Source organism: Geotrypetes seraphini, chromosome 8, assembly GCF_902459505.1.
Source record: "Geotrypetes seraphini chromosome 8, aGeoSer1.1, whole genome shotgun sequence".
In the NCBI taxonomy this organism is placed as follows: Eukaryota; Metazoa; Chordata; class Amphibia; order Gymnophiona; family Dermophiidae; genus Geotrypetes; species Geotrypetes seraphini.
In genome coordinates, this window is record NC_047091.1 from 141,426,898 (window position 1) to 142,559,974 (window position 1,133,077).

The window sequence follows — 1,133,077 nt, forward strand, 5'->3', positions numbered from 1 at the left end:
CGCTCTAAAAACTGCTATCGTGGTTTAGTAAAAAGGGAGGGGGGTATATTTGTCTATTTTTGTATGGTTGTTATTGAGGTGATAGTGCATAGAGCCATCTGCTTTGACCTCTTTGAAAAACCCTGGAATAGGAATGATAATTAACATTTTCTATGCGTACAGTGTGCGTTGTGTTTTTTTTTAAAATTTTATTGTTGGTAGATCATTTTGACTTGGTCATTTTAAAAGTAGCTCGCAAGCCCAAAAAGTGTGGGCACCCCTGAGCTAGAAGATATGAAATGAAGCTGCAAGAAGATTAGCTTTAAAACAGCATCTGGAAATCCTTTTTTCACAGAAAGGATGATGGATGCCTGGAATGCCCTCCTGATAGAGTAGTGGGGACAAAAAAAAACATGACAGAATTTAAAAAGGCATGGAATAAATTCAGAGGATCCCTATGTAGCAAAAGGATGCAAATGAAGTAGAGGGATGTAACATGCACAGAATGTATTTATATACCACTTATAATAGCCTACGTCAGGGGTGCCCACATTTTTTGGGCTTGCGAGATACTTTTAAAATGACCAAGTCAAAATGATCTACCAACAACAAAATTCTTAAAAACACAAAGCACACTGTACGCAGAAAAAAATGTTAATTATCATTCATATTTGGGGGGGAGGATTCAAAGCAGTCAAGACAGATGACTTTATGCAATGTCACCTCAGTAACAACTATACAAACATAGACAAATATACTCCTTCCCTTTTTACTAAACCGCAATAGCGGTTTTTAGCATAGGGAGCTGCGCTGAATGCCCCGTGCTGCTCTCGACGCTCATGGGCTCCCTGCGCTAAAAAACACTATTGTGGTTTAGTAAAAGGGGGCCAAAGTGCAAAATATAGACAGCAGATATAAATTCTCAAAACGGACACATTTTGATCACTAAATTTAAAATACCTTTATTGTCTGGTGATTTCATGAGTCTCTGGTTGCACTTTCTTCTTCTGACTGTGAATCCAATATTTCTTCCCTTCTTTCAGCCTCCTGTATGCTTCCTCTCCTCCAGACCTCATTCCCTCCCCCCACTTTTTCTTCCTCTCTCCCTGCCCCCTCCCCTTTCTTTCTTTCTCCCTGCTCCCTTCTTTCTTTCTGTCTGTCTTTCTTTCTGTCTCCCTGCCCCCCTTTCTTTCTTTCTGTCTGTCTTTCTCCATTCCCCCTTTCTTTCTTTCTGTCTCCCTGTATCCACTTTCTTTCTTTCTGTCTCCCTGCCTGTCTTCTTTCTTTCTTTGTCTTTCTTTCTCTCTGCCCCCCTCCCAAGCCACCGCCACTGCCATAGGGGAACAGGCCCCCAATCCACCGCCGCCGGGTTCTGAGCTCTCCCTGCTTCCCGACACCGTAAACAGGACAGCAGAAGCGGCGGGCCCATCAGCCTTCCCCCTGACGCCAATTCTGACGTCGGAGAGGAAGTTCCAGGCCAGCCAGAATTGACGTTGATGGGGGGGGGGGGGAGAAGGCTGGTGGGCCCAGCTGTCTGCTTATGGCGTAGGGGGAAGCAGGGAGAATGAGAAGGCAACACGAGTCTATCATGGAGCCCAGGATGGGCTCCGCGATTGACTTGCATTGCCTTCACAATCTACTGGTCGATCGTGATCAACCTTTTGGGCACCCCTGGCCTAAGTGGTTTACATTCAGGTACTCAAGCATTTTTTTCCTGTCTGTCCTGGTAGGCTCACACTCTATCTAATGTACCTGAGGCAATGGGGGAATTAAGGGCTTCTTTTATGAAGGTGCGCTAGTGTTTTTAGCACGCACTACAATGCCGTGCGCGCTAACCCCATGCTATAAGGAAAATACTAACGCCAGCTCTATTGAGGTGTTAGAGTCTAGCGCGCACGCTAAAACCACTAGCGCACCTTCGTAAAAGGAGCCCTAAGTGACTTGACCAGGGTCATAAGAAGCAGCATGGGATTTGAACCCACAACCTCAGGGTGCTGAGGCTGTAGCTCTAACCACTGCACCACACACTCCCACCAGAGTGGTAAGTCCAATCCTAAACAGTAGCAGGTACGAGTCTAGCCATCTTGCTAGGCAGTCTAGATTTATTTATTTTTGCATTTATTTAAAATACTTGTAACCCACACTATCCAAATGTTGTAGATGGACATACTGGTCCTTATCTGCCTTATCACTTAATCCAATCAAGTCCAAATTACTTTTGCTTACTAGGGACAATTACACTGATTTAATAAATCCAGTTTATCTCGTGCACACCCCGTTACCACTAGCATCATCCACTAGGGTTCTAGGAATTATACTTGATAATAAACTAGACTTTAACTTACAAATTTACTCAGTGATCAAAAAATGTTTTTATAAGTTGGGAATGAGACACTCTATTTCGTTCTTTCTAGACCTATCATCGCTCAATATTCTTGTACACTCTCACATTGTCTCACATTGATTATATTGTAATGCACTCTATTCAGGTCTCTGACAAAAAGAAATGCGTCGACTATAACTGATTCAAAATACTGCAATTAAACTAATCACCAGTGAAAGAAAATATGATCATGTTGCACCTCTTAAATTCCACACATTGGCTTACAGTTAATTATAGAATAGCTTATCAAATCCTCTTACTTGCATTTAAAACTCTTCTGTTCTGTACTCCCGCTTTCCTGGATTGTCTTCTAATTCTATATGTACCATCCAGAACTTTGCATCCTACTCGACAATGTCTCTTGGTTATTCCTATACCTAGGCACATATTTTTATGATACTACAAGAAAACCCTTACTCTCAGTAACTGCCCCATCTGTATGGAACGCTCTTTCGATTCGCCTCCAGCAAAGAAACTTCCACTAAGTTCAAACTTTCACTCAAAACTTTCTTGATCTCTGATGCATTCAATATAACACCTTCCTATTTATGAATATTCCCAGGCATTCATAGAATACACCTATCCTACTCCCTTTTTATTTATTTAAAAATTTTGTATACCACCTAAACTCTAGCATGATTGAAACAGTGGTTAGGATTTTATGTTGATAATGTAATTTTATGAATGTTTCATACTTGGAAATCGCTTAAGCAAAATATTTAAATATCGCATACGTCTTTCTCTGCTGCCAAGATATGGGCAATTACAGACAGCTGGATTAGTAGTAATTTCTTAAAATTATAGCTTAAAATATTATCTGCAGCATCTACAGGTAGGCATCAACAAACAACTGGGGTTTTAATAATTTCTTAAAATGAATGCAGTCAGTACATAATCTTACATTTTCTGACAACGCATTCCACATGGACATTCTGGATTTTGTAGCTACAAGACGGACTACCCTTTCCATGGAAGCCTATGAAAGCCTATCCCTTTTTTTCTCCTTTCCCTTTCCCTATGAAAAATTCCCTTCTCTTTCCCTCCCCCTCTTTTCTATCACAATTATGGAGTTCTGCCCGTCTTCCCTTTTGCTCTCTCCTTTACTTTAGTATTTTTTTGGTTTGGTTTTCTTTTGTAGTCTCTGTTGTGGCAATTAGATTGTTATGATGTGATTGCAAACTGCTCAGACAGTTTGATGGGTAATATATCAAATTTTCAAGAAACTTGTGTTACTACATTATTGTGATCAGCAATTTTGAAGCACCTGATTTCTATTCAATGTATTGTAAACCACTTTGGGCTCCTTTTACTAAGCCACGTTAAGGAATAGTGAGCGCTAAATTGCCGCGTGTGCTAGACGCTAACGCCAGCATTGATCTGGCGTTAGCTCTAGCCGCATAGCGCGGGTTTAGCACGCACTAAAATGCTGCGTGCGCTAAAAAATGCTAACGCGGCTTAGTAAAAGGAGTGTATCTCTTCATGGAAAGGTGGTTAATAAATCCCAATGAATAAATAAGTAGACATCGCTTTGGGACACCTTCAGATACATCCAGAGTAGCTGTCCCAGAAAGCTGCAAAATCTGTCCAGTTTTCCGGCTATCCCTAATGAATATGCTTGAGATATATTCGCATGCACACTGCCTCGGTTGTATGCAGAATCTCTGTTTTGTATCTTCATTAGGGATATGTTCAAACCCCACTAATTTGCTGCCCTTGAGGACCAGAGGCTCTCCACCCACTCAGTATTTGCTGAGCAGTAGTTTGTGACATAATAAAAATCCCACATATGAAAAGCTAGGCAGAAAAAAAATTGATTCATTGTTTTATTCTGTAGCATCAGTGCAGAACCTCATTGCATTCAGAGCATTGCTCATAAGCCCAAATTTACCTCCAAGGTTGTTTCACATATTGTAGACTGCAGCATGAAATTGAAAGCAATGGAGTCTTAAAGGTTGGTATTTAGCCTGGATTAAGTGGGCAGGAAAGGTTTCTACCTGCAAGCCACACTAAGCAGTCAATATTCAGCGGTACTAATCCGGGAAATTCTACTAAATATCGGCTCTGACCACCATTGCACTGTTCAGGCAGTAGCAGCCCGTGCAGAGGCAGAGCTGGGAAGGAGCTGGCCGCTATGCATGCTCCAGCCATATTCAGTGCCAGTGCATGCATAGCTTTAACGGGCAGATAGGAACCCCACAAAAGGCAGTCCTATCTTTACCCACTTTATGCATGTGCTGGCATTAAATATTAACTGGTACCCACATAACTTCCAGGTCATTTACCTTGTCCCTAAGACAGAGCCCAGCACTGAATTCTGTCTATGGCTGCCAACAGCTTATAAACCATCGACTGCCATGGGCTGAATATCAGCTCCTTAAAATTGTATTACTTAATAAAATACAGGATGGGCCACGGAAAAATAGCCGGTGATAGTATGACAAGATGAACGAACAAGTTTTTGTTCACTTACCCACAAGTGGCAACAGATGGTGAAAGTGGTCTCCGTTCATGTCCATAGCCTTCCACAATCACTGTTTGCTGTTCCAGGGAGAACACCATCTTTCTGGCACTGGTATTAGAGGCGGGCTACTTTTCCGTGGTCCACCCTGTACTACGTCTAAGCCTATGCAATTATGATTCATGCATATTTTTTTTTAAAGTTCCAAGAAGGCAGAATCAAAATACACCACTGTAACAATTAACTGAAATTCTTACTATAGGGATTTCATTTATAAAATCATGGAGAAGTGAAGCAAGGTGATTGACCTTTTGCTCTTTATGTATTGTGTTTTAAAAAATATATCATTGCACAACCTAATTTCTTTCTTGTTGAGCAGTTCATGGTTGTTTTGATTGCCTCCATTTCTCCCAAGAGCACCAACTCATCTAGGTGTCTTCAGTCTCCTTTCCTACTAATGATTTGCTTAAATGAATGCTTTAGATATGGGCCTTGGTAATGTGGTGATACGTTGGTTCCTTGATAGATCGTTTTTAGTTATGCCTATGGCTATAGAGAAGGAAATAAACATTGGAGTTCAGTGTGGCCCCAGTGAGTGGGGCAGAATGTATGTTAAACGCAAACATTGATATTATAAAAAAAAATTATTTTTATTTATTAATTTATTAATTTGTTACAAAATATAACAGTTCATGAAATAACAAAAAGATCAAGGAAAATACACCAAACTGAAAACAAAATCTTTATCAAGTCCACATTATATGAGGGCTGCTTATCCTGTTGGAATCACCAAAAAGTTAAGAAAATAACAGAGAATCAATTATTCAATAAACTTCAAGTCAGGCAAAAAAAAACAAACTTCTATTTTCACTCAATCTCAACCTCTGTGTTAGTTACAGGCAAAATATCTACTTTAATTTTATCTTGAAGAAAATTTTCCAAATGAACTGGATCAACAAAAACATCTAACATTTTGGTACGTCACCAAACATTTACATGGGAATTTAAGGAAAAAAGATGCCCCCACACCCAAGACTGGAGTCTTGAGTTGTAGGAACTGTTTCCTCCTGTGTTGTGTTTGCTTAGAGACATCTGGAAAGATGCTTATCTGTTAACCACAAAACAAGGCATTCTTATTTATAAAATATAATATAAGGATGTCTTGCTTTTCTATCTGAGTTTTAAAAGTGACCAATAGTGTTGCTATTTTGGCTATAAAATCTTTCGATGATTCCAGGAATTGAGAGATATTTAAACTATCAGGGGACACTAGCTGATTCTTTCCCACCTCTTCTGAGACCATTTTTAATCCAGTGGGTATATAATAAAGGTTATCTGGAAAAAAAGATTCTATCTTAAAATAAGAAAGTACATCCTTCAAATACATTTTTAATAACTCCAAAGGAGAAAGATAGTGAGATATAGGAATGTTCAGAAATCTGAGGTTCCTGGATCTCATAGTGTTTTCCATTTTTTCCATCTGTAGGTGTAATAAAGTATTATCCTTCACATTAGATACTACACAAGATTGCATTACAGAAACAAATGTTTCCACTTTATCTAATTTCTTTTCAATTAAAGCCAATTGATTATCATGCTCAGACACTTTACTTGTTATTTCAGAGGAAAATTGACACAATTTTACTACTGTGCCCTGTAATGAATTCTCAATTCTGTTCACAACTGTCCAGACGTCTTGAAGAGTAACCACTTTATTGCCCAACTCAGGTCTAATAAAAGATCCAGTAGGCATAGAAACAAGAGATACAGATATCGATTGTTTCCCCATTAAAGTGCCTTTTGGATCCAGTTCCAAAAGGTGTAGAGGAGATGAGTCCGAACCTATCATAGAGACAGAATCATCTTTCGCTAGTGAAAATTGAACAGGTTGAGGTGGAGGCGTGAGTTCCCCAGATGAGAGAGAGACAGATTGGGTTTGTAAATCAGTCTTACCTTCCAACAATGTTCCAGGAATCGGGCTTAGGTAGTGATTCATTGGTCCTGAGTTAGCATTAGGTATAATCTTTGCCTTCCGTTTGCCCATTACTTCTCCAACCTGCTCCCTGCTCCTCCTGGCTCCGAAAGGGCTCAAAAGGGGTATGTCCTGCCCCTTTGGCCACGCTCCTTCGAACACACAGCCGCGGGCCGTATTCCGCGGCACACAGGTGATTATATCCTGGGAGCGAGGATCTCTCCTCCCAATTGGAAGATGCCGGGTGTTGGCTGCAGGAGTGCCTGACTGAAGGGAGATGTCGGCAACAGCTTCAATCAGCCCTCTTCTCTCCGCAGCACACAGGTGATTATATCCTTGGAGTGAGGACCTCTCCTCCCAATCGGCAGATGTCGGGTGGTGGCTGCAGGAGTGCCTGACCGAAGGGAGATGTCGGCAACAGCTTTAGTCAGCCCTCCATCAAAAATTAATTACAGAAATAGTATGGTTTATCTCATTTGACAAGTGCCTAATTAATTAAGCTATAGTCTCAAAAAATTGGGGAGCTATTGCTGAGAAGCTCTTTAAATTCATTTGGAGTAATGTACTGCTGACACGTTTCTTTCTTAACTGCAGTGTTATATTAAAGTTCTTGAGGATTGCCCTATAGAGCAACATTAATGGATAACCTTAACACCGATGCGGTTTAATTTGCTCAATGGAATTAATCATGCCATGCCTTAATTTAATACAATAATATAACTGATTGCCATGGCTGTAAATTAATGAGTAAGTCCAGTTTGGTTAGGTCCGATACCCACATGGTGACCTTCAATGGCAATAGCATGCTGACTTTCCAATTGTCAACACCACAAGCCTGCCACAAATTGCCATGGGGCACCTTGGGTCCTTTTATCAGCCCCATAGGGCATGGACAGGAACCAGGTTGTTACACCGTCAGAAAAGGAAGTCCGCACAACCGTAAACACAGCTTGAGGGAGTCATGTAGCTTCCTCTGGTGTAGTAATAATAATAACTCTATTTATATACACTTCTCCCTCCATATTTGCTGTGATACAGGATTAACAGAACCGCAAATACAGAAAAACCGTGAATAACTTTCTCATATGTCATTCACTGTTTTCTATTAAAAACCATCGTGAATATAGTGAAACCACGAATAACATGGTGGGAGACTTGGTCTGTTCCTGAAGGAGAGGCAAAACACGGTGGAGAAAGTGCTGGGAATCAGCTATTTTCTCTGTAAACGCTTGGAATCAGCGATTTCTCTATGCAAGCTGATGTAATTTTGGGGGGGAGGAGCCAGCAAGCTAAAAACCATGAATAATCAAAACCGTGAATGCTGAAACCGCGAATATGGAGGGAGAAGTGTACCGCAATACCACACAGTGTAAAGTGCTTTACAGAGAAAGAGACTGTATACAAACAATGATATTCCAGGAAACGTTCAAAATTACAGTAGTATGTTAAGGTTAGTTGGGTTTGTCTGGAGATGCTTTGGAGACACATCAAGGTTGAAGTGGGGCAGAGGAATTTGTCTGTGCCAGATGAATGGGCACCAATCATAATCTTCATTTGGAACGTTGTTTCCTTGCTTAGAGTGCCCTGCGGAGAACATTATTCAGGGAGTGATCAGGTACTGTTATGAAGAGCATGGCTTCCCTGTGGGTGGCCTCCTCGGCATGACGTCATTCAGAAGCAATTTTACTGCTATTAAAGTAGGTTTTAAACTGTTGGTCCCTTAGAAATAAGGCACCTTTACTGACTGATCTCCTTTTGTTCTATCACACTTGGTAGAAAATGGGGAAGAGTCATATTTATTGCAAGCCATTCCAACTACACGTACAGCATTCCACTCTGCTCATCAAACAAGGAGAGGTCGTAGTATTGCTCTTATCATTCCTAAGACTTAAAAGTGGTTGAACTCAGCCATTCTGAGTTCGTTTTTGATGAGATATTGGCATTTTACTGATTTCCACCTTCTTCAGGACAGGTAGCATGGGATAATCTCATGCAGACTGTAAATGATTCTGCACAGGGGATAGATGTAATGGCGAATCGCTACACATGCAGGCTCAAGGCCAATTCCTTCTTATGAAGCTAGGTTGTGGCTTCTCAGAAGATTTGTCATATCTTCCAGTCTGCTATAACCAGTACACCTGATTTGTCAGGATCATGTCCATAATTTCTTCTGTTGTTAGTTTCTGAGGACTCAATTCTGCTATTTCTTCAGTCGAGCATCAGGCTTCTCTTAGACCTGTTGTCGGCTACATGGCCACTATAGCATCATTCATGGCTGTGGTATGCCATATATGTTGCTAAATCTTCCCTTTCCACAATCATTTAGTATACCTGCAGGGATAGGTGTGGAGCACGGCATTTCAGGTGCCCAATTGCCTAATCAGGGGACATGCTGAATCATTCTTAAGAGACCTGGGGGAGAGGTGAGGGTCAGTGCTCGAAAGGAGCATTGTCCGGTGCGCTGTCCAAGAGCGGATTCTGGTCTTGACAAGTTGTCTCCATGATAGGGCCACCGTCCTGGTATGTCATCTCAGGACAAGGACTCTATGTAGTCTATGGTGCACCCATGAGGTCTTTCGAAAGAGGGCAGTGCAGTTCCATGGCTTCTTAGAGGGCACTGGCTCCTGCCTCAGCAGCAACTGTCCTGTCTTTCCCTCTAGTGGCTTGTCTTCAGTGGCTGTTATCTCTTACCTGGTGGTGATCTTATGCATTTGTTTGTCTGTCTATAGTCTCCTTTCCTTACATTACTCACCTCTGAGTGCGCAGGAACGCCTGCCCCCGGCGGGGGTCACAGGGCAGGGATTGCAGGGCATGAGTCCAGGTACAAATCAGACCAATGTATGATCTCTAGACTCTCTGATCACAGTCATAGGCAATCATCATACATCCATGCACAGCATGCGAAGTAGCCAGAATATGCAGAGGCGCACTGTGGTTCCAGCGGGGACAGGTGAGTGTGCAGTAGAGTGAATGAAACAACAAAGTTCAAGAAGCTCAGGTTGAATTCATTCAGGCGCCCCATTCTGCATATATTGCGCACAGAGGAGTACACGGGGCTTTATCACCTGAATGGGCATGGGGCAATTGCCAGTACCCTGGTAGGAGGCCGCAGCATGGGGTCCTGGAGGTCTTGGTGGGGACTCTCGGCAAATGCAACTCAAGATAATAGTTAGTTACATGATCACATTTTTTTTTAAAGAAAAAAAAATCAAACCCATTGCTGTATTTTGTACTTTTTGTAAACAGGTCATCAACTGCTGTGAACAACCCAAATGCAAGTGGTACCGTGGAATCCGAACTTAATCCGTTCCAGAACCCTATTCGAGTTCCAAAACATTCAACTTCCAAGACAATTTTTCCCATTGAAAAGAATAGAAACTGGATTAATCCGTTCCTTGGTCCCACAAACTCTGCAAGATCGGGCCTACCTGGCAGAAACAGCAAGATCAGGACCCCCAGCAGCAGAGGCAGCAAGATCGGGATCCCCAGCAGCAAGACAGCAAGATCAGCAATGGCAGCTGCAAGTGGTGTTCAGCCCAAAGCTTCCCTCCCAGGCAGAAACAGGAAGCTGCGGCAGAGGGGGAGCTTTGGGCTGAGCACTGCTTGCAGTTCGGATTCCAAAGCAGCGTTTGGATTCTGGGGCAAAAATGAAGAAAAAAAAAGTTTGGATTCCAAATCGTTCGAATTCTGGGGCGTTCGGATTCCAAGGTACCACTGTATATTAAACTGCAGTAATCTAAACCACCTAGAACCAGTAATCTAAACTGAAATGATGGAAAATAGACCCAAACAACTCAAAGCCTTCTCATTACAAAAAAAAAAAATGCATTCCTCTCTACCATATCCACCTGAGACTGCATTGTAAGCTCCTTATCAAAAAGCACCCCTAAAATCCTGATAGTATGAACAAAAAGATTAAAGACCTGATGGACCAAGACACCAGTATTAGCAATAGAAACTGACCAAGTAACAAGAAAAAAAATTTTGTTTTAACTGGGTTCAGTTTTTGTCGATGGTCTACCATTCAGCCTTCAACAAGTCCCAAAACAGCTTCCACATCAGCTGAAATTAAAGTAACTGATATGGGGAACTGGAATTATCATTGTAATATCATCCACATAACTAAAAATGATAAACCCATTTTGCACCAACAAGAAAACCCAGCAATGCCAAAAATACATTGAAAAGGGGTGATAGCGGAGAACCTTGCGGTACACCACAAGGATTCTGCCATTGTAAAGATAATATTCCCTGCATTATAACTTGATAAGTCAAGGATTTAAGGAAATCATGAAGCCAGTCCAGAACCTTTCCAGAAATTCCCAAGCTAATTTTGCCAATAAAATGTCATGATCCACCAGGTCAAAAGCACTGAATAAATCAAATTGAATAATAATAGCCTTACTGGGTGAGACCAATGGTCCATCAAGCCAAGTAACCCCTAGCACCTGGCCAAAATCCAAGAAGAAGCAATATTCCATGATACTGATCCAGGGCAAGCAGTTGCTTCCTGTATAACAGACCATGGACTTTTCTTCCAGGAAATTGTCCAAACCTTTCTTAACACCAGCTGCACTATCTGCTCTTACCACAACCTCTAGCGATGCGTTCCAGAGCTTAACTATTCTCTGAGTGAAAAAAATTTCCTCCTACTGTTTTTTAAAGTATTTCCCTGTAACTTCATCAAGTGTCCCCTAGTCTTTGTAATTTTTGACAGAGTGAAAAATCGATCCACGTGTACCCGTTCTACTCCACTCAGGATTTTGTAGACTTCAATCCTATCTTCCCTCAGCCGTCTCTTTTCCAAGCTGAAGAGCCCTAACCTTTTTAGTCTTTCCTCATATGGGAGGAGTTCCATTTCCTTTATCATCTTGGTCGCTCTTCTTTGAACCTTTTCTAGTGCTGCTATATCTTTCTTGAGATAAGGAAACCAGAACTGAACGCAATACTCCAGGTGAGGTCGCACTGCATTATAACCAGTGCACTTTTACTCACTAAAAGCAGCAAGTGCAGCTGGCATTACTGCAAAGTGACAAGAATCAGTAAAAAAATAAGACTTTATATATTTTGTTTAAAGCCTACTGAATAGAGGCCAAGTAGGCCATTCAAATTCATTCCAAATCATATCCCCTGTTATTAAAACATATATTCTCAAAATCCTTTTGTTTCTATCAGACTGAGTAAATAAGAATGGAATGTAACTTACTAAACAGTGGTTACTAATACTTATAAAAGTAATATATTACCGGTAATATATTATTAAGGTTCAATGGAAGTAAAACCCAGATATCTCAATCCATCTTTCTTTTTTTGGAGTCACTCGGTAACCCTATATAGTACTGCTACTATTATTTTTCTTATAAGAACATAAGAATTGCCATTGCTGGGTCAAGCCAGTGGTCCATTGTGCCCAGCAGTCCACTTCCACGGTGGCCCTTAGATCAAAGACCAGTGACCTAACTGAGTCTAGTCTTTTATTTGATATTTGGTAGTCTTTCCTTTCAGATTTAGATTTATCATCTATTGTCCACTGCTTTGCTATTTCCTCAGGAAAGACGACATATTTAATTATAATAAACAATAAACCGTAATGTATTGCTTTCACAACTCTGGCTGTAACCAGATATTGGCACTGAATATCTGGATGTCAGTTGACTGCGCAACTTATCTGGATATCACTAATATTCATCAATGGTACCAGATACATATCCAGGTAAGTTGGAACAACAGCAGATCAGCTATCCATGGTAAGTTCTGGTTCTGCCTTGACTACACCCTGGACTACCGTGGTGTGGTCCATAATGATTTTCAGTGGGAGTGTGTGGCGCAGTGGGGTTGTGGGTTCAAATCTCATGCTGCTCTTTGTGACCCTGGACAAGTCACTTAAACCCCATTGCCCCACGTACATTAAGTAGAATTTGAGCCTACTGGAACAGACAAGGAAAAATGCTTGAGTACTTGAATATCAACCACTTAGGCTATAAGTGGTATATAAATGATCTGGATAATGCTTCTACTCAGAGAACTGCAGCAGAATATCAGGCCCATTATTTATAGTCACCTATGCTATGTTGTGTTTTATCTTTTATCTTTTTGATAAATTTGTAACTTCATAATTATGTTTCTGCATCTCCCTTGTTGTTTGTAACTTCGCTGCTTGTCAGTTGTCTCTTTTATTGTGAACCGCTTAGAACTGTTATGGCATTGCGGTATACAAAAATAAAGCTATTATTATTTTATAATGGTAGATGTTTCTGCTGCAAATTGCTTATGACCACTAGTGAGATTTTTAATAAGTAAATACACAAAAGACTTGACAGCCAAATTATCTGTTACATACAGTCTGCCATTTTTAACCATCAGCATTATACAAGTGGCGAGCGCTAACCATTCGATACAAAAATTAAATAAAGGAAATGCCATCTACTTTCTCCCATTCTTGGTAAGGTACCTCCCATTCTTGGTAAGGTACCTTCCATGTACCTTACCAAGGGGTCCTTTTATTAAGGTGTGCTAAACGATTTAGTGCATGCTAAATGCTAAGGCCTTAGCATAATGGATGCCTTAGCATTTAGTGCACGCTAATTTTTAGTGTGCGCTAAATCAGTTAGCATGCCTTAATAAAAGGACCCCCAAATTATTAAACTGACCATCAAAATAGTAAGAGTTTACAACATGCTCTTAAATGATATTCAAGTACCCACAGTCCAGTAATTTCTGGAGACTTTGCAGCCTTCATTAATTCACTTTGTTGCAAACTTATAATAAATTATCATAGCACGTGAACAGACCCCCAGCCAGTTTCATTTATCGCTTGGTGCGTTTTACATTAATTTCCACTAATATAAATCCCTTTGAGGAACTGAAAACGCTTCTGCTGCGGGCCTTTAGTGGCCTGGAACATTTACACTCGCTATATTGAACCTGCAAAAGGTGGTTCTGAATGCCAGAATTGTCTACTTTGGTATTCGCACTTGGTTGCAAATATTACCATAAGTCATTCTACTTCTTCTTTGGATCAAAGCATCCTACAAGGCCATCTGTTCATAAAGACCTGAAATCTATGGCCCATATGAAATCTTAATTAGGCACATTCAGAGTAGCAAATGAGTTGTTTTAAAATGCAATAACTTGTCCATGGGACTTCACCAAGCCAGTGAATGGTGCACAGAAAATTAACAAAGCAATTCTGATTGCCATCCTAGGTTTATGAAAGGGTTTCTTGCATATGCTGTTGTTAATTTAGTTTGAAGTGAACAGGACTTTTTCTGCCCACCCATCAAAATCTATTTCATGCATCGCTATCAGAGAGGCAGCGAGATTATAGAACCTTGTAAGGAAATATCTTCCAGCTGGAGAAGAGCCCAGGCCCCTCGGTTCCCATCTTTCTCAAACTGATGGTCTGAAATAATGTTGGGAAGTGAAAACTATTTTGAGTTTTTATGATTGCCGTGACATGGCAAATATATTAATTGGAGATGTAGCTTGGGAGTGGAGCAGTAATAGCCATGAACTAGAGAAACCAGGGTTCCAAGTGAGTTATTATCTCTTCTACTTCCTCAGGTACAAAGCTTAGGAGCCCTATTACTCAACCGTGTTAGGACCATAGACCGAATTCTATATATGGCGTCCTAAGTTGCACGTGCAAGTCAGTGCTTACAGCTGATTTCTGCACGCAGATTAATCATTTAAAAAGTCAATTGGCATCACTAATTGACAACGCCTAATAATTGCCGCTAATTGGCACTAAATTAGAAGTTATGAGCACAGCTTTGTAGGCACATTCTATAAAGTGGTGCATGTCACTTCTAGAGTGTAAATCTCAAAAGGGGGCGTGGCCAGGGGAGCAGTTTGGGCAGATGGTGGGCGTTCCAAAAAGGTATGCTTTTATAGAATACACCCAATCTGTGCATAACTTGGGTGCAAGTACAGTACCCCCCCGAAATTCACCGGGGTTCCGTTCCAGGACCCCCCTGTGAATTTTGAAAAACCGCGAATGTGGTTTTCAGGCAGGGGAGACAGGAGAGGGCAGCTGGAGAGGCAGCTGTAGCGCCAGTGGGTGTAGGAAATCTCTCGCGGTCTGCTCCAACCACCTCTTCTTGTAGTAAAGTCGGGCTACACCAATCAGGAGCTGCTTTACTACAGGAAGAGGCAGTCGGAGCAGACCACGAATGACCAGGTTCTTAAGGTATTTCAATAAAAGGATATCTGTATTTAGGTCTCTAGAGGGCAGGTATTTGGAGTTTATTTTACAAAGAAATGGAGCATCTACTTCCACTTATAGAATATTAGCATAACTAGGTATAAATGCACTAGCATTTATGTCTGCCATGGATCTAGTATAAATACCTAGGCCTAGATTTGGGAAATATGCAGATAACTTATTCTCACAACCCACCCGCCTCCCCTGGTTGAACTAAGGAGAGACACGCCTTATGCTGGGCGGGAGGGCCCTTGCGCATGCGCAGTACAGCAGTCGTGAACTTTCTGGGTTCTGCAGGCGGGTCGGCTTGCGGAACTGTCCGCATTGGGGCTCCGTGGGTGAGAATATCTGCCTGCTGTCCCTGGATAACACTTATTACGGTAAGTAACTGTGCTATATCTCCCTTGCCCAGCAACCATGATAAAACAATACAAAACACAGCCCTAAGACTTATCTACTCGCTGAAGAAATACGACCACATCACAGAGGCATACCACGACTCACACTGGCTCCCAATACAAGCGAGAGTACTCTTCAAATGCTACTGCCTACTATTTAAAGCCATAAACGGAGGCAGCCCAGCCTACTGGAACAATTGACTAATTCAATCCACCTCAACCAGACACAGGAGAACCCACACATCATTCACGCACCCTACAACCAAAAACGTCAAACAAAAGAAACTGTACAACAACCTCCTAACCACTCAAGCAGCAAAACTAGACCACTGATTCTCCAATTTATTGACCTCGACCACAGACTACAAAACCTTCAAAAAAGAAACAAAAACCCTACTTTTTTAAAAAATACGTGAAACCAAACTAACACAGCCAGATCTATCCAAATCACCTGCAATACTCTCCAACCCTCGCAACTTAGAAACTGTCCAGACTACTCCTAATGTACTTCTAATTTCTTATGTAATCCTCCTTTAACTGCAAGGTAATGGCAGAATAGAAATCACTAATGTAATGTAATGTTACGTAAGTGTATGCCCCGCCCATGCTCTACCTAGACTCCACCCCTATGAATGCCCACATGCAAAGTACATGCTATCGAAGAGTTTTGGATTTGTATAGATGAGAGTCCCTGATCCTTTTCAGACTGACCACCATGCCCCTGAGGCATGCCTCCGACCGGAGGCCGAAACATAGACCGTGTCAGGTCAAGACAAAGAACATTATATTTGTGTATTCACATATATGCATTTGGTTTTTAATTTGAGTTTGTACAAAAAAATATTGTTGTCTCCAAGGTTGACATGTAGTGCCCCACTCCCCACGCTGTCCCTTTTTCTGTTTTGCTCTGCGTGGGGTAGTTTATTTATTTATTTAGAATTATTTATAACCCGCCTATCTACAAATCTAGGCAGGAAACAATAAAACATACAAAATCAGTAACACAAACTCACCTTCAATGACAGCAAAATACAAATCATGTAAAAACATAATACCTACAATGTATATACATAGACAATCAAGAAATCTTCAAAAAGACATTAAAAAAATGCCAACAATAAAATACAGCAAAAATTGCACTACCTCGTACTAAAACAGCATTGCTGCCAAAAGCGCGCTCAGACAAAAACCATTTTTACTCCTTTCCTGAATTGACAAAGCCCCGTCAATTGCCGTAGTGACAACGATAAAGCATTCCACAAATACCGGGCCCTAAACCAAAAGTATTGATTTAAGATTGCTGGTGAGTTTCACAATGGCTAAAGATGGAATTTCTGATCTCAAACTATCAGCAGATCATAACACACATAATGAGGAATGCCATCAAAACAAGAAGCGAACAACAGAAGGACAATTGTTCTGAAGAACTTTAAACAACAGGCAAAGAACCTTAAATTCCACCCGCATCTCGATGGGAAGCCAATGCAATGCACGAAAAATCAGAGTAATATGGTCAAATTTAGAAGCATGAACAATAAGACACGCAGCAACAATAAGACACGCAGCAGCATTCTGTACCATTTGCAAAGCACACAAAATATATTTAGGCAAACCCAAATATATAGAATTACAATAATCAAGCAACGGCGTTATCATTAAAGTAACAACTGTGCGAAAATTATCTTCTGATAAATAATCACGTAATCTTCTCAACAACCACAATTTGAAAACCATACTGGAGACCATAGTCTTAATGTGGGCCTTAAAAGACAAAGAAGAGTCTAGTACAACTCCTAAGTACCTACATTGATTTTGCACGACAATCACCAAACCAGCCAGAGAAATTTCAGATGGGGCACAAAGCTAGATTCTTTCCACGAGCCAAAAATAAGACTTCAGTTTTTACAACATTCAATTTTAGATGGTTTTGTGTCATCCAATCACGGATGGCAATAAAACAGTCATTCAGATATGACAATACCTCATCCTATGACTTGTCCACAGGAATCAGAAATTGAATATCATTTGCATATAGATGAAATCTGACCCCCTAGCTTGCGCAAAAGTTTACACAAAGAGAGCAGGTAAATGTTAAACAACATAGCAGATAATGCAGATCCCTGAGGGACCCCGCACGGCAAAAAAGACCAATCAGATCTTTTTTTATTTGCCTCAACACAAAAAGAGCAGTCTTCCAAAAATGATTTAAACCACAACAAAACTTTGCCTGAAATTCCCATCGCACGTAATCTTTCTAGCAAAATTTGATGATTAATCGTGTCAAATGCAGCAGAAACGTCCATGAATGCCATAAAATATGATGTCCCATTATCAAACCCATTCCGTATAGTGTCAAGTACAGAAACAAGGAGCAATTTAGTGGAATGTTTTGGACGAAACCCAAACTGTTGACCGTCCAAAATATCATGCTTATCTAAAAAAGCTTGCAGCTGCTGCAATTCAACCTTCTCAAGGATCTTAGCCAAAAACATTAAGGACATACGAGCCTTCAATAAAGGACGCACTAAAGCTTTCTTAAGTGACAATGGAACATATCCTTCATCCAAAGACTTAGATACAATACAAGAGATTGAATGAGAAGTTGAATCAAGTAACGCAACTATGACATCAGGGGACACGGGTCAAGAGCACAAACTGACCTGTTCAACCCCTGAGCTATAGTTTTTATTTCAGTCTCAGAAACTGCTTCAAAAACCGACCAAACGTCAGAACCCTGATCTGCAATGACCAATAAAGAGATTCCTGAAAACAAACTTCCAACTTTCTGCACTTTGTTAGTGAAAAACAACAAAAAATCACTGCTATTAAACACCAAATCAGAGTCCACAGAAGGAGCAGCAGTAAGTCTCTTGACTACTTGGAATAGTTCCTTCAAGGAATTTCTTGCCCTTTCAATTTTACAATTATAAAAAGTTATTTTAGCATTCAATGTCATAAGAACATAAGAAATGCCTTCACCGGATCAGACCCTAGGTCCATCTTGTCCGGCGACCTGCACACGTGGAGGCCAAGCTAGGTGTTCCCTAATGGACACCTTGTTCACCCGTATCTCTCAATGTGATTTGCAAGAAGGTGTGCATCCAACTTGCCCTTGAATCCCAAAATGGTGGTCTCTATCACAACCTCCTCCGGGAGAGTATTCCAAGCGTCCACCACTCGCTGTGTGAAGCAGAACTTCTGGACATTAGTCCTGAGTCTGCTGCCCCTCAGTTTTAGTCCATGTCCTCTTGTTCGAGTCACTTTTGACAATGTGAATAACGAAGTTTCTTGCTCTATTTTGTTGAAACCTTTCAGTATTTGTAGCTCAAATTATCCATACCTTTTATTAGTTTTGTGGCTCATCTCTGCACCCTGTCCAGCAGGGTTACATCCTTCTTTAGGTAGGGAGACCAGTGTTGGACACAGTATTCCAAGTGTGGTCTGACCATTTCTCTAAAAAGTGGCATTATGACGTCCGCCGATCTACTCGTGATGCCCTTCTTTATCATGCACAAAATCCTGTTTGCTTTCTTTGCCGCCGCTGCGCATTGAGCCGACAGCTTTAGGGTCAAACGATTATATATCACTAGGTGTTCTTTATAAACCATAAAGGCCACCTCATCCCTGTTAGTACGCCATCTTCATTCCAATCTGCGTAAATCATCATTAAACCAAGGCACACACTGATAAACTCTAGGCTTAATCTTCTTCAAAGGAGCAACTACATCCAAACAATCAGATAAAGAATTATGCCAGCCATTGACAAAAGTAGTGACATCACACTGATCCAACATATTCAGCTGAGGAATCTATAAGGATCTCAGTTGACCAAGATCCACTTCTTTCCTCACAAAAAAAGAGGCAATGGGGTTTTCCTGCCCCAATGACATGAACCTCAGGAGGTAGAACGTGAGAATTAAATGATCTGACCATGGTACAGATAAAGATGACACCGAGAAATCTTTCGAGTTACTCAAAGACTCATCAACAAAGCACAAATCTAAAGTGTGTCCTGTCTGATGAGTCATAACTTCAACAATTTGAAACCACCCAAGTCCCTCTAATGTAGAAAGAACAGTAGCAACACCATAGTCCTTATTCACACAGTCAGCCCACACATTGAAATCTCCAAGCAAAAATGTACAAGCAGGATCAATTTTATTTTCAATTAAGCTATCGCAAAAGAATAAAATATCAGAAATCAGTTCACCTGGGGGCAATAACACAACCAAAAATGAATTTTGCCTGAAGAGATCAACAAACACTCCAAATTGGCAGCTGACACAAAAGGTGAAATTGCAAAAGCATAGTCTTTCTTTGCGATAATCAACACTCCCCCACCCTTCCTGCCCACTCTAGGTTTGGAAAAAAGCCACAAAATTACCTATACAAAGTTGGTTCAGCAGTAGTTAATCAGTCTAGCAGCCATGACTCAGTGAGAGTTCCGACAGCAGGCAGGCAAAACCTAGTTTTTTGAGTGTTCCATGTAGACTTAAGAATAATCTCAGGAGAGGGTGGTAGATGCCTGGGATACCCTCCCATGGGATATCCACAAAGAATATGCATAAACTTGATTTGCATACACTGCCTCCATTAAATGCAAATTTCTTTCATGCATATTCATTGTGGATATCCTGAAAACCTGTCTGGCAAAGGGGTACTCCAGGACCGAGTTGAGAAACACTGTCCTAAAGAGTTGGGCACATGTCCCGAGCACACAGTCAATAATATGCCACAAACTGGCACAGCATGAACCCTCATTGCCAAAGAGTCCCAGACCCAGCCTGCGGTTCATCCAAGTGTCAGACAGCCTGACATGCTGCAGTCATATTTCTCCACGAAACCGCTGCGAGAGGCACCATATTTCCTCCTAGTTCTAAGTTTTGTGCTCATCAGACAAAATGCCAGGTTATGAAAAGCCTTCCGGACACCCGGACATGTCCTCAAAAGGAGGACATGTCTGGGGAAATCCGGACGTCAGATAGCCCTAGTCAGATCACTGTATTACCCCAGTTTGTAATTGTATTTCACTGTATTGTGGTATTACATTGAAGTTGAAATATAGTTTGGAATTGTTTCAGAACTCAATGGTGTGTCTAATATTCAAAGCCATGAAATGTGATCAGGTGACTCCATTTTCAAATCACTTGCATTGGTTGACAGTTGAGAAGAGAATAAATTTTAAAGTGGTTACACTGATATATGAAATGTTATATGGTATAGGACCTGAAGGTTTATTAAAATATTTATCCTTTCCAGTAAGTAAGACTGTTCTCCTTTCCAGCATTCTATGAAGCTCAGTTATTCAACAAGTAAATATATTCGTTTGAAGTCTTTGATGAACATAACATAAGAACATAAGCAATGCCTCTGCCGGGTCAGACCTGAGGTCCATCGTGCCCAGCAGTCCGCTCACGCGGCGGCCCAACAGGTCCAGGACCTGTGCAGTAAAGCACAGTTACTTACCGTAACAGGTGTTATCCAGGGACAGCAGGCAGATATTCTTTACGCATGGGTGACGTCACCGACGGAGCCCTCGGTACGGACCTTTTAACTAGAAAGTTCTAGTTGGCCGCACCGCGCGTGCGCGAGTGCCTTCCCGCCCGACGGAGGAGTGCGTGGTCCCCAGTTAGTATAAGCCAGCTAAGAAGCCAACCCGGGGAGGAGGGTGGGACGTAAGAATATCTGCCTGCTGTCCCTGGATAACACCTGTTACGGTAAGTAACTGTGCTTTATCCCAGGACAAGCAGGCAGCATATTCTTTACGCATGGGTGACCTCCAAGCTAACAAAGAGGGAGGAGGGATGGTTGGCCATTAGGAAAATAAATTCTGAAGTACAGATTGGCCGAAGAGCCCATCCCGTCTGGAGAAAACATCCAGACAGTAGTGAGTAGTGAATGTGTGAACTGAGGACCAGGTGGCCGCTTTGCAGATCTCCTCAATGGGTGTGGAACGGAGGAAAGCAACAGAAGCGGCCATAGCTCTCACTCTGTGGGCCGTGACAGCACCGTCCAGTGACAGACCGGCCCGAGCATAACAGAACGCGATGCAAGCTGCAAGCCAGTTGGATAGCGTTCGTTTAGAGACCGGTCGACCCAAACGATTCGGGTCAAAGGTCAGGAAGAGCTGAGGGGACAAGCGGTGAGCCCTTGTACGATCAAGATAGTAAGCCAGGGCACGCTTGCAGTCAAGAGTGTGCAGTGCCTGTTCCCCGGGATGGGAATGGGGTTTCGGGAAGAAAACAGGCAACACTATGGATTGGTTAAGGTGAAAGGCCGAGACCACCTTGGGGAGGAACTTTGGATGGGTACGCAGAACCACCTTGTCATGATGAAAGATAGTGAACGGTGGATCAGCTACCAGTGCATGAAGCTCACTGACCCTCCTGGCAGAGGTGATGGCAATGAGGAAAAGCACCTTCCAGGTTAGAAATTTGAGCGAAGTTGTGGCAAGAGGCTCAAAAGGAGGTTTCATGAGGGCAGACAAAACCACATTCAGGTCCCAGACGACCGGAGGAGGTTGTAGAGGTGGTTTGATGTTGAAGAGACCCCTCATGAATCGGGAAACCAGAGGGTGAGCCGTGAGGGGTTTTCCCAGGACAGGTTCATGAAAAGCCGTGATGGCACTGAGATGGACTCTGATTGAGGTAGACTTGAGGCCTGCGTTGGACAGGGAGAGCAAGTAGTCCAGAACAGGTTCCACCGCTAAGGAGGTGGGATTGTGATGATGCCGGAGACACCAAGAGGAGAACCTGGTCCACTTCTGATGGTAGCATTGAAGGGTGGCTGGTTTCCTGGAGGCGTCTAAAACGAGACGAACAGGCTGAGACAGATTTCCTGGAGAGGTCAGCCCGAGAGAAACCAAGCTGTCAGGTGGAGTGAAGACAGATTGGGATGTAGTAGAGACTGATGCTGCTGTGTAAGTAGAGTAGGAAACACAGGTAGAGGAATGGGCTCCCTGGAGCTGAGTTGAAGCAGGAGGGAGAACCAGTGTTGATGAGGCCACCGGGGGGCTATGAGGATCATGGTGGCTCTGTCCCTGCGGAGTTTGAATAAAGTCCGCAACATCAGAGGTAGTGGAGGAAAGGCATAGAGGAACCGATCCATCCAGTCGAGTAGGAATGCATCCGGGGCCAGACGGCGAGGAGAGAAGAGTCTGGAGCAGAACTGGGGCAGCTGATGGTTGTGAGGAGCTGCGAATAAGTCCACTTGCGGAGTGCCCCAGCGAGCAAAGATGGAGTGGAGCGTGGGAGGATCTAAAGTCCACTCGTGAGGTTGAAGGATGCGGCTGAGATTGTCGGCCAGGGAGTTCTGTTCGCCCTGGATATAGACCGCCTTGAGGAAGAGACTGCGGGCCGTGGCCCAGGTCCAAATACGAAGAGCCTCCTGACAAAGGAGGCGAGATCCTGTGCCGCCCTGTTTGTTTATGTAGTACATGGCGACTTGGTTGTCCGTGCACAGGAGCAGAACCTGAGGACAAAGCAGGTGCTGGAAGGCCTTGAGAGCATAGAACATGGCTCGTAGTTCTAGAAAATTGATGTGATGTCGACGCTCCTGTGGGGTCCAAAGACCCTGGGTGCGTAGGTCTCCCAGGTGAGCTCCCCATGCATAAGGGGAGGCATCCGTGGTGATGATCATGGAATGTGGGGGCAGATGCAACAGAAGGCCCCTGGAAAGATTTGAGGAGTTCAACCACCATTGTAGAGATCGCTGAAGAGATGATGTCACAGAGATGGGATGAGAAAGAAGATTCGAGGTCTGTGACCACTGGTCGGCTAGAGTCCATTGAGGTGTCCTGAGGTGGAGTCGTGCTAGGGGAAGCACATGCACCGTTGATGCCATGTGTCCCAGGAGGACCATCATCTGTCGAGCTGGGATGGTTTGATGAAGGAGCACCTGATGACAGAGGTGGAGCAGAGTCCGTCGACGATCGGAGGGGAGGAATGCCCTCATTAGTGTGGTATCGAGAACTGCTCCGATGAACTGAAGGCGCTGTGTGGGAAGCAGATGCGACTTGGGGTAGTTGATCTCGAACCCCAGTAGATGGAGAAGAGAGATGGTATGTTGAGTGGCTTGTAGCACAAGAGGAGACGTAGGAGCTTTCACTAACCAATCGTCCAAGTAGGGAAACACTTGGAGGTTGTGAGACCTGAGGAAGGCCGCCGCCACAATGAGGCATTTGGTGAACACCCTGGGTGATGAAGCGAGGCCAAAAGGTAGCACCTTGTACTGATAATGGCGATGGTGCACCTGGAATCGCAGGTAGCGACGTGAAGTTGGATTGATTGGTATGTGAGTGTAGGCCTCTTTGAGGTCCAGGGAACATAGCCAGTCGTTGTGAGAGAGATGAGGGTAAAGCGTGGCAAGGGAGAGCATTCTGAACTTCTCCTTGACTAGACACTTGTTGAGGTCCCTGAGATCGAGAATGGGACGAAGGTCTCCTGTCTTTTTGGGTACCAGGAAGTAGCGGGAGTAGAATCCCTGACCCCTTTGATCTGGAGGTACTTCTTCGATGGCATTGAGAAGGAGGAGGGATTGAACCTCCCTCAGGAGGAGGGGGGTTTGAGTTGAGAGAGAAGCAGACTCGACGGGAGGATTGTCTGGCGGAAGAGTCTGGAAGTTGAGGGAGTAGCCGTGGCGGATGATGTTGAGGACCCACTGGTCCGATGTGATGACCTCCCAACGGCTGAAGAAAATGTGGAGCCTGCCTCCGATTGGCTGAGGAAGAGGCAATGAGGGTGGAAGACTGGCTAAGCCCTGGAGAGAGGAGTCAAAAGGGCTGAGAAGGTTTGGCAGGAGGAAGAGGCTTGGCAGGTTGATTAGGCTGGGCACGAGCCTGGGTGTGTTGGTGCTGGCGGGCCCGCCTAGGTTGCTGTGCAGGTGGGTTGAGCGGTCTGGCAGAGAACCTGCGTTGATATGATGTCTGCGGTCTATAAGGACGAGTAGGAGGAGTCTTTTTCTTTGGTTTAATGAGAGTATCCCATCTGGTCTCATGGGCGGAGAGCTTCTGAGTGGTGGTATCCAGGGACTCTCCGAATAGTTCATCTCCCAGACATGGGGCGTTGGCTAGACGGTCCTGATGGTTGACGTCTAGATCAGAGACCCTGAGCCAGGCCAGGCGGCGCATAGCCACAGCGATGGCAGATGCACGGGAGGAGAGCTCAAAGGAGTCATAGACAGAGCGCACCATGAACTTCCTCAGTTGAAGCAGGCTGGAGATGTGCTGCTGGAAAAGAGGGACCTTGTGCTCCGGCATGTATTTTTGCATGGAGGAGAGTTGCATTACCAGATGTTTCAGGTAGAAGGAAAAATGGAAGGAGTAGTTGTTTGCCCTATTGGCAAGCATGGCATTTTGGTAGAGCCGTTTGCCAAATTTGTCCATAGTTTTTCCTTCTCTGCCAGGAGGGGTGGAGGCATACACACTGGTGCCCTGAGTCTTTTTCAAGGTGGATTCTACCAGGAGAGACTCGTGGGGCAGTTGGGGTTTATCAAAACCTGGGATTGGTATGACCCTATAGAGACTGTCCAATTTACGGGGGGCCCCAGGGACAGTTAGCGGGTTCTCCCAATTTTTATAAAAAGTTTCCCGTAGGATATCGTGAACAGGTAACTTTAGGAACTCCTTGGGAGGTTGATCGAAATCCAGAGCCTCCAGGAAAGCTTGTGACTTTTTGGAGTCAGATTCCAATGGCAAAGACAAAGCCCCTGACAACTCCCTGAGAAATTTAGAGAAGGAAGATTGTTCAGGTTTGGAAGTGGTCTCGGGTGCGGAAGGCTCTTCGTCCGACGACGATGCATCCTCCTCGGTACCGGGGGGGGGATTCTTCCCATAGGTCCGGGTCTCTGACATCGGTGGTTGCGTGTCGAGAGACCGGAGTGGACGGGTCGGCATGGTGAGTCTTAGACAAAGACTTGCCTGAGCGTACCGAGACATTTCCTGGCGATGTAGACCTGTGTCTGTCCCGATCCCGGGAAGAACGGTGCCGGTCCGGGTCTTGGGAAGACCGGTGCCGGTCCGGGTCATGGGAAGACCGGTGTCCTGCTCGGTCCCGAGGAGGATCCGTCGTCGTTAAGGCGACTGGCTCGGTATGGGAATGGAGATGCGGTGCCGAGAGAATGGGCATGAAGGAGTCCATAGGTACCAATGGAGTGGATACCGGTTGGACGGTGCGGGGCTCGGGCCGGTCTGGTACCGAGAGCAGCGGTGCCAAGATAGATGGTAAGAGCTGCTGAAGTTGTTGGTGGAGTTGCTCTTGCAACTTGTCCTGGAGGATGGCCGCAATGCGGTCATCCAGGGGAGGCACCGGAACCACTTTTTTCTTTTTTGGTTCCTTGGGTGCCGCTCTACACTCCGGCGATGAGGGTGCCGATGACGAGGCACTCACCGATATCGGAGTGGAGCGTTTCTTGGCCCGGCGTGGAGCCGAGAGGACTGGTGCCGTCCCCGAGGCGGGAGGGCGCTCAAGGGTGGAAGGCTTCTTAGCCGGCTTACCTGGCGCCGGAGGCGCCGACGTCGTCTCAGGCGTCGTCGAAGTGGTCGGTGTCGATTTCGACGGTGCCGCAGATGAAGATGTCGAATCCATAGACGGGCCGGTGCCGAAAAGTAAATTTTGTTGGATTTGACGATTCTTCAACGTGCGCTTTTTGAGAGTGGCACAGCGGGTGCAGGAGTCCGCCCGATGCTCTGGTCCCAGACACTGCAAGCACCAATTGTGTGGGTCAGTGAGGGAGATCGGGCGTGCACACCGCTGGCACTTCTTAAAACCTGGCTGCGGGGGCATGAATGGAAACACGGCCTCCGCAAAATCAAACCCCGAGGCCTGGATCGTGGCAATAGGCCCCGCCGGGGTAGGAACGAAAAAATAAAACAAAAGAAAGATTTTTTTTTTTTTTTTTTTTGGAATTGGAAAGAAAAAAGTACCCGAAGGTGAAAAACCGAAAAAAATAACGCGAGCGGGAAGGCAAAAGGAGGATTTCAACTCTGTTGAAAAAACACACGTCTTCTTCGCTCCGCGGAAACGAAAAAACTGGGGACCACGCACTCCTCCGTCGGGCGGGAAGGCACTCGCGCACGCGCGGTGCGGCCAACTAGAACTTTCTAGTAAAAAGGTCCGTACCGAGGGCTCCGTCGGTGACGTCACCCATGCGTAAAGAATATGCTGCCTGCTTGTCCTGGGATAATCCTCTATCTATACCCCTCTTTCCCCTTTTCCAACAGGAAATTGTCCAATCCTTTCTTAAACCCCAGTACCCTACTCTGCCCTATTACGTCCTCTGGAAGCGCATTCCAGGTGTCCACCACCCGCTGAGTAAAGAAAAACTTCCTAGCATTTGTTTTGAATCTATCCCCTTCCAATGTTTCCGAATGCCCTCTTGTTCTTTTATGTTTTGAAAATTTGAAGAATCTATCTCTCTCTACTTTCTCTATGCCCTTCATGATCTTGTAGGTTTCTATCATGTCTCCTCTGAGTCTCCACTTTTCCAGGCAGAAGAGCTCCAGCCTCTCCAATCTTTCAGTGTATGAAAGGTTTTCCATGCCCTTAATCATTCGTGTCGCTCTCCTCTGGACCCTCTCAAGTATTGCCATATCCTTTTTAAGGTACGGTGACCAATACTGAACACAGTACTCCAGGTGCGGGTGCACCATTGCCCGATACAACGTCAGGATGACTTCTTTTGTTCTGGTCGTAATACCATTTTTAATAATACCCAACATTCTGTTTTGCCTTCTTCGCAGCTGCTGCACATTGCGCCATTGACTTCATTGGTGTATCCACCAGTACACCCAAATCTCTTTCAAGGTTACTTCCCTCTAATACTAATCCCCCCATTTGGTAGCTGAACATCAGGTTCTTTCTCCCTATATGCATGACCTTGCATTTCCCTACATTGAATTTCATCTACCATTTATTCGCCCACTCCTCCAGTTTGTTTAGGTCCCTTTGTAGGTCCTCACACTCTTCCGTAGTTCTAACCCTTCTAAAGAGTTTAGTGTCGTCCGCAAATTTTATAACTTCACATTTCGTCCCCGTTTCCAGGTCATTAATAAATATATTGAACAACAGCGGTCCAAGTACAGACCCCTGCGGAACTCCGCTCGTGACTTTCCTCCAGCCCGAGTAGTGACCCTTCACTCCAACCCTCTGTCTCCTGCCTGCCAACCAGTGTTTGATCCATCTGTGTACGTCCCCTTCCACCCCGTGGTTCCACAGCTTCCTAAGTAGCCGCTCATGGAGTAAATCTTTTGAATATGTAGGAACCACACTTTGGAATGATCTTCCTACTGAATCAAGGAAAGTTTCTTTATATCTTTCTTAAAATTTTTAAAAACTTGTTATTTTAATTGTTTTATTGTAAATATGCTGAGAACTCTGATGTAATATTTTTAAATATTGTTATCTGACTAGAATCTGATTGGAGACTAGAGAGGGCTAGAAATGTTATATGGAATGGAAGAGAATACAATACAATAGAATAGAACGAGGTGTGATCTAGAGTGAGATGAGCAGTTGTGTCAGAGACAAGTTGTCACTCAAGCCACACTCTCACTTGTGATCACATCCTGTAGTAAAGGCTTCCTGCATTTTGGTGTAAATCAATTATGATAGTTTATTATTGATTAATTAAGAATTCTCTAAATTTTTTTTATCAAAACTAGGCATAATGACCCGGATTCTGAAACGGGTGCTGTTGTCAGTGGCCGCCTTAAAAGCAGCTGCCAATCGCATGTCAATCACGCAATGGCACGGGATACAGAATCGTGCCTCTGGCAAAAGTAGGCTCTGGAAATGTAGGTTACGGTTCTCCTGGCCTACATTTCTGGGGACCACCTATGATATGAATTGTGCTTCCGTAGGTGCTTTAGGCTGCCCTAATGCCACTTCTGGCATTACCCACGCCCAATGTGGTGTCAGGCAGTCTAAAGTGCCTATAGATGCGTGATTCTGGTGCCACGTTTTTAGGCGCCAGTAGGCACCTTGAAACTCAGTTTTAAAATGTCATTTCAATGGCGGGGTTTTTTGTTTTGTTTTTTTACTGAGTTTGGTTCCTACCAGTGCCAAAAAAAACAGTGCCATTTAGAGAATCCAAGCCACCCTGTCTAATTAATTAATAAACTTTCAGTACTGTATACTTATATCTGGACTAGTCTGTGTTCTTTGTGGAAGTAAAGACTCCTCTCACCTTGGGTTCTGCATCCCCAATCCTATGTCATGTCTGTCTGTCCAAGTTAGATTGTAAGCTCTACCGAGCAGGGACCATCTATAAATGTCAAAATGTACAGCGCTGCGTATGCCTTTCAGCGCTATATAAGTAGTAGTAGTAAAGAGTGAGAGATGTTTAGGCCACAGGCCTCCCAGCAATAGCTGTTCCCATCCCAAGAACCCTAATACTAGCAATTGTGTGCTCAAGTGTGAAGTGAGCTCCAAACCCTCAAGCAGGTGCTTCAGGGTGGGTAGGGTTTACCAGATTTTGTCCTCATAAAAAGAGGCTATGTGGCACCATTCTACCCCCCAGCCCCACCCCATTCTGCCCATAACCCTGCCATGTTCTGCCCTGTTCCACCCTGCCAACCCCAGCCCCACACAAACCCCATCTCTTCGGGGGCCGCGTCATGAGATCATCTGTGCATGCGCGCATGCGATGCGATGATATCACATGCATGCGCAGATGCCCTCCATATGTGGCCCCCGAGCTCAATGGTTTTCAAAACCCGGACAAAGTGCTGGGTTCTGAAAACCTGTCCAGATGCCTGGACAGTCCTCCAAACAGAGGGTATGTCTGGGTAAATCCAGACACCTGGTAACCCTAAGGGTGGGGAGATCCTCATTGGGGTGCATGCAATGTTCCTTCTAAGCTGAGCAGGAATCCTCTACTCCTCCACCTAAAGTCCTATCAGTGGGTGGTGCCCTTTCACTATCATATTTTCAGTAGTGAGGGACAAGCATGCGCTGCAGGACTCCAGGACCCTGCCTCTCCCTGAAGGTACCTTTTAGGATAAGGCCCTCCGTTAGTAGTGCAGAGACTTGAGCCAGAGACTGAAGAGATTTAAAAAGGCTTTTATTAAACAAGCATATATGCTGGACTTCTGAGCAGAACTGGCTGCATAAACAGAAGACCCTGAGGATCTCGGACACCAAAGTTATATAGGATCCTAACCAGTTCAAACCAGTTCTAACCAGCTCTGGCCAAAAGGTAACAGCAGAGAGAAAAACAAAACCATAAATCCATCCTATAATCTATACATCAAGGCTAACATCCTATTGCCTCCTTGCCGTGCCAGGCACTTAAGACAGATACATAGAACAGGCCTGCATGCATACGTGATTTCTCAGAGCAATAAAATGGAGTCACAAGTTGTTCTTTGTACTAATTATGACCCACTGATCTAAAATGGAATTTTCTTCATCTACACCGTGACCCAGCTATGTCAGCTAGCTAGGGATCCTTCATTCCCAACTTTTCTTCTGTAGGCTAGCTGACTAGCTGGGTTATGGGAGGTCAGGGCCATCTGTATCAGAGGTGGGGACTGGGTGATAGGAGGAAAGGGCCAGGACTAGGGCGGTGGTACTTTTGTCAATCGTAGTCCTAATAGTACGGTTAAGGGTTTTCAATAAACATGGTAACAGGCAAGGAAGAACACAAAATATGACAGAGAATACCAGGAAAATTATGGTGAGGGCTTTAAAGAGTCCCGGTTTGGAGGCCCAATCAGTCAGTGAGTTGAGTCCAAACATATCAGCAGAAAAACCCTTCCAAGTCTGGACAGGAACGTGAGCTAATCTGGTAATCTTGTCTATGACCTCTTCAACCACAAATCCTTCATCATCCAGTTGTAGACAGCAGTTGGAAAAATTGAATTTTCCACATACCCCTCCTTCAGCGGCCAATAGATAGTCTAAGGCCAGTCGGTTCTGATAGATGGCGGTACGCATCATAGTGTTCGCTTTGGCCAGGGCTCCCAGGGCCCTAGCTGTTTCATTGGTGATAACTTCTAAAACCGCCTGCAGTCGTATGAGGCGGTTAAGCATGTAGATTGGGGTCCGGTTCCCAAACATACCATCATCAGCCCAAGTAGCAGGACCGTAGACAGCAATGATGCGCTCCGGGGGCCAAGTGTCTTCCCATTTACCAATTTCCAGGCTTCTTTCAGAACGGGCCCGTTGATCGAATACTGGGACAGCCAGATGTTCTCCTTCGGATAACGGAAGGGGGAAGAAGGCTGGTTTGATAGTGCCCAGAACACAAGTGCCAGTTTAATTTGAGGGTAGAGTGGGGTATGCCGTTTTCCCACAGATCCAGTAGTATCCTTCTGGTGCAGCCCAAGGGGCAGAAGCAGGCAGGTTGAGGTAGACATTTAATGTGGTAGCATTGCCAGTAGTATTCCATCGTCTGGGTATTTTTAACTTAGGATCTCCGGTCCAATAAGTCCAACCGGGCTGAGAGGTGCTGTTTTTAGTCCATAAGGATTGGCACTGCAGGTGTCCAACACGAGTGGTAAAGGATGGTCCGAGACGCTGTATGCAGTGTTTTGCCAGAATGGAGTTTTTCAGAGGCCAGCTGGGTGCCCCCGCAGACATAACAGTTTGTCAGATTTAAGGTGGCTCCTATGGCTTCAGCGAACTGTATGAAAAGGTTGCAGGTGGTGACAGAGGGCACAAAGTCTTGTTGGTCAAGTTTCATATGTTCATAAAAGTCTGGAAACACAATGCTGTGTTGTTCAGGGATTCGATGTCTCTCAACGAGTTTGATGTGCAAGACAGTACCAGGGTCCGTGCCTTTACCATATATCTGTAGGCCCACAAGATAGCGAGCTTTCCGGAGGCTATCATCGAGGTTCCATTTAAACGGCTGTAGGATAGTGAAGTTAAGTGGATTACAGTTCTGGAGGCCACAGTCAGAGGTAGTCACCCCTTTGGATAATATGGCTCGGGTGGTAGGCAGTCGGGTCATACCCCAAGTAGCCCAGGATACACATTTCCAGTAGTTACAGTAGTAGTGTTCGGAAGACCCTTCACAATGGGACGGCTTCTGTCCCGCCAGGCACATGTATTTATCATTGTGCATATATTCCCTCCTCCATGCTAGGGCACCACAACATCCAAGGAAGGTGGGGTTCTTGTCCATGGCATGGCAAGCATCAAAGAGGACTGAGGCCGGGACATGGGGATTAGTGACCAGGGTTTGTTGAATCAGGGGGCCCTGATCCCAGACTGACCTGACCTCTATCCAAGTATCCCTATTAGTTGCTCTGGGGTCGAAACAGATCTGTGAATCTCCATTATTACATATAGAATATTCAACCTTGTTATATATACATACAGGGGTCACTAGTTGACCCTTACACTCATAATTAGTTTGAAATCTAATAACATTTTCCGTTTTGCCCCCATTGTCCACTAGTGCCACACAAGGGGCACACCCAGGCGTGGGAGGGGTAGGGGACATGGACAATGTTGGCAAGACGTAAATCACAAGCAGTAAATATACAACAGAGTTCATATTAAATATCTTGTCAGATCTCCGGATCAGACGTGCGTGATTACTCTTCCAGAGTGTGGGGCAGCCGTGTGATTTTCAGTTGAAGGTCAGTAGGCCCTTTTTCACAAATATACTCAGCAGCGGGCTTCACACGGCTGTAGTGAATCCAAGACTCGTGGCGGGACAATTTGACAGCTGTGGGGGAAGCAAATAAGACAGTGAAAGGCCCTGTCCAAAGGGGTTTCAGCGGTTCTTTCTTCCATACTTTCAGCCACACTTGATCCCCAGGTTTGTAGAGGTGGACAGGGGTTGTAATTGGCAGCGGGGTTCTAGAAATGACCCAGTTCTGTAATTTCATAATGGTCTTTCCTAGCTGCTTTATCTCTGCGTCTGTGATAGCGTTCCCTATCTGTTCAAGAGACTCAGGGTCTGGACTGACTATCGGCGGGGGTCAGCCATACATGAGCTCAAATGGGGACAACCGATTGCGTTTACCTGGGGTACAGCGGATGCAAAATAGAACAGAAGGGATCAGTTTGGGCCATGGCAGGCGGCTTTCCTCTGCCGCTTTGCCGAGGAGGGTTTTAATAGTTCTATTGATGCGTTCAACTTGGCCAGAGCTCTGGGGGTGATAGGCCGTATGTAATTTCCAGGTGATTTGCAGAGCCCGAGAGACAGCTTGTGTGACTTGTGATATGTAGGCGGGGCCATTATCGCTGCCAATCACTAGGGGCAGGCCATAGCGAGGGATGATGTCATGGAGTAAAGCCTTTACTATTTCCCTACTTTTCTCTGTGCACACTGGGTAGGCCTCTGGCTACCCAGTGTGGGAATCAATGAAAACCAGGAGGTAACGGAACCCATGGGAGGGGGGCAAGTGGGTAAAATCAGTAGAGAGGACTTGCATGGGGTGTGAACCGATAGGCTGGTGACCAGGAACGGGGGATCTGACAGAAGAGGGGTGTGTCGGAGGCAAATGACACAGCGGAGCAGAACATGGGGGATGAGTTGAGAGAGATTCGGGATATAGAAATTCTGTCGGAGAAGAGTGCGGAGAGCTGGGTTACCGGCATGAGAAAAATCGTGTGCACGTTGGACAACAGTGAGGGCCAGGAGTTGTGGAACATACAGGAGGGGGGGTGGATGTGTGGGAGGAGGGTATAGTAATCCATCTGGATGGGAGGGTGCAATGGCCAGGTTGCTGCGTGGCCCACTTGCGCTCGGGGTCAGTGTGTGGGCGGACCTTGGAGGGCCGCCTGGCGAGCCGAGCGGTCAGCCAAGGCATTACCGCGGCTGATGAAAACACGGAGGCGACGGTGGGCCCGGCAGTGCATGATAGAAACTTTGGAGGGTAGCAAGATAGCATCCAAAAGGTCCAGGATGAGTTGGTGGTGTTGGATAGGGGATCCAGAGGAGGTGAGGAAGGAACGCTGGCGCCAGAGGGCAGCGTGGGCGTGAACAGCTAGAAAGGCAATTTAGATAGGAAAAAAAACAAAAATGCAAAAAGGGAGAGAAAAATCTCCAAAAATGGCCAATGGTATAGTTGGTTTCCCCGGGGTACCCCACAAACCAAACAGATAGACAACACAAAGATTACAGGGCATAAACAAACATAGAAAACAGAAAAGGCGTGAAACTTTTCTTCCAGCTGGCAAGGATTCAGAGCTGAACTTAGATCTGCAGAGAAATGCACAGTGATACAAAAACAAACATCCATCATAGCACGAATCATAATTGGGTGCACACAGTGACAAAGTAAAGTGTGATATAGCACATGGCATAATAATCACATAATCATAAAAGGCATCTAAATGGTTACTGGAACGTCCGAAAGAGAAAACGTAAGAATGTTATCACTCTGGCTTGGTGCCCTGCCAATTACATTCATAAGGCAGACAGGGACGCAACTGCTAGGGTGTGCTTCAATCTTGAAAAATAAGCAAAACTTACTAGGTAAAGTAAGATACAGTGTACAATGTTAAATATAGAGGTATTCTGAAGTATGGCAATGTCAATTCAAAGGAAAAAAAGAAACATGTTAAATGTTAAGTGCAAGGTCATTTCAAGGTTACTGAAAGCAGAACATTGTCCTCCTTCTCTGGGTAGAAAAAGGCTCATTGTAACAGGTCCAGAACAGCTCTGTATGTATGACTGCGAAGACAAAGAAGAGACATTTTAACGCGACACCACCCCTGAAGTCACTTAGCCATGTTCCCTGCAGGCAGACCTGGAACCCTTGTCTGCCACCTGGGTCCCGCTACACTCTGAGGAGTGGGCACTGCTGCAGACTAGATGTAGCTACTTTAGTCTGCACTGTCCTTACATAATAACTACCCCCTTCCTCTGGAGTTTGAGCTACCAAGTTTATTTGAAAGGTATTTCTGTTTCCAATTGTATTTAGAATCTGATTGATAATAACACTTTATACAAACATGCATGGGAAGAAAGAATTCATAAAGAACACCAGGATAAAGACACAATACGGGAAAGCAAGGGAGACTGTTAGCACAAAAGAAGTAATCTCAATCCATCCGTTATCAATAAAACTCATTCATAAAGGAAAAAAAAAAAGTTGACCACATTACACCGCTATTGATTAAGTCCCATTGGCTACCTATTAGCCACCGAATTACTTTTAAGATATTATTCTTGGTTTTTAAAGTTCTAGCTTTCAATGAGCCTCAATTCATTTCTAGAATGATCATTCCTTATTATGCCCCTCGTTCTCTACGATCATCATCACAAGACTTATTAATTGTCCCTTCCTTAAAAATTGTGGGTACAAGAAGAAATGACATGTTTTCTGTTACAGCGCCACAAATGTGGAATGCACTGCTACTGTACATCAGAAAAGAAAAAGATCTTATCTCTTTTATAAAACTCTTAAAAACTTTGTTATTTAACTTTGTACTTGTGTCTTAAAATTGTTTGTCCTCTAAAATGTGTTTTTTTTTTTTAATTGTTCAGCGCTTAGAATGTTTGTATAGGCGATTCATCAAATAATAATAAAACTTGAAACTTGAACTTGAATTATCAAGCCCATGTTTAGCAAATATTTCAATTTTCAGAAAAATATGGATACTTAACCTCTATCATTGTTAGTCTTGTACTTTAAATCCCCCAACACTGGGATACAAAGGCAGGGATGTGCCAAACACAAACCCCACATGTCTGACAAACGGTTGCTTTTTTTTTTTTTGCTTTTTTTATTACCAGCAGACACACTTTGACAACTGCGAGAACACGTAAACTATCTGGCTCAACTTTCTTTAAATTACTCACTGTCTGTAACAAATCCACTGCACGCAACATATATCTAAAATCACAGTCTTTATTCTCGTTCATCAGTGCGAACTCACATTCTTAATTCTGTCTTGATCCACATGCATTTTACCCTGTTAAGCAACTTACACTATCCTGTCTGCAACTTTCGGCAAAACAATCATGCTGGCTTGCTTTACCAACCTTTCCCAGGTTTCCAACCTAAATGCTATTTCCATCTCCCCGGGTAATTTCTCAACATCACCAATTTCTCGTTCTCTGTGTCTTGTCAGGTGTCCCCAGAGCTTTTGTTTTATTAATTTGACAAGTATGACAAAAAGTTGATTAAATTCCAAATACTAAGCCTTTGACAACAATAAAAATAAGGATGAAGAAAACAATAAAAAATCTTAGGGTCGCCATAATCGCCAGAAAAGGCAGTTGTAAAATATTTAAGCATGATCTGAAGGGGGTCGGTGGTGCTCTGACCCATATTATACAATCTATATATGCACCCAACAAAAGTTCCAATTTCCAGAAACCAGAATCCTATATACCTCTCTGTGCTTCACAACGGATTAAGAAGTTACTAGACAGAAGAGGTAGAGACAGGATAGAGAAGGAATCAACTTCTCACTTACCAAGACAGGTCCGGTACCGGCACAACAAAACCAGGAGCCAGAAATCTCCACCGATTCGTTCCTTCTCGAGGTGCAATCCGTTGTCTTCGACGAGAAACCGTTCCTGGTCAACCACCAGGTTAATGCCGGCTATTACGGGTCTCGTAGGAGGCAAGGTTTGAAATCCTCCGAGGGAGACGATCGTGCCAAACAGGCTCAAGTCTGTAGATCAAGTCCCTGTTCGGCTGCGCCAAATGAAGGTACCTTTTAGGATAAGGCCCTCCGTTAGTAGTGCAGAGACTTGAGCCAGAGACTGAAGAGATTTAAAAAGGCTTTTATTAAACAAGCATATATGCTGGACTTCTGAGCAGAACTGGCTGCATAAACAGAAGACCCTGAGGATCTCGGACACCAAAGTTATATAGGATCCTAACCAGTTCAAACCAGTTCTAACCAGCTCTGGCCAAAAGGTAACAGCAGAGAGAAAAACAAAACCATAAATCCATCCTATAATCTATACATCAAGGCTAACATCCTATTGCCTCCTTGCCGTGCCAGGCACTTAAGACAGATACATAGAACAGGCCTGCATGCATACGTGATTTCTCAGAGCAATAAAATGGAGTCACAAGTTGTTCTTTGTACTAATTATGACCCACTGATCTAAAATGGAATTTTCTTCATCTACACCGTGACCCAGCTATGTCAGCTAGCTAGGGATCCTTCACTCCCTAGTGATTGAAAACACAATATTGAAGCACCACTCCCTACTGGTAACAATGCAGTTAGAGGATTCCCACTCAGTTTAAATGAAACAGTGAGCTCAGACACTGTAGGAGGAGGAGTAGGGGATAGATTCCGTACAAACGTGAGAAAGTTCTTCTTCACCCAGAGAGTGGTAGAAAACTGGAACGCTCTTCCGGAATCTGTCATAGGGGAAAACACCCTCCAGGGAGTCAAGACAAAGTTAGGCAAGTTCCTGCTGAACAAGAACGTTCGCAGGTAGGACTAGTCTCAGTTAGGGCGCTGGTCTTTGACCAGAGGGCAGCCGCGTGAGCGGACTGCTGGGCATGATGGACCACTGGTCTGACCCAGCAGCGGCAATTCTTATGTTCTAACCCGGACATGTCCTCTTTTTAGAGGACTGTCTGGGATCCCAATGAGCTCCGGCCACGTCTGGAGGGCCTCTGAGCATTTGCAGAGGATGTCACACACATCTGCGCATGCTGCAGGCCCTCCAGACATGTTTGGAGGTTGTCCAGAAGAAGAGGGAAGGCTTTATGGGGGATGGGAGGAATGGGGCAGGGCTGCAGGCAAAACTGTCTGGGCCTGGAAGCGGAACTGGGTGGGACTGGGACAGAACAGGATGGAGCTGGAGACAGAATGGGGTGAAAAATATGGTAGCCCTATATAGGAATATAGCTGATGTTTTTGTACTTGACTAACTCAACACATCTACAACTAGCTTTGAAGTGCTCTGCTCCCCTCAGCAGGTTCATCATGTCTCAAAAGCCTTTCAAAGGTGGATTCAGTTAGTCCAATAGACAGTATCGTGTATTACATGCTTATTTATCTTTATATCTAGCCCAAATTCCTTGCTTGCATAAGAACATAAGAATTGCCGCTGCTGGGTGCCCAGTAGTCCGCTCACACGGTAGCCCTCAGGTCAAAGACCAGTGCTCTAAATGAGTCCAGCCTCACCTGCGTATATTCCAGTTTTGCAAGAACTTGTCTAACTTTGTTTTGAAACCCTGAAGTGTGTTTTCCCCTATAACAGATTCTGGAAGAGCGTTCCAGTTTTCCACCACTCTCTGGGTGAAGAAGAATTTCCTTATGTTTGTACGGAGAGGGGGAACAACCTGTCTTTACTTACTAAGTCTATTCCCTTCAGTACCTTGAATGTTTCGATCATGTCCCCTCTCAGTCTCCTCTGTTCGAGGGAGAAGAGGCCCAGTTTCTCTAATCTTTCGCTGTACAGCAACTCCTCCAGTCTCTTAACCATCTTAGTCGCTCTTCTCTGGACCCTTTCGAGTAGTACTGTGTCCACCGTGATTTCCAAGAGTCCACTTCTAGAGCGAAAAGTTGCCAATGGTCTTAAACAGTGGTGCCTCGCATAACGAACGCCTCGCACAACGAACGCTGCACACAACGAACTTCATGTCTTGATTCACACAACGAACTTCGTTTCACGCAACGAACTTCGTTTCACACAACGAACTTCGTTTCACACAACGAAGTCGCCCGAGCTGCCGATGTATTGCATCCTTCCGCGCAGGTACTGCAGGCAGTCGTTAGTCACTGCGCTTAACTGCCCTCTCTCACTGTATACAGTCGTCCTTTTAAGATAAACTCAATATTTTTTTATATATCATGGCTTCTAAAAAAAGCAGGAAGGTGATTTCTGTTGAAATGAAACGGGAAATAATTAGAAGGAGTGAATGTGGGGTAAAACAGTGTGACCTCGTCAAAGAGTTTGGCCTCAGCAAGACCACCATTTTCACCATTTTGACAAATTTATCTTTTTTTATGTCATCGTAGCATATTTTATGCTGCAGAACGAATTATTTTTTTTAACATGTATTGTTATGGGAAAACGCGTTTCACATAACGAACTTTTCGCATAACAAACTTGCTCCTGGAACCAATTAAGTTCGTTGTGTGAGGCACCACTGTATTTTGAAAGCAAAAGAGCTCCACCTCCACCCCCAGCTTAAAAGCACAAAGGAAAACATATGACCGTTTTCTCTTCCTTTTAATCCTGGCGGCTTCAAAAGATATTTTGGGTTTCCTTTTGTATTTTTATATAACTCAAAATGGAGATGAACAGAGAGAGCCTGAAGATTGTTAATCTTTGTTTGTGTGGAGTTTTTTTTTTTTTTTTTTTTTCACTGACTATATTATTTGACAAATAAAATTGAATATTCTCTCTCTTACAGAACCATCCCTGGAGTTCCTGTCGTGTTTATGCATGTTTTCACTTAGCGTATCCCTTTGCTGTTTTATCATTGTTCTCCTTTTCATTTCTGGGACTTTTTTTGTTTGTTTGTTTAATTATTCATCAAAAGGGGGAATCAGATATCTGAAAGAGCCAAAGATAGATGAAGTTGATGTTCTTCTCTCAAGATGACATTCATGCATTACCTCACTACTCATCCTCAAAGGGAAAACTACCAGGAGTTCTGAATGAGGAACTAAAAATGAAATCAAATATCCAGAGACAGATAAAATGGTTATTAAAATGAATGGAAATGGCTTGTTTTCATTTATGTTTCTTTATTCCCATCCCACCTGGGAGATTATAATAAAAAAAAGAGATTCTGGGCCAGAGGCAGCCTCCATCTGCTAGGTGAGGTGTGACAGCAGAGAAACAGGCATTATTGGGGGAAAAAGAAAGCGCTCACACAGCAGAGGAATGGACGAGGGTATGTCACTCGGTTAGAAATGTCCTCCAGCATTCTTATCTCACAAGAAACAGGCCAACCTAAGTCTGTTCACATCTCTGTTCCAAAGCAGCTAAGCCACCCACTATCCCAAAACCCCCCACCCTCATCCCTTTCGTGATTCTTTTTCATGCTCTGCTGGACTTAATCTTGGTTGTCCTAGGGTTATTTGTTCTCTTATTTTGTCAAAATAAATTTTGATTTTCAGATTCTTAATGTTTCCATTCTTCTTTGGAAGGAAAGATATGCGAGTGGTGTTGCAAATGGTGAAAGTAACAAGAAGGTGGTGAAGTTTCCAAGTTTATTCGTCAGTTGGTTATCAAGAAAATACCTAAATGATTTACAATAATAAAAGCATATAATATCAATTAAAAGAAAAAATGTTGAGAAGGGGGACAGACTGGAATGGAAGGGGGGAGGGAGATGGGAGGGGAGTTTAGAGCAGTGTATCTCAAACTGTGTGCCTCCTGAGATTCCAAGTGTGCCGTGGCATACTGAGGAGGAAGAGAGGCGCCTGCCAGCTGACTTCCCTATGCGGTACAGCGCCAGCGCTGCCCGATTAGCCAAAAGCCTGCAATGTTTACCCCTTCTCTCTAGTGTCCTCCAGCTTCCCCCTGGCCTCCACGTCTCACCTTTAATGCTAATTACAGCAGCCTGCAGAGGATCGCCGGTAGTTAAAATAATTTTATTTTCAATATAGTGATTTAAATGTGTCAGTTTTGAGAATTTATATCTGCTGTATATATTGTGTGTATATGAAAAATGAATTCTATATAATAAAATACTAAGCAAACATGCGCACTTAGGATTTTGTGTTGCCTGCCGCTGTGGTGTGTGATCCGTGGCAGCCAACCCAGCGGCAGGGAACATTCTGGCCACTCCCTCCTCCCGCCCTCACTCACCCTGGAAGCCAGGCAAGCTCTCTCCCTGCCCGCGTCCTCGGCAGGGAACACACCTCGGCCCTCACTCGCCGCTGCCGATCCTCCTGTAAAGAGCAGCCTGCGATGGTGGCCGGCTTTAGCGAACCTCACAGGCCGCTCTCCAACTCGGTAGCATGTTCCCTCTGACGCTCCCGTGCATCAGAGGGAATGTGCTACTGAGGCTGGAGAGCGGCCTGCGAGGTTCGCTAAAGCCGGCCACCATCGCAGGCTGCTCTTTACAGGAGGATCAGCAGCGTGAGAGGAGCCGCCGCTGGCACTTTTAAAACTTAAAACAAAAACCTTCAGCCGCAGCAGGCCAGCCCGCGGGAAGGGAAGGGGGAGGGGCTGAACAGAGCAGGCCAGATCGCAGGGAGGGGCAGAACAGAGCAGGACAGCTCAGGTAATAGAAGGGAATTGCTTCAGCAGGGACCTGGAGGAGAAGGGAAATATCACTGCTGCTTCTGCAAAGGAAAGTGGGGGGGGGGAGAGAAGGGAATGGGGGGTGGGGGAAAATGCTGCTACTACTTCACAGGGACCTGAAGGGGAAGGGAAATACCACTGCTGCTTCTGCAAAGGAAAGTGGGGGAGGAGAGAAGGGAATGGGGGGTGGGGGAAAATGCTGCTACTACTTCACAGGGACCTGGAGGGGAAGGGAAATACCGCTACTGCTTCTGCAAAGGAAAGTGGGGGGGGGGGGGGAGAGAGACAGAAAGAAATACAGACAGACAAAGGAGGCCAGGGAGAGAGACAGACAGAAATAAAGACAGACAGGGAACCAGATAGATAGACAGAAAGAAAGACAGACAGGCATATATTCTAGCACCCGTTAATGTAATGGGCTTAAACACTAGTGTAAAATAATTGCATTACAATTAGTAAAGGGGATGAGATCTGGAGCAGAGCTTGGGTGGGCCTAGGGAGGTCTGTGGTTGGGGTACTCAATTGATATTTGTTAAGACTTAGGGGGTACTTAGCTTGAAGTAGTTGAGAAACACTGCTGTTTGCAATCAGCTGGCGCCAATGCCGCTCCTTCTCTCCAGCCCCCTTCCCTGCTGGCACCCCCTACTGGTGTCTAAGGGCCCATCTGGAGGGCCTCTGCACATGCACGGATGTCGATGTGATGATGTCACTCATATGCGTGACGTCATCACGGCGATGTCCGCACACTTCTGGGTGCCTGAAGCCATGGCCACCACCTTTAGCGTGCCCTGGCTCAAGAAAGTTTGAGAGACACTGGTTTAGGGCTTGCATGGAGAGCTTGTTTTACTTATAGGATTGAATTTCAAGGAATAAAGGCATCCTTAAAGAGGAACGTTTTTAATTTCAATTTGTCCAGTAAAGGGCTCTGTCTTAATGTCTTTTGAAAGGGAGTTCCATAACGAGGGGGCCGTGACTGAAAAGATGGTTTTACTTGTTGCATCATAAAAAATCTTTCATATGGATGGAATGGCCAACAGACGTTGATTGATAGTTCGTAGCGCCTAGGAGGGAGTGTAGGGGATTAGATATTTGTCGATGAAAGCAGGAATATTAGGGCTCCTTTTATCAAGCCGCGCTAGCGGGGTTAACGCGTGTGACTTTTCATCACCCGCTAACCCCCGCACTGGCTAAAAACTACCGCCTGCTCAAGAGGAGGCAGTAGTGGCTAGCGCGGCCAGCGGTTTAACGCGCGCTATTTCGCGCGTTAAGCCGCTAGCGCAGCTTGATAAAAGGAGCCCTTAGTGTGGATGGTTTTGTAAGCAAGCAGAACTATTTTATAGGTTATATGGTGGGTAATGGGTAACCAATGGGCATCGCGGAGGAGAGGGGTGATATGATCTTTTTTTTTTTGCTCCATAAGAAGCAGCTCTGTGGGTACCAGTGGATGCTGAGCATCCCCAATATTTAGCAAACTCCTTAATTGTGTCCAGAGAGGGATAATTTGCATTTTGAAATGTTGATGGCCAAGGTAAACAGCTGGAACACACTTCCAAACCCTCTCCATTGCAATGTTTCTTCTTGTTTTCGTTTTCACAGATTTGTTAAAAACTTGGTTATTTCAGCAATGTTTTAATCTAATCAACCACTCTCTTATAATCTTTGAGTGTCTAGATGCTACACTCCCTCTGTCTCACCATGAAACCTAGCTCTTTCGCATCATGATTGCTCTCGCCATTCAAAACGTACTTCACGACTGGAAAATTCTGTCGAACATAGAATACAATACACGGTGGAACACAAGTATGTATAACTGCAAAATACGAAAAAGCTAACACTGAAAAATGTAACACACTTGGCTCTTGCCAACATAAATGGATGAAAACCCAAAAAAACTCTGTGGAGTGACGATGTTCCTAAATGGACTTTATTTGAAAGTATCAAAGTTCCAAAAGTACACTAAAATCATCCACATAAAATAATTCAATCCACATAAAAGTAAATCATCCACATAAGAGCCTTAAAGGACCTAGTCCGCTAGGGATACAGGACCCAGGACCTAGTCCGCTAGGGATACAGGATCCAACACGGTCCGCGTTTCGACAAAAAGTCTTCTTCAGGGGTCCCTGGGGGTCCTATAAAGGTGTGTACGTGGGAAACAATTGTGTGGTGAACCGGAAGTGAGACACTGCTTGCATAAATGGATGGCCTTACTCCTCTACTCTAATGTGTTATAAACATCTTGATCTTGGGCATTTCTCCCGGCCTTTCCTTCTCTCTTAATGCTAATTGCAGCTCGATATACAATTGATACTTACAGTATATGTATTTTTTTTCACAATATTGTTGTTTCATTCCATGCTATTCTGTAGTAACAAGTTGTTTTCTTTATACCTTTGCTGTGTTTCATTCATATTAAATAAATAAAACTTTTTGAACTCAGAACAAAAAAAAAAAAAGATTTCTTAATCGCACGTATCCAGTACAGGTTCAAGTTGATTTATAAGATAACAGGCCCATGTGGCATCACGGGGAAATCGATACACCATATTGTAGAGGACGGTTACATTGACTTGGAGACAGGGCAGAGTCACTGAACAGAAATTAATTTGTTAAACAGGTACATTTTCAGTCTTTTCCCGAAGGTGTGGTAGTTCATTCCTGTTCTTATGGGTGTTGGAAGGGCGTTCCAGGTTCTTGTAGCGGCAAAACTAAATCTGTAATTTTTTAAAATGTATTTTTATAAGATTGTTATATTGTATTTGAAATTTGCTTTATGTTTTGTGCTTTGCAAACCATTCACTTTGGCAAGAGGCGGTATATAAATCCAATCCAATCCAGTTTTCTGATAAATATTGCTCAGTCCCATCAGACCTGCCCTCTTAAAGCCACAGAAGCTTGTATGCCAGCAGTACAGTATTCATAACCTAGAATTACTGCCAGCCCAATGCTGTGCCTTTAAGGGGCAGGTCTGCCAGGATGCTGCTACTCAGGCTGAGCACAGTGGTGAAGTGCTGCTACCATGAGAACTGAAGAGCACAGTGCATATTTAGTGGAAGAGGCCTGCAAGTGCTAGGTACTCCTTATCAGCATTCTTTACATCTAGGATTACTTCAAAGTTAAAATTTAGTACTGTTTCCAATCAGGAATATAAGAGCCAAAGGTGGTAGAATTCAAGCATGCATGAGAGAATTTAGGCATGCATGTGACAAGCACATTGGGGCCTTACTCCCACCACCAAGGTCCCTTCCTGCCTGTCCCATGCATGCCTGAATTCTGCCACTTTTAGCTCTTATATCTCTCACTGGAAGCAGTACCAGGTGGAGGTAGAGGAGAAGACCACAGACCCAGGAGCAAGCAGAGCCAGAATCATATCCTGTTTGACACATCCCTTAGTGCCGCTGCCCAGCCCACTGCACCACAGCTGCTGCAAGGGAAACAATGAACAGGGAATGATTTCTATAGCTCTGTGTCACCTATATACTATGGACTAGATTCACTAAGCAAACCGATCGGTTTGCGAGCCATTTACGACCAGATTTCTCTACGACACGATTCACTAACGCCTGTAGCGATCCAATCCCGATCGCCCCATGCAAATTAGTAAAACCCCATGCAAAATAGCCAAGCGAATGATTCACTAACAATTGCTTGGCTATTTTGAGTCGGGTTTTACTATTGGCAAACCCAACTGTTGCAGACCTGTCAGTAACTGAGTTACCGTTAGGTCTACAGGCTTTATGACAGGACCGCCTGTCTTTTTTATTCATTTTTTTTTTAATGGGGCAGATATTTTTTGTGTGTAGCACACGCAAACTATCTGTGCCATGGAAAAAAATGAATAAGGAAGTCCCTGATTGGGAGAAGCCTGAGGCGCCTCAATCAATCAGCACCTTAGGCCTCTCCCTGTGCATCAGATGATGCATCAGGGTGGGGCCTAAGGCCGCTATTGGGCAGCGGGCGGCCGAAGAGTAAGAGCAGGAGGACTTTCCTCCTGCTCCCGAAGATTTTGGCAGTGCGTAGGAGCAGGAGGAGGGTCCAGGCACCCCTCCTGCTCCCGAAGATGTTGAGGAGCCTTGCCTAAGGAGCAGGAGGGACCGGCACCCCTCCTGCTCCCAACTATTTTACAGGTACCGAGTGGGTAGGCCGGGCCCGACCGCCTGGGCCTACCACGGGTGAGCCGGGGGGGGTAGTTGGCCTAGGAGCAGAAGAGACTGAGCACCCCTCCTGCTCACAACTTTTTGGTGGGGGGGTGTGAGCCGTGCCAGGAGGGGGCGAGGGCGAGGGAGGGCCATGCCGGTTGGGGGGGGGGGGTGAGGGCTTTTTTCTCCGGGGGGGGGGAGGGCGCAGCAAGCAGGGCAGGCAGGAGCGATCGGGGCCTGGGGGGTGTCAGGCAGATCTCTCTTGCCTGCTCCTTGATTCTCCTGCTCTCTGCCGCCGTTCTCAGCAGTGCAGGCCTGCTTTAAAACCAGGGGCTTGCTCTGCAGGGAACGGCGGTAAAGAGCAGGAGAGTCCAGGAGCAGGCAAGAGAGATCGGGGCCTGCAGGGGGTGTCGGGCAGGGCCGGTGTGTCATGCCGGTACCCAATCTCTCTTCCCTGCTCGCCGGACTCTCCTGCTCTCTGCCGCCATTCCCCGCAGTGCAGGCCCGCTTTAAAACCACAGGCTTGCACTGCAGGGAATGGCGGCAGAGAGCAGGAGAGTCCGGGAGCAGGCAAGAGAGATCTGGGCTGGGCTGAGCCCTGACAGCAGTGACAGGAGGCTGCTTCTCCTGTCACTACTATCAGGGTGTGCGCATGAGCAGGAATCACTCTGGCCGTGGTTAGGGGGCATGTAGGGGGCATGCTAATGATCATCCCCATTTGCATGCAGGCCTTTACTAAATCAGTCGGCCGGCATGCAAATGGAAATGGATCGTGCACGTATTTTAGCGGTGGATTATCAGAACGGCTTAGGGAAGTATTTTCCAATACTGCCATGCAAATGTAGTACAACTGGCTCATTAATACTGAAATGATCACTCCAAGCGATTCTCTATAATCATCGAGCGATTCTCTAACCTCATTGTGTCACATTTGCATCCAAAATTTACGACAGGTCTGAGCTGTTGTTGCCTTTCTTTCTGATCAGTGACTGAGTGCTGCTTGGCTCAGTCTAGGGTTACCAGATGTCTGGATTTCCCTGGACAGGTCCTCTTTTGAGGGGGTCCGGATAGCTAAACAAACCCGGCACCGTGCCTGGATTTTGAAAAGTCTCCTCAAATCGCTTTGGGCAGGGAGGAAGTCTGCACATGCGCGGACTTCCTCCCTGCCTGACAAGAGCAGGCAGCAGGGGGCGGAGCTAGTGCAGGACTGGGGGCGGGGCTAGGGATCCAGCTTTTCCGATTGGAAAATCTGGCAACCCTACCTCAGTCACTGACAGGAAAGTAAGGCTTGACAGCTCAGACCTTCCCCTCCCCCCCCAAGGTTGGGTGGTGGGTTGCTTGGCTTCAGAGGCTGTTTGTTGTTGGTTTTTGTTGTTTTTTTTTTTCTTTTTGTGTTTCGTCTTCCCTACTCTCTGCCAACCTCATTTGCATGAGCGTTTTTTGGGAGAATGACTCACTTTTTTTAATCGCTACTATAATGGCTGCGACAGCGGCCCGTCAGTTTTTTACGCAGATATTTGAGAATCTAGCCCTAAATTATTTTTTAACAGGGACTTGCAATCATACAGACTACCTCCCATAGTACTGAGGGCTCCTAGCTGCTCTGTACACAATTATTACTGAAGAAAACAAATGTGGGTATTTTCTCAGTTTCATTTAATTAATGTACTGGTCCATTACGGCTATCAGCACTGCATTTTTTGTGACTCACAGGGTTCGGGAAAGGGCCTCTCCCACCTGGAATTTTTTATTAGTCTAATAAATTAGCAGTTTAGCAAGCCATAAATCTCCTTCAAAAGCAGAGTCTTGCAGCAGGCTGAAGCTAATCTCCTCCTCTTAGAACTGTGCCATTTCATCATCAGGGCCTGCAAATCTAATTACATGGCAAATCCCGATAAGGGAAGTCCTAGGGGTTCTTTGGTTCCTACTCTTTATCTTTCACTGCTGGAGGAGCCCAGATCTATCTTGCCAACTCATCCCTGAGCTCTGAGAAGGGCTGAATCGGATTAGAGGAATACAGAGGAGTTTATATTCTGCATTTTAGTTAGCTGTCAGCAGAACAGGACAATAACAGATAGCTGGACTACAAAGTTAAGGATTCTGTTTTTTTAAACTAAACCGCATCTTCTCTATAAATATAGAGCTCCACACGGTTTACAAAGATTAAAAGGGAAGTACAGAGGGAGTTGGTGGTAAGGGGAAGCGGAAATTTACATTTTTGAAAATAGCCAAGTTTTCAGGTGTCTTCGGAATAGTTGGAAAGAGCCAAGGTTGTGCAGCTCTGGGCAGGGAAATTATTCTAAAGCGCTGTAGTTTTGAAGTGAAGAGATTTCCCTAATTTTCCGATGTAGGTAACGCCTTTTAGTGAGGGGAAAGATAATTTGAGCATATGTATAGATCTGGTGATGTCAGGCCTCACAGCATTCCAAGATAGAGGAATTAAAGGGGGAAGAATGCCATGTAGGATCTTGAAAGTTAGGCAGGCACATTTAAAGTAGACCCTGGAAATTACTGGGAGCTAGTGGAGTTGTAGCAAGAGCGGTGAAACATGGTCAAATTTGCTCTTTGCAAAGATCAGCCTAGCTGCAGTATTCTGGATCTGCTGAAGTCTTTGAAGACTTTTCTTGGTCGGACTTAAATAGTCCAACCTCGAAAGACTGATTGATTGAACAAGGACAGCAAAATGTTGTTGGTGGAAACAGGATCTCACTTTCTACAACATAAAGAGGCTAAAAAAGCATTTTTTTATTTTTTTTTTACTAGAATTAAGATGATCTGTAAATGAAAGTGTTTGAGTCTATAATGACGCCCAAAACTTTGCTTGAGAATTCAATCTGCAGTGAAGGTCCAGAAGGCAGTGGAATGAACGGAGGTAGATGATCTAACTTTGGGCCAAGCCAAAGTAGTTTTGTTTTGGACTCATTTAGCTTCATTTGTACAGTAAAGGCCCAAGATTGGAGTTTCGTTATGCATTCTATAATATTCTTGGTGAGGTTACTAAGATTCGAATCTATCTCAAGATAGGATTTCTGTGTCACACATGTGCCATTGGGACTGGTGCTAGGGTAAATGTCCTCACTTGCACCTCCTCCAATTAACGTTTCGCCTACTTGGCCCCTCAGCAATCATGATCACCTCAACACTGCCCCTCCTAGAACAATGTATGTGGATGAGGTGTTTGAAAACTGCCCACCTCCCTGCTGGTAAAAGAACATTCTGTTATTTCAGTTTGGGTGGTTGTCAGGTTGTAAGGGCCCAGTTCCACCCAGCCCCGCCTGTTCCACCCAACTCATGCCCTATTTCACCCCAGCCTTGCCCCCCAGCCCCGCCCCCCTCAATCTGCTCATATGCTCGGAGCCGCATCGGGAGGGCATCTGTGCAGGTGTGACATGATGACATCACATGCATGCACGCATGTGCGTGATATCACCAATGCGCAGATGCCCTCCTGACACACTCCCGAGCTGGAAGCTTTTCAAAGATGCCCGAATATGTCCTATAAAAAGAGGACATGTGCGGCAGTGACGAAGAAAGCAAACAGGATGTTGGGCATGATTAAGAAGGGAATCACGAGTAGATCGGAGGACATCATAATGCCACTTTACAGAGCAATGGTCAGACCACACTTAGAATACTGTGTCCAACACTGGTCTCCATACCTTAAGAAGGATATAACTCTGCTGGAGAGGGTGCAGAGGCGAGCCACGAAACTAGTCAAAGGTATGGAGAATCTGAGCTACAAAGAACGCCTCAGAAAACTGGGACTGTTCACCCTCGAAAAGAAAAGACTGCGAGGGGATTTGATAGAGACTTTTAAAATATTAAAAGGATTTGACAAAATAGACCAGGAAGCAGCATTACCGTACTGACATTTTCAGATGTGACACGGACAAGAGGACATAGCCTGAAACTGAGTGGCAGCAGGTTCAGGACAAATGTCAGGAAGTTCTGTTTCACACAGCGAGTGGTGGGCGCTTGGAATGCTCTCCCGGAGGAGGTTGTGGCGGAGACTACTGTTCTGGGTTTCAAGCGCAAGTTGGATGCACACCTTCTTGCAAATCATATCGAGGGATACGGGAAATCCGGGTCTCCTACAGGGAGTACCTAATTGGGCCTCCGCGTGTGCGGATCGCCGGACTAGATGGACCTAGGTCTGATCCGGTGAAGGCGTGTCTTATGTTCTTATGGGTAAGTCCAGACATCTGGTAAACCTAGGTTTTATATCCCATCCTCTCAGAAGAACTCAGAATAGGTTACAAGTTTACATACATAATACACTTCTCCCTCGTCATTCGCGGGGGATACGGGCAGAGCCGGACCGCGAATGCCGAAAAACCGCGATTATCCAGCTCTGACCCACCCCCACCTCCCTGCCGCCTTCCCGGCCTTACCTGGTGGTCTAGAGGGCTTTCGGGGCAGGAGCGATCTTCCTACGCTCCTGGCCCGTGCAGATCGCCATCAGGTAAGGCCGGGAAGGCAGCAGGGAGGAAAAAAAGATGGATTTTTTTTTTACATTAAGACTGTTTTTTTTATTTTCCCCCTCCCCAGAAAAAAATTGCGATTATATGAAACTGCGAGTGCAGGAACCGCGAATGGGGAGGGGGAAGTGTAACGTGTATTTATACAAAGTGATGGCAGACATGGCATGGCAGGACATTGTCTGATACTGATGGCAAAAAACATAGTTAACATAGCATGGTAAAACATAGGGTTACCATATTTAATGATGGACAAACCCAGATGCATGGCCCCAATCCGTCCCAGCCCCGCCCTGTCCTACCTCCAGTCCTGCCCCATTCCACCTCCAGTCCCGCCCACAAAAAGCCTCATATCTCTTTTCCCCACCTCCAGGCCGCATCTGGAGGGCCTCCAGCATGTGCAGATGTGTGTGACATCATCCACATATGCTTGTTGAAAGCCCTCCAGATGTGGCCGGAGCTCGGAGATTTCCAAAACTCAGACAAACTGCCAGGCTGTGGGGAACGTCTGTCTGGGAACCCAGCCAGTCCTCTAAAAAGAGGACATGTGCAGGTTTTCCCGGATGTCTGGTAACCCTAGGCAAGTCACTTAATTCCCCCATTGCCCCAGGTACATTAGATAGATTGTGAGCCCACTGGGTCAGACAGGGAAAAATGCTTAAGTACCTGAATAATTTCATGTACACTTCCCCCTCCCCATTCACGGTTCCTGCACTCGCGGTTTCATATAATCGCGATTTTTTCTGGGGAGGGGGAAAATAATAAAACAGTCTTAATGTAAAAAAAATCCATCTTTTTTTCCTCCCTGCCGCCTTCCCGGCCTTACCTGGTGGTCTAGAGGGCTTTCGGGGCAGGAGCGATCTTCCTACGCTCCTGCCCCGTGCAAATCGCCATGAGGAAATGGCTGCTGGGAGTTCCTGTAGTCTCTCGAGACTACGTCGGGAACTCCCTACAGCCATTTCTTGATGGCGATCTGCACGGGCCAGGAACGTAGGAAGATTGCTCCTGCCCCGAAAGACCTCTAGACCACCAGGTAAGGCCGGGAAGGCGGCAGGGAGGTGGGGGTGGGTCAGAGCCGGATAATCGCGGTTTTTCGGCATTCGCGGTCCGGCTCTGCCCATATCCCCCGCGAATGACGAGGGAGAAGTGTAAACCATTTTGAGCTCCCTTGGAAGAACAGTATAGAAAATTGAATAAATAAATAATATGACAAACAGAGTTCCTATGAGCATCGGGAGCAGCGCAGAGCATTCAGAACATCGGCATGTACTAAAAACCGCTTTCATGGTTTTATAAAAGGTGGGGGGGAGTAAAAAAAATCACACTCCTTAAAAAAAAGATATTGACTAGAAATAGAACACGAGGGGCCGCTGCAAAGTTCTCAGCCCAACCAACAAAGCTGGGGCAGTCTCCATCGAGGGCCATACACTTAGAGAGAAATTCTATAAACAACACTTAAACGTAGGCACCGATAGACTCCGTACTGGCACCTAAGTTAATTGGGAGATGCCATTTGAAATGGCAAGCAATGTTAAATTTAGAACACCTATCGGCGCCTAAACAAGAGATGCCAGTATCGCTCCTCCGGAGGTGCCTACCAGCGTCTAATGCCACTTTAGGAATGGCTAACACAGGAAGTGGATTTAGGTGCCATAAAGTGCCTTTGTGGGCGCGATTCACGGTTGATAGGCACCGGAAATGTATTCTTTGAAAACCGTTGTCTCCATTTCTGGTGCCTATCTTTAGCGGAGGCGCGATTCTCTAAACGACGCTGTCACGTGACTTGACACGTGATCGGCGACTTCTTTTTAGGCTGCCGTAGTCCAGTGATGTTCCACTTTTTGCATTCTGTCAGAAAATTTGGAACGAGAAAGTGTGGAAAATGGCTGGACTAAGTGTATAGCCCTCAATGGAGACTGACCCAAATTTTTTGATTGGGCTATTCAGCGGCACCTCGTATATATCTTGTAAAATTGCTTCCTGATCCTTAGGTCAACATAAAAAGCATTTTTCATTGGGCCCATAGCCAATAAATTCTTACCCAGGTGTTTAACAGTGAAGTCCAGTCATGGTACTGCAGAGGAGACTTTGTAATATTGATTTTTTTTGTTCGCCTTTTAAAGGTAAATTAGAGTGAGCTGTTCAAAATTAGTGCTGCTTGGAACACCTCCATTAAATCAGGATGTAAAAATGAACAGCCAGGGAGAGAAGGCACCCTGCTCTTGCCTGCTAGACCTGTGTACTCAGAAAGGACTAGGTTCAACTTCCCCCTTCATCACCATCCTTCCCTGCTGCCGCACGACTGTATCCCTATGGGGACTGTTTAATTAATGAAGGCTGTTTTCATCTTAACGTTATCTTCATACAAGGCTCCAGAGTGCCACAATTGCAGAGCTAATTTGAAAACACTCGGCCCTCTGGGATGCTGAATTAGAAACAGTGCAGGGACATCCATTCGCACACCACATAGGCAGGATTTGCTCCTGCGCGATAAAGCTTTTGTTTGATTCTGTGCGTGGATAAAGAGCTTATTGTGCTGGGATCTTGTCATTTTTATAGCTATTTAATGCTGCTGTAATTAAAAATGCTGATGTGTTTATACCAAGAGGCTTAGCAGTGAATTTTAATTGATTCCCTTACAGAATCCAGGAGGGGAAAATAATTCACAGAAAAGTGGCACAAGTCCAGGGCCTAAAACAACCATACCATGGAGTTTTTGGTTGTTTGTTTTGTTTTTTTACTAAACTGCGGTAAGCTCTTCTGTACGCTTGCCACACATTAAAAGGGCTTACCACAGGGTGTGTACTGCCATTTCATGGTAAATTTCCCTATCTGCGCACGTACATAGCGTGCTAACATAATTATGGGGAATTCTCTCTAAGGGGACATTTTGGGGGATGGAGAGCGAGTATGACAGCACTAATCAGTCAGCACGTGAGGCATTGCCCCATTAATTAATTAGTGCAGCATTAGCGTATTAACTTACTGCCTATAGAATCCAGATACCAGTAAGGCTCTTGCGGTAACATTGTTTAATGGCCAGGTGCCAACTGTGAGATTAGCACGTGGCCTTTAATTAGGAAAATGGAAGTCGGCCATTTTTCAGCCGTAGCAAATAAGCAAAAGTGGTGCGATGAGGCGAATTTTAACATGGCTTTGGTAGAAGGACCCCCACATGAGGTGCCTTGCTGGGTCCATCAAGTTCCTCATCCCAAAATTACAGTATACAGTGTTCCCCCGTGAATTCGCAGTTCATGGACTCAGTCTTTCATGGTATTTTCTAACCGCCTCTTCCTGGTACTAAAGTCAGGCTACACCAATCAGGAGCTGCTTTGACACACCAGATAGCGTGTCAAAGCAGCTCCTGATTGGTTTAGCCGAACTTTAGTACCAGGAAGATGCGGTAGGAAAATACTAAGCATGATCCCGCACCCGATTTTCATCACCTGCTGGCACCCCAGCTGCCCTTTCCTGCCTTTGATCTGCTACTAAACCGTATTCGTGGTTTTTCAAAATTTGCAGGTGTTCCTGGAACAGAACCCCCGTGAATTTCGGGGGAGTACTGTATATAGGAATGAGGATGAGGATCATGGCATATTAGAAGCAATGTATGATTCTTGCTCTTTTTTTCATTGAGCTATAAGTTATTAAATTTTGTTCCCTGAAGATTTCATTACTAATTACTGTACTCTCTCTGATTTCTTTATAATATTTTTCTGTACACACTCACAACTGACTTAGGTTTTTGTTATAAGTTTGTTACCGTTTTACTGTCTTTTATATATATTGACCTAGTAGGACTAATTCTACTGTATATTCCTTGTAATGGTCAATATTAATCTGTACTTTGTATATTGGAAATTCCTAATAAAGAACATTGAACTTAAAACTTTTTTTTGCTAAATTATACTGAATATTCTCATTAATCATTCCTAAGGATGTGGATTAAACTGAAACATTCATCATAACCAGATTTCCCCTTTCCCTCTCACCCGTATTCTCTCTTTCATTTCCGTCCCCTACACTGTTTCACTAGGTATATAAACAAGACCTAGGCATCAGCACATATCATTTTTGTTTTTGGATTAATTTTGATATTTTGTTTTTCATTTTTAATCTTTTGGGTGGCTGTGTACATTAATTTGTTGGCTTTTACTTCTTTGTAATATCTTTAGTATGCAACTAATTGTTTTATAAAGGTGCTTTAGTTAAATTGTGAGCCTGTTGGACAGATAGAGAAGTTTCCAAGCACCTAGTATTAATATTTTGCTGTTTGTGAACTGTCGTGAACTTTGAAGAGGTATTGGCGGTATACAAATAAAAATTGTATTGTATTATATTGTATATCATTCACCTTTCACATCCTGCAGAATTAATTTGTCTTTGAAATTCCACTGAATTCAGTAGAATCTGGCCTTAATTCAGAAAAGCTTAGAAACCCAGGATCAGGTTCCAAATTCTAATCAAATCTAATCAGGATTTCTTGATCGCACTTTTCCAGAGTAGGTTCAAGGCGATTTACAAAGAGAGAGGTCCATGCAGATCATGCGGAGAGTTTATATCTTGTGGGAAGAGGAAAATTGCACTAGTTCAGTAAGGAAGTGGCTACAGTACATTAAAGATGAGAGGTACATTTACGTAGAAGGGAAGTAGCTGTGCTGAGTTGTGGAGGACATCTCCAAATTCTCCAAAAAGATTGCATCTTCTTCCCACTCACTTCCTTCACTGTCAACTACATCAACACATGGGATCTCCGAGGGAGAAGAGGAGATTGTGAATTCTGTGGATGGGCAGTCTGGATGGGTCATTTAGCCTTTATCTGCCATCATGCATCATGTTTCTATCATTCTGTGGATTAGTTTCCTCCACAACATCAGGCAGGCCCCAGGACTACATCCTGGCTACTTTTAAACAAGAAAGCTGTGTAGAAAATATTTTCATTTACTTAACAAATCTTTACACATAATCACTGCATCATACCCTATAAATAAGTCAAGTATTCTCTTAACATTATATATGTAACATAATTTATAAAGACTTTTCTAAAGAATTAGAGTCCCCTTCCTAATTGTAATGACTAAGATAAATGTCCTATAAAATGTTCAATTCTCACTGTGTTTCAAACCACTATCTTCTTCTTCTTTATATCTCTTTAAATTCAATGATCTTGTTTGCTATAAAATGTTGGCATTGAATGCTGACTGTCTTGTTTCCAAAATCCACTGGTGGTAAAATTAATGTTTCAGTTCACTTGTAATTATCCAGCTCAATGCAAGACTGTTGGCCTCTTTTACAAAGCCGTGCTAGCGGCCCCGAAGCCCATAGAGATTTAAAGGGCTTTGGGGCTGTTGCCACGCAGCTTTGTAAAAGAGTCCGTGTGTTTCACCATCTAGGCTTCATCAGGAGCTGAGATCAAAGGAGACACCTTGTTGCCAGAGCAATGAACCAGAGGAATAGTGTGATAAAGTATGGTGATCTGTATCCTTCCTTTGGCATCTGTTTAACTTCAGTATAATGGTATTTGAGAATATTTAGAGGATCTGCAAAAGTTAGAACTAACTAAAATTCAATGCAAAGACATGCAGAGTAATGCATTTGGGGATTAGTAATTGGAAGAAGCCTTATGTGCTAGGAGGTGAGAGGTTGATATGCACGGATGGGGAGAGGGACCTTGGGGTGATAGTGTCCAAAGATTTAAAGGCAAAGAAACAGTGTGACAAGGCGGTGGCTGTTGCCAGAAGGATGCTAGGCTGTATAGAGAGAGGTATAACCAGTAGAAGAAAGAAGGTGTTGATGCCCCTGTACAGGTCGATGGTGAGGCCCCACTTGGAGTATTGTGTTCCGTTTTGGAGACCGTATCTGGCAAAGGACATAAGAAGACTTGAAGTGGTCCAAAGGAAGGCGACAAAAATGGTAGGAGATTTGCGCCAAAAGACATATGAGGAGAGACTGGAAGCCCTGAATATATATATATATATACCCTAGAGCAAGGGTGCCCAAATGGTCAATCACGATCGACCAGTAGATCGCAAAGGTAACACGAGTCGATCGCATTGCCTTTGCGATCTTGTTCTTCTTGCCTCCCCGAGCCAGGTTAGGCGCGTACAAGTGCCAGACCCACAAGCCTTCACCTCCAACATCAATTCTGATGTCAGAGAGAAAGTTCTGGGCCAGCCAATCGCTGCCTGGCTGGCCTGGAACTTCCTCTCCAACATCAGAATTGACGTCGGAGGTGAAGGCTTGTGGGTCCGGCGCTTGTACGTGCCAGGCATGGCTCGGGGAAGCAGGGAGAAATCAGTGTGGTGGCTTGGGGGGGCAGGGAGAGAGAAATAATCAGGGAAGTGGAGAAATTGGTTTGATGGCTTGGGGGGGCAGAGGGAGAGAGAAAGACAGGCAGGCAGGCAGGGGGAGAAAGAAAGAGAAATAAAGAGGGGGCAGGGGAGAGTGAAAGTAAGAGAGAAAGAAAAGGGGGGCAGAGAGAAAGAAATTTTGGGTTTACAGTCAGAAGAAGGAAATGCAACCAGATGCTCATGAAATCACCAGACAAAAAGGTAGGAGAAATTATTTTATTTTCAATTTAGTGATCAAAATGTGTCCGTTTTGAGAATTTATATCTGCTGTCTGTATTTTGCACTAAGGCCCTCTTTTACTAAACCGTGATAGTGGTTTTTAGCGCAGGGAGCCTATGAGCGTCGGGAGCTGCGAGGGGCATTCAGCGCAGCTCCCTGCGCTAAAAACCACTATCATGGTTTAGTAAAAGGGGAGGGGATATATTTGTCTATTTTTGTATAGTTGTTACTGAGGTGACATTGCATATTTTAAAGTCATCTGCCTTGACCTCTGGAAAAAAACCCGAATACAAATGATAATTAACATTTTCTCTGCGTACAATGTGGTTTGTGTTTTTTAAAATTTTATTGTTGGTAGATCATTTTGACTTGGTCATTTAAAAGTAGCTCGCAAGCCAAAAAAGTGTGGGCATCCCTGCTCTAGAGGAAAGGAGGGACAGGGGAGATATGATTCAGACGTTCAAATACTTGAAAGGTATTAACGTAGAACAAAATATTTTCCATAGAAAAGAAAATGGTAAAACCAGCGAACATAATATGAGGTTGAGGGGTGGTAGACTCAAGAGTAATGTAAGGAAATTCTTCTTTATGGAGAGGGTGGTTGATGCCTGGAATGCACTCCCCCGAGAGAGTGGAGAGGAAAACGGAGACAGAGTTCAAAAAAGTGTGGGATGAACACAGAGGATCTCTAATTAGAAAATAATGGTATATATTGAAGAACTAAGGCCAGTACTGGGCAAACTTGCATGGTCTGTGTCCGCATATGGCCATTTAGTTGAGGATGGGCTGGAGTGAGCTTTGATGGAGCCTTCAGTAGATGGAACCTAAGCATAGTACCAGCCATAGCTTTGGGTTCTGGCCCAGAAATAGCTAAGAAAAAGGAAAATTTAAATTAAATCAGTAATTTAAAGAGAAGGTACGGTTGGGCAGACTGGATGGACCATTTGGGTCTTTATCTGTCGTCACTTATTATGTTACTATGTAATTCTTCTATTTTTATACATGGTGGATACCTGAAACAAATGGCTAGACTAGAGTATGTAGTTGGAACCAATTAACATGACATGCATTAAACACTAAAAGGGACCTTAATGATGGCAGGGAGAGAGAAGATGACAGATGTTATAAGAGCTGTCACAGCCCAGTAGACAGGCACAAATGGGAAGATAAGGTGTACCAAGTGGGCCTTATCAGCAAACATCTGTGTTTCTATGTACTGCATATGTTTATTTTATTCACAAGGTGATATACAACCCTGGAAACCTAATTTAATTAAACTGATTATCTTGGGAAGTCATAAAAGCTCACTGCAAGGATAGATCAATTACAGTATCTGTTGTGTATTTTTAGTCCCAAGACACTCAGCGGGGATTCCAAAGTTCAATTAAAATTGCTTATCCTTTTACCAAAATCAGAAAAAGAGTGGTGGAAGAGTCTCCTCCCTCTCCTGAACTGATTAATCTGAATATTTCAGATATTCTAGATTAGAGACACCAAACTCAGAGTTGGCCTATTCAATCAACTTTGATCATTAACGTTTTATCGATGTCTAACAGAGGCTTGATCTTGTAATTATTTATCAAATATATAAATGCTAAAATAAGAATGTATCCAGATATGACACAATAGATCCAAAAACAAAGAAGGAATTTTCTGTTACACTTCTCCCTCCGTATTCGCAGTCTCAACAATCGTGGTTTCAATTATTCCCCCCCAAAAAATTACAACAGCTTGCATAGAGAAATCGTTGATTCCAAGCGTTTACAGAGAAAATCGCTGAATCATAAGAATTGCCACTGCAGGGTCAGACCAGTGGTCCATCGCGCCCAGCAGTCCGCTCCCACGATGGCCCCCAGGTCAAAAACCAGTGCCCTAATTGAGACCAGCCCTACCTGCGTACGCTCGAGTTCAGCAGGAACTTGTCTAACTTTGTCTTGAATCCCTGGAGGGTTTTTTCCCATATAACAGCCTCCGGAAGAGCGTTCCAGTTTTCCACCACTCTCTGGGTAAAGAAGAACTTTCTTACGTTTGTACGGAATCTATCCCCCTTTAACTTTAGAGAGTGCCCTCTCGTTCTCCCTACTTTGGAGAGGGTGAACAACCTGTCTTTATCTACTAAGTCTATTCCCTTCAGTATCTTAAATGTTTCGATCATGTCCCTTTTCAGTCTCCTCTTTTCAAGGGAGAAGAGGCCCAGTTTCTCTAATCTCTCTCTGGACCCTTTCAAGTAGTACTATATCCTTCTTCATGTACGGCGACCAGTGCTGAACACAATATTCCAGGTGAGGGCGTACCATGGCCCAGTACAGCGGTATGATAACCTTCTCGAATCTGTTTGTGATCCCCTTCTTAATCATTCCTAGCATTCTGTTCACCCTTTTCGCCGCTGCCGCGCATTGCGTGGACGGCTTCATCAATTTGTCTCTCTCCTGGGGGGGTCCCTCCAAGTACCGCCCCAGACATCTTGTATTCGTGTATAAGATTTTTGTTACCAATATGCATCACCTTACACTTATCCACGTTGAACCTCATTTACCATGTTGCAGCCCATTTCTCGAGCATATTTATGTCACGTTACAGATCTTCACAGTCCTTCTGCATCTTCACTACTCTGGATAACTTTGTATCGCCTGCAAATTTAATCACCTCACCAATTTCCAGATCATTTATAAATATGTTGAAGAGCATGGGTCCAAGCACGGAACCCTGCGGCACTCCACTGGTAATGCTTTTCCAGTCCAAGTATTGTCCATTTACCCCCACTCTCTGTTTCCTATGCTCCAGCCAGTTTTTAATCCACGTGAGTATTTCACCATCAATTCCATAAGAACATAAGAACATAAGAAGTTGCCTCCGCTGAGGCAGACCATAGGTCCATCCTGCCCAGCGGTCCGCTCCCGCGGCGGCCCATCAGGCCCATTGCCTGAGTAGTGGTCTATACCTATCTATACCCTTCAATCCCTTTTTCTTCTAGGAATCTATCCAAACCTTCTTTGAAACCATTTAATGTTTTCTTGTCTACAACATGTCCATGGCTCACAATTTTTCGAAGTAGTCGTTCATGCAGAACTTTGTCGAACACCTTCTGAAAGTCCAGATATACAATGTCGACTGGGTCACCCTTGTCTATCCACCTGTTTACTCCCTCGAAGTGCATCAAGTTTGTCAGACAAGATCTGCCTTTGCTGAAACCGTGCTGGCTGGTCCTCATCAGACCATGCCCGTCAAGGTGATCAATGATGAGGTCCTTTATCAGCGCCTTTACCATCTTTCCCGGTACCGAGGTCAGACTCACCGGTCTGTAGTTTCCTGGGTCTCCCCTCGAACCTTTTTTGATGATGGGCGTAACATTTGCCACCTTTCAGTCCTCCTGAATATTTCCCATTTTGATCGACAGATTGGCTATTAGTTGATGCAGTTCAGCTATGGTCCCTTTCAGTTCCTTGATGACCCTCGGATGTATGCTATCCTGTCCCGGGGATTTATCACTCTTGAGCCTATCAATCTGCCTGCATACCTCTTCTAAACTGACCATTAATCCTGTCAGTTTCCCATTTTCACTTCCAACATATAACCTGATGGGTTCTGGTATGCTGTGTATATCCTTTTCGGTAAATACAGACACAAAAAACGTGTTCAGTCTGTCGGCGATTTGTTTGTCCTCCTTTAGCGCTCCCTTTATTCCTTGGTCATCCAATGGTCCCACTGCATCCTTCGCTGGTTGTTTCCCTCCAAACATTTTCTACCCTCCCCCTTTCCTCCTCCCTGAAAAAAAGGCAGAAGAGATGCCCACTCCCTCCTGCCACCGGATGTCCCCCACTGTCCCCCCAAACCCTCCATACCTTCTCAGAATTGTTGGAGCAGGACGGAAGCTCAGTCCGTCCTGCTCGTAGGCTCACCGCTCCAGAATATAGGGAGGGGCCTAAGACCCTGATTGGCTCAGATGCGTAAGGCCCACCCCTTGGGAGGGGCCTTAGGCTCCTCTCCCTGTATCCAAGGATCCAAGGATACGAGGGAGGTGTCTAAACCAATCAGGCCTTTGTGAAATTTATTGTTTTAAATATTATATTTATTAAAAACATAATAATGTAACAGTACATAAACAATGTAACATAATAATTTTTGTTAAACATCCAACTCCCTCCTCCCATCTTCCCAGTAGATGAAGCCAAGATCTCCTGGACTTGGTGTATTCTGAGAAGTTTCCAAGTTTATTATGAAATTTGATTAATCGCCTATTCCAAATTCTAGGCGATGCACATTAAATAAAATACAAAATTATGGGAAACATATCTCACAAACATGGATTTAGACAGATAATCATATTAAATCAACAAATACAAACAATCCTAGACAAAGTCTAAGTCTATTAGACATAATAAAACAACTTATACAGACAATATCAGAACAAAAGGGAGAAATATTTAAAAAATTACAATCGGTATTTAAAGGAAAAACATTTAAGGTAAAAAACAAGAGGAAGGGAAACAAATGTAGATTATAATGAATATATGGATAAAAAGAGTCATTAGCATTTCGTTTACTCATTAAATGCATCTTTAAAAAGAAAAATCTTAAGTTTGCTCTTAAATTTTTCGAAATTCTTTTCCTCTCTTATATATAGTGGGAGGGCATTCCACGATTGAGGTGCCGTCACCGAAAAAATAGTATGACGCCTCGTATTAATAATTTTCAACGAGGGAATGTCCAATAAATGTTGGTCATTTGACCTCAATGGTCTAGAGGTAAAATATGGAATTAAAACTCTAAAAACAAAGGCAGGGGTTTTAAATAATAAGGATTTAAAGGTAAGCAGACATAATTTATATAATATACGATGAGCAACTGGGAGCCAATGTGCTTTTTTCAGTAATGGAGATACATGATCAGATTTTTTGGCTTTGTTAATAATTTTAATAGAGGCATTCTGTATAATTTGAAGATGTCTAATTTCTTTTTTCGGCAAACCTTTAAACAAGGCGTTACAATAGTTGATTTTAGAGATTACTAAAGAATGGATTAGAATATTCAAGGACTTTGCACATAAGAATTTGGCCACAGAACGAATTTGACGAAGTCTATAGAAAGTTGATTTAACCACGTGACTTATATGATCATGATAAGATAATTTATTATCAAAAATTATCCCGAGAATCCTAATATTTTGAGTCAGTTGCAAGGGGATGCCTTTAATAGAAATGGGAAAAGAAAGTGTACAACAGTCTTTCCATGGAAAAAGCATAATGTTGGTTTTTGCTGATGTTCATGGCTAGTCTATTTATATCCAGCCATTGATGAATTTGATCCAGTTTTCCATTTATGGCTGATATTTCTTGTGAGCTATTAGGATCAATCGGATGTAACAGCTGTATATCATCCGCATAAGCAAATACTGAAAATCCGGTAGACTGACACTGAGTCATGAGAGACGCAAGAAAGATATTAAATAAAAGAGGAGAAAGTATTGATCCTTGTGGAATACCGTATGGCAATGAGAAACTTTCTGAAATTGTATTATTAAAGAAAACAGGGGAAGAACGATTTTCAAAGTAAGACTTAAACCAGAGCAGAACCTGATCAGTAACGCCGATGGATTGAAGTCTATCTATTAAGAGGGTGTGATCAATAGTATCGAATGCTGAGGAAAGATCAATTGAAATCAAAAGATCTAAGTGATGATGTCATGCCTATTAAAGAATGTTCTGTGGAATGATTTTGTCTGAAACCTGTCTGATTTGGATGTAGAATATTTGTTTTTTCAATATACTCTGATATCTGAGATTGATTTATGTACTTATTTGCCCTTGATATCAGTATTAGATTTTTGATGATTTAATTGCTGCCAGTTAGGTGCAATTCATTTGTGGGGAGAGCAATGCAATGCCCCCCCCCCCCACCCTTCAACTCCTACCCCAAACTATGCCTATGTTAATTAGCCATACCTCAACGTATTTGTGCAGTGAAAAAACCAAAGTGTCTAATCAGGAAATAATAACCTCCTAAGTGGTTCAATCTGCTAAACCAAGGAGTCAAAAATTAGATCCTGGAGAAGAATCTCAATCAAGCGAGTCCCCATTAAGAAACATGTGCAATGCTCCAGTATCTGCCTACATTAATTCACGAATGCATTACCCAAAATATTCTGCCATTTTGCTCCTTTTTCACTTATTCAGGTCTTCAACTTCTGTGACCTTTAGCCAGGGTACTGGAGAGAAATGAAAAACTAAGTCTCATCATGAATCCTTATCTTTATGCGCAACAGGCACAAGTGACCTGATGACAGGTGATCACTGGACGCACTCTGCAATTTAATGTACCAAGTTCAATAATTTGTCTGAACTCTATAGTAAATGGGATCTTTCCATCAAAACAACACTTTCAACATTGAAGAGAAAGTCTCATTTTAAAGCATGAGAGAGGCATTTAATAGTTTTCCTGAAACCCTGCAGCAATTTAAGTGACAAGAATGACAGGCTTACCTGTTGTATATGTATCGATAGAATAGAAAAACAAGGCTGTGCCTCCTGAACTCTATTAATAAACAGAACACTTTCACAACAATATCGTGATGCTCTATGTCTGATGGTGTGTTAATAACACAGTGTAGGCCAATAACAATTTCCAGACGGAGGAAAAAGCCTCAGACAAGGGCCCTCCCACCTCCACAATGGTGGAATAGCGGTGGTGGAGCGTTCACCTCACTGGCAAAAAAAACCTCCTTTAATTGGAATAGGCACTTGTTTAACTTGGAAGACAGTGATTCAAGATAGATGAAAAAACTAGTTCAACTTATCTTCTGTTGATCGGTGTCCTAGTTTTTTCATCTATCTTGAATCACTGTCTTCCAAGTTAAACAAGTATAACACAGTACAGTGCCTATTCCAATTAAAGGAGGGTTTTTGCCAGTGAGGTGAACGCTCCACCACCGCTATTCCACCATTGTGGAGGTGGGAGGGCCCTTGTCTGAGGCTTTTTCCTCCGTCTGGAAATTGTTATTGGCCTACATTGTGTTATTAACACACCATCAGACATAGAGCATCACAAAATTGTTGTGAAAGTGTTCTATTTATTATAATTGGTTTTCATCACATCTGAGTCTTTTTGGCCTCCTGAACTCTACACCAGCAGTGTTTATGATGGGACATATTTAGTTTGAAAGTTTTTCTACATTAAGGGCTCCTTTTACGAAGGGGCGCTAAGCGTTTTAGCGCATGCACCGGATTAGTGCGCGCCATAGCGCACGCTAGCCAAAAATCTACTGCCTGCTCAAAAGAAGACGGTAGCGGCTAGCACGCACGGCAATTTAGTGCGCATGTTAAGGCCCTAGCACAGCTTTGTAAAAAGAGCCCTAAATGTATTTGACCAAATGGCTAAGTTTGAACAATTCCAAGCATCAGCATAAATTATGATGCCAAATGTTCTTGCCCAAGGACAATTTCAGAGCTGCAATAGAAAAGTGAAGTCTACATTCTTAGTCAGTTACTGGAGACTTGATCGACCTGAATACAAATTCTCTCATGATAATACACATAGTACTCTGGGCTGAGTGAAACATTCAAATGCAAGATTGAGGAAGAGGACTATGGCAACGCATGCGTCCATCAAACATTCGTCCAGTGATCTATTGGTAGGAGACTATTGAATTTGCAGACAGAACATTCTGGACCCTGCTCTGGAAAGCCGATGTCAGCCAAAGGATAAGAGTAGGTATTATACTCAGGGATTATAAGAACATAAGAACATAAGAAATGCCTCTGCTGGGTCAGACCCGAGGTCCATCGTGCCCAGCAGTCCGCTCACGCGGCAGCCCAACAGGTCCAGGACCTGTGCAGTAATCTTCTATCTATACCCCTCTATCCCCATTTCCAGTAGGAATTTGTCCAATCCTATCTTGAACCCCAGTACCGTACTCTGCCTTATTATGATCCAATAAGATTCAAATGGGTGTTTTGGAGGGAAGTATAAAACCCAGTTACAATGGAGGAGCTATGTCTTTGCTCCTAGGAAGGAGTCCAGCTAAGAAAGATGAATAGTGAATGAAGAACATACCGAGGGGCCCACAAGGGCTAAGGGAGAAGTAGGAACATCAATAATGCAGGGGTTTCCAGCCTGTTAATCAGCTGTCTCTTAGAGTCTAAACATAAGAACATAAGAATGGCCATTTTGGGTCAGACCAATGGTCCATCTAGCCCAGTATCCTGTTTCCAAGAGCGGACAACACAGGTCACATGTACCAGTAGCAACTTTCCATGCTACTGATGCCAGGGCAAGCAGTGGCAGACTAGAGAGTGGCACTGTAACCATTACCGTGGTAACGCCACATTGCCAGAGGATGTGGTAAGAGCAGATAGCATAGCTGGTTTTAAGAAAGATTTGGACAAGTTCTTGGAGGAAAAGTCCATAGTCTGTTATTGAGAAAGACATGGGGGAAGCCACTGCTTGCCCTGGATCGGTAACATGGAATATTGCTTCTCCTTGGGTTTTGGCCAGGTACTAGTGACCTGGATTGGCCACCGTGAGAACGGGCTACTGGGCTTGATGGGCCATTGGTCTGACCCAGTAAGGCTATTCTTATGTTCTTACGTGAACCCTGGAGAAAGCCAGTAATTGTGGCGAAACGGGTCCTATCTTTTTCAGTTTAAGAGGATGTCAGTTGACACTATAAAGTAAGCCACAAATTTTGCCAGTTAAAGATGGTAATAATATAATAGATTTAATTTCCTTGATTTAGTAATGGTGATCAATATAATGTGGGCTAGATCATTGATGATGTTTATTTTGCCTTTATATTGCTTTAAAGTGTATTTGTTTATGCTGAAGCTTTATGGATATTCATGAATGTTTGTTTTTTAATTGTAACAAATATAAATAAAGAATTTTAAAAAATATATTTTTTAGTGTGTGGTGTGCATGCATGAATTAACCATTTTACCATGGGATGCCAGCACACATCCTGTGGTAAGCCTTTTTAACAATGCAGTAAGTGTATGCTAGCACCTACAGCAGTTTAATAGAAGGACCTCCTATGTGTGCTTTGGATCTACAAATGTAAATAACAGTTTTCCGAAATAGCTGCTTGCAGATATAGATCATTCACACTTATCAATGCCATTATTTATGTGTAAAAGCTGATTCTCCTAGGACAAGCAGGATGAGTCAGCCACATATAGGTGTTGTCCCAACAGCTCCCAATTTGCGGATAAGCTCTCCAATAGCTCAGAGAGATTTTTTTTTTTTTCTCTGAGCACGTGCAGTGCCCGGGCCCACTGGGCATGCCCTAGCCCTATCCATTTCCCCCTGCTTCCCCCTAATCCCCAGTCTTTAGTTTCCGCCCGTTCCCATCGGTCGTATTTTCTACAGCTCTCCATTACAACTTTCTACTCATCACCTTGAAGATGCCTGAATCATCTAAAGAAACGACTGGGATGCAGGAGAAGGATGAATACGCTGGATCCTCATGAATTGTGCGCCCACTGATTGGATCTGGCGCTCGAGGTTTCTGTGTTGCTTGCATTGTGCGCACATGTCACCACGTGCACGCAAGCTAAGGAAGAGGGCACTGAGAGACTTCATGAACAGAAGTGAGGCCCGAGAATCTTCCTCCAGCAGCCATCCTCATCGGAATGCAGCAGCGGGGGATTCACAAGCTACAGCGGATGCCCTGGCTCAGCTAATTCCCCCGCCTGCACTCGGCCCGGCAGAGAAATCTCTCCCGGAGTCCCTGCATGCTGCCGCATAGAGCCAGCCCCTGTAGGGCAGCCGATAGGAGTCTCACCACCAACACACATGGTAGCAAATCACAAAGCGCTACATTCACTAAGCAGACCGATCGTGTACCAATCGGTTTGCGAGCCCTTTGCAACCCGATTTCCCTCCGACCCGATTCACTAACCTGTGTCCTGATCATCCTCCGATCCGCGCATGCAAATAAGGGGGAACGGCATTCAAATGCAGAAAGAAAGCGATTCACAAAAATTAAAAAAAAGTAACACCAACTGGGCTGGCCAATCCAAAATAAGTAACTGCTGAAAACCAGTCGCTGAGGTCCTTTTCAACTGCCCTGCCTTCTGCCGCCCTGCTCTCTGCCCTGCTTCTCTGCCCCAATTTGCTGCCCTGTCTCAGCCCCGATCTCCTGCCTGCCCCGATCTGCTCTCTGCCCCGTCTCAGCCCTGATCTCCTGCCTTCCCCGATCTGATTTCCTGCCCTGTATCAGCCCCGATCTCCTGCTGTCTTCTGCCTGCCCCAAATCTCCTGTCCTTCCCCGCACTGCGAGCCTGTGGTTTTAACCCGCGGGATTAAAGCAGGTTAAAACCACGGGCTCGCTGGGCTAGTAAAAGTTTTTTTTAAAAAAGTTGTAGCTCCGATCGCTCTCATTTGAAATTTTTTGTTTTATGGATTGGTTGGGCCTGCACGGATCGGCCACGGATCGGGCACGCAAAGGAGGTAAGTGAATCTAGCCCAAAGAGAGCAATCCTGACACTTTCTATCAACTCAAAACCACTTATGCAATCTGCTGAAGGTCGGTGAGGTGGCAGAGTTCTTTAAAAGCCGTGCCTCGTCTGACACCTGCTACTAAAGGTGTAATTATGATTATTCAACTTACATTTAAAGTACATTGCCAAAGCAATTAAACTTCATTTGTTTCTGAATAATTAGAAGACGGCGTCCTGAAGTCAAAAGCACGAGCAGTTAAGAACATGAGGTCCACCGCTAACAAATGTGGCAGCAATCTGACAATCCTGTCCATAACTATGTTTCGACAACCATTAACCACGTGCCAGAGACTTCGGGTGCTGAAAAGAGCTCATTGCATCTCGTCCTTATTCACCTTATGGCGTCTCAAAAGGGCTTAATGAAAATGGAGAAGAAATGGCATGCTGATGTGCGGCTACCCAGAGGAAATTTAAAGTAATGACTGATTGTGTTCAATGTCATCTACGCAGGTAGTAAATTAGGACATGAGACAATGCTGGTCAGAGAAAGCTTTATAGCTGTTGGAAGATTTGAGAGGACAGCATCTAAAGTCCATTTCAAGAATCTGTAGTTTTTGTAATTAGGCAGGAAGTATGAAAGGAAAGAGGTCATTTTATACAGAATGCTTATTAAAAATTTATAAAACTGTTCTTGCTTTATTCAGGTGTGTATCTCTCATCCCCCAAGACATCCCCCCAGCAGGAGGGATGCCCAGTCCCTCCTGCCAGAACCCCCAAAGCCCAGCCCAAATGTCCTTGGCAGCAGCAGTGCCCAATTTCTCCTGCCACCCTCCACACCCCACCCCCGGAATGTCCACGGCAGGAAGAGTGCCCAATTCCTCCTGCTGCAACGGCAAACCCCTCCAAAACAAGCGCGACAGGAGGACTGCTCGATTCCTTCTGCCACCACCCCCGAAGGCATCCCCCCAGCAGGAGGGATGCCCAGTCCCTCCTGCCAGAACCCCCGAAGTCCAGCCCGAATGTCTGTGGCAGGAGAAGTACCCAAATTCTCCTGCTGCCCCCCCCCCCCTTTGAATATCACCAGTAGGAGGGATGCCCTGTCCCTCCTGCCGGAATCTCTGCCCCCCCAAAGATCACTGAAATGACAGAAGATGTTGATGATATTTTTTATATTGACAACCCTTGACTGAAGGAAAGATAAATACAGGGCAGGCCTGGGGGCAGAGCCATGTGTCCAGATTTTACTGGTCTAAAATCTGGTAACCCTATGAATGCTTGTATTTGCCTAACCCACAGTACGGTAAGCCAAAAGGATCTTGACATAGTTTGCATGTGGCCAAAAACTTTGCCCTATGGACCAAAGTGACCAGTGGTACTACAAAAGTAACCCGAAGTGACCAGTGGTGACAAAAGTGAATGGAAGTGACCACTTGAAAGCAGTTTGCAATAAAATTTAAAACTTATAACATTTATAGTATTCCAAAGAAAAGAACTCCATTTTCTCATAGGGAAGACTTGCCTCATTCACACAAAAATTCACACAGACATTTTGCATACACTTTCTATGGATTGCAGCCTATTTCCACTATTCTGACAATTGAATCCCAAAATCTTGAAAAATATTTCTTAATCTATCCTTTTATATTTATCAAAGTTCTATTCCTCCCAGATTTCTTTTGGTAAACTGTTCCAGAATGTGGGGACCAGCCAAAAATTTCCCTCTCCTGGGTTGCTCCCCAGTGACCTCTAGAAAAGTGTGCTACAACCAATCTGTCTCCTCAGTACCCTGAACTCGCAACTCCAAGGATGGCATTCAGCTTGGCATTGAAGAAGACCTGGCTGCACTAGACACTATAGCAGTAACTTCAGCATCCCCAGCACCTTGCTGACTTTCTGACACTGACCCAGTCCCAGGTTTAGGAGGGATCTCACATTGTTCAGAGTAGAGAATGACATAGTGACAGAATTCATCACTGTTCCCATCTCCGCAGATAACCACGGGAAACCATCCTGTGTCATTCTTTAGTGTCTATCTCAACCTCAGTCCTTCTGCACCAGCATTCTTCAATGCAAGGTTGTGCCCATTCATACTCTGATTCATATGTGAACCAAGTATAGGATAATGAACCCATTGTGACATCATTGATGAGGCTGGCTCTTAGGCATTGGTGGAATGAGGCATTATGACATCACAATCTCAGCTCTGGCTACCAGAGTCTGTCATTCTTTAGTGTCTATCTGAACCTCAGTCCTTCTACACCAGCATTCTTCAATTCAAGGCTTGAGGGTCAGTGGTTGGGCCCATTCATACTCTGATTCTTCCCTCTCCTTAAAAAATGACATGGGGATGATTTCCCATGGTTATCCGCAGGGACGAGAAAGGTGATGAATTCTTTCACCATGTCATTTTCTAGTTCAGGGCTGAACAAGACATCAAAAGCAACCAAGGCAGGATCTCCACCTGCAAGCTTCTGCTCCCAAACACTTACTCCACCAGCAATGGGATCAGAAACAGCAAATCTCTAAATGGATGAGAGCACTAGATGGGTAAGAAGCAACATTGTCCTTTCATTTGCCCATTCTGGCCCAGGGTTCGTGGGGTTCACTGATCTGTGACCTCTCTTCCTGACACCACCTTGTTCTCATTCTTCCTGATTTTTTTTCAAAGTCATTAAAAGGAATGCACATGTTTCGACTTCTAGTGCCCTTCACGGATCGGTTGTTCTTGTCTAAACAAATGTTACAAATACAGCAAATGATCTCATCCTGTGGCTCCCTCTGCTAGCCATAAAACATCTGATGCGGTGATTGCACATCTGTGGAAGAACTGTTGCTGATTAATCAAAATGCACCATCAACAGTAATGGCAGGCTGAAAGACAACACTTTAATTACTTCACAAATATATTCTAGTTGCATGCATTATTTTAATATCGACAGTGGCTTTTACTCTACTCTTTGTCCTTTGCAAGTGAGAAACCGTGTGGAGGAGAGGCTTATACAGTGCCAGGAACCAAAGAGAAAAGCCTCAAATCAATTGCTCGATACTGTAAAAGATCTAGTTCAAATCAACTGGATGTGAAAACTGCTTATTGAAAAGGACAGAGGAGGAATGGGGGGGGCTACCGTTAAGACATGTTTCTAGCCTAGTGATCCCAGTCATAGTAACTAGGTCTCATTGTATAAAATAAGACCTGTAATAAAATAATACAAATTAATGATAAAACGACATCTTGACAGTAGCTCTCACCGATAGCTCCACCCCACATCATAGTTATTAGCCTTCAAATTGAAATCCCAATTGAAGTAAGAGTTAGAGCCACACACACTTTTAAATAGACACCATTCCACCATTTTAGATGACCCCCAGAAATGCAAGGCTATCTCTTTTTCAGGAAGCTGACAAAAGGTTGGTTCCTTTTCCAAGTCTTAGAAACATAGAAATATGATGGCAGCTAAAGGCCAAATGGCCCATCCAGTCTGCTCATCCTCAGCATCTACTATCTCCTCCTCTCCCTATTGGCTAAGGCTCTTTACATCTGCATTGTGAGGTCATATAGAGCATTGCTATAAGCTAAGGCTCTTTACACATGCATTATGAGGTTACAGAGCTATATGGTTATAGAAACATAGAAGCATGATGGCAGATAAAGGCCAAAAGGCCCATCCAGTCTGCCCGTTCACAACATCATTTCCTCCTCTCCCTAAGAGATCCCACGTGGCTGTCCCAAGCATTTTTAATGGAAGATGCAACTAACCAGTTAGTCACATGGAATAACATCTAATGGCAAGACTTCTTTATCTACCCCTACTCTAGCTAAGATCATTTTCATGCTCCCATATTGACAATTATTATATAGCAGGCTATTAGAAACAAACAAGATCAGTAATCTATATATATAAAATCGGAGGTATGTATGTGTGTGTGTATGTGCCGCGATCACGCAAAAACGGCATGACCGATTTGAACGAAACTTGGTATGCAGAACCCTCACTACCTGGGGTGATATGTTCTGGGGGGTCTCGCGGCCCACCTGCACACGTGGGCGGAGCTACAAACAGAAAATCAGATTTCACCCATTCATGTCAATGGAAAAAATGTAAAAAGCTGCCATTCTCACAGTAATTCAAAAACGGCTTGACCGATTTGAACGAAACTTGGTATGCAGATCCCTCACTACCTGGGGTGATATGTTCTGTGGGTCTCGCGGCCCACCTGCACACATGGGCGGAGCTACAAACAGAAAATCAGATTTCACCCATTCATGTCAATGGAAACAATCCATTCTCACAGTAATTCAAAAACGGCTTGACCGATTTGAACGAAACTTGGTATGCAGAACCCTCACTACCTGGGGTGATATGTTCTGGGGGGTCTCGCGGCCCACCTGCACACGTGGGCGGAGCTACAAACAGAAAATCAGATTTCACCCATTCATGTCAATGGAAAAAAATGTAAAAAGCTGCCATTCTCACAGTAATTCCAACTATAAAACACTTTCTATGACACTATAACCACTAGGGACATCATTTCTATTCTACCACGGACACCATACATATAGAGTTTGTATGTTCTAACTGTGTTTGTAACTGTTTCCTTCATGCACCCCAGTTCATAATGTTATTACATTACATGAGTACTCACATATGCTGAACTAGGAACACAGGTTCCATTCTGAACCGGGAAAAAACTGCATGGAGTTTCTTTTCAACCTGAGTTTCCACATATTGAGTTGTTTAAATCAATACTGAAACTTTTGGATGCCACTTATTCCAACAGATCTTCCTTTTCAGTTTAAGAGATTGCAAATTCCAGTGAGACTTGCATTCTCTATCACAATCAACAAATCACAGGGACAGACTATTACATACTGTGGAGTGGATTTAAGATCACCCTGTTTTTCCCATGGACATCTCTATGTTGCTTGCTCAAGGGTGGGTTCACCCAATAATTTATATGTTCTTGCTCCTGGAGGTGAAACTAAAAATGTTGTTTATAATCAAGTTTTGTGTTAGTTGTATTGTATTCATTTTGTCAAATATTTCACATTATGATTTGAATATTGTACTTTTTATAAAGTTGTAAAAAAATAATTTCATTCACCACTATAAAGTATCTTTATTTGAATCCATTTACAGTGTTATTGCTATAATTAAATACCCGTGCAACGCCGGGGCATCAGCTAGTCTATATATATAAAATCAGAGGTATGTATGTGTGTATGTATGTGTGTGTGTATTGTGACCAGCCAGGTATTCTCCCTGTTCAGGTCCCAGTCAGGACTGAGAGAAAAGAAGTAAGAAGGAAATCCCGGGGAGGAATTGAGAAGGGACAGCTTGTGTCTGAGGTAGATAATTACATTGACCACCGGGGGAGTCCAAGAGGTCCTTGGAACACTGCCAGGGCTGACACAGCAGGGCGTTGCCCCAAGGTATATAAACCTGTTACAGAGAACAGGAAGGGAAGCCAGCTAGGGAGAGGTTTTAAGCCCTTTCTCCCTAGAGAGTCCCTGGAGCCCAGCAGGTGCAACAAACCTATGCCTATGGAGGTGATAGAGTCTGGTCAGGCTGAAGAATTAAACTTTCTGGAAAGTCAGGACATGGATGTGGAAGAATGCCTAACAGAGTGTGCTCCTGAGTTTGTTGAGCCCATGCAGGTGAACTTCACTTCCACTCTCAAGCAGTGAATGAGGTTGGTGTTTATGGACTGTTTGAAGAAACTATTTTTCTTTTGAATGCAAGCTAAGGGGTGATTGTATTTTGGGAGAGGTTTTGCTAACACCCTGGGAGGGAATTTTTGAAAGCCGGTCTAGAGGCTTTGAATTTGCAAAACCTATCACTCTCCTGACCTGGCAGTGACTAGAACTGGCCAGAGGCTTGTGTGAACTTTGGAGATACTTGTGCTGAACCTGTGCACTGAACTATATTTTGGTTTGTGTTTTGAAAGCTGTCTGCTTTGGGAAGTAGACAACCCTAAGGCTGGGGTAATTAAACCCTCTGCCACAACTAGAATAGAAACATTGCTGAAAGCAGATTAATGCCTTGATTGGGACTGTTATTTGCTGGTTTTGTTTTTCTACTTTTTGTGTTGCTGTAAGAAGAACATTCTGACAAGCTTGTCCGCTGTTTTGGAAAGCATACTTACCTTGGGACAAATGAGAAATAAAATCTGAGATTATTTTGACTTTGAAGAATAATCGTGTTGACCTTGGTTATTTGGTTTTTTTTTTCTCTTGTGCTTTTTGGTTCCTGTTTGGAATCCAGTCCTGCAGGGTGGCTCCAGGCCGGGCCACACGTCAGGGTGCTATTTTGTGGCCAGCCACTGAGGGTGCTATTGAGCACTGTTTGGAGCCTCAGTGGACCACATAGTTTGGTGTCAGAAGTGGGATATTGCACCTCCTGCAGGACACCCGAGGAACTGCAATTGAAAAAAAAAAAAAAAAAAAGGTTTTTCTTTTGCTTTGCCATTTTGGACTTGTGTATCCTGGATGTTATATGAGGATCGTTGAACTACTAACCAAGTTGTTTTGTTTGGAGAAACATAGTGTTTTTTTTTTGGAAACTTTGTCTGGAGTTCCTGTGTCCGATTCGAAGGAGGGGTTTCCAACCGGAAGCCGGAAATCAGGAATCAAAGACAGCTGTATATCCTGTGGAGGACGGCGTGGAGCTCAGTGGGTGGTCGAAGGTGGAGAGAGCCGGACCTGAGTTCCAGAGTTCCAGCGCCCTGTTCCAGGAGGACCAGAGGGACCCGTGGACCGAGCCGGAAACCAGTTCCAGACCGGATACAGCACGGGCGGTGCACCCAATCAGCACGAATGCGAAGACTCACCAGTACCTCCGGTAAGGGTATCTAGGGGTAGCTGGTGAGGATAAAGTGGTGCTGGTTGGGGAGGACTGGAAGCTGGGGAGGCTAGTAAGGGGAGGACTCTCTTACCAAACGGCCACACTTGGGTTCCTTTTCTTTTTGTTTGCCTTTCAGGTACATGCTATGGAGCAGTCCCAGATTTTGGCAGCACTGGCTGGAGAGCGGCAAAGACAAGCCGAGGAGCTGAAAGGCATCTTGAGATCCAGTGAAGAGCGTTGGCAAGCCAGTCAGGACACCATGTTACGTCAACACGGGGAACTGATAATAACGATGCAGGATCAGTCTAAAATATTTGCTCAGATACTGCAACAGACAACGGCCCAACCAGTCCGCCCTGAGATACCGAGTATGGTATCTCCAACTCCGGTAGGAGTGAATACTTTGATGAATGTGAACTTGTGCAAGATTGCGCCCGGTGATGCTCCGGACGAGTTTCTATATTCTTTTGAGCGAGTAGCGGTGGCGGCAGGATGGCCCCAGGAGCAGTGGGTCTTTAGGTTGTTGCCCTGTTTGGCTGGGGAATCCCTAGCAGCCTTCCAGACCCTAGGACCCGAGCAGGCTAACAACTACCCCGCTGTAAAAGCCCATATTCTTGATTATTTAGGGTTTACCAGCGAGCACTATAGACAAAGGTTTAGGGCAACCCAGATGCTCCATTCAGAAAGGCCGAAAGCCTTACTGCAGCGTATCACCAAGCTGGCTGAAAAGTGGCTACAGCCTTTTCTGAATGATGCGAGGGCCCTCTTTACTGAAATAGTGAAAGAACAATTGTTAGAGGCTGTCCCTAAAAATATTAGATCCTGGGTTAAAAAGCAAAACTGTAAGACGCTGGGGCAGGTTTTGGAAGTGGCAGAGGCATACCTGGACTCACAAGAACTCGTAGGAGAAGGTTCAAACATAGCACAGGCACACTCCTTTAGGCAGAGTCCAGCGGAAACGAATAAAGGCTGGAATAAGAAAAACACGTTTAAGGATTCATCCTCTCCTACACCTAAGCCTAACACGCAGGGAAATGAGCGGAAATGTTACAGGTGTGGCAGGACAGGACATATGCAGAAGTTCTGCCGTGAGAGGAGGGATTTAGTTATTCTGCAAAAATCTAAAGGACCAGACACGTTAAGGTGCCAGGTTCCGGTATGGGTGGCCGGGAAAAGAATAGAGGCCCTGATTGACACCGGAGCAGAGCAATCAGTGATCTCCAGGCTACTTTGGAGGCAGTTTGAGGCCTCCTCCTTTAGGAAGGGGAAAATAAGTACAGTGTATGTAAGATGTGTGCATGGAGATTCGAAAAGGTACCCTTTGGCTAAAATAGCAGTTGGATATGATAAGAAAAAGTATGACCTGTCTGTAGCCATTTTAGAGTCTTGTCCCTTTCCCTTAATTCTAGGAAGGGATTGGCCAGGATGGGAGGAAGCGGTGAAGTGTACCAAGCCGGTATTAAGTAAGGCCCAAGTGGGGATGCAACATCATCCTAAACTGGTGTTAGGGGCACAGGTTAAGGATAGATATTCTAATAGGAAGAAGGGGAAAACTAAACGATTTGGTTCGTCTAACGGTGGACCGGGATGGCGGCCCACACTTAGGTGGGTCCCACTCTCCGACAGTGCTAAGGCACCCACCCAGGCATATTCCAAGGCAGCAGGCTTTGATATTTATGCAGCCCACGATCAGGTCATACCAGCTAAGGGCCGGGCTTTGGTTAAAACGGACTTACAAGTTTCACCTCCCCCAGGCTCATATATCAGGATCGGAGCCCGATCTGGTTTGGCAGTAGAACATTGCCTTGATGTGGCAGCGGGGATTATCGACCCCGATTATAGGGGCAATGTCTCAGTACTCCTGGTAAATCAGGGAGATACTGAGTATAAAGTAAAGACTGGGGATAGGATAGCACAAATGGTGTGTGAAAGGATCTGGCATGCAAGGTTGGAACGTTGGGTACATTTGAGGGAAACCCATAGAGGTACAAAGGGGTTCGGTTCTACAGGGGTAGGCGCCCCTGAAGAAAAGCCGAAACCTGCGATGAACTCATCACAGGACAATGAGGGGTGTGACTTTAAGGAAAGGGCGATACACCTCCAACAAGAACTAGCTTCCTTACATAGCAAGATACAAGAGTTCACAAATACACAAGTGTCCCAGTGGAAAGGGGAAATGCAAGTTCTACGGCAGGAATGCTTGGATGCTGTCTCTAAGTACAACCCTGAGATTAAACCACCGGCCAATAATGGTATGGTGGAATTAAGAGAAACTTTAAAACAGGAAATGGTAGCGCAGGGACAGCAGCAAGTGGACACGGTCCGAAAGCTAGTAGATCAAACAAAAACCCAGATACAGGAAATAGAGGCAAAGGTAACAGATAATCAGACCTGCCAGAAGGAAATATTGGAACAACTGAAGAAAATACAGGCTAAGCAGGAACTTTGGGCTAGCCAAGGAGTTGAACCAACTACGCTGGTTAAACAAAGCCAGAACAACAAATCCCAGATAGAGCAACAGGCTGTGCAACTAGGTAACATTAAGGATTCAGTAAAACACGTAGGAGGTAGCGTCACACATTTTCAAGATCAAGTCCAGGAGCGTTTTGAAGAACTAGCACAGGTTATGACAGCTATAACTAGCAGAATTGAAGAATTGGAAGAGACTGAGGTTCTTCCTGAAAGAATAGAGGCTAAAGCTCCGGAACCTCCGGTTTTGCATTGGCCTGAGGATTTCGAGAATCTATGCCCTAATCCTCGTCCAGAGGAGAAGAAATATCGAAATAGGAGACACAGATAATGTTAATCTGTTTGTTTTTTTTTTGGTTCTCTTCTCTGTAGATCTCCTCCCTTTCTGATGCTTATAGGGATAAGCACCGTTTAAGGGTGGGGGTATGTGACCAGCCAGGTATTCTCCCTGTTCAGGTCCCAGTCAGGACTGAGAGAAAAGAAGTAAGAAGGAAATCCCGGGGAGGAATTGAGAAGGGACAGCTTGTGTCTGAGGTAGATAATTACATTGACCACCGGGGGAGCCCAAGAGGTCCTTGGAACACTGCCAGGGCTGACACAGCAGGGCGTTGCCCCAAGGTATATAAACCTGTTGCAGAGAACAGGAAGGGAAGCCAGCTAGGGAGAGGTTTTAAGCCCTTTCTCCCTAGAGAGTCCCTGGAGCCCAGCAGGTGCAACAAACCTATGCCTATGGAGGTGATAGAGTCTGGTCAGGCTGAAGAATTAAACTTTCTGGAAAGTCAGGACATGGATGTGGAAGAATGCCTAACAGAGTGTGCTCCTGAGTTTGTTGAGCCCATGCAGGTGAACTTCACTTCCACTCTCAAGCAGTGAATGAGGTTGGTGTTTATGGACTGTTTGAAGAAACTATTTTTCTTTTGAATGCAAGCTAAGGGGTGATTGTATTTTGGGAGAGGTTTTGCTAACACCCTGGGAGGGAATTTTTGAAAGCCGGTCTAGAGGCTTTGAATTTGCAAAACCTATCACTCTCCTGACCTGGCAGTGACTAGAACTGGCCAGAGGCTTGTGTGAACTTTGGAGATACTTGTGCTGAACCTGTGCACTGAACTATATTTTGGTTTGTGTTTTGAAAGCTGTCTGCTTTGGGAAGTAGACAACCCTAAGGCTGGGGTAATTAAACCCTCTGCCACAACTAGAATAGAAACATTGCTGAAAGCAGATTAATGCCTTGATTGGGACTGTTATTTGCTGGTTTTGTTTTTCTACTTTTTGTGTTGCTGTAAGAAGAACATTCTGACAAGCTTGTCCGCTGTTTTGGAAAGCATACTTACCTTGGGACAAATGAGAAATAAAATCTGAGATTATTTTGACTTTGAAGAATAATCGTGTTGACCTTGGTTATTTGGTTTTTTTTTCTCTTGTGCTTTTTGGTTCCTGTTTGGAATCCAGTCCTGCAGGGTGGCTCCAGGCCGGGCCACACGTCAGGGTGCTATTTTGTGGCCAGCCACTGAGGGTGCTATTGAGCACTGTTTGGAGCCTCAGTGGACCACAGTATGTGTCGCGATCACGCAAAAACGGCTTGACCGATTTGAACGAAACTTGGTATGCAGATTCCTCACTACCTGGGATGATATGTTCTGGGGGTCTCGCGGCCCACCTGCACACGTGGGCAGAGCTACAAACATAAAATCAGATTACACCCATTCATGTCAATGGAAAAAATGTAAAAAGCTGCCATTCTCACAGTAATTCAAAAACGGCTTGACCGATTTGAACGAAACTTGGTATGCAGATCCCTCACTACCTGGGGTGATATGTTCTGGGGGTCTCGTGGCCCACCTGCACACGTGGGCGGAGCTACAAACAGAAAATCAGATTTCACCCATTCATGTCAATGGAAAAAATGTAAAAAGCTGCCATTCTCACTGTAATTCAAAAACGGCTTGACCGATTCGAACGAAACTTGGTATGCAGATCCCTCACTACCTGGGGTGATATGTTCTGGGGGTCTCGCAGCCCACCTGCACACGTGGGCGGAGCTACAAACAGAAAATCAGATTTCACCCATTCATGTCAATGGAAAAAATGTGAAAAGCTGCCATTCTCACTGTAATTCAAAAACGGCTTGACCGATTTGAACGAAACTTGGTATGCAGATCCCTCACTACCTGGGGTTATATGTTCTGGGAGTCTCTCGGCCCACAACTCTATGTTGCTTGCTCAAGGGTGGGTTCACCCAAGAATTTATATGTTCTTGCTCCTGGAGGTGAAACTAAAAATGTTGTTTATAATCACGTTTTGTGTTAGTTGTATTGTATTCATTTTGTCAAATATTTCACATTATAATTTGAATATTGTACTTTTTATTAAGCTGTAAAAAAATAATTTCATTCCCCACTATAAAGTATCTTTATTTGAATCCATTTACAGTGTTATTGCTATAATTAAGTACCCGTGCAACGCCGGGGCATCAGCTAGTATCATCATAAACAATCATCTTCTAATGAGTGTGACATTGGCCAAACGATCCGCAAGATTAAAACGTGGATCACAGAGCATTTGAGCAACATCAGGACGAGCCGAATCTCCGCCCCCCTGGTTTCCCATTGGCTGGAGAAGTCACACTCATTAGAAGATCTGAAATACACGGTTTTGATTCACATACAAAATACTGAGGGTGATATATCAAAAATATTACTCCAAAAAGAACAACGCTTCATATATAACTGGCAGACCCTCTTGCCGAAGGGTTTAAATTTAGACATAGACTGGCTAGCAGTTTAAGGGTTGACATCTAGTCCGCACTTTTCATTGACTTCATTGTAGCTTTTAATGTCTATTTCCGGTTTTCCTATTAGCAGCCTCTTCCGGTAAGATCCCTTTAAGAGTTTAGGAGCTGAGCAGACAGATTCAGTTGGTCCACTGCTTTGGTTGAGTCTTGTCTCAGTGAGCCATTACCAGGTAAAGAATGTTTATAAGAGTTATAAGAGTAAATGAGTATACAGATATTTAATATGTGGTACTCAGAAACATCAGGGTTGATTTGATATATTTATTATAATTGTAATGAGGAATTTGAGTTGTGAACTTTGAACGTGTTTCATTTTCTCAATAGTGTCCCTCCCTGATGAAGAGGTGAAACTCGAGTCGGGGTGATGGGATCGGACGAATGAATGAACAGTTCTAAGATTTTAACGGAGCACATGAAATTTATTAGAACATAAGAACATAAGAACTGCCTTCTCCGGATCAGACCTTCGGTCCATCAAGTCCGGCGATCCGCACACGCGGAGGCCCTGCCAGGTGTACACCTGGCGTAATTTATAGTCCATCAAATCCTTATATGCCTCTCTTAAGGAGATATGCATCTAGTTTGCTCTTGAAGCCTAGGATGGTCGATTCTGTCATAATCTCCTCTGGGAGAGCATTCCAGGTGTCAACCACTCTCTGAGTAAAGCAGAACTTCCTGACATTAGTCCTGAACCTGTCCCCCCTCAGCTTCATTACATGTCCTCTAGTCCGTGTCAAATTGGACAATGTAAATAATCTTCTCTGCTCTATTTTGTCGATTCCTTTCAGTATTTTGAAGGTCTCGATCATATCCCCACGCAGTCTCCTTTTCTCAAGGGAGAACAATCCTAGTGTTATAAGTCTGTCCTCGTATTCCAGTTTCTCCATACCCTTCACCAGTTTTGTTGCTCGTCTCTGCACCCTCTCCAGCAGCTTTATATCCTTCTTTAGGTAGGGGGACCAATGTTGGACACAGTATTCCAAGTGTGGTCTGACCATTGCCCTATAAAGCGGCATTATAACTTTCTCTGATCTACTCGAGATTCCTTTCTTTATCATGCCCAACATTCTATTTGCCTTCTTTGCCGCTGCCGCGCATTGTGCCGACGGCTTCAGGGTCCTATCTATCAGTACACCCAGGTCCTTTTCTTGTTCACTCTTCCCCAGAGTTGCACCTGACATTGTATACTCGTATTCCTTATTTTTATTGCCTAAATGCATTACCTTGCATTTCTCCACATTGAACTTCATCTGCCATTTCTCCGCCCATGTTTCTAACCGACACAAGTCGCTCTGGAGTTTCTCTCGATCCTCCTGCGATCTGATTGCCCGGCACATAGTCACCATTGAGGATTAACAAAAAACGACTCCCTCCCTATTCAGATAAGTACAACAAGTTTATCTGAAAGAATTTGTGGTATCAAGGGAGGGCAGGGGACACGTGAAGGCGATGATGGTCCCCTTGTTAACCTCAAAGTAGTGACAACACTATATTTTGGGTTACATGGTCTGAGCACTTCACTATATTATTTAAAGTAATAGAGGGATGGTAATATTTAACACTAAATTATAACTGTGAATACATTATTATATATTATTTTTCGCAACAGAATACTAAGATTTATCTCCCTATTGAGTAGGTGAATTGGTACTTAAGGGAGTTATGGCTACTCTGAGCTGGACGTCAAAGTCCAGACTAACAGAAGAACGGATTTCTTCCTTATTGGGTAGTACTCGATTGTTTGAAGAAGGAATGATAGACCAGAGCATTACATGGGACGATATAAAATATACCCATAAGGCATTAATCAGATCCCAATTACACTCAGCTGCATTAGTAGAGTATTGCCATTATATGAGAGTCCCAAGGGGCCTAAGGCTCTATAAGGAACCCAGGTTCCAGGAAAATACAGAATATATTAAAAACTGGAATGAAATCTTAACTCGATGTTCGATTGACCTTATGCTGCTGACTATTGATGCATTAGCTCCAATAATTGAATTACAGCAAAAGGAATTGGAGACTAAATTAGAAACAATTAAGCAACAGCAGACAGACGAAGGGTTCATTCAAAATCATCAAGAACATCTATCTCAGATGGATAAATATCAAAAAGAGCAAAGACAGCTTAAGATAAAAAAGTTTTGTCGAGACGAAATGGACTTCACCAAGGGTTACGTTTACCCTTGGATGAACAGAAGTATAAAAACCAGAAGACAACGAATAGCTCATAACAACAATAAAAAATTAGCATTCAGTTTATCCACTAGTAATTCTTCCTCATCAGACGAAAATAGATCAACGAGCCTTCAGCAACCTGGGCCTTCATATAAGGATTTAAACACCTTGTCAGAATCTTTTTTAAGATTACAGCCCAAAGACGGGACATCTCAGGCAATACACAAGATCGAAACCCGCAGTGCGAACAAAAACAAGAAGCATCCACAATAATATCTAAAGGGATCTTTAATCTATCCTTGCGAAGCTTGAATAAACAAGAAGAGGATTTGCTTATGAAAGGACTTTCGTTTGTCCCTAGCATCAAATATGACAGTTTTGATACCAGAGCTCACCTGCAGAGATTCTTTCGGTCTATCAGACTGAAACAGTTTTTCCAAGATAACTCTACTTATGAGTCCTCCTTACCTGAAGGACTGAAATATAAATCTACCTGGATGCCTCCAGGTCAGCCAGACCCTCTAATAACTATCTTTGAGAAATTAGTATTAAAGGACATTCAAATTATGGAGTCCCAAAAAAGATCATTTAGTCATTCTAATATTACTTATGATCAGAGGAGAATTATTCAAGAATTACATAATGACAACACTATAATCATCTCAAGGGCTGACAAGGGTGGGGGAATCGTCATTCAGGACCATCAGGACTATAAGAAAGAAGCACAACGCCAACTACAGGATAGCTCTTATTACACTTTACTGACACAAGATCCTACAATAGAAGTCAAACAGAAAATTGACGGGTTATTGTACACTGCTAAGACAGAACAAATTTTAACACCAAAAGAAATTAGATTTCTTACTAACGATTTTCCCAGGATACCCAAAATTCATTTCATACCCAAAATACACAAATCTGACAAGAAACCTCCGGGACGTCCGATTGTAGTGGTCATAGGGTCGGTTTTAGAACCCATTTCTCAATACTTGGACAGTCAATTAAAACATCTGGTTCCTCATGCTGAGTCATACATTAAAGATTCAACTCACTTTCTACAATTTATCGAACAGTGTTCTGAACGGACATTCTCAGCGGATTCAATTCTAGTAACTGCTGATGTGGTGGCATTATACACCAATGTACCACAGCTGGAAGCATTGAAATTAGTTAAAACCCAGTTGCTGAAATTGAACTTTACAAATCTCAAGAGAAGTCTGCTAAGTGATTTGGCTGAAATAGTCATTTTTAATAACTATTTCAAATTTGAGAGTGAAATATACCTTCAAACGAAGGGAGTGGCCATGGGAGCCACAGTGGCTCCCACGTTGGCCTGCCTATACATGACTCAGTATGAGGAAACTCATGTTTATAATTCTCCCTATTTTCAATTCGTTTCCTGTTGGAAGCGATTCATAGATGACATATTTTTTGTGTGGAGTGGTGGGGAAGAGGCTTTAAAGAGTTTCTTAGAAGATCTTAATCAGAAAGACGTTAATATCGCATTCACGCACAAATCAGATAAAGATCAAATAACTTTTTTAGATATACAGATCTTCAAATACAATGATCATATCTCCACCACTCTCCACAAAAAAATGTCAGACCGAAACACTCTATTGCAATATCAAAGTTTTCACCCACGAGCACTGAGAAACAGTATTCCTACCGGGCAGTTTCTCCGTTTACGGAGAATCTGCTCGGAGGAATCAGATTTTGATAAAGAGGCTAATGAAATATATACTAAGTTCATACAAAGGGGATATCCTGGGAAAATCGTTAGGAGGGCGTGGAAAAGAGCCAAACATTGCCACTGACCATGGTTAATGTTAGAAGATCAAAACAAAGAAAAAGAGCAGAGCATTGTTTGCGTTATGCCATATACTAATAACAGTAACGCCATAAAACATATCATATTAAAACATTGGGCAATACCATCCAATATTACAAAATCTACCCAAGTTTGCCTTTTCAAGAGCAAAGAATCTGGGTGAAAAATTAAAACATAACCTGTGTGCCCAGGGTACGATGACAAAACTATCTCATAAACCTTGCGGCAAATGTAAGGTCTGCCGTTATGTATTGGAAGCTACTTGTATTGAAATACCGTGCTCCGGTGGATGACATTTTATTTTGAACACAGGGACCAATTGTGAATCCAGGGGGGTGATTTATTATATCCAGTGCCCATGTAAGAAAATATACATTGGCCAAACGATCCGCAAGATTAAAACGCGGATCACAGAGCTTTTGAGCAACATCAGGACGAGCCGAATCTCCGCCCCCCTGGTTTCCCATTGGCTGGAGAAGTCACACTCATTAGAAGATCTGAAATACACGGTTTTGATTCACATACAAAATACTGAAGGTAATATATCAAAAATATTACTCCAAAAAGAACAACGCTTCATATATAACTGGCAGACCCTCTTGCCGAAGGGTTTAAATTTAGACATAGACTGGCTAGCAGTTTAAGGGTTGACATCTAGTCCGCACTTTTCATTGACTTCATTGTAGCTTTTAATGTCTATTTCCGGTTTTCCTATTAGCAGCCTCTTCCGGTAAGATCCCTTTAAGAGTTTAGGAGCTGAGCAGACAGATTCAGTTGGTCCGCTGCTTTGGTTGAGTCTTGTCTCAGTGAGCCATTACCAGGTAAAGAACGTTTATAAGAGTTATAAGAGTAAATGAGTATACAGATATTTAATATGTGGTACTCAGAAACATCAGGGTTGATTTGATAAATTTATTATAATTGTAATGAGGAATTTGAGTTGTGAACTTTGAACGTGTTTCATTTTTTCAATAGTGTCCCTCCCTGATGAAGAGGTGAAACTCGAGTCGGGGGGATGGGATCGGACGAATGAATGAACAGTTCTAAGATTTTAACGGAGCACATGAAATTTATTAGCACAAAAAACGACTACCTCCCTATTCAGATAAGTACAACAAGTTTATCTGAAAGAATTTGTGGTATCAAGGGAGGGCAGGGGACACGTGAAGGCGATGATGGTCCCCTTGTTAACCTCAAAGTAGTGACAACACTATATTTTGGGTTACATGGTCTGAGCACTTCACTATATTATTTAAAATAATAGAGGGATGGTAATATTTAACACTAAATTATAGCTGTGAAAACATTATTATATATTATTTTTCGCCACAGAATACTAAGATTTATCTCCCTATTGAGTAGGTGAATAAATACCATTTACAAAATCTCCCTAAAAGAGAATTAAACACCCAGCACTGAATTTTGATCCCATATGAAAGCCAATGAAAGAAAAAGCCTCAGCTATGCAGGAGGGATAAAAAGCCATCTAACCATCCATCTATCATAGGCAGAAAAAAACTTTTGTGGCTACTATATATATCTAGAGAAGTGCATAAAGAAAAACATGAGAATCAATCATATTTCTTATTCCACTGTGCTAGCAGCAACTACAAACTTAAACTGCAAGTTCAGGAAAAACTATATACAGCCAGCCTACAATCGGTTCATGGCTGGTGAACTAATGAAATATTTGTATCTGTTGGCTGAAGACCACAGCAGACCTTTTTATGATGTCTGGTTTCCCTTTAGATCGAAGGGTCAAACTCATGCAAAACAATCTTTATATATCTTAAGTCAATGTAATATTTATTATGTTTTAAGTTTTTATTTTGAAGCCAGAGTTAAGGTTGGCACATTTTTACCAACTTTGACTCCAACTCCACCCCAAAATCACCTCCGACTCTGATTCCAGCTCCACAACTTTGACTCCAACTCCATTGCCCGGGTAAATGCTACCCATTCAATGTCAGTAGGAAAATACTTTGCATAAAATGATATACGACGTAAAGTTATGTTGAAAGTGTTGGCATGAACAAGATCTGTGGGGTTAGAGTTGTCAGGCCAGGCCATGGGGTCAGATCAGAGAAAGTAGGGCTAGACCTGTTACATCCAATTGAGAGTGTGCTCAGAAGAGGACTAAAGAGAAAGCTAAATTCTTCAAGAGTCTTTATTGGCATGTATTGATTAGACCAAATTGTCATGTGTTTCAGCTCACACAAGCCTGCATCAAGGGTCTTAAAACCAATTTCATATAGGAATTCTCCACTTGATTAAGAAGATGACAATTGTCAGCTAAACAACTTAGCTCCATTACTATGATACGTATCAAACTGTGTGTTTTCTCCATTTTTCCTGAGTTTTGTCGGGTCTAATCAATACATCCCAATAAAGACTCTTTTGAAAAATTGATCTTTCTATTTAGTCCTCTTTTGAGTAAACCCTCAGTTGGATGTAATAGATCGATCCTTACTTTTTCTGATCTGAATTCCCATTCGTGGAGATTCGGCCTCCCTTTTTTGATTGCTTTGTTTCTGGCCTTGGGGGGTCACCGTTTTATTTTCTCCTTTGTAAGGCTCTAAGGCCTACTGAACCTGATTGCAATTTCCCTTAAGCTACATAACTGAAAAGGAGTGAGCTAAATCCATATAAATAAATAATGCAGTGGCAGTGATGGAAATTGAACCATGATGTCCTTCATATCAGATGAAATGCTGTTACAGTCTCTTTGATGCTCACATAACGGTGACAAATGAGCTGCTTCTTTTTTTTTTTCTTCACAGCAGCACCCACACAATAATGCAGATTTGCCATTAAGCACATTGCCCTGTAATTGGGGGTTTGTGAATAAATAACATGCTGGAAGGACATTTGCTATTAAGAATTCACACTGCTTCATGAAATGCAGAAGAGTGCTTTAGCATCTTTCCTGGGCATATTGTTTACACTGACAGCATTATGCGGCTTTAGCACTGGGTCTGTCAGTTATTCCACAAAGTCAAAGTCAATCCCTTCTTCTGAATACAAAGAGTAAAAGCTTTCTGTCAATGTTTATTGGATAACGGATTTTCTTAATGACACCCAGTCTTGGCTTGCTGTAAAACCTCCTCTTAAGTGAAAGCAAGAATAATTCTGAAAACATTACAATTCATTTTCCGCCTGTAGAAACAGCTCTTCCGAGAGTGAAATGTGCTTTGCTGCAATTCAGCTTCTTTGTTTCCCTGCCTTTAGGATAGGGAGTGTTATCGGAGCCTAGGTTTATCCTAGAGAATGACACGGTGACAGAATTCCTCACCATTCCCATCCCTGCGAATAACCGTGGGAAACCATCTCTATGTCATTTTTTAAGGAGAGGGAAGAATCAGAGTATGAATGGGGCACAACCACTGACCCTCAAGCCTTGCATTGAAGAATGCTGGTGTAGAAGGACTGAGGCTGAGATAGACACTAAAGAATGACAGTCTCTGGTATCCAAAGCAGATATTGTGATGTCATAATGCCTCATTCCACCAATGCCTAAGAGCCAACCTCATCAGTGATGTCACAATGGGTTCATTATCCTATACTTGGCTCACATAAGTATTGGAGTATGAATGGGCACAGCCACTGACCCTCAAACGTTGCATTGAAGAATACTGGTATAGAAAGACTGAGGTTGAGATAGATCTAAAGAAAGACACGGGATTGTTTCCCATGGTCAACCGCGGGGACGGGAATAGTGATGAATTTTGTCACGTGTCATTCTCTAGTTTATCCTAGTGGTCAAAATATTGGTACAGTTAGCTTGATTTGGGTTTAGTAGCAATGCCATCATGTGTTAAAGTGTAGTCCCTGCCCAGTTTCCAACCATTCTCCACTCCATTTTACATGAGCTGTTGTTGCTGTTAGGTGCCATTGGCTCGTGCTTGAGTCCTAGTGACTTGATGAATTATTTGATAATGGAAAACCAAATATTAAAAATAATCAGGGTGGGATATATGCAACTTCAAATGCTTTATAGATTGAAGCCAATATTACCAGCATATGATTTCCTTACTGTGGTTCAGACATTTATCCTGAATAGGGTGGATTATTGTAATTCACTATACTTAGGAGTTGTGAAAGTGAAGTTGAGGGCTTTGCAAATGCTGATCAACTCCGCTGCAAGATTACGGTAATAACAGGGGTTCCAAGGAGTCCTGCGTTGAAGAAACTGCACTGGTTTCCTATGCAACAAAGAGTGCAGTTTAAGATTGTTGCGATTATACATCAGACATTATATCATGCTTCCCCAAAGATCTTACAAGAATTCTTTGAGATCTATAAACTGAGAAGAGAGTTTTGAGATGTAAATGGATCAAAATTGGCACTCGGTCCTTGTTGCCCCCCACACAACCTTTAATACCCTGCAAGTACTACACAGACACGCTGTTCTTTGACAATATGTGGATTTATTAATGGCTGCAGCCGTAAATGCCCTACTACAAACATCATCTACAAACTGCGAATACCAACATATCCAAACTTTAACCATGAATAATTTAAATACCAGTGCATATCATCATATTCATTCACCTGAACATTTTATATACCATAGGCACAACATCACCTTGCTGCATCTCAGTTCTTATAATCATCAACTGATCCATGTATTGCCCAGCCTCTCTGGCTGGGCCACCGTTGTTCTCATGGGAGAGCCGTTCAAGCTGCCCCGCCTTCTCCCCATCCCATTCAAGGAAGGGCCATCCACCTGTCGGTTGTTGAAGTCATGCCACACGGCCTCCCCTCTGACAAAGCAGGGAAACAAGCAAGCCTCTGAGTGCTTACCTCATTTGCTTCTGCAAGGCTATATGTTGCCACATCTTTTGCTATCAACAACTGTAACTCGGTGTTCTTTCTTATCTGTATGCTGTGCCTATGACCCCACTATGATTTTTTCCTGCCACAACCAGAGATATCGAAACCTCGCTTATCTTGGGTCCCCATCATACGGCTGCGGCCCTCCGCCACTCAGTGTGGCCTTGATGACAAAGTACTTATAGTATATATCCACACTAACATCTACGCCCCCCTTATGGGTCCACCCCATATCCACACACACCACCCCCATATGAGTGCCCCCTAACCTGAACCCCCTAACCTCAAAGACGCTCAACCTCTTACCGTTTATTAGGACTCCTATGCTCAAGCAAAAAGGCACCAGAGGTGCTCCCCAGACCACGGCAAACCACAGTTAGCAAGCAAAGAAGCACCTGATGTGCTCCCTAGTCCTTGGCAAACCAAAGCAATCAATCCAGCAAGTCAGCTCCCCCTGTATATGGTAAGAAACGGTGAAAGTTGTTGTGAGTGAGACTAACAAATGCAACTTGACTTGAATGGGACAAGTATAACCTGCCTCAAGGTCTAGGGAAATCACCCCATGAACACCCTGTGGGTCTCTCTAAGTATAACATGCCTCAAGGTCTATGGAAATCACCCATTGCCTCGCTAATCAAGGTGGTGAATGGTGCTATCAGGGCCATGTAGCTGACATCTGACAGCAGAAGAACATGGTCCTAGTGTGAGAGGGGGACATGATCTAGCAAAATCCAGTTGCCTCTAGAAAATGAAAGCTAATTAATGGTTGTAGCACTTCTGCAAAGCAATTCGTAGTTGTGCACCCATGTCCCCCAGAGTAATGTTCCCCGCATCATCTGCCAAAGTAAATTACCTGATAGACTACGGGCTTGATAAGGATTCGTGGAGAAAAAGAAAAACCTTGAGAAGCAAGAACTGTTAAGGAATATGAAGTATTCTACAAGTATTGCTCCCCCCGGACTAACCCAAGCGTAACCACCTGAAATATCAAAGCAAACCTCCCAAGAACCCCTGCCTCCAAGACCAAACCTGTGCTTGACCACCTGGAAGAGCATCAAACCTCCCGAGAACCCCTGCCTCTAAGTCCATCTACAGGGGAATGGAGGAGGAGCAAGTGTCTCCATAGAGCACCTCCGAGGTGTGTGGAGGGGGCCTCAGGAAAGTAGGTTGCAAAGCACCCTGTCCCCAGCAGGAACAGTGCTCACTGGCTTGTCCAGCATCCCAGGAAACCATAGTACAAGGGGGAAATGTGACTTTCTGATTGAAAGCAATCAAATACCATAGGGATGGAAAACAATTCCTACCTCCTCAGCGGAACCTCAGCCACCAGCATAACCTGAACCAGGATCCTGCAGTTCCAAAATTCCATGTATTTCTAAAACTGCTGCCCTTGATATTAACTGAGGATCACCGGGGAACCAGGTGTTTCAAACATCCAGCTCAGCATTGCAAGGACGATATCTAATGGATATTTATTAAACCCTGATCCAGAAATCAGGTGATGGATAATCCATCCTGACGGTGAACCTACTGATTCCAAATGAAGAGACATCAATGGTAACCAAATAAATCAACAGGTAACCTAGGGGGAAATTGAACTGGCCAGCTGATGCCGAAGCAGGGCCCAATATGTTAAACCAAATACATGACAGCAATTGGAGGTGTCCTGATGCCAGTCATCTAATGTTGAAGGCATTCTAATTAACTGCCTTAACCCAAAACGTGCTGCAAATTGTGCAATGCTGGTTTCAAAAAAGTAACGGGAAGAGGCAACAAACATACCCAATGGGGAGCCAGCAATACTAGAAGTTTTAGGCTGATTTCAGAGAAAGGAACAGGAAGAATAAACATGCTTGCAGGAGTCTGGTAGAACTTTAGTACATTGAAAATTACATAAATCAGGCTGATGTGTAGAACTTTAGGACATTGGAAATTACATAAATCATAATCAATACAAGACAGGAATCAAGCCAATAGGCTGTGGTCACCTGAATGGTTTGGAATCTATGAGGCAAGGATACCCGCCATCTTGCCATGAAGCCAGCTTCAGTGAGCCACTTGATGTCCACGAGGCAAGGATACCCACTATCTTGCCGTGAAGCCAGCCTCAGTGAGCAACATGGTGTCAGCCTTCCATGGCCTGTGCTATGTATAGGGTCGCCAGCTGCCCGAAAGAAATGTCATATTTGCCAAGAAAACCAAAAACAGAGTCACACCACCTGCAGTGGAGAAACACTCTGCAGAATTGGACCCGGCCACTCCCCAAGGGATCTCACCCCAAGCCACAACCTCCTGCGACATGCATACAAGAACATGTCAATGACCAGCCACAAAGACTGCCAGCCATATCAGTTGACAAAACCCACGAACATCCAACCAAGCATCACCTCAGGACTGTAACTGAAAACTGCGGTAACAATAGAATTCACCAAATGCCCACAAACCCAGCCAGGAAGAGACACTCTGCAGAAAAGCCCCTGGCCACTCTCTGAAGGTTTTCGGTAAGCAAGCAACAACACCAACCACAAATGCTCACTGAGGCACCAAACAAAACTCCATGGAAACAAAACCATACACTTGCCTCGCCCAAGGACACGTAGTCTGTGCCAATGGCATTCGAGGATCCATTTGGAGGTGCCCATCCCACGCTGGCTCTCCCATGCCACCAGCTCGGGAGTACTTGACCTCCACTGGCCACCTCCTCCAGTCTGGCATGCACACATATTCTAGCACAACTATCCAAAAATTTTAGGACTCAGAACATAAACAGCGGACCCAGGACGCTCTGTACGCAAGGTCTAAACCCAGTCCCATTCCATCAGTGCCCCCAGAAACAGGTCTTACTCCTGCATCCATGTCTTCAGCAATCAATGCCAAGTCAACAACCTCAAGGGCCCCCTTGAAAAGAGGAGACTGAGAGGGGACATGATCGAACATTCAAGATAATGAAGGGAAAGGAATAGACTTAGACCCTCTGCAAGGTAGAGAGAACAAGAGGGCACTCTAAAGTTAAAAGGGGATAGATTCTGTACAAACGTAAGAAAGTTCTTCTTCACCCAGAGAGTGGTAGAAAACTGGGACGCTCTACCGAAGGCTGTTATAGGGGGAAAACACCCTCCAGAGATTCAAGGCAAAGTTAGACCAGTTCCTGAGGCACTGGTCTTTGACCTAAGGGCTGCCGTGGGATCGGACTGCTGGACACGATGGACCACTAGTCTGACCCAGCAGTGCCAGTTCTTACGATCCATCAGAATGGACCCACTCATTCATCCATGTCCCTGGCTATCAACGGCATCCCCCTAAGACTATGCCTGGTGCCACCAACTCCATCATTTTGTGCTATTTCAATACCACCTTAAGATTCTCAGTGCAATACCTTACTCAGTCTCGTACATCAACCTATCTAGACACTTAAATACCGTATATTAACCTATCTTATCTTGTTAAAATTCTTGGAAACCAGCTCATCAGGAGAGCGCACCAAATGAACAAAACCCCACAAAGTCCAAACAATCCCCAATGCTCCCACTGAATCTCCCATATAATATAATACCATTGAGAAACATAGAAACATGACGGCAGCTAAAGAACAATAGGCCCCTCTAGTCTGGCCTTCCACGGTAACCATAATCACTTTCTCCTTCTGACAGATCCCATGTGCCTTTCCAATTTAATCTGATCTCTCATGCCTATGTGCACCAAATCAGGTACATATATCCCCCGAACACCCACCTGGCGAAAACCCCGCCAATCATTGCCACTCGCCATCATCTGCTTCGTTCTAGATCCCCATCTGCACTCCCCTCATTCTGACATTACTACCCTTAATTTGTGGGAGCTGAACAGTAATTTTGCCCTTGTCATTATTTTCTTAATTTATTATTATTATATTCTAAGTGACCATATCTTGCTTAGTGACCATTTGGTCTTGCTGCTGTGACACACTCTCCACGTGGCTCCACAACTCTACCTCGCCGACTGGAACCCGAACTGCACTCTATGGCGCCGGATGTCCCGGCTGCCACGTGGGCCCGATCTAACCATGCGTTCTCTGGCAATGCTCCCGCTGCAGAGGTCGAAGCGCCGCTATCTCACTCCCCGCTCGTCGAGCTGCAGCACATTTTAAGCTCGCAACCACCGCAAAACCTTCCCAAACTTAAGACAAGAAAATTAAGATTGCCCAGCCATGAGGCCCCAGATGTGCCTACAAACTGCAGGGCCACGCACCCCAGCCCATTTCCCTGCTGCCTACTATGGGCGCCTAGAGCCTTAGACATTTTTTAAAATTATTATTATGCCCCTCCACATTATCAGCTAGTACAGCTTAGTAAATAAGCCCTTTTGGTGGATAATCTTATAAAGTCATTTTAGTACTATTCAGCAATATACTTGTATACATATAAACAGTGCTGGCTCAGTGGATTACGGCACCCTGAACTACCTTTTGCTTTCGCCACCCCATCTCAGAGCCAATCTTGCATTATTAACTGCAGAATCAGCCCCTTCCAGTCACAACACACTGTCCCTCCCAATCACAATATGTCTAACATGAGCTCCCTTCTTGCCCTGGCCCTGCAGAAAAAACCCCGGCCTGAACCCCAGCATCAGCCCTGTTCCAATCCCAGACCCCCTATCACCTTTTTTTCAATCTTAGCATCTCCCCAGCAGCCCTGCATTTCTCTCCCCCGCCCCCCACCCTCCGTATTAAACCAACTTCTAGCTAGAGTCCTTTCCAGCCAAAGTTCCCATTCCTCAAGGTCATCATTAAAGGAAAGGCAAGCAAGGCATTACCCTGGGCCCCCATGTCATAGGGGACATCAAACCTGCTTGAAGGTGCATGAGATACATCCCATTGGTCCCAGCATGTTTAACACTAGCCCTGCCACTCCCTCCAGCATCAATGTACTTCCAAAGTCTTTCCCCACATTAATCCTTTACACAACAGCGAGAGTGTGCTCTTTGTTCCCGCTGCTGGGGAAGGGGTAAAACGCAGACCTGATGGACCTCGCGGATCTAAACCCACACGTCCTTAAAAATCTGAGGTCCGTGCCGCTTGTAGTTAGTTTCTGGCTCTGACAGACCTCGGCGACAATTTAGTGCTGACGGATCCGTCTCAGCATAGGGAGGGAAAAGTATTAGGATCCGTCAGCGCTAAATTGTCACCGAGGTCTGCCAGAGCCAGAGACTAGTGCTGGTGCTGGAGCGGCTCTAAAATGAATTCTTTAAACTGGTTTCCTGCAGCCCCAGTAAATCGGCTCTGACAGACCTCGATGACATTGTAGCGCTGAAGGATCCTAATACTTTCCCCTCCCTATGCTGAGACGGATCCGTCAGCACTAAATTGTCACCGAGGTCTGTCAGAGCTAGAAACTAACTACAAGTGGCACAGACCTCAGATTTTTAAGGACGTGCGGGTTTAGATCCGCGAGGCCGCGTTTTACCCTTCCCCCGCTGCTGCGCTCTTTTCTGTTGCCTGCGCCTCTGCTGAGTTTTAAACACAATTGTCGCTGTCTGTTTTCTCGCAAGAGTCCTATAAGTTCTGGTTCTCATGTGTAAAATTTAGAAATGGTTTGGAGTGGATGATATATTAGTGAGTTTGAGAGTTTGTGGGCTCACAATTTAAGCTGTTTGTTACCTGGGACAATGGAGAGTTAAGTGATTTGCCCAGAGTCTCAAGAAGTTGCAGTGATTGTTCATTTACAGCAAGGGTGTCCAACCTTTTGGCTTCCCTGAGCCGCATTGGCCGGAAAAAATGTTTCTGGGGCCACACAAATGTGTAAACACTGCAGCAAGACAGAGGAGGGAGCTGGCAAGACGGTAAACACCAGGGGGCAGCAGAGGAAAACACTGCATCGCCCTCGACCGGGGCCGCACAAAATACTTCACAGGGCCGCATGCGGCCCTCAGGCCACAGGTTGGACACCTCTGATATACAGTGTGACTTCATAGCTCGTTATTCCTCCTCTGTCTTATGGAGTTCCCCAAGGTTAAGTTCTAGCTCTTCTGTACAATATTTTCCTCAGCCCCTCGAACTTTCTTGTTCAGAGTCCATTATCGCTGGCTTCCTTTCCTCTTTAGGATCCAATACAATTTTCTTTTCTTTTTTTTTTTTAACCTTGACTCAAAAGGTACTGAATATTGGTACCCTATCTCATTTGGATTCCTTGATTACTCCAAATACTCCAGCCACATCTCTTTGTTCTGTACTTCCATTTCCTCTGTCTCACAAGCCCACCTGGAATCTACTAGCCGTGGTGCTTTTTTCTGCTGTGCTCCATTGCTTTAGAAGGCTCCTCCCCCTGCTTTTTGTGTGGGGGTCTTCCTATCCAAGATTTAAGGTCAGACCGAATACTCACCTCTTTTTAGTCTTTTGGAGAGGTTCCTGGGGTGGCAGGTGCTTGTGTGACCACAACCTTACCCTGTTACTCCTATCAGCTAATGGTGGATTTTTGGGGGGGTTTTTTCGTTTCTGCTTAAAAAAAAAAAATTCTTTATTGATTTTCTAAACTTCAAAAGTGCAATACACAAATATATATCACATAATAAGTTAATAAAAACACATTCAACTTACAAATATGCATAACCAACCATTTTCTCCCCTCCCAATCCCCCCCCCTTACCCAATGATTATTCAATAAAACATAGAAACATAGACTATCCCAATAGCCATACCCTATTCAGATTAAAAATATCCTCCCACCCTCCTCCCACCCCAGGTGGACATACTCAAAAGTCAAATTAGGACAGAAATAGCCCCCCACCCCACCCCACCCTTTCCTGGATGTGTACGAAAATAAACCAAAACTGACTCATAATCAAAGACCTACTATAGTGAGGTAATAGATGGTGTCAATGGCCCCCAAACCAGCTTAAATAAATTACTGTGCCCCAAACTATCGGCATTCATTTTTTCATATCTAGAGCTGGAGCACAAATTTGCCCACCAGAAAGGAAAATTTAGGCGGTCATAATTCTTCCAATTTCAGGTTACCATCTGCATGGCTATCCCAGTCATGACAAGAAAAAGGCGGCATTTATAACGATGTAATAACGTTCCACATATAAGTTTCTGCTTTTTTAAATTGTAAACTGAAATGATTGCTATGCACAAATAGCAGAATACGTATTAAATGCAAATAAACCTAACCTTCTATCCTCGCTGATAAAAAAAATTTTCAAGACTATTTATTTTGTGCTGAGCTAACTCCACCTAGAAAAATGTTACTAGGTAAGGTATTTTGACTCCCTTATGACTTTCACAAGGCAGCTCAGGATTGGCTTATCCTCTGTAATAAATTTCAGGTTATTGTTTTTCTATCTGTAGAATCTTCCATCAGGAGCATTTTATTGTCTATGAAACCAAAGGAAGTGAGATTTAATGGTAGAGGGGGAAAATGAGAATAGAAGAGCCATTAAACAATACAAATACAAGTACACGCTCATAAATAAAAAAAAAATAGGACTGGCTCAGCAAAGGGGCAACCGTTCGCACACAATCAGAAGCAAAGGCCTATTAAAAATTAAATCTATATCTTGTTTTTAGAAGATTCCTTATTGATCTCACATTCACCACAGAAGGAATTTAATAGCTCTGCAGAAAGCCGCAATCAATAGCTGCATCCAATGAACTGACAGTTATTTACTCATCTGCTCATTGCAGCAAAAGGCCAGATTACACTCCTCATAATTCACCTATTCACTAGTGCGATTTGAAGTCATAAAAAGGAATCTGCCCAATGTAACATAGTTAATGAGTGAAGGGCCTTTTACGAACGAACTGGAAGCAATTACTGTGTGAATTACCATTTGGTATCTATTACAATGTAGGGGGGGAATAGGGCAGCCTCAAAATAAGGTTTATAATAGAGTTAAAGAGCTCTTTTTCTTTTGGAACTTATCAAGTTTATAAAGAGAGATGCTACAGAGTCAAATTTTAGCCACAGCTGAGCACCTGATCTAGACGGCCAAAATAACTGAAGCTTGCTTTTGTGCAACCTAAACCAATGATCGGTCCCTCCCCTTTCTTGAATGGTGAGATTTAGCTAATCAGCACTTTTCAGTTTTCAAAGTGACCAACCAGGGCATTCGACTCTCAAAGGGCCTTGTTTAGTAATGTTTTTCTCACATTCTGTATCTCTAGGAACCAGGCATACAGTGAACTGGCAAGATCATTCTGAAACAGGACATAATTAAAAAAAAAAAAAAAAAAACCCCAAAAAACCTACAGCATTGCAGAAAATCAATATGTTAAAGAGTTCTTTTATTGATACTTTTATTCATCTGATCAATGTGCATGAATTATGGATTATTGTTCATAAAAGAATTAATCAAAATTCACTTGTCAAGATTATAACTTCTCTCCTAGTGAGTATAGCAAAAAGCAATAAAAAATGGTAAAAATCATATAATAAATCAGAATGCTTTCTTAATGCTCTTTGATAAACAGATTAAATTCCAATCAAATAAAATCTACATCCACACATTTAAAAAATAATCTAATCAGCCAACATAATCCAAAGGTCATCTATATTTCAGTCATCCCCTGACCCCCCTATATGATTCCATATAACTACTTTGAAGCTTAATTTTCTATGTGGGTGTTTGCCAGATACCTGTGACCTGAATTGGCCACTGTTGGAAGCAGGATACTGGGCTAGATAGACCATTGGTCTGACCCTGGATGACTATTTTTATGTTCTTTATACGTGCATGTTCCACTCTACCTCTTCTAGGATTGGAGGTACAGCTCAGAATTGACTACACATAGCAAACGTGCATAGGAAAGTTAGGAGAATTAAGAATACGATCATCTTCCTCACACAACAAAGGCGTTACCAACTGTCAATACTTCATGCACTCATAATCTGAATCCCCCCAAGCATAGGAGCTTTACGTAGGAACACACACACACATACTCCATCATGAGCTCAAATCAGTTTCTATGTCTTGTGATAGTCCCATAGTCCCAGGGCTCTGTATTGCTACAATATAAAATACTGCTATGAAATTATTGGGTTATAAAAAGAAATGTGATAGAGTAATGCCACTTTATTTGCAGTTTCTTCAGTTGCCAGTCTTTTATAGAATTCATTCTAAAGCTTTAATTCTCACACATAGCGTTTCACCTTCGCAAGATGAGATAATACAAGAAATAAGTGGGGGGTTTTATTTTATTGCTCAACATTTATGGAATTACTTGCCACGAGACCTGAGGCTGGAAGCAAAAATTAAGGCCTTTAAAACTATATTGAAAACTTTTTATTTATTTTTTTTTTTTAAATGAAGCATTTGGACAAGATTCAGTTTCATCTGAGTTAATTCATATATATTTGTGGAAACGGGTTTTCCAGCGAGTATCCTGTGATTAAATGTTCGTACAAGAGGCTTTTTCTAATTTGTATATAGGTATGAATGTCTATATATGTGTTTTTAGATTTACATAGGTCTGTCCTCTTTTAAAATGGAGGTCTAGGAGGAGTATGTGGCGCAGTGGTTGGATTTACAGCCTCAGCACCCCACGCTACTCCTTGTGACCCTGGGCAAGTCACTCAGTCCTCCATAGCCCCAGGTATGTTAGATAGATTGTGAGCCCACAAGGACAGAGAGGGAAAATGCTTGAGTACCTGATTGTAAAACCGTTTAGATAAACCTTGATAGGCGGTATATAAATACCTAATAAACTTGTATATTTGTAAACCACTTGGACCTGTCATAAGAACAAAATATGTTCTGTGTGGTACAGAATATGAAAACGGATTTATATGCATATGAAAAATATACTGAGGTCGATATTCAGCCGATGGCAGTGTATTTTTAGCCACTGTCGGTTCTATTCCCAACTATTCAATGCTAAGTCATGTTCAAGGCAGTGCCGTCCTAAGATTGCCAAGACTGGGTGAGTTCAGTTTTTAAACAATCTTTTGAGGTTTTGTAATATGAACACTGGTGATTGAGTTAATAAGAGAGCATATGATTGAGAGCAATTTGATAGTCTGGACACACTTAAGGAGCTTCTCCTTGTAGGAAGAATTTGATCTTTGTCACAAATCTGAGTCTCTGATCAGTAGTGTATCAAGGGGGAGGAGGGGGGGGAGGTCCACCCCGGGTGCAAGCACCAAGGGGGTGCACAGCTGGCCACCCACCAGGGAATAGGCTGCCACTGCCGCCATCAGGAACAAGCCAGCGCCAAGTTCTCCCTGCTTTTCTTCCCCGTGGGGCCGACCAACTCTCACCACCCGACGTCAATTCTGACGTCGGAGAGGACATTCTGGGCCAGCCAATCGCTGCCTAGCTGGCCCAGAACGTCCTCTCCGACGTTAGAATTGACATCAGGCGGCGAGAGTTGGTCAGCCCCACGGGGAAGAAAAGCAGGGAGGGAGAACTTGGCGCCGGCCTGTTCCTGATGGCAGCAGTGGCAGCCTTTCTCTGGCAGCGGTGGCAGTGGCATTGAGGAGGGCAGGGAGGAAGAAGGGGGGGACAGGGAGCCAGAAAGAAAGAAAGGGGCAGGGTGAAACAAAGAAAGAAATGGGGCACGGAGAGAGAGAGAAAGAAAGACAGATATACAGAAAGAAAAGGGGCATGGAGAGAGAAAGAAAGAAGGGGGCAGGGTGAAACAAAGAAAGAAAGAAAGAAAGAAATGGGGCACAGAGAGAAAGAAAGATAGACATAGAGAAAGAAAGGGGGCATGGAGAGAGAAAGAAAGAAGGGGGCAGGGTGAAACAAAGAAAGAAAGAAATGGGGCACAGAGAGAAAGAAAGATAGACATAGAGAAAGAAAGGGGGCATGGAGAGAGAAAGAAAGAAGGGGGCAGGGTGAAACAAAGAAAGAAAGAAATGGGGCATGGAGAGAGAGAGAAAGACAGACATACAGAAAGAAAGGGGGCATGGAGAGAGAAAGAAAGAAGGGGCAGGATGAAACAAAGAAAAAGTTGGGGGAGAGAATGAGGTCTGGAGGAGAGGAAGCATACAGGAGGCTGAAAGAAGGGAATCAATATTGGATGCACAGTCAGAAGAATAAAGTGCAACCAGAGACTGATGAAATTACCAAACAAAGGTAGGAAAAATGATTTTATTTTCAATTTAGTGATCAAAATGTGTCCCTTTTGAGAATTTATATATGCTGTCTATATTTTGCACTATGGCCCCCTTTTACTAAACCGCGGTTTTTAGCACAGGGAGCCTATGAGCGTCGAGAGCAGTGTGGGGCATTCAGCGCAGCTCCCTGCACTAAAAACCACTATCACGGTTTAATAAAAAGGTAGGGGGTATATTTGCCTATTTTTCGATAGTTGTTACTAAGGTGACATTGCATAAAGTCATCTGCCTTGACCTCTTTGAAAACCCGCAGAATATAAATGATAATTAACATTTCACACTGTGTACAGTGTGCTTTGTGTTTTTAAAATTTTATTGTTGGTAGATCATTTTGACTTGGCCACAAAGGTAAGGAGGAGGGAGGGAGGGGAGCTGCTGAAAGACATCTAGTAATCCTTGCAGGCTTGACTGCAGGGAATTATTTTTGTAAAATCATGTTTTGTTATGTGACTGGCATTATTTAGACTTTAATTTCTATGAATGAATAGAATGAAAATGATATAAAATTACTTGCTTGTTTTTATGTGCGTGTGCTGAAGGAAAGTGGAGAGAGAGTGGGCTGAGGACGCTGAAGGGAAATGGGGAAGAGAGAGTGGGGAAAAGACGCTGATTTATAAATTGACAATTGTACAGAACATTGTTTCTTTTTATACTTTAATATAATAAGTTCAATATAAAACAATTCAAGGCTTGTGTGGATGGAATCAGGTGGTTTACGGGGATGGGGACCGAGCTTATGGGGATTAGTCCAATAAAATGGTATTTTCTTATTTCTCTTTATTTGTTTTATTTTTATTTGTTAATTTGCAAAGTGGTGATTGTTATGTATCAGTTTTTTCAAATTTACATCTACTGTCTTTATATTTTGCACAGTATTAGGGGACATGTGTCACTGTTTTTGTGGTGTTGTGGTGTTGCATTGTATGCAGAGTCTGGTTTCTTGGCGGTTCAGTTTAACTTTTGTCTACATATTTCAATTTTTAGTTTGTGATTATTCCATTTTGGGCGAGGATGTATCTCTGTTCTGTGTGTATGAAAAGAACATAGTTTTCAGTTGGCATTGACTACAGGATCAATTGACTGTGCGGGATCTGGCTTGTTTAGTTTTACAATGCATGTGTTGGTGTTCTAGTGCTCACTGCAGTGTTTAAGATGCTGCCTTTTCCTAGGTACACTCTTGTTGTGCGATATGTGGATTGTTACTAAAAATCATATTTTTCATATAGATGGGGGGGTGTCAAAAAATGATGGGCCCCGGGTGTCACATATGCCACTGTCTCTGATACCTTCTCTTAAAAATGAAGGCCCTCTTTCACTAAGAAGTGTTAGAGGTTTCTACCACAGCCCAGGGTGCTAAATGCTCCAATGCTGCTCCAGCGCTCATAGGAATACATGAGCATCAGAGTATTTAGCACCAAGGCCATGTTAGAAACCTCTATCACAGCTTAGTAAAAGAGGACCTAAGAATATAGAGTTAAAAAATTATGTTTAAACATATTTATTGAATTTTGCAATAGAACAAAAATACATTATACGATAAAGGTACAACTGAAAATAACTAATGCCATAATGACCCCCTCCCTCCCCACCCAGAACCTATAGTACACTTGCACTAAACAAAAAAATATCAGGTATAGAAGATATAAATCAAGTATTCAATATTCTGCTTTGAGCATATGGTGAGAATTCTTTCCAGAAGGGTTCCCAGACCTAACTAAAATGACACCTTTGTGAAGAGTCAATATCCACAAAATTTTGGCACTCCAACGAAGCTTGAACAATCATTAAGGAGCGCCAATGATGATAAGATGGTGGATTTTGGAGATAACCAAGCAGTCAAGATAGCCTTCTTACAAACAACACTGAGCGACATGCCGCTAGGTTTTGGAGATGCAATATTAAAATATCCAAAAAGGGCTCGTGGAGTTGGCCTTCACCGTCTTTTCCATATGAGAAAGAATAGAGTTAAAAAATTATAAATTAAAATTCCATAGGTATAAAGTTATGCCAAAGTAATTTTTAAAAGGCCTGTAGCATGATCTCTAGAAGGAAATGCTACACTGGTTCTTTAAGGTGACCTCTGCATGGGAAGCTTCAGGAGAATAGGGAAAAGAAATGTCATTAAAATATTTTAGGGCTCTTATGTGATGAATTAAGGCAGTGGTTCTCAGACTCGTCCTTGAGGAGCACCAACTAATCAGGTTTTCAGCTTATCCACATTGAGTATGCATAAGATAAATTTGTATACAATGGTGGAGTATATAGAAATGTATCTTGTGGATATTCATTATGGATATCCTGAAAGCCTGGCTGGTTGGTGCTCCTTAAGAACACGGATAGTGTTTGAGAACTACTGGAGTAAGAGAAAAGAGAGTTTGACCTATTGAGCTTCCTTATTTTTTTCCAATCATAAGAAAGTTTTTTAAAATGCTAAAATCACTATCTTGGAAAATAACAGCACAGACTAAACTGTAAATACAATCAAGCCTGCAAGATCTAGGAAATATGAGAGAAAATTTTTTTTTGGGGGGGGGGGCATTTGTGTGGGCAAAATGGAGAATGTTGCTGGAGTGGGTTTGGTGACTCCAAGTATCAGTTTTTTTGCACTGTGACAAATATATTCTTTTTTTCTTAAATATTTCATGATCATGTTTCCAGCAAGCATTTGGCACTATTTGATCTCCAGAACAAGATGATTTCAGGATTTACCAGAAGTTTACTGAACTACCATCTGTCCAGATCTTTGCTGGGATAAAGGGCAAATGTTGACCTCTCTGATGTAGAACCACAAGATGAAACCAGCTAGGGTTCAAAACCATGCCACTTGCTCATAATTAGTTCCTTTCTGTTCTGTTCCCTATGACATCAATTTAACCCTCTACAGCACTATGAAATTGAAGCCCAAATTGCTATGTTAGATAAGAACATACAAATTGCCATACTGGGATAGACCAAAGGTCCATCAAGTCCAGTATCCTGTTTCTAACTGTGGCCAACCCAGGTCCCAAGAACCTAGCTAGATCCCAAATAGTAAAACAGATTTATGCTGCTTATCTTAAGAATAAACAGTGGATTTCCCCAAACCACCTCAATAATGGCATTTGGACTTCTCCTTTAAGGAATTTATCCAAATCTTTTTTAAACCCCTTCAAGCTAATTGATTTCACCACATTCTCCGGCAACGAGTTCCAGAGTTTAATTACACATTGTATGAAGAAATATTTTCTCCGGTTTGTTTTAAATCTACTACTCAGTAGCTTCATCATATGTCCCCTAGCCCTAGTATTTTTGGAAAGAATAAACAGGTGATTCACATCTACTCTTTCCACTCCACTTAGTATTTTATAGACCTCTATCATATCACCCCAGAGCCTTCTCTTCTCCAAGCTGAAGAGCCCTAGCCGCTTTAGCCTTTCCTCAAAGAGAAGTCATTCCATCCCTTTTATCATTTTCGTCGCCCTTCTCTGTACCTTTTCTAATTCTGCTATATCAAACATTCCCCCCCCTCCCTTTGACTAAGTCACATTAGGTTTTTTTTATTGCAGGGCCATGGCGGTATTAGCTCTGACGCTCATAGGAATTCTATTAATACCAACATGGCCAGCGATAAAAAAAGCCTACTGTGGCTTCATAAAAGGGTGCCTTTATTAATTTTTATCCTATATAATAATACCCTTAGCGCGCATGCACAATGCAATCTTCGTGGCTCCGTGTGTCTGTAGCTCCGTGGCTGGCAGAAAAATTGTATTGTAAAGCAAAGAAGTTTGTAAAGTGTGCAGCGCGTACATGTGCACGCATGCGCGTTCGGCGCATGCATGCATGTTCGATTTGCTGTAAGTGGCGGTTTACTTTACCCAGCAGCGGTTATTCTGTGCCTGTTGCCGTTTCCAACACTACGTGTGATTAAAAAAAAAGGTAGGTGGGAGAAGGGGCACAATAAATGACATCCCCCTTAACATCCCCAATATTCCACTGACATCCCGGTCCTCCCCTGACATCCCCCTGACATCTACACACACACACACACAGAAGGACAGGGGGCCAAACAGACGGGACATTGACAGACTGACAGAAAAGGTGGCAGTGAAAGACACACAAAGAAGGACAGGGGGCCAGGGAGAGAGATTGAAAGAAAAAAAAACCAAACAGACAGTTGACAAGGAGAGAGAGACACACGGAAAAAAAGACAGACAGAGAGAAGCCAAGGAGACAGACATCAAAAAAAGAAAGACAGACATACAGTGGCAAAGGGGAGAGACAGCAAAAATAGACAGACAGACATACAGCAGCCAAAGAGACAGACAGCAAAAAAATACAGATAGACATACACCAGCCAAGGAGACAGACAGCAAAAAAAGACAGACAGACAAACAGCGGCCAAGGAGACAGAGAGAGAGACAGAAAGACAGACAGACAGCAGCCAACGATAGAAAGAGACAGAAAGATAGAAAGACACACAGACAGCGGCCAAGGAGAGAGATAGAGACAGAAAGACAGACAGACAGCAGCCAACGATAGAAAGAGACAGAAAGATAGAAAGACACACAGACAGCAGCCAAGAAGAGCGAGAGAGACAGAAAGACACACAGACAGCGGCCAACAAGAGAGACAGAAAGACAGACACACAGACAGTGGTCAAGGAGAGACAGAAAGAAAGAAAGACAGACAGTCAGCGGCCAAAGAGAGAGAGAGAAATAGAAAGAAAGCAGACAGCGGCCAAGGAAAGAGAGAGAGAGACAGAAAGAAAGACAGACAGACACATCTATTCTACCCATTAATGTAACAGGCTTAAAGACTAGTATGTTATAAACATTAAATCAACACAACATGAACAGGAAAAGCATAATAGGAGGTCAGCATAATAATATCTGATCAACAACAGTGGCATCAAATCAACATCATCTTGCTCCATTTGCAATGCATATTGGTCACTAGAAACCTAATTTACAAATCTTTGCTTCCTGTGTTCTAGCCCAACAAATTCCAATTCATCTCATATACCTGACTGCTATCCTACCCTTTGCAAGTCTATGTAGCCATCAGGATGAGAAGTTCAGACTTCATCTTTAAACTTGTAACTTGACACCTTAAGATGGATTTATAAGTCCTCTTAACAGGCTAAACTGAAGAGGTTAGCAAAAGCATTCATCATTTAAAAGAAATCTGTTAACAAATGTGAATATTGGAGGCTATGGAGGAAAATTAATGAATTTCGGCTGATTGCTGAATAATGTTTTCAAATGACTAAGCGCGGGTAGTGTAAATTAACAGGAGCCGACCTTGTAGGTGAAATTAATTATGCTAAAGAAATGCATAGGGAATATATTTAGGGGCATTTTCAAAACATTACAAGACATAAAAAACAAAGCATAAATCGGCACCTGGACGTTTTTCTCGTCAAAACGTCCAACTCGACATCTTATGAAGCATCCTATCTACTGTGCATCCAGAACTAAAGGAGGCCATGTTGTAGGCGTGTTCTGGGTGGGCTTTGGGCAGGCTTAGACTTGGATGTCTTGTGGTAATAAATCAAACCTTTCTAGGACCGAGTTGAGAAACACTGGACTAGATAAAGCACAAAGTGAACGGGGTTTGCTCCTGTCCCGATGACCAATAGACCATCAGGCTTGTTAAGGTAGGTCCAGAAAGTGGCCTGTTGGGACTTGGGGGTTGATAGAAAGGACCTTATTAAGTTACCATGAACAAATTAGTGCACTAGTAAGAGCCTGTTTTTATAGGCTGAGAATGATCAGATCATTATCAGCTTTCCTAGACGAATCAGCTTTAAATATTTTAATACACTCACTGGTAATATCAAAAATCGATTATTGCAATGCCCTATACAAAGGATTCTCTTTAAAAGAAATACACAGAATCCAGATCATTCAAAATACCGCAATAAAAATAATTATGAAAAAGAAAAAATTTGATCACGTAACACCACTTTTAAAGGAAAAACACTGGCTGCCAGTAAACCATAGAATTACTTATAAAATAGCACTACTTACTCATAAAATACTCACAAATAAAGCCCCGGCATTCTTAGAAAGATATTTAATACCATACACCCCCTTAAAATCTTTAAGATCAGAAGACAAAGCCCTACTAACAGTCCCTTCTTTAAAAGTTATATACTCTAGGAGAGACATGATTTTTTCTGTTTCAGCTCCCCAAATCTGGAACTTACTCCCACTTAACCTAAGAGAAGAAAAACTATTGAACAAATTTAAAAGTCTCCTAAAGAGTTGGCTATTTAAAGACCCTTTTTAATAGACCAGTCTTACTATACTTTAGGTTAGGAAGAGGAGATCATAGAAATACATGGGTATTTGTTTCCCAACCCATGTGTCCTATACCTATACCCGATTTTATTTTTTTATTATTGTAATTAAGCTACCTCCCTTCCTAATGTTATATTGTCAATTAGCAGTGTATGTCATGTATGTGGATTTTATTATTTTATTTGATTTCTAACTGATGTAAATCGCATTGAAATTTGATTATGCGAACAAATCAAAGAAGCTATTAAACTTGAGAAACTTGATGAGAGGTATTGACAGGCGTTCTACTTATAATGGTGGAGGTCATGCATGTAGTAGGGACCTTCTCCTGTTAGGAGGGTCAGAAGGGTAGATCAGATTTTGTTGAGGAGGCCACTGAAGAGAGGGAAGATCATCTTCAGGCTGTTACCTGGAAGTTCTGTGGGTGGCAGCCAGTATTTAGTGCTAGTGCCTGCATAGCTAAGTGGACAAAGTTAGGACTGCTCTTTGTGTGGTCCTATCTGCCCACTTGGCTATGAGGGTTCTTGCACCAAACACTTCTGGTACAGCATTCCTACCGGCTTCTCCCATTTTTCTGGCCAGTTTTTATATAGATAACTAGTGCTAATATTCAGGTTCTACTGTACATTTGTTTGCAAGATTGCGCGTGATCATTTGATAAAACAGATTAAAGAGAAAGTTTTTACAAAACACGCAGGTACTGTATATTGCTATATCAGGCCTCCAATACATAAGAAATGCAAGTCACAGTTCTATGCCTTAATCGTCCTACTCACATTCAATACCACAGCAACATATAAACTCTCACGAGGCCCAAAGTCCATTATATTTCAGGTCTAACATATTCCTCCACAATTTTGCTATCAGTTAGCACTGCACTTCTGTACATTCCTGACCTTTGGTTTCCTGCAAGCATTTTAATACGTTCACTCCAGTGCCCTGAGCAGACCTCACGAGGCAGCCCGCCAAAGCAGACAGCTCCAATGGGAACTCTCTCATCTTTAGGATACTTTTCTTGGAAATTGCACATGTTAATGTTTCATGGAGATCGTTCCTCAGCCACAGTAGAAATGAGAGATTATAATGCAAAAAAGCCTGGAGAAGTAAAAAAATAATAATTTTTTTTTTAATGTTACAAAAAATAAAATCAGATGGACAATTATATCTGCCCTTAACTGGTACTCTTGAATTCTCATAAAATCATATTACATAAGTCCTTTGGGAAACATTTCACTAGGCCTATGCAGGAAATAGAAAAGAGGAATGGGGAACTAGAATTAAGCACTATATGGTCAAGATAAAGGTAAAGAGATTTTCCTGAGTCTTTCAAGCACCGACAGATTTAAACACTCCTCATCTCACAGCTAGAATAGAGGTGAAGGAGAAAAACAAGAGGACAGCACTGATAATAGAAGTGTCAGTGTCAAGTGGTTAGTCTGTACATTGTGTGTAAAGAGAGAGAAAGACGGTGACCTGTCAAAACCACGTGGGACATTGCCGCGTTGACAATCCCATGCCGACAATCCCGCGCAGGACTTCTGCACGCCACCTAAAAACTATTTCTGTTAGCGCTCAGAGGGGGGTGTATAAAACTCACAACTGTTCATGCTCACGTTGGAGAGGGGTGTGGGGGGAAACCCCCACATACACTACACTGAAAACTGCCGATTTCCCAAAAAAAAACCCACACCTCCAACGTGAGTGCGAACAGTTGTGAGTTTACTGGGGGGGTTCTCCCCCAGATCCCCCACTCACAGCGGTAACAGGAGCAGTTTGAGTATGGCGCGCATAAGTCCTGCGTGAGATTGTCGGCACGCCAATGTCCTGCGCGCTTTTGTTATGGAACCAAGAAAGAAAGATCCACAAGTATGAAAAAATGCAGTCAGAGAGAAAGAAAACGTGCCAGAAAGACACCGACATATTTCCAATCATGTTGGATGCCACAGGCTTCATTCACAGCAGTTTCCAAATACCTCAATGAGTTGTCTATATGTCTTATGAACTCCAAAAAAAAACAAAACCCTCTCTTTGGCACAATACCGATACAAGTTTCAAGTTTAATAGTTTCTTTGATTTGTTTGCATAATCCAATTTCAATATGATTTCTATCAGTTAGAAATCCAATAAAATAATAAAATCCACATACATGACATACTGCTAATTGACAATAGAACATTAGGAGGGGAGGTAGCTTAATTACAATTTAAAAAAAAAATAAAACCAGAAATAAAATCGGGTATAGGTTTAGGACTCATGGGTTGGGAAACAAATACCCACATATTTCTATGATCTCCTCATCCTAACCTAAAGTATAGTAAGACTGGTCTATTAAAAAGCGTCTTTAAATAGCCAACTCTTTAGGAGACTTTTAAATTTGTTCAATAGTTTTTCTTCTCTTAGGTTAAGTGGGAGTAAGTTCCAGATTTGGGGAGCTGAAACAGAAAAAATCATGTCTCTCCTAGAGTATATAACTTTTAAAGAAGGGACTGTTAGTAGGGCTTTGTCTTCTGATCTTAAAGATTTTAATGGGGTGTATGGTATTAAATATCTTTCTAAGAATGCCGGGGCTTTATTTGTGAGTATTTTATGAGTAAGTAGTGCTATTTTATAAGTAATTCTATGGTTTACTGGCAGCCAGTGTTTTTCCTTTAAAAGTGGTGTTACGTGATCAAATTTTTTCTTTTTCATAATTATTTTTATTGCGGTATTTTGAATGATCTGGATTCTGCGTATTTCTTTTAAAGAGGATCCTTTGTATAGGGCATTGCAATAATCGATTTTTGATATTACCAGTGAGTGTATTAGAATATTTAAGGCTGATTCGTCTAGGAAAGCTGATAATGATCTGATCATTCTCAGCCTATAAAAACAGGCTCTTACTAGTGCGCTAATTTGTTCATGGTAGCTCAATTTTTGATTTAGCATAACTCCCAGAATTTTTACTTTTGTAACTGCTTTGAGGATGGTTGTATTCATAATAATATCGGTTCCTAGTTCCAGCCTCTCTCTACATGGGAAGAGTATGATTTCTGTTTTGGATGTATTAAGTACCAGCCTATTGTCCTGTAGCCATCGAGTAATTGCAGTGAGCATTAGAAGTAATTTGAGAGGGTGAGATCATGCTTCATATATCCTGGTTTAATAACCAGATTAATTCCTGTCATGATATGTTCAAACTAACCAATTTGAAGGCAGTGCCCCTGTAATGAAGAAAAACACTAGATTCATCTGGTGTAATATAACATTAGCTGAACCGAGGTCCCCTGCTAGTAATATTGATTGGATGTTGGGGTGGGTGTAGGGGGGCAGAGGGTGTGAGGGGCATATATTAGGTGTTAAGGGTCTGTAGAATAAAGTATGACAAGTGTAGATGAGGCTAGAAAGAGTTAAGAGACAGTTTGTAAGAAAGGAAGGGACTGGGGGAGGTCTCAGAGGAGTTGGGGGTGGAGCAGTGACAGGATTGGTTGGATGTTTGAGGGAGCACTGTGAGGAAAGGGGAAGAGTAGAATAGTCTCTTCAGGAAAAATTATCCCTCCTTCCCTCTTGTGTGTGCTGATGGTATGTTTTGTGTCGGATTGGGAGTTTGTTTACTGGTTTTATATGGATTTGGATGGGTGTGGTCAAGATTTTGGGGTTGGGGAAAGCTGGCCGCAGCTTTGGGTGGGGCGGAAAATGGGGTATTGGCCCAGTTGGAGATAGAAGATCAGCAACTAATAAATAAATACCTTTAACACTCGTAGGCGAGAACTCTGCAAGGGGGAAGCATGGCCCGTCGTCAACATGGGTCATGTTTGGAGGAAGTTATAGAGTTTAAAGACTTAATGGGAGCTAGTTTCAATCCAAATAGTTCCCTGTGGGTTTGTTGGTTTTGGACATGGATTGTATTGTAAGTGGGAATAATATTATGATAGATAATAAAGCTGCAGCCAAATATTTATTCCAATAAAAATTGAGTTGTGTGATGATTTGGTTGACGGTGTGAAGCTGTCAGTTGCAAGTGATGGGAGTGTGAATGCTAATATTATGCACTTTGATCTTCAAATATGAGAGCAAATCAAAAATTAAAGGCAAATGTTAAATTACACGATAACTGGAATGGAGCTAGTGAAATGCAACATATGTACTCGTACATTGCCTGTTGGATAGTTCATCCACATACGGTGCTGCACTCGACCTTTAGTTGTGTGGCAACCATGAGGTCAGAAACATGAATGCTCCATTGCAAGATTGCACCATCGAAGAACAATGTGCAGTAGTTTGCTTTCTTTGGGCAGAAGGAGTGAAACCTGTGGAAATTCACTGTTGGATATTGACTTAGTTTGGGCATAGCATGGGCAAACAGTGAACAGTGAAAACTACTGTGCATTGCTGCGAAGTGAACTTAAACCTGCAATTCGCATGAAAAGAAGAGGAATGTTGTCTAAAACAGTTTTGCAGCACCATGACAATGTACATCATACAGCATCAGCGACAGAAGAGAATGCAACAGCTTGGGTTCAAACATCTTCCACATTCTTCTTACAGCCCGGATCTGGCGCCTAGCCTTATCACATCTTTGGTCCACTGAAGGAGATGTGAGGTCACAGATTCACCTCTGATGATGAAAGTAAAGGAAGTGGTACTTACCTGGCTTCAGGAGCAGATGAGAAATTTCTCTGCAGGAATGCAGAAGCTAGTTGAACGATACAACAAATGCATCGTCTTGAATGGGTACTATGTGGAAAAGTGATATGTTCAATTGCTCACTGTTACTTCTATTAAAGAAAGACATCGGGGAGCCACTGCTTGCCCTGGACCGGTAGCATGGAATGTTGCTACTCCTTGGGGTTTGGCCAGGTGTGACCTGAATTGGCCACTGTGAGAATGGGCTACTGGACCATTGGTCTGACCCAGTATGGCTAGTCTTATGTGAGCCAAGTATAGGACATTTAAGCCACTATAACATCACTGATGAAGTTGGTTCTGAGGCACTGTGGAATGAGGCATTATGACATCACAATCTCAACCCTAGAATGTTGCTCTCATTGGGGTTATGGAATCTTGCTATTCTTTGAGGTGCTGGAATGTTGCTATCCCGTGGGTTTTGGCCAGGTACTGGTGACCTGGATTAGCTACTGTGAGAACGGGCTACTGGGCTTGATGGACCATTGGCCCGTCCCAGTAAGGCTAGTCTTATGTTCTTAAATATATTTTGCCTTTGCTATTGATTTACCCTTATATATTTATTTAGGCAACATTTGGGGGCCTCTTTTACTAAGCTGCACTAGTGGTTTTAGTTCGCGCTTAGCGCACGCTGCAATGCCACGCACGCTAGACGCTAACACCTCCATTGAGCTGACGTTAGTTTTTGGTGCGTAGTGCGGGGTTAGTGCGCATAGCAATGTAGCATGCGCTAAAAACACTAGCGCACCTTAGTAAAAGGAGCCCTCGGTTACACATTCTTTTATTATTATTTTCATCAACTATTACAAGCAGAATCATTACTTGCTAAGAAACAAAATATATAGGAAAGTTAACATAAGAATGTTTGTATCAGTAGGAGAAATTAAGCAGTATAGTGCTGTATGCCTATTTCTCCTGACTGTTCCTATCCAATGATAGCTGGCAGCTTGCAAATAGTACATTATTAATTATGTGGTTTTTCTTTCAGCTACCTGCAGCCCTAGTAATTAGAACTGCACTTTTGGCCTCATGTTTTTCCTGTCTAAGTTTCCTGCACCTGCAAAAGAAGGGAGTTTGAAAGGGGATTTGTAGAGCTTTGCAGACTAGAATTAGACCCAATTAGAAGCCAAATGGTCTTGGAGTTTCTGAAGGGGTGCGCTAGTGACTGTAGTTACATCCCCCAAAGAAGATTTAAGCTACCACTACTACTACTATTTATCATTTCTATAGTGCTGAAAGCCGAACGCAGTGCTGTACATTTAGCATACAATAGGCAGTCTCTGCTCAGAAGAGCTTACAATCTAATTTGGACAGACAGACAGGACATTTCAGGTTTGGGAGATTCTGGTAGAAGGAATGATACAATGGGTTTAGGTATCTGACAGTGAGTGGGAGTTTAGCGTTGAAAGCAGCTTCAAGAAAGTGGGCTTTTCGCTTGGATTTGAAGACTGCTAGAGACGGTGCACGACGTATTGATTTGGGAAGCTTGGACTGAAGCTAAAGGGAGACAAGTCCAGGACAAATATCAGGAAGTTCTGCTTCACGCAACGAGTGGTGGACACCTGGAATGCTCTCCCAGAGGAGGTTATTGCGGAATCCACCGTTCTAGGATTTAAAAGCAAACTAGATGCACATCTCCTTACGAGAGGCATAGAAGGATAAGGGTGACTAACATTATGCCAGGTGTACACCTAACTGGGCCTCCACGTGTGCAGATCGCCGGACTTGATGGACCGAAGGTCTGATCCTGAGATGGCAGTTCTTTTTTTTTTTTTTTAGTTCAATATTTTTTATTGATTTTTTGAAAAAATATAAGAAACAGTTCAAGTACATGGTATCAAAATATAAAACAAAACATTTAGTATAACAAATATTCAGTTACATTATGCAATGTAGAATTGAATCGTTTTAAAAGATCTAAAGTACTAGGACTGTTCATGAAAAAATAGTAAAAGAAAAGATAAGAGGAAAGAGAAATTGAAGGAAGAAAAAAAAAAAGGACAAAAGATGAGGGTAAAGAAAAAGAAGAGGAAGAGGAAGAAGAAGAAGAGAGGAGTGTCTATGAAATAGATTGAACATATGAGTCCAGGAATTTCCAGGGTGATTTACATTGTATCAAATTTGATACAATGTAGATGGCAGTTCTTATGTTCTTATGTTTCAGGCATACGGCATGGCAGGAAAGAAGGGACGAAGTCTGAAGTTGGCAGTGGATGAGAAGGGTACAGATAAGAGGTGCCAAAGTTGTCTTTGGAATTTTCAAGTTTCAAGTTTATTTAAAATTTCTTATTCCGCCTAATCAAACCTTCTAGGCAGTATACAAAGATCTTATCATACGCAATCGATAAAAGCAACGTTGGACTACTGTGCTATGTGGTGACGGGTCAAAAGCGCGCGAGGACAAAGGCGCGCCGACAACCGAGCGCTGACAACTGAGCGCGGAGCTTAATCGCGCCGAAGAAAACCCGTATTTTAAAGGGCTCTGACGGGGGTGGGTGGGGGGAACCCCCCACACTCTACTTAATAGGGATCGCGCTGCCTCAAGCTGTCATGTTGGGGGGGTGTGGGGGTGTAACCCCCACATTATACTGAAATCCCTAAAAAACAGGGAAAAAGTTAAGTTTCCAGTATAATGAGGGGGTTACAACCCCCCAAGCCCCCCACAACGCCAGCGCAATCTCTATTAAGTAAAGTGGGGGGGTTCCCCACCAACACCCCCCGTCGGAGCCCTTTAAAATACATTTTTTCTTCGGCACGATGAAGTCCTGCGCTCAGTTGTCCGCGCTCGGTTGTCGGCGCGCCTTTATCATCGCGCGCTTTAGACTATGAACCGTGCTATGTAGATGGTATGTTAGTTTACTATCAAACGTGATTCCTAGTAACTTTCTTCTGCCACTGACCACACATACTGAAGGAGAGCTCCTTCATTGCCTATGCCTGAAGCTCTGACACCTGAAAGAGTTATAGATTCAGCCTTAGAGCAGGGGTGTCAACGTCCCTCCTCGAGGGCCGCAGTCCAGTCGGGTTTTCAGGATTTCCCCAATGAATATGCATGAGCTCTATTAGCATACAGTGAAAGCAGTGCATGCAAGTAGATCGCATGCCTATTCATTGGAGAAATCCTGAAAACCCGACTGGATTGCGGCCCTCGAGGAGGGACTTTGACACCCCTGCCTTAGAACAAGGAGTCACAGATTGGGGCAAGTCCGTGGTCTACAACCCGGTGCTGGTTTGCTTTAGTGAGAAGGTAAAGGGACCCTTCTCATACCTTGAGGCTCATTGGAAGGAGTTATAACGTAAGCCTCAGGTTATGCATCACTAGTAACCAGGTATCCCATATTAGACTCCCATGGGAATCTACACCTATGGCAGAGGGAAATAATTTATAAGAACTGAGCACAGAGAACAAGGATACTGGTACCGGGCTACAAAAGCACAGTTGTTATGTTTTGAGGAGTAGAATCTGTAAGGGGAACAAAACAGGGGAAAACAAAACCACAAACACAAATATGCAAAAAAATGAAGATTCGAATTGTCCAAATCAGACAGATGTGCACCAATAAAAGATGTCCTCCAACTCATCTGATAGTGTTAGAACCTTTATTCATCCAATGACATAATGATACATCCAATGACTCAATGACTCGACATGCACATGTTTCGGCCAACAAGCCTGCCTCAGGAGTCTACAGGTACATATATAAACATATAAAAAGATTAAAATATCATATTAAAAAGTGCATCAAATATGATTATATATGTACCTGTAGACTCCTGAGGCAGGCCTGTTGGCCGAAACATGTGCTTGTCGAGTCATTGAGTCATTGGATGTAGAATCTCTATGAATAGCACTGATATTTTTTTTTATTTTTTTTTTTTCTTCTTCTCTTTCTTTTCTCTTTTCTTTCCTTCTTTTTTCTCCATTAAGTCCTGCCCTTTTGTTCTTTCCCTTAATGTCTCTCTCATTTACTATAATTATTGTATTTCCTCCCTCTTTCCTTCATGTATCTTTTGTTAGTGCGTCCTTATTTAACCTAGTACGTGTTGTAGTTCGTCTAACAGTTTTGTATTTTCATTTTTTTAAAAGTTTGTTTTAATGGTAATTCTGTTTGTTGCAATGTTATTTTATCTAGTGTTTTGTACAACGCTTTGCAGAATCGATAAAGCGTTTAATCAAGAAACTAATTAAACAATAAACAATAAACAATGAACTGTGCTAATTAAGAACTGTGATTTTTATCATCTAAATACCATCAACCTAACCTATGAAAAGGAATTTTAAGTGTTATTTTGTAGCACCATTTTGGAAGAGAGGAGAAAAGTAAAGGATATCCTGTGTAAATAAGTTTTTCTATTAAATTGTATCTTTCATCAACTGAGAGAGTAAAGTTCAAGTTTGGCGTTTATGGAGTACATTATTGTGTGAGTGAAGTATGATGCTAGCTTACGTGGCCTCCCAGCTCTAAAGTTGGTCTCAACCCTGGTCCTGACATAATATACTTTATGAGCCTTTCTTGCCATCCTCCAGGCAGGGTCGAGGGGACATATACATCAATTAAAAATAATACAGTATTTCAAAGCGAAATAAATGAATCCTCCCTTAGCCCCTCCCCCCCCAATCATGGGATCCAACAGAAATTACAGAAAGAGAGCATCATAATGGAAATTAGATAAGAATAAAAAGGCTGAGATACTGTTAACATAATTTATAGCCCAAACTATAACGGTGCACAGTCTAACTGGTTGGCCTATCCCCAAGCTGAATAAGAAATTTATTACAAAGAAATTGCTTCAGCTGAACAGGGTCACAGAAAACATATCTCACACTGAAAATTTATCAAGCCTTTCACAGGAAAATGAAGTAAAAATGTCACCACCATTTTGTATTACTCACTGGCGTAGTTCTAAAAAGGACTTATGCTTCAGCTGAGTTTCTTTAACAACATCAGGAAAACAGCACATCTTATGACCCTTAAATAATACAGGCCCTCTTTTATCAAGCCACGTTAAGGTTTTTTTTATTGCCGGCCACTGTGTTAAAAGCTCCAGTGCTCATAGAATTCCTAAGAGCGTCAGAGCTTTTACCACAGTGGCCGGTGATTTAAAAAAAAAAAAACCTCCAACATGGCTTGATAAAAGGGGGCCACAGTCCTATATTTGAAAAATAACCTGAGTTAAATTTATAGCAAACTCAAACACAAAAGATACTTGAAAGAGTTGCTCTCATGTCCACTATATCTTGTGATGTTTCTAGGACTTCTGAGGTATCCAGGCCATCAGGGGATACCCCTCGTCTATCGTTAATCCCAGACTGAATTAATGGATCATCTGGCTGTCTTTTCCTATATGGTAAGTAGTAGATCTTATTCACTGGGGTCAAGGACTCACTGGGCAATTTTAATATCTCTTGCGTGTAGATCTTAAAAAGTTTTCTTGCCAATAATAACCAACATTTTGTAAAAGTTCAAAAATTTCAAATTGCAAACATACAAAGAGTTTTCCAACGTTTCCATCATATTCTGTATTGCAAGTGAGGATCTCTCCAATCTAGCTTGCCCATCTTTTAAACCTTTAATATCCCCCTTCAAACCAACAATCTCTCTTTGTTTCTCTTCTCCAGCTGCTTCCAATTTTGTTACTCGAGTTGTAACATTGTCCACTGCTTTCTCCTTCACATTCATATGGTTACTCACAGTTTTAGTCAGTCTGGTCATTGCCTGCCATATAGGAGCCAATGTAATCTCTGCTGGTATATCCACCAGAGAATGACACGGTGACAAAATTCATCACCGTTCCCGTCCCCGCGGATAACCGCGGGAAACCATCTTCATGTCATTCTTTAAGGAGAGAGGGAAGAATCAGAGTATAATTGGGCACAACCACTGACCCGCAAGCTTTGCTTTGAAGAATGCTGGTGTAGAAGGACTGAGGTTGAAATAGACACTAGAAAATGACATGGGATTATTTCCCGCGGTTATCCGCGGGGACGGGGACGGTGATGAATTTAGTCACCGTGTCATTCTCTAATATCCACCACCACTTCCAGATCTTTTTCTCACTCAATAGAACTCATTGAGGCTTCTAAACTAGCCACTGATCCCAGCGTCTCCAAACTCCTTGCTCAGTATTCTCCGAGCAGGGAGGAGCAGCTTCTGAAGTCGTTAACACCCCAACTGTTTCCACAGCAGCTTCCATACCCAAAAGTACCATTACTCCCTGTACTTCAGCCAGCCGCTTTCTCCAAATGGCTGTGGGGGGTGTGGGCTGGCAGGCTGGGTAAGAAACTCTCCCCAAGCCTCAATTGGTCTCTCTGCTCATTTGGGACATCTGAGGTTCCTCTAGAATTCTCTTGATGTATAACTCTGAATCGGAGCATGAAAATCTGAACCAAAAGGGGTACTAGGTAGGTACTCTTTATTCTTTCCTTCCTCTTAGGCATTTTGCCATGGAAAACGGTAAATATTAAGAGAAGACTTGCGAGCAGCTAGCCTAACATCTTGCAGCTTTAGCCATCCTGGATCCCCATTTGGTTACAAATTCCAAGAATGGGTGAGACATCCCAACCTAGAAGTATGAATTAACTATAAGGTGGTGGGAGAAGAATCACAGGGCCTGAGAAATGAACCTGACTGGGATGCTGGCAGGTCCCATGCTTTACAATATTAATATTAAATTTTCTTGTACCTTCTCTCTCCTCTGGCCTTTTAGCCTGGAATTGGACAATCATGAATGTCAGCAAGCCAATCAGAGCCAGTCTCTGAGTCAAATGGTTACTCTCCTCCTAGGAAATTCTCAGGTGTCACTCACTAAGGATTTCTCACCTTTCTATTGTGAAGTTATATTGTAATTTAAAAAAAAAACACATTAAAGTGTTGGCCAAGAGCAAAGAAACGTGGCTGTTTATTCAAGAGTGATCTTCCCTTTGTGTTTTGTGCAATCACAATGCAATTCACCTTTCTTTTTTGACTAGGGGAAATTCTCACTCTCATTGTCTGATGAAAAATACCACTGATATAATCAAGCCTTATAAAATAAATTCAGGCTTTATACTAGGGTAAAAAGTGGGGACTTCTGGTGAAGTGACTATGGTGATGCAAAATAGCAATTTTTTACACTGTGACAAATATTTTCAGGGAGAGGGGGGGGGTTCATATATTTTCTGAACATATTTCTAAGAAGTTTCTGGCACATGGCCTGACCCCATGCTACACTCCAACGATTACAGCAGACAATAGAGACATTCCATTAGAACTACAATCCCGAATCTTAGGAATAAAAATTGATAACCACCTATCCATGAAGAGCCATGTACCATCAATAATAAAACAATCTTTCCTTGTGATGAGAAAGCTAAGATCCATCAGAAAATACTTTGAAACAGAGGCTTTCCAAATTTTAGTACAATCCCTAAACCTATCTTGACTAGACTACTGTAATGTAACACTAGTTCTTTGTTCAAAAACATTGCTGTCACATCTACAGCTAGTTCAAAATACAGCAGTAAGACTCATAAACAGACTATGGAAATCAGAACACCTCCAGCCTACTATATGAAACTACATTGGCTTCCCAAAACTGCAAGGATCAAGTTTAAATTAGGCATCACTGCCTGACAGGCAGTGCCCCCAACTAATAGAGTTACCTAATAGAGTTGGCCATCCTACTCCGGGGTGACTCAACAGATATTCCACCAGAAATCTTTTCCACTTAAAATTCCCAGCATGCAACAATATAAAGTCTACCAGGCAAATTACCTTTTCTATCCAATATCAATTAGCAAAATGCTGGAACTAACTACCACTTACACTATGATCTTGTGACCTTTATCTCAGGTTCAGAAAACTTTTTAAATGATTTCTGTACCAAGACAGGGAGCCAACCCTGAAGTAACCGAAATGGTAATTGTAAAAGCCCATTTCTAAACTGCCTAATGCAACTACTGGGACATAATAAGCCAACGATGACCTTCTTAAACTTGTAACTATGCATTTGTAACTATGACCTGGCTGTATTAGTAGTTGTACTGATCTACCTATACTAGCAACTCTGTTGAAAGTCAGTGTCAAACTGTCCATTGTAAATTCCTGGGTACCTGACCCAAACCTCTTGTAATGTAGTCTAACCTTGAACTGAATAGGTAAAGGTAGAAAAGAAAACCTGATTAACATAACATTGACAGCAAACTTATTAGGCACCAAGAACATGTGTGAATGACCAGAATACTGACAAGTACTGTACACATGTATGAGCACACATACTGTACTGTATATCAAATGCCAATAAACATGCATGCATAAATGTTAAGATTTTAGTTATGCTCAGTTCTATAAACTGATGTCTAAATGAGATGGTATTCCATAAGAATCATCATACTGGGTCAGACCAATGGTCTCTATAGCCTATAGTAACATAGTAGATGATGGCAGATAAAGACCCAAATGGTACATCCAGTCTGCCCAACCTGATTCAATTTAAATTTTTTCTTCTTAGCTATTTCTGGGCAAGAATCCAAAGCTCTACCCAGTACTATGCTTGGGTTCCAACTGCCGAACTCTCCGTTAAAACCTACTCCATCCCATCTAAACCCTCCCAGCCATTGAAGCTCTCTCCAACCCATCTTCCCCCAAATGGCCATATACAGACACAGACTGTGCAAGTCTGCCCAGTACTGGCCTTAGTTCAATATTTAATATTATTTTCTGATTCTAGATCCAATGTGTTCATCCCATGCTTCTTTGAACTCAGTCACCGTTTTCCTCTCCACCACCTCTCTTAGGAGCGCATTCCAAGCATCCACCACCCTCTCTGTAAAGTAGAATTTCCTAACATTGCTCTTGAATCTACCACCCCTCAACCTCAAATTATGTCCTCTGGTTTTACCATTTTCCTTTCTCTGGAAAAGATTTTGTTCTATGTTAATACCCTTCAAGTATTTGAACGTCTGAATCATATCTCCCCTGTCCCTCCTTTCCTTTAGGGTATACATATTCAGGGCTTCCAGTCTCTCCTCATATGTCTTCTAGCGCAAGCCTCCTATCATTTTCATTGCCCTCCTCTGGACCACTTCAAGTCTTCTTATGTCCTTCGCCAGATACGGTCTCCAAAACTGAACACAATGCTCCAAAAGGGATCTTACCAATGACCTATACAGGGGCATCAACACCTTCTTCCTTCTACTGGCTCCGCCTCTCTTTATACAGCCAGCATCCTTCTGCCAGCAGACACTGACTTGTACACTGTTTTTTCGCCTTTAGCACAGTATTCTGTTTCCAACAGTGACTAATCCAGGTCACAGAACCCGGCAGAAACCCAAATTGTAGCAACATTCCATACTACCGATGCCGGGGAAAGTAATGGCTTCCCCATGTCTGTCTCAATAGCAGACTATGAACTTTTCCTCTAGAAACTTGTCCAAACGTTTTTTAAACCCATCTATGTTAACCGCTGTTACTATATCCTCTGACAATGAGTTCCAGAGCTTAAATATTCTTTGAATGAAAAAATATCTCCTCTTATTGTTTATATAAGTATTTCATTGCGTGTCCCCTAGTCTTTGTAAATTTTGATGGAGTAAAAAATCAGTTCACCAGTACCCGTTCTTCATCACTCATAATTTTGTAGACTTCAATCATATCTCCTCTCAGCCATCTCTTTTCCAAGCTGAAGAACCCTAACCTTTTTAGTCTTTCCTCATACGGGAGGAGTTCCTTTCCCTTTATCGTCTTGGTCGCTCTTCTTTGAACCTTTTCTAATGCCACATACAACTCCCGACCACCAAAAACTGAAAGGAAAGCTGAAGTTTCCAGTGTACTTGGGTGGGCGCGAGTACTTGTATGTGTACTGTGGGAGTTCCCCCTCCATACTCCCCCTCACAGCGCTAACAGTAAGGCTTTAAAGCGGCGGGACCGGCAACGCACATATGTCCTGCACACAATTGTCGGTGCGCCTTTGTCGGAGCGCTTTTGTCCTACGCTCAGTTGTTACGGTACCTGTTGCTAAACTCTCCCCATTTTCAGTATCCCTTCTCTATACCCCTATCTTACTTTGTCCAGCATGCTCCTCTCAGTCCCTATCTCTCCCCTTAAGTCCCTACGTTCTCTACGTTGCCCCTATCATTGCATGGCTCTGGGCATTTTTCTAGTCTCGCGTAATGGTTATTATACCCCTGCTGCAATTAAAATTGTTTCCAACACCCATAAAAATTCACACCATGTTTTCTACCACAATAGAATTCTCAATCTACTATAATGCACTGCAGACAGAAAGAAATCCTTCAGATGCATCAGTGATATTTCCTTTCTTGCTCTCTTTTATTCGCATTTTGTTCTTCACTTTGCATATTCACTTCCTTTGACTTTGTCTGTTATTCAAGCACTTGCCAGTGCTACAGATCTCCAGCTAGCCCTTCTGCAACTAAATGGCACTGATTTACACAGCGTGAGACTTTCAGATTCATTGTATGCAAGCTTTTTTTTTTCCTTGCCACTCTCCGAATCACAGTACTGACAAAAATTACATTTCTGCTGCCATCTGCTCCAATGTGAACTCAAGTATAAACAGAATGGAAACCCCCATGAGGTTTGGGTGTGCTTAAAATTAATGAGTTCATTAATTAATGAATTAATGCAGGCCTGGTGTCCAGAAGAGGCATTTCATAGGAGGACAACCTGAATGCACCGTTTCCTCTAAGCCAGTGGGCTCAAACTCAAACCCTTTGCAGGGCCACATTTTGGATATGTAGGTACTTGGAGGGCCTCAGAAAAAATAGGTAATGTCTTATTAAAGAAATAACAATTTTGCATGAGGTAAAACTCTTTATAGTTTATAAATCTTTCCTTTTGGCTAAGTCTTAATAATAATATTGTCATTTATAGCTAAGAACATAAGAATAGCCTCACTGGGTCAGACCAATGGTCCATCAAGCCCAGTAGCCCATTCCCACGGTGGCCAATCCAGGTCACCAGTACCTAGCCAAAACCCAAGGTGTAGCAATATTCCATGCTGCCAATAAAGAACAAGCAGTGGCTTCCCCTGTGTCTTTCTCAATAACAGACTATGGACTTTTCCTCCAGGAACTTGTTCATACCTATCTTAAAACCAGCTACACTATCCGCTCTTACCACATCCTCTGGCATATGATCAAGAAACTGTTTTATTTTACTTTTGTGATTATGATAAACATACCGAGTGCCTCAAAATAGTACCTGGCGGGCCGCATGTGGCCCCCAGGCCACGCGTTTGAAACCACTGCTCTAAGCCGAGCAGGAGTCCTCCAACTGTGTATTGCTACCAATTGTGGAGGATGGAGTGCTTCAATATTGTGTTTTCAATAGCTAGGGATAGGCAGGTTCCCTGGACTCCCGCAGAGCTTGCCTGTCTCTCACTATTGAAAATATAGTAATTAAACATCAACCCCACACTGGCAGGACTGCAGGTGAAGGACTCCCATTCAGCTTAGAGCAGTGGTTTCAAACTCACGGCCCGGGGCCACATGCGGTCCGCCAGGTTCTATTTTGCGGCCCTCGTTATGCTACCATTGTTCTGGAACGTTGCTCACCTCACTGCTGTAACCTCACACAAGCTCTTTCCTGCGTCTGTACGCGATTGTGAGGTGGAGTAGAGAGGACAATCATGTACAGACGCAAGGAAAGCGCTTGCGTGAGGTTACAGCAGTGAGGCATGCAACGTTCCAGAACATAAGGTAACCATTGGAGGCAGTGCAGCTTTTGCGTGTGTACGTAATCTTGTGAACTCTCACGAAATTTGGCACTTCTCCTAGCGGTGACTGCTTGATGTAAGATGGCGGTTGTGTCCAGTGCTGGAGGAGGTGAGAGCTGAAGACAGTTGCAGATGCGACTACCGGACACTTAAGGCACAAGTCGGATATTGATTCTCCCCTCTACAAAAAAGCCTAGAGGACTACACCAAAATCTTGTCTCTTGCAGTTGATACTTTAGGATCTAAATCACAATTTTGTATAAGGTAAAACTCTTTATCTATATATATAAAATCGGAGGTATGTATGTGTGTGTGTGTGTGTGTATGTGCCGCGATCACGCAAAAACGGCTTGACCGATTTGAACGAAACTTGGTATGCAGATCCCTCACTACCTGGGGTGATATGTTCTGGGGGTCTCGCGGCCCACCTGCACACGTGGGCGGAGCTACAAACAGAAAATCAGATTTCACCCATTCATGTCAATGGAAAAAATGTAAAAAGCTGTGGGATCTCCAGTTATTTTACTTAGCAACCTTGACCCACCAAAACTTTGCAATGGCACAAGGCTTTGTGTAAAGAGGTTACTGTCCAATGTAATTGAAGCGACTATCTTAACCGGAAAGGGACAAGGTGAAACCGTATTTATCCCGCGGATACCACTTATTCCAACAGATCTTCCTTTTCAGTTTAAGAGATTGCAAATTCCAGTGAGACTTGCATTCTCTATCACAATCAACAAATCACAAGGACAGACTATTACATACTGTGGAGTGGATTTAAGATCCCCCTGTTTTTCCCATGTACAACTCTATGTTGCTTCCTCAAGGGTGGGTTCACCCAAGAATGTATATGTTCTTGCTCCTGGAGGTGAAACTAAAAATGTTGTTTATAATCAAGTTTTGTGTTAGTAATATTTCACATTATTATTTGAATATTGTACTTTTTATAAAGCTGTAAAAAAATAATTTCATTCACCACTATAAATTATCTTTTTTTGATTCCATTTACAGTGTTATTGCTATAATTAAATACCCGTGCAACACCGGGGCATCAGCTAGTCTATATATATAAAATCGGAGCTATGTATGTGTATATGTATGTGTGTGTGTGTGTATGTGCCGCGATCACGCAAAAACGGCTTGACCGATTTGAACGAAACTTGGTATGCAGATCCCTCACTACCTGGGGTGATATGTTCTGGGGGTCTCGCGGCCCACCTGCACACGTGGGCGGAGCTACAAACAGAAAATCAGATTTCACCCATTCATGTCAATGGAAAAAATGTAAAAAGCTGTGGGATCTCCAGTTATTTTACTTAGCAACCTTGACCCACCAAAACTTTGCAATGGCACAAGGCTTTGTGTAAAGAGGTTACTGTCCAATGTAATTGAAGCGACTATCTTAACCGGAAAGGGACAAGGTGAAACCGTATTTATCCCGCGGATACCACTTATTCCAACAGATCTTCCTTTTCAGTTTAAGAGATTGCAAATTCCAGTGAGACTTGCATTCTCTATCACAATCAACAAATCACAAGGACAGACTATTACATACTGTGGAGTGGATTTAAGATCCCCCTGTTTTTCCCATGTACAACTCTATGTTGCTTCCTCAAGGGTGGGTTCACCCAAGAATGTATATGTTCTTGCTCCTGGAGGTGAAACTAAAAATGTTGTTTATAATCAAGTTTTGTGTTAGTAATATTTCACATTATTATTTGAATATTGTACTTTTTATAAAGCTGTAAAAAAATAATTTCATTCACCACTATAAATTATCTTTTTTTGATTCCATTTACAGTGTTATTGCTATAATTAAATACCCGTGCAACACCGGGGCATCAGCTAGTCTATATATATAAAATCGGAGCTATGTATGTGTATATGTATGTGTGTGTGTGTGTATGTGCCGCGATCACGCAAAAACGGCTTGACCGATTTGAACGAAACTTGGTATGCAGATCCCTCACTACCTGGGGTGATATGTTCTGGGGGTCTCGCGGCCCACCTGCACACGTGGGCGGAGCTACAAACAGAAAATCAGATTTCACCCATTCATGTCAATGGAAAAAATGTAAAAAGCTGTGGGATCTCCAGTTATTTTACTTAGCAACCTTGACCCACCAAAACTTTGCAATGGCACAAGGCTTTGTGTAAAGAGGTTACTGTCCAATGTAATTGAAGCGACTATCTTAACCGGAAAGGGACAAGGTGAAACCATATTTATCCCGCGGATACCACTTATTCCAACAGATCTTCCTTTTCAGTTTAAGAGATTGCAAATTCCAGTGAGACTTGCATTCTCTATCACAATCAACAAATCACAAGGACAGACTATTACATACTGTGGAGTGGATTTAAGATCCCCCTGTTTTTCCCATGTACAACTCTATGTTGCTTCCTCAAGGGTGGGTTCACCCAAGAATGTATATGTTCTTGCTCCTGGAGGTGAAACTAAAAATGTTGTTTATAATCAAGTTTTGTGTTAGTAATATTTCACATTATTATTTGAATATTGTACTTTTTATAAAGCTGTAAAAAAATAATTTCATTCACCACTATAAATTATCTTTTTTTGATTCCATTTACAGTGTTATTGCTATAATTAAATACCCGTGCAACACCGGGGCATCAGCTAGTCTATATATATAAAATCGGAGCTATGTATGTGTATATGTATGTGTGTGTGTGTGTATGTGCCGCGATCACGCAAAAACGGCTTGACCGATTTGAACGAAACTTGGTATGCAGATCCCTCACTACCTGGGGTGATATGTTCTGGGGGTCTCGCGGCCCACCTGCACACGTGGGCGGAGCTACAAACAGAAAATCAGATTTCACCCATTCATGTCAATGGAAAAAATGTAAAAAGCTGTGGGATCTCCAGTTATTTTACTTAGCAACCTTGACCCACCAAAACTTTGCAATGGCACAAGGCTTTGTGTAAAGAGGTTACTGTCCAATGTAATTGAAGCGACTATCTTAACCGGAAAGGGACAAGGTGAAACCGTATTTATCCCGCGGATACCACTTATTCCAACAGATCTTCCTTTTCAGTTTAAGAGATTGCAAATTCCAGTGAGACTTGCATTCTCTATCACAATCAACAAATCACAAGGACAGACTATTACATACTGTGGAGTGGATTTAAGATCCCCCTGTTTTTCCCATGTACAACTCTATGTTGCTTCCTCAAGGGTGGGTTCACCCAAGAATGTATATGTTCTTGCTCCTGGAGGTGAAACTAAAAATGTTGTTTATAATCAAGTTTTGTGTTAGTAATATTTCACATTATTATTTGAATATTGTACTTTTTATAAAGCTGTAAAAAAATAATTTCATTCACCACTATAAATTATCTTTTTTTGATTCCATTTACAGTGTTATTGCTATAATTAAATACCCGTGCAACACCGGGGCATCAGCTAGTCTATATATATAAAATCGGAGCTATGTATGTGTATATGTATGTGTGTGTGTGTGTATGTGCCGCGATCACGCAAAAACGGCTTGACCGATTTGAACGAAACTTGGTATGCAGATCCCTCACTACCTGGGGTGATATGTTCTGGGGGTCTCGCGGCCCACCTGCACACGTGGGCGGAGCTACAAACAGAAAATCAGATTTCACCCCTTCATGTCAATGGAAAAAATGTAAAAAGCTGCCTTTCTCACAGTAATTCAAAAACGGCTTGACCGATTTGAACGAAACTTGGTATGCAGATCCCTCACTACCTGGGGTGATATGTTCTGGGGGTCTCGCGGCCCCCCTGCACACGTGGGCGGAGCTACAAACAGAAAATCAGATTTCACCCATTCATGTCAATGGAAAAAATGTAAAAAGCTGCCATTCTCACAGTAATTCAAAAACGGCTTGACCGATTTGAACGAAACTTGGTATGCAGATCCCTCACTACCTGGGGTGATATGTTCTGGGGGTCTCGCGGCCCCCCTGCACACGTGGGCGGAACTACAAACAGAAAATCAGATTTCACCCATTCATGTCAATGGAAAAAATGTAAAAAGCTGCCATTCTCACAGTAATTCAAAAACGGCTTGACCGATTTCAACGAAACTTGGTATGCAGATCCCTCACTACCTGGGGTGATATGTTCTGGGGGTCTCGCGACCCACCTGCACACGTGGGCGGAGCTACAAACAGAAAATCAGATTTCACCCATTCATGTCAATGGAAAAAATGTAAAAAACTGCCATTCTCACTGTAATTCAAAACCGGCTTGACCGATTTGAACGAAACTTGATATGCAGATCCCTCACTACCTGGGATGATATGTTCTGGGGGTCTCGCGGCCCACCTGCACACGTGGGCGGAGCTACAAACATAAAATCAGATTTCACCCATTCATGTCAATGGAAAAAATGTAAAAAGCTGCCATTCTCACAGTAATTCAATAACGGCTTGACCGATTTCAACGAAACTTGGTATGCAGATCCCTCACTACCTGGGGTGATATGTTCTGGGGGTCTCGCGGCCCACCTGCACACGTGGGCGGAGCTACAAACAGAAAATCAGATTTCACCCATTCATGTCAATGGAAAAAATGTAAAAAGCTGCCATTCTCACTGTAATTCAAAAACAGCTTGACCGATTTGAACGAAACTTGGTATGCAGATCCCTCACTACCTGGGATGATATGTTCTGGGGGTCTCGCGGCCCACCTGCACACGTGGGCGGAGCTACAAACATAAAATCAGATTTCACCCATTCATGTCAATGGAAAAAATGTAAAAAGCTGCCATTCTCACAGTAATTCAATAACGGCTTGACCGATTTCAACGAAACTTGGTATGCAGATCCCTCACTACCTGGGGTGATATGTTCTGGGGGTCTCGCGGCCCACCTGCACACGTGGGCGGAGCTACAAACAGAAAATCAGATTTCACCCATTCATGTCAATGGAAAAAATGTAAAAAGCTGCCATTCTCACTGTAATTCAAAAACGGCTTGACCGATTTGAACGAAACTTGGTATGCAGATCCCTCACTACCTGGGATGATATGTTCTGGGGGTCTCGCGGCCCACCTGCACACGTGGGCGGAGCTACAAACAGAAAATCAGATTTCACCCATTCATGTCAATGGAAAAAATGTAAAAAGCTGCCATTCTCACAGTAATTCAAAAACGGCTTGACCGATTTGAACGAAACTTGGTATGCAGATCCCTCACTACCTGGGGTGATATGTTCTGGGGGTCTCGCGGCCCACCTGCACACGTGGGCGGAGCTACAAACAGAAAATCAGATTTCACCCATTCATGTCAATGGAAAAAATGTAAAAAGCTGCCATTCTCACAGTAATTCAAAAACGGCTTGACCGATTTGACCGAAACTTGGTATGCTGATCCCTCACTACCTGGGGTGATATGTTCTGGGGGTCTCTCGGCCCACCTGCACACATGGGCGGAGCTACAAACATTAAATCAGATTTCACCCATTCATATCAATGGAAAAAATGTAAAAAGCTGCCATTCTCACAGTAATTCAAAAACGGCTTGACCGATTTGAACGAAACTTGGTATGCAGATCCCTCACTACCTGGGGTGATATGTTCTGGGGGTCTCGCGGCCCACCTGCACACGTGGGCGGAGCTACAAACAGAAAATCAGATTTCACCCCTTCATGTCAATGGAAAAAATGTAAAAAGCTGCCTTTCTCACAGTAATTCAAAAACGGCTTGACCGATTTGAACGAAACTTGGTATGCAGATCCCTCACTACCTGGGGTGATATGTTCTGGGGGTCTCGCGGCCCACAACTCTATGTTGCTTGCTCAGGGCTGGGTTCACCCAATAATTTATATGTTCTTGCTCCAGGAGGTGAAACTAAAAATGTTGTTTATAATCACGTTTTGCGTTAGTTGTATTGTATTCATTTTGTCAAATATTTCACATTATAATTTGAATATTGTACTTTTTATTAAGCTGTAAAAAAATATTTTCATTCACCACTATAAAGTATCTTTATTTGAATCCATTTACAGTGTTATTGCTATAATTAAATACCCGTGCAACGCCGGGGCATCAGCTAGTAGTTTATATATCTTTCCTTAATTGCTTCTGATAATTTCAGCTATACACAGCTGAAAGCAGTGCAACATGCAGAAAATGAAAAAAAACTATCTAAACTTCACTTTCACTTTCTGCATGTTGCACTGCTTTCAGCTGTGTATAGCTGAAATTATCAGAAGCAATTAAGGAAAGATTTATAAACTATATCGCATTTTACCTCATGCAAAGTTGTCATTTCTTTAATAAGACATTACCTATTTTTTCTGCGGCCTTCCAAATACTTACAAATCCAAAATGTGGCTCTGCAAAGGGTTTGAGTTTGAGACCACTGGCTTAGAGGAAACAAAATTACAGAGCATATCCATAAGCACAGATTGAGACAAAGCCAATATGGTTTTAGTCAAGGGAAATCTTGCCTCACCGATCTAAAGCATTTCTTCGAAGGGGTGAATAAACATGTGGATAAAGGTGAACCAGTCGATATTGTGTCTAGATTTGTCAAAAGGCATTTGACAAAGTACCACATGAAAGACTCCTGAGGAAATTAGAAAGTCGTGGTATAGGAGGCAATGTCCTTTTATGGATTAAGAGGAGTGTGTGGCACAGTGGTTGGATCTACAGCCTCAGCACCCTGGGGTTGTGGGTTCAAACCCCACGCTGCTCCTTGTGACCCTGGGCAAGTCACTCAATCCTCCATAGCCCTAGGTACGTTAGATAGATTGTGAGCCCACCGGGACAGATAGGGAAAATGCTTGAGTACCTGATTGTAAAAACCGCTTAGATAACCTTGATAGGCGGTATATAAAATCCTAATAAACTTGAAATTTGATTAAGAACTGGTTAAAAGATAGAAAACTTAGATTATGGTTAAATGGTCAATATTCTCAGTGGAGATGGGTAGATAGGGTTCCCCGGGAGTCTGTGCCGGAACTGCTACTTTTTAACACTCATCTATGATCTAGAGATGGGAATAACTAGTAAGATAATTAAATTTGCTGATGATACAAGGTTGTTCAAAGTTGTTAAATCACAAGAGGATTGTGAAAATTTACAAGAGGACCTTGTAAGACTGGGAGACAGGCCATTAAAATGGCAGATGTGCCAAAAAATCAGCCAAGGGGGGCAAGAGGGAGAAGTAAGGGGTCATATGCTGGAAAGACAGTTTGGGCTGGTGAGAGTTTTCATATGACACAGTGAACAGGATGTGGATGATTAATACAAGCTGAGATACGATGTTTGATGTGTTCACGCTTGGCATAGCATACCTCCTGGCGAAATAAACAATACTGTGCATGAAACAGAAATACGTCTAAAAACCCACCCAAATCAGCTATTGGACAACCTAAAAAACAGGTCATCCAAGTGCTGATAATCAAAATGGGTTTTTAGACATATCTAGAGGAATGTAGGCCTCTGACTGCTGCTGTGCGTCCAGGGCGAAAAAGGGCATTTTTCGAGGAGTGGTTAGGGCGGGAGGTGGGCGGGGATGTGGACCGACCAAACTTAGTCATCCTGCAGCAATAATTGAAGGTTTGACGAGACTTCCTGGACAGAACATATATGTTGTTACTTAGGCGATCTAAAAACAGGTCTAAGTGCCCAGAAGGTAACCAAAGTGATGAGATAACCACTGTAGACACAATGTACAGACCCACACACACTCCTCCAATGATCACTGCCCCTTCCCCTCCCCCCCCCCCGGCCATAAAAATCAGAATAAAAACATACATACCTGCCTCCAGTGCATCAGCATCTGGCATAGGAAAGTCTAGTAGAGCTGCACAGAGGTGGATTAAGTAGTCTAGGGGTGAGTTAGTGAACCATAGAGAGGAGGACCCATGCCCATAAGCCACTCTAACCACTGCATTCATGGTAAAAAATGTGAGTCCACCAAAAAAAACATAAACCCTACTGTACTGCCATATAGGTGCCACCTGCAACCATAAGAGCTATTGGGGGTTGTAGACAGTTGGGTATAGTGGGTTTGGGGGTGTTTTGGGGGGCTCACCATATCCTATAAGGGAGTTTTGGTGAGATGTTTATGTGGCACCCTTTATGTGAAGTTCACAGCAGTGCCCTGTAAGGTGCCCCACTCCTCAGTTGCCATGTCTGGGTGGCTAGTCCATCAATTTGCTAGCCCCTCCTATGTCCAAAAGGTCTGGTTCTAGGCGTTTCAGACTTGGATGATTTTTTGGACGAGAATGCAGTATAAAGATAGATGACATGGCAGTCTGGACGATCAAACGGCTGGACATAGAAGTAAACAATTTAAAAAAAAATTGGGGGACGTATTTTCGAGAATGGACTTTAGACGCTGCTAACTTTAGGCGACTAGCACCCTAGGCCCAAAACAGACTTAGATGTATTTTTTGACTATGCCCCTCCATGTGAATTAAGTGAATCATGTGAGCAATGCTTGCATTCAGACCAGCATGCGCAAAGTAGAAGGAACTTCAGGATAAAGCAGGGGAATGAAGGCAGGAGAGGCAGGAGGAGAAGGAAGGAGAGGCGTTAGTATCAAGCAGAAGATGGAGAGATGATGGATGGAGGGTAGATACTCATGGGGTGAGAAGAGAAGAAGTGGAATAAGAAGGGAGAAGGGAGAGGTCACGACAAAGTAAGTCTAGTGTTGAATCGGAAATGTGGCGGGACGGACAGAATGGGGCTGGCTGTGCTTGGAAAGGGGCCGGCATGGTTATGGAAAAGAAAACACAAAGGAGATTCTCCTGGATGAGGAGAATCTACGGGATCCCCGACAACATGGATTTACTAAGGGGAGATCCTGCCAATCCAACCTGATCAGCTTCTTTGACTGGGTAACGGGGAAGCTGGATATTGGGGAGTCCCTGGACATCGTGTACCTGGACTTTAGCAAAGCATTCGATAGCGTACCACACCGCAGGTTACTGAGCAAGATGAGTTCTATAGGATTAGGTAACACATTGACGAAATGGGTTGGGAGCTGGCTTGGAGGTAGGCTCCAAAGGGTGGTGGTGAACGGCACCCCCTCCGAAATGACGGAGGTGATTAGTGGAGTACCACAGGGCTCAGTCTTGGGCCCAATCCTATTCAACATCTTTATAAGAGACTTGGCAGAAGGGCTTCGAGGTAAAATAACATTATTCGCCGATGACGCCAAACTGAGTAATGTAGTAGGCAAATGCACAACAGACGAAGATTTAGTGCCCGACAACATGATGCACGACCTACTCCTACTGGAGCGATGGTCTAGGACATGGCAACTCAACTTCAATGCCAAAAAATGCAAAGTTATGCACCTGGGCAGCCAGAATCCATGCAAGTCTTATACCCTTAATGGCGAGATCCTAGCAAAAACGGTAGCAGAACGAGACTTGGGGGTAATCGTCAGTGAGGACATGAAGTCTGCCAATCAAGTGGAGCAGGCTTCGTCCAAGGCAAGACAAATCATGGGCTGCATACGAAGGGGTTTCGTCAGTCGTAAGGCGGAAGTCATTATGCCATTGTATAGATCCATGGTGAGGCCCCACCTGGAATACTGTGTGCAATTCTGGAGGCCGCATTATCGCAAGGATGTGCTGAGACTGGAGTCGGTGCAAAGAATGGCCACCCGGATGGTCTCGGGACTCAAGGATCTACCATACGAAAAACGGCTTGACAAATTACAGCTATACTCGCTCGAGGAGCGCAGAGAGAGGGGGGACATGATCGAGACGTTCAAGTATCTTACGGGCCGCATCGAGGCGGAGGAAGATATCTTCTTTTTCAAGGGTCCCACGACAACAAGAGGGCATCCGTTGAAAATCAGGGGCGGGAAACTACGAGGTGACACCAGGAAATTCTTTTTCACTGAAAGAGTGGTTGATCGCTGGAATAGTCTTCCACTACAGGTGATTGAGGCCAGCAGCGTGCCTGATTTTAAGGCAAAATGGGATCGGCACATGGGATCTATTCACAGGGCAAAGGTAGGGGAGGGACATTAAGGTGGGCAGACTAGATGGGCCATGGGCCCTTATCTGCCGTCTATTTCTATGTTTCTATGTTTCTATGAGAAGTAAACACTGCAGAATGAGTATGATAGTGGATATGCTGTGTTAATTCCAATACAGCTGTGAGTGAAAAAAGGAAGATGTCATTGGGGGAAGGGGGTTACATAGTTTGAGTAATCAAGCCTGTATATGTTGCTCAATCCTCAACTCTCTGCCTTTCTTTTGGAACGCCTCTTTTTAATGCAGAGAATAAAAATAGGGCGTGAAATAACATACCATTTCCACAGGTTCAACACTTTTTGCTTGAAAGAATGCCTTTGTTTATGAACCCGCAAATCAACAACACTTTATCGTACATGAGAGATCCTGTAATGTACATGACTGTGCTATTTTAAAGCATTTTGATTATTGCTATGATTGCATCTTTATAAAGTGCTGAGTTTTAATTTATTTTCTAATCTGGAGTGTTGTGATGCTGCCTTTGTTTATTGCATGTCTGCCTGGGCAGCAGTGGCTGGGAAGGCCACAGAGAATCATATTATTACTGTATAGGAATAAATCTATTTTATAGGGAACAGATTCCATTTCTACAGCTGGCACAAACTCCATTTTGTTCTGTGGTGATTTCCGTTTCTTAAGATGTTATTACTCATATGTATGTCAGCCGCACTGCCATAAAAATGGCAGGACAATCATTCAACACTTGTACCATGGGCAGATCAAATGCACTTCTTCGTTTTACACTATAGTGGTTCCCAAGTTAAATAAGATGACTTGCGAGGTTTAAATGAAAAGCATAAACCAGGAGAAAGCTTTATAATTTATTTTTCACAGTTCACAGATATTATTAACGTATTTCTGTTGAGGAAGATGTTGCTTTCATTATAATCTACAGTTTAGGTTGATATTAGGTCATGAAATCTTGCAACTGCTAGGCATACACCATAGCAGGAGGTTTCGGTGGGGGGCTCCTTTAAGCTTGTGACTTTTCAGGCAGCCAATTCATAGTTTATTGCATCATACTGCTGTTCAGTCCACTTCCGCTTATCTGATCTTGCAGTTTTCTTGATAGCTTTGCACGACTCCTGCTCTCCTGTTACTGTTGGTTCAGTTCTCTCTCTTCTCCTTTCTCTTGTCTCCTTTACCAGCCTCAATGTTTTGCCTTTTCCTTGTTTCCCACACTGCCTCTGCCCTTTCTTCCAGGTCTAGGTTGTCCTCCATTTCCATGCTCTCTTCAACGTGCTCCTGTACCATGTATTTAATAGAGGTGCATCGAACAGCAGTGTGATACAATATAAAAGATGATTAGAAGGTGTAAGGCGCAAGAAGTATTCGAGTTAAGAACCTAAAAAGAGAATTTAATCCAGTCATGAGAGCCATCCAAGATAAATCAGAAAAGTTCTCATAGATGATGATCAGATATCTCAAAGATGTGTCAGATACATAAAAAAGCTCTATACAGATAAAACAGTTATGGCCACAGTATCTTGATTGACCTAAAGAAAAGAGCTGGCAGGGCAGGTCAAGTGAGCATCAAAGGTGGTATGATATTATTTAAATCAGAAATGGAAACAGCAATTAGGAAGTTGGAAAAAACGAAAGCTGTGGATTTGATAAATACTGCAACATTAATTGAGGTAGAAGGAAATATAGAAGAGAAAATGACACAGGGACAAATTTTTCCCCGTCCCCACGGGTTCTTTTCCGATATCTGCCCCATTCCTGCTAGCTCCATCCTCATCTGCACAAACCTCAAACACTTTAAAATCATACGTGTTCGAGGCTTGTGCGGTTAAGGCAGAGCTTACAGGAATGGGGCAGGGATAGGGTCAACGCCAAAACTCGTAGGGATGGGATGGGAAAATTGAGTTCCTGCGAGAAAGGGGACAAATTTGTCCCTGTGTCATTAGAAGATCTGTTATGAAACTTGTGAAATTGGCAAATGGTCGAAAAACTCTTGTAAATCCACCCTGGAGGTGCTATAAAAGAAAGGAGATTTGATGAACTGTGGAAACTACAGAACAATTGCACTGGTCACATTCCTATGCAAAATAAGTTGAATATTCTACAGGAGAGATTAAGAAATACACAAGTAAACCTGAGTGAGGATTAAATAGAGTTTAGAAAAAAAATAGAAGTACTATTCAGCAGATGATGTTTTAACTGATTCATTGATTTCAAGAAGGCATTTGATTGGTATTTCATGAGGCGCTTACTGGCAAGTATGAGAACATCAGAGAAACTAATCAGGGAAATGAGAAATGTGTATGAAATGTCAAAGATGGCTAAGAAGTCCAAGAAAGGATTGAGTAAATGGGTAAGAGCAACAATAGGAAGTAGACAAGGAGATCCAATGTCCCCCTTGTTGCAACAATTCTGGAATAAGTCGTGAAAAAATGGAGCGTTGAAGTGTGGTGATGCAAGGAAGACACATTAAAGGTTTGTGATTTGGAAATGAGATAGATCTGTTGGCAGAAGGGAAGGATCACATGGAAATGCAATTGTCAGAAATACGAGTATATCAGGCCGGTAAAGACGTTATACTTTACATCAACAAGGATTAAATGAAAAGTGATAATGATAGGGTGCAGTGTTCAAAGCAGAAGAGATGGTGGAAAGATTATAGCAAAAGAGAAGAAACTAAAGACCGAAGCACAGGGAAAGGAAATGAAGGCAACAAAATACCAGGAGCTAAATTGCATATATACTAGTGCAAGGAGCCTAAGAAACAAAATGGGGGAATTAGAAGCCATGGCCAATGCAGAGGACATAGACATCATTGGAATCTCTGAAATATGGTGGAATGAGGCAAGCAACTGGGATACAGCACTGCCAGGGTACAAGCTCTATCGCCAGGACAGGTCAGGACAGAAAGGCGGTGGAATAGCACTATACATAAAAGAAAGCATACAATCGACAAGAATGGACACAGCAGAGACGACCAACAAGCTAGAATCGCTATGGGTTAAAATACCAGGAAGGAAAGGGCCTGAAATAAAGATAGGCCTCTACTATCGTCCACCCGGACAAACCGGAAATATCGATGAAGAAATGGAAGCCGAGATGAGGCGAGAATGCAAAAGCGGTAACACGGTTGTTATGGAAGACTTCAACTACCCCGGGATAGACTGGAGTCTTGGAAGCTCAATATGCGCTAGGGAGACAGAATTCCTGGAGGCCATACAAGATTGCTTCATGGAGCAGCTTGTTAGAGAACCGACGAGAGGAAATGCCACTCTGGATCTAATCCTAAATGGACTAAGGGGACAGGCAAAGGAAGTGGAAGTAGTGGGACCGTTGGGAAACAGCGATCATAATATGATCAAGTTCAAGGTTGAGGTAGGAATACTGAAAGGAAAGAGAACCATAGCAACAACTTTTAACTTCAGGAAAGGAAACTATGAAGCAATGAGGGGAATGGTAAAAAGGAAACTTAGGAACACTTCCAAAAAATGGCAAACGGTAGAACATGCCTGGTCTTTTTTCAAGGACACGGTGAGTGAGGCGCAAAATCTGTATATCCCCAGATTCAGAAAAGGGTGTAAAAAGAGTCGAACAAAAGACCCGGCATGGATAACTAAAATAGTGAGGGAAGCGATAGACAATAAGAAAAATTCATTCAGAAAATGGAAAAAGGACAAAACTGAGGGAAACTGGAAAGAGCACATGAAGTATCAAAAAGAATGTCACCGTGTGGTTCGAAAAGCCAAAAGAGAGTTTGAAGAGAGACTAGCCAGGGAAGCACGAAATTTCAAACCGTTCTTTAGATATGTTAAAGGGAAGCAGCTGGCTAGGGAGGAGGTGGGACCACTGGACGACGGAGACAGGAAGGGAGTGGTGAAGGAGGAGAAAGAGGTGCAGAAAAACTTAACATGTTCTTTTCGTCTGTATTTACAAGCGAAGACACAACCAACATACCGGAACCTGAGCAAATCTTCAATGGAAATCAAGCACAAAAGTTAACATCCATGGAAGTGAGCCTTGAAGATGTGCGCAGGCAGATAGAAAAACTAAAAACTGACAAATCCCCGGGTCCGGATGGAATCCATCCAAGGGTTCTGAAAGAACTAAAGGAGGAAATAGCGGAACTACTGCAGCAAATTTGCAACCTATCCCTGAAAACAGGCGTGATCCCGGAGGATTGGAAGATAGCCAACGTTACGCCCATCTTTAAAAAGGGATCAAGAGGTGACCCGGGAAACTACAGACTTGTGAGTCTGACCTCGGTTCCGGGGAAAATGGCGGAAGCACTGATATAAGAAAACATCGATGAACATTTTGAAAAAAACGAACTTCTGATAACCAGCCAACATTGTTTCTGCAGGGGGAGATCGTGCCTGACTAACTTATTGCACTTCTTCGAGGGAATTAACAAACAGATGGACAGAGGAGACCCCATAGACATCATATACCTAGATTTCCAGAAAGCCTTTGACAAGGTGCCTCATGAACGTCTACTCCGGAAACTGAAGAACCATGGGGTGGACAGAGATGTGCATAGATGGATCAGAAACTGGTTAGAGGGCAGGAAACAGAGGGTATGGGTGAAGGGCCACTACTCGGACTGGAAAAAGGTCACGAGTGGTGTTCCACAGGGCTTGGTGCTCGGGCCGCTGCTATTTAATATATTCATAAATGATCTAGAAACAGGGATGAAGTGTGAGATAATAAAATTTGCGGACGACACCAAACTATTTAGTGGAGCTCGGACAAAGGAGGACTGCGAAGAATTGCAAAGGGACTTGAACAAACTAGGGGAATGGGCAACGAGATGGCAGATGAAGTTCAACGTTGAGAAGTGTAAAGTATTGCATGTGGGAAGCAGAAACCCGAGGTACAATTATATGATGGGAGGGATGTTATTGAATGAGAGTACCCAAGAAAGGGACTTGGGGGTAATGGTGGACATGACAATGAAGTCGACGGCACACTGTGCAGCAGCCGCTAAAAGAGCGAATAGAATGCTAGGTATAATCAAGAAGGGTATTACAACCAGAACGAAAGAAGTTATCCTGCCGCTGTATCGGGCGATGGTGCGTCCGCATCTTGAGTACTGCGTCCAATACTGGTCGCGGTACCTTAAGAAGGATATGGCGTTACTCGAGAGGGTTCAAAGGAGAGCGACACGTCTGATTAAAGGGATGGAAAACCTTTCATACGCTGAGAGATTGGAGAAACTGGGTCTCTTTTCCCTGGAGAAGAGGAGACAGAGGGGATATGATAGAGACTTACAAGATCATGAAGGGCATAGAAACATGAAACATAGAAACATGACGGCAGAAAAGGGCTATAGCCCATCAAGTCTGCCCACTCTACTGACCCACCCCATTAAGTCTGAATACTAATGACCTAGTTCCTTAACTCGACTCTCGTAAGGATCCTACTAGGGCATCCCATTTATTCTTAAAGTCAATAACGCTGGTGGCCTTGAGAGAGTAGAGAGGGACAGATTCTTCAAACTTTCAAAAAATAGAAGAACAAGAGGACACTCAGAAAAGTTGAAAGGAGACAGATTCAAAACGAATGCTAGGAAGTTCTTCTTTACCCAACGTGTGGTGGACACCTGGAATGCGCTTCCAGAGGATGTAATAGGGCAGAGTACGGTACTAGGGTTTAAGAAAGGATTGGACAATTTCTTGCTGGAAAAGGGGACAGAGGGGTATAGATAGAGGATAGAGGATTACTGCACAGGTCTTGGACCTGTTGGGCCACCGCATGAGCAGGCCGCTGGGCACGATGGACCCCAGGTCTGACCCAGCGGAGGCATTGCTTATGTTCTTATGTTAATGTTAGACTAATTTCTATACCTGAAAAGCATGATAGCCAAAAATAATGACTGCATCAAGGAAATGCAAAGGAAGATCGGAATAGTAAGTGAGCTTGACTGTGTTATGGAAGAAGAACGTTAACACAATAACCATACTGTGAACACTGGATGCATGCGTAGTCTACATTGATATACACATGCGAGTCTTAAGACTCAAAAAAAAAAAAGTGGAGACTGCGAAGTTGAACGCATTTGAAATAAAGTGTTATGGGAAAATAAGAATACATTGAAAGGATATGATGAGCAACAGAGAGCATCCAAGAGGATTTGAATCGGAAAATAACAGTTGCGGACATGATCAGAGCAAGGAAACTGTCAATGTTTGGACAATGTTTGAAAGGGGATAGATTCCATACAAACGTAAGGGAGTTCTTCTTCACCCAGAGAGTCGTGGAGAGCTGGAACACTCTTCCAGAGTCTGTTGTAGGGGAAAACACCCTCCAGGGTTTCAAGACTAAGCTGGACAAGTTCCTGCTAAACTGGGACGTACGCAGGTGAGGCTGGACTCATTTAGAGCACTGGTCTTTGACCTGGGGGCCGCCGTGTGAGCGGATTGCTGGGCAGGATGGACCACTGGTCTGACCCAGCAGCGGCAATTCTTATGTTCTTATGACACATCTGTTGGATGGAAAATGACAGGTTGATTAAAAGAATGGTGATGCTTGGAAGAGCTGAAGGAGTGAGAAAAAGAGGAAGAATAAAAAGAAGATGGCTGGATGATATACAGGAGTGGACTGGACATCCAAAGTGCAGTAAAGGTTAAAGGGGGATGAGACTTGATATATTGCTTCTTCTGTGTGGTTTATCTTATACAATACAATACAATTTTTATTTGTATACCGCAAATACCTCTATGAAGTTCACAGCGGTTTACATAATAATTATGGTAATACAAATTAAAAACTAGTGTTACAATATTTAGGAATTATTAGTAACTAATTCATGAAATAGATAGAAACATTTAAAATTAGATTGCTGGTTAATATTAGTTGGTAATGCTTTCCACAGTTTTGCTGCTTGTGGAGTTAAAAGTTCTGTGGTATCTAATGTTCCTAATGACTGGAAAAGTATCATTGTTTCTTATCTTATCTTTACTAAAATTTGATATACCACTGAGTGGCCAAAATGGCATCACAGCGGTTTACATCAAAAACAGCAGTATACGAGGGTGGTTTAAAATGTCTGGGAAAAAAAAAAAAAAGCAAGTTAAACAACATAGGCCCTCTTTTCAGGACAGGATTAACCAAAAGGCCCAGTAGGCACGTGCCTAGGGACTGAAATGGTCAGGGGGACCCGATGAAGGAGGGCATCAACATTGTTTTTTCAAAACGGCGATGGGCCTCTCCAGCATCGATCGGCAATGCGGGCCCCCCACCCTGATCTGCAACGCGCCCCCCCCCCCCCATCGACGGAAAGCAAGACAAGCAAGCAACGCGGGTAAGAAAGGCAACGGGAACTGTAATTGTGCAAGCGGTGCTGCTTGCCCAAAGCTTCCCTCTGATGCAGCTTCCTGTTTCTGCCTGAGCGCACGGTGGGGTGGGGCGGGGCAGGGGCCCCAGTGTACTTGTGTGCCGTGGGGCCCTCAACGAATTAATCCTGCCATGCCTCTTTTATTAAGGTGCGCTAACCAATTAGCGAGTGCTAAATGCTAACGCGTGCGTTAGTCTATGGACACATTAGCGTTTAGCATGCGATAATTCGATTAGCACGCACAAATCGGTTGGCTCACCTTAGTAAAAGAGGGGGATAGTCTTCATTGAGGGCTATACGTTTAGTCCAGCGAGTTTCCAGTTTTTTCGTATCATAGGAAAAATAGCTAACAAAAAAATTGGAAACTCGCTGTACTAAGGGGGTCCTTTTACTAAGGCGCGCTGGCCGTTTTAGCAAGCGCTAAACACTAACGCGTCCATAGACTATAATGGACACGTCTTAGTAAAAGGAACCCTCAGTGTATGGCCCTCGATGGAGACCACGTTGCTTAACTTGCTTTTTTTATCAAACTTTTCAAACCACCCTCGTATATCATATCAAAAACAGCAGTGTTCAAAGCGGTTTCCATGGGACAATGAAGTGTTAAGTGACTTGCCCAGAGTCACAAGGAGCTGCAGTGGGAATCAAATGCACAACCTCGGCGTGCCGAGGCAGCTGCTCTAACCACTAGGCCACGCCTCCACTCCAGTACACACGATTCAGGATAGGAAAGGACCTTGGGCAAGAAAGACAATTTCTACCACTGGCTCTGACAGCCCATAAGCACTGTGGGGTGCAATGTGATGATGATAGCCAAAATTAGAAAGTAATTCCACTATGACAGGACTATCAAATGGGTTCATTTTGAATAATGCAAATGCCCTATTTTACATAGAGCATAGAGAGCATAACTGCAACATCAGTTTTGGGACATAATCAGTTTTAATGTTACTTTAGAAATAAGCTCTACCAAAGCAGAGACTTAAAAAAAAAATAATAAAATAACCACAGGAATGTACGTACGTGTAATGCAATACAATCTTTATTCATATAACACCAAAAACTCACAGAAGATCACAGCAGTTTACATATAATAAAAAAAATAAACTAATACATTAGATTAGGGTTACCAAATGTCCGGATTTCCTCGGACAGCTTTTCAAAACCCGGCACTTTGTCCGGGTTTTGAAAAGCTTCCTCCGAAATTGTGTCAGGCAAGAGGGCATCTGCGCATGCGCGGATGCCACGTGATGTTGTCATGTGCATGCGCAAGTGCGCATGGCGTCATCGCGTCGCATGCGTGGATGCCCTCCTGCCCGACCAGAGCAAGCAGCGGGGGCAGGGCCTAGGGTGGGGCTAGGACAGGATTAGGAGCAGGAATGGTGCGTAACGGGGCGGGGATGGGCGGACCTGGGGGGCAGGTCTAGGGGTCCAGATTTTATGAATGTAAAATCTGGCAACCCTACATTAGATCAGTACACTAATCAGAATTAAGACTCGTTAAGAACATATTCCTTAAACAGATACATCTTTAAGACCTTTTTAAAATTGTTATGAGTGTAATGCTGGCTAACCTGATTTGGTAGGGTTTTCCAGGATTTAGTGTCAAACATTCTTGACGCTCTGTGGCGTCAAACATTCTTGTATATTTTATGCCCTTAATTTCAGGAAATCGAAAGGGAATGTCCAGCAGAAGCAGTCCTTTTACAAATCGATTTGTTAATAAATGAATGGCACAAATCTGGAAGCTTCCGTGGAAACCCTGCAAGGTCGCCGTACATCAGGGATCTCAAAGTCCCTCCTTGAGGGCCGCAATCCAGTCGGGTTTTCAGGATTTCCCCAATGAATATGCATTGAAAGCAGTGCATGCACATAGATCTCATGCATATTCATTGGGGAAATCCTGAAAACCCGACTGGATTACGGCCCTCAAGAAGGGACTTTGAGACCCCTGCCGTACATGAAGAAGGATCCGGTAGTACTCAAAAGGGTCCAGAGAAGAGCGACTAAAATGGTTAAGGGGCTAGAGGAGTTGCCGTACAGCGAGAGATTAGAGAAACTGGGCCTCTTCTCCCTTGAAAAGAGGAGACGGAGAGGGGACATGATCGAAACGTTCAAGGTAATGAAGGGAATAAACTTAAGTTTCAAGTTTAAGTTTCAAGTTTTATTAAATTTTAATATACCGACCATCAGCAGGTATATAGCCGGTTTACAAGTTAAAATAGAATAAAAGTAATACTAATTAAAGTAATATTTAGTAGAGAAAGACAGGTTGTTCACCCTCTCCAAGGTAGAGAGAACAAGAGGGCACTCTCTAAAGTTAAAAGGGGATCGATTCCGTACAAACATAAGGAAGTTCTTCTTCACCCAGAGTGGTAGAAAACTGAAACGCTCTTCCGGAGGCTGTTATAGGGGAAAACACCCTCCAGGGATTCAAGACAAGTTCCTGCTGAGCCACAACATACGCAGGTAAGGCTAGTCTCAGTTAAGGCACTGGTCTTTGATCTAAGGGCCGCCGCGTGAGCGGACTGCTGGGCACGATGGACCACTGGTCTGACCCAGCAGCGGCAATTCTTATGTTCTTATGCTGCAGTGCCGTATTTCTTTATCAGCATTGCTGCTGTGAGGGGTGGGCAAGATCGCTGCAGTCGACTTCTGTGGCAGCCGCATCCAGATTGAGGCATACAGCGGAGGCACTACTTTGGACAGGGTTACCAGGCATCTGGATTTGCCCGGACATATCCTCTTTTTAGAGGACATGTCTGGGCATCCGGACAGCTTTTCAAAACCTGGCACTTTGTCTGGGTTTCGAAAAGCTTCCACCTTGGGACCGTGTCAGGGGGGGGCATCTGCGCATGCGCAGATCCAATGCAGTGATGTCGTGTGATGTCATCATGTTCCATCCGCGCATGCGCAGATGCCCCCCCCCCTGACATGGTCCCGCAGATGAGAACAGGCTGAAGGGGGGTGTGGCTGGGAGGCGAGGCTGGGGCAGAACGGGGTGTGACTTGGGCATAATGGGATGGGGCTGGGTAGAACTGGGCAGGGCAGAGTAGAATTTGGTAACCCTAACTTTGGCATCTCTCCAAATTCTGTGCCAGGGGCAGCTGCCTGCATGACAGAGGCCTAAATCTAGGCCTGTTGCTATGCCCTTTTCAGCCACTAGCAACTTCATTTCTGTGCTTTTAACCTTACTGCACCATACACTAGAACCTGACTTCCTGAATCAATGTATCGTGCCTCCTCTCTGGTCTTATTCAAATCCAGTCTAAAATCCTATCTTTTAAAGTTTAAGCCCTGTTCCTTCTGAACACAGCTCTGTTTGTCTTAACCCTAGTCTAAATAAATGAAAGTCCCTGAGTCTTTTTGTACTGTATGCTCGTAATAACCAGATTGTGAGTTCTACAGAACCAGGCCTGTCTCTCATATGTATTTGCAGTAGTAGAAATTAAATCAGTTTATCACAGCTGTGAGTCCACTGATCATTCAATGAACACTTACTGATAGAAATGTCAAGATATGACTCTTTCATTAATAGACTTTTCACAGCTGGAAAAGAGCATTAGTTTCCTATAACAGCTTCTGTCACAGGGGTAAACAGCCAGTAAATAAAGATAATGTGTTATTTTCCTGGTTACCATTGCTTCTCTGTTGTCCAACAGTGCTAAAGTAGGTTTACGTACAAAGGCCCTTCCTTGTATATGTTACGGTCATCCTAGGGTTACCGGAATTTGTCCTCAAAAAAAGAGAATGTGTGGCCTCACCCTGTTCCGCCCATAGCCCAGTTCCCACTCCCCAATTCCAGCCCCATACAAATCCCATCTCTTCGGGGGCCACATTTGGGGGGCCTCCAGATGCAGCCCCGAGCTCAATGGTTTTCAAAAACTCGGACAAAGTGCCAGGTTTTGAAAACCCATTCAGATGCCTGTACAGTCCTCTAAAAAGCGGACATGTCTGGGTAAATCCAGACGCCCAGTAACCCTAGAAAGAATTTTAATGACTGTCAAACACTTGGGGGTGTTCAGCTCTGTGGTATATCACTGTGCGCTTCCACCTGATCCAGTGACTGCAGCCCATTTTATTTTAATGAAAACCTAACAGGATTGAGCTGACAAGGGGACTAGTTCCAGCCTAAATCATGAGCAGAGTTGATGGCTGCAGCCATAGCATTTAATGGTACCAACCCAGAAAGTGTTATTTCTGCTGCCTCCGGCCTAATGCTGCAGAACAGGAAAGGAGAAGACATAAAGGAATTGTTTTCTTCTGCTGAATGGTTTTCAAGACCTATTACTTGATACTTTGAGCCCTGCAGACATTTAACACTGAATTCTACTGATATCTATTGAAGGGGAATCCTTCTGTGGACAGTTTTCAGTTATTTGCTAGTCCATTCCAGCATATGAAAAAAAAAAAACGAGAGAGACAGCAGGAAACTGAAACCAGACTTTATTTAATATAGGTAGACTTTTCATCTTGTTACCACTTGGTACAGGGAGTAAGTAAAAAAGAACAGAAAGCAGCTAACATGCAATGAATGCTGACTCCCTGATTGGAACAGTGCCATCTGGTGGGCATATAATATCTTGCACTCTTGTAAACCACCACTTCAGGCTGTATATCTCAACAATTAAAGGAGCCCTTTTACTAAGCTGCGCTAAAAGGTGGCCTGCCTTATTATTAGTGGGGGGATTTCACATGGGCCGAGGTCATAAAATGGCCGCATTTCCTTTTTTTTTTTTCTATTAATAGACAAGGGTTAATTCCCCAATTAGCATGTGGTACTGCATGGGCCCTTACCACCATCTAACCATGCTAACCATGTGCTAATTGGTTAGCACATGGCAATGAAACTGCACTAACCAATTAGCGTTGGCACATCTGATTTCCATGCCCAAACACACTGCAGCACTAAAAAATAAAAAGTAATTTTTAGCATGTGGAATTACTATGGGATGCTTGAGTGTGCCCCACATTGGTGGATTTTAACCTGTGGTAAGCATGCATTAGTGCTTACCACAGCTTAGTAAAAGGGCTAATTTTATTTGGATTCCATAAAATAACAAATTAACCCCCTCCCCTCCCTTGTTACAAAAGCGCAGATGAGTTTTTAGTGCCAGCCAGTGCGTTGAATGCTCTGCGCTGCTCTGACGCTCATAGCAACTCTATGATCTTCAGAGCAGAGTAGAGCATTCAGCGCACTGGCTGGCACTAAAAACCTCTTCCGTGCTTTTATAAAAGGTGGGATAAATTGAAGAACAAAAGCCAAGGAACAGCAATTCCTTTCTCTAGCTTATAACTGTACATTAGTTTATTCTTACATGACATTAGCTCAAGAAAGAACATGGCCTTAGCATTGTATGCCAGTTGTACCTTGCAGTAACTGAGAATAAAAAAAGACTTTAATCGTCAGACTGAAAACATGGAAAGTGTAAGTCGCCCTTGTTTTGTACAGCAGAAGCTGATAAAGGTGCTGGCTTCAATCTGCTGCACCACTTGTAACTGTTGTACCACTGGGATAGATGCAACCAGAAATCACTTCTGTCCTGTGAAGAAACAGAAGCAGAGTAAAAGAGTTTAAAAGGAGAAGTGGACCCAAGAGGGCTTTCCACCCCCATGGCAATGGCAGCATTATTTTTTAAAATGAAACCAAGGAAAGCAAGCATCTTTTTTTATTATTATTTCATTTTAAAGAATCAGGTAGAAAAATGCAAAGTGATGCACCTGGGCAGGAAAAACAAGGAACACGAATATAAAATGTTAGGTGTGACACTGGGAAAGAGCGAACAAGAAAGGGACCTGGGGGTACTGAGGGGTACTGGGGGTACTAGGGCTACTGGGGGTACTGAGCCGTCAGCTCAATGCGCAGCGGTGGCCAAGAAAGCAAACAGGATGTTGGGCATGATAAAGAAGGGGATCACGAGTAGATCGGTGGATGTCATAATGCCGCTTTACAGAGCAATGGTCAGACCACACCTGGAGTACTGTGTCCAACACTGATCTCCCTACCTAAGGAAGGATATAACCCTGCTGGAGAGGGTGCAGAGGCGAGCCACGAAGCTAGTAAAAGGTATAGAGAATTTGAGCTACAAAGAATGCCTCGGAAAACTGGGATTGTTCACCCTCGAGAAGAGAAGACTGCGAGGAGACATGATAGAGACTTTTAAAATACTAAAAGGATTCGACAAATTAGAGCAAGAAACACCGTTATTCACATTGTCCAATGTGACACGGACAAGAGGTCATGGACTGAAACTGAGGAGCAGCAGGCCCAGGACAAATCTCAGGAAGTTCTGTTTCACGCAGCGCGTGGTGGACGCTTGGAACGCTCTCTCGGAGGAGGTTGTGGCGGAGACCACCATTCGGGGATTCAAGGGCAAGTTGGATGCACACCTTCTCACAAATCACATTGAGGGATACAGGTAAACAAGATCTTCATCAGGGAACACCTAGCTTAGCCGGACCAGATGGACCTAAGGTCTGATCCGGTGAAGGCATTCTTAAGTTCTTGAAAATACCTACGTGTTCTCAGATTAAGGGCTCCTTTTACTAAGGTGCGCTAGCGTTTTTTAGCGCACATAGCAGATTAGTGCGTGCTAACCCCGTGCTACCTGGCTAGAACTAACGCCCGCTCAGTGCTGTAGTGTGCACTATTCCGCGCATTCAAGCCCTAACGCAGCTTAGTAAAAGGAGCCCTAAGTTGCAAAGATGGCAGCTGGGAGCGTTTTCAGTAGCTGTGCCTGATTTATGGAATAAGCTCCCAGTTCAGCTAAGGAAGGAGCAAGCTCTGTTAATGTTGATGTTTATTTGAGATTTGATATACCGCGCCTGCATTTTACTAACCTAAGTGCTGATGCTCTGGAAGGAACTGAAGACACTTTTATTCCCTGTCTAGTTAGAGTAGATGAGGGAAGATGGTGATGTAGTAACAGGCAAGGGGTTGGCCCAGAGAATCTGGTGCATGGTGATCATTTATAATTATTCAAAGAGGTTTCAAAAGGCAGGAGAGACTTCTGAGTTGGCCAGTCGCTGATATTCAACAGCATGTAACTGGATAGTGTCACTGAATATCTCCACAAACCAGCCATTTCCTAACTAGCTAGGTTAGGGGTGGAACCTAAGAACATATGAATAGCCATACTGGGTCAAACCAATGGTCCATGCAGCCCAGTATCCTGTTTCCACAGTAGCCAATCCAGACCATAAATACCTGGCAGAAACCCAGCTAGTAGCAACATTCCTTGATACTGACCTCAGGGCAAGCAGTGGCTTCCCCTATGTCTATCTCAATAGCAGATTACAGACTTTTCCTCCAGGAACATGTCTAAACCATTTTTTTGTTGTTGTTTTTTTGGCCCAGATATTCTAACCACTGTTACCACATCCTCTGGCAACAAGTTCCAGAGGTATAATTTGAATGAAAAAGTATTTCCTTCTATTAATTTTAAGTGTATTTCCATGTAACGTCCTTGAGTGTCCCTCTTTATCATTTTTGGTGGAGTTTGGGCAGATCCATCTAAGTATGCACAGCTTGTGAAGCTTGCTTAAAATTTTGGAAGCTCCTCTCGAATGGCATTGTGCATGGTTCCTGAGGAAGGGACGTCAGTCCTTGAAACCAAGCCTGGTCGAACCCTAAATGATATGAGGGGGGGGTTCAGTAGAAGATCCTTACTCCTGGCTATTCTGCTTAAGTCCTCACAACGAATTTTGGACATTAACATTTTGAGGCAAGCTAAGTACAGCTCTTTCCGTGACTTTTTCATTTGCTCTATTATGTGAGGCTGTTACCGGGGAGGAGCGCAGCATTACCTTATGGTCACTATATTTATTAAATCACATTAATTTAGATTATTCACCGTAGATACCCATGGTGTATTCCTATGATGGTGTCTGGCTAAATTGTGAGCTTTTGCTCACACTGGAAAAGCCTGACAGCTGTTGTTCCTTCAAACACTCTGCTTCTTAGTGTTTATTAGCTCACACTGAGGATACACTTCACTAATATATTTTTGTTAATATATTTTTGTTAAAACCTTGAGGTTACCGACATGCTTCTCCCCATACATATTGGTGATTGCTGCTCTGAGTGCAACATAGAGTAGGACAGCAAAAAAGGCGGTCCTAGCTTTATATGCCAGATTAGCCAAGCACCAGTCTGAATATTGACTGGTGCCTTGTTAAAATTCCAGGTCAGTGCACATACCTGGATATTCAATTCCAGAGTCTGTGCATGGCCAGGCATAGAATATCTGGGGTTACGTCTAGCCAGTGGCGTAGTAAGAGGGGGGTGAGGGGGCAATCTGACCCAGGCGCCATGTTTGAGGGGGGCCAGAACCCCGCCTCCTCTCCGCCCCTCCCCTCCACCCATGTGCCCCCTTCCCTTCTTTTCCCCCATACCTCTACAAGGTTCAAGTTTTTATTAAAATTTGATTCAGTCGCTCATCCAATATCTAAGCGAGATACAAATTAAAAAATAAAAGGGAAAACAAAAACAGAAAAATAAAAATAAAAACAACGCCAGTAACAGGATAATTAAAAGAATTTAAGTGAAACAACATCAAATAAATGGCGTACTAATAGTTGACAATTGTGACAGACAAAAAGGAAGCTGGGTTGGAACTACAAATTATATAGGAAAGAAAGCCAAATACGGGACTAACAAAAGGAAGGGGAACATTGCTACTTGTTTCTTTTGAGGAATTTGAAGAATGATGAGTGAAAAAATCAAATATTGAAAGCTTTTATGTTAAGTTGGCCCTTGAAACGGTCAAGATTGCTCTCTTCCTTACGGGAGCTGGAAGGGTATTCCAAAGTTGTGGGGCCACCACTGAAAAAATGTCATGCCTTTTTGTTCCTATTATTCGAAGGGATTGGACTGTAAGCAATTTACGGTCAGACGATCTAAGAATCCGGGATGGCTCGTATGGAATAAGATATTTATCAATGAATCAACAACGTGCTATTTGCGACCCCACCGGCTCTCCCGCTGACATCACTTCCAGGTGGCACGCATAGGAAGTGATGGCAGAGGGAGAGCCGATGGGGGTCGCAAGAAGCACGTTGTTGACCGCCACAAGCAACTTCAACTAGAGGTACAGGGGAAGGGGGGCGCGCACACGGCAGGCAGAATCGGGGAAGGAGTGGGAGGGATGGAGACGAGGGCAAGGGAGAGGGCACCACCGCCCCGCAAGTCTCTCACCCTCACTGTGCCACTGCGTCTAGCAGCACTATATAAATAATTAGTTGTGCTTCAAGCTGTGAGTGGCTTACAAACAGTTAACCAGTACAGGCTGAATATTGGCCACCTACAATCAAAGTCAAGAATAAGGCATGAGAATAGGTTAAGCAGGTTCACTGGGAAGAGGTTGTGGTATACTCTGTATCTATTTATTTGCGTTTACCCCCATCTTTATGAAGAAATTCACCCAAGAGATTTACAGCAAGAATAATCTGGCATAGGTAATACACAATTTGAGCAGTAAGAAACATTAAAATAACAGTACACATTCTAATATAGTATGCTAATTCCAGTGTCACCACAACACACATGAAATCATCTTAATAGACAGCACGGGGGGGGGGCGGGTGTAAGCGGACGTGTAATATATAGGCAGATAAGCTAGAGTAACAGGAGTTTAGATAGAAGATAAGTATTACTACCTTAAGTGAATGTCATCATAAAGGTGGTTAATAAATCCCAATTAATTAATTAAAGAAAAATTGCACATAGAGTCATACACCCCCAGCTTCTATAACAAATTTCTGTGCGCAGAACTGAGCGCTATTTTCAGTTGCATGCCCAACTAAATTGGCTAATAAGTTAATTAGTACCAGTAATTGGGTGCTAACATTGTTGGCGTGAATTTGTGACATTGTGGATCTGTGTGTGCACCTGGCTACGTGCCATTCTATGAGAAAGAACATAAGAATAGCCTCACTGGGTCAGACCTATGGTCCATCAAGCCCAGTAGCCCATTCCCACAGTGGCCAATCCAGACCACTAGTACCTGGCCAAAACCCAAGGTGTAGCAATATTCCATGGTACCAATACAGGGCAAACAATGATTTCCCTCATGTCTTTCTCAATAACAGACTATGGATTTTTCCTCCAGGAACTTGTCCAAACTTTTCTTAAAACCAGCTACGCTATCTGCTCTTACCACATCCTCTGGCAATGCGTTCCAGAGCTTAACTATTCTCTGAGTGAAAAAAATTTCCTCCATGCACAAATCTTAAAGCACCGAATATCAAAGGGGTCATGGCCATGGTAGGGGTATGGGTAGATTATTGCATGAAGAACCAGGAGGGTCGCCTCCACAACTCAATAGTAAACAAAGCAACAGTGGAGATGTTCAAAGACACGTGTATTTGTTTGTTTCAAAACTCTGCTTTTGTGCAATGGCTCGTCACGCACGTGTTTCAGCCCATATGGCCTGCCTCAGGAGCCGTTATGAATCCTCTCATAGGCATGAGAATGATAAACAGTAGGCAGTAATCCACAAACAGAGCGATTCTCCAGAGCAGCAGGATATAAAAACCACTTCAGCAGTTCATTTGGCAGGTCTTCAGTCAAATTTGCATATAGAGTGCACAAAATCCAGAATGCGGCTGTGCGTCTAATTTTTGACTTGAAAAAATTGGATCATGTTAGTCCATACTACAGACAACTCCATTGGTTGCCTTTTGAGGCCAGGGTTTGGTTTAAATTTGAGACGCTCTGTTCTAAAGCTGTATATCAGGGGTGTCCAATCTTTTGGCTTCCCTGGGCCGCATTGGTTGAAAAAAAATTTTCTGGTGCCGCACAAACACGCAAATGCTGCAGCAAGAAAGAGGAGGGAGACTGCAAGATGGTAAACACCCGGGGGCAGCAGAGGAAAACACTGCATCACCCTCGACCAGGGCCGCACAAAATACTTCATGGGGCCGCATGCGGCCCTCGGGCTGCAGGTTGGACACCCCTGCTGTATATGGTCAGGCACCTGGTTATTTACTAGAACAATTTACATTTTTTTAAGGTGGTTCGTCCACTAAGGATAACTTCATTGTGTTCCCTCCAGTACGAGGATGTCTTTACAAGAAATTTGTGCATCGAACAATTGCATATCAAGCTGCTAGTTGGGATTCGGAACTGCATATTATGCTTGCTTCTTCGATTTCATATATGCATTTCCAAAAACTATTAAAGGCATCTCTTTTTGTAAAATTCTTAGGAAAGTAAGGAAGATGATATTTCTCCTTTATTTCACCGTGATGTACAGTCTCTTGATGATGTAAACTGCATCGATCTGGAAGGTATTGCGGTCTAGAAATGTATTTTAATGTAATGTAATGTAATATTTTATATATCTTTACTGTAAACCAAATTCAATGAGTTTTCAGGTTTTGCTTTTGCAGACTAGGACTGATTCATCTGTCCCTTTCTTTAATTCAACAGGACAAAGCTCGTGACAGTAAGGTCAAAAGGTCTAAACTCTAATAGCTTTGGAAGCACAATCAAGTTTCCGATCCTAGACTCAATCCTAATGGAACGACTCATTTCTCCCTTTGCTTTCTGTTCAGCTTTAAGCACCAGCTACCAAAGTAGTTCAGAACGAGGGGCAGAGCTCTGAGCGGCTGTTCAAATGCAGGACATGGGGAATAATTTATGAACCTGTCACCGCTCTAACAAGGTCCTGTTGGAATGAAAAATGACTTCCTAATATAATCTAATGATCATAGTTCCAGCCATCCAGTTTGGAACCAGAAAGGATAGAGTGTGTTCTACTCTTAACTCCCTACCGAATCACAGGTGTTAATTAACCGGTCTCCTCAGTAAGGCAGATCTTTTGATATAGACAGCACACGTGTATTGTAACACATTTACTGAAGCTCATTTTATCACCACTTCTGTTTAATATCTACTTAGCTCTTGACATTGGGACAGTCAATTGGACTGACCATGTTTGTATATGCAGATGACATTCAATTATTCTACACCTTCGAATCTGGTTCATCGCAAAAAATTTCATTTCTAAATGAGAATTTAGAGTATCGCAAACTGGTTACAAACCCAGAGACTAACCCCCTCTTCTATGAAACTGCGCTAGCAGTTTTTAGCGCAGAGAGCCGCGCTGAATGGCCTGCACTGCTCCCGATGCTCATAGAGTTCCTATGAGCATTGGAAGCAGTGTGGGCCATTCAGCGCGGCTCACCGCGGTACAAACTGCTAGAAACTGCAGTTTCATAGAAGAGGGGGTAAAACTCGATACAGAAAAATCAACATCAATAATATTTAGTCAGCGTGATCAAGTAGTCTTACCATTACAAACCAAACTAGGACATACCCCGATTCCGTTCATAACCAGTACAAAAATAGGGCTAATTTTGGATACAAAACTATCATGTCATTTACAAATTTCAAGGGTAGTGAAAAATTATTTCTTTAAACTACGTTTGATTAGGTCGATTCGCTCTTTATTGCTTCCAGAAGCATGGAACATTCACTCGTTATTCAACAAATCGACTATTGTAATTCCCTTTATGCAGGATTATGTCAGAAAGATATACATAGACTGCAGATAATACAGAACACAGCTATAAGAGTAATCCATAATCTTCATAAATTCAATCATATATCTTCGTTTATGAAAAGTGCTCATTGGCTCCCTGTAAAATCCGCATTGTATATAAATTACTTCTTTTTTTTTTTTAAATCTTTATTAATTTTCAAATATTAACAATGCCATACAATAAAATTAACCGATCTCAACTGTAAGATGTTACCTCACAGCTTTGCTAAATTTCATTCAACAACAGTTTATTTAAAGCTTTATATTCACTGGTCCTCAGCAGGCCACCACGCACTCAAACTCCCTCATTGTGCTGGGCTTTACGCTCCCACTCGTCATTGGATCCAGTATGCACTATTTTGATTTTTTAAATAAATAACTTAATGTAAAAAAAGTACTTAGCTTTTAGTAAGACGCTGTTCAGGGGGGGTTTATTTCACCATGCACCAACATGTTTCGCCCGTGTAATTCGATGGGCTTTATCAAGGTTCCCACTCTCTCTTTGTGCTACTCAACCAACCATTGCGTCAAAACGAATTTTTCGTTTGAATATTTTTCGTTTTGACGCAATGGTTGGTTGAGTAGCACAAAGAGGGAGTGGGAACCTTGATAAAGCCCATCGAATTACACGGGCGAAACATGTTGGTGCATGGTGAAATAAACCCCCCCTGAACAGCGTCTTACTAAAAGCTAAGTACTTTTTTTACATTAAGTTATTTATTTAAAAAATCAAAATAGTGCATACTGGATCCAATGACGAGTGGGAGCGTAAAGCCCAGCACAATGAGGGAGTTTGAGTGCGTGGTGGCCTGCTGAGGACCAGTGAATATAAAGCTTTAAATAAACTGTTGTTGAATGAAATTTAGCAAAGCTGTGAGGTAACATCTTACAGTTGAGATCGGTTTATTTGATACTTTCTTCATTCTAATATATCTCACCTCAGTCTACATTATATACAATAAAATTAAACATAAACACTACACAGAACACACTTAAATACATAAATAATTCAAAAAGCAATCATTTTCACCCCCTCCTCCCCATAATTAATAAAAAGAAATACATATTTAATTTCAGTAATATAGATAATTAAGTATAGCAAACAATAATACATCCCCTCCCCCCAATGTGTAAGGAAGTCAAATAAAAGAAAGGTACATGACAGTTATTGTATATAAATTACTTCTAATCACATTTAAGGTATTGATCATAGATGAGCCACCGTACCTAGCACGTTTGCTGAGTCCGTACACATCAAGAAGAAATTTAAGATTCACGAATAAGCAACTGCTTATAATTCCATCGCATAAAGAAATAGTCCATGAACATGTCGGAGAAGCCATTTTTTCCGTCAATGGCCCATAGTATTGGAATTCCATATCTTTAACACTTAAATCAATAATTTCCATTGATTGAAGGTCAGTTTTTGCTGCCTTATTTTTGAAATTTTACTAGTTGATTTGTACTAGTTTTAGGATCTTAGGTAATTGTAATGAGTTCAATGTGTTACGTTGTCTTGATTATGTGTGTTTACATGATTATGTATGTTTGCTTTGTAAACCACGTTATCTTTTTCCTGTTGCATACTCTCAAGTTTAATGGGAAGCACTGCTGGTATCATGGAAAACAGAAGAAAATCCTCAATGTTATTCCCCCCCCACACACACACACACACATCTAATATAATAAAGCCCTAAGTGCGCATGCGCACTTCCTCCTGCGTGCTCCCGTTTTCTGTGCGCTGTAGGGCACCGCAGGTAGGAGTGCACATGCGCGAGAATCCCCCGAGGTGGATGTCGGCCACGGCGGCTGTCGGCGGCTGCAGGCTGCGGCGGCAGATGGCTGAAGCCTGGCTGGAGGAGAACGAGGAGGAGCTGCGAGAGTTCCGCACAGGCAGGAGGTGAGGAGAGAGAGACAGAGACAGATGGATGAGAAGGGCAGAGAGGCTACTAGGGGGACCAGGAGAGATGGTAGGGGATAGGGAGAGATAGACTTCAGGGAGTGTGGAGGGGGCAGGAGAGAGAGATGGTCTTGGGGAAGGACAGAGGGGGACAGGAAAGGGAAAGATGGCAAAAGAGGTGAAACAGGGTCAGAGAGAGATGGTAGAGTGTGTGAAAGGGGGAAAGGGAGAGATGGAAATGGTAGGACCACTGCTGCTTTGGGACACTGAGGGAGGAAAGGTTGGTACATCAGGACTGCTGCTGCCGCCTCGGGTAAGTAAAGACCCTGTCAGGAGGGCCAAAAGGGTACAAAGGAAATGGTGAAAGGTGAGGTGGTGGGACTGGGATCAGTGGGAGGCAGGGTCCGGGCATGATAGAGGCGGGGCATGGGTGGGGTCAGAGTCAGTGTCAGGGTATAGGTGGGGCTATTCTAGCACCCGTTACTGTAACGAATGTAACGGGCTAAAACACTAGTTTTGTTATAATTTTTATATTTCTGTCTCTTGAACCTTAACTCTATGGGCTCCTTTTACTAAGCTGCTTTAGGGCTTTAACGCGAGGAATAGCGCACTACAATGCCGCTCACGCTGGATGCTAACGCCAGCATTGAGCTAGTGTTAGTTCTAGCCGCGTAGCGTGGGGTTAGCGCGCGCCAATCTGCTGCGTGCGCTAAAAACGCTGGCGCACCTTAATAAAAGGAGCCTTATGTATTATGTTGGTCTCTTATTTTTTACAATGTATTGTTATTATAATTTGTTTTAAATTGTAAACCACCCTGAAGGTTCCCCCCTAGGGCAGGATAGAAAATTTTTCCAAAACCTGGCAGTTTGTTCAGGTTTAGGAAAGCCCCAGTGAGCTGGGGCTGCATCTGGAGGGCTCTTGAGCATACGCGGATGAAATCACACACGTCCGCACATGCATGAGGCTTTCCAGACGCGGCCGAGCTCGTCGGGGAAGACAAGGCTTTGAGGGGGCAGGGATTGAGACAGAACTGGGCGGGATGGGAACAAGGCAGGGATGGGGTGGAATGGGGTGGGCTCATGCGTCTGGGTTCGTGGGGCTCCAAATATGGTAACCCTACCCCTGACCCGCCTAAGCTCCTCCCATGCCTAGGCCCCCTTTTTGGTTGCATGCTAAAAAAAATTTGCGTGCGGATCTTTATAGAATACCGCTTAGTAAGATGCGCGCGCCGATCTAAAATAAACTAAACTAAATCTTAGGTTTGTATACCGCGCCATCTCCATGGTCATAGAGCTCGGCACGGTTTACAGGGATTGTGAAGAGAAAGGAACTACAAGGAAAGGGGTTAGATGAAGATCGGAGGAAAGAGGAATGTTAAAGAGCTGGGATGTCAGATGAGGAGGGAATGATTAAGTTTTTGAGAAAAGCCAGGTTTTAAGATGTTTGCGGAAGGGTTGGAGAGCACTCAGGTTCCGAAGAGGGGAGGTAAGGTTATTCCAGAGCTCGGTGAATCTGAAGAGGAGGGAAGTCCCCAGTTTTCCTGGGTGGGAAATGCCTTTTAATGAGGGGAAGGATAATTTTGATTTTTGGGTAGGTCTGGTGGTACTAAGATTCGGGGAATTCCAGGACAGTGGGATTAATGGAGGAAGGATGCCGTGGAGGATCTTGAAAGTTAGGCAGATGCATTTGAAGTGGACTCTGGAAATTATCGGAAGCCAATGAAGCTTGGAAAGGAGTGGTGAGACGTGATCGAATTTACTTTTTGCAAAGATAAGCTTGGCCGCAGCATTTTGGATCCGCTGGAGTCTGTGGAGGTTTTTCTTTGTTAGGCATATGAAGATGGAATTGTAATAGTCCAGTCTGGAGAGGATGATGGATTGGAAGAGAACGGCGAAATGTTTTTGATGGAAACAGGATCTTACTGTCCTCAGCATATGAAGGCTGAAATAGCATTTTTTTACCAGGGAGTTGAGGTGGTCGTTGAAGGACAGTGTAGAGTCAATGGTGACACCTAGGACCTTGCTTGAGAATTCGAGCTGCAGGGTGGAGCCGGAGGACAGTGGGATTGAGGTGGGTAGCTGGACTAATTTTGGGTCAAGCCAAAGAAGTTTTGTTTTGGATTCATTCAGTTTCATTTGGACGGTGTGGGCCCAAGATTGCAGGTTCGAGATACAGGAGGATATGTTCTCTGAGAGATCATTGAGGTTCGAGTCTGTCTCCAGAAGGACAAGGATGTCGTCAGCATAGGTGTAAATTGTTTCAAGGGAGGATAGCTGGAGGAGTTTTAGGGAGGACATATAGATGTTAAAAAGGATAGGGGATAAAGGTGAACCTTGCGGGACTCCACAGATTGGTATCCAGGGGGAGGATGAGGTGCCATTCTTGTTGACAGTGTAGGAACGGGAACGAAGGAATTTTGAGAACCAATCAAGGACTGTAGAGGTGATGCCAATCTCGGAGAGTTGGTAAAGTAGAATGTCGTGGTGAACAACGCGCGCCAATCCAAACTGTTGCCAGTTAACACCAATTATTGGCGCTAATTGGCTCATTAGCCAATTTAATTGCATGCAAAACTCAGAATGGTGTGCAAGTTTGCACGCTACTTATTTATTTATTTAAAAAGCTTTTATATCCCGCAATTCTAGGCAATTTACAATAGTTACATACTGAAGAGTTTCAAAGTGTCATTTACTAGATAAAGCAGCACTAGCTAAGACTAACATCACAACATTTTTCAAAAAACTATAGCAGAAATAGTTTTTATAGAAACTGGAGGTTGCTGGCCACCGCTAAATACGGAACTACACAGGTCCCCCATTTCAACGTGAAAAACATAAGAACATAAGCAATGCCTCTGCCGGGTCAGACCCGAGGTCCATCGCGCCCAGCAGTCCTGCTCACGCGGCGGCCCAACAGGTCCAGGACCTGTGCAGCAATCCTCTATCTATACCCCTCTATCCCCTTTTCCAACAGGAAATTGTCCAATCCTTTCTTAAACCCCAGTACCCTACTCTGCCCTATTACGTCCTCTGGAAGCGCATTCCAGGTGTCCACCACCCGCTGAGTAAAGAAAAACTTCCTAGCATTTGTTTTGAATCTATCCCCTTCCAATTTTTCCGAATGCCCTCTTGTTCTTTTATGTTTTGAAAATTTGAAGAATCTATCTCTCTCTACTTTCTCTATGCCCTTCATGATCTTGTAGGTTTCTATCATGTCTCCTCTGAGTCTCCGCTTTACCATTTACTCAGTAGTTGCGCCCACACATTGGAATGCCCTTCCCCTAACACTACAGCAAGAAACTAATTTAAACAATTTCAAAACCAATCTTAAAACTTTTTTTTCCAAAGATATTATACCCATACCCTCTTCTCTTTTGTTTCGACCCTTTTTTTTTGTACTATTGGTTTGTTCGTCTTTCCCCTAGGTTTTTAATTAATTTTCAAATAAATGTTTACAAAAGGAAACATATACATGATATGGAATTCAGAATCATACCATTTTACAATTTTGCAATCTTAGTTCTAAACTAAATAGGAAATTCCAACAAGCCCTCATTAAATAAAGAGGAATGCAATTTATATAGGAAAAATAATAAGAAAACAAAACTAAAGATAGGTAAATTCCTTCCCTTAAATCTACAGGTGTCTTATCCTCTATAATAAAACCCTAAGCGCACATGCACACTTACAACTCCGTGATCCCTGACAGTGTGATTTGTGACTCCTTGGCTGTGTTCGATTTGCAGCGCGTGGCAGCACGCAGCGCATGCGGTGTGTGGCAGCTTGCGGCACGTGCAGTGGCTTGCGCCGCATGCGGTGGTGAGAGCAACGGCAGGAGGATGTCCTTCGAAGTGCTGCAAGGCATCCGGCTGCTACTGCTGCACAGGGAAGTGGAGGGGGAGAGGGAAAAGGGGCTGCTTTGGGGGGAGGGGTGTGCTGGGGGGCAGGCAGCAATCTTGGTTTGCTCGGGCGTGGCGGGGCCAGAGAGAGATAGGCAGGAGGACAGAGACAGAGACAGAAAGAAGTGGAGGGGGAGAGGGAAAAGGGGCTGCTTTGGGGGGAGGGGTGTGCTGAGGGGCAGGCAAGCAATCTTGGTTTGCTCAGGGGGGGGCCAGAGAGAGATAGGCAGGAGGCCAGGGAGAGAGACAGAGAGACAGAAAGAAGTGGAGGGGGAGAGGGAAAAGGGGCTGCTTTGGGGGGAGGGGTGTGCTGGGGGGCAAGCAGCAATCTTGGTTTGCTCGGGCGTGGCGGGGCCAGAGAGAGATAGGCAGGAGGACAGAGACAGAGACAGAAAGAAGTGGAGGGGGAGAGGGAAAAGGGGCTGCTTTGGAGGGAGGGGTATGCGGGGGGGCAGGCAGCAATCTTGGTTTGTTCAGGGGGGCCAGAGAGAGATAGGCAGGGGGCCAGGGAGAGAGACAGAGAGACAGAAAGAAGTAGAGGGGGAGAGGGAAAAGGGGCTGCTTTGAGGGGAGGGTGTGCTGGGGGATAGGCAGCAATCTTGGTTTGCTCAAGGGACCAGAGAGAGATAGGCAGGAGGCCAGGAAGAGAGACAGTGAGACGGACAGAAAGAAAGACAGACAGACAGAAAGCGGCCAAGGAGAGAGAGAGAGACAGAAAGAAAGAAAGACAGACAGCGGCTAAGGAGACAGAGAGGACAGAAAGAAAGGCACATCGATTCTAGCACCCGTTAATGTAACGGGCTTAAAGACTAGTTATTATATAACTCCTCATTTAGAAAACAGCTGCCTCAAAAGAAAACTCAGAATCATCATTTTTTATTAATAAATTGTGTTAACTGGACAGGGTTCCAAAAAATATAATCTTTAGTTTGAAAAGTAACTAAACATTTACTAGGGAACTAAAAAAAAAAAGTAGTTCTCATCTCCATAACTTGAGATTTTAAGGCTAAAAAACCTTTCCTTCTCAGTTTGGTTGATCTTGCCACCTCGGGAAAAATCTGTATCTTAGCTCCACAAAATAAAGCATTCTTATTTGAAAAATAAAGCTTCATGATGAGTGCCTTATCTTTCTCACTCTGAAATACAACAAGCAGGGTGGCCCTAGATGATATTAAATCTTGCGAGTCCTCAAGAAACCCTGTTAAGTCTATATCAATAGACTCCAACTGGTCCACCTCTTGCTGAGTTTTATGTAACTTAACAGGAGTCCATTATGCTCTATGCAACAGGAAAAACCAAGATTGATTCCAATTTCAAATACACAGTATGGGAATCTTTTATTGATGACATGGAGACCGACTGTAGGCTAATAACCTTTTTCTCATTATTAGTTATATGTGAGTCTAACGGCCTCTTTTACAAAGCTAGCAGCTGCGTTCCGCTAACGACCCTGAAGCCCATAGAGATTTAAAGGGCTTTGGGGCTGTTGCCGCGCGGCTTTGTAAAAGAGGCCATAAGATTTTAATATTACAATAGATATTATCCAGTTTTTCCACAACTAGAAAATACCTGTGATTGAGATACAACTGTTTTCAATAACTTTTTCATCCGCACATTAAGAGGCTCATAATCGAAAGAGAAAAACGTCCAAAAACCGGCCTAAGTCGGCACTTGGACGAACATTTCTCAAAAACGTCCAAGCGCCGATAATCAAACCGGGTTTTGAACATATTTCTAAACGACATAGGCCCTCATAGTGCCGCTCAACGTCCAAAGCTAAACGGGGCGTTTCGGGAGGCGTGTCGAGGGTAGGAGTTGGGCGGGACGTGGGCTGGCTTAGACTTAGTCGTACAGCATATATAACCAAAAGTGATACAGACCACAATCGACGGAACTTGGACGTTGTGACTTAGACCATTTGAAACATGGTCTAAGTCACAAAAACCCACCTAAACTCACCAGATATGCACTGCAAACACATAAAACAGACCCCCACACACCACCCCAGTGGTCACCGACCCCCCCACCCCATAAAAATTTTAATCACAACTTTAAAATTCAGCCTCCAGACCATCATCACCTGGCCGCCTGGCATAGGAAAGCCTAGTCGTCCAACACAGAGGCAGCTTAAGTCATCTTGGGGGTGGATAGGGACTAGAGAGTTGCGCGGGGACAGAAATCCCACCCATCCACGCCAGGATCCTCTCCGTCCCCACCCGTCCCCGCCAGGATCCTCTCCGTCCCCAACCGTCCCCGTCAGAATCCTCTCCGTCCCCACCCATCCCCGCAAGGAATTACCTCCATCCCCACCCGTCCCCATAAAAAGCAGCAATTACTTCTGATAAGAACATCAATTCCACAGTTTCTTTTGTGTTTGCGCTGCTATTTTACTTGTGGAATCTCTTTGATGGAACCCTTTTTTGTTTTCTGTTCAGGTAATTAACTTATAAACCCCCTCTTTTACTAAGACTGACATGTCCATTATATTATATGGATGAATCCTGCTTCCAAAACCTTCCATCCCTGTGGGAGTCCCGTTGGTTAGAAGGGGGTCCCTGTGGGAGTCCCATGGGCCAGAGGGGGGTCCCCGTGGGAATCCCGTTGGTTAGGGGGGATTCCCGCGGGACCTGTGGGATTCCCGCGATCCCTGTTCCCATGCAGACCTCTATTAGGGACTCATAGAGAGGAAGACCCATGCCCATAAGCCCCTGTAATCACTGCATTGATACTTAAACATGTGCACTGCCCTATACACCCCAAAACCCTTTTATACTGGCATATAAGTGGCTCCTGCAGCCATAAGGGCTATTGGGGTGGTAGAGAAGTGGGTCTAGGGGATTCTGGAGGTGGTTTGGGGGGGCTCACTGTCACCTATAAGGGAGCTATAGTGAGGAGAAGCCATGGTACACTGTTTGTGAGGTTCACAGCAGTGCCCTGTAAGGTACCCCACTATTAAGGTGCCCTGTCTGAGTGTTCTGTCCATCACTTTGCAGGCCCCTCCCACGTCCAACAGGGCTTGTTCTAGACGTTTTGGACTTGGACGGACAGTTGGACGAAAATGTGCTTTAAAGATCGACGTTTTAGCGGCTTGAACAATCAGATCTTCAGGACGTATAATTGGACGATTTTCGAAAGTCAAAAGACGTTGGACGTCTCTTTCGAAAATGGGACTTAGGCTCTTTTTGACTTTGGACAACTTGCGAAATGGATGTATACGGACTTAGACGTCCCTTTCGATTATGCCCCTCTAAGTGTCCATAAATCCTTCAAGGACACCTCTTCTGGATTTTCATCTGAGCCAACCAGCCCCTCCAAAGGAGTAGAGAAAATTTGAGGCGTTTTCAAATAAGATAATTCTTTTTTTGGCTGGAGACTCAATGGCTTCTATTGAAGCTCCAGGACCATCTTTGGGTTCTTTTACCTCAGAGGATATTGGAGGGAGAGGAGGAGTTTGATCACGAGAGCTAAGTGAAGCTTCTGAGACCTGATCTAACCTCTCTGCTTGAGGGGAAGCTAGTACTGGGGTAATCACATGACGATCCATTGGTCCAGGCAGAATTGATGTAGAAACCTTACCCACCATAATTAAATCTCCTAAAAGATACAAAATAAAGAGAAATATATATCTTTTTACTAATATTTACCCAGTCCTCAGGAGACTTTCCTCCACGTATCTCCACATGACTCCAAAGGGGCTCCCAAGGAGCCTGGCATGCCCCTTTGGCCACGCCCTGTGGCCACGTACCACCAGCTCATCTGCGTTTTCAGCTGCTTGAGAGGACCCCAGATGATGTCAGAGTAGGTCCTCCAAAGTGCCTGACCGATTCGCAACACTTTAAGCAGAGTAGAAAACACTCAGGAAAATTTATGAACAGTGAAAGGTCCACAAATGAACTTCCCTCTCCTTCTGCAGACACCCAGACAACAGCGCTCCTCTCCTACCATCATGTTTCTATGTTTCTATATGAACCTTTCAGGGCTCCATGTGACCCCAGTAGACACTATGCTACCTGAATATTTGCAATAGAATGCCAAGATGGGAATGACAGATCACATCCAAAGATAACCAGAGATCACAATAGTAATAAATAATGATCAATACAACCATAAGTGTAGTTTGCCTGCTAAATCAGGAGGAGGTGGAGAGGGTAAGGAGGTCATAATGATGATGGGAGTAGAGGGACCAATCAAGTATTAGCACTGCCTCCCAATTTCCACCCCAAACTGTGCCTGTGAAACCACTGGAAAACTCCAAAACCAAAGGGTGAAAATGAAATGCTTCTTAAACGTCAAGAAATATTGCATTATGCCTATTTTTTTGTTTTGATTTCTTCTGCAAATTTGGTTCGATCACTGAAGCAGCGTCATGTTTTCCGAGGTATCGCTTCAGTGATCTTCGGCATGTAGGAGAGAGACCAATGATTCATTTTCTCTTTCACTGAACTGCTGCTTCCTGCTGCTTATGGGTCACTGCTGTTGGAGTGCTCCTGAGAAATGTTTAGAGCATCGGTTAATAAAACCTAGATAGCAGGAAAGTAAATGCTGGAAAAAGAGTGGAGGTCCCAAATGAATAAAATACCAACCTTGTCGGCATTTGATTTGATTTGTGTATTATATATATTCAGAGAAAAGCATTAAGAATGATAATGGAGATGGAAAGGTTCTCTTTTGAAAAAAAATTAAACAGGTTAGGGTTGCTTAACTGGAAATTAATCTAATCTAATGCTTAGTTTTGTATACTGAGTCTTCAATCCAGGAAAGCTCAACTCGGTTTACAGTAATTGGGTTAAAAAATATAAAACAGTAAATAGGTTGAACCAATAATAATATAACAGAAGTAGAAGAGGAGTTAATTACTAAAATGTTTGGTAAACAGAATGGTTTTCAAAGACTTACGAAAGGAAGGAAGGGAGCTGGAGTTACGCAAAAAAAGTGGAAGATCATTCCAAAGTTGAGTGAACTTAAAGGACTAAGATTGACCGAAAGCCTTGGTTCTTGTAATACCTTTACTAGATGGGCAGGATAGCTTAAGTTGTTGGTCGCCCCTTGCAAAAGAGAATCTATAAAGATTCCACGAGAGAGAAACTAAAGGAGTGAAAATACCAAAAAGAATTTTAAAAATGACACAGGAGCATTTAAACTGGACTCTAAAATACACAGGAAGCCAATGAAGGTTATAGAGTAATGGTGTCACATGATCAAACTTACATTTCCTGAAAATCAATCTAGCAGCAGTGTTCTGGACCAATTGTAGTCTAAAAAGACAGGTTTTTGTGATACCAAGATAAAGAGCGTTACAGTAGTCGAGGTGAGATAAAATAATCGACTGAACCAGAAAATATGGCTCAGAGGGACATGATAGAGGTCTATAAAATCATGAGTGGCTGGAACAGGCTAATAGGAAACAGTGATATGCTCCTTCACATAGTACTTGGATTAGAATACGCTCCAAGAAACTCACCAACAGCAAACACGTCGGAGAAAGTGTATTTTCACTCATCAAATGAAAACGAAAAGAAACTATGGCGGATGATGTTCTTGATGCTTATTTATTGATGTATTACACAGAAAATCAAAGTCATAATCCACAAATGCTACAAACATTTTTACTGTGGAGCAACTGGGCTGACCTGGTCTCTTGTTTTCACTCATCAAACCAAAGCAGTGGCATTTGTTACCTGAGGAGCTAATCTGCTCAGGCAGTTAGCACAGTTGGGTTTAAAGGGTTTTGGACAGATTCCTAGAGAAAAAGTCCATATCCAATTATTAGGCAGAGTTATGAAAACTGCTGCTTATCCCTCGGAGAGGGCTGCAAGGAATGGACCTACACTGCTGGGTTTTTCTCCAGTGATCCAAACAAGCTAATGTTTGAGATAAGATTCCCGTTGACATATGTCGTGTTAGTTTAAGTTGTTGTAAGGGGTCCTAAGATGCAGTAACTAATTTAGTGCACGCAAATGATTAGTGCGTGCTAAATGCTAAGATGGCCATTTTATTTGCCATCGGAACTGCCATTATGCACGAGCCGATTGAAAAGTAATGAGACCGCCTCTTTTTCTTTCCAAGAAGTAGACGTGGCAACGCGGTGCTGGTTCTTGGGGGAGCTCATACACCGGTGTTTCTGATCTTGCAGTTGGACTGCCGTAGTCTTCATTGTTGGGTCACAGCGAGAGGAAGAACTTTGTATGTTTCATCATGGCAGATAAGGAAGACATGTCTGTAAGAGTATGCTTGAGAAAATCCACCCGCTTATTCTTAGGATAAGCAGCGTAAAATCTGTTTTTACTCCTTGGGATCTGGCAAGGTACTTGTGACCTGGGCTGGCCACTGTTGGAAACAGGATACTGGGCTTGAGGGCAACTCTTATGCTCTTATTTATATACTGTCTATCAAGGTTCTCCATGAAGTTTACAATCAGGTACTCAAGCATTTTCTTGACTGTCCCAGTGGGCTCACAATCTATCTAATGTACCTGAGGCTATGGAGGATTGAGTGACTTGCCCAGGGTCACAAGGAGCAGTGTGGGGTTCGAACCCACATCCTCAGGGTGCTGAGGCTGTAGCTCTAACCTAGTGTCTCTCAAACGTTGTGCCACGGCACAGCGGTGTGCCCTGAAGAGATTCCGGGTGTGCCACAAAAGAGTCCAGAATTTTAATTTATTTAAAAAAAATTCCTTTCATAAGTATGTACGTTGTATATGTGAGAGTCTATCAATGTTATGAGCGTGCACTGGTTAACGCAGGATAGGGTTATCAGACGTCCAGATTTACCCACGGGCATCCGGGTAGCTTTTCAAAACCCGACACTTTGTCTGGGTTTTGAAAAGCCGATCGCAGTGACATCATGCACATGCGCGCATCTGAGTGGCATCATCGAGTTGCATCCGTGCATGCGTGGATGCCCTCCCAAAGGAGACGAGCAGGCTGAGGGAGATGGGGGCGAGGGGTGAGGCTGGGGCGTGGTGTGGGCATAAGAGGGCAGGGTTGGGTGGAACTGGGAAGTCCTGGGGGCAGGTCTATGGGTCCGGATTTTACATACATAAAATCCAGTAACTCTAACGTAGGAGCCTTATACAGAATCGAACCCATAGTCCACCTAGCTAGGCACCAAAATTGGCACAGATTCTATAAATCTTAGGCGCCCATTGCAGAACCATGCTCAGCATCCTAATATTTAGGTGTCCCAATTTATGCCAGGGTTTTCTATCCCTAAAGTTAGGCACCGATATCAGAGCATAGCAGCACCTGATTCACACAGAGGCTCCTAATTCGAAAACATGCCCATGATCCGCCCCCCTGGCCACGCCCACTTTTAGTGTAGGCATTTTGAGCTGGGCACATACTTTTTATAGAACAGGTTATTTATTTAGGCACCTAACTTTCAATTAAGTCCAATCAAAGCCAATTGTGAGGTGTTGAATATTAATATCAGCACTGATTAAGCCTATTCAATTAAATTAGGCTCTGACATAGAAGCCTATCTTTAGGTGGACTTTATAGAATCAGGGCCTTAATAACATAAGAACAGCCTTACTGGGTCAGACCAATGGTCCATTAAGCCCAGTAGCCCGCTCTCACGGTGGACAATCCAGGTCACTAGTACCTGGCCAAAATCCAAAGAGTAGCAACATTCCATGCTACCGATCCAGAGCAAGGAGAGGCTTCCCTCATGTCTTAATAACAGACTATGGCCTTTTCCTCCAGGAATTTGTCCAAACCTTTCTTAAAACCAGCTATGCTATCCTAAACAGGAGATTGTAAGTGCTCCCATATTAAATCAGTACCAAATGTTAACCCATGATGTGCAATAGTATATTGTAAGAACTCCCCTTCTTGAAGCAGTTTTAGGCTTGCTGCACATTAAAATTCAGCCTTGTAGGGCATTAAGTCCAAAACTTAATGCATTTTAGTAAAAGGGCCCCTAGGTTTGCACATAAATGTAACCCCCTGCCCCCAAGACCATGCCTGGGGAATGTCTCTGCTATATGTGGATGCTTTTACAAGTATATCGGTTACACACTTTTAAAAACACCTATTTCCATGCAGAAAACATGACTTTATGTGCAGTGCAGAAATGGGGTTTGAAATTGTCCTCCACATGCGCTCCCCTGTCAATTGGCATGAAAAAACAGTACACTGGAATAGCTTTGAAGCTTCTGCATTTTGTGAGCATGAGATGAACAAATGCCATATGTTTTCAGACTCTCTCGTTTCCTAAATCAATCTACCCTGCTTTATCCTTTCTTAGCTGCTTCTCAGAGTAAATGGCTCTTTTAGCTCAAGCTCTGATCTTTCTGCTCATTGTCAACCTATTATAGCGTGATGTGGATATAACACAGTTTTAGCTTTGTGATCCGGTTCCCATCAAGCAGGGACTAGGAAGAAATGGAGTCGTAGTGATTAGCGAATTCTACAGTCAACCCACACATTAAATCCTGTATCTCATTTCCAAGAGAAAGGCAATTTTCAGAGGGATTTCTGTGAGTAAAAGGTGTTTTATTCATTTAAATCAGCTGTTTATATACCCTGTATGTGGATAGAAGTATGTACATCATTTAACTACATGAGTTCTTTCACCTACAACTGACAAAGGTGTCTTCATGGGTACTTTTGTAGTTTCAAAAGTAAGAATGTTGTTTTAATTGATAATAATATCTGTACAAATGAAGACAAAAGGTAGGTGGGCACCAGTGGCGTAGTAAGGGGGGGGCACCGTCTCCACCCCGCCCCACTGTGCCACTCTCATGTCATCCCTTCCCCCGCCACCCAATACCGTTGTAGATCTTCATCAGCGTGAGTAACTTCTCCTGCCTGTTGCTCGCGCTGGCCTGGTCCCCCTCTGAATCACTTCCAGGTCAAGGGACCAGGAAGTGACGTCAGAGGGAAACCCAACGCTGGCGTGAACGGCATGCTGGAGAAGCCACTCGAGCTGATTTCTGAGCTCTACTGTTATAGAGAAGATGCAGTATATAAGCCTAAGGTTTAGTTTAGTTTAGTTTACAGAGGTACGTGGGGGGAAGGGAGAGCACGAGTATAGAGTGGAGGGGCACGGAAGGAGCTGTGGGGGGAGAGGAGGGCATACCGGGCACCTCCTACCCTCGCTCTGCTACTAGCAGGCACTGGTCCCTCTAAGTTGAGCGGGAGTCTTCCAACTACATTGCAATAATAACATACACTAAATAAAACAATCTTATTTTACAACAGCCCACTTACCTCAATTAAATATGCATAAATGTGCATTAAAACCTTAACACAGATTAGTAACTAAGAGCCTAGAGCACTAGAGCAGAGATCTCAAATACAAACCAGTCAGGTTTTCAGGATATGCTGGATACAATGGGGGGCAGTAAGCATGTAAATCTTTCGCATAGATATTCATTAGAGATAGGGCTGCCAGATTTTAGTTGCATAAAAACCAGACCCAGAGACCTGCCCCCCAGGCCTGATCAGTTTCACCCAGCCCTACCCCGTTACACCCACGCCATGCTCTAGCCCCGCCCCCCCTCGGCCTGTTCTCATCAGTCAGGTGGGCAGCCACGCATGCACGGATGCCCCCCTCCTGACACGATCTGAAGAAGAAGCTTTTCAAAACCCGGACAGAGTGCCAGGTTTTGAAAAGCCATCCGGATGGGACGTCTGGTAACCCTAATTGGAGACATAGTGAAAACTTGTTTGCGGCCCTTCATAAGCCCATATAAGTTGCATTAAGCATGCATTAGCACCTAACGCAGCTCGTAAAAGGGCTCCTTATTCAGTTAATCAAAAATCAACAAGTGCAGCAGGCCAATGACAGCTCCGATTATGAGGCAGAGGCTGGGAATGCCGCTTTGTTGTTAGAATACTGACATGGGACAGTGCACTCATGCAAAAATGTTACTATGTCCCTGGGCCACCTCACTAATAGAATTTGAAGCAAAGTTAGTTTTCTTAGGAATCTGGAGCTGTGTTAATTACCAGTTTGTCTGATGGACTGTGAAGCCCTAGGCTAGGGCTTGTCGGTGGGACTCTAGAGACTTTTACTGGCATGGGGGGAGGAGGAAAGGACCATTTTCTGACTGTTCTGGACTTGGCAATTAATCAGAAGTGTGTGCAGAGGGATAATGCATGGTAAGACATTCACACCAATATGTGAAGGTCATCCATTGTAAAACAAGAGGATGGCTTCAGTAAGAATACAGCACACTTTAGTTAAGCAGCCTACACGTCCATTTCATTCAGAGTTTGTACTCCATTTTTGCCTCATTAATCTGACTGGTCTGTATTAATCACAGAGAAATACACGGTTACTATCTTTATTACCTCAAATGAATTTAATGGAAAGCCATGCTTTCCATGGGATATAGTTTGAGCTTAGAGGATGAAGAAAGGATATTTGTAGGACAGAATTATCCCCTCGCCCACATCAAATCCAAACAGGCCAATGCAGTCCTGGCTTTTCTCTATTGTGTGATTGCAGCTGATTTCCAGAAACAAAGTGGAAGTATGTTTTCATGCATGGAATGAGGTACAATTTACATGAGCCAAAAATACGAGGTGATTAGGTGGTGTCAGGTCATAGGAGACTTCTCAGCCAGGCCTGGGTGGCTCCTTTACCAGTGAATGATGGGATATGTAGTTCTTTAAGCACTGGTACAACTTCTAACTCAGGTAAAGGTATTCACTGATAGTCCTTGAAGGTCACAAATCATTTCGGTTTTCAGGGTATCCATAATGAATATCCCTAAAGAATACACATGAAAATAAATGAGAGAGATTTGCATGTCAACTACTTTCTTTATATGTAAATCTATTTCATGCATAATCATTAGGGACAGCCTGAAACCTGAACTCTTTGCAACCCTCAGAGACTGGAAATGAATACCACTGACCTAAGCCTTCCTCTGTTTCCCAAGAGTGGGTGCTCTTATTGTCAAAGGAAACTAATCCTCCTCCTTCTGACTCTAGCTCTGTTCGATATAGCTTCCCCGTGATATAGAACTTCATGGCCCAGAACTCTTACAGACCAAACCCAGTATTTGCAGAGCTCTCTTTACATTGTGCTTACTGCGACTCTCATTTCTCCTAGGCCACATCTTCAGTCTGCATTTGCATACATTATATTTTAAGAAGTATCATGGAACTAAAGATATCCCACACCTGCAAAGCATTTCATTTTTTTTCTCAATCCTAAGGTGCCCTACTACTCTGCTGGGATCTCTGTGTGACCAGCCTACTAAAACTGCTGGTCCCTCCTACGTCCCAAAGGCTTGTTTTGTGCATTTTTCTTTTGGATATTTTTTTTTTTGGGGGGGGGGTTCAAAAATGGTTCAAAAAGATATGAGGGTCATTTCATAAATAATGCACACTATTTTTTTCAAATTTACATGTTTTATTTTTTTTTTTCAAGTATTTCTTTACAGTCCTTCAATATAGTCTCCCTGCTTTGCAATGATCGAGTCCCAACATCCGAGAAGTTTCATTATTCCATTCAAGACACCGTTTTTGTTCAGTTGCTGAATGGCTTGGCTACCGGTGGAAGAAAGCTCTTCCAAAGATGCAAAACGATGTCCACACATAGGTTGTTTCAACTTTGGAAAAAGGTCGAAGTCTCGTGGACTCATGTCTGGACTGTAGGGAGCATGAGGTAACACATCCCAGCCTTATTTGCGTAGTTTTTCAATGACGACATTCCCTATGTGCGGGCGAGCGTTGTCATGAAGAATGAGTGGCCCAGCCAAAAGCAACTGAGGTTGGGTTTTGTGTGTTTTTCTGTGCATTTTTTTGAAAAAAATTACGATAATACACTGCTGTGACACTTCTTCCACATGAAACTTTGTCTGTGATGTTGATGCCTTCATGATCATAAGCACAAATCATTTGTTTGTCTTTTGATTGAGCTCATCGAAATTTTTTGGATCGTGGGGAAGATGGAGCTCTCCACTCATCATTGAAAAACTATACGGATATAGCTGGGAAGTGTTACCTCATGCTCCCTACAGTCCAGACTTCGACCTTTTTCCAAAGTTGAAACAACCTATGCGTGGAAATCGTTTTGCATCTCTGGAAGAGCTTTCTTCCACCATTCGGCAACTGAACAAAAACGGTGTCTTACGTGGAATTATGAAGCTCCCAGACGTTGGGGACTCAGTCATTGCAAAGCAGGGAGACTATATTAAGGGATTGTAAAGAAATATTTGAAAAAAACAAACATGTAAATTTAAAAAAAAAATAGTGTGCATTATTTATGAAATGACCCTCATATCTTTTTGAACCAAGACAGGACTAACTTGTTTAGAGTCGATGAGGAGAAAGGTAGTGTACACTTACCGGTAGTTTGATTATAGGGAAACAATGCAAGTGATTATAACTCTTAAGCCAATAAACCGAGTATGGCCAGACATTATTAATAATAGCCTCATGGTTCTGTGTGATTCACTACCAGACTTGATGGTAAGGTACGGGAGGAGGCTGGGTGGCAGATTAAGTGCTTGGTCTTGTAAGAGGAAAATAAGAACATATAAATATAAGAATAGCCTGACTGGGTCAGACCAATGGTCCTTCAAGCCCAGTAGCCCGTTATCACAGTGGCCAATCCAGGTCACTAGCACCTGGCCAAAACCCAAGGATTAGCAATATTACATGCCACCGATCCAGGGCAAGTAGTAGCTTCCCCCATGTCTTTTTCAATAACAGCCTATGATCTTTTCCTCCAGGAACTTGTCCAAACCTTTCTTAAAACCAGCTATGCTATCCGCTCTTACAACAACCTCTGGCAATGCATTCCAGAGCTTAACTATTCTATGAGTGAAAAAAAAAAATTTCCTCCTATCAATTTTAAAAGTATTTCTCTGTAATTTATGACGAAGTGAAAAATCGATCCACTTGTACCCGTTCTCTCCACTCAGGATTTTGTAGACTTCAATCATATCTCCCCTCTTTTCCAAGCTGAAGAGCCTAACTATTTTAGTCTTTCCTCATATGAAAGTAGTTCCATTCCCTTTATCATCTTGGTTGCTCTTCTTTGAACCTTTTCTAGCGCCACTATATCCTTCTTGAGATAAGGAGACCAGAATTAAACAAAATAGTCTGGCAGTAGAAATGGTGGAGGCTGGCACTGTTCCAGAATTTGAACATGCTTGTAACAAAAGGAGACAGCAGGATAAGAGCAGGGTTGAAAGGATGGGCCAAAGACCTGGATGATGGATCTGGTGTTGGTTCAAATATGGGAACATATGGTCATCTACCCAAAGTATTAGAGACCCAGAGAAAAAGAAAACCGGGCAGACTGACTAAGGTATCTGCTTCATTTACTACATTTTAATCATGGCTAGTTAAAGCAATTTCTTTTGAACATTTCCCAATCTCTTCACACTTGCATAAAAATTATGTTTAAAATGCAATGAAATGGAGCCTTCATCTCCAGACAACAAGCTATGGACAAGAAAGACCAGATGCAGGTGTAATGAGAGTGCCCTCTAGTGAAAAAAAGAAGAACTGCAACTAAGAAGAGACTATGGTCAGGTCAGAGGGGTTCTCTCCCTTCAAAGGATGAGTAAAACGTCTTGCTTTTAGGAGCACAATTTTGCTGATACTGTATTGGAAAACACTGAATTAGTCTGTTTAGAAAATAGAAGCATAAAACATATTCTTTAATGAAATGTTCCTTGTTGGAGGTAAAGAAACATTTTTTGTAATCGGGAGCACTGTTCCCTTTAAGCTGAGCGGAAGTCCTCCAACTACCAGTGTTTGTGTGTGGGGGGTGCACTTCAATAATGTGGGCTAGATTTACTAAGCAAACCGATCGTGTACCGATCGATTTGCAACCCCTTTGCAACCCCAACCCGATTCACTAACCTCATGGCCGATCTGATTCTGATCCGCGCATGCAAATGAGGTTAAACAGAATGCAAAGTAGGAAGGGACGCGATTCACTAAACTTTTCCAGGAACACCGACTGGGCTGGCCCATCCAAAAAGAAACGACTGGTGGGGACTAGCCTCTCATGACCTTTCCTGCTCACTGCCGACTTCTGCCTTTTTCAGCCCGACTTTTCCTGCCCTTTTCAGCCCGACTTCTCCTGCCTTTTTCAGCCCCAACTCTCCTCTCACCACCCTGCTCTCTGCCCCAACTCGCTGCCCTGCACCCTGAATCTCATCTTGCCGCCCCAACTCTCCTGCCCTTCCCCTGCAGTGCGAGCCCATAGTTTTAACCCGTGGGTTGCGGGTTAAAATCACGGGCTTGCGAAGTAGTAAAAAAACAGAAAAAAAGCAGCTCGTAGCTCCGTAAGCATGCGCAGACTATCTACAGATGGTCTGCACATGCTTCAGGATCGCTCACTAGCGATCCGTGGGGTCGGTGGGGGGCGTTCCTCCGATCGTCCCCATTTGCATGTTGGCCTTTAGTGAGTTCGTCAGCCTGCCTGCAATCGCCCATGGATCGGACACGGAAAGGAAGGTTAGTGACTCTAGGCCTGTGTTTTCCATTGCTAGGGACAGGCAGGTTCCTTGGAATCCTACAGAGCTTGTCTGTCCCTCACTATTGGAAATGTGATGGTAAAACAGCACCTCTCACAGTTAGGAATGCAGGTGGAGGAATCCTGATCAGTATAGAGGGAGCAGTGATGCGGAGGGAAATAGCAGAGATGAATACACTCTTTCAGATTAAATCAAAACACATCCAAACTTAGTCAGCATGAGGTTGGCAAGGGGAAATCTCACAAACTGTTTGGAATTTCTCCTGGAATTTCACTTCAAGGTGAAAATCGAGTTCAATCATTTAAAATTTCTCCAATATGTGTGTAAGACACCTGAGTGATCTCAAAACTCATGCATATCATCTGCTAAAAGGCGTCCAAGCCTACACAAAATGCATAGGTTCAGTTCTGGAATAAATGAAAAGAAAAATTAGATTGCGTGTGAGTCAAAGTAGAATGAATAAACATGCACACGGATTGGGTTGGAGATGGTTTGCCATCTCTAGATAGGTCTTCTAGATATAAGGTCTGCAGACACCAGCAGTAACTGTTGTTATATCTGTTTTGCAGTCTAATAGCCACTTCACTTTACTACAGTTTTGGGAAACATATTTATTGTAGGACTTCATTTGGAAACGGAATCTGGAGAAAACCACAGTCTTTGCAAGACTGTACACTTTTTCATGGAACATCATAAATATGTTTTTTAATGGGAGGTTCAATCCTTCAGTTGTGGCCAAGGTTCAAACGGCACAGTGGGATCCTGTGGCAGGAGGTTAACTCTCACCATATTGTTCAGGTTCTCATTCTCAACCCAAAGGGTTAGAGGGAGACATCTTCAGCTCAGGAAGTTAGACCCTGCACTTGGGTTGTCCTCAAAATGAGACTATTTTGCACGAAGCTTGAAGGATCCACCGGTTCCTCTTCCTATGTCCAAACAGAGCTTTGCCTATCTTATTCATGATGAAAAATTTATATGTGCTTTACATCAATGGAATGTTAAATAATAAGAAATTACATTCGGGTAAAAAAGGCAATTAATCTAGCCAGAGAATGTGGTAAGAGCAATATATGTACCTGGTAATAAGAAAGGTTTGTACGATTTCCTGGAGAAAAAGTCCATTGGAGGGGCATAATCAAAAACAACGTCTAAGACTCTTTTTGGCCTAAGTCCCTAGGCATACAAAGTAGGTAGCAGGGAAATGTCCATTCACAAAAAAAAAAGTCCAAAAGTCTATTTTTTTCCAAGTATGGCCTACCTGTACATTCAGCCCAGAACACCACTATGTGTATGTTTACAACACATTCCCAACCAAAAAATTGCCACAGTCCCAAACGCCCAAAACAAGACCTTTTAGATGAAGGAGGAGCTAGTCCTTTGCCTAAAAGCACGATTCTTTAACCAGCTAACTGTTATAAAAAACTCCACTTGGACAATAGTGGAACCGTACCCCCCACCACCACCAATAACAATGATCGCAACAGGAGAGATGCCCAATCTCTCCTGCCACCACCCCCTAAACCCCCCGTGCAATCACACTCTTCACCAGCAAGAGTGATGCCCAATCCATCCTGCCGGACAACCCCCCAAAACCCCTGCCGGCTGCCCAGCCCACCCCCAGACCACCCTCAACCCCCAACCAGACCCCCCTTTACCCCACCCAAACCCCGCAACCCATCCCAACCCCCCTCTAACCTTTTTTTTATGGATGGATGGGTCCTCCCTCCATCCAGCCAGCAGGCCTGCCTTCATCTGAAAGGTGGGCCTGCCGCTTCCTGGTGCATTATGGGATACACTGGGGAGGGGCCTAGGGCCTGATTGGCCCTGGCGCCTAAGGCCCCACCCATAGGCCAACCGGAATCTTAGGTCCGGGGTAGGCTTAGCAGTCCGGCAGGGGTTCGGGGGGTTGTCCGATAGGAGAGATTGGGTATCCTTCTTGCTGGTGAAGAGCGCGATCACGTGAGGGGGTTCAAGAGTGCCAGGTTAGAGAATTGTGTTTGCCCCTGAGCTGATTGCAGCAAGGGAATCTCCCTGCCACAATCAACTCAGTGGTCACAGCAGGAAACCCCCCAGCCATGAAGTCGGCCAACAGGAGGGACACCCAGTCCCTCCCTCCAGAACCCCTGAAGCCCCCCGCTGAATGTCCGCAGCTGGAGGAATCCCCAGTTCCTCCTGTCACCATCCATCGAAGATCACAGGCAGGAGGAATGTCCAGTCCCTCCTGCCAGAACACTCCCAAAGATCAACGGCAGTGGGGATGTCCTTCCTGCTGGAAACCCCCTCCCCTGAAGATCAACAGTAAGAGGGATGCCCACAACCTCCTACCAGAACCTCCCCTGAAAACTTGACTCCCACCCTGACACTCCCCAAGTCCACCTGGATCCTCCCATAACTTTTTCTTGTAGGCCGGCTGGAGGGATGCTTACTTAGACGCCTGGGCCAACCGTAATCTTAAGTCTCCCTCCCAGTGCATTCTGGGATGCACTGGGAGTGGCCTAAGACTTTGATTGGCCAGATCCCTTAGAACATTCCCATAGAGGGGGGGGGGTTCTGTCAGGAGGAACTGGGCATCCCTCTTGCCGTTGATCTTCAGAAGAGGTGGGGGGTTTCTGGCAGGAAGGACTGGGCATTCCTTCTGCCGCTGATCTTCGGGCAATGATAACAGGAGGAACTGGGCACTCCTCCTACTACAGACATTCGGTGAGGGGCTTCGGGGGTTCCAGCAGGAGGGACAGGGCATTTACTGCTGTATGTTACTATGTTAAATTCCAGGTTCTAGATATTGGCGCTAGTTTCTTTCTTAAACTTCCTGGCAAGTGCTTGATTACTTTGGCTGGTACACAATGCATATTTTCTGATCCCACATGGATGGAGAGATCCTTCATGGTTTTCCAGCCAATGTGGCTACCTGAATTTGGGAGGTTTAAAATGATTTTGCTACACTTTTTTGGTGGGTTTGATGTTGTTAAATGTTCCACTTTATTTCCTTTGAGCATGCCTTGATAAGGCCATGCTTTCTCCAAATGTGGATTACTGGGTATAGTCATTCCATTTTTGTTATTAGAATGTATTATTTTGAAAATCTTATAAACAAATTTAAAAAAAAATCTCTCATGCTGTCATATTTGAGGCAGTAAAACCTTATTTCTGGTGCAAAAAGCCAGCATTATCTCCTTACTAACCCCCCTTTCATCCTGTAAATTGAACAAATCCATCAAGTTCTTTGAAAATTTCTATTCCATTTGAAAATCACCCGTTCCTAGCAGTCTGTCAATATATCTAGCCACCTAATCTTCCCCTCAGGTTACCTTGTATTACATGATGATTAAGTGCCATCCCAAGATTGGCCGTGATAATCATATGGCAGCTTCTACGAGTCAACAGTAACAAATTAGGGCCATAGAAATGCCAGAGTCACTGTGAAATTGAACTTATCATCTCAGGCACTGTTTTTTCTGGGTTCACCTCTTAACTTCAAAGTCCCACCTTTCATGTGTCCCATTCGTCTCTATCTTCTAGTAATTATCCACTCGTATGCGGTCCCACAAGGCTCATTGTTGGCTCCTCTTTTATTCAATATCTTCTTTAGCCCCTTTACCCATCAGTATCTGTGCTTTTCAGTAGGTGGACGACATCCTTCTGTCCTATGAAACCAACCCTGTGAGCTCAGATTTGACAAAGCTTAGCCCAAGACTCCATTTGGTCTTGGCTAATTGACAATCACCTTGAACGTAATTCTTCAAAGACCACTGCAATTTGGATTACTGATAGTTCTGCTGTCCTATTGATTGCTCCCTCTTGCTCTTTCCCAGGTTCTATTATCCCCACTCGCACACCATTTTAACGTACTTGGGGATTGCTCTTGACCAATAATTCTCTTTCCCGCATTAAATTTCTGTCCTGGCCAGAACTTGCTTCCTTTCTCTTTGTTAGTTTAAATGTTTTAGGCCCTAGCTTGACTTTTCCTCACAGTTGACACTTTTGTATACTCTCCTTGTTTCACAGTTAGATTACTGTAATACCATTTATTTAGGTCTCCCATAGTACACACTACCCTGTCTTCAGACAATACAAAACACTGTTGTTCATATTTTAACTCATGCTACTAGATTTGATTGTCACTTCCCTTCTCTTTCTGCATCCAATATAAAACTTTGGTTCTAACTCACAAGGTCTTCTACTCTGGAATTTCATCATACATGTCTTCCTCTATTATTCCTTATACCCCAAGCTAGAGCTCTTCACTCACTCAATGACAATCATTTGAGAATTCCACCCCTGAAGCAAGCTCATTATGCCTCCACTAGAGAACATGCTTTCTTTTGGCAAGCTCCATCACTTTGGAATTCTCTTCCTTCAATAATCCGTCTTGAACACTCTTACACTAAACTTACAGCCTCTTTTACAAAGCCGCACGGCAACAGCCCCGAAGCCCTTTAAATCTCTATGAGCTTCGGGGCCATTAGCGCAGCGCAGCTGCTAGCGCGGCTTTGTAAAAGAGGTCGTTAAAATACTGTTAAAGACTCATTTGAGAAGGCCACTGCTGTTCAACTGTGTTCTCACAGTTCCCAGGGAGTCCACGGCCTTAATTTTTTTTTTCTTTTTTACTCCTTCCCTAATTCCCCTTTCCTCTACAATTTGATGGCATTCCTTTCTAATTTCCCCTTGTTTTATTAATGTACATCACCTCATTATCTTATTGAGGAAAGGTGATTCAGAAAACTCTATTACACCACAAACTATAAGCCATAACGGAACCACAGCAAACTTCCTATATACAGAAGGCCATCTTCTGCATGTCCTCTCCCTTCCTAATTCTCTATTTGAACATAAGAATTGCCATCTCCAGATCAGACCCTGGGTCCATCAAGTCCAGTGATCCGTACACGCGGAGGCCCCGCCAGATGTACCCTGGCATAGTTTTAGTCCCCATATACTGTATGCTTCTCAAGGGAGATGTGCATCTAGTTTACCCTTAAATCCTAGAGCGGTGAATTCTGCAATTACTTCCTCTGGGAGAGCATTCCAGGTGTCCACCGCTTGCTGCGTGAAACAGAACTTCCTGATATTCGTCCTGGACCTGTCCCCCCCTCAGCTTCAGTCTATGTCCTCTTGTCCGTGTCACATTGGACATTGTAAATAACTGCTTTCCCTGCTCCATTTTGTTGAATCCTTTCAGTATTTTGAAAGTCTCGATCAGATCCCCTCGCAGTCTCCTCTTCTCAGTTTGGCTCCAGAAATGCCAAACTCCCTGGAGCCTGGTCAAATACCCATGAACTTACCTGAGTACAGCCAAAAAGCAAATGAATTAGAAAAGACAGAAAACTTCAGAGAAGCCTGAAAAAAACCCCATAGCATATTGAACACTTTCCAGGGAGCCTTCAGCACTTCCACCGCCATAGAATGTATTTTTAACTCACTGCATAAGAACAGATTTTTAAAAAGTGTCGGATGCTCCAGAAGGTGTAGTGTGTGTGAAGTGAACTTACAAGGAGACTCAGTTGCATGAAGAGAAGGACTGCTGACATGCTGTTACTGAGGCTTTCAATATGTTACCTATTAACAGTTTCTGGCGTACTGTTTTTCTCCAGAAAATGTTTCGCCAGTCAGATATATTTTGGAGGTGGGCACCAGCTGTGTTGCCAGCATGTTTGCTAATCTGATACTGGTTCCGAGATCCACTGCTAAATGTTTCTGCTTTGCTTGTCCTGTTAAGTTTTCAAGCAAAGAACAAGTGAATGATGCAATGATTTCCAGAGGAACATTTAATTTAATAATAATTTTTAAAAAAAGCCCTGCCAAATGCGGCCTTTGGATATTTGTAAAATGGGGTATGTAGTGGTGCTAATTTGATTTTCTACCAGAACTCGATAAAGGTCAGTATATCACGAAGTACAAACGAATCTTCAATACCTTATTCACCTATATGGCCACAAGAACCTGGAATAACCTCCCCCACATCAGTAAGGACAGAGTCAAGTTACCTCACCTTCAGGAAAAGGCCGAAAACATTCTTGTTTGATAAATTTCATACTAGAGAATGACACGGGGACAAATTTTTCCCCGTCCCCATAGGAACTCATTTTCCCATCCCGGCGAGTTCTTTTCCTGCCCCTCCCCCATTCATGCAAGCTCCGTCCTCATCTGCACAAGCCTCAAACACTTTAAAATCATAACTAGCAACATTCTAGAGCTCAGATTGTGATGTCATAATGCCTCATTCCACCAATGCCTACGCTCCGTCCTCATCTGCACAAGCCTCAAACACTTTAAAATCATAACTAGCAACATTCTAGAGCTCAGATTGTGATGTCATAATGCCTCATTCCACCAATGCCTAAGCTCCGTCCTCATCTGCACAAGCCTCAAACGCTTTAAAATCATAAGTATTCAAGGTTTGTGAGGTTAAGGCAGAGCTTAAAGGAATGGGGCAGGGACAGCGATATGGAATAGGCACCTATGTGAAAGTTAGAGGCACCTACAGAGTTAGGCACCTAACACTCAATTAATTTTAATTTAAGCCAATTATGAGGTGCTATTTGCCAATTATCAGTGCTAATTGCCCCCCCCCCTCCTTTTTACAAAACCTCACTAGCATTTTTAGCTCTGATGCTCATAGAATTCCTATGAGTGGCGGAGCTGTTACCGCTGTGGCCAGCGCTAAAAGCCATGCTACGGTTTTATAAAAGGGGGGAGCGTAAGTTAGGCGCTTAGATTGGCTAGATGTGCCAAGCAAGGTGCCTAACTTTAGGTGTCTTTTATAGAATCAGAGCCTAAGAGCTCATGCACTAAGCACAAAGTAATCAGTTAGCAAGATGTAATGTAATTGCGCTAATCAATTAGCACAGAACATGCTCGGTCTCTGTCTCCCAGGCATGCCACCTACACCAAAAAGTAAATGTTATTTTATAGCATAAAAACATAAGAATAGCCTTACTGGGTCAGACCAATGGTCCATCGAGCCCAATAGCCCGTTCTCACTGTGGCCAATCTAGGTCACTAGTGCCTGGCAAAAACCCACAAAGTAGCAACATTCCATGCTACCAATCCAGGATAAGCAGTGGTTTCCCCCAACAGACTATGGACTTTTCCTCCAGGAAATTGTCCAAACCTTTCTTAAAACCAGCTACGCTATCCGCTCTTACCATAACCTCTGGCAATGCATTTCATAGCTTTAACTATTCTCTGAGTGAAAAAAAATATTTCCTCATTGGTTTTTAAAAGTATTTCCCTGTAACTTCGAGCGTGTGGGTAGCAAATTGTATATCTATAATTTTGCTTCCTTAATGTTTCTGCACTCTGTATTTCCTCTGACTATCTGCACATTGTAACTCGCTGAATGTCCAGCTCTGATTGTAAACCGCCTAGAAGTCGCAAGATTGTGGCGGTATAGAAGAATAAAGTTATTATTATTATTATTAGCACGTGCAAATGGCAAAATTACTTTGGGATGCCTCACCGTGCCCCACGGTATGTCTGTGTGTTTTTTACTGCAGTGAACACACATTAGTGCTTTGCAAAAGGGTCCCTTAAATTATAAGCTCTCTGGGGATAGGAAAATACCTACCTAATCAGGACCATCCCAAGCTGGAAACGCGCCCCATGCGACATGCCCTCCAGAGCTCCTAACCTGCCCTCTATGTCAGTGTTTTTCAACTTTTTTACACCTATGGACCGGCAGAAATAAAAGAATTATTCTGTGGACCGGCATCGGTCTGTGGACCGGCGGTTGAAGAACACTGGGCTAAGTCGTGGGCCAGACCCCGCCCATCTCTACCCAATCTCCACCCCAGACCCCACCCCCATAATAGTACTAATTGCACTTTGCACGTCCCGTACCTCATCTGGAAGCCTTCCCTCTGACATTGCAATGTCAGAAAGAAGGCTTCCGGGTCAGGCGCAGGATGCCCGTAGGAGCCACTGCCCGTGGCTTTGTGCACTGAATCAGTTAGGAAAAGGGAGCTGGCTCGAAGATAACGCCGCATCGATCGCACCATGGACCAGCGGTTGAAGAACACTGTTTTGGGCCTGACGCACGTGCTGGCCCTGTGGACCGGCAGGAAATTTCTGTGGACCGGCACTTGGTCCATGGACCGGCGGTTGAAGAACACTGCTCTATGTCACAGCCAAATAGGAAAGACAATGGACTGGACATAATTTTGAAGCTCCTGCCTCCTTTGCACCCTGTACAGCTGCCCTGCCCATACATAACTCGCTATGGCCCAGTACCTAACCCAGTTGAATGTAACCCACCTTGAACTGCTACAGAAAAGGTGTTGCTACAGAATGTTGCTAATTTTTCTGTATGTTGCTCTTTAAAAATAAGTTTTCTGTGGCTCTCTGGACACCTTATAAAGTATCCAGATTGTCGCTATTGGTCTTCCCAAACTGAAACTGGAATATTTAAACATATGTTGTTTGATTGTTCCTTTGTACGTCATTTCTGGCAGTCAATCTGGAGGAAACTGGAGTCTATTTTTTCAAATTCATATTTCACTTACATATGAAATTGTCAGTTTACGTCTAGTGATCCTCCCTAACATTTTGAACAACTATGAAGCTAGATTATTTAACATTTTGGAATGCCACTCCAACATATATTGGCCAATTGGAAGAATAGCTCTGAACTTTCAGAATGTACTTGGTGGAATGCTTTATGTTTGGTGTGGAAATTTGAAGAGATTGCGGCAGTAAAGCGAAGCCATCTGCAAAATTTTCAAAAAATGTATTGCTCAGTAGATGAATAACTCATAGGGAAACCTACCTATATAATGATTTGGCGGAGGGGGGTGTGAATGTTGTATTCTGATGTAGTATGATTGTACTAATTTTTTTCACAAAATATTCAATACAAATATTTAAACATTAAAAAAAGTAAGTCATAAATATTGACTATAGAGTCTTTTCATTGGAGAGGTATTGCCCCTGAGGGAGGCTATATTGACAAAGAATTGTCAGTTTGAGTGAATTATTACGGTCAATAGTACAATCCTTAATAAATGGAAAAATGTGACCTATTGGATTCTTTTCTAAGGTTGCCAAGATTCCATTTACTCCTTTCAATGCTAATGCGAGGGAGAAAAAAAATAGCAGAAAATTACCTTTAAAATGGTTTTCTAATTTACTGTTGTTATGGTCCACTTTGTTCCTCGGTGTCATTACAAAAGCCCTGGAAGATTCTGTAGATGATTTCGTTATTGAATTTTAAATGAAAACCAAATTGATTGCGGTAGAGGGGAACAATGATGCTTCATAATGCAGTTATTTTTCCTAGGGGCACAGTTAGATTTTTTTTGTTATTAGAAATAAGCTATTTCCAGTTTCTGAGAAATGCACAACACAGATAAATATTCGAGTATTAATGCGAGGGTTTGTGAAGATTTTCTATGCATTAAGCGGCAGCTTCATGTTTCCGTGATTTTAGTACTGAATCTTGAATAATGTTGCTGTAACTTTGCAAATGTGAAATATTTTGTTATGGCTTCATCCACATTTCCATTGTGCCAGTTAAGCAGACTTAATCTGTCTGCTACTTATTGGTAACTTAATTTTGATAGAATAGCTGTGGGCAGTTTAACCCAAAGCTGTGTCCAGCCAACGGATGTTTCTTCTCCTTTTCATGTCTGTCCACAACAGTTATTAAAGAGCACAATGCAATACTCATGAATCAACTTCCGCAAGATCCTGTACCATGCAGGATAAGAACGTAAGAATAGCCATCAGCTGTATAGGTCTCTTTGGGAGCGGGTGACTGCTGCTGTTGCTGTTTCTCTGTGAGGCAGTTTTGCTTTCTTCATTTCTTTCTTCTTTCCTCCTTTTATTTTTTTTTTTCTCTTTCTCTTCTTTTTCTTTTTCTCTTTCTCTTTTTCCTGTCGCTGAAGGGGTGGGTGGGAAGGGTGTCTGTTTTGTTTGGATTGGGGGGGGTTTACATTGGGGAAAACCACATGGGGAATAAACTGTACGCTTGTGATGCTTTCTGCAGGCCTTCCATGGCTGTTCTGTGTGTCCTAGGTCCTGCTGGATACTGGCTGGTTTATTGCTTGGGGGGGGGGGGGGGGAGATTGCCTCTGTTTTGCTCGGCTTGTATTCTTGTTATTGTTCCTTTTACCCTTTCCCCATTTGTGCATTGGGTTATGGGCTGTATTGGTGCTGTTCCTTTTTCCTGGATACTGTTTGGATGTATGGATCTTGTCTATTTATTTGCTTCTCAATAAAAAGTTTCAAACCAAAAAAAAAAGAATAGCCATACTTGGTCAGACCAATGGTCTACCTGTCCTAGCCCAATATCCTGTTTCCAACGGTGGCCAATCCAGGTTACAAGTACGGTACCTGGCAGAAATCCAGAAAGTAGCAACATTCCATGCCACTGATCCCAGGACATTCTTTTTAATGGTTGCTTCAGTTTGCAATAACTTAACTGTGGATATTTGATGTATGCAATCTTATTATATTATTATTTGTTTTCTCGCAGTCTTAAAACTTTCTATTTCTCTAGATTTGTGAGTTAATGCTCTAGTCCAGGGGTAGGGAACTCCGGAACTCGAGAACCGAACACCTAAAAACACACCTGTTCTCGAAATACCTAGGTGACGAATCAGGACAATAGCCCCCATCGCAATCCCTCCCCAAATTAGATCTTGTAAACTGTTAACCTCTAATCTCTAACTATGAATGTTCCTTTCAATTTATGGAATTTTTCTAATTCATTGTAAACCGCATGGAACTTCACGGTCCTGCAGTATATAAACTGTTGTTATTATTTTTATTGTTGCTACTATCAGATATTCACTGCTACACTCTGTAATTCGATGTCTGTGCAGTTTCTCTTCATTGTAAACCGCCTAGAAGTTGCAAGATTGTTGGCGGTATATAAGAATAAAGTTATTATTATTATTATTATTCCAGTCGGGTTTTCAGGATTTCCCCCCAAAATATGCATGAGATCTATTTAAATGCACTGCTTTCAATGCATATTCATTGGGGAAATCCTGAAAACCCGACTGGAATACGGCTCTCGAGGACCGGAGTTCCCTACCCCTGCTCTAGTCTTAGGGCTCTTTTTACTAAGCTACGATAGCATTTTTAGTACATGCAGGATTTTAGCGCACACTAAACCCGCGCTACGTGGCTAGAACTAACGCCAGCTCAATGCTGGCGTTAAGGTCTAGTGCGCGGCAATTCAGCACACGCTAAGCGCGTGCTAAAACTGCTATCGCAGCTTACTAAAAGGAGCCCTTAGTGAAATTTCTTGTCAAATTGTATACTTTAGTATAAAAATGTGAGGACTAGAATAGACTAGAATGTCTAACTCAAAAGCAGAGTATAGACTTTTCCTCCAGGAACTTGTCTAAACCTTTTTTTAAACCCAGATACATTAACCTCTGTTACCACATCCTCTGGCAATGAATTCCAGAGCTTAACTAGTCATTGCGTGTGAAAAATATTTCCTCCTATTGGTTTTAAAAGTATTTCCATGTAACTTCATTGAGTGTCCCCTCATCTTTGCACTTTCTGAAAGATCGATTCACTTGTATCCATTCTATACCTCTCAGGATTTTGTAGGTCTCTATCATATCTCCCCTCAGCCGTCTCTTTTCTAAGTTGAAGAGTCCTAACCTCTTTAGCCTCTAAAAAGAGGGCCTGTCCGGGTTTTCCCAGACATCTGGTAACCCTAGCTTGGGCGCCTAAAAATTCAGCACCGATTAGAGAATCCGGGCCTAAGTGAAAAGATAAATATAATAGGCATCTCTGAGATCTGGATTAGAGAATGACATGGTGACAAAATTCATCACCGTTCCCGTCCCCGCGGATAACCGCGGGAAATAATCCCATGTCATTTTCTAGTGTCTATTTCAACCTCTGTCCTTCTACCCCAGGATTCTTCAAAGCAAAGCTTGCGGGTCAGTGGTTGTGGCCATTCATACTCTCATTCTTCCCTCTCTCCTTAAAGAATGACATGAAGATGGTTTCCCGCGGTTATCCGCGGGGACGGGAACAGTGATGAATTTTGTCACCGTGTCATTCTCTAATCTGGATAAAGGAAGGTAACCAATGGGACACTGTGTTACCAGGGTACAGATTATATCGCACTGATAGAGTAGATCAAGTTGGAGGGGAGGGGATGCGCTATATGTTAAAGAGGGAACTGAATCATATAAAATAAACTTTTTGCATGATAGTGGTGTGGAATCCGTATAGATAGAAATTCCATGTGTAAAGGGAAGGAAAATATAGGTAGGGCTGTACTACCGTTCTCCGGGACAGAATAATAATAATAATAATTTATTTCTTATATACCGCCAAAGCCGTAGTAGTTCGAGGCGGTTTACAGCAAAGAAGGGCTGGACAATCAGCGAATATAGGTACAATCAGCAAATAAAGATACAGAATGAGCAGACAGATGAAGAAATGTTTACAGAGATTAGGGAAGCTGGCAAATTGGGCAACAGTGTAATAATGGATAATTTCAATTACCAATGCACACACTCCCTAAGAGGTAGGCAAAATCAAAACTCAAAATATGTCACCTGTAATAGAAGCTCAATGTGCATAAACATGTCACTCAGCAAACTGTAATACTTTCATATTATCAAAAGTCGGTGGAGCATAAAGACCTAGGTGTTTATATAGATAATGGTGTTCCAAAACAGAACTCGAGACACCGTATTTTCTATCATCAGCCATGGGAAAAAAAAACTCCACCTTTTTCATAAAACAGATTCATGCACATCGAGTATCATGTATTATGGAAACATTGTTTCAGGCCACTATAGTCAAAAGAAGAGACCCTTAACTTATGAAATCATCATATTCACTTGTTCACTCCTTCAATGCAAGATTCATTGATGATGCTCATCTTCTCACTCTTCTTAAATCCGACAGAATACCTGTTTCGCAAAAATCTGCTGTTTCAGGGAAAAAGGGGGCATCAAACGTTTCTCATTATCATCAAAAGCTCCCAAAATGGCTGACGCTTCCATAAAGGTGCCAAAAATCTAAAACTCACATCACAACATCATGAATCACGTTTCCAAGAATACAAACATTCAGAAGGAGCTGTATATCCCGAACGCAAACTATCAGACAAAAGCTTTCCACTCAGTGGAGATATTTAACCCTTTGAGTTCTACAGTCTTTAATTTTTAAAAATCTACTTTTGTTAAATCTCTTCGCTGATCCGATGACTGTAATTGTTCCAACAGAGTTATACAACAATTATACAACAGAGTTCTGAAAATACATGGCCAGCACAGTTTTTAGCGCCGGCCGTGGCGGTGACAGCTCTGATGCTCTTAGAATTCCTATGAACCTCGGAGCTGTTACTGCCACGACGGGCACTAAAAACCGCGCTATGGTTTTATAAATGGGGGGGAGGTAAAGGCTCTTATAATTTACTTGTACATGCAAAGTGGCTCAATTAATCTGGTCTTTAACGCTTTTGATATTTGCTCTATATAATATAATTTACAAGGACAATGAATTAAATATATAACATTCTGAGAAAAACAGATGGTATACTGTTGTAGAGGATACTTTTGACCTGATTGGGAATCAATAAAGATAGTCTTTAACATGATCTCACAAACAGAACAATTTCCACTTTTTTTATTTTTTATGAAAATCACCCAACCCTAACCCCTTGGCCCATCTGTTCCATATTTCTGATACACAAAACAAATCACTTATGTTCTTATTTCTCAGATATGAGAATATCACATCTATTTCCTGGAAACAGGGACAAATCCGTAATATATGTAAATGCCATTTGATCATTTCCACTATTAAAGGAGCAAGAGATTTATATTTCATAACACAGGTTACAATCTCAGAAGAAATGTTTTTCTTATTATATGCTAATAGATCTTCACTCTGATTGAAAAAAGCTCTTTTAGCAGCTTTTTTTTTTAACCTAATCTCTAAGGTGCATTCTAGATACTAATTTCTCAGATAATTCTATTGTTTTTACTTTTTACTTTGTATTCATACAAAGAACAACATTCCTACTGCTCAGTTTCTATGATATTGTAGAATTTTTTCAACAACACAAGAATATAAAGTCGGGGAGGTGGGTTGCTGAGGCAGGTGGGAGTGGGCTTCCCTCCTGCCCTGCTGGGTATTTTTTTTTAATTCAGGGGCAGGGGAGAGGGCTGTCATCAGGGGGGATCTTGGCACAACTTTTTTTATTTTATAATTTTTAATGGGGACAGATATTGTGCATGTGTAATACACGCTCATCTGCACCCATTAATTTTTTTTTTTTTAAAAGCTGCTCTTTTTTAACACTACCGACATGCTACCGTGTTAAAAGCCAGCACTTCATTTTGTGCATCATCTGGGCATCAATTGGAGTGCTTTTTTTTAAATATTGATCAGCTTGTCGTAATCTATTTACATACAATTATCAGAGGCTGCTACAAACCACGTAACAGACTGCAATTAGCCATTTGGGGAATCGATAGCTGAAATACTTTGATGCTAAACTGGTTTAACGTCAATCGTTAAAGGCATGGTGAGTTTTGAACATTTGGACCTGAATAAATTCTTTGCTTCAGTCTTTACAAGAGAAGTAAAAGATCTACCTGAACTGGAAATATTTTTCAAGATTAACAATGCGAAGGAACTGAAAGAAATCTCTGTGAACCTGGAAGACATACTGAGCCAAAGTGACAAGTTAAAGAGTGATAAATCACCTGGATCGGATGGTATACATCCCAGGGTACTGAAAGAACTCAAACAAGAAATTGCTGATCTGCTATTAGTGATCTGTAACCTATCTCTAAAATCATCTGTAATACCTGAAGATTGGAGGGTGGCTAATGTTATGCTGATTTTTAAAACGGGTTCCAGGAGTGATCCGGGAAATTACAGATACCAGTAAGCCTGACTTTGGTGCTGGGAAAAATAGTTGAAAGTATCATAAAAAATAAAATTACGGAATAGGTAGACAAACCAGGTTTAATGGAACAGAGTTGGCAAGGGTACAGCTAAGGGAGGTCTTGCCTCACCAATTTGCAACATTTCTTTGAAAGTACTACTACTAATAGTAATCATTTCTTTTTTTTTTTATTCTTTATTCATTTTATAACTTACATCAAGTGTACAGTAAATATCAAACAATTATAATACATCACTTGAAAAATCTTCAATATCATGCATCAATAAGATTTAACCCCCACCCCCTGCCAAATTCATATATAACTAATATATACCACCTGAAAATAATATCTTATGACATTCATATATATATATATATATATATATGTATATATATATATATATATATATTCTTAATGGAAAACCAAGAACCCCGCCCCCCATCCCAAATCCACGTGTATTAAAATTGGGAAAAGTGTAACTTATTCATTACTATAATTTAATAATGGACCCCACACATCCTTAAATTTATTATAATAAATTTATTATAATAGTAATCATTTCTATAAGCTATTAGATGTACAAGTCCCTGTTCAAAGGAGCTTACAATCTAGGCAAAAACAGATAAACTGGACAAGAAGGTGCATCAATACAGTGCTCAGGTGGGGGATATACATAGAGAATGATAAGGGTTCATAATCTGTCGTGCGCGAGACACCAGTGCGCCGACAATCCAGCGCTGTCAATTCGGTGCAAGAAAGAAGCACGCCATGGAAAAACTTAATTTTAAAGAGCTGCAAAGCGGGGTGTGAATGGGGAAACTCCCCCCCACACATACACACTTTACTGCATAGTGTTCGCGCTGCTGTTGAGGGAGCTTGGGGGGGTTGGAACCCTGCCCCCAACGGCAGTGCGAACACGATGCAGTAAAGTGGAGGGTTCCCTCCCCCACATCCCCGTCGGAGCTCTTTAAAACGAAGTTTTCCCGTGGCACACTTCTTTCTTGCGCTGAATTTTCAGTGCTGGCTTGTTGGCGTGCTGGCGTCTGGCACGCGATTATCCCATCACCATGATAATACAGATATTGGTACATTAAAGGTGGGATGAGGTTTAAAATTGAAAGTAACTTCAAAGAAGTGGACTTTGAGTCTGGATTTGAATCATGGCAGAGATGGAGCTTGATGTATATGGAGTCAGGCAGTTTGTTCCAGGCATACGGTGCAGCAAAGTAGAAGGGACAGAGTCTGGAGTTGGCCATAGAGGAGAAGGGTATAGATAAGAGAGTGAGTGGAGTGGAGTGCCCGGTGGGGGGAATGTGGGGAAAGAAGAGAGAGGAGAGCTATTGAGGAGCTGCGGAACAAATACACTTGTAGGTCATTAAGAGGAGTTTGAACTGTATGCGGAAACAGATAGGGAGTCAATGAAATGACTTGGGAGGAGTAATGTGGGCATAATGACTTTGATGGAATATGAGGCGTGCAGCAGAGTTCTGAACAGATTGAAGAGGAGAGAGATGGTTTAGCGGAAGGCCAGTGATAAGCAGGTTGCAGTAGTCTAGGCGAGAGGTGATGAGGGTATAGATGAGGGTCTAGGCAGTGCGCTCAGAAAGGAAGGCTTTGATTTCAACAATATTGTAGAGAAAGAAACAATAGGTTTTGGCAGTCTGTTGGATATGTGAAGAGGAGAGAGATAAGTCAAAGATTACCCCAAGGTTGTAAGCCAGGGGTGTCCAATGTCGGTCCTCGAGGGCCGCAATCCAGTCGGGTTTTCAGGATTTCCCCAATGAATATGCATTGAAAGCAGTGCATGCAAATAGATCTCATGCATATTCATTGGGGAAATCCTGAAAACCCGACTGGATTGCGGCCCTCGAGGACCGACATTGGACACCCCTGTTGTAAGCCATTGAGATAGGGAGGATAAGAGTATTATTTGCAGAAATAGAGAACAGGGGAAGAGGAGAGATGGGTTTAGGTGGAAAGATAAGTCATGGCTAAGTCATGGCCATGCTTAATTTTAGATGGCGGTGAAACATCCAGGTAGCGATATCAAGAAAGCAGGTTGAGAGCCGGGACTGAATGTCTGTCGAGATTTCAGGTCAAAAAGTGATTGATCTGCAAGTTGTCGGCATAGAGGTGCTACTGAAAGCCATAGGAGGAGATTAGAGCACCAAGGCAAAAAGTGTAGATGGAAAAAAAAATGGTCCCGGGACAGAGCCCTGAGGTGTGAATAAACATGTTGAGAAAGCCGGTTGACATAGTGTATCTAGATTTTTAGATAGGTTTTGACAAAGTTCCTCATGAAAGGCTCCTGAGAAAATTAAAGAGTCTAAAGAGGTTAGGACACTTGAGCTTGGAAAAGAGATGGCTGAAGGGAGATATGATTGAAGTCTACAAAATCCTGAGTGATGTAGAACAGGTTCAAGTGAATTGATTTTTTTTCTCCATCAAAAATTACAAAGACTAGGGGGACACTCGAGGAAGTTGCAGGGAAATACTTTTAAAACCAATAGGAGGAAATATTTTTTCACTCAGAGAATAGTTAAGCTCTGGAATGCTTCCCAGAGGATGTGGTAAGAGCAATTAATGTAGCTAGTTTTAGAAAAAGGTTTGGATAAGTTCCTGGAGGAAAAAATCATCAAGATTTGAGAGCCATCCGAGTGACATCGGGTCTTCTTGAAACCAGATACATAAGAACATAAGAATTGCCGCTGCTGGGTCAGACCAGTGGTCCATCTTGCCCAGCAGTCCGCTCCCGCGGCGGCCCCTAGATCAAGGACCTGAGCCCTAACTGAGTCTAGCCTTACCTGTGTACGTTCTGGTCTAGCAGGAACTTGTCTAACTTTGTCTTGAATCCCTGGAGGGTGTTTTCCCCTATGACAGCCTCCGGAAGAGCGTTTCAGTTTTCCACCACTCTCTGGATGAAAAAGAACTTCCTTACGTTTGTACGGAATCGATCCCCTTTTAACTTCAAATGAGCTCAGATAAGTAGCTGGCATGCACACACTGTCAGCGTCTACCTTTGTGGTTGATTGGAGATATTAAAGTGGAGTTTGTTTGATTTTTACCTATGATAAGAATTTCCAAACAAAGACCCCACATCAAATATTGAATGTGTCCACTTATTTAATAACACAAACTGTAAATAAATATTCAAATCTAGATTTTCATGTGCTCGTAGAAAAAATTTTCACAGAATGCCATGCGGTAATAAAATATTATCGGTGGTGCATGAAATTCTAATCATAGCACATTATTAAAATGGCTTCAAGTAGCTCAATAGATATTAGTAGCATTAAGTGCAAAGTAGTTTCAACACTTATCTGCAATGTTGTTAACTGGAATAGCAGGTGACCCCTGGCTTTGACACGAGCCGAGTTTTGCGAGTGCTACTTCAGTAAACTGAGCAATAGCTTCTTTTTTATGTTCAAACATTTTTATTGAAGGAATATAGTAAAAGTACATTTAAATAATACAAAAAGATATTCCTTACAAATGATTTCACATATTTTAAAATTCTAATCCATATACTGTATTCTATAAAATACTATCATTCCTCCAAACTGGGGGTCCTATGAAGACCAGATAGATTGTTGGAACATTCTGGGAGTGTCTTAATTTCACAGGTGACGAGGAGGGTGAACAGGAGGGGGATGTTTTGGGGAGCACGAGGGGGCTTGGATTGGAAGGGTAAAACATGGAATTTGAAAGTTATGTGGATCCCAGTGAATATTCAGCCTGGACTTGCATAAGGTCCAACAGCCACTGCTTCAGTAATTAGCCCTGGATATTCAGTGTCGATGTCTACTTGTGGCCCAGCACTGAATATCCGGAGCTAATATAGCTGGTGATGCTCAGTGTTTAAAAAACTCTGACCACTATCAGTTGAATATCAGCCAGACTATGTAATCTTTTTCTGGAAGACCCTTCCACCTTTGCAATGTGCAGTCTCAGTATACACTGGTGCTTATAAATTACCTGGTAGGCATGGAGGAGTTTTCTTGGTTCTACATCCAATTTTTCAAAATGTTTATGGAGTCAATCTAAGATTCTAAAGCTGTATGGGAGCATAGGAAGGGGGGAGCTAAAACTTGCACTTTTCAATACAGGCAGTTTCCAGGTTAAGAATAAGTTACATAAACCAAAAGTTTACAAAATACAAACACAATCAAAATCAGACACACAAACATATACAATAACAACATCTATGTTCAAACATTTTTATTGAAGGAACAAAATAAAAATACATTCATATAATGCATAAAGATATTCCTTACAAATGATTTCACATATTTTAAAATTCCAATCCATATAATCTATAAAATATTACATCTAATTCAACTAACATTCGCCACTGCCTTTAATATAATCCCACCATTTAAAAACTTCTATAAGCAGAAATAGGTTCAATATCTTCTTAACTCTCTGAACAGAAAGTAGTCAAATAATCTTATCAAATTGTTCAATAGAATAACAGCACATGATTCAGCTAACTTTCATTGCCAGCAAAATAATCCAATCATGTAAAAGCTTCTGCAGAGTTGTTTTCAACACCTTCTTGAATCTCTCTATATCAGAGAGTGATCTCAACGATCCTGTCAACTTGTTCTATAAAGAAACACCTGCAATTGAAATTATAAATGCCCTAGTACTTGCATAATGTACATTTAATAGTTCATCTGTTACCAGTCACATGGTTCCCTCTGATCTTAATAAAAAATTCTTGAACTTAAAAAAAAAAGATCTAGTTGGATGATACAAACTCACCACTTGTGTCAGGTACCAAGGAATCTTATAATGGATAACCTTAAAGATCAATACCTGTGTTTCTAAGCTTCAATCGTGGACAATGTCCATTCAAATGAAATTGAACGCCGCTCGAACAAAACTATTATGGTTCTGTCCAAAGTTGGAAATTCTTCCTGCTTCTGTCACATTGAAATCAGGTACCTCAATACAAATTGAGTTTTCTTCTAGAGTTCTGGGCATTATCCTGGACTCATCACCTACATTCTGTGAACAGATAAACTCGTTAGTGAAAAAGCTTTTTCAGTATGCACATGTTGAAAAAAGTTAGATCACTCCTCTATCAGGAACATTTTTCATTGTTGGTACAGTCCACTGTGCTTGCTTAATTGGACTACTGCAATTCTGGGTATCAAGCAAGGCAACTTGCAATGTCTTCAGTTGTTCCAAAACATGGTGGCAAAACTTATTTTCATTGGCTTCCTGTTCACTTCAGGATCCAATTTAAATGCGAAAGTATTACCTAGAAAGAAACAGAAAACAAAAACACAAAAGGAAAGAGATCAACAGCCCTCAAGGGGAGGATTCCGTGTCCGCTGCCTCCAAGTTGGAACAGACCTTCAACGCCCGCTGCCATAGATCACGGTAGCAGCGGTGAGTCAGAGTCCCAGACTTAGGGACACGTTGAAGCTCATACCACCCCACCTCCACCAAATGATCCCTCCATTGTGGAAAGGAAACCACAGAATCGCCCACCCAATGTTGCAACAAGAGCTTTTTTACCACCAAGACAGCCATGTAGAGTTGTTTGTTCCTTTGCAATTGTTTAATAAAGATAATTGGGAAAAAAAAAAAAAATGCAAAAGTATTGTTTTCAAACTTCTTTATGGAATATTTGATCCTCTGATTCCCTTACATTGGAATGCCTATAGAACCTGTTATTTGAGGAACACACAGAAGTATAAATTATCGTTTCCCTCTTTCAAGGGAATTAAATCAGCTGGGAAACTTTGTCAGTCCTATGTTTTCAAGTTGGTAGAGATTTGGAATGGACTTCCTGGTGTTATTAGAATGATAGACCAATTATTTCGGGAAAACCCTGCTATTCTCACAATATCTAATTAGTTCACCTGCAGAACCTACTAATTGTTAACATTGCAAGATTTCCTTCTATGATAAACTAAACTAAATTTTATTATCTTTTATTTTTCCTTATTTTATGTATATTCTAGTCTCTTGACTTCTTGTAAACCGAGTCGAGCTCCGACGAGAGATGACCCGGTATATAAACTGAAGACTAGATTAGATTAGGATACCAGAACATTAAAAATGATTTTTAAATTGGATTTGTATGTAACACAGAACCTGTAGATTTTAAGATTCTTTCTGCTTACCTCTGCTCCCAGATGACAAAAGGGCCAACTGTCCCTACCAGTGTTCCCTCTAAGGTACAGTATGCACAACCACACACTGTTCTTAATGTGGCCATGCAGCATTCCTGAATCTGCTACAGGAGAAGTTTAGGAGTCGATGCCACTGGAAATACTGCTCAGTGAAATCAAATGAAGCTGCAACCACATTAAGTATCAGCCATATTTAAGTCGGGAATTTGTAACTCGGGGACTGCCTGTGGTACCATAAGCAAGGTTAAGCCTGGAGCCAGAACAAACTGGAGCTATACAATGGATACAGGTAAAGGAAAATGCAATGTATTTTAAGTACCGGGTAAGGGTCCTGTTCCATTTAAGTATGAGTTCACTTTGCTTTTAATGTCTTTTTCTTCTTAGGTAGATATCATCAGAGGAAGCATCTCTCAAACTGTCAATCTACCTCCTGCAGAGGGTCTAGATAGAAACTCTGTCATCTTAAACATTCCCAAGTCTGGTGGTTCCTTCAGCACGATTGCTTGAAAAGAAGAAAACAACATTAAAAGGAAAGCTTAATACATGAAAGCAAAAGTCCTAAAAAAAATTAGCACCTTCTAAACATAACACAATAGATAATGGTACATTTATAATTATGTCTTATAAAGATTTTATAAGAATGGACTGAATATTATTAATGATGTGTGGATGTAAGTGCTGAAGCTAGATTTATGTGTAAAGCAATTATATTTTACAAGCTGGAGTGGAGAACGGAGGTAATTAACAAGAATAATGAAAGCAGTACTTTGTAATAAATCACTGGTGGATAAGAGTAAATAATGAAAGACAAAGGGATTTATACATAGAGGTTCCATCATTATTCATCAATTAGAAGATAAGAGTAGGCTATTGCCTGCAGCATGTTTGGGAGATGAAATAATAATATGCTAATATATGCATAGAATAATACTTCACAAGGGTGTGTGGCTCTTAAGGTGCATTGCATAGTAGAAGGGCACAAAATAAATAGTGAGGATTTGTGTTTTCATAGCAGACTCGATAGTTTGGGTATAAAGCAAAGGACTGATGAATGGGAGAAATCCGTCCCTAGAGTTTAGTTTGAAATGTTTTTTCCAACATGTTTTAAAATTGAATCCATTCAGTACAGTGGTTGTTCTAAATTTCCTATCCGAATAAGACCGGGGGACTCACAAGAACCTTCCACAGGCAGGTCTCTCACGGGAAGAGAAATTTTATAATGTACGTATTAACCAATATGTATCAGGTTACAATTATCCCTTGATAAATCATCATTTGCCTAAGGAAGTGAAAGTAATTGATGATGTTCTTCCAGTAAATGAGTCTATAACCATTTTAGGTGTAAGGCTTGATTCTGGCCTTACAATGAAGTTGCAAATAACCAAGACCATACAAGCATGTTTTGCACAAATGCATCTGTTATACTAATTTAAAAACCATGCTATCGCCATAGGATTTTCGTACAGTAGTCCAGGCCATGGTTTTATCGAGACTTGATTACTGCAATGCGCTGTACCTTGGAATAACAAAAGCAAGATGCAGGTTGTACAAAACGCAGCAGCAATATTGATCATGGGATTGTCGAAATATGATAACATTTTGCTTTACCTCCAACCATTGCACTGGTTACCAGTTGTTTTCAGAATACAATATAAAGCAGTAATGATCTTCCATCAATTCTTCTATGGAATCATACCAGAATTGTTTAAAAACAACATGTTTAGTTATTCACCAAACAGATCATTACGTTCTGAGAATTTAGCTTTACTGAAAACGAATGCGAACCCAAGGCTTGTGGAGACTGGTAAGATGACTTTCTGCTGTGCAGGAATTAAAATATGGAACTCCCTTGTGGACCAAAGACGAAACTGCCGTGAAAAAGGCTTGTTTAGAAAACTACTCAAGACGCAATTATTTGTGGACGCCTTTTTCTAGCCAATAATTTGTTTCTCTGGTATAATTGATGGTATAATACCCGTTTCTCTGGTATAATTGATGAATTATTCACGATCTCTTTATATAAGCTTTGGTGTTAGTTTGCAGATATGATCTCTGAGGATTGTTTGTGTACTTTGTCTTATGTTTTTTTATAATTTTATGTATGTAAATTATGTAAACCTTTTAGTGCTAAATGGTATAGAAATTTTTAAAATAAATAAATAAAATAAGATCTAAATAAATTTTTATTTAATGGTGTGTAGAATTAAAATCAGATTAATTTACCAATAAAGAGACAATTTCTGGAAGATGTACAGATCCTTATGTGTTTTCCTTTCCCATCTTTCCTATTTGCAATTGTAGATTTTCTCTTGATCCTAACTCTCATGTGATATTTTAAATAACACTCTCCTCTGGTAGAATAATTTTATATAGATTGTAAGCCGCGTCAGGGACTATCTTCTTTGTGACTATGTACAGCGCTGCGTATGTCTGGTAGTAGATGATTGATTGTAACTGTATTGGGGGATATCAAATTTTAATAAACTTGGAATCATGTCTAAGTACACCTGCCGATCAACTGTACCCATATTTTTTTTGCATGATTCATGTGCAGAGAATCCCAGGGCACAGGGCTGAGTATTGAAAGATACTTGTGTATTTTCTGAAATACATACACACGCATGCATCCTCAGACAGATACCATGAGCCTTCATTTGGAAATACTTTGGGATCCCCCAACACATTCAGCCTTGTCATTGCAGTGAAAGTCTGGGCCTAGTGTCTTTGTACCAGGATTTCTGCTGGAACCCTGCAATCAAAGGTAGCTGTATCTAACCACCCTGAGGTTGTAGGTTCAAACCCACACTGCTCCTTGTGACTCTGGGCAAGTCACCTAATTCCCCCATTGCCCCAGGTACATTAGATAGATTATGAGCCCACTGAGACAGACAGGGAAAAATGCTTGAGTACCTGAATACATTCATGTAAACCATTCTGAGCTCCCAGAGAAGAACAGTATAGAAAATTGAATAAATAAATACATTTTGATTTCTTTTAAGAGAATATGAGGATAATTATATGAAGCATTTATGCAGAGAGAACAGAAATCTATGTACGGAAATGGTTTATTCTAAAACAGGGGTGGGCAACCACGGTCCTCAAGGGCCACACCCCAGTTGGGTTTTCAAGATTTCCACAATGACTATGCTTGAGATTGATTTGCATATACTGTTTCTATTGTATCCAAAATGATCTTATGCGTATTCATTGTAGAAATCTTGAAAACCCAACTGGGGTGTGGCCCTTGAGGACGGTGGATGCCCACCCCTGTTTTAGAATAAACCATTTCCGTACATAGACCTCTGTTCTCTCAGCATAATGCCTGATATAATTATCCTCATATTCTCTTAAGGAAATCAAAATGTAGCATGAAATTCAAGGGAGTGGGGGAGTTGTTTTAGGGTGGCATCCTGTGGTCAGATACAGCTACCCTTGATTGCAGTGTTTCAGAAGAATTCCTGATGCAAAGCCATTGGACCCAGACTTTTGCTTCAATGTGTTGAGGGATGGTTCTAAGTGGGGAGGGGGAGATCTCGATGTAGTTTCAAATGAAGGCTTGTGATGTCAGATCTCAGCCCTGATGGAAATTTGAAGCAGGAAGAGCAAATCCACAGGACTATATTGAGCAGGTTTGGTAACTCTTGCTGATGCCGAGTTATACAGTTAGAGCTTAGATAAAATGAGAGGTGAAGCTAAGAGTGCTTAAGCAGATTTAGAGAAAGTCATGTTGTCAGTTCATTGTTCCAACCAAATAATCTTTAGAATAAAACATTACCTCCATACTCTGTGAAAACAAAAGATGAAGGGAAGCAATTACTTACTGAGGCACTGTGTGCCCTCGGGAGTAGTACATAAATATATTGACTCAAACTCATTTGAATTTTAAATTTCCAAACCTCCCAATTTTCAAATCACGTTCTGCCGTGTCCAAGGTCTGGAAAGTCAATTGAAAACTAATTCTCTCAGCCTTCCCATGGGAACAGAGAACATGAATCTAGACAAATTCAATTATTTAATTTAATGCAAAAACTGAGCGTTTTTCCAGAATTTCTTGTGGGATAACGGATGTGAGCACCTGGAATAAACTGCCTGAATCAATGCGTCATGCCCTGTCTCTAGCAGTATTCAAGTCCAGCTCAAAGCCCACTTTTCGAGGCTGCCTTCAACGCACTCATAACTCCCACTCACCGTAAAATACCTATGTCCATCTTGTCATTTTCTCTGCAAGAAACTAACCATCCCCTTATCTGTCCCATTTGTCCTGTCTGTCCCAATTAGATTGTAAGCTCTTCTGAGCAGGGACCATCTATTACATGTTGAATGTACAGTGCTGTGTATGCCTTTCAGCGCTATAGAGCTGAAAAATTGTAGTAGTCGTCGTACTGTCATCATTGCCATTTACTGTATAAATAGCACTTTCCGTCAGTCCTATCACTCTATCAAAGTTATGGCTAGGGAAAAAGTGGCAAGGTCGAGCGAAGTGCAGGAGTATGTATTTTTTTTTTTTGGAATTTTTTTTTATTTGTATTTGATTTATATGCTTTGATAAAGATTTTTTTTTTTTTAAGCGGCAAGGTCACTATTAGAGATGAGCTATCATTTGCAATGGCATAAGAAATGGCAATAACATCTATGTCATTACCAAACCAAAAAATAATAATAATAATAATAAATAATAAAATAAGGAAAAGAAATTGATGGGACGGGATGGGAAAATGAGTTCCTTGCAGGGACGTGAAAAAATTTGTCCCCGTGTCATTCTCTAATACGAATAATCCAGGGATCTACTGTGCTAAATCCTACTGAAATAAACACTTGATCTCTGATTTCACATGGCTTCTTTTATTGTTTGTTATGCTTAAGCTCAATGCCCATTACTCGATATTCATATTCAGCCAAATAATATTTTTCATTATTCGTATTTGGCCAAATAGTAAAATATGTTATTCAGTGCAGCTCTGGTTTAGGAGGAGGAGACGTTTCCTGCCTCAGGGCTCAAATGTGAGGCAATCTGCAATAAAAAATTACACCAAACCACCCTAGAAACCAAAAAGAAAAGGAAACTGGGAAATCCAAGGTGGCTTTACATTTTCAGATTAAATTCAAACTGAACAAAAATTCCAGATGAGCTGCATCTGCCCTTACCAAAGCCTGCAGTGACCGGCTGCTGGCCAGATCCAAGAGCCTTTACTCATTGGACCCTACCTGCCCTGTCTCTCTTTTGTTCCTATCCAAGCTACTCCAGTGAGCAGTCCTCCATTGCTACCTTGACTTCCTTTCATCTCGACCGACTCTTGATCCTCTACAATCTGGCTTTTGTCCGCTACATTCCACAGAGACTGCCCTTACCAAAGCCTGCACTGTCCGGCTCCTGGCCAGATCCAAGGGCCTTTACTCAATCTTCACTCTTCTTGACCTGTCTGCTGCTTTTGATACTATTAATCACTGCCTACGCCTTGATACACTGTCTGACTTTTTCTCTTTTCCCTCTACACCTCTTCCCTTGGTGCACTGATTTCATCCCGTGGCTTCCAGTATCACCTATATGCTGATGATTCCCAAATTTACCTCTCCACACCCGAGATTTCTCTGACATTGCTGCCTGAATGCCCAGCTGCCACCTGAAACTAAATATGTCCAAGACTGAGCTGCTCCTCTTTCCTCCTTCATCTCCTCTCCCTCCATATTCCTTCTCTGTAAATAATAATGTTATCATTCCTGTGTCCTCTGCTCATAACCTTGGTGCATCTTTGACTGCAACTTCTCATTTATTACGCACATCCAACTGACTGTTAAAGCTTGTCACTTCTATCTCTACAATATTATCACAATTCACCCCTTCCTCTCTGAGCACACTACCTAGACCAGGGGTCTGCAACCTTTAAGACATAAAGAGCCACTTGGACCCGTTTTCGAAAAGAAAAAAAAACTTGGAGCCGCAAAACCATTATAAAACAAATCTAACACTGCATATATTGTTTCTTATCTTAATGCTATATACAGGATCACTAAATTGAAAATAAAATCATTTTTCCTACCTTTGCTATTTGGTGATTTCATGAGTCTCTGGTTGCACTTTCTTCTTCTAACTGTGCATCCAATCTTTCTTCCTTTCTTTCAGCCTCCTGTATGTTTCCTCTCCTCCAGACCTCATTCTCTCCCCCAACTTTTTCTTTCTGTCTCCCTGTTCCCCCTTCTTTCTGTCTCCGTGCCGTCCCCCAAGCCACTCGGTTTGCTGCCACCGCAATCGGGGAACAGCCCCCAAGCCACCGCCGTCCCAAGCTTTCCCTGCAGAAGTGTTGCGCTGACCAGCATTCCGCTCCCTGACGTCAATTCTGACGTAGGAGAGGAAGTTCCGGGCCAACAAGGCATTTCTCCTCATTCCATCCAGCCTGAGCCCCATCTCTCCTTGATCCAGCATTTCCCTTCTGTGTCTGTCAGAATTACCATTCCACCTATTTTCCAGCATCACCCTTCTTTGTGTCCATCTCACCTATATCCCTATCTCACCACTTTTTCAGAATCTTCATTTGTCTCTGTCCTTATCTTTACGCCATGTTCACCATTTGCCCTTTCAATGTCTTTATCTCCCCCCACACACTTTTTCAGCATTACTTCTATGTCTCTATTTCACCTCCTCTTCATGTCCCCTCTGTATCTCTATCCTTATTCAGTAGGTCCTGCTTACCCTTTCTCTTCTTTGTGTTACTATCTCCATTTTCAGCTTTCCCCCCTTTTCCTTTGTTACTGCACCCTGTAGCTAGAATCTTTCCACCCTCCCTCCACTCCGGCCCAGCCCAGTATGAAATATTTCCTTTTGTTTCCCTCCCCTCTCTCTTTCTCTCTCTCTCTTCTGCTCCCTCACCCACGAGTCCTGCATCTGGCCCTCTCCCTTCTACCTGCACCTGGCAACACCCCCCTGCTCCGCGGCTCTCTTCAGCAACTCGTCAGCAGCAGTGATCAAGACAAGCTGCCGACATCGAGGCCTTCCCTCTACGAGTCCCGCCTTTGTGGAAAAAGGAAGTTGAAACAAGCGGGACTCGCAGAGGGTAGGCCCCGACGTCAGAAGCTGCTGCTGAGTTGCCGAAGAGAGCCGCGGAGCAGGGGATGTGGCCGGAAGCAGGTAGAAGGGAGAGGGAGATAGGAAGGCTGTAGATCTCCGGAGCATGACACCGACCCCGGCCAGGATGATTTCTTTTTCAGGCACCTTACAAGTCCAGCGTCGCGGGGAAAATAGCCACGCTGAGCAGTGAGCTCAGCACTACACAGATGAAAGCCTTGCTTGCTGATTGGTCCGGCGGGGCGGGGCCGCCGGACCAATCAGCAAGCAAGGCTTTCATCTGTGTATGTGCTGAGCTCACTGCTCAGCATGGCTATTTCCCGCCGCGACGCCGGACTTAAGCTGCATGCCTGCGTGACACACTACCAGAGCCGCAGCAAAGGTGGAAAAGAGCCGCATGCGGCTCTGGAGCCGCAGGTTGCCGACCCCCGACCTAGACCTTTGTCCATACCCTTATAACCTCAAGCATAGACTACTGCAATATACTTCTAACAGGTCTCCCACTGAGCTGCTTCTTCCTCCTGTAATCTTTATAAAACTCTGCTGCATGACTTATCTTCTGCCAAATCACTTCACTTGCTCCCTATCTGCCTACGCACACAGTTCAAACTCCTATCATTAACGTACAAGTATATTCATTCTGCAGCCCTTCAGTATCTCTCCTCTCTTGTCTCTCCATATACGCCTCCCTGAGAACTCCGTTCCTCAGATAAGTTACTTTTATCTGAACCCTTCTCCTCCACTCCAATTTCAGACTTTGTTCCTTTCACCTTGCTGCTCCATATGTCTGGAATACACTACCTGAGTCCAAGTATCATGCCCCTTCCCTTGCTTAAAAATAAAGCCCAACTTTTCAAGATTGCCTTCAACACATAACCCTCTCCCTCTGCTCATCACCCTAGCCAGCAGTTTAACCATCCCATGCTAACTGTAACCTGCTACCATGGCACCCTGTTTGTCTGTCCTGTTTGATTAGATTGTGAGCTCATTTGAGCAGGGACCATTTCCTTTGTGACTGTACAGAACTGTGTATGTCTGGTAACACACTACTGTAGAAATAATTAATAGTGTGTGTTAGGTGCCATCGACTCGTGTTCAAGTCCTAGCAAACTTGATGAATTACAGATCTAAAAAGAAATTGGTTTTGTGCTAGGCTGGAAAGATCCTCCAGCATCATCCCCATGGCTGTTTTCAACGTGGCCAGCCATCTGATCGCAGGCTACCTTCTTCGCATGGTTCCTTCGACCTTCCCAAGCATGATGTCCCTCTCCAGTGATCTCTTTCTTCTGACGGTGTGACTAAAATAAGACTGTTGTGATGTCATCATTTGGGCTTCGAGTGACATAGCCGGTTTGATCTCTTCCAGAATCGATTTGGCAGTCCACAGCACACATAAAATCCTTCTCCAGTAATTAATTAACCCCCTCTTTTACTAAGGCGTAGCGTGGGTTTTAGCTGCTCTAACGCTCATAGAATTCCTATGAGTGTCGGAGCAATTACCGCCGCTGCTGGTGCTAAAACCTGCGCTAGGCGTTAGTAAAGGAGGGTGTAATAGTAATAATAGTAATAATGTGGCTTAAGATGGCATAAACAAGAAACAAAGAAATCGTGGAGAGTCGATGTCCAAAATGAAGGCTTTATTCAAAAAGATAAATAATCCACATTAAAATGTCTAGGGCATGAACCTCTGGGAAACATATGGACCCAACATGGTCCGTGTTTCGACAATATAGTCTTCTTCAGGGGTCCCTTTGTTGCCCTAAATGCAGACGTGGATTAAATAATGAACGTAAAGTCTCAACGCTGTGGAGATGCACTCAATAGGTTCAGGCCCTAGACATTTTTATGTGGATTATTTATCTGTTTGAATAAAGCCTTTTTAGGGACACAGTCACCGAGGCGCAAAATCTATATATACCGCGTATCAACAAGGGTTCCAAGAGGAAAAAGAACAAGGAACCAGCATGGTTCACTGTAGCGGTGAAGGAAGCAATCAGTGACAAGAAGACTTCGTTTAAGGAATGGAAAAGGACAAAAACTGGAAAAAGCACAAACAACATCAAAGCAAGTGCCATAAGGCGGTAAGAGGGGCCAAAAGAGACTATGAGGAAAAAATAGCCAAGGAGGCAAAACTTTTAAGCTGTTCTTTCGATATATTAAGGGGACACGACCCGCAAAAGAAGCAGTGGGGCCGTTAGATGACCATGGAATAAAGGGAGTACTAAAGGAGGACAAAGCAATCGACGACAAACTGAACACATTTTTTGTGCCTATATTTACTGAAGAGGATATAGCCAATACACCAGAAGCCAACAGGCTATACACAGGAAATGAAGACAGGAAATTGACAGGGTCGACGGTCAGTCTAGAAGAGGTATGCAGACAGATTGATAGGCTTAAAAACGATAAATCCCCGGGACCGGACAGCATCCACCCGAGGGTAATCAAGGAACTGAAAGGGGTTATAGCAGAACTGCTTCAACTAATATCCAATCTGTCGATCAAATCAGGAAAGATTCCAGAAGATTGGAAAGTGGCGAATGTTATGCCGATCTTCAAGAAAGGTTCGAGGAGAGATCTGGGAAACTTCAGACCAGCGAGTCTGATTTCGGTACCGGGAAAGATGGTAGAGGTGCTGATAAAGTACCGCATCATTGATCACCATGACGGATACAAACTGATGAGGACCAGCCAGCACGGCTTCAGTAAAGGAAAATCTTGCTTGACAAACTTACTGCACTTCTTTGAGGGAATAAATAGGCAGAAGGATGCCCAGTCGACATCGTATATCTAGATTTTCAGAAGGCGTTCGACAATGTCCCGCATGAACGTCTACTTCGAAAAATTGCAAGCCATGGAATCGAGGGTGATATACTCACATGAATTAAAAACTGGTTGGCGGATAGGAAACAGAGAGTGGGGGGTAAATGGACAATACTCGGACTGGAAGAGCGTTATGAGTGGCGTGCCGCAGGGTTCAGTGCTTGGGCCTGTGCTCTTCAACATATTTATAAACAACCTAGAAATTGGCACGACGAGTGAGGTGATTAAATTTGCGGACAATACAAAGTTATTCAGAGTAGTTTAGGACACGGAAGGATTGCGAAGGCCTACAACGAGACATAAACATACTTGAGGACTGGGCCGCAAAATGGCAAAATAGGTTCAATGTGGATAAGTGCAAGGTGATGCATTTCAGTAACAAAAATCATATGCACGAATACAGGATGTCCGGTGCTATAATCAGAGAGAGCCCCCAGGAAAGAAACTTAGGAGTACTTGTAGACAAGTCAATAAAACTGTCTGTGCAATGTGTGTTGGCGGCAAAAAGGGAAAACAGAATGCTAGAAATGATTAAGAAGGGGATCACAAACAGATCTGAGAAGGTTATCATGCCACTGTACTGGGCCATGGTATGTCCCCACCTGGAATACTGTGTCCAACACTGGTCACCGTACATGAAAAAGGACATAGTACTATTCGAAAGGGTCCAGAGAAGAGCGACTAAAATAGTAAGGAGCTGGAGGAGTTGCCATATATTGAAAGATTAGAGAAACTGGGCCTCTTCTCCCTTGAAAAGAGGAGACTGAGAGGGGACATGATCAAAATGTTCAAGATAATGAAGGGAATAGACTTAGTAGATAAAGACAGGTTGTTCACCCTCTCCAAGGTGGAGAGAACGAGAGGGCACTCTCTAAAGTTAAAAGGGGATAGATTCCGTACAAACGTAAGGAAGTTCTTCTGAAACGCTCTTCCGGAGGCTGTTATAGGGGAAAGCACCCTTCACGGATTCAAGAAAAGGTTAGATAAATTCCTGCTGGAACAGAACATACACAAGTAAGGCTAGACTCAAATAGGGCACTGGTCTTTGACCTAAGGGCTGCCGCATGAGAGGACTGCTGGGCACGATGGACCATTGGTCTGACCCAGCAGTGGCAAATCTTATGTTCCTATGGCATACCACAAGATGTGCTCAGGTGTCCTTTTATTAGTGCCAAATATGCATGCGCTAATAGTATGCTGAAAATTATTTTTTGAGGGGATGAGTCAGGGGTGTTCCAGCGCTAACACCTAGCGCATCTACTTTACCACATGATAATTGGTTAGTGCAGACATATCATGTGGGCCCTTACTACTTACAAAATGGTGGTAGTAAGTGTTCATGTGGTAATTACAAAAAAATATAATGGCAACTTAAGTGCATGACCATTAATATTAAAAACAAAAAAAAAGAAAATTGGTTATATTATGAGTGCAGTCAAAATGGCCTTAGAGCGGCCCAATATGTGGCGGTGGCCAAAAAAAGCAAACAAGATGCTAGGAATTATTATAACAAAGGATGGTAAATAAGACAAAGAATATTATAATGCCTCTGTATCGTTTCATGGTACGACCTCACCTTGAGTATTGCATTCAATTCTGATCTCCTTATCTCAAAAAAGATATAGCAGAACTAGAAAAGGTTCAAAGAAGAGCGACCGTGATGATAAAGGAGATGGAAATCCTCTCATATGAGGAAAGACTAAAGAGGTTAGGGCTCTTCAGTTTGGAAAGGAGATACCTAAAGGGGGGGGTGGGGGATTTGATTGAAGTCTACAAAATCTAAAGACTAGGGGATATGCAATGAAGTTACAGGGCAATACTTTTAAAATCAATAGGAGGAAATATTTTTTCACTCAAATAGTTAAGCTCTGGAACACATTGCCGGAGGTTGTGGTAAGAGCGATTAATGTAGCTGGTTTTAAGAAAGGGTTGGACATGTTCCTGGAGGAAAAGTCCATAGTTTGCTATTGAGACAGACAAGAGGGAAGCCACTGCTTGCCCTGGATCAGTTATTAAGTTTCTGCCAGGTATTTGTGACCTGGATTGACCTTTGTGGAGACAGGATGCTGGACTAGATGGGCCCTTGGTCTGACCCAGTGTGGTTACTCATATGTTCTTATGTAAGGGCAAAATAAGGTCACTTTTTGCCACAGTTTAGTAAAAGGACACCTCCCCCCTCCTCCCAAGACAGAATTCAAGCAGAGGCAAGCTGATTCAGTTGTCAGTTCACTTAAATAAAGGAAAATAAATATGTGGAGCTGATGCATCCATAAATAATAGATATTATAAGATACCAATTTAAATACACAGCCAATGGGCATGTGCAGTAAAGGTCTCGGTCGATTATAACTAATCCACCAGGTGCCAATTAAAGGACCCCACATCCCTTTTCCCTTTAGCATCTTATCAGGATCTAAGTGCCCATTTATATTCATGGCTTAGGAAAAGACAGCTTAATTGCATGGCAACTAAATATATCGCCTTTAAAAATATTGCTCCCCCTTCAGACTGACAGATGTCTATTCACAGGGAGACCTGCGCTGTCATTAGCCAGCACCTGCATATTTAAGACCCATTATTAAAATTCACTGAGCCGTTTCCTAGCACAGAGAGTCAGAATATCTACATGGAATTTTATTTTGTGGTGACAATCTTTTAAAGAGTCTAGCAAGAAACTGCAAGTGAATTCTGCATAATGAAGTCCTCTCCGTGAGGGCAGGAACAAAACCTATCATGAAGTGTTTGTCCTACTAATGAGACATTTCATGTACCACTTTAAGAGGACGCTCTGAAAGCTCCTGCTTTGAAATAAAGAGAGAGGAATCTCCTGAAAGCATATTTGAGGGAGGTTGGAAGGATAATATAAGATTTCAGAAGGCTTGTGCTTTTCAAGCGGGATCTAAACACCATGCTGCCGTCTGCATGCATCAGCTCATCTCACTGACCTACTTGCAGCAAGAGATAGCCGGAATCCATTTGCATCCTCTCCGCTGTACCAGTCAATGTTCTGCTGTCAGAGGTATAATTTTCTGCTTCTTTTACGGAGCAGCTTCAGCGGGTAAAGGAAAGAAAAATTTTCTCATTATTATGATCAGCGGTGGTTTCGAAACTGGGCTGCAGGATTGCAAAGTAGCAGAGTTCCTGTAAAAATAAGATAAAAGGATAAATCAAGGAGAACTACCAGCCTGTCCTGCAGAAGCTTACTAGAAGATAAAATTGTTCCCAATTATTCTCAGAATGGCAGCAAAATTTCATAGACATCAGTCACCTGCCAGGCCTGGTGGAAGCAATGAGAGTCCAGCTGCCCTGACACAGCTGGGAAGCTTTCTGATGTGCCAGTGGATTAGAGGCACACTGAAGAAGGGGCCTGAATTATTTCAATGGAACTAAAAGTAGAAATAAATTGAAGGCAATTCTTTAGGTGCCGATAATGCATCTGGCTTACAGAATAGTCACGCTTATGTGTATGATTTGTAGCTATGCACATACTGTCAATGCCGGACACCATTCTATGAGCCATACACCTAAATCACTTAGGCCCTCCTTTACAAAGCCACACGAGCGTTTTTAGCGCTGGCCACGGCAGTAAGAACCCCGATGCTTATAGGAATTTTATGAGCATCGGAGTTCTTACCGCCATGGCCAATGCTAATAACGCTAGTGTGGCTTTGTAAAGGAGGGGATTAGAGACCCTTTTAAAAAGCTACGCAAAGAAATGGGTTTAGCGTGTCCTTATGCAGGAATTTCCCATGCACGAGGCCTGTTTTTAGAGTGACGGTCATAAGAGGCTTTTAAAAAAAAATTTTATTTCTTAAATAAGAGTTGCCATACTGCGACAGACCGAAGGTCCATCAAACCCAGTATTCTGTTTCCAACAGTGGCCAACCAAAGTCCCAAGTAGCAACATTCCAGAGCTCAGATTGTGATGTCACAATACCTCACTCCACCAATGCCTAAGATCCAACCTCATCAGTGATGTCACAATGGCTTCATTGTCCTATACTTGGCTCACATAAGAACATAAAAATTGCCATACTGGGACAGACCAAAGGTCTATCACGCCCAATATTCTGTTTCCAGCAGTAGCCAACCCAGGTCCCAAGTACCTGGAGTAAAGGAGTAAAACAGATTTTATGCTGCTTATCTTAGGAATAAGCAGTTGATTTCTCCAAGTACATCCTATTAATGGTTTATGAACATCTCTTTTAGGAAAGTATCCGAATCTTTTTTTAAAACCCTGCTACACTAGCTGCTTTCACCACATTCTCCAGCAATGAATTCCAGTTAAATTACACGAGTGGCAATGTTATCATTAGTGCACAGCCATTTTTTAAAAAATTAATGTGGGAGCACTTACCGCCTCCTGTTTAGGAGGTGCTAAAAGCTCCCGTGTTATGGACACGCTAGCCCCAGCTGATTAGCACATCCCAAGCCTATTCTCCAACCCTGACACACTCTTCCCCCCAAAATTTTTTAAATCATTTTTGCACACTTAGCATGCGTCTACATAATACTATGTCTGCCATGCTTGTAATACTATGTTTATCGTGCTATGCTTCTATACATGACTGTCTGCCCATGCTAAGCTGCCATCCTGTTTGTCGTCCAATGCTCGTCATGCTGTGTCACACCGTCCCATGTTTGTCATGTTATATTTTACCAGGTGCTATTATATATGTAAACTTATAACCCGTTCTGAGCTCTCCTGGGAGGACGGGATATGAAACTAAATACATAAATAAATAAATAAATAAAGATAGCAAAACTAACTAGGAATGCTTTAGTGCATCTTGTGTTAAGCCCATATTGCTGCATTAGGTGTGTGTTAGCACCTAACACAGCTTAGTAGAAGGGCCCCTTAGTGCACAATTGTCATAAGCGCGTCACCAAGCAACATGCATAATTAATAGAACGGTAGTAGTTGCCCATGTTGCATGGTACATTTAAGTGTACCCACTTCTACCGGTTATTGACCTGTTGTAAGTAGGCATCTCTAGGCTTTGGTGCATGCCCTTAAGTAGTTTTAGACTTGTTGATGCCTAAAATGAGGCACCAATTTACAGAATTGCCTCCACTGTGTTTACACTTCCCCCTCCCCATTCGCGGTTTCCCTACTGGCGATTTCACATAATCGTGATTTTTTTGGGGGGGGAGGGGAGGAGGGAAAATAACCCCCATATTTTTGTCTTCCCCCCCGGCATCCCGGCCTTACCTGGTGGTCTAGCTGGTTTTTGGGGCAGGAGTGATCTTCCTACGCTCCTGCCCCGTGCAGATAGCCATTTGGAAATGGCTGTGGGGAGTTCCTGTAGTCTCTCAAAACCAGCTAGACCACCAGGTAAGGCCGGGATGCCAGGGGAAGGCGGAAGGGAGGCGGGAGTGGGTCAGAGCTGGATATTCGTGGTTTTTCGCCATTCGCGGTCCAGCTCTGCCCCTATCCCCCACGAATAGCGAGGGAGAAGTGTATTTATTTCGTGTTCTATACCAGTGTTCTTCAACCACCGGTCCTTGGACCAGTGCCGGTCCACAGAAATTTCCTGCCGGTCCACAGGGCCAGCACGTGCATCAGGCCCAAAACAGTGTTCTTCAACCGCCAGTCCATGGTGTGATCGATGTGGCGGAGTCGTCCAGGAGCTGTCCCAAATCACCGAGCAGGCCCATGACAAGTCCATCCTCAAGACGCCCAAATCATCAGCTTTGAAACCAACAATTGGGATACAGGAAATAGCTAGCAGCACTGACTCCTGGCAGCTGGTGACCTCCTCCACGGACTGTGTTTTGCAGCGAAGAAAAATATCTTTATACCTTACAATTTGATTATATGCAATGACCAGGTGGTGAGGTGATATTCTTGGGGTTCTCCCCTTGTTTTTGCCTCCGCATCTCTGAGCATATTTTTCATCTAAAGTTGTTATAGATCTATTTGAGAAAAAAAAAAAAAAAGTGTGTTTAATGTACCAGAAGAGTGATTTTTACATCACAAGCATGCCAAAGAAAACCACCAAAATAGTCCACAGAAAAAACAGGGGAAGCCAAACAGAAAACAAAACTGTGGAGTTGATGATCTTGGTCTGAAAGTTTATTAATAAAATAATAATAATAAATGTATTTTTATATACCACCATACCCGGGAGTTCTAAGCGGTTCACAACAATTGGATAAGATACAAACAGTACAAGTAATATAAAAACAGCAATTAAAGTCACTAAAAAAAAATACATAAATTATAAAAAGCAATATAAAAGAATGCAGAGAATTTTACACAGCAAGATAAAAATATAAAAAAGTGTTAAAGCCATAGCCTATTATATAATTGAGTTTTTATCTGTTTTCTAAAATCCCGATAAGAAGAGACTTCTAACACACACTGGGCAAGCCAAGTCTTCACAACTAAAAGCGATGCAGATCAATCGGTAAATCCATGTATTACACAGCGAGAATTTTGTGTTGTGGAGCCGACACGGTCCATGTTTCGGTTATTAATAACCTTCTTCTGGGGACCTAGAAAAGCACTACTAAATCAGTTGGGCATTTGGCACTACCAGGCAGTCATTACAAATGATTCCTGGATAAAACTTTATCTTATCAGGCTGATGTTTGGGGTGAAACCACAAGTGAACTGCTACTAAATTCTTCTACATATCAAACATTTAGAGCAGTGGTTCCCAATCCTGTCCTGGAGGACCATCAGCCAGTCAGGTTTTCAGGATAGCCCTAATGAATATGCATGGAGCAGATTTGCATGCCTGTCACCGCCATAATATGCAAATCTCTCTCATGCATATTCATTAGGGTTATCTCCAAAACCCTGGAGGACCACCTGGCTGGTGGTCCTCCAGGACAGAGTTGGGAACCATTGATTTAGAACAGGGGTGTCCAACCTTTTGGCATCACTGGGCCGCATTGGGAGCCGGCAAGATGGTAAACACCCGGGGGCAGCAGAGGAAAACACTGCATCGCCCTCGACTTGGGCTGCACAAAATACTTCACGGGGCCGCATGCGGCCCTTGGGCCGCAGGTTGGACACCCCTGATTTAGAAGATCTTTGAAAACTTATCTATATGATCAATTTGTTTAAACTATCTGAGGCGTTTGGCAGTTCTTGATTCAAACCGCTCGGAACTGTAAGGTATTGTGGGATATAAATAAAATGTTATTGTTATTACTAACTAAACTAAACTAGACCTTAGGTTTGTATACCGCATCTTCTCCGCAATCATAGAGCTCGGTTTACAGGGCTAAGATAGAAAGGAACTCCAAAGGAGGGTTATAGGATTAAGTGTAAAGAAGATATAGAGGGATTTAGGGTACCAGAGAGGGGGTACCAGAGAGAGGTACCAGAGAGAGGTGTTACATTTTTGAGAAAAGCCAAGTTTTCAGATGTTTCAGAAGAGTTGGAGGGAGCTCGAGTTTCGGAGAGGGGATGCAAGGTTGTTCCAGAGCTCAGTGATTCTAAAGGGGAGGGATGTCCCTAGTTTTCCAGCATGGGATATACATATCATTGTCTATGTTATATGTGGTAATCACAGGGAAACGAGATTTTATTTATGTGATAGGGAAACCACAAATTTGTATGCGGTATATAAATTTTTAGATACATGACATGGAAATGAAAGAAGCCCGTGTTTTTCTCACTATTAGGCTTGTCTTCAAAAATTTGCATCAATTACATCCCAAAATTTATCAGCAAGTTTCCAGTTCTAATAGCATTCCCAGAAGAAATTACCATAGTTAAATAAAAATGAACTAACATTGATTGCAATGTCTCGTGGAGGCGCAGTCCTCACCGCATTAGTTCCGCAACAAATTTATCTTTGGTTAGAGTCCTCATGCATATGGATCATCCTTCCTGGTAAATATGAATCCTTGGGGTGAGCATAAATTAACGGAGAAATTTAATAAGGAGGCTGCTTTCCATTTTTCTTTCATCTGGACGGAGCAGGTAATCTACATATAGCACCACCATTAAGCTAGATGCATAATGAATGCTCAAGTACATCGGCCGATGTTTTCCCATGCTACCTGGACATCATGTGGTGAATCAGCCCCAGGATTAATGCTGAGAAATGATGATTAGGATAAATGATAGAAACTATTCCAGCTCAATGCATACTGAAAGAGCGAGTTCAGTAGATCAACAGTTCAGCGACTTGCATGGTTGATTGGGTTTTGTTTTTTGTTTTTTTCAAAACTGAGCATTGTTCTTTTGAGGTGGATCATCGGGCAGAGAGCATAGCTCTAACCAACTCACTATTCCCCCAGCTTTCCACATGTAGCAGGGCTGCCTTCACTATTAGGAAAGGTAGGAAGTTACGTAGGGCAAGAGCTTCCGAGGGGTAGCAAAGAGCAAATCTCTGGAGTCAAAGCACAGCAACAGATCCTGACAGCCAGACAGATGTTGCATCTGATGAACATCGGAAGGAAACTCTATTTGGTTATCAGTAAATTTTAGATTACAATCATAAGGTTTATTCCTGTCAGGGTAGGTGCAAAATTAAAAATAATATTCAAACAATATATTTGTTGGTTTGTTTGTTTTTTTTCTTACTGGGTCAGACCAATGGTCCATCAAGCCCAGTAGCCCGTTCTCACGGTGGCCAATCCAGGTCACTAGTACCTGGCCAAAACCCAAGGAGTAGCAACATTCCAGCATCTCAAAGAAAAGCAAAATTCCGGAACCCCAATGAGTGCAACATTCTAGAGCTGAGATTGTGATGTCATAATGCCTCATTCCACAGTGCCTCAGAACCAACTTCATCAGTGATGTTACAGTGGCTTAAATGTCCTCTACTTGGCTCACATAAGAATAGCCATACTGGGTCAGACCAATGGTCCAGAAGCCTGTTCTCACGGTGGCCAGTCCAGGTCACTAGTACCTGGCCAAAACCCAAGGAGTAGCAACATTCCAGAATCTCAAAGATTAGCAACATTCTAGAACCCCACAGAGTAGCAACATTCCATGCAACCAATCCAGGGCAAGCAGAGGCTTCCCCATGTCTTAATAACAGACTATGGACTTTTCCTCCAGGAATTTGTCCAAACCTTTCTTAAAACCAGCTATCCGCTTTTACCACAATCTCTGGCAACGTGTTCCAGAGCTTAACTATTCTCTGAGTGAAAAAACATTTCCTCCTACTGGTTTTAAAAGTATTTCCCTGCAATTTCATCGAGTGTCCCCTAGTCTATGGTGTCATACTTTTCATTGGACACTGTATAACAAATATACTGTTTGAATATTATTTTTGATAGATGTTTGTTTTCCTCTGATTTTGATATGTGCAAAATTAACCCAGCTGGAGAAATGACATCCCCTCCCCCCAATTCAAAGAATTATCATCATGAAGTTTTACCTACAAGGAGGGTGGGTAATTTTCAAGCAGCCCATTTACCCAGGGAGATGGCGTTTGAGTACTGTCCTTATTCTGTGTGTGCATAGAAAACAAAGTTTAATATTTAAAAGTGCGATGTCCACCTATGCATCTTTACAGGATTCTTTCTACTGTAATGGATAAAGCTGGAAACATCATTATTGTTGAGTTTAATTGTGAAAACCTTGGTGGGGGGAGGAGTTCAAGGCTGAAGGTTCACCTGGGCATCTAATACTCTTGCACTGACCCTGGTATTTGGGCTTTCTGTTAATTCAGATGATGACATTGATAAAGATTGGTCAAGAAAATATTCTTTTAATCCCATAAGGAATGAGACGGCAACCCAAAAGCCTGTGTGATCTCAGGCCACGTAAGAGCTCCAAGGTTCCCGCAATAATCACTGAGGAAGTGGAACCCGGGAGGCAGGGAGGACGGCTCCATTGAAACACACGAGACTAATTACACTATCAAAGAGTCTAGCAAAAATGTACAAGTGAATTCTCCATAATGATGTCCACTTTATGAGGGCAGGAAAAAAACCCCCACCTATCATGAAGTGTTAGTCCTACTAAATGAGACCTTTCATGTACTACTTTGAGAGGATACTCTGAAAACCCCTGCTTTGAAATAAAGAGAGCAACTTTCTGAAAGCATATTTGAGGAAGGTAGGAAAGATAATACAAGGTTTCAGAAGGCTTGTGCACGACGAGCAGCATAATAATTAAAAAAAAAATGTCTAAGTCCGTTTTGGGCCTAGAGTGCTAGTCGCCTAGACGGCAGCATCCAAAGTCCATTCTCGAAAAATACGTCCACAATATTTTTTTTTTGAGAATTGTCTAATTATACATCCAGCTGTTTGATCATCTAGACCAGTGGTTCCCAACCCTGTCCTGGAGGAACACCAGGCCAATTGGGTTTTCAGGCTAGCCCTAATGAATATGCATGAAGCAAATTTGCATGCCTATCACTTCCATCATATGCAAATCTCTCTCATGCATATTCATTAGGACTAGCCTGAAAACCCGATTGGCCTGGTGTTCCTCCAGGACAGGGTTGGGAATCACTGATCTAGACCTCCAAGTCGTCTATCTTTATACCACATTCTTGTCCAAAACGCCTAGAAAAACACCTTTTGGACATGGGAAGGGTCAGCACCCAGTCATGGCAACAGAGTAGTGGGGCACTGCTGTGAACTTCACAAAGGGTGCCATATAAGCATCTCAACACAACTCCCTTATAGGTCATGGTGAGCCTCCCAAAACCTACTCTACCCACCTGTCTACCACCCCAGTAGCCATTATGGCTGCAGGTGCCACCTATATGGCAGTACAGTAGGGTTTTGGTGGGCTCCCATTTTCCACCATGAATGTAATGGTTAGAGTGGCTTATGGGCCTGGGTCCTCCTAGCTATGGTTCACTAGCCCAACCCCCAGACTACTTAAGCTATCTCTGTGCAGCTCTACTAGGCTTTCCTATGCCAGGTGCTGATGCTCTGGAGGCAAGTATGTTCGTTTTTATTCTGATTTTTATGACAGTGGGGAGGGGGGTCTGTGATCACAGGGGGAGTGTGTAGGAGTCTGTACTTTGTCCCTGCAGTGGTTATCTTATCACTTTAGATACCTTCTAGGCACTTAGAGCTGTTTTTAAATCACCTAAGTCACAACATATAAGTTCCATCTAGGCAGTCTCGTTAAACTTTCGATTATCCCTGCAGGATGACTAAGTCTAGGTCGGCCCGCATCCCGCCTACCTCCCGCCCTAACCACTCCTTCATAAAAGCCCCTTTTCGCTCTGGGTGCACAGCTGCAGTCAAAAGACCTAAGCTGCCTCTAGACACGTCTAAAACTCGTTTTGATTATCGGCACTTGGATGACCTGTCTTTTTGATCGTCCAAGTGCCGATTTAGGCGAGTTTTCATTTCGATTATGTACCTCATAGCATTACTATTCAAGCTCAGAGTCTGCTCTAATCCCACACTATAGTGCTTGACCTCATTCTATTGCAATCAGCATTAAGTGTGATCAGATGACAGACCCCCTTTCTCCATCTCCTTATACAAGCAATCTGCCACTGAATATCCTGTGACTTAGCTGGCCAGCCAATGAATTTCGGCTTGACTGACTACGTCAAACATGGCTGAATTTAGCCCAGAATTTCAATGTCGGTGGATGGATACGGTGTCAGGTCAAAAGCGCGCCGGGACAAAGGTGCGAGCAGACAATTGAGCGCAGCGCAGAGGTGCGTGCCGAAGAAAATTACTGTTTTTAGGGCTCCAACGGGGGGGCGTTGGGGGAACCCCCCCACTTTACTTAATACAGATCGTGCCGCGTTGTGGGGGTGTTGTGGGGGATTTGGGGGGTTGTAACCCCCTACATTTTACTGAAAACTTCACTTTTTCCCTGTTTTTAGGGAAAAAGTTAAGTTTACAGTAAAATGTGGGGGGTTACAACCCCTCACTACGCCGGCGCGATTTGTATTAAGTAAACTAGGGGTGCTCCCCAACAAAAAACCCCGTCGGAGCCCCTAAAAACTGTAATTTTCTTCGGCGCACGCCTCCATCTTGCGCTCAGTTGTCGGCGCGCGCCTTTGTCTTCCGCGTTGTTGTCTATGAACCGCTGGATACGGACCCAGCATTGAATTTCTGGGTTCGCCACCAACTGCAGGAGGTAGCCAGGCCCCCAATGCTGTACCAATGCATTTTATATAAACCACTTTGGGTGCCCTTGCTGGGAAATATGCTGGTATATAAGCCCGTGAATAGAACAGAATTGTGGGGAGCTGAATTGCCTGTTATTACAAGGACGCCGAGGACTCACTGTTGCCCCGACCAGCCCTCTCCTGCAACCGCGTTCCTGAACTGTTTCGGCCAGGCAGCCGTGTAGACGGACCCCTGACGTCATCGGGTCTGTCTTCAGGTGCCTTACTCTTCACTATAAATTTGCTAGCGCTGCCGCAGAGAGACCGGGAGCTGAATTGCCTGTTATTACAAGGACGCCGAGGACTCACTGTTGCCCCGACCAGCCCTCTCCTGCAACCGCGTTCCTGAACTGTTTCGGCCAGGCAGCCGTGTAGACGGACCCCTGACGTCATCGGGTCTGTCTTCAGGTGCCTTACTCTTCACTATAAATTTGCTAGCGCTGCCGCAGAGAGACCGGGAGCTGAATTGCCTGTTATTACAAGGACGCCGAGGACTCACTGTTGCCCCGACCAGCCCTCTCCTGCAGCCGCGTTCCTGAACTGTTTCGGCCAGGCAGCCGTGTAGACGGACCCCTGACATCATCAGGTCCGTCTTCAGGTGCCTTACTCTTCACTATAAATTTGCCAGAGCTGCCGCGGAGAGACCGGGAGCTGAATTGCCTGTTATTACAAGGACGCCGAGGACTCACTGTTGCCCCGACCAGCCCTCTCCTGCAGCCGCGTTCCTGAACTGTTTCGGCCAGGCAGCCGTGTAGACGGACCCCTGATGTCATCGGGTCCGTCTTCAGGTGCTTTACTCTTCACTATAAATTTGCCAGCGCTGCCGCGGAGAGACCGGGAGCTGAATTGCCTGTTATTACAAGGACGCCGAGGACTCACTGTTGCCCCGACCAGTCCTCTCCTGCAGCCGCGTTCCTGAACTGTTTCGGCCAGGCAGCCGTGTAGACGGACCCCTGACGTCATCGGGTCCGTCTTCAGGTGCCTTACTCTTCACTATAAATTTGCCAGCGCTACCGCGGAGGCGGCCGCAGGGCGTGGCCGAAGGGGCGTGCCCTAATGGGCAGGTCATGCCCCTTGGGAGCCCCTTGGAGCACCAGGGAGCATTGTGGAACTGAGCAGCAGGATTTCAGGTCGTATAAATAAATTAAGCATGGGAAAAAGGAAGGTTAAATCTAAAAGCTCGACACCTGTTGTCTTAGGTCCAATGGACAGACATCTGACCTTTTCTTTAGATTCTTCGGCACAAAATGTTAATGTAACTGATTTGAATTCTCCCATATCCGGAGCGTCGATGAGTCCCCTATTAAGAACACCTCCTTCATCCTGTATCCTGTGTAAGTGGGAATATAACCCCCACTTCTTCCACAGCTTTTGTGGAGCCATCCGCTCCAATAAGTAAACTGAATTTTACTGATATACCTAAACCACTTGAGTTTACTACTGTAGTGGATGAGCAACCGCTAGCAGTGGAAAAACAGGATATTACTTTAAAAGATTTGTGGTTAGGTATTACTAGAGTTGAGGGGTTTCTCAGAGAGTCAATGAAACAAACATCTGATTTCTCACAGTCTGTGGTTCAAAAGTTCCAGAATGTGGATGCCAATTTAAATTGTTTGGAAAATAGACTAGTTGGGATTGAAACTCAGAGTAGTACATTGCAAGCTGTTTCACTATCCGCAGTAAAAGATTCTTCTACGTCATTGCATTTAAAAATGGAAAAGTTAGAAAATATGCAACGGGGAAAGAATCTTCGCTTGGTTAACTTCCCAGTGACTCATTTGTTACTACCGGAAATATTATTAAGAAAATATTTTAAAGAAATACTGGGATTACCCAATGCGGATAGTTTTCCAATTAACAATTGCTATCATATTCCCCAGAAGAAAAAGGTAACTGTTCGAGATGTGGACCATCTGGAAACAGATGATGTTAATCTGACAGAGTTTTTGGAAGATTCCCAAGATGTTATCCAGACTCGGTCCACTATGATTCTAACATGTGTTAGTGAGACAGATAAAATCTTGTTAATGAAACTTTACTTTAAAAATAGACTAACCAAGTTCTGTGGGGATTTGGTTAGTATGTTTCCTGATGTCTCAAGAGCTACTCAATTTAGAAGGAAAGAATTCCTGAAATTAAGATCTAGAGTATTGGCACTTGAGGCTTCATTTTACTTGAAATTTCCATGTAAATGTTTAGTTAAGATACAGGATACAGAGTTCATCTTTTGGGATCCCATTCAATTGCAACAATTTTTGGTAGCTCGTGAACAGAAATGAGTTTTTCTTTTTTTCTTTCCTTTTCATTGATCGATGAGAATTAGGATAGGAATGTCTAATGTCCTAATTTAGTTGGGTAGGATTTGGGTTAATTAGAGCCCAACTCATTTCCTTGATTTCTTTAAAAACTTAGTTGATATAAGCAATTTGTTCCCCTATAGTGGGCTTATAAAGGATTGTTTTTTAGTATTATTTGTTGTATTGAACTTGTATGGAAACCTTTTTTTTCCTTGATATCTTTATGATATTGTAAATGAATTAAATTCCAATAAAAAAAAAGAACAGAATTGTGTATACTATATAATACCATTTTTATTTGTATTCTGCAAATACCTCAAAAGAAGTTCAAAGCGGTTCACAAAGACAATAGTCAATACAATAAAAACATTTTTAAAAAATTACAACATTTTCAAAACATATTCCTTAAACAAATGATTTTTCAAGGCCTTTCTAAAGCTCTTGAACTAATCTGATCTGGCAAAGTTCTCCAGAGTTTGCAAGCTTGATAGGTTAGAGTGGAAGTAAATATTTTTGGTATATTTTAACCCTCTTTCTTACCTTCAGAAATCGAAAGGATGTGTGCTGCCTGAGGCCATATAAGGTAGTATCTGAATAAGACAACAATGGGGACAACAATGGTACCTTCCCTTGAAGTATTTTAAACACCATATAGAAAAACTTGAGCTGAATCCTAACTTCAACAGGGAGCCAGTGTAGCTTTAACTTATATGGTGCAATTCTATCACTTTTTTCCCAATCCAAATATCAGCCGAATACTGTAGCTGTATTTTGCAACGTTTGCAATTTGCGCAGTATCATTTTAGGCCAATCCCCAAAAAGTGATATTACAATAATCTATTAGTGATAAAATCAAGGACTGAATGCTTCCCCCTCCATATTTGCGGAGAAGATAGAGGATCAGCATGGCCGCGAATGCAGAAAAACTGCGAATAATTTTTCATATGTTATTCACAGTTTTTCTGTAAAAAAGCCCGAAAAAAGATACAATATCACAAATAACCTTACCTGTTCCTGTGAAGAAAGTGCCACGATTTTCTCTGTGCATCGCTTGGAGCAGTGACTTCCTGTCATGTAAATTTGGGGGCGGAGCCTGCGCACAAAAAAAACACAAATAACTGAAATCACAGACAACGAAACTGCGAATACGGAGGGGGAAGTAAATCGATTATGATCAAAACAATTTCTAATGCTCCTCAATTCCCAAAATAACCCAGCTGCTGGGACAAGAAAATTTGCAAGGAATATTATTTTGTCGAAATGTAAAGACATTTTAGCAACAACAATTATTAGAAACAAGAAAAAGCAGCGAAGTGCTCCATGCTGCCGTGGCTCTGCCTGCCGGCCATATACTGCTGCACAAAAAATAATCAAAGTGACGTGTAAGCAGTAAGGGGAGGGGGGGCGCTCCGCCCCAGGCATTGTCTTAGTGGAGGCACCGGCACCTGTCCTCCTCTCCACTCTCCGCTCCCCACTCCTCCTCTACCCTCCTCCACTACTACTTGTGCGCCCCCTCCCTTCCCCTTACCACTTTAACATTCCTGGCGCAAGCAGCAACCCCCAACCTCTTCCTCTGATGTCACTTCCTGGACCCACGCCTAGGAAGTGATGTCAGAGGAAGAGCCGATGCTGGCGAGAGCAGCAAGATGAGGTTGCTGCTCACACTGGGAATGTTAAAGAGGAAAGGGGGAAAGAAAGGGACACGCAGCAGGAGGGGGCAGGGAAGGAGAGGATGGGGGGGGCAGAGAAGAGAGCGGGGAAGGGTACCACTGCTCCAGGCGCCTCTCTCACCCTTGCTACACCACTGCGTGTATGTAAGCAAAGCTTTCTTCTTACTGCAGGGCAGTGTCATTTCCATTATCTGCCTCACTGAAATGAGTCTGGTGGCACTCCAGGGCTTTTGGTGATTTCCAATATATTTCCCTCACTTAACCATCCTGCTTGGCCTCGTCTGACAGAGACTATAACGCTTTCTGGCTGCTGCCTGGTACACTGCCCATTTGTCTCACAGTAGCATTTCTCAGGACGCGTCGATAACACTGCAGAGGGAATAGAATAAGACTATAGTTCTTTTAACTTAAGTTTTATTAGCGTTGGTTGCAGAAGTCAGATTTCTAGCCACAGAGATCATTATTTTGGGGAGGTGGACAGGGCCGTGTTTTATGGCTGCCTGGCTTCCATTGATCGCCAGTTCTGTCACTGCCCTAGCAAAGCAGGCTGACAAGAGAGAGAATTTATTGGGACAATAGCCACAACACTAGGATGCTCTATCAAACAGTGTGTTAATTCAAATGTAGTTTTAATTTTAAAAAAAATTTTTTTTAAAGAAGGAAGTGGTTCTGAAGCACCAGCAAATCACAGCTTTTTTCCATGCAGGGTGCTGAAGCTCGGATGGATAGCATCATGTAAGGATGTACATTTGTTCGAAAACAAAATGAAAAATGCAGCAAAAAGCTTGTTTCATGTAATTTTCAAATGAACATAAGTATAGGCAGCAGCATAATATAAAGTTTGTTTTATCCTAATTTTAATTTGAGGCTATGGAAGAACTGCATGTTTACTTTTCAACTGAACATAAGAATTGCTGCTGCTGGGTCAGACCAGTGGTCCATCGTGGCCAGCAGTCCGCTCACAAGGCGGCCCCCAGGTCAAAGACCAGTGCTCTAAATGAGTCCAGCCTCACCTGCGTACATTCCAGTTTAGCAGGAACTTGCCCAACTTTGTCTTGAATCCCTGGAGCCACTGGGAGATGGTGAAAAGAGCTGGATTAATCCCTTACCAGCAAATTTTCACCCACTGAGAGCTAGATGCCCTAAAGTCTCCCATCTTATAACAAGCATTGCTAAACCAGTCTGACAGATTTTGCGAATGATCGTATTTGCCGACCCGATGCCATTTTGGCTCACTGCGTTCTCCAACTCAGCCATGCAGTGAGGTCATTAATATTAAAATCCATGCCAACTAGCCGACCAACGCAATGCACAAAAAATAGCGATTGCTTCTAACGACCCAAAAACACCAACAGGTCTAGACTGTCAGTAGCTATTTTATAACACAAAACTCAAAAGGGGGCATGGGTGCATCAGGGGCATTCCCAAAAAATAGGCACAATGTTGTAGAATAGGTCATTTATTTGAAAACTGCCATGAGTTGCATGCCAGCTTTTATACCAGGTGTTAGCAGGCAAAAGTGCCACACCCAAAGTGAGATCCATCCTAAGTTAGCATTCAGCAAAGGGCAATGCGCAGTAGTGCTACCCGATTCAGGGAAATATTTTTCGATTCAGCCTATTGAATTGATACAGTATTACCCGACCAACAACGTCCCCCCCCTCACCCCCCCCCCCCCCCCGTCAAGGCCTGGCATACCTCCAGGGCCTCCTAAAGCAGCAGCAGCGGTGGTGGTGGACAGCTAGCAGACATAGGCTCTGAACAGGCTTATTCACGGCCTGTCCTACCAGGGCTTCCCTCTGCCGCATCACTGATGATGTGGTACAGGGAAGCCCTGTTCAGAGCCTACATCTTCTAGCCATCCACTGACTGCTGCTGCTTTAGTAGGTCCCGGAGGAATGTTAGGCCTTACGGGGGGGGGGGGGGAGGGGGGAAGAGCTGTTAACTGAATTGGCAAGTCTGATTATAGGGGAAACAAATTGATTCACTGAAGTGAATTGGTGAATTGATTTGAATCAGTGAATCGAGCAACACTACTGCACAGAATAAAAATTTAGAGTAGATCTAACTTTGGGCGCCATTTCTAGAATTTCTCTCCTGGGTGGCCCTTCCTAGAACTGCCTTTCCACACAAGGAAAGAAGCAAGTCATGAAAGCATCCTTAAATTTCAGGAAACAGCTCTCCGTTTTAATATCTAGACGTCCATTCTATAAGTGGGGGACCATCAATGAAAAGGAGTTGCACACGGCCTCGCTATGAATCGCCAGTGGCAAACGCAGTTTTAACACACACGCGTGCATTGATCTTATCAAGCAAGCAGAAGTGCGAAAGGACAATAAATGGAACAAGATATTGAAGCCACCCTGTATCAACTACATAGTCAGGAGAAGAATTTTAAAGTGAATTCTATATCGAGTGGGGGGAGCCAACGCTGTTCGTAGAGGTGTGATATAAGTAAACCTATTAACCCCATTAGCAATGCCTTCATTCTCCATTCTTTACACTTTCTGTGCTCCCATCCCCCTCCCCCCTTTTTTTTCTCTATTATTGGCCAACAAGATGAGCTTGGATCAATGCTATGAACTGCCTTCTTTCTCTTTCGAATGCCTTTTGTTACAGCCGTCTTTTGAAGGCACGGCAGATTAAAATGAATGGCCGGTCGTGACCGTGCACATCAATGAATCATTGTAGATGCTTCTGTCCATATCCCACAATAAAATATTGCCTTAGAGAACGATCGTTTTAGGAGATGAACCTGAAAACTGTACGCATGATACTTATCTTCTTTTCCTTCTGCTGCCTCCAGAAGGTCATTGGTTGAAGCTGTTAAAAGTACTTGACCATAGTTGTGTTTTTCTTTATCCATCAAGTTTTATTGTAATGTACGTGTTAATCAATAAACAATAGTCTTATAATGTTTACATATATTGAATGCTTCCCTTTCTCTTTAAAGTGATCATGCTCAGAATAACAAGAACTTGTATCGATTTAGGGATCCTTTGACTAAGGCGCGCTAACCGATTTAGCACGCGCTAAATGCTAAGGCGCCCATTATATCGGTTAGCGCCTTAGTAAAATGACGCCCATAGTTTTTCATTCATCCAAAATGAAATAGGTTAAGAACATAAGAATTGCCACTGCTGAGTCAGACCAGTGGTCCATCATCCCCAGCAGTCCGCTCACGCGGCGGTCCTCTGGTCTAAGACCAGCACCCTAACTGAGACTAGCCCTACCAGCGCACAGAAACTTGTCTAACTTTGCTTTGAATCCTTGGAGGTTAAGCATGTACGTACATTATTTTAACACCCCCCCCCCCCCTTATACAAATCCGCTGTAGCGGTTTTTAGCACACGCCGGAGCGCTGAATGCTCTGCGCTGCTCCCGACACTCCTAGAAAAAAAAAAAATACACTTGTACTTTTCCTTACAAAATTAGTGCAAAATACACAGGAGAAATGTACCCCTAAAATATAGGTATGCAGGTAATTAGATTATTTTAAAATTGCAGTACGAGAACAATTTTCAAATTGTCTTCTGATATTTCTGAGAGGTTCCAAGATGGAAGTGACAGTATTTTTATTATTATTATTGTGATTTGTATGCCGGTCTCGGAGACAGAAGAGTAAGCTTTGAAAATGAAAGTAACTCCCAAGGAAAGTAGGCGAGAAGTACTAAAAGTGATTAGAATTCTGGATAATGAAAGTCTCTCTGGGTTAATTAAATAACCTTGCAGCAGTCTGTTATGTTTCCCAGATTATACTTATGCAGAGGTCACTGAAGAAATACTGCGCGGATATAACTTCTGTGCCGGGAGTCAGCAGAGCCAATCAACAACGCAGTTGCATGGAAGGCAAGTGAAAAAGGAGATGATGGTAGAAAAAGACCACTGTGCAGTATTTCCAGTTATTTCAATGCCCGGGGGGAAGAGTGTGGTGAAGTGGTTAAAGCTACAGCCTCTGCACCCTTATGTTGTGGGTTCAAACCCACACTGTTCCTTGTGACCCAGGGCAAGACACTTAGGGCCTCTTTTACAAAGCCTCGCTAGCGGCTGCCATGCAGCAACAGCCCCGAAGCCCTTTAAATCTCTATGGTTTTTGGGGCTGTTGCTGGGCAGCTTTGTAAAAGAGGCCCTTAATCCCATTGCTCCAGGTACATTAGATAGATTGTGAGCCCACCAGGACAGACAGAGAAAAATGCTTGACTACCTGAATAAATTCATGTAAACCGTTCTGAGTTCCCCTGGGAGAACAGCATAGAACATTGAATAGATAAATAGTGTGAAGAGTTTCAGCCTCTGATAACCAGAGCTGGTATTGTGACATCACAATGCCTCATTCCACCAGTGCCTAAGAGCCAACCTCATCAGTGATGTCACAATGGCTTGATTGTCCTACACTTGACTCATTTTTATTTATAGAGTAGCACAATGGTTTAAGCCAGTGTTCTTCAACCACCGGTCCATGGACCGGTGCCGGTCCACAGAAATTTCCTATCGGTCCACAGGGCCGGCATGTGCATCAGGCCCAAAACTATGTTTTTCAACTGCCGGTCTGCAGTGCGATCGATGCATTGTTAATAAGATTATATTATGTGTATATATGAAAAATGAATGGAAAAAATAGTGTTACAATTAGGACTATGGGGGCAGGGTCTGGCCCACGACTTAGCCCACTGTTCTTCAACCGCCAGTCTGCGGACCGATGCTGGTCCACAAAATAATTCTTTTATTTCTGCCGGTCCATAGGTGTAAAAAGGTTGAAGAACACCGGTTTAAGCTACAGCCTCAACGCCCTGACGTTGTGGGTTCAAACCCACACTGCTCCTGTGACCCTGGGCAAGTCACTTAATCCCCCCACTGCCCCAGGTACATTAGATAGACTGTGAGCGCACCAGGACAGACGGAAAAATACTTCAGTACCCAAATAAATTCATGTAAAACCATTCTGAGTTCTCTTGGGAGAACAGTATAGAAAATTGAATGAATGAATAAATAAATATACCTTAGCTGTCAGCCACAGAATACTACTGTTTGCAGGATATCACCGAAAAGCACCAGCTACAGCACATTTCTTGCAAAGCAAGAAAAAGAGAATTGTAGAGTCTGCAATAAAAAATTCTGCTGTGGTCTGTGTATTAAAACCTAGGGGGGGGGGGGTCCACAGTTAGTAGCAGCCTTTGAGGACTTTGAAAAGAATATGCTTAAATGGCATACATTTGTGTTTTGCTGTGTATCACAGTAAGGAGATTTTTTATTTTTATTTTTCACTTTTGCTATGTAATCTATTGTGAGCAGATTGCATCTCTAGGCCACGTCCTTCATCCAGTTCTCTGGTCATCCAGTCAAAGAAATCTATCAGATTCATTTGGCAGCATTTTCCTTTGTAAAACCATCGCGAAATCTGTTAGGGTCCTTTTACTAAGGCACGCTAATTGATTTAGTGCAAGCTAAATGCTAAAGCACCCATTATATTCTATGGGCGCCTTAGCATTTAGCAAGCGCTAGATCCGTTAGTATAAGGACCCCAGTATATACATTATTCTTTTCTTCAGGAGTGGGATCCTGAGCTCATTACCACCGTAGACTAAGGGTCAGATGAGGCCAAAGCAAACAGATAGGGTTTCCTAATGGCATGTCAGGATTAGCAATTCATTGAATGCAGGGAGGCTACGACTTGAAACCCTAAGGTTGCCAGTTGGAAATTAAAAGGTATTGCGCTGATAACTTCTTAGAAGGTGTGAAAGACATGTGGATAAAGGGGAGCCGATTGATGTAGGGAATCTAGATTTTCAGAAAGCTTTTGACAAAGGGCCAGATTCACCAACCTGCCCGATTGGGTCCGATCCGGGCAGGTCCGACAAATTCAGAAAAGAAAACTATGCAGATGGGGGCGATCGGAGGAACGTCCCCATCTGCCAGCATGGATCGCTTTTCTGTGATCCCCACGCATGGTCTGTGCATACCCATAGGAGCCGTGATCTTTTTTTATATCTTTTTTTTTTTAGTTTTAGCCCTGCGAGCCCGTGGTTTTAACCCACTTTAAACCTGCGGGTTAAAACCTCGGGCTCGCAGTGCAGGGAAGTGCAGGAGCAGGCAGGAGAGATGGGGAAGAGCAGGGCAGCGATCGAGGCAGAGCTTGGCGGCAGGCAGTTGACAGATCGAGGCAGGGCGGCAGGCAGGTGACAGATTGGGGTAGAGCAGGGCGGCGATCGAGGCAGAGCAGGGCGGCAGGCAGGAGACAGATTGGGGCAGAGCAGGGCTTCTATGGAGCTGTAGAGTCAGAAAGACGTTTTTAACTGGTCTCCAGCAGTCGCTTCTTGGGTTGATTGGCCAGCCCAGTCGGTTTTAAAATTTAGGTTGGTGAATCACATTCCTGTCTACTTTGCATGCGTTTCTCCTCATTTGCATGCACGGATTCGAAGCGGATTGCAGGAGAGGTAAGTGAATCAGGCCAGAGGAAAATTTGCTCGTTAAGGGGTCGCAAACCGATCAGTACATGATTGGTTTGCTTTGTGAATCTAGCCCAAAGTTCCTAAAAGGCTCCTGAAAAAATTAAAGTCATGGGATATGAGGCAATGTTCAGTTGTGGATTAGGAATTGGTTATCGGATAGAAAACAGAGGGTAGGGTTAAATGGCCATTTTTAACATTGGAGGAGGGTAAATAGTGGAGTGCCACAGGGGTCTGTACTGAGAGTGATGCTATTTAACTTATTTATAAATGATCTGAAAATTGGAATGATGAGTGAGGTGAATAAATTTGCAGATGACATTAAATTGTTCAAAGTTATTAAAATGCATGCAGATTGTGAAAAATTGCAGGCAGACCTTAAGAAATTGGAAGACTGGGCATCCAAATGACAGATGAAACTAATGTGGACAAATGCAAAGTGATGCACATTAAGAAGAATAACCCGAATCATAATTACCAGATGCTAAGGTCTACCTTGGAGGTCAGTGCCCAAGAAAAGATCTATATGTCATTGTATACAATATGATGAAACCTTCCACCCAATGTGTGGCAGTGGCCAAAAAAGTAAAAAAGATGCTGGGAATTAAAAAAAAAAAAAAAGGAATGGCTATATGACTAAGAATGTTATAATGCTTCTGTATCACTCCTTGAGTACTGCATTCAATTTGGGTTGTCTTATCTCAAGAAAGATATAGCAGAACTAGAAAAGGCTGAAAGAAGAGCGACCAAGATGATAAAGGAGATGGAACTCCTCTCATATGAGAAAATACTAAAATGGTTAGGGCTCTTCAGCTTGGAAAAGAGATGGCTGAGAGGAGATATGATTGAAGTCTGCAAAACCCTGAGTGGTGTAGAATGGGTACAAGTGGATCAATTTTTTACTCCGTCAAAATTAGAAAGACTAGGGAACACGTGATGACATTACAGGGAAATACTTTCAAAACCAATATTTTTTCACTCAGGGAATAGTTTTTCACTCAGAGAATAGTTAAGCTCTGGAATGCATTGCCAGAGGTTGTGGTAAGAGCAGATAGTGTAGCTGGTTTTAAGAAAGGTTTGGACAAGTTCCTGGAGGAAAAGTCCATAGTCTGTTATTGATAAAGACATGGGGGAAGCTACTGCTTGCTCTGAATTGGTAGCATGGAATGTTGCTATCTTTTGGGGGGTTTATCAGGTACCCCTGGATTGGCCACTGTAAGGACGGGCTAGATGAACTATTGATCTGACCCAGTAAGGCTTTTCTTTTGTTATGTCAACATTTCACCCACTCCCTTCCCTAATCCCTCTAAACAGTAACTCCATCAGCAACTCCCCAGAATAAAGTCCTTCTACCTCCCCTCCCCCACCTCCAAGAGAATGACATTATCCAAGGCAATCCTACAAATTAGCAAAGCTTAAACATGCCTTTGAGCACCTTTTAAGCTTCTCTTCTTGCCATATGCTTAAAGCTATTACAGTTTAGTTAGTGTCAGTAAAATACAATTAAGAAAGAAAGCAGACACTATCCCCAATCAAAGTCAGATGAATTACTGGAGGCTAGAAATGACCCACCTGCATACACACAGCCCTTCTCCTAGGGTTACCATATGGCTTCCATTGCTTTCAATGGAAGTAAAACCCGGATGTCTCAATCCATCCTCCTTTTTCTGGAGCCATATGGCAACCTTACCTAAGCATGGACTGTTAAGAGAGAGACTGTGTCTGAATTCAAGAAGGCGTCTGATAGGCATGTGGGATCTCTCAGAGAGAGAAAGAGATAATGGTTACTGCGGATGGACAGACTAGATGGGCCATTTGGCCTTTATCTGCCATCATGTTTCTGTTTTCTAACTTCATATTGTGGTCTTTTTTTTTTTTAGAGTTTTACACAATCTCACTTCTCAGAATTGAGAGTTATCCAACCTTTCTTCCATTCCCCTTCACAAAGAGGCTCCTTGAACCCTAAAAGTGTAGAGAAATGTGCCATGGAGAAAGGCTAGATTTATCACCCAGTAGCTTAAAGAGATTTTACTAGTCATTTTGGGAAAGATATCAAGATTGAAGACTTTGATTCAGCAACTTTATTCTTTGGCATAAATATGCCTTGATGTCTAGATTGGCCCAGATGAAACCTTTATGAAAAGGCTTGGGCTGATTCTACAGAAACTAATGTTCTTTTTGCCTTAAACGGAAAGCATATCTTCTGCAAAAAAAAAAAAGTAATTCATTTTAATTAAGTCAAGCAATATTTTCGGGGCATGCATACGAATTTAAATTTATCATCACTTGTGTTCAATATTTCAAGGTGAAAGTTTGCATGGAGTTCTTAACTCCTTCTCCAGATCCAATTCCAAGAGACAGCTTTTAGCTCCCAGACAATTGCTTTTAAAGGTTTTTGACATAATCTTACAAGTGTGAAAGAATAGTAAATTCTCTTCATTTTCCCCAGTTGGGCCCTGCTAGTGCACTCCAGATTCCATAACAGTATGCAGGAAAAAAAAAAACCCTCTAAAAACTGACCCCCCCTAAGTGTGGGGTAAAAAAAATGGTTCTTGTAAACTAGGTCTACTGCAGCATTTTTAAAAAAAAACCCTGCTTGAGCCCCCTAATTTCTAGACAATCCCTGTCTTATTTTTCTTTTAATTTGATTTATGATAGTTCATTCCATGTTGTATCTCCAGTGATTCCCAAACCTGGTCCTGGACACACCCCAGCCAGTCAGGTTTTCAGGATATCCACAACGAATATGCATGAAGAGCTCTGCATACAACGGAGGCAGTGTATGCAAATCTCTTTGATGCATATTCATCATGGATATCCTGAAAATCTGATTGGCTGGGGTGTCTCCAGAGCCAGGCTTGGAAGTACCTGTGTTACCCTCATCATTACTGGAAAGCCTTCAGAGAGCTCAAAAGGCCACAGACTGGTTTACAAGAGGCTGTGAAAGTTATGAGCCCGTTACCCCATGCTTGATGGTGTTGCATTGCTGTCCAGTATTTCATCAGATCCAGGTACCTTTATTAAGGCCTTGGGGAGTGTTTTATCTGATCAGCTTGGAACAAAGCTACGTCAATATCAAGCTATTTGTAATCTTCACTCAGGCCGGCACAGATCTTTAGAATCCTGTTTTTGAAACTTGTATATATAGTATGTGTACCATTCATGTGCAGGTCTGTACTGGCACTAACCCTAAAACTCATTGTCTATGGCGTTATAAGACCTGTTTATTTATACTTCATGACAGAATTCAAGAATACATTGGGTAAGTATAAAGGATTCCTAAATGGAAAGAGAATGGAACCAGCACAACTTACTTGTGTGCTTAAGCAGCAAATTGAGTAGTTGGGAATTAAGGCTAGTGCTGGGCTGACTTCTATGGTCTGTGTCCCAGTTATGGTCAGATAGATCTGGTTGGGCTGCAGTAACTCCAGAAGTTGAACATTAAGCCAGTGCCAGGCAGATTTCTACAGTCTGTGCCCTACACATGGCAAGGATAGATCAAGAATGGATATGCGACGAGTATATCTTGTTGGGCAGACTGGATGAACAATGCAGATCTTTATTTGTCAAATAAATATCAATATTCAAGGCTATTCCTAGACTGGATTTCAACTATATTTAACTTAAATTCAACAACAGTCTATTGTTTTTCATTAGTTATATCCTTTCTCATAAACTCTTCACGATCCTCAGAGGGTTAGAATATCTCATTGGTTCATTTGAATATAATCAATGAACCCATTCGTCATAGGATCAGTAGTTTATGTATATATATAATGATTTTTTATATTACATTTTTTTTATTGAATTTTTTTACTTAACTTAAATAGTAATAGCTACTCAATGGGAGCGCCTCTACCGACATGCACATGTTTCAAGCAGGCCTTTTCATCAGGGTTGAGGCTCCCGTGGTTATTTCTCGTGTTTGTTCAGTAGCCGCTCCTCTCCATAGTATATCATCTTTATTTGTTATCATCTGTTATGTTTCTAGCCCTTGGTAATATTTCTCTGTGAGGCATGAGTTTTTGTTTAAATTCTCTTGCACCTGTTTCAAACCGTTATTTGGCTTGGCTCCAGTTTACCTTTCCGCTCACTTTGAGTTGCATCAGTCCACCAAGTTTATTTATTTGCCTTTCCAACATTAAAATCGGTGTCAGGTCAAAAGCGCGCCGGGACAAAGGCGCGCCCAGACAATTGAGCGCAGCGCGGAGGCGTGCGCCGCTCAAAATTACTGTTTTTAGGGCTCCGACGGGGGGGGAGCATGGGGGGAACCCCCCACTTTATTTAATAGACATCGTGCCGCGTTGTGGGGGTTTGGGGAGTTGTAACCCCCCCATATTTTACTGAAAACTTCACTTTTTCCCTGTTTTTAGGGAAAAAGTTAAGTTTACAGTAAAATGTGGAGGGTTACAAACCCCCATAACGCCGGCGCGATGTCTATTAAGTAAAGTGGGGGGGTTCCCCAACAAAACCAACCCGTCGGAGCCCCTAAAAACAGTAATTTTGAGCGGCGCGCACCTCCGCACTGCGCTCAATTGTCCGGGCGTGCCTTTGTCTTTCGCGCCGTTGTCTATGAACCTTAAAATCTTGTCATTTTAAAATATTTTTGGACAGAACACTTGCATTATTTCACATGCTCTGTCCAATTACTCCTTTAGAAAACTGGTGAAGACCTGTTTGATAAATTTGTCACTTGATATTTCTTTGTTTTCCATGGCCTGTATTGCTCCAGTACTTGTATCTTCACTGATTGTTCAGTGCTCTTTTTTGTGAACCACCTAGAACTACAGTACAATCCCGTTATAACGGACTTCAAGGGACCTGGAAAAACAGTCCGCTATATCCAGAGTCCGTTATATCCAGAGTTGCATTTTTTTTAGAACTTTATTTAGGGTAACTTGAAACAACGTAAATCGATGAACAGTCACTGCACAAGCATATCAGCAACATCAATAACAAAACTCAGCAAAATATTGGTAAGGCACGAAATGATTGCAAAGCAGAACACTGTTCTGGAAAGAAAAATACTCTTGTCATTTTTTTTCTGGGCTGCATTTTGATACTATATCACCGGCATGCCACGCATCTTGTAGGCGGAGCCTGCATGCCCATTATAGCCGAATAAAACTACAGCTAAAAGCGGCTCTGGGGCCCAACATAGTTGTCCGGTATATGCGAGTCCGCTATATCCGATGATTTTCTATATGTTTATAATGGTGCTTGGCCAGGACCAGCGGTCACAAGGAGCAGCATGGGATTTGAACCTACAACCGCAGGATGTTGAGGCTGTAGCTCTAACCACTGCACCACACACTCAAGGCCAGTTTTTTTATTCGATGATGTCATTATGTGCACAGTATTTGTTTATTTGATATAGCTCATGCTTTATACAGTAGAAGTTGAAGGTGGATTCCATTCAGATATGGTAGCTATTTCCCTGTCCCTGGAAGAGGCTCACAGTCTAAATTTGTACCCGAAATAATGGAGGGTTAAGTAACTTGCCCAAGGTCCCAGCACTTCGCCACAGCTCTTTTTTTTTTTTTTTTTTACTTTATTTAGTTTTTACTGCCAACAAAAAGTGCAATACAATTTATATACAAATAATGATAATCAACCAAGCACTTATAATCAATCAGTATTTATACAAAAGATAAAAATCCACTCCCCCATCCATCATTATCATCAGGAATAATACCAAAACAAAAGATATACCCCCTCCCGCTCCCCCCCCCCCTTGGATGTGTGGGTGAAAAACAACGGAAAATAAAGATAAAGGACAACTATAGCAAATCTACAAAAGACGTCAATGGACCCTAAACTAATTTGAATATCTTATTATGCCCCAGCATGTCAGCATTCATTTTACAGCTATATTGGTTGTCCTGGTATTTTATATATTGATTTGCTGTATATATATAAATTAACCAATTGTATGGACCTTCAGACCACCATAAGGGTACAAACCCCTGGTTGCATATCTCTTCATCGGTCCACCTTTTATTAACACATTTAATTTTTTATTTTTTTTACTTCACTCAATTTTCAATTTCTATTCAATTTTCATTAAAAAAGTGTAACATCACTTAGCTCTGGCTTATAGTGATGCTATCCATTCTTCACCTCTCCCAACATGCATGTTTCACCAAAGGAAACTTTCTTCAGGGTCGAGGGAACTGCAACATAACAAAATTCTAACTTATCGATGAGGAACTCCATTCTTGAACCCTTATCTAAATTTATTGACATCTTTCTAAGGGATGAAGTAAAGAAGACCCGGTCCTACATTCAAGATACCACCCACATGCTAAGGCTACTGGCTTCCATTATGGAGGTGAAGGATGAGTGGTCCCTGGTTACTTTGGATGTGGCCTCTTTGTATACCATGATTCCAGGAAATGAAGCACTTGAGCTGTTACAGGGGCTCTTTGTCCAGAAGACTATGCATCCCAGGATTTCTACGGAATTCCTTATGTAACTAGCCAGGTTGGTTCTCACCAAAAGTTTTTTCTGGTTTAATGGGGAATTTTTCGAACAGATACATGGGATTGCGATGGGCGCCTCAGTGGCCCCATCAATTGCCAATCTATATATGGCCAATATGGAAGATAAATACATATATGAATCTGAGGGATTTAAACACATCTATTTATGGAAAAGATTCCTCGACGATATATTTTTTATTTGGACTTCATCTATACAGGAATTGGATAGCTTTATTGGGTGGCTTAACCAGCTACTTCTAAACATCAAATTTTCAGCCACTATCAATACTAAAGAGAATTCCTTCCTATATATCTGGATTTCTAAGGAAGGTACTGGATTTAGAACTTCTCTTTACCGTAAGATCACTGATAGAAATAGCCTGTTGCGCTATCACAGTTTTCACCCCCTCCGCCTTAGGAATGGTCTGCCTATTAGCCAATTTCTTTGGTTACGAGGTTATGTTCGTCTATGGATGATTTCAAAACACAAGCTAAGGATATGAAGGAACGATTTTACCAACGGGGATATCCCAGAGGGACCATACATCAAGCATATACCAGGGCTAAATATGCCCAAAGAGAGTTACTTCTCACATACCAGCAGAATAAGGAGGACATTGGCCTTATTTTTGTCCAAAAATTTACCCTTCTCTCCACTAGGATCAACAAACTGATTTTGAAACACTGGCATGTGGTCCGATTAGCTGTCCCGGAATGTCCTGAGAAACCCCCATTTTCTTACAAGCGCACTAGAAATATTGGGGAACTGGTCAAACATAAATGCCCTGTAGAACAGCCACAGGGGGGTCATTCAGTTGCGGTAAGTGTCAATGGTGTCAACTTACCATACCAGGGCACTATTGGATTCACCCAGGCACGGGGAATAGATATGTCAGCCAGACATCTACTACGTGTGACTCTACAGGAGTCATTTATATAATCCAATGCCCCTGTAATAAAATTTACGTTGGCCGTACAATGCGCTCTATTAAAATTAGATTGAATGAGCACAAATCGAGAGTGCGGACCGAACGGGACACTGCCCCTTTAGTAAGACACTGGCAGCTTATGGGGCATACCTGGTCGGACATCTGATGGAGAATTGTGGATTATGTCACTGCTGGGTGGGAGGGAGGTAACATTCAAAAAGCTTTGGCATATAAGGAACAAAGATGGATATTTGATTTAAAGACCTTGGTTCCTGCAGGGCTCAATGAGGAAATCGAATGGTTATCGATAATATGATCTTTGGGGTCTTTTCCTTCTGTTTTTAGTTCCGCAGCGATTTGACAGCTGAGCCCCGCTCGGACAATGGCCACACGTTTCTCACCGGATGACGTCTTCTCACGTTCTGCAATGTGCGTGTGGCCAGCTGCCTATAATTATCCTGCATAGCAAACCGCGGCCATTTTGACACCGCGAATTAGCTCCTGTTGTAGGTAAGAAAACTTTTAGGGGATTTGGGTGGTCGCTTTATTGTAAATGCTTCAATTTTTACTAATATAAGGAGGCTTTTCAGTTGTTTTAGGTTGCCAGTGTAATAGGGAAACACTATGTTAGGATTTTGTTATGTTGCAGTTCCCTCGACCCTGAAGAAAGTTTCCTTTGGTGAAACATGCATGTCGGAAGAGGTGAAGAATGGATAGCATCATTATAAGCCAGAGCTAAGTGATGTTACACTCTTTTAATGAAAATTGAATAGAAATTGAAAATTGAGTGAAGTAGAAAAAATAAAAAATTAAATGTGTTAATAAAAGGTGGACCGACGAAGAGATATGCAACCAGGGGTTTGTATCCTTATGGTGGTCTGAAGGTCCATACAATTGGTTAATTTATATATCTACAGCAAATCAATATATAAAATACCAGGACAACCAATATAGCTGTATTGATTACATTATAGTTACAACTGAGGCATTCGGTAGCATTCGTTTTAGCCACAGCTCTAATATTAGGCTACTCCATTTTATTTATTTAAATGTACTGGTGTTCACCATACCCTACTTAGGATTATATGAGAGATGAGTGATACGTAAACACTGTCAACACGGCAATACAGAATACTCGGAGCATCCACTTTTGCCTGCCATGTGGCTCTTGTGTGTTGTCCTTTGGTCTTGGTGAAGTACATGACTATTATTGTTACAATAAAATGTAAAGAGATCAAAAATTAAATAATAATTCTGTTTAGAATTCCCTAGTTTATGTGTGCGACTATTAACTCAAACCCTTTGCAGGGCCACATTTTGGATTTGTAGGTACTTGGAGGGCCTCAGAAAAAAATAGTTAATGTCTTATTAAAGAAATGACAATTTTGCATGAGGTAAAACTCTTTGTAGTTTATAAATCTTTCCTTTTGGCTAAGTCTTAATAATAATATTGTCATTTATAGCTAAAGAGACATATGATCAAGAAACTGTTTTATTTTACTTTTGTGATCATGATAAACATACCGAGGGCCTCAAAATAGTACCTGGTGGGCCGCATGTGGCTCCCGAGCCACGGGTTTGAGACCACTGGTGTAAGAGCTAGATGAGCACTAACTGGTACTCTATAACTTTAACGGGCAACACAGCCTGCAAATGCAAGGGGGCATTGACATAATCTTACAAGCAGGGAGAGGGGGAGGGCACAGGTGTGTCCAACAATTATATGCATAGCACAGAATACTATTAGGCACTAGACTACCACATTTAGACGCAAGCACAGTGGTGCAGTCTGTGGCACCCCTCCTTGTCTCTGCCCCCCCCCACACACACACACACACTCCTGTCCATGCCGCATGTGCCCATTGCTTCCTCCCCCCTCCCCCCCAGTACCTTTTCTACTTCCCTGGTGCAAGAGTGTTATCCGCATTGGCATCAGAGCTCTCTCTGATGTCACTTCCGGAATCGGCGCCCAAGAAGTGACATCAAAGGGAGAGCGGACACCCACGTGGGCATGCTGCTCATGCCGGTGAAATTAAAAAAGGAAGGGGCCATGCACGTGGCAGGGGCGCCACTGCCCCGGGCACGGTTCACACTTACTAGAGGTTTTTACCATGGCCTGGAGCGCTAAATTCTCCGCCGCTCATATTGCTCCTATGAACGTCAGAGCAGTATTGGAGCATTTCACGCCCTGGGCCGCTGTAGAAACCTCTACCATGCCTTAGTAAAAGAAGGCCATAATGAGGTGTTTTGCATGCATTTGCACGCCCTGCCTCTCAGTATTTTAAAGTGCATTATGAAAATCTAACACCCAAGTTTGCTGTTTAACACACTGAGGCAAAATTTGTGCGTTATTGTCTTAATTCACTTTAGCAGTCACCCCTCTTTAATGGAAAGGAGAGGGACTGTATGACCCTTCACCCCTGTTGAATGTTAGAATGCCAAAATAAAGTGAGTTAAATATATATATATATATATATATCTTTGAAGTGTTGTAAAATGAATGTTAGTATTAATATTACCCAGTATGGAATTGTTTGGAACAGAACACGTCAATTCTCAATACAAAAGTCACTGGACAAGATGGATGAATTAAAAGTAATCTTTTATTCACAATAAAGAAGACCCAACACAAAGCCTCTTATAGCTCCAGGACAAAATCCTTGAACCCAGTGAAGAGAGCTATACATACCGTGTTTCCCCGATGGTAAGACACTGTCTTATTTTTTTTGGAAGGCAAAAATATGCTCTAGGGCTTATTTTCGGGGGGATGCCTTATTTACCCTTTCATGTCCCCTCTGTATCTCTATCCTTATTCAGTAGGTCCTGCTTACCCTTTCTCTTCTTTGTGTCACTATCTCCATTTTCAGCTTTCCCCCCCTTTTCCTTTGTTACTGCACCCTGTAGCTAGAATCTTTCCACCCTCCCTCCACTCCGGCCCAGCCCAGTATGAAATATTTCCTTTTGTTTCCCTCCCCTCTCTCTTCTGCTCCCTCACCCACGAGTCCTGCATCTGGCCCTCTCCCTTCTACCTGCACCTGGCAACACCCCCCTGCTCCACGGCTCTCTTCAGCAACTTGTCAGCAGCGGTGATCAAGACAAGCTACCGACATCAAGGCCTTCCCTCTACGAGTCCCGCCTTTGTGGAAAAAGGAAGTTGAAACAAGCGGGACTCGCAGAGGGTAGGCCCCGACGTCAGAAACTTGTGTCGATCGCTGCTGCTGAGTTGCCGAAGAGAGCCGCGGAGCAGGGGATGTGGCCGGAAGCAGGTAGAAGGGAGAGGGAGATAGGAAGGCTGTAGATCTCCGGAGCATGACACCGACCCCGGCCAGGATGATTTCTTTTTCAGGCGTGCATCTTACAAGTCCGGCGTCGCGGCGGGAAATAGCCATGCTGAGCAGTGAGCTCAGCACTACACAGATGAAAGCCTTGCTTGCTGATTGGTCCGGCGGCACGGCCGCCGGACCAATCAGCAAGCAAGGCTTTCATCTGTGTACGTGCTGAGCTCACTGCTCAGCATGGCTATTTCCCGCCGCGACGCCAGACTTGTAAGTTGCATGCCTGCGTGACACACTACCGGAGCCACGGCAAAGGTGGAAAAGAGCCGCATGCGGCTCTGGAGCCGCGGGTTGCCGACCCCCGCGGTAGACGGAGGGACCACACGGAGTCACCCACCGTACCACCCGATTCGGGTAAGCGCAGGTATCGGTGGGTGGCTTATTTGCGGGGGGGGTGCCTTATTTTACAATTTTTTCTAAAAAGGGGGGGCTGTCTTATTTGATGGCCCTGCCTTATCATCGGGGAAACACGGTATGCTAAACTTTAGAATTATCCATTTGATAGGCATCTGTCAGGGTAGAAAAAAAACTTATGTAGCAGTACCTTGTATTGTAAATTTGTTCTGTAATTATGTTAAATTGTAACCTGTTAATTGCATATTATGTAGGTTTGGCCTGTAACACGTTCTGAGCGCTTGGAGAAAACGGGATCAAAAACAAAACAAATAGTTAAATAGCACACCTAAAATACAACAAACTGATAAATGAATAGCTTATCTGGACACTGAACACTGTTAAGATCCCTTGACGTTGGCCATCGTTTCGCGGCAATGACACTGCTGCTTCAGGGCATAGGACCAGCGAGTGCACAACGCTTTCTGTTCAAATGAGTCTCCAGCACAATGGTGCCTCAGCGTTCAAAACAGCTGACACCAATTTTCAACCAAATTTGCATGTGCAAATTTGCTTTCACGTTTATCCCACCATACTCTGCTATCTGGCATAGATAATGTCCCATGAAAATCTATACATCTGCTTCTTAAAATCTAATTAATAGAGAATGACACGGGGACAAATTTTTCCCCATCCCCGTCCTCACAAGTTTTGTCCCTATCCCTGCCCCATTCCTGTAAGCTCTGCCTTAACCGCCATGATTTTAAAGGGTTTGAGGCTTGTGCAGATGAGGACAGAGCTTAGGCATTGGTGGAATGAGGCATTATGACATCACAATCTGAGCTCTAGAATGTTGCTACTTAGGATTTTAAAGTGTTTGAGGCTTGTGCAGATGAGGACGGAGCTTAGGCATTGGTGGAATGAGGCATTATGACATCACAATCTGAGCTCTAGAATGTTGCTACTTATGATTTTAAAGTGTTTGAGGCTTGTGCAGATAAGGACAGAGCTGGCAGGGACAGGAAAAAAACTCTTTCGGATGGGAAAATGAGTTTCTACATGGGAAAAATTTGTCCCCATGTCACTCTCTAAAAGAAAGAATGAATATAAACAAAAACTGCCAAGACTCTGCTTCCTGTAATGCCTCTCCTTCACGTGAATCGAAAGCTTGTGCACTTCAGCGGGGCAATTCTGTACCAGGGCTTTGCCCACAAAAATACTTTTTAAAATTAGCCGCATTTGTACCAGACTTCAGCAGAGGTTGCACTGGCATTTAACCTCAACTAAGAAACACTTATTACAGAGTGTGGCTGAATTTATTTTCACCGCTCTGTCTTCACAGAATTGTCAGAGTTCTTTCTCGTCGTGCTTTTAAGTGCAAAAGAGACACTGCACCACAGGAATTGACTTGCAAAAACTGCTGTTGCGTAGGTGATAACTTTGGCTCTCAAAACACTCTCACATTTTGATGCCAAAAGAATTTAGATAGCAGGATGATTCCAGTGGAACCTGCGACTTCCATGGTATTAACTCTGGTAGCACCTGCCCAGCTCTTGCAAATGCTTGCCGGGCATGCCACCTATTTTCAGTACCTTTGTTTAAAATCAGAAGTGAAAGAATCAGCACACAAGGGAATATTTCTGTAATAGTCTGCTGGTTTCAAACAAAAACAGGCCGAGCTTGACGCATGGATGGATCCACTAACCCAGCACAGGAATACACTCTATTTGGCAGGCCAATTACATTATTTATGTGAATTATTTGGTACTAGCTATCTGGCATCAATAAATGCATCAGAGATGGCAAGATTATTTAAAATATATCATTGGCTGGAAAAAAACATGAAAAGGGTGAAACATGCCAGTAGAATTTATCCATCCATGTTGCTATTTAAACCTTGGCTTCTATTCCCACACGGTAGCTCAGTTACACAACATCTCATTAAAACTCTCTTCCTATTCATGGTTACAGGTGAAAATACAGTCGATTGTATTACCTTTATCTGAATGATAAAGTGCTTCAATACCCTTTTAGTCACATATTTGCAATGGGAAAATTATTTCCACAGCTCATCCACCAACATTGTAATCCTGTAACTTTATGCGTTCCAACTATTTTGCAACATGTATTTAGACTGCTCTGTGGAACGAGAATCTTCCACACCCAGTCCAGGCTAAGTTTTTGAATTTTTACGATTGATGTTAATACAGCCAAAAAAGAAAAATAGTTATGCCTTTACCATTCTAATCAATAAAACAAATTAAACAGGAAATCACATACCCAGGTCTCTTAGATTCAGTCATTACGATACATTTTATCATTACATTTTCAGTGTGGTTGGACCCTCTTAAGTGAAATCAATTTTTATTGAATAAGCAGGAAAAAAATCAACATGCCAATAAGAGGTACAATATCTGTTAAAGAAATATACAAGAGCCCCCAACCCCTCCCCCCCTTAATCCACCCACCCACCCAACACCCCTAAATCCACTGTCCCCGGTCTGACCAAATCAATGTAATACAGAGGTAAAGAACAGCTGTACAGCAGAAGTACAGGAACATGGAACAAAGCAAATATGGCTACTGAAAAAAGAACTTATCTCAATCAAAACCGCCAACATCCGTTAATAGGAGAATCTGTTTCCAGGGAGTGCCAGCTGATCGCCCTACAGAGCCCCATTTCATGTCAGGGGCAAACTCAGGGGCACTTCCTGCTGAATGTTGAATTGAATGCTGCTTCTCTGCCCAGAAAATACATTTGATAAACAGAAAGCAGAGGAACAGAATCCCTCCATGCTGTGTTTATTGGACAAACACAGCAACTACAGTATTTCAGCCATAAAAGTCAGCTTCTGAACTATTTCTATTTCACAACTGCTGCTTTACCAAAGTACTAAATTTCTGAGCCATCTCTAAGGCAGTACATTTCTGGTGACACCTTGCCCTCAAAAAGTTATCCGAGTACTGTATAAACAATCTTCAATGTATAAAGATCCATATGCAGGAGTTCCACTCCCCTTCTTATATTCATGAACTAAAATTGCTCTTTGCTTGGACATGTTTAAGTACCTTTAGTGACCTCAAGTGGCAAAAATAATTACACCAGTCTGTTAACAGAAGAATGACCAACAATTAGCAAAACCACTTTGAGGGGTGAAAAACTTTTCAGATAACACCAAGACTTTTGGTCTGGATAAATGTGCTAAGGTGATTTTGCTTAGGGAAAAGTTGAGCAAAACTAAAAACATTTGACTGATGACTGTGAGATAAAGGAACTTGAACAGAAAGGTATATATAAATATCTAGGAATGGAGGAAGGAACAACTAATAAGCAGATATCACAGAGAAAAAAAATCAGTAACAAATATTATAGGAGACAAAAAAATGATACAGAAAAGTGCATTAACATCACAGAATAAGATACAGGCTATTATCAAACTGGCAGTTCTCAGATACAGTATCTTTGTTATTATAGATTGTCCTCTTAAAGACCTTAAAAACTAAAAGTGAGAACAAGAAAACTCCTCCATGCCCACAAGGTCATCTATAAAAAAAAATATATATATATATATCAGTGTGTGCCTAGACTGTATATTCCTAGAGATGAAGGAGGGGTGGGTCTCAGAAAGAGATTGCACCTATCAAGCTACTATATAAGCCTCCAGGCTTACTTAATGGCATTACCAGATCCCAATGTATAAAATGTTCTGCAATATGAAAGAAAACTTCCAGAACCCAGCTCCATCATTAAAATTGGACAAGCGTTCTGACTAGTGGAAGGAATGGCTGGAAATCCATCAGCACCAAAAGGGAAGGAAGCAAAGGAATTTGCAAAAGAAGAGAAAACAAAACCTCTTTAAGGAATCAGATCAGAAGAAGAGAAACAAGTGGCAAATGCATAAGTAGAATGGAAAATACAAATGTTACTCCAGGAACCAGTTGTAGAACAACAACAAACACATGAATGGTTGAGAGGTGAATTGAATCCTAAGGATGAGCGATTGCTAGTTGCAGCCCAGGACAGCAGATTAGACAAAATGCAAGAGACATCTATAGACCCTGTAAAAAAAGAGCTGGAAACTGTTACTCATCTTGTGGCTGGCTGTGAAGTGCTAATGGTGGAAAGTTTTTATTTAGAAAGGCACTACAAGGTGGCACATCTTATTGATTGGAAACTCTGTAAGCATTATATCAGTTACCTATTAAAGCAAAAGCATCATGACCTTGGCTTAGGAGAACTGTTGAAAACAAAGAGTTTATGATCAGCTGGGACATCCCCATCCTGACTGATAAAAAGTTAGATGCCAGAAAACTGGATATATTGGTAAAAGAGAAAAGTCCAGAATGGCATTGATTATAGAGTTGTCAGTTTCAAGTGATTACTCAGTGAATCATATGGAGAGAAAATCCTCAAGCACCAAGAAACGAAGTTCACCGTTCCCCTTAACTGTATCCATGACATCCTGTTTGTCTTTGGGAAGCAGAGCTGAGATTGTGATGTCATAATGCCTCATTCCACCAATAAGAGCCAACCTCATCAGTGATGTCACAATGGCTTGATTGTCCTGTACTCCCCTCTGCCCTCCAACCCAGCCAGCTGATTAACCGTTCCCCTTAACTGTATCCATGACATCCTGTTTGTCTGTCTTGCCTGTTTAGATTGTAAGCTCTTTCAAGCAGGGACTGTTTTCATATTCTTTGTGACGCTGTACAGCGCTGCGTGCGTCAGGGAGCACTATAGAAATAATTAATAGTAGTAGCAGTAGTAAAAAAACTGGGAAAGAAAAATATAAAAATATTTCCTATTGTTTTGGGTACCACAGATATGATCATAAAGAACTTCCATTCACACCTATATAAGTTGCCTATACACGTTACATGTTATGACTTGCAGAAAAAGCTCTCTTTGGCACAAGTACTACGGTGAGCGTTAGCAGTGAATGTGAGAGACTGAAATCATACTTCACCTATCCTAAGAGTGAAATTCAATACGCCCGATTCAAATTAGACAAAATGAGCATAAATCTAGGATACGTACAGAAAACATACAGGTGCCAGTGGTTCATCACTGGATAGATAAGGGACACACGGTTACGCTGATTAGATGGAGAATTATAGATTATGTTGAGGAAGGGAGGGAGGGTGGAAATCTGGAAGAGAAACAGAATTTTAAAGAGCAAAGCTGGATATATAAATTAAGGGCTCCTTTTACAAAGGCACGCTAGGGCCTTAATGCGCAGAATAGCGCTTGCAAAAAAATGCCACGTGCGCTAGCCGCTACGCCTCCTTTTGAGCAGGTGGTAGATTTTTGGCTAGCGCGGGCTAATCTGGTGTGTGCGGTAAAAGCCATAGCGCACCTCCGTAAGAGGAGCCCTAAATATGGTGGCTCCGCATGGTTTGGATGGGCAGTTGGACTGGTTCTCGCTCGTTTAGGATGTCTGTGGGGAGGGATGAGTCAGAGGTAAATACCGGGCAGCGCATTCTCAGTGATGATTTGAATATGAAGATGACATTGCAAGTCAGCTGAGATAAGACACTGTAGAAAGAATGCCACCGCCATCTTAGCCTGGAAGAGTGGTCCGGTGAGATGGTGGTGTGAATATAGGTAGGCTATATGTTCCCTGACCATGTGACCACTAAGTTAAGTAATTTATTATATTAAAACGTAAGAATATAAGGAAATTTGAGATAGTTTTCATATAATCGGGAGACGATGATGAGTGGACATATAATGCTTATGGCAATTAAATGCTTGAGCCTAAAGTGAAACTTAGCAAGATACACAACAGAGGCAAAAAAGTCTGAGGATTCAGAGAGTGTGAAATGCTAACCAGTCACCCCTAGAGTAATAAATAAATAAAGTACAATAAGATAAATTTAGAAAAAGGGGCAATCTCAGTGTGGAGGGTCAGCGAAGGGAGAACAACTCCAGCGCTTACACACAAGAGACAAAGGTGATTCACCTCTGCCTGCACACCATCATGGATTACCCCACGTGTGCAAAATCAAAATGCAAATCAGTGCTAAACCATAATAAAGGATAAGTGACACTGAGAGTGAAAAAGTAGCAAAAAAACTCCCAAAGAAAGAAAAAGGCCACAGCCGACTTAGCTTGAATAAGCCTAGGAAATGCAGATGACAGACGCAATGTCAGGTTCAACCAAGCCCTGTTTCGGGAGAGTAATATCCCTTCATTAGGAACGCTGAGATGAGTTGGAGCCAACTGGAGCTCTCCCTTCCCTCCTCCAGCCGGCTTCAACTCATCTCAGCGTTCCTGATGAAGGGATATTTCTCTCCCGAAACCGGGCATGGTTGAACCTGACATTGCGTCTGTCATCTGCATTTCCCAGGCTTATTCAAGTCGGCTGTGGCCTTTTTCTTTCTTTGGGAGTAGGCTGGGGAGGATTCGTTGAGTGTTTTTTGCTACTTTTTCACTTTCAGTGTCACTTATCCTTTTTATTATGGTTTAGCACTGATTTGCATTTTGATTTTGCACACGTGGGGTAATCCATGATGGTGTGCAGGCAGAGGTGAATCACCTTTGTCTCTTGCGTGTAAGCGCTGGAGTTGTTCTCTCTTCGCTGACCCTCCACACTGAGATTGCCCCTTTTTCTAAATTTATCTTATTATACTTTATTTATTTATTACTCTAGGGGTGACTGGTAAGCATTTCACACTCTCTGAATCCTCAGACTGTTTTGCCTCTGTTGTGTATCTTGCTAAGTATCTCTTGGCAACTTTTTTGAGGAGTTATTTTGTGAGCCTAAAGTGATGGCACTGAGGTTCTTTAAGAGTGAATTTGGCTTGGGAGCTAGAAAGTATACGTATATGTTTAAATCTTTTTATTGATTTTCAGAAAAAAAAAACCAACACAACCAAATGCACTTAGCAACAACAGTGCACAAGTACAATCCACCATCCCTCCCCTCTCCCTATCTCCCCCTCCCCCAAGAAGGGAACAGCAACCCAAACAAATGAATCCAATAACCTTGGTGTAAGCTAATTCAAAAGTCTACCGGGATATAATTAGTGTATGATCTCAAGTTGAGAATTGTATCTATATTGGAAGAAAATTATATGATTGTATTGTGGACAGCTTTTTTCACTTTATGTGTAGCGCTGCCTTATATGGTTTGAGGCGTTTTCTCCACCTTGATAGTTGATATGCTCTTGAAGTCTGTAACGATTCACCCTACACCAGGGACACAAATATAACAATTTAGCATTATTATTGGACATTAGTCAGTGTTAGCCTTTGTATTTTGCATGTGCAAACTAACCCATATGGAGAACTTGCCCCAAGAGCACCTGCCTTTCTGTAAAAATTACTCCTGAATTGGTCCACTTTCACCTTCATCCTATGCCCTCCCCCATTCCGTTCATTTGAAAGACTCATCTCCTGTGCATTTATGAAAGGTTGTTTACCTCCATGGCATATCAAGATCTTTACGTCAGTCCCCATATGTTTTATGATGAAGCTGCTGACTTTACCAGCCTGCACTAGACATCTCAAAAACCTTCAGAGTGGGCCCTCAAAAATAATTCACCAATCCCTTAGTCCTGTTCACTTCCCTGAAAATGGGCCTTATTGAGCAAAACTTGCTGACAAATCTTTGATTCTGTCCTGTCAGACTACAGCCCCCCAAAACTCATCAACAATGTAAAAAAGGAGGAATGAAAACTTGTTAGTTTAATAAGTATCATAATTCACCAGCACACTTCACATATTACTTATACTGCAATTACTGTGCAAATTATCCAGCTTAATGAAGCATTGAAAATTCATTACACATCCACACAGTAGCTCTTTTGAGCCTGCCAGCTTCTTCACCAAGCATAGCAGCAGCAGCAGGGCCTATAAATTTGGCCCTGGTGGTGGGATTAACATCTTGTTTTCCAATGTGATCTGTTGTAAGGGGTAGATAGTTTAACCTGTCAAGGTCATAGACCCTCAGACTGCAGGTTCAAAATCTTTATTCAAAATGGCTACAGTAGTTTAATTAAGGCAAAAAGTCAGTGTTTTTTCTGATTTCCAGACTGCTACTCATATGTATGTTGCAACAGAAAATGCTCAAAACTTCTTTAAAACTAACTTGAAAAAAAAACTATAAACATTTAAAAGTTGATAAAATGACTTTTAACCATGCTCACAGGCTGCTTGCTTCCTTTATTTCACAAAACGAAAGACTTGCACTGCACCACAATGTTTCAACACATAATTTAAATTGGATTTTGACAGATGATTTTATAGTGAGTATTCTGGTGTTCACAAGGAATGAAATAAGGAACCTGTGCAACAGTTATTCCCAAAGCTGGGAGCTTAGAAGAAAAATAAAAATAATTCCTCCTTGCAGGATTCATGAAAAATTAGTTTCTTATACAAGGCTGAAAGCAGCGGCAGATAATTTTTATTTTTTTGCTTGTCCAAGACCACTGTTCACCTGTCTAAATCAGAGTAGGAAAAGCTGTCCAAGCAGAAACAAAACGATTTGATAAAATTAAATAAAAATGAAAATGATTCATGGTTCTCTCTACACGAAACACTTCACTCCCATTCCCTCTGTTAATATGCCACGTTATTAAAGCATCAGTTACCAGCGCTGGCAGGGCTGCAGGCTACTTGCTTTGATAAGGTTCAGTCAGTTCGTTTATCAAACAAAATTAGAATGCCAACAGAGGAAAGAGTTTCTACTTTTGAAGTGTCATTCACCCAGCTCTGAATAATTCCGGTATTTTGTTTATAAGATGCAGAAGACAGACCAGTCCATCATGCTTATGTCCTTCAGAGAGCTCCCAATATTCCACTGACAGTGCTATCAATTCATTTTTAATGCAGCATATATGGGGATGAAAACTGTACCAACCTTGTTCCGCATGCACCACTATGTATTTCAACAGGAAGACAGAGGCTCACCTTCCACATGACAACATATTTTAAATGCCTCAATAGTCTTCACTAGGTGTCAATGTCAACATCATCCTGAAATCTGTAATGTTTGAAGAATCAAGAGTTCACTGAGGGCAGCAGTTAACTTTTAATGGGCTCAAATGTGAGAATTATTCAAAGGAAATCATGTCCATGAGGTTTTCAGATTACACACACAAGTCCTGCATTGAAACCATCTTCATTGTTCTTGGTTGGAATTAAATGTCGTCTTTACTATCAAAAATTGTAGCTCTTTTCTACTAATTTGTTAAGTCTGTAAACCGCCTGGCCCTGCTCGGTCAGTTAAGGTGGTACAGCAAGCATTAGATAAGATTGTGAGCCCACCGGGACAGACAGGGAAAATGCTTGAGTACCTGAATAAATTCATGTAAAACCGTTCTGAGCTCCCCTGGGAGAACGGTATAGAAAATTGAATAAATAAAGGAGAATCATCTATCTGTTGCGGTCAAAAGGTAGATAAAAAATCTCTACAGAATTTCTGCGATTACCGCAGGAGTAAGGGGCTAAAACTGGGCTTGCGCCAGTCTATTGTTGACTTGAAACTCACTTTTCTCTTCCTTAGGTTGCTGTCATAGTTTCAAGTTTATTCATGGCTTGATATACTGACCTGAGATACTGATTTTAGGCGCTATCTTGCACAACGAGAGCAGCGCTGGATCAATAGGCTAGATACATTGTGGCCAAAAGGTCTTAATAGGTCCTTTGAATGGCAACACTTTTATTAGTGGCCATTTTTTTGGAGAATGAAGCGTGATGTAGTCACGTTGTAGTTACATCATGACGTTGTGTATAGGCTATAAAAAAGACGTTGCTGCCATCTTGACACTGTTTGAAAATCTATGACCGAATGAATTGATGTGAGTGTTGCTTTACCAAAACTTTTAAATTTTTGATATCTGGCTTTGGAGTGCAAATGTTTTAACTCTGTATTTATTTTTAGTGAGCCTGTGATTGTTAATGTCCTGGTGGCCCTGACGCAGCGGATGAATGTAATTCCCACGAAACGCTGGCCGCGTCGGCAGACAGACATTAATAACATGAAGTGTCTAAAAAGACTCCAACAGTAGATAGCTAACATTGTTAGATTATAATTATCAACATTGTTGGATTATCGATTTAATCGTGTACCGACAATGAATGTGACAAAAAAAAAAAAAAAAAAATCACTCTTCCGAGATTGCATCATAAATAACTGCCTTTATGTGGTTGGCATTGTGGTGAATGGCCAACTTTCATGTTTGTGATGCCAGTAATCATAAAGGTGTGTAACCTGTACAGAGTTGGAGATGTGGGTCTGGCCACCTTGATGGGCAGAATTGCTAAGACCATGCAGGAAGGTCTTTTTCTGCTATCATTTACTAAGTTGCAATATTTGCCAAGTATGCTCTTTTCGGGACAGCAAGGGAATTTCTAAGTACCTATTTTACTTATAATTTTAACGCACCCTATTGTCTATTTTTCTGTAAACCGCTTAGAATCCTAACGGAGTTTAGCGGTATATAAGAAATAAATTACATTTTCTTATTGTACCATCTACATTTACTTCTAAGATGAATTTCAGTGATGCTATCACATGCTGCCTCATTATTTCAACTCTTACAGATTCTCTTTCTGCTAAAAAAAAAAATAAGCAGTTTATTTTTAATTTTCTTTGTAATTCTACTGGTTAGTGTCACTCCCTCATCTTCCTGTCCTTTGGTTGTGTTATGCTTTTCATTTTTCTGCACCCTCAGTATAACATGGTTATTTCTATACTGCGATTACCAGAAATTTATTTGTGAATCTATGATGAACCAAAGATAACCAGTCATTTCTGGGATGTCATTAGACCACAGATCATATTTTACATTCTTGGTTATGAATTAGTCTAAAAATTTTTAAAGGTTTTTAACTTTCAGCATAATATATAATTTGGTTCATATCTAATAACCAGAGGGAAAATATTGCACAATTTAGCCACCTAGTATGGCAAAATAATCATCAGGAGAGTGTGGTGCAGTGGTTAGAACTACAGCCTGAGGTTGTGGATTCAAATCCTGTGCTGCTCCCTGTGACCCTGGGCAAGTCACTTAATCCTCCACTGCCCCAGGAAAATTAGATATGATTGTGACCCACTGGGACAAATAGGGAAAATGCTTCAAGTATCTGTATGTAAACTTCTTTGAGTGTGGTGGTATAACTACAAAAAGGTGGTATACAAGTCCCAATCCCTTCCCTTTTCATTTATATTTTAAATTCTTTACAGAAGAAAAGCTCACTATGAACTAATCTTGCCCAGTGGGCAGTAATTATGTAAAATAATGTGCATTAGTGGTTTTAGTACAGGCTGTTAAAATGATCCTCTTAGTAAGTTTTTTTCTCTCTCCCCAAAAGCATCCTGGAGGTTTCTACGCATTGGTTTTAATTAAAGGATTGTACATAAGACATTTTTTTTCATCTATATTTGTTACTAAACCAAGCTGTGGATGGAACCTACAGAGTATCTAGCAGTCACAAACATGTGGAGAAAAAAAGCCTCAAACTTAAGTAGCAGCATACATATAGAAACTTCTAGCTGCCTTCAATCTTATCACTGGCATAAAAAAAAATTCCACAGAGAATTTGTTCCATATCTCAAAAAGACCGAGGCAATATTAAGAGGAGATTACATCAGCTAGAACAGAAATGGATTTTTTTTCTTTGAATACAATATGGCCACAGGGCTTAAATCAAAAAAGTGGAATGGTTTGCATTTTTCTAAGGTATGATGTATTTTGGGATTGCCTTAAGGAATGATGCTTTTTGGGAACTTTTGACTGTGATGATGTGGAAATGGTTCCCCTGGTGTTCTTTTTAGGGCATGCCATGTTGACAGCCAACAGTGCATGGATTTGAAGGACTTTCCCTGACGCAGCCAGGTACCTGGTGAAACAAAGATCCTTGTGGGGATTATGAATTCTTCTGCTGGAGAAGTGAAGCTTCTGGAACTACTGGAGTGTTTGAAGATTTAAAGAACTGAAGATTTTGTGAACAATTGGAGACTATGAACAGCTAAAGATAAATGTTTTTCTAACTTTCCTGTGCACAGACAGTGGTTTGGACCTTTTTGAGATATGGAGCAAATTCTCTGTGGAGTTTTTTTATGCCAGTGATAAGACTGAAGGCAGCTAGAAGTTTCTGTATTTATGCTGCTACTTAAATTTGAGGCTTTTTTTCTCCACCTGTTTGTTGTGACTGGTAGATACTCTGTAGGTTCCTTCCACAGCCTGGCTTGGTAACAATTAAATATAGCTGTGGCATTAGTTTTTGTTACCTTTTATACTGGATTTTTGCATATGTACCACTGAAATTTTATAAAACACCTTGCATAAGAACAAAGGTAAATGTCTTCAAACTGGATGCTAAAATCTAAATAAAAAAGCAAGCAAACCTATTAGCTAGTTTTTTTTTCTGTATTTAATTTTAGAAAATGATATTTCTCAGCCCTATAACAGCTCAAAGTGTTCTGCACAAATATCCTTCTTCTTTCCAAATAATCCTCGCACAGGCTCAAATTCCAATGGCACACTCTTGAATTTTTTCTTCACTTCTCTTTCAAACAGCTGTTAAAAAGAGAAATAAAAAAACACCACCTTAACACACATTAATGGTGAACTACCATTGCTAGTGAAAAGTAGTTTACAAAGGCACATAAGTTACCCCTAGTAAGTTATTTACACTTCTTCTATCTCCTTATGCCAAACTTTGTGAGATGAATGTGAACAATGTGTGTAGAAGAAATTAGAGAGATTACAAGATTATTTCTTGGTATTTTCACCTATCTCAGAAGTGCCCTAAGGCTAACACATAACCTACTATTGGGTCCTTTTACTAAAGCCAAACGTGCAGGCCGGTGTGGTATATACTCTGATGCCCAAGGGAACTGGCTGAGCATCGGAGCATTTGCCATGCGGCACTCAGCTGCACAACTTTGTAAAAAAAAGGGGGGTATTAAAGGTAGGGGGGAAGGCTGACTAGAGGGCATTATGGAGAATAGGGAATGAAAAGGAGTTATTATACAAGTAGCAGGAAAAGGGGGCGGTTTCCTTACACAATTATATTCAATGCCATATTTTTTAATTATATGTTTTTTCAACCTTCAGGTAAGGTATGTCCTGCATCAGCTACCAGTTGGCATTTGGGAGTAAATTGGTTATCCATGGTTTTGTAAGCTGGTTAAAGCATTTATTTTTTATGACTCTTATGTTGAACTGCAATTGATATACAAGGTTATAAATTTCATAACTAGACAAAAATAAATGAATGAATAAATCCAGTTTGGTCAAGCTGCTAATTCCCATCACCTGAAGGGTCTCCCTAGGCCTATCTTTAAATGCCCTGATGATCTAGTAGCCTCTTCTGGGCAGGAGCAAAGCCCAGTCACTCTTACCCCTGCCAGTTTCTCAGTCAAAATGGCTGCTGAGACTTTTCACGGCAGACTCGGCAGCCACTTTGACTGAGGAACTGATAGGGGCAATGTGACTGGGGGTCAAGGATCTGGTTTGGGAGGACCTGCAGTCTATTCTGGGGGGAGGGGGGCAGGCAGCATAGAAGCAGTTTTTGGTTTCAGCTTCAGCCAAAAATGCGCAACAAATTTTGGCTAATGATTAGGTTTAAGTCAAAACTGAGAACTCCAATTTCGATCACCTTCTAATGACACTATCTTCAAGAACTGTGCTGTACATACACACAAATGTCTTTATAGTGATACTTGCCTCATAACATGAGATCTCCAGCAGCTCTGACACATCTGTTTCCAGGTCAGACAAGGGGTGATTGATAAGCTCTGCTTCCTTAGCCACATCAGGGTGATAATGTTTTTGGAGCGCCTTCCAAGCCACAAAAAAAATTATAAATAGTCTACAGGAAGTATATGATAATCTCAGACTAAGATCCATTGGAGAAAACATTACAAAATGAAATGATACAACTCTCACATTTAAGAATTATGGTATAAGAACATAAGCAGTGCCTCTGCCGGTCAGACCATAGGTCCATCCTGCCCAGCAGTCCGCTCCCGCGGCGGCCCAAACAGGTCACGACCTGTCTGAATCACTAGAAGGGGCTCCCTTACCACCTTGGTATCTCGTTTAAGTCCTGCCTTCCTATCGAAGTCCTAGCCCTCCAGTCTTGCACATGCACGACCTGGTTGGTTTATACTCATTGCCTGGTTAACATTCTATACTTGTGTTACATCCCAGCTCCTCCCTCAGTATCCCACGATCCCTTTATCCGTCAGGAATCTGTCCAATCCCTGTTTGAATCCTTGGACCGTGGACATCCCAGCTCCTCCCTCAGTATCCCACGATCCCTTTATCCGTCAGGAATCTGTCCAATCCCTGTTTGAATCCTTGGACAGTACTCTGCTTGATCACTTCCTCCGGTAGTGCATTCCAAGTGTCCACGACCCTCTGGGTGAAAAAAAACTTCCTTGCATTTGTTTTGAACCTATCTCCCTTCAGTTTCTCAGAATGCCCCCTTGTATTTGCTGTCCCCTTTAGTCTGAAGAATCTGTCCCTATCCACCCTCTCTATGCCCCTCATGATCTTGAAGGTCTCTATCATATCTCCCCTGAGCCTCCTTTTCTCCAGAGAGAAGAGCCCCAGCCTTTCCAGCCTCTCGGCGTATGAGCAGTGTTCCAGCCCTCTTACCATTTTCGTTGCTCTCCTTTGGACTCTCTCAAGTACCGCCATGTCCTTCTTGAGGTGTGGCGACCAATACTGAACGCAGTATTCCAGATGCGGATGCACCATCGCTCGATACAATGGCATGATGACTTCCCGTGTTCTGGTTGTTATGCCCTTCTTTATGATGCCCAGCATCCTGTTGGCTTTTTTCGAGGCTGCTGCGCACTGTGCAGATGGCTTCAGTGATGCATCCACCAACACACCCAAGTCTCTCTCGAGTCTGCTGTCTCCCAACAATACCCCCCCCAATTTGTAGCTGAACAACTGGTTCTTTTTCCCTATATGCATGACCTTGCATTTGTCCACGTTGAAGCGCATTTGCCATTTGTTTGCCCAGTCTTCCAGCTTGTCCAGGTCCCTTTGTAGGTCCTCACACTCCTCCCTGGTCCTAACTCTGCCGCACAGTTTGGTATCGTCTGCGAATTTTATAACCTCACACTTTGCCTCCTTTTCCAGGTCATTTATCTGTATCTATCTGTATACGAGCAAACACCAATTCAAATAGAAACTACCATCAAATTACTAGGGGAAATTTTGGATAATAAATTATCTTTTCATCAACAAATAAGTTCCTTAGTTCAAAAATGTTTCTGGGCCCCTTTGGGAGGATGAGCTAAATAAATGAATGAATAAATAAATAAATAAATAAAATAAATATAATCTCTTTTAGAACCTGCATTACTCAATATCCTAATACGTTCTCTTATCATCACACATCTTGATGATTGCAACTCCTTAAACCAGGGTATTAGTCAAAAAGAGATTAGATGACAACAATTAATACAAAATACTATTCAAGGCAAAAAAAATTTGACTATGTTACACCTCTTATTGATTCTCATTGGTTACCCATCACCCACCAACTGACATTTTAAATTTTGTTTCTTACTTTTAAATCAAGCATTCTCCAGCTTTTATTGACAGATCACTTCTTCCCTACAGTCCTACAAGAACATTGTGTTGTTGTCAACAAAATCTTCTCACTGTCCCTTCATTACGTCACATCGTTTACGATGCAACTCGTAAATCTATTTTCTCTGGAACAGCTCATACACTATGGAATGTGATGCCTCTCTATCTTCGACAGGTTTAAATCAAACCTCAAAACTTTTTTATTTAAAGATACTTATAGCATATGACAAAGAGAGACTTCTTCCTCCATTGTTTACTAACAAGATTGAGATAACGTTAATCCAAAGATAGAGAACTCTGGAAAATGTCAAATATATGTTCCCCTTCCTTGATGTTATACCTTAGTATTGTTTTTTTCAAAAATATTGTATTTCTCCCCATCTATTCTTATGAATCTTGTTGTCTGTTTTTGTGTGTTTTCCCCAGTATTTGTAATTTAACTTTTTTTCCCTCATAGTAACATAGTAGATGACAGCAAATAAAGACCCGAATGGTCCATCCAGTCTTCCCAACTTGATTCAATTAAATTTTTTTTTTTCTTCTTAGCTATTTCTGGGTAAGACTCCAAAGCTCTGCCCGGTACTGTGCTTAGGTTCCAACTACTGAAGTCTCCGTCAAAGCTCACTCCAGCCCATCTACACCCTCCCAGCCATTGAAGCCCTCCCCAGCCCATCCTCAACCAAACAGCCAAATACAGACACAGACGGTGCAAGTCTGCGCAGTACTGGCCTTAGTTCTTCAATATTTACTATTATTTTCATTGTAAACCACTTAGACATTAGATAAGTGGTATATCAAGATTTGAATAGACAAGTATTTTAACTTACTTGAAGTTCCCACAGAGAGCTCTCCAGAGCTCTGCTTTTAGAAGGATCTTCCTCTTCCATTATGTATGGATCGTCTGCAAGACCTACAAAAAAACACAGCAGAAAACAGCAGACACTGAAAACATAGGAATAGCATCAAACTTTCCAATGTCAAAGGGTTCTATGTTCTTAAAAGGAAAGGAATGGCAACTTGTATGCTGCCTTTTTGTGGCTTTGGCATTCAGAACTGACATTCAAAGCAGTGGGCACTGGAGGATTAAATGACTTGCCCAGGGTCACAAGGAGCAGCACTGAGATTTGATCTCACAACCTCTGGGTGCAGAGGCAGCAGCTCTACCAGTGAGCCACGCCTTCCCCCTGAGTCACACCTTAAAGAAATGCATAAGTCCTAAGGCAGAGCAGGGGCTCCTACCTGCGCACTCATGGGCAGACTGGCTTACAGATGAACTGTGGGAGCCATGAGTAGCCATACCATTGCCAGATTTTACTTTTCTTTATAGACATGGAAGGGAGCTTTAACTGTGTAAGTATTCAGCTGTTTCTGGGCAGTTAGGTAATCAAAAAAAGGATGACATTCAAGTCACATCTCACATTTCATCGTCATGAAATTCAGAGAAATAGTTGCACTCTTCATTGCTATGACAGCCCTTTGGGGGATTATTCCTCTTCACTACCTGAGCTCCCCAAGGATCACCTTGGTTCCAGAGACTGGACAACACTCATTTTTATCGCTTACTAGTCTTCTAGCACATGAGCTGACGGTGCAGTAAGAAGCCAGGATATACACATAGCAAGACTCACCCAGACTCCACACTCATACCACACGTCCTCTGTGTTGCTGAGCAGAGGCAGCTCCTATGTTTAGGTATCGCACTCTATAGACAATGTGATAAAGGCATGCACCCACCAAAATCTGCATCCTAGAATTACCACAATATTGTATACCTGGAGAATCTCTCTGGAACATACATTAGTAGACAGTGGTATATAGCACAAAAAGAAAACATAAAAATAAAATACCCCACTAATTTTGAAAAAAACCACACCATTCTGTGATGCAGTGACATTGAAAGATAAGCGGTAGTGTAGATAAAAACTTGTGTAAGAACAAGCAGTAGAGCTTTTTATGAAAGATTTCCCTGATGCAGCAACTAATAGGTCACGAAAACGCTAGCAGAATCATTGATGCTAGAAATGGGAGGAATTTAAAGGTTATGATCAACTGCCATCTACATGGAAGCGGGACCATAGAAGACAAATGCAAATAGGGCTGGAGGTGTGGTAGATCCTGATCAATTTTCAGAGGACTGTGTTTGTGAGGAGCTAACTAAACTAAAGGTGGACACAGCGATAGAGACGTATAGTTTGCATCTGAGGGTACTGAAGGAACTTAGGTAAGTTCTGGATGCTCCGCTGACCTTTTCAATGTGTCTCTAGTCAGGAGTGGAACCAGAGAAATGAAGAAAGGTGGATATAATCCCTCTCCACAAAAGTAGAAGTAAGGAACTACAGGCCGGTAAATCTGACTTCTGGGGTAAGTAAATTAATAGAAATGCTAACAGAGAACAGTGATGTTTCTGGAATCCAGTGGATTATAGAATCAGAGGAAACATAGATTCACTAAAGGTAGGTCTTGTCGGACAAATCTGACCAATTTCTTTGACTGGGTGACTAGAGAATTGGATAGAGGGAGCAAGCTAGATGTGGCGTATTTAGATTTAAGCAAAGCCTTTGACAGTGTTCCACATAGGTGTCTAATAAATAAACTGAGTACCCTTGTTATGGGCCTCAAAGTAATGGACTGGGTCAGGAACTGGTTAAATGGAAGGCGACAGAGGGTAGTGGTCAATGGATATCACCCCAAGGAAAGGGATGTTACCAGTGGTGTGCCTCGAGGTTCAGTTCTTGGGCCTGTTCTTTAAGGGCTGTCAGGTAAGATTTGCCTATTTGTGAATGATAGCAAAATCTGCAATAGAGTAGACACCCCGGATGGTGTGAATAACATGAAGAAAGACCTAGTGAAGCTTGCCCTGTATCAGTAGCATAGAATATTGCTACTCCTTGGGTTTTGGCCAGGTACTGGTGACCTGGATTGGCCACCTGCTGGGCTTGATGGACTATTGGTCTGACCCAGGGGGCTATTCTTATGTTCTTATGGTCTGATATTTGGCAGCCAGGATTTAATGCTAAGAAATGCAAGGTCATGCATTTGGGATGGAAAAACAGTATAAGGGTGAAGAACTTTTGTAAACAAGAGAGCAGGTCTTGGGTGCGATATGTGATGATCTTAAGGTGGCCAAACAGGTTGAAAAGGCAACGGTGAAAATTAGAAGGATGCTAGGGTGCATAGGTGAGAGGTATGGCCAGTAAAAAAAAGCAAGTATTGATGCCCCTGTATAAAACCTCATACAGAATATTGTGTACAATTCTGGAGTTCGCACCTTTAAAAAGATATAAACAGGATGGAGTCGGTCAAGAGGAAGACTACTAAAATAGTCGGTGGCCTTCGGCATAAGGTGTATGGGGACGGACTTAAAGATCTCTATATGCATACTTTGGTGGAAAGGTGGGAGAGGGGAGATATGATAGAGACATTTAAATACCTACATGGCATAAATGCGCATGAGGCAAATCTCTTTCACTGAAAGGAAGCTCCAGAATGAGAGAGCATAGGATGAAGTTAAGAGGTGATAGGCTCAGGAGTAATCTAAGGAAATACTTTTTTACAGAAAGGGTTGCAGATGCATGGAATAGTCTCCTGGTAAAGGTGGTTGCGACAAAGACTCATCTGAATTCAAGACAGTGTGGGACAGTTACATGGGATCTCTTAGGAAGAAGAGGAGATAGTGGATGCTGTGGATGGGCAGACTGGATGGGCCATTTAGCTTTTATCTGCCATCATGTTTCTATATTTCTACATTGCTCAGTGCTGCACCAATTAAAGTTAAGTAATAAGGTTTTTTCTACTGTGGCTGCTGAATTAGTTTATGTTGGAATGGACTTTGAAAACAGATTTTTAAATGAGAAGCTTAACAAATTTAAACATTTAAAACAGAAAAATATAAAAATAGTAAAATGAAGAGGAGGTTTTTATACCTATAATTGGAGTGGGAAGCTATAAAAAATTATAAGATTTTCAGAGGCTTCCCTTAGTTTCTGAGTTTTCCTTAGTTTTCCTATACCTGTGGTACTACTGATTAGTAATTAATTATTGGTGGCGATAGCGTTTTTCTTGATAAAATCAGTAATTTTTTGTTTTCTTTTTGACATATGATATCATGCCACTTGGTACACTGAGTTAGATTAATAGAAGTACATCCTGATGCATCTCTTACCATGAGGTCCAAGAGGTCTGTGGATGAGAGGACGACAAGCTGGATGTCGCCGGATGAGATTACAAATGAATGGAATAACCATGAGCAGAGCCTGGGGAGGAGCCACAAGGGACAAGCGTGAGAGACGCTTTGCAAACGCAGACACCAGATACAGGGGCAAGTGACTACAAAAGAGAGAGAAAAATTGCATGGATGGAAAAAATCTGCAGAAAGCAGTAACTTGCCAGGCTGCAGCTCTTAAACAGCTGCATTAAATTTCTGAGCAAAGAGGTTCATTCTGTCACCAGTCCTTGGTAAGTAAGGGGTAAACTCCATCTCACTCACAAAGCTTTCCACCTGCATATAGATCAAAACTTTGGCCTGCCTCCAGGGAGTTGTCAACATAAAGTTCTACTTACGTAGAAGACAGAAATAAATTTGTTAAGTGGAAAAATCTGGCTCGATATTTCACATGGAATATAGATGGGTCCAAAAGATTGTATAACTTTTTGTAAAAGTCTGGGTACTCCCTGTAAGAAATAAAAACAGATAATTTACTTTTAATAAAAATTCCCAGCAGATTAACACAATTTAAAAATACCTCCATTTGGCTACAATGAAAATTTTCATGCTGGACTGGAGAAGCAGCATGTCATAAGACAGAGTTCCAAAATGAAGGGTGATATACTGTAAATATGAACCCCTGTGTCTTAAATATGCCCCCCCTTACTATAATGTATACTGAATGATTACTTTAAAGATAAATGGGTTGCTTTTCAAAGCAGCATACCTAGAAGTGCTGGTGAATATTCAGGCAGACCACCACGGCACTATCCGCAAGTTATCTGGGCGCTGCAAATATTCAACAGTGGTACCTGGATAACTATTTAGTATATAGATAAGTTTAAGAAGATTTGGGGACCATTAACAGACTTTTGCAATGAATGATATAATTTTCCCATAATAAGATATTTGATAAGGGGGGTGGTGGGTGGGTTTACTTTATTCATCATAAAATATAAATAATTTAACATTATATTTTGTTTTATTGTATGCATTTCCCAAAGTAAGGGGAGGGAGGGGGGTTATAATTGAGTAATAGTTGACATTAAAGATAAGATTAAGTATTTTATGCTGTTTAAAAATTATAGTAAAAGAGTATATAATGAAATGTTATATTTACAGTAAGGTATGAAAGAATGTCAAGTGTATACTTAATGAATTTGTATGAATTTAGATTGTACACTTGTTGTTATATGAAAAATGAATAAAAAACTTAACAGAAAAAAACTATTTGGTTAACATAGCAAACCACTGTTCTAATTTATTCAGACAGCTGAATCTCAGTTATACCACGTAACTCTCAGGCAGGCTGCTGAATACTGGGATATTTCAGTGCAGGTACCCAGATAGCAGCTGCTATTAAATATCCAGCAGCAGCCAGCATTTAAACAAATGCTGACTGCCACTAAATGAATACTGTCCCCAAAGGTTTTTTTTTTTAAATGCATCTAAGTTTGAGGCTGGCCAAATTCAGCAAAGCGTATGCTGGCTACGAATGACAAAGGAATCAATGTCTTAATACTTGCTTTCACTCTGACAACTCAGCTCCAGGGCAGCCTGGAAGATATCTGAGCTGCCTCTAGGGTTTTCAACACCAGATAGCATTAGTCACTGCTCCCCGTCATTAACTAGACTCTTCCCGTCCATTGCTAAGCTCTGAGACATTTATTATTTGTTTCACTCGCATACTAAAATGACTTATAAGAGCTAATTGCACAGTCCCATCTATGCAGATCTCATTTTCAAGATACATAAGTTACTTTTCATGAATATATAATACAAACTTAAAGAAAAAAGAATTATACAGCCACAGTGGGAACTTGACTAATGCTTTAGATATGACATTTCCAATTGCATTTCTGTGGCAAGTCTTCTGCATAAGAACATAAGAATTGCCGCTGCTGGGTCAGACCCATGGTCCATCGTGCCCAGCAGTCCGCTCACGCGGCGGCCCTCTGGTCACAGACCAGTGCCCTAACTGAGACTAACCCTACCTGCATACGTTCTGGTTCAGCAGAAACTTGTCTAACTTTGTCTTGAATCCCTGGAGGGTGTTTTCCCCTATGACAGACTCCGGAAGTGTTCCAGTTCAATGCCTACATGACCAGCCCAAATCCCACTTTCACTGTACTATTTAAAATCACTTTTGATCGGGTGGAGTGGGCCTTCATGTATCAAACAATGGAATGGTTTGATATAGGTTCAGGATTTATACAAATGATCCAAACTTTGTATAGCTCCCCTGCTGCTAGATTATATATTAATAATAATTTTTCAGAGCGTTTTAATCTGTAGAGGGGGGTTATTCAAGGCTGTCCTTTGTCTCCTTTACTTTTTGAAAATGTATTAGAACCCTTGTTATTAGCTATTCAGCAAGTGAAGGAGATACAGGGTATTCCTTATTCAGATCGGGAATATAAAGTTCCCGCTTATGCGGATGATATATTGCTTCATTTGAGAAATCCAGAAACAACCATTCCAAGCTTATTAGAATTGGTAGAGAAATTTGGAAAATTTTCAGGGTACAAGGTAAATTGGAGTAAATCAGAAGTTCTTCCACTTAATGTCCATTGTACAAAAGGATTATTTGAAACATTCCCCTTTCTATGGAAAGAGGACGGAATAAAATATTTAGGCATTTGGATAAATAACACGTTGGAAGAAACAATGAAATGAATGAAATTTTTTTATTACAGAAGGTAACAGAAATGTGTGAGCAATGGAATCCTTTACATCTGTCTTGGTGGGGGAGAGTCCAAACTATTAAAATGATGATTTTGCCTGTGGTTTGTTATCAAATGGGTATGTTGCCGGGTTTTTTTCAGGGGTCCTTTTATAAAAAGTTAAATTGTATTCTAACAAAATTTATTTGGCTGGGTAAAAAGGCTAGAATTGCTTTAGTATCTCTACAAAAACTGATTACACAGGGAGGGGTAAATTTTCCCAACTTCTATCCTATATTATGCACCAGGATATGTATTGGATCCTCCCAGAGCCTGTTGATAATAATAATAATAATAACAGTTTATATACCGCAATACCGTTAAGTTCTATGCGGTTTACAAAAGATTAGTGGAGTACAATATCCCAGATTGGTTTTGGTTGGAATGGCGCCTTATGTTTCCTCTGCGATTATGCCATGTACTTAGTATCAAAATGCCTAGAGTATATAAAGAAAATAGACTACTTGTAGACACATGGAAAACAATAAGATATGTGAGCAATCTAACACCTATTCCAATTAATAAATCAACAAATCAAACTATATGGCTGAACTCCAAGATTCAAATTGGCAGATATAAAGACATCTGGAAGCATTGGATGATTGCAGGAATATGTGTTTTAGAAGATGTTATTTCTAATGGTAAACTGCTTGAGTTTTCACAGTTGCAACATAAATATGGTCTTAATAATTCACAAAGTTATAGATGGTTGCAACTGAAGCAGGCTATTCAGGTGGGGTTTCCTGAATGGAAAAATCTCACTAATCAATATAGTTTAGAGTTCTTATGCTTTCAGGTAGACTTCCTGGGACACCAGGACGCACAGTGGTACAAATTAATATCTGGATTTATAAATAAAAAACCAAAAACTGGTCTTCGGGACATTTGGAGCATTGAGATCAAGCATCAAATTACGGCATCTCAATGGCCACAAATTTGGTCTTGGAGGATGAGATGTGCAATGTCTGCATCTATGAGACAAACTTGGTTTTTTTCTGTTACATAGAGCATTTTGGACCCCTGTTCATTTACATAAATTAGATAGCTCTAAGTCTGATAGATGTTGGCACTGCAATCTCAAAACTGGGACTTTAGATCATCTATTATTCTATTGTCCATTTATTTTAGATTTTTGGAAATCAATATGGGGCCAAATAAATAATTTATTGGAAAATCTGGTGGCTCTATCATATAATACTATTTTATTTGGCATGTTAATAAGAGCAAAGAGTCAAATATCCTCAAAAAATAATAAGCTCTTGCTAATTATGACTGGAGTCGCCATTCAACAAATTACTTTTAATTGGAAAAATTGCAACAGATTAAACTTTAATTTTTGGTGGAATTCTTTATGTCATATATATAAGATGGAAAGAATATTAGCCATACAGAAAGGACATTTTAATAAATTCAAAGATGTTTGGGGACCATTAACAGATTATTGTAATGAGTAAATAACACTTTTCCTTTATTTACATAAGTGTAACTGAGAGGGTGGGGGCGTGGGGGGTCTGATTTTACATTATGTACTTGGATTAGTAGAAAAAAATATATTATAAGTTATACATGATTACATATGATATGGTAAGGGTGGGAGGGGGATAAATTTCATTAATTTAAGATGATTGTAATAGAAATTCAAGTGATGTCTGTAAGTTTGTAAGTTTAAATGTTATTTCTGTTTACACTTGTTGTAAGTTGTAAAAATGAATAAAGAATTTAAAAAATAAAAATAAAATCATTACCAAAACCTCTGTAAAAATAAGTTTTTTTTAAAAAAGAAAGGACCGATTTTTTTGTTTGTTTTTAAACAGATAAAGTTTTAAAAACAGTCCCTCATAAGAATTAAAGTTCATGTACAAAGCTCTGAAACATAAATTCAAGGCCATTACTCAAAGCTTGATCTGACACAGACTTCCAAGGAAGAGATCTGATGCATCCAAAATGCCTTGGGTCATTTCTTAAAAAGTTTCTCCTATAACAGTCTTTTTTTACTTTAACTATTAACATCACAAAAATAGAGCTCACAAATGGTCATAAAATATGCTTAAATCTTGTTTTGTTCATTATCTGAGAATCTGTAAGGAAAGGGACAGACTGTCAAAGCAACTCAGGAAAAGTTGAGCTAGGGAGACATCAGAGGGAAGTTTTACATACAGATTGTGTTGATGAATCAGGACAAACAATCCATTCAAAGCCAGAAGACTTATTGCACCACCTAGGCAAGAGAATATTGCAAATCATTATAATAAATGCTCCTCTCTAGTATAAGCCTACGATTTTTATTTATTTATTTGTTTTAAAATTTTATATACCTTCTAAAACTAAACGGTTTACATGGCTTACATACACAGTGTTAAAATGACAACAGAATAAAAACAAATGAATAAAATACTCATCTAATAAAAGTAAGGTTACATACAATCTTCTAGAAAATAGCATAGAGTGGATGGCAGGGCTCTTGGATAATTCATCAGTTTTAGCTAAGTTAGTTTAAAAAAAAAAGACATCTATGAAAAGCTACGTCTTTAGTAATTTTATGAACCTACCCTTTTCACAGCAGTTTCATATCTGCCCCACTAAGGAGTTCCAGAACTTAACTCCTGCACAACAAAAAGTCATTTTACCTGTCTCAACAAGTCTTGGATTCACAGGCGTCTTCAGTAAGGCCAAATTCTCAGAACGCAGAGATCTTATTGGTGTATAGCTGAGTATATTACTTTTAAGCAATTCTGGGATGTTTCCATACAGGAATTCATGACAAATCATCACTGCTTTATATTGGACTCTGGAGGTGACCGGAAGCCAATGGAGTTTTTTGAGATATGGTGAAATATGGTCATATTTAGACACAGACTAGCATACCACTATAACCATGAAGTGCATCACACTCTTCTACCACGGTCTCAGAACTGGAGCCTACGCATGGTATTTATATCACAAACTCGAGTGATCAGCGTAGCAATTTAGCTCCCTGCTCCAATCATTGACCGCGGTCAATGATTGGAGCAGGGAGCTAAATTGCTACGCTGATCACTCGAGTTTGTGATATAAATACCATGCGTAGGCTCCAGTTCTGAGACCGTGGTAGAAGAGTGTGATGCACTTCATGGTTATAGTGGTATGCTAGTTTGTTTCCATTTATAATTTACTACCACTTGGGATACTTATTTATAGATCATATTTAGACACACCCATTATCAAACATGCTGCTGCATTTTGTATAACCTGCAGTGCTCTGATAATCATTTCCTCTTGTGCAGTCAGGGCAGGAGAAAGATGTTATTTTATGGCACAGAGTTCAGACCCACTCTAAAGCAGATGTGAAATCTGCAGGTACTTTAGTTATCTGTGGCACTACCTGCCCCACATTTTCAAAGGAAACTGCTTGAGGCCAACAGGGAGTTTAAACTTACCCCTGAAGAACAAGACAGACAGAAAATATCCCAGATACAGAGCCGTTTAAAATGCTGATAATAAAGCTGATTTCACCAGAAATCGTATCATTTAAAACGTCCCTGGGAGCAGCTATCAAAAGATAACCAGTGTCTATAGGACACAACCACTCCCCCTGCTGGTTACTCCCTCACAGCGTCAGAGCCACCTTAAGAGATGTGGCTCTTCCGTAAGGGTGAGTGAGACAGGAGGGAAAGAGTCCAGGAAGTAGCTACCAGGAAGGATAAAAGGCAGGGCCAGAGGAAGGTTGAGAGGGCCTGGGGCAAAAGAGGAAAGATTCTAACCTTACACCTTAGCTTCAAACACTGGACATGCTGTTTGGCTGAGGTAAGCCACCTACTTTTTGCTTAAATACTGTGAACCCTGTTCTAGGGTCTGGCTGCCTAACTAACTAAAGACTGTTGAACCCTGAGTTTGGGACGTGGCAGCTGCTGACCATGGATTGCACTTTAGGCTCTGCAATCCCAGGCCCTTTCCACGCTTTATCTTTAAACTAAGAGACTTTGCTTCTTTCCCTGAGCCTGTGAAGTAACAGGCTCAGGGTTTGTGAACCAATTAAACTTTTGTTGCAACTTCAGTGAGTGTCCAGGCTGTATGTGTACAGGTTCTACCTTAAATAATTACTTTACATTAGTGATTTCTATTCCGCCATTACCTTGCAGTTCAAGGCGGATTACATAAGATGTTATTTGGACATTTCCCGTGGTATTATGGAGTGGAGCGGGTTGCTGTTGGGGATTGAGATGATTCTTGGGGATTGGGAATGTTGGGGATTGAGAATGGGGATGTTGGGGATTGTTTGTCTTTAAGGATTTCTTGAATAGCAGGGTTTTTATTTCTTTCCTGAAGGTTTTGTAGTCTGGGGTCATGATCAGTAAATTGGAGAATTGTCAGTCTAGTTTTGCTGCTCAAGTTCATTTTTTTTTCATTTGACGTTTCTGACTGGAGGGTGCGTGAAAGAAGTGTGGGTTCTCCTATGTCTGGTTGTGGTTGTTTGGATTAGTCGGTTGTTCAAGTAGGCTGGGCAGTCTCCGTTTATGGTCTTAAATAGTAGACAGTAGAATTTGAATAGTATTCTTGCTTGTATTGGGAGCCAGTGTGAATCGAGGTAAGCTGCTGTGATGTGGTCGTGTTTCCTCAGTGAGTAGATAAGTCTCAGAGCTCTTACAACAAGACTGTGAAGTTGATCTAATGGACTGACAGTACAGCAAATAAAACTTGTAGTCCTCTGCACAGAACTTCTGCACTTATGGGCTATAAGGTGTTAATCCTAAATCCAGGAAGGAGGTAGGGGGCTGAACCACACCAGCAAAGGTAATATCACATTCAAGCCCTTTACATAAAAAAAATTATATGCCGGTGCTTATCAGTCTTTCTGTGGCAATGATCCCATTTATGCAGTCACAGAAAGTGACCTGGGTGGGTGTGTTTATGGAGGGCCCACCCAGGTCGCAACCCCAAATAGATTTCATGACCCCACTTGGGGTTTCAACCTGCAGTTTGGGAAGCTCTGTGATATGCAGTCTATGAAAGCAAATAAGACCACCCAGCATCATTGTCGCTTCACAGAAACTTGCCAGCAGTACAGGAACCCATCAGGTGAAGCAGTGGTGATAGAATAAGGCTGCTCTACAGTATCTTGCTGCAGAGAATGAAAATATCATAAGAATCTTTAATGTACACACCCCTTACCTATTTCATATGCGGCTGTGAGGAAGTCAATCATGAGAACAGGTTTGCTCATGTGAGGCAGGATGGAATCGTGCAGAATGACAAGCACCTTTTTGTATAGGCTGGTGGGCAACTGAACAAGGCAGAATGGCAATGTGTTAATTTTAAAATACTGCCAAAGGGCTGTAGAAATGTTAGAGATGACACAGACATCCCAAATTAGGATAAAACAAAACAGGCTAGAAAACTCACAAAACTTACTCTGAGCACAGCATTTCATCTCAGCTAGAAAGCTTACCAGGACCTGCTCCCTGCCAGGAGAATCGGCCCACGGACTGTTGCCCTGAGAGCCATGAATTCTGCTCCCTGCCAGAGGACTCAGCCAGTAGACTGTTGCCCTAGCAGCTCATTTGGAGTCCTGCTTTGTCATCCCTTCTGCCAATGACTATCTTTCACCTCTACTAATGCGCTGAACTGTAGAAAGTGTACAAAGTGGGGAGATACATTGCTCCTCTTTTAGTTGAGGAGGAAGACCACAGAGGCAAATGCATAGAGAGGGCAAGGGAGGACATTTTTCATGGAAATCTACACAGCATTGTGGAAGAGGTAGGGAAAAGTTAGTCAAACTAGTCACTAATAGAAGCTATATCTGTTCTCTGAGCTCACCAACAAATGCATTGCAAGAACTTTGATTTAAGCAGCGAGAACGTTTTGAAAAGTTACATTGCTAGCCTCTGCTTTTGTTTTGGAAGTTACAAGCCCGCTAACAGAAGAATGCCAAATTGCCTCCATGCTAACAGCCTGCACTTTTACACCACAAACAAGTTAAAACATGTAGGCCTGGAATATGGCAAACGGTTCCACTTCCCTTATTGCCAATGTTGGCATCACCCTGGTTTCCTGGCACATTTGTAAGGAGCCCTCCTGTGGATAGTTCTGACTGAATTAATTAGGAAGAAGCACTAAAACCTCAGTAAAGACAGGTTTATACCATATTAAAAGCAACTCCATCCATGCAACAGGCCCCAAATACATGTATAAGAACAGACACAATAATGACACAACAGGTGCTTTTCTAGTAATGAAATGTTTCTAACAAAAACCAGAAAAAAGAAACAACATATTGGGAGGGTCCCAAGAGAACCAAAAACTCACTTTGTGTTTGAGAAAGCCAATCCACATCCTTTCAAAGGCTCGTCTATGCTCCTAAAGGCAAAGACAAATACCAGAATAAAATGGAGGTAATCATTATTTTGTGATCATCAAAAATAATGATATCCAAAATTGTAAAGCGAAACCTATACATTATCGTTCCAGTTTTGGAGATGATTTGTAAGATTTAGTAAATTAAGAGAAGCGCCAAAGAGGCATACAACTGGACCTCACCTTCAGTTTTGTGACTTTCCACCCCTCATGATTAGCTTTAGATAAAAAGAAAAAAGGTGAAACAAGTCATTAAAAGGGTTTTTACAACAAAGAGGGACATTCAGGCTAATGACCAAGCCTCCTCATAACAATACTGGACTGGAGCACAAAAAGATTCAAGGTAATGGAGAAATTGAGATCTATGGTAATGGAAAAGGTCCAATAAGATTAGTGATAATGGTAAATAAGATTAGTGATAATGGATTTACTGAATCTAAATACTGGAATTCCCAATATTTAAATGCATTAAATCTAGTGGGGGAGGTAAATCATTCCCAGACTGTGGTGCTTACACACTCCTAGTTACCTCCTTCTTCCACAAAAAAAGTATAATTTGGCAAAAGCAGAGAACATCTGTAAATATATTTAGGCTCCCTTTTGCTGGGCCATGGTAGAGGTTTCTACCACAGCCCAAAGCGCTGGATGCTCCGACGCTCATAGGAATTCTGTGAGCATCGGAGCATTTGGCACTTAGGGCTCCTTTTGCTAGGCTGCAATGGCGGTTTTGGCGCATGCAGGATTTTAGCGTGTGCTGAACCTACGCTACGTGGCTAGAACTAACGCCAACTCAATGCTGGCGTTAAGGTCTAGCGCGCACTGGAACCGCTGTCGCAGCTTGGTGGAGGGAGCCCTTAGGGCCGTAGTAGAGGCCTCTGCTGCAGCTTCGTAAAAGGAGGAGATTAATGTTTTCCCAAAATTAGAAACTAATGCCCCCCCATTTTCATTTTATTAAAGAACTATAATGGCAATGTGATTTTAATTATGAAACAAACCATTTGTAATATGCATGTCAAAACGTGTACACCATGATGTCTGCCGTTTTTTAGTAAATGAAACCTAAGGAAAACTAAAAATATATGGGACAGTTTACAATAAAAGTATTCAGGGCTGCCATCCAGCTGGGTTACGGTGCTAAATATATGTTTAAAAATATGATGACCACAGAGTTTCAGTATTAACCCGATAAGATGTGAGGGTAGATAAAAACCTCAAGGTTCATGTGGCCTGCCTGTTTTCTTTTCTAGTCTATAACTCATTTTAGTTAGGTGAGTTTAAACTGCTCTAGGCATCTCCCTAGAGCTTCGACAGATGCCTGAAATGTAGGCCTGAAAAATGCTATGTGAATTATCTGTTTCACAAAGAACCAAATCAGTGCAATTTGTCAGGAAAGACTGGGAAAATGTTCACAATAATATCACACTGTAATTGCTTATCAATTTTTGATATATGTAATTACTATTTAAAGACTGTTGTTGTCAAACGTGATTTTCCAAAACCTCTTGCTTCCACGAATAATCTCCTAACAGATTAACTGATGCTATCTAGAGCAGAACTGACAGGAATGTCAAGAAAGTTTCACCACTTCATTAAAAATCTCCACTGACCTTGCTGCTTCACCATGAAGTTGTTCAGCTCATTCTCCTGGTTTGGCATGCTAACAGATGAGATGAGAGAGAAGACATTTTGCTGATATACTGGAAACAGAGCCTGAAAATACACGAAAAGAAGATGAGATTACTGAAATCTCTAAAAACTGAAGGTAATGCAGTGATTATTTTGAGTTTCTCCATCCTGCTAACCTCCTTTGACTTCTGCATCACACGTGCAACATTATCACTGACCGATGTCATTACATAGTATCGCACATCATCATATTCCAAGAATTCCCGGAACCCAGAGATCAGGAGGGAGGAATCGTCTTCTATGTGGAGTAAATTCTCCACAACACCCTTCCAAAAAGATAAAATAAAACTGAACTTTAAAAAAATACTGCTGTAGTAACATCAGATTATGCTAGAGAGAAATGCATATTGTAGTTTTTCAGAGCTGTCTCCAGAGGGAAATGATGTTTGGTGACAAGTGTATACCCTTACCTTTAACAGCTCTCGGGGAAAGTTGTAGTTTTCCTCCCAATCTACTTTAACTAAAGGGTACTTCCCTTCCAAACTAGCAAACTTCATGAGAGTACACATCGCCAATTCCTAGAAAGAGAAAAGCAAATAGAGCCTGGTAGAGAATGACATGGAAAAAAATCTGTTTCCATCACTGCCCCATCACTGGACCACCATCCCCTTCACTGCCCTGTCCCCGCCGTCCCCTTCTACAGGGCGGTGGATGGCCTTGTCCCCATGCCCGCAGTGAGCACTTTTTCCCCCCCACCACTTCGGCGGGCTACCCGTGGATAACTGCCACCTTGTTATTCTCTAATGCCTGGTACTACACTGCTAAAGATTTTTCTCTTTTATTTCACTGGTACTAGTTTGGTTTCCCAAAATAATCAGCATGCTTGTCCCATCACTCTACTCTACCTCCACAAATCTCTCTTGATCTAGTTCGTCATATCTTTTACTAAAACTAAAATTGGCCACACTGTATTTACGTATCCGTTTGATGTCTGCAAAGTTCTGATAAGGATTACCATAAAAGGTTCCTTATTCACTCGTATTCATGACATAAGAATTGCACTACTGGGACAGACCAAAAGATCCATCTAGCCCAGTATCCTGTTTCATATAGTGGCCAGTCCAGGTCCCAAGTACCTGGAAGAATCCCAAAAAGTAGCAACATTCCATGTTACTTAACTTCAGGGAGAAGCAGTGGTTTTCCCCAGCTTATAGATTTTTCTTCCTCAGATTTGTCAAACTTTTTTTTGTGTGTTTACCACATCCTCTGGCAATTAGTTATATAGCTTAAATATACACCAAGTGAAAAAATATCTTCTCCCATTTGTTTTAAAATATACTACTTAGTAACTTTGAAACAATAAAGGGGATGTAACTGAAAGGGCACATATATTCATATATTCATAACTGGTTTCAAGGCTTCCTTAAAACTAGAACATACAGAGTCAAATCAAAAGACATTCTATCTGAACCATGGTCCAATCCATGCGGAGTACCACAAGGTTCTCCCCTCTCTCCCACACTTTTCAACCTATTCATAGCTTCCCTAGGCACCACCCTGGATGCCCTAAATATTACTTCTTTCAGCTATGCGGACGACATAACCATCCTCCTCCCATTCGACATAAACAACCCAATCTCCTCAGAACGCCTGAAAACTATATTGGAAACAGTGGAAAAATGGATGACAGATCACAAGTTGAAGCTGAACTCTGACAAAACTAAATTCTTATTACTAGAGAAGGACAAGAAACCATCCCTAACAGAACTGGAAGTAAACTCAATCAAGTACCCTATACAAAGCGCCCTCAAAATCCTAGGTATACATTTAGACAGACGCTGCACAATGCAAACACAAATCCAAAAAATCACCCAAAAAGCATTCTTCACAATGCGAAATCTAAGAAAAATCAGAAAATTCTTTAACAAAGAGCAATTCAGGATCATTGTCCAATCCCTTGTGCTAAGTATTGTAGACTATTGCAACAGCCTCTACTTACCTTGCACGACCAACACAATAAAAAAACTACAGACCATCCAGAACACAGCCCTCAGACTCATATACTCACTCAGCAAACACGACCACATTACCAATGCATACCTTGAATCCCACTGGCTACCAATAAAAGCAAGAACACAATTCAAACTCTACTGTCTCATTTTCAAAGTAACCCACGGCACGGCACCCAGTTACCTAAATAACCGTTTTCACCACTACCTCCCACCAAGAAGAAGGAGAACACAGAACCTTTTCACCTACCCACCACTCAACGGTACTCGTCGTAAGAAACTTTACGACAACCTCCTGGGGACACAGGCAGCTAAAATAGACTCTGACATCTCAAAATTACTGACCAAAACAGACATAAAAGAGTTCCGCAAAGAAATAAAAACATTACTGTTCAAAAAATATCTCCCATCACTCTAACCACCACCCAATGACCTCTCAATCAACGACTTCGGAAATACCCACCTATATTATCTTTTTATCTGCGATCTAGAATGTACTGTAATTCTGCCACACTACACCCGATTCAACTGATCGAGCTAACATGTATTACCTCTGTTAAATGCATTATCTTCCGTTATATGTATTATCTTCTGTAACAAGTATTATCTTCTGTGAAATTGTAGTATCATAACTCATTACTGTTCCTGTAACTTACTCTTATCCTGAAATGTAACTCTACTGGAATATCCCAGATATTTCTATATTGTAATCCGCCTAGAACCGCAAGGCACAGGCGGAATAGAAATCCCTAATGTAATGTAATGTAATATTCTTTGTAAGTTTTTCTATTCCTGCTTGTGTAAAAGGAACTGCTTAAACAGTTATCATTTCACCAAGAAAAAACCACAGGGACTTTTCTTTTTGTGTTCTGAGCTCTGTGTCCCCATTTTGTTCTGTAGTTGATGTGTTTTGATAAGAAACATTTGTTGAAAAAGAAACATTGCTAGACCTTAGACAAGATAGTATTATATGCTATAATGGAAACTTCCCATTATTCCCCCCCCCTTATGTTTTCTACCTTTTTCTAATTGCTTTTATGTATCCTGTTACCATATATGGTCTTTCCTACAGTCATATGCTAATAAAACTGACCCATGTGAAATGCTATAAAAGGTGTATGCAGTACTCTGAAGAGAGAGAGAGACATCTTTTTGCCTATTTGCATGTGAGTTTGTGTGTGTGTGTGTGATTTCTTTCTAAAGAGGTGTCCCCGGATGCATCTATAGTCAGGACAGCAGAACAAGGCTAATACAAATTGGGACCTGATCGTTTCAGCTGGGAGGATTGTCCGGAAGCAACTCCCGGAAGTTCAGCGAATACCCCTCTCCGACAACGGAGAGGACCCACGCATCCGAAGTGATGCGGGTCCAGGCCAGGTAGAACGCCCGGAGGGGCGAAGTCCGAAGCGGAGGGGGCCTGCCCCCTTCCGCTCAGCCAGTCAAAAAGACGGCGCGGGCTTAGACACAGCAGGTGTCTGAGGCTTAGGGGGAGCCCGCTGCTGCCGCCGAGGAGGCGGACGAGAGAAGGCAGGTGTAGACTTCTGCAGGTACCGCCGGGGCGGCAGCCGATACACCTTCGAAGGAGTGGGCTTCGGCTTAGGGCGCACCAAGGACGCAAAGGACCGCTCATGCTCCGAGAGGCGCTTAGTGGCCGCCTCAATCGAGTCGTCAAAGAGCTCGTTCACCACACAGGGGAGATTCGCTAAGCGATCCTGAAGGTTGGGGTCCATATCAACAATGCGAAGCCACGCCAAACGGCACATGGCAATCGCAAAGGCGGACACTCAAGAGGAAAGCTCGAAGGCATCGTAAGCGGCATGAAACAAATGCAGACGAAGCTTTAAAAGAGAGTCCACCAGCAGCCCAAACTCCGCACGACGAGAGGCGGGCAAATCACCCTGAAAAGCAGGCAAGGACTTGACCAGGACCTTCAGATACGAGGTGAACGTGAAGGTATAGTTCAAGACCCGGTTGGCCATCATGGAATTTTGGTAGAGGCGTCTACCAAACTTATCCATGGTCCTCCCTACCCGGCCCGGCGGGACAGCCGCGGAGACCCTAGAGCAGGGGTCTGCAACCTTTAAGATATAAAGAGCCACTTGGACCCGTTTTCGAAAAGAAAAAAAAACTTGGAGCCGCAAAACCATTATAAAACAAATCTTAATGCTATATACAGGATCACTAAATTGAAAATAAAATCATTTTTCCTACCTTTGCTATTTGGTGATTTCATGAGTCTCTGGTTGCACTTTCTTCTTCTGACTGTGCATCCAATCTTTCTTCCTTTCTTTCAGCCTCCTGTATGTTTCCTCTCCTCCAGACCTCATTCTCTCCCCCAACTTTTTCTTTCTGTCTCCCTGTTCCCCCTTCTTTCTGTCTCCGTGCCGTCCCCCAAGCCACTCGGTTTGCTGCCACCGCAATCGGGGAACAGCCCCCAAGCCACCGCCGTCCCAAGCTTTCCCTGCAGAAGTGTTGCGCTGACCAGCATTCCGCTCCCTGACGTAGGAGAGGAAGTTCCGGGCCAACAAGGCATTTCTCCTCATTCCATCCAGCCTGAGCCCCATCTCTCCTTGATCCAGCATTTCCCTTCTGTGTCTGTCAGAATTACCATTCCACCTATTTTCCAGCATCACCCTTCTTTGTGTCTATCTCACTTATATCCCTATCTCACCACTTTTTCAGAATCTTCATGTCTCTGTCCTTATCTTTACGCCATGTTCACCATTTGCCCTTTCAATGTCTTTATCTCCCCCCACACACTTTTTCAGCATTACTTCTATGTCTCTATTTCACCTCCTCTTCATGTCCCCTCTGTATCTCTATCCTTATTCAGTAGGTCCTGCTTACTCTTTCTCTTCTTTGTGTCACTATCTCCATTTTCAGCTTTCCCCCCTTTTCCTTTGTTACTGCACCCTGTAGCTAGAATCTTTCCACCCTCCCTCCACTACGGCCCAGCCCAGTATGAAATATTTCCTTTTGTTTCCCTCCCCTCTCTCTTTCTCTCTCTCTTCTCCTCCCTCACCCACGAGTCCTGCATCTGGCCCTCTCCCTTCTACCTGCACCTGGCAACACCCCCCTGCTCCGCGGCTCTCTTCAGCAACTCGTCAGCAGCAGTGATCAAGACAAGCTGCCGACATCGAGGCCTTCCCTCTACGAGTCCCGCCTTTGTGGAAAAAGGAAGTTGAAACAAGCGGGACTCGCAGAGGGTAGGCCCCGACGTCAGAAGCTTGTGTCGATCGCTGCTGCTGAGTTGCCGAAGAGAGCCGCGGAGCAGGGGATGTGGCCGGAAGCAGGTAGAAGGGAGAGGGAGATAGGAAGGCTGTAGATCTCCGGAGCATGACACCGACCCCGGCCAGGATGATTTCTTTTTCAGGCGTGCACCTTACAAGTCCAGCGTCGCGGCGGGAAATAGCTCAGCACTACACAGATGAAAGCCTTGCTTGCTGATTGGTCCGGCGGCACAGCGGGGCGGGGCCGCCGGACCAATCAGCAAGCAAGGCTTTCATCTGTGTATGTGCTGAGCTCACTGCTCAGCATGGCTATTTCCCGCCGCGACGCCGGACTTCTAAGCTGCATGCCTGCGTGACACACTACCGGAGCCGCAGCAAAGGTGGAAAAGAGCCGCATGCGGCTCTGGAGCCGCAGGTTGCCGACCCCCGCCCTAGAGGGATGAGACTTCTTCAGGGAAGACTCAACCAGCAAAGACTGGTGCGAAAGCTGCGCCTTCTCAAACCCCAGGCATGGAACAGTCTGGTATCTAGACTCTATTTTGGACGGAATGGAAGGACCGCATAAGGGGTCTCCAAATTCCGGAAGAAAGCCTGGCGCAGAACCGGATTCAAAGGGAGCCGCAAAGACTCCCAAGGAGGACAAGGGAGGTCCATCTCCTCCAGGAACTCCTTGGTATACTTGGGGTCGGATTGGAGGTCAAGATTGAGCGCTCTCCCCATGTCCTCGACAAATCTTGTGAAGGAAGATGGGCGACCCTCCGACCGGTCCTCAAGAGGGGTGGTCGAGCGAGACTGCAGCGCCGCCTAAAAGGAGGGCGAGGACTCTCGAGAGTAGTGAGGCGGCCTATCAGTGTCACCACGGCCAGAACCCCAGGATGCTCCACTATAGGAACGCGGAGGGGTCGAGGACCACCTGCGCCTCCAGGACGCCCGAGGCAAAGACCCCGGGGTCCAAGGCACCGAGGTCTGCCGCCGAGGCGACACGCCTCGGGACACAGAGGGGGAGCCTCTCAACGCCCCAGACCCCCGGGGCAGAGCCCCGGACCGGCGACTTAAACAATCGGGGGTTGGACAAGGACAACTCCGAGACCCGGAGAGCCTCAGTCCGGAGACCCGGAGACCGGCCCCACCTCGGGGGGTGGGGGGGAGTCCCGGGGCTTCTTCGCCAAGTGGCAAGACGGGTTCAAGGCACGCCCCGATTGGCGCTTTGACCTCGGGCGCCCCACAGGCGAGGAACACCCCGAGTCCCAAGGCGAGGAGTCGGATGAAGAAAGGTGCTGAGTCCGACGCACCTTGCCCTGAGGGGCCTTGACAGGACGCTCAGGCTGGTCTACCGGATGCGAGGTCGGGGTCAAACGGGCCAAAGCCGAGGAGAGCTCCGAGGATATCAAGGCCCGCAGCATATCCTGGAACACAGGCACCGAGACCATCAAAGGCCTATCAGATGCAGCAGTGCATTCCACCGAGGGCAACCTCGAGGATGAGTATTCCCTGGAGGCAGAAGCACGCTTGGAGGGCTTGGACAAGGCCGGAGGGAGCGCACTCCCACCATGGACGATCGGAGACTCCAAGGCTGGCTTCCTCGCCAGCGCTGACCCTGAAGAAGGAAGAGGGGAATTACCTGGAACCGAAGTCTTCGAGGCCGAGGCCGATCCCTTCGAGGTTGAGGTCTTAGCCAGGGCCGAGGTCTTCAAGGCCGATGTCGAGGCCAAGACCGGAACCACCGGCTCTCCAGCAAAAAGTTCAGCCATGCGGGTCCGACGATGACGCAGGGCACGAGTCTGAAAAGTAGCACACCTGGGGCAAGCGTCGGTCAGATAGTCAGCCCCCAGGCACAAGATACACCACCGATGCGGGTCGGTGATTGACAACAGCCGATCGCACTGGGTGCACTTTTTAAACCCGGTAAGAGGCTGGAACATAGAGGGAAAAAACGGCCGTGGCTGAGCGAGGCCAGGCGGCCACGGCAACCCGGAAGCCCCCGGATGCCGAAGTCCAAAAATCACAGTTGTTGAAGTTTGGGGTTTTTTTGAGACGAAAAACCCGAAGGCAAAAAGGCTCACAGCAACTTCGAGATAAAACAAAGAAGCTGCGGTGCTAGAAAGACACGAAAACACGGAGAGAAAAACGACAGGGCTTTCTGGCTCCGCGGAAAACTAAGAACTGAAGACCACAAGGAGGGGATGCGCCCTCTAGTGGAGCGGGAAGGCATGCACATGCGTGGTGCAGCACCAGCAAACTTGTAATCTTCAATCAATCCACATGTCGAGAATATGCTGCCTTCTTGTCCTGGGATAAGTAATAATGCATATAGAATTTAATTCCACATCTGAGCTCAAGGTGGTTTACAGACAGACACACAAAAGTTATTTCCCTAAATGGATGTACAACCTACGTTGTACCTGAAGCAAAGTCTCTCTATCATACCATGGTGCGACTTCACCTTGAATACTGCATTCAGTTCTGGTTGCTGTATCTCAAAAAAGATACAGTGGCATTAAGAACCTAAGAACTGCAATACTGGGAGAGACTGAAGGGCCATCAAGCCCAGTATCCTGTTTCCAATAGTGGCCAACCCAGGTTCCAAGTACCTAGCTAGATCCTAAGTAGTAAAACAGATTTTATACTGCTTATCCTAGGAATAAGCAGTGGATTTGCCCATGTCATCTCACTAATGGCCTATAGACTTCTAACATTTTTTAAACCTTGCTAAGCTAACTGATTTTACCACACTCTCTGGCAACAAATTCCAGACTTTAAATTAATGTTGTGTAAAGAAATATTTTCTCTAGTTTGTTTTAAATCTACTACTTGTTAGCTTCATTGCATGCCCCCTTGTCCTAGTATTTTTAGTCAAAGTAAACAAGCAATTCACATCTACTCTTTCTACTCCACTCAATATTTTATAGACCTCTATCATATAACCCCTGAGCCGTCTCTTCTCCAAGCCCTAGCCACTTTAGCCTTTTCTCATAGAGAAGTCATCCCATCCCTTTTATCACCTCTCTCTGTACCTTTTCTAATTCCACTATATCTTTTTGAGATACGGCCAGAATTGCATACAATATTTGAGTTGCGGCCGTACCATAGAGAGATACAAGAGCATTATAACACTTTTATCTTTATTTTTCATTCCTTTCCTGTTAATTCCTAACATTCCATTTGTTTTCTTAGCCACCACAGCTGCACATTGAGCTGAGGGTTTCAACATATCCTCAATGATTACACCTGGGCAGTGACTTCTAACGTGAAACCCTGCATCACGCATCTATAGTTCGGGTTTCTCTTTCCCACATGCATCAATTTGCACTTGCTCACATTAAATGTCATCTACCATTCTGATGCTTAGTCTTCCACTCTCACAAGGTCCTCTTGCAATTTTTCACAATTCTCTTGCAATTTAACAACTTTAAACAACTTTGTGTCATCAGCAAATTTAATTATCTCACTAGTTATTTCCAACTCTAGATCACTGATAAATATGTTAAAACGCAGCAGTCCCAGTACAGACCCCTAGGGAACCACACTATTTACCCCCCACTGTAGGATTTGGAAAGCAGGCCTGTGTGTGGCCCCCGACAGAGGACTGTTGCTAAATTCAGGAGGAGGAAAGAATCCGCAGTGAGGTACAGATGAAAGCTCATAGCATTAGAATCCAGTCCTAGTTCTCAGTGAAGAAACCACTGGATCAAAAATAGAACCCCCCCTAAAAAAACACAAAAACAAACCTGCATATTAATTTAGCTTCTACATTCAATTCTGTAACCTTCTTTCTATTCTGCTTTGAATCCTACCTCTATAAAAGCTGCAGACCTGTCACTATAGCACAGCATAATTACATGGGATTCTACACATGCATTTCCTTAACAAACAAAATATTTTGAAAACCCTAAGTCTGATTATGTATTACAGCCAAAAATAGTGTAATTAAATACTGACTAGTTGCAGAATGGGTATAGACAAGACAATTTCATGATGCTTTTGTTGAAAGTATATATATATATATATATATATATATATATATATATATATATAAAAAAAAGAATATTCTTAGATCTCACCTTAACCTGGAAAGAGCTATGAGCCATTAGTTCCATCAGGCAACAGACACAGCTGTTATAGCGATGCCTCATCCATATTTTGTACTGATCCTCTGCACTATGATTAGCTGCGACAAACAAGATAGAACACATTAACCCACTTCATTCTAAGGTACCTTGCATGCAAAATGATCTGCCCAAAACACAGCAGGGTGTAGCATATAAAAGAGGATTCCTTTCTAGCTACGATAACTGCCATCAGGCCAAGAATCATAAAAGGTGGTGCCCACTTCTGGAATATATCTGCTTCTTTTCTTGCCACACCAACCTTGAAAGCTAACATTTTTGCATACTCTAGATCAGTGTCTCTCAAACTTTCTTGAGCCGGGGCACACAGCTGGAGGCACCCAGAAGTGCCAGGACGTCGCTTTAATGACATCACGCATATGTGTGACATCATCATGTCGATGGCCATGCATGTGCAGAGGCCCTCCAGATGGGCCCTGGGACGCCAGTAGGGGGTGCCAGCAGGGAAGAGGGCCGGAGAGAAGGAGAAGCACTGGTGCCAGCTGATTGCCTACAGCAGTGTTTCTCAACTACTTCAAGCTAAGTACCCCCTAAGTCTAACAAATATCAACCACAGACCTCCCTAGATCCACTCAAGCTCTGTCCCAGATCCCATCCCCTTTACTAATTGTAATGCAATTTTTTTCATTCATTTTTCATATACACAGCAGATATAAATTCTCAAAACGGACGCATTTCAATCACTATATTGAAAATAAAATCATTTTACCTACCGGCGATCCTCTGCAGGCTGCTGTAATTAGTTTTAAAGGTGAGACTGGGAGGCCAGGGGGGAAGCCAGAGGACGCTAGAGAGAAGGGGGAAACATACAGGCCTTCGGCGAATCGGGCAGTACTGGTGCCATACCGCATAGGGAAGTCAGCTGGCAGGCGCCTTTCTTCCTCCTCAGTGTGCTACGGCACACTAGGAATCTCAGGAGGCACACTAGTGTGCCCCGACACACAGTTTGAGATACACTGCTCTAGATACTGGTCCGCCAAAAGATGCTTTTTTATACACATTTTATAACCCATCTATTCAGTGTTTTGAGTAGCTAACGATCTACATATCTAATTAAAATTATAAAAACAAAAAAATACATAAAAACAACAATGAAAACAGTGAAACAAGGCAAACCCTGAGCTACATTGCCCCACCAACTGCTACTTTTCCTTGCATACATAATCCCTAATTTATTGAAACACTACCTGAAAAAAGGGTTTCAGCTGTCTCCTAAACATAGAAATACCTGTCATCACTTTCAATTCTACTGCCAACTACAACAGAGTGCCAGATATGAATACCTAAAGTAACAAGGCCATATCCATAAGCCCAAGTCTATGGGTTGATTTATACAAACTTAAAGCCAAATTAAGATACCAGGGGGGGGGGGGGGAGGGCGCTTCCCCAAAACTAAGCTTTTTGAGTCAAGGTCAAAATTTTAAACTTTATCCTCCTCCACTTCATGGGACATTAACAAAATTCTAAGCCTGCATCCTACATATAAAGCATTACAGTAATCAGGTTATACAGAAACTAAAAGCTGCAGGACAGTTCAAAAATCTTCCAGTGGCAAGTATAACAAACATGATGTAATCAAAGCTTAAAATAAGCAGATTTGTTCATGTCTCTAACCTGGGTCTTCACAGTCAAAAGATGAAATCAAAGTTACTCTTAAGAACTGTACCTCAGAGGCACCTTGGGTTCTGCATCCTTAACTCTATATTTCATGTCTGTCTGTCCAAGTTAGATTGTAAGCTCTTCCGAGCAGGGTCCATCTATTAAATGTCAAAATGTACAGTGCTGCATATGCCTTTCAGTGCTATATAAGTGATAAATAGTAGTAGTAGTAATTTAGGAGATACAGTATTACCTTTTCCACTGTAACCTCACAAAGGGTCCTACAACCAATACTCAGTGCAAAATCAAAAGTTCAGTCTGGTCAATCCTCTCCTCTATCACCCCCAGCCAGTTTAGAACTCTCTCTAAAGCATCCTGAATTGTTGAAGAAATTGGCAGAAGAAACTATTTATCACTGACATATACTTGATACAGAACTCCTAAACTTGCTAACAATAGGGAAAATGGGGCCATAAGACACAGAAAGCAATCATCTCTGCTATACACCAGACCTTAAAAAAACCACTCAGAACAGTCACTCTCAACTGTCACCTTTTGCCTACAATCTGTAAAGCCATGTTAAAACAATCCCAGTTATACTGGTCCTTTAAAAAGGACAGAAATGCAAAGTGCTTAGATTTCTCAAATATCAATAAGAACATAAGAAGTTGCCTCTGCTGGGTCAGACCATAGGTCCATCGTGCCCAGCAGTCCGCTCCCACGGCGGCCCATCAGGTCCATGACCTGTAAGGTGATCCTTTGCCTAAAACCCTTCAATCCCCTTCATCCCTCTATCTATACCCTTACATAATCCTATCCTATTCTTCTATCTGTATCCCTCAATCCCCGCATCCAGCAGGAATTTATCCCCGTAATGTACTCTGTCCTATCACAGCCTCCGGAAGCGCATTCCAGGTGACCACCACCCTCTGAGTGAAAAAGAATTTCCTAACATTGGTTCTAAACCTGTCCCCTTTCAATTTCTCCAAGTGTCCCCTTGTTCTAAAATTAAAAAAGTGGTGGGTGACTGACTGCACATCAGGACACAAACAGAGAAGTAGGTTAAATGCTCAACTTTCAACAAATTTGAGCCTAAATCTTCCCCAAAACTAATTCATATACACATGTAACATCCACAAACATATGGGAGGTCTGCACACAATGCCCAGGCCCACCGACTTTAGACACAGGCCTACCCAGGAGAAGCGCATCTCTGATAGAGCTCCCCAAATCCCATCAGCTAGACTCCTGGCTAGAGAATGACACGGTAACAAAATTCATCACCGTTCCCATCTCCGCGGATATCAGGGGGGCCTATCCATAGTATGAATGGGCACAACAACTGACCCTCAAGCTTTGCATTGTAGAATGCTGGTGTAGAAGAACTGAGATAGACACAGGATTGCTTCCCATGGTTATCCGCAGGGACGGGAATGGTGATGAATTCTGTCACCCTGTCATTCTCTACTTCTAGCATCTCTCCCTCCCCCGACCGTGTTCCATCGTCTCTCAACTCCACCCCTCAACTCCATGTACAGTAAAACCTTAGAATGCAAGTAACTTGGTATGCAAGTGTTTTGCAAGAAAAGCAAAATATTTTATTAATAAATTTTAACTTGATATGCAAGCAATGTCTTGCGATACAAGTACATACAGTATATACACATCACAACATCAGAACTGAACAGATGGTTATTCTCTCTCTGACACTGCAAGAGTGTACTGACTGTTCTTTTTTTTTTTTTTTTTTTTTCAGTTCAATAATTTTTATTAAGTATTTTAAAGGATACAAGAATCATTTAAAGTACATAGAAACAAAATAAAGCTTCCTGTATATAAAATATATAAATCTATGTTTAACTGTATAGGAGCAAAGGCTCCAATTATTAAAAATGTATGTAAGGGATATATAAGATGAAGATGAGAGAGAGCAGTAAAGAAAAAGGAAAGAAAAATGAAAGAGAGAAGAGAGGAGAAGAAAAGGATAACAGGAGTGTCTAAGAAGATGAGCGTACATAGGAGTCTAAGAATGACCATGGAGATTTGTTGTATTTCAAGTTCATGCAGGTTCGGAATGTAACTCTCTTCTCATATGCATAGGATTCAAATCTATGATACATACTCAGAGAGTTCCACCAAAAGGTATAATCTAATAGCGAGGGTGATTTCCAATTTTTTAGAATGTGCATGAAAGCAGTCACCAACATGGTATCAATGAGTTTAGGTGGACAATTTGATTGTGTGAAACATGGGTGTTGAGAGCGAAGGATTACAATGTCTATAGAGATTTCTTCTGAGCAGTTAGTAATAGATTGTATGGTGTTCCAGACATAGGTCCAAAAAGAGCGGACTAGAGTACAATGAAATAACATATGATCAAGAGTTCCTTCCTCTTTCAAACAGTTCCAGCAAACAGAGTCTTGCTTTAAGTTAGCTTTCCACATGCGAAGTGGGGTCCATATTGCCTGCCACATAAGAAAGTACATTGATTGTGATACTCTAGAAGATAAAAGCGGGCGATTTGTTGATGACCAGAAAAGCTCCCAATCAATGTCAGAAAGCGGAGTGGTAAGTATAGCGTCCCAGTGCTTCATAGAGTGAGGTGAAAAAGTGAAGGAGTGATCTCTTAAAATACTGTAGAAGGATGATATCGCCTTGCCTTTTAATAGAGACAGAGAAGACCAGTTGTAAATAGTATTTTTGGAAGTCATATAGTCAAATCGTATATGCAAAGAAGGCAATACTCCAGTGAGAGAACGCCATTGTGAATAAGTAGAAGGAGGCAGCGAGTATGTAGAGCACAGTATATCGAATGGAACTAACGAGTTGAGGGTAGACAATTGATGGACAAACCATATACCTGCCCGCTGCCACCTTTTCCATGATAGAGATTTGTCGTGATTTTGAATTTTGGGATTGTTCCAAAGGGACATGAGTGGACTAACATTAACTGAGATTTCAGTCAATGTATCTATAAGATAAAGAGCATGCTGCGTTGCACCCAATAAAGAGTATCTCTTTAAGTGCCTTGGTATTGACACCGTTAGTAAGCATGAGATGTGTAAAGGCGTACATAAAAAACATTCCATTTCAAACCAGGCAGGAAGATCTTGAGTGGGAAGATTTTGAGTGGAGGAGTTAGTGAGCCAGTAAGCTCCATATTTGGCTAATGAAGCAATATAATAGTGATAGAAATCAGGAAAGTTGAGACCACCGTTGATCTTAGAGGCTTTCAGTTTGGCGAGAGCAATTCGAGGTTTTTTCTTGTTCCAAATGAATTCAGATATTTTCATATTTAGCCAATTAAATAATAATTTCCGGCATAACAGAGGGAGCATAGAAAGGATATAATTAATTTGAGGGGCCAGAGTCATTTTGATGGATGCAATTCTACCCCACCAGGATAAAAAGAGTGGAGTCCATCGAGATGTAGTGTTTAGAACTAGATTTTTGACTTTAGATATATTAAGATCTTGAGCATGAACCGAATCTTTATGTATTAAAATCCCCAAGTATTTCACAGCTTCATGTGACCATGAGAAAGGAAAATGAGCCAAATCTGATGGAAGTATATTATCATTTAGAGGGAAGATCTCTGATTTCTCCCAATTAACAGAGTATCCGGAAAGGAGGGAGTATTGAGTGATAATGTGAATAAGATTGGGAAGGGAGAGTAAAGGGTCTCTCAGAAAAAGTAAAACATCATCTGCATAAGCTGCTAATTTGAAATCTCGATCAGAGGAGGGAATACCTTTAATTGAGGGACTTTGTCGTATAGCTGAAAGGAGTGGCTCTAACACTAAATTAAATAGCAATGGTGAGAGAGGACAGCCTTGTCGAGTACCTCTATGGAGGGGAAATTTATTGGATAAAGAATTGTTAATCCTAATACGAGCTGTGGGTTGATGATATAGCGTTTTTATCCAGTTTGTAAAAAATGGGCCAAAATTATACCACTTCAGGACATGGAAAAGGAAAGGCCACTCCACTCGGTCAAAGGCTTTTTCAGCATCAATAGCTAGGCCTATTACAGGGTCTGACATTGTTTTAGCATGAGCGTTAATATAGTGAAATAGGCGCAGGTTGTCTCCTATATATCTTTGTTTAATGAACCCTGTTTGATCTTTATGTATAAGCAATGGGATTATTTTGGTAAGTCTTAATGCAAGTAATTTTGCCATTATCTTGTAGTCTAAATTGAGGAGAGAGATGGGGCGAAAGTTTTTAACTAAAGTGTCATCTCTGTCAGGTTTAGGGATTACTACAATGGTGGCCTCGGTGAAATTGAATTGCTTGTCCGGAGTGGAGTGGAGGAAGTCATAATATTTAAGGAGATGAGGAGCTAGTAGGGTGCGAAATTGCTTAAAGAATTCGTTCGTGAAGCCGTCTGGGCCAGGGGCTTTCCCAGCAGGTAAGGAAGATATGGCAGTTTCAATTTCTAATATAGTTATTGGAGAATCAAGTTCCAATTTAACAGATTCTGGAATGGTCGGATGAGTTAAGGAGGTAAGAAATGAGTCTATATCTGCTTCAGGAGTGGTAGATTCGGATTGGTATAAAGAAGTATAGAATTTTTCAAATTGAGAGGAAATTAGAGATCTGGTTTTGACTAATTGACCTGATGGATTCTGAATAGCCGTTATATGTAGTCTTTTAGATTTATTTTTAAGGTATCTGGCCAAAGGACGACCCATTATATTATCTCCCATGTAATGACCAGAGTTAGAGATAAAAATATCACGCCTAGCTATATATGAAACTAAAGTATTATATTCATATTTAAGATTTTGAATACGTTGGAAAGTATTTGGGTCATGTATGTGATTAGACATATGTTGTAATTCTAAGGTTTTGATGGAGTTTTCTAAATCTTTTTCCTTTCTCATGGACTGTTTCTTTTTCCAAGAGGCAATTTTAATCAATTCACCTCTAAGGGTTACTTTGTATGCTTCCCAGACAATGGAAGGGCAAATTTCAGGATCTTTAGAATTATTTTCAAAAAACTCCGCAGTGAAAGAATTGATTTTTTCAATAATTTCCTCGTCTAGCAGTAAGGCGTTGTTTAGCCGCCATGAAGGGGATTCCTTATGTGGGGCTGAGATGGATATATATAAAGAGATGGCAGCATGATCAGTGAGAGAGATTGGATGTATAATGGTATTGGTGAGATCTTGAATAAGAGAAGGGGATAAGAGAAAATAATCGATTCTCGAGTATGTATTATGTGGAGGTGAAAAATGTGTGTATTCTCTACCTTTCGGGTAAAGCAAGCGCCAAGGATCCACAAGAGAAAAGGCGTCCTTTAAAGCATGAAGAGCTGTGAAAGACTTGGATTTGGAGGGTTTACAAGAAGAAGATCTGTCAATATATAGATCTTGAATTTGATTAAAGTCCCCTCCCAATATCAGAGAACAAGTATCAAATTCAACTATCGCCAGCTGAAGCTCTTTGAAAAAGTTTGGGTGGTCTTTGACCGGGCCGTATATATTAAGAAAAATAAAATTAGTTGAGTGTATCGCAGCATGTACTAGACACCATCTTCCTTCAGTGTCTATTTTAAAATTGTGAATAACGGGAAATAGTTTATCATTGAAAAATATTGACACACCATTTTTCTTTTGATGAGTTGCAGGGGAATATAAGTAAGTTGAAAATCCCTTTAGTTGAAATTTCGAGGCAGCAGCGGGTAGGAGGTGGGTTTCCTGCAAATAAATTATATCAGGATGTTTATTGGATACATAATTAGCTATCTTTTTCCTTTTAATGGGATGGTTAAGACCATTCACATTAAAGGAAAAAACATGTAAATCAGCCATAATATATGATATATATTGTTGAATCATAGATTATATCTCCTCTGTCCAGAAAAATAATTGATATAATTGTAAGCTCGGGCAGACACTCCTGTCTAAGAAGAAGAGAGATAGAAAAAAGTGTGAAAGTAAAAGAAAAGAAATCAATAATATCAGCATAGTATATGGTCAGAAAAAGAATGGACCACACTATTCTACATATTTTAAAACATTTTAAATGTGATCCTGTGACCACGGAATAATAACACATATGGAACAACTAATAAATTCCACACCTATTCAATAATAGAAAATTTGAGATTAGTGTGCTTGATTTAGCAGAATATATGACATAGTATATACAATTATAAGAAGATGAATAGACAAAATAGACAGTGAATTTGGAGCTATCCAAGCAGGATGTCATATCTCTATATTGATCAATCTAAGGTAGGTTTAAAAGATGCAAAAATAAGAGGAGTTAGACCGTTGGATCCATCGCCAGGGCGCCGCCAGCTACTGTCACAGGTATAGAATCTATAAATTGTTGAGCAGTTATTGTGTCTGTGAAGGTGTGTGATTTCCCATCATGCCAAATGCGTAATGATGCAGGATATATAAGTGCAAATCGCACTCCTCGATGATGAAGTATGGAGCATAGTGGTGTCATCGCCTTACGAAGGGAGGATACATGTAAAGAGTAGTCATTGAATAGTAGCAATTTTTGTAGTGTAGTGACTGTTCTAAACAAGCAAAGTCTTTCAATACAAGTACCTATAGTATTTTGAATTAAAGTTTTTGGGTTGTGGAACGAATCGTCTGAGTTTCCATTATTTCTTATGGGGAAATTTGCTGATATATGAGTGTTTTGGATTACAAGCATGGTTTCCAAATGAATTATGCTCATAAACCAAGGTTTTACTGTACATTTTAAAGCCTTAGTTTCTTTGCCTGCAGTAACTCTCACCCACTGTTTGCACTAGTTCGGAGCCTACCCTTTAACACTATTTCTTGTTTCTGCAAAGGTAGAACCAGGTCAGAGGGAAGGCTCGGGGATGGTGCACCCAGCGAATATATTTTTATTGGGATTTATAAAAAATTGATGACTGCTGGCCAAAAAAATGAAGGCTTTAAAATGAGGGGAGTTTTGAGCTGCCTGGTGAAAGCAGGGATCTCATGCCACACACTTTGAGCTCAGACCCATCTAGAGTCGGATGCCTGGCGATGCCCTTAGCACACACTACTTGAGCAATAATAATGTTAACCTTGTTACCCGTTCTGAGCTCGTTGGGGAGAAAGGGACATAAAACTAATCAAATAAGTACGTAAATAAATAAATACATAAATTCAACAGGAGGTATATCATCTCTCAGCCTGCTTTCTTGCCTGCAGCCGTCGGCTCATCCTCTTCTGATAAAGTGCCAACGAAAAGTTCCCCTCTTTCTAGCAAGCTGCCAAACAACCTGCTGCACGTTCGAACTGCGGAAAGGATCTCATCTTCCTTCTCGGACTTGTAAAATAAGAAAGAGAAAAATGCAAATGAACAGGACAGGCGGGGATGCAGGTCTTCCCGATCCCTGCATTTGCCGGGCACGCGAGCGCTAAAGCACCACCGTGCACGCCCCGCACCCATGCGGACTAAGATAAAAGGCAAGAGGACACACAAGCTCAGGAGAAAGCTCCTCACCTGTAAGAATTCCAAGATGTCAAAAACGGCGTTGGCGTTCCCTCGGCTTTGCAGCACCAACTCCAGACTCCGCGCCAATACGGAACCGGCATCATTCTCCCGCACGGCCGCCATTTTCCGGGCCCAGCCTTGCGCGCATGCGCGGGAAAATCGATAGCGCCCACTTGGTGCCTGCGAGTGCGGCAGAATAGTCAGCGCCACCGCGGGGCAGGAGGGTGCGCTACAGGCAGTTGGCTCCTACCTGTGATAAGGTAATACAGTACAGTGGTGCCTCGCATAACGGACGCCTCGCACAGCGAACGCTGCGCACAACGAACTTTATGTCTTGATTCGTACAACGAACTTCGTTTCACACAACGAAGTCGCCCGAGCTGCATCCTTCCGCGCAGGCACTGCGCTTAACTGCCCTCTCTCCGCCTGGCTCCCTCTTGCCCCCCCCCGACTCCCCGACACGATCGGGGCAAGAGGGAGCCCAAGCCCTCTTGCCCCCCCGACTCCCCGACACGATCGGGGCAAGAGGGAGCTCAAGCCCTCTTGCCCCCCCGACTCCCCGACACGATCGGGGCAAGAGGGAGCCCAAGCCCTCTTGCCCCCCCGACTCCCCGACACGATCGGGCCAGGAGGGAGCCCAAGTCCTCCTGGCCACGGCGACCCCCTAACCCCACCCTGCACTACATTACGGGCAGGAGGGATCCCAGGCCCTCCTGCCCTCGACGCAAACCCCCCCCTCCCCCCAACGACCGCCCCCCCCAAGAACCTCCGACCGCCCCCCAGCCGACCCGCGACCCCCCTGGCCGACCCCCACGACACCCCCAACCCCCTTCCCCGTACCTTTCTGTAGTTGGCCGGACAGACGGGAGCCAAACCCGCCTGTCCGGCAGGCAGCCAACGACGGAATGAGGCCGGATTGGCCCATCCGTCCCAAAGCTCCGCCTACTGGTGGGGCCTAAGGCGCCTGGGCCAATCAGAATAGGCCCGGGAGCCTTAGGTCCCTCCTGGGGGCGGGGCCTGAGGCACATGGGCCCAACCCGACCATGTGCCTCAGGCCCTGCCCCCAGGAGGGACCTAAGGCTCCCGGGCCTATTCTGATTGGCCCAGGCGCCTTAGGCCCCACCAGTAGGCGGAGCTTTGGGACGGATGGGCCAATCCGGCCTCATTCCGTCGTTGGCTGCCTGCCGGACAGGCGGGTTTGGCTCCCGTCTGTCCGGCCAACTACAGAAAGGTACGGGGAAGGGGGTTGGGGGTGTCGTGGGGGTCGGCCAGGGGGGTCGCGGGTCGGCTGGGGGGGCGGTCGGAGGTTCTTGGGGGGGGCGGTCGTTGGGGGGAGGGGGGGTTTGCGTCGAGGGCAGGAGGGCCTGGGATCCCTCCTGCCCGTAATGTAGTGCAGGGTGGGGTTAGGGGGTCGCCGTGGCCAGGAGGACTTGGGCTCCCTCCTGGCCCGATATTGTCGGGGAGTTGGGGAATCGGCGGGGCAAGAGGGCTTGGGCTCCCTCTTGCCCCGATCGTGTCGGGGAGTCGGGGGGGCAAGAGGGCTTGGGCTCCCTCTTGCCCCGATCGTGTCGGGGAGTCGGGGGGCAAGAGGGCTTGGGCTCCCTCTTGCCCCGATCGTGTCGGGGAGTCGGGGGGGGGGCAGGAGGGCTTGGGCTCCCTCTTGCCCCGATCGTGTCGGGGAGTCGGGGGGGGCAAGAGGGCTTGGGCTCCCTCTTGCCCCGATCGTGTCGGGGAGTCGGGGGGCAAGAGGGCTTGGGCTCCCTCTTGCCCCGATCGTGTCGGGGAGTCGGGGGGGCAAGAGGGCTTGAGCTCCCTCTTGCCCCGATCGTGTCGGGGGTGCCAGGGACCACACGGAGTCACCCACCGTACCACCCGATTCGGGTAAGCGCAGGTATCGGTGGGTGGCTTATTTGCGGGGGGGTGCCTTATTTTACATTTTTTTCTAAAAAGGGGGGGCTGTCTTATTTGATGGCCCTGCCTTATCATCGGGGAAACACGGTAGAAAAAAAAAAAAATGAACAGTTAAGTCCCAGTTTTTGCCGCTGAGACTCTGCCCTCTCACTGTAAAATTAGACTCTACTTAGTCTGTCTTTAAATTTAAAAAATGTGTGTTGTTTTAAAAAACAATTATGTTTTTAGATGTATCTAAATAAAAATAATAACCAAAAATTTATCTTTTTTTATGTCATCTTAGCATATTTTATGCTGCAGAACGAATTATTTTTTTTTACATGTATTCCTATGGGAAAACGCGTTTCACATAACGAACGTTTCACATAACAAACTTGCTCCTGGAACCAATTAAGTTCGTTGTGTGAGGCACCACTGTATTTAGAAATAAAACAAAAATACAGGAAACAAGTTAATACAGTACCTTTTGTATTGGACTAACACAATGTATTTTATGATTAGCTTTCAAAGGTAACTCTTTCTTCATCTCTCTGTCTCTTATTTATTACTGTGTGTCTTGAAAGGAAAAGGATTGGGACTTCTATACTGCCTTTGTATAGTTTTACTAAACTAAACTAAACCTTAGGTTTGTATACCGCGCCATCTCCACAAGCGTAGAGCTCGGCACGGTTAGGTTGAAAAGGAGCTATAATGAAGGGTTATAGGAAAGGAGCTACAATAAAGGGTTATAGGAAAGGAGCTAGGAAGATAAAGAGGGACAGGGTACCAAAGAGCGGGAGGTGTTAGATTTTTGAAAAGAGTCAAGTTTTACAGCCACACTCATAGGTAGGTCACCAGATTTTGCGTCTTGAAAAAGAGGATGTGTGACCCTAATCCGTTCTATCCCCCAACCCCAGATCCACACAAACCTCATCTCTTTGCGCAGATGTGACATGATGACATCACAGCATCGCATCCGCGCAGATGCACTGCAGACTCGGCCCAGATCTCAATAGCTTTTTAAAACCTGGTCAAAGTGCCAGGTTTTGAAAAGCCATCCGGATGACCAGACAGTTCCCTAAAAAGAGGACATGTCTAGGTAAATCCGTACATCAGGAACGTCAGGTACTTAAAGAATTTTCTCTCTCTGTCCCTGTGGGCTCACTATTTATCTGAGTTAGTCCAAAAGGTATTACCTTATTTCTTTTATTTTTGTTTAATTTCTAAATATTGCCTTGCTAAGTGGACTAACACGACCACCACATCATTTCTACCTGTGATATGAAATAATTGGGAATAGTCAGGAAATAAAGAAAGGCAATACTTTGTGTTGGAACCAACTGTTTCTTGGCTAGCATTCCATAACTTCTAAATTTGTTAACAATGGCAAAGTAGGATCAAATATAAACAAAACTAAAAACCACAGAAAGAACTCTCTTCCATATAGCAAATTAAAAAAACAAAAAAACATCACTCAAAACAAAACTTCCCATTTGACCAAAATTCCAGAGCTAGTCAAGAAATGGGTGAATCCATTACAAAGGTGTTACCTGTCTGTATATCCAATAGGGCAACACAGATGTCAAATCTCTCGAGGACTCCCTTTTCTAGCATTGCCATACTGGGACAGACTGAAGATCCATCAAGCCCAGTATTCTTTTTCCAACAGTGGCCAACACAGGTCACAGGTACCTGGCAAGATTCCAAGACTAAAGGCACATTTTACAAAGTTATAGTAGCAATTCCCACACAGCAAATGCAACAAAGCCCATTCAATTTTTAAGGGCTTCATCACCATTTGCACATTGGGTATTGCTATCGCAACTTTGTAAAAGGGGCCCTAAAACAGTTTTTATGCTACTTATCCTACAAATAAGCAGTGTGTTTTCCTAAGTCCTTAATAATGGTTTACGGACTTTCAGGAAATTATCCAAACCCTTTTTAAACCCTGCTGATTTACCACATTCTCTGGCAATGAATTTGAGTTTAATTATGCCTTTTCTCACTCATTAGAACTTTGTTGTCAGTGCAGTCATTCTAATCATATGAACATCAATCAATTGATTTACAAAGAAATGAAAAACCAGCGGACATGATCTGGAGTTCCTTCCACAATTTAGAATGGAATAACTACATCAAATTATATAATAAATACTCTAAATCATACTGTGTCCTGGACTCATGTCCCCCAGAAATTATGAAAGCAGCTCCATTAGACTTTAAACTATCTCTACTGAATTATCTAACCAATAACCTAAACAATGGAAAACTCCTCACTAATAATGGTCATATTATAATAACCAGGGGTCTCAAGTGCTCACAGTCAGATGCCCGATGTTTAGAGTTTTAGAATTGTGTAACTATTTAGGTTATGTAGGTTACAAAAAAAATCTTAATAATAAGGCTTTGGATGTATTTAAATTTTTCAGATTCTATTTTTAGAATATTTAAATGTTTAACCATTAGCAGTGCCTTGGAGCCCCTTTTCAGCACAAGTATTTAGTGCTTTATATTCTGACTGAGTACGCTAGTATCACTTTAAAATAACATAAAAAAATATTTTTTGTTTTATTTGTAGTGCTACCTATGGTGCTTGTCCTGATGAAGCTCTTGTTTAAATAATAGGAGCGAAACGGAGATCTTCCATCGTTAAGAAGAAAATTGAAACAAAGTACTTTTCAGCTAAAGAATATGAAAAGCTAAGTACTTTTAATTAAACATGGGAGAGTGATGCATTAGAAATTTAGATTACTAGATCATTTTATCAGTTTCTCTAAATTAAAGAAAAAAGCATAAAAATAATAAAAAAAATAATCAATGTTATAGAGAGTATACGGGACCAATGATAGCTCACTGAATTAGTCACTAGCTTTGAGAAAAACATCGGGCTTCTGACTGTGAGCACTTGAGACCCCTGGTTTCTCTCTAGACTACTTATTCAAGTGGTTATAGACTTGTGTGATAGCATATTATAATAACCCCAATCCCAAAAAAATTGTAAAGAATCATCAATATCAGTAACCAACTATAGACCAGTAGCATCTATTCCTTTTATAGTAAAACTCATGGAAGGATTGGTACACACCCAACTAATGGAATATCTTGACCAATTCTCTCTTCTGCACGATGCTCAATCAGGTTTTAGGCCTCTGTTTAGCACTGAGACAGTAATTGCGGCTATCCTGGACAATTTGCGTTACTTGTTCAGTAAGGGTCTCAACGCCCTAAACATGCAATTTGACATGAGCTCTGTCTTTGACTTGGTGGACCATGGAATCATGGAAACTGTTACAATGCCTAGACGCAATTGGAATCAGAGGAGAGGTACTGAACTGGTTTCGAGGTTTCCTTATATCACGCACCTACCAAGTCCGTTTTAATCACAATCTCTCTGACACATGGAGCAATCCATCTGGCCACAGGGATCACCACTATCCCCTTTGTTCTTCAATGTTTACATGTCCTCATTGGGTGCACAATTGTCCCAGCTGGGGATAAAACTATTTAGTTACGCTGACGACTTCACAATAATTATCCCAGCCACTAACTCTGTCTTAGAAGTCACCCCCAAAGCAACAGAAGTACTAAATCGAATGGAGCAATGGATGACTGAATTCAGACTAAAACTAAACTCAGAGAAAACAAAATTTTTCATAGCATCGTCACACCCACTTGACACTAAAGCATCAATGTGCATCAATAACCATTCAACCCACTATGAAGGTATTGGGAGTAACACTGGACCTGAGCCTGACCATGAAAGACCAGGTAGACTCCTTGATTAGAAAAATTTTTCTCACCCTCTGGAAGCTTCGGTCCATCAGAGCTTACTTCAATGTCTCATCATTTCGAACTCTGGTACAATCCCTTATACTGAGTCAACTTGATTATTGTAACATCGCCCAGAAGAATATGCGGCAATTGCAACTGGTATAAAATGCAGCGGTTAGACTACTTTGTGGACTGAATAAGTTTGATCGACTTCTACACTGGCTGCCGATGGAGGCACATGTGAAATTCAAGTTTGGTTGTTTTTGCTTCAAGGTATTTTATGGCTTAGCCCCTAAATATATAACAGACCTTTTCTCTTTCACAATCAACAGACACAGGTGAAGCTCACACCTGAACTTTGTTTCTCCACCGATTAGAGGTTGTAAATTTAAAAGTTATCACCAACATCTTTTCTCACATCAAGCTGCACTATGGGGTAAAGATCTAGAACAATTACTCGTACCTACTACTTATAGGGAATTCAGGAAATGCCTAAAAACACATCTGTTCCTGAAATACTTCAGAAACCAACCTATACAATCTTAGTCCTCAACAAACGATCTCTAGAACTGTTAATCACTTAAGTCTGTACTTTGTTTATTCCACTCAATCTGTAACATCTTTAATCATTGTAAACCGCATAGAACTTCACGGTCCTGCGGTATATAAATTGTTATTATTATTATTAATCACTGCTTTCACAAGCAAGCTCTATGCCAAGAAAAGCTATTAGTAGAAAAAAAATCTAAGCATAACTTCCCTCCCCTCTACCTTTTCCCCTGTACTCGTTTGACCTGGTAGTGTATAGAAAGTTTAATTTTTTCCCATTGTAACTTTTCTTTAAAAAAAAACAAAAACAATTTTAAATCTGGATATTGCAAACTACCACCTAATGTTCAGCACTAATGACACGCAAATTATATGCACAGTTAGTAATGAGCACGGGAACATTAAGGGAGGGGGGGAAACGTGATTGGTGCATCTGCACAAAAATTATGCAGTAAGCTCAGCTCTTGTGACCATGCACCAGGCAAACCCAAAATTCAAGCACACATTGGCACCTATGTTAAGTGCCTTTAAATATAAACTTTCCAATTTTTTCTTACTTGGAAGGCTTATATTTAAGCTGGAAACAGGTGCCAATGTGTGCTTTCAGCTTTGTTTGCTCTGACTCACACACATTTGTCTCATTGCACTGCCAGTTTTTAAGGGCTTAAATGGGCTTCCTTCTTAGGGTTGCCAGATTTCCTCTTTTAAAAGAGGACAGCTGGCCCTGCCCTGTTCCACCCCCAGCCCCACCCCATTCTACCTCCATCTCTGCACTGTTCCACCCCCAGCTGAACCTCCTATCTCCTTCCTCCAAGGTTTGGAGGGCCTCTGTGAATACGTGGATGTCAACATGATGACATCATGCACATGTACATTTGTATGACATCATCACGCCAATGTCCGTGCATGTGCAGACATGGCCCTGAGCTCGGAGGACTTCCAAAACCCAAATAAACTGCTGGGTTTGGAAATCTCTCCAGGCATCTGGACAGTCCTCTAAAAATAGGACATGTCTGTGTTTTCCCAGACGTCTGGTAACCCTATTCCTTCTACTTCTAAATTAAATAAAAAACGGCAGATTTTACAGACTGGATCATGAGAAATCCTCTCTTCAAACATCCTAACGCACACTCTAAGTTGACATTAAGTTTTCAGTGATAAGGGTGGCTTTGTTTTCTGCACTGTTTCCTGAACATTGGGAAGGAATAGGAAATGACCTTATCAACTACATTTGTGTGCTATTTATGCTAATCTTTGTCACACACACACTCTCTCACACCAGAGCTCTTTGGGCATGTGCTGAGTTAAGAAAAACAAGTATTGTAACTATGAAAATTGTAATCCATTAACTGTATATTATGTATGGGGCTGGCAACCTTTTTAAAGCAAAGAGCCAATTTATCCAAAATGTTTGGCCCAAGATTTACAAAGAGCCCGCAAGGTGTAACTTCTCTCTCCTCCAACCCCTCACAGGTCGCTGCAGCTCTCATTCCTCTGCCCCTCCCCCCAACACATAGCCAAGGTTCTTTCCCCTCACCAGGCCCTGACCCTTTAATTGCCCTCCCAACCCCATTAACCCCCCCCCCCCCCCCGGGCCTACTGAGGTACCTGGTGGTTCAGCAGGAGTCTTTGTGGCAGGAGCATGGGCTCAGGGGGAGGGGGATTAAATGGTCAGGCCCTGGAGAGCTGCAGCCACATGCAAGGAAAGCTGCATGTGGTATGTGAGCCACAGGTTGCCGACCCCTGCCCTAAGGTGTATGATCTTTAAATGGTTAAGGCCTAATGCTTGTTCTATTGATCACTCTCTCCTCAAAAATGGATTTCCTGTCTTATTAACCCTCTTTCTTCCTCCCCTCTTAAAGTCAATCAATTTGTACCTTTGCTTAATCTTTGTAAACCGCATAGAACTTCACGGTATTGCGGTATATAAGCTGTTATTATTATTATTATGTTTCCTATAACTCGTTCTGGACTCATTGGGAAGAACGGGATAGAAAATGAATTAAATAAATAAATAAAATTCTGTGCTCATCAATGCCAGTACTATTCCAGCGCTAATTGACTCTAGCACCAGCATTACGTATTCAAGATTGGCTCGCTGGCCATCCAAATTGACATCTTTCCCCACTTCATTTGCAAAAACAACAGACTAAAACATGCAGTAATAAAAATGTACACTTTATTACACGGTCCACACATCACAATCACATAAATACATATTCACAAATATTTACAGCTCAAACCTTTCTTTCAAACAATCCTGGCAGGGAAAAGGCAATGTACGAGTAATTAAAGAATATCAACTTGGAGATAAACTATTAAACAAGTCACAAAAATTAGTAACATCAGCTACATTCAAGAAACAATTGCACTCAAAATAAGACCAGACTCCTCCCTATGCACAACACTCAAAGTGACTGTTTCAAATTACAACTGCAGGACATGAGCTATTTTGGAGAGGGAATATATCCCACTATATGCTGTTGTGCACAGAACACACACAGAAAAGACTATTTTCAAAGCTACTGTATTTACTCAGGTAAACTTCCCCGAGCATCTAGATTAGGGGACTAAGTGCTAAAACATGGACAGCTATGCTGAGATGTTAGATCAGAGAAACAGGTCATGAATTTTCAGCATTAGGTACTAACAGGTGCCTAAAATTTAGGAAAATTTTCATGACAACTTTGATGCCTGAAAATCCAGCCTAAATTTAGATTGCAAACATAGATCCTGAACATTGTTTGAAAATGGAGCCCTTACACTGGCTTTTACAAAGCTGCGGTAGAGGTTTCTACTGTGAGCCGGCGATGCTCATAATCCTTTGAGCATTTACCTCGCCGGCCCGTGGTAGAAGCCTTTATCGCAGCTTTGTAAAAGGAACTCTTTACTTGTTTTCAAAGATTGCTCACCAACTGCCCCTGCCTACATCAACAATCTCCTCGCTGTCTCCCCCCTTCCTCCACCTACTGCTCTCCGCCTCAATATCTCCCACGAAATGGCCTTTAGCTATCTTAGCCCTAAACTCTGGAACACATGTCCACCTCACATCAGGACTGAATCCTCTTTACAAAACTTTGTCTCTATGCAAAACACACCTCTTTTCCAAGACCTTTGGGCCATCCCTTTCATAAATCTTCCTCCTTTATCTCTTTGTTTACCCTCCCTTCTATTCTCTCTCTTCCCCCTTTTTTATTATTGTGGCTGTTAACTTAATCTCATAGATAGTACCACTGCTGGCCTCCTTTGGGGTATATCAAGCTCTATGAATAAATAAATAAATAAATAAATAAATAAATAAAAGGGCACGGTCAGAAAAAATCCAAAAAATAACTTACAAATATTTCCAACTATTTACAAGAAGCAAAAACATCACACTACATGGTACCTTTGTAAATTAAGGATATCTACAAATGTTTACATCCATTGGTTACACTGCAGCAAGTGTAAGAGAAGCCTGCCGAAGAGGACAGCAGCAAACACCCTTATCTTTCCCCCTCCCCCAATATGAATAAAGAGGAAGACTAGAATAGTTAAGCCTGTGTCCTTCATCTATTTCAAATGCATAAGGAACGGGCATGTCCAGATCATAAGCAGCAACACAGGAAACCAAGTTCCTCTTCACATTTCTGGGATTTCCACGGTCTCTCGTAAAATCAGATGCAGGATAAACAGATGACTGATGACACTTGATCTACAGTATGCATAGTGTGAGAATCTCTTACTATCAGCAACACATATCTCTCTTTAATGAAAAAAACAACAACAACCCTGTAAACACTTGTGTTGTAGTGCTATCAAATTCAGTTAGGCCTGAATAGAGATTATAAGACAGAAAAGAAAAAAAAAATCACAAAAAGCCCCCAAATACTGTAAAAATAATGGATAGAGTCACTGAGCATTGGGCACACAGGCAGTGTGACATTGTGAAATACATAAGAGCAACCTCAGCACATTAAAAATATCTTGAGCTTTATGAGATCAGCTTTCAAAGTAATGTTTAACCTCGCTAATCAGTCATCTAAGAAATACTCTCTTCAATGTAGCTTAACACATGTACTTTTAGCTATTTTGAGAGGAGCCTTGTTTAGGTGAGAAGTTTGAAATAACAAATGAAGACTGCATTTACATACTTTCTAAAAACTAGCACAAATCCTGTGGATAAAATGTACTCAGAGTGGACCATTTGATGACTGCCTCTTAATATAAGTAAAACTAAACCTTGAAATGAATTAATACACCACAAAATTCAGGATGGGAACTTTGTTGCGGGTGTTTCAGATGGAGTGGGCCACTGGGGTTATGGTTTGACCAAAATTTTGCCCAACACAGCAATTAGAGAGCATGGGAGTGGGGCAGAAATTGGTTCTTCCAGCTAAAAAGATGTTCTGTTACCTCTGCCTGGCTATAAAAATTGTCACAGGTAGAACAGTTAAATGTAGCTGTGTAGTTTCACAGTAGATATCCCCAGGACACGTTTAGGTTATGGAAGAAAATTTTCACACAGACATGATCCATGAATTAAAGGTACACAGGAACAAAATTATCCTGTTAAGTGACTTAATCAAAACTGGCTTGGAACCAATTTTCACACTGAAAGTATCTACACACATTTGCTTGGAACCTTGTAGTGGGGATAAAGAACATGTGCCTGCTTTTTCTGTGGGTGGATTTTTGTTGAAAAAAGTACAAGTGAAAATGTGAATTAGCTGTTTTCACTTTTCTTACACGACTTAAGCTCATCCTGAGAAGAGAATTTTAAAATAAATCATTAATGTAAGGGAAATGCTTTCCATCCCTATAAATCCCTCTGAAAACTGTTATTTTCATATTGAATATTTCCATGAAGCTGAGATTCCCTTTAGGTGATCCAAAGTTGCACAATCCAGTGTCTACTCATTAGGACTATGACGGATAAAGAAGTTGTCCTCATTAGCACCAGAAGACAGGCCCTTTGGTCTTCCACTGTCTGAAGCCCATCAGCAGGGCACCCTGCCTGCATTTCTGCTGGCTGATTAGGGCTCAGGAGTTGTTATTCCTTGGGCTGTGATACAGGCTCTAGATTATTTTCTGCTGGACCACCTGCCCGGCAGTGGAGCCTGCGGGAATCACCTGCTGCTGCCCTGAGGCTGTGGTCTGTGTCAGTGTTACTGTCTGTGGCTGTACCTAAAAGAAGGAAGAGATCAAGAGGAGAAAGTAACTGGGAAAGAAATCCTTAAAAAAACAAAACCCAAAACCAAACTACTGCTGACACATTTCTCATCCTGAAGTAGATAATGCAATTAATATCATTTTGCAACCTCTCCTATAGTCTTTAAATAGTACTACTTAATTATTTAATGATATTTCTTACCTGGAGTGGGAGTAAAGGGGTGTGGATTTGATATACCACCTTTTCCATAGCAGCTCCTTGTGACCCTGGGCAAGTCACTTAACCCTGCATTGCCCTAGGTACAAAAAAAAAAGTACCTGCATATATAATAAATATCAACTACTTTGACTGCATCACATACAGATATATATGCAGGTACTTTTTTGAGTGGCGCAGCACAAGCCCTTAAGGATCCCAATGAGCTGCAGTGGGAATTGAATATGGTCCCCTGGTCCCCAACCCACTGCACTAATCATTAGACCCTCCACTCCACTAATTCTATATTAAGTTCATAGTTGAGGCCTGAAGAATACATGTAACCATGAAAATTTTTTTTCATGTAAAACCTACCTGGGAGGTAGAACCCATTGCTTGCAGACTGGTTACGGCTGTTTGCTGCTGTACTACCTGTGGAAGTTTTGAGACCTTTAATAAAAGGAGAGAAACATTTTATTAGAAATAGAGCTCACACAGGTTTCACCTGATGTATTAGTCACCTATAATCTAACAATATGATCTTTCCTTTTATCATTTTGCAAAAGCATCACACAAAATAGAGAAAAAACTGTAGCAAGGGGAAGTGGTTATTTGTACCTGAATTTGTGCCTGAACTGGCAGAGTCCCAGCAGCTTTTTGGGCGGGGCTGATGGGAGTGGTTAGGAACTGGGTTTTGATAGCAGACTGGGTGGTATAAGTGACTTTCTGTTGCTGGGACTGGACAGTCACCTGTTGTGCAGTAATCTTTGGGGAAACATTGAGACAGTAGGCAGTAAAGAGTTATGAGAACAAACAAAAACATAGAATAAAAATTTTCTTAACACTGGCATTTGTAGGCAACTTGAATATCTACAGCTTCTGAAAGCATACATGCAGGGCAGGATTAATTCGGTGAGGGCCCCAAGGCACACAAGTACACTGGGCTCCCTGCCCCGCCCCACCCCACCATGCGTCCAGGCGGAAACAGGAAGCTACGTCAGAGGGAAGCTTTGGGCAAGCAGCACCGCTTGCACAATTACAGTTCCCGTTGCCTTTCTTACCCGCGTTGCTTGCTTGTCTTACTTTCCGTCGATTGGGGGGGGGTTCCCACTCAGGGTGGGGCTCGCGTTGCCGATCGATGCTGGAGGGGCTCATCGCCGTTTGGAAAAAACAATGTTGATGCCTTCCTTCATCGGGCCCCCCTGACCATTTTGGGCCCTAGGCACGTGCCTACTTGGCCTATTGGTTAATCCTGCCCTGCATACATGGTGTGTTTTCTTAGGAGGGTTAAAGATGTCTAGGCTTAGTTTCATTATCCTATTTATCTAAATTCAGGACCTGCCGCTCAACTAAGGGTCTACATTATTAAGAGGGGCATTATCCAGTACAGTAAAACCTACATAATATACAGCAGGCAAAATAACCAAACAACGTCCAGTGGCTTGTTATTGTTTAGCTTTCTCTACTGAGCTGAGCCTGATTTCTAGCCTGAGCACATCTTGTTCATCAGGGCAGCTGGAGACTGGCAGCATTGCTGAATTAGGATGCTCGCTACACTAGGAGGATCACCACCCAGTACTGAGCAGTACCGCAGCACCTTAAACTGCAATGTACCCCTCCAGCGCTTCAAGTCTGATCTAAAAACATCTCACTTTCAGGATGCTATCCAATAAACATTACTCTTTTTTCTTTCTCTAAGCATGGAGGCACTGGATGAGAGTCATGATTGCATAGCTTTTCTCCCATCCTATCATGAATTATGTAGTTCCTCCCTCCTTCCCCCTTATTTGCTTTCTTTTGTTCTTCTCTTTCCCCAATTATTTTAGCCTGTGCACCGCTCAGGTGACTTGTCCAATGAGCAGGATAGAAAGCCTTTAATAAACCTGGAAACTTGGACTGAGCTCTTAGGAAATTACATTCTGCTCTTGAAATGAGAAAGCAGAATATACTGCTATGAGAACGATGACTAGCTATGAGAAATGGCTCCTATGCAGCGGTATAGTGAGGGTGCAGTAGCGCCCCTCCCCTGCCCTCTTCTCTGCCCCCCATCCCCATTCGCTCCTTCCCCGCCCCCTCCTGCCTCAAATACCCCTTCTCCCATAATTCTTTAACGTTCCCAGCACGAGCATCAACCCCAACCTGCTGATCACACCAGCGTTGGCTCTTCCTCCGATGTCACTTCCTAGGCGTGAGTCCAGGAAGTGATGTCAGAGGAACAGCTGACGCTGGCACGATTATCAGTTTGGAGTTGCTGCTTGCGCTGCAAATGTTATAGAGGCACGGAGGAAGGGAAGTGGCACTTGCAGTAGTGGGGAGGACAGACAGGAGGATGGGCGCTGACAAACCCACCAAGACGGCACCTGGAGTGGACCACCCTCCAGCCCCCCCTTACTATGCCACTGCTCCAATGAGAAGTCTTACTGAAGAAGATAAACACACAAACCATATAAATTCAAAATACTAACAGACCTGGCAAATGAGCAAAACACCTACCTTCTGCTGCACAGTGGTTTGGGCTGCAGTGGTCTGAGGCTGGATAGTTTTCTGTTGTTGTTGCTGCTGTGTCGCATGGTGCTGTTTGAGCTTCAGAAGCTGCTGGACATTCAATGGCTGAGCAACCACAGTTTGCCCCGCTGCAGAGATCAGAAAGGCAAAAGAAAATAGCAACTTGCCAAAAGTATAATTTACTAAAAAAACAAAAAACAAACCTGAAAGGCAGCCAATCAAGCAACTGGGCCGAGCAGAAATCTTTCTTAGGAAAATAAGGAATACAACAGGTCAGCTTTAAAAAGCAATGATACTGTTCAGACTATTCACTTCTACAATGCTACTAGACATATGTATATTATAAACAACTATCAAGATTTGCTCTCTGCTAATTATAACAATGCAAAGAAATTGTTTCAATTATATAAACGTGCAACTTTTGGTCTTCTTCTGGAGATCGTCAACACCAGACTCAAACTGTGATGGTGTCTTTTGGGATATGTAAAATTTTCCTCTAGCAACTAAACTCAACACCAATTAATTTCAGTGGTCAATGGAGATCACTCTGAGGAAAAGGTGGTTTGCCTCAAGGTTTGGTTCTTGGGCCTGTTCTTTTTAACATTTTTTGTAAGCGATATTGCTGAAGGCAAGATTTGCCTCTTTGCGGATTATACCAAAATCTGCAATAGAGTAGACACCCCTGATGGTTTGAAGAACATGAGAAAGGACCTAGTAAAGCTTAAAGACTGCCCAAGACTCTGCCAATGAAGATGCAAAATTCCTGGTTGAGTGCGCCTCGAGAGAAACTGGTAGCTGCTTACCACAGGTGATATATGCTGACGAAATGGGCATGCGAATCCATCTGGCTATAGAGGGATTGGATGCCAGGCTGCCATGCCTGGACTGGCTGGTTAGCACAAACAGATGGTTGGAACAGCTTCACCTGGTCCCTTTCACACCACTGTTGAAAAGCCGTCCAAGCTTTGGCATGGGCCGCCATAGCAGAAGGCTTCATAACCCAGAATGGTAATAACCACTTCTGAATATCCTTTGCAAACTAAGGCCGTGCTTTCAAGAGCCATATCGTAAGACCAAAGCGCCGTGGATTCTCCATGGGGACTGGTCCCCGACTGAGGTGTCCACAATGAAGAGGGAGCTTGAGGCTCCTGTCCTATTGAAGACGTACTAGGTCTGCATACCATAAATGGCAAGGCTAGTCTGGGGCAATTATGATCACGAGTTCTGGATGAGTCATGATCCTGCGGATGACCTGGACCACCAGGGAAGACATAAAGAAGTCCTTTTGAGTTTGCAGACAGGAGCCATCAAATCCATTATCGGACTGCCCCAGCGACGCACAATGAGATCGAATGCCCTTTGGGATACAGACCATTCCCCTGGGTCCAGGAACTGCCAACTGTGAAAGTCAGTCTGAACAGTTTCCACTCCGGCCACATGGGCAAAGGAAAGAGCCTGCAGATGGATTTCCGCCACCAGAAGAGCATCTGAGTTTCCAGACGTAAGGGAGGGCTCCTTGTTTGTTCACATATGTTTCTGCTGTGGCATTATCGGAGAACACATTTACAAACTTTCCCTTGAAGACCTTTCTAGAGCTTTCAATGCTAGCCAAATGGCTCAGAGCTCCAGACAGTTTATGGACCACCCCTTCTGATGGTGAGTTCACTGGCCCTGAATCGAGCAGTCCCCACAGTGGGTTCCCCAGTCGAAGAGGCTGGCATCGGTCGTGAGAGTCATTCATTCCATAATTTGGAAAGGCATGCCCTTCGACAATGTCTCCTTGAAGCCACCAGCACAGGCTGTTTTTCACTGTCCCTATTCATTGCAGCTGCATCTTAAAAGAATGCCTCTGAGGGGACCACCAAGACAGAAGAGCATCCTGGAGAGGCTGCATGTGCAGAGATGCTGCCATGGAGTCCAACACCTGAAGGTAATGCCAAGCAGCAGGAATCAGTATTGCTAAGAAAGTGAAGATTTGTTGCTCGAGTTTCTGTTTGCATGGCTTAGGCCATGTGGAAATGCGGGATCCTCAGAAAAACATTTACGGCTTTGAGATCCAAGATGGGCCTCCAGTCTTCTGTGCCTTTCTTGAGCATTTGCTTGAGCCCAATTAATCAACGGGGACAGGTTCTATGGCCCAAATATCTAAGAGACTTTGAAATGTGGCTTGGACCTTGACCTCTTTTGCCAGCTGCCCAGCTGGAGAATCATAAGAACATAAGAATTGCCGCTGCTGGGTCATATCAGTGGTCTATCGTGCCTAGCAGTCTGCTTACTCGGCAGCCCTCTGGTCAAAGTCCAGTGCCTTGAGACTAGCCCTACCTGCGTGCATTCCGGTTCAGTAGGAACTTCTCGAACTTGGTCTTGAATCCTTGGTCTTGGTCTTGAATCCAAGTTTTCCCCTATGACAGACTCCGGAAGAGCGTTCCAGTTTTCTACCACTCTCTGGGTGAAGAAGAACTTCCTTACGTTCGTACAGAATCTATCTCCTTTCAATTTTAGAGAGTGCCCTCTCGTTCTCCCTATCTTAGAGAGAGTGAACAACCTGTCCTTTTCCACCAAGTCTATTCCCTTCAGTACCTTGAATGTTTCAATCATATCCCCTTTCAATCTCCTCTGTCCGAGGGAGAAAAGGCCCGGTTTCTCTAATCTTTCGCTGTACGGCAACTCCTCCAACCCTTTAACCATCTTAGTCACTCTTCTCTGGACCCTTTCGAGTAGTATCGTGTCATTCTTCATGTACGGAGGCCAGTGCTGGATGCAGTACTCCAGGTGAGGGCACACCATGGCCTGGTACAGCAGCATGATAACCTTCTCTGATCTGTTCGTGATCCCCTTATTTATCATTCCTAGCATTCTGTTCGCCCTTTTCGCCGCCACCGCATATTGCGCGGACTGCTTCATCGACTTGTCGATCAGAACTCCCAAGTCTCTTTCCTGGAAGGTCTCTCCAAGCACCGCCCTGGACATCCTGTATTCGTGCATGAGAGTTTTGTTACCAACATACATCACTTTACACTTATTCACATTGAACCTCATCTGCCATGTTGATGCCCATTCCTCGAGCCTGATTATTTCACGTTGCAGATTTTCGCAATCCCCCTGCGTCTTCACTACTCTGAACAACTTCGTATCGTCCGCAAATTTAATCACCTCACTCGTTGTACCTATGTCCAGATCGTTTATAAAGATGTTGAAGAACACGGGTCCAAGCACCGAGCCCTGTGGCACCCCACTGGTGACGCTCTTCTGGAAGGACATTAAAACTCAATCTTGTGATCCACTTGGATGATGTCCAGCACCAATTGGTCTGAGAAAATCTTCTCCATGTGAAATGCTGACAGCCTCCCTCCAATATGTGAAGGCGCAGCCGCCAACTTGGTGTCATTGGGACTTTTTGGAGGGTGAGTTGACATTAGACCCTGAGGGCTGCAGGTGTTTGAGATTTCTGAATCGCTGCCTGGAGCCTTGGAAGGATCTCTGGGCAGAGGAACTCAGGTACTGGTAAAAATGGAACAAAAATTACCTCTACTCCCTCCTGGGGGTCAGCACAGCATATTCTCTGGCAGAGACTTAAGGAAGCAATCTGTTACACTGGCCATAAGGTCATCTAGGACCTTGCAGAAAAGCATCTGAACCTTACAGGAACACTGCCTTAAGAATAAGGTCCTTCAACATGTAGGAGCCGAGAGGCTCAAAAATAGGATGAAAGAACCAGATTGAGATCCCTGTTTGGAACCAATGAACAAACTGGAGGCCGGGGCAATTTTGCCGCTCTCAAGAATCAAATCACATCCGGAGAAGAGGCCAAACGCCGACCATGCAACAGACCACGAAAGAAGCCAAAGCCGCAATCTGAACCCTGAGGGAAGACCAGGCAAGACCCTGCTCCAGGCCATTCTTCAAAAACTCCAAGATGTGAGGCAAAGAGGCACGAAGGCAAAGAGGCAATGCCATGAGCGGACCACTCCTCAAAAAGATGCCAAATATGCACATAAGCCCGAGAAATAAAAAGTCTCCGAGAACCCAAGAGGGATCACCTTATTCAAATATCCTTTCTTACTTAGGCATTCCTTTTCAAAAGCCAAGCCATAAGACAAAAGGGGCCCAGTACTGGAACCAACGCTGTGAGGTCCAGCAACCCTCTGCAACATTTGATTAAATGCCTGCTTCTTCCAAGTTGCCTGACAAGGAGAAGAAAGGAAAAGATCTGGTAAAGGCTGGTAAGACTCGAGAGCAGAGCTGTCCCAAATCACCTCTAGGACCCACTGATCTGATGTGATCTTTGCCCACCCCCAGTAAAACTCCCATCAGGTGCAACGGTGTCAGTAAACAATAAAATCCTTGTCCCAAGAAACTCGTGGACAAAGACAGAGGGGGACTGAACAGGGGCAGACATCGAAGGTAAAGACCCTCCTGAAGAACAAAGATCCCCCAGGGAAGAAGCTGGCAAGTAAGCTTTGTACATGGTAAAATAAAATCAGGGGCAAAAACCCCCGGCGGCAAAGAAGAACTCGCTGCCAAAACAGGAGAAACACCTAGGACCTGCTCCTGTCTCTTTAAAACAGGAGGGAGGTTCCCTGACGCCACAGGCAAAATGGCGGAGCTTTCCGCCACAACCAATGAAAAGCCTACCAAAAAAATCTCCCCCGAAGCCAGTAGTGGCAAAGAGGCCTGAATGTACGCAGCTGCTAAAGCAGAATTGCAGGCAGCAATAGCTGCTGTAGCAATAAGGGAATCCCCAGCACTACTGGTGGTAAGGGAAGCCTTATTTCCCTAATCATCAGAGGCTGGGGAGATCCCTGAGTGGGTAGTAGGGGAAGTCTGGGCTTCCCCACTGCCTACAGCCAACAAGTGATGCACGCACGAAGAGAAACCCTGCTCGTTGGCACCCAAAGCTGACGATGATTCTCCCTTGCAGCGGCAAGAGCACTTCGTGCACATGCCGGCCACATCCACTGTTCGGCGCACACACAATGAGCACTTTTTCTGCTTCTTTAAAGTGCTCACTGGGAACTGTTAAGGAGATAAAACAAAACCGCCGGTTAGCAATAAAAGTCAATTAAAGCTAATTGAAAGCTTCCTACCAGACAGGCTGCTTCTCAACCGGTACTGTTTAGAGAATCTGGGCCATATAAAATTTACCCCATAGTAAATGACAGCTGATAAGGACCTGTTTGATTCATCCAGTCTGCCCTACAAGGCAGCTAGTCTTGTACCTGCCAATCCATGCAGGCTGCATCCATTCATGTCCTGTAAAAAGTGCTAAGGTCATTTTATATTTGCTTAGATTCCATTCTCTTGTTTTGTTTAGGAAAATGGCTCCACAGTTAGAAGTATGAATCCTTTGAATATTGAGCCCAACATTTATTACTCCGAATGGTCACTGTACCGTGCTGCGCAACATGGATAATCCTCTGCAGGCCATCTGATGCAAACTTCACATGAAATGGGGTTAAGGCACCCTGAGGCATCCATCCCTGTCGAGTTTTGTAAAAACTGAAGGGGTTTGAAGCAGATAGAGGTTTTAGAAAGAAAAGAGTGTTTAAAATCCAAGATGGCCGCTGCCAGAAAATCATGGCAAAAACGGCACATGGAGACTTTTTTTTGAACACCTTAAATTACTGAAATAGGGGTTTTGGGGTGGGGGACCTGACCCCTGAAATCCTCAAAAACAAGGTTTTCAGCCCTCCCCCCCTTCCAATTTTCCCATAGTTCTGTGAAAGTGCCTGTCTGTCAGCTTTTCCTGCAGCTGGAAAAGATGGAAAGGACTTTCTATCTCAGAAACTTCAAATAATGTCTCCAAACCAGGAAATCTTCAGGTTGCCAATCGGACTGACTCTATCCGAGACCTCCACCCCCATGGAACTTCCAAGCGCAATGGGAGAGGGACACAATACGCAGCTGGCTCTCCAATACCCCGAGGGTTCTTACTCAGGGCGCCCACAGCCTGTGCTCAAGCCAATGAAAAATTCAGAAGGCGAACTGGCTCCCACTGAAACAGACCCCAAGCCCTGAGGTAGTACACAGCAGGCTGGATCCACAGATCCACCCGAAAGTTTGCCCTGTGAGCTGCAATCTGACTCCTTTGGCAGAGAATCCCCAAATATAGGATTTCAGGGCAGCAAATCCTTAGAAAAAATGAACGTTTACTCGAAAATAAGAAAAACTAAGCAGAGCAGATCAAAACACCTCTGCAGAGTTCACTTGCAAAAAGAAAAACTGAAGGGGGCACTATACTCCACCGACAATGTGGGAGGTGCTGAAAGCTGTATCATACTTCTGCAAAACCTGGTTTGTAGAAATGGATTGATCACCTAATGTACGGACCCCTAAGTAGGTGTAATAGAATATTATGTACAATTTTGTAGACCGCGTCTTGAAAATGATATAAACAGGATGGAGTTGGTCCAGAGGAAGGCTACTAAAACAGTCAGTGGTTTTCATCATAAGGTGTATGGGGACAGATTTAAAGATCTCAATATGTATAATTTGGAGGAAACAAAAAATAGGAACTTTGACTATTTCAGCCTTTGTAAACAAAGCGGTGCTCAGAACCGTGTAACGGCTCTGAGCACTGCTTTGGTTACAAAGGCTGAAATAGTCAAAGTTCCTATTTTTTGTTTTGGTGTTGAGTTCTACACTTTGGGAACTTCAGTATTCTACTTTTACCCAGTAGTTTAGTTGGTAATTTGGAGGAAAGACAGGAGAAGGGAGATATGATAGAAACGTTTAAATACCTAAGTGACATAAATAGGCATGAGGCCAGTCTCTTTCAGCTGAAAGGAAGCTCTGGAATGAGAGGGCATAGGATGAAGTTAAGAGGTGATAGGTTCAGGATTAATCTAAGGAAATATATTTTTACAGAAAGGGTGGTAGATGCATTGAATAGTCTCCCTATAGAGATGAGTTTTAATTCAAAAAACCCTGGGACTGGCACGTGGGATCTCTTAGGGAGAGGAGGAGATAGTGGATGGGCCTTTATCTGGCATCATGTTTCTATGTTTCTATACAAGCTGCAAAAATGGTTGTCACGTGGAAACAGTTCTAAGAAAAGGAAATGTGGGTTTGGTTTTTTTTTTTTAGGTAGGCATTTTGTTAAAAAGTACCTCTTTTTGTACACATTTAGAAATCTGGGCAAAAACACAATTTGGTAAAATCACAAAATGATACCTGCTGCTTTCTGAGGCTGACCAATAGCAACACTGATCCCCGCCACAGTCACTGGGAGGGTCGTGACTCCTGTGGATGATACAACAGCGGCTGGAACTGACACAACAGGGGGCTTTGCCAGTGCAACCTGCGCGGTTTGAGCCGGCTGTCCCTGAGCCTGCAGCTGGGGAGCAAGAAGACAGGTCTTCATAGCTACGCATGCTTGACTCTTCTGACATAGTCTGTCTGAAGAGTAAAACTGCAGCATTACCCCTCACACCTGAACCTGCCAGTTCCCCTAACTGCATAGCTACGATCACTTCAAAATTAATCTTATATTTCTGGGGGTTGGTTGGGGTAGGAAGGGCACCTTTTATCAGTTGTATGCTTCCATGGTGCTTGAAGACAGTTAAGGCCAAATTTTATAAATGGCATTGCTCATCGCAGTTGTCAATCAATGGCTAGGCGCTGTTTATAGAATTCTGCCTAGGTGTACTTAGGCACCACTAGGTGTCCTGGAGATAGGCGCCGGCATATTAGGCCAGGTTTTTACCAGGCCTGATTTACTGATGCCTGACTCGAATGCCTAGTGATGCCTAAGTCCACCATGCCTATTCTCCACCCCTAACCACACCTACTTTTCAGGTATGGATCAATAGGCGTCCGAAGGCAACTTGACTTAAGTATCGCTAGGCACCACATGGAATTCCATGCCTAACTTTTAAATTTAATTTTTTTAAATTAATGATTCAATTAACTTCAATGGCATGGTCAACTACCACACCATTTAAACTAACTGACTTAATTTAAGTTAGGCTCAGATTTTAGTTAGGCACCACAAGTTAGCCTCAATTTTGGCGCTTAGTAGTGCCTAACTATGGCGCAGTTTATAGATTTTAGCTCTTAGTGCTATTGGTTCTCCTTTTTAATACAACACATAATCAGAGGAGCACCAGATGCTAATGTGATTTTTTAAAATGTCAACCTTTTAATTTATTTGAGCGATAAAATAAAACAAGGCTTTTAAAATTATTTTGCTTGTTATAATTGGTAATCCATTTTTGAGTGGTATCTGTTAACACCCTCTCATGTGTTGGCATTCCTTATATTATGCCTTGTGCTTACCAGTCGTGTCACCTGGAGGTTTGCCACTGTAGTACCAGTGAGCACAGCTCCGGGCCTGGTCGCTGTCACTGTTGAAATCTGGGGGGACGGTTGGGCCTGAGCCTGCTGCAATGGCACTGGGGCGTTCTGCTGAGCACCTGGCTGGGCTGCTTGTTGCTGGGGGAGCTGCAGTTTTTGTTTTTGTAGTTTTAGCAGTTGCTCCTGAGAACAAAATATGAAGTATTCAAGTTAAAATTTCTCTTTTGAAGTTGTATGTATCTGTTGTATGCTCTGGCTCTTAGGCTGTTAGTGATATGATTAGAATGATCAGAAATTGCATTTATCCAGAATATCCCACATGAATAGATCCTAAATCACTGTACATTGCAGGTTTATCCACTTATCTTTATGTTTTTATTTTCAGTAGTGCTAGCCCTCTAAATAGGAACAATAAATATTTGATTAGGCAGGCCACTGAAACTAACAGGTACCTAGATAAACTGACCATTTATCTTTAGAACTTCGGTTTATGCAGCCAGACTGAACTGGGGTTTATCTGAATAGCTCTTAATATCAGCACTATTCAGCTAGACTTCAACTTCATCCCCAGCACGTCTCTCCTCCTATTATAACCAGTTCCTGGTCAATATTCCACAGGCAGCAGGCAGAATTTTATTGGACCATATTATTTGGTGTCAGCACCTATACGGATACTGAAACTGAGTATCAGGACTCTGTGTGGGCTCTGGCCACACCCAGAATGCAGATGATCAGGTAAAATATTCAGACTGCTGTTTGGTTATCTAATCAGGTAACTGGCTGAATACTGGGTGCCCGTTTAAGCTCTCCCCCCCCCCCACCACAGACTACTGGCACTCTCCTGAATGCATCACTCACATGATCTTTCATGACCACCCCTCACAAGTGGGAGACCCTCCATTCCAACCACAAGCAGGCTTTAACCTGGATCCATTCCCAATATATAGAGTATAACGGCAGAAAAGGGCTGACGGCCCAACAAGTCTGCCCACTCAAAGAACCCTCCCCCTAAAAGAACCCTACCCCTAAAAGAACCCTCCCCTAAGCATTTCCCCGGAGTGAACCCACATGTTTATCCCATCGTCTCTTGAAGTCGAGCTGGCTTCAACTACCTGACGTGGAAGACCATTCCATTGATCAACCACCCTTTCAGTGAAGAAGTACTTCCTGATGTCGCCATGAAGTCTCCCATCCTTGAGTTTGAGCGGATGCCCTCTTGTTGCCGTGGGATTTGTAAGGAAAAAGATATCATCCTCCACCTCAGCACGGCCTGTAAGATATTTGAACGTCTCTATCATGTCTCCTCTCTCTCTGCGTTCCTCGAGAGAATATAACTGCAGCCTGCTTAGACATTCTTCATATGGGATATCCTTGAGTTTTGAGACCATCTTAGTAGCCATTCGCTGAACCGATTCCATTCTCTTCACATCCTTTTGATAATGTGGCCTCCAATACTGAACACAGTACTCCAGATGAGGTCTCACCATGGACCTGTACAACGGCATTATAACTTCAGGCTTTCGGCTAACAAAACTTCTTCGGATGCAACCCAGCATCTGTCTAGCCTTGGTTGAAGCTTTCTCAACCTGATTGGTAGTCTTCATATCTTCACTAATGATTACACCCAGGTCCCATTCTGCGACAGCTCTTGTTAAGTTTTCATCATTCAGGGTGTATGTTTTGCAGGGATTACCACTACCAAGGTGCATAACCTTACACTTTTTGGCGTTAAAACTCAGTTGCCAAGTATTTGAACATTTTTCCAGTAAAAGTAGGTCCTGCCTCATAGTGTCGGGCACGGTTGCGCTGTCCACTACGTTGCATAGCTTAGCGTCATCGGCAAATAATGTAATCTTACCTCAAAGTCCTTGGGGCAGGTCTTGTACAAAGATATTAAATAGTATCGGACCCAAGACCAAGCCCTGCGGCACTCCACTGGTCACTTCCGACGTTTCTGAGGGAGTACCATTTACCACCACCCTCTGAAGTCTACCACTGAGCCAGTCTCTAACCCATGTGGTCAATGTTTCTCCTAGTCCCATTGTATTCATTTTGTTCAATAACCTACGGTGTGAGACACTATCAAAGGCTTTACTGAAGTCTAAATACACTATATCCAGGTACTCTCCCCTATCTAGTTGTTTCGTTACCCAGTCAAAGAAGCTTATCAGATTGGATTGACAAGACCTTTCCTTCGTAAATCCATGCTGGTGGGGATCCCTCAGCCTCTCATCATCCAGAATCATATCCAATCTGTTTTTAATTAACGTCTCAATAAGTTTACACGCTATTGATGTGAGACTAACAGATCTGTAATTTTCAGCCTCTGACCTGCATCCCTTTTTGTGGAGCAGAATGACATTAGCAATTTTCCAGTCCAAGGGGACTTTTCCCTTGTTTAGGGAAAGATTGAAAAGCACAGCTAATGGCTCTGCCAGGACATCTCTCAATACCCGATGTACCCTGGGGTGTAGATTATCCGGTCCCATGGCTTTGTTCACTTTTAGCCTCGATAGCTCATGGTAGACGCTGCTCATGGTAAATTTAAAATCCCGGAATGGGTCCTCCGAGCACTCCCTTGTCTGCATCTTCGGTCCGGATCCCGGTGCCTCACAGGTAAAGACCGAGCAGAAGTAGCCATTGAGTAGTTCGGCTTTATCCAAGTCCGAGTCTACATAGTTACCGTCAGGTTTCCTGAGGCGCACAATCCCGTCAGTGGTTTTTTTTTTCTGTCGCTAACATACCTGAAAAATGATTTATCCCCTTTTTTAACATGCCTAGCTATATTTTCTTCCATTCATTACTGGGACAAGAGCGATGCCTACTACCTCCTGCCCATCACAGGTCCTCCAGCAAAATGGCTGAATAGTGGCAGCTGGTCACGTGAGTGCAATTTAAGTTGACAGGAGCATCTCCTGCCCACTAAAATTGCTTTAAATATCAGGCCCTATATTTCTCTAGGCAGAACTTATTAAAGCTGTGGAGGGCAAGGAGGAGGGGAATTAAAAAGACATGGATTATCCCAGTAACTTTTGATGTAACCTGGACTCTTCTTATAGGTTAACTGCCTTTTTTATTTCTTTTTTTACTTGAAAGTAGCAAGTTCCAAAAGTTATGCATTTAGGAGAAGGTCGGCCATGAGCCATTTTGGTATGTGAAGCCAAAATTTATGTGGATAGCATCACTGTTAATGCTCTCCAAATAACTTAATCCAATTAGTAGGATTGCACAAATACAGTAGCTGAATATCAATTTGCTGAATATCAGGCCTCAGGAAATACTGGCAGAAAAGGATAATTGTATTCACCTAATCTGCTCATTTGTATGTACCTACTATGCTCACAGACCTTACTCAATCTCCCCTACCCCTTTCTTTCTGTATTTGTTTCAAACATACCTGAATTCTGTCATTGTTTTAATTTCTACAACCTCCTCTGGAAGTCTGTTCCAAAAGTCCACTACCATCTCAGTGTAGGTCAGTCTCTCTAAGACCCCTCATCTATGAGCACTTCATTCTATAAAAGATGTTACCTTTTGGATCCTATTAGATATTCACACATGTATTTTTCCATTTCCCTTGTTTCTTATAAACAGTGCATCTCTAGCTTTCTGTTTGCAAGAAAGTATGTTTCAAAAAGGACCAGAAGTTAAAATCAATAGCTCAAATAGCTAGTTTGTGAGCTGAATGAAACTCTGAGTGAGGTCATTACAGGTGTCATTAGAAGCTTCAGAGGTCATTAGAAGCTTCAGAGAAGATACTCATGTGTAGGAAACTTGAGTTTAATAATAATAATAATAATAACTTTATTCTTATATACCGCCAACAATCTTGCGACTTCTAGGCGGTTTACAATAAAGAGAAGTGGTTTACAATAAAGAGAAACTGTAAATACAATAAAGAGAAACTGTACATACAGCGAATTAACGGGTATAGCATTGTACATCTGGTAATTCCAACATTAATAATATTAACAACAGTTTGTGTGCTGCAAGACCAGGAAGTGCCATGCTGCCAACAAAAAATTTAGAAATATTCCATGAATTGAATGGTGTGTTCATGGCTAGTGATTAGGGTTGGGGTTTACAATTTACAGGGTTGGGTATGTGGTGGTATTATGAGGGGGGCTGATGTTCTGGTTCGCTACCTAGGTACTTCAAGAACAGGTAGGTTTTTAGGTGTTTCCTGAATTCACCATAGTTGTTTACATCACCTGGGATATTTTTCCAACAGTCTTTATTTGGGTTGGAGACTGGGCCTGTATCTGTGATACTGGCACCTGTGTGGCCTGCTGCTGCCGAAGCAGCTGGAAGTGGGCTGGTGTGATTGTTTTCCCAGAAAGCTGAACGCCTGTTGTCATAGCTGTAAAAGAAACACAAAGAGTCTATCACCACACTGCAAAAGAACAAAAGAATGCTAGCACAAGCTGTTAATAAATGATCTCCTAAGCAATTAACCGACTCAGCAGGTATTATCAGAAAGAAGAAAGTGTCTCGCATTCATTATATTTTGTAAATAATCTAAAAGGAGTTTCAGAGGCTTCATTATGTATTAATAATAATAACTTTATTTTTTATTTTTTTTTAAATTCTTTATTCATTTTAAAACTTTCACCAAGTATACAAATATTCATAATAAACACAATTAGACTGAGCACTTGAACATCTTATCATTTTAACTTATAAGTAGAAATGTAACCCTCACCCCACCCTCCCTCAAATCCCTCTATTCATTATAAGATCATATATTTTAAACCCTCCCCCCACTCAAAACTAAATTAATAACTTTATTTTTATATACCGCCATACCACAAACAGTTCTAAGCAGTTTACAAGGGAAGAGACTGTATACAGACAGCGACATTACAGCGAACTTTCAAATTTACATTGGCTTGTTAAGTTTAGTCAGGTTTATCTGGAAGTATATCGAAAGTATATCAGGTTGAGGTGGGGTCAGAGAAATTTGAGATGAAGCCGGTTGAACATTTGTACTTTATTGATTTTTATAATATTAGATATGTTTCTGTTGCTTTTGTACATTGAATATATATATTGTGCTGAATGGTTTGTAGTCATTTAATTAAAAAAAATATTTGATTCTATTTATTAGAATTTCTTTAGCACTCTCCAGACCAGTAGAGGTTAACTTTACGAATGGGTATATATCTAATCATGACCAGCAGGTGGAGACTGAAAACAAAACTTTGGGACAGTATATCCTAGCCCCTCCTCTCTATTTCCCTCAGTCTTCTTTCAGTCTCCAGCAGGTGTGAGTGATCTGTGCCCATCTCCCTTGGTAGGGCTGTTGGAATTTGTTTAGGGGTTTATTGTCCCTGTTTTTGGCCGGACGGAGCTTGGTCGGGCCCTGTTTGGGGGTTCGTCCGACCTCGGGGGTGTCAAACCCGGCGGGTCACGAGCGGGGTCCCTCCCCCCACTTCCTCCACCTCCCCACATTTTTTTAGAGGAGCCTCAGCAGTAAGCCTTGCCCCCTAAGTCAAGCAAGGCATATTGCTTCGAGAGCCTGTGGAGTCTGTTCTGTAAAAAAAAAAAAAAAAAAAAAAAAAATCCTGAGGTAGTGCTGGTCTGAAGGGTTGTTTCCCTTTAAGAAAACTGTATTTTACTGTATTTTTTCATGTAACCGGCACTTTTTTTATAGCTAGGTCGCGTATGGAGCAATTGTGCCCTTCTCCGGGGGAGTAGGACACATTTGAGTCCAGCCGCGAGGCACTCGCGGCCGGCCTGAACTCGGCGGTTTGGGTCGGTGAGGTGGTGGAGCTCCGTCGGCAGCGGCTGCAGGCGCCCAGAGCTCCCCGCCGATGGTGCCTCGCGAGTCGGCAGGGAACGGTGGGGAAGCCCGGTCTTCTCCGTCCGCCCACGGAGGGATTCCCCAAACCGCCGACGGTCGGGTTTTAGAGGATTCCCTCTCAGCTGATTTTTTGACAGCTGATGCCGGCTTGCCTGCTTTAGCGGCTGAGACTATTCAGGTTTCTCAGCCGCTTCAGGCTATGGAGGGAGCTTTTTTGGCGGGAAAACCGCCATCTTCTCTGTCTGGCCCCTCCATTTTGTCTTCCACCTCAGGTGACCTTCCCCCTGTTTTGACTATGCAGGGGCAAGGTTCTGCTGGGTCCCCTGCTGTGGCAGGGAGTCCCTTGGGACCCTCGGGGGGTTTTTTCTCCTGAATTTTTCTTTTCTTTATGCAGAGCCTATTTTCAGGCGGCTGGGGGTCCCGGTTGCGCCCCGGGGGTTTCGGGGGGTGGGTTTTCCTCCGCGCTCCCTGCGGCTTTGCCTCTCTCGTCTGGCGTGACGTCCCCTCCGCCGCCTCCCTTGTCCAAGCGTCCGCGGGTGTCGTGGGATGAGAATTTGTGGTCGGAGGAACGGGTCGGTCTGGAGGAGGACCTGGACCCTTCTGAGGAGTTCCAGGACTCTCTGGAGGGGACGGAAGCTGGCGGCGGGTTGTCGGATTTCCCGTTCTCCAGTGACGAGGCGTCCGTGGTGCGCCTTTTTCAGAAAGATGAGCTGCCTGACCTTATTCAGCAGGTTTCTTCGGTTTTGCGTTTTGAGGACGCGCCGCCGGAGACTCCGCGTGTGGGGGACCCCCTGTTACGGGGGATCCGTTCCGTTTCCCGCTCTTTTCCTATGCATCAGGATATTCGGGATATTATTCTGGAGCAGTGTAAAACGCCGGAGACGCCATTTCGGCTGGCGCGCAGCATGGCTCGCCTGTATCCCATTCCTGAAGGGGATCGGGCTACGTTAGCTTCGCCAGTCGTGGATACGGTGGTCTCGGCAATTTCCAAACGGCATACCGTGCCTGTTGAGGGCGGTTCTGCCTTGCGGGACTCTGAGGAGCGCAAATTGGAGAGCATCCTTAAGCAAAATTTTCAGGTCTCTGCCTTTGGGGTCCAGGCGGCTATTTGTGGGGGACTGGTCGCCCGCGCCGTGTTTCGGTGGGCGGAGCGGGTCTTGGATCGAGAGTCTGACGACTGGTCTCTGGTGGATCAGGAGGTAGCGAAGATTGAGATGGCGGCCTCATTCCTCTCAGATGCTCTATAGGACTTGGTGCGGATCTCGGCTAAGTCTATGGCTTTTGGCGTGGCCGCAAGGCGTGTGTTGTGGCTGCGCGCTTGGGCGGCGGATGCTGCGTCCAAAGCTAAGCTTACTAAATTTCCCTTTCGGGGGTCGTTTTTGTTTGGAGAGGACTTGGATAAGTTGATTCAGACTCTGTCGGACTCGAAAGTTCCCCGTCTGCCGGAGGACCGTGCCCGCCCGGCGTCTCGGGGGGGTGCGGCCCGGGGGCGTTTGCGGGATTTTCGCAAGTATCGCCCTGGGCGTGGGGCTGCTTCTTTCCAGTCTCCGGGATTTTCCCGGGGTCGGTTCTTCCAGCGCATGCAGCCCTTTCGGGGGGCCCGTCGGGGGGCAGGGAATCCCTCCGCCGGTTCCCCCGCTTCCCGTCCTGCACAATGACGCCTTGCCGGCGCCCCCTTTGGTTCCGGTGGGGGCTCGGCTGCGCGAATTTTTCCCCAAATGGGCCGAGATCACGTCCGATCAGTGGGTCCTGGAGGTGGTGCGGGACGGTTATGCCCTGGAGTTCGCCCGCTCTCTGCCGGATTTTTTTTTCCTCGCTTCTCCATGTCAGACTCCGGGGAAGACGCAGGCTTTTCGCCAGACCCTTCAGCGCTTGCTAGATCTCAGGGCAGTTGTTCCGGTGCCCTCTCCAGAGTGGGGCACGGGCAGGTACTCCATTTACTTTGTGGTGCCCAAGAAGGAGGGGACTTTTCGGCCCATCCTCGATTTGAAAGGGGTCAACAGGGCTCTCAAGATTCCCTCTTTCCGTATGGAAACTCTGCGGTCGGTCATTCTGGCGGTTCAGCCGGGGGAGTTTCTCACTTCTCTCGATCTGACGGAGGCCTACTTGCATGTTCCCATTCGGGCCTCTCATCAGCGTTTCCTGCACTTTGCGATCTTGGGTCGGCACTATCAATTCTGTGCGCTTCCCTTTGGGCTGGCCACGGCTCCTCGGACGTTCACCAAGGTGATGGTGGTCGTCGCGGCAGCCTTGCGGTCGGAGGGCATCCTGGTACACCCCTACCTGGACGACTGGTTAATTCGGGCAAAGTCGTTGCAGGAAAGCTCCCGGGTTACTGCTCGGGTGGTGGAGTTTCTCCGGTCGCTGGGCTGGGTGGTCAACCTTTCCAAGAGTCGGTTGGTCCCGGCTCAGCGTCTGGAGTACCTAGGGGTGCTGTTCGACACCTCCTTGGGGAAGGTCTTCCTCCCAGAGGGCCGGGTGAGCAAATTGCAATCTCAGATTCGCCTGCTTTTGGCGTCCCGGTGTCCTTGGGCGCGAGATTTCCTCCAGGTCTTGGGGTCGATGGCGGCGTCCCTGGACGTGGTGAGGTGGGCGCGGGCCCACATGCGTCCTCTCCAGTATGCTCTGCTCCGGAGGTGGTCTCCCCAGAGGCACGGGATGGATGTTCCGGTTCCCCTGCAAGGCTTGGCGCGCTGCAGTCTGCGTTGGTGGCTCCAGACCCCTCACCTGGTTCAGGGGGTGGGTCTGGATCTCCCGCAGTGGATGGTGCTCCTGACGGATGCGAGTCTCCTGGGTTGGGGGGCTCAGTGTTTGGGTCACTCAGCTCAGGGCACCTGGTCCGCGGAGGAGGCCGCCTGGTCGATCAACGTGTTGGAGACCAGAGCGGTCCGTCTGGCGCTGTTGGCTTCCACTCCCTGTTGCTGGGCAAGTCGGTCAGAGTGCTGTCGGACTATGCCATGGCGGTGGCTTATGTCAATCGTCAGGGGGGCACCAAGAGCACTCAGGTGGCGCAGGAGGCGGCTCTGCTCATGGTTTGGGCGGAGTCCCATCTGCTGGACCTCTCGGCCTCTCATATAGCCGGAGTAGAAAATGTTCAGGCAGACTTCCTCAGTCGTCACTTCCTAGATCCAGGAGAGTGGTGTCTCGGCGCCGAGGCGTTTCAGTTGATAGTGCAGGCTTGGGGGCAGCCCCTGATGGACCTGATGGCCACGGGTGGCAACGCCAAAGTGCCCCGCTTCTTCAGTCGTCGAAGGGACGGTCTGGCCGAGGGTCTGGATGCTCTGGTCCAGCAGTGGCCAACGGAGGGGCTGTTGTATGTGTTCCCTCCTTGGCCGCTGGTGGGCAGAGTGCTTCTTCGCATTGTTCACCATCCGGGTTTGGTGGTGCTGGTGGCGCCGGATTGGCCTCGCCGTCCGTGGTATGCGGATCTGGTGAGGCACCTGGTAGCGGATCCTCTTCCTCTGCCTCTCTCGGACGACCTTCTGATGCAGGGTCCCATTCCCATGTTCGACCCGTCTCCCTTCTGTCTTACGGCGTGGCTCTTGAAAGGGGTCGCCTTAGCAAGAAGGGATATTCAGACAAGGTGATCTCTACTCTGTTGGGGTCCCGGAGGCTTTCTACCTCTCGGGCTTATGTGCGGGTTTGGCGTCTCTTTGAGGAATGGTGTCGGGCGCGGGGAGTGACCTCTTTTCGCGCTTCTCTGCCTCACATTCTAGAGTTCTTGCAGGATGGCCTGGATAGAGGCCTGGCTTGGTCTTCTCTCCGGGTTCATCTTGCGGCCCTGTCGGCCTTTCGAGGGTTGGTGTCAGGTCAGCGTTTTATCGGCTCTTCCTGATGTGATTCGGTTTTTGCGGGCGGCCAAGTTGCTTAGGCCTCCCCTACGGCCCTCGGTTCCCTCTTGGGATCTTTATCTGGTTCTCTCTGTTTTGGTGCGTCCGCCTTTCGAGCCCTTGGACGTCTGTTCTTTGAAGGACCTTACTTTGAAGGCGGTCTTTTTGGTGGCCATTACTTCTGCTAGGCGTGTTTCTGAGATGCAGGCTTTCTCTTGTAGGGCTCCCTTCTTGGAGTTTTCTAGGGAGCGGGTCGTCTTGCGGCCTGTTCCTTCCTTTCTGCCGAAGGTTGTTTCTCCTTTTCATGTCAATCAATCGGTGGTTCTCCCGGTCTTGGGTGGTCGGGAGGGCTCTTCTGAGCAACGGCAGCTGCGCAAGTTGGATGTCGGTCGGGTCCTTCGCTCTTATGTGCAGCGGACCCAGGAATTCCGGAAGTCCGATCATCTCTTTGTCCTCCTGGCGGGTCCTCGTCGGGGAGCTGGCGCTTCTAAGGCTATTATTGCGCGCTGGATCAAGGAGACGATTGCTTCCGCTTATCTTCTGAAACAGCAGCCTATTCCGGAGTTTCTCAAGGCTCATTCCACTCGGGGTCAGGCGGCTTCTTGGGCTGAGTCGTCGCTCGTGCCTCCAGTGGATATTTGTAAGGCTGCGGTTTGGTCCTCCTTACATTCCTTTGTTCGTCATTATCGGGTTGATGTGCAGGCGCGTCGGGACGCGGTGTTCGGTGAGCGTGTACTGGTATCGGCCCTTCGGGGGTCCCGCCCGTGAGAGGGACTGCTTTGGTACGTCCCATTCGTAAAGTTAACCTCTACTGGTCTGGAGAGTGCTAAAGAAGGAGAAATTAGGTTCTTACCTGCTAATTTACTTTCTTTTAGCTTCTCCAGACCAGTAGAGGTCCCCACCCTGTCTGTTGTTGTTGTTGTTGGGGCTGTTGCGCGTGCAGTTTTTGGTTTTTGCTGCGGGTTCTAGTATTTTTCTAGGGCCGGGGAGAATTGAAGAACAGCGGCTGTGGCTCGGCTGGCTTAGCTGGCGAGCTGTGGGGACATTCTTCCTTCGGGAATTTCTCCTCTGCATTTTCCAACAGCATTTTGGGTATGTTATTTGTTACTCCTTTCGGAGTATTGTTTTTTCTCTCTGTTTTTTTCCAGTTCTTGGTTCTGCTTGGCTATTCGGCAGACTGAGGGAAATAGAGAGGAGGGGCTAGGATATACTGTCCCAAAGTTTTGTTTTCAGTCTCCACCTGCTGGTCATGATTAGATATATACCCATTCGTAAAGTTAACCTCTACTGGTCTGGAGAAGCTAAAAGAAAGTAAATTAGCAGGTAAGAACCTAATTTCTCCTTATTTACTGCTTTTTAGAACAAATTCACGCAAGGCAGTGTACAAGTATACAAATTAAATAATAAAGGCAGGAAAAAGAGGAAACCCTTACCTGGTGCTCCCTGAGTGGCCAAGGAGCGAGACTGGGCCTGGGTCGATGTCAAGCTGGTGGATACGACTGCTGATGCTGTTACAGGAGTTACGGCCCGCACCCCTTGATTGGTTCCTATGGTTACCACTTCTGTTGGAGCAGCTGATACTGCAACTGTTCGCTGCTGGGTATGGACTACCTGAGCAGAAGCACCACTACCTGTAGTCTAAATCATTCCCCCCCAAAAGAACCATTAGGATAGGTAGTAAACTGCAAGCCAGTAATTAATGTACTAAAAAAACCCACTTAAATATATGGGGATAAATATTCAGCTAGTGGCGGACAGTGTTTTTTGGCTGCCACCAGTGTTATATCCAGATATTTAGTGCTGACCAATATCTTGGCTCTGGCACTGGTTTGTGAGGCCTTATCTGGTTAAATGTAATATTCAGCACTTAACTGCTTATCTGAATTTGGACAAATATAGGCCTGTATTTTATGTGGTCAGATTTGTTTGGTTAAGTTAGGCAGTTAAGTGTGGAATATTGGCACTTAACCACTCTAAGTGCTGTCTCTGCCCCCAACCACCCCAAAATCATCAGTTATGGCTTTAATGATTACTGTTGGTATTTAGCAGCACTAGCTGGTTAAGCACTGTGTGGATAGTCCTGTTCATCAATTTAACCAGCCAGTAGCCTCTTCAGTCCAGTTAAATCACTCTGAATATTGACACCAGAGTAAATAGATCAATATAAAGGAAACAAAGGATTTAGGCTGGGGGAAAGGGAGGAGGTTAAGAGATAAAAATGGGAAAGATTGGGTAGGGGGAAACCTGTCAAGCCGGAATGCTTAAGTATATTGACTATTAGTTGTAGAATCTGAGGAAAGAGACATTTTACACAGAATCAGAGATTAACACTTCCTTTCAAAACCTAAGTGTGGTGGAGTGGCCTAGTGGTTACAGCTACTGTCTCAGCACCCTGAGGTTGCGGGTTTGATTCCAGCACAGCTCCTTGTGATCCTGAGTAAGTCACTTAACCCTCCATTGCTCCAGGTACCATAGTTAGATTTTGAGCCCACCGGGACAGATAGAGAAAATACAAAGTACCTGATTACTATTCAATGTAAACCTCTTACGAGATATAAAAATAAATAAATGTAAAAAGTACTTAAGATGCCTTGTCATTTATTAACTCACAGCGAGGGTAACTGGTGATGCCAGGCGCTTATTGACAGGCTGAAAGGTAGCAGAAGGCACTCCTGCAACTGTGTTTACAATAACATTCCCGCTCACTGTCGCTAAAATGCAAAGAAAAGGCAGGTGCTAGGAATCCTCCAAGACTATGTTGTATATCGCCAATGAAAATTAAATGTACATTCAGTCAAGCTTCAGAAATTTGCATTATTTCTTACCAGTTTGTATGCTTGTCCCAGCGACAGTAGTCTTTATGTTACTGGCCTGTTTAAGAAACAAAATTTGTCATCTTATTTTGCGCTGGTTTCTGCTGTAATTTTTCTCTACTTGATGCTAGTACAATTTCCAGTGGACACCACTTCATAATCTCTTTCAAGGGAGTTACTAATCTTTATCATTCTCTTGATGGAGTGGAGGGCTAGCCTGAGAATCAGGGGAGCTGGGTTTCATTTTCACTGCAGATCCTTGTGACTGGGCAAGTCGCTTAATCCTCCACTGCTCCAAGTACAAAATAAGTACAATATATAATATATACATCATAAGAACATAAGAAATGCCTCCACTGGGTCAGACCAGAGGTCCATCGTGCCCAGCAGTCCGCCCACGCGGTGGCCCAACAGGTCTAGGACCTGTGCAGTAGCCCTCTATCTATACCCCTCTATCCCTTTTTCCAGTAGGAAATTGTCCAATCCTTTCTTGAACCCCTGCACCGTACTCTGCCCTATTACGCCCTCTGGAAGCGCATTCCAGATGTCCACATCACTTTGATTGTCATCACATCCCCTTTCCCTACACACTCAGTTCCTGAAATCCCCACCTAGAAAAATGAAGATGTACTAAAATATGAAACAGAAATGTCCACTTGGTGGAAGTGGGGAACAGTATTCAGCAAGAATCTTAGGGTCAACAGCTCAAGTTTCAATTCATTTACTATCCTGCCTATTAGAAGCCCTTCTAGGTGGTTTACAATCTTAATATAAAACAATAAGAACAAAACAACTGTGCAATAAATAAAGGAACACAGGGGAAGAACTACAATAAAAATTTTAAAGTGTGGAGGGGGGTAATACACCACCAGTCAAGTATAGAATTCAATTTAAAATTGAATGTATGGTTCACAGGGCTATATATGAAAAAAGGTCGACTGGGCTATCTTCAGCCATCCAAGTTTCACGCTCCTTCTATAAAACTAAGGAATGACTTGATGCTATAAATTACCTCTTCACATCAAGTTTGGAGGAAATCACTCTTCGGATCCACCTTCAAGTTTCAAGGCCCCAAAATTTGGAACTGCCTCCATACCTGCTTATGTCAGACCGCCTCCTATCTTCAATTTAGGAAGGTGCTAAAAACGCATCTGCTTTCATTATATTCTTGCTATGATTCATAATGTCTATGTTGCTAACTTTATTAATCTTATGTAAGCCCAATGATTCCCAGTTGACATTTGCGGGGTATAAAAAACAATATGGTATGGTAATACAGTAGGAAAGTGCTACTTGTGTTTAGCAAAGCTGTATCCATCTTAATACAATCCATTGATCAAATAATTTTAGGAATCTGCATCGTGAAAGAGAAAAGCTTTTAAATTGGTTTTAAAAACATCCAAAGAGGTATGTAATGGTAAATCAGGGATCTCAAAGTCCCTCCTTGAGGGCCGCAATCCAGTCGGGTTTTCAGGATTTCCCCAATGAATATGCATTGAAAGCAGTGCATGCACATAGAAAACCTGACTGGATTGCAGCCCTCGAGGAGGGACTTTGAGATGACGTAAATGGACTGGGAGTGAGTTCCAAAGAGTGGGGCCACTAACTGCAAAAGTAGATTGTCGAACATGTTCAGGGACTACTAATCACTTATGTTCCGCTGAACATAAAGTTCTTTGCGGATCATATGGTGTGAAATGACGCAATAAATAAATTGGTTCATTTGTTTATAATACCTTAAAGACCAATCTTAGAGCCACTAGCTCCTTTTCCCTCCACAGACTTGGAAGAGAGAGACAATCCCAAAAGCAGCGGATAATAGACTTAGTGGGTTCTCACCAACACAGTTGCACTGGCTAAAGTCGGAACTGTGGTTTGCACCACAGCCTGTGGCTGCTGAACTGTCTGGGATTGTGCTTGTGCCTGAGACTGGGCAGATTGTTGCACGGACGGCTGGAGAGTTTGCTGCTGTCCGTTTGACTGTTGATGTGGTTGGGAGCTTGCTTGTTGCTGTGCCCTGTGATGCTCTACCAAAGCCTTAAAAACAAAGAAAGTTAGCTTTCTAAACAGCCTGCACTTACTAGCTTCAATGAAACAATCCCAGCTGTTCAGGGAATTCTGACTTTTACAGAATTTTGTGACATTTAGGGAAGCTGGGGAAAAGAAATAAAAAGCTCTCTTGGTAGGGATGTACAAAGGCCACATTATTTATTCACCACGGCTTTTGTTCAAAAAGTACAATATATTCCTCAAAAGACGTTGTCTTATCCTTGAATGAAGGCCTTGGCCTTACCTTCTTCTCCTTTGCAATGCGCTCCGCACGGAGGGATGCCACCTGGATTGGAGGTAGTGGTTTGTCATAGCTGATGCCACTGGAGTAGAACAAAAGGGGGGAATAAAGATCAGAGGAAAAAATGCATTTAAAGACTTGCAGAGTATTATGCAATTTTTTTTTGCTGTCTCCTGTCAGCTCACCTTTCAGCCAGCACAGAGGCATGCTTTGGATTCTTCTGAAAAGGATTCATGCCAAGTCTGAAACAAAAATTAATCAAAGGTATTGGGGCTCTTTGAACTTGATCAAATTGCACAAAGGTTTACCTCATCTCATGTTAAATAACTTCAGAGATCATAGAAAAGTGACATGACCCCTGCCTCCTTGGCCACAGAGGAGATGATCACAGTGAACGCTAGAAGACAGCAGAACTGGTGGGCATTCTGTCCATTTATGATGCAGAGAAAGAGCCTGTGCAGTATATTCTCCTAATCGGAATTGTGAGCCTCAAGACAGATATACATGTGATTATCTGAATTTCTCAAGAACTTAGGGCTCCTTTTACAAAGGTACGCTAGTGGTTTTAGCACGAGCTAGCCGCTACCGCCTCCTTTTTAAGCAGGCGGTAGTTTTTCAGCTAGCGCGCGCTAATCTTGTGCGTGCGCTAAAAACGCTAGCGCATTTTCGTAAAAGGAGCCTTAAATACAGATCTCTAGTGCTGTTTCCTGAACTTACAGGGGCTTGATTGGTGGGCTCCTCTTCCCAGCAATTCCTTTCATTATTTCAAAGCGATTGGTGTAAAGCTGGGTGTGTACTGTACCCTCATCTTGGGCGTAGATCTGATTTGTACGAAGGGGGCGACTGTTCTTTATCTAAGACAGGAGACCAAAAAGATTTAAGTTTGTCCAGTAATGCAGATTACTAGAGTGCTGTCTCTAATGCACTTTAAATACATTTCATGTACCTTCCCCAAGGCATGAAACAGTTGACTCATTTTAAATAATTTTTTAATACAGTTCTCAGACTGTGGTACATTCACAATATGGCCTTACAATAAGATCATCAGCATCGGAAATTATTTTGGACCAGAAATTACATTTTCCTCTTTGTAGACTACAATACTGCCTAAAATATGTGCAGAAAACAACTTCTTTTTTGGTTACATATATTTACTTTTACATTCCAATGTATTGATCCTGTATGAGCATCCAACGCAGCTTACATCATATTTTAACAGAATGCATAGTTACAAAAATTAAATACAACATATTAAAAATACAATTTATAAATATGCCATATATACTTAAATATAGGACGAGATTTTTGGGTCAAAAAAAATGGCCCAAAAATGGGACTCTCATCTTATATTCGGATCATCACCCGACCTCCTCCCCAACTTGATGCAGGCCTCTGATAGACCGGGACAGGAGAGATCCCTCCCGTCTCCTGTCCTGGCCAACACAAATAATTTTTAACCTCCTCTCCCTGTGTACCTTTTCAGTTATCCCTGGTGGTCCAGCAGTGTATGGGCAGGACCGTGCTCCTGCCCTGTGCACCTCATTCCGAGCTTGACGCGCACAGGCACGAGCTTCTGGAGCTCTCGCGTGACCCTGCGCCGCTAGATGAATGGCTGCTGCCAGTTCTCACAAGACTCGCGGGACTTGGCAGCAGCCATTCAGCTAGCGGCGAAGGGCCGCGTGGGAGCTCCAGAAGCTCGCTCCTGCATGCCTGTGCGCCGCGAGCCCCGATTGGTGAGCCCCGAGCCCAGAAGGAGGTGCGCAGGGCAGGAGCGCGGTCCTGCCCATACACCACTGGACCACCAGGGATAACTGAAAAGGTATGTAAAGGGGGGGTAACAGAAAAGATATGTGGGGGAAGGTAAAAAAAATTATTTGAATCGGTCGGGCCAGGAGACAGGAGGGATCTCTCCTGTCCTGACCTACCACTAGACCACCAGAGTTGGAAAATGAGGTGGGACAGGGTGCAGAGCCTAGAAGGGAGGGGGGACAAGGTGCAGTGTAGAGCCTGGCAAGTAGTGAGGGGGGCTGGCTGCATAGCCTGGTAGGGAAGGAGGCTAGGTGCAGAGCTCTGCAGGGCAGGGAGGGAGGGAAGGGGGTTGGGTGCAGAGCCTAGTAGGGAAGGGTGCTGAGTGCAGAGCCTTGCAGGGCAGGGAGGGAACGGGGATGGGTGCAGAATCTGGCAGGGAGCGGGGCTGAGTGTAGAGACTGGCAGGGGAGAGCACTTAAATATTAAGCCCCCGTCTTATATTCGAGTCAACCATTTTTCCTCCTTTTTAGGGGAAAAAATGGGGGTTTTGACTTATATTCGGATCAACTTATATTCGCGTATATACGGTATATTAAATATAAATTTTAAAAAATCTAACAATAGCAAAAAATAGTAATGAACAAATAATAAAATTCTAACACCCAACTGAACCTCATTGCTCAATAGGGCAAGTCTCAGTTAAGCTACAAATGCCTCAAATTTTTATTAATAAATAAATAAAATTTATGACAATAAGCAAAACCTAAACATGACTACCCAGTCCCACCACTACTTAGATTCATACCTTATAAATGCTTTTGGTCTTTTTCTTTGGATTTGCTTCATACATTAGCTAAAAAAAGAAGAGAGAATATGGCCATTGGTATCAGGAATATGACCTCCCAAGCATGTCAGTTTCCTAATAACAGGAAGCTGCCCTTGTAATCTAAGAGGCCAATATCCAGCCTGTGGTGGTGAATGGTTTATAAGCTGTTCAAAGTCGCAAGCTGAATTAATCCTTGATATTTAATGCTGGGGCATGAACAGCTCCTGGTACTGAATATGTGGGTATGTGCACTGACTCAGAAATTTACCTGACACTAGTTGATATTTAGACTAGTGCCTGGTTAATTCAGTGCATAAAGTTAATGATAAGTGCAATGTCATGCATTAGTGCTACAAAAACCCGAGGGAATGGTACAGTTTAAGGGGTGAAGGACTTTTGTGCACGAAAGAGGAGTGGGACTTGGGTGTGATAACAGGTGATGATTTCAAGGTGGCCAAACAGGTTGAAAAGGCAATGGCAATGAAAAGTAGAAGGATGCTTTGGTGCACAAGGAGAGGAAAGAGAAGGTATATTATGTACCATTCTGGAGAACGCACCTTCAAAAAGATATAAACAGAATGGAGTCAGTCTAGAGGAAGGGTTCACGGAAGTTTCGCCCCCCACATTTCACCCCCAGCAATTCGCCCCTCACATTTCGCCCCCCACATTTCGCCCCCAGGTATTTTTCGCCCCCACACATTTCGCCCCCACACATTTCGCCCCCCGGATGTTTCGCCCCCACACATTTCGCCCCCGCACATTTCGCCCCTGCCTTTGAGGGGAAAAAGAAATCCGTCTCGGAGCGCGCCTGACTCGGAGCGCGCCTGACTTTTCTTTTTCAGGCGCTGCTGATGTGGAGCGTACGCCGCGCGCCTCCGACGAGCCGCAGGTCCGCCGAAAGGGAACATGAGCTTAGTTGCTGCCGTCTCACCTGTTTCACTGCCTGGGCCCCTCCGCGATCCCCGGTGGGGTGGGGGCTTTCTTGTGTGCTTTGCCTGCCATGGACGGCGGTGCGGGAGGGAGTGGGTGTTGTCATGGACGGCGGTGCTGCCAGCCCACAGCCAGCACCGGCTCCTTTCAAGCAGCTGAAGCAATGGCCAAAAGGCCACTTGGACGGCGGTGCGGGAGGGAGTGGGTGTTGTCATGGACGGCGGTGCTGCCAGCCCACAGCCAGCACCGGCTCCTTTCAAGCAGCTGAAGCAATGGCCAAAAGGCCACTTGGCCACCGCTACCCCCAAAGCCAGAGAGGAGGAGAAGAAAACGCACCTCCTTCCTGCCCTTTTCACCTGGGCTGCGAAGTGAATGAAGTTAGGGTCAGAAAAGCCAAGACTTCCCCAGATTTAAGAGCGAAAAGTTAGGGGAGGAGACGGGGAAAACCAAAGCGACTTTTCTTTGGAAACATTTCGTGAGGGTCTATGTGGAAAACGAAGTGAGCGGCGGTGCCCCCCCCCCCCTCTCCCTCCTCCAACTCTGGCATTGGGACATGAGCTGTCAAGAGAAAGAGGCCTCGGGGGTCAAATCACAGAACCCGGGCCAACTTTAGGCCCGGAGCGAAGGCTAAGAGTTGTTCCCACGGGAGGAAGGACAGACTTGGAAGAGGAGAGAGAGAAGCCTGAAACCCTCCCCGTCACTCCAGCTCACCTCGTGGAAAACGAAGTGAGCGGCGGTGCCCCCCCCCCCCCTCCCTCCTCCAACTCTGGCATTGGGACATGAGCTGTCAAGAGAAAGAGGCCTCGGGGGTCAAATCACAGAACCCGGGCCAACTTTAGGCCCGGAGCGAAGGCTAAGAGTTGTTCCCACGGGAGGAAGGACAGACTTGGAAGAGGAGAGAGAGAAGCCTGAAACCCTCCCCGTCACTCCAGCTCACCTCGATCCCAATCCAACCGACAACTGCTCCGAACAGCTCATGAAGTCCACGTCGGACTTGGGCTAAAAGCTCCCATTAACCCCCCCCATGGCCCCGTCTCCCCCGACCCCTGCCAGGGCTGGCCGAAAGCAGCCTGTTTACGGCACTGCCTCTGCTCACAGGCTGCCACTACTGCTTCGGGTAAGTGAGATTGTCAGGATCGGCGGCCGCTGCTGCTTCAGAGTGCTGGAACCATAAGTGGGGAGGGGAGGAGAGAAAGTGACCCATACCAGAAAAGAGGGTGGGAAGGAACAGATGCTGGACCTACAATTGGGGGTGGGGTAGGGGAAAGATAAAGAGAGGAAAAGAATGACTCAGACCAGAAAGGGGAGGTGGGAAGGGATACAAAGTTAGAGTGAGAGAGAGAGAACGGAGGAACGCTCAGGGGCGAAATGTGCAGTACACATAATCCAACGCTCAGGGGCGAAATGTGCGGGGGCGAAATGTGCGGGGGCGAAATGTGTGGGGGCGAAACATCCGGGGGGCGAAATGTGCGGGGGCGAAATGTGTGGGGGCGAAACATCCGGGGGGCGAAATGTGCGGGGGCGAAATGTGAGGGGCGAATTGCTGGGGGCGAAATGTGGGGGGCGAACCTTCCGGATCCCTAGAGGAAGGCTACTAAAATGGTTGATAAGCTATAGCATAAGGCATACGGAGACAGACTTAAAGATCTAATATGTATACTTTGGAGGAAAGGGGAGATATACCTATGTGGCATAAATACGCACGAGGTGAGTCTCTTTCAATTGAAAAGAAACTCTAGAATGAAAGAGCATAGATGAAGTTAGGAATAATCTATGGAAATACTTTTTTACAAAAAGGGTGGTAAATGTGTGGAATAGACTCCCGAAAGAGGTGGTGGAGACAAAGAGCGTGTCTGAATTCACGAAAGCATGGAACAGGCATGTGGGATCTCTTAGGGAGAGGAGAAGATAGTGGATGCTGTGGATGGGCAGACATGATGGGCCATTTGGCCTTTATCTGCCATCGTGTTTTTATGTTTCTTTTTGCTCTCCTACCTCCCCCATCTGGTCCATCTTCTTGCCCTGGGATCAGTAGCATGGAAAGTTGCTGCTCTTTGGGTTTCTGGCAGGTACTTGTGACCTGGATTGGCCACTGAGGAAACACAATATTAGGCTGGATAGACCACTGGTCTGACCCAGTAAGGCTATTCTTATGTTCCCTCACTTCCCTTTCTGCACTGACCAAAACTAAAAATGGCATCGTGGGGGCTTTGGATCCTTGTGTACTCACGGAACACAGTTTGGTCCTGCCCCTTCCAATGCAATCTTATATTGGAGGGGGCAGGATCAGCAGATGCTGAGACTGCAAGGGCTCCAAGGCCCTGCGCTACTATTTTGTTTCTGCCACATTCTTTCCCATTCCAAAAGGGGTGAGTTTGCTTGTCTATCTGAGTGAAGGAGATAGCCCTTACCACTGAGCAGCCTTCTACTCAGTAGTAGCTATGCCTATGCTCCCTCCCTATTTATTTTGAAGGTTTTGACATCAATTTCAGAATTAAAATACCTTTAAAATGATTTTAAGTGGTTTCCGCACATATATTCCAAATAACTCAAATCTCTTCTAGTTTTATTACAGGAAACAATAGATCTTTAAATAACTTTCATCATCCCTTCTTAGGAAAGAGAGAATATTATTCTTTACATAAATGAACATACACCCAGAACTACTGAGCAGCATTCCAGTAGCATCAGAGCACAGGAAAGCACACTGCTATTTAAACTCACCTTCCCTTCCTCCCGAGGGATGATGACGCTTTCATAGCGATTTCGGCACTGTTTGGAGGAGCGGTAGATGCGGCTGCAAGAATTCACAACATCACTGACTAGATCCCAGTTGGGTGTGTGCGCTGGTGAGATGATGGAAAGGTTCAAAGGGAGCTCCAGCAGCTGTTTCACGGCCTACAGAAGAGGGAGGGTGGGAGGATAACAGGAGGGTTTGAGCTGAGCACTGCATAAGTTGATAGTGACAAAACTTGACAGAAACAGGAAACAATCAGGTGCTATCTAGCTACAAGAGATTCAAATTAAATTTGCAAAGATAACTTAAGAACATAAGAGTTGCCGCTGCTGGGTCAGACCAGTGGTCCATCATGCCCAGCAGTTCGCTCAATGCGGCGGCCCTCCAGTCAAAGACCAGCGCTCTAACTGAGACTAGCCCTACCAGTGTACGCCCTTATTTAGCAGGAACTTGTCTAACTTTGCCTTGAATCCCTGGAGAGTGTTTTCCTCTATGACAGACTCCGGAGGAACATTCCAATGTTCTACCACTCTCTGGGTGAAGAAGAACTTTCTTACGTTTGTACGGAATCTATCTTCTTTCAACTTTAGAGAGTGCCCTCTCGTTCTCTTAACCTTGGAGAGAGTGAACAACCTGTCCTTATCTACTGGAGAGGGTGAACAATCTGTCCTTATCTACTAAGTCTATCCCCTTTAGTACCTTGAATGTTTCGATCATGTCCCCTCTCAATCTCCTCTGTTCGAGGGAGAAGAGGCCCAGTTTCTCTAATCTTTCGCTATACGGCAGCTCTTCCAACCCCTTAACCATCTTCATCGCTTAACTAGAAATATAACCTCACTTCTGCCCTAAAAGTTGCTGAACACAGACTCTATCCATGCAAAGTTTACATTTTCTTTGTAAGAAATAGGGCTATACTGAATATTTGTATTCAATCTGAAGCAGCCCTGAATACATTCCTCCCAATATACAGCCGATGGTGGTCAATGTTTTTCTAAAAGCTTACTGTCACTGGCTAAATTATGCCCCAATATTCAGTGCCGGGCCATGATTGAGATTGAGATTGAGATTGAGAGCGAGACCAGAAGGCTTTGCAGCGAGGCAAGCTCGGTTTACGAGGCACCAAGTTTGCGAATGTTTTGCTCGTCTTGCAAAACACTCGCAAACTGGTGCACTCGTAAACCGAGGTACCACTGTATATATATATATATAATAAGGTGAAGGCACACAGCAGTGTCACAAACAGCTTCCTGTATGTGTTCTCTTTACTACTGTCAATATATATATATATATATAAAAAAATATATATATATATATATATATATATATATATATATATATATTGACAGTAGTAAAGAGAACACATACAGGAAGCTGTTTGTGACACTGCTGTGTGCCTTCACCTTATTATATTGGATTAAAATATATATTTTTATACCCCAGACCAGTTGAAAGCTTTTCTAGATTCGAAGATCTCTATTGGGTAATGGGTGTATGAATTAGGAGGATTTTGTCTCATTAAGCCTATTGTATTGATGTGTATCTTCTATTAACTTTGTAGTTTTCTGGGATGACCTCCTTTCTCTTTAGTGGTCTAAGAAGAAAATGTTAAATTACTTATTGTTTGTATTATGGCTTATAATATTTTTCTTAAACAAGTGTTATACTTGCAAAATTTCTTATAAATAAACAAATAAATAAAAATGTAAAAGCCAAAATTCCAGCCATGCAAACACCTATTTTTACTTTGAAAATTATTCCAAGTACCTGCACAAATTTACATCAGTCTACTTTTGCAGCTTCTATTCTGAGCAATTCAAAAATATGCCTGTAGTTCCAAACCCTGTCCACAGGACAATGAACGCAAACTCTGTCTCCCAAGAGTGTACAGTAGAGAATGACACGGTGGCTGTTACCCGCGGCTAGCCGTGGGTAACCCACTGAAAGGGTGGGGGGAAAGAAAAGTGCTCACTGTGGGTACGGGGACAAGGCCATCCACTGCCCCATGGAGCGGTGAATGGCCTTGTCTCCACAGTTAAGGGAGGGAACGCGTGCAGTCACCGATCATGCGTGGCCCCCTCCCTCCTTCCTACCTACCAGCTGCATCTATCTTCCTCCCTCCTTCCCTCTTACCTTCGCGCCGCATTAGTGTAATTTGTGCAGGCCAACGGAGCCTGCCTGAAGTTGCATGCGTCTGCGGGCGGACGCTTCTCCTCTGACGCAACTTCCAGTGGGGAGAAGACACTTAAGGGAAATGGGAAGAGAGAATGGGGAGAAAATGCTTAAGAGAAATGGGGAAGAGAGAGTGGGGAGAAGATGCTGACGGGAAATGGGGAAGAGAGAGTGGGGAGAAGACGCTGACGGGAAATGGGGAAGACAGAGTGGGCAGAAGACGCTGAAGGGAAATGGGGAAGACAGAGTGGGGAGAGGACGCTGAAGGGAAATGGGGAAGACAGAGTGGGCAGAAGACGCTGAAGGGAAATGGGGAACAGAGAGTGGGGAGAAGACGTTGAAGAGAAATAGGGAACAGAAAATAGGGAGAAGACGCTGAAGGGAAATGGGGAAGAGAGAGTGGGGAGAAGACGCTGGAAGAGAAGAAGATGGGTGCCAGACCAATTGGGAGGGGGGGGGTAAAGGGAGAGGCACAGTAACAGAGCAAATGGAAGACGCAGAGAGAAGACAGAAGCTGAATGGAAGCAATTGAATGAAAAGATGAGGAAAACAGAAACCTGACAAACAAAGGTAGAAAAAAAAATTCTATTTCTTTTCTTTTTTGCTTTTGAACAAAGTAGTATATTAGTTGTGTTGATAAAGATTTAGAAACAAAGCCCTGCCAGCTTAACATCTCTTTCTCTAGTTCAGCAGCCAGAACTTTGATTTATAAGGAAGGAATAAGCTAAATATTGCAGTACTGAGGCTTGTATGGATGTTGCAGGGATGGGGTGGGGACAGGGCGAAAACAGTGGTCGTGGGGACAGGGATGGTGGTTGCGGGGACGGGGTAGTGATGGGGACAAATTTTTTCCCCATGTCATTCTCTAGTGTACAGCAATAAGCACAAAAAGCCATATCTAGGGCGAACATTATAATAATCCATTTCTATGGAAAAAGCCCTATTGACCTAGTGGAAACAGCCTTAAACCCTTTATTTGGCATTGTTGCACAGAAGCAACAAGTGTTTCTATGGCTCTTATGGGACAGCGGCATCTCAATATGCTTTCGTTCAACATCAAGTGGATCTTTTACTAAGGCGCGTTAGCCGATTTAGCGCGCGCTAAATACTAACACATCCACAGAATATAATGGGCACTTTAGCATTTAGCATGCGCTAAATCGGCTTGTGTGCTTTAGTAAATGACCCCCCCAAGTTAAATAAAGTAGCCATTTTCACCATCTGCCAATTAAAGGGTTAAAATTATCCTCACTAAGAATAAGGGCTGGTCTACACTGTGATCCGAGTATCTACACTCTCCCCAGGTACTAAAGAACAAAATAAAAGGAGGAATCAGCTTGACCTGCAGCAGAGCCCAGTCTTCACCAATTAGCCACTCGGGGTTGTCTGGTCCAGCTTCGGCAGGTGGTTTAACCAAAGTTGGCAGTGGCTTGGCAAACTGTGTCTGTTGTTTCAGAAGGATGTTCTTCTTCTGCTCTTTGCCCTCCCGGCGCATTTTCAGCAAGCCTGGGGTGGCTCTGTCGAAAAGTGAACGTGGAGGAATAACCGTATCTCCGTGACGCTGCTTCTTCTTCCTACCTGCAGCTAAAACATTCATGTAAGTCAGGTTATTTTTTTCAGGAAGACAATGAATAAAACTTACCACTTGGGTCAGCATTTCAACTGTAAGCTCACCAGACTAGGAGTCCAGTCTAATCTGTTCTCTGAAGTTTTACTAAAAATTCAGAGTAGAGTTTCTTCTTGATATTTACTATTTTGAGCTTCTCTCCATCTGGTTAGTTGTTTGGGGTATAAGACGACAAATATTTTCTCCTTAGATGTTCATTTTCCCTTTCTATGCATGACAACCATCTGTTCTTATGAAATCAACATTTAGATTGAGGTAGATGGTATAATAGATCCTGGATCACTAAATTAACATATTTATGTGAGAAACGATTGGTTGTTCTTTTCAATTTTTGCACTCCAAGCAATGCAAACACACAGTACACTCTGCACCAAGCACTCACCAGCAGGATCCATCTTGTGCCGCTTGCGTTCCTTCCTGATATATATTGGGGGCAGTTTAGATTCGGGGACTGGGGTGGTGTCATACATCAGACACATGACTGAATCAATATATATGTCATTATCGTCCTGAGGAGGAGTAGGTGGGGTCCACAGCTACACAGAGAATTAGAGCCATGTCAGATCCAATCTCTTCTTGTCACATAATCTACTTGTTAAGTGGGACACGAAACTGATTTGACTCACCGGCATTATTTCTGTCTGTCCTTCTGAACTTTCAAAGACAAATTCCTAAGGAAATGAATTCAATTTCAGAACAGATGTTGGCAGATATAAACACACTGTCCTTCTGAACCTATCCAAGAGTCGGCCTAAACTGCTCTAGCCATCGTCCCTTCCTTGCCCTAATCACTTCCCTTTTTACTAAGGCTATCTTTCATATATTCCATCTGTCAAGCTAGACTACCTGCAGGATATCAATCTTTATCAAAATCAGCTTTATTGTATCTTTGTTGCTTGATATTTTTTTCTTTATGTGAACTGTTGTTCCTTTATTTTATAAATTATTTTCCTGATATGTATTTGCTTCATTTGTAATATCTGAAACTGTGAATTAAAAAGAAAAGGTTTTACTATCTCTTTATCATTTGGCGCAGAGAGTGTTTTTTGTTTTTCTTCTTTGTTTGTTGTTACACTTTTATAAGATGTTTGGGATATTTTCTCCTTTATTCTTACTGGACTCCACTAGGAACTTTAAGAACCCATGTTGGGATGTTTTGTTTTTATTTTTTCCTTTCTGATTTTTTTTAATACACTGCTTTGATGTTACTTATGAAAAGAGATTTACACATCAATAAAATGAATCTTTATATCTAAACCAACATCTGCTTCCACCATTTCTGGTCATCATTGTGTTAAACACTGGCCATCACCAGCTGAATTGTGCCTGGATATTTAGTATCATATCCTATCTGAATACTGGCACTGAGTATCAGGGCACGGTAGTTACCCGGGTACTGTTGATATTAGACAGTAGTACCTAGATAGCTACCTGATTAATTTAGGACACCCTCTTTGCTATCCTAAGTTAACCAGGCAATTAATTATGTACTGCTGCTGAAAATCCACAGTGCCCATGTAACTCCTGGTTCTGCCTAAACTCTTTTCTCAGACCACCCCTAGAAATAACTGGAAAACTGAAATAATGCTAAACTGACTCATTCGTCTCTCAGTGCATCAATGAGAATATATTCCAGTTACCTTGTTATATGCATCCTCCCTGGTATAGGTAAAGAGCTCCTCCTCTTCCCCAAGCATCTGTGCTTCCCTCGTTTGCAGCTCCTTCAGATGATGGATTTCCCACTCTCTCTTTGCTGTTTTCAGAAGCTTAGAGAATGAAATTCAAGAACACCGCCTTTAGCCAGCCCCAATAATGTGTAAACTGAGAGTAAAAAAAATCTTTGGGCCTTTCAAGGAACTTGCAAGACTACAACTAGAGCTTTTTTAGTCTTTGTTGCTTTCACAAAAAATACACTGGGCCACTTGGTACTGCGTGTATCTCCTAAAAGAAGTTCTGTTTGACAATCATTTTTACCTCAAATTGCTCATTGTTCTGTATGACTTAAGATAAACCCATAAATGGAATCATGTAACAACAGATTAGGTTCTTACCTCGGTGATCTGGGTTCAGTTAGGATACAAAGGAGTCCATATTTAAAATGCTGATTCCCATTTACCAAGAACTGCAAAAAGATATCCCTTTAAGAACTTGAGAACTCCTCCCCTTCTGCAGTGGAGCACAGTGCTCCCTTCAATTGGTACCAAAGCAATTGAACTCCACTGAAACATAAGAAAAAAAGAAGGAGAGCACGGGGAACTTCCCTGCCAAGAAATACATTCTGCTCTGCTCTGAAACTTAGAAAATAGGACAAAGATCAATAAACATTTAACTAGTAAACAATTAACAACAAACACTTGATAAGTAACTCAGATCCAACCTAAGAGTAACAAGTAGGAGCTATGGGACCCTCCCAGGAGGAAAGGGAAACCCACAATACCTGAAACACATCTGTTCTTTATCTTAGGTATAATAGCAGAAGCCCCAAGACAGATACTGGCAATGTCTGAGGCAGAAATCAGGCAAATCAAAACAAATCCACACAGGGAGGTCAGGTGGAGACTGAGAACACATTTACTTTTGGCAGTAGTACAAGTGGGCTGTGCTGACAGTTTGATGAATAGCCAATTAAAACTAATTTAAGGCTTCCTTTCAGACCGGCACTGCCTCAGGGCTTTTTTTATTTTTTTAACAAAAGTAAAAACTTTAATGGACAGAAGAGCAGATCCCATAGGCTCTCAAAGCTGTAGTCTTTGACTGTTTGTGACAAGGCGTACAGATGAGGCTCCTCTAAGAAAAAAATATGGGGAGGTGGGGGAAATGGGGGGAGGGACTGGGCTGTCCAAGTGTGGCACCTCTGAGAACAGACAGACCCCTGAAAGGTTCCCCCAAGCTCTGTTCAGACAGCAAAAAGGTCAACAGAGGCCACTAATAAAATCCATCAGGCCCTATCTATCAAAGGGAAAGACTGCATAGGCTTACCACCTCCACCTGCTGAAGACTGAGAACAGACTGATTGTAGATGGGACTGCACAGCCCACCTATACTACTGCCAAAAGTCAATGTGTTCTCAGTCTCCACCTGCTGGCAGAGGAGAGTAAACTCATCCATTCTGTGCTTAACTAGAGGGATGATAAAGAAGCAGCTGTTTCCTGGTGGAAACGTAGGGAGAGACCACCTTATGGATACATCTGGCAATGGTTGCCTTGGAGGTTGGCCTGCCCACTTCAAGTGACTGGTCCGTACAAAAAGCTTGGAGTCATTAGTCCTCTCCAGGTAGATGAGCAGGGTTCTGTGCACATCCAGTTTGCGCAAAAATTTGCTTTTTTTGGCAGAACCTATAGGCTGAAAGACGGGAAAATGGATTGACATGGAAGGTGGAAAACCACCTTTGGAAGAAAGGAAGGAAATGTGCACAGAGAAACACCCAACTCCATGAAACAGAGAAATGGTTCCCTGCAGGAGAGAGCCTGCAATTCCGAGATCCTTCTTGCCTAGACTATGGCAAACAAAAACACTGTCTTGAGGGTAAGGTCTAGCAGGGTAGCCTCTGAAAGAGACTCATCAGGAGCACAGGTCAGGCCTGCAGAATAGGGGTCTCAGCTTGAGAGCCTCCCTCAAAAACCGAGTGATGTCCAGGTGAGAAGCCAGAGACTGAAGGCCATTCTGAGCCCAAAAGCACGAGATACTGGCTATCTGAACTTTGAGGGATGACATCGCAAGCCCCTTTTTGAGGAGGCCAGCTTGCAGGAAGGCAAGGATCACCAGCATGGGTACTCTTTCTGGTTCCACCTGATCCTTGGCACACCATAACTGGAAGGTCATCCAGGTCTTAGCATAAGCCGCAATTATCGCTGGCTTCTTGGCCCTAAGGAGAGTTGTAACCACAACCTGAGAATAATCCTCCTGAATTGAGGCTGCATACTCAAGAGCCATGCTGTATGACCAGAGTGTTCTGGCTTCTCCATCAGAACAGGGCCTTAATTGAGAAACCCCAGATGGACAGGCAACTTCAGAGGTCTCTCTTTTTAGATGCACCAGGTCCAAGTAGCAAAGTCTTTGGATTCAGTTCGGCACCACCAAGATCACCAGACCCTGATGGGTAGCTTTCCTGTGGATGAAGTTCAAGGAGTATCTGCCTGAACCCAATTCTTCTTTGGGAACTGATTCTATGGCACGAATGTGCTGCATATAAAGAGGGGGCCGAAAAAACTCAATCCTGTACCCCTACCTGATAATGTCCAGCACCCAGTGGTTGGATGAGATCTGTTCTCATTTGTCCCTGAATGCTGACAGCCGTCCTCCGATATGAGGAGGATCGACCATCCTCCTGGTGCCACTGCTGCTTCATGGAGGCCAAACCACCATGGGAACCCTCAAACTGCTGGCACCGATAACCGTTAATTCTCTGACTAGACCCCTGAAAGGCTGCTGAGAGGAGTAGCCGAAGGAAAATTGGTGAGTACTCCTGGGGATATGAAAATTGCTTCTATTGTGTCCAGCAGATCGCCGGCTTCTACTATTGGGGAGGGATTTGGGGCAGCGACTGAAATGCAAAGGACCTGGGGAGAGGAAGAAGCGATATGGATTGCTCTGAAAAGAGAAGATGGAACTTCTATCTACGTGGGTGTAGTCTACAGACCTCCGACTCAATCGCAGCAAATTGATAAGGATCTGATTGTGGATATCCAAAAGTTTGGAAGGAAAGAGGAGGTTCTGCTGTTGGGAGATTTCAACCTGCCGGATGCGGACTGGAATGTTCCGTCTGCGGAATCAGAAAGAAGTAGGGAGATTGTGGATGCCTTTCAAGAGGCTCTGCTCAGACAAATGGTGACGGAACCCACAAGGGAAAATGCGATATTGGATCTGGTCCTCACAAATGGAGAGAGTATCTCTAATGTTCGAATGGGTGCTCACCTGGGTAGTAGCGATCATCAAACGGTTTGGTTTGATATAACGGCTAAAGTGGAGAGCGGCCGCACGATACTTAAAGTCCTAGATTTCAAACGTACGGACTTTAATGCAATGGGAAAGTACCTGAAGAAAGAGCTGTTAGGATGGGAGGACATAAGAGAAGTGGAAAGACAGTGGTCTAAGCTGAAAGGAGCGATAAAAATGGCTACGGACCTTTATGTGAAGAAAATCAATAAAAACAAGAGAAAAAGGAAGCCGATATGGTTCTCCAACCTAGTGGCTGAGAAAATAAAGGCGAAAGAGTTGGCGTTCATGAAATATAAAAAAAACCCAAGAAGAGGAGAGCAGAAAGGACTACAGGGTGAAACTGAAAGAAGCCAAGAGAGAAATACGTTTGGCGAAGGCACAGGCGGAAGAACAAATGGCTAAAAATGTAAAAAAGGGAGATAAAAATTTTTTCAGATATATTAGTGAAAGGAGGAAGATAAAAAATGGAATTGCTAGACTAAAAGATGCTGGGAACAAATATGTGGAGAGTGATGAGGAGAAAGCAAATGTGCTAAACAAATACTTCTGTTCTGTGTTCACAGAAGAAAATCCTGGAGAAGGACCGAGATTGTCCGGCAAAGTTACACGAGAAAATGGAGTAGATTCTGTGCCATTCACGGAGGAGGGTGTTTATGAGCAACTTGAAAAACTGAAGGTGGACAAAGCGATGGGACCAGACGGGATCCATCCCAAGATACTAAGGGAACTCAGAGAGGTTCTGGCGAGTCCTATTAAAGACTTGTTCAACAAATCTCTGGAGACAGGAGTGATTCCTGGGGATTGGAGGAGAGCGGATGTGGTCCCTATTCATAAAAGTGGTCACAGGGATGAAGCAGGAAACTACAGGCCGGTGAGCCTCACTTCAGTTGTTGGAAAAATAATGGAAGTGTTGCTGAAAGAAAGGATAGTGTATTTCCTTGAATCTAATGGGTTACAGGATCCGAGGCAACATGGCTTTACAAAAGGTAAATCGTGCCAAACGAACCTGATTGAATTTTTTGATTGGGTGACCAGAGAGGTGGATCGAAGACATATGCTAGATGTAATTTACTTGGATTTCAGCAAAGCCTTTGATACAGTTCCTCATAGGAGGCTGTTGAACAAACTTGAAGGGCTGAAGTTAGGACCCAAAGTGGTGAACTGGGTCAGAAACTGGCTGTCGGACAGACGCCAGAGGGTGGTGGTTAATGGAAGTCGCTCGAAGGAAGGAAAGGTGACTAGTGGAGTCCCTCAGGGTTCGGTGCTGGGGCCAATCCTGTTCAATATGTATGTAAGTGACATTGCTGAAGGGTTAGAAGGAAAAGTGTGCCTTTTTGCAGATGATACCAAGATTTGTAACAGAGTAGACACCGAAGAGGGAGTGGAAAATATGAAAAAGGATCTGCAAAAGTTAGAGGAATGGTCTAATGCCTGGCAACTAAAATTCAATGCAAAGAAATGCAGAGTAATGCATTTGGGGATTAATAATAGGAAGGAATCGTATATGCTGGGAGGAGAGAAGCTGATATGCACGGACGGGGAGAGGGACCTTGGGGTGATAGTGTCCGAAGATCTAAAGGCGAAAAAACAGTGTGACAAGGCAGTGGCTGCTGCCAGAAGGATTCTGGGCTGTATAAAGAGAGGCGTAGTCAGTAGAAGGAAGAAGGTGTTGATGCCCCTGTACAGGTCATTGGTGAGGCCCCACTTGGAGTATTGTGTTCAGTTTTGGAGACCGTATCTGGCGAAAGACGTAAGAAGACTTGAGGCGGTCCAGAGGAGGGTGACGAAAATGATAGGAGGCTTGCGCCAGAAGACGTATGAGGAGAGACTGGAAGCCCTGAATATGTATACCCTAGAGGAAAGGAGAGACAGGGGAGATATGATTCAGATGTTCAAATACTTAAAGGGTATTAACGTAGAACAAAATCTTTTCCAGAGAAAGGAAAATGGTAAAACCAGAGGACATAATTTGAGGTTGAGGGGTGGTAGATTCAGGGGCAATGTTAGGAAATTCTACTTTACGGAGAGGGTGGTGGATGCCTGGAATGCGCTCCCGAGAGAGGTGGTGGAGAGTAAAACTGTGACTGAGTTCAAAGAAGCGTGGGATGAACACAGAAGATTTAGAATCAGAAAATAATATTAAAGATTGAACTAGGCCAGTTACTGGGCAGACTTGTACGGTCTGTGTCTGTGCATTGCAGTTTGGAGGAGGATGGGCAGGGGAGGGCTTCAATGGCTGGGAGGGTGTAGATGGGCTGGAGTAAGTCTTAACAGAGATTTCGGCAGTTGGAACCCAAGCACAGTACCGGGTAAAGCTTTGGATTCTCGCCCAGAAATAGCTAAGAAGAAAAAAAAAATAAAATTTAAATTGAATCAGGTTGGGCAGACTGGATGGACCATTCGGATCTTTATCTGCCGTCATCTACTATGTTACTATGTTACTATGATCCACCAAAATGGCCATGAAGTCATCTAGCCTTTGCCAAACAGCATCCTTGAAGGTAATCTGCAGAGTGACCTTGGAGGCTGAGTTGCCCATCCAAGTTTCAAGTTTATTAAAATATTTGATTTGATCGCAAAAACCAAATCCAATGCGATTTACATTTAGTTAAAAATTAGGTTAAAAAACAAACAAACAAGACAATTGGAACTATTTTAACAAAATAATACATGTGAAAAAGGGAGTGAAAATAAATTGATCCAGAGCATCCGACAGGTCAACATGGAGTAAGCTGAAATCTTACACAGGACTCTAACGATGTCACATAAAGAGCATCAAATCACAAATACTATAGGCAGTCTTAATAATAATTTCCTTAGGGTTACCACAGTTGATCACCTTACAGACCTGTGTGGATTCATCCAACTACTAAGGAAATTTTTAGATCTACGAGGAACACTTCATGTACGAGTAGCCAGGCTATCTACATTATCCAATGCCCGTGGAATCTTATTTACTTGGGTAGAACAAGTAGGAAAATTAATGTTAGATTAACAAAACATAAATCTAAGATTAATACAGCTAACCTGGATTCTCCACTGGTTCAGCACTGGCGGAAAGCTAAACATAAAATATCTGATCTGAAATGGAGAATTATTGTTTACATTACAGTTGGGTGGGTGGGAGGGAGGTAATTATGTAGAACGATTGAATTTTAAAGGGCAGATATTGATTTTTTCATTAAATAAGGTAAAACCATAGGGTCTGAATGCTGAAGTTGAGTGGAATACATTAGTTTAATTCTGCTCCACGTCACCTCTATATTCTGCCTGTTTGATTGGAAAGGTAATGATGAGCTCATGACGTACGTTTTTCTCTAAAAAAAAAAAAAGCCACGGCCATGTTTGCCCTGTAAACAACTTGGTGACATTCATGGAATCCGTACAACTTAGGTAATTATAAGTACTTTATATTATAATTAAATGTCGATATAATAGAGATTAAAAGTATATATCACTGCTATGTAGGCTTATAAGCTTAAGAGTTAGGGTTGTAGTTTATATTTATATCTATTATCTCTTTGTTTTTTTGATAGGGTATATATCTTGATACAGCCCCTATGGGCGAAACATAGTATATGTTAGATGAATAACCCCTATGCTATGCTCCTAAAGAGATGATTATCTAAAAACAATTATTTAGAATATTATTTAAGAATATTAAATGCTATATTATATATAAAAATTACCAAGAAAGAAAAAAACACCAATGATGATCTTGGTGCTATTTGAACTGTGTGCTTAGGTTTTGTCACACAGCAGAGGTCTGTAAAGCAGAATACTTAAGGTACTTGTGTGTGAAGTGATAAAGAGCGTTAGCCACATAATTCATGCCCTCCTTAAACATATGGGGACAGGAGTCCCCAAGCAACAAGGGACTCGTCCGCAGTCTGGTATGGCAGGTGTATGCTACAAAGGAGGCAGCTGCTGCAGCTTTGATATCCAAAGCCAGTGCTTCAAACTGTCTTTTAAGGACTGCATCCACTCTGCAGTTTTGTGTGTCTTTCAGCATTACTCTACCTTCACTAGGAAGGGAGGTGCGCTTGGTCACTTATACCACTGCGGAGACCAAATTGGTTGAACAAACAGCTGCTAGAAGTCCAGAGCCACAGGACAGAATAGAGACATAGTTCTGGCCACCTTAAGTGAGCCTTCAGGGTTCTCCCATTGGTCAGTGACCAATGAGGTAAGATCTGGGTGAGCTGGAAAAAAGTTTGTCTGTGCATTAGTACCACACATGATGGAGCACTGCGAGGGGGAAGGCTGCTGGGCATCGAGCTTCAGTATAGATAGGGTATTAGAAATGACATGGGAGACTGAAGCTGACCTGAAAAGGTGATGCATGGAGGGATCATCACTGTAATCCACCCCACACCTGCCCCCTGGTTAATGGACCCTGAAAGGGATCACACATCATTCAACATCGCAGAAGAGCCCAGTAAAAACAAAGGCATTGAAAGGGACTTCCAATCATCCCAATTCTGCTCTGAAGGGGCACTGGCACTGGGAGCAGGAATGGTATGAGGCGGGAACACCTGTTTGGGAGAAGACTCCCCTTAAGCGTAGTAGGCATGCCCTTAGGCAGCACAGTTATTCCTGATCCTGTTAAATATGCTTTCCATAAAAGACTGCCAAAAACTGAGAAGCCTTGCATCGGAGGAACTGAGGCTTCTTGCACAACTCCACACTGGAGGAGATGCATCTTCTGACACCATGCGCTTGAATTTCACTCCATCGCTGCTCAGTTCGTCTGAGCAAAATCTCTTCCCCTTTGACCGGTTCTTCTAAGATTTGGGGGGTTCCAAGGCCTTGGAGGACTGACTGGGGGGCCAAGCCTGAAGCTCCCACCCCGTCCTCTTGCATCCCTTGGCACGTGGAACATGGCTGCTTCTCAACCGGCAACTCTGTGCAACCAATGCAGGATCTGGGAATAGAAAGGCCTTGGGCATCCATCAGAGGAAGTCACTTGTTAAAACGAGTAGTTTTGAAGTAGAAAAAAGAAGTTTAAAATCAGACTGCTAAAAATCCAAGATGGTTGCGTTAAAAAAAAAAAAAAAAAAAAATCACACCTGAAAAGGGCTGTTGGAGCTACATGCAAAAATTTAAAAATAGTCATTTTATGGTTTTGGGGAGGACATGAGTACTAACCCCAGAAACCACTAAAACGCCAAAATTTCAGACCCCCCCCCACCACCACCCATGTTCCTTATAAGGAATAATGGGAGTACTCACTGTGACTTCAGGTACCTGTTTGTCTGAATCAGCCTGGCTACAAGGAAAGGATTTCTGCCTCAGTAATTGCTGATTCCCACCCCTGGGATTTCTCATGCAGCAATGGGGGAAGAAATTATGCCTCTGGCTCCCTTATACCCCTAGGGTTCTTACAAAGGGGCCATACACCCTGTGTTCAAGCCTCTGACTGAATCAGCAGATGAGCCGCTTCTAGGGGAACTGATCCCCAAGCTCCTAAAGGTACCCAAAGCAGGCTGGCTCTGCAGGAACTCTGAGAGATTGTCCTGGGAGCAGCAGTCCTCACAAGCGTTACTGCGTCCTTTCCCCAGCGGAGTATGCCCAAGCAGGGGACCTCTGAACACCAAAGCCACAAAGAACTTCAAAAATCTGGCAGAATAAAACCTAAAACAATAAAGAAAAACAGAGCAGATCAAAACACACCTTCTGGAGTTCGCTTGCAGAATGAATAACTGAGTTGGGTGCTGTACTCCACTACAGAAGGGGAGGAGTTCTCAAGTTCTTAAAGGGATATCCTTCTAAAGTTTGCGGGAAATGGGAATCAACAGCTCAGATATGGACTCCTGTTTATCCGCAATAGAAATAAGTTTATACAACATGTAATTCAAAATATTGTATTAGATTCTCCATTTGATAAGTACATCAATATAAACCTCAAATATAAATAGTTGAGTGCATAATGTCAAATGTCATTTGATATTTTGTATGTAAGTGTGTAACTCGCCCTGGATAAGGGTGGGAGATAAATAAATAAACAAACAAATGAGATGCCCATTCTTCTTAGCTGATGATTTATATGTAAATTTGACCAAATAAAAGTATCCCATCTTACCTCTTCTGTTTCCTGCTTCTCTTCATCACTGGAAGTGTAGAAACATTCCAGATAATTCAAAGCATACTTCTCAATGGGAGTAAGCTACAAGGGGAACATTGAAAATTTAGCAATATTCAGCTTTTTTAACTTAAAATGTTAACAAAAATCAGTTTAAGGGCTGAACATCGATTACAGTTTTTAATCGCATAGCGTAACTCTTCACATTTCCTCTTGTACAGTGCAAAATATAGACAGCAGAAGTAAATTCTCAGAACTAACATATTTTAATTACTAAACTGAAAATAAGATCATTTTTCTAATCATTTTGTTCCCTGTTTCTGGTGCTGCTTCCCTCTCTCTGTGCTCTGAACTCTGTTTCCAGGGCCTCCTGTTCATTCACTATTTCTTTTCTCTCCTCCTTCCCTGCCAAACAGTCATCTTTCTTCTATTTATCTGCCTCCTTCTCAAATCTATCTAGTTTCCGGCTCTTCCTTTTCCTCTATCCATGGGCGTTGTCTCCTCCATTCTCTGCCATCTATGTGTATTCTCTCTCGCTTCCCTTCTCCTACCCTCTGTTCCTATCCACCATTTTCCTTCTTTTTTCTTCCTTCCATCCCCATTTCCAACATCTGTCCCTCTCTTCCACTGAATCATCCCTTTCTCTTTTCCCCATCCAGCATCATACACCTGTCTCTCCATCCACCATCCAGCATTACTCATCTTTCCACTAACACACCATTACCAGTATTACCATCTCTCTATCCCACCTCTTAACCATCTAGCTTGACTCTGTCTATCCTCTTCTCCCCATTACCACTACCACAAAAACAAAACCATCAACCTTCATTGCCCCATCTCTCTCCCCCAACCTATCATATTGCTTTGCCTCCCCTTATACAATGTATTGCTTCCTCTGTTCCCACCCCATATTCTGCATTGCTCTATTCCACCACCCCCACCCCACCCCTGGTCTGCACTAATCCAGCTCTTGCACCCTCCATGTCCTGCATTTGCCCATATTTTCCTCTTCCCAGAGACTGCAATACTTGGTCTCTTCCTACCCCCATATCCTGCATTGCCCCATCCCTTCCTGCCTCCCCCATATTATACCGTTTTGTCTCCTGTTCTCTCTCTCTTCCACTGGCTCACACATTTTCTGTGATTTCAAGCTCCTGCCAGTTTCTTTTTACCTCCCGACAACATAAAATAACTAGTAAGACCAGACCAAGAACTTGATGCTGATGAGGAGCATTAATTTGCTGCAGCGAAAGCCAGTTTCCGGCTTTTCACAGCCAAACAGGATTAGTGTGAAGGAATTCAGAAAACAGCAGCTGTTTCTCTCTTTCAGCTCTTCTGCGTTTCTCACCAAAGGAACAAATGCAAGACATGCACCACACCCTAAAAATACAGGCAATAAAAACTAATGGCCCCTAGTTTCCTCCTGAGAAATGGTCTCCCAACTGCTGCTGGTTCATGCATCTCACTAATCCCCCGAGGAAGAGATGCTGGACCCAGTTGAGAGACAGTGACTAAGCTGAGGCCTTTTGTCTCCTCTCCCAAACAGCTCCAGTTGAGGTGTCGCCTTACAACAAGGTGAGTGCTGGGCCCAATTCCAGCCCTTCACTCAATGTCCAGCCTCTCATTTTGAAGCGTTTAAGGTGGGGACCGCCTGGCGGGAGAGATGTAAATCTCTCTCACACACATACTGGAAGAAAAACAGCAGGCTGCCTTCTCTGCGTGCTGGGTCTAAACACAGGAAGTTACAGCCCTGATGTAACTTCCTGTTTGTGGGTCCAGCAAAGCCAGTGGCAACAAGCATAGGGGATTGTTTGTGGTAAAAATAAGGAACGGACAGGCAGGAGCTTGAAATTACAAAAAAAATGGATGAGTCAGCGGGAGGGGGAGAGGACAAGGAGACAAAACAGAGAAATCTAGAATGTGGGGAGGGCGAGAGCCATACTGGATGGGTGTAGGTGGGGGAGACAATTGCGCTAAAAATGTTAAAGCAATTAAATATCTAACGCATTAATCATGTTATTAATGCATTAAATATACAGCCCTAATATGTACACACACACACACATACACACACACAATTCATATACACATATGCAAATATAAACATGACAGCAGATAAAGGCCAAATGGCCCATCATTGAGAGTTCTTATGTGCTTGAGAAGTTGTTTTACTATTAAATTCCATCTGATAACAACTTAAAAACCAGTGATAATTAGTGTTCTATTCTGAAATTTTCTCCATATACACTGCCATCTATCTTGGAGCTGGGCAAGTTGCCTGTGGGATTGCTGATCGATTATGACTTTCCAGTTGACATGTGTGTTGTATATTGTATGGATAAGTTGTTTTTTTCCCCCTTGTTATTTTATTGCCACTGAAGTTATATTTATTTGCTGTTTCATGCTTTCAGCATCTGTGGAAGAATCATGCAATAAAATGGTAACCTAGTACTTCTATCCTTTGCTGACTGCAACTGGGAATGGTCACTTGTTCTCAGCTGATGACATTCCTTATGCAAGTGCAATTAATCAATTTACATGTGTATTTTACTTTATAATCTTCAATTAACACACAAAGTAAAGACCAGAAGAATTACTGATCACGCTCTCCAATTTAGTGGTTTTACTGACAGAAGGCTCAGGGGGATCTGTGTACCTGCTCCACAACAGTGGCCAGCTCTTTCTGTTCCTCAGTCTGCTCACTGTACTGCACCTCACAGGTTTCTGACATTAAAGATTCTGCACCTGATTCGGCCATACATGCAACCTCCTCTTCTTCTTGTCTGATACCATTAAGAGCCTTGGAAAATATAAAAAGATAGCACTAAAAACATGCACAACGCTACCAGTTATAATGGTGTCCCTTTCTTTTCTGTGCTTAACATTTATCTCTTTAATTGTGACATGTAGCAGGGTTTGGAGGTTGTTTATGACTACCGTATTTTCACGTAGATAACGCGCACCCGTGTAAAACGCGCACACGGGTATAGCGCGGGAAAACACAAATTTATGTACAGAAATTTTTATATACCGCGCACACCCGTATACCGTGCATGCTGCCCGACTCTCCCGTCGCCGCTCGACTCTCCTTTCGCCCGCCCCGACTCTCCTCTGGCCACCCCAACTCTCCTTTCGCCCGCCCCGACTCTCCTCTCCCCCTTGAAGTCCTGTCCCCACCCTGAAAGCCTGATGCCCCCCCCCGACGTCCGATTCACCACCCCCCGGCAGGACCGATCGCACCCCCACCCCGAAGGACCGCTCGCACGCACACGCACCCCCACCCCGAAGGACCGCTCGCACGTACTCCCACCCACACCCGCACCCCCACCCTGACGGACCGCTCGCACCCCCACAGCCTCCCGACCCCCCCCATCATGTAGAAGCTCCTACCAGTGTCCTGCTGCTTCCTCTTGGCGGTCCCGACTCCCCGACACGATCGGAGTAAGAAGGAGCTCAAGCCCTCTTGCCCCAGCCAACCGTGGCACCCCCGACACGATCGGGGCAAGAGGGAGCTCAAGCCCTCTTGCCCCAGCCAACCGCGGCACCCCCGACACGATCGGTGCAAGAGGGAGCTCAAGCCCTCTTGCCCCCCCGACTCTCCGACACGATTGGGGCAAAAGGGAGCCCAAGCCCTCTTGCCCCGCCGACTCCCCAACTCCCCGACAATATCGGGCCAGGAGGGAGCCCAAACCCTCCTGGCCACGGCGACCCCCTACCCCCACCCCGCACTACATTACGGGCAGGAGGGATCCCAGGCCCTCCTGCCCTCGACGCAAACCCCCCTCCCCCCAACGACCGCCCCCCCAAGAACCTCCGACCGCCCCCCCAGCCGACCCGCGACCCCCCTGGCCGACCCCCACGACACTCCCACCCCCCTTCCCCGTACCTTTGTGTAGTTGGCCAGACAGACGAGAGCCAAACCCGCCTGTCCGGCAGGCAGCCAACGACGGAATGAGGCCGGATTGGACCATCCGTCCCAAAGCTCCGCCTACTGGTGGGGCCTAAGGTGCCTAGGCCAATCAGAATAGGCCCGGGAGCCTTAGGTCCCTCCTGGGGGCGGGGCCTTGGGCACATGGTCAGGTTGGGTCCATGTGCCTCAGGCCCCGCCCCCAGGTGGGACTTAAGGCTCCCGGGCCTATTCTGATAGGCCCAAGCGCCTTAGGCCCCACCAGTAGGCGGAGCTTTGGGACGGATGGGCCAATCCGGCCTAATTCCGTTGTTGGCTGGCTGCCGGACAGGCGAGTTTGACACAAAGGTACGGGGAAGGGGGGTGGGGGTGTCGTGGGGGTCGGCCAGGGGGGTCGCGGGTCGGCTGGGGGGGCGGTCGGAGGTTCTTGGGGGGGGCGGTCGTTGGGGGGAGGGGGGTTTGCGTCGAGGGCAGGAGGGCCTGGGATCCCTCCTGCCCGTAATGTAGTGCGGGGTGGGGGTAGGGGGTCGCCAGGGCCAGGAGGACTTGGGCTCCCTCCTGGCCCGATATTGTCGGGGAGTTGGGGAGTCGGCGGGGCAAGAGGGCTTGGGCTCCCTTTTGCCCCGATCGTGTCGGGGAGTCAGGGGGGCAAGAGGGCTTGAGCTCCCTCTTGCCCCGATCGTGTCGGGGGTGCCGCGGTTGGCTGGGGCAAGAGGGCTTGAGCTCCCTCTTGCCCCGATCGTGTCGGGTGTCGGGACCGCCAAGAGGAAGCAGCAGGACACTGGTAGGAGCTTTTACATGATGGGGGGGTCGGGAGGCTGTGGGGGTGCGAGCGGTCCTTCAGGGTGGGGGTGCGGGTGGGAGTGCGTGCGAGCGGTCCTTCGGAGTGAGGGTGCGTGCGAACGGTCCTTCGGGGTGGGGGTGCGAGCGGTCCTGCGGGGAGGGTGAATCGGACGTCGGGGGGGGGAGGGAACTATGTAAAATAAATTTTGTACAACGCGCTCACGCGTATACCGCGCAAGGTTATGCACGGTTTGTAAAAACACGTATAACGCGCGCGTTATATGCGTGAAAATACGGTAAGTATTAAGAATGGTTGGGTACCTATAATATTGTTTTTGTTAAATGTGAGCGAGAGGGGTAGGAGGTGACCTATGAACCTGGATGACAAGTTTTATACTTTTGCATCTTTTGTGGTTGCACAGTTGTGAAGTCATCAATAAAACTGTTGAAACATAAAGATGCACAACAAAAGTGCACTATAAATAATAAACTATTTTATGTTTTTCTAAAGTCAAAGAGATTTATATACAAAAGATTTGTCCGCTAACCTTGGGAGTTCGCCAAAAAATTCTTCCCTCTGCTCACCAGTTAAATTTTGGGCAAACATGTTGTAAAGCAGACAGAATGGGGCCAATACTCTGGCCATGGGAGGTAGCTGGGCTAACTCCCGCGGCTGGTGGCAAATCCAGAAATTCAATGCCAGGCCGTATACGGCACTGAATTTCTGATCTATTTTTAGCTGTGTTAGGCATAGCTGGTTAGCCGATATTCATCAGTTGTCTGGCTAAGTCATAGCTGTGAAAGATAAACCTGCTATATAGGAGGGGTTATTTGGCCATTAAACTTAACCGGCCAGCCAATAAACCGGTTATGTTGTGTAACTTAGACAGTGACTGGGATAGCCATTTAACATGAATATTCCATAGCTATCTCCTGCTGAATATTCATAGTTAGCCAGCTTAGCGATATTTAGTCAGCTAGGAGCTATTCCTGGTTGGCTAAATAGCACTGAATATAGGGCAGAATTTATCCAGGTTGCACTGGGGATATTCAGTACCAATGTTAATGCCTGCCATGTTACTCTGAATAGATACATAGCTGTCCTAGGATTACCAAGACAGCTTTGGTTAATTTAATCTTTTGGTATATTCCGATCACAAGAGATACTAAGGGCTCCTTTTACTAAACTGTGATAGCGGTTTTAGCGTGTGCTGAATTTCCGCATGCGCTGGTGTTAGTTCTAGCCACGTAGCGCGGGTTTAGCATGCGCTAAAAACACTATCGCAGCTTAGTAAAAGGGGCCCCAAGTTGTCACTTAAATTTCCCATCTATCAACTTTGTGATTGCATATTTTTGGTCACATCAGGAGAGTAGAATTCATAAAACAAAAAGAAAAGGTAGGGCCTTTGTGGAACATAAGCACCTCTCTTTGTAAAAGGTAAATACAATATACTCAAAGGTTGCAAACAAAAATGAAATAACCAAGAATAAAATCGAGTATAAACAAGCAAATTTACAAATCAAAGCCATGACTTCAATTTCTTTCACATGGTTATCTGTTCTGGAACTTAAAGCAGCAGATCCTGTGCATGATATGAAGACTATGCTTCAAAGCAAGGAGAAGGTAGAAAGAACATGGCAGAAACACTAGGGAATGCCTTCCTACCTCTATGAAAGGCCTTGCAAACTTAGGAGCAATGGATTCTGTCAGAGAGGGGTCCTGAGAAAGCATGACAAACTCTTCAGCTTTGACGCCAAAGCCGGAGTCTTCATGTGGACTGTAAATCTCAAACAGCTCTTGGATTGTTTGCTGAAAAACAGGGGGGAAAAGGATGATATTAAAAAGCTGCATCTCAGGGGTCTTCTATCTACTTGCTTTAGAGACAAAGTACCTGAGTTAGGAAAGCCATGGAATAATCGTTTCCCTGGGCAGCGACTTCTCTGATTAAGTCCTTGGTGCCATTCTTAAGCAGTTTCTCTTCTATGGAATTCCCACTTACAAGCCTGGAGACCAGAAAAAGCTTATCAAATGAGATAGAAATAGGACTTTGAAATCAGAAAGGATTCTTTCCTTTTGGTTACTGAGCAGCGTTAAAAGTGGAGGCCAAGACTACCTGTATATGTGGATGTCTTTACTCCTTCCTACTTGATCACACCACTCTTGAACCTTGGCATCTATGACTGGATTGATATCAATGTCATAGAAAACCACTGTGTCCGCCTCTACAAGATCAATACCCACGGAACAGCCATGTGTGGAGAGGATGGCACAAAAGATGCGCCTGTCTTGGTTAAAACTCCTCATCAACTCCTGAGCAAAAAAACAACAACAAGCAAACAAACAAAAATCAAAATGGCAGGTTAATATAACTGCAGACAAAAGGAAAAAATAAATACAAGCCACTTATTATCCTTCTTCAAATGTGAACATAAGATGGACAAGAAGGGCTTGATTCTGTATAGGACGCCCAGCCTAAGCGGCTTTTGAGAATCGTACACGGACACTCTATACTGAATCACTAACCACTCAGATGCCATTTAGAGAATCGTGTTGCCATTGAGCTGATTGCAGCAGGGGAATCTCCCTGCCATGATCAGCTGAATGGCAGCAGTAAGAAACCCCTGAACCTCACTGTAAGTCAGCAGGCAGGAGGGACGCCCACTGCCTCCCACTGCCACCCCCAAATCCCTCCACACTGTCCGTGGCAGGAGGGATACCCAAACCCTCCAGCCAGCAAACCCCAAACATCCTTGGAAGGAGGGATGTCCACTCTCCCCTGCTGGCACCCCCCATACATCCCTGGCAGGTTGTACCCCCCCAAACTCCCACACTCATCTGGACCCCCCCCCCCATACCTTTAACAGGAAGCCCGCCAGAGGGATGCCTACTCCCTCCAGCTGGCAGGCCCGCCTCATCAGAATGGAAGGCCTTCCTTTACCCAGTGCATCCAGGATGCACCAGAGGGGCCTAAGGCCTTGATTGGTCCAGGCACCTAAAGCACTTCCCTTAGGAGGGGCTTTAGGCCTTCTTCCCAGTACATTTTGGGATGCACTGGGAGTGATCTAAGACTCCAATTGGCCAGATACCTAAATCACTCCCTTAGGGATCTGGCCAATCGGAATCCTAGGCCACTCCCAGTGCATCCAAGAAGGCACTTGGAAGTAGGCTTAAAACTCTGATTGGCCCAGGTGCCTAAAGCCCCTCCTATGGGATGGTCTTAGGCGCCTGGGCCAATCAGGGCCTTAGGCCCCTCCCCGGTGCATCCCAGGATGCACCGGGAAGGAGAAGGCCCGCCATTCTGAAGAGGTGGGCCTGCTGGCCGGAGGGACTAGGTATCCCTCTGGTTGGCCTTTGGAGGTGGGGGGGCGTCAGGGGGGTTTTGGGGGGAGGTGCTGGCAGGAGGAGTGTGCATCCTTCCTGCCGGGGATTGTTTAGGGGTTTGTGGCAGGAGGGAATGGGCATTCCTCCTACCGGGAAGAGCATACATAATGGTATGTCTTGATATATCTGCCGCCTTAGATACCTTGGATCACGAGATTTTACTAACTGGACTGAGTGCGTGTGGGCTGACTGAGGTTGTGTTGCGATGGTTTAGATTGTTTTTACAAGATCGGACACAAGAAGTCATTGTAAATGGGACACGGTCATCTTTATGTACAGTAACAACTGGGATCCCGCAGGGGTCAGCCCTGTCTGCCATTTTGTTTAAATTTGTATCTTAGTCCGCTTTGTACTCTGTTAGACAGTTTTAATGTTTCATAGAGATATGCGGATGATATACATTTTTTCTTTCCTGTGGACGATTCCCTTACTACGGTGGTTAGGTTTTTGAACAAAATCATGGTTAGTATAAAAGGGTGGCTGGATGTTACCAGGTTAAGATTGAACATTGACAAGACAAATATGATGTTCCTGTCTAAAGACCCTCAACGGGACTTCATATCTTCGGTTAAGTTGCCGGATGCAAAAGTTGAATTTGTTTCTGAAATACAGTACATTATTTGGGAGTGATTACTGACTCGCAGCTATTGTTTAAGCAGCATGTATCAGCAGACGTTAAGAAGTCATACTTTAAATTACAAGTGTTGCATAATTTGTGTTCCCACCTTTCCTGGAGTGATTATATGTCCAAATGAAAAAATAGGACTTGCAGACCTAATCATTAGAGAACGCTCCTAAGCTCTCAGAAGCCTGCACTGATAATTCAAGGTGTTTAAATCAGTGATTGCAGGAACAGGATATCTTTCATCGAGCTGCGAGCTGTATTTTAAAAAATTTTTTAAAGTGCTGTATAACGTGCAACTTATAAATTAACAACGAACTTAAAGCTTGATAACTGGCACTTATCTTTTAGTTTCTGCTCTTGTGCCGTTACTGTTCGTCATTGTTTCTTGCAGCTATTAACCCTACGGGCCCCGTTTCACCTTTATATCGGCTTCTTCAGGGGTCTATAGACGTGGAGGACTTAGCCCATTGAGTATATTTCAGTGATTATATGTCCTCCAGATGCTGTGATGTCTAGTCTTGATTACTGCAACATTGTCTTGCTGGGCGTACCCTCTACCGTATTGCATGCTTTACAGGTAGTACAAAATTCCATCATTAGGGCATTGTTTAGACTAACAAAAGGCAAATGAGTCTGACTACTATATTAAGCTGTATTGGCTTAAGATTGATTTTAGAGTCAGATACAAGTTGTTGCTGTTAGTCTACTTAAGTGTGTATGGGTTGGCTCCCAAATACCTAATTGATTGTCTTTTGTATTATACTGCGCTTCCTAAGTTGTGTTCATTGTCCGTCAGGCCTCGTCCCTTCCCTTGTTTAAAAGCAGACTGAAAACCAACCTTTTTGATATAGCTTTCAATCCTTAACCCTTCTCCTCTGCCCTCCAACCCAGCCAGCTGATTAACCATTTCCCTTAACTGTATCCATGACATTCTGTTTGTCTTCGGGAAGCAGAGCTGAGATTGTGATGTCATAATACCTCATTCCACCAATAAGAGCTAACCTCATCAGTGATGTCACAATGACTTGATTGTCCTGTACTTCCCTCTGCCCTCCAACCCAGCCAGCTGATTAACCGTTCCCCTTAACTGTATCCATGACATCCTGTTTGTCTTTCTTGCCTGTTTAGATTGTAAGCTCTTTCAAGCAGGGACTGTTTTCTTATTCTTTGTGACTCTGTGCAGCGCTGCGTGTGTCTGGTAGCACTATAGAAATAATTAATAGTAGTAGTAGTGTTCCTCTGGACATTGGGACTTAACTAGAAAGGAGATTACACTGCAAACGATAAAGGTGGGAGTGTTTTCCTGCGTCAGTCCTGAGGAATGGAACAAGCTTCCACAATACATACAGCAACAAGGGAATTTGATGATATTCAAGAAACTGTTAAAATGTCATCTTTTATGTAAAATGAAATACGGCTCAAGGAGGTGTGACTGTTTTGGGGCAGTGAGGGTGATGGATGCCAACTATTGGCTATGGTCGCAGTTAAATGCCTTGTGTTTTATGTTTTGCTTCAGATTGCTTTATGCATGATTTTATATTTGCTCTTTGCATTTGGTTTTGGCTCCCTGCCTGTTGTTCTCTTCCTCTTGACAAAGATTTCATCGAAACACAGCCTATGTTGAGGAAGTGTGAGGAAATGTTGGAAGATTGGTTGCCCTTTATGGCATTTCACCTCTGCTTGTGAAGATTTTGAAAATGCTCTCTATCCTCTTGGTTGAGACTTTTTGGATTATTCAACTTATCACACTTTTGCACTTGTACCTGCACTTTGTGGTATGAAGGTTGGATTTGAACTCTGTTTGGGATGTTGGTCTTTTGACTTTTTCCTTTCTGGATGGCCCACAATCAGCTTGCTTGCTTTATTCCTCATGGACATTGTTCCAGGAAGACTTTTAACTCTCAAGCTAAGTGATTTATGAACTTTTGAACACAGCTACATTTATATATCATTGTATGATCTTTTGTGTGGCTTTTTCCAGTTTAGTTTGATAGTGCCTGTTATATGTTATATGTTGTTATATTTTGTCTGGTTTGCTTGGTTTGTTTGCAGTGTTTGTATGGTGTTTTATGTATGTTACTCCATGAAAAATTTTGTGATACTTTTGCAAATTTTAAATTAATAAATATGTACAATATTTCTAACTTTGTAATTTGAGTACATTGCTCTGATATTATAGTATTTTTCTGTGGTATATACCCTTCAGGGATTTTTTTCTTACCATTAAATGAGAGTACCCAAGAAAGGGACTTGGGGGTAATAGTGGACATGACAATGAAGCCGATGGCACAGTGCGGAGCGGCCGCTAAGGCAAACAGAATGCTAGGCATAATCAAGAAGGGTATTACAACCAGAACAAAAGAAGTTATCCTGCCATTGTATCGGGTGATGGTGCGTCCGCATCTGGAGTACTGCGTCCAATATTGATCGGCATACCTTAAGAAGGACATGGCGTTACTCGAGAGGGTTCAGAGGAGAGCGACGCGTCTGATAAAGGGGATGGAAAACCTTTCATATGCTGAGAGATTGGAGAAACTGGGTCTCTTTTCCCTGAAGAAGAGGAGACTTAGAGGGGATATGATAGAGACTTACAAGATCATGAAGGGCATAGAGAGAGTAGAGAGGGACAGATTCTTCAAACTTTCGAATAATAAAAGAACAAGAGGGCATTCGGAAAAGTTGAAAGGGGACAGATTAAAAACAAATGCTAGGAAGTTCTTCTTTACCCAACGTGTGGTGGACACCTGGAATGCGCTTCCAGAGGGCATAATAGGGCAGAGTAAGGTACTGGGGTTCAAGAAAGGATTGGACAATTTCCTGCTGGAAAAGGGATAGAGGGGTATAGATAGAGGATTACTGCACAGGTCCTGGACCTGTTGGGCCGCCGCGTGAGCGGACTGCTGGGCACGATGGACCTCAGGTCTGACCCAGCAGAGGCATTGCTTATGTTCTTATGTTATAAAATTACCTCAATTATGCATACACATGCCTACAGACTGCAAGAGGGGATTTGGATCTTGACATATACAGAGTATTATAATGGGAGGGCTTATCAAAATCTGACCCTAAGAAAATTATCAATGCAAACCCAAGTTTGTTTATTTATAAAAACTGGCATGCTGGCCTAGTGGTCTAGGTCAGTGGTTCCCAACCCTGTCCTGGAGGACCACCAGGCCAATCGGGTTTTCAGGCTAGTCTAAATGAATATGCATGAGAGAGATTTGCATATAATGAAAGTGACAGGCATGCAAATCTGCTCCATGCATATTCATTAGGGCTAGCCTGAAAACCCGATTGGCCTGGTGGTCCTCCAGGTCAGGGTTGGGAACCACTGCTCTAGGTGATTCAAGGCAGTTTCATAAAATTAAAATAAAATTTAATAAAGCAATCCAAATTAGTCAACATTAAAATAAAAAGCTAACCAAATACACACTCATCCATACATAATTCATATCACCCCAAGGAGGGTTCACTATAACTCATCTAATCAAAGAACCACCACTAATAATAAAAAAATTAACAAGGAAGAAATATGTTAAAAGCAAGCAAATTCCTTTTAGCAAGAATGTCCCATGGCAGTAAATTCCTTCATTAGGGAGCTGCAGTTGAAAAAGCCCTTGCTCTCCAAGCTATTTTTTGCAGCGATGGAACAGTTAACAGGTGGCCTTGTGGAGAATACAAGTATCTCCCAGAGACACAGCACTGCAGATGCTCCATTCAGTACGCAGACTTCTGATTATGCAGAGACTTAAATGTAGTTTGCAGTAACCTAGTAGATAAGGACCATGTTATGTTGACCAAACATTTGCTAGTGATCACCAAAGCTCTATGAACAGAGTACCTGAAGTGTAAAGCTCAAGAATGACTTCAACTGACATCATTTCTTAACCTCTGACTACCAAATGCTAGGCCACAAAATGAGCCCAAAGCAAGCTTCAGGCTATGCAATGATCTGTAAAATAATCCTTACCTGACGCCGTTCATCATTAAAATGTTCATCAATTCTCACAAAAGAGAAGAAGTGGATGTTTAAAAATATCTCTAATATGTCCAACATGAGAAGCATCTGGGAGAAGATCAGCACCCGACGTCCTTCAGATTTCAGTTTCTGCAGCAGCACTGCCAGAGCTTCCAGCTTCCCTGTATTAAAGAAAAAAGTAGAATGAAGTGTGTAAAGCAAAGCAGACAAACAATACTTGGGCATTCCTTCCTTCATACCTGAATCACACTGCACCAACCACAGGTCAGGAAACTGCACTAAAAGCGGCATACTCCTCCATCGTAGCTGCTGCAAACAGGGAGCCCACTGTTGTGCAAGCTTCTGCTTCAATTTCTTTCTTCCCTGAGTGTATGAAGGGGGAGGATTTGCCACATATAAACACGGGGAAGCAGCTACTGCTACTGGCACCACGCACATCACCCTGCAAACAGGAAAAAATTATCCTAGCTTATCCACAAGCATGGAAGAGCAGCAGTACATGGCTTACTTGTTCTCTCTTTGAGGCGTGTCTCATCTCACTTCCATGAAGTTGACAATATCTTGTAGCTAATGTGGTACCCCTAGGAGAGAGATATGCATGTCTGTGCTGACATGGGCTAACATAAAGGGGTTCCATAGAAGCTGTCAAGGATTATGAAGAGCATGAACAGATGAAAAGAAGGCATATGCATATTCTGTGAAGCTGAATTAATAAATTTACTAAGTGTTCCTAAGTCTAAACTTGTTAATCAGGGAAGCAAAACCACTGGGTTTGCAGCAATAGTAAAGCAGAACTACAAGCATGGTTAGTTTTGATATTTGCCCCAGAAAAAAAAATCCACAGATTTGTGCTTGCTTTTTTCTGTATGTATTTTTTTCCAGCCCCAAAAATGTATGACTTACTGCCTCTCCTGACTTAACCCCACTTGTAGGAACATTTCCAAAAGAAAAATTAAGTCTTGTTTGCTAGTTTTTTTTCATTGAGTCCTATTGTACCATTCCAGAACCAATGGGTTATGTTTATCAACCAGCAGATGGATAAAGAGACGAATTACTTGTGAGCTCTGCCTTATAAAGGGCATCATGAAGTCTCTGCTCAGCAATATTTATGGAACAAAACAACAGTATACAAAATTCCCCAAATCTTTGCCCAAAGGGAGGAATCCAAGGCTTCAGGTGAAATCACCATAAAACAAATAGAACCAGAACAGTGTCCCGGTCTACTTCTCAGGAGCAAGAGACAAATAGAATAACTATAGATCAGGTAAAGACATTTTTTCCTTCCTTATTGTCCTCACCAGACCAGTCCAGAACCAATAGCATGTAACAAAGCACTTCTCATAGTGAGTGGGATTCCAAAACAATTTGTCTAAGCACTTCAGCACCTAACGGACTCTTCCATGGTGAGAACACACAAGTGGTAGTACTTAGAGAAAGTATGCAAAGATGTCACATCATGGCTTTACAAATATTTGTTGGAAAGACTGTGTGCAATTCTGGGTAAGAAGTTGCAATACCGTCAGGGGCACTTTGAGGACATTAGATGGAATATGATTCTTACAAATATAAAGCAATGAAGTGTCTTAATTCAGTGTGCAATGATAACTTTCAAAGCTGCCTCACCCTTACTGGTTCTCCAAAGAGTACAAATAGGCCATATGACTTCCGAAACCCATTGGTCACCTAAGTAAAGCATAAAGACTCAGTAGATATCCATAAAACAAAAGAGAAAACTCCTCCCCAAAGTCCTTTTCCTAAACAACAGAGACACCACTGGCATCAAAGACTGAAACTACTTTCAGCAAAAAGGAAAGAACTGTCCAGATGGAAACTCCTTCCTCTGTAAAGCACCAGAATAGTTCCCTTACAGGAACTGTTTGCGTTCTCTTGGCATCTGCTTCTGGGCATAGTTATGACATGGTGGGACTGGTCTAATGTAAAGTGTGGTCTTGGATAGAATTGGTTGAAGAATTGCTGATAAGATTTTTGGTGTTTGTAGAGATATTTCTGTATCGAGTGATTTCCTTGGTAGCTGAGTGGATGGTTCACAAATTGCAAAGTACTGTCTTTGATCTGAGAGATATTGTATCCTTAACTTTTCCCACAAATACACAGCCACCCAGACAGGAAGCATCAGCTAGGTAATCATGCAGTTCTTCCCTGAGGTAAAAAAAACTTTAAGAGGCATGTATCTATGTTAACTGCTGCCACCCATGAAGAGGTGTCCTTAGGCATCGTAGATGTAACAGATAATTGGACTTCTAGAGCACGATCTGAAGTTAGGCAACAGTGTTTGCATAGTTGGAAGCATGGGACTTCAAGTTGTTATCCATATTAGGACAAAAATTATATATACTTTTGGCCCAATGGGCCTTTCATCAGTTCTCAAAATAAAAGCAGACAGATTTTCACTTTCAAATTTACTATGGGTACAACATATTCATGTCAGTTGCACCTGATTTTGTGCAGTAGGATTTTGCTAGAAAGGGTGAAATTTAAACTTACCTGCTAATTTTTTAACTTTAGTCCTGTCATAACCAGCTTAGAACTCGCCCAAAGAACATGTGGTCATAGAGAATAAAAATAGTGAGAGTTTGTAGACTATTCTGAAGTAATTTTAGGCTAATTTTACCAAAATTTTACCCTTGGTTTTAAGTTTTGTCTCCGGTTACTGACCAAAGAGAGCTTTATATATCTTCCTACAGCCCTAGCTAGCCCCATGACACTACAACAGACATGGAGCGGTCACTTCGCATTTACGTGGGCTCAGACTTCAATTCGCTATTTGGGGGTACAGATCCCCCGAGACCTTATGACCCTGTACACCAGCAATATCACCCCATTGCTCCAAGACACCTCACAACATCTACAGAATTGGTCCACTTTTCCCTTATCGGTGGCGGGCCGGGTAGCCCTTTTTAATATGGTGCTCTTTCCCAAATGGTTATATCGCTTTCAGGTTATACCTCTGCTGCTGTCCCATGCCCATAACATTCGTTTAATGAAAGAGCTATAGCGTTTTCTATGGGGTGGTAAGCAACCACGTATGCCCTTGCTAGGGATGGGGGGGCTATGGTTTATTAAATGTACGTTGGTATGCTATGGCTTGTCAGATGAGACATATTAATGATTGGTTTAGAGGAACATCTGATTTTTCTGCTACACCACTGGAGTTATCTTTGCTGGCTCTGCTCCATGTGAGCTATTTTCTACATGTGGCGGATCTGAGGATGCATCCTTTGGTGTCTCACTACCCCATTTTTACACCGGTCAGAAGGACATGGAGATGGGTCTGTAAAACAGCCAAATTGTCTTCTAGGGTGTCTTTATATTTGCCTATACAGGGCAATGGAGCTTTCCAGCCGGGCATGCAAAATGCCATCTTTCTTAGGTGGCAAGCACAAGGTCTACAATATCTTTTTCACCTGTTTTCGGAGGAGGGGAGCCTGGCCACATTTGCTGAGCTGCAACGAACTTTTGACCTACAGGCTAATGATCTCTTCGCCTATTACCAGATCCATCACTATGTTCAGTCCCTCCCAGTGGCTGCCCTTACTGAAGTCTGCAGAGATGCGCTTTCGGAACTCTTCAGCCTTTCAGCCCAACAGAGGATTCCTCTACGATTTCATATTGTGGGGATCCGGGATTGCCAACCAAGTACGAATCTGGATATATTAGCGACAGCGTGGGCTGAGGACTTGCATTGCCAGTTGACTGCTCAACAGTTATAACGGGTCCTGAAGAACATTCAGAAGGTGTCACCCAATATTACTCACTGGGAAATGCATTTGAAAATTGTTCTTAGACTTTACATTCCACCGGAACGTGCAGCCCAGATGGGGATTACTGCGTTGCATTCTTGCCCAAAATGCAATCAGGCTCACGCATCTTTGAGTCACATGTTTTGGGCCTGCCCCGCAATCCAACAGTTTTGGAGACATCTTGGACTATATACCACATCGCTTTGGGGAAGGCGAAGGCTTCTGCAACCGAGGGCTTTATTTGGATTTTATAATATAGCCTCGCCCAAACCCACGGGAATGTCAGCATTTATCTCCAGAGCCCTTTTGAAGAGAAAAAAAGCCATCCTCACCAACTGGCTTTCCCGTGATCCCCCATCATATGCACAATGGAGATCCCTAATGATAGTGCACACAACACTGGAGAGACGCATGGTGGGAGACTCGACTCTTGGCCCGGGTCGCAAATTTTGTCAGGTGTGGGAGCACTTCTGGCAGGACCTCACACCACGTGCTCGCAGTAGACTTTTGAATCTTTAAGATTTTATTCCCACTCTCAGCTGTTGGACTGGCCATGGATTCTTGGGGAGGGGGGGATGGGAGGGGAACTGATTATATTGTTGAAAATGTTATTTCCTGACTGGTACTACTGTTTGCATTTGCTTCTTACTGTTGGAATAATAAAAATCATTTAAACATATATCTTCCTACAGATCAAATAAAACAAATTTTCCAGTTTTAATGCACACTGGTGGAACATGCTCAATTCCTTAACCCCTCATAAGCATGCAACTGCAAGCTACCTTCAAGCCAATAAAACTTAATAGGGGAAATGCCTCAGATGCTACAAAGCTAACATTGCTTTGAGACTATAAAGGAGAGCTTAAATTGTTCATCAGTTCCTTTTCAGCTTTCTATCATTGGCAAAAAAACTCCCTAGGTTATGCTTGAAACAATAAAGCAGCACTTATCTTTAACTGCCGTGACTGCTACTTTCTCTTTGAGTCAGTAAGCCGACGATGGCCAGCATTTCATAGTCTACTGATCATTTCTTCAGGGCTCTGAAGTGCTATCAACACATCGAGTCTGAGGGGTAAGGTGAATAAAATGGCGTGTTTTCGAAGATGCATGCACAGGACTTTGCTAAGATGCATCCGGATATGGTCTGCTTTTTTTTTTTTTTTAAGGGGGTGAAGCATCTCAATCCTACCAGGAGAGTGATTTGTCTATCTTGGAACCTTAACCACATGCTCTGAAACTTGCAAAGGGTCAACCATTCGAGTCACTGGATCGTACCACCCTGAAGGATCTCACTCTATAAATGGTTTTTCTGATGGCTATTAGTTCGGCCAGGAGAGTGTTGGAATTGCAGACTTTCTCATGTCATGATCCATTTCTTTGTTTCATAGAGGTGGGGGTGACAATCAGGATGGTACCATCCTTTTTCCTAAAGACTCTTTTCAGTTTTCCATCTGAATCAGCCGATTTCCCTGCCGTCTTTCTGCAGAGAGGATTACCTGGATGATTTCTGGGCCTTGCAATGTCTGGATATTTGGCAGATCCTGATCTGATACTTAGAAGTTATGAATGAGTTTCGGTGCTCAGGTCATTTCTTTATGTTGTTTTTGGGATGCAAGAAGGGCAAATAGAAATCTAAGGCTTTGATAGCAAAGTGGCTTAAGAAAGCAATCTTTTCCACATATGTGTTGGTGGTAGGGAAGACTCCTTTATCGATAAACGCTCATTCACCAAGGCACAAGCTATTTTGATTGATTAAATTTATAGATCTGTGACTTGGGCTTCAGTCCATACTTTTTGACTCAGGGAGACTCAACCTTTGGTGCCTGTGTTGGTGGCTGGGGTTACTAGATCCCGCCCAACTTGAGTCCTGCTTTCTTACATCCCACAAGTTTCTGGATTAATCTGTGGAATGATATAGAAAGAGAAATTAATTCTTACTTGAAAATTTTCTTTCCATTAGTCACAACAGATCAATCTAGAGGCCTTCCCTGATGTGGGTTCTGTATAGTATTCCATGTTGTACTCATTTTGGTGGGTAATGTTGGCAGAGTTTGGACATGTTTAAGAAAAATTAAAAAAAAAACAGGACACCTAAGGAAGTTGACAAGTGTTTGGTTTCAGTCATGGATGATGTTGTCTGCACGTCTGCAGACTGGTTGAATCCGGTTGCTCCTAGATTGTTTACCCAGTGAGGACAGGCTTCATTATTCTTTTCAGAGGCAGGAGATTTCATTCTTAATCTGACAATTTTCTACTGCTCTGTTATCAAGAATACTGGGAGTCTGCTGCATAGGATACTATATGGCAAAACTCTGGTGTTTCTCTATCTCCATCTGCTGGTAGATAGGCATAATCCACAAGTCCCTGATTTGATCTGTTGGGACTAAAGGAAAGAAAATGATCAAGTAAGAACTAATTTCTTCTTTCTTTTGCTGCATCAAATTTGATTTTCATAGTGTTTTGGAGGTACAAACTCAACAAGTTTTTGTTGTTATCTTTGATGGATTTTTATATAAGATTCTTAAACCCTTAAAAGAGTAGTGATATGAACTCTGAAATTTTTTCTCTCTTTATTTGCTTGTAGAGACATCTAACCCACTCATCTCGACCGGTCTGGAATGGACAATAAGGAAGCAAGCTGAGCTAAAAATACAAGGGTCAATATTTAGCAAGATTTAAGTAAGCAGGATTAATTCCTGCCCGCTTAAACCATGCTGTGGGCCAGAAGCTGATAGTCAGAGATATTTAACAGGCAGTGCTGCTGAATATTGACTCTGACTGCTGTGGCATTGTCCAGTTTGTGTCAGGGTGGTCTATATGCAGGCTTAACCAATTAGCAGTGATATTCAATCCACTAACTAAGTAAAGGAGATAAAATTAGGACAGCAAAGAGGCTGTCCTAACTTATCTGTCAAGCTGACTGCATTGACCTGGATATTCAATACAGGTGCCTGGACACAGCCCAACACTGAATATCTGGGCTTAATTCAGCCTGTGGCTGTCTGCAGCTTAAAAACCGCCAATTGCCACAGGTTGAATACTGGATCTGTAATCTACATGAGTATGCCCACCTCTTCCTCCAGTCTAAGCAGTCCCAGAGATGCCTCCTCTCAATCTGGTGAAAAGTTTACACCAAGAGAAAAAAATTTTCAGACAGCCAAGAAATGTATATAACATGTTTTTTTATCCATGTGAATTGTGTTGAATATTATGACATACATCTCAGTCTAAGGATGAAAGCACTTATTCAAATATATACCTCTTCACAACATGTTGTAGATATTCTTCTTGCTGTCCAGGAGGTAGGATTAGACATTGTAGGGGACTTCTGGAGCTCTCCAATATGCTGGGATGATGGCAACAGTTCACAAAGCCAGCCCACATCCAGGTGTTACCCCTGGTAGAATTCTGTGGCATTTTCTCTCTATCATAGGTCAAACAGCACATTTCTAACAAGTCTCTGCCATACACAGGGACTTGGGAACAACGTCTCTCATTGCCAAAAAAGATCCGGTCCAGGCGTTCTTTTATGATTTTGTTTTTTTGTTCCATGGATTCCTTCAGCAAGAAAAATGATAATAGTCATAACGTTTTGTTTGTATTTCTGATGCATGTGAATTATAACAAAACATATTATAAACCTTAAAATGCTACAGCTTTGTTGCTTTATGATTGCCCATCCATCTTTCCCTCCCCCCATCTTTTCTTCTCAGATCATCATTGGAATGCTTTTATATGTCTGTTATATATTCTAGTATTGTCAACTTCTGCTTCTTCTAACCTGAGGAAGGGAGTTAACATCTGAAAGCTAGTCAAAAAGTATTATTAAGTTAGTCCAATGAAAAGGTATCGCCTTACATTCTATTCTTTTTTTTTTTTTAAGTTATTTATTTATAAAACACAACACATTATAAAGTGACCTGGATGGAAAGGCAATGAAGGACATTTCCTACTTCAGGAAAACATACCCCAATTATTCCTTCGCATATGCGCCTCATGCATTAAGGCCACTCTGTAATCTTTGGCCACAGCATATCTTTAAAGCTTTGGGACCAAGTTGGTTCTTTTGTACTTCACAGTCACAGTACCAAGGCTATCCACATTTCAGATTTTATGGCTAGACTTCTCACTGACAGTCCCTGTCCTCCATTCCTGTTACTATACCTGAATTGAGTCTTGAGGCGCTGGTTTACATAATGATCCCTGCTCTCCTGGTGAAGAATTGGCAAATGTAGCTCTTCCTGTGATACAACCCAGATTTTGGTGGAAAAAAAAATTAAATTAACTTGTGGAATGCCATTTCCCCCTCCTGATGTACAGAGGAAATCATATAATTCAGAAGAGAACCAAAATACTGCTTAATTTGCAGAGAGACCATTCCAGCTGTTCTCAAATGTATAGGACTAAATTTTCCAATACTAGAGCACCTTTCAGGCAAATAAGAATAGAGTGGTAGATATTCAAAGAGATTTAAGTGGGCAGGAGAGGCTCCTGTTCATTACTGTTTGTGTTTCCGACCCCCAAGGGATGTCAATTCAAAAGATTCCTTGAAAAGACATTATCTTTTCAAGCAGGAATCTGGAACAATACCTTGTGACTTACTCCTGAACTCACTGTCATGCCAAACATTCAGAAGATCACTGAAAACTTGACTGATTTGCTCTAGGTCTATTTGTTTGCTCCTACTTCCTGTTACTGATGTAATTACGCTACACATCTGCTTGTATGCTCCTATTTCACACTACTGATGTAATTTCACTGCACATTATACAGTCTCTCTTGTTATAAACTGTCTTGAACTGAAAGGTATGACAGGATATAAATAAAGCTATTATTATTATTAACCCCAATCAGTGGGCCAGGAGGGAATATTTGGCAGAACTACACAGCCATCCCTTTTTACTGCTCTAGCACTGCCTGGTTAATGTGAGGGTGGTGCAGAAAAGCAGTCTAGGAGATGCTCACAATTATGCAGGCACCAGCCATGTAATTAAGTCTATACAAAAATAAATCATACATTTGTTTGCATAGCTATGTGGGTACAGTCAGTTCTCGTTATTCACACATTCCCAAACTTGCTACACTTCTCCCTTCGTATTCGCAATTTCAGCAATCGAGGTTTCGATTATTCGCGGTTTTTAGCTTGCTGGCTCCTCCCCCCAAATTACATTAACTTGAATAGAGAAATCACTGATTCCAAGCGTTTATAGAGAAAATCGCTGCTTCCCAAAATTACTCTGATTCCTTATCTGTAGTCTCCACTAAAGCATTACAAATTTGGGGATCGTATTGTTCCTCATCTAACCATTCTACATTGGCTTCCAGTGATTCAAAAAGCATAGTTCAAATAACTGTCATTGTTTAAGGTTTTGAAGAGTGCATCTTCTGAGGTGCTTGCTGTAATAAGTGCTCCACTCGGCGGTTTGCAAACTGTTGCCTTTAGGTAACAGAAACCTGTTTAACCAAGCACATGGTCTGGCCCTAGAAGAAGGAACATTTTGCCCTGTGATTAGCTCAGAAAATGATTTGCTTCAAGAAAAAAAAAAAAGCTAAAAGCTCAATTATTGCCAGTGGTTTATACAAGTATAGTCACTCTTTGAGATTATTTTTTTAAAGAAATCTTGCTGTTTTATTATTTGTAGTCTAATATATTGTTATATATGAATTTGAGAAGCAGCAACTGCCCCACCAATCTATGGTGGTTGAATCAGCTCTCAAAAAAGCTGAGTTCTAGAACCCATGCTTTGGTGTCCCTGGGGTGTGTTTAGTCTTTTGGGAGAAAGGTTTATCAGGCCCCTGTGCATGTCTTCTACATACAGTCTTACCAGCTGTACATGAGCATCTACTTGTGGAACTTGGTGCACAGTTTACAGACTCTTCCATCTGACAAAGCTGCAGAACTCCATACTTTAGTAGCCAAGCAGAAGGAAGCACTGGGCTTGGGCAACCTTTGATCCTTTTGTTGTGGCATTTGCGATTTCTGCATTAGGTATTAGCAAGTTCCTCAGATAAGCTGCTCTTAGCTGTACCCTTCTCCTCCACTGCCAATTCTAGATTTGGTTCCTTTTATCTAGTTGCCCCCTATGCCTGGAATAAATTACCCAAATTTGGTCACCATGCCCCTTCCCTTCCCTTCTTTAAAAGCAGACTGAAAATCCACCTTTTTGATATAGCCTTCAATCCATAACCATACTCCCCACTGCCCATCAACCCAGCCAGCAGATTAACCGTTCCCCTTAACTGTATTCATGACATCCTGTTTGTCTTGTCTGTTTAGACTGTAAGCTCTTTCGAGCAGGGACTGTCTTCTTTGTGACTTTGTACAGCGCTGTGTACGTCTGGTAGTGCTATAGAAATAATTAATAGTAGTAGTATAAGATAAAGGTCTTTTTTATGTAAAGGTATTTCGCATTTCCTGTTCTTTTTTTAGGATTGCACAAGATAGCCAAGTTTAAAATAAAATAAAAATGTTTCCTGAACGAGCAGTCCACTAATCATATGGCTGCAAGAAACAATATTTTACAACTATTCCTAAAATTAAATAAAATCTTATTTGAAAGAATGATAATAGGGTTTGCAATGAAGACAGCTATAATGAAATAATCACTAGCTACACAAGGAACAGATAGATAATTCCCCTCTGGGTATTTTCCTTAGCAATGATACCCTGCTATCCTAAGGTTTTTATAGTCAACAGAAGCTTTATTTATTTTTTTTTAAAAAAAGGGTTTTACCTAGCTGTGTTACTGCAGCAGATCCTGGCACACTCGCCTGCTGCTGGTTTCCTGAAGCACTGATGGCATTTGAGAAGATTCCAGCCTGCAAAACAGGCAGCTGCATGGCACCAGCTCCCTGCTGTCTCAAGTACTGTTGGCTGGGTGCTGACACAATCTGAAGCACGCTGCCTGCATTTGTAAGGGTGAAAATTCAGTGGAAACTGTTTACAGATCCAAAGAAATATGTTTTACTTAAGATACAGTTGTGCAAAACGATTGGAGATAATATTAAGGTTGTTGTAATCAACATATGGTATTTCCATAAAGGTTTTTCAGGCACATGCTTAAAACAATAGGAAACAGAATACAGAGCAGCACCATGAACTCCCAACAAACAAGTATATAAATACACTTCAGTCCTACTAATTCGCCCCTTCTTCTCTGAGCACACTACCTGGACCCTTGATCACACTCTCATAAACACACTTAGATTACTGTAATCTACTCCTAACTGGTATCCCTCAGTGTCGCCTCTCCCCCTTGCAATCTGTGCAAAACTCTGCTGCGCGACTCATCTTCTACCAAACTAAACTAAACTAAAGCTTAACTTTATATACCAAGTCATCATTCTGAGAAGGCTCGACTTGGTTTACAGCAATTAAATAAACCGGGAATGATTTACAAATGATAAATAGAAGATAATAGCAAAATTTCAAAATAATTAATTTTCAAAATGTTTGGCAAATAGAGTAGTTTTTAAAGATTTACGGAAAAATTGAAATGAACTGGAACTCCTAAAAAAAAAAAAAAGGGGGAGATTATTCCCGAGTTGAGAGAGTTTAAAGACGAAAGATTGACTGAAGATCTTGACTCCTTTAATCCCTTTCCTAAAAGGAAGAGAGAGTTTAAATTGTTGGATACCTCTTGCAAAGGAGAATCGGTAAACATTCCAAAATAAAGAAATAAGAGGATTAAAGATACCATGTAGAGAGGCGCTGGCTTCCTCGGTTCATCTTCAGCGGTTGTGGGGGGATAGTTTCCCGTTGCGCTGGGCTGACACCTCTTTTAGATATCTGGGGATTAAGCTGACGATGGATGTGGCCCAACTGTATCGTCTTAACATAGATAAACTCCTGACGGATACTAAACTGTTGCTAGCCAAATGGCAGGCGTTGCCGCTGTCTCTGTTGGGGAGAATTCATTTATTTCGTATGGTTGTATTCCCGAGGTGGCTTTACGTTCTTCAGACTCTTCCCCTTTCTTTGTTGCAGAGGGATATTCGGTCCCTTACCTCCCTATTGATCCGGTTTTGTTGGGGTGGACGTAGACCTAAACTGAAATGGTCCCTGTTGGTGGGGCCTGCCCACGGGGGTGGTTTGGGGGTGCCTGACATCAGGGTTTATAACCAGGCCTGTTTGCTTCGTCATCTTAGTGATTGGGTGTTGGGTACCTCTTTTTATAAGGATCTCTCTCTGGAGCGGGATCATTTCTATCCTCTTCATCTCCTGTATCTCCTCCATGCCCCGTTGTCTAAATTGCCGAGACCCTGTAAGCATAGTATTTTGTTTCGGTCCTTGTGGACGGTGTGGCACCAAATCCTTCGGTTGTGGAATCAGGACTCTCATTCTAGTGTATTTCTACCGTTGGCGGGGAATTTAGCTTTCCCTCCGGGGGTTGGACCTTGCGTGTTCGGTCGCTGGAGGGCGCGGGGGGTGGAACAGTTGCGGCATGTTCTGCGGGATGATGGGTCTCTCTTACCTTTTGCTGAGTTGGCGGGGAGGGGGGTCCCTGAGATTGGCCTTCCATTTGCTTATTGTCAACTCAGTCACTATGTGGCTTCCCTTCAGGGGACTTCCCTGCAGGGGGATTTTGGGACCCAGCTCTGTACTTTTTTGGCTGCGGATCCTGATACTAGGGTCTCTATATCTGCTTTGCATGGCCGGATTCTGGCTCTTTGCCCGCCTAGGGTTTTCCCTAGTATTTTGGAGGCATGGCAGCGGGACTTGGGTAGGGACTTGGGGGACAATTTCTTGTTAAAAACCCTGAATCGAACTGCGGGCTTGGTACATAGTGCTGAGCTACGTGAATGTCACTTTCGAACTGTCCTGCGGGCCTACGCTTCCCAGAGTCAGGCTTACCATATGGGTTGTATTGATACTCAGTTATGTGTCCGCTGTTCGGTGGAGGTAAATTCTTACTTTCATGGTCTTTGGAGATGTGAGGGGATTCAGACCTTCTGGACGGAGATGGCCTCCTTTTTACAGGGCTTGTTGCGGACCCCTGTGCCAGTATCCGTGCAGTCTATGCTGTTTGCCCATTTTTCATTCGTGCATATGTACAATTCTTATGCAAAATTATTTCTTAGTAAATGTTTTATTTTAGGGAAGAAATGTATCTTGTGTTGCTGGCTGTCTTCTGAACCACCTTCATTCTGGTACTGGAGGAATCGCCTCCATGAACTTATGGGTTGGGAGGCCCGTTTGGCTCTTTCTTCTCGACGCCGGAGCAGAGACTTTGTTTACACTTGGACTCCATATTTGAACATTTTGACTCCTGAGAGTCGTAGCCGGGTCTTGAATAGACTCCACCTCTGAAACTGTGCTTATGGGTGTCTCTGCTGTTCCCTGCTTACGAGTTTTTCTGTATCTGTGGGGGGATGGGGAGGGGTGGGTGGGGGGGTAGGGGCTTCTTTGTTGGGGGGGTATGGTGGGTCCGGGGAGGACATAAGAGTCCAGTCCTCCGCGGGTGTTTGATGAAAATGCATACCATGGTTGTTATTGCTGTTGTACTGTTGCTTAATAAAATAGATTTGAACATAAAGATACCATGTAGAATTTTAAAAGAAATACAAGCACATTTAAATTGAATTCTACACTCATATCACCCCTCTCCTTAAATCACTTCACTGGCTCCCTATCCGCCTTCACATACAGTTCAAGCTCCTATTGCTGACCTACAAGTGTGTTCATTCTGCTGCGCCTCAATATCTCTCCTCGCTTCTCTCTCCTTATATACCTCCCAGAGAACTCCATTCCTCAGATCAACTGCTCTTAGCTGTACCCTTCTTCTCCACTGCCAATTCCAGACTTCATTCCTTTCATCTTGCTGCCCCCTATGCCTGGAATAAATTACCTAAGTTTGTCCGCCAAGCCCTTTCCCTTCCCTTGTTTAAAAGCAGACTGAAACCCCACCTTTTTGCTATAGCCTTCAATCTATAACCCTACTCCTCACTGCCCACCAACCCAGCCAACAGATTAACTGTTCCCCCTTGACTGTATGCAAGACATCCTGTTTGTCTATTTAGATTGTAAGCTCTTTCAAGCAAGGACTATTTTCTTCCTCTTTGTGTCTCTCTTCAACGCTGCGTACGTCTGGTAGCACTATAGAAATAATTAATAGTAGTAGTACCAAAAGAACAACTGCAGTGCAAAGATAATGTACAAAATCAGTTGCATTTTCCAAACACCCATCAGAGAACCCAAAAAGTTCAGATATGATGGATATGGATTGTGGACACTAGCAACAAGATAAATGGAATGGAAACATCCATATATTTTACAAAACATAGCTTGCAATATCCTTCAGTTACCCCAGATGAATATGAAATGATGAGAGGCTCTGAAATCAGGGCTGTTAATATATCAGCCTACCTTGCAGCTGCAGCGGCTGGCCAGCAGTGAGCTGGCGCAACTGGCTTTGTGATAATGTAAACTTGCTCCCTTGAAACTGCAGTGTGACTGGCGTCTCTGCCTGAGTGATTCTTCCTTGGGCTCCAGCAATTGAGGTCAGCTGCGCTATCTTTACAACCTCACCACCTGACAATGCAAAAGGAAAAGTAAAAACTACAGAACACCTGCTGGTTCAATCAATGACCAGCATAAGCAGAGACATACAAGATCAGTTCAGATGCACAAAAGGGGCAGAGAAGTTTGCCAGGTACTGGAGTTAGATCTTTTTTTATATTTCAAAACTTGACAGATTTAATTAAGAAAATGTATAAGACTCCACCAGGGCTGACTTTTGTTTTTAAGCAGATTACCCCCACTAATTTTTCCAAACTCACATGTAAGAATAGCCTTATTGGATCAGACCAAAGGCCCATCTAGCCCAGTATCCTGTATTCACGGAGGCCAATCCAAGTCACAAGTAACTGGCAAAAACCCAAATTGAAGCGGCATTCCATACCACCGATCAAGGGCAAGCAGTGGCTTCTTCCATGCCTGTCTCAACAGTAGTTTATGGACTTTTCTTCCAGGAACTTATCAAACCTTTTTAAAAACCAGCTACATTAACCACTCTTACCACATCCTCTGGCAACGCATTCCAGAGCTTAACTATTCTCTGAGTGAAAAAATATTTCCTTCTATTGATTTTAAAGAGATTATGTACTTACTCTGGTAAGCTCTTTTCCAGTAGATAGGTGAGACATTTTAGACAGAGTGTTATTTTCCCATAGCCACTTGCTGCTGCAAAAGGAATCCACTCCAGATTTTTCACTCTGCCTCAGCTGTACTTCACTGGGCTCTCCAGCTCCACCTACAGTTAGTACCTAAGCACTGAAAGCCACCCAATATATCCAATAACAGGTATAAACCAATGGTTCTGCTCAAGAATTAACTCCACAGCAATGTTAAGCACCATCACAGGCTGCAAAGGAGCTCAGAAACTGCTCCCATAAAAACTAAAACATATATACAAAGTCTTCCCCCAAAGGGCTGACAGGCATCCAAGAAACAGCTTGGAGAAGCATAAACAGACTAAAACAATAGACAGGCGCAGTAAGGACCAGGCGGGGGTCTAAAATGTCTCACCTATCTACTAGAAAAGAGCTTACCAAGGTAAGTACATAATCTCTTTTTCCAGTGCAATAGGTGAGACATTCTAGACAGATGGGATGTACAAAAGAAGTCCCCAGAAAGCTAGGGTGAGTTTGCTGCACCGACTCTGAATACCAAGGACCCAAAGACACTGTCCTGTCTTGCCACCACATCCACTTCTGTAAAACTTGGCAAACGTTGCTGCCCTTCAAATCTCCTCCCAGGAGACAGCTCAAGCTGCGGCCCATGAAGAAGCCACACTCGTGGAAGAATGTGCCTTGACAGAAACAGGAGACTGTTTTCCAGAAAGAATGTAGGCTGACAAAATGGCTTTACAGATCCATCTGGAAATCATGGCCTTGAAAGTGGAAGCGCCTTGCTTAACTGAATGAGTCAGCATAAACAAAGAGTTAGAGACTAAACTCTTTAATGGCTTCCAAATAATGCAGAAGAACTCTGCACACATCCAGTTACTTCAGCAGTTGACTATGCGTCATCTAAATATCCAAGATGGCTACTGCCAAAAATAATTTGCGCCAAAATCGCAATACTTTTCACACTTCCCATACTCTAAAAACAGCAAGTTTAGGATTTTTCAAGAGTGGGAACACAGGGGAACATCAAGAAATGGTCAGAAAACCCCACTTTTCAGAATCCCCGCCCCCCTCTCACAGGCTGTCAGCCTGTGTACTCACTGTGACCTGTCAGGATTTGTGCTGTAGCCTGCTTTCAGCTTTCTCTCTTATGTCGCTGGATGTGAAAACTCACTGCCACAATGCTGGGAATTCTTCTGTAAAGCTGATCTTCAGGCTACCAGTCAAACTCATGTCCGAGTACACCTCCACCCCTGCGAACCAATGGTTACACACCAGGACAGGTGGAGGTGCGAAGACACAGCCAGCACCCTGCACCGCAGATCCTCCTAAGGGCACTTAACAGCTTGCACTTGACCCCTGAGCTCCAGAGAAAACTAAGCAGGCTGGCTATCAAGTACCCAGTGGGAGCAGCCTGTCAGCTACAGACCAAAGTCTGTGAATTCTGAAGCAGGCAGAGCTTCAAAATCGCTCCAACCATCAAATTATCCGAAAAAAAGATAAAATTACATTGAATTAAAAATAATAAAATGGGGAGAGCAGAACAAACACTCCTGCAGGCACGCATGTAGCAGGAAAAAACTGTAGGTGGAGCTAGAGAACCCAGTGAAATACAGCAGACAGAGTGAAAAATCCAGAGTGGATTCCTTCTGCAGCAGCACGCGGCTATGGGGAAATAACTCATCTGTCTAGAATGTCTCACCTATTGCACTAGAAAAAAAGTATTACCCTGTAACTTCATCAAGTTTTTGTAAATCTTAATGCGGTACAAAAAAAAAAAAAGAAAATCGATGCACTTGTACCCATTCTACACCACTCAGGATTTAGAACAGGTACAAGTGAGTCGATATTTTATTGCACCAAAATAAATCAAAAGCAATAATCTTACCTTGATTTGCTGAGGCTGCAACAATGGGTGACCTCCCACGTACTTGGCCCTGCTGTGTTAAAGTAGCTGAAGTTGTCATGGTGCGCTGGGCTGGAACACTTGGATACATCACAGTCTTGCCTTCAGGCTTCTGGCCATATGGTACTGCCTGAAATAATCTGCAGATACAAGTGAAGCCCAATTTTCTACAAGTTGCCTAGGTCAGAAACAATGGCCACCTTTTATGAAGCTGTGTTAGGCTTTTTATTGTGGCTTCATAAAAGGGGTGGGGGGGGGAATGTTCATAATTTGTAGCATACTTTATAAAAGGCTTACTGAATGCGGAGCTTTTTTTGTAAAATAGAAAAATATAGAGCTGTGAGAAAAATATGTTATTCTCCGGCATGTACAGCGAGGATAGCCATTTGCAAAAAAAGCACAGTTATAAAGAGAGTGGAATCAGTTTGAGCTTTGTATTTTGAAAAACTGAACAGGAAGGCAATGAAGGAAGTGAGCTCCAAAATTCTACAGTATTTCTTGCTGTCTGAGGAAGCACCAGAGATGTTACAATTCTTCTCCCTCACCCCATTTTCTAGTCACTCCTCCAAACAAGCAGTTACTTCAGTGTTATGCAGTTCTCAGAACAGGTATAAAATGCTAACAGGAAAATCTTTTCACATATACATTTATTTCTGTTTCAAAACATATAAGTGGCATCTCATCTAAAAAGCACCATTTATACATGTATGATGATCTACATATGGAAAGGGCATTTTTAAAATACTTTTAAGCCTCCTAAAGTCATCTCTTATTTTATAGCTTCTAGACTGCAACCTGGGCTCCAGAGAGGACAAGTGTTTTCCTTTCTCAGCAGCTTCCTTCTGATCACAGAAACACAGAATGCGGAGGGAGATACAGGTAGCAGAATCTATCCAGCCTGCCCAATTTATTGAACTATGCCATTCAATACATCCACCACTCTTTTGGGGAAGGAATATTTTCTGATATTATTCCTGAGAAATTTCTAAAAGAGGTTTGCTCCTTGTGTATTAGTTATATATTTGAAGTATCTGAATATTTTTATCATACCCCACCCCCACCCTCTCACATTCTCAAAATTATACATATATAAGTCTCTTGTCATAAGACTCTGATGCCTACCTTTGCATTATTTTGGTAACCTCTCTGAACCACCAAGGTAATATATTAAGAAATTAAACTCCATTTCTATTCTGGCTCTATCCTTCCTAAGATGCTATCCAAAGAAATGGACACAATACTACACCAGCTGTATAGAGAGACTACCATCTCTTTTCTTTCACTGGCTAAGTTTTACCCTGTACACTCTAGCATCTCTATTGCTCTAAACACCATATTGTAGAACTGTTTTGTTATTCTGAGACTGTGACTTGGTCACCCTATTTCTCTGATTCACATTAGTACAGTGGAACCTTGGTTTACGAGCATAATTTGTTCCAGAAGATGCTCGAAAACCAAGTTACTCATATATCAAAGCAAGTTTCCCCATAGGAATGAATGGAAACTCGCTTTGATTCGTTCTACCTCCTCCTTCCCTCCCCCCCCCCCCCCGAGGCTACCGGCACTGCTCCATCACCCCCTCCAGCACTGCTCCATCACCCCCTCCCCCACGCTCTAACCGGCATCGCACCCCCCAAACCGACATCACAACCCCCCTCCCCACAAGAACCGCATCGCTCCCCCGTGCTGGAAGCAGCATCCGCCCGCCCTCCCTCCCAAACATGCTCCTTACCCCATCTGCTGCTTGTGCGAGTGAAAGAAAGCTCCCGCCTTGTTGCCTGGGCTGGGCCTTGAGCATCTGCGCATGCTCAAGGCCTTCTGGCTCTCGTTCTCTCCGAGATTTCGAGAGAACGAGAGCCAGAAGGCCTTGAGCATGCACAGATGCTCAAGGCACAGCCCAAGCAAGAGGCGGGGGGAGGTGCTCGTTTATCGGAACATGCTTGGTTTGCGAGATAAAAGTTTGCTAAGTGTTTTGCTCATCTTGCAAAACACTCGCAAACCGCGTTACTTGCAAACCGAGGTTCCACTGTATCTCACTCCCGCCCCTCCCCCAGTCATGTTCTGCTCCCTTTATGAAGATATCTGTTTTACTTATTGTTTTATGTGGTCATTATGTTAAATGTTTCTCCAGAACCACAAGAGATGGGTAGGTTACAAATATTCTTAAATAAATGAATAAATTTCTGCACCCCAAACACATCGAATCTTAGTTGCTAAGCACTTGACTATTCCTTAACAATAGAAATCTAACCTAGCTAGGGTTCTGGTTTCACAGCTGCCTAAAAAATTTTCCTTATTTATTCAGCTAAAGACCTTGTTCAAAGATACATTTGACCTAAAACTTAGGCCAGCCTGATGCTATTTTCTACCACAGGTGTAATCTTCCTTTCCTACATGTGCATACTCTCTATGTCGCCCTATCCTAGCTAAGATTGTATTTCTTCCCCTTTTACCTTTTTGTAATCATAGTCAGTCCTTAATGTCCAAATGAAAATTCATGTTGTCTTATTTATGACTAATGTCTGTATATCCCCCACATTTTATAATCTTATTACTGTAAGCCGCTTACAAATTAGATTAGCAGGATAACAAATTTTAATAAAACTTGGAAACTGTAGCAACAATCCTCAAGCCAGAAGGCATGGACTGTGGTTTCCAGCTCCTTACAGTTAACATCAACACCAGCAAGTAGGTGTCACTTTTGAGCAAAGGCTATACCACTACAGATCGAGGGACAGGAGTTGTTTCTTGGAATTAGAGGTCTGCACAGGAACGGGGATTGTGGGTATACCGCGGGGATCCCCCCTACCCATGGGACTCCCACGGGGACACCCCTCTGGCCCACGGGGATGGAAGGCTTTGGAAGCAGGGTTCGACTTACTGAGGCCTACCTAAATTTCGACACAGCTGAGAGACCAGTCCGGCACCATGGTGGAAATAGCCATACTGAGCAGTGAGCTCAGCATGCACACAGCTGATAGCCTTGCTGATTGGTCCGGCAATGTGGCGGGAACAGCAAGCAAGGCTCTCAGCTGTTTACATGCTGAGCTCACTGCTCAGCATGTACACAGCTGAGAGCCTTGCTTACTGATTGGTCAGCAAGGCTAGAGTGGGAAGACACTTATTTAGTGATTCACCCAGTACCCCGAAGGCCCTGATACTGGCAAGACTCGTCTCGAACTAGAAGAGAGTGACCCGAGGAGGCAGGAGACAAGGAACCGAGCGATTTCTTTTTTCAGACCCGAGCTGAAGACAGAGCAGCAGTGAGCACAGCAGGCATGAGGAGGTGCTTCAGAGAAGCAGGAGGATTCGGCCGCCGGCAGTCAGGTAATTAACAAACATAAAAGAAACTGTGGAATTGATGATCCTGATAAAATCTTTTACTGTGTTTTATATTTTCATATTGTGTTTTATTTTTGAATTCCTCTGCACCTTTTTCAAATAAAGATTTTATCAAGATCATCAATTCCACAGTTTCTTTTGTATTTGCGATGCTGTTTTCCTAGTGGAATCTCTGGTGGAACCCTTTTTTTGTTTTCTGTTCATGTAAGTAACTTATAAACCCCCCTCTTTTACTAAGACTGACATGGCCATTATAGTCTATGGACGCGTTAGCATTTAGCGCATGCTAAATCGGCTAGCACACCTTAGTAAAAGAGGGGGTTTATAAGTTAATTACCTGAACAGAAAAGAAAAAAAGGGTTCCATCATAAAATCAGCCCTGATGACCCAACCAATTACCGTCCTATCGCCAACATACCGTTCTTAGCAAAAATCACTGAGAAGGTGATATTCAATCAGTTAGCAGATTTTGTCCAATTCACTAACATACTTCACCCCAACCAAACGGGTTTTAGGAAACACCACAGTACCGAATATTCCTTAATCGGACTAACAACAAATATCATCTACAATCTAGACCACCATAACTCAGTTATCCTTTTCTCCCTTGACCTCTCAGCGGCATTCGACACCATAGATCACTTCCTCCTCTTAGATAGGCTGCAATCAATAGGTGTCAGTGACTCAGCACTACACTGGTTCTCTTCCTTTCTAACTGACCGGACCTCGACGGTACGCTTTAATAATTCATCCTCTACACCATTCTCCCATAATTATGGAATCCCTCAGGGCTCAATCTTGTCTCCATTGCTGTTTAATATCTTCTTATCTCCATTACTCAGCCTTAGTCAATCTATAGGCTTCACGACGTATGCCTATGCAGATGATATTCAATTGATTCATCCAGTCAATCCGGAAAACTCCAACGAAATAATACAAATCAATCAAAAATTAGAAAAAATTAAAAATTGGCTTACTCAGAATAAGCTTGCGTTAAACATATCAAAAACAAAGGCGTTGTTCTTTCCGTTTAAACAGGGCGTAAATCTCTCTATGCCTTTTTCAATTGATAATACAGCAATTGAACTCGTCACATCCCTTAAGATATTAGGAGTAATAATCGACGACAAATTCTCTTATCAAGAGCACATCAATAACACAGTTAAAAGTTGTTTTTACCGTTTACGTTTAATCCGCTCAATGTCGAAATATCTGGAATCAAAATCCCTAAATATCCTAATACACTCCCTTATAATATCCAGACTCGACTATTGTAACTCACTTTTCATGAACATCACCCAGAAGGATCAAAGACGATTACAAATAATACAAAATATCGCCATCAAAATAATTCACCATGGGAAAAAATACGATCACGTAACTCCCTATCTCATAGAATCTCATTGGCTGCCCATCAACCAACGTACAACATATAAAATAGCATTACTGGTATTTAAAACACTAGATACTAATGAACCACAGTTTATAGATCGGCTCCTAATTCCTCATACTTCAAAACGTTCACTTCGGTCCAATACTCAAGGTCTTTTAATGGTCCCCTCATTGAAAATAATACGTCCTCACACAGTTTCCCCAACCTTATCGTTTGGTCCTACCCATATCATACCCCTTTCTTCCCTTGAGGAAACAACAATTTGTAACTTTTATTCCCTAATGTCCTCTCCTAATGTTTCTTAGTTCGTCTGTATTGTCAATCTGTCATAGCCCTTAGAAAATTGTTAATGTAAAATAACTTGTTTCACTGTTTTATACTTTTATTCTTTTTATTATGTAATTCGCTTAGATTTAATAGGCGAACCATCAAATTTTATTAAACTTGAAACTTGAAGTAATTGCTGCTTTTTATGGGGACGGGCGGGGATGGAGGGGATTCCTCACAGGGACGGGCAGGGATCCTGGCAGAGACAGAGGAGATCCTGGCGGGGATGGGTGGGATTTCTGTCCCCGCGCAACTCTCTACTTGGTATCAGACAGCTTCTTAGTAGTTTATCACAATGCAAGCACAGTATACACAAAGAGTTCATACCTGTTTGGTTTGATCTTGACTGGGGCAGGTCTGGTGGGAGGGTCTGGGGAGCTGGAGATTTCATCAATAAGCTTCTTAGTCACTTTTAGTTTGGGTAGTACTTGTGCTTCATAGTGACTCATTTCATTCTCTAGTCTGATCAGATCAAACATAGACATGTCGCTGCGCTAGTTTGCAACCAAAAGAGAAGAGGAAAACATTAACTATATTTCATGCAAAAAACATATTCAGGATCAACCAGTGGAAAGAGGTATGCAAGTGTTTTAAACTAAGACAAAAAATTCACCAAAGCATTCAACAGGAAAGCATGAGAAACCAACAATGAATAACAAACACTGTGGAAATCGATGATCTTGATGCTATTGTTTATTAAAAAGTTATGTTTAAAACTATTTTATTGATGACACCAATTCAAGGCAACAGTGAAGAAAAATGATGTTACTACATTTGTCATCCCTACATTATATTCCAGTTATTCCTTTCCCCCTCCCTCTCAATATGAAACCATTGTAACTGCTAACTACGTAAAACAACGCTACAATAAAATATAAATGAAAAAATATCAGCCATCCGTATCCTTTGATCAAGAAACCCTCCCTCCCTCCCCCACAACCAAAAGAAGAACACTTGGTTTTAAATAGGTATACCAGTATTTAACTTCATGGTGTGACTGAAGAACATTTTGATGTCTTGACCTTTGACGTAGGCATCTAGCCAAAACATGGGCAGTGTCGGATCTATTCAAATAAAGCAGCTCATATTCCAGTTCTTAAGGCTAATTGTGTTATTTTGGCAGTGGGGAGGGAGGATCAGCTGCAATAAACCTTTGCTCAAATTATCCTGGGATGTCTCCTGTTTTATATTCATTCCATCCAACATATCGAATCAAAATTCTGAAATCACGGACCCCAATTCTGACCACTTGGTTTAGCCCTTAAGCAATGACCATGATGCCCTCTTTCTAGGAGCTGTGAATACAACCAAGCAAGATCACCAATCTCAGACAATCCAGTCATCAAAGCAAGGACCTACCACATGACATTGCATTGCACTTGTGACCTAAACCACTAGGCTGGCCCACTCTCTTTTAAGACTCTGATTTATAACTCACCGCCCAACAGTCACAATCCAGTACTGTCAGCACCAGTGAAGCAGTGTTATACTGCAGTGTTTCGGAGATGTAGGGTGAGCGGGATGGCCGAGGGGCCTCTAGATCTGGATGGTTACAGATTCTCTGCAGCTGCATCAGGACGTGGAGCACACTGACAAAGTGGCCACTCTTAAGGGTTTCCTGGGTTCTGCTCAATAAACAATGAGAAATAAACAGTTAATGAAAGCCTGTTATGTTGACATTAAAGTGCTTGAGACTAAAATGGGAACTTTGTAAGTAAACGTGAAATTCATTGTTACCTAATAATTTCCTTTCCTTGAATCGTACCAGATCTAGAACAGAGATTTAATGTCCTTCTATCAATGGACAGAGATCAAAGGCCTGTGAATTCTGCCCTTACAAGGTACAGTGTAGTTACATGCTCCTCAGTATTTTTCTATAACAAACCAAATGGAAGCCCATACCTCACACATTCATCAGAAACGAGGGAGAAGGGATATAGACCAATTACCCAACCATGGGGAAGAAACCCCGGACAGACGTCTTTATCACTACCTAGATGCCACAAATTAACCAACATGGTAAACAAGAACACATTAATAATTAGGTAGGAGTCTGGTCTGGTCTAGTCAGTCTCAAAGAAAGGAAATTATCAGAGAAGAGCAAATTTCATCTTCTTTGTCATCTACTAGTCCAGTCCAAAACAGAACGAATGTAATAGGGCAATCCTTCATATGGTGTGGGATTCAGCAACATCTTTAAACTCCCTTTTTCCAAAGTGATGACAGCCAAAGATACAGTACTTTGCAAATGAATCCAGCACTGACCATGTTGCTGCCCTGCAGATCTCTACAGGTGAAACAGTGTGTGCCTCTGCTCAGGTAGTCGCCAAAGCTCTGGATGAATGGAGCTAGCAAACTTTCAGTGGTGAGCAAGGGACATCAACGCCTTTGTGAAAGCTTCAGGTTTGAAAATAATAATACATGCAAAATGACACCAGCGCAAGGTTTTTAAAATTATAACCAAGATTTATTGAATTATTATTTCTATTTTTCCATTATGAGCTCAAAAGTGTCAGCATAATTGCTTACCGATTGCGCTAATGAGAGATCGTTATAGTGGCCAAATGCTGGCCTTCTCCTAATGGTCTCGTTTTCCTAGCTCCAGATTTTCTATTATATACTGTTGGCTTTTCGTGACATCATCATCATAACAACCAATAACATTTCTATGGGTGGTCTTAAAAGTTGGACAAAGAAACATTCCTCCATGTTTAAAAGTTATACAGTTTTAGAAAATTACTTTTGATTTCTGAATTAACATTATAACATTATTCAAGAGAATCTACAATTATTAACATGGTGCTGAGAAATTCTCAGCCCTTAAGGAAAAACTCTCTTCCTAAGCTGACAGATTCTTAGCCTTAAAGGAAAAAACTCTCAGGCTGCCTGAGCTGATAGTCTCACACACAAAAAGCAGGAGTCTCTGACCTAATTACTCCCAGATGTTGCCTCAGGATTTCTCTTAGATTGCAAAAATATATAAATATGTTTTTCAAAACTTATTCCTTTTGTTCAACACAGTCACAGCCATCACTCCAGTCATATTCATTTATACTTTGCTTGGCCAAGCCTCCATACATTCAATAAATCATAATTTTCATTCAAAACTACATCCAATTCAGTTTGGGGACACACTATCCTTCTCTACCAGTCTAAAGCAAACACATCTGGTGTTAATTAACACCACGCTGCTGGGAGCGGGAAAAACTCAGAGAGGATAAAGAAGACAGAAAACCAGTCACTGGCCCAAGATAGTGTCCAAAGACAGGACAGATATAGTACACACAGAGAACCCAAAATGGATTCCATGTAATCATGATTTCCACCATGATTTGGCTCAACAGCAAAGTACACAAGAAAACACCATTCTTTCCCTTATTTTAATCTTTAGTATGTTTTTTTTTTCTGGCCTTAGCTACATTATATTTAAATTTTTATTCACCTGTTTTTCCGTACGCTTCTATTTGGGCGTGGTCCTTAACTAACACAGAATTATCTAACTAGAATTACCCAGAATCATACGAAAAACTGGCGCTTTTGTAGAAAAAACTCCACAAAAAATATTGCACTTATCATGTCCTGCCATCCATTCCCATTATCGTCCCATAACCAGCACCCCCTGCTGGCCACGAGCCACTACTCCTCAGTGGCCACCTGCCTCTTTAGGAGGCAAGCCAAAAAAATTGTTTCTTTGAACCACTGTGCTAGGGGGACTTCATGGCAGCATTTCTCATTTCAGATCTTCAAAACTTGTTAATTACCTCCAGATACTAGAGTAGAGCTCAATGAATGTCCAACGTATGGAGAACATGAAATTCTTCCCTATAATCCTCCTTACAAAAGGAGGGAAGCATAACCATCTGATTCACATGGTAAGATGACAATGTTTGGGAGGAAAACCAGAAGTGTCTGTACTGAAGCTCCAGACTCTGTGAGTCATAAGATAAGAATGGCTCACGACAAAGCCTAGAGCTCCAAAATTCCTCTGCCAGAACCAACCACCAGCAAAACTGCCACCTTAATGCAAAGTCCTTAAGCATTGCTCTCCGAACAGGCTCAAAGGGGGGGTCTAAATTAAGTTTCCATAACAGAACATTGGACACATTAACCCTTTAAAAAAAATATACCCACATCAGGCCATAACTTCCAAATAGCCCTGAAAACATATTAATATCTATGGCCCTTCTGAAGAAAAACCAATATAACACCCTTCAAATCTGTGCATAAGCCAAGGAGGTAGATCCTTTCCTTGTCTGAAACAATGTGATGAAGACCTTGGCCAAAAATCCCTTACACCCCTCAGATGTCTTCTCTCAAAGACCAAGCGTAAATCAGAAGCAAGACAGACCTTCCAACAAAATGAGTCCCCTCTCCTTTGGCACCTGGAGCTCTTCTTCCACTTTGAGTATATCACAGTGCCAGTCTGGCACTACCAGGATCAAAAGACAGGGATGTGCTACAATCTGATGCATGATGTGACTTATCAAAGGCTACAGGAGAAAAACATCATCGCACACACTGAAAGATCTACAATAAGGGCCTTTAAATTTTCCAGACCTGGAATGCCCCACCAGACCTCGATGAGAGAGAATCCCTTTCTGTACAACTCCGACTCTCCCAGACCTAGAGCAAGTCCATTTGTATGTGGTATATGCCCACTATTTATGTTGCCAACTTTGAGAGATGAACTTCTGCTCACCAAAACACTGAGGCTGCCTCCTGGGCTATCGTACAACTCTTTGTGCTCTCCTGCCTGTTGAGTGAAACCACTGCCGTCTGCCATAACCCTGTTTGGAAGAATTCTGACAGCCTTATTCTAGGCCTGAGAAAAAGCCAAACTACCATCCCCAGTTCCCCCAGAGATTTCTTTATTTTTTTTTTTTAACATATCTTTATTGAGAATGGCAAACAGCCCAAACAAGCAAATATAGCAGCAAATTTTTCTTGCCCCAGAGATTTCTAGGGGCCACAATTTATCTGAAGCCTAGAGCTCCGCATTCTTATCCTAGACCACAGATGGTTCTTCAGCCTGACACATCAGTTAAGCCCAATGTAGAAGCAAAAATAACTTGGTTGAAAAACCAGTGTTCCAACTTGTACCTGGGTTATCTCCCATTGCCTCTCCCAGCACCAGTTGGAAGGTCAAACCAGAGTCTTCTCCCACATACTCCGGGACTAAATTGGGGGATACAACAACCACTGATTCGTAGCATCATCCATCTCCAAAATGATGGCCATTCCTGTTCCAAACCAAGGATCAGCACCTCGTTGAGAAACAACTTCCTCTCTCAAGCCAGCTAGGACTCTTTCATAGTCAACCTGAACACTCTCCCAATGATTTTCAGCATGTATTCCTACAGCACTGTAACAAGAGACGCACATGCCAGCAGAAGCATCTAGGCGCCTCAATATTTGTATCTGCTCCTAGCCACTCTCACTGATCTCAGAGCCCCAATAGCTTTAACTCCCCTCATCATAACACTATGCCAGTGGTCTCAAACTCAAACCCTTTGCAGGGCCACATTTTGGATTTGTAGGTACTTGGAGAGCCACAGAAAAAATAGTTAATTTCTTATTAAAGAAATGACAATTTTGCAAGAGGTAAAACTCTTTACAGTTAAGAACATAAGAACTGCCGCTGCTGGGTCAGACCAGTGGTCCATCGTGCCCAGCAGTCTGCTCACGCGGCAGCCCTTAGGTCAAAGACCAGTGCCCTATCTGAGTCTAGCCTTACCTGCATATGTTGTGTTCCAGTAGGAACTTATTCAACCTTTTCTTGAATCCCTGAAGGGTGCTTTCCTTTGTAACAGCCTCTGGAAGAGCGTTTCAAATTTCTACCACTCTCTGGGTGAAGAAAAACTTCCTTACGTTTGTACGGAATCTTTTCCCTTCTAACTTTAGCGAGTGTCCTCTCGTTCTCTTCACCTTGGAGAGGGTGAACAATCTAAGTTTCTCTACTAAATCAATTCCTTTCAATATCTTGAATGTTTCGATCATGTCCCCTCTCAGTCTTCTCTTCTCAAGAGAGAAGAGTCCCAGTTTCTCTAGCCTCTCATTGTGCGGCAACTCCCCCAGTCCCTTAAACATTTTTGTTGCTCTTCTCTGGACCCTTTTGAGTAGTACTATGTCCTTTTTCATATATGGCGACCAGTGTTGGACAAATATTTCAAGTGGGGGAGTACGATGGCCCGGCATAACGGCATGATAACCTTTTCAGATCTGTTTGACCCTTGTCTTCCCTCCCCCCCACAAGGTCTGCATGTTCCCCCCTTCTTTGCAGCTTCCTCCAACTTCCCCCCTGATCTCCCGGCCTTTGTTTCAGCTAATTACCACAGCCTGCAGGTACTGTAGCGTTCCTTGCAAGCTATCATCAGACTCCGCAGCACGTTCCCTCTGCTGCAGTCCTGCCCCTCCTATGACGTCAGGGGCAGGATAGCGGCACAGGGAACATGCTACTGAGAACAATGGCAGCCTGCAAGGATCGCTACAGTACCAGCAATCCTCTCTGCAGGCTGCAGTATTTATTTGAAGGTAAGAGTGGAAGGCCGGGGGGGGGAAGCCAGAGGACACTGCAAAGAGTGGGCAGCACTAGTAGACTGCGTGCCGCAAAATAGTATCTGGCGGGCTGCGAGTTTGAGACCACTGCTCTATGCCAACCACACCAGATGCTCCCCTCCACTAACAACCTTGACAAATGCACTGCGCCTAGCACTCTGCAAGTACTAACTTCTCTCTCCTTTGCCCACTTCAGCAGCTCTCCAAAATCAACTGGCTCTAGGCTCTCTCTAGGATCCAGCACCTCCATGTCTGGGTTTTACCTTCATAGACTCATAGATCAGATAAGCCGCTCTTAGCTGTACCCTTCTCCTCCACTGCCCATTTCAGACTTCGTTCCTTTCATCTAGCTGCCCCCTATGCCTGGAATAAATTACCCAAGTTTGTCTGTCAAGCCCCTTCCCTTACCTTGTTAAAAAGCAGACTGAAAACCCACCTTTTTGATTTAGTCTTCAATCCTTAACGCTACTCCTCTGCCTAATATCCCAGTCATCTGATTAACCATTCCCCTTAACTGTATCCATGACGTCTTGTTTGTCTGTCTTGACTGTTTAGATTGTAAGCTCTTTCGAGCAGGGGCTGTTTTCTTCTTTGTGACTCTGTAGAGCGCTGTGTACATCTGAAAGCGCTATAGAAACTATTAGTAGTAGTAGGCTCCCCTCACTAGCACTGCCTAATTCTTTCTAGGGAAAACTCTAGCCAGTATGAGAAAGAGAGTTGGGATTAGAGGGCTGGGGTGGGAGGGAAGGAAGTGCCATAGACACAGGAAAGGAGACAGGGACAACAGATTGAAAGAGAAAGGAGGGGTCCTGAACTCCTTCAGGTATTCCCAAGGGCCAGGCAGAAAACTTCGACACCCCTCAAGTTTGATCTCAATTGGGGTACCAATTCTCCACCTGGGCTGATGAGTCCAAATAGCTAGCTTCTACCATCAGAGAATGGAATGCTTGTAAACCATCTACTGGAAACAGAGAAATACTGAGAAACATGTGGCTGCATAGAGCCCTACACAGACAAGGTGGAGCTCACAAGCCTTTGTCTGCATCCACTGGTAGAAGGGTAAAATACATCTACTCTAGATTGATCTGGTAAACAAGAAAGCCTTATTGCACCCAAAAATTACTCAGCTTGTATTCACCTTTAATGAAACACCTAGCCCATCCTCCCAATACCTCTAATCCTTAGGAATGCCATTGGTTCTTCCCCAAGATAATGATGGGTGTGGCAAGCCCCATATTTTGCCCATCAGAGACCATGACTGTCAGTATGCTAGTATTTTTGTCTTTAGTACTAACTACCGTATATACTAGAATATAAACAGAGATTTTGGGGCCAAAACGATGGCCTAAAAATGGGGGTCTCGGTTTATATTTGGGTCAGCGCTGACCCCCCTCCCCCTCCAGAACCTGTTGCAGGCCTCTATTGGGTCTGCTTTGAGACCTGGTAGTCAGGACAGGAGGGATCCCTCCTGCCTCCTGTCCCAGCCGATTCTAAGAATTTTTTACCTCCCTTTCTCCTCCCCTGTGTACCTTTAGTACCCCTGGTAGTCCAGCAGTGAATTGCGGCAGGAACGACCTTCCTTCGCTCTTGCCTTGCAGATCTGCTAGCTGATTGGCTGCCATGGGAGAGGGGGGAGGGAGGTAAAAAATTCTTAGAATCGGCTGGGACAGGAGGCAGGAGGGATCCCTCTTGTTCCGGCCACCACTGGACCACCAGGTATCATGGCAGGCCTGGTGAAGGTCTGCAAGACATCGGGAGGAAGGGGGGGACATGGTGCAGAGCCTGACAGGGAGGGAGTGGGGCTGGCAGAGTAGAGAGTTGTGCAGGGACAGAAATCCCACCAGTCCCCACCAAAATCCCACCCGTCCCCATGAGGAATCCCTCCATCCCCGCGAGGAATCCACTCTGTTCCCGCCCATCCCTATAAACTTCAGAAATAGTTATTTCATTTAATTATGCTACTGAATTAAAGGCTCTGGTAGAGACCCATTTACAATTAAGCAGACACTTTATTAATTTGGAAATATTAATTGGGAAGAATACATACTTTGTAAACGGGTTTCTACCAGAGCCTTTAATGTAAATATAAAATATAAATACTCAGCTGATGAGGATCCCCAAGCTGTCAGCTGAGGACTTCCTCTGCAGTTGGCTGGGGGTCCCTTTTGCCAAGTTTGGCAGACAGCAGTAGTATCCCTGAGTCACAGATGCTGGCATCTCAGTGGCTCATGGATGCTGTCAGCGACTGCTGTGCTTGATAGAGGGGAGTTCTGGCCATCTCTAGAGGAGGTCCTCTGTTGGCGGTGCTTGGGGATCCCTACCAGCCACAGCAAGGGTCAGCAAGTACTGTAGAAATAAAACCAGAAATGCATTTCCTTTTCTTTTGAAAACAATACAAAGACATCTGCTATATACATTTCCCAAAGCTAACATATTTTAGTCAATAAATTCTGTTTTTCACCTTTGTTGTCCAGAAACTTATTTTTCCATCAAGTTGGACCCAGTTTGTTTTTTCTACTTTCCCATCTTCTGTAAATTCTTCTGTTTCTGTCCATTGGTTCCTCCTATCATGGTCCAGCATTTATCACTCTCTCATCCCTCGGACCATGTGCAGCATCTTTCGCCCCTGTCCACCAGCTCCATGCCCAACATTTCTCCTTCTATCACCCCTCTCCATTTTCTCCTCTTTCACCATGCCACATCTCTCCCTCCATTCCCTTCACCACAATGTCCAACATTCCTCCCTCTTGCATCCCTTTCTATCTGTCCCACTGTTCCCTTTCCACCACATTTCTCCCCCTCATCTGTACCTCACTCCCTCCCTATGACCAAAAATTCTCCTTTCTTCCATTCCCCATGTACACAATCATCTCTCTTTCCCTCTCACTGACACTCCCACACCCAATTCTCCCTTTCTATTCCCTCCCCCACCCCAGCATCTCTTTCCCTACCTTCCTCCATCCTCTCTTCCAAGTTCATGCCCTCTGTGTCCAATAACACACTCCCTCCCCCCTTCTGTGTCCCGCGTTTGCCTCCCACATTCGATCCCTTCTGTGCACCGCGTTTGCATCCAGATAACAGCAGGGATTGGAGGCAGCTCGAGCCGAGAGGCTTGTCTTCTTTTCCTGTCTATAGCACGAACATGTAGCCGACCGGAAGTCTTCCCCCGACGTCAGAGCTGACGTCGGAGGAAAGGCTTTGTGTCAGTCATATGCAGCGTGCACGACCTATTTGGAAATACTGGGCGCCCATGCGCTTGTGTCCTGAAAATTATCTTTGCACGGCGGATCCGTTTGGTCTCCACAAGCCACAGAATTGAGGATTTCTCCCCCCAAGTTTTTTTTTTGCAGTGATTTTTTTGCTCCGATCCACCTGCTATGCCTGTCCCCGGCATCTAGCATCATCTGGCCTCTCGGCCACTGCCCTTCCTGAACTATTGTGTGGCGTGCCACGGCCAGTTCCACAGGGAAAGGGGCATCTCCATCCAGGACCACGGCTTCTGCCAGCCCATCTCCATCCCCCTGTGCATGGACATCGCCTACAACCAGACCATCATGGCCCTATATATGGAGCATTTTTCCATAACTGGCATCATCAAAATAAAGCAGTAAAAGCCCAAACAAACCAAGTATGGTTGGGTTTCAGGCTAGCAAATTCTCTGGTGCCTTTCTAGTTACTGTTACCTGGTAATTAACTGGAACTGCTGGGTCACACAAACTAGGAGGACGCCGGCCTGGAGGTGCACCAGTTCTACCCACTGGTGAAGGTACACTGCTCACCGGAGCTCAAGTTTTTCCTCTGCTCCATTAATGCCCCAGTGTGCATGGTGCTGGAGCAGGCCATCCCACCGTGCTGATCCATCTGCGAATGAGTGCGGCAGGGCTGCAAGAGATCTGCCCACTACCCTGCACGTGAATGACGTGGAGCCTTCCCTCCGACGCCAGCTCTGACATCGGGGGAAGGCTTCCGGTCGGCTAAGTGTGCGTGCTGCAGGCAGGAAAAGAAGAGGAGCCTCTCACTGCCTCCAACCCCGCGGGATCCCCAAGACCATGAGGGGGGTCCCCATGGGATACCCAAGACCCAAAGGGGGAATACGCGGGATCCCTGCGGGATTCCCGTCGGCCCCGTTCAGCTCTCTAGTGCAGAGACTGGCAGGACAGGGTACGGAGTGAATGCAGAGCCTGGCAGAGCAGCGAGGGAGGGAGAACAGGGTGAAGAGCCTGGCAGAGCAAGGAAAGGCAAGGTACTCCACTTGAATAACACCCTCCCCCCCCCCACACACACACCATTTTATTCAAGTCAATCTTTTTTTCCTGCTTTTTTTGGGGGGGAAAAAGGTTACCTCGGTTTATATTTGAGTATATAAGGTAGCTTAGCTTGAGAGGTGAAAAAAGTTACATTCCTACTGGAAGAGCATCACTGGATAAAGAGGGCAAAAATTCCTAGTCAACAATGCATGGAAATGACTCCGCCTTAACATCTATAGAAAAGGAAAGTATTACCTTACCCAGGCTGTAACATAACATCTTCATACAAAGCCTTTTGTCGATTAGAGAGATGACATTTTAATACATGCTCGTATTTTTTAGTTAATTGCTTTTCAACATCTCTTTTTGTTCTCCTCAAAATAAATGGCTGGATCATCTAAAAAAATACAAACAAAAGTTAAATAACAAATGTGTGAAAACAATATGCTCTGATAACTAAGGGGAGAAATTACTGAGCAGAGGTAAATTATGGCATTCTTTAGCATGCTTACTAGACCAGTCCTCAACCAATGCATGGAGATGGAGAGAGAGAGAAAAGCTAAAAAAGCTAGTTCCATATGATTTGCCCCTTAAAGGCACTGCACGGCCTCAGGTACTCAGTATTTCTGTCTCCAGCAAACAGTGATGGACAAACTGTGAAGTTCTTGGACTGTTTTCTCTGGAAGCTCCTGACCCAATTATATGTTTAAGCTCCACAAAAAGGAAGTAAAGTTTACTTTGGAGCTGGGGTTAACTCAGAGAAGTCCAAGTTCCCTCTCTCCTCCCATCCTCATTGAAGATATTCTGAAGGTAACCTGTATTATTCTAGACTGCATGGAGGAATGGTCATTCACAAGCAGCTTGAGTTTCAAGCCACAGATCTTTGCCATAAGTGACACTTGGAGGGACAGCTAACTGAAACAAAGGATTTTCTTAGCAAGCCCTGAGAAGCTGCAGTTTTTAAATCAAATTTGCTTCCTGCACAGGGTATCGCCCCGAGAGGGCACTTGTAGCGAGACAGCTATTGTGCAGTGGCTGGTCTTAAGAACATAAGAACATAAGCCGTGCCTCTGCTGGGTCTGACCTGAGGTCCATCATGCCCAGCAGTCCGCTCACGCAGCAGCACATCAGGTCCAGGACCTGTATGCTAGCCCTCTATCTATACCCTTCTATCCACTTTTTCTTCAGCAAAATTGTCCAATCCCTTCTTGAACTCCAATACCGTACCCTGTCCTATCATTCCCTCTGGAAGCGCGTTCCAGGTGTCCACCACCCGTTGGGTGAAGAAGAACTTCCTAGCATTGGTTCTGAATCTGTCCCCTTTTAATTTTTTGGAATGCCCTCTAGTTCTTGTAGTTGTCAAAAGTTTGAAGAATCTGTCCCTCTCCACTTTCTCTATGCCCTTCGTGATAAGTCTCTATCATATCCCTTATAAGTCTCCGCTTCTCCAGCGAAAAAAGCCCCAGTCTCTCTAATCTTTCAGCGTATGAAAGATTTTCCATACCTTTTATCAAACGTGTCGCTCTCTTCTGAACCCTCTCGAGTATCGCCATATCCTTCTTTAGGTACGGCGACCAATATTGGACACAGTACTCCAGATGCGGATGCACCATCGCCTGATACAACGGCAGGATAACTTCTTTCATTCTGCTTGTAATACTCTTCTTGATTATTCCTAGCATTCTATTCGCTTTCTTAGCAGCCGCTGCGCATTGTGCCGACGGCTTCATTGTCATGTCCACTATTACCCCCAAGTCCCTTTCTTGGGAACTCTCACTCAATAACAGCCCTCCCATCATGTAGCTGTACCTTGGGTTTCTGTTTAACTACGTGTAAGACTTTACATTTCTCTACATTGAACTTCATCTGCCATCTTTTCGCCCACTCCCCTAGTTTGTTCAGGTCCCTTTGTAAATCTTCGCAGTCTTCTTTAGTCCTAGCCACATTAAATAGCTTGGTGTCATCTGCAAATTTTATTACTTCACTCTTCGTCCCCGTTTCTAGATCATTTATAAATACAATGAATAACAGCAGTCCAAGCACCGACCCCTGCAGAACACCACTCGTGACCTTCCTCCAGTCCGAGTAGTGGCCCTTCACTCCTACCCTCTGCTTTCTGCCCGCCAACCAATTCCTGATCCATCTGTGTACGTCTCCTTCCACCCCATGGTTCTTTAGTTTCCGAAGTAGGCGTTCATGGGGTACCTTGTCAAAGGCTTTTTGGAAGTCTAAGTATACAATGTCTATGGGGTCCCCTTTGTCCATCCGTTTGTTAATTCCTTCGAAGAAGTGCAATAAGTTCGACTGGCACGATCTTCCCTTGCAGAAGCCATGTTGGCTTGTTTTCATAAGTTTATGCCTCTCTAGATGCTCCTCGATGCTATCTTTTATCAGCGTTTCCGCCATTTTCCCTGGTACCGAGGTCAGACTTACCAGTCTGTAGTTCCCCGGGTCACCTCTCGATCCCTTTTTAAAGATGGGCATAACATTGGCTATCTTTCAATCGTCCGGGATCACGCCTGTTTTCAGGGATAGATTACAAACCTGCTGTAGTAGTTCCGCTATTTCCTCCTTTAGTTCTTTCAATACTCTAGGGTGGATTCCGTCTGGGCCGAGCAATTTGTCAGTTTTTAATTTTTCTAACTGCCTATGTATGTCCTCAAGGCTTACTTCTATGGATGTTAATTTCTCTGCTTGGTCTCCTTTGAAGATTTGTTCAGGTTCTGGTATGTTGGATGTGTCTTCTTTTGTAAATACTGACGAAAAGAACATGTTTAGTCTTTCCGCCACTTCTTTCTCCGTCATCCAGCGGTCCCACCTCCTCCCTAGCCGGCTGCTTCCCTTTAACATATCTGAAGAACGGTTTGAAATTTCGTGCTTCCCTGGCTAGCCTCTCTTCATATTCTCTTTTTGCTTTTCTAACCACGAGGTGACATTCTTTTTGATACTTCCTGTGTTCTTTCCAGTTCTCCTCGGTTTTGTCCTTTTTCCATTTCTTGAATGAATTCTTATTATTCCCTATCGCTTTCTTCATTTCTTTAGTTATCCACGCTGGGTCTTTTATTCGGCTCTTTTTGCACCCTTTTCTGAATCTGGGGATATACCGATTTTGCACCTCGCTTATCGTGTCCTTGAATAAAGACCAGGCTTGCTCTACAGTCTTTGTGTTGTTCCTGAGTTTCTTCCTTACCATTACCCTCATTGCTACATAGTTTCCTTTCTTGAAGTTGTCGCTGTGGTTCTCTTTCCCTTTGGTATTCCTACTTCAACTTTGAACTTGATCATGTTATGATCACTGTTTCCCAACGGTCCCACTACAGGTTTTTAAGTGAGATTCTGTGCTTGTAGGAACATCACCTCAGAAACCAGTTAAGGCTGAATCAGAGGGCTCAATTTCTGCAACAGCTTGCACACCTGAGATAATTCTCAGGCAGATTTTTAGAGGAAGTTTCTGATGCACCATGTTTAATGCAGTCAGTGTGTGTCACAATTGCAACAGCTCCTAATTGTGTGCCTACTGCAAAATAAAAAAAATCTAAGGGTCGCTCTTTTCACTCAAGAAGTAGGACTCTCTCTTTCATTATTATTTTTTTTTCTCTGGTTCAGAGATGCAGTTACATCCCTGGCCCCAGGGACTGACCTTTACGGTATTCCTATTCGAAGCTCTTGATCAGGTGGGAAGAAGCATTTTCCTTCCCTTTTCTAAATCCTTTTAACCTGGTTCCCTGGGCTTTCAAGTCTTCTCTCTTCTGGACAGAAGAGCATTCTTCATGGAATTTCTACAGGATAACTGAGACAGTCTGCAATATCATGCCTTATTAGTGTGGCATTCAGGCATTTCCCCTCTCTCCTCTGGGCTATGACACGGCTTGGTCTCTTACTATTCTGCCCTGAAATATGGTCTGTTTTATTTCAAAATCTGGAACCATTTTATTGCTCTTGCTCTTTGGGTTAAAAGTAAATTTTAAAACACCAATTCCTAAATAAAGTCTGCTTCTATCTAACTGCTAGTCAAAAAAAAGTCTTCTTGGAACCTATTTATTTATTCATATACCACTTATATATCCTAAGAGGATCTAGAACAGAGGTTTACAATCCAGTCCTCAGGGCACAGCCAGCCAGTTGGGGCTGAAAACCTCTGTGTTCAGGAGTGAACCTATATATGAATTCAAATAGTTGGCGTATCTCTTTTTCTGAAATAGATTTGGGAACAATTTGAGACTTACTTGATGCACCAAAGCTCCTTCTAAAAGTTCACTTTTTTTGTTGTCCTGAAGATCTCAAGTTGAAAGCTGTACTGGGCATATTAGATTTTAGGCTGAGACCTTTATTTCTCTAGGATTTGCCTTTTTTCTAGTGCCTCAAGAGTCCTTCTCAAATTCCAGGAAGTATGGATCTCCTTTCTCAGTTTTTGTTTTTCTATTTCCCTCTAAATACTCTCATTCTTCCCAACCAGTTCCTGGTGACTGGGATCCAGCATGGTTTTCACAAGGAGTTCTCTAGTCCTCTGTGTACTGCTCTTGCCCTTCTAGAACTCTTCATACCACAGCATGAGTTCTCGGCCTAGTCCTCGGGACACACTCAACCAATCAAGTTTTCAGGATATCCACAATGAACATGCATGAGATAAATTTGCATGCAAATTTATCCCATGCATATTCAATGATGCAACAGTGATGTGGCTATGATGGTCCCATGGTAACCCTTGCCTATCCTGTGGAATTTTGGTTATGGGTCTGAGCACATAATATTTTTTTAAAATTATTCTTTCAAAATATTATTTTGAATGAGGAGTTGACTTAGTTCAAAGTGGATGTGTGATTTTTTTGGTGGAATGCATATTCAGTGTGGATAATCTGAAAATTTGAGTAGCTAATTGTGTCCCAAACACTGGGTTGACAACCACTGCAATAGCTGTGGAACTTATAGCTATTGCTGCTTTTACCTCACCTGGCTCTGTGCTGTGTTTTGCAGGCTTTCCTGGGAATGCTGCTTGTTTACCCTCCTGGTGCCACTACAAAGGCTCCGCCCACTCCGAACCTTACTTCAGCGGTAAACTTCCTATTTAGCCAACACCACTAGTGACATACGCAGTGCAGGTACGCACTGTAAGAGCACACATAAGGAGCAGGACATGCTCCTTTGTGCACACCAATTACCCAACATGCATTTCTACTCTTATCTGAATTCCTCATTAGTGTTTGTTCTCACTCTTGCCATTTTGAACATGTGCCGCGCTGAACAGATACCTGTGCTCTAGGGCCATTAACCTCTGCTTGCTTGTGATGTCTGTGTAGGAATCTATAACAATCCATCTTGTTCCAGTTTCCCAGTAGCAAGTATATTGATGCTCTAATGTATTTCAGTAGCATAATTAAATGAAATTAGTTTTGACGGTTACAAGTACAGGTGGAGATGGAGATTACTTGTGAGGATGGAATGGATCTTAGAAGGAACAGGCAGGTAAGGATTAGATTCCAGTGGTGTGCCTTGACAATTTTTGCACCTGCGATATTAAAAAGGTTAAAAATCACCGATTCAGTCATTTTTTTTTTAGCATTAGCATTAGCAAGCGCTAGTGACTCCTGGTAGGAACAAGAATGTATGCTGCATTTGGGATCAAAATTATTTAAGCAGAGATTTTGGAATCACACCCATCTTGGGAATTGCTTCAATACATCTTAGAGGTTCTGGCCTGGCCTGGTGAGGATTCTAAGGAAGGAGAAATTAAAATCTAACCTCCCAATTTTCTTTCTTTTACTCCTATCAGACTAATCCATAGGTCTGCCCTAGTAAACAAATCTAATTTCTCCTTATTATATAAGAGTAGAAAGAACATGAATACAATTGCATACTCTGTGTAACCTTATGACCAGCTTATGGCAGTAATCTTGGCTTTCTTCATTATCCAATTTGACTGGAAAATCCAGATACTTCCTAGAAATCCCAGGGATGAGAAAGTGAACCATGGTCCAGAGTTCCATCAAGTTGTTCTGCAATGGTGTATCTCTCAGGAGCAGCCGGTATTGACTGGGAATAAAATGTAAAATGATCAGTGAATTTTGTGAAGGTCTTAATTTTATTACGAAGCCACATTACTTGAAACACACACTAACTGGCCCTTTCTGAAGGTAGTCAGATGTTTCATAGCCCTTTGCACTGTCAGTAATATTTTGGAACACTTAAAGATTTTCTCTCTTTTTGGCCCAAAATTACAGCAAAAAGAAGAAAGAAAATTACCTTCCCATTCCAAATTATTTTACAACAAATGTAATCAGGAAAAAGCAGAAGATTTAAGAAGCAGACCTTTGAAGACTGAACAGCGCATCCCAGTGTTTCTGGTTCATGTTCCTAATTTGCTGCACCTCATCCAGGATTAAGTATTTCCAACTCATCTTCTGGAATGCTTGGTGGCCTTTGAACAGCTGCTTGTATGATGTGATACAGACATTAAAACTGTTCGGCTCTGTCCACACCTGCAAAACACATACCAGGACAATCCACACAGAAAAATATCAACATTAATAGTGTTGAGATGAGCATCAGCAGTGAAAGACTGAGACGGTCTCCAATATAGTTTATTCCTATTATAGCAGGTGCAAAACTAACCCCTTTGAAGTCATTATTTAGAAAAAAACTACCACTGGCATGATGCTAGGAGGAAACTGTGTGCACAAGTCTTTCAATATTTAGAATTTGTTTTAATGCTGTGCTTGAAAAAAGTTTTCTAGCTCTAAAAAATATGATTTGAAAATGCAGGGTCAGCAAAAATATTTAGGATATAGAAAAATGTTCTTCCTAATATTTCTTTGCTTCTTTTAATTATGCTTGATATATTTTTTGTCTCTTTTTGACATTTTGGATTTTTCCTTTGCCCATCTTTCCTTCCAGGTACTCTCCCTCTTCCATTCTAGCTTCTTCTGTTCCCCCAACCACGCTCCTCTCACCAGTCTCCTTCACTACAGACTCGTGACCATGGGGCAATTCCATTTGTCTATCAGAAGTATCAGAAGATGGCCTGGCTTTAAGTTGAAAGTCCTGGGCAATGGCAGCAATTCAAGATGGTTCTGGATGCCAAATTCTTGGTATCAGGTGACCTGTTGTCAGGGTTTTGGTTTGGTTTGGGTTTTTATTTCTCTCCCTGACATTTCCTTAGGGAAGTGTATAACTAAGAATGTATCTTTTGACAAGACCTTTTAAATGGGGAGATCATTTTTTATATATATATATATATATATATATATATATATAAACTTAATGAAGAAAATATAAGCCAAACATTAAATTCACATACACAGTTCTTCAAAATATTAGTTTTCCTGTTGTTTGGCTCCACACGAGAGAATGACACGGGGACAAATTTGACCCGTCCGCACGGGATCTGTCTCCATCTTTGTCCCGTCCCTGCAAGCTCTGTCCTCATCTGCACAAGCCTCGAACACTTATGATTTTACAGTAGGAACATAAGAATTGCCATAGTGGAACAGACCGAAGGTCCATCAAGCCCAGTATCCTGTTTCCAACAGTGGCCAACCCAAGTCCCACATACCTAGCAAGATCCTAAGTAGTAAATATATTTTATGCTGCTTATCCTAGGACTAAGTAGTAGATTTCCCCAAGCCATCGCAATAATGGCCTAAGTTCGAGGCTTGTGCAGATGAGGACAGAGCTTGCAGGGATGGGTCAGGGACAGAATTCACGGGAACGGGTCAGACCAATGGGCCAGCAAGCCCAGTAGCCCATTCTCACGGTGGCCAATCCAGGTCACTAGTACCTGGCCAAAACCCAAGGAGTAGCAATATTCCATGCTACAGATACAGGGCAAGCAGTGGCTTCTCCCATGTCTTTCTCAATAACAGACTATGGACTTTTCCTCTAGGAACTTGTCCAAACTTTTCTTAAAACCAGCTACACTATCCACTCTTACCACATCCTCTGGCAACACGTACCAGAGCTTAACTATTCTCCGAGTGAAAAAAAATTTCCTCCTATTGGTTTTAAAAGTATTTCCCTGTAACTCTGAGTGTCCCCAAGTCTTTGTAACTTTTGACGGAGTGAAAAATCGATCCGCTTGTACCCATTCTATTCAACTCAGGATTTTGTAGACTTCAATCATATCTCCCCTCAGCCGTCTCTTTTCCAAGCTGAAGAGCCCTAACTGTTTTAGTCTTTCCTCATACGAGAGGAGTTCAATCCCCTTTACCATCTTTGTCGTTCTTCTTTGAACCTTTTCTAGCGCCACTATATCTTTCTTGAGATAAGGAGAACAGAATTGAACGCAATACTCCAGACAAAACAAACTTCATCCTCCTAGAAAACAGCAAACCCCCATCCTTGACTAACCTAGTAATAAACTCAATCTCATACCTCATTCAAAACCATGCTAAAACTAGATACTGATAGACGGGGGCTATACCATGCAACCAGAAATCAACAAAATAATAAAAACATCATTCGCAGCCATGAGAAACCTAAGACAAGTCTGAAAATTCTTTGACAGAAAACAATTCCAACTAGTGGTTCAGTCACTAATCCTAGGCCTAATAGACTACTGCAACATACTATATCTCCCCTGCCCAGCAACCATGATAAAAGAACTTCAAACAATACAAAACACAGACCTAAGACTTATCTATTCATTGAAAAAATACAACCACATCACAGAAGCATACCACGACTCACACTGGCTCCCAATATAAGCCAGCGTACACTTCAAATTCCACTGCCTGCTATTCAAAGCTATAAACAGAGACAGCCCTATCTATTGGAACAATTGACTGATTCAATCCACCTTAACCAGACACAGGAGAACCCACACAATATTCACACACCCGCCAATCAAAAATGTCAAAAGAAGAAAAATGTACAATAACCTACTGGCCACCAGATCAGCGAAACTGGACCGACAACTCACCAATCTGCTGACTTCAACCACAGACTACAAAACCTTCAAAAAAGAAACAAAAACCCTACTCTTCAAAAAATGCTTAAAACCAAGATAACACAACCAAACATGTTCCGAACGCCTCCTTCAATTACCAACTACTCCTTAGCAAATTGAAAATGTTCAAACTATTCCTTAAGTATTTCTTAATATCTTAACAATATGTACTTCTTAATATCATAACAATTCTTATGTAATCCGCCTTGAACCACAAGGTAAAGGCGGAATAGAAATCACTAATGTAATGTAATGTAATGACGTCACATCATGGAGCAATACAGGGACATTATAACATTCTTAGTCTTGTTAACCATCTCTTTTTTAATAACCCTGTTTGCTTTTTTGGCCGCCACCACACACTGGGTGGAAGGTTTCATCGTATTGTCTACGATGACACCCAGATCCTTTTCTTGGGTGCTAATCCCCAAGGTGGACCCTAGCATCCGGTAACTGTGATTCAGGTTATTCTTCCCAATGTGCATCACTTTGCATTTGTCCACATTAAATTTCATCTGCCTTTTGGACGCTCAGTCTTCCAATCTCCAAAGGTCCGCCTGCAATTTTTCATAATCCACATGCATTTTAACAACTTTGAACAGTTTAGTGTCATCTGCAAATTTAATCACCTCACTCGTCGTTCCAATTTCCAGATCATTTATAAATAAGTTAAATAGCACTGGTCCTAGTACAGATCCCTGCGGCACTCCACTGTTTATTCACCTCCATTGAGAAAAATGACCATTTAACCTACCCTCTGTTTTCTGATAACCAATTCCTAATCCACAACTGAACTTTGCCACCTATCCCATGACACTTTAATTTTCTCAGAAGCCCACCAGCCACCTAGCTATCTACATGCCTAATAATCGAATCACCAACTACAAGTTAGACCTATTTTTAATAGTAACTCTCAAGCAACCAGAAACTACATTTATCTGGCATCTATGAATCCTCATGGGTGCCAGTTAACTGAGAGTCTTCTGTACTCATATACATCATAGTATTTCCTAAACTATGCCCCTGTGAATGCCTGCATGCAGATCGGATTAAAGTAGGTTCAATCTTGCTGTGTGCCTGCTTTTTATGCAATACAACAGCTATTTTCTGGTTGCAAAATATGCTTCAGGTACATAAAATGCTTATAAAATTACTCCCATAATGATGAGAAAAGCTTTAAAAAAAAATTCTAGCCAATAAAAAAGCAACTAGAATTCTCATTTCTCCCTGCCAATCATCCTATGTGTCAATGTGATGTATGGTTGTGTGTGACCCTCCCTCCCCCTTTTCTTGGTTCTCTTTGGTAAAATACCTGTCTCATTTTTCTTCGTTCTCTTTGGCTTCCGATATACAAAAGAATTTTCATGGCTGGACACCAGCGTTTTAATTCCAGCTCCCACTTCAGTATTTTACAACTCCGTACTATCAAAAGGTGAGGACCCCAGTTACCTGGAGAGGCAAATATATACGAGATATTGCAAATCACTATGATTATTTGACTGATTCAAAACACATATCTGCACTGACAGTACTCCATCTAAGATGCTTGGGAATTGTCATCTTGTTCTAACCAAGGAATGTCCCATTAACTTTTTCAGCAGTTGTAAAATAAAACACTTAAGCTATCTGTATAGCAACTACCGTATTTTCACGCATATAACGCGCGCGTTATACGCGTTTTTACCTACCGCGCATACCCCTCGCGCGTTATACGTGTGAGCGCGGTATACAAAAGTTTTTCTACATAGTTCCCACCCCGCCCGACGCCCGATTCACCCCCCCCAGCAGGACCGCTCGCACCCCCACCCCGAACGACCGCTCGCACGCGCTCCCACCCGCACCCGCGATCGGAGCAAGAGGGAGCCCAAGCCCTCTTGCCCGGCCGACTCCCCGACAATATCGGGCCAGGAGGGAGCCCAAACCCTCCTGGCCACGGCGACCCCCTCCCCCCACCCCGCACTACATTACGGGCAGGAGGGATCCCAGGCCCTCCTGCCCTCGACGCAAACCCCCCTCCCTCCAACGCCCGCCCCCCCAAGAACCTCCGACCGCCCCCCCAGCCGACCCGCGACCCCCCTGGCCGACCCCCATGACACCCCCACCCCCCTTCCCCGTACCTTTGGTAGTTGGCCGGACAGACGGGAGCCAAACCTGCCTGTCCGGCAGGCAGCCAACGACGGAATGAGGCCGGATTGGCCCATCCGTCCCAAAGCTCTGCCTACTGGTGGGGCCTAAGGCGCGTGGGCCAATCAGAATAGGCCCTGGAGCCTTAGGTCCCACCTGGGGGCGCGGCCTGAGGCACATGGGCCCAACCCGACCATGTGCCTCAGGCCGCGCCCCCAGGTGGGACCTAAGGCTCCAGGGCCTATTCTGATTGGCCCACGCGCCTTAGGCCCCACCAGTAGGCGGAGCTTTGGGACAGATGGGCCAATCCGGCCTCATTCCGTCGTTGGCTGCCTGCCGGACAGGCGGGTTTGGCTCCCGTCTGTCCGGCCAACTACCAAAGGTACGGGGAAGGGGAGTGGGGGTGTCGTGGGGGTCGGCCAGGGGGGTCGCGGGTCGGCTGGGAGGGCGGTCGGAGGTTCTTGGGGGGGGCGGTCGTTGGAGGGAGGGGGGTTTGCGTCGAGGGCAGGAGGGCCTGGGATCCCTCCTGCCCGTAATGTAGTGCGGGGTGGGGGTAGGGGGTCGCTGTGGCCAGGAGGGTTTGGGCTCCCTTCTGGCCCGATATTGTCGGGGAGTCGGCGGTCCTTCGGGGTGGGGGTGCGAGTGGTCCTGCCGGGGGGGGAGGGCAGGGCGGGTAAACGGAGAGTCGGGACAGCGCACGGAGAGTCGGGGAGGGCGAAAGGAGAGTCGGGGTGGCCAGAGGAGAGTCGGGGCGGGCGAAAGGACAGTCGGGCAGCATGCGCGTTATACCCGTGAGCGCGGTATACAAAAGTTTTTATACATAATATCGTGGTTTCTGCGTGCTATACCCGTGTGCGCGTTATCTGCGTGAAAATACGGTAATTATTCTCATGATATAGCTAATTTCTGATTCCCACCTCGCTTCAACTCCACTACTTCATCGTTATATTTATATATATATATATATATATAAAAGCTAAAAATTGGCAGATATAGGTTTTATATGTTTATTGGCTACCAGTATAGCAAAGTTGCTTACCTGTAACAGATGTTCTCCGTGGACAGCAGGGGAATGCAGCCACACTTGCAGGTGAAGTCCACCGACTAAGCCTAAGTGCCGGAGCTCTCCCTTTGCTAAGTTAAAATTTTAAGAACTTAGTGGGTATGTGCAGGAGCCTGGTACACCCAGCGCTTCTCCCCTCTCCTGTGAAAAGGTTCTGTAATGCTGACTGTCCAAATCGCATATCTTGAGTGAAACTCTGATCCATGCAGCAGTATGAACAGAGGACTAGGTTGCAGCTTTGCAAATGTCTTGAAGAGGAATGGATCTCAGAGTTGCAACTGAAGAAGCTGTAGCTCGTACTTTATGAGCTCCAATTTGACCAGGTGATTAAAGCTGCTGCTTTGTGTAGCAAAAGTTGATGCAATGTACTATCCAAAAGGAGATCGCTCTTTTTGATGCTGGTTTTAGGAAATAAAATGCTGATTTGACTGACATAATGGAGCAGTTGCTTTAAGATAAAAAAAAAGTAATGCTCTTCTACAGTCCAAGGTTATGAAGCAGATCCCAGTGGTTCAAAGGGGTCATGCATCAAAACATCCAGAACCAAATTCAGATCCCATGCTGGAGGAGGATCTTGCAAAGGAGGTCGAAGGTTATTAAGAACTTTGAGAAAACGAGAAACCAGTGGATGATGTGAAATTGGTTTCCCATCTATAATATAATGGAAAACTGAGATCACTGCCAGTTGAAATTGGACTGAGTTGGATTTGAGTCTAGATTCCGACAAATGTAGGAGATAAGATTTGTTTAAGAAATTCTTAACTGAAGAATAATGGATTGTAATAGTTGTACTCCTGTTTAATTATTGTTTTCTCCTACCCCTTTGGGTTAATTTGTAAACTGGATCGAGTCCCCTTTGGGGAAAAACCCGGTATATAAAACTAATGATTGGATTGGATAAGATAAAACGAAATCAACAGGCGAAAGAAAAGGATTCTGCTGATGTTGCTGGGACCAGAGAGCAAAGCGTTTCCACTTGGATTGATAGGACTTTCTGGCGTCTAGCTGCAAGCAGGACCGGCTGCACAGGTTGAGGTAAATGTAAACATGTTAAGTTCGAGGTTTCAGCTTCCAGGCTGTCAAACTGAGACTGTGTAGATTGGGATGAAGTAACTGTCCATTCTGGTGAGATAGAAGAGCTGGATGGTCTCCCAGATATATTGGGGGAGTGTCTAGATGTGCTCCCCATCCCTGATTGGAGACATCTGTCGTGATGGTGAGAAGAGGGACCGGAGGTTGAAAAAGGCAGTCCTCTTGTAGGGAATCTTGAATCTTTGCTGGAAGAGGAATCATCTTGTTGAGAGATTGATGCCTTTGATCCCAGTTTAACCTTAGGTGCCATTGTAAGGGTCTCATGTGAAGTCTGGCATTTGGTATCAGACTGCTGGAGACTGCCATGTGGCCCAAGAGACAGAGCACAACATGGGCTGGCAGAGCTGGGGATCGCCTGAAGTGATTTGCCAAAGCAATAATGCTGCAACCGTATCCAGAAGCGCTCTGATTAATGTGAGGGAGTGAGTAGGAGTGAGGTTGGACTTCTGGTAATTTATGAGAAAACCCAGACAGTGCAGCATCTGGACTGTAGTCTGAATTGTGAGAAGTAGCTGGTCCCTTGAGTGAGCTACAAGAAGCCAATCATCCAGATATGGAAGTACCATGTGATGTTGCTTTCTGAGGTGCGCTGCCACCACTGCTAGGCACTTTGTAAAAATCCTTGGAGTTGACGAGAGACCAAAGGGTAGTACCTTGTATTGGAAATGATGGTTCATGAATGTGAAACGTAGGAAATGCCAGTGGGAAGGATGAATTGGAACGTGAGTATATGCATCCTTGAGGTCTAAGGCAGCCAGCCAATCGTGTTGCTTCAGTAGAGGTAAAATTGTAAGAAGCGAGATCATTCTGAATTTTTTCCTTCTTGAGGCATGCATTGAGTGGACAAAGATCTAGAATAGGATGGAGACTGTGCGTCTTCTTGGGAATAAGGAAAAACTTGGAGTAGAAGCCTTGAGTTACAGCCGTGTGGGGCACCTCCTCAATGAAATTGTTGCTGAGAAGAAGAGAGACTTCTGTCACAAGTTGCGGAATGTGAGATTGGGGTATATTGGACGGAGGAGGAGGTTGCAGAGGAATGGAACCGGGAGGAAATTGAGGAAGTATCCCTGAGCGATGATGTGAAGAACCCACTGGTCCGTTGTGATGGCCTGCCAGGCGGGAAGGAAATAGGATAGCCCCCCACTGGTAGATGGTCAAAAACTGGGACTAGGTTGAAGCGCAGGTATTTGAAGTGTAGCTGACTGCTTCTTGTCTCTTGGATGCTGCCTCTGGAGAAAAGGAGCGGACTATAACCTCTGTAGAGGAGGACGAGTGAAAGGAGTAAATCTGCGACGTGGATAATATTGTTGAAAAAACTGTTGATGGTAAGCTCTTCTACAAGAAAAAGAAGACAAAGAAGAAGGATGTTGAAATTGATGAAAGCGGTCCAAAGAATGTGCTGAGAGTTCTCTACTGGTCGAGGAGTCTTCCTTAAGCTGTGAGACTGTCGCTTGCACCTTTCTCCAAATAAGCTGTCACTTAAACAGGTACATCAGCTAACCTGTCATGTAAATCTTCCCCAAGATCTGATGCTTTGAGCCAAGCCAAGCACCTAGGCACTATCGCTACTCTGGCTGTGTGAGACGTCATATCATATGCATAATAATTAGTCTTGATGAGATGGTAAGTAGACTCTTGAAGAGCAACCAGCAGGGCAGGCATAGAATCTGGGGAAGCTGAGCCAATCTGTTGTTGTTTTTTTATCGAACTGAGAGAATTGAAAACTTTAATGCTGAAAAAAGAAATAGTTCGTTTTGGGGGTTTTTTTTAGGAAATGTTTCCTGAGAGAAAATATCTCTGTGAGGAGAGAAGGGAGAGCTCATGACCTGTCAGGAGCGATAAGAAAAGAAACTGTCAGGAGAGGGGAAAGGTGCTGGGTGTACCGGGTTCCTGCACATGCCCACAAAGTTCTTAAATTTTTAACTTGCTAAGGGAGAGCTTAGTCGGCGGACTTCACCTATAAGTGTGCCTGCATTTCCCCTGTTTGTCTATGGAGAAATGCATAAATCCATGTGAAACCACATAAGTATAAAGAAGCATCTTGATTTGGAGAGAAAGACCCCCACATCTGATTGTGCTTAAGGATTTTCCTGTTTTTGCTTCTGGACAGTTTTGAGGCAATTTCTGACTGTGATCCTACAAACAGCTCATAGCGTGCGTGCTCAGTATAAAGAAATGTATATAGGCTCTTATGTTCCTTTATACAAGAATAGCGTAACTGCAGATGCAAGCGCTTGTGCAAATTGGTGAAAATGCTCATGCTTAAAGATCATTGCTACGTAAAATACACGCATAGGTTTGAGCCTCACTCAAGCTCTACCAGGTGTACACCCCTATTGCAGCATGTCCTATGTATTTGGGGAACAGCGCTTAGACAAACTTTTAGTATTTGTGTAAATGTGCTTAAATGTCATTATTCCAAACATTTATGCATACAGTGAGCATGTAAATATCAGCATCAATGTTACAGAGTTGCTCTGATAAAGGGGGAGCTTTGAAAATCAATAATTCCTCTGTTCCCTGTGTAATAGCAATACAATCATGGGAATAGTCATAAAAACAAATCTCTTTTATGAAGTCTAAATAAGATCCTACACTCTCTAGTCAGCAAAACATAAGGGCATACAATACAAATCTGTGCGCCTTTTTCTTAATTATATTTAAATAACACAGTCTTCATTATAGTCCAGAAGTGCTAACATGTCAGTAATGTGCAAACATAAGAACAGCCTTACTGGGTCAGACCAATGGTCCACCAAGCCCAGTAGCCCGTTCTCAAGGTGGCCAATCCAGGGCAAGCAGTAGTTTCCCCCATGTCTTTCTCAATAACAGACTATGGACTTTTCCTCCAGGATCTTGTCCAAACCTTTCTTAAAACCAGCTATGCTATCCGCTCTTACCACAACCTCTGGCAATGCGTTCCAGAGCTTAACTATTTGCTGAGCTCCCACGGGTTGGTAAAGGTCTTGTCCCCATTCCCATAGGGCGGTGAAAGGTCTTGTCCCCGTTCCTGCGGTAAGCCAGTTGCAAATGTCTCCATTCCTGTGGATTTACTGCGGTAACCATGGTTTACCGCGGTAAACGGCCCCCATGTCATTCTCTACTAGTGACCTCGATTGGCCACCATGAGAACGGGCTACTGGGTTTGATGGACTATTGGTCTGACCCAGTAAGGCTATTCTTATGTTCCCACTATTTGCATATGTCATCTCACCTTCATTACAAGCCAAGTGCGCTAACAAGGCAATAACTAGCACATTCTTCCCCAGACCCGTCTCATCGGCCAGAATTCCGTTGAGATTCCTTTTGTATTGCTTTGCTAACCAGTCCAGTCCAATCTGCTGATACTCCTTGAGAACACCGTGTAGCAGAAAAGGAATATTCAGCTTGCCCTAGAAAGACGACAACAAATTTATTCTCTCTTGAGGGCAAATACATGTTTTTTTAGTCATAAGTTCCTCCTTGACATTTCCAATATCTAACCAGTAAAATAATATTAGAAAGGAAGCATCCATGACTAATCTAAGAAGATATGAAAATGAGTTTCCCACAGTTTGTAAATACCTATTTGTGAACCCAATAATTAATACAAAGCTAGTAATGATGAACCACTGAGTTTGAACTGTCCAAAATGCTACTTTGAAACAAGATAAAATGCAACAAATAGAAAGTAAGGTTACTTACCTGTAGCTGGCATCATCATGTGATGTTGCTAGTTCAGATCCGCTCCCTTATAGCTCAGAAAAATTTGTGAGACTATATGCCCAGTGCGTGTTCTCATAGAAGTCCTAGATGATGTCATCAGTAAAGCAGCAGAGTGAAATCCACAACGGACAAGGCCAAGCAGCCTGTTTGGAGTTCTGCCGGCCCGACGCTGTTTCGGTTGAACGTAGGGCTCGCTCGCAGTCGACAGGGAGGGAAGGATAGAGGGACAGCAGGGGTTCGGCTGCGCGGTGGGGGCAGGGCAGGTGCTCAAGGGTTCTGCTCAAGGGATGGTCGGGAAGGAGGTAAGGATAGAAGATGGGTAAGGGTTCTGCTGCCTGAGGGAAGGGAAGGTGGGAACGATAGAAGCTGGGCAAGGGTTCTGCTGCCTGAGGAATGGAAGAGTGGGAAGGATAGAAGCTGGTCAAGGGTTCTGCTGCCTGAGGGATGGGAGGGTGGGAAGGATAGAAGCTGGGCAAGGGTTCTGCTGCCCGAGGGATGAGAGGGTGGGAATGACAGAAGCTGGGCAAAGGTTCTGCTGCCCGAGGGATGGGAGGGTGGGAAGGACAGAAGCTGGGCAAGGGTTCTGCTGCCCAAGGGATTGAAGGGTGGGAAGGATAGAAGCTGGACAAGGGTTCTGCTGCCCGAGGGATGGGAGGGTGGGAAGGATAGAAGCTGGGCAAGGGTTCTGCTGCCCGAGGGATGGGAGGGTGGGAAGGATAGAAGCTGGGCAAGGGTTCTGCTGCCCGAGGGATGGGAGGGTGGGAAGGACAGAAGCTGGGCAAAGGTTCTGCTGCCCAAGGGATTGAAGGGTGGGAAGGATAGAAGCTGGACAAGGGTTCTGCTTCCCGAGGGATGGGAGGGTGGGAAGGACAGAAGCTGGGCAAGGGTTCTGCTGTCCGAGGGATGGGAGGGTGGGAAGGATAGAAGCTGGGCAAGGGTTCTGCTGCCCGAGGGATGGGAGGGTGGGAAGGATAGAAGCTGGGCAAGGTTTCTGCTGCCCGAGGGATGGGAGGGTGGGAATGACAGAAGCTGGGCAAGGGTTCTGCTGCCCGAGGGATGGGAGGGTGGGAAGGACAGAAGCTGGGCAAGGGTTCTGCTGCCCAAGGAATTGAAGTGTTGGAAGGATAGAAGCTGAACAAGGATTCTGCTGCCCGAGGGTGGGAAGGACAGAAGCTGGGCAAGGGTTCTGCTGCCCGAGGGATGAGAGGGTGGGAAGGATAGAAGCTGGGCAAGGGTTCTGCTGCCCGAGGGATGGGAGGGTGGGAATGACAGAAGCTGGGCAAGGATTCTGCTGCCCAAGGGATTGAAGGGTGGGAAGGATAGAAGCTCAAGTGCAGATTCTAATCCTCCATTTATTCTAAAAAAATATTTTGAAATTTTCGGTCCTTTCGTCCTAAAATTAATAAATGAAAGTCTAATACAAAGTATTATGCCTAAATCTTGGAAATCCTCTGTTATTCGCCCTATCATTAAAGATCATAAGATTAGTTCAGAAAAAGTTTCAAATTATAGGCCAATAGCTAATCTCCCTTTTATGGCAAAACTGACAGAAAAGATTGTGTTCAATCAAATTTCAGAATTTATTGAAAAAAACCAATGTTCTTCATCCAAATCAAACAGGATTTCGACAATATCATAGCACAGAACATTCATTAATAGGAATGTCTTCTTCAATACATTATTTCCTGGATCACCACCAATCAGTTTTATTAATATCTATAGACCTTTCTGCTGCCTTTGACACCATAGACCATCATATTTTATTAGACAGACTGCAATCAATTGGCATTACTGATCAAGTATTATTATGGTTCAAATCTTATTTTACAGATCGTACATCCAAAGTTGTATTTAATAATTTAAATTCTGAAAGCTCACTATCTTCCCATGGTATTCCTCAAGGATCTATTTTGTCTCCATTACTTTTCAATATTTTTCTTGCACCTTTAATGACAGTCTGTCAATCTATAGGATTTCATGTTTATGCATATGCAGATGATATTCAACTTCTGCATCCTTTAGATCCCAATAAAGCATCAAACATCATATTAATTAATAATAAACTCGAACAAATCCATCAATGGCTAGATATAAATAGGTTGGCTCTTAACATTGCAAAAACAAAAACATTACTTTTTCCATGGAAAGAAACTCCTAAAATTAGTGCACCTATCACTATAAAAAATATTCCTTTACAATTAGTTAACAGTATTAAAATTTTAGGAGTTATATTTGACAGCAAATTAACCTTTCATGAGCATATAGGCAGTATTGTCAAAGCATCATTCTATAGACTCCGTCAAATTCGATCCCTGTCACAATATCTTTGTTCTAAATCATTAAATATTCTTACACATTCTTTAATAATTTCCAAAATCGATTATTGCAATGCCCTTTTTAAGGGAATTGCACAAAATGAAATAAGACGGTTACAAATAATACAAAATACTGCCATTAAACTAATAACAAAAAAGAAAAAATTTGATCACGTGACGCCACTTCTTAAGAACGCTCACTGGCTTCCAGTAACCCATAGAATAACATATAAAATATGTCTACTTACCTTTAAAGCAATGTTTTTTAAAACTCCTGCTTTTATTTATAAAACACTGATTCCCTATTCCACAAATAGAATATTGCGGTCTAACGAACAGCATTTATTGACAATTCCATCTCTTAAAATTATAAATACCAGAAGACAATTTATTTTTTCTGTTACTGCACCACAAATGTGGAATTCCTTGCCAATCTACCTAAGAAAAGAGCATGATATTGAAAAATTCAAGATTAATTTAAAAACGTTCCTTTTTAAAGACGCCTTTGATTAATAAGTTATAATCTGGATCACAATAATTTAATAATTTAAAAAAAAAAAAAATTTCCCACCTTATGTTTTTCCCCAACCTTCTTTTTATTATATTTTGTAGTTCTTATCCCCTTTTCCCTTTACTCATGTTTTGTTAAATATGTATTTATGATTTTTTTTTTTTATTCTCTTTTAAATTAATTTTTAAGGTCATGTATAATTAATGTCTTAATTTTTATTTTTTATATTGTAATATTAATTATTTCTATTTATATATATGTATGTTCATCGCTTTGAAAAAAAGACAAAGCGATTAATCAAAAATTTTAATAAACTTGAAACTTGAAGCTGGACTAGGGTTCTTCTGCTTGAGGGATGGGAGGGTGGGAAGGACAGAAGCTGGGCAAGGGTTCTGCTGCCCGAGGGATGGGAGAGTGGGAAGGACAGAAGCTGGGCAAAGGTTTCTTCTGCCAAAGGGATGGGAGAGTGAGAAGGATAGAAGCTGGGCAAAGGGTTCTTCTGTCCGAGGGATGGGAGGGTGGGAAGGATAGAAGCTGGACAAAGGGTTCTTCTGCACGAGGGATGGGAGGGTGGGAAGGATAGAAGCTGGGCAAGTGTTCTGCAGCACGAGGGGTGGAAGGGTTGGAACGACAGAAGCTGGGCAAGGGTTCTGCTACCCGAGTGTGGGAATGACAGAAGCTGGGCAAGGGTTCTGCTACCCAAGGGAAGGGAGGGTGGGAAGGATAGAAGCTGGGCAAGGGTTCTGCTGCCTGAGGGATGGGAGGGTGGGAAGGATAGAAGCTGGGCAAAGGTTCTGCTGCCCGAGGGATGGGAGGGTGGGAAGGATAGATGCTGGGCAAAGGTTCTGCTGCCCGAGGGATCGGAGGGTGGGAAGGATAGAAGCTGGGCAACGGTTCTGCTGCCTGAGGGATGGGGGGTAGGAAGGATAGAAGCTGGGCAAGGGTTCTGCTGCCCGAGGGTGGGAAGGACAGAAGCTGGGCAAAGGGTTCTTCTGTCTGAGGGATGGGAGGGTGGGAAGGATAGAAGCTGGGCAAAGAGTTCTTCCGCATGAAGGATGGGAGGGTGGGAAGGATAGAAGTTGGGCAAGTGTTCTGCAGCACGAAGGGTGGAAGGGTGGGAAGGATAGAAGCTTGGCAAGGGTTCTGCTACCCGAGTGTGGGAATGACAGAAGCTGGGCAAGGGTTCTGCTGCCAAGAGGGATGGGAGGGTGGGAATGACAGAAGCAGGGTAAGTGTTCTACAACACAAGGGATGGAAGGGTAGGAACGATAGAAGCTGGGCAAGTGTTCTGCTGCCCAAGGGATGGGAGGGTGGAAGGATAGAAGCTGGGCAAGCCTTCTGCTGCCCGAGGGATGGGAGTGAGGGAAGGACAGAAGCTGGGCAAGGGTTCTGCTGCCCGAGGGATGTGAAAGTGGGAAGGACAGAAGCTGGGCAAGGGTTCTGCTGCCCGAGGGATGGGAGGGTTGGAAGGATAGAAGCTGGTCAAGGGTTCTGCTGCCCGAGGAATGGGAGGGTGGGAAGGATTGAAGCTGGGTAAGGGTTATGCTGCCCGAGGGATGGGAGGGAGGGAGGGGATGTGAAAGATGCTGCACATGTGGGGGAGAGAAAGGAAAGAGGAAGAATTGGGGTGAAGGAGAGGAATGGAGAGATGATCCCAACAATAAGACCTAGTGCCTTTTTGTGCCCAAAATGAATATAAGACACTGTCTTATTTTAAGAAAAACATGGTATCAGATATGGAACATTTTATTACACTCTTTTTATCTATGAATATATTTATACTCTCTATTATAGTAATTTCATTTAATTCCAGGATTTGATATTTATTTATTTCTCTCACATGATTGATTTATATCAGTTCCTCTATGATAATATCTCATCTAATTTTTGCTAGATTATTAACATATCTCACTTCTACTTTACTCTTTTTCTCTTTACATATTATGGTTACTGCTCTGTTTTTATGATCTTATTTCTTAGCACTGTTAAGCACTGTTTTGGTTGGTACAAGTTATTATACATGATCAATTAATTGATTTATTATGCATTGTTCCTTTTCTGTGAAATTTTCTGTTTTGCAATGGTACTGTTGCGCTTTTCTTTTGTCTAATCTACGATTTGAAATATTTTGTTGCTATTTTAAGTATAAATTTTGTAACTGTTTCACTGCTGTTTGCTGTAATGATGTTGTAAGTTTTCAAAATATTATAAAGTTATTTGATAAATAATAAAAAAAAGAGCTGTTGCACCAAAGTTACTGTCTGTGCCCTTTGGGTGGTTCAAACAATAATGCACAGTAAAAATGTGAAAGGTAAAGACATTATCCTTTTGGTAACTGGAATACCCAGACAACTAGGATCATAAAATACAAAGGGCTTGGAAGTCTTGTGGGATGGCAGTATTCACTGGATATAGTGGAGAAGTGTGTATTTGCAGTCCAAAGTGTGACTTGCAAACACACTGTCTGCATGTGAAGGTGGATAGAAGGTGATTTAGTTGATGTGAAAATCCAAGACCATCTTGGATAGAAAAGGGACATGGGTTCTTATGACTACTTCATCTTGGAAGACCTGAGTATAAGGTGAGCAATGGACAAGGGCATGGAACTAATGGACTCACAAAGCTGAAGTGATGGAAACAATGAACAACACTTTTCCACGTCACATATTGAGGTGCGAGGTTGCCAAAGGTTCAAAAGCTCAAAGGAAAATATTAAGATTCCCCTGAATAATAGGCAGCTTGAAAGGGAGCTGGGTGAAAAGCAGCTTGCCTTGAAAAGAGACGTGGTATGCTAAAATTGCACTAAGATGATTTCTGATGCAATTGTTACAATCAGGCTTCAAGACAAATTCTAAGTGATATTTGAGGATATCAGGCAGTGGGTCTATGGAAGCCAGCCTCTTTCCTGTTTCATGTTTGTCTGTTAAATTGTCAACCAATTAGTACGCCATTTGATGTTTCACTTAAACTCTTTTAATTATTTGGTCATTGGCGTTGTTTTTTATTTTTTAAATATGTTTATGCTTTTTTTGTATTTATATTCTTAATTATATATTAATTTGTATCTTGCTTAGAATTTAGATAAGCGATTCAATCAAATTTTAATAAAAACTTGAAACTTGAAATTTCAACAGGAAGTTTCATCAAAGAGGGACTCTGCAGAAAGAGCCCTGGAGCAGGCGTATGAAGATTTTTCTTTATGGCTGAAGCTCCTTAACATACTGACAGGCAAAGGGAGGTTGGGAGCAAGGCATAGAGGAGCAGACCCGCAGTAATCATATTTGGTTAGCAAAGCTTTTTACTGCTCCCATAGGGTGGTAAAAAAATTTTGCTTCCACACTTGTGGTAAACCTGGTAGATTTTCAACATTCACGTGTATTCATGGTTTACCCCAGGTCCCTGTCCTATTCTCTAGAGGAGATTTCTGTGCAAGTATGGTGGATGGAGCCTTTGTCATTCCTGTGCTAATCAGAGCGACAGGAGGAAAAGTGTGTCTTGGTGTGGTGGGTGATAGAGAATGACACGGTGGATGTTACCCGCGGCTAGCCGCGGGTAACCCACCAAAACGGTGGAGGGGGAAGGTGCTCACCGCAGGTATGGGGAGAAGGCCATCAACCACCCTGTGGAGCGGTGAATGGCCTTGTCCCTGCAGTTAAGGGAGGGAATGCGCGTGGTCACCGATTGCGCGCGGCCCCCTCCCTCCTTCCTATCTACCCACTCGAATCTATCTATCTCCCTCCCTCCCTTCCCCTTACCTTTGCGACGCATTTTAAGGTTTCAGTCTTGTTGAAAGCCGCCGGAGTGTATGTGCAGTCGCGCCTGTGTAGGCGGAAGCTTCTCCTCTGACGCAACTTCCGGTTGCGTCAGAGGAGAAACTTCTGCCCACACAAGCACGCTCTACCCGAGCGGAGAGAGGGCGGGCAGACATGGGGGAAAGGTGGATCAAATGTGTGTGAGGGGATGAAGGGACATGGATGCTGGACCTGCAGGGTGAAGGGGAGGGGAGATGGATGGATGCTGGACCCATAAAGGGGGGGGGAGAGAAAGTGACCCAGACCAGAAAGAAAGGTGGGAAGGGAGGAACAGATGTTGGAGCTACAAGTGGGAGTGGGGAGATGATAGAGAGAGGAAGAGAGAGTGACTGAAACCAAAAAAGGTGAGGTGGGAAGGGAGACAAAACTATTTTTAATAGTAACTCGCAAGCAACCAGAAACTACATTTCTCCGACATCAACCAACCCTCATGGGTGTTGGATAACTGAGAGCCTTCTGTATTTCCTAATATCCTTCCTGAAAACTAAAATATATATTTTTTTATTTCTACGAATTTTAGAAACAGAACATGAATTTTCTGGGTTTGTGGTTGCACCTTAATGCAGAAGGAGAACTTTACTAACAGGACACACACTACAATCTACCTAAGATAATAGTTAAAACATGAACAACAACTTGCAAATTGCTGTTGTTAACTAAGGGCTCCTTTTACTAAGCTGCAATAGCGGTTTTAGCGCGCGCTAAATTGCCCTGCGCGCTAGACGCTAATGCCAGCATTGAGCTGGTGTTAGTTCTAGCCATGTAGCATGGGTTTAGCACACGCTAAAATTCTGCACGCGCTAAAAACGCTATCGCAGCTTAATAAAAGGAGCCCTAAAAAGAGATTATATAATTACTCCGGTAAGCTCTTTTCCAGTAGATAGGTGAGACATTCTAGACATTCTTTCCTTCTGCAGCATGCAGATAAAGGGAAATAACCCAGCTGTCTAGAATGTCTCGCCTATTGCACTGGAACATGTAATATTTTTTCTCAATAAAAGTATTAACACATATATATATGGTGAGCAGTGGCAAAAAGTGAAAGGTTTACCATAGCAGTGATACGAGCAGTGCCTCTGGGTAAAAGCAGCTCAGCCAGAGCAGCCAGCTCCGCAATGTCCCGAGTGCGTTTCTTTGCTGTTCCTTGTTCGGCACTTGCCCTGTCGGCATCTCTATGCTGGTCAGTGCACAACAGGGAATCGATAAGCACTACCTGTTGTTTTGGCACATTCTCTGAAGGACGACCATTTGTTTCTGCAAATATGGAGCAGAAAACTTAAATCTTATTTACTCAATAAATTAACTTCCAATGACATTATGAAATCTATGAGGAGGCCCAGAGAAAGCTCTGTGCAGCTTTCTACTTTTCTCAAGAGATTTACCTTGATCACTTGCCTCCTCCTCACTGTCAGAAGTGGGCTGGGGCCAAAGGAAGTTCTCTGCATAGGCACCTTCATACTGCTTCTTTAAGTCATCCAGGGGTAGATCAGCTGATAAAACAAGTATTTTTTTTTTAAAATTGCTTTTAACATAGAAACATGATAGCAGATAAAGGCCAAATGACTCATTCATAGTAACAATTATATCTTCCTCTCTCTCTAAGAGATCCCATGTGCCTATCCCACACTTTCTTGAATTCAGATGTTTTATCTCCACCACCTCTACTGGAAGACTGTTCTGTACATCTACCACCCTTTCTGTAAAGTAAAAAAAAAGTTATTTCCTTAGATTACTCTTGAGCCTATCACCTCTTAACTTCATCCTATGCCCTCTCATTCCAGAGCTTCTTTTCAAATGAAAGAGATTTGACTCATGTGCATTTATGCCACGTAGGTATTTAAACATCTCTATCATATTTCACCTCTCCCACCTTTCCTCCAAAGTATACAGATTGAGATCTTTAAGTCTGTCCCCATACGCCTTATGACGAAGACCACGTACCATTTTAGTAGCCTTCCTCTGGATCGACTCCATCCTTTTTATATCTTTTTGAAGTTGCAGTCTCCAGAATTGCACACAATATTCTAAATGAGGTCTCACCAAAGTCTTATACCTGGGCATAAATACTTCCTTTTTCCTACTGGTCATACCTCTCCATATGTACCCTAGCATCCTTCTTTCACCGTCACCTTTTCAACTTGTTTGGCCACCTTAAAATCATCACATATAATCACACCCAAGCCCCACTCTTCTGTCGTGCACATAAGTTCTTCACCCCTTAAACTGTACTGTTCCCTTGTGTTTATGCAGCCCAAATGCATGGCCTTGCATTTCTTAGCATTAAATTTTAGCTGCCAAATTTCAGACCATATTTCAAGCTTCACTAGGTCTTTCTTCATATTATTCACACCATCCAGGGTGTCTACTCTATTGCAGATTTTGGTATCATCTGCAAAGAGGCAAATCTTACCTGACAACCCTTCAGCAATATCGTTTATAAAAATGTTAAAAAGAACAGGCCCAAAAACAGAACCTTGAGACACAATACCAGTAAGGAGAAATTAGGTTCTTACCTGCTAATTTACTTTCTTTTAGCTTCTCCAGACCAGTAGAGGTTAACTTTACGATTGGGTATATATCTAATCATGACCAGCAGGTGGAGACTGAAAACAAAACTTTGGGACAGTATATCCTAGCCCCTCCTCTCTATTTCCCTCAGTCTGCCGAATAGCCAAGCAGAACCAAGAACTGGAAAACAACAGAGAGAAAAAACAATACTCCGAAAGGAGTAACAAATAACATACCCAAAAATGCTGTTGGAAAATGCAGAGGAGAAATTCCCGAAGGAAGAAGGTCCCCACAGCTCGCCAGCTAAGCCAGCCGAGCCACAGCCGCTGTTCTTCAATACTCCCCGGCCCTAGAAAAATACTAGAACCCGCAGCAAAAACCAAAAACTGCCCGCGCAACAGCCCCAACAACAACAACAACAACAGACAGGGTGGGGACCTCTACTGGTCTGGAGAAGCTAAAAGAAAGTAAATTAGCAGGTAAGAACCTAATTTCTCCTTCTTTAGCACTCTCCAGACCAGTAGAGGTTAACTTTACGATTGGGACGTACCAAAGCAGTCCCCTCACGGGCGGGACCCCCGAAGGGCCGATACCAGTACACGTTCACCGAACACCGCGTCCCGACGCGCCTGAACATCTACCCGATAATGCCGAACAAAAGAATGCAAGGAGGACCAAACCGCAGCCTTACAAATATCCACCGGAGGCACAAGCGACGACTCAGCCCAAGAAGCCGCCTGACCCCTAGTGGAATGAGCCTTGAGAAACTCCGGAACCGGCTTCTGACTCAGAAGATAAGCGGAAGCAATCATCTCCTTGATCCAGCGCGCAATAGTAGCCTTAGAAGCGCCAGCCCCCCGCCGAGGACCCGCCAGAAGCACAAAGAGATGATCAGAGCTCCGAAACTCCCGGGTCCGCTGCACATAAGCATGGAGGACCCGACCGACATCCAACTTGCGCAGCTGTCGTTGCTCAGAAGAACCCTCCCGACTACCCAAGACCGGGAGGACCACCGATTGATTGACATGAAAAGGAGAAACTACCTTCGGCAGAAAGGAAGGAACAGGCCGCAAAACAACCCGCTCCTTCGAAAACTCCAGGAAGGGAGCCCTACAAGAGAGAGCCTGTAGCTCCGACACCCGTCTAGCGGAAGTAATGGCCACCAAAAAGACCGACTTCAGCGTAAGGTCCTTCAACGAACAGCCATCCAACGGCTCGAAAGGAGGGCGCACTAGAACAGAGAGAACCAGATTGAGATCCCAAGAGGGAACCGAGGGCCTTATGGGAGGCCTGAGCAACTTGGCCGCCCTAAGAAAGCGAATCACATCAGGAATGGCTGACAAACGCTGACCTGTCACCAGCCCCCGAAAAGCCGACAGGGCCGCCAGATGAACCCGAAGAGAAGACCAGGCCAGGCCCCTATCCAGGCCATCCTGCAAAAACTCTAGAATGTTAGGTAGAGAAGCGCGAGAGGAGACCACTCCCCGCGCTCGGCACCATTCCTCAAAAAGACGCCAAACCCGTACATAAGCCCGAGAGGTAGAAAGCCTCCGGGACCCCAAAAGTGTAGAGATCACCTTGTCGGAGTATCCCTTCTTACTCAGGCGGCCCCTTTCAAGAGCCAAGCCGTAAGACAAAAGGGAGACGGGTCGAACATGGGAATGGGACCCTGCGTCAGAAGATCGCACCCGAGAGGCAGAGGAAGAGGATCCGCCACCAGATGCCTCACCAGATCCGCATACCACGGACGACGAGGCCAATCCGGAGCCACCAAAACCACCAGCCCCGGATGGCGAACAACGCGAAGCAGTACTCTGCCCACTAATGGCCAAGGAGGGAACACATACAACAGCCCCTCCGTTGGCCACGGTTGGACCAGAGCATCCAGACCCTCGGCCAGACCGTCCCTGCGACGACTGAAGAAGCGGGGTACTTTGGCGTTGCCACTTGTAGCCAACAGATCCATCAGGGGCTGCCCCCAAGCACGCACTAGCAACTGAAACGCCTCGGCGCCGAGACACCACTCTCCCGGATCCAAGAAGTGACGACTGAGGAAGTCCGCCTGAACGTTTTCTACCCCGGCAATGTGAGAGGCCGAGAGGTCCAGAAGATGCGACTCCGCCCAAACCATGAGCCGAGCCGCCTCCTGCGCCACCAGAGTGCTCTTGGTGCCCCCCTGACGATTGACATAAGCCACCGCCGTGGCATTGTCCGACAGGACTCTGACCGACTTGCCCAACAAAAGGGAGTGGAAAGCCAACAGCGCCAGCCGGACCGCCCTGGTCTCCAACACGTTGATCGACCAGGAGGCCTCCTCCGTGGACCAGGTTCCCTGAGCTGAGTGACCCAGGCACTGGGCCCCCCAACCCAGGAGACTCGCATCCGTAAGGAGCACCGTCCACTGCGGAAGATCCAGACCCACCCCCTGAACTAGGTGAGGGGTCCGGAGCCACCAACGCAGACTGCAGCGCGCCAAGCCTCGCAGGGGAACCGGAACATCCATCCCGTGCCTCTGGGGAGACCACCTCCGGAGCAGAGCATACTGGAGAGGACGCATGTGGGCCCGCGCCCACCTCACCACGTCCAGGGACGCCGCCATCGACCCCAGGACCTGGAGGAAATCTCGCGCCCGAGGACACCGGGACGCCAAAAGCAGGCGAATCTGAGACTGCAATTTGCTCACCCGGGCCTCTGGGAGGAAGACCTTCCCCAAGGAGGTGTCGAACAGCACCCCGAGGTACTCCAGACGCTGAGCCGGAACCAACCGACTCTTGGAAAGGTTGACCACCCAGCCCAGCGACCGGAGAAAACTCCACCACCCGAGCCGTAACCCGGGAGCTTTCCTGCAACGACTTGGCCCGAATAAACCAGTCGTCCAGGTAGGGGTGTACCAGGATGCCCTCCGACCGCAAGGCTGCCGCGACGACCACCATCACCTTGGTGAACGTCCGGGGAGCCGTGGCCAGCCCAAAGGGAAGCGCACAGAACTGATAGTGCCGACCCAAGATCGCAAAGCGCAGGAAACGCTGATGAGAGGCCCGAATAGGAACATGCAAGTAGGCCTCCGTCAGATCGAGAGAAGTGAGAAACTCCCCCGGCTGAACCGCCAGAATGACCGACCGCAGCGTTTCCATACGGAAAGAGGGAACCTTGAGAGCCCTGTTGACCCCTTTCAAATCGAGGATGGGCCGAAAAGTCCCCTCCTTCTTGGGCACCACAAAGTAAATGGAGTACCTGCCCGTGCCCCACTCCGGGGGGGGCACCGGAACTACTGCCCTGAGATCTAGCAAGCGCTGAAGGGTCTGGCGAAACGCCAGCGTCTTCCCAGGAGTCTGACATGGAGAAGCGAGGAAAAAATCCGGCAGAGAGCGGGCGAACTCCAGGGCATAACCGTCCCGCACCACCTCCAGGACCCACTGATCGGACGTGATCTCGGCCCATTTGGGAAAAAAGTCGCGCAGCCGGGCCCCCACCGGAACCAAGGGGGGCGCCGGCAAGGCGTCATTGTGCAGGACGGGAAGCGGGGGAACCGGCGGAGGGATTCCCTGCCCCCCGACGGGCCCCCCGAAAGGGCTGCATGCGCTGGAAGAACCGACCCCGGGAAAACCCCGGAGACTGGAAAGAAGCAGCCCCACGCCCAGGGCGATACTTGCGAAATTCCCGCAAACGCCCCCGGGCCGCACCACCCCGAGACGCCGGGCGGGCACGGTCCTCCGGCAAACGGGGAACTTTCGAGTCCGACAGAGTCTGAATCAACTTATCCAAGTCCTCTCCAAATAAAAACGACCCCCGAAAGGGAAATTTAGTAAGCTTAGCTTTGGACGCAGCATCCGCCGCCCAAGCGCGCAGCCACAACACACGCCTTGCGGCCACGCCAAAAGCCATGGACTTAGCCGAGATCCGCACCAAGTCATACAGAGCATCCGAGAGGAATGAGGCAGCCATCTCAATCTTCGCTACCTCCTGATCCACCAGAGACCAGTCGTCAGACTCTCGATCCAAGACCCGCTCCGCCCACCGAAACACGGCGCGAGCGACCAGTCCCCCACAAATAGCCGCCTGGACCCCAAAGGCAGAGACTTGAAAATTTTGCTTAAGGATGGTCTCCAATTTGCGCTCCTCAGAGTCCCGCAAGGCAGAACCGCCCTCAACAGGCACGGTATGCCGCTTGGAAATAGCCGAGACCACCGCATCCACGACTGGCGAAGCTAACGTAGCCCGATCCCCTTCAGGAATGGGATACAGGCGAGCCATGCTGCGCGCCAGCCGAAACGGCGTCTCCGGCGTTTTCCACTGCTCAAGAATAATATCCCGAATATCCTGATGCATAGGAAAAGAGCGGGAAACGGAACGGATCCCTCGTAACAGAGGGTCCCCCACACGCGGAGTCTCCGGCGGCGCGTCCTCAAAACGCAAAGCTGAAGAAACCTGTTGAATAAGGTCAGGCAGCTCATCTCTCTGAAAAAGGCGCACCACGGACGCCTCGTCACTGGAGAACGGGAAACCCGACAACCCGCCGCCAGCTTCCGTCCCCTCCAGAGGGTCCTGGAATTCCTCAGAAGGGTCCAGGTCCTCCTCCAGACCGACACGTTCCTCCGACCACAAATCCTCGTCCCACGACACCCGCGGACGCTTGGACAAGAGAGGCGGCGGAGGGGACGTCACGTCAGACGAGAGAGGCAAAGCCGCAGGGAGCGCGGAGGAAACCCCACCCCCCGAGACCCCCTGGGCGCAACCGGGACCCCCAGCCGCCTGAAAATAGGCTTTGCATAATGAAAAGAAAAAATCAGGGGAAAAACCCCCCGAGGGTCCCAAGGGACTCCCTGCCACAGCAGGGGACCCAGCAGAAACCTGCCCCTGCATAGTCAAAACAGGGGGAAGGTCACCTGAGGTGGAAGACAAAATGGAGGGGCCAGACAGAGAAGATGGCGGTTTTCCCGCCAAAAAAGCTCCCTCCATAGCCTGAAGCGGCTGAGAAACCTGAATAGTCTCAGCCGCTAAAGCAGGCAAGCCGGCATCAGCTGTCAAAAAATCAGCTGAGAGGGAATCCTTCGGGGAATCCCTCCGTGGGCGGTTGTGGAAGACCGGGCTTCCCCACTGCTCCAAGCCGACTCGCGAGGCACCATCGGCGGGGAGCTCTGGGCGCCTGCAGCCGCTGCCGACGGAGCTCCACCACCTCACCGACCCAAACCGCCGAGTTCAGGCCGGCCGCGAGTGCCTCGCGGCTGGACTAAAATTGTGGCCTACTCCCCCGGAGAAGGGCACAATTGCTCCATACGCGACCTAGCTATAAAAAAGTGCTGGTTACATGAAAAAATACAGTAAAATACAGTTTTCTTAAAGGGAAACAACCCTTCAGACCAGCACTACCTCAGGATTTTTTTTTTTTTTTTTACAGAACAGACTCCACAGGCTCTCGAAGCAATATGCCTTGCTTGATTTAGGGGGCAAGGCTTACTGCTGAGGCTCCTCTAAAAAAATATGGGGAGGTGGAGGAAGTGGGGGGAGGGACCCCGCTCGTGACCCGCCGGGTTTGACACCCCCGAGGTCGGACGAACCCCCAAACAGAGTCCGTCCAAGCTCCGTCCGGCTAAAAACAGGGACAATAAACCCCTAAACAAATTCCAACAGCCCTACCAAGAGAGATGGGTACATATCACTCAACACCTGCTGGAGACTGAAAGAAGACTGAGGGAAATAGAGAGGAGGGGCTAGGATATACTGTCCCAAAGTTTTGTTTTCAGTCTCCACCTGCTGGTCATGATTAGATATATACCCAATCGTAAAGTTAACCTCTACTGGTCTGGAGAGTGCTAAAGAACATACCTTTCCTCAGAGCTATCTCTATTGACCACTACTCTCTGTCATCTTCCAATCAACTAGTTCCTGACCCAGTCTGTGTCTTTGGGGCCCATCCCGAGGGCACTCAGTTTATTTATTAAACGCCTGTATGGAATACTGTCAAAGACTTTGCTAAAATCTAAATACACCACAACTAGCGCACTTCCTCTATCCAACTCGTCATCCAGTCAAAGAATTTTATCAGATTTGGCTGACAAGAGCTACCTCTAGTAAATCCATGTTGCCTCTGGTCCTATAAGCCACAGGATTCCAGAAATTTCACCATTCTCTGTTTTAAAAGCGTTTCCATTAATTTGCTTACCACAGAAGTCAGACTTACTGGCCTGTAATTCCCTACTTCTTCCTTACTCAGTTATCTCCAAAGAAAGCTATTTTGTCTAAAGGAAGGAAAGAATTCTTCCACATTTATTACTATATAACAAAAATTTAAACTGTCTTTATAAAAAAAATACCACATAACCAACGTACCAATGTTCTTTACTGATGTACTTCAGTTTTCACAATAAAATTAACAGTGCAACTTTATGAACAGCAGCATAGGGCTTTTGTTTTAATTAATAACCTGAGTGAAACCTCAAATTCATCCAAACCAGGGCTGCAGAAAATATTCATATTCATTCGATTTGACCCTGAATAGTGCCCCAAATACATTTTTCGTGTTCGTCCGAATAGTGATTTCAATTTGAATATGAATAATCTGGGACTCTACTGTGCTAAATTCTACTGAAATAACACTTGATCTCTGATTTCACTTTCCTTCTTTTATTTGTTATGTTAATGCCCATTATTTGCCCATTATTTGCATCTGGTATTTGTATTCGGCCAAATAATATTTATTAGTATTCGTATTCGGTTGAATAGTAAAATGTGCTACAAGACCAAACATCACACCTGCCTACCTTCTTTGGCCAAATCTGACAGTTCTGTTAGACGATCTACTATTCCTTCTCTGCTCTCCTGCTCTTCTATTGTTTCCTCTTCATCTTCAGCTAAAAATGTTTGAACATAAATTAAATAACTGCAAAATAAAAAGGTAAATCCCAGTAAAGTGTAGCAACTAACTGGAAATATCAAGGCATCAACCTTCTGCATGGAGTTGAAGCATTCTGTGTAAGAACTACTTGATATGATAAAGGATAATGTTAAGTGTTTTTACTTTTAGGCACGTGGAGGGGCATAATAAAAAAAAAGTCTAAGTTCCCTTTTGGCCTAAGGCCTTAACCGTTGAAAGTAGAAGCAGGGAAAATGTCCATTATAAAAAAAAAACATCCAAAAGGAAGTTTTTTTTTGATAATGGCCTGCCTATACATAATCAACCTAAAAAAAGCCTAAGCCTCAAACGTCCAAAACAAGGGCTTTTAGGCGAAGGAGGAGCCAGTCCTTCGCCTAAAAGCTGAATTCTGTAACCGGTGTCTATCAAAAACAACACCAATTACAGAATCCACCCCCCCTCCCAACATCGGGGCAAGAGGGAGCCCAAGCCCTCTTGCCCTGCGGCACCCCCGACCTCCCCGACACTATCGGGGCAGGAGGGAGCCCAAGCCCTCCTGCCTCGCGATCCCCAAACCCCCCCCGGGGCCGAATCCATTGGGGCCAGGAGGAAGCCCAAGCCCTCCTGGCCTGGCGATCCCCCCCCCTCACCACACGATCCAGCCAGGAGGGAGCCCAAGCCCTTCTGGCCCACGACCCCCTCTAACCCCCACCCCCCACTTAAATACAGGCAGGAGGGATCCCAGGCCCTCCTGCCCTTGATGCAACCCCCCAACGACTGCCCCCCAGAACCCCTGACCGGCCCCCCCGTCAACTCGAGACCCCCCTGCCGACCCCCCCCACCCCCCTTCCCAGTACCTCAAAAAATGTTGGACGGACGGACGGGTGCCAAGCCTGCCCGTCCGGCAGGCCAGCCAGCACAGGAATGGGGCCAGATTGGCCCAGGCGGCTCAAACCCCACCCACAGGTGGGGCCTGAGGCACCTGGGCCAACCAGAATAGGCCCGGGAGCCTTAGGCCCCTCCTGTGGGTGAGGCCTTAGGCACATGGACTCAACCCGGCCCATGTGCTTAAGGCCCCGCCCACAGGAGGAGCCTAAGGCTCCCGGGCCTATTTTGGTTGGCCCAGGCGCCTCAGGCCCCCACCTGTGGGCGGGGTTTGAGCTGCCTGGGCCAATCTGGCCCCATTCCTGCGCTGGCTGGCCTGCCGGGTGGGCTTGGCACCCATCCGTCCGGCCAACATTTTTTGAGGTACGGGGGAATGGGGGTGGGGAGTGGTGGGGTCAGCGGTGGGGGGGGTCGCGAGTCGGGGGGGGGGGGTGTCAGTCGGGAGTTCGATCGTTGGGCGGGTTGCATCGAGGGCAGGAGGGCCTGGGATCCCTCCTGCCCGTATTTTAGTGGGGGGTGGGGGTTAGAGAGGGTCGTGGGCCAGGAGGGCTTGGGCTCCCTCCTGGCTGGATCGTGTGGTGGGGGGAGATCGCCAGGCCAGGAGGGCGTGGGCTCCCTCCTGGCCGGATTGTGTGGTGGGGGGAGGGGTGGAGATCGCCGGGCCAGGAGGGCTTGGGCTCCCTCCTGGCCCCAACAAATTTGGCCCAGGGGTGGGGTGGGGGGGGGGGTTGGGGATCGCGGGGCAGGAGGGCTTGGGCTACCTCATGCCCCATCAAGTCGGAGAAGGTCGGGGTGCCGCGGGGCAAGAGGGCTTGGGCTCCCTCTTGCCCCGATTGTACTCGGTGGGGCCAGTAGGGCTTGGGCTCTCTCCTGGCCCGATTGGAGGGGTGGATTGCTGCGGGAGAGATGGGTCATCTCTCCTGCCGCTTTAGCGATCCCAAGTGCCGCATTTGGCGGCACTTGGTGGTATCGCTATTGCGGCAGGGGAGATGACCCACCTCTCCTGCTCCAATGGTTGCGGTGGGGGGTGGGTAGGTTGCCAGGCCGCTGAGCTGATCGCGCCATCCGCCATCAGCTCAGCAGCCCCTTTTTCGGCACTTATACCTGTTTTGACTTGGTCTAAGTCAAAACGTATAAATGCCGACTAGGCAACCTGTCAAATGTTTTGGTTATACGTGTTGTACGCCTAGGTGTAGGTCGGCCCACCTCCCGTCCTTTCTCCTCCTCTAAAAACGCCTCTTTCCTCTCTGTGCGTTTAGAGGCAGGGGAAAGGCCTAAGCTGGTTTTAAATACGTCTAAAACCAGCTTTGATTATGGGTACTTGGACGATCAGGCTTTTTGATCGTCCAACTAGCCATTTAGGCCACTTTTTAGACTTTTTTTTTTTTTATTACCCTGTTTCCCCGATGGTAAGACACTGTCTTATTTTTTTTGGAAGGCCAAAATATGCTCTAGGGCTTATTTTCGGGGGGATGCCTTATTTACATTTTTTTCTAAAAAGGGGGGGCTGTCTTATTTGACGGCTGAAGAATCGGTCGGCCGAAAAATCGTACCGTGTATGGCCAGCTTTATCCATCATACCATATATTGTACCATTTAATGTCCCCAATGTTCTCCATCAGGGAAACACAGTAAAGAGATCATTCTGTAGTGCAGCATCAGAGGGGACTTGACAATGTGAAACCATTGTTTATATACCGTATGCATTTTAAACAGGCTTTATATACAGTAAGTGGTATTGCTCACAGCAAAAGAAACCTGTCTGCGTGTCTCACTTTTGGATGTTCTGGCCGTGAACAAACTCCTGCAGTCTCCGTTAGGGAGGGATGAGGGAAGCTGCCTGTGTTTCCTTGCGCGGAGTCACGTGCGCGCTCTGCAGTCCTGTCACTTCCTCCTCTTCACTTCATGACGAGGCGCAGCACGCAGCCATGGAGGCAAATACGGTAGACGGAGGGACCACACGGAGTCACCCACCGTACCACCCGATTCGGGTAAGCGCAGGTATCGGTGGGTGGCTTATTTGCGGGGGGTGCCTTATTTTACATTTTTTTCTAAAAAGGGGGGGCTGTCTTATTTGATGGCCCTGCCTTATCATCGGGGAAACAGGGTATGAGCCCCTTATTGTTTTCCTATGAAAACTGCTGCATGTATATGTGAGGTAAAACTAGCTCCATGAGACATTCCGATTGTTTGAAGATACTGTTTCATAACTCAGGCATGTAATGGCCCACTTTCCCTATACATTCATGCTAAACAAAGCACACCCAAAACCAAGTTCAATTTTAAAAAGCTGGCAAACCTTCTTCATCGGTCCAAGAGGTACTTGCTTTTCTTTTCCTTCCGAGGAACACTGAATCCTAGCATTAAAGAAACAATTACTTTGTGGCAATTTTGTTTAACATTTACATAGCCCCAATGGGGAAAATGGTGAGGGAAAAGGAGGCATCACATCAGCTAAATGCAGATGACTTGCAGTTTTTCTTCTCTGTGCAAGGTTAATATGAGTCAGCGTGTTAAACAGCTTGAGCTGTGTTTGGAGAAGATTGAGAGGTGGTTGTAGGATAATCAGTTTGTGCTGAATGTAGAGAAAACAGAAATTATGCTGGTGGTTAGATATATAGATTGGAAGATGCCTAAGGAAGTTGAGGTTTTGGGTGCCTGGCTTCCAGTGAAGAGGTTTATAAGTTGTATTAGAGTCAAGACTCTGTATGCAAGAACAGATAGAACAGGTGATTCGTTCTTCTTTTTATCAACTTCATGTGCTGAACAGCCTGACAGGCTTTGATTTTAGGATTGTGGCTCAGAGTTAGCTGCTTAGTAAGTTGGATTATTGTAATCGTATACCTAGGGATTTCTGTTGCACATTGGAAGGCGCTAAAGCTTTTCAGCACATTTGATTACTGGAACCTCAAGACCAGTGTGTCAAACTTTTTTAGCTCTGGCACACTAAACGAAGCAAATGTTTTTCGTGGCACATTATAATTGAAATTATAAAATTGCAAAACCAACACAAAATTAAATTTGAGTTATTTACTTAAAGTTCTTTAGGCTATGCATGGGTAACTACAACAATAGTGAAAGTAAAGTAAATAGAATTGCTGATCAATGCGGTGGATATGCTTGTTTTTGGGTGCAAATTAACTCAAAACGTGGCTTGACAGTCAACAAACATACATTTTATCATCCACCATTTGCAATCGTTATCTTTTTTTAATTTAATTTCTTTCAGCTGAAAATCCAAATTCGTAAAGATAAGAAGATCCAAATAGTAACAAAGCCTTGATTGCTTTGTTGCTCAAGTTAGGATAACTACCGCATAAAAAATAAAAATAAAATTACTTGCCGTTAGTTTTCAAGGACCAATCACGTCAAAGAATGATGCTCGTCTGGGCGGTTGTATCCTTACACACAAAGACATTCATAACATTGACAGACGCTTGCGTACACAATGTACATGTCATCTACGAAGGGAATTTGTTAAAAATAAAGTAAAATTCGGGAATCTCTTGTGATACACCCGGAATCTCTTCCAGCCGCACCACTATACCGTGGCACATAGTTTGAGAGACACTGCTCAAGACATGTGCATATTGCTCCAATACTGAAGAAGCTACATTGGTTGCCAGTGTTTAATAGGACTATGTTCAAAGTGTTATATACTTATATACCAGGCCATTGATGAGACAGCTCCCTGGAATTTTTCCCAGATTCTGAAGGTGCATCAGTAAGTGTCTTAAACAAGTGAATCTGGGCAAGGTGGATTATGCAGAGATGAGGGCAGCTACATTTTCAACTGAGGGACCATGGTGGTGGAACAGCTGGCTGGGGTATTTGCAGCTTGCTGCTACTATGACCCAATTTAAGAGGCTGTTGAAAATCCATTTGTTCTTACTGGCATATCCTGTGACATAATGAGAGCATAGATGTGATGTGGGGTAGCCCTTCAATTCATTTTTGTCTAATATGTTGCATTTTATGGTTGTGTATAGAGAATGACACGGTGCCAAAATTCATCACCGTTCCCATCCCCGCGGATAACCGTGGGAAACCATCTTCATGTTATTCTTTAAGGAGAGAGGGAAGAATCAGATTATGAATGGCCACAACCACTGACCCACAAGCTTTGCTTTGAATAATGCTGGTGTAGAAGGACTGAGGTTGAAACAGACACTACAGAATGACAGTCTCTGGTATCCAGAGCACATAATGTGATGTCATAATGCCTCATTCCACCAGAGCCTAAGAACCAATCACATCAGTGATGTCACAATGGCTTCATTATCCTTGGCTCACATAAGAATGAGAGTATGAATGGCCACAACTACTGACCCTCAAGCTTTGCTTTGAAGAATGCTGGAGTAGAACAACCTGAGGTTGAAATAGACACTAAAAAATGTGTATACAGTTTTCTTACAGATGTTTTATTATGATCCGCCTAGTATGTAGTTGGAATATAATTAAATAATAAATAAAACATAAATGAATAAAACTTTATACATAGCAGCACAGGCGGACTACATAATTTTTTTAAATGTAAACAATAGAATTAAAGGGGCTTAGGTGCTAAAAATCCAAGTTGCTCCCAAACTCACATCTCCCATTAAAACAGTGATACATGTACTCCTGGCAGAATTCTGCGCTACTGTGCAATGCAGAATTTTCGCAGAATTCCCCAGGAACGCAGAATCACCCGACCGAGGTCTGTGCAGATTTTGGTGTCAGGTTGGCACTGCATCACTGTGGCCCAAATCACTGCCAGCAACCTCTTTGGGCAGCCTGAGTGGGCTCTGCAGGCTTCCCTCTACCACGGTCCTATGCTCACTGATGCCAATTCCTCTTCCTTTGGCGGAACAGCGGTAGAGGGAAGCCTGCAGAGTCGGCAGCAGGTTGCTATTGACTGGAATTGTATTGCTGAGGCAGTGGACAAGAATGCTGGACTGGGGACAATAGGGAGAGTGTGAAAGATGCCGGCTGGAGGAATTACCTGAGGTCTGCACAGATTTTGGTGTTGGGTAGGCAATCCCTTGCTGCGGCCCAAATCACTGCCAGCAACATCTTTGGACAGCCTGCATGGGCTCTGCAGGCTTCCCTCTACCATGGTCCCACACTCAATGATGTTACTTCCTCTTTTTCGGCAGGACTGCAGTAGAGAGAAACCTGCAATTAACTGGAATCAGCGTTGCAGAGGTAGTGGACAGGAATGGTGGATTGGGGACAATGGGGAGAAAGTGAGAGATGCTGGCTGGGGGAACAGGGGTGAGAGAGATATTGGCTTTTTATTTTCTCTAGTATAATTCAATGAAAATACTGAATTGTACTGATATTCTGGATGATAATTAGCAAAAATATTGTTTAAATGTTGTCAAATAAACTAGCAGATACTGCAAATTTTGGCCATAGAATTTTGAATTTTTTTTGTACAGAATTCTGCCAGTATACATGATAATATCATGAAACACCAAACCCAGATTTCCAGATCGAAAAGGGAAAAGCCGCACTCTGTTTTCTAAGTGCACTACTGAGCTCTGCCAAAAAGATGACTCACCGCATTGTCTTCTTTTCCTATTTTGAAACCACCCTCTTCATATCCTGCAGAAAAAAATGATATAACTGTAAGTCACAGTGAAATTTGGTCTTACTTGCTAATTCTTTCCTTGAGTTCTAACACAGTTCAGACATATGGGTTATGCCCTCTACTAAAAGATGGAGACAAAAAACAAACACTTGTGAGCACCCTGCAACTTCTCAGTATTCTTCTGTAACAAAGAAAACGTAAGCTCCTCTCCCCCCACCCCAAATTTTCATGAACAGTTGGGAGGGGAAAGGGTCAATGACTTCTATCAAAGAACTATCCCCAGAATTGATTAACTTTCAGAATAAGCATCAAGAACAAAAACTACCAAACTCACGGTCCAGACATTGGAACGATTTAGTAGGACTCATGAAAGAAAATTAGCAGGTAAGGTCAAACTTCTCCTTCCTTACCGCCCACCAGAGCAGTTCAGATGTAGGGGATGTAACAAGGTACCCTTTAATCTGGGTGAGACTCAGGCCACAAAGCCCACAAAACACCTGCCCTGAAAGTGGCATCCTCTCTTTGCCACCATACCATACCATATACAGTGGTGCCTCACACAACGAACTTAATTCGTTCCAGGAGCAAGTTTGTTATGCGAAAAGTTCGTTATGTGAAACGCGTTTTCCCATAACAATACATGTTAAAAAAAATAATTCGTTCTGTAGCATAAAATATGCTAAGATGACATAAAAAAAGATAAATTTTTGGTTATTATTTTTATTTAGATACATCTAAAAACATAATTGTTTTTTAAAACAACACACATTTTTTAAATTTAAAGACAGACTAAGTAGAGTCTAATTTTACAGTGAGAGAGGGCAGAGTCTCAGCGGCAAAAACTGGGACTTAACTGTTCATTTTTTTTTTTTTTTCTACCGTGTTTCCCCGATGATAAGGCAGGGCCATCAAATAAGACAGCCCCCCCTTTTTAGAAAAAAATGTAAAATAAGGCACCCCCCCGCAAATAAGCCACCCACCGATACCTGCGCTTACCCGAATCGGGTGGTACGGTGGGTGACTCCGTGTGGTCCCTGGCACCCCCGACACGATCGGGGCAAGAGGGAGCTCAAGCCCTCTTGCCCCCCCGACTCCCCGACACGATCGGGGCAAGAGGGAGCTCAAGCCCTCTTGCCCCCCCGACTCCCCGACACGATCGGGGCAAAAGGGAGCTCAAGCCTTCTTGCCCCCCCGACTCCCCGACACGATCGGGGCAAAAGGGAGCCCAAGCCCTCTTGCCCCGCCAATTCCCCAACTCCCCGACAATATCGGGCCAGGAGGGAGCCCAAGTCCTCCTGGCCACGGCGACCCCCTAACCCCACCCTGCACTACATTACGGGCAGGAGGGATCCCAGGCCCTCCTGCCCTCGACGCAAACCCCCCCTCCCCCCAACGACCGCCCCCCCCAAGAACCTCCGACCGCCCCCCCAGCCGACCCGCGACCCCCACGACACCCCCAACCCCCTTCCCCGTACCTTTCTGTAGTTGGCCGGACAGACGGGAGCCAAACCCGCCTGTCCGGTAGGCAGCCAACGACGGAATGAGGCCGGATTGGCCCATCCGTCCCAAAGCTCCGCCTACTGGTGGGGCCTAAGGCGCCTGGGCCAATCAGAATAGGCCCGGGAGCCTTAGGTCCCTCCTGGGGGCAGGGCCTGAGGCACATGGTCGGGTTGGGCCCATGTGCCTCAGGCCCCGCCCCCAGGAGGGACCTAAGGCTCCCGGGCCTATTCTGATTGGCCCAGGCGCCTTAGGCCCCACCAGTAGGCGGAGCTTTGGGACGGATGGGCCAATCCGGCCTCATTCCGTCGTTGGCTGCCTGCCGGACAGGCGGGTTTGGCTCCCGTCTGTCCGGCCAACTACAGAAAGGTACGGGGAAGGGGGTTGGGGGTGTCGTGGGGGTCGGCCAGGGGGGTCGCGGGTCGGCTGGGGGGGCGGTCGGAGGTTCTTGGGGGGGGCGGTCGTTGGGGGGAGGGGGGGTTTGCGTCGAGGGCAGGAGGGCCTGGGATCCCTCCTGCCCGTAATGTAGTGCAGGGTGGGGTTAGGGGGTCGCCGTGGCCAGGAGGACTTGGGCTCCCTCCTGGCCCGATATTGTCGGGGAGTTGGGGAATCGGCGGGGCAAGAGGGCTTGGGCTCCTTTTTGCCCCGATCGTGTCGGGGAGTCGGGGGGGCAAGAGGGAGCCAGGCGGAGAGAGGGCAGTTAAGCGCAGTGCCTGCGCGGAAGGATGCAGCTCGGGCGACTTCGTTGTGTGAAACGAAGTTCGTTGTACGAATCAAGACATAAAGTTCGTTGTGCGCAGCGTGCGCTGTGCGAGGCGTCCGTTGTGTGAGGCACCACTGTAGTTTCTTATATCCTACAATTTTCAACAAGGAATCATTGCGGCTTACAATAAGATTTGGGATCAGTTGTTACATTTAACAATTAGGTTTTAGAAAGCATATTGGATAGTGATCTGTCATTATAAGGAGAAAAGATAAGTCTTTAACATTCGCCTGAAGCTGTAATAGGAGGGGACCTGATGTAAGTATAGGGATAGGCTATTCCAGACTTTAGAACCCAGGGATTCAAAAGTAGTCTCAAATAGTTGGATAGTGATCTGTCATTATAAGGAGAAAAGATAAGTCTTTAACATTCGCCTGAAGCTGTAATAGGAGGGGACCTGATGTAAGTATAGGGATAGGCTATTCCAGACTTTAGAACCCAGGGATTCAAAAGTAGTCTCAAATAGTTTTTTGCACTGAACATGATGAGGGGAGGGGAAGGTCAGCTTAAGACATTGTGTCTTTCTTGCTTTATGAAAGGAATGAGAAACCTTGACGTCTGATACTAGTCCACCAGAGTTTTTACCATAAATTGCTTTATAGACCATGCAGGTGATCTTGAAAAGAATCCTTTTTTTTCATTGGTAGCCAGTGTAATTCTCCCAAAAGCGGGCTAGCCCTCTCGAATTTGCCTACTCAAAAAATTAATCTAGGCATAGTATTCTAGAATAGTTGCAATCTCTTGTTTTACTTCTCAGTGATGCTGTAGTACAAGGGATTACAACAGTCTAGGTATGGGAGCAAGACAGCATGTAAACAGTTCTAAAATTAGTCTGGCTTAAAAGGGATCTTATTGTCCTTAGTTGCCTTAATCTGAAAAAGAATTTTTTGACCAGAGGGTTGATCTGATCTTCAAAGGTTAGTCAAGAGTCAAGGGTAATGCTTAGTATTTTTGAAGTTTTTTTTCAATTTTGAGGATCTCACCAATGGCCAGTACTAGAACTATGACTGGTAGCGAGTTGTAGTCCTCAAATCAAAGCACTTTGGTCTTCCTTTATTAAGTTTAAGGAAGTTCTTTAGTATCCACATGCTCATGTCCTCTATGGTCCTTGCTAGGTGCTGTAGGGTGATCTCAAAAGAATCTCTGGCTACACAAAGTAGGAAGAAATCATCTGCGTAAGAAAATGTGTATATTTGAGGGGAGGAGAATCTTTTTGCCAGGGCTCTTAAATAGATATTGAACAAGGAAGGAGATAGTGGGGATCCTTGTCGCACTCCACACAAAGCAGTACATTTTTGAGACCTCTTATTTCCCTTTCTTACTTCGTAGGTCCTATTTCCTAAGAATTCTGCAAACTATTTTAGGACTAATCCATGTATGCCGAATTCACTCAACTTTAGAAATAATAGAGAGTGGTCTACCACATAAAATGCAACAGAAATGTCATACTGCAGCAACATGGATAGTCTACCTCTGCAAAGATTCTTTACTATGCGCTCCCTGAAACCGTATTGTGAACTGTGAAATCCATCAGTCAGGTTTAAGAAATCTGAGAATTGTATATTAACACAGAATTCTAACAGTTTTGCAGGCCATGGTATTTTTGCTACCGGACTAAAGCTTTCAACATTGGATAGGTCTAAACCCAATGCCATAGGTACAGGAGTCGGGGTGATGGCAGATATTGTTTTAAGATATATACCTCTTCCCAAGCATATGTTAACAAAATTTGTCAGACATCGTAGAAATCCTGGAGTGTGCTCTAGCATATTGGCTGGGCAGATATCCAAACAAAATAATTTTTTTGAGAGTCTCCTCAGCAAATGAGATATCTCAAGAGGTAACAGGGGAGAATTCATTCCAATTTCTTCTTTACTGACATTTACAGGATCCAACTGTTGACCAAGGAGTGTTTAAAATGTCTCTCTAACTATCCTGATCTTTTCCTGTAAGTAGTTTGCCAGATTGGTTTCATCAGGTTCGTGTAAGGTGGAAATGGATGTTACATCTTTGGTAGATATTAAAGATGTGAACTATCAAGTTATTGTGGCATGCTTTTTTAGCTTCTTGTATTTTTCCCCTTCTCCAGGTAGTATAGTGCTCCTGCATTTGGTGTTTCCTCCAGAGTCTTTCCAGCTTTTTTGCTTTGGTTCTTAAGGCTATTAGCAATTCTGAAAAACATGTTATTTTTCTGCTTTGATTTTACACATTTGGTTGGAATGATCTTATCTAAAACTGATGTTATAAGGTCATGCCAGGAGGATAAGGCCTCATCTATGGGTTCCAAGTGGTCCATAATTGTGCTCTAGAATTTGCCAGATGAGATCTAGCCATGCCTTACCTTCTAAAGTTGCTGATATACATGTTAAAGGCAGTTTCAGGAAGAAATTTAAAAGGTAGTGGTCTGACCAGATAACTAGTTCCCATGTAACATGGTCTATCAAGGGAAAATTTAAATTTTTAGTTATACCAGATATGAAATATAGACAGTGCATAAGAACATAAGACTAGCCTTACTGGATCAGACTAATGGTCCATCTAGCCCAGTGGTCTCAAACATGCGGCCCCCCCCCCCAGGGACTATTTTGCGGCCCGCAATCTGTCCTCTCCACTTCACAAGTTTTCCGATTGTGGAGAGAACAATCGCGTACAGACCGCAACTGCGGCTCGCCTAAAGCAGGGGTCCCCAATCTGCTTCCCTTCCCTTCTCACTGCCCTCCCTCAAGCCACTGCAGTCGGGGAACAGGCCAGTGCCGAGGTCTTAGCTCTCCCTGCTTATCTTCCCCAGCTCAGAGCCGACCAATTCTCGCCACCCGATGTCAATTCTAATGTCGGGGAGGAAGTTCTGGGCTGGCCCGGAACTTCCTCTCCGACTGTTAAAGGAAAGATTTATAAACTATAAAGAGTTTTACCTCATGCAAAGTTGTCATTTCTTTAATAAGACATTAACTATTTTTTCTGCGGCCCTCCAAGTACCTACAAATCCAAAATGTGGCCCCACTAAGGGTTTGAGTTTGAGACCACTGATCTAGCCCATCCTCACCATTATGAGTAGGTTTATATGGAGAAGTAGTAAAGTTGAGTTACTCCAGTAGGTTATTAAAAGATATAGGTTTTGGGGTTGTCATGTAATTCTAAATGTAGGTTTAAGTCTCCTAAAACTATCAAGTGGCTAAAGGCTGTGGCATAATGAGAGATCAGATTGAAAAGTCAATTCACTATCTTGTTCCAATTACCAGGAGGTCTGTACATTAATAGCATTCCTATTTTTCCCTTCTGGACTCTTCATACTACAGATCATATATTCTAAACCTTAAGAATATAAAAACTGCCATACTGAGGTCAAGAACCTAGCTAGATCCCAAATAGTAAAACAGATTTTATGTTGCTTATCCTAGGAATAAGCAGTAGATTTCCCCAAACCATCACATTATTGCTATCTAATAATGTTAAAGAAAGAAATGATTTATATGAGTAGCTGCAACAACATCAAGGCAATAATGCTTTGAAAAGGAATGTAATGCTGCCCATGTAGCCACTTTGCAAATCTCTGTACATAATACAGCATCATGCAAATCATCTAGCTGAATGAGCCCCGAGAACCTCTTGTAATGTACAATGTATGCTAACACCATTATTTCTTTTTAAGCAAACAGGCTATCATGGATTTCATTGCTATTTCTCCTTTCTTTGTGCTCCCAAAGAGATTAACTTCTCCATTCTTCAAAACTCTGTGGTACTCTCCAGATAAGTCAACAGCTCTATGTACATTCAGGCAATGTAACAAATGAAACTCTTCACTACAATCTTCCTTCTTAATGGAAGGAAGATCTATCACTTGATTAACACGAAAAACACACACTGACATTAACTTCAGCAAACTGACACTCCTGCTTTGGGCTCTCTATGAGAAAGGGCCTGTAATTCAGAAAACCCTTTTGTAGAAGAAAGAGCACTAAGTTGGGGGAAGGGGTGTTCATGGTATAACCAAAGCAGCTTACATATTACATACAGGTACTAAGTTAAGATTCCAGGGTGGAAGATCAACATGGCACATCAGAGAGTGAAGGTGCAAAATTATTTTCAAAGAATGGGTCACGTCTGGTTGAGAAGACAAGCAAAAGACAATGCTGAACATATACAAATACTGTCATTACACTTTCAGAGAACTACATAGAAACATGATGGTGGATAAAGGCCAAGTGGCCCATCTAGTCTGCCCATCCACAGTAACCATTATCTCTTTCTCTCTCTGAGAGATCCCACGTGACTATCTCAGGCCCTCTTGAATTCAGACACAGTCTCTGTTTCCACCACCTCTTCCAGGAGACTGTTCCACGCATCTACCACCCTTTCCATAAAAAAGTATTTCCTCAGATTACTCTGGAGCCTATCACCTCTTAACTTCATCCTATGCCCTCTCACAGACAAACTCTTCTTCAGGTCCTCCTGGGAAGGAAACTGAAGCTGAGGACACAGAAGATAGCATTCTCAGAGATCCTGCCAGTACTGAGGGCAGATGTGAAGAGGCAGACCGAACTACAAGCAATAAACGCATGGCTGAGGAGATGGTGCGAAGAAGAAGGTTTCCACTTTGTGAGGAACTGGGCAACTTTTTTTGGGAAGAACAAGCTCTTCAGGAGGGATGGACTACACCTGAGCACGGCAGGAACGAGACTGCTAGCAAACAACGTCGAGAGGAATAGAGCAGGCTTTAAACTAAGAAGAAGGGGAAAGCCGACAGTCGACCTGAAGTCGACGGTTCGGACGAGAGTATCCAAAGAAGATACTGAGCGGGAAAAATGCTGGGAAGAAACAAAAGACGAACAACAGGAGTCTAAGGAACAAGAGAAACTGGAGAACAAAAAGAAGAGCAAACAGCAGGAGCTAGAAGAACAGGTAAAAATGAGGAAACAGGTTGCGGATGAAAAAGACACGCCAAAGAAAGGAACATAAATCAGGGGCTGGCAGCTCATGAGGGGGACGGCAAGAGGAGCAAATCACAAGGAATGGAGATCAAGAAGAAAAACTGTCGACAATAGAGGTAAGCCATGAGGATGTCCTCCAACAGATAGATAGATTGAAAAGCGACAAATCACCAGGCCCGGACGGAATCCACCCAAGGGTATTAAAAGAACTAAGAAATGAAATAGCGGAAATACTCCAACGAGTTTGCAACCTATCCTTGAAAACTGGGGAGATCCCGGAAATGTTACACCTATCTTTAAAAAGGGATCGAGAGGTGACTCGAGGAACTACAGGCCAGTAAGTTTGATGGTAGAAGCACTGTTAAAAGACAGCATCTGTCAGCACACAGAAAAAAATGGACTAATGAAAGCGAGCCAACATGGCTTCTGCAAAGGAAGATCATGCCAAATGAACTTACTGCACTTCATTGAAGGGATAAACAGCCAGATGGACAAAGGGGAATCCTTAGACATCATTTATCTCGACTTCCAAAAAGCCTTTGACAAGGTACCCCCCATGAGCGGCTACTTAGAAAGCTGTGGAATCACGGGGTGGAAGGGGACGTATACAGATGGGTTAAACACTGGTTGGCAGGCAGAAAGCAAAGGTTTAGAGTGAAAGGCCATTATTCGGACTGGAGGAGGGCCACGAGCGGTGTTCCGCAGGGGTCGGTACTTGGACCGCTGCTGTTCAATGTATTTATTAATAACCTGTAAAGTGTGAAGTTATAAAATTTGCGGATGACACTAAACTCTGTAGCAGGGTTAGAACTGCGGAGGAATGTGAAGACCTACAAAGGGACCTACAAACTGGAGGAGTGGGTGAATAAATGGCAGATGAACTTCAATGTAGAGAAATGCAAGGTCATGCATATAGGGAAAAAGAACTCGATGTTCAGCTACAAAATGGGGGGATTAGTACTAGGGGAAAGTAACCTTGAAAAAGACTTGGGTATGCTGGTGGATACAACAATGAAGTCAACGGCACAATGCGCAGCAGCCTCAAAGAAAGCAAACAGAATGTTGGGTATTATTAAGAAGGGCATTACAAACAGAACAAAGGAAGTCATCATGTCACTGTATCGTGCGATGGTGCGCCCGCATCTGGAGTACTGTGTCCAATACTGGTCACCGTACCTTAATAAGGACATGGCGATACTTGAGAGGGTTCAGAGAAGAGCGACAAGAATGATAAAAGGTATGGAAAACCTTTCATATGCAGACAGGTTAGAAAGGCTGGGGCTCTACTCCCTGGAAAAGCGGAGACTCAGAGGAGACATGGTAGAGACTTACAAGATCATGAAGGGCATAGAGAAGGTGGAGAGGGACATATTCTTCAGCCTATTGGGAACCACAAGAACAAGGGGGCACTCGGAGAAATTGAAAGGGGACAGGTTTAGAACCAATGCTAGGAAATTCTTTTTCACTCAGAGGGTGATGGGCACCTGGAATGCACTTCCGGAGGTTGTGATAGGACAGAGTACATTACGGGGTTTCAAAGAAGGATTGGATAAATTCCTGAAGGATACGGGGATTGAGGGATACAGGTAGAGATAGGATTATGAAAGGGTATAGATAGAAGGATAAAGGGGATTGAAGGGTTTTAGACAAAGGATCACCTTACAGGTCATGGACCTGATGGGCAGCCGTGGGAGCGGACTGCTGGGCGCAATGGACCTCTGGTCTGACCCAGTGGAGGCAACTTCTTATGTTCTTATATAGGGTGGCAAAACTTGCAAAGGAACAAATCCCCCTTTCCTTCCCAATGTTGTTAACTCTCATCTGAGGTACTCCAAGCTATCCTTTTATATACTGGCTAGGCTGTAATGGTGAAGTTCTACTATATTTGTGTTGTTCTGCAAACATCCCAGCCAGCTAGGGAGGCAGATCCAAACCAAGAGAATTAAACAGACAGGAACAGCTTCCAAGCCTTTGATCAATGCACAAGCTAGATAAATCTTTTACAGCAGGAATGTAATGTCAACACAGAAGGACTTTATGCTTAGGCTCAAACTAGTCCTCAGAACTTTTACTCAATTGAGTTTTCAGGATATCCCTAATGAATACTGACAGGATTAAGGGCAAAGGGAGGGAGACTGGGCACTAGTTTGAGCAAAATTGCTCTTATGTAAATAATATAGTGCTCTAACAGGCAGAGGTCACACTAAATACAAGTAATGTGTACAACATGGTGGAAGCTTGCCATCTTGCAGGCCATTCATTTATTTGGTTTTGTTTTATAGCTAATTAGGCTAATTACTCAACTTACTGTTGTCATTGCCTTTCTTTGAACTATTTTGCACATTTAAGATGCTTTTCTTTTTTTCTTGCAGTTCAAGCATCAATTTAATTTCCACGACCTAAAAGGAAATTATGAAGAGGGTAAACACACAAAAGAACAAAATATACAGGAGGTAATTTTAGAAGTGTTATATATATATATAAAATGTCATTTTCATACATAAACTGGCAAAGAATAGGGTTAAATGATCATAAGAAAGGTGAATAGTGGAATCCACCAGGGATTGTTCTGGGACTGGTGCTTTTTTTTAACTTGAAGCTTTATTGTCATCCAATTCCATAAGGCAAAAAAACCCCCCAGAACATATCATTTTATACAAACAACTGAGACCAGACAGGCAGGTGCATAAGGTTCCTTTAATGCACCCATCTTATAAAATTCCATAGATTCACAATTTTCCATTTATCCCCCCATCCCCCTTTAAGAGCCATTAATAGATTTCCAAAGTTCAAACCATTTCCACTGTCGAGCAAACTTTCCCATTTTAGAAAATTTCAGTGCAGTAAGCTTATACAAAACATAACAATCATCCAGTTTTTGAGCCACTAACTCCCAATCATGCATCACTGGCTGTTTCCAGACAGCCTCCAGTACTAGCCTCGCAGCAGTCAGAACAGCTTACAAATGGCCACCTCTCCCTCCTCAAAATCAGGCCCATACTGGTGTAGAAATATGATTTGTGTTGAGTCATTTTCCTTTGTACCAATAAAATTAAGAACAAAAGACCTACTGGGTCAGACCAATGGTCCATCAAGCCCAGTAGCCCATTCTCAAAGTGGCCAATCCAGGTCCCTAGTACCTGGCAAAATCCCAAAGAGTAGCAACATTCCATGCTACCGATCCAGGGCAAGCAGTGGCTTCCCTCATATCTTTCAGAATAAGAGACTATGGACTTTTCCTCCATGAAATTGGTGGTGTTTGAAGAAAATAGTACACTGATTCTCCATCTTCTCTACTTTTGCTTTCCTGTGTTGCTGATCTGTGGGGAGTTTGTTATTCTAGGGTTTTCTTTTTTTAATGTTTAATTATCCCATTATTGATTATTATAATTCATTGTACCTAGATTTAACAGCATGCAAATTACTTACCCTGGAAGTAGTTTCAAAACACAGCAGCCCATCTTTTAATTAATTTATCCTAGTTTACTTTTAAGCGAATATCTCCAATTTTGAAGAAACTACACTGGTTATCTATACTCTGGAGAGTGAAGTTTAAGATTTTATCTTTAATTCATAAAGCCTTGAATGACAGTGCACTCTTAGCAATTGTTAATTCCTTAAGAATTTATAGACCTCTAAGAGCCTTACGATCTGCAGATAAATTACTGCTTGATGTCCCATCTTTTCACCAAATAAGGCTGAATGAACATTGATTTTCACGTGAAGGGTGTTACTCTTTGGAATACTCTTCCTCTAGATCTACATAAGATAACCTCTATAACAATTTAGGAAACGTCTGAGGGCATACTTTTGCTGATGTATAATTTTTGCTATGAAAGGTTTTGCTTATCCTATATAATAAAAGGCTAACTCGCGCATGCGCAGTTCTATTTGCGTGTTCCGTGCGCTGTAGGTCTGTGGCCGAAGGAGTGCGCATGCGCGCGAATACGTCACCACCCGATCGCCTCCACAAGCCGGACCGCAGCCAGACGACGTTCTCCGTTTCTCCTGTCGCCGCCGCTGATCTCCGTTTCGCCTTTGCCGCCCACCCCCTTCTCTTCACGCGGGCCCGAATGGCGATTCCAGCAGCGTGTACATCAGTCTCCACACTCTGCTTCGGGCCCTTCTGCCCTGATTTGCTCTGCCGCGTCTCTGATGATGTCATCAGGGACGTGCCAGAGTAAATCAGGGCAGAAGGGCCCGAAGCAGCGTGTGGAGACTGATAAAAGCGCTGCTGGAATCACCACCCGCGGGAAGGGGAAGGGGAAGGGGAAGGGACAGGGGGGGGTAGAGGAAACGCTAATGCTGCTGCACAGGGAACTGGTGGTGGGGGGGGAGGGGAAGGGAATGCTGCTTTGGATGGACAGACAGACAGAGAGAGGAAGGGAAACACAAAGAAAATAAGAAATACACAGGGGCAGGTGCTCAGGGAACTGGTGTGGGGAGAGGGAAATGGAGGGGGATGGAATGCTGCTTTGGATAGGCAGAGAGAGGAAGGGAAACACAAAGAAAATAAGAAAGGCACAGGGAACTGGTGTGGGGGGAGGGGGATAGAATGCTGGACAGACAGAGAGAGGAAGGGAAACACAAATAAAATAAGAAATACACAGGGGCAGGTGCTCAGGGAACTGGTGTGGGGGAGGGAAATGGAGGGGGATGGAATGCTGCTTTGGATAGGCAGAGAGAGGAAGGGAAACACAAAGAAAATAAGAAAGGCACAGGGAACTGGTGTGGGGGGAGGGGGATAGAATGCTGGACAGACAGAGAGAGGAAGGGAAACACAAATAAAATAAGAAAGACACAGGGGCAGGTGCACAGGGAACTGGTGTGGGGGGAGGGGGATGGAATGCTGCTTTGGACAGACAGACAGAGGGAGGAAGGGAGACAGAAAGGAAAGAAGAAAGACACAGGGTCAGGGAGATACACAGAAAGACAGACAGGCAAAGGGGGCCAGGGACAGAGACAGACAGAAAGGACAGCGGGAGCCGCGTCAGGAGGGGTGCGGGATGCGGCAGTGGGAACTTTTCCAATGGGTGCAACTGGGCAGCTGTCGGGAACCTCTGATCAGGGGCAGAGCAAGGTAAGAGTATCATAGGGATAAGAAGGAGGAGGGAGGATAAAAAAGGAAGGGATGCCTACTGCTGGACAGGGGGAGAAGGAAAGAGATGCTGATGGACAGGGGAGGTGAAGAAAAAACAACGGAGGACTAATGTTGGACAGGGGGAGAAGGAAAGAGGTGCTGCTGGACAGGGGGGAGGTAAAACAAAGGGAGAAGGGCTGCTGCTGCATAAGGAGAGCAGTGAAGGGGTGGTGGTGGACACAGTGGAGGTAAAAGGAAGGGAAAATGGACAGGGGGAGCAGGCAAGGGGTGGTGATGGACAGCCAAGGAAAAAGAAAGGCAGAAAGAAAGAAAGCGGCTAAGGAGAGAGAGAGAAAAAAAGACAGACACACACACATATGTTCTAGCACCCGTTAATGTAACGGGCTTAAAGACTAGTACTTCTATAAAGGTCATGACATTGCAATAAACACACTCTGCTGTATAGATTTTTGCTGTTATTCTATTTGGTTGCTGTATATTATTTAGTTTTTGTTGATTTTAAACATTTTTGTTGATGTTAGTTTTAATGTAGATTTTATGTCACTATGGGACTCATTTTCAAAGCACTAAGACACACAAAGTACCATAGGTTTCTATGGTACTTTATGTGTCTGTTTTGAAAACGAGTCTCTATGTGTGTTTTTATGTCACTCACACCTGCTGGAGACTGAAAGGAATAGATGAAGGTATCTCTTAAGTACTATTCCACAGTTTTGTTTCAGTCTCCACCTGCTGGTCATGATGAGATATATACCCACTTGTAAGATTAACCTCTACTGGTTGGGAGAGTGCTAAAAAAGGAGCAATTTTTGAAGAAGTGATGTGTTTATCTGGTTCTTGGTGTGATTAGGCAGGCCTTCAAAGTATATTTTATAACAGCAACACATATAGATTTGAGATTTGATTGTTTTATTATTTTACTATTAGAATTGTTATTGTTGAGATGTTTGCTATGATATTTTATGAAAAAAAAAATTAACTTTTGCTCTTAATCTTTCCTTTTCTATTTTAATGGAGTTCTTTTCTTGAAGAATATGAACTATGTATTGTAAACTGCTTGAATCCTTTTAGGCTGTTATCTATAATAATAAAACCCTAGAGCACGCATGCGCTCTTGAAAATCCGTGATTCCTGGCGCCGTGAGGTGTGCTTCTGTGGCAGTATTCTATTTAACACCTCACGGCGCTTGCAGGCACGGGGCTGGAGGCACGTGCTGTGGCTGAAGGCGCGCGACTGTGGAGCTGTGTCAACGGCGGTCGGCTTCAGGCACGTTTGTCGGACCGGTGGGAGAGTGGCGGTTGCGGTTTGACAGCGGCAGCGCCGGCATTCGGTTCCGGTGCTGCTTTCTAGGAGGTTGTGCAGCGGCTGTTATAAGATAAAAAAATAAAAAATACTACGGCTCAGGGAAGTGGAGGGGGAGAGGGGAAGGGGGCTACTTTGGAGAGAGGGGTGTGCTGGGAGGCCGACAGACAGAAGGGGGCCAGAAGAGACAGAGAAATACAGGCAAGGGGCCAAGGACAGAGACAGGGGGCCAGGCAGAGAGACAGACTGAAAGAAAAACAGGGGGCCAGGCAGAGAGAGACAGAAAGAAAGATAGGGGTCAGGCAGAAAGACAGAGAGACAGAAAAACAGGGGGCCAGGCAGAGAGACAGCCAGAAAGATAAACAGAGCGCCAGGCTGAAAGATAGACAGAAAGAAAGACAGCCATCTACACAGCGGCCAAGGAAAGAGAGAAAGAAAGAAAGAATGACAGACAGACAGTGGGCCAGAAAGACAGCCAGCCAGCCACCAAGGACAGAAAGAGAAAGAAAAAAAACAAGACAGATAGCGGCCAAGGAGACAGAGAGAAAGAAAGAATGACAGACAAACAGAGGGCCAGAGAGAAAGACAGAAAGGGAAAAAGACAGACAGAAGGAAAGACAAACAGACAAGGGGTCAGAGAGACAGATAGAAAGAAAGACAGACAGACAGCCATCCAGACAGTGGCCAAGGAGAGAGAGAGAGAATGGAACAATGACAGACAGAACAGGATGCCAGAAAGACAGACAGACAGAAAAACAGACAGCCAGCAGCCAAGGAGAGAGAGAGAGAAAGAAAAAAAATACAGAGACAGACAGCGGCCAAGGAGAGAGAGAGAAAGAAAAAAAGACATACAGACGGCCAGCGGCCAAGGAGAAAGAGAGAAAGAATGATATACAGACAGGGGGACAGAGAGACAGACAGAAATAAAGACAGACAGCAAGAAGCCAAGAAAAGAAAGAGAGAAACAAACAAAAAAAAAAAGACAGATAGTAGGCAAGGGAGAGAGACAGAAAGAAAAGGGCCAGGGAGAGAGAAAGAAAGACATACATCCTATATAATGTTCCCTGCCACTGTGTTTTCTGATCCGTGGCCGGATTCTATTTTAGAACGCAGCGGCAGAGAACACTCTGGCCACTCCCCTCCTCCCATCCTTGCTCACCAACCACTGGAGGAAGCACAGGCAAGCTCTCTCCCTGCCCGCCACCCTGTCACTCCTCACACGCGCACGACGCCGAGCCAACAGGCCACTGCCCAGCAGAAGCCCCAACACACCGCCGACCACAAGGGAATTGCGCACAGGAGCCCCACCCCGACACAACCCTCCAAGACAAGCAGCACGGACATGGAGCCCCGAAGGCAGCCCGAGAACACGTGCTGACTCTGCCGAAAAGGCCCGGCGCACAGCTCCACCTGTGCAACCACTGCGTGCCAACTAAAGAAAACGCCACGGACACCCGCCCGCAAGGTAGGCCCTCAGGATGACGCCTGCAGCTCCGAGCAGCCAGCGCTCCCGACATGCAGCCCGCCAGGAAGATGTGCTGTTGGACCGGGGGAGCAAGGAAGAGGGACAGGGGGAGCAGGGAAGAGGTGCTACTGGACCATGGGAGCAGGGAAGAGGGACAGGGGAAGCAGGGAAGAGGTGCTACTGGACCGGGGAGCAAGGAAGAGGGACAGGGGGAGCATGGAAGAGGTGCTACTGGACCGTGGGAGCAGGGAAGAGGGACAGGGGGAGGAGGGAAGAGGTGCTACTGGGCCGGGGAGCAGGGAAGAGGGACAGGGGGAGCAAGGAAGAGGAGCTACTGGACCGTGGGAGCAAGGAAGAGGGACAGGGGGAGGAGGGAAGAGGTGCTACTGGACTGTGGGAGCAGGGAAGAGGTACTACTGGACTGTGGGAGCAAGGAAGAGGGACAGGGGGAGCAGGGAAGAGGTGCTGCTGGACAGGGAAGTGGAATGGGGAGGAAAATGCTGCTGGTGAGAAAAGGGGGCTCGGGCTGAAAGGGAACAGATGGGAGAAGGAGGCTTGGGGGGGGTAAAAATGGGTTTGGAGCTGGGGCTGAAAATAGGGGACATGTGAGGGAAGGAGGCTTTACTAGCACCCATTAATGTTAACCCTTTCAGGACCAAGGGACATATTTGTCCCATAACTTTAAAATCCTATAAATTTTGATTGGGATAGTCTACAGTTCTAAATTTGATATGTACGGATTCCATATGATACTGCCTTTATGTAAACAAACTGGTTCCGACATTCATTCATTAGCGTCGTTGCTAGATTGACGAGAAGATTCACTTGCCACACTGTCCATAAGCCAGAAGTGTGATTTTTTTAAATAAAAATAATGATATTTCACAAAAAAAATCAATTTTTTGGCATCTGCAAGCCCTTTTTACCATAAAAATGTCGTCAAAACCACAAAAATTGGCCTACGATCCTTATGGTCCTGAAAGGGTTAACAAGCTTAAACACTAGTGTGGTATATAAAGTTCTTAATAAACATAAACATATAGAGAGAAAACTTTCCATAGAGGCATTTGTAGCTTCGACTATCAGCTAACTTGTCATTTGGAACTAGGTTTGGGAGAAGAGCTTGAGGTAGGAATTGTACCTAACTTGAAAGGCAAAAATGTGCATTTTGGAGCTCAGCTCCTTAATAAGCTCAAAATTTGCTATGCATTTTACAAAAGCTCAATGAACACAGAACAAATTGTACAAGAATACAGAAATTCTCCAAAACACCACAATAAAAATTATCATGAAAAGAAAAAAATTTGATCATGTAACTCCACTGTTAAAGGAAAATCACTGGTTACCGGAAACCATAGAATTACTTACAAAATAGCTTTACTCACTCATAAAATATTAGTAAACAAAGCCCCAGCATTTTTAGAAAGATTTCTAATACCATACATCCCTGTAAAATCTTTACGATCAGAAGAAAATTCTTTGTTAGTAATTCCATTTTCTGGGACACCAGTCCGCAAAGTGGTATAAAATTATATCTAATTATTTGAATAAGAAACCTAAAAATGGATTAAGAGATATTTGGAGCATTGAGATTAAGCATCAGATTAATGCATCTCAATGGCCACGTATTTGGTCTTGGAGAATTAAAGGTACGATGTCGGCATCTATTAGGCAAACATGGTTCTTTTTGTTGCATAGAGCATTCTGATCCCCTACTAGATTACAAAAATTAGATTGCTCTAAGTCTAACAGATGCTGGCATTGTAAAATTGAAGTTGGAACTTTAGACCATCTTTTATTTTATTGTCCATGTATTCAGGCATTTTGGATATCAATCTGGGATCAAGTTAACCTAATGATGGAGAGTCATGTGGCATTGTCCTATGACACAGTGGTTTTTGGAATGTGCATGAGGGCTAAATGCCAAATATCTGCAGCAAACAATAAATTACTGATGATTCTTACTGGTGTGGGAATTCAGCAAATAACGACTAATTGGAAAGACTGTTCTAGACTGAATTGTAGTTTCTGGTGGAACTCAGTATGCCATATGTATAAGATGGAAAGATTTCTTGCAGTACAGAGGGGGCATTTTAAAAGGTTTCAGGAGGTGTGGAGGCCATTAATTGAATATTATAATGATTAAACTAAACTAAACTAAACTAAACCTTGGGTTTATATACCGCACCATCTCCACGAATGCGGAGCTCGGCACGGTTTACAGGAAGAAAGATGAGAGAGGAACTACAGTGGAGAGATTAAAGAGTTAGGTGTAAAGGGGGAAGGTGAGAGGCCTAAGAGGGGGGAAGTGTTACAGTTTTGAGAATAGCCAGGTTTTTAGGTGTTTGCGGAAGAGTTGGAGGGAGCTTGAGGTTCGGAGAGGGGAGGTGAGGTTATTCCAGATCTCAGTGATTCTAAAGGGGAGGGATGACCCAAGTTTGCCTACATGGGAAATACCTTTTATGGAAGGGAAGGATAGTTTAAAAATTTGGGAGGATCTGGAGGAAGTAGGGGTTGGGGAGTTCCAGGATAGAGGGATAACAGCAGGAAGGATGCCATGTAGGATCTTGTAGGCCAGACACGCACATTTGAAGTGGATCCTGGGGATTACTGGGAGCCAATGGAGCTTAGACAGGAGTGGTGAGACGTGATCAAATTTGCTTTTCGCGAAAACAAGCTTAGCTGCAGCGTTCTGAATCCGCTGAAGTCTGTGGAGGCTTTTCTTGGTTAGGCTGAGGTAGATAGAATTGCAATAATCCAATCTGGAGAGGATGATGGATTGTACTAGGACTGCGAAGTGTTTTTGGTGAAAATAGGGTCTGACTTTCCTTAGCATGTGAAGGCTGAAGAAGCATTTCTGCACCAGGGATTGGAGATGTTCGTTGAAGGATAGAGAAGAGTCTAAGGTGACACCCAGAACTTTGCTTGAGAACTCGAGCTGTAATGGGGGGCCGGTGGACAATGGGATGGAGGAAGGTAGATGGTCTAATTTTTGGCCGAGCCAAAGGAGTTTTGTTTTGGACTCGTTTAGTTTCATATGCATTTTGAATGCCCAGGATTGGAGGTTCTTTATGCATGAGGATATGTTCGTGGAGAGGTTAGTGAGGTTCGAGTCGGTCTCAAGGAGGACGAGGATGTCATCAGCGTAAGTGTAAAGAGTTTCAAGGGGGGATAGTTGGAGTAGTTTCAGGGAGGACATGTAAATGTTAAAGAGGATTGGGGAGAGGGGTGAGCCTTGTGGGACACCACAAGTCGGGGTCCAGGGGGAGGATGAGGTGCCGCTCATGTTAACCATGTAAGAACGGGAGCGCAAGAATTTGGAGAACCAATCAAGAACTATGGAGCTAATGCCTATCTCGGAGAGTTGGAAAATTAGAATGTCGTGGTGGACAACGTCAAAAGCTGCGGAGAGGTCGAATTGTAGAAGGACAGCAAACTTGTTACGAGAATGCAGTTGCTGAACCTTAGAGATTAGAGAGGCCAATAGGGATTCAGTGCAGAAGTTGGGTCTAAAGCCATATTGGTAAGGTAAGAGGATGGAGAATCTTTCTAAGTAGGAAGAGAGCTGGGTAGATATGATAGACTCGAGCAGTTTGGTGAGGAGAAGGATATTTGCTATTGGACGGTAGTTGGATGGTATGGAGGGGTCTAGGTCAGCTTTTTTCAGTAAAGGGGTCAATGCGATGTGTCCCATTTCAGTGGAGAATAGGCCTGATAATAGGGCAGAATTTATTAAGGTTTATTCTTTTTTCTTAGGGGATAATTTGTAGAAATGGGGTGGGGTGGGGGGATAGGATAATCTAATTAAATAGCGGTATATTTCAACTGATTAATGGATATAAGAAACATGGTATATATGTATGAATAGAAAAGGAAAGGGGGTAAAATTATTGGAAATATGTTGTTATGAAATATTAGGGGATATATGTAATATGATGAGATATATTTGTTGTGCATTAATGTATATAATAAAATGAAAAAAGAGTTTGAGGAAGAAAGGGTGGGGGAGGGATAGGTTAATGTATGATTAATTGTATTATGGAAGAGGGATGTCTAAGTATGTATATGTTTGGATAGATTATTTTATTGATATGGGAAGGGATGGGAGGTGGGTGGGGGGAATTAAAACATGTATAATAATATTGTTTAAGAATGTCAAGTGAGTTATGTGAATTAATTGTAATAATATTGTACACTTGTTGAGAGAAATAAAAAGGAATAAAGATTTATAAAAAAAAAAAAAGTAATTCCCTCATTAAAATTCATTTATTCAAGGAGGGATATGATCCTTTCTGTCACAGCTCTTCAAATTTGGAACTCGCTTCCATTCAATAAAAAGAAGAAAAACTACTTAACAAGTTCAAAGGCCTACTAAAAAGTTGGCTGTTTAAGGATGCCTTTAACTGATTCATTTAAAATCATATGATCTCACTCTGGACTTTAAACTAGACAAGAAACACTGTTAAATAGAAATTATGTGGGTAACGTTCCCTAACCTTTTGTTTCCTTACCCATCCTTTTTCACTTGTTTTGGAATTGTATTTAATCCAATTTTTTAGCCCCCCCTCTCTATTGTATTTTTATGTCATAATTGTTTTTAATGTCCTGTTTGTTGGATTTTTATTATTTTTTCTATTTTTAACTTTGTAAATCGCATTGGATTTGGATATTACCATCATATCAAATATTTTAAATAAACTTGAAACTTATACCTAGCTGCTGCTCTCACATTGTTCTTGGCATCCAAATACTAGCTTCTATCTTTATGCTGGCCACCCCAGAGGCTCCCCTCCACTAACAACCTTGACAGTCACACCATTCCCAGTGCACTGAAGCTGCTAACTTCTCTCTTCCTTGCCCCCTCATATAATACAGCAACTCCTTCCCACTTTGGAAACTCTCCCCCTAAGCATGCACCTTCCTGATCGAGTTTTACTTACATAGACTTCTTTTACTAACATTGCTTAACTTCTTCTAGGCAAAACTGTAGCCAACATGAGGTGAGGAGTTGTTAGAGACCCGGGAAGTAGGAGGGAAGAAATGCTAGAGTCAAATGGAAGGACAAATGAGAGGACAGGCTGATAGAGAAGGGAAAGAAACTAGACTCTTATTTCCTAGAAAGCTACAAAACCCCTTTCCTAGCCGGTCTCAGAAAACACCTCCCCCTTCCCCCTCACTGGAGAAAGAGAAATAGGAATGGGGACTTATATACCGCCTCTTTGACATTCAAAGCGGTGGGCAGTGGAAGATTGAGTGACTTATCCAGAGTCACAAGGAGCAGCACTCGGATTTGATCTCACAACCTCTGGGTGCAGAGGCAGCAGCTCTACCAGTGAGCCACACCTTCCCCAAAATACCAAGGAATGTATGGCATAAAGGCAGAACTGGTAAGACTTTGATCTCTGGGTTCGCTTTTACTTATTTCAAAATTTAGAGCCCACTCAATCTGCAATTCTAGGTGGGTTACAAGTAAAACATACAACAAAATTCCATAAAACAAATACATTAAGACAAGAAAGAAACAAGAACAAGCATTGGTAAAAGGGCCTCACTCTATCCATTTTGGACTGGTCTGGTAGATAATAAAGAAGTGTATAGTGCCATTGTAAAATATAAAATTTTTCTCATGGCCCTCTGTGTGTTTTAGGCTCTGCAATTATTGGGCCTTTTATAGAACACACAGAAGTCCTGTTTTTGACTTAAGATGTCCTGGCCTAAACATATTTAGGCTCTTATTACAGTATAATATTATCAAAACAACATAGTCAACAAATAACTGCAAAACCAAATTCAACCCTCAAAAAATCTGACGTATAATATGAAAAGCTTGGGGCAGTTTACCTGTTCAATATTGGACCAGAAATACTCAATCTCTCTGGCAACTGCTGCAGCGATGTGTTTCAGTTTGCTCCACTCCTCTTTCTTGACCTTTTCCTCATTCACCTTCTTCTCCTCATGGTGACAAGCTACCACTCTGATCAGCTGCAAAAAAATAAATAAATCATATCCTTCATCTGACTACAGTACGGCCAAGTGCTAAAGGCACCACAGAAATCTAGATGAGTGCTTTCAGAGTATTTTCTTAGTGGGATCTCTCATTCAATTTATTTTATTCACTCCTTTAATCAAAATTAAAATACAAAGAAAACAATAAAATGCAAGAGTTGCACAAGCCTTTTATTTCTGGAGATCACACTATAATCTATAGTTTGAGATCTAGGTCAAGGGAGTTTGCCGAGTCTTACTCCACTCCTGTCTGCCTGAGAAATGAAAAGACAATGCCAGTTCATGAAAAGCCTGCAACCAATCAATCACAGCATGGATTTTTAATTTAACTTGCAATCTAATCTAGTGTGTCACAGTGTACCGAAGACCGAAGACATGATCCAAATAACTATTAAAGCATTTATCTAATAGAATAATGGTTAGATGACATTCACATTTTTGAACAGCCAGTTCTCATTATACCTTCTTAGCACTGTTCATTTTCCACCTCCTTTCTTGGGCAAAATCGGTCGCCATCCACTGCATTTCCTCCAGCAGGTAATCCCAGTGAGACTTTGGTCTGGAGGCCTCCTGGAGCTTGGGAAGCCTCCTGAGGGACCATAAGCCTTCCTTCCTCAGTTCTGCTATCCGCTGATAGACTTGATTTTCCTGTAATACAAACATGCTTCTCATTATACTATACACTTGTCCAGGGTCATTACCATTGGTACAACAAAGGCATCTTTTGCTGAACTATTCCAGATATAACCATATCTAAAGTACTATGGTTCTGTGCAAGGATATAGAGTAGAGAAGGGAAATCAAAATACAACATATCCAAAGCCCTCAGACTCAATTTTCTAAATACTTATATCCTAGAGAGGAAAGGAGAAACAATAGACATATTAAAAGAAATAGCCCAATGGTTGTGCAGTGGGTTGAGAACCTGGGGAAATTGGTTCAATTCCCACCATGGCTCCCCCTATGATGCTGGGCAAATCACCTAAACCTGCATTGCCCCAGGTACAAAAAGAAAAATAGACTGTGAGCCCATTAGAGACAGAGAAAGTACCTGCATATAATGAATGTACTGGAAACCATTTTGGTTGTACCACAGAAAGGTGGCACATCAAATCCATGTCCCAAATAGGACTGATTGATTTGATAAAGTGACTTGGGGAGGAAGGGTAATGTTTTGGGAATTCAGTGGAGAACATTAGGAATGGGGATTAAGTTTGGGTTGGCTTCTGCATGGAATGAGAGGAAGGCAATAGAAACTATCCTGAATAAAGAACGATATTTTATAAGTGGTCTATAGCTGGCAGTTGAGATATATTCTTGCAATGTGGTCAGGAATAACTGGATAGACTGAATGGGCTTGTCAGTCTTTCCACTATTCTATTACAGAAAAAAAATATTATAGTGAATTCAGACTTAATAATAATAATTTTATTTTTGTATACCGCAATACCACAAGCAGTTCAGAGCCGTTTACAGAGGAGGAGACTGTATACAGACAGCGATGTTACAGAAAAAGACTTTCACATTACATTAGCAAGCCAAGAGTAGTCAAGGTTTATCTGGAAGCATTTCAGAGATACAACAAGGCAGGAAAGGAGTCAGAGAAATTTATCAAAGAGATAGGTTTTAATTGATTTCCTGAAGGTTTGAAATGGAGGTGGTTAGACATTTATTCTATTTGCCTGCTTGGAATGATAGTGATCTGTCAAGGAATCTCTTGTAGATACAGCTCTTCAAGGATGGGAAGGCAAACAGATAGGCACTACGTGTGCAAGTGGTGCCTGGAAATTCAAAATGGTGTGACAGATAGATTGGGGATGAACCTGTTGTGGTTTTGAAGCAGAGGCAGGCAAACTTGAAGATGACCCTTGCCTCCATCGGCAGCCAGTACAGTTTTCTGTAATACTGGCTAACATGATCCGACTTTTTGAGACCATAATTGAGATGGACGGCAGAATTCTGAACGACTTTCAATCATTTGATGGTTTTCTTAAAGGATCCCAAGTATATAATGTTGCAATAATCTAAGATGCTTAAGATTAGGGATTGAAACAGAAGCGAAAAGAGAGGAAGTCAAAGTAGTGTTTGATGGTACGAAGTTTCCATAGGGTGCAAAAGCACTTTTTAACCTGAGCATTAGTATGGTCTTCAAAAGTCAGGCATCGGTCCAGGATGACTCCAAGGATTTTGATAGTAGAATTATTTGGGTAATCTAACCCGTTTAATTTCAAAGAGGTATTCGTTAACTTGGCATAGAGAGAGTAGAGAGGGACAGATTCTTCAAACTTTCAAATAATAAAAGAACAAGAGGGCATTCAGAAAAATTGAAAGGGGACAGATTCAAAACGAATGCTAGGAAGTTCTTCTTTACCCAACGTGTGATGGACACCTGGAATGCGCTTCCAGAAGATGTAATAGGGCAGAGTACGGTACCGGGGTTTAAGAAAGGATTGGACAATTTCCTGCTGAAAAAGGGGATAGAAGGGTATAGATAGAGGATTACTACACAGGTCCTAGACCTGTTGGGCCGCCACGTGAGCGGGCTGCTGGGCATGATGGACCCAGGTCTGACCCAGCGGAGGCATTGCTTATGTTCTTATGTAAGTAAATGCTGCTTAGTTTACCTCATTGGAATGACTACGAGACGGAATTGTATTTTCCAAAACAGACAATATTTTTATTGTTAGTATAAAGACTTACAAAATTACAGCAGCAAAGGCATAGCAGAAAGAAATATATTGTCAGTTCAGAATATGCAATGGAGAGTAGAACTTACACCCATATGCCAAACAGGGGGCTAGCACACCTGCTGGCATAAGCAAGTAAATCTCTCTGGCTCTACCTGTGATGCATGTTTTTTATACAGAGAAATTCTTTCTTTGTTCCAAAAAGCACATCCCCGAACTCTGGTCATGTACTTCCCTATTGGTACAAAAATGTATACCTAACTATTCCTCCCCCCAGTCCACGCCTCTCTCACTCCCCCCCCCCAGGAGGGGGGCCCAAGCAGAAACAGAGAATTCTTTGTGAACTTTCTTCCTACAGCTCTGAGATCCTTATCACCTTGCAGATGCTAATTTGTGGTTTTACAATGCTGTACATCTTCAGGATGGCGTCCTTGTAGACAGTCTTATGCAGAAAGTTGGCAAGGGTGACCTTTCAGCACCCCAACTGTTCTTGGTTCCCATAACTTGCTTCAGAGACAGGCAGCAAATGTCCAATCTGGTGAAAAGTACCAAGCTCCCTCATCTCTCTAAGCCCCCGTCATCCTGCAGGGATTGCTTGTTATAAATGTTTTATGGCTTTTCAGGGTGCCTGGCATATGTGAAGTCATACAGCACTGATAACAGCTCAGCAGAACCTTGGAGAAATATCCTCCCAGCAGGGAATGGAGACAGGAACTTTGCAGCAAAGGCCAGCTGGGTTAGCATTTCAAAGGATACATGTGTTCACAGACAGCAAGGTACAGGCTGGGCCAGGCTATGGGAAAATATATGTTAAAAATGTCTGTAGTGTCCAGCATACACAAGTGAGGCCAGAATGTCCAGTTTATCCATCTGTATGTCCAGGTTATCCATCTCAATAGTTAGGTCTTGCCAAGAAAATCTTGGTTTTTTTTCTGGGTTCATTTTTAATTTAAATTATGTAGTCTACCTTAGTGAGAACAGATGAGGTGAGTTGTTCTGTCTATTGTCAGTGAGGTTATGGGAATGATAATTGTAATGCCATCTGCGTATATATACGATTTCAATTTTAAGTCAGATAACATATGTCACAATGATGCCATGTGGATGTTGAAAAGAGAAGGGGAGAGAGGGGAGCCCTGTAGAACTCCGCAAGGATTACACCAAGTTTGGGAAAAGGTTGCGTCACTTTGAACCTGGCAAGTGCGGTTTTTTAAGAAGCCTGTAAACCAGTTTAATAGCTGTCCAGAAATGCCAATAGAATCGAGGCATCTAAGCAGAATGTCATGGTCAATAAGGTCAAAGACACTGCTCAAGTCGAACTGAAGTACCAGTGCGCTTTTTCCCAGGGAAAACAGATGGAAAAGGTAATCAGTCAGCGAAGCTAAGACTGTTTCCATACTGTAATTTGTGCGAAAACCAGACTAAGAGTCGTGTAGAATGTTGAACTTCTCTAAATATTTCACGAGATCAATGTTAACTAGTCTTTCCATTAGTTTAAGGAAAAGTGGTATGTTGGCAATGGGTCTGTAGTTGGCAGCCGAAGAGACTGACTCCTTGAAGTTTTTAATAATAAGAGTCACAAGGATATGGCCGAGTTCCACCAGAAAGTAGTCAGTAGACAAACATAGAAACCCAGCTGAAAAGATCAGCTTTGAAGGGGAAAGGAGCTGATTTCATGATAGTTGGTGGACAGTTGTCTAATAGGCAATTGGATTTTGCTTATTTGGAGTAAAGTTTGAGAAATTGGTTCCAATCTGGATTTTCGAAATAATTCCAGATCATATCAGCAGTTGAATCTTCATTTTCTAAAGTAGATTGATTAATTGATAGGTCTATGCTTGTAGCTACAAGAGACGATTTCAAATTATGAATTTCTGTGGTGAAGTAGTCGGCTAGGTTTGCAGCAGAGGGTGGGAGATCTGTTAGAACGTTTATGTAGATCAATATCAAAACAGAGAATTGACTATTCTTTTTTTTTTTTTTTTTTTTTTTTCCATTATATTTTTATTTTCAAATTTTACAAAAAGTGTACATACTAATAAAATACAGTTGATAAATGCATGGTATCACTTTTATATCTAACACAATGTATGTCTGGATTTGATTTTCCCCTTCACCCTCCCCCCACCCTTTTATTGCTTTAATATAATATTTTTAATTTTCAAATTTTATAAAAGTATACAACATATTAGAATATAATTGATAATTATTCAATAACATATTTATATCTAATACAATATATTCTGGATAAATTTTGTTCATTTTCCCTCCCCCCACCCTTCTATTATTTTTTAATCATATGTTACATTTTGTATCATATATTATAATATATTATATATAAATTGTTTTCCTTACCCCCCCTATATGTGTGTCATAAAAAAAAAAAAAAAAATCTCTAAAAGAAGAAAAGAAGAAAAAATATTCTATTATTTAATCATTACAGTATTTTGTCAATGGCCCCCATATTTTTATAAATTTATTATATGTCCCCTTTTGTATTGCTATTATTCTTTCCATTTTAAAAATATGGCATATTGTATTCCACCAAAATGTGTAATTTAGGTTGTTGTAATTTTTCCAATTATTAGTTATATGTTGAATGGCAACCCCTGTCATAATTAATAAAAGCTTATTATTTTCTGGTGAAATTTGACTTTTTTTTCTCATCATTGTTCCAAATATAATTGTATCATATGATATTGCAATATGATTTTCCATTAATTTATTAATTTGTGGCCAAATTGAATTCCAAAAAATTTTAATATAAGGACAATGATATAATAAATTGACTATTCTGAAGAGTTAATTATACTGAAAATTTAAAAAGCAGGTCCGCAGGGTTTATAATTATTCAACTATATTCTACGGCCAAGGAAATTTTTGCCTAAATCAAGGATATTTATTTATTTATATACCACCTATCAATGGAGGTATATCCTTAAAAACAAACCGTATCATCAATAATTTATAAGGCAAAGTTCTAGAAATTACACTGGCCTTGGTAAAAATAGAAAAAAATTGTTTTTATCTGCTAATTTTCTTTCCTTGAATTTTACCAGCGCAGCCCAGAGTAAATGGATATGCCCCTCTACCAGCAGATGGAAGCAGAGAGCAAATGATTGTGAACTCCTCCCCATTCCAGGGCAAGTTCTGGATTGGTAGAATGGAATGTTGCTACTATTTGGGTTTTTACTAGGTACTTGTGACCTGGATTGGCCACTGTGAAGATGGGATACTGTGCTAGATGGACCACTGGTCTGACCCAGTAAAGCTGTTCTTATACAGAGCAAGACAAAAGCACCACACAAGCCAAGAAAGCTAGCTTATTACTTAAGCGAAAGAAAAGCCTCAAACAAATGGAGAGGTGTACCCACACTCTTCCACCCAAGCATCATAGGAAAAAAACTTTCACACAAATTTAAAGTTAGCAGGTGGGAGCAAAAAAATAGCCGAGAATGATTAATAGTAAAAACCACTGAACACAAACAGGCCAGACTGACGATCGATTCGTGGCTGGTAACCACTGCTTCAAGGCCTTAGCGCCAAATCCAGGCTATCAGTACGCAGATCGCATACTGATAGCCTACATACTGATAGCAGGGTTATCAGCGTACTAATAGCCTGCATACTGATAGCCTGGATTTCCCCACTTTCCCTTAGCACAGGAGACCCCACTCGCCTCCAAGCTAAAACCACATACCCTTGGACTGCAGCCCTTATCTCAGCACTGGTTCAGAAGCCTCTTCCAATTCTCCACTGAGCCCTGTTATGTTCCCCCAAAATCTTTACAAAGTTCTACTGGAAGATATGTAAGGGGAGGGAGGGAAGGAAGGAGGGACTATCCAAGAAAAATAAGAGAGAGGAAGGATGGAGAGAGACGAGACTTCCTTGAGATTTTCTCTCAGGGGCCAGGCAGATGACAGCTGAAGCCTCTTGACTGACCAAATTCAACTGGGTGACCAATACTTCAACTGGGCCCAAGAACCAATGTCAATCAATTTTCAGAAGAGTGTTACACTATTATGCCTTTTCACCATATGCTGGAGGCTGAGAACACTGATGTGACGATATTCAGATCACAGGAGTTACCTAGGCTAATTCCCATGGTTGGCGGCAAACTTGGAAAATCAATGCCAGGCCATCTGGCAACCAGCACTGAACTTCTCATTTATTTATAGCCACTTTTAACATAGCCAGCTGATGGCTAAATTATAGCAGTGAAAGACAGACCTGCTATTTATGCAGGTCTATCTGGCTACTCAACTAGCTGGCCAGCCAATGAATACCGGCGATAACAAGCTATGTCAGTGACCAGGCTAGCCACTAAGCGCTAATATTCAGTGGCCATCTTACACTAAATATTAGCGTTAGCTGGCCAAGTGTTATTTAACCAGTGAAATAATTAATAGTAGTAGTAGTACTGTAGTACATGGCAGGAGTTTGCTCTCTGCCTCCATCTATCTACCTGTTCTCGATTGGTCTGATGGATAATGAGGAAAGGATTTGTACTACAGAAGACAGCAATTGAAGGACTGGAGGAATTACAGTATAAATCAAAATACTCAAAACACTCCAGTAACTTTCAAATAAATGTACAATTATTAATAATGAAGGAAAAAAGCCTCAGGTGGTCCATATCAAACATCAGGCACACTAGCAGAGCGAGTATAGTAAGTAGCTTCACAACTCAATCTGATTCTACTCCAAATTTACCATCATAGGCAGAACAAACCTTCATTAGTAATAGTGACAGTACATCAATAATATTAAATCCATTGTAAGCCACACAGCAATCTATGGAGTATGTGCAGCAAAAATATCCACAATCAGTAGAAGCTCTAAAGATTGATATAATTAAAGTTGTTTATCTGAACAGGATAGAGTTGCTACCCCAGAGGTTTCTCTTGAAGACGGGGGAGAGGCTACTGGAATGTGGATTGGCACTAGTAGCCATAATCTGACAGGACCATGAAGATTACTTTCTGATATTAGAGGCTTTAATTGAAAGTGCAGTGATATTTACTATGACATTTTAGAATGCTGCTTTATATGTTTGTACATTACCTGATGAATATGTATGTATTTTGTAAACTGCTTAGGTTAGAAATTTTGTAAATAAAATGCTTTCTATACTCATTTCACTAGTATGCCTGATATTTGATATGGGCCACCTGAGGCTTTTTTCCTTCATTATTAATAATTGTCTTATGCATACATTTATTTGAAAGTTACTGGAGTGTTTTGAGCATTTTGATTGATTAATGAGGAAAGGGTACCATTATGGCTATGATGCCTTTTACTGGATCAGCATGAAAAATACCTAAATTTGTTGCTGTTCATAAGCATCTGAGAACAGATAGGTACTTGTGTGACAGATCTACTTTCACACAGCAGGTGATAAAGAGCATCCAATTATTTTGAGAGCGTTAGCAAACTTGGAACTTCATATACTTTGCTATTAATCTAATTTTATTTATTTTAGTTGAAAAAACAATTACCAGTTTCACTTGCTCAGCCAGTTTATCTTGAGAGCTCTCCTGAGGCCGTGCCACTGTGCTCTGTGGTGAGCTCTGTGTTCTATGTGCTGGTGCTCCAGCAAATCCGGTTGCTTTGGAGGTAACAGAGGACAGTGATTTGTTGGCAGCTTGGGGGGTTCTGGATGCTTGGGGTGGGAGGGCAGGAAGTGATGTGGTGCTTGAAGGAGTGGTTGGTGCCATAAAAGAGGTAGGCAGTGAATTGGACAGAAGACGCTGACTGGCTTGGATGGAGTCTTCAGATGGACGTGTTAACGTCAATGTCTATCAATAAAAAGCAAATTTAGGTTAATGTTGTAAATAAAGCTATATTTTTTCTTTTTTTCAATTGTTCTTATGTACAGGTAGTTAGATTTTAAGAAATGTATTTGGGGCATTTAAAATTTGCTAGCCTAGTTCTGAACAATTAACAACTGCAAAAGTAGTATTAGGACCCCCAATCTTGCCCTGGATTGGTAGCATGGAATGTTGCTACTCCTTGGATTTTGGCCAGGTACTAGTGACCTGGATTGGCCACCGTGAGAATGGGCTACTGGGCTTGATGGACTATTGGTATGACCCAGTAAGTATTATCTTATGTTCTCCAGTGGCAGATTACAGGTAGAATTTGCAGAAAATTTTAGCAAATTCTGCAATAGATTGTTCAAGATTCTCAGGTGGCAACTCTGCTCATAAAATTTTTATTGAAAATCTTACTTACTATCCTTAACAATGTACAATTATTATAAAGTTTATCTTGCACAGTTATACCATTTAACCAGTAAAGGCATTAAACTATAGACTACCTATGAAACTTCACTTTTTCCTTCAGTTGGACACAGTACAGGCAATATTCAAAAACACTTATGTTATCATCTGGTGAATGAAGTGATCACATGAGACATAAGCATTCCAACAGACAAGAACTCAGTGCAAGAAAACCAGACATAGTGGTAAAGGAGATAACCATGAGAAGAGTATTATAGAAATACCCCTGCCAACTGATTATTCTCTACATTGCATGGAAAGAAAGATACTCACCAAAACATCCAGCCAGAGACCAGGAAAAGGGTAGCAGAAAGATACAAAAATACTTTCCCATCGCTCTGGGTGCCACAGGTTTGATTAAAAGCATTTCCAAGCACACCTTGATATTGTCTATACAAATTACATCCTATGAACTCCAGTAGGAATCTCTCTTCAGCACAATGCAAGTAAATTTGGTATCAGCAGCAAATTTAAAATACTGAGATTATACGCTACACACTATGGCTTAGCGGAGAGGTTCATTACTGTCATAATACATGCAAAACAAATCCATTTAAACATAGCAAATGAAGCAGATAAAGACCTTATGATCTATTCATTCTGTCCACATACATCATTTACTATTTATTTAGAGGACATAATAGAAACATTCAAGATACTGAAGGGAATAGACTTAGTAGATAAAGACAGGTTGTTCACCCTCTCCAAGGTAGGAAGAACGAGAGGGCACTCTCTAAAGTTAAAAGGGGATAGATTCCATACAAACGTAAGGAAGTTCTTCTTCACCCAGAGAGTGGTGGAAAACTGGAACGCTCTTCCAGAGGTTGTTATAGGGGAAAACACCCTCCAGGGATTCAACCAGAACGTACGCAGGTAGGGTTGTCTCAATTAGGGCTCTGGTCTTTGACCTGGGGTGCCGCCGCGGGAGCAGATTGCTGGGCACGATGGACCACTGGTCTGACCCAGCAGCGGCAATTCTTATGTTCTTACCATCCACTATCTCTTCTTTTCCCTTAGAGATACTCTATGCTTGTCTCATGTTTTCTTGAATTCAGATAGAGTCATGGTCTCCACCTCCTCCACTGGGATGCCACTGCATACATCTACCACTCTTTCTGTATGGAAGTATTTCCGTGGATTGATTCTGAGTCAGTCCTCTTTCACCCTCATCCAATGCCCGCTCATTCCAGAGATTCCTTTCAGTTGTAAGATTCACTTTCTGTGCATTTAAGCCAAGGGGGGATTTAAATGTCTCTCTTAGATCTCCCCTCTGCCAAATTATACATGGTGAGATCTTTAGGTCAGTCTCAATACGCTTTATGATGAAAACCACTCAACATTTTGGTAGCCATCCTCTAGACTGACTACATCTTTTTTATATCCTTTTGACGGTGCAGTCTCCAGAACTGCACACAGTAGTTTGAATGGGGACTCGTCCAAGAGTTATTCAAATGGATTACCACTTCTTTTTTCCTGCTGACCATTCCTCTCCCTATGCACTCAAGCATCCTTCTGATTTTCACTATCACCTTTTCTACCTATTTGGCCACCTTAAGATCATCATATAGGATCACTTTCGAGTCTCACCCCTCCTTTGTGCACTCTTTATACTGCACTTCTCCCTCGAGATTTTGCTGCCTAGATGCATGTATTTTTTAGGATTAAATCTTAAGATGCCAAAATTTGGTAAGAGCGGATAGCGTAGCTGGTTTTAAGAAAGGTTTGGACAAGTTCCTGGAGGAAAAGTCTATAGTCTGTTATTGAGAAAGACATGGGAGAAGCCACTGCTTGCCCTGGATCGGTAGCATGGAATATTGCTACTCCTTGGGTTTTGGCCAGGTACTAGGGACCTGGATTGGCTACCGTGAGAATGGGCTACTGGGCTTGATGGACCGTTGGTCTGACCCAGTAAGGCTATTCTTATGTTCTTATGTACATCCTTAGGGATGTTTACCCTATTACAAATTTTGGTTTCATCTGCAAAGAGGCAGACCTTTCCTGGCAACCCATCCACAATATTGCTCAGAAAAAAACATTAAAATAAACAAGGAAAAGGATTGATTCTTGCAAACCACATCTGGGCTAACATCCTTTTCCTTGAACTGAACTCCATTTACCACTACCCTTTGTCGCCTTCCACTTAACCAGTCAGACTCTATGAGGGCACTAAGACCCTGTTTATATAAAGTCCACCTAAAGTTAGGTGCTGATATTGGCACCGATTCTATAAAACTTAGGCGCCCATTATAGAATCATACTTAGTGTCGTCTGAGCATGCTTAGGCAGCGCTCAGCATCCTAACATTTAGGCATCCCCAATTTATGCCAGGGTTCCTTCGCCTAAAGTTAGGCACTGATATCAGAGCTTAATGGCTCCTAAGTCACAAAGCGGTGCCTAACTCGAAATTATGCCCATGATCCACTCCTTACCACGCCTACTTTTAGTGTAGGCATTTCGGGCTAGGCACCTACTTTTTATAGAACCAGATTTTTCAAGTAAGGCATCAAACTTTCAATTTAAGCCCAATTAAAGCTGATTGTGAGGTGCTGAGTGCCAATATCAGCACTGATTAAGCCTTTAATCAATTACGTTAGGTGCCAATATCAGCGCCTAACTTTAGAATCGGGGGCATAAGTTTATTTCTGTCACCTATGTGAAACCATGTCAAAGGCTTTGATAAAATCTAAGTATACCACATCCAGCTTTCTCTCTCGATCTAACTATCTGGTTACCCAAAAAAATTAATCAGATTTGTCTGACAAGACCTACCTATAGTGAAACCATGCTGCCTTACGTCCTGCAAACCACTAGATTCCAGAAAACTCACTATCTTCTGTTTTAAAAGTGTTTCTAATAATTTATTCATCTAAGAAGTCAGACTAAGCACAGCCTGTAGTTCCCAACCTCCCCTTTAGTTTCACTTTTGAGAAAAGGAGACTGCGAGGGGATATTACATTACATTACATTAGTGATTTCTATTCCGCCATTACCTTGCAGTTCAAGGCGGATTACATCCAAACTAAAAACAAGAATTACATTTCAACCTTGAAGTAATAGAATAAACGATGAGATAAAATTTTAAGGGATAATTATGTGTATTAGATAATGTTTGGTAATTAGAAAAAAATTAGAGAGTACTAAGGGTTTATAGAGTGTTGGATGTTGGGTTAGGATTGTTGTGCTGGATAGGTTTAGGCATCGACAAAATAGAGCAGGAAAAACAATTCTTTACAATGTCCAATGTGACATGGACAAGCGGACATGGACTGAAGCTAAGGGGGGACAAGTCCAGGACAAATATCAGGAAGTTCTGCTTCACGCAACGAGTGAATGCTCTCCTAGAGGAGATTATTGCGGAATCCACCGTTCTAGGATTTAAAAGCAAACTAGATGCACATCTCCTTATGAGAGGCATAGAGGGGTATGGGCCTCCGCGTGTGCGGATCGCCGGACTTGATGGACCAAAGTCTGATCCGGTGATGGCAGTTCTTATGTAAAAAGAGCCCACATCTGTTTTTCTCTAGTCCTCTGGGACCATGTCTCACTCTAAAGAGGAATTGAAAATTCCAGACAGCAGAGTCAACAGAGCTTCTCTAAGTTCCTTCAGTACCTTTGGACATATCCCATCTGGCCCCATCACTTTATCAACCTTCAGTTTAGCTAGCTTTTCACAAACACAGTCTTCTGAAAATTGTTCAGGATTTTCTAATCTTCCATTTCTATTTACATTTGTCTTCTGCAGACCTACTCCTGGTCCTTCCAATCAATCATGCTCACTCTTGGTTAAATCCATCATGGACTGTGAAGATCTACAAAGGGACCTGAACAAACTGGGAGAGTGGGCAAAAAAATGGCAGATGAATTTTAATGTAGAGAAATGTAAAGTCTTGCATGTAGGAAACAGAAACCCGATGTACAGCTATACAATGGAAGGGCTGGTAGCCTAGAGAAGGAAAGTAGCCTAGAGAAGGACTTGGGGGTACTGGTTGATAAAATGATGAAACCATCGGCACAGTGTGCAGAGGCCTCAAAGAAGGCGAACAGAATGCTAGGTATTATCAAGAAAGGTATAACAACCAGAACGAAAGATGTTATCCTGTAGTTGTATCGGGCAATGGTGCGCCCGCATCTGGAGTACTGCGTCCAATACTGGTCGCTGTACCTAAAGAAGGATATGGTGATACTCGAGAGGGTGCAGAGGAGAGCGACACGACTGATAAAGGGTATGGAAAACCTTTCATATGCTGAAAGATTAGAGAGACTTGGGCTCTTCTCCCTGGAGAAACGAAGGCTTAGAGGGGACATGATAGAGACTTACAAGATCATGAAGGGCATAGAGAAAGTGGAGAGGGACAGATTCTTCAAACTTTCAGAAACTACAAGAACGAGAGGGCATTCGGAAAAATTAAGAGGGGACAGATTCAGAACCAATTCTAGGAAGTTCTTCTTCACCCAAAGGGTGATGGATGCCTGGAATGCGCTTCCAGAGGGTGTGATAGGACAGAGTACGGTATTGAGGTTCAAAAAGGGATTGGATGATTTTCTGAAGGAAAAGGGGATTGAAGGGTATAGATAGAGAACTACTATACAGGTCCTGGACCTGATGGGCCGCCGCATGAGTGGACTGCTGGCCTGACCCAGCAGAGGCATTGCTTATGTTCTTTGTTTCATTGGCTCACTTTTCCTTTCCATTTCTTACACACTTTATTTGCAGTTCAAAGAAGCATACACATCACGTAGGTTCTTGCTCCGTTTTTTCTTCTTTTCTCATTATTGTTCATTTTTCAATATCTCTCGTGCTCACCGCTGCTCTATACATTTATAATTTCATGCACGATTCCCAGAAGCTATGTTCAAACTCACACTAATTTAACACTGAAGTCATTCAAAGCGGGTCTTTTTGTATTTACATATTCCACCATTCATTATTATATTATACTTTCCATCCACTCACTGGCATCATGATACATTCATTATTTGTCGGGTCATATATCTATGCCCCCCACAATACACTCAATAGGTTCAACTTGAACACAGCCATCTGACTCGCAGGTACTATCAGCCGCCTCCTCAGTTCTCTCTTTTTCATGAATTACACTCTACATCAACTCTCTCTTTTACAAACTTATGATGGAGATCATAAGTGGATACACATTTCATATTTGTTAAGAGTCCCCTTCGGGGACATCATTAACGTTACGTTTGAGCTTTAAATCTGCATTTTTTTATACTGCGTGCATTTACGTTAGTCCGGTTAGCCCCAAACCCCTCCTTTTCTTTGACATCATCTTTTGGGTCCTTCCCTTCTGTGAGTAACACCAATCCCATTGTTCAACATGTCCAATTTTACCTCCTGTACTGTTTAAATCAAAAGAGGTCTAAAGTGCGCATTTTCTTTACCACCTATGAGGATTTCTCAACCGCGCAGAGTTTTGTCCAGAGTTGGTGAGTTTTTCCACTTTATAGTTTACCGGTTTTCCATTAGGTCTTGTACAAATATTTTCCTGGTATGAACACAGGTTTTTAGACACACGGAGTAGATCTACCTCTTACAGCACAAAAAACCTTGTTACGGTTTTTTACTATGTTCCCTGCAGCTCATCAGAATTTCCTCCGGTTTCATTTGCTTTGCATTTTTAATGTCAAAGTTTTTAATTATAGTGTTTTTAATTGCAGTGTTCTTAGCATTAAATTGGTTCTCTTATGAATAAACCCTTATAAACTTGTTTTCTCATGATTAAATGTTCTCATATGAGATTCTGTTCCCCGCCATCTTTCCTTCATTTTATTTTGTCATAACCTTTATAAAAGCAGTTACACTTTAATACTTATGCTCATTTTAATAAACAATAGGACCCTTTTAGTTTTTAGCCTTTGATCCACAAGTTGTTGTATCAGGACCCTCGGGGTATGTATCTATTTATTTCCCAAGATTCCATTTACTTATTTATTCATTTAAAAGGCTTTCTTTTCTGTTTCATCTTGTTATCCTTGGCTTTCCCTAAGCATGTTCTAGTCACCACTATGTACTTCACAATGATGAATAAGGCACCTTTTTCACTCAATCACATTACTTATCAAATGAGATGCTTGCAGCATCTCTTCGGTCACTTCTACATATTTTATAACACATGCACACTTATAGAATTTATCACACCAACACATTTCTAGACACCAGTCATTACTCATAAGTTTATGAAAATCCACATTCTTTTGCATGATTTATCACATATTAATAATTTCATCAATATAGGAAACATTCTCTTTATTATATTATTATTCATAGGACCCCTGAGGAAGACAGTTTTGTCGAAACACGGACCATGTTGGGTCCATAGTCCCCAACGATTTGGGTCCTAGGTATTTATGTGGATCACTGGATTGTACTTTTAATAAAGCCTGCATCTTGAACATCATCTTCTCCACAGTGTCTTTGGTTTTGCTTTTGTCAGATTTTTAATTCTGTGGAGCACCAAGGGTCAAACTTTTGTTTGCCCTTCCTCTGTGAACACAGAATAGTACCAGCTTATTCTTATCAACTTGTACACTGTTCTCCCTTTCTCCCTTGAGCTTCACAATGCCACTTTTGCACTTCCTCCTAACACTAGCATATCTAAAAAATGTCTTGTCTTCCCATTTCACTGTATTGGCTAATTTTACTTCCATTTGTATTTTTTGCTTTCCTGATTACTTTACTAGCTTCTCAAAGCTTTTTCAGATATTGCTAATTGCCTTCCTCTTTGAGATTTTTTCTAGCTTATGAAGGCTAATTTCTTTTCCCTTATTTTTCAGTTACAACTTTTGAGAAACAAAGTGGCCTCCTTTACCTCTTAAATTTATTTACTTTCCTAACAAAAAAAAAAAGATGTTGCCCTTAATATAGCTCCTTTCAATTTTGCCCCCAGCTGTTCCCATCCAGCTGACTCTTTTGAGGTATTACTCTATCTTGTTAAAGCTTGTTATTTTGCAGTCTAGAACCTTCACTTTTAAATAAACCATTTCTACATGTATCTTAATGCTGAACCACACCATCTAGTGATCACCCATTTTTACATCAGAGACACTCTCCCCATTTGTAAGCATAAGGTCCAGCATGATTTTGTCTTGAGTGGATTCCATTACTAACTGCTAGAACAGTTCTCTCTGTAGAGAATCCAGGATCTTCTTATATTTAGGCAACCTCACAAGAGAACACTCCAATCAATGTCCAGCATTCTGAAATCACCTCTGTCCACTTCCTCTGCTTCTGACGACCTGTATACCACAAAAATGTAAATAGATATTCCATTGCCTCTTTCCAGATTAATCCATAGTAGTTCTTCCTTACCTCACAAGTCCTGCAATTCTATCACTTTAATCTTATTTTTTAACATACAAGCACTCCTTTCTAACATGAGGAATTTTTAATTGTTAACCACTTTGTTTTAATTATAAGAAAGGTGCTATTATCAAATGAAACAAACATCTAATGCCATTCCTTCTCCCTTTTTTCCTACTTTGTTCTTCCTGAATAGATTATAGCCTGTAACCACAACTAAATCCAAGTCATTCTCTTCTACTGGAGCCTCCAGATCCAGAATCTTATTTCCCATACTATGGGCAGTAGTATACACAGCTTTACAGATATTGTCCTTTCATCTCATTTCTCTATAGATTTTTAAATATTTTATCTATCTAAATTTTTTATCCATCCCCAATAATTCTAATTTAATGCCCTCTTCAGGTTATCCAGCCTGCTGCGGAAGACCCTGTGTCCTCTCTTTGATAGATGGATACCATCTCTGCTCAGTAGCCCTTGGAATATGATCCCATGGTCCCAGACACTGAAATGTTCTTGATGACACCGTCCATGCAGCCAAGCATTCATCTCTTAAGATACAAGCTTCTCTTCTTTGACCTTGAGGACGACTGATAAGAACCATCATTTGTGCACCTATGTGCTTCATCCTCTCTTCTAGCAGAAGCATTGTACCAATATTGATGAGCAGCAGTGGGTAATAGTCAGTAGACTTGATGAGTCTTAGCAACTTGCCTGTAATGTCCCAATTCTTGGCACCAGACAGACAGCACTCCTTCCAGGACTAAACTAAACTAAACTAAACTAAACCTTGGGTTTATATACCGCACCATCTCCACGAATGCGGAGCTCGGCACGGTTTACAGGAAGAAAGATGAGAGAGGAACTACAGTGGAGAGATTAAAGAGTTAGGTGTAAAGGGGGAAGGTGAGAGGCCTAAGAGGGGGGAAGTGTTACAGTTTTGAGAATAGCCAGGTTTTTAGGTGTTTGCGGAAGAGTTGGAGGGAGCTTGAGGTTCGGAGAGGGGAGGTGAGGTTATTCCAGATCTCAGTGATTCTAAAGGGGAGGGATGACCCAAGTTTGCCTACATGGGAAATACCTTTTATGGAAGGGAAGGATAGTTTAAAAATTTGGGAGGATCTGGAGGAAGTAGGGGTTGGGGAGTTCCAGGATAGAGGGATAACGGCAGGAAGGATGCCATGTAGGATCTTGTAGGCCAGACATGCACATTTGAAGTGGATCCTGGGGATTACTGTGTCTGGTCAACAGATGGGCACATCTGTATCCTTCTAAAGGAAATCACCAACCACTGCTACCCTTTGCTTCCTAGCTGCCACTGATACACCAACTTTAGGGATTTTGAGCTTTGGTTCCTCCTGTTCCTCGATGTTTTCACTTCCTTCACTTTCAGGGAGAAATGTTTCCCAGCAGACAATTTGATTTCATGGCAGAGAGCCAACTGGGAGCTATAATTATAAGCTTTTAAATACTGGCTTTGGATACTGTCTTTACCCACAACTGATGATTGATGGGATGTTTAAAGACAACATTTTCAGGACATCGCAAACATTGAAGTAAAAAAGAATCAATACATAACCAGCTACATTAGAACAGGACAGTGCATGCTCATCCCTTTCTAAATGTTTCACAATCCACTATGGATACACATTAGTGTCATGTCACTGTTTAATGATATTATTCATAAAAATACTACTGCACGTTGCATGAAGTACCTGCTGCGATACTGTACTTTGTGGCTGAGACACCTGTGGCGGCATCAGTGTATGAAGTGCTGGCTGCAGCGATGTTGGAGGCTGCGTCTTTACATGCATCTGAAGCTGGGGCTGAGATGGAGACTCCATCTGCTGCTGCTGAGCCAGCTGTAGTGTCGCTGGGAGTGAAGTTACAGGGACATTCGTGGGCTGCAGCCTGCTGGGCAGCTGAGGTGGAGGTGTGTGTAAACTGGCAGCGTTCTGCACAGGAGGTCCTTTCGATGGGTCATACTGCTGTTGGCTCTGCTTCTGTCCTGTCAGCTGCACAGTTTGAGGAGTAGGTGGCATTCCACCTGCAAAGTGAACCAAACATTCAAGGACAGATTTCATTTCTCACTTTTTCAAGAAAGGAATTATTCAGTACCCAAGGAAGCAGACTTTGTTTTTGTAAGTTTAAAAGCAAGGTGCAGATATAGTATTACCCACAGATAGTAATTAATCAACATAAAGCACGTCTAGATCAGGACAAAATCTCTACAGGTACATGCTTGACCAGGGTGTTGTTTTACTACTTAGCTTTCATTAATCAAAATAAGACTACTGGTTCATCAGCTAGCGTGAGATTTTGATCCTAATTCCAGAGATCTGTATACCTATATATCAATCTCTTTTTAGATCTGTAATTCATTAAGTCTCTAGGACTCGAGCACAAGTCAATGGCACCTAACTAACTACTATACCTTAAAAAGAGGTCTCACCTTGTACAGTGGGCATCAGCTGCTGCAGAGGAACTCCAGAAGCCACCCCTGAATGCTGAAAAACTATCCCATGCCGACCCATATCAAGGCGTGGCCACTTTGACGGATCTGCAATATTCAAGTTGCATATTTACCATGGCATGACAGCCTATGTTCACAAAGGGGGGATAATAGCCTGGAAAATGGCTATTATAGAGCTGCACATGAAAACAAGAGCACGTGTATTTTTAAGTGGTCTAGATTTCTCAACTCGGTGCTGGAGTACCCCCTTGCCAGTCGAGTTTTCAGGATATCCACAATTAATATGCATGGAAGAAATGTGCATATAATGAAGGCAGTGTAGGCAAATCAAGTTTATGCCTATTCATTATGGATATCCTGAAAACCTGACTGGCAAGGGGATACTCCAGGACCGAGTTGAGAAACGCTGGTCTGGATGTAGGCATTACTAAGGGCAGCATTTTGGCAAGGACAGAGCTGCAAGGTATGCATTTATTTTATAAAATACAGTACCTAGGTACATGCACATGGCTGCATTTGCCTCAGAGCAGGTGTAAATGTGTGTGTTACGAAGGTGCTTATGAAACCTTTATAAAACAAGTATAAAATAGGCATTTTTTGAAAACCTTCATTGGTGCATTAAGAGGAAGCTTCAATTTCCAAGGAGTTGCTTTTAATTTCAGAGCTCCAAGTAATTCTTTTGATTTGCAACAAGATTGTGAGATTAAACACTGCTTTAGGGATAATTTGTTGTGTGCTGTTTTATTTATAGCATATGAGGTCACGCCAATAATTAGGAAATAATTAGGAAATGGCAAGAAAATTAAAGCACCAGTATAAGCATGCATCATTAAAGGCAATTTTCAAACCCTCGTCCGCAGAGACAGATCACCATTCACCCACTGCTGGACCACCAGGGATATGAAAGGTACACCGGGGAGATGGGAGGGAAGTGAAAGTTTTTAGAGTCGGCCGGGACAGGATGTGGAAGGGATCCCTTCTGTCCCAGCCCAGCGAGACCACAGGAACTCAAGAGGTTGCCACAAGAACTCATGGCAGCCATTTAGTTAGTGGCTCTGTTCAGGGCAAGCGCGTAGGAAGATTGCTCCTTACCCGGTTCACTGCTGGACCACCAGGGATTTGAAAGGTACACTGGGGAGATGGGAGGGAGGTGAAAGTTTTTAGAGTTGGCTGGGACAGGAGGCGGGAGGGAACCCTCCTGTCCCAGCCCACTGCTGGACCACCAGGTCTTACGGCAGGCCCAGTGGAAGCCTGCAAGACATCGGGAGGGAGGGAGAGGGGACAGAGTATAGAGCCTGGCAGGCCAGAGAAGGAGGGGGACAGGGTGCATAGTCTGACATGGCAGAGAGGGAGGGGGTCTGGGTGCAGAGCCTGGCAGGGGAGGGAGTGAAGGAGGGGGGGCTGGGTGCAGAACGTGGCAGGGCACTTGAATATTAATACCCCCCTCCCCCGGTTATTTTCAAATCGAACTTTTTTCCTCCTTTTTTTGGGGGGGGGAAGGTTACTATGGTTTATATTCTGGTTGGTTTATATTTGAGTATATACAATACTAGAAAATATTCTCTCTGTAACTATACATGAATCAGGCTCAAACAGAAATAAAACACTGGTCAGAGTAAGCTGCCCATTTAAAACGCACATACCTTCTTGAGTCAGTGTTTGTTGTCTCTTAAAAGCTTCAATTTCTATGGCATTCGCAGTCCCTGCAAGCGTTTGCTATCATAATACAAAATAAATGGATGAAGTTAATGTTAACTAAACATAATCGCTCTTTTGGCTGTCCTAGATTTTATCATTTGAATAAAACAAAACACTGAAAACATACATTGAATGGACGACGCCTACTATATTTTAGTTTCATATATTTGTTTGTTTTCCATGCTCTTGATTAGCAGGTCTGCAGATGCTGAAAACAGACTCTAAAGGCAGTTAATGATCACAAATCATATAGGGGAGAAATTCTATAAATGGCACCTTAATTTAGGCACATAAGTTAAGAGGGAAACATTTTAATCTGTATTTAAATAAAATTTCAAAGCACCTACTGGCACCTGAATCATGTCTCCAAAGGCGCCTACAACACCTAATGACACTGTAGGTGTGGCTAACATTGAAAGTGGCATTAGGCACGATTCACGTCAAAGGTAGCGTGACAAAGGAGTCCCTGCTCAAATGAGCTTACATCTAATCAATCAAAATAGACAAAAAGGATGCTAGGGTAGGGGTTAGTTAGTGGGAGATGGTTAAACTGCTGACTGGGGCGATGAGCAGATGGCAGTAGGGTTATGAGCCTACTTTTGAACAAGGGAAGGGAAGGGATGTGATACATGGACTTGAGTAGTCTATTCCAGGCATATGGGGCAGCAAAATTAAAGGAATTGGAAGTAGAGAAGAAGGGTACAGATAAAACCAACTTATCTGAGGAACAAAAGACAAGAGAGGAGAGGGACTGAGGGGCTGTGGAATGAACACACTTGTAGGTTATTAACAGGAGTTTGAGCTGTATGTGAAGGCAGATAGGAAGCCAGTGAAGTGATTTGAGGAGAGGGGTAATGTGAGTGTAGTGAGGTTGACAGAAGACATGTCGTGCAGCAGGGTTTTACGCAGATTGCAGGGGGGAGAGGTGGTTCAGAGGGAGACCTGTTAGGAGTAAATTGCAGTAGTATAAGCGTGAGATTTTGAGGGTGTGGACAAAGGTCTGGGTAGTGTTTTCAGAGAGGAAGGGGTGAATTTTGGTGATGTTGTAGCGAAAGAAGCAACAAGCTTTAGCAGTCTGTCGGATGTTGGTAGAAAATGAGAGGTCGGTGTTGAAGATGACGCCAAGATTACGAACAGAGGAGACAGGAATTATAACAGTATTATTTACAGAAATGGAGAAAGGGGGAACGGAGTTCAGGGTTTAGGAGAGAAGAAGAGCAGCTCAGTCTTGGACATGTTTAGTTTTAGGTAGCGGCAGGACATCCAGGTAGCAAAGTCAGACGGACAGACTGAGACATTTTCTTGGAGTTTTGGTGAAATATCGGATAGAGAAGTAGATGTGGGAATCATCAGCATTTAGGTGATACTGGAAGCAATGGGAGGAGATCATGTTATTTTGTACGATAAAGATAATGATCACATAGCAAACTAAGCACATTATCACACAATATTATAGGCTCCTTTTATTAAACCGCGGTAGAGCTTTTTACTATAGGCCAGCGAGGTAAATACTCCAATGCTCATTCAATTTCGATGAGCGTCAAAGCATTTACTTCACTGGCTGGCGGTAAGAAGCTCTTCCGCAGTTTAGTAAAACCCAGCGTATATGTGTTATATAATTTAAGATAATTGAGTGATTTATTGCATAGTAGTTTATAGAATAAATAGCACTGCAAGTTGTCAGTTTAAGCTTAGACAACTGAGATCTGCAAGGTCTTCCTTCCATAAAGATAATTTTAGGTTGCTGGTTCAAGTCTTGATAACTTCTGCAGCTTGATTACTTTAACCTGTTATACTTAAGGAAAGTGCTAAATTACACTATAAAACCTTTAATTATTACAAAACACTATGGGCCTCTTTTACAAAGCCGCGCTAGCGGCTGCCCTGCACTAACGGTCGCGAAGCCCATATAGATTTAAAGGGCTTCAGGGCTGTTGCTGTGCGGCTTTGTAAAAGAGGCAGTATGGCTATTTTAATGTTTGACTCTTGTAAATTTATCAGAATGTATTCACTGATGATTCAGCTCCATTGGTTACCTATCCAGACACATATTCAATTCACAATTGCATGTACAATCTTCAAGATCCTGAACAGCATAGAAGCTATTTACTTTTTTAAATTAATTTCTTATCCTGTTATAAGGAGTCTCACATTTTTTTAAATTTATTATATACTGGTCTTTCCATGACATTTTAAATAAACCTATATGGCCTAGATAAAAGAATCTCTAAAGGATGCTTCCACATTTATGAAGCAGGCTGTTTCAAATTCAGAATATCTTCTCTTTTGTAAAAAGAAGCTTTTCTGAGTGTATTCTTTTTTTCTTTCCAGTCTTAGCTAATTTTGGTTTGTTATCGAGTATTAGAGAATGACACGGGGAAAAAATCTGTCCCCGTCACCGCCCCATCCCCGGCCCACCATCCTCTGCACTGCCCCGTCACCGCCGTTCCCTTCACCGCCCCATCACCGCCACCGCCATCCCTTTCACCGCCCCATCACCATCCCCGCAGCATCCATATAAGCCTTAGTACTGTAATATTTAGCTTATTCCTTTCTTATAAATCAAAGTTCCTGCTGCTGAACTAGAGAAAGAAATGTTCAGCTGGCAGGGCTTTGTTTATAAATTTTTATCAACACAACTAATTTACTACTTTGTCCTAAAGCAAAAAATAAATAAATAAATAGAATTTTTTTTTCTACCTTTGTTGTCTGGTTTCTGCTTTCCACATCTTCTCATTCAATTCCTTCCATCCACTATGTGTCTTCTCTCTGCGTCTTCTATTTGCTGTTACTGTGCCTCTCCCTTCACACCCCCCAATTGGTCTAGCACCCATCTTCTTCTCTCCGCTCCCCCATAGTCTGGCATCTGTCTTCTTCCCTTCCAGCGTCTTCTCCCCACTCTGCTTCCACATTTCCTTTCAGGGTCTGTTCCTCTCTACTCTCTTTCAATGTCTGTTCTATTCCTTTCCACCACCACCCTTCCCTCCCTCCTTTACCATCTGTTCCTTTCTACCACCCTTCAGCTCCTCTCGCGTGGCCTATCTATCTACCTCCCTCCCTCTTATTTTTGTGGCACGTTACAATGTAATTTGTGCAAGCCGCTGGAGCCTGCGAGCTCAGTTCCTGTACCATCCCCACAAACCATCTTGCTTCTGTGCTCCTATTTCCCCCATTTCTAATATCTCCCCTATGTATCTGCCATTGCCCCCCCCCCCTGTGTCCATATACCATCCCCATGGCATCTTTATGTCTCTGTCCCTATGCCCCATGCACATAATTTCCCCTCTTTCTGTTACCTTCCTGTATCCAGATTTCCCCTATCTTCCTCTTCCATACCAGTGTGTCTCTTCTTTTCAACCCCATCTAGCTTCTTTCCCTCTTTCTTCCCCCCCCTGTTTCCAGCATCTGGCTCACCTGCCTGTCTTCCCCATTCTTTCCTGCTGTGGGTTTCTTTCTTTCCCTCTTCATCCCCTTGGCCCAGAATTTTTTTTCCTTTCACTCCCTCCTTCCTAGTTTGAGCCGGGAACACATGCGATCGCACGGTCCAGCAGCCCCCACCCGCCCGATCGCAGCGTTTAGCCAGCTCCCTCCCTCCACCTCACCTTATATGCCGAGTTTGTTGGCTTTCTTTTTCCCGAGCCGCACACATTCAAAAAGAAGCGCACGCGCGGCTGCGTGAGTCAATCAATCTTCTCCTCTCCTGCAACTTCCTGTTTCCGGTTGCGTCAGAGGAGAAGATTGATCAACTCGCGCAGCGGCTTTTTGAACGTGTGGGGCTCGGGAAAAAGAAAGCCGACAAACTTGGAATATAAGGTGAGGTGGAGGGAGGGAGCTGGCTAAACGCTACGATCGGGCGGGTGGGGGCTGCGGGGACTGCGCGATCCTTAATGCCTCACTGAGGAGACAAGACCATTCACCGTTCCACAGGGCGGTAAATGGCCTTGTCCCTGTCCCCGCAGCGACTGCTATTTTTCTTTCCCCGTTTCAGCGGGTTACCCACGGCTACTCATGGCTAGCCGCGGGTAACAACCACCGTGTCATTCTCTACCGAGTATCAAAAATCTCAGATCTAACAGTGGATGGGTGAGAAAGAATTAATATTGCTAATGGGCAAGCATGTGCAAATTCGTTGAAAGCTGACGATCGACCCTCCTTTCCTCTCCCCTCCTTCCAATATCATCTTTTTAGCTAATAAACTGTATTCTTTTTTAGTTAATATGCTGTATTCTGATTTTAATATTTTGTACTTCGCTAATTGTCCAGTTTTTATTCTTTTGTGTAAACTGCCTAGAATTCTTTTGATTGTGGCGGTATACAAAAATAAAGTTATGTTATAATAGCATTGCCACACCTATGACTGATACAATGACGTAGTGTTTGCTGGTAGTTCTCCATCCCTCCTATCTACCCATGCCTATAACATGTGCCCATATTGCGCTACAATAAGGCACATACGCACATTTATGCCTCTGTCTGTGGACTATTCTGCATGTGCTGATCGCTATCATCAGCAACTGCTCTCATGGAAATTAGACAATCCTCTGCGAACCTCATTTGCACATGAGGTTCTTTGAAAATAGCTTATCTTTTCTGAATCGTTAGATTTACAGCCACCACAGTGACCCGTCAGACTTTACCGGTGAGTTTTGAGAATCTGGCCTTCTGTTCCCTAATTCAGCCCTTCATCTGTTGCTCCTGCAACTGGCCTGCCCACCTCCATTTTGACTATAAATTAAGTCCTATAAGCACCACACAGACATGAATGTAATGGTTTATTGATCATGCTGATCTGCTTCAAGTTTACTCTGACCTGTGTTATAAGTTGATCCCTAAAACAGTGTGTTGCAAACTTTTTAAGCTACTGGCACACTAATCTCGGGGCTGCGGCTAGATGGCACCCGTAAATGCTCGGATGTCGACGCATGACATCATCACGTCAATGTCCGTGCATGTGCGGATGTCCTCCAGCCATGGCCCTGATCCTCCTATTACCGCCAATGGGGGGGTGCTGCAGAAGGAGAGGTAAAGGGAAGGAGGAGAGGTACTGGTGAGGAGGAGAGGCACTGGCACCAGTTGACTGACTACAGGACATGCCTCTTGCCATGAACGACACATCATATAAGCAGTCATCCGGCGCCAGCATCTCAGGACACACCTGGAATCCTCCCAGGCACACAGTTTGCGATACACTGACTTAAAGCAGCAAAGCTCTTTAAAAAAACAGAGCACATAAGCATAATCTTGCTACAGAAACCTGGCTTAGAATATGGTACATAACAAAAGAAAAGAGACATCCAAACCATATTTAAACAGGACAAAATGAACTACAGGTTCTACCACAAGACATGGCATGGACTATCAGTCAAAATGGACCAAAACCAATGAAGCTGAAAGCTGATGGAGAAAAAAGAACAAACAGGAAGCAGAAAGAGAAGCAAAGCAAAGCAAAAGAAGAAAGAAAGAAAAAAAAAAAGCAGATGTTGTGCCAGCAATAGCACTTTCATGCAGTAGAAGGATTTTCTTTATTAATGGAAAAGGGCAGGCTTGATAAAATGCTGATTTCTGGGACAAAATGGTAAATCAAAAACCAAAACAAAATCTGGGATGATCCAACATGTAATCTGGTTTAGAACTATGAAAAAGGTACCTGAAATGGTTGCTGCTGTGTGCAAAAAGCAGCAGAAACATTGGGAGGAAGCTGTGTTGCTATAGCAACAGGAGTACCAGTCTGCCCATCCTTTCCAGTAACAACCTTTACCTGAGAAAAAATATTTTCAAAAAAAATAAAAAAACAGGGAAAATCATGCCTTTTAAAATTATTATTTCAAATATATGCCACACAACCAGTAGTGTTCTTTTTTTTCTGATGGCACGTTAAAAGAATAGGGGACTTAAATATAGAAGTTGCCATCAATTTGATTACAACTGAAAAATAAATTGGTAATATCATTGTAGAAATTAGCTTTGGAGATAACTAGCCCTGTGTTACAAAGCATTTAGCATGGGCTGTCACCACTGAAAGCCAGCAAAATCTACCTTAAGAAACTGGTGGAAACTAGTCTGATGACAGACCGGCTTTCCTCAAGCAAGAGCACAACACTTAATAAGCATTAAGCAGGGAAAATCTCTCCCGACAGCCCTTAGGCTAAACTTCATGGTCTAAACTAGGGCTGAGGGGCAGTGCTTTAGCGCCAGATGACAAAGGAAAGAGAAAAAAAGAAAGGGAAAATACGGACAGAAAACAAACTGAAATTGTATCAGTCTTTGTTTTGAGACTTTTCTCAAGATGACAAAAAATACAAGCACATTGATTTCTAAGCAGGCTTCCAACAATCAGCGTACATAAATATGAAAAGGCATTATCTTGAAACAACAAACTTTCCTTACGTTGCAAAAACAACTATACAAATTTTAGACCTAATTTCCAAATTAAATAGGAACTTGAAAACTCTGAATCAGACTATCTGGTTAGCCCTTCCAATTATCAGCTCTAAGCTGAAATAGGAAAATTTGGTCTTACCTGCTGATTTTCTTTTCTTGAGCCCACCCTTCTATCAGTGGATGGAAACAGAGAACAAAAGCCAGTAAGCTCTGCCCAACATAAAGCATCATGTAGCCACTTTTTTTTTGCTTTGTTAAAATGTAAGACCCTACTTTAAAAATGCACCAAAAATCAGGGAGGGAAGAGGGTCAAAAGTGTGCACTTGCCTATCTGGACAACTTCATGGAAGAAACCAAGAGCTTTAAACAGAAATCTGCAAAATATCGTAATGCCTTTAAAGCACAAAGACTTCAAATAAAAACAACTAAATTACAAAAAGGGAAAGGGAAAAGGGGATAAGACTTGATATATAGCCTTTCTGTGGTTATAATCAAAGTGGATTACATATTATAGACAGGTAGTTATTTTGAACAGTATGATAATGGGAGACCACTGCACTGTTCTGGTGAAGGAAAGAAATTTAGCAGATAAGACCAAATTTGCTCTTCCTTATCCACCAGACCAGTCCAGAACGCATAATAGTGCAATCCTCCATTATGGGCAAGATTCTACCACTTCAGTTCTGAGCACCCTTGCTCCAAAAACTGCTTCTTCTAGCAAGTATATCCAGTCTATTGTACTTTGAAAAGGAATGCAACAATGGACAAGTCACCATTCTAGAAATTACTGCAGGAGACCTTACATGTACTTCTTCTGAGGAGGATACCAACCACCTGGCTGAATAAGTCCACAAATCCTCCAAGTTTACCGACCCCTGCAGAAGATAGGCAAATTAAATCACTTCTTTGAGCCACTAAGAAATGGTGGACTTTGTGGTTGATTCTCCTTTCCTCAGTTTGTCCCCACCCCCCACCCAGAGGAAAAATAATCAGATTTCTGGAACTCATTGGTTTACTCCAAATACTGGAGCAAGATCCTCTACACATCCAACATATGTCGCAAAGGGTTTGTTATAAAATGTTATCGGTGATACATCAGAGCTTGTATGGATCTGTTCCTTTGAATTTTCAATCTCTATGGGAGGTGAATCAGCCGAGAAGGAATCTAAGGTCTGAGGGTACTATGAGATTAACGTCCATGATGGAGAAAACTGTCCGGAACGCTAAATCTAGAGTAGCAATGTTGTCCGTGGCAGGGGTAAAATTTTGGAACTCCCTCCCTGGCATCCTGAGGATCTGTTCTGACCGTTTACAGTTTAGAAAGATGTTGAAGACACAAATGTTTGTGGAGGCTTTTTTCCAAAATTATGCTGGTAGGCATATTTAATAAGAATCCTGAACTGTGATTGTTGCACCTTATTTAGTGGGGATGGTTAACGTGTAAACTCATGGAGCTTTTGACATTATTTTAAGTGGATTAAATTACTATGTAACTGCAATGTAATTTGAATGCATTTTGTAAACGTACTGTCCATGAACTACTGTGAATGTTTTAATTCTTAACCACTTAGTTATAGGCGGTTTAGAAATAAATAAATATGCACAGTAAGGAAGTCCTCCACAAGCCTCCTGAACAAAAAGAGGGAAGCATTACCAGCAGATTCATATAGCAGACTGAAACCATTTTCAGGAAGAAAGAAGAAACTGTCTGAATAGAAACTCCTGCCATCAGGAAGTGGAAAAATTGCTTCCAGCAAGAGAATCTGAATCTCTGAAATTCTTCTGGCTGAATAGATTGGCACCTGCAACATCATCTTCAGCATAAGATCATTTAGCAGTGCCCTCTGAAAAGGTTCAAAGGAAGGGCTCCTTAGTGCTCAGATTAAAGTTCCAAGCTGGATAAGACTGATGCAACATAGGACAGAGATGCATGACTCCAGATGCAAGGTCAATGAAATGCCCTCCAACTGTCCCTAAAAAAGATGCCAACACTGCCACAAATCCTCATGTGACCTTCCTAAAAACCAAAACAAAATGGAGAGGACTTGCTCCATACATCAGGCTTCAAAAATCCTCCTAGACATGCATGCACCACCAAAGTAGACCCCTTCCTTGCCTACAAAGAGGTTGTAATGATTTTTGTTATGTGACTATTTTGTCTTAGATATAACTTCTCAAAGGACATGCTGTAAAAGAGAAACAAGTTGGATCTTCCATCAGGATGGTAAAATTATGTTCTCACCTGTTAATTTTCTTTCCTTTAAAAGCAGCAGATGAATCCAGACAAGTGGGAATAGCTCACATCGACCAGCAGGTGGAGATAGAGAAACTGATTAACCGTTGGCCTTATAGCCCGGTATTCTCTCTGTCCATTCAGTTATGCTCCTTGCCCAAGCATCCCGAGATAGGAGAATGAGCATCTTAAAAACTTCTTTCCAGTATCAAATGCAACCATGAAACATTACTGAATACAACTACCAACAATAACCCAAATGGAAATTAAACCAAGACTGCCCCCGAACACCTATATAGATATTGAAGTTAAAGGGTGGGGCTCTGGATTCATCTGCTGCTTTTAAAGGAAAGAAAATTAACAGGTGAGAACATAATTTTACCTTCCTTAGCAAAGCAGCAGATGAATCCAGACAAGTGGGATGTAGCAAAGCAAAACTCAAATCGGGTGGGAAGTTAATGCCGCCTCCGCAATCACAGAAGCGCCAAAACTAACCTCCTCACGGGCTGCCACATCCAACCGGTAATGCTTTGAAAAGGTATTTCCCGACGACCAAGTAGCCGCCCTGCAAATCTCCTCTAAGGAAAGACCCCCGGACTCCGCCCATGATGTAGCTAAAGCCCGAGTTGAATGCGCACGAAGTTGCTCTGGCACTTGCTTCCCTGTCAACAAATAAGCCGAAGCAATCGTCTCCTTGACCCAACGCGCAATGGAAGCTTTCGACGCGGCCATGCCTTTGTTTTTCCCCGCGAACAAAACAAAGAGGTGATCTGACCGGCGAAAGTCGTTAGTCACCCCCAAATAATGTAGAATCATCCGGCGCACATCCAGGAGACGTAACAATGAGTACTGCTTCCCCCAATCTTCCTTCCTAAAGGCTGGGAGGAATAAACACTGGTTCATATGAAAGGAAGACATCACTTTCGGCAAGAAGGACGGTACCGTTCGAACCGATACACCAGCATCCGAAATCCGCAAAAAAGGATCCCTACAAGATAGCGCCTGCAATTCAGACACCCGTCTTGCCGAAGCCATAGCCACCAAAAACACTGTTTTCAAAGTGATATCTTTTAGCGTAGCCATGGATAAAGGCTCAAAAGGCACCATTCGTAACCTCCCAAGGACCAACTTAAGACTCCATGAGGGACACGGTCTCTTCATAGGAGGTCTGATATGGTGAACTCCTTTTAAAAATTGGACTACGTCGGGCTGTGAAGCCAGCGTCAAATGAGAAATTCGGCCCCTGTAACAAGCAATGGCCGCTACCTGAACCTTCAGAGAATTATAGGCCAACCCTTTAGCTACGCCCTCTTGCAGAAAGGAAAGAATAGCCGATAAAGACGCCCGAAAGGGCGAAATCCCGTGCCTCCCACACCACGAGTCAAACACTTTCCAGACTCTAGCATAGGAGGTAGACGTGGAAAGCTTCTTTGCTTGAAGAAGCGTGGCAATCACCTGCTCAGAATAACCTCTATTTCTTAGCCTTGACCGTTCAATAGCCAGGCCGTAAGACCAAAGTGGGACGGATCTTCTATGGAGATTGGACCCTGAGTTAGTAAGTCCCGAGTCACTTGAAATTTCAAACGATCGCCCGCATATAGTTGCATCAGATCTGCGTACCACGGACGACGTGGCCAATCTGGAGCTACCAGGATCACCTGTCCCTGGAATAGAGCGATGCGTTGTAACACCCGACTTATCATTGGCCAAGGAGGAAATATGTATAGGAGGGAATTTGGAGGCCAAGGGAGGGTTAACGCGTCTACCCCCTCCGAGTTCGGTTCCTTGCGTCTGCTGAAGAACCGAGGCCGCTTTGCATTCCGAGACGAGGCCATGAGATCCATCTCCGGGAGCCCCCACCTTAGGACTAGCATATTGAACGCCTGAGCGGACAGCTCCCACTCCCCTGGATCGAGACGATTTCTGCTGAGGAAGTCTGCCTGAATATTTTCGTGACCCGCAATGTATGCCGCCGAAAGGAGAGGAACATGCGTCTCTGCCCATTGAAACAGCAGCCTTGCCTCTTCGGCTAACTGAGGACTCCGGGTACCTCCCTGCCGATTGATATACGCCACTGCTGTGACGCTGTCTGAAAAGATCCTGGTTGGACGATCCTGAATCCTGGACTGAAATGCCAGAAGCGCCAGCCTGATAGCCCTCAACTCCAGCATATTGATCGACCACTGGGCCTCTACCGAGGACCAAACTCCCTGGATCGATGCTTGTAGGCACTGAGCCCCCCAGCCCCGAAGACTGGCATCTGTCGTGATTACGACCCAATCCGGCGTCGCCAACGGCATGCCCCGAAAAAGATTGAACTCGTTGAGCCACCACTGCATGCTGGAAGCCGCTCGAGGAGTCCACTGGAGACGCAGATCGTAATCCTGGGACGCCGGGGACCACCGTGAAAGAAGAGACCTCATGTGGAACCGAGCCCAGGGTACCACCTCTATAGTCGCCACCATCGAGCCTAGAACCTGTACATAATCCCAAACCCGAGGTCTCGGGGATTCGAGAAGAAGACGAATCTGAGACTGTAACTTCTCTCCCCGCTCTCGGGGTAGAAACACCTTTCCCCGACAAGTATCGAACATCACCCCTAAATGTACTAAGGATTGAGACGGGGACAGCGAACTCTTGGGAAAGTTGATGATCCACCCCAAAGACTGAAGGAGAGATATCACGCTCTGAGTCACCGACAAACTTTCCTGCCTTGAAGAGGCGCGAATCAACCAATCGTCTAAGTAAGGGTGAACTCGAATCCCCTCCTTGCGGAGACATGCTGCCACAACCACCATCACCTTTGAAAAAGTGCGAGGAGCTGTTGCCAGACCAAAGGGCATCGCCCGAAATTGATAATGCTGGCCTAGGATCGCAAACCGCAGAAACCTCTGATGCGGGGGCCAAATCGGAATGTGGAGGTACGCCTCCTTGAGATCGAGAGAAGTGAGGAACTCCCCCGGCCTCACTGCCGCAATGACAGACCGAACTGTCTCCATCCGAAAATGACGGATACTGAGAAATTCGTTGACTCGTTTGAGATCCAGTACCGGTCTGAACGACCCCCCTTTCTTTGGCACAATGAAGTAAATGGAATATCTGCCGAGTCCCACTTCTTCCTGTGGCACCGGCACCACCGCCCCCAGATCCAGAAGCACCTGAAGAGTCATTCGTACCGAGTCCCTTTTGGTTACCCCACTGCATGGGGACACCAAGAAAGAATCGGCGACGGGAGAGGCGAACTCTAATTTGTAACCGTCTCGAATAATATCTAGCACCCACTGATCCGACGTGATATTGGCCCACTCCGCTATAAAAGCCGACAGCCTTCCCCCTAAGGGAATAGCGGAGGGAGCCAAGACCCCGTCATTGTGAAGACCGATTTGCTGGGGCACGGGCTGACTGAGCTGAAGGAGGTTTTGCTGCACGAAAGGAACCTTTCTGCGGAAACCTAGGCCTTGAAGAAGGGAAGGAACCATACGTGGACCTCAAACCCGGTTTACCTGTCCGATATCGGAAACGCTGTCTCGAGGTGGAGGATTTCAACGGGGGTCTAGGCCTATCTTCCGGCAACCTTTGGGTTTTGGTATCCCCAAAATCCTTAATTAATTTATCCAAATCTTCCCCAAAAAGCAAACGGCCTTTAAAAGGGAGCTTTATGAGCCGGAGCTTAGACGCTGCATCTGCCGCCCAATTACGGAGCCATAAAGACCTACGAGAAACCACCGCCAGAGACATTTGTTTTGAGGAAGCCCGAATAATATCATATAAAGCATCTGCTAAATATGCCAGACCTGATTCCAAATCAGCCAGTTCTACTGGAACCGAACCTCCCGACTCCATTAAATTATCAGTCATTAACTGAGACCACTGCAGACATGCTCGTGCCGCGTATGAACTACATATTGCAGCCTGTAGAGTGACCGCAGCTACCTCGAAGGACATTTTCAAAGAAGATTCAATCTTCCTGTCCTGAGTATCCTTTAAGGCAACTCCCCCTTCAACCGGTAAGGTAGTCTTTTTGGTAACTGCCGCCACCAACGCATCAACCCTGGGTAATTGAAATTTTTCAAGTTCCTTCTGAGCCACCGGGTACAATAGCCGCATGGCCTTAGCTACCCTCAGACTTGCCTCCGGCGTGTCCCACTGCGCCGTGATAAGTTCCTGCATAGCCTCATGCACGGGGAAGGACCTGGGTGGCTTCCGCGTCCCTGTCATAAGGGGATTGGTGGAACCAGAAGTAGCAGCATCATCTTGCGAGATGTTTAAGCCTTGCAACGCTTTAGAAATTAATGAAGAAAGTTCTTCCCTATGAAAAAGACGTAGAGCGGACGGATCATCTACTTCCCTCCCCGGGGGATCTTCCAAGTCCAATACCTCACCTTCTTCAAGGGAGTCCGGAAGAGATACCGGGGAGACTGGAATATCATCCTCGTCCGCGGCTGCGAGTCTGCGCCTTTTTGCTACCCGTGAATTTCCGGGAGACACCGCAAGAACCGCAGCCGCACACAAAGGTTTGTTAACAACACCAGAAGTGGAAGTAGATGGAACCGGACGCTCAGACATACTCATAGGCACCGGCTGAGCAGGCTGAGAGCCCTGTAACAGAAAAGCTCGGTGCATTAACATCACAAACTCTGGCGAAAATGAAGTTGGCCCAAATCCAGCCAACCCAGTCATATCCGAACTGAGGAGCGGAGCCGCGGCTCCTCCCAGCGTCCCTGACGCCACTGCCTCCGCTGGCTTCCCCTCCTCCGTCCCAGTAGATTGGTGCTTAGCCGACTCAACCGCAAGGGAAGGGGAAATCACATGCGCTTCCCCCACACGGGACTGAGCCACTTCTGCTGTCTGAGAAACCTCAGCCGGTGCGTCTGAACACCCGGCTGAGCACAGACCTAGCAGTGTCCTTCGCTTACCACAGCGAGAACACCGCTTTGCAGCTTCTGCCGCCATGATCTTTCTGCTCGTTAGCAACCCGCCCTGAACTCGCGATCCCGACCCGCCCTCGGTCGACGTTGCAACCCGTGTCGGATGGTCGGAACGCGGAGCGTGGAAACAAAAGTTAGCAGAAGTACTCACCCCCAAAACGCGACGTTCAAAACGCGAAGTTATGGCTGGCAGTTGTAATTCTAGCTGACCAAACAGGAACAGCACATCACAAACAGGCTCTGTCTCCTTTTTTTTTTTTTTTTTTTTTTTTTATACTGGAAAGAAGACCGCAGAGCCCAATGAATCCCTCAATCCTCCGGAGGGTAGGGTGGAGAAGGGACCTGGGAGGGCCCAGGTGTTCACCTAAAGCCGGCACCGCTCAGCCAGGCACCCCTGTCTAGCAGAAGAGAGCTAGTCTCAACAGCAGACTCAAATCGCTCAGAAATGTACCCGGCACAGCAAAAAACCAGGAGCTAGAGGACTAGCTCACATTCCTGCTGGGAGATAGAGCAAACTGAATGGACAGAGAGAATACCGGGCTATAAGGCCAACGGTTAATCAGTTTCTCTATCTCCACCTGCTGGTCGATGTGAGCTATTCCCACTTGTCTGGATTCATCTGCTGCTTTGCTAAGGAAAGGTCCTTGGAACAGGAAACCAAGTCTGTGTACCACAGATGTCTGGACTGATCCTGCATCACTAGAACTGCAAGGCTGAGATAAGCCACAATTTTTTCCAATTCAACCTATTACAGTAAGAGCCATGGAAGAAATACTAGGACTCCTGTCACCAGCCACAACTGAAATAAGGCATCAAACTCCATCCTATTCTCACTCTCTGTGATGACAGAAAACGTGAGGAGACTCCATATTCCTCCTTGTTGCCTACAGGCCTTCACATGCAGCATTCCCTCTAGGATGCTGTGTGTTACTGCTTGATTGAGTGAAGTACTGCAGGGAGAGAAAATAGTGTCTGCAAAAGGGTAGGTAAACTCTAGTAGCCTCATTGCACTAAATCCAAGGCCCACTAGTCTGTTGTAATTCAAGTCCATTCCCCTAAATCAGTGTTTCTCAACTTGGTCCTGGAGTACCCCCGTGCCAGTCAGATTTTCAGGATATCCACAGTGAATATGCATGAAAGAAATTTATATATAATGCAAGCAGTGTATGCAAATCAAGTTTATGCATATTCATTGTGGATATCCCAAAAACCTGACGAGAAACACTGACCTAAATAACTGGACAGCCGGCCTCCTATCCGGTGGACTGAAGGAGAAATCCACAGTCTACTACTGGGTGTCCTTATGGGCCCTGGAGATTCTTGGACTTGCCAAGTCAGCCTTTTTGTCAGTGCAAAAAGATGAAGACTTGGCCTGGAAAACAGGACTGCAGCTTCAATCCTATCCCTAAATAATAACGAGTTTCAAAAATGAGAGTTCCCTGCACTGGTTTTGTTCTCTGGTAGCCTCTATGGCCTGATCTCCCTGAGGTCCTTCACAAACTTGTCCTGGACCTCATCAAAGAAGAACTTACCCTTGAGGGAAGCTTGCTAAACACAGACTTTGACTCTCCATCTACGGCCAAGTTCTACAATCACTGATGCCTTTTGCACCACCACTACCATTCCCCTGAGATAAATCCATATGAGAATATAACAGGTGTCTAAAACAAACCTATCTGGTTTCCACTTGGAAGACTTCCTTGCCACCCAAGCACCTCTCCTCTGAAGTATCCACAGAAAGCTGTCTGGATTCATCTCAAACAGGCTCTAGACATATACCTTATGCATACCGCAGTCTGCATCCCCATGGCCGCCATTTGAAACACCTACATGAGCAAGGCTTCAACCTTTTGATTTTATAGGTCTTTTATGACTGCAGCCTATCTCCACGGGAATGATTTTGACTGCAGTAACCACTCTAGAAACCTCCATCTTTTCCAGCCCCTCAGGGGCTAGAGAGTACAACTTATCCATCACCCTACCAAAGCTATGCTCGGCCTCTGGAGTGTCCCACTTCGCTGAAATCACAGCATAACTGGCCCAATAAACTGGAAAGAATTTTCAAGGCTTGCACAAACCCTCTATGGCTGAATTCCTTGATATGGACTCCTCCCGCATTGTGAGTTCAGCAATAATTAAGGTTCCCAAGGCTTGTGTTATCATGGCCTGCATTTCTTCCATGCAAAACCAATCTCTTAAACATCTTCCCCATCTCTCATGACAAGCTCTTCCTCCTCCAGTGGCTCTCTGCATGAGCTCCACGAACTGATTCACTGGCCACCTTTCATAGCCTATCACCAACTAGTAATTCAGACCCTCTAATGGGTTCAGTCTAGGCCTCTTGGTTGGCCCTGTTTCCCCAGATGTCCAAAGCTTATGCTCTGGGCCACAGGAGACCTCATACCCAGTGCAAAAATAAACCTGATACAGCAGCAAAATTAATTCAGAACAAAATCCAGTGCCCCAGTTTGGCATCAAATACCTCCCCAGGCTATTCCCCACAGCTAGTACCCATGACTATCTTACCTACTCTGTCTTCAGGAACCTGGACTCCTCCAGGTATTCCTCAGGAGTTAAGCAGAATGTTCCAAAACTCTTTCTCTGTCTGATCACAACTGGGCTATCAGTTCTCAAACTGCAGGAGTCCTGATATCAAGAGCCTTACCAGAGCACAATATGCCTGTCTACTATCTGCTGAAGACAGGAAAACTGAGAAGCATGTAGCTGAACAGTGCTCTATAAAGGGAATAGCTCACAAGCTTTTGTTCTGTCTCCATCTGCTGGTAAAAGGTTATAATCCATTTGATTGGTCTGGTGAACAATAAGGAGCTGCTATTTCTCATCAAAGCCAAAGAGTAAAGAGCTAAAGCACAGTCTTCAGGGGACAGCAGTTAAGTCATGCCAGTTCTAATGGTGAGCTCAGACATGCTTGGGTTCCTTACCAATAAGGATGCAGCTAAAAGTTTCTCATGGTTAAGAAAGGTCAAAGTAAGAACTACAACGGATCAAAATGTTTTGTATGCCAACTCTGTTTCCCCCAAGAATAACATGCCTGTTCTTAGATACCAGGTCAGTCCACAACTCATCCAATAAATGTATCCTTTAGGGAGTTATAGGGAAGGAACTAAGAATAACCAAATTTGTCTTTAGGATTAACTTTTGAGAGCTTTGCTTTGTTTCTTAAGTCAATCAGATATGTGCAAAGTATTCCAGTGGACTAAGCAATCACAGAGCTAAAATGAAACATCCAGATTTGCATTGCTACTGTGCCATTTACACACTGATTAAGAATCAATTAAGCAAGTCTGCAAAAAAGTGCAGTGAACTGAGAAAGTGGACTACCTTCAATAAATAGGTTGACCTGATAATGACAGAATAGCTTTCTTTTTACATTAATATTTAACCTTTTTGACAATTGCAAGTCTCTTCTGGATTACTGAATTCTCTACACAAAAGTATAAGCAGATTTTCTTTTTTCAGAATCAAGCCTTGCATTTTTGAGAGGTCTGTGCAAAAGTGTTATGAAATGTTTCACCTTACCTCATCATTGATAACTTCAGACTGTTCTTCCTCATCTTCGTCATCAAGATCCAAGTCATTTTGTCGGAGATATGTCTGTAGTGGTACACAATATTTTTTCTTAAATGCTAAGAAATCCATCATATTTGCTTGTAAGTGCTGCAAGAAAAACAGTTCCACCAAATACTCCTTAAAGTTTTCCTTCAGAATCTTCAGGTGTTTGTGGTAATGCTCCATGCACCGCTTTCTCATCTTAGCATCTTCTTGAGATGCAGGTGGAATCTCCTCAAGTTTCTTGGATTGCTTTTTCATAGTTGTACTTACAGATGGTGTAAGAGGAAGATTAGAAAGTCCATGGGGCCCAGTAGCTCGAGAGGGACTCGTAGGTGTAGGTGCAGATGTCAAGCCAAAACTTGAATTTGCTCCAACTGCTGCCACCATTCCCCCTGTAGTCCTATCAAACCCCATGGGTCTGCTCAGCTGCTGTCCTTGAAGTACTTGTTGCTGCTGCTGTTGTATTAATTGTCCCTGGATAATACTGCTGATTTGTGGTGGCAGATTAGAGGTGGTGATGTGGCTCGGGCTAGTCAATGGTTGCATGTTTGCTCCACTTGCCACAGGACTCTGAGGTCCAAGGTGATGAATGGTGCCACCAGTCTGTGAATGAGGCTGTGAAAGCCTGCGTTCCTGGACAGCAGTCGATGTCCCAGTTTGAATCTGTACTTGTGTCCCCTGAGCAAGCTGTGTTATTCCTGAACCATCTTGAAACACAAAGTGTCCACCATTTGAAGGACTTAGACTGATCTGTCGTACAAGTACACTAGCATCCACAAATCCTCTAGTAGGGCTCTGGTTGCACATACCCAGCCCAGTGGCAGTGGTACCCGAGCGAATGTTCTGTAATGCCTGCACTGGCACAGGACTGGGTTGAGTGGAATTTGGTGCCTGAATCTGCTGAGGCAATGGAGAAGTAACCTGAAGGTAAGATGGTGATCCATGTTCAAACCTTCTTTGCTGGGAGCCAAACTGAAAGCCTGGTGAAGTGGGATTTGGGATGGGCAGAGGGGTGAGGGTTATCTGATGGTTCCCTGCCACCACCTGTCCAACATTCTGCAAGGTGATGTTCACATTCTGCCCTGCAACTGGATTTCTGCTCATTATAAGCTGCTGGATCTGGTAACTGGGTGACTGGGGCCCAGATGGGCTTGAAGATGGAGCAAATGAACCAGCGGGAGACTGAGGTAAATTTATCTGTGACTGTTGCTCTTCCTCGTTTCCTGTGAAAGATCTAGACCTCTGAGGCTGATGCTGAGTATTCTGAGAGCCATTTCCATGATGCATTATCACTCCCTTTCAATAAAAGGATATTCTAAAAAAAAGAACAAAAGTTATGTAAATGCAAGGACATTCTAACAATATTTTCTTTTTTTTTTCGAATTATTTGTTTATTCAATTTTATCAATACAAACAAGCAATACATTACTTGTATTCAGATTAACATAAGTTATTAAAAAGAAAACTTATAAACCAATTCCACTTAAATCAGTGTTTTGGTTATTCATTTATACTTCCAATATATTTAGTCCACAATCTTTTAAAGGAGATTCTTAGCAAAAAAAAAAAAATTAACAATAGAAACAATCTTTATCCAACCTAGAAAGCGGCAATTATCTGCGGTGCTACAGCCATTCATGGCAGGTTATACATTCTCAGTCATAGGCACTACTTGCTCTTTGGATTCTATAAATCCTACTAGTTGTTTAGGTTCAAAAAACAAGTAATTCTTATTCTGATAAGAGACAAAACATTTTACAGGAAATTTCAACAAAAAATTTGCCCCCAAGGCAAGGACTCTTGGCCTTAATGCCAAGAATTCTTTCCTACGCCTCTGGGATCTTAAAGACATATCAGGAAATATTCGAACATTAGAACCTAAAAACTGATCATTAATATGACGAAAATACAAACGCAATATATATTCTCTATCACTTTCCAAAGCGAGAGTTATTAACAGGGTTTTCCTTTCCGTTATAACCTCCAAGGAGTTTTCCAGAAAAGTTGTTAAGTTCATATTTTCATTGTTAGTCCCTTGAATCTCATTAGGAGTGGAAACTTCCACAGGTCTCTTAATTTGAAAATAATTAGCTCTAACAATAGGTGGCAAACTTTCAATAGGAATAAGCAAAATTTCCTTAAAATACTTTCTTGCCATCTCCATTGGTGAAATTAAGGGACATTTTGGAAAATTTAGGAGTCTCAAGTTATTTTTCCTTAATTGGTTCTCGAAACTTTCCATTTTTCTAGCAATAAATGTTCTTTCTTTTACTAATTCCAAGTCCAATGTTTCCATTCCACAAATTCTTGACTCCTGTTTTTCCATTTTCTCACTTAAATCTTTAAGGGCCAAACCCTGTTGCTCCACTTTAGAGTGGATAGTCCCATAGTCAGTATTTAAAGTGGAAAAATACATTTTGAGGTTAGCGTCCATAACTGAAATAGCCTGCCATAAAGCCTCCATATCAATTACCTTAGGCTTCTCCAACGGTGACAGGTCAAAAACGCGCAAGACAATTGCGCGCAGACAAAATAGCGCAGACAAATAAGCGCAAAGACAATTGCGCGCAAGACAATTCAGCGCACCGACATTTCAGCGCAAGACAATTGAGCGCAGCGACAACTCAGCGCAAGACAACTCAGCGCAAGACAACTCAGCGCAAGACAACTGAGCGCGCCACTAGAGGCCGCTTGACCATCGGAGGACACGCGCACGTACAGCACGTGAACACGTCATCACGTCAACGTGTGTTATGTATGATTCCCTTGACTCTTTGCGTTTTCAACATAAATCACGTGAATGCATTTTCGTTACCATGGTTACGTTATCTCATGATATATATTCTCCGAACAGCATTTAAATACAAGTCACGTGAATGCATTTTCGTTACTATGGTTACGTTTCTACATTATATATGTCCTCCTTCCTTTCCCGCCTTCCTTTCGCTGCCTGACCGTGTCCGTTATAGGTAAAGATCTGGTTTTGCTGGTACTTGATCTATAACGAATATTTGTCTTGCGCGGATTTTTCTCGCCTCTGGTGAGAGCGAACGTCCACATTGCTCGCGCTCAGTTGTCTTGCGCTCAGTTGTCTTGCGCTCAGTTGTTTTGAGCTCAGTTGCTCGCGCTCATTTGTCTTGCGCTCAGTTGTCTTGCGCTCAGTTGTCTTGCGCTCAGTTGTTTTGAGCTCAGTTGCTCGCGCTCAGTTGTCTTGCGCTCAGTTGTCTTGCGCTCAGTTGCTCGCGCTCAGTTGTCTTGCGCTCAGTTGCTCGCGCTCATTTGTCTTGCGCTCAGTTGTCTTGCGCTCAGTTGTCTCGCTCGTGCACATTTGTGAAAATAATTTGCGCTCAATTGTCTTGCGCTCAATTGTCTTGCACTCAGTTGTCTTGCGCTCAGTTGTCTTGCGCTCGATTGTCTGCGCGATTTTGTCCGCGCGCGATTGTCTTGCGCGAAATTGTCTTGCGCGCAATTGTCTATGAACCTCTCCAACACCCCAAAAGTGATCTTACTTCCTCCCGAAGCTCCTCTCTCCTTTCCTGCAGTGTGGGTAAGCTGTCGATGTACTGCAGCTTCTTCTTCGGCTCCAGATGAACTTGGAGCTACCAGCCCTCCTTCACTGAGGATCAAAGACTCCTCCCGGGTCCATGATGCATCAGGAACTCCCAGAACTGCATTGCTTCCAGGTTGTGGGGGTGGCTGCCTCTGTTCCGGGCTTAACATCGCCCGAAGCTGCTGGCTGAGATCGCCCGACAAATTCGGGCTCACCCCTGAAGTAGCCACCGCTGATTCGCCCGATCGGGCCAAAGCTTCCTCGATTGTGCTCTGCACCAGACGCGGTGCTGATACCGCCGCTGGAGGGTTGCCGCGGAGGGCTCCTTTTCTCTTACCCATGTTAAGGTAAGAGAACTGCTAATTCAAAGAAAAAACAACGCCGGCCGAGAACAAGAGAGGGAGCCTCACTCTCAGGCGTCCGCTCTCATCGCCATCTTGAATCTCCCTAACAATATTTTCTTTGGCCTTATTTATAACAAAAATAAATTTTCAAGCTAGGGTTCTGGAATTATTCATATATATATTGGGAGTAATTTTATAAATTTTTCTGAGTAAAAGAATTATGATTGAACATAAGTAAATAAGAGTCAACAACAAAGTGGTAGGTGATACCGTTTTATTGGACTAACAATGTTTATCTTTGATAAGCTTTCAAAAGTAGTGTATACTTGGTGTACATGATTCAATGCAAGCAATGGAAAGAAGGGTGAAACAAGTCAAAAATTGCATTTGGGCTGCAAAAACCTACGGAAATGGTACAGTTTAGGGGGTGAAGAACTTTTGTGTACGAAAGAGGAGCAGGACTTGGGTGAGACAGCATGTGATGATCTAAAGAAGCCAAATAGGTTGAAAAGGTGACAATGAAAATTAGAAGGTTGCTAGGGTGCAAAGAGAGAGGTATGGCCAGTAGGAAGAAGGAAGTATCGATGCCCCTGTATAAGATTCTGGTACGACTTCATTTAGAATATTGTGTACAATCCTGGAGACTGCACCTTCAAAAAGATATAAACAGGATGGAGTCAGTCCAGAGGAAGGCTACTAAGATGGTTGGTGAATTTTGTCATAATGCATATGGGGACAGACAAAGATCTCAATATGGATACTTTGGAAGAAAGGCAGGAGAGAGGAGATATAACAGAGACATTTAAATACCTACTGTATGTGACTTAAATGCACATGAGGAGAGTCTCTTTCATTTGAAAGAAAGCTCTGGAATGAGAGGGTATAGGATAAAGGAAATACCTTTTTACAGAAAGGGTGGTAGATGCGTGAAATGGTCTCTCGGTAGAGATGGCGGAGACAAAGACTGTGTCTGAATTCAAGAAAGTGGGAGACAGCACTTAAATCTCTTAGGGAGAGGAGGAAATAGTAGATGCTTTGGATGGGCAAACTGGATGTGCCATTTGGCCTTTATCTTCCATCATATTTCTCCGTTTCTATATATTAAATCTCCACAGGCATAACAAACAATTAGAGAAAAAAAAAACCCCTATGACTGCTCAGTAGGATGAACATTTCTTTATGACCTTGCAATAAAGGTACTTAAAGGAAACTTCGGGGCATAAAGGAATGGAAAAGAACGAGAGGGCACTCGCTAAAGTTAAAAGGAAATGGATACCGTACAAACATAAGGAAGTTCTTCTTCACCCAGAGAGTGGTAGAAATCTGGAACGCTATTCCAGAGGCTGTTGTAGGAGAAAGCACCCTCCAGGGATTCAAGAAAAGGTTGGATAAGTTCCTGCTGGAACAGAACATAAGCAAGTAAGGCTAGACTCAAATAGGGTACACTTCTCCCTCGTTATTCGCGGGGGATATGGGCAGAGCTGGACCGCGAATGGCGAAAAACCGCGATTATCCGGCTCTGACCCACCCCCACCTCCCTGTCGCCTTCCCGGCCTTACCTGGTGGTTTAGAGGGCTTTCGGAGCAGGAGCAATCTTCCTACGCTCCTGCCCCGTGCAGATCGCCATGAGGAAATGGCTGCTGAGTTCATGTAGTCTCTCGAGACTACGACAGGAACTCCCGACAGCCATTTCCTCATGGCGATCTGCACGGGGCAGGAGCATAGGAAGATCGCTCCTGCCCCGAAAGCTCTCTAGACCACCAGATAAGGCCGGGAAGGCGGCAGGGAGGTAAAAAATATGTTTTTTAAAATTTTCCCCCTCCCCAGAAAAAAATCGCGATTGCAGAAACCGCGAATGGGGAGGGGGAAGTGTACTGGTCTTTGACCTAAGGGCTGCCACGTGAACGGACTGCTGGGCACGATGGATCACTGGTCTGACCCAGCAGCGGCAAATCTTATGATCTTTAAATCACAACAATTCAATACTGACACAAAAGCACTCAATAAGCTTTCTCATGTTTGCATTATACTGTTTGGATATTGAAACAGAAAGTTAAAATTAAAAATAAATTTTAAAAAAGGATTCACTACAGACACTGGGTTTCTCAACCATTATCAGATGTAGATCTTTTGCATTATAAAAGTGTTACAGTTACATCACCTTTTCTGTCTTTACCTTCCCCCACCCAGCACTACCTTCTTTCACTGATCTGTATTAGCATACACAGAGAACCTAAGCAAATGAACTTGAACTACTGAAACCAAGGACAAATGCATAGTTTTTTTACTGACCTGATGAAAAGATGTAACTCTTGAAAGCATATCAACGATATCTTAAGTTATCTACTTTTTATTGATCTATCACCTACAACTTTATTGCTGTCAGTTATTTCTCTTTTTTCCCCATTATCTTAAGCCAGTGTCTCACAAACTTTTTTTTTCGCTCTGGCATAGTAAACAGAGCAAATGTTTTCCTCGGTACATTATAACTGAAATTATAAAATTGCAAAACCAACAAAAAATTAAATTTGAGAGTTATTTATTTAAAGTTCTGTAAGCTATATATGGGTAATTGTACCAACGATGAAACTAAAGAAGATAGAATTGCTAATCAATGCAATGAATGTGCTTGTTTTTGAGTGCAAATTAACTCAAAACGTGAATCGATAGTTGACAAGCAAACACACATTTCATCATCCACAATCTGCGGTTGTTCTCTTTTTTTTTTAATTTAATTTCTGTCAGAGCCGAAAATCTAAATTTGCAAAGATAAGAAGATCCAAATGGTAACAAAGCCTTAATTGCTTTGTTGCTCAAGAGATAACTACTGCATAAAAAATAAATATAAAATTATTTGCCATTCATTTTCAAGGACCAATCATGACAATGATGCTTGTCTGGGCAGTTGTATCCTTACACACACAGACGCTCATAACATTCACAGACTCTTGCGTGCATGACGTACATTTCATCTATTCTAGGGTATGTATATTTATGTAGGAAACTTTAAAAAATAAAGTAAAATTCTGGAATCTCTCGTGGCACACCTGGAATCTCTTCAGGGCACACCACTGTGCTGTGGCACACAGTTTGAGAAACACATTTTCAGTTAAAGCTTTACATCAGTGGACCCCCAGCCAGTTGGGTTTTCAAGATATCCCTAATGAATGTCTGCATGCCTGTCACTTCTATTATATACAAATCTGCCTCATGTATATTCATTAAGGATATCTTGAAAACCCAATCTATCATATTGTCCCGATTAGATTACTATAATGCTATCTATCTTGGCATAACAAAGACCTGCCTTCAAAGACTCCAACTGATACAAAATGCCACCGTGAAATTAATCTTTGGAAAGAGTAAATTTGGCCATGCTTTGCTTCTAAAACTTCACTGGCTTCCGATCCATCTCAGGATTCACTTTAAATGTGCATGCATTACTTTAAAAATTCTATATGGTATCTTCATCCCTCTTATCCCTTTATTATAGAATGCTTATAGATTCTCCTATGCAAGATGCACCAACAATTCAAACTCTCCCTTCAGTGAAAGGAATAAAAGGAATAAAAGGAATCAAGAACTTCAGTCAATTTGGTCTTCAAACTATCTCAACTATGGAACGAACTTCCTCTTATCTTAAGGGGTCCTGGTCCTTGTCAACTTTTTCACAAATCTTTAAAAACTATTTTATTTGCTAATCATTTTGGAAATCAGTCACATTAATATCTTTTGTCTGTTATTTTCTTTTTTTGTATTTCTTTTAGTTTCTGTTAAGCGAGTTGAGCTCCATTTTGGTTGAAGACCCGGTATACAAAGTTTAGAACAGGGGTGTCCAACCTGCGGCCCCGTGAAGTATTTTGTGCGGCCCTGGTCGAGGGTGATGCAGTGTTTTCCTCTGCTGTCTCCAGTTGTTTACCGTCTTGCTGGCTCCCTCCTCTGTCTTGCTGCAGCATTTGCACGTTTGTGCGGCCCCAGAAACAATTTTTTCAGCCAATGCGGCCCAGGGAAGTCAAAAGGTTGGACACCCCTGGTTTAGAAGAAGCAATGATAGGTGTTTGAGTTGGACACTGTGACTCTTCATGGCCTAAACACCCAGAATGAATGGTCTGTATTTTTCTAATGTTTTTAATGCTTTTATGTCTCAGGTCGCTTGTTTGAATTTCCTGGGGGAGTTAGCTCCCTACTCCATATTGAAGCTTTCTCCTCCCATTTGTGACATCACTGCTTCCTGATTGGTGATAGATCTGCTTGTAAGATGTGGTTACTGCACATTTAATTCACTGCTCGATGGCATCTGTGCAGTTTAATCGTTACTTCAGGGAAGTTTATATGCTTCATTGAGTTTTCAACTGTGAGCATTTTCAGTCCAGTATGTGACACCCCTGATGCAGCAGGATTGCGAAACAGAGATTTCTTTGTCAGGTGAAGAAAGGCTGGAACGGCAGTGCTGCGAACCCCGAGGTGGAAGGAGTTGGGAGTCTTCGGTGAATAACATCTTGTGTGGCCGGGTCTACATGCAGTGTTGGATCGAGACTTATTGCAGCTAAGTGGAGGTTTCTACATGCTCATTTAAAATTGTGGAACTGTGAGAGCATTTTTTTCCCCCGTGAAGTTTGGGTGTAGCTGTTAATTCTAGTTGTGAACCAAAAGTTGTGAAGTGAAGATTTATGGAAGAACTGATATAAATGTGTGGAGTTTTTTTGAGATCCACGAAGCCGAACTGAGATCTTTTATCTCCACATTTAAATTTGTCCTTCTACCTATGTGAGGTGGGAGTGGGTTTAACTAAAGATATGGCACAATGCTATTGCAGTGTGAATGGTAGGATTACATAAAATAGGTAACTGAAATCACCCATTATTATACTGTTGCTCAATTCTCCAGCTTTCCTAATCTCTGAGAACATTTCTTCATCTGTGTGCTCATTTTGTCCCAGGGGACAGTAGTATATACCTACCTTTATATTCCTTCCCTTCATACATGGAATTTCTATTCATATGGATTCCACACTTCTATCTATGTCAGTGTTTTTCAACCTTTTTACACCTATGGACCGGCAGAAAAAAAATAATTATTCTGTGGACCGGCTTCGGTCTTTGGACCGGCAGTTGATGAACATTGGGCTAAGTCGTGGGCCAGACCCCGCCCATCTCTACCCAATCTCCACTCCAGACCCTGCCCCCATAAGAGTACTAATTGCACCTTGCACATCCCATGCCTCATCTGGAAGCCTTCCCTCTGACGTTGCAATGTCAGAGAGAAGGCTTCTGGTTCAGGCACAGGATGCCCGTAGGAGCCACTGCCCGTGGCTTTGTGCACTGAATCAGTTAGGAAGAGGGAGCTGGCTCGAAGATAACGCCGCATCGATTGCACTGTGGACCGGCGGTTGAAGAACACTATTTTAGACTGATGCACGTGCTGGCCCTGTGGACCGGCAGGAAGTTTCTGTGGACCGGCACAGGTCCATGGACCGGTGGTTGAAAAACACTGATCTATATGTCATGCAGAATGTTTATTTCATTTGATTCAGTCCCATCCTATATACAGTTCTGTGAAGCTATAAACAATGGCTACCACTTATGATTTCAGAACTTCTGCATTAGGTAAAATCATGACCAGCTTTAACACATCATTTCTTTCTATTGACAATCAATGGCTGTGAACTAGCCAACAAGCTCCCACATTGTGGAAGGGCTGCCCGGCTCCAACCAACATGCAAACCAAAAGATGTGTGATCTGCCTCTTACTAAACTTGCAGATCTCAGATCTCAGAGTATCCCCATTTTAACATATTATTCAGGAGAAAGGGAAGGGCTAATGATTTTGGGTGCTAAGTTAACATAGTGGAGGAGTTCTCACCACCTCTTAAATCATGTTTGACTTTATTTCATGCATAGCTCTCCATGGAACTGATGCTCAGAGTAGACAACAAACACAGCTGCAAGTAGCACATTGAATATTGGACAATGTCACACGAACTGGCTACGCTCACAGCATCCCCTCTTCACGTGCATTTTCAAGGACCAGGGACCACCCATCCCCCGAGGTGCGGCATCGCCCCCTCTCTCTTCCATTCTCCTCGAACCAGCGTCTCTCCCCTTGTCCTTCGCCCCCGGTCTCGCATTTCCCCTCCCTTCGTCTTACTTTCAAAACTGGTCTTGCAGGTCCTCCACAGCAGCTCCGATTTATACCCAGCTCTCCAGGGCCCCAGAACTCTCCCTTTGCCGCATCCCGGCTGTCGGAAAACAGGAAGTTACGTCAGACGGGAGGGAGTCGCGTCAGAGGGGGCGAGAGGCAGCTAGGGGAAGTGTGAGACTTACTTCTCGACCTAAAAGACAAAGTTAGAAGGTACGGGAAGAAAGAAAGGGTCTGTTCGCCTCTCATTATACTTGAAGATGACTTCGACCTTGCATTGGCGTTGTCTGGGAGCGACCTGGAGGAAGAATTCCGTAAGCGGAAAGCACCTGTTTCTTCCAGAGCCGCGGTTCGGCATCTGCCTTGCGCACGTGCAGCTCTAGCCAAATTTGCTCCCATGCACTGTCTTGCGCCTCACTTATGTATTTGAATCTGTAAATGCAAGACCTTTCTATGTCCTGTAGGTTTATTTTAATGTTTTTGCTGTTTTGAAAAAATAATTTTCTCTTTTAACCATCACGATAATGTCAGAAAGGGAATAGGACTTCAGATACAGTACTGCGATGTTTGCACAATGGAGGTAGTTTACATATTTTGGACAGGTACTTATTTTATACCGGAGGCAATGACGTGTTAAGTGACTAGCCCAGAGCCACAAGGAGCTGCAAATACAACCTCAGGGTGCTGAGGCGGCTGCTGTAATTACTAAGCCACTATTTCCACATATGTAACATATCTCACTGCAGGCATTCTCTGTAAGTGTGGCATGTTAAATATGTGGAAATAGTGTATATACAGTATAGTTGTGTGAATTTATCTGAATGTACAAGTGCTGACAAAAGGATGTGTACTTATAAAAGACTGGTAGATGTCTCAGTATTTGCATTTTTTTTTTGCATATGTGCATGTCTTATTTTATAAATTAGGCTTGCATCTGATTTACAATACAGTGATACCTCGGTTTGAGTGCACCGGTTTGCGAGTGTTTTGCAAGACGAGCAAAACATTCGCAAAATCGGCGCCTCGGAAACCAAGCGCGCCTCGATTTGCGAGCGCCCCCCCCCTGTGCGAACTGGCACCCTCCCGCTGCCATCAGGCACCTCTCCGCCGTGATCGGGCACCCCCCCGCCGCAACCTGAAGTCCCCCAGAGCCTTCTTACTTTAATGTAGCACCGGCATGTCGGCCTCCTCTTCTGTGCTGGCCTTGAGCATGTGCGCATGCTCAAGGCCAGCACAGAAGAGGAGGCCGACATGCCAGTGCTACATTAAAGTAAGAAGAGGGCTCTGGGGGACTTCAGGTTGCGGCGGCGGGGGGGAGGGGGGCGCCGGATCACGGGGCCTTCGGGGGGAGCAGCGCTGCTGGCCTCGGTGGGGGGTGGGAATGTATCAAAGCGAGTTTCCATTATTTCCTATGGGGAAACTTGCTTTGATAAACGAGCATTTTGGATTACGAGCATGCTCCTGGAACGGATTATGCTCGTAATCCAAGGTACCACTGTACTTGCATAGTTACGCTCAAGAGCATTTGTGCTCATGCATCTCAAAAGTGGAGGAATGTGAAGCACTTTTCTTGATTACCATATTTTTTTGCTCCATAAGATGCACCTGACTATAAGATGCACCCTAGATTTAGAGGAGAAAACCAAGAAAAAAAAAATTCTGAACAAAATTCTCCCTGCCAGGCTCTGCACCCAACCCCATACTCCTTGCTAGGCTCTGCACCCTGTTCCCCCCTCCCTTGCCAAGCTCTGTACCCTGCCCCCCTCTGGTTAGTCCCAGCCGACTAGCAATTTTTTATACACAACCCCATACCTTTCATTTGTATTTATACCTGCCTATTAAAACATTTCTAGGCAGTTGACAAAACACTGAACTTCACTAGTACCACCCATCATACAACTTACTTGAAAGAGAGCCCTAGTTCACCCCCTCCCCCCAAAAAAAATTCACACATTTATATTTAACAAAATACATGCCCAATAAATGGTACTGAACTCACTGGTAACTTTCTGTCATCTGCTGTGGTAGTAGCACCATAGACTGCTTCTTTGGTGGTTTTTGACTCCTTATCTGGGGAAGCCAGGACACTGCTTGCCTTCTCCTATATATTGCCCTTGCTCAGCCTCAGGACTCTTCTTGTCTAAGAATACGGTGGGCAACACTGGCTGCATAGATATCTTTGCCGAGATGGTTTTATCTTGGCCAGGCTCTGACAAAACTACTCTCCTCCTCCAAAGGGACTCGCCAGTAGAAAAAAGCCGTGAAGCATTCTGTTTAGCATGCTGCGGCTGCCAACACTGCTGGAGGGAGGTTTGTTACTCGGTCATCTTGCTAGGAGGGTCAGTGGGGGTTCGGCTGGGAGGGGGGAGAAGCGGTCTGCCTCGGGCGCTCCAAGGCCTGGTGCCATTACCTTCTTCGGGCAACAGCAGCGTTTACAATTCGCTGCTGTTGCTGGCTTCAGGCTTCAGGCCTTCCTCTCTGCCGGGTCCTGCCTACTTCCTGTTTTCATGAAGACAAGACCCGACAGAGAGGAAGGCCTGAAGCTGGCAACAGCAGTGAATTGTAAACACTGCTGCTGCCCGATGAAGTTCAGGACACCAGGACTTGGGTGACAGAAGGAGGAAAGGGAGCAGAGGGGGATAGAATTTGGGAGAGTGTTGCTGTACCCAACTGGAGGGAGAACAAAGATGAAGGAAGGAATGAAAGAAGATACCAGGGCTTGGAGGGAAGAAGAGATGCCAGGGCATGGAGGGAAGGAGGAAGGTATGCCAAACCAAGGGAAAAGAAAGGGGGAAAGGAAAGAGGAGATGTCAGAGCATGGAGGGGGAGGGAGAAATGGAAAAAAAGGAAAGGAGAGAGATGCCAGGGAATCAGGGAAGGGATGCTACCAGACCGCGGGGTGAGAAGGAAAGAAAGGAGAAGAGAGCGATGCCAGAGCATAGGGGAGGGGATGGTGACAGAGAGAGAAAAATGGAGAGTTAACAGCTGAAATCATTCATGTACAAAGGAGAGAAGGGGCACAGGATAGTTTATGGAAGGAGTATAGAAAAAGGGAAGATGCCATATGGAAGAGAGAGGGAGAGGGCGGACACTGGATGAAAAGAACAGAGAGGGCAGTGAATGGAAGGGGCGAGACAGAGGGTGAACAGTAGATGTAAGGTGTAGAGAGAGGGAAACAGACACTGAATGGAAGTGTGGGGAAAAGGAGGGACAGCCGTTGAATGGAAGTGTGAGGGACATGGGGAGCAGACGCTGGAAGGAAATGGGGAGGAGAAAGAAAAAAGGGCACATGCAGGATTGAGGGAAGAGGATAGAGTTAGTTACTTGAAGTGGTGAGAGAAAGAGGTGGCAACCTATAGGTAGACACAGTGAAAGAGGGAATTTGAGGACTGAATAGTAAAAAGAATTTAGACAGAGGCAGAAAATAAATTGAGAAGGAAGAACAGGAGGAAGGGAGCGGAGAGAGAGATGCCAGAGCAGGGGGGAAGGAGAGGAGACAGATACCAGACCTAGAAGGAGGAAAAAAGGAAGACAGATACTAGATCTGAGGGGAAAAAAGGAGGAGAGAGATGAGGGAGGAAGGAAAGAAGGAGAGAAAGGGGGAGGGGAGTTGTAAGCACATTAGAAAGACTACAGAAAAAAAGGCTTGGATGAAAGGGGAAAGACAGGAGGCAGATGCAGGACTATGGGAGGTTCAGACAGAGGGGGAGAGAGAGAGAGACCTGGAACAAAGGTAGAAAGGAGAACTGACACTGGATCTGGGGAGGGTAACAGAAGGAAAAGAGAGAGAGACCTGGACCCAAAGGGGATGGGGCTGGATTGTGAAAGAAATGTTGGATGTAAAAGAAAGAAAGATTGGATGCACAGTCAGAAGGAAGTGCAACCAGAGACTCATGAAATCACCAAACAACAAAGGTAGGAAAAATGATTTTATTATCAATTTAGTGATCAAAATGTGTCTGTTTTGAGAATTTATATCTGCTATCTATTTTTCTGAAGTTACTGAGGTGACATTGCATATTGTAAAGTAATCTGCTTTGACATCTTTGAAAAAACCCTGAAACTTGTAAATAATTAACATTTTCTCTGCGTATAGCGTGCTTTGTGAGTTTTTAAAATATTTTATGTTTACCATTATGAATTAATAAGATATTGTGTGTACATGAAAATGAATGGAAGAAATTGGGGACGGGACTAGAGCGGGGGTGGGGCTAGGGCAGGATTGGGGGCGGGACTTAATAGATGTCCCGTTTTGATGAAAAAAATAAATGGTCACATTAGCCATACCCCATGCCTCCTACCCATATGCAAAATATAAATTGTTGGGCTTCCCAAAGTCCTGCCAGCTGAAGATCTCTTCATCTAGGAAGGAAGGGGGGATTTGTTCAGAGATGTTTGGAGGTTGCATAGAAGAAAAACTGTACACTGGCTCTGGTATGGTAATCTTTGTTGTTTGTTTTGAATTTTAAAATAAAAGAAATAAAGAAGTAAATAAGAAAATGGGTAAATACATGGGGGCGGGGCAGGTGAGTCCAGTGTACTTGTGTGCCTAGGGGCCCTCAACGAATTAATCCTGCCCTGCCTCTGACCCCCTCCTCCCGGAAATCCATAATTCCCTGCCACAGCTTATCCTCCAGGTCCAAAATTGACCCAAGCTCAGCCTCCATGCGACTATCTGCTTTGCATCAGTCTGAAGCCCCCCCTCCTCCGGGTACCTTTTTTAAAATTCCAGTGGCAGTGGTCCAGTGCAATCTCAGCAAGAGCTTTCCATGCTCCTCCTTCGCTGGACAGCTGCTTCTCTTTCTGCAGAGCGGCACATAAAGCAGGAGCACAAGCTTTTCGTCCTCATTCCTGGTCCCGCGCCGCTCACTGAATGACTGCCGTCAGTTCTCACGATGGCAGCCATTCAGTGAGCGGCATGGGACCAGGCACGAGTGTGAAAAGCTCATGCTCCTCCTTTATGCACTGCTCTGCAGAAAGAGAAGCAGCCATCCAGCGAGAGGGGCAGGAGCGTGGAAAGCTCCTGCTGAGACCGTGCTGATCACTGCCACTGGAATTTTAAAAAAGGTACAGGGGGGGGGGTAAACTTGTATTCGCTCCATAAGACGCACCCTGATTTCCACCCACATTTTGGGGGAGGGGAAGTGCATGTTATGGAGCGAAAAATACGGTATTTGGGGGCCAACACTGTATTGGAAAACACTAGCTTTTAGAGCAATTCTAAAGTACTGATTAACCTCCGACTCAGACCCCAGAATAACTGAAGTCTGCCCACAAGGATACAAAATTACAGTGGTCTGCAGAGAAAAAAAAAGAGGTGGAGGCCTAGCAATCTTAATCAAACAAGATCTAACCCTTAATATAATTGAGAAAACATCTAACCTGTACATGGACCTTTTAGCTTGCCAGTTCTCAAGCACCACACTAAAAGACACACTAAACTGCATGCTCTGCTACATAGCGCCGGGAAACTGGTCTTTAGCAAGAACCGAAGTGGAAGACTTCATATACCAAAACTCACTAACCTACTCCTAGGAGACCTAAATCTACACCTAGATGATCAATCATCCAAACAAGTAGACAACTTTCTCTCATTTCTCAAAGCCTTATCTTTCCAAATGCTAAATCCACAAACAACTCATGAAAAAGGCCACCAACTTGATATTGTAGCCTTCATGACCCACCAACCATCCTTAACAGAAATTCATACATCTAACGGAACATGGTCCAGATCCATCTGGTCAGACCACTACACCTACACTTTCAACATCAACTGGACCAAAAACAACAAAAAATTATAACAAAACTCAATAAAGTAACATACACCTCATGCAAACACATCGAACCCTTCATATTCTGGTCTAAAATAGATAAAACTATTCTAGAAAACAACCCCGAGGACTTCATCTTACATTGGGAAAGACTTTGCTCCAACACCCTTGATGATTTAGCCCCACTGCAAACCAAATCCAGACCCAGCAGGAGATCAGATAAATGGTTCGACTTTGAACTGTTACAACTCAAAAGACAATGTAGACGACTAAAGAGAAAATGGAGAAAATCTAACTCGGATCATACAAAATCCGCCTGGAAAAAAATCAACAAACAATACAAATCACAATTAAAGGACAAGAGAAAAGCACACTACACCAACCTAATAGACACTGAAACCCAAGACACCAAAAAACTATTCCAAATTCTAAAAACCCTAACCGACAACAAACCCTACCTGACCACTAACAATACTACCCCAGCTCAGCCACTCTATTAGCAGAACACTTCCAAAATAAAATTACCAATGCAAGAGCTACCCTCAATGACACCTCTACCCATCCTAACGAATTCACAATTCTCCCCATAGATAGAGATTCTACTGCAGCAGATAGAATATGGTCTCAATTCCCCAACATACCTGAATTCAACAAATTCCTGAATTCAACAAATACTACAAAAAATACAGCCATGCATCCTGTGACCTCAACAACTGTCCACCATATCTTCTAAAAACATCCAGCACAAAATTTCGGGCTCTTCTTCTAAACTGGATACAAATCTCGCTAATAAACAGCCACTACCCTACCAACCTCAGCGAAATCATCATCACCCCGATCCTCAAAGACCCCAAAGGACCGATAGAGCAAACAGCCAACTACAGACCCATTGCCTCTATTCCACTCTACGTCAAAATAATAGAAGGACTAGTTGCCAAATTCCTCTCCAAGTACCTAGAAAACCATAACATACTCCATGCCACACAATCCGGCTTCAGAAACAACTTCAGCACGGAAACACTACTAGGATCTCTATTGGACACAGCCAGATAACATCTCAGCACAGGAAAAAAAATGATGCTCATACAACTAGACCTTACCGCTGCATTCGACTTGGTGGACGATGACATTCTACTACAAATCCTGGATATAATAGGTATCACATGTAAAGTATATACATGGTTTGAAGATTCCTTAAATCATAGAGTAAAATCAGACAAACAAAAATCTGAACCTTGGTCAAACCCCTGCAGAGTTCCCCAAGGATTCCCTCTATCCCCGACTCTCTTCAATCTCTATACAGCCTCCCTCAGCTCTCACCTGGACAAACAAGGCATAACCTCCTACAGCTATGCCGATGACATTACCATTCTCATACCCTTCAATCAACCTGAACTCTCCATGACGAACACAATATACCAAACACTAAAATCAATAGCAACCTGGATGAAAGATCACAAACTGAAATTGAACCCAGATAAAACGAAATTCATCCTCCTAGAAAACAACAAAATACCAACCATAACCAACTTTGAAATCAACGCAATCAACTACCCCATACAAACCACCCTAAAGCTGCTAGGAATAACTATCGACAGATGCTGCACTATGCAACCGCAAATCAATAAAACAATACAAAAGTCATTCTTAGTCATGAGAAACTTAAGACAAGTTTGGAAATTCTTCGAAAAAACTCAATTCCAGCTCATAGTTCAGTCCTTAATACTAGGCCTACTTGACTACTGTAATATCCTCTACCTCCCACGCCCTACAACCATAACAAAACAACTACAAACTATCCAAAACACAGCACTAAGACTCATCTACTCATTAAAGAAACATGATCACATTACAGAAGCATATCTCCAATCGCACTGGCTTCCAATCTCAGCAAGAATACAATTTAAATTCTACTGCCTACTATTTAAGACTTTATACGGAGACAGTCCAAACTACCTGAATAACCGCCTCATCCACAACACCGCAACCAGACATAGGAAAACTCACACCCCATTCTCATACCCCCCAATTAAGGAGGTCAAACGGAAAAAACTATATGATGGCCTCCTGGCCATTCAAGCAGCCAAACTAGACAACCAAATCGCCAATCTACTGACGGCATCCCTCGACTATAAGACTTTTAGAAAAGAAATAAAGACCATACTCTTCAAGAAAACTCAGAAAAAAGAAATAATACCGCAAGTCTCAAACTCCACCTCTCACTAAAGCCAACTACCCCAAACAAATAACCTTACCCATTTCTTACTCTTTTTGAAAATGACCAATTTTTTTTTTTTTTGTAAGTTCTTGTTGTAATACATCTTGGATAATTCTTTTGTAATCCGCCTTGAACTGCAAGGAAATGGCGGAATAGAAATCCCTAATGTAATGTAATATTTAAGGTGTGGCCATACCATAGAGTGATACAAGGGCATTATAACATTTTCATCTTTGTTTTCCATTCCTTTCCTGATAATTCCTATCATTCTAATTGCTTTCTTAGCAGCCATCGCACATTGAGCTGTTTCAATGTATCCTCCACAATGACACCTAGATCCTTTTCCTGGGCAGTGACTCCTAACACAGAACCCAGCGTCGCATAGCTATAGTTTGGGTTCCTCTTTCCCACATGCATCACTTTGCACTTGCTCACATTAAACATCATCTGCCGTTTGGATTCCCAGTCTCTTAATAATAATAATAACTTTATTTTTGTATATCGCAATACCACAAGCAGTTCAGAGCGGTTTACAGAGGAAGAGACTGAAGCTAGCTTCTGGTAGACCCTGCTCCAGAAGTCCATCGCAGACATTCACTGAGATGGACTTCTGGACAGATAGCAGTGACATAATTCAAGAATTTGTGGATCAAGCACACAATCTAAGGAGGCAAGAAAAAAGCATTGATCAGCAGAGCACACTGTGGCAGAAGAGGTGGATCTTCTCACAATAACACAATGTGGTCCTGGTGTCTGTCTCTCTGCTTCATTACACAATTAATATTACCTTAAAATTTTATCTCATCACTTATTCTATTCCTTCAAATTTTGAATGTAATTCTTGTTTTAGTTTTGAAGTAATCCGCCTTGAACCGCAAGGTAATGGCGGAATAGAAATCACTAATGTAATGTAATGATTGGTACTCAACCCTAACATCATCAAAATTATATGCATGCTGTTAATGTTAGAGGCAAGTTAGATAGATTGTGAGCCTACCAGGTCAGATAGGGAAAATGCTTGAGTACCTGATTGTAAACTGTTTAGATAACCTGGATAGGTGGTATATAAATAAAAAGGGGAAGAATATGCATAGCTCTTGTGTGCAGGCTTTGGTCTCTGGAGCACCAAACAAGGCAGAAGCAGTACATAAGGCTGAAAAAAAAAAGTTTACAGAGTTGCAGCTCAAGTCTCTTGCTGGAAGTTTGTTTGTTCCTGTCTAGGGCGCCAGAAAAAGGAGGACAGATTGAGACATCTGGGTTTTACTTCCATTGCTTTCAATGGAAGTAAAACCCAGTATATGTCTTCCTTACTCCATTGCTTTCAGTGGAAGTAAACACCATTTGTCTCAATCAGTCCTCCTTTCTCTGGAGGCATATGGTAACCCTATGTCAGGCACAAGTGCACACACATATATATATATATATATTATCTCACATGCACATGGCCACATACGCACAGATTTTAAAGATGCTAACAGGCTGCTCCATCAAGTCACCTTCAGGCCTGCCAGAAAATTTTCAAAGCTAAAAAGGGGGTGTTCTCTGTGCATTATACAGAGTACTCATTTTAATACTAATGAGCTCATTGAAATGCATTTGCTTAGGATTATCAGTGGCTGCTACAGTAAAAGGTAAAAGCCACATAGAACCCCTTTGGAGGCTAAAATAACTTGTACGTTAGACTGTCTACAACCAGTCTAAATCAAACATTACTGACATGGTAAGCTGTGAGCACTGTTCCCTAGGATACTAAAGTGTCTACTTCCTTGAATCAGCAGTAACTTTCCCCCTCCTTTACAAAGCTGTGCTAGCATTTTTAGTGCCGGCCGCCACGGTAACAGCTCTGATGCGCATAGGAATTCTATGAGCATCAGAGCTGTTACAGCGGCGACCAGTGCTAAAAACGTTAGCGAGAGTTTGCAAGAGTATTTGTGTGCTGCTGGGGATTATTGTAGGAGGCTATAAACAGAATTTATCTTTATAAAATAAGTGTGTGTGCTTTGTAGTAAAATTGCTTTCCACATGTATCTTTGGCAACAGCTGTTAGGCCAATCAAGTTATACCAGTCATTGCTTCTCAACCTTTTGACTAAGATAAAGTGTAGTATACAAGTCTTATTTTCCATCAGCTCCCTAAATTCGTTCAAGGTGGATTACAACAGACACAAATTCAAGTTAAACCAACAGTTGCTAGAAGAAAAATGGAAATAATTTAACAATTTTCAAATAAATGTCTTTCTAACATTTTTCTAAGTCCAAAATAATTATTAAAAGAACAAATAGACAGGAAGAGTCATTCCAAAATTGAGATGCCAAAAAACAAACAAATGAGAAAATAACCCTTTAAACATAAAAAAAAAATTTATAGACGGAAAAAAAATAATTATTATGTTTTGATGGAAAATATGAACTCCATATAACTATTGGGAAAAAACCCCCTAAACAAAGGCCCTGCAAAATATTAAAAATTAAACAGCCAGCTTTGAATTTAGTATGAGATCTAACCGGGAGTCAGTGCATACAAGACAAAAGAGGAGTTGCTGAATCAAATTGTCCCCCCCCCCCCCCCCCCGCCTTTTTTTTTTTTTTTTTTACAAAACCGTAGTGCAGTTTTTAGCTCTGACGCTCATAGAATTCTTATGAGCATTGGAGCTGTTACCGCCATGGCCAGCGCTTAAAACTGCTACGGTTTTGTAAAAGGGGGTGGGGGAGTAACTGAATCTTATCAACCAATTTCCCTACAATCCCTAAACATAAGATATTACCATATTCTAACAGTGACAAGATCAATAGTTGGACTATAATTTTTTAATGATCCTGAAAAAAATAATGCAATAAGCATAATTGCTTCAGTTTCACAAATGTTTTCCAGTCCAAATTATATACCTGGGATTCTACTCATAGACAATGATAAATCTAAAATCATCCCCAGTAGTTTAGCTATTTTTTCAATGTTAAACATCAACTCGTCTAAACTCAAACATAAAACGGGAATTTCATCATTTTGAACCACAAAATTTTTGTTTTATCAGCATTAATTTTTAAACATACCAATGATGCCCCAAGTCTTGATTTTATAAATTACTACTATATATTTATAAAGTGCTATCAGACGCATGCAGCGATGTACAATAAACATGGTCCCTGCTCAAAAGAGCTTACAATCTAATTAAGACTGACATAGGACAAAGATTTATACATGTTACTTAGGTGAGGAAATATAAAATTTCTTAGAATTCTCAATCTCAGAGCAAAATGAGAGTAACAAAAAAATATTGTCCGCTGAGGAAAAAAGCTTCTCACCTATGTTTAATTATATTTGACCCAAAGAACTCATGAGTAAGTTTAAGTTTATTTAAAAATTTGATTTGATTGCAATATCATAATCCAATGCGATTTACAAATAGTAATAAAATCAGGGTTAAACCCCCCACCCCCTCCCACCCCCCCAACAATAGCAAAGACCTCACAGTTATTAAATAGGTGAACCCTGGCGAACACCACTGGGAGGGGTCCAAAGGGATGAGAAAAATCCATCCTATAAAACCACATATCTGAATCTGTAAAGGATGTTCCTTCTTAATAAGATACAAACTCTATGCAAGTATCAACAGCTGAGACATTCTAGGGGCAGTCCTGAAATGGAACAGTTGTGAATTTATTACATCATTAAAAAATGCTTCTGAGCCTCAAATAACTGAATGCAAAAATGAATTTAAAGAAACCTCAAATGTTTATTTTGTAAAAGAGTAATTAATTTTATTCTTAGTTCTAAGGGTTTGAATTACTACAGCTTTCTTTTTTTCTGTCGCCCACTTTGGGCCCCTTTTACAAAGCCACGGTAGCAGTGCTGGTGCAGTAAATGCACCGAAGTCCATTCAATTCCTGTGGGCATTGGTGCATTTAGTAAAGCAGCATTGCTATTGCGGCTTTGTAAAAGGGGCCTTTTGTAACGATGATCAGGCTTTAAATCTCTGTTGGCTGATTTGCCTTGTGTTCTTAAATGTGATATTGAGTTCTTTGCAGGCAATGAATACATTTCTGTTACATAAACATAGAGGACTGTACTCGTGACCTGTTGCAGAAAGATGTCAATCACGTCTTTCAGCTCCTTCTCTTTCATCAGTAGAGTACAGTGCCCACTCCATTTTTTTCTTCTGTACGTGAACTTAGAAGGTGTGTTCTGATCTACTCTATTTGGTTTTATTATTTTTGGGTATTTTTTTAATCCATCTCATGAAGCTTAGGTGCCTCGAGGTCTTCAATTTGGGGCTACTCTGCTGGGGAGAGAACTCAGATTCCAAGTGGGTGGTCTGCAGCTCTTGTGGCAACCATGAAAAGCGAAAGCAAGAAGACCCAGTGTTCCACAGAAAAAGGAGCTATCCAACAACAAAACAAACTGTGGACAAAACACAATGTTCTTGACCTTCCTTTATTTCTTCAAACAATGTTAAAAATGTCCATATTAACCGAATTACAAGCTAACGGACCTAACACGGGCCATGTTTCGGCTAACAAAGCCTTTCTCAAGGGTCCGATTATTGAATACGCTGGTATTGTGAAATTGGTGTTCAAATTGCAAATGCTTGTTAGTGGTTCTCCTAGGACAAGCAGGACATATCATCTAGAGAGGAAGTTGTGTGGTGACTTATTCCGCTGCTAGAACAACGTATGAACACAATATACCCAGCGAGTCCAGAACCCCACTAGAAGGCGCTGGACTGTCTCCCTTCCTAAAACCCCAGATTAACTAAAGCAGATTGAAGCAGAAAAATGTTATAATGTGGAAGATATCAGCCTTCTGTAAACCTCTGCAAAGAATACAATGATAAATCTAAAATCATCCCCAGTAGTTTAGCTATTTTTTCAATGTTAAACATCAACTCGTCTAAGATGGGATATTTTGCCAGGAAAACACAGAACTAAAATAAGTTGGACATTTTAGTGGGGGCATATGAAACGCCCAAAAATGAGTGAATAGTATATGCTGAAAATTATGATAACATTATCATAAGATTTAATTTGTATACAGAAAGCAAATAACAATGAGAAGCAAAAATATGATATTGTCACTTTAAAAATATTCTGAAAATTTTTTTGGTTAATCCATCTCTTTATTGCTTATTGTAAAGGGAAAATGACCCTAGTTGCTGACTGCAGTAGTAAAGGGGTTAGCATTTCTGTGCAAGATAAAAAGTAGGACTCCTGCCTAGCATTTACAGACTGCATCACAATAAGGCAACTGAGAAGGCAAAGAGACATGGGTAAGAACAGTAGTGAACCAGACAAGTTATATGACCCACAGTCTACATTCATGCCATTATTTTGCTTTTAGAGGAAAGAAAGGACAAAAATATTTACCCTTAAAGCAGTAGTGCCGCCTGATCACCTCAATTTTACACACAGAGCAAAGGGAAACAGAGATTAACACCTTCTAGTTCTGGTCTATTCACAGAAGCCTAATGAAGCTGGCACTAAGAACAAAACCAGACAGCTGGCTGTGTAATGTTCTTTATTCCTCTGGATGCTCCTCAAAAGTACTGATGGAACAGCAAGGATCAGGAGCACACTCCACAAAATTGCTGGAGTTGGCCAGCACTTTTAGCAGGAGACACAGCTGCTTTCACACTGTCTCATGATTACATTTCCATATTTCTCTTCTCCACTCAGGGCCTGATTCCTTGCAGCCTGATAAAAAAAAAAAAAATAGATGTACAGCACACGCCTCATGAGCACAAATGACCCAGAGACCAACAGACTGGTCAATTCTGGTTTTGCACAAATGTGATGTGCACATTGCAGCCCCAGCTGAATCAGACTGAAAAGGTTTTCTCTCCCCTATGGCAAAGTAAAATTCTTCTTAAAAGGGATCAAATCCAAACTACATGATCTTGTCTAATCTTGACTAGACTAGTACTTGAATGCTGCAAAGTCAGTGCATCAGTCTAACATTCCACATACAAAACTTTACAGTGCAGTGCGTGTAATATACACAATTAGTCCATACCATGATTGTTTTGGTGTTTCATTTTTGTGCGCAAGGGCAGTCAAAGGCTCTTCTTCCTCACCTACTACCCAAATTAAGGGTATACATGGAAGCTTTCATATCCAGGAGGCAGAATGTCCATTTCTTGCTTTCACATTCACCCCATTTCTTATACTTGGGTTGTCCTTATGCCACAACTGAAACCCCTGATTCCTTTATAATTGATGGATGAAAGATTTGCATGACTCTTGTATTTTAAGGAAAAGCTTGGGTTTTGGTATTACTGTCCAGATATTCAGAATTATTTTATCCCTCTTCAGAAGAATATTGGAAGAATTATTTTATACATATTTACTCAAAAGTTCACATTATAACATGTCAATAAAGACCACATGGGTCCTTCTGCATAGGTAGAAAGCACCAGCTGTGCCAACAGGTAAAGTTTCATTACTAGGGATTTTATTTTTAAATACTGATTTTTTTAAAAATCCCCTTTTACTGTACATTTTTTAAAGAAACTAAATGAACAAAACTTCTGCACAAAAATGATATCCTGGCATCCCCGAGTAAAGCTGACCTGCACTTACTGCTGTTGAAGTTTCACACAGCTTAACCATGAATTCTGCTAGGTTCTGTCATTGTGTGGTACAAATGCACACAGAAAACAGAAAAAAATCCTGAAGCAGAACGAAAGTAACAAACACATCAAGGTGTTTGGAAGTCCCAAGTTTTTTTTTCTGATGAAAACTTGAAGGCATTAGTCCAGCAAGATACAAATAAGTCATCCGTATTATTGCCCAGGCTTAATCATCTGTCCACTCCCACCTCAAGCTGATCAGCTGGGCTTGGTGGGTGCCTTCAGTCTGATAGCAGGGCTCCTTGCCTGCACCTTTGCTTGTTGATTTTGAGTTTCTGGAATTGCTACTGCCTTTGCTGAGCTCTGCAGAGCTGAGGCCTGAATTTGTGGAGATGCAGTTGTTACCACTTGCTGCTGGAGTAGTTTCTGCTGGACCACCTGAGCAGCAGCTGAGCCTGCAGGAATCACCTGCACCTGCTGCCCAGTAGCTGTTGCCTGAGAGAATGTCACTGCTTGTGGCTGCACCTATGGTGAAAATGATTTAAAATAGAAAAATCAGCTATTTTTAGGATAACCCCTGGTATCTATATAAACAGAAAGTTCAGTGTTTTGGGAACAGGGTTCATTTCTTTTATCTCTCACCAGGGCCAATAAATTGAGTAGCATTTGCCTTCTCAATATCTTGTGCTTCTCTTTCCTATATTGTTCTTCCTGATAATTCCTCCATAAAGACGACAACATATAAATATTTTTACAGCGGCAAGCACATGCTTACTTGCAAAAAAAATCTACTGTGGATCTACTGTGGATAATGCACAAAATCTACTGTGGATAATGCACATAATTTTACTATAGGAAAACAAGGATAGGATTAGGTATAGAAGAACCCAAGAGTATGTGTGGCAATGGATTTTCAGAAGGAAACTCCATAGGAGATTCTCTAAATATGCTTGAAGCAGTCTGGGGAGCTTGAAAACTGATCTCACAATATTTTGTCTTAAAAATAAGCACTCTGAAACTTAACAAGTCACTTTATCTGCCAATATTTACTAAGTTACTTAAAGGGCAATTCTACCAACTCAGCATTAGCATTTATGTGTTATACACATGTTATAGAATTCTAGCTTATACACACGTGTGTCATGTGGCTAAGGGCATACACACAGGCAGGGCTCCCATTTATGCATGTAACTTATAGAACACTGTACTGTTAAGTTACATGCATTGCTGCCACATTTAGGTACTTGCATTTATACCAGCTCAATGGCTTAAGTGCCTAAGTCAGAGGTTGGCAAATTGTAGCTCTTCTTACATGTGGCTGCAGCTCTCCAGGCCCCAACCCTTTAATCTCTCTCCCAATCCCACCCCCCTTTGGGACTACCAATGTACCAGATAATAATAATAATAATAATAACTTTATTTTTGTATACCGCCATACCCAAGGAGTTCTAGGCGGTTTACATTAGATTAACAAAAAATTACAAGTGGTTTAAAAACAATTGAACAATATTAGAGGCAAGCAATAAATAATACGTGGTTCAAAAACAATTGAACAATATTTGGAGCAAGAAGGTAGAATGAAGTTAGGAGAAGAGAGGAGGGTAGGTTAGGGGGGGGAGGGGGTGGGTAGGTTGGGAAAGGAGGTGGAAGGGGGGAGGAGGGGATTGTTGTTCATTGGAGAGGGGTGTTAGGTGTCTTGTCCATGGAATAGGTGAGTTTTGAGAGATTTTCTAAACCCAAGGTAGGTGGGGGCCTCAAGGACAATTTGGGCTAGCCATGGGTTCAGTTTGGCGGCCTGGAAGGCAAAAGTCCAGCGGAGGTCTTTGTAGCAGGAGCGTGGCCCTCTCGCTCCTGCCTCCTCGCATCTGCCTTCTAAAATAGCTGCCAAGACCTCTCGCAGCTCCTCGCGGCATTTCCTGTAGTACCGCTAGCTGCTGCAAGAGGTTGCGGCAGACATTTTAGAAGGCAACTGCGAAGAGGCAGAAGCAAGAGGGCCGCACTCCTGCCATAAAGACTCCCGCTGGACCACCAGGTACCTCACTAGGCCCGGGAGAGGAATCATGGGGTTGGGCGGAAGATTAAAGGGTTGGGGCCTGGAGAGGGGAAAGAACCTTAGCTTTGGGTTGGGGGAGGGATGAGAGATACAGAGACCTGCAAGGGGTTGGAGGGGAGAGAAGCTATACTTTGCGGCTCTTTGTAAATCCTGGGTCAAACATTTTGGATAAATTGGCTCTTTGCTGTAAAAAGGTTGCCGACACCTGGCCTAGGTGTTAGACATGCTGTTAACTGGGTTACACTAATATTCTATAATGGAACCTAAGCACCATGGTTTTGTTATAGAATAGGCTCTTAGGGGGAAATTCAGTGTTGGACGCCTGTTTCTTCAGCCACCTAAGAAGTGGCTGAGAATTGCACACTAATGTCCTATACAGGATCGTGTCTGGTCTAAGAGTATCCTTCCTGCCAATGATCTAGGGGGGGAGGTTCTGGCAGGAAGGAGTGGGCATCCCTTCTGCCTGGGGATGTCACGGGGGGATGACAGCAGGAGAAATTGGGCACTCCTGCCATGGACATTTGGAGGTGGGGCGGCTTTGGTGGTTCCAGCAGAAGGGACTGGTCATCTTCGTGGGAGGACAGGTTCCCAGCTGTTAAACTGATCGCAGCAGGGAGATTCCCTTGCCGCGATTGGCTTAGTGGCTACGTCTGTTTGAAATGTATACCAGCATTTTGCAGCCTACATTTCAGGCACCTATCACGGTCCTAGGGCTGCCTAAGCTCACGTAAGGCCACTTCCAGGTAAAACCACGCCCACACCTAGCCTTGGGCGAGCTTAGGCAGCCCTACGCACCTTCTTAGGCTTGCAAAAATGCCTAAAATGTAGGCAACCCTCCTCAGGGTGGTTTGTTTTTTTTTAAACATGCATCTCGGTTGGCTGGTTAGACCGGTAGGATGCCTACCGCTGCTGACAATGGGGACACCGTTTATAGAATTTGCCCCTTAAAGTATAAATTCTGGAGGGATGCCCACTCATCTTGGTGTCTCTCCCTAGGTTTGGATCTAGGCATGGTGGGCCTTCTGCTGCACCCATCGTGCCTGCTGAATCTAAAATGGCAATAGTTTCTGCCATAACCAGGAGCGCTGCCTAGTTTGCACTCTAATCCCTTCTCCAGACCCCAGGCCCTATGGGTTTAATTGCTCCCAATGTTAAATTGTGCATCACAGCTCTGCCTCCACTCTGCAAAACACAGAATTTTACTTGTGCTATCAGTAGAGAATGACATGGGGACAAATTTGTCCCCGTAGGAACTCAGTTTTCCCATCCTGTCCCTGGCCCATTCCTATAAGCTCTGCCTTAACTGCACAAGCCTTAAACACTTATGGTTTTAAAGTGTTTGAGACTTGTGAAGATGAGGACAGAGCTTGCAGGAATGGGGCAGGGGCAGGGACAGGAAAATAACTCGCCGAGACAGGACAGGAAAATGAGCTCCCTGGGGGACGGGGAAAAATTTGTCCCCGTGTTATTCTCTAGTTAGCAGCCCCTTCTGCCTGTAGCATTCACATGCTCAGCACTGTCTCCCTTTGTCTGCCATTGGGGATTTCAGGAGGTTAGGTCACACAGTGATCAGGCCAAGGAAACACCTCTCCCTTCCTTTGCTTCTACTGCACTCACCATTGATCTGGTGGACTAGATAGCAGTACTACATGCAAACTGTTTTGCTATGTTCCTGGGAATTTTTTTCTCTGAGGTCTGCCACCTCCTATCCTGGCCAGGCACTCAGAGTTACTTCCCTAGATTTGGGGGGGAGCTAAGGCACTCACTTCAGCATTCTGGCTGGAGAAATGGGGTGGGATCTGGATCACTGGGTGCGACACCCACAGAAAGGTAATTGAGCTGTACTGATCTTTGCCCTCCCCCCCCAAAAAAAAAATATATATATATATTTTTTAAACAATCCAATTAGGACTAATCGCTAGTAAACCAGCCTACCTCTTACAGCCCTGGGCTACACAGATTTACACACACCTACCATCTGTTGGACACTGAGAGAGAGATTATGTTCATGAACCTTGATAATACCTTTTCCAGTAGATAGGTGAGACATTCTAGACATATGGGTTATCTCCCAATAGCTGTGTGTTATATGCAGAAGAAATCCATTCTGGATTTTTTTCTGTGACTCCTGTACTTCACTGGGAGCTCTAGCACCACCTGTAGTTAATACCCAAGCACAAAGGAACATGAGAATATCAACTCCAAACAGCTAGGCATCAAAAGCATCAAAGGAGCTCAGGAAAGACACCTGCATGCACATAAACAAACACAGAATTATTCAAAACCCCGAAGGACTGACTGGCATCCAAGAACAACTTGGAAAAGCATAAACAGAATGAGATAGTAGGTAGGCACAGGAAGGACAGAGTGAGAATCTAGAATGACTCACCTATCTTCTGGAAAAGATATTATTAAATTAAGAACATAATCTCTTTTTCCAGTGCAATAGGTGAGACATTCTAGACATGTGGGACATACAAAAGCAGTCCCAAAGAGCTAGGGCAGGCTGATTGCGCCAGCCCTCAAGACCGAGAACCGGAAGGCAGAGTCCTGTCTTGCCGCCACAGCTAATTGGTAAAATTTAGCGAACGTGTAAAAGTGGACCACATCACTGCCCTGCAAATCTCTTCCAGAGAGACTATTCTAGCTTCGGTTCATGAAGAAGTCACACTTCTGGTAGAATGCGCCTTTACAGCGATGGGAGACTATTTCCCAGAAAGAATGTTGGCCGACGAAATGGCCTTTCGGATCCATCTGGAAATAGTGGCCTTGGAAGCAGGAGCGCCCCACTTAGAAGAATGAGTCAGAATAAATAGACAAACAAAACTTATTAGTAACCTCCGAAGAACCCTACACATATCCAATTTTCTCAAGATGCGATTCTGCGTCTTTCAGCCAAAAGGCTGAAAAACAGGTAAATGCACTTCCTGATTAACATGGAAAGTCAAAACTACCTTTGGCAGAAAAGAGAGGACCATGTGCAAGGAAATCCTAATATCTGAGATCCACATGAAGGGCTTTCGACAAAAAAGATAGCCTGGAGTTCCAAGACACATCTTGCAGAAGTAACGGAAACCAGAAAAACAGTCTTGAGCGTCAAGTCCAAGAGGGAAGTGTCTCTCAGAGGCTTAAAAGGAGCCTTGATAAGGCCAGACAAAACCAAGTTCAAGTCCCAAGAAGGGAACAGTGGCTTAATAGGCGGTCTAATACGAAGAGCACCTTTCAGAAATCTGGCGATTTCAGGATGAGATGCAAGTGAGGAAGAACGATCCTGGGCTCTGAAACAAGAGAGCTCAGCCACTTGGACCCAAAGGGACGCTATGGTAAGGCCTTTATCAAGACATGCTTGGAGGAAGGTAAGAACCACTGAAATCAGAAGGGTAGACGGATCTACCTTCTGGTTGTACCAATGTTGGAAAGTCTTCCAAACCTTAGCATAGGCAGACAAAGTAGTCGACTTCTTAGACTTGAGCAGAGTAGCAATGACTACATCAGAATAACCTTTGTTCACTAAAGCTGTGCGCTCAATAGCTATGCCGTAAGAGCAAAGCAATTCGGATCCTCCACGCAGATTGGACCCTGCGTAAGAATGTCCACATGTGCTTGGAACCACAGGCCATGATCCCGATGCATCAGATCTGTGTACCATGGTCTGAGGCCAGTCTAGAGCCACCAGAATGACCCAGCCCTAATGGGCTATGATCTGCCGAACGACTTGAGTGATCATGAGCCAGGGAGGAAAAACATATAAAAGGACTCCCTGTGGCCACGGCTAAACTAATGCATCGAGATCCTCCCTTCCTGGCTCTACTCTTCAGCTGAAGAAGCGATTTTCCTTCCTGTTTTGTGCTGTGGCCATGAGGTTACAATGCCTTGGAACGCCGCTAAGGACAGCACCCACTCGCCCGGATCCAGAGTGTGTCTGCTGAGAAAGTGTGCTTGAACACTGTCGACTCCTGCCACATGCGCAGTGAAAGAGTAGGCAGGCTTCCAGAGCCAGAGATGCACTCCTTGTACCTCTTTGGCGATTGACATAGGCTACCACTGTTATGCTGCCGGAGAAGACCCTGACCGCTTGGCCCTCCAGTCTTCTGCAATTGCACCAGAGTCAAAGGAATGGCCCTCAGCTCCAACTGGTTGATCGACCATTTTTTCTAAGGAGGGGCCCACCCCCTTTGAATGGGATGATTGTAATGGGCTCCCCAGCCCCAAAGGCTGGAATCCGTCATCACAACAACCTAGGACGCAATCTGCAGCGGCATGCCTATGGAAAGAGACTGCAGAAGGAGCCACCAGTTCATGCTGGCTCTGGCCTCCAGAGTCCAAGGAAGAGAGAGGTCTGAAATGCATCCTTGTGTGGAGCCCAGCAGGAGAAGACGCATGTGCACCCTCACCCATGGCACTACATTCAGTGTGGCCGCCACAGACCCCAGGACCTGAAGACAGTCCCACGGTGATGGAGCTGCCTTGTCCAGAAGAAAAGAAATCTGAGTACACACCTTCTGTCTGCGTGCCTCTGGAAGATAGACACGGTCCTCTGCTGTGTCTAAAAATAGAACACCCAGGTACTCCAGGGATTGTGTGGGTAACTGCTCTTTCTGTAATTCACAATCCACCTGAGGTCCTCCAGAATCCAGATCACCTGATTCAGTGCCCTGACTCTTGGCAAACAAGGGAGCTCTGATCAGCCAATCCAAGTACGGGTGTACCTGCAAACCCATTTTCCTCAAGTGAGCTGCAACCATCACCATCACCTCGGTGAAGGTCTGAGGAGCCATTGCAAGGCAGAACAGCAGAGCTGAGAATTGGTAATGATTTTCTGTCATGAAAATGCAGAAATTTGCAGTCAGCTGGAAAAATTGGGATGTGCAAGTAAGCCTCTGTGAAATCCAGAGAGGAAAGGAACTCTCCTTGTGCCACTGCTGCTATGACAGACCTTACTGTCTCCATACGAAAGTGCGGAATCTTGAGAGCCGCGTTCGCGTGCATAAGATCCAGAATAGGCCTCCAATCGTCAGAGCCTTTCTTTGCCACAAGAAACTATATGGAGTATCTGCCCAAGCCCGAGAGTTGGGTAGTACAGGCTCTATGATCTGAATATCCAGCATTCTTTGTACAGTGGTTTGCACTCTGACCGCTTTGTCCAGGCGCCCCACAGAAGAGCCCATGGATCAATCTATCTGGGCAAATTCCAGCTTGTAGTCTGATCAAATAATGTCCAGAATCCACTGGTCGGATGTGATGAATTCTCAGGCCTGCAGGAATGCCAAAAGTCTTTCCCCTATCTGCAGAGGGGCATCCCTCAGTCTGGCATCATTGTGCCTTTTTGGCAGAGGGAGCTGAATGGCAAGCAGAAGGCTGGGCACACCTGGAGCCGAAGAACCTCTGCCTGTAGCCCTGTGAAAACCCTTGAGACATGGCATTGGAATATGGGCAGAAACGCCTGGAGCCACAAAAATTAAAGTGCCTTGAACCTCTAGAGCAGGGTTGTCAAACTTAATCACATAAGGGGCCGAAATCTGAAAAAAAAAAAAAAAAAAAGGCTAAGCCACAGGCCGAATTTTTAATTAAGATAATCAGGTGTCATTTAATTAAGGTACGCTAACTGATTTAGCGCACGCTAAATGCGCACCTTAATAAAAGGGCCCCTAAGTGACTAAGGCTTAGTCTTAGTAGAAGTATAGGGTTACTACATCTACAACCCCACACCAGCTCTGTGGTGTAAACAAAAGAAATATTGCAATCGCAAAACAGAAAATAAAATTATTTTTTCTACATTTTGTTGGTCCCAGGCTCTGGTTGTCTTCTGATAACTTGCTTGCCAGAGTCTCCTGCCCATTTGTCATTTTCTTCTTTCTCCATGCTAACCATCCATCTTCCATCTCTGTCCTCCCCTTCTGTTTCCCTTCCCTCCCCCGGAGGTCTGGCATCTTTCCTTTTTTTCATGTCCATATCTGCTGCTGCAGCAATGGACCCCCACCATCCCCAGATCCACCATCGGTCCTTTTCTCAACTACCCTTTCACACAGCATCTCTCCCTCCTTCCCCCACCACCCCATGGTCCACCATCTCTCCATTTCTCTTCCCAACTACCCTCCTATCCAGTATCTTTTTCTGTTCCTTCCCTAACTCCCTCTCCTCTGTTTTATTTCTTCCCCACCCCACACTCCCCTCAGTCCGGCATATGCACATCTGGACCCCTTCTTCTCTTCCTCCAGGTACTTCTACACCAGGGCCTGTCCCTGTCCCGAAGACATGCATGTTTCCTCCCCCCCCCTTCTTCTTCCCGGTCTCACCTTCAGAATAGGCCCGCCATTCCTACCCTCCTTCCATCCTGGCCTCTTCTGGCCCACTGGCACGAACCGCTGTTGCCGTCGCTGCTGCTCTTCATTCATAAGAACATAAGAATTGCCACTGCTGAGTCAGACCAGTGGTCCATCATGCCTAGCGGTCCGCTCACGCGGCTGCCCTCTGGTCTAAGACCAGCACCCTAACTGAGATTAGCCCTACCAGCGCACGCGTCTACCTACACCTGGTCTCCTCTTCAAAGCAGCCTGCTGAGGATCACCAGCTGGCTGTAGCAAACCTCACAGGCCGCTCTCCACTTTGGTAGCATGTTCCCTCTTACGCGATCCTGCCCCTCCTCTGACATATGGGATCGTGTTGGAGGGAACGTGCTACCGAGGTGGAGAGCAGCCTGCAAGGTTCGCTACAGCCGGCCGGCGATCCTCAGCAGGCTGCTTTGAAGAGGAGACCAGGTGAAGGCAGATGCGAATGAAGAGCAGCAGCAGCGGCAGCGATTTGTGCCGGCGGGCCAGATTTACTATAAAGTTTAAAATGTCTGGCGGGCCAATTTTGAGCATCCCGCGGCCCAGATTTGGCCTGCGGGCCAGAGTTTGACATGTCTGCTCTAGAGGGACAGGGTCTTCTATCAGGCAGGGTAACAGTCCACTATTTAATTCAGCAGATCGTCCAGGCTCTTGCCAGACAACAACTGCCCTTTAAAGGGAAGCCTAGCTAAAGTAGCCTTGGAGGTGGAATCACCAGCCCATTGTCAAATCCAGAGCATTCTGCAAGCAGAAATCAAATATGCTGAGACTTTACCCAGAATCATATAAGGTGTTAGCAACATAATCCCCTCCAGCCACAAGCAGCTGAGGAGGGGGCTCCATAGCCTTATTCTCCAGTGTGCATAGACAAGCACAGGCCACAAACAACACTGCCAAAACTGCCTTTATGCCTAAAGTCACTGCTTCAAAGAGTCTCCTGAGGACCACATCCACCCGGCAGTCTTGCATGTCCTTGAGCACCGCACCACACCACCCTCACTAGGAAGGGAGATGTACTTAGTCACCTGCGCTAACAGAGAGTCCATCTTAGGCTGTCTAAGAAGCTACTGGCACTCTTGCGCCATAGGACAGAGATGAGACAAGACTTTCACAACCCTAAGAGCACCCTATGGAGAGTCCCACGGCTTCAAGATCAGAATGCTCAAATCAGGATGCCAAGGAAAGGAGGAAGACTGTGAGCGCACACCACATAGCCACGAAAAGGAAGTAGACAGAGATGGATGATTGACTAAATTCAACTTCTGCATAGACTGCGAAATGAGGTTTGGCAAAGCCGCAGACTTAAATAAATGTAGAACCGTGGGATCATCCCTAGTTCTAAAGCCTGAAGGATCTGAAGATCTGGCATATAGCCCCAGATCCTCACGTATGGGATGCGCAGTGCCTGAAAATAAGGGGTCAGAAAGCTGGTCATTATTATAAATATCCCATAGGTCAAGGTCAGCCTGCCCATGAACAGTGGCTGATTGTGATGAGAGGCCAAGTCCAAAGAAGCAATGCCAGCAAAGGACAAGTCTGAGGCGGAGCAGGAATCTCCAGGTGAAGAATGGCTGTTCTGAAATGCATTCCACAGATATTTCATGAAAGCCTCCGGACCCTGGGACACAGAGTCACCCTTAGATGACTTCACTTTGCGTTTCTTAGGCTGCAGAAGGTCCACGTCCGTCCACGCGGAACTTTCAGCCCTGCTGAGCTACAAAAAAGGAGAAGGCTGCCCCACCGGGCTAGCTGAGTGTTTTGTCACCTTAGTCAGGGGTGAAGTTAAGCTTTGTGTTTCCGCCTCCTCCGTTGCGCCACATGGCATAAGAATGTTTCTGAGGCACTAAATTTGCTCAATCCTGCCTTCAATTCACAATGGGAGAGCCCGAGGACTCCATCCCAATAAGTTTTGGGGCAAAAATTGCAGTTTTGGAAGTGCAGGGAGCTTTTGAAAAAAAGATCGCTAAAAATCCAAGATGGCTAAAAATCCAAGATGGCGCCGCCAATAAATTCATGCCAAAATTGCAATATTTTTCACATAAAGCAAAACATAAAAATGGTGATTTTAGGATTTTCAGGTGGGGGAACACAGGAGGACATGCAGAAACCTCAAAAATTGCCAAATTCAGACCCCATCCCCACCCCAATACACCTCACAGGCTGTGACAGCCTTACTCACTGTGACCTGTGCTGGAAATGTGCTGCAGCCTGCCTCGGTTCTCTCAAAGTAGCTGGAATGAAATAATCACTACTTCATGCTGGGAATACCTCTTCAACACTGATATTTTGGCTGCCAGTCAGACACAGTGTCTGATCATACCTCCACCCTTGCGAACTGACAGACATGCTCAGGAAAAGGTGTAGGCAAAAAAAAAAAATGCAGCTGGCACTCTGCGAGACACCACTGAGTTTCCTAGGTATGCACAACAGCCTGTGCTCAAACCTCTGCTTAGTAGGAGGAAAAATGTGGGGACGACCCCCGAGCTCCTAGGAAACCAATGCAGACTGGCTAACAGGTACCCACTAGAATCGGCCTTTCAGCTGCAGACCGAAGTCTGTGTGTTCTCAATGGAGGCAGTGCTTAAGAATCGCTCCAAGCACAAAGAAATCACGATAAGGGAACAAAAATAAAATAAGAAAAAAGGGAGAGTAGAACAAAAACATTCCTTCAGGCAGGCATGTGTGCAGAAGGGGAAAAACTATAGGTGATGCTAAAGCTCCCAGTGAAGTACAGGAGAGTCACAGAAAAATTCCAGAGTGGATTCCTTCTGCATATGGCATGCAGCCATTGGGAGATAACCCACATGTCTAGAATGTCTCACCTATTGCACTGGAAATACTGTTGGCTGTGAGGCTGCACAGGGCTCTTATTAAATCACTTTGAAACAGATAGTTCTCAGTCTCCATCTGCTGAAGGGAGTGTATATAAACTCACATGCTCTGAAATGGTTGAAAGGGATGCTAAGGAATTGATAATATTTTTTTTAAAGTCTGCTTTCCTGCATCATGAAAAATGCAAAGTAGAAGCAACTTTTCATAAGTTAATCATTTTGGAGGATGAAATGGCTGTCCTAAGGAAGGAAGTTAATAATCGAAGAAACTATGGTGCACGTTAGTGAATGCTTATGCAATCAGAATCTATTAGATTTCTCACTTAATGAGATTTTAAACCCGAGAATATTTCATTTTTGCTTCAGGTCCTACCTGCTGAGCAGCAGACACCACCTGCTGGATACTAGCCACCGTAGCTTGCTGTTGGATCCCTTGAGGAAGCTTCGTAACCTTTTATAAGGTGAGGTAGAGGATGATAAAAGACACCATACAAAATTGTTAGTCATTCTTCCATCATCTGAGCACAACAGATTGAGAATAGTTTACAGTGATCTTCAGATTATATTCTTCTTCAACATAAATAGTTGCAATGGCTTAGTTTCAATAGCTAGGAACTTCAACATTAGCAGTGGGTTTTTTTTTTTAGTATTGTTCTATTGAAAGGAAATAGTATGGTGGGTCTGTTACAATGCTATGCAATGCCATGGAAAAGACCTGAGATTCTCAGCATGTTTTCTAGAGCTGAGGATGCTGTAGAGTTGATGCTCACAGCCACTGAGGGAAAATGTCCCAGTCATTGCACAATAAAGAGTTCTAGAAATTGCTCGGTCAGCAACCCTGGATCTAGGTTAAATGAGTTAGGAGGGAGAAATAATATTGAAGAAAAACACTGAATACTTTCTGATGGTGTTTTAACCTAATAATGGCTGTTTCTTATAGTGCTTAATGCCCAAAGGAGAAGGAAATGCTAGGGCAAAATGAAAAAGGCAAAGATAATAAAGGCACCTCAGATACTGTGTAGAAAAGGTACAAAGAAGGGTGACAAAAATGATATAAGGGATGGAACAACTTCCCTATGAGGAAAGGCTAAAGCAGCTAATGCTCTTCAGCTTGAAGAAGAAACGGCTTAGGAGTGATATGATAGAGGATGTGAATCACTTGTTCACTCTTTCCAAAAGTACTAGGACTAGGGGTGATGAAGCTACTAAGTAGTACATTTAAAATATACCAGAGAAAATATTTCTTCACACAACATGCAATTAAACTATGGAAATCGTTGCCAGAATTTAGCTTAGCAGGGTTTTTAAAAAGTTTGGATAATTTCATAAAAGAGAATCCATAGGTTATTACTGAGAAGACATGGGGAAATCCACTGCTTATTCCTAGGAAAAGCAGCATAAAATCTGTTTACTACTTGGGATCTAGCTAGGTACTTGGGACCTGAATTGGCCACTGTTAGAAACAGGATACTGGGCTTGATGGACCTTCGGTTTGTCCCAGTATTGCAATTTTTATTTACTTATTAATGTAAATAAATAAGTGAGATTATTTCTCACTGTACTATAATATAAAGCAGGGGTGCCAACATCGGCCCTCGTCAGGCCAGGTTTTCAGGATTTCCCAAATGAATATGCATGAGATCACTATGCATACAACGGAAGCCGTGCAGGCAAATCAGTGCGGAAATCCTAAAAACCCGACAGGATTATGGCCCATATTATGACAGGAATCGCCATTTAGCAGATTACATTTAATTGGAAAAACTGGAATAGATTAAATTACAGTTTTTGGTGGAATTCACTATGTCATTTGTACAAGATGGAAAGAACGTTAGCCTTGCAGAAAGGAAATTTTAATAACTTTCAGGAGGTTTGGAGGCCATTAAGGAGAAATTAGGTTCTTACCTGCTAATTTACTTTCTTTTAGCTTCTCCAGACCAGTAGAGGTTAATCTTTACGAATGGGTATAAATCCAATCATGACCAGCAGGTGGAGACTGAAACAAAACTGTGGGACAGTATATAATATACTCCCTTCTCTATTTACATCAGTCTGCCGAATAGCCAAGCAGAACTAAGAACTGGAAAACAGAAAGAAAACAATACTCCGAACAGGAGTAACAAATAACATACCCAAATGCTGTTGGAAAATGCAGAGGAGAAATACCAGAAGGAAAATGTCCCCACAGCTCGCCAGCTAAGCCAGCCGAGCCACAGCCGCTGTTCTTTAATTCTCCCCGGCCCTAGAAAAATACTAGAACCCGCAGCAAAAAACAAAAACTGCCCGCGAAACAGCCCCAACAACAACAACAACAGACAGGGTGGGGACCTCTACTGGTCTGGAGAAGCTAAAAGAAAGTAAATTAGCAGGTAAGAACCTAATTTCTCCTTCTTTAGCACTCTCCAGACCAGTAGAGGTTAATCTTTACGAATGAGACGTACCAAAGCAGTCCCTCACACGGGCGGGACCCCCGAAGGGCTGACACCAGAACACACACACACCGAACAACGCGTCCTGATGCGCCAGAACATCTACCCGAAAGAGTCTGACAAAGGAATACAAGGAAGACCAAACCGCAGCCTTACAAATGTCCACTGGAGGCACGAGCGACGACTCAGCCCAAGAAGCCGCCTGACCCCGAGTAGAATGAGCTTTGAGAAACTCCGAAACGGGCTGCTGCCCCAGAAGAGAAGCGGAAGCAATAGTCTCCTTGATCTAGCATGCAATAGTAGCCCTAGAAGCGCCAGCCCCCCTAAGAGGACCAGTCAGAAGGACAAAGAGATGATTTTATTTCCTGATCTCCTGGGTCCGTTGCACATAAGATCGAAGGACCCGACCAACATCCAACTTGCTCAGCTGTCTTTGCTCAGAAGAGCCCTCCCAACTACCCAAGACCGGGAGGACCACAGATTGATTGACATGAAAAGGAAAAACTACTTTCGGCAGAAAAGGAAGGAACAGGCCTCAAGACAACCTGCTCCCTAGAAAACTCCAAGAAGGGAGCCCTACAAGAGAAAACCTGTAGCTCAGAAACACGCCTAGCGGAAGAAATGTCCACCAAAAAGACCGTCTTCAGAGTAAGGTCCTTCAAAGAGCAGCCGCCCAACGGTTCGAAGGGCGGGTGCATCAGAATAGAGAGAATCAGACTAAGATTCCAAGAGGGAATAGAGGACCGCACGGGAGGCCTGAGCACCTTGGCCGCCCGCAAAAAGCGAATCACATCAGGAATGACTGTCAAACGCTGACCCGTCACAAACCCCCGAAAGGCTGACAAGGCCACAAGCTGAACCCGGAGAGAAGCCGAAGCCAGGCCTCTATCCAGGCCATCTTGCAAGAACTCTAGGATGTTAGGCACAGAAACGCGAAGAGAGACCACTCCCCGCACCTGGCACCACCCCTCAAAGAAGTGCCAAATCCACACAGAAGCCTGAAAGGTAGAAAGCCTCCAGGACCCCAAGAGTGTAGAAATCACCCTATCTGAATACCCCTTCTTACCAAGGCGACCCCTTTCAAAAGCCAAGCCGAAAGACAGAAGGGAGACGGGTCGAACATGGGAATGGGACCCTGCATCAGAAGGTCGTCCAAGGGAGGCAGAGGAAGAGGATCCGCCACCAGAGTGTCACCAGATCTGCGTATCACGGATGCCGAGGCCAATCTGGAGCCACCAGAGCCACCAGACCCGGATGGCGAACAATGCGGAGAAGAACTCTGCCCACCAAAGGCCACGGAGGGAACATGCACAACAGCCCCTCTGTTGGCCATGGTTGAACCAGAGCATCCAGACCCTCGGCCAGTCCATCCCTGTGACGACTGAAGAAGCGGAACACCTCGGCATTGCCACTCGTGGCCGTCAGGTCCATCAGGGATTGACCCCAAGCCTGCATTATCAACTGAAGAGCCACAGGGCTGAGACACCACTCTCTGTGATCTAAGATGTGACTGAGGAAGTTCGCCTGATCATTCTCCACCCCGGCCATGTGAGAGGCCGAGAGGTCCAGAAGGCGTGACTCCGCCCCAAAGCATGAGCCGAGCCGCCTCCTCCGCCACCTGAGCGCTCTTGGTGCCTCAACGATTGACATAAGCCACCGCTGTGGCATTGTCAGACCGGACTCTGACCGACTTGCCCATCAAGAGAGAGCAGAAGGCTAACAGCGCCAGAGGGACGGCTCTGGTCTCCAACATGTTGATCGACCAGGACGCCTCCTCCATGGACCAGGTGCCCTGAGCTGAGTGACCTAGACACTGAGCCCCCCCAACCGAGGAGACTGGCATCCGTGAGAAGCACCGTCCACTGCGATAGATCCAGACTCATCCTCTGGACCAGATGAGAGGTCTGGAGCCACCAAAGAAGACTGCAGCGCGCCAAGCCTCGCAGAGGGACAGGGACCTCCAAACGGAGCCTCTGGGGTGACCATCTACGGAGCAGAGCATACTGAAGAGACACTTGTGGGCCCGCGCCCACCTCACAACATCCAGGAACGCTGCCATCGACCTCAAGACTTGGAGGAAATCCTGCGCCCGAGGACACCGGGACGCCAAAAGAAGGCGAATCTGAGATTGCAATTTGCTTACCCGGGCCTCTGGAAGGAAGACCTTCCCCAAGGAGGTGTCGAACAGAACCCCAAGGTACTCCAGATGCTGAGCGAGGACCAACCGACTCTTGGAAAGGTTAACCACCCAGCCCAGTGACCGGAGAAACTCAACCACCCGAGCCATAACTCGGGCGCTCTCCTGCAACGACTTCGCCCGAAACAACCAGTCATCCCAGAAGGAGTGCACCAGAATGCCCTCTGACTGCAATGCCGCCGTGACGACCACCATCAACTTGGCGAACGTCCGGGGAGTCGTGGCCAGGCCCAAGGTAAGCACACAGAACTGATAGTGCAGACCCAATATCGCAAAGCAAAGAAAGAGCTGAGGAGAGGCCCGAATGGAAACAGGCAAGTAGGCCTCCGCCAGAGCGAGAGAAGTCAGGAACTCCCCCGGCTGAACCGCCAGAAGGACAGACTGCAGTGTGTCCATGCAAATAAAAGGGAATTCTGAGAGTCCTGTTGACCTCAGTTTAAACCAAGGATGGGCCGAAAGGTCCCCTCCCTTTAGGGCCCCATAAAGGAAATGGCGTACCAGCCGATACCGCACTCCTGAGGGGACACTGGACAACTGCTTTGAGATCTAGCAAGCGCTGAAGGACTGGCGAAAGGCTAGCGTCTCCCATGCCACCTGACATGGAGAGGCTAGATATGATCCGGCAGAGAGCGGACAAAATTCAAGTACATAACCGTCCTGCACCACCACCAGGACCCACTGATCGGACGTGATCTTGGCCCAATTGGGAAACAAGTTGCGAAGCCGGGCACCCACGGGAACCAAAGGGGGCGCCGGCAAAGAGACATCACGCAGGACGGGCAGCAGGGGAACCGGGGGGGAACTCCCAGCCCCCCTGAAAAGACTGCATGCGCTAAGCCAACCGACCCCGGGGAAAAACCGGAAGCCTGGAAAGAAGCAGTCCCATGCCCCAGGCGAAACTTGCGAAATTCCCGCAGACGCCCCCGGGCAATGCCAACCCGAGATGCCGGGCGGGCACGGTCCTCAGGCAGACGGGGCACCTCAGAGTCCGTCAGAGTCTGAACCATCGGATCTAAGTCCTCTCTAAACAAAAAACAACCCCCGAAAGGGAAATTTTGGGAAGTTCAGTTTTGGACGCGGCAAACGCCGACCAAGCGCGAAGCCACAAGGTACAGCGTGCGGCCACCAAAAGTCCCAGACTTAGCAGCACCAAGTCACAAAGAACAACCGAGAGGAACGAGGCAGTCATCTCAAACTTCACCACCACCTGATCCACTAAGGACCAGTCATCAGACTCACGATCCAGGACATGCTCAGACCACCGAAACACGGTGCGAGCCACCAGCCCCACACCAATAGCCGCCTGGACCCCCAAGGCAGAGACATCAAAATTATACTTAAGAAGTGTCTCTAACGTACGCTCCTCAGAGACCCTAAGAGTAGAACCGTCCATAACAGGCACGGTATGCCGCTTAGGAAGTGCCGAGACCACCGCGTCCCCCATTGGCGAAATTAAGGTAGCCCTATCCCCCTCCGGGATGGGGTACCCATGAGCCAAGGCGCACACCAAACGAAACGGCGTCCGTAGGCCACTGCGCCAACACAAAATCCCAAAAATCCTGACGCACAGGAAAAGAGCGGGAAACAGGACAGACCCCCTGAAGCAGAGGGGCCCCCATACGCGGGGTCTCCGGTGGCGCAACTTCAAAAATGCAGCACCAAGGAGACCTGCTACATCAGGTCTAAAAGCTCATCCCTCTGAATAAAAAGCGCACCACGGACGCATCTGCTCTGGAAGACGGGAAACCCGCCGCCCCGCTGCCAGCGGGCGTCCCCTCTAGAGGATCCTGGAAGCCCGCCAAAGCAGCCAGGTCCTCAACCATGCCAACACGCTCCTCCGACCACCAATTCGCAATCCAAGCCCCCCCGCGGGCGCTTGGATGAGGGAGGAGGAAGAGGGGACGCCAAACGAAAAGAGGGAGGCAAAGCCATAGGGGGCGCGGAGGGAAACCACCCCCGAAACCTCCCAGGTGCACGTGGGACCCCCAATTGCCTGCACAAAGAAAGAAATTAAATTGGGGACAAAAAACCCCTGTGGGTCCCCAGGGACTCCCTGCCCCAGCAGGGGTCCCTGCTGAAACCTGCCCCTGTGTTTGCAATACAAGGGGAAGGTCACCTGAGGTTGCAGACAAAATGGAGGGGCCAGACAGAGAAAATGGCGAAGTTCCCGCCAAAAATGCTCCCTCCATGGCCTGTAGCGGCTGAGAAGGCTGAACAGTCCCAGCTGCTAAAACAGGCAAGTCGGCATCAGCTGTCAAAAAAAATCAGCTGAGAGGGAATCCTTCGGGGAATCCCTCCGTGGGCGGTTGGGGAAGACCGGGCTTCCCCACTGCTCCCAGCCGACTCGCGAGGCACCATCGGCGGGGAGCTCTGGGCGCCTGCAGCCGCTGCCGACGGAGCTCCACCACCTCACCGGGCCAAACTACCGATTTCAGTCTGGCTGCGAGTGCCTCGCGGCTGGACCTAATTGTGTCCCACTCCCCCGAAGAAGGGCACAATTGCTCCATACGCGACCTAGCTATAAAAAAGTGCCGGTTAGATGAAAAAATACAGTAAAATACAGTTTTCTTAAAGGGAAACAACCCTCCAGACCAGCACTACCTCAGGATTTTTTTTTTTTTTTCACAGAACAGACTCCACAGGCTCTCGAAGCAATATGCCTTGCTTGATTTAGGGGGTAAGGCTTACTGCTGAGGCTCCTCTAAAAAATGTGGGGAGGTGGAGGAAGTGGGGGGAGGGACCCCGCTCGAAACCCGCCGGGTTTGACACCCCCGAGGTCGGACGGACCCCCAAACAAGGCCCGCCCAAGCTCTGTCCGGCCAAAAACAGGGACTAGAAACCCCCTAAACAAATTCCAACAGCCCTACCAAGGGAGATGGGTACAGATCACTCAACACCTGCTGGAGACTGAAAGAAGACTGATGTAAATAGAGAAGGGAGTATATTATATACTGTCCCACAGTTTTGTTTTCAGTCTCCACCTGCTGGTCATGATTGGATATATACCCATTCGTAAAGATTAACCTCTACTGGTCTGGAGAGTGCTAAAGAATAGAATATTGTAATAAATAGTGATTGAAATATCATTTTTCCCTAATAGGTATAATTGCAAAGTGTGGGGGGGAGGGATTTCTGATCTGATATTAAATGGCTAGAGTAATAGGAAAAATTATATAATATATTATATGATATATGGAACTACATATGAATTAGTAGGGTTGGGAGGGAGGGTTTAAATATTATAATTTAAGTTTAAACTTATAGATAATCAAGTGATATTATATAAGTTCAAATGTTATTTTTTTTTATACACTTGTTATAAGTTGTAAAATGAATAAAGAATTTTTAAAAAAAGGATTATGGCCCTCAAGGGCTGGAGTTGTGCACCCCTGATATAAAGCTTCATTTTCCTTGCCATACCGTGTAGGGGCAATAACTAAATGTGAGAGAAAAAGTGTATGGAGTTACCTGTATTTGTGCCTGCACCTGTTGGGTCCCAGCTGCTTTTTGTGCTTGTGTCAAGGAAGTAGTAAGAAACTGGGTTTTAAGAGCTGGTTGAGTAGTATAGGTGACCTTCTGCTGCCCAGCCTGGGCAGAGGCCTGTGGTGCATTGATCTATAGGGAAGAATAAGGTTGGGCATTAGAGTCCAGGTGAGAAAATTATATTAAGAAGATCATCAAGCAAAGCAGGGGACCTAAAAATCAATGTGTTAAAGAACTTCTCATCATTGCTTCAAAACTACCAGACTAAACTTACTTTCCACATTTGAAATATATAATAGGTTAGTTTTGGTCATTATTTAGTGATTTATGCTCCCTACATTCCTGTTCAATAACTATTTTACATTTATTCATCTGTCTATATCAGATGATTCTGGAGAGTTACATAATTAAGCACTGCAATTTGATAACAAAGGTTGGAAGATACAGTTATACAAAGTGCCCCCAACTGCCTCTATCTGCCCCCTCCTTCAGCAATGTCCCCAACTGCCACTGGAGCTTGTTCCTCAACCAGAGCTTTCCTCAATACATTCTTATTTAGGTATAACTAACCCCAACACAGTTCTTAGCCAAAACAAATTCAGTTAGCAACATTCAACTTCCATTTAATTCCAACTTTCATTTGTATAAAACAAGTAGGGCGTTGACTTTTGCAAGGCTTACTTCAGGAACTATCTGTCACGGGACTACAGGATCATGGAGGATCAGCAAATCACTGCTTTACTCACTGAACATGTGAGAGAGTCAACCATAAGATTTGTCTCATGCGCCAGAATGTGAAAAATCAGCATGTTATCTGTCAGGCTTCTTTGGCACTAAAGAAAACTAAAACCATAGCAGGTTTTTCCATTTTACGGTTTTCACTCAATAGCATTTAAGGTAATTAAGGATGGTATGAATATGTTGTGAAAAGAGGAAAGTAAAGCAAAGATAAACAGCATGGTAATATTCCTCAATCAAGAGGCTGTAACATCACTGCAATGCCTATTAACTTCATATAAAACATGGAAACATTTCACATTAATAAGTACAATAATTTTTAAACTTCAGAAGAACTTAATAGCACGTTTTCCCTACTTTGGTGACATGGAATGAATAACTGCCAACATATTACAAAGCAAAGTAAGAGACTACCCCCCCTTTTTTTTTTAAATGAAGCCGCATTAGTGGGGGGGGGGGGGTGTTTATCGTCAGCCGGAGTGGTAAAAGCTATGATGCTCATAGAATTTCTATGAGCATCAGAACTTTTACCGCCATGGCCAGCGATATAAAATGCTAACGTAGCTTCATAAAAGGGGGGGGTAAGTTAGTCTATCAATCCAACTGCTGAATAACCCCTTGAGCTCTCTAGGAAGCAATATGTTTAGGTTTGTACATGGATTTCAATTTCACAGCATGTATTAATGCACGGAACGGAATGGGACGATTCATTGAGGTCATTTCATCGCTGGGCGTTTCAGCACAGCTGCGATGAAACATCTGAGATAAATCGTCCCATTACAGGAAGGTTGGGCTTCATGGTACCTACAGAGGGCGGCCAAGGCAGCAGATGCAGCTCCGGCACTGCTTATCTCCTCCCCCCCCCCCCAGGGCCCAGGCTCAAAGGATATGACACAGCAGCTCTGGAGGCAGAGGGTGAGTATGGCGACGCAGCAGCCCCGGCAGCAGCTTCTCCCCCCCAGGGCCTGGACTCTCCGCCAGCCACTACAGAGGTGTTGGATCGCAATTGGGGAGGGTGTACATTTTGGGGAGTGTGTGGGTCATCCCCCCCCCAAATGCTGAAATTGGACAATTCATCACAGTCAGTTCATGAAGCTGAAATGGATGCGATGAATCGACATAGACCTGTGTGGAATGCCCAATCACATCTGCCTATGGCACCTGCCATCTTTGAGCATGATCATGCTTTGTCTTATTTGGCAAACTGACCCTTAACATTGCACTAGAATACACTGCCAGGGGTTAGTCACTACCTTGTTCAAAGATGTTGGCACCAGAGCTATTGGGTATTACACCTTCCTTTAGGGAGTGGGGGTAGAGAATCAGAAGAGTTCAGGATGATGTCCAGAGGACTGGGGGGTTTGACTGGGGCCACCCAAGAGGTCTGTGGGAGCCAGCATTGGTTTGTGAGCTTTGCACTGAAGAACAGTGATATATATTGTTTCTGATTATTGATGATTACCTTCTGCTGCACAGTGGCTTGGGCTGCAGTGGCCTGGGGCTGGATGGTTTTTTGCTGCTGTTGCTGCTGTGCTGCATGGTGCTGTTTGAGCTTCAGAAGTGGCTGAACATGCAATGGCTGTGTAACCACTGTCTGCCCTCCTGTAGAGTAGCGAGAGACACATAACAAAATGCCACTGACTTCATGGAGAGCCTTTAATACATTGCAAACAGCTGTACAATTGGAAAGGGGGATGGGATGGGATGTTGTGATCTATGTCTGGTGCAATCATTGAGTCCTATAAAAGGCAACATCACACAGAATATTTTTGTTGACCTTTTTTTTAACCTCTGCTCAAAAAGCTACCATAGCAGACAGCCCTGTTTCCTACACCCACCCCCCCTGTAGATCACATTTTTAATTTACATTATAGATCACATTTCATATAACTAAGTGGTCTACAATGGCATGAGTACAGTATAGTAATAAAAAAAACACAAGTAAATTTAAAACAATAAAATTGCATACAATAATATAAATAAATGCAACACCAAAAAATATATTTGGGGTCAATATTCAATGGTGTTTAAGTGGGTAAGAAAGACTCCTGCCCATTTAAATCCCACTAAGCAAGCCATCTCCTGACATCTCAATGACACTTAAAACTACACAGTGCTACTGAATACCTCCTTTTGCTACTGTAGAAGTTAGTGACAGGGCAGTTTGTAAGCAGAGTCTGGAAGAAGCCAGCAGTTATGTGTACACTGGTCAGATCTATCTTTGCTTATTTAGCTATGTGGGTGCTGGCACTGAATAACAGTGGCACCAACATACTCCTATATTTCAGATATCCAGTGCCGGTGTTCAGATGTATCCATGCTTAATGCCTTCAGCTCTCAGCAGCATAAATATTGCTGACCACTGCAGCTGAATATCAGCCCCTTAGTTTCTATTCTGTATAATGTCATAAGCCACACAATTTCATATTAAAGGGATATATCTTGAACCAAGTCCTGAGATATCCCAGAGAAGGGCTGTAAAGCCAAACACACCTAGGAAAGCCCACTATCCTTGAAAGCATGAAGACCTTTCTCCCTTTAGCTCTCACAAGCACATAGGGGGAGGGGAAGATATGGAACCAGAAAGAGAAAGACAGTGAAAACAGAAGCTTTACACCCAGTGATCAAAGAGGGAGACCTAGAGAGCGGGAGTCGAGTTCTCTCAGCATAGGAGGGCAGGGCACAAGAACACTAAACTAGAGAATGACACAGTGGCTGTTACCTGCAGCTAGCCGTGGATAACCCCCCAAAATAGTGGGGGGGGGGAAGTGCTCACTGCGGGTACGGGGACAAGGCCATCCACCGCCCCGTGGAGCGGTGAATGGCCTTGTCCCCGCAGTTAAGGGAGGGAATGTATGCGGCCCCCCTCCCTCCTTCCTACCTACCAGCCAAATCTATCTATCTCCCTCCCTCCCCCTTACCTTTGTGGTGCATTTTAAGCTGACAGAGTAACTTGTTCAAGCTGACGGAGCCTGCGTGCAGTCGTGTGCGTCTGTGGGCAGAAACTTCTCCTCTGACGCAACTTCTGGTTGCGTCAGAGGAGAAGTTTCCGCCCACACATGCACATGACTGCAAGCAGGCTCCGGCAGCTTGAAAAAGTTACTCTGTCAGCTTAAAACATGCTGCGAAGGTAAGGGGGAGGGAGGGAAATGCTCAGACCGCACAAGGGGTGCCGAAGGGCAGTGAGGTGGTGAGAGGGAAGGGTGGTGGTGGAAAGGAAAGGAATAGACGCTGAAAAGAAATGGGGAACAGATAGTGGGGAGAAGAAGATGAAGGGAAATGGGGGAGAAGACGCTGAAGAGAAATGTGGAAGACAGAGTGGGGAGAAGGCACTGATGGGAAATGGGGAACAGAGAGTGGGGAGAAGACACTGAAGGGAAATGGGGAACAGAGAGTGGGGAGAAGACGCTGAAGGGAAATGGGGAACAGAGAGTGGGGAGAAGACGCTGAAGGAAAATGGTGAACAGAGTGGGAAGAAGATGCTGAAGGGAAATGGAACAGAGAGTGGGGAGAAAATGCTGAAGGGAAATGGAGGAACAGAGAGTGGGGAGAAGACACTGAAGGGAAATGGGGAACAGAGAGTGGGGAGAAGTCGCTGAAGGGAAATTGGGAACAGAGAGTGGGGAAAAGAAGCTGGAAGGGGTCGGTTGGTGACAATATATAGACACAGATATATGCACACACATACTGCAAAATAAGGCTTTTGCTGATCAATTCTATTATTATTAAGAATCTTCACCACAAATTCTAAAAAACATCACAAGAAAATTGATGTTAGCCAATGTGATATAATCTAGTTATATTTAGTTAAGTGACTGAAATTAATTTTTAAAAAAAAGTATGGTGGTACCTGCAGCTTTCTGAGGTTGCCCGATAGCAACACTGATCCCTGCCACAGTGACCGGGAGGGTTGTGACTCCTGCTGATGATACGACAGCAGCTGGAACTGACACCACTGGGGGCTTTGCTAGTGCCACTTGTGCCGTCTGGCTTGGCTGCCCCTGGATCTGTCCCTGAGTCTGCAGCTAGGAAGCAAAAACAGAGGTCTTCAAATCAGGCAGGAACACATAGTAACTGACAGCAGATAAAGACCTGAATGATCCATCCAGTCTGCCCAATAGTCACACTCATTATACAGTATATTCATGATTAAATTGTCTTTTCTTTAATATTTCTGGGCAATAGACCATAGAAGTCTGTCCAGTACTGTCTTTAGGGCTCCACTGCTGGAGTTTCCATTGAAGCCCACTCTAGCCTATCCTAACCATCCTGTCACTGGAGCTTTTATTAAAGCCCTCCCCAGCTTATCCTAAATCAAATCACCATATATGGGATACTGTGCAGAATTGCCCAATTTAGGCATCCCGGACATAGCGATCGCATCTCCGGTGAAGTCGGAGGAAGGTAGGGCCTCTTCGGAGGAGTGTAGTGCGGGATCCATGCATGATTCGCTCACCACGTGGGCTGCGGTGCACGTGATACACAGCTGCGAATCTGTCAGCCATCCGCAGCATGAATCCATGCCATCCTGTCCTGAGGAGGCCATATGTGAAGTTTGGAGCAAAAATGAAGCTGCTAAGTCCATATACTTTTGAAAACTTTAATGAAAATCCAAGATGGCCGCCGTGGGTGCCGATTTTGCCTTAAAACGGCCCGGAAAAAACACAGAACCGGGAAAAACGGTGATTTTAGGATTTTACCGGTGGGGGTGGGACCAGGGCATGCAGGGAAACCACCTAAAACCCAGATTTCAGCACCCCCTAAAATTGCCAAACTCAGAGGCACACAGACACCTACTTCAGAGATATGTGTAGCAATGCATTTCAATGGCAGCCAGCTATACACAGACAAGCACAAGAGATCAGTACCTCAGGAGCTGAGAAAACTGGATTTTCAGGTCTTCTGACCGCCTCACCTTCCCTGTCACCTCAGATCACGACCACCAGGACCTCTTGGGGGATTTAGGGAAGATACACAGTCCCGATCTGGAGACCCGATTTGCAAGCTGTCTGAGGGGAGTCCCCAGCACTATCGATGGTAAGGGAAACCTCCTTTCCCTGACCATCGGTGGCTGGGAAATCCCTGTGTGGGCAGTAGGGAAAGCCCAGGCTTCCTCACTGCCTACTGCCGACTTGCGATGCACATGCAAAGGGGAATCCTGCTCACCGGCACCTGAAGCCGACGGGGATTTCCCTTTCGCGCCAGCTGGCGTACCTTGTGCACAATCCAGCCACATCGACGTTGTGTCGCGAACACAATGAGCACTTTTTCCCTTTAAGAATGCTCATTGCGAAAACCGCTACTAAGAAAAAAATAAAGTGCCGGTTAGCAATTAAATGCAAGTTACCTCAATTGAAGGCTTCTCTTCAGACCGGCACTGCCTCAGGACTTTTTTTTTTCAATTTAACTTTAAAGGACAATTGAACAGACCCCCACTGGCTCTCAAAGCTATATGCCTTGCTGGTATCGGTGGCAAGGCATACAGCCGAGGCACCTCTATAAAAAAAAATTGTTGGGGAGGTGGGGGAAATGGGAAGAGGGACTCGATCCATTGAGTGTGACACCCCCGAGGTCGGACAGACCCCCAAAAGGGTTCCCCCCAAGCTCAATCTGGCACCACAGACAGGGACAAGAAAGCCAATTTAAACAACATCCAACAGCCCTACACTAAACCAGGGGAGACTGCACAGGCTTACCACAACCACCTGCTGGAGACTGAGAGCAGACTGATTATACTTGGGACTGTAGTGCACAACCCACTTATACTATAGCCAAAAGTTTGTGTCTCAGTCTCCACCTGCTGGTCATGGTGAGCTATTACCTATCAGTTTCTGTGTTGGTCTGGAGAGACGATAAAGAATGTACAGTTTCCTCCTCTGTGATTTCAGCTAAGGAAGAAAAGTTGGCAGGGCAGAAGGAAGGAGGGAGAGGCAGAGGTGATCTGGTTGGGAACTCAAGGTAGATATTGTGAACCCTGTCATGAAAGTATTTTGCCATAGTCCTGGGAAACAATAACGAAGAAGTTGGAGATGAGGGCACTTTGAGTAGAGTGTGGCAAAGAGACAACGAGGGTTGGATCCAAGAGAATCAGTCAAGCAGGCATAGTAGTCTTGTTTTACAAGCAAAAGGGTGGATTGGAAAGCGGTCAGCAGGAATTTGAAGTGCACAAAATCAGTGTGAACATAGGATTTTAGCCAGTGACATTTCACAGATCAGGCACAAGAACATTAAGTAGCAGATCTTAGAAGTCAGCCGGGTGGGGGTGAAATTTTGGCAAACAAATCTTAAAATGGGCACTATTTTGTTTATGAGGGGTGATTGTTTTGTTTGGCACTTGGGGCGTGGAGAGTGATTTTGGAGATTTGGGGTTGATATATTGGCCTGATGGGGCAGTGATTTTGTTGTTTTATTGCCTTCAGTTGTATTGTTTCCAGCCTTGGTGCCTGCTGTTACGTGTTTTGTATTAAAACTTTGAATAAAAATTTATTAAAAAAAAAAAAAGGAAGTCAGCCAGGGATGGGGTTTGGCACACCTTACTGAACGTGACGCGGGAGATGTGAAGGTATCAATAGCAGAGGAGAGAATTGTATTATAGAAAGAGACAGCTTCATTGACAGATTTACATAGCATAGTGAAAGAGAGAAGGGGAAAGACAGTGGCAGAGAGAGTGCTTGGGTCAATACCATGAAGATTGCTGAAAGTATTGGTGAGGATCGGTCATGATTGAGTAGGGGAGGGTGTTGAGTTGTGAATGTAATGAGATGATGGTTGGAGAGGGGAAGAATTGATGTGGAGAAGTTGGCAACTGAGCAGTCAGAGAAAAGCACAAGATCAAGATGGTGGCGTTGAGAACATTTTGACTTCCTGAACCATGGAATGATTTTTCAAGGACTGATAAGCAGAGATGGTGTGCATCTGGAAAAGTTAAGAGAAGCTGGTAGGATAGCCAGGAAAGCAAAGATGCAAAACAGAGTAAAACGTGGGAGGGGAGACATTTTTTTTTAGATATGCTAATGATAGGAGGATGTACAAAGTGACATTGTGATACTCAAAGGTGAAGTGGATGAATATGTACAGTAACGATAAGGCTGAATTACTTAATAAATATTTCTGTTCTATGTTCGCAGCTGAAGGGCCAGGAGCAGGACCACAGAAAACAAGAACAAATAGGAATGGAGGTGTGGTAGATAGACCCTGAATGATTTCCAGAAGACTGTGTTCGTGAGGAGTGAGCTACTCTAAAGGTGGACAAAGTGATGGGACTGGATGGAATACATCTGAGGGTTCTGAAGGAACTTAGGGAAGTTCTGATGGCTCCACTAACTGACCTTTTCAGTTCTTCTCTAGAGTTGGGAGTGGTACTGGAGAAAGGCAGATGTGGTCCCTCTTCACAAAAGTGGAAAGGAGGGGTATGGAACCACAGGCTGGTAAGTCTAACTTCTGTGGTAAGTAAATTAATGGAAACACTTTTAAAAAACAGAGAATAGTCAAATTTCTGGAATCCAGTGGATTACAGCGCCCAGGGCAACATGGTTTCATGAGATGCACTTCTTGTCAGACAAATCTGATCAATTTCTTTGCCAGAGAGTTGGATAGAGGGAGTGTGCTAGATGTGGTGTATTTAGATTTAGCAAAGACCTGTCCAATTTCATTCTGGCTTATTGCTCCAAACACACCATGAACGATCTTCAGATATCAACCAAGGAGCTCCCGTCAATCCAACCTAATCGTATCCTTAAAAAAGTGGCAAAAATCTACACCTTTGGATAAGCTCCACCAGCCACATTACTCAGAGCATTAATCAGCTTCTTCAAGTAATTAAACCACCCCTTCAGGAAACTTTGAATCAAAGAAATAACCTTATATACCCCTATTTTCCTGAAAACAGGTTGATGTCAAACGGTTTCTGGCTAATCTGTGCATTTGGCAACAATCTTTTAAAAATAGGCTGTACATTACAGACTTACAGGGATATCACTTCCATTTTTACCTCAAAAAAAGAGCAAATCTTTTTAATGCTTAAACAATATAAATCTAAGCAATAATAAACAGTTTTCTAGGGAAAAAATCAGTACTCCATATCAGAGTCATTTGGCCACTGGATTGCTTTTCACAAGAAATGGATTGGATTTAATAAATTTGATATTCCACAATATACATCAGTTAAATGGTGTACAAAACTAACAATTTCTGTTATACAAACAATGTAGAGAACCTTATTAAAAACTTACCAGCCGAGCCATCTGGAGATTTGCCACTGTGGTGCCGGTGAGCACAGCTCCGGACCTGGCTGCTGTCACTGTTGAAATCTGTGGGGACGCTTGGGCCTGGGCCTGCTGCACTGGCAAGGGAGCATTCTGCTGAGCTCCCGACTGGGCTGCTTGATGCTGGGGGAGCTGCAATTTCTGTTTTTGCAGTTTTAGCAGCTGTTCCTGAAAAACAAAGCTAAAATATTTAGCTCTTCTACTCCAAAAGACCACCCTGTGCAACTTCTTAAAAAAACAACTTTTTAAAAATTCCTTATTTAATAAATTCTCTATTAAAAGGATTTTCTTTTCTCCTTTTTATATTGTCTTTTAAAAGTGTCATCTTTAAGCCAACATAATCACTTATTAAAGCAAATCTAATACTTTTTTGCTTTATGGCTTCTGTTGACACAGAAACGAACCATAATCTATTCCATACCATCCAGCTAGACCAGTCAGACAGGTAGATTATGCCACTGGACCAGCAGATGAAGACAAAAAAAAACACATGTTGGAGCCAGCAGAGTGTGTTCTCAGTTGTGGGGCATATGAACACATTGTTCACTTGTGGGGAGTTCTGGTAATGGATCTTATGGTGACTCACAAAAACATCAAATTCCCTTGATTCTTCAGTTGCAGAAATGATCCGATCTCGGAAGACATTGATGCTCTCCTTCAACCTTGGCCAACAGAGCTGCTACATGTCTTTCTCCCTTGGCTCCTGTTAGAACAGAAGCACACAATGGTCTGGTGATCCTAGTGGCTTCTGATTGGCACAGGAAACCTTGGTATGCAGATCCAATATACCTCATTGTCAACCCGCCACTGAATCTTCTGATCTTGGGGGATCTCTTGACTCAGGGCCTGGTGCCCATGTCAGATCTGGGTCAATTTTGTTTTATGGCTTGGCTCTTGAAAGAAAGAGGGGATATTCTTCAAATGTCATTGCTACTATGCTTTGTTCTTGGCATCGTTTTACATCCTTGACTTATTTGTGGACTGGAAAGTTTTTCTGAAATGATGTGAGACATAGAGTTCTAGCTTTTCATGCATTGCTAGCACAGATTCTGAATTTTTTCAGGATGGTTTTGAAAAAGGATTGGTCTTGTTGTCTCTTTTAAGGTTCAGATGGAGGCTCTGTCCTGTTTTAGGGGCAAAATTAAAGGTAAGCCTTTAGCTGTTCATCCAGATATTCTCCAATTTCTGAATTACAGGCTGTTTCATGTAGGGAACCTTTCTTCCACCTGTCTAAAGAAAAGGTAGTCTTGCATATGGTTCCTTCCTTTCTTCCTAAAGTGTTAATGTCATTCCATTTAAACCAGCTAGCGGTCTTGACCACCTTAAGGTCTTCCAAGAGGCCAGAGGAACAACATAGACTGCATAAATTGTATGTCAACAGAGAACTGAAGGAGTATATTCATTAGACAGAAAAATTTTACTATTCTGATGATATTTTTGGTATTTTAGAACATAAGAATACCCTTACTGGGCCCCAGGGAGACATGTCAAGAACGAAGGACGTCATCGACAGAATTGAGAGGATCCTGGAAGGGGCCGAGACGGAAGAGACAGCTGTAGTAATCCATGTTGGAACCAACGACGTCAGCAGGAGGGACTACAACAGGACTGCACTAACTGATCAGTTCAGGATCCTGGGGAGGAAACTGAAACTGAGGGCAAGGAAGATAGCCTTCTCGGAGATCCTGCCAGTAGCGAGAGCGGACGCATGGAGGCAGAGCGAACTACCAGCAATAAACGGTTGGCTCAGGAGATGGTGCGAGGAGGAGGGTTTCCTTTTTGTTCGGAACTGGACAACTTTCTTGGGAAAGAATAAGCTCTACAGGAGAGACGGACTGCACCTGAGCACCAATTTCCAGATCATTTATAAATAAGTTAAATAGTACCGGTCCCAGAATCATAAAGTGGAAGTGTTTCAGGAATCTTCTATCAGCGTTGCAACACAGGAAAAAATTTTGTGAGGCACTTACTATATTGAGACAAAATTCCCTCAAATATAAGTGGTTGTTTCCCTTTGGGTTGTTAGTGACATTGAACAGGACCCATAAGAAGGTGTCTTCTGTAAAAGAGATATGGATGCCATTGAGAAAAAAGGAATGGGATTACCAAGCGTACCAGGAAATTCAGTTGGAGCTTTACAGAAATTGGCACAATTCAGATGGCAAGCAATGCCTGGAAGACCTAAGCCAGTTAGAAATGGAGATCGTAGATGATTAGCAGTCACAAAGTCTGGCAGAAGGAGGACACAATAGGACATGAACACCAGTTTGCACTGTTTGCTAGTTCAATGCCATTCTCTTTGAAGGTCATGTGCAGAGGATATAAGTCTGAAGGTTTATCATGTTAGTATGCTTGTGGTTCAGGTATGAATGCATAAATATTTGGATGATTGTGTAGGGGAGTGTTATGTGTGAAAGGACTTAACAAGTCTTAATGACATTAAAAATGAAAGAGGATCTTTATCGACAGACCTATAACCCTGCTGAGCTGTCTCTAGGTTATATATTTATTTCTTATTCCAGAACAAGCAGGCAGCATATTCTCATATGTGGGTGAAATCATCCACGGAGCCCCGGTACAGACACTTGAAAGTGCATTGTCACTTTAAGAATTTAGACAGTTTGCAATAGCCCGCACTGCGCATGAAAGAGTGACTTCCCGCCCAATATCGGCACGTGTCCTCTCAGTTTTGTTTTTTCCACAGAGCACTGAAGTTGCGTTCTTAACGGTCTTTGTTTTTATCAATCGCTTGCCTTCCTGCTCTTGCATTCTTTTTTGCTTCTTTCTTATTTCTTTTATAGTTTATCTGAAAGTAAAAAAATATGGGATTTTTTTTTTTCCTTTTTTTGCTGTCCGTGGGGGTTCTCCTCAGTGCAGCCTTTTTTCACGTCTCAGCCATCGAGTTTTATTTGGCTGAGGCGGTGTTCCCATCAATGTCACGCCCGCTGTTCTTGCATTATATCACTAACGGATCCTCATAGCAGTTGCCTGCAGTGTTTGGGTCCCAAACACCGTTTTCAAACTTGTAAACGCTGCTCTTCATTACAAAAGCGTACCATCAAGAATCATATTCTCCAACAAGAGAAACTCTTCGGTGTCGGCATGGAGGGAGATGCTCCAACAACACTGTATACATCTAAGTCACCGGCATCAAAGATTTCGACACTGCCAGAGGCACCAGCATCAACACTGGTCATCGTGCCCTCGGGTAAGCCAGCTAAGAAGCCATCCCCTTCTTTTCCAGGGGCACAGGTCACAATGGCCTATCATCTCAACAGAACAAAGCCGCACAGATCATCTTCTCAACTCTTCGTCTCCTATGATCATAACAAGTTGGGGCATCCTGTTTCCAAGAGAATGATTTCCAACTGTTTGGCTTCCTGTATATCATTCTGTTATGCTCAGGCTGGAGAGTCGTGTCACAGCCCATAAAGTAAGAGATATGGCAGCTTCAGCAGCTTTCCTTAATCTACCCCTATTGAAGAAATCTGCAAAGCTGCTACTTGGTCCTCAGTTCATACATTCACCTCACACTACTGTCTGGAATCTTTTTCTAGATGGGATGGGCACTTCAGCCAGTCAGTATTACAAAATTTATTTTCCAAAAGGCCAACACTCCCACCATCCCATTCTGGTTAGCTTGGAGGTCATCCACATGTGAGAATATGCTGCCTGCTCGTCCTGGGATAAAACACAGTTACTTTCCGTAACAGCTGTTATCCAGGAACAGCAGGCAGATATTCTCACAACCCACCCACCTCATCTGGGTTGGCTTCTTAGCTAGTTTACTGAACTAAGGGGACGTGCACCGATATTGGGTGGGAAGGCACTCGCGCATGCGCGGTGTGGGCTATTGTGAACTTTCTAAATTCTTAAAGTGGCGATGCACTTTCAAGTGTCCATACTGGGGGTCTGTGGATGACATCACCCACATGTGAGAATATCTGCCTGCTGTCCCTGGATAACACCTGTTACAGTAAGTAACAGTGCTTTACTGTACATACAACTGCAAAACAATTTTTAATTTCCAAAGTACTACAAGATGACCCTTTGGGACAGATAAATACAATCTCTAGTGTTTGTTAATGTTCTGTACTTTTCCCTACCTGTGATATCTTTCCGACAGTCTTTATCTGGGCCTGAGTTTGGGCTTGGATTTGTGGAACTTGCATCTGTGTGGCTTGCTGTTGCCGGAGCAGCTGGAACTGGGCTGATGAGATTGTTTTACCAGCTAGCTGCACATTTGCTGTAGTGGCTGCAAAAGAAATACAATTAATGTAAGAGTTACCACTCTATTAGAAATGTTTGAGGATCCTCGTCTGATCATATTAACTGGACCAAAGTAAGCTTCCAGAGAGGAAAAAAGGCAAGAATTGAGGGTGATTATTACCAGGTGTCCCTTGGGTAACCAAGGAGCGGGCCTGGGCTGGCGTCAGGCTGGTGGACACAACTGTGGATGCTGTTACAGGAGTTACGGCTCGCACAGCTTGATTGGTCGCTATGGTTACTACTTCTGTTGGAGCAGCTGATACGGCAACAGTTCGTTGCTGGGTATGGGCCATCTGAGCAGCAGTACCACCTGAAGTCTTAAACAAAAGATAAAACCTTTATTTTTTATTAGAATATAGAATCATATTTCAATTCATGACTTGTTAAGGAATTACTGTTTTAGTCAGCTCTTGCATGCAAATGGAATAAATCATTTGATAAACAGCTGGCTGAATTAAACCCTGATATTCAGTGCTGGCATTTTTGGGGCCTTTTTGCTGTCCTAAGTTAACTGGATATCGCTGCTGAATACTGGTGCTTAACTTCTTGATGCTGTACCCTAATTTTCCCAACTCTAACTGGATAGTGAACAGACTGCTAACAATAAGAGAAAGTGAGATCCAATAAAGTGAATAATCCAAGATGTAAAAGCGGGTCAGTTTATTCAAAGGACTCAACATGGCTGTGTTTCAGAGATGATGTTTGCATCAGGAATCAACAGTCCTCTGCTGGGCGCAGAAGGGGATGAGAGGCCCTAGCCCAATCAGATTTTCTACTTCTCTCACTGCACCAGCCCAACCATCTGCCAAACAGATGAAACAGCCAAGTGTGCTGTATCATCAAGCCAATCTCTCAGACTTGCCAGATCAGTGCCCGAATGTGTGGGGTCTCTTTGTTGCTTCATCTGCTTGACATTTGATTGGGATGGTACAGTGAGAGTACAGAAAATCTCTTCCACACCCAGAAAGTCTATTGACTTCTGATGCAGGCATCCTCACTGAAACATAGCCATTGTCATATTGCTTTAATTAACTGAACTGCTTTTACATCTTGGATTCTTCACTTTATTGAATCTCACTTCCTCTTACTGCTGTTTCTCACCCGTGAGACATTGCTACTTCTTTACTTCACTGAACAGACAGGATACTCAGTGGTCTTATTTGGTTACTTGCCACCAATTAACCCATGGGAAACCAGTCAGCTATAGTTAAGCATGTGGAAGCCTCTCCTTTATTTTCTAAAATTTTGTGACGAGGTGGGATATGGCTGCAAGTTGACCCGAAGCCTGCAAATAGAAAACCTCTGAGCTCAGCTTCCTTTAAAATGACACTTGATGGCAGTAATAGCTTGGTAATACTCACCGTCACTGCTCCTGTTACTACTGGTGTTACCAAGCGCTTATTGATAGGCTGAAAAGTAGCAGGAGGAACTCCAGCAACTGTGTTTACAATAACGTTCCCGCTCACTGAAGCTAAAATGCAAAGGCAGAGCAGATATCAGTTCACACTAAGGTACAACACAGTTCTTTTTAAGCCACAAATATATTACACTACACATCTTACCAGTTGTTATACTGGTCCCAGTAACTGATGTCTTGATTGTTCCAGCCTGTTTCAAGGATAAAAATAAGTACTTTTTATACTTAATGGTCTCGATATTGAGAATTTAACAAACATAACATAACATAAAACAAAGAGACATATTGAACCTTAACAAGCTATTTGAAATGAAAATGATTACATATTGCATACTATGCAGTATTTCCAAAGTTCATAGGGTAAGCATTAGTAGTCAGAGTCTGGATTTAAAAAAATCATCAGAGTGTTCTTAACTCTTTATGCTGTTCCCTTGATATTGTGCTGAAATCATGAAAATGGTTCTCTCATTCAATGATAGCTTTTTGTGACAAGGTAAGATCCTCCTTTCATAGGATTCTTAATCATTTTGTAATTTTGGTTATTTCTAGCCTATTTTGGAGTACTAACACTATGAATGACAGAAAATGGGAACAGAATATACTGTAGATAGTATGTCACTAATAGTCTAAGTTTTAACACAGTGCTATTTGACTACAGGTAAGAGACAAATTCAAGAACTAAAATTAAATACATCACCTTCCACCTTATGAAGTACAAAGAACTCTGGGTTCCTATCACAGAGGGCTATGAGTGAACCTATCAGGTTGTAGTACTACAAGCTTTAATTACACTTTAAAAAAACATCAAAAATACAAAGAACCTCTTCGGTAGCATTAATTTGTGCTAGAAGCAGATCTTAATGGCCCTTTCCTGACATATGAAAAACTCCTCCTTTCTTTCCTCCTTACCAGTAGTGCTGTGCTAGCCACGGTGGTTACAGCAGCTTGTACCTTCGGCTGTGGTTGTTGAGTTGCTTGAGGCTGGGCTGGTGGTTGGGGCTGAGTTTGCTGTGGGACCCCCTGCTGTGCCGGTGTGACACCATTCTGTTGCAACTGTGGGACTGGTTGCTGCTGGGCCCTTACTTGTTCTACCAAAGCCTTTTATCAGTGTGAAAAAGAGATCAAAGACATTTTGAATTTTGTTAATCTGCTTTCAATATATCTCAGAGTTCTTCTCTCCCTCCTCTTCTGAGGTTACCCCTCCACTTTTTAGTCTGTTCTTAAAGTTTGAGTATTTAGGGTTTGTAAATGCAGATTGATAATAAACAATTACACAATGGACCTTGTTTGTTGATGGGGCAGAAATGTCAGGAGGAGGATGAAAAATAGTAGTTTAGGGGAGAAATCATCAGGGGAAGCTGATTTAATAATGCACACTAAGGACCTGATTTTCAAAAAGGCACCCTGATTGTAAGCGGTGTTAGCTGTCCTACTGCCATCTAATGGACCAACCCAGACGCACAATTTTTTTTTTTTTTTAAACTGATGTGGCGAAGGATGCCTACAATGCAGATACTGACTCACAAGCAAGGCAAGCATAGGTGTGGCTTATGCCAAAAGTGGCCTTAGGCATCTGTAGGTGCGCCTAGGTGTTTCCATAGGCACAAGTCAGACGCCTTAAATGTAGGCTTGTAAAACGCTGGCCTAAATTTAAGGCATGTGTCTGAAAAACAGACGTGATTCTGGACGTGATGCCTACTGTTGATTGACACATGGTAGGCACCCATTTTGCAGGTGCTTACCACAGTAGGTGCCATTTCCAGAATCAGGCCCTAAATGCTAAGACACCCATTATATTCCTATAGGCTTCTTAGAATGTAAAACATGCTAATCATTACCGTGCACTAAAACTTGATGAAGTCCGCCCCTTAATTGACAAACTTGATATTTACCAGTTATTCAACCTGATAGGCATTTTCCCTGTTGTTAATTTCTTTTTTATTCAGCTGAGCAGCCCCTGCACTTAGGTTTGCAAATAATGAAAGTTTTTTAAAGTTCAGCATGGCAAGGACTCGGCAACAGCATCAGGTAAACAAAACATATGAACAAGACCCAAGATGTACATATTCATCCCAAAAATCTTTTCTCAACTTCTATTCACCTTAAGGGGCACTCACCTTTTTCTCCTTTGCAATGCGCTCTGCACGGAGGGATGCCACCTGGATTGGAGGTAGCGGTTTGTCATAGCTGATTCCACTGGAATAAAAGCAGGACTCTTAACGAACTGAAGAAACTAATTAAAATTAGACTTTTAAGGGTTCTTGGCTAATCGCATATTCAGTTGATAAGAATCTAATACTAATCTAATCATTGCACTTATATACCACATCTTTCCTATAAAATAGGGCCCACAAAATAATATAGTTAATAAAGTAACAAAGAGTCAGAACAAAATTCTGACAGGAATGGTTAGAATAAAATTAAGTATCTTCTTAATAAAACTTGTGAAACAGGAATGTCTTTAACATTTCTCCAAAACTGAAGATAAGAATCGCAATTTTTGACAGGACCAGGAAACATATTCCAACAGTTAAAGTCAGATTTAAATCTGCTTGGCTTTGAAATTACAACATAACCCCACTCCAAAATTATGCACAAGACTTCTTACCATTCCCAAAATAACCAAAAACAAAATACTGGTAAGCATGGAAATACCATTTATTTTTACCTCTGCAGGCAACACCTCTAAGACTGGAGTGAGTTATACTGTCAAACGTAAGAAAACCAAAATGTTCAAGCACAACCAACCTTTCTTTAAAAGTTTATATGCATACCGGTTTGGACTTTTGGCCACGGGCACATTCTTTGGGGATAAATGGGGGAAGGGGGTGGTATGGGTTCTTCGAGGCCTCGGAGTGCCTTCCCATTCCCTTTGGCCTTGCTAATCATCAGTGACTTGGAGGGGGGGGGTGTTTCGTTGCTGTTTCCCTTTTTCTCTGTATCCTTTGATTTACTGTTATTTATGATGCATCATTGTTTGTACTGTGCACCTCGTGTGTCTTTGCAGTGCTTTTGCTGTTGTTTGCCTCTATAAAAATTGTTTGAACCTAAAAGTTTATATGCCTTCTTTGGTGGCAAAACTGTGCACAAAGGAAATTGGGGGGAGGGGGGGAGAGGAAGAAGTTTGTCTGCATATTGCTCCTTTGTAGCCTTCTGATGTTTTTTTTTTAACTGATTAAATCCTTTTTTAGCCCCTCCGGATCGGCACAGAAACTGATGTGTTATAATGCACCTTGACAGCAGGTGGAGACTGAAGCATAAACTTTTGGCTGTGGTATAAGTGGGCTGTGCAATCCCAAGTACAATCAGTCTGACGAATAGCCAACCGGAACTAAGAAACTAATAACTGTGAACTATAAACAGCAACATCACTCCCAGGAGAATAGCAACTAACAGAGAAATAAAGTTGGATATTGATTAGAACCAGGACCTTCAAAAACGTCCCCACAGTCTGCCAGCTACGCCAGATGAACCAAATGCCACTGTTCTTATAATTCCCTCTAAAAACCCAGACAAAAAGACACCACAGAAAAAAATGTACTCCTCGCACAAAACACTGAATAAAAAAACACGACAGGGCGGGGTCTGTGCCGGTCTGGAGGGACTAAAAGAAAGAAAATTAGCAGGTAAAAACCTAATTTCTCCTCCTTTATCGTCCCTCCAGACCAGCACAGTGCCCATCATAGGTGAGACCTCCGAAGGGCCACCACAAGAACACGCTCATCGAACACTGCATCTCGACATGCTTGAACGTCCACACGGTAGTGTCCCAAAAAGGAATGGAGAGAAGACCAAACTGCAGTCTTACAGATATCCACTGGAGGCACAAGAGAAGACTCAGCCCAAGAAGCTGCCTGACCCTGAGTGGAATGAGCCTTGAGAAATTCCGGAACAGGCTTCTTTTGAAGAAGGTACGCCATAGCAATAGCCTCCTTGATACAGCACACAATGGTAGCCTTAGAAGAACCGTCTGCTTTATGAGGACCCGCTAAGAGGACAAAAAGACGATCCGACTTATGGATCTCTTGAATTCCGCTGAACATAAGAGTGAAGGACTTCTCAGATATCCAACTTACGCAACTGCCTCTATTCTAATGCAAAGGAGGACTCTGCCCACAATCGTCCATGGGAGAAAAACATATAGGAGGCCGTCTATCGGCCAAGATTGTATCAGAGCATCCAGCCCCTTGGCTTGGTAATCTCTGTGCTGACTGAAGAACCATGGCGCTTTGGCGTTGACACTTGTGGCCATCAGGACCATGACTGACCAGCCCCAGACCTGCACAATCAACTTGAAGGCCACGGGACTGATACACCACTCGCCGGGATCCATCACGTGACGACTGAGGAAATCTGCCTGGACATTCTCCACATCCGCTATGTGGGAAGCCAAGATGTCCAGAAGATGAGTCTCTGCCCAAGCCATGAGCAGAGAAGCCTCCTGCGACACCAGATGACTTTTGGCTCCCCCCTGACGATTGAAGTAAGCCATCACCGTGGCATTGTCCAACAGAACCTGAACCAATTTGCCCTTCAGTCTGGAATGCTAGTAACGCCAACCGGATAGCTCTGGTCTCCAGAACATTGCCGAGACCACCGCAACCACAACAGGAGACTTAAAGATATCCCTATCAGGAATGGGATAAAGCCAAGCCATGGACTGCACCAAACGAAAAGGCATGTCCGACAGCTTCAACTGTGCGTGTACTACATCCTGAATATCCTGATGCACAGGAAAAGAACAGGAGGCCGACCAGATCCCCCGAAGCAGGGGGTCTGCCACATGGGGGGGGGGGGTCCTTAGCGTCCTCCTCAAAGCACAAAACTGACAAAACTTGAAGAATAAGCTCCTGTAGCTCTTCCTGGTGAAAAATGCGCACCACCGATATATCCTCACCAGCCGGTGTCTCGCAAAACACATTTCCACCTCATCCGCTGCCCCCCCCCCCCCGAGAGGATCTTGGGGATCTAACAAGGGGCCCAAATCCTCATCATGCGAAAATGCATCTGCACACAAAAAAATCCTCATGCCACAAGACCTACGGCCACTTGGATGAAGATGGGGGGACTGGGACGAAGCCGCCGCTGAAGGGGGTAGATGTGGAAAGCAAAAGGCCCCCCCCCCCCCGAAAACCAGAGAACCCCGGGGAAGAAAAAGGACCCCCAGCCACCTGCAAGTAAGCCTTGTACATAGCTAAAACAAAATCAGGGTCAAACCTCTCCTGGCAGCAAAGTAGGATTCACTGCCAAGGCAGGAGACACAGCAAGGGGAAGGTCACCTGAGGCTGCAGGCAATATGGCGGAGCTTCCCATCAAAACCGGCAAAAAACATGCAGAAAAAAACTCCTCCGAGGCCTGCAGCAGCAAAGAGACCTGAACAGACCCAGCTGCTAAAGCAGGCAAGCCGGCTGCAGCGAAAAGGAGTCCCTAGCGGTAAGGGAACCTTATTTCCCTGACCGTCAGCGGCTAGGGAAATCCGGGTCTCCCCACTGACTGCTGCTGACAAGCGGTGCATGCGCAAAGGGGAACCCTGCTGACTGGCAACCAAAGCCAACAAGAATTCTCCTTCGCGGCAGCCAGTGCACTTCGTGCACACACTGACCGCATGCTTAGAGCACAATGAACACTTTTTCAGCTTAAAAGTGCTCATTGCAAAAACCGCTACAGGTACAAAGAAAAGTGCCAGTTAGTAATAGAAGCCAATTAAACTTAATTGAAGGCTTCCCTTCAGACTGGCACTGCTTCAGGCTTTTTTTTTTTTCAATACAACTTTAATTTACAATTGAACAGATCCCACTGGCTCTCTAAGCTATATGTCTTGCCTGTATTTGGTGGCAAGGTTTACAGCTGAGGCACCTCTAAAATAAAAATTTGGAGAGGTGGGGGAAATGGGGGGAGGGACTAGACCAGTCGAGTATGGCACTTCTGAGGTCGAACGGACCCCTGAACGGGTCCCCGAAGCTCAATCTGGTTCCACAAACAGGGACAAGAAGACTAATTTAAACAAAATCCAACAGCCCTACACTAACTTAGATAAAGACTGCACAGGCTTACCACCTCCACTGGAGACTGAGAACAGACTAATTGTACTTGGGACTGCACAGCCCACTTATACTACAGTCAAAAATTTGTGTCTCAGTCTCCACTTGCTGGTTGAGGTGCATTATAACCCATCAGTTTCTGTGCCGGTCTGGAGGGACGATAGAGAAACAGCTAATGCACAGTGATAGCAGCCTGCAAAGCTCAGGCTGTTTTACTTCCTCACTGACTTTATTAGACAAGGACTAAATATATTAGCTCACCTTTCAGCAAGAACAGAAGCATGCTTTGGATTCTTCTGAAATGGATTCATGCCAAGCCTGGAAAAAAATTAACTCTTAAAAAAATTCATAAGAACATTTCAAATATATGTAACCAACTCTGCAAAAAGATGACTAAAGTCTCTAAAAATAGCAACAACAACAATATTTTTTTGATCACAGATGTCTTATACTACTATATTTGTATGTCTGATATAACAGTCAAAACACCATTCTTTTATGTGAAAAAAAATCTAAGTTACAAAAGTTCAAACATGCAAATTTTGCAGATTGCTTATGAAACCATAACATGAAAAATTAGTCATCTGCTACTTTAGTTACTTTTTCACAAAGACAGTCACATTTATTTAAATAATTTTAAGTTTCAAGATTTAGCACAGAAGTGTGCTGCATGGGGAGGGAGTTAGAGTTATTGTGAGGTTTTTTTGATGTTTATTGTGTTACAGTTTGTAAAATTAATTTTAAGACACTTACTATAAAAAAAATTTAACTGATTAATAATAGAATATCTTTTGGGATCCAATAAACATTATATATACAAAAAAAAATTATTTTGAACTTACAGAGGTTTGAGGGGTGGGCTCCTTTTCCCTGCCATCATTTTCATCATCTCAAAGCGAGTGGTATAAAGCTGGGTATGTGTTACACCCTCATCTTGGGTATAAATCTGACCAGTTCGAAGTGGGCGATTATTCTTGTTCTAAAGAATGATGCAAGAGACAAAAGGAATTTTGTGTTGAAGAACTAAAACAGAGCTCTAATTCTATACAACATTTGTAAACATCATCTGGGCATCATTTAATACTCACACAAGGAATGAAGTAGCCAGGTAAATTTGTCTCTCTCCCACCTCCTCTACCCCCAAACTGAGTTAGTCTTTTTTATGTCTATAAGCTTTTCATCCTTTAGCACAGTATTCTTCACCATAAGGCCATGATCCAATGAGAATTTCAACTGACCCTCCAGCTCTGCTCTGTTGGTACTAGGCTAAGCAACAAGTAGCACAATTTTGTATAAACAGAAGTTCACATTTGGTGTCCTCCCTTTGGCCCACCATTGACTTTAAGCCTCATGTTACACTTTATCTATCACTCATTTATTACTTAGTCAGACATTCCTGTCATTGTTTGGAGATACGAAAGGGAGGGAAGGGCTATGCCGGGATAGGAGGGAGTAGGCAGATGTGTGTATATATTGCAATTGCTTACTGTAGTTAAATTGTAATTAAGTAAGGCTAAATATTTAAAAGAGGATGTTGCACATTTTTAATAAAAATGTAATGATTAAAAAAAGTGGCTTCCAGTCTTCAATACACACATTCTCTCTTTTTCTTCTACAGAAGCTTGCTCCTGGCACTCTCTCTACAACAGCTATTTTGTTTTCTACCTGCATCATGTGACTGAGTGAATCTGAGCCAAGTGATGCCTGAATTTAGAGGTAGAGTTCACTGCCTAGTGACGAAGCCAAAGCCATCTCATTGGCCAAGACCCAAAGCAGATCTACAGCAAATCTGCCAGAACAGCCTCTGGGGTTGAAAGGGACTGAATCAGGTCCTCATCCGTCACCTCTTTCTGCACCCAGCTCAAGTTTCAAGTTTAATGAGATTTTTGATTAATCGCTTAATCTTGTTTCTAAGCGATGAACATAATAAAATTACAATATTTAGGGAACAATACAATGCTTAACAATGAAATAAGTCCAAGAGGACTTGTGACAAACTTAACATACCCATAAACACAAGGAAAGAAAGGAAAGTGAAATACAAAATCATTAAAGAAAGCAAAACAATCGGGGGAAAAACATAAGGCAGGGAAAACAGAAAGTAGCCATAATATTAAACAATAAAAATAAAATTGACCAGAGAACTGGTTAATTAATTATCAAAGGCATCTTTAAAAAGAAAGGTTTTAAAATTACTCTTAAATTTCTCCAGATTACGCTCTTCCCTTAAATAAATAGAGAGAGAATTCCAAATTTGAGGTGCTGTAACAGAATAAATAAATTGCCGTCTAGTGTTAATAACCTTAAGAGAAGGGATCGTCAGCAAATTCTGTTCATTAGATCTCAATGTTCTATTAGGAGTATAAGGGATTAATAGTTTATAAATAAATGCTGGGGTTTTATAAAGGAGGGATTTTAAAGTAAGTAGGCATAATTTATATGTTATCCGGTGAGATACAGGAAGCCAATGTGCTTTCCTAAGAAGGGGAGTTATATGGTCAAATTTCCTAATTTTTGTTATAAGTTTAATAGATGCATTTTGAATAATTTGTAAACGTTTTATTTCGTTCAGAGAAATTCCCTTAAAAAGGGCATTACAATAATCAATTTTAGAAATCACCAAAGAATGAATGAGGATATTGAGGGATTTTGAGCAAAGAAATTGAGAAAGTGAACGGATTTGATGCAGCCTATAAAAGGTTGCTTTAATAATATTACTAATGTGATCATGGAAAGTCAGTTTATGATCAAAAATCACCCCTAAAATTTTAATGTTGTTAACTGATTGTAGGGGGACATTTTTTATGGAAATTGGAGAGACAAGTTTAGAACTATCTTTCCATGGAAAGAGCATCACATTAGTTTTATTAATGTTAAGTGCCAATCTATTAGTATCTAGCCAATGGTAAACTTGATCAAGCTTCTTATTAATTGCTATGATGTTAGAAGAGTTACTAGCATCTAATGGATGTAAAAGCTGAATATCATCAGCATAGGCAAATACGTGAAAACCAACAGATTGGCACAAAGTCATCAATGGGGCAAGAAAAATATTAAATAATAGTGGAGCTCAAGTAAGCCTGGGCAGCTGAGGATCCACATATTGTGACCTGCAAACACAATACTGCTGCCTTGAAGAAGAACTTAATGAAGAACTCCAGTTTGCAATCCTGGATGTCATTGAGGGCAGTGCTGTCCTTGACTAGTAGAGTGGTCTTCTTGGTCACTTTAAGCAAACACAAGGACTCTTAATTCCTGCACAGGGAAAGGGTAAAGCCAAGCCATGGCTCTAGCCATCAGCAGACCCTATCCCCACTGGAATGTAACCCATAATCATCTGCCCTACTTGGAGTCCATATCTTGCTAAGGACATAAAAAGAATTGAAGAAGATCAGAGAAAAGCAATGAAAATAACATGGAGTTTGCACCACAAGAAGTACAACAAAAAAACTTGGTGACCTGAAGATGTACACCCTGGAGGAAAGGAGAGAAAGATGTGATATGATATAGATATGATATATTTGAAAGGTATTAACATGCAAACAAACCTTTTCCAGAGACAGGAAAGTGGTTGAACTAGAGGAAATAAATTTAGATTGCAAGGAAGGGGGGGGCCACATAGGAACAGTTTCAAGAAGTACTTTTTCACAGAGAGGGAAGCAGATTCCTGGAATGCCTTCCCATTGGGGTAATGGAGATGAAAACAATAACGGAACTCAAAAATGTATGGGATAAACACAAAGGAAGCCTATACTGAAGGCATAGAACCAAACAAGCTTAGCAGTAATTACATGGCAACACCAGTAACTGAGATGAAGAGAAAATGTCAGGTAGACTTCTACAGTCTATGCCCCAATTGTAGCTGGAGAGATTTGGAAGTGCTGGAGTAGGGCTTCGATGACAGCTTCAGTAGCTGGAGAGCAAGGCTACAGCCAGGCAGATTTCTATAGTCTGAAAATGGCAAAGACAAATCAAGATCAATTATGCATATGTAGTATTACATCATATCTTATGCTATGAGTTTATCTTGTTGGCTTGTACAGGTTTTTATCTGCTATCATCTAATTATGATCCATTCTATCCCTACCCATCCAGATAAGATCTCCACATCATACTGACAAATTCTGGAGAAAATGCTGTATTAGACAGCACAGTCTCTCCCTTAGATGCCACTTTTCTGGTAGTGTGTGCTCTTAAAGCTATTGGTATTCTCTTACCATGACCAATGTATGTAGAAGAAATGGCCATGCAAATTCATCTTGAAATGGAAGCCTTAGAAGCCACTTCCTCAGGCGGATAGGACTCATTAGAACAAAGAAATGATCCTAAAGACAAAAATAATTCGTCACCTCGAGATACTGAAGGATTCTCCTCACATCCAACAATGTCAAAACTTTTGTCTTTAGTCTTCAAACCCATGGAATAGAACATGTGTAGTTGGACTTCCTGATTTACGTGAAGGCTGAATCACCTTTGGTAGAAAAGTAAGTACCATGCACAGGGAGACTCCAGCCTCCAAAAAATCTGAGGAAAGGCTCTCTGCATGACAAGAGCCTGCAGCTCTAAGACTTGTCTCGCTGAGGCAATAACTACTAAGATAAGATCCATCAGTGATGCTTCTTGTAGAGGCACGAACTGGGCCTTACTGAGGGCATGTAAAACAATGATAAGATTCCATGTCAGAAACAGATATCACACAGGGGGATACAACTGCAATGCCCCCTTCAAAAATCTGGCTATATCAGGATGAGAGGCCAAAGAAACTTTCTCCACTCAAGCTCTTGCACTTTGAAGTAACCTACTGCTAGGCCCTTCTCAAGTACTTCCTGAGCCAGGACATTGGATCCATGAAGGGATCCGCATTCTGTTAAGCACAGCCGCACGAAAACATTTTTCAAGCCTTGGCATAGGCCGCAACTGTCGCCAGTTTCTTGGATCTTAGGAGGGTAGCTATGATCACCTCCAAACCCTTCAGTGCTAAGGCAGCGCACTCAAGAGCCATGCTGTTAGCCCAAAGCTTTCTGATAATAAGTCAACAGCACAGCAGATCAGAAAGGCACCTTCCAATTCACATGTAGAAGGAAAAACTGAGGAACTAAAGCACAGTCCAGTGAGGAAGGGGGTAAAGCCAAGAAAAAAAAAGTAAATGATGCCTTCTACATAATTTGCAACTAGAGGTAAATAACCACACTGGTTCAAGACTCATGCCTTTTTGCACTATAAAATGTTTTATTTTGATTTCAAACATCTTGTTTTCTTACTTAAGACTTTTGAAATCAAAATGATATACTATTTTGACATCCACCAGACAGGATTTAGCAACGATTTTGGTTTTCTATCGCATTACAAACCATAAAATTATACTGCTTTGTCACCTTCTTATCTCTCACCCATCCAAGCTCTCCCTGTTTCTCACCTTACCCACCCCTTCCAGAGAAAAAAAAAAGAAACTTCAATTTCAAAACGGATGCCATGATCTTCAGCATCAGCCTTGCAAGACTACCACTAGAGATAACAGAAGCCATTTTGGCAGTGAAGATCACAAGGGCAGAAGCAACAGGATCATTCCTGACCAACTAGACCACCAGACATGTTAGGTCTGGTGTGTGTGTGTGTGTGGTGGGGGGGAGGCTTATGTTTTGTGAAGGTGCCGAGCTGCACTGGGCCATAGCAGTCAGTTTCTGTCAATACTGAGTGGCAAATTTAGGCCATAAATTCAGCTGGTTTTGGTTGTTCTCTACTTCCTAATGTCTTTTAAGATAAGATCCCCTGCTGATGATAGCTGAGACAACTGAAATGCCTAAGGATTCCAGGGCAACTAGTAATGACAGGTGTTCCTTCTTGCAAAATGCATCATGGTGGAGTTATCACTCTTTCCCATTGAGAGTTCTTCCTCCAAAGGTTTCTCTAGGGAGATTATTCCTGATACCACCAAGGTCAGATTCCAAGTATCCAGCCAAGATCATCAACCAGGAGTGTACCAATCCTCAATAGTTTCTAACCAGTGTCTCGTTGGATGTAGCCTGATAGGCTCTTCAAAGAGAAACAAGCTAAGAGCACTTGAAATGCCTTGTGAATAACATCCTCCTGATCCCTGCGGATCTCTGACTGATTCATTTAAAGAAACTTCACTCTAAGTCGGTCCCCTGAAGTACTACCAGGTTAGAGCCCAATTCTATAGCCTGTGCCACAGGAGAAGTTTCAGGGAGACAGAGAAAATGGTTGCCCCTAAATGTTGCGATAGCTATCACAATGAGACCACCAGTTAACATGCAACATTTATTGTACTTTTATATATTAAAATCAAGAAAAATCTTTGAACTAAAAAAAAATGTACTGCCTATCAGAATCCTGTAAGTTTGGCCTCAACGGAAAGCTGCCTACCACAAAGAAAAGTCTTGCCTGTGGCACTACTCATGGTGCTAATAAAGTACAGCCAGCTAAATGCCTGCCTGTTTGCTCAAACTCCCTCAAGCCACAAACTGAGCACTAAGCACTACTGGTCTTTCTGTGCATATATCATCTCTGATTGCAAAAAATATGCTCCTTTTCTCCCTTTACTTGGGGAAGGGGGGGTGAGAGGAGGAGACAAAATATAGAGGAGGCCGAGTCCCTTCCTCATTTTTTTTTTTTTTAAATTTAGGAAGTATCCCTCTACTGGAAAGCTCTTGCTCAATTGAAACCTGGTTCTCTAATTAGGCCAGAAGCTTGTCATGAAAGCCTAGTCCAAGGGCTGCATAGTCTGCCCATCAAGATCTTCTGGAGACAGAAATACTGAAATATTAAGACCACATGATGGTCTTATATGGGAGAGCTCAAAACACTGTGTTCTCTTATCTCCATCTGCTGGTTGACAAGCATAACCAACAGGTGCTAGACTGGTCTGCTGAGGAAGCTTAGGAAATAAAATATTCTAAAGGAACTGTGAAAACAATGCAGGAATTCAGGCACCATGTTGCTCCAACTCACAGAGAACCATTTGGTGCTTAAAGAAAATAGAACAGGATTACTAAGCTTTATAGGCATATGGTCCATAGTCCGGATGTATTGCTGCAACATCTGGATTAATTGAATTGGGAAGACAGTATCAACTCAACAGCAAGCTTCCATGGAAGGTGGGGAGGCAGTTTAACAGGACTGAGAGTCAGCATGGAAGACCTGGGAGTGGAAACACAAAAGTGGAGGCTGACTGGTGGAAGGAGTATGTGGAGGTTGAGATTGGCTGGACTGGGCTGGGATTGGGAGTATGTGTGTAATGCAAGAAGAAAACATTTGGTGGAATTGGGGAGAGTATATGTTTAAGGAAAGGGCACGTGAGGGAAATGGCCTGAAAGGGAAATAAAATATGGAAGGACAGACATAGAGAGACTCGGCGTTCATTTAACTGCACAAATTATTCTTAATATGCCAGCACATACAGGCTTATAGCAACACTGAAGGAAGACTTCATATTGCCCAGCATGCCAGCAACTATCTTGCCTCTCATACTGAAGGATTTATTTTGCTAAAGTGACCCAGTCCATATAGACTGCATTGGAAAAACTGTGAACACCACCAATTTGACAGTTCAAGTTTCAAGTTTCAATTTTATTAGGATTTGATATACCGCTTATCAAGATTATCTAAGCGGTTTTTACAATCAGGTACTCAAGCATTTTCCCTATCTGTCCCGGTGGGCTCCCAATCTATCTAACGTACCTGGGGCTATGTTGGACTGAGTGACTTGCCCAGGGTCACAAGGAGCAGCGCGGGGTTTGAACCCACAACCCCAGGGTGCTGAGGCTGTAGATCCAACCACTGCGCCACACACTCCTCAGTTCTACATTAGAGATTTTCAGCTTTGTTTCTTAAGGTCCATATACGAGTCTGCTTTTTAGCTTATCCAATCTAAATCTTCATCAGCTAGATTTACAAACACTGGGGCTATAAAGTCAATAATTTTCCATATCTTGGTTATTATGAAAAGTACAGCCATTTCTGGGCTTCAAGGACTAGCACGGAAATTCCCTCCTCCACACATCAGACTTCAGCCCAACATTGCACACAAACCTTATGAATGCTCTTTGACTTCTTCTTAGGACTTGCTTCATAAATGAACTGTAAAAGAAGAGGCGACGTTAGGTCATTCTCCCATTCTTCCTTCTCTTGTCTGTGATTCAGAATACTGTAGCACTATTATTTATTGGAGCTATGAGGACCACAAATATTTCTCTGGAGCTAGAAGCTTTATACTGGTTTCCAGTCCAAGGTTTGCACTCTTTTAAGGTGATGTACTAGGAGGCGTCCAAGTGTCTGCAGGAGAGGTTGGAGTGGCTGTGGGGAATTTTCTAATGAGGTGGGTCAAGAGTACTTATTTTAAAGTGAATATCAATTGAATTTATGTGACTCTTGTTTATGTTTAACTGTGTATGTTTAGTTGTACCTTGTGCTGAACATTAATTTCCTTGGGCAGTTTATAAATGTATTAAAGATTAACTACAGTCATGCATTGATACCACAGGAAGCATGGTCTAGGAAAAGAAAATGTGTATATCTGCATGTGCTATACTCATGCACCACATTTTAAAGTAAACTGCTTGCAGGGTTTGCACACAAACACTCACATGTAACAGATTGTGATTGTGAAATGAACAACTAGCCCAAAATAAAAATAAAAATCTGAAAACAAAAAATATATTTTGAATTTCTAAGATTATTCACCTCTTTTATATTCAAGCTCAAGGTGAGTTAAAGTTTAGATATGGAGAAGTTAATTCTTACCTGCTAATTTTCTTTCCTTTAGACCCAACAGACCAGTCCAGAACTTGCAGATTTGTGTCCATCAGCCAACAGGTGGAGATAAAGAACGCACAACTATGCTCTGGCTCTACAGGACACTGGGCAGCTCATCCAAGTCAATATTTTGATTCCACTAAAGGCTTCCCCAAACATCATATTTATTATTTCCTTCTTTATAGTTCCACGAAGATCTCAGATACCAAAATGAACTTTTAGGAACAAATGAAAGAGAACTTTGCAAATCTTAACACAGAAGACCTAAACAGCTAACACTGCAATATTCAGAAAATACAGAATATAGAAGTGCTGGTAACCGACTAGTCTGTTAGGGCTAAAGGAAAGAAAATTAGCAGGTAAGAACTAATTTCTCCTTCCTTAGTATCCTCCACAGACTAATCTAGAACTTGCAGGATATATTAAAGTAGTTCTTAATATGAGATGGGATCAGAAACCCCCGCTGAAAGAATAGAATTCTCAAAGGAAGCTTGCAACATTTTGAAAAGGTGTTGTGATGACCATATTGCCAATTTGCAAATTACAAATCTAATCTAACCTAATCTAATCCAGTATTTCTGAGTCTCACTAAGCCTAATTAGGTTCAAGGCGACTTACAATATAAGGAATTATAGAATAGAATGTATAAGCTACATTATAATATAGCAGTTCAAAGAGAACCGAATTATGGAGTAATTTGAGAAGGGAGGAACTGAGGTTCCTTGACTGTACCGGTACAACACTTAAGTATGAGATTTAGTGATACTAGGTATATTGAGTTAGTTGTCTATAGTGTGTATGCTCTCAAAGAAGAGAGTTTCTAATTTTTTTTCGGAATCTATTGTAGAATGTTTCCATCTTAATGTCAATTGGAGGTTGTTCCAGGTCTTGGTGCCAAGATAAGTGAAAAGCGAGTTGAATATGCATTTGTATTTCATTCCTTTGGGAGATGAGATGAGAAGTTGAAGCAATTTCAGTTTTCTGGTTGGCGCTGTCCAGCAATTGAGGAATAAGTTTATGAGCAGCTCTGCTGTTTTTGCATATAGAATTTGAAACATTATATATCTATATATATCAAACTAACAGAAGGATTAGTAGCCAAATTCCTCACCAACTATCTCGAGGACCATAACTTACTCCATCCCACGCAATCCGGCTTCAGAACTAACTTCAGCACAGAGACACTACTAGGCTCCCTTATCGACACAGCAAGACAACACCTCAGCATTGGAAAAAAAATGCTGCTCATACAGTTGGACCTGACGGCGGCATTTGACCTGGTAGACCATAACATCCTACTGCAAATCTTGGACTCAATAGGCATCTCAGATAAAGTATACTCATGGTTTGAAGGTTTCTTAAAATCCAGAACGTACAAAGTAAAATCAGACAAAGAAAAATCCAAACCTTGGTCCAACCCCTGCGGCGTTCCACAAGGGTCCCCACTGTCCCCTACTCTCTTCAACCTATATACGGCCTCTCTTGGCGTTTACCTGAACAAACAAGGCCTATCCTCTTATAGCTATGCTGATGACATCACCATCCTCATTCCTTTCGACCAACCAATGCACTTAATGTCAGACACACTACACAGAACTCTAGCTACAGTTACGACTTGGATGGAAGACCACAAACTGAAACTCAACCCAGACAAAACTAAATTCATCCTCCTAGAAAATAACAAAATCCCAACCATAACAAACTTAGAAATCAACTCTATCAACTACCCTTTGCAAACCACCCTAAAACTTCTAGGTATGACTATTGACAGAGGCTGCACCATGCAACCACAAATTAACAAAACAATACAGAAATCTTTCGCAGTTATGAGAAACCTTAGACAAGTCCGAAAATTCTTCGAAAAAACACAATTTCAGCTCCTAGTACAATCTCTAATCCTAAGTATCCTAGACAATTGCAACATCCTCTACCTCCCCTGCCCTGCAATAATGATTAAACAACTACAGACAATTCAGAATACAGCTCTGAGACTCGTCTATTCATTGAAAAAACATGATCACATTACTGAGGCATTCATCAATTTAAATTCTACTGTATATTATTTAAAACTATAAATGGAGACAGCCCAACCTACCTAAACAACCGCCTCATCCAAACCACCTCTACCAGGCATAGAAAAACACACACCCCATTCACTTACCCCCCAATCAAAGCAGTAAAATGGAAAAAACTATACAACGGACTACTGGCCACTCAGGCAGCAAAGATAGACAACCAAGTCTCCAACCTATTGACAACATCCCCAGACTACAAGATGTTCAGAAAGGAAATAAAAACTATACTCTTCAAGAAATCCCTTAATAAAGCTTAATACCATGATAAAGCTTAACCCCCCTCTTACCATCCCCTCCCTAACCCCAGATACTACTTTTCCCTCTCTTAGAAACCTTCTCTGATCTAACGTTGTAACCCTTCTTCCATAACTCTTTTTGTAATCTGCTTTGAACCGAAAGGTAATGATGGAATAGAAATCTGTAATGTAATGTAATGTAATATATGGGATAGTTTGAAGGTTATACAAGTTTTGACAGGTAGCCAGTGTAAGTTCTTATAGTAAGGTGAGACGGAGTCAAATTTTTTGAGTTTGAATATTAGTCTGATCGCTGTGTTTGTATCAACTGTAGTTTGTTCAAAAGTGTGGAATTTAGACTCACATAGAGAGAATTGCAGTAATCTAGCTGTGATAGTATAAGCATTTGCGTTGGTGCTCTTGGAAAAAGGGTCTGATTAGTCGTAGTCTTTTGCAGCTCCACCCTTATGGAGTGAGCTTTCAGAACTGTAGGTGGCTTCTTACTTGCTAATGGACATGCTAAGGAAATCATTTCTTTTAACCAGAGAGCTAAAGCAGCTTTAGGGGTAGGCTTACCCTTTTAGGGACTAACTGTCAAACTTACAAAAATCAATTAGTCACTTCCAAGAATCTCATTAAAGTCTGACAGATATTCAATAATTTTATAGTATTAAATTGATCTCTATAAATTTTCATGCCAAAAGAAGGAAGATTTAATGGTTGATCCACATGAAATGGAGAAAGGAAGAGACAGTAAAAATAGAAACAACTGCCTCTGTAATCTAAAGAAAGAGATCTCTATATGGCAGAGTCTGGATTTCAACACTTTCCTGGCTAAAGCAATACAAAACACCATCTTAAAAGTGAAGTCTTTAAGCATAGCTTTCTTAAGAATCTCAAAAGGCACCCTCAAATCAATATTTATCATATTGAATTTTTAATCTACATTACTGTATTTTCTTCTCTCTTCTCTTTCACTTTAATATATCATTCATTATTTGTCTAAGAGGTGAACTGGTTTGGGAGGGGATGAGGAGGTAGGGGGGTGACGATGAGTAGTTGTTGGTTTTGGGGAAGAGAAAGATTTATTGTAATGGCAATAAAATTTCAGAAGCAGTCATATCAATGCCTTGAAAATGAGACTGGCTCCTCTTCCTGGGCATCGAAGAATCAGCCCATGGGGATGGGAGCTTTATGTTTCTTACCCATTAACTATCTGTTCAAGTAATACAAGAAGTACTGAAGAACTTCTTGCAAGGCAACTCTTTGAGGTGCACTCTTCTGCACCTAACAGTACCTTTATGTACTTGTTTTGTACATTGTATTTGTACCTGCTTATATCTTCTTTATCTTTGATCAACATGCTTGTTATATGACTGTTTTTGCATTCAATAAAAATTTTTAAAAAAACACTCTCTACATGTTCTAAGGTTCCACTGTGAGCAGACAGATTAAACTGTATGCTTTAGGCAGATGACTCATTTCAAAAATTGTATGAAATCAAATGCACTGCTAAGGATGAGTTCTGCAGATGCTTTCTGAAATAAGCAACAGCTGCCACTTGAACCTTCAAGAGAATTTACAGCAAGATCCTTCTTAAATTCTCCCTGAAGGAAGGCTAGAAAGCACAGTTACTTACCGTAACAGGTGTTATCCAGGGACAGCAGGCAGATATTCTTGACTGATGGGTGACGGCACCGACGGAGCCCCGGTACGGACAATTTTAGAGTGATTGCACTCTAAGAACTTAGAAAGTTCTAGTTAGGCCGCACCGCGCGTGCGCGAGTGCCTTCCCGCCCGATGAAGGCGCGCTGTCCCCAGTTAGAATAAGCCAGCTAAGAAGCCAACCCGGGGAGGTGGGAGGGACGCAAGAATATCTGCCTGCTGTCCCTGGATAACACTTGTTACGGTAAGTAACTGTGCTTTATCCCAGGACAAGCAGGCAGCATATTCTTGACTGATGGGTGACCTCCAAGCTAACAAAAGGAGGGATGGAGGGAAGGATGGCCATTAGGAAAACAAATTTTGTAAAACAGATTGGCCGAAGTGTCCATCCCGTCTGGAGAATGCATCCAGACAATAGTGAGATGTAAAAGTATGAACTGAGGACCAAGTAGCAGCCTTGCAGATTTCCTCAATGGAAGTGGAACGGAGGAAAGCTACAGACGCTGCCATAGCTCTAATCTTGTGGCCCGTGACAGAACCTTCCAGTGTCAGGCCCGACTGAGCATAACAGAATGAAACGCAAGCAGCAAGCCAATTGGACAGGGTGCGTATAGAAACCAGATGACCCAACTTGTTAGGATCAAAGGACAAAAACAGTTGAGGAGATGATCTGTGAGGTTTGATGCGTTCAAGATAGTAAGCCAGAGCACGTTTACAGTCCAAGGCATGCAAAGCCTGTTCACCTGGTATAGAATGAGGCTTCGGAAAAAATACAGGTAGGACAATGGATTGATTAAGATGAAAGTCAGACACAACCTTAGGGAGAAATTTTGGATGTGTATGGAGGACCACCTTATCATGGTGAAAAACAGTGAAAGGTGGATCGGCCACTAGTGCATGTAGCTCACTGACCCTCCTGGCAGAAGTGAGAGCTATAAGGAAGACCACTTTCCAAGTAAGAAATTTGAAATGCGCTGTGGCCAAAGGTTCGAAAGGAGGCTTCATTAAAGCAGAAAGAACCACATTGAGATCCCAGACTACAGGAGGGGGCCTAAGAGGTGGTTTCACATTGAAAAGGCCCCTCATGAACCTAGAAACCAAAGGATGAGCCGAGAGGGGTTTTCCATGGACTGGCTCATGAAAAGCGGCAATTGCACTAAGATGAACTCTGATAGAAGTAGATTTAAGGCCAGAGTTAGACAAGGAAAGAAGATAGTCCAACACCAGTCCCACTGCTAGAGACATGGGATTATGGTGATGTAAGAGGCACCAGGAAGAAAATCGAGACCACTTCTGTTGATAACACTGAAGAGTGGCCGGTTTCCTGGAAGCATCAATGATAGAACGGACAGGCTGAGAAAGGAGTGAATGAGCCGAAGTCAGCCCGAAAGAAACCAAGCTGTCAGGTGCAGAGACTGCAGGTTGGGATGCAGAAGGGACTGTTGATGCTGAGTAAGCAGAGAAGGAAACAGTGGAAGAGGTATGGGCTCCCTGGAACTGAGTTGAAGTAGAAGGGAGAACCAATGTTGCCTGGGCCACCGTGGAGTGATGAGAATCATGGTGGCCCGTTCCCTCTTGAGCTTGAACAATGTCCGCAGCATGAGCGGTAGAGGGGGAAATGCATATAGGAAGAGACTGGTCCAATCCAGGAGAAATGCATCGGGCGCCAGACAGTGAGGAGAGTAGAGTCTGGAGCAAAACAGGGGTAGCTGATGGTTGTGGGGAGCTGCAAAAAGGTCCACTTGAGGAGTGCCCCATTGAGCGAAAATGGACTGAAGAGTCGTGGGATTGAGAGACCATTCGTGAGGTTGAAGAATTCTGCTGAGATTGTCTGCTAAGGAATTCTGTTCCCCTTGAATGTAGACAGCCTTCAGGAATAAGTGACGAGCTATCGCCCAAGACCAAATCCGTTGGGCTTCCTGACACAACAGGCGGGAGCCCGTCCCTCCCTGTTTGTTGATGTAGTACATTGCAACTTGATTGTCTGTGCAAATGAGCAGTACTTGAGGAAAGAGAAGATGTTGAAATGCCTTGAGGGCATAAAACATCGCTCGGAGTTCCAGGAAATTGATGTGGTGTTTCTTTTCCTGGGTAGTCCAAAACCCCTGAGTTTGGAACTCGTTCAAGTGAGCTCCCCAGGCATAGGGGGAGGAATCTGTGGTGATGACTAGTTGATGAGGAGGTAGATTGAACAGCAGACCTCTGGATAGATTTGAAGATGTCAACCACCAAAGAAGCAACTGTCGAAGAGACGAGGTCACAGATATGTGTTGTGAACAAGGATCCGTCGCTTGGGACCACTGGGTCGCTAAGGTCCATTGAGGAGTACGCAGGTGGAGACGTGCGAAGGGTGTGACATGTACTGTGGAGGCCATGTGTCCCAAGAGCACCATCATGTGATTTGCAGAGATGGAAGTTTGCTGAAACACCTGCTGACAGAGATAAAGGATGGTGTGAAGGCGGTTTGGTGGAAGAAACGCCCTCATCCGAATAGTGTCCAGAATGGCTCCTATGAATTGAAGTCGCTGAGTTGGAATGAGGTGTGACTTGGGTAGATTGATTTCGAACCCCAACAGTTAAAGGAAGTGAATGGTCTGGTTGGCGGCAAGCAGAACCGCCTGAGGAGAATTAGCCTTGATCAGCCAGTCGTCCAGATAAGGGAAGACTTGAAAATTGTGACAGCGGAGATAAGCTGCTACTACAATCAGACACTTGGTGAATACCCTGGGAGAGGAGGCCAGACCGAAGGGTAGCACCTTGTATTGATAATGATTTTGATTGATGAGAAAGCGCAGATATTGCCTGGACGTCAGATGGATAGGAATATGTGTGTAGGCCTCTTTGAGATCGAGGGAGCATAGCCAGTCGCCCTGAGTGAGAAGAGGGTAAAGGGTGGCAAAAGATAGCATTTTGAACTTCTCCTTGACCAAACATTTGTTGAGATCTCTGAGATCTAATATTGGTCTGAGGTCTCCGGTCTTTTTGGGTACTAGAAAGTACCGGGAGTAAAATCCCTGGCCTCGCTGATCTTGAGGAACTTCTTCGATAGCATTGAGAAGAAGGAGGGATTGAACCTCTTGAGCGAGAAGGAGGGACTGAGATTTGTTGGAAGCACTCTTTTGGTAGGCCTAAGGGCGGAGGAGTCTGGAAGTTGAGGGAGTAGCCGTGGGCTATGATCGAGAGCACCCACTGGTCGGTGGTGATTACTTCCCATCGAGAGTGAAAAACGTGAAGTCGACCTCCTATGGGCTGTGGAAGAGGACAGGAGGGAGGAAGACTGGCAATGCCCTGGAGAAGGGAGTCAAAAGGGCTGCGTCGGCTTAGTTTGAGGGGCAGGCTTTAAGGTAGGCGGCTGTTGCTGACGAGCCTGTTGGTGCTGTTGGCGTTGCCTCTGAGGTTGAGGAGGATGAGGCTGAACCGGCCGAGCAGAAAACCTCCTCTGATATGATGGTTGTTGTCTAAATGGACGAGGAGGAGGAGGCTTCTTCTTATTTTTCAACAAGGTGTCCCACCGTGTCTCATGGGCAGAAAGCTTTTGCGTGGTGGTATCCATGGACTTCCCAAACAGCTCATCCCCTAGGCAGGGCGCATTGGCAAGCCGGTCCTGGTGATTCACATCCAGGTCTGAGACTCGAAGCCATGCCAATCGTCTCATCGCTACAGACATAGCAGTGGCCCGTGATATCAGTTCAAAAGTATCATAAATTGAACGGACCATAAACTTCCTGAGTTGCAACAGGCTGGAGGTGCATTGTTGAAATGCAGGAAGTTTTCGGTCCGGAATATACTTTTGAAAAGAGGCTACCTGTTGGATGAGATGTTTCAGGTAAAAAGAGAAGTGAAACGCGTAATTACCTGAACGGTTGGCCAACATCGCATTTTGGTAAAGACGTTTCCCAAATTTATCCATGGCCTTGCCCTCTCTGCCAGGAGGGACAGAGGCATATACACTAGCTCCCGTAGATTTCTTCAGGGTCGACTCCACCAGCAGAGACTCATGGGGAAGTTGGTGTTTGTCAAACCCTGGAATAGGAATCACTTTATAAAGTGATTCCAGTTTCCTAGGGGCTCCTGGAATAGTTAGAGGAGTTTCCAAATTCTTGTAAAAAGTTTCCCTCAAGATGTCATGGAGGGGTAACTTCAAAAACTCTTTGGGAGGTTGGTCAAAATCCAAAGCATCGAGAAATGCCTTGGATTTTTTAGAGTCAGACTCTAGAGGGATTGAAAGGGTGTCTGACATCTCCTTTAGGAACTTGGTGAAGGAGGAGTGCTCTGGCTTACTAGCAGGATCCTGCACCAATGGATCATCCTCATCAGACAAATAATCTTCCTCGGTACCGAGGGGATTGTCAGAGTCATCCCACAAGTCAGGGTCCCGTACCGATTGAAGACGGCCCTGAGAAAGGGGAGTGGAGGATTCGGTATGCTTGGTCTTGCGTACCGATTTCCCTGAACGTGTCGATACCGTACCTGGTGACTGTACAGCGGTACGGGTGTCTGAGAACGGTACCGGACCAGAAGCCAAGTAAGCAGTACGCCGAAGAGACTTCGGCTCTGCCGACAGAACAGGCATAGATATAGATTTTTGCGGTGCCGATAACGTTGATGCCGATAAAAGAGGCTGGTCGACAATCGGCACCGAAGGCTCAGTAGGTACCGACACTGGAAGGTTCGGAGTCAGCAGAGCCGGGAGCAATTGTTGCAGTTGCTCCTTAAGTTGGACCTGTAGGATGGAGGCAATACGCTCATCCGATGGCACCGGTATCGCTTTTTTCTTGCTCGGTACCTGCGGTGCAGCTCGACGCTCAGGCGAAGTCGATGCCAATGAAGAGGCAGTAACTTCAATGGGAGCGGAGCGCTTAAGGGGCCGGCGCGCAGTCTGCAGGACTTGGCTCACTGCATGCTCGACTGGCGGCCCGAGAACAGTAGGGGAAGGCTTCTTAGCCGGCTTACCTATGGGGTGCGACACCGGCGATGGATCTTGCGGTGCCGACACTACCGGTGTCGACTTGGTGGAAGTTGCAGGAGTCGATACCGGTGGAACTTCCATAGCGGTCCCGAAAAGGATTCGCTGCTGAATATGACGATTTTTTAAAGTTCTCTTTTGAAGAGAACTACAGCGGGTGCACGTTTCTGCCCTATGGTCCGGACTCAGACACTGCAGGCACCACTTGTGCGGGTCGGATAATGATATAGGGCGCGCACACCGCTGACACTTTTTAAAACCCGGTGAAGGGGGCATGAAGGGAAAAACGGCCGTAGCAAAATCGAATCCCGAGGCTTCGATGGTGCCAACAGGCCCCGCCGGGGCCAACCGAAAAAAATAAAAAAAAATTGATTTTTTTTTTTTGAACACAAACAAAATAAAATAAGAAAGAGAAAAGTTCTCGAAGAAAAATAACGCGCGAGCGGGAAGGCGAGTAACAATGAAAAAAATTTCCAACAGCCGTTGGAAACACGCGTCTTCTTAGCTCCGCGGAAACTAAGAAACTGGGGACCGCGCGCCTTCGTCGGGCAGAAAGGCACTCGCGCACGCGCGGTGCGGCCTAACTAGAACTTTCTAAGTTCTTAGAGTGCAATCACTCTAAAATTGTCCGTACCGGGGCTCCGTCGGTGCCGTCACCCATCAGTCAAGAATATGCTGCCTGCTTGTCCTGGAATAATATTGGCTACCAAATCCTGAAAAGGAGAGAGATCTTTTTGAACACTATACTTCAAAAACTCTCCAAACTCTTACATACAATATAGACACTGAACGTTACCTGGCCTGAATCAAAGCAGTAATAACTATCAGCATAATCCCTCTTTCTAAGCCTTGATCATTCAAGAACCAAGCTATAAGTCCAAAGGGAAACAGATCCTACATTAGAACAGGGCCTTGGAATAAGAGGCCCCTATGAAGTGGAAGATGAAGGAACTGATTTATCTGGCGCTTAATCAGATCTATGTACCAGGATCTTCTGAGCTAGTCTGGTGTGATTAAAAGTACAATACTTGGCCCCAGTGGGAATCAATCCTTTGGAGTACTCTGCCTAATATTGGCCATAGGGGGAACACATACAAGAGAGGGTGTTCTGTGGCCACGACTGAAGTAGTAGCTAACCTTTCTGAACCACATTCTTTCTGGTGGTAGAAAAACCTATTCACTGTATTGTGCCTTGTGGCAATAAGATCCTGAATTAGAAAACCCCACACTGAAGTGATCGAGGAGAATGCTTCCTGGAGAGCTCCCACTCTCCCAGGGCCAATATGTCTGCTCAGATAGTCCACCTGTAGACTCAATAACCCCGTAATGCATGCTGATGACAATAATTACATATGCTTCTCTACTCGCCAGAAGAGAAGACAGGCTTTCAAGGCCAGTAAGACATGCAGAGTTCTTCCCTGCCCATTGCTGTTAAAAAACCATTGTCAGAGAATACCCATACTGGCTTTTGTTGAACTAACTTGAGAATGGATACCAGTATTCTACAAACTGCTCTCAGCATGAGGCAACTGATCTATCAAGATGCTTTGTTGGAGGTCAACTTGCCTTGCGCCATCTGGTGGAAGCACTGAGCTCCCCAAATGAGGAGACCTGCATCTGTGGTTACTTCTATCCAATTTTGGGCTGGTATAGATACTCTGTGCTGACAGATGTGAGGTTGAAGCCACCACCTCATGCTATATTTCACCCATATAGTTCAGGGAAGGCAATGATTGTAATCTTGAGACATGGGTGACCATCTATTCAGGAGAGATTGCAGAAGAAGCCTCATGTTCACCCTCACCTCTGGAGCTACATCCAAAGTCACTGCCATTGACACCAAGATAACAGTATCAAGATAACAGTATCATACTTTAGTCTTCAGTATATTACAAGTTTATAAGCTATGGCTGCTCAAAATGTCACCAAGGTTTGCATGTAATCTAATTTTTGAGGGTTCTGCTGCTGCTGCAGCAGAGATCAAATCTATGTCTGCAGCTTTTCCTCACATTGCTGTTAGATAGAACTCACAAGTATTCTGGAGACTGAGATGGAATTAGTTGCTTTTGGAGAAGCTGAGTACCCAACTTGCAAAAGCACCAACTGTGTAGGTGGTTTGAAGCTTTCCTGAAGAGTAGAAGCCCTGATCAACCAATTATCCAGATAAGGATAATTCCTTCATGTCAGAAGGAGGCTGCTACTATGACCATAAGCTTTGACAAGGTCCTGGAGACCCTGGCAAGGTTGAAGGGCATTATTTAGAATTGTAAAAACACTAATGAGACCAAACTAAAATATGGAAGTAAACTTCTTTTCAGATCTAGGGATTTGTCTGGCCAAATTAAGGCCATCACTGAACAAAGAGTTTCCATTCTGAATATCTTCCTAGGCTCCAGTTTCTCCAGGGAACCAGAATCGCAGCTCCTAGATCCAGGAGACCTCATGAAGTGGATTTTACTGCTTGCTGCTTGTCCGGAGCTCTGCAGGGGAACTAAGGAGGAGTCTGTGAGGAGGTGGGAAAACTCTTAACTTATAGCCTCCCTGACTACTTTGGTGCTCACTAATCAGTAGTTATCCAAGTCCATTCATCAAAAAAAACTAGATATTAGACAGTCTTTCAAAGTTCTAAGGAATGGACCTAGACCCCCCCCCCCCCAATGGGAAGCATTGAAGGGACAAGAGTTTAATCCTGAGTTCATTTTATCCCCTTTAAAGGACGATTGTTTGGAAAACAGGATCCGCTGACACATGCCAGAACATCCTGGTCTATAATACTTCACATCCTAAAAAAGGAAACAGCTAGAAGAGAACCAAAATAAAGTATAAGGCTTATCTTCATGGAACTGCTGAGGTCTATTTATTTAGTCAATTTTCTATACCGTTCTCCCAGGGCAGTGGTCGGCAAACTCATTAGTCAAAAGAGCCAAAGATCAGCAGTACAATGATTAAGATTTCTTGTGAGAGCCAAATTTCTTTTTAAGAACCATGTTTTTAGAAGTCAGTTTAAACTAGCTACTAACATTAAATAAAAACAGATATCATAATAATAATAATCTTATTTTTTTGACAAAAAAATCTTTTTCTACCTTTTGTCGTTTCTGCTTTAATCATCTTGTCTTCACTCACTTCTTTCTAGCCAGCATCTGTCCTCTCTCTGTCTTCCATGCAGCATCAGCCCCTTCCATGTCTGCCCTCTCTCTGCCCCTGCCATCCACTGTCTGTCCTCTCCCCATTCCATATGGCATCTTCCTTCTTTCTATGCTCCTTCCATAAACTGTCTATCTTGTGCCCTTCTCTCCTTTGTACATGTTTCATTTCAGCTCTGCTACCTCTCCATTTTTCTCTGTCACCATCCCCTCCCCTATGCTCTGGCATCTCTCTCTTCTCCTTTCCTTCCCACCCCACGGTCTGGCATCTGTCTCCTTCCCTTCCCTGATTCCCTGGCATCTCTCTCCTTTCATCTCTCCCTCCCCATCCATGCTCTGACATCACCTCCTTCCTTTTCCCTTGTTCTGGCATACTCCTTCCTTCCATGCCCTGGCATCTCGGTAGCCAAAATGTTCCTTTTCAGAGGGGCCCCAACACGGCAGCTGTTCTCACAAGTTGCTGGCGGCTGCCCTGAAGTTTTTCCTCTGCCGCAACTTCCCGTTTCCAACAGGGCAGATCGGCGCAGAGGGAACTCTTCTGGGCAACCACCGGCAGTTTGTGAGAACAGCTGCCATGTTGGGGCCCCTCTGAAAAGGAGAATTTAGGTGTTTAATAAAGAAGTTAATAAAGATCCAGGGCCCCCTGGATCTGTGGGGCCCAGGGCAGCTGCCATGTTTGCTTTTCTGTTAAAAATAAAAATGTCAAATTGTGAGACAAAAGAAGATTAGTAGTTCTGTCCCTGATCCAGCACAGCTCAAAGAAGGCATCAGTTGGCCATTTTTATTTTAACAGAAAAGCAAATAAGTGGACAGCACATGAAAATTAAAGACCTAAGAGAAAAAATTTTAAATCCACAGAAGATGATTCTGTTTCCTAAATAAAAATATTTTTTTTTTTTGAGGGGGGGGAACAGGGATTAATGTCAGTTAAGCGCAGGGGTTCTCAACCCAGTCCTACCTATACAGTACGGTAGCTGCAGAGAGGAGCTAACAATAACTGTCGTTTTCAAGTGGGTTTTCTCTTTCCCAGCACTCTCCATCCGCCCGACAGAGGAAAATCTCAGTAAGTCTGCACAGCATGTGAGACAAAGCGCATGCGCTACTTTACACTGGCGACAAAACTCGTGTGGCAATTAACCATTAAAAGAAAAGGGGGGGTTCAATAGGAGACACTGCCAAAAGAAGATTATACTTTAAAAATCTTCGTTATTTGCTGCTGTATCCTAACTCTCTTTGTTTCGTCAGGAGCACAGCGAATATTATGCAGACAAACTGACCTACTGGTACAGCCGAAGAGGGAGGAAGGAAAACTGTTGAATTTCTTGGGGGAAAGATGAGGAGTTCCGGCCAGCAGGGGAGGGAAAGCTGGACAGTACGGGGGAGGAGGAGCAGTAGGGAAGGCAAGAGATCGGTTCCCTTCTCCCCCCCATAGCCAAGATTTTCTTTTACAGAAGGGCCCCAACACAGCAGCTGTTCTCACAAGCTGCTGGCGGCTGCCCCGAAGTTTTCCCTCTACTGCAACTTCCCGTTTCTGACAGGGCAGATCGCCGCAGAGGGAAAGCTTCGGGGCAGCCACTGGCAGTTTGTGAGAATGGCTGCCATGTCGGGGCCCCTCTGAAAAGGAAAATTTAGGTGTTTAATAAACAAGTTTGGATCGCAGGGCTTTAGGGCCCTAGGCATGTGCAGAGCTGCACTGAAGGGGCTAAAGAGCCGTATGCGGCTTGCGAGCTGCGGTTTGCTAACCACTGTCCCAGGGGAACTCAGAATGGTTTTATATTAATTTATTCAGGTACTCAAACATGTTTCCCTGTCTGTCCCTGTCTAATGTACCTGGGGCAATGGGGGGATTAAGTGACTTGCCCAGGGTCACAAGGAGCAGCGTTTGAACCCACAACCTCAGGGTGCTGAGGCTGTAGCTTTAACCATTGCGCCACACTCTTCCCCTTAGAGTTTCTAATATCCTTCACCAGTTTTTCAGGATCTTCACCAAATAACAGCTTACCCCAAAAGAGGAGCTTTCCAAGATAAAACTTGGATACTGCATCCTGAGCCATTTCTCTTGCTGAACCATGGAACAAATCATAGAGTACATCTGCCAAATAAGCCAGATGCACTTCAAGAGTAGAAAATTTCAGAGGTGACTGAAGTCCGAGATCGTGGTTAAAAGTATTTGCTTGCAGGATCCAGTAAAGGTAAGCTCTGGCAATCCATGAACTGTAGACAGAAGTGTGGACTACTAAGGAAGCAACTTCAAAGGATAACTAAGCTTCTATCATCCAGGCCTAAATATCCTTAACAGCTGTACTCACCGTTTAGCAGAATAGTTGTTTTCTCGGATAGCAGAGTCACTATGGCATCTCCCTTGGGCTACATATAAGCTTCTCTTCTTCCTCAGGCAGTAAGGGATGGAGCAAGCTACTTTATGTGCTGAAATAATTCTACTGAAATAATTTCTTGCACAGCTTGACTTAAGGAGAAGGTTTTAGGTGACTTCCTAATTCCTGTCATTTTAGGATCCTTTAGAACATATAAGGAAGCAGCAGTGGCAGGCTTTTGTCCTGATGGAGAAGAAATGATGAACAACTCCAAGGCCTCTGTTATTGATGAAAATAGCTCATCTTGTGGAAAACCCTTACTATGGTAGAATCATCACTTTCTTCTATCTTAATTTCACACTTTTCTCTTAGCATGAAGATCTAGAAGCTAAAGATGGTGTAGTATCAGACTGAGCCACAGATAGTAAGTACTCCATCTCTTCATCCTGAGCTGATCTAATCTCCTGTACTTTGTAGGTGAATCCCCAGAAGCTGCCCATGAATGAGAATATTTGAGAAGACTGCATTCTCTTCAACAAATATGCCTAAAAAAAGCAGCAGCACAACATTAGAAGAAAGGGAAGTGCACAACCACGGAACTTCTGAAGATTCCAGAGCTCCTCCTGTAGCCTGCTGCAGAGATAGTGGTGAAAGAACAAGAAGGAAGTGTGCTGAATGAAATATAACTTTGGCAGAAACAGCAGGAACACATGGGAAGATAACACGGCTACTGTTCCCACACTGAGGGGGCCAGAATTATAGATGGTGCTGCTACTGACTTTTCACCCCTAAGCTTCAGTGTCTTGTTTGGAACTCGGCCCAGGACTACTCTCTAAAATATCCTCTGTGTCTGATTGCCACCAAGGGGATAAAATGCAAAAGGAGCATTTTCCTGAAGTGGCTTGCTGCTTGTCAAAGTGGAAGCAGTGCTTCAGTGTTTTGGCTGGCGCTGCCATATGAAGTAAAAACACCAGAAGGCAAACTGTGGTGAAACAAGAAGAAAGCTACTAAAGGACCACAGTTGGCACAAAAATGAAGCATACTGCTTAAAGAACCTCCCCTATCTTTGGGAAGCAATGCAAAACTGGAAGACTTCAGTTCTGAAGTCTTCTCTGTGAGAATTAAACTCACAAATAGGATGCAACTTAAACAAAACTCTTCTTTCCAAGCTATCTTTTTCTAAAATGGATAATAGCTACCATTAGGAAAGAAGACACCACCGGAAGAGGAAAAACATCAGGGGGAGAGGGACCCAGCACCACCAGGTATACCCTCTAATAAGGAAGGCTAACAAATGCCTTTTCCTCCAGCTCAACTGGTAACCAAAGTACTGGCTAAGGAGCAAACCTCAACGGAGCATTCCAGGAGCTGTACAGAAATCCATCTTCCACCCACTGAAGATAGAGAAATACTGGTTTGGATGAGTTCCACAGTGCCTTATAGAGCACAGCACAGTTCTGTTTTCTCTATCTTCACTTGGAAATCAACAGACACAAACCCGCAATTTCTGGACTGGTCTGTTGAGGATGCTAAGGAAACTATTTATTTCCCTGAACATGAGGCAATGGAGGGTGAAGTTACTTGCTCATGGTCACAAGAATGCAGTGGGATCTGAACTCTGGCTTTCCAGGTTCTCAGCTTACTACTCTAACTACTAATTTATGTCTCTACTCTCCAAAGGTTTTCAGCTACTTAGTTTTTAACCTGCAAGTCCATGCTAGCACAAGGGAGAAGTCACAGCTTGCCCTAGATCAGTAGCATGGAATGCTGCTATTATTTGGGTTTTTGCCAGGTACGTGTGACTTGAATTGGCCTCCGTGAAGACAGGATACAGGGCTAGATGGACCATTGGTCTGACCCAGTAAGGCTATTCTTATGTTCTTAAGGCAAATCTTTACTTTGTCATGTTCATTCTATTAAGTCAAATGTGAGAGAAATGCAATTCAAGAGGCACATGGGATCTTAATGAAAGCACAAATTGACCAAATAGTGACATGAGAAAGCATTAAATACAATGTTTACTCTATGTGCCAACATTTCAATTTGACAGAAACATACTTTGTTGTAACAACAGTAGGTATGTTTTGATAGTCCAGTATGCTACATATGAAATGTATAGTATACCACATAAAGCATAATCACAATAAAATTACTTTGCAGTATCGTCTGACAAAGGATAGCGTATTAAGGGCCCTTTTACTAAAATGTGTTAGGTTTTTACAAGCCGTTAACAGCTAAAACACAAAGTGTTAAAAAGTATTAATTGCTTTTATGGTTACTACACATTAAACCATACATTAAGGGCATTTTGTATTAGGCAGGGCATGGGCAAAGAATCAGCATGGAGCATGTACAGCACTTGTACCAAAAGCTGAGTGGAATTGTCCAGATCAGAATGATGTGCACTAATGAAAGTGTCCTCCAATGCATCTGATAATATAGGAATCTTTATTCATCCAATGCCATAAAAATACATTCATCGACTCAATGACTTGACATGCACATGTTTCAGCCAACAGGCCTTCCTCAGGAGTCTTGAGAGTCACCAATGTGTATATCTAGAATATATTGCCACTCTGATAGATCTTGCCAGACTTCGAATAAAAAAGAAAGTAAACTAAAACTTCTCAAAAAGCGAATATAACATCAGGTAACAAGCGTCCCGCTGCTCAAAACGAAGTGCATGTCGAGTCATTGAGTCGTTGGATGTATTTTTATGGCATTGAATGAGTAAAGATTCCTATATTATCAGATGAATTGGAGGACATTTTCATTAGTGCACATCATTCTGATCTGGACAATTCCACTCAGCCTTTGGTACATTTGTGTCTGCGGTTTTGTTTTTCCCCTGTTTTTGCTTTTGCATGTACAGTACTTAACATGTTATACTTACTGATTAATGCAAGATCATATACCTCTTCCTAAATTGGAGGCACTAAGCACTTCTGTATTAGCTGCTAATTTATTCTTTTAGAGAAACTAATGGGTTTATGATCCTCTGCCAGCAGGTGGAAATTGAGAACACATTGACTTTTGGCAGTAGTACAAGTGGGCTGTGCAGTCCCATCTAAAATCACTCTGACGAATAGCCAAGCAGGAACTAACTAAGAACTAAAGAACCGTAAACTATAAACATACCAACTATACTCTCATATGGAGAAAACAAAGTAGTTGTCTAGACTGCACAGGGAGACACTGTTGGACACTGAATAGAACAAGAATCTTTAAAGTGTCCCCACAGTTCATCAGCTAAGCCAGATGAACCAAATGCCGCTGCTCTTACTATACTCCCCAAAAAACCAAGACAATAAGTTACTGTGGAAAAAAAAATACTCTTTGCAAAAAATATCGAATAAAATGACATGGCAGGGTCTTTGCTGGTCATGGACTTCAGCATCTGGAGGGATTAAAAGAAAGAAAATTAGCAGGTAAGAACCTAATTTCTCCTTCTTTAGTGTCCCTCCAGACCGGCACAGAATGGATGGGATGTACCAAAGCAGTACCCATCATTGGTAGAACCCCCAAAGGGCTGCCACAAGAACACACTCACCGAATGCCGCATCCTGACACGCCTGAACGTCCACACAGTAGTGGCAACCAACGGAATGGAGAGAAGACCAAACCGCAGCTTTACAGATATCCACCAGAGGTACAAGAGAAGATTCAGCCCAAGAAGCTGCTTGACCCCGAGTGGAATGAGCTTTGAGAAAATCTGGAACAGATTTCTTCTGAAGAAGGTATGCTGAAGCGATAGCCTCCTTGATTCAGTGCGCAATCGTAGCTTTAGAAGCACCGTCCCGAGGACCTGTGATAAGGACAAAAAGACGATCCGACTGACAGAACTCCTGAGTCTGCTGAATGAAAGCCCGAAAGACCCTATGGACATCCAATTTGCACAACAGCCTCTGCTCCAAAGAGCTCTTCCAACTACCCAAAACCGGAAGGGCAATGGACTGGTTGACACAAAAAGTAGAAACTACCTTTAGAAGAAAGGAAGGAACCGGCCACAGCACGACCCGCTCCCTAGCGAACTCCAAGAAGAGAGGCCTACACGAAAAGGTCTGCAGTTCAGAAACGTGTCTCCTGAAAATGGGAAATAATAGCCACCAGGAAGACAGCCTTAAGAGTAAAGTCCTTCAATGTGCAGGAGCCGAGAGGATCAAAGGGAGGACGAACGAGCACGGAAAGAAACAAATTGAGATCTCATGCTGGAACTGAAGGGCAAATCGGTGGTTGGAGCAATTTTGCCGCTCTCAAGAAATGAATCATATCCAGAGAAGAAGCCAAACGCCATCCATGCAACAGACCATGAAAAGAAGACAAGGCCACAATCTGAACCCTTAGGGAGGACCAAGCAAGGCCCCACTCCAGGTCATCCTGTAAAAACTTCAAGAAGTGAGGCAAAGACGCATGAAGAGGAACCACATCATGACTGGAACACCACTCTTCAAAGAGATGCCAAATGTGCACATAAGCCCAAGAGGTGGAAAGTCTCCAAGAACCCACGATGGGGGGAGATCACCTTATCCGAATATCCTTTCTTACTTAGGCATTCCCTTTCAAAAGCCAAACTGTAAGACAAAAGGGCCCTGGATTGAACATGGGAATGGGACCCTGAGAGAGCAGGTCAAGCGAGAGGGGCAGAGGAAGAGGATCTGCCATGAGACGACGCACCAGATCTTGTAACATGGGTGCCTGGGCCTGTCCGGAGCCACCAGGATCATGCAGCCTGCATGCCGAGCAATGCGAAGAAGAATTCTGCCCACCAATGGTCACGGAGGAAAAACATACAGCAGACCGTCTGTCGGCCAAGCCTGCACCAGAGCATCCAGCTCCTTGGCCTGGTAATCCCTGCGTCGACTGAAGAACTTCGGCGCTTTGGTGTTGACATTCGTAGTAACGAGGTCCATGACAAGCCAACCCCATGACTGAACAATCATCTCGAAGGCTTCTAGCCCAAGACACCACACGCTGGGATCCAGCACATGATGACTGAGGAAGTTCCCCTGGACATTGTCCACTCCCACTATATGGGAAGCCGAGATGTCCAGAAGGTGAGCCCCTGCCCATTCCATGAGAAGAGCTGCTTCCTGCACTACCAGATGACTCTTGGTTCCCCCCTGATGAATGACATCAGCCACTGCCGTGGCATTGTCCAAGAGAACCCGAACTGACTTGCCCTCCTCCAACGCCAAACAAATAGCTCTGGTCTCCTGAAAATTGATCGACCAGGAAGCCGCCACCAGCGACCAGCTACCCTGAGCCATGCAATCAAGACACTGGACTCCTAAACCGAGGAGACTGGCATCCATGAAAAGCACTGTCCACTGGGGTTGATACAGACTCACTCCCTGAACCAGACAGGAAACTGTAGCCACCAGCCCAATCTGCGATGAACCAACCCCCGAAGAGGAACTGGAGAGTCCAGATTGTGCATTTGCAGAGCCCACCACTGAAGAACAGCATACTGAAGGGGCACATGTGAGCCTGAGCCCACCTGATCATTTCTGGGGAGGCCGCCATTGACCTTAAGACCTGTAGAAAATCCTATGTCCAAGGGCAACGACAATCCATCAGGGAGCAAATCTGCAACTGCAATTTTAGCATCTGAACCTCGGGACACAAGACTCTCCTCAGGCTGGTGTCAACAAGAACTTCAAAATACTTCAAGCGCTGAGACGGAGTGAATCAGCTTTAGGAAAGGTTGACAACCCAGCCCAGCGACTGCAAAAACTCCACTACCTAAGCTATGATCCTTGAGCTCTCCTGAAAAGACTTTGCTCGAAACAACCATTCGTCCAGATAGGGAGGAACCAGAATGCCCTCTTTGCACAAAGCTGCCGCCGCCACAACCATAATCTTGGTGAAAGTCTGTGGAGCCGTGGTCAAACCAAAAGGAAGCACACAAAACTGCTATTGCTATCCCAAAATCGCAAAGCAAAAGAAGTGCTGCTGGGAGGCCTAAATTAGAACATACAGGTAGGTCTCCATCAGGTCGAAAGAAGTCAGAAAATCCCCAGGCTTAACAGTGAGAATCATGGACTTCAGCGTCTCCATGCAAAAAGATGGAACCTAGAGTGCCCTGTTGACATCTTTCATATCCAAAATGGGCTGAAACATACATACATAGTAGATGATGGCAGATAAAGACCCGAATGGTCCATCCAGTCTGCCCAACCTGATTCGAAGATCCCTCTTTCTTGGGCACCATGAAGTAAAAGGAGTACCTGCCAGTGTGAATCTCCTGAGGGAGCACTGGGACTACCACTCTGAGGCCCAGAAACCTTTGCAGCGTCTGAAGAATGCCCACTTCTTCCGAATTGCCTGACAAGCAGAAGAGATGAAAAGATCTGGTAAGGGCTAGTAAATCTCTAGAGCACAGCCATCCCGAATAACCTCTAGGACACACTGATCTGTTGTGATCTCGGCCCATCCCCAGTAATAACCCTGAAAACAAGCTCCCATCAGAACCAGAAGGACCCGAAATGAGTCAATGGGTCAGAGGTGGAGCCATCAGTGGAGTCAAGACCCCCTCGGCGGGCTCCCCAAAAGGACTGCATGCGCTGAAAAAAATTGTCTTCTGGAAGGGAAAAAAGCCAAGACCTGGCCAGAGTGATACCAACAAAAATCTTGCAATTGCCCACAGGTGGTGCCACTTCGAGACGCCAGGTGAGGACGGTCCTCCGGAAGCCTAGGCACCTTAGAGTCACTCAAGGTCTGAACAAGCTTTTCCAACTCCTCCCAAAAAGGAAGGAACCCCGAAAAGGAAATTTACTGAGCTTGGACTTAGAGGCCTCAACTACCAACCAACCCCGAAGCCACAGGGTACGAATGGCCACTCCAAGGGCCATGGACTTGGCAGATGCTGGCAACAAATCAAACATGGCATCAGAAAGATAAGAAGTGCCAAGCTCAATTTTAGCAACTTCCTGATCCACTAAGGACCAGTCTGTAGACCTCCATTCAAGAACATACTCAGACCACTGGAAACAAGCCCAGGCTACCAGACTGCCACAAATTGTTGCCTGAACAACCAAAGCAGCCACGTCAAAACTCTGCTTAAGGAAAGACTCCATATTACAGTCCTGGGGGTCTCACAAGGCTGAACCCCCTTCAACCAGCACCATATGTTCGCGAGCAATGGCTGAGACCACAGCATCAACCACAGGAGACTTAAAGGTATCCCTATCAGGAATGGGATAGAGCTTGGCCATGGACCACACAAAGTGAAAAGGTGGGTCCAGAATCTTCCACTGTGCATGCACCACATCTTGAATATCTTGATGCATAGAAAAAGAATTGGAGGCCAACAAGATCCCCCGAAGCAGAGGATCCAACACGAGGGGGGTCCTTAGCTTCTTCCTCAAAACGCAAGACCAAAGACCTGAAGAATAAGCAACTGCAGCTCTTCCCAGTGAAAAATGCACATGATCGAAGCATCTTCGCCAACCGACAGCTCCGAAACCCAATTGTCTGCATAATCTGTCCCTCCAAGAGGATCTTGAGGATCCACAAAAAGGTCCAAGTCCTCATCCGGGGAAACCGGGTCAGCCAGGAAAAAAATTCTCACTCCAAGCAACCTACAAATGCTTTAATGTAAGCGGGTTTGACTGAACGGGGCAGATGTCGAGGGGATCTGGATGGCGGCAGATGCCAAAGGAAAAGATCCCCCCCCAAAGAACCTGAGACCCCCGGAGAAGAAACAGGACCCCCAAAACAGGAGGGAGGTCACTTGAGGCAAAATGGCAGAGCTCCCCACCAAAACCGATGAATAGCCTGCTGAAAATAATCTCCCCCGATTCCTGTAGCGGCAAAGAGGCCTGAATGGGTTCAGCCATTAAGGCAGAACTGCAGGCAGCAGCAGCTGTCACGGTAAGGGAATCCCCAGCACTATCATTGGTAAGGGAAACCTTATTTCATTGACCATCGGAGGCTGGGGAAATCCCTGTGTGGGCTGTAGGGGAAGCCCCAGCTTCCCCACTGCCTACAGCCGACGAGCGGTGCATGCGAGAAGGAGATCCCTGCTCGCCGGCATCCAAAACCAATGAGGATTCCCCCTAACAGTGGCTGGAGCACTTTGTGCACACACCAGCCGCATCAACCGCATATTAGGAGCACAATGAGTACTTTTTCAGCTTTTTAAAAGTGCTCTTTGAGAACCGCTAGGGAGGAAAAACAGTGCCGGTTAGCAATAAAATTAAATTAAAGGTATTTAGAAACTTCCTGTCAGACTGGCACTGCATCAGAACTCCACAGGCTCTCAAAGCTGTAGTTTATGCCTGTTTGTGGCAAGGCATACAGCTGATGCTCCTCTAAGAAAAAAATTGGGGAGGTGGGGGAAATGGAGGGAGGGACTCGGCCTTCCGAGTATGACACCCCCGAGGTCGGACAGACCCCCTAAAGGGTCCCCCATGTTCTGTCTTGCAACAAAAACAGGGACAATAAGGCCACAATCAGATCCAATAGGCCCTAACTAACCAAAGGAAAGACTGCACAGGCTTACCACCTTCACCTGCTGGAGACTGAGAAAATACTGATTGTAGACAAGACTGTACAGCCCACTAGTACTACTGCCAAAAGTCAATGTGTTCTAAGTCTCTACCTGCTGACAGAGGAGCGTAAACCCATCCGTTCTGTGCTGGTCTGGAGGGATGATAAAGAATGGAACTTTTAAAATGGGACCTACATAGGAAAATGCTGGGTATATCCCCATTAATTGCTATGTTAGATTTGCAGTTCCTGCATGTGAATATTCTGCATTAAGCCGAAAAATTTAACAGTGGTTAGTAAAAAGGTCTTAACTCTATTTTAAATGCATCTCCCCATGTAAGTAGCAGCATTTACATGTGTAAATCACATACATATGTGATGGACAGCAAATATTTATACATTCGGAGGATCATTTTTAAGGCACTTAAGACACACAATGTACCATAGGTTTCTATGGTACTTTATGTGTCTAAGTACTTTGAAACTGAACCCCATATTCTCCATTTCACAATGGAAACTTACATCTATTGGGAAAAATATCCCTATTAATTTTACACCAGCTGAGAGCCATGCACAGATTTATTTTAAAGTGCTTCATTCAGCCAAGAATTAGCATCAGATATTATAAGAGTTATCAAGCACATCCCAACCTAGATGTCTCAATTCTGATCTCTATGTCCTAGATAAAATGGACCTTCACAAGACAGCAAATTTCCCTCTGTTATACAAGAAGTTTAAAGAGCTTCTATAATATTGATTTCAAACCAATGCCTTCTTGTCTGCTGATCAATAAATTACCTTCCCTTCTTCCCGGGGGATGATGACGCTCTCATACCGATTCCGACACTGTTTGGAAGAGCGGTAAATACGACTGCAGGAGTTAACAACATCACTGACCAGGTCCCAGTTGGGCGTGTGTGCTGGTGAAATGATGGAGAGGTTTAAAGGGAGCTCGAGCAGCTGCTTCACAGCCTGGAGAAGAAAAGGAGTAGGAGAAAAAAAATCAATTTCTGCAGCTGGAAACTATTAAGCTGAGGAAGCAACTAGCTGAAACTTCTAAATGTTTTGGGATTTTATGTATTCTTACAGTAGCATTCCTGGGGGACAATAGGCACATTACTCAAAGACTCACATTCCTATTTCTGCAATCATATTAGCAGGGAGTTGGGTTTTTGGTACAATGGCTCTTGGCCACAACATGCCAAATATCTGATAATCAATATTTAAAGGTTTGCCTGGCTAACTAGCCAGACAAATTCTTTTTTTTTTTTTTTTTAATTTCTTTATTCATTTTTAAACTTACATCAAGTATACAGTAAATATCAACCAAATATAATACAACATCACTTGAAAAATTTTCAATATCATACACCAAGAAGATTTAACCCCCACCCCCTCCCAAATTCATATACAACTAATATATACCACATGAAAATAATATCTTACGACAATCATCTATATATTCTTAATGGAAAAACAAGAAATCCCCCCCTAATACACATACTGAATAGGTAAAATTTGCCTGAGGAAATGGTTTACACATAAAATTTGCCTGAATAAAAAAAGGCTAAGTCGGAGGCATTCCTAGGTCACAGTTAAATTTTACCCAGTCAGCATTATGCACTGGCTGGCTAAAGTTATGTAGATAAGTCTAGTTGCAGAAAGAAGTGACCTAAAATTATCCAGATAACTTTTATCTTGATATATTCAGCAGCAGGATAATTTACTTGCTCAGCAGCTGTTTGAGTACTGAGCTCATAGTTAAAATATTTTAAACAAAATGTATGGTTTTCAATTAGGCCTGAGGCTCAGAGAGGATAAGTGACTTAACCAGTGTCACAGAGAGTGAGCAGAAGACTAAAAGAAGAAAGGATCATCTTGACCTGCAGCAGAGCCCAGTCTTCACTGATTAGCCATTCAGGGTTGTCTGGCCCAACTTCAGCAGGTGGTTTAACCAGAGCTGGCAAAGGTTTGGCAAACTGTGTCTGTTGTTTCAGAAGGATGTTCTTCTTCTGCTCTTTGCCCTCCCGGCGCATTTTCAGCAAGCCTGGTGTGGCTCTGTCGAAAAGTGAACGTGGAGGAATAACCATATCTCCGTGACGTTGCTTTTTTTTCCTACCTGCAACTAAAAGGGTCATGCAATATGCAGTCAGTCTCTATAAAGGGACACTGATTATATGACAAGAACTGCAAGTTCAGAAGGAACACAGGAAACCAGAATGTGTGTTTGTGTATCAGACTCAGAAAGTCAACTTTCACTGCACCAAAAACAAAGTTTAATGTAGGTGTGCTTTTTTCCTAGTGCACCCTTTGGTTTGGATGAACAACGGTTGGTACTTTGTGTATAATGCTGCCTCATAAGGGATGAAAGCACTGAAAAGTAATACTGGCAAAAGTTTTCAGAATGTGAATGTAAACAAAATCCACCAGATCCAGAGAGCACATCTATTAATCCTGAGGTTTTTAAAACTAATCTCTTTCTCACTGCAAAGGCACTCAAGAGCATCCTCCTCCCTCTGGTCTAAGAACCATTTAGAATGTTTTCAATCAAAATAGCATTGATATCTTGAGAATCATTTGTATACTATTACTGAGCATCACTGTGGAAAGGTGAAAACATAATATACTATTACTACTTATCAGTTTTATAGTGTTACTAGTCACATACAACACAGTACACTGGTAACAATATTTAGGTACAATACATTCCTTCCCCCCAATCTTACAATTGTATGTATCTAAGGCAATGAGAAATAAGGAAAAGATTGGTCTTATCTGCTAACCTGTCCAGAACCAATTGGTATACCCCTCAGCCAGAAGACAGAGAGCACCAATTTTTGAGTTTTGACAAAGTTAATTCTACATATTTTTATTTCTATCTACCAGACAATTTTAAGCGAATTACAAAACAAAGAGGATTACAGATCACATAATTGATAACAAATTCGAATCATATACATATATAGATATTATACCATGTAGCTACAAGCTCTCCAGTATTTATGTAACAAAGCAAATGAAGGCAAAATACTATCTTCCCAAGATCCCCATAGAAAAAAAGGAGAATCCTTATTCTCCATACCTATACAACCACATACTCAAAAGATTCTGCTAGAGATGATCCAACAGCTCACTCTATAAGCAGAATATGATAACTCTTCACAACAAATATTAGGGCAGAAGTCTGGACAGCTGTGGTAGGACTCAATGAAAGAAAATCTCTGCAGAGATTTGAAGAGGGGGCTGATCTTGATAAAGCCTAAGGGCGAAACATGTCAGCCAGTCCCTTTCCAGCACTAAGAAGAGAAATTCAATAAAAGTGCAAGCCGAAAGTCAACAAATGAAACCCTCATAACCTCTCCAAACCAGTTCTCACTGCTCCCCTTTGCAGTAAGTGGACATATATAACCTCTTCATTCAATTCACTGCCAATAAAATTATAGTGATAAATAATAGAAGTGCTATATGATATTATTGAAAGTTCACTCAACTTATGTCTAAACAGTTTCACAGGTTTGTTTAAAGTCTTCAGACTGTGCCGACCTCCAACCAGTCACAATGTTCACTGGTTGGGATATATACCGGTCAATTGATCCTCATCAGACTTGATTTCTTCAAACAATTTTCTATTTCTTATTTATCTAATAAGTGATTCTAAAGTGCATTCAAAGTGCTTTTGTTTAGTGTAATAATTGATTATAAAATTTCACTCTTTAAAAACTTTAAATATAATTTAAATATTATTGTTTTCTACTTAGCTTGTCATGTTTGCAAATCGCATGAACCGCTGTTAATTTATATCAATGTTGGGTAGGGGCCTGTAATCTCCGACATGTTTCACCCAATTCAATTTGGCAACTTCTTGCTTTAGCAAGTTCCAATTCTCAGATTTACTGTCAAGCACATGCTAGGCCCAATGAAAACCCGCCCGAGCCACTAGCCCGCCATACATCGCTGCCTGGACCGACAGAGCTGTTACATCAAAACTCTGTTTAAGGAGGGACTCCAACTTATGCTCCTCCGGGTCCTTCAAGGCCGCACCGCCCTCAACAGGCACGGTATGCCTCTTAGAAATGGCCGAGACCACCGCATCCACTATGGGTGACTTCAAAGTGTCCCTATCCTCTTCAGGAATGGGATACAGGCGGGCCATGGAGCGCATAAAACGAAAAGGGGCTTCAGGCACCTGCCACTGTGTGAGCATATTATCCCGAATATCCTGATGCAGAGGAAAAGAGCGGGAAGCAGAGCAGATCCCCTTAAACAAGGGGTCCACTGTACGCGGGGGCTCAGACACAATGTCCTCAAAGTGCAAAACTGAGGAGACCTGCAGAATTAACACATGAAGCTCTTTCCACTGAAAAATGCGCACCACAGACGCATCTTCGCCAGCAGGGGGGTGCTCGAACTCCTCGCTGATGGAATCCGACTCCCCAATAGGATCCTGGAATTCTCCCCAAGGGACCAAGTGTTCATCAATTACATCTTATTCCTCTGGGTAAAAATCCTCATCCCAAGAGACCCTTGGGCGTTTGGATGAGAGAGGAGTAGAGGGGGACAAAACCACCGCTGTGTGGGGCCGCGCCAGGGAAGACGTCAAGGGTAACCCCCCCCCCCCAGTGGACACGGAACCTCCAGCACATAAGATTTACAAGGTGCTAACAAAATTTCAGGGGGGAAAACTCCCGGCAGCCCCAAGGGACTCCCTGTCCCAGCAGGGGACCCTGCCATACCTTGCCCCTGTATTTCCAGAACAGGGGGAAGGTCACCTGAGGTAACAGAAATGAAGAAAGAGGTTCCCACCAAAATTGGAGCTCCTGCGCCCTGTCGTGTCTGAAAAGCCTGGGACTTTCTTGACACTGAGGTCAAGGAACCGACTGACATGAAAAAGGAATCCCCAGCCTTTCCGGCAGTAAGGGAATCCTTTGCGAGGTACATGCACAGAGTGCCCTGGCCACCGGCAACCGCTGCTGATGAGACTCCCCCCACCTCTCCGGCCTACACAACGCTTACACAGGCCGGCCACGAGTACCTTGCATCTGGAGCACAATGAGCATTTTTCCCCCCCCTTAAAAGTGCTCTTTGTGCTGAAAAATGCCCTAGCTGTAATAAAAGTGCTGGTTAGATGAGAAAAAACTATACAAATGGTAGTTTTAACGGGAAATGAGCCCTTTAGACCAGCACACCACAGGATTTTTTTTTTCACTTAGTCAGAACAGACTCCACGGCTCTCAAAGCTGGAGGGCTGACCAACCAGGGGGCCAGGCACCTCTATAAAAATGTGGGGAGGTGGAGGAAGGGACCCAGAACGAGACCCGCCGAGTTTAACACCCCCAAGGTTGGATGGATCCCCAAACAGGACCTGTCCAAGCTCTATCCGGCACAAAAGGCAAACCCAGGAGTCCAAAACAAAATTCCAACAGTACTAAGAGGGGAGCCGAATTAGTCTTACCACCTGCTTTAATGGAGACTGAAGAGACTGGATTGCAAGAGGGGAAGCTATACTGATATACAAGTTTGTGCTCAGTCTCAACCTGCTGGTAGCAGTGAGGTATATAACCCACTCGTAAGGACTATACCAGTCTATCAAGCGATACAGAAACAGGTCTTATGCTTTGGAATAAGTTTGGTGTCCCAAAGTTCCAATAACATCAAGGCATGGAGCCGATTCCTCCATACCCAAAATGAGGGAGCTGCGACACCATACTGATAAAATAACCTTTTGCCCCAGTAGGCACTTTTACAAATAAAGAGATGATGGCCCTTAATAGGCAGTTTAAAGGCCTCATACTTATCTAACAGAAGGCCTGCTGCTGACTGCACCGTAACAACCATTCCAGGTAGTGGATCATCATGGTCCAAAAATGCTTAACAGCGGAGCAGGTCCAGAAAGAATGGAGAAAAGAATTAATACCACGAGAGTACTTGCCACAGTCTGGAGACACAACATAACCCGATATGTAGACTTGATCCTCGGAGAAGTAATCCCAATGTAAAATCCGAAACTGGCACTCCTGTAAATCAGCACTAATAGAAAGTTCTGACAAATCAACTGTACACAATCATGGGAGTCCCTACACAAACTCAAATCAGCACCTCAGCAATCCTGCAAGGCCTCACGAGTATCCCAAGGCAGACAGAAGAAGTGGACAGAGATTTAATAATAGGCATTCAAAATATAGCAGTAAAATGGGAAGTATTACTGACAGATGTTGATTGGTGTATCCCTATTGCGGAATCTTCTAGACATAAGGAGATCCTGGATTCTCTACATGGAGAACTGTTCCAGCAGTTGGTAATAGAACCACACAGGATGAGGCCATTGTGGACTTAATGCTTACAAATGGGGAAAGCATTTCTGATGTTACAGTGAGTGATCATCTGGCTTCCGGTGATCACTGCATGGTGTGGTTTAAGTAGAGAGAGCTCATTCAAAAGAAAGGTTCTAGTCTTTTAAAAAACTAACTTAGTTTAGATGGGGAATTACGTCAAGGAACTGTTGTCTGGATAAGAACATCTGAAAGAAGTAATAATAAGAATAACTTTATTCTTCTATACCGCCACAGTCGAATGACTTCTAGGCGGTTCACATCGAAGAAGGCTGGACAATCAGCGAATTACAGAATACAAGAAGTGCGGGTACAACTTATTACATAAGAAATAGATAAAAGGAAAATATGAATCTTAAGTATGTGGTATAGATCTCATGTATGCAACCCAAGGAATAAAGCTGATCAATCTGCGAAATTTAGAATAGAGCTGGACAATGAGGCGAATTGCAGAATGAAGCAAATTACAGACTAAACGAGTTACAGAATAAGGCAGATTACAGGATAAAGCGAATTACTGGATAAGCGAATTACAGAATAGGAAATAAGTGGGCAAAACTGAAAGAAGCAACTGTAAGGGCAACAAACCATTTTGTAAGGAAAGTAAGAGGAAAAGAAGGCTGCTTTGGATCTCAAAAGCAATAGCTAAAAAGGTAAGGAAAAAGAGGTTAGCTTTCATAAACTACAAAAGAAAGCAGAAAGAGGAAGACAGGCTAAAATATCTGGAAATATTAAGAGAAGCTAGTTGAGTAGTCAAGAAAGCAAAGATGCAAATAGAAGAAAAAATAGCTGACACGGTAAAAAGGAGGACAAGACATTTTTTAGATATATTAGTGATAGCAAGAAGTGCAAAAGTGGCATTGTAAGACACAAAGGTGAAGAGGAAAATTATAATAATAATAATAATCAGTTTATATACCGCAAGGCTGTGAAGTTCTATTCAGTTTACAATAATTAAAAAATACAATTAAAAAGAAGTTGAATAGAATTAAAAAAGTAAAAAGCTAATAATTAGAGACACTATTATTATTATTATGAAGTGGGGGGAAAAGGCCACCAGTTGTGAGTTATTGGAACTCCCTTTTGAGCAGGTGCTACTTCACCACTTGAGTCTTCTATTTCCTATCTCCTCTTCTTTTAATATTTTAAAGACAGGTTAGGGAAAAGTGAAGGAAGGGTAAGCTAGAAAAAGCAACCATTACTTGGTTCTGAAAAGAAATAAAGGAAGGGACCTGAACTCTTCAGGACCTACAGGACTTTAGATGTTCCCTCAATCCGGCATACTTAACTGGGTTACTAGTTCTTTAGCAGAGCTCAGGAGCTACAAGACTGCTCAGAAACCAGCTGTACAGAATAGCAGTCACATCTGCTGGAGAGAAAAAATACTGAAGAGCTTGTGGATGTATGGTGCCCTATACAGGACATGATTCACAAGTCTGTGTGTTTTCTGTCTAAATTTTGTGGCTGAGGGACATAACCACTGCATCTGGACTGGCCTGATTGACAATAAATACAGCAATTTGCCCAAGATTACAAGGAGTATCAGTTAAAGAAGTAGGCTTGACCCTGGCCTCCTTGGGTTTACAACCTGTTGACAGTACTATTCAAATAATAGTTATGGGTTAGAAGATTGATTCCATTCATGAGCACGGTCCCTGCCATTATGCAACAATGACCTCCATTAATTGTCTCAAAGGTGCATATATTCTAAGTTCTATAGGGAACCATGATTCTTACCACTTGGACAGAGGACTGTCACTGCTCAATGAAAAGAAAGTTAAAAATGGAGGAAAAATCACAAATAGCTACAATGAAATCTTTTGGCTTTATAGCCTCAATAAAATGAAATCTCAAATGAAACTGAAGTCCAAGGAACAGGAGAATTATCAGGGACCATCAGTAAATGGCCACATGCAGCTACTCTTTTCAGTGGACCATCTTTTTGAAAACAGTGAAAAAATCCCTCTGCTTTTTGTATCAAGCACTCACCAGCAGGATCCATCTTGTGTCGCTTGCGTTCCTTCCTGACATACACTGGGGGTAGTTTAGATTCGGGGACTGGGGTGATGTCATACATCAGGCACATAACCGAATCAATATATATATCATTATCATCTTGAGGAGGGGTAGGTGGGGTCCACAGCTATGTAGAGAATGAAAACACATCAGATCTGATCCCTTCTGTTCACATAAACTAGGTGTTAAGCAGGATTCTAAGCCAATTTGACTCACCGGCATGATTTCTGTTTGTCCATCTGCATCTTCATAAATATATTCCTGTAAAGAAAAACTGACTAATAAGACTTCTGCAACATCATGTTACAGAAAAACAATGAACTTGTCATCAAATTCTAAGGGGTAAATTTTCAAAACACGCACAGCAATTAATTTAGGTCAAGTTCTGGCTGGTTAACATTAGAAACATTTTGTCTCATCTTCCTTCCTCACCAATGGCCACCAGTTGGGGTAATATTCAAAACAGAGAAGAGCTATTTCCTATCCAAAGCAAAAAAAAAAATATTTTTATATAGAAGTTCAAAAATAATCTAAGCACTAACAATTGTAAACTTATTAAGGAAAAAACCTCGGAAATTACACATACTGTTCAGTGCCACCATATTTCAAATCATAGGCAAAAAAACTTCCAAAGAAAGCATCCAAAATTGAAAATAATGCAATTAACCAAATGCAAATTCTTCACAAATTCAAAACAGAGGGGGTCTTTTATTAAGACATGCTAGCCGATTTAGTGTGTGCTAAATGTTAATGCGCCCATTATATTCTATGGACACGTTTGATAAAAGGTATGGAAAACCTTTCATACACTGAGAGACTGGAGAAACCGAGGCTCTTTTCCCTGGAGAAGAGGAGGATTAGAGGGGACATGATAGAGACTTACAAGATCATGAAAGGCATAGAGAAAGTGGAGAGGGACAGATTCTTCGAACTTTCGAAAACTACAAGAACGAGAGGGCACTCGAAAAAGCTGAAAGGGGACAGATTCAAAACTAATGCTAGGAAGTTTTTCTTCACCCAGCGGGTGGTGGACACCTGGAATAAGCTTCCAGAGGGCGTGATAGGACAGAGTATGGTATTAGGGTTCAAGAAGGGATTGGACAATTTTCTGAAGGAAAAGGGGATAGAGGGGTATAGATAGAGGACTAATACACAGGTCCTGGACCTGTTGGGCTGCCGCACGAGCGGACTGCTGGGCACGATGGACCCCTGGCCTGACCCAGCAGAGGAACTTCTTATGTATGTTATTAGCATTTAGCGAACGCTAAATCAGCTAGCACGCCTTAGTAAAAGACCCTCAGAGTGATAATTATCTGAATATCAGTGCAAACATTCCACCCACTCCCACATCGTACACACTGATATTCAGATAAGTTATCGCATTTTGATTTTGTAAAGTAGAATTTTGCACTGAACAGTCAGGTACCTCTATGAATTCTGAAACATTTTCTTTCTAATACTAAATAAGTTCACATTTGTTAATTCTTAGATTAATGTTGGGGAGTAATATTCAGTCACTGCAGTCAATGTTTGATTTAAATGGCAACCTCCATGATTATTATATAGCCAGATAGTCAACATCAGTATCGAGATACTATCTGGATGGGCAGTTAAGGAGAAATTAGATCTTACTTGATAGTTTTCTTTCTTCGAGTTCCTCCAAATCAATCCAGATAGGTGGATATGGTTTCTCGTACCAGCAGATGGAGACTTAAGAAATGCTAGCACTTACCCAGGTACTGGTGATATTAGTATGCACTAACTTGCAGATCTGGACTGACAACTACTGCTGCTTCTCTGCTTTGCATAAAGTAAACAAGGAATAAGAAGTGAATAGGGAACTCTACTATTTTGTTTTGGTCATCATCTAGGATTTTGTGAAGTTTTAAGTTTTAAAATGGGATTATACTGGAAAAAGGTTTTGAAAGATCAGGTTTAGGCAGTCTGGCAATAGATGTGGCTGATTGCAGTTTGTATTAAGCATAGTAAGCTTTACATAATTCTGTAAAAGTCCCATGTGTACTTTCAACAGTACATGCCACACTCATTACCATGTCATAAGCATCCTCCCTGGTGTAAGTGAGAGGTTCTTCTTCCATCTCCTCCTCTTCCAGCAACCTCTGCATTGTCTTTTCCTTTAGATCTTTAAAGTACTGCATTTCCCACTCTCTCTTTACAGTTCTCAGATCCTCCTAAACAGAAATAAAGCAATGTTTTACTTTTTTAGAGGCAATACAAACTCTTTATTCCAGGTATTGAGATGCTTCACACCTGGTATAATAGACAAATATATCTCAGCAGCATTTTCTTCCACATTACATTAGGTGGTCCCGTTGTCAATGTTGTGCATGGATTAAAGGATTAAATGTGGCATCTTTTAAAATTTTTCTTGGTTAATGACGACCAAGCTAACAACTAAAAGTCAATCAACTCTGTTCATTTGTTCCAGAAATCAAGCATAGCCAATAAAGAAAAGTAGGCACCTACTTTCCTTTACAGAACACTACTGTAAGCAGCACAAATATGTACATAAAATGTAGGCACAACTATTTATATAATAAATAGTCAATGACAGTAGATAAAGGCATGCATAGTCCATTCAGTCTGCCCAATACTCACATTCATCAAGGCAACCAATAATCCAGTATACTATTATATTTTACTTGCTAAGGAAAGATTAGGTTCTTGTCTTATTATCTTCTTGCTTGCAACCAGGTCTGGTAGTCTTCAGCAGTGGACTGGCTAACCTACTGAAGAGGGCTAAATTGTTGGGGGCAGGGTAATCAAAGCCACACACCCCCTGCCGTGAATATTAGCAGTATTTTCCAATGCCCAAAGTTTGGGAAATAAGGTTCTGGATCTAAAGGCTGTGATGGAACAGGCTGAATTAAGTTTAGTGGTAATCACAGAGACATGGTTCACGGAGAACCATGACTGGGATATAGTTATATCGAGCTATAATCTGTTCATGAAAGACAGGGTAAGAAGAAGAAGTGTGAAAGAAAGTAGCAAGCATGTTGAAACAAGTTTGTGCATGTTGTGACAAGTCTCAAGGTTACTCATGCATAGCTGCGACTCAGTGAGAATCTAACATTCCAAGAGACAGGATGTCAGGAGAGTCCTTGTGCAAATCAAGTAAGAAACTGCTAGATTTGGAACAACGTTCAGTGATAAAATTTCTTACAAAAGAAGGGAAAAAGCCAAAAGAGATCCATGAATTAACGACAGCAGTTTATGGTGAGTCTGACCCATCGTCCTACAAAGTAAAAGTTTGGAGCAAGCAGTTTAAGTGGAGTAGAGAGAGTCCACTGAAGATGACCCTCATACTGGATGGCCTGTGGAAGCAATTTCCACAGAAATGTGCAAGAAAGTCAAGGATTTAATTTTGTCAGACAAATGAATTAAGGTTTCCTAAATAGCTGAAGAAATGGGCATCTCAGCAGGTACAGTTTGGAAAATAATTCATGAAAAGATGGGCATGTCCAATGTTAGTGCAAGATGGGTTCAAGAATCCTGATGCCAGTGCTGTCAGGAGAACTTGGAGATGCTCTGTGAAGACCGAGTGAATTTTCTTCATTCATTCTGCTTTCCACTTCTGTTCTTGTGTGTGCATTTTCTGATAGGGGAGCGTGCATTGTTATTAGTGACTGGAGATGAGATTTGGGCTTATCACAGAGATCCTGAATCTAAAATGGAGCTCAATGAAGTGAAAGCACAAGTCATCCCCCACCCCAAAAAAGTTCAAGACAGAAAAAACTGCAGGCAAAGTCATGGCAGCTGTCTTCTGGGATAAATGAAGGATTTTGGTTCTAGAGTTCAGACCACACAAGACAACCATAACTGGGGAGAGTTATACCAACACAATGATCACTTTGCAGGAGTCAATCATGGAGAAAAGATGAGGAAAACTTGCAGCAAATGTACTGCCTCTTCACAACAATGCGCCGGTGCACATGTCACAACAATCACAGGCTGCCATCCAAGAATGTGGGTTTTGGTGGTTGAACCATCCACCCTACAGTCCTGACCTACAGTCATTTAGAATATTGTGTACAATTCTGGAGACCGCTCCTCCAAAAAGATAAAAACAGGATGGAAAGGTACTAAGACTCCAATTTGTCAGAAATATGGGACAGGTATTAACTCCTTTATTCATGCAATCTGGAATTGTCCTGTGGTAAAACAGTTTTGGCTTCCTTTGGTGCAATATCTTGAGTGGTTGTTTTGAACATCCTCTTCCCTTTACTCCAGCTGAGTTCCTTCTAGATTTCTATGAAGCATTTTGCTTATCTGATCAGTATCGTTGTCTCCTACTATGGAAGGTAGGAGTGCTGGGAAGAAGAGTTATCTTGGGTATGTAAGTCGGAGAGGAGGTTCCATCATACTGGGCCTGGAGGAATCGTTTGATTCACTCAAGATAATGAAGCAGAGATGGGCTCGCAGATTGTGTTGAGCAACACAAATTTGTTTGAGGATATGGAACCCGTACATTTACTCTTTGCCCTCTTAGGCTAGAAGTTTGGTTTTGAATTCTTTAAGGGGAACTGATTCAAAGAGCATAGGTAGATTTTGGGTGTGGACTACTTGACTCCTAGTACTGGCATGAAATGTATATTAGAGGTGTATGGGTTGGTTGCATGTGTGTGAGGCTTGAGGGGGGGGTTGGGGAGAGGAGCTTTGGTTAGTTTGATGGGTATCTTTTTCTATCATTGGATATTGTCTTTTGAGTAAATGACAGGGGGTAATAATGTCCTTGGAATTGTTGGTGTTTGACTTTTTCACATATGCTTGAATACTTTGATGATTAGTGCTGTTTCACTTTGTACTGTTGACTGTTGCTTGTTTACGACACCAATAAAAGTTGTTGAACCATATAAACAGGAAGGAGTCAGTCCAGAGGAAGCCTACTAAAATGGTTGATGTTCTTCATCATAAGACATGGGGACAGACTTAAAGATCTCAATATGTATACTTTGGAGGAAAGACAGGAGATGGGAGATATGATAGAGACGTTTAAATACCCATGTAACATAAATGTGCATGAGACAAATCGTTTTCATTTGAAAGGAAGCTCCAGAATTAGAGGGCATAGGATGACGTTAAGAGATGACAGGCTCAGGAGTAATCAAAGGAAATACTTTTTTACAGAAAGGGTGGCAGATGTATAGTATATTCACCTGGTAGAGGTGATGGAGACAAAGATTGTGTCTGAATTCGAGAAAGCGTGGGACAAGCACGTGGGATCTCTTAGGGAAAGGAGGAGATAGTGGATGCTATGGATGGGCAGATTTGATGGGCCACTTGACCTTTATCTGCCTTCATGTTGCTATGCTTAAATATTACAATAGCCTTACATATAACTAACAATTGTAGGAGGGACTTTAGTATACCATATTCCCACTCCCTTAGCAACTTAACCAAAAAATCACCAATATTAAGATGCAGGCTGCAGTCCAGCAGCGATCTGGGGGCTATTCAGTCTTTTGCACTTAGTGTCACATGTTTGATTAACTCCCAATTGATGAGAGGTTGTATGTGTGTACTCAGTGCAAAGAGCTCCTAGTACTAAGGGAACAGGTCCAATCTCTTGAAGATAGAGTGATAACAGACTTGGAGGAGTTAAGGGAAACAGACAGTTACATAGAGATCTATAGGGATGTTGTAGAGAAGTCCCTCCTCCAATCTGACAGCCCCTGTGCCATCTTGAAGGAGAGAGGTCTTCTTAAAGGAGAGTATCACTCTGGTGAAGGTATTTTTTCTTTTACAGACAGTACCTCAATTAAATTCTGCTTTTCCTGATCCCCAGAAATGTGAAATAACTCCAAATAATGCAGTGCATACTTCTCAATAGGTGTCAGCTGTTGAAAGAAAAAACATAATCAGGATAAAACAGAAACAGTACACGACACCAACAGTGGATGGGGCTGAGGAACGGCACCCAACTAGCAGGAGGTCAAAAGAATAGCAAGGGAAAAGGAGTTAGGGCAGAGTTTCTCAACCTTTAAAGTCTAATGCAATCTACACTAACAAAAATGTTGTGCGGTACACCCGACATGCACAGGATTCAAAATGGCTTAAAGAAGAACTAGGGAAGCAATTAAAGGTGAAATTTAGTCTTACCTGATAATTTCCTTTCCTCGAGTCATGCTGCACCAGTCTGGAATTAATAGGTTATGTTTGTCAAAGAACAGATGGGAAACAGAGCCAACAAAACTTGAGCTCTGCCCTACATAGGCAATGGGCAGGCAGAATCCTTCAGTATTGAAACAGCAAAGCAGAGAAAAAAAATAACCAATGACTTCTACTACCCCACCCAGCTCCCCTCCCACGAAAAACTTCCAAACTCAAAAAGGCCCCAACCTCTGGAATGAACTATGTTATCAAACTTCATAAAAATAGGAACAACTGTAACAGCAGCACAGATGATGATTCCAAAAATCCAGTGAGATTCCTATCAGATGGGGCTTCCTGCTGTTGATTCGGCATTTTAGTGCCTCACTATTATTTTATTTATTTATTTTTTAAAAAACCAAACACCCCAACACATTTATCCTGCATATCCAAACAATCTATGTGGGTTACAAAAGTACATGCACAAAGCAATATATAATCAAATAATAGATATTACACCTTTACTACAAGTAAGTGTATCAAATAGCATTCTTAATATTTTAATGAAATATTTCTGAATCATTTCCACTGGTGAGATCAAAGGGGACTTCAGAGAATTAAAAATACTCAGATCGTTCCTTCTGAGCAGATTTTCTAAATACTGCATTTTCCAATATTAAAAAAACCAAACTCTTCTCTCACTAGGGACATATCGAAATCTTGCACCTCAATCATACTAGTCACCAAAGAACCAGTCTTAGTAGCATGCTGATTTAATACTTGAGTCCAAATATATATGGGGGAAACCACAAAACTGGTACTCTACTAAAAAGAGTGATTAAAGGGAAACATACAGAAGATGAAAAAACTGAATAAAGAATTTGGAAAAAAAAGAATAAACAATGGATTTTCCCAAGCCATCTCAATAGTGGCCTATAGACTTCTCTTTTAGGAAATTATCCAAATCCTTTTTAAACCCTACTGATTTCACATTGTCCAAAAATGAATTCTAGAGTTTAATTACAAGTTGTATAAATAATTGTTTGTTTGTTTGTTTTAAACCTGCTACTTAGTAGCTTCATCACATGCCTCCTAGTCCTAGTATTTTTGGAAACAGTAAACAAGCAATTCATATCTATCCTTATCATTCCACTCAGTATTGTATAAACCCCTATCATATGAGGGGTGTCCAATAATTTATCTACCTCAGTAGGAAGAAGAGTTTTCAAAAAAATGTTGTTTTATTTTTCAATATAGTCTCCTGATAGTTCCTGCAATGACTTTAACCCTTTTGAAAAGAATTCTGTTTGACCTTCAAACCAGATGTCACAACTTCCTTGACATCTTCATCACTTGAAAGCCACTGTCCATGGAGAGATTTCTTCAAACTCCGAACTATAGGGTGGATGGTTCAGCTGCTGAAACCCACATTCTCGGATGGCAGCCTGTGATTGTCATTATATGTGCACCGGTGCATTGTCGTGAAGAAGCAGCACGCCTGCTGTGAGTTTTCCTTGTCTTTTCTCCTTGATTGACTCCCACAAAGTGATAATTGTGTTGGCATAACTCTCCCCAGTTATGGTTGCTTTGTGTGGCATGAACTCCAGAACCAAAAGTCCTTTAGATCCCAGAAGATAGTTGCCATGACTCTGCCTGCATATTTTTTGGGGTGGAGGATGACTTGTGCTACTACTGCATTGACTCCATTTTGGACTCAGGATCTCTGTGATAGACCCAAGTCTCATCTCCTGTCACCAAATGATAACTGATAGGAATAGGGGAAGGTATCTCTTATGTACTATTCCACAGTTTTGTTTTCAGTCTCCACCTGCTGGTCATGATGAGATATATAACCGCTTGTAAGATTAACCTATACTGGTCTGGAGAGTGCTAAAGAAGTAGGGGATACCATCAAGAATGACACCGAAATGAATATCAAGCAATTGAAAGAAGTCATGGAAAACAGGGAAGCATAGAGAGGACTGGCCTACAGAATATCCAAGGGTTGGACATAACTGAATGGATAGTAGTAGTAGTTCCGGTTATCGTATAATTTAACAATTGCCTTTAATTTTTTATTTACCCTTGTACTTTAAACAAGATATTCACAAATAGCTTGCTTTCAGGTTTGTATTGATAATTCTGTCTTTTGAAATGGCTAAGTAAAAAAAAAAAGTCTAAACTGAAGCTCCCTGTGCCTATTAGCTGTGCTTTATACTGATACTATAGAAATTTTAAAAGAGCCCCTTGAAATGCTAGCCTATGTAAACTAACAGACACTTCCTATGTTAAGAAAGAAACTCTCCCTAAAACTGTCTTGCTAAGTGAGCAAAGTACTTTAAATAAAATAAGTTTCTGAGCTGATCTCTTTAGATTTAGGATTCCCTTTTCCCAAGTTTGTAAGTTCAGTTCATGTCTGAGAATTACGCCAGTTTGGGTTGCTTGAAGCACTGCCACTGCCTGCCAGTTTTGTAAAGATAGGTCTGTGAGCTGCAGATGTCTTCAACTAACAGGTCTTGGGGATCCCCACCAGCTTAACCTTTTCCTATCGTAATAAATTTTACGTTACGCTGGTTCCAATCGTAATTATTTTAGCAAAGTTTTGTATTATTCACCGTTATCATTTACGGCTATTGTAAACATAATGTAAATACGGTAAGTCACAAGTCTGTAAATTCAAATATTTTGTGTTCTTGTCGTGTACTGTATGTCCCATGCAACAACATTTTTGGAATGTCCCGTCAGCTGGGACACATGATAGGAAAAGGTTATATATTTAATGCGTAAATTTTATTGGGGGGGGCTGTAAGAGACAACATTTGCCCCTCTAAAAATTGCCTTCTTGCTAAATCAATGGATTATATATGCTCTCAGAAAGAACTCCTTTATGGTGTCTCGTGCTACTGCAAGGTGCTAAGAACTCAGTCGACCCAGTCCAGGACCTGGATATGAATATTAGGGCAATGAAGACTTTTACATGGTATATGACAGATCCAATGACACACCAGCAAGACACAACATAATGGTTGAGTAAAATTGAACACTTTAAAACAGCCACAGCACTGTCGGGAGCCTGCCTTCCCCGCACCGATACCAGCGGGCAGCAGGAGAAATCGGAAGCCCAGCAGAGAGTGAGAGCACAGCTCTGCCCCTCCCCCAATCCAGTAGAGGAAGACTTTAAAACAGCCACAGCGCCAATGGCGCGTCGATGAAGGCGCACGACAAAGGCGTGTGCGCCTTAGCACGCACCTTTGTGAAGCGTCCTCTGCGAAGCGTCCGCACAAATCATCTGGAACCCTATTCACACGAAGAGTCACCCTACCTACTACCACAAAAGGACAACCTGCAGCGGCCTCTAAAACCCAGAACTACAGCCTGCAAGTATGACATGTTTAGCCTGTTAAACCTTTATGTACTACCCGCATGTTCAACCTGTGCAGTCTGCCTGTATGCCTAAACAGCACACCCTATACAACCGTTATTATAGTCTGAATGTACAGCCTTGCGGAATCTACATCTCAGCATATGTAGCCTATATAATTTCTCTCCACAGTCTACATAATTTATCTCCAGAGACTGCATGTATAGCCTGTGAAATCCGCTTGTATACCATAATTTTAGTCGGCACGCACAGTCCACATGTACAGCCTGTTTAGAATGTGTTATCTGCATATGTAGTTTATAATTATAGTCCGCATGTATAGCCTGTGAAATTTGCATGTGTAACCTGTGACTCTTGCATGTGTAGCCACACATACAGCCTACCTCACCTACAACCCGCATATATAGCCTAATATCACATATGCGACCTATTCACTGTATACATAACCTTCCACTGCATGCAAATCCTAATACCGCAGGTCTAACCTGTCACCATACTCACAGCCTATCTCCGCACGCTTAATCGTCACCAACTACCAACACCCACCATTCATACAATTTACCAATACCCCCCTCTATCCGATACGACTTACCTCCCTCTACACCTCATATAACATGGCAATTTTTAACAAATACCAACTACTCCTAGGAATATTGTACCTAATCTGCTCTAGATGCTGGGGAAGGAAAGACAAATCCCCTCAACCCGTTCACACTTATTCCCCTTGGCACAGACCAGCCAAACTAACCAAATCAACAAACTCCCCCCAATTCCAAATAAACCTTCCAGAACAAGGCCACTTCTAATCCCAGTGATAAACACCACCCGCAAACCATACAGCAATAAAACCAATAACAGAACTTAAAAAAACTAACATACTCTGTCACCCCAACCCCAACCAACTACGACTACATCAAAGGATACTATCTGAATATCCGCTCCGTGAGAAACAAAGCATACATAATATATGACTGGATATTACAAACACAACCAGATTTTATGTTCCTGACAGAAACATGGCTGGTCTCTGACACAGGCGCTATCATAAAAGAAATCCTACCTCAGGGATACAAAATACTCCCACTAGCAAGAAGCTGGAAAAAAGGAGGACTAGCGATTATACTGAAAGAACCCTTTAACTACACCAAGACAGATTCCCAAACTTCAGAAAACCTAGAAATACTAACTTGCAAAATCACTAATGCTCAATTAGAAGGTTCCCTGACAACAACTCTATTCTATATCCCGCCCAAAGAGTGGTCAAACGCCAGAGAAGAATTCCTTGAATTCCTAACTGTTAACACCCTAAAAGGCCCGTACAATCTACTACTAGGGGACATAAACATTCACTTAGAACAAAAGGGAAAGCCAGAAGTAACCGAAATTACCAACTTCCTAATGTCACTCGACTTCCCTGTTCCAGACACAGAGATAACCCATAAAAAAGGCCACAAACGCGACATAGTTACCTTCTCTCAAAAAGAAATCCTAGACCCCAAAATACAATATCATACAGGATCCTGGGAAAAATGCATCTGGTCGGACCACTATATTTGTAATTTCCACTTACACTGGCAAAAACAGAACTCCCTGCCGAAACACAAAAGCAAAAACACAAAAACAATAACCAGCCGAAGCACAATAAACCCAACTGAATTCTGGGCCCACTATGAGCTTCGCCCTACAACCAATGAAATACAGGAATTCCCCACAAGATGGAAAAAGTTCAGTAGAGAACTCTTAAACCAAATAGCTCCTTACCAAACATACAAAAAGAAAGATAGAGCACAAAATGAATGGTTTGACTCAGAATTACTAACCAATAAACAGGAACTAAGAAAGCTGGAGAGAATCTGGAAAAAAACAAACAGATAAGACAACCTGGAAACAAAAAATGAAAACATACAAAAATGTGATCAGAGAAAAACGCACAAAACACTACACTCAAAAAATAGGTACGGATAAAATAAACAGCAAAGAATTGTTAAAACTAGTAAAAACACTAACAGACACAACAAGAATTCTGAAAAATGACAACGAGAGCACCCCATCTGCCCAAGCCCTAGACAACTTTTTTAAAAACAAAATCACAGACCTAAAAACAACTCTACCTACACCCACAAATGATATCCTCCACTATCTCGAACCCCACAACAAGAATACCAGAGCAGACATGACCTGGGACCACTTTGAATTCCCAAACTGGCATCAATTCCTAAATTTATTCAAAAAATACAGCGAATCAAACTGCCTACTAGACGAATGACCCCCTAAAATCATGACAATTGCCCCACCAGAATTCAAAATGGAACTATTCACCTGGCTAACAAAGGCCCTCACAAACGGAACACTAAACAAAGACATGGGTCACATACTGATTACACCAATCCCCAAAGATCAGAAAATCTCTACAGCACTCACATCCAACTACAGACCCATAGCAAGCATTCCCCTTTTCACAAAACTACAGGAAGGACTGGTCAACCTCCAACTGGGAAACTACCTAGACAAATTGAACACTTTCAGCAAACATCAATCAGGTTTCAGGAAAGGATATAGCACAGAAACGATCACAGCCTCCATACTAAACCACCTCTATGATCTCTTCAACAAAGGCAAAAGTGCACTGATCCTGCAATTAGACCTCAGCAGTGCGTTTGACCTAGTAGACCACGAAATCATGCTACTGTGCCTTGACGCAATGGGAATCTCGGGAAAGGTAAAGAAATGGTTCCAAGAATTCCTAACAAACAGATCCTACCAAGTAGCCAGCAATGGAAATCACTCCAACCCATGGAAAAACCCGTCAGGGTACCCCAAGGCTCCCCTTTATTGCCTTCATTATTAAACATTTACATAGCATTCTTAGACCACCAACTACAAAAACTAAACCTAAAGCATTACATATACGCAGACGACATATCCATCCTAATCCCCATAAATGACATCTCAACTGAAATTATAGACATCCTTTCACACGCAATGAGAGAAATCAAAAAATGGACCACCAACTTCAAACTGAAACTAAATAGAGAAAGCAAAAGTCTTCTTAGCAAGCCCCAACGACAAAATAATGAGAACATCATTAAAAATAAACAGCCATGAATATACGATTTCCAAAACCATAAAAATTCTGGGTGTCACACTCGACACACACTTGACCATGGCTGACCACACAAACTTAACAGTGAAGAAATGCTTTTATACTCTATGGAAGCTAAGGACTATTAAAAAATACTTTGACACAACATCCTTCAGGTTACTGGTGCAATCGTTGATCCTATCCACCCTGGACTACTGTAACATCGTCTACCTGGGTATCCCACAAAAAACAATAAAAAAAACTGAGATTAGTACAAAACACTGCAGTTCGCTTAATCTTCGGACTGCAAAAACAAGACCACATTAGCCCATATTACAAAAAACTGCACTGGCTACCATTGGAAGCGCAAATTCAGTTCAAATTTGCATCCATCTGCTTCAAGCAAATCTGGGGCCTAGCACCTTCCTACCTGCAAGCACACTTTGCTCTACACCACAGTTCTTCAACTGCCAGTCCGCAGATCGGTGCCGGTCCGCAGAAAATTTCTGCCGGTCCGCGCAGGGCCGGCGAGATCAAGCCGGCAGTTAAATTTCCTGCCGACTGCGGTTCCTCCCGACTGCGGTTCCTGCTGATTAATGTTCCTCCCAGCCTCAGGCGATCAAGATAGGCTGCCAACGTCGGGGCCTTCCCTCTGTGAGTCTCGCCTGTTCGGAAATAGGAAGTTGAAACAAAATAGGCGGGACTCAGAGAGTGAAGGTCCCGACGTCGGCAGCGTGTCTTGATCGCCGCCCCTGCCGAGTTGCTGAAGAGGGCCGCGGAGAAGTTGCGATTAGACCGGAGAGAGCTGCAGATTCAGGTGCAGGTGGAGGGAGATGGTCAGCGTGTGCAAACAAAATCCTGGGGAGCCTTTGCTGTGGCTGTCTCCCCTCCCACCAGCTCTCCAATTTGCCAGCACAGTGATTTACCGGCAACTTCCTGCAGGCAGGTACCGAGAGCTGCTGGAAGGGGAGGAAATCACTTTAGGAGGCTGGGAAGGTCTGGAAAAGGGAGAGCTGTTACTGGACTTGAAGGGAGTTAGAAGGAGAGATGCTGCTGGGAGGGGAGGAGGGAAAGGGATGGGAAGAGAGTTAATGTTGGATAGAGGGAGGAGGGAAGGGAGAAGAAGGAGAGATGTTGCTGGGAGGGGGAGGAGGGAAAGGGATGGGAAGAGAGTTACTGTTGGATAGAGGGAGGAGGGAAGGGAGAAGAAGGAGAGATGCTGCTGGGAGGGGAGGAGGGAAAGGGATGGGAAGAGAGTTAATGTTGGATAGAGGGAGGAGGGAAGGGAGAAGAAGGAGAGATGCTGCTGGGAGGGGAGGAGGGAAAGGGATGGGAAGAGAGTTATTGTTGGATAGAGGGAGGAGGGAAGGGAGAAGAAGGAGAGATGCTGCTGGGAGGGGAGGAGGGAAAGGGATGGGAAGAGAGTTAATGTTGGATAGAGGGAGGAGGGAAGGGAGAAGAAGGAGAGATGCTGCTGGGAGGTAGGAGGGAAAGGGATGGGAAGAGAGTTAATGTTGGATAGAGGGAGGAGGGAAGGGATAAGGAAAAAATGGAAGGAGGGTAAGGAGAAAGAAAAAAGGAAGGAAACAGCTGGCAGGGAGATTACAGGAGGGGAAGGGGGTCAGGGTGGAATGGAGAGATCAGATGCGAGAAAGGGGAGAGAGAGAAATGAGAAAGTAGAGAGACATTGATGCTGGAAAGGGGGTCAGCAGAGAAATAAGAGAGGGATAAAGATGCTAGATCTGGTGTAAGAGAGATAAAAATGAAAAAGGCAGTGAAGCTGGAATGAATGAAGTAAAAAGGAGAGGAGGATGGACAAGGAAGAGGGGCATAGAAAGAAGTCAGATACATATGGAAGGGGGAGAGGGCAGACATTGGATGGAACGGGCAGATGCTGGAAGGAAAGAGTGAAAAGAAGATGAAAGCAGAAACCAGAGACAACAAAAGGTAGAAAAAAATAATTTTATTTCTATTTTGTCATTAGAATATATCAGATTTGAATTACCGTATTTTCATGTAGATAACGCGCACCCGTGTAAAACGCGCACAAGGGTATAGCGCGCGGGAAACCCAAATATATGTAAAAAAATTTTGTATACTGCGCACACCCGTATACCGCGCATGCTGCCCGACTCTCCCATCGCCGCCCGACTCTCCTTTCGCCCGCCCAGACTCTCCTTTCGCCCGCCCCGACTCTCCTCTCCCCCTTGAAGTCCTGTCCCCCCCCTGAAAGCCTGATGCCCCCCCCGACATCCGATTCCCCCCCCCGCAGGACCACTCACACCCCCACCCCGAAGGACCGCTCGCACCCCCACCCTGAAGGATCGCTCGCACGTACCCGACTCCCCGACACGATCGGGGCAAGAGGGAGCTCAAGCCTTCTTGCCCCAGCCAACCGCGGCACCCCCGACACGATCGAGGCAAGAGGGAGCTCAAGCCCTCTTGCCCCCCCCCGACTCCCCGACATGATCGGGGCAAAAGGGAGCCCAAGCCCTCTTGCCCCGCCGACTCCCCAACTTCCCGACAATATCGGGCCAGGAGGGAGCCCAAGCCCTCCTGGTTCTGGCGACCCCCCCCGCTAGTTATTCGGGCCAGGAGGGAGCCCAAATCCTCCTGGCCACGGCGACCCCCTACCCTCACCCCGCACTACATTACGGGCAGGAGGGATCCCAGGCCCTCCTGCCCTCGAAGCAAACCCCCCTCCCCCCAACGACCGCCCCCCCTCAAGAACCTCCGACCGCCCCCCCAGCCGACCCACGACCCCCCTGGCCGACCTCCACGACACCCCCACCCTCCTTCCCCGTACCTTTGTGTTGTTGGCCGGACAGACAGGAGCCAAACCCGCCTGTCCAGCAGGCAGCCAACGACGGAATGAGGCCGGATTGGCCCATCCGTCCCAAAGCTCCGCCTACTGGTGGGGCCTAAGGTGCCTGGGCCAATTAGAATAGGCCCGGGAGCCTTAGGTCCCTCCTGGGGGCGGGGCCTTGGGCACATGGTCAGGTTGGGCCCATGTGCCTCAGGCTCTGCCCAACCTGACCATGTGCCCAAGGCCCCGCCCCCAGGAGGGACCTAAGGCTCCCGGGCCTATTCTAATTGGCCCAGGCACCTTAGGCCCCACCAGTAGGCGGAGCTTTGGGACGGATGGGCCAATCCGGCCTCATTCCGTCGTTGGCTGCCTGCTGGACAGGCGGGTTTGGCTCCTGTCTGTCCGGCCAACAACACAAAGGTACGGGGAAGGGGGGTGGGGGTGTCGTGGAGGTCGGCCAGGGGGGTCGCGGGTCGGCTGGGGGGGGCGGTCGGAGGGTCTTGGGGGGGCGGGCGTTGGGGGGAGGGGAGGTTTGCTTCGAGGGCAGGAGGGCCTGGGATCCCTCCTGCCCGTAATGTAGTGCGGGGTGGGGGTAGGGGGTCGCTGTGGCCAGGAGGGTTTGGGCTCCCTCCTGGCCCGAACAACTAGCGGGGGGGGGGGGGGGGGTCGCCAGAGCCAGGAGGGCTTGGGCTCCCTCCTGGCCCGATATTGTCGGGGAGTTGGGGAGTTGGGGAGTCGGCGGGCAAGAGGGCTTGGCCTCCCTTTTGCCCCGATCGTGTCGGGGAGTCGGGGGGGCAAGAGGGCTTAAGCTCCCTCTTGCCCCATCGGTCCTTCGGGGTGGGGGTGCGGGTGCGTGCGTGCGGGTGCGTGCGAGCAGTCCTGCGGGTGGGTGAATCGGACGTCGGGGGGGGGAACTATGTAAAAAAATTTTGTACAACGCGCTCACGCATATAACGTGCAAGGTTATGCACGGTTTGTAAAATCGTGTATAACGCGCGCATTATATGCGTGAAAATACGGTATATATCCTGCTAGAGACATAACTGGAGACTGCAGTATTCTGTTAGCATGATATTTCTATGTAGCATTCTATAATAACTTGGCTTGTTCAGATTTTCTTGATAGTAGAGGGGATATATGCAAAGGGGAGGGGAGACAGGAGTTTTGTTGGTCCGTGCTCTGTATATTTGTATTTATAAAATCACAATTGTTCAGAATTTTGTTTCTTTTTATACTTTAATAAAATATGTTCAATATAAAATCATAATTGCGGCTTGTGCAGATGGGATCAGATGGTTTGCGGGGACCGAGCTCGCGGAGATCGGGCGTAAACGGGGTTTTTTAATTTTAGTCCTAGTAGTTTGCCGGTCCACAAAATAATTCTTTTATTTCTGCCGGTCCACGGGTGTAAAAAGGTTGAAGAACACTGCTCTACACAACCCCACATGAACTACCAGGAACAAAAACATCTTTGCCTATCCTAATATTACTGACTGCAAATACAAATCCTACCTTGACAGAACCTTCATGTTCCAAGCTAACCGACAACAATCCTGGCTTGGAAACTACATAAATAAAACCAGATAAACCTACCATGCAGTCTGAAAATCTATCAAAACCGCTCTGTTTGACAAATTCATCACCTAAACAGACCATTCCGCGCTCTCTACGCTTTTTCCCCCTTCAAACCCCTAAGCAATTCTTCAGGCAATTCCTACCCCCACCTCTCTTACTTTCCCTCCCCTACAACCCTTTTCTCCTGTAACTTTCCCCTCATGCATTTGTAATTCGTTCAATGTCCAGCCTTCTCTTAATGTGAACCGCCTAGAAGTCGACTGACTATGGCGGTATAGAAAAATAAAGTTATTATTATTATTATTATTATTATTATTAATAAAATAAATTATCTTAGAAGCCATACCTGATCCATTAGGCCTGCTAGCTCCTCCAGCTGTGTTGGCTCCTCATCACTCCCCAGGTCAGAGAACTCGACAGCTGAAGCATTAGTATTCCGTTTAATCCATGGCTCCTGCACAAAGTCTTTGTGATCTTCCTGTTCATGGCTGATTCTCTTAAGAGCCTTTGAAAACCCACATTCAAGAAAAGATACTTCAATAGCAGAAGATTTTCAGCTCGAGACTCTAAACCCACCAGCCCACTGTAGTTTCCTCTTGTTTCTTTGGGCTTCCTGCTATGCAGGGATCTCAAAGTCCCTCCTTGAGGGCAGCAATCCAGTCAGGTTTTCAGGATTTCCCCAATGAATATGCATTGAAAGCAGTGCATGTACAGAGATCTCATGCATATTCATTGGGGAAATCCTGAAAACCCGACTGGACTGCAGCCCTCAAGGAGGGACTTTGAGACCCCTGTGCTAGGGCAACATGTTGCTAACAGAATGTGTAATGTGTATATATGTCCTCAGCCTAGCTAGTTGGTATCAGGTTTCAATAATAGCTTATCTTCCTGCCTTCCAACAATCTGTAAATACTGCCTCTGCAGAATCACCAACTCCTACTTGCAAGGTAAGAGAAGGTACAGAAATCAAATCAGAACTCTTTCATGTGATTCTGCAGAGCCGCTGGGCTTGTCCTCTATAATTTCTTTCTTTCAAAGAAGTAGTATTATGAAGCTGTCATCTATGCTTGAAATTATTCAGAGATCCTTCCTTCAACATTACAAACCATGTTCTAAAGCAGGCAGCACACTAACCTGGCTAAAACTGAAGAGATGAAACTTAGAAATGTAGATTCCCTATTCCAAATCCTATCGCCAATCACTTGGTCTGTAACTGAGTTCTTAGCCTCCCCTCTGTTAATCTTCCCCCCTCTTTTTCTAATGCAGCAAATCTGCTATTTCTTGGCCTCCGAATGTGATGCTTTTAGCTTAGGAAATTTCCACAACATTTTGAAATGCATTAAAACATGCATTTTATTAAACCAAATGTCCTTCTTTACTGTATCACAATAGGAGAATGCATGAACCTAATTAGTCAAGTTAATATAATGTGACTTTTTTCATTTGTTTCTCTATACTGTGAACCGCCTAGAAGTCATCCGACTATGGCGGTAAAGAAGAATAGAGTTATTATTATTATTATTATAAGGAAGACTATGACAAAGACAACAAACCTGCTAGCCTGTGAACATCCTCCTGCAGCCCTCAGACAAACTTCTCCCTGTTAAATCTGCACTCAATTCAATCTAGCTCTAAGTGTCTCTCTCTTACTTGAAACATGGATTTCTAAAATGTATATTATTTTTCTAAGAACTGCTTAATCTGAATGAAGTTGTAAAATGTTTGCTAGCACTCTTCCAGACCTTTCTCATTGAGACTTTAATTACCTGCCAATTTGAATAGAGACTCTGGTTGTATATTCCTACCTCTATAAAAGGTTTAGCGACCTTGGGTGTGATTGTGTCTGATGGAGAGGGTTCCTGAGATAGCACAACAAACTCTTCAGCTTTCACTCTGAAGCCAGAATCTTCCAAAGGAGACAACACTTCAAATAGTTCTTGAATGGTTTGCTAAAAAAAAAAAAAAAATAGGTTCTTACCTTGGTAATCCTCTTTCTTGTAGATGTGGCTAGTGGTCCTGAACTATCTGAACAAGCAAGATGCTTGAAGAAAAATGTCAATCATGTTTCCAACTCCACCTCCTTCCCAGGGAAATGCTCCTGCTCCTTCAATTTGTATAAAAGCAATCAAGTAGGACTGTAATAAAATGCATAACAGGAAGAAGGAAAATGGGGAAAAATCCCCAACACTACAGTTTTATTCTGCTCTGTAACAAACATAGTGGTAACTTTGAGGTGCCAAAGAAGCACTCGCTTGATATCCAGCAAATGAAATTCTTTATCCTTTCTCTTAGACCCCATAGGGTGGATGCACCGGAGAGGGGCCTAAGGCCTGATAGGAGGGGCCTTAGGCACCTGGGCCAACCGGAATCTTAGGTTGGCCCATGTGCCCAAGGCCACGCCCAGAGGTGTTGGAGGAGGGGTAGGTTCAGTTTCTGCTGAACCGTGCAGCCAATTTCAGTCACAGATTTGATTTCAGCAGAAAACAAAGATCCTGATTTCGGTTGGTCTCTAGTTTGCTTATATTTTTTACGTTATCATGCTGGTGCCCTTTGTCAACAGCTGGTCAATTAAGGAAATCAATCACAATACAATTCTAAAACAAACTAATAAACCTTTCTTTATAGTTCTATAATTAAAGATGACAAGAATTCTGAGTCTAAACTTACATCTTAAGCAACAGTACCTGAGTTAGGAAAGCCATGGAATAATCATTTCCCTGGGCAGCGACTTCTCTGATTAAGTCCTTGGTGCCATTCTTAAGCAGTTTCTCTTCTATGGAATTCCCACTTACAAGCCTGAAAACCAAGAAAAGTCTATTAAGTGAGATATATCATGTATTTCCTCATTATAGAAACAGGAGTTCGAAATCAGAAAGGATTACACTGGATTCTTTCATTTTAGCAGTGCTAAAAGTGGAGGCCAAAGCTACCTGTATATGTGGATATCTTTACTCCTCCCTATTTGATCACACCACTCTTGAGCCTTGGCATCCATGACAGGATTGATATCGTTGTCGTACAAAACCACGGTGTCCGCTTCTACGAGACCAACACCCATGGAGCAGCTATGGGTGGAGAGGATGGCACAGAAGATGCGCCCATCTTGATTGAAACTCTTCATCAACTCCTAAGCAACCATATAAAATACTTAGCATTCTGAGAAGCATCACAGTGAAGAGGACAATAAAAATGTTAATCCCTCCCATTCAAACCTATGTTAACCAAGAGCAAAAGAAAACTGTTTGCCCAAATCGTAGGCCCCTGAAGGATGCAGACTCCTCCAAGAGAGGGATAAAGGCTTTCTGATTTATCCTCAGTCAATGCCAGAGATCTCTACAAATGAAAGAGATCTGGAGTAAGGTTGAGGAATAAAAAGAAGTGTTCTGTTTTATCTCAGTACCCTGCCTATGGTATCATGGAACTGCTCCGCTTTATTGAGACTGTCTGTGCATCATGTTACACTCAGAATAAGGGCATACAATAACAAGAAATTTTACTTTCCCAACAATAATCTCAAAGCACTTAAATTAACTTACTGAAAGAAAAAATATTTTACTTATTGCTATTTAGTTCATTTTTATTGGAATAACCTTCTATCTGAGTTTAGAGCAACACCTTTGTTGTTGGGATTTAGGAAACAGTTATAAACCTGGTTACTCTGGTGGAAATTATTGTGGTATTGTGTTTGGTTAGTACTAGGTTTTATGTGTAAAGTCTGTGGTGTGGTTATCATAAATGTAGTAATGATAAATACTTGAAGGGTATTAACGTAGAACAAAATCTTTTCCAGAGAAAGGAAAATGGTAAAACCAGAGGACATAATTTGAGGTTGAGGGGTGGTAGATTCAGGGGCAATGTTAGGAAATTCTACTTTACGGAGAGGGTAGTGGATGCCTGGAATGCGCTCCCGAGAGAGGTGGTGGAGAGTAAAACTGTGACTGAGTTCAAAGAAGCGTGGGATGAACACAGAAGATTTAGAATCTAATATAATAAAATGCTAGGCCGCGCATGCGCACTAAAAAAAACGTGTTCCCTGATCCGTCCCGAAAACACGAGTGCGCATGCGCACGTTTTACGTCATCACCTACTCTCCACCTCGCGCCACCGATCACTGTCACCACCTGCTCTCCAGCTCGCGCCACCGATCACTGTTCCTCCTACACCATGCCACGCCAGGCATGTCCGCCGCCGACCTCAAACTCCTGGGGGCCGCCGGTGCTGTGCTGAGGTCCCGCCTCCCGCTTCCGCCCTACACGGCGCCGCCAAACCAGGCCCTACACTGAGATCCGCGATCAGGGTTGCCATGGAAACCCTGCCGCAGCCTCACGGCTAAGTAGGGGGACAACAATCGCGCTTATGTTCAAGCCGCCGCCACGACTCCTCTCTCGAACCGCACCAGGATCGAGAGAGGAGCTGCGGCGGGGACTTGAGCATAAGCGCCATTGTTGTCCCCTACCTGCCCAACATAGCTGCAACCAGTGCACTCCAGCAAAGCACAGCCGCCATGACATCACACTCTCCCATACCGTCACGGCCAACCCGGGCTGCTGCAGCATCACAAAACCCCTACCGTGTCACTAATGGCAGCACTCCACTCCAAAACACAACCCCCCCCCCAAATCCAAAGACAGGGAAGAAGGGAGGGAACGGAGTAACCAACTGCACTCCCGAAAGACGAGGAGGGTGAAAAATCAACTTCCAAACATGACCGTGCGCGACTAAGGCCGAAACAACCATAGCGAGGCTGCGGCGGCCTTCCTCACCCGGCTCACATTTAATCCAAATAAACAACCGGGGCTGCCTAAAGAAACAAACTTTCACGGTGCTTGGCCCGCAAAACAATTCCTGCCGTTCCCGAAATTTACCCCACCGTTCCTTCCCTTCCTCCATCAGGTACAGTTCATCTCCGCCTATGTTAAAAGGAGCTGCTTTGAAATTGGAGCCCTGCCGCCACCGTAACACGTTCCCTCTGCCGCGGTCCCATATGTCAGAGAAGGGGCGGGACCAAGGCAGAGGGGAACGTGTTACGGCAGTGGCAGGCCTCCGATTTCGACGCGGCTCCTTTTAACATTGGTGGATTCACTGCACCTGATGGAGGGAGGGAAGGAAAGGTGGTTGGACGCTGTTGAGCCCCTCTTTAGCCTCAGACCCTCTCCTAACTGCTCCCTCCTGTCTCAGACCACTGGAGCACCTGATGGAGGGAGGGAAGGAAAGGTGGTTGTGTGCTGTTGAGCCCCTCTTTGCCCTCAGACCCTCTCCTAACTGCTCCCTCCTGTCTCAGACCACTGGGGGGAGGTGCCTGTCTTCAGCTGCAGGGATGGAGGGAGGGAAGAAGAAAGAAGGGGCCCTGGCAAGCCAGTTATCAAAAGCCAACCATAGCCTGGGACCCCTACATGATATGAATAATGACCAGACAACAAAAGGTAAGAAAAATAATTTTATTTTCTGTTTTGTGATTACAATATGTCAGATTTTAAATGTGTCTTGAGGGAGGCTGCCGCTGCGGCTTTGCACAGAGGGGCACCATTTTCGTGGGAGCCGGCCTTCGGAGAGGCATGGGACGCGGGGACGGATTGCGGAGGGGCTGCCGCTGCGAAGGGCTTTGGAGGGGGAGCCAGCCAGACCGCGAGTGTGGGGACGTTGTAAGCGCGGATTGGTCAAGGAGCCGCCGCTGCCGAGGCTTTGAAATTGCTCTCCCACCGTCACTCCCTCCCGCCCCATCTCTGCCTCTGCCCCTGCCCAGGTTCAAAAGCAGGAGACATCTAGCACCCGTTAATCTAACGGGCTTAAACACTAGTCAGAAAATAATATTAAAGATTGAACTAGGCCAGTTACTGGGCAGACTTGCACGGTCTGTGTCTGTGTATGGCCGTTTGGTGGAGGATGGGCAGGGGAGGGCTTCAATGGCTGGGAGGGTGTAGATGGGCTGGAGTAAGTCTTAACAGAGATTTCGGCAATTGGAACCCAAGCACAGTACCGGGTAAAGCTTTGGATTCTTGCCCAGAAATAGCTAAGAAGAAAAAATTTAAATTAAAAAAAAAAAATAAAAAATTTAAATTGAATCAGGTTGGGCAGACTGGATGGACCATTCGGGTCTTTATCTGCCGTCATCTACTATGTTACTATGTTACTATAACTAGACAATACTTGTTTATTTAAAAATGTTATAATCTGCACAGAGGTCTATGCAAAGTGGCATTTCAAATAAATATTTAAAACAAAGTATATATGATAAATAGCAAAACAAAATTATTCACTTGTAACAGGTATTCTCTATTGATGTCATCTCAATAGAGCCCACACAGGAACACACCCCAGTCTATTTTTCTGGAAATTTTTGGAAATGTCTTATCGCATAAGCATGCATCCTCCTGCCTATTGCCATCATGCAGGACCTTATCAATCAGTTTAGATCAGGGGTACCCAATAGGTCGATCGTGATCGACCGGTAGATCGCCAAGGCATAGTGAGTCGATCGCGGAGCCCATCCCGGGACACATTGCCTTGGCGATCTACCAGGCCGATCAGCCTTCCTCTCCCCGATGTCAATTCTGCCTCCTGTCTATCGATTCCCTGGCACCAATTTAAAAAAAAGTGAAGTTCATCCTCTCCCAACCTACTCACCAATTCTATCCTTCTCTCCGGTTAAAAATTAATCCCTCTTTCCCTAGGACATTTCAATGTCAGTCCATAGCAAGTAGGTAGGAACACTTAACTCTTTCCTCCTATTCATTTGTTGCCTAGTATCAGTCTGATAAAATATTATTTGGGACAGTGCTGTTCAAACCACACCAGATTTGCAGCAGCACTGTGCAGTTAAGTGCTGCTGAAAATCTGAGGAAGGCCCGCTCAGCATGGTTTATGCTGGTAGGAGTCTCTCCTGCCCACTCAAACCAAACTGAATATCAACCACTTTATTAATAAGGAATTCTTACTTGACATTGTTCATGGTTTGCATTTTCATCTATCCTTATGTAAGTGAAATTCTGGAAGTTTAAAAACATCTCTAAGATGTCCAACATGAGTAGCATCTGGGAGAAGATCAGCACCCGGCGTCCCTCGGATTTCAGTTTTTGTAGCAGCACTGCCAGAGCTTCCAGCTTCCCTATTTTAAAGAAATGAGGAAATGGAGGTGTGTGAGGTATAGCAAATGCGAACAAACTTTGGGTTTTCCTTCCTTCCTTTATATGATGTATTGTCCATACCTGAATCATACTGCACCAAACGCAAGTCAGGGAACTGCAGTAACAGCGGCATGGTCATCTGTTGCAACTGCTGCAAACAGGGAGCCCACTGCTGTGCAAGCATCTGCTTCAAATTATTTCTTCCTTGAGTATATGAAGGCGGAGGATTCACCACATATAGACATGGTGGAGCAGCCAATGCTGCCGGCACCACACACATCACCCTGCAGTTTTGGAATTTCACAAGAGACAGAGGTTATGGCATAAAGCAAATTCAAATACCATAAAAAGGGCTCTTCGTAGATAGCAGGAGAATGCAGCCACACTCTCGTTGATGTCATTTGATAGAGCCTGTATGCTGGACATCTCCAACAGGTCAGAGAAGTAATAATAGAGCTCTCTGAGCATGTACAGCAATTGCCCTGCTGCCTTAGAATCCCTCCTCCCCCACAATCAATATCAGAGCTAAAGTGTGGTGAGTCTTATTACCCTTTCTTTCTTCTTATTCTGATTTTGTTTTTCAGTCAGTGGGGGGAGGCAAGAGTGGCTGCATTTTCTTGCTGTCTACAGAGAACCCCTGTTACAGATAAGCAACCTTTCTTTTTCTGCAAAGAAATGCAGGCACACACTAGGTGAGTCCCAAGCTGAGGGTTCATAGTCAAAAGTGCGCGCCGACAACCCAGCGCAGACAACTGAGCGCAAGGCGGAAGCGCGCCGAAGAAAAACAGTATTTTAAGGGGCTCCGACGAGGGGTGTTGGTGGGGAACCCCCCCACTTTACTTAATAGAGATCGCTCCGGCGTTGTGGGGGGTTTGGGGGGTTGTAACCCCCCTCATTTACTGGAAACTTAACTTTTTTCCTCTTTTTTAGGGAAAAAGTGAAGTTTTCAGTATAATGTGGGGGGTTACAACCCCCCACAACGCCGGCACGATCTCTGTTAAAGTGGGGGGGGGGGGTTCCTCCCCCACCCCCGTCGGAGCCCTTTGAAATACTGTTTTTCTTTGGCGCGCTTCCACCTTGTGATCAGTTGTCTGCGCTGGGTTGTCGTCGTGTGCTTCTGACCTGTCACCCAAGCTGAGAGTCATAAAATTAATGCGGTCATAGTGGCCCAGAGGCCAGGAAGATGAGTGGAGCAGAATGAAATAAAATGGGTTAATTTATTAGTAGGCAAATAGATTACAGAGAACTGCCTACTCCAGTGAATCACAAACTGTGTGCCATGGCAAGATTCTGGGTGCGCTGCCAGAGATTGAAGGACACATGACATATACCGAGTGCCACTTCCGGCGTCGGCGCCTCTCCTCCCCCACAAGAACCTTATCTCGTTTTCTCTAAGCTCAGGGCTGTGTCTGGAGGGCCTCCAAGCATGCGCGGACGCTGATGTGATGATGTCATGTGCGCATGCGTGCAACATCATCACATCGATGTCCACACACGCTCGGAGGCCCTCCAGACACAGCCCCAAGCTCAGGGAAAATGAGACAAGGTTTCTGTGGGGCAGAGCTGGGGAGTGGAGCTGTGGGTGTGCCACAGAAAAACAAAAGTTTGTAAGGACACTGGCCCACTTAAATGCTGCATCTTGAGCATATGAAAGATCCAGGCAGCAGTAACTGGTGGAAATACAGATAGAAGCCCAGTTTGCAGTATTGCATACGTTCACAATGGAGGCTGCTCTAAAGTTTAAAATGGCGGTAGCTTTTGCACAGAGTTGATGTGAGACTATGTTCCCAGGAGATGTCAAGTAGAGAATGACACGGTGACAAAATTCATCACCGTTCCCATCCCTGCGGATAACCGCGGGAAACCATCTTCATGTCATTCTTTAAGGAGAGAAGGAAGAATCAGAGTATGAATGGCCACAACCACTGACCCGCAAGCTTTGCTTTGAAGAATGCTGATGTAGAAGGATTGAAGTTGAGATACAGAATGACAGTCTCTGGTATCCAGAGCAGATATTAGTGCCTAAGAGCCAATCACATCAGTGATGCCACAATGGCTTCATTATCCTTGGCTCACATAAGCACAGCCAATGACCCGCAAGCTTTGCTTTGAAGAATGCTGGTGTTGAAGGACTGAGGTTGAAATAGACACTAGAAAATGGCATGGGATTATTTTCCGCGGTTATCCGCAGGGACGGGAACAGTGATTAATTTTGTCACCGTGTCATTCTCTAATGTCAAGCTTGTGAATGTGTAGCAAAAGGAAATGCAGTCAAAAATCCAATTTGTTAAGGTCTGTTTATCATCTGGCAAAACCAGGATTATTTGGATTGTGATGATCTATTGTGTAGGTTTTCTTAGGTCTTTGGTTCAGCAGAGGTTTTAGAGCAGAGTTCATCTATAGTCCAGAGTATGAAGTGCAGAGAGGCAAAAGTTTAGGCAGGGTATGGATTGGTTGAAATGAAAATCTGAATTTTGGATAAATATGAAGAAGTACTTTATTGGGAAGACCTGAGTGTACAAAAGACAGTGAACAAGAGCATGTAATTCTCTTACTCCTTTTGTTATGGTAATAGTTATTAGAAAAAAGATAATGGGCATGGTGGGGGAGATACTGCAAAAACCAGTGAAGCTTGACATAGAAGTAGCTCTACTTAACAAGGCTTAGGATAAATGGCTATTGCTGGAATTTGTGCCAGCACGATTGACTTTAGCAGAGTACTGAGAAGCCTCCTCTTTATTTATTTTAAATTCTTATAGCCCCACTAGATCTGCCAGTTCTGTATGAGGTACAATTAAACATACATAGTAATACACTAAATTACATGACAAGACCTAATAAAAAAAATAAATACAGACTGCAGATATAAAATTTACTGATAGCTTCGTTCAAAATGGACAGTTCTCAATAGTTTTCTAAATTGCAAAACCCCAGAAAGCAATCTAAACTCCATTAGCAAAACATTCCACAAACAAACATCTTGGATTGAGAACACCAATCGTCAATTTAGCAAAAGTTTAACAAGTTTAAAGGATTTTACTTCTGGTAACATTTTATCAGCAAAACATAAAGTATGTGACAAATGATGCTTTTGAAACAAAGAAGCCAATACAAGAGGACTATTGTTAGTCAATACCTTATAAAGCAGACACATAACTTTAAATTCAATTCGAGCAGGAATAGGCAACCAATGTAAGTCCTGAAGAACAGGCGTAATATGCTCACATCTAGCCAACTTGCAGTAGCATTCTGAGACAGCTGCAAAGCATGTATTTTGGTAAACCAAGATATAACGAGTTGCAATAGTCAAAAATAGGAGGTATTAAGTATTACTACAATAACAGAGCAAAAATTAATTATAGATAAATAATCCTTAAGCCTTCTTAAAACTCTCAAATGGAAAGAAAATCTACCTGGGGACTAAAGGACAGAGTAGAATCAAGAAGTATATCGAGATATCTGCAACAATCAAGTACAGGAATAGTAACACTATTAAAAATAATTTCAGAAGGAAACATGGTCAATCTGTCAGATCAACTCAAACATAAAATTTTAGTTTTACCAAGATTTCATTTTAGATGATTGCTGACTAATCGCATTAAAACATTTCAAACGCTTGTCTGGCGGAGATGCCTGCTCCTAGTAGACGTAGTGTTTTGTTTAGACCGCTTTGGGAGGTGTGGCAGTGATTGCTTCCCCTGTGGTGTCCGATTGCTTCCCCTGTGGTGTCAGGACCCCCATACTAGTGTTTTGATGCTGCTGATCGGTAATCTTTCCTTCCCCCACAGGGTTGGTCCCTTCTGTTTTTGGTAGATGGTGATAACCTCTAATGTAATCCGCCTTGAACCGCAAGATAATGATGGAATAAAAGTTACTAATGTAATGTAATGGTGGGCTAGGGGCTTTGAACTTCTTTCCCATGTCTTGCGGGATGATGGGAGACTCCTGTCCTGCCCTGAGTTGCTGCAGCGGGGCCTTTCGCCTTCTGGCTTTGTTTATGCTCATTTTCAACTGCTACATTATGTGGGGTCTCTCCCTGGGGGTTCCCTATCTTTGGATTTTGGGATCTGGTTTCGTACCTTTTTGGAGGGGGGGAACAGATCCTGAGCCTCAGGTCTCAGTCTCCTTCTTTTATAGACAGCTTGGTATCCTTGGGCCCTCTCGGGATTTTTCCTCCATTTTGGAGGCTTGGCAGCGGGATTTAGGGAGGGAGCTTGGGGTGGATTTTTTGCCCCGAGCTTTTAAACATATCCCAGTTCTGGTACATAATGCTGAACTCCAGGAATGCCACTATAGAACCCTATTGAGAGCATACACGTCTCAGTCAGGCCTACCACATGGGCTGTGTGGATATCCAACTTTTTAATACTTGTATCACTGAAGTGAATTCTTATTTTCATGGCCTTTGGCTTTGTGAGAGTATTCAAGGTTTTTGGGGGGACCTGGCCTCTATTCTAAGGGGATTGTTGCACGTTCCGGTTCCTCTCTCTGTGCTTCACATGCTGTTTGCTCATTTCTCTATGTTTTCCGTCTATACTTCTGCTGAAAAACTGTTTTTGAGTAAATGCTATATTTTGGGGACAATTATTGGTTGGCTGATGTTCCTCCCTCCTTCTGGTATTGGAGAAATAAACTACATGAACTTATGGGATGGGAGACCCGAATGGCTTACTCCTCTCGCCGCAGAAGTAGAGACTTTGTTAATACTTGGGTTCCTTTTACAAAGCCGTGCTAGGGCCTTAACACGCGGAATAGCCTGCGCTAAATTGCCCCGTGCGCTAGCTGCTACTACCTCCTTTTGAGCAGGCGGTAGATTTTCGGCTAGCGCACACTATAGTGTGTGCTAATCCGGTGCGTGCGCTAAAATACTTAGCGCACCTTCGTAAAAGGAGCCCTTGGTCTCCTTATTTGGACAATTTGCCTCCAGGGAGTCGTAGTCGCATCTTGAACAGACTGCAATTGTTCCCTAACCCACCTGTCTGTGCTTGGTTACTTCTTTGCTATTGGACTTGGGGGGAGGGGGAGGGAGGGGAGGTTTGGGGGGGGTCTGTGGGAGGTATGCGGGGGAGACTTTGTAACCCAGGAGGACATCAGAGTCCACTCCTCTGGGGGGGATCACCTTTCTTGTAAACTCAAATACTTACTGCCTGTCATTTTGCCTTTGTTTGTGGTTCTTTCTTGTTAATAAAAAAAAACAGATTTAAACATAAAAACATTTCAAATGATCAAGAGTTGCAGAAAATGACTCCATAACTGGAACAATAAACTGTATATTATCCACATAAAGATGATAGTACCTAAATAACCCCCCATCCCCTTTTATAAAAGTGCAGAAATGTTTTTTAGCACAGGCCAATGCGCTGAATGCTCTGCGCTGCTTCCAACGCTCATAGGAACTCTATGAGTGTCGGAAACAGCGCAGAGCATTCAGCACACCGGCCTGCACTAAAAAACACTTCTGCGGTTTTGTAAAAGGGACTCTGTGATAGGACCTGGCAAAGAGGTTGCAAATAAATGTCAAACAAAACAGCAGACAAAGCAGATCCTTGAGGTACACCTGCAACAATAGGACGCCAATCAAAATTACTACCCAGATAATAGGCCTGAAAACGCCTTTCAGATATAAAGGAATTGAACCAGTCCAACACTTTCCCACCAATACACAATGATTGTAATCTTAGCATGACATAGTGACAAAAATGCCACTGAAATATCTAAGAAAATAATTAGAAAAAAGACGTATCGTGGTCAACACCTATTCGTATTTGCTCTAATGCAGATTGAAGCAGTAACTCAGTAGAGTACATAGGGAGGAAAGAGCTATTTTCATCCCAAAAAATTCTTTTCTTACAGCTGTCTTAGAACAACTTTTTCCAGTATTTTTGCAAGAAATCTGAGGAAATGGGGTGATAGTTAGAAATAACCTCAGGATTTTGACAACATTTTTTTTTTTTTGTTGAAATCTGTTTTTATTAAACAACAAACCATAACACAGGCAAACAGCAGACAAAAATATATATCAGTTTCACCCAAACCAAGGAAAACAGGGCTTCCCACCCCCCAAGAGGACCGGACTCTTATGTCCTCTCAGGTTACAAAGAACCCCAAACCCACAGCCCCCCCCTAAGCAGACCCCCCCCAAAACCCCTCACCCCCAACCCCCCCAACTCCCCTCCCCCAGATCTTGTAGGAACACAACCCTCTTTTAAAGAATTAATGATACACAACAAAGAAGGTAAAAGTGCCTTCTTAATTGATAAGTATGTTTCAGTGAAACAGGGGCCCAAAGGACAAGATAATCTATTAAGACCTGTGACAATGAGCTCAAGTTGGGTGAAAGATCCAAATTGAAATTCTGTCCAACATTCAGTAACACAACAGAAAGTGGTTCATCATGAAAGTCACTTATGGTATTCTGAATTTTAGTGGAAAAAAAAATAACATAAAATCTTGACTAGAGAATAAACAATCATTTTGATAAGAATATATTGTAGTTAATTTCCTGATTACTTTGAATAACTATTTGGAAGAAAATATAGCTTCACCGATTCTCTTGTCATAGTACTCATATTCTCTTTTGAAGGATAATGTATCATCCATGTAAATCCTGGGATGCACTGGGAGGGGCCTAGGGCCCTGATTTGCCCAAGCGCCTAAGACCGTGGTGTTGGAACTTAAGAGAATCTGGCCCTGAGTACCAATTCTATAGTATAATAGCGTCTTTGAGTCAAGATTCCATCATATAATACTAGCGTAAATCAACCTCAAAGTTCCAACATTTAGACATGCCCACTTACAAGTGGGTGTACCTAAGTGAACCATGCAATGTGTGTATCTCATAGTATTCTATAAGTTGCATGTGTTGCTTGATGATATGGCATACCATGGTCTGTCCTCATGTATGCTCCCCTTTGCAGTTGTGTGCTAAGTGATTTAGGTTTTTGGTGCCAATCATGTGTGTGTGTGCTAGTATTCTCTAATTTTGGCACGCTATTGATACCTAACAGTACCACTACTACTACTACTACTAATCATTTCTATTGCGCTACTACACATTAACAGGCACTAAGATTGCCTTTTAAGTAACATGCAAGTGAAAATTGCAGACCAGCACTGAGCACTTACTAACACTTGCACACTTAAGTGTACGTTCCCATGCATATGCAAGTATTATATAAATTTTAGTGCAACCTGTTAAAACTATGGGAGAAAAGGGATATCGTGAATAGAGTCAATAAATGATTTCCATATTACCTCTTCACAACAGGCTGCAGATATTCTTCTTGCTGCTCAGGAGTTAGCATCAGGCACTGCATGGCACCTCTGGTACTTCCCAACATGCTGAAGTGATGACGACAGTTCACAGGGCCATCCCACCGCCAGGTTTTACCTCTATTGGAATTCTGTGGTATTTTCCCTCTATCATAAGTCAAACAGCAGATGTCTATCAAGTCCCTGCCATACACAGGGACTCGGGAGCAGTGTCTCTCATTACCAAAAAAGATCCGGTCCAGGCGCTCTTTCAGAAGTTTGCTCTTTTCCTCCACCGTTTCCTTTATTGAAAAAGTGAGTGGATTTTGTTATTAGTGAGGGTTAAAAAGATCAGAAAGCTAAGCAACAACTAAAAATTTCTTATCCCTGCTTAAGGGAGAATTTAGACTATGTTGTACTCCAGAAAAGCTGAAATCTTATGAACTGGTGAAACATCATCAAGTTTTATATAAATTCCCCCATATAAATAATGCTACAATAAAATCACATTCCAGAAAAAAAAATGCAACAATAACAAACATCTGTGCCAATTCACAGAGTTGGCAGCAGAAAAAGATCAACCCAGTCTAGGGGCTGACCGAAACTGCTTTTTTCAGTTTCAGCTAAAACCGAAAACTCTAGTTAGGTTGTGTGAATGTGAACCAGTGAGGGTTACTGGGGATTATCAGAGCTTGCAATCTGCATCCCTCTACTAAATCCACAGAGAGGCATAATCGAAAGGAACGTCTAAGTCCGTTTACGTCCATCTCGCAAGTCGTCCAAAGTTAAAAAGAGCCTAAGACACATTTTCGAAAGAGACATCCAACTTTTTTTTTACTTTCGAAAATCTTCTAATTATACGTTCTGCCGATCTGATCGTCCAAGCCACTAAATCGTCCATCTTTATACCACATTTCCGTCCAAGTCCAAAATGCCTAGAACAAGTCCTGTTGGACGTGGGAGGGGTCTGCAAAGTGATGGACTGAACACCCAGACAAGGCACCTAAAGAATGGGGTACCTTACAGGGCACTGCTGTGAACTTCAAAAAAAAGGGTGCCATGGCTTCTCCTCACTACAGCTCCCTTATAGGTGACGGTGAGTCCCCCAAACCACCTCCAGAATCCCCTAGACCCACTTATCTATCACCCCAATAGCCCTTATGGCTTAAGGAGCCACTTATATGCCAGTAAAAATGGGTTTTGGGGTGTATAGGGCACTGCACATGTTTAAGTATCAATGCAGTGATTACAGGGGCTTATGGGCATGGGTCCTCTTCTCTATGGGTCCCTAACCAACCCCTAAGATGACTTAAGCTGCCTCTGGGCTGGACGACTAGGCTTTCCTATGCCAGGCGGCCAGGTGATGATGGTCTGAAGGCTGAAATTTAAAGTTGTGAATAAAATTTTTATGGGGGTGGGGGGATTGGTGATCACTGGGATAGTGTGTTGGGGTCTGTGTTATGTGTTTGCAGTGCTTATCTGGTGAGTTTAGGTGGGTTTTTGTGACTTAGACCATGTTTTACATGGTCTAAGTCACAACGTCCAAGTTCCGTCGATCCTGGGCTGTATAACTTTCGGTTATACATGCTGTACGACTAAGTCTAAGCCAGCCCACGTCCTGCCCAACTCCCGCCCTCGACATGCTTCCCGTTTTTATTTTTGGGGCTTGGACGTTTTTGAGAAATGTTCATCCAAGTGCCGACTTAGGCCAGTTTTTGGACGTTTTTCTCTTTCGATTATGAGCCCCACAGTATCCAAGACAAAATATAACAATTTAAATAATGAAAGACCATATTTTACTTCCAAGCAAAACAGCCTCCACATGCAAGAACCACAGCTAATAAAAACTGAAACTAAAATCCAAACCTTCAATTCTGACTCCTATTTTTCTACTGTCCAACTCTGACTCCTACTAATATTGGGCTTTAAATTTTTCAATCTGATCTAAAGTATAAAATGATAAATGTACCTTTTATTATGAAGCTTTTTTTTATTTTGAAGCTGAAGTTGGTACATTTTTACCGACTCTGACTTCACTCAAAATTGCTTCTGATTCATACTCCACAGAAAGGCTAAGCAGTTTATCATCCCAAATGAACAAACTTAAATGCCTGCTAAAGGTTTGTATCAAAATCATTTATTTGGAGAACTCTATTTACCATGTAAACTATTGTGCAAGATCAGAACAGTAATTACTTGCAATCAAAGTACAAAAAAAAAGAATACAAGTGTAGAAACCTGCCCCTCCCCCTCCTCCCCAAGAACTACCTTACAATCCCTAGTTGGCTAGAGGTGTAGTCAGGGAAGGAGCGATGCCCCAGTTGTGGCAGCCATATTGAGAGCAGAGCTAGAACTGGTAGGAGTAACTGTACACTGCTCCTGCCATAACATAGCTAAAACTAAATACAACTCTTAGGAAAGGTGGGAGGGTATGTGAGAATAATTGACTTGCTGTCCTCAAAGATAAGAAACTGCTTTCTCCAAGGACAAGCAGGCCATATACTTCTCAATGTGGTAATTCCTAGCTACCAGGTTCATCAAAAAAAGAGCAATATTAGGACAATGGGGACTTACAATGGCAAGTCCAAGTAGATCAATTAACCTGAAATCATATATATACTGTTGTGAAGGTGCAACCTGGAACAAAATAAAATGGGTCTAGGAGAGTGGAGTTGGATTCTAAACCCCAAACAAATTCTGCAGGACTGTCTGACCAAACCAGCAGTTTCAGCGGGTCAAGGGGTGCCTACCTACTGTACATGGAAGTGCCGATGCTCCATGCAGCAGCAGTATCTGTGACTGTGCCACAGGCTGGAGGTCTTGCAAGGTAGGTAGAGGTAGAGTCATGGCTGGCACAAGTGCCCCCGATGCCAAAGGACTCTGCATCTGAAGAAGCCCTGCCAAGTGCTCCCGGAGCATGGCCCAGATCTGTTCATTGATGGCAGTCACCAGTAAAAGCTGGGGCACTGGTTTGGAGACAGCCTGCAGAGTTTTCAGTGCTGTGGCAGAAATTGGGTCCCTGATACTTGAGGGGGACTAATGTTTGTGCTTCTTGGCCTTTGCCTGATGCCAAGCATCGAGGCTTCTCAGTGCCAATGAGGACATCGAAGCAGGTGGAGACCCACTCAGTGCTTAGCCACTCTCAGTCTCAGAAACAGGTCTAGTAGCCATAGGTACTGATGCTTCTGATGCCAGTGCAGACACAAGGCCCATTTGGATCTGGCTCCAAACAATTCCAAGCCTCTCTGGATTTCTGGGCTCTTTTCTGCATGCACAGTTTAGATGGTTATACTCTGGCCTCAGATACGCCAGGAATGAGTGCCAGCCCCAACGATGGTCCAATTGTACTAGGTATAGTGCTTAAAGCCACTGGAAACTTTAGATGACATGTAGGGGAATATGGTAGAAGAAAAATCAAATGACTTAATGGTAAGGAAAAAAGGGGAAAATCTACCAAAAAAAATAAAAGGATATTAAGAAACTTTTAAATGCTACTATAAATTAACACATACCACAAAAATGGGAGAAAAAAAGGATCTCAGACAACCATAACACAGCACACATAATATTCTAGTGTTTGTGATACTTAGTTAATAGTGTCTTTCACTGATCCTCAAAAGGGCATTGCAAGCTAAGTACAATTTCTATATAATAATGATATATTGAAGTACAAAGCATTATTCAAGCATTATTACTGTATGATATAATTTTCAATGGGAGCTTTTTTGAGGACCAATGAAAGACACTATTAACCAGGTATCACAAGCACTATAATATTGTGTGTGCTGTGTTATGGTTTTCAAGATCCTTTTTTCTCCCATTCCCAAGTTATTCTTCATATTCTTGTTTGGCATTGATAAAGATAGCTAAACAAGAAAATAAAGAACAACTTGCTAAAGAGACAAAAATTCATAGTAACAATTTTTTTTAGGTACATCAAAAGCAGAAAACCTGTGAGGGAATCTGTGGGGCTGGTAGATGATCAAGGAGTAAAAATGTGCTTTCAGTAATGCAGTAGAATGATGTTGTTTCACTTATCTTGCAACTGCTATCATGTCCTGAGATCTTTATCTCTTGGGTTCTCTGAAGACTGAAAGCAAAACAAGTCAGGACCCAATAGCAATTGCAAGATAAGTGAAATAATAGCATTAGTTATAAACACATTTTAGCACTGTGTTGCTCCTGCAGGGCTATAAAAATGTGTGCTATGATTGAAAGAAAATTGAGCCAACTTCTATTGGGCTCAATCCATTTCTTGGTCTCCTATTGAATATCTTCTGAGCACAACTTACATCACTTTTAGTATGTGTTATTAAGATTTTTGTGAAGCTGGGGATTTCATTATGACTAAGAAGCATAACATCCTGTGTGACAGAGCTCAGTTTAATGCTCTCTATCTCCACCTTCTGGTAGATGGTCATAACCCACAATTCTCTAGATTCATCTACCGCAGATGAAGTGGTCCAAACACACTATGGTAATATGGAGGGCACCCAAAAGGGCAAGAACAAACACACTGAAGAGAACTGCAGAGAAATAGATCCATGCATACATGGTGGGAGCACTGCCTCAAAGAAACAGTATGCTAGGCAGTGTATCCACACCCGTGTGTGAAAATTATATGGCCTGCGTGTCCTCAGAGAAATATACTTTTTAATTTTTTTACGTTTTGCTCATAACTGACCTGAAATAGGCGGTGCTGTTTTTGAAAGCTTGTCAAAAAAGTATTGCTAGTCCATTTTCCTTTCTTTTATTTCTATTTATTACCTTTAAAGTGGACTACACAGCAATCATATTACTATGTCCTATAACTATGATGGTACCTGAGTTGAAACTAAAGCAGTAGCTGCTGATTTAGATAATGCTCCCTGCTCACTCGATGTAGAGCTGGCAAGCGTGGATCTCCCTGCAATACCACCTGGAGATGAAAAATATGTATTCTGAGTTAAATATTGGTAGTATACTAATAACATTAGATATAGCAGTCAAGATTAGGAACATACTGTGAAATGTCTAATGATGCGTGGTGATTCAGATTCATTCTAAGAGCCCAAAATGCCTGAACAGAAATGAGTAGTGATGAATACAGATATTCTGGGTACCATTCCTACAGGAGCACTCAGAAGAGGAAAAATGTATGTAGGAGTAAAGAAAATGGACAGGGGCAATTTGGCTGTCCTTGCCGTTTTGGGCTTGGTTGGTTTCTCTTGATCTCCAATGGGTTAACAATTCCAGTAAGTTTCTCCAGTGTGATGATCATATTGAATAGTTCATGCCTTTGGCAGACACCATCTCCAAGCTTCTCTTTACAAAATGCTCTAAGACAAGAGAATATGCAACTGAAATAAAACAAACCAAGCCGAATACGCAAGAACAGTCAAGTTGTCTTGTTCACTCAGGTAAAATTGGCTTCCATAAGCCTTTCTTTGTTTGATAAGCAACTACTAGATGGATTATATGACTAAGTAAAAAACAATTTATTCCTTATTGTCCATGCCAGACCAGTGAGTTATGTCCTCCTGCCAGTAGATGGAACCAGAGAATTCAGAGCTGACTTATAGGGGGCCGATACTGCCTTCAGCTCTTGGCATTTCTCTTGCTTCAGCAGATGGAGAAATTAGTTCTTACCTTCTTATTTTCTTTTCTTTGAGTCCCCAAGACCAGTTCAGAACTGGTGAGTTATGCGCTTACCTACCAACAGGTGAAGTTAGAAAACTACAGGACAGTGCTCTGCCCTATAAGGGGCTGTGCAGTTCCAGTACTTCAGTATTTGTTTGCAAAGCTAATTATTTGGCATGGAATTGACATTCTTTCTAATGCCTTAAAAATTAAGAATTATGCAAGAAAAAACATATAGCAATTCATGAACTAGAACAAAATTCAAACTTTGAATAAAGAACAATTGTACAGAGAGCACAATATTATGCACACTGAAAATGGGTGGGATCCTGGACTGGCCTGGTGAGACTAAAGGAAATAAAATTAGCAGGAAAGAACAAATGAATCCTTCCTTAATGACCTCACCAGACCAATCCAGAACTTGTGGGACATACGAATGGGATGCTCAAAAGTTCAGTCTAACCATGAAGGGAATGATGTAGAGCCATGAAACTTGCAAGTTATTCCACATATTCACCCCTAAGTTCAACACACTTGCTCATTATGTCTAAAGTTTCTGTAGCCCTTCCAAAAAAATACTCTGATGTCTGGTCACTGAAATACTGCTCCGCTGCTGCAATCACCATTCATTCACTCAAAAATTATTGCCCTTTCAAACTCTTTTTAAGGTTTGGAAACAGAAAATAGTAAAATGGAGCAAGATCTGGTGAGTAGAGCGGATGGTCTATACCAGTGTCTCTCAAACTGTGCCGTGGCACAGTGGTGTGCCCTGAAGAGATTCCAGGTGTGCCACGAGAGATTTCAGAATTTTATTTTTAAAAATGCCCTTCATAAATGTACACTAGAATAGATGATAAGTATGTCATGTACGCAAGAATCTGTCAATGTCATGAGTGTGTGTGTGCCTGGATGTGCAAGGATACAACCGACTAGACAAGTATCATTCTTTGACGTGATTGGTCCTTGAAAACTAACAGCAAGTAATTTTAGTTTTATTTTTTATGCAGTAGTTATCTTAGCTTGAGCACCAAAGCAATCAAGGTTTTGTTACCATTTGGATCTTCTTATCTTTGCGAACTTGGATTTTCAGCTCTGACAGAAATTAAATTGAAAAAAGAGAACAAATACAGATGGTGGATGATGAAATGTGTGTTTGCTTGTTGACTATTGATCCACATTTTGAGTTAATTTGCATGCGATAACAAGCACATCCATCGCATTGATTAGCAATTCTATTCTATCTACTTTAGTTTTAAAGTTGTTACAATTACCCAAATATAACTTAAAGAAATTTAAATAAATAACCCTCAAATTTAAATCTTTGTTGGTTTTGCAATTTTATAATTTCAATTTTAACGTGCTGTGAAAAACATTTGCTCCATTTAGCTAAAAAAGTTTGAGACACTGGTCTATGCACTGAAACCCCAACAGAGTCAAAATATCCATTTTGCCTTGTGACCAGGTGCATTGTCTTTCAAAAAGAGAACTCCTTTCTGCAGCTCTCACCCAAGGAACCACCTCCAGCTTTTCAGCCATTAACCCTAAGCACCTGCATTTAATTCCAGGCTCAAGGAGAATCTTATTGAAGTAGGGATCTGATCTGTGACTGGCGCTTCAACATACTATACTCTGGATAAAAGGCCTTCCCCACTTGGGAACTGAACAAGATCCCCAAATACTCTAGAGCAGGGGTGTCGAAGTCGGTCCTCGAGGGCTGCAATCCAGTCGGGTTTTCAAGATTTCCCCAATGAATATGCATGAGATCTATGTGCATGCACTGCTTTCAATGCATATTCATTGGGGAAATTCTGAAAACCCGACTGGATTGCGGCCCTCGAGGACCGACTTCGACACCTGTGCTCTAGAGAATGAGTAGGTTGCAACTTGCTTTTATTGAGATTGATTATCCAAACCAGGGTCTTCAGGAGCTGTATTACTCTGGATGTCACTTGAAGACTCTTCTGAAGGGAGGGGGACTCTGATTTACAAGTGCACCCAATTTCCTTAGTGCCACAAAAAGGCTGTCACAACGGCCATCACCTTCAAAAAGGTTTTGGAAGTGAAGTACATCACTCCAAACTAGAAATGCTGGCTCAGAATAGCAAAATGGAGAAATCTTTGATGTGGAGCCAAAATCAGAATGTTGAAGTATGCTTGAGATCCACAGCCAATAAGTATTCTCTTGAATTAAGGGACACTATGACTGGCCATAAGGTGGCGGCAGGCAAGACAATTCTATTTGCTGATAAAAACAAAGCTGAAGGAAACTAGCAGCCCTTGAATTCCACCATGGTGTGTCATATTTGGTCTGGGAAGGAACTGTCCTGCAGGACCTGGCAGCAGCACATGACTGACACCATTATCAGTCTCTGTGAGCAGAATTTTCTGAGTGAACCCCTTCTGGGACCCCAAATCTGGATAGTCTAGTAGAACCAGGACTGGCATCTAGTGACTTATGCCTGCTTCTGCTGGGAATCTGAATATGATTTGAACCACATTTTGGTGGGGCCAATCAGGAGGGGTAGTTCCCCAATCAAGATTCCTTCTTGAAAGATCTCTTCCATTCTATTTTACATGTTGACTGTCAAGTGAACAGAGAAACACAGCATGACTACTTAGTGTCAGGTGATACAACCTTTGGTGTTGCAAAAGAGGACCGCATAGGAGAGATTGATGTTGGAATTTGAAGCATTTGCGAGTTCTATTTATCAGGGGACTACTATTCCCCTTCAGGAATGATTTCTTCAGTCTTGTTCCTCTAAGAGAGAGTGGGATGAAGATAACTCACAATTCTCACAGAAGGCAAAGACTGGCTCTGGACACAGGCACAGAAGCTCCCTTGTTATTCTTCCAGATGATGTACTCTATCCCAGGGAGTCAAGAATGCAAGATTGAATTTAGTCCAGAGGGCTCAGTCTATCTTTCCTCCGCGTGTGCGGATCGCCGGACTTGATGGACCGAAGGTCTGATCCGGAGATGGCATTTCTTATGTTCTTATGTTCTTTCCTGTCAAGGTTCAGAGGATAGCATCTATTAGAGCTTAGGACAAAGATTGGTCTCCTTGGGTAATTTGAAAGGAAAGGTTATCAGTGCACTAATACTCTTCCCCTTCCAAGGCTGGAATCAGGCTCTTTCTCTTCCAATGATAAAAAGTCAGTTGTCAATTATCTTTGAGATGTTTGCAGTTGCCAAGGTCCTTCTAAATCTTGCCCTATATTCTAGGAGGAGTTAGGAAGATGATCACCTCAGACCACACCAACAACAGTTAGCAAGTCCCAGAGGGCCAGCTAACCATTTCAGAGCACAGGAGTCCTAGTCCTCTTGCCTCCTCTACACTCTTTCTTTAAGTGTCTCCTGGACATTCAGTATTTAGGTGCAGAAGTTCCAAGTTCTATTGTGGCTTCCTCCAATTTGGTCTGGGTATAGCCTGGGTACATCCCACTCATCTGGACTGGTCTGAAATGGACAATAAGGAAGGTTACATTTGGAATTACCTTTCCTCAAGTCCTGCCAGGCTAGTCTAGAACTGACCAATGGAACCCATGTAGTCAAGAATCTCAGTCTTGACAGTGACTATGTTGTACCCCAGGCAGTTGTTCCCTTGGTGTATGGAATTTTTATTCCTGGGTTAGAGACCATGAAATGATTTTGAATGTATCATATTTGGCTTTGGGAATGAACTGGAAACACAAAACATAGTAATTGCCTTTATTAGTCTTAGCTTTGAGACAAGATCCTGAGGAACTGAAGGCAGTACCAGCTCCCTATAAGGAAAGAGAAGTCAACTCTAAGTTGCTTTTCTCAAGCTCCATCTGCTGGCAGGGGTTGGGGGAGCATAGCCTACTTGTCTGGACTGGTCTGGTAGGACTCCAGGAAAAGAAATGATCAGTTAAGATGAAATTTCCCCTTCTTGTGCTGGATTACCTTTTCTTGACATGATTCTTCTGCATCATCTATTCCTCTTTATATTCTTATCAATCCTGTTTCATTCCATAATCTTCCAACAGATATTCCTAACTCTATACCAGGAGGGGAAGATGCCTACCTAGCTGTGTTACTGCAGTAGTTGCTGGCATGCCTGCCTGCTGCTGATTTCCTGAAGCATTGATGGCATTTGGGAAGGTCCCAGCCTGTGAACTAGGTGGCTGTATTGCACCAGCTGCCTGCTGTCTCAGGTACTGCTGGTTGGGTGCTGACACAATCTGAAGTACATTTCCTGTAAATTAAAGGATGGCGAGAAAAAAAATGTTAGCATATAATCAGATCCAACAAAGGAATTAGCTGTATTCTAAATATGTAAGTCATGTATCAGTCAATGATTTATCCAGCACATATGACGTTGTGAGGGAGTCTACAGGATGCTACCACTCCCCCTGATGGATACTCCTTCAGTGTCAGAGCCACCTTAATTTCCATAATCCCTACCCAGGGGAAGTGACATAAGAAGGGCAGCTGCCAGGAAGTATAAAAGGCAGAGCCAGGGTTGGGTTAAGGAGGCCCAAGGAAGGAAGATGTGACCCCCAGCATATGTCTTGAGATGTGAATCTAGATACTCTTGTTGACTAAAGTAAGCCAAACTTCTTATTGAATACAGTGAGCCCTGATCTGAGATCTGGCTGGGGCCAGGCTTTGTAGACTCTGTTTGGGGCATGGCAGTCACGGACCCTGTCAGACACAGCCCCATCTCAAGACTTTTCTTTCTGAATTAAGAGACTGGTTCTTTATTGCTCCCTACCCTATGATATAACAGGCCTCAGGTTTCCGAGTTAATAAAGAGTTTTGTGTTACCTTTGTGACCATGTCTGGCATTCAGTCCACAGGACCACTCACAGCCCTCACTCACACTATCACAGATGTATTAACAAATATCCAGTGAGAGCCATGTACCATATTTACAGCCAAAGTTTTACAAAGTTTCTTGAAATATGTACCCATGTTTCGTGCTACAGCAAAGCAGCCATGGAGGAAAATCACAGCATATTAGCAAGCTATTTTCACTGCAGTTTCAGGGTGCACATCTGGATACCCTCTGATCCTCTAGCATACCTATCAGGAATCTGCTCTAGGAGCAGAGACCTACATCTAAACTCCTCAGGATCCTGTCTCCAAGATGAATTCAAAAAAACATTTTAAATAAATAAAACTTTATTAAACTTTTAATACGAGGGACCACTGAAAAGTTCTCAGTCCAACCAAGAGAATGATATGGAGTCATGGAACTTACAACTTTTCTTGACACTGGTTCCACAGCATTCTCTTCTTGGCTGGGCTGAGAATTTTTCAGTGGTCCCTCGTAAAATGCCACTCCTTCCATAGGTGTACAGTGCTAGCTTTTATAGTATAATCAATCTAGGTAACTTGCATAGGCTGTGAGCTGCTTTCTGCTTCATACCTAATTAGTCCTACATATGAACTTTGTGCTCAGAAATTTCTGAATACTGTCTTAGACTAATAATTAGAGCAGAAGACTTAAGAATTTAATGCATGAGCCTACCTTGCAGCTGAAGTGGCTGGCCAGCAGTAAGCTGGCGTAGCTGGCTCTGTGATAATGTAAACTTGTTCCCTTGAAACTGCAGTGTGACTGGAGTCTCTGGCTGAGTGACTTTGCCTTGGGCTCCAGCAATAGAGGTCAACTGAGCTATCTTTACAACTTCACCACCTGATAAAAACATGTCAGAAGAAGCAGAGTTAGTCTTAGAAGACAACCTAAAGAGCTACCATGTAGTTGGTTAGTATTGTGGCACCAAAGCACCACCCATGCATCATAATACATACGGCAACCAAGTGTCACATAAGACCACCTCAGGCATTAGTTTCTGTTTTTATAAATCAGATATGTTGTAGGATAAACTGTTGACAACAAACCTTTAGAACATGGAGATAATTTTATAAGGAAATGCCTAGTTTTAGGCGACAAGAACAGGCATAACTGGCAATTTTATCATTTATGCATGTCAGTGGGCACTTACATAAATAGAATATATAAAATGCCAATCAGGGTAAAAATATGTACCATGTTCGCATGGCATATACTTTTACTATTTCATTTATTTATTTAAAAAACTTATATTCCGCTCTATCAACATTTCTAGGCGGATTCCAACAAACATACATATGGGTGTGCATACAGGTACAGTCTGGACATCGCAAACAAGTACATGTGTAAATTAAAATTTATGCACATTTTTGCTATCATCTAGATCTGGGCATTTGGGCATTTACACCAGTCCTAGCGCTGCTGTAAGTGACTGCACCTTACAGCAAGACACATTTTTGGTCTCTTACACTAGCATTTTCTAAAGAAAAGTAGCTGCCTACTTTTCTTTATAAACATAAGCTTAAAACAGGCAAGTTTTGGCAGCCTTAAACTAGGCACTCATTTATAAAATTGCCCTCTACATGTGAAGCTAAACTAAAGGTCTTGTCTAGTAAATAAGCATGTTTCCAACTGAGAGGTTTGCTTCCTATGTGACACCTCGCAGCACACATGTCTTGCACTTTGCCTTTCCAAGAGCAAACAGCATAAAAGAAGCTTGTGTTTCTGTCTAAGTTTGTGTTTCCACAGTATGACACCTATAGCAGCATCACTACCTACTAAAGAACACAGCATCAACTCTTGGCTCTATTTCTTCTTTCTAAGATTTTAGCTTCAGTCCTTTGTCCTTGCAGAAACTGGAAACTATTGTTCTATGTTTTTATATATGCTTAGCATAAAGGATGTATTATGGGCAGATTTAATCTCATTCACTGCTTTTCCATTAAGCTGTACAGTCATTGCTATAAAGATCATGAACCAACATTATACAGATTTTAGCAGAGAGTGATACAGCAGTTGGGGAGTTGAGAGAGAGATTTCAAAGTACTTCAAACATATGTGTCCTCTTCAATAGGGCTGACCTGATGGTGAAGAAAGGAGCACAGATCCTACTAAACATATAAATTGCCATACTGGGACAGACTGAAGGTCCATCAAGCCCAGTATTTTGTTTCCAATAGTGGCCAACCTAGGTCCCTTGTACCTAGCTAGATCTCAAGCAGTAAAACAGATTTTATGCTGCTTATCATAGGAATAAGCAGTGGATTTCCCCAAGCCATCTCAATAATAGCCTATGGACTTCTTTATTAGGAAATTATCAAAACTTTTTTTAAAACCTTGTTAAGCTGATTTCACCACATTCTCTGGCAACAAATTCCAGAGTTTAATTACATGTTCTGTGAAGAAATATTTTCTCTGGTTTGTTTATACCTACTACTTATTAGCTTCATTGCATGTCCCCTAGTTCTAGTATTTTTGGAAAGAGTAAACAAGCAATTCACATCTACCCTTTCCACTCCACTCAGTAGTTTATAGACATCTATTATATCACCCCTGAGCCATCTCCTCTCCAATCTGAAGAGCCCTAGCCACTTTAGTCTTTCCTCATAGGGAAATCATTCCATCCCTTTTATCATTTTTATCGCCCTTCTCTGTACCTTTTCTAATTCCACCATATCTTTTTTTGAGATATGGTGACCTGAACTGCACACAGTATTCAAGGTGCGGCCATACCATAGAAAGATACAAGGGCATTTATAACATTTTCATCCTCGTTTTCCATTCCTTTTCTGATAATGCCTAACATTTGATTTGCTTTCTTAGCCACTGCCACACATTGAGCATCACATAGCTATAGGTTGGGTTCTTCTTTCCCACATACATCATTTTGCTCACATTAAACGTCATTTTGCTCACATTAAACGTCATCTGTCATCAGTGTCTCACAAGGTCCTCTTGCAATTTTCACAATCCCCTCATGATTTAACAACTTTGAAAAATTTTGTGTCATCAGCAAATTTAATTATCTCACTAGTTATTCCCATCTCTAGATAATTGATAAATATATTAAAATGCAGCGGTTCCAGCACACACCCCTGGGGAAACCTACTATTCACCCTTCTCCAATCAGAATACTGACCATTTAAACCTACTCTGTTTTCTTTCAACCAATTCTTAATCCACAATATGGCATTACTTCCTATCCCATTACTTCCTAATTTCTTCAGAAGTCTTTCATGAGGTACTTTGTCAAATGCCTTTTGAAAATCCATATACAGAATATCAACCGGCTCACCTTTATCCACGTATTCATTTACCTGTTCAAAGAAGTGCAGTAGATTGAGGCAAGATTTCCCTTGACTAAATCCATGTTGGCTTTCTCTTATTAATCCATGCTTATGGATATGTTCTAGTTCTAAAGAATGCTAGATACAATTTGCATTCATTCCGCTCCTCATTATTAAATAATGAGGAGCAAAATGAATGCAGATTGTATTTAGCATTCTTTAGAACTATTATACTATATTGCCCTTGTTAGATAAAGCAATGTTACTTACCGTAACAGTTGTTATCCAGGGACAGCAGGCAGCTATTCTCACTAGTGGGTGATTTCATCCGACAGAGCCCCGATACGGACATCTTGCAAGCATGTCTTGCTTGAAGAAACTCAGAAGTTTCGAGATGCCCGCACCGCGCATGCGCCAGTGCCTTCCTGCCCGATGGTCCGGGCGTGTCTCCTCAGTTCAGGTAGCTAGCAGAGAAGCCAACCCAGGGGAGGTGGGTGGGACGTGAGAATAGCTGCCTGCTGTCCCTGGATAACAACTGTTACGGTAAGTAACATTGCTTTATCCCAGGACAAGCAGGCAGGTATTCTCACTAGTGGGTGACCTCCAAGCTAACCTCAATGGGATGGAGGGAGAGTTGGCAACTTAGGAGAACAAATTTTGTAACACAGTTTGGCCAAACTGCCCATCCCGTCTGGAGAAAGTATCCAGACAATAATGAGAGGTGAACGTATGAACCAAGGACCAAGTGGCAGCCCTACAAATCTCCTCAATCGGTGTCGATCTGAGGAAGGCTACAGAGGCTGCCATTGCTCTGACCCTATGTGCTGTGACCTTACAGGGAAGGGGTAATCCAGCCTGGGCATAGCAGAAAGAGATACAAGCCGCCATCCAGTTGGAGATGGTGCGCTTTGATATAGGTCGTCCCAACTTGTTTGGATCAAAGGAGACGAAAAGTTGAGGAGCAGTTCTGTGTGGTTTGGTGCGATCCAAGTAGAAAGCCAAAGCACATTTACAGTCCAGAGTGTGAAGAGCTGATTCTCCAGGATGAGAATGAGGCTTTGGAAAGAACACTGGAAGCACAATGGATTGGTTGAGGTGAAATTCAGAGACCACTTTAGGCAGGAATTTCGGGTGAGTGCGGAGGACCACCTTGTCATGATGGAATACTGTGAAAGGTGGGTCCGCCACCAAGGCCTGAAGCTCACTGACCCTGCGAGCAGATGTGAGGGCCACCAGAAAAACCACTTTCCAAGTGAGAAACTTTAGTGGAGCCTTGCTCAGAGGCTCAAAAGGAGGTTTCATAAGCTGAGAAAGGACAACATTTAGATCCCAAACCACTGAAGGCGATTTGAGAGGAGGATTGACATGAAAAAGTCCTTTCATAAATCTGGAAACCACAGGATGAGAAGAGAGAGGTTTCCCTTGTAGAGGCTGATGGAAAGCCGCAATAGCACTCAGGTGGACTCGTATAGATGTCGACTTGAGACCAGACTGAGACAGATGTAAAAGATAGTCCAAAACAGAGGATAGGAAGGCTCGCTGAGGCTCCTTAGAATTGGAAATACACCATGAAGAAAATCTAGTCCATTTTTGGGAGTAGCATTGACGAGTAGCAGGCTTCCTGGAAGCCTCCAAGACATCCCTCACCGCCTGGGAAAACTGGTGCGGAGTTACGTTGAGAGGAACCAAGCTGTCAGGTGGAGAGACTGCAGGTTGGGATGAAGCAGAGACCCCTGATGCTGAGTAAGCAGTGAAGGAAACACTGGAAATAGGTACGGTTCCCTACTGCTGAGTTGAAGTAGAAGGGAGAACCAAGGTTGCCTGGGCCACCGAGGAGCTATCAGAATCATGGTGGCATGTTCGGACTTCAGTTTGACTAGAGTCTTTTGAATGAGAGGGAATGGCGGAAACGCATACAGAAAGCGATACCCCCAATCCAGCAGAAAAGCATCTGCCTCGAGGCGATGAGGAGCGTAGATCCTGGAGCAAAACTGAGGCAGCTTGAAATTGTGGGGAGCCGCAAAGAGGTCTATCTGAGGCGTTCCCCACTGAGCAAAGATCTGATGAAGGGGCTTGGAGTGGAGTGTCCATTCGTGAGGCTGGAGAAGACGACTCAGTTTGTCCGCCAAGACATTGTCCCTCCCCTGAATGTAGACAGCTTTGAGGAAGGTGTTGTGGCGAACCGCCCAATCCCAGACTCTGAGAGCTTCCTGGAAGAGGGAGGCCGAGCCCGTGCCCCCTTGCTTGTTGACATAATACATGGTGACCTGATTGTCGGTGCGAATGAGGACCACCATGTCGTGAAGCAGATGTTGAAAAGCTTGAAGAGCATTGAAGATGGCTCTGAGCTCCAGAAGATTGATTTGATGGAGTCGGTCCGCACAGGTCCAGAATCCCTGAGTGCGAAGCCCATCCAGATGCGCTCCCCAGGCATAGGTCGAGGAATCAGTTGTGAGAACCTTCTGGTGGGGAGGAGAATGAAACAGCAAACCTCTGGATAGATTCGAAGAGGTCATCCACCAGAGCAGAGACTGCCGAAGAGCAGGAGTGACTGTGATGTGTCGAGTCAACGGATCCGACACCTGAGTCCACTGAGATGCCAGGGTCCACTGAGGAATTCTGAGTCTGGCAAACGGCGTCATATGAACTGTAGAGGCCATGTGGCCCAGGAGGACCATCATGTGTCTCGCTGAGATGGTCTGGCGAGAAGACACAGACTGAGAAAAGGAGACTGCGTGGGGATATGATCGAGACCTTCAAAATACTGAAAGGAATCGACAAAATAGAGCAGAGAAGATTATTTACATTGTCCAATTTGACACGGACTAGAGGACATGAAATGAAGCTAAGGGGGGACAGATTCAGGACTAATGTCAGGAAGTTCTGCTTCACTCAGAGAGTGGTTGACACCTGGAATGCCCTCCCAGAGGAGATTATTGCGGAATCGACCGTCCTAGGCTTCAAGAGCAAACTAGATGCATATCTCCTTAAGAGAGGCATATAAAGATATTGTGGACTATAAATTACGCCAGGTGTACACCTGGCAGGGCCTCCGCGTGTGCGGATCGCCGGACTTGATGGACCGAAGGTCTGATCCGGAGATGGCAGTTCTTATGTTCTTATGTTCTTATGTTCATCCATGCGCTGAGAAGGAAGGAATGCTCTGAGACATACGGTATCCAGGACAGCCCCGATGAAGGGAAGAGACTGGGTCGGCTGTAGATGAGACTTGGGAAAGTTGATCTCGAATCCCAAACTCTGCAGGAACAGAATCGTTGACAGGGTCGCTGAGAGGACCCCCGAGGCCGAGGGAGCCTTGATCAGCCAGTCGTCGAGGTAGGGGAATACCTGAAGACCTTGGTTCCGGAGGGCCGCAGCCACCACCACCAGACATTTGGTGAAGACTCTGGGGGACGAAGACAGACCGAATGGAAGCACTCGATACTGCAGATGGAGATGTCCCACCCGAAATCTGAGGAACTTGCGAGAGGCCGGAAGAATGGGAATATGAGTGTAGGCCTCCTTGAGATCCAGAGAGCATAACCAGTCGTTCTGCTCGAGGAGGGGGTAGAGAGAAGCAAGTGTCAGCATGCTAAACCTCTCTTTGACTAGGAATTTGTTGAGGACCCTGAGGTCCAAAATTGGTCGCAGGTCGCCCGTCTTCTTCGGAACAAGGAAGTACCGGGAGTAAAATCCCTGGTTCAGTTGGTCCGTCGGAACCGGCTCCACGGCACGAAGCTGGAGCAAAGCCTGAGCTTCCTGAAGAAGAAGGGCAGTCTGAGTCAAGTTGGAAGGATACTCTCTTGGAGGGTGGTCCGGAGGGACCCGATGGAAATGAAGAGAGTATCCTTCCTTGATGATAGTAAGGACCCAGAGGTCGGTTGTTATGGCCTCCCAGCGATGATAAAAATGATGGAGGCGCCCTCCGATGGGAAAAACAGGGGGAGGCAGAACGAGGTTGGTTATGCCCTCGACGAGACAGTCAAAAAGGCTGAGTGGTCTTAGGGACAGCAGGCGACTGAGACTTAGGCTGACCCTTCTGGGGAGGCTGACGCTTCGCCGGTTGCCTCGCAGGTGGAGTTTGCCTCGGCTGATAACAACTCTGATAAATCAACGGCGGACGAGAAGGTCGAGACTGCTGAGGCTTAGGCTTCCACCGAAGGATAGATTGGAAGGACTTTTCATGGTCAGACAACTTCTTCGTGACAGTCTCGATGGATTCGTCAAAAAGATCCGCCCCAGCACACGGGACGTTCGCCAGGCGGTCCTGAAGATTCGGGTCCATATCAATGGTCCGCAACCAGGCCAACCGGCGCATCGCCACCGAGTAGGCCGCCACTCGGGCTGAGAGCTCGAACGCATCATAGGCAGATTGCATTAACTGAAGCCGAAGTTGGGACAGCGAAGCAACCACTTCCTCAAACTCAAACCTAGCCTGGGACTCGATGTATGGTGTGAACTTCCGAAGCACAGGTAGAAAAAATTCCAAGTAGGCTGCAAAGTGGAAATTGTAATTCAGGACTCGAGACGCCATCATCGAATTCTGATAGATGCGTCGACCAAACTTATCCATGGTTCTGCCCTCGCGGCCCGGAGGCACTGAAGCATAGACCTGGCCAGGATGAGACCGCTTGAGCGAGGATTCGACCAGGAGGGACTTGTGAGAAAGCTGAGGACCCTCGAAGCCTTTATGATGCACCGTGCGGTACCGCGCATCCAATGTGCCAGGGACCGCAGGGATAGAGTAAGGAGACTCGAAGCATCGCATGAAGGTCTGGTCGAGGAGCTTGTGCAGGGGAAGCCGCAAGGACTCTGCCGGAGGACGAGGCAAGTGCATGGTATCGAGGTACTCCTTGGAATATCGAGACCCAGCATCGAGAGTAATGTCCATGTCATCTGCCATCTGCCTGAGGAACGATGAAAAGGACAGTTGGTCCGCCGTCGCCGGTCTGCGAGACGGACTAGAAGAAGAAGAGGCTTCAGGCTCCAAAGAGGCCTGCGAGCAACAGGACGAGTAGAAAACCTCGGGGTCCTCGAACTCCGGGCCCGGAGGAGACCCAGTCGAAGCAGCATACCCCAACCGAGGCAATTTCTTCTGAGGCGAGACGGTCGAGTGCCGAGAGGAATGCTTCGAAGAATGTCTGGATCGATGCCTGGAAGGGGATCGAGCCCGTCTGTGAGAAACTGGGTCAGACGCCTCCAAGGAGCAGATCGGACTCGATGTCGTCGATCGCAGAGGCGGAAGAGTCGGAGCCTCCCCTGACGCCGCCCAGGCTTGATAGGGGGTTCGGAAGAACTCGTCCTGCTTCCTGCTATGCCCAGGACTGGGTGGCCCCGAAGGTGGATGCCACACTGAGTCATGGGGCGGAGTAATCGGTTCCAAGGGAGGCAGGTCACTAAACGAGGCTTTCCTCGAGGGGATGGGCTCCAAGGGAGGCATATCACTAAGGGAGGCCCTCCTCGAGGGAATCGGTTCCAAAGGAGGCACAGCACTAACGGAGGACCTCCTCGAGGACCCGGACACCGCTCGCCGCTCCTCCTCGCCGAGCAACGAGGTCGTGCGGCGAGGAGGAGGAGGAGGGGGCGGTCCGCCCCTCGAAGCCGAAGCTGGGAGGTCACCCTGGATGGTGGCAATCAGTCGAGGCCCCATGGTCTGCATGAGCTCCACAAACTGAGCCTCCAGAAGGGACCACAACGAAGCCGATATGGAGTGATCCGCACCAAAAGGGGGCCCTTCCGCACGGTCTCCGCGCTCCTTCGGTGCTGCGTGCTTCTGCTTGCCAGTCTTCGGCACCTTGAGCACCACTGGTGGAACTGTAGGAGTCGATACCTGCTCCGAGGAGACAGAGGAAGGCACCGGCGCCGAAGCCGGGGCCGAAACCGGTGTGAACGATGCCGGTTTCAGGAGGCCCGAAGCAGCCGGGGAGGCAGAGGGCTTCGCTGAAGGAGTCGAAGCACCCATCGATGTCGATGTCGAAGCTGCAGGATCCGATGAAGCTTCCATCTTGAACATGGACTCCCACAGTAGACAGCGGCGCTTAAACGCTCTCGCCGTCAGAGTGGAGCAAGGCCGGCACGATTTCGGGAAGTGATCCGGTCCCAGACACTGTAAGCAGCGTCGATGAGGGTCCGTGAGCGAAATCGCGCGCTGGCACTTGCTACACTTTTTGAAATCGGTAATCGGCCGGGACATAGGCTGGAAAAGCTCCGCCGCAAGGTCGAAGGCGCAGGGCCCCAGCCACGCGGCCGACCCGGTATCGGAAGGAAAAATTATTATTTTTTTTTTGAAAAAAGAAATCAAAGAAAGAAAGAAATGCACAGGAGAGCCAAAAGAACTCAACCCGCGGCAAAATAGAAGGCAAAAAAAGAGATTCAATGGGCGCAAATTGAAGATAGACTTCTTAGCTCCGCGGAAGAAAAAGAACTGAGGAGACACGCCCGGACCATCGGGCGGGAAGGCACTGGCGCATGCGCGGTGCAGGCATCTCGAAACTTCTGAGTTTCTTCAAGCAAGACATGCTTGCAAGATGTCCGTATCGGGGCTCTGTCGGATGACATCACCCACTAGTGAGAATAGCTGCCTGCTTGTCCTGGGATAAGCGTATTTATAACTAGCGCCACTAGTCAACTTATGTATATGTTCTGTCATTTTGTTCTTTATAATGGTCTCTAACATTTGCCTGGCACCGATGTCAGACTCACCAGTCTATAATTTCCTGGATCACCTCTGGAATCCTTTTAAAAATCAGTGTCACATTAGCCACCTTCCAGTCTTCTGGTACTATGCTGGATTTTAAAGAAAACTTACTAACAATAACTCTGCAAATTCATTTTTCAATTCTATCAACACTCTGGGATGTATACCATCCGATCCAGGTTATTTGCTACCGTTCAATTTGTAAAATTGACCAATTACATCATCCAGTGAAACAGAGATATGTTTGAGTTTCTCTGATTCATCAGAATTGGCACTGGTAACTCCCCCCACATCTTCCTCAGTGAAGACTGAGGCAAATAATTAATTTAATCTCTCCACTGTGGCCTTGTTTTCCCTGAGATGCCCTTTTATCCATTAGTCATCTAGTGGTCCAACCAATTTTCTTCTCGGCTTCTTGCTTTTAATATAAAAAGTTTTTTACTGTGTGTTTTTGCTTCCAGTGCAATCTTCTTTTCAAGGACTCTCTTTGTCTTCCCTATTAGCGCCTTGCATTTGACTTGACATTCTTTGTACTGTTTACAATTATTTTCCGTCAGATAACTTTTCCACTTTCTGAAGGATTCTCTTTTAGCTCTAATAGCTTCCTTTACCTCGCTTGTTAACCACGCTAGCTGCCGTTTGGTCTTCCTTCCTCCTTTTCTAATATAGGGAATATATCTAATCTGGGCTTCTAGGATGGTATTTTTGAATAATATCCACGATTGATGTATATTTTACATCTTTGCAGCTGCTCCTCTAAGTTTTTACCATTCTCCTCATATCATACTCTCCGTTTGTTGGGGGTTTTTTAAAGTTAAGTGCTGTTGTATTGGATTTCCTGTGCAAACTTATTCCAGGAATTATATCAAATCTGATCATGTTATGATCATTGTTATCAAGCAACCCAAGTACCATTACCTCCCGTACCAATTCATGTGCTCCACTAAGAACTAGATCTAGAATTGATTCACCTCTTGTTGGTTCCTGATCCAGTTGCTCCATAAAGCAGTCCTTGATTTCATCAAGGAATTTTATCTCCTTAGCTTGCCCTGATGTTATATTTACCCAGTCAATATTGGGGTTGTTGAAATCACCCATTATTATTGTGTTACCCAATTTGTTAGATTTCCCAATTTCTGATAACATTTCAGCATCTGTCCATTCATCCTGGTCAGACAGACGATAGTACACTCCTATCACTATCTTTTTTTCCCCTTACACATGGAATTTCTACCTATAGGGATTACAAGGTGTTTTTCTTCTCCTCAGTATTTTCTTCTCCTGTAGTATTTTCAGTCTATTCGATTCAAGGCCTTCGTTAACATATAATACTACACCTCCACTAATTCAATTCAACCTATCACTACGATATTGCTTGTGCCCCCCAGTATGACAGTGTCCCATTGGTTATCTTCCTTTCACCAGTTCTCAGAGATGCCTATTATATCTATCTATTCATTTAGTGCAATATATTCTAACTCTCCCATCTTGTTTCTTAGGCTTCTGATATTTGCATACAGACAATTCAAACAGTGTCTATCATATCTATTTAGAGTTTGCTCAGCGGTTGGCATGGATAATTTGCAATCTTTAAAATCAGTCTGCTCTGTATTTAAAGAAACCCGGTCTACTGTGGCCTGTACTGCAATCTCACTATCGTGATGCTCTGTCTTCCCTTTTATGATATCTTTTAAAGATACCTTGTCTCAAATCATGCTCTTTTGAGTGACTGTCGGCCTTCCCCTAGTTTCTAATATAAAAGCTGCTCTACCTCTTTTTTAAATGTTGATGCCAAGAGCAAGGTTCCACCCTGGTTAAGATGGAGTCCATCTCTGCAGAATAGACTCCCCCTTCCCCAGTATGTCACCCAGTTCCTAACAAATCTAAACCCCTCTTCCCTACATCACTGCCTCATTCATGCACTAAGATTCTGGAGCTCTGCTTGTCTCTTAGGTCCTGCATGTGGAACAGGGAGCAATTCTGAAAATGCTACCCTGGAGGTTCTGGATTTTAACTTCTTACCTAAGAGCCTAAATTTGGCTGCCAGAACCTCCCCTACACTCTTGTTTTGAGCAAACTTGGTTACTGCAATTCTGTTCTCATTAGACTCCCAAAATATCAATTACATTTTCTACAATTAGTTCAGAACACTGCAGTGAGATTACATTATCATTGTTCTAAATTTGATCATATCTCACCGCTTCTAAGGTCAAAACACATCCTTCCGGTGTCATATCGCATTGCCTTTAAATATAATATCTTTTCTCATCAGATTCTATCAAGTGGTCTTCCCTCATTTTTATATAGTCTTCTGGTTCCATACTCGCCACAAAGAACCTTATGCTCCTCACAACAGCAGTTATTGGTCATTACTTCATTTAGACAACTTTTCTCAGATTTCCACAGGAATTTCTCATTCTGTTATGGCTCCTCTTCTCTGGAATTCTTTGCCTTTTTACCTTCGTTCAGAGAAATAATTTGCAACTTTCAAGGTACAATTAAAGGCATATTATTTCTCTTTAGCCTTTAGCTCTTAATATACTTCTTCCTGATGGCTACCTCTCTACTGTGTGGGCAGAATTGAATTCTTTTTCCTCCCTCACCACATTGTTCACCCCTCTCCACAACCTTTTTATTTTTATTGTAATCCGCTGATTCCCTCTTTCCCCATGTTCTGAATTGTTTTTCTTCACATTTTGACTTACTTTTTTTGTTGTTGTTTGTTTTTGTTTTTACCCTAATTTTTTTTTTTTAATTTAAATAAAAAAATTTTTTTTATTGTAAACCGCTTAGATTTGCCTCTTGGTTTTATATTTGCAGTATATTAAATAAACTGAACTTAAATTGAACTAAATTGAACCCACATGTACCAAGACAGAAGGCTCCTCCCCAGCACAGTCCAAAATCTTATCTAGGTGATGCGTGAGGTCCGCCACCTTCACACGAGGCAGGCAAGTAACCAAGCGCTCCTAATGTCCACTAGCCACCCAGCTATCTACATGCCTAATGCCTACTACTTTAATGGCTGTTCTAACCCTTCCCTCCTGGGCAGAAGTCCCTGGAGACACATGCTCGGTGCGAGAGGACATTACATCCTCTGGTGAGCAGGTTCTGGCTACAAGGTTGCCTCTTACTTCACTAGGGTTATGCTCTCCTTTAAGAAGACCCCCCCCCACCTCCAAGGCTGGAGACTGGAGGTGGGACTTTTCTACAATGTCCCTATAGGTCTCCTCTATGTACCTCTCTGTCTCCCTCAGCTTCTCCAAGTCTGCTCTCTAGCCTCAAGAATCACAGATGAACTGATTTAGTCCAATAAAAGGTCTTGTCTACAACTTATTTTGACCCTTACTTCTACCTTTTCAAAGTTACAAGTTAAGGATTTTCTCTGTTCTAATCACAGAACATAATTTTAAGGCCCTTCCTTGTTTTCTGTTGTGAATGTAACTGACAAGTCTTTTACCTGTATCTTACATTTAGCTTTCTTATGCTGAGGAATTGTTTTTCTTGTCTAGTCTATAGATCACTGCTATAGCAAATAAACATGCCAACAACATTTAAAGGTCCATCATCCATTTTCTTTTGATAAGACAGTTTGGGAGTTAAAAAAAAAAGTATTTCCTCCAACAATGTACTCTCATTTGTGACTTTTTACAATTGTACATACATTGCCTATTATAATTTAAGCATAGAATATACTATTCTGTTCTGTAAATTAAATAGCTTCAGAAAGAAGTCTAAAAAAAGGTACTAAGCTCTGGATAATTCTTTTCAGGTGCTGCTTAGAATGACCCAAAGGATGTCAGTATACTATGATATAAGAACACCCGAAATCCAAATGCATTCTAAGAAACAACAGTTGATGCAATAAAACTAATGCCTAGATGTCAGATTAAGCAAAGGGAACCCTGAAAAAAAAACCCAGAGAATGAGCAATTTAGGTTCAATATTATTGCTATAGCACTTATACTACTCAGCTAGAATGAAATCTTGCTTTCATTTTCCCAACATGGGTTTGCAGACATTTCTATCCCTTGCCAAGTTAAAGGGAAAAAAAAAAAAAACAAATGAGATGAAGTGGACATTTGCAAAGACTATGCTGAGCTGTTCATGTGAGCTGTTCATGATAAACATTCTTAGGCATTTGCTGTTGCAAAGGCAGTGTGCATTCTCCAGGGTACACAGGGACTATCTCATTGTTGAGGATCTGGTGTACATGCTTGGCAGCTGTATACTCACAACTGCAAAGCAAATTTTTTCCAGTTTTTCCTCAACAGTTGAGATCTTAGACTGATGCAGGTGGCCTGACAGACAGACAGACAAATTGATTGATTAGTGCTTAGTGTCAAGGAAATTTAATTAGAAGAGAGCTGTAGAAATTAAGCAATTAGTTGGAAGAAAGGCAGTGCTATCAGCAGAAAATATGTACAGAGAAAGGAGTGTGTTAGCAGGTCAGAAATGTTAACTGGATGGATGCCTGCAGTTTTTGGTATTCCTCTTCCTTCAGTGGTTTGCTTTTCTTCATGGGGTACTCATCTGACTCTGGGTCACTAGGACAGGCAAGCACAATCCTCAGTATCAATTTCCATGGAGTACCACTTCTCTCCAGGACGTTTCCATGCAGCTTTCATCAGGCCATCATTATACATACCCCTTTCTCCCTACTCTTTCCCAGAGTCACGTCTCACTTCAGAGCATTCTTTATAGAGTAACTGTCTAATTCAGACCTTTATGTCAGTTTTCAGGATCAGGAGGAAATAGTAAAAAGCAAATAAGTAAGCCTGCTTGCTCCATTTTGAAACTCTAGCTTTTGCTCAGTGCTTTAATGTTTTGCAACTCCTGGAAGGCAAAATAAGCCAGATTAAAGTACTTTGTAAGAAAAGCTCTGCTGGACTTCAACAACTAAAGCAATAATCAAATATTTCCTGGAAATTACAGGATCAATGACAAAAAGAGAAAAAAATAAGATCCCTTATGCTCCTGATATGCACAGTGGACATACAGAGCTCTCTTAAGTCATGAACAAGAGATGGAACATGGAAGCACTTGTAGTCCCTAACTGAAAAGACTCTCTTTCATCAACTTCTATAAGTGGATCAATACACTTTGCCTGAGGTACAATCTAATACTGTAAACCCTCTGGTCTACCAATAAAAAAGTGTTGAACTAAATTTACTTAAACAAAGACAGACAAGTTATATACCAATCTTGCTTCGTGAACAATGTGAAGACCTCTAAAAAAAAAACAACCCAAAACACAGCAATATGGCATAAGAAATCTATAAACTCACCAAAACTAAGAAAAAGTGTAAACCTACTTGGTAAACCTACTTGAAAACAGTAGCCTTAGCAGGATTGGGTAGGACTTGCACTCCTTGATCCTACATGGAGACATATCAAGGAACCTATGAATCTTGTGGAATAAGACCTGCTGTCCCCGATAACTCTGACACTGTGTCCCTGCCCCCTTCTCCCCTGAAGGCAGGCTCATTAGTTGCATTAAACTGGTCCAGATGCATGACATAAATCTCCAAAACATCAAACTGTTTATAAAGATTTGGATTTTTATTACCTTTCTGAATTCAAACTCAAGGTAAGTTACAAATTAGGTACAGTAGGCATATTTCCCTGACCCAGAGAGCTTACAACCTCAGTTTGTACCCTAGGCAATGGGGGATGAAATGATTTATCCCAGGTGACAAGGTGTCTTAGTGGAAACAGCAATATCTGAATCCTGATTTCCCTGCTTCACAATTTGCTACTCTAGGCTACTCCTCCATGAGAATAATAATTTAATACTAAAATTATTGCACTACAGTGTTAGAATGTCCTGACACTATGGAAATTTATTAAATGCTGTCCAATATATGATAAATATAATACCAATGAATTTTAGGAGTAGCTTGTTCCAAGTAACCCAGAGCTAGCTGAACTCCCTACAAAGTGACCAAACCAAACGAGAAGCCTGAAAGCCCATACCCTGCAAACTATGAGAGGGCAAGGGCCACTTACTGGGCAAGCGTGCTTGGGCCTGAGAGGTAAGCACCAGCCTCTGAGGCAGCACACTCTGTTGGCTGGTGTGCGAGGGGGCCTGGGGCTGGGAGGAGCCTAGCTGGGAGGCCAGGGTACTGCTCTGACCCAGCTGTTTCACAGGGTTGGCTGTGTTAGTTGCTGTAGTGAAGGTCGCTGATGGCTGTTGTCGTGAAGCACCGCTGGAAGCCTGAGAGGTCTGAAACAGGACTGCTGTAGCTGCAAACAACAAGGCGCGTTTGTGCAAGCTGTTAGATGAATTTCAGTGAGCAATAAAACAAATCTGGGTTAAAACAAATTATCTTGGTTCACTTGGAAATCCATATGGAGCCACATCACAGCTGTATTAATACCACTCGATGGGGATACAAATATACCCGTGGAGATCCAAGAACGAAACAGGAGTACATGAGCGAAAACGTGTTACAAGCCATGTCTCTTACAACATTGCAGATGAACTTCAGCACTATGTGAGAATCTTCAGTGCGAGCAGTAATTTGAGATTCCCTTTAAAACACAGCTGAATCCATGAGGCAGAGGAATTGCTTAAAAAAATTAATCATAATGCACTAGGAAATTTTGAAATGTTGTATGATAATTAAACACACTATAATGCATACATATTTTTCTTTCAAGGTGAACTGACAGCTAAAGCCTCTGATCTCAATAAAATGATTTTAGAAACCTTAGGAATAATGGCTTTGCTCTAAAGAAAATCTCTCCATCAGCCTTTGCAGATTTCTCAGGTGTACTTTTATTTTACCTTTTGTACTTGAATTGGCTGAAGCTGTGGAAATAGGTAACCTCCCGCGGACCTGCCCTGGCTGAGCCACAGTAGCAGTTGTGGTAGCCACTGTGCGCTGTGCTGTAGTGCTTGGAAACACAACGGTTTTGCCCTCAGGTTTCTGCCCATATGGCACCGGCTGAAACAACCTGCAGAAAAATTGCACAAGCGCATTAATAATTGAAGATTTGGTACAAGGACTAGGAATGTATTTATTCAGAGAGATCACAAATATTAGGTAAACAAACAGAACCAGATCTCCCCAGTGATATACCACACACCATCCAGGGTCCCCATGCTATTGGCCATCTTTACAGACTGGACAAATGTCCTACATCTATATGAAAGGCCTTGCATATCATAACCATACCAGGCCTGTAGGATGCAGAGCTTTTACTTGGTGTACACACACACACGAGAACATTTTTCCCCTAGACCCTGTTATTTCCCTTCCCTTTTCATGTCCTCTATTGTTACCATTTATCTTCCATCCTCTTCCCCACAATACCTTCTTTTTTGATGCAAACTTTCTCTCCCATTCTCCCCTCCCCTACCACTCATCGTATCACTATTCCCCCTTTCCACTTCTAAGGCCTAGTCTCTCAGCTACCAAACTGTAAAATCCTTTTTGAATTTACTTCATTCATTCACCCAATCTAAAGTATCATTCATGTACTGCTGGTATGTCCTTACTTCTCCAATGCACTGTTATCTTATTTTAGCTGCTGTCAGAGCCATCCTCATCAATTTCCTTTTCCTCTTATTTAACTCCCCCTATTCCCAAGTAGACCCCTGGGTCCTCTCTACTTTAACCCTCCCTTAGGTCCTCCAATATCTTTTTCCAAATCCATTTATGAAGGTATGTTCCTTCCTTATTACACCCTCTCTAGCATCAAAAAGATGATCCTGGAATATATATAATATATAACAGTAACATAACATAGTAAATGACGGTAAATAAAGACCCAAATGGTCCATCCAGTCTGTCCAAATATACACTCTCTATAATTTAATGATTTAATTTAAATTGTTCTTTTTCTTAAATATTTCTGGGCCAGAAAACCAGAGCTCCGCCCGGCACTGTGCACTGGCCCCATCTACTGGAGTCTCTGTCAAAGCCCAATCCAAACCATCCCAGCCCATCCTCAACTGAATGGCCATATATGGAACACAGATCGTGCAAGCCTGCCCAGTACTGGCCTTAGTTTTTCAATATATAGCATTATTTTCTGATTAGAGATCCTCTGAGTTCATCCCATGCTTTTTTGAACTCTGTCACTGTTTTCCTCTCCAACACCTCCCTTGGGAGCGCATTCCAGGCATCAACCACCCTCTCCGTAAAAAACAATTCCCTAACATTACTCTTGAGTCTACCATCCCTCAACCTCAGATTATGCCCTCTGGTTTTATCATTTTCCTTTCTCTGGAAAATATTTTGTTCTACGTTAATACCTTTCAGGTATTTGAATGTCTGAATCATATCTCCCCTGTCCCGCCTTTCCTCAAGAGTATACATATTCAGGGCTTCCAGTCTCTCCTCATATGTCTTTTGGCACAAAACTTTGCCAGATACGGTCTCCAAAATTGAACACAATATACCAAGTGGGGCCTCATCAGCAACCTGTATAGGGGCATCAGCATCTTCTTTCTTCTACTGGTTATGCCTCTCTCTATACAGCCTAGCATCCTTCTGGCAACAGCCACCACCTTGTCACACTGTTTCTTTGCCTTTAGATCTTTGGACACTATCACCCCAAGGTCCCTCTCCCATCCGTGCATATCAGCCTCTCACCTCCCAGCACATACGGCTCCTTCTGATTTCTAATCCCCAAATTAATTATTCTGCGCTTCTCTGCATTGAATTTAAGTTGCCAACCAGTTTTTTTACAAAAAGTTAAATAGTATTTTACAAAAAGTTAAATAGTTAAAAAGTTAAATAGTATAATTTATTTGGCTGGGTAAAATTGCAAGAATTGCTTTAGTGTCTTTACAAAGGCCAATTGCGGAGGGAAGGGTAAATTTTCCCAATTTTTATAGGTATCATCAATTCTATATTATGCACCAAAGTATGTATTGGGTCCTCCCAGAGCCCATTGAAAATATTCAAGATTGGATATGGTTGGAATGGCGACTCATATTTCCTCTGCGATTATGCCATGTTCTTAGTATCAAAATACCTAGGATATATAAAGAAAATAGAATATTAGTAGATACATGGAAATCCTTAAGATATATGAATAATCTAACACCTATTCCAATACATAAATCAACAAATCAAACTATATGGCTCAACTCCAAGATTGAAATTGGCGGATTTAAGATCTTCTGGAAGTATTGGGTGATGGCAGGTATACGTATTCTAGAAGATGTTATATCTAATGGTAAGCTGCTTGATTTTACACAGTTACAACGTAAATTTGGTCTTGATAAATCACAAAGTTTTAGATGGTTGAAACTGAAGCAGGCCATTCAGGCGGGGTTCTCTGAATGAAAAAATCTTACTAATCAATACAGTTTGGAGTTCTTATGCTTTCAGGTGGACTTCTTGGGACACCAGGCCGCACAGTGGTATAAATTGATATCTGGATTTATGAATAAAAAACTGGTCTTCGGGACATTTGGAGCATTGAGATTAAGCATCAAATTACTGAGTCTCAATGGTCACGAATTTGGTCTTGGAGGATGAGATGTACAGTATCTGCATCTATGAGACAACTTGGTTTTTTCTGTTACATAGACCATTTTGGACCCCTGTTCATTTACAAAAATTAGATAGCTCTAAGTCTAATAGATGTTGGCATTGTCATCTCAAAACTGGGACTTTAGATCATCTATTATTCTATTGTCCATTCATTTTGGCTTTCTGAAAATCAATATGGGGCCAAATAAATATGATACTATTTTATTTGGCATGTCAATGATGGCGAAGAGTCAGATTTCTTCAAAAAATAATAAGCTTTTACTTATTATGAAAGGAGTTGCCATACAACAGATTACATATTTTTTTTTAATCTTTATTCATTTTCATATCTTTCAACAAGTGTACAATATTCAATCAATAATTCGTACAAATCACTTGACATTCTCAATCATTATTGTCAAAATCATATAAAAGAACCCCCTCCCCATCCCATCTATTAGAAATAAACTAATTAAAACATATATCATACATCTCCATCCCCCCACTGAATATATTCTTATGTAATAAAAAGGTGTCTTTGGTGTCTGATCATTATAATATGTAATCAATGGCCCCCAGATTTTTTTTAAACTATCATAATTTCCTTGCTGTAAAGCAAGCATTCTCTCCATTTTATAAATATGGCAAACTGAATTCCACCAAAAGGTATAATTAAGTTTAGTATAATCCTTCCAATTTCCAGTAATATGCTGAAAAGCAACCCCTGTCAGTATTAGCAAAAGTTTATTATTGTGTGCTGAAAGTTGACTCTTTAATCTCATAGATGTTCCAAATAAAATAGTATCACAAGGTATGGCAACATGATTTTCTAACAGTGAATTAATTTGAGACCAAATTGACTTCCAAAAGGCATTGATAAAGGGACAGAAAAAAAGTAAATGATCTAAAGTCCCAACATCTAAATTACAATGCCAGCATCTATTAGACCTAGAGCTATCCAACTTTTGTAAACGAACTGGGGTCCAAAAAGCTCTATGCAACAAAAAGAACCAAGTTTGTCTCATAGATGCTGACCTTGGACTTTTTAACCTCCAAGACCAAAGACGTGGCCATTGAAAAGCAGAAATTTGATGCTTAATCTCAATGCTCCAAATATCCCTAAGACCAGTTTTTTGTTTTTTATTCAAATATCCATACAACAATTTATACCACTGAGCGGCTTGGTGACCCAAGAAATTTACCTGAAAGCATAGGAATTCCAAACTAAAATCTTTCCATTCAGGGAACCCCTCCTGAATAGCCTGCTTCAGCTGCAACCACTTAAAACTTTGTGTTTTATCTAAACCAAATTTATGTTGCAGCTGTGAAAAACTAAGCAGCGAACTATTTGAAACAACATCATTTAATGTCCGTATACCTGCAATAATCCAATGCTTCCAGACGATTTGAAATCCGCCAATTTTAATCTTGGAGTTTAGCCAAATGGATTGATTTAATGATTTAGAAATTGGATTTGGTGAATGATTACTAACATAACGTAAAGTTCTCCATGTATCAAGCAAAATTCTATTTTCTTTATATTTCCTAGGCAATTTTATACTTATAAGATAAGATAAATGCAAAGGAAACAGGAGTCGCCATTCTAAATACAACCAATCTGGGACATTCTCCAAGACTTCTGGGAGGATCCAACCCATACTCTGTCTTAAAATATAGGCTTGATGATACCTATAAAAATTTGAAAAATTTACCCCTCCCTCCACAATTGTCTTTTGTAAAGATACTAAAGCAATTCTGGGTCTTTTACCCAACCAAACAAATTTAGTAAGAATACCATTTAACTTTTTGTAACATGACCCCTGAAAAATAATTGGTATCATATTCATTTGATAACAAACCACAGGCAATATCATCATTTTAATAGTTTGAACTCTTCCCCACCAAGAAAGATGCAAAGGATTCCATTGCTCACATATTTCTGATATTTTCTTTAATAAAAATCTTTCATTCTCTTTCACTGTGTCTTCTATTGTGTTTTTAATAGTAATACCTAAGTATTTTAATCCATCTTCTTTCCAAACAAACAAAAATGAATCAAATAATCCTTTAGTACAGTGAACATTGAGCGGAAGAACTTCAGACTTACTCCAATTTATCTTATATCCAGAAAATTTTCCAAACTTCTCTATTAATTCAAGTAAACATGGAATGGTAATTTCTGGGTCTCTCAAATAAAGCAGAATATCATCCGCATATGCAGAAAGCTTATATTCCCAATTCGAATAAGGAATACCTCTTATCCCCTTTGCTTGGTTAATAGCTATTAAAAAGGGTTCCAGAACAACATCAAAGAGCAGAGGAGATAAAGGACAACCCTGTCTAACACCCCTTAGCAAGTTAAACCGTTCTGACAAATTATTGTTAATATATAATCTTGCACCAGGAGAGCTGTACAGTGTCTGAATCATTTGAATAAAACCAGAACCTATACCAAACCAAACTAAAGCCTGATACATAAAAGTCCATTCAACTCGATCAAAGGCTTTTTCTGCATCCAAGGAGATCAAAAAAGCCGGATCATTCATGTTTTTTGTCAAATTTAGAGAATGAAAAGCCAATATAGTGTTATTAGAAGAATGTCTCTTTGCAACAAATCCTGTTTGGTGAGTAATAAAAGGAAGAGCTTTAGCCAAACGTAAAGCCAACACTTTAGCAATAAGTTTTCCATCCACATTTATTAATGAAATAGGCCTGTAATTTGAAACCAAAGTAGAATCTTTGTTTGGTTTTGTCAAAACAATAATCAATGAATCAGCCATAGTACCTGTAACACAACCACTATTCAGTTGATATTGATATAAATTTAACAAATATGGCAAAAGGGTAATTTGAAATGATTTATAAAACTCAACAGTATACCCATTCCCACTTGGAGCGGATCCAAGAGATTTTAATGCTATCTCTAATTCTTTTAAAGATATAGGTTCTTCTAAACTTCTTTTTATATGATCAGGAATCTTCGGTCCATTAAGTAAATTTAAAAATTCTAAACCATCTTGTTCTTTATTTCCTTAAGACTCAGAAGAATACAATTCTTTATAAAAATTAAAAAATTGCTGTAAAATATGCTCAGTTTTAGTATGCGAACCTCCTTGTTTATCTTTAATTGCAATAATTTTAGTTTTCCTCTTTTTTGCTTTAAGATAATTTGCAAGTACCGTATTTTCACCCAATACCGCGCACCCGTGTAAAACGCGCACACGGGTATAGCGCGCGGGGAACAGAAATTTATGTAAAAAAATTTTACTATAGCGCGCACACACGTATACCATGCATGCCTCCCCAACTCTCCTCTTGCCGCCCCGACTCTCCTCTCGCCGACCCGACTCTCCGTTCGCCACCCCGACTTTACTCTCGCCGCCCCGACTCTCCGTTCACCGCCCCGACTCTCCTCTCGCCGCCCCGACTCTCCTCTCGCCGCCCCGACTCTCCTTTCCGAAGGACCGCTCGCACCCCCACCCAAAGGACCGCTCGCACCCCCACAGCCTCCCCCCCTCCCGCATGGAGAAGCTGCCTACCGTTGTTTCCGGATGCCAGTGAGCCCAGCTGCTTCCTCTGCCGGCAGTCCTGCCCCTTCTCTGAGCCCTGCGCTACGCTGCTTCCTCTTCTGGCGGTCCCGCCCTTTCTCTGACTGAGTTTGCTGATAAAACAAATCCTTCCTTACAAATTGAGAAGATATCGCATTATATTTGGCTTTTGCTTTTAATAAACTTTGCAAAGTAAGTTGTTCCCATCTATTAATTAATTTAGTTTCCAATCTTTTAATTTCATACTCTAATTCAAAAAATTGTTTTTTGAGTTGTTTTTTAATATATGCCGAATAAGAAATAATATTACCTCTCATAGTTGTCTTAAATGCATCCCATGTTTCAATACTTATATCCACAGAGGTATTAAGTTGGAAAAACTCATTCATTTTTAATTTAAAATCTCCTAGAAATTTAGAATCAGCAAGTAGAGTATTATCAAATCTCCAAATTGGTTTAGAACAAACTTGTTCATCAGATGTTAACTCGATCCATACCCCACCATGATCAGACAAAATTATAGAATCTATAATAGCTTTAGTCACACGCTGAACAAAAGGAAAACTCTCGATCATTAAAATGAAGAATACGCCATATATCAATTAAATCACAAGATTGTATTAAATTATCTAGCCCTAACGATTTTATAATTTTACTTGTTTTTTTTTATCCATAATTGGATCTATTACAGCATTGAAATCTCCAGCCACTACTAAATTAGAAGCAGCCAGTGGCAGTAATAACTGTTGTAAATGTTTGAAAAATTCCATTTGATTCGAATTTGAAGTGTACACATTGAATAAATCCAGGGTAGTATTTCCCATAACCATTTTAACATGCACCCAGCGTCCTAAAGGATCCAAAGCAATCAATTGAAAATCAGCTGAACATTTCCTATTCACTAAAATAGCAACCCCAGCCTTTTTTCCTACTGCTGGAGCAAAAAAACACTTAGAAACCCAACCTCCTTTCAATTTCTTAGATTCTATTAATGACAGATGTGACTCTTGTATAAAATATACATCAGCATTTTGCTTCTGAAGGAAAGATTACATTCAATTGGAAAAATTGGAGTAGATTGAACTACAGTTTCTGGTGGAATTCTTTGTGTCATATATAAAATGGAAAGAACATTAGCCACACAGAAAGGACATTTTAGTAAATTTTGGGATGTTTGGGGGCCATTAACAGAGTATTGTAATAAGTAGATAACATTTTTCCCTTAATAATACAATTGAAAATGAGGGGGTAGGGGTGGAGGGGTTTCTGATCTTTTATTAAATGCTTGGATTAATAGAAAAGAATATATTGTATGATATATGTGAATGCATATTATATGGTAGGGATGGGAGGGGATAAATTTTATTAATTTAAGATGATTATAATAGAAAATCAAGTGATGTTTTTTGTTTTGTTTTTTTTCCATTTCTTTATTCATTTTTCATTTTACATCAAGTGTACAATATTACATCAATTGAATCATATACATCAATTGAAATTCTTTCCTATTATCATTTTCAATACATATATTAAGCCCCTCCCGCACCCTCCCTTTCCTCAATTATTGTAAATCAAACATATCATACATGTAATATATTCAAAATATTGATTAAACCAATAATATAGCAATATATCCCCCCTTTCCCATTTTTATAATTATACTTTTAATGTAAAAAAAGTGTCTAATCATTACAGTATGTTATCGATGCCCCCCAATTTTTTTTAAATTATTATAATTCCCTTTTTGTATGGCAATTGTTCTTTCCATTTTGTATATATGCATAACGAATTCCACCAGAAGATGTAATTAAGTCTTTTTTCCAATTTCTGGTGATATGTTGAATGGCAACTCCTGTCATTATTAATAAAAGTTTATTATTGCTAGATGAAATTTGACTTTTTATTCTCATGGACGTTCCAAATAGAATTGTATCATATGATAGAGCTACATGGTTTTCTAATAAACAATTAATTTGGGACCAAATTGATTTCCAAAAGGCCATGTTTCAGGGACAAGTGATGTTTTTAAGTTCAAATGTTATTTCCTGATACACTTGCTGTAAGTTGTAAAAATGAATAAAGAATTTTAAAAAAAAGAATTTAAGTTGCCAGATATTAGACCATTCCTCTAACTTTTGCAGATCCTTTTTCATGTTTTCCACTTCCTCCTTAGAGTCTAATCTGTTACAAATCTTGGTATCATCTGCAAAGAGGCAAACCTTTCCTTCTAATCCTTCGGCAATGTCGCTCACATACACATTGAACAGGATCAGGGCCCAGCCTTGATCCATTACTCATCTTTCTTTCCTCCGAGCAAATTCTATTAACCACTACCCTCTGGCGTCTGTCTGCCAACCAGTTTCTAATCCAGTTCACCACTTTGGTTCCTAACTTCAGTCTGTCAAATTTGTTCAAGAGCCTCCTATAAAGTACCGTGTCAAAGGCTTTGCTGAAATCTAAGTAAATTACATCTAGCATATGTCCTTGGTCCAATTATCTCTGGTCGCCCAATCAAAAAATTCAATCAGATTTGTTTGGCATGATTTACCTTTAGTAAACCCATAAAATTATTTTTTTTTTCCCCCAATCTTTATTCATTTTTACATCTTACAACAAGTGTATCAATAAATTGACAATTGAAATTAGGTACATCACTATCTACTACTGAAATTGATCCCGGCTTGTTTATAACAACCCATAAAATTCTCGATGGGGTAAAGTACTACCTATACATTATCTTATAAACATTCTCCTCAATTGACACACTTATAATGCCTTCCCTGCCTTCCCAAAAATCCCCCTCCATTCTTTCTCACTTAGCTTTCCCATTCTAATAAATTATATTTTTTATGTTCCCTCCCCAAAATCTATAAATTATTGTAATCACTCCTTTTGATGTTCACATGGATAGCCATACGTTTTCTAAAATTTGCTCTTTACCATCTTTTCCCCTTCATTCTCACGAAATGTTTAGTCTGTATCTCAAGTTTCAAGTTTATTAGGATTTTATATATCGCCTATCAAGGTTATCTAAGCGGTTTTTACAATCAGGTACTCAAGCATTTTCCCTATCTGTCCCCTTCGTCATATATCTACTATTATTATTAATTATTTCTATAGCGCTACCAGACATATGCAGTGCTGTACAGTCACAAAAAGAATACAGTCCTTGCTCGAAAGAGTTTACAATCTAAAAGGACAAACAGGATGTCATGGATACAGTTAAGGGGAACGGTTAATCTGCTGGCTGGGTTGATGGGCAGTCAGGAGTAGGGTTATGGATTGAAGGCTATATAAAAAAGGTGGGGTTTCACTCTGCTTTTAAACAAAGGAAGAGAAGGAGCTTGACAGACAAATTTGGGTAATTTATTCCAGGCGTAGGGAATGCCATCTTGTGGCTTCCCTCATGCCATCTTGTGGCTTCCCTCATGTTCTCCTTTTCTGTAGTACTGTCAAGGAAAGATCCTGAAAAATCTCCTTTACAGATTTTCCACAAGATTGCTCCCATTTTCCTCACTTTTTACATCACTTATTCTATAATCATGCAGGCAAGTCCTTAAGTTGCTTCTACCTGTATGTCCCCTTTCAACTTTCACCTGAGGCATTAATGACTCCTTCAGCATCGCTCCCCAAAACCACTATGCACAGCTCCCTTTACCACTTCTGCACTGTCCTGGAACTGCTCCTCTAAGGGTACTTCAAGAATCCCTATACTGCAGCACCTTGGTCTTTTCGTTATATCCTCCAGCTTCTCCTGTGTCAATTCCTCATTTTGCATCTGCAATTCAGTGACCTCCTTCTTGTGTTGCTCCACTTTTTCCTTTGCCTCCTCTATTCTGTAGCCTCAGGTTGTAACTTCTCCCCTTAGTTTAGCCACTGTTTCTTTAATTTCAGCCCTTACCATTCTGAACTCTTTCTCAAGTTCACTAAGCCACTTTTGCATCTCTCTCCAATGGGAACCTTTGCTTGCTCTCTGATCCCTGTCTGCTCGTTATCCAAGTCTGAGCAGCCTGCCGCTATTTTTGGATCTTCCCTACCATCAAGTGCTCCACTCAGCTCCCATCCTTTTCTCACTACTGCAGCATATCTGAATGCTTCCAAGTGTTTTTAAGTGGTCAATCAGCTCTCCAACCTTCATCCACTTTCTCTCAATTTTACTGGGGGGGTTAACAGGGACTTACTGTATTACTGTGCCACCAGAGCTCCGAAGCCAAGTGGCCACACCTGGCAGTGACTGCTTTTGACACTATAAAGCATGTTTTACAGGCATAAAATGGCTTTTATTAAACTGCTTGACTGCATATGCATGCAAAAAGTATGCACTCTTGAGTGAAAGCTACTAACTCAACAGCCATCACAGGTCAAGGAACAAAAATAAATTCTTGGTATCAGATAACCTCTCAATAGTTTATCACACTGACAGCACAGTACACACACACACAATCTGTACCTGTTTGGTTTGATCTTGACTAGAGCAGGTCTGGGGGGAGGGTCTGGAGAGCTGGAGATTTCATCAATAAGCTTCTTGGTCACTTTTAGCTTGGGTAATACCTGTGCTTCATAGCGACTCATTTCATTCTCCAGTCCAATCAGATCAAATATAGACATGTCGCTGTGCTAGTTGGCATTAAAGAGAAAAATGTGCCCTTTTACATAAGTTTAATTCAGTAAAGATATGATTTAACTAGAATGAATAAGCTTGGACTAAGAACTTCCAGGCTGGGTCTTTCAATAACTAGTGCCCAGAAGTGAAAAGCAGCCACTCCACTATCTAAAGACTGCTGTTATTGTCCCGATGTATGCTTTCCCACTGTTGCTAATATGCTCACTGTGAGATTGTAATGCTGATAATGCCCTCACTGCTTACTGTTTATTTAATCTCCGTGGAGAAAGGCATCTTAGTCTGATTTGTAACTCACCATCCAATGGTCATAGTTCAGGACTGTCAGAACCAGTGAAGCCGTGTTATATTGCAGTGCTTCAGAGACGTAAGGAGAGCGGGATGGCCGGGGCACCTCCAGATCTGGATGGTTACAAATCCTCTGCAGCTGCATCAGGATGTGGAGCACGCTGACAAAGTGGCCACTCTTAAGTGCTTCCTGGGTTCTGCTCAATCATCAACAAAAAATCATTATTCATTGCTACAGTTCGAACATTTACCCCCTCCTTTACTAACGCATAGCGTGGGTTTTAGCACCAGCAGCGACAGTAACTGCTCCGACACTCATAGACTTCCTATGAGCGTCGAAGCAGTTACCGCCGCTGCCGGCGCTAAAACCCACACTATGCGTTAGTAAAAGAGGGGGTTAAATAGTTAAATGAGATAGAAAGAGAAGCCTTCCTTTCACAGCAATCCACTAAATAAATACTATACATTTTGCCAGAGTTAGAAACTAAGTAAGTACAATAAACCCTTGGTTTACGAGCATAATTCATTCCGAAAACATGCTTGTAACCCAAAATACTTGTACATCAAAGCAAATTTCCCCATAAGAAATAATGGAAACTCAGATAATTCATTCCACAACCCAAAAACTTTAATACAAAATACTGTATGTACTTGTATTGCAAGACCTCGCTCATTTAGAAGTCACTACACTTCTGCAGCGTCAGAGAGTTGTGATGTGTGTATACTGTATGTACTTGTAAGACATTGCTTGTATATCAAGTTAAACTTTAATAAAATGTTTTGCTTGTCTTGCAAAACACTTGCAAACCAAGTTACTTGCAATCCAAGGTTTTACTGTACAGTGAGCCCTCTGAATCCGCAGTTTCAGCATCCGCGGATTCGGTTATTCGTGAATTTTATTTTATTATTTTTTTTTTTTAAATAAAGCTGCATTCCGCACCTTCCCCACCTCCCTCCCAGCATCCCAGATCTTCCTATGCTCCTGCCCCGTGCAGATCACTCATAGCAAATGGCTGCGGGGAGCTCCCATCGTAGTCTCGAGAGACTACAGGAACTCACGGCAGCCATTTGATATGAGTGATCTGCACGGGGCAGGAGCGTAGGAAGATCGCTCCTACCCCAAAAGCCCGCTAGACCACCAGGTAAGGTCTGGGATGCCGGGAGGGAGGCGGGGGTGGGTCAGAGCCGACCCAAAAGTTATTCGCGAATATTCCATATTCGCGTGCTGGCTCTGCCCACGAATACGGAGAGGGAAGTATAATCTATATGCATAATTTTTATGAGAAGTCAAAAAGAGAAAAACTTTTTTTAAGGCAGAGTTCTCTCTCTTTTTCACATTTTAGTCTGATTTCCAAAAATAATCTGCACAAGGAGCTGAGGCTGAGAGATAACAGAAAAGCTGTCTTAAGGTTGAATGCCTCAGTGCTGCCCACTTTTCCTGCATGGGGACCAGTATTTTACTTTTAGATACTTCCATTCAAATGCTACAACTAGTAACTGACAATTAGATTGCAACCTTTGGTCACAGTGAAGGTGCAAAACAAATACAGTGGTACCTTGGTTTGCGAGCATAATTTGTTCCAGAAGCATGCTCATAATCCAAAGCACTCGTATATCAAAGCGCATGTCCTCATAAAAAATAACTGAAACTCAGACGATTCGTTCCACATCTCAAAAACTGGTATGGATAGTAAGTAGATGCAGAAGAGGGAGGGTTAAGTGACTTTGCCCAGAGTCACAAGGAACTGTAGAGGAAATTAAACCCATTTCCTTAGCCAAAAGGAGCCGGAACAAATGAGACCGACTACTGTACCTCCCTCATCTCCCGACTCACTTCCTTCACTTCTAGCTTCTCTAGCATCGGGAGCTCCACTGTGTGTGGCATGGTGAAGTGCCAGCACCACTGTCACCTGCAGTCCAGGAATTAGTAGTCCTCCGTGAAGCGTCACCAATGAGCTGGCTGCCAGCATCTCTGCCTCTAACAACCACAGGTCTTCCAGCGGGCTCCTATATTGTCAGTGGTAGCCTTTTTAGCAACCCAACACTCGCCTGAGTTCAGGAAAGTGCAGGATTGTCCTGTTTATGGTGCAACGGCAGCAGCCCAGAGCTCTCTTTTGGTTGGCAGTGCCCCGCAATTGGGTGGGAAGCGGCTGAATAGGCGCGTGCACAGCTGGCAGGAGGACAGGCATCCATGCGACTGCCCTGGCGTTCTCAGACTCCGGCAATGTTTGAGGTGTGCTGGTGTCTCCGCATATTGTTACAGCTTGGCAGCAGCTTCCAGTGGCCTCACGTGAACAGCTGGTAGCTCAACAGCCCTCACTGATGGGGGGCTGGCCATGTGGGGAGTCGCAGCATGCTCTGACCCGGCCCTTCATTTTCTAGTGACAGCAGTGGTTCAGGCCGGCCTTACCTCCACCCCTTCCTCCCTGCACTCTCCACTTTCTCCCACCCCCCACCCCATGTGCCGCTTGGGTGCCTCTGGAGCTGTGCCAGGCCCTGTCCGCAGAAGCCTTTGCCTTCTGTGCCCTGCAGTTTCTATCGGTGCCGCCGCTGCATACACAGAGAGGAAATATAGACACGTGAGTAAGCGCTCGTTTACCGAAGCAACACTCGGTTTGCGAGTCAAAGTTTGCTGGAGTGTTTTGCTCGTCTTTCAAAACACTCGCAAACCGAGGTTTGACTGTATTTTACTTTCTTTGCCTTCATGAGTTAAAAGCATTTTTGTAAGAGCTTCTATGCATCCGCGACCATGTTACCCCTGCATTAGCTTCCATGCACTGGCTGCCCATTCAAAAACGCTGCACCTTCAAGGCTCTGCTCCTCGCTTTCAAAACCTTCCATGAAACGATTCTGTACTACATGAAAACTAAACTACAAATCTACTTCCCAAAACGACCACTGAGGTCCCAAGGAGAAAAACGACTGACCATACCTTCTGGCCGCTCCCTCAAAACTGAAATTGCCCACAAACGCTCCTACTCACATTTCATACCCAAACTTTGGCACACAATCCCTCCATCTGTCAGATCACTAGATGGACTCTGGAACTTCAGGAAGGCCGTGAAAACCTTCCTCTTTACTAACCCAGCGCCTTAAAGTCATTCACCCTGAAATGCCACCCAGTCAACTCACCTTTGTCACTTAATTTCACCAGATGCTACTTAGTACATATGTTTTATTGTCATGTCTATATTGTAATTTATGTAAAATGTCATCTCTGCTCTGTCTGGATTATTATGGATGTACTTTGTAACCCGTTCTGGGCTCTTTTGGAAGAACGGGCTAAAAATTGAATAAATAAATAAATAAATAAATATGCATAGCCCAGTAGCCCATCTGTAGCACAAGTCCTTACCCTGTCTGTAACATGACGTCCTCATACAAGGCCCTTTGCCGATTAGAGAGGTGACATTTTAACACATGTTCATATTTCTTGGTTAGCTGCCTTTCAACATCTCTTTTTGATCTTCGTAAAATAAATGGCTGAGTCATCTGAAAAAAAGGCAGCAAACTAATCATAAGCATAATTTCATAAACTGCTTTCTTAAAACTGTATTTATCCTCCCCAGTCCTTACTCTACAAGCAAATTAGCTCATCCTCCCACTAGCCAGGCTCTTTAACTGGAGTTTAACTGTCTCCAATACAGACTGCTAGATGGCAAACAGGTAATAAAATGTTTGGAAAAGGGAGACTCTTCTTTTATAAAGATTCTTTTTCACTCACAGCAATAATCTGGGATACATATCAAAATCTCAAAATAATACTGCAGGATGTATTTATAACAATTTTATGACCAGCCTGATCTCAAGGGCATAGAGGGGTATAGATAGAAGATTACTGCACAGGTCCTGGACCTGTTGGGCCACCGCGTGAGCGGACTGCTGGGCACGATGGACCTCGGGTCTGACCCAGCAGAGGCATTTCTTATGTTCTTATGTTCTTAAACTGTAATTAATTCTTCAAGCCATTATCTTCTTCAAGTTTCTTTTATACTAGATCTTTTAAGACGGTTATTGTATGAGCACAAAGCCTTATCAACATGACAAAAAACAAGATATGGTAATTTACTCCAGCACTTGGGACTCAGTAACAGCTTTGAGTCCAATGTAGCCCACTGATTCTCAGCCTGGTCCTCAGGACACAGCCACTCCATGTATATTTATTGTAGATATGTTGAAAAGCCAGACTGGCCTGATGTGCCCAAAGAATTAGAAAAGTTAGAGAAAAGGGCAATGATATTCATAAAGGGAACGCGACACCTTCCCTATTAGGAAAAGCTAAAGTAGCTAGGACTCTTCAACTTATAGAAGAGACAGCTCAGGCGAGATATGATAGAGGTCTATCAAATATTGAGTGGAGTGGAATGATTAAATGGAATCACTTGTTTTACTCTTTCCAAAAATACTAGAACTAGGGGATATATGCAATGAAGCTACTAAGTAGTAAATTTAAAACAGACCGGAGAAATTACTTCTTCACTCAACAGTGAAGAAGAAGGGTCACCTTCGAAAGCTCATCATATACTGAGTTAGTCCAATAAAAAAGTATTACCTTATTTCCTTTATTTGTTTTATTTCTATATATTACCCTGAAAAGTGGACTAGCATGGGCACCACACCATTTCATTCAACATGTAATTAAACTCTGGAATTTGTTGCCAGAGAATGTGGTAAAAGCAGTTAGCAGGGTTTAAAAAAAGGTTTGAATAATTTCCTAAAATAAAAGTTCATAAGTTATTAAAGATGAACTTAGGAAAATGCACTGCTTATTTATAGGATAAGCATCATAAAATCTGTTTTATTCTTGTGACCTAGATTGGCCACTATTAGAAACAGGATACTGGGCTTACTGTCCCAGTATGGCAACTCTTATGTTTATGTTTATTCAAATTTGAAATACCACTGAATCTTACAGAGTTCTCAGCGGTTTACATATCTTTTACAGGTACTTCAAGCATGTTCCCTTATGATCTACCATGTTTACCCAAAAATAAGCCCTAGCATGATTTTCGGGGTAGGTCTTAATGTAAGCCCTACTCCAAAAATAAGCCCTAGTCCCTGGATTCACTGGGAGAAGCGCTTCCCCCTGCCCCCGTAGACCCTCCCATCTTTTCATCTCTCCCTCCCATCCAAACCCCGCCAACCCTGAGACCTACAAAGAGCAGCGTCAGCAGCACTCTAAACAGGCTGCTTCACAGCCTTCTTCCGCCGGGGCATTCCCTCTGCCGCATCACTAATATATAGAAATAAAACAAATAAAGGAAATAAGGTAATACTTTTTTATTGGACTAACTCAGTATATGATGAGCTTTCGAAGGTGACCCTTCTTCTTCACTGTTGAGTGAAGAAGTAATTTCTCCGGTCTGTTTTAAATTTACTACTTAGTAGCTTCATTGCATATATCCCCTAGTTCTAGTATTTTTGGAAAGAGTAAAACAAGTGATTCCATTTAATCATTCCACTCCACTCAGTATTTGATAGACCTCTATCATATCTCGCCTGAGCTGTCTCTTCTATAAGTTGAAGAGCCCTAGCCACTTTAGCTTTTCCTAATAGGGAAGGTGTCGCGTTCCCTTTATGAATATCATTGCCCTTTTCTCTAACTTTTCTAATTCTTTGGGCACATCAGGCCAGTCTGGCTTTTCAAGATATCTACAATGTCATCAGCAACACAGCACATGGAAAGCCCCAGTGGGAGAAGGCCACAATGCAGCCTGTTTAGATTGTTGCCAACACTGCTCTTTGTAGGGAGGTATGTAGGTCTCGCGGTCGGCGGGGTTCAGATGGGAGGAAGAGAGGGAAGGATGGGAGGGTCAGAAGGAGTTCGGCTGCATTGCAGGGGCAGGGGGCTGCTCAAGGGTTCTGCTGCATGGAAGGGAGGTACTGAAGCTGGACAAAGGTTCTGCATGAGGGAGGGATAGAAAGATGCTGTGCACAGTGCAAGGGTTCTGCTGCATAGGAGGGAGTGGAGGGAGGGATAGAAAGATGCTGCAAAGGGCAGACACAAGGGAATGAGTGAGAGGGGAGGAAAGATGCTGCATGTATGGAGGAGAGAAAGGAAAGAGGAATAATTGGGGTGGAAGAGAGGAAGGGAGAGATGATCATTGTACATGAAAAAAATAAGACCTACCCCAAAAATAAGACCTAGTGTGTTTTGGGGCCCAAAATTAATATAAGACACTGTCTTATTTTGGGGGAAACACGGTAGCCTATTGGATCAGTGGCCCCTTTATCTATGTTCTTTATGTTTCTTCCTCTGAACTCTCTCTCCTGAAATTGTAACTATGTTTTCTTTGTATCAGTATTGTCTGATCTGTTGGTTTATTTTGTTAATGTAGCCACTTTGACAATATCTTGAAAGGCAACACATCAAATGAACGAACATAAAATTATGTTATTCTGCAAGTGCTCCTAGTAAAGCTAATTAGAGGGTAATTTATTTATTTAAAAACTTATTTCCTGCTTAAACATAAGCGGGTTACAAAAGCACATACATAATGTTATCTGCAGGGACAGGAAGTTGAAGCAGAGGAGAAAGCTTCCGGGTCCACCGAAGACAGTGTGTTTAAGCTGCCAGTAGCCTGAAGATCGCAAGCTCTAGCGAGGGACTCGGTGCAAGCACTGGTGCTGCATGTGCTTTAAACAGCACAGCCAGCTCCCATTGGAAAAACTCCTTAAGTTGGTCCTGGAAGGACTGCACTGGTACCATTGGCTCAACAGCCAGTACCATTGGTGCTGACGCCTGGGTGACTTTGATGAGGAAGCACACCTTAAAGGAGACACATCCTGTACTGAAGGAGATCGATGGTGGCGTCGACTCTTGGCATACATCGAGGGATTTGATGTTGAAGATGCCTGAGATGAGGATGACTTCTTAGTAGGTTAACCCAATGCAGGAACTGAGTCCAACATCGAGGGAGGCATCTGTGCCGGTACCGTCGGTACCGATTTGGCCTCCGAGGCCATGGCCACTCCAAAAAGCTTCTCTTGTGAATGCATTGAGCCTTAAGAGAGCGTTTTTTCAATGTAAGATAGTGGGTACAAGAGTCCACTCGATGCTCTGGCACCAGTTGTGCAGATCAACGAGCGATATGGGTCGCAAGAAGGCCTCAACATGAGAGGAAAAATCTCAGCAGTAAGTTCAAAAAACACAATGGTTGCAATACCGAGACCGAAAAAACACAAGTTGAAAGCCTGAAGGCTAAACAGGCAGAAGGCCCAAATGAGGGCCTTCTGCCCTCATTATACCTCGTTATAGAAATACCTAGGTATAATGCATTGCAATAATCTAACCAGGTCAATATCATTAGAAACAAACAGATTCATAAATAAATATTTTGGTCAAATGATAATAGCATTTCTTCTAGGGTAGTGGTTCTTAAACCTGTCCTGGGGAACCTCCAGCAGGTCGGGTTTTCAAGATATCCCTAATGAATATGCATGAGATAGATTTGCATATAACAGAGATAAGAGGCATGCAAATATGCCTCATGCATATTCATTAGGAAACTCATTTCCTGAAAACCCGTTTGGTTGGCCCCCCAGGACATGTCTAAGAACCACTGTCTAGGGCACTAAATAGCCTGGAGGGCTTACAATCTAATTTTGTACCCAAGATCACAAGAAGCAGCAATGGGATTTGAACCAAGCCAATAAATAGCAAGGCTATTTATAAGTTCATCAGCAGAAGGTACTATATACTCTTTTGCACTTTCAACTCTCAGCAGACAGATCATAAAGAGGCTAAGCCAGGACCAGAACAAAGGTTTTGACCGTGCCATGCCAGAATACTAGACAATCCACAAAGAATAAGGGAAGAGATATAAAGAAAGAACATACTCGATGCAACCTGATGACCACTTTATGGCAGTAGTCTTGGTTTTCTTCATTACTTGCTTTCACTGGAAAATCAAGATATGCCCTGGAGATTCCTGGGATCAGGAAGTGAACCATGGTCCACAATTCCATCAAGGTGTTCTGCAAAGGAGTGTCTCTCAGCAGCAGCCGGCGTTGGCTGTGAACAAGAAATTACTCATTAATCAGAGCTCTTACCATAACAACTTTTCAAATATTTTTACAGCATGCAAACAGCTCATTAAGCCAGGTAGGTGTTATCCATGCATGTGAAAAATACTTGAGACTATAGGTGTAAATTAGGATCACAAAAAACCAAAACCCACATAATTAAACATCTTAAAATCGCCAACACAAAGTATTCTTTGACACCCAAATTACTTTTTGAGCATATTGGCACCAAAACTGTTAGAAAGAGAGATTTTTATCTTGATAATTACTTTTTATAAAAAACTAAATGGTATTCTTACAAAATTTCTTTGGCTGGGTAAAACTGCTAGAATAGCCATGGAGGGGCATAATAAAAAAAAAAGTCTAAGTCCCCTTTTGGCCTAAGGCCTTAAATATTGAAAGTAGAAGCAGGGAAAATGTCCATTATCAAATAAAAACATCCAAAAGGAATGGCTGGCTTAGAGTCTGATTGGCCCAGGCAGCTCAAACCCCACCCACAGATGGGGCCTGAGGCGCCTGGGCCAACCGGAATAGGCCCAGTAGCCTTAGGCCCCTCCTGAGGGTGGGGTCTGAGGCACATGGGCCGGGTTTACAGCCTGCTTGCTTCAAATTCCTTTATAAGAACCAATATTATAGAGTAATTTGAATTTCTAAAACTATGGGTCACGAAACCATAGTTCAAGTGAGACTATAACACAGAATGAAAAACCACAGCTAAAATAAATAACGTTTTCAAAATTGTTGTCTGAGATGATTTGCAGCAGCAATAATGGCATTCAGAATGGACTGCCAAGAACGCTGAATGGCCCGCGCTGCTCCTGACGCTCATAGGAACTCAATGAGCGTCAGGAGCAGTGCAGGACATTCAGCACAGCTTCCCGCGCTAGAAACTGCTATCGCAAAGGAAGCTAAAGATTTGCTGTTCTAAAATGTACCTCCTCCACCAATCATCTAAATGAGCTATAAAATGAGAGAATTTGCAAATAAAATTAAATAGAGTAATTTTCATGTCCAAATGGTGAATAGGAAAAGTAATAATAAATTCAAGTGTATTTTAAGGACCTTCGAAGACTGAATAACACCTCCCAGTGCTTCCGGCTCATATTCCTGATTTGCTGCACTTCATCCAGGATTAGATATTTCCAGCTCATTTTCTGGAATGCTTGGTGATCTTTGAACAGCTGCTTGTATGACGTAATACAGATATTAAAACTGTTAGGCTCTGCCCACACCTGCAAAACACAAGCAAGACCAATATAGAACCTTGTAAATCTGGAAAACTTCAACCAGTAGATTAGAATATCTTTTGAGAAACCTTAAATATATATCAGAAACAATCAACTCATCTGAATGTAGGTTTCATTCCTGCTTTCTAGTATTAGAAAAAAAGCGTCATTACTTTTATTTTTTTTCAACTCACAAGGTTTTCTTAACATCATTTACTACTGCAGCCACAAGACAGATGCACAGGACTTCGGCAATGCACTTATTACCATAATCAGTGCCGTGGCTATGAGGATGAAGTGGGGCTGATCCCAGTGCTGCACAATGGTTTGGAACACCACTGAGGAGAGCTGCCACTTGCCCAGAACCAAAGCGTGTCTGCTAGCCATAAAGCTCGGTTTGTGTCAGGTAAGGGTTTGGCTAAACCTAGCCCAGCCATCAGAAGGGCTAACCAATGTGATAAGCTAGAGACAAAGAATAGGGAAAATTCTCTATTTCCCTTTAAATCTCAGTTAGCTGATCTCCGGGGAGTGGGAGACGATGAAGGTAATAGCCTGGAACAGCCACAGATCTCTTCCACCTCCCCTGCTAACTCTCAGCTGCAGGAACTGATTACAGCTCCTAAGAAAGTTAGGCAGAAGCTGCATGCTGCCCCTCCCCCTCAGAGAACAGGGCGTGTCCGCCTCAATGCATTAGAGGCTGCTCTGAGGAGAAGGCAGGCAGTCTGCCCTGAGCCAGCTCAGGAAGGAGGTGTTCAGGACTGTGCTCCTGACCCTCACTGCTCTACAGACATTGAGATGGTGGATTCAGACACTGACCCTGCTGCTAACCAGCCAGCAGAACTAGAACTCATGGATTGCCTTGAAACTGCTAGCATTCCTGAAGGTATTCCTATGGAAGACAATTAAGTTTCATGACTGGGAGATTTTTGTCTACTTGCTCAGGTTAGCAACTGTTTAGACTTCTTCTCAGCAACTGCTTGTACTTTGAGTGAAGAATGAGAGCAGTGCTGAACTCCTGTTGTGAAGCCTGAAAGTAAAAACTTTTTTTTTTGTTGTGTGAAGCTGAAATGAGCTGGACTGTTTAAGTTTATATTTTTGGTTTTTGAATGCTGTGGGTGAGGAAGTAGTTTATGGGGAAGAATCCACTTATCATCCTTGGTAGGGATTGCGGGGCCATTTGTGGCATTCTGTGATAACAGAATTAATTTGTGGATTCGGCTACTCCCCTCCCCCGCCAGCTACTTTTAAGTTGGCTGGGGCCAAGCCTTCCTTAACCTAGGCTTGGACACCACACTGATTTTGTGCTGGAAAAGAAGTGGTCTAGTGGTGGCTGCCTCTTGTCAAAGGCAGAACTTTGAAGATTGTTTGCTTATACTTACCTGGAATACCTGCATTAAGGTGTGAGCTGTAGGATACTGTTTTCAGCTCATTTTTTGTTCAGGTTGTACCTTTTTGTTTAAGATTACACAGAAGACTGTTTCAGGGTCCTTACCCAATAAACTAAGACTTGAGTTATTTTTTGAAATTAACTCTTTTAAATCTTGTTTCCTTTTATTGAACTTTGAGACCAGCAGGACTTCCAGCTTCTCCTGGAAGCACGTCGGAGGAGGGCTATTTTGAGCGCTGTCAGGAGCCAAACCTATCCACGGGCACCGGCAACGCCACAGTGTCCACTGGTACATTGGTGACTCCCACCACATATACTGCATCCACAGAAAGAGAAAGTAGCCTCCTGAGCCAGAGAGGGTCTCTTTGCGCCTCCCCAGCAAGGGACTTAGGCTACTGCCATTGCGCTGTCGGAGAAGTCTCCAACCACTTGGTCCTCCAGAAACTTCTGGAATCGAACCAGAGCGAGGTGCATGGCTTCCAGCTCCAACCATGTCAATCGACTATGTCCAGTGGGACAGATTCCAATCTCATAGGATGGGGCGACTAGTACAGTGAACTCCCTAGCCCCATAAGCTGGTATCTGTCATCAATATGACCCAGGAGGTACGCCACTGAAGAGGAACTGTGGGAGAAGCTACAAAGCACAATTTTCCGGAGTCAAGGGAAGACTAGATTATAATGCAGTCTTGTGCAGAGCCCAAAAAGAGAGGAAGGCATTCTGGAGAGGGCACCTTTGTGCTCTTGCCCAAGGAACTACATCAAATGTGGCTGCCAGGGACCTTAGGATCTGAAGACAGCTCCAAGCCGATAAAGCAGGTTCCTCAAAGAAGGAAGAAACAGTGAGAACACAGCTACCAACAGCTGGCCTCTGTAAATAAGTGCAACCTGCTGCTGTGTTGAACAGAACACCCAGATATTCCAGAGGCTGCATGGGTGTCAGATTGCTCTGTCTGGAGCTCATAATTCAACCAAGGTCCTCCAGAACGGGGATCACCGGATCCACAGTATGGCAACCCTTGGTCAACGAGGGAGCTCTTATCGGTCAGTCATCCAAGTAAGGGTGTACTGGCGGACCCATGTTCCGAAATAAGCTGCCACGACCAGCATCACCTCGATGAAGGTACGGAGAGCCAAGAACTGGCAATGATTGTTTGCATGGGGTTTAAAAAAAAATATATATATATATGAAATCGCAAGCATGCGCGATGTGGCTGGAAACATCAGCATGTACATGTAAGTTTCCGTGAAATCCAGCGATGAACTCTCCAAGGGCCACCGCTGCAATGACAAATCACACTGCCTCCATGCAAAAGCATGGAACCATGAGAGCCACATTTACATGCTGGATATCCAGAACAGGCCCTCAGGGAGCCTTTTTAAAAATTTTTTCAGGCATAAAGATATATATGGAGTAGATGTCAGAGCCTGAGAGATTGGGTGGCTCCGGCTCTATAGCTTGAATATCCAACAAGTGTTATGCAGTGGCTTGCATCTTGAGCGCTGTGGCAGGTGACATGCGGATGAGTCCACAAACCAATCCGTAAAAGCTAGGCATGTTCATGTGAAGCCTGACCGAAGAATGTCCAAGAACCACAGGTTGGACAAAAGGTGAGCCCAGGTTGGCAGGTCACTGAGAGTCTGCCCCCTTTCTATAGAGGAGCATACTTCAGCCTGGCATCATTGTGCCATTGTGTACGAAACAGGACGGAGAAGGCTGGAAGCACCTGCAGTCGGAGTATCGCTGCCAGGAGCTCTCGGAAAATCCCAGAGACGTGGCAGTCGTAAACGAGCAGAATCACCAGGAGCCATGAACAATTAGAGTGACCAGAACCTCCAAAGGATCTGGATATGCTATCAGGCAGGGACACAAGGGATGGGTTACCACAGAAACCATGAGGTTGTCCAGTCCCTTGTCAAACCAAAACCGCTCCTTAAAGGAAAGTTTAGCCAAAGGAGCCTTGTAAGTGGAAAGAGCAACTCATTGTCAGATCCAGAGCATCCAGCAAGCAAGAACTGAGTACGCTGGCACCTTAGCCAGTACTTGCATAAGAAGGTGAGGAGGAAGCTCCACAACCTCAGTCTTCAGGCAGCTCAGCTAAGACAGACAAGTGCAAGCGACAAAGGATGCTGCCGAAGCAGCCTTAATGTCTAAAGCAGCTGCAGCAAAAGCCTCCAGAGGATAACATCCACAAGGCAGTCCTGCATATCTGTAAGCACCGCACCACCTGCCCTGGGAAAATAGGTGCTGGAAGTCTGTGCAACTCAAAAATCCACCTTAGGCTGACCCAAAAGCTGCTGGCAGTCCTGTGCCAGCGGATAAAAGTGAGATATTGTCCACGCTATAAGAGCGCCTTCCAGATAGACATACTACTCTGAGATTAAGAAGGTCGCAGCAGGGTACCAGGGTAAAGCAGAAGAATGGGAGCGCACTCCACAAAGCCAAGAGGAAAACGTAGACAGAGCCAGCTAAGAGATCAAATTCAACTCATACAGAGATGCAGACATAAGATCTGGCAAAGCCACTCTTGAGGACTCCGAAGAGTCAGAAAACAGTCCCTGAACAAATTACAGTCCCTGTTGAGACAGACATGGGGGGAGTCACAGCTTGCCCTGGATTGGTGGCATGGAATGCTGCTACAATTTGAGTTTTTGCCAGGTACTTGTGATTTGGATTGGCCTCCGTAAAGACAGGATACTGGGTTAGATGGACCACTGGACTGACCCAATAAAGGCTATTCTTATGTAATTATCTAGAATGCCTGTGTTAGATGGTAACACATTAGTAAATCCACCACTTCATGAGATGGTTGGGGGTATGGATTTATTATCACTGTACAGTGCTGTAAAATGATAATTATTATTATAATTTTAACACATTAATTAGTGTTCCTGGTATAACTGTCTACCAAAGGATTACTCTCAGCCTACATTAAGAGGGAAATCTTGATTCTTCTCAAGGATGGCAATTCTATGAACATGACTTTCTGCCTAAATATCCTGAAGATTTTTATTTCATTAAACAAAACTATCAAGTAAAAGTTTATTTTCTATACAGAATTTTCAGTTATTTTTTTTTTCTAACTGGAAACTAATAATCACAAGCAATAAATACTCCATAGTGCACAGACCAGTTCATGTGCATTTAGATCTTCTTTAGAGCCAAGGACCCAAGACAATGGCTTCCAAAATCTGCCCTACTAACCCCCAAACGCAGTCTGCTTTCCAAGATATCTTCAATCAACATTCATAGCAAATTTGTATGCACTGGTGGACTCATATATGCAAATTTATTTTACATATTTTTTATAAATATCCCAAAACACACGGAATCAGCTAAGATAACAGCTCTCTCTGCAGAAGAGTATTAATATAACAAGTTCTCTTATTTTTAAAACTGGAGCAGAACACTTAGGTGAAACTACTTGCAATCAGTTCATGCTGTACCTGTCTCCTCTTCTTAAACTCTTTCTGGTTGTCAAAGTGCAAAAGAACCTTCAGTCCAGGACACCAGCGTTTAAATTCCAACTCCCACTTTAGCATCCTACAACTGCGGACAACAACAAGGTGTGGGCCCCAGTTGCCTAACAGGGAAAAAAAAATCTTGTTTCAGGATGCAAATTAAATTGTACTCAAGTACAGAAGCAGAGAAAACTGTTCTGACAGAAAGCAAGCCAGGGAATAAAAACAAATTTCAACCTTAACAACTATGCTCAGATAATAATTTAGATTTTAAGCAAGACCTTAATGCACTTAATATGTTAATACTTCAGAAACATGTTTCCACCTCCGGAGAAAAAGCAGCACATTTGTGACACCTGGAGTGCTTGAAAGCTACCAAATATCAAAGCAGATGGGGAGAAACAGCATTATAATTACAGTTTGATAAACTGAGGCACAAGAAGGTAAAGTGACTGGTCCTAGACAGTAAATAAAATAAAAAAAATTAACATTAGGATTTCAGCCTTCTTTTCCAAAAATGGAATAATATACCATCCCTCATGTGTTCTGCAGATCAAAGACTATTAACGATTGTTATATAGTCCCTGTTCCCTCCTATTACTTCTCTTGTTGCATTAATTAATTCTTTGTTGAATTGTTTTATGTCGGTTAATCGTTATCCCCCTGATATTCAACCTGTGGCAGTCAATATATACTGCATATTTTTTAAACACTTACCATCACTGACTAGATTAGCCCCCAATATTCAATGCCAGGCTATGTTTGGCCACTAGCACTGAATAATACTAAGGGCTAACTTCTGTAGGGATGGCCACCAGAAACTATAGGGGTCCGGCCAATATGCAGCCCTTGCTATATATCAGCTGGTACCCGCATACATGAAAGCCCCCAATCTCCTATCCAGCCTCCAAAATAGCCCCTTCCTCCTACCCCCTCCCCCAGTCCATGAGAATCCTTCCTCGAGTCCTACCAGACCAGTCCGACATGGATAGGTTATACCCTTCTACCAGTGCATGCAGACAGAAAGACTTGTGAACTTTGACCCATATAAAGCACCATGCATCTGCTCCTCAGTATTTTTATGTAACAAAGCAAATAAGAGACTCCATAAAATAAATTTACCCAATAAGCCAGAGACTGAGGATGTAGAGCATCTGTCTTCCCCTCCTCCCTTTTCCAACCCTGTCTACCACCCCCCCGCCCCCTTAACCACCAAAACAATTTTCAGGAGAAATTAAAGGACTTAAACAACCTTCAGTAACACTAGAAAGGTGTTAAAGACAACAGTACATATCCAAAGTGGGGGACAAGACATTTTTTTATATGTGTAAATGATAGCAGGAAGGGCAAAGTGATGCACTTTGGGAAGAATAACTCAAATCACAGTCCCTAATCCTGGGACTCCTGGATTACTGTAACATCCTTTACCTGTCATGCCTATCAACATATTAAAATAATAATAATAATTTTATTTCTTATATACCGCTATACCGTGAGGTTCAAAGCAGTTTACAGTATAGATACCATAAATATGCAATAAAAATTGAAATAAATGAAAAAAGGTACTTAGAAGTTCCCTAACTGTCCCGAAGGCTCACAATCTAGCTAAAGTACCCAAGAAAAATAATTATTAGATAAAGCAGATAGTATAGATACCATATATCAGAGATTATTTCTGGATATGTTACATAGGAAATTATTTCTGATTACATTTCATAAGAAATAACATTACATAAGAATTACATAACATAATAAATTACATTTCATGGGAAAATTAATTCTGGTTACATTGTTTCATAAAAAGCACAGTTACTTACCGTAACAGTTGTTATCCAGGGACAGCAGGCAGATATTCCCACACATGGGTGACGTCACCGATGGAGCCCCACAGCGGACAGCCTCGAAAGCAAACTTGCTTGAAGATCTCGAACTTTCGAGCACTGCACCGCGCCTGCGCGCGTGCCTTCCCGCCCGAACTAGGGGGCGCATCTCCTGAGAGGATCCTCAGTTCAGATACCTAGCCAAGAAGCCAACCAGGGGAGGTGGGAGGGTTGTGGGAATATCTGCCTGCTGTCCCTGGATAACAACTGTTACGGTAAGTAACTGTGCTTTATCCCAGGACAAGCAGGCAGCATATTCCCACACATGGGTGACCTCCAAGCTAAGTAGAAAGGGATGGAGGGAAGTTGGCATATTACGAAAAAAGATTTTGCAAAACAGATTGGCCAAAATGGCCATCCCTCCTGGATAAGGTATCCAGACAATAATGAGAGGTGAAAGTATGAACCGAGGACCAAGTGGCAGCCTTGCAGATTTCCTCAATAGGAGTTGATCGGAGGAAAGCTACAGATGCCGCCATAGCTCTAACTTTGTGGCCCGTCACTCGACCTTGCAGAGGAAGACCAGCCTGAGCATAGCAGAAAGAAATGCAAGCAGCCATCCAGTTGGAAATGGTACGCTTTGATATAGGACGACCCAACCTGTTCGGATCAAAAGATATGAAAAGTTGAGGAGATGTTCTGTGAAGCTGAGTGCGTTGGAGGTAGAAAGCCAAAGCACATTTACAGTCCAAGGTATGAAGAGCCGCCTCTCCTGGATGAGAATGAGGCTTTGGAAAAAATACAGGCAGAACAATAGACTGATTGATATGAAATTCTGAAACAACTTTAGGCAAGAATTTAGGATGAGTACGGAGAACAACCTTGTCATGGTGAAAAACTGTGAAAGGTGGATCAGCAACCAGCGCTTGTAACTCACTGACACGTCGAGCAGAAGTGAGGGCGATCAGGAAAACAGCTTTCCAAGTGAGATACTTGAGATGAGCTTTGTCAAGTGGTTCAAAAGGAGATTTCATAAGTTGAGCTAAAACAACATTGAGATCCCAAACCACAGGAGGTGGTTTAAGAGGAGGATGGAGATTGAGAAGTCCTTTCATAAAACGAGAAATCATAGGATGTGCAGAAAGGGGTTTTCCATCCAAGGGCTGATGAAAAGCAGCTATAGCACTAAGGTGGACTCGGATAGATGTAGTCTGAAGTCCAGATTGTGATAAATGAAGTAAATAGTCCAGAACTGATGTCAAGGAAGCAGATCTGGGTGGTAAATTACGTGTAGAACACCAAGCAGAAAATCTTGTCCACTTTTGACCATAACATTGTCTAGTTGATGGTTTTCTGGAAGCAAGTAAGATATCTTGAACAGACGGAGAGAACTGAGAAAAGTCTGTTATATAGAAAGGTACCAAGCTGTCAAATGTAGAGACTGTAGATTGTAGAAGACGACTCAATTTGTCCGCCAAACAATTGTGTTGACCCTGAATATAAACCGCTCTGAGGAAGATGTTGTGAAGAATCGCCCAATGCCACAATTTCAGAGCTTCTTGACAGAGGGAGTGAGATCCCGTCCCTCCCTGTTTGTTGACATAATACATGGCTACTTGGTTGTCGGTACGTATTAGAATCACCATGTCGTGAAGTAGATGCTGAAAAGCTTTGAGAGCATAGAATATCGCTCTGAGTTCCAACAGATTTATAGGACACCGCCGGTCCGCTTGGGTCCAGAGCCCTTGAGTGCAAAGACCGTCCACATGAGCTCCCCATGCGTACATTGACGAGTCGGTTGTGAGGACCTTCTGATGAGGAAGAGGGTAAAACAGTAAACCTCTTGAAAGATTCAAAGAGAGCATCCACCAACGGAGAGACTTCTTTAATGAAGGAGTGATGGAAATCAGTCGAGTTGGTGGATCCACTGATTGTTGCCATTGAGATGCCAGTGTCCATTGAGGAATGCGAAGGTGAAGTCTGGCAAAAGGAACCACATGAACTGTAGAAGCCATGTGACCGAGCAGAACCATCATTCTCCTTGCTGGAACAGTGGAAAGTTGGAAGAATTGTTGAGAAATTTGAAGGAGTGCGTCCTGACGTGGTTGTGGAAGGTATGCTCTCAGATTGATAGTGTCCAGACTTTCAACTTTACTAAACGCAGTGTTCCCTCTAAGCTGAGCAGGTGTCCTCCAGCTGCATTGCTACCACTAGGGGGTGGAATATTTTCAGTCGCTAAGGACAGATATGTTCCCTGGAGTCCTGCAGAACTTGCCTGTCCCTCACAATTGAAAAATGTGACAGTAAAACAGCACCCTCTATTGGTGAGACTGTGGGTGGAGGACTCCTGCTCAGCTTAGAGGGAACAGTGCGAACTGGAGAGACTGAGAAGGAGTCAGCTGAGATTTGGGAAAATTGATGTGAAATCCCAAACTTTGTAGAAAAAGAATAGTCTGTTGGGTCGCTGCAATAACCTCTGAAAAAGAGGGAGCCTTGATGAGCCAGTCGTCTAGGTATGGAAATACTTGGAGACCCTGGTTGCGAAGAGCTGCAGCCACAACCACTAGGCATTTGGTGAAAACCCTGGGGGAAGAAGCCAATCCGAAGGGGAGAACTCGGTACTGAAGATGAAGATTTCCTACTTGGAATCTGAGGTACTTGCGAAACGCTGGATGAATAGGGATATGAGTATAGGCCTCTTTGAGATCGAGGGAGCACATCCAATCCCCTTGATCCATCAAGGAATATAGAGTTGGCAGAGTGAGCATTCGAAATTTCTCTTTGACTAGATATTTGTTGAGAGCTCTGAGATCCAAAATCGGTCGCAAATCCCCCGTCTTTTTGGGAACTAGAAAATAACGGGAGTAGAATACCAAGTTCCTTTGGGGAAGAGGAACTTCCTCCACTGCTCGCAGGAGAAGAAGAGCTCGAGCCTCTTGAAGAAGAAGGGGAAGATGCGACTGATTTGAAAGACACTCTCTTGGATGGCGATCTGGAGGTACCTGAAGGAGTCGAAGAGAGTATCCCTCTCGTATGATGGTAAGTACCCAGAGATCTGATGTAATGAGCTCCCATTGATGATAAAATGTGGACAGGCGACCCCCTATGGGGAGGGGAGAATTTGGAAACAGAGAAATTTGAATGCTCAGGTCGAGATTGTCAAAAAGACTGAGCAGGCTTGGTGGCAGCAGGGGTCTGAGACTTCTGTTGTCGTTGTTGTGGAGGAGGCCGACGAGAAGGAGGTCTAGAAAAAGCAGGAGTTGTTTTCTGCGGATAGCGACGTGGAGTTTGTTTGAAACCTCTAGTTGGTACAGGTTTAGGTTTTGGACGAATGAGGGAAGCAAAAGAGCGCTCATGTTCTGAAAGACGCTTGGTAGCCGCCTCAATAGAGTCATCAAATAACTCATTTCCTTGACAAGGAAGATTAGCCAATCTATCCTGAAGGTTAGGATCCATGTCCACTATACGTAACCATGCTAACCGATGCATGGCTACAGCAAATGCAGATACTCTAGACGAGAGTTCAAAGGCATCATAGGAAGCTTGTAACATGAATAGTCTCAACTGAGAAAGAGTCTTAAGAATAATTTTAAATTCTGATAGACGATTGGTAGAGATGTCCGGGTAAAAGGAAGGTAAAATCTTTAGAAAATGGTTGAAGTAGGACGTAAATATGTAGTTATAATTAAGAACTCTATTTGCCATCATAGAGTTCTGGTATAAACGTCGACCAAATTTATCCATGGTACGGCCTTCTCTACCAGGAGGAACTGAAGCATAAATTTTGGAAGGATGTGCTTTCTTCAATGATGATTCTACTACCAGAGATTGATGAGAGAGTTGAGACTTTTCATAGCCTTTACATGGGACCGTTCGATAACGGGATTCTAACTTAGATGGGATAGCAGTGATGGAATAAGGTGTTTCCATATTGCGAGTGAAGGTCTGCTGCAGAACAGGAGTCATAGGTAATCTGAGTGACTCTTTCGGTGGATGAGGAAGTTCCATATCCGCTAAGTATTCAGGAGTATATTTGGAGTCTGAATGAAGGTCTAGCTTGAGAGCTTGGCCCATGTCAAAAATAAATTTGGCAAAAGAAATTGATTTAGGATAAGATGTTTCCTCAGGAGAGCCACTGCGAGATTTAGGCAGAGCTGAGTAGGATGGAGAAGCCTCTCTAGAGTATGGTGAAAGGTCTGATTCCAGACGTAGAGTAACAGAAGAAGCTGCACTGTGAGGTGGAGTAAGAGAATGTTTTCTCTTCAGGCTCCTGGATGGAGAAGTACCAGGTGTACGTGGTACAGAATGAGTCGAGGTGTGAGGAGAACTGTCTCGACGGACTGGCTTCGACGGTGTTCTCGATCGAGAAGGGCTTCGAGTCGAGGCTCGATGATGTCGGGAGCCATGCTTTGTCTTCGAAGAGCGAGGTAAAGAAGTCTCGGTATCTAAGGTCGAAGACTCCCTCCGAAGCTTGGAAGTAACAGGTCTTGAATGCTTCGACCGGTGCTTCGGAGGAGGCGAGCCTGGAGAAGAATCCGACGAAGAAATGTTCTTCAGTGTCCGGGATCGGCCTCGGGAGACTGGAAGCTCTGGTTGAGTGACAGGCTGATCAGTCCGAGGCAAGGTCGAGGACGGGACCAGTTGAGCCACTAAAGAGGAAATCTGAGTGGTAAGTATAGATTTTAACATGTCCTCCAGCATCGGCACCGAGACAGAAGATTCTGACCTCGTAGGTGCAGCAGTACGCTCCAAAGAGGGCGACCTCGAAGGTGAGTATTCCCTTATCTTGGAGGTACGCTTCGAAGCTGGACGTGCCGAGGACTCTGGTGGCTTCTTGGATACGGCACCTGAAAGGGAACTCGGAGACTTACCCCCCGTAGAAGACTTCGTGGATGGCGTCGTCTTCGAAGTAACCGAAGCAGAATAGGTCGAGGCCTTCGAGACCGAAACTCCAGCCGGAGTCTGGGTCGAGGCCTTCGAGACCACAGGTGTCGACGTCGTCGGAGTCGAAGCCTTCGAGACCGGGGCAGCCGCCAAGGTCGAGGCCGGATCCGAAGATTGCTCCATGCCGAAAAGTTGAAAAAATTGAGCACAACGTCGCCGAAAAGCCCGTGGAGTAAGGGTGAAGCAGCGATGACAATCTTCTTGGGAATGAGAAGAACCCAGGCACTGTAAACAATGGCAGTGGGGATCGGTGACCGAAATCACCCGATTACACTGTCGACAACGTTTAAACCCGGTAAGAGGCCGGGACATGGAAAAAATAAAGTCCGTGTCGAACGAAGGAGCTAATGGGCCTAGGCCCAAAGCTCGACGGTCGGACAAAAAAGAAAAACAAATCGTTTAATTTTTTTTTTTTTTTTTTATATAAAGAGAAAAATAAAGAAGAAGATAAACACAGCGACCGACTTTAAAGAAAGAAACAGCCGCGGTGATGAGAAGGCAATGCTGCAGAGAAAGAAAACGTGTCTTCTTGTCTCCGCGGAAATAAACGAACTGAGGATCCTCTCAGGAGATGCGCACCCTAGTTCGGGCGGGAAGGCACGCGCGCAGGCGCGGTGCAGTGCTCGAAAGTTCGAGATCTTCAAGCAAGTTTGCTTTCGAGGCTGTCCGCTGTGGGGCTCCGTCGGTGACGTCACCCATGTGTGGGAATATGCTGCCTGCTTGTCCTGGGATAATGTTAAGTAGAAGGTTATAGTGGAAGATAATATGGATTAAGTTGATTATTTGGAAAACCTGTTGCTAATTAAGATATTGAGAGGATGATACCAGGGAGTAGACTATACATGGGAATGTTATAAAGAGAGTAGGCAAAGGAGGAGTTTAAGTAGGTTGAATATACTTTAAGAATAGGAAAGTTTTGATTTCTTTATGGAATACTTTAATGTCAGATATTGTAGATAACAATTTGGAGATAGAGGATTCTAGTTTTGCTGCATGTATTGCTAGGAGGTTATCATATTGCTTTTTGCACTGAGTGCCTTTAGTGATGGATAGGAAAATATGTTCTGTGATCTTCTTGTTCTGGTTAGTAGAAGACGATTTAGGCGATTGAAGAGATAGGTGGGTGCAGTACCATAAATTACTTTGAAGAATATACAGTATAGTTTGAATTGAATTCTGGCTCTAATCAGTAGCCTAAGTAGGCATTGGTGATGTGGTCAAATTTTCTGAGCGAGTAAATTAACCTGAGAGCTGTATTCTGAACTGTCTGTAACTGTTTGATCATATTAATGGGTCATGGTAGATAGAGAATATTGCAATAATCTAGAAGTCCTAATACAAGGGATTGAAAAATAATCCTATATTGATCTTTATCAAATAATTTTTTAATTTTTCTTAGGTTGCGCATTGTGAAGAAGGCTTTTTGGGTAGTTTTATTTATATGAGTTTGCATTGTGCAGCATCTGTCAATCAGTACTCCCAGGATTTTGAGTGAACTCTGAATTGGATACTTGGTTGCTTTAATTTTCAGGTCTGTCTGATTCTAGCAAAAGGAATTTGGTTTTTTCTGCGTTCAGCTTCAATTTGTGGTTGGTCATCCAATTTTCTACTTCCTCCAATATTGTTTCCAGGTGGCCTGATGAGGTGTGATCTAGGATATCAAAATAACTATGAACAGTACAAAATACAGCTCTCAGACTGATATACTCGCTGAAGAAATACAACCACATTACTTCCGCGATCCAAGACTCACACTGGCTCCCAGTACAAGCACGCATACAATACAAATTCTACTGCACCCTATACAAAACCCTGAATGGAGACAGACCAAGCTATCTAAATAATCACCTAATCAGGAACAACACATCCAGACCAAGGAGAACACAGGCACATTTTATCCACCCCCCAGTCAAAGGCATACAAAACAAAAAACTATATGACTATTAGCAACCCAAGCAGCAAGACTAGACCACCACCTCTCCAATCTAATAACCACAATGCCCAACTATAAAACCTTCAGGAAAGAATTGAAAATCATACTATTCAAGAAATTTGTCAATTGATCTAATTAAACCTTCTCAACTTCCCAGATCCTAATGCATTTTCCAACCTTGCAATCTCCCTGGGAATGCCCAGACCAATTATTTTGTAAATCGCCTAGAACTGAAAGGTATTGGTAGAATAGAAGACACCAATGTAATGTAAGTTACTAGATATTAGGGTCCACCTTGGGGGTTAGCGCCCAAGAAAAGGATCTGGGTGTCTCTGCAGACACCCAATGTGTGGTGGTGGCCAGAAAAGCAAGCAAGATGGTAGGAATTATTAAAAAAGGGATGGTTAACAAGGCTAAAAATGTTATAATGTTTCTGTATCGCTGCATGGTGCAACCTCACCTGGAATATTGCTTTCAATCCTGGTCTCCTTATCTCAAGAAAGATATAGCGGCACTAGAAAAGGTTCAAAGAAGAGCAACCAAGATGATAAAGGGAATGGAACTTATCTTGTTTAAAGAGACTAAAAAGGTTGGGGCATGTCAGCTTGGAAAAGAGACGGCTGAGGGGATATGACTGAAGTCTACAAAATTCTGAGTGGAGTAGAACGGGTACAAGAGGATCGATTTTTCACTCCGTCAAAAATTACAAAGACTAGGGGAGTCACAGAGAAATACTTTTAAAACCAATAGGAGGAAATATTTTTTCACTCAAAGAATAGTTAAGATCTGGAATGCATTGCCAGAGGTTGTGGTAACAGTAGATAGTCTAGCTGGTTTTAAGAAAGGTCTGGACAATTTCCTGGAGGAAAAATCCATAATTGAGAAAGACATGAGGAAGCCACTGCTTGCACTAAATCATTAGCTTGGAATGTTGCTATTCTTTGGGTTTGGGCCAAGTACTAGTGACATGGATTGGCCACGGTGAGAACAGGCTACTGGGCATGATGAACTATTGGTCTGACCCAGTAAGACTATTCTTATGTTCTTATATGGCCTTATGAAGCTCAAGAGTAATGGGGAGCAATATGTAGACATGATAATGCTGAAATGGAATTATTTAATAAATATTTTTCTGTTCTAGGTTCACAGATGAAGGGCTGGAGAGGACTACAGAAGAAAAATGCTAATACAAATGGATGTGTGGCAGACCTTGACCAATTTTCAGACAACTGTGCTCATTATGAGTTACCTAAAGTATAGGAAGACAAAACAATGAGGCCTGATGGGATATATCTAAGGATTCTGAAGGAAATTTAACATCCTGGCAGTTCCACTGTCTGATCTTTTCAATGTTTCTATAGATTCAAGAGTGGTTCCCTAAGAGTGGAGAAGAATGGATGTGATTCCTCACCACAAAAGTAGAAAGAAGGAAGTGGCTGGGATTTACAGGCCGGTTAGTTTGATTTGTGGTGAGTAAATTAACGGAAATACTTCTAAAGACAGTGAGGTTTCTGGAATCAAATGGATTGCAGGATCAGAGGCAGCATGGATTTACTAGAGGCAGGTCTTGTCAGACAAATCTGATTAATTTCTTTGACGAAACACTTGGATTTAGGGGTGCTCTAGATGTACTGTACTTAGATTTTAGCAGTCTTTGACATGGTTCTGTACAGAAAACTGATAAATAAACCGAGTGCCCTTAGTATGGCTTTTAGCTGTACCCTTCTCCTCCACTGCCAATTCCAGACTTCGTTCCTTTCATCTAACTGCCCCCTATGCCTGGAATAAATTACCCAAGTTTGTCCACCAAGCTCCTTCCCTTACCTTGTTTAAAAGCAGACTGAAAACCCACCTTTTTGATATAGCCTTCAATGCATAACCCTACTCCCCACTGCCCACCAACCCAGCCAGCAGATTAACCATTCCCATGGCATCCTGTTTCTGTCTTGTCTGTTTAGATTATAAGCTCTTTCCAGCAGGCACTGTCTTCTTTGTGACTCTATACAGTGGTGCGTATGTCTGGTAGCACTATAGAAATAATTAATAGTAGTAGTACCACCACAAAAATACAGTGTACTGAGAAGCAGCAAACGGCCACTCTGGTAAGCTCTTTTCCAGTAGATAGGTGAGACATTCTAGCGTCAATAGGGTTATTTCACCATACTTGCATGCACTGCAGAAGGAATCCACTCCAGATTTTCTACTCTGCCTCTGTAGTACTTCATTAATTGGTTAAAGCGCCCTCTACAGTCTTTCCTTCTGCAACTGTGTGTGTGTTCTGCTTTCCCCATTTTATTGTGTTTGAAGTAGTTTCGTCCCCTTTGTAGGTATTTTCGTGTTTGAAGCAAATTTGGAGCTTTGCTCGCTTGACAATTCACAGATTTCAATCTGTAGCTGACAGGGCAATCCCTTTTGGGTACCTGTTAGCCAGTCTGATAGTTTTCCTTGGAGTTTAGGGCCATCCCTGAAGTAGTCTCACCTTCTGTTAAGCAGGGGTCGAGCACAGACTGTTAGGCACACTTAGGGGCTCAGTGCTGTTCAGCAGCGTGCCAGCTGCATTTTTTGCACCTCCGCCCGCCTGGTGCGCAACCGGTGATCCTTTAGGGGCTCCAGATCCTGGTGATGATCCTGCTGTCCTGCGCTTAATCAAGTTTGCAGCTCTGCTTGTTCTTACTACTGCATCTTTGCAAGAATTGAGCTTAGCCACTCAGCCGGCTCCATCCAGGCTTTGTAGTGGACGCTCGCATTTTGCGACCTTTCCCTGGCATCCAGATATGAGTTTTATTGTCTCTGAGCAGTTTGACTCTCTGGAAGGTACTTGAAGAGTGCTAGAGCTATATCCCGCTTGTATCCTCTGAAGTGTCAGCAGTTTGGGGGCAGCTCAAGGTGGATTCCTTGGTGGCACAAGTGACTAAGCGCACCTCTCTTCCCAGTGCAGGAGGTGTTGTGTTGAAAGCTATGCAGGATCGCTGTATGGTTGTGGTCTTCAGGAAACTTTTTGAAACAGCCAATTTGGGTCTCAGAGCTGCTGTGGTGATGTCTTTTGTCGCACGCACCTGTCTCTCTTAGCTGTGCATGCTAGAGACTGATGTGGTGCAGCCTCCTCCTCAACTGCTGCTGGCTGGGACACTTTATAGTGGATTCTGTAAGTGACCTTTTGACAGTGCTGGCAACAAGTGTCAGTGTTCTCCCTTTCGGCCCGCCGAATGCTCTGGGTCAGGCAGTGGGCTGGTGTTTCCACTTTCATGGCGACTTTAGCGACGCTGTCTTAAGGGGCAGTTATTGTTTGGCACAAGCCTGGAGGTCCTCATGGATTCATTAATGGACTGTCGCCCAAAATCCCTGCCTGATAGTAGACCCAGACCCTCCAGGGGTTCTGGATGTTCTAATTTTCATGGTTCCAGACAATATACACATTCCAAGTTGCAGAGATTTTCCCAGAGTTCCCGAGGTCAGTATGCAAGTTACAGGCATTCCCAACTTTCCACCACCCGTCCTGCACAACCTACCAGAAAGATACAATAACGCCAGGACGCTGAATGCCCCTCTGCGGAAAGGAGGCTGGCTCTCGGAGTTTCTGCCTGCCTGGATATGCATTTCCAGCAGGGACTGTCTTCTTTGTGACTCTGTACAGCGCTGCATATATCTGGTAGCGCTATAGAAATAATATATAGTAGTACCACAAAAATCCAATGTACTGAGAAGCAGCAAACAGCCACAGTATCCTGTAAAAACACACTTTGAATCTATAAATCAAGCTTGTCTTGCTATTACAGAACTGAAAAAGCTCAAACAGTAACAGTCTATGAAGAGGCAGCACCAATAATTATCACATTGAGAACTAAAATACCAATATACCATCACCTCCTACAAGAAAAACAGCATAAGCTGCATTGCTACCAAAACAGATTCTCAACAAATACAAATAATAATTTCTTTTTGCAATACCAGTTTTTTTTTTTAACATTTTGTTGTTGTTTTCTACATTTTTTGGGGGGTGAGTGGTTATTTATTAAAATGCCTTCTTTCTGGTATAGTTAGCTAATGATAAAATTCTATGCTTCTGAATAGCATATTTGTAGGTAGCTTGTTCTACCTTTATGCTTATTGAGCCTTTGAGGCTATTTTCACACCTGTTATTAAGAAGTAACTCCTATAACAGGAAAATGGAGTTGGGGTACCTCCACACCTTCTCTACTAGCAGAATATGGTATTAAAAAAAAAATAAAAATGGAGAGGGTAACTAAATGGCATACTAAATGGTATAAAGGATCAGGTAAGGAGGCAAGCCTTGTCCAGAGGGAAGCCATTTTCCAATGGGGAGCATTGTTCCTATTCTGCAGCTCAGGAAGGAAGGGTTCCCATGATGAAGTCTTGACCAGGAGAGTGAAAGAAAAAAGAGGTTGGGGCACCATGTGCGGTGCACAAGGTAGATTTAGAGGCAGTGGAGGATTTTGCAGCTTGCCTTTGGATAGTGAACTCTGATTTTGGCATTGGGAATAGTGTGATGTGCTCAGTTGCAGCAGCTATGTAGAGACTTGTATAAAGGTGCTTGAGCAGTATGCCTAGTGTTGTTCCCATTGTGGGAGCTTCTGCGACAGTAAGGCATCTGCAGTTCCTGCCGCAGTGGGGCTGGTGACCACCCAGACCATGATGTTGCATTGTTGGAGACAAAGTCTGAGCCAAACGTGCTCTGTTATTTCAACAGTCAGGCAGGGGAAATTTATGACATCTCTGTACCTCAAAGAGACATACCTGCACCTTTGGAGAGATCACTGGAGGTTCTTGGTTTTGGATGTTAATAAATAGAAATAAAGCAAAAGTAACATTTGTATTGGCAAGTTCTTCAGCCAGTAGAATCTCACAGATCTAGACCTTGTCATGTCATGAGCCATAATTTGCATTTCACTGAAGTAGAGAGGTCTTGGTCAAAATGGTTTCCTCCTTTCTTCTGAAGGTGGTTTTTGCTTACCATATGAATCAGGTGGACTTGCTTCCCTCTTTTCTTAGAAATAATTGTGGAGGAGATTTCTGCACTGTCCATACCTTGGATGTGTGTTGAACACTGCTCCAGTATTTGAAGATGACAGAGTTTTGGAAGTCTGATCTTGTGTTTGTACTCTTTGGGAATCCAAAGAAGGGAGAGGCCGCCATGGTTTATTTTGTCTGTTTCTGGAAGGGGTAAGTATCTGCTGAAAGTTTGTGAGCACAGTCTCCTAGGCAGAGGTGCATTAATTTTCACCAGAGGAGATCTGTAAGGTGGTCACGTGGTTAACATGCCCTTCTTTTTTCAAATTAGTATAGATTGGATGTCTTTGCTAAGATGGACACATTTGGAACTGGTATGTTGGGTCTAGGGGTTGCTGAGGCCCACCCAGAATGAATTGCTCTTTTACATCCCAATCAAAAAAAGGGGAAACACTTTAAATAACAAATATATCAAAAAAGTATGTAATGATTATATATCTTTCCTTAAGGTAGAGACTGGGAAGCTTAGTCAGAGTTTTATGGAAGTCAAGAGAGTTAGATGAATGTCCATGGAGTAGCAGAGTACAAGTACACAGTAAAAAAAAGTTCTGCATGAATTTATGATTTTGCCTGAGCAATATTCTTTGGGGTATATAAGGGTTGGGTGGGGCTTGGGAGATATTGTTGATGGGAGTACAGATTTATAAAAAAGTTTGTTTTTTATTGCATCAATTAAAAGTTGCACTTGTAAATGTATGTTGGATAAGAGCTGCTGCTTCAGCACCCTGAGGTTCAATCCCAGCCTTGTGACTCTGGGTAAGTCACTTAACAATCCATTGCCCCAGGTACCACAGTTAGATTGTGAGCTTGCCTAGACAGACAGGGAAAATACTTAAGTGTACCTGATTACTAGTCAATGAACTGTAAACTGCTTTGGGGGAATCTCTTCGTGAAAAGGTGGTTAATATGTCTAAAATAATAAATAAATATTTATCCAATAAAAAGATTTAACATAAATTCTATGAACTGGTGCAGTGAGAGGAGTGAGAAAGAAGAGAACAGCATAAATAGAATGGGCAGCAATGAAGGAAGAGGAAGGACCTGAACTACTACAGGTATTCCGCCAGGGGCACAGGCAGAAGCTCAACACCCTCAGCTGGGTACCAAGTTCTCCAACTAGGCCCAGGAATCCTGTCCACACTCAGTAGACCATAAGTGCACAGTATGCTTGACTACCATCGGCTGGAGACAAAGAAATACTGAGAAGCTTGTGGTAGTATAGTGTCGTATAAAGAACTAAGTTCATAAACCTTTGTTCTCTGTCTCCATCTGCTTGCAGAAGGGGATAAACCCATCTGTGTCTGGACTGGTCTGGTCGGCAATAAGGAATTTCAGACTCTTTGATGGTTTAATGTAATTTAATTTAAAAAACGTTTAACACACATTACAAGTTTTTAATGAGCACTAATTGACTTAATGCATTTTAATTTATAAGTTAACATATGCACTAAATTAACATGCACTACATTTTTTTAGCATGCACTGATAAACCAAATACATATCACTAAAAATTACAATACTTCTTATCTTCATTACAGGCCAGGTATACTGGCAAGACAATGACCCATATAACAGACGTAGACATGTGACATGCATGAGCTCACCTTCATTACAGGCCAAGTGTGCTAACAAGGCAATAATCTGCACATTCTTGCCCAGACCTGTCTCGTCAGCCAGAATACCATTGAGATTCCTCTTGTACTGCTTTGCTAACCAATCCAGCCCAATCTGCTGATATTCCCTGAGAACACCATGCAGCAAAAATGGAACATTCAGCTTTCCCTAGAAAGAAGACAACAAACAGGATTTTTTTTTCACTAGATTACATACAAATGAGGCATGTCTGGGAAGGTCTTCAAGGTGGAGGAGAAAAGTGGTATGGCCAAGAAGAAGAAAAAATAGTGGTGGAGCCAAATACAGAGCACAGGAGCCTAAGATTGGGGGCATAGGTGCCAGCATTTCAAAATGATTGGGAGGGATACCAAATACAATATAAATTGGTATTCCCTGGACACTGTGACAGTGTGTGCTCAGTTTTGAGGGTGTTCAGCTCCCACAGAGCTGTTTTTTATGATTGGAAGCCATTTTCTTATAATGCTATAAAAGAAAGAATAAGCCCTCTTTATAGGGTTACCATATGGCTCCAGAAAAAGGAGGATGGATTGAGACATCTGGGTTATACTTCCACTGAAAGCAATGGAAGTAAGGGGGACAGATTGAGACATCTGGGTTTTACTTCCATTGAAAGCAATAGAAGTAAAACCCGGATGTCTCAATCCATCCTCCTTTTTCTGGAGCCATATGGTAACCTTACTCTTTACATCATATAAATGTCCTCAAGTCTCACCTAATATATCCAGCTGATATGGTAAAGTGCAAGCTTCAGGGGATGGCTCAAATAATTAAAGAAGTTATGCTACCCCTCTCTCTCAAGTATACAATAATAATCTGATGGTATAAAGGACATTTCTATGAACGCTCCGGATTTGATGGACCTTCTATAGCAGAGGTGCCCACACTATCTTGGCTTGCAAGCTACTTTTAAAATGACCAAGTCAAAATGATCTACCAACAATAAAATTTTAAAAAACACAAAGCACACTGTAACACAGAGAAAATATTAATTATCATTTATATTCGGGGGGGGGGGGTTCAAAGAGGTCAAAGCAGATGACTTTAAAATATGCAATGTCACCTCAGTAACAACTATACAAAAATAGACAAATATACCCCTCCCCTTTTACTAAACCGCGATAGCGATTTTTAGCACAGGGAGCTGCGCTGAATGCCCCGTGCTGCTCCTGACGCTCATAGGCTTTCTGCGCTTAAAAACTGCTATTGCGGTTTGGTAAAAGGGGGCCATAGTGCAAAATATAGACAGCAGATAAAAATTCAGACACATTTTGATCACTAAATTTAAAATACAATCATTTTTCCTACTTTTGCTGTCTGGTGATTTCATGAGACTCTGGTTGCACTTCCTTCTTCTGACTGTAAATCCAATATTTATTTATTTCTGCCTCCTGCATGCTTCCTCTCCTCCAGACCTCATTCCATTCCCCAACCAACATCTCTCTCTGTCCCGCCATGAATCCAACTTTTTCTTTCTCTCTCCCTGACCCCCTTTCTTTCTCTCTCCCTGCACACCCCTTTCTTTTTTTTCACAAGTTTTATTGAATTTTCACAATGGCAAATACAACAAAAAACAATACATCAGATAGCCAAATCCCCACTCCAAAACATAAACAGTCATACTGGTACTCTTCAGTATAAGGCATTACTATCCAACCCAAAATTTCCCCCTCCCCCTCTTTCTTTTTTTCTCTCCCTGCCCCACCTTTCTTTCTTTCTCTCTCCCTGCCCCTTTTTCTTTCTGTCTGTCTTTCTCTCTCCCTGCCCCCCCAAGCCACCGCCGCTGATTTCTCCCTGCTTCCCTGACGCCAGGCACGTACAAGCGCCGGGCCCACAAGTCTTCCCCATGAGGTCAATTCTGATGTCAGAGAGGAAGTTCCAAGCCAGCCATGCAGCGATTGGCTGATCCGGAACTTCCTCTCTGATGTCAGAATTGACGTCCGGGGGGGGGGGGGGGGGAGGCTGTGTGCCAGGCACTTGTACGCACCTGGCATCAGGGAAGCAGGGAGAACAGAACACAAAGGCAAAGCGAGTCTATTGTGGAGCCCAGAATGGGCTCCGCGATCGACTCGCGTTGCCTTTGCAATCTACTGGTCAATCGCGATCGACCTTTTGGGCACCCCTGATTTAGAACATCTTCATTCACAGTCCTTTTTTTTTCTCATCGCTTGGACTGTTTTCACTGGGTCTTCCTGTCTTGTTTCTTTTGCTAACTGGATAACTCCAGGCTCCACCCAATTTCTGCCTCCAACCCTACTCAGGTAGTGACAAGACATTCTGGCTAGATTTTAAATGACAAATATCCAGGTAAAACACTGAGTGGGATTTATCCAGGTAGGAGTCGCTCCTATTCAAAAGCTGAGAATATCTGGTCTTATACATACAATTTTCATTGCCTCCATAATATCATAAACTCTGCCCTTTTTTCTGCTGCCTAATTATAGATGCATAATGGTTTATACTTCTTCAACTGTATATTCGGTTGCCCAAGTTTTTTGGATTTTTTTCTCGAAGTCACAATCAGCTTAATAGTTTCTCAGGTGTCCCCTCTGGTAGGAAGAAAGTCAGAATATCTAGTGACAGTCCTGAGTCACCAATAGTGCAGTGTTATATTACCTAAAACCCCCTTGCTGATACTGGACTCTATATGGGCAATGAGTAAATCCTTAGCCACCTGTCTGAACAAAAGTTTTTTGAGATTTCACCAATTTCTAAGGAGTTCACTCTGCACAACCTAAGTGTTCTGTTTATGAAAATACTTCATTAAAGCATACTGAAAAGATTGACTCAGTAGAGCAAGGAACACAGAGAGTTGTCTAAACTCAATCAATCTTTCATTAAAGAGAATCATATATTACATCTTAGAATGAAAGTACTGGAAAATTTTCAAAGGAAAGCTAAACTGAGAATTTAAAATTTTTCAATAGTGCTTTGATATCAGTTCATGAAATATTTAAAAGATACTTTCTGGAACTTTTGGAGTTTTCCCCTGAAGCATTACTTAGTATATTGTAAGTGAATTAGTACTTCTCCCCTGACTTAAAAAAATTCCCTGGCATCTAGTGGCACCCCCAAGGGGAAAAGACAAGAACAAATGTCCACTTGCTCCTAACTTTGCCATCTTAGAAAATGAGGCAGACATGGTTTTTCCTGTTACAAAGAGCTCTCTGGACCCCTGTTCGTTTACAAAAATTGGATTGCTCTAAGTCTAATAGATGCTGGCATTGTCATCTCGAGCCTGGAACTCTAGATCATTTATTATTTTATTGCCCTTTTGTTAATTGTTTTTGGAAATTGATCTGGAGTCAAATAAATTGTATGTTGGAAAATCATGTACCCTGTCCTATGACACAATTTTATTTGGGGTGTCTATGAGGGCTAAGTGTCAGTTATCCTCTAATAATAACAAGCTTTTAATGATTTTAACAGGAGTTGCCATTCAACAAATAACATACAATTGGAAGGATTATAGAGGGTTAAATTACTGCTTTTGGTGGAGTTCGATGTGTCATATGTATGAAATGGAAAAAACATTGGCAATTAAAAAAGGATATTTTAATAAATTTAAAGATGTTTGGGGGCCATTAATAGATTATTATAGTAAATAGATTATTATAATAAATAAATTGTATTTAACCCCATTTATTATGTATGTGTGGAGGGTGGGGGGGGTTTAAAAGTTTTGGATATTTATAAAGATATATGTATGGGGTTGAGGGATAATTTTTGTGGTGTGAAATTTGTTATAATTTCAAGTGGAAATGTATATTATGAAGTGATTTATTGTACACTTGTTTGAAAATTTATAATGAATAATGAAAATTATAAAAAAAAGAAAAAGAAAATGGCAACTCCTGACCTCATGTGGTGCATCCTTTCCTTATTTGGTAATCTGAGCAGAGACAACTGCATCACTGCAGATTTTTTGGAGCTAATTTCACACTAGAATCCACAAGCTAAGCCATCAGTGCTTGACTCACATGGCTTTCTGCATTAGCACCATAGACATGAGAGAAGTTTGCAAAATTTTGCATACAACTGGTTTCTGATGTATGCAAATATATCTCATACATAAGTCACTTCACTGGCTCCCCATCCATTTCTGAATACAGTCCAAACTCCTCTTACTGACTTACAAGTGCATTCACTCTTAAGCCCCCAAATATGTCTCTTCACTTATCTCCCCTATGCTCCTCCCCGTGAACTCCGTTCATCGGGCAAGCCCCTCTTATCTGTACCCTTCTCTTCCACTGCCAACTCCAGACTCCATCCCTTCTTTCTTGCCGCAACATATGCCCAAACAGGCTGCTTGAATCAATATCTCATTCTTCATCCCTAGCAGTATTCAAATCCAAGCTAAAAGCCCACTTTTTTGAGACTCCCACTCACTGCTGTCAGATACCTATACCCACTGTATCATTTCCTCTACCATAATCTCTCCAACCCTGAGATGTCCTGTCTGTCAAATTAGATTGTTAGCTCTTCTGAGCAAGGACTCTCTATTGTATGTTAAATGTACAGTGCTGTGTATGCCTTGCAGTGCTATAGAAATGATAAATAGTAGTAGTAGTAGAGATTCAAAAAGGCTCTCTCTTAAAGAAATATAAATCCTTTTTTTTTTTAAATGAGAAAGACAATTCAATCCCTGATGTGTGTCCAGCTGAAATAGCATGGAAGATACCTAAACTCATTCAGGTAGTCTCAAATGCAGATACTCTAGATTCACTTCCACCTGCCTAAGGTCAACTGGGTGACCAGTTCTCCAACTGGACCCAAGAGCTACCTCACCTCTCATGTCCTTTGAAGAAAGGCTGTGGCTCACCGGCTGGGCTGTTACCTTTGCACCCAGAGGTTGTGAGATCAAATCCCGGTGCTGATCCTTGTGACCCTTGGCAAGTCACTTAATTCTCCAGTGCCACCGCTTTGAATGCCAAAGCCACAAAAAGGTGGTATACATGTCCCCATTCCCTTTGCTGTACAGAATGCTCATTACCATAAGCTGGAGAGAGAATACTGCTGAACGGCTGCATGGTATATTTTATAGTGCTGAGCTTGCTGCTCACATAAACTTCATCTAATCTGCCCAACTTCATATCTGGTGCAATGCCACAGACCCCAATTACCTTGACTAGACTTGAATCAGTGTGCAACAGGGACTGTCTCAATATAAGTGTATTTGTACAGGAGTCAATGTCTCCAAATGGGCTAGTTTTGCACATACCATGATGGGTGCCCTAGGCAAACCTTCAACCTTATGCCCCCCCCCCACTTAATTTTTGGGTCCCTAATCTGTCCCCAAGACATTATCATTTTAAACATTAAACTTTGTTGTGCGTGTGTGTTTAAATAAGCTATCTGAAAATAGTCCATCCTTCCTGAAGTAAAAATATGCATTGATGGTTCTTTTGAGTTTATGTAGCTGTCAAAATCTCTTGTTTTGCTTAGGCTGCGCTGATCTTTGCTGCTGCCCGGGCGATTGCCTAGTCTAGCCTAATGGCTGGGCTGGCCCTTGCTATGTGTTCTGTAGCACTATAGAAATAAGTGGGATTAGCACTGTTCTCTGGCTTTCCCCTAACTTCTTCCCAACTCAGAATCCTCTGTACTTATCTCAGACTTTCCAGTACTGATTTTGTTTCCACCATCCTTTCCATGAAGAATTAAGTTCTGTAATTATCAGATATCAGTTAGCTTTAAGGCCTTACAAGAGTATGTAGTTTTTGAAGCTTTATAATTTTATTTGAAGGCCCTTTCCACCTCCCTGTTTGTGCCGAGTACCAAATAAATCCTTGTCCTTAAGAATGAGAGAGAGAGTAACAATGAAATTCTTGCTTTACCACTGCTGTGATGCGAGCGCTGCCTCTAGGTAACAGGAGCTCAGCCGCAGCAGCCACCTCTGCAATGTCCCGGATGTGTTTCTGTGCTGCTCCTTCCCCAATACTCGTTCTCTCAGTGTCTCTGTGCTGGTCAATACACAACAGGGAATCGATGAGCACTATTTGCTTTGGAGCATTCTCTATGGGGCAGCCATCCATTTCTGCAAACATGGAACAGAAAATTTTAAACTTATTTACTTATCCTTTCACTACATTAACTGCCAGTGGGAATTATGGAATCAGTGAGGAGTTACAGAGAAAGCTGAGGTGTGAGGCTTACCCTGATCACTGGGCTCCTCCTCTTCATTGTCAGATGTGGGTAGGGGCCAATGGAAGTTCTCAGCATAGGCACCTTCATACTGCTTCTTTAAGTCATCCAGAGATAGGTTAGCTGAACAAAATGAAACATGCATGATGGCATATTCTGTTTATACAGACATATCTAATAGCATAATAGGATCAGTGTTATCACTTAACTAATAAGGTTAGAATATTATCACTCAAAGAAACACTTCAAGTTTTACCATGCGACCTGCAATATTTCAAACATTGTAAAATCCACTCTATGTACCGCTGAAAATCAAGGTATAGTAGGTGTTACTCACCAACAGTCATCAAGGGCTGTAAACAAGTTAGGTTTTCAGGATACCCCAAATGAATGTGTAACAGATACACTGACATACAATGGAGAGAGTATGTATGCAAACTTCTCTTATGCATTTCATTAGGGATTCCCTAAAACCTGAACCATTTGCAATTCATGGACTGGAAGTGAAAGCAATTGTGGGATGAAGTTTTCAAAAATCCATATTAACAGCATTCAATTATTGTTTCAGTGCAGCCTATGAAAAAGTTTTTAGGCAAAAAAATCTCTATGAGCATATTTTCCCTTTGAAAATTACCCCACAAAAAATGCAATACCTACTATTTAGCACACATAAATTTTGTGGCTTATTTTATGCACATATTTTATAAAATATGAATGTAAATGTTAACACCCTCCCCAACCTTTGCTATAGCTGGTGGGGATTCCCAACCACCAACAACTGAGGGCCTCTTCCAAAAGTAGCCATAACTCCCTTCTACCAAGCGTAGCAGTCGCTGGCAGCATCCTTGAGCTTCTGAGGTGCCAACATCTGTAGCTTAGAGACGTTGATGCTGCCTGCCAAGCTTGTTAAAAGGGATTTTTGGCTACCTCCAGAGGAAATCTTCAGCTGACATAGCTTGAGGGTCCTCATCAGCTGGGAGTATTTATATTTTATATTTACATTAGAGGCTCTGACAGAGACCCAATTTAGAAAGTATTCTTCCCAAATAATATTTCCAAATTAATAAAGTGTCTTTGCCTATTTGTAAATTGGTCTCTATCAAAGCCTCTAATTCAGTAGAATAATTAAATGAAATAACCACTTCTGAAGTTTATGGGGACGGAAGAGATTACTTGAGGGGACAGATTTAATTCCAGCGGGGATGGATTTGATTTCTGTTCCCGCGCAACTCTCTATTCTATACCAGCACAGATGGGTATTTATGCACTCCTACCAGCAGATAGACTGAACTTCTGAGCTTCAACTTAAGCTATGAGGGCTGTGCAGTCTCCTTGAAGCCAGTTTGTTCTCAATTTCAGCAGATGGTAGCAGTGGTAAGCCTGTGCAGTCTATACCTGTGGGCCTTGTGTTTAGATAGGTTGTTTTTTCCTCTGGAGACAAGCAGGGGAGATTCAGGCACACTTTCTGGTGAAGTCCTAGACAGATCCTGTGTGTTGGTGCTCTCCCCTAGTTACAGTAAGCTTTTGGTTTACTGGACATGTGCAGGGATTCCTGCCTTCCAAGGCTCCTCCCCTAGCCAGGTTTTTTTTTTTTTCCTTAGTTGTTCAGTCATTTCCTTCCAGAATGGCAAGCCATTACTTCGAAGAAATGGGTCCTGGATATAATTCCCACAGATATTGCCTCACTTTTATTTCAAGAAGCAAAATATTCCATATGCCTCAACTATCATGCATTCCTTTTCACTATATACTGCTTCAAGCAGCAGAACTATCCCTCTTGCTTCAAAACAACGTAGTAAAGAGGGTATCTCCACAACAAAAAGATAAAGGCTTCTATTCCAACTTTTTTCTAATTTCCAAAAAGACTCAGGGCCTCCACTTCATTCTAGATCTCCGCTTGCCCGATGCTTTCCTCAAAAAAGAAAGATTCAGAATGACCTTGTTTCCTACCATTCATCCCCTTCTAAAACCCAACAACTGGCTGGCCATTCTAGATCTCAAGGATGCCTACACCCACATTCCCATCCATCCAACCCACTGAAAATACCTTTGTTTCAAGTCCCTCAAATACCATTTTCAGTATAAGGTACTACCTTTTGGTCTTGTGTCAGCAGCACAAGTCTTTACAAACCGTCGTAGCAGCGCACCTATGTAAAAACCACCTCTTTGTGCTTCCATACCTAGACGACTGGCTCCTGGCAGCGCACTCAAAAAGCACAGTTACTTACCGTAACAGGTGTTATCCAGGGACAGCAGGCATATATTCTCACATGTGGGTGACGTCATCTACGGAGCCCCGATGCGGACAGCATTTCAAGCAAACTTGATTGAAGATTCAAGCTTGCTGTGCTGCACCACGCATGTGTGCCTCCTGCTCCACTAGAAGGCGGATCCTCTCCTCGTGGTCTCCAGTTCACATATCCAGCAAAGAAGCCAACCCCGGGGAGGTGGGCGGGTTGTGAGAATATATGCCTGCTGTCCCTGGATAACACCTGTTACGGTAAGTAACTGTGCTTTATCCCAGGACAAGCAGGCATGATATTCTCACATATGGGTGACCTCCAAGCTAATAACGAAGGGGTGGAGGGAAGTTGGCAAATTAAGAAAACAGATTACGTAACACCGATTGGCCGAACCGGCCATCGCTCCTGGACAGTGTATCCAGGCAGTAGTGAGAGGTGAAAGTATGAACCGAAGACCACGTGGCAGCCTTGCAGATATCCTCAATCGGCGTAGACCTGAGGAAGGCTATCGAAGCTGCCATAGCTCGGACTTTATGTCCCGTAACTCGACCATGGAGCGCGAGACCAGCCTGAGCGTAACAGAAGAAAATGCAAGCAGCTAACCAGTTGGACAAGGTGCGCTTGGAAACTGGGTGTCCCAACCTATTAGGGTCGAAGGACAAAAATAATTGTGGCACTGACCGATGAGACTGAGTGCGTTTGAGATAAAAGGCTAACGCCCTCTTACAGTCAAGAGTGTGGAGCGCCACCTCTCCAGGATGAGAGTGGGGCTTGGGGAAAAACACAGGCAGAACAATTGACTGGTTGAGATGAAAATCAGATACTACTTTAGGCAAAAACGTAGGGTGAGTGCGGAGAACCACCTTGTCATGATGGAATACGGTGAAAGGTGGGTCCGCCACCAAGGCCTGCAGCTCGCTAACTCTTTGAGCAGACGTGAGGGCGAGTAGGAAGATTACTTTCCAAGTGAGAAATTTAAGATGACACTTATCCATAGGCTCAAAGAGGGGTTTCATCAGTTGAGCCAGGCCACATTAAGATCCCAAACCACAGGAGGAGGTTTGAGGGGAGGGTGAACATTCACAACACCCTTCATGAAACAAGAAACCAAGGGATGGCGTGAAAGAGCCTTCCCTTCCAGGGGTTGATGAAAGGCCGCAATCGCACTGAGGTGCACTCGAATGGAATTGGTCTTCAGGCCAGAGTGAGATAAATGAAGCAAATACTCCAGAACCAAAGACACAGAAATCGACACCGGGTCCTGGCGGTGGGAGGAGCACCAGGATGAGAATCTAGTCCACTTCTGGGAATAGCAGAGTCTAGTCGAGACTTTCCGGGAAGCCTCCAACACTTCCCTGACCGACTGAGATACAGGGAAGGAAGTCAAGGGGAAAGGAACCAAGCAGTCAGATGAAGAGACTGAAGATTGGGATGTAACAGTGAACCCCGACCCTGAGATAGCAGAGAGGGAAATACAGGCAGAAGCAGAGGTTCCCTGACACTGAGTTGAAGGAGTAGGGAAAACCAAGGCTGGCGGGGCCATCGAGGGGCGATCAAGATCAGAGTGGCCCTCAGTGATTTTAGATGAACCAGCGTCCTCAGAATCAGAGGAAACGGCGGGAACGCATAGAGGAACTTCCCCTCCCAATCTAGGAGGAAGGCATCGACCTCGAGACGGTCCGGGGAGTATATCCTTGAACAGAAGAGAGGCAGTTTTTGATTGTCGGGGGAGGAGAACAGATCTATCTGGGGAGTCCCCCACGTGTCGAACACCTGTCGCAGCACCTGAGAATGCAGGGACCACTCGTGTGGCTGGAGGAGGCGGCTAAGCCTGTCCGCCAGGCAGTTTTGTTCTCCTTGGATGTAAATCGCTCGAAGGGAGATGTTTTGGGAGACCGCCCACTCCCAGAGCCACAAGGCCTCCTGGCAGAGAGACCAAGACCCCGTCCCTCCTTGTTTGTTTACGTAGTACATTGCCACTTGGTTGTCTGTGCGAACGAGAACCACCCGGTCGTGAAGCAGGTGTTGAAAAGCCACCGCGGCGAGGTAAATGGCCCGAAGCTCCAGCACGTTGATGTGGCAGCGACGGTCCTCTGCGGACCACAGACCTTGAGGGCGGAGACCGTCTACATGAGCCCCCCAAGCGTACTCCGACGAGTCCATGGTTAGGACCTTGTGGTGTGGAGGGGCGAGAAAGAGCAAACCCTTGGAAAGATTCGAAGAGTCGGCCCACCAACGGAGCGATCTTTGCAAGGAAGGAGTCACTGTCACGAGGCGGTTGATCGGGTCCCGATCCTGACGCCATTGTGATGCCAAAGTCCACTGTGGTAACTGCAGATGAAGGCGGACAAGCGGGGTGACGTGGACTGTGGAGGCCATATGGCCGAGGAGCGTCATCATCTGTCGTGCCGAGACCGAGGTCGATCTCGAGACTTGTCGGCTCAGATTTACCAATGCCTCCCGACGCTAGGGAGGGAGGAAGGAACGAAGACGGACCATGTCCAGCACGGCTCCGATGAATTGTAAGGACTGAGAGGGGCACAGCTGGGATTTTGGAAAGTTTATCTCGAAGCCCAGACACTGAAGAGAAGTAATAGTGTGTCGGGTCGCTGAGTTAACCCCCTCCCTGGTCGGGGCTTTGATCAACCAATCGTCCAGGTAGGGGAACACCTGCAGACCCTGGGAGCGCAAGGCAGCCGCAACCACTACGAGGCACTTCGTGAAGACTCGGGGAGATGAGGACAGGCCGAAGGGGAGGACCCGGTATTGTAGGTGGAGGTCCCCCACCTGAAAGCGGAGGAATCTGCGACAAGCAGGGTGCACCGGAACATGGGTGTAGGCCTCCTTCAGATCGAGGGAGCAGAGCCAATCGCCCTCGTTGATCAGGGGGTAAAGAATCGGAAGGGACAGCATCCAAAACTTTTCCCGCATCAGAAATTTGTTCAGGCGCCTCAAGTCCAGGATCGGGTACAGGTCTCCCGTCTTCTTCGGTACCAGGAAGTATCAGGAGTAAAATCCTTGGCCCCTTTGGTTTTGGGGGACCGGTTCCACCGCCCGCAGGCGAAGGAGGTCCCGTGCCTCGGAGAGGAGGAGGGACAACTGCGCTCGATTGGGAGGACACGCACCATGGGCAGGGAACTCCCCCCTTGTCCGGCCATTGTCCCCGAGGTTGGTTTCTTTGGAGGTATGGAACCTGAGGAAGGAAGAGGGGACTTACCCGGAGCCGAAGACTTCTGAGAGCTCGGGGTCTTCGAGGTTGAGTCCCGAGGCGGGGCCGAGGTACCCGAGGCCGAGATCGAGGCCGGGGCCGAAGCCGAGGCCAATCTCGAGGCCGAGTTCGAGGGTTGATCGGCAGTAATAGGTCCGCCATGCGGGCCCGTCGTCGGCGGAGCGCCCGGTGTTGGAAGGTTGCGCACCGGGGGCAAGTTTCTGTTGGATGATCGGCCCCCAGGCAGAGGATGCACCAGCGATGCGGGTCTGTGAGTGATAGAAGACGCTCGCACCCGGTGCACTTTTTAAAGCCCGAAACGGGCCGGGACATAGGAAATCCAGGCGACCGCGGCCAATCAGGCCACGCGGCCGCGACGACCCGGGAGCCCCCGGATCGCGAGAAAAAAGCGCGAAAAGCACAAAGAGCAGGAAAAAGAAAAAATTTTATACGCACAGCGACTTTTAACGAAGAAAAAACAATAAATCGCGGTGCAAAGAAGGCACTGGGGCAGAGCTAAGAAAAAACGTGTCTTCTTAGCACAGCGGAAAAAAACGAACTGGAGACCACGAGGAGGGGATGCGCCCTCTAGTGGAGCAGGAGGCACACAAGTTTGCTTGAAATGCTGTCTGCATCGGGGCTCCGTAGATGACGTCACCCACATGTGAGAATATCATGCCTGCTTGTCCTGGGATAATAATGATTTCTTCTCATGATTCAAGATACCCTAAGTGCCCTTCAATCCCAAGGTTTCTCATCAACTTTGAATTGTCCTTGTTACTAGCTCAATCCCTCACATTTATAGGAATAAGCATAAATACGAACAGAGCACGAGCCTACTTACCTGAGAAGAGACATCATACCATCAACGCACTCTGCTCTCAATTAAGAAGATACACACACATCTTGCACCTGTTAGGGCACATGGCAGCAACGCTATCACTAGTTCCTCATGCAAGACTTCATATGCAGCTTTTACAATGGCACATCCAGCTACACTGGCATCAACAACCACTCTCACGTCAGATTTCACTACCAACCTCAGTCAAGCAGTCTCTTCAGTGGTGGATCCACTCTCCTTCTCTAAAGGTGGGTTGCCCTTTTCAGCCTCCTCTGCCTCAGCTCACCATCACAACAGACGCCTCCATCACAGGCTAGGGGGCGTATTTTGGTCCCTTCGACCAAAGGTCTTTGAGACCCAGTAGAGCTACGTCTACATATCAATCACCTAGAATTATGCGTAACCTTCTATACCTTGTGAGCCTTCCATCCACGGCTGCACCGCAAACAAGTCCTTATTAAAACAGACAATTAATTAGTAATGTTCTACAACAACAACCAGGAAGGTTCCTGCAGAGAGGAAGTCCTACTCTGGAGTTTTGCTCTCTCCCTCCACATGAATCTCTGGGCAGTGTACATCTCAGGACAAGTAAACGTATTAGCAAATTCACTCAGTCACAAGCTTGACCTCATGAATTGTCACCTAGACAGTACAGTTCTCCAAAGACTATTTCAGCAATGGGGACCCTAGTCATGGACCTCTTTGCCTCTCAAGACATTGCAAAGTACCCATAATTTTGTCCCCTCCTGCCGGCACAATAAGACATCGCATGAGATGCCTTCACCATCTCTTGGATGGGGAACACCTATATGCCTTTCCACCTATTCCACTCCTCTCCAGGGTCATCCAAGATTTTGCTCATGTCATCCTGATTGTTCCTCGATGGCCCAGACAAATATGGATTCCCCTTCTTCTAGACCTTCTTGAAGTTTCACTGATACCTCTCAGAGTACACCCTGTCCTACTTACACAACAGAAGGGTCAAGTACTTCATTCCAATCTACCGAGTCCCCACCTAATGGCATTGAATTTGAAAGGAGACTCCTAGCTTCAGTACCAGTCTCCCAATCAATAAAGGAAATTTTACTGGCAGCAAGGCAACCCTCCCCTAGAAAATCATATTAATTGAAGTGGACCCAGCTTTCTCTTTGGGTCACTACCTATCAACAGGATCCCTTCACATGTTCACTGGAGTATATCTGACTTATCTTCTACACTTATTAGTCTGTCTCTAGAGAAATTCAGTGTGAATGCACTTATCCATAATCTCCGCCTATCATATCCTCTTGGAAGGACAACCGGTGTCTCACTAGCCTTTAGTAACACATTTCTTCAGGGGCTTTACCAACCTCTGACCTCTGCTTTGAGATCCACCTCTACCATGGGATCTCAGTGTGGTTTTGGAGCAACTCAAAACTGATCATTTTGAACCACTAGGAAGTGCTTCCTTGACATTCTTCACATGGAAAGGTTTTTCTGACAGCTATCACATCAGCAAGCAGAATCAGTGAACTCCAAGCACTGGTATCTTACTATCCTTATACTCAATTCTTTTCTCCTTTTTTATTTATATTTTACAATAAAGTGATACAAGCAATAACACTTGATCCAGAGATACAGACCATCATATGTTATCAAAAAATTAAACAAAAATAAGAATAAAGTATGCCTTCCTTAGACCACCAAATAAAGGGGCAAATCTACAAAGGGAGACCAAAGAAAACATAAAATTGAAAAAGAAAAGGCTATCAATTGACTAATCCGTTACAATTATACACAAACTTTCAATTTCTGGAGGGATTTTTTAAGTCCAAAAAGGATCTCAGTTGCTCTGGTAAAAAAAAAAAACATACACAGTAAAACCTTGTATTGCAAGTAACTTGGTTTGCAAGTGTTTTGTAAGACAAGCAAAACATTTTATTAAATTTTAACTTGATATACAAGCAATGTCTTGCAATACAAGTACATACAGTATACACACATCACAACTAAGCCGATGGTTCTTCTCTCTCTGATGCTGCAAGAGTGCAGTGACTGTTCTAAACAAGCCAAGTCTTACAATACGAGTACATATAGTATACACACGTCACATCATCACAACTGAGCCGATGGTTCTTCTCTCTCCGACGCTGAGTGTGTGGCTCAGTCGTTGAAGCTACAGCCTCAGCACCCTGGGGTTGTGGGTTCAAACCCCACGCTGCTCTTTGTGACCCTGGGCAAGTCACTTAATCCTCCGTAGCCTCAGGTACATTAGATAGATTGTGAGCCCACCGGGACAGATAGGGAAAATGATTGAGTACCTGATTGTAAAACCTTTTAGATAACCTTGATAGACAGTATATAAAATCCTAATAAACTTGAAATTTGCAGGAGTGTAGTGACTGTTCTAAATCAGCGAGGTCTTGCAATACAAGTACGTATAGTATTTTGTATTAAAGTTTTTGGGTTGTGGAACGAATCGTCTGAGTTTCCATTATTTCCCATGGGGAAATTCGCTTTGATATACGAGTGCTTTGGATTACAAGCATGCTTCTAAAATGAATTATGCTCACAAACTAAGGTCTGACTGCATTTGGGTATGCTAATAGAAAAGTGCCACCCAATTTTTTTTTTACTTCATCTCTCATTATAAGAAATTTGTTTCTCCTATCCTGTGTCACAAAACTTTTTCTGAGAATTTCAGAAGAATAATTTCATTACTGCATTCAAGTCTTGCTATCAAAGTTGCCCTTTCTGCTACTTCTGTAAGTGAAGTCTCCAAAATATAAGAAACATCGTCCAATGGATTTACATCCTCTTGAGCTTTTTCTTGATGTCAAATTGAATTACTACTCAAATCCTGTCCAGGTTTATTCACTAGTGGTGACAAGTAATATATCTTATTAATAGGTGGAATAGCCTGAATCGGCATAAACAAAATTTCTATTAAATATTTTTTTAAGAAATCCAATGGAGAAAGAAGGATTGATTTGGAGAAATTCAATAATCTCAGGTTTAATCTTCCGTTATAATTTTCAAATTGTTTCATTTTCCGATATATCACATTCTTATCCTTAACAATCTCAAACATTGTTTCTTTAAGGTTTTTCACTTCAGACTGGACTTGTATAACTTGAATTAAGGATTCAGATTTCACCAACTCCAGTTTACTAGATAAATTTTCAATTTTCCCAGATAACTGTGATACCTCTTGCACTTATTTTTCAACCATATCTTCCAATTTATGGAGCATTTGCCAAATCTCTTCCAGTGTAGCAGCCAAGAAAGCTGTTGAAGATCCAGCAGCTCCTTCACTCACAGCAACAGAACTAAGTTCCTCAGATCTTCCCTCCTCTCAGTTCTCCACAATAGTAGCTCCTTACTCTCCTGTTTTGAACTCCAGGCAACCCTGTACTTGTGCTGGACACAGTGGGTTGAAAATTGCCTGTGGGGACAGAGAAACATGTCCCAAAGAAGAGCCCGGTTCTCCTTCACTAGACTCAACAGCAGGACCCCTCTGGCTCAGCGTTTGTGGAACGGATCCAAAAGCAAAGCGATCAAGAGTGAGTTGGAAGAGAGATGAAGCACAGGCTGGAGAGGGCACAGCCCAAAAAGTCTCCTTTCTTTTTATATGCGGCATCCAGAAAAACGAAACTTGTAGCAGGTAATTCCAGCCCAAGCTCTTAGCGTCCAACGCCATCGGCAGTCAATCCGCCATTTTGATACGCCCCTTGAAACTTCATACTCAATTCTTTCCTAATCGTGTACAACTATGCACTCACCCAAAATTCATACCGAAGGTAGTTTCAGACTTCCACCTCAATCAGAGCATAGTTCTACCATCCTTTTTCCCTACCTCTCATACCTCACTGGTGGAACAACGTCTGCATACTTTATACTGCAGAATAGTTCTGTTTTATCTCCGGGAAACAGCTGCTATACGTTTAAACAGATGGATCTCCACCCACTGAAATAACATTTGAGCCTGCAGGCATAGTTGAGCATTCTTGGTGCCTCCCTGCCGACATAAACTTCTAAGAAAACTCGTATCGCTTTGTCCTGCAATGAGCTTCCGAGTGCCTATAGCACCAATCGGATGGCTCTCAGCTCTAACCATTTGATCAACCATTTTCTCTGCAAGGGGATCCAGCATCCCTGCATCAGACACCCCTCACAATGCAGTCCCCAACCATATTGACTGGCATCCATGGTCAAAATCACCCATGTGAAGATTCGAAGTGGCACTCCCCAGGATGATGGCTGCAATGTGCTTCTGTTGTCCAAGGTAGAGGTATCTGCAACTCATCCATTTGGCAGGGAACAATGGAATAAGAGCATCTCCTGGAGAGGGCATAAATGTGCTCTCACCCAGGAAACCACGTCTATAGTTGCTACCATGAACCCCAGCACCTGCAAGTACTGCCAAGCTTTCGGTTCTGGCCTGCCCTGAAACTCCCTGATCCAATGCGTGAGCATCTTTCTGCAGACTTCCGGGAGAAAAACTTTATTTTCTTTTATGTTGAAACAAATGCTCAGATACTTCAGGAACTGTGTCAGCTCCAGTTGGCTTTTTCAGAAATTTATAACCCAGCCTAGGCTCTGCAGAAGCTGGATCACATGCTCCACTGCTGTCTTTCCTTCAGATTGTGACAGGGTTCATATCAGCTAATTGTCCAGATAAAGATGCACCTGTATTCCCCTCCTTTCGAAGGTGCGTTGTTACTATGATCATCACCTTGGTGAAGATGTATGGTGCCATGGCCAGTACAAACGAAAGGGTCAAGAACTGGAAGTGCTGCTCCAGAACATGGAACCTCAAGAACTTGAACAATGGGGATAAGTAAATAAGCCTCTGTCAAATCCAGAGCAGCGAGAAATTTTCCAACACCACCGGGGCAATGACCAACCTTATTTTACCATACGGAAGTGTAGTATCTTTTTTTTTTTTTTATTTGAATTTAATACATTTACAATATCAAAAGATATCAAGGAAAAAAGGTTTCAATACAAATTTTCACTACGACAAGCAATACAAAAAAACAATCCTTTACAAGCCCACTAAATGGGTAAACATATTTACTTATTTGCTAAATTAATTTTTTTAAGGAAAACAAAGAAATTTTCCAACACCACCGTGGCAATGACCAACCTTATTTTACCATACGGAAGCGTAGTATCTTGAGGGCAGCATTGACTGACTTCAGATCCAGAATTGGCCTCCAGTTCTCTGAGTCTCTTTTGTGGAGTATCTGTCTAAGTCCAATTCTTCATCCGGGAAGGCTTCTATGGCTGCTAGATCTAGTAGCCTTTTTACTGTTGCTCAGGCTATGACTGCTTTCTCTGGCTTTCCCACTAGAAAATCCACAAAGAGATCCAGAAGGGGACAAAAGAACTCGAGCTTGTACCCCTGCTGAATAATTTCCAGTACCTAGTGGTCTGATGCGATCCTTGCCCACATTTCCTAATAAATTGACAACCTCCCTTCCTATCCTTGGAGGTATGGCTCCTGACCTGGCATTATAACTGCTTATTGGGGGCCATTGTCAGGCAGGATCCTGAGTTTTGAGGACATTTAGCACCCCCAAATCCCTGTTTCCCAGATCCAACCAGGATTTTTGAACTGGAACTCAAATCATCTGGGACCCCATACCACCAGAGGGAGTAGAGGAGGCAAATGGGTCCTGCCCCCCCCCCCCCCCCCGAAATGTCACACAGCATACTGAACACAGATAGTCCTTGGCCAGCTGGCCAGCCAACACAAATCCTGTGGATCCTGGCCTGAAGAGTCCATTTAGACTGATTTTGAGCCAAATCGAGGTGTTTTAAAGCAGATAGAGGCTTTTATGCTAAAATCAGGAAATCCAAGATAGCCACCATGGCAGCAATTTAAGTACCAAAAACGGCCCATGGAAGCTAAATAAGGGGGCCAAAAAATTTGAGGAATAGGATTTTAGAGGTGGAGGACCCTGTCCCTAGCCCCAGAAATCTTCAAGAACTACTTTTAGAGGCCCACGATTTCTATCATAGGCTATACAGCCTGTACTCACTGTGCCATGCAGGTGCTGGGAGCTGCTTAGGCTGAAACTGCAGCCAGAGAACTTCTGGCTCAGACAAGCCTGGAAACCTGGATAGCTTGTTTCTTCAGACTGCTCCTCAGTCCTACTGGAATTAAAGATCTTCAGACTGCCAGCCGGCCAAAGACCAACTACACCCTCCGTCCCCACAGATTCTCTGCCACACGGTCGGGGGTGGGAAAGGCTGCCTGCGCCTTGAAACCCGGATGGGTTTCTGTCCAGATGCACACAGCCTGTGCTAGAAACCTGTGACAGGGTCACCAGCCAGCAAACTCCACGGGAAGGGACCCCAGGTACTTCCAGAAGGTGGCACACAGCAGGCTGGCTTCAAAGATCCACCAGAGTTTCTCTGTGAAGCTGCAATCCATCACCACAGGACTGCATTCTTTTCTCCAACAGCGGACCACTAGGGAGAGGTCTCAAGGCACTGAAGCCACAAAGAAAAAAACTTTAAGCAAACTTTAAGTGAAAAAATAAGAAAACAGAAGCAGAACAGCAAAAGACTTCTGCTTGCAGAAATTGGAACTGATTCTCACACTAGGAGGAATGCAGCATGCATTCAGAAAAGATGTAGATTTCAGCAATACCTGGACTTCGGATAGGGATTGAACACCTAGCATATGGAATCCAGAAGGGACGAAACAAAACTGGGATCTTCTGCAGCACTGAAAAACCTCACAACCAGATTTTAAAAAAGAAATGAAATTAAAGGAGAAATAAACACAAGCAGAACAGACAGGCTCCTACTATCTCGCGGGTAGAAAGTAAAACTGAGGAATTACAGGACAGCCCAGAGTGATGGAAGGCGAAACAGAAAAATGTAAATGAGGCTCTCTACACCAGATCTCACACTCAGAGGTACACAACCCACAAGTTCAAGAATGATGTGCCTATTTGTTAGGATACACTATCTTATCTCTATCTCTAGCTTTCCTATCTTCAATGGAGTTCCTTTCTTTAATCAATTGTTGCATTGTAAACTGCTTAGGTCAGTGATATGCAGGAGCGGTATATCAAATCTTAATAAACATAAACATATTGCACTAGAACAATGAAAATGTTTTAGGCCACTGCAACAAACATCCTGTACCTTCCCTGGCTAAATCCAAGAGCTCAACTTGATGATCAATGCTTCCTTCTCTTGTCTCCTGCTCATCTATGGTTTCTTCTTCATCTTCCACTAAAATGATAACATCAGTATTGTAAGAAAACAAACTGTGAATATTATCAGGCAACATTATGCAAATTACAAGGAATCAAGTCCACTCTAAATTTTTTTTTTTTTTTTTTAATTTTATTTATTGAATTTTTCAATTTTTACAATGTTTGAAATTCAAGTGATATAATTAATTACTATATATCATTGTATCTATCATTAATACAACTTAATTTATAATTAGTATATATTATATATAATCAAAAGTTATACATCCCTCCCCTTTTTCCAATTAATGATTCTAAAAATTAAACATGTCCCTCCCCTTTTCAATATAAGTATTATAATTGTGCTAAGAAATCTAATCATTAGAATAATTAGTCAATGGTTGCCAAATTTTATTGAAATTATGAATGTTCCCGTGTTGTAATGCTATTACTTTTTCCATTTTGTATATATGACAGAGTTCCACCAGAACGTATAATTTAATTTGGTATAGTCTTTCCAATTCTGAGTTATTTGTTGCATGGCGACTCCTGTCAATATTAATAGTAGTTTATTATTGTTTACTGAGATCGGACTCTGAGTTCTCATTGCAGTTCCAAATAATACAGTGTCATATGAGAGTCCTACATGATTTTCTAGTAATTTGTTAATTTGGGGCCAAATCATATTCCAAAAGGCATTTACACAGGGACAAAAAAAAATTAGATGATCTAACGTCCCTATTTCTATTTTACAATGCCAGCATCTATTGGATCTAGTATTATCTATCTTTTGCAAGCGCGTAGGGTCCATAACACTCTATGTAATAAAAACATCCATGTTTGACTCATAGATGCTGACTTTGTAGATCTTAATCTCCAGGACCAAAATCGTGGCCATTGAGACGCAGAAATTGTCTGTCCAATCTCAATACTCCAAATATCCCTAAGACCAGTTTTCTTTTTTTTATTTAAAAATCCATATATCAATTTGTACCATTTTGCGGCTTGGTGACCCAAGAAATCCGCCTGGAAACATAAAACCTGCAGACTATATTGAGTATTAAGATTTTTCCATTCAGGGAACCCTACCTGAATGGCCTGCTTCAATTGCATCCATTTAAAATATTGTGATTTATTTAAGCCAAATTTATTTTGCAATTGTGAAAAACTAAGCAGTGAACCTTCTGAAATGACATCATTTAATGTTCGTATACCTGCACTTATCCATTGTTTCCAGACGATCTTAAATCCGCCAATTTTGATCCTGGAGTTTACCCAAATAGATTGATTTAGTGATTTACAAATTGGATCTGGTGATAGGTTATTTATATATCTTAATGTTTTCCAAGTGTCTAATAATATTCTGTTTTCTTTGTATCTTCTGGGCATTGTTATACTAATTAAATGATCTAAATGTAATGGGAACAGGAGTCGCCATTCTAAATATAGCCAATCTGGTACATTCTCCATGAGATCTGGGAGGATCCAATACATACCCTGTCTTAGAATATAGGCTTGATGGTACCTATAAAAATTTGGAAAATTTACCCCTCCCTCCATAATTGGTCTTTGTAAAGATACTAAAGCAATTCTGGGTCTTTTCCCAAACCAAACAAATTTTGTAATAATATTGTTTAATTTTTTATAAAAGGACCCCTGAAAAAATATTGGTATCATACTCATTTGATAACAAACTACAGGCAATATCATCATTTTAATTGTTTGAATTCTTCCCCACCATGAAAGATGTAAAGGATTCCATTGTTCACACATTTCTGTAATTTTTTTCAATAAAAGTTTTTCATTTTCTTTGACTGTATCATCAATTGTATTTTTGATCATAATTCCTAAATATTTTAATCCTTCCTCTTTCCAAATAAATGAATATGAATCAAATAATCCTTTGGTGCAGTGAACATTAATTGGAAGAATTTCTGATTTACTCCAATTAATTTTATATCCAGAGAATTTTCCAAATTCTTCTAGAAGATTAAGTAAATTTGGAATAGTAATCCCCGGTTCTCTCAAATATAATAAGATATCATCTGCATATGCAGAAAGTTTATATTCCCAGTAAGAAAATGGGATTCCCCTTATCTACTTAGTTTGATTAATTGCAATTAACAAGGGTTCTAGAACAATATCAAAAAGTAAGGGAGACAAAGGACATCCTTGTCTAACTCCCCTTTGCAAATTAAATTTATCTGATAAATTGTTATTTATATATAATCTTGCACCAGGAGAGCTATACAATGTCTGAATCATTTTAATAAAACCGGGTCCTATTCCAAACCATTCTAGAGATTGATACATAAATTTCCATTCTACTCTATCAAATGCTTTTTCTGCATCCAAAGATAGCATAAAAGTTGGATCATTCATATTTTTTGCTAAATTTAAAGAGTGAAATGCTAATCTGGTGTTATGTGATGAGTGTCTTTTAGCAATAAATCCTGTTTGATGTACATCAATAATGAAAGGAAGAGCTTTTGCCAATCTTATTGCTAGTACTTTAGAAATTAATTTACCATCTACATTTAATAAGGAAATAGGCCTGTAATTTGAAACCAAGGTAGGATCTTTGTTTGGTTTTGGTAAGACAATAATTAATGAATCAGCCATAGTACCTGATATATTTCCATTATTCATTTGATATTGATACAATTTTAATAGATATGGTAAAATAATGTTTTGAAATGATTTATAAAATTCAACCGTATAACCATCACCACCCGGAGCGGATCCAACTCTAAGAGACTTCAATGCTGATTCTATTTCTTTTAAAGATATAGGTTCTTCTAAACTTCTTTTTATATGATCTGGAACATTTGGTCCAATAAATGAATTTAAAAATTTTTGTCCATCTTGTTCTTTATTTTCATAAGATTCAGAAGAATATAAATCTTTATAAAAATCAAGAAATTGTCTTAAAATGTCTTTATTGTTAGTGTGTGTATTACCTTGTATATCTTTAATTGCAATAATCTTGGATTTTCTTTTTTTTGCTTTAAGGAAATTTGCCAATAATTTTCCAGCTTTATTTGAATTTCCGTAAAATTGAACTTGTCTATTAAATAAATCTTTTCTCACAAATTGAGAAGAAATCTCATTATATTTAACTTTTAATTTTAATAAATCTTGTAATGTTTTATTTTCCCATTTTTCAATTAATTTATTTTCTAATAATTTAATTTGTTTTCCTAATTCAAGAAATTGTTTTTTATGTTGTTTATTAATATATGCTGAGTATGAAATAATATTCCCTCTCATTGTTGCTTTAAAAGCGTCCCATAAAATCTCAGCATTAATATTATCTGAATCATTAATTTGAAAAAATTCTTGTATTTTTAATTTAAATTCTTCGAGAAAATTTGAATCCGCTAAAAAAGTATTATTAAATCTCCAAATTGAATTTAAATGTTCAATATCATAATTTTGAAGATTAATCCACACACCAGCATGATCCGAAATTATAATAGGATCTATAACTGCTTTTATCACACGCTGCGCTAGGTTATTAGAAACAAATATATAATCAATTCGTGAAAAGGATTTGTGGACCTGAGAACAAAAAGAAAATTCCTGATCATTAAAATGAAGAATACGCCATATATCTACTAAATCACAAGATTGAATCAAATTATCTAAGCCTAATGATTTCATAATTCTACTTGGTTTTTTATCCAAAATTGGATCCATTACAGCATTGAAATCTCCTGCTACTATTAAATTAGATGTAGCCAGTGGTAAAAGTAATTGTTGAATTTGTTTGAAAAACTCCATTTGATTCGTATTAGGAGCATATAAATTGAATAAATTCATGGTTGTATTTCCCAGATCCATTTCGACATGCACCCATCTACCTAAGGGGTCATAATTTATTAATTTGAAATTCGCATTGCATTTTTTGTTTATCAGAATAGCCACTCCAGCTTTTTTCTTTAAAGCCGGTGCAAATAAACATTTAGAAATTCAACCCCCAGATAATTTTTTAGATTCAGTTTCAGAAAGATGGGTCTCTTGTATGAAGTAGATATCCGCATTTTGATTTTTAAGGAACGATAATATTTTCTTTTTCTTAATAGGATGATTTAAACCATTGACATTCATAGAATAAATTTTTATATCCATCTTATTTATCATTAAATTTTAACCAATATTCTATGATAATATACATGATTAGATCTCAGCACAATTAATATATATTGATTCCCATTCCCACCCTCTATTTTCCCTCCCGACCCTCCCACTATCAATGTTTGTCCTGGAACACACATTGGTCATGCAAAACCTAAATCCCCTCCCCCAGGCAACTAATCATTCATAAAAATATTCTCTAATTCAATACATTTCATATTTCTTTATCCACCTTATTATTCATTTAAACCTTCATTAAATCCCCTTGTATATTATAGTTCATTTCAAATTTAATTTGATAAATCATATTAATCTTTTCAAGTCTTAGATATAAATAATATATTACCCCTTCAATAAATTAAATATATTTCATATATAGTTTTAATTTCATATATTCAAATTAGATATATCTATTCCTATATATATAATATATATAATAATAAATATTTTAGTAAATCATTTTATATATTTGAAAATCATCATTTATAGTATCGTAATATGTATAGATAAATATTTATATCAAAAAGATTTTATAATTAATACCTATGTTATAATAATTTCCCATTCATTTAACCAAATCCAAAAAAATTTTTCCATTAATATTAGCAGAATTAAATATAGATGTAGTAATTCATATAAATTATAATTGGATAAATCATCTTAATATTTTCAATTCTTAGATAAAAATAATATATTCTCCCTACAATAAATTTAATATATGTAAAATATAATTCTAATTCCATATATCATATTGTAATAATAACATTTTTAAACATCATCATTTATAATAACCTAATATGTATAGGAATTAAATATCTATGTTATAATAATTTCCACACTCATTTAATCAAATCTAAAATAAATATATATTTTTTTTTTTCCAATTAATAATAGCAGTATTAAATATATATGCAATAATTCTATAATAGTATTCAATTCAATTATAATGTAAATTTATCATAACATCCAATATATTAATAATAATTGAATCAAAAATTATAAATTTTTTTTTTTTTTTTTTTTAAATGGATGGAATAAAATCAAAAATTAATTTAAGTCATAAAATTCAATATATTATAATAAAATTTGAATCAGAAATTGTCATTCTTATTTTATCTTGCATTTTCTATATCCTTTCTTCAGATGAAACTTCCATTTTATTCTGATTATATGTAGACATTAGTTCCTCTTCTTTTTTCTTTCTTTATTTCCATCTATTTTCATTAGATAAATTTGCTTTATTCTGCTTTATTATGTAGACATTGGTTCTTCTTGTGTCAAAAATTCTTTCAGTTTAGCAGGATCTTGAAAATACATAGATTTATTTCCTGTAGAAATTCTCATTGTAGACGGATAGTAAAGACCATACATGTAGCCCTTTTCTTTTAATTGTTGTCTGAATGTAAGGAATTGTTTCCTTATATTTGCAGTATCTTTAGCAAAGTCAGGAACAAAAATCAGTTTAGATCCTTTATAGTTTAGGTTTTTATTTGCTTTTGCCACTTTTAAGATCTCAAATGCTTGTTGGTATCTTAATACTTTGAAGATCAGAGGTCTAGGAGCTGTCTGGTTTGTTTGTTTTCTTGTGGGGATTCTGTGGGCACGTTCTATCTCCAACGGCCATTTAGAATTCAGCTGCAGCAGTTTAGGCAAAAGATTTTCCAAGAACTGTATAGGGTTTTCTCCTTCAATATTTTCAGCTAAGCCAAGGATTCTAATATTCTTTCTTTTTCCTCGATTCTCCATATCAATTAGTTGATTTTTTAAGGCTGTTACATTTTTCTTTTCCTCTTCACACTTTTGTGTGAAAGTTTCCAACTGACAGATTCTTTCCTCCATCACAGACATTCTTTGTCTGTCAGTTTGGATTTCTTGTTTCAGGTTAATCAACTCTTCCTTCACTTCTGATAATTTGTTGGCATTATCAGTCAGCATTATTTTGATTTTAAATAATTCTGCCATGATGTCAGCTTTTTCATTAATTTCATCTGCTTCCAGCGGGATTGGTACGCTGGACGGCGATACAGGGGTTACCTTTGACCTTTTTGCTGACACTCCCGAAGTACAAGGTTTTTCATTTTTTCCTTGCCTTATCGCTGCCATTTCCGCCGTTGATTTTTATTATTTTTAAGTCGGACAAGTAAATAAATAGTTTTATTTTATTCAGTTGTTGCCTGGGACTCAGGAGCTCTGCGGTTAAGCTGCCATATCGTGCGTGTTCCAAGTTCTCAAGTCCACTCTAAATTAATTTTAGAAAGTCTTTAGAATATAAGGTCTAAAGAGAGTAACAAAACCTTACAACTATAAACCTTATTCAATAAATACTGTACAGAATGAGGAAAAGTTCTTTTAACACAATGTCTAATCTAGCTGGGACAGGACTGGAATCCTAAACTTCTGATGAAAAATAAAATAATTTCAACTTCAAAAGACAACCTACCCTCTTCATCTGGCACAGTGCTTCTTGATGTACATTTCTTTCCAGAACTTGGTAAATCCTAAGATAAAAGGAGTATAGGAATCAAAATACTGCAAAAAAACAAAAAATCCCAATGTCAAACACTTAAGAGTAGACATTCAGAGGAAAACCCAATCTGCTGCCAAGACATTATAATAATCTCAAAGACAATATTGAGAAAAGTAGCAAGAACATCAGTAAGAGCTTTAAGATGGCTTTGATGCTGTGTGCAAGTTTCCACAGCGTCTTTGGTGGTTTAAATGCCCTCTTCAATCCAGCTTTACCAGCCTTTAAGCCTTGTCATTTGAAGAGTCTCTCAATGAACGCCATCTACTGGGCTGACCCCTGAGGAAGGCTTCTCCAAAGAAGCCGAAACACGGACGGTGTTGGGTCCATAAAATTCACAAGACTTGGACTTTTTATAAGGCTTGGTTTTACATATATGATATTATTTTATGCTATTTTTGCTTATAATAAAATTGTATTTGTTCCTTAAGGTTGATGTGTTCAGTCCCTTCCCCACTCCTTCTTTGGTTTACCTAGTTTGCTCATGGGTTTTTTTTTTCCTTTTGGATTATTTACTATGAATAATAGTGACAGCCACAATGAACATTTAGCAGCACTTAACCTGATACCCCTGAGAAGCCAATAATAAAAGTGAAATGGTGGCCTCCATCAAGTGCATCTTTGCTTTATTACTTTTGCTAAGCCTTTGAAAAACATGTGATTTTTAAGTTATACAAGTATACTACAGATTAGCACATTGCATCATAAAGAAAATAATTAAATGGATAATTTTTTAAGATCAATGAATGAAAAATAGAATAGATATTACTGTTTCTGAACTTTTTTATCCTCCATTAATAATGGTATACAAAACAATTTGTTATTTAGCTACTTGACTGGACCTTATTATTATGCTGACTGCAATACTAAACATGGTCTGTCTACATTTCCCAGTTTTGGTAGTATTTTATACCCAACAGAGAAATACTACAGATACACTGAGGCTAGTAGAATGTCTACATATGTTACAGTTTATATTTTTATAGTTATTCCCACTGTTCTTTATAACTTTGGATGGACTAAACCAAACTTTATGTGGTTGGTATGTCACTGTCTGGAGTAGTGGGAGGGGGATATCTGACTTTTCATTAAAACTTTCATTCAAACTTTGTGCCACAACACAGTGGTGTGCCCCGAAGAGATTCCAGGTGTGTCACCAGAGATTCCAGAATTTTACTTGATTTTTAAAAACTCCCTTCATAAGCATACACTAGAATAGATGAACAAAAAAGAAAAACAAAAGATTTCAAAAAAACACAAAACTACAAATAACAACACAGAGAATGGAGGCTCAATAGTTTTTCAATTGTGGTGGTGAAGATTTTTTGTGCTTTTCACATACACTAGAATAGATGACATTTACGTCACGTACGTAAAAGTCTGTCAATTTTATGAGCGCCTATGTGCGTAAGGATACAGCCACCCATACAAGCCTCATTCTTTGATGCAATTGGTCCTTGAAAACTAACGGCAAGTAATTTTAGTTCTATTATTTAGGCAGTATTATCCTAACTTGAACAATAAAGCAATCAAGACTTTGTTACTATTTGGATCTTTGCGAACTTGGATTTTCAACTCTGACAGAAATTAAATTGAAAAAAGAGAACTGCAGGTGATGGATGCATGTTTACTTGTCAACTATTGAGCTGCGTTTTGAGTTAATTTGCACTCAAAAACAAGCACATCCATCACATTGATTAGCAATTCTATCTACTTTAGTTTCACCGTTGTTACAATTACCCTTACATAGCTTAAAGAACGTTAAATAAATAGCTCTCAAATTTAATTTTGTTGGTTTGGCAATTTTATAAATTCTATTATAATGTGCCACGTAAAACATTTGCTCCGTTTAGTGTACCAGAACTAAAAAAGTTTGTGAGATGCTGCATTAGAATATAAGAATTACCATACTAAGTCAGACCAAAGGTCTACCTAGCCCAGTATTCTGCCTCCAATAGTTACAATCTAGATCATATGCATTCTATTTACAAACTGATTCTGAACCCATAGTCCAAATGGCACAGCAGTCTTAGCTATGGAGAGGATCATGAAACATAAGACAGAAACAGGAACATCAGCAATTATTGGGCCCGGGGGAGAGGGGGAAGAGGGGGATTCAGCATACCATTCCTATCTACTTGAAAAGATATTATCAAGGTGTGAGAAATGAAAATACTAATATATTTTCTAATGATGTTAATTGTTGCAAGATAATACAAAGGTGTGGACACATTAAAGAATATAACACTTACATATAATACATGTAATCAAGCATGATAAAGAAAAAGCAGGGAAACTACAAACTAAAGACACTAATGGAGGATATAACTCATAAATTCCAGCAGAGGAAATTTGATTAACACTGAGTGCATATGACAGTTAGAAGCATTGCTGACTCAAAAGGTGGGAGAGGGAGCATTCCTGGGACAGTATTTGTTACAATGCCTGTAGTCAAGTTAACACTAAATTAGAAGAATCAGCATAACTAACCATAAGTGCTACTGCTCAGATCACGAGCCTAAGAACGTAACAGCAGGGTGACCATGTGAGAGGAGGAGCTAGTGCCCAAATATGGGCAATGGTAAACAGAGTCAGTGGTCTGGGGAAAAATGGTAATGGGAGAAATACCGTATTTGCCGGCATATAGGATGCACTTTTTTCCCCTCAAAAAAACTTAAAATAAGGGATGTGGCTTATACGCCGATAATCTAAATTATTATTAACTAAATTATTAAATCTACACCCTGTCTGTCCTACCTCCTCTGCCGCTGGAATCCCTGGTGGTCCAGAGGGCAGGAGTGAGCTTTCTGCGCTCCTGCCCCGCTGCTAACCTGGTCGGTCGATCGCTGCCCTGGCTGCTCCAAGTTCTGGTTTATTCAGCCTCTGGTCGAATGTGCTTTCAACGACACCAGCAGTTGCTTGTCACAGACAATATAGTTGGAGGAAATCACTGTCCAAATCCACCGGGAAATGGTGGCCTGGTCTGCTTTGGGTTGACTCTTTGTTTATGACAAAGAAATTGTCTGATAGACAAAACTCATTAGTCACTAACAGGCAACACAAGAGAACTCTGCAGAAGTCCAGCAGCTTTAAAGCCTTGTCTTTATTCTTAGAACCCATAAGTTGAAAGGCTGGTAGCCTGATTTCCTAGTTGATGTGAAATGCTGAAACAACCTTGGGCAAAAAGGAAGGTACAGTACGCAAGGTCACTCCTGTTTCTGTGATCCTCATAAACAGTTCCTTATACGACAAAGCTTGCAATTCTGAGACTCTTCTGGCTGAGATAACTGCAACTAGGAACAATGCTTTGATCTTAAGATCATGAGAGAAGCTTCCTCCAAAGGCTCATATGCGGTCTTCTGAAGACCCTCTAACTCAATATTGTGATTCTAGGAAGGGAAGGGATCATGGATTAGCAGCCTGAGTGTCACGGCTCCTTTGAAGAATCTAATAATGTCTAGGCGAGCAGCCAGGGAGACTTGCTTCTCTTTTCCTACAATGTCTTGGAACCCCTACCAGGCCAATGACCACTTTCCTGACTCTAGTGTCTGTCTGAGGGTAGTTCACTTGCACATTTTCCACTCTGGCTACATTTGCCACCATGATGGCCAGCAGGTGCTTTTCTGCCCAAGCGAATATAGTTTCACCTCTAGTTGAAGCAATGTACTTCTGGTGCTTCCTTGACAGCCGACATAGGCCACTTTGTGGCATTGTCTAAGAATACTCTTACAGCTCTGCCTTCCAGCACCGACTGTAGGTTTTACAGAGCCAGGCATCGCTCTCAGTTCTAGCCTGTTTAATCGACCACTTCTGCTAGGATAATGTCCATTTCCCTTACACCGGACAACCACTGCATTGCGCACCCCAGCCAAACAGGTTGGCTTCCTTTGTCAGTGTAACCCAGGAATTGATCTGAGGTGGAATCCCTTTTGCTAGAGACTGTGGGTGGAACCACCAATTCATACCGCTGTGGGCTGGCTCCATCCAGGGATCTATAGGGGGTCTCTCTGGAGAGACCAACAAGGTAACAGTGAATCCTGAAGTGGACGCATATGCATCCTTGCTCAAGGCACTACTTCTATGGCAGCAGCCATCGAGCCCAGAACCTGTACACAGTGTCACGCTGTAGGCACTGGCTGTGACAGGAGGTTCGTAATTTGCCCTAAAAGCTTCTGTCTGCATGCCTCTGTTAGAAATAGTATTTCTACTCAGCCATCCGCCATGTTGAAGAGAACTCCCAGGTAGAGAATGACATGGGGAAAAAATTTGTCCTCGCCCCCGTCACTGTCCCATCCCCGTGGGCTTGGTCCCTGTCACCGTCCCACCCCCGCAAGTTCGGTCCCCGTCACCATCCCATCCCCGCGAGCTCAGCACCGCCCTGCCCCTGCAAACCTAGAGAAAAGATTTTTCTTTAAGTCTCCTCCGATGCAACTGAAAACAGGAAGTTACATCGGAGGAGACTTTTCCAGCAGCCACACGCGACGCGACTTCAGGCTCCGGCTGCAATACAATACATAGCCTTATAGAAATCACTACGAAGAGAAGGGAAAGGGAAGGGAAGGGAAGGGAAAGAGGAAGATGCACAGCTGGCGGGAGAGAGAGGGCTGCCGGACCGCGTGCTCATTCACCATGCGTGCTCACTCCCTTAACTGCGGAGACAAGACTATTCACCGCTCCATGGGACGGTGAATGGCCTTGTCCCTGTACTCGCGGTGACCATTTTTTTGTCACTGTTTCGGCGGGGTGGGTAACAGCCACTGTGCCATTCTCTACTCCCAGGTATTCCAAAGACTGAGTGGGGAGCAACTGGCTATTTTGACAGTTACAATCCAGCCCAAATTCAGCAAAATGTGCACAACTGCCACCACTGCTCTTTCCCCTCTGCTCAAAAGGGGGCTCTAATGAGCCAGTCATCTAGATAAGGATGAACCAACCAGCCAGCCCACCCTGCAAAATGGAGAAATTAGGTTCTTACCTGCTAATTTACTTTCTTTTAGCTTCTCCAGACCAGTAGAGGTTAACTTTACGAATGGGTATATATCTAATCATGACCAGCAGGTGGAGACTGAAAACAAAACTTTGGGACAGTATATCCTAGCCCCTCCTCTCTATTTCCCTCAGTCTGCCGAATAGCCAAGCAGAACCAAGAACTGGAAAACAACAGAGAGAAAAAACAATACTCCGAAAGGAGTAACAAATAACAAACCCAAAATGCTGTTGGAAAATGCAGAGGAGAAATTCCCGAAGGAAGAATGTCCCCACAGCTCGCCAGCTAAGCCAGCCGAGCCACAGCCGCTGTTCTTCAATTCTCCCCGGCCCTAGAAAAATACTAGAACCCGCAGCAAAAACCAAAAACTGCCCGCGCAACAGCCCCAACAACAACAGACAGGGTGGGGACCTCTACTGATCTGGAGAAGCTAAAAGAAAGTAAATTAGCAGGTAAGAACCTAATTTCTCCTTCTTTAGCACTCTCCAGACCAGTAGAGGTTAACTTTACGAATGGGACGTACCAAAGCAGTCCCTCTCACGGGCGGGACCCCCGAAGGGCCGATACCAGTACACGTTCACCGAACACCGCGTCCCGACGCGCCTGCACATCAACCCGATAATGACGAACAAAGGAATGCAAGGAGGACCAAACCGCAGCCTTACAAATATCCACAGGAGGCACGAGCGACGACTCAGCCCAAGAAGCCACCTGACCCCGAGTGGAATGAGCCTTGAGAAACTCCGGAACAGGCTGCTGTTTCAGAAGATAAGCGGAAGCAATCGTCTCCTTGATCCAGCGCGCAATAGTAGCCTTAGAAGCGCCAGCTCCCCGACGAGGACCCGCCAGGAGGACAAAGAGATGATCGGACTTCCGGAATTCCTGGGTCCGCTGCACATAAGAGCGAAGGACCCGACCGACATCCAACTTGCGCAGCTGCCGTTGCTCAGAAGAGCCCTCCCGACCACCCAAGACCGGGAGAACCACCGATTGATTGACATGAAAAGGAGAAACAACCTTCGGCAGAAAGGAAGGAACAGGCCGCAAGACGACCCGCTCCCTAGAAAACTCCAAGAAGGGAGCCCTACAAGAGAAAGCCTGCAGCTCAGAAACACGCCTAGCAGAAGTAATGGCCACCAAAAAGACCGCCTTCAAAGTAAGGTCCTTCAAAGAACAGACGTCCAAAGGCTCGAAAGGCGGACGCACCAAAACAGAGAGAACCAGATTAAGATCCCAAGAGGGAACCGAGGGCCGTAGGGGAGGCCTAAGCAACTTGGCCGCCCGTAAAAACCGAATCACATCAGGAAGAGCCGATAAACGCTGACCTGACACTAACCCTCGAAAAGCCGACAGGGCCGCAAGATGAACCCGGAGAGAAGACCAAGCCAGGCCTCTATCCAGGCCATCCTGCAAGAACTCCAGAATGTTAGGCAGAGAAGCGCGAAAAGAGGTCACTCCCCGCGCCCGACACCATTCCTCAAATAGACGCCAAACCCGCACATAAGCCCGAGAGGTAGAAAGCCTCCGGGACCCCAACAGTGTAGAGATCACCTTGTCTGAATATCCCTTCTTGCTAAGGCGACCCCTTTCAAGAGCCACGCCGTAAGACAGAAGGGAGACGGGTCGAACATGGGAATGGGACCCTGCATCAGAAGGTCGTCCGAGAGAGACAGAGGAAGAGGATCCGCAACCAGGTGCCTCACCAGATCCGCATACCACGGACGGCGAGGCCAATCCGGCGCCACCAGCACCACCAAACCTGGATGGTAAACAATGCGAAGAAGCACTCTGCCCACCAGCGGCCAAGGAGGGAACACATACAACAGCCCCTCCGTTGGCCACTGCTGGACCAGAGCATCCAGACCCTCGGCCAGACCGTCCCTGCGACGACTGAAGAAGCGGGGCACTTTGGCGTTGCCACCCGTGGCCATCAGGTCCATCAGGGGCTGCCCCCAAGCCTGCACTATCAACTGAAACGCCTCGGCGCCGAGACACCACTCTCCTGGATCTAGGAAGTGACGACTGAGGAAGTCTGCCTGAACATTTTCTACTCCGGCTATATGAGAGGCCGAGAGGTCCAGCAGATGGGATTCCGCCCAAACCATGAGCAGAGCCGCCTCCTGCGCCACCTGAGTGCTCTTGGTGCCCCCCTGACGATTGACATAAGCCACCGCCGTGGCATTGTCCGACAGTACTCTGACCGACTTGCCCAGCAACAGGGAGTGGAAAGCCAACAGCGCCAGACGGACCGCTCTGGTCTCCAACACGTTGATCGACCAGGCGGCCTCCTCCGCGGACCAGGTGCCCTGAGCTGAGTGACCCAAACACTGAGCCCCCCAACCCAGGAGACTCGCATCCGTCAGGAGCACCGTCCACTGCGGGAGATCCAGACCCACCCCCCTGAACTAGGTGAGGGGTCTGGAGCCACCAACGCAGACTGCAGCGCGCCAAGCCTCGCAGGGGAACCGGAACATCCATCCCGTGCCTCTGGGGAGACCACCTCCGGAGCAGAGCATACTGGAGAGGACGCATGTGGGCCCGCGCCCACCTCACCACGTCCAGGGACGCCGCCATCGACCCCAAGACCTGGAGGAAATCTCGCGCCCGAGGACACCGGGACGCCAAAAGCAGGCGAATCTGAGATTGCAATTTGCTCACCCGGCCCTCTGGGAGGAAGACCTTCCCCAAGGAGGTGTCGAACAGCACCCCTAGGTACTCCAGACGCTGAGCCGGGACCAACCGACTCTTGGAAAGGTTGACCACCCAGCCCAGCGACCGGAGAAACTCCACCACCCGAGCAGTAACCCGGGAGCTTTCCTGCAACGACTTTGCCCGAATTAACCAGTCGTCCAGGTAGGGGTGTACCAGGATGCCCTCCGACCGCAAGGCTGCCGCGACGACCACCATCACCTTGGTGAACGTTCGAGGAGCCATGGCCAGCCCAAAGGGAAGCGCACAGAACTGATAGTGCCGACCCAAGATCGCAAAGCGCAGGAAACGCTGATGAGAGGCCCGAATGGGAACATGCAAGTAGGCCTCCGTCAGATCGAGAGAAGTGAGAAACTCCCCCGGCTGAACCGCCAGAATGACCGACCGCAGAGTTTCCATACGGAAAGAGGGAATCTTGAGAGCCCTGTTGACCCCTTTCAAATCGAGGATGGGCCGAAAGGTCCCCTCCTTCTTGGGCACCACAAAGTAAATGGAGTACCTGCCCGTGCCCCACTCCGGAGGGGGCACAGGTACAACTGCCCTGAGATCTAGCAAGCGCTGAAGGGTCTGGCGAAACGCCTGCGTCTTCACAGGAGTCTGACATGGAGAAGCGAGGAAAAAATCCGGCAGAGAGCGGGCGAACTCCAGGGCATAACCGTCCCGCACCACCTCCAGGACCCACTGATCGGACGTGATCTCGGCCCATTTGGGGAAAAATTCGCGCAGCCGGGCCCCCATCGGAACCAAAGGGGGCTCCGGCAAGGCGTCATTGTGCAGGACGGGAAGCGGGGGAACCGGCGGAGGGATTTCCTGCCCCCCGACGGGCCCCCCGAAAGGGCTGCATGCGCTGGAAGAACCGACCCCAGGAAAATCCCGGAGACTGGAAAGAAGCAGCCCCACGCCCAGGGCGATACTTGCGAAAATCCCGCAAACGCCCCCGGGCCGCACCCCCCCGAGACGCCGGGCGGGCACGGTCCTCCGGCAGACGGGGAACTTTCGAGTCCGACAGAGTCTGAATCAACTTATCCAAATCCTCTCCAAACAAAAACGACCCCCGAAAGGGAAATTTAGTAAGCTTAGCTTTGGACGCAGCATCCGCCGCCCAAGCGCGCAGCCACAACACACGCCTTGCGGCCACGCCAAAAGCCATAGACTTAGCCGAGATCCGCACCAAGTCATATAGAGCATCTGAGAGGAAAGAGGCCGCCATCTCAATCTTCGCTACCTCCTGATCCACCAGAGACCAGTCGTCAGACTCTCGATCCAAGACCCGCTCCGCCCACCGAAACACAGCGCGAGCGACCAGTCCCCCACAAATAGCCGCCTGGACCCCAAAGGCAGAGACCTGAAAATTATGCTTAAGGATGCTCTCCAATTTGCGCTCCTCAGGGTCCCGCAAGGCAGAACCGCCCTCAACAGGCACGGTATGCCGCTTGGAAATTGCCGAGACCACCGCATCCACGACCGGCGAAGCTTACGTAGCCCGATCCCCTTCAGGAATGGGATACAGGCGAGCCATGCTGCGCGCCAGCCGAAACGGCGTCTCCGGCGTTTTCCACTGCTCCAGAATAATATCCCGAATATCCTGATGCATAGGAAAAGAGCGGGAAACGGAACGGATCCCCCGCAACAGGGGGTCCCCCACACGCGGAGTCTCCGGCGGCGCGTCCTCAAAACGCAAGACCGAAGAAACCTGCTGAATAAGGTCAGGCAGCTCATCTTTCTGAAAAAGACGCACCACGGACGCCTCGTCACTGGAGAACGGGAAATCCGACAACCCGCCGCCAGCTTCCGTCCCCTCCAGAGAGTCCTGGAACTCCTCAGAAGGGTCCAGGTCCTCCTCCAGACCGACCCGGTCCTCCGACCACAAATTCTCGTCCCACGACACCCGCGGACGCTTGGACAAGGGAGGCGGCGGAGGGGACGACACGCCAGACGAAAGAGGCAAAGCCGCAGGGAGCGCGGAGGAAAACCCACCCCCCGAAACCCCCTGGGCGCAACCGGGACCCCCAGCCGCCTGAAAATAGGCTCTGCATAAAGAAAAGAAAAATTCAGGAGAAAACCCCCCCGAGGGTCCCAAGGGACTCCCTGCCACAGCAGGGGACCCAGCAGAACCTTGCCCCTGCATAGTCAAAACAGGGGGAAGGTCACCTGAGGTGGAAGACAAAATGGAGGGGCCAGACAGAGAAGATGGCGGTTTTCCCGCCAAAAAAGCTCCCTCCATAGCCTGAAGCGGCTGAGAAACCTGAATAGTCTCAGCCGCTAAAGCAGGCAAGCCGGCATCAGCTGTCAAAAAATCAGCTGAGAGGGAATCCTCTAAAACCCGACCGTCGGCGGTTTGGGGATTCCCTCCGTGGGCGGACGGAGAAGACCGGGCTTCCCCACCGTTCCCTGTCGACTCGCGAGGCACCATCGGCGGGGAGCTCTGGGCGCATGCAGCCGCTGCCGACGGAGCTCCTCCACCGCACCGGCCTGAACACCGCTTGCACAGGCCGGCCGCGAGTGCCTCGCGTCTGGAGCACAATGAGCACTTTTTCCCTTTAGAAGTGCTCATTGCTCCATACGCGACCTAGCTGCAAAAAAGTGCTGGTTAGTTGAAAAAATACAGTAAAATACAGGTTTCTTAAAGGGATACAACCCTCCAGACCAGCACTACCTCAGGATTTTTTTTTTTTTTTTTTTTTTTTTTTACAGAACAGACTCCACAGGCTCTCAAAGCAATATGCCTTGCTTGAGTTAGGGGGCAAGGGATACTGCTGAGGCTCCTCTAAAAAAATGTGGGGAGGTGGAGGAAGTGGGGGGAGGGACCCCGCTCGTGACCCGCCGGGTTTGACACCCCCGAGGTCGGACGAACCCCCAAACAGAGTCCGCCCAAGCTCCGTCCGGCTAAAAACAGGGACAATAAACCCCCTAAACAAATTCCAACAGCCCTACCAAGGGAGATGGGTACAGATCACTCAACACCTGCTGGAGACTGAAAGAAGACTGAGGGAAATAGAGAGGAGGGGCTAGGATATACTGTCCCAAAGTTTTGTTTTCAGTCTCCACCTGCTGGTCATGATTAGATATATACCCATTCGTAAAGTTAACCTCTACTGGTCTGGAGAGTGCTAAAGAATGATCTGTTACCACCACTATCACCTTGGTGAACGACCAGGGTGCCTTTGCCAGCCCAAATTGTAGTGCAGAGAATTGATAGTGATTCTCCAACACGGGAAATCTCAGAAACTTTCTGTGTGCTAGAAAATTGGAATATAGTGATAAGCCTCTGTCAAATCCAGGGTGGCCAGAAACTCTCCCAGCTGGACCACTGCAATGACAGAGCTCACCATCTCCATTTGGAAACGTGGAACACTCAGGGACGCATTGACATATTTGAGATCCAGAATGGGCTTCCAATCGTCGGTATCTTTCTTGGGCACCTCAATATATATCAAGTATCTGCCTGAGCCGAGCATTCTTCCAGAACTCGTTCTATGACTTGAATATTCAGCAATCTGTTTAATGTTACCTAGATTTGGATCGCCTGATCTGGTCAGCCCACCAGAGAATCCACGAACCAGTCAGACAGAGGATATGCAAACTATCTTGTAACCTTCTCTGACAATATCCAAGACCCAAAGATTTGTCATTATGTTTTCCCAGGCCTCCAGAAAGTCCGAGAGCCATTCTCCAATTTTCTGAAGGGCAGATGGAGGCCTGGCGTCACTGTAGCTTTTGGCTGCTGTTGTAGCCCAGGAACCTGTATTTTGAATTATCTGGCTTTCAGAATATCTATGTCTGGAACCTTGACAGGTTCTCTGAGATGAGCCTCCTGAGGTGTATTGGCAAAAATGTTGAGACCCCCGAAAGGGGCTCCAGTTCTGGCTTCTAGCTACTCAAGGTCTGCTGTCTGGTAAAGATTTGGGACGATGACCTTGCACACTGGCCATAAGATCATCTAGGCCTTTGCCAAAAAGCATCTGTCCCTTGAAGAGTAGCATGTTAAGCGTAGCCTTGGAGGATGAATCTCCTGACCATTATCTAATATATAGCATGTATCAGACGGAGATGGAATAAGTGGGAGACTCTCGCCATGACTCTAATTACATAATAAAGTGCATCAGGCACCAGAGTCCACCCCTGCCCACACAAGCTGAGGTAATTGCTCAGCCACTATCATGTCCAGGGCTCACAACCGTGAATGGCAGGCGTGTGCTATGAAAGAAGCAGCTGACACCGCCTTAACTCCTAGAGCTAGGGCCTCAAACTGCCTTCTGAGGACCATATCCACTCTGCGGTCCTGTGTATCCTTCAGCATGACTCCTCCATCACTGGGTAGGACCATGCTTTTAACCACCTAACTCATTCTTGCTGTACACCACCTTGAATGAATTTCTTCATAAAGACAGTAAATTAATCCTAATAAATAAATAATCCTAATAAAAAATGTGGCACTCCAAATTTGTTAGCCATCTAAAATCTGTGATAAGTTACCCTAGCCAAATCTTTGCTCTATCTTCAGTCTCGCTTTAATGAGACAAAACACAAGTGAGTCAAATGCTGGGATGAAGCTGTCTAGGAACTACCCCAATTTCCAACCACAGAAAGAAAATGGTAATGTAGCTGGTGATTTAACCAATAACACTTTTCCTTTACAGAAAGATATCAAAATTAACACCAAACTGTGCTGATCTATCCCAGACACACTACGGAAACTACAAGAAATTCTTCTGATCAGACAGACATATGACCACTGTGGCTCATCGTAACACAAAGGAGCAAATTAAAAGGGAACTCACTTCATTATTTTCTGATTTAATACTTTCTTTAGCCCTTGTATCTTGGCCTGAAAATAAATAGTACATGTCAGACACACAATAGTCTCATAAACTTTATACATTATCAATAACATGCTACAATCATTTTGATTTTCTATTTTTACAGTATAATACACAAGAAATTACATTTGTATTTGGGTAATTTCAAAGTGTTAGTGCTCAAATAGGTCTATTGTCCCAGGCAAGCAAGGAATGCATGACGACATATTGTCTCCCCTTACACTACTGAGGACAAGACTGAGTGTTTCATGAAACTTTACCAGATAAACACAACTACTAAGTGTGAAATGCAAGCTATAGGCTTCATATGATGTACAAAGTTAGAGTGTGCAGGCAAATAAATATTAACATGACCATTTATCCCCACTATATCCTTCTTTCCAAGAAAGGTTAAAGTGGCCTGGCAATATCATTTCCTTACTCAGGATTTAATATCATTCCTCTGCATATTGAATATTTTGGAGTACAGCAGCCACTAGTTTTTCAGACAGGTTTTGAGCTTGTGTCAAGTCCTCAGCTAAAAGCTTTAACCACTACTACTACTTATCATTTCCTCAGTGCTACTAGGCATACACAGAAGGTATTCTAGCAAAGTTTGTTAGAGATCTACCATATTTTTACATGTATAACGTGCACACACATAACGTTAATAAACTGCATGTCTATGTAAAGATAAACTTGGATAACACACACATACAACACACTTTATGGGACTCATTTTTAAAGTGCTTAGACACACCAAATACCATAGCTTACTATGGTACTTTGTGCATCTAAGGGCTTTGAAAATACACCTCTACCCCAGTTTATTTTTCTAGAGCACGCTGGTTGCAAAATTAATGCCTTTGTTTCTAAGGGCTTTTCTCTTTAGGTTTTTGCTGTATTTTTTTTTTTTTGCTGTATTGGCACATGAAACCAGCAAAAAAACCCAAAAAAGAACAGACCTTAAAAACAAACTAATTTTGTAATAAGCGAGTCTTACTAAAACTACATTGGTATAGTGTGCTCATGTACAGTATATAGCATGCAGTGAGTAGGCATGGTTTGTAAAAACATATATAATGCGCATGTTATATGTGTAAATATACAGTAATTAGCTCTGATGATTCACATCCCTCTTTCATTGTCAGGTACCTATCTAGTTCTGAAACTGAAGACCCAATGCACCAGCTGCAAGGTACCATGAAGCAGCAAGACTAACACCAGAAAAATGAATGAAAATGAGACTTAGAGGGGATATGATAGAGACTTACAAGATCATGAAGGGCATAGAGAAAGTGGAGAGGGACAGATTTGTCAAACTTTCGAAGACTACAAGAGGGCATTTGGAAAAATTAAAAGGGGACACATTCAAAACCAATGCTAGGAAGTTCTTCTTCACCCAAAGGGTGGTGGACACCTGGAATGCACTTCCAGAGGGTGTGATAGGATAGAGTACGGTTTTGGGGTTCAAGAAGGGATTGGATGATTTCCTGAAGGAAAAGGGGATAGAAGGGTATAGATAGAGGATTACTATACAGGTCCTGGACCTGATGGCCGCCGCGTGAGCGGACTGCTGGGCATGATGGACCTCTGGTCTGGCCCAGAAGAGGCATTACTTATGTTTTATGAATCCTACAACTCATGTTTTCATATGTATTTTATTTAAAAAATTCAAGACATTACCTCCTTTAGACACACTCTGTAAACGTAATACTTTTTTCCTCTTTTCTTGTAATTCCACTTGCAGTTTGATTTCTACTACCTAGAAACAGAGAATTTCCAAAAATATCAAACAATATGGTAAGCACGTAGACTCTGGATAGCAGAGTTCCAATACTTCAGCTGGGAGTGAGCAACAAACAAGCTAAAACATTACACAATGCAGTCACATTTCCCCCAAAAGCTATATTTCTCTACAAGCTTTTACTCCTCTAGTTTCCACTGTGCAATTTCTGCAGAAAATGATCTATTTCAAATTTGTGCAAATAAACTAACTTGCAAATTTATTTTTTTTTTAAGTGGACCTTAAATCTGATTCTGAAAAAGTTACTTTTCACTAGGATCCAGATGTGTATCTCACGAGTTAGGGAAATAATTCTATAAGCAGTCACCCACAATTAGGCAGCATGTACACACAGAAATACCAGTACGCTATTCATTTATATGTGTATATAGACACATACATATGTAAATAACAATACAGCTATGTGCTATTCTGTAAGTATATGCATATCTTCAACTGCAAGAAGAAATGTAAGTGAAAAAATTAGGATGCCACGGCTAGATTTAATCCCACCATGTGGAGTCTATTGTAGGCGACTACTTTCCTTTTATAGAATACTAATATAACCATATATATACACATGTAAGTGTTTAAACATCAGCACTTCAGATCCTAAATATTTCACATTAATTAAACAAATGAGGTGCATTTTTCCTACCTTGCCTAAAAGCAAAAGAATCCATAACAGCATAAAAATCTACAGCTGTATAGATTTTATGAGGTGAGGAGTTTATGCCAAAGAACATGCTGATAAGCAGCTATGCAGAAATGAGTTACCTGCCTTCTGCAAAAAGAGTCCACAATAGTATCTATAGAATACAGGTGTTCAAGATATCAGGCTCCATTCGGCATAAACTAAATTTTCAGTATAATGTATGCAGATTTACAAGTATTTACCTGCTCAATGTTAGACCAGAAATAATTAATCTCTCTGGCAGCTGAAGCAGCAATGCGTCTTAATTTGTTCTGTTCCTCCTTCTTAACTTTTTCTTCATGATTTTGCCTTTCCTCACAGTGGCGAACAGCAGTTCTAATCAGCTATATAAAAAAGAATTAAAAAAATTTAGCTTTGCTAAATCCTAGATGCTTATTTTTCCACCTTTATAAGCAAAAAGATTGTTTAAAATCTAAGATAGCTGCCGCCAGAAAAAAAATCACATGTGAAGACCTCCCTTAAGGAAAATAAATCACAGGGAAAGTGGTTTTAGAGGTGGGGGGCCTAGGCTCTGAAGTCTGAAACCTTTAACTTCAACTTTTGGGGGAACCACCCCCCCATTTTCCTCATAGGCCACAATAGCCTTACTCACTGTGCCATGTGGTCAGGGCCGGATTAACGGTTAGGCCCAGTAGGCACTTGCCTAGGGCCCGAACTTGTCAGGGGGGCCTGGTGAAGAAACAAGCAACAGACGACTCCAAATTTTTTTGTTTTCAAACAGCGATGGGCCCCTGAGAAAATCGACAACACGCCCCCCCCCCCAATCAGTGGCAACTGTTCTGTTTCAAGCGGTGCTCAGCCAAAAGCTTCCCCTCTGATGCAGCTTCCTGTTTCCCTCTGGGCGGTTCACTTCAGAGGGCAGCTTTGGCCGAGAAACAGCACCACTTGGAACAGAACGGTTGCCGCTGAATCAGTAATCCCAGCAATATTGCCCTGCACTCTCCCGGCTCAGACCATCCAGCTGGAGGCAACGCGCGTGACAGTAGCAGCTGTTGCTGCTGCCCCCTGACCTAGCAGTAGCGTGGCTCCCGGTTACCTGCGCTCCTCGCTTGTTTACACTTAGCCTCTTCCATCCTGGAGAGCCCTTAAACCAATGGCACCACCAGCAGGGTTGTGTGGAAACAGAGGAGTTGAGAGACCAGATCACCCAGGTGGGAGAGGAAGAGACTAGATTGCCGGTGGGGTTCTTAGGCCCACCCACTTGGATTTCTGGCTACCCAAATTTGAATGTCGGGGAAAGGGTGGAAAAGAGATGGGGAAGATGCTAGATGGGGTAAAGAGAGATAAATGGGGAGAAGGGGGAAATTTGGCATATGGATAGAAGGACAGGAAGAGGGGAAATACACATGGATGGAAGGGAGAAAGTCTGCATATAGAGGGGGAGAAGAGAGAGGGAGCAAGGAAGAGGGGAGATGTATTGCACATGAAGGACCATGGAGAGAGAGGCAGAGATAGAAGAGAAGGAGAGGAGAGGAGAGCGATGCTAGGGCATGGGGGGAGTAAAGGAAAGGAGATAGAGATGCCAGACCAGAAAAATGAAGAGGGGTGAAGCTGAGATGAATCATGCACAAAGGAGAGAAGGGGCACAGGAGAGACAGTTTATTGAAAGGAAATAGAAAGAGGAGAGAGAGCGGACACTGGATGGAGAGGGCAGACAATTGATGGAAGTAAGAGAATGATGAGATGAGGAAAGCAGAAACCAGACTACAAAGGTAGAAAAAAATTTCTATTTGTTTTATTTATTTATTTTTGCTTTAGGATAAAGTATTATTGTAGCTGTGTTGATAATTATTTATTAATAGAGAGTTTAGAGATGTAAATGAGATGAAATTGAGTTTGGAGAGTAGAATGTCGACTATATATGCTAGGATCGAAGCACCAATGATATCTGTGGCTGGCGTACAACTATGAAATGCCTTGCCTGGTATCCTGCGGTTTTGTGTGAGGAGGATGAATTTTAAGAAAACGCTGAAAACTCAATTATTTGCCAATGCTTTCTTATGCTAAGGTATATTTCAGTTGATAATCGCCTTTTAGAATTTTTTTTTAAACCAATGTATGATTTAAAGTTTTATTGTATTTCTAAATTGATTGAATTTGTGCTCTATCCCTGTTTATAACAGGGATGATTAATGATGTTGTTTAGACATGTCTATGTTATATGTGATAATCGTAGGGAAACAATACTTTATGCATGTGATATGGAAACCGCATAGTTGTATGCAGTATATACATTTTTAAATAAATAAATAAATAGAAAATGGAAATAAGGTGAATCTGTTTATTGGACTAATTTTAAATAAATAAATAAATAGAAAATGGAAATAAGGTGAATCTGTTTATTGGACTAATTTTAAATAAATAAATAAATAGAAAATGGAAATAAGGTGAATCTGTTTATTGGACTAATTTTAATACATTTTTTACTAATTCAGAGACCATAACTCCTTTCCTCAGGTCAGGACAGGGATACTGTAACAGCAATATAACTTACTGACCTGAAGAAAGAGGTTTTAATCTCAGAAAGCTAATTGAGAAATGCATTAGTCCAATAAAATGGCAGGCACTGAATTTTCTCTCTGCCATGCCCCATGCCTCCTACCCAAATGCAAAATATAAATTGGTGGGCTTCCCAAAGCCCTGCTAGCTGAAGATCTCTTCCTCTAGGAAGGAAGGGTGGATTTGGTCAGAGATGTTTGGAGGTTGCATAGAAGAAAAACTGAACACTGGCACTAGTATGGTCATCTTTGTTGTTTGTTTTGAATTTTAAAATAACAGAAATAAAGTGGAAATAAAGAAGTAAATAAGAAAATGGTAAATAAATGGGGGCGGGGCAGGGGGCCCAGTGGACTTTTGTACCTAGGGGCCCTCAATGAATTAATCCTGCCTTGCATGTGGTACCTGCCTGCTTCAGCATAGGATAGCTGGAATCAATGGAGAACAACACTCCCTCACAGATTCGTTGAACGAACCTGGTTTTCTGGATGCCAGTCAGACCGAGGTCGGATTGAACCTCAACCCCCTGAAAACCACATAGCGAAAGGGGGAGGTCCATGCATCTGTCCCACTGTTAGCCCCAGCCGAGCCAGGAAGGAGCCAAACAGCCTACACTCAAGCTCCTGATTAAATCAGGTATGTAAGCAGCTACACAGGGGATGGCTCTGAGCTAAGAAAAATATAAAAACAGGCTAGCTAGCTAAGCGTCCCCAAGAGCTGATCCTGTTAGCAGCAGACTTCTGCTGTGTAAGTCTGCATCATCTCCTAGGTAGAGGTCCCACCAAGTGAGAATCTCTGGGCACCGAGCCTCCAAAAAACACTGAAAAAAAATACCTGAAAATAATAAAACTGTAGAGCAGATTAAAAACACTTCTAGCAACTTGCTTTCAGAAAGCAAACTGAGGGGACAGAATCAGCTCCCTGGGAAGGAGATAGAGTTGAAAACATGATTGACAGTGTTCTGCAAGCAACTTGCTAGTTCAGATACAAGACCCTAGTGTTCAGGACTAGACACATTGCACTACAAATGTAGTAAACTGGTGATAATTGGTACCAACTGGCAGCCACATGCATAACTGTAGTTAGTTGCTATTCTAGAAACCTAGCACAGAACATCTATAGCACATAACTGCTATAAGGATGTGGACATGGGAGGGGGACATAGCTGGGTCAGAGGTGTGCCCAGCACATATGCACTAAGATTCTAGAATACTGTCAGTTACATGCACAACTGCAACATTTAGTCACAGTCATTCACATCAGTCATTGACATGGTGTAAGCGGCTGCAACTAAATGCTGTCTCATAAATGCCCGTTTATCATTTAATTCTATTGTATATCAGCAATTATACATGTAATTGCTGATATAGAATTTGTGCTTTGTGTGCAGCATCCTAGCACCTAGATTTTGGTAACTTTTTCAGCATTACCGCTGTGTTGTCTTCAGCTTTAGCTCCCTTGTACAATTAACATGACAGGATATAAGACCATGAGTTCAGCACAGCAAACAAATGCAGGCTTTTGTGCACTACCATGCCAAACGCTTGAGTTTGCTTGCCAAGTTTGCCTTCTGTTCTAGGGAGCATCAACCACCTTTCAATAACCAGATTCAGAATCAAGTTGGATAAAAATTAATGATTAAAAAAAAACATTTAAAAAACTGATTTTTTTAAATTTAAATCAGATTTTTTAAAATAAAATGTTTTAGAGGAAAAATCTATCTAAAGATAATTTTCTATTTAAGATGCACTATAGTCCAAAAATTAATCATCATGAAATAAGGATTTGGTTTTAATTATGTAGCATGAGGATGTATATTCATGCAATGTTTAAATTATTTAGTAAATGGATTACATTGATCCATTCATGTCATGGGCAATTTTTCTATTTTTATTTGATTTGATTTATATCCCCGTCCTCCTCAGATGGCTCAAAACGGGTTACAAGGTAATATACATAATAATTAAACAATTAAGATACAGACAGATATTTGTTGTTATTACTGCATGTTACCATCATTTTGATATAGTTGTTAAGAAGAAATAAAGAATTGAAGCAAGCAGTACAAAGTAGCAGTGAATATAATGACTCATGATTTAAATCAAGACTACCCTGTTTAGAATGCACTCATACTGGGTTCCACAGGGAGCCACTGTCTGTGGTTTATTAGTCACACATTTTCTCTGTAGTGGTTAGGCTAACTGGAGTACAGAATAAAAATGGTGGAAAAATAGCTGAGTAATTGTGAATGAAAGCTGATGACACTGGAACCCTAGCAGAAGCTAGTCCTAACTTACCACCCCCCCCTCCCTTTTACAAAGGCGCAGTAGTGGCTGCCGCTCAGCAAACGCTCTGTTGCCCAATGATTACTACAGCCTACTGGGATAATCACTTTTGTAAAAGGGGGGCCTTAGCCGGAATCCAAAAGGAGCAAAAAGCAACCCCCAGGCTAAAAAGCTAAAACAAAGCAGGGATGCCAAACATATATCCATACAAATAAAATGGAGTTTCATTTGTTTAGATTCACAGTATAGCTGTTTTCTTGTGTGTATATGAGGGAGGGGGGTTGCACTGTTATAAGCGTGTCTTATTATTATACAGCGATGTCTACTCAGATAGCATTAAATAATCCCTAAATAAGTAAAGGAGCTAGTTCTCACTTTACCTTCTTAGCACTGGCCATTTTCCACCTCCTTTCCTGGGCAAAATCTGTTGCCATCCACTGCATTTCCTCCAGCAGGTAATCCCAGTGAGACTTGGGCCTGGGAGCCTCCTGGAGCTTGGGAAGCCTTCTGAGGGACCATAAGCCTTCCTTTCTCAGCTCTGCTATCCTCTGATAGATTTGGTTTTCCTGCAAGGAAAATATGCCTCTCATTAAACAAACTTTTACCAAGTGAAAAACAGAATTACAGCATTTCAGGTAAAATTTGTACATTAAAAATAACCATATATGTGTGAGCAATGGAACTCTTTACATTTATTTTGGTGGGGGAGAGTCCACACAGTTAAAATGATGATTTTGCCTGTAATTTGTTTACCAAATGGGAATGTTGCCAGTATATTTTCAGAAATCCTTTTATAAAAAGTTAAATAGTATTTTTACTAAATTTATTTGGCTAGGGAAAAAAGTAAGAATTGCTCTAGTATCTCTATAAAAATCAATTGCGGAGGGTGGGGTAAATTTTCCAAATTTCTATAGGTATCATAAAAGCCTATATTATGCGGCAGGGTATGTATTGGATCCTCCCTGAGCTCATGGAAACTCTGCCTGATTGGTTGTGGTTGGTATGGAAACTCCTGTCGCCAATGAGATTATGTCACGTTATAAGTATTAAGATGCCTAGATTATATAAGGACAATAGAATTTTAGTAGATACTTGGGAAACTATAAAATTTGTAGATAATTTAACACCTATTCCTATAAATAAACCTACGTTTCAGACTATATGGCTTAACTCCAAGATTAAAATTGGCGGATATAAGATCATCTGGAAATATTGGATGATTGGAGGCATACGCATTTTAGATGATGTTATCTCTGATGGTAAGCTGCTTGATTTTTCACAATTGTAATGCAAATTTGGTCTTAATAAAACACAAAATTATATATGGTTGCAGTTGAAGCAGACCATTCAGGAAGGGTTCCCTGAATGGAAAAATTTGGAGGTTCAAAATAGCTTGCCGGTCTTATGTTTTCAGGTAGACTTCTTGGGTCACCAGGCCGCTCAGTGGTATAAATTAATATCTGGATTTTTGAATAAGAAACCAAAAACTGGTCTGCGTGACATTTGGAGCATTGAGATAAAGCATCAAATTACTGCGTCTCAATGGCCACAAATTTGGTCTTGGAAGATGAGTTGTACAATGTCTGCATCTATGAGACAAACATGGTTTTTCTTATTACATAGAGTATTTTGGACCCCAGTTCGTTTGCATAGAGTAGATAGTTCTAAATCTAATAGATGTTGGCATTGTCATCTGGAAGTTGGGACGTTAGATCATTTACTATACTATTGTCCTCTGATACTAAAATTCTGGAGATCGATTTGGGATCAGGTTAATAATTTATTAGACAATCCAGTGGCACTATCATACGATACCATTTTATTTGGAACATCTATGAGGGCAAAAAATCAAATTTCGGCAAAAAATAACAAACTTTTGTTTATAATGACGGGAGTTACCATGCAGTTTATTTTAAAGAATTGGAAAAATTGGGATAGATAAATTATTCATTCTGGTGAGAATCCCTATGTTATATCTTTAAAATGGAAAAGTTTATGGCCATTCAGAAGGGTTATTATAAAAAATTTATGGAAGTTTGGGAACCATTAATTAAATATTGTAACAATTGATTTATTTGTATAATTTGGGGAAAACATGCACATCCAGGGAGGGGGGAGGAAGATATGTTTTGGCATTTGTTAAGAAATATAGAAGGGTTGATTACAAGTATTTTATGAGATGTTTGTAAATTGAAAATGGGTGGGAAAAAATAAGTTTTGTCTTTATTCTATTAAGTACATTGTGCTGTAATGATATTAATTTATGTAAATGCATCATCTTTTGTGCCCAATTGAAGTTTTAAAAATGAATAAAGAATATAAAAAAAAACCATACATTGCCTCTCAGTGGCTTAGAATTTTTAGTTGGTTATAGTGGTTATTTTGCATTGCACTTTCAAAGTGTCTGCTTATAACCATGTAGAGAGAGTCAGTCGGTCACTAGTATTTTATTTTTTATTGATCAATGGATTGATAAAGGGTTTGTATACCAAGAAAATATCTCAAACCCTTGTCTATCAACTCTAATAACAATAAAATATTAGCGACTGACTCTCTCTATATGGTTATGAGCAGTCATTTTGAAAGTGCAATGCAAAATACAAAATAACCACTATAACCAATTAAAAATTCTAAACCACAGTTACCACACTGAAACTGCACTGTGCTAGTGCTAATATCACAGTGATGGGCAAATAGGGTTACAAAAGTAGACAGCCTCCAGTCCCCATGGACACCAACCTATCAGGTTTTTAGGATATTCCCAATGAATATGCTAGAGACAGACTGACATACAACCAAAGTAATGTGCATGCAAATCTCTCTCATGCATATTTATTAGAAACAGACTGAAAACCCAAATATACTGGTGTCCATAAGGACTAGAAATTGCCTCCTAACAGAGGTAGGCAAGCAGGGTCATGTTAGCACCGCAGGTTATTGAGCAAGATGAGTTTGATGGGATTAGGTGAAACGTTAACTACATGGGTTAAGGACTGGCTTAGAGGTAGACTTCAGAAGGTAGTGGTAAATGGTACCCTCTCCGATATGACGGAAGTGATCAGCGGAGTACCGCAGGGCTTGGTCTTGGGCCCGATCCTATTTAACATCTTTGTAAGAGACTTGGCTAAAGGGCTTCGAGGTAAAATTACATTATTCGCCGATGACGCCAAACTATGCAACAATAGACAAAAGCACAGTGCCCGACAAAAGCTCAATGCCCAACAGTATGACGCAGTACCTACTCCTGCTGGAGCATTGGTCAAAGACTTGGCAACTAAGTTTCAATGCCAAAAAATGCAAGGTCATGCACCTTGGCGGTAAAAATCCATGCAAGACTTACACCCTAAATGGTGAGATCCTAGCAAGGAATGTAGCAGAATGTGATCATTAGCGAAGACATGAAGACTGCCAATCAAGTGGAGAAAGCTTCATCCAAGGCCAGACAAATCATGGGTTATATCCGTAGAAGCTTCGTCAGTCATAAGCCCAAGGTCATAATGCCGTTGTACAGATCCATGGTGAGACCCCATCTGGAATATTGTGTACAATTCTGGAGGCCACATTATCAAAAAGACGTGCTGAGAGTTGAGTCGGTTCAGCGAATGGCCATCAGGATGGTCTCAGGACTCAAGGATCTCCCGTATGAGGAACGGCTGGGTAAGTTGCAGCTATACTCACTCGAGGAACGCAGAGAGAGGGGAGACATGATCGAGACGTTCAAATATGTCACGGGCCATATCGAGGTGGAAGAAGATCTCTTTTTTCTTAAAGGACCCACGGCAACAAAAGGGCATCCGTTGAAAATCAGGGGAGGGAAATTTCATGGCGACACCAGGAAAAGCACAGTTACTTACCGTAACAGGTGTTATCCAGGGACAGCAGGCAGATATTCTTAACGCATGGGTGACGTCACCGACGGAGCCCCGGTACGGACCTTTTTAACTAGAAAGTTCTAGTTGGCCGCACCGCGCATGCGCGAGTGCCTTCCCGCCCGACGGAGGAGTGCGTGGTCCCCAGTTAAGATAAGCCAGCTAAGAAGCCAACCCGGGGAGGAGGGTGGGACGTAAGAATATCTGCCTGCTGTCCCTAGATAACACCTGTTACGGTAAGTAACTGTGCTTTATCCCAGGACAAGCAGGCAGCATATTCTTAACGCATGGGTGACCTCCAAGCTAACAGAGAGGGAGGAGGGATGGTTGGCCATTAGGAAAATAAATTTTGTAGCACAGATTGTCCGAAGTGTCCATCCCGTCTGGAGAAGGCATCCAGACAGTAGTGAGTAGTGAACGTGTGAACTGAGGACCAAGTGGCAGCCTTGCAGATTTCCTCGATGGGTGTGGAACGGAGGAAAGCCACAGAAGCAGCCATAGCTCTGACCCTGTGGGCCGTGACAGCACCTTCCAGTGAGAGACCGGCCCGAGCATAACAGAACGCAATACAGGCAGCAAGCCAGTTGGAAAGCGTCCGTTTAGAGACAGGACGACCTAGACGGTTAGGATCTAAGGTCAGAAAGAGCTGAGGGGACGAGCGGTGAGCCCTGGTACGGTCAAGGTAGTATGCGAGGGCACGCTTATAATCCAGCGTGTGCAACGCCTGTTCCCCAGGATGAGAATGGGGTTTAGGGAAAAAGACAGGCAACACAATGGACTGGTTGAGGTGAAAAGCCGAGACCACCTTGGGAAGGAATTTAGGATGGGTACGCAGAACCACCTTGTCATGGTGAAAAACAGTGAACGGTGGATCGGCGACCAGTGCATGCATCTCACTAACCCTCCTGGCAGAGGTGATGGCAATGAGGAAAAGCACCTTCCATGTTAGAAGTTTCAGCGAAGTTGTGGCAAGAGGCTCAAAAGGAGGTTTCATGAGGGCTGATAAAACCACATTCAGGTCCCAGACGACAGGAGGAGGCTTCAGAGGTGGTTTGACATTGAAGAGGCCTCTCATGAACCGGGAAACCAGAGGATGAGCCGTAAGCGGTTTTCTGAGGATAGGCTCATGAAACGCAGTGATGGCACTGAGGTGGACTCTGATTGAGATGGACTTGAGGCCAGCATCAGATAGAGAGAGCAAATAGTCCAGTACAGTTTCCACCGCCAATGAGGTGGGATCGTGGTGATGCAGTAGACACCAAGAGGAGAACCTGGTCTACTTCTGATGGTAACATTGGAGGGTGGCCGGTTTCCTGGAGGCATCCAAAATGCGACGGACGGGCTGAGACAGATTCTCTGGAGAGGTCAGCCCGAGAGAAACCAAGCTGACAGGTGGAGCGAGGACAGATTGGGATGTAGTAGAGACCGATGCTGCTGCGTAAGTAGAGTAGGAAACACAGGAAGAGGAATGGGCTCCCTGGAGCTGAGCTGGAGCAGGAGGGAGAACCAGTGTTGGCGAGGCCACCGAGGAGCAATGAGAATCATGGTGGCCCTGTCCCTGCGGAGTTTGGATAACGTCCGCAACATCAGAGGTAGTGGAGGAAAGGCATAGAGGAACCGATCCGTCCAGTCGAGCAGGAATTCATCTGGGGTCAGACGATGAGGAGAGAAGAGTCTGGAACAGAACTGGGGCAGCTGATGGTTGTGAGGAGCTGCAAAGAGGTCCACCTGCGGAGTGCCCCAGCGAGCAAAGATGGAGTGGAGTGTGGAAGGGTCCAGAGTCCACTCGTGAGGTTGAAGGATGCGGCTGAGATTGTCGGCCAGGGAGTTCTGTTCGCCCTGGATATAGACAGCCTTGAGATTGCGGGCCGTGGCCCAGGTCCAGATGCTGAGAGCCTCCTGACAAAGGAGGCGAGATCCGGTGCCGCCTTGCTTGTTTATGTAGTACATGGCGACTTGATTGTCTGTGCACAGGAGAAGAACCTGAGGGTAGAGAAGGTGCTGGAAGGCCTTGAGAGCATAGAACATGGCTCTGAGTTCCAGGAAATTGATGTGATGTTGACGCTCCTGAGGGGTCCAGAGTCCCTGGGTGCGTAGATCTCCCAGGTGAGCTCCCCACGCATAGGGGGAGGCATCCGTGGTTATGATCATGGAGTGAGGGGGTAGATGAAAGAGTAGACTCCTGGAAAGATTTGAGGAGTTCAACCACCATTGAAGAGATTGCTGAAGAGATGATGTCACAGAGATGGGATGAGAAAGAAGATCCGTGGTCTGTGACCATTGGTTGGCAAGAGTCCATTGAGGTGTCCTGAGGTGGAGTTGCGCCAGAGGAAGCACATGGACCGTCGAGGCCATGTGGCCCAGGAGGACCATCATCTGTCGGGCTGGAATGGAGTGATGAAGGAGCACCTGACGACAGAGGTGGAGCAGGGTCCGTTGACGGTCGGAGGGGAGAAACGCCCTCATCAGTGTGGTGTCGAGAACTGCTCCAATGAACTGAAGTCGCTGTGTGGGAAGCAGATGCGACTTGGGGTAGTTGATCTCGAACCCCAGGAAATGGAGGAAAGAGATGGTGTGATGAGTGGCTTGTAATACAAGTGGAGACGTAGGTGCTTTCATCAACCAATCGTCCAAGTAGGGGAACACCTGGAGGTTGTGAGACCTGAGGAAGACCGCCACCACAATAAGGCACTTGGTGAACACCCTGGGCGATGAAGCGAGGCCAAAAGGTAGCACTTTGTACTGATAGTGACGGTGCTGTATCTGAAACCGTAGGTAGCGACGTGAAGTCGGATTGATTGGGATGTGAGTGTAGGCCTCTTTGAGGTCCAGGGAACATAGCCAGTCGTGCTGAGAGAGAAGAGGGTAAAGCGTGGCAAGGGAGAGCATTCTGAACTTCTCCTTGACCAGACACTTGTTGAGGTCCCTGAGATCGAGGATGGGACGGAGGTCTCCTGTCTTTTTGGGAACCAAGAAGTAGCGGGAGTAGAATCCCTGACCCCTTTGGTCCGGAGGCACTTCTTCGATGGCATTGAGAAGAAGGAGAGAGTGGACCTCCCTCAGGAGGAGGGGGGTTTGGGAGGAGTGAGAAGCAGACTCTACGGGAGGATGGTCTGGTGGAAGAGTTTGGAAGTTGAGAGAGTAGCCGTGGCGAATGATGTTGAGGACCCATTGGTCTGATGTGATGACCTCCCAACGGCTGAGGAAGATTTGGAGGCGACCTCCGATAGGCTGAGGAAGAGGCATTGATGGTGGGAGACTGGCTATGCCCTGGAGGAAAAAGTCAAAAGGGCTGAGATGGTTTTGACGGAGGTAGAGGCTTGGCAGGTTGGTGAGACTGTGAGCGAGCCTGAGATTGATGCTGTTGACGAGGTCGGAGAGGCTGCTGTTGGGGCGGGTTGAGAGGTCTGGCCGAGAACCTGCGCTGGTAGGAAGACTGCTGTCTGTAGGGGCGAGTAGGTGGAGTCTTCTTTTTAGGTTTGATCAGAGTGTCCCACCTGGTCTCATGTGCTGAGAGCTTCTGGGTTGTTGAGTCCAGGGACTCTCCGAAGAGTTCATCACCCAGACAAGGTGCGTTCGCCAGGCGGTCCTGGTGGTTAATGTCTAGGTCAGAGACTCTCAGCCATGCCAAACGGCGCATGGCCACCGCCATGGCAGATGCGCGAGAGGTCAGCTCAAATGAGTCGTAGATGGAGCGAACCATAAATTTCCTGAGTTGGAGGAGGCTAGAAATATGTTGCTGGAAAAGAGGGACCTTACGTTCAGGAAGATATTTCTGTAAGGAGGAGAGCTGTTGCACCAGATGCTTCATGTAGAAGGAGAAGTGGAAGGTGTATTGTTGGCTCTATTGGCTAACATGGCATTTTGGAAAAGGCGCTTACCAAATTTATCCATGGTTTTTCCCTCTCTGCCAGGAGGGGTGGAGGCATATACACTGGAACCCTGAGATTTTTTCAAAGTAGATTCCACCAGGAGGGACTCGTGGGGTAATTGAGGTTTGTCAAACCCTGGGATTGGAATAACCCGGTACAAGCTATCCAATTTACGAGGGGCTCCAGGAACAGTGAGGGGAGCCTCCCAGTTTTTATAGAAAGTTTCCCGTAAGATGTCGTGGACGGGCAACTTCAGAAATTCTTTGGGAGGTTGCTCAAAGTCTAGGGCGTCGAGGAAAGCTTGAGACTTTTTAGAGTCGGACTCTAAGGGAATGGAAAGAGCTGCTGACATCTCCCTAAGGAATTTGGAGAAAGAGGATTGCTCTGGTTTTGATACGGTGTCGGTCATGGAGGGTTCTTCATCGGTTGACGAAGCGTCCTCCTCGGTACCGTGAGGGGAGTCTTCCCACAAGTCCAGGTCCCTAATGTCGGGGTGCATACGTTTGGACATCGGTGTGGGGGGCTCGGCATAGCGGGTCTTTGAGAGAGATTTGCCTGAGCGCACCGAGGCGGTACTGGGTGAGGAAGACCGATGTCGTTCCTGGGACCGGACAGGGTCGGCAGCATCACGGGTATGCACTGTAGGTGTTTCTGCCAAGAGCATCGGCATGGAGGTATTAATCGGTACCGAGGGGGTTGACACCGATGGGACAGTGCGAGGCTCGGACCGGTCCTGTACCGGAAGGTGCGGTACCAGCAACGCCGGCAACAGTTGCTGGAGCTGTTGTTGCAGCTGCTCCTGTAACTGTGTTTGGAGTATGGCCGCGATGCGGTCATCCAGGGGAGGCACCGGTACCGCTTTTTTCTTCTTCGGTACCATAGGTGCCGCTCTACGCTCCGGCGATGAGGAGGCCGATGATGAGGCACTCACCGAGATCGGAGCGGAGCGTTTGCGGGGCCGGTGCGGTGCCGGGAGGGCCGGTGTCGCAACCGTGGCAGGAGGGCGCTCAAGGGAAGTGGGAGGCTTCTTAGCCGGCTTACCTGGGCCCAACGACCCCGAGGAAGGGTCCGGTGGTGTCGATGTCGTCGGTGCCGACTTTTGGGGTGCCGTCGACGTTGCAGCCGGTTCCATGGCAGATCCGGTACCAAACAAAATATTTTGCTGGATCTGCCTATTTTTCAAAGTACGCTTTTTAAGCGTAGCACAGCGGGTGCAGGTGTCAGCCCGATGCTCTGGACCCAAGCACTGGAGGCACCAATTGTGCGGGTCGGTGAGGGAGATCGGGCGTGCACACCGCTGGCACTTCTTAAAGCCCGGTTGAGGGGGCATGAAGGGAAACACGGCCTCTGCAAAATCAAAGCCTGTATGGTGGCAACAGACCCCGCCGGGGCCGGCCCAAAAAAATAAAGAAAACTCGATGAGTTTTTTGTTTTTTTTTTTTGTTTAAGAAAAGTAACGGAATCCGAAAGGAAAAAAACTGAAAAAATGAAAAAAGTACGCGAGCGGGAAGGCAGAAAATAGTTTTTCAACGGCCGTTGAAAACACATGCGTCTTCTTCGCTCCGCGGAAACGAAGAAACTGGGGACCACGCACTCCTCCGTCGGGCGGGAAGGCACTCGCGCATGCGCGGTTCGGCCAACTAGAACTTTCTAGTTAAAAAGGTCTGTACCGGGGCTCTGTCGTGACGTCACCCATGCGTTAAGAATATGCTGCCTGCTTGTCCTGGGATAATATTTCTTTACCGAAAGGGTGGTTGATCGCTGGAATAATCTTCCACTACAGGTAATTGAGGCTAGCAGCATGCCAGATTTTAAGAAAAGATGGGATTGGCATGTGGGATCTCTTCATGGAGGAAGTTAGGGGGTGGGTCATTAGTATGGACAGACTAGATAGGCCGTAGCCCTTTTCTGCCGTCATTTTCTATGTTTCTATATTTTAGCATACAGCAGTCAGGAATCTGATCTTGTGGCACGTAGACAGTACTGCAGGACCAGGGTCTCTATCTACCAGCAAAAGGGGGAAGATACATCCACATACAAGTTCTTACCTTGTGGGGATAGGAGTGAGAAGAGTATCTTTGATGTATTTTTATTTTATGTTTAAATATATTTATTGATTTTCAAATCATATAATCAAGAATACCTTGTACAGAAAGCAAATTAGCAATTCTACATAAAGCAAGAAACATTCCAATAACATTAAATCATATATTAACTAAAATGCTCAAGTCCTCAAATTTGGATCCAAGATTTCTTATAAAATAAAACAAAGATAGAAGAATTGAACTTAATGTACACTCTTTCATAAAGTTAGCTGGAAGGCTGATTGCTGGGATTAACCAATAGTCATAGAGCTTATGATTTTTCTACCTCCAATCGGGAGAGCGCTAAAAAAGAAGTCAACTGATTAGGCTCAAAGAAAACATATTTAACTGATCGGTGATGGACTATACATTTACAAGGGTGTCGCAAATAAAAAGTAGCACCCAAAGATATAACACCTGGCTTCAACAAAAGAAATTCACGACGACGCCTTTGCGTCTCTCGTGATAAATCAGGAAATACCTGGACTTTACAACCCATAAATTCTTTCTGTCTATTTTTAAAGAACAGTTTTAACAACCATACTTTATCAAGTATTTTTATTTTAAATTAATTTACATTTTTTAGATTTAATTCTATATCTATAACTATTATTTGTTATTAAATATTTTTTTTTTTTTGTTTTAATATTTATTGCATATAGTTTCTCAACAGTTGCAACTGAAGTTTGGTATTGCAGTTTGCCTGATTATATAAGTAATTTGAGTAATCAGCTTTGTTGAGTTTATTGATTTGATGGGCATCAAGATTTTTGTGGTTGCAGGTTACTCTAAGTTTGGAAAACCTTTCAGTCACCCCTGTGTTCTCAGCTCAAAAGGCTCCATTGCCCATCTAGCCAAAAAAATAAAAAATAAAAAAAAAACCCAACAAAAAGGAATGGATATCCGTCTGGTACCATACTTGGCTGGACAAGAAGAGGAGAAGGACCACTCATCTGGTGCTTGCCCAGTGTAACAGTTAAAGAAAGATTCAAAAAGTATAAAAGAAAAGTGAACTGGAAGCTCAAGTTCAAGCACTGAATCTCAGGTAAACGGAAACTCCTAATCAGATTGAAGGAACCTCATTTTTCCCAGGGCTGGCCCCAAAGGTCAATTAGGAACAAATACAGAGCAACTCAGATTCTCTGATTTAAGATATATAAAGGATGCTACCAGAGATGCCTTTAGAAAGTGTCATTTAATTCTTGTTGGACAAGGATGTATGGTCAAATGCCACAGTGGAATTTAGACTGTGCTAAGGGCCCACCACTAGAAGAGGAGTGGAGGAATAGCATACTGGTTAGTGCAATGGACTGAGATTCTGGGGAATTGGGTTCAATTCCCACTGCATCTCCTTATGACCTTGGGCAAGCTACTTAACCCTCCATTTACCCAGGTACAAAAAAATTAGAATGTGACCCTACTAGAGACAGAGAAAGTACCTGCATATAATGTGTATATACATCTACAGAAAAGATTAGTAGTACAAGAAATATCACTTTATGTCTTGGGGTCCTGGAAGTCAAACCTCCCCTCAAAGAGAGCACACACATTGGGGATTTGAGTGAGAGCTTTCTTCCTTGGGAAAGGATTCTATTGCGCTATTCTTGAGTCTATTCATCCTTCTCAAATTTCACTTTTTCATGATCCTTGGTTCTAGAATAAAGGTTTTGAACTCTAATCCTTAAGATCTGATTTTCAGGGGAGCCAAGCAATGAAGATTTGCCCTGTGCTTAGATCATATATTCATGAATGGCTGTTCAATACATATTTGAATATCCTCAAAATAAAACTTGTTTGAAGCTCTCACTGAGCACCTTTGTTCTAAAAATCTTTTCAGTAATGCTTGACCCTTAGTCTTGTGTTTACCTGCTCAGTCAGTTTGCTCTGGGCGCATTCTTGAGGTAATACCACTGGACTCTGCACTGGACTCTGCGCTTTTGGGGCTGCCATGCCTGCTGCTGATTTGGATGAAATAGGGGACAGTGATTTGCTCATCGAAGGGGAGGATCTCTTCAAGGGTGAGGACTGGGAAGGAGGAGGCGTGGAGCCTGATGAAGTCACTGTCGAGGTAGACTGGGGGTTGGATGTAGGACGTTGGACAGGTTTACCAGCATCTGCAAGAGGTCTTAAAGTAGTATTCTAAAGAAAGAATAAATCAAACCACAGATTTTGCAAAAGATAATTAAAAAGTAAAACAATAATACAATTAAAACAATGTATTTTTTATAGGTAAGAGTTTAGAAACAAAACCTTAAATTTCATAGCTTAAATTAATTCTGATTTTAATCAGGACAGCATTACTGAAGATGAACAACGTGAGCCAGTGAGTGTCATACACTAAGGGCTCCTTTTACTAAGCTGCGGTAGTGCAAGCTAACCCCCGTGCTACGTGGAAAATCTAACGCCAGCTCTATAGAGGCGTTAGCATCTAGCATGCGTGGCACTGTAGCGTGCTAAAACTGAAAGCGCAGCTTAGTAAAAGAAGCCCTAAGAATTTGGAAGGCTTGTATAATGCAAACTTTAAAGAGAAATAGAGCTAAATTGTTTCACATCTATTATTAGCAGCATAGCCCTCACATTGCCACAGAAGCCAGGTAAAATCCTAAAAAAAAAAAACCAAAAAAACCAGCTAAGAATATGTTAGCAGTGCAGAGGACTCAAACAATGGAAAAAAGGAATGGGAACAAGAGAAGCAATAAAGATCTAATTTCCAAACACAAACCCACAGGCTGAAAACTTATGCCCAAAATGCATGCATGCAATCTGGCTCTGAATACCTGTTGCTGTGCTGAAGGTTGCATCTGAGGCCTGTGTATCTCCATTTTTCCTTGCACTGCTGCATGAACAGTTGGCTGCTGTGGCTGCTGAAGTGGCATTGAGAGCTGGGTATGGGGAGAGGTAGGGACAGGAAGATTTTGCTGCTGGGTCTTCACTTGGATCTGAGGCTGGGGCTGAGCTTGAGACTCCACCATTTTTTGTGGCTGCTGCGGTTGAGTTATTTGCAGTGTTGCTGGGAGCAAAGTTACAGAGACACTGGTGGGCTGCAGCCTCCCAGGCAGCTGAGGTGGAGGAGTGTGTAGACTGGCAGCATTCTGCACAGGAGGCCCTTTTGACGGGTCATACTGCTGTTGGCTCTGTTTCTGTCCTGTCAGCTGCACAGTCTGAGGAGTTGGTGGCATTCCACCTGCAAAGTGAGACAGAAACACTCAAGGACTGATTTCATATCACAGAGTCCTTTGTCTTCTTTTCCAGAGGGGAATTAAAACAGCACCCAAGGAAACCGATTTTGAAGTAGGGCTTGTTTTGTAACAAGATACCACCACTTGGAAAATAACAAGCATTATCTCAGTTCTAATTGGCAGCTCTGAAGGCTGAAAACACTCATGTTTATCAATCCCTATTGCAGAAGGTTTTTCATTTAACATCAAGACACACTAGGTCCACCTGGGGCCTATTCTCTATAATTTTTGTTGATTTCTCTCTCTCTCTCTCTCTGGACAATCAGGAGAATGTTTCACTTACTTCTTGGGTTTCCCAGTGAATGACATGTCACTTTGAGGATTTTAAGTCCAACCTGGTTTCCTAATCTTTGCCATAACAGACACTGATATGGAAAGAAGACAAAGCCCAGAAAGTAGAACTAAAGCAGTTTTGAAGCCTAGTCTTTAGGATCTTCAATTGTTATTCCTGATTAACAGTGCTCCTACTGGCACGTCTAATCTGCAGCAAAGCTGAGGATCTGAATGAAAAGCAGTAAATGCCCTCTGCAAAAGGGAATTATTAATCTATTAAACTGTCATCTGGTTTTGAGTTCCTTTAGCTGAGGAATCACAATTTTATTTTTAAAGCACGTGTCAGCAAAATAAGAAATTAATATGGAAACAAAGAGACTTTCCAGTGATGACACACACTGTAACAGAATGCAAAGACTGGTGTTTTTTGGAGCAGACCACCTGGCAAAGGAGAGATTGTAACAGGGTCAACAACTGAATGCTCTACAAATCTTACTTTACTATACAGTGGCTGGGAAAACTTTTTTTTAACCTACAAGAGGTCACAGATTAGCCTCACATAAGCGCAAAGGTCTCATGTTTGCACAGTAACAACTTCTAACAGGCAATTGCCAAGCCCTAGGGTTGGAATCAAAGCACACACTGCCATATTTATTTAGGCAACTTTATATACCAAGTCTGACTTGCTTGGTAGTGTTTTTGTTATAAGTCTTTCTCTATATTGTAACTTGCTGACTGTCCAGCTCTCTTCAAATGTGAACCGCCTAGAAGTCTCACGACTATGGCGGTATAGAAGAATAAAGTTATTATTATTATTATTAAAGTAGGTGCAAATCTAATCATGAGTTACAGAGTTCACATATTATGGAATTGGGGATCTTGGTTCTATGCCAACTTTGCTGGTATTTGAACAGCAATGATCTCTGGGGATAAGTGATGCCTATTCTATTACAGGTATTACAAAATATTTCTGTAAAATTGTTTTTAGGAAGGAAGAATTGGGTTACATAATGCCTTAAGAACATAAGCATCGCCTCTGCTGAGTCAGACCATAGGTCCATCATGCCCAGCAGCCTGCTCCCGCGGCAGCCCTCCAGGTCAAAGACCTGTTAGTGATCTTTTACATACTACATTTTACCTTGTATAGAATCCCTCTAACCATACCCCTCAATTCCCCTTTCCTTCAGGAATTCGTCCAATCGCTTTTTGAACCCCAAATTCGTACTCTACTCTACCACCTCCTCTGGAAACGCGTTCCAGATGTCCACCACCCTCTGAGTGAAGAAGAACTTCCTAGCGTTTGTTCTGAATCTGTCTCCCTTCAATTTCCTCGAGTGCCCTCTTGTTATTGTTACCCCGCAAGTCTGAAGAATCTGTCCCTTTCTACCTTGTCTCTACCTTGTTAAGGGCATTGCACTGACTTCCATTTGAGTTTTGCATTTAGTTTATGATCACCTATAGGTGTCTTAGCTCTCAAGAACCTTCTTATTTATTGTTTTGGGGTGTTTTATTAAGTTTTTATGTTCCTCTATGCATTGATGTTCATCACAGCATTTATTGCTTTCCACCTCGGATCACCCATTTGTTTGGAAAGTAACCATGCCTAAGAAACTCCCTAACCCCTTACTTGTCCTGTTTGTCTGTCTGACTAGATTGTAAGCTCTACTGAGAAGGACTCTTGAATGTCTCTTGAATGTTTTAATGTATAGTACTGTGTGATAGGACAGAGTATGGTTTTGGGGTTCAAGAAGGGATTAGATAATTTCCTGAAGGAAAAGGGGATAGAAGGGTATAGATAGAGGATTACTTTACAGGTCCTGGACCTGATGGGCCGCCGTATGAGCGGACTGCTGGGCATGATGGACCTCTGGTCTGACCCAGCAGAGGCACTGCTTATGTTCGTATGTCTAGTAGGAGTAGTAGATCCATCTGGACATTAGATTGATAACTACATGAAAAATGACTTTTGCTTGTTTTGCTCTTAGACAGTGGAATAGTTTACCTTGCTAGATGGAATCTTTTGTTGTTGTTGTTGCTGTGAGATATTTTTTTGGGGGGAAGGTTAAATTATTTATTTATTCTTTTTAATAATCCAAAACACACACTTTGTGGAGAAATACTGAAATAAACAAATATTGTCAAATTCAATTGACCAAAATTATACAACAAAATAAAGAAATATATTACTAACTCATGAGAGGCAAGAAAACAGAAAAATCCATGGGAAATGGAAATATATAAATCAATAAAAGGAAATATAACAGATATTATCCAAGTATTCTAAATTCTGGACACATTTCTAATTTGGTTCCTTCTGAGTTGCAATTGAAATTCCTTTACTTTCTTTAAAAAAAAAAAAAAAATCTCAATTGAGCAAGTTCAAAAAAATGCAGTGTGTATCTTTTCCCCTGAAAGGAAATAAAATATTTACAAGGAAATCTTAAATGAAATTCTGCTCCCGCAAAAATAACTATCACGATATGTAAGAAATTCTTTCCTCCGGGCTTGTGTCCATTCAAGACATCAGTAAGATGTTTTAATTGAAAGCTTTATATTTGATTTGTACTTGCTGATGTTAAATACAGTGATTGTTTTATACTGTAAACCACATAAACAAGAGATCACTGCTGTCCAAATACAAAGTTGGGGTGCAACCAAAGACTCCAATTCCATGTGTGCAAATCATGGATAGATTTTCACTTATTGTACTCCCAAAAAAGTAACTACATCCTTACGTATTAACTGTGTTCCAACAACTTCCAGAGCCGGCAGGGGAAGTCCCAAACAGCTGATCACAGCATAGGCAAAAAGAAAAAAATCCGGAGTGGATTCTTTCTGCATATAGAACATGGCCATGAGGACGCTACCCATCTGTCTAAAATGTCTCACCTATTGCACTGGAAAGTTTATTAAAATTTTCTATACTGCCAAGTTCATGTGGTACCAACAGAATGTCCACCATGGGTGGACATTAAGTGTTGAGCTTCTCACTTCCCTCAATAAATGGCTATTGAATCATCTGTACAACTTACCAAAACACAATATTTTGGAAACCTACTACCTATGGGCAGCTATATTAAAGCCATTCTTTTATGGTTACCAAATCGCTACAGAAGGATAAGGATAAGATGAAGTTGACAGAAGGCAAGATGGCGGAACAACTGGCCCCACCAACTTCATCAGTCTGCTCGGCATAGATGGCAGAAATAACAGCTGAAGTAATGGCAGGGGTAGAGGCAGCATTAGACAAAAAACTACAAGCCCTTTACAATACAGTGGAGGCAGCCCATGAACAACTTGACAGTAGAAGCCTCAAGTTCAACCAGAAGCAGCAAAGAGTGAGCACCCTGGGGAGTGTGTGGCACAGAGGTTAGAGCTACAGCCTCAGCCCCCTGAGGTTGTGGGTTCATATCCCATGCTGCTCCTTGTGGCTCTGGGCAAGTCACATAATTACCCATTGTTCCAGGTACATTAGATACAGTAGAGTGTGAGCTCACCAGGACAGATAGGGAAAAATGCTTGAGTACCTGAATGTAAACCACTTAGACTATAAGTGGTATATAAATACTAAAATAAATAAATAAATGTCCTTGGTAAAAGGTCCTATGGCAACACTTCATAAGAGACCTTCTAACTTGCAGAGCAAAGTTGACAATCTTGAAAACTGATTGTGAAGAAATAACATACGATTTATAAGAATCCCCAAGTTAGCGCAAGATGGAGAACTACCACGTTTGCTGGAAACATGGCTCACTGAGTCAGTGAAGTTCAGGTCCCAACTAGGACTCACCACATAGAAAGAGTGCACAGAGTAGGCCCTCAGAGATAGACTGGCACTAAAATATGTGCAGTTATCCTCCACTTGCTACATTTCACTCATAAACAAGCCATTTTGCGATCAGTCCACTCTGGACTCTCACTTATGAAAGGCAGAGTGCTCTGCTTTTAAGATTCTCTGCAGGAGTTGGATTTAGAATCCCAGCAGGTTTCTAATGTCCAGCTCTTGCTGTTAAACAGTACCAAATTGCAGTCCACATGCTGATGACAACCAATTGCATATGCTGCCCTGCTACCAGCACCAGCATCTTCTCACTACTCTGGCCCGCCCCCTCTGACATAACTTGTGTTTCATCAGAGGCAGGCTTGCAGTAAAGAGAATCCCGTGCAGCAGCAGGGCAGCTTATGTGATTGCCTGCTGCAGATGACATCCTTTGGGCCGCAAACGAAGGTAGATCATGGGACAGAGTAGAGAAGAGCTGGGGCAGAGAAAGCGCGCAAGGAGACAGAGAGGGAGAGATGGACTGGGTGGAAAAGAAGGAGGGAGATGTGTCATACTCGAGGGAAGGGGCAAGGAGAGAGAGAAATCTAATCTAATCTAATCTTCTATTTGTGTATTGCTCATACCTATACAGGCTCAAGGCGACTTTAAAGAGAGGGGAGAGGATGAGGAGGGAGGAGAAGGGGGAGAAAGGGGAGGTGGATAGGTAGGAGGGAGAGGAAGGGGAGGGGAGAGAAAAGAGGGGGAGAGGAGGTGGGAGGGGAAGGGAAGGAGAAGAGGAGAGGGTAAAGGAGATTATGGGCTAGATTCACTAAGCAAACTGATCGTGTACCGATCGGTTTGCGAGCCCTTTGCGAGCCAATTTCTCCCCAACATCATTCACTAACCTGTGTAGCGACCCTCTTCCGATCCGCACATGTAAATGAGGGGAACTGCATGCAAAATAGGCAGGGACATGATTCACTAACCATTTTTTCAAATCTGACTGGGCTCGGAAAAAGTGACTGCTGAAGACCAGTCACAAATATCTTTCCTACTCTTCTGCTTCATAGAAGCCCAGCTCACAGCCCTGCTCTCTGCTGGCCCTGCTCTCTGCTGCCCCGAAACTCTCCTGCCTGCCGCCCCAATGTTCTTCCCTGATTGTGCCTGCCTGCTCTGCCCCGAATTGCCACCCTGCTCGTCCTCGGATTTCTCCTGGCTGCCACCCCGAATTTCTCCTGACCTTCCCCACACTGCGAGCCCATGATTGTAACCTGCCGGTTAAAGTGGGTTAAAACCACAGCTCCCTTGCCTACAAAAGTTCGGCCTAGACCCATTCCCTCCCCCCTCGTGCCGATGCCCCACAAAAGGCAGGAGGGATGCCAACTCCCTCCTGCCATGTGTAACCCCATCCCGGCCCACCTCCCTCCCTCCCTGCCTGTAGCTCTACCTAGGCCGGGCCTGGGGCAACTCAGCCAATCAGGGCCTTAGGCCCATTCCCGCGCATCAGATGATGCATCGGGGTGTGGCCTAAGGCCGCACACATCGGCAGAGGAGGCGTGGAGCAGGAGGGACTGAGCACCCCTCCTGCTCTCAACAATATTAAGGGGAGGGGGTGGGCCTTGCCTGGTCATCCTGCAGGCCTCAGAGGAGGCCTAGAGCAGGAGGGAATGAGCATCCCTCCTGCTCCAGATTCTTAAAGGTAGGGGGGGAGTGGGTAGGCCCGGCCCGGCCTGCCGACCTAGGTAGAGCTACAGGTAGGGAGGGAGGGAGGGAGGTGGGACGGCCAGATCAGGCTGAGGTTTCACATGGAAGGAGGGAGTTGGCATCCCTCCTGCCTTTTGTGGGGCATCGGCGGGGCAGCATTTGGGAGGGCATTTTTATTTTTTAAACCGAACAGATATTTTGCGTGTGTAATCTGCCAAAGTAAAAAAAAAATATTACAAGCCCTGACAGCAGTGACAGGAGGCTGCTTCTCCTGTCACTAATGTCAGGGTCAGCGCATGAGCGGGGATCGCACATTTGCGATCCCTGCTTGCAAAAGGGGGCGTTTCTCCGATTGACCCCATTTGAATATGACTGATTTGTGAATCAGTCGGACCTGTCCGAATCGGAAACGGATTGTTCCGATTCGGGCAGGTTAATGAATCTAGCCCTAAGTGTCAAACAGATGGGTTTTCAGTTTTCTTCGGAAGATAATGTGGCAAGGTTTAGTTCTGGTCATTTCTGTAAGGCCATTCCAAGTTTTTACTCAGAGTTGATGGGGAGTAAGAGGGTGGTGCAGGGGTCCCTAAGATTCAAAGCCCTAAGAGTCAGGTCAATGGGTGCCCCAAACTGGAAATTCTCTTTCCCTAGGTCTTCAACATGATGATTTTGGGTCTTTATAGCCTGATTTTTTTAAATTCCAATTTAAGACACGGGTTGGAGTTAAACGTTACAACCAGAATTTTAAAAAGTATCTTAAAGCAAGTGTACTTCTACACTGGAAATAATTCCATATGCAGGTCATTAGCACATACTAGGCTCTTTTACTTCCTGTCTTATATACATGTCTTGTGTGCTAAAAACCTTAGGTATGCTAAGAGAGATTTTAGCACCAAAAGAATCAACACATCTTATTATATCATCTCAAAATAATACTCATTTCTCACCTACATTTTAATAAAGTCTGTGAACAAATCTCCAGTCTATGACCACTGAACTTTTACCTAGAGGCAGGTGTAGAAAAAATGTCACACAAAAGGAAAGGGGATGATAGGATGTTATAGACTGCTCTGAAAAAACACTGCTAATCACCTTATATGATGTTAATAATCTACAGCGTACTATGTTGTGTGAAAATTTGCTTTTGATAAGAGCTCATTCATAGCTCTTAAATCATGGGTCTCAAACTTCAGTTTTGGAGGGCTGCGAACCTGCTGAGTTTTCAGAATATCCTTAATGTTTACGTACGATACATATTTGCAGGCTCTCTGCCTCCACTATAGGCAAATCTCTCTCTTGCATAATCAGGAAGGATATATTTAAAATTTGACTAGTTTGTAGCTATTAAGGACCAGAGTTTGAGAGCCATGCCTCAGGTGTTAAATAATAACAACTGTATTTATAATCCACCCATGCCTTACAGCTCACACTATATCTTAAACAGCTGGGATATTTCCACGAGTTAGAAATTTTAAATACCATATTATTAATCATAAGATCTACAGTTTTAACATTAGATCATTGTGGAAGAAAAATTTCTTAAACAAATAGGTTTTAATATTCCTACGAACAAAGAAGACTCAGTCGAACCCACTGACCAGATTTGGGGAAGAAGGAAGGCCACAGTCCAAGGACCCTAGTAAGGACTATCTCTGTAATGGGGATTAAAAAATCAGAGTGGTTGCAAATGAAGGTTTGTGGCTTCTGTAAACTAGTAGAGGCCAATTTCATTAATTTGGAAGTCCAAACAAAAATCCAAAAACAAATGCAAACTGACAGGTTCCAAAAACCTTGCTTTTGAAAGGGCCTCACCTTGCACAGTTGGCATGAGCTGCTGTAGAGTAACTCCAGAAGTCACCCCTGAGTGCTGAAACACCATTCCCTGCTGACCCACATCAAGGCGTGGTCGCTTCGCTGGATCTACAGTTGTTAAAAGATTAATTGCTGCTATTATAAACTGGACCAGAAAACCAAGAGAGGAATCTCTTGTCTCACTGGCTCAGAGAGTAAAAAGGCAAGGCACCAATGACTGGGAAATTTCAACTGTCCCAAGCAATGCTTCATTCAATTAATTGTTACAAAAACAAATTCCCTTAATTACATATCTATTTTTAACATGTACAAACTTTGCAAAGTAAAAAGCTTCCAGAGCTTAACAGTTTTCAGGTTCTGGTATTTCTCACTTCCATTTACTTCTTCTCTGGGTTTCAACACGTGTCAAGTCATCTGCTGAGAACTAATGATGGAAAGAGAATTGATGGCAGGTATTTCTTTTCTGAAAGGATGTTGCTAAGACTTACCTGAGCCCGCTTGAGTCACTGCTTGTCTCTTTAGGGTTTCAATTTCAATGGCATTTGCAGTCCCTGCCACTGGGTTTACTGTGTGTGTTGGTTGCTGGAAGAAAAAATAAAAGGTTACTCCAACTACCCTTCCCCCCTTCCAAAACATAACAACAAAATTTTTAAAAGGCTAAAATTATGCCTGTGAAACACAATTAATGATTTCCACATGACAGTTCTAAGCAATGGCACTGAAATCATCAAAATAAATACTCAAAGTAGATGAAATAATGGCAGAAAATGGTATGACCTGGTTGGATGTTGCAGCCCCTGCTCCTTCCATCCCTGGTTCTAAGAGGTGAGCCCATTTCTGACAAACAGGCACTAATGTTAGTGAGAAATGAGTCATTTCAGTAAACAAAAAATCCAAAAGCACCTAGGAATCCCAGTTGTAGAAATATGCAAGTATCCAAGAGGCAAGATGAAGATACAATGCAACTGTTATCTATTGTTTATAAGCAGGTTAACTGAGAGCCAGAAATTAAAATGACTCGGCCAGTGTCACATCACACGCACAAAAAAAGAGTGAAAAATAATTTTGCAGAACACTTCTCAGGGTCTGAGTAATGGAATGCTCGGAAGTTCAAGGGAACAGGAAGCTAAAGGAAACTCCAAGGGCTTCAACAGCCAAAGAGAGATTTGAACTCCAAGGAGGTTTTGATTCCAGATCACCACCATAGATTTCATTTTATTCAGAGCAGCATCTGGGTGGGGAAGGAGAAAATAGAGCAAGGAGAATAAAAATACTCCTGAATTTTGAAAACTCAAGTCTATCACTTACAGGATATACGAAAACCATTAACAAGGGTGTGATGAACTCCTCCTTCAGTGGTTTAAGGATATCAAATTGGCTGGTTCTAATCCCAGCTAAAATATTTCTTCACAAGAATATAAACTATACTGGTGAGAAAACAGCATTGGATGACTTAGGAAAATCTATAATGATTAATCTATTGTATTTTAAAAGACCACTCTACATTTAGTTCAAACTACTGGTTCAGCCATTGATATTGAGCCAGCTGGACTATTGCAATATAGTATATTTGGCAGGTCCTCAAAAGAATCTATCTAGGCTGTTCACAGTCCAGAATGCAGCGTTTCGCCTGATCTATGGATTGAAAAAGTTTGATCATTTGAGTCCTTACTATCGAGAATTGCACTGGCTTCCTGTGGAGGCTCGAATTAAATTTAAATTTGGTTGCCTTTGTTACATAGTCTTCTTCAGCATGGCACCCACTTACTTATCTGAATTATTTTTCTTTAGTCAATCCAAGTATTCACGCAGTTCACAGAGCCTTTTTTACTTTTCCTTCTGTCAAAGGCTGTCGTTATACAAAATACCACCAATCTTTGCTTTCTTATCAGGCGGCTTTCCGGGACAAGGAACTGAAACCCTTGTTACTGAATTCCATGTCTAACAATCATTTTCGAAAGCAACTGAAGACACATTTGTTCGCAAATTAATCAATTTTCTTTAGATTGTATTATTTGTTAAATTTTGTAAACCGAATCGAACTTATCAGTTGTGCAGTATAGTCCAATCTCCAGATTGGACTATTGCAACTCTATCTACTTAAGCCTAACTAAGAAAAACCTCCACAGACTCCAACGGATTCAGAATGCCACGGCCAAGCTCATCTTCGCTAAAAGTAAATTTGACCATGTCTCCCCGCTCCTGGCCAAGCTCCACTGGCTTCCGATAATCGCCAGGGTCCACTATAAATGTGCCTGTTTAACTTTCAAAATCCTATATGGTATCCTCCCTCCCTTTATCCCTCTTTCTTGGAATTCCTCAAACCCTAATACCACCAGATCCTCCCACAAATTAAAACTATCCTTCCCCTCGCTAAAAGGCATTTCCCACACAGGAAAGCTAGGGACCTCCCTCCACTTCAAAATCACTGAGCTCTGGAACAACCTTACCTCCCCTCTTCGGAACTTGAGCTCTCTCCAAGTTTTCCGCAAACATCTGAAAACCTGGCTTTTCTCAAAAAATGTAAGTCTCCCTTCAACTTAGGAATCAAGGAAATTCTTATATCTTGGCATCCCAAGTCCTCTAAATTTTCTTCACACTTCTACCTCTAACCCTCTGTTGTAGTTCCTTCCTATTTCTCCTACTGTAAACTGCGTCGAGCTCTACGAACGTGGAGATGATGCGGTATACAAACCTAAGAATTAAATTAGATTAGTATAGAAATGATTTGTTATGTTCTTTCTGCCTCCAGTAAATTCATAAGTACTGCATAGTGTTTGCAGAGAAATCTCAATTAGCCAACCTCTACAACGCTGAGTGAGTGAACACACGTATGCACAGAAGGAAACAAATAAGAGAAGCTCAGACTGCATTACACTGGTTTGGACAATCTGCTTCAGCAACTGCTACCCACTTATGGTCTAAAGGACCATAACATGTAACTGAGGTGCCTTCAGGCTAGCAGAAGGTCCAGATTCAAAATGGATGCCTGCTCTTACGGCTATTCAAGGGTTCAGTGTAGCAGAACTTCCAGTCATTCAGTCTATGGTAGATCTGGGAGTTACATCTCATACACACTCACCAGCAAAAGTATCTTAACAGAGACCTCTGTGCTTATAGAACACAAAAGAAGAAAGGGATGATATTCAAAGCAATTTAACCAGGCAGGAGAGCTTCCTGTCCAGTTAAATAGCTTGTGTCTGCCTATTCATTTCCTAAAAGAGAAGTCCATAAGCAATTAATAAGATGGATGTGGGGAAATCCACTGCTTATTTTAAGCAGCATAAAATCTATTTTACTCTTTTGGGATCTTGCCAGGTATTTGTGACCTGATTGACAACTGCTGGAAATAGGAGCCTAAGAGCCAAAATGGGAGAGCTAGAAGTCATAGCCAGAAAGAAGGACATAGACATAATTGGTTCGAGGACAACAAATGGGATGTGGTCATACCAGGGTACAAACTTTACAGGAGAGACAGGACATACAAGAAGGGTGGAGGAATAGTGCTATACATAAAGGACTCCATTCCTTCAACCAGGATGGAAACAGCAATAGGGGCGGACAACTTGGAATCACTATGGGTTAAGCTACCAGGAGGAAATGGAGCAGACATAAAATTGGGACTGTACTATCACCCACTAGGACAACCGGAAGCAAACGACCAGGACCTGGAGGCTGAATTAAAGCAAGTATGAAAAAGCGGAAGTGTGGTGGTGATGGGGGACTTCAACTACCCTGGCATAGACTGGAGTATTGGACTCTCAAACTCCACAAGGGAAACAAAATTCCTGGAGGCTATAAGGGACTGCTTCATGGAACAGCTGGTCATGGAACCAACAAGAGGAGAAGCCACTCTTGACCTAATCCTCAACGGGCTAGGGGGACCCGCAAAGGAGGTGGTGGTACTAGCGCCTTTAGGAAACAGCGATCACAACATGATCCAGTGCAAGCTAGAAATAGGAACACCAAAAGTGAAGAAAACCACAACGATAGCACTCAATTACAGAAAAGGGAACTACGAGGCCATGAGGAAAATGGTGGGAAAGAAACTCAGCAGCAGCTCAAGGAAGATGGAGACTGTAGAAAAAGCCTGGTCCCTGCTCAAGGGCACGGTGCACGAAGCACAGAACCTGTACGTCCCCAGGTTTAGGAAAGGGTGCAAGAAGAATCGAACAAAAAACCCGGTGTGGATAACAAATGCAGTAAGAAAGGCGATAAGTGACAAGAAAGCATCGTTCAGAAAATGGAAAAAGGACCAAACCAAGGACAACCAAGATGAACACAAAAGGCACCAAAAGGAATGTCACCGAGTGGTAAGGAAAGCAAAAAGAGAATATGAGGAGAGACTGGCAGAGAAAGCAGGAAACTTCAAACCATTCTTCAAGTATGTGAAGGGGAGACAACCGGCCAGGGAGGAAGTGGGACCCTTGGATGATGGAGACAGGAAGGGAGTGGTAAAGGAGGAAACAGAGATAGCTGACAGGTTAAACAAGTTCTTCTCGTCAGTCTTCACGAGAGAGGACACATCCAATATTCCAGAACCCGAGGAGATCTTACATGGAGACCGGGATGGTAATCTGGTCAAACTAGAGGTAAGCCGGGAGGAAGTCCTCCGTCAGATAGACAGACTAAAGAGCGACAAATCACCAGGTCCGGACGGCATCCACCCAAGGGTACTAAAAGAGCTGAGAAACGAAATAGCAGAAACTTTTCACCAAATATGTAACCTTTCCTTAGAAACAGGGGAGATCCCAGAGGACTGGAAAATAGCAAATGTCACGCCCGTCTTCAAGAAGGGATCAAGGGGTGACCCGGGAAACTACAGGCCGGTGAGTTTGACCTCGGTTCCGGGAAAGATGATGGAAGCACTGATTAAGGACACCATCTGCGACCACATTGAAAACAATGGGCAGCTGAAGGCAAGCCAGCACGGCTTCTGCAAGGGAAGGTCATGCCTCACGAACTTGCTGTACTTCTTTGAGGGAATAAACAGCCAGATGGATAAAGGGGAATCCATAGACATCATTTACCTTGACTTCCAAAAAGCCTTCGACAAGGTACCCCACGAACGGCTGCTTAAGAAGCTGTGGAACCACGGGGTGCAAGGGGATATCCACCGATGGATCAAACACTGGCTGGCTGGCAGGAAACAAAGGGTTGGAGTAAAGGGCCATTACTCAGAATGGCAATGGGTCACGAGTGGAGTCCCACAGGGGTGGGTGCTGGGACCGCTCCTGTTCAATATATTTATTAATGACTTGGAGACAGGGACGAACTGTGAGGTTATTAAATTTGTGGACGACACCAAACTCTACAGCAGGGTTAGAACCAAGGAAGACTGTGAAGACCTGCAAAGGGACTTAATGAGATTGGAAGACTGGGCAAGAAAATGGCAAATGAGTTTTAACACTGAGAAATGCAAAGTTATGCATGTAGGGAAAAAGAACCCGATGTTCAACTATAAAATGGGGGGATCATTGCTGGGGGTGAGCAAACTTGAAAGAGACCTGGGGGTGATGGTGGACACAACATTGAAAGCATCAGCACAGTGTGCGACAGCCTCAAAGAAAGCGAACAGAATGTTGGGTATCATCAAAAAGGGTATCACGACCAGGACGAAGGAAGTCATTTTGCCGCTGTATCGGGCAATGGTGCGCCCACATCTGGAGTACTGTGTCCAGTACTGGTCGCCGTACCTCAAAAAGGACATGGCGGTACTTGAGGGAGTCCAGAGAAGAGCGACAAAGCTGATAAAAGGTATGGAAAACTTCTCATATGCTGACAGATTGGAAATGCTGGGGCTATTCTCCCTGGAAAAGCGGAGACTTAGAGGAGACATGATAGAAACCTTCAAAATCATGAAGGGCATAGAGAAGGTAAACAGAGACAAATTCTTCAGGCTGTGGGGAGCCACAAGTACAAGGGGGCACTCGGAGAAATTGAAAAAGGACAGGTTTAGAACAAATGCTAGGAAATTCTTTTTCACTCAGAGGGTGGTGGACACATGGAACGCGCTCCCGGAGGCTGTGATAGGCCAGAGCACGCTACAGGGGTTCAAGGAGGGTCTAGATAGGTTCCTAAAAGAAAAGGGGATTGAGGGGTACACATAGAAGTAGAGGAAGGTTATAGGAATAGTCAGAAACCACTTCACAGGTCATGGACCTGATGGGCCGCCGCGGGAGCGGACCGCTGGGCACGATGGACCTCTGGTCTGACCCAGTGGAGGCAACTTCTTATGTTCTTAGGATCTGGACTTGATGGACCATTGGTCTGTCCCAGTATGGCAACTCTTATATTCTTATACTCATGATATTCAGTGTCACTTAACTAGACAGCATTGCTGAATATCAGCACCAACCACCTCTGCACTGTCCAATTATTACTGGGACAGTCTAACGCTGTCTGATATGCTAACATCTTACTAAATAAGCGTTTTACGCAGGCTCTCATTTCGTCTTCTTTCCACCTTTGCTGATACATGGAATACATCTGGTCTGGGCTTCCACAATGGTATTTTTAAATAACATCCATGCCTGGTTTACAGTCCTAACCTTTGCAACTGATCCTTTTAGCTTCTTTTTAACCATTTTCTTCATTTTATCATAGTCATCCTTTCAAACATTAATCTACAGTAGATTTCTTTTGCGACATCATTCCCAGTATCAGCTCAAATTTGATCACGTTATGATCACTGTTTCCCAGCGGACCCAACACAGTTAACTCCTGTACTATGCATTGCATTCCACTAAGGACCAAATCTAAAATAGCTCCCCCTCTTGTCAGTTCCCAGACCAGTTGCTCCAAGAAACAGTCATTCTCTATAAGACCTTCCTTGCCTGATTAGGTTTAGATGTTGGGAAGCAGAAGAGATGCAAGACTAAGATACACAACAATTGATAAATGGTTTATGTTTACTTATTCATTACAAATCTGAGAAAATCTGTTTCATGCTCTCACTGTTTATTCCATGTAAAGAACATTCCATGAGAATAAATAAAACAGAGAAAGCATTGAGATTCTACACAAGAAATCAAGACTAGAATGATATTTAAGATTTTCTGAAACCCAACGCAAAATGTCACAAAGTACCCAGTTTGCCAGCATTTTTCTTCATGTGTTGATAGCAAGACTTTCTTTGAAAATTAACTGAATAATTATTATCACTGAACTTTTGTCATAATTTACTCACAGGATAGCAAAGTATAATCACTGAATTTGCAATTACACAACCACACTGCTTAAATTCACACAGATATATATCTAACAGATATCTTTCTGCTTTCCGAGTACATTAAGTGAAAACCATTTTGTAGTTATACTTATAAGACAATTACCGATGGTTATACAATTGCAATTTTTACATTTCATTTGTAGTTATGAGCTGATTAAAATCTAGTACTTCGCAGGAGACTACCATCTGCTCTCTTTGCTCTTTCCCCCTTTGGGGTTCTTTTGCATTTCCAATACAATTGATTCAACCATGTGACATATTTGACTCACATAATTCTGTAAAGAGATAGAGAAGTGTTTAACAACCAAACAGGAAGCCCAAAGAGGTAAACATATCATGAAAATGGAAATTCACATGTTCAATCTAAGGGACTTGCCATCATGATGCAAACAGATTAAAACAGAAAACAAGTTCATGATCCTAAATTTCAAGGTCAATAGCCACCACATTAATGTTCTTGTACACACCCTCCAAGGACCTTCAGAGTCTACTAACTATGCAGGAAACTCGGATACATTAACTGAAGATGCCAGACACTGCAGCAGACAAAAGAAGCAGAATCTAGAAACTGAAAATGCTGCAGTCTTGTGGTTGTTAATTCAGGGCAGGCATAAGCAGCTCTGCTGTGTTAAATAACCTTTGACACCATCACATTGCTCAGCCGTCTCAGATTCAAAACAAATCCACAGAGGTCTGGTGTATTTTGACAGTCTCCTAATGACATCCACACAGGAGAGAGAATTTTACACTGGATGTAGATGTGGCGAGACAACGGTGCAGCATGCAAGTGAAAAGATGAGATGCCAATAACTAAAAATGGTGCTGGATGCCGAATTAACTCATTAAGTTTCAAAGCTAATTTTGTTTCATTTTATAGTTGAATATTTTTATTTAGAGACTTTGGAGCAAAATTCCACTTTCAACAACTAAATTTGAATGAAAAAATAATGGGATGAAACTATGGCTTTTCTGAAACCATTAAAAAGGTACCTGAAATGGTTGCTGCTGTGTAGAAAAAGCAGCAGAAACACTGGGAGGAAGCTGAGTTGCTATAGCAACAGGAGTACCAGTCTGCCCATCTTTTCCTGTAACAATCTTTACCTGAGAGAAAATATTTTTTGGGGGGAAGAAGAAGGGAAAAGATTGTATAATTTCAAAATCTCAAGATAAAAACTGAGGATAGCATGATCCCCTGGAGCATTATGCTTATCAGTCCCATAATGCTTTCGTAAAAGTCTCAACATGCATTTTTCTTAGAAAATATTTTGCCATTGACATTAGTGGAACACTAGGACGGTTAATGCTTGGTGATATTACTGTTAAAATTAATGTTCAAATGGATCAGGTTGGTGCTTATCTTCTTGCAGTCTCTTAGGGGTAGGCAAGACGCACTGTAATAGTAAAAGCTTTTGTCAAGTAAAAATCTTTCTACTTTCATTTAATCACCGGAAGAACTTGTGAAAATACTAAATGAGGAAGAACTAAGAATGAAACTAGCTGCAAAAGGTGACAAAGTGGATGGGGTTGATGGTTGTCCAGTTTCTTAGTTTAAAAGAAAAGACAGTTTGTTATATTAAACAGTCTTCACTTGACAAAAGTGTTCATCCTGTAATTCTCAGTGTAGAGAAGTCTTCCAGGGAAGGGATAAGGTGCACTGATTTAGCAGAGACCATCAAGGAAAGACAGGGGAAGAAGGGAAGAAAAGACAGCAGAGGACAAATACAGAGCTTTTATCTTTCAGTCTGTTTTCAAATGAAAAAGAAAGTAAATTAATATTCATTCCTCATCTTAAATAATCTGTGGAGCTCCTTTACTATTATTTTCTAAGGGACCTAATTACAAAGCACTTAACTTGAATAAATGTATGTTAATGAGCATCAATACAAAATGGTAAAAGAGACCATGTAAGTAGTTAAACAATAATTTTATGCCCAAAAATTAAAAGGCATTTATCTAAATAATGACAGCTGTTCTTCAAATAAATGCCATATCTGGAGTACCTAGAAGACTGAGCTTCGCTCAGAGAAGTAGAATGAGTGAGTTGCAGGGGGAGGCGGGAGCACTAGCTACAAAGACAATGCCTCAGCAACCTCCAGTCCTGCTTTTCCCTGCAGCCTCTTGTATGGCTAAGCTTCCATAGGAATGCCTGATCAATGGGCTGCAGGGGGAGGCGGGAGCAATAGCTACAGAGACAGTGCCTTATCAACTTTCAGTCCTGCTTTTTCACTGCAGCCTATTGACTGGCTAAGGTTCCTTGGCTGACCTATGGGCTGCAGTTATGTTTGTATCACTTTCCATGCCTCCCCCAGTTTGCGTTAGCGTTAGCTGTGTTCTTCCTTTTACATTCCATATTTCTTCCTTCAGCCTCTCTTCCTCTTACAGCCCCTAACCTGCACTGCAATTCTTCTTCCTTAGACAGCCAATAAGCTGCAGAGGAGAAAGAAGCAATAGGTTATGAGACATCAACTCAGTCCTGTTTTCCCTGTAGCATATTGGCTGGCTAAGCTTCTTTAGGAATGTCTGACCAATGGGCTGAAGGGGGAGGCAGGAGCATTAGCTACAGAGACACTACCTCATCAACCTTTAGTCCTGCTTTTCATGCAGCCTATTGGATGGCTAAGCTTCCTTAGCAATGTCTGACCAATAGTCTGCAAAGGGAGTCGAGAGCAGTAACTACAGAAATACTGACTTCAGTCCTGCTTTTTCCCTGCTGGCTAAGCTTCTAGGCTTTGTTAGAAATGTCTGACCAATGGACTGCAGGGGAAGGCAAGACCACTGGAAAAATCTTCCAAATGAATTTTGCTGAACTTCAGACCTAGCTAAATCGCTTTCTCGTACCCAAAAACCCTAAATTCACTTCATTTCATGAAAACCCTTAGGGATGTTTTCAAGATAAAATTTACCTACATACGTACAATTATTGCTCACTTTATAGTATAGGGCAGTGTTCTTCAACCTTTTTATACCTATGGACCGGCAGAAATAAAATAATTATTTTGTGGACCAGCGGTTGAAGAACACTGGGCTAAGTTGTGGGTCAGACCCCACCTATCTCCACCCCAGACCCTGCCCCAATAATATTACTAATTGTAACACTATTTTTTCTATTCATTTTTCATATACACCCACAATATAATCTTATTAACAACACATAATGGTTATCCACAAAATTAAACTACACAAAGCACACTGTATGCTTCTCAATATTCATTCCTACCAGAACACACATAACCCCCATGCAAATATGGGACCAAAAACTAAAAGTTTAGATATGAGTGTTATGAAAAATTGTAGACCAATCTCTATTGTACCGTTTATAGGTAAGGTATTAGAAAATATTGTTCTCTCCCAATTATAGTTTTATACAGAACAGTGATTGTTTGGATTGTAATCAATTCGACTTCCGTAAAGCAGATAGTGTAGAACTACTATTAGTTTCATTATTAGACACATTATGATTAGGGATGGACCAACATGCAATTTTTTGTCTAGTATCATTGGATATATGAGAAGCATTTGATTCGGTACATCTCCATAGATTATTGTTGAGATTGCTGAATCTTGGAATGATCGATGTTATCCTTAAATGGTTCAATATGCATCTTACTGGATGTTCATCTCAAGTGCGTAGTGGATGTAGGATTCCAGGTGAACATTTAGTAAAGACTGGAGTTCCTCAAGGATCAGCGCTTTCTGTGCTGTTATTTAATATCTATATGGCTGAAATAGACCAATTATTTCAATCCTTGGGAATTGAATATCGAATTTATTAGGATGATATTATTTTCTTCTTTCCGGTGTGTGGGTGAGGAAAGGATCTAGAAAGGTTACTGAGTAATTATATGAGTAAGATTGTTGAGTGGATAGAAGAACAGGGTTTGAAACTGAATGTGGATAAGACTGAGATTGTTTGTGGGGAAACCTGATCCTAAATGGCCCAAAGAATTAAAGGTTATTGATGATGTTCTTCCAGTGAGTGAGTCAATGATGGTTCTAGGTGTAAAGTTGGATTGTGGCCTCTCAATGAATTTACAAGTTGCAAAAACTGTATAAGCATGTTTTGCGCAAATACACTTATTGTACCGCGTAAAGCCTATGTTGTCTCCTTACGATTTCTGCACAGTAGTTCAGGGAATGGTATTAGCTAGACTTGACTATTGCAATGTCCTGTATCTTGGAATAACTAAGTCAAGATGCAGGGCATTGCAAGTTGTGCAGAATACTGCAGAAAGATTGATAACAGGCATATCTAAATACGATCACTTCTCACCCTATCTCCAACAATTGCACTGGCTGCCTGTTGTTTTTAGATCTCAATATAAAGCAATAATGATTTGCCATCAATTCTTGTATGGAACCATACCTGAATTGTTTAAAAGTAAGATGTCAAATTATTTACCATCTAGGTCTCTGCGTTCTGAGAACTCAGCGTTATTAAAAACAGATGCTAATCCAAAATATGCTGAGACCAGTAAAATGGCCTTTTGCTGTGCAGGGGTCAAATTGTGGAACTCATTTGTCGGTCAATTACGAAAATGTCATGACAAGGGTAATTTCAGAAAACTATTAAAAATGTAGTTATTTGTTTATGCATTTTTCTAGGAACTGATCTTTGCAGTTGTTCTTTTGATGGGCACTTCTCGAGATTTTCTGATGATTATATGTTAATGTTTGTTTGATTTTGTTTTATTGAATTATGTATGCAACGATATGTATATCGTTTAGGTTTAAACGGTATATAATTTTTTAAAAATAAATAAATATACAAACAAGCCCTAAGATGCAAGGCTCTGCATGCAGTACAACCCCAGATAAAAAGAAACAAATGCATTTCTTCCTGAACAGTGCAAAATACAGACAGAAGATGTAAATTCTCAAAACGGACACAATTCAATCACTAAATTCAAAAATAAAATCATTCCACCTACCTTTGTTGTCTCCCTCCCTCCATGCTGTGCCTTACCTTCTGGCCTGCTCCTGCCTGGCTGTTTTATGTCATGCCCCAGTGTTATCTTCGGGCCGGCTCCCTTCCTTATTGACGCAATGCATAAAGCCACAGGCAGCGTCCCACGCCTCATCTGGAAGCCTTCCCTTTGACGTTGCAACATCAGAGAGAAGGCTTCCAGTTCAGGCGCGGGACGCACTTAGGATCCACTGCCCGCAGCTTTGTGCACTGCGGCAGTGAGGAAGAGGGAGCAGGCCCGAAGATATTGCCGCATCGATCGCACCGCAGATCGGCGGTTGAAAAACGCTGTCTCAGGTCCGATGCACATGGACCCGGCGGTTGAAGAACACTGCTTTAGAAGACGTACTAGGTACGCATACCACGGTCGGTGAGGCCAGCATGGGGCAACTAGAATCCCTAGTCCTAGATGAGTCGCAATCCTGCGAATGACCCTGCCCACCATGGGCCAAGGAGGAAAGACGTATAAGAGACCCTTACTTAGCCAGGGATGAACTAATGCATCCAACTCTGAGCTTCCTGGTTCTCTTTGACTGTAAAAACTGCTCTGAGTTCTTGGCAGAAGCCATCAAATCCAACACCGGTCTACCCCAACATGCACAATTACCGTATTTTCGCGTAGATAACGCGCACCCGTGTAAAACGCGCACATGGGTATAGCGCGCGGAAAACACAAATTTATGTACAGAAATTTTTATATACCGCGCACACCTGTATACCGCGCATGCTGCCCGACTCTCCCGTCGCTGCCCGACTCTCCTTTCGCCCGCCCCGACTCTCCTCTGGCCACCCCGACTCTCCTTTCGCCCGCCCCGACTCTCCTCTCCCCCTTGAAGTCCTGTCCCCACCCTGAAAACCTGATGCCCCCCCCCGACGTCCGATTCACCCCAATGCAGGACCGCTCGCACCCCCACCCCGAAGGACCGCTCGCACGCACTTCCACCCGCACCCGCACCCCCACCCTGAAGGTCTGCTCGCACCCCCACAGCCTCCCGACCCCCCCCCCCCCATCATGTAGAAGCTCCTACCGGTGTCCTGCTGCTTTCTCTTGGCGGTCCCGGCCCTTCCGTGAGCCCTGCGCCTGCGCTGCTTCCTCTTCTAGCGGTCGCCCTTTTTCTAACGTCAAGCACTCTTGCCCCGTCGACTCCCCAACTCCCCGACACGATCGGGGCAAGAGGGAGCTCAAGCCCTCTTGCCCCAGCCAACCGCGGCACACCCGACACGATCGGGCAAAAGGGAGCCCAAGCCCTCTTACCCCCACCGACTCCCCAACTCCCCGACAATATCGGGCCAGGAGGGAGCCCAAACCCTCCTGGCCACGGCGACCCCCTACCCCCACCCCGCACTACATTACGGGCAGGAGGGATCCCAGGCCCTCCTGCCCTCGACTCAAACCCCCCTCCCCCCCAACGATCGCCCCCCTCAAGAACCTCCGACCGCCCCCCAGCCGACCCGTGACCCCACTGGCCGACCCCCACGACACCCCCACCCCCTTCCCCGTATCTTTGTGTAGTTGGCCGGACAGACGGGAGCCAAACCCGCCTGTCCGGCAGGCAGCCAACGACGGAATGAGGCCGGATTGGCCCATCCGTCCCAAAGCTCCGCCTATTGGTGGGGCCTAAGGCACCTGGGCCAATCAGAATAGGCCCGGGAGCCTTAGGTCCCTCCTGGGGGCGGGGCCTGAGGCACATGGGCCCAACCCGACCATGTGCCCAAGCAAAAAGACTTTATTAATTTGGAAATATTAATTGGGAAGAATACATACTTTGTAAACGGCTTTCTACCAGAGCCTCTAATGTTTATAAATTTTTATCAACACAATTAATATACTACTTTATCCTGAAGCAAAAAAAAAAAAAAAGAAATAGAATTCTTTTCCTACCTTTGTTGCCTGGTTTCTGTTTTCTTCATGTTCTCATTCAATTCCTTCCATCCACTGTCTCTCTTCCCTCTTCATCTTCCATTTGCTCTGTTACTGTGCCTCTCCCTTTCTCCCCCCTTCCAAATTGGTCTGGCACCCATCTTCTTCCCTCCGCTCCCACCATAGTCTGGCATCTGTCTTCTCCCCACTCTCTCGTCCCCATTTCCTTTCAGCATCCTTCTCCCCCCATCTTCCCCATGTCCTGTCAGCGTCCTTCTCTCCCCTCTGTCTTCCACATGTGCTTTCAGTGTCCTTCTCCCCCCTCTGTCTTCCTCATGGCCTTTCAGCGTCCTTCTCCACCCCCCCAACCCCCATCTTGTCCGTGTCCTTTCAGCGTCCTTCTCCACTCCTTTGTCTTCCCCAGTGCTTTCAGAGTCCTTCTCCCCCCTCAGTTTTACCCATTTCCCTTAAGCGTCTTTTCCTCTCCACTCCACCTTTCCTCCCTTTCTCTCTCCCTGCCCCCTTACCTTCTTGGCGCTTCCCCACCCGACCGACAACAGACCAGGCACGGTCCGACAAACCTCCCTGCCCTTAACCGCGAATCTAAATTACCTTCTTACAGCTACTGTCTTCTTACAGCTACTGTCTTTGTTTAAGCCCTCCCTCCCCTCCGACATCAGCGCTGACGTCGGAAAGATTTCCGTTCGGCTCTGTGCTGCAAGCAGAGCAGGTAGGGAGAAGAGGAGCCGCGCAACTGAGTACATCCAGCCCCGTGACCCTCGGAGGTGTCCCCACGGGATCTCCGCGACCCTAGGGGGCGTCCCCACAGGATCCCCGTGACCCGAAGGGGGATGCCCGCAGGATTCCTGTCGTTCCCGTTCCCGTGCAGCTCTCTACTGACGACTTGATCTCGCCGGCCCTGCGCGGACCGGCAGAAATTTTCTGTGGACCGACACCGGTCCGCGGACCAGCGGTTGAAGAACTGTGCTCTAGGGTCTCCCACTACTCAGTAACTAAGGCAGATAAGAAACACCTCTGCACAGTTCGCCTGCAGAAGGAAAAACTGAAGGGGCACACGTATGGACTCCTGTGTAGATGTAACAGAACCACACCCTACCCAGTGTGGGGCAGTGCAGCTGATGCTGAACAGCACAGTTACTTACCGTAACAGGTGTTATCCAGGGACAGCAGGCAGATATTCTTAACGCATGGGTGACGTCATCGACGGAGCCCCGGTACGGACCTTTTTAACTAGAAAGTTCTAGTTGGCCGCACCGCACATGCGCGAGTGCCTTCCCGCCCGACGGAGGAGAGCGTGGTCCCCAGTTAAGATAAGCCAGCTAAGAAGTCAACCCGGGGAGGAGGGTGGGACGTAAGAATATCTGCCTGCTGTCCCTGGATAATACCTGTTACGGTAAGTAACTGTGCTTTATCCCAGGACAAGCAGGCAGCATATTCTTAACGCATAGGTGACCTCCAAGCTAACAGAGAGGGAGGAGGGATGGTTGGCCATTAGGAAAATAAATTTTGTAGCACAGATTGGCCGAAGTGTCCATCCCGTCTGGAGAAGGCATCCAGATAGTAGTGAGTAGTGAACTTGTGAACTGAGGACCAAGTGGCAGCCTTATAGATTTCCTCGATGGGCGTGGAACGGAGGAAAGCCACAGAAGCAGCCATAGCTCTGACCCTGTGGGCCATGACAGCACCTTCCAGTGAGAGACCGGCCCGAGCATAACAGAACGCAATACAGGTAGCAAGCCAGTTGGAAAGCGTCCATTTAGAGACAGGACGACCTAGACGGTTAGGATCGAAGGTTAGAAAGAGCTGAGGGAACGAGCGGTGAGCCCTGGTACGGTCAAGGTAGTATGCAAGGGCACGCTTACAATCCAGCGTGTGCAACGCCTGTTCCCCAGAATGAGAATGGGGTTTAGGGAAAAAGACAGGCAACACAATGGACTGGTTGAGGTGAAAAGCCGAGACCACCTTGGGAAGGAATTTAGGAAGGGTACACAGAACCACCTTGTCATGGTGAAAAACAGTGAACGGAGGATCGGCGACCAGTGCATGCATCTCACTAACCCTCCTGGCAGAGGTGATGGCAATGAGGAAAAGCACCTTCCATGTTAGAAGTTTGAGCGAAGTTGTGGCAAGAGGCTCAAAAGTGGGTTTCATGAGGGCTGATAAAACCACATTCAGGTCCCAGACGACAGGAGGAGGCTTCAGAGGCGGTTTGACATTGGCCTGTCATGAACCGGGAAACCAGTGGATGAGCTGTGAGAGGTTTTCCGAGGATAGGCTCATGAAACGCAGTGATGGCACTGAGGTGGACTCTGATTGAGGTAGACTTGAGGCCAGCATCGGACAGAGAGAGCAAATAGTCCAGTACAGTTTCCACCGCTAATGAGGTGGGATCGTGATGATGCAGTAGACACCAAGAGGAGAACCTGGTCCACTTCTAATGGTAACATTGGAGGGTGGCCAGTTTCCTGGTGGCATCCAAAATGCGACGGACAGGCTGAGACAGATTCTCTGGAGAGGTCAGCCCGAGAGAAACCAAGCTGTCAGGTGGAGCGAAGACAGATCGGGATGCAGTAGAGACTGACGTTGCTGCGTAAGTAGAGTAGGAAACACAGGAAGAGGATTGGGCTCCCTGGAGCTGAGCTGAAGCAGGAGGGAGAACCAGTGTTGGCGAGGCCACCGAGGAGCGATGAGAATCATGGTGGCCCTGTCCCTGCGGAGTTTGGATAACGTCCGCAACATCAGAGGTAGTGGAGGAAAGGCATAGAGGAACCGATCCGACCAGTCGAGCAGGAATGCATCTGGGGTCAGACGATGAGGAGAGAAGAGTCTGGAACAGAACTGGGGCAGCTGATGGTTGTGAGGTGCTGCAAAGAGGTCCACCTGAGGAGTGCCCCAGCGAGCAAAGATGGAGTGGAGTGTGGAAGGGTCCAGAGTCCACTCGTGAGGTTGAAGGATGCGGCTGAGATTGTCGGCCAGGGAGTTCTGTTCGTCCTGGATTTAGACAGCCTTGAGGAAGAGATTGCGGGCCGTGGCCCAGGTCCAGATGCTGAGAGCCTCCTGACAAAGGAGGCGAGATCCGGTGCCGCCTTGCTTGTTTATGTAGTACATGGCGACTTGATTGTCTGTGCACAGGAGAAGAACCTGAGGGCAGAGAAGGTGCTGGAAGGCCTTGAGAGCATAGAACATGGCTCTGAGTTCCAGGAAATTGATGTGATGTTGACGCTCCTGCGGGGTCCAGAGTCCCTGGGTGCGTAGATCTCCCAGGTGAGCTCCCCACGCATAGGGGGAGGCATCCGTGGTTATGATCATGGAGTGAGGGGGTAGATGAAAGAGTAGACCCCTGGAAAGATTTGAGGAGTTCAACCACTATTGAAGAGATTGCTGAAGAGACGATGTCACAGAGATGGGATGAGAAAGAAGATCCGTGGTCTGTGACCATTGGTTGGCAAGAGTCCATTGAGGTGTCCTGAGGTGGAGTCGCGCCAGAGGAAGCACATGGACCGTCGAGGCCATGTGGCCCAGGAGGACCATCATCTGTTGGGCTGGAATGGAGTGATGAAGGAGCACCTGACGACAGAGGTGGAGCAGGGTCCGTTGACGGTTGGAGGGGAGAAACGCCCTCATCAGTGTGGTGTCGAGAACTGCTCCAATGAACTGAAGTCACTGTGTGGGAAGCAGATGCGACTTGTGGTAGTTGATCTCGAACCCCAGGAGATGGAGGAAAGAGATGGTGTGATGAGTGGCTTGTAGCACAAGTGGAGACGTAGGTGCTTTCACCAACCAATCGTCCAAGTAGGGGAACACCTGGAGGTTGTGAGACCTGAGGAAGGCCGCCACCACAATAAGGCATTTGGTGAACACCCTGGGCGATGAAGCGAGGCCAAAAGGTAGTACTTTGTACTGATAGTGACGGTGCTGTATCTGAAACCGTAGGTAGCGACGTGAAGTCGGATTGATTGGGATGTGAGTGTAGGCCTCTTTGAGGTCCAGGGAACATAGCCAGTCGTGTTGAGAGAGAAGAGGGTAAAGCGTGGCAAGGGAGAGCATTCTGAACTTCTCCTTGACCAGACACTTGTTGAGGTCCCTGAGATCGAGAATGGGACGAAGGTCTCCTGTCTTCTTGGGAACCAGGAAGTACCGGGAGTAGAATCCCTGACCCCTTTGGTTCGGAGGCACCTCTTCGATGGCATTGAGAAGAAGGAGGGATTGGATCTCCCTCAGTAGGAGGGGGGTTTGGGAGGAGTGAGAAGCTGACTCTACGGGAGAATTGTCTGGTGGAAGAGTCTGGAAGTTGAGAGAGTAGCCGTGGCGAATGACATTGAGGACCCATTGGTCTGATATGATGACCTCCCAACGGCTGAGGAAGATTTGGAGACGACCTCCGATAGGCTGAGGAAGAGGCAATGAGGATGGGAGACTGGCTATGCCCTGGAGGAAAAAGTCAAAAGGGCTGAGATGGTTTTGACGGAGGGAAAGGCTTGGCAGGTTGGTGAGACTGTGAGCGAGCCTGAGATTGATGCTGTTGACGAGGTCGGTGAGGCTGCTGTTGAGGCGGGTTGAGAGGTCTGGCCGAGAACCTGCGCTGGTAGGAAGACTGTTATCTGTAGGTGCAAGCAGGTGGAGTCTTCTTTTTAGGTTTAATCAGAGTGTCCCACCTGGTCTCATGTGCTGAGAGTTTCTGGGTTGTTGAGTCCAGGGACTCTCCGAAGAGTTCATCACCCAGACAAGGTGCGTTAGCCAGGCGGTCCTGGTGGTTAATGTCCAGGTCAGAGACTCTCAGCCATGCCAAACATCGCATGGCCACCGCCATGGCAGATGCGTGAGAGGTCAGCTCAAATGAGTCGTAGATGGAGCGAACCATGAATTTCCTGAGTTGGAGGAGGCTGGAAATATGTTGCTGGAAAAGAGGGACCTTACGTTCAGGAAGGTATTTCTGTAAGGAGGAGAGCTGTTGCACCAGATGCTTCATGTAGAAGGAGAAGTGGAAGGTGTAGTTGTTGGCTCTATTGGCTAACATGGCATTTTGGAAAAGGCACTTACCAAATTTATCCATGGTTTTTCCCTCTCTGCCAGGAGGGGTGGAGGCATATACACTGGAACCCTGAGATTTTTTCAAAGTAGATTCCACCAGGAGGGACTCGTGGGGCAATTGAGGCTTATCAAATCCTGGGATTGGAATAACCCGGTACAAGCTATCCAATTTACGAGGGGCTCCAGGAACCGTGAGGGGAGCTTCCCAGTTTTTATAGAAAGTTTCCCGTAAGATGTCGTGGACGGGCAACTTCTGAAATTCTTTGGGAGGTTGCTCAAAGTCTAGGGCATCGAGGAAAGCCTGAGACTTTTTAGAGTCGGACTCTAAGGGAATAGAAAGAGCTGCTGACATCTCCCTAAGGAATTTTGGAGAAAGAGGATTGCTCTGGTTTGGAGACGGTGTCGGTCATGGAGGGTTCTTCGTCAGTTGACAAAGCGTCCTCCTCGGTACCGTGAGGGGAGTCTTCCCACAAATCTGGGTCCCTAACGTCGGGGTGCGTACGTTTGGACATCGGTGTGGAGGGCTCGGCATGGCGGGTCTTTGAAAGAGATTTGCCTGAGCGCACCGAGGCGGTACCGGGTGAAGAAGACCGATGTCGTTCCTGGGACCGGACAGGTTCGGCAGCATCACGGGTATGTACTGTAGGTGTTTCTGCCAAGAGCACCGGCATGGAAGTATTAATCGGTACCGAAGGGGTCGACACCGATGGGACAGTGTGAGGCTCGGACCGGTCCCGTACCGGAAGGTGCGGTGCTAGCAACGCCGGCAACAGTTGTTGGAGCTGTTGTTGCAGCTGCTCCTGTAACTGTGTTTGGAGTATGGCCGCGATGCAGTCGTCCAAGGGAGGCACCGGTACCGCTTTTTTCTTCTTCGGTACCATAGGTGCCGCTCTACGCTCCGGCGATGAGGAGGCCGATGATGAGGCACTCACCGAGATCTGAGCGGAGTATTTGCGGGGCCGGTGCGGTGCCAGGAGGGCCGGTGTCGCAATCGTGGCAGGAGGGTGCTCAAGGGAAGTGGGAGGCTTCTAAGCCGGCTTACCTGGGCCCAGCGACCCCGAGGAAGGGTCCGGTGGTGTCGATTTCGTCGGTGCCGACTTTTGTGGTGCCGTCGACGTCGCAGCCGGTTCCATGGCAGATCCGGTACCAAACAAAATATTTTGCTGGATCTGCCAATTTTTCAAAGTACGCTTTTTAAGCGTAGCACAGCGGGTGCAGGTGTCAGCCCGATGCTCTGGACCCAAGCACTGGAGGCACCAATTGTGTGGGTCAGTGAGGGAGATCGGGCGTGCACACCGCTGGCACTTCTTAAAACCCAGTTAAGGGGGCATGAATGGAAACACGGCCTCCGCAAAATCGAACCTGGAGGCCTGTATGGTGGCAACAGGCCCCGCCGGGGCTGGCCTGAAAAAATAAGGAAAACTCGACGAGTTTTTTTTTTAAACAAAAATAAAGGGAATCCGATAAGAAAAAAGGAAAGAAAGTGAAAAAATACGCGAGCGGGAAGGCAAAAATTAGTTTTTCAACGGCCGTTGAAAACACATGCGTCTTCTTCGCTCCGCGGAAACGAAGAAACTGGGGACTACGCTCTCCTCCGTCGGGCGGGAAGGCACTCGCGCATGCGCGGTGCAGCCAACTAGAACTTTCTAGTTAAAAAGGTCCGTACCGGGGCTCCGTCGGTGATGTCACCCATGCGTTAAGAATATGCTGCCTGCTTGTCCTGGGATAAAGACTTCTATTGTCTCCATCCCACATGCAGCAAGAAGGATCAGGAGCGATTATATGTTCTTCATACCACATTCAAATCGTCTGAGTACTGGTCTTACCTATCTCGCTGGGGAAGGGAGGAAGAAGAAAACATCTTATTCTAGAACTTAGCAAGTAAAATTAATAATTATCGGTTTGTTGCTTCAACATTGTCTTGAGAATGAATGTGAATATTGGGCAGATTGGATGGACCACACAGGTCCTTTATCTGCCGTCATTTACTATGGGTATGTTACGGTGTTAACTGTTTTGTGCAGGTAATAAATTATGTTTACACTTGATTTTTGGTATTGTAAATGTTTACACTAAGGAGAATTAAGGGCCTTGAGTGTAGAGAACGACATGGTGGCTTTTACCTGCAGCTAGCCGCGGGTAACACACCGAAACAGTGGGGGGGAAAAAACTGCTCACTGCAGGTACGGGAACAAGGCCATCCACCGCCCTGTGGAGCAGTGAATGGCCTTGTCTCCGCAGTTAAGGGAAGGAATGCGCGCAGTCACCGATCGCGCACGGCCCCTCCCTCTTTCCTACCTACCAGTCACATCTATCTCCCTCCCCCCCCTTACTTTCGTGGCGCATTACAGTGTAATTTTTCAAGCCGCCAGACCTTGCCTGAAGTCGTGTGCATCTGCAGGCAGAAGCTTCTCTGACGCAACCGGAAGCTTCCGCTTGCAGACGCCCGCAACTTCAGGCAGGCTCCGGCAGCTCAAATAAATTACACTGTAACGCGCCACGAAGGTAAGAGGGAGAAAGATTGTCGAACCGTGCAAGGTGCGCTGAAGGGCGGTGTAAAGGAACAGACGTTGAAGGGGGTGGCGAGAGGGAAGGATGATGGTGGAAAGAAATGGAACAGATGCTGAAGGGGGTGGAGAGGAACAGACGCTAAAGGGAAATGTGGAAGAGAGTGGGGAGAAGACGCTGAAAGGGAAGAAAACAGAGATGCCAGACTATGGGGGAAGCGGAACGAAGATGATGAATGCCATACCAATGGGGGGGGGGGGGTGTGGAGGGAAGATATGTGGGGGGGTGTGGAAGATGCAGAGAGAAGGCAGACAGTGGATGGAAAGAAATTAATGAGGAGAAGATGAGGAAAGCAGAAACCAGATAACAAAGGTAGAAAAACAAATTTTTTGCTTTAGGATAAAATAGTATATTAGTTGTGTTGATAAAAATTTATAAAAAAAAAAAAAGCCCTGCCAGCTGCACATCTCTCTAGTTCAGCAACCAGAACTTGGATTTATAAGGAAGGAATAAGCTAAATATTGCAGTACTGAGGCTTGTTTAGATGCTGTGGGACAGCAGTCACGGGGATGGGGCGGGGACAATGGTCGCAGGGACGGGGCGGCGATAGTGGTCGTGGGGATGGGGCAGTGACAAGGATGGTGGTAGCAGGGACAGGGCGGTGACAGAGATAAATTGTATCCCCGTGTCATTCTCTACTTGAGTGTTTAAACTGAGCTTTCTAAACCCATTGTAAGGCAACATCTAGAAATCCCTTCCAACAGCCTTTATTATTACTTAATTCATACTTACCGTGGCCAGTGAAAGTTCTTTCATTGAGGCAGCACGTCGGCACACTAAATTTGTTTCTCCAAATTCCATAGCCTCTCTGAACCCAAACCTTTCAGATTTACTCTACTACTACAGTTCAACCGAAATGCTCAAAACTGTGCATGCTGCTGTTCTACTTATCACAAATCTTCTGTGATCTTCACTAGCCTCAGAGCTGTCATTAGGTGTGCTCTTCTGAGTCAGACTATGAGTCTGCACAGATAACCCCAAATGAGGTGGCAGCACCAAATACAACCCCTGCCTAGGAACCATTGTGTCCAGCAACTATCTGAACTAGTCTACAGAGAACTACTGTATTAAGCAATGGATTTCTTCTTACCTCATCATTTATAACCTCAGACTGTTCCTCCTCCTCTTCCTCTTCCTCATCAAGGTCCATGAAATGTTGCCTGACAAAAGCTTGGAGCAACACACAGTGCTTCTTTTTAAAAGCTAAGAAATCCATCATATTTCCTTGAAAATGCTGCAAGAAAAACAGTTCCACCAAATACTCCTTAAAGTTTTCCTTCAGAATCTTCAGGTGTTTGTGGTAATGCTCCAGGCACCGCTTTCTCATCTGAGCATCTTCTTGAGATGCAGGTGGAATCTCCTCAAGTTTCTTGGATTGCTTTTTCATAGTTGTACTTACAGATGGTGTAAGAGGAAGATTAGAAAGTCCATGGGGCCCAGTAGCTCGAGAGGGACTCGTAGGTGTAGGTGCAGATGTCAAGCCAAAACTTGAATTTGCTCCAACTGCTGCCACCATTCCCCCTGTAGTCCTATCAAACCCCATGGGTCTGCTCAGTTGCTGTCCTTTAAGTGCTTGTTGCTGCTGCTGTTGTATTAGTTGTCCCTGGATAATACTGCTGATTTGTGGTGGCAGATTAGAGGTGGTGATGTGGCTCGGGCTAGTCAATGGTTGCATGTTTGCTCCACTTGCCACAGGACTCTGAGGTCCAAGGTGATGAATGGTGCCACCAGTCTGTGAATGAGGCTGTGAAAGCCTGCGTTCCCGGACAGTACTCGATGTACCAGTTTGAATCTGTACCTGTGCCCCTTGAGCAAGCTGTGTTATTCCTGAACCATCTTGAAACACAAAATGACCACCATTTGAAGAGCTTAAACTGATCTGTCGTACAAGTACACTAGCATCCACAAATCCTCTAGTAGGGCTCTGATTGCACATACCCAGCCCAGTGGCAGTGGTACCCGAGCGAACGTTCTGTAATGCCTGCACTGGCACAGGACTGGGTTGAGTGGAATTTGGTGCCTGAATCTGCTGAGGCAATGGAGAAGTAACCTGAATGTAAGATGGTGATCCATGTTCAAACCTTCTTTGTTGGGAGCTAAACTGAAAACCTGGTGAAGTGGGATTTGGGATGGGCAGAGGGGTGAGGGTTATCTGCTGGTTCCCTGCCACCACTTGTCCAACATTCTGCAGGGTGATGTTCACATTCTGTCCTGCAACTGGATTTCTGTTCATTATAAGCTGCTGGATCTGGTAACTGGGTGACTGGGGCCCAGATGGGCTTGCAGATGGAGCAAATGAACCAGCGGGAGACTGAGGTAAATTTGTTTGTTGCTGTTGCTCTTCTCCTTCATTTCCTGTGAAAGACCTGGACCTCTGAAGCTGATGCTGAGTATTCTGGGGGCCATTTCCATGATGCATCATCACCCCCTTTCAATTTAAGGATATTCTAAAAAAAAAAAAAAAAATAAGTAGTTATATCAATGAAGGAACAGATTTATAGATTTTAATAGTCTACTCTTTAACCTCTTTAGTAAAAGTGCTTTCAAGCCTGGGATGTGGAATATATGCACACATTAACACCCCCCCCCCCCTTTTACAAAGCCGTGTTAGGCTTTATCGCTGACCATGGCGGTATTAGCTCCGACGCTCATAGAATTCCTATGAGTATCAGAGCTAATACCTCCACAGTCGGCGATAAAAAAAAAACATAACGCAACTTCATAAAAGGGGGCCTTAATGCAGCAAAGGAATAATAAATGTCACTAAAATGGAAGAAGCTGCCTCATCAAGCACACAATCTAATCTACCGTATTTTCACGCAGATAACGCGCACCCGTGTAAAACGCGCACACGGGTATAGCGCGCAGAAACCACGATTTTATGTACAAAAACTTTTGTATACCGCGCTCACGGGTATACCGCGCATGCAGCCCGACTGTCCTTTCGCCCGCCCCGACTCTCCTCTGGCCACCGCGACTCTCCTTTCGCCCTCCCCGACTCTCCGTGCGCTGTCCCGACTATCCGTTCACCCTCCCTGACTTTCCGTGCACTGCCCCGCCTCTCCGTGCGCTGTCCCGACTCTCCGTTCACCCGCCCTGACTTTCCGTGCACTGCCCCGACTCTCCGGTCGGGTTGGGCCCATGTGCCTCTTGCCGCGCCCCCAGGTGGGACCTAAGGCTCCAGGGCCTATTCTGATTGGCCCACGCGCCTTAGGCCCCACCAGTAGGCGGAGCTTTGGGACGGATGGGCCAATCCGGCCTCATTCCGTCGTTGGCTGCCTGCCGGACAGGCGGGTTTGGCTCCCGTCTGTCCGGCCAACTACCAAAGGTACGGGGAAGGGGGGTGGGGGTGTCGTGGGGGTCGGCCAGGGGGGTCGCGGGTCGGCTGGGGGGGGCGGTCGGAGGTTCTTGGGGGGGGGCGGTCGTTGGAGGGAGGGGGGTTTGCGTCGAGGGCAGGAGGGCCTGGGATCCCTCCTGCCCGTAATGTAGTGCGGGGTGGGGGTAGGGGGTCGCCATGGCCAGGAGGGTTTGGGCTCCCTCCTGGCCCGATATTGTCGGGGAGTTGGGGAGTCGGCCGGGCAAGAGGGCTTGGGCTCCCTCTTGCTCCGATCGTGGATGCGGGTGCGGGTGGGAGCGCGTGCGAGCGGTCGTTCGGGGTGGGGGTGCGAGCGGTCCTGCTGGGGGGGGTGAATCGGGCGTCGGGCGGGGTGGGAACTATGTAAAAAAAATTTTGTATACCGCGCTCACGCGTATAACGCGCGAGGGGTATGCGTGGTAGGTAAAAACGCGTATAACGCGCGCGTTATATGCGTGAAAATACGGTAATCCTTAGTCTTATATACCAGGTCATTCCCCAGAGGGACTCGATCCGGTTAACAAAAGACAATCTTAAAGAGATTGATAAACAGTAAAAAACAAGGTAGATGACGTACAATATCTGTGACCGTCTCTAGAAAAAGATGACTAAAGTTGTGGATCAAAAATGTTAACAGTCTCGGATTTTCAAGTCATGGGACCAAAAGCAGTAACTTGTTTGAACTTCTGTATATTTTTTTTGCATTTTTTTCCACATATAAGAGTGAGGTTTGGACTGCTGTATTACAAATTATTTGCTCTAAAAGAATTCATTAAAATCTTATTTTATTCTGGTGACTTATGTTTTCCCAAAGATGGTCACATTTGCCTAAACTTCCATATACATAACACTAGCACTTTTATACTTATTAAATACAACCAAACCAGCAAGAAATTTATTTTTACAAGACTAAATAGATAAAATCCTGTTGGGTCAAATAGCTAAAGTAACATTCAACAGTTTGTGTGCAATATTTCAAATTGGTATATATATCCAAGGGAGAATTGACTAATCTAGTGCAATATCATAAATTTCATATCTGATGAATAAGCTTTAGTTTCAGTCTAGTCTTATAGCCCATTACATTAACGGGTGCTAGAATATATGTGTGTGTGTCTGTCTTTATTTCTTTTTCTCTCTGTATTTCTGTCTTTTTTTTTTCCTTGGCTGTCCACCACCACCCCTTGCCTGCTTCCCCTGTCCATTCTCCCTTCCTATTACCTCCCCTGTGTCCACCTCCACCCCTTCACTGCTCCCCTTATCCAGCAGCAGCCCTTCTCCCTTTGTTTTACCTCCCCCCTATCCATGCCTCCCTTCCTTTTTCTGCCCTCCCCCCGCCCATCAGCACCTCTTCCTCTTTCCAGCAACCCCTCTTTCCTGCTCCCCCTGTCCAGCAGTACGCCTCCCTTTTACTGCCCCCTCTGTCTGCGTAAATGGCATTAACAGGCCCTCCCTTTGAATTAGCGCTGCAAGGCACTTGGGGGGATTTTATTATATATGATGTTTGGCGAGCCTTTAACCTATTTATTGTCTCAATATTAATGATTTTTACAGTTTGTTAAATTGAAAATGATAAATCTAATAAAAATAAAGCTGAAGTTGCTTTCTTCAAGCAGCTGAACAAATGCTTCATCGAGGTATTTCTACTTGAGGTCACAAAATCGAAGACAGGCTGCCTTCACCAGTCCAGGAAGAGCTGGAAATTTCTCTCATTCAGTTCCCATCTCTGGTTCAACAATGGGCCACTAAGGAAGACTACCTGGACACTATTCTTCTTGACTTTGTGGATGGCCTGGAACTCTAAGAGGTTGGAATTTGCCCACTGATAATGAGCTGCTTGCTGTTCCAGGACCACTGCTTGCCCCTAGTGCCTCCCTGCTTGTTACTCCGTATTATACAGTATATGCCGCCTCCCCCTTCCCACGGTCCCGACAAATCTCTCGCCTCTAGCAGCGACCGCAGCACTCTACACACGCTGCTTCGCGGCCTTCAACTGCCCTGATTTGCTCCAACGCGTCTCTGATGATGTCATCAGGGACGCGTTGGAGCAAATCAGGGCAGTTGAAGGCCGCGAAGCAGCGTGTGTAGAGTGCTGCGGCCACTGCTAGAGGCGAGAGGTTTGTCGGGACCGCGGGAAGGGGGGGCGGCAAGGGAGTAAGGGTAGCGGCCATACCGCGTGAAGGGGGTTCGTGTGCGCCAGGGGGGATGGGCTCCCCCCACCCTCCTTCCACACGGCCGCGCTGCGGCCCTCTCGGAGTCAACAGAAGAGAGGTGAGCGGACAGCAAAGAAGAGGCACAGGAGACAAACCGTGAAGAGAGGGAAGGGGAGAGGGGGGTCATAGGTTTTTTCCTCCCTCCACTGCGGCGGGAGCCTGAGCTGGCAAAGGCGGTTGAGGGGGAAAGGTTGTTGTCGGAGCTGCTAGGCTGCAGCGGATGGTGCAAGCGCCTCTCCCCCCCCCCCCCCCTTTGTCCGTCTTTCACTGTTCCGAGCTCTTTTCAGCATCTGCCCTCTGCCGAATCCCGGGCCTGCTCTCCTTCCAAAGTGCCGGTACCTCACTCCGCGCCATCTAGCGCATGCACACTCGTGCTGCCACAGCGTGACAGAAAAGGTATCAGGGAACACGCGACGCAAGTGCGCACGCGCGCTTAGCAGTTTATTATTTAAGATTATGTGGAAACAGCTATACTTAATATAAAAAGATATATCTATTTTTTCCTCTATGTAAATACAGAGACATAATATGTCATAAACTGCACAGGCTTTAAAGCTTTTCCTAATTAGCAAAACCCTAGGGATGAAATACATACAGATTTAGAGTCAGGATAAGAAACATACTAGATGTCTACCCAGAGGCTCTATTACCAAAGAAAAATGTGCAAGCTAAAATTTCAAGCATAAATCTAGTCAATATTCTCTGGTCAAGAAGAACTGAATTTTACAGCACACATGGCATCTTTCCAAGGGACAACGGAGAAAGCAATAGGAACAGACAATGACCAATCCACAAGAGCCACCGTTATGAGTCAAAGCCTTGTTTATTTTAATCCAAGACGTACAGTAACATGGACCCGACATAGTACTGTGTTTTGGCGAACATAAGCGCCTGCATCAGGGGTCACTAATATAAATAAAAAATATAAAAACATGATCACATGCTCATAAAAGCATAAATATATTAAAAACAAATTACATTGAAAAGCAAAAGTAAGGATGACAAAGCACACCTGTACTGTGTCGGATTTATGTTACTGTACGCCCTGGATTAAAATAAACAAGGCTTTGACTCGTATCGCTGGCTCTTGTGGATTGCTCATTGTCCGTCCCCACTGCTTTCTCTGTTGTTCAGTGTTTGTAGGATCTTGTCCTGTTGGACTCTTCTTGTGGTATCTTTCCAAGGGATTCATGAAAAATGTATTGCGAAGCTCTGGTGCAATCCCAGGCGAAATAGAGAAATTCAGTCTCTTATCTCCCTTAACCTTAAAATTTGGCTAGTGGAAGTTCCTGAAGATTAAAATACAAATCCAATTTTTCCTCTCCACCCAATCTGAAACACAGAATATCTTGCAAATATTTTTATAATAAAGCAAATGCTTGTGCTTGCTTCTGAGGTAAGTCTGCTGGACAAAACCAATTGCACCCTTCAACCTAATGAGGGGTTTTAAACATAAGGAACCTTTTTATGTGAAGAATTTAACCCCTTAACATTCAAGGATGAAAGCTGCAAGTCACGCATCTTGACCCCACTCCCCTCTCTGCTTCACATGATACTGGTAACAAGCCTGGAATAAAAAAGAATGCTAAAGAAGTTGGTTTTTTCCTGAAGGCAACTGTACCAATAAAAATCTACAGTATAAAATTTGCAGTACACAACTGAATAAGATGGTAGATAGTGTGGGCAATAATTTTTTTTTAAACAAATATACCCTCCCCCTCCCTCTTTTACAAAACCGTAGTGCAGTTTTTACCACCAGCAAAAGCGGTAACAGCTCCAACAATCAGATTTGCAGCGGATGCCTATCTGAAGAGGGTCACTGTTCCAAGTGCTGTGCATCACGAACTTCAGGCTCCACCTTCACTAATTGCTTCTGGTGGCTTAAGTGATCAGTTGGAGCATTTTATGGGCCAGAAATTCTAGCACAAGCCAGAGAAAGCAGACTTGGTGTCCCTGGCGAAGCGCAGCTACGTGTTGGTGGACAAACACCAGAAACTAGCGCCAGAGACCCTGCCAGAACCCTCTGAGCAACTTGGGCAGTAGTTGGCTCCCAAATTCATACTCATGATGTATGAAGCTTTTTTAAGTATCAGAAACAGACCTAACCCCATAGGGGTCTTGGCAGAGGTAGCACCATGGTTTTTAGCGAAAGACGCAGGGTTCACCTCAAGAAGCCATGCAGATTTCATGGGGACCCATGCTCTGGTGGACTCGGAAGATAAAGGTTCAGGGCTCTGAGCTCTGGGAGATTCAGCATCCCAGATGGGAGGGGCTGACCATGATCAGGTGGCAGCCCTGGATCTCAGAGATGATCCGAGGGTGCGAATGCTATTCAAACCCTCCAATTGCAAAGTTTGATTGTGGAGGTGTTCCAGAAACTAAAGTTATGGCTGCCTCAAGCTTCCATGGCCAAGTGCTCACTCATAAGCAGCACCAAAGAACAGAATGCTAGTTTTCCCTCACATTCAAGAGATTACTAAGATGTTAACTAACAGATCACTGGATTGTTCCCAATGAGCCCTTAGGGCAGGTCTGCACAACTCCGGCCCTCGAGGGCCGAATCCAGTTGAGTTTTCAGGATTTCCCCAGTGAATTTGCATGAGATCTATTTTCCTACACTGCTTCCATTGTATGCATATTGATCTCATGCATATTCATTTGGGAAATCATGAAAACCTGGCCTGGCGAGGGCCGAAGTTGGGCACCCCTGCCTTAGGGGCACCTAAGCCTATGGCTAAACTCTACCCAATGGATGCTGCATTTCAGCAGCGGTTTGCGACACCTAAAATGGATTTGATGGTGGCAAAGGTTATGAAGCAAACTTCACTCCCTCGTGAAGGGGGTATAGTCCTCAAGAACACACAGGACTGCAGAATAGGCTCTGTCATCAAAAAAACAATTTGAGGCTGCTGCACTAGGACTGAAAGCAGCAGTGCCATCTTATATTGCCCGGGAATGCCACTCATCTAAGCCAGACTCCGGATTCGGACAGCAATGCTAACCCCCAGTTCCTCTTGGAGGGGGTTCATTATGTTGTGGATGCTCTGTATGACCTTTTCAAGGTCCTGAGCAAGGTCTTAGCTTATGTCATCTCTACCCGCAGAATGCTCTGGATCGGGCAATGGGTGGGGAACTCAACCTCCAAGGCGACACTGAGCAAGCTCCCCTTTCAAGAACGGTTGTGCTTTGGCAAAGGCCTGGACGATTTAATGGCAAGTATGGTGAATCACAAACCAAAATCTTTACCACATAGTAGACCTCAGAAAGTCAGGGGAGCTGGTAGGGGAAATTTTCATGGCTCCTGGTGATTTTGCCAGTATTCAGGAGTGTCTTCCAATCAGAGGACATTCCAGGGCCAGAGACAAAGGCATCCCCAAGGGTCCGAATCCCATTCCAGCTTCCAAAAACGGCAGTGATACCAGGATAGCAGCCATTCCCCCAAATATGGGGGGGCAGACTGTCAGAGTACTGGCAGGCTTGGGTACAGATCTCTTCAGATCAGTGGGTACTGGAGGTCATTCGGGAAAGGTACAAACTAGAATTCTACTGGTCCTTCCTGGGCCTCTTTCTTACTTCTCCAGCAGGAAAGCTGGAAATGATGGTCTGGGTGTGGGCAACAGCTCAGAGACTCATTGCTGTAGCAGCTATAGAGCCTATACCTCAAGAAGAATGGGGCTTGGGCAGATAAACCTCATACTTCACTGTGCCCAAAAAACTCAGAAGACTGGAAACCAATTCTGAATCTAAAGTCAGTCAACGCAGCCCTCAAGATTTCCCACTTCTGTATGGAAATGGTGCAGTAGGTCATTGCTTCGGTTGCACCGGAGGAATACCTTGCCTCTCTGGATCTAATAAAGGCATACTTGTATATTCCCATCTTTCCAGCTCACAGAAAGCTCTTGAGGTTCCATATTCTGGGCAAGCATTTCCGTTTCTCTGCTCTTCCCTTTGGCCTAGCAATAACACCACGAACCTCTACCAAGGTAATGGTTGTTGTGGCAGCACACCTCTACAAGGTGGGACTTCGGGTTGCCTCCTTACATGGATGATTGATTAATAAGAGCATCCTCAAGGGACGAGGGAGCAACAGCAGTAGAATAAGTGGTCCAGCTCCTAGAGATGTTGGGCTGGATAGTCAACTTCAGGAAGATTCAATTGATTCTGACTCAGTCCCTGGAAATCTGTTTTGAGATGGCACAGAACAGGGTCTTCCTCCCAGAAGCACACAAAATGAAGCTCGTTAGGCAAATTTGGGAGATTCGTGGCCTGCCAACTACCACAGCTTGGCAGTATCTTCAACTGCTGGGATCCAAGGTAGCCAGAATAGATATGGTTCCCTGGGCAAGAGCGCTTTTGCACCCTCTTCCAGAGTTGCTTCTCTTAAGGTGGCCTCTGCAAGTGGACACTCTGGATCTTCCACTGCCATGGCCAGGCAAGGCATGGAGCAGCCTAGACTGGTAGCTGGAGCCACAGTCCTTGAACAGAGGAATGCCTCTACGCATCTCCCAGTGGGCAGTCCGGATGACAGATGCCAGTCTATTCAGTTGGGGAGCTCATTGCCAGAGATGTCTGCTGCAAGGTCGGTGGTCCCCATCTCAGAGGAAGTGCTCGATCAACTGCTTGGATCTTGCATACTTGGTGGAATGTTGTATGTCAGGTAAGGAAGTATGAAAAGGTTGTTGCACAGAGAAGGAAGAATGTACAGGCATTCTTGAAGGTATAGGTGCCTTTAGATGCTTTTTATCAACTTGTATGTGTATAATTTACTTACTTACTGCATAGAGTAAGTAAATTATACACATACATAGAGAAAACAACAGTTTCCTGTAAGAAGGATATTTATACATTTGTGTTTATTTGATGAACTCAATAAAAACTTCTTTTTTTGGGGGGGGGATAATTAACTCTTGGCACCATTTTGCCACAGCAAGCCAACTTGGAGAACACACTCCACCTGGAGCAGGCCTTGTTATGGGCCGAATATAAAGCCCACCAGCTCACCCTCCATCAACAGTTCCAGTAGGCCAATTAACCAGATATTATTCTGTCTCAAATGGTTTTCAGTGTCATTTAGTTAGCTGGTCCTGCTGTTGTTACAGCAACACTACCCTGTCCTCCAGATTGCTTATTCACTGTTGCTGGTGATCAAATTTCAAAACACACAAACACAGAAAACAACCCCCATGTAGATTCAAATCCAATCAAACAAAAAAGACAGGATGAAAAGATGCTTCCACTCAGGATTCAGATTCCAAAACTAGCATTTATTTGTAGAAGAATGCAACACATTGCAAATAGGACCCAATCATAAATGCTTGTTTTGAAATCTGAATCCCAAGTGGAAGCATCTTTTCATCCCTGATTTTTGGTTTGATTGGATCAAATTCCAAGCCATAACTGTCCAAACACTCATGGCCACCTTAGCCATCACATAAGCTTTGGAACTTCTTATCTAAGGCAATTTTCACTGCCGCTGTAACTTCGACCATAATCTCCACTGTCCAGGCAAAGCACCAGACTCAGTGGCCAGGCAGCATCCACCAACTTTTTCTCAGGCATTTTTTTCTTTTATTTTTCTTTGTCCCTACAAGGTGGTTTTACAGCCATTCTTATAGTGCAGGACCTGCTGTTATTGATACTGTATGCTCTTGTCTTCGGTAACTACTGTTTTTTTCTGATAAAGTTGGTTTTGGTGGGTTTAAGAGTTGAATAAGGAGCAAGCTCAGAAGCCTTGCAATTCAGCATCTGCTCCCTACCATATTACCATGTGAATATCAATTTCTGAGGCTTAATCTATTTTAATGATCCAGCTAGTATAAAACACAGTGGCAAGGCTGTTTTAGACAATAAAGTTATGATCATAGAAACATAGAAGATGACGGCAGAAAAGGGCTACAGCCCATCAAGTCTGCCCACTCTGCTTACCCACCCCCTGTCTATGCCCTAATGACCCAATTTCCTTATCTTGACCCTCGTAGGGATCCCACATGGGTATCCCATTTATTCTTAAAGTCTGGCACGCTGTCTGCCTCAATCATATTATATCTCTTCAGCATTCCTTCACTGGTTGCCTTTGAAAGCCTGAGTTGAGTTTAAATTAGCTTATTTTATTTTTAAGATTCAAGATGGTTCAGCTCCTTAACTTTTTTCTAGTCTGACCCTTAATCACTCATTAAGGCATTTGTCTAGATCAGTGATTCCCAACCCTGTCCTGGAGGAACACCAGGCCAATCGGGTTTTCAGGCTAGCCCTAATGAATATGCATGAGAGAGATTTGCATATGATGGAAGTGATAGGCATGCAAATTTGCTTCATGCATATTCATTAGGGCTAGCCTGAAAACCCAATTGGCCTGGTGTTCCTCCAGGACAGGGTTGGGAACCATTGGTCTAGATGATTCTTAAACTTGTCCTGGGGGATCCCCAGTCAGTCGGGTTTTCAAGATATCCTTAATGAATATGTACGAGGTAGATTTGCATTTCTGTCAAATCTGCCTCATACATATTCATTAGGGATATATTAAAAATCTGTCTGGCTAGGGGTCCCCTACGACAGGTTTAAAAACCACTGGTCTAGATTAAAAGATAATTCTATTTTTCATCATTTAAATCTATTCAATACACAAGAATTTATGAAAGATCTTTTTTCTATTAAGCAGCTCATATTTGGAAAGCTTTACCATCTTTTCCAATTCCGCATCTTATGCTATTTTTTTATAAACAAATATATTTGTTTTGAAAATACTGTATCTAATTTAGGTCAGGAATTGGTTAAGTGGAATGTGACAGTGTAATTGTCAATGGAGCTTTCTCTGAGGAAAGGGATGTTATCGGTGGCTTGTCTCAAGGTTCAGTTCTTCGGCCTGTACTTTTTAACATTTTTGTATGCAATATTGCTGAAGGGTTGTCAGGTAAGATTTGCCTTTTTGCAGATAATACCAAAATCTGCAAGAGTAGACAACCTTGATGGTGTGAACATGAGGAAGGGCCTAGCAAAGCTTGATGAATGGTCTGAAACTTAGCAGCTAAGATTTAACACTAAGAAATGTAAGGTCATGCATTTGGACTGCAAATACCCAAGGGAACGGTACTCTTTAAGGAGTGAAGAACTTTTGTGCATGGAAGAGGAACGGGACTTGGGTGCGGTAGTATATGATGATCTAAAGGTGGCCAAACAGGTTGAAAAGACAACGGCAAAAGCTAGAAGGATGCTAAGGTACATATGGAGAGGTATGGGCAATAGGAAAAAGGAGGTATCAATGTCTCTATATAAGACTCTGGTGAGACCTCAGTTAGAATATTGTGTACAATTCTGGAGACCACACTTTCAAAAGATAAACAGGATGGAGTTAGTCCAGAAGAAGGCTATTAAAATGGTCAGTGGTCTTTGTCATAAGGCATATGTGGACAAAGATTTCAAAATGTATACTTTGGAGGAAAGGCAGGAGATGGGAGATATGATCCTTTGCATTAAGCAGGATATCAAATGAATAATAAACATAACATATGACAGAGACATTTAAATACCTACATGGCATAATATGCATGAGGCAAATATCTTTCATTTGAAATGAAGATCCAGAGAGGGCACAGGATGAAGTTAAGAGGTTATAGGCTCAGGAGTAATCTAAGAAAATAGTTTTTTTTTTACAGAAAAGGTGATAAACGTGTGAAATAGTCTCCTGTTAGAGGTGGTGGAGACAAAGACTGTGTCTGAATTCAAGACAACATGGGACAGACATGGGGAATCTCTTATAGAGAGTAGGAAATAGTGGATGCTGCAGAAGGGCACTGATTTGGCCTTTTTCTGTCATCATGTAAAAAAAATAAGTTTACCAGACATTAGTTAGTCTTTGCTAATTCTAATATAGAAGCATTCATATCTGACTTCCTTCAGGATAGCACTAAATATATTAAGTCATTAGCTTTCACAAATACATTTGATGGGGAAAAAAAATAAATTTGTTTTGTGGAAACTAGCATTCTGAGCTTAAGTTTGCACATTTTTATTTAATACTATACCTTTCTAAACTAAGCTCAAGATGAGAAAATTCGGATACAACTGATATTCCCCCATCCAAACAGGCTTACAGTTTCAATTGTATCTAAGACAACAGAAGGAGAAAGTGATTTGCCCAAGATCACAAGGATAGTCAGTGAAAGAATTAAGATTTTTAACTATTGCTTCCTTGTTTCATAGCCCACTGTTCTAGCACTACACGTTTTGCAGATTTTTACTAGCCTTATTTTCAAGTGTAAAGTTGAGGGTGCTTTGGTGCACAATCAATAGCGATTTTAAAATATTTTGTAGCTTCAAATACAATCGTAAATAAGCACTTTTACAAGTCAGCTTAAAATCTAAGCTTAACAGAGACATTTGTTGAGTGAAATAAAGCTGGAATTATGACTAGCATTACAGTAGCACTAATTAAACCATTAGAAGTCTAGAAGAGTGGTAAGGAGGCACTAGAAATAATATAGCTATTTTAAACGCATGCTATTTGTTTAATTTCTCTCTCAATCACTGATTCCACAGAAACCCAGCCACACACCGAGCAGCACAAAAGCCTAGGGACACCCGCTCGCTCCGGGTTTCGCTCCCCTCCCCCCCTTTCACTCTCCCCCGGTCTTGCATATCTTCTCCTGCCCTCCCCGTCCGCAAACCACAACCCCTCCTTCCACTCCATTCTAAAGCACCCCAGTCCTACTTTGAAACTCTTTGAGGTCAACAGCAGCTGTAATTTATATAGACATCGCCGCGGCCCAAGAACTTTCCCACCGCCGCGGCCCTCCGCCGGAAACAGGAAGTACGTCAGATGAAGGGAGGAGACCCGACAGGAGAAAAGAAGTTACGTCAGGGGACGGGGGACGGATGGGAAAGCTCCAGGGGTGGTTCGAGGGCGCCGGCTTCAATTTTTGCAGTTGCCTGTGTTTTAAATTAAAAGACAAATGTGGAAGGTAGTGGGGGAGAAAAGGAAGGGGCCAGGCAGGTCCGGAGTAGGGAAGGGGGAAGAGGCATCAGAGCATGCCTGGAATAAATTACCCGAGTTTGTCCTTCAAGCCCCTTCCCTTGTTTAAAAGAAGACTTGAAACCCACCATTTTTATATAGCCTTCAATCCTTAACCCTATTCTTCTGCTCGCCAACCCAGCCAGCAGATTAAAAGTTCCCCTTAACTGTATCCATGACATCCTGTTTGTCTTTGAGAAGCAGAGCTGAGATTGTGATGTCATAATGCCTCATTACACCAATAAGAGCCAACCTCATCAGTGATGGCACAATGGTTTGATTGTCCTGTACTCCCCTCTGCTTTCCAACCCAGCCAGCTGATTAACCGTTCCCCTTAACTATATCCATGACATCCTGTTTGTCTTGGCTGTTTTAAATCTGTTCGTGATCCCCTTCTTTATCATTCCTAGCATTCTGTTCGCACTTTTTGCCGCCACCACCGCACATTGTGCAGACGGCTTTATCGATTTGTCAATCAGAACTCCCAAGTCTCTTTCCTGGGAGGTCTCTCCAAGTACCGCCCCAGACATCCTGTATTCGTGCATGAGATTTTTGTTACAGATATGCATCACTTTACACTTATCCACTTTGAACCTCATCTGCCATGTTGATGCCCAGTCCGCGAGCCTGATTATGTCACATTGCAGATCTTCGCAATGCCCCTGTGTCTTCACTACTCTGAATAACTTCGTATCGTCTGCAAATTTAATCACCTCACTCATCATACCTATGTCCAAATCATTTATAAGGATGTTGAAGAGCACGGGTCCAAGCACCAAGCCCTGCGGCACCCTACTGGTGACGTACTTCCAGTCCGAGTATTGTCCATTTACCACCACTCTCTGTTTCCTATGCTCCAGTCAGTTTTTAATCCACGTATTTCACTATGGATTCCATGGCTCGCAGTTTTCCAAAGTAGTCGGTCATGCAGAACCTTGTCAAACGCCTTCTGAAAATCCTGATATACAATGTCAACCGGGTCACCCCTGGTCTATCTGCATGTTTAATCCCTCAAAGAAGTGCAGCAAGTTTGTCAAACAAGATCTGCCTTTGCTGAAACCGTGCTGGCTGGTTCTCAGACCGTGTCTGTCAAGGTGATCAATGATGCGGTCCTTTATCAGCCTCTCTACCATCTTTCCTGGTACCGAGGTCAGACTCACCGGTCTGTTGTTTCCCGAGTCTCCCCTCGAACCTTTTTTGAAGATTGGCATAAAATTTTCCACCTTCCAGTCCTCCGGAATCTCTCCCGATTTGATCGACAGATTGGCAATTAGCTGAAGCAGTTCAGCTATAGTCCCTTTCAGTTCCTTGATGACCCTCGGATGGATACCATCCAGTCCTGGGGATTTATCGCTCTTAAGCCTATCAATCTGCCTGCATACCTCTTCTAGACTGACTGTTAACCCTGTCAGTTTCTCATTTTCGCTTCCAGCATATAGCCTGATGGGTTCTGGTATGCTGTGTTCAGTTTGTCGGCGATTGCTTTGTCCTCCTTTAGCGCTCCCTTTATTCCTTGGTCATCCAACGGTCCCACTGCTTTCTTTGCAGGTTGGCTATTTTCTCCTCGTAGTCTCTTTTGGCCCCTTTTACCGCCTTATGGCACCTGCATTGATGTTGTTTGTGCTTTTTCCAGTTTTCATCCATTTTTGACCTTTTCCTTTCCTTAGTCTTCTTGTCGCTGATCACTTCCTTCACCACTACAGTGTGCCTCCCTATGCCTAACAATTCTCCTCTTTCTTCCAGTCCCCGTGTGCACCATCCCTTTCCCTCACTCACACACCCATGTCCAACAATTCTCCCTATTTCCTCCCCCACCTCATCATCTTTCTCTCCCTCCCTCCCAAGTGCGTGCTACTCCCATGTCCAAACGTGCTGCCTCCTTTATCCCAAGTTCAAGCTCCCTCTCTTTCCCTTTCTTGGCCCAACATGCACGCTTGCTTGCTCCCTCCCTTCTGTGGCTCAACTACTCTGTGCCTCCCTCCTGTGAGACTGTACCAGAACCATCCAGGTTGACCGCCTCCTTCCAGCCATACTTACTTCTTCGCAGGGCCACAGTTCCTGCACAAGTCATCCCTATGTCAGAGGGAAGGCTTGTGGGCCAGCTGCGGGCGACGTGCTGGGAGCACTGCATGCTGCTTTGTGGAGGGGCTGGAGGGCAGGAAAAGGAGGCGCACTACTAAGGTAACATTCAAGCCCCTCCAAGTGCCTCCATCCCCACAACCCCAGGGGGGATCCCTGTGGGTTCCCGTTCCCATGCCACTCTCTGGTTGCAGGTCGTAAGTCTCATCAGCAGACAAGATTCTTGTTGCCACATCAAAGACAGACAAGACACCAACTATGTCATTTAACAGTATTTACTTAAATCCAAAAGCAGGTTCTGGGTTGTTTGTTGTTGTTTTTTTAATCATTGAATTCAGTTGCCAGCTGTCTAAGATGTGTTGTTTTCACATACAGACACTTGCATTTTATAGATGCTGTTCCATGTAGATGAACAGTTAGTGTCAAAGAGAATGACATAGCATAGATTGTACCCATCCTTACGGGCTCTGTCCCTGTCTCTGCCCCATAGTTATCCAGGGGTATTGTAAGTTCATGGAACTTAACAAAAGTATAAGCAGTCTTAACTTTTAATTTTTTCATCTTTTGCAATTTCTTACACATGGACTAAAGTATGACTAGCTGAAACACCGGTGAGCATACACAGAAAGAAAGGGTTAATCCTCAAGGGAGATGGATAGGAATATTCACAGAAATTGTGCACAAGAATATTTAAGCAGCAAACAAAACACATGAAAGGCAAGGGAGATGTTTTAAGCAACCTGTGTATAAAGGTTATGCCCAGGTTGCTTAAAGACATCTCCTTTGTTTTTTTTGCTGCTCTCTCACCAGGCAAGTACTCTCTGTTTGCTCTGCACATGAATATTTGCTAGCAGGCTTCATTCTCCTTGAACTATCTTATATTTTTCTTATGACAGTTAATCTGACTTCTGTTCTGCCTTTTTTCAGTCATCATGTTCTTTTAGTATAGGCCAGGGATAGGCAATTCCAGTCCTCAAGAGCCAGAGCCAGGTCAGGTTTTCAGGATCTCCACCATGACTATGTATGAGATGGATTTGCATGAACTGCCTCCTTGTGATACAAATCTCTCATATGCATATTTATTGTGGATATCCTGAAAACCTGACCTGGCTCCGGCTCTCGAGGACCGGAATTGCCTACTCTGGTAAAGGCCATTAGCTTTGATCGGGTCCTCGAGTGTAGGCCTTTGGGATTTTGGTCAGTGTCCACGGGAACCCCTGCCAGCCTGACTGAAATCCCCATCTTTCTGTGTTTACAACCTTGGAGTGCTTGGTGAAGAAATCTCTCTCTTCTTGCTGTTTGTGTGTGAATTAGAGATTTTTCCATTGGGGTCTGCATGAGTTCTTGCCACCTCAATGGAACTCCCTAAGTATGTGTCTTTTCTGTGTGTATGCAATTCTGAATTCTTGTGCCTGATGAAACATCTCTTTTCCTTCTGTGTTTGTGTGCTTGCTGACAACTATGCCTCACAGAACTGTCTTTAGGTAATGTGCATCTACCTTCATCTAATTATTCCTTAGCTCAATCTCGCTCATGCTCACTATAAGGGCCTAATAGCTTTGTGCATATGTATATCATTGAGCAAGAAACACTAAAGGAGATCTTTCCTTCCTATCCTTGCTAATTTCTACTTTATATACTGATAAGAATATTTTCTTTTTTTCCAGTTTGCTGTAAGATTCCTAAGAGTTTCTTCTGGCAGTTTTCTCACACGTCTTGGAATTTTCCTTCTATTGTTGAGTGTGTGATACTGTGCAACTTTTGCCAGTCAAAGGCATTTTTTCTGACTCTTCCCCGTCTTCTGGGACTATCGGATTTTTCTTCAACATGCTGTGGATTAGGGACAATCATCAAAATTTTACTTGTGCAAGTATCTTTCACCTTTTTTCTGTAATGTGTGTTTCTAGTTTGTAATACATATACTGGATTATAAGATGTTTGGCTTACTTGTGTATTTTTCATGTATGATATTCTCTCTCTTTGTATGTATATAAGACATGTGCTTCTGGAAATAAAATATTTTCGGAGAGAAAAGGTATTGGGTAATTTCTGAGCTCAGATGTGTGTGAGATGTGTGCTAGGCATGTCTGGCTTGTGTGGATGATATCTTGGGCACTGTGAGTGTGTAATGGTTGTAATGGGGCAAGGGATCTTGGGTATGGCTCCTGTGGCCCCTTATAGTATATCCCAGTGTCACTCTCTATGAATGTATACTGCTTTAGGCAGTTCTTTTTAAGAGCCAGGAAAATGGTATTAACAGAATAAAAACTTCTCAAGTCTTCTATCTTAGAGACAAGGGCTGAATGTGCAAAGGCAAGCCACGAAACTTATCAAAGGAATGGAAAATTTGACCTACAAAGATCGACTCAGGAAGCTGGGGCTGTTTACTCTTGAGAAGAGAAGACTGAGAGGGGATTTGATAGAGACTTTTAAAATAATAAAAGGATTTGATAAAATAGACCAAAAGAAGCATTACTGAAATATTCTGATGTGACACAGACAAGAGGACATAGACAGAAAGTTACAGTAATTTAGCATCAAATATTACAAATACTGAGCTGTTCATCACAAAGACAATGATAAAGCACTGATGTAACTTGTCCAACAAGATCAATCTTATTTACTCCATCTAACAAAACATGTTACCTACAGCAGGTTGTCCGACCTTTACATTTTGTATCTGCATTAATTTATGGAAAAAATATACCAAAGACTCCTAAGAAAGCAGGCTTTGTTTTTATTAAAAAATCTTTTCTTTACAATGTATCATAACAAACTTGTTTCATAATCATTGTATACAGTTCTTCCACAGTACATTAAATCTACTAAATCCATGTTTTCTGTGCCACATCATATCTGCCTAAATTTAAAAGTTAACAATATAACTCCAAAAAAGAATATGAAAATAGGTTTGCACTTCAGTGTCAGTCCTGTAAATTTCTTGTCCTCACTTCAAGACCAAATAGTAGCTCCAAGAGATGGAACAAATTTTCCAAACATTATCTAGAGAATATAAAAATCCCTAATTAAATAGCAGTGGGAGTTGCTATAACTATATATTTTTGATCAGATAAAACATTATCCATGATGAACATGTATCGGCCAGGGAACAAGCCAGGAGCCAGTCTGGAATTTGGAAGACAGGTTATAATGGTTTGCAGCATGATTACAAAACCTGTTTAATAAGATAATTAATTCAGAATCTTTGGATGCCAAGATACTGCATCACCAAACACATAAGACCTTTACAGATCTGGGCTTGCAAGGCCACTGTCATAGCCAGCACCCTCTGGCAAAAAGCTTAAAGATATCAATGTTCATAAATTAATACCTCACCGATATCTAAGTGCCGATGGCAAAACGCAGCCAATGGAATTTCATTTCTAATAAGGTTTATAGTCAGGTAAATTAAAAACTTTTTGCTGATTCTATGTCACTTGCCAGCATACATATGCTGCCTTAAAAGTCACATGGGAGTTTAAAAAACGTCTCTTCACTCATCCACTACAAGACAAAGAAACCCAGAAGGCAGCCAGAAGAACCTTCCAGGACTTCCCTATAGGAAGGATAACACTACCTTTCATCCTGATAATAGCAGGGGTGGCTTCTTGACATCAGTGCTCACATTTTTTTTTTTACTTAGTTGCAGAAATGTTAATAAGATTATGAAATAAGAGTGATAAGACTACTTTATTTAAAAATAAAAAAAACTGAAGTCATATCTAGAGCCTGCATCGAAGGGACATAGTCAGTCCAATTGCTATTTGTTTATAAAAAGAAAAACATTAGTCACTGCACAAGCTATGACACCAATGCAGAGAATCTAGGTTTAACTCCCAGGTCGTGTCTTCCATTCCTTGGGCTAGTCTTGGTATAGAATACTGCAGAAGCAGCACTCAGCGATACTGATGATTGATTATATTGGGTTGGGGGGGAGGGAAGGAGAACGCGAGAGAAAGTCTCAGCTATTACCATAACACCTAGTAACCAGACTTACGGTTCATTTGAGTCAGGTTCCAGATGAACTTGTAATTTATGGCTCTCTCCAAGGCCTGATACTGAACAAAGTTGGTGTAAGGGGCACTTATAAAAAAAAAAAAAAAAAAAAGAGTATAAAGGTAGATGTAAATGAAGGCTCATGGTGATAGATCCCAGCCCTGGAGGCAGCAGAAACTGCCAACCCAAAACATAATAAGCTCCAAAACTAGGCTATATCCACTCCTCTAGCCCATGGCTTTCAGGAACACAGGCAGTGAAACCTATGGATGTCCTACTGTGCTCTGATGCCCGATCAAGGTCTTGAACTGGCCACTGTAGTCTTTGTCCATAGCAGCAGCTCCCAAAGTACAGTACTGCATTTCCTGCCAGTAGACCTCACTCCCCAGCACTGCCAAGTCATCCTGAGGCCAGAGTCTCTTCTAGATGAAAGGACAGCAGCATAGCTCCAGAGTCCCCCAGTCAGTCTGAGTCACCCCCAACATCACTGCCTTCAAGTGCCTTATTTTCCTGTAGAAGGGAAGCAAAAAATAAAAAACAACAAACCACAACTTGTGACTAAAATTTTATAGGAAATAATGTACAGTGATGTGATTTGTTTCATGGGTATAAATACAAGCTTAAACAAAACAATATCCTTTAGGTTTAGGTCTCTGATGCAACTTCATTCCATTTACTGGTGCAATCCTCCATTCTAAGCATGCTCGACTACTGTTATGCCCATGGCTAGCCAGGGCATGGCAAGTGGTCATGTTGGGTATTAGGTGTGAATCTTCATGTCTGCTTGCTTTTTAGCTGCCCTTCTTGCTTTACATCTGTGCCAGACAATTAGGTAGCCTTACAATTTACTTCCATAAGTTGTTATCAACTTGTTACATATCTTATACTGTTTCATGTCCTGCCGAGGAAGGGCTCTCAGGCTATAGGGATAAGGGAGGGTTCGAGCAGCGGTTAACATTCCATCTGTGAAAGTTAGGAGATAAGGGAGACACCTGTTTTTACTGCAGAAACAGCAGTGTCTGTGTGTGTAAGAGATTCAGCACTTTCTGTGCTATAAAAGACTGAGAGTCACAGATTGGACTTTGAATCTTGCTGCAGCCCTGGGAGCACCAGGGCTGGGTCTGTTCCCTTGATCGATCAGATTCCCGATCAGTATTGGAAGGGGGCGTGCCAGACATGGTGAAGTATTCTATTTATTTCTTGTATATTATCCAATGTCTATCTGCATTGTTTGGTATTATCTGATGTGTGTGCAATAAAGAATAATATTACTCTGAAGCTTTGGTGGAGGTGACTTCTATATACCCTTGCTAGATAAATATGTGGCAGAACAACTACTGTAATATCATTTATTTGGTGTCTTTCAATAAAACCATTCAAAGATTCTGAATTGTTCAAAATTCGGCAGTTCGATTGATTTCGATATAAAAAAAATGGGAACATATAACTCCCTATTATCAAAAACTCCATTGATTGCCCCTGGAAGCAAGAGTTCTGTTCAAATTTGCCTGTCTTTGTTTCAAATCCATTCTTAGTTCGGCCCTATTTACTTGGTTTCTCACTTTAACTTAGATTGTTCTATTAGGCCTACATGCAGAGTTCATATGTTTATCCATACAACAATAAAGGCCTGCCGATACAAAAGTTACCTGGACAGAACACTCGCTTTCCAAGAAGGTCAACTGAACGATTGGCTGGGTAACATTATTACGCACTCAAAACTAGACAAACTTGTGTAACCAATTTTTAACCTAAGAACTCTTAAAGCCCTATCTCTTTATACTCTAACCGACTTGTAACCTAAGAACTCTTAAGCCTTTTCTCTGTATTCTGCTTACTTGTATTCGATGACTTTACATTGTGCCTATTTTCGCTGATTGTCCAGCTCTTCTTATTGTAAACCGCTACGAACTATTATGGCTTTAGCGGTATATAAGAATAAAATTATTATTATTATTATTACTCAGACACCATAACCCAAACAGGATTAGGATAAGTTCCAATTTTAGCAGCCGATCAGTATAAAGAGATGGTTCTCTTTTTTGTTAACAGCAGTAAGGCATCTAGTATTTTGGACAAACATTCTCAGAGTACACTGTGGCAGAAAAAGGCCAGCTGGTCCATTTAGTCTCTTCAATTATCCCTCTTTCAAGTTTGGTGGAGGTGACTACGGGAACTCCCCACAGCCATTTCTTAATGGCTATCTGCACGGGGCAGGAGCGTAGGAAGATCGCTCCTGCCTCGAAAACCAGCTAGACCACCAGGTAAGGCCGGGATGCCAGGGGTAGAGAATGACACGGTGACAAAATTCATCACCGTTCCCGTCCCCGTGGATAACCGCGGGAAACCATCTTCATGTCATTCTTTAAGGAGAGAGGGAAGAATCGGAGTATAATTGGGCACAACCACTGACCTACAAACTTTGCTTTGAAGAATGCTGGTGTAGAAGGATTAAGGTTGAAATAGACACTAGAAAATGACATGGAATTATTTCCCGCGGTTATCCGCGGGGACGGGAGCGGTGATGAATTTTGTCACCGTGTCATTCTCTAGCCAGGGGAAGGTGGAAGGGAGGCGGGAGTGGGTCAGAGCCGGAAATTTGCGTTTTTTTGCCATTCGCATCCGGCTCTGCCTCTATCCCCCGCGAATAACGAGAAGTGTAAACCAGGGCACAGGAAATATCTGAGGTTTCATGTTTTCTAGCAACATTTCCAGTTTGCAGCCTTTCCCTTCAGTTTAGTGACGGCACCCCACACTTTCACCAAAGTTATGGTGGTTGTGGCAGCTCACTTCTGCTGAATGGGGGTCCAGGTACACCCCTATCTGGATGACTGGCTGATCAGGGCTCTATCCAAGCCGGAGATCGAGCAGGCAGTGAGGACTGTGGTGTGTCTGCTGAAGTGCCTGGGCTGGATTGTCAATTTCAAGAAGAACCAGCTAACTCTCACTAGACCTTGTAATATCTGGACATTCAGTTCAACATGGTGCAAGGTCGTGTTTATCTTCCCGAGCCATACAAACAGAGCTGCAGAAACATTTATGCATCTCTTAGCGTTTCTGAACCTACTGCCTGGCATTCTTTCAGGTGTTGGGTTTCATGGTGGCCTCCCTGGAGATTGTTCCCTGGGCCAGGGTGCACATGCGGCCTCTCCAGGAGACCCTGTCTCAGTGGTCCCCTCAATGTGCATCCCCTGCAGATGCCACTCCCCTGGAAAGACATAGCTAGAAGTTTTCTCTTGCAGAACATTCCATGAGAAGCATAGCGATCTCCTAGGCGGAGTCTCAGGCTGTTTAGCCTGATGAAATCTGTAGAGCTGCTACTTAGGCTACTCTTCACACTTTTACAAAGTTCTACAGAGTGGAAGTGGTGGCTTGAGAGGATGCCGCCTTTGGGTCCTCAGTTCTGCAGGCAGACTCATCTGTCCCTCCCTAGATATGACACTCTGGTATGTCAGCTACAGTACAGACTCCTGTGTATCCACAACAGAATGACGGATTAGGTTCTTAACTTATTAATATGGGTTCTGCTAGGATATAGAGGAATCCATACTACCCTCCCTGTGCAGATTTTGTGATTTGCCCGATTTCTGCCTTGGATATTGCCAATGTCCATTTGTTAATTAATCATTGTTCTGTTTTCTAAGTATCAGAGTAGAATATGTTTATTGCCGGAGGAGTTCCCCATGCCTCTCCTTCTCTTTTCTCATACTTTTAAGAAGAACACTTAGTAAATCAAGCCCTTTAATGCACCACTGTATGGCACTAAGAAAATGGTACAGGGCCATTAATCCCCATCCCGTCCCTCTTTTTTTCTGCCCACATTTTCTCATCCACAAAACTCTGTCTCAAGTCTCTCATGCCCCCTCATTCCTAGCAATTTCAACCCCACCCTATTACTATCTGCTGTCACAATCCTCCAGCCACCTGGAGTCCCCCATTTCCTCTCCTTTGTGGTCTCTTTCTTTTGTATTGTGCAGTTCTCAGTGTATTTGAGACCAATGTGGTGCAAGAACTCACACACTGGCCTCCCATCCCACCCCTCCCAGTCAGCAGCCCTTCTTGCAATCACGGGATCCAGCAGCCCCGGCCCTCCTCCCTCCCAATCACCATGGTCTGGGCCTCTCTTCCCCTCATCGGGCCATTTCCTTTCCTCTCACCTTCACTTGAGCTTTTCAGAGTTTTCTCTCTCCGATCGGCCCAGACACCACAGCCTTCTCATAAGTCACGCACGACTGCTCCAAAACTTCTCCACTGACGCGAGCCGCCCAGATGGAAACAGGAAGTTGTGTCAGAGGAGAAATTTTGGGGCAGTCGCGCACAACTTATGAGAATGCTGTGGCGTCGGGGCCGCTCGGAGAGGGAAAATTTTGTTTCTGAAAAGCGTCTGCGAAGGTGACGGGAAGGGAGGAGATGGCTCGACAGAGGAAGAGGTTGAGTGGCACCGAGGGGAACTGGAGAGAGGAACAGACACTGAAAGGTAATGGGGAAGAGAGAGGGAGAGAGGGGAGCAGACACTGCAAGATAAAAAAAAATTGTGAAAGAAGAGCGGAAAAGGAGAGGAAAGAGATACCAGAGAACATTGGGGGAGGAAACAGATATCAGATCTGAAGGGACGAAAGAAGGAGAGAGATGCTAAACACCACCTGGGGGAGGGAGTGAAAGATGGAAAGGAAGAAGACAAAGATGTCAGACCAATTGGGGGGAGGGGGACAGTTTCTGATAGAGGCATAGAAATAGAGCAGATGCCATATGGAAGAGGCAGAGAGAAGGCAGACAGTGGATGGAAGGAAGAGAATGACGAGAAGATGAGGAAAGCAGAAACCAGACAACAAAAGCTAGAAAAATTTATATTTCTTTTCTTTGCTTTAGGATAAAGTAGTATTGTAGCTCTGTTGATAAACGTTTATAAACAAAACCCTGCCAGCTGAAGATCTCTTCCTCTAGTTCAGCATCCAGAATTCTGATTTATAAAATGACAATTGTATAGAATATTATTTATTTTTATACTTTAGTAAAACAAATTCAGTTTACTATTCCAGGCTTGTGCGGATGGGATCAAATGGTTTGCGGGAACAGGGTGGAGATGGAGACAAATTGTTTCCCCGTGTCATTCTCTAGTGTAAAAGTTTTGCAAGACCATCATGGTAGTCCCATTCTTCACTGCTCAGCTTTCAGCAAGCTTGAGCTGTTCAGTATAAGACGACTTACTGTTCCAGTGGCAGCAAAACATTCCAAAAGGGGGGAAATTTCTAGTTGCCATGATGCCCTGGCACTCAGCATAATTGAGCATTGCTCTGTGCTAGATTTATATCCCCCACAGGATGTTAAGATTAATTAGAAAATTAGCAGGTAAAAACCTTTCTTTTAGTTTCTCCAGACCGGTACAGAAACTGATGGGGGGGGTTCTTTTCATTCCAGGGGCCATTTCTTAAAACGCAAGGATTCCTTTTGGGGGAGTCACGACCCCCCCCCCCAGCAGGTCCCCCTCAAAAGAACTGCATACGCTGAAAGAAACGGCCCCTGGAAGGAAAAGAAGTTCCCCACCAAGCATCAGTTTCTGTGCTGATCCGGAGAGGCAATAAAGAATTTCAATTTGAATCAATATTTTTTGTACTGCATTATGGCCCCCTCTTATCAAGCCATGGTAGCGCTGCTGCCACAGGAAATGCTCCAATACTCGCTCAATTTCTATGAGTGTCAGAGCAGCCCTTGCTAAAACACTTGATAAAGGGGGCCTTTATTCTGCTAGATAGATCTGTGCAGTAATACAATACAAAACAGAGAAAAAGTTAAAACTACAAATAAAATACATTAATCATAAGAGCATGAAAGAATAACCACACTCAATACATAAACTAAAATCCCAAATTAATTTACTCCACAATCTAGATCCTTCTCTACTTTAATAACTGATTGAAAGCTTCTGCCTAAACAGCAAATAGGAAGACTCTATTTAATATGTGAACGTCTATCATATCCCCTCTATCCAGTGCAACTTTCATCATTACATTTCTGTATCTGACAAAAATAACAGAGTAAAAGAAAACATTTGTGTTTTATTGTGCATTACCTTAGAATTGTCTTCATCCAGCTGGACCCCTGAAGCAGTGGCATCAAAATCATGGATGGGAAGGGTGTTCAGCCAGTTTAACATGGACTTCTCTTCCAGCTCAGTTTTAATAATTGTTGGGTAGATATATTGTTGTTTGAAGCCAGTGATACTCTGCTCTTCCCCGTCCCACTCCAGCGCCTCATGCAGTCCATCGCTGCCAAATCGTCTATTGTACTCCTCAAAGTGGACAGCCTCCAGGACCAGGCCAAGCCCCGGAGCTTTAGGGATATCCACCTTTTCCTCCCCCCAGCTGCGCTCCATGATGGAATCTGATGCATAGCCCTTCATCACTGCAATCACTAGACCAATCATTTTCCGGATCTGGTGCATCATGAAGCTCTGACCTTTCACCTTTATCTCGGTGAACTCCAGGCCTTCTCTTACAAAGGGATTCTCACAGTGTATTTCCATGATGTAGCGTTTGGCACTGGGGTTTCGTGGACTCTTCTGAGACGTGAAGTTGTGGAAGTTGTGTGTTCCCTTATAGCGAGCCAGAAAACTGTTGACTCTCCGCAAGGTCTCCTGGCTCAGTCTGTACATCTCATCCTGGACATCAAGATCTTTGTGAGCAAAGGCAAAAGTAGGCAGCATATACAAATAGGTACGTGCATCACATGCATTCTTGGAGTTGAAACCACCAGTAACTCTCTTTAAACCTTAGAGGAGTAAAGCAGTCAAAATTAATTCTACTGAGATTTTGTTCTGATTACAAGCGCAACAGAAAACTGCTGCAACCCCTTACAATATTTTATGCTGTTCTTCACTACAGAAGCCTGGGGGGTGGGGGAGGAGGGTTCTTCGCCTTTCTCAAGCATGCACATTCAATCGCTCCCACCCAGAAAAACTATTACACATCAAAAGCACTATTGCTGGAACACTGTCCTCCCAATTCTATTAACCTGCATGCTAAAGTTATATAGGAAGTCCATGGGTTAAGAACAAGTTCTGTTTTTTAAACTGTTCTTAAGTTGAATTTGTATGTAACTCGGATCCTGTACAATACACAGTCTATAAAAACATTAAAGAAACAGTTTTCAAAATAAAGTACTGTAGTTTAAATAGAAAGAAAAGATAGGAGGTTTACACTTACTTTTGTTCTTTATCCATCCCACAGTTTCCCCTCCACCGTTACATCCAACATTTCTCCCTCTCATCTCTCTTTTCCCCATGCATCTGTACCTCAAGCCTCTTCCACTACCATGTCCAATACCTCTCTCCATTTCCCCATGTTCACCATCTCTTTCCTTCTCACTCAAGACACCCATGCCCAATTTTTCTCCCTTTCCATTCCCTCCCTACGTGAAGAATCATCCTTTAGTCTATAGGTTATACATGTATTCACACCCAGACCAAGGCTACAAGAACACATGTATATGTATCAAAAAGCTAAAGAATTATAATTTCTTACCCAAAATTCTGATATGTGAAGGAAGATAATCATTAATTTTTTCCACAATGTTATCTATCAACCAGACCTTCAGTGACACAATCTGGCCAGCTGCGGAAACCCCCTGTACAAATACACAGAGATACACAACACTCAGAAATTTTCATCACAAGTATTATGCAAACAGATGAAGTCTAGGGACAGGATGTGCTGGGTGACGTGGAGACAGTGATAAAATGGGATTCGGTATGGAAGAAGGGGAGGAGAGACAGGAGGTGACATTCTATCATGCTTCAGCAGACTGAGGCACCAGATCGAAACCCAAGAAAAAGCAGAAGAAACGAACCAGGCACCAAAACACTCAAGCCCCAATAGGGATAGGAGGAAGGGACCAGCTAAACATCTCTCCTCTCCCTTTGGAGATATCACCCACAGGGTTGTTATTGGCCCCTCCCACCCTTCTTCGGGCCTCTTTATTCAGCCATTTCATGGCAGTTAGGGAGGATGAATCGGGCACCGAAGCCCCAGCATGGAGAGGAGCAAGGGACTGGCTAAACATCCCTCCTCTCCCCACCAGAGCCACTGACCAAGCAGCCGTTCTTGGCCCCTCCCATCCATCTTCAGGCCTCTTCATTCGGCCCTTTTCTGGCAGGCAGGGAGCACAAGCCGGGCACCAATGCACCCAAGTCCCAGCAGGGAGAGGAGAAAGAGACCAGATAAACATCCCTACTCTTCCCACTGGAGCCACTGACCACATGGCCGGCCTCTCCATCTTCAGACCTCTTCATTCGGCTCTTTTAAGGTCTGCATGACAGGCGGGCCTATACTGCCAGTGGGCCCTCGATGAAGGGCCCTTTGTGTGGACCAAGCAGAACAGAAAGACCGCGAGTAAATTCACTCTAAATATGAAGGCTCTTTGCTCACCGTAACCAACAACCTCAGAGTGTACCAATACAGCTCCCGGCATAACTTGCTATAACCTAATGCTAGACGTGTCCTGCTCTTTAAAATGTAATGCTGTATTAACAGAAAGCACTAAACCTCCCAAATCCTCCTCCACCACTGCATACCATGCGAACCGCTCTGTATCTCCAACCAACATTCCCTCCTCCGCCACTTGTCAGCAAAATGGGAGTGGCGGAGAGTATTTTTGCTTCTTCACTACATCACCCTCCTCCCCGACATCAAGAGCGACGACGTCTGGCCTATTCCAGCAGATACACTCCCTGGGGACTGACTCACCATTGGAACCTGATTCACTGCCATGATATTGGCCAACAACAATCGAATGCAGGAAACGACAGAGGGGATACAACTCCAAAAAGGGCAGCAAGGGCGGTGGGAAGTGACGTCACCAACCGGAATAGTCAGTGGTGAGTGAAGCTCTGCATGCCTCCCTGGCTTATTACACCCTTAAGCTGATAAAACCAGGCAATTGGGCCAAAAATAGATGTAACTGGTGGCAGAAGACAGCCTGGTGGGATCAGTATAAACAGATGTCAATATCTTGGCACGAAACCCTGCAAGAGTTTGCTTTTGTTCCTAGCAGCCAGGAGTGTGCCAAGATGGCGGCCCAAGAGACACAGCGAGCAGAGCCAGACCTTGGTGAAAACCTTGCAGTGAGTTCAGCCCCGGCTCCCAAGCTTGACCCAATGGAAGAGGTCCGGGTGATGTTACATGAGATCCAAACCGATATTAAAACTGTACAGGAAGAACTTTCCACTTTAGCGGCCTATCTCAGAGGCGAGATATCAGAACTGGGGCAGCGTGTAAGCAACAGAGAAGAACAGCATGTGGCATTGTTAGACTCACGAACAAAGGACTCGGCATTGGCAACCCAGCACATTTACGATCTTGATAAACTGGAAGACCTCGAAAATAGAAGTCGACGTTCAAATCTTCAGATACGTGGAGTTCCAGAGCTTGCTGATTATACGAATTGCTCCCAAATGGTACAAGTGATTGCGAGTCTCCTACTTTCTGATGCGACAACCAAAGTGCCGCTGGACTCTATCCAGCTTGAGCGTGCTCACCAAAACCTGGTGGATCCGTGTGGGAATAAGCCCCCAATATAATTGCATGTTTTGCAGATTATAAAACTAAATAATCTGTTATGCGGGCAGCAAGGAGCCGGGACAGCCTGCAATTTGACATTTACAAAATTAAGGTCTACCAAGATCGGATCTCATTGAAAATAGTTAGAAGCCTACTATCCCTGGGATCCAAGATGGCTGCTGCTGTCTGATGCTGTAAGGGCGCCTGAGAGTGTCTTCCTTACCTCTTGAATATGCCAAAAAGAAGGGGCAGGAGTTTTGGTGGTGCCTCCCAGCGCTCGGGACCCACAGTTTCCACAATTGAAGACATCTTTAGACGCCTTCAAAACGAGCAAACCGGTTCGGGGAATCGCCCGCTGGAAGCGTCAGTAGAGAGGAGTGCTTTGACGATATCCCATGGGCTAGACGTGACACTGAGCCCCGATGTCAGGACGCCTCCCTCCAGCCGTTGCCGCTGGGAGCTAGCTCACCGCGAGAGGAGAGCACGTCAGATGAGGCAGTGTTCTCCTCTCGAGAGGCCAGTATGTCGGAGGGCTTGCTGCAGGAAACAACTCAGAGGGACTTGCTCCCTCTGGAGAAACCAGCGACTGGGACAACTCGTGCTATGGAGGAACAGGGCGCTGAAGAGGTAGACCAGACATCTGAACTATCTATAACTACACCAATAATTCCTTTTGTTCCTGTTAAGCCCCCAGAAGTCACTTTAGACTCGCTCTGGGAGTTAGTTGTGGCTTTGGATAATTCTCTGAATCCTCAAATTAAAAACTTAGATAAAGAACTTAAAGACCAGAAAGAAGTTATTAAGAATTTGAAAGAAGATATAGAAATATTGAAATCATATACCCAAGAAGATAAGAAGGACATAAAAATGATAAAAAGTAATCATGACTTATTGGTAAAAGATAACCTGATAATGAGGAGAAAATTGGAAGTACTTGAAAACAACTCCCGGATTAATAATTTACGTTTAATTAATTTTCCAAAGGTCTCATCAATTTCCCCAAGAGACATGATAAAGCGTTACTTTCTGGAAATACTTACAATTCCTGAGAACTCATTACCACCATTGACAAGAGTGTATTATTTACCTATAAAGATTCAGGATGTTCAGAAGAAAGATGTAATTGGAAAACCCCAGGAAAGTTCTCTGGATGTTTCTGCTTTATTAGAACAGTCGGACAGAGAGGTGGCTATCTCAGCCACTCTCTTACTGACTGTAGCTCTGGCTCCAGATAAAGACTGGATCCTCAAACTTTTCTTTAAAAATAGAACCAGAGACTTCCTGGGTTTCCATATTCAAATTTTTCCGGATGTCTCTAAAGAGACTTAAAAGAGAAGAAGGGAATTTCTAATGTTGAAACCTGGTGTGACCCAGATTGGGGGGTTTATTTTTCCTTAGATATCCTTGTAAATGTGTAGTAAGGTATCATACTTTGAAATATATGTTTTTTGAACCAGCTCATTTGACAGTCTTCCTCTCCACGAAGCGCCTTGGGAATGGAGAAAAATCAGCGTCCAAGGAATAATTAGTTCCTTTTCAGTATCAGATAAAGTGATTTCGCTTGGTTGTTATTTTGTACCTTTAAATCACTCCGTTTCTTAAGTCTTGGATCCTAAATTTTGAGGACTAGTGTGTGATTAAGTTGAGAATTATTTTTTTGGGATAGAAAGTAATTTTAATGTTATGTTCAATATTATGTTTTCTTAATTGCACTTTCTGTACAAGATGATATGCTTGTTAAATAATGTAAAAATTTCTAAAATAATAATAATAAAAAAAGAAGCCTACTATCCCTAGTATATGAGCCCTATAAACTTTCTCGTATATATGGGACATCAAATGCTTCATGATGGCGGGGATATGTCCAGTGTACATATTTATGCCAAATTTGGTGGGAATGCCCCTTCCTGTGGAGTTATTAGCATAAGGTAGGTCAACTCTTGGTGAGTATTATAGAGAAACACTTCCTGGAGTTGCCTGAATATTGTTTATTAAACGCAGCCCCGCCGAGATAGGCATGAACAGCGGATGGCTGCATTGCTATTTACAGTCACGTGGATTGCTCTGGCACACTGCTGACGATCAGCCAAAATGCCAGCAGTTACCACTCTGTGTGGAAAGCTGGACCATATACACTTAATGTGTAAACTTACAGCGATTAGAAAGAACACACTACCGGCTTATCACAAAGTCTGGGATGGTTATCTCACTTGGAAAGCGGGATGTGAAGCTCGCATTGTATAACTTAGTTATTTTTGTTACCTTCAATCTCTCTTCATGTACTCTATTTCTCTTGAGGGAAGGGAGGGGGACTGTATTGTATGGCAAAATGATACTGTTGTAATTGTTTAATTTTAAAAATGCAATAGAAATAATTTCAAAAAGGGCAGCAAGAGTAGGCTGCTCAGACAAATTCAGCTTATTATTGCAGAGTGCAGACGTACACCGCAAGGCTGTCCCTATGCCTATGTTAATATCTGATCCATAAAGGGGAAAAAAAAAATCAACCTTGGTTAAAGATTGGCTCACATCTGAATATCCTGTTCCAGACAGAAACTTGGCTTCCATCCCCAGATGACCCTCTAATCAGAGAATTTTGCCCCCCAGGATACAGGAAGGTCTCTTTATACAGGCAACTCAAAAGAAGACGAGGGCTAGCCATTGTGATCAAGAACTCCGTTGAATTCACAATCCTCTACTCCAAGCAAAAGGACAACCTGGAAATTCTATCACACCAAAGCAACACCACCACCCTGAAAGACACCCCCCCTCACAAAGCATCTTCTTTTAAGGCCCAACAAGACTTCTCAGACTTTGTGCTTAGGAACTCACTCTCCTCTCCCTGTCTTCTACTAGGAGACATTAACCTACACCTAGAACTCATTCACAAACAGACAATCAAGGACCTCTTCAATTTTCTACAGTCCCTCGGGTATTCCAGAAAACATATTGAAGCATCCTCCTTCTGGTTCAAATTCAAAAACTTTGAAGAGTCCTCAGACCCGCTAGACTTCTAAACTATCTTGGACAAAATTAGAACTGACGTTTTTGATACACTTGCCCCCAAATCCCTGCAAAAAAGATGGATCCGTGAGTCTGACAAATGGTTTGAAGAAGAGCTCCGAGACCTAAAATACACAGTCCTCTGCCTGGAGAGGACATGGTGCAAAGATCAAATCCAGGTCAACAAGGACACTAGCATGAACAAGTACAGAAATATAAACAAATGCTCAAAGAAAAGAAAAGCCTACTACTCCCAGTTGGTGGGTGACCACTTCATCAACACTAAGGATCTCTTCAGAATAGTGTCTAAACACCACCAAACTAATCTTAGCTCCCAGGGAAGAACCCCCATCCAGTCAACAAAGTTGCTGATTACGTCTGTTCAAAGATCCAGTTTTTCCACAATATGCTCAGCCCCCCCAACACACCCCATGTGCAATCTCTCCTCAAAACCACACTGCAGACAATCTGGGAAACGTTTGCCCCTATGTTTCAGAAACTCTAGTGGGAATCATCCATTTGTGTATTAGGCGTAGACACCTGCCCACCTGAGATCATTAGACTCGCTCTCCCAACTTCAGGGATAACTTTTCAACTGTAACAATGGCATATTCCCAGAGAACAAAGGGCATATCATGATAACACCCATTACCAAGAACAACAAGGAACCAATTTCCTCTGTCTCTTAACTCCAGCTAGTCTTCGTAAACAAGGGAGGAGGGGGGGCAAGGGAAGTACAGGGGAGGGTTGTCACGGGCATGATGGCGGCTGCAGGAGGGAGTGAGCATCCCTCCTTCTGCCGGGGGGTGGGGGGAAGAGAGATTTGCTTAATGGCAGGTAAGAATGGAAATCCCTCCCGCTGCCAGAAGGTGTTGGGGGAGGATTGCTTGATGGCGGCAAAATTTTCTGGCATGTCTGAGCTGTCCTAGCCTTACCTACCTGTCAATGCCTGAGCCGATCAGCACTCAGGCACTGACCAGTAGGACAGCTCAGAGCTGTTGCAAACTTTTGCTCGCAAATGTAGGACAGCGAGGTTAAGGAATCACCCAGTGATAATAGAGAATCACCCAGAGTGCTCATTTAAATATTAATGACCTTGTTGTAATAAATTTGCATGGCAGAGTCGGAGACTGCTAGGAAGCTCAGAAAAGACCACGGAAAGCTATTTTGATAATCTATCACTAAAATACATGAACGGTAAACCGGCTGCAACCGGTTTAGCAACCACGTTAATGTTTTGAGAATTTTCCCCTGAGCATTTTAAGATCTTTGCAAGATTTTAGAATATAAATTCCACATTTAAATAGATGCAAATTGGCATCAACTAGAAATAAAAGCTTTTTTTCGGCTTGGTTCCTTCCTTGTGGAATGGTCTACCTCTTTGAGAAGAGAAATAAAATTTAAGAAATTTAAGGTTTTATTTTTTTCATCAGCACTTAATATGGAGGTGCGAAATGGTATGAGAGTGTATTAGCGAGTCTGTGAGATGCAGTCATCATAGTTGGAAGGAGAAATATTTTATTCGAGTATGAATGATGACTAGGGGCTCCTTTAACTAAGCTGCGATAGCATTTTTAGCGTGTGCAGAATTTTTGCACGTGCTTAAACTGTGCTACACGGCTATAACTAATGCCAGCTCAATGCTGGCATTAGCTTCTAGCAGGGCAATTCTGTGCAAGCTAAAACCAATGTTGCAGCTTAGTAAAAGGAACCTGTCTATAAATACTTGGTTAATGATGATGAGTTGTTTTTTTACAACGTAAACTGCTTTTGTTCTGAATTATGTAAAGCGGTATAACAATTCTTTTAATAAACATAAATGTGACTATTCTGTGCTTAGGTGGATGCATCAGCACCAGTTAACCATAGTTCAGCAAAGAGAAATGAAGCACCATCTCACCTTGTCTGTCCGGGAACATCTCTGAAAAGACATTTTTTTTATGTCTTCACCGTGATTCTCCGGAATACATCCAGACTGAACAAGGGCATGAATTAAGTCATCTTCGATAGTCTTGAACTGAGATGACCCCACATTTCTCTGGGAAAGGAAAACATAACCATCGTGGTTAAGTGTTAATCACTATATATAGTTAAGATTTAATTAACCACCTTTATGGAAAGATTTGCCCAAGGGCATACACAACAGGTTTATGAGGTGCTGGGACATCAGGGCATGGCCCTTTTCCTTGGTTTCTGTGCCCAAATGCAGCTCTTTGATAGCATCAGGTTTTTCACGATGGCAGAGTACAAATAGTTGATTCTTACAATGAACTCTTGTTCTCAAAATTTCAGGCCTCAATAAATTAGTCTAACAGAGAAAGCTGTTGCTTATTAAGTATATAAAGGATGCCATGAATATATTTTTTTTTAAAGGGAAACTCCACAGAAGCTGGTTCTTGCCAATGATGAGAGTTTCACACTAAATATTTTATAATGCCAGAACAAGCATATATCATCAAGCCTACAGTCATATTTTTATATCTTCTATGTGATTGTGGTTTTAATTGTATTATAAGAAGACTTATGTATTTCTGTAGGGTTTTTAAAAAAATTCTTTTTTTTTTTTTCTTGTAATCCCCTAAATCTAATAGCACGCTGAGGCGGTGAGTTCAAAAACCCACACTGCTCCTTGTGACCATGGGCAAGTCACTTAATCCCCCACTTGCCCCAGGTACATTAGAAAGATTGTGAGCCCACCAGGACAGAGAGGGAAAAATGCTTGCACACTTGAATAAAATTCATGTAAACCATTCTGAGCTCCCATGGGAAACTGGTATAGAAAAATGAATAAATAAATGTAATTGCACAGTGGCTTTGAATAGCTGGCATACTGTGGGGTCTTCCCCATGATCCAAGGCCACTGCTTCTTGACCACCATTCTCATGCAAAGAAATGGACTGTCAGAGAAACTTCATCCTGGAACAAAAGTGGCACGGAATTGGACTTTCCATCCTCCTAGTCCAGGGGTAGGCAATTCCGGTCTTCGAGAGCTGGAGCCAGGTCAGGTTTTCAGGATATCCACAATAAATATGCACGAGATAGATTTGCATCTCAAGGAGGCAGCGCATGCAAATACATCTCATACATATTCAGGTTTTCAGGATATCCACAATGAATATATATGAGATGGATTTGCATGCACTGCCTCCTTGAGATGCAAATCTATCTCGTGCATATTTATTGTGGATATCCTGAAAATCTGACCTGGCTCCGGCTCTCGAGGACCGGAATTGCCTACCCCTGTCCTAGTCTATAAACATAATGAACCCCCAGGTCCAGGACTGTGTCCTCCTCTGGTCAGGGCACTTGTTGAGGGGAGTTCACCTGCGTCACTGCCACTGATGTAATGCAAACAGATGCAGAGGACCCTTGGCAGCTCAACTAAGCATTCCACACAAGGCTAAAAAAATATCTGATGAGAAGCCTTGTACTGAGGATTTTGAAGCCCCGGCAGGGATCTCCTGCTGGTCCTCCTGGGCTCTGTAGTACTCACGCAACTGCGTTTGGCAAATCCATCTTAGAAGGGAACTGGAAAGGGTCTTTACCCCTGGGAATGTACCTCCAGCAGATACCCAGCCCTGGAGGACTTGGAAGAGGCTGTGCACAAGGCTCCCACCACTCCCAAGCACACTCACGGGACATGGATGCACCCTGGTCATCCAGTGCAAATCTGGCATGATAGAGGGGTAAGAAGGCCTGAGGAGTTCATCCCTGTAGATTTTCAGCAAAATTGAGGAGTTGAGGCAGATGGAGTCTTCAGAAAAAAAGATTGTTTAAAATCTAAGGTGGCCGCCTCTAGTAAAAATCGGGTCAAAAACCACCCATGGAGACGTCCCTGGAAGTGAAAAAATACATGGAAAGGGGTTTTTAGAGGTGGGGGACCTAACTGAAAAGGCAAAAACCTGTGAAGCAGGTAGAGTTGAAAACATGATGGACAATATTCTGCAACTTGTGAAATGAGACACAGTTTCGTTTCAGGACCACTAGACACATGCAATAGAACAAGGGTTACATTCTACATACTTGCATTCCATGATAGCCTTTCCCAGCATAGGACAGCAACAAGACCACTTTCTTTTTAGGGTACTTCTTTTGTATTTCATGGACATCATACTTGTCCCCCTTAAACCGTTTGGCGCTATGTTCATTTTCACCATCATCACTCCTGGGTTGCTTTGCAGAATCAACAATTAATTCCTTTCCTGAAAATGAGATATCCATCTGTCCCACTTTCTGCCATTTACCGCAGGCTAAAAATAAAAAATAAACACACAGAAATAAGCAGCTCTTGCAATAAGTTTACTCATCTTTAAATTGCTTGCTATATACTACAACCAACAATTGGATTCAGGTTTGCCTGTCTGGAAGTTACAGAATGTTTTTTAGACATGTTTAGAAAGTTATTGAACAGAAAAATTTAGGGGTTCAAATGCTTACAACAGCTGCATGGAAATCTCCAGGATTTAGGCTTCCCCACCTCTATTTGCAAGATAACTTATCGAAATTAGCCTCACAGCATGATTCTGTCATGTACCCCCACCCCCTCAAGAGATCTACCCTGGTTTATTTGGTTATAGCCCCCCTTTGACAGGGTGTGTTACAATACCACATTCACGATAAAATATTACAAACAGCCATATATAAATTTTATCAACATATTGGACAAATACAGCAAAGGAAGTGCTCAGCACCCATACTTCATGTCGCAAAACAAAAGCTTCTTAAAAAAGTCATATCCTTTTGCCTTCTTTTTATTTAAATTCTTTATTCTATTTTAATGGAACATATAGCACATACAGAAATCAAATAGCTATATCATCCTTTTGCTTTCTAATGTAAAATGGAATCAAATTTCACGCTTCCAGACCAGCGAAAGAAAAAGCTCCCACTCTTGTAACTTGCAACCTTGCCTGCCTTAAAGTAGGATGTGTAACTCCCTGGCTTGAGCACATACTTAGATATATAGTTGATTAAATATCTCAGTGCCATTCCACAAAGGCAAAGATAGGTTACCTAACAGCAGTTTATATTGCGTCCTAAAATCAATCTTCAACCAGCAAAGTTTCACATAAAACTAAGACACATGGTCAGATTTCCCAATACCAAACAGAACACGAATAATCGCACTCTTGGGAACACCTAGCAGCACCAAGTTACAATAGTCCAAACTGGACAACACTACAGATTGCAGAGTGCACTTAAAATTGGTACCAGACAAATAAGGTTTAAGATTGCTCGGCAATCGTAATTTAAAATAAATCTTCTTAACCATAGCAAGAATGTGAGGTTGAAAAGGGTGAATAGAGTTACTAGATGTTCAGGTTTCCCCAGACACATCCTCTTTTTGAGAGTCTGAGTGGCTTTTTTATTTTACTACTTTTGTCCGGGGAAACTGAGAAAAGAAAAAGGGAGGAGATGGGGGGGAAGACCAGAGAGGAAGAGATAGTGCACATGGATAGATGGGAAGACATCAAAGAATCCTGCTTTATTTTAAAAGAGGAAATCTCTCTGGCGCTAGCGTGTTATCAACAGGAGCATTTCAGCACTTTTCTTCATTCTGCTCCCTCTGTCTACTCTTCTGATGTGCGCCTCCGGGTGTTTGGCCTCCCCTTACGGAGGGTGTGGAAATGGGTGTGTCTCCCCTCTTGCCACTCTGTGGTAATCATAATTTTCCTCCAGGCCTGGGGGTCTCAAGATTTAAGCACTGGGCGGCAAGGGGGGGTTGATCTTTTTATTTCATCTGGTGCAGGAGGATGGCTCAATTCAATCTTTTCAAACATTGTGTCAGGAGCATGGCCTTACTGCTGCGGACAGATTTGCTTATATGCAGATCGCACATTATATGGCTACTTTGACTAAGACTAATCTGAATTCTACTCGCCAGGACTTACTGTCCAAGGCCTATACTTTTGGTTCCCAGATGAAAGTCCCCCTCAAGTTCCATGATAGGCACTTGAAGGATGAGATTCCCTTGCCAGACTATGTTGCACTCCGGGCAGCTTGGTCACAGAATTTGAATATGATATTTCCGGAGGATGTTGTCTCTTGTGCTGTGGCCAGGCTGCCCGCTTTGAGAAAGTATACCTATTTTGGGGAAATGCAATATAAACTGTTGTTTCGAATATACGTATCACCATATAGGGCGTTCAGTGCCAAATTCCGGCCTACAGCTTCGTGTGATAAATGTGGGCATCCGACTGCTACATTGGGACATATGTTATGGTTTTCCCCAGCTGTGCAAGCCTTTTGGCAAAGACTTTTCACTTATGTAGAGATCCTATGGACTGTGAATATTCGTCCCTCACCTCTCTGCTCTTTGGACTGTCGCCCTCATATCATCCGAGGCCGGTGGGCTTGAGTGCCTTTCTTCGTTGGTCCATCATGTGTGCTTTAAAATGTATTTTCCTTAAATGGTTGGACACTGAAGCTCCAAATCTCAGATGTACAGATTTAGGTTAACTAACTCTGGAAAAAAAAAAAATTATACTCCAGCCACCCCGCGTGTACCGGAAAAAGTTTGTCCCTCTTGGGCCGCCATAGTGGTTTCTGCATTTCCAGTGTGTGTTCTGAAAAGGTTCTTCTCAGATGATTCTCCTGTTGGCTTGGGAGCGTAGAGATGTGCCTGATCTTTCCACATTGAGGGCTGCATTTTTGGAACACCATGACTCCAGTGGCTCGCAATTGTATATTGAATTGTTGATTGTACTTTTGCTTTACTTATTTGTGTTGATGTTTTATGTATTTGCCGTCAGGACCCGGTCCTGTGGGGTGCGGGGAGGAATGTTTTATGTTTCACTGTTATTGGAGCACTGCTTATTGGGCTGAATCTTGGTATCTGTGTTTTACCTGCTCTGATACTAATAAAAATTATTTTGTCATAAAAAAGAGGAAATCTGGTAACCATATCCATGGACGTCATCTTCCCATCCCCAAACCCCACCAGAAATCCATCTGTCTCACCTCAGAAACACCCCCACACCGTCTTTCAATTATTGAACCCCTTTCCTCCTCTTAGATAACTCCTACACCTCTCTATTCATCTTTAAACCCCACCAGAGCTCCATTTGGGTGGATCTCTTCATAAAGGTAGTTAATAAACCCAATAAATAAATAATTTTATTTTTTTTTGAGTGAGGAGAAAGAAGAGAGAAACTGACACGCCCCAGCACCCCAACATCCCTGCTCCTAAGGTTTCCCTGCCATGCTCCAAATGCAGTGATGAAAGCCCGAGTGTACCTATCCGAATCAAAGAGGGTGGGTGTCACAGGGCAGCAGGAAAGGAAGAGAACCCCCGGTACCGATTACACTCTCCCCGAGTTAAGAAGACAACCCAAGGTACTCACGTTCTCCCTCTGCCAGGAACCACCACCTCCGAACACGTGGGAATTGCAGAAATCACCATGGCGCCCAAGAGGGACAAACCTCCTCAGATCCACGCGGGGTGGCCGGAATATAATTTTTTTCAGAGCTGACCAAAATCTGTACATTCTAAAGTTGCCAACTGGCTGGTTTAAGCTATCTTATTTTTATACGGTCCGACCACAGCAGAAAAAGAAGAGAACCCTCGGTACCGGTTACACTCTCCCCGAGGTAAGAAGACCCGGGATACTTACGCTCTCTCTGTTGGAAGAACCTTTAACACACGGGAAACACAGAAACCATTATGGCGGCCCAAGAGGGACAAACCTCCTCAGGTCCACGGGGTGGCCGGAATACTTTTTTTTTTCCAGAGTCGACCTAAATGTGTAGAACTGGCTGGTTTTGAGTTAAGCTATCCTGTTTTTATACGGCTGGACCACAGCAGGAAAAGAAGAGAACCCCAGGTACAGCTTCCCCGAGGTACTCACGCTCTCTCTGCAGGAAGAACCTTCTCAGAACACACACGGGGAAACGCAGAAACCACTATGGCGGCCCAAGAGGGACAAACTTCGTTAGGTCCACGCGGGGTGGCCGGAGTATAATTTTGGGTCCAGCCCTCTCTGAGACCCTCTAATCCTCTCTCCCAGTTTTTCTGTCCCTCTTTCTCCCCCCCCCCCCCCCTTTTTCCCAGCAGCTTGAGCACATCTCTCACCCCTGCCCAGGTCTGGTTCATTTCCATTTCGTTTCCCCTCCTCCTTATCCAACACGTCTACATTTTCCTTTCCTTCACCTCACCCAGATAACGCACATTGCCCTCCTCCTCCCCGGTCCAGCACATCTCCATTTCCCTTTGTCTCCCCCTCTTCTCGGTCAAACAAATTATATCTCCATACACCCCCACCCCCAGCAGGTTGAACACACCTCCTTTTCCCTTCCTCCACCACATCTCCATCTCACCTTCCCCCAATCCAGCGTCTATCCACCACCGCCTCGTCCTCCAAGCGTGCCCCGATCTCAAGCGGCGGTAGCAATTAAAGCAGAGCGCCTCTGCCTAGTGTACAGCTTTTTCGGGTCTCGTCTCTTCAGAAGCAACGCTGGCAGGAGTCATTCTGCTTTTATCGCTATCGGTGCCTGCGAACGGGGCAAGTTTGTCTGATATAGGTGACGGCCAGACAGGCGCTGGTTGGGTTGGGGGGGTGGGAAAACACACCAGCAGGATCCATCCAGAAGGGGGGGAGAGGAACAATAAAACCCCGGCGTTCTTTCCGGTTATAAGGGTCTGTCGGCAGACAGTATGGCCGTTTAAAAGCAGGATAATTTAACTCAAAACCAGCCAGTTGACATTTAGAATGTACAGATTTAGGTTGACTAACTCTAGAAAAAAAATTATACTCCGGCCACCCCGCGTGGACCTAACGAAGTTTGTCCCTCTTGGGCCGCCATAGTGGTTTCTGTGTTTCCCCGTGTGTGTTCTGAGAAGGTTCTTCCTGCAGAGAGAGCTGTAGCTGGTACCTGGGGTTCTCTTCTTTTCCTGCTGTGGTCCAGCCGTATAAAAATAGGATAACTTAAACCAGCCAGTTGGCAACTTTAGAATGTACAGATTTTGGTCAGCTCTGAAAAAAATTATATTCCGGCCACCCCGCGTGAATCTGAGGAGGTTTGTTCCTCTTGGGTGGTTTCTGCAATTCCCACGTGTTCGGAGGTGGTGGTTCCTGGCAGTGGGAGAACGTGAGTACCTTGGGTTGTCTTCTTAACTTGGGGAGAGTGTAATCGGTACCAGGGGGTTCTCTTCCTTTCCTGCTGCCCTGTGACACCCATCCTCTTTGATTCGGATAGTTATACTCTGGCTTTCATCACTGTGTTTGGAGCATGGTAGGGAAACCTTAGGAGCAGGGATGTTGGGGTGCTGGGGCGTGTCAGTTTCTGAGGGAGGATAAATAAATTTATTTATTTATTGGGATTTATTAACCACCTATATGAAGAGATTCACCCAAATGGAGCTCTGTTGGGGTTTAGGGATGAATAAAGAGGTGTAGGAGTTTTGTAAGAGGAGGAAGGGGGGGTTAATAATTGAAAGACGGTGTGGGGGTGTTTCTTTGTAATTATTTATTTTAATTTCAAGATATGACAATAAAACAAGTCAAAAAGAAAAATACTATGGGAAACAGAAATATTGCTAATTGCAAAAATCAAAACATTCCTGCTTAATAATTACAGATAAAATAATACATTCCAAAGTTAGTTAGTCCACAATAAGAGGGACGGACCTGACTAAATTTTTACTATCAAGGACAAGATTAGGAAAATAAAGATGGCGCTTGAAAGCCTCTGAGCAATTTTAATTGAGCAGATTAACTGGAGTACAAATCTCATGAAGCAGGTATAGATTGTGTGGAAATAAATTTAGATAATTGCTGCGGCTCATAAAATACATATCTATTACCTTTTATATACCAATACACATTTACATGGGTATCGTAAAATGAAGATTGCTCCTAACCGCAATACCTGTGGTCTCAAGAAATTGTTTTCTTCTTTTCTGGGTAGGTTTAGATACATCAGGATACATTCTTACTTTATACGACACTAGTATTTTAGCCCGTTACATTAACGGGTGCTAGAATATATGTCTGTCTGTCTTTCCTTATTTCTGTCTCTCTCTCCCTCCCGCTATCTTTCTTTCTGTCTGTCTCTCTCCCTGGCCCCCTTTGTCTGTCTGTCTTTCTGTGTCTCTCCCTGCCCCTGTGTCTTTCTTCTTTTCTTTCTGTCTCCTTCCTCCTACTGTCTGTCTTTCTTTCTATCTATCTGTCTGAATCTCTCCCTGCCTCCTATGCAGCAGCATTTCTCTCCCCCCCACTTCCCTGTGCAGCAGCCACAGCAGCATTCCCTCCCCCCACACTACTTCCCTGTGCAGCAGCAGCATTTCCCCTATCCCCCTTTTCCCTTCCCGCGGTCTGGCCAGCTCCCTTAGTCCCTTTTGCCGCCCCCCCTTTCCTTCCCGTGGTCCCGACTCCAGCAGCGTCTGCAGCACTCTACACACGCTGCTTCGGGACCTTCTACTGCCCTGATTTGCTCTGCCGCGTCTCTGATGGTGTCATCAGGGATGTGCCAGAGTAAATCAGGGCAGTAGAAGGCCTCGAAGAAGTGTGTGTAGAGTGCTGCAGATGCTGCTGGAGTCGCAGGTTTGGAGTCGGGACCACGGGAAGGGAAGGGGGGGCGGGAAGGGACTAAGTGAGCCTGTCGGATCACGGGAAGGGGGGGCGGGAAGGGACTAAGTGAGCCGGTCGGATCGCGGGAAGGGAAGGGGGAGGGCGGCAAGGGAGTAAGTGAGTCTTACCGATCGTGTGGAGAGCAGGGAGTCCAGCGCTGGTGGCCAGTCCTGCGAGTGTAGGTAGGGGCTGGGGACTTGCGCATGCGCACTCCTGCAGCCACAGACCTACATCTCACGGATCAGGGAAAATGGAACACGCAAGTAGGAGTGCGCATGCGCAGCTAGGGTTTTATTATAAAGGATAAAAGAAACATCTCTATATTAAAGAACAGTTTAAGTAACCATTCCCTATCAGAATCTATGGCAAACTGAATTAAGAGAGTAGCTGGAACTTGGGCATCATTATCAGACCTCTCTAGGAAATTAGTTAAATTAAGGCTATCCGCAGATAAGTTCTGCTGGTTAGCAACTTGAGATTTTATTCTTCCAGGCATAGTAAATTTTTGAGAGGAGTGGATATGAAGCCTCTGGTACTTTCAAAATCTCATTCAGGTAGCGTTTGAACATTTCTTGTGCTGAAATAGAAAAAACTTTTGGGAAATTTATAATCCTAAGATTACATCTTTTAGTTACATTCTCCAACATTTCATTCTTAAAATGCAAATTCCCACTATCTTTAACCCAAATTGAAGCTTGCAGTTCCAAATTTTTCAATCTAGTTTTTTAATGCATATATGTGCTATATGGTCCATTAAAATAGAATAAATAAAGAATTTAAATAAAAAGAAGGCAAAAGGATGTGACTTTTTAAGAAGCTTTTGTTTTGCGACATGAAGTATGGGTGCTGAGCACTTCATTTGCTGTATTTGTCCAATATGTTGATGAAATTTATATATGGCTGTTTTGTAATATTTTATTGTGAATGTGGTATTGTAACCCATCTTGTTAAAGGGGGGGCTATAACCAAATAAACCAGGGTAGATCTCTGAGGGGGTGGGGGTACATGACAGAATCATGCTTTGAGGCTAATTTCGATAAGTTATCTTGCAGGTAATGGAGGTGGGGAGCCTAAATCCTGGAGATTTCCATGCAGCTGTTGTGCAGCATTTGAACCCCTAAATTTTTCTGTTCAATAACTTTCTAAACATGTGTCTAAACATATTCTGTAACTTTCAGACAGGCAAACCTAAATCCAATTGTAGCAAGCAATTTAAAGTTGAGTAAACTTATTGCAAGACTGCTTATTTCTGTGTGTTTATTTTTAGCCGGTGGTAAATGGCGGAAAGTGGGACAGATGGATACCTCATTTTCAGGAAAGGAATTAATTGTTGATTCTGCAAAGCAACCCAGGAGTGATGATGGTGAAAATGAACACAGCGCCAAACGGTTTAAGAGGGACAAGTATGATGTCTATGAAATGCACAAGAAGTACCCTAGAAAGAAAGTGGTCCTGTTGCTATCCTATGTTGGGAAAGGCTATTATGGAATGCAAGTATGTAGAAAGTAATCCTTGTTCTAGTGCAGTGTGTCTAGTGGTCCTGAAAGGATACTGTGTGTCATTTCACAAGTTGCAGAAATTGTCCATCATGTTTTCAACTCTTACCTGCTTCAAAGGGAGCTGCTCCTGCCCCTTCAGTTAGGTCCCCAACCTCTAAAAATCCTTTCTCTGTATTTTTTCACTTCCAGGGACGTCTCCAAGTGGGGTTTTTGGCCTGATTTTACTAGAGGCGACCACCTTAGATTTTAAACAATCTTTTTTTCTGAAGCCTCCATCTGCCTCAACTCAATTTTTCTGAAAATCTACAGGGATGGACTCCTCAGGCCTTCTTACCCCTCTATCATGCCAGATTTGCACTGGATAACCAGCCAGGGTGCGTCCATGTCCCATGAGTGCACTTGGGAGTGGTGGGAGCGTTGGGCACAGCCTCTTCCAAGTCCTTCAGGACTGGGGATCCGCTGGAAGTACATTCCCAGTCCCCTCTGAAGATGGTTTGGCCAAGCGCAGTTGCGTGAGTACTGCAGAGCCCAGGAGGACTAGCAGTACAAGGCTTCTTATCAGATTTTTTTAGCCTTATGTGGAATGCCTAGTTGAGCTGCCAAGGGTCCTCTGCATCTGTTTGCATTACACCAGTGGCAGTGACGCAGGTGAACTCCCCTCGACAAGTGCCCTGATCAGAGGAGGACACAGTCCTGGACCTCGGGGTTCAGTATGTTTATAGACTAGGACAGGGGTAGGCATTTCCAGTCCTCGAGAGCCCGAGCCAGATCAGGTTTTCAAGATATCCACAATGAATATGTATAAGATGGATTTGCATGCACTGCCTCCTTGAAATGCAAATCTATCTCATGCATATTTATTATGGATATACTGAAAATCTGACCTGGCTCTGGCTCTCGAAGATCGCTCCCTGGACTAGGAGGATGTAAATTACAATTCCATGCTACTTTTGTTCTAGGATGAAGTTTCTCTGACAGTCCATTTCTTTGCATGAGAAAGGTGGCCTTGGATCAGGTGGCCCTGGATCAGGGGAAAGACCCCACAGTATGCCAGCTATTCAAAGCCACTGTGCAATTACATTTATTTATTCAGTTTTCTATACCAGTCTCCCAAGGGAGCTCAGAATGGTTTACATGAATTTTATTCAAGTGTGCAAGCATTTTTCCCTCTCTGTCCTGGTGGGCTCACAATCTTTCTAATGTACCTGGGGCAAGTGGCAGATTAAGTGACTTGCCCATGGTCACAAGGAGCGGTGTGGGTTTTTTGAACTTGCAACCTCAGCATGCTATTAGATTTAAGGGATTACAAGAAAAAAATAAGAAATTTTTTAAAAACCCTACAGAAATACATGTCTTCTTATAATACAATTAAAACCACAATCATATAGAAGGTATAAAAATATGAGTGTAGGCTTGATGATATATGCTTGTTTTGGCATCCTCTATAATAAAACCCTAGCCGCACATGTGCACTCCTATCTGCGTGCTTCCATGATCGGTTGGTCTGTGGCCGCAGGAGTGCGCATGCGCGAGTCCCCAGCCTTACACCTACCTACACTCACCGGTAGGTCTCGCCGCCAGCGCTGGATTCCCTGCTCTACAAAGATGGGGGTCATAGGAGGCCTGAAATCGCCCAAACTCACAGCCACATACTGGCACAAACCTCCCTCCAGCGTTGGCAGCCGCAGCATGCTAAACAGGCTGCTTCGCGGCTTTCTCCTGCCGGTGAGTCTCCTGCTGGTGACGTCATCAATGACGCGACAGAGGGACTCAACTGCAGGAGAAAGCTGCGAAGCAGCCTGTTTAGCATGCTGCGGCTGCCAACGCTGGAGGGAGGTTTGTTAAGGTCATGTCGCATGGGAGGGAGATATAAGAGAGTCACCGGGGGTTGGGCTGGGAGGGTAGAGAAGTGTCTGCCTCGGGTGCTTCAGGCAGCAGCAGCGTTTACAATTTGCTGCTGTTGCCGGCTTCAGGCCTTCCTCTCTGGCGGGTCCTGCCTAAGGATCCGCCAGAGAGGAAGACCTGAAGCCAGCAAAAGCAATGAATTGTGAATGCTGCTGCTGCCTGATGAAGTTCAAGGAGGAAAGGGAGCAGTGGGGGAGAGAATGGCTTGGAGGGAAGAAGACATGGCAGGGCATGGAGAGAAGGAGGAAGGTATGCCAGACCAAGGGAAAAGGAAAGGGGAAAGGAAGGAGGAGATGCCATATGGAACAGAGAGAGAGAGAGGGCGGATTCTGGATGGAAAGAGAAGAGAGAGCAGTGAATGGAAGGGGCAAGACAGAGGGTGAACAGTAGATGGAAGGGGTAGAGAGAGGGAGACAGACACTGAATGGAAGTGTGGGGGACAGGGGGAGCAGACGTTGGAAGGAAGTGGAGAGGAGAAAGAAAAAAGGGCACATGCAGGATTGAGGGAAGAGGATAGAGTTAGAAATAAAGATAGAGAGACAGGGGGCCAGGGAGAGACACAGACAGAAAGAATGACAGACAGACAGCGTCCAAGGAGAGAGACAAATTAAAACAAAACAGACAGACATCTACTCTAGCACCCGTTAATGTAACGGGCTAAAACACTAGTTATAAAATATTTAGTGTGAAACTCTCATCCTTGGCAAGAACCATCTTCTGTGGAGTTTCCCTTTAAAAAAATATATATTCATGGCATCCTTTTCCTATAACAAACTTTATATACTTAATAAGCAACAGCTTTCTCTGTTAGACTAATTTATTGAGGCCTGAAATTTTGAGAACAAGAGTTCATTGTAAGAATCAACTATTTGTTCTCTGCCATCGTGAAAAACCTGATGCTATCAAAGAGCTGCATTTGGGCACAGAAACCAAGGAAAAGGGCCATGCCCTGATGTCCCAGCACCTCATAAACCTGTTGTGTATGCCCTTGGGCAAATCTTTCCATAAAGGTGGTTAATTAAATCTTAACTATATATAGTGATTAACACTTAACCACGATGGTTATGTTTTCCTTTCCCAGAGAAATTTGGGGTCCTCTCAGTTCAAGACTATCGAAGATGACTTGATTCATGCTCTTGTTCAGTCTGGATGTATTCCGGAGAATCACAGTGAAGACAAGAAAAAATTGTCTTTTCAGAGATGTTCCCGGACAGACAAGGTGAGGTGGTGCTTCATTTCTCTTTGCTGAACTATGGTTACCTGGTGCTGATGCTTCCACCTAAGCACAGAATAGTCACATTTATGTTTATTAAAAAATTTGTTATACCGCTTTACATAATTCAGAACAAAAGCAGTTTACGTTGTAAAAAAACAACTCATCATTAATAACCAAGTATTCAATTTATAGACAGGAAAGCCTAGGGTTCCTTTTACTAAGCTGAAATAGCGGTTTTAGCTCGCACAGAATTGCCCTGCTAGAAGCTAATGCCAGCTAGTTTTAGCCTTGTAGCGCAGGTTTAGCGCGTGCGAAAATTCTGCGCGCGATAAAAACGCTATTGCAGCTTAGTAAAATGAGATCCTAGTTATCATTCATACTCAAATAAAATATTTCTCCTTCCAACTATGACGACTGCATCTCACAGACTCGCTAATACACTCTCATACCATCTCGCACCTCCATATTAAATGCTGATAAAAAAAATAGTCTTAAAACCTTAAATTTCTTAAAATTTATTTATCTTCTCAAAGAGGTAGACCATTCCACAAGGAAGGAACCAAGCAGAAAAAAGCTTTATTTCTAGTTGATGCCAATTTGCATCTATTTAAATGTGGAATTGATATTCTAAAATCTTGCAAAGATCTTAAAACGCTCAGGGGAAAATTCTCAAAACGTTAACGTGGTTGCTAAACCGGTTCCAGCCGGTTTACCGTTCATGTATTTTAGTGGTAAATTATCAAAACAGCTTACCGTGGTCTTTTCTGAGCTTCCTAGCAGTCTCCGACTCTGCCATACAAATTTATTACAACAAGGTTATTAATATTTAAATGAGCACTCCGTGTGATTCTCTAGTATCACAAGATGATTCCCTAATCTCGCTGTCCTACATTTGCGAGCAAAAGTTTCCAACAGGTCTGAGCTGTCCTACTGGTCAGTGCCTGACATTGACAGGAAAGTAAGGCTAGGACAGCTCAGATCTGTAGGAAAATTTTGCCGCCTTCAAGCAATCCTCCCCCGACACCTCCTGGCAAATATCTCTTCTCCCCCACCCACCCTTCCTGGCAGCAGTAGGGATGCCCACTCCCTCCTGCAGCCGCCATGATACCCCTGACGATCCTCCCATGTGCTTCCCTTGCCCCCTCCTCCCTTGTTTACGAAGACCAGCTGGAGTTTGAGTCCAGTTGAAAAGTTAGCCCTGAAGTTGGAAGAGCGAGTCTAATAATCTCAGGTAGGCAGGTGTCTACGCCAAATACACAAATGGATGATTCCCACCAGAGTTTCTGAAACATATCTGTTAATGTATTTTAGTGGCAGATTATCAAAACAGCTTGCCGTGGCCTTTTCTGAGCTTCCTAGCAGTCTCCAACTCTGCCATACAAATTTATTACAACAAGGTCATTAATATTTAAATGAGCACTCTGGGTGATTCTCTATTATCAATGGGTGATTCCCTAACCTCGCTGTCCTACATTTGCGAGCAAAAGTTTCCAGCAGCTCTGAGCTGTCCTACTGATCAGTGCCTGAGTGCTGATCGGCTCAGGCATTGATAGGAAAGTAAGGCTAGGACAGCTCAAGACATGCCAGAAAATTTTGCCGCCATCAAGCAATCCTCCCACAACACCTTCTGGCAGCGGGAGGGTTTTCCATTCTTACCTGCCATTAAGCAAATCTCTCTTCCCCCCCCCCCAGCAGAAGGAGGGATGCTCACTCCTGAAGCCGCCCTCATGCCCCTGACGACCCTCCCCTGTACTTCCCTTGCCCCCCTCCTCCCTTCTTTACGAAGACCAGCTGGAGTTAAGAGACAGAGGAAATTGGTTCCTTGTTCTTGGTAATGGGTGCTATCATGATATGCCCTTTGTTCTCTGGGAATATGCCATTGTTAAGCATTGTTTGAGTCCAGTTGAAAAGTTATCCCTGAAATTGGGAGAGCGAGTCTAATGATCTCAGGTGGGCAGGTGTCTACACCAAATACACAAATGGATGATTCCCACTAGAGTTTCTGAAACAGAAGGGCAAACGTTTCCCAGATTGTCTGCAGTATGGTTTTGAGGAGAGATTGCACATAGCTAGTTCTCGGGTGTGTTGGGGGGGTGGGGGGCTGAGCTTATTGTGGAGAGACTGGATCTTTGAACAGACGTAATCAGCAACTTTGTTGACTGGATGGGGGTTATTTTCTGGGAGCTAAGACTAGTTTGGTGGTGTTTAGACACTATTCTGTAACACTTCCCCCCTCTTAGGCCTCTCACCTTCCCCCTTTACACCTAACTCTTTAATCTCTCCACTGTAGTTCCTCTCTCATCTTTCTTCCTGTAAACCGTGCCGAGCTCCGCATTCGTGGAGATGGTGCGGTATATAAACCCAAGGTTTAGTTTAGTTTAGTTTATTCTGAAGAGATCCTTGGTGTTGATGAAGTGGTCACTCACCAACTGGGAGTAGTAGGCTTTTCTTTTCTTTGAGCATTTGTTTATATTTGTGTACTTGTTCACGCTAGTGTCCTTTGTTGACCTGGATTTGATCTTTGCACCATATCCTCTCCAGGCAGAGGACTGTGTGTTTTAGGTCTCGGAGATCTTCCTCAAACCATTTGTCAGACTCACGGATCTGTCTTTTTTGCAGGGATTTGGGGGCAAGTGTATCAAAGACGTCAGTTCTAATTTTGTCCCAGATAGTTTAGAAGTCTAGCGGGTCTGAGGACTCTTCAAAGTATTTGAATTTGAACCAGAAGGAGGATGCTTAAATATATTTTCTGGTTATATAGGTTTTTATTGTCTTGGGAACGTGTTGTTTGGCTTCCTGCCAAAGTAGGTTAAACCGGAACATGAAAAGGTCTGACCAAAGTGAGAGAGACCAAGCCCCGTCTTGCAGAGCTGTACTGGGGCATATTGCGTCGACTTCATGGTGGTAATGAGGTCTAAATGGTGTCCTTTTTGGTGAGTGGGTGAAGGTGGGGGGATGGAATACCCGAGGGACTGTAGAAAATTGAAGAAGTCCTTGACTGTGTGTGAGTGAGTTCTAGGTGTAGGTTAATGTCTCCTAGTAGAAGACAAGGGGAGGAGAGTGAGGTCCTAAGCACAAAGTCTGAGAAGTCTTGTTGGGACTTAAAAGAGGATGCTTTGTGAGTGGGGGTGTCTTTCAGGGTGGTGGTGTTGCTTTAGTGTGATAGAATTTCCAGTTGTCCTTTTGCTTGGAGTACAGCAGGGGTAGGGAACTCCGGTCCTCGAGAGCCATTTTCCATTTGGGTTTTCAGGATTTCCCCAATGAATATGCATGAGATCTATGTGCATGCACTGCTTTCAATGCATATTCATTGGGGAAATCCTGAAAACCCGACTGGAATATGGCTCTCGAGGACCGGAGTTCCCTACCCCTGGAGTAGAGGATTGTGAATTTAACGGAGTTCTTGATCTCAGTGGCTAGCTCTCCTCCTCTCTTGAGTTGCCTGTATAAGGAGACCTTCCTGTATCCTGGGGGGCAAAATTCTCTGATTAGAGGGTCATCTGGGGATGGAAGCCAAATTTCTGTCTGGAACAGGATATTCAGATGTGAGCCAATCTTTAACCAAGGTTGATTTTATTTTTTATTTTTTCCTTTATGGATCAGATATTAACATAGGCACAGGGACAGCCTTGCGGTGTGCGTCTGCACTCTGCAATAATAAGCTGAATTTGTCTGAGCAGCCTACTCTTGCTGCCCTTTTTGAAATTATTTCTATTGCATTTTCAAATTAAACAATTGCAACAGTATCATTTCCCATATAATACAATCCCCCTCCCTTCCCTCCCCTCAAGAGAAATAGAGTACATGAAGAGAGATTGGAGGTAACAAAAATAACTAAGTTATACAATGCGAGCTTCATGTCCCGCTTTCCAAGTGAGATAACCATCCCAGACTTTGTGATAAGCCGGTAGTGTGTTCTTTTTAATCACTGTAAGTTTACACATTAAGTGTATATGGTTCAGCTTTCTACACAGAGTGGTAACTGCTGGCATTTTAGCCGATCATCAGCAGTGTGCCAGAGCAATCCACGCGACTGTAAATAGCAATGCAGCCATCCGCTGTTCATGCCTATCTCGGAGGGGCCGCGTTTAACAAACAACATTCAGGCAACACCAGGAAGTGGTTCTCTATAATACTCACTGAGTTGATCTACCTTATGCTAATAACTCCACAGGAAGGGGCATTCCCACCAAATTTGGCATAAATATGTACACTGGCCACATCCCCGCCATCATGAATCATTTGGTGTCCCATATATACGAGAAAGTTTATAGGGCTCATATACCAGGGATAGTAGGCTTCTAACTATTTTCAATGAGGACCGATCTTTGTAGACTTCAATTTTGTAAATGTCCCATTGCAGGCTCCTTGCTGTCCGCATAACAGATTATTTAGTTTTATAATCTGCAAAACATGCAATTATATTGAGGGGCTTATTCCCACACGGAGCAGCCAGCTTTTGGTGAGCATGCTCAAGCTGAATAGAGTCCAGAGGCACTGTGGTTGTCGCATCAGAAAGTAGGAGACTCGCAATCACTTGTACCTTTTGGGAGCAATTCGTATAATCAGCAAGCTCTGGAACTCCACATATCTGAAGATTTGAATGTTGACTTCTATTTCAAGGTCTTCTAGTTTATCAAGAACATAAGTGTGCTGGGTTGCCAAGTCCTTCGTTCGTGAGTCTAACAATGCCACATGCTGTTCTTCTCTGTCACTTACACGCTGCCCCAGTTCTAATATCTCGCCTCTGAGATCGGCCGCTAAAGTGGAAAGTTCTTCCTGTACAGTTTTAATATCGGCTTGGATCTCATGTAACATCACCCGGACCTCTTCCATTGGGTCAAGCTTGGGAGCCAGGGCTAAACTCACTGCAAGGTTTTCACCAAGGTCTGGCTCTGCTCGCTGTGTCTCTTGGGCCACCATCTTGGCACGCTCCTGGCTGCTAGGAACAAAAGCAAACTCTTGCAGGGTTTCGTGCCAAGATACTGACATCTGTTTATACTGATCCCACCAGGCTGCCTTCTGCCACCAGTTACATCTATTTTTGGCCCGATTGCCTGGTTTTATCAGCTTAACGGTGTAATAAGTCAGGGAGGCATGCAGAGCTTCACTCACCACTGACTATTCCGGCTGGTGATGTCACTTCCCACCGCCCTTGCTGCCCTTTTTAGAGTTGTATCCCCTCTGTCGTTTCCTGCATTTGATTGTTGTTGGCCAATATCATGGTAGTGAATTGGGTTCCAATGGTGAGTCTCCAGGGAGTGTATCTGCTGGAATAGGCCAGACGTCGTCACTCTTGATGTCGGGGAGGAGGGTGATGTAGCGAAGAAGCAAAAATACTCTCCGCCACTCCCATTTTGCTGACAAGTGGCGGAGGGGGGAATGTTGGTTGGAGAGACAGAGCGGCTCGCATGGTATGCAGTGGTGGAGGAGGAGTGGGAGGTTTAGTGCTTTCTGTTAATATAGCATTACATTTTAAAGAGCAGTACCTGTCTAGCATTAGGTTGTAGCAAGTTATGCCGGGAGCTGTATTGGTACATTCTGAGGTTGTTGGTTACGGTGAACAAAGAGCCTTCTTATTTAGAGTGAATTTACTCACGGTCTTTCTTTTCTGCTTGGTCCACACAAAGGGCCCTTCGGCGAGGGCCCACTGGCAATACTGGCCCACCTGTCGAGCAGACCTTAAAAGAGCCGAATGAAGAGGTCTGAAGATGGAGGGGAGAGGCCGGCCATGTGATCAGTGGATCCAGTGGGGAGAGGAGGGATGTTTATCTGGTCTCTTTCTCCTCTCCCTGCTGGGACTTGGGTGCATTGGTGCCCGGCTTGTGCTCCCTGCCTGCCAGAAAAGGGCCGAATGAAGATGCCTGAAGATGGATGGTAGGGGCCAAGAACGGCTGCTTGGTCAGTGGCTCTGGTGGGGAGAGGAGGGATGTTTAGCCAGTCCCTTGCTCCTCTCCATGCTGGGGCTTCAGTGCCCGATTCATCCTCCCTAACTGTCATGAAATGGCTGAATAAAGAGGCCTGAAGAAGGGTGGGAGGGGCCAATAACAACCGTGTGGGCGATATCTCCAAAGGGAGAGGAGAGATGTTTAGCTGGTCCCTTCCTCCTATCCCTATTGGGGCTTGAGTGTTTTGGTGCCTGGTTCGTTTCTTCTGCTTTTTCTTGGGTTTCGATCTGGTGCCTCAGTCTGCTGAAGCATGATAGAATGTCACCTCCTGTCTCTCCTCCCCTTCCTCCATACCGAACCCCATTTTATCACTGTCTCCACGTCACCCAGCACATCCTGTCCCTAGACTTCATCTGTTTGCATAATACTTGTGATGAAAATTTCTGAGTGTTGTGTATCTTTGTGTATTTGTACAGGGGGTTTCCGCAGCTGGCCAGATTGTGTCACTGAAGGTCTGGCTGATAGATAACATTGTGGAAAAAATTAATGATAATCTTCCTTCACATATCAGAATTTTGGGTAAGAAATTATAATTCTTTAGCTTTTTGATACATATACATGTGTTCTTGTAGCCTTGGTCTGGGTGTGAATACATGTATAACCTATAGACTAAAGGATGATTCTTCATGTAGGGAGGGCATGGAAAGGGAGAATAGTTGGGCATGGGTATCTTGAGTGAGAAGGAAAGAGATGGTGCACAAGGGAAAATGGAGAGAGGTATTGGACATGGTAGTGGAAGAGGCTTGAGGTACAGATGCATGGGGAAGAGAGAGATGAGAGGAAGAAATGTTGGATGTAGCGGTGGAGGGGAAACTGTGGGATGGATAAAGAACAAAAGTAAGTGTAAACCTCCTATCTTTTCTTTCTATTTAAACTACAGTACTTTATTTTGAAAACTGTTTCTTTAATGTTTTTATAGTCTGTGTATTGTACGGGATCCGAGTTACATACAAATTCAACTTAAGAACAGTTTAAAAAACAGAACTTGTTCTTAACCCAGGGGCTTCCTACATAACTTTAGCATGCAGGTTAATAGAATTGGGAGGACAGTGTTCCAGCAATAGTGCCTCTGATGTGTAATAGTTTTTCTGGGTTGGGCGATTGAATGTGCATGCTTGAGAAAGGCGAAGAACCCTTTTCCCCCATCATAAAATATTGTAAGGGGTTGCAGCAGTTTTCTGTTGAGCTTGTAATCAGAACAAAATCTCAGTAGAATTAATTTTGACTGCTTTACTCTTCTAAGGTTTAAAGAGAGTTACTGGTGGTTTCAACTCCAAGAATGCATGTGATGCACGTACCTATTTGTATATGCTGCCTACTTTTGCCTTTGCTCACAAAGATCTTGATGTCCAGGATGAGATGTACAGACTGAGCCAGGAGACCTTGCGGAGAGTCAATGGTCTTCTGGCCCACTATAAGGGAATACACAACTTCCACAACTTTACTTCTAGGAAGAGTCCACAAAACCCCAGTGCCAAACGCTACATCATGGAAATACACTGTGAGAATCCCTTTGTAAGAGAAGGCCTGGAGTTCACCGAGATAAAGGTGAAAGGTCAGAGCTTCATGATGCACCAGATCCGGAAAATGATTGGTCTAGTGATTGCAGTGATGAAGGGCTATGAATCAGAATCCATCATGGAGCGCAGCTGGGGGGAGGAAAAGGTGGATATCCCTAAAGCTCCGGGGCTTGGCCTGGTCCTGGAGGCTGTCCACTTTGAGGAGTACAATAGACGATTTGGCAGCGATGGAGTGCATGAGGCGCTGGAGTGGGACGGGGAAGAGCAGAGTATCACTGGCTTCAAACAACAATATATCTACCCAACAATTATTAAAACTGAGCTGGAAGAGAAGTCCATGTTAAACTGGCTGAACACCCTTCCCATCCATGATTTTGATGCCACTGCTTCAGGGGTCCAGCTGGATGAAGACAATTCTAAGGTAATGCACAATAAAACACAAATGTTTTCTTTTAATCTGATATTTTTGTCAGATACAGAAATTTAATGATGAAAGTTGCACTGGATAGAGGGGATATGATAGATGTTCACATATTAAATAGAGTCTTGCTATTTGCTGTTTAGGCAGAAGCTTTCAATCAGTTATTAAAGTAGAGAAGGATCTAGATTGTGGAGTAAATTAATTTGGGATTTTAGTTTATGTATTGAATGTGGTTATGCTTTCATGCTCTTATGATTAATTTATTTTATTTGTAGTTTTAACTTATTGTCTGTTTTGTATTGTATTAATGCACAGATCCATCTAGCAGAATAAAGGCCCCCTTATATCAAGCATTTTAGCAAGGGCTGCTGTGGTTAATGCTCTGACACATAGAAATTGAGCGAGTGTTGGAGCATTTCCCGTGGCAGCATCGCTACCATGGCTTGATAAAAGGGGGCCATAATGCAGTACAAAAAAATATTGATTCAAATTTTAAATTTTTTATTGCCTCTCCAGATCGGCACAAAAACTGATGTGGGGTGGGGGACTTCATTTCCTTCCAGGGGCCGTTTCTTTCAGCACATGCAGTCCTTTTGGGGGGCCTGCTTGGGGGGGGGGGTGACTCCCCCGAAAGGAATGCATGCGCTGAAAGAAATGGCCCCTGGAAGGAAATAATGCCCACCCCCAATCAGTTTCTGAACCGGTCTGGAGAGACTAAAAGAAAGGTTTTTAACTGCTAATTTTTCCTTACATATCCTATGGGGGTATAAATCAAGCACAGAGCAAGATAGCAAATGTTACACCTATCTTTAAAAAGGGATCGAAAGGTGACCCGGGAAACTACAGGCCTGTAAGTTTGATATTGGTTCCAGGCAAGATGGTAGAAGCACTGATAAAGGACAGCATCTGTGAGCACATTGATAAAAATGGACTAATGAAAGCGAGCCAACATGGCTTCTGCAAAGGAAGATCGTGCCAAACAAACTTACTGCACTTCTTTGATGGGGTAAACAGTCAGATGGACAAAGGGGAACCCATAGACATCATTTATCTCTACTTCCAAAAAGCCTTTGACAAGGTACCCCATGAGCGGCTACTTAGGAAGCTGTGGAACCACGGGGTGGAAGGGGACGTACACAGATGGGTTAAACACTGGTTGGCAGGCAGGAAGCAAAGGGTTGGAGTGAAGTGCCACTACTCGAACTAGAGGAGGGTCACGAGCGGAGTTACGCAGGGGTCGATACTCGGACCACTGCTGTTCAATATATTTATCAATGACCTAGAAATGGGGACCAAGTGTGAAGTTATAAAATTTGCGGATGACACTAAACTCTGTAGCAGGGTTAGAACTGTGGAAGAATGTGAGGACCTACAAAGGGATCTGAACAAACTGAGGGAGTGGGCGAATAAATGGCAAATGAACTTCAATGTAGGGAAATGCAAGGTCATGCATATAGGGAAAAAAACCCCGATGTTCAGCTACCAAATGGGGGGATTAGTACTAGAGGCAAGTAACCTTGAAAAGGACTTGGGTGTGCTGATGGACACAACAATGAAGTCAACAGCACAATGCACAGCAGCCTCAAAGAAAACAAACAGAATGTTGGGTATTATTAAGAAGGAAGGAACAAAGGAAGTCATCATGCCGCTGTATCACGCGATGGTGTGTCCGCATCTGGAATACTGTGTCCAATATTGGTCGCCGTACCTAAAGAAGGACATGGAGAGACTTGAGAGGGTTCAGAGAAGAGCGACAAGAATGATAAAAGGTATGGAAAACCTTTCATACGCAGACAAGCTAGAAAGGCTGGGGCTCTTCATCCTGAAGAAGCGGAGACTCAGAGTAGAGAGCTGCACGGGAACGGGGACGACGGGAATCCCGTGGGACCCGCGGGTTCCCCCTTCGGGTCGCGGGGATCCCCGTGGGGATGCCCACTAGAGTCACGGGGATCCCGTCGGGACGCCTCCCAGGGTCGCAGAGACTGAGGGATTCCTCGCGGGGGTGGGTGGGGACGGGTGGGATTCCTCACAGGGACGGGTGGGACTTAGGCGGGGACGGGTGGGATATCTATCCCCGCGCAACTCTCTAACTCAGAGGAGACATGATAGACTTACAAGATCATGAAGGGCATAGAGAAGGTGGAAAGGGAACTATAAGAACAAGGGGGCACTTGGAGAAATTGAAAGGTGACAGGTTTAGAACCAATGCTAGGAAATTTTTCTTCACTCAGAGGGTGGTAGACACCTGGAATGTGCTTCTGGAGGATGTGATAGGACAGAGTACACTAAGGGGATTCAAAGAGGGATTGGACAAGTTCCTGAAAGATACGGGGATTGAGGGATATAGATAGAGGAAGAGATAGGATTATGGAAGGGTATGACCTGTCCGCCGCGGGAGCAGACTGCTGGGCGCGATGGACCCCTGGTCTGACCCAGCGGAGGCAACTTCTTATGTTCTTATATGCTGAGTGCCAGGGCACCATGGCAACTAGAAATTTCCCCCCTTGTGTCTGGAATTTTTATGCTGCCACTGGAACAGTAAGTTGTCTTGTACTGAACCGCTCAAGCTTGCTGAAAGCTGAGCAGTGAAGAATGGGACTACAGTGATGGTCTTGCAAGCCTTTACACTAGAGAATGACACGGGGAAACAATTTGTTTCCATCTCCACCCTGTTCCCGCAAGCTTGGTCCCCGCAAACTATTTGATTCCATCTGCACAAGCCTCGAATAGTAAACTGAACTTGTTTTATTAAAGTATAAAAATAAATAATCTGTATAATTGTCATTTTATAAATCAGAATTCTGGCTGCCGAACTAGAGGAAGAGATCTTCAGCTGGCAGGGCTTTGTTTATAAACGTTTATCAACACAGCTACCTACTTTATCCTAAAGCAAAGCAAAGAAAAGAAATAAAAAAATTTTCTATCTATTGTTGTCTGGTTTCTGCTTTCCTCATCTTCTCATCATTCTCTTCCTTCCTTCCATCCACTGTCTGCCTTCTCTCTGCCTCGTCCATATGGCATATGCTCTATTTCTGTGCCTCTATCAGAAACTGTCCCCCTCCCCCCAATTGGTCTGGCATCTTTGTCTTCTTCCTTTTCATCTTTCATTCCCTTCCCAGGTGGTGTTTAGCATCTCTCTCCTCCTTTCCTTCCTTCAGATCTGGTATCTGTTTCCTCCCCCTCCCCCAGTGCTCTCTGGTATCTTTTTCCTCTCCTTTTCTGCTCTTCTTTCACAATTTGTTTTCTACCTTAAAGTGTCTGCTCCCCCTCTCTCTTCCCCATTACCCTTCAGTGTCTGTTCCTCTCTCCACTTCCTCTCGGTGCCACTCAACCTCTTCCTCTCGTTGAATCATCTTCCTCCCCATCACCTTCGCAGACGCTTTTCAGAAACAAAATTTTCTCTCTCCGAGCAGCCCGGATGCTACAGCCTTCTCATAAGTTGTGCTTGACTGCCCCAAAACTTCTCCTCCGACACAACTTTCTGTTTCCACCTGGGCAGCTCGTGTCGGAGAAGTTTTGGGGCAGTCACGCGCAACTTGTGAGAAGGCTGTGGCATCCAGGCCGCTCGGAGAAAGAAAATTCTGAAAAGTGCAAGTGAAGGTGAGGGGAAAGGAGATGGCCCGATGAGGGGAAGAGAGGCCCAGACCATGGTGATTGGGAGGGAGGAGGGCCGGGGCTGCTGGATCCCGTGATTGCAAGAAGGGCTGCTGACTGGGAGGGGTGGGATGGGAGGCCAGTGTGTGAGTTCTTGCACCACATTGGTCTCAAATACACTGAGAACTGCACAGTGCTGCTGTTTGTATGACTCGGGAAGATAAACACGACCTTGCACCATGTTGAACTGAATGTCCAGATATTACAAGGTCTAGTGGGCGTTAGCTGGTTCTTCTTGAAATTGACAATCCAGCCCAGGCACTTCAGCAAACACACCACAGTCCCCACTGCCTGCTCGAACTCCGGCTTGGATAGAGCCCTGATAAGCCAATTGTCCAGATAGGGGTGTACCTGGACCCACATTCAGCAGAGGTGAGCAGCCACAACCACCATAACTTTGGTGAAAGTGTGGGGTGCTGTCGCCAGACTGAAGGAAAAGGCTGCAAACTGGAATTGTTGCTGGAAAACATGAAACCTCAGATATTTCCTGTGCCCTGGTTTATGTAATTGTAACCTTTATTTGTACTTTTTTTTTTTTCTTCTTGCATTTGTTACTTATTATTTGATGACTAGTGTTTAAGCCCGTTACATTAATGGATGCTAGAATATATGCCTGTCTGTCTTTCTTTATTTATGTCTCTCTCCTTGCTCCTGTCTCTTTCTTCCTTTCTTTCTGTCTCTCTCCCTCCTGCAAATTTTCTCTCTCTCTCCCTGGCACCCTTTGTCTGTCTGTCTGTCTTTCTTTCTGTCTCTCTCTGGTCCCCTGTCTGTCTCTCTCCCTAGCCTCCTTTGTCTGTCTGTATTTCTTTATGTCCCCTCCCCCCCCCCCACTTTCCTTTGCAGAAGCAGCAGTGATATTTCCCTTCCCCTCCAGATCCCTGTGAAGTAGTATCAGCATTTTCCCCCACCCACCCCCCATTCCCTTCTCTCCCCCCCCTCACCACTTTCCTTTGCAGAAGCAGCAGTGGTATTTCCCTTCCCCTCCAGGTCCCTGCTGAAGCAGTAGAAGCATTTTCCCCCACCCCCCATTCCCTTCTCTTACCGTGAGCTGCCCTGCTCCGTTCGTCCCCTCCCCCTTTCCTTCCTGCGGGCTGGCCTGCTGTGGCTGAAGGTTTTTTTTTCGGCGGCTCTTCTCACGATCCCAGTGGTGGCTGATCCTCCTGTTCAAAGCAGCCTGCTGAGGTTCGCGGCCGGCTGTAACGAACCTCGCAGGCCACTCTCCAACTCGGTAGCATGTTCCCTCGGACGCGATTGCGTCAGAGGGAACGTGCTACCATGTGGATAGCGGCCTGCGAGGTTCGTTATAGCCGGCCGCAAACCTCAGCAGGCCGCTTTGAACAGGAGCGGTAGTGGTTGTTGCGGGAAGGGGGGAGTCGGCAACGTGCAGGCCGCTGTGAACAGGAGCGGCGGCGGCAGGACCATGAGCCCTCCTCCCACCATCCGCCGCCAGCGCCGCTCCTGTCGCCCGATGCACCTAACTGGCACATACGCCTCAAGCCGCGGCCACGGACGGACACAGCACACATCAGGTCCGCACAGGAGATGAGCCGCCGCTGCTGACGGCCAAGGTAGGTGCTGGGAAGAAGACTGGGGACTCACGCATGCGCACTCATGCGGCCACGGAACTACAGATCATGAAAGCACGCAAATAGAAGTGCGCATGCGCGAGTTAGCCTTTTATTATATAGGATTGTAAACAGCTTAGTTAAGGTACTGATGAATGGTATATCAACCTTGAAAGAGGGATAATTGAAGAGACTAAATGGACCAGCTGGCCTTTTTCTGCCACAGTGGTGACTTCATCTACGGAGCCCAGTCGCAGACAGCTTTTCAAGCAAACTTGATTGAAGATCTTTGAAGTTTGCTAGTGCTGCACCGCGCATGCGCGTGTGCCTTCCTGCTCAAGCTAGGGGGCGTATCTCCTCAGCGTGGCCTCAGTTCTTAGTTTTCCGCGGAGCCAGAAAGCACTGTCTCTCTTCTCTGCGTCAAATCTAAGTGCCTTTCTTGCTCTGCGACTTCTTTTCTTGTTTTGTACGATCGGAAGTCGCTGTGCTGCGCATCTTTACAACTTTTATTATTTCTCTCAATCGACCGGGGGACCCCGGTTTTTCGTCTGGCCGCCTGGCCTCGTGCAGCCATGGCTACATCTTCTACCTATGTCCCGGCCTGTTACCGGGTTTAAAAAGTGCACGCAGTGCAGTCGGGTGATCTCAACCATTGGTGTATCCTGTGCCTGGGTTCCAACCACCCTACTGACTCTTGCCTTCTTTGTGCCACTCTGCAACCCCGGGCTCTTCGGCGCCAGCAGGCCAGGATCGCAGAGCTCTTCAGTGCCATGGAACAACCAGTTGACAAGACCTCGACCTCGGCCCCGAGCAAGTCCCCCTCGGCTTCGAAGGCCTCAACTGCTCCAGCTGCTAAGGCCTTATTATCAAGTAAGTCTCCTATTCCTCTTTCAGGTTCAGCTCCGCTACCGAAGAAGCCTTCCACAGAGTCTCTGGCATCCCAGACAGTGAGTGCAGTCCTCCCAGTCTCTACGAGACCTCCTCCAAAGTGTGCCTCCAAGTTAAGAGAATACTCTACATCGAGGTCGCCCTCGTTGGAGCGCAGTGCTGCACCAGTCCGACCAGATCCATTGGTCTCAGTGCCGATGTTTGAGGACATGCTTAAGGCAATCCTGACCACGCAAATCTCCTCAGCTCTGGCCCAGCTTGCCCCGGCCTCAACTCTGCTCCCTGTTAACCAGCCTGAGCGTCGCTCAGAGGTTCCCCAAGACAAGCATCGTCTGTCTCGCCAGTTGTCCTCGAGTGATTCTTCATCTGCTCTCTCGAGGCAGGCTTCTCCTGCCGCCCAACCTCAATCGAAGCACCATTCCAAGCGTGCCTCATCTTCAAAACAGCAGTCTGCAAAACGACCCAGAGACTCCCCTCCTCAGCGGGGTAGGTCACTGGAGCCTCGAGATCCATTGAGGCCTCGGCACCCCTGGTGTCTGAATGTCAGCCTCGACTGTCTCCCATACTTCCTTGGTTTCCGAGTCGAGGTGGGTCGAGGTCGAGGACTCCCTCCTCGCAGCCGCGTCGGATGGTCTCTTCCTCCCTGGTCTCTCCGAGGCTTACTTCCCGGGTTTCCGTCCCTCGGACCCCGGGGTCTTCGCCTTCCAGGCAGATTAAATGTAAGCATTGTTCGACGCCTCCCCTGTCTCTTAGCACAGCTTCTTTGGCATCCGTGCTTGTTGACACCGATGTGCCTGCGCAATATTCGAGGGAGGCCTCTCCCTCTTTCTCTGCTGCCCCGAGTTCTAGATCCTCGACGCCTCTGGAAGGGCACTCCTCTGCCAAGGCTTCCTCCTTCACCAGGTTCGTTGTTGACATGGGTAAGGCCCTTTAACTGGATTTCCAGTCTGAGTCCAGATATACCCGGGAGTATTTGGAGGAGATGGAACCTCCTCATCCGCCCAGGGAATCCTTGCGTCTCCTGTTGAACCCGATCTTGAAGCAGACTTTCTTCCAAAATTTGGAGACTCCTTACGCAATTCCTGCCATACTGTCAAAGATGGAATCCCGCTATCGGACGGTCCCGTGCAAGGGGTTTGAAAAGGCTCAGCTCTCCCATCAGCTCTCCCACCAGTCCTTGGTTGTAGAGTCTTCCTTAAAGAAATCTAATCCCTCCAAGGTCTACCCTGCTGTCCCACCGGGCAGGGAAGGGTGTTCTATGGACAAGTTCGGCCGGCGCCTATATCAGAATTCAATGATGGTGAACCGGGTCCTAAATTACAATTTCAATTTCACATCCTATCTCAAGCACTGCATCAAATCCATGCCGTCTTTTCAGGATGATTTGGCTGCCCACCGCCATTCGGAATTCCACCAACTTCAAGATACGCTGTCGCAGATTTGCCTTTATATGCTCCAGGCTACCTATGATGCCTTTGAACTGTCCTCGAAGGTCACGGCCTTTGCAATCGCCATGCGTCGCCTGGCTACAAATAGTAGACATGGACCAGAATCTGTAGGACCGTCTGGCGAATCTCCCATGCTTGGGCAATGAGCTCTTCGATGACTCCATCGAGGCAGCTACCAAACACCTCTCGGAACATGAACGCTCCTTCGCCTCCTTGGTGAGACCGAAGGCGAAGCCTACTTCTCCTAAGGCGTACAAATTGCCGCCCAGAAGTCTACGCCGGCTTTTTCCCACCCGCCACCCAGGCGTCATCAGCAGCAGAGGCCCCCCAAAAGGCTCAGGCCTCTGCGACGGCAAAGCCAGCGCCGTCCTTTTGACAATCCTGGTTTGAGCATGCTGCCCCCTTTCGTCCATGAGCCTTCTCCTCTGCCCACCGGAAGTCGTCTCAGCTTTTTTTGTCACCAGTGGGAGCTGATTACATCGGACCTCTGGGTTCTCTCCGTCATCAGGTAGAGATACTCCCTTCAGTTCCTGGCGGCGCCTCCAGACCTGCCTCCAAAAGAGTGCCTTTCCAACAGGTCCCAACTTCCCCTTCTTCATGAGGCTCAAGCTCTCCTTCGCCTCCGGGCGGTGGAAGAGGTCCCTTTGTGTCAGCAGGGTACCAGGTTCTACCCCCGGTACTTTCTAGTCCCCAAAAAAGACCGGGGACCTACGCCCTATCCTGGACCTTAGAGCGTTGAAAAAATTTCTGGTCAAGAAGAAGTTCTGCATGCTCTCTCTTCCCACATTGTATCCACTGATGGACGAGGGGGATTGGTTATGCTCGCTGGATCTCAAAGAGGCCTACACTCACATCCCAATTCATCTGGCCTCTTGCAGATTTCTAAGATTTCAGGTGGGGAATCTCCATCTACAATATCGAGTTCTTCCCTTCGGACTTGCATCTTCCCCAAGGGTCTTCACCAAGTGCCTCATGGTGGTGGCAGCGGCCCTGCGGACGCAGAGTCTTCAAGTGTTCCCGTACCTCAACGACTGGCTCATCAAAGTGCCGTCCAGGCTGGAGGTTATTGCAGCGACCCAACAGACTATTATATTTCTTCAACGTCTGGGTTTCGAGGTCAACTTCCCCAAGTCCCAGTTGTGTCCCTCTCAGTCTCTGCAGTTCATCGGAGAGGTGCTGGACATGGTTCGCCTCCGCTCTTTTCTGCCTCAACCACGACAGGATGCCCTCGTTCACCTATGCCAGAGGATCTCCCTTCTATCGACGGTTTCGGCCAAGCATATGATCCTGCTGGGGCACATGGCCTACACCATTCATGTGACTCCTTTCGCCAGACTTTGGCTCTGAGTTCTTCAGTGGACCCTGGCATCCCAGTGGAGACAGGACCGGGATCCCGCCTCTCAACACATTGCGGTGACTCCTTTGTTGAAACAATATCTCCGCTGGTGAATGCTCTCTTCCAATCTTTCCAGAGGTTTACTCTTTCACCCCTCCTCCCCCTCCCCCCCACTGTAGAAGGTCTTGACAACGGACTCTTCCGCATACGCCTGGGGGGCTCACCTCGAAGGTCTACATACTTGGGGTCTTTGGTCAAGTGGTCCAGCGCTGATCGTCGCTGTTACATCAATCTGCTGGAGCTTCGGGCCATTTTCAATGCTTTGAAGGCTTTTGTCATTTGCTTCAAGATCACGTGGTTCTGGCTCGGACGGACAACCAGGTGGCAGCGGGGGTACAGGATCCCTGTCTCTTTGCCAGGAAGCTCTACAGATCTGGGATTGGGCGATATGCCACAACATCTTCCTCCGAGCGGTCTACATCCAGGGCCAGCAGAACTGCCTGGCGGATAAATTGAGCCACCTTCTCCAGCCACACGAATGAATGCTCCATTCCTCCACTCTGCGTCAGGTGTTTGCACGATGGGGGACTCCGCAGATAGATCTATTCGCCTCCCCCCTCAACCACAAGTTGCCTCGTTTCTGCTCCAGGATTTACTCCCCGGACCGTCTCGAGGCGGATGCTTTCCTTCTAGATTGGACGGACTTGTTCCTCTATGCATTCCCTCCGATTCTGAAGACTCTAGTCCAGCTCAAGTCTGTCCACGCCACCATGATTTTGATAGCTCCTTGGTAGCCCAGACAACCATGGTTCTCACTTCTGCTTCGACTCAGTGTCAGGGAGCCTCTGCTTCTGCCTGTGTTTCCTTCTTTGCTGTTGCAGAGTCAAAGTTCACTGCTGCATCCCAATCTGCAGTCTCTCCACTTAACAGCTTGGTTCCTCTCGACATGATTCCTGCCTTCCGTTTTTCTCAGTCTGTACAGGATGTTCTTGAAGCCTCTCGGAAGAAATCCACTCGACAGTGCTACACCCAGAAATGGACCAGATTTGCTGCGTGATGTGCTATGCATCGCATGGAGCCACTGTCTGCCTCCTTATCTTCAGTACTGGATTATCTGCTGCACTTGTCTCGGTCTGGTCTCAAATCGACATCTATTCAAGTCCACCTCAGTGCAATTGCTGCTTTTCATCAGCCAATTGATGGGAAACCGCTCTCAGTCCATCTGGTAGTTTCCCAGTTTATGAAAGGTCTTTTCAATGTCCATCCTCCACTCAAGCCTCCTCCGGTAGTTTGGGATCTTAATGTGGTTCTGGCGGCCCAGTTGATGAAACCTCCATTTGAACCCATCGATAAGGCTCATCTGAAGTTTCTCACCTGGAAGGTGGTGTTTCTGATTGCCCTCATGTCTGCTCGCCGAGTCAGTGAGCTGCAAGCTCTGGTTGCGGACCCGCCTTTTACTGTTTTTCATCATGACAAAGTGGTCCTTCGTACTCATCCTAAGTTCTTGCCTAAAGTGGTTTTAGATTTCCACCTCAATCAATCCATTGTTCTCTTGACTGTAAGAGGGCGTTGGCTTTCTACCTGCAACACACTCAAGCTCATCGGACGACTCCTCAACTCTTCATATCATTTGATCCGAATTGGTTGGGGCGTCCTGTATCCAAGCGCACCTTGTCCAACTGGTTAGCTGCTTATATTTCCTTCCGCTACACTCAGGCTGGTCTCCCGCTGCAGGGTTGGGTCACGAGACATAAAGTCAGAGCGATGGCGGCGTCTGTCGCTTTCCTCAGGTCTACGCCTATTGAGGAGGTCTGCAAGGCCGCCACTTGGTCCTCGGTTCATACATTCACCTCTCACTACTGTCTGGATACTTTTTTCAGACACGACGGCCAGTTTGGCCAGTCAGTTTTGCGTAATCTGTTCTCCTAAATTGCCAACTCTCCCACCGTCCCATTCTGGTTAGCTTGGAGGTCACCCACATGTAGAGAATATGCTGCCTGCTTGTCCTGGGATAAAGCACAGTTACTTACCGTAACAGGTGTTATCCAGGGACGGCAGGCAGATATTCTCGCAACTCACCCACCTTCCCTGATTGGCTTCTTTGCTAGCTATCTGAACTGAGGCCATGCTGAGGAGATGCGCTCCCTAGCTTGAGTGGGAAGGCACACGCGCATTCGCGGTGCAGCACTAGCAAACTTCAAAGATCTTCAATCAAGTTTGCTTGAAAAGCTGTCCGCGACGGTGCTCCATGGATGACGTCGCCCACATGTAGAGAATATCTGCCTGTTGTCCCTGGATAACACTTGTTACGGTAAGTAACTGTGCTTTATGTAATTGTAACCTTTATTTGTACTCTTTTTTTTTTTTTTTTTTTTCTCTCGCATTTGTTATTTATTATTTGATGATGGTAAACAGTTTAGTTAAGGTACTGATGAATGGTATATCAAACTTGAAAGAGGGATAATTGAAGAGACTAAATGGACCAGCTGGCCTTTTTCTGCCACAGTGTACTGTGTTAATTTGAGAATGTTTGCCCCCAAATACTTGATGCCCTACTGCTGTTAACAAAAAAGAGAACCATCTCTTTATACTGATCGGCTGCTAAAATTGGAACTTATCCTAATCCTGTTTGGGTTATGGTGTGGGAGTTTCTGAGTAATAATAATAATAATTTTATTCTTATATACCGCCAAAGCCATAATAGTTCGAGGCGGTTTAAAATAAGAAGAGCTGGACAATCAGCGAAAATAGGCACAATGTAAAGTCATCAAATACATGTAATCAAAATACAGAGAAAAGGCTTAAGAGTTTTTAGGTTACAAATCGGTTAAAGAAGTTTGTCTAGTTTTCTAAAACTTAGATAGGATGAGGAGTGCGTAATAATGTTACCCAGCCAATCATTCAGTTGACCTGCTTGGAAAGCGAGTGTTCTTTCCAGGTATCTTTTGTATCAGCAGGCCTTTATTGTTGGATGGATAAACATATGAACTCTGCGTGTAGGCCTAATAGAACAATCTAAGTTAAAATGAGAAACCAAGTACATAGGGCCGAACCAAGAATGGATTTGAAACAAAGGCAAATTTAAACAGAACTCTTGCTTCCAGGGGCAACCAATGGAGTTTTTGATAATAGGGAGTTTTTATATGTTCCCATTTTTTTTAATATCAAAATCAATCGAACTGTCGAATTTTGAATAATTTAGAGTCTTTGAATGGTTTTCTTGAAATAAATGATGTTACAGTAGTCGAGCATGCTTAGAATTGGGGATTGCACCAGTAAACGGAATGAAGTTACATCAAAGACCTAATCCTAAAGGATATTGTTTTGTTTAAGCTTGTATTTATACCCATTAAACAAATCATATCGCTGTACATTATTTCCTATAAAATTTTAGTCACAAGTTGTTGTGTGTGATTTTTGGGGGTTTTTTTTGCTTCCCTTCTACAGGAAAATAAGGCACTTGAAGGCAGTGATGTTGGGGGGTAACTCAGACAGACTGGAGGACTCTGGAGCTATGCTGCTGTCCTTTCATCTAGAAAAGACTCTGACCTCGGGATGACTAGGCAGTGCTGGGGAGTGAGGTCTACTGGCAGGAAATGCAGTAATATACTCTGGGAGCTGCTGCTATGGACAAAGACTACAAGTTCAAGACCTTGTTCAGGCATCAGAGCACAGTAGGACATCCATAAGTTTCACTGCCTGTGTTCCTGAAAGCCGTGGATTAGAGGAGTGGACACAGCCTTGTTTTGGAGCTTATTATGTTTTGGGTTGGCAGTTTCTGCTGCCTCCAGGGCTGGGATCTAGCACCATGAGCCTTCATTTACATCTACTTTTATACTCCCTTTTTATTTTATTTTTTTTTTTAATAAGTGCCCCTTACACCAACTTGGTTCAGTATCAGGCCTTGGAGAGAGCCATAAATTAAAGGTTCATCTGGAACCTGGCTCAAATGAACCGTAAGTCTGATTACTAGGTGTTATGGTAAGGTAATATCTGAGACTTTTTCTCACATTCTCCCCCCCCTCGCACCCCCCCACCCCAATATAATCAATCATCAGTATCACTGAGTGCTGCTTCTGCAGTATTCTACACCATGACTAGCCCAAGGAATGGAAGATACGACCTGGGAGTCAAACCTAGATTCTCTGCATTGGTCTCGTAGCTTGTGCAGTGACTTTAATGTTTTTCTTTTTATAAACAAATAGCAATTGGACTGACTCTGTTCCTTCAATGCAGGCTCTAGATATGACTTTAGTTTTTTTTTTTTAATTAAGTAGCTTTATCACTCTTATTTTATAATCTTATTAACATTTCTGCAACTAAGTAAAAAATATGTGAGCAGTGATATCAAGAAGCCACCCCTACTATTATCAGGATGAAAGGTAGTGCTATCCTTCTTATAGGGAAGTCCTGGAAGGTTCTTCTGGCTTTCTTTCTCTTGTAGTGGATGAGTGAAGAGAGAGTGTTTCCTAGCCCTGACTTTTTTTTAAACTCCCGGGTGACTTTTAAGGCAAGTGACACAGAATCAGCAAAAAGTTTTTAATTTACCTGACTGTAAACCTTATTAGAAATATGTATTTTGCACTGTTATCACTGTTATCAACCATGGTTTTTAATTTACCTGACTGTAAACCTTATTAGAAATATGTATTTTGCACTGTTATCAATCATGGTTCAATGAACTATGACATCACTGGGTTAATAATACCTTGGCAACCAGCTTACTAGGATTCTGCTGCTCTTCCTTCATTGTGACATCCCATGAATGTTTGCAAGAAGCTTTTCTGCTGTCCTCTTTGCTGCCAGGACCATAGGGAACAGTAAAGCAGAGTCAGTTTTTTAACTATTGACGGGGCTTGTGCCTGTAACAACGAATCCATAAAAACAATGGTGATCACCCTCTTGGTCATCTTTCTCCATAGTTATCACATAGCAGGTGAGTTGAGGAGTTGAATGGATCCTGAAAAAACTGAGAATTTTGGAACTCATGACACCTGTTTATGGCAACTCTAAAAATGATGCTGTATTATAGTTTTTTGGGACCATGTACAACCCTGTCTTCAGATGTAGACCAGTGCGGTCTGACAGATTCATGTACTGTATCATCAGCAGCCTGGTAGTAAGTCCCAATTCCTGGATTAGGAATTGGTTGAGCCATAGAAGGCAAAGGGAATTCACTCTGAGTGTCTTGGGATCAGCCCTTAGCCTGGTTCAGTTCAGAGGGTTAGAAAAAAGAGTTTGCCTCTTTTGCAGATAACATTAAGATCCGCAGCAGGGAACAGACAATAAAATGTGGTATGATGATTTGAGAATTGCTCTAAATCTGAGTAGTTGAATAATACATTTGGGATGCAGAAGTCTAGGGGAGAAATTCACATTAGGATATGACTACTGCTATTTCTATCATTTTTATAGCGCTGCTAGACATACTTAGCACTGTACATTAAAACATTCAAGAGAGCTAATATGCACCAACTAGATCATGAGGTGATAGCATTGATGATCTGAAACTAGCAAACTTGGATTATTATTAAATATTTTTTATTGATTTCAATATATTATCAAGTATAACTTGTACAGAAAGCAAATTTAACAAAGCATAATACAATCATTAAACAATAAATCTGTACTTAACAAAAGTTAAGCAAAGTTACAAGACAAATTATTATGGTGAAATTAGCTCAAGTTCTCTTTGGATCCAAGAAATTTACTAGCGAGCTAAGAAAAAGATAATCAATACATAATCAATACAACAAAGTAATGCTATGTCTATACATCGGGAATGGAGTTAGTATATAACTTTTAGAGCTCAAGATTGAGATTTCTCCTTGTCCAGGCGGGACATCGCCACAAAATTAGTCAAATGTTGAGGCTCAAAAAATACATATTTGGTTGAGTGATAGTGAACAATGCACTTACAAGGGTGTCTTAAGTAAAATGAAACCCCTAGTTCGATGATCCCTGGTTTTAAAAGAAGAAAATCACGCCTATGTTTTTGCATTTCCCTTGAAACAGGGAACATTTGAATTTTACAACCAAGGAATTCCTTCTGTTTATTCGGATTATAAGGCATCAGTCTTAGCCAGAGCGATTTTAGAGTGCAAAAGGAGGCATATTGGACAGAAATAATGCTCTGTGCAGGAATTCAGTTGAGGCGTCATTTAGATATGTCCAGTTCTGAAGTCTGTTCCTCGGTGGCGAGAGACAAAGAAGAGTGACCTAATCCAGCATAAGGGAAACAAGCCAATGCCGGACAGACTTGTAAGGTCTGTGTCCCAAACATGGCAAGATACGGGTAAAGGTTCACCAACTCCAGTGTGTTGATCATTTTATTGTCACATACTGTGAGTGGGGGAACTGCAGCTTAGGAGGGAGGGGAAGAGACATCTTGACTGGTAGGTTGAATACTGTCAGCAATACACCATGTATCATCCCCATCATGTTTGCCTGCATATATGGTTGGTATGGTGGTGACTTCACAACCAGCCTTTAAACATGGCTGACCTGGGCCTACACGGAGGGTGTGGCTCTGGTCACCATATTGGGCAGACTGGATGGACCATGAGGGTCTTTTTCTGCCATCATTTACTGTGTTACTGTAAATAGACAACATAACATAAAAAACTTGCTTCTAATCGTTAACCATAGCTTTGCCTAAGCCAAATAAAGATCCTACAGTGGTTTCAAACTACAGGCCTATTTCTTTAATTAATGTTGATGGAAAACTGTTAGCTAAAATTTTGGCTATACGTTTGGCTAAAGCTCTCCCTTTTATTATTGGATTGCACCAAACAGGATTCGTTGCTCAAAGGCATTCTTCTAACAACACTAGGCTTGCATGTCATATGCTGAATTTGTCAAAAGCCTTAAATGATCCGTTTTTTTCTGTATCTCTTGATGCAGAGAAGGCCTTTGATCGTGTTGAATGGACCTTTATGTACCAAACGTTGGCATGGTTTGGTATTGGCCCAGGATTTATACAAATGGTTCAAGCATTGTATAGTTCCCCTTTGCTAAATTGTATATTAATAATAATTTTTCAGAAGGATTTAGGTTGCAACGGGGGGTTAGACAAGGTTGTCCCTTATCTCCTTTGCTTTTTGATATTGTTTTGGAACCCTTGTTATTAGCTATTCAAAAAGCGGAGGAGATTCAGGGTATTCCTCATAAGGATCGAGAATATAAGATCTCGGCTTATGCGGATGATATTTTGCTCTATTTAAGGAATCCTGAGACAACCATTCCATGTTTACTTAAAATGATTGAGAATTTTGGGAAATTTTTGGGCTATAAGATAAATTGGTTTAAATCAGAAATTCTTCCACTTAATATACACTGTACAAAAGGTTTGTTTGATTCATTTCCTTTTCTTTGGAAGGAAGATGGAATAAAATATTTAGGCATTTGGATTAAAAATACATTGGATGAAACAATGAAAATAAATGAAAAATCGTTGTTGCAGAAGGTTACGGAAATGTGTGAGCAATGGAATCCTTTACACCTTTCTTGGTGGGGGAGAGTCCAAACTATTAAGATGATGATCTTGCCTGTGGTTTGTTACCAGATGGGTATGTTACCGGTATATTTTCAAGGGTCCTTTTATAAAAAATTAAATAGCATTCTGTTAAAATTTATTTGGCTGGGTAAAACTCCTAGAGTGGCTTTGGTATCCTTACAAAGATCAATTTCAGAGGGAGGGGTAAATTTTCCAAATTTTTATAGGTACCATCAAGCCTATATTTTGCGCCATGGTATGTATTGGATCCTCCCAGAACTCATAGGAAAACTCCCAGACTGGTTATGGATAGAATGGCAACTCATGCCTCCATTGCGTCTGTGCCATGTGCTCAGTATCAAAATGCCTAGTTACAGTAAGGACAACAGAATACTATCCGATACATGGAAAACTTTACGGTATGTAAGCAATTTAACAACTATTCCAATTTACAAATCTACAAGTCAATCTATATGGGTAAACTCCAAGATTCAAATTGGCGGAGAAAGGCTAGTCTGGAAGCATTGGATGATAGCAGGAATACATATATTGGATGATGTTATTTCTAATGGTGCTATGCTTGAATTTTCACAGTTGCAGCATAAGTTTGGACTTAATAAATCAGAAAATTTTAGATGGTTGCAACTGAAGCATGCCATTCAGGCGGGGTTCCCTGATTGGAAAAACCTTAATAATCATTATAGTATGGAGTTTCTTTGTTTTCAGACAGACTTCTTGGGTCACCAGGCCGCCCAGTGGTATAAAATATTAAGTGGATTTACTAAAAAGAAATTAAAACCTGGTTTAAGAGATATTTGGAGCATTGAGATTAAGCATGAAATTACTGCATCTCAATGGCCACGAATTTGGTCTTGGAGGATGAAATGTACGGTGTCTGCATCCATGAGACAAACTTGGTTTTTTCTGTTACATAGAGCGTTATGGACCCCTGTTAGGTTGCAAAAATTAGATAGTTCTTTGTCTAATAGATGCTGGCATTGTCATCTAGAAGTAGGAACTTTAGATCATTTATTGTTTCATTGTCCATATATTATGAATTTTTGGAAATCAATTTGGGACCAAATTAATAATTTATTAGATAACCCAGTGGCATTATCTTATGATACTGTGATATTTGGTATGGAAATGAGAGCAAAAAGTCAGATTTCTGCTAACAACAATAAATTATTACTAATAATGACGGGTTGCCATTCAGCAAATTACATATAATTGGAAGAGATTAAATTATAACTTTTGGTGGAATTCTTTATGCCATATCTATAAAATGGAAATATTTATTGCTTTACAAAGGGGATACAGTACTTTAAGAAATTTCAGGATGTGTGGAAACCATTAACAAAATATTGTAAGGATTAAGTAAAATTATTTCCCTTTTAATTATCAGTTCAGGATATAGGGAGGGGGGTATTTTTCTTATTACATATATTATATAATAATGGAAGATATGGATGGGAAAGGGGAAGGGATAAAATTTATATAATGTACCAATGATTGTTTATAAGTGATATATTTATTGTTACTGTGAATTAATATATTTTACACTTAATGTAATTTTGAAAATGAATAAAGAATATTAAAAAAAAAAAACTTGCTTCTATACCGCAATACTGTAAAGTTCTGTACGGTTTGCAAAAGAAAGTAGTTACAATTAGATGAAATATTATTTGCCTAAGTATCTAGTGAACAGATAAGGTTTTTTAAAGTATCTCCTAAATAATTGATAGGTACTGGAAGTCGCAATTAAAAGATTTAAGTCCTTGTCCAAGATGTTGACAAAGGAAGAGACTGGTGCTGTTATGATGAGGAGAAATGGCACCAAAGGAACGTTTGTTTACTTAGAGTCAAGATCACATAAAATAGTTGTATAAACATAGAAACATAGAAATAGACGGCAGATAAGGGCCCACGGCCCATCTAGTCTGCCCAACTTAATGTCCCTCCCCTACCTTTGCCCTGTGAAGAGATCCCATGTGCCGATCCCATTTGGCCTTAAAATCAGGCACGCTGCTGGCCTCAATCACCTGCAGTGGAAGACTATTCCAGCGATCAACCACTCTTTCAGTGAAAAAGAATTTCCTGGTGTCACCTCGTAGTTTCCCGCCCCTGATTTTCAACGGATGCCCTCTTGTTGTCGTGGGACCCTTGAAAAAGAAGATATCTTCCTCCGCCTCGATGCGGCCCATAAGATACTTGAACGTCTCGATCATGTCCCCCCTCTCTCTGCGCTCCTCGAGCGAGTATAGCTGTAATTTGTCAAGCCGTTTTTCGTATGGTAGATCCTTGAGTCCCGAGACCATCCGGGTGGCCATTCTTTGCACCGACTCCAGTCTCAGCACATCCTTGCGATAATGCGGCCTCCAGAATTGCACACAGTATTCCAGGTGGGGCCTCACCATGGATCTATACAATGGCATAATGACTTCCGCCTTACGACTGACGAAACCCCTTCGTATGCAGCCCATGATTTGTCTTGCCTTGGACGAAGCCTGCTCCACTTGATTGGCAGACTTCATGTCCTCACTGACGATTACCCCCAAGTCTCGTTCTGCTACCGTTTTTGCTAGGATCTCGCCATTAAGGGTATAAGACTTGCATGGATTCTGGCTGCCCAGGTGCATAACTTTGCATTTTTTGGCATTGAAGTTGAGTTGCCATGTCCTAGACCAGGGGTCTGCAACCTTTAAGACATAAAGAGCCACTTGGACCCGTTTTCGAAAAGAAAAAAAAACTTGGAGCCGCAAAACCATTATAAAACAAATCTAACACTGCATATATTGTTTCTTATCTTAATGCTATATACAGGATCACTAAATTGAAAATAAAATCATTTTTCCTACCTTTGCTATTTGGTGATTTCATGAGTCTCTGGTTGCACTTTCTTCTTCTGACTGTGCATCCAATCTTTCTTCCTTTCTTTCAGCCTCCTGTATGTTTCCTCTCCTCCAGACCTCATTCTCTCCCCCCAACTTTTTCTTTCTGTCTCCCTGTTCCCCCTTCTTTCTGTCTCCGTGCCGTCCCCCAAGCCACTCGGTTTGCTGCCACCGCAATCGGGGAACAGCCCCCAAGCCACCGCCGTCCCAAGCTTTCCCTGCAGAAGTGTTGCGCTGACCAGCATTCCGCTCCCTGACGTCAATTCTGACGTAGGAGAGGAAGTTCCGGGCCAACAAGGCATTTCTCCTCATTCCATCCAGCCTGAGCCCCATCTCTCCTTGATCCAGCATTTCCCTTCTGTGTCTGTCAGAATTACCATTCCACCTATTTTCCAGCATCACCCTTCTTTGTGTCCATCTCACCTATATCCCTATCTCACCACTTTTTCAGAATCTTCATTTGTCTCTGTCCTTATCTTTACGCCATGTTCACCATTTGCCCTTTCAATGTCTTTATCTCCCCCCCCCCACTTTTTCAGCATTACTTCTATGTCTCTATTTCACCTCCTCTTCATGTCCCCTCTGTATCTCTATCCTTATTCAGTAGGTCCTGCTTACCCTTTCTCTTCTTTGTGTCACTATCTCCATTTTCAGCTTTCCCCCCTTTTCCTTTGTTACTGCACCCTGTAGCTAGAATCTTTCCACCCTCCCTCCACTCCGGCCCAGCCCAGTATGAAATATTTCCTTTTGTTTCCCTCCCCTCTCTCTTTCTCTCTCTCTTCTGCTCCCTCACCCACGAGTCCTGCATCTGGCCCTCTCCCTTCTACCTGCACCTGGCAACACCCCCCTGCTCCGCGGCTCTCTTCAGCAACTCGTCAGCAGCAGTGATCAAGACAAGCTGCCGACATCGAGGCCTTCCCTCTACGAGTCCCGCCTTTGTGGAAAAAGGAAGTTGAAACAAGCGGGACTCGCAGAGGGTAGGCCCCGACGTCAGAAGCTGCTGCTGAGTTGCCGAAGAGAGCCGCGGAGCAGGGGATGTGGCCGGAAGCAGGTAGAAGGGAGAGGGAGATAGGAAGGCTGTAGATCTCCGGAGCATGACACCGACCCCGGCCAGGATGACTTCTTTTTCAGGCACCTTACAAGTCCAGCGTCGCGGGGGAAATAGCCATGCTGAGCAGTGAGCTCAGCACTACACAGATGAAAGCCTTGCTTGCTGATTGGTCCGGCGGGGCGGGGCCGCCGGACCAATCAGCAAGCAAGGCTTTCATCTGTGTATGTGCTGAGCTCACTGCTCAGCATGGCTATTTCCCGCCGCGACGCCGGACTTAAGCTGCATGCCTGCGTGACACACTACCGGAGCCGCAGCAAAGGTGGAAAAGAGCCGCATGCGGCTCTGGAGCCGCAGGTTGCCGACCCCCGTCCTAGACCATCGCTCCAGTAGGAGTAGGTCGTGCATCATGTTGTCGGGCACTGAATCTTCGTCTGTTGTGCATTTGCCCACTACATTACTCAGTTTGGCGTCATCGGCGAATAATGTTATTTTACCTCGAAGCCCTTCTGCCAAGTCTCTTATAAAGATGTTGAATAGGATTGGGCCCAAGACTGAGCCCTGTGGTACTCCACTAATCACCTCCGTCATTTCGGAGGGGGTGCCGTTCACCACCACCCTTTGGAGCCTACCTCCAAGCCAACTCCCAACCCATTTCGTCAATGTGTTACCTAATCCTATAGAACTCATCTTGCTCAGTAACCTGCGGTGTGGTACGCTATCGAATGCTTTGCTAAAGTCCAGGTACACGATGTCCAGGGACTCCCCAATATCCAGCTTCCCCGTTACCCAGTCAAAGAAGCTGATCAGGTTGGATTGGCAGGATCTCCCCTTAGTAAATCCATGTTGTCGGGGATCCCGTAGATTCTCTTCATCCAGGATCTTATCTAATTGGTGCTTGATTAGAGTTTCCATTAGTTTGCTCACTATCGATGTTAGACTCACTGGTCTGTAGTTTGCTGTCTCCATCTTTGAGCCTTTCTTGTGGAGTGGAATGACGTTAGCCGTCCTCCAGTCCAACGGGACGCTGCCTGTACTAAGGGAGAGGTTGAAGAGCGTGGACAGTGGCTCCGCCAAGACATCACTCAGCTCCCTAAGCACCCTGGGGTGCAGGTTTTCCGGCCCCATTGCTTTGTTAACCTTGAGCTTTGACAGCTCACCGTAGACACTACTGGGCGTAAACTCAAAGTTACCAAACGGGTCAACTGAGCCAACCCTTGTCTGTAGCTGAAGGCCGAGCCCTGGCGCTTCTCGGGTGAAGACTGAGCAGAAGTATTCATTTAATAGTTGGGCTTTTTCCGAATCCTTTTCCACATAGTCTCCGTCTGGTTTCCTAAGACGTACAATCCCGCCTGAGTTTTTTCTTCTATCACTGATATACCTGAAGAAGGATTTATCTCCCTTCTGGATGTTCTTTGCTAGAGACTCCTCCATGAGGAATTTAGCCTCCCTGACTGCTGTTTTGACGGCTTTTGATTTGGCCAGGTAGTCTGCTCTAGAGTCCTGCTTCCCTGATTGTTTGTAAGAGATGAATGCTTTTTTCTTCTCCTTGATCAGGTCTGAGATCTCCGCAGTAAACCACTGTGGCTTATTGTTCCTTCGCCGTTTACTTACTAATTTTACATAGCGGTTTGTTGCTTCTTGTATGGTTGCTTTCAAAGTCGACCACATGTCTTCCACGTTATCGGTTTCTTCTTGGCTTTGTAGCGCCTGGTGAACGAAGTCTCCCATTTCTTTGAAATTTGTGTCCTTGAATTTGAGGACTTTGGTTAGTGTAGTAGATTTAGTGAAACCTTTCCTGATATTGAACCATACCATGTTGTGGTCACTGGAGGCCAATGTGTCGCCCACCGAGACCTCTGTGACACTTTCTCCATTGGTAAGTATCAGGTCCAGTATTGCCTGATCCCTTGTCGGTTCCAACACCAGTTGCCTGAGGCTTGCTCCTTTCATAGAGTTTAATAGCCTCCTGCTGCTGCCGGAAGCAGAGGTAAGTGTAACCCAATCCACATCAGGCATGTTGAAGTCACCTAGCAATACTGTGTCCCCACGCAAGGTGATATTTTCTATATCTTCGATTATTTCCATATCCAGGTCATCCTGTTGTCTTGGGGGTCTGTAAATTACGCCAAGATACAAGCATTTGTCCTTCCCTCTGGCCAAATTAACCCAAAGGGATTCCCCAGTATACTGGACATCTGAGATTCTCATGACCTTAATGTCATCTTTAGTATATAATGCTACACCCCCTCCCTTCCCCTCTCTGTCCCGGCGAAGCAAGTTGTAACCCGGTATGACCATGTCCCACCCGTGGGAGTCTGTGAGCCAGGTTTCGGATATCGCCACCACATCCAGGTCGGCATTCCTTATTTCTGTTTCCAATTCCAGGATCTTGTTTCCTAAACTGTGTGCGTTGACGTACATAGCCCTCCATGTTATATTTTTGTTATGTCTCAGTGGGGATATTCTTGTTTGAGCTATTTGAACACCTTTAGCATTGTTTGTGTTATTTGTGCTTTCCTGAGGCTCAGAACCACAATGTGTACTCCCCATATACCCAGAACTACAGTGTGTACTCCCCCTAGACCCGGAATTATAATGTGACCCATAAATATGATGTGACCCTACTCCCGACTCAAAAGTGTGTGCACTCACCCCTGACCCAGAATTTCGGTGTCTACTTTCCTCAGCCTCATAAATGTATTGGCATTTTAGTTCGCCTGGTATGTTGTTTGTGCCTGTACCCTCCCCCGACTTACCTAGTTTAAAGCCCTGTGGAGTAGGCGGGCTAGGCGGTGTCCAAGGACATTCTTCCCTCTTCTGGTTAGGTGTAGCCCGTGCTTCTCCATGGTGCAGAAACCCGAAGTTCATCTCCTTGCACCATCCTCGCAGCCAGTCGTTCGCCCTTTGTATTCGATCCTCTCTGGCTCTGCCCTTGCCCCTCACTGGGAGAATCGAGGAGAAGACTACCTGCGCATCCATCCTCCTCAGCTTCTCCCCCAGGGCCCTGAAGTCTTCAGGTATGCTGTCCGGGCTGCTCCTTGCGGTGTCGTTGGTTCCGACGTGGATTAGAACCATGGGGAAGTGGTCTCGGGGCATGATGAGTCAATGCAAGCAGTGACATCCCGGATCGTGGCCCCTGGCAAACAGCAGACCTCTCTTGATTGTAGGTCTGGTCTGCAGATTGGTCCCTCGGTGCCCCTCAGCAGCGAATCTCCGATGACCACCACTCTGCGCTTCTTAGGGGTGGGCTGTACTGTTGATTCCGGAGTTGGAACCGTCTGCTGAACAACTACTTGTAGCTCTTTCTCCGGACCTTCCTGTAGCAGCTGATATCTGTTCCTCAGGGCGATATGAGGTGTCGATGTTGAGCTGTCCTGTATGGGGGAAAAAGAGACAGAGTTAGGTCCTCTACATTTTCTTGTGGAGGAAGTCACCAACTGCCAAGAGTCAGCGTCTCCAACCACTTCCTGCATTCCGGTAGTTTGTCTCAAGGTGGCCGTTTTGGATGCTATGGGTGTTCCCAGGGTGGTCTTGTCAGGTTCCTGTTCAGCGATCTGAGACAGCTCCTGGATGACTCCATCGATGAAGGTCTCGTCGTCTCGGATGCTCCTTAAGCGCTGAACCTCCTCTCTCAGGCTCTTTAGCTCCATCAAAAGGCTTTCGTCCGGTTGAACCATTACTTCTGTCTGCGTTGAGACTGTAGACATCTTTGAGGGGATGGCCTCGGTGAGGGGATGGTTTGCCCAGTGGGCATCAGGGGTAGTAGATCTATGCACACAGCATAAGGAAAAATATAAAAGCAAGCATTTAAAACAAAAAAAAACTAAGGGGCCCTTTTTATAAGCTGCGCAAGGCAGTGAATGGGTTTTACTGCATGGTAGAACGGGTCCAAGCTCCTGTAATGTGTCCTGTTCCATCCATCATTAGCTATGTGACATGGGTAGGCTGAGGAGTGGCCAGGTGTGACAGCTAGCATGTGGGAGTCAGCACCATGTGTTAGGTTCAGCTGCGCTATCGGAAGTTATAACACCTACCACAACCTCAAGAGGAGGCATTAATTGCTACTATGGTAGTAATGCTAATGGTGTCTTATATACCGCTCTATCTCCTACTGGATTCAAAGCGGTTTACAAAAGAATTACAAACCCTGAATCCCGTGATCACAATGTTGGCATCCCCATTCACAAAGTGACCTGGGGACCCGACCCGACACAACAAACCTACCCCCTCTGACATTTAAAAAAACCTTGCCCAAGCCTCCCCCAAGCTCTGCCAAGACTTGTCAGAATTGGTGGAGTAGTGGTTCCTGGTGGGCGTGACCCTCTTCCTATTTTCTCCAGGTTAGTGCCTGAATCCAAAATGGCACCAATGACCCCTCACCATGTACTGTAAGACTACTGCTTGGGGGTCTTCAGCACCAATTTGGATGGTTAGGATTTATAGGAGGGTGCAGGACTGTGATGTCAGCTCTGTGATTGAGAGGTACAAGGGTTGTTGGGCTGTGAGCCGGGTGGGGAGGGGGTCGGCACTGTGATTGAGGGATTCAGAGGTTGGAGGGATTGTGATCAGGAGTTCTGGGTATGTTGAGGTGACTGAGGGGATCAGATTCTTGGGGAGAGAGTGAGACCAGCTTGGGAGGTGTATTCCTACTGGATGCTTTCAGTGGCACAGATGGATGTTGAGTGAATGGGCTGTGAGCATATATTGCATGTCTGCTTGCAGCATGATCAGAACTAACAGCGTATTTCCTACTTTACAGCTTTAGAAATAAAAAATCTCACCATACTGGAGAAAAGAATGGAAGTGCGCAACGGAGCCAGACTTCTCATCCCCTGTTATTTTAAGACAAATGAACATTTTAAACCCAGAGAGCTGCTTGTGGAATGGGGAGTGAGTAAGCTGAACTACTCGTATGTTCCCATTCTGCGGACCATAGACACCCTGGTGGAGCCATTGCTTCAGCGCAATGACTATGAGAACAGAGCTCAGATGTACCTGTCACGCATACGCAATGGCAATTGCTCGTTGATCCTCAATCCCATTCTGAAAACTGACACAGGCAGGTACGAAGTGCGGTTATCTACCATCGGTGAGGAAGAAGACCACATCCAACAAGTTGATGTTGTGGTCTCTGAAAAGAACGGTAAATATCTCTTTAAAAAAGTAAAACTGCTATACTTCGGTAAAGCAGAGATAGTTATAAAATACATCGATGCATGTAGAGCTGTTTGCAAAGCAGTACAACAGTAGCTCGGGTTTAGTCCTTTAGTTGTAGTGGGTATAGATTTATGTGCACATGTGTTTGTGCTGTTCATAGATATGATCAATTTGTGTCCTGAAGCTGGGGGCTGCTACCCCGCCTCAGAAATGACCGAAACCAGTCTCTTTATAGTAAATAATAAGCTTTAAATTTATATCTGACAATACAAATAGCTTTGCAGCGACTATTATTATCCAAATAAAGAGGAGAGATCCAACGCTAAATGCTAGCAATTCAGAGTGGAGAGTTTTCTCTGAGTTGGTAAAACAATTTCATCCTGCTTATATACATAGCTTATCAAATAATCTCCCTCCTTCTCTTATCCTGGATTGGTACAAGAATTTTTCCAAAGCAATATCATTGGTCAAACTACAATTAACATATTGTTCCTTTGCTACAGGTTCTGCCTCTTAAAAATCAGACAAGCATAACCACTTTTTAGGCTGGGGGTTTATCTTGTGCACCTTCTATAGATCAGGGGAACTTATTCATGAATTCCCATTTGGGGCTGGTTCCAAGTTCTAAATTCAGCTGTGTTTTGGTTGCGTGGTCTGCACAATGTGGGTGGGGAATCTGTACTGTCTGCAGTCTGGTTTTTATTCAAACTCCAGTTCCTGTATACGTGCTGAAGCCAATCATAATGCTGATTCTTCACCTACCTGCATGGCAGGACTTCGGCCTGTATCATCTTCACAGGAGTAATGATTTCTCAGCTCAGTCCATGTGTGGAATGCTTTATAAGAACATAAGAGTTGCCATACTGGGACAGACCAAACATAAAATTTCTATACTGCATAACTATGGAATTCAATGCGGTTTACAAAAGATTAATTAAACAAAATATGTAGGATCAAGAAATTAAAGAGTGTAAGGGACCTGAACAAGCTGGAAGAGTGGGCGACGAGATGGCAGATGAAATTTAATGTAGAGAAATGTAAAGTCTTGCATGTAGGAAACAGAAACACAAAGCACAGTTATACGATGGGAGGGCTGGTAATGGGTGAAAATACCCAAGAAAAGGACTTGGGGGTAATAGTGGACAAGACAATGAAGCAGTTGGCACAGTGCACAGCGGCCGCTAAAAAGGTGAATAGAATGTTAGGTATTATCAAGAAAGGTATTACAACCAGAACAAAAGCTATCCTGCCGTTGTATCGGGCGCTGATGCGCCCCATCTGGAGTACTGTGTCCAATATTGGTCGCCATACCTAAAGAAGGATATGGCAATACTCGAGAGGGTTCAGAAAAGAGTGACACGGTTGATAAAAGGTATGGAAAACCTTTCATATGCTGAAAGATTAGAGAAACTGGGGCTCTTCCCTGGAGAAGCGGGGATATGATAGAGACTTACAAGATTATGAAGGGCATAGAGAGTGGAGAGGGACAGATTCTTCAAACATTGTGTTATGATTATACACTCAAGTCTAATCTATTAAGAAACATATGCACTGATAAAAACTAGAGGTTCTAGGCAGTTTCCATTATAAGAAGCCCATTAAATAATATGGGGAATTTATCTTAAAATTTATCATTTATTTAAAAATTTATATACTGCGTAAACACTATGCAGTTTACAAAAGTACATGCATACATATTAAAAATACTAAAACATGTTTCGACAGAACAAACATTAAAAGTCGCATTATTTAAACCTTTTTTCAAATAGATTAAAAAATAATAAAAAGCTATAAAATTCAAGTGGGGATGAAAGTATATGATCTTTGGTGCTAATATTAAAATTTATGAAAACATAAATTTTATTTCCAGTGCAATAGGTGTGTCATTCTGGACAAGTGGGTTATCTCCCCATGACTGCGACCCATCTGCAGAAGGAATCCACTCCAGATTTTTTTCTGTGATCCTCCTCCTTCACTAGGAGTCTACTGCCATCTACCGTTTTTCCCTTCTGTAAGCAAGCCGGAAGGAGTGTTTCTGTTCTGCTCTCCTTTTTTCTTTATTTTACTCGACCTCCAGTTGCAGGTACATCCAGACCTTTCACAGGATCCAGTATGCATGGAGGAACTGAATTGATTTGCTCTTATGGCATGGATCTTGAGGACAAAGGGTATTCAAAAATGATCATTGCCACACTTCTCAAGCCTCCATTTGAACCAATGTCTTCGACTCATCTTAAAATTCCTCACTTGGAAAGTGGCCTTTTTAATCTCTATCATTTCTGCACGTCAAGTGAGTGAGCTTCAAGCCTTGGTGTTGGACCCACCTTTTACAGTTTTTCACCATGATAAGGTGATTCTCCGCAGTCATCCAAAATTCCTAGCAAAAGTGATCTCAGAGTTTCATCTCAACCAGTCTATCGTGTTACCAGTTTACTATCCAAAACCTCATTCACACCTGGTGAGGCTAGTTTATTAAGTCGTGATATACCACTTTTACAAACCAAAGCAGTTTCCATCTTTACAATATTAAAAAAAAAAAAAAAAATTAGTTAAAAATCAGGGGAATAGACAGACAAAACTAAAACTAACTATTGAGACAAAAATTGAAATGGGAGAAAGGATAAGGAAATAATATTAAAAATAAAAGGAAGAGGTACAGGGAGAAACAGCTTTACTTTTTTATTTTTTTAATATTGTGTTATTTTCTAATTATCAATCATAAATCTCATAAGCGTTTGGAAGATAGCCAACGTAACGCCCATCTTTAAAAAGGGATCAAGAGGGGACCCGGGAAACTACAGACCGGTGAGTCTGACCTCGGTTCCGGGGAAAATGGCGGAAGCACTGATAAAAGAAAACATCGATGAACATTTTGAAAGAAACGAACTTCTGAAAACCAGCCAACATGGTTTCTGCAGGGGAAGATCGTGCCTGACTAACTTACTGCACTTCTTCGAAGGAATTAACAAACAAATGGACAGAGGAGACCCCATAGACATCATATACCTAGATTTCCAGAAAGCCTTTGACAAGGTGCCTCATGAACGTCTACTCCGGAAACTGAAGAACCATGGGGTGGACGGAGACGTGCATAGATGGATCAGAAACTGGTTAGAAGGTAGGAAACAGAGGGTAGGGGTGAAGGGCCACTACTCAGACTGGAGAAAGGTCACGAGTGGTGTTCCGCAGGGCTCGGTGCTCGGGCCACTGCTTTTTAACATATTCATAAATGATCTAGAAACAGGGACGAAGTGTGAGATAATAAAGTTTGCGGACGACACCAAACTATTCAGTAGAGCTCGGACAAAGGAGGACTGCGAAGAATTGCAAAGAGACTTGGACAAACTAGGAGAATGGGCAGAGAGATGGCAGATGAAATTCAATGTTGGGAAGTGTAAAGTATTGCATGTGGGAAGCAAAAACTCGAGGTATAATTATGCGATGGAAGGGAAGTTTTTGAATGAGAGTGCCCAAGAAAGGGACTTGGGGGTGATGGTAGACATGACAATGAAGCCGACAGCACAGTGTGCAGCTGCCGCTAAGAGAGCAAATAGAATGCTAGGTATAATCAAGAAAGGTATTAAAACCAGAACGAAAGAAGTTATCCTGCCGCTGTATCGGGCAATGGTGCGCCCACATCTTGAGTACTGCGTCCAGTATTGGTCACCGTACCTTAAGAAGGATATGGCATTGCTCGAGAGAGTTCAGAGGAGAGCAACACGACTGATTAAGGGGATGGAAAGCCTTTCATATGCTGAGAGATTGGAAAGACTGGGACTCTTTTCCCTGGAAAAGAGAAGATTAAGAGGGGATATGATAGAGACTTACAAGATCATGAAGGGCATAGAGAGAGTAGAGAGGGACAGATTCTTCAAACTTTCAGAGAATAGAAAAACAAGAGGGCATTCGGAAAAGTTGAAAGGAGGCAAATTCAAAACTAATGCTAGGAAATTCTTCTTTACACAACGGGTGGTGGACACCTGGAATACAATTCCAGAGGAAGTTATAGGGCAGAGTACAGTACTGGGGTTTAAGAAAGGTTTGGACAAATTCCTGCTGGAAAAGGGGATAGAGGGGTATAGATAGAAATTTACTACACAGGTCCTGAACCTGTTGGGCCGCCGCGTGAGCGGACTGCTGGGCGCGATGGACCTCGGGTCTGACCCAGCGGAGGCATTTCTTATGTTCTTATGTTTTGATAAATGCAAGAACGAGAGGGCATTCGGAAAAATTAAGAGGGGACAGATTCAGAACCAATGCTAGGAAGTTCTTTTTCACCCAAAGGGTGGTGGACACCTGGAATGCGCTTCCAGAGGGTGTCATAGGACACATAGGGGTTCAAGAAGGGATTAGATAACTTCCTGAAGGAAAAGGGGATAGAGGAGTATAGATAGAGGATCACTATACAGGTCCTGGACCTGATGGGCCGCCGCGTGAGCGGACTGCTGGGCACGATGGACCTAGGGTCTGATCCAGCAGAGGCACTGCTATGTTCTTATGTTGAAAAGAGATAAGTTTTTAATTGCCTTTGAAATGAAAATAAGAATGTGACATATGGACGAGATGAAAGACTTTGTTGTAGAAGGCTGCTTGAAAGGCAAGTTTACATTTGTGGTATTTCTTACTTTTGCAACCCTTGACAGGTGGAAAAGCAAAAAGGGAGTGAGATCTTCTGTTATTTCTCTGAGAAGTAACGTAAAATATATTATCCTGTTTCTAACCATAGCCAACCCAGGTCCCAAGAACCTGGCAAGATCCCAAGGAGTAAAAAAGATTTAATGCTGCTTATCTTAGAAATAAGCAGTGGATTTCCCGAAGTCCTTCTTAATAATGGCTTATGGACTCCTGTTTTAGGAAATTATCCAAACCTTTTTTTAATCCCTGCTAACCTAACTGCTTTCACCACATTCTCCTGCAACGAATTTGAGTTTATATATACGTTGAGCGAATAAATACTATATCCAATTTGTTTTAAATTTACTACTTAGTAACTTCAACACATATGAAGCGCATATAACTATTCCTAGTATTTTCAGAAAAAGTACACAAGCGATTCACATCTACCTTTTCTATACCGCTCAGTATTTTATAGACCTCTATCATATCTCCCCTGAGCCATCTCTTCTCCAGGATGTAGAGTTCTAATTACTTTAGCCTTTCCCCATCGAGAGGTCATCCCATCCCTTTTATCATTTTGTCACTCTTCTCTTTTCTAATTTCATTATGGCCCTCTTTTACAAAGGTGCGTTAATCGTTTAGCATGCGCTAATGCGTCCATAGAATAACATGCACGTGCTAAAAAGCATAGCGCATCTTAGTAAAAAAGGGGGGATATCTTTTTTCAGATGTAGCCATCTGAATTGCCCACAGTATTTGAAGTGCAGCCACATGGAGCAATACAAGGGTATTTATTACATTCTCATCTTTGTTTTCCATTTCTGTCTTGATAATTCCTAACATTCTATATACTTTCTTAGCCATTGCTGCACACTGAGCTGAGGGTTTCCTCAACAATGACACCTAGATCCTTTTCCTGGGCGATGACTCCTAACGTGGACTTTGCATCACCTAGCTATAATTTGGTTCCTCTTTCCCACATGCATCACTTTTCACTTGCTAACATTAAACATCATCTGCCATTTTGATGCTCAGTCTCATAAGGTCTCCTTGCAACTTAAGAACTTTGAACCACCTTTTGTCATCAACAGATTTAATTATCTTCACTTATGCTATATCAGTAGTGTACAGCCTTGCATCAGATGTATACAGAGAACTGGGAAAATGAACTTTAGTTATTGCAGAGTACAGGTGATTGCTCTCAGGATCTTGCTGCTGGCAAGGGTTCTTCAAACAGGAAGTGAAACTGAGGGGCTGATATGCAAAGCGATTTAACTGGCCAGAAATAGCTCTAGGCCACTAAAATCGCTTGTAGTGGGGCTATCTGCTGATGTGCCAGTTTGTGCCACTGAATATCAGCGCTAACTGCCAAACATAAAACTAGCTTTTTTGTGGGTGGTCTGGAGGTGAAGTTAGCTTTTAGGCCCAGATTCTCTATAGGGCTCCGATATCGGCAGCCGCCTATAAAGTGGCTGCCAATGCGTGTCAATCATACAACGGTGCCCTATGAAGAATTGTGCCTCTGTGTAAGCTAGGCACTGGAAATGTAAGCCAGGATTTTCAGGGCCTACAATTCCAGCGCCTATCTATGCCATGACTCGTGTCTCTGTAGCCGCTTTACGGCACCTAATGCCACTTCTGTCATTGGCCACCCCCCATAATGGCGTTAAGCGCTGTAAAGCGCCTACGTAGGCATGATTTTGGCTCCTTTTATTTAAGCCTCAGTAGGTGCTTTATTTTTCTGTTTTTCGCCATTTTAAACAGAAATTCTCAACTTAGGCACCTAAGTTTTGGCACCATTTATAGAATATCCCCCGATATTCTGCATATAACTGCATAAAGTGACCTCATCAATAGGACCATATAAAACACAGTCCTATCTACGTGCGGTTCATCTCATGTGATTATTTGCTAAATGTTGCACTTAATACTGCATAAGCATTAGCTGACCACATATAACTGGATAATTTATGCCTTTGACAGTGTTCCACACAATAAACTAAGTGCCCTTGAGATGGGCCCCAAAATGACAAGCTGGTTTAAGAACTGGTTGAGTGGGAGACAACAGAAGTTAGTAATCAATGGACATAATAATAATAGCTTTATTTATATCCCATCATACCTTTCAATTCAAGACGGTTTACAACAAGAGAGACTGCATGAATGCAGCTAAGTGACATCATGAGTGTGAAGTAGGAGGAAACAGACAGGCGTGTAACATAGTTATATACAACAGGAGCTTGCCAGAAGACGTAGAGGAAAAACGATTAAGGAAGTTAAACAAATTTGTCAAATAAATGGGTTTTCAGTGATCTTCTGAATGATTGGTATGACAAATGGTTAAGGAGTAAGTCATTTAGAGTATTGTTCCAGATTCCTGCTTGGAAGGAAAGTGTCGAGGAATCTTTTGAATTTGTATCCTTTGGGAGTTGGAAAGGCGAATAGGAAAGGTTCTGTTCTCGGGCTTGGTTTTTTTTTTTAACCATTTTTATAAACGATATTACTGAAGGGCTGTCAGGTAAGATTTGCCTCTTAGCAGATGATACCAAAACATGCAATAGAGTACACACCCAGGATGGTGTGAATAACATGAAGAAAGTCCTGGTGAAGCTGAAATTTGGCAGCTAAAATTTAATGCTAAGAAATGCAAGGTCTTGCATTTGGGTTGCGAAAACCTGAGGGAACGGTATAGTTTAGGGGGTGAAGAATTTATGTGCACGACAACATAAGATTTGCCGCTGCTGGGTCAGACCAGTGGTCCATCCTGCCCAGCTGTCCGCTCATGCAGCAGCCCCCAGGACAAAGACCAGTGCTCTAAATGAGTCCAGCCTCACCTGCGTACGTCCCAGTTTAGCAGGAACTTGTCCAGCTTAGTCTTGAAACCCTGGAGAGTGTTTTCCTGTACAACAGACTCTGGAAGAGTGTTCCAGCTCTCCACCACTCTCTGGGTGAAGAATAACTTCCTTATGTTTGTACGGAATCTATCCCCTTTCAACTTAGAAAGTGCCCTCTCGTTCTCCCTACCTTGGAAAGTGTGAACAGTCTGTCTTTATCTACTAAGTCTATTCCCTTCAGTATTTTGAATGTTTCAATCATATCTCCTCTTTTCAAGGGAGAAGAGGCCCAGTTTCTCCAATCTCTCACTGTACAGCAACTCCTCCATCCCCTTAACCATTTTAGTCACCCTTCTCTGGACCCTTTCGAATAGTACCGTGTCCTTCTTCATGTACAACGACCAGTGCTGGACGCAGTACTCCAGGTGAGGTCGCACCATGGCCCTGTACAGCAGCATGATAACCTCCTCCGATCTGTTTGTGATCCCCTTCTTTATCATTCCTAGCATTCTGTTCACCCTTTTTGCTGCCGCAGCGCATTGTGCAGACGGCTTCATCGACTTGTCTATCAGAACTCCCAAGTCTCTTTCCTGGGAGGTCTCTCTTAAGTACTGCCCCGGACATCCTGTATTCATGCATGAGATTTTTGTTACTGACATGCATCACTTTGCACTTATCCACGTTGAACCTCATTTGCCATGTCGAAAGGGTGGTAGATGCATGGAACTGTCCCCCGGAAGAGGTGGTGGAGATAGAGACTATGTCTGAATTCAAGAAAGCCTAGGATAGGCATGTGGGATCTCTTGAAGAGATAATGGTTACTGCAGATGGGCAGACTGGATGGGCCATTTGGCCTTCATCTGCCGTCATGTTTCTATGTTTCTAAAAAAAACCCAAAAAATCAAGAAAAGGATGCCCAAAATAAATCACAAAAAATTGCACCCTCCAAAATACAGGACAAAAAAGTCACCTTTCTTTACAAAAAGGGAGAAAAGACCTCAGTGTCTAATAGGGGCTCTTTAAGCTTCCCATATAGACAGGCTAGTTTTAAACAGAATTTAATCCTAGCAGACACATCCTTGGTCAGAAAAACTCCCAATTAGTAAGTGAACCTCTATTCTAATTTTCTAATAGTTTTATATATTTTCTTATAGTTTTATATATTTTTTTAAACTTTTCTTCAAACAACAATTGTCAAAAATAGAAGTCACTTATCTGAGCACTTCGATATTCAGGTGTAGTCCTGGAGTAAAGCAAGCAGGAAAAACTGCTCTATGGAAAAAAGCTATCAGTCAAAACATTCTTCCAAAATATCCAGGATATTTTGGAAGAATGTTTTGACTGATAGCTTTTTTCCATAGAGCAGTTTTTCCTGCTTGCTTTACTCCAGGACTACACCTGAATATCGAAGTGCTCAGATAAGTGACTTCTATTTTTGACAATTGTTGTTTGAAGAAAAGTTTAAAAAAATATATAAAACTATAAGAAAATATATAAAACTATTAGAAAATTAGAATAGAGGTTCACTTACTAATTGGGAGTTTTTCTGACCAAGGATGTGTCTGCTAGGATTAAATTCTGTTTAAAACTAGCCTGTCTATATGGGAAGCTTAAAGAGCCCCTATTAGACACTGAGGTCTTTTCTCCCTTTTTGTAAAGAAAGGTGACTTTTTTGTCCTGTATTTTGGAGGGTGCAATTTTTTGTGATCTAAAAAAAAACCCAACATTTCCTCTCTCTGTTAGGTCTTAGCACACTCTTGTTGTTTAACGCCAGCTCTGGAAGGATACATATTTCAAATCTGACATATTGTAATCATAAAATAGAAAATAAAATTATTTTTTCTACCTTTTGTTATCTGGTCATTTTGTTATTCAAATCATGTTGGACCCAGGCTCCAGTTTCTGTTTGTCTTCTGTTAACTTGCTCACTAGGGTCTCCAGCCCATTTGATATTTTCATCTTTCTCTGTGCTTACCATCCATCTTTTATCTCTGTACCATACCTTCCATATCCAACATTTCTGTTTCTTTCTCATTGTCTTCCATCTCTCTCTTTCTTTCTCTCTCTCTCTCTATCTCCCTGCCTTTTGCCCTGGATCCACCTCTCTATTCCCTTCCATGCAGCATTTCTTCCTTCCTCCCCTCCATTATCATGTGCACCATTTTTTTCTCCCTATGAACCATCTCTCCCTGCCCTACACCCTATGTTCAACATTTCTCCCTCTCTCTTCTCCATGCATGTCTCCCTCCCCTCCACCATATGCAGGATTTCTACCTTTCACCCCTTTCTACCTCTGTTGCATATCTCCCTTCCTCTGTTCCATCCCATCTCCACCAATTCTTCCTCTCGTCTCTCCCCTGCTGTGCAGCAGCTTCTCATCCCTCCCTCCCATCCTCCTGTGCAGCACCTCCCACCCTACCCCCCCTTCGTGCCTCCTAAAGTAGCATCAGTGGTGGTGGTGACCAGTTTTGCAAAGGCAGCACAGTGAACAGGCTTCTTGCGGCCTGCCTACCAAGAGTTCCCTCTGCCACATCATCAGTGCTGCAACAGAGGGAAGGTCCCAGTGGGGCAGGCCAGGCGAATATGTGTTCACTGCGCTGTGTCTGCTAAGCCGGTCATAGCCACCACTGCTGCTACTTATGGAGGCCTGGAGTCAGGACTTGCTGAATTGGCGAGTCTGATTTTTTTAAAAAAGAGAATTAATTTGAATTGGGCAGCACTATGCCAGAGGCCTATCTTGACGTCTTTTCTCTGCTGCTGAGACCTGCCCTTTCTGACACAACTTCCTGTTTCCAGGACCCAGCAGCAGAGAGAAGAGGTCAAGACAGGCTATTGCAGCGTTTGTAAATTGCTACCCCTGCCTGTTTTTTTGTAAGGGAAAAGAACAAGTTTTAAGGTAGACTTGGGGGAGGGGTGCCTAAGCGCCTTGCTGTCAAAGGAACTGGAGGGAGAGATGCTGCACAACAGGAAGGATGGAGGCAATATGGATGGAAGGGAGGCAGAGTTTCAGGATTAGGTGGGCAGTGGAGGAGGGAACATTGATGGGACCAAGAAATGTTGAAATTGGGAGGAGAGAAAGGGGAAAATGCTAGGCTACAAGGGTGGAGAAAGGGAGCTAAAGATGGATGGGGAGGAGAAAGGAGAACAGAGAAGAAGCTGGATGGGACTTAGGGGGCAGAGGAAGGCAAGCAGAAGCTGGATTGAACTCAGGTGGAAGGGAAGCCAAAGCTGTCTAGGACTTGGTGGAGGAAGACAGCAGCACAGAAGCTGGATGGGTCTTGGAGAGGGGGAGGAGGACCCTGGAAAGAAATCTAAGAAAAGACATCAGAAAGCAGAAACTAAAGACAGACAAATATGATCAGAAAAAGCAAAATAACCAGCCCCCAAAAGTAGAAAGAATTTTTTTTAACCAAGTTTGAAATGATGTAATGCAAAAACATATTGTACATACTTAAATATAAGATGATCTGAATATAAGTTGAGATACCCATTCCCTCCCCCCCCCCCCCCAAGGAGGAAAAAAGGTTGACTCGAATATAAGCTGGAAGGGTTAATATTCATCTACCCTGCCAGGCTCTCCTCCCTGTCCCCCTCCCTCCCTGCCAGGCTCTCCATTCTGTCCCCCCTCTCTCCCGATGTCCTGCAGGCCTCCATCGAGCCTGCCGTATGACCTGGTGATCCAGTGGTAGGCCGGAATGGGAGGTATTCCTCCTGTCCCAGCTGACTGACAATTTTTTTACCTCCCCCCACATACCTTTTTGAATCCCTGGTGGTCCAGCGGTGTACCGGGCAGGAGTGAGTTTTCTGTGCTCCTGCCCCAAGCTGAGCCCCTCACTGAATGGCTGCCTCAAGTTCTCATGGCCAAGCAATGTACCAGGCATGAGCGAGCTATTTGTGCTCCTGCCCAGCCCTGAGCCACTCCCTGAATGGCTGCCGCCAGTTCTCATGAGACCTGCGAGATATAGTGCCTTTCTATGATTCAACCAAAGCAGTTTACATATATATTACATGCAGGTACTTTCTCTGACCCTAGAGAAGACATGGGCAAACTATTGCCCACGGACCATATCCGACCCGTTTAGATGTTTACACTGGCCTGCCAACTGTGGTCCTTCTCCACGACTGGTGTGTGGAAGGAGCGTGAGCGTTGCCGCCACCAACCTCTGTCCGCTTGTGGCAGGTGCAAGCTGCAGCGCTTTAGGGAAGCTGCTCCCTGGCTCTTCTCCTGCAATTGGCCCCACTCAGGGGGTGGAAGGAGCGCAAGCATCACCGCCAACTGCGGTTTACCGGGTGGCGTGGTTATGCGTTGCAAATGGCTGAGAGGAGGCATTGCCCCTGAGCAGATGAAGCGCTTGTGGCAGGTGCGAGCTGCAGCACTTTAGGGGAGCTGCTCCCTGGTTCTTCTCCTGCGCAGTGAGGTCACAGTGCAAAGCACCAGCACTGCTAGTCCAGGTAAGTACTGAGAAAGGAGGGGAGGGTTGGGGGCTGGGAAGCTGCTGGACTAAGGAAAATAAAGGGAGAGTTACTACTGGACTGGGAGGGGAGGGTTGAAGGCTGGGAAACTGCTGGACTAAGGAAAATAAAGGGAGAGTTACTACTGGACTGGGAGGGGAGGGTTGAAGGCTGGGAAGCTGCTGGACTAAGGAAAATAAAGGAAGAGTTGCTACTCGACCTGGAGGGAGGGAGCAGGAAAGATGCTGCTGGAATGGGAGGAGGGAAAGGGAAGGGAAGAGAGTTACTGTTGGATAGGGGGAGGAGGGAAGGGAGAAAGGGTACTGGAAAGGGGAGGAGGAAAGAAAGAAAATAAACAGCTGGCAGGGAGATTAGAGGAGGGGAAGGGGTCAGGGTGGAATGGAGAGATCAGATGAGGGAAAGGGGAGAGACAAAGGAATGAGAAAGTAGAGACTGATGCTGGGAAAGGGGTCAGTAGAAAAATAAGGAGAGCGGGACAAATATGCTAGATCTGGTGTAGGAGAGATAAAAATGAGCAGTGAAGCTGGAATGAATCATGTAAAAAGGAGAGAGAGCGCAGGCTGGATGGAAAGGGGAGAGGGGTATAGAAAGAAGGCAGATACCATATGGAAGGGGGAGAGGGCAGACAGTGGATGGAAGGGGCAGATGCTGGATTGAAGAGACAGAGGGCAGACGCTGGAAGGAAGAGTGAAAAGAAGATGAAAACAGAAACCTACTTTGTTCAACAGGGACTACCTCTTGAATCCCAGAAGTTCATTCTTCATGCCATTCTGCTGGGGGAAAAACTTATTCACTAAACAAATATGGTGGACCACTTATTGGGTGTATAATGTAATTTAAATCAAGGGAGAAAAAGATCTCAAAATACCCCGAGAATGCAATCAATAAGTTGCAACCTTTTTGGGGTTGGGTATCATCACTGGTCAAAAACTTATTCTGCAATATTGGGCCTCGCCGGCGTCCCCTTCCTACCAGTTGTGGCAGGCCAGAATGCGGGCTCTTGCCCAATTTGAGCTTCACACCTCTCTTAGACCAAAGGAGATGTGGAAGGCTTATTGTGCTCTCTGGGAGTGTTTTTTTTATCAACAATAACTGTGTAACTGCTATATTCATGCTGAGTTTTATGGGGGGTTGTTTCGCTCCTCTTCTGGGCATCTTGCCCTTCTTAGGGACTTCTTAGCCAAGTGTGTGCGGTTTTGACTGATGTGTGACTGCCCGGGTGGGGGGGGTGTGGTGGCTGGGTTGTGTGTGTAGGGAGTGGATATGTGTTGATTGAGGGAGGGGCATGAATGAAAGACCTTATTTTCTTTTCTCTTTTCTATCTTTTCTTCCAATACCAGGTGTGTGCATATCAGTTTAGTGTATTTGTTTCCATGCTGTTCATTGATGGTGGCCTGTTGTTTCAGAGTTTTGCTTACGCATATGTATGAGCAACTGTATTTTGTCTTGCTTGCTTTATTCACTGTGGATTGCTCTGTTTTTCTTTCGATGCCTATTCTAACGTTGTTATACCTTTGGTTGCAGTTTGCCTGAATAAAGATGATTATACAAAAAAAAAAAAAAAAAGCTGAAACCAGAGACAATAGTCTGCCCTTTGGGGGGGGGGTCTTTCTGCCTTAACCCTTTCTCTTACCATCATCATTCTGCGGTGCATCAGAACCCCCGGGCACCCGGCAGCGCCCCCTGGCCCCTCTGGCAAATTTAAGAACTTGAGTACCTGAATAAAGTAATGTAAATCATTCTGAACTCCCTTGGGAGAATGGTATAGAAAATTGAATAAATAAATAAATTGTGGCCCAAGAGTCAAAGAGTTTGCCCACCCCTGTCCTAGAGGGTAATGGAGGGTTAAGTGACTTGCTTAGGATCACAAGAAGCTGCAGCTGGAATTGAACCCAGTTTCCCATGCTCTTTGCACTAACCATTAAGCTTCCCCTCCACTCCTGTTAGTAGGTTGGGGTCAGAAGCAGGTTGTCTTAAGTGCTAGAGAATGATACGGCTAGCCGCGGGTAACCCGCCAAAACGGTGACAAAAAAAAAAGGTCACCGCGAGATCGGGGACAAGGCCATTCACCGCCCCATGGAGCGGTGAATGGTTAGCACGGGGCAGTGAACGAGCGTGAACATGCGGTGAAGAGCGTTTGATCCGGCAGCCCCCTCTTTCCTGCCGGCCGGCCAGCCATGCATCTCCCTCCCTCCTTTTTCCCTTACCTTCTCTTGTTGTTGATACTGGCGATTTCTATAAGGCTATGTGCTGTATTACAGCCGGAGCCTTGAAGTTGCGTCGCGTTGCCTGTTTGGAAAGTCTCCTCCGACGCAACTTCCTGTTTCCGGTTGCATCGGAGGAGACTTTTCTAGCAGGCAACCCGACGAGACTTCAAGGCTCCGGCTGTAATACAGCACATAGCCTTATAGAAATCGCCAATTTCAACAAGAGAAGAGAAGGTAAGGGAAAGGGAGGACTGCAACTAGCTTTATGAAAAAGATCTATTTTTTTCCCCATTTTGACAACTATTCTTTGTCAGTTATTGCTATGCAGCAATTCCAGCCAGATTCCTCAAAATATTAACATATCTGTCCCATTACTTTGTGTTTCCTGTCGGAGTCCTAACTGCTTTGCTTTTCCTTTTTGCCATGGCAAATTTGGGCTGTGTTTTTTGTCATGGCAGATGCTATTTTAAAATCTTGAGGCTGTGTTCCAGTTATGTGCCTGTGGATGATCTGTAGTACAGAAAAATCAAAACCTCCTCAGAATTGTGGTATGGGAGGAATTGTTGCATCCTTCCCTGCTCCCTGGAAACTCGGGTAAGGTGGGCCGCATCCCCACACTTTCTGCTTGCCTGCCCAGGGTTCCAGGGGGGGGGGGGTTCTTTCTTTGCTCCAGTGTCCGGTTGAGATAATCGCAAGGGAATCCAAGATCAGCTATCATAAGTGGACTAAGTAGTGATTCTTGTATGTATTTGCTCTATGCTGGTACTTGCTCTCTCTATCATAAGTGGACTAACCCCCTCTTCTATTAAACTTCACTAGCACTTTCAACTTTCTAGCGCAGAGAGCTGCACTGAATGGCCCGCACTACTCCCGACGCTCATAGGAACTCTGTGAGCGTCAGGAGCAGCGTGGGCCATTCAGCACGGCTCCCCAAACAAGAAACTGCTAGTGAAGTTTAATAGAAGAGGCTCTAATTGATTCTTGTGTAAATGTGTATTTCCTGTGCTGGTATCTTTTTTGTCTTGCTGAATTGAATCATTCAAAAAAATAAAAAATCAGACTCCAATTCAGGCTTGCTCTTGGTCATTTCCTCTGTCTCAGACGGGGAGACCGGGGAAAATGGTAGGAAGAGAATAAAGATGCATTGCCAGGCCCTGGGGTGGGGGAAGACATAGTGACAGTGTGACAGACAGACCCCTGGAACAAAGGGGAGACAGAAGAGTGGGTGGCAAATGTTAAACTTGGGGGCGTCTACTGTCTAGAGAGAGAGAATGCAGAGAGGTGAAAAGATTCTGGACCAAGGAGGAATGAAGGAAGGAGAGAGAGGCAGAAAAAGACCTGGAAGAAAGGAGAACAAATGCTGGATATAATTGGGGGGGGGGGGGGAATTCAGGACTATGGGAGGAGCAAACAGAGGGGGAGAGACCCTGACGAAGATGATAATAGAGCAGGGAGACCAGGAAGGATCCCTGGAACAAAGGTGGTGGTAGTTGGTTACAGTAGTGGCTGTGGTACCACTACCTACAAGGTACAAAGGGGAAAAGGGAAATGACACTGGATCTTGGGAAAATTGTATGAAAAATGACTTTATTTTCAATTTAGTGATCAAAATGTGTCATTTTGAGAATTTATATCAGTTGTCTATATTTTGCACTATATTTGTCTATTCTTCCATTCATTTTTCATGTACACTACACACAATATAATATCAATTCATTATGGTAACCACAAAATTAAAAGAAACACAAAGCACACTGTATGAGAAAATATTAATCATTAATATTTGTTTTATTTTTCAAAGAGGTCAAGGCAGATGACTTTAAAATATGCAATGTTACCCTCAGAAACAACTACAGAAAAATAATAATAATAATAATTTTATTCTTATATACCGCCATGCCCATCGAGTTCTAGGCGGTTCACAACAGTTACATTAGGATCCGCATTGACATGCCGATTGTTTGTAAATCTGCATGTCAATGCGGATCCTAATGTAACTGTTGTGAACCGCCTAGAACTCGATGGGCATGGCGGTATATAAGAATAAAATTATTATTATTATTATTTTTCTGTAGTTGTTTCTGAGGGTGACATTGCATATTTTAAAGTCATCTGCCTTGACCTCTTTGAAAAATAAAACAAATATTAATGATTAATATTTTCTCATACAGTGTGCTTTGTGTTTCTTTTAATTTTGTGGTTACCATAATGAATTGATATTATATTGTGTGTAGTGTACATGAAAAATGAATGGAAGAAATTGCATTACAATTAGTACTATTATGATGGGGATGGAGGGGATGGATGGGGGTGGAGATTGGCCTGGGATACTCGGTTGAGAAACACTGGTCTATGGATGCTTCGGGGACGGTGACGGGGCGGTGAATGGGATGGCAATGGCGGTGACGGTGACGGGGTGGTGAAGGGAATGGTGGTGACGAGGTGGTGAAGAGGACGGTGGGCCGGGGCGGTGACGGGGACAGATTTTTTCCTCATGTCATTCTCTATTAAGCGCCAAGCACCCTGATCAAGTCCCTTGTCTGGAAAGGCTCCCTTTTATCTGCCAATGAGAATTCTACTGTTTCTATATTCTGCCCTGCAATGTAGGAGGAAGGAAGTCTATTCTGGCTGCTTTGTGGGAAAACAGAAAAAAAACATGCTTTAGTTGGTATCTCTACAATGAACTCACTACCTTTTGCTTCTGAAATATTGGGGATCCAGAAGGGCTATGCAAAAGTCTAATAAAGTTTCAGGTTTATTTAAGTTTTGATATACTGTCTATCAGAAACGGCTAAATGATTCACAATAAAATTAGTTTACAAAATATAAAAATAGTATCAGTTATAGGCAGGGTAATAATCGACTGACATGAAACAGGAAGGCTGAAGGGAAAGTAATGCAATGCAAGACAAGAGGCAGAAGGAAAACACTAAAGGGAGGGGAGAGTGTAGATTATTCCTCTCGAGGTATTTTCTTAAACATTAAGGCCCAAATAATGTTAGGCACCTATTTTGGAGGCGCCCAACAAGGTAGGTGCCTATCTAAATTGATTAACAAGCTCAATTAAGCTTTTTAATCAGCAATAATTGAAACCTAGGCGCCTATCAAGAAAGAGCGATTCTTCAATAAGGTGCCTCTAAAAATGTAGGCGACCTTCAAAAAAAATAGGCGCTATGCACGTTAGGCTTGGGCATGGCTATGTGTGAGGCACCTTATTGCAGAATCACTGCTCTTAAGCAGATCTGTTTGAAAAAGGTACGTAGTCCTTGAGGGGATCACATGACCTGTTTCTACAGTGGACACATGAGCTCTCCTCTCCCAACACGTAAAATAAGCTTTTTTTTCAACCACCACAAGATAAATCGCTAGTATTCTTGCATTATAAGTCATTTCAAAACTTATGGCATCCAAATTAACTAATCCCCCCCCCCCTTTTTTTTTTTATACAAAACTGTGCAAGAGGTTTTTAGCACTGGCCAGAATGCTGAATGCTCTGTGCTGCTCTAATGGTCATAGAGTTTCTGTGAGCGTCAGAGCAGCACGCCGGCCTGTGCCAAAAACCTCTTGCACTGTTTTATAAAAGGGGGGGGAGGGTAAATCGGACATTCCACATGCGATACAGTCAGCTTCCAAGCACTTAAAACATAAGCCTGTCACACTGGAAAAGGCCCTAGCAGCTCCTTTCCCTTCCGACCAGGAGAACATGCTCATTAAGAACATAAGCAATGCCTCCGCTGGGTCAGACCTGAGGTCCATCTTGCCCAGCAGTCCGCTCACGCGGCAGCCCAACAGGTCTAGGACCTGTGCAGTAATCCTCTATCTATACCCCCTCTATCCCCTTTTCCAGCAGGAAATTGTCCAATCTGCCTCCACTGGGTCAGACCTGAGGTCCATCTTGCCCAGCAGTCCACTCACGCGGCAGCCCAACAGGTCCAGGACCTGTGCAGTAATCCTCTATCTATACCCCCTCTATCCCCTTTTCCAGCAGGAAATTGTCCAATCTGCCTCCACTGGGTCAGACCTGAGGTCCATCGTGCCCAGCAGTCCACTCACGCGGCAGCCCAACAGGTCCAGGACCTGTGCAGTAATCCTCTATCTATACCCCTCTATCCCCTTTTCCAGCAGGAAATTGTCCAATCCTTTCTTAAACCCCAGTACCGTACTCTGTCCTATTATGTCCTCTGGAAGAGCATTCCAGGTGTCCACCACACGTTGGGTAAAGAAAAACTTCCTAGCATTTGTTTTGAATTTGTCCCCTTTCAGCTTTTCCGAATGCCCTCTTGTTCTTTTATTTTTCGAGAGTTTGAAGAATCTGTCCCTCTCTACTCTCTCTATGCCCTTCATGATCTTGTAAGTCTCTATCATATCCCCTCTAAGTCTCCTCTTCTCCAAGGAAAAGAGACCCAGCTTCTCCAATCTCTCAGCGTATGACAGGTTTTCCATACCTTTTATCAGACGTGTCGCTCTCCTTTGAACCCTCTCGAGTAACGCCATATCTGTCTTAAGGTACGGCGACCAATATTGGACGCAGTACTCCAGATGCGGGCACACCATCGCCCGATATAACGGCAGGATAACTTCTTTCGTTCTGGTTGTAATACCCTTCTTGATTATACTTAGCATTCTATTCGCTTTCTTAGCGGCCGCTGCACACTGTGCCGTCGGCTTCATTGTCATGTCCACCATTACCCCCAAGTCCCTTTCTTGGGTACTCTCATTCAATAATATCCCTCCCATCATATAGCTGTACCTCAAGTTTCTGCTTTCCACATGTAATACTTTACATTTCTCAACGTTGCACTTCATCTGCCATCTCGTTGCCCATTCCCCTAGTTTGTTCAAGTCCCTTTGCAATTCTTCACAGTCCTCTTTAGTCCAAGCTCCACTAAATAGTTTGGTGTCGTCTGCAAATTTTATTATCTCACACTTCGTCCCTGTTTCTAGATCATTTATGAATATATTAAATAGCAGCGGCCCGAGCACCACTCGTGACCCTCCTCCAGTCCAAGTAGTGGCCCTTCACTCCTACCCTCTGTTTCCTACCCTCCAACCAGTTCTGATCCATCTATGTACGTCTCCTTCCACCCCATGGTTCTTCAGTTTCCGGAGTAGATGTTCATGGGGCACCTTGTCAAAGGCTTTTTGGAAATTAGATATATGATGTCTATGGGGTCTCCTTTGTCCATCCGTTTGTTAATCCCTTCAAAGAAGTGTAATAAGTTCGTTAGGCACGATCTTCCCTTGCAGAAACCATGTTGGCTGGTTATCAGACGTTCGTTTCTTTCAAAGTGTTCTTCGATGACAAAATAAAAATGCTAAGCTAAAAGATCTCATGCAACTCAATCTTAACAATACTAATTACATAATTAAATCTGAATTACTCACTATCAATGCACATTTGACACAATTCAGCACCAGGCTTGAACTCGTGGAAGAGCGCATGATCACAGTTGATTTGCAAACCATAGATTTTCAGCAGTGCTTAAACAAAATCAATCTGCTGCAATTAGAAATGGATGACTTAACAAATAGACCTCCACCCCCCTTTAAAAAACTGTAGAGCGGTAGAATTCCTGTTAGCGTTGGAGCAGTTACTGCTGTAGCCGGTGCTAAAAACCGTGCTACGGTTTTGTAAAAGGGGTAGGGGGAGAATGTGGTGCAATAATGTAAAAATATTGGGAATCCCAGAATCCTCCAAAGGCAATAACATGATGGATTTCTTACACAAATTATTGCCACAAGCTTTTAACATTGCTTTGATCTGTAGTTAGAAATAGAATGGGCATACTGCACTATACTTCTGGCTCCCCCCCCCCCCCCCAATTACGTCAGCTTGCATAGAGAAATCGCTGATTCCAAGCATTTACAGAGAAAATCGCTGATTCCCAGCACTTTCTTCACCATGTTTTACCTCTCCTTCAGAAACAGGCCAGGTCTCCCACCATGTTATTCGTGATTTCACCATATCCACGATGGTTTTTAATAGAAAACAGAGAATAACATATGAAAAAGTTATTCACGATTTTTCTGTATTTGCGGGTCTGTTAATCCCCTATCACAGCGAATACAGAGGGAGAAGTGTACATCTAGGCCTCTCGTGGGAAAACAACCGAGACCAATCGTGATGAAACTTTTGCATTTCAACCAAACCCTGCAAATTCTACAAATTGCAAAATCCCCAAAATCTGTAATTTACAACAGAGGAAAGATCCTATTCACACCAGACCTTTCAAAAAAATACAGCAAAAAACAAAACACAAGCTATTTATTTAAGTTGTTCTCTATCCCATTGTCTCAAAAGAGCTCAGAACGGCTTACAGGTTAAACATACATATTATAGAGTTGACAGATTACAATTTGACAATTACAGAACAAGTTTGCAATACAAGGTTGTATCCTAACTTGATACAAACTAGGGGTCTAGTACAAACAAATATACATGTCCCCCTCCTTATTCGCGGAGATATGGGATCAGCATGGCCGCGAATAACTTTACGCATATTATTCGTGGTTTTTCTGTACAAAGTCTGAAAAAGACACAAAACCGCGAATAACCTTACCTGTTCCTAAGAAGAAAATGCCGCGATTTTCTCTGTACAACGCTGAGAGGATCAATTCTCTGTGCATCGCTGGGAGCAGTGACTTCCTGTGATGTAAATTTGGGGGCGGAGCCTGCACACAAAAAAATAACCGAAACCGCGAATACGGAGGGGGAAGTGTAGAGTTTCCTGATTACAGTTTGCCATAGTTATCCTTAACAGTACATCTTTTTCCAACACAAGTTTTTATCCTAACTAAACACACACTAGGGATCCAATACCAATACACAAATGTACAGTTTACAGGTTAAATTTGCCATAGTTACAGTGCTAGTTTTTCAATACAAGTTTTTATCCTAATGTGACACATATTGGGATCTAGTACCAATATACATTTCTCTGGAATCCATAAATCTCCGTTCTAAATTAAAGATCATGGATGCACAATAAGGCCTCTTCTATCCCGCAAGCGTGTGTGTCACCAATAACACCATCACCAAGAATTATGATGATCCTTCTCGCTTACAAAAATGTATTGATGATCATTATAGGCCCTTGTCTTAATGTAACCAAAGCCTTGTCTCATATAAAAATAGTTGTAGCAGTTACTTGCTGAAAGCGCTAATCAGGAGTATGCTGGCTCCACTTGGATGCACAGGGCTCCAATGAAATATGCCATCTTCTCATGCTTCTGGTTACATTCTGGTTCTTGTTAAGATCCCAGAAAGAAAGATGGCTGTTCTTATCCCTGGGACGCATCCTAGAAACAGAATCAGCCCACAGACATGCCTACTCACACTTCATGCCCAAACTCTGGAATCTCATCCCCCCCCACAAAAAGGCCACGAAAACCTTCTTCACAAATCCAGCCCCATGAAAAGTCCAAGCCACATTGATCTCAGACTAACTCATCAACTGCTAGGCCATAACTCTAAGTTCCTGACCAAAGCACGTACAGTCAAACCTCGGTTTGTGAGTAATGTGGTTGGCGGGTGTTTTGCAAAACATTCTCGCAAATCTTGCCTCGCAAACCGAGCGTTGACTCGATCTGCAAGCCCCCACCCCTGAGAACTAGCATTGCCCCCCCCCCAAGAACCGACATCGCCCGACTGTTTGCCCGCCCAAACCCTTACCACGATTGGACATTGGCACGCAGCACCAACTCACAGGACTTGCCAGTGCTGAAAGAGCCTGCCGCTTACTGCTGATCTCTACTGGGCCTTGAGCATCTGCACATGCTCAAGGCCTTCTGGCTCCCACTCTCTCTGAGATTCTAATGAGATTCTCGGAGAAACCAAGAATCTCATTAGAATCTTGGAGAGAGCAGAAGCCAGAAGGCCTTGAGCATACGCGGATGCTCAAGGCCCAGCAGAGATCAGCGGCAGACGGTAGGCTCTTTTGGCATTGGCATGTCCTGTAGGTTTGTGCTGGGTACCGGTGTCCGATCGTGGTAAGGGTTTGGGTGGGTAGGCAGGGGGGGGGAATATCGGTTCTTGGGGGGTCAATACCGGTTCTCAGGGGTGTGGTGGAAGCACTCCAGTAGCCTCGAGGGTGGAGGGGACTTTTTGGGATGGGGTGGGGTGGAGTGGAAATGCGCCAGTGGCCTCGTGGGGGGGGGGGGGAGGTCTTTTGGGGATGTGGAACGAGTCATGTGAGTTTCCCTTACTTTCTATGGGGAAACTCGCTTTGATATATGAGCACTTTGGTTTACGAGCATGCTTCTGGAACGAATTATGCTTGCAAACTAAGGTTCCACTGTATAGTTAATTAGAGTATCTCGGATGTTCATACCTACTATAGTCGATTAGTGTTCTCGGATGTTTATATTCACTATAGCATGTGTAGTTAAGTAATGTATCACCCTGTTTAATTCTACTATAGCATGTATACTGTAATCACCTACCTTGTCTCTAATGTTCTCTATTTACCATAACTCAGTCATTGTACCACTCGCTTTCCAAATATTTGTTCTTACTATGGTGTGTATGTGCTTTTGTAACCTGTTCTGGGTTCTTTTGGGAGGATGGGCTAAATAAATAAATAAATAAAATTTAGAAATGAAAGAGGAAAACAATCAATTATCCAATCGTTGGCATAGTAAAGGGGGGTGAAGTGGCCCACCCTGGGCACAGTCTTGGTGGGGGCAGCACCCATCCTCCTCTCCACCCCCTCCCCCACCATGTGTGTGCGCCCCTTCCCTCAGTACCTCTTTAATTTTCCCATCGTGAGCAGCATTTCAAACTTGCTGCCTATGTCAGTGTCAGCTCTCTCTGACGTCTAGGAAGTGACATCAGAGGGAAAATTAAAACGGTATGGTGGAAGAGAAGGGTGCATACGGCAGAGGGGGTCAGGAAGGAATGGGGGGGGTGGAGAAGAGGGGGGAGGGACGCCACCACCCTGGGCACCACTCACTCTCGCTTCATGAGGAGAGGAGGAGTATAATAAAGAAACATTCAAGAATATATCACTTCATTTGATAGGCTAAATATATAACCCAATAAACCTACAGGAGAAAATTATTTCACATCTTTCTCAGTCTTATTCAAAAGAAAGGGTTTTAAATGACTCGGTTCTAACTATACATAAGAATCAGCTTCCCTTGTAACCAGATATTTACAAGGAAACTTTAAGAAAAAGTACTTCCTCCTGCCAAGACTTTAGGTCTAAAACAAGAAACATGGATCCTTTTTAATCAAAATCCTACCCAAAACATAATAATTGTAATAAATAGGGCTTAAGGATGTTTCTTAAATTACTTTATACTATTAAATAAAATTAAAAGAATTTGAAGGTATATATTTCTACCTATTTTAAACAACATAAATTAATTTAAGAAACATCCTTGAGCCCTATTTATTACAAGACTTTAGGTCTAAGCAGGAGAAAAGCTTTACGCCAAATTTGAGTCTGTCTGGAAACATCTGGGAAAACAGAAATTGCTTGACCATAAAATAGTAGCAATTTTATAATTATCATTTTTTCCCTCCACTGATAACAAATTAATAGGCATGTTTAGAGGTGGAGAAGGACTTAGGTGCCATTAGGCATGATTCTCTATAGGTGTCTATAATGGGATCTAGATCTAGTGATGGATCAACATATGACATTCTGCCTTGTGTTACTGGATATATCAGTAGCATTCGATTCAGTAAATCTTCACAGACTGTTGCTGCGATTGTCAAAACTTGGAATGAATGATGTTGTTTTCAAAAGGTTCAATACGTTCCTTACTGGATGCTCTTTTCAAGTGAGGAATGGATATAAGATATCTGGTAAATATTTAGTAAAGACCGAGTACCACAGGGTTCGGCACTTTCTTTGCTTTTATTTAACATTTACATGGCTGCTATAGGTCAATTATTTCAATCTTTGGGAGTTGAATATCGAATATATGCAGACTTTTTTTTCTTCCCGGTGAGTGAACAATAAAGTTATTATTATTATAATGTAGGGTTTTAAAACCCTGGCATACATTACTCCCTTCTTTACAAAGCCTGCTTTGTAAGGAGGGGGGTTAGTTAGATGTGATTCTCTAATTGATGCTTAAGTGTGATTCAGTCAAACAGGAGATTCTACCTCCTCGAGGTAGAACAAAGAAAAACAAAAGAGGTGACCTATGGGGCTCAAGCCCACCAGGTACTATTTTGAGGCCCTTGGAACGTTGCTCACCTCACTGCTGTTCCCTCACGCAAGCTCTTTCCTGCGTCTGTACGCGATTGTGAGGTGGAGTGGAGAGGACAATTGCGTACATCGCAAAATACATGAAAACATTTTGCAGTAATTTCCCTGTCAGCGCATTGCTAGTTACTTTTTGGTTATTTTTTTTGGGGGGGAGAGGAAGTGTCATGGCGAGGAATGAGCATGGAAGTTTCAAGTTTATTTAAAAATTTGATTTGATCACAAAATCATAAACCAATGTGATTTACAAATAACAATAAAATCAGGATAAAAAAGAAAAACACATTGATTAAACCAAACGGTTAATACAACTTTTAACCAACCAACCACAAAAGGAGAAAAAGAAAAAAAAAGTATTAAATACAAATTGTAAACAAATAAAAAGGTAATGAAACGCTTTGACACACAGCTCCTGATTGGTGAGGCCCGCCTTTAGTGCAGGAAGAGGCAGTCAGAGCATACCGCAAGTGATTTCCTTCACTTGCCGGCGCTCCAGCTGCCCTCTCCTGCTTCCCCTTCACGGTCGGAAAATATTGCAAATGACTGGGACCGCAGACTGTGAATTCATGGGAGAACACTGTATAATGTAATGTAATGTAATTTATTTCTTATATACCGCTACATCCGTTAGGTTCTAAGCGGTTTACAGAAAATATACATTAAGATTAGAAATAAGAAAGGTACTTGAAAAATTCCCTTACTGTCCCGAAGGCTCACAATCTAACTAAAGTACCTGGAGGGTAATAGAGAAGTGAAAAGTAGAGTTAGAGGAAAAATAAAAATAAAATAAACATTTTAACAAGACAGCATTGATCTAAATACTTTGGAAGGTAGAAGAGAGGAGAGAAAGGAATAGAAGCAGAAGGGGGAGCCGTTGAACAGTAGAATTCTGGAGAAATTTAAATGATAGAAATAGAACAAAACAAAGACAAAAGGCAAAACAATAGATAAGATTAAAGATAAATCATAAGCTGGAAAGAAAAATAAAATAAAACTTTGTCTTCAATCCACGGTTTCAGCGTCAGTGATGAAGTGGAGCAAGTAAGTTTAGGAGGAGCGATTGACGTTTCCAGAAAGGGCTTCTTCAGGGAAGAGACTTGGCAGACAGTCCCAGGATGCCTATGTCTCCTCCCCTGCGATGTTCTCCCATCCATGCATTCCCTCCCAGACACACTGCCCGTGCCCCAGCCGCTCCAAGGAGGCTGCCCCAGATGAGGCCCACGGTGAATGCAGGATTCTCTCCTCTGCGGGAAAGCCGCCCGGAGCCGACAGTCGATCTTCTTAGCGGATTGCATGGGGGGAAGAGTTCACACTCTTGGTAGGATCGGGTCTGTGTGCTCTCGGTGGTTGTGGCTGGTCTCGTTGCTGCTTAGGTGTAAAAGCAGTTGATCTCCACTGCTGCTGATATTTAAAAGCAGGCAGATTGATCTCTCCAATGGACTGCAGGGGGAGGAGTTCACACTCCTGGCAGGATCGGGTCTGTGGGCTCTTGGTGGTTGCGGTAGGTGGGCTCTTGGTGGTTGCGGTAGGATATAATGTGCCGCAAAAAACATTTGCTCCGTTTAGTGTGCCGGAGCTAAAAAAAAGTTTGAGAGACACTGTGCTAACTGGATCATGTGAATTTCAAAGAGGAGTGCTTAGCACCTCCTAAATAGGAGGTGGTAAATGCCTTCACATTAATATTTTTTCAGGACTCACGCACTAATGGGAAAATTTCCCTTCCTCTTGTTCTTTCCTCTTTTATGTTTTTTTCTACCTGAGAGAATTGTAACTTTTCCCCTCCTATCCTCCTATATCATGTCTGTCCTTAATCCACATGTATGATGAAATTTGTTAAGTGTCATAAGTATATTAACTTTTTACTTGTGTTTTAAAACTGTTTGTCCTCTAAATTGTTGTTTTTTTAAAAAATTGTTCATCGCTTAGAAAGTTTATATAGGCGATTCATCAAATGGTAATAAAACTTGAAACTTGAAAATGAGTACAGATAAAGAAAAAGCCCTATTTTAGGGCTTAATGGGCTTAATGCAGGGAAAGTCTTATGAAGGAGTGGCCTAGCAATTAGAGAAGCTGCCTCAGCACCCTGATGTTGTGAGTTCAGTCCCTATTACAGCTCCTTGTGACTCGGGGCAAGTCACTTAACACTTGTCCCGAGTCACAAGGAGCTGTAATAGGAACTGAACTCACAACATCAGGGTGCTGAGGCAGCTTCTCTTAACACTTCATTGCCCCAGGTACAAAATAAGTACACTTCTCCCTCCGTATTCGCGGTGGATGTGGGCGGAACATAGCCGCAAATAACCTTTTTATATGTTATTTGTGTTTTTTTATAAAAGTCAGCGTTTTTACTATTGAAACCACGAATAACTTTTCAACAGTTATTCGCGATGTTTAGGGCTTAAGGCAGGCAAGCAGCGATTCCCAAAGCTTTTAGGGCTTATAGCAGGCAAGCAGCGATTCCAAGCAGCGATCCCCAGCGATTTTCAGGGTAATAGCGATTTTCTCCATGCAGGCTGGGAAGCAGCGTTTCTCTCTATGGATGCTGGGAAGCAGCGTTTTTCTCTGTGCACACTGGGAAGCTGGGAAGCAGCGATTTTTAAGGTGAAAGATTTTAAGCAGCGATTTTGTGGGAGAAAGCATGGAAACAGTGATTTTCAGAGTGAATGTTGGTAAGCGCTAAACTTTTTTATCGGTACAGTAAAAGAAAAGGAACTTTACTCATGATGTAATTTTGGAGGGCGGAGTCAGCATGCGAAAAATCGCAAATAAGCGAAACCGCGAGTGCTGAAACCGCAAATACAGAGGGAGAAGTATACCTGTCTAAAATATATGAACCACACAAAAAAAGCAATATGTCAAGTCCCTTTGGGACAGATTCTATAAACAGCACCTAACTTAATTGGCAGGGTAATTGACTGCACCATTAAAAACTGACTAAAAACTCATAAAGAAAAGTATGCGAGGTAGGCATCATAATCGCATCTAAGAAGGTGTCTAATGGCGCCCAAGGTTAAAGTGGGCGTGGTATGGACCAGAAATGACCTTAGGCACTATTAGATGCGATTCTCAAAAGAACATGGGCATCTATAATGTAGGCCTGTGAAATCCTGGCCTCCATTGCACCTAAGTGTGCTTGACACGTGGCCATTGCTATTTTTGTAGGCAGCTGCCAATTTAGGCACCGTTTACAGAATCTGGCCCTTTGTGATAAAACATACTAAGCCCATTTCTTAAAACATTTTAGCAAAATAGCCCGTTCCATAATGAAGCTAAATTTCAGTGCGGCTACTTTCCTCTAGTAGGGGGTTTGTACAGCGACAAAGTAGTTCATTTTCATAATCATCTGTGCTTATCTCAAAGGGGCCTTTTTACAAAAGCTTAGCATGTGTTAATTGCTAAGAAGCCCATAGATATAAAATGAGTTTTGTGGCATTTGGCATGTGCTAAGCTTATGTAAGAGGGCCCCAAAAAACTCACACCAACATTACTCCTTTCTGTACAAAAAAAAAAAAAAAGCGGCAGACAGAAACTAGCGCCCTAACAGAAACGTTCTTGTTTTAAAACAACTACAAGCGTATCAGTTTGGGTAAATGTTGGCTTAGCAAGTTTTAAAAAGATTTGGATCATTTCCTAAAACAAAAGTCCATAAGCCATTACAATGTTCCCCTGCAAATTTGCGGACTCAGTAATTCGGGGTATGCTCCGACCGCCTCTTTCTGTACTAAAGTCAGGCTACACCAGTCATGTCAAAGCAGCTCCTGATTGGTGTAGCCTGACTTTAGTAACAGGAAGAGGCGGTTGGAGCATACCACAAATGATTTTCTGTACCCCCCGGCACCCTAGCTGCCCTCTCCTGCTTTTTGACAGACGCAAAACTGCATTTGCGGGTTTTCAAAATTCACGGGTGTTCCTGGAACGGGGAGTACTGTATTGCGATGTCTTGAGGAAATCCACTGCATATTCCTAGGTAAACAGCATAGAATCTGTTTTACTCCTTGGAATCTTGTCAGATACTTATGACCTGGGTTGACCACTTTTGGAAACAGGATACTGTGCTTGATGGACTTTCGGTCTGCCCCCGTATGACAAATCTTATGTTCTTATGTAGTATTATAAATTCACATTCACCCTAATCTATATATATAAAATCGGAGGTATGTATGTGTGTATGTATGTGTATGTGTATGTGTGTGTATGTATGTGCCGCGATCACGCAAAAACGGCTTGACCGATTTGAACGAAACTTGGTATGCAGATCCCTCACTACCTGGGGTGATATGTTCTGGGGGTCTCGCGGCCCACCTGCACACGTGGGCGGAGCTACAAACAGAAAATCAGATTTCACCCATTCATGTCAATGGAAAAAATGTAAAAAGCTGCCATTCTCACAGTAATTCAAAAACGGCTTGACCAATTTGAACGAAACTTGGTATGCAGATCCCTCACTACCTGGGGTGATATATTCTGGGGGTCTTGCGGCCCACCTGCACACGTGGGCGGAGCTACAAACAGAAAATCAGATTTCACCCATTCATGTCAATGGAAAAAATGTAAAAAGCTGCCATTCTCACTGTAATTCAAAAACGGCTTGACCGATTTGAACGAAACTTGGTATGCAGATCCCTCACTACCTGGGGTGATATGTTCTGGGGGTCTCGCGGCCCACAACTCTATGTTGCTTGCTCAAGGGTGGGTTCACCCAATAATTTATATGTTCTTGCTCCAGGAGGTGAAACTAAAATTGTTGTTTATAATCACGTTTTGCGTTAGTTGTATTGTATTCATTTTGTCAAATATTTCACATTATAATTTGAATATTTTACTTTTTATTAAGCTGTAAAAAAATAATTTCATTCACCACTATAAAGTATCTTTATTTGAATCCATTTACAGTGTTATTGCTATGATTAAATACCCGTGCAACGCCGGGGCATCAGCTAGTTCTATATATAGGGCTCAAAATTGCATGTGCAATTTAATTGATAAAGGAGTCAAATAGTGCAGATAATTGGGCACTAACAATTATTGGCGTCAATTGGCATTAATTAAAATTTTTTTTTTGCTGCTGTAGGTGCCGGGATCCAAAAATGGGGGGTGGCCACGGGAGGGGCACAGGCAGATAAGCACATGCCTGGAATTTGCACACTGTATTACAGAATAAGGCTAGATCCATGCTTAATTTAGGCATGAGAGCTTACACCAGGTTTTAGTTGGGCACAGATCCTGGAGCCAAGCACTATTCTATAAACAGCACCCAACTCTTGAGCGCCAGTTATGGAATAGCACTTAGGGCTCCTTTTACGAAGGTGCGCTAGCGTTTTTTAGCGCACGCACCGGATTAGTGTGCGCTAACCGAAAAACTACCACCTGCTCAAGAGGAGGCGGTAGCAGCTAGCGCGAATGCTATTCCGCATGTTAAGGCCATAACGCACCTTTGCAAAAGGAGCCCTTAGTGCAAATTTTTTTTTTTTTTTATCAGTGCTGATTTTTTCGAAACCATGTACAGAATTCAGTGCATTATGTCCAATGACAATCTTTCTGTTAATCAATGAACAGATACTCTACACACCTCTGGACCTGTGACTGCTAGGATGACCTCGGCCAAAGTGAATGTCATAGAACTCATACCAGAAGAGAGGACAGAAGAGAAAGAGAAGGAGAAGGAGGAGGAGGAGGAGGTGGAGGAGGACTGGGAAACAGAAGCTCGAGATGCCAATGCACCCGAATCGCTCAGCAAAAATGAAGATCCTGAGCTAATAAAGTTTATCATGTGGATGTACTTCTTCCTGAAGAAGAACCGGACATCGCTGATCGCCTTGGTCATCGTAATGCTGCTGCTTTTCACTGTATTCCTTTTAGGAACAGTAGCAGGGCTCATATTTTGGTATGTAGAGGCCTTTTGGCTGTTTTTAATCAAGTTTATAAGAACCAAGGGATAGATATTCAAATGCCCTAGCTGTTTAAATCGCTTGACTGGGGCAAAGCAGCAATATTCACTGGCACTTGACAGTGCCGCTGAATATTGCCATCTAGCTGATGTGCTGCGATATTCAGCCTGCTTTCCGGCTAGGAGCCTGCATAAAATGACAACAGAAAAAAAGACTGCCCTAATTTTATGTAAGAAGGTAACTGGCAGGTGCCCAGTTACCCTCTGGACAGTGGCTCTGGCTGCAGCTCCCCCACCCCACCATCTCGATGCTTGATCTCCCCCCTCACCCCCAGTCAGAGCAAGATAGGCCAGGGCCCCTGACCTACCTTGATGGATCTGTTGTGGTCCAGTAGGAAATGAGCAGGAGCAATGTCCACTCTTCTCAACACCGGAGGCTGCTTCAAAGTAAGGGCCGTAACCTCTGGCAGCAGCCGGAGAATATCCTTTTATTAAGATACTGAGTTAATTTTCTACTCTGCGGTTTGCTGTTCTCTTGCAGGAGGCTGGGTATATCTTGGCTTGTGTTTATTTCTTATTTACTTTAAACCGTTTCTGTTAGCAGAAGACCATGATCGTTTTATTTAAAGAAATATATCAGGCAGGGGCCAGTGGCTTCCTCCACTTTCCTCTGCATCAGCAATGTGGGAAAGGTAGAAAGTTCCACAAGCTTTTGGGCCACTGATCTGGCATGACTGGCAGAAGAGCATCGTTGACTGATCTGCATGTGTCCCACTGCTCTTTAATGCAAACATTTATGAAGTAAAATTTATAAGACAGTCTGGTTAAAAATAGTTTTATGCTTTTCCTCTATGACTTAGGGTTGCCATTTCACTGTAATTCTGAATTTTCCAGGAATTCAGTTGGAAAATCAGAACAGGAAACAAGGCCACAGCTCCTCTACCATGAACAAGCACTCTATGACTTTCATATAGTCACTCTGGGCTTGAATTTATAAACGGTGCCTAGATTAGTGGTGTGGTGCAGTGGTTAAAACTATAGCCTCAACACTCTGGGGTTGTGGGTTCAAATCCATGCTGCTCCTTGTAACCCTGGGCAAGTCACTTAATCTCCCCATTGCCCCAGGTACATTGTAAGCTTGCTGGGACAGACAGGGAAAAATGCAAACTATTCATGTAAACTATTCTGAGCTCTCCTGGGATAGGGTTACCAGATTGTCTCCACCACCTCTACCGGAAAGCCATTCCATGTATCTACCACCCTTTCTAAACTAAACCTTAAGCTTATATACCGCACCTTCTTTATAAACATAGAGCTCAACATAGTTTACAAAAATTAAAAGGGAAGTCCAGTGGGAGTTGGTGGTAGGAGGAAGTGGAAAGTTACATTTTTGAAAATAGCCAAGTTTTCAGGTGTCTTTGGAATAGTTGGAAAGAGTCCAGATTGCGCAGCTGGGCAGGGAAATTATTCCAAAGCTCTGTAGTTTTGAAGTGAAGAGATTTCCCTAATTTTCCGATGTAGGTAACGCCTTTTAGTGAGGGGAAAGATAATTTGAGTTTTGGATAGATCTGGTGATGTCAGGTCTTGCAGCATTCCAAGATAGAGGGATTAAAGGGGGAAGAATGCTATGCAGGATCTTGAAAGTTAGGCAGGCACATTTAAAATAGACCCTGTAAAATATTTTCTTAGATTACTCCTAAGCCTATGTCCTCATAACCTCATTCTATGCCCTTTCACTGGAGTTTCCTTTCAATTGAAAGAGACTCATCTCATGCATATTTATGCCACGTAGGTATTTGGATTGCAAATGTTTTTATTGATGACAAACTTTACCATACAGCTTTGCATAGAGAATTAACACATCCAGTTACAAGATATCTAGCAGCCCCAATAGGACGATTGTTACCCAGTCATCAAATTTTTTTTAAAACAATATCCTTCCCCCCTCCCCTCTCATTCCCCAGCTCTCTCTGTAAATTCCCAGCTCACTGCCTGTCACAGAAAAGGTATACTGTAGTCATCTTCAAACATTTCTCTCACCACAGTTCCAGGGATCTTGGTTCTTATGATCCCTGAACTACAGTACTCCCCCGATATTTGCAGGGGTTCCGTTCCAGGAATCCCCGCAAATCTTGAAAAACCGCAAATACGTTTTTTCATGGAGGAGGCTGGAGAGGGCAGCGGAAGAGCAGCTGGAGCGCCAGCGAGTGCAGGAAATCACTCGCGGTATACTCTGACTGCCTCTTCCTGCATTGTTGGGCCTTATCCAATCAGGAGCTGCGTGTCAAAGCAGCTCCTGATTGGATAAGGCCCAACTTAGTGAAGGAAGAGGCGGTCGGAGCATACCGCAAGTGATTTTCTGCACTCGCCGGTGCTCCGGCTGCTCTCTCCTGCCTCTCCCACTGCCCTCTCCTTGTTCGCGGTCGGAAAATACCGCGAAAGACCGGGACCGTGAACCACCGACCACGAACGACAGGGGGAACACTGTATACAACAACTGTAATAAGATGATAAGTAACAGTTATCTAATCATATGTACCCTTACAGCCAATCCACATCCAAAGAGAGAAGAATCTCTCTACCTGTTCCCCCCCCCCTCAGCTAAGTCCAAACATAATCAACTGTGCCTAACTGGTCACCATGCAATTTGTACCATCTTTTAATCATTGTAAACCGCATAGAACTTCACAGTCCTGCGGTATATAAACTGTTATTATTATTATTATTAAGCTGTCCATGAAGTTTCAAGTTTTATTTTGGTTTGATGAATCGCTTATTTAATTTACTAAGCGAAATAGAACTTTAATAAAAACTATAAGTATACGATTAAATATAACATTTAATCTAATATAATAAAACCCTAAGCCGCGCATGCGCACTCCCACCTGCGGGCTCCCGTTTTCCGTGCGCTGTAGGGCACCGCAGGTAGGAGTGCGCATGCGCGAGAATCCCCCGAGGCGGATGTAGACTGTGGCGGCTGTCGGCAGCGGTAAGCCGCCGCGGCTCTCGCCGGCTGCAAGTCGCGGTGGCTGTTGGTGGCTGCAGGCCGTGGCGGCTCTACACCAGGTTGGATTTCTAAGTGAGGAAGTCAGCAGTGCTTCTAAAAGTCCTAAACTGCTGGTTTGACAGTTTGGGGTGCTTTTTGTGAGAAGACAGCTGTGTAAGGAGAGTTGTCTGGTGGTTTGAAGCATTTGTCTGGTGGTTTGAAGCTGGTTAAATTGGTATTTGTTATGGTATACTACTGCTTGATTTAAAGTGGATTTTACTTTGAGTTTTAAAGGTGGAAATTATAAAGTGTCAATTGGAAGAAGGGCCGTTGGGTAAATTGGAAGAAGGGCTGAAGGGTAAATTGGAAGAAGAGCCGTTGTTGATCAGTATTGTTTAAATATAATTTTAATCTTGGTAATGATTCATATTATATTTTAGGTGATTCAGAAAATTATCAGAAGTAATAAAGAAGTTTTATAAAAGCTTGGGTGGGATAAAGAATAGGGAATTCTAATTATCTGTTTATATCCAGTTTTAGTAAAATCTAATATAATAAAGCCCTAAGCGCGCATGCGCACTCCCACCTGCATGCTCCCGTTTTCCGTGCGCTGTAGGGCACCGCAGGTAGGAGTGTGCATGCACGAGAATTCCCGAGGTGGATGTCGGCCGCGGCAGCTGTCGGCTGAAGCCTGGTTGGAGGAAGACGAGGAGGAGCTGTGAGAGCTCCGCAGAGGCAGGAGGTGAGCAGAGAGAGAGACAGAGACAGATGGATGAGAAGGACATAGGGGCTACTAGGGGGACCAGGAGAGATGGTAGGGGATAGGGAGAAATAGACTTCAGGGAGTGTGGAGGGGACAGGAGAGAGACATGGTCTTGGGGAAGGACAGAGGGGGACAGGAAAGGGAAAGATGGCAAAAGAGGTGAAACAGGGTCAGAGAGAGATGGTAGAGTGTGTGAAAGGGGGAAAGGGAGAGATGGAAATGGTAGGACCACTGCTGCTTTGGGGCACTGAGGGAAGAAAGGTTGGTACGTCAGGACTGCTGCTGCCGCCTTGGGTAAGTAAAAATCCTGTTATGAGGGTCAAAAGGGTACAAAGGAAATGGTGAAAGGTGAGGTGATGGGACTGGGATCAGTGGGAGGCAGGGTCCGGGCATGATAGAGGGTGGATTCAGAGTCAGGGTCAGGGGCTATTCTAGCACCCGTTACTGTAACTAATGTAACAGGCTAAAACACTAGTTTTTAAAATAATAGGTTAGATTGACGGACATACAGACTAATAGAAACATAAGGTAACAAAAGTACACCTCCCCCATCCTTCTTAGGGGCTGTGAGCAATTAAATATCCAGCAGGTCCACCCATACCTATACCATCCACATTAATGAGAATAAACCCCCCCAGCAACCATCTCCAATATGCCAGTTCATCCAAAAAACCCCACCCACCCCACTCCTAATCAGCTTCTCCCCTATCTTATACATGTGGAGGGGTATAACAAAAAAATACGTCTAAGTCCCCTTTTGGCTTAAAGCCTTAAACGTTGAAAGTAGAAGCAGGGAAAATGTCCATTATAAAAAAAAACGTCCAAAAGGAGGGTTTTTTTTTATAATGGCTTGACTCTATTTTCTGTTTAAATGCCCAGACCACCACTATGTCTAAACTTATACCATATAATCAACCTAAAAAAAAGCCTAAGCCCCAAACATCCAAAACAAGGGCTTTTTAGGCAAAGGAGGAGCCAGTCCTTTGCCTAAAAGCTGGATTCTGTAACCAGTGTCTGTCAAAAACAACACCGGTTACAGAATCCACCCCCTCCCCCCCGACTATATTGGGGCAAGAGGGAGCCCAAGCCCTCTTGCCCCAGCAGCACCCCTACTCCCTGACTATGTTCGGGGCAAGAGGGAACCCAAGCCCTCTTGCCCCTTGATCCCAAACCCCCCCCGGGCCGAGTCCGTTGGGGCCAGGAGGGAGCCCAAGCCCTCCTGGCCCGTGACACCCTCTAACCCCCACCCCCCACTAAAATACAGGCAGGAAGAATCCCAGGCTACCGCTTTTAGCCGCGGGTAACCCGCCAAAAACAGGGAATGAAAATTAGCAGCCTCTGCGGGGACGGGGACAAGGCCATCACTGCCCCGTGGAGCGGTGAATGGTCTTGTCACCGCATGAGGGTACGGGGAAGGGGGGTAGGGGTGGGGGTGGGGGTGTGGGGGTCACGGGTCAGCAGGGGGGCAATCAGGGGCGGTCAGGGGGGTTGCCCTCGACGCAACCCCCCCGACCGCCCCTGATTGCCCCCCTGCTGACCCGTGACCCCCACACCCCCACCCCCACCCCTACCCCCCTTCCCCGTACCCTCATGCGGTGACAAGACCATTCACCGCTCCACGGGGCAGTGATGGCCTTGTCCCCGTCCCCGCAGAGGCTGCTAATTTTCATTCCCTGTTTTTGGCGGGTTACCCGCGGCTAAAAGCGGTAGCCGCGGGTAAACCGCCACCGTGTCATTCTCTACTCTGCACATGCTTAACTCCTGGCTCCACACAGCAACAGAGTAGAGATGATAGCAGAAAAAGACCGATTGACCTTCCAGTCTGCTCATTTATTGCTACCTCCGCTCCCCTACTGACAGCTGCAACCATTTGTTATTTAAAACCATTGAAGCTCATGACAGATTCCATTTAAATGCTTTCAGATAATTAACACAATATTTAAAGAAGAATAAAAAAAGATACAATATGCAAAATTTCAATGTGGAAAATATCATTAAAACATAAATAGCAGAACATTCTGGTTCTCCATTGAACTGCTGTGAGATTGATCATGGATCAACAACCTCTGCCACAGCTTGTGAACCAGCGATGTGGCTCTGCATTGCTGGGTTGCTCTGTGGTAGACAAAGTTTGTCCCTGTCCCTGCCCCATTTCCGCGGGCTCTGTCCCCATTCCTGCCCCATGCCCGTCAGCTCCATCCCCTTCCCATCTCTGTGAGCTCTTATCACCATCCCCGTGCAGACTCTGTCCTCATTTGCACAAACCTCAGGCACATGATTTTATGTTTAAATCTTTTTATTAAAGTATAAGATGGGACAATATTCTGTACAACTGTTTATAAATCACAAATACAGCCTCCAATTCAATCTGGTTTTGGTACAATCTTCCTGCAGATTCAATAGCCTGGGAAGGTAACTGGATTGTCTTTCAGGCATGGATGTAGAAGAGAACCTAAACTGTGTAGTGGATGAACAGGAAAATAAGTGTCTATTAAATGTTGGAAATGTTCCTTGATGCTAGCAATGATGGATGCATCTGTTGCAGTAACAGTAAGGTGCTTGAGCAACTGGGCACATGATGGAAGGCTATTGCAGACGGTAGGAGTCTGATCAGCAGACAAGACTCCTGTTGCCACATCAAAGGCAGACAAGATACAAACGATGTCATTTAACAGTAGTTTAAATCCAGAAGCAGCTTCTGCAGTTCTTTTTCATCACTAAATTCAATTGCCAATTGTCTAGGATGTGTTAAGTCTTTACATATTGATACTAGTCTCGAGTTTTTAGAGAATGACATGGCAAAATTTGTCCCTGTCCCCATCCCTGCCTCATGATTAACTGCGTGTCATTCCCTGCTCTGTAGCACTTTATCCTAGTTCACTGAATTGTGATCTGCTAAGAATACAAATGATTATATTACATCTGCCTCTCCTGCTGTTCAATCTCTGAGAGCCAAGAGTTATAGTTAAGTGCATAGTGCAAGTGCAGAAAAGGTAGGAAAGTCTGCTTGGGCCTCTCTTCCTCATCACCTCTCTCTCTTTTTTGTTCCTTTTTAGTTATCTTTACTTTAAACTGAAAAACCAGAAGAACAAGGATATAGAGTGGACTGAGTCATCAACGCCTTCCACAAACAGTGCAACAGAAGGATCACCATTACTAACGGACCATGAGTGAAGTATATGTGAAGCACTAAAGAGGATTTGTTGATAGGCAAAGACAATACGTAAATGGACAAAGGCAGCTCATCTGCAGAATTCCTTCCAAGGATTTCAGCATTTTACACGAGACATTGTGACTTGAAAATGTGGTGTCCTTTTCCTTCTTATTGGCAAAGATGAATGACTGAGAGTCAGTCATTTGAACTATATGGTTTAGATACTCTTATCCTGAAAACTGCTTAGTACTTTTCCAGCATCCAGCATTCTGACACTCGCATGCCTCATCTTACGTAAATTTTTGCTGAAACCTTCAACAAACTACAGCAACGTAGCAGAGACCCAGGAAACTTCCTAAAACCCTCCAGCCAAGTTCTCAAACCCCTGCTAAAAAAAGATGAAGGCTTGGAGGTGCTTCCGTGCCAGAAAGATATCTGGATGTGGTGGGGTGGAATACTGCCTAGGCTGCTGTGGACCCAGCTGTGTACAAAAATCTACCTTACACAGGACAAGTGACCAAGGAAGTAATGTTCGTTAAGCAGATACATGGACGACGATATAAAGAAAGATATGTGACCGATATGGGCAGCTAACATGAACCTGATTAGTTACTACGGAATTCCTATTGCTCATTTGGTCACTGCTGGCTCCCTCTCTGGCATGATTCAAAACCAGTCACTGGTACCATGTGCCAAGTGTACAGTACTTTCCAGGAATTCTTAACACATACTCTCCCAGGGCTTTCAGAGCTCAGCTAGAGATATTCCAAAAATTCAGCTGGAGATCTGAGAACTTTCAGAAGCTGAAAATGCTATAAATGTCTGTAACATGCAGAATGCAAGGAACAAGGATGCTGGAGATGTGGGTCTTATATGCAAATGACAGCATGCAGTAGATATAATGAAGAATGCATGTGCCACCCATGTGGCCAAACCACACCCTGCATGTATCACTCCACATGGTAGTGACACAGGCTGCTCCCTTTTGTCACACATTTATAAGCAGACTTCTTTAGGGCATATCTGCTATAAAGATAAGATGCTGGGATCTGAAAGACTCCTTCGGGGCAGTGCTTATCAAGTATAAATATGAAACATATGTCCCTATAGCATTTGCTACAAGGTTAGGGACTGGGTGTAAAAATAGAGAATTGGTGTTCTTATGACATGATTGCTGTGAGAATTAAAAGTGTTTTACATTTTAAGCAGTTTAAGCATGTTTAGTATTTCAGCATAGTTCAGTAAAGTGTAGTTACTTACCTGTAACGTAGGTTCTCCATGGACAGCAGGATAGTCAGCCACATATGGGTGTTGTCCCAACAGCTCCCAATTTGCGGATAAGCTCTCCAATAGCTCAGAGAGATTTTTTTTTTTTTCTCTGAGCACGTGCAGTGCCCGGACCTCACTGGGCATGCCCGAGCCCTACCCATTTCCCCCTGCTTCCCCCTAATCCCCAGTCTTTAGTTTCCGCCCGTTCCCATCGGTCGGATTTTCTACAGCTGTCCATTACAACTTTTCTACTCATCACCTTGAAGATGCCTGAATCATCTAATGCAGGAGGAGGATGAAAACACTGGATCCTCATGAATTGTGCGCCCACTGATTGGATCCGGCGCTCGAGGTTTCCATGTTGCTTGCATTGTGCGCACATGTCACCATGTGCACGCAAGCTAAGAAAGAGGGCACTGAGAGACTTCATGAAGAGAAGTGAGGCCCGAGAATCTTCCTCCAGCAGCCATCCGCATCGGAATGCAGCAGCGGCTGACTCATCCTGCTTGTCCTAGGAGAACTGACAAGACTTTTCCTGCTTCTATTCTGATCCTTGCAATATCCTATAGGGCTGATATTCAGCAGCTACAAATGCTGGTTTCAGTATTTATTGATTTTTTAAAAAAATTTTAATATATATTTTTTTTTACTTTATTGATTTTCAAAGCTACAACACAGTGCCATAAATTATATAGACATGAATAACCGTATAACCACTTAAATTCCATTAATAACAATGCATAAGATAAATATCCCACCCCTTCCCTCCATCAATTTAATCAAGAAATAATCCAAAAAGATATCCCCCCCACCCTCCCCGTCCTCGACATGTATAAAAATAAACAAAAGATTTTTAAACCTAGATAACTATATTGAATTAACAAAGGATGTCAACGGGCCCCAAACCAAATTAAATAATTTGCTTTGCCCCAACATATCCGCATTCATCTTTTCGTATTTGTACCCTAAACATAAACTGGCCCACCAAAACGTAAAGTTGAGGCGATCCATCTGCATACCTATCCCCGTCGTAATCAAGAAGAGCCTACCTTTGTAGCGATCCATGGGAGGTTTGACATGCAACAATGTTCCACATATAATTGCCTCATATGTCAAAGGGATTATTGATTCCAGTATGAGGTTAATCTGTCCCCATATTGACTTCTAGAAGCTGAGTATCAAAGGACAATAGAACAACAGATGAGCCAGTGTCTCAATGTCTAAATGGCAGTGCCAGCATCTATTAGATTTAGAACTGTCCAACTTATGCAACCTAACAGGGGTCCAAAAAGATCTATGTAACAGAAAAAAAACACGTTTGTCTCATAGATGCTGACGCTGTACATTTCATCCTCCAAGTCCAAATTCGTGGCCATCGAGATGCAGAAATTAAAATTTTAATGAATCCTTGTACATAACACCAGAATAAAAGCCAATAACAAAAAAGGTCAAAAGTTGCACAAATGTTATACCATAACGCTTCGGTACAATGCACATTGCCATCGAAATGATGAAGTATGTCCCTTCCCCCTCTCTGGCTCCAGTGTTTAAATGAACGTGTGCATTCAGTGCCACTATGGGGTTAATGCTTAGGGTTACCAGACATCCGGGAAAACACGGACATGTCCTCTTTTTAGAGGACTGTCTGGGTTCCTGGACAGACTTTCCAAAACCCAGCAGTTTGTCTGGGTTTTGGAAAGCCCCGAGCTCTGACCGCGGCTGGAGGGCCTTCAGTATGCATGGCGCAGATGACATCACACACATCCGTGCACGTGGAGGCCCTCCAGATGTGGCTTGGAGGTTGTGAAAAGGAGACAAGGCTTTTGGGGGCGGGACTGAGGGCAGAATGGTGCAGGTTGGAAGCGGAACAAGGCGGGGCCATGCGTCACATGGTGACCCTAATAATGCTATAACAGTGTGCCTGCTTGGTTAAACCCTTAAGAGTTGGCCATTCACCAATATTTAAGAGCATTTAAGCAGGTAGTGTTGCTGAATATTGCCTCTGACTGCCGTGGCACTGTTTGTTTACTGCTGGGGCAGTCCAGGAGGGGAGCTTGGGCAGAGCCAGGATTGATCTAGCTAGCAGTGATTTTCAGGCCTTGATACAAAAGCTTACCGTGCCTGTAAGATTCTTACTAGCACAAAAGCTCAGCTTCTGATGCACAACAGGGTTCTCTGTGGCTGCTACCCATACTTGTAACAGTCACCGAGAAACCCTATGCAAATGATTTACAAGGAGCTCATTAGTATTCTAATGCAGTGATTCCCAACCCTGTCCTGGAGGAACACCAGGCCAATCGGGTTTTCAGGCTAGCCCTAATGAATATGCATGAGAGAGATTTGCATATGATGGAAGTGATAGGCATGCAAATTTGCTTCATGCATATTCATTAGGGCTAGCCTGAAAACCCAATTGGCCTGGTGTTCCTCCAGGACAGGGTTGGGAACCACTGCACTAAAGCAGTGGTTCCCAACCCTATCCTGGAGGACCACCAGCCAGTCAGGTTTTCAGGATAGCCCTAATGAATATGTATGGAGCAGATTTGCATGCCTGTCACCTCCACTATATGCAAATCTCTCTCATGCATATTCATTAGGGTTATCCCAAAAATCCGACTGGCTGGTGGTCCTCCAGGACAGGGTTGGGAAACACTGCACTAAAGCAAGGATCTCAAAGTCCCTCCTTGAGGGCCACAATCCAGTCGGGTTTTCAGGATTTCCCCAATGAATATGCATAGAAAGCAGTGCATGCACATAGATCTCATACATATTCATTGGGGAAATCCTGAAAACCCGACTGGATTGCGGCCCTCAAGGAGGGACTTTGAGACCCCTGCACTAAAGGGAACGCTCCCTGAATCATGGTGGCTAGGTTCCTAGCATAGGCTATTTGGGCTATTATATACTCCTGAAGCAGCTGAAAGGTCGGCAAAACAAGGACCTTTGTCAGGTTGGATTTCAGGAACCTTTGGTGGTTGAATTGGATGTCTGCTGGAGTATGAGTACCTCTGACATCGGGGGCGGGACCGCGGCAGAGGGAACGTGCTACAGAGGCTGACAACAGCCTGCTACATTCGCTCTGCAGGCTGCCGTAATTACAGTACTGTACTTTAAAGATGAAAGTGACTTGGGGAATGCTAGGGAGAACATTGGCTCTGCGATCTACCGGTGTTGCGTTTGCGATCGACCGGTAGATTGCAATCAACGTTTTAGGCACCCCTGTTCTAGACAGTAGGGGTATTTCCTCATAGCTGCGTGCTGCGGCAGAAGGAATGCACTCTGGATTTTTCACCCTGCCTCGGTTGTACTTCACTGGGCTCTCTAGCTCCACCTACAGTTAGTACCCAAGCACATAGAGCCACCCAGCAATAGGCTTAAACAAATTGTTCTGCTCAAAAAGTAACTAAACAGTTACCGTTAACCACCAACACAGGCTTCAAAGGAGTTCAGAAACTACTCCCCAATAAATTGAAACATTTATATAAATTCTTCCAAGCCCCAAGGGTTGACAGGCATTCAAGAATCAGCTTGGAGAAGCATAAACAGACTGAAAACTGTAAGCAGGCATAAGAAGGACAGGGCGGGGAGTATATAATGTCTCATCTATCTACTGGAAAAGAGCTTACCAGGGTAAGTACATAATCCCTTTTTCCAGTGCAATAGGACTAGACAGTAGGGATGTACAAAAGCAGTCCCTAAAAAACTGGGGTGAGCTTGCTGCGTTGACCCTTAAAACCGAGGCCACATTCACTCTGGAGAACTTGGCAAACGTGAAGAGAAGACCATATTGCTGTTCTGCAAATGTCTTCAGGACAGACAGATCTAGCTTCGGCCGACAAAGAGCCACACTCCTGGTAGAATGTGCCGTATCAGAAACAGGGGACTGTTTCCCAGCAAGAATGTAAGCAAACTCCTTAATGACCTCCAGATAACACAGAAGAACTCTGCGAAGATCCAGTTTCTTCAACAGGTGGTCCCATGTCTTGGAACCGGTAGGTTGAAAGGCAGGCAAACACACTTCCTGAGTAACATGGAAAGCCGAAACTACCTTTGGCAAGAAGGAAGGAACCATTTAAAGGGAAAACGCAGTTCCAGAATACGGAGGAAAGGGTCTCTACAAGACAAAGCCTGCATTTCTGACACACGATGCGCCGAATTAATGGCAACCACAAAAAACGGTCTTGAGTGTCAAATCCAAGACGGAAGCATCTCAAAGGGGCTTAAAAGGCTAGACAACACCAAGTTAAGGTCTCAGGAAGGGAAAGGATACTTAACTGACAGTCTGACATGAAGAGCCCCCTTCAAGAATCTAGTGACATCATGATGAGTCGCCAAGGAGGACCGATGCTCCCAGGAACTAAAACAGGAGAGCCTGGCCACCTGGACCCAAAGAGAAGCCAGAGTGACGCCTTTATCCAAACCGGCCTGAAGAAAGGAGAGAATTAGCAAAATCGGAACTGAATAAGGGTCTACCTGATCCTAGGCAAACCAATGTTGAAAGGCCTTCCTCGCCTTAGCGTAAGCCAACACCATGGACAATTTCTTAACAAGATGAATATTAACAACCAGGGCAAAATATCCTTTATGCTCTAAGGCTGTGTGCTCAAGAGCCATGCTGTAAATGCAAAGTGACCTGGCCAGATCCTCCATGGAAACCAGACCCTGTTTGAGAAGGTCCGGATAGGCGCTCAGCCAAAGGCTGTGACCTCTGTGCAGGCGCATCAGATCTGCAAACCATGGTCTGCAAGGCCAATCTGGAGCCACCAAAATGAACCGCGATCCTCCAAATGACCCGGCCAATCATTGGCCATGGAGGAAAAACAGAAGAATCTCCTGAGGCCATGGCTGCACCAGAGCGTTCGACTGAAAAAGCGATCCACTTTCTTGTTTCTTGCCGTAGCCATGAGGTCAAAGCGGGGCCGCTCCCAGCACTCTACTGTCGCTTGGAACATCTCTGGGGAACAGGGCCCACTTGCCCAGATCCAGAGTCTGTCTGCTAAGGAAGTCTGAACACTGTCTACTCCCGCCACATGCACTGCTGTCAGCACTAGATGATGTTTTGCCCTCCCAAAAAGAAGGTGGGCTTCCTGAGCCAGAGGTCCCTCCCTGGCGATTAACATAGGCTACTGATGTTGCATTGTTGGAGAAGACCTTGACTGCTTGGCCCTCTATAGTCTTCTGCAATCTCATCAGAGCTAGTTGAATGGCTCTGATCTCCAACCGGTTGATTGACCATTTTTGCTGAGAGGGCACCCAACACCCCTGAACAGGACAATTGCAATGGGCTCCCCAGCCCTGAAGACTGGCATGTGTCATCATCACAACCCAGGAGGCAATGTGAAGCAGTACGCCCCTGCAGAGCGATTGCGTAAAAAGCCACCAGTTCATGCTTGCTCAGGCTTCCAGAGTCTAAGGTAAACAGGCCAGCAAGGCATCCCTGTATGGAGCCCAGCAAAAGAGCAAAGCATGCTAAAGAGGACGCATGTATGCCCTCACCTAAGGAACCACATTCAGAGTGGCAACCATGGATCCCAGAACTTGATAATTCCATGCCAACGGAGGCAGCCGCTGTAGAAGGCATGAAATCTGGGTGAGAACATGCCCAAAGGCACCTTGCCACTAATAGATGCCACGGAGATGAATTGAGACTACTCAAAGGGAGAACAATTGTTCTGAAACTCTCACCACAAAAATTTCATCAATTTAGAAAAAGTGTTCGGATCTTGGGGTGTAAAGTCACCCTTAGATGACTTGCATTTGAGTTTCTTAGGCTGCGGAGGGTCTGCAACCTGGCTGACAGAAGTACCAGCCGCGCCAAGCCCCAAAAGCAACGATGGGCACCCCACTGGGCTAGCTGAGCATTTGGTCACCTACTTCAGCAGGGGAGAAGCTAAGTTGGACACTGTAGCCCCTCCCCCCCAGCTGTGCCATGCAGCATATGGCACAAGGATGCTCTAAAAGCGCTAAATTTGTACAATCCTGGCAAGAATCCACATAAGGAGAGCCTAAGGACTCCATCCCAGTAGGTTTCCAGGCATAATGTGCAGTTTTGAAGCAGGGAACTTTAGAAAAAAAGATCACTAAAGATCCAAGATGACCGCAGTCAACAAATTCACGTCAAAATCGTGAAATTTTTCACACTTCCCAAAATATAAAAACTGCAGTTTTAGGATTTTTCAGGAGGAAGAACACAGGGGAACATCCAGAAACACTCAAACCCCAATTTTCCAACCTCCTCCGATTCCTCTCACAGCCTGTCAGCCTAAGTACTCACTGTAACCTGACAGGATCTGTGCTGCAACCTGCTTTCAGCTCTCTTACAGTAGCTGGATAAGAAAATTCACTGCCACAATACTGGGAATGCTTCTGCAAAGCTGATCGTCCTATGCCTGACCGTACCTCCACCCCTGTGGACCAACGGATGTGCACCAGGACGGGCAGCCGGCACCCTGTGAGACACTGCCGAGTCTCCTAACAGCCTGTGCTTGACCTCTGATTAACAGTAGATGAGGCCACCTCAGGGATGGCCCTGAGCTCCAGAGAAAACTATGCAAGCTGGCTAACCAGGTACCCAGTGGGATCAGCCTGTCAGCTACAGACCGAAGTCTGTGAATTCTCAAGCAGGCAGAGCTTCAAAATTGCTCCAAGCATGAAATTATCTGAAAAGGGGATGAAATTACATCGAGTAAAAATAATAAAATGGGGAGAGCAGAGCAAACACTCCCACAGGCACATGTGCAGAAGGAAAGAACTGAAGGTAGAGCTAGAGAGTCTAGTGAAGTACAACAAAGGCAGAGTGAAAAATCTGGAGTGGATTCCTTCTGCAGCAGCATACGGCTTTGGGGAAATAACCCAGCTGTCTAGTGCAGGGGTGTCCAATGTCGGTCCTCGAGGGCCGCAGTCCAGTCGGATTTTCAGGATTTCCCCAATGAATATACATGAGGTCTATTTGCATGCACTGCTTTCATTGTATGCTAATAGATCTCATGCATATTCATTGGGGAAATCCTGAAAACCCGACTGGATTGCGGCCCTCGAGGACCGACATTGGACACCCCTGGTCTAGTGTCTCACCTATTGCACTGGAAATAAGAGTTTTTTTGTTGTTAAGAATACGAGACAGCCTTGTAATACTGTATGTATGGAGCTGTCATAGTGTTTTTTGAGGCTTTTTTCTCCACTATATTTATGAGTGAACACTGTGGGCTCCTTTTACTAAGGTGCGCTAGGGCTTTAACGCATGGAATAGCGCGTGCTACATTGCCGCGCATGCTAGACCTTAACTCCAGCATTGAGCTGGCGTTGGTTCTAGAAGCGTAGCGCGTGGTAATTTCCTGCGTGCGCTAAAAACGCTAGCGCACCTTAGTAAAAGGAACCCTGAGTCTCTGATGAGCTGCCTTCCATTTGACACCATTACAGCAAAATATAAATATATTTTTTTAATTAGTGTGTGGCCATTAATTGGGAAAATCGGTCATTTTCTGGCTGCAGCAAAAGTGAGATCCATATAAGGAGCACGCTCAGGCCACTTTTGCCAAGGCTTTAGTAAAAGAGCCTCTAAACGCAGTCCATCTTGTTAGTATCTCAGTTAACTACCAATAGGTCTCATAGGTAAGAAAGCTAGATAGAGAGTTTCTGGGCACAGTGCAAGGGCATTCACATGATTTGCCACTTTTTCGCCCATTCTTCCAATGTCGTAAGATCCCTTTGGAGATTCTCGCAGTCTACCGTGGTTTCAACCTTGCTGAATAGTTTGGTGTCAAATTCGCAGATGACACCAAACTATTCAGCAAGGTTGAAACCACGGTAGACTGCGAGAATCTCCAAAGGGATCTTACGACATTGGAAGAATGGGCGAAAAAGTGGCAAATGAGCTTCAATGTAGGGAAATGCAAGGTCATGCATATAGGGAGAAGGAACCCGATGTTCACTTACAAAATGGGGGGATCAATGCTAGGGGTCAGTAACCTTGAAAGAGACCTGGGAGTGATGGTAGACACAACACTGAAGGCGTCGGCACAATGCGCCACAGCCTCAAGGAAAGCAAATCAAATGTTAGGTATCATTAAGAAGGGTATCTCGACCAGAACGAAGGAAGTCATCCTGCCACTGTACCGGGCTATGGTGCGCCCGCACCTGGAATACTGTGTACAGTACTGGTCACCGTACCTCAAAAAGGACATGGCAATGCTTGAGGGAGTCCAGAGAAGAGCAACTAAACTGATTAAGGGTATGGAAAACCTTACATACACTGACAGACTGAAGAAGCTGGGGTTGTTCTCCCTGGAAAAGCAGAGACTCAGAGGAGATATGATAGAGACCTTCAAGATCCTGAGGGGCATCGAAAAGGTTGACAAGGATAGATTTTTCAATTTGAAAGAAACCACAAGAACAAGGGGTCACTCGATGAAATTGAAGGGGGACAGGTTTAAAACAAACGCAAGGAAATTCTTCTTCACACAGAGGGTGGTGGACACATGGAACACCCTTCCGGAGGCCGTAATAAGAAATAGCACAGTACAGGGTTTCAAGGATGACCTGGATAGGTTCCTGGAGGACAAAGGGATTGAGGGGTACAGATAAGAGCAGTGGAAAGTTTAGAGATAAGTGTTGAGGTAGGCTTAAAATTAGTCAAGGACCGCAGATCAGGCAATATGCCTGATGGGCCACCGCGTGAGCGGACCGCCGGGCTAGATGGACCTCTGGTCTGCCCCGGCGGAGGCGACTACTTATGTACTTATGTACTTAAATGTTGGGAAACAGGAACCTAGCGCTGTTTCAAATAATGACTTATGGAGGAGGTACCTTCAAGCTGAGAAATGGGTTGAAATCTGGGAGCAATCATACAGTCATTCCCATTCCAATCCCTCGTATCTCATAACTGTTCAATTTCCATGTATCAGGAAAAAGCCTTTCCCTCTCCACAAATAAATAGAATAGTCCAATTTCAAATAATTTTATTTTTCTCATTGGTGCTATACAACTTAAAAATTCAAAAAGATAAACAAAAAAAAAAACAAACACATACAAAAAATTATTAAATATAGCAAACAACAACAACAGAAATTGTTCAACATGTCCAGCATTGCCTTTCAGGCACTAACCCAACCAGGACAGGATGCAAGTCATGCCAACGTCTCTTGAAATCTGTTACAGGATGCTACATACGAGGGCTGAAACTAACAAACCAGTAGAAGCAGAGTGAATGCAGAGGTACTAGAAGCCACTTCCAGCAGCCCTATGTTTGGGTCTTGCATGGCCTCTGGCTGAAAAGCAGCAATAAATATTGAACCTGCTGCAGAAAATATTATTTACAAGCTACAAACAGTTCCATTAAAAAAAAAAAGTAATTCACCAGAGCGATGGCAAGATGTCCACTTTTTTTTTCAGTTTGTTTTTATACCACACATACATGCAAAATTTTCAAGTACTAAGAACAGAAAAGGTTTGTTGGAAGTTTGTAAACCACCTTCCTTTGGAATATAAGAGTATTTAGCAATGCATGTGTGTGTATGTACATGGAAGTATGCATACCAACAAGAGCACACATACTTGTACATGGACAGCAAATAGGCTCTTCTGGGGATATAGTTTGGGTGGAACAGGGAGTTGTGGGTATGTATACATTTTATAAAAAGTGTATGCACTTACATTTACACCTTTGGGAAGAGTAATCTAATGGTTAGAGCAGTGGAATGAGAACCAGGGGAACCAATTCAAATTCCACTGCGACTCCTTGTGATCTTGGGCATGACACTTAACCCTCCATTTTCCCAGGCCCAAATTTAGACTGTAAGCCCTTCAGGGACAAAAACCTACTGCACCTGTGACTTGCCTTGAATTACAACTAAAAAAGACATGAGCTAAAGCCAAAAATCCCTTTCCTTTCCTTTTAGAGCAAATGGAAAATTGTATTTTTTTTTTCTAAAGGTACATAGGTATTTATTTGCCTCTATAAAATAAGCATAAAGCAGGTGCCTTTTATGAACATTTTTTAGGTGCCTTATTATGAAGTTGAAAGGGGTTAGATTCTGTACAAATGTAAGGAAGTGATAGAAAACTGGAACGCTCTTCCGTAGGCTATTATAAGGGAAAACATCCTCCAGGGATTCAAGACAAAGTTAGACAAGTTCCTGCTGAACAAGAATGTGCGCTGGTAGGGCTAGTCTCAGTTAGGGCACTGGTCTTTGACCAGAGGGCCGCCACGTGAGTGGACTGCTGGGCATGATGGACCACTGGTCTGACCCAGCAGCGGCAATTCTTATGTTAACCCTTCTTCCCCCCTCCCCCACAAGGGGAAAAATACTGCTATTGAAGAGAGGGTGTGTGTGACATGGCTATATATTCAGCTGAGTGCAGTGGCGCTTCTGGGAATCTCTACTGAACTTCTGAAGGACCAGTGTCTTCTCGTCCTAAAAGTGTAATAGTTTCTTCCTGAAGCATCCTCAAAATAAATAATTGTGTCCTAAAACTGACTGCTATGTGAACAGTTGTCGTCTTTGAGGGCAATCGTTCCCCCTAGCTTCAGTTGTATGATTAATGCAGACAGTCTCAGTACATTCAAGTAACTTTAGGTACAGTTGGGTAGTGCTAAGTTGACAGATGACCCCTAAGTAAACCTCTCATGACACTGACTGAACACCACTGTTCCTTCTAAGCTGAGAAGCCATCTATAGTCCTGCCAGTAGGTGGTGCTGTCTCACTATCATTTTCTCAACAGTAAGGGATAGGCAAGCTCTACAGCAGTGGTTCCCAACCCTGTCCTGGAGGACCACCAGGCCAATCGGGTTTTCAGGCTAGCCTTAATGAATATGCATGAGAGAGATTTGCATATAATGGAAGTGAGAGGCATGCAAATCCGCTCCATGCATATTCATTAGGGCAGTCCTGAAAACCCGATTGGCCTGGTGGTCCTCCAGGACAGGGTTGGGAACCACTGCTCTACAGGACTCCAGGGAACCTGCCTCTCCCTAACTGATTGAAAATATTGTGTTTGTTTATTGTGAGCTTCTATACTGCTACTAATGACAAGTCAATTCAGAGCGGTCTGCATGAGCTTCTGCCTGAGGAAGGCGTGTTTGCCAAAACACGGACCGTGTAGGGTCCGGTTGGATTTTTATCACTGTATTTTTTATCATTTTACTTTTTAAATTGAATTTTCATGTTTTATATGTCAGTGTTTAATAAATTATCTCCAGAACATCTGTATCCAGTTTTTTGTTTTCTTCTGTAAAGGTGTTACAATACATGAGCTTCTGTTACTGGCAACAATGAAATTGGAAGACCGCACCATTCAGCTTAGAGGGAACAATGCTGGACATCCCTTATACTCTTCCTAAGGCTCCAGAGGAGCTGAAAGGGAGCAGGGACACAGTTGCCTTAGTGCTGGGCAATGCATCATGCTCACACATTTATTCCTGTAAGTGTTGCTTCCCTGCTTGGGAATTGCCAGCAATTACATCTGGTGTCAGTGGCTGACACAAGCTTCCCTCTATTCTCCCTGCGCACCTTGCCTCTTTTAAACTGGGCAGCAATAATGAAGCCTCATCCTAGTTTTACGAGAAAAATATTCCTGTGGAACGTCCTGAAATCTGTTTGGGGTATGCTGGCCTAGAGTCCTGTACTCAGAAATGCTACTCGGGTGATCTGATTACACTATAGAGCAGTGTCTCACAAAGTTTTCAAGCCCTAGCACACTAAATTCGGGGCCGCGACTGGATGGTCTTCGGGCATGCGTGGATGTCGACGCTATGATGTCAAGCACATGTAAGATGTCATGTACAGGTTTTCCACTTTTATCCCATGGGAGGTTTTTTGTTTTACAAAAACTTTTTTTTTTGGGGGGGTGGGGAGCACAATGGTAAACCACCCTGCTAATAGTCTGCCAAGAAGCTTTCAGGCAAGTGGTGGCTCCCATAAGACATTTATGATTTGATGCTTGCGTGCCGAGGCCTGCTTTACCTTTTACCCATTCTGTAACGTGAAGCTTCCTGGACACACTAGGAAAAGAGAACCAGGGACACAAGAGGTCAGAGCTCTCTGTCCAGCACCAACTACAATACTGCCTGCCTTCATCTCTGAAAAACCAAAACACAACACCAAACTGACAGCCAATGCTCTGGCATATTCACACTGTACACCTGTCTCATTATCAACACTGAATCAGTCAAATCTTTATGATCAGCGGCAACCACAGCCAGATTTTGGCTACATCTGAATTAAACAAACAAAAAAAGAAGTCAAAACGACTGAACAGGAACACTCCAAGGAATAAAAAATATACACTGTGGAGGAGGGGAAGGCTGTGTTACAAAGTGAAAGTGGAGGAACAGTTTACCACTTGCTTTATGCTTCCAGAAAGCAGAGGTTTAGAGACTCATTTTCAAAGCACAATCGAAACCTATGGTACTTTGAGTGTCTGATTGCTTTGAAAATGAGCCCCAAAATCACATCTGTCCTTGAACGGGAACGTAAACACGTTTTTCGATGCTGGATTCCGAGCTGGTTTAACGTAATAGAATAGCACAGCAACTTCCTCGGATCAACTGAATTATTGTCTTGTAACAGATATCCTACAAATAAAATGTATAGAGACGCGCACGCACACATCCATACACACACACACACACACACACACATATATATATATATATCATGTACCTTAATAGTGCAATAGAAAAATAACAGGAAATGGGGGAAAGGGCATAAAATAACAGCATTTGTCATTCAGATTTATCAGAGTTCTTAGGTCATCCAGTGATGCAGTTCAGGTTCTTAAGTGTCTGTTGCGTGTAAAGTGCGTCTAGAACTCACAAAATAGGTGGCCGTGACTTGATTGTTAACTGACACCACAAATGAATGCCAACTGCAATCGAGGTGAAACAGAGCCTCTGGTAACAGTTGAGGTTAACAATTTTGCTACTGAATACAGAAGGTGGGGGAGGTGGAGGCATCGGTCTTTGAACCTGCAGCACTCCGGCATCTGAGGTCCCGATGCAGGTATCCATTCAAGCTGGCCCCATGGCTTTGAGGGGGGAGAGGACTCTGAGAAACAGAGTAGAGGGAGGGGGCTTCTCATGCTCCACAAACTAAGACTTGCCTGCCTCTGGGCGATTTTACCTTATCCATAAAAGCAGAGGAGCAAAAGCCATATCTTTAACTTGTTAAAAGCGAAGGTGGTGCTTTGAGGCAGCTTCTGCTGAAGTGATGCGTGACGTTGTCAGACCCTCGCTTCTCTGTGTTCAAATGTCCATAAACATAACTGAAAACCGAATGAAAATTGTCAAGTGTCAATTTAAGAGCTGCATCAAACTTCACCTTCCTGGTTGAAACAGCAGATAAAATATCTGTACTGGCCTATGTAATGCAGCTGCACACAGAGAAAGCATGCGTGTTGGCACACACACCTATGGAGAAATGACTAGCCATCTCCAATGCAACCTTTCAGTCAAATGCAGCTCAGCATGCCAATGTTTCTGAAGTTAGCTGAGTGCCGGAACAAGGCCTGTATGTCTATTGAAATCACCTTGGAATGATGCCTTTACTACACACAAAGGCAAATGCCTTCACTGCAGGTGTCACTCACTGTACATAGAGTTAATCGACCTCAGGAGTTAGGAGCAAAAGCCAGAATCACCAAAAAGCTTCCTAGTGCTTTTCAGTGCACACGGGGTTGAGGATGGCCTTGAGAAGGGTTCCACAGCTGAAAAGCCAGAGCAGTTCCATTGTGAGCGATTCATAGACAAAACCGCCAAAGACAAAGGCGCGCGCCGACAACTGAGCACAAGACGGAAGCGCGTGCCGAAGAGAAAGAGTGTTTTTAGGGGCTCCGATGGGGGGTTTTGTTGGGGAAACCCCCCACTTTACTTAATACAGATTGCGGCAGGGTTGTGGGGGGTTTGGGGGGTTGTAACCCCCCTCATTATACTGGAAACTTAACTGTTTCCCTGTTGTTTAGGGAAAAAGTTAAGTTTTCAGTAAAATGTGGGGGGTTACAACCCCCCAAGCCCCCCACAATGCCCCCACAACGAGGCACGATCTGTATAAAGTAAAGTGAGGGGGTTCGCCCCACACATCCCCCGTCGGAGCCCTTTAAAACAGTCATTTTCTTTGGCGCGCGGCTCCGCGTTGCACTCAGTTGTCTGCGCGCGCCTTTGTCCCGGCGCGCTTTTGACCCGACACCATTGTGAGCACGTGACAGCGCTGATGTGGGGGAAGCAGAGGCATGAAAAACAAGTCTCTTCTTTTTCCACTGTAACCTCCCCTGTAGGCGTTTGTCAGTCTGCACCAGCAAGACTTTGTAGTGTGTAGTGGGGAACAAAAGTTGCTCTGTCTCCATCAATATGTCCGCTGTGCAGCCACACCCGATTGCTTAATAAGTAACGAACGCAAGGTGTCCTCAGCACAGCCACGGCAGGTGTTGGGCCGGTCCCCTCCACCACCCTCCGACAGTGATGCAGACCTTCAAGCAAAAGATCCAGTGAATTCTGTTCATCACACAGAGAGCCACATGGAAAGATGTTGTGCAAATCAGGCGCTGGCCCCTGACTCCAGGGCTGAAAGTCTCCTCTCAATGCACATTTTACCTGCATGAGAAGAAATTAAAAAAAAAAAATCAATATTCTGTCCCCCAACAAGATAATGTTATAATAGGTGGAAGCATCCAGCACCATAAACACAGAGTCTGAGTGAGGCCTAGGGAAGGTGGGTGGGAATGCAAACACAGGAGATTGAGACGGGACATGATCAAAACATTCAAGATACTGAAGGGGATAGACAGTAGATAAGGACAGGTTGTTCACCCTCTCCAAGGTAGGGAGAATGAGAGGGCACGCTCTAAAGTTGAAGGGGGATAGATTCCGTACAAACGTAAAGAAGTTCTTCTTCACCCAGAGAGTGATAGAAAACTGGAACGCTCTCCCGGAGGCTATCATAGGGGAAAACACCCTCCAGGGATTCAAGACAAAGTTAGACAAGTTCCTACTGAACAAGGACGTACACTGGTAAGGCTAGTCTCACTTAGGGCACTGGTCTTTGACCAAAAGGGCCGCCGTGTGAGCGGACTGCTGGGCACGATGGTCTGACCCAGCAGCGGCATCTCTTATGTTGTGGTTTTCCTGGACTCCTAATAGGTTCTCATCATCCTCTGCAACCTCTTTTTAAGTTTCACATAAGTAAATGGATTTGGCACCTTTGGAGGAGCTGAAATTGTGCACGGGCTATTTGATGTATCACTTTACCGCCTCTGGCCTGCTCTAATTCATACGAATCGTTCAAGAGGCAGCTGTTAAGATTCATAGCTCAGATAGAATGAAACCAATCTTTCTTAGATTACACTGGTTACCGAAATTTAAGCTGTGTATGATAATATCTAAAATTTTATACGGTATGGTATAGTACATCTTATACATTTTTTCATGTACTCCCTTAGAAACCAGATATTATTGCATTTTCCAACTGTTAATAAGGTTAGAGCTCAAAAGCTATTAACGTTATCTTTTCCTTATCAGGCAGCTATGACATGGACTTATTTACTTTCCTCAATTAGAATGTAAAAAAAATGAATAAAATTTTTAAATGCTATTCTTTCCATATTTCATATTATAAATCAAGTATTAATATATCTTCTAATCAAATTCTATACATGGGAAAATTAATCATTCTTTACAATATTCAGTTAATGGTCTCCATATTTTTTGAAATTTATCTATATGTCCTTTTTGTGTTGCTATAGTGAGCTCCATTTTGTATATATGACATACAGAATTCCACCAGAATGTATAATTTAATCTGTCATGTTTTTTCCAATTGAATGTGATTTGTTGTATTGCTATTCCAGTTAAAATAAAAAGAAGTTTGTTATTACTTGATGATATTTGACTTCTTGCTCTCATAGTTGTTCCAAATAATATGGTATCATATGTCAAGGCTAACGGATTTTCTAACATCCTATTTATTTGGGGCCAGATTGATTTCCAGAATGTTAAGATGAATGGACAATAGAATAAAAGATGAAGGGAGGGGGGAGGGGATGGGATATTATTATATTAACTAAGAATTATATAAATTTAGTTTTCTGAAATATTAGTATGAATTTATATTGTTGATGTAACATATGAAAATGAATAAAGATTTCTCATTCAGTATTGATAGGGAGGGAGGGAGGGAGGGGAGATTATTATATTCAATAATAATTATATTAATTTAAATTTCTTACATAATATTATAACTTTATAAAATATTGATTTTCTAAAGAAATTTTAAATTTGATATTAATCTGTAAGTTAATCAAGTGTGATTATTCAAGTTTATAATGAAATTATTTAAAACACTTGTTGTAACATAAGAAAATGAATAAAGATTTATAAAACAAAAAATAGAATGTAAAAAAAATATTTTACATTTAGAAAAGCAGAGAAGGCTTTTCTATTTTGAACATGTTAGTAAAACTGGCTACACCATGAAGAAGTAGCAGGTTTGAACAACGGCCTTCCAAGCAGGAGCAAGAAATTCCACAGGGAGATGTTTATTTTACAAAGTCAAACGGACTTGACATAGCAACACATTTCGGGGCTGAAATCGCCTGCTTTAGGAGTGAAATACACTGTGTAGAAGAAGAACGAAGACTGAAGACATCAATTGTTTGTGTTACCGAAAAGCAAGAACCGTGTCCTAAGGCCCAGATTCTCTAACCTGCGCCATTGTCGGGTCAATCACATGACGGCGACGGTTACGGAATCATGCCTCCAGTAAAGGTAGGCGCCAGAAATGTAGGTCAGGGTCTTCCAGACCTACATTTCTGGCACCTACCTTTTACGCCGCCTAATGTCACTTCCGGCGTTAGCCATGCCTAATTTTTTAGGCGCTGGTAGGCACCTTGAAACTCAGTTAAAATGGCATTTAAACAGCTTTTTTTTTTTTACTGAGCTTAGGCACCTAAAAAAAACGTACACCATTTAGAGAATCTGGGCCCAAGTACAAACGAAAACCCCGTTGCTCAGAATATATAGTGCTGCAGCTTCCAACCATTATAGTGATCATCCTTCTTCTGCAGGAATGTTGTACAAAACGCCAAAGGCCTCATAAGAACTCTATGAGCGTCAGGAGTAGCACGGGCTGTTCAGCGCGGTTTAGTAGAAGAGGGGGCAAGTCTTTAATAAACAATCATAAATATGGTCATAAAACAGTTTGTATCCAAAAGGATCGATGAACCCGGACCCAACACGGTCTGTGTTTCAAAGAAAACACTCCTTCCTCAGGGGTCATAAAGTGTGTCATATACAAAGGAACTTGATGGATAACAACTGGAATCAGCGGTGTGGGTGAACAGCTGAGTGATTTCAGTTGTTATCTATCAGGTTCCCTTGTATATGACACACTTTAGGACTCCTGAGGAAGGAGTGCTTTCTTTGAAACACGGATCGTGTCGGGTTCGGGTTCATTGATCCTTTTGGATACAAACTGTTTTATGTCCATATTTATGAAAGACATGCATTCCTGCAGTTTTTGCTTTTGTTCTTCGATTCGATATTTTACTGCAGTTCTGTTGGGATTCTTTGCTTTTTGTTGCCATCCTTCTTCTACAGTTTATTTGTATAATAAACTTCTCTCTATGGAATTTCTTGCTCCTGCTTGGAAGTCTGTTGTTCAACCCTATTACTTCTTCGTAGCTTTTGGAGTTTTTTTGGGAGGGGGTTACCCCCAGACTTTGTTACAGACTAAAAACTGATTAGCCATCTTGTTTTCAAATTCTTTCACCCAAACTCTAGGCTTGGAAAGATATGTTTAGGTTGTGAATACTCCTGTATGTCTATTGGAATTTCCTGGGATTGTTCCAGTCTTCTTGTATGTAATGTAATGTAATGTAATTTATTTCTTATATACCGCTACATCCGTTAGGTTCTAAGCGGTTTGAAGAAAATATACATTAAGATTATAAATGAGAAGTAAGAAGGTACTTAAAAAATTCCCTTACTGTCCCGAAGGCTCACAATCTAACTAAAGTACCTGGAAATTAATAAAGAAGAGAAAATAAAGATGGTTGAAAAAAGAAAAATTCTATGTGAACTTATAGGATGGAAATTAAACTGACAGTGAAGAACTGTATGAAAAATACATATGGAATACAGTTAGAGAGGGTAGGTTACAATCTATTTATGGTATTTATTTAATTGGAAGGTGCATCGAACTATGTAGGTAATTGCAGACTAAAAGAAATGTAATGTAATGAAACTAAAAATAATATAATGCAAGCAGAATGGGGATGCGCCCTCTAGTGGAGCAGGAGGCACACATGCGTGGTGCAGCACAGCAAACTTGAATCTTCAATCAAGTTTGCTTGAAAAGCTGTCCGCATCGGGGCTCCGTAGATGACGTCACCCACATGTGAGAATATCATGCCTGCTTGTCCTGGGATAAATAATATAATGCAAGCAGAATATCAAAAAAATAATATAGCCACCTAAAGATATCTACTACATAAATACCGTTATCACAGACTAACCATAGCAGGTTCCTAACACGGAGAAAAGACCTCAGTGTTTCCCGGGAGTCAACCCAGGAAACTACTATGACAAATACTAAGTTGTCATAGAAAACACATCCTTGGTCAAAGAAAAACTCTGTGAAAATTCTATCAATATTATTACATCAAGGTAAATTGTTCAAAATCTCTTTAAGTAAAACATAAGGAACCCGCATTTATCTTAAAAATGTCCTCTGATACAGGAAAGATCACCACAGCTCAGTTGAATACACTCTCCTGGTGCAGTTTAACATAGTCTAGAAAGTCATCTCATAATTCCCAACAGGCCCTGTTTCGCAATCATGCAGCATCAGGGGAATTTATTTGGAAAAGAGCTACTGCTTCAAAGTCTTCTCTGGTTAGTCTCTGATAATGGTATTTATTTAGTGGGTATCTTTAGGTGCATTTTGAAAGTTGCAAGTGAACGGGAGAGACAGACCACACTTTCTTGAATGAAGTTTTAAGGGTCTTCCCAAGCAGCTGTCGCGAAACGGGTCAGGACCCAGAGTCTTTATTACAAGTTGTTTCAAGTACGAGATAAGTTCTGTTTCATTATTTGAGCTTTTTGCCAGGAAAAAACCGATGCAATGATAGAAGTGTCAAGCCACAGCATTTAAGCAACCGGGCTTGTCCCGCTGTTTTGGTTTGCAAAATACACCTGTTTTGAACACGGTTTGCCATTAATTATAATTATTGCTTGATATATCTTTGGATATTTAGGTGCCTCTTCAGTTTTTGTGATCTTTAGAATAAAATTAAATACATGATACAACGTAACCCTTCCCTTGGCAGCATGAATTACACTCCTCCAAATACAGTACCAGTTTGTAAGGCTTCTGGCCCTGTTGCTTCTCCCCCAAGCTTCCTTTCTTTTTCCTGTAATATATATTATTTTCAGCATGTTTAGGGTCACGTGGTGTCGTTTAGCCAATGAAAAGGATAACCACACTCACACTTCCTGATGTTCTCTATATCCCCTTGCTCGGTCATGAAGTTAAGGATGCCATCCATCAGCAACAGAGCCTTGTGATACCTCTGCACACAGTCTTCTCGGTGATGGAACATCTCATCCAGCGCAGCAGATTGCACCTGTAGGGAGAAAGCATTATATCACCCTGCCACGCATAATGTTATTACAGAGGCATCTGGCTGCTCTTTCAGCCTAGTTTCAACTAATGGGACGTCCAATATGCAATGAAAAATTCTGGTCTCACCTACTAATTTTCTGTCCTTGAGTCACACCAGACCAGACCAGAGGGGCCTAATCGATCTGTTCTGGATTGGTGAGCGATAAGGAAAGTCTATTACTTTTCATCTGAATGACACGTCCCGGATGTCATACTGGAACCCATCCATGAGAAATAAGTGTCTCTCACACATATGTGCACAACCGTAAGCTACTCACAAGGGCACTCCCTGCCCTCTTACCATCTGTACGGCGTAGCTGAAGATCAGCTTTTCTGCAGAGATGCTGTTCATCCGGTCCATGAGCTTCTGTTTATCTGCAAAGAAACGCTGCAGTCGCACATTCAGACAGTGGCAGGACGAGACGCTAGACTTATACAGTTCATTCAGCTTCTTCACCACTGCAAAGAGAAGAAAGAGGAGGCGCCTGTCACACTCTGTCCAAACCGTTCACTCTGGAAGTGGCTGGAAGCGCATTTACTGAATGGAGAGGCACTAAGATTCTGTCTGGATGCGAGACACTAGAGAATGACATGGGGACAAATTTGTCCCCGCAGGAACTCAATTTCTCTGTCCCATCCCCGTGAGTTTTGTCGCTGTCCCTGTGCCATTCCTGTAAGTTCTGCCTTAACCGCACAAGCCTCAAACACTTATGATTCTAATGTGTTTGAGGCTTGTGCACATGAGGATGGAGCTTGCAGGAATGGGGCAGGTACAGGAAAAGAACTTGCGGGGACATGAAAATGAGTTCCTGTGGGGACGGGGAAAAATCTGTCCCCGTGTCATTCTCTACGAGACACTGCGTGAAGGGAAAGGGGAATGGGATGTTCGAAGGAAGGCTCTCTTTGAGACCACCTTTGAGTTTCAGGGGCCCAGAATCTGGAACAACCTCCCAGGCAGCCTTTGACAAACACCTACATACTTCCAAATTCAGGAAAGCACTGAAAACTCACCTTTTTTCCTCAGTGCATTGACCCTTTCCCATGCAATCCCCTGCATGATATCTTCCATTCCATTTCTTTGTATGTCTCTGTAGCAATTCTAATATTGTGTAAGCCGCAATGATTCCTAGCTGACATTTGCGGGAGACGAGATTTGATGTGGTACGGGATGGTACTTTTAACTATTTCTTACACCCTCTCACATTCTCCAGGATCTCTTGATTCACATGGTTTAGTTCTTCTGACTCCTAGAAAGGCACACTGGGGTGCCTTTTACGAAGGTGCGCTAGCCGATTTAGCGTGCGCTAAATGCTAACGTGTCCATTATATTCTGTGGAGGCGTTGGCGTTTAGTGCACGCTAAATTGGCTAGCGCGCCTTAGTAAAATCTCTTCTTCAAACATATAGGGGTCCTTTTATCAAGGCGCGGTAGGGGGTTTAACGTGCGGAATACCGCATGTTAAACCGCCTGTTGCACTCGTCGCTAACGAGGTGTTAGTTTTTTGGCTTGCCGCAGGGGTTAGCGCATGATGAAATGTCCGACGCGCTAACCCCCGTAGCGCGCCTTGATAAAAGGAGCCCATAGTCTGGCGTTCTGCGAAAGGTATTTGGGCATGGAATAGTGATTTTAGAAATTTTTTTTTAATATGTTGATACTCTTAATGTAGTCTAGATCTTTTTTATTTTTAAGATTTATCATGTGGAATTCTGTCAACAACTGGTATCCTTCTTTCTTTAATATTTAATTTTGGAATTATGCTCCACCTTGATCTGTGTTTCAGTTTAAGCAGTATATCAGACATGAATGAACATAAATGTTTATTTACTACTTTTTTCAATTAGATCCCCATTCAATATCACATTTAGTTTAAAATCCTATGCCTTGCTCATCGAGCTTATTATTCTGTCTGGATTGCCTTATGTCACTACTGGTCGAAGGTCTCTTTGACATTTGCGGGATACAAGAGTTGATATGGTATAGTATTTGATATACTGCCTTTCTGTGGTTACAATCTATACAGGTACTTAAAAGTCAAACTATTACTGTCCAGCTTCACATGCAATGCTGTCCTTTCCCCTCATCTTGTCTGATGAAACTTATGATGAAGGGTAGGGTTACCATATGGCTCCAGAAAAAGGAGGACGGATTGAGACATCCGGGCTTTACTTCTATGGAAAGCCATGGAAGTAAGGAGGACAGATTGAGACACTCTACACCTCAGCACCCTGAAGTTGTGGGTTCAAACCCACATGCTCCTTGTGACCCTGGGCAAGTCGCTTAATCCCCCCATTGCCCCAGGAACACTAGACAGATTGTGAGCCCATCGGACAGACGGGGAAAATGCTTGAGTACCTGAATAAATTCATGTAAACTGTTCGGAGCTCCCTGGGGAGAACGGTATAGAAAATGAAATAAATAAACGTGGGGAAATCTATGTAAGGGTGTGCTAAGTCCACTTTTTGCCACTTGATACATTGTCTTTCAGTGGTTACAATTAAAGCAGTTTACATATTATTTACAGGTATTTATTTTGTACCTGGAGCAATGAAGGGTTAAACGACAAGCCTACAGTCATAAGGCGCTGCACTGGGAATCGAACGCAGTTTCCCAGGTTCTCGGGCCTTTGCACTAACCACTAGGTGGCTACTCCTCCAGTTTTAAAAGCTTTTTGAGGACAGGGAAAGAATTCAAATAAGAATACACAAAAAACTTACTGCTTTACGTTTCCCTCAGTAAAAGCATGTCGTGTTATAAGAGATTCTTAGGAAAAACTTTTGCATTTCAGGCTGGTGCAATGAATTCATGTTGGAGTACGCTTATTCCCCAAACTCAGTCTTATTATTTATTTAGAAAATTTCTTAAAACTTATCTGTTTGATAAATATGTGATTTAATTGCCATTTTGTATTTTCTGAGAATTTTTGCTTTATGCTTATGTAAGTATTTCACTGTTTGTGCAGTTCCTTCTTGCTGTAAAGTGCCCTGAACTACTGGTTTGGCGGTATCTAAGAATTATTATTATTACTTGATGGGCTGGGGAGGGCTTCAGTGGCTGGGATGGTATAGATGGGCTGGAGTGAGCTTTGACAGAGACTTCAGTAATTGCAATCTAAGCACAGTATCGGGCAGAGCTTTGGATTCTTGCCCGGAAATAGCTAAGAAGGAAAAAAAAAAAATTTTAACTGAATCAGGTTGGGCAGACTGGATGGACCATTCGGGTCTTTATCTGCCATCATCTACTATGTTACTACTCTACTGCTTATCATTTCTTTAGCATAGTCAGACATACACAGCGCTGTACATTAAACATGTAAGAGACAATCCCTGCTCGATAGAGCTTACAATCTAAGTAAAACAGATAAACCGTTTGGTGGAGGATGGGCAGGGGAGGGCTTCAATGGCTGGGAGGGTGTAGATGGGCTGAAGTAAGTCTTAACAGAGATTTTGGCAGTTGGAACCCAAGCACAGTACCGGGTAAAGCTTTGGATTCTTGCCCAGAAATAGCTAAGAAGAAAAATTAAAAAAAATAAAATAAAATAAAAAATTTTAAATTGAATCAGGTTGGGCAGACTGGATGGACCATTCGGGTCTTTATCTGCCGTCATCTACTATGTTACTATGTTACAAGTGGTGATGCACAGTGGTGCTTAGACAGCACTAAGCGTGATTCTATAAATTGTACATAACTTGTAAAGAATCATGCTGAATGTAACTCAGCTTGAGCCACTGCTGAAAAAACAGCACGAGCAAAATCCCAAATCCCATCCCATCCCCCATCCTCTACACATTTGTGCTGCAGACGAGCGTCATTGCTATTAATATCACCTTAGTAGGTCAAACGTCTTCGATGCTCTTTACAACATAGTTCAGAAAGAAATATGCAGCCATTGCTATCAAGTAAAGTGCTTCCTTATTTTATTTTAAAATATTTGCTACACCATCTGTGTTGAGGGAAAGAAAAAGGGTCTTATTAACATTACTCAATTCTAGATGAGGTACATGTCTCGCCATGAGGATAATAAGAATATAAGAACAGCATTACTGGGTCAGACCAATGGTCCATCAAGCCCAGTAGCCCGGTCTCACGGTGGCCAATCCAGGTCACTAGTACCTGGCCAAAACCCAAGGTGTAGCAACATTACATGCGACCAATACAGGGCAAGCAGTGGCTTCCTCCATGTCTTTCTGAATAACAGACTATGGACTTTTCCTCCAGGAACTTGTCCAAACCTTTCTTAAAACCAGCTACGCCACAGTTCTTCAACCGCCGGTCCGCGGACCGGTGTCGGTCCGCAAAAAAATCTTGCCGGTCCGCGAAGGACTCGGGTCCCCGCCGCAACGAAAAGTGCCGACGTCAGCTGACTTGCAACTTCCTGTTGCCGTCGCTGTGCCGGGACTTCTGCCTTCGCCGGGACTCCTGCAGCGTATGCTTCCTGCCTTGTCTTCGCACCTCCCGACCAGCAGCGGCAGCTCTGTATGCTTTTAACTTCGGTACAGAGCTGCCTCTAAGCAGTAGTTTAGCGCGGTTTCACGAGGCAGCCTCGGGGCCTTTGCTAGGCCGGCCCGCTTCGATGATGCGATGTGGGCCGGCCTAGCAAAGGCCCCGAGGCTGCCTCATGAAACCGCGCTAAACTACTGCTTAGAGGCAGCTCTGTGCCGAAATTAGAAGCATACAGAGCTGCCGCTTGCCTAAAGACTCTTGGGCTGCTGAAGGAGGGCAAAGAGCAGCTGTCCTGGAGGTTTCCCTTCCTCTCACCTTTGGAGGTCCCTTTTTTTTTTTTTCTTCAAACGGCAACGGGCCCCAGCATGACATCAAGTAAGTTCCACTGTTCCTTGCAAGCAGTTATGCTCGGCCAAAGCTTCCCCTCTGACATGAACCACCCTCAGGGGAAAGAAAGTGACCCGCAAAGGTGAGGGGAAGGGGGGCAGATGATGGAAGTTGGGGGGGGAAGAGAGAGAAGGGGCAGATGATGGAATGGAGGAGATGAGAGAGAGAGAAGGAGACAGATGATGGAAGTGAGAAGAAGGGAGAGAGAGCAGAAGGCAGATGGATGTCAGTTGAGAGGGGAGAGCAGATGCTGAATGGAAGTGGGGAAAGAACACATACTAGATGGAAGGAGGAGCTAAATAAAGGGGGAAGAAAATAGTAAGATAATGGAGGGGTGAGGGAAAGGGGTGACAAGCTGTGGGTAGACACAGTGAAAAGAGAGAAACGGGACTAAATAGTAAAAAAGAATTTAATTTAGATGGAGGCAGAAAATAGAGAAGGAAGACCAGAGAAGAAAAGGGAAGAGAGAACAGAGAACAATATCAGATCTGAGTGGAGGAAATGAGAAGAGAGAGATGCTAAAAACCACAGGGGGGAGGGAAGGACAGAAATGCCAGACCATGAGGGGAACAGAAGGAAGATGATGGATGCCAGACCAAATTGGGGGGGGGGGGGCAGGAGGAGAGATGGCAGGGAAAGACAGACAGTGAATGGAAGGGGCAGATGCTGGACTGAAGAGACAGAGAAGGTTATCATGACGCTGTACGCCCTCACCTGGAGTACTGCGTCCAGCACTGGTCACCGTACATGAAGGAGGACACGGTACTACTACTCGAAAGGGTCCAGAGAAGAGCGACTAAGATGGTTAAGGTGTTGGAGGAGCTGCCATACAGCGAAAGATTAGAGAAATTTGGCTTATTCAGTTTTCTTGATAGTAGAGGGGATATATGTGAAGGGGAGGGGAGACAGGGGGTTTGTTGATCCTTGCTCTGTATTATTTGTATTTATAAAATGACAATTGTATAGAATATTGTTTCTTTTTATACTTTAATAAAATATGTACAATATAAAATCATAACTATTTGAGGCTTGTGCGGATGGGATCAGATGGTTTGTGGGATCGAGCTCGCGGGGACGGGGCGGCGATGGTTTTTAAAAAAAAATTTCAGTCTTAGTAGTTTGCCGGTCCACGAAATAATTATTTTATTTCCGCCGGTCCACAGGTGTAAAAAGGTTGAAGAACACTGAGCTACGCCATCCGCTCTTACCACATCCTCTGGCAATGCGTTCCAGAGCTTATATACTCTGAGTGAAAAAAAATTTCCTCCTATTGGTTTTAAAAGTATTTCCCTCTAACTTCATCGAGTGTCCTCTAGTCTTTGTAATTTTTGACGGTGAAAAATCGATCCACTTGTACCAATTCTGCTCCACTCAGGATTTTGTAGACTTCAATCATATCTCCCCTCAGTCGTCTTTTTTCCAAGCTGAAGAGGAGTTCCATCCCCTTTACCATCTTGGTCGCTCTTCTTTGAACCTTTTCTAGCGCCACTCTATCTTTCTTGAGATAAGGAGACCAGAATGGAATGCAATACTGAGGATAATACTAGAGCAGATATAAATTTCTCACAAGGTCACATCTCCTACCTCTTGCAGGGAAAGGTTAGTTTCACAGTAACCTCCAAAATGTTTTAACCGCAAGTCTGTCTACATTAGATTTTTTTAAAATCTGGTGCTGGCTTCCAGCCACCTAAAACTGCAGTTCCAGACAGCTAAATAGGTCTGACTGAACTTATTTTTTAATTTGGATTTGTTAACTGTAAAGAGATGCACCCAAAGTGCTGACACAACAGTGTTTCTCAACAGGCGGGATGTGTTTGTTGGAGGTACGCGGCATGGCCACCGCAGAGAATATTCCCTGCCCACCCGTCCGTCGAAGCCCCGCTTCCGCTGCTGGGGATCCCTCCTTGCTGCCCGACCCACCTACTGAAGCCGCTGCCGGGGATCCCTGCCCGCCAACCTCTCCTCTTTCCCTCCCAAAACCGACCCACTTGGCTTCCCTCCGATGTCAGAGCTGACATCAGAGGAAAGCCTTCTGGTCCTTCTGCCTTCAGCGGCTTGTTGGGAGTCGCGCAGCTGGCAGCGGTTCACAATCTGCACATAGCTGACCTGGAAACCTTTTCTCCAATGTCAGCGCTGACATTGGAGGAAAGGCTTGTGGGTTACCCATGTGCAGCGTGTGAGTCACTGCCTGTGCATCCCCCCCAGCAAGCCGCTGAGCATAAGAACATAAGAATTGCCGCTGCTGGGTCAGACCAGTGGTCCATCCTGCCCAGCTCACGCGGCGGCCCCTAGGTAATACCAGTGCTCCAAATGAGTCCAGTCTCACCAGTTTAGCATGAACTTGTCCAACTTTGTCTTGAAACCCTGAAGGCAGATGGAGCGCGTACAGCTCAAATAAGTAAGGGGACACAATCTTTCTGGGAAAAAGGAGGGGGGAAAGGAGCGCATTGGGGCACTGGTGGGGCATGATTCTGGGACAACAGCTGGAGGCAGGGAAGGGAGGGGGCACAAACTCGACAGAAGGAAGGGAGGTGGCATGAACATGGGACACAGAAGGGAGGGAGGAAGGGGGCACTAACTTGGACATAGGACGGAGGGAATAGAAAGAGAGAATTGTTGGGCATGAGTGTGTGAGTGAGAGGGAAAGAGATGGTGCACATGGGAAAAGGAAGAAGAGGAAAATTAGGCATAGAGAGACACAGGTAGAGATGTATGGGGAAGAGAAGGATGAGAGGGAGAAATATTGGACATGGTGGTGGAGGGGTGACAGAAGGAGAAATGGGCATGGGGCTGTTGGGCAGTGGTGAAAAATGCTGCACATGATCCAGGGGATGAGAGAGGGAGAAATCTTGGACTCATGGAGGCACAGAGAAAGAGAGAAATGTTGGTTGGGGAAGGGAATGAGGTCTGGAAGAGAGGAAGCATGCAGGAGGCAGAAATAAAGAAATGTTGGATGCACAGTCAGAAAGAAATATTGGATGCACAGTCAGAAAGTAGGAAAAATGATTTTATTTTTAATTTAGTGACCAAAATGTGTCCGCTTTGAGAATTTATATCTGCTGTCTATATTTTGCACTATATTTGTCTATTTTTCTATAGTTGTTACTGAGGAGACATTGCATATTTTAAAGTCATCTGTCTTGACTTCTTTGAAACCCCCGCTCCCCCGAATATAAATGATAATTAACATTTTCTCTGCATACAGTATACTTTGTGGGTTTTTAAAATTTTGTGGTTACCATTATGTATTAATAGGATTATATTGTGTGTATATGAAAAACGGATGGAAGAAATTGCATTACAATCAGTACTATTATTATGGGGGTGGGTTCAGGGGTAGAGCCTTAGCAGGTCAGGGGTGGAGCCTGTACAAGTCTGGGGCGGAACTTGGGTGGAGGTACTCGGTTGATATTTGTTAGACTTAGGGGGTACTTGGCTTGAAGAAGTTGAGAAACACTGGTTTGCAATATGTTGAATAGTAATCAAGTACGGAGGAGTGGCCTAGTCATCAAAGCAGCTGCCTCAGCACCCTGAGGTTGTGAGCTCGATCCCCGCTGCAGCTTCTTGTAAATCTGGGCAAGTCACTTAACACGTCATTGCCCCAGGTACAAAATAAGTACTTGTCTAAAATACATAAACCACTTTGTAACCACACAGAAAAAAGTAGCATATCAAGTCCCATCCCTTTTACCCTTTAAGTAATTTTAGCTCATGCTTTTTATTCAGTAGGGACTCAGGGTGAATTACATTTAGTACACTAGATAATTAGTGGTGGTGTGGAAAGGGGAGACTGAAAGAGACACTAAGAGAAAAAAAAAAGACAAACAAAATTCTTATGTGATTTGTAAAAAAAAAATCTTTTTTAAAACCCCTTTCTTCCCCGTACCATGCAACATGCTATAGATTTCCAATACTAGACTGTACCGTGTGGTCACTCTGCCCCATCCTTGGAAGCTGTATTAACAAATCGTATCCAACAATTTTTTTAAAGTATAACTTGTTGAAGAAGGATCTTAGTACCTACACACACATATTCCATCTCTTCCTGTGCATCTTTAAACTGCTGCTATGGTCCAGCCCCTCTCTACAGGTTTATTTATTTGTGTGTATGTTCTTATGTATATTTTTGTAGTTCCACTCCCTTCCACCACTGTCACACAACCTTCCAGCACCGCCCCCCCCCCCTTTCAGGGCTTTAAATGCCTGGGCCAATCAGCGCCTTAGGGCCCTCCCTGACGCATCCCAGAATGTACCAGAAAGGGACAGGACCTCCATTTTGTAAGAGGCAGGCCTGCCAGCCGGAGCGGGTAGGTGCCCTTTCAACTGGCTTTGTCAATAAGGAGGAGCGGGGAGAGTTGGAGGGATTGGGCGATGGCGGGAGGGAGTGGGCATCTCTCCCACTGCGGGGGTGGGGGTGGGTGGGCTGGGTAGTAGTGTTGGGGGATTGTGCGATATGGCGGGAGGCAGTGGGCACCTCTCCCACTGCCAGGGGTGGGCATCCGGAGGTTATGCGAGCAATGTGGGAGAGAGTGGGCATCTCTCCTGCCGATCTTCAATTTGTAGGTCTTAAAAAAAAATATGTGGGTGTATTCTGCGCATGTGCTGATCGCTATCACCAGCAACTCATCTCAAGTAAATTTAGCGAGCTTACATGAACATCCGTGAACCTCGTGTGCATGCGGAGTATTTTGAGAATGACTCGCCTTTTTGAAATCGTTACAACAGCAACCTCGGTAGCAGCCCGTTGGATTTTACCGTTAAGTTTTGAGAATCTTCCCCCAGTACCTGAATGTAAAACCGCTTAGACCAGTGGTCTCAAACTCAAACCCTTTGCAGGGCCACATTTTGGATTTGTCGGTACTTGGAGGGCCGCAGAAAAAAAATAGTTAATGTCTTATTAAAGAAATGACAATTTTGCATGAGGTAAAACTCTTTATGGTTTATAAATCTTTCCTTTTGGCTAAAGAGATATGATCAAGAAACTGTTTTATTTTACTTTTGTGATTATGATAAACATACTGAGGGCCTCAAAATAGTACCTGGCGGGCCGCATGTGGCCCCCGGGCCGCGAGTTTGAGACCACTGGCTTAGACATAGGTGGAAAATAAATAAATAAATAAATAAATAAAAAGTTCTTGTCTGTATGCCATCAAAGGTTAGCCACAGTTTAATATTTAAATTTCAATTGCATTGTTAAATGGACGTGAATAGGATTTCCAGTAATGTTGACATAAAAATACAAACGCATACCAACACAGAAAAACATGGATTTAATGGAGCAATGCTGTTTCATCTGGTGGGATCCTTACCATGTTTGACAGTGGAGGAGAGACACAATTTCCCAGCTTTAATTTGCTCCATTGCTGTTTGCAGCCCTGCAGACAGGAGCTCTGCCACCCTCAGGTACAACACCAGCTGTTCTGCATAACTTGAAAGACAATTTAAAATCAACCAATGCAGAGTTAGATGATTCTTAGCAATGACAACTCAGCAAAAAGATGGAAGCCTGGGATAAAGGTCAATGGGAAAATGTCCTTTCACTGAGTTAGGCAAACATTCTTGACTTTTTTTGCTTCCTTTAAACTGATCAATGAAACCCTCGCACCCACTTCCTAAACGTGTGTCCAGTAGTGACTACTGATAGCTACATATATGACACAGTTAGCTGTTAACATGTCGCTAAAATTACAGCACTGAAGAGAAAAGCCCAAATGGCCTCTACGACTAAAAATTGTAACTTCTCCCCGCTATCCCCACGCCTCGTGTCTGTCCTAGAGTTAAAAGATGTGTATTACCCTGTTAGTTTTCACAACCTATGTTTTTATAAAGCTGTACATCGCTTAGATAACTGAATAAGTGATTTATCAAATATTAATAAAAACATGAAACTTGAAAGCAATCCAAATGCAGGAGTCGTGAGGAAGAGAGGTCAAACACACATCCCTGCTCCTGCCTGTAAAGGTGATGAGGTTCAGGGAGGGGTGGTTTAGAGAGAGGGAGGGGTGGGGGTTGAATGCCAGATCCAGGTGTGGAAGGAGAGGGGAGAAAGATGGTCACCAGTGAATTGTCTTGGTGGGTGTGGGACCACCTGTAGCTAAATCACTGGTTTAAAATGGATCATTCCACTTACTGAATTTCCTTTCTGTGTCTTAATCCCTTCACTATTGGGACAAGGAAACAAGACATGACAGCTCCAGGTATGCAAGTGGCAAAAACAGAAAAGTATTCCCCTTTCATTCCCCTCCTTTCCATTGCTACAGCTGGCTTGCCATTAATGTACTGAATCTCAGATGCCAAGTTAACAGATTATTTAAGCGGGCTCATTTCAGAATTACACATCCCTTTCCAAATTCGTGGGTTCGGAATTCACGTCTTCAGCTATTCGCAGGTTTTGTCTGGGTGACCCACCCCTGTCTCCCGGACCTCTCCACTTACTTTTTAAAAGCTGGTGGTCTACAAGTAAAGCAGGGCAGGAGCGATCTTCCTACGCTCCTGCCTTGTGCAGAACTGGGAACAAAAATGGATGCTGTGAGTTCCCATGGTCTCGCGGAAACTCACAGGAGCCATTTTTTGTTCCCAGCTCTGCACAGGGCAGGAGCATAGGAAGATGGCTCCTGCCCTGCTTTACTGCTAGACCACCAGGCTTTAAAAAGTAAGTCCAGTGGAGAGGCCCTAAAGATAGTCGTGATTATTTGGTATTTGCGGGCCGGCTTTGCCCCTAACCCCCGCGAATATGGAAGGGGATGTGTACACAGTTTCCAGTAATTTATTCTGGATTAAATCTAGGAAGGTCTGCTGTGTGCCCTTACCTCCACTCTTTGCTGAGGAGACTTATCTGATCTGCAACAACACTCTCCTGGAGCTGGTATTCAGATGCCACTGAACTGCCAAGCTCGTTGGCGCAGCCCTTCACTGCGGCAATCTCCATCACGTAGTGTACAAACGCCAGCGTGAAGCGCAAGCTGTGCAAAATTTCCGTGTGTTCTTGCTGTAAGGAGACCAGTGAGATTTGAATCAATTTTGGCTCTGTGCCAGGGTGAACCCTAAAGTTATCAGCAGAACCTTCTGTAATCACAGCACAAACCCTATAAGCTGTGGTCCCTACATCTAACTTTATGTTTAAATCATGTTTATTCAAGACTAAAAGATGTCTAACAAGGACATCAATTGATACATACACATAGAATGGCAACAGGAAATATGCAATAGAAGAACAAGTGGGGAGTGGGATAGATCACATCAACCTTGGAATAGACAATCTTTATTTATATACATAAGCTCACAATAATAATATACATAAATTTACTTCAAAAATCACATAAAAAAGTCCAAATGTTTGAAAGTCCTGGTAGGAAATGATTTGATCCTTTTTAAGTGTATTTTTCATAATATGCATTCTTGGCCCTCTTCAATATATTCAATATATCCTTCTAAATTTATAAACTACACCCCCCGAGGCAGGCCTCCTTTCGGAGGCCGAAACACGGACTGTGTTGAGTCGCATCATTTCCTACCAGGACTTTCAAACATTTGGACTTTTTAAATGTGATTTTTGAAGTAAATGTATGTGTATTATTATTGCAAACTTACATCTAACAATTGTCGGAAATAGGAAGCTAATCCTTGCCCCTCCCCCAAACACCTCCATCCCCGCAAGCAGCAGCAGCTTGGCAGCATGGGGGGAGGCCATGACCCCCATCCCCCCAGAAGAAACAGCAGCTTTATGGCAATCCCTCTGGAAGACCCCCCCCCCCCCCGGAAGTAGCAGCTTACTCCCTCTTCCTCCTTCTGTGCAGTTGTTCATATATCTGCAGGCAGCATCAGAGGGAACCTCCAATGCAGAGGGAGCCTCTGATGTCAGAGGGAATGCTTCTGGGTCAGCCGCTGCCTGTGGATTTCTATGCGGACCCTATAGCCGGCAAGGAGGCGGAAGAGAAGGAATAGGTCTACATAGAGAGGTACATAAAACTCATGGAAGGAGGACAAAAAGCGGTACATATCATGAGAGAGGGCACCATGGGAAGGCCTCCTGTTCCAATGAAGTAAGCCTACATAGAGAGATACAGAAAACCCGTGGGAGGGGGCATGAAGAAGTAGAAAGGTACAGGCCTACACGGTGAGCTACAAAAACCCCGTGGAAGGGGGATACGAAGAGGTACATACTGCAGGAGAGGCCCCCTGCAGAGGGCCTCACATTTCGATGCAGTAGGCCTATGCAAAGAGGTACAAAAATATCTGTGGGAGGGGGGCACGAAATACCTGTAATAGGTAGGATGACAAACTGATAGGAAGACAATTCGTAGGATGACAATTGGTAGGATTTTCCTACCAATTGTTGTATCCTACGAATTGTCTTCCTACCAATTGTATGGATCCAAAGCACGCATGGAGGTGCAGAAACGGGAGAGAGAAGAACTGAAAGGTCCAGTCTACCCTTGCCAATCCCCTCCAATTGGACGTCAATGGCTCAGGTACAAAACTACAAGTAGGACAGCCTATTAGGGACAGAGAAAGTACCTGCAAATAATATATGTAAACTGCTTTGGTTGTACCCACAGAAAGTCGGTATATCAAATCCATGACCCTTTACTTCTGACTACACACCTGGATACCCAGGTGTGATGATCTTAAGATGGCCCAAACAGGTGAAAAGGTGACGGCGAAAGCTACAAGGATACTAGGGTGCATAGGGAGAGGTATGGCCAGTAGGGAAAAGGAGGTATTGATGCCCCTGTATAAGACTCTGATGAGAACTCATTTAGAATAGTGTGTATAATTCTGGAGACCATACCTTCAAAAAGATATCCAAAGGATGAAGTTGGTCCAGAGGAAGGCAACTAAAATGGTCGGTGGTTTTCATCATGAGGTGTATGGGGACAGACTTATGTATACTTTGGAGGAAAGGCAGGAAAGGGGAGATACGATAGAGATGTTTAAAAACTTCCTTTTCTTTTGGATACTGTTTGGGACCTTCCCGATTGGCCACTGTGGGATATTTGCTCTCTCTTTGCCTTTCCTGTTACTTGCTGTAATTTTCCTTGTTACTGATATTGTTGGGGGAGGGGAGTTGTACTGGGGGTTTTACAATTGTATTTTGAACAAATACTATACCTTTTGCTATATTTATCTTTCTGTTCAATAAAAATTGTTTTCATAAACAGAAAAAAAAACTTAAGAGGCTTAAATGCACATGAGGCGAATCTTTTCATTTGAAAGGAAGCTCCATAAAGAAAAAGCATAGGATGAAAATAGGCGATAGGCTCAGGAGTAATCTAAGGGTGGTAGATTCATGGAATAGTCTCCCGGTAGAGGTGGTGGAGACAAAGACTGTGTCTGAATTCAAGAAAGCATGGAACAGGTACGTTGGATCTCTTAGGAAGAGGAGGAGATAGAAGATGATATATGGGCAGACTGGATGAGCCATTTGGCCTTTATCTGCCATCATGTTTATGTTTTTAAGACTTTATGATGAAATGTTCCCAAGGTAAAAGGGGAAACAAGATCTGTATGTTCCCAGAGAAAAATCTGAAGAGCTGCCTCTGCTAGAGGGGCAGCAGCCGAGAGGACAGAAAAACATTTTAATTTGATCTTGTCGCATTTCAAACCCAACACAAGTGCATTCAGACATCAGGCAGTTATCTCCAGGTGAGAAAGGGTTAGCTAGAACGTACATCTGAATGTGAAGGGATGGTAATGTTCCCACAGGACAAGCATAAAGTTACCAGCTCTGCACACATACTGTCCCTTCTGACTTAAAGAGAACAGTCTGCCCCCTGGAGAGAAGGGGGTGCAAATGCTTCTATGTCTTTTCTAGCTAAGGAACTCTCTGGTCAGCATAAGTATTCTTTCTGACCCAGCACACTCTTGTTTACTTAGCTTAACTCAGTGCTGAGACTATCTCGTGCCATGAGTGCATGTACCCACCTCCATGAGTGTTTCTTCAGGCAGCTCAGGCACTTCGAACATTACTGCTCCTTCCAGATTTGCCACCAGAGAGTCGGCAAAGGGGTAACGAAGATTTGAGGGTCCTTCCAGAAAATCAACACCAGTGCCAAGCAGGAAATGTCTGCCACTGAGGGACCCCCCAGAGCTCTGGGAGCTTGAAGACCCCACTGCAGAGAGAAAGATAGTCTTTGATCACCCTGAGAATTAATACCAGAGAAGGCAAGCACACAGCGCTGTAGCATAACACTGATATAGGTGCAGGGACAGGAGACCTGTTCTTTCATACGGTATCAAAACAGCCATACTGGGTCAGATCCATGGTCCATCTAGCCCATAGCCTATAGCCTTTTCTGGGTCTTGGCCTTTGCTAATGCTCTGCCATGATTCTGCTGGGGCCTACTCAAGAGTGGCAACCATGTTGCTAGTCACCCTTCTCACTATCCTGCTCCAAATTCATTGCCTTCAACTGCTGATTAGCTAGTGTCCTCTGGTGAGAAATAACAACCCGTTTTACTGTACTAAAAAAAAAATACATTAGCAGAGTCAGTAGACTGGTGGCCCTGCATTATATACTCAGATTTTCCCAGTTATTTTTTAAAATCATTTAAATAATATAACCGTGGCACACTGTTGGTTCTTCAGTGTCCACAATGGATTTTTCCCAATTCTGAAACAAACTAGAAAGAGGCTTTAAAATTTAAAGCAAAATTCTCTGCAAAATTTCAGCATTCTAGTCCTAGGGTTACGAAGGATAAGAGACAGGAAAAAGAATGAAAAGCCAGGAGAAGATCCATACAGGACACAGTGTCGCTGGGCTGGGTTAGCTGCACAGAATGCAATACCCTTCCTCACCTGAAAACATCCTGGTCCTGGTTGTCTGGGGCGGTGTACCACCACCAGGTGGGGATCCCACAGTGAACAGAACTGGTGCAGGACTCATCGAGCGCCCTGCCTGCAAGACAGACTGAGGGTTTCCACTGTAGCCTTGAAAGGGATCAGAGACAGGAAGAAATATGGTGACATATCCCTTCCTGGTCCAAGCAAAGCATCTACAAAACTAATGTCACTCCAGACCTAACACGATCCCAGCAAATCAAAGAAAATTTTATTCATATCATAGCGGTAAAAGCCACACATTTCTTGCTCCTTCCTCCTCTACTGCATTAGCACCTTTGTGATTATGTTCTTAGGTCTAAAGGGCAGCCTTAAATTCAAAGCATGCTGTGCTGCTTCAAACTTCAACTCAATGAGATGGTGTCATATAGCTAAGATTTGGAAGAGGTTAAAATGAAATCTGAAACAGAAGGTCAAGGTAGACATAAGAGATCGTTTTGGTCTTCTGGACCTTAGTGGATCAGCTAGAACGGAATGAGGACAGGGAAAGGAGAAACTCCCTCCAGAGAGGTTCCCCAGGTCTCTTAACACAACCCACTCCTGGCCTATTTTCTGTGTGCCCCAAACTATAACAGGTGTGTGCTCTATGAGCCAGATTCTGTATAGGACGCCTACATTAGGTGCAGCTAGGCGCCCTGATGGAGGACGTCTAACGATGATTAACGTCAGAATCTGTGCGTGGTAATTGACCGTGACAATTTAAAAAAAAAAATTTAATCACCAATTAAAAGTTTGGCATGGAATCTAAGGACACCTATTGAAGTTTTTCGAGATGTCCTCTGATGCCTATCTGAAAAGTAGGCATGGTTAGAGGCAGAGAATAGGCGTGGTTGACTTAGGTGTCTGAGTTAGGCGCCAGTAAATTAGGCCAAGCAAAACCTGGCCTAATGTACCTCTAGGATGCCTAGCGATGCCTAAGTACGCCTTGGCACCGCTAGGCGGGATTCTACAAAGGACGACAAGTGGTTGATTGACAACCATGCCAACCGATTATAGAATCAGGCCCTAACAGCATAGTGTTTTCTCAATGTTAATTTTTTTAAAGGTAATTGAATTTCAGATTTCAGCAGGGGGATGAGAAGCAGGAAACAACAAGAAAATAACATGAAGCTGTAGATTCAGCCAACACTGGTAAGCCAGAAGCTAATCGAAAACTGACCATAGTCATTGGCTACTAGAAGAGGAAATAACCTAGTGACCGTGTTACAGCAATGGCTGTGAACCAGGGAAGCCAAGGTTCAAATCCTGCTCCTACCGCTAGAACTCTTTTCCTCTAATTCTATAAACTCCTGGAGACTATTCTATAATTCCTCTAATTCTATAGAAATGCCTGGACAGGCATTTTCGATAGGACGTCTAAGTCTGAGTTTGGATGTTTTGGGAAAGATGTCCAGAAATCTAGTAAAGAAAATGTCTATTTTCAAAACAGAAAGACGTCTATCTTTTTTTGTTCTTTTTTTTTTTTAAATGACCTATCTAGACGTTTTGGCCATTTTCGAATTCAAAGATGTCCAAATAAAAAACTCACAAACATGTCCAAGCATTCTTAGCAAACTAGCTACACAGACATCTGAACAGAGAAGAGGGTACTGCAGTGAATGTCACATTTAAAAGTCCCAGGTACACATGTCACTATAACCTTATATTATATGGTGAGCCTTCCAAAACCCACCCAAAACTTACTGTACCCGCCTGTAAACCACAACAACAGTCTTTATGCCTGCAGGTGTTATCTTTATATAGGTACAGCAGGTTTGGGGTGGATTTTGGAGGGCTCACTATACACTACAAGCAGGTTATAGTGACATGCACCTGAGACTTTTAAATGTGACATTCACTGCAGTACCCCCTAGAGTGCCCTCTGCTCTGCTGGGCTCAACTGTCTGTGTGGCTGTCTGAAGCTCTATAAGGGTGTGCTGAAAAGTTCTCAGCCCAACCAAGAAGAGAATGATGTGGATATGGTTCAATCAATGATCTGAAACAATGTAAAAAAAAAAAAACCTATAGAATTTCATTTCTGCAAATTGGCACTTAATAAAATAAGATAATACAGCAGAACCTTAATATTTGCAGGGGTTAGGAGCAGAGCAGGCCTGCAAATATTAAAAAATTGCAGATAATGTTTAGGCTCTGACCCACCCCTGCCTCCCTTCTGTGTCCCGGACCTTCCCCAGACCTTACCTGGTGATCTAGCGGCAACACGGGGCAGGATCGATCGTCCTATGCTCCTGCCCCATGCAGAGTCATCATCAAAATGGCTGCCTTGAGTTCCCATTGTAATCTCATGAACTCACGGCAGCCATTTTGATGACGGCTCTGCACGGGGCAGGAGTGGACGATTGATCCTGCCCCGTGACATCGCTAGACTATCAGGTAAGATCTGGGGAAGGTCTGGGACACAGAAGGGAAGCAGGGGTGGGTCAGAGCCTAAAAATTATCCGCAATTTCTCAATATTTGCAGGCCGGTTCTGCTCCTAACCCCCGCGAATATTAAGGTTCTGCCGAATTATCTTATGTTATTAAGTGCCAATTTGCAGAAATTGCGAATAACTGAATCTGTGGGTACTGAAACCGCGGATTCGGAGAGGGAACTGCACTCTTTTCAGCTACAGTGGCAAAATAATACTCAGAATTTAGGAAGTTGGCTGGTTGGGCTGAGAACTTTTTAGCACCCCTTCGTAAATAAGGCTAGAATGTACTGTTTTTATTCACATCGGTGACCACTGGGGGAGGAAGGAGTGGGTCATGCCTTAATCTCTCTAAGTTTGGGCACCTTTTTGACCCTTATTCGTTTTTAAAACAGGTCTAGCTCCAAACGTCTAAAAAAAGCCCTTGGACGTTTTGTTAAAGGTTTGATTATGCCTACAGAATATCCAAGTCCTAAGCCCACCTAAAACATGCCTCTAACACGCCCCCTAAAGATTTAGACACACTGGAGACAACCAACCAGAAAAACATCTGGAAAGTCAGTTTTGAAAATGGCCACTTGGACGTTTTGACTAGTAAGATGTCCAAGTGCCAGTTTATGTTTTCTTTAGGATGCCTTATCTTTTTTGAAAATGAGCCCTTTAGTGTACCAAGCTGTTTGCACAAGTTGCAGAATACTGTCAAGTTGCACGCTTAACTTAATTATAATTAGCTGCTAATTGGCATTAACTAACAATTATTGGCTATAATTAGCAGTTACACATTTAATTGTGCATGCAAAATCCATAGCGTGCAGCTCCAAGGGAGCGTGCACCTGGGAGAGACACAGGCAGATCAGGCATATACAAGTTACAGATAAATTAGGTTCTTACCTGCTAATTTTCTTTCTTTTAGTCTCTCCAGACCGGCACAGAAACTGATGGGCCAAGATCACATCGGATCAGTGGGTCCTGAGGTGATTCGGGAAAACTCCAGAGCATATCTGTCCCGAATCACCTCCAGAACTCACTGATCCAATGTGATCTTGGCCCATCAGTTTCTGTGCTGGTCTGGAGAGACGATAAAGAAGTGCTGAATTTTTGGCGCGGAAAAGCATTATAATGGAAACAAGGCACCAAAATGGCTCAAACACGGCAGATCGACGCAGAAACTACGCTTATGCGCCCTGTTACAGAACAGCACCTAAATGTTTTTATGCGGATCTGAAAAAGGAAATGTAATAAGAGGGACAAGGGCGGGTCAGGGGTGGTCCTTTAAAATGTGCACAGTGTTATAGAATTTGGGGGAATCTGGGCTCAACTTGCGCGCCAGGATTTACTCCTGGTTTCAGTCGGTGTAAATCCTCACGCCCAAAACTGGGTGTGAATCCTGGTGTTGAGCCCAACTCGGAGTGCCGTTTATAGAACAGCACTCGGTGTTCATTTTTGTTTCAGTGACCAAATTTGGATGCCATTTATTGAACCTAGTCTAAGGCGCTTAGCACACACCGTTCTGGTGCTTAACTTTAAGTGACCTTGAGAGAATCGCCCTCTTTGGTGACCCTACAGTTAACTTTATCTCCCATTTCCTGAGGGACCCACTTAGGTTTTAAGCTCTTTGAGGAGGTAGATATCTTGCACTGAACTGCCTGGCACTACTGCACAGTGCTGTGAATGCCTGGCAGTGCTATTGAAAGCAGACATATTCCATGTATTAAGCTGGGGCCATATTACCTGTTATCTCCATCGGTTTCTCAGCATTAAGGCTGTCGTTACTGCCCGAATCTGGGGCCTGGTTTCCAAATGCAGCCTTGAGAAGCAGGTCTGTCAGCTTGCCAGTGCTGAAGGATCTGAAAATCAGACGAACAGGATGTATGTTCAGATATTTATTCATTTGCTCATTTATTTAGCCTGTCCTCCCAAAGGAGCCCATAATGGGTTACTTTTTATTTGTTTGTTTGGTTTTTTAAAAATGAATTTATTCAACTACTCAAGCATTTTCCCTGTCTGTCCCGATGGGCTCTATCTAATGTACCTGGGGCAATGGGGGGATTAAGAGACTTGCTCAGGGCCGCAAGGAGCAGTGTTAGTTTGAACCCACAACGTCAGACTGCTGGGGTTGTAGCTTTAACCACTGTGCCACACACTCCCTCCCCCATATTCAGTACAGTTTAATGCTCACTGATCCAGGCTATTTCTTTTGCTTCTGCTGTTCTGTTTTTCTGCTTGTCAACCTAGTTTGAAGCATGGTACTACTCACTCTTGGAATAAAGATGGGTAATTTATAGTTAACAAAAATAAACCAAAAAACCCCCACTCTGTTTGTAAGCCACAATCACTATAACGAACCACTACTTCTAGAACTGAATGGCGTTATGAACCATTTTGTTCTAGTGCGGGGTCCTTAGCAGCAGCTCCTCCCTGACATAGCAACAGCGAAACAGGGAATCCCTGTCAGGGTGTAAAAGAACTTTGAATGTGCATGGATGTATATTTCTTCTTCAAGAATGGCGACCAGCTATGCAAAGAGGTGATTTTGGGACTGGAATTTTGATTAAATGTTCCTGCTCTTTGAAGGATGGTCGATTTCTGAACCTGGAAGCTGCAGTACACGATAAGTGGAATTTTTTTTTTTCTGACTTAAGATGGTGGTGCGCCCATGCATTTAAATGCCTTATGCAAGAGGAGGGTGCCTTAAGAGAGAGGTCTTTTTTCTCCACTTAGTTTAATATTGGCATTTTCAGTTTCAGAATGGCCATTCAGTTTCTTGTTAACCCTTTGGGTTAACAGGTGGGGAAGCCCTGGGACTCTTAAGCCTTTATCTGCCTTCTCACCTGCCAAAGGGCCCTTTGGTGTCCTCCAGAGGCCGTAGCCCCAGGCCTGTCTGCTGACAGTGGTAGTGGCCCATCTCCTTAAGGTCCGGTAGGGTCTTGTTACGGGTTGGGGTCACTACCATTCCCTGGTGTGCCAGCAGGGTGAGCAGATTCTGGGAACTTGGGGCTTTTTGGAACTCAAATGGGGATCCAGCCTTAGAGAAAAGAAACCCAGCAGGTTGATTAGCTTCTAGAGTCAGAGAGGCTATTTTCTGAATGATTAACTGCTAGTTTATGCTTCAAGAACCAACATTATTTTCCTGTCTATTTAATATGGATGTTTCCTCCAGCCTATCCTTTTGAGCAATCAGTCTACAGATCTACAAACTCTGACATACCATAATTACCATTAAGCAGTGCCCAAACTTCAACATAGCATAGTGTTTAAACCTGTGGCATCCACCCCACTTTGAGCTCAGGCCCACCCAGCAGCAGTGCACCCTTGTTGTAGCTGGTGAGGATCCTCAAGCTCCGCCAGCCAAAAACATCTACACAAATGGCCTGAACTCCCTACAGTGCAGTTCAATCAACAGTAGCTTAGCTTTAGTAAGCCACCCTGATGCCTGCACCTGATGCGTACTTGGTTTCGCTGGGTACCAGCATCCAGGGTCTCATTAAAGCTACCACCGACTGAGCTGTGCTGGAGAAAGTTCAGCAAACAAATAGTGGCACCAATTAGCTGAATACTACCCCTAACTGGGTCTTTAATACACCTCCTTAGATCTTAAAGTCCCACATTCTGAATGATGACTTCCTATTTATGTATTCCACCGAAGCTCCTCAGTAGGCCACACTTAAACTCTCAACAAGAGAGCCTGTGTGGTGACTGTCCTCATCAGAGCTTATAGATCGGTGTTTTCTCTGTATCTAATTTATTTTTTTAAGTTTATTTTATGCAATTTGTAATTACTTAATTAAAGTGCCAGTGCTTATTCTTAAAATCAGTTTTATAAATATATTCATAAATTGAAACTTAGCTTAAGAATCATTGCTGATTCATTCCCCACCGATGCGTTTCATTCTTCTACAGGGTCGGGGAAAGTACAGAAATGTTCAAGCTGTCAGCATTTAGCTTAAGCCAACCAAAATCATGCCGGGGTTAATAATCCCGACATGATTTTGGTTGTCTAAAGCTAAATGCTGACAGCTTGAACATTTCTGTACTTTCCCCGACCCTGTAGAAGAATGAAACGCATCGGTGGGGAATGAATCAGCAATGATTCTTAAGCTAAGTTTCAATTTATGAATATATTTATAAAACTGATTTTAAGAATAAGCACTGGCACTTTAATTAAGTAATTACAAATTGCATAAAATAAACTTAAAAAAATAAATTAGATACAGAGAAAACACCGATCTATAAGCTCTGATGAGGACAGTCACCACACAGGCTCTCTTGTTGAGAGTTTAAGTGTGGCCTACTGAGGAGCTTCGGTGGAATACATAAATAAGAAGTCATCATTCAGAATGTGGGACTTTAAGATCTAAGGAGGTGTATTAAAGACCCAGTTAGGGAGAGAAAGTTCAAGCCATTTTCACAGATGTCTTCAACTGGCGCAGCTTGGGAAACTCTGCTGGCTCTGGTATTTAAAATCAGAGTTGGGGGTAAGGTGGGGTGTGGAAAGAGAGGTGGGGAGGGTGGGCTTCTGGAGATGACATTGTACCTGCTCATTTTAGTGGTAGGCCAACTCCAAATTTGAGTTCTGGCTTTAAACCTGCCACCTGCCCAGCTAATCATGCTTCCTTTAATTAGCTGAATTGTATATGGAACGTGAATAGTAGTAATTTCTGAAATACTTTTTTGAACAAAGCTTCATTCATTCCTCACCACATTGCTGTGGTATGATGACACAGAATTCACCCACCTACTTTTTAAAAAAACCTTTCCAGGTCTGAGTTACCTTTGTAGGGGAGCCCAAGATAGTTGGTAAAGGACTCCTCTGTACAAATTCTGACAACTTGGGAGACGATCTCATCTGTCTGTAAGGCTGCAGTCCATGGATCTGCATGGGCTGGCTAGTAGGCGACTGGCTACTCTCTGCTACGGCAGGTTCAGAGTGCAACTTCTTAATCTTCTGCCTGCAAAACTGTGCATCTGACAGGTTGGGGGCGCTGTGCAGCCGGGAGCCCAAACCTCCAGGATAGTGTTCTGGTATGGATGCAACTAGAAATTCCAAAGCATACACAAAAGGTCAGGCACACACAAATCCTACCAAAACGGTTTAAATACTGTGTGAAATGGATTATGCCCCTTCTTTTAACCCCTATGCTTGACCTGTCTCCGCATTAATTTTTGTTTTTTCTTAAGACATATACTACGAGGCTAAAGGAAAGAGTAATATCCGCTGTAGGGTTTCAAAGCTTAAAAAAGTTCTTTGTAATGCAGTATGTCTCCAAAATATGACATAACTGGCAAGACTTTGGTTCACCCTTAGACTCCACAGGCTTGAGCAGTAGCGAAGTAAGGGGGGAGGGGTGGTCTGGCCCAGGCACTCTCTTGATAGGGGCGTGGCACCCATCCTCCTCTCCGCTCCCCTGCTCCTTCCCCCCCCCACCCCACTGCTGCGCACTGCTTCCCTTCGCCGTACCTCTGTAACATTCCTAGCAGCGAGCAGCAACCCCTAACCTGCTATCATGCCTGTCAGCTCTTCTTCTGACATCATAGAAACATGATAATAATAATAACTTTATTTTTATATACCGCAATACCACAAGCAGTTCAGAGCGGTTTACAGAGGAAGAGACTGTATACAGACAGTGATGTTACAAAAAAGACTTTAAAATTACATTAGCATGTTAAGATTAGTCAAATTTATCTGGAAGCATTTTAAAGATAAATCAAGACAGGAATGGAGTCAGAGAATGGTGGCAGGTAAAGGCCAAATGGCCCATCTAGTCTGCCCATCCATGGTAACCATTATCTCTTTCTCTCTCCAAGAGATCCCACGTGCCTGTCCCAGGCCCTTTTGAATTCAGACACAGTCTCTGTCTCCACCATCTCCATCACTTCCTGGACCCATGCCTAGGAAGTGACATCAGAGGGAAAGCCCACACAGGTGCAACAGCAGGTTGGGGGTTGGTGCTCGCACCAGGAATGTTAGAGAGGTACAGGGGAAGGGAAGCAGCATGCACATGTGATTTGGGGGGGGGGCGGGGAAAGAGCGTGTAGGGGGAGGGGTGCCACTATCCCGGGCGCCTCTCACTCTTGCTATGTAGTGTCAAACTTGAAGATCTTGGGTATAACATTGGATCGTAGTCTGACTTTTAGGAAACATAACAGATCTTTTAATCAAAAAAAGTTACGCACTATTATGGAAATTAAGGACTATTAAGAAGTATTTTGACATGGAATCCTTTCGATTATTAGTTCAGAGCACAGTATTGTCCACTTTAGATTATTGCAATATTGTTTATCTAGGACTACCAAAAAAGCTTGTATTAAGACTTCGATTGGTTCAAAATACTGCCGTTTGTTTAATTTTTGGTGTTAAAAAATATGGTCATGGGAGTTTTGGGGAATTCTCTTACCCATAGAGCCCGGAGTCTACTTTTGAATTCCTGAACTGTAGGGGGTTTATTGCTCGTCGTGCTTTTTTTTTTTTTTTTTGCTCTCCATACCCTCTTCGTACCATTTCCTGGTTATGTACTCCTGTTGGTCTTTGTTCCTGCTTTTTCTTCCCTCTTTACCGAGGAATCTTGCTCTATCTTGCTCTTTTTTTTGGTTATCTTCTGCTCCTCTTGTATTTCTATATTTCTATATTTTGTATCTCTTCTGTAACTTCCACACAATGTAGGGCGGGGAGGGTGGGGTTTGGGGTAGGGTCTTTGGGTTGATTCTTTTTGTTTTTTGCAGAAAAAAAAGTTTGTATATTAGGCATCAAGTATTTTGTGCTGCCTTGCATTTTCTTGCATTGCCCTTTTTTGCCTACATCTGACTTCTCTGTATCTCTTCTGTGTTCAATTGTTTCTGCAGTTGTTGTTGCAGATTGCTTGTCCTGTTTTTTGCCTAATAAAAAGATTATTAAAAAAATATATATATGATCATGTAAGTCCTTTTTATGCCAAACTACACTGGCTGCCGTCTGGGGTCAGAGTATTTTTTAAATTCGGATGTGTTTGTTATAAAGCCCTTTTGGACTACTACCCTCTTATTTGGTATCATATCTGAAATTGTTTAATTAAAAAAAGCATACCAGGAATTTGGGCATGTTTATTTTCCCCACCCCTAGGGGTTGTCGCTATAAAACATTCTTTGATAGGACTTTAGAATATCAGGCGGGGAAAGTGGATTTCTGGATAAGCCCGCTGATTGCTCAGGCGTATTCTTATCCTATATTTAGGAAATTGTTAAAAACACATCTGTTTGATAACCAAGAATGTTGATTTTCAAGCTTCTTAATGATTTTATCATGCCGTGTTTGTAAATTTTTTTTAACAATTAGGTTATATTTTTAATTGAGATATTAATACAAGCATGTTTAAGTTGGTTTTTTTTACCAGAAACCATGATGTATAATTCTGCCCATAGAAATATACAATTGTATTTATTTACTGTTGTGAACCGCCTAGAACTAATGGCAGGGCGGTATAAAAGAAATAAATTATTATTATTGTTATTGTGTCACTGGGCTTGAGTGGTCACTAAAGGCATACATTTCTGGACATTCTGTTACAGGGGTTCCAGAGAGGCACCATGTGCCCCCCACTACTGGACACAAAAAGGTGTTGGCGAACAAGAAAAGGCAGCGAAAAGTGGAACCAATACATATTTTAAGCATAGATCCCCTATCATCTATTCTCCGTGTCCAGATCGATCTATCTGTGTGGCTATCACAGATTTCACAAGGCTCCTCAATTTACAACTGGTCAGCCAAGCCTAAGGGGTCCTTTTATCAAGCTGCGGTAGGGGTTTAGCACGCGTAATACCGCCTGCCGCGCTAGCCGCTAACGCCTGCATTGAGCAGGCGTTAGTTTTTTTAGCCGGCCGCGGGGGTTAGCGCGTGATGATGAAATGTCCGACGCGCTAACCCCGCTAGCGCAGCTTGATAAAAGGACCCCTAAATGTTTTAATCTGTAGTCTGAGAAGAAACAAATCTTCCCTGACCCTAAAATAGGGGTGAGGGGAAGAGACAGCTCGAACCAAAGCTCTCCTAAAAATTTTTTGTGAAAAACGGGAAGCCCTCAGTCACATAGCTCGCAATGGGGACTAAACCCCTAATGCACCAGCTGTCACATGCATATACCCACAAGGGTGTTATCTGTGAAACATCCCCAGGCTAACCCATATGTAATTAAACGTGTACCTAGTGCACAAACCAGTGTGCTAATAGTGCAAAATATAATAATCAACCAACATAACAATCAAAAAAATGGTTGGAGCTGTCTCTGCCTCTCATCCGAGGGTGCAGAAGTGACCAAAATCAGCCAAAATCGCAGAGACAGCTCCAACCATTTTTTGATTTTTGATTGTCCCCATTGCGAGCTGTTTGACTGAGGGCTTCCCGTTTTTCACAAAAAAATTTTAGGAGAGCTTTGGTTCGAGCTGTCTCTTCCCCTCACCCCTATTTTAGGGTCAGGGAAGATTTGTTTCTTCTCAGTGTTTGGGCTTTTTTCCCATTTTTGGTTTTTTTTTAATATTTCTATTAATCTGTAGTCTGGAATAGTATTCCTGGTCACAGCGTCTCACTGGCCATAATGAATAAACCCTCTCATCTAACTAGATGTGAGGACCTGTGTACAGGATAGGTAGAAACCTACCAGGTATGGAGGGCCTTCTGTGTGTCTCTCCTCCAGATGGGGAAGGCTGCTCTGGAACTGTGCCCACTTTAGGAGAGACAAGCAAGAATCAAAAGAATGCTTCACATTATGCAACAACGCAGATGTACCGCATACCATAATCTGTTTGCTACATCAAGGTGCATAGAGATGCCAGTGAGTTTAAGCCCTTTGTGCATTGTTGTCTAGGATCCATGGCTCCCTAGCACTCACATGTACCATGGCTAACCCCTGGATTTCTGACCTCAATCAGTTAATTCCCAAAACACAATATCACTACGCTGCTTACAAAACACTGCAAATACGGCCAGTAACTGAAGCATGCTTCTGCATGTATCGGTGACTTTTCAACAATCAGTTTCTGATGAATTTATATAGTGTAAGTTACAGGTCAGCATTCATTCAGATCTTGAATCTGACTGGTGTGGAGTAGTCTAATGGTTAGCACGGTGTCTCTCAAACTTTTTTAGCTCTGGCACACTAAATGAAGCAAATAAAAACAGCACATCATAACTGCAATTATAAAATTGCAAAACCAACAAAAATTTAAATTTGCGAGTTATTTATTTAAAGTTCTTTAAGCTATGTAATCTAAAGTAGAAAGAATAGAATTGCTAATCAATGCGATGGATGTGCTTATTTTTGAGTGCAAATGAACTCAAAATACAGCTTGATAATCGACAAGCAAACACGCATTTCAACATCCACTATCTGCAGTCATTCTTTTTTCAATTTAATTTTCGTCAGAGATGAAAATCCAAGTTCGCAAAGATAAGAAGATCCAGACGATAACAAAGCCTAGATTGCTTTGTTGTTCAAGTTAGGATAACGACTGCATAAAAAAATAAAGCTAAAATTTCTTGCCGTTGGTTTTCAAGGACCAATCACATCAAAGAACGATGCTTGTCTGGGCGGTTGTATCCTTACACACACAGACGCTCATAACATTGACAGACTCTTGCATATGCAACATGCATGTCATCTATTCTAATATATACTTACGAAGGGAATTTTTAAAAATAAAGTAAAATTCTGGAATCTCTCGTGGCATATCCGTAATCTCTTTGGGGCACACCACTATGCCGGGGCACACAGTTTGAGAGACACTGGGTTACCATAGCAGGCTAAGAACCAGGGAATCCATTGTGTAAATACTGCTGCCGCTTCTTGTAATCCTGGGCAAGTCCCTTAACTCTCCACTGCCACAGGTATAAACTGAGTTCAGGGGTTCCCAAATCTGGTCCTAGTTGGGTTTTCAGGATATACACAATGAATATTCATGAGCGAGATATGCATGTACCGTGAGAATGAGTTGTAGAATGGACAAGAAACATCACACACTCAGCAGAATGAGAGAAAGTCTCTATTAAATTAATGGTGACTCCGTCAAAACCGCGCAAGACAATTGCACGCAGGACATCAGCGTGCCAGATTTAAACTCAATTTGAAAGCGCTCCAAGGGGAGTTTTGGGGGGGAACCACAGCACTAAACTTAGTAGTGTTGGCGCTGTTGGGGGGGGAATCCCCCCCCCCACATTACAGAGGAAACTGAACTTTTTCCCTAAAAAATAGGGAAAAAGCCTGTTTTCCTGCAACACCTCCCACCCAACAGCAGCGCCAACACTACTAAGTGCGGAGTTCTTTCAAATTGAGTTTAAATCCGACATGCTGATGTCCTGTGCGCGATTGTCGGCCCGGCTTTGTCTGCGCGCGATTGTCTCGTGCAGTTTTAACTATGAACCAAATTAATAGAATACACAAGGCTGAGATTTATTTTATTTATTTATTTAGTTTTACAGCCCGTCCTCCCCAGGAGCCCAGAATGCGTTACAAGGATACGTACACAGAAGTTTTCAGGCTCAATAAAACACATGCTACAATGCTTACCTTGAGGGACCAGCACACATGGTTTTGCACCACCTAAAGAAAGCCTTCGAGGGGCAGGAGTGTCAGAATTCTCAATGAGGAAAGGGGGTGAAGCGCCCATCTTCCCAAAACCAATTGGGCTCGCACTGCTTGACCTCCGCACCAGGCCGGACCTATGTGGAAGCATAAAATCTTTCCATTAAATCCCACTAAAGATCAAGCAGAGGCATTTATGAAGATTCCTAACACACACATGGTGGCTGAAGAAAATACCTGGGCATTTTATCAGCCCTCAAACTCGGCTATCTGAAAACTGTTCACCGTGTATGTGGGCAAATTGCCTCCATAGTGCAAATACGTTACACATTACAGGCCATGAATTGTTATGACTTGGGCCCAGATGTTCAGCGGCTGGTAAAAGTCCGATTTGAAAACAGCAATTAATGTTCAAACAATTTTGCATGCAAAATGAGTTTCCTGGAGTTCTGCCGTAATCCCATCTGATCAGTTGTTGGAGAAAGCGATGGACACATGCGCAGAGCTGGCAGGAGAAGCCCTGAAGCAGACTCCTGCACCTCAGCTGTTTGGGGAGTTCTTTTTTTTAATGGGCACAAATATGCATGTGTTACACACTCACATCTGTGCTCATTTAAATTAAAAAAAAAAATGTGCCGGGACACCTCCCCCCTCCCCAACCACAACCCCAAACTTTAAAAAAATCATTAGGAGGCAAGTCCACTTCCTCCTGCCTTGGTCACCCGAATCCCTCCCCCACCTTTAAATGGAAGATCGACAGGAGGGATGCTCACTCCCTCCTGCCGACAGGGCCCCTACGGGTGCTTCTCTCTCCTTCCAACCCCCCCTCTCTTGTGGGTGCTTCTTTCTTTCTCTCCTTTCAATCCCCAACCCCTTCCCCCAAAGGGTGCCCCTTTCTCTCCTTCCAACCTCCTCTCCTGCTGTCTCTCCCCTTCCCATCCAGCACTACCCTATTCCATGCGCTTTTCTCCAGAACTCTTTCCTTTCCATAATGCTTCTCCAGCCCTCTCCTCTCCCTCCATGCCGTTTCTCCAGGCTCCTCCCTCCTCCGCCACTGCTTCCCCTCACAACCTCCCTAGCTCCTGATTCCCCCACTTAACTTCTTCCTGGGCCAGGCTGCTGCAATTTAATCCTCGTGAAGCTGGCAACAGTGAGGTGAGCCTGCTGCAATTGGCCTGTCTTGGAAGCTGCATCTCTGCAGCGACTTCCTGTTCCCACGTAAGCGGGACCAGTAGAGAGGTGGCTTCTGGAGCAGGCCAGCAAAAGTAGGCTTACCTCATTGCTGCAGAGCCCAGCTGCTCGAAGATTAAATTACAGCAGCTGGGCCCAGGAAGGAGGTAGGTGGGGAGTCGGGAGTGCCAGCTAAACCCAGACAGACTCCCCCATTAAAAAACCCAAAACCATCCAGGCACCCGGATAGTCCTCTAAAAAGAGGCCATGCTGGGTTTTCCCGGACGTCTGGTAAAACTATGGCTATGGAATAAGAGGGGGACACTGACATTCAGTTTCTTGCTATTGAATGAAAGAGGAAGTGGGAAAGGCTATTAAGGGTGAGACACCTACTGGTGGGGTGGGAGGAGAGGATACCATAAGAATTTACTATTGAAGGAAAAGGAGGGACACAGACAGCAGGAATCATACAAAGGGGGAAGCATGGAGGAGTGAACAAGAAAGGTACATGGATTGTGAGCTTCTTACCGTGGAGAGCTACATGGATTGTGACACTGCAGGTTTTGTTCAATCCTCATGTAGTTTTGGATCTGTGTCGGTACCGGGATGGGAAGAGATTGGCCATGTTTACTAACTGCAGAAAGGCCAGGCCGGCTGCAGAAATCATAACACAGAGAACACTGAAATGAGTTAAAGGAATTTGCCTATCTTTCACGACACAAACCTGTGATGTATGAAACAAGCTGATCTCGAGGTCAGTTTGTGCAGTGCTGGGGTGCCAGACTAGCCAGGGCTCATTATGCCAGGTCTGTGAACTGTGATGACCTTCCCCGGTAGCTTTAAAACTGTTTGAAATGAACTTTGCATATCTCCATCCAGATGGGAATTTCCTCTGTTTCTATATTTGGGACTTAGGGCTAGATTCACTAACCTTCGATTTGTGTCCGTTTGCATGCAGGCCGACAAATTCACTAAAGGCCTGCATGCAAATGGGGACGATCATTGGCAAACCCCCCACCGACTGCACAGATCACTAGAGAGTGATCGTTGAGCATGCGCAGACCATCTTCCTTGCCTGTAGATGGTCTGCGCATGCACTCAGCAGAAAACTTTTTTTTTTTTCAAGCCCGTGGTTTTAACCCGCTCTAAGCCTGTGGGTTAAAACCAAGGGCTTGCACTGCAGCGGGTGGCAGGAGAGATTCGGGGCTTTAGTTTTGCCCCTCATTTTGCCCCTGGGTACTTTTTGTCACCCCTCCACATTTTGTTCCTGAGTGCTTTAGCTTTGCAGCCTCACCTTCTGCCCCTGGGTATTTTTCACCCCTGCCCTCCAATTATAGAAAGCCACAGAGTAAAATTTTAATTTTAAAAAAGTCCAAAAATCACAATTAAAAAAAGAATGATTAAATAAAAATTCAAAAACAAGCAAGCATAAAAATTACGAGCTGTAATTAGAAAACAAAATTGAAGGCAATACCTCTGAGATAGTCAACCAAATTTTGATTGTCCAAATCTTGCACAATGCGTTTGATCCTTGTTGAAATTGCAGCATATTTCTTGTTCCAATTACAGCCAATAACTGGCTGTTAATGTCAATTAACAGCTCTTTTATCATGCAAGTTCTGCACGTAACTGACTATCATGCAAGTTCTGCACGTGTCTGCAAGTTTATGGAACTAGGGTGTGTATGTAGTAACATGGTGAGCATACAGCGGGGTACTGCCATACCGCTCTTCCTATCAACATAAGCAGTTCCACAACAGATGAGTTTATGGGTGCCAGCACCCTAAGTAACAAGATTATCTATAGTATTATAGGCTCACTTGAACAGCCAGGGCTTCAGACAGAGCCATTTACTTCAGCTTGCTGTGAATGATATATAAATTTAAAACACCACCACACAAGGGATTATTCAGATCAGACCAAGGGTTCTCAATCCAGTTTTCAGGACTTCAGCCAATCAGGTTTTTCAGGATATCCACAATGAATATCCTGAAAAACTGACTGGCTGGGTATGTCCCAAGAAAAGGGTGGAGAATCCTTGGATTAGACCAAAACCTGCATTTAAGTGTAACTAGTCTAGTTTTCAATATCATCTCTATGCTGATGACTCCCAGATCTACCTCTCCACACTTGACATCTCTACAGGAATTCAGGCCCATATCTCAGCCTGCCTTTCTGACATTGCCACTTGGATGTCTCACTGTCATCTAAAACTGAATATGGCTAAAACCGAACTCCTTATCTTTCCACCTAAACTCACCTCACCCCTCCTGCCATTCTCTATTTCTGTGGATAACACTCTCCTCCTCCCTGTCTCGTCATCTCGTAACCTTGGGGGGGGGGGGTTGACCTTTGACTCCTTTCTCTCCTTTTCCTCTCAGACAGAATCTGGACAGCCTTTGAGAATGTATCTGAGGCCAAGGTCTCAAAACTGACATAAATTAAGATCCTGCAAATGTGCTCTGGAACCATTCCCTTTATATTTATATGAGAAAATTCCTACTCAGGCCATTTCATCTCTTACCAAACTCATCAATTCTGCATTATCATCAGGTCTTTTTTCTGCAGAGAAGGGTCACATTGTTCTGTCCCCATTATTGAAGAAAGCTGACTTACAGTAGATCCATCTTCACCGTCTACCTAATGACCTATAGCAAATATTCCCCTACTGACTAAAATGTTAGAGTCTATTATATCTGCTCAGCTTTCATCATATTTGGAGAGATTTTCCATTCTTTTATCTTGCCAATATGGATTCAGACCTAATCTCAGTACCGAATCTCTACTGATCTCAATAATCTCAAAGGTTCAGCAATTGCAATCACGTAATAAGCTTGCAATTCTGCTACAATCGATCTATCAGTGGCCTTTGACGTCGTTCACCACGATATTTTGATTTACCAACTTTCCGAGATAGGTATGGATTCCACAGCCTTAGACTGATTTTTCAAAATTCTTACGATCTTATTCATATACTGTCAGTATGAATGGCACTATGTTATCCCCTTGGATGCCATCATGCGGAATCCCGCAGGAATCACCTTTATCACCTACTCTTTTCAACATCTACATGACTACTTTGAAGCTTTTCTGTTTATCCCCCTGCGAAACACTATATACGTATGCAGATGACATTTTTGTTCTCCTTGAGATAGACACAAATCTCACTAGCCTCGTTGAGAATATAATAGAATGTATAACGAAACTTCAGTCTTGGGCCCTTACTGTACAAATGAAACTGAACGAGTCCAAAACAAAATTACTTTGGCTTGGCCCAAAATTAGAGCAGCGACCTTCGCCCATTCTGTTGCCATCAGGATCCTCACTGCAGATTGAATTCTCAAGTAAAGTTCTGGGTGTCATTATAGATTCAACACTTTCATTCAACAACCATCTTAATTATTTGGTTAAAAAAAATGCTTTTTTTAGACTCCATATGTTGAGGAAAGTGAGATCCTGTTTCCATCAACAACATTTTGCTGTCCTTGTTCAATCAATCATTCTTTCGAGGCTGGACTATTGTAATTCGGTCTATTTAAGCCTGACCAAGAAAAGCCTTCAAAGCCTTCAATTGATCCATAATACTGCAGCCAGGCTGATCTTTGCAAAAAGTAAATTTGATCCTGTCTCTCCGCTTCTGCAAAAACTTCATTGGCTTCCAATAATTTCCAGGGTTTATTTTAAATGCGCCTGCTTAACATTCAAGGTCTTGCATGGCATCCTTCCTCCTTTAATTCCCCTGTCATGGAATTCTGTAAGATCTGATAGCACCAGATCTACTCAAAATTTTAAATTGTCCTTTGCAAGGTCGAAAGGCGTTACCTACATTGGCAAACTAGGGAAATCTCTACTTTTCAAAATTACTGAGTTGTGGAATAATTTTTCTGTTCAACTGCGCGATCTGGACTCTTTCCAACTATTTAGAAAACATCTGAAAACCTGACTATTTTCTAGCTTGTAAAATCCGCTCCTCTCCATACTATTCTAAATTCATATTGGACTTGTTCTCTTTTCTAATTTTTTTAAACAGTGCCGAGCTCTATTGTTATAGAGAAGATGTGGTATATAAGCCTAAGGTTTAGTTTAGTTTAGATCCAACAAACCGCTAAAACCTGTTGCTTCTTTCTCTATAATATTACCAAATACCGACCTCTCCTTTCGAGCACACTACCAAAACCTTTATCCATGCTCTCATCACCTCTCGCTTAAGATTACTGTAACGTACTATTCGCAGGTCTTCCACTCATCTGACTCTCAGCTCTTCAATCCATTCAAAATGCTGCTGCCTGACTCATATTGTGAGAGCCGCCATGCTCATACTCCCTCCCTCCTCAAGTCACTTCATTGGCTCCCCGTCCGTTTCCGAATACAGTTCAAGCTCCTGAATCTCTCTCCATACTCATCTACCCCTATGCTTCCCCCCCCCCCGTGAACTCCGTTCATCGGGTAAGTCCCTCTTATATGTCCCTTCTATCTCCTCCACCAACTCCAGACTCTGTCTCTTCTTTCTTACCATACCGTGTGCCTGGAATAGGCTGCCAGAGTCAATATGTCATGCTCTGATTCTAGCGGTATTCAAATCCAAGCGAAAGGTCCACTTTTTTGAAGTTGCTTTCAACTCTTAACTCCTACCCACTGTATCATTCCTTCTACCAGAAACTCCCCAACCCTGAGATGTCCTGTCTGTCTGTCCATATTAGATTGTAACCTCATAAGAACATAAGAATAGCTTTACTGGGTCAGACCAATGGTCCATCAAGCCCAGTAGCCCGTTCTCACAGTGGCCAATCCAGGTCACTAGTACCTAGCCAAAACCCAAGGTGTAGCAATACAGGGCAATACAATAAAGGGCTACCAATACAGGGCAAGCAGTGGCTTCCCCCTTGTCTTTCTCAATAACAGACTATGGACTTTTCCTCCAGGAATTTGTCCAAACCTTTCTTAAAACAAGCTAAGTTAACCATTCTGGCAACGCGTTCCAGAGCTTAACTATTCTCTGAGTGAAAAAAAAAATTCTCCTATTGGTTTTAAAAGTATTTCCCTGTAACTTCTTTGTAATTTTGGACAGAGTGAAAAATCGATCCACTTGCACCCGTTCTACACCACTCAGGATTTTATAGACTTCAATCATATCTCTCCTCAGCTGTCTCTTTTCCAAGCTGAAGAACCCTAACCGTTTTAGTCTTTCCTCGTACGAGAGGAGTTCCATCCCCTTTACCATCTTGGTCGCTCTTCTTTGAACCTTTTCTAGCGCCACTATATCTTTCTTGAGATAAGGAGACCAGAATTGAACGCAATACGCCAGATGAGGTCGCATCATGGAGCGATACAGGGGCATTATGACATTCTTAGTCTTGTTAACCATCCTTTTTCTGAGCAGGGCCGTCTATTGAATATTAAATGTACAGCGCTGCATACACCTTTCAGCATTATAGAAATGATAAGTAGTAGTAATAGTAGGAAGGGCTCTAGACTAGCAAGGCACATCGTGTGACCCATATGCTACATCCTAGGAACAATTAGACTACAGATGAGCAGTAATGAGTGACAAATCCAACTGGAAGCAGAAGTACACCCACAAACCATGTACTAGACCTCGTTTAACCTATTGTTATTCCCCTCTATGTTCTCCTTTTCTTTATGCACTGTAGTTCTTCCCTCTTTCCTGTTGTTCCTGTTGTCGTCTATTTGTCTATGTTTAAGTCTTTTATTCCCCAGAATATTCTGTCTGTTACTCCCTTTTTAAAATTGAATTTATGCTAATGCGTTTTAATCAAAAGTTTAGTAAACTTGAAAACTTGTTCCTCTTACCCGGATGGGCTGGGAGAGCTGCAGTAAGGTGGAGAAGGAGACGGAGTTCTTCCCTGACTCTCCAGGCCTGCTGATGTCACTAGGGAGCTCCTGAAAAGGGGGAAAACCGGGGTGGAGGGAGAGCGTACAAACAGTCAAGACAGAGAAAGAGAATGGGAAAAGGGTAGGGAGGAGGAAGAGATGGATATGATTCTTGGAAAAAAAATAAGTTTGAAACAACTTTTAATCTTTTAAAAATGCTCTCATCCCCAAAGTCAGTTTCCAAGCGGAATAGAGCGTTCAGGGCTATGACTACAGTACAATGTAGAAAACTCCACATTTCAACTTATGAACTAAGCATCAGGGACTGTGTCTGGAATGTTCTAACGCAAAACAAAGAAAAATCCAACGAGTCTGCAGCCGGACTCACCCTGTGCGCCAGCTCAGAAGGAGAATTTTTCACATCAGATTTGAAAATTTTGATGATCATATTATTACGTTGTTTTCCACATCACTCTCTACATGTGATACATTGGACATCTTGGACCCCTGAGGAAAGAGTGTTTCTCTGAAGGGTATTCCATGTATATGAGAGCTATTTTTAAAGGATTACAAATTTATATGGTTTTTTAAAATAAAGATTCCTATCCTTGTACATTCCCATCTGCAGTTTCTTTCTTATTTTTGAATGTTCTCATGTACAGCACTGTGTAGGTCTAGCAGCACTATAGAAATGATAGCATAGGAACCAGATTCTGTGCTGTGCTTGTGAAACAAGAATTCGCTGCCGAACTGGCAATCTGGTTCCTATGCTATATTTTTGTCTCCACATTTGCCTTTATTGATATTATAGCATTTCAAAGGACCCCTAAGGAAGGCAAGTTCATCGAACCGCGGACTGTGTTGGGTCCCCCTTGCTTTATCTTTTGCAATTGTGGATTGTTTTTATATTGATTGAATTCCTTTTGCTTTTGGTTCTTTCCAATATCTGTGGAACTACTGGGTCTTTCTTTTGCTTTTGACTTTGTCCTCATGGAAAATAATGAGACATCTCTCTCCCTCCTCTCCAAGACTTTGTTGCAATGAGGACCGGAAGCCTATAGCTTGAAGCCCTGGAAAACCACCCAAGCAACAGTGGTTGCGTGTACAAAATGGAAAAGTCCTGTATAATAATAATAATGACTGAATGAAAGGAAGGAATGGTGGGGTATGAACCAGGTGCTGGATGAATTTAGGGGAGGACCACAACCCAGTCAGGTTTACAAGATTTCCACAATGAATATGCAGGAGATATATTTACATACAATGGAAGCAGCACACGCAAATCAATCTCATGCATATTCTTTGTGGAAATCTTGAAAACCCTACTGGGTTGGGGCTCTCAAGGACCATGATTGCCCCAGGGGCACAGCCAGAACTCAATTTTTTTTTTGGGGGGGGGTCAGGGGTGGACTGGGGGTGATGAATATTTTATCTTAGTTCTCTTCTCCCACTACCAGCCGAATCATACCTTTGCTGGTGGGGTTGCTCAAGCCCTGCCAGCCGAAGAGATCATCTGCCCAAGCTCTCGCTTGTTCTACTTAAGCAGCAAAAATGCTGGCAGGGTGCTCCTGCCTCTGACATCAGCAGTTCCGTGTATTCTTGCCCTGGATCGGTAGCATGGAATGTTGCTACTATTTGAGGTTTTGCCACTGCAAGGCCGTGCTGTTTTGTAGCGTCACAAGATTCGGAGCTACGGTTTGATCGTTTGGTTATAGCTCATATTTATCCATTTGATACCCAAAGACTCTTAAGACTCCTGATGCAGGCCGGGTGGCCAAAACATGATCATGTCGAGTCATTGAGTTACTTTGGATGCATGAGTTATTTTGGATGAATAAAGACATTTGGATTTATCAGATGAGTTGAAAGACACTTTTTTGTGCACCATTCTGATTGGACATTTCCACTTTGCTCTTGCCAGTTAAATTTATGAACTGAGCACACACGGACTTCCTGCTGTTTAAGCAGCACGTGCAGGGGCTTAGGGGAGAAATTTCTCTGGCTTTAGAAGCTTTAGCATTCCCATCAGCCAGGCATCTGGTGCATCAATTTTGGAGGGGGCCTGAGCCCAAAGTGGGGGGAGGCCCAGACCCCCAAGGTCCCACCCCTGCCCTATATAATAACTCACATGGACCACTAGACAACCAGAAAATGGGAGTACACAAGGTCAGTGGGTACTGCATCCAGTTTCCACAAGGAGGAGACAAGGATCAATCCACAGGAAATTGCAGCAAGGCTCCGAAAGACACTTAGAAAAGGAAACTGGGTGGGCCAAATGACCTTTTATCTGCCACCATCTGTTGTGTTACTAAAGCCCAGCCTTGCTGGTTGGCTCCTGAGACACTGGCCCTCTCTATTAAGTCTTCCTTCTGTGCTGTGCTGTGCTAATAGTTCCCACTTCTTCTTAAGGCCCCAGTGTAAATCCTCCCTTTATATGTCATGTGGATCCTAGCATCGGCTTTCCTGTAAACAGAGGGTTTAGTGCACTGCAAGTTTGGTCTAGAAGAGAGAATCTGATATCACAGAGCACCAAGTCTAAGCCTGTTAAGCGTCTGTCTATCTTACCCACTGTACATCAGGCTGTCCTGAACAGGTTTCCCTCCTGCAGCCTCAGCTGTGAGATCACCTGCAAATCAAACAAATGGAGGATATGGTTAGGCTTACTGAGGAGCTGAGGATGCACTGATTTCTGGCAAGTAAACTGTTAAACTAGTACGGTTTGTCCTTACAACAGACCAGCAGAGACATACATGTGAAGTCAATGAACTAACTCGGGTATGGTTACCATATAGCTCCAGAAAAAGGAGCACGGATTGAGACATCCGGGTTTTACTTTCATTGTTTCCAATGGAAATAAAACCTAGATGTCTCTATCTGTCCTCCTTACTTCCACTGCTTGCAATGGAAGTAAAACCCGGATGTCTCAATCCGTCTTCCTTTTTCTGGAGCCATTTGGTAACCCTAAACTAGGAGAACCAGATCGCCCCTTCAAAATGGCCTCCTGATGGTCTGTTATACAGATGCATAGCACCTTTTGTTCAGTTTAGACAATTTGAGGTTATGATCTGTGTAATTGTCAAAGGTTTCATCTGGCCTACTATATCGGTGCCATGCTTATTCTCCGCCCAAAGCCACGCCTACTTTTCAGGTAGGTGCCATAAGGCATCGCTACGCAGCTCAACTTAAGTGTCGCTAAGCATCCTAAGAGCTCCACACAGAACTCTTAATTGGAAAAATTTTTTTTTTTGGATTGGCTGAAAACTGGCGCACAGATTCTGAAGTTAGGCATCGCTAGGCATCTTTGATTAGGACACCTAATGGTGCCCAATGTAAGCATCCTATACAGAATTCCTGTTTTACTAAGGTGCGCTAATCGATTTACTGCACGCTAAACGCTAACGCATGCATGTTAGTCTATGGACACGTTAGCGTTTAGCGCGCGCTAATCAGTTAGCGCACCTTAGTAAAACAGGGGGTTAGTGTCACTGAATATCAGAGGACAGCCCTGCTCAAGTGATTTAAGCGCTCAGAAGCTGTTTCTCGCCAGTTCACTCGCTTTGAATATTGCCCATAAATTAATTGTCTGTGCATTTTCTGCTCCAACATCAACAAGGACTTTAAAGCTTACTTGGGAACTGTGCAGGAACCATGACAAAGTCATCTGTGTCACATGATGAATTCCTGCTGCTTCCTCCAGAGTCTTTGGACCCCTGCAGAAAACCCGGGGAGGTCTGGGCCGGATCGGTGAGCGTTTTCTCTTGCAGCTGCTGTAGCTCTCCCAGAGACTGGTGGAGACATAAGGAGAAGAAATATCCCAGGAGAATTAGTTCACGATGCAGGTAACAATAACAACTCTCAAAGATTGACTGAACAAGAACAACAACAACAAAAAACCCATCTCCTTTTATTGATGAATCCCTCTCAAGATAATTATAGCTTTGATTTACAAGATCTAAACTGCTGTTCTTTAATGTTGCAGGTGTACAGTCAAAATCTTAATAATGCTTTGTTCCCATATCGTCAGAGTAAAATGCACCAGTGTGTGGTGCAGTGGTTAAAGCTACAGCCTCAGCACCCTGGGGTTGTGGGTTCAAACCCACGCTGTCCCTTGTGACCCTGGGCAAGTCACTTAATCCCCCCTGTTGCCCCAGGTACGTTAGACAGATTGTGAGCCCATCGGGACAGACAGGGAAAAATGCTTGAGCACCTGAATAAACTCATGTAAACCGTTCTGAGCTCTCCTGGGAGAACAGTATAGAAAACCGAATAAATAAATAAATAAAGAGGTCCCTCTGTGACAATGAACATAATTCCCAAGTTGCATCCATTAGGAGGGGTTATAGATTTATCTACCCTGCCTGTTACTGTGAATTACCAACAGGGCTGTACCAAATATTCCTATTCGATTAGGCCCGAAATAGTGCCCTGAAAATATTATTCACAGTCAGCCAAATAGTGATTTAAGTTTGAATATGGGGCTCTACTACATTAAATCTTACTGAAATAAGCACTTGATCTCTGATTTCACATTGCTTCTTTTATTATTTATTATGTTTAAAGCTCAATGCCCATTATTCATATTCAGTATTCGTATTTGGCCAAGTAACATTTTTCATTATTCATATTTGCCTGAATTGTAAAATATGCTATTCAGTACAGCTCTGACTTTACCAATCACACATGAAAATGTGATATCAAACCTAGATGGGATGAAAAGTCACAAAAATGATTTTAAAATGCTATTGTTAATCAAGATGGGGTTGATATTCAAAGCGGCAGTAACCTGTAACTGCTGCTGAAAAAAGCAGATAGTTACCTGTAACAGGTGTTCTCCAAAGACAGCAGTTATATATTCTCACATGTAGATGATGTCATCCACGGAACCTGGTACTGTACCGGGTTCTATGGATAATGTCATACACAAGTGAGAATTTTATATCTGCTTGTCCTCGGTTAGCGCTGAACTGAAATCCAGCTATTTTGGGGGTATTCTTTAAGCGGAGGTAGCACTTGGCCAGTTATACTTGGCCTATATTTAAACTTAACTAGACAGGTTAACCTCATAAATAGGACAGCATAAAAGTCAGTCCTATCTTTACGCGCTAATCCATAGCTGGTTAAGTGCTAAATACCTTCACTTAACCAGCTATGTGTTAGCTGGTTCCGCAACATCATTCAATGCCAAAGCCCAAACATGGCCCAGTACTGAATATCCAGATTTAACCACCAGTAGTGGTCAGCTCAAGTTCAAATGACTAAAAACCTCCATAATCAGGACAAATTGACAAAGGCTCTAACATATCCTAATAAATCCCATTCTCAATAAACACCTAGACATGGCTGCCATTTAAGAAAGGTGCATTTTCGCATTTCTCTCCCTCCAACAGAATTTTAAATCCAAACTTTAAGCCCCAGCACCATGATTTCTGACCCACTGCACAACAGTAAATGAAAAATTAAGCTAAGATCAAAGCGTGACTGCTTATTTAATCCTTCCACATCTCCCCAACCTCCTTGGGAGCAGAGGAGTTTTTTCTATCAGGTACTCTTAAGTATTTTCCCTATCTGAATGTTCAGCGTTTTTAGTACAAACTAAGTAACATAGTAACATAGTAAATGACGGCAGATAAAGACCCGAATGGTCCATCCAGTCTACCCAACCTGATTCAATTTAAATTTTTTAAAATTTGTTTTCTTCTTAGCTATTTCTGGGCAAGAATCTAAAACTCTACCCGTACTGTGCTTGGGTTCCAACTGCTGAAATCTCCGTCTAAACCTACTTCAGCCCATCTACACCCTCCCAGCCATTGAAGCCCTCTCCAGCCCATCCTCCCCCAAACGGCCATATACAGACACAGACCGTGCAAGTCTGCCCAGTACTGGCCTTAGTTCAATATTTAATATTATTGTCTGATTCTAGATCCTCTGTGTTCATCCCACGCTTCTTTGAACTCAGTCACCGTTTTCCTCTCTACTACATCTCTCGGGAGCGCATTTCAGGCATCCACCACCCTCTCTGGAAAGTAGAACTTCCTAACATTGCTCTTGAATCTACCACCCCTCAACTTCAAATTATGTCCTCTAGTTTTACCATTTTCCTTTCTCTGGAAAAGATTTTGTTCTACGTTAATACCCTTCAAGCATTTGAACGTCTGACTCGTATCTCCTCTATCCCTTCTTTCCTCTAGGGTATACATATTCAGGGCTTCCAGTCTTTCCTCATACGTCTTCTGGCGCAAGCCTCCTATAATTTTCGTCGCCCTCCTCTGGATCGCTTCAAGTCTTCTTACGTCCATCGCCAGATATGGTCTCCAAAACTGATCACAATACTCCAAGTGGGGCCTCACCAATGACCTGTACAGGGGCATCAACACTGGCTACGCCTCTCTTTATTCAGCCCAGCATCCTTCTGGCAGCAGCCACTGCCTTGTCACACTGTTTTTTCACCTTTAGATCTTCAGACACTATCACCCCAAGGTCCCTTTCCCCATCCGTGCATATCAGTTTCTCACTTCCCAGCATATACAGTTCCTTCTGATTATTAATCCCCAAATGCATTACTCTGCATTGAATTTTAGTTGCCAGGCATTAGACCATTCCTCTAACTTTTGCAGATCCTTTTTCATATTTTCCACTCCCTCTTCGGTGTCTACTCTGTTACAAATCTTGGTATCATCTGCAAAAAGGAACACTTTTCCTTCTAACCCTTCAGCAATGTCACTCACAAACATATTGAACAGGATCGGCCCCAGCACCGAACCCTGAGGGACTCCACTACTCACCTTTCCTTCCTCCGAGTGACTTTCATTAACCACCACCCTCTGGCGTCTGTCTGACAACCAGTTTCTAACCCAGTTCACCACTTTGGGTCCTAACTTCAGCTCTTCAAGTTTATTCAACAGCCTCCTATGAGGAACCGTATCAAAGGCTTTGCTGAAATCTAAGTAAATTACATCTAGCATATGTCCTCGATCCAGCTCTCTGGTCACCCAATCAAAAAATTCAATCAGGTTCGTTTGGCATGATTTACCTTTTGTAAAGCCATGTTGCCTCAGATCCTGTAACCCATTAGATTCAAAGAAGTACACTATCCTTTCTTTCAGCAACATTTTTTCCAACAACCGAAGTGAGGCTCACCGGTCTGTAAATCATTTAAATAAAATGACGGAAATATTTGATAAGGAAAGTTAAAAATAAGAGAAATTTGAATTAACAGATAGGAGATTTGAGGTTTTTTTAAACCAATGAGGATTTTCCCTTTCAAGTTTGCTGGCAAAGTCTAACAGCTGGCGGCAAACGGGGGGATCTGAGGTTTTTCCTCTTATTGTCCTGGGCAGTTGAAGATTGCTAGCTCTGGTATAAGAAAGTGATCATGTTTTTTCACTTGTATTAAGACTACATTAAAAGCAAGGAGAGAGAATATTTTAGTAATTAGAGTAGATTTTTTTCTCTTGAAATGCCTGTATAGATTGTATGCTTGGTAGAGATATCTTCTGTCCCTGACCTTGTTTGATCTCACTCTGGAATCTATGGCTCAAATGATTCTGGATACTAGGCTTGATATAGGGAGACAGCAGTTGAGGGCATACAGTGCAAGTTATCAATTTGTGTTGATGATATGCTGGTTTTTCTATCACAGCTGGACAGGTCAGGGATGGTACTGATGGCCCTAACAGATAAACTGGGGTTGATCTAATCTAATCTAATCCTTAGGTTTGTATACCGCATCATCTCCACATTCGTAGAGCTCGGCGCAGTTTACATTAAAAGAAATAGGAACTAGAGAATGACACGGTGAAAAAATTGGTCCCCGTCACCGCCCCGTCCCCGTCTCACCATCCCCGTCACCGCCCCGTCCCCGTCTCACCATCCCCGTCACCGCCCCGTCCCCGTCTCACCATCCTCTTCACCGCCCCGTCACCGCCACTGCCACCCCATTCACCGCCCCGTCACCGCCACTGCAATCCCATTCACTTTTCTTTATTTACGTATAAAGGAAACATTCTTTAAAACTTTAAAACTTAGTTAAATATTAGTTAATAACTATACAAAAACAAAACACGCAGAGAAAAAATTAATTAATATAAATTCCCTGACTTCCCTGCACTGTCCCCCCTTGAAGGTCTGTCCCCATCCTGAAAGCCTGATGCCCCCCCCCCCGACGTCCGATACATCCCTCCCCCCGAAGGACCGCCGACTCCCCAACAATATCGGGCCAGGAGGGAGCCCAAATCCTCCTGGCCACGGCGACCCCCTAACCCCACCCCGCACTACATTACGGGCAGGAGGGATCCCAGGCCCTCCTGCCCTCGACGCAAACCCCCCTCCCCCCAACGACCGCCCCCCCCAAGAACCTCCGACCGCCCCCCCAGCCGACCCGCGATCCCCCTGGCGACCCCCACGACCCCCCCCACTCCCCTTCCCCGTACCTTTGGTAGTTGGCCGGACAGACGGGAGCCAAACCCGCCTGTCCGGCAGGCAGCCAACGAAGGAATGAGGCCGGATTGGCCCATCCATCCTAAAGCTCCGCCTACTGGTGGGGCCTAAGGCGCGTGGGCCAATCAGAATAGGCCCTGGAGCCTTAGGTCCCACCTGGGGGCGCGGCCTGAGGCACATGGTCGGGTTGGGCCCATGTGCCTCAGGCCGCACCCCCAGGTGGGACCTAAGGCTCCAGGGCCTATTCTGATTGGCCCACGCGCCTTAGGCCCCACCAGTAGGTGGAGCTTTAGGATGGATGGGCCAATCCGGCCTCATTCCTTCGTTGGCTGCCTGCCGGACAGGCGGGTTTGGCTCCCGTCTGTCCGGCCAACTACCAAAGGTACGAGGAAGGGGGGTGGGGGGGTCGTGGGGGTCGCCAGGGGGATCGCGGGTCGGCTGGGGGGGCGGTCGGAGGGTCTTGGGGGGGGCGGTCGTTGGGGGGGAGGGGGGTTTGCGTCGAGGGCAGGAGGGCCTGGGATCCCTCCTGCCCGTAATGTAGTGCGGGGTGGGGTTAGGGGGTCGCCGTGGCCAGGAGGGTTTGGGCTCCCTTCTGGCCCGATATTGTCGGGAAGTCGGCGGTCCTTCGGGGTGGGGGTGCGAGTGGTCCTGCCGGGGGGAGGGGATGTATCGGACGTCGGGGAGTCGGCCGGGCAAGAGGGCTTGGGCTCCCTCTTGCTCCGATCGCGGGTGCGGGTGGGAGCGCGTGCGAGCGGTCGTTCGGGGTGGGGGTGCGAGCGGTCCTGCTGGGGGGGTGAATCGGGCGTCGGGCGGGGTGGGAACTATGTTTTAAAACTTTTGTATGCCATGCGTGAAAATACGGTAAATAGCGGTTCCTAGAAGGGGGTACATTGGCCCGCGGGGACAAACCTGTTCACCGTTTCCGCGGTCGGTGAATGGCCTTGTCCCCGTCACCGCAGCGACTGCTAGTTTTCTTCCCCGTTTTCGGCGGTGACCCGCGGCTTAAATGCGGTGGCCACGGGTAAACCGTCACCGTGTCATTCTCTAATAGGAACTACAACAGAGGGTTAGAGATAGAAGTGTGAAGAAAGTTTAGAGGACTTGGGATGCCAAGATATAAGAGTATCCTTGATTCCTAAGTTGGAGGGAGACTTACATATCTGAGAAAAGCCAGGTTTTCAGATGTTTGCGGAAAACTTGGAGAGAGCTCAAGTTCCGAAGAGGGGAGGTAAGGTTACAGGATTAATTTTGCCAAATTGAAGCTTTTTGTGTTGGGGGTCTCGTCGGATTCTACCTGCTAAACTGGTCATCTCAGTAGGGTATCTTCTTTCACATATTTGGGGGTTACGAGCCCTACCAGCTTGCACAATTTATGTAAGGTTAACTATGCACTCTTGATAAAAAAAGCACACAAACTACACAGTACCGGTGGTGTACAGTATACCTGCACAGCTGTTGTTGTTAGGTGCCATCAACTAGTGCTCAAGTCCTAGCGACTTGATGAATGACGAATCTAAAAAGAAATCAGTTTTGTGCTAGTCCAGAAAAGTCCTTCAGCTTCATCCCCATGGTTGTTTTCAATGTGTCCAGTCATCTGATTGCAGGTCGCCCTCTTTGCCTGGTTCCTTCGATCTTCCAAAACATGATGTCCTTCTCCAGTGATCTCTCTCTTCTGATGGTGTCACCAAAATAAAACAGTCGTAACGTCATCATTTGGGCTTCGCGTGACATAGCCGGTTTGATCTCATCCAGAATCGATCTGTTAGTTCTTCTGGCAGTCACGGCATGCCTAAAATCCTTCTCTAGCACCAAAGTTCAAATGAGTCAATCTTCTTTCTGTCTTGTCTCCGTAGTGACCAGCTTTCGTATCTGTAACTCACCACTGAGAAAATGAGTGTGTGGACAAGTCTGATCTTTGTTTGGAGTGTTACCTCCTTGCCTTTGAATACTTTGTCAAGAGTCTTCATTGAAGAGGGTTCATAATCTAAAGCACGTGAGGACAAAGGTGCGCCGACAACTGAGCGTAGGACTTCATCGCGCCAAAGAAAAAACGTATTTTAAAGGGCTCCGACGGGGGAGTGTTGGTGGGAAAAACCCCCCCTTTACTTAATAGAGATCGCGCTGGCGTTGTGGGGGGTTTGGGGGGTTGTAACCCCCCCCCTCATTATACTGGAAACTTAACTTTTCCCGTTTTTTAGGGAAAAAGTTAAGTTTTCAATATAATGTGGGGAGTTACACCCCCCACACCCCCCCAACATGGCAGCGTGAGGCAGCACGATCCCTATTAAGTAGAGTGGGGGGGGTTCCCCCCCACACCCCCTGTCAGAGCCCTTTAAAATATGGGTTTTCTTCGGCGCGATTAAGCCCTGTGCTCAGTTGTCCACACGCGCTTTTGACCCGTCACCATTGAAGAGTGACCAAGTGATATTCTGCGGAGTATTTCCTTACTTCTAGCTGCTTCTTTGTTTACAAAAGAGCCCAGAAAATTTAAATCCTTTACAACTTCTATTCTATCGCCTTCAAGCTCAAAATCTTCATGATCTTCGTCTTGTTTATGTTCTAATCTCATTTTATGACTTTCGGCTTTGACTTTTCTCAGTAGATACAGCATGTCTTCTTTGCTGCTGGTGATGAGCGTTGTATCATCTGCATAGCGCAGATTGTTGATGTTTTGGCCACCAATCTGCACAGCTAGCCCCTGTCAAATCAGGGACGGTCAATGAGAACAGACAAGCCTTTAGGGAGACGATTATCCTGTTTCACCTGCTTTATCTGTTCCAGCATATCCCTGTGCCATTTCCTGGCAAGAATTTAGAGTACTGAATGGACAGTTGTCTAGTTTTAGATGGCGCTGCTGAAACCCAAGGGCCGGGCTCCAAATGTTATGCTGTTCTAAAGAGGAAGGTGAAATGGGATTACCTAATTCAGAATGCTACTATTGGGCTTCTCAACTTGTCAATGCTCTGCATTAGTATTGAGAGGGTGTATGTATATCCTGTTGAGTTAAATAAAGATATAAAAAAGCAAAAAAAAAAAAAATACTGGAGAGAGACCCCCACAGTAAATCTAGTTAAAACTAATGCTCTTTAATAGACAACTACAGATACCATTAAATGTGGTTTGTTTCCAAATTTCACAAATTCATCTCCTCACTTGGCAAAAATTAAATGTTCCAATGACCAAGTCATGTGAGAAGTCTGGCCAGCTGCTCCAGCACTTCTGCTCACTTTTATCTGCAGCAATCACGGAGTTAACCACCAGAGAGCTTTATCCTGGAGCTTGCCACATGAAACGAGTCTACTCCAAGCCATAAACAAGCAACAATGCTAGTAGTTAAGAATGGCAGCGTTTGAGAGTGCGCCCACTGGCATTACTTACCGAGGGAGATGCCAAGTGGGATGTGGAGGAGCTGCTGCAGGAACTCCCAGAACCTGAGCTAGGGTAAGAGGGCATTGGCACAGGAGCAGCTGGGAACAGAGAGAGGAAAGAAAAAATTCAGTCATGACCTTTCTGTGGTCCCTCTCTTTTTCTTTTTAAATTTTTATATAGTTACCCCTATAGCTTCCAATTTTCACAAAGACATTCTGGGCGCAGTATGTGAGAAAGCACAGTTAAGTGTCCACAGAATGGCACAATTAGGGGCAGATGCACAAAAGCTTTACCGTGAAAGTAAGACTGGTTGCATCCAGTCAAGCTTGCAAATGGTTTCAACCTCTAATACACAAAAAGTTTTCGACGGCTTTTATTGATCACGGTAGCAGCCAAGGACAATCCGATGCAAATGCATTACAAAGAGTATTAGTATTAAAATGAGCACTCTATGAAATCACAGCAAGGAACGCCCACCTTTCAGCATGCAAAATTTTCTAGAAGGTCTGAGTAGGTAGCAGGAGGGTGACTTCAGGTAGGAGCACTTAGGCTTGAATTTTAAAGCCTGCAAGAGTGGCCATAGGCATGGGACATACACACTCACAAAACACGCATAACAGCTGTGTCCAAAATCGCCGGAGAACTCCACAAAAAAGAAAAGACTGCTGAACTTCTGCCTATCAGCTTTAACGATCATCAGTCTATACTTCCCAATTAACGATCATCAGTCTATACTTCCCAATCAAATATATGTTAAACCAAATTCAATTTGTGTGTATAAATTCAGGATGAGCAATCTTTATTATATGTATATCAATTTGTATCCCATTTTGACTATATATTATGTATGGTTAACCTTGCAACCATACAATCCTAGCTTCAAATTCCTCAGTGGACCTTGAAATCCTCTCCTGTAAACTCTGGACAGATCAGTTAGAAGATGCTCTAATAATTACCTTATTCTACATTCCTCCTAAGAAATGGCCTGCAGCCAAAGACATTTTCAACAAATTTCCCCTTACAAACTCTACACTAGGTCCACACAACCTACTGACAGGTGATTTAAATATTCACCTAGAACAGGCAGAGCAGGGTGACTCCAAAGATCTACTATCCTTCATTTCTTCACTAGACTTCTTTGTGCCGCCCCCAGAAAAGACCTATCAAAAAGGCCACCAGCTTGATCTAGTCACTTTCTCCTCCAAAGAACTAGTCAATCCCAAGATTTACTGGAATCAAGCCATTTGGACCGACTCTCTATGGTAAGATCACCGGTTATGTAGTTTCCAATTTAGCTGGCAAGTAAGACGCTCCCCAACCAAATCCAAGAAGGTAACAAGACCTAAGAAAATGGTAGCTAGCAGAGGTAGGGTGAACCCAGTAGAATTCTGGTCACCATATGACACAACTTCTAGTTCAGACTTTCCGGCAGACTCTTGGACCTACATGAGTATGCAGATATTTAACAAAATGGCCCCCTCTAATCTAAGAAAAATAAGAAATAAGAATCTGGATGGCTGGTACGAAACCGAGTTAGGAAATGTGAAACGGGAGTTACGGAAACTAGAAAGACAATGGTTGAAATCAGGGGACAGTGTGGGGAGGTCAAACTGGAGACAAAAATTAAAAGAATACAAAAAACTAATAATAAAGAAGCGCACTAACTTTTACGCCCCAAAAATTGGATCTCCTAACACCAACAGTAGAAATCTCTTTGAATTAGTCAACAATCTCTACGATATACAAGCCTTCTCATATTCTACCCTAGACTCCCCACCGTCTGCAGACGACCTGGCTGAATTTTTCAACAACAAAATCAACAATTTGAGATCCAAACTAACGGGCTACACAACCAACCATTTGAACTACCCAGTTGCCCAACTCAAAGATGAACCTAGGGTAGATATGGCCTGGAATAATTTTACTACTCCATTCTGGCAACAATTCTCCAAATATTACATGAAATACGCGGATTTCTACTGCAGATTAGACTGCTGCCCCCCCAAATATAATGAAAGTTGCTCCAGTTTTGAAGAGAATTTTGGTTCACCCTCCACAGGGGGGAGGTATAACAAAGGGAGAAGGGCTGCTGCTGGATAAGGGGAGCAGTGAAGGGGTGATGGTGGACACAGGGGAGGTAAAAGGAAGGGAGAATGGACAGGGGGAGCACGCAAGGGGTGGTGGTGGACAGCCAAAAGAAAGAAAGAAATACAGAAAGCGGCTAAGGAGACAGAGAGAGAAAGAAATAAAGACAGACACACACACATATATTCTAGCACCCGTTAATGTAACGGGCTATAAAACTAGTTATGTATATTGGTATTAGATCCCTAGCGTGTGTCTAGTTATTGAAAAACTTACACTGTTAAGGACAACTATGGCAAATTGTAACCTGTAAACTCTATATTATGTTTATTGGTATTAGACCCCTAGTATGTATAGAATTAGGACACAACCTTGTATCATAAAATTGTACTGTAATCGTCATATTTAATATATGTTATGTATGTTTAACCTGTAACTTGTTCTGAGCTCCTTGGCGGAAAACGGGATAGAAAATGAATTAAAGAAATAAATAAAGTAAATCTTCCTCTTCCCTTCCCCCTCCATATTCCCAAGAGCCTAGTCAGAGTTACAGTTTAAGCCATGCTGAAAGCGGCCGGTGTGTAACATGAGCCAGTACTTTCCAGGAAACGGAGCCGGGGCTCAGCCATTCTACTTACACTTTTTCATGGAAGCGCTCACATCCAGGAAAGAGTGATGGAAAAACTCATCTGAAAAACAGGAAATAGTAGTGAGACGGCTGGCCTGCACCTCTCATGAGATTATGTTATGCCACAGAACCGCAGTCCCTTTCAATGTCTGCTCCCTTCTAGTCCTTGCGGGCGCAGGTTTATTCCTGCAGCAGTGCTGGGACATCATCGTGCGATTTCGGACTCATTTCTCATGCTGTTCCATTTGATTTTCTTAAGCTACAAACCACGCTACAGTTTTGTAAAAGGGGGAGGGGGTAAACAAATAAAAATATCTGGTGCCAAAACATTCCATGTCGAAAAAAAACCCCCATGCTTAGCACTATTCTGTAAACCGCATCTTGAGCTAGGTGCAATTTATAAAACACACGTAACACCCGTTCCTGTGACTAAAATACCTGGTGTAAACGCTCACACCTAATTTAGGCGCAAATCAGGCGTATTCCAAAACAATGCAAATAACTTATAGGAAACCCTCAAGCCCCTCCCCCTTCTGAGATTACGCGCACAACTTTATAGAATACATTTAGCAAGTTGTGCGCGCGTAAATTCTAATTGGTGTCAATAATTGCTTAAGGGCAATTATTGGCGCTGATTGGCTTAACCAATTACGGTAAGTTGCCCACATAAATCAGCAATGGGCACAGATTTGCGTGTACAACTTTAGTCACGATACACTAGAATCCAGGGGTAAGTGGATGATTCTCTCCAATATGCACTAACATTTAGACCTTATTACGTTTTAATCTTTAGAATAGTGTGTAAATGTGCACATATGCCTCTAAGACCAAAATTCCATCTCAGAGTTATTCTGTCATTATGGGCATATCTTACTTACAGTGGAGCCTTGGTTTACGAGCATAATTCGTTCCAGAAGTATGCTCGTAAACCAAATTGCTCGTATATCAAAGTGAGTTTCCCCATAGGAAGTAAGGGAAATTCGCTTTGATTCGTTCCACCTCCCCCCCCCCCCCGAGGCTACCGGTGCTGCTCCATCCCCTCCCCCTTGAGGCCACCAATGCTGCTCCATACCCCCCCCCCCGCCATCCGGCATCCCCCCTGCGAATCGGCATCCTCCACCCCGCTCGCGTCGCCCCCTCCCCCATGATCCTACAACACCCCCCTCCCGAGGACTGCAACGACATCGCTTACCCCGATTGGGCACCGGCACCAGCACAGGAGGTGCTCAAAGCCCAGTCCAGCCCAGCACAGGGAAGAGGGAGGATCTCCGTCACACCGCCCAGCCCAGCCCAGGCCAGAAGAGGGAGGATCTTCGGGCACCGGCACCTCCTGTGCATTGGTGCTGGTGCCCAATCAGGGTAAGCGATGTCGTTGCGGTGCTCGGAAGGGGGGATGTAGGATCGCGGGGGGGACGCGAGCGGGGGGGATGCCGGATCGCTGGGGGGGATGCCGGATCGCGGGGAGTTGGCGCTCGTAAACCGAGTTAAACTCGGTTTCCGAGGTGCCTATTTTGCGAATGTTTGCTCGTCTTCCAAAACACTCGCAAACCGGTGCACTCGTAAACCAAGGTTTGACTGTAGTTATTATTTTACAGGTCGGCCAACTCTTTGTGCAGCACGGGTGAGACTTACACATATTTATTTTATTTATTCATTTAAGTATTTATATGCCACTTTTCCCCTATCTGTCCTGGTGAGCTCACACTCTGTCTAATGTACCTGGGGCAATGGGGGATTAAATGACTTGTCCAGAGTCACAAGGAGCAGTGTGGGATTTGAACCCACAACCTTAGGGTGCTGAGGCTGTGGCTCTAATCACTGCTCCACACATTCCCCACGTTTAACTTAGGCACATATCACTGGAATTTGGGTACAGACAGTTATCCCAGCTCTAAGACTGGCATTATCAGTGCTTGTGTCAAACTTAAAGGCACATTATTTTCACTGTTACACTGGCATTCTTTAAACAGAAGTGTCCAACCTGCAGCCCCGTGAAGTATTTTGTGCAGCTCCGGTCGAGAGTAATGCAGTATTTTCCTTTGCTACCCCCGGGTGTTTACTGTCTTGCCGGCTCTCTCCTCTGTCTTGCTGCAGCATTTGCGCATTTGTGCAGCCTCAGAAAAATTTTTTTCGGCCAATGCAGCCCAGGGAAGCCACAAGGTTGGACACCCCTGCTTTAAAGGAAGGGAAGTGCCTGCATTTTTTTAATAGATTAGGCTCCTACCAGGTGCCCAGGTACAGAATTTCCCTCTAACATGCCACTATGCTGATCTTTTCAAGACATCTCTGCCATTTCCCCATCTGTAGAATAAAGCATCTTACCAAAGTCCATGCGGTCTTTATGGTTGCGCTGGAGAAGACCTAGTAATAGCTGCCTCAGATGACTGGACGTCTCCCTTGGGATGCTGGAATATACACAGATTCAAAGTTGTTAAATGATAGATAAAGGTAGGGTTAAACACACCACAAAGGAACTGGTTAAAGTAATAAGAATATTAGGAGTTAATTTTTGATCACAACCTTTCACTATTACCTCAGGTCAACTTGTTAATAAAAAAAAGTCTTTTGGTCTTTCATTTATTAGAAGGATTAGAAAGTACTTAGATAATTATGAATTCCGCCTATTAGTACAATCTTTAGTTTTGTCTCAATTGGACTATTGCAAGGTCACCTTTTTAGATTGCCCTAAATTTATAATAAAAAGACTCCAAATGCTACAGAATACAGCCATTAGATGAATCTTCAGATTGAAAAAAAGTGATAAGATTACACCTTATTTACGTGAATTACACTGGCTACCTAAAGAAGGGAGAATACTTTATAAATTATTTTCTATTTAAAATACGGCTTGGAGAAAGTCCTGATTATATGCCACATCTCGTTAAATTTTCTAACAATCCATCTTTGAACCTAAGAAACAATGATACTTTTTGACATCCAGTCATTACAAATATTAGATACAATAAACTTTTAACTCCACATGGGCATATTAAGAAGCAAAACTGTGGAAAGCATTACCAATTAATATTAACCAGCAATCTAATTTTAAATGTTTCTATCTATTTCATCAATTAGTTACTAATAATTCCTAAATATTGTAACACTAATTTTTAATTTGTATCACCATAATTACTTATGTAAACCGTTGTGAACTTCATGGAGGTATTGTTGGCGGTATACAAATAAAAATTGTATTGTATTGTACTATTTCTTTAAGGTTATCCTTTGGAGTGTAAGCGAAGGTGTTTCTCTTTTCAGAGCAGACATTGCTGGTTGTGGCCTACAGTAAATTCCTCAAGGAACTGGTTTAATTCAGTGATACACACCAGCCCATCTTGAATCATATTGGAATCTCACACAACAGGAAAAATAAAGACCAACATCAGTGGTAATTTCTTTTTTTGTTGGGGGGAGAGGGAAATTACTGGGGTTGCGCCAGCAGCTACAGTGAAGAAAAGAATGCCAGAGCGTCTGACAGCGGAAGGAGGGTAGGATACGAGGGTACGTGTGTGTTCATTGACGAATTCATGGTGGGCACGTCTAACTGGAAGCATGCATAGCGTGAGGGCAGGATAGGGAAGGGGGGATTTGGGTTGTGGTTTGAATATGGGAGGTTTGTTCCACAAGAGTGGTGTTATCTAAGCTTTGTGCTGTTACTCTGATACTATTTTGTTTAGTCTTTTTGTTTATAATTTTTTTAAAAATTTTTATTGGATGCTATAAAAGAAAATACAAAACAGCAAGTATTGGATATCAGCTCTATCACGAGTGCAAAATACAGATTAATACCATACAATTGTCTTCCAACTGAAAGTATGCAAAATGCACCTCCCAACACAACAGCAATAAACCCGATATCCACTCTTGAACATCACTCAAAACCCACCCTCAACCCCTTGAACAACAGCACTGAGAGGTTCTTCAGGACTCCACCCCAACAATACCATCCACTCCCCCTAACTCCCTTCCCCAACCCTCCCTCCTCCTCCATTGAGAAACTTAAGTCAATGAGACCACTTTATCCATAATCAGAGACCAAGTTCGAGTATGCAAAGAATAATAGCCATGACTCTTTGCAATTGAAAGTTCCATTGCGCTCACAGTCTGAAGCTTCAAAGTTCAATTGTTTATAATTTTTTTAAGAAATCAGGTTCCTGGTTGTAGTTGGGCCAAAATTTACTACACAGCGGCATTATACTCTAGGAGGGTCGGGGGCCACTAACAGACCACCCTTTTAAAATATTTCCTTCTTTGGTTAAGACTCGGTTCAGGCTCTCTTCACCAAACGCTTTTCTCAAAGCGAAGCCCTCCCAATTGTCTCCTCCCTCCCCCCTCCAATATTTTAATTTTTTTTTAATCTCGATGTATTTTTTTACCACCTCTTGTTCCTTCCTTCTTGTCCTGTTAGTCCCTCATGGTCTCGTATCCCCCTCCCTTTTATAAATTGTAATTGCTTGTACTGTATTTTTGTTTAAATGCTTTTTAATGACTGTAAACCGACTAGATCAGGGATCTCAAAGTCCCTCAATCCAGTCGGGTTTTCAGGATTTCCCCAATGAATATGCATTGAAAGCAGTGCATGCACATAGATCTCATGCATATTCATTGGGGAAATCCTGAAAACCCAACTGGATTGCGGCCCTCAAGGAGGGACTTTGAGACCCCTGGTCTAGATACTTTTTTGATAGCCAGCATATCAAAGAAATAATAAACTTGGAAACTGCACTCAGTTGCTCGTTCTAAAGAGTCTTATTACGAGGGGACTGGGAGAAAGATAGACAGATATAAGCCAGATCCTAGGATGACTCTGCATTCCCCTGGCATTCCTAGGTGGTGAGAGATGTGTGTACTTGTGGCCAGCTGTTACTCCAAGCACTCGGACACCACATGCCACATGTTGTTTAGAGTTTCTCCTGTCCTCATTTGATATTACATATGATAGTGCCTTGTGTGACCCTTTTACTGATATATTAAAAGGGTCATGAGCCTGAGCAGTGGCATGAAGTGCTGAGCAGCGTGGAAGGAAAGATGAGAACGGAGGGTCTTGCCAGGGCTATGTTTAAAGATCTCCAACTCTTCTGTGAAGTGCCTAATGGACCCTTCAGACACATTAAGTAATGCCCTGCAATTCCAAGAATATGGCAGGCTTTCCCAGGGACAAAGATTTACCCTCTTTCTATATTCTATTTCAGCAGAACCAGAAAAAGAAAGACTAATCCTCAGGTGTCTTTTTAGAAGCTCTGACCAAGGGTTGGATCATAACAGAAGGGACATGAGTTATCATAAGAACATAAGAATTGCCATACTGGGACAGACCAAAGGTCCATCAAGCCCAGTATCCTGTTTCCGACAGTGGCCAATCCATGTCCCAACTACCTAGCTAGATCCCAGGTAATAAAACAGATTTTATGCTGCTTATCCTAGAAATAAGCAGTGGATTTCCCCAAGTCATCTCAATAATAGCCTAGGGCCTTCTATTTTAGGAAATTGTCCAAACCTTTTTTAAACCACGCTAAGCTAACTGATTTTGCCACATTCTCTGGCAACGAATTCCAGAGTTTAATTACACATTGAGTGAAGAAATATTTTCTTCACTTTGTTTTAAATCTACTACTTTGTAGCTTCATTGCATGCCGCCTAGTTCTAGTATTTTTGGAAAGAGTAAACAAGCGATTCACATCTACCCTTTCAACCCCACTCAGTATTTTATAGACCTCTATCATATCATCCCATCCCTGAGCCATCTCTTCTCCAAGCTGAAGAGCCCTAGCTGCTTTTGCCTTTCCTCATAGGGAAAGTCATCCCAAACCTTTTATCATTTTCGTCACCCTTCTCTGTACCTTTTTAATTCCGCTATATCTTTTTTTAGATACGGCGACCGCAACTACACACAGTATTCGAGGTGCGGCCATACCATAGAGTGATACAAGGGCATTATAACATTTTCATCTTTGTTTTCCATTCCTTTCCTGATAATTCCTAACATTCAGGGTGTCAGGAAGAAGGACCTCACAAACCCAAATGAAAAGATTTTGGGGAGATGACTTCACTGAGCCAGCTCACACAGGCATGGAAGAAAAAGGCTTTCAGATCCTGACTCTGGCCTTCATCTATGCATCTTTACCCTTCCCCCCCCGGGCACTGTTCACCCCCGCATATGGTTCTCTATTACTTGGGAGGCTGCAGGTTATCTCCCAGTTCAAGGCAGATAAGATGTTTGAAAGTTATTTTTATGAATGTTTACTGCTTGGAAACCACTTAGAAATTAGGCGGTACACAAATAAAATAGATAAGCAGAAAAAGATCTGATCTTAGGGCAAGTCATATCCATACCACAATAGGCCAGCCCCTGCCAAAAAGCACAGTTACTTACCGTAACAGGTGTTATCCAGGGACAGCAGGCAGATATTCTTAACGCATGGGTGACGTCACCGACGGAGCCCCGGTACGGACATTTTTCACTAGAAGTTCTAGTTGGCCGCACCGCGCATGCGCGAGTGCCTTCCCGCCCGACGGAGGAGTGCGTGGTCCCCAGTTAAGATAAGCCAGCTAAGAAGCCAACCCGGGGAGGAGGATGGGTCGTAAGAATATCTGCCTGCTGTCCCTGGATAACACCTGTTACGGTAAGTAACTGTGCTTTATCCCAGGACAAGCAGGCAGCATATTCTTAACGCATGGGTGACCTCCAAGCTAACAGAAAGGGAGGAGGGATGGTTGGCCATTAGGAAAATAAATTGTGTAACACAGATTGGCCGAAGTGCCCATCCCGTCTGGAGAAGGTATCCAGACAGTAGTGAGTAGTGAATGTGTGAACTGAGGACCAAGTGGCCGCCTTGCAGATTTCCTCGATGGGCGTGGAACGGAGGAAAGCCACAGAAGCAGCCATAGCTCTGACCCTGTGGGCCGTGACAGCACCTTCCAGTGAGAGACCGGCCAGAGCATAACAGAACTCAATGCAGGCAGCAAGCCAGTTGGAAAGCGTCCGCTTGGAGACAGGATGGCCTAGACGGTTAGGGTCGAAGGACAAAAGGAGCTGAGGAGATGAGCGGTGAGCCCTGGTACGGTCAAGGTAGTAAGCCAGGGCACGCTTACAGTCCAGCGTGTGCAATGTCTGTTCCCCAGGATGAGAATGGGGCTTAGGGAAAAAGACAGGCAACACAATGGACTGGTTGAGGTGAAATTCCGAGACCACCTTGGGAAGGAATTTAGGATGGGTACGCAGAACCACCTTGTCATGGTGAAAAACAGTGAAAGGTGGGTCTGCAACCAGTGCATGAAGCTCACTAACCCTCCTGGCAGAGGTGATGGCAATGAGAAAAAGCACCTTCCATGTAAGAAATTTGAGTGAAGTTGTGGCAAGAGGCTCAAACGGAGGTTTCATGAGTGCTGATAAAACCACATTCAGGTCCCAGACGACTGGAGGAGGCTTCAGAGGTGGTTTGACATTGAAGAGGCCTCTCATGAACCGGGAAACCAGGGGATGAGCCGTAAGAGGTTTTCCGAGGATAGGCTCATGGAACGCAGTGATGGCACTGAGGTGGACTCTGATGGAGGTCGACTTGAGGCCAGCGTCGGAGAGAGAGAGAGCAAATAGTCCAGTACGGTTTCCACCGCCAATGAGGTGGGATCGTGATGATGCAGCAGACACCAAGAGGAGAACCGGGTCCACTTCTGATGGTAACATTGGAGGGTGGCCAGTTTCCTGGAGGCATCCAGAATACGACGGACAGGCTGAGATAGATTCTCTGGAGAGGTCAGCCCGAGAGAAACCAAGCTGTCAGGTGGAGCGAGGACAGATTGGGATGTAGTAGAGACTGATGCTGTTGTGTAAGTAGAGTAGGAAACACAGGAAGAGGAATGGGCTCCCTGGAGCTGAGCTGGAGCAGAAGGGAGAACCAGTGTTGGCGAGGCCATCGAGGGGCGATGAGAATCATGGTGGCTTTGTCCCTGCGGAGTTTGAATAACGTCCGCAACATCAGAGGTAGAGGAGGAAAGGCATAGAGGAACCGATCCGTCCAGTTGAGCAGGAATGCATCCGGTGCCAGACGATGAGGAGAGAAGAGTCTGGAACAGAACTGGGGCAGCTGATGGTTGTGAGGAGCTGCAAAGAGGTCCACCTGAGGAGTGCCCCACCGAGCAAAGATGGAGCGGAGTGTGGGAGGATCCAGAGTCCACTCGTGAGGTTGAAGGATGCGGCTGAGATTGTCGGCCAGGGAGTTCTGTTCGCCCTGGATATAGACAGCCTTGAGGAAGAGACTGCGGGCCGTGGCCCAGGTCCAGATGCGGATGGCCTCCTGACAGAGGAGGGGAGATCCGGTGCCGCCTTGCTTGTTTATGTAGTACATGGCGACTTGGTTGTCTGTGCACAGGAGAAGAACCTGAGGGTAGAGAAGGTGCTGGAAGGCCTTGAGGGCATAGAACATGGCCCTGAGTTCCAGGAAATTGATGTGATGTTGACGCTCCTGAGGGGTCCAGAGTCCCTGAGTGTGAAGTTCTCCCAGGTGAGCTCCCCATGCATAGGGGGAGGCATCTGTGGTTATGATCATGGAGTGAGAGGGTAGATGAAAGAGTAGACCCCTGGAAAGATTGGAGGAGTTCAACCACCATTGAAGAGTTTGCTGAAGAGACGATGTCACAGAGATGGGATGAGAAAGAGGATCTGTGGTCTGTGACCATTGGTTGGCTAGAGTCCATTGAGGTGTCCTGAGGTGGAGTCGTGCCAGAGGAAGCACATGGACCGTCGAGGCCATGTGGCCCAGGAGGACCATCATCTGCTGAGCTGGAATGGAGTGATGAAGGAGCACCTGGCGGCAGAGGTGGAGCAGGGTCCATTGGCGGTCGGAGGGGAGAAACGCCCTCATGAGAGTGGTGTCGAGAATGGCTCCAATGAACTGAAGTCGCTGTGTGGGAAGTAGATGCAACTTGGGGTAGTTGATCTCGAACCCCAGGAGATGAAGGAAGGAGATGGTGTACTGCGTGGCTTGTAGCACAAGTGGAGATGTAGGTGCTTTTACCAACCAATCGTCCAAGTAGGGGAACACCTGGAGGTTGTGAGACCTGAGAAAGGCCGCCACCACAATAAGGCACTTGGTGAACACCCTGGGCGATGATGCGAGGCCAAAGGGTAGCACCTTGTACTGATAGTGGCGGTGCTGTATCTGGAATCGGAGGTAGCGACGTGAATTCAGATGGATTGGAATGTGAGTGTAGGCCTCTTTGAGGTCCAGGGAACATAGCCAGTCGTGTTGAGAGAGAAGAGGATAAAGCGTGGCCAGGGAGAGCATTCTGAACTTTTCCTTGACCAGACACTTGTTGAGGTCCCGGAGATCGAGGATGGGATGAAGGTCTCCTGTCTTCTTGGGAACCAGGAAGTAGCGGGAGTAGAATCCCTGACCCCTTTGGTCTGTGGGAACCTCTTCGATGGCATTGAGGAGGAGGGATTGGACCTCCCTTAGGAGGAGAAGGGACTGGGAGGAGTGGGACGCAGACTCTATAGGAGGGTTGTCTGGAGGAAGAGTCTGGAAGTTGAGAGAGTAGCCGTGACGGATGATGTTGAGGACCCACAGGTCTGATGTGATGACCTCCCAACGGTTGAGGAAGAGTTGGAGACGTCCTCCGATTGGCTGAGGAAGAGGTAATGATGGTGGAAGACTGGCTATGTCCTGGAGAAAGGAGTCAAAAGGGCTGAGATGGTTTTGACGGAGGAAGAGGCTTGGCAGGTTGGTGAGATTGAGAGCGAGCCTGAGTATGTTGTTGTTGACGAGGTCTGCGAGGCTGCTGTTGGGGCGGGTTGAGAGGCCTGGCCGAGAACCTGCGCTGGTAAGAGGATTGTGGTCTATAGGGACGAGCAGGTGGAGCCTTCTTTTTAGGTTTTACCAGAGTGTCCCATCTGGTTTCATGTGCTGAGAGCTTCTGGGTGATTGAATCCAGGGACTCCCCAAAAAGTTCATCCCCAAGACAGGGTGCGTTAGCTAGGCGGTCTTGGTGGTTGATGTCAAGATCAGATACCCTCAACCAGGCCAGACGTCGCATGGCAACAGCTATGGCAGACGCTCGGGAGGTCAGCTCAAATTAATCATAAATAGAGCGCACCATGAATTTCCGCAGCTGAAGGAGACTGGAAATTTGTTGTTGAAAGAGTGGAACTTTGCGTTCAGGGATGTATTTTTGTAGGGCGGATAGTTGTTGCACGAGATACTTCATATAAAAAGAGAAGTGAAATGTGTAATTATTCGCCCTTTGGCTAGCATGGCATTTTGATAAAGGCGTTTGCCAAACTTATCCATCGTTTTGCCTTCTCTGCCAGGAGGGGTGGAGGCATAAACACTGGAGCCCTGAGTTTTCTTTAATGTAGACTCAACTAGGAGAGACTCATGGGGCAATTGAGGTTTGTCAAAACCCGGAATTGGGATGACCCTGTATAATCTGTCGAGCTTACGAGGAGCTCCGGGGACAGTGAGTGGATTTTCCCAATTTTTATAAAAAGTTTCCCGCAGTATGTCATGGATGGGTAACTTGAGGAACTCTTTGGGAGGTTGTTCAAAGTCTAAGGCATCCAGAAAGGCCTGGGACTTTTTGGAGTCGGACTCTAAAGGAATAGAGAGAGCTGCCGACATCTCCCTGAGGAATTTGGTGAAAGAGGATTGCTCAGGTTTGGAAGTGGTATCGGTCACTGAGGGTTCCTCGTCTGTGGATGATGCATCCTCCTCGGTACCGGGTGGGGATTCTTCCCATAAGTCCGGGTCCCTGATATCAGTGTGCGCACGCCAAGATGTCGGGGTGGAAGGCTCGGTGTGGCGGGTCTTAGAAAGAGACTTGCCAGAGCGCATGGAGACGGTACCGGGAGAGGAAGACTCCCGGGAAGAGCGGTGCCGTTCTGGGTCCCGGGGAGACCGGTGCCCTTCCTGGTCCCGAGGAGGATCGACCTCAGAGCGGGTCTGTACCACAGGATGAGAACGGGGTGGTTCAACCGAGAGGACTGGCATGGAAGTGTTGAGTGGCACCGAGGGGGTGGACACCGGTGGGATGGTGCGAGGCTCGGGCCGGTCTGGCACCGAAAGAAGTGGTGCCAACAGGGTCGGTAACAGGTGCTGGAGTTGTTGCTGCAGCTGTTCCTGCAATTTGTCATGGAGTATGGCCGCGATGCGGTCATCCAGGGGTGGCACCGGGACCGCTTTTTTCTTTTTCGGTTCCATAGGTGCTGCTCCACGCCCCGGTGATGAGGAGGCCGATGACGAGGCACTCACCGAGATCGGGGCGGAGCGTTTGCGGGGTCGGCGTGAGGCCGGGAGGACCGGCATCGCCACTGTGGCAGGCGGGCGCTCCAGGGAGGTGGAAGGCTTCTTAGCCGGCTTACCTGGTGCCAGCGACCCTGAGGAAGGATGGGGCGTCGTCGAAATGGTCGGTGCCATCTTTTGCGGTACCGTCGACGTCGCGGCAGGTTCCATAGCAGATCCGGTACCGAAAAGGATGTTCTGCTGGATCTGCCGATTTTTTAAGGTACGTTTCTTAAGAGTGGCACAGCGGGTGCAGGTGTCAGCCCGATGCTCTGGACCCAAACACTGTAGGCACCAATTGTGTGGGTCAGTGAGAGAGATCGGGCGTGCACACCGCTGGCACTTCTTAAAACCCGGCTGAGGGGGAATGAATGGAAACACGGCCTCCGCAAAATCAAACCCGGAGGTCTGTATGTTGGCAACAGGCCCCGCCGGGGCCGGTTTCAAAAAATAGAGAAAAATGAGAGATTTATTTTTTTTTGAATCGAATAAAAAAGAGAACCCGAAGAGGGGAAAAGAGAAATAACGGGAAAAAAGCGCGAGCGGGAAGGCAAAAAGGATGTTTTCAATGGCCGTTGAAACCACATGCGTCTTCTTCGCTCCGCGGAAACGAAGAAACTGGGAACCACGCACTCCTCCGTCGGGCGGGAAGGCACTCGCGCATGCGCGGTGCGGCCAACTAAAACTTCTAGTGAAAAATGTCCGTACCTGGGCTCCGTCGGTGACGTCACCCATGCGTTAAGAATATGCTGCCTGCTTGTCCTGGGATAAACAGTAGTACAGTCAACTCCACCACAGTGCACGTCGGTTAAGTGCACGCTTCGGTTATCCGCAGCCTACCACCATGGTACCATTTTTTTTATATATACATTAAAGTCAATGGATGTAAACTCTGGATATTTGCAATTCGGATAAGCACACAATCCGCTTAAGCACACTGATGTCATAGGTCCAGTCTCTATTCTTTCACGTTACATTCACTCCGGTTAAATCCAATCACGTTCTGACTGGGAATGGCTAGGCTTCACACAGCAGCTTAAGCGCTGGGACAGCTGGGAAAGTGAGTGCTCCGCTTCCGCTCAAGCTGTAGGGCATAGCTTTCCTGTACTTTAGGCTCCAGCAGCCCACGCGCCATATTTAAACTGAGCCAGCTTAACTACAGCCTTCCCCTACTCCTATTAAGCGCACACTCCATTTAAGCACATGTGGAGACCCGGTCCAAAGGGCGTGCACTTAAGCGGGGTGTAGATGTGTATACATTTCATGTATACACATCTGCACCCCACAATAAATACACCATAAATATATATATATATATATATCATGGGTATATATATAAATATATAAACCCACCATAAATACACACACATATATATATACCCAAACATACATATACCAACATTCACACCCCCCGCCATAAATACACACAGAATAGGAGAGGGAGTAAATTTCATACAACCTATGAAAAAAGTTGGAGGAGGAATGAGACAAATTAGCAGGTGGGGGCTGTCATTATTTTATATGAATTCCTGTAATTCTCTTGCCAACATATGATTCCATAAGTAAAATACCTACAACCAAGGAGACTTATATTTAGGTTGGAAGGATAAGTTACACAGTTTCAAATTATACACTGACTGTGTGGCTGAAAGTATTGACTCTGATACGTGTTCACAAAGGAAAACAAAAATATTTAACCTCCCCATTTCTTCAGCTATAAAAATCCTTTCTTCCATTTTGGAAACAAAAGCAAGGCTAAAAAGCAAATTTAATGCTTAGCGGGTGACACTGATGTTTGGCTGAATGGATAAAGAAAGCAGAAGAAAATGCTCAGTGTCAGCTCAGGCAGTGAAATAGCTAAGCATTCAGGGGATGAAATTAACTGTGAGGATATGCCAGGCCTATTCTTAAACAATTGGGTAAGGCAAAGTTGGGTTAGGCAAATTCCAAAAGGGACCATCTCAGTTCAGCCCTGCACTGTCTCAGCTATACAGGGGAAGTTACAGAGCAGGAGATGCAGGTGTCCCTATTTCTGATCTGTAGCTGTGCAGGTGTAAATACAGCCAGTGCTCACCTCCAGAAGAAACTGGCAACACTAAAAGAATGCTTACTTGGGTATTAAGTTCTTGTTTTTCTCGTAGAAAAGCCGGAGGTCCTGTGGACTGCTCGCCTAGAAAGGAAACAAAACCGTTAACCAGACAGACAATGCCAGCTGCTGTATGGACTGGTTTTAGCCCGCTGACAGCCAAGGCCGAAACTGGCAGAGCTCCCTTACTGGCCCAGAGCGCAGCTTTTTAATTGGACACACTACTTCCTGCTTGGAAAATCCACAAATTGATTTAAAATTACAGAATTCTAACAGGGACTAAAAAGCTGCAATTAGAACATTTCGACTAGCCTATGTTTTCTCTAAAAGACACACACAGAGTTATTGTCAGGCTCTGATTAGTGTTTTCATGTTATTTACAGCAGGCCAGAGAAGCTGGAAATGTTTCAGGAGCCCACAGGCATGTCTTGAATCAGGTTCTTCTATCATTATAAAGCCGCATGTCTGGCTCTATGGACTCCTGCAACCCAAATTATCGAGCGCCCCATCAGGTAGAGGGGCTGCACAGAGCTGCTGTCCGACTGGACGAGATTTCTACCCAGTAAAAAGCAGAGGAAAGCATACAAAGTACAAACACAGAAAAGCTTCATTTTTCTTATGACTAATATTTTGGGCAGTGTTTCCCAGTATGACCCCATTTTAACTCTTAAAAGTCACAGATGATGATGAAAATAAACAAGCAGACACCCACTCCTCTCCTCTCCCTCATTCACTTCCTCCTGAAAGCAGGAAGGCAAGAACACCCCCTCGAGGCAGCAGTCGGCGTCTGTTTGCACTGATTCCAGTACTCTGCATTTCAGCAGGAAGCCCACAAACAAGGAGAAATAATGCCTGTGAACATTCACTAACTCACAGGCCTCATGCTAACTACTGCTACTAGGCACAGGTCATGATGGAGGTCCAAAGGGCAGAGGAGCAGCCCTGGTTTTCTGAACCATCTGTCCTGGCCCTCAGTTTGGGAACAATTTCAAAGTTAGAGGCAGGCTTTGAAAACTGAGGGCCTGGATAAAGTGCCAGTGGCTGTGCTTTACTTTATTTCTATAATCAGCTGCACGATAGGCTTAAGGGGCCCTTCACTAAATACGGTAAGTTCATGCACTTACCATGCATTAGCTACTAAGATTAGCACAAATAGTAAAATCTCTGCAGTAAAATGCAGAGGTCAAATCTAGTATCTGCTCTATTATTTATTGTACAGGTCAGAGATTTACTTCTTGGACATCATGTTACATGCAGTGCCAGACAACATGGGGGTATCTGTGCTATTAGTCCATGCATGAATCAATCACAGTGTCGACCAACTCCAAAATAAAATATAATTTAAAAAAAATCACTGACATGGCAGAACCCCTCCCTAATCCCAGACACCTCACCTTTCAATCCCCTCCATCTGACACATCTCTCCACCTTCTGATCTCCCCACAAAAAAAACAAAAGCCATACCCACCAAGTCTGACCCCCCTCTCTATCCACAAATCCTGCATACAAATGCAAGCCCATAATTGTTCTTGGACAAGGATACAATGGGTCTTCAATGGATCCCAGGCAGAAGCACTACTCCTCTGCTCCCACTCAGGACTGTGCCAGGATCCAAGATGGCTGCCATGACCTTTAGTTGTAGTCTCACAGTACTACCACAGAGGATGCCTCCTAGTGGAAGTACCATGAGACTACCACTAGAGGTCATAGCAACCATTTTGGATCCCAGTCAAGACCTGGTTGGAAGCAGAGAGGTCACATTCCCATAGACTTTTGTGTCCTGCAAATGACACAAGATTTGGATAGGTTGCATTGGGTTTTTATGGCAACTTCAGTAGTTGGAACCTAAGGACAGTGCCAGGCAGACTTCTATGGTATATGTCCCAGAAATGCCTAAGAAAGACAATGATCAAGTATTTTATATCACATTCACTGTTGGTTTAATCATTATTTGATAATGATCATGACTGGGCAGACTGGATGGACCATTTAGGTCTTTTATCTGCTGTCATTTACTATGTTACTACGTAAAGATTTCACTGAATATCACTGAAAACCCTCATATTAACACAGTAAATGACAGCAGACAAAAGACCTGAACGGTCCATCCAGTCTACCCTATAATTACATGCATTACAGTTTCATGATTCAATTAAAGTATTTTTTTTTCTTTGCTATTTCTGGGCCATAGACCTTAGAAGTCCACCCGGTACTGTCCTTAGGTTCCAACTACTGGAGCTGCCGTCGAAGCTCAATCCAGCCTATCCAAACCATCTCATCGTTAGTGGAATTCAGACTGTGAAAGTCTGCTCATTTAGGTTGTGGGTAGGTCTTGGGGAGATGGGAGCAAACAGGAGGTTTGGATAGGGTGGCTAAAACTGGAAGGATGGCAATGTGTAATCCTTTCATTTTCATTTTGGCACGGACAACAGCACACGTTGGTTCTTCAAGTCAGCAGTTCAGCCGCATATGCAGGTTTTATATGGAGTAGTATTTTCCATGATGAGTAAAAGAGCATTATGATTCTGTCTATCACGACTTAACTACAAGACTCTTGAGGCAAGCCCCTTGTGGGCCGAAACATGATCGTGTCGAGTCAATCACAATAAATAGAGACTGAACACCATTGGTCACCTTTGTTGTTGTTTTTGCTGATCTCCCATAAGAGCCATAGAAGACACATGTGGCTTCTAAGCAAAATGCAAATAAAGGATTAAACTTGCATTGTGCCAAAGAGGCTCCCTCTGAGCTTGCCGAGCATGAAACACACAGGTAAACACAGTGAGGCATACTCGAATGTTCCTTTTAATTAGGCCGGTGGTATTTGAGATAAGTAAGCCTGTTTCTCTACCTTTCTGAATAAAATGTAAAATAGGAGAAACAAATCCACAAACTCAAAGACGTGAAACTGGGAGTGGAAATGTCCTAAAAAATGGTGGACACAATTTGCTTATAAAATATACTTTTTATTTATCCAAAAATAGTTCAAAAACTCAATAACTCGACCTGTACATATTTTGGCCAAACTGGCCTGCCTCAAGAGTCTAAAAACATAAGCATACATAAAATATTAAAGATTTAATGATACACAAACACAAAACAATATAAAACCATAATGTGCTATACATCAAATCATCATCTATTAAAATTCAAAAGAGACAAATCAATGACGCATAAAATATTCAATATTCCAACCATGAAATGTGACAGTTGAAAAAATGAACAAGTGTATACATAATATAACATTAAAATTCTTAAAACAAATATAAGTCAAAAATACCATATTAAAACCTGAGCCTAAGGAAATCCCTGATTGGCTCAAGGGGGGAGGAACCCGAGGCGCCTGAGCCAATCAGGGCCTTAGGCTCCTCCCTGTGCATCACATGATGCACTTGAGCAGGACCTAAGGCCCGGGCAGATGCGTCGCTGGACCCGGAGGAGCAGGAAGGACTGAGCACCCATCCTGCTCCCAACTTGGAGGTACGGGGGTGCTGGGCCCAGCTGTGCCGGTCGGGGGGGGGGAGGCCTATGGAGCAGGAGGGACTGAGCACCCCTCCTGCTCCCAACTTTTAACGGGGTGTCAGGCCATGCCATGCCGGTGGGGGGGGAGGGAGTTGGCATCCCTCCTGCCATATTCGGGCGGGCAGGGAGGGCAGCGTCAGGTGGTGGCAGGAGGGAGTGGGCATCCCTCCTGCTGTTTGTGGGTCGCTGGGGGGATTGCGTTTGTCAGGGGGGCCCTCGGCCGTTTTTTGACAGGTCTGCCTGACATTTCTTTTTTTTTTTTTTTTAGGGGAAGATATTTTGCATGTGTAACACACGCAAAATATCTGTGCCATGGAAAAATAATGAATAAATAAGAGAGGCAGGCCTGTCAAAAAACCTGCACACCTATCGTTAACTCAGTTACCGACAGATCTGCAGTAGTCAGATTTGACAATAGTAAAACCCGATTCAAAATAGCCAAGCAATTGTTAGTGAATCAATCTCTTGGCTAATTTGCATGGGACGATCGGGATCGGATTGCTACAGGCGCTAGTGAATCGGGTTGGAGGAAAATCTGGTCGTAAAGGGCTCGCAAACCGATCGGTACATGATCGCTTTGCTTAGTGAATGTAGCCCTATGTATGTTTACAAGGCAGGATTAATTCGTTGAGGGCCCCTAGGCACACAAGTACATTGGGCCCCCCTGCCCCGCCCTACCCCACCATGCGTCCAGGCGGAAACAGGAAGCTGAGTCAGAGAGAAGCTTTGGGCAAGCAGCACCGCTTGCACAATTACAATTTCCGTCGATGGAGAGCGCATTGCCGATCGGGGGGGAGGGGGGCTGCGTTGCCGATCGATGCTGGAGGGGCCCATCGCCGTTTGGAAAAAACAATGTTGATGCCCTCCTTCATCAGGCTCCCCTGACCATTTCGGGCCCTAGGCACGTGCCTACTTGGCCTATTGGTTAATCCTGCCCTGTATGTTTAACCTGTAACCTGTTCTGAGCTCTTTGGGGACAACTTGATAGAAAACAAATTAAATAAGTGTCATTCCTCTGGCACAGCTATGCACTGTAATCACTGGCACAACTATTTCAATCTCAGTTAGTGAAATCTGGGGAAATCCTCTATAATAAAACCCTAAGCGCGCATGCGCACTTACAACGCCGTGATCCCCGACAGCGTGATGTGTAACTCTGTGGCCGTGTTCGATTTTCATCACGTGCATCATGCGGCGAAAGCAACGGCAGAAGGGTGTCCTTCGGCCTGGGCGAAGCCGACAGGGTGCGGACACTGCGAGGCATCCAGCTGCTACTGCTGCAAAGGGAAGTGAAGGGGGAGAAGGAAAAGGGGCTGCTTTGGGGGAGGGGTGTGCTAGGGGACAAGCAGCAATCTTGGTTTGCTTGGGGGGCCAGAGAGAGATAGGCAGGGGGCCAAGGAGTGATAAAGAAAGAAAGACAGACAGACATGGGGCCAGGGAGAGACACAGACAGAAAGAATTAGACAGACAGACAGAAAAGCAGACAGCGGCCAAATAGAGAGAGACAAAGAAAAAAAGACAGACAGACAGCGGCCAAGGAGAGAGAGAGACAGAAAGAAAGACAGACAGAAAGCGGCCAAGGAGAGAGAGAGACAGAAAGAAAGATAGACAGACAAGGGGCCAGGGAGAGACGCAGACAGACATACAGCCAGCGGCCAAGGAGCGAGAAAGAAAGACAAGGGGCCAGGGAGTGTCACAGACAGAAAGAATGACAAACAGACAGGGAGCCAGAGAGACAGACAGCAGCCAAGGAGCGAGAAAGAAAGAAAGACTAACAGACAGGGGGCCAGGGAGAGACACAGACAGAAAGAATTACAGGCAGACAGGGGGCCAGAGAGACAGACAGAAAGACAACCAGCGGCCAAAGAGAGAGAAACAAAGAAAAAAAGATAGACAGACAGAAAGCGGCCAAGGAGAGAGACAAAAAGAAAGACAGACAGCGGCTAAGGAGACAGAGAGAAAGACAGACACATCTATTCTAGCACCCGTTAATGTAACGGGCTTAAAGACTAGTTCTAGAATAAAGCAAACGCTCAGAAAGGCATCCACTCCAGCCATCACTGTTCGTGAACGAGACCAATTACAAGGAGGAGAAGCCAGTAATGTTCTCTAAACTGGCACATTATGTTCAGGCTTCTCTGGTCTGATTCAATCATGTGCAAACAAACATGTTCTAAATGATGCCAAGGAGAAATTCTTGCCAGGTAACAGCAGAAAATAAAGGAAAGGACAGGTGAAAAAGTGCAACACAGCAGCCTTAATGTACAAATCCCACTGGATTACACTTCCATCCGCATGGTTATTTATTCAGAGTGGCACTGAAAGTGCTTTGGTCCTTTTCTCCTGAAGGTCAGTGCAGTACTCGGTACAGACCAATGTTAACAGTAAAGCTCTACAAAATCTGTACAAATCTCATCAACTCAACTGTGCTGGGTTGTCCCAAAAGCCCTGAACTAAATTATCCCATGGATTAATCTTTTCAGGCTTTCTTTGGTGACTCTGGGATGATTAACTGTCGTTTATTTTCTATTCTGAAGGCAGTGGCTGGTCACAAAATACTTTAATCCACCTGAGTGGCCTATTCAGAAAGCTGTTATGTTAGAGCCGCTGACTGAATGGCTTCTAGAGCTAGGTTCCTATAAAAATTTACCACTGAGATGCATTAATCCACAGCTCATTGTCAAAATGTCCCCCTTCTTATCAGTAAGTGAGCAGTGGCTGGCTCAAGCACTGACAGGAATGGAAGACATTTAAATAAAACAATAAAAAATAAAAAGCTGGGAATCTAGCAACCCCTCCCTCCTCAACCTGACTCAAACATAAAAATCTCTGGTATCTTGCAGCATCCCCCTCGCCTTCCCAATCTGCCCTCCCCACCCCTGGGGTGGAGCTTGGACGGGGGGGGGGGGGTACTCCGCTGATATTTGTTAGACTTAGGGAGGGCTTGAAGAAGTTGAGAAACTGGTATATACGACATGGTTCAGATTTCATAATAAAGTTATTGTTTTTACTTTTATTTTTTATATATTTTTACTGATTTTTCTTTTTATTGTTTTTTAGTTCATTATCATTTTTTGCGGTTTAAATCAAACCTTATCAACCCTGGTATGTTCCATTCATACATTTATGCTATCTTTCTCTTATCCATAGACTTTCTTACCACTAACTATTTCCTTCTCCTTTTTGCATCTATGTTCACCTCATTGTATTTAGTAAACTAAACTAAACCTTGGGTTTGTATACCGCACCATCTCCATATTTGTGGAGCTCGGCACGGTTTACAAGAATTGTAATGAGAAGGAACTCCATGGAAGGGCTAGATGAAGATCAAAGGGGAGAAGAATGTTAGAGTGTTAGGTTTTGGAGAAGAGCCAGGTTTTCAGATGTTTACGGAAGGGTTGAAGAGCACTCAGGTTTAGAAGAGGGGAGGTAAGGTTGTTCCAGAGCTCGATGAATCTGAAGGAGAGGGAAGTCCCCAGTTTTCCTGGGTGGGAAATGCCTTTCAATGAGGGGAAGGATAATTTCGATTTTTGGGTAGATCTGGTGGTATTAAGATTTGAGGAATTCCAAGAAAGTGGAATTAAAGGAGGAAGGATGCCGTGGAGGATCTTGAAAGTTAGGCAGATGCATTTGAAGTGAACTCTGGAAATTATCGGGAGCCAATGAAGCTTGGAAAGGAGCGGTGAGACGTGATCGAATTTACTTTTTGCAAAGATTAGCTTGGCCGCAGCATTTTGGATCCGTTGGAGTCTGTGAAGGTTTTTCTTTGTTAGGCTTATGAAGATAGAGTTGCAGTAGTCCAGTCTGGAGAGGATGATGGATTGGATGAGAATGGCAAAATGTTTTTGGTGGAAGCAGGATCTTACTTTCCTCAGCATGTGTAGGCTGAAGTAGCATTTTTTTACCAGGGAGTTGAGGTGGTCATTGAAGGACAATGTAGAGTCAATGATGACGCCCAGGACCTTGCTGGAGAATTTGAGCTGCAGAGTGGAGCCAGAGGGCAGTGGGATTGAGGTGGGTAGCTGAGCTAAATTTGGGCCAAGCCAGAGTAGTTTTGTCTTGGATTCATTCAATTTCATTTGGACGGTGTGGGCCCAGGATTGGAGGTTCGAGATACAAGAGGATATGTTCTCTGAGAGATTAGTGAGGTTCGAGTTGGTCTCGAGAAGGACTAGGATGTCATCAGCATAGGTGTATATTGTTTCAAGGGGGGTTAAATGGAGGAGTTTTAGAGAGGTCATATAATTGTTGAAAAGGATAGGAGATAAAGGTGATCCTTGCGGGACTCCACAGCTTGGTATCCAGGGGGAGGATGAGGTGCCATTCCTATTGACAATGTAGGATCGGGAGCGGAGGAATTTTGAGAACCAATCAAGGACTGTAGAGGTGATGCCGATCTCGGAGAGTTGGTAGATTAGAATATCATGGTGAACAATGTCGAAAGCGGCAGAAAGATCGAATTGCAGGAGGACGGCGAACTTGTTGCGGGAGTGAAGTTGTTGAACCTTGGAGATTAGGGAGGTCAGTAGGGATTCGGTGCTGAAATTGGGGCGAAAGCCATATTGGTAAGGTAGAAGAATGGAGAATTTCTCTAAATAGGATGAGAGTTGGGTCGATATGATGGTCTCGAGCAACTTAGTTAGGAGAGGGATATTTGCTATTGGGCGATAGCTGGATGGTGTGGAAGGGTCGAGGTCGGGTTTTGTATTAATTTAATCTAATTGTGTTTTTAGACCAAATCCTTTTTTTGTTTGCATATGTTCACAGCAATTTGGGTGTATTTATATTTGTCACGTACTATTTTATAAATATCTTCAATTTATATAATTTCTGTACATCACACCGAGGTTTATGTCACTTTTTATATTCACTGACGTTAATTGTTTACCTTGATGGTCTTTTAAGGTTCTTATCATTATATCATCCTTTAAATTGTTATGTCTACACTATAAGTTATGTTTACCATGATATTTGTTTATGTCACCTTTTTATCACATTATCATATTTGTTTATGTCACTTTTTATATTTACTGACATCATTTGTTTACCATGATGGTTATTTTATGGTTCTTATTATATCATCTTTTAAGTTGTTATGTCTTCACAAATATGCAATGACTTTTATGAATTTTATCTATTTATTATCATATCATTTGTCCACGTTTTATACGTTTTTTATGTCTTCACATATTTAGAATTGGTTATTTTGAGGAATGCGTGTTTATCGAAACACGGACCGTGTCGGGTCCTTAGATTTGTTGTAAGGGTGGTAACATTAACCGCATCTACATTTGATATCATATAATAAACATAGCCTGCATCTTGTACATTTTGTCTGCAGTTTTTTTGTTTGTTCAAGCATTTTCACTGCAATTCCTGTTGGATTTCTTCTTTCCTTTCTCTGTCAGATTTCAGTTATACATCGACAAGAATTCTGGAACCGTAGACTGCACAATAGTATTTTGTAGATGCATACTTTTGATCTGTTGTTCCTAACGTTGTTTGGGCATTTTGTAACTTTTTTTTTTTTTTACTGCGTTATTGAAGAATATGTAGGTTTTGCTTTCATGTGTTGATATTATTTTGAAGAATGATTTGTACTGTTTTTGGTTTTGATTTATGTATGTTTATTTGGAAATCGCTGTGACCCCAGGCAGTATATAAAGTTTTAAAATAAATTAATTTTCTGCAAATGAGAGTAAACTCATATTTGGAGTCCTGGTTGAAACTATTGCTCTTGTAAGTGCTTTTGAAAAAAGCCATGTTTTCAGGCATTTTTGGAATAAGCCATACATGGAGATTGTGCAAATCTGTATGCATCTTATTTTAATATACTGTAGTTTTGTAAACTGTCCAGAAAAGTATTATCCTGATTAAGGGAACAGAAATTCTATCTTTGTTGTTTATTTTTAAAGAGCACCAGGCTGCACAGTAACACCCTGTTTTACGAAGCCATGCGGCAACGGCCCCGAAGCCCTTTAAATCTCTATGGGCTTCGGGGCCGTTACTGCAGCGCAGCCGCTAGCGCGGCTTCGTAAAACAGGCCGTAAATTCTGAGATCACCGCAGTAAAAAACGGTCCAGTTACAAAAACGTAGCATTTTTTGATTGGCATGCAGGTTTTTTTTGACCATGTCCTCTGTGAAGCCAGACAGACATAATTCACTTTTCAGGTCACAGGGTTTGTAGGTTTCCAAACAGATTGTGCAAGTGATCAACTTTTGGACTTTTAGCTGTCAGAGAAGCTCCAGAATTGATTCAAAACAAATTATCACAGTGGAACCACAACATGAGGTCAAATTTCTGGAAAAGTTCACACTTCCTTTCGCCTCCCACCCTGGCAGGCTCTGAATTACAAATAGGGCAGGACATCCACAAACAGACCGAGCCAACTGGCCACCGCCTTACCTTCCACTTCATCAAACAAAAGGATTGTGTCACATTATTCTATAAACAGAATCTGCCTTTGTGCACCTATCCAAAACACAGCCCTCCAAGGTTAGAGATAAGCAAGCACAAATAACTGCTTAACATGCAATCAATAAAACACAGTAGTATGGCAACATAAACCAAAATACTTATCTTTTGTGAAAGCCTATCTGCTGCAGGTGTATAACATGTGAGTGGCAACATTAAATTGGCACTCAAGATACTGAAAGTCTTACAGCCCATGCCAAAGCAATGGATCACAGATCCAGGGAAGGCTGGGTACTAGTGCTGCCTGATTCAGCCTATTGAATTGATTTTTTGATTCGATTTGCTTTCCTGCCCAATCTGGCTTTTTTTTTTTTTTTTTTTTTCCAAACATCCTGGTAGGTTTATTTTGTAGCCTTTTTATCCACCCCACCCCCCTTTGCCCTCTCCATCCCCACACCAGTGCTGTGGTGTAAACAAAATAAATGAACAAAATTTTTTCCCTCTCTAGCACTATTACTACTATTAATTATTTCTTTAGCGCTACAAGACGAATGCAAAGCTGTACAGAGTCACAAAGACGACTGTCTCTGCTCGAAAGAGCTTACAATCTAATCGGACAAGACAAACAGGATGTCATGGATAGAGTTAAGGGGAACGGTTAACACCAGCTCTGACAGGATACATATTTCAAATTTGACATATTGTAATCACAAAACAGAAAATAAAATTAATTTTTCTATATTTTGTTGTCTGCTCAAATTATTCAAATCAAGTTGGTCCCAGGCTCTGGTTTCTGTTTATCTTCTGTTAACTCGCTTAAAAGAGTATCCTGCCCATTTGACGTTTTCTTCTTTCTCCATGCTCACCATCCATCCCTCTTCCATCTTTGTACCTTCCCTACCAATGCCATATCCAACATCTCTTTCCCACTGTCTACCATCTCTCTCTCCCTGTCTTGTGCCCTGGGCCCAACATCTCTATTCTCCTCCATGCATCTCTCCCTTCCTTCTCTCCTTTATCATGTGCAACATTTCTTTCTCTCTCCCATGCACCATCTTTCCCTGATCTCCACTCAAGTCCAACATTTCTCCCTCTCTCTTTCCATGCATGTTTCCCTCCCCTCCACCATATGCAGAATTTCTTCCTCTCACCCCTTTCTGCCTGTTACATCTTTCCCAACCTCTCCTCCAACCCTTGTCCAACAATTCCTCCTCTCACTCCCTATGAAACAGCTTTCCATCCCTCCCTCTATCCCCCGGTGCAGTACTTCCTGACCGACAACCCCCCCCCACGTGATCTGACATACTGTTGGGCTTCCTAAAGCAGCAGCAATGGTGACTGACTAGCTGTGAACATGCAGTTTACGGCCTGCCCCACCAGGGCTTCCCTCTGCCGCATCATCAGTGACATAGAAGAGGGAAGGCCCCAGTGGGGCAGGCCATGAGCAGCCTGTTTAGAGCGCTGCCTCTACTTGCTGTCCACTACCACTGCTGCTGGTCTGGGAGGCCCAGAGGTATGTCAAGTCTCATCGGGGGAGGGGGTCAGGATTGGTTACTGAATTGATGAGTTTGATTTTTGGGGAAAACAAATCGATTCACCGAAGTGAATCAGTGAATTGATTCAAATCAGGCAGTAGTACTGGGTACCTCTGCACAGGATACTGAGTCTAAATAGCCCATGCCAGAGCAATGGATCTCCATCCCAAAGCAGGCTGGGTATCTCTATATAGAATACTGAAAGAGTCTTTATAGCTGTTGCTAGAGCAAACTCTCCAGTCCAAGGCAGGTTGGATGCGTCTTCATAGGATACTGAAAGCCTTTATAGTCCACTAGCTGATGACCCGGCGTTGCACGGGTATTTAATTATAGCAATAACACTGTAAATGGATTCAAATAAAGATACTTTATAGTGGTGAATGAAATTATTGTTTTACAGCTTAATAAAAAGTACAATATTCAAATTATAATGTGAAATATTTGACAAAATGAATACAATACAACTAACGCAAAACGTGATTATAAACAAAATTTTTAGTTTCTCCTCCAGGAGCAAGAACATATAAATTGATGGGGGAACCCACCCTTGAGCAAGCAACATAGAGTTGTGGGCCGCGAGACCCCCCAGAACATATCACCCCAGGTAGTGAGGGATCTGCACACCAAGTTGCGTTCAAATCGGTCAAGCCGTTTTTGAATTACAGTGAGAATGGCAGCTTTTTACATTTTTTCCATTGACATGAATGGGTGAAATGTGATTTTCTGTTTGTAGCTCCGCCCACGTGTGCAGGTGGGCCGCGAGACCCCCAGAACATATCACCCCAGGTAGTGAGGGATCTGCATACCAAGTTTTGTTCAAATCGGTCAAGCCGTTTTTGAATTACTGTGAGAATGGCAGCTTTTTACATTTTTTCCATTGACATGAATGGGTGAAATTAGATTTTATGTTTGTAGCTCCGCCCACGTGTGCAGGTGGGCCGCGAGACCCCCAAAACATATCATCCCAGGTAGTGAGGGATCTGCATACCAAGTTTCGTTCAAATCGGTTAAGCCGTTTTTGCGTGATCGCGGCACATACATACATACACACATACATACCTCTGATTTTATATATATACCGTATTTTCGCGGATATAACGCGCGCGTTATACGCGTTTTTACCTACCGCGCATACCCCTCGCGCGTTATATGCCTGAGCGCGGTATACAAAAGTTTTTAAACATAGTTCCCACCCCGCCCGACGCCCGATTCACCCCCCCAGCAGGACCGCTCGCACCCCCACCCCGAACGACCGCTCGCACGCGCTCCCACCCGCACCCGCATCCACGATCGGAGCAAGAGGGAGCCCAAGCCCTCTTGCCCGGCCGACTCCCCGACGTCCGATACATCCCCCCCCGGCAGGACCACTCGCACCCCCACCCCGAAGGACCGCCGACTTCCCGACAATATCGGGCCAGAAGGGAGCCCAAACCCTCCTGGCCACGGCGACCCCCTAACCCCACCCCGCACAACATTACGGGCAGGAGGGATCCCAGGCCCTCCTGCCCTCGACGCAAACCCCCCCCCCCCCCCAACGACCGCCCCCCCCCAAGAACCTCCGACCGCCCCCCCAGCCGACCCGCGACCCCCCTGGCCGACCCCCCCTTCCCCGTACCTTTAGTAGTTGGCCGGACAGACGGGAGCCAAACCCGCCTGTCCGGCAGGCAGCCAACGAAGGAATGAGGCCGGATTGGCCCATCCGTCCTAAAGCTCCGCCTACTGGTGGGGCCTAAGGCGCGTGGGCCAATCAGAATAGGCCCTAGAGCCTTAGGTCCCACCTGGGGGCGCGGCCTGAGACACATGGTCGGGTTGGGCCCATGTGCCTCAGGCCGCGCCCCCAGGTGGGACCTAAGGCTCCAGGGCCTATTCTGATTGGCCCACGCGCCTTAGGCCCCACCAGTAGGCGGAGCTTTAGGACGGATGGGCCAATCCGGCCTCATTCCTTCGTTGGCTGCCTGCCGGACAGGCGGGTTTGGCTCCCGTCTGTCCGGCCAACTACCAAAGGTACAGGGAAGGGGGGTGGGGGGGTCGTGGGGGTCGGCCAGGGGGGTCGCGGGTCGGCTGGGGGGGCGGTCGGAGGTTCTTGGGGGGGGCGGTCGTTGGGGGGAGGGGGTTTGCGTCGAGGGCAGGAGGGCCTGGGATCCCTCCTGCCCGTAATGTAGTGCGGGGTGGGGTTAGGGGGTCGCCGTGGCCAGGAGGGTTTGGGCTCCCTTCTGGCCCAACTACACAAAGGTACGGGGAAGGCGGGTGGGGGTGTCGTGGGGGTCGGCCAGGGGGGTCGCGGGTCGGCTGGGGGACGGGCGGAGGTTCTTGGGGGGGGCGGTCGTTGGGGGGAGGGGGTTTGCGTCGAGGGCAGGAGGGCCTGGGATCCCTCCTGCCCGTAATGTAGTGCGGGGTGGGGTTAGGGGGTCGCCGTGGCCAGGAGGGTTTGGGCTCCCTCCTGGCCCGATATTGTTGGGGAGTCGGCGGTCCTTCGGGGTGAGGGTGCGAGTGGTCCTGCCGGGGGGGGGGTATGTATCGGACGTCGGGGGGGGCATCAGGCTTTCAGGATGGGGACAGACCTTCAAGGGGGGACAGGACTTCAAGGGGGGACAGTGCACGGAAAGTCAGGGGGGGTGAACGGAGAGTCGGGACAGCACGGAAAGTCAGGGCAGTGCACGGAAGTCAGGGCGGGCGAAAGGAGCGTCGGGCATCATGCGCGGTATACCCGTGAGCGCGGTATACAAAAGTTTTTGTACATATCATCGTTATTTCTGCGCGCTATACCCGTGTGCGCGTTTTACACGGGTGCGCGTTATATCCGCGAAAATACGGTAGAAGATAGAAGATGGTGGAGAAATGGATATTTTGTCCAAGTCAGCGATATGGGAAACAATGCCCGATATTCAGTACTATTTAACTGGCCAGGAACAGCTCCTGACTGGTTAAATAGTATTTTGCCGGCTACCTACTAATATTCAGTGGGAGATAGCCAGCTATCATTGCTGAATATTAATGCTTAGCAGCTAAAACTTGGCTGAATATATTGTGTGATAGCCACCAATTTTAAGTGCTGACCAGCCAAGTTTAGCAGCCAAATCAAGCCATACAAATAACTGATCTATCTTTGGCCACTAAAAGTTAACTGGCTGGCCAGCTTTTAAATCAACTTTGGCTACGTTTGGGCTGGCCAAAAATAGACCAGATATTCAATGCCAGTCACCAGAAATGGTCCAGCACTGACCATCCAGGATCAGCACCGACTGCGGGAGTTAGCTGGCCTCCCTCTTGCAGTCTGAATATCAGCCCCAAGTCCATATAGTCCATGCTAGAGCAATGGATCACCTATCCATGGCAGGCTGGGTACCTCAGCATGGGATACTGAAAGTCTTTATAACCCATGCTAGAGCAATGGATCTCCTGTCCAAAACAAGCTGTGTGCCTTGCCTCTATTTTCCCCAGGAACCCACTGATTGTAACTCATGGACAACATTCTGCAATAGGAAAAGAACAGGTCATTTGTCTGCGCCTCTTATAAAATTCTGACTAGCATAAAGGGTATGCACTCCAACAAGTGTATATAGGGGCAGAGTTTGAGTGAAACACATATGTACGCACAAAGATCATAAAAATATGCTAATCTACACACTTTCCTAAAAATGATAGGAACAGGCATTTAAGACCAGGACTCAGGAAAAGGTGTTTTGTGACTGAAAAGTTGATGTGTGGAACCAATGAATGGCTTGCTTGAAATTCTTGTGTGTACTTGGGCACCTTCTGTTTCACAACCACTCTCCTTCCTATGGAATTTATGTGATTTTTTTGTGTGACTTGCTTGACATATTTAACCCCAGATAAAACTGCCCTTTTATGTAGGACTTGCTTTAGAATCTGGCCTGTTTAGACAAGGACAGCCTGAGGCCTCTGGATTTGACTGCCAAATGAATTTAAGTGTTACTAGCCTGGAAAAAGCTTTCTACTCTTCCACGCCCCACTAAACCAAAGGATTAGGCATTTCAATTCACGTACTTAAGTTTAATTTCTACAAAAATATACTTTGTTCTTAAGCCAGGCTGTTGCTTCTCTGAGCCTTTTAAATTTTGCTAGCTTTTGTTCTAGTAACGTAGTAAATGACAACAGATAAGGACCCGAATGGTCCATCTATTCTGCCCAATCATACACTCTCCATAAATTAATGATATAATTTATATTGTTCTTTTTCTTACATCTTTCTGGGCCAGAAACCCAGAGCATTTCTGTTTTTTTCCTGAAAAATATCCTTCTGGTATTCGATCAATCTCAGTCTAGTCTTTAAACATAATACTGCCATCAATCTTCAGCCTCCTTTCTGGAAACTCAGAAGTCTAAAGCTTTCTAGAACTCTGCATCCCCCTAACCCACATAGTAGAAATAAGGTAGCCCACAGCAAGTGGCATTATTTGCAGCTGAATTCAAAGTAGCCTCTGAATCCTGTTTAGAGAAACACTTCTGGCGCATTGTCAGTGTTTTGCAACTGACCTGGAAGGGCGCCTTTCCTGTTAGGCACTGGTAAATAATGGTTCCTACGCTCCACAAGTCAGCCTTGCCATCATAGTGCTGGGACATAATTACTTCAGGTGCCTGCATGCCAAAAAAACATGTCAAATTGTTACTTGCCAATTAGAAAAAAAAAAAAAGACAACACTTTGATTCTTGCTAGCCACACTAGCTTGCATGCTCAAGAAACCTTTCCCACTGGCAAATAATAAAACCTCAAAATTTTTCTGCACTTGTCTTTTCTACTAACTATTCATAAACCCTTCCCGCCTATCTCCCTTCTCTCTTCAACTGACAACTTCATCATTTCTGTCTTTGCCCCGCTTTCTTTTGACTTTGAGAACCACTAGGGTTACAATATGGCTCCAGAAAAAGGAGGACGTATTGAGATATCCGGGTTTTACTTCCATTGCTTTCACTGGAAGTAAAACCCGAATATCTCAATTCATCCTCTTTTTTTTCTGGAGTCATATGGTAATCCTCAGAACCACCTAGAAGTAAAATATGTTTATACGACTAGCAGTATATCAAAACTTTGCAAATAAATATATGGCAGCATTTACATGGCACACTGCTACTGCTGACCCCCATTCCCAACATCTCTCATTAAGGATTGGATGATCCTTGACAAGGCAGATGTTGAAGGCAAAATATAGATTTTCAACGTATAATTTTTCTAAAAGTAAATATTCTTTCTATCTGCATAGGACAACACCTTTCAGCTCAGTGCAAACTGCAAACAGCTAGACTCAAAGAACTGTTAACATTTCCAAAAGTTTTGAAAATGTGTTATCAGGGGGTTAGACATCCAAACGTCTGTCCCTTATGATGAAGACCACTGACCATTTTAGTAGCCTTCCTACAAAGAAGTGATTGAAAAATAACACATTGGTTGTCTTTTCAAGTCAATGTACCTTATACTCTTTGCAAAACTGAACTGAAAAACTGTTCTCTCTCTCTTTGACATTTTGATTCCAAGTGCACGGTTAAAGACTTTGCGACAAAGCGGGGTACTTGTATATTGCACCTCTTAGCAAAGTATAATAAAGCGCATACAGGCCAACTAAGAAGCAACACAAAAGGCAGTCTTCTCAGGTAGTATGCTCACCATGTACATGGGAGATCCACACAGCGTGGCAGCCATCATATTGCTCTGAAGGTATCTGGCAAACCCGAAGTCAGCTGGAAATAGAAACAAAAGGGAATAAGCATCAGTCACACATACAGCACAGCATGACACGTTTTCCCGCTCTGTCTCCTAATACATCAGGTGAAGCAGCAACCATAGCAACAGCAGCCATTTAATATAAACATTATCAGTCATGAGGCTTGTTTTAGCATGTGCAGTTATGTGCCATCCTCATCCATTGCGATAACCCACAGAGGAACACCACAAGAGGGAGAGAAATTGGCTAATCGATGCCCAGAAGAAGAAAGAGCGAAGCACACCGGGGACATTGACCTGAGACCGAAGCGAAAATTGAAGAAGGGAAAGTCAGCAATCCTAGTGGGAGATTCGATCCTAAGGCATGTGGACAGCCACATAGCAGGAGGGAGAGAGGATCGACTGGTGACCTGCCTCCCAGGAGCAAGAACCAAGGACATCGTGGACAAAATTGGGAAGATCCTGGAAGGAGCGGAGACGGAAGAGACCGCAGTGATGATCCACATCGGGACGAATGATGTCAGCAGGAGAGACTACAGAAGGAGCACGCTGATAGAACAGTTCAAGATCCTGGGAATGAAGCTGAAGATGAGGACCCAGAAGACAGCGTTCTCAGAGATCCTACCGGTACCGAGGGCAGATGTGAAAAGGCAGGAGGAACTACAATCAATAAATGCGTGGATGAGGAAATGGTGTGAGGAAGAAGGATTCCACTTCGTGAGGAACTGGACAACGTTCTGGGGCAAGAGCAAGCTCTACAGGAGAGATGGACTGCACCTGAGCACGGCGGGAACAAGACTTCTATCAAACAACGTCAAGAGAGGAATAGAACAGGCTTTAAACTAAGAGGAAGGGGAAAGCCGACAGTCGACCTAGCGTCGATGATTCGGAAGAAGGTATCACGTGATGATACTAAGGGAATGCAAGGCTCGGAAGAAACAAAGGACAAATTACAGGAGTCGACTACCGTATTTTCTCGCATATAACGCGTGCGTTATACGTGGTTTTTACAAACCGCGCATACCCTTGCGTGTTATACGCGTGAGCGCGTTGTACAAAATTTTTTTTACATAGTTTCCCCCCCCCCGACGCCCGATTCATCACCCGGAAGGAGCGCTCGCACTTCCCACCCCGAAGGACCGCTCGCATCCCCACCCGAAGAACCGCTCGCACCCCCACAGCCTCCCCCCCTCCCCCAAGGAGAAGCTGTCTACCTTGTTTCCGGATGCCAGCCCAGCTGCTTCCTCTGCCGGCGGTCCTGCCCCTTCTCAGAGCCCTGTGCTGCGCTGCTTCCTCTTCTGGCGGTCCCGCCCTTTCTCTGATGTCAGAGAAAGGGCGGGACCGCCAGAAGAAAAAGCAGCACAGCAGGGCTCAGAGAAGGGGCGGGACCGTCGGCAGAGGAAACAGCTGGGCTCGCTGGCATCCGGAAACAAGGTAGACAGCTTCTCCATGGGGGAGGGGGGTGAGGCTGTGGGGGTGCGAGCGGTTCTTTGGGTGGGGGTGCGAGCGGTCCTTCGGGGTGGGAGTGCGAGCGCTCCTTCGGGGTGGGGGTGCGAGCGGTCCTTCAGGGTGGGGGTGCGGGTGCGTGCGAGCGGTCCTTCGGGGTGGAGGTGCGAGCGGTCCTGCGGGGGGGTGAATCGGACGTCGGGAGGGGGCATCAGGCTTTCAGGGTAGGGACAGGACTTCAAGGAGGAAAGGAGAGTCGGGGCGGGCGAAAACAGAGTCAGGGTCTCCAGAGGAGAGTTGGGGCAGGCGAAAGGAGAGTCGGGCAGCATGCGCGGTATATGGGTGTGCGCGGTATATAAAAATTTATGTACATAAATATGTGTTTTTTGCGCGCTATACCCGTGTGCGCGTTTTACACGGGTGCGCGTTATCTATGTGAAAATACGGTAACCCAGAAAAAGTGGTTGGAAGGAGTGTACCAAAAGAGAAGACACTAAAGACCGAAACACAGGGAAAGGAAATGAAGACACTTAAATGCCAGGATCTAAACTGCATATATACTAATGCAAGGAGCCTAGGAAACAAAATGGGGGAATTAGAAGCCGTGGCCAATGCAGAAGTCTTAGACATCATTGGAATCTCTGAAACATGGTGGAATGAGGAAAGCAAATGGGATACAGCACTGCCGGGATTTAAGCTCTATCACCAGGACAGGTCAGGACAGAAAGGAGGTGGAATAGCCCTATACATAAAAGAAACCATACAATCGACAAGAATAGACACAGCGGAGACGACCAACAAGCTGGAATCGCTATGGGTTAAAATACCAGGAAGAAAGGGACATGAAATAAAAATGGGCCTATACTATCGCCCACCCGGGCAAACCGGAGATATCGATAAGGAAATGGAAGCCGAGATGAAACAAGAATGCAAAAACGGTTGCACAGTTATTATGGGAGATTTCAACTACCCCGGGATAGACTGGAGTCTTGGAAACTCAAAATGCGCTAGGGAAACAGAATTCCTGGAGGCTACACAAGATTGCTTCATGGAGCAGCTTGTTAGAGAACCGACGAGAGGAAATGCCACTTTGGATCTAATCCTAAATGGGTTAATGGGACCAGCAAAGGAAGTGGAAGTAGTGGGACCGTTGGGAAACAGTGACCATAACATGATCAAGTTCAAGGTTGAAGCAGGAACACCAAAAGGAAAGAGAACCATGGCGACAACTTTCAACTTCAGAAAAGGAAACTATGAAGCAATGAGGAAAATGGTAAGGAATAAACTTAGGAACACTTCCAAGAAATGGAGGATGGTAGAACAGGCCTGGTCTTTTTTCAAGGACATGGTGAGCGAGGCGCAAAATCTTTACATCCCCAGATTCAGAAAGGGGAGCAAAAAGAGTCGAATAAAGGACCCGATATGGATGACTAAAATAGTGAAGGAAGCGATAAGTAATAAGAAAAATTCATTCAGGAGATGGAAAAAGGACAAAACTGAAGGAAACTGGATAGAGCACAGGAAGTATCAAAAAGAATGTCATCGTGTGGTTCGAAAAGCTAAAAGAGAGTATGAAGAGAAGTTAGCCAGGGAGACTCGTAATTTCAAACCGTTCTTCAGATATGTTAAAGGGAAACAGCCAGCTAGGGAGGAGGTGGGACCGCTGAATGATGGAGTCAGGAAGGGAGTAGTGAAGGAGGAGAAAGAAGTCGCGGAAAGACTGAACATGTTCTTTTCGTCTGTATTTACAAATGAAGACACAACCAACATACCGGAACCTGAGCAATTCTTCAATGGAAATCAAGCAGAAAAATTAACATTCATGGAAATGAGCCTTGAAGATGTGCGCAGGCAGATAGATAAATTAAAAATAGACAAATCTCCAAGTCCGGACGGAATCCATCCAAGGGTTCTGAAGGAACTAAAGGAGGAGATAGCAGAACTACTGCAGCAAATATGCAATCTATCCCTGAAAACAGGCGTGATCCCAGAGGATTGGAAGACGGCCAACATCACGCCCATCTTTAAAAAGGGATCAAGAGGTGACCCGGGAAACTACAGACCAGTGAGTCTGACCTCGGTTCCCGGAAAAATGGCGGAAGCACTGATAAAAGAAAGCATCGATGATCACTTGGAAAGAAACAAACTTCTTATAACCAGCCAACATGGTTTCTGCAGGGGGAGATCGTGCCTAACCAACTTACTACACTTCTTCGAAGGAATTAACAAACAGATGGACAGAGGTGACCCCATAGACATCATATACCTTGATTTCCAAAAAGCCTTTGACAAGGTGCCCCATGAACGATTACTCCGGAAACTGAAGAACCATGGGGTGGACGGAGACGTACATAGATGTATCAGAAACTGGTTGGCAGGTAGGAAACAAAGGGTAGGGTTGAAGGGACACTACTCTGACTGGAGGAGGGTCACGAGTGGTGTTCCGCAGGGCTCGGTGCTCAGGCCGCTGTTATTTAATATATTCATAAATGATCTAGAAACAGGGACGAAGTGTGAGATAATAAAATTTGCAGATGACACCAAACTATTTAGGGAAGCTCGGACTAAAGAGGACTGTGAGGAATTGCAAAGGGACTTGAACAAACTAGGAGAATGGGCGACAAAATGGCAAATGAAGTTCAACGTTGAGAAATGTAAAGTATTGCATGTGGGAAGCAGAAACCCGAGGTACAACTATACGATGGGAGGGATGTCATTGAATGAGAGTACCCAAGAGAGGGACTTGGGGGTAATGGTGGACTGGTCAATGAAGCCGACTGCACAGTGCGCAGCGGCCGCTAAGAGAGCGAATAGAATGCTAGGTATTAGAGAATGACACGGGGAGCGATCCCCGCAGGGAGCCGCGGCATGGCTGCGGTTTGGCTGCGGGTTATGGTGACTCCAAAGCCAAATCGCCGCAGACACGGGGACAAAAGTTTTCACCGCCCGCAAAAACGGTGAAAAGATTTGTCCCCGCAGGCCAATGTACCCCCTTCTAGGAACCGCTATTTACCTGTGTTTCACCGTGTTCGTGACCGGGTGTTTGATGTCTCCGCCATGTTGTCTGTCTCCTCCAACTCTCGATCCAACTTGCACGTTGCCGCATTGACTCCGCCCCCCAATATACTGGCTCCTCATTTGTCAGATCAAAGTAGGGGACCAATCGCTACTGCCGCACATGATATTTAATGGCTTGTAGTGCAGCAGTAGCGATTGTGATTTCGGAGCCGAGCAGAGGATTTGGATTTCGCAGCTTCTTGAAAACCTGAAAACTTCGTCGGTTACAAGCTGAGGTAAGGAAAGGAATGTTTGTGTAAAAAAAAAAAACCAGCTCCATGCTGAGGTCTGGCTGAGCTACTCTTTCCAATAGCATACACATTCTCATGCTGAAATTTTCATTTGCTCTGATGCAGGTGAGATTATTTGCTTTTAGGGTCTCTTTTACTAAGCCACATTAGAGGTTTCTAGTAGGACCAGCTCCGTGCTGAAGTCTGGCTGGGCTACTCTTGCAGCACTGAGCTGGTTCTTTTTTTTTAATCAGAGTGCAAAGCGAATAAGATTATTTTATTTCCAACCCCTTTGCATGTAAGACTGTGTAGTTTTATGTCTGTGCATTGCTAGCCCCAGGGGTGGTGGAAGATTAGTGATTGAAAAATTGTATGAAAAATAAATATTTTAAATTTAGTGATAAAAATGTGTCAGTTTTGAGAATTTATATCAGTCTATTTTTCTATAGTTGTTTCAGAGGTGACATTGCATATTTTTGTCATCTGTCTAGACCTCTTCGAAAAATGAAACAAATATTAATTAATTTTTTCTCTGCATACAGTGTGCTTTATGTTTATTTTAATTTTGTGGTTACCATAAAGAAAAGTATATAAAATCGTACCCGTTTGAGGCTTTTATGTATGCAGCGGTGACGGTGATGGGGCGGTGAATGGGGTTGCAGTGGCGGTGACGGGGCGGTGATTGGGGTGGCAGTGGCGGTGACGGGGCGGTGAAGGGAATGGCGGTGACGGGGCGGTGCAGGTGATGGTGAGACGGGGACGGGGCGGGGACGGGGACCAATTTTTTCACCGTGTCATTCTCTACTAGGTATAATCAAGAAGGGTATTACAGCCAGGACGAAAGAAGTTATCCTGCCGCTGTATTGGGCGATGGTGCGCCCACACCTGGAATACTGTGTCCAGTTTTGGTCGCCATACCTTAAGAAGGATATGGCGTTACTCGAGAGAGTTCAGAGAAGAGCGACACGTCTGATAAAAGGGATGGAAAACCTTTCATACGCTGAGAGATTGGAGAAACTGGGTCTCTTTTCCCTGGAGAAGAGGAGACTTAGAGGGGATATGATAGAGACTTATAAGATCATGAGGGGCATAGAGAGAGTAGAGAGGGACAGATTCTTCAAACTTTCAAAAAATAAAAGAACAAGAGGCCATTCGGAAAAGTTGAAAGGGGACAGATTCAATACAAATGCCAGGAAGTTCTTCTTTACCCAACGTGTGGTGGACACTTGGAATGCGCTTCCAGAGGACGTTATAGGGCAGAATACAGTACTGGGATTTAAGAGAGGATTGGACATTTTTCTGCTGGAAAAGGGAATAGAAGGGTATAAATAGAGGATTACTGCTCAGGTCCTGGACCTGTTGGGCCGCCGCGTGAGCGGACTGCTGGGCAAGATGGACCTCAGGTCTGACCCAGCAGAGGCATTGCTTATGTTCTTATGTTCTTATGATAGTGACCTGGGCCAACAGCTTATTGATCTTTTTAGACATGAATATAACATTTTGTTTATTCCAGCACTTGTTCTAAACACAGACAGTATGAATGACAGAGGATGAATCACTGGAACTTTATTTTTCAGTAGTTAGGCTTTGGGCATCATTAGATTGGATCCTTGCATTCCACATGACTAAGATCCCGGGGAGCAGCTAAATACCATATATACTTGAATATAAACTGAGGTATCTTTTTTTCCCCCAAAAGGAGGAAAAAAGGAAGACTTGAATATGCTCCTCCCATGGCCACACCCCATTTTGGGTTGCATACTATGTGATCTGGACGCACATTTTTACAGCACGTAGCAAGGTGTGCATGCAAATTCAAATTTTCTTAATGTCTCTTCCGGAATCAATATTAAAGGTGTCTTATTCCAACCTGTGAACCAGATCTTGCAGAAATTCAGGTGCAGGTCTTGGCTGAGACTTCTCAGTTTTAAGACATGATTCTTAAGCACTAGTACACAAGTAAAGCATGCGCAGTAAAGCAAATAAATAGTTCAGAAAGCTCTTTAAACACAATTCCTTAGCACAGAAGATCTCGATTATGGTAGTATTCTAAAATGGAAAACTCACTGGATCCTGCACTGATTATTCTGTGACTTAGTAGATAAAGACAGATTGTTCACCCTCTCCAAGGTAGGGAGAATGAGAGGGCACTCTCTAAAGTTGAAAGAGGATAGATTCCATACAAACATAAGGAAGTTCTTCTTCACCCAGAGAGTGGTAGAAAACTGGAATGCTCTTCCAGAGTCTGTTATAGGGGAAATCACCCTCCAGAGATTCAAGACAAAGTTGGACAAGTTCCTGCTAAACTGGAGTGTACGCAGGTGAGGCTGGACTCATTTAGAGCACTGGTCTTTGACCTGGGGGCCGCCGCATGAGCGGACTGCTGGGCACGATGGACCACTGGTCTGACCCAGCAGCGGCAATTCTTATGTTCCTAAGTTGGGCAGACTGGATGGTCTTTATCTGCCATCATCTACTATGTTATGTTACCAAACTGAGGCTCTGCTACCACAGCAAACACACCTCTAATGCGTCTCTGCAGCTTTAAAACAGGGCACCGGGAAGCTGGAAGTCAAGTACATCAACTGTAGCACAGCTCATTTGTCTATCGGGGGCAAACAAATGTGGTGACCTATTCCCCTACATGGCACAGGACCTTAAAAAAAAATGATGCACCAACCAATGGCATGTTCTTATCTCCATCTCCCAGGCAAGGAGACACAAATAGCAAATAAGAAATCAAATGTCTTACTAATCAAATGAAGTGCACTTATCTTTCAAATGTACAAAATTAATGCAATCTAACCCCCCCCCCCATCCTAAAAGGCTATTATAAGAATCACAGAAACTACCTGACTCAGAAGGCAGCTGAACATGGTGTGGCCTAGTAATGAGAGCTGCTGCCTCAGCATTTTGAGTTGAGGGTTCAATCCCAGTGCCACTCCTTACGACCCCGGACAAGTCATTTTAACCTCCATTGTCCCAAGTACCATTGTTAAATTGTGAGCCCACCAGAACAGAAAATACTTAAGAGTACCTGACTACCATTCAATGTAAAATCGCCTTGGGTGAATCTCTTCATAAAGGCAGTAAATAAATAAATGGTGACCCACCTATCTTGATGCGGATATTGCTGGGGTTGGATTTCTTTCCACCAGCATAGGATAGCAGAATGTTTTGTGGCTTCAGGTCTCGGTGGATGATGCCCTTGCTGTGCAGCATTTTCATGGCTCCAGCTATCTGCTGCAGGAAGATTCTGATGGTGTCTTCGCTGAGGGTCCGCATAGCTAATGAAGGGGAGAAGAGGAGCAGAGTAAGTAAAAGACTTATTCAAGGCAATTCTATAACCTGCAGTTACATGGGCAGTTTACTCTTTTGGGATCTTGCCAGGTACTTGTGATGTATCTGGCATGTACATGTAATGTAACATGATGGGCTCCTTTTATCAAAGCACAGTAGAGGTTTTTACCACGGAGGGCGGCAAGGTAAATGCTGTGGCGCCTATAGGAACTGTAAGAGCATCAGAGCATTTAACTTGCTGGCCGACGGTATAACCCCCTATTGCGGTTTGATAAAAGAAGCCAGATATTTGCATTCCACCAGCTCACAATTAGGTTCAAAGCAAATAACAATCACTGGAACTACTACTATTAATTATTTCTATAGTGCAGACAGAGTCATAAAGAGTAAGAAAACAGTCCCTTCTCGAAAGAGCTTACAATCTAAACAGGCAAGACAGACAAACAGGATGTCATGGATACAGTTAAGGGGAATGGTTAATCAGCTGGCTGGGTTGGAGGGCAGAGAGGAATACAGGACAATCAAGCCATTGTGACATCACTGATGAGGTTGGCTCTTATTGGTGGAATGAGGCATTATGACATCACAATCTCAGCTCTGCTTCCCAAAGACAAACAGGATGTTATGGATACAGTTGAGGGGAACGATTAATCAGCTGGCTGGGTTGGAGGGCAGAGGAGTAGGCTTAAGGATTGAAGGCTATATCAAAAAGGTGGGGTTTCAGTCTGCTTTTAAACAAGGGAAGGGAAGGGGCTTGATGGACAAACTCGGGTAATTTATTCCAGGCATAGGGGGGCAGCAAGATGAAAGGAACAAAGTCTGGAATTGGCAGTGGAGGAGAAAGGTAAAGCTAAGAACGGCTTATCTGAGGAATGGAGTTCTCTAGGTGTATAAGGAGAGAGAAGCGAGGAGAGATATTGAGGGGCAGCAGAATGCACACACTTGTAGGTAAGCAATAAGATCTTGAACTGTATGCGATGGCAGACAGGGAGCCAGTGAAGAGACTTAAGGAGAAGCGTAACATGAGCGTAGTGAGGTTGGTAGAAGATGAGACTCGCAGCAGAGTTTTTCACAGATTGCAAGGGGGAGGGGCGACACTGAGGGATACCAGTTAGGAATAGATTGCAGTAATCTAAGCGTGAGGTTACGAGAGCTTGGACAAGGGTCCGGGTAGTGTACTCACACAGGAAGGGGAGAATTTTGGTGATACTGACGAGATAGAAGCGACAGGTGGATATATGTTGGACAGGTGGACAGCTAGTTGGATATATGTAGAAAATGAGAGGTCAGCATCGAAGACCACTTCAAGGTTGTGAGCAGAGGAGACTTGAACAATGACAGTATTATTTACCGAGATGGAGAAAGGAGGAGGAACTAGTCTACAAACAGAAATTTTTTTAAAAAAAGGTAAAATGTAAAAAATAACTTTTTAAACAAATATGTTTTCAAATTTCTTTGAAACAAAAAGTAAGAAGATCCAGATTTCAAATCTTTAGGTAGGGAGTTCCAAAACTGTATCAATTGATAACATAGAGAAAGTGATTTTTTTAAAAACCCAACCTTTTATAACCAACACCTTGCAAAAAAGGATAATAAATTAAAACAAGGAACAAGCTGCATGAGAAGAAAATAATTTGACTACAGATTCTGTAGAAAATCCATTAAAGATAAGTTGTGCACTCAAATTCCTCAGTATGCAATTTCAAGAGGGCGAGGGAGGATTATGGGCAGGTTGTAGGTGTGTCAGGCAGTTATGCAAGCGGATTATAGAATACCAGCGTTTACGCGTCTAACCGCCCACAGTTAGGCACAAACATTTACACTAGTCATTGAGCTAGCATAAGCGCTTAAGACTAAAGTTAGGCATGTAACATAAGAACGTAAGACTAGCCCTACCAGGTCAGACCAATGGTCCATCTAATCCAGTATCCTGTTTCCACAGTGGCCAGTTCAGGTCACAAGTACCTGGATTGGCCACGAGTAGTGGATTTACACTAGTATTCTCTAAATGAGTACACACAAATGCCATTATCAAATTAATGTTTAACAAGCATCATCCTAGCACCTATTCAGAATTACCTCCTCCCGAGTTTATGGAATCACATAAACTCAGGCGCACCATTTTGTTTGGGGGCAGAACATGAAATATAGAATGGTACCTAACTTAATTAAGTGGGCGCTAATTGCCTTCAATTTTGACCTTGAGTGGCATTAATGCTGTTCTATAAACTTAGGGCCTGATTTTTGGACAGCAGGAGGCAGCCTGGCTACCTCCCGTGGAACGAAAAACGTGGAAAATTGCTGGGCTAAGAGGCAGATCCTCAAAACCTACCGTGCCCTTAACGATAGTCGCTAAACCTGTTCCCGCCGGTTTAGCGTGCGTGTATTTTAGAGGCTAATTATCAAAACAGCTCACTGCTGTCTTTTCCGAGCTTTCTAGCAGTCTCCGACTCTGCCATGCAAATGTAATACAACGAGGTAGCAAAATGGGCTTGTCAATATTCAAAGGATTCTCTATCATCGCCGTGTGATTCCTCAAGCGCGATGCCGGCTTTTGAGGACCAAAAATCACCGACAGCTTCAGGGGTGCCAGTACTGTGAAAATGGCATCTCAGGCATGTGTTTTAGACTGTGGCTCATGATAAAATTTGACATTAAAACAAAAATATTACAAGATTCACATGAATTGTAGTAAGTTTTTTTTGGGGGGGGGATTGGGAGGGAACAAAAGCACACTTTTTGAGTGTATGGATTATAGGTGTTTTATATGTTTCTGGCTGTGGCTCATGATAAAATCTAATCCAACTAACTGCACTTCATTCATAAATTTTGCTAAACAATCATTCATCAATAACCATATATCGAACTTGTTCACTTTTCGAGACGGGTCCCAAAGATTGACAGCTAGATCCTCAGATGTACCACTCCACGTTCAATTCAATTTCATAACGTTAAGCTTAATGTGCATTGTCTTCACCGGATCCAATTATATAAATACATTTAATACTCCATGTTTAACTTTATAAATATAGAGATTTAATTTTTAAATTTTAACTTATCTTTTAGTTCGTGGTCTCTCTTTCTTGGGACTTCCTTTTGCCAACATGTTTCGCTGAAGAGAGCTTTTTCAAGGCCGGGTCCCTAATAGTTAAAAATTAAATCTATATATTTATATATTTATAAAGTTAAACATGGAGTATTAAATGTATTTATAAAATTGGATCCGGTGAAGACAATGCACATTAAGCTTAACGTTATGAAATTGAATTGAACGTGGAGTGGTGCATCTGAGGGATCTAGCTGTCAATCTTTGGGACCCGTCTCGAAAAGGGAACAAGTTCGATATATGGTCATGATAAAATCTGACATTAAAAAAATTACAAAATTAAAAACCCCGTGAATTAAAGGCATTTGTGAGGCACGCACGTTTTGTGCTACAATACCGGATGGCATTATAGATGGTGGTTCTTATCCTCGCGCTTTCCATGCTGTCCTGATGAGAAGATATGTGATGAGACCCGAAGATGATGATGGACGGTGTTGCTTTTCTCGGCACATGCACACATTTAAGACTCTTTCCGTAGTGTATTCTGCGCACGTGCCAATCACTATCACTACAACTCATACAAAACGCAGCAGTCAGGATGATTTTTGGGTTGAAGAAGTACGACCACATAACCCCTTCCTACAGACTCCTACACTGGCTGCCGATGAAGGCACGCACGAAGTTCAAGCTAGGATGTCTCTGTTTCAAGGTATTAAACGGTCTAGCCCCCAAATACATCACAGACCTCTTCTCATTCCCAACCAACAGACATGAAAGAAAAACACACCTGAAATTTGTCTCCCCACCGGCTAGAGGGTGTAAATATAAGAGATACCATCAACAACTGTTATCGTACCAAGCAGCCACATGGGGCAAAGACTTAGAAAAACTAATTGCACATACAACCAACTATGGTGAATTTAGGAAACACCTAAAAACATACCTGTTCTTGAAATACTTAGATAACGAACCAGAACATCAGCCCCCTTTATAATACCACAACATACCCAAATCATTAAATTATAAACCCCAACCCAATCACCAACCATGAACACTATATTCAATTTAAGGAACATTTCTAATCATGTGTAAGCAGCACGGCACACAAACTGCTGTTAATATTTATTATTGTTGGAACTACCAGATGTACAATGTTATACCCTTTAATCCGCTGTATGTACAGTCTCTCTTTATTGTAACTACAGTTTATCTATATTGTAACTACAGTTTCTCTATATTGTAAACCACTTCTCTTTATTGTAAACCGCCTAGAAGTCGCAAGATAGTTGGCGGTATATAAAATAAAGTTATTATTATTATTATTATTATTATCACCAGCAACTCATCACATGTAAATTTAGCGACCCTTCGCAACACTCCGCGAACCTCATTTGCATGCACAGTTTTTCGAGAACGACTCGTCTTTTTGAAATTGTTACAATAATGGCCATGATAGCGGCCTGTCAGATTTTACCAAGAACATTAGAGAATCTTCCCCTAAGTGTATAGACCTCGAAGGAGACTTCCCCAACTTTGTTGGTTGGAATGAGAACTTTTCAGCGGCTCCTCGTACACAACTCGAGTCAGGATACACCACTCAATCATGTCTGCCCTCAGCTATATTTTTTTCCAAACTGAAGATCCCAAACATCTTTAGCCTTTCCTCATATGCTCTTCTTTGAACCTTTTCCAATTCCACTATAACCTTTTTGAGCTACGACGACCAGAATTGATCAGCAGATATAAACCACATCTGGAAAAGGCCATGGTAGGAGTGTACAGTGTAAGTGGATATGACCCCTTTAACTAGGTTGATGGAGATTACTAAACTCTGTAAAAACAGACCTCAGAGAAAGAGATGAACTTTTAACACTCTCTGTCCATGTCTATTGCTCTTCCAGATGTCCTTTGGTGCAGCTTAACTGAGGCTGACCCCTCGCCCCCTCAAACCTTCTGCTACATTGTTTGCAGCTGTAGCTGGAGGGGATGAATCCTAACAGAAACAAAAGACGACACCAGAGAACTTGAAAACATAGAAAACAGAGTTTTCCTTCCCTCCTAACTTGGGGAAGAATATGATTCAAGGAAACAGAAAAACAAACTATAAAAATTCCCACAATGGTTTTACAAGGGTGATAGTGTGGGGGAGAAAGGTCTCGCTCTACACCAGTGGTCTCAAACTCAAACCCTTTGCAGGGCCACATTTTGGATTGTAGGTTCTTGGAGGGCCTCAGTAAAAATAGTTAATGTCTTATTAAGGAAATGACAATTTTGAATGAGGTAAAAACTCTTTATAGTTTATAAATCTTTCCTTTTGGCTGAGTCTTAATAATAATATTGTAATTTATAGCTAAAGAGACATATGATCAAGAAACTGTCTTATTTTACTTTTGTGATTATGATAAACATACCGAGGGCCTCAAAATAGTACCTGGCGGACCACGAGAATAAGACCACTGCTCTACACAGTTCCATTTCACCTGCATCAAAGTATAATTCTGTGAGGCATCCAATGAAGCCTGAGGTTTTATCCTATTTTTAAAGTTAAGCTGATGGTCCCATTGTGCAATGCAGTGTCTCCGGGCTTTATTACTGCACCAGACAGGTATAATTAATGCACACACTCAACCTGCCTCACAGTGGAGAATCTGGGCGCTATCAACTGCCAAACTGTTGAAGGGGAGGTGTCTCCTCTAGCTACCAGACCTGCTACGTGCTTATGTCTGGCACACAGAGCTGTGAGTCAAGGCAGAGCAATTACTTGATCTCTCTCCTCCAATGGTAGGCACAGAAATTAATAGGACAGGGGAAAGAGGTTCCAGCTTGGCATGCCAGGCACTTGGATTCGAGTTGCATGAGATCCAAGCACATTTTAAGGATTATGCAAATTTCAAGCAATTTACTTCAGCTGGGCAATTCTTCTAGACAGCTGAACCTCTCACACAGGATTTAGTGAGGGTGGAGATGGAATGTTATACTTGGGAAATATCAAGCAAAAAAAAAAAGCTTCATTCCTTGATCTCACTCCCATCCTGAACAATGGCCACCAGAGGTCAAGTGCTTGCTTTCCTAAGCAGCATTCCTTTTGATGGCTTGAAACTGTAACTTTCTCAGTACCAGGGCTTTACCATTTAAGACAGGAGTGGGCAGCCATGGTGTTCGAAGGCAACCACCCAGTCAGGGTTTCCAAATTTCCATAATGAATGTGCATAAGATCTACTGGCATACAATGGAAGCAGTACGATGCAAATCAATCTCCTGCATATTCACTGTGGAAATCTTGAAAACCTGACTAGGGCCCATATGAAAACTCACCATGCCTTTAATGATCGACGCTAAACAAGTTTTAGCCAGTTTAGCGTTGAAGTTTGTAGCAGCCTCTGATAATCATATGTAAATGGATTACAACGAGCTCAACAATATTAAAATAAGCACTATGGACTTCTATCGATGCCCAGATGATGCACAAAATGAAGCAATGGTTTTTAATGCTCCGAAATCTCTGACAGGTCTGCAGTCGCTAGTAGTGTTAAAAAAGTGAGCAGCTTCTTCTTTTTTTTTTTAAATGGGCACAACATCTTATTTGTTACACACGCACAATATCCGTCCCCCATTAAAAATTTTAAAAAGTCACGCTGGGACCTCTGCGATGACGCCCCCCCCCTCCCCCCACCACACCCTCATAAGAATTGCCATACTGGGACAGATCGAAAGTCCGACAAGCCCAGTATCCTGATTCCAACCGTGGCCAACCCATGTCCCAAGCACCTAGCTAGATCTCAAATAGTAAAACAGATTTTATGCTGCTAATCTTAGGAATAAACAGTGGATTTTCCCACGCCATCTCAACAATGGCCTATGGACTTTTCTTTTAGGAAATTATCCAAACCTTTCTTAAACCCTGCTAAGATAACTGATGTCACCACATTCTCCATCAATGAATTCCAGAGTTTAGTTACACGTTGTGTGAAGAAATATTTTCTCTGGTTTGTTTTACATCTACTATCTTGTATCTTCATTGCATGCCCCCTAGTTCTAGTATTTTTGGAAATAGTAAACAAGCAATTCACGTCTACCCTTTCTACTTCACTCAGCATTTTATACACCTCTATCTTATCACTCTTGAGCCATCTCTTCTCCAAGCTGAAGAACCCTACATGCTTTAGCCTTTCCTCACAGGGAAGTTGGGAAGTCCCATCCCTTTTATCACCCTTCCCTGTACCTTTTCTAATTCTGTTATATCTGTTTTGAGATACGGTGACCAGAATTGCACACACTATTCAAGGTATGCCCATACAAGGGCATTATAACATTTTCATCTTTGTTTTCCATTCCTTTCCTAACAGTCTATTGATCTCTTAGACGCCGCCGTTTCAACTTGCAACTAAATGTTGAAGATTAAGCTATCTTTATTTTTACCTCATGTTGTACACTTGAACAATTTTACTCAAAAGGAAGTTTGCTGGAAACCAGAAGCAGACCAATGATGGGCCTTGTAATGCAAAGAAAACTGGAAGGGTTCCAATAAAAAGTAACTATACAAAGTAACTAGACATTATATTACTCATTACTGAAAAAAAATAATATATTACAGTTATTTAATTACATTTGTACAAAAGTAATTGCTATAGTTACTTGTTACTTTTAAAAGTTAATATATGCTATTGATCACTCGCTATTACTTTATAGATTAAGTGGTCTGGAGACATGTGATAAAAGTTTTGCAATGGTTGAAGAGTTTTCTTTGTACAATGGGCTAGATTCACTAAGCAAACCGATTGTGTAGCGCTCGGTTTGCGCTCACTTTCCTACTACGGCTTGATTCAAAAACCTTCCTCCAGACCCCATCCACACCCTATCCAATCTGCACATGCAAATGAGTAAAAAGGCATGTAAATTTCTTAAGGCATCGATTCATGAAACCATTTCGTCCAAACCGACTGGCCTCTCCGATCCAAAAAGTTTTGACTGCTGAGGACCAGTCACTTTACATCCTCGATGACTATTCCTGCCTAGAAACTACCGCATGCATGTTAAGAACCCCATTAAAAATATATATCTACCCTGCAAAAAATCCAAAATATATCTAAATTTAAATATATGTAAACTTTCATGTATATAAGCATTAGAAATATTTTTTGATTTTTTTTTAGAATGCATGGGAGTGAATCTTGAATGGCAAGAAAATCACGGCTTAAACCCGTCCTCTCCTTGCGCATTGTACATTTCATATATCAATGCCAAATTAAAAAAAAAATTGAAAATAACTTTTAAGGGCCAGCAATTCCTCCCCCCTTCCTTCTAGCTATATTGTCGCGTGCATCTGACGTCACGGGGTCGCCTTTGGTTGCTTCGTGCTTCACGGCAGAAAGCGCCGCCCAGCCTCCAAGGATTCATAGGCTGTATATAACAGCTCGTGATCCCAGCGCATTCAACTGCTGTTAACTGTTGTGCCTTCTAGCAACTTAGTTCTTTTCCTGAGAGAAATGTTAAGCTGTTTGGAAGCGCGCAATAAACTTTGAGATCAACCCGTAAAAAAAGGACGAACTCGAAGAATTCCACAGCTCTCTCACAAACCTCCGATGCTGTTTCTCCTCAAACCTCTCCAACAAATTTTTCAAAAAGCTATGGTCACAGTTTAAACAGCTTGCAACAGCACTTAAGAAAAAAAAAGAGGTTGGTAAAAACTACAGTTCTTATATTTCATTTTTTTACGACAACAATGCTTTGCGGTAGGCACATTCTGAGCCCGCCAATGACGTCCGCGATTAAACCCCGCCCCATTTCTACGCAGTGAAGTCCTAAAGAGCTAGCGCATGTGTTATGTGCTTCAAAACCAACAAGGAGACAGTGCGCACGCGCGTCGATCGATGTTACAGCGAGACGTGGGGGCGTGTTTATGATTTGATCATTTGCATGGACAAGCTTTACTGAATCGATCGGCCAGAATGACTCGGAAACGGATAGGACACGAATAGGATAGATTTGTGGACTTTAGTGAATCTAGCCCTATATCCTATAAGGTCTGTAAGAGCTCCAATTTGTCTGACTCTTGGAATTCACGCTGTGGTGTCCCACAGGGGTCACATTGTCACCTACTTTATTTAATGTATATATAAGAGCTTTAAGCTTTCCTTTCTCAGGCACTGACAGGAAAGTAAGGCTATGACAGTTCAGACCCTGCCATTAAAGTTCACAAGGGAAACAACTGCTTTCCCTGCTGTCCATTATACGGAGTGCTCGTTAGAATACTAATGAGCTCCTTGTAACGCATTAGCCTAGGATTCTCGGTGGCTGCTACGATGATCGCAGCCACGGAGAACCCTTTTGTGCATCGGCAGGACAGCTTTCCACGCCTATAAGAGTGCTTGAACGACTCTTATTGCTTTTGAGCATCAGGGCCTGAGTTGGAAGCAATTTTGGGAGGAGTTGGAATTTGTAAAAACATATCAACTCTGACTCCAGTTTCTAAATGAAAAGTTACATTAATATATGGTAAATTTATCATTTTATACTTATATTTGTCCTAGATATAAAGTCTATCATCAGTTTGTGTCAGAATCGCAAGGTTTGGTATAGTAATTCCACACAGCATTGCTGCCAATCCTCCCCCTCCCCCACATAACCAGAGTTTTAGCTTGTGTTAGAGCTGTTGGTTCCCCCGTGAATGAACCGATTTACTGAGGCCAGAACTATCAATGGCATGAGTACACTCTGTCTGGTGTTTCAGCTTTCACCACACTAGAGGCTCTTGCCATTTTACCTTTCCAAGATTTTCTTGGCCACCTGCCTCTGTACAAAGGAACTTCAAGAAACAGGTCAGTATTTCAATATCAGGAGCAGTCCAGATTGACTCCGCCCCCATGCAAATCAGGTCAGAAAATTAGAGGATAGATATCTCCAAACCAGGTCAGGAAATTAAAGTGCCTCACCTTGTATCCTAAATAGGAACAGGATTATAATGTGTGCTGGTACCAAGACAGAAAGCTGGAGGATGGAATCTAGCCTGACTAGTTCAGCAGCCAGCAGTGTTCCAAGGCAAATCTTCCACCTGGGAGAATTCTGCAAAGGGACCAGGAAGTAGCAGAGGCTCTCACATGGACCCATCCCCCTGCCCTGATCGAGTAGTAAGAGGAGGATGAATGTAGCTGCATGCCCAGCCTCATCTACTACTAATCATTTCTATAGCACTGCTAGACGTACGCAGCTCTGTACATTAAACATGTAAGACAATCCCTTCTCTATAGAGCTTACTATCTAATTAAAACAGACAAACAGGACAGGGACTATGGCGCAGTGGTTGGAGCTACACCCTCAACACCCTGAGGTTATGTGTTCTAATCCCATGCTGCTCCTTGTGAACTTGGTCCCCCATTGCCCCAGGTGTGTTAGAGTGTGAGCCCATCAGGACAGAGAGGGAAAAATGCTTAAGTACCTGAATAGAAACCACTTAGGTTATAAGCGGTATATAAATGCTATAAATAAATAAATAAATAAAAATAAATAGGGGTTAGGGAATTTCTAACAGAGGAAATGATAAAACAGACATGAGTACTTTACAAATGAGTGGGAGTCAGGAGTAAAGTGTCAACATTTTTTATTGATGTATATAAAAAATATAATGTAGCAGTTGGCACTGCTTAAACTTGTTTAAATGAAGAACATCCAATATCTCATATAATCAAATGCAAGAATTATCTCACATTCATTCCGTACTTCATTTATCCAACATTACAGTTTGTCTTACTGGTCCTCAGCGGGCCACCAGGCACTCAAACTACTCTCAAAGTGCTGGGCTTTATGCTCCCACTCGTCATCGGATCCAGCTTAATAGTTGCTTTAAATACTTAGAATAGTTATAATTTACTTTAATGTTAATCTTAAATAAATATGTATTAAAAGTACTTAGCTGTGCAAAAGACGCTTTTCAACGGGGGTAGAGTAACCAACATGTTTCACCCGTATAATTCAAGGGGCTTTCTCAAGGCTACCACTCCCTATCCACTTACACCATTAGTACACATCCTGTACTAAAGTCGGACCTCACCAATCAGGAGCTGCTTTGACACGCAGCTCCTGACTGGTAAGGCCCAACTTTAGTACAGGAAGAGGCGGTCGGAGCATACAGCGAGTGATTTCCTTCACTCGCCGCACTCCGGTTGCTTTCTCCCGTCTCTCCAGTCTCCCTCACAAAAAAACGTATTCGCAGTTTTTCAAGATTCGCGGTGGTTCCTGGAACAGAACCCCTGCGAATATCGGGGGAGTACTGTACCTCCTGCCACCCTAACCCACCCCGATCCAGAAAAAAAAAAAAACCCCACACTCCGCAGTCAACTACACAAAACAACTAATAGCCAGCCCCCCTCCCCCATCACAGCCCTAGATGGAGTTGAGAATGCCACTTCGGGCCCTATGAGACAGGAACTGAATATAAGGATCCTCAATTTGGAGAAATGGCTTTTTTACGCTTGGGAGTAAGCTTGGCTGCTCTATGTTCAAACAGCAACAGAGTATAAAATCTGTTCCACCACACCCAATATGATGGAGCATGTTCACCAAGCTAAACTGGCAAAATTACCTTTTCCCCCCAGTATTCCCGCTTTCCGCAAAAACAAATGATGTCCCCAATGGGGGAAGGCGAAACGCTTCATGCCTGTCAAGCAAACCTGTTGCTGAAAATGGGATTGTACAATGGAGTTGTTCAACATAATGTCTAATTTATTCCCAAATTTCTGTATTTTCGGACACTTAAACCTAAAATCATGAATAAAGGTATTAGGGTGTTGGGAGCATTTCTGGCAGAACGGAGAGGCAATATACCCCAATTTATAAATCTGGTTCTGTGTAAAATATGCCCAGTGTAACATCCTAAATTGACATTCTTGAAGGTTAGCGTTCACAGAAATTTCAGGTATCCGCCAAATCAATAAAGATAGAGTGAATCTTCTGGGAGACCTAAATCTTGACACCACTGAAAACGCAACGCATCCTTTTGCACCCCTTGGATCAGCTTCTGAAGGTCCCTATAGAGACCTGATACCTGAAACCCATCCTCCAAATATGGCTCCAGAAAATCTTGAATCTTAGTGTCAATAGGAAACCACAATCCATGAGTGTCTAAAGAACACATGTAGTGTTGAAGTTGTTTATAATGAACAAACAACACTGTGAAGTGGTCTACATCACTAGGACTGTCCTAACTTCCACAGCAATGGACCTAGGTACCACAAAAAACTGAAATGTTCAAAAGCAAACAATGTGGAACCAGAGCCTGGACTTCCAAGAGTTAAAATGGCATAATTTATTAATGTCTATTTCAAATTCAAATATCACAATGTAGTTTATAAGCCAGAAAATCGCCTACATGTAATTGGCACTGATGACAAAAGAGTTACCCAGGACTACAAGGTGCCATTATCCTGTAATACATGGACTTTTAGCCTAGATTTGAATACTGCCAGAGACAGAGCTTGACGTATTGACTCAGAGCTTGTCATACTGACTCAGGCAGTCTGTTCCAGGCATACAGTGTAGCAAGATAGAAGGGATGGGATTTGGAGATGGCAGTACAGGAGAAGAGTACAGATAAAAGAGACTTGCCCAATGAACGGAGTTCCTGGGAGGGAGTATAAGGAGAAATAAGAGAGGAGAAATAGTGAAGAGCTGCAGTATGAATGCACTTATAGGTCATAGAAACATAGAAAGATGACGGCAGATAAGGGCCATAGCCCATCAAGTCTGCCCACACCATTTACCCACCCTCTTAAGTCTACTGACCCCTAAAGTACAATAATTATACTGTCATTCTACTGACCCGCTAATTCAAGTCCTAGTGACCCTATCCCTTGGCATGACCTCGTAGGGATCCCACATAGGTATCCCATTTGTTCTTGAAGTCTGGGATGCTGCGTGCCTCGACCACCTGTACTGGAAGCTTGTTCCAATGCTCAATCACTCTCTCCGTGAAGAAGTACTTCCTGGCGTCTCCACGAAACTTCCCTCCCTTGAGTTTGAGCGGATGTCCTCTTGTGGTCGAGGGTCCCTTGAGAAGAAAGATATCCTCTTCCACCTCGACCCGTCCCGTGATGTACTTAAAAGTCTCAATCATGTCTCCCCTCTCCCTACGCTCTTCGAGAGTGTAGAGCTGCAATTTGCTCAATCTTTCTTCGTACGGGAGACCCTTTAGCCCCGAGACCAACCTGGTGGCCATCCGCTGAACCGATTCAATTCTGAGCACATCCTTACGGTAATGTGGCCTCCAGAATTGCACACATGGATAGAGAGCCAATGAAGTGACTTGAGGAGAGGGGTACTGTGAGCATTAACAACACTGGCGGAATATAAATTGTGCAGCAGTAGTTTGAACAGATTGAGGGGGAGAAAGATGGTTTAGTGGAAGACCTGCGAGAAGCAAATTGCATCATAGGCAGTCCCCGGGTTAAGAATGAGTTCCGTTTTTTAAACTGTTCTTCAGTTGAATTTGTATGTACAGTACACTGTCTATAAAAGCATTAAGGAACATTAAAGAAATAGTCCTCAAAATAGAGTACTGTAGTTTAAATAGAAAGAAAAGATAGGTTTACACCTACTTTCGCACTTGATCTGTCCCACTTTTCCCTCTCCACCACCACATCCAACATTTCTCCCTCTCATCTCTCTCTTCCCCATGCATCCGTACCTCACGCCTCTCCCACCACAATGTCCAATATTTCTCTCTCCCTCCCTATGCCCAACAATTCACCGCTTTCTTCATTTCCCCAAGTGCACTATATCTCTCTTTCCCTCTCACTTAGACACCTATGCCCAACAATTCTCCCTTTCTATTCCCTCATCTCAGGATCTCTTTCCCTGTCTCCCTCCTTCCTTCCCTCCTTTATCCGAAGTTTGTGCTCCCTCCCTTCTGTGTCCCAATGCAACCCTGCCTCTCCCTTCCTGTGCCAAAGCACCCCTTCTTCCTCACTTCCTGTCAAAACGCGACCCTCCTCCTCCCTTCGGAGTTCCAATGCGCCCCTCATCATTTTTCCCTCCGTTCAGTGTACCAAATTCATGTCTCTTGTGGGTGTTTACCTCCTCTGGCCGGCTCTCTCCTCCCAGTAGCACTTTGCAAAGCTACAGTCGCTGGTTCCTCCACGCAGTTTGCTGCTGGCCCAGAAGCATTCCTTCACTTCCGGGTCGTGGCTGATCCGAAAGTGAGGGAAGGATTGGAATTAGAATATTTGTATTCTTGAGTTTAGCTGTCCTATTTACTGTGTATTTCCTTTCTGATTACTGGTTTTGTAAATCACTCTGATGTTCAGTCGATTAGCAGTCTATAAGTACTTAATAAACATAAGCCTAAAACAATTCATGTTTAACACGTTAGTTGGCTTGGAGTGGATAAAAGTTTATGTGGGGTTCTAAAAAAGTGCTTATTTACCTTCATAAAGAGGGGGGAGGGGTGTCCCTGGGGGCATTTTTCAGTTCGGGAGGGGGTGGGGAAAAAACCCACAAATGCAAATCGTATTTTCAAATTTTCACTCCTATTCCTCTTGTAAGAAACCACACTTGTAAGAAAAAGAATATGCAACTTTTCAAAATGGCTCTGAGTGCAAAATTCAAAGACAGATATCCTGTCCCTGGACATAAGGAAGAATCTATCCTTTTTTTTAAGGGCACAGCTGTTGTGCACATGTTGTGTGAGCGTACAACACACGCACAACAGCTACCGGCAGTTCCAGAGCTGCCAGAAAAAGTTCCTGGTGGCTGCTACGAGGATTGGTAGCACCCACAGAGAACCCTTTTGTGCATCGGGAGGAGAGTTTCCATGCTTCAATGAATCTTACTGGCATGGAAACCTTTTGAAAATCGGGGCCTAAGTAACAGTATAGATTCCTGTGGGTCTTAGTAGGGATGGAAGAGGTTAATGTTGGGAATGCTATGGATCTTAGCAGACATGGATGGGAATGGGTTAGATTCCAGTGGAGATGGGCAAGGATTGATGACATTTCTGGACTCATGCAACTCCCTAATTTCAAACCAAAAGCAGCCATATCTTTTTGTTTTTGAGAAAACTGGTGCAAAACTGGCAGAATGTGTGTGGCCATTGTACAAATGCAGTTTGAAAAGTGGCCTCTTTATAAGTGTACGATCTCCTGCCAGGTTGGCTTCTTCACTGGCAATGGTCAGCAAAGTCTCACTGCTGGCTAAACTGGACTGTTTCAGAGCAGCCAGTGGGCACTGTTCAGACTTCATAGCAGCTAAGTGAATGGATTATTGATCCACATTATTTTTCTCTTTCATAATTTAAAGGAAGCAGAGCTGGTGTGAGGGTGATGGCAGGCAAAGGAAAAACAGGTTGAATTATGAGATTTCCAAATTGAGCCTCAGTCACTGGAGTGCAATTTGGCCTAGAAGTTACTAGAAATACTCTCTCCACAATCCCAATAATTTACAGACCGTCTGCACTTCCATTAGGCAGTAATTATCCATGTGTTTATTTCTAGGACCTGGTGAACAATGATGGGGTACTCCGCCTAAGGTAGTGTATCGCAAACTGTGTGCTCTGGTGAGAGTCTGGGTGTGCCATGAGACGCTAGCGAGGAGGAGAGGCACGGGCGCCAGCTGACTGCCTACAGGACATGCCTCTCGCCGCGAGACACGTCCTTCAGGCAGTTAGCTGGCACCTGCACCTCTTCTCCTCGCCGGTGCCTCTCCTGCTCCAGCACCCCCCACCAGCAGCTCAGGGCCCTGTCTGAAGGGCCTTCACGCATGCGCAGACACGTCAACGTTCATGCATTTCCAGGTGCCCTCTAGTTGTGGCCCAGCGTTTACTGTGCTGCTGAGGAAAAAGGTTTGTGGGACATTGGCCTGAGGGAATTACATTATTTGGGTCTTCTTTGGCACAGGGTCAGAGGTGAAAGATCAGCAATTACCTCAAATGTTTGGCTTCCCAGACTGCATAAGGAGCAGAAACATTGCTCTATAAGGGAGTCATACATACTGGGGTGTTTCTATACAGCAGTGTATCGCAAACTGGGTGCCTCCTGAGATTTCAGGTGTGCCGTGGCCCACTGGGAAGGTGGTGAGGCCCCGGCACCGGCTGACTGCCCACAGGACGTGCCTCTCGTGGCGAGAGGCACATCCTGTAGGCAAGTCAGCTGGCGCCAGTGCCTCTCCTCCTCGCTAGCACAGAGCACTTTAAAACATGTAATGTATTAAAATAAAATTTGCGGGGCTAATGAGGAGGCCAATGCCACACTAATGTTCTTAGCCATTGAAAACACTTGGCTAAAATCTGGCACTTCTGAAGTCCTTAGAAAAAATCAATAAAAGTTAAACGAATCTATATATGATACTGTTTTGTATTTGAAGAACAATTAATGACAGTTATCTTACAATGGACTGCAAGATATACTCTCGTGGCAAGAGGCACGTCCTGTAGACAGCCGGCGCCTCTCCTTCTCTCCGGCCCTCTTCCACGCTGGCACCCCCTTCTGACATCTCAGGGCCCGTCTGAAGGGCCTTCGCGCGGGCGTGACATCATCAAGGCGACGTCTGCGCACTTCCGAATGCCTCAAGCCGCGGCCACTATGTTGAGCGTGCCGCGGCTCGAGACAGTTTGCGGGACCCTGCTCGACAGGGTGCCAAGAGTCACGCATAGTTGCCATTATAGAATACTAGCCTGTTGGATTTAAGCACCAACATTTAAGTGCGACTGCTTACACCATTCAATGGCTGGTGTAAATGTTTACGACTAAATGTGTAACTTTTGAGCAGGGACTGTCTCTTCTGTGTTCTGATGTACAGCGCTGTGTAAGTCTAGTAATGGTATAGAAATGATTAGTAGTAGCAGTAGTATGAATATGTGTGGAATCGGTTGCACATGCATTAAAGTTCTTCTGTGCATATAATGCGTGACTTCGAAAACAAATAGCTCAAACCAACATGAAAAAACGCCCCCAAACTGGAAAGATTTACACAACCATGAACCAGACTTATTTGGGCTGGGCACACCTGCAGGGATCAGGGTTAATGCAGCAAGAGAAAGAATGAGAGATTCAACAGGACTTTATCCTCTTTAACTTGCGCTGTACATATAAACGAAACGTTGACCCTCAACACGTCAGCACTTCAACTCTTATCATCCTCTCTCCTAAGTTACTGCCATGACCACTTTTGCATCACTCGGCTAAGGCATGACATAACAAGAAGCCCTGGGAAATCAGCAGAGGTCACCATGACCTATATGCCAAAATATTTTTATCTTCCTCTTGCCTTAGTTCTAGCAGACCTTGCTGAGGGACATAAAACAGAGATAAACGAGCCTGTCACAATAATTAAGAGCAAGCCTGTCCCTTCCCAGGACTAACCTTAGTTCTAGGGTTCAAATAAGATGTATTGTCCTCTAAAGTCTAAACTATGGATCATCCCAGTACTTCCCATTCCAAGATGCATCAGATGCAATGTTTTCTAGTGTATGTTCCTGCTGCAGTCCCTCAGGATCTCTCCTCTCTTCTCTCTCCTTACAGGCCTTCCCGAGAACTCCAGATTTTGTTCCTTTTATCTAGCTGCCCCCTATCCCTGGAATAAATGACCCGAGTTCATCCGTCACACCCCTTGTTTAAAAGCAAGACCGAAAACCCACCTTTTTGATTTATCCTTCAGTCCATAACCCTACTCCCCTCTGCCCACTGCTCACCACCCTAGCCAGCAGATTCCATCTCCCCTTAACTGTATCGCCACCCTGGCATCCTGTTTGTCTGCTTAGATTGTAAGCTATTTCGAGCAGGGACTGTCCCCTTTGTGACTCTGTACAGCGCTGCGTACATTTGGTAGCGCTCTAGAAATAATTAGTAGTAGTATGTTTGCCAGCATGACATATACTAGAAAACAAAGGCAATGCCATATCAGGGGACTGGTCAGCCCTGTCACTGGAGGTCCCTTCCACTGTCAACTGTTCAGAGCGTCATTTAGCTCCACGAAGATCCTACCTTCTTTTACAAGAAAAAAAGTCTGGTAACTATTTTAACAGAAAGCAAGATGCTGCTTGAATCTTAGCAAGTAATGATGAACTGAGATCTGCGTTTTAGGACCTGATTTACTATAAGGGTGTCCATTCCTCAATTATGCAAAAACAGCTTTCATGCACCTGGCGGCAAGGTAAGTTATTCAGGCATCAGTTCTTTACTGCACTTTTGATAGAGGGTTTAGTCCTCTTGTTTGTTTTTCAAAAATTATTTATGCATTTTAACTTTTTGACAAACACATAATCAAAAAGGAAGAAATAATACATTGCCAGTGGGCCAAAAAGCAAATCACAATTTTCCAAGAAATAACAACTGTGCCGGCTTGTATAATTTGTCCACAATATGGGAGGCTAGAACGGGAAGGGGTAAAACGCGGACCTCACGGACCTGGCGGATCTAAAACCGCACGTCCTTAAAAATATGAGGTCCGTGTCCGTGCCACTTGTAGTTTTTGTCTCTGACGTCTAGACCTCTATGAGATTTTAGCGCTGACAGATCCTAATACTTTTCCCTCCCTATGCTGGGACGGATCCGTCAGCGCTAAAATCTCTTAGAGGTCTGTCAGAGACTGAGGCACGCGTTTTACCCCTTCTCCAAGAAAGGCAGAGCAGAGGGGTACATCGAGCAATTCAGAGGAAGGAAAGCAGCCGAGGCTCTGCCTCATGCCTACGATCCTCAGACTGAACCCCGGCAGCACCCAGCAACGTTTGGAGACTTCTTTTCCATAACGCACGTCCTAAACCTATGTCCCCGCTCTCTTTGTCTTTCCGAAAACCTATACATAAGAAGGCTTTTGCTCTGCCACTCCAGCACTAGTCTCTGTCTCTGACAGACCTCTATGAGATTTTAGCGCTGACGGATCCGTTTAAGCATAGGGAGGGAAAAGTAAAATCTGTCAGCGCTAAAATCTTATAGAGGTCTGTCAGAGACAGAAACTACAAGTGGCACGGACACGGACCTCAGATTTTTAAGGATGTGCGGTTTTAGATCCGCGAGGTCCGTCAGGTCCCTGTTTTACCCCTTCTCGGCTAGAACTGCAAATTTAACTGAAAATATTTCACTGGTAAATTATTCAAAAGAAAATAAAGATGTAACTAGGTGGGCTCTGAACTTAACTTCATTGAGCTAATATACAAGTGGCATAGCAAAAAAACAAAAAAGAAGACCCAGCAATCCACAGTAAAATCGATTCAATGAGAAGCAAAAATAGACTGTGGATAAGATGTCCTGAAAATGATTTATTTCTCTTTACAACAAAATATAAAAATACAATAATAGTCCAACCGGACCCTACACGGTCCTTTTTTTAGAAAACACGCCTTCCTCAGGGGTCCAGTAGATGTAGAAACACAAAAAAATAAAAAGGACTAAAATCAAAGAACTTGTCTTGGGGCAGATAGTCGAAAGTAACTGAAGACAAGCAGATAAACGTGTAAAACTGTAGCGGGTGGGTTTTACAATGGTACGGGGAGGGGGGGAGGGTAACAAAAGTGCATCTATGGAGTGAAAAATATGGTATACTGAATACCAGTAGAGGCGAGAGTTACCGTATTTTTCACTCGATAAGACGCACCCCTATGTAGAGAAGGAAAACCCAAGTAAAAAATTCCTGCCCACGCCCTGCCCTGTACCCTGTCCCCCATCCCCCATCTGGTGATCTAGTGGTAGATTGGGATAGGGTACAAGGCAGGTCTAGGGCCTTAACGCGTGGAAAATTGCGCACTAAATTGCCGCGCACGCTAGCCGCTACTGCCTCCTTTTGAGCAGGCGGTAGATTTTTGGCTAGCGTGCGCAAATCCGGTGCGTGCGTTAAAAACAATAGCGCACCTTTGTAAAAGGAGCCCTATGTTTTTTAGAAAAGAATCGCTAACTACAATGGGGCAAGTCTATAAACAAAGGGCCTAGAATTAGGCATCTGTAAGATGGAGAACAAAACTTACAGAATACCGACTAATGGAAGTTACATGCGTAACTACTAATTAGTGCCAATTAAGGATAATTATAACCTATTATTGCTCCTTAACGCCAATTATCAGTTCATTAATAAATTGAGTTACGCACGCAACTGATCTTACTCTATAACTTGTGCAAGTAAATTTGTATTCCAGTAGCAAATTTGGGTGCACACATTTCAAGAATTATGGGATCTGGGCCTGATGCTATATACAGGGCCCAAAAAATCAGCGCTGATTAGAATGGCACTTAGGGCTCCTTTTACTAAGGTGCGCTAGCGTTTTTAGCGCGCGCTAGCTGAAAAATTACCGCCTGCTTAAAAGGAGGCAGTAGCGGCTAGCATGCGCTAAAACCGCTAGCGCACCTTTGTAAAAGGAGCCCTTAGTGCGATTCTATAAGGTAGGTGTACCTTTCAAAGAATCGCACTTCGTGCTTGTGCATCACATAACTTTAAGGCACGCCCATTTAGGCCAGCTAAATCCAGGCCTAAATGTCTGCGCTTAAGTTGTGCGCAGACCGGGCGTATTCTATAACAATGTCTATAACTTTTAGGGACGCCCACAATCTGCCCCTGGCCACGCCCTCTTTTCAAATTCACACACCGCAACTGGTGCGTACTTTTTACATAAATACGCTTTGCAAGTTCTGAGTGTAACTTTTAATTAGAGCCAATTAGCGTCAATTATGAGGTCTTGATTGCCAATTATTGGCCCAATTAGGCCAATTAAGTTGTGTGCACTGATTTGTGCACAGAACTTAAGGCGTCATAATCAGAATTTGGGGGTCTGTGTGTAACTAGTGCATAAATATTAGCATCTCCTTTATAATATTACCCCCATAATGTGCTCATTTTATTTTTCACCGAAAGAAAGATCATAACTGAAGAGTATGGGACTGTCCGTCAGTTAGGGAAACATTCTCTGGCTCAAGGGAATGCTGAAAATCCTTCTCCATTCTGTCTGCGTCCCATAGGGCTGTCATTACTTGAAAAAGATGCTATGTAAACACCTGACACAGGCGTGCCAGGCTCTGTACACTCGACTGTCAGGGTGACTGGGCAATAACAGCCCAAAGAAAACAGTGGAACGGATGACACACGTCAGCAAATCTAGGCTAGAGATGAGGTGTTGCATCACCGCATTCCAGGTCCAGAACAGGGCTTAATGTTCTCATACGCACACGTGAAATGCTTCCTAGAAACCTATCCAACAGCTATTTAGATAACAGAATTTTATCTGCCGGTTATGAAGTGAGTAAACACTGCATGTATCTCTATCAATCTATATATACATACACACATGGATATATATTTGGAATTACAAAAATTTCCACACAGCTACATTAAGTGCTGCTATTCATTTTATGATTGCCTGCCCTGCCTGTAATGTATTAAGGAAATGGTGAACCCACCATAACACGCATGAAGACAAATGTCAAAAGCCGTTTACTTATTTAAAAGGCTACTGATAATGGTGAAAGGGCAACTTATGACCTTGGGCAAACCACTCAATCCTCCACTGCCTCAGGTAAACAAACTGAGATTGAAAGCCTTCCAGGAAGAGGGAAATACCGTATTTTCGCGGATATAACGCGCACCCGTGTAAAACGCGCACACGGGTATAGCGCGCAGAAACCACAATATTATGTATAAAAACTTTTGTATACCGCGCTCACGGGTATAACGCGCATGCTGCCCGACTGTCCTTTCGCCCGCCCCGACTCTCCTCTGGCCGCCCCGACTCTCCTTTCGCCCGCCCCGACTCTCCTCTGGCCACCCCGACTCTCCTTTCGTCCTCCCCGACTCTATGTGCGCTGTCCCGACTCTCCGTTTACCCGCCCTGCCCTGCCCCCCCCCCCGGCAGGACCACTCGCACCCCCACCCCGAAGGACCGCCGACTCCCCGACAATATCGGGCCAGAAGGGAGCCCAAACCCTCCTGGCCACGGCGACCCCCTACCCCCACCCCGCCCGACGCCCGATTCACCCCCCCCCAGCAGGACCGCTCGCACCCCCACCCCGAACGACCGCTCGCACGCGCTCCCACCCGCACCCGCGATCGGAGCAAGAGGGAGCCCAAGCCCTCTTGCCCGGCCGACTCCCCGACAATATCGGGCCAGGAGGGAGCCCAAACCCTCCTGGCCACGGCGACCCCCTACCCCCACCCCGCACTACATTACGGGCAGGAGGGATCCCAGGCCCTCCTGCCCTCGACGCAAACCCCCCTCCCTCCCTCCAACGACCGCCCCCCCCAAGAACCTCCGACCGCCCCACCAGCCGACCCGCGACCCCCCTGGCCGACCACCACGACACCCCCACCCCCCTTCCCCGTACCTTTGCTAGTTGGCCGGACAGACGGGAGCCAAACCCGCCTGTCCGGCAGGCAGCCAACGACGGAATGAGGCCGGATTGGCCCATCCGTCCCAAAGCTCCGCCTACTGGTGGGGCCTAAGGCGCGTGGGCCAATCAGAATAGACCCTGGAGCCTTAGGTCCCACCTGGGGGCGCGGCCTGAGGCACATGGTCGGGTTGGGCCCATGTGCCTCAGGCCACGCCCCCAGGTGGGACCTAAGGCAGGGGGTCGCGGGTCGGCTGGTGGGGCGGTCGGAGGTTCTTGGGGGGGGCGGTCATTGGAGGGAGGGAGGGGGGGTTGCGTCGAGGGCAGGAGGGCCTGGGATCCCTCCTGCCCGCAATGTAGTGCGGGGTGGGGGTAGGGGGTCGCCGTGGCCAGGAGGATTTGGGCTCCCTCCTGGCCCGATATTGTCGGGGAGTCGGCCGGGCAAGAGGGCTTGGGCTCCCTCTTGCTCCGATCGCGGGTGCGGGTGGGAGCGCGTGCGAGCGGTCGTTCGGGGTGGGGGTGCGAGCGGTCCTGCTGGGGGGGGGGAATCGGGCGTCGGGCGGGGTGGGGGTAGGGGGTCGCCGTGGCCAGGAGGGTTTGGGCTCCCTCCTGGCCCGATATTGTCGGGGAGTCGGCCGGGCAAGAGGGCTTGGGCTCCCTCTTGCTCCGATCGCGGGTGCGGGTGGGAGCGCGTGCGAGCGGTCGTTCGGGGTGGGGGTGCGAGCGGTCCTGCTGGGGGGGGGAATCGGGCGTCGGGCGGGGTGGGAACTATGTAGAAAAACTTTTGTATACCGCGCTCACGCGTATAACGCGCGAGGGGTATGCGCGGTAGGTAAAAACGCGTATAACGCGCGCGTTATATCCGCGAAAATACGGTACAGTAAAACACCCTGTACACTACAGAGTCACAAAGGAGACAGTCCCTGCTCAAAGGAGCTTACAATCTAAACAGACAAACAGGATGCCACGGATACAGTTAGGGGGAATGGTTAATCTGCTGGGCTAGGGCAGTGGTGATTAGGGTTATGGATTGAAGGCTACATCAAAAATGTGGGTTTTCAGTCTGCTTTTAATCAAGGGAAGGGGCCTGGTGGACAATTCGGGTAGTTTATTCCAGGCATACGGGGCAGCTAGATGAAAAGAACGAAGTCTGGAAATGGCAGTGGAGAAGGGTAAAGCTAAGGGAAGCTGATCTAAGGAACAGAGTTATCTGGGAAGTATATAAGGAGAGAGAAGAGAGGAGAAATATTGAGGGGCAGCAGAATGAACACAATTGTAGATTAGTAATAGGAGTTTGAACTGTATGCGAAGGAGGATAGGAAGCCAGTGAAATGATTTAAGGAGAAGCGTAACATGAGTGTAGCGAGGTTGGTAGAAGATGAATCGTGCAGCAGAGTTTTGCACAGATTGTAGGGGGAGAGGCAGCACAACGGGATACCAGTTAGAAATAGATTGCATTAATCTAAACGTGAGGTTAAGAGAGTGTGGACAAGGGTCCGGGTAGTATGCTCAGACAGGAAGGAGCAAATTTTGGCAATGTAATGGAATAATATATGGCAGTGATCTCAAACTCAAACCCTTTGCAGGGCCACATTTTGGATTTGTAGGTACTTAGAGGGCCTCAGAAAAAAATAGTTAATGTCTTATTCAAGAAATGACAATTTTGCATGAGCTAAAATTCTTTATAGTTTATAAATCTTTCCTTTTGGCTAAGTCTTAATAATAATATTGTCATTTATAGCTAAAGAGACATATGATCAAGAAACTGTTTTATGATAAACATACAGAGGGCCTCAAAATAGTACCTGGCAGGCCGCATGTGGCCCCCGAGCCACGAGTTTGAGACCACTGATATATGGGCATATTTTTCAAGCCAATAGGAGGAAATATTATTTATACTCAAAGAATAGTTAAGTTCTGGAACTCATTGCCAGAGGATTTGGTTACAGCTGTTAGCGTAGCAGGGTTTAAGAAAGGTTTGGGCAAGTTCCTGGAGGAAAGGAGCATAGTCTACTATTGCGACAGATATGGGTGAAGCCACTGCTTGCCCTGGATCAGTAGCATGGAATGTTGCTACTCTTTAGTTTTCTGGCTTGTTACTCTTTGGGATTCTGGAATGTTGCTACTGTTTTTGTCAGGAACTTATGACCTGGATTGATGACTATGGAAACAGGATACTGGGCTAGATGGACCACTGGTCTGATCCAGTATAGCTACATCAAAAAAATAACCCTCTCTTTTATCAAGCCGCATTGCCCAACAGCAAGAGCTAAATGCCTAGCCGCCCTTAGGAATAGAATACGCAGATGCAATCCCGAAATCGGGGAGGTTCATGTGGGGGCAGAGAATAGGAAGAACAGGGCGGGACCAGGTGTCTCTCTCTTTTCATAGAGGAAATCTGGCAACCTTAACTAGGGATCTTTCCTCCAAGAACTTGTCTGAACCTTTCTTAAACCCAGATACGCTAATCACTGTGAGCACATCCTCTGGGGACAATTTCCAGAAAGCTTAACTATTCTTTGAGTTAAAAAAAATATATATTTTTTTTTCCTTTTTGTTTTAAAAGTATTTCCATTTAATTTCATTGAGTATCCCCTGGTTTTTGTACTTTTTGAAATGTAGTCTACCTAGCATAGCTGCCACTCAGAGTAATCACCCCCTTCCTCCATGTGCCTCACCCCCTCCTCTAGACAAACAAGGTCAGTTCTGCCAGTCCTCTGCCCAGAACAGGAAGTTGATATCAGAGGGGGAGGGAATGGCAGAACTGACAGCACCCCCATACTACATGCACTAAGGGTGAATTACACCCACTGCCCTGTCCTTGGTACGCCACTAGGCCATACTCCTAATTTGTTTTCTAATTTCAGCCAAACAGCTGAAAATTCACCAAAATCAAGAAGCCTGGAAAATATGGGCCCAATATTGAAAAGCTCTCATCTGTACAGCAGAACTCGCTGTAGAAAGTGGTACTGAAAATTCTTACAAGCCATCAAGGCACTGTCCAAAGAGTACCAGGGCTGGGCATGGGCATTCCAGCTACATTTACAGATAGTTGCTATTTAGGACAGCCTTTACCCCCAGAGCTATACACATATCAGCCACCGCTTCTGTGGCATCTGAGTACTAACTTGTAAAGCATGGCCTTGACTTTATAAACAGTGCCTAAAAGTAGAGTGGAACGGGTAGTCGTGAATCACTTGTTTACTCTTTCCAAAACTACAAAGACTAGGGGGCATGCAATGAAGCTACTAAATGGTACATTTAACACAAATCAGAGAAAATATTTCTTCCCTCAATGTGTAATTAAACTCTGGAATTCACTGCCAGAGAATGTGGTAAAAGCAGTTAGCTTAGCAGGGTTTTAAAAAGGTTTGGATAATTTCTTAAAACAAAAGTCCATAAGCCATTATTAAGATGGACTTGGGGAAATCTACAGCTTATTCCTAGGATAAGTGGCTGTCAATCTTCAGTTAGGTCCCGTTTATACAATCGTGCCTAAATTGGACATAGGAACTAGTAGGCATCAAAATCTTAGGTGTCCCCTATTTATGCCAGGGTTTTCTTGGCCTAAATACTGGCGCTTGAATCCAATTTAGGCACCCAGACATAAAACATGCCCAAGATCCATCCCCAACCTGCCTATAACAACGCCTAGTTTCTGTTAGGCACCTTAGGCTAGGCATATACAGAGTTAGGCACTTGCCACCCAATTAATTTTAATTTTTGCCAATTATGTTTCTGTTTATTAAAATCTTTATATACCGCATATGCAGCCAAAAAGGATCAAAGCGGTTTACAATATAACTCAATCAAATTTATAAAAAGAACTCCATTTAAATAGGACACCAGGGAAAAATGCTTGAGTACCTGCTTGGCTGTGACCCAGTGGGTGGGATAGAAGCTCAATGGGACAGTCCTGCTTTTCCCACTACCAATGCCCCCAAATACTTTTAAAAAATCCATGTCCTGATTTTGAAGCGGTTCATAGACAGTAACGCGGAAGACAAAGGCGCGCGCCGACAACTGAGCGCAAGACGGAGGCGCGTGCTGAAGAAAAAGACTGTTTTTAGGGGCTACGACAGGGGGTTTTGTTGGGGAGCCCCCCCCCCCACTTTACTTAATATATATCGCAGCGGCGTTGTGGGGGGTTGTAACCCCCCACATTTTAGTGAAAACGTAACTTTTTCCCTAAAAACAGGGAAAAAGTTAAGTTTTCAGTAAAATGTGGGGGGTTACAACCCCCCAAACCCCCCACAACGTGGCGCGATCTGTATTAAGTAAAGTGGGGGGGGAGTTACCCCCTACACCCCCCGTCGTAGCCCCTAAAAACAGTCTTTTTCTTCGGCGCACGCCTCCGCGCTGCGCTCAGTTGTCTGCTCGCGCCTTTGTCCCGGCGCGCTTTTGACCTGACACCTTTTGAAGGCAAAGGATTAAATTAAAGGATTTGTCAGCGCCAGCTCTTGATTCCTGCTACCCCAACCTCAGGGTCTGAAGGCAATGAGAGGAGAGAAGAGAGACCTGAGGGTGCCAGGTTAAGAGACTCAGAACATGTGACTGATTATTTGGAGAGGGTTCATAGCATTCTGTGACAAGGTGGTCCTAAAGCATTCACCCATTATTAACAGGAGGGAAGCATTTTCCATTAGCAAGCTGTTAATTTGCATCCTAATGAACTGTGATATATCAACGAAGGTAATATTATTAGCATTGTAAATGTTCTTTTAATAGTTTTAAATATTTAACTAGTTGACAGTAGACTGAATCCAGCACATTGCAGTTCCCCCACTCAACACATTTACCAAACAACCCTGCAAATATCTTCTCTGCACCCTCGGGACTTAGGGCTAGATTCACTAACCTTCTTTCCGTGTCCGATGCGTTCCCGATTGCATGCAGGCTGATGAATTCACTAAAGGCCTGCATGCAAATGGGGACGATCGTTGGCAAACCCCCCCCACCCACCGCACAGATCGCTAGAGAGTGATCCTTAAGCATACGCAGACCATCTTCCTTGCTTTTTTTTTTTTTTGCAAGCCTGTGGTTTTAACCCGCTTTAAGCCTGCGGGATAAAACCACAGGCTTGCACTGCGGGGAAGGGCAGGAGAGTCGGGGCAGCAGGAGAGATTTGGGGCTGAGAGCAGGAGATTGTGGCAGGCATTGATTGGGGCTGAGAGCAGAGCGGCAGGCAAGAGAATTGGGGCAGAGAGCAGGGTGGCCAGAGCAGGAGAATCGGGGTTTTTAGCACAAGCTACTGGTCCTCACCAGTCGCTAGTTTTTGGATCAGCCAGCCAGTCAATAAGTTTAGTGAATCGCGTCTTTGCATACTGATTCCCCTCATTTGCAAGCATGGATCGGGATTGGATCAGAGGAGAGGTTAGTGAATTGGTTCGGAGGGAAATCGGGTCGCAAAGGGCTCGCAAACTGATCGGTGCATGATCGGTTTGATTAGTGGATCTAGCCCTTAAACCCTGTCTCTGAAAGCTAGTTGCCGAGTCAGTCTTCTCATTATGCCTAGCCACCAGAGCCCAATCACAGGATTTTCTTTAAATAATTACAGAAACAGATGTTTGTACACTTACTTTGCAAGTAATCTGCCAGGTCACCACCGTTGCAGTACTGAAAAAGAAAAAAAACAAAATTCCATGCTCAAGTCCTCAGAGTCACACGTATAAAATTATTGTCCAACATATGGTCCTAGCACACAGAGAAAATGCACTGTGGTGATACGAGAGATGTTCAATAATTTAGCTAACTGAATATGAAATAAAATAGCAAGCGTGATGAAACAAGTCTGCGCATGTTGTGACATTTCTCAAGGTTACTCATGCACAGTTGTGACTCAATGCGAGTCTAACATTCCAAGAGACAGGATATCAGGAGAGTCTTCGTACGAATCAAGTAAGAAACTGCTAGATTTGGAGCACCATTCAGTGATAAAATTTCTCACAAAAGAAGGGAAAAAGCCAAAGGAGATCCATGAATGCATGACTGCAGTTTATGGTGAGTCGGCCCCATTATCCTACAAAGTAAAATTTTGGAGCAAGCAGTTTAAGTGGGATAGAGAGTCCTTTGATGATGACCCTCACACTGGATGGCCTGTGGAAGCAACTTCCACAGAAATGTGCAAGAAAGTCAAGGATTTAATTTTTTAAGTTGTTCCAACTAGCTGAAGAAATAGGCATCTCGGCAGATAGTGCAAGATGGTGTTCCAAGAATGTTGACGCCATGTCAGAAAGCCATGAGGTTCCAGTACTGTCAGGAGAACTTGGAGATGATCTGTGAAGACCAAGTGAATTTTTTTTTCATTGTTTGGTGACTGGAGATGAGACTTGGGTCTCTCACAGAGATCCTGAGTTCAAAATCGAGTCAATGCAGTTGAAACACAAGTCATCCCCCATCCCAAAAAAGCTCAAAACAGAAAACTGCAGGCAAAGTCATGGTAACTATCTTCTGGGATGATGAAGGACTTTTGCATCTGGAGTTCATGCCACCCAAAGACAACCATAACCGGGGAGAGTTAAGTCAACACAATGATTGCTTTGTGGAAGTCAATCAAGGAGAAAAGATGAGGAAAACTCACAACAAGCATGCTGCTTCTTCAAGACAATGTGCCAGTGCACGTCACGACAATCACCACCCTACAATCCTGACCTGGCTCCCTCGGATTATTTCCTGTTCCGAGTTTTGAAAAAAATCTCTCCGTGGACAGTGGTTTTCAAGTGATGAAGATGTCATGGAAGCTGTGATATCCTGGTTTGAAGGTCAAAAAGAAGAATTCTTCAAAGGGGTTAACGACATTGCAGGAAAAGTGGATGAAATGTATGGAGCTATCAGGAGACTATATTGAAAAATAAAACAAAGCTTTTTTGCTTTCTTACTGAGGTAGATAAATTATTGAACACTCTTTGTAACAACACAAAGGCCTCTTTTTATTAAACTGCGCTAGCAGTTTTTAGCGCCGGGAGCCACGTTGAATGCCTCACGCTGCTCCCGACGCTCATAGGAACTCTGTGAGCATCGGGAGCAGCGCGGGGCATTCAGCGCGGCTCCCTGCGCTAAAAACTGCTAGCGCAGTTTAATAAAAGGGGGCAAAAATCAAAGCAGAGAAAAAAAGATATAAGCTAGTTTTCCAATGCTCTCCAGTGTTACTGTCAGAACCGAGTCTTCTTCTACAGGACTGTAAATTATGATAGCGGGACACCACAAGTCTTTGGTGCAATGAAATAATCACTTCAGTTATCCACACCATCATTTTGTCTACTCAAAATAGCATGTCAATTATATCTGAAGCAGTTTTAGCTACAGAGGTGAACCCGGAAAACTCCCCCTTTCTCATGTTGGCCAATTTATAACATGGGATTCTTGTAATGATTTAATTTAGCGGGATTGGGGGGGGGTTTGGCTGGACAATCTACCATGATCAATCATTAAGACAAGAAGGGAGATTGGGCTCTCATGGTTTAACCAAAATGCAGATAAAATCCTGCAGCTTGAATAATCTTTTTCATAAATACATTTGATCATGCATCCCCTTTTTTAATCCAACATCATTGGTTGCCCGTGGAAGCCTGAATCATTTTAAAAGTATTTTGTTTAATTTATCAAATACTATCTGGGCAGTCTTCTATGATTTAACTGTTTTACTGTGAATTTGTCATAATAAAAACAAGCACCGAAACAGCTTTAAAACAATAACACAATGAAAACAAAAAGACAACAATAGGACATCTGTATCCAATGATTCCAACCATCCATAATAAAAAAACAAAATAATATTACAATTATATTTCATTTTTGTTCCCACCCTCCTACCCTCAATATCCATAGCATATGTATAACTGTCCAGTCTATGACATAAAACAGATGACATCAACAATCATCACCCCTACTCTTCTCTTTTAGGTCTCAAAATACTATCTGGGTAGTCTTCTAAAAGCTGTATTGTCATGGTAGGTCGTGTGTCATATAATGAATTGAGGTCTTCTCTGCTTTCCATCAGTTTCCAGTTGAAAAGTAAAGGATTCTTTATTAGTGGTTGGTTGGATGCATACAGACGACTTAAACAACCAGATACAGCAGTATCAAGACAAATAACACTGAAAATTCAAAGAAAACCACCAATTATCAGCTGTTTATACCCTCCAAAACAACTCCCAATCCCTATCTCATCCCTCAATCCAACCTCTCTCACTCCTTAAGGACAATAGTTCTGCAGAACCAATTTAGTGATATGGCTATTTAGATATCTAAGGTGATCAAGAAGCTGTAAAGCAATTTTTAGAAAGTTCATTCTGTTTCTAGTCTGCTAAAATTTGCAACTCACCTTCTCCTGCTATCCGGTAACACCTTTATTTAATACAAAAATGGTAATACCATTAACAACATATTTTTTTTTAGCATTATTCTTAGTGCTATTTGCTGGATTCTTAAATGGTGACTTTGCTTTAGACCTTACCAGGAGAAGGTGGGCTATAAATGCACCACATAGCATTAGGAGAAAGGACAGAGAGAGCTCTGAAAGATCAGTCAGTGAGAGAAATGTAAGAAGTACAACTGAAAGGAAAACCTGTTTAACTAATATAACAGAATCTCTCACCTCCATCACCAAGTAGATAGAATTTGCCAACTCCTGGGGAAGACAAAAACAAAACAAAACAGAGATTAATACTGGAACATGGCTGCCAAGAAATCAAATATGCTAATTTCTTTTACCCTACTGCTGAAATCCTGAGACAACGGGCTCCTTTTACAAAGGTGCATTCGGGCCTTAACGCGCGGAATAGCGCGCGCTAGCTGTTACCGCCTCCTCTTGAGCAGGCGGTAGTTTTCGGGTAGCATGCGCTAACCCGGTGCATGCGCTAAAAACGCTAGCGCACCTTTGTAAAAAGAGCCCAATGTCTCTAAAAGGGGCAATTCCATAAAACAGTTTCTAATGTTTACTGCTGATTATACACGTAAAATGATTAGTCTAACTCTTGCACCCCCTTCCTAAACCACATTTCCACTATTGACTTCTGACAGTTACATATGTCATTGTTAGGCATTAACATGTCACCAAATTTACAGTAGTGAAATTATCTGCGTTTTCCTCATAACTGCCTTCACTCTGTCCAGGAAGTTTCAATTAATCACCTCGGATATTAAGCCCTTTCCCTACATTCAAGACTCCTTTGAGGGTGTGGGCTAGAGGTGTGCACAGGGGACATAACCCCCACACATCCCCAGCCCATCATCAGTCAATTTCTTTTCATCCTCATCCTACTCCAATCCTATTGCTTCTGTTCCCTCACCGTCCCCAGTTTTTTTTTTCCTATCCCTGTACCCAAACCGAATTAGAACAATGTTGTAAATTCAAGAAAAAAACACACTTTTGTTATTAACACTGCGAAAGTCAGTGAAAACAAACTTATGAAAGAACTGTAAAGATGTCTATATCCACATTACTGGAAAATGGGTGCCAGTTATTTTAGATGGTACTACATCCAGACTGGATGCATAGAATGCATCCTAATATGAGTGACAAATACTAGAGAAATTGTGGGAAAAAGAACATATGAATAACCATAGTGGGTCAGACCAATGAGCCATCTAGCCAGTATCCTGTTTCCACAGAGGCCAATGCAGGTCACAAGTACCTGGCAAAACCCCCCAAAGTAGCAACATTCCATGCTACCGATCTAGGGCAAGCAGTGGCTTCCCCCATGTCTGTCTCCCCAGGGCTCAATACTTGGACCCATCTTATTTAATATTTACATAAATTACCTAGAAGAAGGAACATCCAGTGAAATCAAGTTTGCAGACGACACAAAGCTATGCCGGGCAATCAGATCGCAGAAGGACAGCGAGGAACTCCAGATCGACTTGAATCAACTGGAGAAGTGGGCAGATAAATGGCAGATAAAGTTTAATGTGGAAAAATGCAAAGTGATGCATTTAGGTAGAAAAAATAAAGATCACAAGTATAGTATGTCAGGTGTAACTCTGGGAAAGACCGAACAGGAAAAGGACCTGGGTGTACTGATAGATAGGACCCTAAAACCGTCGGCACAATGTTTGGCGGTGGCGAAAAAAGCAAATAGAATGCTAGGCATGATAAAGAAGGGAATTACAAGTAGATCAGAGAAAGTTATAATACCGCTCTACAGAGCCATGGTCAGACTGCACCTAGAATACTGCGTCCAGCATTGGTCTCCATACCTAAAGAAGGATATAAAACTGCTAGAGAGGGTGCAGAGACGAGCAACGAAGCTAGTGAAAGGTATGGAGAACTTGGACTACGAGGAACGACTTAGGAGACTGGGGTTGTTCTCCCTTGAGAAGAGGAGACTGCGAGGAGATCTGATTGAAACTTTCAAAATATTGAAAGGATTCAACAAAATAGAGCAGAGGAAGCAGTTATTTACAATGTCCAATGTGACACGGACAAGAGGACATAAACTGAAGCTGAGGGGGGACAGGTCCAGGACAAATATCAGGAAGTTCTGTTTCACACAGTGAGTGGTGGACACCTGGAATGCTCTCCCAGAGGAAGTAATTGCAGAATCCACCGTTCTAGGATTTAAGGGTAAACTAGATGCACATCTCCTTAAGAGTGGCGTAGAGTGATACGGGTAAGGGTAAATTAGATGCACATCTCCCTTGAGAGGAACATCCCCAAGATCAATGCCCCACACATTCTTGGATATTTTTTGAATAATCTATCAGGCCTTCAGACATGCCATTCGGTCACCTCATGTTTTTCTGGTAACCCACTATTTCTTAATGGCTATGGCTTCTTCATTTGCCCTCTCAATATGTTAATTTTCCATGTTTTTTGTTTTTTATAATAATTTTTCTTATACTTTAAAGTGCTTAGTAGTAGTATAAATATCAATAACTTAATCTTTGTGACTAAAAACTTATCTTAAGTATTTGCATTGCTCATTTCTCTCTCTCTTATCACATCGGGAAAGGGACCTGTCACATCTCCCTTGAGAAGCATACGGTGATATGGGGACTAAAACTAGGCCAGGGTACACCTGGTGGAGCCTCCGTGTATGCGGATCACCGGACTCGATGGACCCAGGGTCTAATCCGGAGATGGCAATTCTTATGTTCTTATGTCTCAATAGCAGACTATGGACTTTTCCTCCAGGAACTTGTGCAAACCTTTTTTTAAAACCAGCTACATTAACTGCTCTTACCATATCCTCTGGCAATGCAGTCCAGAGCTTAACCATTCTCTGAGTGAAAAAATATTTCCAATAAAGTATTTCCCTGTAACTTTGAGTATCCCCTAGTCCAGGGGTAGGGAACTCCGGTCCTCGAGAGCCGTATTCCAGTCATGTTTTCAGGATTTCCCCAATGAATATGCATTGAAAGCAGTGCATGCAAATAGATCTCATGCTTATTCATTGGGGAAATCCTGAAAACCCGACTGGAATACGGTTCTCAAGGACCGGAGTTCCTACCCCTATCCCTTCCCTAGTCTTTGTAATTTCTTCTTTTTTAAAAAAAAATATGCCCCTTTACTTAAAGTTACATGTTCAGTCAAAACCTATTTTTGTTAATCAGATATATTTCCAAACTGCTACAGTTACTACACAAACTAGAAAGTTCTAGTGAATTCCAATAAAATATGATTATAAGCTCTTTACCAGGCAAGTTAGAGATGCTTGAGTTAGAGACACTACTCAAACCCTGCTACGGGAAAACGAATGTATACCCTCGGCAGAAACCCTTGCCTTTCTTCAATAACAAAATCTTAGACGAAAGAACGACCATACCTCCACCCTTACCCAACTTCGAATTCCAACTCGGACCCCACGAAAAAGAACCCAGAGTAGACATGCTTTGGAACCATTTTGAACCTCCAGACTGGCACCAATTTCTAACCCTGTTAAATAAATATACAAAATCTAACAGGACCAGTAGAGAGGCCTGTGATGGGTCTGAGATTTGAATATAAACCGAGACCCCTATTTTTGGGCCATTTTTTAGAACAAAAATCTAGGTTTATGTTTGAGTATATAGAGCAATTTGTTTGAAATTCGAAATAGTGGTATACTGAAGAAGCCAGCATACATCACATGTGTGTGCTGTGCTTACGTTTATAAATGAAAAGTTTAAAAAATAGGCAAAAGATCCCTTTGTATTTGCAGTTCCATTGGTTATCACTGGAGTTAAGCTCAACTTACAAAATGTTGATTCTTATCTAAGCAGTTTATAACCAGGCACTCAAGCATTTTCCCTATATGTCCCGATGGGCTCATAATCTATCTATGATTATCAGCCATCCTATTTGGCTGGGTTACTTCAAATTTATACTTCAAGTAGGACTTTAAGTTCCATGGGTACAAGTTTATTAGCATTGCCTTCTATACAAGAATCTCGCCTGGTTGTAACAAGGGAACATGCAGTTTTCTGGAAGGCTCAAGCATTATGGAATGGCCTACCTAGGAATCTGCTGGAGGAATGTTATCCCTTAAGAAGATGTTGAAAAACATCTTTTTAAAAAACCAGTTGGGAAATATCACTGAGGAAACACTAGGTTTATCTTTCCCTTTCTCTTTTTCATTTAAAAATAAAGATATTGTAATTTTTAAAAGTTGTTTTAATGTACATGTTTTTATCGTAATCCACTCTGACATTATGAAGGGTGGAATATCAAATTGTTTTAAACTATCAGGGAATTGTATGCTGACCAGGACATTTCCTGCAAAGACATTCCGGTAGCCCAGATGCCTTTCTAAAGGTCTGGCGACCCCTCTACCCTCCACCATCATTCAAGCTACAGTGTGGAAGAACTAGAAAAGGACACAAGGAAGCCTAGAAAGATGACTTTGTACTGCAAAGCTTACACTCCCCTGAGGCATCACTTGTAGGTCAATAAGAGGAGTTTGAACTGTAAACGGAAGTAGATGGGGAGCTGGTGAAGTGACTTGATGAGAGGAGTGAGGTAAGCATAATGACTCTGGTGGAATATAAGTCATGCAGCAGCATTCTGAACGGATTGAAGGGGAGAGAGATGGTTACAAGGGAGTAGAGAATGACATGGTGACAAAATTCATCACCGTTTCCGTCCCCGCGGATAACCGCGGGAAATAATCCTATGTCATTTTGTAGTGTCTATTTCAACCTCAGTCCTTCTACACCAGCATTCTTCAGAGCAAAGCTTGTGGGTCAGTGGTTGTGGCCATGCATACTCTGATTCTTCCCTCTCTCCTTAAAGAATGACATGAAGATGGTTTCCCGCGGTTATCCACGGGGACGGGAACGGTGATGAATTTTGTCACCGTGTCGTTCTCTACAAGGGAGGCCAGTGAGAAGCAGGTTGCAATAGTCTAAGTGAGAGGTGATGAGGGAGAGTGGATAAGGGTTTTGGTAGTGTGCTCAGAGAGGGTAAGTCAGATTTTGGTGATGTTATAGAGAAAGAAGTGACAGATTTTGGCAGTCTGTTGGATTTGAACAGAGAAGGAGAAAGAAAGAGTCAAAGATGACACCAAACTTGCGAGCTGACAAGACAGGAAGGATGAATGTTATCTACTGAGATAGAGCAAGGGGAGTGGAGATGTAGGTTTGGGTGGAAAGATAAGCAGTGCAGTCTTGGCCATGTTTAGTTTTAGGTGATGGCAGTTCTTCCGGGCAGCTATGTTGGACAAGCAATTTGAGATTCGGGCTTGGATTCCTGTAGAAATTTCAGGTGTAGAGAGGTATATCTGGGAGTCATCCTGATTGCAGTAAAATGTTATGAAACTGACAATGGAATTTTAGCAGATGTGAAGAGAACGGCATTATCTGTTCAGCAGCTGGATTACACGTGCCCCAATACAAAAATTTGGGCGTTAGCAAGTACACATTCCGCAGTTGGCATTTCTAGTTTTAAATCCTTTAGGCTCAGTGATTCCGAAGCATCAGAGTCAGGTAAGCTGGGGGCTTTCTTCACTTAGCAATAATTAACTGGATAAGCTGGGTGCAAAACATCCAATGTGGGACAGAGAGCACATTTGCTCATCAGGGGTTTTCCTAAGAGGTCCTTTGACAAAGATCTTAGATTCATCCTTCCTTGCCTTTCTAGAAAGTGAATGTGAAAACAAATGCATCTAGATACTTATAAACCAAACACATTTAAAAGGCCATTGGTCAAGAAAAGCCATTTACAGCTTTCTCAAGGCAATTTATAACTGGGCACAGGCTGCCACCGTTATCTATAAATCAGCCATGGACAGGACAGCGTTACGATACCTCAGATATGATCAGGGTAATTTTGTGCCTGGTTTAAGAGGGCAAATAGGCCCCTATGTAGGCACTATTTTATAAAGACATAAAAATGCTTATGGGATAAATATTCAAACGACAGCAGTCAGTGTTTTTTTAGTTGCCACCGGCTTTAAGCCTATATATTCAATGCCGGGCCCTGTCCAGGCATTGGCATTGAATGAGTATGTGCGAACAGCCACACTTATCTGGTTTCTTCAGCTCTTAACTAAGTAAGTAAAACTGGCCAAAGATAGGACTGTGTTTTCTGTGGTCCGATTTGGCCAGTACCTGAAGTGTTAGATATCAACACTTAGGGCTCCATTTACAAAGCCGCGCTAGGGCCTTAACACGTGGATTAGCCCGCGCTAAATTGCCGCACGTGCTAGCCGCTACCGCTTCCTTTTGAGCAGGCGGTAGATTTCTGGCTAGCGCACGCCAATCCGGTGCGTTAAAACTGCTAGCGTGGCTTCGTAAAAAGGAGCCCTTAGTGTAAGGACACAGATAAAGTGAAAAATCAAATACCGTATCTAACAAAATAACACTGTCACAAAAACAATGCGCTGTGAGGAAACAAAGCTACAGCACGAGCCAAAAATAAACCCATACGGGAGGAAAAAGTCTCAGAAACTGACTCTCCCACCGCCACAGCCGTGGCTTAAGGTGTTCAGGCAAAACCTCATAGGCATAAAAACCTCTCATGGGAAAAAAAGGCTCTGTGCGGTGCAATGAAATCTCAGTGTGGTTAAGATAGGATAAATATTAAATTTTATACTTATCTCTAAAACAGTGATCGGAACACTTAGCCATGTAACTGCCAACTCTGCTCCTGGAACACCCACAACATAGTCTGTTTTGGCTTAGACCACAGGTGTCGAAGTCGGTCCTCGAGGGCCGCAATCCAGTCGGGTTTTCAGAATTTCCCCCATGTATATGCATTGAAAGCAGTGCATGCACATAGATCTCATGCATATTCATTGGGGAAATCTTGAAAACCCGACTGGATTGCGGCCCTCGAGGACCGACTTCGACACCCCTGGCTTAGACAGTTAGAGGGTATATTCAGCGGCACTATCTAATTAAGTGACTCGTATCCCCAAATAGCCCTGCAAAGACAATTTAACTGGGCAGCTGGGTTACGCTAATCCAGAGATCACCTGGGGCTGGAGGTCAAAAGCTCTGTTCAGCATCTTCAAGTACACCCTAGAGCAGGGTGGTCTGTCTGACCAGGCGACTGCAGTGTGCTGCAGAGACCAAGGACTTCATGATGCAGTAAACCATGCTTCAAATTAAAGATCCCAAGAAGTCTCTGGAATTTTATACAAAATTTCTTGGAATTACACTGCTTCAAAAGTGTAACTTTCCATCAATGAAATTTTCCTTTTATTTCTTGGCTTATGGGGGATAAGAAGGATATCCCAAAAGAAATAAAAGAACAAGCTGCTTGGACCTTTTCCAGAAAAGCTACAATTGAACTGACGCATAACTGGGGAACATAAGAATAGCCTTACTGGTCCAACAAGCCCAGTAGCCCATTCTCACGGTGGCCAATCCAGGTCACTAGTACCTGGCCAAAACCCAAGGTGTAGCAATATTCCATGCTACCGATACAGGGTAAGCAGTGGCTTTCCCCATGTCTTTCTCAATAACAAACTATGGACGTTTCCTCCAGGAACTTGTCCAAACCTTTCTTAAAAACCAGCTATGCTATCTGCTCTTACCACATCCTCTGGCAACACGTTCCAGAGCTTAACTATTTTGAATGAAAAAAAAATTCCTCCTATTGATTTTAAAAGTATTTCCCTGTAACTTCATCAAGTGTCCCCTAGTCTTTGTAATTTTTGACGGAGCAAAAAAAAAAAAATAAAAAAAGAGAACAGTTACCATAATAGTAACTCTGACCCCTGAGGATTTGATCACATTGGACTGGCAGTCCCAGATGTATATGCAGCTTGTAAGAGGTTTGAAGAACTAGGTGTAGCTTTTGTGAAGAAGCCAGATGAAGATGAAGGGCTACTCAAGTGATGTATCACAGTGCACAGTCCGGACCCCTGAGCCCTCCTATGTGGACTGGCAGGAGAGGGTTCCAGTTTTATATTTTTTTACTCTGACTAAGTAGAAGCAAACTGACCCCAACTTCAATTCCCTCCTCCAGCCTCAGGTTTGGTACAACCTAACTTAAATCATTTCTCTGCCCAGGCCTCCAGAAGTGTTTCCAGCAGGCTGTCTGCTTGAGCCCAGAGCCTGCTCTCTGAGGTGGCCTCCCTCCTTCTGACATAACTTCCTGCTTCCTCAAGGGAGGGCCGCGGCAGAGTAGGCTCTGGGTTGAGGCAGATGGCCTACATGAATCGCTATTGCTGCCACTGCCTGAGGCCTGTGTAGAGAATGCAGTAAATTAGGGAGCACCGGATCTGGGGCAAGATGAGGGGGTTGAAGGAGATATTCAATTAGGAAGGGAAATATTATCCTAAGGCTCTCTATACTAGTTTAATATTCCTAGTACCTTAATAGGGTATAATACAGTAGTCCAGCAGCAAGAAGGGTGCTATCCAATCTTTTGCACTGAGTGACACATGTATGATTACCTCTCAGTTGGCGAGAAGTTATATGTGTTTGCTCATAGCAAAGAGCTCCTAGCATTCAGAGAATGAGTCTGTTCCCTTCAGGCTAGAGTAGCAGACTTGGAAGAGCTGAGGGAGACAGAGAGGTACATACAGGAGATCTAAAGGGACATTGTTGAGAAGTCCCACTTCAAGTCTTGCCGCCCCTGTACTGCCTTAGAGGAGGGAGGTCTCCTAAAAGGAGAGCATCACCCTAGTGAAGTAGGAAATAATCCTGTAGCCAGGACCTGCTCACCAGGGGATACTATATTCTCTCGCACTGAGGATGCATTAATGTGGACTTCTACACAGGAAGGAAAGGTTAGGACAGCTGTTCTAGTTGGTGATTCGATCATTAGGCATGTAGATACCTGGGTGGCTGGTGGGCATGAGGATTACCTGGTCACTTGCCTGGTCCTGGTGCACCTAAATTTTCTAACTTCTATAGCACCTGATCCTGGTGCAAAGGTGGCGGACCTCACACATCAATTAGATAGGATTTTAGATAGTGTTGGGGAGGAGCTAGCTGTCTTGGTACATGTAGATACCAATGACATAGGAAAATGTGAGAGGGAGTTTCTGGTAGTCAAATTTAGGCTCTTAGGTAGAAAGCTGAAATACAGATCCTCCAGGGTGGCATTTTCAAAAATGTTTCCCATTCCACGCACAGGACCCAAGAGGCAGGCAGAGCTCCGAAGTCTCAATGTGCGGTTGAGATGATAGTGCAGGGATGAGAGATTTAGATTTGTTAGAAACTGAATCCATATGGATATAAATTCCATATGTGAAGGGAAGGAATACACAGGTAGGGTTATACTACCATACCCCGGGACAGAATGAGCAGACAGATAAAGAAATGTTTCAAAGATTAGGAAAGCTGGCAAATTGGGCAACAGTATAATAATGGATGATTTCAATTACTAAAGTAATTCCAGGAGACAGATCATTTAATGAATCACAAAATACAAAAACAAGAGAACACACTCCCAAATAACCAAAGGAACTAGTTTACTGATCACAAACCAAAATTAGTGGAGAAAAAGACCTCAGTTCAGCTTCATGGGTCAGAAAAATCTCCACTATCTTTTCATTCCAAACCATATTCAAAAAAAGCATTTAAACTAAATAGCACACCCACTTTGGTAAACCATTCACATTTCAAAAAACTCATGAGCAAATATAGGTCTTATGTGTTCCAATGGTCTGTTCCATCAACTTCAATTTGCCATTTCTTCCTACAACAGTGGATCCATATTCACTTGGTCAGACATCAAATTGGAAATCACAGGCCCCTACCCGACAAGGATGCCCTGTTTCATAAAAAAAGCTGAATCAGGGGTCTTCTATTCGCTATGCAATACCATGTCAGAATGGCATATAGGGTCACAAAAATGCCCACTTTAAGCTTTTCTATACTGAGATGTAACACTTCCTCTTCTGCAATGATCAACCAATCATCAATCTTCTCACATGAAGTTATCCAAACCTCCACAGAACTAAAAAATCAAAAGGAACTTCTGATTGCAACCTCACCCCCCCCCCCCAAATTCCAAAAGCATCAAAAAATTAGAAAGAAAAATGCAGACCATTTTATCTGTACATTCAGACCCGTTGGTTGTAATTGTATCCAAAATGAACATCCACCGTTACATGTAAAAAAACGTTTCCAATTACCTCTCCTTATTGGTTGTTTATGTTGTTCCAATATAATACATCACAATGACATAAAATAATGATGATACTGTAAACAATGAGCTACTAATGGTTCTTCCATCCTTTGCTTATTCAAACAGGACCTGTACTCCAAAATTGCGTCTTGAAAATACTTGACGTCTGTCCCACAATTACTGGATAAATGTTACATCGGGGAGTGCTAGGGAGGTAAAATTCCTAGACGTCATATTCACGGTGGGTTTTCTGAAAACCTGACTGACTGGGTGTGCCCTTAGGACTAGGTTGAAAACCTATGTTCTAGGATGATCTCTGAGTCAGCAAAACCTTTTCTAATTTCTATAGCACCTGAATTTTCTTATTCCTCCTACAATAAAAGGACTTAAAACAGAAGCTCATTGAACATTCCAGCAATTTTAAAACTTAAGCCAAGAACCAAATGCCATGGCAACAGAGAAAAATGATCACAGTAAAAGGATTGGGTTTTTGGTTTGTTTGTTTTTTTAAGAATAGATATAAGAGATTTGCAAGTATTGAGAATTGCCCTCTCAGATTTCTTTGGAACAAAACAAAACTATTCTGATAAGTAGAATACCATTTTAGGAGGAATTGAGTGTTGCCTGTAAAGGCACCATAGTAAGAGGTCTATCTATGGTTTCCATGAAGGGGCTCAAGGCAGATGCAATAGTTAACTTGTTTGTGGCTTTGAGAGTTTATTTTTTGCTGTTGTTCAATCCAGGATTGTAAGTTACCCATGTTGAAGGACTTGAAATCAAGTATTTCTTATGGTTCCAGAAAATGGGAATATGAAGGAATGCCTCTGTCAGATCTAGGGAGGCTAAGAATTTCCCCGGAGCCACTGCAATGACGGATCAAACTATCTCCATGTGGAAGCATGGTACTCTCAGCATCGCATTTATGGACTTTAGGTCCAGGATCAGTCTCCAGTCTTTGGTGTTTTTGGGCACTATGAAGTATATGGAGTATCTGCCAGAGCCCGATTCTTCTTCGGGAACTGTTTCTATGGCTCGAATATTCAATAGTCTTTGCACTGTCGCTTGCACCCTGGCCTGTTTTCCCAGTCATGCAGCTGGAGAGTCAATAAATAGCTCTGAAGGAGGGTGATAGAACTCTATCTTGTGACCCTCTTGAATAAGATCTAGAACCCAGCAGTCCAAGGAAATTTGCTCTCCCTCCCTCCAGAATGCTGACAGTCTCCCACCTATGTGTGGGAGTGTGGCAGCTGATCTGGCATCATTGTGATTTCTTAGAGGTTGTGCTAACATGAGACCCTGAGGACTGCTGGCATCTAGAATTACCAAACCGCTGTCTGGACCCCTGATAAGATCTCTAAGTGAAGGAACCTGTGTAAAACTGATGGGAACAACACAAGGGATGAAAATTGCTTCTGCCTTCCCCAGCAGGTCGGCGAGGTCTGCTGTTGAGCAGAGACTTGAAGTGGCGATCTGTCACACTGGCCATAAGGTTGTCGAGGCCCTTACCAAATAGCATCTGCCCTTTGAAGGGCAGTCTGCTTAAGGTGGCTTTGGAAGCTGAATCGCCTGCCCATTGTCTGATCCAGAGCATGCAGTGGACAACAGCATATGCTGACACCTTGCTCATGACTCTAATAATGTCATATAAAGTGCCTGCCACATAATCCACCCCCTCCGGCGGAGGCAGACATCCTCCTTCTTGGCTGGGTTTCACTGTAAAATGGTGTGGCAAGCACATGCCACGAACGAGGTTGCCACTGCAGCTTTGATCCCCAAAACTAATGCTTCAAATTGCCTCTTAAGAACCACGTCCACCTTGCGATCTTGCGCATCTTTTAACACCACTCCTCCCTCACTAGGGCACTGGTCTTTGACCTAAGGGCCGCCGCGTGAGCGGACTGCTGGGCACGATGGACCACTGGTCTGACCCAGCAGCGGCAATTCTTATGTTCTTAGGTATGTTTAGTTACTTCAACCACAGTGGAATTTACCTTCAGCTGTCTAAACAAATGCTGAAATTCCAGAGCCGTAGGGTAAAGTGGACATAGTTAAATCTCCCATTGCTCCGTGACTAGTAAGGTGATGTCCGGATGTGAGGGAAAAAGTTGGTCTGAGCATTTGTGCCGCTCATGCCTGTGCACTGTGAGGTAGAAGGCTGCTGAGGTTCCCACTTCAACTCTCTGAGCGCATCTGTAATGACATGTGGGATGTCAGCCGACTTGAACAGTCACCGCACCGACAAATTGTCTCCCTGGTTGACAGCAGCAATCACTACTTGACTCCCAATCCCTGACAGGGAAGTGGAATCTTCCAGGAAGGAAGCAGAGCCCCGGGACAATAAAGGCATGGAGTCCAATCTCCAATCCTCCCAGTCCTGCTCCGCTTGGTCAAACAGACTGGGAGCCAGCTTTCTCCAAGGTGGAGAGACCACTGGAGTAGGCATCTCTCCCCAGTCTGAGCTTTCTACAGAAGATTTACAAACTCTGGAGTAAATTCTTGAACTGGAGGCTCCAAGGACCCCTGCAGGACCTCAGACTGGTTTCTCTTGGGCTCCACGGTGTCCACATATTTGCGTTTCATGCTTTCAATATTTGAGAACTCCATAAGGGATTTTCTCCCTACCCTACAGCCCTCATGTAGTTCCCCAGCTCTAGAGGACTCAAAGCCCAAGGCTCCTATCCCTCCCTTGCAGGTGCTGTGGCACACAGTACACAGATGCACCTTGGCCGACTATCCAGTCCAAAACTTGCATCATATAAAGGCAGAACAGCCTGAGGAGTCTATTCCAGTAGATTTTGAGCCAAACTGAGGGGTTTTGAGGCAGATGGAGGCTTTAGAAATAAAAGATTGTTTAAAATCCAAGATGGCCACCACCAGAAAAATCGTGTCAAAAACAGCCCATGTGGGATCCCCTGAAAGTTTTAAAAAAAACAACCTCAGGGAAAGAGGTTTTGGAGGTGGGGATCATATTTCTGGCACCAAAAACCCTTAAATTCAACTTTTTCAGACCCCCCCCCCCTTATAGGGAATAATGGGCTGCACTCACAGTGCTGTTGCCTGCCTGTGTCAGCTTTGCTTCAGCCTGACTGAAGTAGAGAGAACTTTCTGCTTCAAATCTTTGTGGCACAGTCCAGACCTGGAAACCTTTGGGCTGCCAATCGGTCCAGAACCAATTGAAGATTCAACCCCAACAAATCCTCGTGGCGCGACAGAGGGGGAATAAAATGAAACCAGCTTCCTGAAACCCAAAGGGATTCACACAGGGGCTCAACAGCCTGCGCTCAAGCCTCTAATAAATCAGAAGGCAAGCAGGGGATTAGACCCTGAGCCTTGAAGTAGCACAAAGCAGGCTGGCTCATCAGGTATACCAGGGGCTTGCCCTGTGAGCTGTAATCTGCCCTCGTGGAGTCTGCATTCTCTCACAGGCAGAGTAGCCCCAAATATGGGGGTCCTCTGGCATCAAAGCCTCCTGAAAACAGAGTAAAAATACCAGAAAATAATAAAAAACAAACAGAGCAGATCAGAACACCTCTTCTTGGTTCGCTTGCAAAAGGAAAAACTAAAGAGGGAGCTATACGCCACTAGTGAAGTCAGAGGAGCTGAAAGATGTGATTGACACCATTCTGCAAGTGGTTCATGATAGAGAATGACAGGGGGGACAAATTTTTCCCTGTCCCTGCAGGAACTCAATTTCCCCATCCCGTCCCCACGAGTTTTGTCGCTGTCCCTGTCCCATTCCTGTAAACTCTGCCTTAACCACAAAAGCCTCAGACACTTATGATTTTAAAGTGTTTGAGGCTTGTGCAGAAGAAAACAGAGCTTGCAGGAATGGGGCAGGGACAGAAAAAGAACTCACCGGGACAGGAAAATGAGTTCCCGCGTAATAAATGTTTGTATTTGACCCTGTGTCATTCTCTAATTCATGAGCATGGATTGATCACCTAATGTACGGACTCCTGTGTATATCAAACAGAACATGTCTCATACCTGCTGCACATTAGAAGCAAGGACTTAGCAGACTCACAGAGCTACCCACACATCCCAAGCCATCTTTAGGCATCATTTGGTTAGTCATTGTTCATTGATAACCTGTTTCACAGGGAGTAAATGACATGGAATATTCACTTCCATAATCATCTAAATACTTTGCTTCATTTTTACAACACTTGATGTTTTGCCCCACCTAAAGCTCGAACTGGATTACAAAATAAAATAAATCATTAATTACTCATTTCAGCTACTGATCCACATCAATGAAACATTTGGAGCTGGATTAGCTCATTGAAGGAGTGGAAGAGTACTAGCCTAGTATTTAGTGCAGTGGCCTGAGATCCTGGAAAACTAGGTTTGTTTCCCACTGCAGTTCCTTGTGACTACTACTACTACCATTAATTATTTCTAGAGCATTACCTGATGCACGCAGCGCTGTACAGATTCACAAAGAGTAAGAAAACAGTCCCTTCTCAAAAAAGCTTACAATCTAAACAGGCAAGATAGACAAACAAGATGTCATGGATACAGTTAAAGGGAACGGTTAATCAGCTAGCTGGGTTGGAGGGCAGAGGGGAGTACAGAACAATCAAGTCATTGTGACATCACTGATGAGGTTGGCTCTTATTGGTGGAATGAGGTATTATGACATCACAATCCTGAAGACAAACAGAATGTCATGGGAAACAGTTAAGGGAAATGGTTAATCAGCTGGCTGGGTTGGAGGGTAGAGGAGCAGTGTTAAGGATTGAAAGCTATATAAAAAAGGTGGGTTTTCAATCTGCTTTTAAACAAGGGAAGGGGTTTGATGGACAAACTCTGGGCAACTCACTTAATCCTTCATTGCACCAGGTGCAAAATAAGTTCCTGTATATAATATGTAAACCACTTTGATCGTAGCCGCAGAGAGGTGTTATATCAAGTCCCATCCCCATCTCTTAAAAAAACAAAGCTTTAAAGATCTTTCATAACTCATTCTACATTTTATGGCTTTGTACAAGTATTTCAAAAGAGCCTTTGCGAGTAGACTGTAATTTAACCTTACTTGGCAGACCTAAGATGCCTAATCAGGTTATATTGCATCAGTAGGTCTGATACATATACAGTATCATAAGGAGATAAATACCAAACCAAATAAATTTGAAAAAAACAAACCAAACCCACACTGCTCAGTAGGTAGGCAATGCAATAACAGGGGATGATGAAGTGATCCCAGGTATTACAGCTTAGATGGACACACATGTGTATAGGTAAACCGAGGGTCAGACTGTAGTAACTCTTACTGATGGGAATCCCAGACCAAAAGCTTCCAGAGGCAGATCTGAATGCTACTAACTCTTCCTTTGAAATTTTTCTCTGGCCCCTGAGAAAGACTAGTTTCACTATGTGATATTTCAGTCACGTCCCCGAGAATAGCAGTGCAATGATCAACACTCATTTGAGGGCTTGCTCATGAGCTACCGTGGCTCGTAAGCAGCTGTAAACGTGACTGGAAAAAGAGTTATAAAATCACTGGCAAAGGATACAGAGACCGCAGGTGGAGCTGAGGGAGAAAGAATAACAGAGTGCAAGTTCCCCCACACTATTCATAGCCCTCTGTTATTGCTTACAATACACCAGTCAATCAGGGGTACCTTTAAAGGAGACATGTGATCTTTCTACTAAACAGTACAAAGCCTTCTCACTCCAGACCCCCTAAATATACTCGTATGATTATATTTCCATCAACAAATAACACCAAAAATAGCAAGCCTCGGCCACTCTATGGAAAGAAGGCCACATAGCGCTCGCTTGTGACTAACAAAGTCTGATGTACCCTCTGCACTCTTCTTCACATACCACCAGTATTACAAAAATAGGTATCACTATGAAGCCTAGCCTCCAGCCAACCTCTTATGTCAAAATGGCTCTCTTTTTCACACACCTGGAAAAAATATGTACCTAACTCACAGCCTGCTGCCTTTTTCATGCTCTATTTAACCTACTGTCTGCAGGAATAATACCACATAGCAATTCATTTAGCTAAACGAAAGCTATTCTCTGTTGTTAAATGGCTTTTCCCTATACCAGTCATCTGTAACTTAAATCACCTGCAGCCTGAGGGGCCCATCTGGTACTGAAGGTGTCCATCAAAGCAGAGGTAGATGTCCCTACAAACAAGAGCTGGTCCCTTGGTCAAGGGCACATGCCAAGCTTGCTGGTAACACAGTTTATGCCACTATATGTTTATTCATTTATATTCCGCCTTTATTCAAGGCGGATAACATGCATAATTAAAACAGACAAAACACAATAAATAAACCTATATAATATGAAGAGGTCTAAAGACTGAAGCTGTAAATAAGTACAGTAATACTAGTATCCTTGAAGTGACTGTATGCAAATTTCTAACCTATTAAAAATCTCACTATGATATTTGTTCGGATGAAAGACATTAAAACTAAAAAATGACTTTTACGAGACAGCTCCTTTGTGGATTGGGGAGAAGGAACAAAGGCAAAGATTCAAGTCAGGTAAACATTTCCCCAAGCCTTCTTATTTACCCCCCTTTTACACAACTGTAGCGTGCTTTTTAGCGCCAGCCATGGGGGTAACAGCTCAGACGCTCATAGGAATTTTATAAGCGTCAGAGTTGTTACTGCTGCAACTGGCGCTAAAAACCACGCTAAGTTTTGTAAAAGGAAGGGTTAGTTATTACGATTTATTTATCATCTTTTAGAAGAAAATCACTCAAGACACTGTACAGAAAAAATAAGAATAAATCAGACGTATGCAATAATTATAGCACTAAAAATATTTAAATAGCAGTGCATATTATGGTGTGGAACAGCATTTTAGAAAGGATTGTTAGTGGTGCTAGCAGTTTAAAACTAGATCTGCCAACATACAGACAGACATTCATGGCGATGTATTGCATTTACAAATTGAAATGTCCAAATTATGAACGGGGCAAAACAAGGGATATGGACGGTTGTCGAAGCATAGAACATCCATGTTAGAAAATGGCTGCACAGACATCCATGTGGAGTGGAGGAGCTACCTAATGGTTAGACCAGCAATCTGGGGACCCTGACTCAAATCCCACTTCTCCTCTTTGTGTGTGTGGGAGAGGAGGGGGGGGGTTAAATTTTAAATTATGAGTCCTCTAGGGACAGAAAAATAATTACTGTACCTGAATGTATATTGCTTCAATAGCCTTTGGCTTGCAGGTTTTATACATTTAAGGTACAATACTTACTTTTCTATGCCCAGAGGGATCACAATTGAAATAATAATAAAAAAAAAAAAATCACACAGAGCTGAAATGGGATTTGAACCCAGGTCCCCTGGTTCTTTTCCCACTGCTCTAACCATTACGCTTCCCCTCTGCTTCACAAGGAAGTATATTAAGAACATAATTTTAAAAAACAATTTGTACTATGAAAGTCCATAGCCCCAACTGTCATAAAGTCCATATCCCTTTGCCAGTTTCACATTTGGGAAGAAGGGGGACAGTAACCACAGGTAACATGGAGGGGCATTTTCGATAGAATGTCTGAGTCCAAATTTGGATGTTTCCAGCTAAACGTCCAAATTAAGGAGTGGAGAAATATCCATTTTCAAACAGGACAGCCAAATAAATTTTTATTTGAAAATCGCCTACTAGGACGTCTTAGCCATCAAGACATCTAGACAGCCAGGACGTCTAAAGTTATTTGCTATTTTCGACCACAAAAACATTGAAATTTATAAATTAGCACCATTTAGATGCGGGAGGGGTCAGCATTGTAATGGCTACATCTCATGCCAACGGAGCAGTGCTGTGAACATTACATAAAGGGTGTCAGATGTACTTCTCCCCTTACTTCCCTTCCAATGTATGGTGAACCCTCCAAAACCTACTATACAGACCTGTCTACCACCCTAATAGCCCTTATGACTGCAGGTGGCATCTAAGTGGCAATAGAGTATGGTTTTGGTGGGTTCATACTTTCTACATATGGGCTGGCTCCTCCTCTCTATGGTTCACTAGCCCACCCTCAAGGCTATATAAGACACCTGTGTTATGCTCTACTAGGATTTGCCATATCAGGTGCTGCTATTCTACAGACAGGTATGTACTGTTTTATTTAGAAATTTTGGGGGTGGGAGGAGGTCAGTGATCACTGGAGGAGTGTGCGGGGTCGTTACTTAATCCCTCCAGAGGGCATCTGTTAATTTGGGTTCATTTTTGGCACTACATGCTTCTAAAACAGGTCTAGGCAAAAACGTCTAAGTTCCATCTAGGATGTCTTGCAAAAGGTTTGATTATCACTGCAAAAGTGCAAGTCTAACCCGCCCCAAAGCCCGCCCAAAACATAGAAACATAGAAAGATGACGGCAGAAAAGGGCTATAGCCCTTCAAGTCTGCCCACTCCACTGTCCCACCCCATTAAGTCAGAGTGCTGCTCGACCCACGTAGAGATCCCACGTGGATATCCCATTTATTCTTAAAGTCGAGCACGCTAGTGGCCTTGATCACCTGCACTGGTAGTTTGTTCCAGTGATCCACCCCCCTTTCTTTAAAGAAATACTTCCTGGTGTCACCACCAAATCTCCCTCCTCTGAGTTTGAGCGGGTGCCCCCTTGTGACTGAAGGTCCCTTAGGAAAGAATATGTCGTTTTCCACCTCGACACGACCTGTGACGTACTTAAATGTCTCAATCATGTCACCCCTCTCCCTGTGCTTCTCTAGAGAGTAGAGCTGCAACTTGCCCAGTCTTTCCTCGTATGAGAGACCCTTGAGTCCAGAGACCATCCTAGTGGCCATTCGCTGGACCGACTCAGCTCGAAGTACATCTTTACGGTAATGTGGCCTCCAGAATTGCACACAGTACTCCAGATGAGGTCTCACCATGGTTCTGTACAGTGGCATTATGACTTCAGGTTTACGGCTGACGAAGCTTCTATTGATACATCCCATCATCCGCCTTGCCTTGTATGAGGCCTTCTCTACTTGTTTGGCAGCCTTCATGTCTGCACTGATGATTACTCCCAAGTCCCGTTCTTCTGAGGTCGTAGCTAGTGTTTCTCCATTCAAGGTGTATGTTCTGCATGGATTTCTGCTGCCGAGATGCATCACCTTACACTTCTTTGCGTTGAAGCCCAGCTGCCATGTCGAGGACCAGTTTTCCAACTTGATCAGATCCTGCGCCATACCATCCGTGAAATCGCTTTCACCTACTATATTACACAGTTTGACGGCGTCGGCAAACAGCGCTACTTTTCCCTGAAGCCCTCGGGTCAAGTCCCTTATGAATATGTTAAAAAGGGATGGTCCCAGGACAAAAAGGGATGTCCTTTTTAGACTTAAGACTTAGGGCTCCTTTTACAAAGTCGCACTAGCGGTTTTATTGCACGCACCGGATTAGCGCACGCTAGCCGGAAATCTACCACCTGCTCAAAAGGAGGCGGTAGCGGCTAGCTTGTGGGGCAATTTAGCGCGCACTATTCCCCGCGTTAAGGCCCTAGCGCAGCTTTGTAAAAGGAGCCCAAAGTCAACGCAATACAAATTAAATAAACAGCAGAGTGCAAGCAAAGTGGAATATATAGACAGTACGATAAAAAAAATAAGGGCAATTAACTTGAGGAAAATTACACATGTAGAATCAGAAGATGCATGAAAATTCTCTACTTCTCCTGCCTCTTTTCTCTTTCCTGTTAATTATATATTTCCTTTTATTTATTTTTTGTACACCACCTTAGATTGAGAGAGGCAAAATATTAAATCTGAAAGAAACATAAACATAAAAATTATCTCAGCTGGATAAGCAAGTTCTGCTACAGTATGTGCGGACGGTGTCAGTCCTTATATTTGTGACTGGCTTATATTTAAGGCTGCCAAGTAAATAAAACAAAGGAAATAAGATAATACTGTACCTTTTTATTGGACTAACTCAGTGCATTTTATGATTAGCTTTCAATGCCTTCTTCTTCAGATAATAAAAACCAAATTACGCTTCAAGTTAAAATAAAGAAAATCAATGCTTTGTTGCTTAGAAATGTTTTCCTAATTTGACTTGAAAAAAAAGGGATGTTAATTGTAGTTAATAGATTTGTTAAGAATAAAAGCCAAAAAGGCAGATGTTTGCTTTTATAACACAGATCACTCTTGTTTCCTGGTTTGTATTACTGGTTCCAAATTCTGCCGAATGAACAGGGTTCCAAAGCTCTACTCAGTTAACCGTACAAGGCTTGCTTCTAATGGGCTGCGCCCTCTGCCAGGCTATTTTAAACAGGCTCAATAAAGCATGGCAAACACCAATAACTGTGGAAATCTTAACCTGGTATCACCTCTTCATGGAAACATCCAACGCTCTGCTAAATGAATGAACCGTAGTTCAAGCACTGCCAACTCCCATCTCAGCACAAGCTGACCTCCTCCTTGTACAATGTTGCCAGTATATTTTAGGATTTTATTTAAATTATTGACCTTAAATAGGGTTACTATATGGCTCTAGAAAAAGGACGACAGATTGAGACATCCAGGTTTTACTTCCATTGCTCTCAATGGAAATAAAACCCAGATGTCTCAAGGACACCTGCGCATACCCCCGCCCATCTCTCTCCTGGGGAAATGACACCCTTACAGCCAAAGACAATATCCGCAGCCTAGGAGTGATTCTCGACTCAAACCCGACGCTCTCAGATCATGTATCAAAATTAGTGTCATCTTCCTTCTATTACCTACATAGTAACATAGTAGATGACGGCAGATAAAGACCCGAATGGTCCATCCAGTCTGCCCAACCTGACTCAACACAAATTCTTTTTTTTTTTCTTTTTCTTTTCTTCCTAGCCACTTCCGGGCGAGAATCCAAAGCCTTTCCCGGCACTGTGCTTGGGTTCCAACTGCCGAAATCTCTGTTAAGACTTACTCCAGCCCATCTACACCCTCCCAGCCATTGAAGCCCTCCCCTGCCCATCCTCCTCCAAATGGCCATGCACAGACACAGACCGTACAAGTCTGCCCAGTAACTGAGTAACTGGCCTAGTTCAATCTTTAATATTATTTTCTGATTCTAAATCTTCTGTGTTCATCCCACGCTTCTTTGAACTCAGTCACAGTTTTACTCTCCACCACCTCTCTCGGGAGCGCATTCCAGGCATCCACCACCCTCTCCGTAAAGTAGAATTTCCTAACATTGCCCCTGAATCTACCACCCCCTCAACCTCAAATTATGTCCTCTGGTTTTACCATTTTCCTTTCTCTGGAAAAGATTTTGTTCTACGTTAATACCCTTTAAGTATTTGAACGTCTGAATCATATCTCCCCTGTCTCTCCTTTCCTCTAGGGTATACATATTCAGTGCTTCCAGTCTCTCCTCATACGTCTTCTGGCGCAAGCCTCCTATCATTTTCGTCGCCCTCCTCTGGACCGCCTCAAGTCTTCTTACGTCTTTCGCCAGATACGGTCTCCAAAACTGAATACAATACTCCAAGTGGGGCCTCACCAATGACCTGTACAGGGGCATCAACACCTTCTTCCTTCTACTGACTACGCCTCTCTTTATGCAGCCCAGAATCCTTCTGGCAGCAGCCACTGCCTTGTCACACTGTTTTTTTCGCCTTTAGATCTTCGGACACTATCACCCCAAGGTCCCTCTCCCCGTCCGTGCATATCAGCTTCTCTCCTCCCAGCATATACGGTTCCTTCCTATTATTAATCCCCAAATGCATTACTCTGCATTTCTTTGCATTGAATTTTAGTTGCCAGGCATTAGACCATTCCTCTAACTTTTGCAGATCCTTTTTCATATTTTCCACTCCCTCTACGGTGTCTACTCTGTTACAAATCTTGGTATCATCTGCAAAAAGGCACACTTTTCCTTCTAACCCTTCAGCAATGTCACTTACATACATATTGAACAGGATTGGCCCCAGCACCGAACCCTGAGGGACTCCACTAGTCACCTTTCCTTCCTTCGAGCGACTTCCGTTAACCACCACCCTCTGGCGTCTGTCCGACAGCCAGTTTCTGACCCAGTTCACCACTTTGGGTCCTAACTTCAGCCCTTCAAGTTTGTTCAACAGCCTCCTATGAGGAACTGTATCAAAGGCTTTGCTGAAATCCAAGTAAATTACATCTAGCATATGTCCTCGATCCAGCTCTCTGGTCACCCAATCAAAAAATTCAATCAGGTTCGTTTGGCACGATTTACCTTTTGTAAAGCCATGTTGCCTCGGATCCTGTAACCCATTAGATTCAAGAAAATATACTATCCTTTCTTTCAGCAACACTTCCATTATTTTTCCAACAACTGAAGTGAGGCTCACCGGCCTGTAGTTTCCTGCTTCATCCTTGTGATCACTTTTATGAATAGGGACCACATCCGCTCTCCTCCAATCCCCAGGAATCACTCCCGTCTCCAGAGATTTGTTGAACAAGTCTTTAATAGGACTCGCCAGAACCTCTCTGAGTTCCCTTAGTATCCTGGGATGGATCCCGTCTGGTCCCATCGCTTTGTCCACCTTCAGTTTTTCAAGTTGCTCATAAACACCCTCCTCCGTGAACGGCGCAGAATCTACTCCATTTTCTCGTGTAACTTTGCCGGACAATCTCGGTCCTTCTCCAGGATTTTCTTCTGTGAACACAGAACAGAAGTATTTGTTTAGCACATTTGCTTTCTCCTCATCACTCTCCACATATTTGTTCCCAGCATCTTTTAGCCTAGCAATTCCATTTTTTATCTTCCTCCTTTCACTAATATATCTGAAAAAATTTTTATCTCCCTTTTTTACATTTTTAGCCATTTGTTCTTCCGCCTGTGCCTTCGCCAAACGTATTTCTCTCTTGGCTTCTTTCAATTTCACCCTGTAGTCCTTTCTGCTCTCCTCTTCTTGGGTTTTTTTATATTTCATGAACGCCAACTCTTTCGCCTTTATTTTCTCAGCCACTAGGTTGGAGAACCATATCGGCTTCCTTTTTCTCTTGTTTTTATTGATTTTCTTCACATAAAGGTCCGTAGCCATTTTTATCGCTCCTTTCAGCTTAGACCACTGTCTTTCCACTTCTCTTATGTCCTCCCATCCTAACAGCTCTTTCTTCAGGTACTTTCCCATTGCATTAAAGTCCGTACGTTTGAAATCTAGGACTTTAAGTATCGTGCGGCCGCTCTCCACTTTAGCCATTATATCAAACCAAACTGTTTGATGATCGCTACTACCCAGGTGAGCACCCACTCGAACATTAGAGATACTCTCTCCATTTGTGAGGACCAGATCCAATATCGCTTTTTCCCTTGTGGGTTCCGTCACCATTTGTCTGAGCAGAGCCTCTTGAAAGGCATCCACAATCTCCCTACTTCTTTCCGATTCCGCAGACGGAACATTCCAGTCCGCATCCGGCAGGTTGAAATCTCCCAACAGCAGAACCTCCTCTTTCCTTCCAAACTTTTGGATATCCACAATCAGATCCTTATCAATTTGCTGCGATTGAGTCGGAGGTCTGTAGACTACACCCACGTAGATAGAAGTTCCATCTTCTCTTTTCAGAGCAATCCATATCGCTTCTTCCTCTGCCAACTAAAGTGCATCCGTGCTTATTTCTCAGAAAGCTACTTCGCCCAGCTACTAACGCGTTTGTACAATCCCGCTCAGATTACTGCAATGCTCTACTAGTGGGCTTACCCACAAAAACACTCTCCCGGCTCCAAGGTGTGCAAAACGCCGCTATCCAACTCCTAAAAAACTTGGGCTTCCGCAATCATGTCACCCCTGCACTAACATCCATGCACTGGCTTCCTATCCAAAAATGATGCGCCTTTAAAGCCTTGGTGTTAGCCTTTAAGACTTTCCACAAAATGGCGCCAAACTACATAGCATCTAAACTACAAATTTATGTCCCCAACCGATCACTGAGATCCCAAACAGAAAAACGACTGGTCCTGCTCACTCACGGCTGAGACATCCAGAAGACGCTCATATTCTCACTACATACCCAGAATGTGGCACATCATCCCCCCATCTATTAGATGGAACTTCAAAAAAGCTGTGAAAACCTTCCTCTTTACAAGCCCAGCACCTTGAAGATCCACGTCTATACCCTGACGGATGGATCTCAAAGACATGACTTAAAACTCCAAACGGAATCTTACAAATACTCGCATGCCACCGCAAATATAACCTGAATTACTACTACATTCTCCGACAACAAACATGCACCCACTCATTAAGAAAGCTATCTTACCTCCAAGTGATATCTACACTGAATGTGAATTTAAATCCACCCTATGCCCACTAAGTCAGTATTTTATGTCTGCATGTTATGTCTATACTGTAAATATTGTATAATCTGTATTTCTCACCTAAGTATGTCCTAACCCGTTCTGGGCTCCTTTGGGAGGACGGGCTAAATAAATAAATAAAAATGTCTCTATCCATCCACCTTACTTCCATTGCTTTCAATGGAAGTGAAACCTGGATAACTCAAAGCATCCTCTTTTTTCTGGAGCCATATGGTAATGCCACCCCTGTACCTTCTCTCCTCCAGAGTATACATGTTGAGGTCTTCCAGTCTCTTCTTGTACTTCTTTTGGCACAAAGCCCAAACCATTTTCATCACTTTTCTCTGGATCACGTCAAGCTTTTTGTATATCCTTGGCCAGATAAGGCCTCCAAAACTGAACACAATACTCCAAGTGGTATTTCACCAATGACCTATACAGGGGCATCAACATCTCCTTTCTTCTGCTGGTTATGCCTCTCTCTCTATACAGCCCAGCATCCTTTTGGCTACAGCCACTGCCTTGTTACACGGCTTCGTTGCCTTCAGATCCTCAGACACTATCACCCCAAGGTCCCTCTCACCATCCATGTGTATCAGCCTCTCACCTTCCAGCAAATACATCTCCCTCGGATTTCTGCTCCCCAAATGCATCACTCAGCTCTTCTTTTAACTGAATTTTAGTTGCCAGACATCAGACCATTTTTTCAACTTTTGCAGACCCTTTTTCATGTTTCTCTCCGGGGTGTCCACTCTGTTACCAATCTTGGTATCATCCACAAAAAGGCAAACCTTACCTTCTAACCCTTTGGCAATGTCACTCACAAACAAACTGAACAGAATTGACCCCAGCACCAATCCTTGAGGCACTTCACTACTCACCTTTCCTTCCTCTGAGCAAATTCCATTAACCACCACCCTCTGACATTACATTACATTACATTAGTGATTTCTATTCCGCTATTACCTTGTGGTTCAAGGTGGATTACATAAGAGTCGTCATGAAGTTACAAGATATATAGGCGGATTACATATGAATTGTCATGTAATTAGGTAATACATATTGGGTAATTTGAACATTTTAGATTTGATAAGGAGTAGACAGTATAGTAGGTGGAGCTTGGGATGGATCTGGTCGTGTTAAATAGGTTTTATATCCATCAGTCAGTTTCTAATCCAGTTCACCACTTTGGGTTCTAACTTCAGCCGGTCAAGTTTGTTCAACAGCATCCTATGAGGAACCATGTCAAAGGCTTTGCTGAAATCTGGCGCACTTATACCTAGCGCACTTCCTTGATATATTTTTCTAGTCACCCAGTCAAAGAATTCAATCAGATTCGTTTGGCACAATTTATGTCTAGTAAAGCCATGTTGTCTCATATCTTGCAACCCATTAGATGCTAGGAATTTAACTATCCCAAAGTGAATGTAGTTTCCTGCTTCATTTCTGCGACTACTTTTGTGAAAAGGAACCACTTTCACTCTTCTCCAATCCTAAGGAACCACTCCGGTCTCCAGGGATTTATTCAACAAATCTTTAAGTGGAGTCACCAGAACCTCTCTGAGCTCCCTCAATATCCTGCCGGTCCTATAGCTTTGTCGACCTTCAATTTTTCAAGTTGTTCATTAACACTTTCCTCCATGAACGGTACTGTATCCACTCCATTGCCACTTGTAATTTTACCTGCCAATCATGGTCCTTCCGCAGGATTTTCCTCCTTGCACATAGAGCAGAAGTGTTTGTTTAGCACGTTTGATTTTTCCTGATCACTCTCCACATAGTGGTTCATAGCATTTTTCAGTCTTGCAATTCCATTTAAAACTTTATATAAATCTTTGGTGAGAACTCATGGGAATCCTTGTTGCCTATGGGTATGGAGCAGGAGGGATCTCCAGCTGTTGCCTAGGGGTATGGGGCAGGAGGGATCTCCAGCTGCTCCGGCCCCGTCTAGGTTCAAAATTGCACCTGCATCCTCCAGCAGTAGTCTTGTGGTGCAGGCATAATTTTGATCCCACTGCTGGTAGGAGCAGGGGCACTCATACCCCCAGACCTTCAGGCCTGAAGGGGGTTTTGGACACAAGAGCCCCAGACTATGCTTCTATTTTGCCACACTGATACTTTTAAGAAGGACTCCTCAGGAGCATCATGCCACACTGATGCACCTGGAGAGGAAAAAAAATGCAGCTTGTGAGGGGATAGCCAGCAGCAGGAGATTATGCTTTAGGAAGACTCTCCTGCTGCTGTTGGAAAGAGAGCACACTCAGCGGGAGAACCCAGCTCCTCAGCAGGAATGCAGGAGATGACCCTACAAAAGTGGAAGACTCGGCAGGTCTGTGTAAGTGGTATATTAAAAACTTTATAAGATAAGCTGTAGTACGTTTGCCTTTTCCTTCATTGCTTCAGATGTTTCTAAGGTGAGGCTCAGCTCTGCTCTTTCTGATGGATTTCCAAAAGAGGCTGAGTTGGGTGAACAGCCCTGGCATCAGTGAACTCGAGTTTTAGGTCACCTGTACTGGCTGGCATCTGGAGGAGGTGGAGGTAACTGACAGCAGGCCAACAGCAAGGCTGGGGAGAAAGAGGAGAGGGCTGCTGACATAGGAACAGCAGCGTTATTGTTTTATGATAAATTAGCTTTGTCAGCAGGAAGCTTTAGGCAGCTCAACCAGCTTACTGGACTTGTTTGCATTTCTTGGCCAAAAGGATTAAGTTACTCATTTGTCTATGTGCATTTCTCCATGGGAGATAAGGACAGACACAGTCAAGCCCTGGAGAAGCAATTATAGGTGGAGAGGGGAACGACTTTATAAAATAAACCCATCTGTGCAATGTACACCAAAGGTAAACAGAAAGAGAAAATGAGAGGTACAAAAATCATCCTGCAGAGGGAGAATTAACCCTATGACACCTTCCACTGAACCAACATGAGGTCCAAATTAAGACCCTCACAGGTCCCCTTCTAACAATACTATGTGATGAGTAGCTGTGTCCCAGTAGCACATTGACCTGTCTCAGAGTACCAGCTTGGAACAGAAGAACAGTTTCCTACAGACCTGCTTTAAGATTTCCTGGATTTTAGACAAAAGTTTATTTATTTATTAGGCTGCATTTAAGAACATAAGAATTGCCGCTGCTAGATCAGACCAGTGGTCCATCGTGCCCAGCAGTCCGCTCACGCGGCAGCCCTCTGGTCAAAGACCAGTTCCCTGAGACTAGCCCTACCTGCGTATGTTCTGGTTCAGCAGGAACTTGTCTAACTTTGTCTTGAATCCCTGGAGGGTGTTTTCCCCTATGACAGACTCCGGAAGAGCTTTCCAGTTTTCTACCACTCTCTGGTGCATGGTATAAGCATTTTCCTCCTGAATCTATATACAGTATGGCACTCAGAATTGCACATGCAAATTTGGGTGTGCACTAGAGAGTTGCACGGGGACAGAAATCCCACCCATCCCCGCCAGGATCCTCTCCGTCCCCACCCGTCCCCATCAGGATCCTCTCCGTCCCCACCCATCCCCGCAAGGAATTACCTCCATCCCCGCCCGTCCCCATAAAAAGCAGCTATTACTTCTGACCGGATCATCAATTCCACAGTTCCTTTTGTGTTTGTGCTGCTGTTTTCCTTGTGGAATCTCTTTGGTGGAACCCTTTTTTTGTTTTCTGTTCAGGTAATTAACTAATAAACCCCCTCTTTTACTAAAGCTGACGTATCCATTATATTATATGGACAAACCCTGCTTCCTAAGCCTTCCATCCCCGTGGGAGTCCTGTGGGCCAGAAGGGGGTCCCCGTGGGAGTCCTGTGGGTTAGGGGGGAGATTCCCGCGATCCCCGTTCCCGTACAGCTCTCTAGTGTGCACCCAATTTGATTTGATTGATACCGACCATTACAACAAGTTTAAAAGCAGTTTACATAAAACTTAATTGTTAATCCAATTTTTTAAAAAATTAACAAGCATGACAAATTTAATTAAATGAGCCAATGAGCGAAAGTAATTTGGTGCAAACAATCAATTACTGATGCCAAATGGCACCAATTTGAATTTAAGCATGCATGTTTAAATTCAAATTCATAGTCCGTATTCTATAGAGATGCGCATATAGAATTTTACGTGTGGATCTAAAAAGTGGGGTGCGGGAAGGAGGGGTATGGCCGGGCCAGGGGCGTTCCTAGAAATTGCACTCAGTGTTATAGAATAAGGCAGATCTGCACCTAATTATGGCCCCCTTTTATCAAACCGCATTAGGTTTTTTTTTATCACTGGCCGCTGTGATAAAAGCTCTGACGCTCATAGAATTCAAGTTTATTAGGATTTTATATATCGCCTATCAAGGTTATCTAAGCGGTTTTTACAATCAGGTACTCAAGCATTTTCCCTATCTGTCCCGGTGGGCTCACAATCTATTTAACGTGCCTGGGGCTCTGGAGGATTGAGTGACTTGCCCAAGGTCACAAGGAGCAGCGCAGGGTTTGAACCCACAACCCCAGGGTGCTGAGGCTGTAGCTTCAACCACTGCGCCACACACTCCTATGAGCGTCGGAGCTTTTACCACAGTGGCCCACGATAAAAAACCCTAACTCGGATTAATTAAAGGGGGCCTTAGGCACAAGGATTTACACCAGGTTTCAGTTGGTGTAAAAATCCTTGCACCTAAACTTGAGTGTGGATCCCTGCGTTAAGTGCTAATCTATAAACAGTGCTCAACTTTAAATGCTGATTACAGAACAGTGCTTAGCGCTTGTGCTTCTCAGACTGGCTGAATTTAGGATAGTAACAGATAGTTTGCATTTTAGTGACGTTTAATGTGAGCAAATGCAAAGTGATGCATGGGGGAAAGAGGACCACGAACTATAGCTATGTGATGCTGGGTTCTAGGTCAGGAGTCACTACCCAGGAAAAGGATCTAGGCGTCATTGTTGAGATCACGTTGAAACCCTCAGCTCAATAAGCAGCGGTGGCTAAGAAAACAAATTGAATGTTAGAGTGGTAGAAAACTGGAAGGCTCTTTCGGAGTCTGTCATAGGGGGAAACCCCCTCCAGAGATTCAAAATAAAGTTAGACAAGTTCCTGGTGAACAAGAGCGTATGCTGGTAGGGCTAGCTTCAGTTAGGGTGCTGGTCTTTGACCAGAGGGCCGACGCGTGAGTGGACTGCTGGGCTTGATGGACCACTGGTCTGACCCAGCAGCGGCAATTCTTATGTTCTTAAAGATGAATATGTAATAATGCCCTTGTATCGCTCTATGGTACGGCTGCAACTTGAATACTATGTGTAGTTCTGGTTGCCGTATCTCAAAAGAGATATAGTGGAATTAGTAAAGGTACAGAGAAGGGCGACGAAAATGATATAAGGTTTGGGACGACTTCCCTATGAGGACAGGTTAAAGCAGCTAGGGCTCTTCAGCTTGAAGAACAGACAGTTCAGGGGTGATATGACAGAGGTCTATAAAATACTGAGTGGAGTGGAAAGTAGAGAGTTGCACGGGGACAGAAATCCCACCAGTCCCCACTAGTATCCTGCCCATCCCCGCCCGTCCCCATAAGGAATCCCCTCTGTCCCTGCCCAACCCCATGAGGAATCCCCTCTGTCCCTGCCCGACCCCATGAGGAATCTCCTCTGTCCCCCCCCGCTCCCCCCCCAATAAAAAGCAGCAATTTACTTCTGGCAGTTTTGATTTTTTAAAAAGTCTTAGTTTATTTAAACCAACAATAAAATGCAATATAAACAAATACCAGAGAATAGAAATAAGAGATGCTTAACATCACCGGAAAGAATTAGAATAGACATTAGGTGTGACTGTAGGGTCGACCATTTCTTGTTAAAAGAGTTGGATTTTTTGGCAATATATAAAGCTCGTATCTGTAGAGCAAACAAATCTGGTTCCACCATCTGGCATAGGTACCTTGTGAGAGGTCCTTCCAAGATCCACAAATGATTTTTAATGCAGCAACAAGTAAAGATTCAAACAATACAGCATCAAAATCATTTAAAGCAGATTTGAGCGAGGCACTTTTCAGGACAAGGGATGCATAAGAAAAATGTGCCAAACCTGAACTGGAAACCCCAAAACAAACTCAGAAAGTGCTTCATTTTGTACTAAACACAATTGGTGGCCATGAGAGGGGGCTGGGCCTCCCACTTTGAGCTTAGCCCCCCTCAAAATGAACATCTCCCTTGCTGTAGCCAGTGGGACATTTTGTTTTTCCATCATCTTGATCCCAGTTTCTGCTTTTGTCTATCTTCTACTAATTCTCTTTCCAGGCCTCAGGAACCCTGGTTCCATCCCCATGGGAGTCCCATAGACCTGGGGGGGATCCCCGCGGTTGTCCCGTAGAACTGGGGGGAATCCTTGTGAGAGTCCCGCAGGACCCATGGGATTCCCGCAATCCCCATTCCTGTGCAGACCTCTAGTGGAAAGGGTAAATGTGAATTGCTCGTTTACTCTTTCAAAAAATACTAGGACTAGGGGGCATGGGTTGGCCACTGTTGGAAACAGAATACTGGGCTTGATGGACCTTCGGTCTGTCTCGGTATGGCGATTCTTATGTTCTTATGTGACACAGCTAGTCACTATGAATATTTAACGGCTTACTGGCTAACTTCAGCGGCCAGATAGACCTGATTTCTAGGTGCGTCTATCTTTGGCTGTTAGAACTTAGCCAACTCATTGGCTTAGCCAGCTATATCTCGGCCGGCTATAAAAAAAAAAAAACCCCAAGAAATTCAATGCTGGCTGCAGGATATGGCACCGGCGTTGAATTTCTGGTTTCATTGCAGACCATGGGAGACAGCTGGCTGTCTCCCGCAGTCTGAATATTGAACGGATGGAGTTTTTTGATGCCCTAACATTTAAATGATTTTAATATCACCCCTGTCCCTCTTGTAATCTTTTAAAATTCCAGATTATTACCATTACACAAACAGTGAGCAAAATACTTCTGACCAAACATAGTACCATAAAAAGCTTGTTTCATAATCCAGCCATGTGAGAGAGACATTCCAATTCCACTTGCTGAGCTTTCACCTAATCAATGCTCTCACTAGAGCTGGAAAAACACAACGGACTGTTCCCCAGGCTCTCCTGCTGGACAAGGTGAGTTAGAGCATGGGTAGCTAATGTTCCTTAATGAATGAGTGATAACTCAATAAAATAACATCTCAGTCAGGAAAATATCACTGGCTGAAAAAGGAAGAGTGAACATAGTTGGGATATGTTTTTTTTTAAACAATCTAACACTTGTCTTTGGACAGCTTCATGGAATTGGATTTATTTGGATTTTTGTATATGTGATACAGTGGTGTTTGGGACACACACCATTTAATATTTGGCACTCAAGCTGTGTGGTTTTTTTTAAATCATTGGCGATTGGTCTGTGTGGATTATTTACCTTCGGGTGGCTGATGAGTTTCAGTCACGGATAACATCAGAAGCAAGAATTTCAACATTACACCAATGATCAGATAAGTGTTTTTTTTCACTTTTCTTTAATGTTTCCTAGTTGATGAGGATACTAGCTTTATGACATCAGTAATTGATTTTTTTCAGATCTTTTATATATTGTAAATCAACAAGGGGAACAGAATGCAGCTATGATGGTTCTCGGCTTCATTGGTCTTTTGTCTCAATGACCGGTGTGTGGGGGTACTGAGCACATTCAACACAGTTCACTTATATATTTCTCTTTTTTTATTTTTAGGTTTTGTTAATAATATGTTTATTTGAATTAGGCACTGTTCTTATAACTAGTAACAATTTTTGAGTGCTTATTTACAATATAGTCCCCAAGATTTGAATTAAAATAGCCTGTTAACATGAGCAGATGTGATTCACCAGAATTACTGCATTGATAAGAGGCTGGGATTTAAGCTAATGCTGTTACCGTGTGTTATTAGTAACTCGGCCCACTGCATAAAATGGGGCCTGCAGTGAAATATAAGTGTTAATGGGCACCAGTTAGTAATTCTTGCTGTTAGTCATCAGAAATATTAAACTGAATCCCTTGGCCTACAGATTTATTCAAAGGTACTACTGTGTTACCACACGCACACAGGGATTAATGTGCATTATTTACTGCACTGTGTAAAATGAGACCTAGATAAAACAATGGGGTCCTGTTACTAAGCTGTGGTAAAAAAGTGGCCTTAGTGTGCCCTTACCCTTGCTAAAGCCATTTTTTACCACAGCTGTAAAAATGGCTCTCTTTTCTATTTCTTGTATTTTATTAGTACTGTATATACTCGAATATAAATTGATCCGAATATAAGTCAAGACCCCCCATTTTTCACCAAAAAGGGAGAAAAATGGTTGACTGGAAGATGATGATCTTACCTTGTCTCTTGTTTTTATTTCAGGTGTTGCCGCTATGGGTGAGCAAGCGCACGTTAGAGGGGGTTCAACGGCATATTTTTGATTTCATTTGGGCTGGCTGGAGACCTCGGGTGAGCAGGAAGGTTTTATGTATGGGGAGGAGTGATGGGGGGCTGGGGGTTCCCAATGTGGTAAAATATTATCAGGCGGCTCAGTTGCGGGCCCTTTTAGAGTGGCAGACGCAGGTACCGAAACCGTGGGTGGAGATAGAGCAAGGTTTAACTGACGGGGTGCCTTTGTTTCATCGGCCCTGGTTGCCTGGCAAGGTGCGGCTGGCGGGTGAGTTGTCTTCCGTTGGAACTTCTTTGAGGGTTTGGAATCAGACCCGAGGGGGTTTATTGTTGGGCAGACGCCATTCCTGGTATACGCCGTTGAGACATAATCCAGATTTTCTACCGGGAAGGGGTGAGGGAGTGTTTGCTCTTTGGGAATCTTGGGGCTTGGTTTGTGTGGGCCAATTGTGGGACCCGGTTTTGGGCCATATTCGACCCTTTGCAGAGCTCAGGGGCAAGTTTGGCTTTGGGGTACGGGATCTGTTTCCTTACCTACAAGTGGTTCATTATATCCGGACCTCGGGCCTTCTGGGGGACTTAAGGGGTGGCAAGACTCCTTTTGAGCTGTTGTTGGGTCCGGTACTCCGGAAGGGAGCTTTGTCTGCTCTATATAGGTGCCTTAATTGTCGGGGGGCCCCGCATCCCTATATGATGGCTTGGGAGGGGGATTGGGGTTCTGCTATTTCCTGGGACACCTGGGGGGATATCTGGAAGGAAGTTTCCTCAGCGGGTATTGCTGCTTTGTTGATTGAGAATGGATATAAGGTCCTTTTTCGGTGGTACTATACTCCTCAGGCAGTGGCTCGTTGGCAGGGGGGTGCGAGTGTTCTTTGTTGGAGGGGCTGTGGGGAGGTGGGTACCTACTTGCATATGTGGTGGCAGTGTAGGCGGGTGCGTGGGTTCTGGACTAGGGTTTTCTCTCGGGTGTCCCAGATCCTTGATTTCCAGATTCCTGTTGATTGGCGACATGCCCTATTATATTGGCACCAATTAGACCTAGCCTGGGGAGATGCTTTGTTTTGTAAGTTGGCATTTACTGCTGCCAGGTTGGCTTTAGCCTCCTTATGGAACCAAGTGCTCCCTCCCACGTGGGCAATGGTGGAGCAGCGCTTGCTTACCTGGCAACTTCTTTACCAATTAACGGCCTTATGGCATGGCAAACTACATGGCTATGCTTGTATTTGGCGTCGATTTCGGGCTTCTGTGGGGGTTTGTAGTAGAGGGGGAACGGGGCTTTGAGTTGAGTTTAGGGCTGGACTGGGGGAGCTTGGATTGGGGGGACCCTATTACAGTATTCCTCTTCCATTCTATTCTTTTCTTTGTATGGGGTTGGATGGTTCTCAACCTTATTGGGTGCTGTGGTTCTTGTGTTTCGTCCCTGGGGGAGGGAGGGGGGGTTGGGCTGTGTTCTGGTGGGTATTGTAGTTTATTATTGTTAGTATATTGAGATTGCACAGGTCTTTTCTAGTTGGCAGCACTTATGCTGTTCTCTGGAGCGCACTGTATTGCTCTTTGTTTTACTGTTGCTGCATTTCACATGTATATTTTGTACTTGGTGTATATCTCAATAAAAGCTTTTATTTGAAAAAAAGAAAAATGGTTGACTGGAATATAAGTCGGGCGGCTTAATATTCAAGTGCCCTGCTCTGTCAGGCTCTGCACCCAGCTCCCTTCCCTGTCAGTCACTGCACCCAGCCCCCTTCCCTCCCTTCCCTATCAGGCACTGCACCCAGTCCTCTTCCCTCCCAACCCTTGTCATGCTCTGCACCCAGCCCCCTTTCTTCCTTCCTTCCCTACCTCCCCTGTCAGGCTCTGCACCCTATCCCCCCTTCCTGCCCTGTCCTCGTAACTCCTCTGCCGCTCAACGCCGAACAGCAGTGCCAAAGCATGTTCCTGCTTGGTGCCATTCAGCGACTGAAGAAACCCGATCTCATGGCAGCCACCACTGACCGGGTTAGCGGTGGGAAAGGAGCGTAAAAATCCCGGTTTATATTCGAGTATATACGGTATTTATTTATTTTTAAAATTGATATACCATCTATATCTAGACCAGCGGTCTTCACTAATTTTTAAGCAAGGGCCGTTTTTGGGTCCAAAAGGAGTGAAAGAGAACTGAAAAATATGTTCCTACTTTGGGCCATGACACCAATAACGCTTCTTGACATTCATTTCTACCAAAACATCTGGCCTTGATCACACATGCAGAACACAGATAAACGCTATGCAAATACAAGACCATAAACTAAAAGTCATAATATACACAAACAAAACCCTAAGATGCCAGACTCTACATGCAGTACAACACCAGAAAAATAGAAAGAAAAGAATTTCTTCCAGAACAGTGCAAAATATAGACAGCAGATATAAATTCTCAAAACTGACATATTTCAATCACTAAATTGAAAATAAAATCATTTTTTCCTATCTTTATTGTCTGGTGATTTTATTTTTCTAATCATCTTTGCCCAGTCTCTGGTTGCACTTCTTTCTCTATATGTCTTAACTCTGCTTCCAGGGCCTTCTTATCCATTTGCTGATTTTCTCTCCTTCTTCACTTTCTGCCCTACATCCATCTTTATTCCAAAACAAACAAGGGGTGTAGTGGAGTATATCTATCTTTGGCATTAACTTTTAATATTCAACTTTCTTCAATTTTTCTGCTTCCTTCTCAAATTGATCTATTTTTCCATGTCTTCTCTTCCCAACTATCCACATGTACCATCTCCTCCCTCTCTCTGCCCTTCCCCTCCCCTCCATCCATGTGAACCATTTTCTCCCTCTTTCTTCTCCCCTATTCCCATCTTTTCTTAAACATCATTTGTCCATCTATCTTCCCTTCCTCACTCCTCCCATCCCTGCACACCATCTCTTCCCTCTCACTCCCCTTCCTCTCCATCCTTGTGCACCATATCTTCCCTCTCTCTCCCCCCCCTCTGGTGGTCTGACATCTTTCTCCTCTCCTTCCCACAGTCTGGCAATCTATCTTCTCTCCTTCCCTTCCCTCCTCCTCCTTTATGGTCTGACATCTCTCTTTCCTTCTCTTCCCCCTCTCCTCTACATTAGTCAGAAATTCCTCTCACCTCTTTCCCTGGTCTGGCTTCTCTCTCTCCTTCCATCCCCCATCCAGTTGTCCAACATCTCTCTCATTCCCTTTCCCCTTCCTGTGGTATGGTATATCTCTCCTCTCCTTCCCTTCTCCTCCTTTCCAAGGTCTGGCATCTTTCTTTCCTTCCCTCCCCCTTCAATAGTCTGACATCTCTCTCTTTCCCTTTCTCCCTTCTTGTGGTCTGGTTTCCCTCTCCTCTCCTACCCTTCCCTCCTCCCTAACGTGATCTCGCCTCTCTCTCTCTCCTACTTTCCTTCCCCCTCCAGTAATCCAACATCTCTCGCCTTCTCTTTTCCCCCTTCCTGCGGTCTGGTATCTCTCTCCTCTCCATCTCGTCCCTCCTCCTCCCTTCCCTGGTTTGGCATCTTTCCCTTCCCCTTCCAGTAGTCCAACATCTCTCTCCTTCCCTTTCCTCCTTCTTAAGGTCTGGCATCTCACTCCTCTTCTTCCCTTCCCTCCTCTTCCCCCCTACCGTGGACTGGCATCTCTGTCCTCCCCTCCCCAGGAGGTCTGGCATTTCTTTCTTTCTGTTCTCCCCATCCCCCCAGTCCCAGCAATGCTCTTCTTCCCCCCCCCAAGCTCCCCCTCTCCATGATCTGGTGCTTGCTCACCTTTCTTCTTCCCAGCAGCTGCTCTTTTATTCTTCGGGCCACTGGCAGTGAGAATGAATTAAACACGCTGCCTTCAGCAGCCCGGAAGCTTTCCCTCTGCTGCTGCTTCCGACCTATGCGTGGACAGGAAGCAGTATAACAGGGAAAGCTTACGGGCCACCACAGTGTGTTTACTTCATTCACGATGACAATGACCCAAAGAATGAAAGAGCAGCTGCCAGGAAGAAGAGGTGTTGGATCCCATGGGGGGGGGCATGGAACCACAGACTGCAGTGCGGGCCACCCAGAATGTCTTCGTGGACCGCCATTGGCTCGTGGGCCTTGCAATGAAGACCACTGATCTAGACAGTTTCCATATAAAACAAACAAAGCATAAAATTAACATTACAAAAAGCTGAGTCTTCATGACATTTCTTGCCCACTTCCATCTATTGCCTGTACAAATAGAAATCTTTCCTTACATGAAAGCAGATACAAATAGCTGTGCTTTCAAAAGTTTTTAAAAATTTCAATTTGCCAGCACATAGGCATAATTGCCCTATCAATGTGTTCCACATTTAAACACCTGCCACACAAAAAGAAGCTGCTGTAATCTCAGCATATCACACTTTAGTCAATGTTTCAAGTAATGACATTAGCGCAAGGCCATTAAAAAATTAGAGTGTGCGCACTTACTGCCACCCATTTTGTAGGTGGTAAGGGCTCATGAGCTATTCCTGTGCTAATGAGTTAGAACGTGGTAATGTAGCTCTGCTAACTGACTAGTACACTCTGACCCAGATACATGCCCTCAAAAAAACACTATCCCCCTCCATTACTAACGGGTAGCGCAGGTTTTAGCATCAGTAGTGGCAGTAACTGCTCCGATGCTCATAGGAAAACCCACGCTACGCATTAGTAAAGGAGGCGGTATATTAACTATATTAGTGCATGTTCATAAATCTAGCCATATTTGAAAAAAACAACCACCACCCCATATTCATTCATTTGAAAGCTAATAAAACTAGCATTATACAAAATAATTTCAGCGCATGCTTGCAACTTCCACAATGTTTACACACAGCCATTAATCTCGGTGCTCCTCATACATTTAGCATGACGAAGCCAAGGAATCAAGTTTGACAAGCTGAGCAACAGTGACGTCCTACACATTCATGTCACAAACACTGCCACCATCATTTCCAACTGCTCGCCCTGATTGCATAATTGAAATCTCACTGTGGCGCACCCTGTATTCATGTATGTTCATCTTTTAGAAATGTGATAAATAGCAATTTGCCAGCTGTTTGCCAGCACCAGTTTTGCAGCTTAACCATCGTGACACAAGTAAATGCACAAAAGCATTTCGACCTCAGTTTACAGGCAGATAAAATTAGGATAATGGCAGTCATGGTCCCTCCCCCCCGAAAAATAATAACTGCCAGCCTGTTATAGGATACTTCACAAGTAAAAAGGGACGTAACCGGTTGCCTTGATTGTTTTCTCCTTCCCCCCAACTCTCTCTTTTACTAAGGTGCGCTATGCTTTTTAGCGCCCGCTAGACACGCGCTAAATGCTAACGCGTGCATGTTATCCTATGGACGCGTTTGCGTTTAGTGTGCGTGTTGATTTAGCACGCGATAAACACGTGCTAAAACGCTTAGCGCACCTTAATAAAAGAGGGCCTAAGTGTTTGTCACAGGACTAGGTTTAGAAAAGGTAATACACATCCTATTGCAGGGCACACATAATAAGGAAACAATCTTGAATAAACTGGAATGGGTAAGCGCAAATTGATTATTCACTCTTTCAAACAATACAAAGACTAAAGCAGTGGTTCCCAACCCTGTCCTGGAGGACCACCAGGCCAGACGGGTTTTCAGGATAGCCCTAATGAATATGCATGGAAGAGATCTGCATATAATGGAGGTGCCAGGCATGCAAACCTTGCTCCCTGCATATTCATTAGGGCTACTTAAAAGTTACAAGGTAGTACATTTAAAACGTAAGAAGGTTCTCCAGCATCTTCCTATTGTTTTGAAACTCGTGGATCTTCAGTGCTGGAACAATAATGCTACGCAGGTTTTTATGGCAAGGTAGGAAACCTCATACACAAGTTCCCAGGGAAAGAAGTGGTTTAGGCTTACTGGATGCTGATATATATCACTTGGTTTGAAACTGGACAAAAGATAGTGAGTTGTTCTGTAACTTGACCTTGGAATCACAATTAAGTAAGCCATATAGTTTGGCATATGTTTTGCAGGTCCCGTGTCAATTGTTGCCACCTTCAATAAAGCATAGCTTGCTATTTCAATTAATGCAATAGCATGGCATTGTATGCTTTGATCCCTAGGGAGAGGAGCTTCATATACACCTTATCTTTCTCTGATGGGGAATAATGCATTTTGTTTTGGTCTTGAAGGTACAGGAATTTCAGGAGTGGCAGAGAAAATATGTCATTTATGACATGTGCTTGATGAAGGAGCTACGGTAATCTTATCTTTTCATATATTGATCTGATGTTATGCATTGGGTCTCTTTAATCTGTTTAAATATATGCAAGTGCTTCATTAAGTGGCAACCTTACTGAGTCAACAGGGTCTTTGCATGCAAGCCGGCTTTATATGCCTCCATCTTTGATAGCCAAAGTTTGATCAATAAGAGTAGCTAGTTATCCTAAATGTGCCCATGTGGAAGGTGCTTATATCCATTGCCTCTGGGCTGTTCTCAGATTATGCAGTTTTGGGAAACTCTTTGGCTTCACTGGTATGATTTGTTAATGGAAACTGTAACTATGATCAAGGAGGTGTGTCTCCTGGATAATACTGACGATATTGTACTGCCAAATAGTGAGCATTAATTATTTCTTCAAAAGGCCTGTTTAATTGTGAAAAAATTGCATTTTAATTCAATGGATACACCCAGACTCACCTAGTTTCTTTATGGAGAAATCTTATGAATGAGCTTTTTCATATGGAGAGATTTTCTGTGCTTCAGGCAGGGGAGAGGGCAATCACTACATTTTTGGCAATATGGACCCCTTTATGGGATCCTTGACTATGAGACTGTGTAGTATTCTTCTGAATTCCTTAAGAGTGGGACGTTCATGATGTATTGATTTCTGATGGCAGGTGGGGAGGGGAGGGCATGAGACCTGAATCTTTTAGTTGGAATTGTTTAATTACTACTATTTATCAGTTCTATAGTGCTGAAAAGCATACGCAGCACTGTACAATCAACATGCAATGGACGTTCCCTGCTACAAAGAGCTTATTATATAACTGGACAGACAGACATGACATACAGGGGTTGGGGAGTTTCTTGCAGAGAGCATAATAGGATGGGCCTAGGTAATTTTATGGTGAGTGGGAGTTAGGAGTTGAAGGCAGCATTGAAAAAGTGGGCTTTTAGCTCGGATATGAATACTGCCAGAGACGGCGTCTAACATAATGACTCAGGCATCCAGCACAGCAAGGTGGCGAATGTTACGCCGATCTTCAAAGGTGGCGAATGTTATGTCGATCTTCAAAAAAGGTTCGAGGGGAAATCCGGGAAACTACAGACCGGTGAGTCTGACCTCAGTACTGGGAAAGATGGTAGAGGTGCTGATAAAGGACCGCATCATTGATCACCTTGATGGACACGGTCTGATGAGGACCAGCCAGCATGGTTTCAGCAAAGGCAGATTTTGTTTGACGAACTTGCTGCACTTCTTCAAGGGAGTAAACAGGCAGATAGACAAGGGCGACCCAGTCGACAATCTATAGCTGGATTTTCAGAAGGTGTTCGACAAGGTTCCACATGAACGACTACTTTGGAAAATTGCAAGCCATGGAATCAAGGGTGAAATACTCACGTGGATTAAAAACTGGCTAAAGCATAGGAAACAGAAAGTGGGGGGTAAATGGACAATACTCGGACTGGAAGAGCGCCACCAGTGGGGTGCCACAGGGAGTTGCCGTACAGTGAGAGATTAGAGAAACTGGGCCTCTCCTCCCTTGAAAAGAGGAGACTGAGAGGGGATATGATCGAAACGTTCAAGATACTGAAGGGAATAGACTTAGTAGATAAAGACAGGTTGTTCACCCTCTCCAAGGTAGGGAGAACGAGAGGGCACTCTTTAAAGTTGAAAGGGGATAGATTCCGTACAAATGTAAGGAAGTTCTTCTTCACCCCGAGAGTGGTAGAAAACTAGAACGCTCTTCCGGAGTCTGTTACAGGGGAAAACACCCTCCAGGGATTCAAGACAAAGTTGGACAAGTTCCTGCTAAACTGGAACGTACGCAGGTGAGGCTGGACTCAGAGCACCAAATGGCCCATATTCTATTAACAATGCCCGATAACAAAACCTTCCAAAGAGAAATAAAGACCCTGCTATTCAAAAACTTTGTCAAGACTAACTAATGTCATGCCAAAGCATCCCTCATTTCAGCTCCAGACACAATTTTATAATTAGCACCTAATCCTGTAACACTCCTGGAAATGTCCAGCTGACCTCTTTTGTAATCCACTGCAACGTTAAGGCGGGATAGAGGTTGCTAATGTAATGCAATGTAATGTGATGTGAGCGTGGCAGCTCTCACGGAATATAAGTCGTACGGCAGAATTTTGCACAGATTGTAGGAGAGAGAGATGGTTGAGCGGAAGACCTTAGAGAAGCAAGTTGCAGTAGTCTAAGTGAGAAGTGATAAGGGTTTTAGTAGAGTGTTTTAGTAGAGTGCTCAAAAATGAGAAGTCAATTTTGTTAGACTGAAGCTCTTAGACCTTATTCAGAAGGAGCCAATCTTGTTACTTTTGGAGTATTGTTTTAAGTGAGCCGAAAGACAAACTCTATAAACTATGCCAGAGGGAATCTAATTTACATAAAAGGCAGAGAAAGACTAGTTCATTTGCATAACCCAGGAACTCTAGCATTGTGTTTTCTTGTTCCTTACCAGAAGGAGTCTCAAAAATATTGAACAATAAAGGTGTTATCTTATCTCATGAAAAGAATATTATCCAACTGCTGGGAGCAGCTGTTTTTCAGGGAGAGGAATTCACCCTGACTATACAAGCTATTAGGAATATGGACTACTGTTACTGATGCAAATGTGTGTGTAGGTGTCTCTAGCCCTCTATATTAGAGACAAAGTGCTATTCTCAGCTCTAAAGAGCTAAGGATCCAATCTGTTGCCTTAACTACTTTCTAAAGCATTAAGGTTGGGGGGTTTTGTATATTCTCTTTGGACACTTTCTTTTTAGCTATAAAAAAGGTGCTTTCCTATAAAAAAAAATTCTCAACCCAGTCCTCAGGGCACCTCCTTTGCCTTGGGTAAACTGTACATTTTTTTTGCAAGTAAATATTTATAAGACTAATCTTAAGCTTAAATTTGGAAATGTAAGTCATTAAATCCCAAACGTACCTTCAGAACCCTGGGCACTTTGAGCAGGCAGAAGTCCAAATCATCTTATAACTGTGGCCAAAGTATATCCCCCTCTCCAGATTTCCTGCCTGTTTTCTGCTCCCATTCTCCTGGCAACTGAAAAGTACCATACTTCCAGCTGGGCTTTTTTCTGGCACTAAAAGCCTTCCTCAGTCACTAACTCTAACTCCCAGGGCTTCTGCTAAACACCATGCCTCCAATCCAGTTCTCCCATCTTCCATCCCTCTCCCCCCAACAAATACCAAACTCTCTCTTGCCCTGCTCCCTAGTCAGCCAGGGAAGATGCTGAAGAATTCCTTGGACAACTGACCAACATCACTGCTCTCTGTCTGTCCCCACTGAATCCTTCCTGATCTCATTCTCTATACTACCTATGAACATGGATGCACCTAATCCTCAAGCTTAAATGGAGAACACATGCATTCAGATTAGTACAAATAAAGTTTTAAAAACTTTAGGCATATTGGTAAATGATATGCAAAGCATTTGAGTTCTTTACCAGCACTGATGAAATTGCAATACCTGACAAAGAGCTCATCTAAATCTTTCAGTCGCCACAACAGGTCTAGTAAGCCAGTGCTGCCTATAAACTAAAGCAAATATACCAAGATAGTATTATTAAACTTGGGTTCTAAACATAAACCTACAAATAAAAAGTAAGAGGTGAAGTGTCAATCTTTTTTTTGATTCTGTCAGGCCTGGTGCCACGCTTAGACAATATAGCCAACAACTACAATTACAGACATAAGCAGTCCCCCAAAAAGCTTATATTCAATGACAGAAAACCATGGAGAAAATAAGTAAACAACATCAAAGATACTTTGGAGTAGCCTGATATTCAGGGATGTCCATTTCAAATTCTGCTGCTGCTCCTTGTGATCTTGAACAAGCCACATAACCCTCCATTGCTTAAGTACAGAATTAGATTAAGGTCTCCAGGAACAGGGAAACACCCAGTGTACCTGAATGTAACTCATCCAGAAAAAAACAAAACTGGACCAATACTGCAGCATCAATATCAAGAACTTATGTTTTATAACTATTCCTTGCACTTGGTATTAATAGGCGTCCTAAACCAGGATATGATCTCATCTGGTAGAAAAGAAGAAAACTATATTTAATCTTTCACAATTATTTTTTGTCATGTATTTGCTACATGGCAATATGAGGGCAGTGCTTCTCCCTCCATATTCGCGGTGATTAGGGGATTGACTAACCCTCGAATACGGAAAACCCGCGAATAACAGTAACGTAACGTGTGTGTATATATATATATATATCTAATATAATAAAAGGCTACTCGTGCATGCACACTCCCATCTGCGTGTTCCGTTTTCCGTGCACTGTAGGGCACTGCAGGTAGGAGTGCGCATGCGCCAGAATCCCCCCCGAGGCGGATGTTGGCGGCGGCGGCTGTTGGCGGCAGATGTCGGCCGCGGTGGCTGTCGGCGGCGGATGTCGGCTGCGGTGGTGGCAGGCCGCGGTGGACAAGAGCTACAGTAAAAATAATTAAGTGCCAACTTCTAAGACCTCAAACCCGAGACTCACAGGATAAAACTAAAAAAAAGGGAGACACAATCCCACCACGTGTCAGCTTGAATAGAAACCTCCAACACCTGCCCCAAAAATGCCAAACAACTGTTTAGAAGAATGATAAGTGAAGTCCTTAAGATCTGGATGTAACACATGCTACAGAATGACCAATCCCTACTGATTCAAAAAACTATGCAACTTAACCCAATCAGCCTGTCCATTACTAACATGCCTGGGCACATGCACACACACACACAGGGAAGTGGTGGGAGAGAAATGGTGCTGCATAGGAGGCAGGGAGAGAGACAGATAGATAGATAGAAGGAAAAAAGAAAGACACAGGGGCAGGGAGAGACACAGAAAGACAGACAGACAAAGGGGGGCCAAGGAGAGAGAGAGACAGCAGGAGGGAGAGAGAGACAGAAATAAAGACAAACAGACATATATTCTAGCACCCGTTAATGTAACGGGCTAAAATACTAGTATATATATATATATAAAAATAATGCTAGCAAGCTCCAGAGGGCAGAAATACACAGAGTGCCGGGATTGAGCTGAAAGGGAGAAGTGGGCAGATCGGAAGCAGCTGCGGGCTCGCACTTGAAAGCCTTACCCGCTACGGCTCACTCCTGGAGGCACCGACTCCGGTAAACACTCCCAACAAGGTCAGAAACAGCAGGAAACCCCAGCCGCAAACTGCCTGCCCTCTCCAGCAATTGACCAGCGATATCAGAACCGGCTTCCAACCCCCCATTTGAAGCAGAAGCCCCCGGCTCAGCCGCCCCTCCCACATCTCGGGCTCTAAGCAGTACTCCTGTTGCACCACACTGACAAGCCCTCCCTCTTTCCAAGGGACTTTGTGTAATCCATTCTGATTGGTTGATGTGACTCCCTGCAAGAAACAGATCAGTCACGAGATCACTGAGAATTGAGTGAAAAACAGAAACTGCTCCCAAACCTGACCTGGTTGTGGAGCACCTTGCAGCTAGGGCCAGTTCTTCAAATTAACATTTGAAGCTTCTGAATTTTTATCGGTACTGTGCTCATGGATGACATAAATTGGGGGGGAGGAGTCAGCATGCTAAAAATCGCGAATAATCAAAATCGCAATTGCTGAAACCGTGAATACAGAGGGAGAAATGTATACACTATTTGCGTATTTTCTTTCTAATTTTTTCAGGAGGGGGCATGGCATGGGTGTAGAAGCGTTATCTGGCTAGCCCATTCTGATAAGTCTGTGTTATCCAGTTAGTATGCACTAAACATAGTGCCTGATAAATAGGAGAATGACCTAATTTTTTCACAAGTCCCACATATTAATGGAAAAATGAGTGCAGGATTTTGCCCCCCCCTCCCAAATTCCTTAATATACTGCCCCAATAGAAATTGGTTTACTGCGTGGGAAAGTCCTATGTTATACACTAAGCCCATTTCTTAACTTCAAGTTTTCAAGTTTCAAGTTTATTAAAAAAAAATTTATACCGCTTATTCAAATTTCTAGACGGTGTACAGTAATAAAAAAAAATATCTTAAAAGGAACAAAACAAGTTGGAGTTAAAATATTATACAGAACCGTGTTAGGTTAGTAGACACATACAAAAACATATATACTAACTGCACACAATTAGGAAACAAGGGTAGAACTACAATCTTTGAGAAAAAGCAGACTTAGGGGTAAAACAGTAGGTGAGGGTAGAAGCTGTAATTGTTTTAGTCCTGAAAAGAACAGTTTTTATCCAAAAGCATCTTCAAATAAGAATGGTTTTAGTTTTGCTTTAAATTGCTTTATCGTGGATTCGATTTGTAAGTGATTAGGCAGCGAATTCCAAAGAGAGGGTGCAGTGACCCCCCTTTACAAAACCACAGAAGCAGTTTTTAGCGCAGGCCGGCGCCCTGAATGCTCTGTGCTGCTCCCGACGCTCATAGGAACTCTATGAGTGTCTGGAGTAGCTCAGAGCATTCAGCGCGCCATCCGGTGCTAAAAGATGCTTTCACGGTTTTGTAAAAGGGGAGGATAGTTTAATAAAAGGGCCCTATAACCACCATTGGAAAAACATAAAACTGAACTCCAAAAAGAAATGAAAAATTAAAATACATCCATCATGTAAAACCTGGGAATTATCCAAATTTTTTTTTTTTTTTTTTTTAAAGCTCCTCTTATCAAACCAAGGTAGAGCTTTTACCACAGGCCGGTGAGGTGAATGCTTTGCAGCTCATTTACTTCCTCCTTTACAAAGCCGTGCTAGCATTTTTAGCGCCAGCCGCCGTGGTAACAGCTCAGACGCTCATAGGAATTCTATGAGCATCAGAGCTGTTACCGCGGTGGCCAGCACTAAAAATGCTAGCACAGCTTTGTAAAGGAGGGGTCAATTCCTATGACTGTTGGAGCATTTACCTTGCTGGTCAGTGGTAAAAAGCTCTACCGCAGTTTGATAAAAGGAGCCCAAAATGTAAAACTGTTACTCCCCTTTCAATTCTGGATAAGCCTGCTGAAACAGTCAGAGTCTAAGAACAGTACCTCTTGACACCTGTCAAATTCCACCATTAAAATTTCCACCATTATTATATTCATCTTTAATGTATCTTATTGTATTTATTTCAGTTTTGAACTGTATGCATTATTTTTATATTCTGAACCACACTGATCAGACTACATTAAAGAATGTTTCTTTAAATAAAAAATAAAATAAATTATTTATGCACTTGGAGTGTGTATTGGCAGCAGGACTGTGATTGTGCAGCCTACATGAAGCCTACATGTGCGGCCCATAACAAACACACAGTAGGACTAGAAGTGCAGAACAGCACAGCTGGCACGAAGCCCAGACCTTACCAACCAAACAGGAAGGAGTGTGAGGCAACTGAATGCATAGCTACAAGGGTGCCAGTTCCCCGACAGCTGAAGATACATAGCAGGTGCCTGTGCCTGTGATTAAGATAGAGAATTTAGCGAAGGCTACAAGTCTGTTTTATATGTAACGATTTTGCTTATGGTACCATATTAAGATTATTTTTGGACTTCTTAATTCTTGTGTTGTGATCCAAAACAAAAAAAAAAAAAATCTCCACTTACAGCATATGAATCAAACCTATACTGTACTAACTTAAGATGATGAATGTTCCTGGAGAAGAGTCCATAATTTGCTATTTAGGTAGATGGAGTGGGGAGTGGGGAGTGGGGGAAGAGCCACTACTTATCCCTGGGAATGGTAGCATAGCTTGCTACTATTTGGGATTCTGCCAGATTACTTGTAACCTAGATTAGCCACTGTTGGAAGCAAGATTTTGAGCTAGAAGGATCATTGTTCTGACTCAGTATGGCTATTCTTAGGGTTATATATCATAAAAATAACAGAACTAGGCATTGATTTAAATACTCAATGCTATTTTCATATGCCCACAGTAATCTGTGAGTAGTGGTAGTGATCATATAATAAATTTAACAACAGGGGCTTCAAAGTTCATAAGGAATATTCACTCTATAATGGGGACATTGTCTCTCTTAATGAGTTTGAATTATTCCTGGACCTTCTAAACAGAAGAGAGCAGATCTTTATATCTTAACATAAGTAAATTCAAAAACATTCAATATGACTTAGCTTGCACTCCAGCGGTTTCTTCATGCTAACGAAACTAGTCAGTCAGTAGTAATACTCCAAGCAATCCAAAAAGTTTGACACAATCATCAAAGATCAACTCTTTCTCAAATCTCGACAAGAGGCTCTGGCCAAAGGCCTTATTTCACACTGCTTCATGCCGCTCTGTTTAGAAGGTCCAGGACTCTTTATGTTTATTCTGTGACTAGTGGCTAGGATTTGGTAATAGTTGGGATTAGCAATTTTTTAACCTGAGAAGTGTTTTCTCCAAATTTGGAGTTTTTTCTTCTCACATTTTTCCCCGCTACCGGGCCAATTATAATAATTCAAACTCATTAAGGGAGACAATGTCCCATTATAAAGCGAATGTTCCTTAGATCACTACTCACATATGAAAATAGTATTGAGTATTCTTAGGGTTACCATAGGGCTCCAGAAAAAGGAGGATGGATTGAGACATCTGGATTTTACTTCCACTGAAAGCAATGGAAGTAAAACTCAGATGTCTCAATCTGTCCTTTTTCTGGAGCCATATGGTAACCCTAGCTATTCTTATTGTGCAAAGAGTTTCTGCTAATAAGTCAATCTTGTCTGATTGTTTTCCTTTGATGCTTGGTGGGGGAGGGGGAGTGTAATCTTAGGAAAGAGGATGGATCGAAAGATGAGGTAAATGCTATCATATCAAGAGTTCTGAACTCCTTGTGGTGCTCATTGAATGTCATGATCCAAAACAAAAAAAGATCTCCATTTGTTTTATGAAATCAAACATATACTGCACTAATGCAAAACGAAACTTGTCCCTGTGCAATAAGCGGGAAGAGAGGAAGTGTGCAGAGTTTCTACTTAATCTAGACAATCTTATCTGATTGTTTTCCTCTGATATGGGAAATTAGGGGGGGATGTATATTCTTATAATCAAATCTAGAGAAAGGAAAGAGGATGAGCTGACAGGTGAAATAAACTTAAAACAAGCGCAGACAGCTGACTCTCAACCACAGTTTTATTCAAAATAGCGCTGACCTTTTGAATAAAACTTTGGTTGTGGGCTGTCCGCATGCTTATAGACCCCTGAAGAAGCTGATGTTCGGTGAAACGGGTCCCCGTTGGGCAAACTAAGCTGCTATTGTGAATGCTTAATTAGCTTCTGAAAGATAAGTGCGGATGTAACAACACTATTTATTCACTTGAAGTGGTTTGATTTATCCACAAATTAATTTTTGCACAGAATATTAGTAAAATTTTGATAGTGAGGTTTGAGCTCAATGAAAGAAAAGCTTCACCTGCTTCAAACTGATAGTCTTTATTAATTGACATCAGTGCTGGCACTCTGAGATCTCTACCTCTTATGAAATAAGTGCAGGTTGTGAAGTTGCGTTACAAAATCTTGTTGGCTATTGTTCATTTGAAGCTTTCGAGGTTTTCATCCATTGCTGGCAATTTAGCCTTACACTAGATTTTTACAATAGCATCCAACGGATGCCAAGTTACCTAGCTCCACAGGCTGAAGGTATTAGAACAGGCCTTGATTTGTTGCATTATGGGACATGAACAACTGAATTCAATAGGCAAGATCAGAAACAAATCCCACAGTGCTTTTTGGTGCTAATTCAAAACCAGGCCTGGCCCAAAATCTCCAGCCTGGAACTGGGTAACCTGGCATCTCTGATCCCTTTCCCCTTTGGCTGTCCCTTTAATTCGCTGTATGTACAGTTTCTCTTTATTGTATTTACAGTTTCTCTTTATTGTAAACCACTTCTCTTTATTGTAAACCGCCTAGAAGTCGCAAGATTGTTGGCGGTATATAAGAATAAAGTTATTATTATTATTATTAATAACAGGAGTATCAAAGTCTCTCCTTGAGGGTTGCAATCCAGTTGGGTTTTCAGGATTTCCCCAATGAATATGCCTGAGATCTATGTGCATGCACTGCTTTCAATGAGATCCCTGCTTAATAACATGGTTAGGCCTATCCCAGGGGTAGGCAATTCCAGTCCTTTAGAGCCGGAGCCAGGTCAGGTTTTCAGGATATCCACAATTAATATGTATGAAATGGATGTGCATGCACTGCCTCTTTGAGATGCAAATCTATCTCATGCATATTTATTGTGGATATCCTGAAAACCTGACCTGGCTCTTGCAGACCGGAATTGCCTACCCCTGGCCTATCCTACAATGACGGAAACGCGTCTCCCCCAACACCTCTTCCACGTCCAAACATCCAGTCTGTTCTGCAACGGCGGGGGAGGGGGTGTTTGCTGCCCTTCTTTGCCAACATAAACAAGCTAGGCAGGACCTCTCCTGAAGGTTAATGTAGTCCAAGCGCGCAACAAATCCAGCGGTGGATCGCTGTGCAGTGAATACAAATCCCAGATGACTACGTGTGCGACGGGAGGGAAGGAGAAACACGACCCGCCACCGTGATGTGACGTCAGCCGCACGCCAGACCAATCCGAGCGTGCGCCGAACCGAAATGTCAACAAAACAAGAAGCGCAGCCACGTGACAGAAGGGCAACAAGCCAAGCACAGGCGCACAATGGCAGAGTGGAGGGAGGAGGGGGAAAGGGCCTGGGCTGTCTATAGCCTCCTCTCAACGCCTTGTGATCGCTGCTTTCCCAGGAACTCGGAGGCTGTTTCTAAGAACTGGGGGAAGGGGCTTCAAATGCAACAGGCAACAAGAAGAAAAATAAACCACCAGATGCAAACCCCACAATCCTTCCACATCACCCCCAAAGCATTTAAATACAGTTCTGATATCACCACAAAAAAGTTGCTAATGCTCATTTCAGTCTATTTTTGTTAATATTACACATCTTAGCTTTGCCCACCAATCTCCGCCCGTAAGCATTTTTCATTATAATAAGAGTAATACATACCTGGAAGTCAAACAAGGCAACAATATTTTCGTGTTTTAACTCCTGAAAACAATAACACACACGATTAGTCTTCAACAACAGCGCCCGAGGCAAGGCACTTTATGTTAACCCGTTGTTTTCACACTGACCTTCAATATTTTGATTTCTTTCCCCAACAGAGTTTGCGATTTTGCAAGGTTTTTCTTTTTGATGCACTTTATTGCAACTTCGAGATCTTGTTTCTGATAAATAAAAAATTACATTTATGTAAACAATTCTTGGAACTAATTAACTGTTGGGATTAGGTCTGCTCTCAGATCGAAGGCACCGCAAGAACTCGATCCAAAACCACAGCAGCCAAACTTGTCTAGGCTTGTCTTACTGTATTTACAGTCCATTTATTCCCATTTTTTTTTTAAAGCTAAAAATGTTAGTCCCTGTTTTCCACAACAGAAGAAAGATGTGAAAAGTAAAGGTGATTAAAATGAAAATGAGAACATATGGATTTGGATTTCTCATCGGTTCTAGGAACAGATACTAACTTAGTAAAGTGCTCGGTTTTGTGTAATACAAATGTACCTACTAAATTGCACGGTTGAACGCACAGGAGAAGACATCATCTGCTATTCAGGGAAGATTAATTTAGCAAATAAAATCCCTTGTGCTCTCTCCTCTATCCCTAATTCTAGCATCAAAGTCACTTGTCAAATAGCATTACCCCCCCCCCCGGAAAAAAAATCTGATAGTAGAAAAGGTATCAATCCCATAATAAAAAAAGTATCTGTCTATATATTGATATATGAAGAGAGAATGATCTTTTATGTTTACCTCTTTGCATCTCCCTTTGAAAACCACTGCAAAGGCTCCATGACCGATGAGATCTTTTCTGCTGAACTCAAACTTCCCCACCGTCTCCATCCTCCCAGCTTCAGCTCTCCCCCAGGAGAGGTTACCTATGTGTGTGCATATAACGATCTCACACAAAATACAAAATAATAATACAACAGATCGAATAAAAAATCAAGAGCTGGGGGCCAGCTGGAAGAGCAGCGCCGCTCTCCTGTCAACCTCCCGGCAGTCCAAGATGCGGCTCCCAGCTCCCATTTGCATGGGCTGTTTTCCCCTTACAGAAAAATCCTTTTGGTTCATGTTAGGATCCGGAAGAAAACCAGTGTCAATTATGAACATAAAGATGAAACGAGATACCGGGCCAGCTCGCCTAGCGCCTTGCCATGGCGATGGCCGTAGGTGGGGGGGTTGGGGAGATCCCCGTGAACAAACCCGTTCCACCTTAAAAGAGTCGCCTTGCCTGCGCAAGGCAGGGACTCCCTGTCGCGTACCGGCTGCGGCGGACAATGGAAGCGGTCGAGTACAGGACTCCAGGTGCCAGAGCGCCACGCAGGCGCACTGGGGGACAGAGAAGGGGGCGGGGAGCATTTAAAGGCGTAGTGCTCTGGAGCAGGAGAAGTTGTTCCACCGTTGTTGTTTACTTTTACAGGTGCTAGTCTCCGTGCTTCTGCTTCAGGTCATACGACATTGCTGAACCAGGCCTGGTTTTAAGTATGCATGCTAATATGAGCAAATAAGCAACATAGTAAAGGATGGCAGATAAAGAAGAACAGTATGGTCCATCCAGTCTGCCCAGTAAGGTGGCTAAAGTCATACCAACCAGCCACTCTGTGCAGGTATCTCCCCAGGAGTGTCCCGAGCTGGAATTATGCCCTGTGTGACATGCTCAATAGTAGACACCAAAAAGTCCAACAGGACAGAGAACCCATGGGTCTAAAACAGTACAAAAGGAAGTGGGAATAGACATGAGCACTCCACTGAAGAACACTGATGCATTTTCAAAAAGCTTCCATAGCTTTTCAGTGATTTTGGTTACTCTGGCATGTTAGTTGGACCGAGCTTTGGTTTTATCCCAGACCTTTCATCTGTGAACATATACGCCACAGTGACCCCTGATGCAGGCGTTCTTCAGACGTCGAAACTCAGTGCTGTGTCGGGTCCACAGCTTCTGTTTGGGTCCTTTTTTGAAATAAACAAGTTGGTTTTACATCAGTGTTCTTCAGTGGAGGGCTCATTGTCCATTCCCACATATTCCATAGTAGAGCATGACATGGGGACAAACTTTTCCCGTCCCCACAGAAACTCAATTTCCCTGTCCCTGCAAGCTTTGTCAATCTCTATCCCTGCCCCATTGCTGTAAGCTCTGCCTTAACCACACAAGCCTCAAACACTGATGATTTTAAAGTGTTTGAAGCTTATGCAGATGAGGACAGAGCTTGCAGGAATGGAGCAGGGGCAGGAAAAGAACTCAGGGATGGGACAGAAAAATGACTTCCTGCGGGGACAGGAAAAAATTTGTTCCCATGTCATTCTCTAGTCTACTCCATTGTGTCCTTACCCTGCTTACCATGCCACAACATAGACAGTATATAGGGAGCCATTTTTGTGCCCAGCGCTCTACACAAGAGACCACCTTGAGCACTTTCTTTTCAACTTGGGGTCAGCAGCGTCTAAACGGCATAGGCACTGCACTATGGGGACTCCGAGAGGCAAAAATTGTCCTCCGACCATCCCAATAATCTCTTGGCAGCCCAAGAAAAGGATCTGGGTATCATTGTAGATAATACGGTTAAACCTTCCGCCCAATGTGTGGCGACGGCCAGAAAAGCAAACAGGATGCTAGGAATTATTTAAAAAAAGATGGTTAACAAGACTAAGAATGTTATAATGCCCCTGTATCACTCCATGGTGCGACCTCATCTGGAGTATTGAGTTCAATTCTGCTCTCCTTATCTCAAGACAGATATAGTGGTGCTAGTAAAGGTTCAAAGAAGAGCGACCAAGATGGTAAAGGGGATAGAACTCCTCTCATATGAGGAAAGACTAAAACAGTTAGGGCTCTTCAGCTTGGAAAAGAGACAGCTGAGGGGAGATGTGATTGAACTCTACAAAATCCTGAGTAGAGTAGAATGGGTACAAGTGGATCAATTTTTACTCCATCAAAAATGACAAAGACTAGGGGGACACTCGAAATTACAGGGAAATAATTTTAAAACCAATAGGAGGAATTTTTTTTTCACTCAGAGAATAGTTAAGCTCTGGAATGCGTTGCCAGAGGATGTGATAAAAGCGGATAGCATAGCTAGTTTTAAGAAAGGTTTGGACAAGTTCCTGGAGGAAAAGTCCATAGTCTGTTATTGAGAAAGACATGGAGGAAGCCACTGCTTACCCTGTATCAATAGCATGGAATATTGCTACTCCTTGGGTTTTGGCCAGGTACTAGTGATCTGGATTGGCCACTGTGAGAACGGGCTACTGGGTTTTATGGACCATTGGTCTGACCCAGTAAGGCTATTCTTATGTTCTTAAGTTCCTTGGGAACATTGAGGAACATGTGTGTGGAATATCGTAGTATCAGTGGACTGTTGTATGGATTTTAACTTGTTATTTTGAGATTTTTGTATGGAAGGACATTGTTATGAGTTTAAAAGTTTTTGGGGGGGATGCTCACATGACACAGGGAGCACAGAGCACGTTGAAGAGCAAGAGTGTTGAAAGCAGTGAACATAGTAAAACCCAGCCGCTGAACGATAAGTAACATCTTTTTTATCTTTTTCTTTGCTGATTTGTCATCATTTTTGCAATTATTGATATCGCCCGCCTACTTAACCTGCTGTGGAGCAGTACTGTAGCTGTAAAGAAGGTAGGGAGGGTGCTTTGATGTCATAAAGCTATAGCTGGTGGAGTCTGCTGCTCCAATACCTGAGCTTGTTAGCTTTTTCACTGAGCACATTTACTTTAATTCATAAAGTTTAGTTTTTTATTGTTTGTAATAAATTCAATTCTCTTTATTGAGAAAACTAGAGTTTTACTCCCATTTTTTTGTTTGAGACTCTTTTTTCTGGAGCCATATGGTAACTCTAGTTGCCCATACGTGGAGGGGCATAATCGAAAGGGATGTCTAAGTCCATTTACATCCATCTCTCAAGTCATCCAAAGTTAAAAAGAGCCTAAGACACATTTTTGAAAGAGACTTCCAACTTTTTCTTACTTTCGAAAATCGTCTAATTATGCGTCCTGCTGATCTGATCGTTCAAGCCGCTAAATCGTCCATCTTTATACCACATTTCCGTCCAACTTTCCGTCCAAGTCCAAAACACCTAGAACAAGCCCAGTTGGACGTGGGAGGGATCTGCAAAGTGATGAACTGCACACCCAGACATGCCACCTAAATAGTGGGGTACCTTACAGGGCACTACTGTGAACTTCACAAAAAGGGTACCATGGCTTCTCCTCACTACAGCTCCCTTATAGGTGACAGTGGGCCCCCAAACCACCTCTAGAATCCCCTAGACCCCAATAGCCCCCAATAGACCCCTAGATCCCAATAGACCCTACCACCCCAATAGCCCTTATGGCTGCAGGAGCCACTTATATGCCAGTAAAAAAGGGTTTTGGGGGTGTATAGGGGAGTGCACATGTTTAAGTATCAATGCAGTGATCAGTGGCGTACCAAGGGGGGGGAAGTCCGCCCCAGGTGCAAGGCCCGAGGGGGTGTTCAGCTGGCCACTTACCGGGGAATAGGCTGCCGCCGGGAAAAGGCTGCCATTACCGTCATCAGAAAGAAGCCGGCGCCAAATTCTCCCTCCCTGCTGCTTCTCTTCCCTGAACCGAGCAATTCTAGCCGTCCGACGTCAATTCTGACGTCGGAGAGGACGTTCTGGGCCAGCCAATCGCTGCCTGGCTGGCCCGGAACGTCCTCTCCGACGTTAGAATTGACGTCGGGCAGCCAGAGTTGGTCGGCCCGCGGGAAAAGAAGGAGGGCGAATTCGGTGCCGGCCTGTTTCCGATGGCCAGTGGCAACCTTTCCCCGGCGATGGTGGCAGCATGGTTGTGGTAGCGGCGGTGGCATGGGGGAGGGAAGGGAGAAAGAAAGAAAGGGGGGAGCCAGAAAGAAAGCAAGGGGGGGACAGGGATCCAGAAAGAAAGAAAGGGGGCAGGGTGAAAGAAAGAAAAAAATGGGGCATGGGGAAAGAGAGAGAAAGACAGACATAGAGAAAGAAAGGGGGCATGGAGAGAGAAAGAAAGAAGGGGGCAGGGTGAAACAAAGAAAAAGTTGGGGGAGGGAATGAAGTCTGGAGGAGAGGAAGCATACAGGAGGCTGAAAGAAGGGAAGAAATATTGGATGCACAGTCAGAAGAATAAAGTGCAACCAGAGACTGATGAAATTAGCAAACAAAGGTAGGAAAAATGATTTTATTTTCAATTTAGTGATCAAAATGTGTCCGTTTTGAGAATTTATAAATGCTGTCTATATTTTGCACTATGGGCCCCTTTTACTAAACTGCAATAGCAGTTTTTAGTGCAGGGAGTGTCGAGAGCAGCGTGGGGCATTCAGCGCAGCTCCCTGCGCTAAAAAAACGCTATCACGGTTTAATAAAAAGGGAGGGGGTATATTTGTCTATTTTTGTATAGTTGTTACTGAGGTGACATTGCATAAAGTCATCTGCCTTGACCTCTTTGAAAACCCGCGGAATATAAATGATAATTAACATTTTTTCTGCGTACAATGTGCTTTGTGTTTTTAAATTTTTATTGTTGGTAGATCATTTTGACTTGGCCACGAAGGTAACGGGGAGGGAGGGAGGTGAGCTGCTGAAAGACATCTAGTAATCCTTGCAGGCTTGACTGCAGGGAATTATTTTTGTAATTCCCTGCAGTCAAGCCTGCAAGGATTAAAATCATGTTTTGTTATGTGACTGGAATTATTTAGACTTTAATTTCTATGAATGAATAGAATGAAAATGATATAAAATTAGTTGCTTATTTTTATGTGCGTGCGCTGAAGGAAAGTGGAGAGAGAGTGGGCTGAGGACGCTGAAGGGAAATGGGGAAGAGAGAGTGGGGAGAAGACGCTGATTTATAAATTGACAATTGTACAGAATATTGTTTCCTTTTATACTTTAATATAATAAGTTCAATATAAAACAATTCAAGGCTTGTGTGGATGGAATCAGGTGGTTTGTGGGGATGAGGACCAAGCTTATGGGGATTAGTCCAATAAAATGGCATTTTCTTATTTCTCATTATTTGTTTTATTTTTATTTGTTAATTTGTAAAGTGGTGATTGTTATATATCAGTTTTTCAAATTATCATCTACTGTCTTTATATTTTGCACAGTATTAGAGGACATGTATTACTGTTTTTGTGGTGTTGTGGTGTTGCATTGTATGCAGAGTCTGGTTTCTTGGCAGTTCAGTTTAACTTTTGTCTACATATTTCTATTTTTAGTTGTGATTATTCCATATTGGGCAAGGGTGTATCTGTCTGTGTGTATAAAAGGGACATAGCTTTCTGATAGCATCGACTGTACAGGATCAATTGACTGTGCAGGATCTGGTTTGTTTAGTTTTACAATGTATGTGTTGGTGTTCTAGTGCTCACTGCAGTGTTTAAGATGCTGCCTTTTCCTAGGTACACTCTTGTTGTGCGATATGTAGATTGTTACTAAAAATCATATTTTTCATATAGATGGGGGGGTGTCAAAAAATGATGGGCCCCGGGTGTCACATATGCTAAGTACGCCACTGGCAGTGATTACAGGGGCTTATGGGCATGGGCCCTCAAGGTGACTTAAGCTGCCTCTGGGCTGGACGACTAGGCTTTCCTATGCCAGGCGGCCAGGTGATGATGGAATGGAGGCTGAATTTTAAAGTTCTGAATAAAATTTTTAGGGGGGGTTGGTGATCACTGGGGTAGTGTGTGGGGGTCTGGGTTATGTGTTTGCAGTGGTTATCTGGTGAGTTTAGGTGTTTTTTTGTGACTTAGACCATGTTTTACATGGTCTAAGTCACAACGTCCAAGTTCCGTCTAGGCTCTGTTGTTAAACTTTCAGTTATACATGCTTTATGACTAAGTCTAAGCCGACCCACGTCCCGCCCAACTCCCGCCCTCAACATGCCTCACAAAATGCCCTGTTTAGCTTTGGACGTTGAGCGGCACTATGAAGGCCTAGGTCGTTTAGAAATACGTCCAAAACCCGTTTTTATTATCGGTGCTTGGACGTTTTTGAGAAATGTTCGTCAAAGTGCTGACTTAGGCCGGTTTTTGGACATTTTTCTCTTTCGATTATGAGCCCCATAATGTTTTATCTATTGGCAGAATTATGATTTGCGCTCTGTGCAGGGGATTTTCCCTTTGCCTTACGCAGATCATTGTCTGTTTAGTTTTTAACAATTCATACAGATATGAACCTAGGAGTCAGTGTTGCATCATCTTGATATGCCTACGATCCTTCAGTATTCATTAAGGATGCCTTTGCTAAAAATTTGCAGTTATTCAAAGAACAGTTGTCAATGGGAACTTTGGATGATCAAGCTGACCGTTGGAACCATGCACTTACGGGGGATGGGGGGATCTGGATATAGTTGCACCTCTTAAGGAAGTTTATCCTCTGACTTGCCTCTTACAGAGAGGTGGTTCATGGTTCACAAAAGAGTTAAGGCTTGTAAAATGCATTGAAAGAAAAAAAGGAGTTCTCTTTTTTGCAAGACAATGCACCTGCTCACAAGGCTGGCAAAACAATGGATGTTTTGATGCAGTTGGGGTTTCAGTGCATAGACCATTCACCCTACTCAGCAGATCATGCTCCATCTGACTATTTTCTTAAAAAGAGTTTGAAAGGGCAACAGTTTGAGTGATTCGGATGTGATTGCAGCAATGGAGTAATAGTTCAGTGACCAGACAGGAGAGTATTTTATGGAAGGGTTACAGAAACTTCAGACATGATATGTCAAGTGTGTTGCATTAAGTGAGGGCAGGAATACTTGATTGGTTTCGATCATATTTAACTGATAGGTTGTGCTGTGTTCTTTGGAACATTCATTACTTCTCATTCTCTCTTCCAAGTGGAATCCCCCCAGGGCTCACTGCTCTCTTTAATATCTTTATGGCCCCGCTGTAGGGCTGATTTGCTCCCTGGGGTTTCTTCCCTTTATGTATGCAGATGACATTTAGATACTGGTTACCTTAGAGAACACAGACAATCTGGCCATTTTATCTTTGAGCTCTGTTTTCAAAAATTGTTGAGTGGTTGAAACTGCATAAGATGCAACTGAATGTTGCCAAAATGAGAGCTGGTTGGGGTTTTTTTTCTGTAGGAATCAATATTTTCTCATCCCTACATCTTTGTTTCTGGATGGTACGAAGATAGAAATACAATACAGTACAATCTTTATTTATATACCACGAATACCATTACTTAGTTCACAGTGGTTTACAAACATAAGATATGGAGCTAGTCTCTAGAATTAAATTAGTATAACATCACACATTCAATTAGCCTATAACATATTTCTTAAATCTGTAATGAACTTAGGGGTCCTTTTATTAAGGTGAGCTAACCAATTTAGCGCACGCTAAAGATTAGCGTGTACTAAATGCTAAGGCGCCTATAGAATATGATGGATGCCTTAGCATTTAGCATGCGCTAAATGTGTGTGTTACATTGGTTAGCGCGCTTTAATCAAGTTTTAGTTTCAAGTTTATTAAAAAAAATTTTAAACCGCTGAATCAGGTTTCTAAGTGGTGTAAAATATAAAAATTACATAAAAACAGATTAAAAGTTAGGGATACTAAACAATACCAAAATAGCTTAGTGAAACACATAATAAGACATATGGACTTACTACGAACAGTAGGAAAGAAAGGGATAACTACAATCGTGAAAGAAATAGCAATACAAAATGGGGAAAGAACATTAAGTTAGGGTAAAAAGTGATAAAATTTGTTTGTTTTTGTCCTTAAGAGGACAGTTAGAGGCTCATAATCGAAAGAGAAAAACGTCCAAAAACTGGCCTAAGTCGGCACTTGGATGAACATTTCTCAAAAATGTCCAGGTACCGATAATAAAACCGGGTTTTGGATGTATTTCTAAACGACCTAGGCCTTCATAGTGCTGCTGAACGACCAAAGCTAAACGGGGCGTTTCAGGAGGAGTGTCAAGGGCGGGAAGTGGGCCGGCTTAGACTTAGTCATACAGCAGAGCCTAGATGGAACTTGGACGTTGTGACTTAGACCATGTAAAACATGGTCTAAGTCACAAAAAAAACACCTAAAGTCACCAGATAGGTACTGAAAATACATAAAACAGACCCCCATACACTACCCTAGTGATCACTGACCCCTCCATCCCCATAAAAATTTATTCAGAACTTTAAAATTCAGCCTCCCGACCATCATCACCTGGCAGCCTGGCATAGGAAAGCCTAGTCGTCCAGCACAGAGGCAGCTTAAGTCGTCTTGGGGGTGGGTTAGAGACCCATAGAGAGGAAGACCCATTCCCATAAGCCCCTGCAATCACTACATTGATACTTAAACCCTTTTTTACTGGCATATATGTGGCTCCTACAGCCATAAGGGCTATTGGGATGGTAGATAAGTGGGTCTAGGGGATTCTGGAGGTGGTTTGAGGGGCTCACCGTAACCTATAAGGGAGCTGTAGGGAGGAGAAGACATGGCACCCTTTTTGTGAAATTCACAGCAGTGCCCTGTAAGGTACCCCATTATTTAGGTGGCATGTCTGGGTGTGCAGTCCATCACTTTGCAGACCCCTCCCACATCCTACAGGGCTTGTTCTAGGCGTTTTGGACTTGGACGGAGAGTTGGACCGAAATGTGGTATAAAGATGGACGATTTAGCGGCTTGGCCGATCAGATCGGCAGGACGTATAATTAGACAATTTTCGAAATGAAAAAAAAGTTGGACGTATCTTTCGAAAATGTGTCTTAAGCTGTTTTTTACTTTGGACGACTTGCGAGATGGACGTAAACGGACTTAGATGTCTCTTTCGATTATGCCCCTCTTATTGTCCAAAGGCATCCTGGAACAAAAATGTTTTTAATTTTGATTTGAATTGTTTTATTACGGATTCACTGTGCAAATGATTGGGCAGTGAGTTCCAGAGAGAAGGGGCAGTGACAGTGAAATTATTGGAATGCAACGTGTGGATTCATTTTAATGATGGTAGGACAAGAAGGTTTGGTGACATCGAAGGGCTTTGGGAATGGTTCTTGCTGTTGATGTGGATCTATCTTTTCGCCCTCATATCTTGGCAGTTGTCCACAAATGCTTTTTTTAAATTGCGGCAAATTCAATCTGGAGAGGAGATCCCTTAGAATCCGTATGCATGTTAGTCCTTGTATATGTGGAGTACTGTAATTCCCTGTTTCAGGGTGAATGCCAGAAGGGACTTGGGATGTTGCAATTGGTGCAGAGTATAGCCATGAAGTTGCTCTTGGGAGGGAAGAAATATGATCATGTTACTCAAATCAGAAAATAATATTAAATACTAGCTGATGCCCCGGCGTTGCACGGGTATTTAATTAGAGCAATAACACTGTAAATGGATTCAAATAAAGATACTTTATAGTGGTGAATGAAATTATTTTTTTACAGCTTAATAAAAAGTACAATATTCAAATTATAATGTGAAATATTTGACAAAATGAATACAATACAACTAACGCAAAACGTGATTATAAACAACATTTTTAGTTTCACCTCCAGGAGCAAGAACATATAAATTCTTGGGTGAACCCACCCTTGAGCAAGCAACATAGAGTTGTGGGCCACGAGACCCCCAGAACATATCACCCCAGGTAGTGAGGGATCTGCATACCAAGTTTCGTTCAAATCGGTCAAGCCGTTTTTGAATTACTGTGAGAATGGCAGCTTTTTACATTTTTTCCATTGACATGAATGGGTGAAATCTGATTTTCTGTTTGTAGCTCCGCCCACGTGTGCAGGTGGGCCGCGAGACCCCCAGAACATATCACCCCAGGTAGTGAGGGATCTGCATACCAAGTTTCGTTCAAATCGGTCAAGCCGTTTTTGCGTGATCGCGGCACATACACACACACATACATACACACATACATACCTCCGATTTTATATATATAGATTAAAACATACTGTGATAATAAAAATAGAAACATAAGACCTCATTTAAATATATCAAAAATTAATATTCTTCTTTATCAAATAAATAGGTCTTTAATGATTTCCTGAATGTAAAGTAAGAATTAGATTGAACAATCATCAGACTTAGCCAAGAGTTCATTTTCCCAGCTTGATACTCCAAAGTCCCATCTAAAAAGGTCTTAGAACGACAGGCCTTTGGAGTAGGGAAGATGAACTTTCCTGAATTTCTAGTTCCTTTTGTTGAGTAAGAGAGTTTCAGATAGGGGGACAAATATGAGGGAGATAATCCAAAAAGCACCTTATAATAAATGCATCCAAACTTAAAAAGCACTCTGGCCCCAAAAGGCAACCAATGCAACTTGGTATAAAAAGGACTAATCATACTTTTTAAGATTAAAACTGCAGCATTTTGCACCAACCGAAGTCTTAATATAATCTTTTTAGGTAACCCCAAATAAATTATAATGTATCTTCTATGTGCACAGCTCAATGTTCTGCATGAGATTTAAGAATATTTTCATCTCTTCTACTTCAAAGGGCAGTTGTGAATTTACTCCTGGTGGAATTTTGCGTGACTATGCAATACAGAATTTCCGCAGAATTGCACAGTTACGCAGAACTCTCTTTTCCTGCACAGCATCTATACCATGTCAGCATTTTCAGGTTGCATTATTGGCAGCAATTCCCACACGCTGCCTGCCACTAACCCATAAGTCTCTCCACAGCAGCGGGGAAGCTTCCGGGTTAGCAGCAGGCAGTATGTGACAGTTGCTACCGATACCGCAACCCGAAGAAGCAAGCCTTAGAGCACAGAGGAGGGGAGGAAAGGAAGGAAAGATGCTGGCACAGAGGGAGGGGAGGGGGAAAGGAAGGAAAGATGCTGGCATGGGGGAGGAGGAGGAGGAGACATGCTCCTGATTGGTGTAACCATGACTTTAGTACTAAGAAGAGGCAGTCAGATAATGTGTCCGGCTTCATAAGTACAATTTAAGCACTTGCTGGCGCCCCAGCTGCCTTCTCCTGCCTTCGATAAGCTGAAAAACCATATTTGCAGGTTTTCAAAATTCATGGGAACCCCCTCAAATTTCAGAGGAGTACTGTATACAGTTTACAGGTTAGAATTTGCCATAGTTATCCTTGCAGTGCAAGTTTTCCAGCACTTACAGCCACCCTTTCTGTAGGTGGTAAGGGCTCATGTGGCATTCCTATGCTATCCTGTTAGTGCCCAGTGCCGCTAATATGGATACTCTGTATAGTGCTGGAACAGCCACTCTGTTTCCTGGCACACCCTCTCTCCAAACAAAATATACTGTATATACATTTTAGCACGCAAGTTAGCATGCGCTAATTGAGCAGTTACTGCAGAAGATCTGAGAGCATCCTGCGGTATGCCATTTTAAACTGTGTTAGGCATACATTAGTTAGTGCCTAACATAGGTTAGTGAAAGAGCCCCCTAAATGCATTATCCCTGAGTGATCACCTGCTCCATCTAATGGTAAAGCTGGCCCTGAATCCAGCCATAGACCCAGCTCCTGAAGTCTGCAGGAAATGATCATTACCATTTCTGGGGCCCACATGGTTCCACACTTGACTACAGGTGGCTTTGCTCTTTTCTCCTGACTCCTTTTCCACTTTATTAGTCCTTTATTTCCCATGTTGTCTTTCTCTCTCTGTGCTCCTTGCCTTGCCATTTTCCTCCATTTATTCTACTTTCCTCTCGACCTCCCCATGGAAATCAATGTTTCAAAATGATCGGTGGTGCTAAGATCAATGGAAATTACCCCTCCTTGGACACAGTGAAGGAGTTTGCTCAATATTAGGGGTGTTCAAGCACTCACAGAACTGGCTCCTATGATCCTTCCCCGTTCATCCTCATGCCTTCTTCTCCCACCTCTTCACAGGAAGCTATATTTGTAGGAGCCTCAGCCAGATTGCTCTACCTTCCTTCTTCCCCCCTCAAAAAAAACAAACAAACCAAAACATAGACTTTCACATACCAGCGGTGTCAGCAGCCAGATTTCTAACATCCTCTGCTGCTGCCACCTATTCTTTTTGTTTGGATCAGCATTGTATAGCTGGGTTCTCCACATTTGTTCTCTGAGTTGGAGAGGGGGGGGGGGGATATAGAATGAGGATTGAGTTGGATGGTGAGGAGAAGAAACCTGGGAACTTAGGGAGGGAAGTAAGAGAAGAGCAATGACTGGAAGTATACTTTGATATCCAAAGGCCTATTTATAAAAAATAAAATAAATAAATCCAGACTCCTACCACCACACTGATTTTTTTTTTTTTCATATCCTGCTATCAATGCTTAGGTCTCCAGGATGGGGGGCAGTTTGTAACCCCTTGTTACCCTGCTTCTTTTCAGATCTCTTTAGGGACACCCCACCACCCCAGGGCCAAAGCCAGCCCTGCCCATCTCTTCTGTTGCTGCTCCTGGATTGCTGACAACCCCAGCCTGGTGTATTATAGGACCATCAGCCTTAACAGCCTTGGGTAGAATCGACTAGAAATACCAGTGCTTTGGGATGAAAGCAGAAAACCAGGACTGGTCATAAGGGTTTGGGGGGCGCACATGTTTCACCATACATGCAGTGGTTAGAGTCCTCCTCTCCCTGGTTCACTAGCCTACCCCCCAGACCACTTAAGCCACCTCTGGGCAGCTCTACTAGGTTTTCCTATGCCAGGCTGACAAGTGCTGATGTTCTGGAGGCAAATATGTAAAGTTGTTATTACGATTTTTATGGCAGTGGTGATGGTGATGGGGTGTTAGTGATCACTGGGGGAGTGTGTAGGGGTCTGTACTTTGTCCCTAAAGTGGTTATTTGGTCACTTTGGATATCTTCTTGTGACTTAGACCTGGTTTTAGATGGCCTAAGTCACAATGTCCAAATTCCGTCTAAGCAGTGGTGTAAAACTTTCAGTTATACATGCAATACGACTAAGTCTAGGACGGCCCACGTCTCGCCCTCACCACTCCTCCTAAAACACCCCTTTTATCTCTGGGCGTACTGCAGCACTATGAAGGCCTAAGTCATTTTTAGATACGTCTAAAACCCGGTTCGATTATCGGCACTTGGACGACTTGTCTCACTGATCGTGTAAGTGCCAATTTAGGCCGGTTTTTAGATGCATTTCCGTTTCAATTATGAGCCCTATAGGGTTTTTTTACTAAAGCGCGCTAGCCGATTTAGCGCGCTCTAAATGCTAACGTGCCCTTTATATTCTATGGACATGTTAGCATTTAGCGCGTGCTAAATTGGCTAGCACGCCTTAGTAAAAGACCCCCACATTGAGTTCTTTAAGTCTGTCCCCATATGTCTTAGGATGAAGACCACCGACTCCATTCTGTTTACATCTTTTTAAAGTTTGTGAGTTTGATTCCAGCCTGCTCCTTGTGACTCTGGGAAAGTCACTTAAATCCTCCATCACCCTGGGCACCAGAGGCGTACCTAGGATATGTGACACCCGGGGCCCATTGTTTTTTGACACCCCCTGCCATCATTTTTGACACCCCCTCAATGTAAAAAAATTTTTTTTAGTAATGTTCCCCCCAGGTGCCAGCCATGAGGGGGTGTTCCCGGCCTAGCAGTCATGGTCCAGGAACTTCCCTTCTCACGGCCCGGTGCCAAGGCTCTGGATAGTCTCCGTGGCCCAGCATGTTCCCAGCCTTCTCTCCCTTTACCTTCCTTGAAGCTGAAAAAACTGCCAGCCTTGGCAGTGATTCAGCTACGTCACCCGCGGCTCACCTTCCTGCTTTCCGTGTCTGCCTTTGCAATCCACCCGGGCGGAAATAGGAAGTTGTATCATTGGCAGATGCGGAAAGTAGGAAAGGGAGTTGAGTAACTGAATCACTGCTGAGGCCTGCAGTTTTTTCAGGTTCGCGGAAGGTAAAGGGAGAGAAGGCTGAGAACATGCTGGGCCACGGGGACTATCCAGAGCCTTGGCACCGGGCCGTGAGAAGGGAAGTTCCGGGATCATGACTCCCAGGCCAGGAACACTCCCCTCATGGCTGGCATCTGGGCTGGAACACCCCCTCTTGGTACGTCACTGCTGGGCACTACAGATAGATTGTGATCCTGCTGTGACAGAAAGGGAAAATACTTGAGTACCTGATCACCGTTCAATGTATGGTAACTGCTTTGGGTGAATAAGAACATAAGAACATAAGAACATAAGCAGTGCCTCCGCTGGGTCAGACCATAGGTCCATCCCGCCCAGCAGTCTGCTCCTGCGGCGGCCCGAACAGGTCACGGCCTGTCTGAGTCACCAGAAGGGGCCCCCTTGCCACCTTGGTTTCCCATTGAGTCCTATCTTCCCATCGAAGTCCTAACCCTCCGGTCTTGCACATGCACGACCTGGTTGGATTTCTATACTTATTACCTGGTTAGCTTTCTATACCTGTGTTACATCCCAGAACCTCTCTCAGTATCCCACGATCCCCCTATCCCTCAGGAATCCGTCCAATCCCTGTTTGAATCCTTGTACCGTACTCTGCCTGATCACTTCCTCCGGTAGCGCATTCCAAGTGTCCACGACCCTTTGTGTGAAAAAGAACTTCCTTGCATTTGTTCTGAACCAATTAATGAACCCCAGTAAGAAAATCAGAATTTTACAATTCCATGCATGCAATGCAACAAAGCAGGACTGGATCAGGTAAGGTGAGAATCCTATCGCTGACTTATGGGTAAGGAAGGGTGGCAGTACCACTCTAATCAGCACCAAAGAGAGGAATTACAAGAACAACCAGGGGAAGCTAGAGGCAGAACTCCACCCTTCCATACAGAGAAATTATTCCAGCAGATGCTTTTTTAACAGATACTTGAATTCCTGCAACAGACCAAGCACTCACATGACCAACAAAATCTATTGTTGTGTTTTGTTTTATTAATAATAATAATAATAATAACTTTATTTTTCTATACCGCCAACACCCAAAAAGTAATCTAGGCAGTTCACAAAATAAAAAGGACTGAACATTCTAGTGATGATACAAAGCACATAAAGGGCTCCTTTTACTAAGCTGCGATAGCGGTTTTAGCGCGCGTGCTAGACGCTAACGCCAGCATTAAGCTGGCGTTAGTTCTAATCACGTAGCGCGGGTTTAGCGCACACGACAATTCTGCGCTCGCTAAAAACGCTATCGCAGCTTAGTACAAGGAGCCCAAAAAGGCAAAACACAATATTTTGATTATAAAAATACAGTCTGAAACTATGACATAGTCATCAATCAAGTAACAAATTTTATGAACAAATAGGTCTTAACTACTTTTCTAAAAGTGCAATAAGACGCATTGGTTTTATAGCAACGCTAGTGCAGTGTAGAATCAAGTGATGTAAGTTAAATATTAAGATCACTGGGTTTGGTTGTTGTTTTTTTTTTTTTTGAGGGGGCAGTGATATATGTGTTAATATTAGAAGAAAACTTCACATGCTTGTAGAAAAGGATGAATAAAAACCAGGAAAACAGCTGGAATACTCTTCTGCAGTGATGGGCTATTAAAAGCATGGACCTTCCTACACCAAGAGGTATAATAATAATAATAACAGTTTATATACCGTAATACCGTTAAGTTCTATGCGGTTTACAGAAGATTAGTGGAGTACAAGTTGAGTTGACGTACAAGTTGAGTTAACTTAAGGGATGTGGGAACAATGGGGAGAAAGGGCAAGAGAGGGGAAGGAGGGAAGTGGGTCAGCTGTCTAGGTATTTCAGGAATATGTGAGTTTTGAGGCGTTTCCTGAATACCTCATAAGTGGTGGGCAATAGGAGTTGTTCTAGGTCTTTACCCCATAGAGCAGCCTGATGTGAGAGAAGATGCTCATGGTGTTTTTTTAGTTTGCATCCTCTAACCGGGGGAGAAACGAAGTGCGAGTGGGAGCTTCTCTTGTGTTTGTTGGCTGAGAAGGAGAATAGGTCAGTGATGTATTTAGGGGATAGACCGTAGAAAACTTTATCAGTTCTGCTGGAGAACTTTTGATGAGCTGGAAACTGGACTTGGGTGTGCACGTTTCTTGATGTTTAATTGAATTGAATTATTTTGTGGCAGCTTTTCCCGGAAAATCGCCAAAGGCAAAGTACAATAACATAAAAACCAAATGCATATGTGAGTTGCCAAGGAGTTAAAGAAGCTATGTTTATCAAAGGTGACTCCTTCAGGAAGGGAGAAACGATTTCCTGTTCCAGCCCTCTGCAGGTGAGTAACGTATGATATGAGGAAGTCCATTTTTTCATCCTGACACATTTAAAGGATGCCTGAAATCTAATAGAGGAGTCCCTGTCACTGTGAGCTTAGCTATTTATCATTCAAACCCCACGTGGATGGGAGCATGCTGGAAGCATAGTAAGACAATCACAGACTAGACCTGAACACAAAGAAACACGTGCAAGGGGAATGGCACTAATCTCTGAGCAGCAAAACACTGTGGGCATGTCACATCCTGTGCTTAGTTTATATTGGAGTCATCCTTAGCCTGGTATGGGGGCAGGAGGTAAATATGGTATTGCTGAGATCTAATGACCAAAACTGTTTATATTCCAAGTTACCAAGTTTCAGGCTGGATTCCTGGTTTTGAACGTCCATCCCAAAGTAGTATGGGATTTGTAGTACCTGATCCCGTCATTGACATCAGTGTGCTGCAAGTTCCACAATGCATCAGGTAGGTGATCAGAAACCCAGGACTGTCACCAAATCTCTTGCCTGGAACTAGGTAACTTGGCATCTCTGAGATCTAGGTCTGATGTTCTGAAACTTCAATTCCATTATTTTCCAGGCACCTTCTACTGGACTTTTGAAAACCCAGTGAAACAGAGTTTAACAAGTCCCCCGGGTTACAAGTTACTGTGTTCAGTCCGGATTTGTGTCTCAAGTGGAATACCCTTAAAACAGTGGTTCTCAAACCTGGTCCATTGCATGCAAATATCTCTCATGAATATTCATTGTGGATATCCTGAAAACCTGACTGGCTGAGGTGCCTCAAGGGCCAGATTTGGGAACCATTGCAGAAACATAACGTACCCAATGATTATGGTGCTGTATTACTTTGGGAAATCTATAAAACTTCCCTTAGGGGAGAAATAATTAGCTACAATTTTAAGAAACAGAAACTTGATGATTTGGAACTCAGAACACTTAAGGACAGAGTTCAGCTTCTAGAATCTTCTTCAGCAACAATACTTAGAGGTATATGGACAACTAATACAACAAGTTCTGAGAACTGTACCTATTTCATTCTTTGTAATTATTCTTCAGTCACTACATCCAAACCTTAACCTAACAGATAACCATATTATTTTGTGGAATGTACTACTACTGCTCTTTATCATTTCTATGACACTACTAGACATATGAAGTGCTGTACATCAAAACTTAGAAGACACAGTCTCTGCTCAAAAGAGTGTATTGCAGTCTAGTCAGGATAGACAAGAAGGTGCATCAATACACAGAGCTCAGGTGGGGGGAACCTGCATTATGATGTCATCAATAATTCTGAGTATGACCCAGATGCATTGTGATGTCACTGAGCGTTCAGTTAGCTTCTATTACTACTACTACTAATCATTTCTATAGCGCTACTAGACGTACGCAGCGCTGTACATCAAAACATAGAGACAGTCCCTGCTGAAAAGAGCGAACAATCAAGTCAAAAGAAACTGGACAAGAATGTGCTGTGCTCAGTTTGGGGAATGTTAAGACAGATATTGGTGCTTAGCAGTTTGGAACTGAATGCAGCTTCAAAAAAGTGGACTTTGAGTCTGGATTTGAATACTGCCTTTCAACTGCTCTTCAAATGAATCTAACATTATGGAAAAATGCAGCTGCTTTAAATGAAACATTCTGGTGGCATAATGCATACTTTGTTCATAAATACGCTTAAAGCATCAGAATAACAATCAAAAGCAATAGTCTGTAAAACATTAGCCATATTACATTACATTACATTAGTGATTTCTATTCCGCCTTTATCTTGCGGTTCAAGGCGAATTACAAAAAGGATCTATCTGGCCATTTCCAGAGGAATTATAGAATCGTTAGGGAGGAGTCAACTTGGTTCATAGAGATGAGGTGGTTCTTGTGGCATTAGGTTGTTTTAGAGAGAAGGGAGGCATTAGGTTGGTTTTGATTGTTGGGTATCAGGGATTTTTTAAATACAGTCAAACCTCAATTTGCGAGTAACCCGGTTTACGAGTGTCTTGCAAGACGAGCAAAACATTCTCGCAAAACTTGTCTCACAAACCGAGTATTGACTCGATTTGTGAGCACCCCCCCCTGAGAACTGGCATCGCTCCCCCCACCCCGCTCGAACCAGCACCCTCAGCCCGAACAACTTGAAACTTACTCCCCCCCCCCCTATCTGGCACCAGCACGCAGCCCACAGGACGTGCCGGTGCCACTTGAAGAACTTCCTGCCTCTGCTGGTCTTTAAGAATCCTTGGAACCAGGTGTGCACTTTATCTGTGATACCAATTGCATCCAGAATTTGTAGAAGAATGTTATGGTCAACAAGGTCAAACACTGCGGATAGATTTAGTTGTATGAGGAATATATTGAGATGTTGCCTAGCTGTGTCCAGGAGGGATCCTAGTAGTGTTTCAGTGCTATAATTGGTTCTGAAGCCCGATTGTGTATGGTGGAATATGTTGTGGTCTTCTAGATAGTCAGTGAGGAAAGCCTTGAGCCAATATTTAGAAAATTCTGTCACTGAACCTTTGTTACTACTTTGCTTTTCTTCTTTCTTCTTGTTGTTTTTACTTACATACAGTATTCATTTTTGTATTATCATTTCATTACCATCCAGGCTATAATAGATACTGTTGTTGTTTTGATTGCATTGGCTGTTTTATCCTTTGTTGTTTCTGTTTTGAGAATTCAATAAAAATAGTTTAAATAATAATTTAAAAAAATTAAAGTGGAATACCCTGGGAATGTTGCTGCAAAGCTTTGTGCAATTTTTCTGAGTTGTTAGTTTTATGAAACATACATACATGCATCCTTTTACTAAGGTGCGCTAGCGTTTTTAGCGTGCGCTAACCCCGTGCTACGTGGAAAATGCAATGTAGTGCGCGCTAACCCCAGCGCTAAAACCGCTAGTGCACCTTAGTAAAAGGAGCCCACTGTGCTTCCCCCAAAATATGACCTACCCCGAAAATAAGCCCTAGCATGATTTTCGGGGTAGGTCTTAATATAAGCTCTAACCCCGAAAATAAGCCCTAGTCACCGGTGGCAGCAGCGCTCCCCCCACGACCTTCCATCTCTCCCACCCATCCGAACCCTGACCGCAAGACCGAAATACAGTACCTTATAACAAATCGCATCGTTGGCAGCACAGGCCTCATCGTGGCTGATCAGCAACGCGGCAGAGGAACGCCCGGACGTGAGAAAGCCGCGATGGGACCTGTGCTGCCGACGATGTGGTTTGTTATAAGGTACTGTATTTTGGTCTCGCGGTCAGGGTTCGGATGGGTGGGAGAGATGAAAGGGTCATCAGGGAGAGAGGGTGTGGTGGGAGGTGAGGAAGGGAGGGATTATAAAAATGCTCCACAGGGGGATGGGAGGAAGGGAGTGATATAAGCTCCAAGGGTTCTGCTGCACAAGGGATGGGAAGGAGGGAGCATTAGAAGCTGCAAGGGTTCTGCTGCACAAGGGGAGGGAGGGATATAGGCTGCAAGGGTTCTGCTGCACAGGGGGATTGGAGGGAGGGGGGAGTGATAGAAAGATACTGCACAAGGGGATGGGTGAGAGGGGAGCAAAGATGCTGCGCATGTGGGGGAAAGAAAAGAAATAGGAAGAACTGGGGTAGAGGAGAGGACGATAATCATTGTACATGAAAAAAAATAAGATTTCCCCCAAAAATAAGACACTGTCATATTAATTTTGGGCCCAAAAAAGGCACTATGTGGTCCTTTTATCAAGTTGCGGTAGGGGTTTAATGCGCATAATACCGCGCATTAAACCACCTACCATGCTAGCCGCTAATGCCTGCATTGAGCAGGCGTTAGTTTTTTAGCCGGCAGCGGGGGTTAGCACGTGATGAAATGTCCGACGCGCTAACCCCGCTAGCGCGGCTTGATAAAAGGAGCCCTATGTCTTATTTTTGGGGAAACAAGGTATTTCAAATGTTGCCATTTCCTTCATTTTTTGTTCCCACCTCTGAATTAACAGTGCAGAGGCCCAATATTGTAGTATAGGTTTGACTGGGGGGGATATTGGAATGCTAAGGAATGAGGGCTCTATGAGGGATGACTGTTTGGATTATGAGAAATACAATTTGGAGAAACCACACCATGGTCTTGTTTTCAATGCTAGGGAAAACCAAGTTAAATGATCTTGTTAATAAAAACCTTTTTAGTTTAAGCTAGTGTTCTTTAATGTAAGGTGAGCCAATGGCAGCCCTCGGAGCCCGCACCACCTATCTAGAATTCCATCCCCTTTCCCCTACCTGGTGGGATCCGGTAGTTATCTGAGGATTTTTACATGTGGGTGACGTTATCCATGGAGCGCTGATACAGACAGTCAACAAGTGCACTGTCACTTTAAAAGCTTGAAGATCATCCGCACTGTGCATGCACGAGTGCCTTCCTGCCCGACACTGCTCATGGGACCACAAATTCTTTGTTTACCTTGGAGCTGAAAGGACGTCTTTCTCTCAGCACATCAATATACGTTTTGTCTTTAAAACCTCCTTTTTTCAATGTCTGTTTTGAGTATACATTTTAGACGTCTCTTTAGCGCCTGTTTTCAGGCTGAGTATTGAGTTCTCAAAATAATTCGACCCCTCCACCACAGACCATTCGGTGTTTTGATTTTGCATCAGCATTTTTTAATTCAATGCCCAAGGCTCTTAGTGGTTTTAAGCAGTGCGCCAAGTGTCACAGGGCCTTTTTAAGTACTGATCCACATGGTTTGTGCGTCTAGTGCCTTGGTCCTGAACACCACGCTTTTTCCTGCCCGCTTTGTTCTAAACTTCAGAAAAGTTCGTTGAAAGCTAGAAAATTACAATATGATAAACTTTTCAGGTCCTCCTCATCGAAAATTGTGGGAGTCACCGATCCATATGCTCCAGAATTGCCTCTGATACCAACAACTTCAACATCTATGATGTCGGCTACATCAACGTCTAGAAGATCATGGGCATGGTCTGCATTGGGAGAGCCACATAAAAAGGCTACGAAGCATAATCATACTTCCTCCCTTCCAATACTGTTTCAGTATCATCTCAGGCATCTTCACCTAAATGTTGATGCACCGATGACAGATCACCATCCTTACAGTTGGTGTCACCTCTGAAGTGCACCTTGATACAGGGGTCACCAGTACTTCAACACACAACTAATGCACCTATGATATCCGTGGAAGTACAGGTTACGGCGCCATCTCTGCAAGAACAGCTTACTAAGCTGTCGCAGAAGGAGATAGCTGGATTACTGCAGGGGTACTCGATGCCAAATTCTGCTTCCATAGTGCGAGCTTCAACTCAGCCTGAGCATTATCCTTCATCTTCATCAGGGCGTCGACCTCAGACACATAGGTGCCAAATGCCTGCATCGGTGCATACGTCTATGTTGACAGAACACAGCTCATCTCATTCTCGAATTTCCAGCGTTACCAATACAGCTTGTTAACACTGGAAGTCTATAAGCCCTGAAGAAGCGGCTTCGTTGCCGTGAAACATTGGCTAAAGTAAAGATCCATAGTAACACAGCTTCAGTTAAATTTGTACTAAATCTAAAGTCCAAAAAAATTACTTATCTGGCATTAAGTCACTACTGATGAAAGTTTTTTTGCGGAGGTGGTTGAGCATAAGTAAGCTTACCCAAGAGACCTAAGGCTTTTCCTTTCGTCAGATAGTGACTCAGCCATTTAAAGTGGTGTTTTTGATTTTGAATGGTATAATTACCCACTTCACCAAACCTTTTTATTTACACATTTCTTTTTTGATTTAGTAGTATTGTATTGATTGGTTGTCACTAGGTCCTTGGTGAGACCCCATCTGGAATACTGTGTACAATTCTGGAGACCACATTACCGCAAAGATGTGCTGAGACTTGAATCGGTCCAGCGAATGGCCACACGGATGGTCACAGGGCTCAGGGATCTCCCGTATGAGGAACGGCTGAATAAATTGCAGCTCTACTCCCTAGAGGAACGCAGGGAGAGGGGGGGACATGATCGAAACATTCAAATACCTCACGCGCCGTATCGAGGTGGGGGAGGATATCTTCTTCTTCAAGGAACCCACATCAACACGAGGGCATCCATGGAAAATCAGGGGAGGGACATTGCATGGCGACACCAGGAAATACTTCTTCACCGAGAGGGTGGTGGATCGATGGAATGGTCTTCCGATACAGGTGATTGAGGCCAGCAGTGTGCCTGATTTTAAAACTAAATGGGATCGAAAGGTGGGATCTCTTCGCAAAGGGAGGTAGGGGAGGGTCATTGGTGTGGGCAGACTTGATGGGCCTTGGCCCTTATCTGCCGTCACTTTCTATGTTTCTATGTTTAGGTTATTTTGTTTGTTACAATCTGAGCAGGATATTCCATGAGAATATTAGAAGAGACGTTTCTGGTTATTCCGAGGCTTTCCTTCTTAAATAAATGGCTCTTCCTCTTAGAAGGTCCTAGTACAAAGTAGACCCAGAGGTCACATATGCATATGATGCTCTCTCTCCAGTAAGTGAATCATTTTTGTTTTACTCTTTCAAAAAAATTACAAAGACTAGGGGGACACTCAATGAAATTACAGAGCGATATCTTTAAAACAAATAGGCAGAATTTTTATTTTTTTTTTTTCACTCAAAGAATAGTTAAGTGCTGGAATTTGTTGCCAAAGAGGATGTGGTAATAGCAGTTGGTATATCTGGGTTAAAAAAAAGGTTTGGACATGTTCCTGGAGGAAAAGTCCATAGTCTGCTATTGAGATAGACATGGGAGAAGCCACCTGTTTGTCCTGGGACTGGTAACGTAGAATGTTGCTACTATTTGGGTTTCTACTGGGTGCTTGTGACCTGGATTGGCCACTGTGGACCATTGGTCTTATCTAATATGACTATTCTTAAGACATGTTCATTTCTCTAATCAAAAAATAATGGTATATATTGAAGAACTAAGGCCAATACTGGGCAGACTTGCATGGTCTGTGTCACATATTTGGCCATTCAGTTGAGGATGGGCTGGGATGGTTTAGATGAGCTGGAGTGAGCTTCGACGGAGACTCCAGAAAATGCACAGTACCGGGCAGAGCTCTGGGTTTCTGGCCTACAAATTTCTACGAAAGAGAACAATTTAAATTAAATCATTAAATTATAGAGTGTATGTTTGGGCAGACTGGATGGACCATTTAGGTCTTTATCTGCCGTCATTTACTATGTTAAAAAGCTGGTAATGGTCTCTTCTGAATCCAGCTGCTTGGGGTCCCTAGTAATGATCTGTAGCTCAGCCTGGCAGAGTATACTGGACATTGTTGATAGATCTAATGATGAGGGGAATCATTGATCATGCATTAGTTGATCTCCCATAAGCAGATCCTTTGTGGATTTTTAAAGGCAGATTTTGTGAGGTAGCCTCCTGGAGCATTGTGTCAGACTACATTTGTCTTTCACTGTCGATGCCCCTTAGGCAGCTGCTGCCTTTGTTTGCACAGTAAGGGGCTGTGTTTGCTTGTCAAACCTTGTGACCCTTTGTTAAACTGTCAGCAGCACTGCCAGACTCATTTTGTTTCATTAGATAGAAACATGATGGCAGATAAAGGCCAAAGGGCCCATCCAGTCTGTCCATCCACAGCATTCACTATCTCCTCCTCTCCCTAAGCGATCCCAGGTGCCTGTCTCTTAGGCCTAGATTCACTAGATTCACCTATCCGATCCACTCCTTGTGCGATCCGTGGCCGAGTCTTCCCGGGCGACCGATTCACTATGCCTCCTCATGCAAATTAATGCGAATGCAGGCACACCTCACAGCGACCCCAGAGCGATCCTGACTCATGGGCAGACCATCTTCTTTGCCTGTAGATGGTCTGCGTATGCGCATGCTCTCTGTAGAAGCGAGGTCAAAACAAGGAAGGAAATGGGGGGAGGGCTTTAATGGAACAGAACATGCTTCTGCCTGTCTGTCTTATTCCCAGTGCTGGAAAGCATATGCAAAAAGGCAGTGAAAGAGGATGGAGAAAATGAATTTTAAGGTGCTAATGGAAAAGTTCAAAGCCGCCAGCCGCCAGCTCAAGCACCTTTCTCAAAACGTACCAGCCTTATGACTCGGAGTCCTAATTCAATTCAGGAGCTGCATGGACACAGAGCAGGAGGGGTGATGGGGAGGGAGAGAGCATTAGTCTCTGGCTTTAGGAAAAGAGGTCACCCCATATGGAACAGAACACGCTTTTAACCTGCGGATTAAAACCATGGGCTCACACTGCAGGGAAGGGCGACAGAGAGCAGGAGATGTGTTCAAAATGTTTTATTTTGTTGGTTTTATTTTTTTGATACTGGGATTTCAGGGCGGCAGAGAGCAGGACAGTTGGCAAGGACGTAAGCGACTGGTCCTCAGCAGTCGTTTCTTTTTGGATCGGCCAGCCCAATCGGTGTTCCTTCTTCAGTTTAGTGAATCGCTGCCTTCCTACTTTGCATACCATTTCCCTTCATTTGAATGTGCAGATCGGATCGGGCAGAAGGTTAGTGAATCGGGCCGAGGTCAGAGAAGGCTTGCAAACTGGTTGGGACACGATCGGTGAGCTTAGTGAATTTGGGCCTTAGATGACATAGCAACCAATATGTGCTTACCACCCCCAATATTGAGTAAGCCCCTTCAGGGAGGAAACACTTATATTGTATTAGGACCCCCAATCATTTTGAAATGCTGATGCCTATGTCAGACCATGTACCCTGGCCCCTTCTGGGCTGTATTACTGACCTATAGGATTCAGAATATCAGGTCTGGGTCCTCAATACAAGGTGATAGAGGTAGGATGATATCCATGGTGTTGATATTCAATGTGATTTAACCAGTCAGAGAGGGCTCCTGGCAGGTAAAATTTCCTGTTTGGGGGCTAACTGGTCATTTTTATTTATTTATTTTTTTATGTACACTGTTAGAATTCTGCATTGGGAAGATAGGGGGGAGAGGCAGTGGCATAGCGAGGGTGAGAGGTGTCCTCCTCTATGCCCCCCACCACACTCACACTGTCCCTACCATAGAAACAAAGGTCTTCAGTGCTAATGACTGGGAGTCAGATCAAAGCTAGGATGCTGCTGCCTGGTTTTACACACCTGCAAAAGGTTGCCAGAAATCCAAGATAGGAGATGACTTTGTTATTGAGCACATGAAGCCAAGAGCAGAGTTGGTCACAGCTGCAGCTATGAATGGACCTTGCACTGTGGATGATGCCCAGTCATCTTCAGGATCTCGTGGTGAGATCGCTCTTGTTCCGAGACTGCAGTTTGGAAACAGGTGCTCATTTATGTAACAGGGATAGAGTGCCTGGAACTGTCAATTCACCATGCATTTCATCTCCCGTACAACGTTCTGCTTTATGGCAGGTGAACATCTCGCATCTCCAGGGCTAGCCCAACTATTAGGTCACCTAGGCAGCAGCTTATGGGACAGCAGAGTAGCTGCTGTCAAAGCAAAATAGGTCCCAACATCCACAAAAGGTTTGCCTAGGGTTCCCACAACCCTTGCACTGACTGTATCCCCATGTGAGAGGCATCTTTGTTAGCAGGCATCAGCTGCTGCTTCAGTGCCTTTCAAAAGCTGACAGGGCAGGGCTGGTGCTGGGGAGAGGGCTTCCAGCTTCACTCTAGGCCCTTGGTCTTCATTTCCAGTCCTTGAAGGCCACCAAGGGGTCAGATCTCCAGGATAGCCATAATGACTATTCAGGAGAGAGATATGTGCATGATTGAGGTACTAGGCCCCCAAACAATGCCCTGCAGTGTTATTTGAAATCATGTATTCAAATAGAGGCTCAGAATCACAGGAAGGTTTGGACCAAGCTGTCAAACTGTCAGTCCTGGAGGGCTACAAATTAGGACATACCCAAATAATATTTGCATGTACTGCTTCCATTGTATGGAAATATCTCATGCATATTCATTAAGGATATCCAGTAGAACAGAGCCCTCGAGGACGTTTAAGACCTCTGGTTTGGTCTATCATCATATCAACTTAAGGTTCAGGTTTATTATATTTGCTTAACCGCGTAGGGACACAAAGTCCATTCAAGTGGATACGTTCAATTAAAATCTAATTAGAATTAAATAAAAGAATGAAAGAAGAAATGGCTATAAACAATTTAATGGGGAACTGCAGGGGGCGGTCTGATCCTTAGCGTTTTATATTCAATCCTGAGGTACTCCCAGCCAGTTGAGGGGGGAGGGGGGTCCTTTTAGGCTATCCACAATGAATATGTATGAGATTTTAATTGTATTCACTGCTTCCACTGTATGCAAAATTTGTCTAATGCATATTTATTGTAGAAATACCAAAATCCCCGTTTTCAGAGGATCCTGAAGGCAGATCTGGAAACCTCTGCACAAGAACCACTGGACTAAGTGAGCAATTCAATGTCATTTGATATATCAGGGCTGGACAGGAAAAGGTACTTCCTAGCATAGATTTAGGGTGCCCCTGACGGGAGGCTTTGCCTCTACACACTGTGGATGCTAATTCTGTATTGGCTCCCTGGCCTCCACTGCCAATATAATTTCCTTAATCTGCTTCCCCGAACTAAAATAGGCAAACTACCTCTCTGTGCTTCCTACCCATCACTCTGCTTATTATATAACCCTGTTCATTCACTGAAACACACAGACATACAGTCATAAAGTAAGACAAGAGAGCAAATGAAAAGTTTGCCAGTTTTGCCTTTCTTGCTTCTTTGGGGTGGAAAATCTAAATTTTATTTATTCATCCAATTTTCTATACTGTTCTCCCAGGAGAGCTCAGAATGGTTTACATGAGTTTATTCAGGTACTAAAGCATTTTCCCCTGTCTGTTCTGATGGGCTCACAATCTGTCTAATGTACCTGGGGCAATAGGGGGATTAAGTGACTTGCCCAGGGTCACAAGGAACAGTGTGGGTTTGAACCTACAACCCCAGGGTGCTGAGGCTGTAGCTTTATCCACTGAGCCACACACTCCCCTTACTAGAGAGTGTTACCAGTTTCAAGTTCAAGTGTTATTATGTTTTACTAGCCCTCATTGTGGTGAAAACGTTAGCACCTTACAATCTAAAAAAAAAAAAAAAAAGGGACAGGAGTGTCACAATATCTCTGGATGTGAGAGTGAGGATGGAAAGTAGAACTACAATTTCCGATAGGAAAGAGAGAAAAGAAATAACATAAGGACAGCTGTGTAAAGTTTCAAAACCCAGCCATAAGATGGGTGAAGTGGGAATGATGTGAAAAAAGAATTACGAGTACGCATCTGTGAAGAGCAGGAACGGCTCAACCTATGGTCCAGGGTAGTGGTGATATAGCAGGGGTGTCAAAGTCCCTCCTTGAGGGCCGCATTCCAGTCGGGTTTTCAGGATTTCCCCAATGAATACGCATGAGATCTATTTTCGCCAACAACATTTCGCCGACCTTGTCCAATCCATCATCCTCTCCAAATTAGACTACTGCAATGCCATCTACTTAAGCCTATCAAAAAAAAGTCTTCAAAGACTCCAGCTAATCCAGAATACTGCAGCCAAGTTGATCTTTGCTAAACGCAAGTCTGACCATGTCTCCCCACTCCTAGCCAAACTTCACTGGCTCCCATTGATTTCCAGAATCCATTCATGGCATCCTTCCTCCCTTAATCCCATTATCTTATAACTCCTCGAGTCCTGAATCTACCAGACCAACCCAAAGGTATAAATTATCCTTCCCCTCTCTACAAGGTATTCGCTATGCAGGCAAACTGGGAAAATTCCTTCTCTTCAAAATCACAGGTCTTTGGAACGACCTTACTACCCCGCTGCGGAACTTAGGCTCCCTCCAATTATTCCGCAAGCAACTGAAAACCTTGCTTTTCACTAAAATGTAATTCTATCCCCCCTTACTCTTCTCTTCTATATATAAGTTCATGTAAACCTTTTTTTTTTTCCTTCTCTTCCTATTTTTTAAGTTCTTGTAAACCGTGCCGAGCTCCACAACATCCGTGGAGATGATGCGGTATATAAACTTAAGGTTTAGTTTAGTTTAGTTTAGCATACAATGAAAGCAATGCATGCAAATAGATGTCAAGCATATTCATTGGGGAAATCCTGAAAACCCGACTGGATTGTGGCCCTCGAGGAGGGACTTTGACACCCCTGTGATATAGGGTGCCAAAATCCCAGTGCAATCTACCTTCAGACTTCAGTGGTTCCCTGAAGGACCACCAGGCCAGTCAGGTTTTCAGGATAGCCCTAATGAATATGCATGAGAGAGATCTGCATATAATGGATGCAAATCTACTCCATGCATATTCATTAGGGATATCCTGAAAACTCGACTGGCCTGGTGGTCCTCCAGGACAGGGTTGAGAACCTCTGTTCTAGAGGGATAGATGCCGAATTGGGATTTTGGTAGCCCTACCTGGTCCTGAAGGAGGGGGAGACTTGAGAGAGAGATACCAGATCAGAGGTAGCGGGAGTGAAGAGAGAAAAAGCAGATTTTGGGGGGTGTGAGGGTGCCACAGTCCCTTAAGCCAGCCCTGGTAAACAGGAATGTCTTTAACTCATTTTCAAAAACGTTCTAATGACGCCTGCAGTCTCAATGATAGAGGGAGAGAGTTTCAAAGCTTGGGTCCATTAGTACCAGGTCTTTAGGAAAAGACACAAGTGAAAGCAGCATGCTGGCATTATTCTATTATTTTCTAACTACGTGGTCTTTTTAATACGGTGCGCTAACTGATTTAGCGTATGCTAAATGCTATGATGCTTATTATATTCCTATGGATGTTTTAACATTTAGTGCACCTTAGTAAAAGGGATCCATTTATGTGGGATTAAGCACAGGAAATGAGGAACGGCTGCAATTGATTCAAAATGCTGCAGCCAGACTGATTTTTGGAAAGGAAAAAATTTGATCAGGTGTCACCTCTGCTGAGGAAGCTACATTGGCTTCTGTTTCAATCAATGTAAATGTGCCTGCATAGTCTTTAAAATTTTTACATGGACTATTTGTTCCTCTGCCGCCTTTATCTCTAACCACCATGAGATCTTCGGGCACGAGAACAACTCCTATGTATAAGCTCTCTTTTCCACCATTGAGAGGAATCAAGTCCATTAGTAAAATTTCACACTCCTTTCCATACTTACTAACTGCGATATGGAATGGACGACCTCCTCAAATTAGATCGCGTTTCTCTTTTCAGATCTTTTGCAAAACCTTAAAAAAAACTATGGGCTCCTTTTATCAAGCCGCGCTAGCGGGGTTAACGCGCGCAAACTTTACATCACGCGCTGGCCAAAAACTACCGCCTGCTCAAGAGGAGGCGGTAGTGGCTAGCATGGCCGGCGGTTTATCGCGCGTTAAACCGCTAGCGCGGCTTGATAAAAGGAGCCCTATGTTTCATCGCTTTTTAGGCAATAGCTCCAATGAATGTTAATGGATATTTCTTTGTGATCTAATTATGTAAACCGAATCAAGCTCCTAAAAATTAGTTTCTTCTCTGTTCTTTTGGTACTGTGTTCCTGCTGCCTGATTATGAACAGCTCAGTGGTGCCCTTCCCAATGCATACAGACAAATCTGGAAGAGAGTAAGAAGGTCAGTTGCTACCGTGTTTCCCCGAAAATAAGACCTACCCTGAAAATAAGCCCTAGCATGATTTTCGGGGTAGGTCTTAAAATGAGCCCTACCCCAAAAATAAGCCCTAGTCCCTGGATTCGCCGTCAGCAGCGCTTGCCCCCCACCCCCTCCCCTGTCTCCGCCCTGCCATGCAGCCGAAACTCCGCTGGCTTTTCCATCTCTCCCTCCCGTCCAAACCCTGCCGACCCTCCAACCGTGAGACCTACTACCTCCCTCCACAGAGCAGCGTCGGCAGCACTCTAAACAGGCTGCTTCGTGGCCTTCTCCCACCAGGGCATTCCCTCGGTTGCATCACTGATTATGTCATCAGCAACGGAAGGCCCCGGTGGGAGAAGTCCGTGAAGCAGCCTGTTTAGAGTGCTGCCGACTCTGCTCTGTGGAGGGAGGTATGTAGGTCTCGCGGTCGGCGGGGTTCGGATGGGAGATATGGAAGGATGGATGGTCAGCGGGGGTTCGGCTGCGTGGCGGGAGGGGGGTCCTGCTCAAGGGTTCTGCTGCAGCTGCACAGAAGGGAGGGATAGAAGCAGGGCAAGGGTTCTGTTGCACAAGGGATGGGAGGGAGGGGATAGAAAGATGCTGCAGAGGGAAGGCACAAGGGGGATGAGTGAGGGGGAGGAAAGATGCTGCACATGTGGAGGACAGAAAGGAAAAAGGAAGAATTGGGTAGAGGAAAGGAAGGGAGAGATGATCATTGCACATGGAAAAAAATAAGACCTACCCCGAAAACAAGATCTTGTGTGTTTTGTGGGCCCAAAATATAACACACTGGCTTATTTTCAGGGAAACACAGTAAAGTCTGAACATTTTAGTTTCTCAGAACCAGAGTTACCAAGTTATCAATTTCCAGGAGGGAGACTGGAGACCACAATCCTGGATTACTGGCAACCCTGTGCTTAAGAAAGCATTATGGGAGCAACAGCACCGAGTTCAAAGGGCAGGAGGACTGGCCAAAAGAAAGTCCTTCCTAGAAAATGGCAACTTTAGGAATCAGAAAGAAACAAGAGAGCTAGAACTTTTTATTTGCGTCTCCTAGTTGCACTTTTTTAAGTAGATGTGTGTCTCCTTTACACTCTGTGCTTACACTCAGCATCTGAACAAAAAATACCTACGAAATGATGTCATAATTATTATAATACTAATCACAGCAGGCATTAATTGTAGCTATGGCTCCCAGCATTGACTCAGCAGGGGGACAGTGACTCAGCCCACGTTCTGCTTCCGCAACAGTCGTTTACCTTGGAAACCCGGTTCTGCCCATTCCACAGGACTTTCAAATAGATTAGCAAAATCGCATCAGGTGACATTTATCATTTTTTCTGAGCTGCAGGGATATCTTGCACTGGCAGCCTTCGGATGAGATGACTCATAAGTGACAGGAAAGAAGTTACACCCCCAACTCTGTCTACATATACATGTAAACGTGTGGCAGTCAGCGCTGAGACTGAATGATGTAACCAGGTGCAAAACAGCATAAGTCACATGATGGAACGCCGACTGATTAAGCACAAGAGCATTGAGGGAGAGCTTCCTGGTGGGCTGATGCTCAAAACCATTTGGAGGCGCTAGAGATAATTAGCACTAGACTAGTGCCCGCTTAGCGCAGAATGTTCAGAGAGCTCTGTCTAGAGAGACAACATTGCACCAAATATTAGTGCAGATGTAGTCAAATGGATGTTAATGAGGTCCTTTCCTAATGCTCAGAGAATGACAGGGGGACAAAATTTTCCCTTTCTCCGTGGGAACTCATTTTTCCGTTCCAACGAGTTCTTTTCCTGTCCCTGTCCCTGTCCCTGCCCCATTCTTGCAAGCTCTGTCCTCATCTGCACAAGCCTCAAACCCTTTAAAATCATAAGTAGCAACATTCTAGAGCTCAGATTGTGATGTCATAATGCCTCATTCCACCAATGCCTAAACTCTGTCCTCATCTGCACAAGCCTCAAACCCTTTAAAATCTTAAATAGCAACATTCTAGAGCTCAGATTGTGATGTCATAATGCCTCATTCCACCAATGCCTAAGCTCCGTCCTCATCTGCACAAGCCTCAAACACTTTAAAATCACAAGTGTTTGAGGCTTGTGTGGTTAAGGCAGAGCATACAGGAATGGGGCAGGGGCAGGGGCAGGGACAGGGACAAAACTCGTGGGAATGGGACAGGGAAATTGAGTTCTTGCGGGGACGGGGACAGATTTGTCCCCGTGCCATTTTCTAGCTCAGAGAACAGCTTCCAAATACCACTGAAAAAAATAACGCCAGTTCAGAGCAGGCATTAGGATGCTTGAAGAGAGGATTTCCCATAATTCGCTCTTTAAAATCTGCTGGTTTTCATTCATTTGGAAGCAGCAGGAAGCCTCAGCGAGCCCCTAAGTGCTGGTAGTGAGAAATGAATATGAGTGAGTCAGAGCAATCTTGAAAGGGAAAGCACACATTGTTTTCTGCACTTAAATATAAGCCTTTCAAATTAAAAAAAAAAAATTATATGAAAAGTCTATATTTAAAAGGCACAGAACTTTGCTTCCTGCCTGGGCATGTGCTTACCACAAAACTCTTCTGCTCTTCTGCACATGTGCTAGGCATGTTCTTCTTCCCAGTGGCAAAGCAAGGGGGGGGGGGCAGACCGCCCTGGGCGCTGTCTCAGTGGGAGCACCGGCATCTCTCTGCCCTCTCATGCCATGGTTGCGCCCTCCTTTCCCCGCCCCCCATACCTCTTTAAAACCTTTGCCAGCACAAGCAACAACTCTAGCCTGTTGTTCATGCAGGCTGGGCTCCCTCTGAAATCACTTCCGGATCATGAGGCCAGGAAGTGATGTCAGAGGGAAAGCCAGCACAAGCAGCAGGCGGAGAAGCTGCTCACGCTGACGAAGATTTAGAGGTGTGGGGTGGGAAGGGATGGCGCAAGTGTGGTGTGAGGGCGTGGAAGAGAGGAGGGCACAGAGAAGGTGGCGTAGAAGGAGCAGCAGCAGAGAGGAGGGCACAGGGGGCACCTCCCACCCTCGCTATGCCACTGTCTCACCACTCAGCGTGGTTTCGATCAACCACTAGGCATTGTTTATAGAATCCTGCCTAGTGGCTCCTAGGCATACTTAAGCATCGCTAGGCATCCTAGAGGTGGGCACCAGTATATTAGGCTAGGTTTTATTTGGCCTATTTTATCAGATGCCTATTGAGACCTAAGTCAACGATGCCTATTCTCCACTCCTAATCATGCCTAATTTTCAGATAGGCATCATTAGGCATTGGAGAGTGCCTCCACTAGGCATCCTAAGAGTTCAATGTTGAACTCTTAATTGGTTATTTATGGTGTGGTCAATTAACACGCCAATTAAAAAATAAGCTGAGGCCGGATTCCTAATATAGGTATCCTATACAGAATCAGGCCCCATAGGGGCAAATTCTATAAATGGCATCCCAATTGTAGGCGGCAGTAGGTGTCCTACCATTGTCTAACCAGCCAATCGAAATGCATGTAAAAAATACAAAAACCAAAAAACACCTCAAGGCAGGCAGCCTACATTGTAGGTGTTTTCGTGAGCCTAGGGAGATGCGTAGGGCCGCTTAAGCTTGCCCATGGCTAGGTGTAGATGTGGTCTTGCCCGGAAGTGGCCTTGGGCGAGCTTAGGCAGCCCTAGGCATCTCTCTAGGGCCAAGATAAGTGCCTGAAATGTAGGCCAGCAAAATGTTGGCCTACATTTCAAATAGATGCGGCCGCTGAACTGATCGCGGCAAGGGAATCTCCCTGCTTTGATCAGTTTAGTGGCCACGGCAGGGAACCCGCCACCCCTTCCATTGAAGTTGGTCAGCAGGAGGGATGCCCAGTCCCTCCTGCTAGAACCTCTGAAGCTCCCCCTCTAGAATGTCCGCGGCAGGAGGAGTGCCCAATTCCTCCTGCCACCATCCCCTGAAGATCACTGGCAGGAGGAATGTCCAGTCCTTCCCGCTAGAACCCCCACCCTCCGAAGATCAATGGCAGGAGGCTCCTGCCAGAACCCTCCCTCTTCCCAAAGATCAACAGCTGAAGGGATGCCTAGTCCTTCCTGCTGGACCCGCCGAAGATCAACAGCAGGAGAGATGCCCAATTATTAAAGTTCAAAATTGAAGCTAATATACTAATTAAGTTGGTTCAGTGGCTTAGTGAGGGTGAGAGGTGCCCGGGATGGTAACGCCCCTCCCCTGCCCTCGTCTCCACCTCCCTCCCCGCTCCTTCCCTGATCCTGCATGCCACGCACGCCCCCTTCCCTTCCCCATACCTCAAGTTGAAGTTGTTGCTTGCGGTGGTCAACAACATGTTTCCTTGTGACCCCGTGAAGTCAGCGTGAGAGCCAACGGGGTCGCAAAGAGCACATTGTTGACTGCCGCAAACAACTTCAACTAGAGGTGTGGGGGAAGGGAAGGGGCGTGCACATGGAGGGGAGGAATGAAAAGAGGCAGGAGGAGGGATGCCGGTGCCCCCAGCAACATGCTGCCCAGGGTGGACCGCCCCCCTTACTATGCCACTAAGTTGGGTGCCTAACTTAGGGGCCTATTTAGCACCTATATTTAGGCTCCTTTTGTAGAATTTCCCTCTAAATGCTATTCTGGAATTGGTGCCTGACTTGGCATGCCATTTACTGAATCTAGTCCTGTGCAAATTGTGAGCTTCAATTATAGAACAGTGTTGAGCACGTACATGTGCAAATGTTAGTATTTAATCATTTCAGTGTGCATATGGTGCTTACATTACATAGAAACATGATGGCATATAAAGCCCAAATGGCCCATCCAATCTGCCTATCTGCAGCATCCACTATCTCCTCCTCTTCCCTATTGGCTAAGGCTCTTAACACTTGCATTGTGAGGTCATAGAGCTTTATGGTTATAGAAACATGATGGCAGATAAAGCCCAAATGGCCCATCCAATCTGCCTATCTGCTGCATCCATTATCTCCTCCTCTTCCCTATTGGCTAAGGCTCAACACTTGCATTGTGAGGTCATAGAGCTTTATGGTTATAGAAACATGATGGCAGATAATGGCCAAATGGCCCATCCAATCTGCCTATCTGCTGCATCCACTATCTCCGCCTCTTCCCTATTGGCTAACGGCACTTAACACTTGCATTGTGAGGTCATAGTATGGTTATAGAAACATGATAGCAGGAATTCTATGAACGTTGGAGCTCCGTAGCTTAGTAAAAAAAAGGGGGGGGGGAAGGGTAAGTAAGTTGGGCCCTTAGAATAGATTGTCTTTGACAGGTTACAGGCATTTGTCAACTGTACTTGAACCACAAGTGGCCTTGAGCTCAGATATGGATAGATGTGTGACTCATTGCCCCAGGTACACTAGATATAGTTTGAGCCAACCGGGACAGAAAACCACTTAGGATATAAGTAGCATATAAATAAATAAATTAAATAAATCTGAAATAAAACTAGATACCTGAGAGACAGGAATTAAAGACCTGCTCTTACTTACGCAAAGAATGCTAAAATTGATCCAGCATTAGAGGAGCAGTAAGCTCACATTGTGCATAGTTTGATAAGTCAGGCTGTGATTCCTAACCCGGAAAGCACAAACCAATATGTACAATTGTTTAGGGTTCAAAACATCTTTAACTGTTCATTTATGTAAGTCAACATGTATTTACTGCCTTGCTGCGCACGAGTCATCCATTCTGTTATTTTCCAAGTAAATCAGCAGAAATTGAAGGCTGGTGAATCAGGATCTGAAATCAGATTTTTGATAGTATGAAATGGGAATACGCTTTTTAACCTGCATACATTCTGGTCGGTTCCCAAGGGGCATTGCCCACGTTGTTTTCCTTAGAAAATCAGTAACTGTGAGGCATACAAGGGGTCGCTGAAAAGTTCTCTGCCCAACCAACAAAGTAGGGGCGGTCCCAAGTGAGGGCTATACACTTAGTTCAGCAATGTTTCCATTTTTTTCGTTCAGTGTTTTTCCAATGGAACAACAACAACAAAAAAAAGTGGAAAATCACTATAGCCCTCGATGGAGACTGCCCCAGCTTTGTTGGTTGGGCTGAGAATTTTTTAGCGGCTCCTCATACATTGCTGAAAGCACCCATGTAATTTCACTTGATACTTTGTGTGGGTATAACACAAGCCAAATATAAGTGTCAGAAGAAAGAAGCAGCTAAATGAACCTGCCAGAGGTCCTAAAATGAAATTTATTACCAGTAAAAGCAACTTTTGATAGTGGCTATAAAACTAGTGGGGTTTTTTTTTTTAACATGTTTTAACAGGTCTCTCGGAACCCAGTAGAGGCAGCCTTTGAGACGCTTTTTTTAGTGCCCTCTTTCAAGAGATGATACGTCTAACAACAAGAGTTGGCTGTGCCCCTGACGCAGGCAGTGTTTGCTGAAACATGTCGAGAGCTATTAAAACAACTGAATGGTAGGAAAATGATGCACCACCAACAAAGGTTGTTATTTTAATAAATTACATTTTACGGTCACTGGCTGGTTCATTTGGCCTGCTGCTTTCTTCTGGAACTTTTGTGTGGGCAGCCAAGAGGTGGTAATACAACGCACATACTTTTGAAAACAAAGGCATTTGTATGTGGCTAGAACAGGGGTGGGCAACGAGGGCCAGAATCCAGTCGGGTTTTTAGGATTTCCCCAATGAATAAGCATGAGATCTATTTGTATGCACTGCCTCCATTGTATGCAAATGGATCTCATGCATATTCATTGGGGAAATCCTAAAAACCCGACTGGATTCAGGCCCCCGTTGCCCACCCCTGGGCTAGAAGCTTCTACCTGGATAAGAGACACTCAACAGGCTTGTATCCGGATTTTCAGGATGCCTGCCGAACGTCCGGACAAATCATTTTGTCACTAACTGGATAGAGTTACTAATTATCCAGCTAGTGGTGATATTCAGTCTGCTAACCAGCCTAACTACCCAGATAAAGGGGTCCTTTTACTAAACTGTGCCAGTATAAGGGCTTCGCGTACCCTAACATGGGATTTTCCTGAGCATCAAGCCATTTCTAAAGCGGCCATAAGAGAAATTTTTCTATTTGTTGTCTATCTGACTGTGCAGTAAGGACCTAAGAATAGCCTCACTGGATCAGACCGATGGTCCATGCAGCCCAGTAGCCCATCCCCATGGCGGCCAATCAGGTCACCAGCACCTGGCAAAAAACCCAAAAAGTAGTAACATTCCATTTTAGCATTAGCATGCAAAGAAAAAGCAAGTGGGGAGGGGGATAGAACACGTCAACCTTGAGACAAATAGTCTTTTATGTACAGTGGTGCCTCACACAACGAACTTAATTCGTTCCAGGAGCAAGTTTGTTATGCGAAAAGTTCGTTATGTGAAACGCGTTTTCCCATAACAATACATGTTAAAAAAAATAATTCGTTCTGTAGCATATAATATGCTAAGATGACATAAAAAAAGATAAATTTACCCCACATTCACTCCTTCTAATTATTTCCCGTTTCATTTCAACAGAAATCACCTTCCTGCTTTTTTTAGAAGCCATGATATATAAAAAATATTGAGTTTATCTTAAAAGGACGACTGTATACAGTGAGAGAGGGCAGAGTCTCAGCGGCAAAAACTGGGACTTAACTTTTCTTTTTTTTTTTCTAGCATCGGGGAAGCGGCGAGAGTAGCTCCGCCCCCCCCAACGCATCAGCAGTAGGCGCTGGGCCCCTCCATAAAAGGAGGCGAGCCGACGGTCCGCCACTGCACAGGGAGCCAGGCGAAGGGCTGTGAGAGAGGGCAGTTAAGCGCAGTGAGTAACGCAGCTCGGGCGACTTCGTTGTGTGAAACGAAGTTTGTTGTATGAATCAAGACATGAAGTTCGTTGTGTGCAGCGTTCGCTGTGCGAGGCGTTCGTTATGCGAGGCACCACTGTATATAAATTCAAAATAAATACAGAAAGACATAAATAAAAACATGTATAAAAAGTCCTATAAACAGGATGTCCTTGTGTTGATTAGGGTCTAGGGCAGGGGTCTCAAAGTCCCTCCTTGAGGGCCGCAGTCCAGTAGGGCTTTCAAGATTTCCCCAATGAATATGCATGAGATCTATGTGTATGCACTGCTTTCAATGCATATTCATTGGGGAAATCCTGAAAACCCGACTGGATTGCGGCCCTCAAGGAGGGACTTTGAGATTCCTGGTCTAGGGGGTCCGGATTTTCCAGACGGAAAATCTGGTAACCCTAAGCAATTCTATGCCCATTCTCCACCGACACACCCAGTTGCATAGCGAGGGTAGGAGGCACCTGGGGCGGTGGAGCCCCCTGTGCCCTCCTTTCTGCCCCCCCACTCCTTTCCCATTCCCCACACCACACTCATGCCCTCCCTTCCCCTCCGTACCTCTTTAAATCTTCGTCAGCACGAGCAGCTTCTCCAATCAGCTGCTTGCGCTGGCGTTGGCTTTCCCTCTTTCTCTGATGTCACTTCCTGGCCCCATGACCAGGAAGTGATTTCAGAAGGGAAGCAGCCAGTTGCTCGTGCTGGCGAAGATTTAAAGAGGTATGGGGGAAGGGAGGGCGCGAGTGTGGCATGGGGGGCAGAGAGGTGCCGGCACCCCCACCAAGACAACGCCCGGAGCAGTCCACCCTCACCCCCCTTTACTGTGCCACTGGACACATCCATTCCAATAAATAAATACTGCATGCTTGGCAAGTGCAGATGGTAAAACTAAGGCAGAATGCTTTAGCGCATTTTGCCTATATTAATGTAGATTTATTAACTGCCTTTCATGAAGATATTCACCCAAAGCAGTTTACAATACATTGAACAGTAATCAGGTGCTCTTAAGTATTTTCCCCATCTGTCCCAGCAGGCTCACAATCTGACTGTGGTACCTGGAGCAATGGAGTTTTAAGTCACTTGCCCAGAATCACAAGGAACAGGCTAGGATCAAACTTACAATCTCAGGGTGCTGAGGCAGAAGCTCTTAACTCCTTGGCCACTTCCTCCACTCCTGCCGAGTTAGGACAACAAACACGCTGTTCTATCAGCCTCAATATCACTGGTAACCAGCTGAGTGCCGGCAGGCAGCTTATACCTAGATATTCCATGCTGGTGGCCAGTTACCAAGCAAGGGTTCATAGACAAGTCGGTGAAAGACAAAGGCGCGCGCCGACAACCGAGCACAAGACGGAGGCGCGCGCCGAAGAAAATTACAGTTTTTAGGGGCTCCGACGGGGGGTTTTGTTGGGGAGCCCCCCCCAGTTTACTTAATAGAGATCGCGCCGGCGTTGTGGAGGGTTTGGGGGGTAGTAATCCTCCACATTTTACTGTAAACTTAACTTTTTACCTAAAAACAGGGAAAAAGTGAAGTTTTCAGTAAAATGTGGGGGGTTACAACCCCCCACGCCCCCCACAACGCGGCGCAATCTCTATTAAATAAAGTGTGGGGGGGTTCCCCCCCCACGCCCTCCCATTGGAGCCCTAAAAACAGTCATTTTGTGCGGCGCGCGCCTCCGCGCTGTGCTCAATTGTCGGCGCGCGCCTTTGTCCCGGCGCGCTTTTGACCTGACACCCCAAGCAATATCTGCCTATAAATGTAAATGGTATGGCTGACCTTTTAAAGCAATTGTGACCGCGAAGTTTAAATATTGGCGGGATAATGTATGCATTTCCACCACAAAACACACCCAGAGGAAGGCTTGTTTCTTCACCAGCTACAACTATGTGCTCTATGGAAGCCAGTGCAAGTTGTCAATTGGGCAGAGGAGGAGTGCTGGTTGTAGCCAATGTTCTCAGCTGAAAGGCTTTGAAAATCGTTCTCTGTAGAAAGATAAAGGCCCTGATTCTGTAAAATATGCCTAGAATTAGGCGCCACGATCAGTGCGCCTAACTTACACCCCCTTTTTATGAAGCCACGTTAGCATTTTTTTTATCGCCGGCCATGGCGGTCAAAGCTCATAGAATTCCTACGAACGTCGGAACTTTACCCATCACCGCCAGCGATAAAAAAACACTAATGCAACTTCATAAACGGGGGGGGGGGGGGGTAATTATTAGAAAAGCCTTAATTGACATCATTAATTGAAAATTACAATTAAAAAAAACAAATCGCGATTAATGAGATGGTAGGTGCCCAACTCGGTAGGCACCTACAACTTCAAGGTAGGCGCATATACTCCAAGGCGCCTACCAGAAAGTAGGTGTGGTTAGAGGTAGCTTGGGGGGGGGGGGGGTCTTGGGCATGTTTTGACGTAGCTGCTGGTCGGCACCTATTTGAGTCACACTCATTTAGGCCATGAAAACTCTGACATAAATAGAGCGTCCCTAAAATTTCAGTGCCTACTGGCACCTAAGACCAATTTAGGCACTGCTAGGCATGACTATAAATGACACCTAACTTGTGATTCACACTTGTGCTCTGTGTCTTAGGTGTCATTTATAGAGTCAAGGCCAAAATGTATACTTTCTTATGAATACCTCAGATATATAGCTTCTCAACTTTGGATATAGCACAAAACTATTTCTTCAAACTTTCCCTATTATTATTATTAGATACATACCACCTGTCACTGGAAGTTGTCTACGCTGTTTACAATCAGGTACTCAAGCATTTTTCCTTAAATTAAAGACCACTTTGTTTAAGAAATTCTTGTCCTAGCCAGACACTCTCCCGCGAACATAACTTCCACACCTTACCCTGAATTTCTTCCTCACATTAGGTATCCACATTCCCTGTCTGCTAAAATTCCCTCTTCATAATTGTATCCTGATACTCGCTGGTGTCCGACTATTTTCAATGTAAAATAGTTAATTTCTTATAATTCAACCTATGTATAATTTTCCTTTCAACCACCTTGCATTCATCCACTGTAATTCGCTGATTGTACAGCTCTTCTTCTTTGTGAACCGCCTAGAAGTCGCAAGATTATGGCGGTATAGAAAAATAAAGTTATTATTATTAACTGTCCTGGTGGACTCACAATTTGTCTAATGTATCTGGAGCAATGGAGGATTGAGTGACTAGCCCAGGGTCACAAGGAGCAGCATGGAGCTTGAACCCACAATCTCAGGGTGCTGAGGCTCTAGACCACTCTTCTCTTTTTATGGGGAGACTGGACTCCAAAGCTCTTCAACTATTTGTTTATTGGCAAGAAAAAAAAAAATGGTGTCCTGCAGTGATTCTTGTACCTGCCCTAAGTGGACAACTAGTTCAATTTTGGGGCGGGATCAATTTTGCATGCACCGGGTTTCCGCTATATGCAAACCGATGTCATATCAGTATGCTCACCCTAAAATCCCAAATGGGTGTGGGGGTCATCAGGGTCAAGTTATCCAGTTTCAAGAGGGAGATTTTTATGCCAGTCCTGATTTTAAATTACAGTGGTCGTGTCGTGGGTAACCAACTCTAAGTAAGGGATCGTAGCCCTGATGAAACCCCTCCAGGGTGAAACATGTCGGTGAGGTATCCCTATTGAATGGACCACTTGAGCTAAGTATTAGCGTAATACACATCAAATGATTAAATGATTTACTATATTCAAAGTTAAAACATTATTATTAGTGATCCTGTGAGGATGCAATGTATAAATCCAACCACTATGAAACATATTTGAGGGTCTGAAGATCAGTATTGCAGAGGGGGTAATTAAGAGAGTGGTCATGAGTAGACCAGCTTCCTAGTAATCTTGGTTAGATACCCTCTCATATAATACGTTAGATAGGTTAGATACGTTAGATAGATACGTTAGATAGGTTGTGAGCCCACCGGGACAGATAGGGAAAATGCTTGAGTACCTGATTGTAAAACCGCTTAGAAAACCTTGATAGGCGGTATATAAAATCCTAATAAACTTAAACTTAATAGATCTTTTGAAGCACTAGTTATCAATTCAGTCCTGAATTTCTGACAACCTTATCCTGATGTATTACAAGACCTACAGCATGGTTTTCAATTAGATCCGTTTATTAAACCATAATAAAGTCTGGGCTTAATGTGGGATACTGTGGGACTTTCCTGCCTGCTAGGCTCAGGCTGAATTAGACAGCAGCACGGGAATGGGAATTGTGGTACTTAAGTGGGTCTGGAAGAAGCTACCTTAGTATTCCTGTGGGTGTGTAGTCAAAATCTCTGGTGGCTTCAGAAAGAGGCTTGGAATGTATGGAAAGGGTTACCAGACGTCCGGATTTCCGCACACATGTCCTCTTTTTAGAGTGCATGTCCGGTCGTATGGACGGCTTTTAAAAACCCGGCACTTTGTCCAGGTTTTGAGAAGCTGCTTCTTTGGGACCGCATCAGGAAGGCATCCGCACATGCACGGATGCAACATGTGACATCATTGCGTTGCATCCGCGCATGCCCTCCTGACCGACAAGAACAGGTTAAGGGGGCAAGTCTGGGGCGGGGCTGGGACATGATGTGGGCTAAACAGGGGGCGGAAATGGGGGCGGGGCTATGGGTCTGGATTTATTTAACTAAAATCTGGTAACTCTGTGTATGGAGAGAGGCAACTGGAGCACAAGAATGAGGTTTGGAACACTGGTTGGTTAACTAGGGGCATTATGGACACAGGAAGGAGGCACTGGGGGCACTAAGGACATGGGAAGGGGCACTGGGGGCATTATGGACACAGGAAGGAGGCACTGGGGGCACTAAGGACACGGGAAGGGGCACTGGGGGCATTATGGACACAGGAAGGAGGCACTGGGGGCACTATGGACATGGGAAGGAAGGAGGGAGGGAATAGAAAGGGACAATTGTTGGGCCTAGTGCAGAAAGAAAGAAATGAAAGAAAGGATACACAGTCAATTAATAGATGTCCCCTTTTGATGAAAAAAATAAATGGTCACGTTATCTCTGACTTACTTTCTCTGCAGCAGAGTCGGCAGCCGTGCTGAGGTGCAGGAAGGTCCCGCACTGCTCCGGAAGAAGTAAGTTATGTTGGAGGGGGTGGACCCGGCAGATGCAGTCATTGCGGGACTTTGCCACAACTCCCTGCGTCTGCCGGGTCTACCCCCTCCAACGTAACTTACTTCTTCTGGAGCAGAGTCAGCAGACGAGTCATCGCAGGACCTTCCAGCATTCGGCTGCTGAGTCCGCTCCAGAGCAAGTACATCGGAGTGGGATGGACTGGCAGCCAGCAGCTACAATCATCGTGGGACCTTGCTGCATGAAGGGAGAGAAAGGAACAGGATTGCTGGAATGGAAGAGTGGTAGAGGGAAAGAAAGGGGGAAGGGTGGTATGGAAGGGTGGTGCTGATAGAATTGATGTACAGAGAAAGGGGAGAGACATAAGGGGGAAGGATATTGGAGGGAGAGAAAGGGGACAGATGCTGATTGAAGAGGGGTGGGTGGCGAGAGAAAGGGCAGACATTGGATGGTAGTGGGGAGCCTATGCTGGATGGAAGTGCAGATGGGAGAGATAAGGGAGCAAATGCAGGAAGGAAATGGGAGGAGAGAAAGAGGGGAGCAGATGCTGGATGGAAGTGGACAGATAGAGGAGAAGGTACTAGATGGAAGGGTTGGAGAAAGAGGGTACATGATGGAAGGAGGTGATAAATAAAAGGAGGACGCAAGATGGGGAGAAAAGGATTGAGTTAGGGAAACACTGGAGGGGTGAGGGAAAGAGGTGGCAAGCTTTAGGTAGACAGCAAAAAAGGACATTGATGAGAGGGTAGTATGAACATAATCTAGACAGATGCAGAAAATAAATTGAAAAGAAAAATGAGGGGAAAAAGGGAAAGGGATTGCAGAGGAGAGGTGTGGGTGAGGGCATGAGAGGAGAGAGATGCCAGACCAATGGGGGTGAAAGGAGAGATGGAAGGGGGATACATACAATTTCTGGAAGGGGCATAGAAGGAGAGAAGATGCCATATAGGGGAAGAGAGACGGTAGACAGTGGATGGAAGGTTAGAGAGTTACAAGAAGATGAGGAAAGCAGAAACCACAGAAGACAAAGGAGAAAAATTTTTTCTATTTATTGCTTTAGGAGACATGTGTCACTGTTTCTGTGGTGCACTGTATGCAGAGTCCAGCTTCTTACTGGTTCAATTTAACCTTTGTCTATGTATTTCTATTTTATCTCCCCTTTTACAAAACTGTGGAGCGTTTTTTAGCGTCAGCCGTGGTGGTACAAGCTCTGATGCTCAGAATTCTATGAGCGTTAGAGCTGTTACCACCATGGCTAAAATCCACACTACAGTTTTGTAAAAGGGGGAGGGGTTAGTTTGTGATGACATATTCCATACTAGGCGAAAGTGTTTTGTGTGTTCTGTGTGTTCAAAAGACATGGTTTTTTGTTAGGATTGACTGCAGGATTGATCTGTACTAGTCTGGCTTGTTTAGTTTTACAATGGGTGTATTGATGTTGTACTGCTTACTGCATATGTAAGATGCTGCCTTTTTCTAGGTACTCATGTGTGACATGTGGCTTGTTACTAAAAATCATGTTTTTCGTACAGATGGGGGGGGGGGTGAAAAAGTGATGGGCCCCGGGTGTCACATATGCTAGGTACGCTACTGATGGGAGGCTGTTGAGGTTGGGACTTGGGAGGAAACAGAGGACTGTGAGCAAGTAAATAATAGTATTGACTGCTGCAGGTAAAGGTGGAGAGGGAGGAGATTAATTGTGGGGATTGAATTGATCTTAGCGGGTACAGGTGGGTATGGGTTAGATTCCTTTGGGGATGGGTGAGATTTCTGTCCTGTGGAACTCTCTAGATTGAATGTGGCATATTTTAAGGCTTTTTCTTAATTTCAATTGCAGGTTGTGAGCTAATGTTTCCATTAGTGTGTGGTATCTGCTATGAATTAACACGGGAATACTAACCACTCCCTATTTAGGAGGTGCTAAGTGCTCTGACCACATCACCCCATATTACAAGAAACTTCACTGGCTACCTATCAAGGCCAGAATAATCTTCAAATTCGGTTGTCTCTGCTTCAAGACTTCTCTTTGGCACCGCCCTCACCTACCTCCTGAAATATCTCACCCTACAAGACAAACTCCGCTCTTCACGCAGAACATTACTGTTCACATTTCCTTCTCCCAAAGGATGCAAATACAAAAGATTCCTCAACAGGATACTCTCCTTTCAAGCTGGGCTCTGGAACAACACCTTAAGTGACTTAATTCTGAACATACCACTCATTCAGAAAATCACTAAAAACCTACCTATTTGACAAATTTATCTGACCCTTCAACTCTGCTCAACACCTATCTTGCCCTCCAAGTTCCCTCCTCCTACCCTAATTTACCCCGCCAAATAACTGTCTATCTACCCCCTCCCAAATCTAATAGATGTTACCTTGCTGTTCTCCTTACAGCACATCTTGTTGTACACCATCTTGAACTGAAAA

The 1,133,077-nt window shown here is 43.7% G+C and overlaps 6 protein-coding genes and 1 non-coding gene across 29 annotated transcripts; 1 reads left to right on the top strand and 6 right to left on the bottom strand.

Moving 5' to 3' along the window:
• Positions 1-247,769: 247,769 nt before the first annotated feature.
• On the bottom strand, positions 247,770-284,485 carry NOC4L (nucleolar complex associated 4 homolog). Its single transcript, XM_033953535.1, has 15 exons — positions 284,289-284,485; positions 283,988-284,111; positions 275,145-275,251; positions 266,315-266,422; positions 266,021-266,170; positions 265,826-265,928; positions 264,402-264,436; positions 264,171-264,221; positions 263,037-263,148; positions 260,046-260,106; positions 255,522-255,632; positions 255,124-255,287; positions 251,789-251,871; positions 249,078-249,191; positions 247,770-247,925 (listed from the first exon to the last, which is right to left on the bottom strand). Exons 1-15 carry the CDS (start codon positions 284,400-284,402, stop codon positions 247,809-247,811), a joined length of 1,554 nt encoding a protein of 517 aa, XP_033809426.1. The 5' UTR covers positions 284,403-284,485; the 3' UTR covers positions 247,770-247,808.
• An 8,161-nt stretch (positions 284,486-292,646) lies between these two features.
• Positions 292,647-496,149, bottom strand: LOC117364636 (E1A-binding protein p400-like). 4 transcript variants are annotated; one of them, XM_033954037.1, is made up of 55 exons: positions 495,821-496,149; positions 485,747-487,094; positions 474,312-474,422; positions 468,610-468,682; positions 466,946-467,053; positions 466,209-466,540; positions 456,396-456,695; positions 448,673-448,858; positions 448,046-448,186; positions 436,645-436,735; positions 427,119-427,162; positions 426,558-426,713; positions 423,873-423,930; positions 420,597-420,686; positions 412,710-412,817; positions 412,379-412,581; positions 404,199-404,376; positions 398,018-398,154; positions 394,071-394,240; positions 393,620-393,794; positions 388,025-388,161; positions 378,401-378,587; positions 377,290-377,456; positions 371,883-372,040; positions 369,234-369,398; positions 365,602-365,772; positions 363,032-363,108; positions 362,127-362,425; positions 355,346-355,548; positions 355,098-355,267; positions 349,235-349,431; positions 349,013-349,124; positions 348,787-348,930; positions 345,087-345,230; positions 342,431-342,514; positions 333,051-333,176; positions 332,037-332,081; positions 331,793-331,946; positions 331,126-331,367; positions 327,602-327,775; positions 323,927-323,974; positions 322,090-322,226; positions 321,558-321,614; positions 321,376-321,454; positions 320,922-321,119; positions 319,095-319,140; positions 318,880-318,980; positions 317,703-317,907; positions 310,848-310,996; positions 306,619-306,819; positions 305,515-305,677; positions 298,330-298,469; positions 296,455-296,601; positions 296,212-296,286; positions 292,647-295,655 (listed from the first exon to the last, which is right to left on the bottom strand). In XM_033954037.1, the coding sequence occupies exons 2-55, from the start codon at positions 487,064-487,066 to the stop codon at positions 295,548-295,550; spliced, it is 8,991 nt and encodes a 2,996-aa protein (XP_033809928.1). In that variant the 5' UTR covers positions 487,067-487,094; positions 495,821-496,149; the 3' UTR covers positions 292,647-295,547. The 4 variants fall into 4 exon arrangements, with proteins under 4 accessions (XP_033809928.1, XP_033809930.1, XP_033809931.1 ...); XM_033954039.1 differs by lacking the exon at positions 474,312-474,422; XM_033954040.1 differs by lacking the exon at positions 426,558-426,713.
• A 10,452-nt stretch (positions 496,150-506,601) lies between these two features.
• Positions 506,602-792,351, bottom strand: EP400 (E1A binding protein p400). 8 transcript variants are annotated; one of them, XM_033954159.1, is made up of 55 exons: positions 792,205-792,351; positions 779,020-780,376; positions 764,476-764,586; positions 756,743-756,836; positions 756,255-756,362; positions 748,247-748,653; positions 747,336-747,608; positions 736,025-736,210; positions 731,046-731,186; positions 730,049-730,127; positions 728,345-728,391; positions 715,784-715,841; positions 709,154-709,243; positions 695,731-695,841; positions 695,412-695,611; positions 689,550-689,727; positions 674,206-674,342; positions 669,209-669,378; positions 667,961-668,135; positions 663,477-663,613; positions 660,132-660,318; positions 659,663-659,829; positions 648,964-649,133; positions 648,183-648,419; positions 632,868-633,032; positions 631,419-631,589; positions 626,578-626,672; positions 621,758-622,056; positions 614,585-614,787; positions 614,315-614,484; positions 610,310-610,506; positions 610,064-610,175; positions 609,185-609,328; positions 607,726-607,884; positions 596,198-596,281; positions 592,475-592,615; positions 590,640-590,684; positions 590,397-590,550; positions 583,962-584,203; positions 582,877-583,050; positions 558,463-558,510; positions 551,256-551,392; positions 550,675-550,731; positions 546,490-546,568; positions 545,282-545,470; positions 544,518-544,563; positions 544,317-544,426; positions 543,077-543,272; positions 542,793-542,941; positions 538,654-538,854; positions 534,273-534,447; positions 531,885-532,024; positions 529,670-529,816; positions 521,949-522,026; positions 506,603-510,887 (listed from the first exon to the last, which is right to left on the bottom strand). In XM_033954159.1, the coding sequence occupies exons 2-55, from the start codon at positions 780,349-780,351 to the stop codon at positions 510,621-510,623; spliced, it is 9,369 nt and encodes a 3,122-aa protein (XP_033810050.1). In that variant the 5' UTR covers positions 780,352-780,376; positions 792,205-792,351; the 3' UTR covers positions 506,603-510,620. The 8 variants fall into 8 exon arrangements, 7 of the variants coding, with proteins under 7 accessions (XP_033810054.1, XP_033810051.1, XP_033810050.1 ...); XM_033954163.1 differs by lacking the exon at positions 756,255-756,362 and having other exon boundaries at positions 506,602-510,887; XM_033954160.1 differs by lacking the exon at positions 558,463-558,510 and having other exon boundaries at positions 506,602-510,887.
• Positions 610,617-610,749, bottom strand: LOC117366244. Its single transcript, XR_004540521.1, has one exon. It is a non-coding gene; the product is annotated as a small nucleolar RNA SNORA49 (small nucleolar RNA).
• Positions 792,352-797,297: 4,946 nt separating the features above from the next.
• Positions 797,298-819,605, bottom strand: PUS1 (pseudouridine synthase 1). 9 transcript variants are annotated; one of them, XM_033954307.1, is made up of 6 exons: positions 819,453-819,605; positions 815,160-815,386; positions 813,037-813,174; positions 806,100-806,202; positions 804,650-805,347; positions 797,298-799,089 (listed from the first exon to the last, which is right to left on the bottom strand). In XM_033954307.1, exons 2-6 carry the CDS (start codon positions 815,355-815,357, stop codon positions 799,042-799,044), a joined length of 1,185 nt encoding a protein of 394 aa, XP_033810198.1. In that variant the 5' UTR covers positions 815,358-815,386; positions 819,453-819,605; the 3' UTR covers positions 797,298-799,041. The 9 variants fall into 9 exon arrangements, with proteins under 9 accessions (XP_033810198.1, XP_033810197.1, XP_033810201.1 ...); XM_033954306.1 differs by having other exon boundaries at positions 819,417-819,532; XM_033954310.1 differs by lacking the exon at positions 819,453-819,605 and adding an exon at positions 819,208-819,340.
• Positions 819,527-889,712, top strand: LOC117364745 (tRNA pseudouridine synthase A-like). 5 transcript variants are annotated; one of them, XM_033954302.1, is made up of 6 exons: positions 819,527-819,637; positions 822,972-823,198; positions 826,190-826,327; positions 832,689-832,791; positions 833,516-834,213; positions 846,552-849,867. In XM_033954302.1, exons 2-6 carry the CDS (start codon positions 823,001-823,003, stop codon positions 846,588-846,590), a joined length of 1,176 nt encoding a protein of 391 aa, XP_033810193.1. In that variant the 5' UTR covers positions 819,527-819,637; positions 822,972-823,000; the 3' UTR covers positions 846,591-849,867. The 5 variants fall into 5 exon arrangements, with proteins under 5 accessions (XP_033810193.1, XP_033810191.1, XP_033810192.1 ...); XM_033954300.1 differs by lacking the exons at positions 819,527-819,637; positions 846,552-849,867 and adding exons at positions 819,717-820,223; positions 889,603-889,712; XM_033954301.1 differs by lacking the exons at positions 819,527-819,637; positions 846,552-849,867 and adding exons at positions 819,718-820,223; positions 859,301-859,431.
• A 22,465-nt stretch (positions 889,713-912,177) lies between these two features.
• Positions 912,178-1,088,403, bottom strand: ULK1 (unc-51 like autophagy activating kinase 1). The gene is made up of 28 exons (XM_033957048.1): positions 1,087,863-1,088,403; positions 1,087,184-1,087,276; positions 1,087,056-1,087,097; positions 1,037,379-1,037,411; positions 1,034,362-1,034,398; positions 1,006,258-1,006,431; positions 998,355-998,428; positions 997,229-997,330; positions 981,284-981,342; positions 970,219-970,301; positions 967,907-967,957; positions 965,193-965,281; positions 957,007-957,163; positions 955,944-956,004; positions 953,358-953,447; positions 948,075-948,200; positions 946,362-946,513; positions 944,457-944,522; positions 940,601-940,863; positions 938,661-938,854; positions 937,561-937,676; positions 933,380-933,511; positions 932,507-932,694; positions 929,392-929,570; positions 927,892-928,010; positions 918,057-918,214; positions 917,582-917,717; positions 912,178-912,690 (listed from the first exon to the last, which is right to left on the bottom strand). Exons 1-28 carry the CDS (start codon positions 1,087,950-1,087,952, stop codon positions 912,635-912,637), a joined length of 3,120 nt encoding a protein of 1,039 aa, XP_033812939.1. The 5' UTR covers positions 1,087,953-1,088,403; the 3' UTR covers positions 912,178-912,634.
• Between the last annotated feature and the right edge of the window lie 44,674 nt (positions 1,088,404-1,133,077).

What these genes read in the sequence shown, in the direction of transcription:
- ULK1 (XM_033957048.1), bottom strand. Translation starts at nt 1,087,952, where the DNA reads ATGGAGACGGTGGGGAAGTTTGAGTTCAGCAGAAAAGATCTCATCGGT. An exon ending in AACAAGAACTTAATACCCAA is followed by an intron (nt 970,302 to 981,283) that starts GTAAGCATTCTT and finishes TGTATATTCCAG; the next exon opens with CATCCCAAGGGAGACGTCCA. An exon ending in GACAGCCTGATGTACAGTGG is followed by an intron (nt 953,448 to 955,943) that starts GTAAGATAGACA and finishes CCCCCTTTTCAG; the next exon opens with GAGCTCCCTAGTGACATCAG.
- LOC117364636 (XM_033954037.1), bottom strand. Translation starts at nt 487,066, where the DNA reads ATGCATCATGGAAATGGCTCTCAGAATACTCAGCATCAGCCTCAGAGG. An exon ending in AAAGTACAGTATCGCAGCAG is followed by an intron (nt 456,696 to 466,208) that starts GTACTTCATGCA and finishes TTTTATTGATAG; the next exon opens with ACATTGACGTTAACACGTCC. An exon ending in CTACAACATGTTGTGAAGAG is followed by an intron (nt 355,549 to 362,126) that starts GTATATATTTGA and finishes TCCTGTTTGCAG; the next exon opens with GGTGATGTGCGTGGTGCCAG.
- EP400 (XM_033954159.1), bottom strand. Translation starts at nt 780,351, where the DNA reads ATGATGCATCATGGAAATGGCCCCCAGAATACTCAGCATCAGCTTCAG. An exon ending in TACTGCAGTAACACAGCTAG is followed by an intron (nt 626,673 to 631,418) that starts GTAGGCATCTTC and finishes TTTCATCTCCAG; the next exon opens with GTGGTATTGCAGGGAGATCC. An exon ending in TGGCTAGCACAGCACTACTG is followed by an intron (nt 544,564 to 545,281) that starts GTAAGGAGGAAA and finishes TCCTTGAAACAG; the next exon opens with GCTGGAACAATCAAGACATC.
- NOC4L (XM_033953535.1), bottom strand. Translation starts at nt 284,402, where the DNA reads ATGGCGGCCGTGCGGGAGAATGATGCCGGTTCCGTATTGGCGCGGAGT. An exon ending in GGATGAGCCGACGGCTGCAG is followed by an intron (nt 275,252 to 283,987) that starts GCAAGAAAGCAG and finishes TGTTTGTCGCAG; the next exon opens with CTAATCATAGTGCAGAGGAT. An exon ending in CTGATTCATCAACACAATCT is followed by an intron (nt 255,633 to 260,045) that starts GTATGTAAAACT and finishes TATTTCTTACAG; the next exon opens with GGAGTACCCAGACTTTTACA.
- LOC117364745 (XM_033954299.1), top strand. Translation starts at nt 820,088, where the DNA reads ATGTACAGATTTTGGTCAGCTCTGAAAAAAATTATATTCCGGCCACCC. An exon ending in GTTCCTGGCAGTGGGAGAAC is followed by an intron (nt 820,224 to 822,971) that starts GTGAGTACCTTG and finishes GTTTATTTTTAG; the next exon opens with CCGGTGGTAAATGGCGGAAA. An exon ending in AAGGCTATTATGGAATGCAA is followed by an intron (nt 823,199 to 826,189) that starts GTATGTAGAAAG and finishes TTCCTTTCCCAG; the next exon opens with AGAAATTTGGGGTCCTCTCA.
- PUS1 (XM_033954305.1), bottom strand. Translation starts at nt 819,339, where the DNA reads ATGGAGATGTGCTGGACCGGGGAGGAGGAGGGCAATGTGCGTTATCTG. An exon ending in TTCACATATCAGAATTTTGG is followed by an intron (nt 805,348 to 806,099) that starts GTAAGAAATTAT and finishes TACTCCTCTAAG; the next exon opens with GTTTAAAGAGAGTTACTGGT. An exon ending in TGGATGAAGACAATTCTAAG is followed by an intron (nt 799,090 to 804,649) that starts GTAATGCACAAT and finishes TCCCTTCTACAG; the next exon opens with GAAAATAAGGCACTTGAAGG.